At 42.3% G+C, this 1,153,433-nt stretch overlaps 1 protein-coding gene and 2 non-coding genes across 6 annotated transcripts; 1 reads left to right on the forward strand and 2 right to left on the reverse strand.

Annotated features, from left to right (window-relative positions):
* Window positions 1–17,126: 17,126 nt before the first annotated feature.
* On the reverse strand, window positions 17,127–17,201 carry Trnas-cga. Its single transcript has one exon. It is a non-coding gene; the product is annotated as a tRNA-Ser (tRNA).
* Window positions 17,202–286,552: 269,351 nt separating this feature from the next.
* LOC124802954 (pyroglutamylated RF-amide peptide receptor-like) lies at window positions 286,553–809,997 on the forward strand. 4 transcript variants are annotated; one of them, XR_007017170.1, is made up of 8 exons: window positions 286,553–286,600; window positions 674,306–674,427; window positions 692,880–693,003; window positions 702,638–702,840; window positions 711,694–711,829; window positions 753,851–754,014; window positions 756,218–756,522; window positions 809,337–809,997. XR_007017170.1 is itself a non-coding variant. In XM_047264043.1 (8 exons), the coding sequence occupies exons 2-8, from the start codon at window positions 674,336–674,338 to the stop codon at window positions 809,357–809,359; spliced, it is 951 nt and encodes a 316-aa protein (XP_047119999.1). In that variant the 5' UTR covers window positions 286,553–286,600; window positions 674,306–674,335; the 3' UTR covers window positions 809,360–809,997. The 4 variants fall into 4 exon arrangements, 2 of the variants coding, with proteins under 2 accessions (XP_047119999.1, XP_047120000.1); XR_007017169.1 differs by having other exon boundaries at window positions 756,218–756,517; XM_047264043.1 differs by having other exon boundaries at window positions 756,218–756,426.
* On the reverse strand, window positions 571,910–571,984 carry Trnas-cga. The gene has a single exon. It is a non-coding gene; the product is annotated as a tRNA-Ser (tRNA).
* Window positions 809,998–1,153,433: the final 343,436 nt, after the last annotated feature.

Genomic DNA, 1,153,433 nt, shown 5'->3' on the forward strand with positions numbered 1-1,153,433 from the left:
TTTCTCAGAAACGGTAAAGTCTCTACAGAAGCCAAGACGTGTGTTCCATTATTTTGACACCTCTCCCACTGAGCGAAGTTCCTGGGCTACTGGTTTGACACTTGCCGTGTTCTCCTCGTAAACTGTGAATTTACTTGTAGAGAATCTTAAAAAATGATTAGCTATTACTTTCTTATCATTGTGCTGCCTTTATGTTTTGTTATAATAAAACTGGAATTTTTTGGTAAGGACTCTGGGAGCATAATGCTGACGTCATCGGTCCCTAGGCTTACACACTACTTAATCTAACTTATGCTAAGGACAGCACATACACCCATGACCGTGGGAGGAATTGAACCTCCTACGGGGGGAGCCGCGCGAACCTTGACCAGCCGCCCCAGACCGCACGGCTGCCCCGCGCGGCTGTTATGATATTAACATCCCTTAAATAAAAGAAAAGTCGCTCCAGTTCCAGTTCCTCAACCTGAACTTTATGTTGTCTTCACACGACCGGTTTCGGTCTTTATATTAGGCCATTATCAACCTAAAAGTTATGCTGTAGAGAAGCAACATCACATTTTACGTTACTTCTGTACACCATACCTTTCAGGTAAACTTGATAACGGCTTAATATAAAGCCCGAAACCGGTCGTAGATCTAATAAAATTTCCAGTTAAGCAACTTGATCGGCTTTTCGTTAACTGAGTAACAGTTGTGGAAACACGGTAACTGCACCATAAAAAAAATGGAGAAACTAATTAATCGCCCTGCTACGAGACTATATAGTTGGATGCGTGTAAGCCTGCCACCTATACGCAAGAGGTACAAGGGCATTTGGTTCCTGCTTCCTGTTTGTTTCGCGCCAAACTAGAGCCCTTGCAATTGATTACTTAGTTCAAGTAAATAAACAGCAATGGTTGTTTGAAAGTGGTAATATCTGGTTACCCAGAACAAAATCTTTAATATTAGAAAAACTTTTATTTTAACCTGCAAACATCTTACCAGGAAATTTGGCACTTTTATGTGTTTCAGTTTTAGTGATGTTAAACTGCCACATACCGGGTGATAAACAAGTCAGTATAAATTTGAAAACTGAATAAATCACAGAATAATGTAGATAGAGAGATACAACTTGACACACATGCTTGGAATGACATGGGGTTTTATTAGAACCAAAAAAAAAAATATACGAAAGTTCAAACAATGTCCGACAGATGGCGCTTCATCTGATCAGAATAGCAATAATTAGCATAACAAAGTAAGACAAAGCAAAGATGATGTTCTTTACAGGAAATGCTCAATATGTTCACCATCATTCATCAACAATAGGTTTAGTCGAGGAATAATGTTGTGAACAGCACTGTAAAGCATGTCCGGAGTTATCGTGAGGCATTGGCGTCGTATTTTGTCTTTCAGGATCCCTAGAGATGTCGGTCGATCACAATACACTCCCGACTTCAGGTACCTCAAAGCCAATAATCGCACAGACTGAGGTCTGGGGACCTGGGAGCCCAAGAATGGCGAAAGTGGCAGCTGAGCACACGATCATCACCAAACGACGGGCGTAAGAGATCTTTCACGCTTCTAGCAATGTGGGGTGGAGCGCAATCCTGCATAAACATCGTACGTTCCAGCAGGTGTTTATCAACCAGGCTGGGGATGATGCGATTCTGTAACATACCGGTGTACCTCTCACCCGTCATGGTAGCAGTTACGTTTTGCTGTGCAGCGCCATCTCTCGGACTTTTGTGAACTTTGTTTTTTTTTGCGTCCGTGTCATTCCAAGCATGTGTGTCACTTTTTACATCTCTATCTACATTATTCCGTGGTTTATTAAGTTTTCAAATTTATACTAACTTTCTGATTACTCAGTATATTATTATTTGCGTATGGAGCCTGTCGGATCACTCATGATTCGCCTTTCTAATAGCTCATATAGCTTTCATTGTTTCGCTATTTGCTTTCTTCTGACCACTTGGTTCCTGATCTTTTAGGAACTTCGTTCTCTGGCTTTACTACCCAGCTATTTATCTTCTGACGGTAAAGTTTCCTGTCTAGTATGTCCGATGTTCCTATATGTGACTTTTCCAAGTCATATTTGACTTCATCTATCCATGGAATGTTCTTCAGTTTTGCAGAGTATGTGAAAATCTGTGAGTTAGCCTTGAAGATGGAGTCTATGAATGTGTCCATAGAATTTCAGTCTTCGTTTCCTGATATCTGCAACAAGGTTGGACAGTTCTTCTGTTGCTTTGCGCGATTTGAGTTTATACCCCTCTTCTGTTTTATCTGGACCCAGCATTTTCCTCATGATCTTTCTTTCTTCCTTCAAGATGTTCTCCAGATCGCCTTTTCTGTTAAGTACCAAGGTTTTGGTCGCGTACAGCACTTCAGGTTTAATCACTGTATTCTAATGCTTGATCATTCTGTGAATGGACATACATTTCTCGTTGTAGAATTCACGCGTTCTCCCACATGCTCGTTTGAGCTTTCGTAACCGAAATTCCTCTTCCAACCCTGTTGGTTCTATCATCTCACCGAGATATTTGAAGCGTGGAAGACGTTTGATCTGCCCGTATTTTGTGTTCAGTTCCTGAATGCCGAATTTAATGCAAATGAACTTGCTCTTCTCGAATAAAATTTGTAGTCCAGTTTTCTCAGCTCATAACTTGAGGACTTCAATCTCTTTGATAGCTGTATTTTCTCAGGCCGCTAGTATCGCTAGGTCGTCTGCGAAAGCTAAACAACTGACATTGATCTCATCATTCTTTCGCCCGAGTTGAATGGGTTTCCAGTGGTCCTGGGTTTTCAATTCTTTCTCCCATTCTTGGATGACTTTATCCAGAACACGATTGAAGAGCAGGGGTGACAATCCATCACCTTGTCGCACACCGGTGTTTATCTCAAAGGGCTCTGACAATTCGCCCATGAATTTCACTTTTGACTTCGTGTCCGTGGGTGTTTCCTTGATGAGTATTAATGTCTTGCGATCAAGTCCTTGTTCTTCTAAGATGATAAATAGGGACTGTCGATCGACGGAATCTTATGCCTTCTTGAAGTCGGCGAACATACAGACGAGCGGAGAGCTTCGGGTTGCTCTTTACTTCAGTAGCATCTTTAAATTGAAAATTTGTGCAACGCAAGAACGCCCCGGTCGGAAACCGGCTTGATAGTCACCAGTTTTGTATCCAAGCTGTTCCTGTGTTCTTTGAAGAAGGCATGCGAACAGAATTTTGTAGGTGACTTCAAGGAGAGAAATCCCTCCGTAGTTGTTGACACCTGTTCTGACATCTTTCTTCTGTAACGGATGGATGAGCGCACATTTCCATTCTTCAAGTACCTTTTCCGTTTTCCAGATTGCTATGATGGTTTGTGTGAGCTCCTCAAGTGTATTTGGGCATGTGTTCCGCAATAGTTCTGCAACTGTACCATCTTCAGATGCCGTGTTATTCTTGAGTCTGAAGATGTGTCTATGGATTTCCTCTTTGGTAGCTGGTGGAGATTCTGGGATTACTTGTGCGGGAGTCTCTTTGGGCCATCTTGATGTGGTCTCCTGGCAATTGTGTAGTTCTGAGAAATATCGAGCCCATTCTCTACAATTATCTCGGTTGGTCAGCGGGTGTTTGCCGTCTGGTTTTGGAAACATAACTTCTGAGGGGTGTATTAACGAATCCTCCCTGCTCTGAAACAGTCGTGGCATGGCGGTTTAGCTTGTTCCAACCATCTTACTGGCCTCACGTGTTGGGCGACGAACAGCGCATCAATTCCTAGGCAGAGATCTTCAGTGTTAAAGATCGATTCGAGCCGACCACGATTCAGGATTTAGTTGGCGGATGCAATACGAAACAACGTAAAGCAGATGGGAGAGACATCAGAAGCAGTTGAGATTAAAAGATGAAGGAATGTTACCTGTCTTTTTATATCAAAATTGGAACCCGAATTTCCTGGAGAAGGGATAATCTAAAAATTTATAAAATCTGGCATAAAGTTTGAAAGTAGTGCAAGAACAGATACTTGCCTCTAACTAGCAGACACAGTTTGACTACAATTCTGCTCAAAAAGAGAGAAAATCAGAGAGAAGTATTGACAAAAGTGTAATATCACATTTAACACCAAAATACGGACATACCAGCAGAAAAGACAAAATTAATCATCCAAGAGAAATTATCCAGCCTAATGGAAGGGAAAAACAACTTACCAGAGTAAGTTTCTGAAGGATGGTTTTACAGTCCACTTAACAGAATAAGATATTTGAAAAACCACTCTCCAGAAATGCCTAAGTCCGGAGGCGTTCTACACAAACAACGTTAGTTACAGTATTCATAATACGAAATGAATAAATCAGAACAAACAAATGAAACATCATGTGGAATATATTAAGAAGTAGGTCAAAAATGTAATCATGAAATTCGAGAAGCAGTACAAAAGTTGAGACAAATGTAAAAAGGACAACAAACGAAAGTAATGTTCTGTGGGCACATCCAAACGATAAATCGTAGTGTATTGACGAAAAGGCGTTAAACATTTTAAAATCTGAAAGAAACTGGCAAGTTGAAGACAGACTAAAATACAGAATCGATATTAATAAGTGGGCTGGTTTCCAAGACTAAACAGTTCTTTTGTGGCGAGGAATAAAATGAAAGCAAATGACTGCAGAGAAGGAAGTGAACAGATGAATGGGAATTGGAGAAAGCTGAAAGATGTCTTGAACATGGTGCACAGCTGGTCTGTAAAGAAAGAAGAATAATCAATCTTTCCATTCTTGTAGCTAGTAAACACATCTTTCAGTGATCGTATTCATGAGTAACATGTGAAAGCAATCCACTTGTAACAACACTGACCCGTAACTGATCTCTCTCTCTCTCTCTCTCTCTCTCTCTCCCTCTCCCTCCCCCCTCCGCCCTTCCTCTCCCTCTCCCTCTCCCTCTGCCTCTCCCGATGCCTCTGTCTGTCTCTGTACCCGTAACACAGGCACGATAGGCTATAATTGCATGTCGGATAACATTTGCGTGTATTTAGAGGCGTAATAGTGGTCGTTTAACAAGCTTGTTTACTTCCGTTGATTGATGAAGGACTTTGTCCATCAGTTGTAAATGTTTATTTGATATTAGATGACGATACAGTTGCTGTCTCTATAGGGATGATGTGTGTGAAATCTTATGGGACTTAACTGTTAAGGTCATCAGTCCCTAAGCATGCACACTACTTAACCTATATTGTCCTAAGGACAAACACACACACAGCCATGCCCGAGGGAGGACTCGCACCTCCGCCAGGACCAGCCGCACAGCCCATGACTGCAGCGCCTCAGACCGCTCGGCTAATCCCGCGTGGCTGTAAGGATGATAATGATAAGATTTGAGATGTTTGACGTTGTGGTCATTAGTAACCATTATATGTGTAGAGAAAAAGGTTCCATGATCAAGTTCCCTACGCATTAATTAATACTTTTGATATGTTGATTACATCCGTTTCGTTTTTACATTTCTCACATTACCTTGAATTTCTGATCGCGTATTCCCCCACAAAAAGGCATAACAATTTCTTCCTAATGCTATTCCACCTGTAATACTTCAAGGCTGCAAAAATACACTGTTTCATAAATGTTTGCAACACACAAAAAGCAGCAATGCCTATACAACATGCGATTAACAGAACAAATCGTGACTAGAATCCGGCTGGAAGGAAAATTATAGGCGGAAGTGAATCCTCACTGATAAGGGAGCTCTAAATACAGACATTATAACAAACATAACTCAAATCTACATCTACAAATACACTCCTCAAATCATTGTTCAGGTATGGCACAAGTTACCAATATAACTAATCTACTATCTGACTCCATCTGCATATCGAGCGAGTTACAAGTGACTTCCTTACATGCCTCTGCACGCCCCTACTGCCGCTTATCCTCATGGTCCCAATGGGAAGTAAATCATGCTAGCAGCAGAATCTTCGCACAGTTTTTCGAATACAAATTCTCTAAAATTATCTAACAGCACTTCTCCACGATCACAGTGCCTTTATTCCAAGGACTCCGACATACGTTCGCCGAGCATCTCTATTACACCTTCTTATGGGTCATACCGTCCTATTACGACACTAGCAATGCTTCTCTGAATTCATTAGGTACAAGTTCTCATACTCATTTTACAACATTGAAATAACGTACTACAATTGCTCGCACACAAAGAGGTGTAAAGGCTACCATTCAGTATCATAAGTAAACATAGCCTTCAGTAGGTTTTCTGATAGCCTTGGTCAGTTAATATCATACCGACGTTACCTGTTGCGTACCTATCGGGCCTTACCTCATACCGGATACTTTCTTTACACGTGCAATCAGTGGCTTAGTAGATTCCCCTAAACACGATAAACGATGACCATTCTAGAAACTGAGAGAGGATTTATAAAGCCCGTAACTTAGTTACTTAAAACTAAATAGTATTTATAGCAAAATTGGAATTGTCAATGTTTAATTCAGGTTTTATTCAAAATTGTAACCGCGCAAGGTGGCGCAGTGGTTAGCACACTGGACTGACATTCGGAAGGACGACGCTTCAAACCCGCGTCTGGCCGTCCTGATTCAAATTTAGATTTCCATAAATTGCTTCAGGCAAATGCCGGGATAGTTCCTTTGAAAGGGCGCTTTCCTCCCCCATCCTTCCCAAATGTGACAGGACCGATGACTTAAGTGTTTGGTCCCCTCTCCCAAATCAACCAATCAATCGTCAGAAATTGTCGATATGTAACGTAATGTTAGGAAACGCAATTTCCTCAAGAGAAAGATAATATAAATAACCCGAAAAACGGAAATATATCAAATATCGCTTCAGTACTTCGCCGAACTTTCATAAAACCTGTTTCTGTTATTCATAATAAACCTTTGTATTTATCAGCAATAATAGGATACTCTTATCTTTGATCGTGATGAAGGACGTTCTTTTGAGTGCAGGATAACAACAATAATTTTATGTTTTATGCTTATGCTTGTAAACTGTACTTGCATCAAAACTAACTACTGTGATTACATAAAAGCACTATAGGTACGTCAACTTAGTTTTATTAGTTATCAGCTGCAATATATTATCGGTAAGATCATAAAATACACAGTGGACTAAAACTGATTGATGTGGGGTTCTAATTATGTGCATGCAATTTATTTTATGTAAGGATATAAAATACGCAGTGGACTAGCACCGAATGACGTGAGGCTCTAATTACGTGAAAAAAAAGTCGTTGGCTCTCCGTTCCTCTCTTACACATTCACTTATGTTGTACTAATACTGTCGGTAAGCCTACCATTTCCTACGCCATTAATGTACTGTACAAAAACTACCAAACCGTAATTTCGGTAGACTGCAACTCCAGTCACAGTGCTGTCCTAACGACAGGGAAGGCCAAGAATTCTGAACGTATATGCAGCGCAGTCTGCACGTGTGGAGAGCTCTCTCACCTGTCTGCACACATCTAGAACTACGACACTACGCTGTCTGAGCGGAAGGAGGAGTAAGAGGGGAAAATTGAGAACGCACTGCATTTAAATGACTATGCAGTCGCTAAGGAAAATTGCGTGCGTCTTGGTTGCATATTTCATATTCATCAGCAACATACAGTGACAAGCCAAAACATTATGACTACAGTCCACCGCGACGCTGGATGCTATCTGGTGGCTTTGCAGGCACGTGATGCGGAGTAATACAAGTATGCAAGAGGAGCAGACACGGACGAGGAATCCTAGCGAAGATATGACCTGCAAATGCGGAAATCCATCGAACTCTTCAGAGAATGTGGGATTCCGAGGCTTGTCTGCTCTGTAAATTAGGATTGATGGTGTTCTGTGGCATCTCTGGTGAAAAGCGTACAACGCTGGAGCGCGCACTAGTGTTTCGGGGAACACCATTCATCATACGTAGTTGAACATGGAGCTCCGTAGCAGACCACCCCCAAAGTGTCCACATGCTGACCCAACGACATCGTCAATTAAGATTGCAGTGGACGGGGGATCATCGGGTTTCAACCGTCAATCAAAGGAAACATATCGGCTCTTTGGGTGAATAATATTCTTGCTACACGAATCCGCTGATCGTCTCCACAACTCCACAAACAACGTCATTGAGGTGAACGGCGGCTCGAAACGTGCAGCGCGTAATTGACGCTGGCTGGTGGAGGCAATATTATGCTATACGAGACAGTTTCCTGCGTTTGAGAGGGACCTTTGGTAGTAATCGAAGACATGCTGATAGTGGCGAATCACCTGTATATCATCATGCTTGATGTCTTCCCAGACGCCGACGTCATCTTTCAGCATCACAGTTGTCCGTGTCTCGGAGCCAGAACCGTGCTACAGTGGTTTGAGGAGCATTATAATGAACTCACGTTGATGTCTCGGCTACCAAATTTGCCTGATGTAAATCTTATGGAACCCATTTGGGTCGCTATCGGGTGCCTTCACCGCGTACGCAATTCGGCGGCATGTTATTTACGCGAATTACGTGATCTGTGGGTAGACATTTGATGCCACATGCCTCCGAAAATCTACCAGTAAACTGTCGGATCCCTGATACGCAGAATCAGTGATTTATTTGGTTCCAAAGACGGACAATCTGCCTATAATGTAGGTGGTCCTAATGCTTTGGTTTATCCGTTTTGATAACAAAGAAATGAGATTTTCAGATTCATTCAACTATTTTTGGAACTCTAGAGACATAATGAAATTATCGGGTGCAAATGTCAGCGTAAGGACAAACAGGGAACATAAGAGATTTTCGTCATTCAGTTTGCCACGTAATTATGACTTATTTAGTTTCATAAGCGGAAAAAAGCCTTTGACGCACCTATGTTGATGGAAATATTGTCTCACGTTTGTGATCCCTATTTGTAGACATGGACACCCTTCCCAAAGAAAAGTCCTGGGCAGTTTTAAAGTAAAAGAACTTATTTTTTAAATGGTCGTTGTACTGCAGACCAAACACTTCCATGTGCACATGCTCAAGAGCGATTTCAGCCTACATGGTAAGTGCTCCAGAAAACATCTCAAGAAAAGATGTAAAACTGGTGGTGTCCTGAAAACGTTTAGAAAACTATCCTTGTAATTCTTTCATCGCAGCAGTGGGTTCAAAATTCGCGTTTTCTTTAACGCCAGTAATCTTAATGAAGGGACGGTGTTTTCCGTCAGAATTTGACTGAATTTTCTCATTTTGCGAGAACTGAAGAGCGATATGTTTAACTGTTAAAAACCATTCAACAGCCAAGACTTCATTTTTTTTTTTAATTTTGAGCCAACCAGTTTTAACAGACAATACTGTCATCTTCATATCTTAAAAGATTTTGTTGTAAAACACGTTCATTTTACGCTGGCCTCACGCACAAGATGTCAAGTGGATAAAGATAGCACATTATAAAAGGTTTGTCACCCCTAAAATATTTAAAAACATAAAGTTCCTTGTACAACAGGCTTAGCCTAGCTTAAATAAAAAAAATATATTATAACACCTTGGTTGATGAATGGTTTTTAACTGCCAGAATTTGTCCCTTCACAATGTGGATCCCCCTCAAATTAGAATTAAATTGCTTCTCACGTTGCAACGTTTTACCGTGGCCACTGGGCGTTATGTGCACTTAAAAATACGGGGTCTGCAATCCATTCCGCATGTTCTGATTTTTGTCCCTGCTTTTCTTTTTCCTTCATAAATTCAACAACAGCGGCTGTTACATCGAATAATCGTTCCACTCATGCCCCTTGACTTAATCAACGGCACTTTCCAGAAATATTAAGGCTTCATATTCTTCGTTCAGTTCCAGATAATGACGACAGGTTAATAATGAGTGTGACTTCAGAAAATTTGCTATTTATACCATCAATTTCATCGCCTGATCCATGCCTGCAAATTTAGCACAGAGTGCTTCTAGATGTACAGAACAGTGAACCCCATACAAACGCTGTATCAGTCGTTGTACGTTTTTGCTTTTTCTTCCTCAACTGAGTTTTTAAATTATTTCTGCATGATGTAACTCATACCACAGAAAATCGCGGTGCCACTTGGTACGTGACACCATAATAGATATTGAGAATTCTGATTCTTCTCTTCTTTCAATTACATTTTTTTAAAAACTTGTGAGGACAGATGGCTAGACTGTCTTTTTTTGTTCTAACAGCAACTGCCCCTGTGAACTACCTTTGCAACACAGACAGATATCACGAAGGAAGAACAGCGCTAACACGAAGATTCTACCCAACTGATTAAATGTCGTGCCGATCGAAAAGTGCCGCAGCACACTGCTAAATGAAATTTCGCGCTGTACCGAATACTTCCGAGAAGGACCGAGCAGTTCCGAAGTAGCGCAAACTTCGGACATTATGCATGCAACACACTGTGCTCCCGTGCAGTTATGCTCACGGTGCCCAACTCTCTTGCATGAGATCTTCGTTGTAGATGTGATGTACTATCCGAGAAGGCTCTAACTAATCGGCCTTCCATTTCACTAACAAAAGAAAAAGACTTTTCTTTAAAAAAAGGAGGAAAACAAGTTGTTCCAGTGCATGGAGGTGTCTGTGAAATGGGATGTGCAGCATTTGCTGTTGGTGGTCTCTCCACAGACTAATTATGCTCGCACATTATGCAAACATTTATTTGCCAAAGTTTGTGCTATGGTACGAGCATTCATCCCTAATTCGTACAGCTTTCCACCATAACAATATTCCAATTCACTTCTTGTTCTATACAGTCGTGGTCGGGAAACGATTAAGTGACTTTTATCTCGCTCCTTGATCACCTGATCATTTCTGAGAAACTGTTGTCATTTATTGAACACAGTGTTCCCCCCACAATAACTGATTGAACTAAAATCTATGCTGTTAGATGTAAGGTACGTTATCCTCCTGGATGTAAAATCAGGGTGAATACTTTCATTTGATCATAAATTATTACTGTACAGCTAGCTTAACGTTATCCTGTAGATTCCTTGTTGCTGTCTTTCGTTGCCTTCATTATCTTGATATTCATCTGTACTCCTAAGTAGTCCTAGTCGAAGAAAAAAATAGCAACATACACGTTGCAAAAATATTTTCTAAAAGTCTCTTAAAATAATGTGCTTATGGATCAGTAGCGAAATGACCTTTACGTTCAACCATTGATCGAGGTTTTATTTTTTTATTTTCTATTTTTTCTTTGTTCAGTTTGTATAACTGTCAGATGTTCACTGAAGAGAACATTGCAGAGAAAGAAATTGTATCTTTTGCATAAATGTGAATAATAAGTGGCCGCAATGAAAAACAATAATAGTAACAAACATATTGCTTATCAATTGAGATGGGTAGATCACATAATTAATGGGGGGTATTGAATTGAATTGGGGAGAAGAGGAGTTTGTGGCACAACTTGACTGGAAGAAGGGATCGGTTAGTAGGACATGTTCTGAGGCATTAGGGGATCACCAATTTAGTACTGTAGGGTAGCGTGGAGGGTAAAAATCGTAGAGGGAGACCAAGAAATGAATACACTAAGCAGATTCAGAAGGATGTAGGCTGCAATAGGTACTGGGAGATGAAGAGACTTGCACAGGTTAGAGTAGCATGGAGAGCTGCATCAAACCAGTCTCAGTACTGAAGACCACAACAACAACAACATTTTTCATTCTATGAAGCCAAATAATAAGCATAAACCGGAAGTTGTCAGCCATAGCCTAACAATAAGAATCCCTTTTGAAGTCAAAGTAAGGAACCCCAAGTGTTTAACTGCGTCCTATATGTGGTTCATAGAATAAAATCAAGCATATCTCTTCTGACTCGCCTTCGGTCTAAGAATATTATTTGTACTTTAGGTGTCATTATTTGTACTTCAGGTGAGTCACCAGCTCAGGACAACAAATTCCAGTCATTCCCATTTTGGTTTTCAGTATTTGCCCTTTTACCAATACAAGCAAATTTTATAACATCTACTGTTTTCATTAGGCGAGACCCAGCAGCCGTTAAGTACTTCATGAAATGCGTTTTAACCATCAGCTGTTTTATTTAATCTATATATCATCTACGGTTTCGGTCATAGTCCACCATCACTGGATGTGGAGTAAAACAGATCTTTTAAAAACATCCCATAATCCTCAGTGAAGCGACCAAAACAACTTTCGTAACCCATCCTAGAAATACTGACGAACATATCTCACAATGCTACATGTGAAATAGACAATGTACTCCAGAAGAACGAAACGAATATAACACCGGCAAAGTTCCACATTTGCAGAGTAACATCAAAGATAGTACACTCAACGAAACGAACATAACACTGGCAAAGTTACACATTTACAGAGTAACATCAGTGATGGTATGAAATGTACTATCTTTGATGTTACTCTGCAAGTGTGGAAATTTTCCAGTGTTATGTCGTTTCGTTCTTCTATGGTACATTATCTGTTTGACTTGAAGCATTGTGAAATATGTTCGTTTGTATTTCCAGGACAGGTTACGATAGTAGTTTGGGTGGTTTCACTGTGACAACCTTGATTCTGAATCAGTTTAATAGGAAAAAAGGATACGTTTTTAACTGATTTGTTTTACCTTACATTCAGTGATCTATGATTGGAACCGGTAGACGATATATGTATGATAAATAAGACAGCTGATAGTTAAAATATATTAGCCACAAAATCCGCAGCCTGTCTTTGGTCTGACTCGTTCCAGCCTTCCACAGCTTGTTCATCTCCCACTCTCAGTATCTACATGTCTCCCATGATATCATCCTTCTACCTGGTTTTCGGCCGTCCTAGTGGTCTCGTTCCTTCGGCTTCTCCATTCATCCTTTATTAACGTGTTCTCCCCTCTCCTCCTCACATGTTCGTACCACCTGAGTCTTCCCACACGGTACCATATCAGCTCATCATCGTCATCTTCATCATCATCATTATCATCATCAGCCAATTCAATTATTAAATGATGTGGCCTCTTCGAGTCGTGGGTTCAGGTAGGCTTTCAGCAGTCTTGTCCAAGTGGGGCGGTCTTGGGCAGTTCTCTGCTAGGTGTTACAAGCGATCTTCTTGATGTCTTTGTCCCATCTGTCTGGTGGTCTTCCTCTAAGCCTCCAGTGCTCTCTCGGACTCCGGTACTAGCTTCGTCCATCTGTTGTCTTTTCTTCTTGCGACGTGGCCAGCCCACTGCCATTTCAAGGAACCTACCGTCTCTAAAATGTCATTAACCTTCGTCACAGACTGGATGTCATCTGCCCTTTTCCTATCCTTTCGTGTATAGCCCACCATTGATCTCTCCATGACTCTCTGTGCAGTCCTAAGTTTCCCTTTTGTAAATGAGTTCAGTGTCCATGTCTCGCAGCCATACGTCATCACAGGAAGAATGCATTGATCAAATACTGCTTTCTTCAGATTTACTGGCATTTTTGATCTGAATACTGTTGAATTCTTTCCAAATGCTTGCCAGCCAAGCTTGATGCGTCGATAGATTTCTGGCCTTATGTCTCCCTTCATATTTATAATCTGGCAAAGGTAGACGTATTCACTGACCTCTTCTAATAGACTGTCCTTGAGTTTCACATCTCCAGCAGGGACCCATTTCTTGGACATTACTTTTGTTACCATGTCAGATAGCGTATATAATTTTCTGAGTTCTCTGTTTTCCCTCATTCTCCACTGTTCTTTCATTGGTTGCACTGGTCCATATATTTTTCTCACTACTTTATTTTCTAAAGTTTTTTTTTTTTTTGTGAGGGTCCACGGTCCGCTTGCGTGCCATACGATGATGGTCTGAAATATTCTTGTTTTTGCTTGCCTGGATACTAACTAACTTACGATGTTATGTATAGCTTCTATGCCTCTTCCCCCTCCCCCGTAGCTTGAATTCTCATTACGATCTCTTGTTCTATAAGGTTCTGTTGGTTGATGCTAACACAGAGGTACGTGAATGTATCTGCCTTCTGTATTGTTAAGTTCCTGATTGTCAGATTCAGATGGTTTGGTCCTAACTGAGTTCTTCTTCCTGTTATCATGAATTTTGCTTTATTTTCACTTATTCTTAGACCTACTTTCTTAGCCTCTTCCGCCAGTGCAATTTCCATTTTCTCCAGGTGTCCCATGCTGCTTCCCACAATATCTTCAGCGAAAGCCAGAATATTTATTTTATTTTCCCTATGGTGACTCCTGCACAATCTTGCGTTAGTCTCCTCAGGGTGTTGCTGAGGGCCAAATCGAATAGGTTTGGTGATATAGTATCTCCCTGTCTTACTGCGCTTTCTGTCTACTCTTTAATTCCATCACACACATTATAGTTAGCTTTATGAGTTTGTCTGGTATACCACACTCTGCCATTATCCTCCACATCTCCTCTCTCAGTGTGCTGTCATATGCTTTGCTGAAGCCTATGGACACACAGAATGTATCCTGATTGTTCTCCCAGTTCTTATCTAGTATTATTCTTAGTGTGAACATTTGCTCGGTTATTGACTTATCCTGCCTGAACCACGCTTCTACAAAATCGACTTCGTCTTTCCATGTTTATTAATTCTTTTCTCTGTAGTGTATACTCCCTGTGTGATCTTACTATAATTGTTCGTGTGTCTTGTTTTCTGAGGTGCGAAGCGGGAAACAACCCAGCTTTTTCACTAAATAAGAGTGGGAAACTGCCTAAAAACCACACACAGACTGACCAGTACGACAGCTACCGCTATTTTAATGCGCTGCGCGAATTCGATCAGCGTATTGCTCACCTGCCTCTCTCGCAACCAAGCGCGTTGCGTGCTACAATACAGGGGCAGTTATTCTTTGAATGCCATAAGAGATGTAGAAATAGAACAGAAGCTGGTAAGTCTCTTGTCGGTTTCTGTCTAGGTTACAGTGCTTAATAATTAGAATAAAGTGCGGTCCACTTAGGTTACTACATTGGGTAATTCTTCTATTAAGTTAAATGAAAACTCTTGAAGTGCAACAAGTGTTCATGCCACTCATAGTTGTCGAAAAATGAAATGTAATCACATGAATCATTCAGAGACGTTAATATACAAGTTCATGGCTTGCCTCTTTTATAACACTAGCCATGAACTTACAGCGTTTTATTGTGGCAACCACAAGGCTATCAACGTCAGTGTGGTATCTGCTCAACACGAGAAGCACAAAAAAGAGAGAAAACGTTGTATCAGGTTTGGACGCTACGAACGGCGTTGTGAAAGATAACAGTGGCGCTGGCGGCGTGATCTACGCTAGGTCAGTCACACCGCCACAGCTGCGGCACCGCACCCGTTTGGCCAGTACTGAACTGTGTACATCCACCTCGTGCTCTGTAGTTCGTCCTACCACCCATAATAAACGATCTGCTGTGGCAGAGCTGGAATGAGATTTCTGTACTACACCGCGCATTTATTAAGGGCGATGCTCTTCTTTTACTCCCACGTATATACGCCGCGAATCAGTGTACAGTGCATGGGAGAGGGCACTACCTGTCACCATTACATACCATTCGTGTACTGAGGGAGAGGAAATGGACTGACCGCATGAATGCCTCTGTATGCGCCCATATATCTTTTCTTACGCTCATGAAGACTAAGCAGAATATGCGGTGCTGTGCGAAACTTACGGACTATAGTAAGTTTCACATGTAGCTCGATGAAAATTGTGCCTTACATAGGAAGAACTGTTACAGTGTACTGCAAAAGGTAACTGAAACAAATACGCAACGAAACGAGCAAAATGGCACGTTTATTCAAAAACAACAATCACACTCAAGTCACCGCTATTCACTACGGTCCCCTGGACATTACAAACGGCAGGACACTCTTCTTAACCCTCCGTTGCTCGCGCGGATGGCACTCATCATCCATGTGACTTTCCCGCTGAATTTTGTCTGACAGGACTGGATTCAGTTCGCGTCATTTTCAGTACCTTTCTGTGAACTCTCCGACTGTTAGCTCCAATCACACTCAAGTCACCGCTATTCACTACGGTCCCCTGGACATTACAAACGGCAGGACACTCTTCTTAACCCTCCGTTGCTCGCGCGGATGGCACTCATCATCCATGTGACTTTCCCGCTGAATTTTGTCTGACAGGACTGGATTCAGTTCGCGTCATTTTCAGTACCTTTCTGTGAACTCTCCGACTGTTAGCTCCAATCACTATTGGCTTCCAGTTACGAAAGATACATTGCTTATGAACCATTATTATAGTCTGGAGGAAACCAGTCATCCGCGCGAGCTCTGCTGCCACAAGCTGAAAAAAAGTAAGTCTGTATTACTTTATTGCTTTCCTAGATTCAATTGATCTTTCATGTGCGTAAATTTTGACGTATTGAAACTGATTGCAGTTACCCGCCAGGGTAGCAGAGATCGCTAACGTGCTGCTTCCTGGACTCGGGTAGGCGCGCCGGCCCCGGATCGAATCCGCCTGGCGGATTAACGACGAGGGCCGGTGTGCCGGCCAGCCTGGATGTGGTTTTTAGGCGGTTTTCCACATCCCGCTAGGTGAATACCGGGCTGGCCCCCACGTTCCGCCTCAGTTCCACCCGTCGCAGACATTTGAAACACATCCGCACTATTTCACGATTAACACTAGACGCAGACAGTTGGGGGGCACTGATACCGTCCTGCGGGGTATGGGCATCTGGCCATCCCTAAAACTAACATTGTCAAATCTGTTGTAACCACGTCGACCCTGCGATCGCTGCGAGACTATGACGTCAGCGAAAGAAAGAAAGGAAACTGATTGCAGTTACCTTCCGTGTTACCTAGTATTCTCTTTATTTTTAAACTGTGGAAGAAATGCCAAAGGCAAAAAACCTCGGACAGAGTTTAGTAGAGATCCTCATGTATGGTTGAAATGGTTCAATGAGCTGAGTGGTGAAGATGCTCACAGTGATAGCGCTGACTCAGAGACTGAGAATTCTGTTCATGAAAGCGGTCAAGATTCAGGAACAGAACAAGAAGTGTCAGAAAATGATGAATATGAATCACAGGAAGAAGTAACTCAAGAGGATGTCTTTATTTAGGGAAAGATGGAATACATAAACAGAGGAAAAATAAATATCCTACCAGTGTTAGAAGCAGATCTCGTAATTTTATTATGCATTTGCCTGGACCAGAAATAGAAATTCTGAATTTGTTCTTGGATGAAAACATAATAAGCATTGAAACTTCCTGGCACATTAAAACTGTGTGCCGGGCCGAGACTCGAACTCGGGACCTTTGCCTTTCGCGGGCAACTGCTCTACCAACTGAGCTACCCAAGCACGACTCTCGACCCGTCCTCACAGCTTTAATTCCGCCAGTACCTCGTCTCCTACCTTCCAAACTTCACAGAAGCTCTTCTGCGAACCTTGCAGAACTAGCACTCCTGGAAGAAAGGACATTGCGGAGACATGGCTTAGCCACAGCCTGGGGGATAGAATGAGATTTTCACTCTGCAGCTGAGTGTGCGCTGATATGAAACTTCCTGGCAGATTAAAACCGTGTCCCGGGCCGAGACTCGAACTCGGGACCTTTGCCTTTCGCGGGCAAGCGCTCCACCAACTGAGCTACCCGCGAAAGGCAAAGGTCCCGAGTTATATCTATGTGGATCTTTGAGATGTTCTAGGAAGGGTATATCGAAATTGTGGGATAACTCAAAGGGAAATGGACTTGAATCATGTTATTTATGCATAAGTGAAAACCGATTCAGGTTTCTGTTGAGATGTGTGACGTTTGATAATATCCGTGATAGAGGTGTTCGCAGAGAGATTGATAAGTTGGCTGCTACCAGAGCTCTCAGAGTGGTACTTGAACTATTCACGAACAATTGCCAAAAATATTTTTCACCCAGTTTAGAGGAATCTGCCCGTTCAGGCAATAAATTCCTAGCAAACCAGCAAAGTATGGGTTAAAAGTGTTTGATTCGTAAAAACAGCTTTGTATTTAGAACCGTACGTCGGTAAGCAACGACAGGGACCATGTAATGCCAGTACTTTTGCTTAAGATATTGTTCTTCGAATGTTCAAACTGTTTCGAACGTTAGAATACATTATACTGTGTACAAATATTGAATGTATTATATCTAGATTTAATAAAGAAACGTAAAACCAGTCATAAATACCGTTCAACGTACATTGCTGCACGCGTTGGTCGAGATCCAATGACTGTTCGCAGAATATCGAATCGGTGGGTTCAGGAGGGTAATACGGAACGCTGTGCTGGATCCCAACGGCTTCGTATCACTAGCAGTCGAGATGACAGGCATCTTATCCGCATGGCTGTAACGGATTGTGCAGCCACGTCTCGATCCCTGAGTCAACAGATAGGGACGTTTGCAAGACAACAGCCATCTGCACGAACAGTTCGACGACGTTTGCTTCAGCATGGACTATCAGCTCGGAGACCATGGCTGCGGTTACCCTTGACGCTGCATCACAGACAGGAGCGCCTGCGAACCTTGGTGCACGAATGGCAAAACGTTATTGTTTCGGATGAATCCAGGTTCTGTTTACAGCATCATGATGGTCGCATCCGTGTTTGGCGACATCGCGGTGATTGCACATTGGTAGCGTGTATTCGTCATCGCCATACTGGCGTATCACCCGGCGTGATGGTACGGGGTGCCATTGGTTACACGTCTCGGTCACCTCATGTTCGCATTGACGGCACTTTGAACAGTGGACGTTACATTTCAGATGTGTTACGACCCGTGGCTCTACCCTTCATTCGCTCCCTGCGAAACCCTACATTTCATCAGGATAATGCAAGACCGCATGTTGCAGGTCCTTACGGGCCTTTCTGGATACAGAAAATGTTCGACTGCTGCTCTGGCCAGCACCTTCTCCAGATCTCTTACCAACTGAAAACGTCTGGTCAATGGTGGCTGAGCAACTGGCTCGTCACAATACGCCAGTCTACTCTTGATGAACTGTGGTATCGTGTTGAAGCTGCATGGGTAGCTGTACCTGTACACACCATCCAAGCTGTGTTTGACTCAATGCCCAAGCGTACCAATGCCGTTTTTACGGCCAGAGGCGGTTGTTCTGGGTACTGATTTCTCAGGATCTATGCACCCGAATTGCGTGAAAATGTAATCACATGTCAGGTCTAGTATAACATATTTGTCCAATGAATACCCGTTTATCATCTGCATTTCTTCTTGGTGTAACAATTTTAATTGGCAGTGGTGTATAATGGAACTCATTCCCTGATTTGTTCTACCGTGCTGTCCCTTGTCCTTCTCAGTGTTTTCCACATATTCCTTTCCGATTCTGCGCAGAACCTCCTCATTCCTTACCTTATCAGTCCACCTAATTTTCGACATTCGTCTGTAGCACCACATCTCAAATGGTACGATTCTCTTCTTTTCCGGTTTTCCCACTGTCCTTGTTTCAGTATCACACAATGTACTACTCTAAACGTGCGTTCTCGGAAATTTATTCCTCAAATTAAGGCATATGTATGATATTAGTAGAATTCTCTTGGCCAGGAATGCCCTTTTTGCCAGTGTAGGTCTGCTTTTGATGTCCTTCTTGCTCCGTCCGTCATTTTGCTGCCTAGGTAGCAGAATTCCTCAACTTCATCTACCTCGTTACCATAAATCCTGAGGTTAAGTTTCTCGCCGTTCTCATTTAAACAATTGCACAAATACACTTAAAATGTGAATAAATTCTCGAAACGCGTTGCGCTAAGCATCAAAAAGTAAGTGACTGGTGTAGTTTTCATTATTTAAATCACGCCTCATACTTGTAGAGTCTTTCTCTCTTACTGAAACTTGCAGCAGTGTAAGGCTGGTTGTGACTTATTGTTAGAACGGAAGATAAGTACACGATCTTGCTGTTGTTAAGTAACACTGACAAGAGGAAGTTATCGACTGGTGGGAACAGATGGCCTTTAACGAAGTTGTATTTTGTGTGACTGTGGAAGTTGAAAGACGAAAATAAATTAACTGATGCAAAGTACACAATTGCAAATGTGTTCCGTTGGAGGAGAAATAATATCTGTAATACGTTTTAATATCTGGAATATTTTTCACGTTATAGTCCATGACTTAGACGAAAAACATACAAATTTCGTTCAATAAAAACGGAATGGTTGTATTCTTGTTTATTACACTTCCCCTATGCGGAAACATGAGTGCTGCGTCAAACGTAAACTAGGCACAGAGCAACGTCACTGTTATATCTCTGCGGCGAAAAGCGCATTATTTCTTTATTCATTTGATCATGGTAACTTGTGTTTATGGGCTAACAACTTTTGTGTAGCTTATCATTCATTTCTGTAATTTATTTTAGTAATTAATCACAGTTTAGAGATTGCACTGCATCCTCACGTGACGCTTTCTATTACTGTCGTTATACATTCGGTAAAGCCTCGAAAGTGTGTCTATGTCAATGTAACTGTTACACATTAAAAGTAAAAAAAAAATAATGTTTGTGTACATAAATGTACTTATAAACATAACAATATTCACTACTAACCGATGAGTTGTTGTATTGGCATATAACTAGCTTCTGTCATCTTGGCAGGTCGGACATTTTATGACATGTCAGCTTGCACTGGCGAATAGCTATAGAGCCGAAATCATGACTGTGCGAAATAAATGGATAGTAATGACGGCAGTTATTTTTCACAAACGGTTGTAGATGTAGCTGGAATGTTCAGAGTCCGCGTATTTTTCAACGTGGTCGCGTACCTCCTTCGTGACTTCATGTCTCAACTGTGTTACAATTTCAGAGTCCAGTATCCAAAATCCCTCCCCCCATGAACCATGGACCTTGCCGTTGGTGGGGAGGCTTGCGTGCCTCAGCGATACAGATGGCCGTACCGTAGGTGCAACCACAACGGAGGGGTATCTGTTGAGAGGCCAGACAAACATGTGGTTCCTGAAGAGGGGCAGCAGCCTTTTCAGTAGTTGCAGGGGCAACAGTCTGGATGATTGACTGATCTGGCCTTGTAACATTAACCAAAACGGCCTTGCTGTGCTGGTACTGCGAACGGCTGAAAGCAAGGGGAAACTACAGCCGTAATTTTTCCCGAGTACATACAGCTTTACTGTATGATTAAATGATGATGGCGTCCTCTTGGGTAAAATATTCCGGAGGTAAAACAGTCCCCCATTCGGATCTCCGGGCGGGGACTACTCAAGAGGACGTCGTTATCAGGAGAAAGAAAACTGGCGTTCTACGGATCGGAGCGTGGAATGTCAGATCCCTTAATCGGGCAGGTAGGTTAGAAAATTTATAAAGGGAAATGGATAAGTTAAAGTTAGATATAGTGGGAATTAGTGAAGTTCGGTGGCAGGAGGAACAAGACTTTTGGTCAGGTGATTACAGGGTTATAAATACAAAATCAAATAGAGGTAATGCAGGAGTAGGTTTAATAATGAATAAAAAATAGGAGTGCGGGTTAGCTACTACAAACAGCATAGTGAACGCATTATTGTGGCCAAGATAGACACAAAGCCCATGCCTACTACAGTAGTACAAGTTTATATGCCAGCTAGCTCTGCAGATGATGAAGAAATTGATGAAATGTATGACGAGATAAAATAAATTATTCAGGTAGTGAAGGGAGACGAAAATTTAATAGTCATGGGTAACTGGAATTCGTCAGTAGGAAAAGGGAGAGAAGGATACATAGTAGGTGAATATGGATTGGGGGGAAGAAATGAAAGAGGAAGCAACCTTGTAGAATTTTGCACAGAGCATAACATAATCATAGCTAACACTTGGTTCAAGAATCATAAAAGAAGGGTGTATACCTGGAAGAATCCTGGAGATACTAAAAGGTATCATATAGATTATATAATGGTAAGACAGGGATTTAGGAACCAGGTTTTAAATTGTAATTCATTTCCAGGGGCAGATATGGATTCTGACCACAATCTCTTGGTTATGAACTGCAGATTGAAACTGGAGAGACTGAAAAAAGGTGGGAATTTAAGGAGATGGGACCTGGATAAACTGAAAGAACCAGAGGTTGTACAGAGTTTCAGGGAGAGCATAAGGGAACAATTGACAGGAATGGGGGAAAGAGATACAGCAGAAGAAGAATGGGTAGCTTTGAGAAAAATAGTGAAGGCAGCAGACGATCAAGTAGGTAGAAAGACGAGGGCTAGTAGAAATCCTCGGGTTACGGAAGAAATACTGAATTTAATTGATGAAAGGAGAAAATACAAAAATGCAGTAAGTGAAGCAGGCAAAAAGGAATACAAACGTTTCAAAAATGAGATCGACAGAAAGGGCAGAATGGCTAAGCAGGGATGGCTAGAGGACAAATGTAAGGATGTAGAGGCTTGTCTCACTAGGGGTAAGATAGATACTGGCTACAGGAAAATTAAAGAGACCTTTGGAGAGAAGAGAACCACTTGTATGAATATCAAGAGCTTAAATGACAACCCAGTTCTAAGCAAACAAGGGAAGGCAGAAAGGTGGAAGGAGTATATAGAGGGTTTATACAAGGGCGATGTACTTGAGGACAATATTATGGAAATGGAAGAGGATGTAGATGAAGATGAAATGGGAGATACGATACTGCGTGAAGAGTTTGACAGAGCACTGAAAGACCTGAGTCGAAACAAGGCCCCGGGAGTAGACAACATTCCATTAGAATTACTGACGGCCTTGAGAGAGCCAGTCCTGACGAAACTCTACCATCTGGTGAGCAAGATGTATGAGACAGGTGAAATACCCTCAGATTTAAAGAAGAATGTAATAATTCCAATCCCAAAGAAAGCAGGTGTTGACAGATGTGAAAATTACCGAACTATCAGTTTAATAAGGCACAGCTGCAAAATACTAACGCGAATTCTATACAGACGAATGGAAAAACTGGTAGAAGCGGACCTCGGGGAAGATCAGTTTGGATTCCGTAGAAATGTTGGAACACGTGAGGCAATACTAACCTTACGACTTATCTCAGAAGAAAGATTAAGAAAAGGCAAACCTACGTTTCTAGCATTTGTAGACTTAGAGAAAGCATTTGACAATGTTGACTGGAATACTCTCTTTCACATTCTAAAGGTGGCAGGGGTAAAATACAGGGAGCGAAAGGCTATTTTCAATTTGTACAGAAACCAGATGGCAGTTATAAGAGTCGAGGGGCATGAAAGGGAAGCAGTGGTTGGGAAAGGAGTGAGACAGGGTTGTACTCTCCCCGATGTTATTCAATCTGTATATTGAGCAAGCAGTAAAGGAAACAAAAGAAAAATTCGGAGTAGGTATTAAAATTTATGGAGAAGAAGTAAAAACTTTGAGGTTCGCCGATGACATTGTAATTCTGTCAGAGGCAGCAAAGGACTTGGAAGAGCAGTTGAACGGAATGGACAGTGTCTTGAAAGGAGGATATAAGATGAACATCTACAAAAGCAAAACGAGGATAATGGAATGTAGTCAAATTAAATCGGGTGATGCTGAGGGAATTAGATTAGGAAATGAGACACTTAAAGTAGTAAAGGAGTTTTGCTATTTAGGGAGTAAAATAACTGATGATGGTCGAAGTAGAGAGGATATAAAATGTAGACTGGCAATGGCAAGGAAATCGTTTCTGAAGAAGAGAAATTTGTTAACATCGAGTATAGATTTAAGTGTCAGGAAGTCGTTTCTGAAAGTATTTGTAGGGAGTGTAGCCATGTATGGAAGTGAAACATGGACGATAACTAGTATGGACAAGAAGAGAATAGAAGCTTTCGAAATGTGGTGCTACAGAAGAATGCTGACTATAAGGTGGGTAGATCACATAACTAATGAGGAGGTACTGAATAGGATTGGGGAGAAGAGAAGTTTGTGGCACAACTTGACTAGAAGAAGGGATCGGTTGGTAGGACATGTTTTGAGGCATCAAGGGATCACAAATTTAGCATTGGAGGGCAGCGTGGAGGGTAAAAATCGTAGAGGGAGACCAAGAGATGAATACACTAAGCAGATTCAGAAGGATGTAGGTAGCAGTAGGTACTGGGAGATGAAGAAGCTTGCACAGGATAGAGTAGCATGGAGAGCTGCATCAAACCAGTCTCAGGACTGAAGACCACAACAACAACAACAACAGTATCCAAAATATTTCTGTGCTACCCTCTGTTTTTGTGCTGTTACGATCATTGAGCGACTGTGTAAATGACTGTTAATCTGCAGGCTTTTGGTACACCTGAATTTTTTGGAGCTTTTCATCTGATGAGTAGGAAATATTTTAGTTTCGAATTTAAAGAACGTTTTCTGCATTGCTGTCCGAAAATTCATTTTGAATTCCTTTAGCTTTTCCAAGTGAACAAGGCTTTGGCTTAGTTTTGACCTGTAATGAGGCTTTCTTTCCTTTCTTACTAACTTCCTTCACACCATTCATGCCCTTAGTGTATTTTACTGAATACAATATTCGTCGATATTATTTATTGATGTTACACATATCCTGCATCCATCTCGAAAAAAAAGTCAACGTCTGGAGTAACTTCTACAAAGGCGCCACAGTGCTTAAAAACTTTTGAAGCTGGAATATCAGCACACCTTTGAAGCGTAATAGAAGTGTTTCAGACTTCCCAGCAGCATTGCCACAACCAAGGGTTGTTGTTGTCGTTCTTGTTGTTGTCCTCTTTCGACGCCAGCGTGAATGTAGATGTATTTTTTTTTTCAATTATGTTCACAATTTTTGACCCAAATGTGATTAACATCATCCATGCTTCATCACAATTCCATATCCAATCAGGGGAATTCCTCATATTGTGATGATTATTAGTTTCTCTAGAAAGTCATAAATACCCTGAATAACAACCGGTTTTGCAGAAGATGCGCGATAACCTAGATAAGTTTAAAAGTGAATTATAAAATACACAGGTGTATCACTATTTTATATTGTTCTTTTATTTTTTATGTATTTAACCTTCCTAAAAGACATACAACACTGCCTGCACAGAACATCCAGGTAAGTTTTCATGTCTTCGTACTGCAAGATGGAATCAGCTCTTAAGATCAGCATACCACTTCTCTCCGACAATTTTCCTTTCATAACTGTACCCTATTTTTGCTCTAAATTTTCTCCCACTTTGTAGGCACGGTTTCATATGTTGATAACAGATAGTTCAAATCTGTTCTGCATTTCAGTTACGTATGATGCTCTTGATCAGCCTTCGAAGGCGGAGACAACGAGCTACCCAATTTTTGAAGTTCAAATATCTTGAAGATAGTTTGTGCTGCATTCGAAGTGCTCTGTAGTTCTCACAACATTTTCATTAGAGTGGTACAATGGTTGAATAAAGCTTTGAACCTTCGTAAATGCTCCAGTCATCCTCTATGCTTCCCGTACAGCCAGTCCGAGAATTTTTCCAATATGTGGTTTTATGGACTGCCTTGCACGTTTTGTCTTTCTTTTATTTTCCCATTGTTGACAGCGGAAGAAAATGTACAAGTAAAAATACAGAAATTACTCTATATTTTATCATGCTGGCCTAGTCTCCTCCGAAAGTAAATATAAAAAGGCGTTAAAGAAGTTACAGCGTAAAAGGTTTACTTGACATTATTTTCCGCCCTTTTAGGACCATAATAATAAAAATTATAAATTTACTTATCTGTAGGCCTACACTTCGTAGAATGAATACGTAGAATGAATATGTACGCGTGGTATAACTTTCATGAACTACTTCATTCAGTTACCACTTTCGTCTATATTTGTGTGATAGCCCTCATTACGTCAGAGGTCATGTTGCAGAAAATGCAGAAATAAAGCATGAAAAATAAATCATGAAACGGAATGTGTTCCACCACACTGTATACACTAGATTATTTAACTATACCATGCGTTGACTCCCTGTGAATTTATCTACGTTAACAACCATTATTAACGTCCCTGCATTGATATTTCATCTCTCTGTTCTGTATGTTTTCATCTGTGGTCACAAAACACAGAAAATCTCGAGCGTTTTACCTATGTGCACCACATAGCATGTGCTGTAGTCATCTCCTACCCCATAGTATAGTACGGCATATGGAACTGAAATACAGGTGACTTAAGCGATCGGCTGGATACTTCAGAAAGTTTAATTTACGGAGCCTGATACTTGCAATTAGGCATCCTTACCATACTAATCAGAATTTAAGATTTTGTTGCAATATATTTCTGGTTTCAGACATTTTTATTCCTGTTAGTAGGCACCGATAATTACCATCAAGAAGTGAGGCTAGTAAAGGGGCCTGACTAGAGACATTTCTGCACCTAAATGTAACAGACCTTATAGGCTTGTCAGTGCTTGAGACACATCGTCATCAGATATGTGCTTCAATCCTGGCCATTACTCCAGCTAGTAGTCAACGCTGCGAGTCTTGTAACTGCACGTTATCGACCTTACTATTGGTCTGAAGTACCGGAAGTTACCTGTCATCCGTATCTGCCCAGACGATTTGTCATTACCTCTCCATCAACTCTCAAGTACAACCGTTTGCGAGATCGAAGCACTTCAATATCCAGATCGCAGAGCCTCATGTTTACAAGCTCAGCAACGTCGATCGAAATTGAATGTTCTCGTCTTACTAGCTATATCGGTATTAGATATGATATCTTTTATCGCTAATTAGACTGCAATTACCAAACAAGCATGACCATACTGCAGAATTCCTCCTAGGACTTGAATAGTTCCAGCAGTAGTAACGCTTCCAAAACCTCGGTGTTCTTGATACTGAGCCAGTTTCCAAATTGACCGAGTGGTCATAGAAAATCCGCAGTTATTATTACATCAGAAGCGTCTGAAGGAATCTGTAAAGATTGTTTACCTAAAAGCTACCGCCTCAAGTTGTAAAAGAAGCGTACATTACGAAATTTCCTGAGATATTTAAAAAGGAGTGCCACAGCGGCAATTCGAACCTTTGAGTTTGGCTTCAAACCCAGGTAGGACACAAGACCCGTCTTCAAAACTTCAGATACTAGTGCGTTTATCCTGCTTTCCGTTCCGCTTCAGAGTTGATCAATTAGGGAAAAAAAGCACTGTTGTTTATATGTCTACCTATTGTTGACGTATTTTACCACTGAGAATGGTAGTCAGGAATGTGAACATTACCGTATTGGTAAACATGTGAAATGTGACACCATAGTGTCGTCTTTCCAAGTGTTTCTATGTTTCTGCCAATTGCTGACTGTGGTGTCGCCGCCAGGCACCACACTTGCTAGGTAGTAGCCTTTAAATCGGCCGCGGTCCGGTAGTATACGCCGGACCCGTGTGTCGCCACTGTCAGTGATTGCAGACAGAGCGCCACCACACGGCAGGTCTAGTGAGACGTCCTAGCACTTTTCCCAGTTGTACAGCCGACTTTGCTAGCGATGCTACACTGATCAATACGCTCTCATTTGCCGAGACGATAGTTAGCATAGCCTTCAGCTACGTCATTTGCTACGACCTAGCAAGGCGCCATTACCAGTTATATTGATATTATATTAATGTCTAAACAAGAGCGATGTTCTCCAATTGTGGATTAAAGTTAAGTGTCCCAAGAACTACGAAATTACTTTACCTTGTTCCAGACCTCACGTCAATCTGCGTGAGCTTAAAAGCGTGCATTTCGGCCTCCTGTAGCAACACGGTGTTGGCTCTTCTGGCAACACTTCACTGACAATAAAAAATAAAATAAAAAATAAAATAAAATAAAATAAAACTAACATTCACTATAGTACTTAAATTTTGTCATAAAGCTTTATGTTTGAAGATCTTGAATGTGGCTGTTATGCTTGAACACATTTGATCCGTCAGAATGTCAAAAGTGGTGAAATGGTCAATTCTGTGACTCTGGAATAAAGACTGAAAATTAATTTCTTCTGTTGTTATTGTCTACTGAAACTGGTAGGCCACTAATAAGTGATTCTAAGTATGTGAAACAGTGAATTTCAAGGCAGAAAACGGGTAATTCCGCTACTGACGAACATTATTTCTGAAACACTTTTATAGTTTTTATTGCACTTCCCATTCTTCCACTGGTAGTATATTTTGTGCGGCTGCCCATGACGGCTGTTAATACGAACGAAATCCCAGCTGTAATTTTCACAGCTTTTTATTTCCCACTGTATTTTGCAATAGGAACTCATCGCATCACAGAGTAATTTAAAGCACGTACAGTTGTGTTTTACACAAACAGGAGAGCCAATAATTGAATAACTAACTGCGATGATTACTCATAACGAAGCGGGAAATGCTAAATTTGGTTGCATTGTATCGTATGGCATACAGGTAAAATCATGGAAAATATTCTACTGCCCTCCATTTATGACGCAAAAGAATAACAAGCAGGCCAAAAAACGACATATAAAAATATTTCCTAACAATTCAAATTTCTTAGTATGGAATAATTATGGCAACATAAAATTGTAAATGGAAATGCAATAAGTAATAATAAACAGTGAAATTAGACAATAAGAGAAAATTGAATTCGTTCATGTAAATAAATTTGCATTATGATTAATGTCTTTTTTATTTATAGAAACACAGATACTTTAAAAAAAGCGACATATAGAAACACTCAGATAATATCTGCAGTGCGAAAGAATTATATGAGATTTATAGAGATATGGTTATCAGATAAGGAAGGAGAGACATATTATGGAACTCTAATTCCATAATTATAGAATCTCCTAATTCTCTCCCCCCTCAAGTTCTTGGTGTCAAAGATTTGACTTTCTTTGGTTTCCACAAGACGATGACACACCGACAAGGTTGTACATCTGCATCTATACTTTACAAGCCACCTTTCGTTGTCGAAGTGGTACTTAATGCGTTTATCAATGTCACTTACCTTCGTCCCTCTTTCAATCGTGAATGGTTCGCGGGAAGAATGGTTCGCATGAAAAACCAGTGTATTCATATTGATCGCCTCCTCCAGGAACGAACACTCTCGGAATTTTAACAATAAACCACAACCTGATGCAAATGCCTCTCCTACAGCGTCTGCCGCTGGAGTTGGTTACGAATATCGGTGACCTAGACCTACGCGCCAAAGAAACTATTATAGGCTCGCGTGTTCAAATACAGAGGTATGTAAACAGGCAGAATACGTCGCTGCGGTCGGCAACGCCTGTATAAGACAACAAGTGTCTGCCGCAGTTGTTAGAACGGTTACTGCTGCTACAATGGAAGGTTATCAAGATTTATTTGAGTTTGAACGTGGTGTTGTAGTCGGAGCACGAGCGATGGGACACAGCATCTCCGAGGTAGCGATGAAGAGGGGATTTTTTCCGTTCGACCATTTTACGAATGTACCGTGAATACCTGGAATCGGGTAAAACATCAAATCTCCGACATCGCTGCTGCCGAAAGAAGATCCTGCAAGAACGGAACCAACGACGACTGAGGAGAATCGTTCAACGTGACAGAAGTGCATCCGTTACGCAAATTGCTGCAGACTTCAATGCTGGGCCATCAACACGTATCAGCGTGCGAACCACTCACTCAACGAAACATCATCGATGTGGACTTTCGGAGCCGATGACCCACTCGTGTACCTTTGATGACTACACGACACAAAGCTTTAGCCCTCGCCTGGGTCCGTCTACACCGATATTGGACTTCTGATGACTGGAAACACGTTGACGAGTCTCGTTTCAAATTGTATACAGGGTGTTACAAAAAGGTACAGCCAAACTATCAGGAAACAGTACTCACACACAAAGAAAGATAATATGTTACGTGGACATGTGTCCGGAAATGCTTACTTTCCATGTTATAGCTCATTTTATTACTTCTCTTCAAATCACGTTAATCATGGAATGGAAACACACAGCAACAGAACGTACCAGCGTGACTTCAAACACTTTGTTACAGGAAATGTTCAAAATGTCCTCCGTTAGCGAGGATACATGTATCCACCCTCCGTCGCATGGGATCCCTGATGCGCTGATGCAGCCCTGAAGAATGGCGTACTGTATCACAGCCGTCCACAATACGAGCACGAAGAGTCACTACATTTGGTACCGGGGTTGCGTAGACAAGAGCTTTCAAATTCCCACATACATGAAAGTCAAGAGGGTTGACGTCAGGAGAGCGTGGAGGCCATGGAATTGGTTCGCCTCTCCAATCCATCGTTTACCGAATCTGTTGTTGAGAAGCGTACGAACACTTCGACTGAAATGTGCAGGAGCTCCATCGTGCATGAACCACATGTGTCGTACTTGTAAAGGCACATGTTCTAGCAGTACAGGTAGAGTATCCCGTATGAAATCATGGCGGTGAATCGAGGAAGTACAGTACATACTGACGAAACTAAAATGAGCTCTAACATGGAAATTAAGCGTTTCCGGACACATGTCCACATAACATCTTTTCTTTATTTGTGTGTGAGGAATGTTCCCTGAAGGTTTAGCCGTACCTTTTTGCAACACCCTGTAGAGCGGACGGATGTATGCGGGTATGGATACAACCTCATGAATCCATGGACCCTGCATGTCAGCAGGGGACTGTTCGAGCTGGTGGAGGCTCTGTAATGGTGTGGGGAGATGTGCAGTTGAATGATATGAGCCTCTGATACATATCTAGATGTATCAGGGGCTCTGACAGCTGACACGTACGTAAGCATAGTGTCTGGTCACCTGCATCCATTCATGTCCATTGTGCATTCCGACGGACTTGGAAAATTCCAGAAGGCAATGCGACGCCCCACGCGTCCAGAATTGCTACAGAGTGGCTCCAGGTACTACTTCTGTGTTTAAACACTTCCGCTTGCTAGAGATGAACCTTTCTTTCTGTCTGTTTCTACCATTAATCTCAGAAGCATTATACACAGAAAAGCGGAGGTAATGGACTTGTACCACTATTGAAATAAGCCCTTCATATCTGGGATGCCCTGCAACGTGCTGTCCAGGACAGATCTCCACTTTCTCGTACTCTTACAGATTTATGGACTACCCTGCAGGATTCATGGTGTCAGTTTCCTCCAGGACTACTTTAGACATTAGTTGAGTCCTTGCCACGCCGTGATGAGGCACTTCTGTTCGCTCGTTTGTGCCCTACATGATATTATGCAGGTGTACCAGTTTCTTTGGCTCTTCAGTGTATTTACAAAGCGGCGAAGACTTGCTCATTAATATTGTCTTAAATGGCCTTCTTGGATCTTCTGCGCCTTTACTTATGAGGTGCTGAAATGTTGTGGATTCATCTACCTGTCAAAGGTTCACCTGCATGGAGTTCTGTCTTGATTCCCTGCACGGCAATAAACGACACACCTGTTGCTTCGACCGCTAGTTTCAACTTGGATTTTAATTTCGATGGAGCAGCTAGCACTGCTTCTTTCTTCCATAACCGGTAGGCATTTGCAAACATTTCGCGTATTTTACTATGAATAACTTTGCCCTTCACACTGATTTGTTCTGGTGGCATCTTCAAGTACGAATGCGTTCTCACAGAATATTTGCTAGTGGAGCACTCCGCTTGATTGAATGGGAACAAGTCCGAACTGTCCATCGACTGAGCAATATGTTTACGGTGTTCATATCTGTTTGCGTGATCTCCGTACGCCTCCTGAATACTACGGCATCATCCACGGAAAGCCTAATATAACTTCCGACAGTACTGGCTTTAGACCCCGTTAGTTCGGTGAAATCTCTTCCTCGGAGAGCCAGCGAACACTACAGGGCACCTAGCGCCGACGGGAAGCATGAGCGAACGATCTGCCTCTAACAAAAGCTGTTCCCCCCTAGCGTTCCTAAACATTTGATACAAATACTTCGAAACACGCTCTATGTATTGCGAATTCAAATCGTACAGCTGGTCAGGTATTTCGCAGACTGTTATTTTTTTCACTAGGTTGCAACGAGGAGCTGCATGGAGCACCTTCCGGAAGTCAATGAAACGCAATTATTATGACGTGTAGTCTGGATCTCGTGGGCGAACAGAGATAACTTTTCGCACTATCGTTGTTTACGAAATCCATGTTGCTGACTACACTGAATTCCTAGACTGACAATACGGTTAGCATTACTTGGATTCGCCGTCAGAAGTTAAAATATTTCGTCACAAGGAGGCTGGATTTGTACGTCAAAATCTACAGCAAGCCCCACTATTCGTGACACCTTGAGATTTTGTTTAATAGACATAAGCGCTGGCGACTATTCAGAATACAAAAATTGTCAATAGTAAGGCAGCAGCAGCAGTGCTTGTTGTGGGACAAAATCGCTCGTAACTGGAGTCAGGTACATTGTGACCTATGATCTTCCTGGCGAATGTAAATCATTACAGCCAAGAAGTGGGACGGTTACTATGACGAACCCATGGTCAGTGTTCCTAACTGAGAATACTCTCAACATACCGCTATTAATCACACGTTTACAGAGTCAGTTCGTTCCTAATTCGTAACTTCAAAGTATAAGTATAGGTAGGTATTGCTTTATATATAGACAGGCACCTAGGTACATGGGTTTACATTCTCGCTAACTCAGTTTCGCTAAAGTACTCAGTTCCTAAGTATTTGCTTTTTCGACTTCTGAGATAGTTGAATCTGAGTATTATCTATTTTCTGAGAATTGTAGGTAATGGAACCTGAGCTGCCCAAGCAGCTAGACAGACGTTAGTTCTGATAACACACATAATGTAAGAGGCGATAGGTTTTCCACACAGTCCAACTAACAGCTAGACTGTTATGGTAATGTGCACAATCATTTTACTGGCTCTGTATCCTTTACCAGTCGAATGACATATCACGTACTGAATCATTACCATCGTACCGTATGTTTTTAAAAGGATGTCAGGGTTTCGGTGGTTTATTTTAACTTTTGGATATAAGGTCCAGAGTTTCAGTATTGAAACACAATAACAGAGATAAAGATTTAGCGTAGTACATGTTCCTCTTTAGTACCCATTTAACGTGTACTGTGTATTACTATGAATCAATTTCATAACCGTGACTGAAATTCATTCGTTTGCAGACAAATTTTAGTACGAGAAATAACATCCTCCAGCTAGAGATAAAATGGTGTGAGGTAAAATGAAGGGGGAATGACAGTATAAATGGACAGCTACATTTCTGCCATTACGTATGCATAGATCAATAAGTTCTTACATTTTTTGATAAGATTAGCAGCAATAACAATTTGTGTTTATACAAACGTAACTGAACACGGGCTAACAGGCATTTCAGTTAAGGAAATTCTGCTCGTGGTACAGTCGGGAACACTGCCCGCGGTTGAAATCACTAGACAGCTGTTATTCAACTTATTGAACCATTACCACGTAGGATATGTCGTAAAAATAGTTACCAACTACTAACTGATTACATTTTTGCTGAGCATTTTTTATTGGTTCTTGGCATTACCGGATTCGATAAATGTTTTTCATCAGAGTGGCTACATTATGTTTACAGGACGATCTGTCGATCAACTGTTGAATGCTTTGAATGCTATGGCACTCTAGAGTGAAATCATTTCAGACTTATAAATATTCGAAAATAAGGTGGAAATCGAGGGTGAATTCAAGTCAGAAATGGGATGATAAACATATAGAACATGTACTTACACTAAACGTGCCCTGTTCGCTCTGAAGACGCATTTTGTTCGAAAAAAATACATTGCATACCTTTTAAGTAACAAAATGAAAAGAAATAATAAAATGTATTCAAGAAAAGTTTCACCATCTCAGTTTTATAATACATCTAGTAATACAACCACAGGACCCTAACAATGTCATCCACTGACAAAATAGCGTTGTCGCATATATTTAAGATACAATATTATCTCCAGTTCCTAACGTTACCAACACACAGAGTATATCAAGCCTGGTTAAATTTAAATAAGACTGTATCTATCATTAAGCAGCGCATCACTATAAAATATTTCATAGTATCGATTTAATTTTGTATTCAAAATGCCAATCAACCATATAACTCAGAAAACAGTTGAAGACATTTCAAGTTCTGGTAGTTCTCGAATGTGTTTCATCTGTTGCTTGCGTGATGAAGTGAATACTTCATCGATTTACGAAAATTTTTTTGTTTTTACAACGTTCCTTTAACATGACAACTTACCCTGGAACTTTTTACTTCGTGGGATGGATCACTTTTTTGTGTCGCTTCGGAGACGTGCACAAAACTCTCAGGGCTAAGTATGTAAACCGGCACTTTGTGCTACAGGTGACCCCAGGCCAACATCTGTGTACGGCAGAGACGGTTTGACCAAACAGCGCATGCATAGCACATCTAAAGACACCACACTATATATATCTATATACTATCGTATTAACGCTGCTCCCCTTTTCAAAGGAAAATTTAACCGTCAGCAGTTTTTAACTAAAAGTAAAGTACAACTCACAATAACGTGTGCCTGATTGTGCTACACTGGAAATTATAGATGACCGGTATGAAATTATGTACATTTTTGAACGTTTGAGTACAGTCGTCGTAATTCCGCGTTACTAAATTACATTTCCAAGGGCCACAATTGTTATATTCGTGTTCTGTTCCACATTGCTGTCCATAATTACGAATTTGCGTCACTATATTGCTTACCGAGAATTCTTTACAATGTTAATCCTTGCAATACCTTTGCGTGGGGGCGGGGGGGGGGCACTTTAGGCTACCTTTTGACAATATTGTTATCTACTCAGATACTTTATGTTCTAAATTTAAAAAACATATTTATTGTTTTTAATGAATTTTTCTACCTGATTTCATAAATTTTTTAAATGTTCAGTTGAACATAATCCAATATATGTTACTTTACCCAGTGAATATCATATTCAGTACTTTCAGTATCAGACTTGAATTACACATAATTATCTCTTTAAAAAGTACATTGTGACTAAAAGTCAACGACAATTAACGAAGTTTATCAACAACAAATAACGAAATTTACATTTGAGTTTTTTAATGTAGTCACACCCTCCCATCCAAGTAGTACGCGTTATTGAAAGTGCGTTGATGTTGCTAAGAGTGTGCTAAAATATTTTCATCTTCTGGATCCTATTAACACATCAGCACCACTTTAAAGATTGACACAAAGTGTTAAAATCTTTGATCCAACAAAATTTCACTGCATCACATATTTATCTTTGTATTTGCCGATGGAGTAACAACTGAAAACCGGTTCGGATAACAGTAAATGCTGTGGAATATCACACCAGTGTTACGTGTGTTTATTCATAAGAAAGCGTCTGATTAAACGGTGTGCCTCTTTTACGTTCTGCTCACAGATTTTTAGTTGAGACAGAGTGTGTATTTACATTTTGTTAGCCTTCCACATTCAATGCATTTCTGTAAGGAAAATGGAAAATGAATTCCAAGGACTACCGATTACCACATCAGATTTCAACAATGCTTTAAACAATCTCGACGACAGAAAAGACTGGAATGCATAATAACCCCGCTAAGTTATTAAAGAATGCTGTAGATAAGGCGAACGAACGATCGTAAAAAAATTATGTGTCTGCTATGAGGATGGAGCAGTAACAGTAATTTTAATAAAAAGTAAAACAATTACCCTGCCTACGAAACGAAATGGCATCAATTGTCCAAATTATAGAATCTTCTAATTACTGAGCCATGCATACAAAATTACGCTCAGTATTGAAAACCTCTTCAAGTTTGCTGCTGGATCCTAAAATCACCTTGATTCAATATTTAAGCGATCCAACTGTTCGCCATCTTCAGGAGAACCAAATTAGGTTGGCGGATGCTTTAATTAATAGAGACAATGTGTTTCCTCTCAGCAGGACGTGGAATCCTGTACTATCTCGCATCAAAACAGAACGTTTTTCGCTGCGGCTAGTACAAGTGTTCGAAAATCGTTGTCGCCGGGGTTCTGCTTAGGGAGGCGCCATCTGCCCAGTCTTGGAGGGCAGCAACTGTAACGGGCGGCTCACGCGGCGTGTGCGGTACGGAGGCCTATATAGAGCGATGATTTACAGCCTGGCATCAGTTCTCAGCGGGACTCATCAGCAGAAACGGCGTTATCCTGAAGATGGCGAACATTTGGATCGTCGAAATTTTGAATCGAGTTGATTTTAGGATCCGGCAGGAAATCCGAAGAGACTTTCAAGACTTATTACTTCGGGAAAGCCTAAGAAGTCACAGTCTATTCAGTATTATTAGAGGAAGACTTAAAGTTAAAATTAACCAACATTAAGGAATCTTCAATGATTGATCGAAGGAATCGCATTGTTAAAAAGAAGTCTGCGATTACCAGGGACGGTAGGCTGGCCACTATTTCGATTCTATAAGAGGTGGGGTTCTTCACACACGTAGGTTATGGAGCCTGAAGATGGTGTAAGGTAACGCTGAAACAGGTTGCACAAACAAAATAAAACTGGAAATTTACTCGTCTGAATGTGTTTTGATTTGACATTCTATTTCGAATAACCGAGGTCCCGTAACCATTTTGCATAAAGATGAACTTACAAAGAAGAAAACGTACATCGTATCCACTGACCAAAGGAATGCTTTTGATACATCAGACTGGAAGATACTGTTTAGAAAACAGTGTAAAATTTGAGTAAACTGAAGCGATAAAACATTGATTCTAAATCCATATGAAAACAATAGTTCAAAGATATATTCAAATAGCACACAGAAAGAGGCCAATATAAGGAAAACAATTTGATAAGACAGTTCTGTCTGTTTCTATTTATTTAGTTTTATTTGCAGAATGTGCAGTACAGTGAAAAGCAACATCAAAGGGCTCGATATCAATATGATTTTCTGATGATTCAGTAGCCAGCAGATTCTCTAAAGGACATGAACTATACGTTAAATGTTTGATCCACCGCCATGAACAGCCAAGAACGGAAAATAAACACAAACAAGCCTAGAATAGTGGTGACAGATGAATCGAACAGACAAGACTTTTGCTACTTGGTAAGTGCGGTAACAGATGACACTATAAATATTAAAGAAATTAGAAAAGGAATTACAATGACTAAGAAAAGAGTTCAAATAACTATGCAGAACTCAAGAAATAAGAGCAATTAATTAACAAAACAATCATTTTAATATACAGTCAAGAAAGAAACTCATCAAGGCATTTGGAGTATTGTAAGCTATGTTTGTGAAATGTGTAGTATGGGGAAATCAGAAGCAGTAGAGATGTGAATATAGAAAAAAGCCACAAAAATATCCAGGGCTGAAAGAAAATGCAATGAGCAAACACTGCAATTAATTCATTAACATGATATGGAGGAAAAACTAAATTTGGAGCCAGATTCTACATAACACCGCCATAAAAAAAAATCTTTGAACGAAAAATCCTCGGGGAAAACGTCAAGAGCGGCTCAGAACACCCATATCAGGAAGTATCACCAGTGGAATGAACTGCAGCAACTACAAACAAATGCAGGGACAAGGGACAGAAAAGGATGGCTATGTCCATTAAGCGTGGCCTTCAATGGATAACGATGATTTAGTACTAAATCGAATAAGATATATAGGGTGTTCTTCTTCTCTTCTGCTGCACGCCACAGAGATATATTTGTAGGTTTCACCGTTAAGCACAGCTTAAAAAGGTTTTTCCAAGCAGTGTACTGCAATATTTTTCTGTATGGCTTAGTTGTATGCAGTGTGTCTCGCAATTTTGTCTTGGTCAGAATTTAAACTTTAAGTTTATAATGCACTGCTTTTACTTCTTAGCATGAGCTGATAAAATTTCCTAGACAGTCTGTACAAGGCAGTGGTACATAGGCGGGCTAGTGCAAGTTCTCCTTGTCAATAAATCGAGCGATGTGAGGCTGGATCAGTAGTCACCTACTCTTCCCACCTAGTGAGAAATGGAGGAAGAGGAGTATCGTCACTTGGGAATATCGATGAATTACTACGTAGTGCTCCAAACATTACATTTAAATTTTATAACTGAGTCTTAATTTTATCCATTGCCATCAGTGTCTCTTCCGTGACTGTATCACGTTGGTAGAATGACGAACAATCGCATTCAGTCTCAATCGTGCTTTTGTTATGTACTTGTATATAAATACTATATTTACACTACAAAACCATGCATTCATAGCTAGAAGCAGTGAGTTCTTTTTCTATTTGTCTTAGTTTTGTACGCTTATTTTTAAGGTGTGCTTCTTTCTAATATACCAATATAATATACTCGAACCATAATTAACCTGAATCTGGAGAAGAAAATTGATGTAGATTGATAAAGCACACGAAGATGATCCCTCAGGGTTCGAAATGCATCGTGCATTAAAATAAAATCACGATTGTGACTAAAGATGATTGTTTTTATTGTACGATTATAATGGAGAGATTTACTGTGAGTACAAGGCAAGTTAATGCTTCCATTAATGCTGTTAGATATTGGACGTTATGCCATTTTATATAGAATCAAAGTGATAGGCTTAGCAATATGAGTATATATTGCTGAACAGTGATAAGGACCCTGAGAAACCTCAAACCGGCCATGATCCTGGGATACCACGAAGCTGTCTCATTTTGGACAGTCGGACCGGACACAGGCATCCTGCGCCTCTTAATTAAGGTTGGGGCAGTCTGTGGTTCATTTTCTCGTCACTGTTGAATAATACGAACCACTCCGCCCCTCCTGTACATCCCCTTGCGTGAAAATCGCATCGTCTCTGTCCTTTGTCCCCGATCTTGAGGCAGGCGTATGTTCCTGCTGAGTCACTCACTGTTGTTATAAGCAAGTCTTGCGCTGACTCATGCATGCAGGTTTTTCTCGATGTGTTTATCAACGAGAGTATGCGACTCTTCACTCCGGTCTCCAAAACACTTCTTAAGTGGCCTCTGACATCACATATCCCTAGTGATGTTTAGAAGCTCGTTTCTCATCCCGGAGGTGAGGTGCGGCACAATACGATCTGATTGTTTATGCTCCGAATATCCAGTTTCATATCTCCCTTCTTTTCTACAGAAATATCATAACGCACATTCCTGCCGAAGAATATGTGAGGAACGGAATGTATCTTTAAAATGGCAGTCCAGACGCATTTATCTTTTCACTGCGGTTTTTATCGCGTTGGAGTTAAATTCATCATTCTTTTCTATTGAAATGTTGAGCTGTCTCACTCTTTTTCTGCAGTTTCAGAAGGCTTTCAAAACACCTGCGCATTACATAATTTTTGTTCCATGATCTGACATTTCTCTCGTTCTTGTTATCTTCGGTTCGAATACTGGTTAGATGCAGCTGTCCATGTTAGTCTGTCCTGTATTAGCCTCTTCATCTCCACATAACTATTTCAACATAGCCCCTCGGAGATCCTTACTGTGATCAAACATTCATCTTCGTTTATGATTTTATGCCTCCTTCCACACCCCTTCATAATCAAAGTGACCAGTCCTTGATGCTTCAGGTATTATCCTATGCCGAGCGGTTCTAGGCGCTACAGTCTGGAACCGCGCGACCGCTACGGTCGCAGGTTCGAATCCTGCCTCGGGCATGGATGTGTGTGATGTCCTTAGGTTAGTTAGGTTTTAGTAGTTCTAAGCTCTAGGGGACTGATGGCCTCAGATGTTAAGTCCCATAGTGCTCAGAGCCATCTGAACCATTTTTTTTTTTTTACTATCCTATCTACCGAACTCTTCTTCTAGTTAAGTTGTGCCAAAAATATCTTTTCTTCTGGGTACAGGTCAGTACCCCTTCGTTACTTATCCTATCTACTCATCTAATGTTAGGAATTCTCCTGTAGCACAACGCTTCAAAAGTTTGTGTTCTGTTATGTATACCGTTTATCGTCTACTTTCTACTTCCGTGTCCGTGTGAGGCTACTGGCCAAGGAAATCCTTAAAAGTCATTTTTGTCTCAAAATTAATTTTTGTTCGTGAATTGTGTATTTCGTAAACGTTTTTCTTGTTATCGCCAGTCTATGTTTTATAGCCTCTTTATTTCTTTCTTTTCCCTCCTTTTCCTTAGCGCTTATCCCGTCTAGTAAGGGTTCCATTTTTTCAGGATCAGGCAAATTTCATTATTTTATTTTTGTGGCTCTGGGTGCACTTGTGATGATGCAGTCGTCAGGGTAACATAAGGGAGGGAAGTCTCATGTGCCATCTGTCTGTGAATCGTGTAAACAGTATTCTGTATATTGTAGAATTTTAACTGTTTGTGTATCTTATTCCCTGAGGCATAATTTGGTGACCAACCCAGAATTTGCTTAAACGAGCGTGGGGAACCGCCTAAAGTCCATACAGTGTGGCACGTGTACAAGCCCACGTTCGTTAATCCACCGCGCGAGTTGGAAGCGAGTCTAGTTCATATCCCTGTCTCACAAGGTAGTGTGCTGCGCATTATGCTTTATGGGCATGTCACCCTCTTCACTTACGTCATGGTTATTTCTTTCGTTTTCATATTCCAAAACTAATCCATTGTCGAATTATCATTTACTAATCTAATTTCATCGACATTAACCAAATTAATTAGAGTACAATTCGATAATTATTTTTTTTAGTTTCCTAGATCTTCATCCTACAACCTTATTTCAGGTTACTATCCATTGTGTTAGGTGTTCTTACAAGTTCTTTACCGTATATAAAAGATAAAAATGTCATCGACAAACCACAAATTTCTACTTCAATCCCTTTCCCAAATTTTTGCATGCTTTCTGTTGTGTACAGCTTTGTAAAATTGTCCGAAAGAACAGATATCATCTTCAGATACATAGGCCTACCGGCCAATGATCTTTTTCAGTGAGGATGCACCCACATTGCTCAAACTCTTACGGGAATCGGTAGATTGACTGCCGCGAGTAATAAGTATAGTGGGAAGGGCACTACAAATGTAGTGTGTAGACAGTACATTGGAAATCTCATCTATAAATTTTCGGGCCGATTCCACAGTTTGCTGTGCATCGTCATGTCGGCGCTTTGCTTGAAAATTCGTTAGCTTACGTCTCCCAATTCTGTAGCACTGTTTGAAGTTAAGCGACCATCCACTACTTCCCTTGAAACTTAGTCGTCGAATATAGGGTGTCTAGGAAACCTGCTTTCTCAGATCGCTGGACACTATACACCGGCAGCATACCCGTGGATATTTTGACTAACATTCAAACAAATCGTATTAATGAGTTTTATTACGAAAAGTAAACGACAGTACTTAACTATGAGAACTAAAAAGATGTGTCGCAAGCAAAGGGCGACATGCAAAATAATCAATGTTCTTCAGTGTAAACAAAAGAAGTAATACAGTTGATGCTGCTATCCAGGTCGCAAGTCTTGACGCAGCTGTATAACTGGTCCGCGGCCAGTCGGGTGCGGCGCTTATGTCGTCTTCGCTTAGAGGTCTCTGCTGTCGCGTTGTCGTCCTGGAGAGGGGTCGATCAGCGTGCGATTGGCTGACTTCTTCTCACAGCCATCTCTTCTCTACCATTCCCGACTGCCGTGCCGGCGCATGACTTTACGCCGTAAGATCTATGTCGAGCGCAATTTGATGCGCGTAACGTAGAAGGTCACGTCTTGTAAATTGCATGGAGCATCCTTGAAACACGTAAACATCAGTTTTTGCAGCAGTAGCGCCTTGTCCTCCCTTGAACATCCGTAGCTTTTCTTATGTACTACACGGTCAAATTGCTACGGACGCAACCGAAATCAGTTTTTTTTTAACGGTGCTGCGGATGATCTCCCTGTATTTAATTATGTTTAGAACTCGCTCCTTGGACAGCACTGTCCACTGGAGACGGGATTTGTGGCCCCTTGTCCGACAGTGATGATGAACTACATGGCTCAATACCAGTTTAGATATCAATTGCATGTACGTTGTCCGCACAGTCGAGCGTATACCACACCACACCTTTTCACTGACTCATCTTGCAGAAACACTAATATTTTGTCTGTTACATCTTTGTCACTTTGCGAAATTCCTCGGGTCCTTTCCAAAAAACTGTCAGCTTTGGCAGCTGTTGTAGACGTAATGCAATGAGTGCTAGGTTTATCGTTGCCACTGCTCTGGTTTGTGTCAACACCACTAACATTGTAGCACTGTTGTGAGTTACTCGTCCACTAAGCAGTTCATGTAGGCTCATGCTGTGCTCACCATCGGATACGTTCAGTCCTTCCCTTGTTGCCATCAGCGGCCAGTATTGTGATTGCGTTGTAGACGATAGGGGGCGTCGAATGCAGTAACCATCATTGGCCTTTTATGACCTCACACTCAAGAGGTTCCTCGTAAGACTGATATTTTCGTTGTACGCTGATAAGCCAAAGCCGGCCGGAGTGGTCGAGCGCTTCTAGGCGCTACAGTCTGGAACCGAACCGCGTGACCGCTATGGTCGCAGGTTCGAATCCTGCCTCGGGCATGGGTATGTGTGATGTCCTCTGGTTAGTTAGATTTAAGTAGTTCTACGTTGTAGGGGACTGATGACCTCAGTAGTTAAGTCCCACAGTGCTCAGAACCATTTGAACCATTTGATAAGCCCTCCGCGACGCTGGATTACGTCTGGTGGTTTTGCGGGCACATGACGCGGTAACAAAAGTATTAAGCGGAGGATACACGGACAAGGGATCACCCAAGCAAAGATATGGGCTGCAAATGGGGAAATCCGTTGAGATAAGCGATTTTGACAAAGGTCAGATTATTATCACGCAGAGCCTGTGAGTATCTCGAAAATGGGGAAGCTGGTCGAATGTTCACGTGCTACTGTTGTGAGCATCTACGGAAAGTGGTAGGACGACAGTGAAACTACCACTAGGCTCCAAATGATTGGATATCCACGACCCCTCAGAGACCGCGGGGTTCGGAGACTTGTCTGCCCTGTAAAGAAGGACAGATGATGATCTGAGGCATCTCTGCTAAAAGAGCACAACGCTGGTACATGCACAACTGTTCCGGAGCACACCGTTCATTGTACATTGCTGAAAGTTCCCCAGCAGACAACTTCTACGTGTTAACATGTCGACCCAATCACATCATCAGTTACAATCACAGTGAGCACTGGACCATCGGGATTCGACCGTCGATCAATGGAAACGCGTCAGCTCTTCAGGTGAATTACATTTTTGCTAACTAGGTCGCTGGTTGTCTCTGCAAACACCGAGTTGAACGACGGCTCCAAACTTGCAGCTCGCCACGGACACAGGCTGGTGGGAACAGTATTATGCTACGGGAGACGGTCTCCTGTGCTTGCATGGTACCTGCGGTAGTAATCGAAGACACACTGACATCTGCGAACAACGTGCAAATGCTCATGGTTGATGTCATGACGGTAATGTTGTCTTTCATCAGTATAATTATCCGTATTTCGGAGCCAGAATCGTACTAAAATGGTTTGAGAAGCGTTATCGGGAACTCACGTTGATGTCTCGCCGGACGGAAATTTTTTTTTTTTTTTTTTTTTGTGACTTCACTCTTTTGACTGGTTTGATGCCGCCCGTCACGATTTCCTCTCCTGTGCCAACCTCTTCGTCTCAGAGTAGTACTTGCAACCTTCATCCTCAATTATTTGCTGGATGTATTCCAACCTCTGTCTTTTTCTACAGTTTTTGCCGTCTACAGCTCCTAGTACCATGTAAGTCATTCCCTCATGTCTTAACAGACTTCGTTTCATCCTATCCCTTCTCCTTATCAGTGTTTTCCACATATTCCTTCCCTCTCCGATTCTGCGATGAACATCATCATTCCTTACTATATCCGTCCATCTAATTTTCAACATTCGTCTGGAGCTTTACGTCTCAAATGTTTCGATTCCGTTTCGGTTTTCCCACAGTCCATGTATCATCACCATTCAGTGCTCCAGACGTACATCCTCAGAAATTTCTTCCTCAAATTAAAGCCTATGATTGATACCAGTAGACCTCTCTTGGCCAGTAACGCCCTTTTTCCATTGCCAGTCTGCTTTTCATGTCCTCCTTACTCCGTCCATAATTGGTTATTTCGCTGACTAGGTAGCAGAATTCCTTAACTTCATCAACTTCGTGACCATCAGCCCTGATGTTAAGTTTCTCGCTGATCTCATTGCCTTCGTCTGCCTTCGATTTACTCTCAGTCCGTATTCTGTACTCATTAGATTGTTCATTCCATTCAGCATATCATGTAATTCTTCTTCTCTTTCACTCAGGAAGAAATATCATGAGCGAATCGTATCATTGATATCCTTTCAACTTGACATTTAATTACACTCATAAATCTTTCTCTTATTACCATCATTGCTTCTTCGGTGAATAGATTGAACAGTAGGGGCGAAAGACTCCATCCCTGTCTTACACCCTTTTTAATCCGATCACTTCGTTCTTGGTCGTCCACTCTTATTATTCCCTCTTGGCTCTTGTACGTATTGTACATTACCCGTTCTCCCTATAGCTTATCCCTGTTTTTCTTAGAATCTTGCACCATTTTACGTTGTCGAACGCTTTTTCTAGGTCGACAAATCCTATGAAAGTGTCTTGATTTTTCTGTAGTCTTGCTTCCATTGTCAACTGCAACGTCAGAGTTGCCCCTCTCGTGCCTTTACATTTTCTAAAGCCGAACTGATCGTCAGATAGCGCATTCTCAATTTTCTTTCTCATTCTTCTGTATATTATTCTTGTCAGCTACTTGGATACATGAGGTGTTAAGCTCATTGAGCGATAATTCTCGCACTTGTCAGCTCTCGCATTTTTCGGAATTGTGTGGATGATGTTTTTCCGAAAGTGAGAGGGTATGTCGACAGATTCATACATTCTACACACCAACGTGAATAGCCTTTTTGCTGCCACTTCGCCCAATGATTTTAGAAATTCTGATGGAATGTTGTCTATCGCTTCTGCTTTATTTGATCTTAAGTCCTGCAAAGCTCTTTTAAATTCTGTTTCTAATACTGAATCCCCTATGTCTTCTAACTCGATTCTTATTTCTTCTTCTATCACAACACACAAATCTTGCCCCTCGTAGACGCTTTCATTGTATTCTAATCGTTATCTCCTCTGCATTTAACACTGGAATTCATTTTGCACTCTTAGTGTTACTACCCTTGCTTTTAAAGTCACCAAAGATTTTTTTTTACTTTCCTATATGCTGAGTCTGTCCTTCTGACAATCATATCGTTTTCGATTTCTTCGCGTTTTTCATGCAGCCATTTCGTCTTAGCTTCCCTGCACTTCCTATTTATTTCATTCCTCAGCGACTTGTATTTTTGTATGCCTGAGTTTCCAGGAACATTTTTGTATTTTCTCCTTTCATCGATCAACTGAAGTATTTCTTCTGTTACCCATGGTTTCTTCGCAGTTACATTCCTTGTATCTTAGTAAAACCTATGGAACCCATCTGGGTTGCTATCGGGCGCAAATCACCTGCCCGTTACTTAAGTCAATTACGTGATCTATGCGTAGACATCTAATGACACACTTTCATAAAACTACCAACAAGCTGTCGGACCCCCTGATACACAGAACCAGTGACGTATTTCCTTCCAAAGATGGACAAACAGTTATTAAACAGGTGGTCATAATCTTTTGGCTCATGAGTGTATTTATTACACCTTCCTTCCGCAAGACGAATTAAACTGCCGATAAGCTGAAATCCGTCTTTCCATCCATCTTAAGCGGAACGGATTTTTGAAACAGGAATACTCCGTACCAGCTGGAACTGGAATTCTTATTAATATAACCCTTGCAGTGGAGCGGAAATGTGAAGAACGGCGGCTTTGTCATATTTGAACGGACGTCGGTGATTTAGTGCTGTAGGCGTCCCTTACGTGTGCGCCGTAAATCAGTGTTCTCCGAGGCGCAGATCGCGAACTGCCGATAAGAACACCTGGCGCTGCCTGCCATTTCGACTGCCAAAGCCTGGATAACGCTGAGTCTTTCTGCTAACGTCGGATCCGGGAAGAGTTCCTGAGTGCACCTGGGGCGTACCCATAAAGCAAAGAAACTGCCTCTGTTTTAGCCTCGTCAGCAGAGTAATCTGATTAAAACTTGAGGCCACAAACAGATGCTTCACACCGCCAAGTGTGACTGCTGGCGCAAATATCTCGCTACAGTATGTGCAATACGCAACAGCAGACCGTAGGTTGTGCTGGAGACGACGACGAAGTATTTTTGGTTAATTCCGTGTCTCTACGGGCCACCTACACTTGATGCGACGGCACATTGATCAAAAATACGTTCTCATATTACTTTAAACGAGTGAGGAAATACTACGCACAGTGAGTTATGAAAACACTCATCGCGTACCATGTATGCAGGGTATTTAAAAAGTATCCCTTTTTTTTTTTGGTCATCAGTCTACTGACTGGTTTGATGCGGCCCGCCACGAATTCCTTTCTTGTGCTAACCTCTTCATCTCAGAGTAGCACTTGCAACCTAGTCCTCAATTATTTCCTTTACGTATTCCCATCTCTGTCTTCCTCTACAGTTTTTGCCCCCTACAGCTCCCCTCTAGTATCATGGAAGTCATTCCCTCATGTCTTAGCAGATGTCCTATCATCCTGTCCCTTCTCCTTATCAGTTTTTTCCACATATTCCTTTCCTCTCCGATTCTGCGTAGAACCTCCTCATTCCTTACCTTATCAGTCCACCTAATTTTCAACATTCGTCTGTAGCACCACATCTCAAATGCTTCGATTCTCTTCTCTTCCGGTTTTCCCACAGTCCATGTTTCACTACCATACAATGCTGTACTCCAGACGTACATCCTCAGAAATTTCTTCCACAAATTAAGGCCGGTATTTGATATTAGTAGACTTCTCTTGGCCAGAAATGCCTTTTTTGCCATAGCGAGTCTGCTTTTGATGTCTTCCTTGCTCCGTCCGTCATTGGTTATTTTACTGCCTAGGTAACAGAATTCCTTAACTTCATTGACTTCGTGACCATCAATCCTGATGTTAAGTTTCTCGCTGTTCTCATTTCTACTACTTCTCATTACCTTCGTCTTGCTCCGATTTACCCATATTTTGAGGTAATATAGACCAAAAGAAGAAAAAAAAGTACAATAAACGTTGGCTCTAAAATACATACCTTAAGAGCTATAAGAACTTGTTCATCTTCGCTACTGTGAAACTCATCTCTGCAACTGAACAAGTCCCCACAGCTCTTAGGGTGCGCATTTTAGACCTCATACAGGGTGTTTCAAAAATGACCGGTATAGTTGAAACGGCAATAAAAACTAAACGAGCAGCGATAGAAATACACCGTTTGTTGCAATATGCTTGGGACAACAGTACATTTTCAGGCAGACAAACTTTCGAAATTACAGTAGTTACAATTTTCAACAACAGATGGCGCTGCGGTCTGGGAAACTCTATAGTACGATATTTTCCACATATCCACCATGCGTAGCAATAATATGGCGTAGTCTCTGAATGAAATTACCCGAGACCTTTGACAACGTGTCTGGCGGAATGGCTTCACATGCAGATGAGATGTACTGCTTCAGCTGTTCAATTGTTTCTGGATTCTGGCGGTACACCTGGTCTTTCAAGTGTCCCCACAGAAAGAAGTCACAGGGGTTCATGTCTGGCGAATAGGGAGGCCAATCCACGCCGCCTCCTGTATGTTTCGGATAGCCCAAAGCAATCACACGATCATCGAAATATTCATTCAGGAAATTAAAGACGTCGGCCGTGCGATGTGGCGGGGCACCATCTTGCATAAACCACGAGGTGTTCGCAGTGTCGTCTAAGGCAGTTTGTACCTCCACAAATTCACGAAGAATGTCCAGATAGCGTGATGCAGTAATCGTTTCGGATCTGAAAAATGGGCCAATGATTCCTTTGGAAGAAACGGCGGCCCAGACCTGTACTTTTTGAGGATGCAGGGACGATGAGACTGCAACATGGGGCTTTTCGGTTCCCCATATGCGCCAGTTCTGTTTATTGACAAAGCCGTCCAGGTAAAAATAAGCTTCGTCAGTAAACCAAATGCTGTCCACATGCATATCGCCGTCATCAATCCTGTGCACTATATCGTTAGCGAATGTCTCTCGTGCAGCAATGGTAGCGGCGCTGAGGGGTTGCCGCGTTTGAATTTTGTATGGATAGAGGTGTAAACTCTGGCGCATGAGACGATACGTGGACGTTGGCGTCATTTGGACCGCAGCTACAACACGGCGAACGGAAACCCGAGGCCGCTGTTGGATCACCTGCTGCACTAGCTGCACGTTGCCCTCTGTGGTTGCCGTACGCGGTCGCCCTACCTTTCCAGCACGTTCATCCGTCACGTTCCCAGTCCGTTGAAATTTTTCAAACAGATCCTTTATTGTATCGCTTTTCGGTCCTTTGGTTACATTAAACCTCCGTTGAAAACTTCGTCTTGTTGCAACAACACTGTGTTCTAGGCGGTGGAATTCCAACACCAGAAAAATCCTATGTTCTGAGGAATAAACCATGTTGTCTACAGCACACTTGCACGTTGTGAACAGCACACGCTTACAGCAGAAAGACGACATACAGAATGGCGCACCCACAGACTGCGTTGTCTTCTATATGTTTCACATCACTTACAGCGCCATATGTTGTTGAAAATTGTAACTACTGTAATTTCGAAAGTTTGTCTGCCTGAAAATGTATTGTTGTCCCAAGCATATTGCAACAAACGGTGTATTTCTATCGCTGCTCGTTTAGCTTTTATTCCCGTTTCAAATATACCGGTCATTTTTGAAACACCCTGTATTTAGCTATTAAGAGACACTGCAAATATTTAAAACGATAACTGGCCAGCTACAGATTGACCCGCACACTTAGCGTTCCCTACAAACTTAATAATGTATATAGACGTTTCATCCACCCCGCCATGCGAGAATCTCAATGATTGTTGTCTATTATCTATATTGAAACTAGCAAGATATTGGTCCAGGGATTCCAAGACTTTCGAGATTGTTTTAATTTCAGCCGGCCGAAGTGGCCACGAGGTTCTAGGCGCTGCAGTCTGGAACCACGAGACCGCTACTGTCGCAGCTTCGAATCCTGCCTCGGGCATGGATGTGTGTGATGTCCTTAGGTTAGTTAGGTTTAACTAGTTCTAAGTTCTAGGGGACTAATGACCTCAGAGGTTGAGTCCCATAGTGCTCAGAGCCATTTTTTTTAATTTCAGGTTTTGGAGTCGAATAACAAATGACAAAAGAAATATTTTTTCTTGACGGTTTCTTATTTTATTTTTATTTATTTCCTTGTTTACTTATTTTTAATGACTCTCCCGACTTGCTTGATGCAGCCCGCCGTGAACTCCTCTTCTATGCCAACTTCTTCACCTTAGAGTAGCACTTACAACCTACGTCCTCAATTATTTTTACCCTCCACAGCTCCCTCTAATACAATGCAAGCTGTTTCGCGATGTATTAAAAGACGTCCTACCAACCTGTCGCTTCTTCCTGTCATTATTTCCTTTATATTCCATTGCTTAAAATTTCTTATACGTTCTCAAATTCTCCCTATTCTTTTGTATTTCATCACTGGAATACTGAGTAGACACAGATCAGCCGGAACATTATGACTACCTGTGTAATAGCCGGTTTGTCCGCATTTGGCAGGTATAACAGCGGCGACACATCGTTTCCTGGAAGCAATGAGGACTTGGTAGGTCGCTTGAGAATGTTGGCACCACATCTGCACATACAAAATTCCCGTAAATTCCTGGGAGTGGGGGCCATGAGTTCTGACGCCACGTTCAGCCATATCCCAGATGTGTTCGACCAGGTTCAGATCTTGCGAGCTGGGAGCCCAGCACATCAACTGGAACTCGACATCGTGTTCCTCGAACTACCCCGTCACACTCCTGACCTTGTGACATGGTGCTTTATCTTGTTGAAAAATGCCACATCCGTCGGAAACATGATCGTCATGAAGAGGTGCACGTGGTTGCAACCAGTGTACGATATTCCTTGGCCATCATGGTGCCTTTCACAAGCTCCACTCGACCCATGGATGCCAGTGTGGTGAATGTTCCCCAGAGCAAAACGGAGCCGCCGATAGCTTAAGTCCGTCCCGCAGCACAGACGTCAGTGTATGTACCACACTTTATCTCTTACTATTATATACAGTCATATCGCCAACTATTTTACATTTCATATCAACACCTTTACCACGCACAAAGACACAAACATTATCATAATGACTGTGGTGTCACCGCCAGACACCACACTTGCTAGGTGGTAGTTTAAATCGGCCGCGGTCCATTTAGTACATGTCGGACCCGCGTGTCGCCACTGTGTGATCGCAGACCTAGCGCCACCACAAGGCAGGTCTCGTGATACGAACAAGCACTCGCCCCAGTTGTACGGACGACCTAGCTAGCGACTAGATGTACGAAGCCTTTCTCTCTCATTAGCCGAGAGACAGAATAGCCTTCAGCTAAGTTAATGGCTACGAACTAGCAAGGCGCCATTAGCCTTACAGTGATTGTAATTAAAGTCTCCTGTGTATCGTCAAGAGCGATGTACCACAATGATTGATTAAAGATAAGTATTAATCCAGCTACGTACTTTTCTTCATAGCATTAATTACGTAGCCTGTTCCAGTACTTCACGCCCGTCTGCGTTAGTCTAGCGTGCATCGTCAGCCATCTCGATCTACAAGGTGTTGGCCCAGCTGCCGACACATCAATGACCAAGTTTACAAGACCTACGAGTTCTAACACACAAGGGTTTCTCAATAAAAAAAGTTGTCGATGTTTCTCCAACACCACGAACTTGAGACAAAGTGATCATAAAAGTTCTATAAGCAAGAACATCACGAGGAGGTATCTGCTCCAATGACGTAGCAAGACTTTTCATTGTAGTATCAATACGTATTAGAGCAACAGTCAACCAACACTGACCAACAGGATTGTCAGCAACAGAAAAAGTAAAATCAAAACGACCTCCTCGAAACACAGTATGCCTCGTCGTGTCTTCCGATGGAGGCTTACGATTTATAAGTATATTTTGGATGTCGAGGCTAAATATAATATGAACATTAGTTCGTCTGTTTTAATTGATGTTCTTAACGGTCAAACTGTGTTTCGAGGAGGTCGTTTTGATTTTACTTTTTCTGTTACTGACAGATCTGTTGGTCAATGTTGGTTGACTGTTGCTCTAATACATATTGATACTAAAATGAAAAGTCTTGCTACGTCGTTGGAGCAGATACCTCCTCGTGATGTTCTTGCTTATAGAACATTTATGACCACTTTGTCTCAAGTTCGTGGTGTTGGAGAAACATCAACAAATTTTTATGTTATGTGCTCATACAATAAATCCTATTAATCCAATTGATAACATGGCATAAATTATACCTAATGTTCCAAATGATTCAATTTTTCCTCTTTCTTGACGTATAATGTGTGAAATAATCCCAAATCCGGGTAGAATTAAAATGTAAACTTCTGGGTGCCCAAAGAATCAGAATAGGTGTTGATATAAAATTGGGTCCCAAGCCCCTAGAAGACGACAGATTCGCACCCTCCTGTCGGCACGTTGAAGAAGGCATCATATGATGATTCTCAGACCATGCGACGCTGTGCCATTGCAGCAATGAGCAGTGCAGATGGTCACGTGGCCATTTCAGTCGCAGTTGCTGATGTCGTGGTGTTAAATTGGCGGATGCGTGTGTCGTCGGCTGCGGAGGATCATCGTTAGGAGTCTTCGTTGCACTGTGTTTTCAGACAAACTAGTACTCTGCCGAGCATTGAAGTCTGATTTTAGTACCACCACAGTCCGCTGCCTGTACTGTTCCACCAGTCTCCCCAGGCTACGACATACGGCATCTGTAATGAAGGCCGGTCGCCCAACCCCGCGACATCTGGACGTGGTTTTACTTGGTTTCGCCACGTGTTGAATACACTCAACACAGTTCTCCTCGAAATCCCGACAAGTCTTGCAGTTTCAGAAATCGAGCCGAGCTCTCGAGCCATCTCAACCTCCCCTCGGTCAAACTCGCCTTCCGCATTCTATACACGGACAGTACACTCGCTGGTACTACATACTCGTGAATGTGTCTGACTAGCAGCTCACGCTGCTGTCGCCCGGACGGGTTTATATCGATAGTAAGTCGGTGGTCATAATGTGCTGGTTGATCAGTGTAGGCTCACTGAGGCAAGAGACGAAAGCCAGATACCTCCTGGGGTATCGGTATCCACACAAATCTCGATTTGGTCCGCATTACATTCCTTTTCTGCTTCAATAATCGTTCTCTGTTGACATATTTTTAACTTTGAGTGGAGTATATTTACGTGTAATCTAGTTCTCCATTTTTGGCTTGGAGGTTACCCTCATCTCTGGCATCTAGTAGTCAGGCCTACTAGATGAGGGGCCTGTCAAGCGAGTGCTTTTATTATTCGTAAATCAGAAATATTTTCATGATTTATTATACCTACTGCAACTAGGCTTGAAATTAGAGTCCTAGTACCTAACAGTTAAGCTATAACATATTCTCGTCTTTACTTGGATAACGCATCTGACTAATAGCTTGTGCACATTTCTGATGGACTCACTTCACCCTGGCAAGACCACATTTCCTTTCTGTGGCATATGTTTTAATCAAAGCTTGGGCATCCTAGCAAAAAATGGAGCTCATGGTATAATGCCTCAACAAAATGACTGCCCACAACTCAATAATCATTTGTTTCATATATCTCCTCTTCTATTATAGTAAGTTCTTTCATGCTAATGCTGCAAAATTTCTTCCATTACACTTAGACACAATAGTTAAACAAGGGATTCTCCACCCAATGGACATGACATTACAATAAGCATTTTACTATACTATGGTCTCGTAATGTTTATTGCTACTGTGCACTTTCTGGATTGGAAAGGAATCTTTCGCTACTTCATCCTCTCCAACACTCTAATAAGCTCATTCATTACCAACATAACGAATTTACTATCGGGCTGTACTAAGGAAAAATCATGCTTGACCCTCCGTATTTTAAACTAATTCGCTACTGTCTCGTGCAAATCACACAGATTAAATATACAAAACAAATCACATTGGCAGTATAAAACACATAACAAAAACAAAATGTTTGGTTATCTACTTGTTCTGCTTTCGCACATCATTCAATAGTCATCCCAGATTCACACGTCACTGACCTACGTAATAAATTTCCGTATCACAAACTCTGGAGGATTTATGCACATCTCCCTGTGGAATTCAACCCACATGGTGTTGCCGGGTAGATGGCTGACTCTCCTTAATTCTCTCTGAGTATCAGAATATCAAGCTAGCGTCATAGGAATGTACCTTATAATGGAAATTTTGTTATCTTAATTATCTCACACACGGATCCTCAACTGAAAGACTGGACAAGCACTGCTATTTTTTGTTGTTGTCTCATAGTCAGGTTGAGACTCGCACTCTACTCACCACGTGGTAGTGCTTGTCCTTAATTCAAGTTCTGCACACGCAGTCCTTAAATATTTTCAACTTAGATTTACACACACAAGTATTTCACCTTAGTATTACCACACGCAAGAATTTCATCTTATAATTTCAACACGTCGTTTCATTGTGACTGTTTGTCGCTTCCGAAGAATCCTATGTTCCCCACGATTTTTACCTGCCTATCTTTTTCCGAACAATTCACATGAGCCTCCCACCAAAAGTTTCTGAAAAGAGAAATCATTATTTTTATCTACCCTTAAATATTCCACATGCATACCATTTTCATTTAAATTTGTTTTTATGGAGCACACATAGAGCATGTCTTCACACCTCAGGAACCAGCGACAGGGTGCTGAAACATGGCCGTTCATCTGGTCATCCCGCGCTTCCGCAGAAGTGGGGGAGGACCTTGCCACCGTATCGGTCAGCCACATTCCAGGCCCTCTGGTGCTCTGGCATACTTCCTCTCTTTGGTTCGGCCAAAGGTGACCAGAGGACTGTCTCAAAGATGATTATAGAATCTACCTTCACTATCTGCGGTCAAGAGATGACCAGCCATTCATTCAATTCACAAACATCACCAAACTGGATATAGGCATCTATTTTAATGAAGTGCACATCTGAATAATTAAATATATAAATTGTCCTTCTTTCCTACATTGGTATCCGGCTTTGCTGTATTAGATGAAATGGTGTTATTATACAAAAAATACTGTTCTCACGAGAACAATGAAGTATGCTGTTGTACATACTTTCTATGTCGGGCAGTTCTGTACCCTTTCATACCTTATGTACCATAATATTTCTTTCGTCTTAAATAACAAATTCAAATCATCTTTACCCTGGTTTATCATCAACTCATAAACAAGGAAAAAACACAACACTAACCACCTAAATCCACCGCACCTGTGAGATAACGATGAGTTGCTCACTCGAACCTGTATAATGAGGAACGTATATAAAAAAAAGGGGACCAGGACCAGTGAAGCATTGGGATCCGTCACATCTGTGCGATATCTATGAGGTGTCCAGTCAGACCTGTTTAAAAAGGAACAACTAAGTAATTAACGTTGTGAGGAGCGAAGGCAGTGATTTCAATTTAACGTCCCACGCCCGGGTTCCCGGGTTCGATTCCCGGCGGGGTCAGGGATTTTCTCTGCCTCGTGATGACTGGGTGTTGTGTGATGTCCTTAGGTTAGTTAGGTTTAAGTAGTTCTAAGTTCTAGGGGACTGATGACCATAAATGTTAAGTCCCATAGTGCTCAGAGCCATTTTTTTTTTCAATTTAAGGTGCACTGGAGGAATCATGAGAATTACATTCCTCCATGACTGACACCGCATTCAAAACTCTCGTTCAACCGATATTAGAGTAATAATCGAAATTTTAAGGTCTTTACGAAGTGAGTTACAGGAACTTCTTAGATATGCGCGGGAAGTCCCAGTTTTGTTTAGTTACCGTGAAATATTCTTTAAAGGAATCTCTTACCTCTAGTAGACAGCGCTGGTTATCGCAGAAAGGCTTCATCCTAAAATCCAAAAAGAATATACTTTAGTGATAGTAAAGAATCTTACAGCCGCCTCCGAGTCTCATCTCGAATAATGACTGCTTACTGAAGTCCTTCCTGCACTGCGTCCGAGAATGGAACAGGAAGAAGGCAAAATGATACTTGTTCACTGTAAATTCTCTACAACACACCATACGGCGGCGTGCAAAGTACAGATGCAGATTTCTTCATAGTAGTGCTGTCAAATTAGTGGTTGGGTTCTTGGTGATATCGTCGCGTTGGCTTAAGGTTATGAATGTCGTCACTTTCCGTCCTTTAAAAAGGGGATAATTTCCGTAGGAGCCAGTTCATGAAGATGTTGTCCCTTTTGTTCAACATCATCTTCATTAACTCGTCCTACTGACTGTCAATACTGTTCCCCTCTTTCCTACCCTCTGCACACAAATTCTTACAGGGCATCACACATGATTCTAACCAACATGGTTGGGAGTGTCATCGAGGTGAATGGAAAATCAGGGTCCTCTTGACGAATTGATTTTTATAGCTTTAAGTTTTCTTTTCAGCTGATTATAACATTAGGAGAATGGAAACTGTAAACAATGACTATTCTAGCGTATGTTTAAATCTCATTGACAACATTGTGTGCTTTTTAGGTTAACCTAAAATGCGTTTTGTGGTCAGCTGAGCTTTATTAAGTGCTAAAGGTGAAGCTCATTTTAGAAATTAATTGAAAGGAGATTTCTTTACAATGTTAGCATTACCGCTGTTATATGTCTTTGTTCTTGGTTCTTTCTGACTATTTATATGTATGGTTGGTATTTTTCCCCAGTTTAGGATTTGTTACTATTTTCTGTATTTCTTTCCTTAGGGGGTCTAGGAAACCCTTCAGTTTTGTTTCGTTATTTATTATCTCATACGATATGTAATTTCAAATGAACCACGCTAACTTTCGCTAACGTAAAGGCTCGAATCTGTAAGTAGTGTCCTGTTCGATGAGTCTTGTGGCTGCTGAAGCAGTGTATTTGCATAATACAGCATTATCCATTTCCAGATGTCCGTCATTCGAACATCCAACCTTTCTGTGTATGGCAGTATTGACAGTATGGGGTCTGTTCTGGGTGGATATTGTACCGTCGCTCTGCGATGGGTAAGTCATTGATATAGATATATAGGTCAGAGCGTACGTCCGAAGCTATACTCTCCTCAGCGATATTTCTCTATGTAGTCTTTCCGTGCATGTCCAGTATTTGCAAGTGAATTTGCCATGTCACTCGTTTATCTGATGATAATATTTCGGTAATACTCTTTGTGCTATGATTTTCATTTTTTCTACAGGTGGTTCAACGTATTTCATATGGGTGGAAGTATCCCTTGATATTGATCCACTTCGTACAGTTTCTCCAAGTGTGCCCCATGCTTTCTCGAAGAGTGTAAGTTAGTCAATGCACGACTGGCAACTGCCCTCGTAATTTCACTTTCCCCAGTATCTCTTCTCCTACCCGCAAAGCGACTGGCACTACTGGGAGAAAGAACAATGAGGACAAATGAGTTATCCACAGCCTAGAAGATTGTTCCCCGACTCAATTTTTAGTCTGCAGTCGAGCGTGCACTGCGCAATGAAAATTCATTAATCAGTTTTTAGTCTACAGCGCGCAGTGAAAATTCATTCTGGAGAGTACGTCACCCTTATAATGGGAGAATGCTAACAATGGCATTCAACAACGAAACTTCACTAAAAAACAGCTGAGAGTTATTACTAGAATCAAGTAAGAAACGGGACGCACTTTCTCTAGCCCTTACACATCTTAATTGTTAGAAGCATATAGCACTGTGATGTCAGCTCCTTTTGTTCTAATGGTGGACCATTGCTGGTTTCACGGCTGGTGGTGTCAGACCTTCGCGAAATTAACTTCGGCACTTTGCCAATCGAAACATTAAGCAGAGTGCTATGGCTCGTCACAGGTCAGCTGGAGGGAATTACTGGTGACAGATGGACAGACACTTCGAGAGGATAGTTGCCGTAATACCGCTAGAGCTGCAGCGAATTCTGGCAGAGGAGAACTTGAGGGGCAAAGCAGATGTCCGCAGTTGGCTGACGTCCACACGTATCTCAAAAACTCACTTAACAATCAAAAAGGATACCTCGTGCAATTATTATTGTCTGTTTTCTGATTCATTCTCGTGCGGAACGAGGAAAAGGCAACCAGGAACACAAAACCTGCAAAACGATGCAGTTAATTCCATTAAATAATTAGAATTTAGAGGGTTTATAGTACAATAAAGTACGGAGGGTTTGAGGCACAGATAACTAAGACACACAGGTTGATAAAAGTGTGGCAGCAAAAATTAAATATGGCTTTATGCACATTTCCATGTTCGTTACAGTGTAGAATTTTGAGAGACCTAAAATTAGCTCCAGTAATGCATGTCTCTAAAAAATGAGACGGAATGCTGTGCGAGAACAAAATAGGAATATGGTCATTAAAATAGGATAAATTATATCCTGCCTGTCTAACGTTCTTTATTCGACCGAAACTCTAAGAAAATGGGCTAGTGTTTGAAGAAAGTCCACGTTCTGTTCATGGAGTATTCGTGGCGTTTGTTCATAGAGTATTCGAGGCGTTTTGACAGTTTCGACACAGAAGAACAACGGAAACCGATGAAAGACTTATCACCCTGCAATAGATTAATGTATGGAAGACATATACAAAATCACACAAATATGCATTAAAAATGGAGCATTATTAAAGCAGAATGTTTCACAGTAGGAGGATACGAGAAACACATAGTTTCTCGCGTTACCTTTTTCAATTTATGGAGAATGTTTTATTTCGCATTATGATCTTCATAGGATCGTGCACAAACAAATCTTTAAAAAACTGAAAACAGTTTCATATACGTTTCTGAGATCAAAAATAAAAATGAAAACCTCTCTAGTCAGTGTATCGAGTTTTGGATAAAAGCTTTCTGTTCATTAGAGGACAAAACCCATAAAGATTAGATAACGATGCCCCAGCAGGAGAGCAAGGAAATCTGTAGGAGACATCTGGAGATGGATTTGTAATAAATCTGAAATCAGTAATGGTTTGTTTTAAACACTTTTTATACCGTGCTTTTGGCCCGTTCCTGTTGCAGATTATAAACTTTGTAACACTGTCAGTACAGTATCTCAGAAACTCAAGATAACAGCGGTGCAGACGAAAAGCGCAATTGTATAAAAAAGGGATTTGTGAAGAATGCAAGACACAGAGTGGATATGAAAAATCTAAAACAAAATCGGAAATCAAACGAAACACGTATTAAGAAGGAAGTGAGATGTTCAAGTGAAATATAATAGTAATGTGGCAGACTATACTGAACTGAACCAACATATTGTGAGAAGATTTTTTTTTTATACTAAAATGTAAACTTTCACCGCCGGAAATATCATGTCCATTATAATTATCCGGGCTGTTATGCCGTGGTCGGTTGATGAATTCTGAGGTGATTCTCAACGTTTCGTCTCCGACTGCGGGAGACATCTTCAAGGGGATCCGTAGCTTGATGGAAGGTCCAACACACACACTGGCTCGCTACTGACTGCCGCTAAATTCCGTGTCCGCGCACCCCCGCGCCGCGGCGTGACGTCACGTGTTTTGAAAACGTCAGTGCACTTGGCCGCTGTCCGTCGCCGTCGATCGCCGTTGCCATCACCCAGTAGTGGACGAGTGGTACACATCTTCTTTAACACCGGCATCCATATACCGTTTAATTTGACGCCCTCCTCCTTTCGGTTGAAATTATTTGGGTGTTTAGCGATTTCAACCACATGTGGGCCGTTCGGACTCGTATATAAAGAATTCGACACATTTCATCAGCAGATTGAATGGCATAGTTGTCCAGCCGGAGGACATATTGGTCAGATTCGATGTGGTATCGCTGTTTACCATGGTTCCACTTAATGATGTATTGGAACAGATGGATCGAATTTTTCCTGCCGATATTTTAGAGCTGTTTAAGTGTTGTTTGACGACCACATACTTCAAGTGGAATGAACAGTTTTATGAGCAAACGGATGGCGTGGCTATGGGAAGCCTTCTAAGTCCCGTAATTGCAAACTTCTTTATGGAGAAATTCGAAGAACAGGCCTTAGGTACTGCCAGCAAGAAACCAAATGTATGGTTCCGATACGTGGATGACACGTTTGTGTTGTGGAGACATGGTAGGGAGGAACTAAGCCGGTTTCACGAACATCTGAACAGTATAAACTCAAGAATTCAGTTTACTATGGAGGAGGAGGTAGACGGCAAACTACATTTCCTCGATGTGCTTGTGTTTAGAAACGAAAATGGTAGTTTGGGCCACTCAGTGTACCGCAAACCCACGCACACGGGCCGTTATTTGCACCGGGATTCGAACCACCACCCACAACAGAAGCGGGGTGTTATCAAGACGTTAGCGGACAGAGCTAGAAATATTTGTGAACCTGAGTTGCTCGACGCTGAGATGGAACATCTCCATAATGCACTAACGAAGAACGGATATTCGTCCGCCGAAATAAAACGTGCGTTGAGGCAGCCACTCAGAAATCATACTGACGTACAGGCTACTGCAAAATCTAAGGTTTTCCTGCCGTTTGTTAAAAATGTAACGGAAAGAATAGGGAGGATCTTGACGAAGCGGAATATTACCGTAATTACAAGCCCACCAGGAAGATACAGGAATACCTTAGGCCTGCCAAGGACGCTCGCAAACCATTCGAAAAATCTGGAGTGTATAGGATCCCATGCAGCTGTGGTGATGTTTATGTGGGTACCACCAAAAGAACTGTTTCTAAACGTTTGGAAGAGCACAAGGGAAATTGTAGAAGAGGAGAAACGGAACGATCAGCTGTTGCGGAGCATGCTTTCCAGCCAGGGAACCACAATATTCGTTTCGAGGAGACGTTAGTACTAGCGTCCACGAGCGGATACTACGAAAGGCTCTACACGGTGGCAATCGAAATCGCTAAACACCCAAATAATTTCAACCGAAAGGAGGAGGGCGTCAAATTAAACGGTATATGGATGCCGGTGTTGAAGAAGATGTGTACCACTCGTCCACTACTGGATGATGGCAACGGCAATCGACGGCGACGGACAGCGGCCAATTGCACTGACGTTTTCAAAACACGTGACGTCACGCCGCGGCGCGGGGGCGCGCGGACACGGAATTTAGCGGCAGTCAGTAGCGAGCCAGTGTGTGTGTTGGACCTTCCATCAAGCTACGGACCCCCCTTGAAGATGTCTCCCGCAGTCGGAGACGAAACGTTGGGAATCACCTCAGAATTCATCAACCGACCACGGCATAACAGCCCGGATAATTATAATGGAAAATATTTTTTTTTTGGTCATCGGTCTACTGACTAGTGCCAGTAGAGTCAGTGTCGTCGTAACTGCCGTCTGCTTCACGTCTGCTGTGCAGCGAGCTACCTTAATTTAAGTATTAACTGTATTTTTCTTACTTGTCACTTCTTCTTCCGTGTGTATTTGCTTTTAGGAAGCTTTAATTGTCGGGTGCTATTAATAGTGTTCCATAGATTTCGTGTTTGTTTTGAATACAGTCAGAGAGAGTCCCTTTAGTCAGCCATAGTGCCAGTAGAGTCAGTGTCGTCGTAACTGCCGTCTGCTTCACGTCTGCTGTGCACCGAGCTACCTTAATTTAAGTATTAACTGTATTTTTCTTACTTGTCACTTCTTCTTCCGTGTGTATTTGCTTTTAGGAAGCTTTAATTGTCGGGTGCTATTAATAGTGTTCCATAGATTTCGTGTTTGTTTTGAATACAGTCAGAGAGAGTCCCTTTAGTCAGCCATAGTGCCAGTAGAGTCAGTGTCATCGTAACTGCCGTCTGCTTCACGTCTGCTGTGCACCGAGCTACCTTAATTTAAGTATTAACTGTATTTTTCTTACTTGTCACTTCTTCTTCCGTGTGTATTTGCTTTTAGGAAGCTTTAATTGTCGGGTGCTATTAATAGTGTTCCATAGATTTCGTGTTTGTTTTGAATACAGTCAGAGAGAGTCCCTTTAATGAACCATAGTGCCAGTAGTGCTAGTGTTTGTTTTCAATACAGTCCAGAGACAGGTAGTGCTATTTTCATTGTTTTCTACAAGAAGTGCCTAGCAACCACAGTTTAGTGAATAAACAGCCGCCTTTAGTGAATTAGCAGTCTAGTTAAAGGTTGATTAACTCTCTTCAGTAAGTTGATTCCTTAGGATGGATAGGATGTGTGACTGCTGTGTTCGGACGCAGGAGGAGCTGGCCACTGTTCACGAACAGCTGAGCGTGTTGATGGCCGCGGTCAGCCGTCTTCAGGCTGCTGCCTCGGAGTGTAGCGGCAGTGGGGAGTCTGGTGCGTCGCAAGGTACACCCCAGGTGTTACATGCTTCACCCACTGTCCCTGCTGTCGAGGCATCTTCGCGTGTACTGGGCGCGGTTGGGCCACCCTCTCCCCAAGGGGAGTGGCGGGTTCAGCGGCGTTCGCGGCGCACGAGGCGGAGGGTCAATGTGGAGGCTGGCCGTGTGGCATCGCCGCTCTGCCTGTGAGTGGACATGTGGCTGCTCCTTCAGCAAGGTGCGAGCAGGCACACGGGGGGAGGGGTTTATTAGTTATTGGGAGCTCCAACGTTAGGCGGGTGATGGAGATCCTTAGGGAAATAGCGGGAAGGTCGGGGAAGAAGGCCAGTGTTCACTCTGTCTGCTTGCCGGGAGGTCTCATCCGACATGTGGAGGAGGCCCTACCGGCGGCGATAGAGAGCACTGGGTGCACCCGACTGCAAATTGTTGCTCATGTCGGCACCAATGACTCCTGCCGTCTGGGTTCAGAGGTCATTCTCAGTTCGTACAGGCGGTTGGCGGAATTGGTGAAGGCGGAAAGCCTCGCTCGCGGGGTGAAATCAGAGCTAACTATTTGTAGTATCGTTCCCAGAACCGATCGCGGTCCTCTGGTTGGAGCCGAGTGGAAGGCTTAAACCAGAGGCTCAGACGATTCTGCGGAGATCTGGGGTGCAAATTTCTCGACCTCCGCTATCGGGTGGAGAAATGTAGGGTCACCCTGAATAGGTCAGGCGTGCACTACACGCCGGAAGCGGCTACAAGGGTAGCGGAGTACGTGTGGAGTGCACATGGGGGTTTTTTAGGTTAGAGAATCCCCTCCCTAGGCCCGACAAGACGCCTCCTGAGACGCAGCAAGGTAGGAGTAGGCAAAATGCAACAGGGAATAACAATATTAATGTGCTAATAGTAAACTGCAGGAGCGTCTACAGAAAGGTCCCAGAACTGCTCTCATTAATAAACGGTCACAACGCTCATATAGTACTAGGGACAGAAAGTTGGCTGAAACCAGACGTAAATAGTAATTAAATCCTAAACTCAGATTGGAATATATACCGCAGAGACAGGCTGGACAGTGAAGGGGGAGGCGTGTTTATAGCGATAAGAAGTGCAATAGTATCGAAGGAAATTGACGGAGATCCGAAATGTGAAATGATTTGGGTGAAGGTCACGGGTAAAGCAGGCTCCGACATGGTAATTGGATGTCTCTATAGGCCCCCTGGCTCAGCAGCTGTTGTGGCTGAGCCCCTGAAGGATAATTTGGAAAATATTTCGAGTAGATTTCCCCACCATGTTATAGTTCTGGGTGGAGATTTTAATTTGCCGGATATAGACTGGGAGACTCAGACGTTCATAACGGGTGGCAGGGACAAAGAATCCAGTGAAATTCTTTTAAGTGCTTTATCTGAAAACTACCTTGAGCGGTTAAACAGAGAACCGACTCGTGGCGATAACATATTAGACCATCTGGTGACAAACAGACCCGAACTATTTGAAAAAATTAACGCAGAACAGGGAATCAGCGATCATAAATCGGTTACGGCATCGATGATTTCAGCCGTAAATAAGAATATTAAAAAGGGTAGGAAGATTTTTCTGTTTAGAAAAAGTGACAAAAAGCAGATTTCAGAGTACCTGTTGGCTCAACACAAAAGTTTTGTCTCAAGTACAGATAGTGTTGAGGATCAGTGGACAAAGTTCAAAACCGTCGTACATAATGCGTTAGATGAGTATGTGCCAAGCAAGATGGTAAGAGATGGAAAAGAGCCACCGTGGTACAACAACCGAGTTAGAAAACTGCTGCGGAAGCAAAGGGAACTTCACAGAAAACATAAACATAGCCAAAGCCTTGCAGACAAACAAAAATTACGCGAAGCGAAATGTAGTGTGAGGAGGGCTATGCGAGAGGCGTTCAATGAATTCGAAAGTAAAGTTCTATGTACTGACTTGGCAGAAAATCCTTAGAAATTTTGATCTTATGTCAAAGCGGTAGGTGGATCAAAACAAAATGTCCAGACACTCTGTGACCAAAATGGTACTGAAACAGAGGATGACAGACTAAAGACCGAAATACTAAATGTCTTTTCCAAAGTTGTTTCACAGAGGAGGACTGCACTGTAGTTCCTTCTCTAGATTGTCGCACAGATGACAAAATGGTAGATATCGAAATAGACGACAGAGGGATGGAGAAAAAATTAAATCGCTCAATAGAGGAAAGGCCTCTGGACCTGATGGGATACCAGTTCAATTTTACACAGAGTACGCGAAGGAACTTGCCCCCGTTCTTGCAGCGGTGTACCGTAGGTCTCTAGAAGAGCGTAGCGTTTCAAAGGATTGGAAAAGAGCACAGGTCATAACCGTTTTCAAGAAGGGACGTCGAGCAGATGTGCAGAACTATAGACCTATATCTCTAACGTCGATCAGTTGTAGAATTTTGGAACACGTATTGTGTTCGAGTATAATGACTTTTCTGGAGACTAGGAATCTACTCTGTAGGAATCAGCATGGGTTTCGAAAAAGACGGTCATGTGAAAACCAGCTCGCGCTATTTGTCCACGAGACTCAGAGGGCCATAGACATGGGTTCACAGGTAGATGCCGTGTTTCTTGACTTCCGGAAGGCGTTCGATACAGTTCCCCACAGTCGTTTAATGAACAAAGTAAGAACATATGGACTATCAGACCAATTGTGTGATTGGATTGAGGAGTTCCTAGATAACAGGACGCAGCATGTCATTCTCAATGGAGAGAAGTCTTCCGAGGTAAGAGTGATTTCAGGTGTGCCGCAGGGGAGTGTCATAGGACCGTTGCTATTCACAATATACATAAATGACCTTGTGGATGACATCGGAAGTTCGCTGAGGCTTTTTGCAGATGATGCTGTGGTGTATCGAGAGGTTGTAACAATGGAAAATTGTACTGAAATGCAGGAGGAGCTGCAGCGAATTGACGCATGGTGCAGGGAATGGCAATTGAATCTCAATGTAGACAAGTGTAATGTGCTGCGAATACACAGAAAGATAGATCCTTTATCATTTAGCAACAAAATAGCAGGTCACCAACTGGAAGCAGTTAATACCATAAATTATCTGGGAGTACGCATTAGGAGTGATTTAAAATGGAATGATCATATAATGTTGATCGTCAGTAAAGCAGATGCCAGACTGAGATTCACTGGAAGAATCCTAAGGAAATGCAATCCGAAAACAAAGGAAGTAGGTTACAGTACGCTTGTTCGCCCACTGCTTGAATACTGCTCAGCAGTGTGGGATCCGTACCAGATAGGGTTGATAGAAGATATAGAGAAGATCCAACGGAGAGCAGCGCGCTTCGTTACAGGATCATTTAGTAATCGCGAAAGCGTTACGGAGATGACAGATAAACTTCAGTGGAAGACTCTGCAGGAGAGACGCTCAGTAGCTCGGTACGGGCTTTTGTCAAAGTTTCGAGAACATACCTTCACCGAAGAGTCAAGCAGTATATTGCTCCCTCCTACGTATATCTCGCGAAGAGACCATGAGGATAAAATCAGAGAGATTAGAGCCCACACGGAGGCATACCGACAATCTTTCTTTCCTCGAACAATACGAGACTGGAATAGAAGGGAGAACCGATAGAGGTACTCAAGGTACCCTCCACCACACACCGTCAGGTGGCTTGCGGAGTATGGATGTAGATGTAGATGTAGACTGACTTGACTAACGGCAAGAGCTGAGAAGTGCGAGAATTATCGCACAATCAGCTGAACAGCTCATGCATCGAAGCTGCTTACAAGAATAATATACAGAAGAATGGAAAAGAAAATCGAGAATGCGCTAGGTGACGATCAGTTTGGCTTTAGGAAAAGTAAATGGACGAGAGAGGCAATTCTGACGTTACGGCTAACAATGGAAGCAAGGCTAAAGAAAAATCAAGACACTTTCATAGGATTTGTCGACCTGGAAAAAGCGTTCAACAATATAAAATGTGATAAGATACAACGTTAAATTGTTAGAAGGTAATTTTAAAATGGCTACACAACATATTTCATCATTTAAGATAACAGTTCGTAATGTGATGAACAACAGAGAGAAAGTGGTGAAAGTTCCAAGATTTCTTTAAAAGTCTGTATACTTTGAGAGATGAATTAGGAACATAGACAGATATTAATGAAGGTAATGACTTCTTAACGTACTTTTTGCCTTTCCTGATTCCAATGGAGACAAACGTCAAAAAGCAATAGAAAATATAATTATGGCAATCGAGAAAGTATGACTCAAAATCAATTAAAAGAAGACTCATATGGGAAGGAAAATAATATAAATAAGGATGAAGTCACTGAGCAAGCTAGTGATTTTTTTTAATTTTATTTAGGATATCTGGATATAATGAGTGGATTTGACAGTAAAAGTATAATCTGAAGTACAGAAATGGCCTGTAGAGTTTTACTAAACAAAATAGTTCTTCGAAAAAGGTGTTTCTGAGACTTCTAAAAAGCACTGCTTACAATAAGTGTGTATTACCAGTTTTAACCTATGACAGTGCGACATGATTTTGAAAGTGAGAACAATTCACAAACTGAGAGCTGGCCAGAGATAAATTGGATGGAAGTTAGTAGGAGCGATAGGAATGAGAGGCAATGGATCAGGGAAAGGATGGGGTGAACGATACAGTTATGACAATAATGGAAATGAAATGGAAGTGGCCCTCACACTTATGCTATCGTCTAGAGATCGCGACGCATCGAAGTCGGTAACATGCATCACTCCCACAGACGTTAGCGAGGCCTCGCTGCAATCCGCTTCGACGAATGGGAGAGACCGAAAAGACACGCCCTGTCTCTCAGCGCAGCACCACCCTAGCACGGACATCAATATGGAGCAGACCATGGAACTGCTCTGCCCAGTTCATGACTCCGGCTGAAGCAGCTCACATCACCAAGTAGCACAACAGAGTTACTGGAGTCTCTGATGGAAATGTACTTTTTTAAATGCTAAAACATTATACTTCCAGACAAGAGTTCGTTAACTACTGCATCAATGAAGCTGTAATAGTCAGTAACAGTTCTAAATCATCAAAAACTACTGTGGCAAAGGATTGTAACAAGTTAAGTAAATCCTTTTATCATTCTTGTAATAAAGCGAACTAGTATTTGGTATTGTAGCTCGAATGAACCATCTTCCACAGCAATCAAACGACCCACAGTAATGGCTGGACGTTTGTAGTTTCGTATGGTTTTAACAATATGTATCCGTGTGAAACGATAGCAGATGGCAAAAGGACTTTTGCTCGGTTCTAAGACCTGAGGATGAGCCCATAGAACAACTTAATGGAGAATCACAGATGAAATGAGGAGAGATATAGGAGCAATATGGAAGAATACAGCTGTAGATTTTAGTGCAAGGGAATGGATGACATGGTTGTTCAGTGCATGATGAAATTATGTACACACACGCCGGCACAGAAATGGAATATGATCTATGTAACAGTGAGAATCTGATAAAACAAACAACAAAAGCTTCAGGAATGAAATTTCTTATGTCGAGTATAGACATCAAAACAAGTAAAAATATACAGGGTGGTCAACTGATCATGACCGGGCCAAATATCTCACAAAATAAGCGTCAAACTACAAAGAACGAAACTAGACTAGCTTGAAGGGGGAAACCAGATGGTGCTATAGTTGGCTCGCTAGATGGCGCTGCCATAGGTCAAACGGATATCAACTGTGTTTATTTAAATAGGTGCCCCATTTTTATTACATATTCGTGTAGCACGTAAAGAAATATGAATGTTTTAGTTGGACCACTTTTTTCGCTTTGTGACAGATGGCGCTCTAATAGTCACAAACATATGGCTCACAATTTTAGACGAACAGTTGGTAACAGGTACGTTTTTTAAATTAAAATACAGAACTTAGGTAGGTTTGAACATTTTATTTCGGTTGTTCCAATGTGATACACGTACCTTTGTCAACTTATCATTTCTGAGAACGCATGCTGTTACAGCGTGATTGCCTGTAAATACCACATTAACGCAATAAATGCTCAAAATGATGTCCGTCAACCTCAATTCAGTTGGCAATACGTGTAACGACATTCCTCCCAACAGCGAGTAGATTGCCTTCCGTAATGTTCGCACATGCATTGACAAAGCGCTGACGCATGTTGTCAGGCGTTGTAGGTGGATCACGATAGCAAATGTCCTTCAACTTTCCCCACAGAAAGAAATCCGGGGACGTCAGATACGGTGAACGTGCGGGTTATGGTATGGTGCTGCGAGACCAATCCACCTGTCATGAAATATGCTATTCAATACCGCTTCAATTGCACGCGAGCTATGTGCCGAACATCGATCATGTTGGAAGTACATCGTCATTCTGTGATGCAGTGAAATATCTTGTAGTAACATCGGTAGAACATTACGTAGGAAATCAGCATACATTGCACCATACAGATTGCCATCGATAAAATGGGGGTCAATTATCTTTCCTCCCATAATGCTCCGCCAAGGTCGCTGATGTTCCACTTGTCACAGCCATCGTGGATTTTCCGTTTCCCAATAGGGCATATTATGCCGGTTTACGTTACCACTGTTGGTGAATCAAGCTTCGTCGCTAAATAGAACGCGTGCAAAAAATTGTCATCGTCCAGTAATTTCTCTTGTGCCCAGTGGCAGAACTGTACATGACGTTCAAAGTCGTCGCCATTCAATTCCTGGTGCATAGAAATATGGTACGGGTGCAATCAATGTTGGTGTAGCATTCTCAACACCTCCGTTTTTGAGATTCCCGATTCCCCGCACTTTGTCTGCTACTGATGTGCGGATTAGCCGCGACAGCAGCTAAAACATCTACTTGGGCATCATTTGTTGCAGGTCGTGGTTTACGTTTCACATGTGGCTGAATACTTCCTGTTTCCTTAAACAACGTAACTATCCCGCGAACGGTCCGGACACTTGAATGATGTCGTCCAGGATACCGAGCAGCATTTATAGCACACTCCCGTTGGGCATGTTGATCACCATAGCCATACATCAACACGATATCGACCTTTCCCGCAATTGGTAAACGGTCCATTTTAACACGGGTAATGTATCACGAAGCAGATACCGTTCGCACTGGCGGAATGTTACGTGATACCACGTACTTATACGTTTGTGACTATTACAGCGCCATCTATCACAAAGCGAAAAATGTTGACCAATTAAAAATTCATATTTCGTTACGTACTACACGAATATGTAATAAAAATGGGGGTTCTTATTTTAAAGAAAACGCTGATGATATCCGTTTGACTTATGGCAGCGCCATCTAGCTGGTCAACCATAGTGCTATCTGGTTTCCCCCTTCAAGCCAGACGAGTTTCGTTCTTTGTAGTTTTTTTCGTTTGATGCTTATTTCGTGAGATATTTGGCCCGGTCATTATCAATGGAACATCCTGTATAGGAGCATGAGGTTACGGTTTGGAAAAAAAAAAAAAACGTGATAAATCAAGGAAGAATGGTGAAGCTGTATAGAGGCACATACAATAAAAGATTACCTAAAAGAAAACACAAAATCATGGAAGAGGATGAAGAAATAATAGCAGACCAAGTGCTAGGGGAGTCCAGTAGAAACGTCCGAGTAAGTGAAATCATAGCGAACCACGAGGCCTACTGGTTTGTGGAAGAAAAAGAAGAAGAAGAGCGAGGAAATTGACGGTATGTCAGCGTGTGCGCCTTAGTATCTTCCATCTGACCTTTATGACAGTACTCCAGATACGAAACAGGACAACAGAACTTGTCTTTCAGACCACTTGAAACGAGGGTTTTTTTACTTTAACGTAGTCTCGAGCCCGCTGTCCGTTATGAAAAAGGTGTTCTGGGTGTGTGTTCGCGTCGTGCTGCAAACTATCCGTGAAATAAATTAAAATAGTCCCGGTTCCGACAAAGGTTGCCTGGAGATTTCCCATGATTATCAGGCAAATACAGGAATTGGAAGACCCCTTCCCCACCCAAATATTCCACTTACTATTGCCCCTGCCTCTGCCTCTGTCCTTAACGATTACTACATTTTCTCTGGTCATGCAGTAACACTTCAGCATTAGGATGTTGTTTTAGTTTATTACCTAATTACTGCTCAATATATTCACAACACATGTTTCAGGCAGTATCCAATTATACAAAAGGTACCCGCAATATTAAATCGCTGTCCAACACGTTGTTCAGAAGATGCAACTTTATAAACACTAAGATGCGTGAAAATAACATGTTCAACCACAATGATACTACATGTTAAACTTCAAATATTTAACCCATAAACTCACTTATAAAGCAATTACTTATATGTGGTGTGAGGTTACGGTTGCAGTGCCCATCAACGTTTTAAATGTTGTACAGTGCAGGACTGCAGCATGCAAACGTTTACCGTAAGATGCTGCTTCAGTTGCAAGAGCACCAGAGCGTCTTAGTGCCTTCCCCCCTTCGCCTTTCGCCTCCCCCCCCCCCCCCCTCTCCCCTTGTTACTCTCATAAACACTGTGGCCAGTTCTCCTGTTTGCTTGGAACAGTAGTAAGAGATCGAAACCTGAAACCATATGGTGTATTCAGATAAGCTACAATGCGTAAAACGAGATTTGCTGCTCTTTCAGGTCACCTAAGCGTGGATATACGATGTGATCCGCACAACTAGAGAGACATAATGCTTCTGAAATACAGTCTGTTGCCGGTCAGTCCATGTGTGCTGCATCTGGTTGTCTAGAGCTTGCACAGTGCCGCGTGATCTCCAGGTGGCGTATTGGGCGACCCCTGACACCCTCAATTTGGCAGAGGTCAAGCTATTGAGAACGCTTTCAACGAAGCCTGAGAATAGCCGTCGGCACAGTCCGGGCGTAAACTGGACTCGTCGTTTAAGGCAATCTGCCTACGGTCTACTTAAGCCCAGCGTGCCTTTTCGCGAAAATGTGGGAAACAGAGCTAACTATCACAAAATGTCACTGGCAGGATTAATAATTAGCGCCCAAAGATCGGACAATACAACACGAATAGCCGCGGTTATGGCGGTAGGCACAATCTCGCCCTCTTTTTCTCACATCGCGCGATTTTTTGTTGATTTTAGTTATGTTCAGTTACAGATACCTTCTACAAGAATCCCCACTACCCGTGAGATATATCGATACTTGCGGCGCCATCATGGCAGTAATGTTGTCGAACTTAAATACCCAACACGAAACTGGCGACAGATTTGGCGAGCTGTCCATACACCTCTCCTCACCACGGCAGCGCGATCGTCATGGTATACACTAATCAACCGCAAGACAGTCAACCGCCAACGATTGTACGACATTCGCGTGGTAGATTCCCCGCTCTGCCTCGTATGTGGCATGCAGGACACCGACGAACATTCCCTGCAGTGCGGTAGGGCAAAGGATGTCTGGCGGCTGACGCAACGCATCATGACCCTCCTCCGACGCACCGACGCATCAACGATCACGACGGACGCTTGATTTTTCCCTGAAGCTGTCTTTTTCCCCTCACAAAAGACTTCGGCAATCCGATGGATTGGAGGACACGCATCGCACTACGTGCTCTCGCCGACCTTGATATCGGGCATGGACTATTGGCATTATCTACTAGAACAACACCACATCATCCGACGCCACCCTAAATATAAAATGCATTTTGAGAACTTTCTAGGCAGCATGTTTCATAACCCCCGAAACGGTGGTGAGTCCCAGGTTTACGTTGTTTCAAGGGATAGGATGTACTCCCAGTGAAGTGACGAGGATGTCACTTCAGCCCTATATTTATTTCCCTTGTTTTTTATACAGGGTGAGTCACCTAACATTACCGCTGGATATATTTCGTAAACAACATCAAATACTGACGAACCGATTCCACAGACCGAACGTGAGGAGAGGGGCTAGTGTAATTGGTTGCTACAAACCATAAAAAAAATGCACGGAAGTATGTTTTTTAACACAAACCTACGTTTTTTTTAAATGGAACCCCGTTAGTTTTGTTAGCACATCTGAACATATACACAAATACGTAATCAGTGCCGTTTGTTGCACGCACGGCACAGCGGACACACCAGGAACCGCGGTGTTGGCCGTCGAATGGCGCTAGCTGCGCAGCATTTGTGCACCGCCGCCGTCAGTGTCAGCCAGTTTGCCGTGGCATACGGAGCTCCATCGCAGTCTTTAACACTGGTAGCATCCCGCGACAGCGTGGACGTGAACCGTATGTGCAGTTGACGGACTTTGAGCGAGGGCGTATAGTGGGCATGCGGGAGGCCGGGTGGACGTACCGCCGAATTGCTCAACACGTGGGGCGTGAGGTCTCCACAGTACATCGATGTTGTCGCCAGTGGTCGGCGGAAGGTGCACGTGCCCGTCGACCTGGGACCGGACCGCAGCGACGCACGGATGCACGCCAAGACCGTAGGATCCTACGCAGTGCCGTAGGGGACCGCACCGCCACTTCCCAGCAAATTAGGGACACTGTTGCTCCTGGGGTATCGGCGAGGACCATTCGCAACCGTCTCCATGAAGCTGGGCTACGGTCCCGCACACCGTTAGGCCGTCTTCCGCTCACGCCCCAACATCGTGCAGCCCGCCTCCAGTGGTGTCGCGACAGGCGTGAATGGAGGGACGAATGGAGACGTGTCGTCTTCAGCGGTGAGAGTCGCTTCTACCTTGGTGCCAATGATAGTCGTATGCGTGTTTGGCGCCGTGCAGGTGAGCGCCACAATCAGGACTGCATACGACCGAGGCATTCAGGGCCAACACCCGGCATCATGGTGTGGGGAGCGATCTCCTACGCTGGCCGTACACCACTGGTGATCGTCGAGGGGACACTGAATAGTGCACAGTACATCCAAACCGTCATCGAACCCATCGTTCTACCGTTCCTAGACCGGCAAGGGAACTTGCTGTTCCAACAGGACAATGCACGTCCGCATGTATCCCGTGCCACCCAACGTGCTCTAGAAGGTGTAAGTCAACTACCCTGGCCAGCAAGATCTCCGGATCTGTCCCCCATTGAGCATGTTTGGGACTGGATGAAGCGTCGTTTCACGCGGTCTGCACGTACAGCACGAACGCTGGTCCAACTGAGGCGCCAGGTGGAAATGGCATGGCAAGCCGTTCCACGGGACTACATCCAGCATCTCTACGATCGTCTCCATGGGAGAATAGCAGCCTGCATTGCTGCGAAAGGTGGATATACACTGTACTAGTGCCGACATTGTGCATGCTCTGTTGCCTGTGTCTATGTGCCTGTGGTTCTGTCAGTGTGATCATGTGATGTATCTGACCCCAGGAATGTGTCAATGTAGTTTCCCCTTCCTGGGACAATGAATTCACGGTGTTCTTATTTCAATTTCCAGGAGTGTAGATGTAGACTTTAAGTATATCCATTTCACGTATGCTACACAAGCTAAGACTGACTGATGCTAGAAACGGTTTCAGAATAAGAACAGCGATTTAAAATAGCAAGAATAATAGCAAAACCTGATACCAGACGTGTTTTGAACGCCAGTATCGATTCCACCAGAGACACTGAATGAGACAGCTGGTGTGACCCCGCGGTGCTTTAACAGACACTAGAATAGTCTGAGCCCCCCCCCCCCCCCCACCCTCGCCGTCACCCATTCCTGCACTGCCCTTGTTTTCCAGGCTTAATTGGCACGAGCTTCACTGGAAGCTCCTGCTACTCTCAACACGAAAACGCCGTGTTAGTTGGTGATGTTCATCCGGCCTTCGTGTTCAATTTAAGCTCCGTAATAAGAGAAGAAACCCAATAAGCCTTACTCGTCCTCAACGAAGGAAACATTAATTAACTCGCTCGCATCTGGTCAATGACACCCCGGCGGATTCGTTACGCATCCAAAAATAAGACGCGTGGCGTGTCAGCGTTTCTGTTGGGACATCAGTATTGTTTCCAGCAACAGCGGAGAGCGTTGACTGTCAAGGTTTTAAGGAAGAGCGCGATGTGAAATGCTCAAAACGTGCTCTGCACTACCTACTCCCTCAGGATAAAACGTTTCGAGACTGGATTAGTAAGACAAAAAAAAAAAAAAGAGAAAAGTTAAGATGAAACTTCATGGCAGATTAAAACTGTATGCCGTGCGGGACTCGAACCCGGGACCCTCCCAAAACTCAGCACCGACCTGTCCTCACAGCTTTACTTCCACCGGTGCCTCTTCTCCTACCTTCCAAACTTCACAGAAGTTCTCCTGCGAAACCCGCAGGATTATCACTACTAGAAGAGAGGATGTAGCGGAGATATTGCTTAGCCAAAGCCTGGGAGATGTTTCCAGAATGAAGTTTTCACTCTGCAGCGGAGTGTGCGCTGATGTAAAACTTCCTGGAAGATTAGAACTGTGTGACGGTTCTGGACTTCAACCCGGAACCTTCGCCTTAGTGGTTTTAATACTTCAGCTGTTCTTCAAAGTATCCCCCCACTTCAGTACAAAGCACGGAACATCCATAGATCGGTATGAAACAGAGCAGTTTTTGTTTGGTGTGCTGTTCATCCCGTGCCTCACATTGCCACCTTCTCCGCTCTTGAGGAGCCTTAAGAGACCCATTCTGTACTTCGTCGTTTTGTTGTAGGTTCGTTAGCGCCAAGTCTCTTCACCAGTGATGATTTTTCCCTGAAAATAATTGTCTGCGTTTGGCCAGGTATCCACGTGCTTTTGTTTTTGTTTGAAGTCAAGATGTGTCGGACAAACTTTGCACACACATTTCTCGTCTTCAAAACTTTCTAGAGAATGTTTGAATACTTGATTCAGAGATACTTGAAACGTGGGAATTATGGAAAGCAGGAAAAGTGTGGACGGGTCCTAGTCCGTTACCGTTGGTTGCACAGAAAACACATACACTTTATTTTCAAAATACAAAACTCTCAACAATCATTTCTAAAGGATTTTACTACACTGGTGACTGAAAGCCTGATTTGAAGCATTGCAGGTTATTGTCGGCTGAAGGCCACAAGCAATGCTACACACAGTCAACGGCTGCATGCCTAATTAAGAAGGTTCAAAATTATTCGTCGGCTGAAGGCCACAAGCAATTTCAAAAACACGCAACGGCTGAAGGCCTGAATTACCAATAAGGTGGACATTTACATGTTAAAAATAGCAAAAACCTTTTGAACAATCTTAATAACTGTAACAAGTTATAGTGACGGCTGAAGGCCTCATCAAGACTGAGTTGAAACTATTTGTCGGCTGAAAGCCACAAGCAATGTTAGAAACAATCAACGGCTGAAGACCAGCAGCAATTTCAGAATACACAACGGCTGAAGGCCTGAATTCTAAGTGAGGAAGGTAGTTACACATTAACAATACTAAGATATTCTCTTCTTAACCATCAAAACAGAAACAAGCTATACACGGCTGAAGGCCTTGTTAAGAAAAAAATGGAAATTATTGGCCAGCTGAAGGCCACTAACAATGTTACACACAATCAACGGCTGAAGGTCTGATTAAGAATGTTGAAAATTATTCGTGGGCTGCAGGTCACAAGCAATTTCAGAATACACAAGGGATGAAGGCCTGAATTACAAATAAAGTGGACAACTGCACTCTAAAAATACTAAAACCTTTTTAAAACTATCTTAACGAACTGTAACAGGCTATAGTGATGGCTGCAGGCCTTGGTAAGAGAAATTGAAAGGCCTCAAGAAGTGTTACAAACAATTAATGGCTGAAGGCCAGAATTACAAATGGGGAAGGCAATAACATGTCAAAACATTAGGGCAAATCTTAAACAATTATGACAACTTGTCCGAATAAGACAGAGTGATCCACAGACAGTGCTCCCTGGATTGACCTGAGGAAGGTGACTACAGCTGTGTAAGTGGCGAGACAGGCAGCCAAGAGTTGTACTCATGTAACAGGATGGCAACTCGCACTAGGGGTAGCTTAACCGCCGACCGACCGACTAACCATCCGATCACCAGTACAACGATGGAATATTTTTGGGCAAGAGCGAAGAGACGGACAGCACTACGTCTTCAGAAAAACACCCAAGACCGAAGGAAACACTAAAACCATGGTAGACCTCCCAAAACATATGCGCAGTACAATTCTAGAGGCTGTCGAACTACACGCCGTGTCGGACAGCATCGACACGACGAGGAAAAGTACAGTGCCGGAAAAAGTACGCTAACCTCCAGGGCAGGTAACTGGGGCGTTAGCGGCCACAAGGCAGAAAATACCGCTGGTTGCACGTCACTAATAAGAATAATACTAAGTCCAAACAAACATCAAGGAGTAGAAGGCGGCTAATAGCTTCCACCAACCTGACAGACACCACTTGTTGCAGCTGGTCTCACTGACCCTGGGTTCAGCAACACGCAAACAACAGCGAGATCTCAAACAGTGGAGGTTTCAGTACTGGACACGGTTCACTCAACTTCAAACGTCCTGGGTTCGGTCGTCGGCTACAGCCCCTCAATCCGACAGTGCCTGCACGCCGCCAGTTGTCACGGCCTGCTATTGCGCTGCGGAACTCTTTGCTGCTCTGTCCGAAGTCCGAACTGCCTGACACACACGACGACCCCGAAATACTAGCCGTGGCACCAAAGATACTACCAAAGTACTTGCTATGGATAACCGCTGCTGTTGTCACTCACGGATAAACAATACTAGCAGCTCAGTGGCACCATTAACACAAGAAGGAATCGAGGCGCCACTACCGCTGTTACATGACGTCAAGTTATGAACGGCAAAAACGCGAGCCGCACACGGCTCAATACTATTCCATTTCGATTTGTGACACAACAGATTGCACACACTATGGTCGTACGGCCACTACGAGGTGCATTCAAGTTCTAAGGCCTCAGATTTTTTTTCTAATTATCTACTCACCCGACGTAATCGCCCTGCAGACGTACACATTTTTCACAACGCTGACGCCATGATTCCATGGCAGCGACGATGGCTTCTTTAGGAGTCTGTTTTGACCACTGGAAAATCGCTGAGGCAATAGCAGCACGGCTGGTGAATGTGCAGTCACGGAGAGTGTCTTTCATTGTTTGAAAAAGCCAAAAGTCACTAGGAGCCAGGTCAGGTGAGTAGGGAGCATGAGGAATCACTTCAAAGTTGTTATCACGAAGAAACTGTTGCGTAACGTTAGCTCGATGTGCGAGTGCGTTGTCTTGGTGAAACAGCACACGCGCAGCCCTTCCCAGACGTTTTTGTTGCAGTGCAGGAAGGAATTTGTTCTTCAAAAATTTTTCGTAGGATTCACCTTTTACCGTAGTGCCCTTTGGAACGCAATGGGTAAGGATTACGCCCGTGCTGTCCCAGAACATGGACGCCATCATTTTTTCAGCACTGGCTGTTACCTGAAATTTTTTTGGTGGCAGTGAATCTGTGTACTTCTATTGAGCTGACTGACGCTTTGATTCTGGACTGAAAAATGGCATCCACGTCTCTTCCATTGTCACAATCGACGAAAAGAAAGTCCCATTCATGCTGTCGTTGCGCGTCAACATTGCTTGGCAACATGCCACACGGGCAGCCATGTGGTCGTCCGTCGGCATTCGTGGCACCCACCTGGATGACACTTTTCGCATTTTCAGGTCGTCATGCAGGATTGTGTGCACAGAAATGCCAACTCTGGAGGCGATCTGTTCAACAGTCATTCGGCGATCCCCCAAAACAATTCTGTCCACTTTCTCGATCGTGTCGTCAGACCGGCTTGTGCGAGCCCGAGGTTGTTTTGGTTTGTTGTCACACGATGTTCTGCCTTCATTAAACTGTCGCACCCATGGACGCACTTTCGACACATCCATAACTCCATCACCACATGTCTCCTTCAACTGTCGATGAATTTCAATTGGTTTCACACCAAGCAAATTCAGAAAACGAGTGATTGCACGCTGTTCAAGTAAGGAAAACTTCGCCATTTTAAGTATTTAAAACAGTTCTCATTCTCGCCGCTGGGGGTAAAATTCCATCTGACATACGGTGCTGCCATCTCTGGGACGTATTGACAATGAACGCGGCCTCATTTTAAAACAATGCGCATGTTTCTATCTCTTTCCAGTCCGGAGAAAAAAAATCGGAGGCCTTAGAACTTGAATGCACCTTGTACTTAACTCTGCCTGCTCATAACTGACTGCTCGAAAGCGTACCTGTTGTTAAATCAAACTGTCACCAGAATTAGTGCGCTGACGTCGGTTACATATCAGGAACTTTTTGGACACACGGTTTACACATCTAGGAACGTTTGTAGGCCTACATTCAAGTTGGGCAGGGAATAAAGTATAAGTCTTGTGGAACAAACAAACAGATTCCTGTGAGAGACATTCTGTTCGAAATCGTTGATTCAGTTATATACATTAAAATCTAGTGATGGTTAACATTTGGCACCCGTTTTCATTCTAAAATGCTTGCATCTTCCTTGGCAGGCAGTCCACATCGTGGTCGAGACTTTTTAAGACTCTACATCCTTACATTTGTCCTCTAGCCGTCCCTGCTTAGCCATTTTGCACATCCTGACAGTCTCATTTTTGTGACGTTTGTATTCCTTTTTGCCTGCAACATTTACCGAATTTTTATATTTTCTCCTTTCATCAATTAAATTCAATATTTCTTCTGTTACCCAGGGATTTCTACTAGCCTTCGTCTTTTTACCTACTTGATCCTCTGCTACCTTCACTGCTTCATCCCTCAAAGCTACCCATTCTTCTTCTACTGTATGTCTTTCCCCCATTTCTGTCAATTGTTCCCTTATTCTCTCCCTGAAACTCTGTACAACCTATGGTTTAGTCAGTTTATCCAGGTCCCATCTCCTTAAATTACCACCTTTTTGCAGTTTCTTCAGTTTTAATCTACAGTTCATAACCAATAAATTGTGGTCAGAGTCCACTTCTGCCCCTGGAAATGTCTTATAATTTAAAACCTGGTTCCTGAATCTCTGTATTACCATTATACACTCCTGGAAATGGAAAAAAGAACACATTGACACCGGTGTGTCAGACCCACCATACTTGCTCCGGACACTGCGAGAGGGCTGTACAAGCAATGATCACACGCACGGCACAGCGGACACACCAGGAACCGCGGTGTTGGCCGTCGAATGGCGCTAGCTGCGCAGCATTTGTGCACCGTCGCCGTCAGTGTCAGCCAGTTTGCCGTGGCATACGGAGCTCCATCGCAGTCTTTAACACTGGTAGCATGCCGCGACAGCGTGGACGTGAACCGTATGTGCAGTTGACGGACTTTGAGCGAGGGCGTATAGTGGGCATGCGGGAGGCCGGGTGGACGTACCGCCGAATTGCTCAACACGTGGGGCGTGAGGTCTCCACAGTACATCGATGTTGTCGCCAGTGGTCGGCGGAAGGTGCACGTGCCCGTCGACCTGGGACCGGACCGCAGCGACGCACGGATGCACGCCAAGACCGTAGGATCCTACGCAGTGCCGTAGGGGACCGCACCGCCACTTCCCAGCAAATTAGGGACACTGTTGCTCCTGGGGTATCGGCGAGGACCATTCGCAACCGTCTCCATGAAGCTGGGCTACGGTCCCGCACACCGTTAGGCCGTCTTCCGCTCACGCCCCAACATCGTGCAGCCCGCCTCCAGTGGTGTCGCGACAGGCGTGAATGGAGGGACGAATGGAGACGTGTCGTCTTCAGCGGTGAGAGTCGCTTCTGCCTTGGTGCCAATGATGGTCGTATGCGTGTTTGGCGCCGTGCAGGTGAGCGCCACAATCAGGACTGCATACGACCGAGGCACACAGGGCCAACACCCGGCATCATGGTGTGGGGAGCGATCTCCTACACTGGCCGTACACCACTGGCGATCGTCGAGGGGACACTGAATAGTGCACGGTACATCCAAACCGTCATCGAACCCATCGTTCTACCATTCCTAGACCGGCAAGGGAACTTGCTGTTCCAACAGGACAATGCACGTCCGCATGTATCCCGTGCCACCCAACGTGCTCTAGAAGGTGTAAGTCAACTACCCTGGCCAGCAAGATCTCCGGATCTGTCCCCCATTGAGCATGTTTGGGACTGGATGAAGCGTCGTCTCACGCGGTCTGCACGTCCAGCACGAACGCTGGTCCAACTGAGGCGCCAGGCGGAAATGGCATGGCAAGCCGTTACACAGGACTACATCCAGCATCTCTACGATCGTCTCCAGGGGAGAATAGTAGCCTGCATTGCTGCGAAAGGTGGATATACACTGTACTAGTGCCGACATTGTGCATGCTCTGTTGCCTGTGTCTATGTGCCTGTGGTTCTGTCAGTGTGATCATGTGATGTATCTGACCCCAGGAATGTGTCAATAAAGTTTCCCCTTCCTGGGACAATGAATTCACGGTGTTCTTATTTCAATTTCCAGGAGTGTATAATCTATCTGATACCCTCTAGTGAGAGGTAATGCCCAAATCTGATATTCTCGGCACACACTTGACACTGTGGATCTCGGCGTATTGAATTTCCTAACGATGGAATGTGCAATGCACCTAGCTCACAATACCATTCTGCCTTCAAAGTCTGTTAATTCCAATCGTGCTGCGACAATCATATCGGGACCTTTTCACATGAATCGCCTGGGTACAAACGACAGCTCCACCTGTTGTAACTTGGCAAGACAGCCAAGCCACTAGGAGATAGCCGAAAGGCACGCGTTTAAGCTCACGCAGGCTTGCGTGAGGTCTGGAACAGTTAAAGGAATTGAGTCTAGCAAAAAAGGTACGTAGCATCTGGAATACTTAACTTTAATCCATAATTGGTGAACATCGATCTGACGGTACATACATTACAAGATAAATAGCAAATGAAAATGGCGCCTTGCTAGGTCGTAGCAAATGACGTAGCTGAAGGCTATGCTAACTATCGTCTCGGCAAATGAGAGCGTAATTTGTCAGTGAACCATCGCTAGCAAAGTCGGCTGTACAACTGGGGCGAGTGCGAGGATGTCTCTGTAGACCTGCCGTGTGGCGGCGCTCGGTCTGCAATCACTGATAGTGGCGACACGCGGGTCCGACGTATACTACCGGACCGCGGCCGATTTAAAGGCTACCACCTAGCAAGTGTGGTGTCTGGCGGTGCCACCACACCACCAATTAACTGCCCTTATATGCTACCGCCGTCTGTTTATGTGCATATTGGTATTCCAAGACTTTTGTCACCTAAGTGTGCTATAGGTGTTGAAAGATTTAAGATTTCCAGAATCGTTACTCCTGTAGAGGTGTAGAGAGGACCTGGTCAGGATTGGTGTGGTGTAGACACCCTATATTGGGGGGGGGGGGGGGGGTTGAATTATAAAATAAATTATAAAGTGCTGATTTTTCTGACCTTAAAGGAAGTTAATTCCTGCCTCGGAATACGAGTGAGCTCGCCTACGTTACTTTGTTAGGTATTGCTCAATCATGTCGTTGATCAAATGTTAATTTTGATGTCGGAACAAAGTCCGCAACGCAGGATTATGGCAGGAACCTCGTCACTGCTAGTGGGAAGACAGTGGCAGAGAGAATGTCAAGCCTAGAACCGACCCACCAGGCTTCAAGCAGCAGTTCAAATGAGATTCCCCTCCCACGCACCCTATTGGCTACCGACAACGGGGCACAGTAGGCATATCAGCAGGTCACGTGCCCCAGTAACAAAAAATTTTGCTGAAGCTACGACCCTTTTCGGTAGGTAGGGCAGAATGAACTGTATTTGAACATTAAACGAGAATACCAAAATAAAAAATTAAAAATAAAATAAAATTGATAGGTGACCTCCATGGGTTCTTCTTCCATTCGGAGACTAGAGTACAAGAAGTTATTTCGATACTTTTGTCTTCGTGACAGTTGCTTAAGATGTTGGCTGGAAGAAACAGGAAGTCATTATCGTTGTATTGCTACATCAATCTCAGAACAGTGGAGGTAAGTGCGTGCGCTATCCACAGCGCCTTTCTTGTAGCGCGTCTACTGGAACTTGTTTAGCAAACCTTTGAGGGTCTCACGATGACTATACAATCTCGTGATGAAGCAGATTTTCCCTGGAAGCTGAAACTTCTCCCTCTCTTCTGTTAGTGCAGTTCGATCAGGATTTCAGATTGAAGAAAAAAATTAAGGGACAGATTCAGTTGTAGCTTATCCGTTGAGGCAGAGCCAGCACTACTTCGGCGCCACCAGCTGATCTTAATGTTGGGTTTCATGTAAGTGTTTCCACATCAGAATTACTTAAATGAAGGTCCTGTTACACATACGAGTCCCAAGTCTTCAGAGACGTGCCACTATTTTAAAACGGATCTTTTGCCCATGTTTATATTTCATATAAAATTAGGCCTCTACTAAGGGGAGAACTTCCTGGATGACGTGATTCAGGAGCAATTGGAATTCTATATACAGGGTTAGTACAAATGATTGAAGCGATTTCACAGCTCTACAATAACTTTATTATTTGAGATATTTTCACAATGCTTTGCACACACATACAAAAACTCAAAAAGTTTTTTTAGGGATTCACAAATGTTCGATATGTGCCCCTTTAATGATTCGGCAGACATCAAGCCGATAGTCAAGTTCCTCCCACACTCGGTGCAGCATGTCCCCATCAATGAGTTCGAAAGCATCGTTGATGCGAGCTCGCAGTTGTGGCACGTTTCTTGGTAGAGGAGGTTTATACACTGAATCTTTCACATAACCGCACAGAAAGAAATCGCATGGGGTTAAGTCGGGAGAGCGTGCATCCCATGACATGCATTGCTGATCATGATCTCCACCACGACCGATCCATCGGTTTTCCAATCTCCTCTTTAAGAAATGCCGAACATCATGATGGAAGTGCGGTGGAGCACCATCCTGTTGAAAGATGAAGTCGGCGCTGTCGGTCTCCAGTTGTGGCATGAGCCAATTTTCCAGCATGTCCAGATACACGTGTTCATCCGTTTCTTCGCTCACTGCAGGCCGACCCGTTGATTTCCCCTTACAGAGGCATCCAGAAGCTTTAAACTGCGCATACAATCGCCGAATGGAGTTAGCAGTTGGTGGATCTTTGTTGAACTTCGTCCTGAAGTGTCGTTGCACTGTTATGACTGACTGATGTGAGTGCATTTCAAGCACGACATACGCTTTCTCGGCTCCTGTCGCCATTTTGTCTCACTGCGCTCTCGAGCGCTCTGGCGGCAGAAACCTGAAGTGCGGCTTTAGCCGAACAAAACTTTATGAGTTTTTCTACGTTTCTGTAGTGTGTCGTGACCATATGTCAATGAATGGAGCTATAGTTAATTTATGAAATCGCTTCAATCATTTGTAACAGCCCTGTACAATGATGGAAGAAGAAATCACAAAACCAAGAAAGAGTTGTGAGACGTAAACGAAAGTTGGCAGATGTGTTTTTTACATTTGAAAGATGATGTGTATTCAAATTTGACGCCAGTCCCTAAGACTGCGATGGCGCGAAACAGGTTTTCTTTAAATAAACGCTGTAACGATCGTGAATGTTAGTTGCCTTTGAAATTGGACGTGGTGAGTTCATGTTAGTCAAGAATGCCTTAGAGTCGACGAAAACAAACGCCATTATCGACAGCTCACTGAGTTTGAACGAGGACGTGGACTAAGGCTACGAGAAGTTAGATATTCCTTCTGTTTCAAAAGGACTTGCTAGAAATGTAGCCACTGTATATGACTGCTGGCAGCGGTGGTCACGGGACTGTGCAGACGCAAGAAGACCGAGAGGGGAGCCACCATGTTCGGCGTGTGGCTCTGGCGCACCGTACTGCATCTGCAGCAGTGGTTTCAACAGAAGTTGACACCAAAGTGCCACAGCGAACTAATAGAAATAGAATACTTCAAGGACAACTCTGGGACAGACGCCCTGTAGCGTGTATTCCACTGACCCAAAACCTACCGTTTGCGACTTCAATAGTGTCAAGCAAGAGGTCATTGGAGAGTAGGGTGTAGGTCTGTTGTGCTTCCTGATGAAAGTTGTTTCTTCTTCGGTGCCAGTGATGGCCTTCTGTTCGTTAGAAGGAGGCCAGATGAGGGACTTCAACCAACCTTTCTGGGTGCTAGACACATTGGACCTATACTTGGAATTATGCTCTGGGGTACGATATCGTGTGACAGCAGAAGCATTCTCGAGGTTATCCCACGCGCCCTGACTGCAAATCTCTACGTCATATTGGCGTTTTCCAACAGGATAACGCTCACCCACATGCCGCTGTCGTAACCCAACATGCTCTACAGAGTGTCGACTTGTTGACTTGGCCTGATCGATCACCAGATCTGTCTGCAATCGAGCACCTATGGGACATCAATGGACTACCCCAACGCCATCCACAAACAGTATTAACGGTACATGTGCTGACGGACAAAGTGCAACAGGCAACAGGCATGGGACTCCATCCCACAACTGAAATCCAACATCCGTACAACAAAATGCACTCACGTTTATGTGCTTGTTGCAACATTCTGGTGGGTACACCAATTATTAGTGTATCACAATTTGCAATGGCTTATCTCGAGTTTACATTAACCTGTGATCTTGCTGTGATAAATGTATCACCTAGACAAATGTATTCCCGAAATTTCATAACTCTACATGGATTACTTTCTGGTGTTGAAATTTCTTTCCATCTGTGCAGATGCACAATGGATACAGTGTTAGAGCTAGAATTTAAACGAGGTTTGTAAGACTTGCGATTAAATCAGGCAAAATGGACAGATAATATTCCTTCGGCTTTTCTGAAATTATTGAGGGAGTAGCAACCAACCGACTGTTCAGTTAGTTATGTAGAATGTATGAGGCTGGAGACATACAATCAGCGTCTGCCATGTAAGCAGGAGATCCCGGGATCGAGTCCTGGTCGGGCCACACATTTTCAACATGTCCCCAATGATGTATATCAACGCCTGTTTTCAGCTACGGTGTCGATTTAATTATGATTTCATTAAAGTATCATCCACATAAAACCCGAAGACAGTAAGAGAGGTAAACACGAGAACTATCGCACATCAGCTTAACGGCTCATGTATCCAAGTTGCTGACAAGAATGTTATACAAAAGAATGCAAAAAGAATTAGGCCCTTTTAGATGACGATCAGTTTGCCTTTAGGAAAAGTAAAGGTACCTGGGAGTCAGACGTGACGTTACGTTTGAGAATGGAAGCAAGACTTAAGAAAAATCAAGACAAGTTTGGAGTGTTTTTCGAGCTAGGAATACCGTTCGACAATGAAACATGGCGCAGAATGTTGGAAATTTTGAGAAAATCAGGGTGAGCAAAAGCGAAAGACGGGTAATACACTCTATGTACAAGAAACAAGAAGGAAAAGTGACACTGAAAGATCGGAAGGAAGTGCTCTGATTAAAAAGGGTGTAAGACAGCGACACAGTCCTTCGTCACTAGTGCTGAATCTGAGCATCGAAGAAGCGAAGATGCAAATAAAAGAACAGTTCAAGAGTAAGATTAAAATTCATGGTAAAAAAATATCAGTGATAACATTCGCTGATGAGATCGGAATCCTCAGTGAAATTGAAGAAGAATTACAGGATGCGTTGGGTGGAATGAGCGCAGAATATGGGCTGAGAGTCAGTCCAAGAGAGACGAGTCAGTCTTTGCACCAGATCCTTCTGTCGTTCGTAACAATTTTTTGACGAGATTATCTTCCTTGCGCGCCTATGTCGTGTGCAAACAACAGCAGAGCTAAAATATTTCCAGTGCCTGTTTAATTAGATATTCCGCTTATCACGTCATACTCCAACCTCAAATTCCGTGTTGCGAAGGGTGTGTTCAGTCTCTCTCGCAGCCCGCGGTTTAATTAGATATTTCGTTCACTACATCACACTCCCGAACTTTCGCGATGGTATGTGCGATAAGGAGAGCTACAGCGTGCAATTATCAAACTTCTCCCCGTTTTTCATGACACTGACACATAATACGCTGATTTACGATTATCTGTCCACATGTGGGAACCATTTAATCGCTGTAATTTTGTTATTTCCGAAAGAAAAATGTTTTAATTACATAAACGTGCCTTTAGAAGCTTATCCGGAGATAGATGACTAAATTTTGGAGACCCGACCGTCATTTGTTGCAAGACGCCTTTCTTGTATGATTTCACAAAGGTCACAGGAAACTATACTTCCACAATGTAAAAATCACAATTTTATATTTTGTCTGCTCCACAATTTTCCCTGTTTGCTGTTCCAGTTTCAAGTCTTGTAGATGCTTTACCAGATGTCACACTGTCCATCACATCTACATCTACATCTACATCTACATGGATACTCTGCAAATCACATTTAAGTGCCTGGCAGAGGGTTCATCGAACCACCTTCACAATTCTCTATTATTCCAATGTCGTATAGCGCGCGGAAAGAATGAACACCTATATCTTTCAGTACGAACTCTGATTTCTCTTATTTTATCGTGGTGATCGTTCCTCCCTATGTAGGTTGGTGTCAACAAAATATTTTCGCATTCGGAGGATAAAGTTAGTGATTGGAATTTCGTGAGAAGGTTCTGTCGCAACGAAAAACGCCTTTTTTTACTGATGCCCAACCCATATCCTGTATCATTTCTGTGACACTCTCTCCCATATTTCGCGATAATACGATACGTGTTGCCTTCTTTGAACTTTTTCGATGTACTCCGTCAGTCCTATCTGGTAAGGATCCCACACCGCGCAGCAGTATTCTAAAAGAGGACGGACAAGCGTAGTGTAGGCAGTCTCCTTAGTAGGTCTTGTTACAATTTCTAAGTGTCCTGCCAATAAAACGCAGTCTTTGGTTAGCCTTCCCCACAACATTTTCTACGTGTTCCTTCCAATTTAATTTGTTCCTAGTTGTAATACCTAGACATTTAGTTGAATTTACTGCTTTTAAATCAGACTGATTTATCGTGTAACCGAAGTTTAACGAGTTCCTTTCAGGACTCATGTGGGTGACCTCGCACTTTTCGTTATTTAGGATCAACTGTCACTTTTCGCACCATTCAGATATCTTTTCTAAATCGTTTTGTAGTTTGTTTTGATATTCTGATGACTTTATTAGTCGATAAACGACAGCGTCATCTGCAAACAACCGAAGACGACTGCTCAGATTGTCTCCCAAATCGTTTATATACATCAGGAACAGCGAAGGGCCTATAACACTATCTTGGTAATGCGAAAAATCACTTCTGCTTTACCCGATAACTTTCTGTCAATTATTACGATGTGCCAAGCAAATTTCCTAATGAAGCCACATAATAGGCACACATGTGGAAACTGCAGAGGGCTTCAACTCGCACGTATGTCGTTTCCTAAAGTCAAGACACGACACCAGTGCAGATAATTACTGGTTTACTCACACAGGTTTTTCCTGCTTTTACTACGCAGTAATTAACTGCTAAAAGTTAATGAATTATTGTTAAGTTTCAAGAAACGAAGCACATTTATGGCATATAGTTATCCTTCTAACTATCTTGTACTGGAAAAATAAACCTTATCGGAAATACTTAGTTCTTTCTTTTTTTCACTTTCTACAACCAGTCCGAGTAACTACTGATCACAGTTCGAGTAATTAATGACCACAAACGTTTGAAATGTACCCACGTAAGTCCCTTTGTTCGCATAGTATTTGCACCTACCAAAAGTTCTACAAATTAATGGTTATATGGCGTTTGCCTTCCCCGTTATTCAGTTTCCAATCTCGCTGCATTTAATACGGGTTCCAATTGTAACATCGATGGATTGAGCGACACCATAAATCCTCACTGTTCTTTGTAGAAGGGTCACACCATATCAGAATTTGCAACGAATCATATTGAGTGTCAAGAAAGCTCTCGCAAGAAAATATCGTTATAAAACTGTAGTGCTGTTTGTGAATAGGCTTAGTCATTTACAAGCGTACTCAGTACTCGTGCATAAATAACATTTTTTGATCTGTCTTACTGTCACATTCCTGCGAACGACCTTCATTTATATCTTATAACATTATTAATTTATTTAAAAATATCTTCGAGTTATTACAGGGCCAATAAAATGGAATTCATACTCAAAAGCAATCAGTTCTCATGAGCCATCAAATTGTCATCATGCCAAATTAGAAATCTCATGGGACTTAACTGCTAAGGTCATCAGTCCCTAAGCTTACACACTACTTAACCTAAATTAGACCTAAGGACAAACACACACACCCATGACCGAGGCAGGACTTGAACCCCCGCCGAGACCAGCCGCACAGTCCATGATTGCAACGCCTAAGACCGCTCGGCTAATCCCGCGCGGCATGCCACATTTGCACATTGCACACATCTCGATAGGCGGAATCACTTACGCACGCCGATGTTATTGTCCTCGACTCGGAGTTAGCAAGTTCCAAACCTGGCAAATGAAGGAATTTCACCGCGACTATTTGGTCGATAAGGGATGGCGGGTGGATGGCTGAACACTGCTCAAGACCAGACCTTAAGGAAATATCCTGGTTAAATTCCAAAACTCTCCACAATGTCCGATGAAGTGAGTACATGTGACACTGTCCATGATCATCCGTCCGTCAGATGGCGACGTCAGGCTATGCACCGACACCTATTTTCGCCGTCTTCCTACGCTCACATGGACGTAACTCTTACATAAGCCAACCAACCAATTACAGTCACCTCTCCCAAACATATACGCTTAAGACTCAACCCGCATACAAGGCGTGGAAAGAGGACATTTTGTGTAGAGGTGAGAAGACTCACTCAGTCAGTCTGCTGAGGGACTCCTTGGAGTCTCCCAGTCGTACTATTTTGCAAAAATATTCACCGTGAATTTATACCTGAAGGGTGAAACGTCTCTTTCACATCCTCTAGTGGTTTATATTGTGTAGTATTTAAACGGAAGCGAAAATACTGTAACTATGTGGTGCAAGGTGTGTATTTTACAAAAGCAGAGCATGGTTTCTAGAGACATCAAACGTTAAAATAACACAGTTTTGATGATATTCGTCCCAATCATCCTTTTCACGTTTCAACAATTATACATGACTGTGCTTAAACTGACACACAATATTTTTTGGCGCAACGCAATCTGACTTTCAAAAAATCCCTACAAAGGAATGGCCATGACCTTTCACAAATCACTCACCTTACAAAAACTCTTCGTTACTCGAACTACTGCAATACAGCGAGCACCACTACTGCCAGCTAAATAAAAGATTCAAACTATGGAAGGCACTAACTACTGATAGGCATAGTTAGCAAATGAAAGATTTTAATACAGAACAAACAATGTATTTACCTTAATAGTGTTGAACCCTCATAATATACATAGCAGTTCATGACATCCAGTCTTACAAATTTCAAAACTCCGCCATTTCTCTCCCCGCATCCACCACTGCTGGCGGCTCACGTCCAACTGCGCAATGTTACGCGCTGTTCACATCCAGCTGCCGCTGCCCAACACTACAATGGCAGACAACAATGCAAACTAGCCACAGACTGCACACAGCACAGCTAGTGATTTTCATACAGAGCGCTACGTAACGTTGCCAATAAGAAAACATAAACAGCCTACTTACATAGCCCCCATGCTCCCCACAAAAAAATGTACAAATTGTTTTGGGCAGTGGCTAATAATGATTCGATAAAATTTTTCATAATTACAGTAACGAAGAAATCAAATGCACACACTTATTGATACAATGTTGGTCAAAAGCTAAAATTTTCTCACAATCCATTAAGACAGTCCTGATCGTTCATCACAGTAAAATAGCAGTGTTTTTCTCGAAGTCTGAGCAGTAGAAAAAAATGCACACGGAAGTAGTGGATTTCCATGCAGTCTTGAAGCAGTAGTGTTGTCCTTCCAACGAAAAGACAGTGCTGACTCTTGACATGCAGACAGGTAATGGGCCACAACAGAGCAAACCCACAACAGAGTCATTCGAAGCTTTGAAGGCTATTGGTAGGTAGGTCATCACAGAGCAGACCCACTGTAGTCCTGGTAGAGATTATGGCATTGGTGGGCCACCAGAGGTGCAGACCCACTGTAGTCCTGGTAGAGATTGTGGTATTGGTGGGCCACCAGAGGTGCAGACCCACTGCAGTCCTTGTAGAAACAATGGTACTGGTGAGTCAGCAAAGGTGTAGCCCCACTGTAGTCCTTGTAGAAATATTGGTATTAGTGGGTCATCAAAGATGCAGACCCACTGTAGTCCTTGTAGAGATGGCCAGCAGCCATCTGATGTGACTGTGCGGGTGCACAATCACCATTGAAGAGTCTTGCGGATAATATAGCAAGTCCATAACCACCACATGTGCACTCACAAAGTTTTTGGAATTGTCCTTAAAACCAGCAATGCTGTTATCCGGCCCCTTGGTGAATTATTAACACACGTGCAAGCACTAACAGTCCCAACTTCTCACATATTGTGCATATACTATGACCAACAGAAATGTGTGCAGTGAAATGTAACTTAAAAGTTACTTAATTTGATGAACTGGTGTCAATTACAGTTATAAATTTACAACATAAGAATACAATTACAAAGGTACAAAATACACCATTCAAGAACATAACAATACAGATAACATTTGTAGTAAAACAGACTTTACAAAAGAATAGAAATAAACATGTACATCAGTGTTACAAGAATTATGACATAAGTACATATTTAAAAGATCAGAATGACTTTCGAAACATCAACATGAGAATTAAAACAAAACAGAATAAATAATGTCTAAACATCTTTACGAAGAAAATAGCATAGTATTTGAAAAATTCTACAACATAAATCTTATTAGCTAAACACATAAAGACAGGAAAAACACAAATATACAAGAGTACACAAACACATAGCAGAATAACACAGAGTGAAAGGACAGGGTTTGTTTTCAGTGTAACATTTGGTACTGCAGTATTTTGCAAACAAAACCTTGTTTTTTCTTGGAGATCTCCCTTCGTTCATCATTAGTCCCAAAAAGTCCTATCTATACCTGCTTTCTATACTTTTTTCGTATAACTTCTCAATGCATTTCTTCCAATACATCTTATACAGCCTACCCCATCTTAAGCTAACTTAAATCTACTGAGCTCACTCGTTAAACTAAGGAACGAGGCAATGCAGCAGCACAAAACAATTAACACAAACAGCAATGATAAAAAATACAAATGGCAAAGCAAGCAGCATAAATTAGCAAAGGAAATGCAATATTACAACTAATATAAGGCAATACACAGCAAACAAGAAAAATAAATTCGTAGTAAAACTGGCTGAACAGAATAATGTAAAGTGAAATTTAGTAGCACTATGTCTCGCAAGCAGCAGCAGCAAATGCCATAACTTATATCTAAACGTGACATAGCTCAAGCAGAAAAAATAGTACACTAAAGACAACAACGCAGATAAGGGAAATGTCTGTTCACATTTTAATATCGATGTCATTAAAGTGGTGCACCACAAAAACTAATTCTACAAAAAATTACCAAGTACTTGAAAAGAAAATTGTATATGCAGTTACTGTTATTAGTCCCTTCTTATTGTTCTTTCCATTCCAAGAGCTCCTTTTTCGAAGAATGTGGATCAGAAAATAATTATTTAATAGATCTGTTGACAGAAAGTGTTCACATTAGCAGATGCATTTAAGTTTATTTTATAAAACCAATGCTGCAACACAGCTGGAGACAGATATTAAACATAATGAGCAATCTCTCAACTAGAAAGACAATAGATGTAAATGTAGCTCATCATTTCATTAGGCATTTTAGTAAATATCATAAATTAAGAGCGCCACGGTGTTATCATATGTTTTCAAGTTTGAGCATGTCGTATTTGCGATGCTTTCGACAAAGAAATGTCAATAGCGAGGATAATGGCCTCTTTTTTTTTTTTGCACCTAATGACTTTCTTTTGCCAGATGACTACCTCTCAGCTGGGCGCCCAAAACGCATTACGTCAAGGTCACTTACCTTTCTTACTGAAATATTTACGACAGCAGTTTCCGCTACAGTGGCAGTCTCATAAAAAAATTCAGAGGTTGAGAATTTGCGTTACAAATGTGTAGAAACAAAATCCTGAATTTTCGGCGGCGTTGTGGTACATTCACGCATTTACAGACATTTCATAACTCTTAAAGTATGATTCTTGGTTTCCGACATCCTTTTTCACAAGTCAGAGTCCCTAACCACTACTCATTATTTATTACCTTATTACACATATACATATTCGTCGACACTTCTTCAATATTTCATCATAATAAATACATATCATAATAAACATTCCTCAACAACATAATACACATCGTCGTCGTAATAATAACATCATAAAACCTCAGTCAAATCTCAAAAACGTCGTAGCTTTCTGCAATAATTTCAAACCCTAAAAAATATTCTCTGCTCATTTCAATAGTGTCATCTACCTCAAACGTACCTTAAAAATCATAATGTTGTATCAAATACATCATTCAAAGTTCTCATAGAATCACAATGGTTCTAAAAAAATATGAAGAGTTCACAAAGTACATACAAAACACAATTTCGTAAGTGTGAAGTTATCCAACTGTGTAATTACATAAACATCTGTCACTGATGTAGTAAAATAAATGTTTGTCTCTCTCAGTTAAATGATCAGATAGCTGTGTAATTATGTGTTAGAGATATATGGTACTGATGTGTAAAGTTGTATAAGCAAATACCATATTAGCTAGGGCTCCTTGTGCTTGCCAGACACATGGTACACAAAGTAAGCGTGTACCCCGCTGAGGATTAATGAATAATACTCTCAGGTGTTACAGATTACAGCAATGGAATGAAATGAACCACTGTAAACCTTTGTATCAGTGTACTTCAAATATCTTTAAAAATAAATGTTTTAAGTACAAAATTAATCACTCAAATATGTGTACTGTAGCGCTAAACTGTGCATCTTGTTGTAAGATAATCTCTGTGGAAGTGTAGTAGTTCTGCAGAAGCCAATGTACTTACCTCATGATAAACAAAAGTGAAATGTTTTGCGTATAGATATCTTAATTATTACGGTTATTGCCATGATGAAGAAAGTACTGTGCTGTAACGTATTGTTGTGCCACAGAAAAGACTGTCTCATTGTAGCTATACCACAAAAGTTACTACTAAAACATGTTTTACATTCCAGAATAATTCAGAAAAACTATGCAGATATGAAACAGAAACGGCGCAAAAGCATCATTGTAAATTGTCACTCATTAGTAGCGTCATGATACAATCGTGTAGCTGTCACGTAAACTAACCACTGTGTCGTCTGGTATCTCACAGAAAGTACTTTAAATCCAGAATGTATTTTCAAGTAAACCAAAATGTTGCATTAAAATCTCATTAGCAGTACCAGTATATGTTCTAAGTATGTAAGTCTTATAGTTGTTACGTAATTGTGCAACTAACAAGCAAGAATGTACACACACAATAACACTGTGACGTCTGTTCACTATAACAATGTATTCGTAATTCCTGTTTCAATAAGTTCTCTTGGTTCTTGACTGGATATTTAACTTCAAACATTGTTGCATGTTAACAGATTCTAAGTCTGACAAAGCATACTGGTAATGTAAAGTGAAAAGTTATATGGCAAAGACAAAGTTAAAAAGCAGATTATCTTTCAATAAACGGTTTTACATGTGAAATGTGGTGTAAACTTTTACTCTTCCTAGCATGCAGAGTTTCAACTTCAATGCAATTATCATGTGGTTACGTCGGTAAGGAACACTGGAATTTTTCTCATGGTTAGCTTATGTTATTTTTCTCAAACCCTGCCGGCGCACGTGGCTGCCTGCCGGTGCGGTGCGAGTCATTGTCTATTTCTTTGTTGGCGCGCGCCGTTATTGGGATTAGGAGACCTAACTTCTACAAATTCACCTTGTCGAGAGTGCCCTGCTCTGTTTGAATCCCGCCAGTTCTGATGGAATTCAGGTCTGTCGTTTTGTCAGTAGTTTACATAGTTTCTTTCTTGTCGGTCACGTGGTGGAGAATTTCTCCCTGAATCGTAACTGCGCGCTGAGCTGTTGCATCTGAAGTTATTCTGTCTCCCTTGATAATATTTATTTTGGTTCCCATATTGTCTGTTTCTCTGATTGTCTCTGTGATAATCATTACTGCGGAGAGGTGATCTTTCCCTGTAGTTATTACTACTCTGCCAACGGTTGTCATACGGGTGGTGTCTGTTTTGGTCACGATTTGTGTTGTGAGAATAGCCTTGTTGTGTCCGGCTATTATTTCTTTCATCGCGGAATTGCGACGGATGTGACCTGTAATTGTTGTGTTCCTGTTTTCGCGTTCCGCGATTGTCGGTGTCAATTTCTAATTCTTGTATGAGTCCCTGAAAAGCTTCAATGTCGTCTTTGCAACGTCCTGCCAAAATAATGTGTCGTAAATGTTCAGGTAATTTGATTAACCAAATGCGGATGAGTTCTGAAGGGCTGTATGGGTTTGAAAGATATTGATTCTTATGCAACATGTCTTCAAAATATTTGACAAGACAAGAAAATTCAGATTGTTCAAAGTATTTCATCATCATGATGCTATGTTTTACTCGGTATTGTGTAGTATGAGACCAATATGCTGAGAGGAAGGCATGATAAAATTCTCCTTCACTGTGACAATCGTGAATGACCGATCGCATTCTTACAGCTGGTTCATTCTCTAAATAGCCACACATAAATTCTAATCTCTGTTGAAAAGACCAGTTGGGAGGAAAACAATGAGAGAATTGATGGAGCCATGCTTGTAGATGAATCTCGTTGCCAGAATTCTTAAATGTTTTGAATTTACGTGTAGTAATGAACAGCTTATAGTCAAAATTATCATGTCGGCGAGTCGCATGTCTGTCATTGTTACGTCGTTTCGGCGGTTCCATCTCAAAATTCAGTGCACCTTGTCAATTTCTTCCATACTTTCCGAAATGCCCTGTTTTATTATTTTGTGACTTTTCCGTATTTCTAAGTCCCTCTTCCCGTACTGGAGCGCGAGTGTCCTCTGAAATATGTAATTCTTGTATTACTTGTGCCAACTGATCTTGTACTTCCCGGATTTCTCTCTTGTACTGTGTATTGATTTGATTTTGATTTTGTTTGAATTTTCTTATTTGTTCATACTCTTCAGTGACCGTGAAGGCTACAGGTTTTGTGTCATTCAGATCATCATCTACCTTTGTAGATAAGTTAGTGAACTGATTTGGAAGTTCGGCTACTTTATCCGATAGTGAAATTATTTCCTCTGTGTGTTTTTCTGAACCAAGTTTCAGAGTGTCCATTTGTGTTGAAATCGTATCTACTGTGTCCTTTAAGATTTCCTGAGTTTTTGCAAGTTGCGTAACTGAATCGGCAGATGCAACTGAGTCAATTTTAGCTTGCAAGGTCTCATGATTTTCATGAACAATAATTTGCAGTTCTTTTATGGCTGCTTCGTGATTCCGTAATGCGTTTTCATGCCGCGAAAAAATCGGTTGGAAATGCTCACAAATTTGTGTTTTTACGTTATTACAGACTTTTTGATATTTCGATTCTATTTTATGTAACTCAGTAGTTAAATCTTCACGTGTTTGTTCAAGCGTGGTGTGAAGATTTTGTTCCATTGCGTCTAACTATTGCTGTGTTTGTCTCTGGTGTTGTTCCATTGTGTCTAGCTTTTGAAGCTTTTGCTGTGTTTGTCTCTGATTTTGTTCCATTTGTTGCATTAGCTGTAATAACAATGCATTAGTGTCTGGAATGTGTTTCTCTATGCTTTTTGGCAGTGCATTTTGACCGGCAACATTCACGTTTTCACAAGCAGAAAATGTGTCTTGACTCATTTGAGGAAACGGTGAGGACCCAAAACCTGAGTCTACAGTATTTGCAATATTGTGTTCCGTCATTTGGGATTCCTGAGGCGAGCTGTTGCCGACCGATCGATCGATAATGCTTTCCTGTTCACTACTTGTTTCACTGTCTACACCATTATTTGCCGCCCGCTCCATTTCCCTATGCACAATTACCAAATTACTGTGTTGAACATTAGTTAATTCATTACATGGTGGCGCTAACACACTGCTTTCGTCTTCACTGTCATTTCTCAGTTTACTTTGGAGCCTAGTATTACGTTTTTAACACGCCATTATTGTCACAATGTTTCACACGATATCACAGAAAAACATAATTTGAAGAGCAAAAATAAGAGAACACATTAACATAGCACTGAAAATAATATCTAGTTAATTACAAGCGCAGCTGCGAAATACTTGGTGCAAATCTACATGCATGGCACAACTGTTTTACTGTACAGCAATGAAAGACTGCTACTACAAAGGAGATTCTCTCTACAATTACGCGCTAGCAATAAACAAAAGATACACTAATTACACAAACTACTAGAAAAAAATCAGAAGATTCCAGTGAGGTATCCTCGGCTAAGGGTCGACATATGAAACGTAGCCTTTAACATTTATACTTGACTGTGCTTCAACTGACACACAATATTTCTTGGCGCAATCTGACTTTCAAAAAATCCTTACGAAAGAATGGCCCTGACTAACATTAACCTATACCTTTCACAAATCACTTACCTCACAAAAATCTTCGTGACTCGAACTACTGCAACACAGCGAGCGCCACTACTGCCAGCTAAATAAAAGATTCAAACTACGGAAGGCACTAACTACTGATAGGCATAGTTAGCAAATGAAAGATTTTAATACAGAACAAACAATGTATTTACCTTAATAGTGTTGAAACCTCATAATATACATAGAAGTTCATGACATCCAGTCTTACAAATTTCAAAACTCCGCCATTTCTCTCCCCACATCCACCACTGCTGGCGGCTCACGTCCAACTGCGCAACGCTACGCGCTGTTCACATCCAGCTGCCTCTGCCCAACACTACAATGGCAGACAACAACGCAAACTAGCCACAGACTGCACACAGCACAGCCAGTGATTCATACAGAGCGCTACGTAACGTTGCCAATAAGAAAACATAAACAGCCTTCTTACAACGTATGGCATGACTTTGTGATGCATTTATTTGGTACAAGTTTAACTGTGATTCTTTATTTTCATTAAAAGGTTTTTTTTCTTACACTTGGTTTCTGATAATAATTTTAAAGAGAGGTCCCGTTACAAACATGCCACTTGGTGGAATGGTAGTATGCGGTCATTGCGATGGATTTCACTTGAGACTATGCTCTATACTGAACTGTTTTCTCTGTACGTAAACTTGTTTGTCAATGAATTTGAGTGTATTTGCTCTTAACCTTTCAGCTATAAGTTGTGCTTTCCTGACTGTCGTTTTGGCCGGTATTCTCATGAAGGGTTATGCCTGGAACGCGCAAATGAAACGTTTTGACCACAGGTGATTGTTATTAGCATCCAAAAAGCGGCGGTACTCAGTACTGTGAGATCTAGCTACAGGGTCAAAACTGTTGGGATGTTATTCGTACGCCGGTCATAGTGGCCGTGCGGTTCTCGGCGCTACAAAAAAAATGACTCTGAGCACTATGGGACTTAACTTCTGAGGTCATCAGTCACCTAGAACTTAGAACTACTTAAACCTAACTAACCTAAGGACATCACACACATCCATGCCTGAAGCATGATTCGAACCTGCCACCGTAGTGGTCGCGCGGTTCCAGACTGTAGCGCCTAGAACCGCTCGGCCACCCCGGCCTGCTCTAGGCGCTACAGTCTGGAGCCGAGCGACTGCTACGGTCGCAGGTTCGAATCCTGCCTCGGGCATGAATGTGTGTGATGTCCTTAGGTTAGTTAGGTTTAATTAGTTCTAAGTTCTAGGCGACTGATGACCTCCGAAGTTAAGTCGCATAGTGCTCAGAGCTATTTGAACCATTTTGCTATTCGTACTTCAGCCCAAAAATCCATGCCTGCACAAAACTTGTTCACTGCTAGAGCTCTTTATATCGGTTCGGATTTCACGCTGTAACTATCAACTTAAACAATTGCTTGACATGGCGGCAAATAACAGAAATGCGGCAATTCAGTAACTTATAACAAATAGCATTTGTTCAGAATACGTTATAAAGTGGCGCTTAACTTTGGCACAGTTTCATTTATGGCACTTGACGTCTTATACGTAATACAGTGATATCTAAATAGCTTTGTCTCTTGGCAGTCAATGGTACTGTTACTACGGCTGAACGTAGTTATCAAGACACTTGGTTAACTGTGCTATTACTCCCGAAATGGCGACTGATAATTCAGAATGTTGTTTTCCCAATGGAACTCACAGAACTGTGCTGCTTTGCGTAATTGTAGACCTTGAACTGTACTGGCTGATAGCAGTATTGGAACATTTTGAGTGTCCGCGATGCTTCGAAATTTCTGCCCGCTGAAGAAAGGTTTTCCAATGACAGCACTGTCTTTGTCGGCTGGCAACACTAACAGCGAATGAGTACGACGCAATGATGGACGTGGCATAGAAGCAGAAAGTGGTCCTGATTTGTGAGCGCCGTATGAAGGTTGCTCACAAGGCAAACTCCCCATCGCATTCCCCTCTGATTTAGTAGCAAAATGGCCCGGTGGGGAGCCCATCAAAAACTGAACACAGATCAAGCACGACAACAGCAAGAAGGTATACTGGTCTGTGAAAAGAGACTCAAAATAGAAACAGTGAACGGTCCATGCTCAGATATAGAACATCTAGCAAATTGCCAGAACCACGCTGTGGTTGTTGTGTGATCACGGTGTTGGACTGCAAAGCAAGAGAACCGTGTTCAAATCTCCCTCGCGCCGCATTTTTTCCACAAAATTATGATCTGTCCGTCTATTCATTGACAATTGCCAAGACTACAGGAGAACAGACACGTCAAACTATACATTGGTTATAGAATATGAGTCATGTGCTAAGAATATACTACCGTGGAGCCGGCCGGTGTGGCCGAGGGGTTCTAGGCGCTTCAGTCTGGAGCCGCGCGACTACTACGGTCGCAGGTTCGAATCCTGCCTCGGGCATGGATGTGTGTGATGTCCTTAGGTTAGTTAGGTTAGAGTAGTTCTAAATTCTAGGGTACTGATGACCTCAGATGTTAAGTCCCATTGTGCTCAGCGCCATTTTTTACTACTGTGGCAAGTGAATGTGATGAACAGTGACATCAGGCGAGATGGCGCATAGACCTTCCACAGAAAGGGAAATAACAAATTAGCGGGTATGAGCTACGTTACAACAAACTTCCAAAACGGAACACACGCATCATAACATGTGGGAACAAGAAGGAGGTCCGTATGTTTGGAGGTTCCTTCCCTACATCTCCATGTTGCGAATGGGTGTTACACCACGACACGGATACAAATAAGAATACAGCGGAAAGACACATCAATGACCGGACGGATAGTTCATAATTTTCTGGAAAAAAAATGGGACACGAGTGAGATTTGAACACGCAGTCCAACACGTTGACCACACAACCGCAATGTCGGGACCGTTCAGATTCGCTCAGTGTTGTACAGCTTGAGGGTGGACAGCTCACTGTTCTTATTTTGCTTTTTTTTCCCACAGTTTCAGTACACTTTCTTTCTGTTTTTGTGCTTGATCTGCGTTATTTGACAGGCTATCCACTGGGCCACCTTACCGCTAAATCTTCGAGGGTAGGGGGGTTCGATGGGGAGTTTACGTTGTCAGAACTGAGAGGCGCCAGGTGGGTGGTTGTGTCTTGGTGGCGGCGGTCGGTCGTGGTCTTAAGGCTGGTACGCAAAACAAACACTGACGATTTCCACCACCTGGACTTCTCTTAAATACCAATGGCAGTGACAACCTGCGGCGTATCCTGTAATGTTGGTAAGGCATGCAACAAGAAACTCAAAAGTTTCATGTCTGTAAGACGCTGGTCACTCACCATGGTTTTATCTGTAGTCCTTGCAGAAATCCTCAGTTACGTCGTCGAAAAATACACTACTGGCCATTAAAATTGCTACACCAAGAAGAAATGCAGGTGATAAGCGGGAATTCATTGGACAAATATATTATACTAGAACTGGAACGTGCTTACATTTTCACGCAATTTGGGTGCATAAATCCTGAAAAATCAGTACCCAGAACAACCACCTCTGGTCCTAATAACGGCCTTGACACGCCTGGGCATTGAGTCAAACAGAGCTTGAATGGCGTGTACAGGTACAACTACCCATGCAGCTTCAACACGATACCACAGTTCATTCAGAGTAGTGACTAGCGTATTGTGACGAGCCAGTTGTTCGGCCACCATTGAGCAGACGTTTTCAGTTGGTGAGAGATCTGGAGAGTGTGGTGGTCAGGGCAGCAGTCGAACATTTTCTGTACCCAGAAAGACTCGTACTGGACCTGCAACATGCGGTCGTGCATTATCCTGTTGGAATCTAGGGTTTCGCAGGGATCGAATGAAGGGTAGAGCCACAGGTCGTAACACATCTGAAATGTAACGTCCACTGTTCAAAGCGCCGTCAATGCGAGCAAGAGGTGACCCAGACGTGTAACCAATGACACCACATACCATCACGCCGGGTGATACGCCAGTATGGCGATGACGAATGCACGTTTCCAATTTGCGTTCACTGCGATGTCGCCAAACACGGATGCGATCACCGTGATGCTGTAAGCAGAACCTGGGTTCATCCAAAAAAGTGACGTTTTGCCATTCGTGCACCCAGGTTCGTCGTTGAGTACACCATCGCAGGTGCTTCTGTCTGTGATGCGGCGTCGAGGGTAACCGCAGCCATGGTCTCCGAGCTGATAGTCCATGCTGCTGAAAACGTCGTCGAACTGTTCGTGCAGATGGTTGTTGTCTTGCAAACGTCCCCATCTACTGACTCAGGGATCGAGGCGTGGCTGCACGATCCGTTACAGCCATGCGGATAAGATGCTTGTCATCACGACTGCTAGTGATACGAGGCTGTTGGGATCCAGCACGGCGTTCCGTATTACCCTCCTGATCCCACCGATTTCATTTTCTGCTAACAGTAATTGGATCTCGACCAACGCGAGCAGCAATGTCGTGATACGATAAACTGCAATCGCGATTGGCTACAATCCGACCTTTATCAAAGTCGGAAACGTGATGGTACGCATTTCTCCTCCTTACACGAGGCATCACAACAACGTTTCACCAGGCAATGCCGGTCAACTGCTGTTTGTGTATGAGAAACCGGTTGGAAACTTTCCCCATGTCAACACGTTGTAGGTGTCGCTAGCGGCGCCAGCCTTGTGTGAATGTTCTGACAAGCTAATGATTTGCATATCACAGCATCTTCTTCTTGTCGGTTAAATTTCGCGTCTGTAGCACGTCATCTTCTTGGTGTAGTAATTTTAATGGGCAAGTTTCGAAATATCATCTGGTGTAACAGATCTTTTTCTATGGATATGACGGAGAGTGCAGACAGACGAATGCGCCCTTGCCCATTTCTAATGAATGTTTTTGTTCCTTTCAGTGCGGAAGACCATCATTCTGCTGATGGCGATGTAGCTGGTATAGTTAAAATAAGTTCAGAGTTTATATAGTTTTCGAAGACCTGTGTGAATTATATTTTGGCACAGGAAACTTCGTATTTCTTTTTCCCTGTGTTCTCTAAATGATAATTCTTGATGTCCTAAAAGCTTAGTGCTTGCTATCCGTCTCTTGAGTATTTCCCAGTTCTGTTTCACTGTGCTTTGAAGTGCTTGCACGTTTCTGTTCGTCTAACTGCAAATCAATCGCACTTTTATCAAACTTGCCCAGGATTATCCATGGACATGAGATTCTGATTGTTCGCACATTGAAATTGTACGCTACGTGCAGACTACTGAGCTCCGAGTAACCACGTACGTTATTATTCCAAGAAGATCTTTCCTTTCGGAGCAAAAAACGTGACCAACAGAAGAATTTAAACTTTTCACTGTCTCATAATCAAATTTTTTTGTAAATATCATGATTAAGTGTTCATATGAAACTTCTTAATTGTCTTTAAAATTCTGAGGCCGGGGAAGGTCGACCATTTTTAACAAATTCTTACTTTTCATGAATAGTTGTGAGTGGAAAGGCTTATTAATAATACTGACTGAGGCCGGGGAAGGTCGACCATTTTTAACAAATTCTTACTTTTCATGAATAGTTGTGAGTGGAAAGGCTTATTAATAATACTGACTGCAATATCACTATTACAATCACTCATTTTGCGAAACTACTGGCTGAAATATTATTCGGACACATTAAAAAAGATGCAATCATCCGTCACTAAACTCAGGAGTGTACGCTGAATGCAGTATAAGAGAAGAGAAAACGTGCTGCATGCAAGCGTCCTATTGCGTGTGTCTACCCATGTTTCACGTGAGCTTGGTGTGACGCCACCAACGGCCAAATAGAGTCGTGACTACTGCAGTACTTTGTTTATACATTTCAAGAACTAATACAAGGTAGTGCTCAGCACGTGCACCATCTCCTGTGCGCCACAGAAACTAGCTGTCGGTTCGTAGGAAAGAAAATACGTACTGTGAAGTAGGTAGGTCTAATATATATTAATTTAATTGTTGCGAATGGACTGTGGCGAATATTTATGACTTAATCACTCATACACTAATAAGCATTACAGCCACTATGACCACTGCTCCCCGTGACAATGGATGCGGGCACGTGACATGGTAACAGAAGAATGTAACTAGAGCAGACATGAACCGAGGATCACTCTAGCGAAGATATGAGCTCCGTATGGGGAAGTCGATTGAAATAGACGACTTTTCAAAGGGCAGATTAATACTGGCAGAGCCTGTGAACGAGTATCTCGAATATGGTGAAGCTGGTCGAATGTTCACGTGCTACTGTCGTGAGAGTCTATGGAAAGTGATAAAAGGACACTGTCACTGGGCGCTAAATGGTTGGACGTCCACGAATCTTCACGGAATGTGGGTTTCGGAGGCTTGTCTGTTCTGGGAAGTAGGATAGATGGTGATCTTTGATATCTCTTCAGAAAGAGGACAATGCTTGTGAAAGCACAATTGTTTCGTAGCACTCCGTGCATCGCACATCGTTAAATATGGAGCGCTACAACAGACAAACCCTACGTGGTCACATGTTGACCCAAAGACATCGTCAGTTACGATTGCAGTGGCCACGGGATCATCGTAATTCGACCATCGGTCAATGGAAACGTGTCGGCTCCTCGGGTGAATCATGTTATTGCTACCGAGGTCAACGGTGGTTGAGCCGTTCGTGGCTCATGTTCCCGCCACCATGTAGTTTACACCCTGTTTTTAACGTACTTCCACCTCACTACGTTAATTTAAATTACTGGATTGAGCGCCCATAAACCCCAACACACACTAGATTACTGGAGTCTCTGAGTTGCTGCTTTGCCTGACTGTAAGCAGCGCTAGCAGCGCGTATCAATATATCCCCTCTCGTAGTATCTTTGCTCGACTGCTGTTACTTCCCGGTCGATGTCTGTCGTAAGGAGTTCGTGTCGCAAGTTCGGGCTGCCAGTGAGTTGGAACGCGTCTGTAGCGCAGTCCGGACCTGCCACACGGGGAGTTGTAATGTGGCACTAGTGTAGTCGGGTTGGAGCAGTGAGGTCTGCGTCGACATGGCTAACCCGACCATTGCCGCCACGCATCACTTGAGCCGGGCCACGGTCTTGGTGTATCGTCGGTCGGGCGTCCTACCGGACGACTCGTTTTGGCTCGCCGATCGTTTATATGAGTAGGCTGTGTGTGTCTGCATCGACTCCCGATTTGTCTCTGTGCGTGCTTAATTGCTGTTGGGTATCGTGTTTGTCTGGTTGTGTGTGTAGTTGGCGTTATTTCCACTGACGACTATGTCGGCATTGTGAGGTCAGTCGCTCGGTTGGTGCGGACCAGGGAGGATATCTCCGCGCCGCGGTCGACTGGGTCCGTGTGCAGTGTCGGAGGGTGTGTGGAGCTGTCCGATTGCTACAAGCTTCGTGGCTCACCAACCCAGGACGTCAAAGTTGAGTGGTGTCTTAAGTACCCAAGCCACGTCCGCTCATGTTGTGTCGATCGTTTCGGTGGTTCGCTGTTGGGGAGCTTTTTCTGTGAGCAACACCGAGTGTTTGTAGCGGTGGAATAGAGCCGCCGTAGGGTGGAATTAGCTGTATTGGCTCCCTACAATTCAAGTGCACCAGCGGAATTTTCTGCCTTTTGGACGTTAGTGTACAGGTTATCTGATCTTTCTACTGTTATCTGATCTTTCTACTGTACTATCACCAGTTTATACAGTGTTGTGGCAAAATAAACGTAACCTTGCAAAATTTCCGTTTGTTGCTTTAATTTTGGACATCAGTGTGTGTATACACGTAGATCCAGAATACTGTACGAGAACGCAGTGCGTGCGTTTAACAAACCGCATAATTATTGACCACACTCGGTTGTGGAGTGGAACGGCGGACAACAAACCGCATAATTATTGAGTGGAACGGCGGCCTCAAGGGATAACAAAAGCATCAGTCACAGTTCTAACAAATACAGCACTTTATTTAATAAAACATGCAGCAAATTCGATAATACATTGAACCACTGCAACTTACAGAGTCAGTGAGGTGAAAGTCAGTAACCATTCCAAGAAAATCTTACTACAGTTGTTTATATTATTTCTCATTAATGTTAAAAGCTTCTGCTTGAAATTCAAAGTTATTTACTGCTGTGAAGTTAATGAATTTAACAGAATCTAAAAGCAATGCCTGCTGCATCAACAAATGAAATGAATGAAGTGGCTTAGTATAAATACCTATGATTAAAGTTAACAACATTAAATGAGATACAACAATAATAGAATGTTAAAGCAAATTGCCTACATGAGCAATACTCCGTATGACCAGACAGAGCACTAGCGAAATCTATAAAAAACTAAAACTAAAGTTAGAATGTACAGCTACAGGCCGACTAACACACAAAGCAGAGAGGGGCGTGATAGTAAAACGGCCAGGCTCGACTTACAAAGCCTAATCCTACAGGACAACTTTAAAGATTTGTCAGTGGCCCCAATCAAATTGACATAAGTATCAATAAAAAAGATTCAAGAGATCATTTCATGCCATAGCACACCAGACATTCACGGGCTTAATTAAGTGGTCTAAATATTTCAGCATCTAGCACCAAAATTATAATTCCCGCTTGGGCGAATGTTCAGAGAACTGTTACTACTAATACACAATTAGGAAAATTCAGCCTGCCACAAATGGCCCTTGGTTAAGGGTAAACAGTGGACCTCTGCAAGTCCAACTAAAAACCATGCTCATTCTCACATCATAGTTTACTGACAACCATAAGTCCATGATATAACGGACAGAAAGTTTAATCAATATGCTTACTTAAAGCTGTTTATAAAATTAACAATGAGAGATTTCTAAATTTCAAGTCGCTTAAAAATAACCCACAACAAGACGGCCGTCAGCGTCTGTCCCGCAATACCTTTCAAATAAACAACGTAGTGATTTAAACTAACAAATTCCTAGCGAACAGTACAAATTAGAACAGGCACAGCCTCTGATCTGTTCTGGTAGAACTTCTTGCGGCCCAGCACATGATAACTCAACACAGTTTAACGACCACAAGATTGATGTTGTACGGTGTCAGGCAAAACCAACACCTTCCATGAAAACCCTGACATGATAAGCAAATCTAGTAGTATGTCACATAGCTCCGAATAAATCGTGACATTAAATTAACCAAAGTAATACGAGTAACGAGTGAGCAACTGGAATACCACAGACTAACATAAGAATGCCTAAATGCATGTCATACCTTCCCACCGTGAGACAGACGCAGTTCCCAGGGGAGAAACAAGAAGCCGAGAGCAGAACCGTGTTAAGCTGAACGCTCTACGATAAGGGACGGACACCCACGTCGCCAGCTAACCGCTAGGACTACCCCCCAGTCCATGTTAAAAGCTAGAGCCCTCCAGAAGAATAGTATAGATCTTACGATAACACTAAAAGGACCACACCAGCTGCAAGTGTTAGCGTGAGACTTTTTCGCGTCTCTGTTACGTTGCAAACTTTAAAAACATTGCCCCACCACGAAAAGTATAACGTTTCTCATTGGATAGATAGAATTTTTGTAGGCGGAGCTTAAGGTTAACATTGAGACCCTGATTGGTCAGATGAAAATACAGCCAGATAGTTTTTTTAAACGAACTTCGATAAATTGTAGTAAGGAGAAGTTAGGAGAGAGTTGCTTCCGAGACGGCGAGCTGAATGGAGCTGCGCCGGCCGCCGCCCCCTGACGAACACCGACAAGGTAATGAACACACGCGATGCCGCATAACAGCACATAAAGCTTCACTCAGAACTGCAGATGTCTCATCTGTTACACCCCCTTTTTGCGTAATACTAGTGTCGATCGTCAATTAAAGCTCATGGTGTTCACATTTGCCACTTGAAGTAAAAATCTGAAACACGATGATTTTTCTCTTATATAGTTATTGAGAAGCCACATCAGCCACTGTAATTTACGACAAGTTAGATAAGTAATTAAAGATAATTGAGGGTCACTGTAGACCATTTTGATAGTTTTCTCTTTTGTGAAACTTAATTTAAACCTAGATTATAGATGTGATATGGCATAGGTCATCCTTCGATCCATTGTAGAACTTGGAAACCCATTCAGCGAATATTCGTTCACATTTTTGTTGAACGCAGTTGGTTTTTACCATCCTGTATTAAAACATTTCCTTTTATCAATAGTGCAATTTATAAACAATGTTTTGTGAATAGAATAAAATTTCCAATGGTAAACTTAACTGCTTTTTCGACGTTATTTTAGCAGCTAACTAAAAATAGGAAAGCCTTGAACCCCTTCCACTAAATTTAGTTAGTATTAAGATTCTTTTACAGGGAGTGCAGTGGAGCTGACGCTGAAATCATTAAGTATTTGGTTATATCATCGCTAGTCTCACTGAACTCTTCTGAACTCTACATGTCATGTGTGGTCTGGCGTCTCCTTACCAGCAACAGGTCCCAGGTTCAAACTAGTCAATTCCCTAAAAAAACACGCTCAGAGCGTCGTTGCGCGAAAGTGGTAGGGAGACACGATATAGAACAGACACCACGCTGACTGTTAGAATGTAATAGGTCAAAGTCTTAATTCATTGAGCAAGATTCCGACAGCACTTCCGCAACAAGGCACCAACAGTCCACAACGTAAAAGTCTCACACACACACAACAGGAACCGACCGCTTGCATCTGTCAGGGGATCAGGGTATGGCAGCAAATCCACGTTTCCTGTTCTGTCTCATAAGCTTACTTCCCAGATACAACCCGGGAGGCACAAACAGCGGACGCTGCTACTCCGTCACCGTCGCATTTCTTGCATACGACACAGTGGCCGTCTAAAACACGCCTGTCCCAACAGGCTTACGGCTTCTCCAACTAGTAACACCGCACTGCTTGCACACTTCCTTCACGCTGCCAATCTAGAATTCCTTCTACTTGGTAGTGGTCTCCTGTGCTCTAGCGATCAGTGGGGCTTTTGACTGTGCTAGCAGTATAATATAATAGGAATGCTTTCCTGAGTGCTTGGCACTAAATATAGTAAGAAAGTAAAGTAAACTTCATTTTGTACTTCGTGTCTGTTACTTATACCGATTTTCAAATGGTCACAGAATGGATAACGTTAGTTTTTGATAGATTTTTACGGGGCACTTCCAGAGATTTCAAAACTATGGGTCGTTCCAGTACTATTGGCTGTACACTTGTTCCAGTACAGTAAGGTGAGTACGAAAGCCTCCGTTTGGGCGCTGTCGCTAGTTGTGCTTGGACAAACCAGACAGAAAGATTATTGCCCACGAAAGGCAGAGAGACGAGGAAGCACCTGTATCCGACACACGGTCATAACCTGTCGACAAGTTTCTCTACAACTTACCTTCTTCTTGTAATGTAATAAAATAAAACTTATTTGTGACTCTTTTTCATTGCTATCAGTGTAATGTAATAGAATGATTATGAGCTGTGACTTATATAAAAAAGAAACACACATTAATGCAATGGCTGAGCATGAAAGAGAAATACCTAATATAGGAATATTATTAACACTGTAATATGTTGTTTAATTTAGCCCGACGTGTATAAGCACGCAGTAAACTAGCTCAGTTCTCAGGGTAGTTACGTAATCGTCAATAATTAATTGTAATTTTCTTATTTACCCAACACTACAGATATAATTCCAGGCTCGTGAGTGCTTACTGCACCAGAGAATATTTGCCAAGTCTGTTCGATGTACACTACTGCAATACGTAACTTAACATCATGGTTTCGACTCGATTCCCCAATATAAGGTAACAAGAGTAGCATCTACAAACGGAATCCTGTAATGGAACTGGAATCCTGTGATCAGACCGTTTCTTCGTGGGACGTTATCTCGTTATAAAGAAAAGCTGTAAGTAAAACTGTTAAATTATTTGTAGCTGCCTCCGGTCTCGTGGGATCTGAAATAAAGTTAATTGTCCTAACCGACGGCATGTCTCGTAGATGAGCTAAAAGAAAAATGTTAAAGATTTTTCTAAGATGGCGCCTAACAATGAAAATTCTTTGTTAAGACCCATATCTACTTTAGACAATCCAGGTATCAGACTGCCAATTGATTGACTACATACACTAATTCTTTTGACAAAATAACCATTATTTTTTGGGGTTTTAAGTACAACTTACCTTATCAGCTGGTACAGCAAGATGAGCTTTACACAAGAACGTCCTCTTAGGTCCGAATCCAAGCAGATAAGATAAGTGAAAGACAAAGGAAAGATAGTTCATGCATATAAGCGCAAGAGTCCATGGAATAACATGTCCATTGTAGTTCTATCTCTTCTTCTTTGGCGTACTTGTCGATTATTTATAAAATTTATCGTAATATATAGTTTACATTTTTTTTTAAACCCAAGTCCACACAGGAGGAACAGTACATACTGCAGGCTGAAGTGTTGGTTCCAAAGCTGGTACGTCTCCGCATCTGGCTTGCCTCCAAGAAGAAGGTGAAAAAGACTGATCTCAATCACTGAAACATTGTCCTTACTATGTTGATAAACGCTGCTCAATAAAGTAAATGAAGTGATTACTTGACTTTTATATTGCTTCGAGTTGCGTTAAAATGGACAAACTGGAGTACAGAGTCATCATAAAATGCTTTGTTTTGGACTCATTACCGGCAAAGGTACGTGTTCTAAGATGTTCAAAGTTTGTAAGGAGACTAGCATTTTATTTTTAATCGGTTAATCTATTAATTTGGTTGTCCACTTAATAGCGGTGAAACTGATTTTTTTCTGTTGCTGCCTGAGCTTTCTGGTTCAAATGGTTCAAATGGCTCTGAGCACTATGGGACTTAACTTCTGAGGTCATCAGCCCCCTAGACCTTAGAACTACTTAAACCTAACTAACCTAAGGACATCACACACATCCATGCCCGAGGCAGGATTCGAACCTGCGACCGTAGCGGTCGCGCGGTTCCAGACTGTAGCGCCTAGAACCGCTCGGCCGGCTGAGCTTTCTGGAGTAGAAAGAGTATCCTTCCGGTCAATAGTCTGCGAAGCGTAAGTCAATAACTGACGAATGTTGTTTCGACCAGGCGAAGCTGCTTTTTCGTCCGGCCGCATCTGTGGGTTCTTTTATTGCTCTGGGAGAAGTCTCTTCGTATCAGAACACCTGAAATATTAGTTAAATAAATACATAAATGAATAAAGGATTTAATTAACTTTGACACATATATTTGCAAAGGATTCCTTGATAAGTTACAGCTGTTATTGACCATTAAAGCACCACTTGATGCCCTAGATAAGAAACTGTTCTCTTGAGTCACGGCGTTCCATATTTGAATGGGAAAGTCCATCAGAAATTTTAATTATCACGTTGGTGCTATACTATGATGCTGACATCTTTAGATGAGCAGAGTTCTTGCTATATGGGCGCTATACTGACGTCCTTGTGAGGGCGCAGCAATAGTAAGAGGGGGCCTGTGGTCTTCAGGAGTGCCTCCCATATGTCCTTGCGGATTGCAGTGAACCCTCGCTTACATCTGTGGTATCGATTGGTGTTGTCATCTTTGGTGTTGCAGTACGATCTTTGTAAAACACCACAAATTTTATGCAATGCATATGGACATCATGGTCATAAAAAATATTCCGAGGGGAGAAATGGATTGTAAAAGATTGCGTCTTCCCTTGATGGTGCTTTGACAATGATAAAACTGAGGAATCTGAAGTACGGATTCTTGGAATAACATTCCAGTCACACGATTTCACATACCCTGACAACCAGTTACTTCAACAGCTAAACAATTTGGTGCTAGGGAACGTTTAAATCCAGAGATTGTGAAGTGCACCTTTCATCAGGATAGTATCTGGATGAAGAATGCACTTCAGGAATGAAATCTACCCACATGAAAATTGTTGGACAAAGTCAACTGATCTTAAAGGGCACGTTGTCAAGAAATAGTATTCGCAGCATTTTTAATTACAAAAAAACAGCATTTAATTTGAGGTTATGAACTTTTCGCTGTTATAAACCACTGAAAAATTATCGAAATGCTTTGCATTCCATGGCAGCGAATCTGAGTCAACCGAAAGCAGAGAGAGATTAACGGTGCCGCTGTACATGTTGCAACGGATTACTACTACTTCCCAATATTACCCCGCAACATCATATACTCGTTATTTGCTTGGTACAGAGGTGGAAAGTACAATTAAAAATAGATGACAACCGTGCTACGGTAGTTTCTGTGTGTCGTGGGTGTTCCCAAAACACTGCGTCCCTCGCGAAAAACGCGGAAGTCGTTAGCGCTTCAGCGCGACGCGCAGACCTCCGCTGTAATCTGCTAACTGCGGCTTTTACGAGATTACAAATCGGAAACGCCTCGCATAACACGTGGATTTTATCTGCACGAGCTGGAGAACAACAATTGTAAAACATCTCAACATCCGCCGACGTAGTTCGTCAGACCGTATTACACGTTTTCCGATCGTGGACTAAATTTTCCAATTCTTCCCTCGTATTAAACCAAACTTTTTCCATGGCATGTTTTAGACATTCTAATCTTTCCCTTTTCACTAAATAAACTATGCAACGCTCTTCTGTTTAATACCTTTACCTTCAAACTCCTGCCATTGTTTCACATTAATTGTGGGGCTTGTACAAAATTAGCGAATCTCTCTGCTGTCAATGTACTTTTATACTTCTGAGTTTGAAAGAAGGATATAATTTACTGTAACTCGAAGCAGCTACATCTAGTTATAGATTCACATGGATCTTCATCATTTGTATGCGGAGAGACTATTCGGCGAGGTTAATTTATCAGCGTATCTTTATATAACCTTTAACAATAAGATTGTAATCTAATATTGATTAGTAGCTGTAAGTAAAGTTAATTTGACCAGGATACAATGTACGTTTGGAGGCTTACACAGACAGTGACAATTTGAATAACACCGTTTCGGGTATTTTGGTAGCATCAATGCCAAACACTAATAACAGCCTAACCCTGAAGAGAACCGCTACAAAGATGCCCCACAACGTCGGTATTTTAGTTGTTTTTGGTGTTTCATAGCGACTCAGTCTGATAAACAATTATTCAAATCAGATACAATGGTTTATATGTCTCCTGCGAAATTTAAAATTTCCCGGCGTATATAGTGACGCATGAAATTTCGGGCGAACTATCCGGTTCAGTAACTTGCTGCTGCGATATTTCGACGCAGAGTATTCTGGCCATCTTCAGATGTATGTGTGGAACACTATGTCTCCCACATATCGTGGAGACTGCGTGAAGCCGTCTGGCGTTGTGCAAATTTAATTAGCAAATAGTGAATGAACCAGAAAAAAATAATTTTGATTCATCACATAACTCACTAAAATCCCTATTTCCGCAATGTAAAAATTAAAATTATATACGGGGTGTTCTAAAAGCCTCTTCGCAGTGCCGTATGATTGTTCGCCTGCCTGGGTTACTTCCACTGTTTCGTTTACCTCAGTAAATATGAATATTCAATAAATTAATAACTTGTATTTCACTGAGTTTCATTTCGGTATATTCACTGCGGGATACGGCACGCGCGGCTAGCAATTATACTGCACTGCGGAGAGTCTTTTTGAACACCCCGTACTTTTGTGTCCTACAATTTTCCCTTTTCCTCGTCCGCTGTCATGACTTGTTGATGCCTTAAGACGTCTTCCATTATTCTTTATTAAGGATTTCTCATACACCAATTTTCTCGCTTACTCTTTCTAGAAGTAGTCCATTCCGTGTTTTATTTGTCGATTTAATCTTTAACATCGTTCTGCAGCAGTAACCCACACACTCGATTAACAAACATATTGGTCCTCATCGACCTCGTTTGCATCAGTATTTGGATCGTTAGTCCTTCATTTGTACTTTTAGTATGTTTCGATTGTTTTCGCCTGCGCTCGCCTCTGTGGCGTAACGTCTGTTGGGAACGCAGTACAGCTCTTACTATCCCGCTTGCCTCGGTTGTCAAAATATGAGAGAATAGCACAGAGTTCTGTGCTGTGTCCACAGGTTACGGAAACTGTGCGGACCCCCAACTGCGGCTGGGATCAGCGCTCCTTATTCCGTCGTCCGCATAACCGGCTGTCCGTCCTTGACTGCCATTTCCGGCTCTACGGATTAAGGAGCGATTCTTCCATTCCCGGCTGCTTGAAACCGCGAAGGAGGCGGCGATCAATAAATCTGTCTGCTCAGCGGACCTCGTGACTTCAGACTTTTTTCCCTTATCCGCTTTTGTATGGAAACTGGATTTGTTTCGCGGGTGGTTGGTTACTGTAGTCGTAATATGGTAACTAACAGACAGAACAGCATTATGTAGTGAGCACATTGTGCTCAAGTTGGAGCGATCTAGGTGCTTCTAAAACAATAAATTGGTGACCAAGATTGCAGGAATTCTTTTTATTCCATGATTACCGGTTTCGGCGAAACTGAACCGCCATCATCGGATCTTAGGACACATACAGTTTACCACATCAAGGCAATTACACTACTGGCCATTAAAAATGCTACACCAAGAAGAAATGCAGATGATAAATGGGTATTCATTGGATAAATATATTATACTGGGACTGACATGTAATTACATTTTCACGCAATTTGGGTGCATAGATCTTGAGAAATCAGTATCCAGAACAACGACCCCTGGCCGTAATAATGGCCTTCATACGCCTGGGCATTGAGTCAAACTGAGCTAGGGTCGCGTGTACAGTTACAGCTGCCCATTCAGCTTCAACACGATACCACAATTCATCAAGAGTAGTGACTGGCGTGTTGTGACGAACCAGTTGCTCGGTCACCATTGACTAGACGTTTTCATTTGGTGAGAGATCTGGAGAATATGCTGGCTAGAGCAGCAGTCGAACATTTTCTGTATCCAGAAAGGCCCGTACAGGACCTGCAACATGCGGTCCTGCATTGTCCTGCTGAAATCTAGGGTTTCGCAGGGATCCAATGAAGGGTAGAGCCACGGGTCGTAACACATCTGAAATGTAACGTCCACTGTTCAAAGTGCCGTCAATGCGAACAAGAGGTGACTGAGCTGTGTGACCAATGGCACGCTATACCATAACGCCGGGTGATACGCCAGTATGGCGATGACGAATACACGCTTCCAAAGTGCGGTCACCGCGATATTGCCAAACACGGATGCGACCATCATGATGCTGTAAACAGAACCTGGATTCATCCGAAAAAATGACGTTTTGCCATTCGTGCACCCAGGTTCGTCGTTGAGTACACCATCGCAGGCGCTCCTGTCTGTGATGCAGCGGCAAGGTTAGCCGCAGCCATGGTCTCCGAGCTGATAGTCCATGCTGCTGCAAACGTCGTCGAACTGTTCGTGATGATGGTTGTTGTCTTGCAAACGTCCCCATCTGCTGACTCAGTGATAGAAACGTGGCTGCGCGATCCGTTACAGTCATGCGGATAAGATGCCGGTCATCTCGACTGCTAGTGATACGAGGCCGTTGGGATCCAGCACGGCGTTCCGTATTACCCTCGTGAACCCACCGATTAGTTGGGTTTTAGTAGTTCTAAGTCTAGGGGAGTGATGACCTCAGATGTTAAGTCCCACAGTGCTTACAAGGAAACATCCCCATCGCACCCCCCTCAGATTTAGTTATAAGTTGGCACAGTGGATAGGCCTTGAAAAACTGAACACAGATCAATCGAGAAAACAGGAAGAAATTGTGTGGAACTATGAAAAAATAAGCAAAATATACAAACTGGGTCGTCCATGCGTAAGATAGGCAATATTAAGGGGAATGTGAGGCGAGGAGCGCCGTGGTCCCGTGGTTAGCGTGAGCAGCTATGGAGCGAGAGGTATTTAGTTCAGATCTGCCCTCGAGTGAAAATTTTGCTTTCTTTATTTTCGCGAAGTTATGATCTGTCCGTTCGTTCATTGACGTCTCTGTTCACTGTAATAAGTTTAGTGTCTGTGTTTTACGACCGCACCGCAAAACCGTGCGATTAGTTGACGAAAGGACGTGCCTCTCCAATGGGAACCGAAAACATTTGATCGCAAGGTCATAGGTCAACCGATTCCTCCACAGGAAAACACGTCTGATATATTCTATACGACACTGGTGACAGCATGTGCGCCACATGACAGGAATATGTTGTCGACCCACCTAACTTGTACACTTGGCGAAGGGGTAAAAAGATTCTTCTACCTTGCCCGATTTAGGCTTTCTTTCCACTCCAAAAAAAGTGATGAAAACATAAGAGTTTGTCACATAAACTGAAAATAAAAAGTTAAAAGTTTCGGCTGAGGGAAGATTTGAACTAAGGACCCCTCGTTCCACAGCTGTTCATGGTAACCACGGGACCACGGCGCTCCTCGCCTCACAGTGCCCTTAATATTGCCTATATTATACATGGACGACCCAGTTTGTATATTTTGCTTATTTTTTCATAGTTCCACACAACTTCTTCCTGTTTTCTCGATCGATCTGTATTCACTTTTTCAAGGCCTATCCACTGTGCCAACTTATAACTAAATCTGAGGGGGGTACGATGGGGAGGTTCCCTTGTTAGAGCCATTTGAACCATTTGAGCAGAATGTACGCAAGCTGACCTTTGGATTATGTCCCATAAATATCCGGTGGGAGTCATGTCGGACGATAGTGGTGGTAAAATCATTCACTCTAAACGTCCCGAATGTTCGTCAAACCAATCGCAAATATTTATGACACGATGACATGGGACATTAGCATCCATAACAATTCCAACTCTTTCGAATTCTGAAGGTGGCAGGGGTAAAATACGAGGAGCGAAAGACTACTTACAATTTGTACAGAAACCAGATGGCAGTTATAAGAGTCGAGGGGCATGAAAGGGAGCAGTGGTTGGGAAGGGAGTGAGACATTCTTGTAGCCTCTCCCCGATGTTATTCAATCTGTATATTGAGCAAGCAGTAAAGGAAACGAAAGAAAAATTAGGAGTAGGAATTAAATTCCATGGAGAAGAAATAAAAACTTTGACGTTCGCCGATAACAACGTAACTCTGTCAGAGACAGCAAAGGACCTGGAAGAGCAGTTGAACGGAATGGACAGTGTCTTGAAAGGAGGATACAAGATGAACACGAACAAAAGCAAAACGAGGATAATGAAATGTAGTCGAATTAAATCGGGTGATGCTGAGGGTATTAGGAAATGAGACGCTTAAAGTAGTAAATGAGTTTTACTTTTTGGGGAGCAAAATAACTGATGATGGTCGAAGTAGAGAGGATATAAAATGGACACTGGCAATGACAAGGAAAACATTTCTGAAGAAGAGAAATTTGTTTACATCGAGTATAGGTTTAAGTGCCAGGAAGTCGTTTCTGAAAGTATTTGTATGGAGTGTAGCCATGAGGTATTGAAAGAATTAGGGAGAAGAGAAATTTGTGGCACACCTTGGCTAGAAGAAGGGATCGGTTGGTAGTACATGTTCTGAGGCATCAAGGGAATACCAGTTTAGTATTGGAGGGCAGTGCGGAGGGTAAAAATCGAAGAGGGAGACCAAGAGATGAATACACTAAACACATTCAAAAGGATGTGGTTGCAGTAGGTACTGGGAGATGAATAAGCTTGCACAGGGTAGAGTAGCATGGAGAGCTGCATCAAACCAGTCTCTGGACTCAATACCACAACAACAACAATTCCATTGTTGTTTGGGAACGTGAAGTCCGTGAATAGGTGCAAATGGTCTCCAGGTCTCCAAACATAACCGTTTTCAGTCAATGATCGGTTCAGTTGCGCCAGATGACCCAGGCCATTCCATGTAAACAGAGCCCACACCATTTCGGAATCACCACCAGCTTGTACAGTGTCTTGTTGACAACTTGGCTCCAAGGCTTCGTGGGGTGTGCGCTAAACTCGAACCTTACCATCAGCTCTCAACAACTGAAATCGGGACTCATCTTACCAGGCCATGGTTTTTAGTCATCTAGGATGCAACCGATACGGTGATGAGCCCAGGAGAGGCCACTGTAGGTGACGTCGTGCTGCTAGCAAACGCACTCACGCCGGTCGTCTGCTACCGTAGCCCATGGGATCCAATGGATGCGGTCAAGAGCCCAGGAGCGACACTGTAAGGGATGTCGTGCTGTTAGTGAAGGCGCTAGCGTCGGTCGTCTGCTGCCAATGCCCATTAGCGCCAAATCTCTTCGCCCTGTCCTAACGGACGCGTTCGTTGTTCGTCTCGTATTAATTTCTGTAGCTATTTCACGCAGGATTGCTGGTCTGTTACCACCGACAGCTCTACGCAAACGCTGTTGCTCTCGTTCTTTAAGTGAATGTCGTCGAGCACTTTCTTGTCCGTGGTGGCGGTTATGCCTGTAATCTGGTTTTCTCAGCACACTATTGACACCGAATATTGAATTCCATAAAGAGTGTCTAACTCCTACTACACTTCCGCTTTCAAAGTCTTTTAATACCCTTCGTGTGGCTTTATTTATGTCGGAAATCTTTTCTCATGAACAGCCTGAGTACAAATGACACCTCCGCGAATGCACTGCCTTTTTTTACATTGTGTAGGTGACACTACCGCCATCTGTATGTGTGCATATCGTTATTCCATGACTTCTGGCAGCTCTCTGTAATGTAAGACTACGAATCTCAAGACTATGGGTAAAATGATGATGTATTCTGACATTTTTCCCTTCTTTCCTTACTGACAATGATTTGTATAGTTTCGCCAGCAATACCAAGTTTCACCGCAGTTCGAATTCGACGTTGATCTATAGGTCCTCCGTGTAACTGGAAGGCAAGGTCAGTTCGTCCTCAGATTTTAACTGTAGTCTTCAAAGAGGGTACAATATCCGTAAACAGCGAAAAAATAAATAAATAAACAAAAATTTTAAAAACCTTCAAATGGCTCTGAGCACTATAGGACTTAAAATCAGGGGTCAACAATGCCCTAGAACTTAGAACTACTTGAACCTAACTAACCTAAGGACATCATACACATCCATGCCCGAGGCAGGATTCCACCCTGCGATCGTAGCTGTCGCTCGGTTCCAGATTGAAGCGCCTAGAACCTCTCGGACACACCGGCCGGCCCGTAAACAGCAGTGAAAAAGAGTGAGGTACGAATAATTAGCAAATGTCATTTTTGACAGAGCATTGTTAACGTTACAAAAGTATTAAAGTTAAACGGTAAATAAACATGAAAGGAACAATCCGTAAAAACATTAACACTATAATTCTAGAAAACCGAGCGTATGAAGGAATTTAAATTAACTATCACAACAAAATAAAACTAATACAAGCCAAGAGTACCGAAGACTACAGCTAACATGAAGAGTTCAAATGGTTCAAATGGCTCTGAGCACTATAGGACAACATCTGAGGTCATCAGTCCCCTAGAAATTAGAAATACTTAAACCTAACTAACCTAAGGACATCACACACATCCATGCCCGAGGCATGATTCGACCCTGCGATCGTAGCTGTCGCGCGGTTCCATACTGAAGCGCCTAGAACTGCTCGGCCACCCCGGCCAGCTAACATGAAGAGTTATCAGATGTGAAAGGTAATACACTAGGAGAGAAATGCGTGAGCTAAGTTTTATAGCCACCAATAGTTTTAACTGATTCAGCTGTGGATTCTTGGTGTAGCGTTTTAAAATGTATAAATTAAAATAAACACTTTTCGTCTGGTTTCACAAAAATTTATTTTCGCATTGCCAGCGTTTTGGCTTATAAACCTTTTTTTAACCAAAAAGGATAGGACGGAGTTTGTTTTTTATAGGCAAAATTTCTAATAAGAGAAGAATATTTTCTGTACCCCACAGATATTGGGTAGATGTGTCTTCAGTTCAAAGTATCAGCCAAGAGTGTTAATCCTGCCGTATAGGACTGACTCGTCGATCAAGTTGTACTAGGAGCTTCAGATATAGAAGCCTGATTTCTCCTTTGCTAAATATAGTTTAGGCCAGAAGCACGTGTATGTAATAGATGTAGGAGTCCTACGCATGGAGTGACAAGACTGCATAGTTGACTGTATTGAATATGTTAAAAAGCAATTGTGTGTGTACACCACATTTATCGCATAGCGAGCACATTTACCACTCAGCAAGCAGACTCAATTTAATTGCACACCCTTTTAAAATATTTTAAATAAGCTGATTGTCACATAATAGTACAGTATGTATTTTTTTAAACATAGAAAACAGGCTTTGGGGGCCAAAGAAAGTTGCTGACAGTTAACATGATGAAAGATGAAGAATACAAAGTGGCGAATGAGATGTATAGATTCGTCCATAAAAAATTTTTGCAAACCCCTTGGCAACAGATCCACCACACGTGTGGTGTACTTCTCCATTACAGTTCAGTTTGCTCGTAGGAACCTGATTTCCTGTGCACGTAAGAAACATCAGCCAAATTCTTCGTGTCACATCCCAAAAGGGGTTGAGGTGTATCCCCGAAGCAGCCCAAGTACTGACGCAGAGAGGGCGACAGTTTGACACAGTTCCGCCTGCTCACAACAACTGCATGCTCACCAGCTGAGTTCTCGGAGTTCTCATCAAATGCCTAAAGTAACTCCCCCACCCTGGCCCCCTGCCTCCACCATATCGAAATAAATGTCCAAGGAATAGAAAAGCAACTGGAATCACTCAACAGAGGAAAGTCCACTGGACCTGACAGGATACCAATTCGATTCTACACAGAGTACGCGAAAGAACTTGCCCCCCTTCTAACAGCCGTGTACCGCAAGTCTCTAGAGGAACGGAGGGTTCCAAATGATCGGAAATGAGCACAGGTAGTCCCAGTCTTCAAGAAGGGTCGTCGAGCAGATGCGCAAAACTATAGACCTATATCCCTGACGTCGATCTGTTGTAGAATCTTGGAACATGTTATTTGCTCGAGTATCATGTCGTTTTTGGAAACACGGAATATACTATGTGGGAATCAACATGGATTCCAGAAACAGCGATCGTGTGAGACCCAACTCGCTTTATTTGTTCATGAGACCCAGAAAATATTAGATACAGGCTCCCAGGTAGATGCTATTTTTCTTGACTTCCGGAAGGCGTTCGATACAGTTCCGCACTGTCGCCTGATGAACAAAGTAAGAGCCTGCGGAATATAAGACCAGCTGTGTGGCTGGATTGAAGAGTTTTTAGCAAACAGAACACAGCATGTTGTTATCAATGGAGAGACGTCTACAGACGTTAAAGTAACCTCTGGCGTGCCACAAGGGAGTGTTATGGGACCATTGCTTTTCACGATATATATAAATGACCTAGTAGATAGTGTCGGAAGTTCCATGCGGCTTTTCGCGGATGATGCTGTAGTATACAGAGAAGTTGCAGCATTAGAAAATTGTAGCGAAATGCAGGAAGATCTGCAGCGGATAGGCACTTGGTGCAGGGAGTGGCAACTGTCCCTTAACATAGACAAATGTAATGTATTGCGAATACATAGAAAGAAGGATCCTTTACTGTATGATTATATGATAGCGGAACAAACACTGGTAGCAGTTACCTTTGTAAAATATCTGGGAGTATGCGTGCGGAACGATTTGAAGTGGAATGATCATATAAAATTAATTGTTGGGAAGGCGGGTACCAGGTTGAGATTCATTGGGAGAGTGATTAGAAAATGTAGTCCATCAACAAAGGAGGTGGCTTACAAAACACTCGTTAGACCTATACTTGTGTACTGCTCATCAGTGTGGGATCCGTACCAGATCGGGTTGACGGAGGAGATAGAGAAGATCCAAAGAAGAGCGGCGCGTTTCGACACAGGGTTATTTGGTAACCGTGATAGCGTTACGGAGATGTTTATTAACTCAAGTGGCAGACTCTGCAAGAGGGGCGTTCTGCATCGCGGTGTAACTTGCTCGCCAGGTTTCGAGAGGGTGCTTTTCTGGATGAGGTATCGAATGTATTGCTTCCCCCTACTTATAACTCCCGAGGGGATCACGAATGTAAAATTAGAGAGATTAGAGCGCGCACGGAGGCTTTCAGACAGTCGTTCTTCCCGCGAACCATACGCGACTGGAACAGGAAAAGGAGGTAATGACAGTGGCACGTAAAGTGCCCTCCTGCACACACCGTTGGGTGGCTTGCGGAGTATAAATGTAGATGTAGATGTTACAGATTCAGCGCAGTCTACCCAGCAGCCTGGAGTCTCGGTGTCTTCTTGCTCCGACTGCGTACTGCCCTGCGGATCGCTTTGCCACGCCATAAACTTATCTTTTTCTTCAGTTGTTACTACTTCTGAGGTTTAGCTTTTCCTCTTGGCCACGACAACATTTAACCTCAGCCAATCGCCTAATGCCACTACCGTCTAGGCTACAACACAACCCTGGCATCACTGTGTCATCTCAATGCCTCGAGGGGACTGACGACCATAGATGTTAAGTCCCATAGTGCTCAGAGCCATTTTGTCAATGCCTCGCAATGAAACGGACTACAGTTCTCACGTAAAAGCCCATTTGGTAATCTTCATTTTGTCTCAAAGTAAAAACTGCAACCAGGAAAGCGATCCTGGGGTAGTATTGAATACAGATTGCATTTTATTCTCATCTTTAATTTTCGTGGCTTAGTCTGAAATGGTTAACGGAAAGCGTTAACTATTTCACCATCAGTTTTCTAGACAATAACTGCAGTAAATCTCATCGAGGTAGAAATCGGTGCATGCGTACAGTTTTTTATAGGAAATACTGAATATTGCAGTCATTTAAATTAATACAGCTTGTGAATCAGCACTTGACGTTGTTATTACTCAAATTATGGCGAAATCTGCAAACGAAAATGATAAAATAATATAGAGAAAAGAACACAAAAAAGAAGGCAGAAAAATTAATTACTCTATCACATATACAGGGTGAATAATCTGAAACTTGCACCGCAAATACTGCGGAAATGGAAAGTGATGTTGATGTGCGGTTTTCACAGAATGAATTGGTAGGCAGAGCCTCGTATTGTTAGCCAATAAATACACTATAATAATACTTAGAATGTATATTTTTCTGTGGAAACATACACTTTTAAAATGGAACAATACCTATTGACATTAATAAATTAGAAGTAGGGTAAATTAAAATGTAAGTGGTGTTTGTTGCAGGAATCTAGTGCTAGTCGTTTACGAGATAGTGTATTGAAAATTTTTCACATCGACACTTGTATAATACCTGTAGTAGCAGGCACCCGTTGTGATTCCATTCATGAAAAGCATTACAGGGAGTGTTTTCCGACGGGATAACGCTCTCCCATATACTGCTGTTGTAACCCAACATGCTCTACAGAGCCTACATGCGGCCTTGGCTTGTTCGATCACCAGATCTGTCTCCAATCGAGCACATACAGGACATCACCGGACGACAACTCCAGCGGCATCCACAAACAACGTTAACCGTTCCTGTATTGACCGATCAAGAGCAACGGGCATGATACTCCATCCCACAAACCGACGTCCGGCACCTGTACAACAAAATGCATACATGCTTGCGTTCAACATTCTGGCGGTTATTAATGTACAAGCATTTCGCAATTGCAATGGCTTACCTTTCAATGTTAATCACCTAAATATGTTACCTACGCAAATATATTCCCCTAATTTCATTACAGTACATTAATTATCTCTTGATGTTTCTATTTTTTCCGTCAGCAGATAAATGAAAACTGTGTTTGTGGTGTCACCGCCAGACACCACTATTGCTAGGTGGTAGCCTTTAAATCGACCGCGGTCAGTTAGTATACGTCGGACCCGCGTGTCGCCACTGTCAGTGATTGCAGACCGAGTGCCACCACACGGCAGGTCTAGAGAGCCTTCCTAGCACTCGCCCCAGTTATACAGCCGACTTTGCTAGCGACGCTACACTGACCAATACGCCCTCATTTGCCGAGACTATAGTTAGCCTTCAGCTACGTCAATTGCTACGACCTAGCAAGGCGCCGTATTCAATTGATATTTATTATGTGAAGCATGTATCATCAAGAGCGATGTTCTACAATTATGGATTAAAGTTAAGTATTACAAGATTTTCGTACTTTATTGCAATTCTCAAGACATTGTCCTGTTCCAGACCTCGCGCCAGCCTGCGTGAGCTTAAGCGCGTGCCTTTCGGCTTCCTCTCATTGTGACTTGGCTGTCTTGCCAAGTCACAACAGTGTTGTTGTCTTTTTAGAAAATAAATAATTGCAGTAATTAGCATTAACGAAACTATTGCAGATTATTTCCTTATATCCACTCAATATCATTGAATTATTTGCACATCAGTTGTTGAAATTAACTTACAAAACAGGAGAACTGGAATCGTGATATAGGAATTAACTGTCCCTGCTTCAAGTAGGTACGTGGTTCACGTATCCGTAAAGTCTCGTCTTATTGGTACGCTCGTTGTAAGTTGATCGTAGCGTCTGACTAGATTTATAATATTACATGAAACCGGTTTGCGCAGACAGAATCCTCAGAAACTTTGACGGGGGTCAAGCACTAAACACAGTTGGATACATCGCAAAGAGTCCATCGGGCTACATCGACGGTATACAGACACATTAAACCTTATAAACAGCGCAGGAGGAGGTTTCTGCCTAACCTGGTCAATATCTGTAAATGGACAGAGAGATCCAGCGACATCTACATCTTCTTATCGAGCTTTCAGCTATCTCAGGACTGTAACTTCCCAATAGCCCATTTACTGAATGTAATGGGCAGATGTTTGTATCTCAGAATTCCCACATCGTGTCCAGTTTACCGCAGTCTAGAGAGCGTCTGTTTATTGTGGGATCGTCAGCATCAAATCTGGAGGTTTAGGGTATGGAGGAATGCGCTCTTCAGATTCCAAAATGTGTGTTGTCACACAGTCCACCGGATAAATAGTTGTGGTCAGTACTATCACAGTAACGTCGTTTTAAGGAATCAGTCTGGCGGGTTCGGATCTTGGTGAGGATGGAAAGGCACATTAGGATGTAACATTCCGTCGACGACGAAGTCATTAGGGACATACATTAACAGGCGGGATTCGAGGATACATTTGATTACCAGTTATTCGTGTTCTGTTTGTTCTACAGCATTAAATAAGTGTGATTTGATGCATATCAACCTACATTCAACCGGCTTCGAAAAAACGCAATGTTCGATAGTTACAAATATAAGTACATGGCAGTTGACACCAACGGCGGTAGATTTTTCCCCGTCGATACCATTATGGTGTATTCTTGACATAGTTATTTGTCAGAAACCCGATGCCTGTACTGATCAGTATTGGACTGTTTCGTGTATCGGGCACCCCTGATCTGGCCACGGTTCATGACTTTGGCACGACTGTTACACTAGTAGATGGTACGAGCTACGCCAGTTTCCAAATCACATGACTCATTGAAGCACATCATTGGTTTTGTTGGAGGAATCACACCAGCATAGTTGCATCTCTAATTAGACTGCTCGTGATTGCGTATAGGAGTAACGAAACAGCATGGCGAAAATTTCAGGTTACATCTTCATAGAAGGACGAAATGTGTTTGTTATATGGAAATGGGTTGAGTAATTTTTTTATATTTTTTTGTTCAGTTTCGATTCCCCACGAAGGGGGCTGGTTGGCAGCAGCTTAGTATGCCGCTCTTCAGCCTACAGAATTTGTTTTAAAAGGATGAAGATAATAAATAGTAAAAACAGGCGACAAAATCGGAGACTGTAATGGTAACTTGGCGGAGAAATCGTGGAACTTACAACAAAGAACAATGGGATGATTATGCTAGTAAAATACATATGAAGCAGAAAGGTAAAATAATAGACAGACAATTAAAAAAAAAACACGGCGACAGTCTGGTTTCTGTTCGCAAGAGACATAAAATTCACACCCAGCGACAGCATGATTTCTGTTCTCAACACTTTGCAAAGACGAACAACACTGAACATTCACTTGAACACTGCACTAAAAAGTTGGCAAATATGACATACCACAGCCGAGGGCAGTTGGGGGAACCTGGACAGATGATGGGAAATAAAGTGTTTGGGGGGGGGGGGGGGAGGAGAAGAAAAAAGAATGGGGAGGGGAAGGTGGGAAAGGAGCCGATGGAGGACTAGGACCCATAAGAGGGCGGGGAGGGGGGTTGAGTAACGCTTTATTTCCGTTTTAGCATTCATTTTCTACAACAGTCCGTAATTCAGTTATCATGCCAGCCGTGCAGGAACACAACGTACCAGCCTACCACATGAATCTTTCCCTTCTTGAAGTGTTCAGAATGTTCTTTCGTTTACGTCTGTTTGAGTTCAGCTCACTAACGGACACGCTGTAACAAATTCTGCCGTAGATGTGATACCGTTGTGTCGATACTCGCCCTCAGAATGTCTCTTCAGGCAGCGTTGAGTTCCAGTTTCTGAGGGGAGAGGGCGCCTTGAGCGCGGGAGAGCAGATTAAAACGCCAGCGCATGCACTAGGCGGGGAGAGTGCTGCAGTGGACTATAGACAGCGGTTTCCACTGAAACAAACTGTTTTCGCTTATATCCTTTTTTACGCCAGTTTAACCTGACAAAACCGTTCAAAAAACCGATTTCTGAACTAACCGATTTTCGGTTTTTTATTCCTACTATTTTCAGTAATGAGCGTCGACATCAAACACAGATCGAAAAATTTGTACTCTTGTCACTATCAAATTACATAAAATTATAAAATTAAATTTAATAGTCAACTAAAAGAAAACTTAACCTGTCACCCGTTCGCTGTTTTCCTCGAAAATCATACGTGGTCGAATACTACAAAAAAATTTCTAGTATTCTCCTAATGATTATAATATTTTGAAACTCTGCTCGAAGGTCATGTTCTAATCAGAAGACAGACACGTTGCGGGCATTACCAGTAGTAAGCGCTAAAGATTGGAAACTGAGCTTGGACGACTGTCTTTCTTGTTAATTTACCATTTTTCAAGAACTACAGTGCTGGCCATTAAAACTGCTACACCAAGAAGAAATGAAGATGATAAACGGGTACTCATTGGACAAATATATTATACTAGAACTGACATGTGATTACGTTTTCACGCAATTTGCGTGCATACATCGAGAGAAATCAGTACGCAGAACAACCACCCATGGCAGTAATAACATCCTTGATACGCCTGGGCATTGAGTCAAACACATCTTGGATGGAGTCTACAGGTACAGCTGCACATGCAGCTTCGACACGATACCACAGTTCATCAAGGGTAGTGACTGGCGTATTGTGACGGGCCAGTTGCTCGGCCATCATTGACCAGACGTTTTCAATTGGTGAGAGATCTGCAGAATGTGCTGGCCATGGCAGCAGTCGAACATTTTCTGTATCCAGAGTGGGCCGTACAGGACCTGCAACATGCGGTCGTGCATTATCCTGCTGAAATGTAGGGATCGAATGAAGGGTAGAGCCACGGGTCGTAACACATCTGAAATGTAACGTCCACTGTTCAAAGCGCCGTCACTGCAAACAAGAGGTGACCGAGACGTATAACGAATGGCACCCCATACCATCACACCGAGTGATACATCAGTATGGTGATGATGAATACACGCTTCCAATGTGCGCTCACCGCGATGTCGCCAAACACAGATGCGACCATAGTGATGCTGTAAACAGAACCTGGATTCATCCGAAAAAATGAAGTTTTGCCTTTCGTGCAGCCAGGTTCGCAGTTGAGTACATCATCGCAGGCGCTCCTGTCTGCAATGCAGCGTCACGGGTAACCGTAGCCATTGTCTCCGAGCTGATAGTCCATGCTGCTGCAAACGTCGTCGAACTGTTCGTGCAGATGGTTGTTGTCTTGCAAACGTCCCCATCTGTTGACTCAGGGATCGAGACGTGGCTGCAGGATGCGTTACAGCCATGCGGATAAGATGCCTGTCATCTCGACTGCTAGTGATACGAGGTCGTTGGGATCCAGCACGGCGTTCCGTATTACCCTCCTGAACCCACCGATTCCATATTCCGTTAACAGTCATTGGATCTAGACCAACGCGAGCAGCAGTGTCGCGATACGATAAACCACAATCGCGATAGGCTACAATCCGACCTTTATTAAAGTCGGAAACATGATGGTACGCATTTCTCGTCCTTAGATGAGGCATCACAACAATCACCAGGCAACGCTGGTCAACTGCTGTTAGTGTATGAGAAATCGGTTGGAAACTTCCCTCATGTTAGCACGTTATAGGTTTCGCCACCGGCGCCAACCTTGTGTGAATGCTCTGAAAAGCTAATCATTCGCATATCACAGCATCTCCTTCCTGTCGGTCAAATTTCACGTCTGTAGCACGTCTTCTTCGTGGTGTAGCAATTTTAATGGCCGGTAGTGTAGTGATGATCGCTTTTCCCATTTTCTGTAACTATGCATATTTTACGAATAAAAATTACTCGTTTTATTTTAAAAAAGGTTTATTTAAGAACGATAAACTTCAGCACTGCTGCTATTCCTAACAGATATCTAGGTTTTTTTACTCGGTTATTAGTAAAAAATAACAAACACCGGCTATAACAGAGACCGAAGGAATACCGAAAAATACCAGCTACGCAAACTAAAATACGGGCATCGGTTTTAACCGGTCGGGTTTTGCCATCTCTTCTACGGACCAGGACGCCAGTGCAGGGTCGCCACGCGAGGTCAGCAGACAGGACAGGGCAAAGTGTGACGATCGGCTTGCCATTGGGTGTATGGGGAGGCCGTGCTGCATGAACGTACGAGGTTTGTCGCCGCGATCGAACAAGTGTGTCTGTGTATGCCTATCTGTTCCCTGCTGCTCATCTAGGGTCGCGACACAACATATTGTAAGGTCATTTTGATTTTTGTATATTATCGATGTGCACTTCAGAGGGAGAGAGAGCAATTTAAGTTACTGTTAAACAATCATTGATCTTGTCGTTGCACAGTATTTGCCTCTGCGCAGTTCATTCATTCTTAGTTGAAGTGTGGTAGCTGATGGACGTTTTCTGTAGTTCTGAGTTGACGTGTGATTGTATCTGTTAGACGAATGAAGATCGATTGTAAAGGACAACAGCTATAAATAAGATGTATACAGCGTGGTCCATTGATAGTAACGGGGATAAATATCTCACGAAATAAACGTCAAACGAAAAAACTACAAAGAACGGAACTTGTCTAGCTCGAAGGGGGAAACCACATGGCCCTATAGTTAGCCCGCTATTTGGCACTGCCATAAGTCAAACGGATATCAACTGCGTTTTTTAAAATAGGATCCCCCATTTTTTTACATATTCGTGTGGTACGTGAGGAAATATGAATGTTTTAGATGGGCCACTATTTTCCCTTTGTGATAGATGGCACTGTAATAGTCACAAACATATGGATCACAATTTCAGACGAACAGTTGCTAACAGGTAGGTTTTTTAAATAAAAATACAGAACGTAGGTGCGTCTGAACATTTTATTGCCGGCCGGTGAGGCCGTGCGGTTCTAGGCGCTTCAATCTGGAACCGCGTGACCGCTACGGTCGCAGGTTCGAATCCTGCCTCGGGCATGGATGTGTGTGATGTCCTTAGGTTAGTTAGGTTTAAGCAGTTTTAAGTTGTAGGGGACTGATGACCATAGATGTTAAGTCCCACAGTGCTCAGAGCCATTTGAACCATTTGTGAACTTATCATTTCTCAGAACGCGTGCTGTTAAAGCGTGATTACCTGTAAATACTACATTAATGCAATAAATGTTCAAAATGATGTTCGTCAGCCTCAATGCATTTGGCAATACGTGTAACGACATTCCTCTCAACAGCGAGTAGTTCGCCTTCCGTAATGTTCGCACATGCACAGACAATGCGCTGACGCATGTTGTCAGGCGTCTTCGGTGGATCACGATAGCAAATATCCTTCAAATTTCCCCACAGAAAGAAATCCGGGACGTCAGATCCGGTGAACGTGCGGGCCATGTTATGGTACTTCGACGACCAATCCACCTGTCATGAAATATGCTATTCAACTGTTGACGCATGTTGTCAGGCGTCTTCGGTGGATCACGATAGCAAATATCCTTCAAATTTCCCCTCAGAAAGAAATTCGGGGACGTCAGATCCGGTGAACGTGCGGGCCATGTTATGGTACTTCGACGACCAATCCACCTGTCATGAAATATGCTATTCAATACCGATTCAACAGCACGCGAGCTATGTGTCGGACATCCATCATGTTGGAAGTACATCGCCATTCTGTCATGCAGTGAAACATCTTGTAGTAACATCGGTAGAACATTACGTAGGAAATCAGCATACATTGCACCATTTAGATTGCCATCGATCAGATGGGGGCCAATTACTCTTCAAAATGGTTCAAATGGCTCTGAGCACTATGGGACTTAACATCTGTGGTCATCAGTCCCCTATAACTTAGAACTACTTAAACCTAACTAACCTAAGGACATCACACACATCCATGCCCGAGGCAGGATTCGAACCTGCGAGCGTAGCAGTCGCGCGGTTCCGGACTGGGCGCCTAGAAACGCTAGACCACCGCGGCCGGCAATTATCCTTCCTCCCATTATGCCGCACCATACATTAACCCACCAAGGTCACTGATGTTCCACTTGTCTCAACCTTCGTGGATTTACCGTTGCACAATTGTGGATATTATGCCGGCTTTCGTTACCGCTGTTGGTGAATGACGTTTCGTCGCTAAATAGAACGCGTGAAAAAAATCTATCATCGTCGCGTAATTTCTCTTGTGCCCTGTGGCAGAACTGTACACGACGTTCAAAGTCGTCCCCATGCAATTCCTGGTGCATACAAATATAGTACGTTTGCAGTCGATGTTGATGTAGCATTCTCAACACCGACATTTTTGAGATTCCCGATTCTCGCGCAATTTGTCTGCTACAAGATGTGCGAATTAGCCATGACAGCAGCTAAAACACCTACTTGGGCATCATCTTTGTTGCAGGTCGTGGTTGATGTTTCACATGTGGCTGAACACTTCCTGTTTCCTTAAATAACGTAACTATCCGGCGAATGGTCCGGACACTTGGATGACGTCGTCCAGGATACCGAGCAGCATACATAGCACACGCCCGTTGGGCATTTTGATCACAACAGCCACACATCAACACGATATCGACCTTTTCCACAATTGGTAAACGGTCCATTTTAACACGGGTAATGTATCACGAAACAAATACCGTCCGCACTGGCGGAACGTTACGTGATACCACGTACTTACACGTTAGCAATTATTACAGCGCCGTCTATCACAAAGCGAAAAAAGTGGTCCAACTAAAACATTCATATTTCTTTACGTACTACACGAATATGTAATAAAAATGGGGGTTCCTACTTAAAAAAAAAAAATGCAGTCGATATCCGTTTACCCATGGCAGCGCCATCTAGCGGGCTAGCCATAGCGCCGTCTGGATTCCCCCTTCAAGCTAGACGAGTTTCGTTCTTTGTAGTTTTTTCGCTTGATGCTTATTTCGTGAGATAATTGGCCTGGCCGCTATCAATGGACCACCCTGTATATTGCAAAGCGAAGAGATTAGAAATTTTGAATAATGTTACTATTCTTTGCTCATCTAAGGGTGCGCCAGCACATGTTGTAAGATCATTTTGATTTTTGTATGTTATCGATGTACACGTCAGAGGAAGAGCAAGTTAAGTTACTGTTAAACAATCTTTGATCTTGCCGTCGTGGTTCGAGGCAGGACTGCAGCGCTGCACACCTGATTAGTAGAAATGATTATTGCGAGCTACTTCACTTGCTCAGAGCTGAGATAGAGATCATTTCTTTTCCCTGAACCATGCATTAAGAGATCAACTAATTAAGCTGTCTAATTTTTATAGAAATTCTAGGTTAGCATTGTACCCTCTTTAAATCATTATTCACTTTGTTAAGCATAGTATCGTTCAGAACTACGTTATGTGTGAAGGTCACGCGAAGTTTACTGTCTTTTTCAATACATAATATTCCATTCCAAAATCGTTGTCCTAGAATATCATTTCGTAGGAATGTTTACTCTCCCCACCCCACTGTTTCCCATTACGCATTACAGCATGTAATATGCAACAGTTGCTAATTTTATTTCGAAATAGAAATCTACCTTAGTCGCTACCTGCGTGCTATTTGATGTAGTGCTTTCGAGAAATCTGCAAACATGTTGTCAAGATGCGAGTTAAGTGAAAATGTTTTTAGTCCCCGATGATTGTTTTATCTCAGTTGCTCATTTAATATAAAGACAAGCTGCATTGAGACCAGTTACAGTTCAGTTAAAGTTAGGTTCCGTTTAGTCAAACGTTAGCATACGATTGTAAATTGGATAAAGATCGTGATTACATAGTTTTGGTAATACGTAGATTGTATACAGTGGGAGGTGTATTTGGTCTAAATTCCACACAGAAAGAAATATCATTGGAAAGTTACAATACGGACTTCAGTTTTAGAAACGGTGAGTATCGTTGTCAAATTGTGATCCGAATTTCTTCACACTGTAGTAACTAGTCATCAGTGAAGTGGAGTTGTGAACCGTTATGCTAAATGACGTTACCGTCATTTCGCCATTGACGGTAGGCAAAGTGTGCTAAGCCAGGCTTACCAAATATTGCGGCTTTATTAATGGTTTAAATTTCTAAAGACAGCTCTTTCACAAGGTCCATTCGCTGTTGCTCTTCCTTAAGTTTTTAAAGATGCAGCGCTTCTCACCGTGTCAGTGAATACTTCGTTCATTTTCTCAAAGTAGGCTAATGGTAGTTGTAAGGCAAACTGTTTGCCGGTAATCAATGTAATTACCCGGTACCTTTCCAGAATGGCTGTGTTTTATGGGTAGTCAATGAGCTTGTTTTCTAAAGGCAAGAGCCTCGCCGATAGCGGAATAAACTGTGCACCATTTCTTTCCGTGCATTCGATAGTTGTATTCTCATTAAAGGTAAATCGCCGGCCTCTAGTAAATCTAGCTCTGCAGTAATTTTCAACGTGCACTAGAGGGCTATGCTGATTATAGTTGTTGCTTAAAAGGCAAGGATGCAGCAGCAGTATGTATGTGATTTAACCTCGTGCCTATTAGAAGTAGCGTTATTAGTCTTGGATTGACTGGTGTTTTTCTGTTTTAGAAAGCGCGTTTTTTTCTTGTTAAGAGCCCGCTCTGTACACTGGCACCTAATGGAGGCGTAAGCTGGGCCGTTTGAGTCTCAAAAGGGAAGGCCATAACGTTGGGATGACGGATTTACTTCAAACTTTGAACACCTTTCGTACTTTTTTTTTACACGTCTAGTTCCGAGAAGCAAGTCTCCAAGGTCATGGAACGTGTCAGTAAGAGCTTACAACATAAAAGTAATAACAGATAAAATAAAATGGTTATGAAGCAAAAAAAAAAAAAAAAAAGGCCGGAAGTTTCTGTAGACGCAATAAACGCAATCAGTAACATAACACAGGAGTCAGCTTACTTTTTCAAGTAACTCCTCGACAGAATAGGAGTGACCCATGAGGAAACTCTTCAGTTTCGATTTGAAAGCGCGTGGATTACTGCTAAGATTTTTTAAATTCTTGTTGTAGCTTATTGAAAATGGATGCAGCAGTATTCAGCACATCTTTTTTTGCGCAAGAGTCGAGGAAGAGCGATCCAAGTGGATTTCTGTTTAGTATTGAGTGAAAGCTGCTAATTCTTGGCAGTAAGCTGATACTGTTAACAAGAAACGACAGTAAAGAATATATATATTGAGAGACCAATGTCATAATCAGCAGGCTAATGAAAAGGGGTCGACAAGAGATTCGCGAACTTACACCTTCATTGCCCGGACCTCCCGTTTCTGACCCAAAAATATCCTTTCAGAATGGGAATAGTTACCCCAAAATATAATACTATACGTCATAAGCGAATGAAAAGAAGTAAAGCAGACTACTTTTCGTGCTGAACTATCACATACTTCAGAGAATAGTAAAAATGGCAGCATTAAGACTTTGAACAATATCCTGAACGTGGACTTTCCACGACAGTTTAGTATCTATCTGAACACCTAGAAATTTGAACTGTTCAGTTTCACTAATCATATGGCCATTCTGCCAAATTAAAAAGGCGGGATTTGTTGAATTCTACATCTACATCTACATTTATACTCCGCAAGTCACCCAACGGTGTGTGGCGGAGGGCACTTTACGTGCCACTGTCATTACCTCCCTTTCCTGTTCCAGTCGCGTATGGTTCGCGGGAAGAACGACTGTCTGAAAGCCTCCGTGCGCGCTCTAATCTCTCTAATTTTACATTCGTGATCTCCTCGGGAGGTATAAGTAGGGGGAAGCAATATATTCGATACCTCATCCAGAAACGCACCCTCTGGAAACCTGGCGAGCAAGCTACACCGCGATGCAGAGCGCCTCTCTTGCAGAGTCTGCCACTTGAGTTTATTAAACATCTCCATAACGCTATCACGGTTACCAAATAACCCTGTGACGAAACGCGCCGCTCTTCTTTGGATCTTCTCTATCTCCTCCATCAAACCGATCTGGTACGGATCCCACACTGATGAGCAATACTCAAGTATAGGTCGAACGAGTGTTTTGTAAGCCACCTCCTTTGTTGATGGACTACATTTTCTAAGCACTCTCCCAATGAATCTCAACCTGGTACCCGCCTTACCAACAATTAATTTTATATGATCATTCCACTTCAAATCGTTCCGCACGCATACTCCCAGATATTTTACAGAAGTAACTGCTACCAGTGTTTGTTCCGCTATCATATAATCATACAATAAAGGATCCTTCTTTCTATGTATTCGCAATACATTACATTTGTCTATGTTAAGGGTCAGTTGCCGCTCCCTGCACCAAGTGCCTATCCGCTGCAGATCTTCCTGCATTTCGCTACAATTTTCTAATGCTGCAACTTCTCTGTATACTACAGCATCATCCGCGAAAAGCCGCATGGAACTTCCGACACTATCTACTAGGTCATTTATATATATTGTGAAAAGCAATGGTCCCATAACACTCCCCTGTGGCACGCCAGAGGTTACTTTAACGTCTGTAGACGTCTCTCCATTGATAACAACATGCTGTGTTCTGTTTGCTAAAAACTCTTCAATCCAGCCACACAGCTGGTCTGATATTCCGTAGGCTCTTACTTTGTTTATCAGGCGACAGTGCGGAACTGTGTCGAACGCCTTCCGGAAGTCAAGAAAAATAGCATCTACCTGGGAGCCTGTATCTAATATTTTCTGGGTCTCATGAACAAATAAAGCGAGTTGGGTCTCACACGATCGCTGTTTCCGGAATCCATGTTGATTCCTACATGGTAGATTCTGGGTTTCCAAAAACGACATGATACTCGAGCAAAAAACATGTTCTAAAATTCTACAACAGATCGACGTCAGAGATATAGGTTTACAGTTTTGCGCATCTGCTCGACGACCCTTCTTGAAGACTGGGACTATCTGTGCTCTTTTCCTATCATTTGGAACCCTCCGTTCCTCTAGAGACTTGCGGTACACGGCTGTCAGAAACTGTAATAACTGAGTCTTACCGTATTTAGCGTTAGTTTTTTTTCGCAGGTCATGAACTTATATCATGAACTGCACTATTTAAAACAGTGCCAGTGTTGCACACAACATCCTTTGCTACCAAGCTAGTGTCATCACCAAACAGAAATATGTTAGAATCGCCTGTAATATTAGAGGGCATATCATTAATATAAATAAGGAACTGGAGTGGCCCCAGCACTGATCCCTGGGACACCCCCCCTTTTGACCGTGGCCCATTCAGTCCCAGCAACATAGACGCCCTCAGCAAAGTGTATAATGACCTTTTGCTGTCTGTCGTTGAAGTAAGAGGTGACTCAGTTGTGAGCTACTCCGCGTATTCCATAATGGTCCAACTTCTGGAGCAATATTTCGTGATCAACACAATCAAATGCCTTAGTTAAATCAAGAAATACGTCTAGCGTTCGAAACCTTTTGTTCAGTCCATCCAGTACCTCACAGAGAAAAGAGAATATAGCATTTTCAGTTGTTAAACCACTTCTGCAACCGAACTATGCGTTTGATAACAAATTATGGTAAATAAAATGATCAATTACCCTTACAGACACAGCCTTTTCGATAACTTTAGCAAATACTGATGGCATAGAAATATGTCTAAAATTGTCTACATTATCCTTTTCTCCCTTTTTATAAAGCGGCTTTACTACGGAGTACTTTAAATGCTCAGGAAATTGACCATTCTTAAAGCAAAAATTACAACTATGGCTAAGTCCAGGGCTAATATGTGCAGCGCAGTACTTTAATATTCTACTAGGTACTCCATCATATCCATGAGAGTCCTTAGTCTTCAGTGTTTTTGTTATTGACGCAATCTCCCTCTTGTCCGTATCACAGAAGAGTATTTGAGACACCAGTCTCGGAAAGGCATTTTCCAAGAGAGTTATATGATACTCTGTAGAATCTAAGCTCCCATTTAATTCGCCAGCAATTCTCAGAAATTGATTGTTAAATACTGTACATGTGGACTATCTGACTTATCAGTAACAGAAATGTTTTCACTACGAACTGACTTTATATCGTCGACCTTGTGCTGTTGACCAGACGCTTCCTTCACGACTAAACATATTGTTTTAATTTTACCCCGTGAATTAGCTATTCTATTTGTGTACCATATACTCTTTACCTTCCTAATAACATTTTTGAGCACCTTACGATACTGGTGGTAATGGCCTACTGTAGCTCTATTGTGTCTACTTCTAAAATTTTGGTATAATTCGCACTTTGTTCTGCATCATATCCTTATTTCACTAGTCAGCCACTAGGCTGCCTTTTACCGCTCGTACCCTGTTTAGTACGTTTTAATGGAAAGCAACTTTCAAAGAGCAAGAGTATTATGTCAAGGAAAGCCTTATATTTGATGTTAAGGAAAGCCTTATGTTTGACATCTACATTATTGGCCCTATAAACATCCTGTCACTCTTATTGCTTAACGAGGTTTAAAAACCTCTATTGCCGTGGGATAAGCTTTTCTGGATAGTTTGTAAATATATATATAAAATTTGTATGAGTGCAAAACATTTTAGGGTTGAAATTTGTGCATCATGGTTTGAAAGGCCATTCACCCTTTTAGTGACAGAATGCGCATCTAGTAATGAAGGATGAATAAAAATATTGGCTATGGCTGTGCTACTGTTCCCCTTCACCCTGCTTGGCAAAAAAACGGTCTGCATTAGATCATATGAATTTAGGAGACCTTCCAACATCCATTTCCTTCCGCAATTACATATAAAATTAATATTGAAGTCACCACATATAACTAATTTTTGGTACTTCCTATAAAGCTTCGAAGTCAGAGTTAGTGGACCTATAAACAACAATAATTACATGTTTAGATTCAACTGCCCCTGCACAACATTCAAATACCTATTCAGTGCAGAGCCGTGATACGTCTACGGACCCAACTGGATCACTGTATTTTACGTACATGGGAACTCCCCCACTCCCGAACTCCTTCGAAACCAGCCACCTAATCTGTATCCTGGTAAAGGAAGCCCCGGAATTGTCAAATTATTTAAGTGGTGCTCCGATATACTAGTAATGTCAGAGTCAACATCTATAAGCAGTTCACTAACTTTATCTGTAATACCTCTTATACTACATCTACACCTACATCTACATGACTACTCTGCAGTTCACATTTAAGTGCTTGGCAGAGGGTTCATCGAACCACAATCATACTACCTCTCTACCATTCCACTCCCGAACAGCGTGCGGGAAAAACAAACAACTAAACCTTTCTGTTCGAGCTCTGATTTCTCTTATTTTATTTTGATGATCATTCCTACCTATGTAGGTTGGGCTCAACAAAATATTTTCGCATTCGGAAGAGAAAGTTGGCGACTTAAATTTCGTAAATAGATCTCGCCGCGACGAAAAACGTCTTTGCTTTAATGACTCCCATCCCAACTCGCGTATCATATCTGCCACACTCTCTCCCCTATTACGTGATAATACAAAACGAGCTGCCCTTTTTTGCACCCTTTCGATGTCCTCCGTCAGTCCCACTTTGATGAAACGTGTTAATTTCTTCGCTACTTGGATACTTCACCTCCGTTGAAGGGAAATCCTTTGTTAGGTGGACTTCCTTTAAGCAGGGATGCCTATCAGATGACTTCAGCCTAAAAAAGGTGCAGCTCTAACACCAACTACTACAGGAATTTTCTCAAGAGTGATCCCACCACCGCACACTACACTGTCACCTATAAGCTTTGCCAGCCTCCCCTTCTCATACCAACTGAGATGCAGGCGACGCGTAGCGAAACCTGATCTATTGATAGACACAGGTGGCACCACTGAAATGTGAGCCGTGCCCTCCGTCATCACCGCCTTCTCCAACCCCATGTTAATCTACCTAACGGCAGCTATAAGATGAGGCCGATCAAGACGCTGAAACAGTTCTACCAGTTTTAATAGCTATCTTTATCATGTAACCACCCACATGATATTCCGCATTCCTATCAATAGTATTCCCAGCTCCACCCGCATCACTATCTGAACCTTTTTCGTAAAATTCCTACATAACTCCCCTATGTTAACAGTCTTCTGAGCCAACCCTACACTAGTCTTCACAATGCTGGTGACCTGGTACTCACTCCCCAACACTTCCTTCAACTGCTGGCCCACATCTCTGCCATGCGAACTTACTAGCAGCAGAACTTTCTTCTTTCTGTTATAATCTGCAACTGACTTAGGCTCCCTAACTGCTGAGGACTGTTGCATGTTTCCTACACCTACAGCTACAAGAGGCTGCTCTCCACTAAACTGTGACAGTTGATTAAAACTGCGGTTATACGCAAAGTACATCTGTTTGAATATCTCCTACTCCTATCTGTCTTCTTTACCTACCGCCAGTTCCCTAGCGCCTTTTGCCCTCGTCAACCAGTTCCTCCTTTGCGTTTTGTAACTGCTCCTCTTTTTCTGGCGTAACCACAAGCGCGGGAACGAAGATGAACAATGCAAGAGAAGAGAAGGCGGTGAAACAACGTTGGCCAATGGTACGCTGATTAGGACTGCACCGCCGGCCGGGGTGGCCGAGCGGTTCTAGGCGCTATAGTCTGGAACCGCGCAACCAAAACGGTTGCAGGTTCGAATCCCACCTCGGGCTTGGATGTGTGTGATGTCCTTAGGTTAGTTAGGTTTAAGTAGTTCTAAGTTCTAGGGGACTGATGACCTCTGAAGTTAGGTGCCATAGTGCTCAGAGCCATTTTTTTAGGACTGCCCCACGACAGGAGCGGCCTCCACATGAGGAGAATATAAGATCCGCTCGTGCCAGCCTCGGCCCAGTATCGGGACAGTATATGGAGAGCCCCAGCAGAGAACTCTACGATAGCAGTTATTAGTAATCCAAACTTGCATGAACACTGTACATAGCAAAGGACTCGGATTTATGCAGCAAGTCGCCGATCGCTTGCGACACGTTCTTGTGAATCCAAAATTAAGTATTGTCAGTCTTTTCATTTGTAATACAAACTAATAATGTTATTTGTTTGAATAGTTGTATAGCATTCCGAGAACGCAGCATACTTTAGGTACCCTATACGAGGTGAGTGGGCAGGACCCCACACCTCTATTATTTTATTCCTGCTACAAATTCTGCATTTCCATGACAGAATCTCGCTAGAATGCCCACTGGCTTCCCCACTTCATCCCCCCTCCCCCCCCCCCCCAAATGAAAATACTTTGAACGTATCTCACACTGTAACCCACTACTCAGAAACCTACGACAAGCCGACAAGTCTCACTCATGGTAAAATGTTAACAGTTACTGACAAGGGAACCTCCCCATCGCACCCCCCTCAGATTTAGTTATATGTTGGCACAGTGGATAGGCCTTGAAAAACTGAACACAGATCAATCGAGAAAACAGGAAGAAGTTGTGTGGAACTATGAAAAAAATAAACAAAATATACAAACTGAGTAGTCCATGCGCAAGATAGGCAACATCAAGGATAATGTAAACTCAGGGGCGCCGTGGTCCCGTGGTTAGCGTGAGCGGCTCGGAATGAGAGGTCGTTGGTTCAAGTCTACCCTCGAGTGAAAAGCTTTAATTTTTTATTTTCAGACAATTATTATCTGTCCGTCCGTCTGTCCGATGCGAGGTAACTGCGCCGTAGTATGGGGACGCTACACCTAAACAAACATCTAAACACACGACGTCAGTCGACTACAGCGCACGGAAGAGACAGTGTTCCTACTAACGAGACTCCCTGGCTGGCAGTTGACTGTTCGCTACTTTGGACGAGAGTGCATTAAATACGTGAGATGTATTACGTAGGCAATATGAATCCAGCAAATATAGCTCGCACGGTTTTGCGGTGCGGTCGCAAAACACAGACACTAAACTTATTACAGCGAACAGTGATGTCAATGAACGAACGGACAGATCATAACTTTGCGAAAATAAAGAAAGTAAACTTTTCACTTGAGGTAAGACTTGAACCAAGGATCTCTCGCTCCGCAGTTGCTCACGCTAACCACGAGACCACGGCGCTCCTGAGCTCAGATTATCCTAGATGTTGCCTATCTTGCGCATAGACTACTCAGTTTGTATATTTTGCTAATTTTTTTCATAGTTCTACGTAACTTCTTCCTATTTTCTCGATTGATCTGTGTTCAGTTTTTCAAGGCCTATCCACTGTGCCAACTTATAACTAAATGTGAGGGGGGTGCGATGGGGAGGTTCCCTTGTGAGTTACTGAAAAACCTAAAATGTAGATCATCAAAACAACACAATGTGCAAGTAGCAAGGTGCACTACTCTGGCGATTCCGAAAAAAATCGCAGGAGAAGAATTACGTGTCTGTTTTGTAACTCATGTTAAGAGTTCATGGTGGTCAAGCGGTTAGCGTTCGAGCTACGTAGGACAATCTCATATGAGGCAACGGTTCGACTCCCTCAAAACATTCGTTTCTATTGTACAAGTGTAAATTCCGTGACATTAAAAAAAAATTGCACTGACTCTATTCGTTCTTGCTACATTACCTACGTCTCAATGCTACGCAGGTTAACTGTCAAACAGGGCCTGCCTCTGTGTCTGCAGCTCGAAGCGTTGAGGTGCAAAGTAGTTCCGGGCACCTTACCAGATTGCATGTATAAGGAGTTCCGCAAATCACGACAGGCATACATTTTCAGGAAAACTCTAAGCGTTTCTTCATTTACTTGTAGATAGTTATAAATATGCTTGTTCTAACAATTAAATTTAATTGAAAATAGGAAGTATTCAAATAACATGAAATTCGCTATAACTTAATGCAAATACGCGCGGATTTTTAAAATCATATTACCTCTGAAATATTATATAAATAAATACGACCAGTGTTGACAAAAATATAGATTATAAATTAAGTTTCAGCGGGAATCGACCGTCACCTCATTCACGTTCATTTTACGTAGCCAACCACTTGACCACAAAGAACTCTAACGTGCGGCACATACGCACGGATACATTAGTAACAAAAAAAAAAAAAAAAAACAGACGTGTAAAACTTCTCTTGCGATTTTCTCGGAATTGCCAGAATAGTGCACCTTTACTGTCTGCAGCATTATTTTGTTTTAACGGCCTACGAAAGGTGTACAAAACTTGAAGTAAATCTGTGATCCCAACATCGTGTCCTCCCCTTCGCAATAGTGAGTGACGGTCGGTAGGCAGACGTGTGTTTGCTCTTACAGTATGCTTTATAAATTCACCTTCGTTGATAATGAGATATTAATTGGTTTGCCGGAGGTGCTCCGTGTATGGGTTGAGTTTTAATAATGTTTACGATTTCCGAGTTTTGAAAGTAAAGATTAAGTCTGCGATGGTGAACATAATGGCAGTTGCGTAAATATTCAACCAAACGATTTTGGGATTGGCTTTATTAAGTAACTGATGACTACAGGGTTGCTTTATCAAAAATGGTTAATTGATTAATATATGTGTCTAAACCAGGACGCAAAGTATTAAAACTGATTGTGACTTGTTTTCCCTGAGATATATGCTGGTTCACCTACACATGGTAAAGAGTACTTTCTGCTACAGTGTACGCAGTAATTGTTGTGGGTAATAAAATTTGTTATTGTATTTGCTTCTAAGTGCTCAGTGCTTTCCACCAGCAGATCCCCACGAGTTGCTATCAAATTTCAAATAGGAAAAGGTGGAACATTTATCTTGCCTTCGCAATCTCCAGATCTGTCCGCAGGAGTATTACTTTTAAGGGAATATGAAATTTGTTGTGTTCTGAACCCCACTGCAATCAGTTTTTTTATGGTGACCATAATGGTTACTGTCAGCAAAACAAAGACCATGGTCTGGACGGGATGCTTATTAATATTAAGATAGTCTAATGTCGTTTCAGTAGCGTTTTTATTTCGCCTGTGTACTTCTCGAAGCACAGCTTGTGTGTGATAGGTGACTGCGGAGAAAATGGCTGTGGGAGTGGGAGGAGCAGACCCATTTAATGGGCTCTGGAAAGGCTCAAAATCATGAAAAGTTCAATTTTTACTTTTTTGCGTTTTCTGAATCTGCAGACTATTACCTTTTAATAGATATATAATTTATTCAATTCCGAAGACTACAACTATTTTTAAATTTTTTTTGAAGTGTGTTCTACATGGGCGTGACCCACTGTGGCGCTGTTAAACTGCTGTCAAATAGTGTTATTATTAACGTCCGTGTCCATCAGGTACATTTTAGTGATGTGAGATAAAGTATGTGTTGTGGCTAACCTGTGATGGTTCAATATATGTCGCTGGTATGATTGTCGATTGTTTCATGTTTATTTACTCTGTCGTTATCTCGAAAATATTCGTAATTAATTCTGTTTCTTGAGTCTCTGTTTTGTTGAAGTATAATAATGAGTAAAAGTAAAGTTATTAGAAATCCTCTGAAGGCTTTTAAGAAAAGGAGAAATGTTGGAAAGCCAAAGGTATGTATTATTACTGTAAACAATAAAGACGATAACCAAGTGAGTGAACCTAACCTCTGAAGTACACCTGCCCATAGCAGTCAAAGTGGAAAAGAAAATACTTCACAGAAGAAGCTTGGTTCAATGATTGAAAACTATGAATGTCTTATGGGTGAATCGGATGTGAATGAAATATTTGATATATCGGTTCTCAAAGGAATTTTTTCAAACTGTGTAAAATGTATTCACTGTAGTGAAGTTGGTCTGGAACTCTCCATAATAAAGTACGTAGGACTTGCTAGTGAAATACAATTGAAATGTGATAAGTGTTCATACATGACCACCTTTTGGAACAGTATTGCAGTAACTGCAACTGAAGAAAATGGTAGCAAAATCTACGAACACAGCAACGAGCGATGCTTGCTTTAGACAAGGAACGCCTTCGGGCTGCAGACAGGGCTGTAAAGAGTCTAGAAATACAAGCAAGACTAAACAGGAGGAGGAACAAGAGGAAGCTGGAGGAGGAGTTTGCAGAGGATGAAGATAATCCATCCTATGGACCTGGAATGCACTAAAAAGTTAATCCAATTTTTGTCGCTCGATTCCCAAAACTTTTATTTTCTCATACTAATTACATGTTTTCTAAGGATCTTCCAAACATATTTGTTTCAAACTTTCAGTAAATGTTACACAGTACCTTCTGCATAATTTAACACAGCCTTTTTCCAAAAAAACTGTATGTTTTTGAATATATAAATAAAAAATTGCAAAAAAAATGTTGTGAATTTTCATTACAATTGAAAAAAATCATCTTTAATAACTGAACAAAAATTTTGTAAAATCCCTGTGTTAAGTTGTAGCCCATATTCCAATAAATAATCTGTAAAATGTTTGTGAGGAAAGATGTAATTTATAAGCGTTATTTTAACATTTCAAGTATAGGGCGTTCCGGAGCCCCTTAAGGATACGATGTAACAATACCCTTTTTACTTACTTTATTTACAATAACACAATAGCCATTGATAAGCAGACGACAATAAGCGGTTCTTAGCAGGTACACTTTACTTAAATAAAATTTAAAAATAAAATGAGAAACTGAAACTGACAATTTACAGAATTTCAGCCAAATTCGGTATGCTGGCGTATCTGTACGATCTGTTACGAAAATTTAGAAAGGGATAATCTCCACAGGTGTGATCCCTTTGTGCTCCTGGCGATAAGCGTCCAAGATCTGAAGTATAGAAGTCTCACTGCGACTACTTGGATATGGATGTAATAATGTAATACGACACACTGTACTACATGCATGTGAAGATCACATTTCCACTGCAAGCTAGAAACTGTCGACAAGCAGTCACAATGTTTTAATCGGTTCGCCGTGATGAGAAAAAGCATTTGAGTTGTTGCATGCACATTATCAGCATTAATAAACTAATTATACAGCAGATTACACAAATCAAGAAAATGGTCGGTATTATTACGAAAGTAGAATATCGGAAAAGGGAGTCATAATTAGATATATTTAATTTGTTGAAATGTACTGCTGACAAACGCAGATCTACTTTCATGGCAGTTTTTACGAACTCCAGCTCACAAGGCACACTTGTGCATTCCTGTCGCGCTCATTATCCTCCGCTGCTGACAATACACTGACCATTGTGTTGTGCGAGATATCAATTGTTTATTTTTCTGAATAACAAACATTTTATTCGCGATCACACATTGTCAGTCTGGCAAGCCGTAGGTGAGTAACCAGTATCTGGCATGTGCCTATCATTCCGCCTGAAGGAACGCTCGTCACTATTTTAATACTGCTCAGATCAGGAGAAGGAATAAAATCGTTTGGTAAGCATCCATTCCAGTAGCTCAGTGTTAAAAATACGACGGTTTACGAGGATTCCACCAAAATTGCGACAGAATTGGCAATCTACTTTTGTGTGAGTTGTTAACCTTTTCTCATTCGAAGAAGCATCACCGTTTATGAGTAATGGCCACATTTCTCTTGGTGACTGGTTTAATTGTAATTCCTGTGCCACAGTGTAATTGGCAATCACAGAGCTCAATAGCTTACGAAAAACCTCACAGTGTCATGGTTATTTTCATACTAGGAAGCTCGTGTTTCGCTAGCTGTCGATAACTCTTAAAAAATTAGTCACTGCAGTGAAATAAATAAAAATGGAAGTATAAGTAGTGATATATCGCCATAGATAAGAAAGTTCTGTGTGTTTAAGGGTTGGCAAAAACCTCTCCTCCTTGCGTGCTATCATTCGCCAAACTTTCGTTTCAACGTCTAGAGCGGTTTAGGAGATGTTGCGAGTTCATTCTTGCGGGCGTGAGATGGGAAGTGAGCGTGGTACATAGGATCCATTTCCTAGAGATTGGAGGCAGATAGAGACCTCCTCCCAAGTCTAAACAAAAATTCAACATGTTAGCTAAATTTCATACACAGCAACACATGGTGTAACACGCACCATACCCAAAATCATAGCGACCCCTAATTTTCGTTGCAAACTTTTTGAGTTTTGCGTAGTGTTTTAGTAAAATGTGTACATCACAATAAGAATGGTCATTAGCGAGATGATGGGCAATTCGCCAAGAAGCTGACATATAACGCTACAAGTAAGGCAAAAACCAAATATTTTCAGTGAATAGTTTGTGTAAAATTGTTTGGAAAACGTAACAGAGTGCGAGGGCTTCTGTTCTGTCAGCGTAGAGCGTCGCCAGTCGGCGCGTGCGAAGTATGGTTTACGCGTCACAATATGCGCTGCACCCGCGAGACTTCTGCGGCACGTGCGTGTCGAGCTGTAGTGTCGTGTCACGTCACACGTGCTATACGCGTCTCAATTTGAGCCTAGCCTTAGTTACTGCAAACCGACATTATGAGGTTTATCGTAAGCTACTGAGCTCTGTGAATGTCAATAACTTGTTTAATGAGGCACTCCGTTTCGGAATTCTGTTGCAGTAGCTGCTGTGAGATGAGTTTGGCAAATTACACTGTGACAAAGGAATTACAATTATACCAGTCACCAACAGAACTGTGGCCGTTACTCACAAACTGCGATGCTACTTCGAATGAGAAAAGGTTAACAATTCACATAAAAATAGATTGCCAATTCTGTTGGAATTTTGGTAGAATCCCCATAACCCATCGTATTTTTAACACTGAACGACTGAAATGGAAACTTACCAAACGATTTTATTCCTTCTCTTGATCTGAGTAGTATTAAAATAATGACGAGGGTTCTTTCAGGCGGAATGATAGGCACATGCCACATACTGGTTACTCACCTACGGCTTGCCAAACTGACAATGTGTGATCGCCAATAAATTATTTGTTCAAAAAATGGTTCAAATGGCTCTGAGCGCTACGGGACTTAACTTCTGAGGTCATCAGCCCCCTAGAACTTAGAACTACTTAAACCTAACTAACCTAAGAACATCAGACACATCCACGCCCGAGGCAGGATTCGAACCTGCGACCGTAGCAGTCGCGCGGTTCCAGACTGTAGCGCCTAGAACCACTCGGTCACGCCGGCCGGCAAAATATTTGTTATTGAGAAAAATAAACCACTGACCTGTCGCACAACACAATAGTCAGTGTATTGTCAGCAGCGAAGGATAGTGAGAGCGACAGGAATGCACAAGCTAGCCATGTGTGCCTTGTGAGCTGGAGTTCGAAAACCATTGTCATGAAAGTATATCTGTCTTTGACAGCAGTACATTTTAACAAATTAAATATATCTAATCATGACACTCTTTTAAGATATTCCTACTTTCGTAGTAATACCGACCCTTTTTTCATTTGTGTAACCTGTTGTATAATTAGTTTATTAATGCTGATAATGGGCATGCAATAATTGAAATGATTTTTTCTCATTACTGCGAGCCAATTAAAACACTGTTATCTGTGAATGCCTTTCGACTGTTTCTAGCTTGCAGTGGAAATGTGATCTTCACATGCAAGTAGTACAGTGTGTCGTATTACATTATTACATCCACATCCAAGTAATCACGTTGAGACTTTTATACTTCAGATTTCGGACGCTTTTCACCAGGAGCACAAAGGGATCACACGTGTGGAGATTATCCCTTTCCAAATTTTCGTAACAGGTCGTACAGATACGCCAGCATACTAGGCAGTGAGAAGATAACCTTGTTTTACTTTTCTGCTTTGCTTCTTAATCAAATGATTTTATTATATTCCTTGCTTCCTTATTCACTACCTTCTGTCCTTTCTTGCGATCTAAAAACATCGCGGAGGCAAATAATACAATTGCATCGGCCAATGGCTCACCAGTTACTGAAGTATGCATTTTTCTTGACATAAGAAAAACAAAACAAATCTATACAGACATAAATAACATAAAAGTATAATGTACTAACGAAGAAAGCTGGAGCGTTTAAATGGCGAAAAAGGAATCACTACACAAAGGCAATAAAATTAGTATACAGTAAGGCACTGTTTATCGTGTGGGTAATACTGCCACTGCTCATTTGCGCCGTTCCGATGTGGTCATATGGCCGTGCTACTTTTCGGCTCCCCGCCTCAAATTTCCCACGGTGCTAGCGAGGCACGCGCGACGCTCGGTGCGAGAAACTGTGCCACAACCACAACGCCGCGCGACCTGGCGCAGGCGCGTGTCGCGTCCCAGTCGCGTCGCGTCGCAATTTGCGCGCTCCCATTTGAACCAATGCAGTTACAAAAGCGCGCGCTGCGCTGCGCCGCGCCACACGCGCCATACGCGTCAAATTTGCGCCTAAAGCAAGATGAGACGCAGGCCCGTGAGGTGACGCAGGGGGGCTCACGCCAAGTTCCTCACGGCTGCGTGAGTCACGGCGACAATCATCGCAAGTTGGATCGCAGTTTCAATACGCAGTTTGCTAGTAAGGAATGATATTGTAAGGAACCTAGGCATCTTTTTAAATAAACATTTAACCAGGTCAGAGCACATCACGAATATTTGCTACAGAGTTTTAACAATGTCAATTTACAATGTTAACAACGAATTACAATGCAACTTACAATTTCGTATGTCCGTTTCCTTGGCCACTTCCTCCCACTTCTCGTCAATCAGCTTCGTTTTCAAGTTATCTTCATGGCTTGTATCATACAGAACTTTGAGAACACGTACGGCTTCAATTACCTTTTCCTCCATTTCGAACTACCAACAGCCAGAACCACAGTGAGCCTCGCAGTAAACTGCCTACAGGAGACTGCGTCACGTCACGCTGCGCTCTAACGTGCGCAGGACCATTCAGTTGTGTGGTTCGCAAAAACTCACCGTGAGTCACCCTGCGTCACCTCATGGACCTGCGTCACCTCACGGACCTGCGTCTCATCTTGCTGCCAGCCTAAAGCCTTGTGTCGTGCGATCATCAAGTATACACGAGTGGGCCCTCGGCTCCGAAAGCTTTTATGGATGATGTTTCGTTGAATGGTTCGCATGCTGACTCTTAGCCTGGCCGCAAGATGAGACGCAGGTCCGTGGGGTGACGCAGGGTGACTCACGGTGAGTTTTTGCGAACCACACAACTGAATGGTTCTGCGCACGCTAGAGCGCAGCGTGACGTGACGCAGTCTCCTGTACGCAGTTTACTGCGAGGCTCACGGTGGTTCTGGCTGTTGGTAGTTCGAAATGGAGGAAAAGGTAATTGAAGCCGTACGTGTTCGCAAAGTTCTGTATGGTACAAGCCATGAAGATTACTTGAAAACGAAGCTGATTGATGAGAAGTGGGAGGAAGTGGCCAAGGAAACGGACATACGAAATGGTAAGTTGCATTGTAAATCGTTGTTAACATTCTACTTTGACATTGTTAAAACTCTGTAGCAAATTTTCGTGATGTGTTCTGTCTTGGTTAAATGTTTATCAAGAAAGATGCCTAGGTTCCTTATAACATCATTCCATACTAGCGTGTAGCCCTCCATATCTACCAGTGAAAACGGAATAGATGGATTTAACCACGTCTTTGATATCAATATAGAATCGAAACTGTCGTCCGAGTAATGACAGAAGGTTCTCTGAGGACTGTTGAAATTGATTTGTTGTTGGACAGTCCTTATGACTAAAGGATTCTGTTTCTGCCACGAAAATACGGTTTCTGTTAACTGATAATAATCAAATTTGCCCACTCCTCGCTATATGTATAGTAGCCCTGGCGACAGCAAGGGCTTTTCTCACCAGCTACACTGCCCCTTCTGACTCACGCCATATGGTCCTCCTCGTGCCTTCTTCGGCGTGAGAACCTGTAGGCAGTTTCATCAAAGCTATGTAACACACCGTTTCGAACTCAAACTCAGAATCGGAATCCGATTCTGAACTTATATCTATTAACATAGCAGAAGTAGTTGCCATCTCTGCCAGAGCCAAAGTTCCTCAGCAAACTGCGTATGGAAACTGCGATCCAACTTGCGATGATTGGCGTGAGCACCCCTGCGTCACCTCACGGGCCTGCGTCTCATCTTGCGGCCCGCCATATTGATGGTCCAGCACTGAAATCTGCAGAAATTTACGGAAGGGTTACACTTCTCTAACTTTGAACGCTTCTCTTTAGTCGTCGTTGGTCCCGTTCTTGCGGGATCTTTTACTGGCCACAGCGATGTCAGAGATTTGTTGTTTTAGAGGATACCTGATATCAGTTCACGGTACACCCGTGAAATGGTCGTACGGGAAAATCCCCACATCATCACTACGTCGGAGATGCTGTGCCCCATCGCTCGTGCGCCGACTATAATACCACGTTCAAACTCACTTAAATCTTGATAACCTGCTATTGTAGCAGCAGTAACCGATCTAACAACTGCGCCAGACACTTGGTGTCTCACATAGGCCAACCGACCGCAGGGCCCTATTCTGGCTGTTTACATTCTCGGTATTTAAATACGCATGCCTATACCAGTTTCTATGGCGCTTCAGTGTAGTATTTAATTAGACAACTCAAGTTATAAAAGCACTGGGCGGTTAAGAGGCTTAACTGACTTAAGTAACACCAAATACCAGTAACGTGCGGCAAACAGATTTGAAATATACAGTGTTTGTAATGACACCTCCCAGGTTGAGTGTAGTGTAAGAATCACTAAGGGAGCTTAGCGTTTTTCACTGCTCAAGTTAAATGGTACGTTCCCGGCACGACCATAGAAAACTCATTTTAAAGGTACAACAAACTGATTCAAATATTCGCAGCAGTACAGAAGGGGCAGAACTCGGGCACTGCAGAACCAGAAACTAAAGTAGTGCAGTCTCAACATGGCACGGCTTCCAACTGAAGTGTAATGTGCTGTGAATACATAGAAAGAAAGACCCTTTATCATTTAGCTACAATATAGCAAGTCAGCAACTGGAAGCAGTTAATTCCATAAATTATCTGGGAGTAGGCATTTAGGAGTGATTTGAAATGGAATGACCACATAAAATTAATCTTCGGTAAAGCAGATGCCAGACTGAGATTCATTGGAAGAATCCTAAGTAAATGCAGTCCGAAAACAAAGGAAGTAGGTTACAGTACGCTTGTTCGCCCACTGCTTGAATACTGCTCACCGGTGTGGGATCCGTACCAGATGGGGTTGACAGAAGAGACAGAGAAGATCCAACGGAGAGCAGCGCGCTTCGTTACAGGATCATTTAGTAATCGCGAAAGCGTTTCGGGGATGATAGATAAACTCGAGTGGAAGACCACAAGAGAGACGCTCAGTAGCTCTGTACGGGGTTTTGTTGAAGTTTCGAGAACATACCTTCACCGAGGAGTCAAGCAGTATATTGCTCCCTCCTACGTATATCTAGCGAAGAGACCATGAGGATAAAATCAGAGAGATTAGAGCCCACACAGAGCCATACCGACAACATTTCCTTCCACGAACAATACGAGACTCGAATAGAAGGGAGAACCGTTAGAGGTACTGAAGGTACCCTCCGCCATACACCGTCAGGTGGTTTGCAGAGTATGGATGTAGATCTAGATGTAGAAAGACAGCTGTCAACAACTTGGTATTTCGGAGCACAGAACTTAAAACGACTCACGTGCTAGAAAAGACGCCTTCTGTAACAGCAGCAAGAGGGATTGAGATACTACGTGATGTCACAGGGCAGGACACAGACACACACAGGCCTAACAGCCCACGGACAGCAACTGTTGCTACTGCGGACGCTAGCTTTGTTTCCACGAGGGCTGCCCGGAAGTAATGCACCGCATTTTTTTCCTCAGACGGAAACAATGATACGAATGCGAAACGTTGCGTATGTATTGTTTGAAGTCTGCTGAGTGAGCGCGCCAAGTTTCCGCCACTTCCGACAGATAGCGTAGCAGCAGGACAGTCTCAAAATGACGTCTGTTGGTGATGTAAGTTACAAGCAACGCTCCGTCATTGAATTTCTCGCTGCAGGGAAAGAAACTGTGGGGAACATTTACAAACGCTTGTGCGAAGTGTATGGAGCGTCTGCTGTCGACAGAAGTACACTACTGGCCATTAAAACTGCAGCACCAAAAAGAAATGCAGATGATAAACGGGTATTCATTGAACAAATATATCACACTAGAACTGACATGTGATTACATTTTCACGCAATTTGGGTGCATACATCCTGAAAAATCAGTACCCAGAACAAACACCTCTGGCCGTAATAAAGGCCTTGATACGCTTGGGCATTGAGTCAAACAGAGCTTCGATGGCGTGTAAAGGTACAGCTGCCCATTCAGCTTCAACACGATACCACAGTTCATCAAGAGTAGTGACTGGCGTATTGCGACGAGCCAGTTGCTCGGCCACAATTGACCAGACGTTTTCAATTGGTGAGAGATTCGGAGAATGTGCTGGCCAGGGCGGCAGTAGAACATTTTGTGTATCTAGAAAGGCCCGTACAGGACTTGCTACATGCCGTCGTTCATCATCCTGCTGAAATGTACGTTTTCGCAGGGACCGAATAAAGGGTAGAGCCACGGGTCGTAACACATCTGAAATGTAACGTCCACTGTTGAAAGTGCCGTCAATGCGAACCAATGGCCCCCAATACCATCACGCCGGGTGATACACCAGTATGGCGATGACAAATACACTCTTCCAATGTGCGTTCACCGCGATGTCGCTAAATACGGATGCGACCATGATGTTGCTATAAACAGAACCTGGAATCATGCGAAAAAATGACGTTTTGCGATTCGTGCACCCAGGTTCGTCGTTGAGCACACCATCGCATGTCTCCGAGCTGATAGTCCATGGTGCTGCAAACATCGTCGAACTGTTCGTGCAGATGGTTGTTGTCTTGCAAACGTCCCCATCCGTTGACTCAGGGATCGAGACGTGCCTGCACGATCCCTTACAGCCATACGGATAAGATGCCTGTCATCTCGACTGCTAGTGATACGAGGCCGTTGGGATCCAGCCCGGCGTTCCGTATTACCCACCTGAACCCACCGATTCCGCATTCTGCTAACAGTCATTGGATCTCGACCAACGCGAGCAGCAATGTTGCTATACGGCAAACCGCAATGGCGATAGGCCACAATCCGACCTTTATCAAAGTCGGAAACGTGATGGTACGCATTTCTCCTCCTTACACGTGGCATCACAATAACGTTTCACCAGGCAACGCTGGTAAACTGCTGTTTGTGTATGAGAGATCGGTTGGAAACTTTCCTCATGTCTGCAGGTTGTAGGTGTCGCCACCGGGCCAGCCTTGTGTGAATGCTCTTAAAAGCTAATCATTTGCGTATCACAGCATCTTCTTCCTGAGGGTTAAATTTCGCGTCTGTAGCACGTCATCTTCGTGGTGTAGCAATTTTAATGGCCAGTAGTGTACATTTCGTTGCTGGGCACGGAGGGTGAGGTCGTCAGAAGGCGGTTCGGTGGTACTCCACGATTTACAGCGGTCGGGGAGACCATCCACTCCTGTCACATGACATGTTGCAGCTAGCTGATATTGTCATTCGCGAGGACAGACGCATTAACGACTCGGCGACTGGTGCTGCATCTGTCAACCAGCAAAGGAAATGTGGATGCAATTATCCGCACTCTTGGATATTAAAAAGCATGTGCAAATGGGTCCCGCTTTGTCTAGCGCTGGATCACGAATCGCACAGAAAAACCATTTGTCTTGATTTGTTGCAACGTTTTGAAGCTGAGGGGGAGGCCTATCACAATCCTTCCCAGGTGATGAAACCTGCGTTCACCATTTTTAGCCAGAAATAAAACGGCAGTCGATGGAATGGCGCCATTCTCACTCCCCACAGCAGAAAAATTAAAAAACACCTGCTTCCACCGGTAAGGTCATGATCAGCGTGAAGGTGTGATTTTCATTCATGTGATGCCAAGAGACGGTACCATTAATTCAGAAGCATATGTCAACACATTAACAAAACTCAAGACGCGCTTTCGGCGACTTCGGCACCACAGCAACCCGGGAGATGTTTTGCTGGAACACCGTAAAGCCGTCGGCACACGGACCGTGCATCAGGGCGTTGAGCGTGCCGAGTTTCTGACGTCACAGCGTGGAATAGCACGTTCGGGAGTCTTTTCGAGCGTGCAGAGAAATATCTGGCATGTCAGATATTCTGAGCGTACGTCTGAGCGTTGACCAATGAGATGGCACAACGCCACCTACGTCACACGCACGCCGTCTCCCTTCAGTACAGAGTTGTGAGGCGCCATTTTGGCATTCATTTCAAGCCTATAGTATATATGCCGTTTCTGAGCACCAGCAAACTGAGAATCACTGGAAAACCCGTTGTTAGTTGTGTTATTCGATCCAGTAAAATAATGAGAAATTTACAATTTTGAATATGGCCGGTAATGCAGCAACCGTAGACGAAACTTATAATATTACTTGAAAATACAGCTCTAGTTATGTGAAACCTTATCTGAACACTAATCAGTGCAAAAAAGATAAGAAAAATTTTAGTGTGCTAGTGAAAAATATATAGCTAATCACATCAGCTCTCTTTATACCAAAAAAGACGCTTTTAATGAAGAAGCATACTATTTGTACTTAGAACTTACCCAAATGTTTCGCAACCATTATAACTTTCAGATTGATGACTTTTGGTGTAATATTACCGAGAGCATAGAAGTGCATAGGCAAGTCATTTATAACAGACATAAGAAAAAATTGGATAAACTTCTTTGCCTTTTACCTGTAAACAAGGCACAGTCCACTGATAATTTTGAAAAAAGTGATCGTAAGTTTTTTAATGGGATTTAAATAAAACTGACATAATTTTTTATTAAAGATGAAATCTCTTTGTTAAGAAAAGGTTTAAAATACAATCTCAAACCAAGCTTATCTGACCAGCATGTAATAGAAAATATCATTGTTGAACTTAAAACTGGTCTAGATAGTGTACAAATCGAAAGATCGCAACAGACCGGAATTGCTCATGATGTCTGTAATTTGCTTAGTAGAAATGTAGTTCGCCCTGAAAATGTCAAATATGACAAAAAATTAATCAACTCTATTAATGTTAAACTTAGAGATAATGATGCTCTCATAACAAAATCAGATAAAGGTAATTCTCTTATTATTGCTACAAAAGATGAATATGTAGCAAAAACTTTAGAATTTTTTGAGGAAAACGATATTTCTGAGCTACAGGTAGATCCTACACCAATTTTACAAAAAGAAATTAGATCCGCGGTCTATGATGCAAATTCCTTACTTAAGCCATTCCAGAAAAAACAGTTGATTAACATGAACCCCCAGCCGCCTAAGCTTCGGTCCCAGTTTAAGGTCCACAAAAAAAAAATCACCCTATTCAGCCTATTTCTAATAGTATGAACAGCGCTTGCCACGATCTAGCAAAATTCCTTCATGATAAATTAAAAAGGTCTTATGTTTTTCGAAATAATTACTCTATCGCTAACAGTCAGAGCCTTATCAACAAAATAAAAGACATACACTGCGATGAAAACACAAAGATGTTCTCATTTGATATTAAAAACCTTTATACCAATGTGCCTGTGCTAACGACTTTAGATATCATAGAGAATAACTTACGTTTGTTCTAAAAAGAACTCTCTGATGAACAGATCACTGATTTCATTAACCTAATGCAGATCGTAACAAAGTACAATTATTTCGAATTCAATTGACAGCTTTACCAGCAACCTGATGGTCTTGCTATGGGCAATCCCTTAGCTGGCATCCTAGCAGACATTTTTATCAACTCTCTAGAAGAGACTTTTTCAAAAAATTTTCCACTACTACCTTAGGAATTGTTTCATATTCTAGGTACGTCGATGACATTTTAATCGTCTATAACGGAACAAACGATGGCATTAACCACCTGTTCGAGATATTTAAGAAACTACATGAAAAAATCACCTTCACATGTGAACTTGAAAACAGCTCCCGTCAGTTAAATTATTTAGACTTAACTTTGACAATAGTGAATGACAAAATCTCTTTCAATATTTTTCGTAAGTATTCTTTTTCTGACCAAATTGTGCCAGCCTGTTCCACACACCCACGATCTCACAATAAAGCATTTTTTCCACTCCGCTGTTCATAGAGCAATCTCTACCCCTTTGCCTTCTGAAAATTTAAAAACCGAATTGAATCCAATTAAAACCATTGCAGTTAATAATGGTTACGAAACAGATATAGTAGATGATGTCTTGAGACAGAAAACCAATAACAGAATTACCACACTAGGGACCACTATTGACGAGCCTAGCGATTTGAAGAAATACTTCTCTTTACCGTATGTAGGGCCAATAACCAACAGATTGCAACGTCTCCTTAAAAATAAATATGGCTGCAACATAGTTTTCTCTACTAACAACTCTCTCAATAATAATCTTATCCATAATTTAAAACCAAGACGATCGCCTCTGCAAAACTCAGGCGTTTATAAAATCACCTGTGACACTTGCTCAGCTTATTAATAGGACAGACTGGACGAGCTTTTTCGATTAGATATAAAGAGCATCTATTAGGAAAAAAAGGTACGAACGTACATAATTCGTCATTCGCTGACCACCTTCTTATCACAGGACACAAACCTAAAGATGTTCATGATATCAGTATCTTACATACGGAAAAGAAAGGCTTCAGACTTGATATTATTGAATAGTTGGAAATTTTCAAACATTTTTCCCGTACGACCATTTAATCCTCAATGAGCAATTACTATTACGCGATAAAAATTTCTTTGATGGTGTAAAGCCCTTGCTTAAAATCACTTAACGCGGAATATTGCTTTTATGCTTCCTGTACTGTAGCCTTAAATATTGTTCTCTTTCCCTGTTTTACAGTATAATATTTTGTTCAACTTTCGATCTGTTGCATACTATCTGACATAATGTAATCAGCACATTACGTGCACTTCTGTTCCAATGCTTCTGAAAACTGTTGTCACTGTAAATTACAAGCATTCATTACTAGATGGCGCGATACAAGGTGCCGACTTGCTAACACGACGGCGCGCGCCTGTCAGTCTGATGCTGCTTGCAGTGCCGGCCGCACACGCGACCCTTAGCGGCGCGTCTTAATCAAGTTGTGGTTTCCTAGGAAAAATTTATAATGTACAAATATATTTTTATCTTTAACGTGAGCACTGTTGCTCTAAACTATCTCATAACTATTTACTCTATGGAAGTATGCTTTCTTTGTCTACTGTACCGTAGCAGTTAGCTATGATGTAATTTTATTACATATGTTTAATTTAATAATTTTTATATTATTCCAAAACTCTGTTATAGGTAATGTAAAATTTTTTTACTTCTGATGAAGGCTGCCTTAGAGCAGTTGAAACCTAGGTAAAGTTGAAAATTTTTTACCTGTGCAACCGAAGAGCTGTTTTTTCAAGTAATATTATAAATAATGAGAAACATCATATTCGAAGCCAAAGAATTATTGTAACTTGCGTATTATGAGAGTAGGCTGTTTGAAGACAGCGACACACTGAAGATCCACTCAAAACGCCGTGTTCTTGGTACAGTTTTTCATAATTAAATTTGAAATAGTAACATAATTATCTACAATTAACGTTTTTAGCAAGGGGTAAGAAAATATGATTAAGTGCAGGGAGCTTGTTGTTGGTTTAGCGTAGTGAGTAGCGTCCCTGTCGGGAAATGAGTGTTAGGGCGGTGGTTCGCGTCGTAACACTTTCAATTCTTTTCCTAGCATTCGCGTTTTTATTAGGTTCTGATACTTTATTGTTAGTTTAATGTAAGTACAGTATATGCCACAATATTTGATGTTACGTAAATACAACTCCACCTTCTTTTGCGGGGTGACTTTGTTAGATGGGCTTAATCTACAGAACAGCTTGCGCTACTTGTATAAATATATTTTGCTACTTTTTCTTTTACGCTTCGTAATTCACATGTTGCAAAGATTCTGCTACGTGGTAGGAACAGTGATCAAGTCTGACCTTGAGGTTTTACTAAACTGTGGAAATGATGAAATAATGTTTATCTTATGCGGAGAAATTTGTACCGCACTGTTTCTAATGGAACTTTTATAAGCCTGTGTCCTTATTGATTGGACATGGTACTTTCCTTTTCGTGGACGATGGAGGAAATGTGCGTTTTAATAGAGTTAACGTGGGAATTTTACGCTCGCCCGTTGCGTGAACAGTGTGTTTTACGAACTAGAAACGTGCCTCAACTGCCTCTGGAGTGCGTTGCGATAACGTATACCACGTTCAGGCCCACGTACCGTATGCACAAGTCGCATCGTTCCTGGGCGTTCAGCAGCACGTTGAACTTGGCACCGTCAACGTTAACTTTCGACAGCACGGTCCGTATGCCGACGGCTTAGCGCTCGGCCCCACACAAGTCAAAGGACTCCTAAACAAATCGCAGAACAGGATTGGACAGTGTTACCCCATCCACCTTGCAGTCCTAACATAGCCCCCTCGGACTTCCACTTGTTTGGGCCATTAAAGTATGTCGCTCGTAGAAGACATTTTGTGGACGATGAGGAGGTGACTTAGTGAAGCACTGGCTCCGCCACCAGGTCAAGGATTGGCACCGACAGGACATACACGCCCTTATTTCGCGGTGGAGGAAGGCCACAGAACGGAATGGAGAATGCGTCATAAAATAAGGTGTGTAGATAAAACTCCATGCTTCGTGTGTGTAATTCTTATTACCTTCAATAAAGAAATGTTACAGAAAAAAATGCGGTGCATTACTTTCTGGACAACCTTCGTATTGATGACATTGCGTTACAAATAGGTTGCATCACTTTACCTGCCAACTACATCGAAATACCGCTAAATTTGCGAAAAAGTAGCCAGGATGTGGATGTGGTGTATTGCCCGAGGTTTAGTACGCTGTTTCGTCTGGCTGCTTCTTCCTGGACCGCAGGAGCCGGATAAATATTGGACGGTACGAGTAAAACGAAGCACGACCGCCCCACCGTCGATGCTTGCCCCCCAGTGCGGCAGAATGAAAGCGCAAACTATGTCACCGGGCGCTGCCACGCATTACGACCACCGGTTAACCGCCGCCGTCGTTAATGAGCGACCGGCAGCAGACTCAGAGGCAGCGGACGTGTTTGTGTGCCCGCGCGCGCTTGTTTTGTACCTACACCTGTATTGCGGCTTTTATGGCCTGCCTTTTACGATCCCGCACCTCTCGCCGTCCAAACATGCGCGAAGGTCACGGCTGAAAAGTGATCCGCTGCTACCAGACAGCCAGACTACTTGATCGTAATTGCCGGTACACACGTCTTTCCTCCTTTCAGCACCGTACGAGAACTAGCGCAGTTCCCTTTATCTGGCTGACTTTGCACGAACCTCGCTTTGTGCCGAGGGCCACCGTACTGGGTTTGTGAGCGGGTGACACGATGTTCGGCTAAGTAGAGAGTTGCTCACACACATTGGTCAGATCTGGTGTGTACAATGTTGGGGATTTTAAAATCCATGTTGCAATAACGATAATAAACTGAAACTTCGGCACTGAACCGCCCGCTAAACCCGCAGGGTAGAACAGGTGATTAGGAGTATGGAAAGGGCCAAATAAGGATGTGTCAGTTTCCCGTTCTAATTGTAATTTATTGTAATTTAATAACACATTTACAACCAAAGCGGCACATAGCCGAACCTTTACCAAATGAAACTGTTTCACGGCTAAAGGTCTCCAAACAAGAAATCTTAAAAATCAACCAGATAAAAATGCAGTTAAAATAGCAGATAAAATAATTAAAAAACATATCACGGCTAGGTGGAAAGCCTCAAGGCAAAGTAGGTAGAACCAACATATGCAAGGTGCAATACACATGGCTGAAGCCCACAATAAAATTTCGAAATTTTAAAATATATTACCAAAATCTTTTAAAGGCAGAAGGCCGCAATGTTTAAGCTTAAAAGATAATTTTAGGAATAAAGTTAAAAGGCTGAAAGCTAACAATTAATTTTCCAAAATTTTTTAAAAAATATAACCATAAGTATTAAATTTTAAATAGCTGAAAACAGATAATTAAACACCGGTGGGAAAGACAATAAAGACAACAGCACTCAGAAGCCTACAGGGAGGTCGGTCTGCCCTCGTTCACTTAGGTGAGGCAGGTGGTGAGCCCAACTGCACTTGATCCGTCGGAACCCAACCAGGGGACAGCCACGGACCGCCCGACACAACGACTTCTTTGCCATCAATCAGTACATGAGAACTCAAACACAGTAGGTTACGAACGTGAAATCCACAATGATGTATGTATTAGCTGTCAAAATTAGACACCAAGTTGGAGAGCGACAACAAGTTAGGGGCCGGCCGAAGTGGCCGTGCGGTTAAAGGCGCTGCAGTCTGGAACCGCAAGACCGCTACGGTCGCAGGTTCGAATCCTGCCTCGGGCATGGATGTTTGTGATGTCCTTAGGTTAGTTAGGTTTAACTAGTTCTAAGTTCTAGGGGACTAATGACCTCAGCAGTTGAGTCCCATAGTGCTCAGAGCCATTTGAACCATTTTTTTTTTTTTGAACAAGTTAGGAACAGACGCTGTCAGAAATTACGTTAGTGGCCAAAGCAGGTGACCGGAACCCTAACGGCCACAAGGCAGAAAATTCCGCTTGTACACTTGAATTTGAAATACGGTAATATGGTTAACTTCACCCAAAAAGAACACTGCCTGAATTTAAGTCAGTGGTCACGGCAGGTAACCAGAAGACTAATGGGCATGGCGGCTAAATTCCAGCAATAGAAACACTCGGTGTTGGTCACAGGAAAGCCTCCCCAACAGCGAACCACCGTAACGAAGCACACAACGTGAATGGACGTGGCTTGGGTAGTTGAAACCACTACTCAACTTTGTCGACCTGAGTTGGTGAACCACGAAGCCCGTAGCGATCGGACAGCTCCACACACGCTCCGACACTGCGCACGGACCGCCAGCAGAGCCAGCCGACTGCACCGCGCGGAGATAACTTCCCTGGTCCGCAGCAACCGACCGACTCTTCTCAGAATGCCGACAACATCTAAAGTAGTCGTCAGTGGAAATACAGCCAACTACACACACACAACTTGACAAACACTTGCACGAAGACCTGAACGATACCCAACAGTAACTAAGCACGCACGAAGACAAATCGGGAGTCGATGGACACACAAACAGCCGTCATGAATGATCGGCGAGCCATAACGCGTCGTCCGGTAGGACCGTGGCCCGGCTCAAGTGATGCGTGGCGGCAATGGTCGGGCGAGCCATTGTCGACGCAGACCTCACTGCTGCTCCAACCCGACTGCCGCATTGCAACTCCCCGACTGGCAGGTCCGGACTGTGCTCCAAACGCATTCCAACTGACTGGCCATCCCGAACTCTCCTAACTGACTTACGACAGACAAAGACCGGGAAGTAAGACCAGTCAAGCAAAGATGCTACGAGAGGGGATATATCAATACGCACTGCTAACACCGCTCACGGTCAGGCAAAGCGACAACTCAGTGACAGTAGTAATTTAAATTAAAGTAGTGAGGTGGAAGTACGTTAAAAACAGGGTGTAAAGTACACGATGGCGGGAATACAAGCCTCGCACGGTTCAGGCACGTCGACGTTAATGGCAAAAGTAACGTCCTTCGATGTTGCGTAAATAACAGCCGAGTTCTTACCACTGTGAATATTTTTTCTTCATTAAAACACATATATTTCTGTGACTTTCCGTATGTAGCCATTGTGGCGAGAGGAATATTTACGAACGAAGTACTCACTCAGTTAGTGCTTTGGTGGTGTCAAGTAGTGTGTGGCCATAATGTCCGGATTTCTTATTCAATTTCTAACAGTAATTCTGAATTATATAAGTAGTTGATAACAGAAGAAAAAATGCTCAAATGTGTGTGAATTCCTAAGGAACCGAACTGCTCAGGTCATCGGTCCCTAGACTTACACACTACTTAAACTGACTTATGGGGTGACGTTCATGGAATTGCCCAAAAATGTCAATTTTCGATTTACTTTTTATTTGTTAGTGCAACTCATGGACAATAAGTTCCCGAAGTTTCAATATTGAAATCGCATCCGAAATGCCTGAAAATTAATTAAAAGTGTGACGCGGCCTCCCTGCCACGCCCACGTTTTGAAGCAGCACTTCCATACCAGCTCAGTGAACAACGATTCTGTGTATTACTTTCAACCAAACGTGTGCGGGATACATCTATAAGGCCGTGATACATACTCTTTAGTTTTATAGATCATCTTTGAGTCTGTTCCGTATCTTATAAACAATAACAAACTAACTGCATCGTTTATGACGAAGCAATTATTCTTTTGCCTTGTGATACTGATGGAGATTTGTACAAGTGCTCGATTCTTTCTTAATTCAGTTATGTAACGATCACAAAGAATGTATAAAAACTGGATAAACTGCGTTTGAATAAGTTAGTGAATGGAAGACGTGAGAAACAACGAAAAACCAGCAATGAGGCTACGTACGAAGTGAGAACATTTGCTGAAAATGTGAACTCGTCTCCTAGCAGCTCCAAGCGAAAAATTGGTGAGGTGAATGGTCCATACTACAGTGATGAATCTCGGTACACTGGATTTAGAGTAACTGACTTTGAATTATTGACTGCAACAGCGAAATTTTCTTGTGTTTGTAAGAGGTGTGGTAGTGATAACATTCAGATTATAGATGTTGGTAAGGGAGTAGGCTTGGCAGCCAATCTGCATATTGTGTGCAAAAAATGCGATACTGATATCCCATTCAAAACTTCTAAATGTAAAAACTGGTACTATGAAGCTAATATGAGGTTTACCTATGAATTGAGGTGCATTGGAGTTGGGACAGAAGGGGGAAATTTATTGTGTGGAATAATGAATATGCAAGCGCCATGTCTGAGATTTACACAAATAAACTGTTTAGATGACAACGATTCTGGTCATGTTAGAACAGATCTTGTTATGTCATGTGATGGTACATTCATGAAAAGAGGGCATACGTCTTTATATGGTGTGTCAAGTGTCATAAGTATTGACACAGGGAAGGTACTATATGTTCAAGTTATGATCAAATTCTGCCATAACTGTGCACTTAGTGGAGAATGTGAAGAAGATGTAAAAGGACATAACTGCAGCAAAACATTTTCTGGTTCTAGTAGTGGAATGGAAGGAGCTGGTATGCGAAGTATTTTTAAGAGAACTGTCAAGGAACGAGGTGGCATACAGGATGTTGCAAAAAGGTACGGCCAAACTTTCAGGAAACATTCCTCACACACAAATAAAAAAAAGATGTTATGTGGACATGTGTCCGGAAACGCTTAATTTCCATGTTAGAGCTCATTTTAGTTTCGTCAGTATGTACTGTACTTCCTCGATTCACCGCCTGTTGTCTCAATTGAAGGGAGGTAATGTTGACTTCGGTGCTTGTGTTGACATGCGACTCATTGCTCTACAGTACTAGCATCAAGCACATCAGTACGTAGCATCAACAGGTTAGTGTTCATCACGAACGTGGTTTTGCAGTCAGTGCAATGTTTACAAATGCGGAGTTGGCAGATGCCCATTTGATGTATGGATTAGCACAGGGCAATAGCCGTGGCGCGGTACGTTTGTATCGAGACAGATTTCCAGAACGAAGGTGTCCCGACAGGAAGACGTTCGAAGCAATGATCGGCGTCTTAGGGAGCACGGAACATTACAGCCTATGACTCGCGACTGGGGAAGACCTAGAACGAAGAGGACACCTGCAATGGACAACGCAATTCTTCGTGCAGTTGACGATAACCCTAATGTCAGCGTCAGAGAAGTTGCTGCTGTACAAGGTAACGTTGACCACGTCACTGTATGGAGAGTGCCACGGGAGAACCAGTTGTTTCCGGACCGTGTACAGCGTGTGCAGGCACTATCAGCAGCTGATTGGCCTCCACGGATACACTTCTGCGAATGGTTCATCCAACAATGTGTCAATCCTCATTTCAGTGCAAATGTTCTCTTTACGGATGAGGCTTCATTCCGACGTGGTCAAATTGTAAATTTTCACAATCAACATGTGTGGGCTGACGAGAATCCGCACGCAATTGTGCAATCACGTCATCAACACAGATTTTCTGTGAACGTTTGGGCAGGCATTGTTGGTGATGTCTTGATTGGGCCCCATGTCCTTCCGCCTACGCTCAAAGGAGCACGTTATCATGATTTCATACGGGATACTCTACCTGTGCTGCTAGAACACGTGCCTTTACAAGTACGACACAACATGTGGTTCATGCACGATGGAGCTCCTGCACATTTCAATCGGAGTGTTCGTACGCTTCTCAACAACAGATTCGGCGACCGATGGATTGGTAGAGGCGGTCCAATTCCATGGCCTCCACGCTCTCTTTTGACCTCAACCCTCCTGACTTTCATTTATGGGGGCATTTGAAAGCTCTTGTCTACGCAACCCCGGTACCAAATGTAGAGACTCTTCGTGCTCGTATTGTGGACGGCTGTGATACAATACGTCCTTCTCCAGGGCTGCATCAGCGCATCAGGGATTCCATGCGACGGAGGGTGGATGCATGTATCCTCGCTAACGGAGGTCATTATGAACATTTCCTGTGACAAAGTGTTTGAAGTCACGCTGGTAAGTTCTGTTGCTGTGTGTTTCCATTTCATAATTAATGTGATTTGAAGAGAAGTAATAAAATGAGCTCTAACATGGAAAGTAAGCGTTTCCGGACACATGTCCACATAACATATTTTCTTTCTTTGTGTGTGAAGAATGTTTCCTGAAAGTTTGGCCGTACCTTTTTGTAACACCCTGTATATGTGAAATATCTTGGGGATGGTGACTCCAGTGCATTCAAGTCTGTGAATGATAGCATACTTTATGGAGAACTTTCAGTTGAGAAACTTGAGTGCATAGGTCACATCCAGAAGAGAATGGGCTCAAGATTGAGGAAACTTGTCAGTGACATGAAGGGCAAAATGTTGGAAGATGGAAAGGGCACTGGTAGACACAACAGACTCATAAAGAAGATGATATACTGTGTTCAAGTGTATTTTGGCAAGGCTATCAGACAGAACCCATCCAGTGTAAATGACATGAAAAGTGCAATCTGGGTTACATATTTCCACATGTTGTCAACAGATGTATGCCCTATTCATAATCTGTGTCACATTAGCTGGTGTAAATATCTATAAGCTCAGAGGGATAACAACCCCTACATTCATAAGGAGAGGCTTCCAAATTGTATCCTGGATCTTTTCAAGCCCACGTACAGCTTTCTGGCCGATCCTGCAGTTCTCAAAAAGTGTGATCATGGCAAAACCCAAAATCCAAATGAGTCTCTAAGTTCAGTCATATGGAAACGATGCCCTAAAAACACATTTGCTTCTGCTACAGTTGTCATAACTGCAACTTATGATGCAGTTATAGTATTTAATGATGGGAACGTCGGGAGGATGAAGGTATTAGAAGGAATGGGCTTCAAGATAGGAAATTTTACTCAAGACGGCTTGAGAAAAATGGATTTACAGCGCGTCTCTGCAGACCTTCTAAAGGTAAAAGGACAGACAACAAAAAACCGGAAGACAGGCCTTGAAGGGAAAGACCACCCAGAGTACAAATGTGGTGCCTTCTGAAGAAGTGACATCAGGAAAAACGTTAGGTTGAAATTTAAATTGCGTTTCCTGAAAAGTTTGTTTTCTAAAGTTTATGCACCTTTTCCTCAGATTCTATGAATGATAGAATTATGAAACTTTGTACACATATTTCTGTAAACCTAATAAACGTTGTCTCAAGAGAAAATTTTGAATTTTTATTGCAAGCTGAGATATGGGGCAAAGTGCTTGGAACTTTGTATGAATTTAAAACTGCACCTGTGGAATTATAATTGAAAAATTATGAAAATTCTCCTATTTGACATATTCCAAAAACCTCATGAGAGAAGCTTAAAACATATAAAGAGATGAAACAGAGAAATTTTTGTAGAAGTCTCTTGAATACTTTCTGAGAAAAAGGAACATACATTATTTTTTGAAAATAAAACTACAAATTTCAATAAAAAAGTTGAATATATATAATTAAAGGATTTTATATGTAAATGTATTACTTTCATGTAAAGAGTGGTACAAAATTTCATTGCCATATCTCCAAAAATGTGGATTTGGTGCATTTTTGAAACAGTGTGTGTTTTTCAACGTCCCCCCTTATGTTTAGAACAACACACACATCCATGCCCGAGCGAGGACTCGAACCTCCAGCGGGAGGGATAATAGAAGACGGGAAGCCTTTATACAAGCCGTAAGGTACCCCTGCTTTTCAAGCTACTGTATGTTTCCTTATTTGCCAGTTTTATAACTCTGTATCGCGTCTGCAGATGTTATGTACCATTCAGTGAGCAAAGCGGTACTGCAGAACGCACATAGTCGGGAGTAAGATTTCAGTTCCCACGCTGGCTGACGGAACCCGTGGGCCATATGGCGTTGCCTGTAGACGGTGCTGTGAGACATGAGAATGCCAGTTAGTCAGCATCGAAGTGCGTAAGGTAAGCACAGTTATTTTTGGGCGAAGAAAGTGATCTCGCTTAATAAATATTTGCTTCTTCGAATAAAGATATTAGGAGAAGCCTACAGATCATAAGTAGTTTCTTACAACAATATTACAATGCCAGACATTGATTATCTCAATGAATAAATGAATAATGTTTAAGCTAACTAAAGAGTACGAACACCTACGAAATATCACGAGTGCAAGTGGGAGGTACAGGCTGCGCGCCGTAGTCGGCAGTCGCCGCAACGATGCCTCCCGACCTAGTTCTGTTGTAAGATCATGCTGACCGGAAATTGCCAGATTTCAGTTACTCATTAACTATGTCGATACTATCCGTTAATAGTGTTAAGTAAATAAATAGATCACAATGGGGTCCTTTTTGAACGTTATTCGGAATAATATAGCTTCCCACTTCAGAATTGCACTTTACAGAGAACCTGGCGGTGCTGGTACTGCTTCTGCCAGGGACATAAACTTAGAGAGCTTCTCGGAAAAACAGACAGAAAGAAACCTACACGGCAACTCACTAAGATAGTCAAGGACGGATTGTCCTAATCACCGGAAATCTCGGATAGAAATGCAGAGCCGGTCAAACTAAATGCCTCTAATACCACCCTACGGACTCATTGGCTAAATTGAGACATTTCTGGAGGTTTGATACAAGTGGTGGTTTTTAGCAAGGTCTGAACCGTGATGATGATGATGATGATGGTGATGTTTGGGTTGTGGGGCGCTCAACTGCGCGGTCATCAGCGTCCGTACAAACTCCCAATTTTTACACAGTCCAATTTTTTTTAGATAGATAGCGGCTAGATAGCCACTGTCACCAATGATGATGACGATGATGAGATGATGAGGGCAACACAAACACCCGGTCCCTGTGCAGAGAAAACCTCAACCCGGTCTGAACCATGATGCACTTACACAAAAAAGTTCTGTCTAGATCCTTATCTATTTCTTCAAATGGAGAACGCGCTTCGGCACATTCCCTTCACCAGATCTGTCTTAAGACAAAAAAGGAATAAACACTGGAAAAAAAACGATTTCACGTACTACTAGACAGAAGATGACCTCACTAACTAATGAAATAAAATACAGTATACAGATTTAAAGGAAACATAGCAGAAACTTACAGAATCAGTCCGACTCGAAACCAGGAATTTGCTCTCGTGTGTGTGTGTGTGTGTGTGTGTGTGTGTGGAGGGGGGACGGAGATGTGTATGTATGTATGTGTATGTGTGGTGAGCTCACAGAAATATTGTATAACCGAGCGGTCTCAAAATTCGGGTGTTTTCTTACTCTGATACCAACTACAATAGCGAGAAAATTTTAGACTCTGAAGTCTGAAAGCTATGTTGCAGTTCTGAGGAGGGGGTCTACAGCCCTGTAGCAGCTCCCCTTTCCCGCCTCCGCGGGATTCGACTCTGGAATCGACACATCGGATTACGTCAAATAGTACGTAACCTTAAAGAGAATAAACGCATTATGATGGTAACAAAGTCATAGGTGAAAAAGTAGATTGTACGTAAATTTCCTTTCTTGCACGTCTATGGTCACAAATTTTTTTTGTCATCGGACAACTGGTTTCGGTCTACAGTGACCATCTTCAGATCTGTTTTATAAAAACATGTCCTAGTATGCTTGAGCCTCAGTGGCATCGTCAAATGTTAGACATAAAATCAGCACCATCATACACTACTGGCCAATAAAATTGCTACACCAAGAAGAAATGCAGATGATAAATGGGTATTCATTGGACAAATATATTATATTAGAACTGACATGTGATTACATTCTCACGCATTTTGGGTGCATAGGTGCTGACAAATTAGTACCCAGAACAACCACCTCTGGCCGTAATAACGGCCTTGATGCGACTGGGCATTGAGTCAAACAGAGGTTGGGTGGCGTGTACAGGTACAGCTGCCCATGCAGCTTCAACACGATACCACAGTTCACCAAGAATAGTGACTGGCGTATTGTGACGAGCCAGTTGCTCGTCCGCCATTGACCAGACGTTTTCAATTTGTGAGAGATCTGGAGAATGTGCTGACCAGGGCAGCAGTCGAACATTGTCTGTATCCAGAATGGCCTGTACAGGACCTGCAACATACGGTCGTGCATTGTCCTGCTGAAATGAAGGGTTTCGCAGGAATCGAATGAAGGGTACAGCCACGGGTCGTAACACATCTGAAATGTAACGTCCACTGTTCAAAGTGCCGTCAATGCGAACAAGAGGTGACCGAGACGTGTAACCAATGACACCCCATTCCATCACGCCGGGTGATACGCCAGTATGGCGATGACGAATACACGCTTCCAATGTGAGTTCACCGCGATGTCGGCAAACACGGATGCGGCCATCATGATGCTGTAAACAGAACCTGGATTCATCCGAAATAATGACGTTTTGCCATTCGTGCACCCAGGTTCGTCGTTGAGTACACCGTCGCAGGCGCTCCTGTCTGTGATGCAGCTTTAAGGGTAACGGCAGCCATGGTCTCCGAGCTTATAGTCTATGCTGCTGCAAACGTCGTCGAACTGTTCGTGCAGATGGTTGTTGTCTTGCAAACGTCTCCATCTGTTGATTCAGGGATCGAGACGTGGCTGCACGATCCCTTACAGCCAGGCGGATAAGATGCCTGACATCTCGACTGCTAGTGATACCAGGCCGTTGGGATCCAGCACGGCGTTCCGTATTACCCTCGTGAACTCACCGATTCCATATTCTGCTAACAGTTATTGGGTCTCGACCAACGCGAGCAGCAATGCCCCGATGCGATAAACCGCAATCGCGATAGGCTACAATCCGACCTTTATCAAAGTCGGAAACGTGATGGTACGCATTTCTCATCCTTACACGAGGCATTACAATAACGTTTCACCAGGCAACATCGGTCAAATGCCGTTGGTGTATGAGAAATCGGTTGGAAACTTTCCTCATGTCAGCACGTTGTAGGTGTCGCCACCGGCGCCAACCTTGTGCGAATACTCTGAAAAGCTAATCCGTTCCATATCACAGTATATTCTTCCTGTCGGTTAAATTTCGCGTCTGCAGCACGTCATCTTCGTGGTGTAGCAATTTTAATGGCCAGTAGTGTATATGAAAGAGGCATCTTGTCACCAGCACTGCTGTCGTCCTCGATAGCTGAGTGGTCAGCGTGACGGATTGCCGTCCTACGGGCCCAGGTTCGATTCCCGGCTGGAGTGGGGATTTTCTCCGCTCAGGGACTAGGTTTGTATTGTCTTCATCATCATTTCATCCCCATCCGGCGCGCAGGTCGCCCAGTGTGGTGGCGAATGTAATAAGACCTGCACCAAGGCGGCCGGATCTGCCCCGTAAGGGGCCTTCTGGCCAATGACACCAAACTCTCTTTTCCATTACCAGCACTACTGTTCAAAACAAACTGCCGTACAGTCTGGTGACTGGTCTCGCTGGGATTACACGATATGGGATGTCTGGGCACTTATACTGCAAGCTTCTTTTGAGGATCACGAATTAGCATTTTACTGCTTTTATCCCTTCATTTTCATTTCTTAAGCCCATGCCAAACGTCTAGTCGATTGTAGTTGGTTCGTACGCTCTATTAGGATGGCAATGTCTGCCTATTTGCTGTTACATTCATGGTTTGTTCAGTTACGCCCCTTTTACACGGTGTCGTACTGGCTGACTCGGAGAATCTTTTCATGCCCTACTCCCACGGGATCACTCATGCGTCTTGGTTCAAATGGTGGTTCAAATGCTTCTGAGCACTATGGGACTTAACGTCTGTGGTCATCAGTCCCCTAGAACTTAGAACTACTTAAACCTAACTAACCTAAGGACATCACACACATCCATGCCCGAGGCAGGATTCGAACCTGCGACCGTAGCGGTCACGCGGTTCCAAACTGAAGCGCCTAGATCCGCACGGACACAACGGCCGGCCATGCGTCTTGATAAATTTTCTGGTTTTTTACAGAACTGGTCCGCCTTTCTCGTACGCAGTCAAGGCATGACTTGATGTTCACATTTATACGGACCCTTTTAATGTTAACTAATTTTATGAGGAACCGCTCTTTGTTTGCCTTGTCTGTTGTAGCACCTGAAGATGGGGTTTACATCCTGAAACCCGGCTCGTCTGTAAGATTTTATAGAAATAAAGAATTTGTCAAGTACAACTCTAGCGGATTTCTTCACTCGAAAAAAGATCACTGAATGTGCTTCAAACCGTCATCAGTAAAAGACGACACTGTAGCGTTGCACTCGGTTTGTCAGACTGTGAGACATGCATATCAACTCTGCCTGACGGATAGTAGCAATGGCGTTTACAGTGTTCTGTTGTAGCTCGCCCAGTGTGAGAGGATTATTTGAGTGCACCTGACTGTCCAACTTGCCCCATGGACGAAAACCACAGGAAGGGAGATCAGGCAATCGAGGCAGCCAGGAACTTGCACTGCCTCTTCCGACTGTCCTCACTTCAACGAAGACTTCTTGTACTCGTGACAATGTTGACAAATCGGTGTGTGCTGCAGAAAACATGCATGCAGTCGTTCGTCTTCTGTGAGTTGATCCACACACGGGTGGAACAGTTTCTGGACAGACTGATTAGCATTATTGGTACAAGAGTCGTATTATGATGGGAACACCATAAACTGAGCACCCGACACCCTCTAATCAACTGCTCTTGAAAAAATACTGATGGGGATTTCCAGATGCGTAATGGCGAATGTTCTGGGAGTTCACCTGACAGCCAGGTCCAGGCATCATCTCAAGAAATGAAAGATATATGAGTTATTGCTTTTGCTGTGTAACTACAGAACTCGTTAAAACAAAAAGGGGTAGAATATAAAATTTCACACCCATCACTCCAGATAGTAAACGGTTGGAGCTAAATGGAACAATGAACTACAAAATTGAGAAAAATAAAAGAGAAATATGCTGTTATGACAAACACAGAATGTGGCAAAACAAATAATAAGTAACCTGCAAAAGAGTAAATATGTAGGGTAAAAAGCAAAATAAGCTGTTAAAAATAAAAACGAATCTGTCAAAAATAACACTCCGGTACGAAAAATGCATACTATGCAGACGGCATAAAATAACTCTCATACATTATCCATGAGCGAGCTCTACGCCCAACGACATAGCATCAAATAAACTGTTACGGACCTTAAATGAGGGTCTGTCGTGATAATTGCTTTATTTAAACTTTCTGTGCGCTTAATGAGAAGTTATTATACAGATAGCGCTTTTCTGCGAAAGTGTAATTTCACCCTCTTTCGTGCTAAGCGGGGCGAAGTTCGCTCTCGCTTTGCGAAGTACATTTTTCACATTCGCAATCTGTTTTTCCTTTTTTGTTAAAGTGCCGCTGGTTGTGCCGCGGTGTTATGTAACTGCACAAGACGCGGCGACATTAATTTTACAGTCCAGAGAAGCTCCACTTTACACATGGCCGAGCCGACTCCAGCTGTGTCTTTGTAACCCCACTATCCGAAATATTCCCAACTGCGGAGAATGTTTTTCCTCCCTGCATTCACTTTTTTTTTAATTTCAAGCAACCACACCTTGTCTTCGTTTTTCGCTGGGAGCGAAGTTCTGATGCCCAAAACCCACTCCACGTTTATTAAAATCCGCCTCAGGCTCCGTCGACGAGTGTAAGGAGATCGTGAAACAAGAAAGCGTCAAGTGTATCTCAGCGCTTTCACTGCATTTCGCTGTTTAACGGGTTTCGTCAACTATAAACTTCTAGCACAAACGTTCCTTCTGTTTAAAGCTCAACTAGATTCCGTATTCTTTGCCACATAGTTTCTTTTCTGCTACACAAAACGATTCCCTCCAGATCTAAAATTGCAGGGAAACGAGATGTCAAGAGCAACATGTTCCTGCTTCTAGTACCGCACCTTCAAGCACTTGTGTAATATTTGGAGACACATCCACAATCTAAAATATTATTGAGGGGACGCTCTAATTATTGAATCTACACACATTCGATTTATCCATGTAAGTCATTCCCTACAAGAGTCGCTCACTGTTACATGGTTTCCACTCCGACGGGAAGACCAACCCGTTTGTAGTGCCTATGACGTATTTATTTCAGTCATCACGTTTTAATGGAATTCATTTCATATTCTGAAGAAGAGGCCCGTGTTAATTTATGTCGAATCTGCCCTCTATTTTAGCTGACTGTGTTACGAATATGATAAAACTTTCAAAACTTTTTGTCTAAATTTCAATCTGAAGTTTCACGTGTGTTACAGTTAAGCTAGCTCAAATTTTATTAGTACAGTCACCAGTTATCCATGTATTTTTCCTGTACCATTTCAGGTATTTCTTTGTTCTATTTCAAGTTTTATCGAAAAATTTTGAGCGCACGAGTTAATTCATTCTAGATTATGAGCATGTTTTGCGTGCGCGCTTGCGCGCGCGTTTGTGTTAGTTAGTTTGTGTGTGTGTGTGTGTGTGTGTGTGTGTGTGTGTGTGTGTGTGTGTGTGTATGTGTGCGTGTGTGTGTGTGTGTGTGTGTGTGTGTGTGTGTGTGTGGATACACAGAAATTTAAAGACAAGTAGCATATTAAGGATGTAACTAAATTTCCGTTACAGACTTAATGCACACGTTAGTTACACCAAAAAGAAAAAAACAAGAAAAAATGTCTAGTAAACATGGGATCTAAGATGCACACCTTATGACCTACCAGCACTTGTTCATCTTCGATATTGTGGAACACATCTCTGCCACTGCAATGTCTTCGCCTTCCATATTTTGGGGGGAGATTGTGTAGACCAAAACAAGAAAAAATGTTCAGCAAAAATGGGCTCTAAAATGCATGCTTTAAGAGCTATTACCTCTTGCTCAACTTCGCTAATTGAAAAATGTCTCTTTTGTTGAACATGTGCTCATAGCTCTTAACGTATGGATTTTAGAGCTTATATTTAATCGATTGTTTTTAAAATACGAAAAGAAAGGAGCTTGCTCCACCATGTACACACACAGATCGATGTCAATGGATTCGGAACATGCATGGGATTTTTGAACACGTATAGGCAGCGATGTCCGGTTGTGCTGAAGTCTGCTTTCACATAATTAGTGGCCAATGTGTGGTTTGTTTCTCCTCAAGTGCATACCTGCAGTTTGGATCTTCGGGGACTCTGTTGTGAGGTGTTTATGTACTCAGTCGTAATATGTCATACCGGGAATAGATTGGTTGCCAGACTACGTTTATTAGGGTTACTTGCTGATGTCGTTGTACATTTAGTCTGTGCCTTTAATTTTAAAATACTCTGTATAATGAAGAGTGGTCGCCTCCTACGATGTCTACCCGTAACGAAATTGACGATTGCTTGATATTTTAAGATGTATCCTATCAATCACTCCCCTCTTTTACTCAAGTTAAGCTGTAAATTTCCTTTTTCCCCAATTCGATCTATCCATCTAGTTTTCAGTGTTCTTCTATGGCACCACACTCTAAAAGCTTTTATTTTCTGCTTTTCTGGATTCCTTGTTGCTTACGTTTCCCTTCTGTGCAAGGTTACACTCCAGACAAGTAACTTCAAAAAACAGTTCCTAATACTTAAATTTATATTCGAATTTAATTTTTTTCAGATACGCTTTTGTTGCAATAGGCAGTTGTTTAGTTACCCAAACAGCAGAACTCGTCGTCCACTTTGTAGTGTCTCATTTCCTAAGCTCATTCTATCAGTACCACCTGGTTTAATTTCACTAAACTTTATTGCCCTTGTTTTCCTTTTGTTGATGTACGTCTTAGAACCTCTTTTCCGAACAATATCCATCCTGCCCAAGCGCTAAACAGCTGTCTCACTCTCTTCTCAAGTACAGTTTCCATTTCATTCCAATGGACTCTTATAAACTGCAATCAGGTTACTACAAAAGTTGTAGATAACTTCTCGCTACCTGAACTTCACCTCTGCTACCGCTCTTATAATTGCAGTCTGCTTTCTGCACAAGTTATAGATAGCTCGCGCTCCCTGTATTTTACCCCTGCAACCTTCAGCAATTTCGATGAGAATACTCCATTCAACAGTGTCAGACGCTTTTTATAAATCTATAAGGTTTGCCTTCCATCATTATATCTTGCAAGATAATTCGAAGGATCTACATGGCCTTGCATGTTCCTACTTTTGTCTGGAACCAAAACTGATTTTCCCAAAGGTCGACTACCAGATTTTCCATTCTTCTCTGAATAACTCCTATCAGAATTTACAACTATGACTTATTAAGCTGGTAATTCCGTAATATTCACACCTGTCAGTATCTACCTTCTTCGGAATAGCATCTATTACAATGTTCTTGAAGTCTGAGGGTATTTCGCTCCTATGACATACCTTAATACAAGGAGGAGTAGTTTCGTCTTAGTTTTTACACATCTAAAAAAATATTTTCCGATTACAAATGTAATGGTACACTAAGATAAATCTAATTTGCAAGAATAATCTGCACTTGAGAGAACCTGCGTCTCTGCATGAAACGTATAATTTATTATGACTCAAAGCGCCCGCGAGCTGTCTCTCCTTATTGAGCGCCTTATCTTTTTCCCCATCACTTGTTATGTTAGCAGCACTGTCGGTAACCGGAAGGACAGCACTGATCGGAAGTTCCGATTCACCCACGACCTGACCGGTTCCGCTAAATAGCTGTGTGTGCTCCGGTCAAATAACTGCCCCCCTTCGTTCGGTCAGGAGGTGCTCTGAGTGTAAAATACGGAACACAGCCGTACGTAGAAGAACCCGCAGCTGCCTGCAGTTCAGGTGCAGAAGAGCTGAAAACCTACCAACCTGAGAGGGCGCACCGGACAAGGCCTATTTTATGCACCCGTCTGACGTTGCACAAGTAGTTTCCCAGTATGCATCCACCCGCCAATCGCGGATGCAGACAGACGGCTCCCATAAGCTGCACATCAAGACAGTATCAATTGCACATCAAGACAGCATCTGGATCTTGCCTATTAGACGGCTGCTGTGGCCGAGCGGTTCTAGGCGCTTCAGTCCGGAACCGCGCTGCTGCTACGGTCGCAGATTCGATCCCTGCCTCGGGCATGGGTGTGTGTGATGTCCTTAGGTTAGTGAGGTTTAAGTAGTTCTAAGTCTAGGGGACTGATGACCTCAGATGTTAAGTCCCTTAGTGCTTAGAGCCATTTGAACCATCTTGCCTACTATCACCTCGAAGAAGAGCCAACTCGACATTCTACAAGTGATCGTACTTATAATTCACTGGATTTGGGTCTCCAGAGTAGTTAAAGGAAAGTGCAAGTGAACATCATTCTGCCATAGAGGTTTCTTAACACTGTTTGGCTGTAAAGCTGCTTCGTGCAAGCACGTCAACTTATAACAACAATTTCTTTCAGTGGTAGGGGTTCCCTTCCTGCGATTTGGTAAATGTAACCTAAAAACGCATATGGCAGTACCGGAGGTAGCCAGAGGCAATATGCTTCTCTCAGCTCCGATATATTCGGATGTAAAGACCAGCTCTGATGTGAAGTGTTACACCGTGCTCCTCCCAACATCACATAACCTCACCCACTTCCACCACGAAAATGAGTAATAGCTGCGTGGATAAGCTTTGAAATCGGTAAGCCAGGTTAAACAACCACTCATCATCCTTCCAACAGTCCCTCCTCGCAGTTAAACTGTGTGCCAGATCGTGATTCGAACCTGGACGGTTACTTTATGAAGCAACGCTCCCCACATTCCAAACATATCAGCATCTATCTTGCATGCAATTATCGGTACGCAAACGACGACGTGCGGTACCTAATACGTTCGAAAACGCAGCGCATAAAAATGGAGTCGTTCTGGGGCTCATACCTCGGGTTCTGTTGGTGATAGAAAGGCAGTGTCAAGCGTTTCGAATAGAGACCTATTGTATATCCAACAGAAGGAGCGTCTTAGTGTCACTGTCCTACAATACAGGACCAAAGTATGAATATTACACTCTTCCACCTGCTTAGGAAATGGAGCAAATCGGTTGGTTGTTTTTGCATTTCATATGGTCTACGGTGGCCCTTAATGAGCTCGTGGAGGCACATTTAGTTCATGGGTGGTTCCTTATGTCACCCTAAAAAGGATTTCTTTACAATTTTTTCGTACCAAACCGAGACGCAACTTGGCTATGCACAGCAAATAGCTGAAATTTTTGTGATAACCAACAGTCTCCAAAATTTTGTTGATATGCTTCTACACGTACAACACGCACGAAAAATCCGGTATGCAGCGAAATCTAAATAATAAATAACTGCAGAAAATTGCTCGGATTTTAACATGTTCTCCGGGAATTTATCTAGAAGTGCCATGTCTCTGTTATCAAAAATCTTTGTTAATTCATGGGTAGTTTGTTACAAAATCCCAAAAAACCTTTTCACCTACTTTTTTTCGTATCAAAATCATGCCTCGGTTTCGAAGACGGCTATGCACATAAGATGTCTGAAACTTTTATGGTATACTGGCAAGATTCCGATCTGTAACAACCTCAAAATTATTGTTGATATCTTTATCCGTTTTCATATCTTTATCCGTTTACCAGGTATAGACGTTTAATTTTCTCTTACATGCACACAATAAGTGCGCACGTTAACTCCGGTATGAGGCGAAATCTGAATAAAATTAACAGCAGCAAAATGGTCAAACTTTAAAGATATATTCTCTATCCGTAGCCCTTTATCTAGAAGTGTCATCTCCGCGTTTTCAAAAACCTTCATCTGTTATCGAGAAATGCCTCAAAAACATACATTTTGGGTACCAAAACAAAGACGCAGATTCCGAGACAGCTATGCACAGCAGATTGATGTACTTTTTACAATATATTTCAAAGATCTCAATCTCGAGCAAACTTGAAAATTTGCTTGATACCTTTATCCGTCTCCGTGGTACAGAGGTTCAAGTTTATTCTCCTTGTACACATAAAATACGGCCGTAAAATCTGGTGTGGGGCGGAAACGTAGTTTACAAAGTGATGTAGCATGGAGTAATATGCTTTAAAGCGTCTCTGTCATCATCATGATTCTGGGGACCCAATGTGGTAGTACTGAAGCACTTGCAAAATTTTTGTGCATGTAAAATCCGATCTTAGGCGTAAAACTAGTTTCGCGTTATTTAAATTTCACATATGTGAACTACCAAAATTTTACTGCCCCATAAATTTCTTTCCATGTGAAGTACACGCCCTGCTGTGCTAGAGAGACGAAAGGAACCGGGAAAGTGCAACTATGAGAAAAATGGTGAATATGCTCCTTCTAAAACACTCTAACTGAAATGTGAGCTGTCTCATTCTATCTTCGTCACTGCCTTTAAAAATGTTCTTAAATGTTCCTAAACATTTTCGGCAAGAAAATATATTCGCACTTTTTTCTGTTGAGAGAGAAGGAGATGCGATTGGAAAGAAATGGAAAAGTAATAAACACTAGGAGGTAGCAGACACTGACTTTGGTATGGGAAAAACGAAGGAGGTAGTGGCAGTATGTGGGAAAGAGAGGGATGCAGTAACAATGGACTGTAGTTGACAGGCCATAACAGTGGTAGGGAAGAGTCAAGAAAATAGCGATAGTGGGAGAGGAATAAAGAGACAGAGAAAGTGAAAGTAAGTGAGAGCCAGTATGAATGAGAGTTTTTGACGGTGACTACAAGGAAGAGAGAGATAGTGACAGTGAGAAGGGACAGCCGCAGTGGGAACGAATGAATGAGATAGTAGCAGTAAGAGAGAGAGCAAGAGGAAAATGGCAGTGAGATGAGACAGGAGTATGTGACAGAGAGAGGATGAAACAGCAGTAGTAAGAGAGCACATATGGGAGACAGTGACAGAGAGAGGAGGCAGTGTAGTAAGAAGACTGTTGCAATTACAGGGACACAAAGAGATACTGAGAGTGAGTTGGGCTAAGTGAGTGAGTGAGAATGGACAACTGATAATGGATGCATATGAGCGGCGTACAGCAATGGACTAGTGCGTGTGACCGAGTTACAGGTTGTGGAGCTTGTGGGAGGGAGAGGTGGGTTGTACGTTAAAATGAGCGTGAATATGTTCCAATGCTAAAATTTTTGAGAAAATTTTTAAAAGAGCTGTGGAAGGTAGAATGATGGAGCTAGTGCCCCACTTTTCAATCAGAGTGTTTTTAACAGAAGCATATTCGACTTTTCTGTGCTCCGACAGGAGCATTATTTTGCAGGTAGACTTTCATTCCTGTGGAAAAAAAAAACATGGTGCAGGAAGTGCTTAGGGATAGGATAGTTGTTTTAGGACTTCTCGTAACAGCTTATACTTTTCTGTGGAATATCTCGCACTCAGTTTATCACGATATACTTCCTTTATGGTGTAGTGTTTTCTGTGCATACTTCATTACCTCCTCTGGGGGGCCTGCATTAACTGCATCACACTTAAAGCGCTGATAAATAAATTTTCTTTAACGCAATTGCAACTGTAACAAAGTAAAGTTAGATATAACTCATACTTTGACGAATTCTGGAATGGTTTTCTTGTTGTTGTTGTTGTGGTCTTCAGTCCAGAGTCTGGTTTGTTGCAGCTCTCCATGTCACTGTATCCAGTGCAAGCTTCTTCATCTTCTAGTACCTACTGCAACCTACATCCTTCTGAATCTGCTTAGTGTATTCATCTCTTGGTCTCCCTCTACGATTTTTACCCTCCACGCTGCCCTCCAATACTAAATCGGTTATCCATTGATGACTCAGAACATGTCCTACCAACCGGTCCTTCTTCTAGTCAAGGTGCCACAAATTTCTCTTCTCCCTTATTCTATTCAATACCTCCTATTTAGTTATGCGATCTACCCATTTAATCTTCAGCATTCTTCTGTAGCACGACATTTCGAAAGCTTCTATTCTCTTCTTGTCCAAACTATTTATCGTCCACGTTTCGCATCCATACATGGCCACACTCCATACAAATACTTTCAGAAACGATTTCCTGACACTGAAATCTATACTCAACGTTAACAAATTTCTCTTCTTCAGAAACGCTTTTCTTGCCATTGCCAGTCTACATTATATATCCTCTCTACTTCGACCATCATCAGTTATTTTGCTCCGCAAATAGCAAAACTCATTTACTGCTTTAAGCGTCTCATTTCTTAATCTAATACCCTCATCACCACCCGATTTAATTCGAGTACATTCCATTATCCTCGTTTTGCTTTTGTTGATGTTCATCTTATATCCTTCTTTCAAGATACTGTCCATTCCGTTCAGCTGCTCTTCCAGGGCCTTTGCTATCTCTGACAGAATTACAATGTCATCGATGAACCTCAAAGATTTTTTTCTTCTCCAAGGGTTTTAATTCCTACTCCAAATTTTTCTTATGTTTCCTTTACTGCTTGCTCAATGTACAGACTGAAAAACATCGGGGCTACAACCCTGTCTCACTCCCTTCCCAACCACTGCTTCGCTTTCGTGCCCCTGGACTCTTATAACTACCATCTGGTTTCTGTACAAATCGTAAATAGCCTTTCGCTCCCTGTATTTCACACCTGTCACCTTCAGAATTTGAAAGAGAGTATTCCAGTCAACATTGCCAAAAGCTCTCTCTAAGTCTACGAATGCTAGAAATGTAGGTTTGCCTTTCCGTAATCTATTTTCTAAGATAAGTCGTAGGGTCAGTATTGCCCCACGGGTTCCAACATTTCTACGGAATCCAAACTGATCTTCCCCGAGGTCGCCTTCTACCAGTTTTCCATTCGTCTGTAAAGAATTCGTGTTATTATTTTGCAGCCGTGCCTTATTAAACTAATAGTTTGGTAATTTTCACATCTGTCAATACCTGTTTTCTTCGTGATTGGAATTATTATATTCTTTTTGACGTCTGAATGTATGTTGCCTGTCTCATACATCTTGCTTACCAGATGGTAGAGGTTTTCCAGGACTGGCTCCCCCAAAGTCGTCAGTAGTTCTAATGGAATGTTGTCTACTCCCGGGGCCTTGTTTCGTCTTAGGTCTTTCAGTGCTCTGTCAAACTCTTCACGCAGTATCATATCTCCCATTTCATCTCCATCTACATCCTCTTCCATTTACATAATATTGTCCTCAAGTACATCACCCTTGTACAGACCCTCTATATACTCCTTCCACCTTTTTGCTTTCTCTTCTTTGCTTAGAACTGGGTTTCCATCTGAGCTCCTGATATTCATACAAGTGGTTGTCTTTTCTCCAAAAGTCTCTTTAATTTTCCTGTAGGCAGTATCTATCATACCCCTCGTGAGATATGCCTCTACATCCTTACATTTCTCCTCTAGGCATCCCTGCTTAGCCGTTTTGCACTTCCTGTCGGTCTAATTTTTGAGACGTTTGTATTCCTTTTTGCCTGTTTCATTTACTGCATTTTTAAATTTTCTCCTTTCATCAATTAAATTCAAAATTTCTTCTGTTACCCAAGGGTTTCTACTAGCCATCGTCTTTTTACCTACTTGATTCTCTGCTGCTACACTATTTCATCCCTCCAAGCTACTCATTCTTCTTCGACTGTATTTCTTTCCCCCGTCCCTGTCAATTGCTCCCTAATGTTCTCCCTGAAACTCTCTACAATCTCTGGTTCTGTCAGTTTATCCAGATCCCATCTCCTTAAATTCTCACCTTTTTGCAGTTTCTTCAGTTTTAATCTACAGTTAATAACCAATAAATTGTGGTTAGAGTACACATCTGCCCCTGGAAATGTCTTACAATTTCAAATCTGGTTCCTGGATCTCTGTCTTACCATTATATAAACTATCTGAAACCTTCGAGTATCTCCAGGCCTCTTCCATGTATACAACCTTCTTTTATGATTCTTGAACCAAGTGTTAGCCATGATTAAGTTATGCTCTGTGCAAAATTCTACCAGACAGCTTCCACTTTCGTTTCTTACCCCCAATCCATATTCACCTACTGTGTTTCCTTCTCTCCCTTCTCCTACTCTCGAATTCCAGTCACCCATGACTATTAAATTTTCGTCTCCCTTCACTACCTGAGTAATTTCTTTTATCTCATCATACATTTCATCAATTTCTTCATCTGCAGAGCTAGTTGGCATATAAACATGTACTACTGTGGTAGGCGTGGGTTTCGTGTCTGTATTGGCCACAATAATGCGTTCACTATACTGTTTGTATAAGCTTATCCGCACTCCTATTTTCTATTCATTATTATACCTACTCCTGCATTACCCCTATTTGATTTTGTATTTATGACTCTGTAGTCACCTGACCAGAAGTCTTGTTCCTCCTGCTACCGAACTTCACTAATTCTCACTATATCTAGCTTTAACCTATCCATTTCCCTTTTTAAATTTTCTAACCTACCTGCCCGATTAAGGGATCTGACATTTCACGCTCCGATCCGTAGAACGCCAGTTTTCTTTCTCCTGATAACGACGTCCTCCTGAGTAGTCCCCGCCCGGACTTCCGAATGGGGAACTATTCTACCTCCAGAATATTTTACCGAAGAGGACGTCATCATTATTTAATCATACAGTAAAGCTGCATGCCCTGGGGAAAAATTACGGCCTTGGTTTCCCCTTGCTTTCAGCCGTTCGTAGTACCAGCACAGAAAGGCCATTTTGGTTAGTGTTACAAGGCCAGATCAGTCAATCATCCAGACTGTTGCCTCTGCAAGTACTGAAAAGGCTGCTGCCCCTCTTCAGGCACCACACGTTTGTCTGGCCTCTCAACAGATATCCTTCTGTTGTGGCTGCACCTACGGTACGGCTATCTGTATCGCTGAGGCACGCAAGCCTCCCCACCAACTTCAAGGTCCATGGTGAGGGGGGTGGGGGGGGGGGGGAGATGGCTTTCTTACGGATCGGAAATTGTTCTCTCCGCGCTGCATATAAGCAGACCGCCATGTACGCGACACCTGTTTCATGAGAGAGTGAGGCTTGATGGGAAAAAGGAGAGAGGGGGAGACGACAACAGCATTATAGACTTACCGGAAGTTACAATAGGATTAGAAAGGGTAAGAAAATCGGTCCTTTACTTTTTAAAGATAAGATCCCGACATCCACTTCAATCGATTTAAGGGAACTATGTAATAACTAAACCTGAATGTCCACAGCAGGGGTCTGAATCCAAAACACCCAGAATGCAATTCCAGAATATTATCCATTGCAACACCCTGGAGCCCAAGCATTTGTTGGGGAGTGAGGGAAATGAGACAGGGAAAATGAATGACGGTATTAAAGGAGAAAATTTTCGTTCACAACGTTATCCTATATGAGGAGCCCTTTTCTTGTCTTAGGTAGGTTTTTTAGACATGTTGCATAGTCTTTCTCTGTAATGTGACGCTGAAAATGCATGAGGCTACAAACGGAATCAATTCATCTATTGCAAAAGGATATGAAAATCTCGGGGATTTTCATGTTATGCGTTGGAGATCAGGTGTCTTAACTCCTTAACTGATAATGTTGCTCTGAACCAATAATGGTTTCCAATAGCCATTGTATGAGAAGAGAAGTTTTAACGCATTTTAACTGTCATTGTTCTCAGTTACCCGTAGACATCACGTAGCAGGTACATTGTCACCAGAAGGCACATGTACGGCAGTTCTCACGAGAACTGTGAGCTGGCTGACTTTATATTTTTATTTATTTTTTATATTTAAGCGGTGAAAGGAGTGCCTTCAAGTAGGCTTACGTTAATTTACACAAACTGACGTATTTTAGACAACGAAAGTACTTAAATATTTATAAGCAATATCAAATATTTTTTAAGATGAATAAAAGTAAATTTATGTAATAGCTTCAATAATTTCAAGAAGCGTCATTTACTCGAATAAAAACTAAAATAAACTGTTCTCTCGATTTTTAAAGCAATGGAAATTAAAGTGTTTGGGAAACTCGTTATATTTTTACCTTTCTTGGGGGTATTTTCGTTCCGTCGTTACAACTACAAGAAATGCGGCCTTTTTTCACCAGACGCATTTCGATTTATTGAGGAAAAGCATCGTCAGTGGTCTGTAAACAAAGATATTTACAATTTTATTTGTTTTTAAGATCTAAAAACAGTTCGTTGGCAATTTGTTGGTGTTACTTACGGTTATTTCCCATGGTTTGTCACCTACACCAGGAAATTCCGTCTGCTAGCACGTCTTTGATGTCTTTCTTCAGTAGATACTGATACTTGTAGCCTAATTTTTCCATGATCTTCGGGACTATGCATTTCTTACAATTTACACAGCACACTTTGTCGTATACCAGTGTGTACTGTTCATTTTTATACTTCTAAGTGTGTATTGTGTACGGTACAAACCATTCAACATTTGCAGATCATCTAAAACAGGAATACCACAGACCTAGCAAAACTAAAAAAGATATGAACATCATGAGAATCAGTAAAGACTGACATCTCCTTTAAAAAAAAAAAAAAAAAAAATTACCACATACACAAAGCGCTAACACAAAATAAACAGTTGCTCAAAACCAAATAAATATTGGAAATCAGACAAATCACACGAAAAGGGAAAGAGTCTTTTCCATCCATCACCCACCCCCGCAGTTTCATTTCACTCCATGCCATTCGTCTTTTTCCCCAACTCAATCTCCATCACACTACTATGCAGTTACGTCCACTCATCTTTGATTCTCATTGCCCCACCTATTTAAAAAAAAATAACACTATTTCATGACTATTCCTTCATTACCCTTACACACTATATAAATACACAGCAACATAATTAAATAGAATACCACACGTGCAATTAACTAAAAAACAGTATAGGTCAAATGGAAACTAATTGCAGTGTTATGTTGGCAACAATACAAAACTCAGTACACACTTAGAAGTATAAAACTAAACAGTAAACAGTGATGTACGAAAAAAATGTGCTGTGTGAAACGTAATAAATGCATAGTTCTGCAGAGCAACGAAAAATAGGACCACAAGTATCACTGTCTAATGAAGAAAAACACCAAGGATGTGCTAGCAAAGGGCATTGCAAGATGTAGGCGAGCAACCAAGCAGAAATCATCGTAAGTAAAAACCAACAAATTGTTAACGAACTGTTTTTCGATCTAAAAAACAAATCAAGTTCTAAACATCTTTAATTTCAGACCACTGATGGTGCTTTACCTCAATATAGCGTGAAAAAAAACACGCACATCTTGTAGTTGTAACGACGGAACGAAAATACGGAACGAAAATACCCTCAAGAATTGTAAAGCAACTACGGAAACATGGCCACACCGATTAAGAATTTATTTTTACCTTATTTACAGGTTTCTTCAAAAAAATGTTCAAATGTGTGTGAAATCTTATCGGACTTAACTGCTACGGTCATCAGTCCCTAAGCTTACACACCACTTAAACTAAATTATCCTAAGCACAAACACACACACACCCACGCCCGAGGGAGGACTCGAACCTCCGCCGGGACCAGCCGCACAGTCCATGACTGCAGCGCCTCAGACAGTTCGGGTAATCCTGCGCGGCAGTTTTTTTTTTTCACAAATGGCTAAGATTTTGAAAGTCCGCAAGTGTTGAGCTGAAGTTTAAGAATAAGACGTGGACTAAAATGCTACCTGTTTCATTATTTTAATTGTTTGCAGCATGACATCTTTCAGAAGGATGTGCATCTTTTTAAGTTCGTCGATTAGCTCGATTTAATGCAGTTGTCTGTTTCAGCTACTCCAGTTTTCTCCTTTTTTGCTTCACTTTACAAGTGTAAGCAATAAAACTAATTCAGACACACAGTAAAACATATGTTGTGATCACAGAAGTTGCAAAAGTAGACTATAAAATTACATAATTGTTCTTCTTCTTTGCAGGTTCGTACGCGGCTGCGCCGTTTCTCGCAGACAGTACGGGTCGTTGGTGAGCTGCCTGCAGATCATAGCTTCATGTATTGCGTTTACTCTGTGCCCTGCGTAGTCATTTTGCAAAGAGCATAGATTTTAATACTTGTTATGGCAACTTCTCTTAAACTAGTCTGTTTAGACGTGTTGTTAACGCACATCACTTAATTTCCGACATATTGTCATGTCAGCCAGTGTACGCCATGGGAATAGGTGTCATTCAAAGGACAGCCTGTTGCAGTCGTGTCACTCTGGAATGTCTGCTCACCACACGAATCTCTAAATTTCGAGATGCACTCAAATGTTCAAATGCTTGTGAATTCCTAAGGGGCCAAACTGCTTAGGTCATCGGGCCCTAGATTTACACACTACTTAAACTAACTTATGCTAAGAACAACACACATACCCATGCCCGAGGGAGGACTCGAACCTCCGATGGGAGGGGCCGCGCAGTCCGTGACATGACGCCTCAAACCGCGCGGCCACTCCGCGCGGCCGAGACGTACTCCCCACTTTCTTGTTAAATAACACCGTCAGTGCTGTGTGAAGTAAATCCTTCAACAGCGTCAAGTAAGACAAAGTGATTCTTTAAAAAAAAAATTCCATGTTCGCCTCTCAGCCTATCGCTGTAAAGGGCTCCTGTAGCTATTTTCTTTTGTCTCCCATAATTCTGTACATTTTTACTCTTATTGTGTTATGTATTATTTGTCATATTTTAAGAAAATGTACTTTGTAACAAAGAAGTCCGCCAAACAGTCTTGCAGACTAAGAAGTTATTTTATTTTATTATTTTTTTGCTACCAATTTCGGCAGTTCAATATGCCGTCTTCAGGCCCCTTATGAGTCTGTCAAAAATTGTCGATATAGGCATACTGGGGCCAGCTGTTTCTGAATGTCGTGAATTCTCAAGTGCTCCGTTCGAAGACTTGAGTTGCAGTCAAGTCTTCGAAGGAAGCAGTTGGCTCCAGTATGTTAATACTGATAATTTTTTAGCTGTGCATAAAGGGCCTGATGATAGCATATTGAACTGCCGAAACTGGTAGTGAAAACAAAATAAAATAACTTCTCGCTCTGCACGGCCGTAAGGCGGACTTCTTTGTTTAATGTTTGACTAGCGCGTCCACAATGGAATTAACAGAGATAAAATGTACTTTTAGTCGTCAGTTCCATTAAAAAAATTAACTTACTGTGATGGTTGCTTTTATGCGTGTGAGAGCGTTGAAATACGTACATATTGCCACGTGGTTGACAAATGAATACAGTTCTGTAGTTTTCTGTGATTCCCCGCCCTGCGAACAAACTGCGATTTGCAATAGTATGTATGAGTTATTTCAAGATAATTTTAATACTGCCGCTTTTTGTACGTTGTAATCCGTCTTGTAACATCGCATTCGTTTTCATATTTTATATATTATGTGAATATGAAGATGTCCTATGTTACTAGTCGAAACGGGTAATCTAAACAGAACAGTGACCCAGACGGTATCTTCTCCATTACCGTACTACTTCAGGTACTTGTGATTTACTTCGAACCAATATTTGGAGGTTCTCTTGTTGTTTTCCCTACTAACTCTCATAATTAACTTGTTCATTAAATATAAATTCTGTGATTTTTATGTTCATCTATCCTCCCGTTCATATTTATGAAGGACAACCTTTTTTTCAAAATTTTTTCGACACCCCAGTTGATAAACCTTAACCCATGATGTTTTTCTTTATAAAAGCTAAATTTTTAGCGGTATCTCCCCTTCTCCCTAAGCACCTAACGGAAGGAGTTGACTCCACAGCATGCCAACTTTTAATAGCACGTTCTGTTCAGATATGCTTTCAGTAACACCACAATAAACATCGTCATAATTTTGTAGTCGTCGCAACAAAACACATCCCTATTCTGAATAAAATCCTTTTGTTTTAGGAGTATAGAGTTCGTCCCGGTGAAGAGAATCGTCACAAGCCTGTCGAATCGCCGAATATTTTTTTATGATTGTTGTTTCATTACATGGACTAACGCGGTCAAAGACTCAAACTGATGCGCGAGAGTCCAGCATCACCGGTGGTATTCTGTCCCAGCTTTTTCTCTTTTTTCATAGTAGCAATCGCAAAATACGTCCTCAGTTATTTACTGGCTGTATCCCAGTCTCTGTCATCCTGTACTGTTTTCATTTTCTACAGCTCCATCTAGTCCCATGTAAGTTATCCCTGATGCCTTACCAGATGTCCTAACATCCAGTCCCGCCTTCTTGTCAGTGTTTTACATGTATTCATTTCGCCGCCGATTCTGTGGAGATACTCCTTGCCTTATTAGTTCACCTAATTTTCAACATTCTTCTGTGGCACCACATTCTTCTGTGGCACCACATCTCAAACGCACCTATTCTCTTCTGTTCCGGTTTTCCCACAGTCCACGTCTCGCTGTCATACAATGCTAAGCTCCAAAACTGACATTTAAAGAAATTTATTCCTCAAATTAAAGCCTATATTTGATGTTAGTAGACTTCTCTTGGCCAGAAATGCTCTTTTGCAAGTGCTACTCTGTTGTGTCATCCTTCCTCCTTCCGTCATGGATTATTTTGCTGTCTAGCAAGCAAACACCCTTAACGTCATCTACTTCGTGATGACCAACTATGATTTTCCAAACTTCTTCGATTTACTCTCAAACCATATTCTTCACTCATTAGACTGTTCATTTCATTCAACATCTCCTGTATTTCTTATTCACTTTCACCGACACCTATGTCATCAGCGAATCGTCACATTGATATGCTTTCACCTTGAATTTTAATCCCAGTCTTGAACTTTTCTGTTATTTACGTCATTGCTCTTCGACGTATAGGTTCTACAGCAGAGGCGAAAGACTACACCCCTTTTCCTCTGTGAACTTCGATCTCGGTCTTCCACTCTTATTGCTCCCCTTTGGTTCTTGTACATGTTGTATATTACATGTCTTTCCCTATAGCTTACCCCTATTTTTCTTAAGAGTTCGAAGTTTTACAACTTTTGACACTGCCGAACTCTTTTCCAGGATGAGAGATCTTTTGAACGTGTCTTGATTTTTCTTCAGTCTTATTTCCATTATCAACTGCAAAGTCAGAAATGCGTCTCTGGGACCCTGCGCCTTACCTAAAGCCAAACTGATCGTCATCTAACACATCCTCAACTGTCTTTCCCTTCTGTATATTCACATGACAGAAACTTGGATGCCTGAGCTGTTAAACTCATTGTGTGATAATTCTCGCTCTTGTCGGCTCTTGCAGTATTGGTAATTGGAGTCGACGTTGACTCCTCTTTCTTCAACCATCACGTCATTAGATATGTCCTTCCCCCATAGAGGCTCTCGAAGTACTCTTTCCACCTATCCGCTCTCTTTCCACTCATCCGCTCTGACCTCTGCAATAGAATTTCCATTACACTCTTAATGTTACCGCCTTTGATTTTTATTTCACCGAAGGCTGTTTTGACTTTTCTATATGTTGAGTCGGTCCTTCAGACGTGCATTTCTTCTCCTATTTCTTCACATTTTTCATGCAGCCATTTCGTCTCTGCATCCCTTCATTTCCTGTTTCTTTCGATCCTCAGCGACCTGTATTTCTGTTTTCCTGTATTTACCTGAACACTTGTGTTGTCCCTTCTCTCCTCGATCAACTTAAGTATTTCTTCTGTCACCCACGGTTGCTTCACAGTTACCTTCCTTGCACCTACGTTTTTCTCTCCAACTCTGTGACTGCCCGTTTTAGAGATGTCTATTCAACTGAATTGTCTAATGACCAGTTCATTAGAGCGCCATCAGTGAAGACGTGTTTTCGTTGTGTGTTACCAAAATGGAAGACTCCGATTTAGAGTGCAGTTATGCTACCACGTTTTGTTTTAAACTTCGGAAACCTGTGCGTGTGACCTTTCAAAAGTTGAAACTGACCTATGAGGATCATTCCTTATCAATAACACAAGCTTTTCGCTGGCACAAATCAGACTTGTAAGGTTGAGAATACGTTGAAGATGAACGTCGCTGAGGCAGATCTTCAAATTCAAAAACCGACGACAATGTCCAACGTGTGTGTGCTCTTGTGAGAGTGTTCCTCCAGGATAAACTGTCAACCAAGTGTTTTATAAAGACGTTCTCGAAATGCTCAGGAAAAGACTGAATCGAGTGAGAAAGAACAATGAAAACAAGTGGCACTGGTATGTAACCTCGTTAAGCGTGCTCATTTCAGAGGTACTAACCGTACAGATTACAGGAATGATTATGATAAGGAATTAGGTGGAAATTCTAGAGGGACGTAAATTTTTATTGAAGTGAGATTGTTTCCGGATATCAAGAGGACCGGCATTTGAGCCCGACTGCAAATCGATTCTGCTGTCGCCAACGTACATTTCGCGTAACGATCACGGAGACAAGAGTGATTAGCGTTCGTATGGAGGCCTCTGGACAGTCGTTTTCGCCTCACTCTCTTTGATACCGAAACAGGGAAGGAAATATCTAGTATTGGTACATGATACGCTCCGCCACGCACTGTGCGGTGACTTGCAGAAGGGGTATGTAGATGTACGTTTGAGTTCTAACTGTAGATCTCTTAACACTCAACAAGGTTTCTCGTATAATAACGCACAGGTTAGGGTAACATATACTGATACACTGAAAACTGGTTTATCGAAGAAGATTGAAGCAGGAAAGTAGATAGACAAATCGAGTCGGTATCTATGAATAAAATGATATGATGAGGCCACTGATGGATACTAACATAATTAAAAAGAGTAGATCGGGCAGATACACTACTGCCCATTAAAATTGCTACACCAAGAACAAATGCAGATGACAAACGGGTATTCATTGGACAAATATATTATACTAGAACTGACATGTGATTACATTTTCACGCAATTTGGTTGAATAGAGCCAGAGAAATCAGTACCCAGAACAACCACCTCTGGCCGTAATAACGGCCTTGATACGCCTGGGCATTGAGTCAAACAGAGCTCGGATGGCGCGTACAGGCACAGCTGCCCATGCAGATTCAACACGATACCACAGTTCATTAAGAGTAGTGAGTGGCGTATTGTGACGAGCCGGTTGCTCGGCCACCATTGGCCAGACGTTTTCAATTGCTGAGAGATCTGGAGAATGTGCTGGCCAGGGCAGCAGACGAACATTCTTTGTATCCAGAAAGGCCCGTACATGACCTGCAACATGCGGTCGTGCATTATCCTGCTGAAATGTAGTGTTTCGCAGGGATCGGATGAAGGGTAGAGCCACGGGTCGTAACACATCTGAAATGTAACGTCCACTGTTCAAAGTGCCATCAATGAGAACAAGAGGTGACCGAGACGTGTAACCAATGGCACCCCATACCATCACACCGGGTGATACGCCAGTATGGCGATGACGAATACACGCTTCCAATGTGCGTTCACCGCGATGTCATGGAACACGGATGCGACCATCGTGATGCTGTAAACAGAATCTGAATTCGTCCGAAAAAATGACGTTTTGCCATTCGTGCACCCAGATTTGTCGTTTAGTACACCATCGGAGGCGCTCTTGTCTGTGATGCAGCGTCAAGGGTAACCACAGCCATGGTCTCCGTGCTGATAGTCCATGCTGCTGCAAACGTCGTCGAACTTTTCGTGCAGATGGTTGTTGTCCTGCAAACGTCCCCATCTGTTGACTCAGGGATCGAGACGTGGCCAGTAGTGTAACATGTAGTAAAGAGGTATTTTTGACATACCATGATTCAGGTTAGGGTAAAAAGTGTAAGAATTCCTGATTCTAATAGATGACACTGAAATTTTATGATATTAAATTTATAATAGCCATGAAAATATTTCTAAGTTATAAAACGAAAAAACGTTGAGCGGATGCAGCAGATAACAGCAAGAAGATGAACTCTTCATGCATCAGTTAAAAAGTCGTGTTGTAATAAGGAGATGAACTACACTGACGGAAAATGTCACAAACCAAAATATAATAAATGGAGAGTAATGAAATTTAGGGGATACATTTGTTTAGGTAATATATTTTACTGATCAATACTGGAACATCACAGGATAATGTAAGCGTGAAATAGGCCATTGGAAATGTGAATTACTGGCACACTGATGATCGATGTAACCACCGGTATGTCGAATGCCAGCATGCAAACTTGCGTGTGTTGTGTTGTACATCTGCCGGATGTCAGTTTGTTGGATGAAGTTCCATGCGTGTTGCACTTGGTCGGTCAATACAGAGACGGTTGATCCTTTTTGTGGAATGACGTTGGATCTGTCATCCTATGATGCTCGATTGGAGACAGATCTGGTGATCGAGCAGACCAAGGCAACATGTCGACACTCTGCAGAACACGTCGGATAACACCTGCGTTATGTGGGTCAGCGTGATCGTGTTGAAAAATCACCCCCTGGAATGCTATTCATGAATGGCACCACATTAGGATAAATCACCAGACTGACTTGCAGATTCGCAGCCAGGATGCGTTGTATAGCCATGATAGTGCTCCTGCTGTTATACGAATTCGCACCTAAGTCCATAACCTGAAGTGTTGGTCCAGTGTGTCTAGCATGTAGACAGATCGGCTGCAGGCCCGCCACTGGCTTCCTTACAAGCAACAGACGGCCACCAATGGCACCGAGGCAGAACCAGCTTTCATGCTAAGCAACAGATCTTTACCCTGCCCTCCAATGAGCTCTCACTCGACACTAGTGAAGTCACAAATGGCGGTGGTTTGGGGTCAATGGAGTGCTCGCTAAGGGCCTTCTGCCTCGGAACTTCCCTTGTAGAATTTTGGAACACGTACTATGTTCGAGTATAATGACTTTACTGAGGAGTAAAGATCTACTCTGTAGGAATCAGCATGGGTTTCGAAAAAGACGCTATTCGTCCACGAGACTCAGAGGGCCATAGACACGGGTTACCAGGTAGATGCCGTGTTTCTTGACTTCCACAAGGCGTTCGATACAGTTCCCCACAGTCGTTTAATGAACAAAGTAAGAGCATATGGACTATCAGACCAATTGTGTGATTGGATTGAAGAGTTCCTAGAAAACAGAACGCAGCATGTCATTCTCAATAGAGAAGTCCTCGGAAGTAAGAGTGATTTCAGGTGTGCCGCAGGGGAGTGTCGTAGGACGGTTGCTATTCACAATATACATAAATGACCTTGTGGGTAACATTGGAAGTCCATTGAGGCTGTTTACGGATGGTGCTGAGGTGTATCGAGAGGTTGTAACAATGGAAAATTGTACTGAAATGCAGGAGGATCTGCAGTGAATTGACGCATGATGCAGGGAATGGCAATTGAATCTCAATGTAGACAAGTTTAATGTGCTGCGAATACATAGAAAGAAAGATCCATTATCATTTAGCTACAATATAGCAGGTTAGCAACTGGAAGCAGTTAATTCCATAAATTATATGGGAGTAGGCATTAGGAGTGATTTAAAATGGAATGATCATATAAAGTTGATCGTCTGTTAAGCAGATGCCAGACTGAGATTCATTGCAACAATCCTAAGGAAATGCAATCCCAAAGCAAAGGAAGTAGGTTACAATACACTTGTTCGCCCACTGCTTGAATACTGCTCACCAGTGTGTGATCCGTACCAGATAGGGTTGATTGAAGAGATAGAGAAGATCCAACGGAGAGCAGCGCACTTCGTTACAGGATCATTTAGTAATCGCGAAAGCGTTACGGAGATGATACACTCCTGGAAATGGAAAAAAGAACACATTGACACCGGTGTGTCGGACCCACCATACTTGCTCCGGACACCGCGAGAGGGCTGTACAAGCAATGATCACACGCACGGCACAGCGGACACACCAGGAACCGCGGTGTTGGCCGTCGAATGGCGCTAGCTGCGCAGCATTTGTGCACCGCCGCCGTCAGTGTCAGCCAGTTTGCCGTGGCATACGGAGCTCCATCGCAGTCTTTAACACTGGTAGCATGCCGCGACAGCGTGGACGTGAACCGTATGTGCAGTTGACGGACTTTGAGCGAGGGCGTATAGTGGGCATGCGGGAGGCCGGGTGGACGTACCGCCGAATTGCTCAACACGTGGGGCGTGAGGTCTCCACAGTACATCGATGTTGTCGCCAGTGGTCGGCGGAAGGTGCACGTGCCCGTCGACCTGGGACCGGACCGCAGCGACGCACGGATGCACGCCAAGACCGTAGGATCCTACGCAGTGCCGTAGGGGACCGCACCGCCACTTCCCAGCAAATTAGAGACACTGTTGCTCCTGGGGTATCGGCGAGGACCATTCGCAACCGTCTCCATGAAGCTGGGCTACGGTCCCGCACACCGTTAGGCCGTCTTCCGCTCACGCCCCAACATCGTGCAGCCCGCCTCCAGTGGTGTCGCGACAAGCGTGAATGGAGGGACGAATGGAGACGTGTCGTCTTCAGCGATGAGAGTCGCTTCTGCCTTGGTGCCAATGATGGTCGTATGCGTGTCTGGCGCCGTGCAGGTGAGCGCCACAATCAGGACTGCATACGACCGAGGCACACAGGGCCAACACCCGGCATCATGGTGCGGGGAGTGATCTCCTACACTGGCCGTACACCACTGGTGATCGTCGAGGGGACACTGAATAGTGCACGGTACATCCAAACCGTCATCGAACCCATCGTTCTACCATTCCTAGACCGGCAAGGGAACTTGCTGTTCCAACAGGACAATGCACGTCTGCATGTATCCCGTGCCACCCAACGTGCTCTAGAAGGTGTAAGTCAACTACCCTGGCCAGCAAGATCGCCGGATCTGTCCCCCATTGAGCATGTTTGGGACTGGATGAAGCGTCGTCTCACGCGGTCTGCACGTCCGGCACGAACGCTGGTCCAACTGAGGCGCCAGGTGGAAATGGCATGGCAAGCCGTTCCACAGGACTACATCCAGCATCTCTACGATCGTCTCCATGGGAGAATAGCAGCCTGCATTGCTGCGAAAGGTGGATATACACTGTACTAGTGCCGACATTGTGCATGCTCTGTTGCCTGTGTCTATGCGCCTGTGGTTCTGTCAGTGTGATCATGTGATGTATCTGACCCCAGGAATGTGTCAATAAAGTTTCCCCTTCCTGGGACAATGAATTCACGGTGTTCTTATTTCAATTTCCAGGAGTGTAGATAAACTCCAGTGGAAGACTCTGTAGGAGAGACGCTCAGTAGCTCGGTACGGGCTTTTGTTGAAGTTTCGAGGACATACCTTCACCGAGGAGTCAATCAGTATATTGCTCCCTCCTACGTATAACTCGCGAAGAGACCAAGAGGATAAAATTAGAGAGATTAGAGCGCACATAGAGGCATACCGACAATCCTTCTTTCCACGGACAGTACGAGACTGGAATAGAAGGGAGAACCGATAGAAGTACTCAAGGTACCCTCCGCCACACACCGCCAGGTGGGTTGCCGAGTATGGATGTAGATGTCGATGTAGAACCGGTTTTTAACAAAACTGGTTCAAATGGCTCTGAGCAGTGTGGGACTTAACATCTGAGGGCATCAGTCCCCTAGAACTTAGAACTACTTAAACCTAACTAACCTAAAGACATCACACACATTAATGCCCGAGGCAGGATTCGAACCTGCGACCATAGCAGTCTCGCGGTTCGGGACTGAAGCGCCTAGAACCGCTCGGCCACCGTGGCCGGCAACCGGTTTGTAACAGTTCGTTGGTTCGCTGCTACTGAGATTGTCGCAGATGCAATACTATGTGCCAGAGTTGTAAGCTGAACGCCACGGTCTGCCCTGCTGGTAGTGCCACGTGGCCGTCTGGAACCCGGTGTTCTTGCGACCGTATATTCTAGTGACCGCCGCTGTCAGCAATCATGTACAGTGGCTACATTTCTGGCAAGTCTTTCTGCAATATCACAGAAGGAAAATCCAGCTTCTCACAGTCCTATTGTACGACCTCGTTCAAACTCAGCGAGGTGCATCTTTGTTGCCTTAAAGACATTCTTGACTAACATTAACGCACCACGTCCAATCTCAAAGGTAAAACTCACGACTGTTGCGTCCTCATTGTGGCTCTACTAACGCCATTCTTATGCGACTGGCGTGAAATCTGAATAGATATCATCTTCCAGATCGAGCAACCACACCTACTAACTTTCGTTTACGTCGCGCAACTTCTTCTCGGTGCATATTTTTTTCTGTCAGTGGGTTCAAAATGGTTCAAATGGCTCTGAGCACTATGGGACTTAACATCTGTGGTCATCAGTCCCCTAGAACTTAGAGCTACTTAAACCTAAGGACATCACACACACCTATGCCCGAGGCAGGATTCGAACCTGCGACCGTAGCAGTCGCGCGGTTCCGGACTGAGCGCCGTAACCGCTAGACCACCGCGGCCGGCTCCGTCAGTGGGTTTTGTGCATAAATCGTGTCTTGCATGGTCCCCACGGTTTTCGTCTCTTACAAGTATTCCCACAGGTATTAATAATTCACAGTCACACGTCTTAAGGGCTACCCGTATAGGTTAGGAATCTGCATGGTGTTAAGAGAAATTATCTTATACATTTTAGTCCTATTTAAAGAGTGATATATTGTAGATACCTAATTAATTCAATTATTATTTTCTGCTTTCTAGTCTTCTAGAGGATGTGGATGAAGATGAAATGGGAGATATGATACTGCGTGAGGAATTTGACGGAACACTGAAAGATCTGAGTCGAAACAGGGCCGCGGGAGTAGACAACATTCCGTTAGAAATACTGACAGCCTTGACAAAACTCTACCATCTGTTGAGCAAGAAGTATGAGACAGGTGAAATACTCTCAGACATCAAGAAGAATACAATAATTCCAATCCCAAAGAAAGCAGGTGTTGACAGATGTGAAAATTACCGAACTATCAGTTTAATACATCTACATCTACATTAATACTCCGCAAGCCACCCAACGGTGGCAAAATACTAACGCGAATTCTTTACGGACGAATGGAAAAACTGGTAGAAGCCGACCTCGGGGAAGATCAGTTTGGATTCCGTAGTAATATTGGAACACGTGAGGCAATACTGACCCTGCGACTGATCTTACATTAAGGAAAGGCAATTCTACGTTTCTAGTATTTGTAGAGTTAGAGAAAGCTTTTGACAATGTTGACTGGAATACTCTGCTTAAGAGTCTGAAGGCGACAGGGGTAAAACACAGGGAACGAAGGGCTATTTACAATTTGTATAGAAACAAGATGACAGTTATAAGACTCGAGGGGCATGAAAGGGAAGCAATGGTTGGGAAGGGAGTGAGACAGGGTTGTAGCCTATCCCCGATGTTATTCAATCTGTATATTGAGCAGGCAGTAAAGGAAACAAAAGAAAAATTCGGAGCAGATATTAAAATCCATGGAGAAGAAATGAAAAGACAGCAAAGCACTTGGAGGAGCAGATGAACGGAATGGACAGGAGGATAATGGAATGTGGTCGAATTAAGTCGGACGATGCTCAGGGAAATTGGTTAGGAAATGAGACTCTTACAGTAGTAAATGAGTTTTGCTATTTGGGAAGCAAAATTACTGATGATGGTTGAAGTATAGAGGATATAAAATGTAGACTGGCAATGGCAAGGAAAGCGTTTCTGAAGAAGAGAAATTTGTTAACATCGAGTATAGATATAAGTGTCAGGAAGTCGTTTCTGAAAGTATTCGTATGGAGTGTAGCCATGCATGGAAGTGAAACATGGACGATAAATAGTTTGGACAAGAAAAGAATAGAAGCTTTCGAAATGTGGTGCTACAGAAGAATGCTGAAGATTAGATGGGTAGATCACATCACTAATGAGGAGGTTTTGAATAGGACTGGAGAGAAGAGAAAATTGTGGCACAACTTGACTAGAAGGAGTAATCGGTTGGTAGGACATGTTCTGAGGCATCAAGGGATCACCAATTTAGTATTGGAGGGCAGCGTGGAGGGTAAAAATCGTAGACGGAAACCAAGAGATGAATACACTAAGCAGGTTCAGAAGGATGTAGGTTGCAGTAGGTACTGAGAAATGAAGAAGCTTGCGCAGGATAGAGTACCATGGAGAGCTGCATCCAACCAGTCTCTGGACTGAAGACCACAACAACAAGAACAGTCTTGTGTATGGGAAATTTTGCGGCCGATTTCAAAATATTTTGATGAGATTACAGTAGAGACTTGGTAAATTTCAGTTTAATTCCAGTCTTCTGCTGAATCAGTCAATATATTGTTTTCTTCTACGTGTATCCCGCCAAAAGACAGTGAAAGTTAAAAATCAGAGTGTTTCGAGTTCACACGGAGGCTTACCAGCAACTGTTCTTCCCGGCAACCATTCGCGACTCTAACAGGAAAAAGAGGAATTGGCGGTGGAACACAGAATACGCTCCCCTGTTCCGTCCCCCGCCACACACCAGACAAGAAAGCGAGGTAACATTGCTCTGTCATCCATTTCTGAGCTATATTTAAAATTTTAAGTCTCTACGTCACGGTGAAGTTAGTTTACAGTCAATTGCAAAATTTGTACCGAAAGAGACAATCATACAAGAAAGCGGTCTTATTAAAAGGTAGTAAAGATTCTACACACTTAAGAAACAACATGGTTACTGTCTCGCAGTTTCTATTATGTGCTACGTGAAATTTGTGTTACGTGTTTCCAAGTAATGTGGTATTTAATACACCGCAAGAGAAACACGTTAAATTTGCTGACTCCACGTGGGACTTGTGTGGTGCTAGGATCAAGAATTTGTTGCGGCCGTCAGGAATGTGATGTGATAGCACGTCCGGAATGGGAGCCTGATAGCCGCAGGCATGACGGAGCGTTATCTGCGCCACTGATCACAGTCTAAAGCAACTGACAACAGACGGGGTGAGGAATTCTGCAGGTGAATGCTGAGCGCGCCGTGCTGTGAAGCTATGCGGAACGTTACGTCTCTATAATGAACACGCACACTCCTCTCAATTTCTTCAGTGTATGAACTGGGAGACGAGTACACTGAACATCAGATGATTCTGACACAATACAAACAGTGATGTGTTTACAGAAACAAAAACCAGGATACTGCCAGAAGCTTTTATTACGGTAAGACACAAGCTAGAAAATCGGATCGAAATCGATAAGGTTCAGTTGTGTAACGGCACTCGACTGGAAGTTAGCCAATTCGATTTCTGTTGCCGAAAAGTATTTTTATTACCTGAACTTGGGTGCCAAACGGAGATAGTGTGATGATGTACCGATGGTGATCTCCAGGCTGCATGTCAATGCATTCGCTTAATTCCGGACAATCTCTTATAAGTCTATGGAGTAAGTGTATGAGGCACCTTTGGCTGCTACCCGTTTGACGGATTGGGGAATTCTCTTTGCTACTTTTTTTTAAACTTCGCTCCGGCTGATCCATACCGTCAACAATTAGTTAGAGGCGTAAAAACATCTGTGTGGAGGAGACGCAAAGCGTTCCAATACTGGATTGATTATTGTAGAGTATCGACATAGGGTCAATACTTACAATTAAAGTGTCTTGACATTATACCGACTGCAGACAAAATAGAATACAAGCAAAGAGTTAATGTAACCACTAATTTCAAAAACAAACATTACTGTGGGGCATAAGACCAAAAAAGGAATCTGTGTATGTTAGTGTACTCCTGACATACTAAGCCCTGCGCAGTTCTTGCAACGGGCAACTTCATTATCGTAATATTTTCAGTAGTCTATGTGGTTTTGGCGGTCTTCGAAGAAACTGCAGGTAGAAAGCAAGTGGTTTATGTCACCTTCTGTTTTCTGACAGTCTCAGAAAGGATCTTCGGTAACGACTATCTGATATATGTGCGAAGAAGTTGAACAATGGTTGGTACGCAATCATACCAGGTTAGGTATCAGTTTCCTGTTTGCCCGAAATGTTCGAAACCACGGAGAGTTTCTAATTCTCATTGCTACTCCGTAGTCGTAGTTCAACTCTGGTTGTACCATCGCCCCCCCCCCCCTCCTTCCCTCCCTCTGTTTCTTTTCATCAGCAACGAAAGTATTATGCAAAAATCCACACCATCATCCAATGTATACCAGGTGTTAGAGTATGACACCGGAACTTGTAAGAGGTCCGAGCAGATGTAATTTCGATGTATTGCTCACGCGCTGCCTGCGATATGTAAGGTATAAGAGATTCTCAGACCAGAGAGCAGTGTTGACTGCAGTAGGAACTGTGTAACTGTAGCAGCAAGTTGTTGCTAGCGAGCAGTCTAGTCTGGTGTATCGTGTTGGCTGGGCCGGTCGTGGTGCAGCGATGCCGGAGCCTGAGCATTATTGTATAAGGTAAAAAGCAGCCTCGCGCATATGTAGTATTGTGATCTCAAGTTCCATGTAAATATTTTAAAAATGTCCTAATAATAATGTTTCTCATAAAAAGTAACTTTTAACAACCATTCATTTCAATTTAAAGAATTTTCTAATTTATGCAATCCATGATCATCCCGATTATTGCAATAGAAAAATCAGTTGTTTCTTTTCATAAATGACAAATCTATCGGCCAGCATTGCACAGGGCTGTGCCAGAAAAATTTATTGTAAGAGCAGATATATATGCGTTATCCGGCGACTTCATTGAGGTAAGAATTTTCCTTTTTTATTCCGAATGATTTTTCAGGACCATGACGCAGCACTGCTGACGTCCAAAATTTACCAGGTTAAATTCACAGTCAATTATTGAAAAGTTATAAGTGAGCGACAATTTAATTGACAGGTTAGTTACATTGTATTATTACCAGGTTACTGAATTAATTTTTTGTTGGGACGTTACACTGAATGTGAACGACATGATTATAATTTTTACTGTTGAGAAGTTTAGCGACTTTTCTGTTTTAAGGATACACTAAATGTGAAAGAATTTTGTGGGGAGGTTACAAACTTAGCCGTCAGTATAGGACCCATGAGACCGCGTCTGCAGCGCCATCCGCCTCTTCCTATATGGCCGACCACATATGTCAACACGCAGTAAACAAAGTTCCATACATCAGTATCTGTTTCAAACCCGTAAACGGGGCGAGTTTTGTGCCTACGAACTACGATTTGCGGACAGCATTGGGTTTCTGTTATCATTTGAAGAAAAGTGCTGCAGAATCACATCGAATGCTTCTCGAAGCTTTCCGTGAACATACTCTTTGGAAAACACAGTGTTTAGAGTGTTTCAAAACATTCAAAAGGGTTGTATTTGACGTGAGAAACGACGATCGAGGGAAGACACCGAAAAAGTTCGAAGTCAACGAGTTGTAGGCCTTATTGGATGAAGATGATACTCAACAGAATCTCGCGGAACAATTGAATGTGACGCAGAAAGCCGTTTCTCTTTGGTTGAAAGCTATGGAAAGGTGCAGAAAGTGGGAAAATGGGTTCCGCGTGAACAGAATGAAAGACAGGAAGCAAATCGAAAGACCACTTGTGAAATGCTGCTCGTCAGATAGAAAAGGAAATCGTTTCTCCATCGAATAGTGCAGGTAATGAAAAATGGATACATTTTGGAATCCTAAGGGTCGTAAATCATGGGTGAATGTGGAAAAACCATAGACATCCACTGCAAGACCAAACCGCTTTGGAAAGAAGACAATGCTCTGTGTTCCGTGTGATCAGAAGGTGTCATCTATTAAGAGCTGCTAAAACCTGATAAAACGATTAAAACTGATCGCTACGAAAAGCAAATGATCGATTTAAATCAAGCATTACTTGAAAAAGACCGGAATATGGAAAAAGGCAACACGAAGTCATATTGCTCTATGATAAAGCCCCATCACAAACAGCAAAACGGAAACTTCCTGGCAGATTAAAACTGGCTGCCGGAACGTGACTCGAACTCGGGACCTTTGCCTTCCCCGGGCAAGTGCTCTACCATCTTTTCTTGTTTTTTTTTTTTTAATCTCATTTTGTTCTATATTGTTCGTTGAATTTGTTCGCGGCAGACGTCCGATGACGCTCGTTCAGGTTGTTTGTTGATCCGTTTACTCAGTGTTTTATTACAGAGGGTAGCTAAACCCTCTGACCGAACACGCTGTGCTACCGTGCCGGCATAATTATTTATGCCCGAGGCAGGATTCGAACCTGCGACCGTGGCGGTCACGCGGTTCCAGACTGGCGCGCCTAGACACGCACGGCCACACCGGCCTTTTTTTTTTTTTTTTTCTTTTTTTTTTTTTTTTTGTTCGTTTCATCTGCTCTGGGCGGACGTCATAAGACATCCGTTAAAGTTCGTTGTTGATCGATTAACTCAGTTTTTTTTATTACAGAGGGCAGCTAACCCTCTGACCTAACACGCTTAGCTACCGTGCCGGCAGCCATCTGCGCTACCGAAGCACGACTCACCACTCGTCCTCACAGCTTCAGTTCTGCCAGTACTTCATCTCCTACCATCCATACTTCACGGAAGCTCTTCTGCGAATCTAGCAGAACTAGCACTCCTTTAAGAAATGATACTGCGGAGACACGGCTTAGCCACAGCATCGGGGATGTTTCCAGAATGGGAATCAGAATATCAGCACACACTCCGCTGCAGGGTGAAAATCTCATTCTGGAAACATCCTCCAGGCTGTAGCTAAGCCATGTCTCCGCAATATCCTTTCTTTCAGGAGTGCTAGTTCTGCTCGGTTCGCAAAAGAGCTTCTGTGAAGTCTGGAAGGTAGGAGACGAGGTACTGGCAGAATTGAAGATGTGAGGACGGGTCGTGCGTCGCGCTTGGGTAGCTCAGATTGTAGAGCACTTTCCCGCGAAAGGCAAAGGTCCCGAGTTTGACTCGGTCCGGCACACAGTTTTAATCTGTCAGGAAGTTTCATATCAGCGCACACTGCCCTACAGGGTGAAAATCTCATTCTGGAAACAGAAAAACGGTTCAGGGAAACAATCGAGCCGTTCAATTGGGAAATACTGGGGCATGCGGCTTATTATCCAGACTTGGACCCGTCCGATTATCATCTGTTTGCATCACTGGGACACGGTCTTGTTGTACAACGCTACAGTTCGCATTAAATGTAGGAAAGTGGCTCGCTGACTGGTTCGCTTCAAAAGAAGAACTGTTTTTTTTGGCGTGGCATTCATAGGTCGGAGAGTGAAGTGTATAAGATTTGCAGACGACATTGTAATGGCAGAGAGCCAAGAGAGGTGGAACAAATATTAGATGATCTAAACACAAAATTAGAAGAATATGGAATGAAGATTAACAAGAAGAAAACGAAAAGCATGGTAATTGGAGGAAAGGGGAGAAAATGCCGTATAGAGGGAGAAGGAATAGAGCAAGTGAATAACTTCAATCATTGGGAAGTGTAATAATGGATAATACCTATTGCTCAACAGAAATTAGAAAAAGAATTGCAATGGCAAAAGAAGGAATCAAGAGGAAACAAAAATTATTTTATAATCCACTAAACAAAAATCTGAGGAAAAGACTTGCCAAATGTTACATCTGGAGCGTTGTACTATATGGTGTGGAGACCTGGACATTGAGGAAGAAAGACGAAAGAAGATTAGAGGCACTAGAGATGTGCATATGGAGAAGCGTATCCGAACCGATAGCTGAATGGTCAGCGTGACGGGTTGATGTCCTGAGGGGCCCGGGTTCGATTCCCGGCTGGGTCGGGGATTTTCTCTGCTCAGGGACTGGGTGTTGTGTTGTTTTCATCATCATTTCTTCCCCATTCGCCGCGCAGCTCGCCCAATGTGGCGTCGAATGTAATAAGACCTGCACCAAGGTGGTCGGACCTGCCCCGTAAGGGGCGAAATGCTCATTTCCGTTTTCATGGAGAAGAATGGAAAAAGTGAAACGGGAAGACCGCGTGAGGAATGAGGAAGTATTACGAAGAGTTGGATAAGAAAGTAACATGCTGAAAGTTATCAGAGAGAGAAAACGGAACTGGATTGACACTTGTTTGAGGAGGGACTGTTTACTGAAGTAAGGAACAGAAGGAATGGTAGAGGGGAAAAAAGGCAAGTGGAAAAAGAAGATATCAAATGCTGGACAATATCAAAAAAGGCAAATATTCAGAAAAGAAAAGACTGGCTGTGGACAGACAAAAGTGGAAGAGGCTTAACCCATGACAAGACCTGTCGTAGGACAGAATACCATACATACATGAGAGATCGGAGAAATGTATAAATAGCAACGGAGATTATTTTGAATAAAAACCGTTTATCAGTTTCAAACAACAGACGTGTAACTATTGCAACAAAATTATGGTTTCATACTTCTACACCTGGTACTAAGGAGCTGTACTTAAGACACAATAGATACAGTCACACAATAGCCACAAATATAAGATACCATAATACGATATGCAAATCGATTTATGAAGAATCTTTATACAGTCATACGTTATTGTCCGATCGAGCCAGAATGTTAGTGGTGTAGATGCTTACGAGGCAGAAGGCGTCGTGTTATCGTGGTTACAGATCATTCCTCAGCAGAGCGAGACCTGTCGTAGAATGCAAGCAGCCCTTGTTTGCTGGCAATGCTATTTCATAGAGTGCCTCTCGGAGTATCCTCTTCAGCCAGAACAAAATGAGCCGGCCGGTGTGGCCGTGCGGTTAAAGGCGCTTCAGTCTGGAACCGCGTGACCGCTACGGTCGCAGGTTCGAATCCTGCCTCGGGCATGGATGTGTGTGATGTCCTTAGGTTAGTTAGGTTTACTTAGTTCTAAGTTCTAGGCGACTGATGACCTCAGAAGTTGAGTCGCATAGTGCTCAGAGCCATTTGAACCATTTTTGAACAAAATGTTAAGGAGCGCTAGAAACAAAGGTGATAACTTGTCCAACAATACATCGTAGTAATTTAAGAGACTAACAGAAACGATATTAGGACCAATACTGTTCCTGACATATCCTGATTTATTCAAGAGAAAGAGCTTCACAAATCGAACAAGTGATAACGCGACCGACCGCTGTGGACGAGCGGTTATAGGCCCTTCAGCCAGCAACCGCGCTGCTGCTACGGTCGCAGGTTCGAATCCTGCCTCGGGCATGGGTGTGTGTGATGTCCTTGGGTTAGTTAGGTTTAAGTAGTTCTAAGTTCTAGGGGACTGATGACCTCAGAAGTTAAGTCCCATAGTACTCAGAGCCAGAGCCATTATTTTTCCGTAGGTTAAACATGTAAAACTAATTGCGGCGCAAAAGCCGCAACGCGCCCACTCGTGGAAGTACGAAAGCCGCGCCCACCGAAAGGTTAAATGTAAACGTTGTGCCACAAGCCAGTTTTTACTACAGTGATACAAAACTCAAAGTAGGAAGACCTGTCCTCCTTGTAGTATTTCCCGAAATTAATGTATTTCCTTCGTACTCTCGATGGCCACGATTGTTTAATATTTGGGGGGAAAGAATAAAATTTGTTACAGACAGTAACATTGTTCAGCTCGACATTAGGATAGCCTTCCACCAGAGAGTCTTTCTCTCAGTTAAAACAATTAACTATTATGAATTTTATGATATTATTGATGTTTTATATTTTATGTTATTTGAGAAATTTAATTGCAGGATTCCCTTGTCTGAACAGGCGGTACCTGAGATTGCTCTTGTGCATTGTAATTACCCAACATGTGCAAAAGTGATTCCAATAAAAACACTACCGGCCATTAAAATTGCTACACCACGAATATGACGTGCTACAGACGCGAAATTTAACCGACAGGAAAAAGATGCTGTGATATGCAAATGATTACCTTTTCAGAGCATTCACACAAGGTTGGCGCCGGTAGCCACACCTACAACGTGCTGACATGAGGAAAGTTTCCAACCGATTTCTCATACACAAACATCAGTTGACTAGCGTTGCCTGGTGAAACGTTGTTGTGATGCCTCGTGTACGGAGGAGAAATGCGTACCGTCACGTTTCCGTCTTTGATAAATGTCGGATTGTGGCCTATCGCTATTGCGGTTTATCGTATCGCGACATTGATTCTCGCATTCGTCGAGATCCAATGACTGTCGGCATATGAAATCGGTGGGTTCAGGAGGGTAATACGGAACGCCGTGCTGGATCCCAACGGCCTCGTATCACTAGCAGTCGAGGTGACAGGCATCTTATCCGCATGGCTGTAACGGATCGTGCAGCCACGTCTCGATCCATGAGTCAACAGATGGGGACGTCTGCAAGACAACAACCATCTGCACGAACAGTTCGACGACGTTTGCAGCTGCATGGACTATCAGCTCGGAGACCATGGCTGCCGTTACCCGTGACGCTGCATCACAGACAGGAGCCCCTGCGAAGGTGTACTCAACGACCAACCTGGGTGCACGAATGGCAAACCGTCATTTTTTCGGATGTATCGAGGTTCTGTTTACAGCATAATGATGGTCGTATCCATGTTTGGCGACATCGCAGTGAACGCACATTGGAAGCGTGTATGCGTCATCGCCATACTGGCGTATCACCCAGCGTGATAGTGTGGGGTGCCATTGGTTACACGTCTATGTCACCTCTTGTTCGCACTGACGATACTTTGGACAGTGGACGTTACATTTCAGATGTGTTACGACCCGCGGCTCTACTCTTCATTCGATCCCTGCGAATCCCTACATTTCAGCAAAATAATGCACGACCGCATGTTGCAGGTCCTGTACGGGCCTTGCTGGATACATAAAATGTTCGACTGCTGCCCTGGCCAGCACATTCTCCAGATCTCTCACCATTTGATAACGTCTGGTCAATGGTGGCCGAGTAACTGGCTCATCACAATACGCCATTCACTACTCTTGATGAACTATGGTATCGTGTAGGAGCTGCATGGGCAGCTGTACCTGTACACACCATGCAAGCTCTGTTTGACTTAATGCCCAGGCGTATCAAGGCCGTTATTATGGCAAGAGGTGGTTGTTGTGGGTACTGATTTCTCAGAATCTATGCACCCAAATTGCGTGAAAATGTAATCACATGTCAGTTGTAGTATAATATATTCGTGCAATGAATACCCGTTTATCATCTGCATTTCTGCTTCGTGTAGCAATTTTAATGGCCAGAAGTGTACGATTACAGGGAATTGTTGTTGTCTATTCTAAGATAGAGGTCCCCTTCCTACCTCATTGGTATATTTTAGGAACATTTATGGCAGCTATTCTTCTGACGTCTAAACCCTTCGTGAGTCGCAGCACGTTTCCTTACAGGTCGGATTCAAACTGCGTTATGCGCGCTAATTAGAATCACGCACACAATGCAAACACAGCATTCACTTATTACGAACCAAAGACTTGTTTAGAGTTCCATGGAAATAATTTCCTTACTCCGCGATATACTTGATGCTCACATTGCATAATTTACTCCAGGAATTAACAGCGACGTAATCATAAGACACCACCCGCCAGCAAGAAGTGAAACAGCATTGTGTAAGGGTGAAGGGTAGGCAGCTTCTTGTCGCAACACAGTCTGCTCGCCCCGGCGAACACAGGCTCTGCTCACAAATCTTGGCCACCCTGCATCGACCTCGTGTGTAGACATTCCGGCGCCCAGGCGCTGATGTTTACGGGCAAGGGACGCAATCTGTATTCTGCGCTGGCTCTGTTTCAAGGATTCCCCTGATTTGGAAGCTCCCATTTATGTCCAAATTGCTACGCAAACAGTGAAAAATAGAAGTACTCTGGTTTCAACTCCGCCGTTTATCGATAGAGCACATTAGGCGCTCGCGTGGTCCCAAAAACAGGTCATTTGCATCCAGTTGTCAGGAACTGCGCTCCAGGAAAATTCGTGGAAGATATGATCCTGCACTTCCAAACTAGTCTCCTATAGTAAGATATATTGTTGCACTATACAGCCAACCAATGGATAACATTTAACCAAAAGAATGCGGAAAGCTGTACTTACACTACTGGCCATTAAAATTGCTACACCGCGAAGGTGTCATGTTACAAATGCGAAATTTAACCGACAGGAAGAAGATGCTGTGATATGCAAATGTTTAGCTTTTCAGAGTATTCACACAAGGTTTGCGCCGGTGGCGACACCTACAACGTGCTGACATGAGGAACGTTTCCAACCGGTTTCTGATACACAAACAGCAGTTGACCGGCGTTACCTCGTGAAACGTTGTTTTGATGCCTCGTGTAAGGAGGAGAATTGCGTACCATCACGTTTCCGACTTTGATAAAGGCTTATTGCGATTGAGGTTTATCGTATCGCGACATTGCTGCTCGCGTTGGTCGAGACCCTATGACTGTTAGCAGAATATGGAGTCAGTGGGTTCAGGAGGGTACTACGGAACGCCGTGCTGGATCCCAACGGCCTCGTATCACTAGCAGTCGAGATGACAGGCATCTTATCCGCATGGCTGTAACGGATCGCGCAGCCACGTCTCGATCCATGAGTCAACAGATGGAGACGTCTGCAAGACAACAACCATCTGCACGAGCAATTCGACGACGTTTGCAGCAGCATGGTCTATCCGCTCGGAGACCATGGCTGCGGTTACCCTTGACGCTGCATCACAGACAGGAGCCCCAGCGATGGTATACTCAATGACCAACCTGGGTGCACGAATGACAAAATGCCATTTTTTCGGATGTATCCAGATTCTGTTTATAGCATAATGATGGTCGCATCCGTGGCTGACGACATCGCTGTGAATGCACATTGGAAGCGTGTATTCGTCATCGCCATACTGGCGTATCACCCAGCGTGATGGTATGGGGTGCCATTGGTTACACGCCTCGGTCACCTCTTGTTCGCATTAAAGGCACTTTGAAGAGTGGACGTTACATTTCAGATGTGTTACGACCCGTGACTCTACCCTTCATTCTATCCCTGCGAAACCCTACATTTCAGCAGGATAATGCACGACCGCATGTTGCGGGTCCTGTACGGGCTTTTCTGGATATAGAAAATGTTCGACTGCTGCCCTGGCCAGCACATTCTCCAGATATCTCACCAATTGAAAACGTCTAGTCAATGGTGGCCGAGCAACTGGCTCGTCACATTACGCCAGCCACTACCCTTGATGAACTGTGGAAACGTGTTGAAGCTGCATGGGCAACTGTACCTGTACACGCCATCCAAGCTCTGTTTGACTCAATGCCCAGGCGTATCAAGGTCGTTATTACGGCCAGAGGTGGTTGTTCTGGGTACTGATTTCTCAGGGTCTATGTACCCAGATTGCGTGAAAGCACATTCTCCAGATATCTCACCAATTGAAAACGTCTAGTCAATGGTGGCCGAGCAACTGGCTCGTCACATTACGCCAGCCACTACCCTTGATGAACTGTGGAAACGTGTTGAAGCTGCATGGGCAACTGTACCTGTACACGCCATCCAAGCTCTGTTTGACTCAATGCCCAGTCGTATCAAGGTCGTTATTACGGCCAGAGGTGGTTGTTCTGGGTACTGATTTCTCAGGGTCTATGTACCCAGATTGCGTGAAAATATAATCACATGTCATAATATATTTGTCCAATGAATTCCCGTTTAAGATCTGCGTTTCTTCTTGGTGTAGCAATTTTAATGGCCAGTAGTGCAGTAATTCAACCATTGTACTCTTGAGAGTTTCCTTTGACTGGGGAGAAATCACATATGGAGTTCCCCAAGGCTTAATTTAGGATCTTAATAGTTCCCCATATAAGTTCAAAATGGTTCAAATGGCTCTGAGCACTATGGGACTTAACATTGGAGGTCATCAGTCCCCTAGAACTTCGAACTAGTTAAACCAAACGAACCTATGGACATCACACATATCCATGCCCCGGGCAGGTTTCCAACCTGTGACCATAGCGGTCGCGCGGATCCAGACTGTAGCGCCTAGGACCACTCGGCCGCTCCGGGCGACCCATATAAGTAATCTATCTTCCTTTTAATATACAACAAGCAGAATTACTTTTTTTTGGCGATGACACTAGCATTGTAATCAATTCAAACATACGTACAGCAACAGAAGAAATGGTAAACTATTTTCTTAAAAATGTCATTGGTTTTCTTCCTGTGGTTTCACTCTCAATTATGAAAAGACACATTTAGTTTTGCTCATCTAGAGGTACTGCACCACCGATAAATATACCTCTCGGTGAGGAAATAATAAATACGGCGCAACTTAAAAAATTTTAGGTGACCATATTGATGAAAATTTGAGCTCGGAAAACCTCATTCTAGAATTCCAAAAACAACTTAGTTCAGCCACATTTGCACTCAGAATCACTGCAAATCTTTGGGAGAGACAAATCAGTTGACATATTTTACATATTTCTCATTTAATAACTTGATATGTAATAATATTATGGGGTAGCTCATCTTCAAGAAGGAAAGTCTTCGTTGGTCAAAAATGTGCTCTTAGAGTAAAATGAGGTTCTCACCTACGTTAATCTTCTAGACATCTGTTTAAGGAGTTAGGCGGAGCAATGGTGTACATAATTATAATACCAGAAAAAAGTAGCCGCTTTTACACATTAATTTGTGACATGAAAGTAAAATAACTCATTCCACATCGTTACGATTTATTGTGCAAATTATACATGGAACATGGAACTCACTAACTACCTAACTGGAATATTATTTCTTCCCCAATGCGAGGTGCATTCAAGTTCTAAGGCCTCCGATTTTTTTTCTCCGGACTGGAAAGAGATAGAAACATGCGCATTGTTTTAAAATGAGACCGCCTTCATTGTCAATACGTCCCAGAGATGGCAGCACTGTACGGCAGATGGAATTTTACCGCCAGCGGCGATAATGAGAACTGTTTTAAGTACTTAAAATGGCGACGTTTTCCTTACTCGAACAGCGTGCAATCATTCGTTTTCTGAATTTGCTTGGTGTGAAACCAATTGAAATTCGTCGACAGTTGAAGGAGACATGTGGTGATGGAGTTATGGATGTGTCGAAAGTGCGTTCGTGGGTGCGACAGTTTAATGAAGGCAGAACATTGTGTGACAACAAACCGAAACAACCTCAGGCTCGCACAAGCCGGTCTGACGACATAATCGAGAAAGTGGAGAGAATTGTTTTGAGGGATCGCCGAATGTCTGTTGAACAGAACACATCCAGAGTTGGCATTTCTGTGGGTTCTGTGCACACAATCCTGCATGACGACCTGAAGATGCGAAAAGTGTCATCCAGGTGGGTGCCACGAATGCTGATGGATGACCACACGGCTGCCCGTGTGGCATGTTGCCAAACAATGTTGACGCGCAATGACAGCATGAATGGGACTTTCTTTTCGTCGGTTGTGACAATGAATGAGACGTGGATGCCATTTTTCAATCCAGAAACAAAATGCCAGTCAGCTCAATGGAAGCACACAGATTCACCGCCACCAAAAAGTTTTCGGGTAACCACCAGTGCTGAAAAAATGATGGTGTCCATGTTCTGGGACAGCGAGGGCGTAATCCTTACCCATTGCGTTCCAAAGGGCACTACGGTAACAGGTGCATCCTACGAAAATGTTTTGAAGAACAAATTCCTTCCTGCACTACAACAAAAACGTCCGGGAAGGGCTGCGTGTGTGCTGTTTCACCAAGACAACGCACCCGCACACCGAGCTAACGTTACGCAACAGTTTCTTCGTGATAACAGCTTTGAAGTGATTCCTCATGCTCCCTACTCACCTGACCTGGCTCCTAGTGACTTTTGGCTTTTTCCAACAATGAAAGACACTCTCTGTGGGCGCACATTCACCAGCCGTGCTGCTACTGCCTCAGCGATTTTCCAGTGGTCAAAACAGACTCCTAAAGAAGCCTTCGCCGCTGCCATGGAATCATGGCGTCAGCGTTGTGAACAATGTGTACGTCTGCAGGGCGATTACGTCGAGAAGTAACGCCAGTTTCATCGATTTCGGGTGAGTAGTTAATTAGAAAAAAAATCGGAGGCCTTAGAACTTGAATGCACCTCGTATGATAATTAGCTTGTATCAACTGCACGGTAGATGGCGAGGAATACTTCATGCTAACATTACTGACTGTGCGTGCCCTTGTATCTATCATTATACCTTTGTGGCATTTATGATGGTCTCATGTATACATTACAGTCTACCTCGAATGCCAGTGCTCAGAATTTGCCTTTCACCTTTCTCTGAGCGTTTCCTGTCTAATTTCTCTGACCTGAGTCTTTGGTACTGACTGACGGCCGGTTACGACTCTGTTTATGAGCCACTAAGTTCTGTACATCTCTCTCATCATACATAACGTCTATTCCAAAAGAGCTCCAATCTAGGAACACGAGCAGCGATTGTCTCTTTGTGTGTGTGTGTGTGTGTGTATGTGTGTGTGTGTGTGTGTGTATGTGTGTTACCATAGAAAATGTAGCTTTGCTGGAGTAGCGTCAGCTGCTCAACTGCCCAGTAAATTTTAAATAAAGTTTCTTATGTAATTTCTACTGAAAAAATACCACTCGATATTTCATCTGAAACTTTAACATCGCTGATCCTATCTTTTGGTATCTTAACTTGGAGGAAAGAATGTGTCTTATTCTGGTTATAGTTACTTGTGGATGGGCGTAAGTTTAAAGTTGATCAGCTATTACCTACGTAGTGAAAGAAAAAAGCACTCCGTCTTCAGGCCACAAGTAACCAATCGGGACCATCCGACTGCCGTGTCATCCTCACTGAGGATGCGGATAGGAGCGGCGTGTGGTCAGCACACCGCTCTCCCGGTCGTTATGATGGTTTTCTTTGACCGGAGCCGCTACTATTCGGCCGAGTAGTTCCTCAATGGGCATCACGAGGATGAGTGCTCCCCGAAAACTGGCAACAGCGCATGGTGGCCCGGATGGTAACCCATCCAAGCGCCGACCACGCCCGACAGTGCTTAATTTCGGTGATCTCACGGGAACCGGTGTATCCACTGTGGCAAGGGCATTGGCAGTAAATGAAAGAAAGGTCTTCAAGAAAGCAACGCTATTATCCACTGACCTGCGAAATCGATATATTAACGGACACAAAATGAGTTCATATAGTTAGCAAATGATGAAGGTAAATCACCCTATTCTTTGTTGTCATTGTAATCGTTGAGTGAACTATTCATACACTCATGTTCAGAAAAGAAAGCAGAACACCTTGAACGACTAGAGATAGGACATCCATATTCACAGGACTGGTACGTTAGTATGTTTTGCAGAAGTGATGAGCAGTTTAGCATTTCAATGATCTCGGTTCAGAATGTGTCCTGTGGCCTTGTAGGTACAGGATCCGCCGTGGGCTCTGATAACTTGTTCCATGCGTGATGGCATTGATCTGGCGGGCCAGGGCAAAAATCTAACATCCTGTGACACCAAGAAGGCACGTGTCCTTTCAGCGGCACATGGTCGTTCATTGTCTATCTGAAAAATGACGTCGGCGACGTTGTGCAATAAAGGTATGGCTAGAGGTCGCAGGATGTCATTTATGAAGGACATACTGGTTACAGTGCCGTGGACACGCACCAGTTGTTATTTGTGAATGTTCCCAATACCACCCCACACCATAAGGCCGTGCGTCGGCGCTGTATGTCTGGTGCGAGTGCAGTCACTGTGAAGCCGCTCCTCCCGCCTGCTCAAACCAAAATGCGGTCATCATTATCAAGAAAACAGAACCTGGACTCGTCCCAAACCACTATCTCATGCCACTCCTTTCTCCACTGACGTCGTTCCACACACCACTGCCGTTTAGTAAGTTTCTGTACGTTCGTCAAAGGTAGGTGGAGAAGTGGATGACGCGTACGTAGCCCATCTCGCAATAAACGGTGACAGAGTGTCACACCTCATAGTCAACGATGTCTTATATTGTTCCACTGTTGCGCCAGAGCAGAGGAGGATGCAGATCTGTCCTGCAATGTCATTCGGATAAGGTGTCGATTTTCTCGAGGGGTGGTCTGTGTGGTGCGACCTGACCCATTCGTCGTGTTCTACAGCCTTACGTGAACCATTCTGCACACAGCCGTTGCATTGCCGAAATACTTCTTACGAGCACCAGTTTGTCGGATGGATGCGTGATATTCTCTCATGCCAATAGCGTCTAGTGCGCCCTCTTCGAAACTCACTGATTTGACGATACTGCGAGGCATCCTGCAGGACTGCTCAAGTCACACTGATCCATTACCTTCGGTTTTGAGCAACAACGGGAGCCGCATGCACACTTTACCGTAGGTGGCGTTGCACCGCTATGTCGATGTTGACCTTAAACCGCGGGCCATCACGGTTCAAATGCTAATAGTTTCTGCAGTACGTTTCCTGTGAATATGGACGTTCTATATCAACTCGTTAAGGTATTCTGTTTTTTTCTGAACATGAGTGTACTGATGTGTGATAAAAAATATTCTATCCGGTCCAGAAAGTTCAACAAGAGCCTGCAGAGAATGTTATTTTGTCCGATGCCCCCTGAACACCAGCAAGAATAATGGATCCAATGTTATGTCAAAAGGAAATAATTTGAAATTCTCCGGCCGCGGTGGTCTCGCGGTTCCAGGCGCGCGGTCCGGAACCGTGCGACTGCTACGGTCGCAGGTTCGAATCCTGCCTCGGGCATGGATGTGTGTGATGTCCTTAGGTTAGTTAGGTTTAAGTAGTTCTAAGTTCTAGGGGACTTATGACCACAGCAGTTGAGTCCCATAGTGCTCAGAGCCATTTGAACCATTTGAAATTCACAATTTCTTTATCCTATATTAAGACTAAAATTGTTTGGATGCTAGACTGAGACCTATTTTTTACGGTTTAAATGGTTGAATTTTTGGCTGACACTCATACAAGCAAACAGTATGTTGTAGTTTAGTGACGTATTTGATATGCATGTTAAAATCATGATTTTATAAACAACCTCTCGGGAAAGAATTTTTAAAGGAGATTGCCAACAAATGGTTCGAATGGCTCTGAGCACTATGGGACTTAACATCTGAGGTCATCAGTCCCCTAGAAATTAGAACTACTTAAACCTAACTAACGTAAGGGCATGTCACACATCTATGCCTGAGGCAGGATTCGAACCTGAGACCCTAGCGGTCGCGTGGGTCCAGACTGAAGCACCTAGAACCGCTCGGCCACACCAGCCGGCCGTTTGCCAATAGCTGTGAAGTATTGTATGACATTTGCTACATGCGGCTGTCTCTAAAGGGTGTTTCACTATTATAGGTACAATGAAACAGGCAAGTAATCCTAGTAAACATGGATTTGGAAACCGTTGGTTACCCCGATACGAAGTATTCACAGGTACAATCATGTCAGTATCACAAAACTGTTAATGTCTATGGCCACGTTTATATCAAAACCCTCAAGTCAAGCGTAAATTACTATGGAATCCATCGTTTGAATACATCACTATTCCAGACACCTAAATACTGGTAGACAGTGTTTCGACAACATGTGTATCCAGAATGAGATCTTCACTTTGCAGCAGAATCTGCGCTGATATGGAACTTCCTGGCAGATTAAAACTGTGTGCCGGACCGAGACGCGAACTCGGGACTTTTGCCTTTTGCGGGCAAGTGCTCTACCATCTGAGCTACCCAAGCACGACTCACGCCCCGTCCTCACTTTACTTCTGCCAGTACCTCGTCTCCTACCTTCCAAACTTTATAGAAGCTCTCCTGCGAACCTTTCAGAAATAGCACTCCTGAAAGAACGGATATTGCGGAGACATGGCTTAGCCACAGCCTGGGGGATGTTTCCGCAACATCCTTTCTTTCAGGAGTGCTAGTTGTGCAAGGTACACAGGAGAGCTTCTGTAAAGTCTGGAAGGTAGGAGACGAGGTACCGGCAGAAGTAAAGCTGTGAGGACGGGGCGTGAGTCGTGCTTGGGTAGCTCAGATGGTAGAGCACTTGCCCGCGAAAGGCAAAGGTCCCGAGTTCGAGCCTCGGTCCGGCACACAGTTTTAATCTGCCAGGAATTTTCTTAACATGTGTATTGGTGGCTCGCCATTACAGTCGCTTCCTAGGTCCGTCCGACTTGAACCCGTTGGATTTAGTATCGATGAACTCCGGGAAAGTGTTATGGATGATTGTCAGTGCATCCGGAACACGTTTGGATTTCTGAACTTTTACGGGTATCGATGAGATGTGCTGAAGCTGTCTTCACATGAACGTTGGATCTTCGGAACACTTTTAATCCGTTTGTCGTGAAGCGCCTATCTGCCCTCTGAATCCTCAGGAATCGTCGTAATGCGTCGTATTGGGGAAACCGCTGGTTTCCCGATCTATGTGTACTGGAATTATTTACTTGTTTCATTATCCTCTACTCGCCCCTTCCGTTGTACCTGTACGATAAACGCCTTGTATAATTACGAGCATATAGACAGCTGCTGGTCATTCATTTCAGGAACAACCTGTAGATATTTCTTCATATCTAAGAACCTTTCACAATATCGTAATTTGACACGTTCTATATATGTTAAAATAGATACGTATTCTTGCACAGTGATAAGTTGAAAGTAATGCTACGACTTACACAACGTAAATGACGTGGCAATCGTTCAAAGATATCATCGTAGAGGAATCCCTATTTACATGCTTCCGTTATACATTTTTCTTACTTACCTCTACCAGTGATCCTCATAAAACCAAACTCTATCTTACAGCTTAAAAATGCGCTCATAAATTTTGCCTTTCTCGCGAAATACCTAAACAGCTGCGTGAAAAGAGTACCTGGGGAAGAAACGCAATTTTGTTCATTGAGATGTGGTCATGTACTTCAGATGGACCGGTGTAGTTCGCGAAAGGCACAAGTCCAGTGCTCATCCTTTAATTCGTAAAGAAAATATACTCCTGTAATTAGCGGATGCTCAGCAAGTTTTATACATATACAAACGAGGAGAGAAATCAAACAAAAGAGGAAAGGCTATAATCCTCTCATAAGTCAGTTGTGTTGATACTTGTTATCCACAAGATGAGGCTGCAGAGTTCGATGTAGAGCTAGGCTGACACTATATATATATATATATATATATATATATATATATATATATATATATATATATATATATATATATAAGGCTGACACTTGATATATATATATATATATATATATACAGTATATATATAAGGCTGACACTTTTTATATATATATATATATATATATAAAATTTAAAAAAACCATAGCACACGCCCGAAACACATTTACTTTCCCAAAATCGGAACTAATAAGAACTGTTGTAGAGAGTCGCTCTAGATATTTCATTTGTGTATTATATTTGAGCTCTCTGGCTGTAATCGTAAAGCAAAACAATCGCATTATCGGCTTTATCTTCCTTCAGTAAACCTTCACTGTAATTCATCAACTTTTTCTTTGCTTCTGCTGCTTTCTTTGCTTTAGGTAGTTTATTCTCTAGCGAGGAATCCAAAGGTTCACCAATAAGTGACACGACTGATGGTACAGAAGTGTTTTAAAAGTTTAACAAATTTTGCTCTCTAGGTTTCCATGTAAGATTAATCTCCTATCATAAACCTTGTATGTAAGCAATAGGATTAAGCAGATTTTTCGAAAAATGTGAGTTCTGCCGAAACTTACCTTAGTAATGAGGAGATAAATCTCTAATAGCGAGAGAAGCTATCCAGAGGTAAGTAAATTCGGGCGCTTTTATGCTATGTGTTGGTACCGAGCGAGGTGGCGCAGTGTTTAGCACACTGGACTCGCATTCGGAAGGACGACGGTTCAATCCCGCGTCCGGCCATCCTGATTTAGGTTTTCCGTGATTTCCCTATATCACTTCCGGCAAATGCCGGGATGGTTCCTTTGAAACGGCTCGGCCGATTTCCTTCCCCATCCTTCCCTAACCCGAGCTTGTGCTCCGTCTCTAATGACCTCGTTGTCGATGGGACGTTAAACACTAATCTCCTCCTATCTGTTGGTATTTGACACCATTAAAGTAAAATGTCAGGACTTACCGTCTCTGTATAGTAATAGATTCAACTAGCACAAATTTTATAGCATTTACAGAGAACCTCGTAATTTCCTTCCGCAGTATTCACTGGTTTTATCGTTACGACTCATATATCTGGTAGTATTATGAACAGACTCTGATATCTGAGACGTTCTGAGAATACTATGTCGGATAGCCTCCATACTTTCGTATTTGAATCGTCTGCTTTGCTTTTCACTGCTTACCAAGATTCATTTATATTTGTGTTATATTTTGTTATAGTGATCAGCATTAGAATTAAGAAGTGAAACAAACCGTTGAAGAGAAAAATGGATGAAATAGAAATTAGGGGAAAAGAAAATGGAGAAAGAGGAAAGGTTAGAAATGAGAAATTTTGTTATTATTATTATTATTATTATTATTATTGTGTTCTGCCCGGAGGCAGGCCTTGACGATGTTTATCTCCATGCTGTCTGACTTCCACTGCTCTCCACGGTTCCCGTATAGCTCCCACTTCTTATAATATCGCCCACCATCTTGCACCCCCCTCTACCATTCATTTTTCTGCCACAAACTAATCCCTCCAACGCATTCACCATCAAACAGTCCCATTGCAGCATGTAACCAGTTCTTCTTTCTTTTTCTTATAATTCCCAATAGTCTTCTTTCTCTCCTATTCTTTACAGCACCTCTTTGCCCAACTAATCGTTTCTGTCCTCCTCCACACGTAGACCTCTAATATTTCCAACTTCCTTTTGTTCTCTCTTCTCATCTCAGTGTCCATGTTTCAGCTTCATGGAGGGCTACACTCCAGATAAAACACTCCTTTCCGTTATTGTACTTCCTATGTAACTGAATGATGTATCTTTGCTAATTTTAATTTTTCATGACGTAATATTACCAATTTTACGAGAGTGTCAAATACCATGCACTTTTTTTCTAATCTTTCTGACCCTCATACTATATCGTGCTCAGGCCTAATTAAGATTTTCATTATTTTATTTTCGCACTTTTTGCTAGTCACGCCACCTCATTTACAAATCCTATACATGCTAGTTTCTTTCCTCCTCCACAAACTCCACTTTAATCAAGAGAACATCCCTCAAGAACTTCTCTCGGTTTACGTTAAAGGACAGTGGGGGAACGACAACCGACTTGCATCGCTCCACTCCCAATTACACTTTGCCCCCACATTTTATTTCCAATCCTTAATCCTGTAGTCTGCGGTAAATATTGGTTATGTGCCAATCTACTCTGCTTAAAGTCAACTCTTTTTTCTTCTTGCTCAATTGTACTTGGTCAGTAGAATTTTCTGTCAACAAATACAGTATAAATTTCTCTATTCCTCTCAATATACACTCCTGGAAATGGAAAAAAGAACACATTGACACCGGTGTGTCAGACCCACCATACTTGCTCCGGACACTGCGAGAGGGCTGTACAAGCAATGATCACACGCACGGCACAGCGGACACACCAGGAACCGCGGTGTTGGCCGTCAAATCGCGCTAGCTGCGCAGCATTTGTGCACCGCCGCCGTCAGTGTCAGCCAGTTTGCCGTGGTATACGGAGCTCCATCGCAGTCTTTAACACTGGTAGCATGCCGCGACAGCGTGGACGTGAACCGTATGTGCAGTTGACGGACTATGAGCGAGGGCGTATAGTGGGCATGCGGGAGGCCGGGTGGACGTACCGCCGAATTGCTCAACACGTGGGGCGTGAGGTCTCCACAGTACATCGATGTTGTCGCCAGTGGTCGGCGGAAGGTGCACGTGCCCGTCGGCCTGGGACCGGACCGCAGCGACGCACGGATGCACGCCAAGACCGTAGGATCCTACGCAGTGCCGTAGGGGACCGCACCGCCACTTCCCAGCAAATTAGGGACACTGTTGCTCCTGGGGTATCGGCGAGGACCATTCGCAACCGTCTCCATGAAGCTGGGCTACGGTCCCGCACACCGTTAGGCCGTCTTCCGCTCACGCCCCAACTTCGTGCAGCCCGCCTCCAGTGGTGTCGCGACAGGCGTGAATGGAGGGACGAATGGAGACGTGTCGTCTTCAGCGATGAGAGTCGCTTCTGCCTTGGTGCCAATGATGGTCGTATGCGTGTTTGGCGCCGTGCAGGTGAGCGCCACAATCAGGACTGCATACGACCGAGGCACACAGGGACAACACCCGGCATCATGGTGTGGGGAGCGATTTCCTACACTGGCCGTACACCACTGGTGATCGTCGAGGGGACACTGAATAGTGCACGGTACATCCAAACCGTCATCGAACCCATCGTTCTACCATTCCTAGACCGGCAAGGGAACTTGCTGTTCCAACAGGACAATGGACGTCCGCATGTATCCCGTGCCACCCAACGTGCTCTAGAAGGTGTAAGTCAACTACCCTGGCCAGAAAGATCTCCGGATCTGTCCCCCATTGAGCATGTTTGGGACTGGATGAAGCGTCGCCTCACGCGGCCTGCACGTCCAGCACGAACGCTGGTCCAACTGAGGCGCCAGGTGGAAATGGCATGCAAGCCGTTCCACAGGACTACATCCAGCATCTCTACGATCGTCTCCATGGGAGAATAGCAGCCTGCATTGCTGCGAAAGGTGGATATACACTGTACTAGTGCCGACATTGTGCATGCTCTGTTGCCTGTGTCTATGTGCCTGTGGTTCTGTCAGTGTGATCATGTGATGTATCTGACCCCAGGAATGTGTCAATAAAGTTTCCCCTTCCTGGGGCAATGAATTCACGGTGTTCTTATTTCAATTTCCAGGAGTGTATCTCTCTACTGTACTTATTAACTGTCAACTCTTATTCCTTTAACTTTTGAAATACAAACTATTACTTTTCAACGTGACAATTTAGCTTCCCATACAACCTTCTGTTCAGCGCAATAATATTTTGGCTGCTTGAGAAATTAAACAGATAGTCCTATGTTCTTCATATTTTTCCTGTTCTTTTTCTCAACTGGTATCATTATCATTTTGATAAAGTCCTCTGGAAATTCTCCTCTTTAATACATCTCATTACATAGGTGCACTATCTCTCTTCTTCGTCTCTTTCCCAAACTCTTCATCACTTCTACTGGCAAGTTTGCACTTCTTGATCCAAAACACAATGCCCTTTTCATTATCTAGCACAATCGACTTTTCACTCTATACTGCTAGATCTCGATCCATCTCATGGGCTGTATTTATTTTCTCCGTTTATTTGTCTTTCTTTGTTTATCATGCCACGCTTTCTTTCGATTTCCATATTAATCTTACTTTACCTATTCCATAGCCAATTGAGCCTTCACATGAGGCCATACTACAAATATGTCGTCCACGTACGTCCAGAACACGGTTGGTTTAAAACCTACTGAATCCAGTGCCTTGTCCTTCAAATCTTCCATAAATAAATTAGCTGGCAGAGGGGCTTCCCACAACAACTACCTTCAGCAGTTCCTTCAGATCAAGAGCGTTTTTGGCTTATGTGAGTGCTCTTTCCTCGAAGATAAGCCGTATTCTCGAGAAACACAGTTATTTTTCCCTCGTTCTCTTTGGGAGTGGAACAGGGAGAGAAGATGCTAGTTGTGGTACGAGGTACCCTCCGCCACGCACCGTATGGTGGATTGCGGAGTATATATGCAGATGTAGATGTATGTAGATGTAGATGTAGAAACACCGTGTAAAGGTGATCTTTCGGCCTGCTCCGAAAACTGCAGCCTTACTCTGTTCCACGACGGATGATTTATTGCTTCGTAAGATGGGTGTGCATCAGATTCCTTGCGGAAACTGTGATAAGTCATATGCAGGTCAGACAACACCCACCATTCATGAGAGGTGTGTGGACGATGAAGATACACGCGCTTACTACAGCCAGAGAAGTCATCTGTGGCTGATATTGTGTGGATACAGGTCATTCAATTAACTATAGTGACGTGAAAATTTTAACATCGACATCTTCCTTTTGGGATCCTATTCTCAAGAGAGCCATAGAAAATAGATTAACCAATATCTTTACAAATACATATAATGATTTTAATTTGGATAAGGCAATGGAAGCCATCTCTTGGTGTGATTAAATTGCAGAGAAGTCGCCGAGGTTTTACCGCAACCGTATAGTCTATACATCGATAAGCGAATTGAATGTCTGAACGATTTCACCAACGGTGGCGGCGACCAGCATAAGTGATCCACATGCGCAGTACCGTCGTGTTGGAGCGTATAACGCAGCGCTTGGGACTTGCGTTAGTCTTGCGAATTACTCTGAAGATGTCCTGAAGTATGCGCTCGAAATATCAGTTGCAGAAGTAGTATATGTGCAGCTGCATTCCCAAACTTTAATGGACTGTTCTCAGACGTCTTAACCTATATCTTATCCTTCTGACCAATCTCCTTGTCAGAGTTTCCACATATTCTTTTCTTCATCGATTCTGCGGTAAAGCTCCTGATTCCTTGTCATTCCATCTAATTTTCAATATTCTTCTGTAAATCCACATGTCAAACGATTAGATTCTCTTATTTTCCAATTATCCGCAGTCGATGTTTCCCTACCACGACGAGCTGCACTCCAGACATCTAATAATAATTTTTTTCCTCAAACTAAGGCCTATGTTTGACATTAGCACACTTGTCTTGGACAGAATGCCCTCTTTGGCTATGTCAGTTTTTTTATGTCCTCTGTGTCTCGTCCGCCATGTGTTAATTTGATTCAGAGGTAGCGAAATTCATTAACTTCGTCTGCTTTATAGTCAACAAACCTGTTGTTAAAGTTTATTGCAACCTCACTCCTGCAACTGCTCAGTGCTTCCGTGTTCACTCGGTTTACTTTCACAGTCCGCAGTGTGTACTCATTGCATTGTTCATTCTATTCAAGCAGTCTTGTAATTCATCTTCAGTTTCACTGAGGGTAACAATCTCATCAGCGCATCTTATCGTTTATATCCTCCCATCCTGAATTTTAATGTGACTTCTCTATCTTAATTTTTTTCCGATTGCTTCTTCTAGCTAAAGATTAAATTGAATGACCATATGAAATTAATCTTCAGTAAAGCAGATGCCAGACTGAGATTCATTGGAAGAATCCTAGGGAAATTCATTCCGAAAACAAAGGAAGTAGTTTACAATACACTTGTTCGCCCACTACTTGAATACTGCTCACAGGTGTGGGATCCGTACCAGTTAGGGTTGATAGAAGAAATAGAGAAGATCCAACGGAGAAAAGCGCGCTTCGTTACAGGATAATTTAGTAATCGCGAAAGCGTTACGGAGATGATAGATAAACTCCAGTGGAAGACTCTGCAAGAGAGACGCTCAGTAGCTCGGTACGGACTTTTGTTGAAGTTTCGAGAACATACCTTCACCGAGGAGCCAAGCAGTTTATTGCTCCCTCCTACGTATATCTTGCGAAGAGACCATGAGGATAAAATGAGAGAGATAGAGCCCACACAGAGGCATACCGACAGTCTTTCTTTCCACGAACAATACGAGACTGGAATAGAAGGGCGAACCGATAGAGGTACTCAAAGTACCCTCCGCCACACACCGTCAGGTGGCTTGCAGAGTATGGATGTAGATGTAGATGTAGAACTATAGGGATGAAAATCTTCATCCTTGTTTCTTATAGTACCCTCCTGGTTCTTGTACATGTTGTACATTATCCGTCTTTCCCCTATAGCTTACTAGGATTTCTCTGAAAATTTCTAACACCTTCGGGTTTCCCGTAAGTGTGACGGTATGTCTCTAATGTCTCCAGTCTTTCACCACGCCAACTTGAATAGCCAATTGGTTGTCACGTTCGCCAAATATTTTAGAAATTGCGAACGAATGTTATCTATACGTTCTGCTTCATTTGATCCCAAGCCTTCCACATTTCTAGCAAACACTGACTCTAATATTATATACCCTGCGGGTTCAATATGCACTCCTGTTTCTTCTTCTGTCATATCATTAGAAAGATATTCCACTTCATCTACACCTCACATGTGCTCTTTCCACCTATCCACTCACTCTTCTGAGTTTAGCAGTTCCATTGCACTCTTATTGTTGATATTATTGTTTTTAATTTCACCGAAGACTGCTGTGGCTTTTCTGTACATTGAATAAGTCCTTCTGACGATTATTTCTTATTCGATTTCTTCGCATTTTTCTTGCAGTCATTTCACCTTCGCTTCCCTCCACTTCCCATTAATGTCATACCCAGGTGACATACACTGAGGTCACAAAAGTCAGGGGATACCTCCTAATATCGTGGCGGACCTCCGTTTGCCCGGCGTAGTGCAACATAAGTCGGTGGAAGGCCGCTGCAGAAATACTGAACCATACTGACTCCATAGCCGTGCATAATTGCGAAAGTGTTGTCGGTGCAGGATGCTGTACGCGAATTGACCTCTCGATTATGTCCCATAAATGCTCGATGGGGTTCACGCCGGCCGGTCTGGGTGGCCAAATCTCTCGCTCGAATTCTCCAGAACGTTCTTCAAACCAATCGCGAACAATTGTGGCCCGGTGACATGGCGCATTCTCATCCGTAAAAATTCCATCGTTGTTTGGGAGCATAAAGTCCATGAATGGCTGCAAATGGTTTCTAAGTAGCCAAATATAACCGAGGACCCAGCCAAAGCCATGAAAACACAACCGACACCATTATGCAGCCACCATCAGCTTGCACTGTGTCTTGTTGACAGCCTGTGTTCGTGGTTTAGTCGGCTCTGCGCCACCCTCGAACCCTACCATCAGCTCTCACCAACTTACTCATCTGACCATACCACGGTTTTTCAGTGTCTAGGGTCCAACCGATATGTTCACGAGCCCGGGAGAGGCGCTGCAGTAACTTCGAGCCGTTAGAAAAGGCACTCGCGCACTCGCCACTGTCGTCTGCTGCCATAGCACATCATCGCTAAATTTGGCCCCACTTTCCTAATAGAAACGTTCGTCGTGCGTTCCACATTGATTTCTGCGATTATTCACCCAGTGTTGCTTGCGTCTTGGCACTGACAATGCCGTGCAAATGCTGCTGCTCGCGGTCAATAAGTAAAGGCTGTTGGTCGCTGCTTTGTTCGTGGTGAGAGTCCAAGATGCTACTCCAAGCGTGTGTAAAATGAATGTGCGCAACGGAAAAGAATAAACGCTAAAATGATGATTTGGCCCCTTCTGACTACCCCCTGAAGCAGATATTACGATCTCTTAATTCTTTTTAAGATATAAATTACGATCTAAACATAAATGAATGAGGAAGGCAACCGATACTACTAAGTGATAAACGTTGTTGCTCAGTATATATTTATTATCGATTAAAATCAACCCTTTAAGTACAATTCCCTATAGTTCCTACCTAAAATTGCAGATCAGTTGCCCACTCTGCCCCTTTTTATGGTCACGCGATCTAACATAAATAACGAGAAATGAATGACATCATCTATGTACCAAAAATTAGAAGACACTACTTTCAAAATGATCTACAGTGGAAATAAAATATTGTGATCACAACTGTTCAGCTTTATAGCCCTAATAAGCCGAAGCAATTTGCGATATCACCGTATGTACTGCGTCTGGTGCGTCGGCGTGCTGGTTCTCACACACATCTGCGTCGATAGAAGAACTCCAACACAAAATAAAATCTTCCAAGCACCAGGACGGCAGAAGGCGGTCCTCTGACTAATATACTATAATACTGTTTTCTCCTATCTGTGACCGAGCGAGGTGGCGCAGTGGTTAGCACACTGGACTCGCATTCGGGAGGACGACGGTTCAATCCCGTCTCCGGCCATCCTGATTTAGGTTTCCCGTGATTTCCCTAAATCGCTTCAGGCAAATGCCGGGATGGTTCCTTTGAAAGGGCACGGCCGATCTCCTTCCCCGTCCTTCCCTCACCCGGAGCTTGCGCTCCGTCCCTAATGACCTCGTTGTCGACGGGACGTTAAACACTAATCTCCTCCTCCTCTCCTCTCTGTGTTCTACAGACGAGAAACGCGAACTTCCAGCCAGAAGGACGGAGTTTAGATAACATCTCAACGTAAGTATAGGCAGAAGAAGTGCTTTCAATTACTGAACGGTGCGTACTCAACGATGACGTCCAACCCGGAGTTGAAGTCCAGAATCGTATAGGTTCGCAACAGTACATTGCGTAACTGTTCTAGCTATAAACCGTTCGTACCAACAAAGCTGATAGTGAGCAACCGTCACACACGGGTGCTCACCACGGAAGACCATGTCTCTCCACCGCTGGCCTCCCAGCAAGGCTCGGCTCCCACTCTCGTAATTTCGAAAACGAGTCATATTCCCGAAACCATGGCATATTCTTCCTCTCTACAGATTCTTCAGAACGCCGACCAACCACATTTTAGTCTTTTGTCGTCCAGTGCGGAAAGTTTGCGAGGAAAAATCTATACTCGTACAATGCTACACTTCTGAGTAAAAATCCTAGGAAATAACCCAGCCTACGTGGTTTCCGAGGTACCGCTTCTTCGTTCCTCTCACCTACATCCAAGATTTGCAGAGTTCCCGGTTATCCTTCCAGTCCTGCCACAATAGCGGCCGTCCGTCACCCAATTGTGCTCCAGAGCTCAGGTGCCATGACCTCCGTCTAGCTACTTCTTGTTTTTAAGCAGGACCAACACCTGTGCGGGCCTTCCACCCAGAACTTGAGTTCTGCCTGCCGTTTCATCTCCACTGGCGTTCCAACCTCTACTAGTATAGGCAATCATTCATTACGCCGTTCCCATAGTAAAAACACTCCGTCACCTTTCATCCAATAAGCTTTAACAATTATTTACAAGGCGTACATGACAAAGTCAGTCACCTTTATATATCCATATATACGATGTGCAACCTATCAAATGATACCTACTTGTGGTTGTAGATCACGGCAAAGTATGTGGATGAGTGCTTGTAAGGTGCGAAATTATAGCCGCCTTAGAAGAGGTAATGGCTGAAATTTGATATATTCGGCACACTCTTGACACAATATGGATCGCGAAATATTGAATTCCCTAACAGTTTCCGGAATGGAACGTCTCATCCATATAGCTCCAGCTACCATGCCGCGTTCAAAGCCTGTTAATTCTCATCGTGAGTCCAAAATCACGTCGGTAACGTTTTCATACGAAGCACCTGACTTCAAATGACAGCTTCGCCGATGCACAGCCCTTTCATACCTTGTGTACGCGATACTACCGCCATCTTCATATGTGTATATCGCTACAGTATGACTTTCGACACCTAAGTGTATACCTCCGTATTCCTTCATTCTCTGAACATTTTTGTGGTTCCAGCTTTCGTCATCAGATATACAGAGATGAAGAAGCATGCACAGGACACACCAGCGGTGAGACTCCATCAAACCAAACTGCGAACTGAAGACCATTTACTCAGAACGTACCAGCTAAATCGCTTATGAGTTTAGAGATCGCTCCCGTGAAGACCCCGAACAGTAATGACGGATTACCTGGCGAAATTCCCGCTCGATCCGGAGAAACTATGTCACATGCGGAGGAAACAAAACAAATGGACAAGACAACGGTTTATTTGGAACGCCAGGTATAAACCAATCCAGCTGAACATATGCTGGTCCACCGCCTGTTTGTGTTGACAACTGATATACGAATTTAGATGTAAAGAAAAAGTTTGATTATTTAAATTTTTTCCAATATCTATTCAAAATTTATGTGAAAATAATAATTTTTTGTACTTCCATGAAAGTCACCCGCTTCCATAACCCAGGTCGCTAACGGACGCCTATGCGATCGTGTTCGGCTCGAAGGTACACCGGCTGTATATAGCCCTAATAGCGTAAAATTTTCACTGCCAGCATGTGGCCGGCAAGGTGGTGGTATTAAGTCCCTTACTTGCCTTCACCCATAACAACACAAACCCAATTCTAAATTTTAAAGCACGCATCACAATCATTCGCACGACACAGACGTACTTGAGACTTCATAATACGTCGGAGGAAGTCAACGGCAAACCGTCTACGCGAGGACACTGCCTACTATGGCGATACGGAATTCGTGCATCTGATACCAGATGCTTATTCCGTGAGCATTGCACTGCCTTGACTTTTGATATCTCTTTTCAGTTTGATGATGGGTTTATAAGCGCTCGATGTCTGTCCCTGTAGTGTCCATTTTGAAATGTGGAAGCAGAGTGTGATTTTAATGCCGAGCGGTTCGAGGCGCTACAGTCTGGGGCCGCGCGACCGCTACGGTCGTAGGTTCGAACCCTGCCTCGGGGATGGATGTGTATGATGTCCTTAGGGTTAGTTAGGTTTAAGTAGTTCTAAGTTCTAGGGGACTGATGACCTCAGAAGTTAAGTCTCATAGTGCTCAGAGCTATTTTTTGTGATTTTAATGTTAAATCGCAAAGAGTCATTGTAAATCACATTGTCAAACAGTTCACACACACACACACACACACACACACACACACACACACACACACACACAAACGCGCGTGTTTGTGCGCGTGAGCGGTCGTGTTTCGAGCACATTTTTGTTCGAGTCATCAGTGTTCTGACTACTTTGATGCCACAAATTCTTCAGCTGTGCTAGTCTCACAGCGGCACTTGCAACTTACGTCCTCAATTATTTGCTGGATGTATTCCAATCTCTGTCTTCCTCTATCGGTTTTGCCCTCTACAGTTCCCTCTTGTACCATGGAAGACAGTCCTTGATGTCTTAACAGATGTCCTACCATACTGTCCCTTCTCCTTATCAGCGTTTTCCACATATTTCTTTCCTCTCCGATTCTGTGCAGAACCTCCACATTCTTTACCTTATCCGTCCACTCAATTTTCAACATTCGCCTGTAGCACCACATCTCAAATGCTTCGATTCCCTTCGGTTCCGGTTTTCCCTAAGTCTATGTTCAACTACCATAGAATGCTGTGTTCCAAACGTACATTCTCGGAAATTTCTTCCTCAAAGTAAGGTCAATGTTTGATACTAGTAGGCTTCTCTTGGCCAGGAAGGCCCTTTTTGCCACTGCTAGTTTACTTTTGATATCCCCCTCATTGGTTATTTTGCTGCCTAGGTAGCAGAATTCTTTATCTACTTCGTGACCATCGATCCTAATGTTAATTTTTTCGCTGTTTTCATTTCTGCTGCTTCTCATTACTTTCGTCTTTCTTCGATTTACTCTTAATCCGTATTCTGTACTCACTAGACTGCTCACTTCATTCAGCGCATCGTGTACTGCTTCTTCAGTTTCACTCAAGATAGCAATGTCATTAGCGATTCGTATCATTGATATACTTCCACCTTGAATTTTAATACCACTCCTGAACGTTTCTTTGATTTCCTTCATTGCTTCTTTGATGTACGGATTGAACATTAGGGGGAAAATATTACATACCTGTCTTACATCCTTTTTAATCAGACCATTTCGTTCTTGGTCGTCCATTGTTATTACTCCCTCTTGGCTCTTGTACATATTGTATATTACCCGTCTCTCCCTATAGCTTACCCCTATTTCTCTCAGAATTTCGAGCATCTTCCACCATTTTACGTTGTCGAACGCTTTTTACAGGTGGGCAAATCCTATAAACGTGTTTTGGTTTTTCTTTAGTCTTACTTCCATTTTCTACTACAACGTCAGAATTGCCTCTCTTGTACCCTTACCTTTCCTAAAGCCAAACTGAACGTCATCTAGCGCATCCTCAATTTTCTTTTTCATTCTCCTGTACATTATTCTTGCCAGCAACTTGGATGCCTCAGCTGTTAAGCTGATTGTACGATAATTCTCGCACTTGTCAGCTCTTGCAGTCTTCGGATTGTGTGGATGATATTTTCCGAAAGTCAGATGGTATGTCGCCAGACTTATACATTGTACACAAAAACGTGAAGAGTCGTTTAGTTGCCACTTTCCCCAATGATTTTAGGAATTCTGATGGAATATTATCTATCCAGTCTGCCTTATTTGATCTTAAGTCCTCCCAAGCTCTCTTAAATTCTGGTGCTAATACTGGGTCCCCCATCACTTCTAAATCGACTCCTGTTTCTTCTTTTATCACTTCAGACGAATCTTCCGCCTCATAGAGGCCTTCGGTGTACTCTTTCCACTCATCCGCTCGCTCCTCTGCATTTAACAGCGGAATCCCCGTTACGCTCTTAATGATACCACCCTTACCTTTAATTTCACCGAAAGTTGTTTTGACTTACCTGTATACTTAACCAACAAAAGGATAACGTTCTACGAGGTATAAAGGGGGTAGGATTTGTTATAAATAGGAATGCAGGGCAGAGAGTATGTTACTATGAACGGTTCAGTGATACAGTTGTTCTTGTCACAATCGACAGCAAACCAACACCGACAACGATAGTTCACATTCGAGCTCGTACAAAAATACAAATAGTCTTGCAGTATGCCACCTCTTAAAGCTTCAGATAAATATGCGTCTAAACAGAAAAAATTTAGGACTTACAGGTATTTTGTCAGCTGAGGGTTTTATAGAGTCTGCCACAGCATTTGTTTCACTAATCCACTTACTTTCACATCTGAAAATTTTCATGCATAGAACGGGGTACCTGTTACTCGAAAAGAGGAAAACTCTCTGAGGACTGAATGGCTTAGTCATTTTTATTATGGAAGTACCGAGTAGCAGCAGATAAAGTCTGCATCAAAATATTTGTAAATAACCTAGAAAAATGAAAATAAGAAACAACAAATCTAATTAAATTGTATATTGATTTCAAATAATATAAATGAAGGGCACAAGCAGCATGGCATTCAAGATACATGTGGAACGTGTTGGAAATGCAGGACGTCGGCGGCGACGCAGCAATTTGTAGCAAGGTAATATTTATTAAATATGAAGAAATACTCAGCTTAAATGTTGCTTCTTCTTGTGAAATGTCTAGCACACTTATTACAAGTACTCTAATATATGAAAGTTCTGTGACCGTGTGTAGTGACGTAACAAGACTGTTACGCCACACGGTAGTAGCCAAAAGAAAGACACGCTAGACTAATGCAGACGGGCGTGAAGTCTGGAACATGAGAACTTATAAATGAATACGAAGAAAAGTATGTAGATGCTTTTTACTTAACTTTTATTTATTCCTTGGAATACATCTCTCTTGAATACTCGAAGCTATAGGCACTGATACAAATGGCTCCTTGTTAGTTCGTAGCCATTAACTTCTGATGGCTATTCTGTCTCTCGGCTAATGAGAGAGAAAGGCTTCGTACAACTGGGCGATAGCTAGGTTCGCGTACAACTGGGCGGTAGCTTGGTTCTCGTACAACTCGGGGTCGAGTCCACTCTCGTATCACGAGACCTGCCTAGGTGGTGGCGCTAGGTCTGCGATCACAGTGGCGACACGCGGGTCCGACATGTACTACATGGACCGCGGCCGATTTAAACTACCACCTAGCAAGTGTGGTGTCTGGCGGTGACACCACATTCCTCCCCCGCAAATCGGCGAACGGTCGTGTTATAAGGCTTCCGCCCGCCGTGGGGAGGACCACATGTTGACGTATGCGAGGAGGTGGGGAGCCTAACAACAGGCGAGGCTGTGCCACCCGCACCCGGCCATTCGGTCCGAGGGGAGCTAGGAAACGCCTGCAAAACTAGTCCAGGGTGCACGTCAACATGTGGTGTATGCGCTCGTAAAGAGACAGGAGTGACCGAAGGATCTATTTCCATTGCGTCGGGGTAGCCGACGCGCGATGACGTCATGTGGTCCGGAGCGGGCGGGCGTTCCATGGCGGAGGACAGCTGGTCACGGGAAGCGATCGGCGGCGCGTGACCTTGGGAGGCGCTTGGCGGCTGCAACGAAGCGTCGAATGCGGTCGGCGGCGGCGGCGGCTGCTGCTGCTGCTGCTGCTGCGGCGGCGGCGGCGGCGCGTCGCCATGGGGCAAAATGGAAGGCATCGTCGGTAACACCTGGGGATGAGGCGAGCCAGTAGATGGGTCCCCAGGGCGCTGACCGGACGGCACCGTCGCTGAAAGCAGACGGGGAGCGGCAGAACCCGAGCGACGACAGAGGCGCAGCTGATTGAGATGCCGACGCACCTATAGTTTGTAAATATTGCTGAAACAAGGCAGGGGCGGATGCACACCCGAATGGCAGTCTTTTGAAGCGGTACAATCCAAGATGCGTGTTAACCACCAATACGCGCTGGGATTCGTCGTCCACCGGTATTTGCAAGTACGCATCGGCTAGGTCCAACTTTGAAAAATATTTTCCCGGGCACAGTTTAGCAAAAAGATCTTCCGGGCGGGGCAAAGGAAAAGTAGCAGTCACTAGCTGTGGATTCACTGTAGCCTTGAAGTCCACGCAAAGTCTCAATTTTCCGGAAGGTTTTGGCAAAATTACTAAGGGTGAGGCCCAGAGAGAAGCTTGCACACGTTCAATTACACCCTGTGATTCGAGATCGTGTAACGTTCTTGCGACCTCATCACGCAATGCGTGGGGAACATTGCGCGCCCTGAAAAATTTCGGTTGCGCGTTTACCTTCAGTTCTAAATGTGCTTCATAGTTTTTAGCGCAACCTAAGCCCGGTGCAAAAATGTCTGCAAATTCGTCACACAGCCGAGAAACACTGTCTGTAGGCACAGTCTGATTCACTGATAGGACCTGATTTACAATAGACATGTTAAACAACTTAAATAAATCTAGACCAAATAAGTTCACTGCAGAAGAAGAACGAAGAACGTAAAATGACACAAGTTTTGTTTGTCCCTTGTATGTTGCAAGAAGGCTGCACTGTCCTAACACAGGAATTTTCTGTCCGGAATATGTAGTTAGCTTAACATTTGCGGCACGCAACGGAGGTGCGCCCAGTTGTTTGTACGTGTCGTGATTGAGCAATGAAACTGCAGCTCCGGTATCGAGCTGGAATGGTATCACTTGGCCGTCAAAGTCTAAGTCCACAAAAAGTTTATTGTCCTGCTGACGACAAGAGCGACTGTTTTGTGCAATTGGAACAGACACTGGTACAGAATCACTTGCTAATTGACGTGATTTCCGGCGACGTCGACGCACAGTTTTTGTGGTACGATCACTGTTACTGTTAGAGAAAGTGTCACTGGACGAAGTGGAATGAACGACATGAATGTCCATAGGCGAAGGTCCACGAGCCTGAGTGTCCTTGGTTCGATTCCGGCGCGAAGCAAAGGGCCTGGAATGAGTGTGATTGTCTGATCGGAGCTTTTTCTGGCAAACACTTTGAACATGTCCTTTCTTATTGCAGAAAAAGCAAATAGCTTGGCGTGACGGGCAATGTTCACGCGAATGTCTAGTAGCACACTGCGGGCATGATTTCACTACATTTGTGGGCTGGCGCGGCACACCTGGCTTAGCACGCGGCGGTCGCTGTGTCGCCGTGCGCACGGCCCGGTTACCGGGCCGCGGAGCGCGTCCAGCGGGCCGGTTAATGTTACACACGGCTGGCGAAGTTTCAAAAGATTCCTGAGCACAGTCCAGTGTGTCCTGTCTATCCAATATGTCTATCACTTGTTGAAGGGAGGGATTAACTAGTTTCAAAATTTGCTCCCGTATGCGAACATCAGAAACGTTCTGTGCAATTGCATCACGCACCATTGTATCTGAATAAGAAAGACCACAGTCACATTCAAAGGCACAGTCCCTAGTAAGTCCTTGCAATGTTGCTACCCACTCCCTATTAGTTTGACCGGCCGTACGTTTTGTACGAAAAAACGTATACCGTTTTGCAACCACATTAACTGTTTCTTTGAAATAGGCATCTAAGGCAGACAAAATTTCCTCGTAGGACAGAGTTGCTACGTCGCGCCGGGGAAACAATTTCACTATCACACGGTATGTGGACACACCGACACAAGAAAGCAAAAACGGCTGCCGCTCATTACCTTGAATTCTGTAGGCAGCCATGTGAAAGGCGAACTGACGAGACCACTCTTGCCAGGTCTCGTGGTTCGGGTCGTAGTGCCTAAAAGGCGGTGCAACGGCAGGTTGTGGCTGCGGTAGCGGTGAAGCGGCTGCGGCCGCATCGGTGTGCAGCGCACGTTGACCCTGGACGAGCTGTCCAAGGGCATCCAGTAACGCCTGCGTCTGCTGATTCTGCAAGCGATAAAATTCGGACAGTACATCTGGAGAATGTGGCGAAGCCATGACACAATGAAATGTAAGCAATCAGAACACTTGAAATCGGCCAATGGTGCAAACGAATTAATACAAACTCTTTATCTCGTCGCCAATCTGTAGTGACGTAACAAGACTGTTACGCCACACGGTAGTAGCCAAAAGAAAGGCACGCTAGACTAATGCAGACGGGCGTGAAGTCTGGAACATGAGAACTTATAAATGAATACGAAGAAAAGTATGTAGATGCTTTTTACTTAACTTTTATTTATTCCTTGGAATACATCTCTCTTGAATACTCGAAGCTATAGGCACTGATACAAATGGCTCCTTGTTAGTTCGTAGCCATTAACTTCTGATGGCTATTCTGTCTCTCGGCTAATGAGAGAGAAAGGCTTCGTACAACTGGGCGATAGCTAGGTTCGCGTACAACTGGGCGGTAGCTTGGTTCTCGTACAACTCGGGGTCGAGTCCACTCTCGTATCACGAGACCTGCCTAGGTGGTGGCGCTAGGTCTGCGATCACAGTGGCGACACGCGGGTCCGACATGTACTACATGGACCGCGGCCGATTTAAACTACCACCTAGCAAGTGTGGTGTCTGGCGGTGACACCACACCGTGCCTCTGCGAGATGTCTACGTTGTGTCCAGAGCTGGCCTACGATGCCTACGGACCCAAAGTCCCGGAGAGAACGGACTAACACTGCAGCTTGTAGCCTCGGCGGTAAGTGGAGACTGTACACGGCTGGGCGCACTGAAGAGAACTGTCCGCCGTAGCCCAGTGTTCCGGTATATAACGAGGCATGGACCAACCGCTATCGACACAAGTGAGGCCCATGGGTTGTCAGCTGCGGCCCTGGCGGACCTTGGCATGGTTCGTACTGCCAACCCACACAGCTGCTGCGCTCCGAGTGTTTCGAGCGCGTCTTATTGATTGTGGCGCGGTACTCTTTGGAGTCGATAGTACAGTCACCACATAGCGTATGTCGGATATTTCTGGAATCACAAAGACACAATTATGTGTATACAGAATAACTTAAGTCGAAAGGGAGAGTGAGGAAATTAGACTAGCGCAAGCAAAGAGGGCTTTCCTGGCCAAGGGAAGTCTACTGCTATAAAACATGGCCATTAATTTTAGGAAGAAGTTTCTGAGGATGTACGTTTGGAGCACAGCATTGTATGGTAGTGAGTCGTGGACAGTAAGAAAACTGGAATGGAGGAGAATCAAAGCGTCTGAGATGTGGTGCTACAGAGGGAGTTAGAAAATAAGGTGGACTTATAAGATAAGCAATCAGCGGAAAAAGGAATATACGGAAGACACTGACAATAAGAAACATCAGAATGATACGATGCGTGTTAAGGTATCAGGGAACTGAAACCTCAAGATACAGGTTGGGATAGGAAAAGGATCACGTGGAAGGGTGGGTCCAGAACTTTTGCATCATTTGCCCTTTAAATGATCACAGCTATTTACGAAGCACATGATAGCATAAAAAATACGATGATCATAAGAAGCTGTTAAACTAAAATGAAGCTTTAAATTTTAACTACAGATTAACATCATTAAACTTTCAATTCTTGCTACCCCAAGGAATTAGTGAGAGCAGCAAATAAAAAAAAAATCATAACGAACCCTTTATTAAACAATAAGTAAGTAAAACATAACTCTTGCACAGTCTTCTTAAACAGTCACAGTTATTAAGTTAAGAGCTGGCAGAGTAGATTAAACAATCAAGCATGGCAGACCTGTCAAATTTTCTTACATCAGTAGAACAGGTAAAATGACAAATTAAACTCAAGCAAAGAATAATGAGTTATAATTAAAAATAGAAACTAAGGAGATGGCAGTCAGAGCGGAAATTACATTATAATTTTCCTGAGCAAACCAAGTATACAAACAAAAATTTGAAAATGCAAAGAAACTACAAGGGTCGCTCCAAGTGTGAAAGTTTTACAGTGTGTAGATACATCCTTCCCGCTTGTTTCAAAATTAGTTCAACCTGTTCCCGTGAGTGGCGCCATCACAGCATGTCTTCAAGGTGGCTGCTACACTTGACGTTTGTCAGAAGCAACCTGCTGTCATAGAATTCATATGCTGTGAAAACGAGACAGTGGGGAAACATTCACAAGAGGTTGAAACAGGTGTATGGAGTTACTGCAATCCCCTAGAACTTAGAACTACTTAAACCTAACTAACCTAAGGACATCACACACACCCATGCCCGGTTGAGGATTCGAACCTGCGACCGTAGCAGTCGCGCGGTTCCAGACTGTAGCGCCTAGAACCGCTCGGCCACCCCGGCCGACTATTGCAGTATCAGCTGAATGTTGCATACAGCTGGATATTTCACCGTGTGATTTTCACATCTTTGGCGCCTTGAGGGAAGATATGCGTGGACATCGGTTTCAGTCTGTAACCCCGCTTCCTTTGGACACAAATATGAAAAAACAAAAATTCTATCCCAAACCCAATACAAGCCCCAGACCTAAGATCCAGATTTCATAAAGAAAGAAAACAAAGTCCCACTTGAATAGTAGCAAGTATACTGAAGAGAAACAATGTAAAAAGAAATAGAAATGAAGTCCAGTATAAAGTAACTCAGTATTTTTGCAAAAGAAATTAAAATAGAATCCCTTTTGTATCAAATTAAAGTAGAAGTAGATCGCAAAGTAGTGTACTTATAGATCAGAGAGTAGAACAAGTGACCCCAAAGAATACTCCTTGTGAGTACTCTTTGAGGACACCGCGGAATACAGAAGATAAAGTTATATATTTTTAATGTGCTTCTACTACTTGCTTGATCGTGTCGTAACTTAACGTGTGCTCTTGTACGTAGGCGATACGAGATAGATTTTTCATTTTGGAGATTTGCGATCTGCTAGAAATCATTAAGCTTGAAATACGTACATCAGCAACTTTGAGTATGACATTCCGTAAAGTCAAGATAGGAAAAGAAACGAAATTTGTCTTAAATTGATTATTATCAATGGAAGACTGAATTTTGTCCCAAAGTGGTAGACTGTTAGTAATTTAACGAAAAAGGAGGGGAATATTCGTATCGAATTGTGAAAAAATTCTTAGATTTCGTTAAAGGAACTGGTGAAATCTGGATCTTACTGCAAATTCTTTGACTGAAATTTACGTAACTAATTCCACCCAGATTAGGGAAAGGTTACTTCTTTAAGACAGTGATAGGATGTGCTTAGACTGTAATAAACCAGCATAAAGTGAATTTACCGTGTGTGACATTTATTTCAAACCAAATAATATTACGTGCTTACGAAACATTTTATCAGTGCAGCGATGAGTTAAACGAGGAAGTGCAAGATTTGGAGAGGTTGTGGATCCGTCAGCAGCCGACCGCGCTCTACGAAACAGAAATTAGTCGTCTCGCTCCCAGTGAGAAACATGTCGTAGCGCTTTTGGTGATTACTTTTGAGTGGAACCATTCCACGGTCACGTTGTGCTGTGGGTTTGGTTTTCATTTGGCTGCTCCACGTATTGTTATTGGTGCGCTGCTTGATACATTCACGTCGATTAAATATCTAGCGGTGGAGTTCTAAAATGACATGAAATGCAACAAATACACTACTGGCCACTAAAATTGTTACACCACGAAGGTGACGTGCTACAGAGGCGAAATTTAACCGACAGCAAGAAGACGGTGTGATATGCAAATGATTAGCTTTTCAGAGCATTCACACAAGGTTGGCGCCGGTGGCGGCACCTACAACGTGCTGACAGGAAAGTTTCCAACCGATTTCTCATACTCAAACAGCGTTGCCTGGTGAAACGTTGTTGTGGTGCCTCGTGTAAGGAGGAGGAATGCGTACCAACCCGTTTCCGACTTTGATAAATGTCGGATTGTAGCCTATCGCGATTTCGGTTTATCGTATCACGACATTGCTGCTCGCGTTGGTCGAGACCCTATGACTGTTAGCCGAATATGAAATCGGTGGGTTCAGGATGGAATTACGGAACGCCGTGCTGGATCCTAACGGCCTCGTGTCACTAGCAGTCGATATGACAGGCATCTTATCCGCATGGCTGCAACGGATCGTGCAGCCACGTCTCGATCCCTGAGTCAAGATATGGGGACGTTTGCAAGACAACAGCCATCTGCACGAACAGTTCGACGACGTTTGTAGCAGCATGGACTATCAGCTCGGAGACCATGGCTGCGGTTACCCTTGACGCTGCATCACAGACAGGAGCGCCTGCGATGGTGTACTCAACGACGAACCTGGGTGCACGAATGGCAAAACGTCATTTTTTCGGATGAACCCAGGTTCTGTTTACAGCATCATAATGGTCCCATCCGTGTTTGGCGACATCGCCGTGAACGCACATTGGAAGCGTGTATTCGTCATCGCCCTAGTGGCGTATCACGCGGCGTGATAGTATGGGGTGCCATTGGTTACACGCCTCGGTCACCTCCTATTCGCATTGACGGCACTTTGAACAGTGGACGTTACATTTCAGATCTGTTACGAGCCGTGGCTCTACCCTTCATTCGATCCCTGCGAAATCCTACATTTCAGCAGGATAATGCACGACCGCATGTTTCCTGTACGGGCCTTTCTGGATACAGAAGATGTTCGACTGCTGCCCTGGCCAGCACATTGTCCAGATCTCTCACCAACTGAAAACGTCTGGTCAATGGTGGCTGAGCAACTGGCTTGTCACAATACGCCAGTCAGTACTCTTGATGAACTGTGGCATCGTGTTGAAGCTGCATGGGGAACTGTACCAGCACACGCCATGCAAGCTCTGTTTGACTCAATGCCCAGGCGTATCAAGGCCATTAATACGGTCAGAGGTGGTTGTTCTGGGTGCTGATTTCTCAGGATCTATGCACCCAAATTGCCTGAAAATGTAATCACATGTCAGTTCTAGTAGAATATATTTGTCCAATGTATACTTTTTTATCATCTGCATTTCTTCTTGGAGTAGCAATTTTAATTGCCAATAGTGTACATAACATCGATTTTGGGATAGGTGAAGGGTCGACGTCGGTTTATAAAGAGTGCAGCTCATCTACAATGGATACTGCGTACAGAACAGTTGTACGAATCGATCTTAAGAACTGCTCTCGTGATCCACGGAAGATCGGATTAAAGGAAGACGTCGAAGCAATTCAGAGGCGTGCTGCTAGATTCGCTACCGGTAGGTTCGATCAACATGCGAGTATTACGGAAGTGCTATGTGAGCTCAAATGGGAATCCCTGCATGGAAGACAAAGTTGTTTTCGTGAAACAGTACTATGAAAATTTGGAGAACCGGCGCTTTTGGCTGGGCTGACTGTAGAATGATTTCATTGCAGTCAGCCGACATTTCGCGTAAGGACAGAGAAGACAGAACAAGAGAAATTACGGCTCGGAAGGAAGCATACAGACAGTCGGTTTTCCCTCGCTCCGTTTGCGCGTGGAACTGGAATACAATGAGCAGCACTCGTGCAAGATAGCATCAGCTATGCATCTTAACGGTGCATTGCAGATTGTGTATGTAGATGTAGATGTGGAACTGCAATAAGTTTCTTTGTGCCTTACGAATCGCAGTCAAGGTATTTCGAATCAGTACATAATACGTGAAAAACATCTGGACGTAATTTATGTCAACCCTCTGCGTGAAATTACGGACTCTAGCATGCTGTGCGCTCAAGCAGCAATTACGGAAAGAAATGGGCCGCTACCAGAACGTGCGTCTCGCTGTGCGCCTAAAGGGCAAGCCACTTGGCGGAGGACTTTAACAAATTGCGACCGACTCGGCTGGCGCCACGGGCAGACAACGGCACGTCCGTCCTTGTCGTGCCTCCCTCGGGTGCTTTACATAAAATCTTTCTGTGGCAGACCGCCGCCCATGAATCGCGCGTCGTGCATGATTGACGGCTCGGCTCGGCACGTCCAAATGTCAGCCGCAGACCGCAGACGCCGCCCTGGCTTCCGCGCTCCTCTGGTGACGCTGGAGTTGTCCTTGAGGGCAGCTGTTGGTCGTGTCTTCCGGAGCTCGCCAACTAACGGCCTGGACTTTAATCGTGTGTCATAAACGCTGCCGTAGAGGGCGGGGCCGATAAATCTACGAAGAGAAGGCCACCAGGTTACAGCGTCTGGTCTTATTGCAGTGACGACTGCGAATAGTTGTATTGCAGGTTGTAACACGCCCGGGAGTACAAATGGGGGTGGAGGTCCCTTAAACTGTTTGTCGTTTCGGACTGTTGCTTTTCTTGGCCGTGCGTCCTGGTAATCCCGCGGCTGTCGTACTGTTCTGCTCCACACTGCTGCTGGCTTGCCTGAAATTATTTATCGAAATATGCAAGCGAATAAGGGGAGCCACTCAGCGTTAAAACACAACACTGTTCGACGTGTGGTATGAACAACTATATTCTGAGACGATTAAAGGAAAATCGCAGGTTGCACTGTTTACATTCTAATTCAGAAGTGTTATCCCAATTAATCGATGATTAACAGTCCACAAAATATCATTTAGACGAGCGTACGCGTAACCGACACGACGCGGGTGATTGTTGATGAGGCGGAAGGCGAATGATCGAACGAAAGTTCTTACGCTCGTCACACATACAGAAACCTGGTAATAGTCCTCGTTGTCACTAGTAATCGTATAAAACTGTTCGTAAAGTTAATTTTTCAGCTCTCACTTGTACGAGCGTGCGCGGAACCGTCGCGGCGCGGCTGATTGTTGGTAATGCGGAAACGCGATGATCGAACGCACGCCCTCACGCTCGCTGCAAGACACTGGCACTTGATTGCACTCGTTTATGGTAACTAATTTTTACTGATTCACATTGGTTCATTCTGGGAGACCGAACACGGCGCGGTTGATCGATGCTGTGTGACACGCAACGAGAGGAAACATCAACACGTTATCGACGGCGCTGCTCATTTTTTGATTACATCTTGACGCACTTTCCTCTGAATCACTTCCATATTTCATCACTTTACTGTAACAGCACTTGTAGCAACACTTCAACCTGAATACTAAAAAAGCCTCTCACATGCAGAACTACACACTACACAACATAACAGTAACGTGTCCCGCGTTCGAATCCCCGTCGCGGCTGCCTGAAAAGACACTCCACAACTAAGCTAGCGATATGACAATATGCTTACAAGGTTACCTGTTGAGAACCTGTTCAAACACAAAGTCTATGTCTGTCAAAGAATTACTTCTACCTTGTTGAATTTTACCTCAACTACAATCGCTTCCACTATACCGTTAACAACACACAATCCTGCACTTACCCACCACATTCCCGATCTAAAGCTTGGTCGCGCCTCCATCCTATTTTTTTCTTAAACGTAATCATTATGCCCAAACCACCCCTTGCTGTTCAACTTCTTTCTTATACCTGGCAAACTGCTTCAATCCTCCACGTATTCCTATGGTATCTCCAACTTCATCTCGACTTCACCTATTTTAATTTCCTAAAGGCCTCCGATAAACCTCCGCATTGTCGACTAATGAACGAAATATGAGTTTCTGGAACACTGAACAAGCTCTGTAACTGGCGTGTTAGCTTTCTATCCAATAGAAATTTGCTGGCACATATCGACAAAGCAACTTCGAGCATATGCCAAGTACGAGTGCTCGGACGTTTGTGAGCTACATCTAGATCTACATCCACGTGATTACTTTGCTAGAAGTAGAACAGAAGTAATACCTGGCGTTCCCAAAGGTAGTGTCATAGGCCTTCTGCTGTTCCTGATTTGCATAAATGATGTAGGTGATAATCTGAGCAGTCCCCTTAGATTGTTTTCAGATGACGCTGTAATTTTCCGTCTAGTAAAATCATCAGACCATCAATTCCAATCACAAAATTATCTAGAGAGAATTTATGTATGGTGCGAAAAGTGGCAATTGGCACTAAACAAAGCAAAGTGCGAGGTAATCCACATGGGTACTAACAGAAATCCAATAAATTTTGGGTATACGATAAATCGCACAAATCTAAGGGCTGTCAATTCGACTAAATACCTAACAATTACAAGTACACGCAACTTAAACTGGAAAGACCACATAGATAATATTTTGGAGAAGGCGAAACAAAGATTGCGCTCTGTTGACAGAACACTTAGAAGGTGCGACAAACCCACTAAAGAGACAGCCACATTACACTTGTCCATCCTCTGCTGGAATATTGCTGCGTGGTGTGGGATCCTTACCAGGTATGATTGACGGAGAACGTCTAAAAAGTGCAAAGAAGGGCAGCTCCCAATAGGGGTGAGAGTGTCATTGATATGATACCCGAGTTGGGGTGGCAGTCATTGAAACAAAGGCTGTTTTCTTTGCGGCGAGATGTATTTACGAAATTTCAATCACCAACTTTCTCTTCCGAATGCGAAAAAATTTTGTTGACACCCCCCTACGTAGGATCATCATAATAAAATAAGATGAATCAGAGCTCGAACAGAATGATTTATGTGTTCCTTTTTCCCCACGCGCCATTCGAGAGTGGAATGGCACAGAAGTAGTATGAAAATGGTTCGATGAACCCTCTGCTACGCACTTAAGTGTGAATTCCAGAGTAACCATGTAGATATAGATGTATTTCATGTCAGTTTCGAATCACTCTTAACTGCAAGTAAAAAGTAGCCATACTCCGCCATTTTACGAAAGCATCCACACGACAGTGACACAATACATTGAAAAAGTGCCACTGTAGTGTGGATTTTTATTTGTATTCCTGTTAATTTGTTTGTATTTCTGTTACCCCAACATACATAATGTAAAAGATCATTAAAAATTATACAACAACTATTTTGTAAAGAATCTGTTAATTTTTGCCACATTTTAGTTAGTGGAACAGAATAAAATGGGGCTTTTTCGAAATATTTCGTGTTATTAGTTCTAAACAATCTGTTAATGGATCAAATTCTTGTTCTTTTTGGAAACCTGGATTAATGTAATTATAAATTTTTGCTTCTAATCTTGTAATTCCGGTAATTCTCTTAAAAGTGTATCGAGTTTAACATCTGCTAATTCTATTTTGTAAGGGATAACAACAGGATTTTTATATTTCTGTTCTGTTATTTTTGTATCTTTGCTAATAATTTGTTTGGTTCCTTTAACTGTTTGTGTATTAGAATCTAATAAATATGGAATTTTTGCTTTAACTCCATGTCTTGCCAAATTAAATTTAGAAAATCTAGATCTTAAAATACTATTAACACCACCACATGCTTCCTTTTTTACAAGAAATTTTCCATTTTTCATTTCTCCTTCGCAGTCTATAAAATCTGTTATTTTAATTACCATTATACTATCGCAAAATGGTTCTGTAATTGGTTTAAATTCCTCTAATTTTTGTTCTTCATTTGTGTATATTATATCTCTAATATTTGTAACAAGATTATTATTATTTAAATTCTCTGTAAGTAACCATAATCCAGGTCTTTCGTTAGTTGGTTTTACTTTATTTCCAAGCAGCTCTGTTATGGAATATTTCTTTTCGTTTGTAGCAGACATTTTAATTTCAGCTTCCATTTAGGGATATAAAAAAACATTAGACTTGCGAAAAGTAGCTAGAAGTGGAAAAGTTTAAAAAATAGTAAAATAAAAAGTAGCTGAAACTAGGTTGCTGAAAGCATAGCGATGTGATTTTTTACATATATGAATGTATGATTAAAAAAAGTATTGAAGAATTTTATAAAAATAAATATCGAACTGGTGGACATTCTTATGTATGTAAAGACTGTAAGAAAATTAAAGTTGCTTGTGAATGTGGTAAAACTGTAACTAAGTCTCATCTCAAAAAGCATTTACAAACAACAACTCATAATAATCTTATGTCTGTGAAAGCAGAAAGTAAATAATTTTATATACTTATTCAATAATATAATTTCAAAAAATTAATACTTAATTTTCTAATATATTTAACTGCATTACATTCACCTATGACAAAAGTATGTAAAATAAATTTGTTTTTATTATAGGTATAATAACATTATTATATTATATTATTGGAATAGTAGATACCTTTTGTATGTTCTTGATCATTAGATCAATCTTATGGAAAATAAAAAGTTGCGTGTGTTAGCGAGTAATTTTTTATTTTTTATAAGATTGGTCTAGTAGCCCAGAACATACAAAAGGTATCTACTTACATGAAATACAGATGTTACAAAAGTGCTTGACAATGACACTTGGTCGAAATTAGCTAATTGCGCTCTTAAATAAGCATCGCTGTACAGCCTATGAGGGACCGTGTTTACGTTTATTAAGCAAATGAAGAGGTATTGAAAAGAATTGGGGAGGAGAGGAGTTTGTGGTACAACTTAGAAAGAAGAAGGGACTGGTTGGTAGTACATGTTCTGAGGCATCAAGGGATTACAAATTTAGCATTGGAGGGCAGCGTGGAGGGCAAAAATCTTAGAGAGAGACCAAGAGATGAATACACAAAGCAGATTCAGAAGGATGTAGGTTGCAGTAAGTACTGGGAGATGAAGAACCTTGCACAGGATAGAGTAGCATCGAGAGCTGCATCAAACCAGTCTCAGGACCGAAGACCACAACAAGAACGACAAGCATCTGGAGGCTGTATTCGCCACAAAGGCAAAATTTCAAAAAATCTGTCTTTGTTGCTTCGGATGACTATGAAAATTAAATGGATGGAACGGGGAAATGCGGTCACTGTGCACCTCATCGTTGTTCTGACGAACAGTAGTACGGGGGGAGCCTATCTCATAGTACACTCACGGTGGCCGAATTAGCATCAACAGTCTCACCTGGAGAGACAGCTAAGACAAGCCAGCCAAAATCCACTGGGATAACAGACGCCAGGGGATACCTCCTAGCCAGCCGCGGTGGCCGTGCGGTTCTAGGCACTTCAGTCCAGAACCGCGTGACTGCTACTGTCGCAGGTTCGAATCCTGCCTCGGGCATGGATGTGTGTGATGTCCTGAGGTTAGTTAGGTTTAAGTAGTTCTAAGTTCTAGTGGATTGATGACCTCAGATGTTGAGTCCCATAGTGCTCAGAGCCATTTGAACCATTTTTGATACCTCCTAATATCGTGTCGGACTTCCTTTCGACCGGCTTAGTGCAGGAACTTGACGAGGCATGGACTCAACAAGTCGTTAGAAATCCCCTGCAGAAATATCCAGCCGTGCTACTTCTGCAGCAGCCCATAATTCCAAAAGTGTTGCCGGTGCAGTATTTTATGCCCGAAATGACCACTAGTTTACGTCCCATAAATGTTCTATGGTATTCATGATGAACGACATGAGTGCAAAATCATCGCTCCACATCGTTCTTCAAACCAATCACAAACAACTGTGGCCCGGTGTCACGGCTCATTGTCATCCATAAAAATTCAAATGTTGTTAAGTCCATGAATGCCTGCAAATTGTCTCTAAGTAGCTGAACATAACCATTTTCACGGGAGAATCCACGTCATTAAATGTAAACACATCTCGAACCATTACGGAGCCGCAACGAGCTTGCACAGTGCCTTGTTGACAACTTAGGTGCATGGATTCGTGGGGTCTGCGCCGCACTCGAATCCTACTGTTAGCTCTTAAAAACTGAAGTCGGGACTTATCTGACCAGGCCACGGTTTTCCAGTCGTCTAGGATATAACCGATATGGTCATGAGCCCAAGAGAGGCGCTGTGAGCTATGTCTTGCTGTTAGCAAAGCCACTCGCGTCGATCGTCTGCTGCTGTCTTAAAGTTTACGTTCATTGTACGTCCTACATTGATTTCTGTTTTTATTTCACGCAGAGTTGCGTGTCTGTTAGCACTGACAACTCAACGCAAACGCCACTGCTCTCGGTGAAGGCCGTCTGCCATTGCCTCATCCGTGGTGAGAGCTAATGTCTGAAATATGGTATTCTCGAAACACTCTTGACACTGTGGATCTCCGAATACTGAATTCCCTAACGATTTTCAACATGGAATGTCGTATGCGTCTATCTCCAAATGCTATTCCTCTTTCAAAGTCTGTTAATTCACGCCGTGCGGCCATAATCGCGTCGGAAACCTTTTCACATAATCATCTGAATGCAAATGATAGCTGCGGCAATGCACTGCTCGTTTGTAGCTTGTGTACGCGGTACTACCGCCATCTGTATATGTGCATATAACTATCCCATGACTTTTGTCACCTTATTGTATATCCAGAATGAGTAAATGGATACCTACTCAGTCAATATCTGACGTTTGTAGTTGTCGAATTTTTTCTAATAGGACTACAAGGGTTTGACAGAAATATGGAAACCCATTACCATACGTAACACGCTGTAGTGAAACGTTAGCTATCAAAACAGCTTCCACGTTACAAACTATACCACGAAGTTTCAATAATATTGAGATCTGACGACTGTGGTGAGCAGAGGGGGATAAGACACCTCATACTCGAAATGTGTAAACGGGAGACCTGTCATCTCGGAACACAGCTTCACCATTAAGGAACAAAGATTGTGTGAAGAGCATGTGGACTGTCAGACCAATTGTGTGATTGGATTGAAGAGTTCCTAGATAACAGAACCCAGCATGTCATTCTCAATGGAGAAAAGTAAAAGTGATTTCAGGTGTGCCGCAGGGGAGGGTCGTACGACCGTTGTTATTCACAATATACATAAATGGCCTTGCGGATAACATCAGAAGTTCACTGAGGCTTTTTGAGGATGATGCTATGGTATATCGAGAGGTTGTAACAATGGAAAATTGTACTGAAATGCAGGAGGATCTGCAACGAATTGACGCACGGCGCAGGGAATGGAAATTGAATCTCAATGTAGACAAGTGAGATGAATACCATAAATTATCTGGGAGGAGGTATTAGGAGTGATTTAAAATGGAAGGACCATATAAAATTAATCGTCGGTAAATCAGATTCCAGACTGAGATTCATTAGAAGAATCCTAAGGGAATGCAGTCCGTAAATAAAGGAAGCAGGTTACAGTACACTTCACTTGTTTGCCCACTGCTTGAATACTGCTCTCTGGTGTGGGATCCGTACCAGATAGGGTTGATAGAAGAGTAGAAGAGATAGAGAAGATCCAACGGAGAGCAGCGCGCTTCGTTACAGGATCATGTAGTAATCGCGAAAGCGTTACGGAGATGATAGATAAACTCCCGTGGAAGACTTTGCAGGAGAGGCGCTCAGTAGATCGGTATGGGCTTTTGTTGAAGTTTCGAGAACATACCTTCACCGAGGAGTCAAGCAGTATATTACTCCCTCCTACGTATATCTCGCGAAGAGACTATGAGGATAAAATCGGAGAGATTAGAGCCCACACAGAGGCATGCCGACAACCTTTCTTTCCACGAACAATACGAGACTGGAATAGAAGGGAGAACCGATAGAGGGACTCAAAGTACTCTCCGCTACACACCGTCAGGTAGCTTGCGGAGTATGGATGCAGATGTAGATATAGATGTAGAAGAGCGTTCAGTAAGAAATGCAACACATATTTTTCTCGGCCAATGTGGAGTTTGTTGCGAGACATCGCGGAATAACCCACCTCAGGTCCTACAATTTCATGAAGTTCCGATAGGTAGCAGCGCTATCATAGCCTTCAAAATTGTAACGCAGGTGCGTTCGAAGCGGAGAGCTGTATTGAGTTTCTTTTCGCGAAAGATCAGATTTCATAAGTGCGGTTTCAATGTTTACGGAGATCTGGCGGTGAAAAAAACCACGGTGAGTGGTTGGGTGAGGCCTCTCTCATCATCGCAACAAGGTCGTGCAAACCTGTAAGGTCTCCCTGTGTCAGCCGACCGCACAGTCCTGCAAAGTTGGAATGTGCAGATACTCTCATTCGAGGTGATCGACGGATCACAATCAAGCACCTCGTAAGAGCAGCGGAGCACTATTTGTGCGGAATTGTTTGCACGGTACAAAGCTGATTGTCACAATGTTTGGTCGAACATCGTCACAGGCGATGAAACATATGTTCCTCGCTTCCAACTGGAAACAAAGCGGCAATCCATGGAGTGACGGCACACCACCTCTTCTCCTAAGTAAAAGTTCAAAGCCGCTCCCTCAGCCGGTAAAGTCGTGGCGACGGACTTCTGGGACTCCAAAGGGGCTATTCTGTTTGATGTCCTCTCATAGCGCAACGATCAGCTCTGAAGTGTATTGTGCTATCCTCAGAAGAGTGAAGTAACAATTCCGGCATGTTCATTGACACATAAATGGAAACGAATTCTCCAAGACGACCCAAGGCTTCGCGAACTCTGGGCACCCGAGAGGAGGTCACAGAACTTCATGTGACTGTTCTTCCTCGTCCACCCTACAGGCCGGATCTCACACCTTCTGACTTCCATCTGTTTGGCCCAATGAAGCATCCACTTCGCGGGAAGCACTACGTGGATGATAGGGAAGTCACTGACGCAGCAAGACGTTGACTCTAATGTCGACCAGTAGAATGGAGTACGCTAGCATACAGTCCTTCCATTAAGGAGGCGTAATGCCGTCACACCGATCGATGATTATTCTGAAAATAAGGTTTTGCAGAAAAAAGAGTGGCGACCAATATGATGTACTGGAATCCGAAACAAAACAAATCTGCTTCCAGAAAAAAAGAAAATGTTTCATTACTTACTGAACGGCCCTCATTCCACGGGTGGACCTGATCAGCCAAAATGGTCAGATAATCCCTCCCAGTTCAAAACTACAGAGGTATCTCTCTTAGACTGCAGATACAAGATTTTCTCCAGAATCTTATACAAGAGGGTGTAAGAGCAACTAGACGAAGAATTAGGTGAATACCAAGGAGGCTTCAGACCTTGGAGAAGCTGTGCAGAACAGATCATCACTTTAAAACTAGCCATAGCATATTACAAGAAACGAAATAAACCTCTTATAATAACCTTCGTAGACTTTAAAACGCATATGACTGTAACCATAGACCTTCAATATTAAATATCTTAAGAAATTTCGGTCTCCATACAAAATTAATCAAACTGATAAATTCACCTTAACCAACACTGTATGAAAAGTCAAGTTCAGGGAGGAACTCTCTGAGCCACTCATTAAAAAAACAGGTTTAAGACAAGGAGATTGCTTGGCACCCCTGCTGTTCAACTGTGCTTTTGAGTACATAATGAGGGAATGGTACAAGACTAAACCAAATAACATCCAAATTGGAAGACCCAAAAACAACGTAAGTTTAAATTGTCTAGGATTTGCTGATGACCTTGCTCTCTTGTCCAAAAGTATTCACGAAACCAAACAACAAGTTATCTCACTACAAGAAATAGCACAGAAAATTGGTCTTAGAATATCCTTTGAAAAAGAGTCATCATGTTAGCTGACCCACCACTCATAAACAAAATTGCCATAGGAAACCCAGAAATCAAAATTGTAGATAAATTTAAATATCTGGGAGAAATCATTACATATAACCTCAATGAAAATCCAACATGACATAACACAATAAACAAACTGACTAGAGCACAGTATATCTCCAAGAACACCTACAACAAAAAGAGCCTGTCAATAGCAACAAAATTAAAACACTACAAAACGGTCACTCAACCAGAAATAACATGCGCAAGTGAAACCATATTCAAAACAACTAACACTGGACAAACAGACAAAATACTCAAAACAGAGAGAAGAACCATCAGAACGTGCATCAAAAAAATGCTACCAGAAAGATGGACACTGGAGAATAGCCACAAATGAAACAGTCTACAAGGAAATAGAACCGGTAATGAGAACAATCAGGAAAAACGCATTTCATTTTTCGGACATCGAATCAGATCACCAGAAAACAGGATCATCAGGAGAATAACAGAAAAATTGTGGAATAGTAAATGCAACATTAAGTGGATTACAGAAATCAAGGAAGATATGGATGAGCTACTGATTACGTTGGAAGACCTAAGAAACAAAACTGACAAAATCAGGAAACTCACAGACAAACAAACCAGATTGCAAACAAGAATCAACAAACAGACAATAGGAAGGGTGATTTCCGATGAAGAAAGAAGCATGAGATCCGGGAGAATGAAGAGGTATTGGGCTCACAGGAAACTGAAAAATTCTTTGTATAAAGTTGGCTATAGTGGTCCAATGAAGGCCATAAAATGTAAATAATAATAATCCGTACAAGTAATGGAAGTCTGGAGAGTATCCATGAACCAGCCGCAGTGGCCGAGCGGTTGTAGGCGCTTCAGTCTGGAACCGCGCGACCGCTATGGTCGCAGGTTCGAATCCTGACTCGGGAATGGATGTGTGTGTTGTCCTTAGGTTAGTTAGGTTTAAGTAGTTCTCAGTTCTAGGGGACTGATGACCTCAGATGTTAAGTCGGATAGCGCTCAGAGCCATTTGAACTATTAGTATCCATGAGGCCTTTGCGATGCCATGATGTGGCTGCCCAGGTAATCGCCAGACACCTGGAATGTTTCTCTGTTGGGACGTAAACTCGGCCAGGAGTTGGAAACAGTATGAAATTAGGACCACGCGATCAAATGACTTTCTTCCATTTCTTCATAGTCCAGTTTTTATTTCTTCAGCACCATGTTTTCTTGTTACGGGAATTTGCATCACTGATGAGTGGTTTTGGAATTCCAACTCGCCATTCAGTTCCTTGATTACGGAGCTTCTTTCGTGTTGCTTTGGTGCGAACACGGCTTGCGTGTGCGACGTTCAGTTCTGCAGTGATCTTCGCAGCTGCCTATTTTTCGTTACAACGCTCTTTAATGACCATCTTTGGCGACTACTCCTACATACTTTCGTCCACGTTGTGACTTAGCAGATGACGTTTCTCAACTTTCCTCGTAAGCCGCGTAAATCTTCGATATGGTGTCTCTCGAAACACCAAACATTACGGCTACCTTGGTTACAGAAGCACCCACCATATGGGCGCCAAGAATCTACCTACGTTCGAATTCTCTTAGCTCCGACATAATGCATCCACTACGATACAGAACACTAATCTGACCATGACTAGCATTGCGTAGGTGACGTTAGCGGTCAATTACAACAACGCAATCAGCTGGCGCGGCTATCATCTTCATTCGTGTTTAAGCATGTATTTCTCACGGTGTTATAATTTTTTCTCAGCCCCAATATCTGCATTTTTCTTTTGGATTACAAAGAGCTATCGAGGATAAAACTTCCTGGCAGACTAAAACTGTGTGCCGGACCGAGACACGAACTCGGGACCTTTGCCTTTCGCGGGCAAGTGCTCTACCAACTGAGCTACCCAAGCACGACTCACCCCCCGTCCTCACAGCTTTACTTCTGCCAGTACCTCGTCTCCTACCTTCCAAACCTTACAGATGCTCTCCTGCGAACCTGTGGCTAGCCATGTCTCCGGAATATCCTTTCTTTCAGGAGTGCTAGTTCTGCTAGATTCGCGGGAGAGCTTCTGTAAAGATTGGAAGGTAGAAGACGAGATACTGGCAGAAGTAAAGCTGTGACGACGGGGAGTGAATCGTGCTTGGGCAGCTCAGTTGGTACAGCACTTGCCCGAGAAAGACAAAGGTTCAGATTTCGAGTCTCGGTCTGGCACACAGTTTTAATCTGCCAGGAAGTTTCATATCAGCGCATTCTCCGCTGCAGAGTGAAAACCTCATTTTGGAAGCTATCGAAGATGTCTTCAACGATACAGCATGCGCGGAACCTGCTCACAATGGAAAAGATAACAGCGCCGCAAACCACTAACCTAACCCCAGGAGAAAATTTCCTACAAACACTGGTCTACTGTATCAAACGTAGCAAACGCGTAATTCATCAGCGGTTCCTGTGTTTATTCAGATGACTGATCTTTCAAGCAATCAAAATGTTTATCTTGAACAAAGAATTTCATTTTATTTATTTTATTTTATTTCTTACTTTTTAATTAATTAATAAATTTTTTTTGTGTCAGACTTTTGACTAGTTTGATGTGGCCCGCTACAAACTCCTCTATTGTGCCAAGCTCTTCATCACAGAATATTCTTCTTATTCTTCTTTCATCATGGTCTAGGCTATAGGTCTGTTCCGTCTTCTGAGTATCCAGCCACCTTTTCATTGATATTCCTACGTATCTTGTACCTATAGGTCTGAAATTTTAGGCTTGTTTTGTTAGACTTGAATCTAACGTTCTTTGTAGACGTTCTAGCCGGCTTTGTCGATTAGACTTGATCTTCTCAGTTATATCATATAGCCGGCCAGGGTGGCCGAGCGGTTCTAGGCGATGGAACCTCGCGATCGCTACGGTCGCAGGTTCGAATCCTGCCTCGGGCATGGATGTGTGTGCTGTCCTTAGGTTACTTAGGTTTAAGTAGTTCTAAGTTCTAGAGGACTGATGACCTCAGGTGTTAAGTCCCATGGTGCTCAGAGCCATTTGAACCATTTTTTAGATCATATATCCCAATCTCTGCTTTTACGTCTTCGTTTCATAGTTTATCTGACTTTACACAACGCTTAACCGCTCTTATAAATTTCATTTCTGGTCCTTGGATTCTACTTTCTTGCTTTCCAGCAGTTTTCCAGTTCTACTTCCAAATACCAGTGTGGAGGTGGCCATTACCGTATGAAACTTGATTTTTGTGTCTTTTCTCACTTTTATATCTTAATGTTGTACTGATTGTTCCACGTATCATTTGATATTTTTGCAGTTTGTCGTCGATGTCCATTTTGGTAGTTCATAACATTTCCCAATAAATGAAATTAACTTCTACAATGGTTTTGTTCCCTATTGTGATCTTAGTCCTCAATGGTTTTATCCCTTTGAAAACCATCACTTTTGCTTTTGGAATGGATATTTTCGGATTATGTACCTTAGAAATTTGGTTCAGTTTGTAATGGATCTTTGCAGAGAAGTCTCGCTATCCTGTAAAATTACAAGATTGGCTGGAAAAAGCATTGTATTAAAAATATGTCACCTGGGAGTCCCATGCCCGGATCAATATATTGATTCCATGTTTCAACCATAGCGTCAATATATATGCAAATAGTGTGGTTTGGTTAGTCTTTATTCTTATTTTTACACCTCTATATAGACATTCCAACAACTTTATTTTTTGCTGAGGATATCGTTTCTTATGTAAAACGTTCCGTAAGATTTTTCTGTATACATGGTCGAAGACTATTTTGTCTATAAATGCGATCTTTCTTTTCCTATTGAACTCTCTTCGTTTTTCTATAACTTAAGTGCGAAAACGTAATCGGTAGAGGATCTTGCTTTTCTGAAACCATGCTTCGGGTAACAGATTTTCGCCAATAACAACCTCGAAGAAAAACTAAACACCTGCTGCTTTGCAGTTACGTGACTGGCTTACCAAAGGCTAGAGCAAGTAAACCTTGATCAAAAATTACTGGAAAGTCATGAGGATAAAAGCTGGCAGCCCTGCCAGATGTCTAGCCTGGGTACAGGGTGACATCGCGTGCCGAGGACTTTAATTTTGAAAAGTACCAGCTGGATGGATTAGAGAACAGTACTGGATAGATTCCAGTCTCCGTCTTCCTTCACAAGTCTTTATCTTCTGCGATTCCCTCCAGAACCACGAAAGTTACTAGCTGATATCTTAACACATCTCATATCACCGTTTCCCTTCTACTTGTCAGTGTTCTTAGCTCCTGTCTTCGCCGATTCTGTGAAGCACCTCCTTATTCCCTACATTATGAGTTCACTTACTTTTCAGCATCCTACTGTAGCCCCGCGTCTCATGCACTTCTGTTCTCTTCCGATTTCCCCATAGTCCACAACTTAATATCGTACGATGTTGTGCCCGAAACGTACAGTCTAAGACATTTCTTCCTCAAATGAAGGCCTATGGTTGATACTAGTAACCTTCATTTGGTCAGAAATGTCCTCTTTGCCCGTGCTTTCCACTTCTTATGTCCTCTTTGCTTCATTCGTCGTGTGCTATATATTTCTATTAATGTGATAATTTTATCGTCAATCACATTTCCGTTACTCTTCATTACTTTCGTCTTCCTTCCGTATTTCCTCTCAATCCATAGTGTGTGCTCATTAGAATGTAAATTCCATTCAACAGGTTCTGCAGTTCTCCTCCCCTTTCAATGAGGATTGCGTTATCATCAATAAATCTTATTTATATCACCGTATATAGTAATTATTAAATCTTTCTTCTATTTCCGTCATTCCTCATTCGATGTATTATCGAACAGTGGGATTGAAACACTACATCTCAGAGTAGTGATACATCTTTCAAAGCGATTTCGGACGCACAGTGACGCCCGTCGAAATTATCTATGTTTATCGCAGGACAGGTCCGAATTGTAGAGCGCCTTTAGACCGTTTATTTTAATTTTGGCTACCACAAAGGTTTTAAGTATGGTAAGCGTGAAAGAAGTTCTGTGTTTTTCGATCTATCGATGTAGCACTCTCCAAACGTTTTGTTTTGAAGATCCGTATTCCATTATGCAGAATAGGAGGGACATATGTCAGAGTATCCACTGTAACTACCGAAATATATTTATCAGAATTGCATACATTTTGAGTGACCTGTATTGGTTTCCCTACCGTTTATTGTGTCACTACATCTACATCTACATGGATACTCTGCAAATCACATTTAAGTGCCGGGGAGAGGGTTCATCGAACCACCTTTTCGCATTCGGAGGAGGAAGCTGGTGATTGGAATTTCGTGAGAAGATTCCGTCGCAACGAAAAACGCCTTTCTTTTAACGATTTCTAGCCGAAATCCTGCATCATTTCTGTGACACTCTCCCCCATATTTCGCGATAATAAAAAACGTGCTGCCTTTCTTTGAACTTTTTTGATGTACTCCGTCAGTCCTATCTGGTAAAAATCCCACACCGCGGATCAGTATTCTAAAAGAGGACGGACAAGCGTAGTGTAGGCAGTCTCCTTAGTAGGTCTGTTACATTTATTAAGTGTCCTGCCAATAAAACGCAGTCTTTGGTTAGCCTTCCCCACAACATTTTCTATGTGTTCCTTTCAATTTAAGTTGCTCGTAATTGTAATACCTAGGTATTGAGATGAATTTACGGCTTTTAGATTAGACTGATTTATCGTGTAAGCGAAGTTCGAGTTACTTTTAGCACTTACGTGGATGACCTCACACTCTTCGTTATTCAGGGTCAAGTGCCACTTCTCGCACCATTCAGATATTTTTTCTAAATTGTTTTGCGGTTTGTTTTGATCTTCTGATGACTTTATTTGTCGATAAATGACAGCGTCATCTGCAAACAACCGAAGACGGCTGCTCAGATTGTCTCCCATATCGTTGATATAGATAAGGAACAGCAAAGGTTCTATAACACTAAATCACAAGTCCAGTCACATAACTGAGACGATATTCCATAAGCACGCAATTTCACTACGAGCGGCTTGCGTGGTACAGTGTCAAAAGCCTTCCGGAAATCCAGAAATTCGGAATCGATCTGAAATCCCTTGTCAATAGCACTCAACACTTCATGTGACTAAAAAACTAGTTGTGTTTAAAAGGAACGATGTTTTCTAAACCCATGTTGACTGTGTTTCAATAAACAGTTTTCTTCGAGGTGATTCATAATGTTCAAACACAATATATGTTCTAAAATCCAGCTACATATCAACGTCAACGATATGGGCCTGTAATTTAGTGGATCACTCGTACTACTTTTCTTGAATATTGGTGTGACCTGTGCAGCTGTCCAGTCTTTGGGTACGGATCTTTCTAAATCAGGCAATACGAAGAGATTTGAGAATTAGCACATTAGCATGTTCTTGTGCCCAGGAATTGGACGACATTACCACTCGTTTCCTTACTACAAGAAAATTTCTCTCTTTCTCCGAGTCGAAGCAGCTGTCTCCCCATCCAGTATCTCCCGTAGCAACAAACGTTATCGACCTCGGCTACAAAAGTGGTTACGGATTATGTAGTCTCTCGTTTGTTCTCGGTGTTCTAAAACAAAAGTTGAGAGCTTGGTCCGGGCAGGATGATTATGACTGATATACCTGGCTGTTTCTGCCTGGGGTGTCCAGAATGAAACTTCTGGTGTTTGCCGGACCTGTTGGCTGACGTCAGGTGGACCCCGAGTTTGGGAAATAACATTAGAATGGAAAGTAAAATTCACTGGAGCAGACGAATGTACGCTGCTGCTGTATGTTTGAAACTCAAGCACCACTACAAAGGAAAGCCGACAGCCCGCCTTCGCAATAATACCCAACTCGAGTGTAGTCCTTTGTTCCGTTCTGTGAAATATTCTGATCTCGCTGTGGCGCTCCGAGTACCTGTTCCCGTAACAAAAGCGCATTGAACAGCGCAAGCTGTAACAGCACTACGGCTAAAACCGTGGCAGGCTTCCGCCGGTCGTTAAGTACCGTTCCGTCGGAATGAAATTCGTCATGTCTCCATGTACCAATTTGCTACTAAACAATAACAATGGAAGAGTGTCCCATCTCGCTTTTATTGTTTCTCTCCCTTCCCTCTCCGACGTCTCTCGCAATATCTTTCCTCTCTACCTGTCTGTTTGTCTGTGGATCTGACAATTTGTTTACCTAGCTATAATTCTTTTATCTTTGTCCTCATTTTCGCCGGACGTCAATCTTTATTGATGTCATGCCGTCCTGTGCAGGCATTTCCGTCCTGTACTGGCATTTCCGTCCTGTAGAGGCATTTCGTATCTGCACATTTCCTATAGCAACGGTCATAGCCCACTATAATTTTCCCCTATATACCATTAACAGCGGAGGAGCTAGTCTTACGTAAACTTAGACATGTCCCCCATCCTGCTCTTACTCATGATAGAGAGGTTACATTCTGTTTGTCCTCTCTTTGTGTGTGTACCATCTGAGTTGAAGACACCTGATCCTGGAATAACAGATTTTCCTTTAAGAATAGCACCTTCGACTAGTAATCAAAACTTCCTTGAGTTCCTGGTCCAGTCCCAGACATTCCTTAAATTTTAAATAAAAATTATCAACAAAAGCTGCCGAATTTTCCTACTAAGAGCCGTATCAAAGGGGAAGGAGGACCGGACATACTGGGCACCTTCTTTTCCTTTAGGAAACTGCGCCTAAAAGATCGAATACTCATGAAACATCAACGGCATGAGGATGCAGGACTCATTGGAAACAATTTCATTAAAGACACCGGATGTGCATCCTCACTACATATGATCTATATTTCTCCACTGGCAAAAGTGGCTGGATTAGTCTCCCATTGTGGTTTCTGGAAGAAGGCTGGTGGAGGTGGAAACACCAATGAGAAAAATCTTGAATAACCAAATCAGAACGTGGAGTGCCAGAAGTCTAAATGTGATAGTGAGATCAGAAAATGTTAAAAGGGTAATGAAAAGGCTCAGTCTAACTACAGGGGGTGGGGTGAGGGGTCAGTGAGGGTGGAAAAAAATAAGGATTTCTGATCAGATGAATATAGGTTGATATCAACAACAGCAGAAAATGGTATAGCAGGAGTAAGATTCGGTGACTGGATAGATGAGAAAGTTTTTTAAGTTAAACAACTGAATGAAAGAATTACTCTTGTCAGAACCGATAGCAGACCAACGCCAACAAGAATAGTTCATGTGTAAATACAGACGTCACAAAGCAGAAGATGAAGAGATGGAGTATATGGGGGTAGCTCAGTTTGTAAAAGGAGGTGATTATATAAGCACCATTGACTTAAAGATGCTATTGCGACTGAATATGGGCTCTTAAGTAGGAGAGAGACTAACAGAGCTCTGCCGTAAACTTCAGCTGGTATTGCGAATACACTTTTCAAAAATCAGAAGAGGAGGTGGTAAAAGGCCTGGAGACCTGAAGATTCCAGCTAAAATACATCACTGTGAGGCAGACATTCCTAAGATACTGGGCTGTACGGCGTAGACATACACTCAGCTCAAAATTTAGTAATGATGAAGAGTAGGCTGCACTTTTAGAGTCGTCATTGTCAGTCAGCGTGAAAGGAAGTGGGATATTGAAGTACTGTTGAATAATGGTGTTGAAGAGGAATGAGTATCTCTAAAAAAAGTAAATGACAGAATTTGGGCAGACAGTCACAGCAAGGAAGAAACCTTGCGTAAGGGGAGAAATACCTCATTTGATCATCGAAGGAAGGAATTACGCAAATTCGCAGGAGAAGACACGAATACAACATTATAAATCACTTAAGAGAGGAATAAATAGGAAATTAAGGAAATGCAAGGCAAAATGTCCATAAGAAAAATTTGAAAAAATCGAAAAAGGCCGGATCAGCGTATCGAAAAACCAAGCAGCCTTCGGTGAAATTGGACGCATTAAAACTGTAACGTGAATTCCACTGTTAATGGCAGGGGAGAGAGCGCATAGGAAGAGAGAGTACACTGAGGGTGGCAACGAGGAGGAAAATTGGTCTGATGATGCGATTGAGGTAGAAACGGGAGTCGATATGAGAGACGTAGTGGATCCAGTACCGAGTCAGAGTTAAATAGAGCTTTGGTAGACTTGTGGTCAAGTAAGGCAGAAGAAATAGATAACATTCCTCCGATATTTCCGAAATTTTTGGGGAAAGTGGCAACCAACTGAATATCCAAGTTGTGTGGAATCTATGAATCCAAAGACATATCGTCAGTCTCACAAGACGAAGCTGGGCGAGTCTTAGTTCTACGACATCACACCAGCCCATTGTGGACACGACACAGACGCGCATGCTGGTTCCTAGAGTGTCAGATTTTTGCCTCAGGTCTCCAACACCCTCTGCTTTCTCTTGACAGTGAAGTGACTTCTCACTCTCCTTGGATAAAGAAGCCACTGCGTGACAAGCGTTTCCAGAATGACGATGGGTTGGCTTTTGAGGGGGGACGTTTTCTGAACAGAAGAAATTTAGACATCTACAACCAGTACCGTGGCTCAGTCATCTGCCGTTGGGAAAAAATGGGTCGCACTGCCAGGAAAGACTGTCGTCATCGAACGATTTCATGGTTGCAACTAAATTATTTTGTGATGAAAAATAAAATTTAAAAATTACTAAATGACTGGTATATCGTAACATTAAGATCACTAGAGAACCAGTTCCGACATTGCGATTGACAGTGGAAGCAATACTTGAGAAAAATCAAGACATCTTGAGAGGGTTTCTCGACCTGGAAAAGTCCTTCGACGATGTAAAATGGAGCAAAATGTTAGAACTTCCGAGAAAAAATGGCAATAAGTTTTTGGGAAAGACGAATAATATACAGTCCAAGAGAGAACAATAAGAATAGAAGGTAGATGAAAAATTTTGGAAAAGTTGTGGTACGATCTTATGGGACCAAACTGCTGAGGTCATTGGTCCCTAACTTACGCACTACTTAATCTAGCTTAAACAAACTTAAGCTAAGGACAACACACACCCATGCCCGAGGGAGGACTTCTCGAACCGCCAACGGGAGTGGTGGTTGGGGGGGGGGGGGGGAGGGCGGGCAGCCTCTTGAACCGTGACATGACGCCTCAGACTGTGCGGGGGAAGATAGAGATCAAAAAGTATAAGACAGGGGTACAGTCTTCCACCGCCTCTGTTCAGTCCGTACATCGAAGAAACAATGAAAATAAAATATAGGTTCTAGAGTGGGATAAAAATTCTTAGCTAAAAGATACAAACGATAAGACTACTATTGAGATTGCTATCGTCAGTGAGAGTGAAGAACATTTACAGGACGTAATGTATGGAATGAACAATTTAATAAGTATAGACATCAGTCGATTTTCAGTACACCGAAAAAATTCGAAACTAATGAGGAGTAGCAGTGGGCAAACTTAACATTAAAATTTGGGGACAGGAAGTAAACGAAACGAATGAAATCTGCTACCTCAGAAGCAAAATAACATATAAAGAGCGCAGCAAAGAGGATGTGAAAATGAGACTGGCACAACGAAAGAGAGCATACGTGAACAAGAGATAGTGTCAAACAACGGCTTTAATCTGAGGAAGAGGTTTCTGAGAATGTACCTTTGCAGCACAACACTGAATGGTAGTCAATCATGAACTGTGGGAAAACTCACAAAAATAGAGAAACCCATTGACTGATGTGTGATTCTACAGAAGGATGTTCGAAGCTAGGTATACTGATAAGAAGTTAGGAAGTTCTCCGTACAGTCCGCGAAAGAAGGAAAATAAGCAAAACCTTGACGTGAGGAATGGACAGGACGATAGGACGTGTGCTGAGACATTAGGAAATAATCTCGATGGTACTAAAACAGTGATATCCAACCGTTTTTAGACCATTAAGCCTGCGCGCAATCATGTGTTAGCCACAACCCTCCCCCCTCTCGTCCCATAATCACTTTCACAAGAACAAAACTATAGAATGAAAAAGAATTTTCTTTGAAAAAAAAAAGGTTCAAATGGCTCTAAGCACTAGACTTAGAACTACTTTAACCTAAGGACATCACACATCCACGCCCGAGGCCGGTAATTTTATTTGAATTCTTTTATGATAAAGTAGCGAAAAATAAATGATATTTAGTTTTTGCAAGTGTTTTTGTAATGCAGGAGCTAATGAGTACATGAGGCAACTGTTGCTGCTTATTTCTAACAACATTTTTGTATAGAATGGTGAAGCAATTATCAGTACACCTCAAGGGCTACCTACAACTGCAGTTCAGAAAAGAAAGCTGTCTGTTCAAATTGAGGGCCGATAATTTTCGTAAAACATGCTTCTTCCCTACCACTCCCCTCCCTATCGCCACTTGCTTCACACACATATACCCTGCAGCCACATTTAAAATCAACCGGGTTACAGTGTCTGCACTTTACTTACTATTTGCAGATCACTTGATTGCTGCACTCCTTACTTCTGAACAGGCATAAATCTGAAGGCGTTTGGCTGCCAGTGCTTTTGTATTTAATTACGATAATAATGATAACAATGATATTGTGTAGCCCCCTACAGCCGGCCGAAGTGGCCGTGCGGTTAAAGGCGCTGCAGTCTGGAACCGCAAGACAGCTACGGTCGCAGGTTCGAATCCTGCCTCGGGCATGGATGTTTGTGATGTCCTTAGGTTAGTTAGGTTTAACTAGTTCTAAGTTCTAGGGGGACTAATGACCTCAGCAGTTGAGTCCCATAGTGCTCAGAGCCATTTGAACCATTTTTTTTAGCCCCCTACAGCATTGCAATTACATAGTAACTATTGTGTTGTGTTTTCAATTACTTTGCTTATATTTCGCGAAGTTAATAATGACCAGTTTTATGTGAACTACCTGCAACTCAGAAACGGCTTTTTCATGAGATATTTAAGAATAGTTTGTTGTAGATGCATGGATAAAAGTAAATGGTATGTGTATAGTGGTACGTCTATGCGAGGAAGTCATTGCTTATACATTAGTTTCACAAATATAATTATTGGTAGCTCAGGTAACCAGCACACAGTCTTACAAAACAGTGGTAAACAGTAAACGCCCCCAGGCGGTTTGTAAGTTTTTTGTGAGTACATGCTTTGCTATCACGAGGCCCCAAAAACTTTGCAGCATTACTTCCTTTCCATGCTACAAGCTTACACTTCCACTATCCGTTTCCCCCTCTACCTCTCCATCAGATGGTTTTCTTGGCGCAGACCCTGCTTGGACCTGGTTTATGATGGAGACTCGAATTTCCTTTGCCGGTCGGGGTGGCCGAGTGGTTCTAGACGCTACAGTCTGGAACCGCGCGATCGCTACGGTCGCAGGTTCGAATCCTGTCTCGGGCACGGATGTGTGTGATGTCCTTAGGTTAGTTAGGCTTAAGTAGTTCTAAGTTTAGGGGACTGATGACCTCAGAAGTTAAGTCCCATAGTGCTCAAAGCAATTTGAACCATTTTTTTTGAATTTATGTTACTGGCGTTCTCTAAAACGCTTCATTAAATAAACACATGGTCCCCATTGTTGGGTTTGACCTGCCACCAAGTTTCAAAACCCTCCAGAAGTGCGGATCGTGAAGGGAAGGTCGCCAGTGCAGCGTATGCTCCACAAATTTGTGCCTTTCTATGTTTGATCCCTTCCTTTTAGTACGGTAATATACCCAAAACCCAGCACAGTAGCCATTTTGTTGTGTGTGTGTGTGTGTGTGTGTGTGTGTGTGTGTGTGCGGGGGGGGGGGGGGGTCGTCAAGTACCTGAAGGGTTGTAGCCTACTGACGATGCAGGGATCGCACTCTTGGTGCCTGAGTTGAAAACTACCCATGTATGCCAAGGAGTATATGCTGTTGTGACTGGCGCACAGGGACTCCAAAAAATGGGTTACTGGCCAGCCAGCCATTGCTGAGGCTGAGGGGTGCCATTTTGGATCGATGGCTTCCCACCCACCAGGGACATTGGCCTCTACCTCCCAGCCAGAGATGAATCACCTTCCTTCAGCTTCTCTTGACAGGAAGGAGTCCCTCAGGACACTTCGTTAAGGTTTATGCCAGTCTACAGTCAGATACCATCCATTGGGTGAAGGAGCCACAGGCTGCTCGTCACAGAAATTTGCAATCATAATCTTTACCTGAAACTGAAGAGGAGCCCTCGCAATCATCGAAATCCTCTAAGGAGAGGAAACACAAGAAAAAGTGTTCCAAGAAGAAGGACATTCTGATGGCCCCCATGCCACCAGATACCCCTATTCCACTCCTGTGGCTGAGGCAGAGATCCTGGTGGCCTCTTAGGCCCCAGTTCACAGCAGACAACGGAACCTGGAACATATATATATATTATAAGAATCATATGAGGCTATGGTTATTCGGTTAAGGATGTTTCAGGATATTACTATCTGCCAAGTTTACCTCTTGCCCAGTGGTGAAGTGTCTCAGAACATATTTTTTGCATTTGTTGCTCAGCTCTCCCACCTTTCCTAATCTTGGGTGATTTCAACGCCCATATCCCTTTGTGGGGTGGAACCACGATCACAATCCATCGTAAACACCTCGAAAACTTACTGGCACAACTTGACCTTTGCTTCTTGAGTTTTGGTACCCTCACACACTTCAGTATGGAGCAAAGAACTTTCTCAGCTGTTGACGTTTCCATTTGCAGACATTGTCTTCTCCAATCCTTTCACTGACGAGTCCACGATGACCTGCGTGGTAGTGGCCACTTTATGATCTTCTTGTCCTCCCTTAGCACCACTTCTGCAGATGCTACCTGAGCTGGTTTCTCAACAGTGCTGATTGGTGCTTTCGCCTTTGGCTTCTCGCTGCGTGGAGATGTCGATGAGGCAGTCTAGAATACAATGACAGCCATTCTTTTGGAAGATGATTTGGCGACCCCTGTTCCTCAGGTATCTCCCAATGGGAGATTTACCCTGGTGGTCATAAGATCCATTAGAGATCATAGACATCCCATAGTGCTCAGAGACAAGAGATCATAGTCAGGCTCTCCAGTGCCATAAGCGGCACCCATCTAAGGAGCACCTCATTGCCTTTAAATGGCTCCATGCTCAGGTGCACCACCTAATGAAATGATGGGAACAATAATGCTGGGAACGGTACCATTTAAAGCCAGTGAGGCACTCCATAGATGGGTGACGCTTATGGCGCTGGAGAACATGCCTACGATCTCTAATGCTATTGATATTTTATACTGAAATGCAAGAAAGTTTATTTTGGCGCGCTACTTACGAACTCAGCAGATAATCGCGGACATAGACCATAATTTAGACAGTCTTTCTCAGGATACATGTACCGAATTAACAATCTGTCACTGGTACCTCGAACCACAATACGGCCGGCCGAATGGCCGAGTGGTTCTAGGCGCTTCAGTTAGGAACCATGCTGCTGTTATGGTCGCAGATTCGAATCCTGCCTCGGCCATGGATGTGTGTAATGTCCTTAGGTTAGTTAGGTTTAAGTAGTTCTAAGTCTAGGGGACTGATGACCTCAGATGTTAAGTCCCATAGTGCTTAGAGCCATTTGAACCATTTGAACCACATTACGTTTTCTTCCCAGTGCCGGCTTCTCAGCTGCTCTACCAAGAGTTTCTTGTAGCTGAATATGATGGCTGTAAAGCCAGAAATATTACATATCCTCTTCCTTCAGATTTTCCAAAAACTGGGATGTTCTCGCAGACAACAATAAATTTTGGAAATAAAATATTACTCACATTTTTTTTCACAACTTGAATCTGCTTTATATGTTTTCTTTCTCAATTTTGTTAACTTGCTATCTATAATTTATGCTAGAGTACCCTATAGCAGTCCACTATCCACTAGACCGTTTTCAATCACATAATTTTATACTGCAGTTGAGCTACTATCGACGCATTGCTGTCCATTAAATTCAACAAAATATTTCTCATGAGGAGTTAAATCGGTATACCACTATTATCGGCGTATTGCCTTCCTTTTGATTCAATGAAATATTTGCATGAAGAATTTACATTGCTATTCAATTTTGGCTCTTTACTGCCCTTAATTGACCAACTATTTGCCATAAGAAGCTACGCTGCTGTACAGCTACTATCGGAGCATTGTCATCCTTTCAGTCCAACATCAGATGCCTTCACGATGCCATTTCTTTACACTTTACAGTTTTCCTCACTATTATGTCGGCGCCATGCCGTTCTGTACGTATTTATATTTGAATGTATCATAAAGACGACCACTTCACATGATTACAAATAAAGCAAACTTTTATACATGTCAGAAATGCGTGGAGACGGAAGACATTCGCTCATTTTACCACATACGCAAGCAAACAGCCTGCAACACCAACTCGTATTGTTGATAGCTGTAAAGCCAGAAATATTAGATGGTTTCGGTTTTTTTAAAATAACAAGAGCATCATCAAAAACTCTGGAATTTACAGTCTGAAGTATAGTAGTTGGCTATTGGAGAGCGAATCTGTCAGTAAAACATACTGAGTGCGACACGTGGATCTACTGAAAAACTTAATTTCAACAGTCACTGTTTCCCCTTCAGTCAATGCCTGCTCTCGCTAAGTGTGTGTGCTTACTGTGTTAAAAATACAGGATATAGAGTGGAAAATGGAGAGAGCATTAAAGCTGATCAGGTTTATCATGAACGGGGCTGTTTACGGGCTCCTAAGAGCTAAGATTATAAAAAATAGCTCAGCATTAGAAAGTGAAATACACGCTGTGAAAAAGAACGTGGTGTCTTTATTGTTATCTTTTCGCCATGACCTACAGCGAGAAAGAAACAATACTGGGAGTGACTATTGATTCTCTGCTGTAGGTATGACTCTCCTGGAAGAGTTGTCACCTTTGGAAATTTTAGGGCCTGCACAATTCAATGACATTTCAAATTTGTAGCTTTAATTAGGTGAATAATCATGAAATAGGCCATATTCCAATTCAACTTTAAGGTCGAGATTAATTTTCTGGAACTATGGCACTGACTACTTCTTGAAAGAGAGAGCGTTCACTAGCGTCGTTTTCTCTTTTGCTGATGATCAGCGTGTTAATGAAAAATAAATGCCGCATGTCTACAACTGCTACATCTTATTCTTTCCTCATAATATCCGCTGCTGAAAGCGTAATTAGTGTGCTACTTTATAATAATAACAAAACTGGAGCAAGTTGGCAAATTATCAAAGCCAATTGCGATTTTACATGAACGAATCCCTTGATCCCAAGCGCTTCGTTTGGAATCAGGAAATCATTATTGAGGAAGTGCACTCTTACATGTAAGTAATAACGAATATTGCAGAAAAATCTTAACTTACACGAATAACAATGTCTCAGAACGTGTTGCAAATATGAAGCAGAAAAAATATTTTTTTTACCCATCCGTGTGCGAACCCGTGTCATTTTGTATCGTATTTCCGCGCGCTAACCACTTTTTTCCCCAGATTTTTTTTTATTCCACAAAAACAGTAACAAAAATAGCTAGCTTACAATGAAACGACATATATAAGTTGACAGATGGTGGCAGTCATAAATTACAGCATTCAAAGAATGAGGAATCTTTAGCAGTAGCACAATTTAGCACATTCACTGTGACCTTCAACTGGTGGCAGATCAGCACGCACATTTTCTTCTTCTGCAGCCTGAGGTTCCTCATCATCATTTCCCAGACCCAAATTGATCAGTAAATCCTTGATTTGTGTTCCTTCCGGGGTAAATTACGTGGACAGAAGAACAGTGCCGAACATCGACATCGCAAAATCCTTCACTTGGCCACGCCAAACATCAGAAACGTAACACTCAATTTTCGTGCTATTGTGTAGAGGAACGTAGGCTGACTTCGTTGCCAAACGGTGCTGCGTAAGTCATAAATGCATGATGGTTTGGAAGGTTTCCAATATCAGGCTTCACATAATTGCTTTTCATTGTTACTTGCAAGTTGTAAACATGTTTCAATAATTACTAACTAAACCATTTGTGGGAAAAAGCACACAAAATCACTAGTAACGTCAGTTCACATTCATGTAATATGGGTAAGCAGAGCCGATGTCTTGATATTTAATGATATTTAAACTCTCAGAAAAATAACACGTATTTTCAGAGAATATTCACCGAGTAAGTTGTTTTTTTATGTAATCATTCACAGTAACAGCTAACGTAACCATATTTCTAACAAAGGAAAATAGTCTGTTATGAACTCACTTTCCAACCGGATGCGTCCTCTTGTGATTCTTTAGTAACACAATCACTAAATCCAAAGCTAAAACCGCAAAATATGTTTAAAATAACAAATTATAGGTGTGCATAAACCACAGCTCACCGATCAACAGGGCCACACCGAAATTCAAAACCTCTCTGTGCAGTTGTCGTAAAATCGGGGGGAGGACCGTTCGGTAACAGGTCTCAGAAGCTTACTGAATAGGGTATTTCGGTAAAGAACTGAAAATGACGTCACTACCGAGACTAACCTTCTGTATCCCGCCTGGTAGGCGGCACCTGGGTCTGCTCCTGTCAACTGAAGGGTAGGTCGATGTAGGGAGCTAGGAGGAGCAGGTGAGGTAGAACACTTGATACTGCAATTAAAAGTGGTTTTACTATGTACTTAACTTTGGCTGAGATAAGCACGTAGGTGCGAAGCTGTACATCAAGTTACAAAGTTACAAGTAGTGCTGCACAGCGCCGGCTAGAGGGCGCTGTCGGTGTTGTAGTGTCAACCTAGTAGAGCGCACCTACGTTGTGGCATCATAGCTATCGATACCACATAACCTACTACACCGATCGCTATGAACGAACCCGAATAGGGCCCATGGCGTCCAACGTTCGGCCGAATCCAGTCTCTGTCGTTCGTTGGCCAAGTGTGTGCGCGCATTAAGTCAGCCTTGTTCACGTGGCGGCTAGCCGAGCACGAGCGCTCCCGCTCTCTCTCCATGCGGCTTGTGAGCCCTCGCGGGAAAATGGGTCTGTCAGAAGTGATTAAGCAGCACAGTGGACGTGCAAACTGTGCGCTGTCTTCAGAGCAATAACAACAAATTAAGTTCGCCGTAGCTTTAAACACGAGCATATATACTTAATGCCGCAGTGCTTAAAGTGGAAAGTATCTCCACTTCAGGAGGGATGGCCTGTTTCGGTTAACTGCAGGGCGAAAGTCGGACACCCCAGTACAAACACGTCAGAGCAGAATGCCTAGCACACTTGGAACTTACAGACCTGCATTGTGAAAGGTAGTTGAGCGATAAGTTTCTTAATAAATTAAGTCTTGTAGACTCGTATGAAAATTTTATTGGACATACATTTCCATAGCTTCACAAGTTTGCAGCTACGATTATGCCGATGTCTGGACTTACGCACCATATCTGCTTGAACAAGTTCGCGCAATGGACAGAACGAAATCCATCCACTAAAGCTCACTAACAGATATAAGTTTAAAGCTTATCTGCGTATTAGCAATGCTCATAAAGTGGTCCGACACATTGATGCTTTAGTGAAAAGAAAGGTAAGCAGTATTCATCTATATGCAGTGTTTCTACGTGTAACGTGTGAATAAAATAGTCACGAAATATACAGGGTGGTCAACTGATAGTAACCGGGCCAAATATCTCACGAAATAAGCATCAAACGAAAAAAATACAAACAACAAAATTCGTCTAGCTTGAAGGGGGAAACCAAATGGCGCTATGGTCGGCCCGCTAGATGGCGCTGCCATAGGTCAAACGGATATCAACTGCGTTTTTTTAAAATAGGAACCCCCATTTTTATTACATATTCGTGTAGTACGTAGAGAATGTTTTAGTTGGACCACTTTTTTCGCTTTGTGATAGATGGCGCTGCAATACTCACAAACGTGTAAATACGTGGTATCACGTAACATTCCGCCAGTGCTGACGGTATTTGCTTCGTTATACATTACCCCTGTTAAAATGGACAGTTTACCAATTGCGGGAAAGGTCGATATCGTGTTGATGTATGGCTATTGTGATCAAAATGCCCAACGGGCGTGTGCTATGTATGCTGCTCGGAATCCTGGACGACATCATCCAAGTGTCCAGACCGTTTGCCGGATAGTTACGTTATTTAAGGAAACAGGAAGTGTTCAGCCACATGTGAAACGTCAACTTCGACCTGCAACAAATGATCATTCCCAAGTAGGTGTTATAGCTGCTGTCGCGGCTAATCCGCACATCAGTAGCCGACATATTTAGCGAGAATCGGGAATCTCAAAAACGTCGGTGTTGAGAATGCTACATCAACATCGATTGCAACCGTACCATATTTCTATGCACCAGGAATTGCAAGGCGATGACTTTCAACGTCGTGTACGGTTCTGCCACTGGGCACAAGAGAAATTAAGGGACGATGACAGATGTTTTGCTCGCGTTCTATTTAGTGACGAAGCGTCATTCACCAACAGCGGTAACGTAAACCGGCATAATATGTAATATTGGGAACCGGAAAATCTACGATGGCTGCGACAAGTGGAACATCAGCGACCTTGGCGGGTTAATGTATGGTGCGTCATTATGGGAGGAAGGATAATTGGCCCCCATTTTTTCGATGGCAATCTAAATGGTGCAATGTACGCTGACTTCCTACATAATGTTCTACCGATGTTCCTGCAAGATGTTTCACTGCATGACAGAATGGCGATGTACTTCCAACATGATGGATGTCCGGCCCATAGCTCGCGTGTGGTTGAAGCGGTATTGGATAGCATATTTCATGACAGGTGGATTGATCGTCGAGGCACCGTACCATGGCCCGCACGTTCACCGGATCTGACGTCCCCGGGTTTCTTTCTGTGGGGAAAGTTGAAGAACATTTGCTATCCTGATCCACCGACAACGCCTGACAACATGCGTCAGCGCATTGTCAGTGCATGTGCGAACATTACGGAAGGCGAACTACGCGCTGTTGAGAGGAATATCGTTACACGTATTGCCAGATGCATTGAGGTTGACGGACACAATTTGAGCATTTATTGCATTAATGTGGTATTTGCAGGTAATCACGCTGTAACAGATGCGTTCTCAGAAATGATAAGTTCACAAAGATACATGTACCACATTGGAACAACCGAATAAAATGTTCAAACGTACCTACTTTCTGTATTTTAATTTAAAAAACCTAGCTGTTACCAACTGTTCGTCTAAAATTGTGAACCATATATTTGTGACTATTGCAGCGCCATCTATTACAAAGCGAAAAAAGTGTTCCAACTAAGACATTCATATTTCTTTACCTTCTGCACGGATACGTAATAAAAATGGGGGTTCCTATTAAAAAAAAAAGCGCAGTTGATATCCGTTTGACCTATGGTAGCGCCATATAGCGGGGCGACAATAGCGCCATCTGGTTTCCCTCTTCAAGCTAGACAAGTTTCGTTCTTTGTAGTTTTTTCGTTTGTCGCTTATTTCGTGAGATATTTGGCCCGGTCGCGATCAGTGGACCACCCTGTGTGTTGAAGTCATTTTAAATATAGTCCTGAAACGAAACGCATCACAATACTGCGTCAGTCGTATTAACCATCATGTATCGTACATATGTGACCCATGTTTTTTTGCCTCATCAATCAAAAGAAATGTTAAGTTTCGTTTCATTGTTAATTCAGTGCAACAGTTTTAGGAAATAAACTTGCCACGAAAGGCGTTAATTAGCCACTGTGAAGAAATTCAACTCCGTTGACCCCGAAGAACTACGAGCAGCCGTAGAACAGACTTGTGGGCAATAGTTTCTCGTGGCGACCTTCCTTGTTCCGACTGCTCGTCCACTACCCTCCTCTTTCCCATCCGTTACTCACCAGAGCCGGCCGGATGCTTACTGCTGAGGCGTGAGCGTGAACCAGTTCACACGAGCAGGTCAATGAAAAGGCCTGGTTTAAAGTAAGTATATTTACTGGGCGTTTTCGCTTTGAGTGATCGTTCCTGGGTTCCTGCCATTTCACTGAATACTGACCATACCTCCTGGAAATAGCATACGAGCTTGCTAATAGTGCATAAGTCGGCGCCAGAAAATACGGAAGGACTGTACCTCGGGTAATTTAGAACATCATCAACCATTAAAAGGAACAGCACCTACATTTAACACTCAAAATTTTAAAAGGATCGACAGTAACTAATTCAGAATTTCACGAAGTTAAAGATTTTTCTTTTTATTTTGCTGTCCAAGAAACAGTGAGTGGACTCAAATTTGCTTTGAATTACAAGAGTGACCTCACACTTATTACACGAATTACATGAAACAATAATCGCGTCCAAGATAAAACCACAGTAAAATGAATGAACGGTATTAAACAATAAAAATACTGATTCATGGAGAAAAATAGCCTTTCAGATTCAACAAATGAAAGAATCAAAGAAATAGTCGTAAAATTACAATAGTTTCGAAATTAGAAAAACACTTAACTCCTCCTTTGTTCGTAACAACAGGACAGCCGAAAAGTACTAATTTCCTGAAATGACATCTGACTGTTCTAACACATTTGCTGGCTGTGCCCAAACATCAACGTGCTGGTCCAAACTGGCCGGTAGCACTGAACACCGGCCGCGATTGCAAAACAAAATCCAGTGCAGAGGTAGGTCAAAACAAAGCCATAACAAATATATTGACTTCCGGAAGGCGTTCGATACAGTTCCGCACTGTCGCCTGACAAACAAAGTAAGAGCCTGCGGTGTATCAGACCAGCCGTGTGGCTGGACTGAAGAGTTTTTAGCAAACAGAACACAGCATGTTGTTCTCAATGGAGAGACGTCTACAGACGTTAAAGTAACCTCTGGCGTGCCACAGGGGAGTGTTATGGAACCATTTCTTTTCACAGTATATATAAATGACTTAGTAGATAGTGTCAGAAGTTCCATGCGGCTTGTCGCGGATGATGCCGTAGTATACAGAGAAGTTGCAGCATTAGAAAATTGCAGCGAAATGCACGAAGATCTGCAGTGGGTAGGCACTTGGTGCAAGGAGTGGCAACTGTCCCTTAACATAGACAAATGTAATGTATTGCGAATACATAGAAAGAAGGATCCTTTATTGTATGATTGTATGATATCAGAACAAACACTGGTAGAAGTTACTTCTGTAAAATATCTGGGAGTATGCGTACGGGACGATTTGAAGTGGAATGATTATATAAAATTAATTGTTGCTAAGGCGGGTGCCAGGTTGAGATTCATTGGGAGAGTCCTTAGAAAATGTAGTCCATCAACAAAGGAGGTGGCTTACAAAACACTCTTTCGACCTATACTTGAGTATTGCTTATCAGTGTGGTATCCGTACCAGGTCGGGTTGACGGAGGAGATAGAGAGGATCCAAAGAAGAGCGGCGCGTTTCGTCACAGGGTTATTTGGTAAGCGTTATAGCGTTACGGAGATGTTTAGTAAACTCAAGTGGCAGACTCTGCAAGAGAGGCGCTTTGCGTCGCGGTGTAGCTTCCTGTCCAGGTTTTGAGAGGGTGCGTTTCTGGATGAGGTATCGAATATGTTGCTTCCCCCTACTTATACCTCCCGAAGAGATCATGAATGTAAAATTAAAGAGATTCGAGCGCGCACGGAGGTTTTCCGGCATTCGTTCTTCCCGCGAACCATACGCGACTGGATCAGGCAAGGGAGGTAATGACAGTGGCACGTAAAGTGCCCTCCGCCACACACCGTTGGGTGGCTTGCGGAGTATAAATGTAGATGTAGATATTTCCAGAGTGCCTATAGAACCGAAGACTATTAGTTAACATATAGTAATTATTCGATATGAAATAGAGCGTAGAGTGCGCAGGTTTCAAGGAAATCAGTTTAAAGCTAGCTACAAACTAAGGAAATAAACCAGCTTTAAAATTTACTCCCTAACTTTAATAATTATTGTGAGAATAGTTCATTAATAGCCTTTACGGCCGATGGAAAAAAATATTTATTAGGGTTGGCCTAAATAGAAGCTCACCTTAAATCAGATAATATACGTAACAGTAGAGCACTTTAAAAACTTGTTGCCTTAGAGACACAACTAACCAAAGAGAGCGCTTTCATATAATAGATAATTATGCAACGTGCGAGGGCTTGCTAATGCAAAGGTAAGTACACAAAACAAACGTCTACTAATAATATTACCACTACCAATTGGTGTTAATCTCCAGTGGAGCTGAAACATCGAAATTGAAATAAGCAGCATTCAAATAGTCAAAGGGACGTATAGACGTGCTACTTTTAATACCAAAATCTCTTGCAGTTTTCATCCTTCACTTAATACACGAGTGGGTATAATGCCCAAAGCATTAGACGCCGCAATCGAACCGCAACAAGCAGGTAACGACTCTCAGCGGCGCTCGAAGTAAAACAATTAAAACACAATAAAGTTTTAGTATTAAAAAAACGAAAATGGTAGCACACAGTCTGCTGCCAATATAGAAAGACCTTTCTTATCAAGATCAGGTTTAAACTAGCCCAACAGTCAGCTTAAATAACACTTACAAGGAAATTAGCTGCATGATTTGGGTTAACACACGGGGTGTTCAAAAAATCTCTCCGCAGTGCCGTATGATTCTTCGCCTGCCTCGGTTACGTCCCTTCAAGCGGACTCTCCCAACATCCACTGTTTCGTTTACATCAGCCAGCGTCAGTAGTATCGTTGGTGTGTGTCGTTACGTGTTGACGTGAACGTTTAAGTTTAGTTCCTTTGTTCGTTTGTTTCGTTTTTGTCACTGTTAAAATGCTAACCGTTGAAGAACGTGTGTTTTCTATCGAACAAGTGTTCAAAGCTGGCGGTAAATACACAGTTTCAGTTCGTCAAACATTTAATTCAGTTTTCCCAGAGACAACACTCCCACATCGCGATAGTGTGCAAGATTTGATTAACAAATTTCGAAGTACGGGTTCAGTGACAGACGCACCGAGAAGTGGTCGCCCTAGCGTTTTGCGTGAGGATGAACTACTCGATATGTCCGATAAAATGTCCATGAGTACGAACAAGTCAGTAAGACCGCGCCGCAAACACAGGCCCTCTCCCACGAGCAGCCGGCCGCCTGCGGCCGAGCGAAACGGTCGCTGTCCATCAGACCGCTGGCTCCCGAGTACGAGGGTCACTCCAAAAGAAATGAACAGTTTTTTAAAAAAAATACTTGTTTGAAAGTTTTAAAGTGTGTTGATACATCCTTTAGGAACAATGTTTTCATTTCTCCACATAATTTCCATCCCTATCAACTGCCTTACGCCATCTTGGAACCAGCGACTGTACCAACCTGTTGGAGTCACTGTTCGGCAGCGTGCACAAGGGAGTCATCATCTTCAAACCTTGTTCCACGAAGAGTGTCTTTCAGTTTCCCAAAGAGATGATAGTCACATGGAGCCAGGTCAGGACTGTAAGGCGGGTGTTTCAGTGTTGTCCATCCGAGTTTTGTGATCGCTTCCGTGGTTTTTTGAATGACATGTGGCAGTGCATTGTCGCGCAACAGCAAAACATCCTGCTTTTGCCGATGTGGTCGAACACTTCTCAGTCGAGCTTGAAGTTTCTTCAGTGTCGTCACATATGCATCAGAATTTATGGTGGTTCCACTTGGCATGACGTCCACAAGTAAGAGCCCTTTGCAATCAAAAACACCGTAGCCATAACTTTTCCAGCAGAAGGTGTGGTTTTGAGTTTTTTTTCTTGGGTGAATTTGCATGATGCCACTCCATTGACTGCCTCTTCGTCTCTGATGAAAAATGATTTAGCCATGTTTCATCACGTGCCACAATTCTTCCAAGAAATTCATCTCCACCATCTCGTAGTGTTTCAAAAGTTCGCTGCATATCGTTTTTCTTGTTTCTTTGTGAGCCACTGTCAACATCCTGGGAACCCACCTGGCACAAACCTTTTTTAGCGCCGACACTTTCAGTATTCTGCAAACACATCCTTCCCCTATCCCAACGTAGCGTGACAATTCGTTCCCTGTGAAGCGTCTGTCAGCAGTCACCAATTCGTTAACTCTCTGCACATTGTCCAGAGTGTGTGCAGTACGAGACCTGCCGCTGCGAGGACAATCCTCGATATTGCCGTGCCCGCTTTCATCACGTAACGTGCCTGCCCACCGACAAATTGTACAGGAAATTGATGTTAGTGTCGGAACGGCCCACACAGCTGTTTAAGGAAAAAATTAGAACTTTTCCCATACAAAGTGACAGTGGTGCAAGAACTGAAAAATACTGATCGTGGCAAGAGACTGCATTATTGTCAATAGTTCAAAAACTTTTTTCGGCAAAATGGAAGAGATATTCTTAACGAAACATTTTTCACTGATTAGGCGTGGTTTCATTTATCTGGGTGCATGAACTCGCAAAATTCTCGTATTTGGGGTACTGCAAATCCATTGTGTAATCACGAGGAACCACTTCAATCTGTGAAAAAAGGAGTCTGGTCTGCAATTTCTAGACGTCGGATTGTGGAGCCCATGTTTTTCAATGAAACCATAAACCCACAACGATACTGCAGTGATATTCTGTACGTATTCATAGGAGAACTTGTGTTAAGTGAAATACTGAACGGTTATTTTCAACAAGATGGTGCAACCGCGCATACAGCTCGCCGTTCAATGTCGCTGCTTGCTGATGTTTTTGGTGATCTCATAATTTCACAGGGACTTTGGCCTCCACGATCGCCTGCCCTAACGCCGTCTGACTTTTTCTTCTGTGGTACAGCGAAAGCAACTGTCTATAAAAGGCTTCCAAAATCCATCGATGAATTGAAAACTGCAATATCCACTTTCACTATTTCTGTTATGGAAGAAATGTATTGTTTTGTTTGGAAACATGATTAGGCGAATTGAATTGTGTATTCAATAACAGTGTGAGGGAGGGGGGGGGGGGGGGTCACTTTCAAGAAAAAAAAAGTGTGTGAAATTTTATGGGACTAAACTGCAAAGGTCATCAGTCCCTGAACTTACACACTACTTAACCCAAATTATCCTAAGGACAAATACACACACCCATGCCCGAGGGAGGACTCGAACCTCCGCCGGGACCAGCCACACTGTCCGTGACTGCAGCGCCTTAGACCGCTCGCACTTTCAACATTTAAAGTGAAAGTTTGTAAGTAAGGATGAATATTAAATAATTTAATAACTTGTATTTCACCGAGATTCATTTCGGTATATTCACTACGGCATACAGCACGCGTGGCTAACAATCATGCGGAACTGCGGAGAGACTTTTGGAACACCCCGTACAATATATCGAGGTTTGGACTTCATATAACAGCTTAAAAGGCTATTTGTAAATCACATAATGAACAGCGCCACAAGTAAAAGCAGAAGCAATTGCAAAGCATGGAGTGAGAGATTTCCTGCAAATAATCCGCCAACTTCCCCATACGAAACACTTAAAAGTAATTTAGTTTAGTGGCCAAAACATAACTAAACAAATTTCATGTAACCTTTCTTCTTCTCGCAGATTATCTACAGCTGGTGCCGCTTCTTCATCCCCAGTCACCATCTAAACCATCCGAAAACCTAGACACATTAGTGTGTATTATAGCTGGCTGTCTCTTTCTGTCGCTGGGGAGCTGGATCATAGCTCAATCCCCAACCTGGAGGACCAGAATTTGTCATCAATGTTTTCGTCCCCAACGAAGAGTGGATCACCTCTGCCCAGAGTTCTTCCTACCCTCTGAAAAAGAAGACGAGAAAACAATAGCTAAGGATAGCAAGTTTCTGAGTTAATCAGATCAACCAGTGGCTCTTGCTGATAAAGAAAGGAAAGGGAATAACAAGACAGGTCCTATTCGGCAAGGGTGACCCAAGCAGCAGGTAAGCTACCACCGACATAGCCCCCAGCTTCATCGAGGCACGCAAACCTCCCTGGCTGCATAGGGAGTGCTTCGTTCTACATCTACATGCCATCCAACGGTGTGTGGCGGAGGGCATTTTTCGTGCCACTGTCATTACCTCCCGTTCCTGTTCCAGTCGCGTATGGTTCGCTGGAAGAACGACTGCCAGAAAGCCTCCGTGCCCGCTCGAATCTCTCTAATTTTACATTCGTGATCTCCTCGGAACGTATACGTAGGGGCAAGCTATATATTCGATACCTCATCCAGAAACGCACCCTCTCGAAGCCTGGACAGCAAGCTACACCGTGATGCAGAGTGTGCCACTTGAGTTTGCTAAACATCTCTGTAACATTGTCGCGCTTACCAAATAACCCTGTGACGAAACGCGCAGCTCTTCTTTGGATCTTCTCTATCTCCTCCGTCAACCCGACCTAGTATGGATCCCACACTGATGAGCAATACTCAAATATAGGTCGAACGAGTGTTTTGTAAGCCACCTCCTTTGTTGATGGACTACATTTTCTAAGGACTCTCCCAATGAATCTCAACCTGGCATCCGCCTTACCAACAATTAATTTTATATGATCATTCCATTTCAAATCGTTCAGTATTCATACCCCAAGATATTTTACAGAAGTAACTGCTACCAGTGTTGGTTCCGCTATCATATAATCATACATTATAGGATCCTTCTTTCTATGTATTCGCAATACATTACATTTGTCTATGTTAAGGGTCAGTTATCCTTCCCTGCACCAAGTGCCTATCCGCTGCAGATCTTCCTGCATTTCCCTGCAATTTTCTGATGCTGCAACTTCTCTCAATACAAAAGCATCATCCGTGAAATGCCGCATGGAACGTCCGACACTATCTACTAGGTCATTTATATATATTGTGAAAAGCAATGGTGCCATAACACTCCCCTGTGGCACGCCAGAGTTTACTTTAACGTCTGTAGACGTCTCTCCATTGAGAACAACATGCTGTGTTCTGTTCGCTAAAAACTCTTCAAGCCAGACACTCAGGTGGTCTGATATTCCGTAGGCTCTTACTTCGTTTATCAGGCGACAGTACAGAACTGTATAGAACGCCTTTCAGAAGTCAAGGAAAATGGCATCTACCCGGGAGCCTGTATCTAATATTTTCTGGGTCTCATGAACAAATAAAGCTAGTTGAGTCTCACACGATCGCTGTTTCCGGAATCCATGTTGATTCCTACAGAGTAGATTCTGGGTTTCCAGTAATGACATGATACGCGAGCAAAAAACGTGTTCCAAAATTCTACAACAGATCGATGTCAGAGATATAGGCCTATAGTTTTGCGCATCTGCTCGACGACTCTTCTTGAAAACTTGAACTACCTGTGCTCTTTTCCAATCATTTGGAACCTTCCGTTCCTCTAGAGACTTGCGGTACGAGGCTGTTAGAAGGGGGGCAAGTTCTTTCGCGTACTCTGTGTAGAATCGAACTGGTATTGCGTCAGGTCCAGTGGACTTTCCTCTGTTGAATGATTTCAGTTGCTTTTCCATTCCTTGGTCACTTATTTCAATGTCAGCCATCTTTTCGTTCGTGCGAGGATTTAGAGAAGGAACCGCAGTGCGGTCTTCCTCTGTGAAACAGCTTATGTGTTTAGTATGTCAGCTTTACGCGTGTCATCCTCTGTTTCAATGCCATTATCATCCTAGAGTGTCTGGATATGCTGTTTCGATCCACTTACTGATTTAACGTAAGACCAGAACTTCCTAGGATTTTGTGTCAAGTCGGTACATAGAATTTGACTTTCGAATTCACTGAACTCTTCACGCATAGCCCTCCTCACGGTAACTTTGACATCGTTTAGCTTCTGTTTGTCTGAGAGGTTTTGGCTGCGTTTAAATTTGCAGTGTAGCTCTCTTTGCTTTCGCAGTAGTTTCCTAACTTTGTCGTTGAATCACGGTGAGTTTTTCCCGTTCCTCACAGGTTTATTGGGCACGTACCTGCCTTGAACTTTTTCCATAAAAATTCAACATTGTCAGTGTCGGAACATAAATTTTCGGTTTGGTCTGTTAGGTAGTCTGAAATTTGCCTCCTATTACTATTGCTAAACCGATAAGCTTTCCTCCCTTTTTATTGTATTCCTATTTACTTCCATATTCAGGAATGCTGCAACGGCCTTATGATCACTTCCCCGCCTGCATGGAAAGAGCTCCGTTAAGGCGTTGTCCCCTTGGGTTAATTACCCCCAAGCTGGGAATCATTGCTATAGAGGGATCTGTTTAAGGTGTGAGCTACCGCTTCTGTTTTGCTCTTTTTTGCTGATGGGTAAGCCTGCGAGCCAACCGTATAAGTGAAAATTTTTGCACAACGGCTTTTATAACGCTAATTTGTCGCCGTGACACTTATACGCTCTCCGGAAGGGTAAGCTTACCCTTTGCTCTATATGTGACGTTAACCAGTCGTATGCAAATCTGGTTGGTTTCTCAGTATATGCTAGAATGTTCAGATGTGCTGATCTACAAACACTGCCTCCACCAGGTGGTTGCAAACATGAAATACACAAATAAGGGGATAATGAAATGACAAAGGAAAGTACTAGCTATGAAATGATACACTCAGTAGTGTTAAATTCTTTACTCTTCTTCAATTTTCTCTATACAAGATCACACAGTGCGAGTAACATTTTAGTTCTGCTTATTCACATTTGGTAATCGCTCTGTCTGGCACTGTCCTGTGATATATTCACGGTCGTTAATTCAAACTCGGAATACTGACATCAGCTATGGCAATTGCAATAATATTTAGAACTACACTCGCGACTAGCAACGTGAAGCCTCAGCATAGAACGAAAAAGACACGTGATCAGCAATTTACTTTACTTCCCTAACCGCCGTTGCGAATGTACGACCACTACAGTGATCTAACGCTTATCGCTGCAAAGGTTCTCGCCTCAGCGAGATAACATAAATTCTGCCTTACCAAAAGCTTCCGTAGGCACCTCCACGGCTGCCGTGGAACACCAGACGGTCCTCAGGCTCTCGCTATAAGTACTCTATCCCAGTAACGAAGTCTCACACCTCGCCAGGACCAACCTCTCTCCTCGGCGCCCCAAGAAAATGTTCAAGTGGCTCTGAGCACTATGGGACTTAACTACTGAGGTCATCATTAGAACTACTTAAACCTAACCAACCTAAGGATATAACATACATCCATACCCGAGGCAGGATTCGAACCTGCGACCATAGCGGTCGCGCGGTTCCAGACTGTAGCGCCTAGAATCTCTTGGCCATCCCGGCCGGCCGCCCCAGGAACAAATGTTTCACAGTCGCTACGCGTTTTTGTAACTCCTGTTCTTTTTTCTTCACCCCTTTCATGTGCGTGGCCAATCACGTTGCTGGAAGGCGTTCGTTTCCGAGCGCCGAGCAATTTCAGATTTGCAACCGACCGAAGCTTATAGAAGCTTCCAGACTGTTCCAGAAGCTTCCGCTCCAGCCGTTGGGAAAACCACCTACACGCCGCCACGCGTTTTGTGAGCGAGCCCTTGTGTCTTCTCCTTGGCCACGTGGCTCCCGCTAAGCCGCGGTCCACCCGCCTGGGGTTTCCAGTAGCTTACGCTCGCTGTTGTCTTCAGCTCTCAGGCCTGCCTGCCTCGCTTGTGTCTTTCCCGTTCTCCTGCCAGCTTCCCGTCTCTGTCCGCATCACTATCGCCCAACGTGCAGATATTCTGCTACAAATTAAGACCCCTAGCCGATGTCAGTATTCTTAACGGTTTCCTGTCTCGATATTTATACTATTAAAGGATCTTCTTTCTGGAGTGGTAGTTGTAATATCGCTCAAAATGATGCCACCTTACAAAGGTAAAACCTGTAGCGTAAGGCAAGAAATCGAAAGCATGAAGCAAATAACTGAGGACGAAGGGAGCAACTCGGAGGTGAAGGAATTCGTGACGGGCCGCTTCGAACCATTCAGAAGACTGATGACTCCCTACTGCGCTCTGGTGGAGCAGCGGCACTGTGCAGAGCGGCATCGGCGTCGGCGCGCGCGGCCAGTGGCGGCGTGTCGCAAGGTGCGTCATCCACGGCGTATCACCAGGGCCGGGTCGCCCCGCGAACATCCCGGCCGTGCCGGCCTTGGCCCGATCGGCCGCGTCGCCCACGCCGGCCGCAGAAATACACGCGCCGCCCGCCGCCCCGTGACAGATTATTGTGGCCGCGCCGCAAACACAGGCCCTCTGCCACGAGCAACTGGCCGCCTGCGGGCAAGCGAAACGGTCACTGTCCATCAGACCACTGGCTCCCGAGTATGAGGGTCACTCCAAAAGAAATGCACACTATGTTTTTTTTAAAAAAATCCTTGTTTTAAAGTTTTACAGTGTGCAGATACATCCTTTATTAACAAAATTTTCATTTCTCCACATAATTTCTATCACTCTCAACTGCCTTACGCCATCTCGGAACCAGCGTCTGTATACCCGCACGGTAAAATTCTGGATCAACCTGTTGGAGTCACTGTTTGGCAGCGTGCACAAGGGAGTCATCATCTTTAAACCTTTTACCACGAAGAGAGTCTTTCAGTTTCCCAAAGAGATGATAGTCACATGGAGCCAGGTCAGTACTGTAAGGCGGGTGTTTCAGTGTTATCTATCCGAATTTTGTGATTGCTTCCGTGGTTTTTTGAATGACATGTGGCAGTGCATCGTCGCGCAACAGCAAAACATCCTGCTTTTGCCGATGTGGTCGAACACTTCTCAGTCGAGCTTGAAGTTTCTTCAGTGTCGTCACATATGCATCAGAATTTATGGTGGTTCCACTTGGCATGATGTCCACAAGCAAGAGTCCTTCGAAATCAAGAGCACCGTAGCCATAACTTTTCCAGCAGAAGGTGTGGTTCTGAATTTTTTTTCTTAAGTGAATTTGCATGATGCCACTCCATTGATTGCCTCTTCGTCTCTGGTGAAAAATGATGGAGCCATGTTTCATCACCTGTCACAAATCTTCCAATCTCCACCATCTCAAAGTGTTTCATAAGTTCGCTGCATACCGTTTTTCTTGTTTCTTTGTGAGCCACTGTCAACATCCTGGGAACCCACCTGGCACAAACCTTTTTTAACGCCAACACTTTCAGTATTCTGCAAACACATCCTTCCCCTATCCCAACGTAACGTGACAATTCGTTCACTGTGATGCGTCTGTCAGCAGTCACCAATTCGTTAACACTCTGCACATTGTCTGGAGTGTGTGCAGTACGAGGCCTGCCGCTGCGAGGACAATCCTCAATATTGCCGTGCCCGCTTTCATCACGTAACCTGCTTGCCCACCGACTAACTGTACAGCGATCGACAGCAGCATCTTCATACACCTTTTTCAACCTCTTGTGGATGTTTCCCACTGTCTCGTTTTCACAGCATAGGAATTCTATGACAGCACGTTGCTTCTGACGAACGTCAAGTGTAGCAGTCATCTTGAAGACATGCTGTGATGGCGCCACTCACGGGAACAGGTTGAACTATGAAAACAGGCGGGAAGGATTTATCTACACACTGTAAAACTTTCACACTTGCAGACTGGAAACTGTATTTTTATAAAAATAGTGTGCATTTCTTTTGGAGTGACCCTCGTACATGTGATTACCACAGATTGTTCGATAATATCGGCAACCTTACGGAGGGATAAAAAATGTTATCTCCATACTACAGAACCTTTATTCGCCCAGACTGCAATAAGTACATACAGAGATCTGCATAAAAATGTAGACGTTCTTTGGTGGTATATATTAATGAAACAAAATGAAACACTGTTACAATATTGTACATGGGGAAGGTTGTTTGATGTGTTCAAAGTGACCCCCATTAGCAGCCAAACAACGTCGATGCCGCTGTACTGTTGACCTAAATACGGTTGTCAGTGTTGCCCGAGTGACAGCCGCACAGGACGCCTCGATGGCATCTCGTAGCTCTTTCAGTGTAACTGGCTTCTTCAAGATCCCCCATAGGTAGAAGTCAAGAGTTGTAAAGTGGTTGATACTCAACAGCTCATCTTCGACAAGGTAGATTTTCATCCATTTAAGCTGTGACTTCCCTGTGGTACGGAACTGAGGCGGAATGCCATGTTGTTGTAGGTTAAATCTCGGATGGCTGGTAGAATGGAAGTTTGCAGCATATGAAGATACTCGTTTCCGGTTACGTCATCTTCGAAGTAGAATGCGCCAATCAAACCGCGCGATGACAGACCACACCACACATTAACACCCGGTAGATTAACATCTTTGCCCAAGTGGACCTGAGGATTTTCAAGAGCCCAGTACATGCAATTGTGGCAGTTTACGGTATCATTCAGTGTAAGTGCGCCTCGTCAGACTAGATAACCATCCCTGCAAACAGTTCATCCTCGCGACGCATGTCTTCAGACCTCTCACAGTACTCCATCCTTCGATCCTGGTCGTCCTCGTTCATACCGTGCAGCGATCTCAGAGTGTACACTTTCCAGCCTTCATTATTCGTCGTAAGCTTGATCGGCTTACCTCGCTTTCACGTACACCACAGATTTTTCAGCTGACCAAGTAAAATGTGCAACACAGTAGCGATGGAAGCTGGACTTGTTGATGGTTCTGGTCGACTAGACCTTTCCTTATCAACATCCTGAACAGTACCATCGGCCTCAAATTTACGCCGAATGCAGTAAACTGTTGTATGTGTTGGTGGTTCGGTTCCGTACACATACGCCGTTGCCGTTGTACCTCCATGTTTTCGTACTTCCGGTACCACTTCAATACGGCCTTCAGTTGCTCAAACGATAAAATTCCGCCGCGCGGAGTGGCCGCGCGGTTTGAAGCGCCATGTCACGGATGGCACGGCCCCTCCCGCCGGAGGTTCGAGTCCTCCCTTGGGCATGGGTGTGTGTGTTATTCTTAGCATAAGTTTAAGTTAGTTAAAGCAGTGTGTTAAGTCCAGGGACCGTTGACCTCAACAGTTTGGTCCCTTAAGAATTCACACACATTTTAACATTTGGCAAAGTTAAGTCATTCAGTGCTGCACTGTCATCTGATGGAAAACGGGGGCCAAGATCTGCTGAGAAAACAATGGACTGCGCTGCTGCGCAATATTGAAACGATATGTCATTTTTTTCCAAAGATGTTAACCTTCAAAGAGGATCTGGACGGTACTGCTTATGGACAACTAGTTTTGGCAGTTTAAACAGCATTAGGGCAACACCACGCGTGCAGGGTATGCTGGTCGCGGGCTGGCCAAGGCCCAGTTTGTGCCGACTTTGCTCGCTCCTTTCCTGACTGCGGTGCGGCATTTTTCGGCCGGTCCAACTCTCTTCAGTTCGGTGGAATCAAGTGGTTCAAATGGCTCTGAGCACTATGGAAGTTAACATCTATGGTCATCAGTCCCCTTGAACTTAGAACTACTTAAACCTAACTAACCTAAGCACATCACACACATCCATGCTCTTGGCAGAATTCGAACCTGCGACCGTAGCGGTCGCGCGGTTCCACACTGTAGCGCCGAACCGTTCGGCCACCCCGGCCGGCGTTGGGTAATTCCCACCTCTCCGTAATTAGTCTACAAAAGTGCTAGAATATTTCGACCAACATGTGCGTGAAAGACATATTTTCCATTATGAAACTAAGTCACGATTACGTGGCAGCCCGAGTGCGAAAATGTGTGAAATTGCCTGTGTATTTCCGTTTGCCGACAGACTGTACCACATAAAAATTATATCTCTTCAGCCGCCAAAATTAATTCAGTAATACCGTCAATTTCTTTTTTTTTTTTATCTATGCTGCGGAGTAATCTGGAATACAAAACCAAAGCATATGGAGTGCGACTGCATTGCCATGTAAATGTGGCACGTTCGCAGTTTCGCCCTCCTCACGCTCAAACAGTCTGGCGTGGTGAAGGAGGAAATGAGCCAGCCAGGTTGAGCGTTGCAGCACTCGTGCCAGGGCATGGTCCACGAGCCGAATTCTTGGCCACCACTGAAACACATACATCAACCATTTTGCACCTCAAAGTAGTCCACTGTCATCTAATCGTAAACATATCTGGGAGCAACTCGTTGAAGATGACGCACAGTGTAACGCATTATAACAAACGCACATCAAAAAAGTTAAGCATTACCTCGGTTCCGAGAGTTCCGGAATCTGTACAGAAAACATGAAAAGCGACCAACATAAACATCATTTTCGCTGGTTTTATTGCTCATGAAAACCACATATTGCATGTTGTACCATCATACAGCGAGACCTTCACAGGTGGTAGTCCAGATTGCTGTACACACCGGTACATCTTATACCCAGTAGCACATCCTCTTGCATTGATGCATGCCTGTATACGTCGTGGTATACTATCCACAAGTTCATCAAGGCACTGTTGGTCCAGATTATCCCACTCCTCAACGACGATTCGGCGTAGATCCCTCAGAGTGGTTGGTGGGTCACGTCGTCCATAATCAGCCCTTTTCAATCTATCCCAGGCATGTTCGATAGGGTTCATGTCTGGAGAACATGCTGGCCACTCTATTCGAGTGATATCGTTATACTGAAGGAAGTTGAGACGTGGTTTTGACTGGAATTAAGTTAAACATGGAAAGAAGGATCCACCAATGTAACTTTCTTTTCAGACAACCTGTTTATTTAACAATATATAGTCATAAATTTGGTTTTTCTTTTCAAATTCAACAAATTTGTGAAATGGGTAAGCTCAGCAAGGGAAATCAAAACAAGAACAACATGACAATAATTACAAGACGACCGGACCTACAGCCCGCCTGTCACCGGGTGAAACAGCGGTGTTTACTACCACGCTGCACAAAGTTTCTCTTATTAAATGCCCTTCTGCAACATTTGAAAGCTATAGAAGCAATATTGATGACAAGAGTGTTTCAGTTACTCAAACACATGACGTAATTTTTAATTTGGAAATTGTACGTCGAAAGGTTCGGGGTAAAGATGCGCACCAGTGCCGAAGTTTAAACAGATTAGGAAACAGTTATGACAATGATACGGCTTGCTTCAAAGCAAGCAACCTCTTAATTTCAATCAGCAAACAAGTTGCGACTGGATCCCAACATGTCCCTTCTAACAGTCTTATTCTGACTAAAGCCCTGGTGACAGCTGACTGTTAATATTTCAAAGTTAAACTGACTGTCAGTTATGAAGGCCGCTCTGAAGGAACGTTTTGAAACTTTACGTATGAACACTTATTACGAGAGAACTCATTCGACGGAACCACGAGATCTAGTTAAAAATACGCCAACAATGACAGGTCTTTCAAAGACAGCAACGGACAGCTTAGTACGACCGGTTGTGCAGACTATAACTAATGCAGTTACAATCAAGGAATTGAACCGGTTAATATATAAATCTAAGCACAATATATAAATCTAAGCACTGCAACCTGTGCCTTGATACAATTGTTCCGAGGAGCTGATTCGTTAGCTTATTAATGATCGGGTATAAACCAGAAAGGAAAGACAATATTATGATATCAGAACAAATTTTCAAAAGACAACTAGTGTCTACAATACTACGGCCTATATTTACGACCAAAGAGGTGACCGAGTAAAACTTTGAGGGTCGGATACAAACCAGAAAATAATTAGGTCAGGTAGACAATGACACAAATCTCCACAAGGATTACAGAATGTTACTCCCCTTTATTACGAAGCGGTCCACGGATCCAAGTTGCGTGGCGGCGGTCGCTGAGTGGTGCCGATGACAGTCAGGTATAAGGGGGCAGCCAGGCCACGAGCGTCATCCGACACGAATGTCGCCAACCAACCGATGGGATGTCGGCCTGCTGCTTGTAGTCGATGCTGAACCCGTTGAAGTACTCCTGCATCTTCACTTTGCGCAGGCCCTCCTTGTGTAGCTCGTGGCTTCCTCCGCTCGGATCCCGTGACCGCCTCTTATCGCGCCGTTCCCAAACTTGGTGCCTCCTCTTCTCGGGACACCAAACCCTGAGATATATCGGCAAGCAAAGACATTCTGAGGTTGTGTCCCTCACAGACACCAACTCTACCTCATAGGTATTGACAATGGGTCCGCAAGAGAGAGATAGTCGATACTACTCCTGAGCCAGTGGCACCAGTCAGAACTGTCTACTAACTCAATGGCGCCACGGATCAGAAGTCATTCACAAGATCTGCACGATGGGGGCGCGAATTGTAGTCCATGAAGACGAATCCCTCGTCAATATGCTGCCGATATGGTTGCGCTATCGATCGGAGGATGGAATTCACGTATCGTGCAGCCGTTACGGCGCCTTCCATGACCACCAACGGCGTACTTCGGCCCCACATAATGCCGTCCTGAAACTGCAGGGAACCTCCACTTTGCTTTACTCGCTGGACCGTGTGTCTAAGGCGTTCAGCCTGACCAGGTTGCCTGAAAAACACGTCTCCGACGATTGTCTGGTTGAAAGCGTATGCCGACACTCATCGGTGAAGAGAACGTGATGCCAATCCTGTGCGGTCCATTCGGCATGGTGTTGGGGCCATTTGTACCGTGCTGCTTGGTGTCGTGGTTGCAACGATGGACTTCGCCATGGATGTCGGGAGTGAAGTTGCGCATCATGCAGCCTATTGCGCACAGTTTGAGTCGTAACACGACGTCCTGTGGCTGCACGAAAAGCATTATTAAACATAGTGGCGTGGCTGTCAGGGTTCCTCCGAGCCATAATCCGTAGGTAGCGGTCATCCACTGCAGTAGTAGCCTTTGGGCGGCCTGACCGAAGGATGTGATTGACAGTTCCTGTCTCTCTGTATCTCCTCCATGTCCGAACAACATCACTTTGGTTCACTCCAAGAAGCTGGACACTTCCCTTGTTGAGAGCCCTTCCTGGCACAAAGTAACAATGTGGAGGCGATCGAACCGCGGTATTCACCGTCTAGGCATGGTTCTATAGACAACTCTAGCCCTGTACCTCCTTCCTCGTGAAATGACTGGAACTGATCGGCTGTCGGACCCTCTCCGTCTAATACGCGCTGCTCAAGCATAGTTGTTTACAGATTTGGGCGGGTTTAGTGGCATCTCTGAACAGTCAAAGGGACTGTGCCTGATACAATACCTACAGTCAACGTCTACCTTCAGGAATTCTGGGAACTAGGGTGATGCAAAACGTTTTTTGATGAGTGTGTAATAAAAACATATTTATGGTAAACACTCAGAAAAGTTACTAATAAAATACATTTGGTTCACATGTGTGCCGTCAGCTGCCAATACAGACAAAGCAAGCAATACCCTGCGAACCAAATGTATTTTATTAGAAACTATTCTGAGACCTTACCAAAAGTGTGGCCGGCCGGGGTGCCGAGCAGTTCTAGGCGCTACAGTCTGGAACTGCGCGACCGCTACGGTCGCAGGTTCGAATTCTGCCTCGGCCATGGATGTGTGTTATGTCCTTAGGTTAGTTAGGTTTAAGTAGTTCTAAGTTCTAGGGGACTGATGACCTCAGAAGTTAAGTCCCATAGTGCTCAGAGCCATTTGAACTTACCAAAAGTGTGGTTTTATTACACTGATCAGTCAGAACATTATGACTATCGATCTATTATCGATAGAAATCCGTCCAGGCGACAAGGGCGTCAGATGGTGAGGAATGACTGCTAGATACACGTACCGTGCAATATAGTATCAGTGAGTGTGCTGTCCATGTGTAGAATGGGATCCATGAGTTTGACCGAGAGCAGATATTGACGGCCCGGAGGCTCGGGACGAGCACTTCGGAAACTGCATTACTTGTCGGGCGTTCGAGGAGTGCTGTGGCGAGTGTCTTCAGCACGTGGGGTTACCAAAGTGAAACCCCGTCCAAGAGTCGTGGGGTTGGACGATCACACCTCGTTACAGGTATCGGTCGTCTCAGACAGGAGAGGTGGCGAACTGTGGCGGAACTAACATCTGACTTCGATGTGTCTGAGCACACAGTACGTGGAACACGCCAAACGATGGGCTTCCGCTACCGACGACCCATTAATGACCCAATGTCGACACCACGTCATTGGCAACTACTACTGAAATGGGCGTGTAGCCAACGCCAATGGACGTTGGCGTACTGGCAAAGCTTTGCATAGTACATTCAGTCCCGATAGCCCGATACTTTCTTTAGCTTACCACTGGGAGGCCGCCAAGCCGACGCCTTCCAGTGGAAAAGCTCCTTCACACCTGTATTGCCGGACGAGACAAGTGGGCGACTGTTTCATTGTCCTCTGGGGACACTCACGTGGGCATCGGGTGGATCCAGTAGAGTTCGTGCAAGGCACCACGACAGCCAAGCAGTACCGTACACTGGTTGCACTTCATGATTATCGTGTTTCCCGCCGGCAGCGGTATTTTTCAGCAAGATAATGCGCCATGTCACAAGGCCTGCTATGCGATACAGTGGCTCGAGTAACACAGTGGTGAGTTCTAATTGATGTGCTTCGCCCCCAGTTCGCTAGATCTGAACCGGGTCGAACGTATCTGGGATGTGACCGAATATAGCGTCAGAGCTCACCGTACCCCTCCGAGGAACTTACGGGAATTTGGTGAACTGTGTGTGCAGATATGGTTGGCTACTAGGTAGGGGCTCAAAATGTTCTGGCTCATCAGTGTATGTGATTAAATATAAACGTAGGCTTCTGCGGCCATTGTCACATTCAATAAAATTTTTCTGGGTTTTGTGATCGCATTGTCAATATACAGGGTTATTACAAATGATTGAAGCGATTTCACAGCTCTACAATAACTTTATTATTTGAAATATTTTCACAATGCTTTGCACACACATACAAAAACTCAAAAAGTTTTTTTAGGCATTCACAAATCGTTCGATATGTGCCCCTTTAGTGATTCGGCAGACATCAAGCCGATAATCAAGTTCCTCCCACAACCGGCGCAGCATGTCCCCATCAATTAGTTCGAAAGCATCGTTGATGCGAGCTCGCAGTTCTGGCACGTTTCTTGGTAGAGGAGGTTTAAACACTGAATCTTTCACATAACCTCACAGAAAGAAATCGCATGGGGTTAAGTCGGGAGAGCGTGGAGGCCATGACATGAATTGCTGATCATGATCTCCACCACGACCGATCCATCGATTTTCCAATCTCCTGTTTAGAAATGCCGAACATCATGATAGAAGTGCGGTGGAGCACCATCCTGTTGAAAGATGAAGTCGGCGCTGTCGGTATCCAGTTGTGGCATGAGCCAATTTTCCAGCATGTCCAGATACACGTGTCCTGTAACGTTTCTTTCGCAGAAGAAAAAGGGGCCGTAAACTAACACCGTGAGATTGCACAAAACACGTTAACTTTTGGTGAATTGCGAATTTCCTGCACGAATACGTGAGGATTCTCTACCGCCCAGATTCGCACATTGTGTCTGTTCACTTCACTATTAAGAAAAAATGTTGCTTCATCACTGAAAACAAGTTTCGCAGTGAACGCATCCTCTTCCATGAGCTGTTGCAACCGCGCCGAAAATTCAAAGCGTTTGACTTTGTCATCGTGTGTCAGGGCTTGTAGCTTCTGCTTTAGCCTTTTCCGTAAGATTTTCCAAACCGTCGGCTGTGATATGTTTAGCTCCCTGCTTGCTTTATTCGTCGACTTCCGCGGGCTACGCGTGAAACTTGCCCGCACGCGTTCAACCGTTTCTTCGCTCACTGCAGGCCGATCCGTTGATTTCCCCTTACAGGGGCATCCAGAAGCTTTAAACTGCGCATACCATCGCCGAATGGAGTTAGCAATTGGTGGATCTTTGTTGAACTTCGTCCTGAAGTGTCGTTGCACTGTTATGACTGACTGATGTGAGCGCATTTCAAGCACGACATACGCTTTCTCGGCTCCTGTCGCCATTTTGTCTCACTGCGCTCTCGACCGCTATGGCGGCAGAAACCTGAAGTGCGGCTTCAGCCGAACAAAACTTTATGAGTTTTTCTACGTATCTGTAGTGTGTCGTGAGCATATGTCAATGAATGGAGCTACAGTGAATTTATGAAATCGCTCCAATCATTTGTAATAGCCTTGTATATAAAACTACGGACGTTTCGGTCCCTGTTGCAAGCGACTCTCTTCAGGGTGTTTTTGTTTATATTGGAAGTTTATATGATGAATGACGTTACACTGGTACACTTTATTCAACGAGTTGCTCCCAAATACGAGGGCTAGTCGGAAAGCGAGGTACGATCGGTCACTAAATGGAAACCACTGCGAACACCCGACGAGGCTTTTCACAGACGTTTTGTGCAGTGTCTCTAGTATGCCCGTCGATCGCATCAAGACGCTCTTTTCAGTTGTGAGTGTACTGCGAGCGAGTAAAGGCGCCTAGAACAACCATGTCTCCCGCCATGTAGGAGGGCCCACTGAGAGGCTTCGCCTTAGTGAATGCAGCCCACCTAACACAATTGCCACACACTTCCTTCTTCATGGCAATTCTCAGCCGCACCCTGCAGGGGCAGTAAGGACGCTCCCGCAGCCTTTTCGATGGGAAGTGTTTGATCATCCACAACACAGCCCTACTTGGCTCGTCCTGAGTATCAACTCTGTTCACATGAAATGCAGGATACGAAGACAACACTTGGGAGCAGGCTACACGCTATACACCAGCGTAGAGAATTATTGGAAAGCACAGGCGGTTGCCTTCAATGACGATGGTTTTGGAAATTTGGTATAACGCTCCGACAACTATCTAAGTCGGAGCGGCGACTGTGTAGAGAAGTACCTGGAAGATGTAGCTAAATGTGCAAAGAAAACTGTTTTGATTTTCACTGTGCTTTCCATTTCGCGACCGATCGTTCCTTACTTTCCGAACAACCCTCGTATGTTCACGACTAGATGACAGTGCACTAGACTGAGTAGCACTTTGGTTATGTATGTAGATGATCTGAAGATGGCAATTTACGTTGATGAAACCAGTTGTCTCTATATGTATGTTTATTGCGGTCTATGGAAATCAAACGTCTCTTGTAAGAAGATTACATTTTTCGTTTTCAGAGATCGCTCTCCAGATGACAATGTTAGGAAGAATGTTTCTTTTTTGTTGTACAGTCTCTAATGGCTTTGCTGTTGACCATTAAACACTAATTTTCTTTCCTTCCTTTTCTGTTGCAGGTATGATCCTCGTAATTTCCTGGCTACGCCTGGAGCCTGTGAAGTCGTTCTATGTCTGTTATGTGCAAATAAAATACGAGAGTGGAAGGGCTAGCTCGAGGTAGGTGTGAGTCATCTCTTTCAAAAAGCGTTTCACTATTATTACACCAAAGACACCCAAAGAAAAAACGCAACCATATTTATAAACAGAAACTCTCACTCAGTCTCAGAGATATCACAATTCAAGATCACATACAATTTTAACCTATAAATAGATATACCTCCGCAACTTTCTCAGCGAATACAAGAATGCAAGGTTCAAAAATTTGAGAAAAAACTCTATAATAAAACACTATGCTCAAAACTCATCTATAGCACTCCATTCAGTGCAAGGAAAATTCTGACGTGACTTGAATTGCATTAAAACTCTATGAAACGACATTTATATAGATGAAACATCCATAAAAATTTGTCAACATAATTAATGAAAGTAATGCAAAACGGTAATACTTGGAAGCTGGAGGACGAATGACTGTTTTCACCGCACAGTAGGCAGCTTCCTTTAGGGGGCGTCACACTCGCACTCTCGAATGTATCGCTAAAGTGACGACTTTTGAGTTGGTACATTGTGTATGCCACAGGGCCATTTTGCCGTACTTCTGAGAGGGGGTCTCTCCATAGTCTTCTTAAATGGCCACTGGTCTGGTTTCGGGTCGAGATCGAGTGATTTTACCATCACGTCCGGTCAACACCCGTTACAGACAAACTTCTAAAAGTCCTTGCAGGAAATAGCTTCTTACAGAAGCGCTATAAATGGAAGCAGAAAATGGGCAATGAAAATGCCCACATTCTCTCCGTGATTACCACAGAATGGAAGGGGTGCACGGTAAATAATTTCAAGGAGCAGGTTGGAGGTTTTGAAATCGGACAGTTCGGCCGGTAGTCCTCGTCGGACGGAGATGATTGGTCGTGGACACTCTGGTGCTGATTTTCTTTTTTAAATTGAGCGTCACTTCGGTAGTCGGTTGTTGGTACTCTTTCGCGATCACCGTGGTTACTTTTCCGATACAGAAAGCCTACAAAGAATTTCATTGTGCGTTCACGTGCGAGGGTGTCGAATCTCCTACGGGGATGTGTGGGTTGATGTTGCTGAGTGTTTAAATGGGCCATATCTCCTACCTAGGCCATTAAATGACAGGCATTATTACAGTTTCCTCGCCAAGGCATTGCCACGTTGCTGGGTGATGTGCTTCGAGCATGGCGGTGCGTTGGCACATTTCAGTCGTCCTGTGCGTCGGTTCTTGAACCGACAGTTTCAAGAAAAGTGGATTGGCAGTGGTGGTCCTGTACCACGGTGTCTCAATCCCCTGATTTGACCCCTCTGGTCATTTTTGTATGAGGAGAGATTTGCAACCTTGTTAACAAAACGCATGTTGAATCAGATGAGGGTCTGGTTTCCTGGGTGGAAGCAGCAGCAGCAGAAACAGGAATTAAGGACTCTCCAGCAGCCTTTGACCGTGTTAGCAATGGCCGACCGGTGTAACCTCTATTTACAAGTAAATGGGGGCATTTTTTGAACCTCTAGTGTAGCTGAAGTAATTATGTGGCGTTTCTGTAGTTGTCTCTTGGTAATAAAGAATTAAAACTTGTTTATGTTGGTTTTTCCGTGACAGACAAACACATTAGATGCAGAGTTTCCTATTGCCCCATGCAGTCTCCCAGAGTCTGTTAGCTTAATTAATTTTCATGTAGTAAAAACTCCCTCACACGTGAGATGGCAATAGAGAATAATATGTGTTTCGGTGTCCCGTGCAACCTTCCAGAGTTTGTCGGTTTAAACAATGTAGATAGTTATGCTAATGTATTATTACTCTTCCTGAGGTATTCTTGAAGTTACTGGTGGAGAAATATAAACGCAATTACCCCGTCAAAGATGTGTTTTAAGTGCGGGTGAAATTGGGAAGCAAGATAATTCTCTAAACACTGCAATAGCATACACTAACATTCTAATGGTTGTTGGCACACAAAAATTATTCTACGGGCATCTATGATCGTATTCAAAAAGTAGTTGGAAATATCAAGATATGCAGCTCAGTAATATCCTCGACAGCGGCCGCTATTATGACAGACAAATACGCAAATGACTGCAGTGAGTGATAGCTGGGCACAGCATAATTGTTATCCACCTACAGATTTCACCACAGACGGTTCCAGGACACATTTCTCGAAATATTTTGTTATTCGGCCTCACGCCAGTGAGAATTTTCGCAACTTTTAAAACATCTCAGCTCAATCCAACCGAACATTAGCTTCGTAAAAGTATGGCTGTCTTCCACCACTTGTGTTGGAAAGTAGGAAGTATGATGGTTCGTTGAGATTTCTGTCTTCATGCTGATAGTTGTCACCATCCGGATGAGTTAGATGGATACTTCGTAAGTTCTTTCATAGAGTCTATGTCGCCTCAGTCGCTGTAAGAGTGATGGTAGCACTTGAAAAATGGACTACGGTAATACTTCTCAGTTGTGATTACCAGACGTGTTTCAGAAATATATCTCTCATGAGGTAGTGGCAAGCTTCTGATTTTGTGCGTGTTTGAAAGCAGACACAGAAAATCCGTGCCCCAAAAAGTAGGTGGCTGAATGAGGCCCATGAGTTAGCTTGGTCCACCGTAACGTTTACCTTTAAGCTAGAATGGATGTAGTGAGATCATGTGAGTGATGAGAACAATGAGATGGCGGCTAAGTTCACAGCTTTGCCGCCTTACGCAGGTAGTATTTTTAATATAACGTTTTTATTTATTTATTTTACAACATGATCAATTACAATATTTGTAATACTACATTAGTAGGTTTAATTTTTATGCAAAATACATGTTGCATAAGTCTAAATACAACGATGTACAGTAGTCTGTGTGAAATTGTACAAATACCCGTAACAGTAAATCTCTTTGGCGTGGAAAAGGAAGATTCATATTTTGGGAAAGTTTACTCCATTACAAAACTTGTAAAAGTTGTTTGAGCATGGCTTTACTAAAACTGGTTAGTCAGCTGTCCGGCTATCTTCCATTACACTAGCAATTTTTCTCTGTGCGCCTTCCTCGTTATATATGGTTACATCCATAAAAGGTATTCTAGTTTTTGCTAACCTTCTTGAGTATATGCAAGCGCCACATGACGCTGGTGTAAACTGATGGTAATAATTAATTTTCCATTCCCGATCAACATAAATGTAAAATTAGATGAAATGGTGATTCAATGGAAAGATGATGCTCAACAATCGGAGAAATATTATGGTTGCCCTTTTTGTAGTTCCAGCCCATTCTCTGCCTCATTTTTCTTCCGCAGTACATCTGTTGATAGAAGAAGCAGGAAGTCTATTGTAACTTTCTATTGTGTTTTCTCGGGTTGCTTGCTTAACGAACTTGTCAGATACTTCATTCCCAGGTGTTCTTGCATGGGCTTTTGTCCATTTCAATTAAGATTCCATTTCCTCTGACGCAATTCCCTAATTTTGTCTGTGATTTATTCTATGGCTCCCGGAGTTTTTAACGGATACGGCATAACTCGACAGTCCGTGCGTATTCAAGCTGCATTTGGAGTAATTATTTTACACAATTTTACACATCGCAAGGTGACTATATGCTGTACTTGATTATTGGTGAACCAGTTCTGTAGTTTGTTTTCCAAATAACTCGCACCAGTAGAGACAGGTCGTATAATAAAGAAACGTGGTTCAAAGCCCTGAGATTAACGCCCTTCTGTGACCTGTCAAGATGATCTTGGTATGAGTGAGGCCGTTGACCATCGTATCCCATATTTTGCGCCGTGTCATACATCAGTCAGACCATTAGGACCTTGGACGACTATTGTATAGAGCATTAGTGTCAAACACGCTTGTAACAGCCAGGAAAACATACGAGTTTAGAATATTGATTAACAGACGTACACACATTGATCAATATACTGCAAGTTGGCGAAGCAGTGATGTCTGGAGAGTCTGAAATCTCTGAAATGTAGCAGAATAGAAAGGATTCCCATTGCCTTCATTTAGCTGGAAGAATGGAGGAAGTATTATGCAAATCTGTTTGTTGAAAACTGTCTACAAGTTTTTGTAAAAAATGACCTTGAGTTGTTTAACTCCGACGCATGTTATGAAGATAATGAAATAATTAGGATTTTAGAAGTTAAAAAAGTGCTTACGACTATGATGAATGGGCGAGCTTCAGGTTCAAATGGACTGTCCATCAAACTGCTCAAAAGAGGACCAGATAAATATATGGGATTAATAGCGTGTGTTTTCAATTGCTTCTTAAGGGGGAGAAGGATTACCAGAAGAATGGAAAACATCATACATATCCAGCGTACATAAAAAGAGTGACAGGGAAACATGCACAGTCTATAGAAGAGTATATGTACAAGTTCCCACATCATATGGAAAAATTATAAAGGTGAAACACGAAGCACAGGTTGTGGGCAAAGAAGAGAATGGATTGCGTACCAGAAGATTATGTACAGACATGATGCTTTACCTAAAACAGCTCGTGCGAAAAAGGACTTGCCAGGAATTTAGAGACCCATATGGTTTTGTTGATCTCAAAAAGGCCTCTATAAAATGAAGACTGCAGTGTTAGGGAATGGAGTGAATCGTTTGTATGCTTTTAGAGCTTTATATAGTGGTTCGACCTAAAGTACATACGAAATTATCTGGAGAGATCCCAGTGACCAAAGAGCTACGACAAGGATGCGCGGTAGTACCTATGTTGATTAAAATATACTTGAATTCTGCTCTAAGGTTATAGAAACGTCCTCGTCGTAGTATGGTTGTATCTATAAATGAGGACAAGCAGTTCACTTTGCATTGTGCTGATGACCAAGTCAGTTTTACAAATGATGAGGATCTCATGATCCACATAGTTAGAAAGTTGCACAGGGACTGTCAGAATCATGGTTTAATCATTAATTTACAGAAAACAGAGTATTTGGTTGTTGGAGGAGTGAGTCAAGACTTGACGTTAGATTTTGGTGTAGTAAGGTCTGTGGATTCCTCTAAATACTTGTAAGTCATCATCAACAGAGATGAAGCCAGTAAAAGCGAGATTAAGAAACGCATAGGCCAATGTACACAAGAAGTAATAATTAGGTGTTTATGAAGCACACTTATCAGAAACGAAGATTAGGTGTTTCAGACTATTCTAGAACGCAGAAAGAGAGGGGAAACACGGGAAATATCTAAAAGAATGAAGAGAAACATATTGTCGATAGGGATTGGATTTTGGAGGTGTTATTGGAAGTTTACACTACGGGGTAAAATTGGAGATGGGATTTTGGGATTTTTGCTTGGTGTTTCCACTGCATGGTAAAATTAGAAATAAAGACGCACGTAAGAGAATGAACCTGGGTGCCAATGTAAGGGATGCAGTCGAAGTAAACAATTGAGATGGTATGGGCATGTATGCAGTTTGGGTGAGGACAGATGGCTTAAGAAGACGCCGAAAGTAACATGGGGAGTGAGAGTTAGAAGAACTACGAAGAGAGAAATTTTCAGGTAGAAGCCAGGAAAGATAGGAGATTTCGGAAGCTAGGATGTGAAAAGGAACTACCATCTTTATTAAATCTAATTTTTCTTTAAAAAAAAAGAATATTGCCTTTGTACCGGTCGTCCTTTGAAGTGTGTTTGACGCAGAGATAATGGCGTGCACTTCTAGTTAATTAATTAGTGTCCTCTAAAAAGCTGTTGAAATCAAGCTAGAAAGCATCTATATAAAATATAGACACGGAGAGTTTGCTTGAATTCTGTTTGAAATAGTGCTCTCTCTCTCTCTATCTGGTTAAACAACAGAGTGATGAAAATAGGATTTCTTGTTCACCTAATGTTATTTACTGTTTCACGATCCATTATTTCTGTTGAAACTTCCTGGCAGATTAAAACTGTGTGCCCGACCGAGACTCGAACTCGGGAGAGCTTCTGCAAAGTTTGGAAGGTAGGAGACGAGGTTCTGGCAGAAGTAAAGCTGTGAGTACCGGCAGTGAGTCGTGCTTCGGTAGCTCAGTTGGTAGAGCACTTGCCCGCGAAAGGCAAAGGTCCCGAGTTCGAGTCTCGGTCGGGCACACAGTTTTAATCTGCTAGGAAGTTTCATATCAGCGCACACTCCGCTGCAGAGTGAAAATCTCATTCTGCATTATTTCTGTTGTTGGGCACCCTTGTTTCCACGTCGGTGCAGTACTTGTACACCTAATGTTATTTACTGTTTCACTATCGATTATTTCTGTCGTTCGTCACTTTTGTTTTCGCGTGGGCGCAACCCGCCCACCGGGTGCTCCGGCTGCCATGCACAGCGATTTGTCTTTCCATTTGTGCTCTGAAAAGGTGCGTTCACCCGTCGCAGTTTTGTCGGGTATTGAGGACGTTGCCCGGCTGCGTTCCCGTAAGTTATTTGGACATTCAATACGCCGACAGAAGCTAAGGTTTCACATTCAGATTGTTGGTATCCGGAGCAAAGGTTATTTCATCAACGGCAGACGGAGAACAGTTTGGAAGTGTGAGACATCTTTGAGTTGTGAAGGATGTAATGGCCCTTTGTCTGCATTATTTAACTCTTTCGTGGCACGAGTATGAATGTGGACAAATCATTCAGGATTGTTGTGACATTCGTTTACAGCATTTGTGAAAAGAAGACTCAGTCATATCTATTAAGATATACGAGGCCGTGCTGTGAAAAAGACCTTACAAGTCAGTATCCGCGTGGATTTAAACACCACCGAAAAGCTGCTAAATATCGTGGAGTCCGTGGAACACCTACATCGAGTAGTTAGTAAATATTTACTAACATGAGGCGCTTGTTTGGGATTGCGAAGATCCTAGTTCCTTCTTATGTAGATTTTTTGCTGTGCGCAGCGCTGGATTGCTGTTCTTTCGTTTATGTAAGCAATGAAAATGCAACACCGTGGCGCTGACACCATTTTCCCTTTTACAACAGCGCATTCTTCTTAACTTTCAGACAGTGTCAGTCATACAATTTCGAGTCCACTGCTTCGTGTTTTCAACAAACGATCAATATAAATTCTATGACTTGCTTGAAAACACTTTATTCGGTAGCTACTAATTACATGTACAATTTTGATCACGTAATAATTTAATCGTGAGATATCCCTTATTAGAGTGAGTTTTGATTTTCCTGTCTCCAAATAAAATTACTCCAGTACAAAATATAACTGAACTGCCGACTACCGAAACTAAATTTTTAGACACGAGAAACATCGTTTGTGATACTCTTTGTCGACAGTCCTACGAATATAAATTTAATTACTTATGTATCAGAGCAAATGGAACATTCTGAAAAACCTGCACTCGTATATATATATGCAGTTGTATTTCACTGAGCATTTTTTGGAGAGTATGTTGAGCACATTTTTCTGAACAGTCACGTCAGCCAGTGTGCGCTATACAGTTGAAGCTGTGAAATGCAGATCCCAAGAACCTTGTAGCAGAAACAGTTATCGGAAGTGTAAAGTTTTGCATCGTGCTCTTTTCGCCCGAGAGCTTGCACAGGCTGTTAAGTTCAAATGACTCTGAGCACTATGGGACTTAACATCTATGGTCATCAGTCCCCTAGAACTTAGAACTACTTAAACCTAACTAACCTAAGGACATCACACAACACCCAGTCATCACGAGGCAGAGAAAATCCCTGACCCCGCCGGGAATCGAACCCGGGAACCCGGGCGCGGGAAGCGAGAACGGCTGTTAAGTGATAAGGACAAACGACTGACGCACACTGTCCATGCCAGAGTGCTGTCGATCCATTCAGTAGCTGCAATTCATCGCACGCTGTCATGTATTCTCACCCGGCATGTCAACAGAGCTTGATATAACGGGAGGCTTTGCCAATTTTTCAAATGAGTCAGTGTTGGAATTAGCTGGAACAGTACGCGTCATCTTGTTCAGATCAAACCTAGCCTTATGTATTTTGTCCATCGCACATGACACAGACCCGCCTTTTAACGCCATTATCTAATCCATCATATAATTTTTTGCGCGGCAGTAGAATCACATTTCAGTAATGAGGTTTTAGGCAATGCACTGCCCTTCATTGCAGTATTCCAACGCCAACACAAATTCATTATGGTACATACGAACTGGTTAATGTAGGTGACAGTTATAACCTCTATGATAGACATCGGGTTCAAATGTCTCTGAGCACTATGGGACTTAACATCGGAGGTCATCAGTCCCCTACAACTTGGAACTACTTAAACCTAACTAACCTAAGGACATCACACATATCCATCCCAGAGGCAGAATTCGAACCTACAACCGTATCGGTCGGGTGGTTTCAGACTGAAGCGCCTAGAACCTCTCGGCCACTCCGGCAGAACTGTACACGACGTTGAAAGTCGTCGCCTTGCAATTCCTGGTGCATAGAAATATGGTACGGTTGCAATCGATGTTGATGTAGCATTCTCAACACCGACGTTTTTGAGATTCCCGATTCTCGCGCAGTTTGTCTGCTACTTATTCGCGGATTATCCGCGACAGCAGCTATAACAGCTACTTGGGCATCATCATTTGTTGCAGGTCGAGGTTGACGTTTCACATGTGGCTGAACACTTCCTGTTTCCTTAAATAACGTAACTATCCGGCAAACGGCCTGGACACTTGGATGATGTCGTCCAGGATTCCGAGCAGCATACATAGCACACGCCCGTTGGGCATTTTGATCACAATAGCCATAATTCAACACGATATCGACCTTTTCCGCAATTGGTAAACGGTCCTTTTTAACACGGGTAATCTATCACGAAGCAAATACTGTCCGCACTGGCGGAATGTTACATGATACCACGCACTTATACGTTTGTGACAATTACAGCGCCATCTATCACAAAGTGAAAAAAGTGGTCCAACTAAAACATTCACATTCCTTTAGGTACTACACAAATATTTAATAAAAATGGGGGTTCCTACTTTAAAAAACGCAATTGATATCCGTTTGATCTATGACAGCGCCATCTAGCGGCCCAACCATAGCGCCATCTGGTTTCCCCTTTCAAGCTAGACAAGTTTCGTTCTTTGTAGTGTTTTCGTTTGATGCTTATTTAGTGAGATATTTGGCCCGGTCACTATCAATGGACCACCCTGTATATGCCATTTCAGCCTGGTGTGCCTAATCTCGGGAACATGAGGGATGCCCTACGGTTTTGCTCGACCGTATCCCCAAGCCAGTCTTACTAAATGAATTAACTATGATACAAAGATGCAGGTGATATTGAGGCCACTACAGCAAATGCGATGTATTCGAGCTAGGAAAATCTTCATCTGGCTTCAGTTCCTGTGAATACTGCAAATATGTTTTGTAGTGGACGAACTCGTTGGTTGATGTGGCTGTCGGATTTCCTCCGGAGGTATATCGTGCCAAAATCTGTAGAACCGACGGGTTAGGTAGTCTCCAGACTCGTCTACGGCCTTAAATCTCATTAAATAGAGCAAGATTGTCATCAGTAATGAGTTCTCGCTTCGAACTGAGTCCTGATGGCAAGCGAAGAGGTGTGAGGAGATCTCCCCCTTCCCCCCCCCCCGCCCGGTCAGTGGTGACATATCAACCCTACCGTCGTCCCCGTACTGCGCGATAACCGGAACTGATGGGCTGGGTTCCCATTTTTCTTCATCGCAGGATCACTTTCGTTGTCATCCGCGGTATCCTTACAGCAAGACGGCGCGTTGACTGTATTCTACGCCCCGTTTTGTTCCCATTCATGGCAAGCTGTCCTAAGCTTACATATTAGCCGCCTACATACCAAGTATGTTTCTACTTCTGTCTTCGAGCTTGCCAAACCCTACCTTGGCCAGCAAGATCGCCGGATCTCTGCCCAATTGAAAATGTCTAGAGCATTATGGGCAGGGCCCTCCAACCAGCTCGGGATTTTGACGATATAACGTGCCAGTTGGGCAGAATTTGACACGATATCCCTTTATCAATCAATGCCATGCAGAATAATTGCATGCGTAAGGGCCAGAGGTGGACCATAGAAATCTTGACTTGCTCAATTCGCGAAGCTCTTTCTCTTTAAAAAAAATCATGCAGTTTTTCTGAAACTGTAATGATTTGTTTGTCTGTAAATGAACGGTACGTCTACCAATTTCCATCTCATCCGCCGATTCCTTCGTAGTACGTCTTCTTTTTTTAAGTATGTTTATTGTTAACAGTAACGATGCTATCATCCTTCTTTGTGTACCCCTGAAATTACCTTTACATCTATCAATTTTCTTTCATCAAGAGCGAGGTATTGAGGTTACATTAATCGCCATGAGGCCATTGAGATCATGCACATCGCTGACTGTGGCCGTCCTGAACACATCGATGCCGTATTCTCACGACAATCTTGGGATTCCGACCAATGGGAGCATCAGTGTCGCAAAACGATAAACCACGATCTCTACAGCCAATAATCCCACCGTTCTCGAAAACCTCTCCGTACGCGAGGCATAACACAATCTTCTTACAAACAACCACAATCAACCAACATCAGCTGCGCTTTCTGGGAGAGAAATACGCAGCGTAGGCTTCCGTAATACGTAGAATGCACAGGGTAGCGCTGATAAGTTAAACATATGCGTAACCAAATACGTAGCACGTAACGTCAACGTGAACTCCATCCACAAGCCCCGGAGTGACAGTCGGTACCGACCGGCCGCCGCGTCATCCTCGGCCAGTGGTGTTATTGGACGCGTTGTTGAGGGGTGTGGGATCAGCAGACTTATGCCAATTTGATGTTGGTACAGGTGTACCGGTATGAAATGAGCGTTTTTTGTGAAAATGAAACACTAATTTTGAATTGAAAAGGAAAAACATTATATTCAAAGTACTGACCATTGCTTTCTATACATTTAGACCACCTTTCTGGCAATTTGTGGACACCACGCCAGTAGAACTGTTCGTCTTTTGAAGTAAACCAATCAGACACTCAATTTTCGACTTCTTCGTAGGAATCGAAGTGGTCCTCAGCCATTGCGTGTCCCATTGATGAAAACAAATGGTAGTCGGAAGGGGCCAAGTCTGGTGAATACGGGGGTGGGGTAGCAGCTCCTAGCCAAGTGTTTTGATTGAATCCTGAACCAGTTTTGCTTTGCGTGCAGGTGCATTGTCGTGTAAAAAAATTACTTTGCCGTGCCTTCTGGCCCATTCTGGTCTCTTTTCGATCAATGCATAGTTCAAATTGATCATTTGTTGTCTGTAGCGATTAGTATTCACAGTTTCACCGTTTTTTAGAAGCTCATGATACACCACACCTTTCTGATCCCACCAAACACGGAGCATTGTCTTCTTGCCGAATCGATCTGGTTTTGCAGTCGGTCTTGATGGTTGTCCCGGATTAACCCATGATTTTTCCCGTTTAGGATTCTTAAAATAAATCCATTTTTCATCGCCAGTAACAATTCGATGCAAAATTTATTTTCTTTCATGTCTTTGAAGCAAAATTTGACAAATGGTTTTTCGGTTTTCCATCTGTCTTTCATTCAATTCATCTGGCACCCATTTTCCACACTTTTGGATCTTTCCCATAGCTTTCAACCGGTCAGAAATTGTTTGTTGTGCAACATTTAGCATTGCTGCCATTTGCTTCTGACTCAAAGTATCATCTTCATCCAATATTGCTTGCAATTTTGCGTCTTCGAACTTTTTTGGTGGTCTTCCACGTTCTTCATTTCTTACACAAAAATCATTATTTCTGGACCGTTGAAACCATCTTTTGCATGTTGCTTCTGATAGAGCATGATCACCATATGCCTCGACAAGCATTCGATGCGACTCTGCAGCACGTTTTTCAAATGAAAACAAAAAATTAATGCTTTCCGCAAATCATCACTTTCTGGTACAAAATTCGACATTGTTAACACGATGAAAACATATGATGTTGTTTGTTCCATGACTTAACCAAACAAAAAAAAATTAAGGCCCGTTCACAAAAAAGTTCCCTGTCGACATTTGTATCTTAATGCTCATTTCATACTGGTACACCTGGTATAGCACTGCAACTTTAATTGCCACCGGTGTACTTACTGTCACTTTTTGATTCCCTCACTTCCTCCATCTCCTGAGGCTGAAGTCTTCGACAGGCACACGCGTCACTCCATACAGGAATTTGGTAATTAATTAAACAGTGAGGACTTCGAGGACAACGAGTGGTTTGGTCTCCGCATCGATCAGCCTTCAACCACTGCACCAAGCGAGATCACCTCCGACATTCGTCCATAGTTCAGAAATGAGACAAATTTGCGAAGTGCTAACAGTGTGTATACAAACCCACAAGTCGCTGTACTCCACAGACTACACACGACGTGTTACCCACAAGGGACGGTAGCAAGTACAAAGCCAGCAAGCCGGTGTTGGCTGCATTTGGGCCCACTGTTTGTGGAGCGCGCTGTGCAGGGCTTTCAGCGGTACGTGTGCTGTGATGCGGAGCCCAAGAGCAAACATTGTTCCGCCGCACGGATTCCCGCTCTATTCCTGTGTTCTGTAACAGGTGCAGGAACGTCAGAAATATTTGTCTCCGTCACTATATGTGCCACTTGAGCACTGATTTATGTCTCCGCAGATCGTCCTCCGCTTGTATATTGTAGTAACAAATAGGGTCCAAACAAAATAAAGGCACGCCGTTTGTACTGCTCCCACTTCTACGAATATTTTAGGACGGGAAAATGCAGAAGTTGGTCCACCACAAAATTTATTGTAAAAACTTACATAGAAAATTTCGCAGTTGGTGCATAGGGTACAATACCACACATCTGGCTCAGAAAAAAATTTGTGTATGGAAAAATAACCAAAGTTGGCTTTGGGACCGGCAGTTCTGGCGCTTCGGTTTACAATGGACGCGATGTCAAATGGTACCGGATGTTCGAATTTCTGAGAAAAACGGGGATAAGCTATAGCGGATGACTCGTAATATTCGATCTGTACGAGAACCGAGAGGGGCAAAAAGATTTGACGATCAAGAACTAAGTGCACGTATTAAAAATGGTGTAAGACTGGATTGTAGTCCTTCGCCCCTACTGCTCAGTCTATATATCGAATAAGCAGTGAAGAAAATAAAAGAAAGGTGAAAGAGTGAGATTAAAATTCAAGGTGAAAGGATGTCAATGATAATATTCGCTGATGACACTGCTATCCTCAGTAAAAGTGAAGAGCTATTACAGGATCTGTGGAATAGATCGAACAGTCTATTGAGTACAAAATACAGATTCAGAGCAAATCGGAGAAAGAAGAAATTACGGAGATGTAGCAGAAATGAGAATAGCGAGAAACTTAACACCAGACAATGAAGACTTTCACGACTGGATGTTTCAGCTGCTCAGAATTTTTCCGGGTTTTATGGCCGTGGTCCATGGAACTCTTCAATCCCTGACTTTTCGTCCAAGGCTACGTTGGACGAAACGTCATGGATTGAAGAGTTCCATGGGCCACGGGCATACAACCCGGAAAAATTCTCAGCAACTTAACACCAGAGTTGGAAATAACGTAGTAGATGAAGTTAAGGGATTCTGCTACCCAGCCAGCAAAATAATTCATGGGAGACGGAACAAGGAGAGCATCAGAAGCAGACTAACATTCCAGGCCAACAGGGGTCTACTGGTATCAAACATGGACCTTAATTTGAGGAAGAGGTTTTTTTAGGATGTAAATTTGGGGCACGGAATTGTGTAGTAGTGAAACATGGACTGTGGGAAAACTGGAACAGAGAGAATCGAAGTATTTGAAATGTGGCGCTACAGAAGAATGTTGAAAATTAGGTGGACTGATGAGGTAAGGAATTAGGAGGTTCTGCGCAGAATCGGATAAGGAGAAGGGACAGGATGATAGGACATTTGTTAAGACATCAGGGAATGACTTCCCTGGTACTAGAGAGAGCTGTAGAGGGCACAAACTGTAGATGAAGCCAAAGATTGGAATACATCCAGAAAATAATTGAGGACGTGCTACTCTGAGATGAAGAGGTTAGCACAGGAGAGGAATTCGTGGCTGGCCGCTTCAAACCAGTCAGAAGACTGAAGACAAAAAAAAAAAAAAAAAAAAAAAAAATAGAGAAGCAGTCCGACTGTTTTGACTTAGGTGCACTGTAGTGGCACGTTTTCCAGTATATAGTGTTGATGAAGCGTGGATGGTAATGATGGAGGAAAACTAATAAAGATAAAAGAAAAAAGTATTTGAAAATGCCTATGTCCTAAGTGCACAGGCAGCCCTAGGCCTGCACAAAATTTTGAGGGATGTTCTGATTACAAAACTGTCGGCAGAGCGCCCCCCCCCCCCCCCCCACACCCCACACACCGACACACACATTCTTTTGACTTCCGACGGCTGGAAAACCCACGGTTAAATCACCTGTGGCCCGAAACCCCACGCTGATGTCACGGGAACAATTTCGCACTCAGGGGTTTGCTTCAGATGAATAAAATCCCAAAAAACGATGAAAAAAATTTGTTTTGATTCTGCGTCTTCATGTACCAGATGGTTACAATTATAGTGCATCTACTGACTGAGGTCCAGTGTGGGTTGTAGTTCTCGTATAGCGGCGAATTTGTTAATTCGGAAGCGATTTACAATGGAAAAATTAGTTCCACTTTTGCCCACCAGGTGCAGATCTGTCGCTGCACAGCGTCCCGTCGACGTTTTCGGTGCTCATATTGAACAAATTGTGTGAGCTGTCGGTAATAATAAAATCAACAAATGGCTCTGAGCACTATGGGACTTAACATCTGAGGTCATCAGTCCCCTAGAACTTTGAACTACTTAAACCTAACTAACCTAAGGACATCACACACATCCATGCCCGAGGCAGGATTCGAACCTACGACTGTAGCGGTCTCGCGGTTTCAAACTGAAGCGCCTAGAACCGCTCGGCCACACTGGCCAGCCACTAAAATCAACATTATGCCTTTCTCACTTGTTGGACTTTTTCTGCTCACTCCTCTTCCTTCTCTATAACATATGGAAAGATTTGTATACGTCTCTTGCATTCACAATGACAGATTTGCACCTGGTGTCTAAAATTATTTTTCCCACCATAAATCGGTTTCGCATTAACGCATCAGAATAGCTACCAAGTTTCACTGCCATGCAATAATTACAGCCCCCGCACTGGAGTGAGTACTTGAACTTGTACCTGTTCTTATCGTAAGCGCCAGTAACCATTATGGAGTAAGCTTCAGTGCTCGGCCTGTCTGTGAATCGTGTAAACTTCGTTGTTTGTGTACTCGAAATTAAGCTGTTTGTTTGTTGTCCTCATGAAGCGGAGACGGGGAAGTGGCACGGTATTTACCTAGAACTATATGCAAAACCGCCTTAAGAGCACCTGGAGTGCCGGCAAAACCAGTGTTAATCCGGCGCTGGATGCAGTGTGGCCACACCCAGAGTCCCCGCCGTATGCTAAGCTAGCGCGGTGCGCAACCAAGCTTACCGCTCACTTACATTGCTTCGTGACGTTTCGTTATTACAAATTGCGCGGTAATCTGGTAAGGTTCCAGTGGTTCGATGTAAAAACTAAGAAATTATAACTAAAATACTCTGCATTACAAAAAAGCTGCATGACAAAAAAGCTGCATGACAGAAGACATGGTCGGATGTCGTGTTCACATCATCGGTCGGTGTGTAATTGATTATAGATGCAACTCTCTGCGACAGTCCTACGAATTAGAGTTGTTTGTATTTAGTTTTGTTACCCGGTATGGTAGGATGTGCAAAGAGGGTAAACAGCTCCTGATGTTCGGTGATCATCGTACAGGACAGGATGACGTCACGTACTAGTCTGACCGAGAGACCACCTGGCAATCAGACTTTTGCAGTGCTTTATATTTGCGGTACTTGAAGTTCAGAACTCAAATATCAATAAACCCGAGCAGTTTCGCTTGCAACTCTCAAAAATTATCGAGAATATCGATTTTGAAGTTTTCCGAGTATCTCTAAATTCACTAAAATTAAGCAGATTTTTTGCGATGAACGTGTAATCAGTGGATAGCTGTTAGAATCTCACAACGGTCTTCGTTTCTTCCGTTTTAATTTTTGCATTCGACTCGAATATCTTCATTATTTAACTGTAAAATTTATCAAATATATGCTAATAAACACAGACCATATTATCATTTTTAATAAAAATGCATTTCTGATTTCTGGTTACACATCACACGCAAAATCCCACTTTTCATTGCAACTATTAATTGTTAATCATATATATTCTATAAAAGATTGTTAATACAGTTGTAATATCTTCAAATTAAAAAATTTCTGTTAACAGTATTTCATCAACTCTTAACTCAGCTCAGTTACTGCCTACAGAGTCAAAACAGCGGGTGCACTGACAGGTCTCCTGAGGGCCTTCTGATCACCGATGACCACCACAAATGAATCAATAACACTGTCTGCCCCGATAGCTGAATGGTCAGCCGGCACGGTAGCTCAGCGTGTTTGGTCAGAGGGCTAGCTGCCCTCTGTAATAAAAAAACTGAGTTAATGGATCAACAACGAACTGACATGGGTGTCTTTCGAAGTCCGCCCCGAGCATATAGAATGAATGAAAATGAACAAAAAAGCCGGCACAGTAACTCAGCGTGTTTGGTTAGAGGGCTAGCTGCCCTCTGTAATAAAAAAACTGAGTTAATGGATCAACAACGAACTGACATGGTTGTCTTTCGACGTCCGCCCCGAGCACATACAACGAACGAAAACGAACAAAAAAGCCGGCACGGTAACTCAGCGTGTTTGGTCAGAGGGCTAGCTGCCCTCTGTAATAAAAAAACTGAGTTAATGGCTCAACAACGAACTGACATGGGTGTCTTTCGACGTCCGCCCCGAGCATATACAACGAATGAAAACGAACAAAAAAGCTGGCACGGTAACTCAGCGTGTTTGGTCAGAGGGCTAGCTGCCCTCCGTAATAAAAAAACTAAGTTAATGGATCAACAACGAACTGACATGGGTGTCTTTCGAAGTCCGCCCCGAGCATATACAACGAACGAAAACGAACAAAAAAGACGGCACGTAACTCAGCGTGTTCGGTCAGAAGGTTAGCTGCCCTCTGTAATAAAAAAAAACTGAGTTAATGGATCAACGACGAACTGAAACGGGTGTCTTGCGACGCCCGCCCTGAGCAGATACAACCAACGACAACGGAGAAATTAAGAGTAAAATAAAAAAAAATGGTCAACGTGACAGACTGCCGTCCTAAGGGCCCCAAGTTAAAGGAAAAATGGCTCTGAGCACTATGGGACTTAACAGCTGTGGTCATCAGTCCCCTAGAACTTAGAACTACTTAAACCTAACTAACCTAAGGACATCACACACATCCATGCCCGAGGCAGGATTCGAACCAGCGACCGTAGCAGTCGCGCGTTTCCGGACTGAGCGCCTAGAACCGCTAGACCACCGCGGCCGGCCGGCCCGGGTTCGATTCCCGGCTGGGTCGGGTTATTTTTCCACTCCTGGACTGGTTGTTGTCTTTATCACCATTTCATTCCCATCCGGCGCGCAGGTCGCCCAGTGTGGCGTCGAATGTAATAAGACCCGCATCAAGTCAGCCGGACCCGCCCCGTGCCTCCCGGCCACTGACGCCAAACGCTCGTTTCCATTTCCATCCATAACACTACAACCCCTCAGTATCCACGTATTATTAGGGTGATGCATAAGTTCAGATAGTTCTTGTTTTGCTTGTTACTATTCCGGTTGCTGTGGGTTCATTTATCGATTGTAAGTTTTTATTCGTAGTTCACTGTTGTTGTTTGAGTTTATGTATCTTCACTTTGTCATTTGGAGATAGTGAGTGAAGCTGTGGAGCCTAGAAAATGAAGTGCTAAGTGAAAAATCGGAAAATTTTCTACATATTCTTCTGTTTGGTTTTTTAGAGGAGTGATAGCAGCGGAGGCACCCTGAAACACTTGCGCCGTTAATGGGGATAATGACATTGGAGTGAGCATGGCAAGAAAATGGTTTTCTCATTTTGATGATGATGATGTTTGGTTTGTGGGGCGCTCAACTGCGCCGTTATCAGCGCCCGTACAAATTCCCAACCTTTGCTCAGTCCAAACTCGCCACTTTCATGAATGATGATGAAATGATCAGGACAACACAAACGCCCAGTCATCTCGAGGCAGGTGAAAATCCCTGACCCCGCCGGGAATCGAACCCCGGATCCCGTGCTCGGGAAGCGATAATGCGACCGCGAGACCACGAGCTGCGGACTTTTCGTTTTGAGGAGGATCGTTTTGACATTAGTGACTGTCCACCCTCAGGATGACCTTCGGTATTAGATGAAGATCGTTCAAACGCGATAATCGACTATCCACTTCAGTGTGCTCGAATAGCAAGTATGATGAACAGTCATCATTCCACTATCGTGCGAGTTTTGCCTGCAATGGGGAAGGTGGAAAAATCGGGTTGTGTGGGTGCGGCATGCTCTAAGTCGATATGACAGAAAGCAGCAGGGGCCATATGTGCTTCTCTGCTTGCTCGTCATCAATTGGCTCGTAAACAACACCTATCATTCCTATCCCGTATCATTACCGGTCACGAAAAATGGTTTCTTTATGCTAACACAAGGAAAAAAATTTGTAAATTTGTGGTAAGGTCCTATGGAACCAAACTGCTGAGGTCATCAGTGCCTAAGCCTACAGACTACTTAATCTAACTTGAACTAACCTACGCTATGAACAATACACATACACCCATGCCCGAGGGAGGACTCGAACCTCCGACGTGAGGAGCCGCACGGACCGTGACAAGGCGCCTCGGCCCGCACAGCTACCCCGTGTGGCCACAAGGACTCGCGTACAAACACTATGCGCATCCACAACAGATAACTTTATCCATCTGGTGGAACAGCTACGAATTGCTTCCCCTATGTGTTACCATTACTGCTGACATTTATTGTCAACAACTGAGACGTCTTGCAGACGAAGTCCAAGATCAACGACCAGGAAGACTGCGTGAAGTGATGCTACTCCACGATAACGACCACCCGCATTCTGCTAGACTGACAGAAAACACTACACAGGCATTGGGCTGGGAAGTTATTCCGCACCCATCTTATTCATCTGATCTTCCGCTGTCAAATTTTCATCCTTCCCGTTCCCGAACAACAAGTGATTTCCTTGAAGAAACTTCCTTTCCGGATGGAAATGCGCTCCAAACATGGTCGACGAGTTTTCGCCCCAAAACAAAGTGATTTCTACAGTCGCCGAATCGAAAAGTTATCACAGCGTTGGCCGACTGACTTAAATAGTGAAGGAGAATGTATTAATGATGACTAGAGTCTCTGTTATGTGTATCGTGTTGCGTTTATTGAACATTATAAAACACTACGAACTTATCCATCAACCTAACAACTATTTTATATTTGCATTTAAGCGACATTAAAAAAATGGCTCTTAGCACTGTGGGACTTAACATCTGAGGTCATCAGTCCCCTAGTCTTAGAACTACTTGAACCTAACTAATCTAAGGACATCACACACACCCATACCTGAGCCAGGATTCGAACCTGCGACCGGAGCAGCAGCGCGGTTCCGGACCGAAGCTAAGCGACATTCAGTTAGAAAGAAGACGTGCATATGTCATAAACATTATGATTGGATACATGTTTACAAAGTATTTTATATTTAACTGATGTATTCGAATTGAACGAAATGAATTAAACGAAAAGAGCGATGTTTGAACCACCGATCGACTGACTGCGCAGTTATCATCCCCGACTCTACCACGTGGGCCAGTGTGTGTAATGCTCTACTTTTCTCTCTCTGACAAAAAAAAAAAAAAAAAAAAAAAAAAAAAAAAAAAAAAAAAAAAAAAAAAACCTTTTAATTATGTACACTTTAATCTTGCAAAAATAAATAATATTTATATTCAGCTCTCAAGATTATTACGGCCGTGTAATAGGAATTCATATTTACTATTAGTTCAAAGGCGTCTAACCGCCATTGACTAAGCAATACTGCAACCATAGGGCAGATCGGATAATCAGTTGATATGATGGGATAGGGAAGCGGAAAGTGACTTTAGGATGAATGAAAGGTAACACATAAATCTTATAATCTATATTCCGCAGAATTACACTTAATTCTCAGACGAGAGCAGAAAGGGAGCGCTTTTACAGATTTTGTCACCAATGGCGGCGATTCAGACCTACTTCCATGAAACGAGACAAATGAAAGTGTCCTTCTTCATCAAACGAACAAGAACAATGATAATAATAATTTTGCAGTGTCAGTGATTTTATTTCAATTACATGTATACACGTTGGTTCTTTTAATAACGCAATGTTTCCACCACACTTATATTTCCATGTTTGTTTGTCATTACAGTGTTTGACAGTCTCTTTAACTTATTTTCAGTCTTGATTCCGTCACTTATGAAAAAAAGTTTGTGCCAAAGATGGCACACTGCGCAGTTATCATCCCCGACACTACCGCGCGAGCTACGCTGCCCGTTGTGAAACTTGTTTTTGTTTCAGTGAATTAAAGCTCCTCGCTAAACTTCAAAGAAGATTCTCTAAACAATTTTTTAGTTTTGCGTAGAATAGCTTCGGTTGACTAATATTGGAGTTCTGAATCTCACGTACCATAAATATAAAAAATTACAAAAATCCTGCCGGCCGAAGTGGCCGTGCGGTTAAAGGCGCTGCAGTCTGGAACCGCAAGACCGCTCCGATCGCAGGTTCGAATCCTGCCTCGGGCATGGATGTTTGTGATGTCCTTAGGTTAGTTAGGTTTAACTAGTTCTACGTTCTAGGGGACTAACGGCCTCAGCAGTTGAGTCCCATAGTGCTCAGAGCCATTTGAACCATTTTGAACAGAAATCCTGTTACTGGGTGGTATCCTTGTGAGTCGATGTTATCAGCACCTGACAGCCATAAAAAGGAGCCTCATTGTTGGTCTCCACTTGGCCGGCTGGACGAATAGTGTAGTACAGAGATTAATGTGGCATTCAAATAGTACAGTGGCCCGATATCGTACTGTGCATGAACGTCAAAGCAGACGTACTATAGTGCGATCCATGGACGATGACGGTTCGCGTAGGTCGAGACAGAGACGGGAACTGCGTTGTTGCCGGTTCCGAGGACAGTTGCGATACGAGCATAACGTGCTTTACGCCTGGTGGAAGCGTATATAATGCAAATTATGTATATCTCTTGGTTATATCGCATTTATCGCTCACTACCATCATCAGCATTGACAACTCGCAACAAATGAAATGAAATTTTACTAAATATCTCGCTACGATAGCGTATAATGCTCGCACTGCCTACATCATTCTCAGCAGAACGTTCAGAACACTACTGAACGCTCATTAGCTGTGGAGAATGCGTGACGTAGAGGCCCTGGACAAGCCATTGTTCGTGACTCCAACTATAGGCATCAAGATCCCGCTAGACCGCGTCTGACGACCACCAGAGAGAATTGAGCACCTTGCATATCACTGCCCCTACACATCGTCGCCTGCCATACCTGAAAAAGTAATGTAGTCCTTGTAACATTCTGTACCTTCTCGCTTCACTGGACAGGCTCAGTCAGCAGCCGGACGAGGGAGTAACCAACCGCTCCATCCGTAGACTGCTGTAATAACCACACCACAAACGGCTGCGTGTGGAGTGATACCGCGACCTGGAAGCACAAACCCCTGATGAATCGCGTGGCTTTGAGTTCAGCGATGAATCACGTTCTGTACTATCCCAGATGATCATCGTATGGCGGCGGCTTGGAGAGAGGTCTCATGCTTTCAATGTTTTATAGAGATACAGTGGTGTTATTCATGCCGTCATGGCGTGGAAAGCCATAGATTATGACTTCCGGTCACGACTATTAGTGACTCAGCGAACACTGCCGGTATAATGGTACGTTATCGACATCCTGTGTCCTAATGTCTTACCTCTAATGTTCAATACAACAATGCTCGTATACTCATGGTACGAGTCTCTATGAACTGTCTACACGATGTTGAGGTACTCCCACAGTCAGCAAGTTTTCTGTTTGGCCGCAATAGGAACATGTTTGGAGCCAGCTGGATGTCAACTCCGTCCCTGTACCAGCATCCAAGATATCCAGCTTGACTCAGGAGAGAATACAACGACGTCATGAGACCCTTCTCAATAGAATCAGTGCATGCTTCCAGGTCACATGGAGTGCAACGTCATGCTGATAATTGGCCTCATAAAGCCACTTTCTTTGTAAATTAGACTCGAGTTTGTAATCACGTATCCTCTCAACCCGTCAAGTTTCATTTCCCTCTCCCAATGTGCGTACTTCACTTATTTTATCAGGCAATGTCTAACACTCTGCGTGGTGTCTGTTTGTTCTATATCGTGTCTCCCTACCACTTTCGCGCAACGACGCTCTGAGCGTGTTTTTTAGGGAATTTACTAGTTTGAACCTGGGACCTGTTGCTGGTAAGGAGACGCCAGACCACACATGACATGTAGAATTCAGAAGAGTTCAGTAAGACTAGCGATGATATAACCAAATACTTAATGATTTCAGCGTCAGCTCCACTGCACTCCCTTTAAAAGAATCTTAATACTGATTAAATTTAGTGGATGGGGTTCAAGGCTTTCCTATTTTTAGTTAGCTGGTAAAATAACGTCGAAAAAGCAGTTAACTTTACCATTGGAAATTTTATTCTACACACTAAACATTGTTTATAAATTGCACTATTGATAAAAGGAAATGTTTTAATACAGGATGGTAAAAACCAACTGCGTTCAACAAAAATGTGAACGAATATTCCCTGAATGGGTTTCCAAGTTCTACAATGGACCGAAGGATGACCTATGTCATATCACATGTATAATCTAGGTTTAAATTAAGTTTCATAAAAGAGAAAACTATCAAAATGGTCTACAGTGACCCTCAATTATCTTTAATTACTTATCTAACTTGTCGTAAATTACAGTGGCTGATGTGGCTTCTCAATAATTATATAACAGAAAAATCATCGCGTTTCAGATTTTTACTTCAAGTGGCAAATGTGAACACCATGAGCTTTAATTGACGATCGACACTAGTATTACGTAAAAAGGGGGTGTAACAGATGAGACTTCTGAAGTTCTGAGTGAAGCTTTATGCGCTGTTACGCAGCATCGCGAGCGTTCATTACCTTGTCAGTGTTCGTCAGGGGGCGGCGGACAGCACAGCTCCGCTCACCTCGCCGTCTCTCTCCTAACTTCTCCTTACTACAGTTTACCGAAGTTGGTTTAAAAAGAAAAAACTATATGGCTGTGTTTTCATCTGACCAATCAGGGTCTCAATGTTAACCTTAAGCTCCGCTTACAAAAATTCTGTCTATCCAATGAGGAAAGTTATACTTTTCGTGCTGGGCCAATGTTTTTAAAGTTTCCAACGTAACAGAGACGCCAAAAAGTCTCACGCTAAAACTTGCAGCTGGTGTGGTCCTTTTAATGTTATCGTAAGATCTATACTGTTCTTCTGGAGGGCTCTATCTTTTAACATGGGCTGGGAGGTGGTCCTGATGTAACAGAGATGCGAAAAAGTCTCACGCCAAAAACTTGTGGGGGGTGTGGTCGTAGCAGTTAGCTGGTGACTAGGGTGTCCGTCCCTTATCGTAGGGCCTTCTCGCTTAACACGGTTCTGCTTTCGGCTTCTGTTCTCGTTTCTCCCCTCGGAACTGCGTCTGTCTCACGGTGGGAAGGTATGACATGCATTTAGGCATTCTTGTGTTAGTCTGTGGTATTCCATTTGCTCACTCGATACTCGTATTACTTTGGTTAATTTAATGTCACGATTTATTCGGAGCTATGTGACATACTACTGGATTTGCTTATCATGTCAGGGTTTTCATGGAAGCTGTTGGATTTGCCTGACACCTTACATATCACCACCCTTCGAACTTAATTTTTGCACTGAAGTTAGGCAATGATTGACTCGTTGTCTAAGTCAGTCAAAAATTATTGCTTTATCTAAATTTTGCTGCCTACTGTTCAGCCACGTTATTCTGGTACTATGCTAGTTTGTATTACTAATTTATATTTTTATATTCTTCCACATTATTCTTAAAAATCACAAGAGAAGAATATTTTTATGCTATTATTAATTTTTTATTATTTTCTTTCTTTACTTAAGTGTGAAGGTTGTTATTTAAGAAACTTGTTATCGAAAGTGAGGAGTCTTTCACATCGATTTTCTTAGAAATATTGTTTTTATAAATGTAGTAATTAAGTAAAATCTATTCCTAAAACATTTTCTAAATACCATGTACAAATAAAATGTTTTTGTTTCTAGACACTCATTTCAACATTGTTACACTAACAAATAAGAATTATTTCCAAGAATTGCTTTGACAAAGAAATATACATACACAAGTATTGAGATATTATCCTAACAAATAGTACAAATGTTAAAAAAAAGGGAAAACATCCAACAATATAATTTTTTATTCTTTGTTTTTATAAGGAGAAAATAAGTAAAATATAGTTACTCTTTTATTCTTACAAGGAGAAAATAAGTGGCATATAGTTTTAGTGTTTATTATGCCTTACTTTTGTTTATATACTGTCCATTTCAGAACTAATGAGTTATTTTTATCGATAGTCTATTCTTTATTTAAGTCCATAGTCGATGACTGTTATTTTGTAGTTTATTAGCTGTCTGGTGTGCTTAATTTATTTAGTTTTCCACACGTTTCTTTTGCACAATTCCTAAGTCACATAATTTGATTTCACACATTCACACAATACTATGAATTTTTTAAGCATGAGGTTGGCGAAAGGTTTTGCACGAAGGTGATGGACTTGAGCGAGGTGGATGTGAGCAAGTATTTGATGTATAGCTTCGTTCGTCGTTCCTTGTTGGCTTTGCAAGTGTGTGTTGCTGTTGTGGAGGTCCCATGATGGAACGGAGCTGTGAGTGCAGAATCTCGTGGTTTACTGGCTTTGTATGCGTGAAAGTCATCGTTATGTGCCGCTGAAAGCGGTCGTTTTTCGTTGTAATACTTCGCAGATGACTAGTTTACAATAGGATAGGGATTTGGGAAGGTATGTCATCTATTTTTCACCCATCTTCTTTCTTGGTCTCAATCTTGCAAATCTTCAACTTCTGTTCTTCTTGCTTTTTCTCTGCTTCTTACTTGATCCTTGGTTCTTCTCTGGGCAGGATATGGAAATATTTATTGATATCTAGTCGCTTTGAAGTTCTCCTCTTAGTATCAGTTTGATAAATTGTTTGGGCATGTCATTTTTACTTTGTGGACGTTTTTTTCAGTTTCGTGCATCAGCATGCTGTTTAATAGCGGTAGTGTGACTTTTACACATATTTTTTGCCAGTGGTGGCTTGCCCAAGCAGTCTTCTCGTCGGGCCGTTTTTCGCTCGCTCCGCTGAGTGGGGGCGCTCGGATACCCTTCCGGCGTTCGGCATCCCGTCTCTGCAGGGCTCCATCACTGTGTGGCTCCGTGTTCGTTCCAGCAGGGTTCCGTCTATCGGTTAGATTTATTGCCCACTTCAGTTACAAGGGCCTTCTGTTGGTCTTGCTGTCCTTTCCCTTCTCTCAACGCTTCTGCCTTGTAGGAATCGTGTCTTGCTAATTACGTCCTTTTCTTTCTTGATACTTCTCGCATTGCAACTTGTGGGTCGTTGCATCTCGTCTTTGCTTGAGTTTTTTGCAATGGTTCTTACAAAAAGTTTTACTTATATTCATCTAACATATGTGTAGTACCTACCTTGTTTTACGCCTTCTTAAAAAGCTTTACAAATTTCGGCGCCCTTTCCATGTTACAATTCTAAGATATTTTGAGTCTTAACTTATACAAGAAACCTCAAATTCGTTTTTTATTTTTGTGTGGTGTCTTGGTGAATAGCATTTTAGTATTTCATGCTGTTAGACTATCTACGCTTTATCCCTTCACCTTAATCTATGGTAATACTGGTGTTATTTTTGTTTTTGTTTTTATTGAAACTACTTTCTTTTTCCCACCTTCCTCTCTCTTCATTCTTCTTTCTCCTGACGATCTTACCTGCAATATAATCTTGAAATATTGTGCTAATTAGTTACCAGTAATAAAATAAATCTTCAAACTTTTTGATATGGCTCACATGGTGAAGTCCTAAGGTTTTGCCTGTTTTTGGGTTCATTAGTTCCACAGCATTATCATGAGCAATTTAGCTAATTATGACAGATCGTTTGTATGCAGTGTAAAACTTATGTATTTTGTGTTTCTGTTTGCTGGAGAGATGGTGTGTTTTTACAAATACTTTCTGGCCTACTGAGAATGTTCTTTTAATTGCTGTTCTATCTCCTCTTTCTTTTCTTTTAATGGCTGCCTTTCTGATGTTGGAGAGTGCTGTTGCTATGACTTGATTGTGCTGTCTACGTGGTACAATAGGAAATCTAACATTTTCTGTTGTTATGTTTGGGGGTTCAATATTTTTAAGTACAGCAACTGGAGGTATTAATGTAGTGCTATGTGGCATTTCATTTATTACTTCTTGAAAATCTTTAAGGTATATATCCTAAGTGTTGTGTCTTTTGCCTGCATATAATCGACATAAAGTGCCTATGTCGTTCATAGATCGTTCTGCTGGATTTACGGTAGGTTTGTACTTAGAAATGTAGATGGGTTTTATTTTGTGTTGTTTAATGTGTTCTGCTATTGCACTGATTTGTATTGTTGGCCATTATCCGAAATTATTCGTTCCACTCGACCTACTTGTCTGAGAAAATCTTGTCTAAATGCTTTACTTTAGTAAGACCTGTTGCCCGTTTTAATGGTGTCAAGGTAACATATTTAGAAGTAAGTTCCAAAACGACAAATCTGAAAATATATCCATTATTTGTGTGTGGGAGGGGCCCCATCAAATCTGTTGCAGCTATTTGTTTTAATCTTTTAGGGATTATTGGAAAGATAGGTGGTTTGGTTTGGAAAGTGACGTGTTTAGCCCTCAAACATTTTTTGCATTTGATTAATACTGTTCTAATTCGTCTTTCCATATTAGGAAAATGGCTTGTTTTTTTATTTTTAAAAAGCATTTCTTTGGTCCAAAGTGGCTATACTGAAATGTGTATACCATATGTACTTATTAATTAGTTCATCTGGGGTATAAATTAACCATTCATTCGTTGCAACATTTCGTCTAAAAAATAAAACATTGTTTTGTTACGAGATAGCGCTGTCGAATGTCTGGAAAATCCTTACTTCTCCACTTGTGTTTGATTCCTAGTATTTCGGGATCCTTGTGCTGTTCTTTGCCTATGTTTTTCAATGCTGTCATAATGTAGTTTTCGAAAGGTACTTGTTTCATATAATACATTGTAAACTGGTCTTTTGCTGCTTCCAAAGCTATGTTATTGGATGCACCCTGTCAACATCGTGATAAAGCATCTGCTAATACATTCGCTGGTCCTGGTATGTGTGTAATAGTGAAGTCAAATTCTTGTAGTACACTCCTGGAAATGGAAAAAAGAACACATTGACACCAGTGTGTCAGACCCACCATACTTGCTCCGGACACTGCGAGAGGGCTGTACAAGCAATGATCACACGCACGGCACAGCGGACACACCAGGAACCGCGGTGTTGGCCGTCGAATGGCGCTAGCTGCGCAGCATTTGTGCACCGCCGCCGTCAGTGTCAGCCAGTTTGCCGTGGCATAAGGAGCTCCATCGCAGACTTTAACACTGGTAGCATGCCGCGACAGCTTGGACATGAACCGTATGTGCAGTTGACGGACTTTGAGCGAGGGTGTATAGTGGGCATGCGGGAGGCCTGGTGGACGTACCGCCGAATTGCTCAACACGTGGGGCGTGAGGTCTCCACAGTACATCGATGTTGTCGCCAGTGGTCGGCGGAAGGTGCACGTGCCCGTCGACCTGGGACCGGACCGCAGCGACGCACGGATGCACGCCAAGACCGTAGGATCCTATGCAGTGCCGTAGGGGACCGCACCGCCACTTCCCAGCAAATTAGGGACACTGTTGCTCCTGGGGTATCGGCGAGGACCATTCGCAACCGTCTCCATGAAGCTGGGCTACGGTCCCGCACACCGTTAGGCCGTCTTCCGCTCACGCCCCAACATCGTGCAGCCCGCCTCCAGTGGTGTCGCGACAGGCGTGAATGGAGGGACGAATGGAGACGTGTCGTCTTCAGCGATGAGAGTCGCTTCTGCCTTGGTGCCAATGATGGTCGTATGCGTGTTTGGCGCCGTGCAGGTGAGCGCCACAACCAGGACTGCATACGACCGAGGCACACAGGGCCAACACCCGGCATCATGGTGTGGGGAGCGATCTCCTACACTGGCTGTACACCACTGGTGATCATCGAGGGGACACTGAATAGTGCACGGTACATCCAAACTGTCATCGAACCCATCGTTCTACCATTCCTAGACCGGAAAGGGAACTTGCTGTTCCAACAGGACAATGCACGTCCGCATGTATCCCGTTTCACCCAACGTGCTCTAGAAGGTGTAAGTCAACTACCCTGGCCAGCAAGATCTCCGGATCTGCCCCCCATTGAGCATGTTTGGGACTGGATGAAGCGTCGTCTCACGCGGTCTGCACGTCCAGCACGAACGCTGGTCCAACTGAGGCGCCAGGTGGAAATGGCATGGCAAGCCGTTCCACAGGACTACATCCAGCATCTCTACGATCGTCTCCATGGGAGAATAGCAGCCTGCATTGCTGCGAAAGGTGGATATACACTGTACTAGTGCCGACATTGTGCATGCTCTGTTGCCTGTGTCTATGTGCCTGTGGTTCTGTCAGTGTGATCATGTGATGTATCTGACCCCAGAAATGTGTCAATAAAGTTTCCCCTTCCTGGGACAATGAATTCACGGTGTTCTTATTTCAATTTCCAGGAGTGTATTAACATCCATCTGGCTAATTTCCCATGAGTTAGTTTGGCGGATAACAGAAATTCTAATGCTTTGTGGTCAGTGTATACTTTTGTTTCTTCTTCCGAATAGGAAGTATCGAAAACGTTGGAAGCCCCATACAATGGCCAATGCTTCCAGCTCCGTGACTGAATAGTTTTTCTCGCTTTTTGTGAGTACCCGACTGGCAAATGCAATTGTTCTATATGATCTTAGCCCTGCCTGTTCGTATTCTTGGAATAAAACAACTTCTAAACCTGTTTTCGCGCTATCAGTGGCCATACAAAAATTTTGTGTTAGATCAGGTTGTGCTAAATTCTTCATTGGCTTGTTGATTCCATACCCATGGCGTGGTTTTTCCAGTCAATGCACGTAGGCGTGGTGATGCGAGAGAGTCGATCCAAATAAATTTTTTATAGAATCGAGTTAGACCTAGAAATCCTCTGAGAGTTTTCTTATTATATGTACAGAATCCTTTGATTCCCGTTAGTTTTTCTGAGTCGGGCATTACCCCTTTCTTGGAAATTATATGTCCTAGAAATTTGACCTCTCGCCTTCCAAATTTGGATTTTGTTACATTTTTTGTGACCCCATGCTCTTTCATGATTTGTAAAAACTGATTTAATGTGTCGTTGTGATGTTCCCAAGAGGGTTCTGCTATAATCACATCATCAACATAACAAGTAATTTTTTGTAAAATTTCAGGACTGAGTATAGTATTAAATCTCCTAATAAACGCTGCTGATGATATGTTTAAACCAAATGGCAATCGTTTAACCTGGTAACATCGACCGAATACGATAAATGTTGTAAATTTTCTACATTCTGGGGCCAATTGTATTTGCCAGAAACTACTCCGTAAATCAATTGATGAAAATATCTTAGCACCGTGGAAGTTTTGTATCAATTCCTCTAATTTTTCGGCGATCTGTCTCAGTGATTATGATTGTGTTGATCTGTCTGGAATCAAGCAGTAACCTGATGCTCCCATCTCGTTTTTGTACAATATGGAGCGGGCTGTTATATGTGGAGGTAACTGGTTCAATAATATCGTCATCTAACATTTTAGATATCTCCTGGAACACTTTTTTCCTGTAACTTAATGGGATTGTATAGGGTGGCAATCTAAATGGTTTGTGCTGTTTTACTTCAAACTTGTACTGAAACTGTTTAATACTGCCAGTCTTAGGTAAAAATACCTCTGCTTTATCTCGTAAAATACCCTCTAATTCTCTTTTACTGTGTTCCGAAATACCTTGAACTTCTTGCAATTTTTCGTCGATTTCTTTATGGACTTCTAACATGAGTTGAGGCGATTCCCCCTTTTGTGCATACCATTCTAATTCTTCATCCTTTTTATCTCGCGTCATTCTTAATTGTGTGTTTATAACTGGTATTTCTTCAAATTTTAGCTTTTGCTCAACGAGAAGTGTGACATTCCCGAATGTTACGCTACCTTTCCCCATATCTATTATCGCTCGTCTCTCATTTAAAAAATCTGCACCTATGATCAAATCTACAGTTAGTTTAGGTATAATCACGAAGTCGGCTTCGAACTTTTGACCTTGGCACGAAAGAGTTAACCTTGTTTGTCTCGTAACTTCCGCAGCATTGTTTCTAATAGGACCTCTTACTTTAATCTTACGTGTTTTCAGAACTGGCAATTCCTCATTGGCATTACACTGCATGAATAAATTTTCTGAGATCGCAGTCAGTTCACTTCCGCTATCAATTACAATATTGACTGTGATATGCTTTACCATGGCCTTCACAATTGGTTGAATTTGAAAGGGTTGGTTCTGTTATTCTTCTTCTTGCATCAACGAATCCTCCACTGAATCACACATGAGTCTTTTTAGGAATTTCCTTTGTGAATTCGAACTTTCTGTAGGATAAGCTTCGACTGCTACTTCTCTCTCTTTTATTTCCTCTTCTCTATTTCTTCCTTCATTTACGCTTTCTTCAACATCCTCTACTTTTTCCTCATCCTCGTCTATCTTCTCCTTCTTCGTTGCTACTTCCACATAATCGCATCTAAATGCTCTAATTATCGCTTCATAACTTCCTTCATTATATACGTTTGGTTGTGTGCCCACTAGTAACTTATTTTCAACTTCTGTCGACTGCGCATTATCCTCATTGAATTCGCTTTCCCTGGTTTCCATCTCAAATAGCTCTGCAATACTCATTACTTCGTCCTTTCCTCCTACATTTGTTGTGCATGCCTCTGGTAATTCATCTTCCTCGTCAGTATTCTCCCAATTAATTTCGTCCCAACACGATATTGTTATTTTCCTGTCTTCGTTTTCATCTGGTCCCTGCGGATTTGTTTCTTCCTTCTTCTCTTCTCGTGATAAGATTTTTACTTCTCTGTTCAAGGTGCTGCAATTGTCCTGGGTCGGTGCGTCATTCTCTTTGGCATGGGCGCTTAGGTGTCAATTCGAACGTTTATCGGGGTTTGGTGGTCTTACCTCCACCTCTTCTTTCTGTATTCTCTTTTCTTGTTCAGCTTGCTGATAGTGGTTTCTTTGTAGATAATTTGTCAGTCTATTGGTTCTCCAGTACCCGTTGCGGTTGTCGTTATACCCTCTGTAATAGTTGTTGCCGTTCTTGGATGAATTATAGTTATTGCCATATTCTCTTCTAAATCCATAACCGGTTCTTTGTTGATATCTATTGTCGTTTCTTGGTGCGAACTTATCACATGGTTCGTAATTATTGTTTCTTCGTACTGTGTCTTGTGGATTCCACTGCATTTTGCTTTCGTTTTCACGTGCGCTTCGTCTTTTTCTTGCGTCATCTTCCGAAAATATGAACACTAGTTCCCTTAGAATACCTTTAAATGTTTCGACGTCACTGCCTCCGCGACATACTAATGATTGCTGGTATTTCATAATTTAATCAACTCTCCGTCACTGTATGGTACATCTAAGCATTGATTTTTCTTTGCCATTAATTCGAAAAATTTCACGGGACTCTTCTCTCCTGAATTTTCAAAATATGGGTTCTGTAATAATTCGTACTTCACTCTGTCCTGTGCTTCGCTGGACCAATATCGTGAGGGAAACTTCTCTCTGAAATCTTCGTACGATCGGCATGTCGCTGCAACATTCTGTATGGTTTCTGCGACTGTTCCTGACATGTGTGCACATATAAAGTCTAATTTGTGTGCTAGCGTCCAGTGTTCTGGTAATCCTACTCGGAATTGATCAATAAAAGTTCGAGGATGTAATGAGTTTCCTTCTCGAAAATGTTGAAATTTTCTGACTGTGAGGAAATGATAGTTGTCGTACTTCGTCATAGTTCCATATGAAATTCGCGATTCTTCGCCACTTTTGTTTCCGATCATTTCTCCCGTCGTTCTTTCCGGTTGTGGTAGATCCATTGGATATTGTCCACCGTAACTTTCGCCTACCCTTGCGTAGAATCGTTGGAGTGGTACGCAATAATTTTCTTCCATCGGTTGTGAACGTGTAGCTGAATGCATTGCACAGTACTCTTCGCGACCTGGCTTTCCATTGTCACGTATTGGTTCGGTATGCTGTCTGGCTAACCTTCCTGCTTCATTGCACGATCCAAACTGTCTTGAAACATACATTTGTGGTTCCGCATGTGTTTGTGATGACGTTTGTTCATTAAGAATTTCGAAACGTGTTTTTGCTGTGCAGACTGTCTGATTTCACGTATGTTACTTCCGCCTGTGATTGGAATCGCAAATGCGTAATATCTTCGTTAATTGCTTGTTTTCCAATGCTCTTACAGATACGGATGTGGTTGCAGACTCGATGCTTGTTCGATCCTGTTCACTACGCTCTTCAATGGTTTGCATCAACTCTGTTCGCAATTTATGAAATTGTCGCTTCGTTTGCGCTTCTATTTTCACTATGCGGTTATCATATCTTTTCAGCGCTGCTTTTGTGATATGTTTGTGCAACACATTGTTTTCAACAACTTCACGCGCTGTACCTGCTGCTTGTCTAGTAATTTCGTTTATCTGTTTCTCTAGTTTCTTGACTTCTCCCTGGGTGTTGTTATGTAATGTTTTGATCTCGTGTTGAGTGTCATTACGCAATGTTTCTACGTTCGCTTGTACCTTGTCAATGTCTGTTCTCAGTGGATTGTGACCTGTTATTAAGTTTCCTATCACTTCTCGAGATTCTTTTACCTCGTCTTCAATATGACTTAGGAGTAACTGAATTTTTTTATTTTGTTCTTTAATCTCACGCATTTGTCTCGTGGTTTCTGCATTCTGAATTTGAATTTGGTTCGCTATGTCTTTATTTTGCCTTGTCATGGTTTCCGTAATTCGTTGTAATAATTCTGCCAGATTGTTGGGTCCTATAGCGTTTTCTTCCGACGTCCTACGCTCTGCGTTTGTACCCAAGTGTTTGTTCGCAACCGATTGCATTGAACTGTGCGGTGACACGTTTCTGCTCGCATTCCTTGTACTCTGTGGTGAGGGAGCTCTGATTACTTATACTATGGGTTCTACGTGTTCAAGACGCAAGTTAGAATCCTCATCGGCTGTCTCTCTACTTTCCTGCTCCTCTGTCGGATGGTGACCTAGGTTTTCTGTGCCTTGGCGTACATTATCCTCGTTATGGTGCGTTATCTGTCCTATTTCTCGCGATACTGCATCGTCTGCTGTACTGTCCTCTATTCACTGTCCATCTTCATGCTGGGTCTCTACCTCAATTCGGTCAAGGTCTCGATCTGCCATTGCTAATCTTTCCGAATCTCTTATTTTCTGTTTTAAAAGCAATTCACGCCCCCTACTTCGAGTCAACATGCGCTCATACGATCTCACGCGTTTCATAAACTTTTTGTTCACACGACTTGACAAACCATTCACTTACTTGTTGGGTCAGAACCAACTTGCCACCTGTGCGCTTGCATTGGAGAAAAGACTTAATTCTAACAATATTAAAATTCATAACTTAATTATGCTATTGTCTCTGCCAGAATGAATGTCTCACTTTTATTGAATACTTTCTTACTATCTATAGCTGCAGCTACTGTTTTCGACTACTTATAACGTTCAAAAAAAATTTTTTTTATTACGAAAATGTTTCAACAGGATATTTTTCTGACCTAGTTAGGCATGTGGTCGACCCTCAATGCTGGTATTTTACCATCCTGGCAGGGTCGACATTTTCTAACATTCTGCATGGTGTCTGTTTGTTCTATATCGTGTCTCCCTACCACTTTCGCACAACGACGCTCTGAGCGTGTTTTTTAGGGAATTTACTAGTTTGAACCTGGGACCTGTTGCTGGTAAGGAGACGCCAGACCACACATGACATGTAGAATTCAGAAGAGTTCAGTGAGACTAGCGATGATATAACCAAATACTTAATGATTTCAGCGTCAGCTCCACTGCACTCCCTGTAAAAGAATCTTAATACTAACTAAATTTAGTGGAAGGGGTTCAAGACTTTCCTATTTTTAGTTAGCTGGTAAAATAACGTCGAAAAAGCAGTTAACTTTACCATTGGAAATTTTATTCTACTCACTAAACATTGTTTATAAATTGCACTATTGATAAAAGGAAATGTTTTAATACAGGATGGTAAAAACCAACTGCGTTCAACAAAAATGTGAACGAATATTCCCTGAATGGGTTTCCAAGTTCTACAACGGATCGAAGGATGACCTATGCCATATCACATCTATAATCTGGGTTTAAATTAAGTTTCATAAAAGAGAAAACTATCAAAATGGTCTACAGTGACCCTCAATTATCTTTAATTACTTATCTAACTTGTCGTAAATTACAGTGGCTGATGTGGCTTCTCAATAACTATATAACAGAAAAATCATCGCGTTTCAGATTTTTACTTCAAGTGGCAAATGTGAACACCATGAGCTTTAATTGACGATCGACACTAGTATTACGTAAAAAGGGGGTGTAACAGATGAGACTTCTGCAGTTCTGAGTGAAGCTTTATGCGCTGTTATGCAGCATCGCGTGCGTTCATTACCTTGTCAGTGTTCGTCAGGGAGCGGCGGACAGCACAGCTCCGCTCACCTCACCGTCTCCGAAGCAACTCTCTCCTACCTTCTCCTTACTACAGTTTACCGAAATTGGTTTAAAAAAAAAAAAAACTATCTGGCTGTGTTTTCATCTGACCGATCAGAGTCTCAATGTTAACCTTAAGCTCCGCCTACAAAAATTCTGTCTGTCCAATGAGGAAAGTTATACTTTTCGTGCTGGGGCAATGTTTTTAAAGTTTGCAACGTGACAGAGACGCGAAAAAGTCTCACGCTAAAACTTGCAGCTGGTGTGGTCCTTTTAGCGTTATCGTAAGATCTATACTGTTCTTCTGGAGGGCTCTAGCTTTTAACATGGCTGGGGGGTGATCCTAACGTAACAGAGACGCGAAAAAGTCTCACGCTAAATACTTGCAGGTGGTGTGGTCGTAGCGGTTAGCTGGCGATGTGGGTGTCCGTCCCTTATCGTAGGGCCTTCTCGCTTAACACGGTTCTGCTCTCGGCTTCTGTTCTCGTTTCTCCCCTCGGAACTGCGTCTGTCTCACAGTGGGAAGGTATGACATGCATTTAGGCATTCTTGTGTTAGTCTGTGGTATTTCATTTGCTCACTCGTTACTCGTATTACTTTGGTTAATTTAATGTCACGATTTATTCGGAGCTATGTGACATACTACTGGATTTGCTCATCATGTCAGGGTTTTCATGGAAGCTGTTGGATTTGCCTGACACCTTACAAATGTATACGAACAGAAACAGACAGAATATTTGGATTTCCTGTATATAAAAAAGACAATAATGATCTCAGCCCTGCAATTACGTAGACAGCGTCAAAATCAGTAGTCATCCACTGTTCAATATGGCCTTCTCTGGACTTCCGCATGCATCACAGTTCTAAGCCTGACGTTACTCTCGGTTGTCTTCTAATGTCACCAGGTCACCTTTGATTAGCTCCTCAACTTGGTCATTTATTTATTTACTGCCATTCAGCAAAAACCGTCTTCGGTCCATATTCTGTTCACTAATCGACCACGTGTCCTGCCTATCTCCATTTGGTTTTCATCGCTGTAATAATTTCTATGGTCGCATGATTTTTTTTCTTTTTTCTCTTTAGTAGTTCCAAATACGCATCTCTACTGGGCAACTCTCACTTTTTTTTATCGACTTCTGCATCAAAAGCTGAAGATGAAATACACCATCATATACTCTGACTGCAAACATAGAAAGCTATTTAGGACGTACATACCTGCATTCAGAGCAAACAATGTCTCCATCGCTACTGATGTCTATGAATTGTGTAGCCTGCTGAGATCGTGTGCGTTGCACTTCGCCCAGTATATCGACCGTGATCACTCGAATCTAATTTGTCGGGAACGCATCGATTCCGAAGTAATTTGACCGAAACGATGTGAAAAAGTGCACAGTTGATCATCAAAGTGGCAGTTCGACACACAGTTAATAAGGATTTAGTGCACATAAATATAGCAACAAAGATCATTCTCGATTAGATAGTCGACTCTGTCATTGAGCAAAATTTGTATTTTAGTAAAATTTTAATCGTGCAATGAAATGATTCGGTCCTCAGGCGTACAGTTTATTTCTTAAACAATAAAATAATTCGGTCCTCAATCGTACTATTCTTCTTAAGCCAGTTGTTATAATTAGGCTAAGGTTCACGTAGCAATAATTCACACACATACATTGATGACGTTAGTCTTTACATGCGCAGGAGTAACTTCTCCTATTCAGAAGATTAAAAAAAAATTAAAAAAAAATTAAGTCGAAGTTCACAATGACAACTTTAAAATTGTTTGAAGTAATAAAAGGAAAATGAAAAGTGAGTGGATTACAGTAGTAAGCAATATGGTGATAATGACGTAGCGTGATATCACTACAGTCTTTACTTTACCAAATTACGATAGGCAAGCTTTCACAAATACTTAAAATTCTTACTCAATACTATCATTTAAACTTTCATTATGTGATAGCAACAGTAAAATACCTATTATGGAATACGGACACCCAAGACTTCGATACATAATATCAAAACCACAGAAGATTGATTAACATAATTAAATAAGAAGTAAAATTTACAGTTGTTTCTCAGAGTCAATGGTTTTAACAGCTAGTCATTGTTGTTGCTTCTCAATCTTTAGTTAATGACATTATTTGATTGGCAACAATACGAAATTACAAACTAAAGGAGAAGTTTACTTTTATTTTCTGCCAGACTATTTGCCTTCATTATTAGACAAATTTAACATCCATAATGTGACACTAGGAATACAGGATAATGGAACATAGATCCTGTTCCAGGTAATAATGAACTGGATTAATGATGGCCATAAAGTAACGAGTGAAGTTCATGCAAAAATTATAATGTCGAAATCATTCAAAGCACTGGAGATTATTATACATTCCATAATTTCACGTTATAATGTCTGGTTGCACTTGCTGTGGCCAAATGGTACTCTTTTTTTTATTATTCATTTTGAAGTATGATTACAAGTTAGAAAAATAATGTTAACTTTGTAACAACATGTGCGGCTTGTAGCCACAAGCAGTTGTCGCACCACATTCTCCCTGCACACTCACTTCCTATCCCACACGCTCGAAGGAGCACGGTACCGCTCCTAACACAAAGTTTCAGGCAGCAAAGTTGTGTGATATCCCTCGTCCAAAAAGACACTGTGCCTCCTGCATTTAGATTGGAATATGAGGTACTAAACTTTTTTTTTTTTTGGTCATCAGTCTACTGACTGGTTTGATGCAGCCCGCCACGAATTCCTTTCCTGTGCTAACCTCTTCATCTCAGAGTAGCACTTGCAACCTACGTCCTCAATTATTTGCTTGACGTATTCCAATCTCTGTCTTCCTCTACAGTTTTTGCCCTCTACAGCTCCCTCTAGTACCATGGAAGGCATTCCCTCATGTCTTAGCAAGTGTCCTATCATCCTGTCCCTTCTCCTTATCAGTGTTTCCCACATATTCCTTTCCTCTCCGATTCTGCGTAGAACATCCTCATTCCTTACCTTATCAGTCCACCTGATTTTCAACATTCGTCTATAGCACCACATCTCAAATGCTTCGATTCTCTTCTGTTCCGGTTTTCCCACAGTCCATGTTTCACTACCATACAATGCTGTACTCCAGACGTACATCCTCAGAAATTTCTTCCTCAAATTAAGGCCGGTATTTGATATTAGTAGACTTCTCTTGGCCAGAAATGCCTTTTTTGCGATAGCGAGTCTGCTTTTGATGTCCTCCTTGCTCCGTCCGTCATTGGTTATTTTACTGTCTAGGTAGCAGAATTCCTTAACTTCATTGACTTCGTGACCATCAATCCTGATGTTAATTTTTCGCTGTTCTCATTTCTACTACTTCTCATTACCTTCGTCTTTCTCATTAGACTGTTCATTCCGTTCAGCAGATCATTTAATTCTTCTTCACTTTCACTCAGGATAGCAATGTCATCAGCGAATCGTATCATTAATATCCTTTCACCTTGTATTTTAATTCCACTCCTGAACCTTTGTTTTATTTCCATCATTGCTTCCTCGATTTACAGGTTGAAGAGCAGGGGCGAAAGGCTACAGCCATGTCTTACACCCTTCTTAATACGAGCACTTCGTTCTTGATCGTCCATTCTTATTATTCCCTCTTGGTTGTATATGAACCGTCTCTCCCTATAGCTTACCCCTACTTTTTTCAGAATCTCGAACAGATTGCACCATTTTATATTGTCGAACGCTTTTTCCAGGTCGACAAATCCTATGAAAGTGTCTTGATTTTTCTTTAGCCTTGCTTCCATTATTAGACGTAACGTCAGAATTGCCTCTCTCGTCCCTTTACTTTTCCTAAAGCCAAACTGATCGTCACCCAGCGCATTCTCTACCAGCCCACAATATTCTATCAGCCCGGAGAGCAATGTCGAACGTTCACTATTTCTACTGGCGTCTCCCATTCGATTGCATCATCGTGGTCCTCATCGATCAAAATATTCACTGATAGCTCTATAACAAGAGAGGGCAACGGATTTTCTTATGTCTGCAGAGATCCACTATATTGGGCTATGTTTAAGCTACCGATGGAAGCCGGCATCTTCACTGTCGAAGTCGCACCAATTAAAGAGTTCCTTCTATATACTTCAAATCAGTTCAATGACATCCTTATTGTCAGGGATTCGAGGAGTGCACTGGAAAACCTGGAAAAGCAGCAATCGGGTTCCAACTCTAACCGACATGTATTCGACATAATTAAGTTATTCTATAAGTGTGAAAGTCAATACAAACATGTCCACTTATTGTGGATCAAAGGACATTCTGTTATCGCATTTAACGAGATGGCGGACCATCTGGCAAAACAAAGTGTAACTGACGGCCATCCATACTACACCCGCCTTCCACATGCAGGTTTTTTTGTTGGAATGAAGATAAAGGTTCGTCAAAAATGCTCAGATACGTGGGACATATCTCAACAGTCCAAAGGAAGACATTATGCCCCAATACAACCGAGTAGCCGCGCGTTGTAGCCGCGTGGTCTTAGGCGCCATGTGATGGTTTGCGCGTCTCCCCCCGTAGGAGGTCCGAGTCCCCCCTCGGGCGAGCGTTTGTGTGTTGTCCTTAGCGTAAGTTAGTTTAAGTTAGATTAATTAGCGTGTAAGCCTAGGGACCGATGACCTCAGCAGTTTGGTCCTATAGAAACTTACCAGTAATTTTCCAAACAACCGAGTATTCTGCGAAAAACCTCGTTCTCCAAAATCAAGCTATCTACGAGGGCAGTTCAATAAGTAATGCAACACATTTTTTTTCTCGGCCAATTGTGGTTGAAAAAACTGGAAATTTCAAGTGGATTATTTTCAAACATTCCCGCTTCGTCTCGTATAGTTTCATTGACTTCCGACAGGTGGCAGCGCTGTACGGAGCTGTTAAAATGGCGTCTGTAACGGATGTGCGTTGCAAACAACGGGCAGTGATCGAGTTTCTTTTGGCGGAAAACCAGGGCATCTCAGATATTCCTAGGCGCTTGCAGAATGTCTACAGTGATCTGGCAGTGGACAAAAGCACGATGAGTCGTTGGGCAAAGCGTGTGTCATCATCGCCGCAAGGTCAAGCAAGACTGTCTGATGTCCCGCGTGCGGGCCGGCCGTGCACAGCTGTGACTCCTGCAATGGCGGAGCGTGCGAACACACTCGTTCGAGATGATCGACGGATCACCATCAAACAACCCAGTGCTCAACTTGACATCTCTGTTGGTAGTGCTGTCACAATTGTTCACCAGTTGGGATATTCAAAGGTTTGTTCCCGCTGGGTCCCTCGTTGTCTAACCGAACACCATAAAGAGCAAAGGAGAACCATCTGTGCGGAATTGCTTGCTCGTCATGTGGCTGAGGGTGACAATTTCTTGTCAAAGATTGTTACAGGCGATGAAACGTGGGTTCATCACTTCGAACCTGAAACAAAACGGCAGTCAATGGAGTGGCACCACACCCACTCCCCTTCCAAGAAAAAGTTTAAAGCCATACCCTCAGCCGGTAAAGTCATGGTTACAGTATTCTGGGACGATGAAGGGGTTATTCTGTTCGATGTCCTTCCCCATGGTCAAACGATCAACTCTGAAGTGTAATGTGCTACTCTTCAGAAATTGAAGAAACGACTTCAGCTTGTTCGTAGGCACAAAAATCTGAACGAACTTCTCCTTCTTCATGACAACGCAAGACCTCACACAAGTCTTCGCACACGAGAGGAGCTCACAAAACTTCATTGGACTGTTCTTCCTCATGCACCCTACAGCCCCGATCTCGCACCGTCGGATTTCCATATGTTTGGCCCAATGAAGGACGCAATCCGTGGGAGGCACTACGCGGATGATGAAGAAGTTATTGATGCAGTACGACGTTGGCTCCGACATCGACCAGTGGAATGATACCGTGCAGGCATACAGGCCCTCATTTCAAGGTGGCGTAAGGCCGTAGCATTGAATGGAGATTACGTTGAAAAATAGTGTTGTGTAGCTAAAAGATTGGGGAATAACCTGGTGTATTTCAATGCTGAATAAAACAACCCCTGTTTCAGAAAAAAAAATGTGTTGCATTACTTATTGAACTGCCCTCGTCGATGTCATACCACTATCATAACCTGCATCTGATTGGGTCATGCCGGCCGGAGTGGCCGAGCGGTTCTAGGCGCTACAGCCTGGAGCCGCGCAACCGCTATGGTCGCAGGTTCGAATCCTGCATCGGGCATGGATGTGTGTGATGTCCTTAGGTTTAAGTAGTTCTAAGTTCTAGGAGACTGATGATCTCAGCAGTTAAGTCCCATAGTGCTCAGAGTCATTTTTCGATTGGGTCACGGCTGTTACCCTTCACATCTTTATAAGATGAAAATTCAGCCACCTCAATACTGCGAAGACCACCCAACCGAAATTGCAAACCTCAACCTTGTGGTACTACAATGTTCACGTTATGTCAGACAACGCCGAAAGTTTCTTAAGGCCTTGATCAGAGCAGGAATTTCTCAACCTACATCTGTGATGGACCTGCTTTGACAGCTGACCTAAACGCAATACGTCAGGGCTGCCCAGTTTCTGCGGATATCCAGTTACAAGTCAGACTCAAAGGTTCGAGCGTAAGAAGTTGTGATATGTGGACTGTGTTGAATGCGTGAATGTACGTACTATGAGCCGTGCGTGGCTCGTGTTCCCGCCATCATGTATTTTTTTACACCCTGTTTTAATGTACTTCCACCTCATTCCGTTAATTTAAATTACTACTGTCCCTGAGTTGCTGCTTTGCCTGACAGTTCAAAAAGAAATGGTTCAAATGGCTCTGAGCACTATGGGACTCAACATTTTAGGTCATCAGTCCCCTAGAACTTAGAACTACTTAAACCTAACTAACCTAAGGACATCACACACACCCATGCCCGAGGCAGGATTCGAACCTGCGACCGTAGCAGCCTCGCGGTTCCGGACTGCAGAGCCAGAACCGCACGGCCACCGCGGCCGGCTTGCCTGACAGTGAGCGGCGTTAGCAGCGCGTATCGATATAGCCGCTCTTGTAGTATCTATGAATGACTGCTATTACTTCCCGGTTGTTATCTGTCGTAGGGGAGTGAGTCGTGAGTTTCTTGGTGGTTCGGATTGGCAGTTCGTGTCGGCAGTCCGGGTCGCGAGTTCGAGCTGGCAGTCAGTTGGAACGTGTCTGGTGTGCAATCCCGACCTGCCAGTCGCGGAATTGCAATGCGACACTAGTGCAGTCGGGTTGGAGTAGCAGCGAGGCCTGTGTCGACATGGCTCGCCCGACTATCGCTGCCACGCATCATCTGAACCGGGCCACGGTCTTGGCGGATCGTTGGTCGGTCGTCCTACCGGGGGACGCGTTTGAGCTCGCCGATCGTTCATGAGTCGGCTGTGTGTGTGTGCGCGCGTCGACGCCCGATTGTCTTCGTGTGTGTTTAGTTACTGTTGGGTATCGCTCAGATCTTCGTGCAAGTCTTTGTCAGGTTGTGTATATAGGTGGCGTGATTTCCTTTAACAAGTTATTTTAAAAGTTGTCGGCGTATTGGCTCTGAGAGGTCGGTCGTCTGATCGGGCGACGTGTAACTGATTCTCTGAGCGCTTCTGGGCCCCTTCAATTACCATCTTGTGGAACTTCTGTAGGTCCTTCCCTGGTGCAGGGATGTCTTCTCTTGTCGTGATGGCTGGGTGTTGTGTGCTGTCCTTAGGTTAGTTAGGTTTAAGTAGTTCTAAGTTTTAGGGGACTTATGACCACAGCAGTTGAGTCCCATAGTGCTCAGAGCCATTTGAACCATTTTTTTGTCTTCTCTTGTCAGCTATTTTAAATCTTGGGCTTATGGTTATTGTTTGTTTCTTAAACTTTTGCAAATTAATTTTTAAATGCCGCCCGGTGTGGCCGGGCGGTTCTAGGCTCTACAGTCTGGAACCGCGCGACCGCTACGGTCACAGGTTCGAATCCTGCCTCGGGCATGGATGTGTGTGATGTCCTTAGCTTAGGTTTAAGTAGTTCTAAGTTCTAGGGGACTAATGACCTCAGAAGTTGAGTCCCATAGTGCTCAGAGCCATTTGAACCATTTTGAACCTGTTCTGCCGAGCGGGTTTAGCGAGCGTCTCAGACTGTGCCGTGAAGGTAACCTGTAATTAATGCAATTTCGAATGTGTTAGCTGTATATGTGATACTGTACACCAAACCTGTAGTTACTTGCTTCTCTGGCTAAATCATTCATGCCAAAGGCAAATAAATCATATTAAAAAAATACCGCAGATGCGGCTGCGGGACTACTATTGCGGTCTGCCGCTGTCAGAGACTGTGTACGCTCTAAAGGTTATAGTTCAACCCGTCGATTTCAGTGGCTCAATACTACACAAATTCGCTGATAAGATTTTCAAAATTGTTTTTAACAATTGCAGATAATATTTTATTTTCAACAAACAAATTCTAATTCTGTAGTAAAAAAGAAATGTTCATACATTAGTGAACCTGATGATACATAAAAAAGACATGAAAAATATGTGGGTAATAGTCACATATTGTGTTGTCTGTGGAAATAATGTGCTACCTCATTCCTTTCTTACGGTACCTTTGGCATACATAGTGGAAATAGGTCGGCCGCAGACAGAAGCCAAGGTGTCAATATCCACCCGCATTGCTCTGCGACCTGGCTCCCTGACTGCTGAAAATTTTCCGCTGCACAAAAACAGTGTCACCCATCACTCTTGCAGACAGCCCGCTTCTGGCAGCTGCGCAGCGATTTTCTACACACACACACACACACACACACACACACACACACACACACACACACACACAGGCACCCACCCACGCACGCTCGCGCACACATGCACAAATACACATGTATGTGCAGAGAAATGGCAGGTACTCAGCGATTATCGTAAGGAAGTCACTGATACGTTACTAGAAATAATCGTAAAAAGTTAGAAAAGCAATAATTCTTTTTTCTGGGCAATGTGGAAAACTTTCTTATGGTGTAGATAATTTTTATCTAAATATCTTTATCGCAAAAACGTTTTTGACATAATTACCCGTTTCGGTAATGCAATACCCATCTTCAGAATCTACAATGCAAATAAAACGTTACTACACTACTGGACATTAAAATTGCTACACCAAGAATAAATGCAGATGATAAACGGGTATTCATTGGACAAATATACTCGAACTGACAAGTGATTACATTTTCACGCAATTTGGGTGCATAGATCCTGAGAAATTAGTACCCAGAACAACCACCTCTGGCCGTAATAACGGCCTTGATATGCCTGGGCACAGAGTCAAACAGAGCTTGGATGGCGTGTACAGGTACAGCTGCCCATGCAGCTTCAACACGATACCACAGTTCATCAAGATTAGTCACTGGCATATTGTGACGAGCCAGTTGCCCGGCCACCATTGACCAGACGTTTTCAGTAGCTGAGAAATCTGGAGAATGTGCTGGCCAGGGCTGCAGTCGAATATTTTCTGTATCAAGAAAGGCCCGTATAGGACCTGCAACATGCGGTCGTGAATTATCGTGCTGAAATGTAGGGTTTCGCAGGGATCGAATGAAGGGTAGAGCCACGGGTCGTAACACATCTGAAATGTAGCGTCCACTGTTCAAAGTGCCGTCAATGCGAACAAGACGTGACCGAGACGTGTAACCAATGGCACTCCATACCATCACGCCGGGTTATACGCCAGTATGGCGATGACGAATACACGCTTCCAATGTGCGTTCACCACGATGTCGCCAAACACGAATGCGACCATCATGATGCTGTAAACAGAACCTGGATTCAACCGAAAAAATGACGTTCTGCCATTCGTGCACCCAGGTTCGTCGTTGAGTACACCATCGCAGGCGCTTCGGTCTGTGATGCAGCGCCAAGGGTAACCGCAGTCATGGTCTCCGAGCTGACAGTCCATGCTGCTGCAAACGTCGTCGAACTTTTCGTGCAGATGGTTGTTGTCTTGCAAACGTCCCCATCTGTTGACTCAGGGATCGAGACGTGGCTGCACGATCCGTTACAGCCATGCGGGTAAGATGCCTGTCATCTCGACTGTTAATGATACGAGACCGTTTAGATCCAGCACGGCGTTCCGTATTACCCTCCTGAACCCACCGATTCCATTTTCTGCTAACAGTCATTCGATCCCGACTAACGCGAGCAGCAATGTCGCGATACGATAAACCGCAATCGCGATAGGCTACAATCCGACTTTTGTCAAAGTCGGAAACGTGATGGTACGCATCTCTCCTCCTTACACGAGGCATCACAACAACGTTTCACCAGACAACGCCGGTCAAATGCTGTTTGTGTATGAGAAATCGGTTGGAAGCTTTCCTCATGTCAGCACGTTGTAGTTGTCGCCACCGGTGCCAACCTTGTGTGAATGCTCTGAAAAGCTAATCATTTGCATATCACAGCATCTTCTTCCTGTCGATTAAATTTCGTGTCTGCAGCATCTCATCTTCGTGGTGAGCAATTTTAATGGCCAGTAGTGTATCTACTACATTGAGGGTTAAAAAGAAAACAGAAATTATATTATAAGCTTGATATATCTGTCATTCCTTGCACTGCAGCAAGTCATAGTCACGTAAAAGTAACATGAGTCAAAATTATCCTGCATGCTTCCACCAGCATACATGGGACGCAAATGCTGTCGTAGAGGTCGTTTCTGAAAGCATAAAGGTCAGATAATTGTACAGAGTAATCAAAAGAAGATCGCTTTAGAAGTAAAGTTCTTAAATATTTTCTTAGTTGTATGCAATTATGAAAAAATGAAAAAAGGAAGCAGAAAATTTTGTACAAAACCATGTAAAAATCTATTAATCTCCTGACTTCAGTTCTAAACTGTCATTAGTCATAACTGTGGTTAAATATGAAAATAATTGTGCTCACTTACATACAACAGAGAATATTTTTGAGAACTATATTTCTAAATGAACTCCTTTCAATTACTTTGTATAGTTATCTGTACATTATTCATGCATCAGAGACCTGTAGGATAACATTTGCATCCTGTATACATGCTCATTCAACTACCTCTACCGGTTCGATATATGCAATCCCGCATGACAGTACAATGTTGTTCGCCAGTTCACTCTCGAGATGTGAAGCACATTGTCAAAATGTCGCAGAATAACTGGCACGGTATATGTAGGCATCTTAGATCTATTTTTTTACATCACTACCTTACCACATTAAAGTGGCGAGTCATATATAACTCTTTCCATTGGTGTAGAGAATGGAAAATTCTTACTTTCACGCTTCCCATTTTGCTATTATTGTTAATTTCGTTGTTTCCGACGGTGAAACACGTTTTATAAGGCAAAGTTTCGGAACCATTTACCAAAGATTAAATATCGTAAACGAAACAAACTTGGAGAGATCCAAGACTTGTATGACCGTACCACTAATTACGAAAAGAAAGGTTGGAGACGCGTAGATAAGTTTCGTCTAAGTAAGGCATATCTTGGTCATAAAACACCATGTAACTCATAGCCAATCCTCATTTGTACTTTTTACACTACGATTATGTTTGTTAAAAGTCGCCCAAAGCAATGAGAAGGAACTTAACGCCGATTACATGGCTGTCGCCTGTCCGGATACCGTTGCCGATACAGGCATAATGTGGGTTGCATAAAACGCCATCGGCAGGGGCAGCTGAACTAGACTGTGTCTTGGTTGAAGCACGCGTGGGAACTTTGACTTGTGGGCCGGCCGGAGTGGCCGGGCGGTTCTAGGCGCTACAGTCTGGAGCCGAGCGACCGCTACGGTCGCAGGTTCGAATCCTGCCTCGGGCATGGATGTGTGTGATGTCCTTAGTTTGGTTTAATTAGTTCTAAGTTCTAGGCGACTGATGACCTCAGAAGTTAAGTCGCATAGTGCTCAGAGCCATTTGAACCATTTTTTTGACTTGTGTTATAATTACATGGTTACGAGTTGTCGCAGTGCAGGGAATGACAGGTATATGGTGTTAACAGAATATTTCTTTTTAACCTTTACCGTCGTAGATAGTACCACTATATTCTTTTACTACTATTATAGATTCGGTAGATAGCTATTGCATCTGTTTAAAAATGTCTGCAATCAAGATAGTTATATAAAAAATTATGTGCAGCAGTAATTTAGAAAAGTCTTGACTTGTCAGAAGCCATACGGTGTAACCGTGTGGTCTGGGACACCTTGTCACGGCACGCGCGGCTCCCCCCGTCTGGGGTTCGAGTCCTCCCTCGGGGATGGGTGTGTGTGTTGTCCGTAGCGTAAGTTTAAGTTAAGTTGTGTGTAAACTTAGGGACCGATGACCTCAGCAGTTTGGTCCCATAGAGCCTTACCACAAATTTCCAAACTTGTCACAGAACAGTGTGAAGGGTACACTTTATATTTGTTGATTTTTATAACCCTGTGTGTGTGTGTGTGTGTGTGTGTGTGTGTGTGTGTGTGTCCCACCTCCTAGCTGCAGGGTGCTTATTCCCAATTCTGATAACTTTTATGTTCTGGGCTTTAGACAACCATATGTCGACTTATCGATCCGTATGGAAATGTGTGTGTGTGTGTGGGGGTGTGTGGGTGTCTGGGGGAGGGGGGTGTAGTTATTTTCTGAGATATCTTTTGTTTGTGAACAAGTGAACGGGTGCATACAATATCCACATTCTTCTGGTTCCTTTCTGTATGATGTAACCCTGTATTTTTCGACAAATTAATGTTCAGTCACGTTTGGATGTCGGTACTATAGTCCACTGTGGGACTCTTAACATAAATTTTAGACTTTTGGCAGAAAACCCGAGAGGGCATTTCTTGGTTCATTTATTTGTCATATCCACTTCAAGCTTGTAAAATTTACTTTTTGATGAACGAGGAGGTTGCCTCTTGTCTTCCTAGACATTAAATTTATTGTTCGTTGGTTGCCAGAGTTAGTCGCCTCCGTAGTTGCGTGTTCATCGCGACTGACTGCCCTGCAGAGGGTCCGAGTTCAATTCCCGATACTGTCAGGGTCCACTCAGCCTCGTGACGCCAATCGAGGAGCTAATTGAATGAGATGTGGGGGCTAGAACTGGAGGCTCCAAGGTCTGGGAAGCCGACAAAGGCCAGGATTGCGGCGTGTTGCTCGCATAGCCCCTCCATTACACATCCGAGTGAAGCCTTATGCACAGCGTGACACGGCGGCCAGTCGACTTCGCCGCGATGCTCTAGGAGTTTTTTTTTTTTTAATTTATTGGTACCGATGCAGCAGAAAAAAATATTATTACTTCCACTGTGTCTTCGAATGAACTCCACAGTCGTCCACATATGGCTGACTCCGAGTCATTGATGTTGCCGTCACTTTCGGTTTGTCGTCCTGTGGTATGTGTAAGGGGCAATCAAATGAGACAGACTGGAAAAGAGAACTCTTAACATTGCAACGCGTCAGCAATCGTGAGTAATATAATGATTATAAAGAACCCACCTCGATTGCAAATAGGAACCGGATGTTGACCTAGGTTTCGGTGCGTATAACCACCCCTTCTTCGGAACACACCAAAACTACAAACTGCCAAAAGAAGCGTGGTCCAACATTAATACAGAACGCCAAAAAGGGCAAAAGACTCGCATAAAATGTAAAATAAACGGTACTTGTGTGCCGTGTCAATAGCTGTTCTTAGCTCAAACGTCAGAAGCGTGCTTCCTCACCCCAGCCAACGTTCGGTGGGCCGCGGGCTCTCAGGTAAACTGAGGTGGCGCGGGCAGCTAGGCTGTGAGAATGTCGGAAAGGAACGCGCGTGCGCAAATTGAGAAATCGTCTTCTTCCATGTGATTGCCATAAAATGTGTTACGAAAGCGATCCGATGACTGGGTCGAAGCCGCATGAAGTGAATGCGTGTGTATGTATAATGTCCTAGCTCGAGGACAATTTTGAAGAACTATAGAACGTGGATAGGCTGAAACTATGTATGTGGGATAGCAAATTCCAAGGATGGTCAAAACGCATGCACGCAGGACAGACAAAATACCATTAGCTAGAAGCAAGCTAAAAATATGGGGGATGAATAACCCATTTTTCAATTACTTGGGGTCGGTGAGAGTATTTGATGACTATGCTTGGATAAGCATGTAAAGGAGAGCTTCTGTAAAGTTTGGAAGGTAGGAGACGAGGTACTGGCAGAAGTAAAGCTGTGAGTACCGGCCGTGAGTCGTGCTTCGGTAGCTCAGTTGGTAGAGCACTTGCCCGTGAAAGGCAAAGGTTCCGAGTTCGAGTCTCGGTCGGGTACACAGTTTTAACCTGCCAGGAAGTTTCATATCAGCGCACACTCCGCTGCAGAGTGAAAATCTCATTCTGGAAGCATGTAAAGTTACTATATTAAATTCTAAGCGCTATTGACCAGAAAAAGGTCAAATTAGTATGACAGGCTTAATGTAATTGCGTGAAAGGACGTACAACGTCCCCTTCATCGTCCTTAATACCTAATGACCGACAGAGGTCATTTTGCATACATAGTTTCAGCCTACCCACGTTCTATAGTTCTACAAAAGCATCCTTGAGTTGCGATATTATATGTGATGTGCGTACTGTAAGACCTTCGGTACACACACCATCAGATTATTTGACTTGTCGCTCTAACAAAGTAGGCGAGTGTCAGCAATATGTCTCGTGGTCTTATCGTGCCGTGTTTATCTTCTGCCGTTAGGTCAGACGATAGAAATGTCACTTGCACGCTTAGAGTAGCAGATTGACGGTGACCAACTTTAAACAGAACTTGATTAATTTTCACACACATTTACTAAAATAATAACAAGCATAAACATTACTTAACTTGATTCTGGATGCTATTTACAATTGACAATCTGAAGTTCCTTTGGTATTGGTACATTAATCTTATTCTCACATATATCTCTGATACTTGACAAAAGTGTCTATACATTTATCTTCATGGCTATGTACAGGAGTATGGTAATCTTATTATGTGCAGACTGATACTTGACTATAGACTGGTACAGACTAATGCAGACTGGTACAGACTGGTGCAGACAAATGCAGACTGTCTAATTGGAGGTCTGCACACTCGTTATAATACCTCGCGCGTTCAGGTATCACTGCGCGAGTGTGATCCACGAGGAGAAAAGGTTCTAAGTTAGCAGCAATCATATTAATACGCGGGTCGGCGGAAGCAGAATTTGGTCCGTCTCTAAGGCAGTGCCATCTCGTAGTGCGGAGACGGACGAGCGCTGCGCCTGCGCTGTTGCGCTTAGCGGGGCGCGCTCTAGTGGGAAAGTTGTGTACGCGCTGACTACGCGGATCACAACATTATACATATACACGCATTAACTTCATGGGCCTTCGACCCGGTCATCGGATGACTTTCGTAACACATTTTATGCCAATGGCATGGAAGGAGACTATTTCTCAATTTGCGCATGTGTGTTCCTTTCTGACATTCTCACAGCCTATCTGCCGGCGCCACATCAGTTTACCTGAGAGCCCGCGGCCCACCGAACGTTGGCTGGGGTGAGGAAGCACGCTTCTAACGTTTGAGCCAAGTACAGCTATTGACATGGAACACAGGTACCATTTATTTTACATATTATGCGATACTTTTGCGTTTTGGGCGTTCTGTATTAATGTTGGACCATGCTTCTTTAGGCAGTTTGTAGCTGTAGTGCGTTCCGAAGAAGGCGTGGTTATCCGCGCCGAAACCTAGGTCATCATCCGGTTTCTATTTGCAGTCGAGGCGGATTCTTTACAATCATTAGACTGGAAAAGAGTAAGTACGCTGTTTATTATTTCTAAAGTAATCCTCATAGATGGTAATACACTCATGTTCAGAGAAAGCAGATCACCTTGACCGACTACAGATACGACGTTCATATTCACAGGACATGTACATCAGTTTGATCTGGCAGGCCAGACACCAATAAGGCACGTGTTCGTTCAGCAACATAAAAAATGGTGTCGGGGGTGTTGTGTGCAAAGGCTATGGGTCGCAGGATGCAGGATGTCTTTCGCGTAGGTCACATTGCTCACAATTTCCTGGACACGCACCTACTGTGATTGTACCCAATAGCAGCCCACACCCTAAGGGCTTGAGTTAACGCTGTATGTCTTCTGCGAGAGCAGGCACTGTGACGCCGCTCCCCATGTCTGCAGTGAACCAAACGCGCTCATCATTAGCAAACAAACAGGACCTATCTTTACTTCCGCCAGTACCTCGTCTCCTACCTTCCAAACTTTACAGAAACTCTCCTGAGAACCTTGCAGGACTAGCACTCCCGAAAGAAAGGATATTGCGGAGACGTGCCTTAGCCACAGCCTGGGATTTGTTTCCAGAATGAGATTTTCGCTCTGCAGCGGAGTGTGCGCTGATGTGAAACATCCTGGCAGATTAAAACTGTGTGGCGGACCGAGAGTCGAACTCGGGACCTTTCTTTCAGGAGTGCTAGTCCAGCAAGGTTCGCAGGAGAACTTCTGTAAAGTTTGGACGGTAGGAGACGAGGTACTGGCGGAAGTAAAGCTGTGAGGACGGGCCGTGAGTCGTGCTTGGGTAGCTCAGTTGGTAGAGCACTTGCCCGCGATAGGCAAAGGTCCCGAGTTCGAGTCTCAGTCCGGCACACAGTTTTAATCTGCCAGGAAGTTTCATATCAGCGCACACTCCGCTGCAGAGTGAAAATCTCATTCTGGAAACAGAATCTAGATTCGTCCAGAAACACTTTCTGATGCCATTACTGTCCCCGGTGATAATGTTCCATACGCCATTGCATTCTTTCATGTTTCTGCATATTCGTCAAATTTATGCGGAGAAGTGGACGACGCATACATAACGCATGCCGTAATAAACGACGACGGACTGTCACTGTTGATGGTGTTCGATGCGTTACATTATTCCTCTATTATTATATTTTAACTAAAGTTCAGTCTTGATCACAACACTTAAGTCTCAATAACATAGGTGACCGGTTTCGGTTATATTTATATAACCATCTTCAGACCCATGGCCTCCTTGGAGGATGGTAGGCGGAGCTCTCCTCAGTTGCTACGAAGTCAACTGATCCACTGTTATGCCGGAGCCGAGGAGGACGTAGATCTGTCCTGCAGTGCCATCCGGATAAGGTGTGGATCTGGGCGGGGCGATCTGACCCATCTCGTCTTGTTCTAAGGCCTCCCGTGAACTGTCTGCACACACCCGTTGCATGTACGAAACACTTCGTCACACACGAGAAGCTGTTTCCCGGATGGGTGCGTCACATTCTCTCATGCAAACAATGCTCCCTCTTTCAAATTCACTGATTTGACGGTACGGTTCGCGTATATGTCTGCGAGGCATCCTGCACGTCTTTTCAAGTCACACTGATCCGTTACCTTCGGTTTACAGTGACAACGAGAGCCACAAGCTCACTTTATCTGTAGGTGGTGTTTCGCCGCATTATCGATGTTGACCTAGGACCCGTGGGCGAACATGTTTCAAATGCTAATCATTTCTGCAGAACATCCTAATGTACATGTCCTGTTAATATGAGCGTTCTATCTCTATCCGTTCAAGGCGTTCTGTTTACTTTTTTAAATTTTTGTTAACATGAGTGTACATTTATCTGAGAGACAAGATGGTCAGTACCTTCATGGAAAAATGTTTGCAGATGCCTACGGAACCATGATAAAGCCCAGGCCTGCACCTCTTCGTCCAAAGCAAATCGACGGCCACGAATGCTTTTTTCAGGGCTCCAAAATTACGGAAATCGCATGCGGAGAGATCGGGACTGTATGGAGGATGTAGTCGAAACAACGGCGGAACGGAGAAATGTGGGCGGGCATCATCTTGCATCAGAATGATGCTGCCCAGCAATATTCCTGGGCGTTTGGACTTGATGGCGTACTTCAGTTTTTGCAAAGTGTCCACGGAGCTTTCGTAATACACCCACTCTGCTGTTACTGCTCCTCCACTGGCAATACAATCACCAATGCTTGCTTTTATGCTGGCGGGACCCCCTCTTGTGACATATTGTGGTCAACTACCAATTATATGGGAATGTCCTGACACTTTTGGTATTTCAAGTATACATCCCCCTTTTGTGGTTCTTGAACAGAGTTTAAGCTATTACTAGGTCAAATTCACTACAGAACTCAATTAGTCTTTGTCCTGTCTTGTTTTTACTACCAAACGCATTTCCTTCCGTAACCCTTTCTTGTATTCCTTCACCTGCAATCGCATTCCAATTCCCCATGACTATTAAATTTTCATCTCCTTGTACTACTGAATTAGCCGTTCAGTATCTTCATACACGTTATCTCTTCATCTTTGGCTTGCAACGCCGGCTTATGTAACTGTACTGTCGTTGTCTGTGTTGGATTGCTTTAAGTTGAGGTAAGAACAATCCTACCTTTGAACTATTCACAATGATTCACTCTCTGCCCTGCCTTCCTATACATAACGAATCCTACTCCCGTTATACCATTTTCTGCTGCTGTTGATATTACCCTATACTCATCACAAATATTTGTCTTCTTTCCACTGCACTTCACTGACCACCACTATCTTGAGGTTGAGCTTTGGCATTTCCCTTGACAGATTTTCTAACTTCCCTACCACGTTCCACGAATCGTAGAACATTATCCTTTCGCTGGATATTCAGTCTTTTTCTTATGTTCACCTTCCCATTGGCAGTTCCCTCCCGGAGATCCGAGTGGGAGACTACTCCGGAATCTTTTGCCAATGGAGAGATCATTTGATCCTCTTTCAGTGACAGGCCAAATGGCTTGTGGACACACATCTATCTTTACGGCGGTGGTTTTCATTGCCTTCTGCATCCTCATGCCGTTGATCATTGCTGATTATTCCGCATTTAGGTGCAGTTTCCTACCCTAAGAGCAAGAGAGTGCCCTGAACCTCTGTCCATCTCTCCAGTAGAGGGAAAAAGCTGTGATAGGCAAGACAGGAATATGTAAAACAGATCAAAGCGTGTAAAACTTTCTAACAGATGGAAAGATTAGCACATCATAGGAAAATATGGAGGAGAAGATCAGGTTAGTGGAAAAGTATGTGAAAAATGGAATACGTTCTGCCAGATCTTGTACATAACTTATTTGTGTCCAAAAACTTGAGAAGGTATTGAGATACCACATAATCATGCTGCTCACCTCACCACAACAAAAAATAGTGAGACAAATCAGAAAATGAGAATAAACGTAGGCTTCCATGGCCATTGTCACTTTCATTAAAATTTTTCTGGGTTTGTCACCGCGTATAAAACTACTGACGTTTCGCTGCCTGTTGCAAGTGACCTTCTTCAGGGTGTCTAAAATAAAAACCTGAAGGTCGCTTGCAACAGGGACCGAAACGTCTGTAGTTTTTATATGTATTGACAACGCGGTTACAAACCCAGAAAAATTTTATTGAATGAAAAAATAAGTAATTTATCAAGATTTCTAAGTGCCACACCAAGAAATAGATTCTTTCTAAATGCCTGTAACAAAATTTTTGTTCCTAGTGAAATTAAAATGATGGCACTAAGTTTCCTTATGACAATACAAGTACAGACATAGATCAGTATTGTTTTACCTAGCAGAACTGTAGTGAACAAAAACCATTTCTCATTCCTTCTTCATTTTTTGTGCGAGTGTAACAAAATTAAATTCGATCAAGAAGTCTCTCACTATTGACCACTGTTTCTTACGCAGCTACATTATTCGAATCAAATGGTGCAAAGTTGAATGTAGAACTCCCTGTGCTGAGAAAGAAATGGCTGCTCTTTCAGATAAACTACTTATGGCATGCATCTGCCATGGTATTCCCTCCTTTGAGTAAATTGATATTTTCCATTTTTCTTGTTTTAAGAGCACGAATTTTTAATAGCCGTTTGAGATTGATGAGCATGAGACACTTTGGTCATACTGCGTTTGGAGATCTTACCCGCCCGCGTTAACAACAATGTTCTAGCAGCATGTTTAAAATCAAAGAAGTAGTTGTATGCATTGGAATTACGTGGCGTGGATTCACGGCAGTAGCTGACGGAACTCCGGAGAGAAGCATTGCCTGGCAGGAGAACCATGCACATTGTAGTAATCAACCGTGAGCCCTTCATTCTTTAAAGAAAAATGGTTCAAATGGCTCTGAGCACTATGGGACTCAACTGCTGAGGTCATAAGTCCCCTAGAACTTAGAACTAGTTAAACCGAACTAACCTAAGGACATCACACACATCCATGCCCGAGGCAGGATTCGAACCTGCGACCGTAGCGGTCTCGCGGTTCCAGATTGCAGCGCCAGAACCGCGCGGCCACTTCGGCCGGCATTCTTTAAAGAATCTAACCCACATGTGTAAAATAACTTTGAAGCATGTAAGCGAGAAAAAGTTTACAAAAGGTTTCTAATTACGCTTGTAGTTGGTTGCAAGGCCCGTTATGAAACACTGTATGAATATAGTCTGAGCAATTTACACTCCACGTTCAGCAAAAGCAAGTATTTTACGCATCTCAATGTTTATGAGTCATATCTTTTGAACTATATGTTGTACAATGATATACTTTCTCATGCACATTCACTTATATATGTAGTAACTGTTTGGAAAGTGTGTTATGAGTAAAGCTAGTAGTAATGACGTAATAAATTAAAACGTCATACCTGACGCTGGTGTTTTATTGAGAGCCATTTTAAGAACAAACTAATTTTTCATGTATCTCAATATGACGTCATATGTCCTGAACTGTGTGCCATACAATGATATAATCTTGCAGAGACATTCACAGGTATATCTGCAAACTGTATTGTGAATAGATTCGATAGTGAAAAAAATAATAAATTAAAATGTGAAGTCTGATGCTGGCGTTTTAATGCCCAGTGACAATATACGAAGGCATGCTGAAAAGTAATGTCTCTGAATCTTTTTTATAAAAACCCTCAAAATTTTTAAGATAGAACAAACTTTATCAACATTGCACATCTATATTCATCATGTCTACATATTTATTTCTCAATATAGTCACCCTGATGACGGACACGTCTCTCCCAACGAGAGACCAGTTCGTTGACACTGTCTCTGCAGAATGTTTGATTTTGTTGACGGAGCCACATCCTCCCCTCTACTTAACACCGCTTCACAACTATCCGTTTCAGGCCCTCTTAGGTGTTCTTTAAGTTTTGGAAACAGTTGAAAATCGGCTGGGGCTAAGCAGGACACTATGGAAGATGACTGATGATAGTGTAAGTGAAGCCAAAGCGCCGGATTGTTACAGATGTCGCAGCGACAGTGTGTGATCTGCAATTGTTATTCTGAAGGAGAGAATGCTCTACGTGTGAACGAAATCCTCCGTTTAGTGCTTACAGAACACTGTTCCTCACGCACCGACATAGCTACGCTACACACCGCCATGTTAGCTGCTGCAGTTCGGATCCCTCTGGCGGCAGTATGTTGAACTTGCGTGAGCGAGGCGGAAATTTCGACAGATTAATACGCACGTCATTATTGCCTCAACCTATATTGAGAACAGAATAAAAAATTCGGAAGCAGTATGCCCCCGTAGTAAGCGATAATACTTTTTGCGTTTCATCATTCTGTGGTGGGTTTCAGAAAGAACGTTTCATAAAGGACTGTAATCATATGTAAAGTGTGTTGAAAGTCGCTGCTTATGTCATTCGCAAATACTGGATGAATAAAGTACAGATATATATTTGTGCGTTATAAGCTACGCTGCTTTAAGACGAACGCACAGCTTCTAATACTTCTGCCATTGTATTAAACTTTTAACGTAAGACTGTAGCTTTTAATGAGCGGATTGTGACAGCATTCTGAATTTTAAATTCAGTCAGTAACTACGCAAAATGAAAATCAAACTTCGTTTTCTCTGGAAGCCGTTAGATATGGAAGCAGCAACTGGTAATGGGTTCTGGAATAGTCGCTTAATAATATAGATGTTTGAAACATTTTCGCCATGATGATGCTTGAAACACATCTGCAGACATGCAACGAATCACCGAAAACACAACAACACTGAAAACACGTTTTTGAAAAAAAAATAACACTTAGAACGTTTTCCATTTCCACTCTTTATAGAACTTTAAGGAAAAACAATAGCTGTAAAATGATTGTTACCAGGCAAAATTATGACACTCGCACCGTATCCGATACAAACGATGTTATTAGTGGAGGACTGCTGCTCACTATCTGAAATTACGGATATTGCTTTTAATTGCTGCGTGCTCTCTCAGTGCAAACCGCGAGTCTGTGGGCAGGACCATCGCATGCCCGTAGTTCAAGCGAACCTGTCTGCCACAATACCTGCGGTTGCGGCCTCCACCTGTCAGCTGCCACGGATGTAGACGGCGCAAAAATATGAGCAGCCACAGCCAGAGAACACAGGCAGCGGTGGAACAGCTGTCTACGGCCTTGACGGTTCGTACACTCTGAATATATACCGCTGCAACGGCTCACAGTAACACGCCTTGTAGTTTCTGGTGTCAGAAATGTGTCTGGTCCATTACCCTTGTAGCGTAGTCTACCTGTGCGCTTTTTGTTCGAAATAATCGGCACTTTCTGTTCTAAATTAAACCCGCGTTACCTCCCACCAGCATATTAGCGACCCACTGCATAAATGAGGCACTGAGATAAAAAACATGCGACTTATCATTTTTTGGGTATACGAGTAATTGCTGTAGTTGTTATTTTGACACGATTTTGCCTCTGTTGATTCTGAAGTAAGACTTGTTCAGGGATTCTTTTCCGTCTCGATAACAGTGTTGAAATTTCTTTTCGTTCAGAAAGATGATTGCACGAATGAAATTTAGGCATGATGGCGGGATGCAGTAAACAGGTGTGAGATTTCAAAATGGCTTCTGTGATGAAACCCTCAGACGAGTTCAGATTCGATTTCCATGAATTTCGAAGGAAGAAACAGAACCGTGAATTGTGGAAGAGAAATAGTACTAAACAAAAGAGGTCATTGGTTTGGAGTATATCAACTGGAAAGGAAACACTGTTCCTAAAAAGGTAACAGGTGCAACTGCAGGTATACTGTTATGCAATGTTCATTGTTTTTATTCTCTGTACATCATATAACACTAGAAGAAAGTTATGTAGAAACATTATACTTTGTAATTAAAAATTTGTTTTTACACATTACAAAATATCCGAGTACACTACTCAGTCAAACTGCATCTCTGTTTCACCCACTAGAAGCGGAATGGTGAAATATGAATTCCCTATGGTTAATATCTCGATAGCCTCCCATTTCCATAACGTGCCGAGAGCTTAAATGGAAGTCATTCCTCTGAAACCTGAAAAATTACGATATGTTTCACGGATGGTTGATTTCATCCCTTTACCGTTTCTGAGTAGTTTGGTAATATTCTAAATAAATGTACCATTAATAAAGTGACTTTTGGAAAGGAAGACAATGAATCTGGGACAGTGATCAAGAGTAACAAGTTTATGAACATCAGTGTCAGTCAAAATAAACAGAGTTGGTTAGTAAATGAAAAATGTGCAATTAGCTTTCTCATGTTAGAAGTCAAGGCACTAAAAAGTATACTGGCCTCCATTAAATTGTCTGTTTTAATATACATTGTTTAATTATAAATGGCACAAATAAAACGAATCTCTATGGATATGTTGAAATGGTTAAAAAGAATATGTTACTTGAAAATATACTGTTATTTTTATTTACGATATTTACGATAAAATTTATATTGTTGAAATCAAAAAGGGAATATGTCAGTCATTTTCCTTTACCATTTTCTATTATTTGCTTTTATTCTATGATTATAGATTTTGTTATAAGATTATATTCTTCCTGATGAGCAAAAGGGGGGTTAACTATAGAATTTGAGAATAGAACTATTCAAGATTATACAGTATTATCAAAACATCTCAAAACTACTGTTGAGTGACATGACCCCCTTTTGATCCCAACGTCTCAGTTATTGGTATTACATTCTTATTCGATCCAAGTACGTGAATCAGTGTATCGGCATTTTTGTACTTAAAGTTCATTTGAACGCAATGATTCCTAATCGAGGCAACTTGTTTATTTATGTAGTCAGGACAAGCGCTTTAATTATTTTCATAAACATCTAAGTTCATGCGATGAAAGTTATGCAACAAGTTACTTCAAACCTCACCCATCAAATGATGTAACACTGTGAAGTAATGTCATGTAATTACACAGGACACTTTTTACCTTACAGGACAATAGAAAAATGGTTCAAATGGCTCTGAGCACTATGGGACTCAACATCTTAGGTCATAAGTCCCCTAGAACTTAGAACTACTTAAACCTAACTAACCTAAGGACATCACACACACCCATGCCCGAGGCAGGATTCGAACCTACGACCGTAGCAGTCCCGCGGTTCCGAAAAGAAGAGCCAGAACCAGGGACAATAGAGTTTGAGCTATTACCTTACTTTAGTCTCTATTTCTTTTTCGTTTAATAATACTGTACCTTAGCATCAGAAACATTAATATTAGGAAATAATGGTTTAGTTGTTTGACACGTAAGAATTTATGTATTGGCAAATGGAAGAGCCTATAACTCTCGCTTTACTTGTCCTTAACTCATTCATGTTACTATATACTGGAATAGTTATGAAGGAGGCATTACAATGCGTTATTTTCATGGCGAATTAGTTTGCTTTTGTTAAAAACGTGTGTCATGGTTCATTTGCACATTTTCCATCGCAATAAAATATTTACTATGTGTATGGCTGGATGCTGGCCAATTATGGTTAACTAAGATATATACTGGCTTTAGTTTAATTAAAATGGAAAAACCGTTAATTGTCACAATTCAAGTTACAAGTGTAACACACATTTAACAAGAATGTAAACGTCTTCGTCATCTATAATACTATGCATGTTTGATGAAATATTCAACTATAGAAAAAAATGAGTGATTTCAGGTTAATTTTAAATTTGGCGTTGTTACTTGACAGACGTGTAGAGAAAATGATCAAATATTTTTCTGGTTGCATATTGAACTGCTCTCTGAGTAACCGACAGGTGTCTCTGTCAGCAGTGTATAACTACAGTGGAATTAAGAAAAAACTGCGTAATGGCGTCCAGACTACTTATGTAGACGTAGAAAGAGATCTTCCAGACTCCTGTGTGTTGTTTTCCCCTGACTGCATCTGCAGTGCCGCAAAACAGGACTGGCGCGGCTGACGTCTGGTGATTCACGGTGCATCGGTCTTTAGCACACGTTGTGCTTCTTGACGTCTGCGTGGTTTCCCCTAAGCTGCCCACCGCCAAAGTGGCCGCAGCAGAAAGATTGAACCCGTGCCAAAGACGCATTTTTGCGGTCGAAGAATGGCGTAACCATGTTGTCTTCTGTGTCTGCGCTCCACATCGTGCAACGGCGTGTTATTTGGCGCTATACTCCGCTCGTGTTTAAACTCTTTTAGTTAATGCGCACATTTCGTTCACAGTACCCTAACTTAAGGGAAATTACTTAGTTTCGCTGTCTGCTTGCTATTGCTCGCGTAACAACTAATATATTGATAAATGGCTGAGATAAAGTATGTTACTACGAAAAGAGCCATGAAATACTCTTTAGGCATGCTGTGCTGTGACTTTCTTTGGATCATTAATTTTCAACAAAACAAAATATATTATCTTCGTATTATTCTGGATCCGACTTTCTATAAAAAGAACATTGTATCGTTACTGTAACTCACTATAAATTTCAACATATCTTTCTTACTTTACAGTTACTGAAAACGTTACTGAAAAATATTTCGTTATCAATACTGATTTTACAGTACGTAATGTTTGTTCAACATCAAAATAATTTTGCAGTGGATTTTTGTTAACAGTAAAACACCAATAGGTACCACGACTAACACGAGAACATGAAACTAATATCAGAGAAAAATTGTTTTTACTATAATGTTTGCCAGACCAGAACTAAGCACAGCAAGATTTTCTTTATCTTATGAAGGTAAATTATCTTTTTGCACTGATAATAATATATCATCCGCAGCCCGCGTCCACCTGTAAAACACATCATAACATCTGTTGCTCTGTCCTGCAATCCCGAAAACTGAAAGAAATAATTTTAGTTCACTATTTCCTGTCAGCTTCTTTGAGGTATGATTGGTTTAATTTAATGCAGTTTGAATGTGCCGCGGCTGCGGCTCGTTCGCTCGTAGCACAGCTCTGCACCACGAATAATATTTAAATAGCTGAAAATGTCTTAAAAGGATGGGATAAAATACCAGGCAAGCTTATTGCAGATCATAATGCAGTTTTCACTAAGTGACTCTATTCAAAACATTCAGACAAAAAAAAATGGTTCAAATGGCTCTGAGCACTATAGGACATAACTTCTGAGGTCATCAGTTCCCTAGAACTTATAACTACTTAAACCTAACTAACCTAAGGACATCACACGCATCTATGCCCGCGGGAGGATTCGAACCTGCGACCGTAGCGGTCTCGCGGTTCCAGACTGTAGCACCTAGAACAGCTCGACCACCCTGGCCGGCAAACATTCAGACAGATTAAATTCTTCCAAACCTTCACAAATCAATGCCTAATGGCGTCCTTCTCTCAATCTTGACAAAAGAATGGTACACAAGCATACAATATAGCGTCACAGGCTCTTCCTACTCACGTAACTCCAAAAACACGACAGAGAAATTAATGCTCGGTCACTACTATTTATACTCGATTTGATATATTTTCATCTTTGTTTGATATCTAATAAGTATCGTCTGTGGCGGTTTCAGCACCCGCCGACTGAGATATTATCTTTAAAAAAAATCCGTACATAATTATATACAAGTATAAAACATGACAAACAATGGTTTCTCTTTATTACATAAAGTTCACACAATCACTGGCCACGCAATTACAGTCATCCATTTCAATTATTCTTTTCTTTTCTTTACCACATACAATATGTGTTTTGCCAGGTGACGTACACCATGTTGTCCTCTGTGTCTGCGCTCCACATCGAGCTACGACGTGTTATTTGGCGCTATACTTCGCCCATGTTACATGAGTTTACTTCATTTCTCTTTTTGTTAATGCGCAAATTTCGTTCGCAGTACCCCATCTTAAGGAAAATTATTTTTGTAATTTGTTCCGTTGATAATACACATCTTGTGCAACATGTATTTGCATCTGGTGGCGATTTAAATAGGGGCGGTGGACAAAAACACAACATATTACCACTCCTAATACGGCCTAGGAAAACAGCTAGCTTTCGATACAGCTTCCAGTAGTCTCGGAATGTATAAATATGTGCTCTCTATCGTTTTCAAGTGAATATTACGCAATTCTTTCTGTCAAATAGTAGGAAGTTCAAGTAACAATGTGGAAGTGGATTGAAATCACGCACCCTTCTTTCCATGTTGTTGTTGTTGTGGCCTTCAGTCCTGAGAATGCTTTGATGCAGCTCTCCATGCTACTCTATCCTGTGCAAGCTTCTTCATCTTCATCTCCCAGTACCTACTGCAACCTACATCCTTCTCAATCTGTTTAGTATATTCATCTCTTGGTCTCCCTCTACGATTTTTACTTTCCACGCTGCCCTACAACACTAAATTGGTGATCCCTTGATGCCTCAGAATATGTCCTACCAACCAATCCCTTCTTCTAGTCAAGTTGTGCCTCAAAATACTCTTCTCCCCAACTCTATTCAATACCTCCTCATTAGTTATGTGATCTACCCATCTAATCTTCAGTATTCATCTGTAACATCACATTTCGAAAGCTTCTATTCTCTTCTTGTGCAGACTATTTATCGTCCATGTTTCACTGCCATACATAGCTACACTCCATACAAATACTTTCAGGGACGACTTCCTGACACTTAAATCTATATACGATGTTAACAAATTTCTCTTCTTCAGAAACACTTTCCTTGCCATTGTTAGTCTACATTTTACATCGTCTCTACTTCGCCCATCATCATTTATTTTGCTCCCCAAATAGCAAAACTCCTTTACTACTTTAAGTGTCTCATTTCCTAACCTAATTCCCTCGGCATCACCCGACTTAATTGGACTACATTCCATTATCCTCGTTTTGCTTTTGTTGATGTTCATCTTATATCCTCCTTTCAAGACACTGTCCATTCCGTTCAACTGCTCTTCCAAGTCTTTTGCTTTCTCTGACATAATTACAATGTCACCAGCAAACGCCAAAGTTTTTATTTCTTCTCCATGGATTTTAATACCTACTCCACATATTTCTTTTGTTTCCCTTACTGCTTGATCAATATACAGATTGAATAACATCGGGGAGAGGCTACAACCCCGTCTCACCCCCTTCCCAATCACTGCTTCCCTTTCATGTCCCTAGACTTTTATAACTGCGGTCTGGTTTCTGCACAAATTGTAAATAGCCTTTCGCTCCCTGTATGATACCCCTGCCAACTTCAGAATTTGAAAGAGTGTATTCCAGTCAACATTGTCAAAAGCTTTCTCTAAGTCTACAAATGCTAGAAACGTAAGTTTGTCTTTCCTTAAGCTATCTTCTAAGATAAGTCGTAGGATCATAGTAGACCACAAAGGTTCGATAATATTGAGATCTGGCGACTTTGCTTGTCATGGGAGATGCGACCATTCATCCTCGTGCTCAGAAAACCAGTCCTGGACGATGTGACTGTGTGAACAGGGGTCCTGTCATCTTGGAAATCAGGTTATCATTGGGGAACAAGCATTGTACCACGGAATGGCCTTATCAGTCATAATAGTCACATGATCCTTAGTAACAGTGCGACCTAGCATAGTAACCATGGGACCCATGGACACAGCTGCCCGAATCATCACAGAAACCCTGCCTTGTTTCACTCTCGGGACCTAAACTCGGCCTGAAGTTGGAAACAGTGTAATACAAGACTCATCTGACCAAATACCTATGTTCTATTGTCTCATGGTCCAGGTTTTGTGGCTTTGGTACCACGTCTTCCTGTTACGGGCATATGTAACACTGATGAGTGGTTGCTAAGTTCCAGCTGGCCCTGCAATTCCCTGCTTATGGAACTCACTTCGAGTTGTTTCGGTGCTGACAGGGATCGGGAGTGCGAAATTCAGTTATGAAGTGTCATTTGCAGCTGTCGTCCTCTTCTTTTTAGTCACAATCTTCTTTAATATCCCATCGTCCATCACGATCGCACAAGACATGTTTTCCACTTCCCCTGTAAGCGGTTTAAATCTTCGACACGGCAGCTATTGAAACAAGAAATACTTCGCATAACTTGGTTAGGGAAGCACTCATCATACGAGCACCGACAATTTGCCCACGTTCAAAGTCAGTTTATTCCAACATAATGCATTCCCAACTACACTCATGCTCATAAATTAAGGATAATTGCCGAAAGTGGCGCCACACAACGTTGCACTACACAAAACTCGCGCTAATAGCGTAGGGACATAGGGAACACACACGACACAGATCTGTAAGTCCACGGTATTGGTGATAAGTTGAGAAAACCGTGCCGCAAACCATGTGCTACAAAACGCCACTGTTTCCTGCCCATGAACCCCGACATCAGTATGGGATATGATCACCATGCACACGTACACAGGCTGCACAATGGGTTAGCATGCTCTGGATCAGGTGGTCGAGCAGCTGCTGGGGTATAGCCTCCCAATCTTGCACCAGTGCCTGTCGGAACTCCTGAAGTGTCGTAGGGGTTTGAAGACGTGCAGCGATACGTCGACCGAGAGTATCCCAGACGTGCTCGATGTGGTTTAGGTCTGGACAACAGGCAGGCCACTCCATTCGCCTGATATCTTCTGTTTCAAGGTACTCCTCCACGATGGCAGCTCGGTGGGGCCATGCGTTGTCATCCATCAGGAGGAAGGTGTGCCCCACTGCAATCCTGAAAAGGCGGACATACTGGTGCAAAATGACGTCCCGATACACCTGACCTGTTACAGTTTCTCTAATAAAGACACTCAGGGGTGTACGTGCACGAATCATAATCTCACCCCACACCATCAAACCACGACCTCCATACAGGTCTCTTTCAAGAACATTAAGGGGTTGGTATCTGGTTCCTGGTTCACGCCAGATGAAAACCCGGAGACAATCACTGTTCAGACTATACCTGGACTCGTCCGTGAACATAACCTGGGACCACTGTTACAATGACCATGCACTGTGTTTTTGACACCAGGCTTTACGGGCTCTCCTGTGACCAGGGGTCAGTGGAACGCACCTTGCAGGTCTCCGAGTGAATAAACCATGTCTGTTCAGTCGTCTGTAGACTGTGTGACTGGAGACAACTGTTCCAGTGGCTGCGGTAAGGTCCCGAGCAAGGCTACCTGCAGTACTCCGTGGCCGTCTGCGGGCACTGATGGTGAGATATCGGTCTTCTTGTGGTGTTGTACACTGTGGACGTCCCATACTGTAGCGCCTGGACCCGTTTCCTGTCTGCTGGAATCGTTACCATAATCTTGAGATAACACTTTGTGGCACACGGATGGCCCGTGCTACGACCTGCTGTGTTTGACCAGCCTCCAGTCGCCCTAGTATTCTACCCCTCACAACGTCATCAATATGTGTTCTTTGAGCCATTTTTAACACACAGTCACCATTAGCACGCTCGAAAACGTCTGCACACTTATTCGCTGCACCGTACTCTGACATGCACCAACGCACCTCTGCGTATGTGGACTGCTGCAAGCGCCACCGTACGACGACCGCAGGCCAAATGCACCGCATGGTCATACCCCGAGGTGATTTAAACCCGCAAACCGCCCACCGCAGCGTTGTTTCACCATGCATTATCCTTGATTTATGAGCATATACATAGAACACTGTTTTGACCACGGTTGGCATTTACAAAGTGTCAAGGACACTGAAAACGTGCCGTTCGTGTTCCAGTACAACAGTGCAACCTGCAGGCTTGACTAGGATCTGCATTTACGTTCAGACCTGGATTTCTCTCGGTGTTTCGATATTTTTTCCCAACCCCAGTATTTATAAATCAGTGTACGCTAAAAATGAAAAATATTTTCATGACCGAGCTTTTTTTAAGTCAGTATCGTAGAGCAGACTTTTGTTAGCAAACGAAGTGACCGAATTACACAGTTACTCGTATAATACACACTTGAGGTGTCTGTGCCTCGGAAGTCGAAACGTTAATACCACCTTCTCAGCACGGATTTTTAGACAGCCCTCATAATGATTTTGGCACTCAGTGATCTACAAAGCGACCAAATCTCATTGTCCGATTCCCAGCGTCAACTTGTCAATATTTTCGACCTGCAGGTCGTAAGTCTTGATACTAAATGGTTCAATTGGCTCTGAGCACTATGGGACTTAACATCTGAGGCCATCAGTCCCCTAGAACCTAGACTACTTAAACCTAACTAATCTAAGGACATCACACACATCCATGCCCGAGGCAGGATTCGAACCTGCGACCGTAACAGTCTCGCGGTTCCGGACTGAAGCGCCTAGAACCGCTCGGCCACCGCGGCCTGCCTTGATACTAATTTTTATTTATATATTTGCTTGGCGATATTACAATGAAAAGGTCCTCTTATATTCAAGCATACTTTCCTCAGAATTTATTTTCACTTTCTGATGAGTCATCATCTTCTGTCTGGTCTGATGCGGCCCGCCCCGAATTCCCGTCCTGTACCAACCTCTTCATCTCAAAGTAGCACTTGCAACCTACGTCCTCAATTATTTGCTGGGTGTATCCCAATTTCTGCCTTTTTACGCTCTACAGCTCCCTCATTACTGTGGACGCTAATTCCTGATGGTTTTGCAGATGTCCTATCATCCTGTTCCTTCTTCTAGTCAGCGCTTTCCATATATTGCTTTCCAATATGACACATCTAAGTCATATGGAAATTAAACATCAATGATTTGACACCCAAGCACAAGTAATTTTCATATTTTGAAACTATGATCATGCGACCGTCGAGTACAGAATCGAGTACGAAAATAAATACTTTGAAGTATTGTGCAGATGGACATTTTTGTACTAACGTCGGTTACTAGATATATTTCGTCGCGTGCTTGTATCAATAACGTATCTAGTCAATACCGTCAAAGTCGTCACCTCCATACACGCGCCTCTAGTGTAAGGTAGGGGTGAGAAAATCCGACCATCTAAAACCGATACCCATATTTTGCTTCCGAATAATCGGTATTTTTCACTATTTGCTTGGCTTCGGTATCTTATCTTTTACTACTAACAGTGCTTCATTTTCTTTAAAAGATTAAAACAGCAGGAGCCACAACAATCTTACGACATCATATGAAGGGCTTATTTCAATAGCGGTACAAGTCCATTACCTCCACTTTTCTGCCTGTAGTGCTTCTGAAATTAATGATCCAAGCAAACAGAAAGAAAGGTTCATCTCTAGCAAGAAGCCATATGCTCGAATATTTACGGTATCTCAACTGCAGTTTTTTTCAGCGCCTATTTAACTTTAGGACTCTGTATCTCAGGAAAAAGAAAAATGGACTTGTACCACTATTGAAATGAGCCCTTCATATGAGGAGAAAACTTAACAATCTATTCATACATTACAATTAATATAGGAAGTAGCTAGCTACCGTCTGTGCCTACATCGTATGCCTATATGTGCTTGTAATCCTTGAAATCAGGCAAGTTAACATGAAAAGCAGAGTTCTTAAAACTCAATTTAACCGATAATCATACCACTACATGGTTGTTACGAATAGTCAGTGCTAACGCCCATACAGGGTTATGATTCTCGATTGTAACGTGATTTTGAGCAGAGTTTCAAAAAGTTAGTGAATAGCAGAATACTGGTAATTTTTTGTAGATTTCAACTACTTTTCGAGAAAAGCAGCGAGCGGTGGGCGGACTGAGATTTCCTGTACTTGCCTACTTAATCTAATATTTTGGTTCTGCATATCTTGAAAGTGAAGGAGTCAAAATTTTTCAATATTTGTTCAGTTTCTGCACTTATTATAGGAAATAATAAGACTAGAAAACCTAAAATCGGTTACTTAAGAAATTTTGAGCAGTTTGAAAAATCAGGATTAAATGGCGAAATAACCGACATGACCGGAAACAGATTGTTTCAACGATAACCACCATCTATAGTGTAAGAAACAAGACCGCCTTACTCACATTGTTCCTGAAATAGCTGTCTATCCCATCTCCACATTGAATCTGAAACTGTATAATCCATTTACCTGAGTTCATCTTAGTTGTGTCATCAAATTACTCAGTTCTGCGACTGTTCCGGCGTAAAGTCAAGAGCCGGTCGGGAACGGTAGAGCAGAGAGAACTGTGAACGACGTCAGCCAGTTGCACACTGACCGACCCCTATCCAGGACGACAACGCGACAGCAACAGCCTCTATATGAAGAGGACATAAGTGCTGCTCCGACTGGCCGCGGTCCAGTTCTACAGCAGTATCAAGATTAGGGACTTTAAGACCAGCAACTTAGGAATTGTACACTGCTGGCCATTAAGATTGCTACACCAAAAAGAAATGCAGATGATAAACGGGTATTTATTGGACAAATAAATTATACTAGAACTGACATGTGATTACATTTTCACGCAATTTGGGTGCATAGATCCTGAGAAATCAGTACCCAGAACAGCCACCTCTGGCCGTAATAACGGCCTTGATACGCCTGGGTATTGAGTCAAATATAGCTTGGATGGCGTGTACAGGTACAGCTGCCCATGCAGCTTCAACACGATACCACAGTTCATCAAGAGTAGTGACTGGCGTATTGTGATGAGCTAGTTGCTCGGCCACCATTGACCAGACGTTTTCAATTGGGGAGAGTTCTGGAGAATGTGCTGGCCACGGCAGCTGTCGAACATTTTCTGTATCCAGAAGGGCCCGTACAGGACCTGCAGCATGCGGTCGTGTATTATCCTGCTGAATTGTAGGGTTTCGCAGGGATTGAATGAAGGGTAGAGCCACGGGTCATAACACATCTGAAATGTAACGTCCACTGTTCAAAGTGCCGTCAATGCGAACAAGAGGTGACAGAGACGTGTAACCAATGGCACCCCATACCATCACGCCGGGTGATACGCCAGTATGGCGATGACGAATACCCGCTTCCAATCTGCGTTCACCGCGATGTCGCCAAACACGGATGCGACAATTATGATGCTGTAAACAGAACCTGGATTCATCCGAAAAACGACGTTTTGCCATTCGTGCACCCAGTTTCGTCGTTGAGTACACCATCGCAGGCGCTCCTGTCTGTGATGCAGCGTCAAGGGTAACCGCAGCCATGGTCTCCGAGCTAATAGTCCATGCTGCTGCAAACGTCGTCGAATTTTTGGTGCAGATGGTTGTTGTCTTGCAAACGTCCCCATCTGTTGACTCAGGGATCGAGACGTGGGTGCACGATGCGTTACAGCCATCCGGATAAGGTGCCTGTCATCTCGACTGCTAGTGATACAAGGCCGTTGGGATCCAGCACGGCGTTCCGTATTACCCTCCTGAACCCACCGATTCCATTTTCTGCTAGCAGTCATTGGATCTCGACCAATGCGAGCAGCAATGTCGCCATTCGATAAACCGCAATCGCGATAGGCTACAATCCGATCTTTATCAAAGTCGGAAACGTGATGGTTCGCATTTCTCCTCCTTACACGAGGCATCACAACAACGTTTCACCAGGCAACGCCGGTCAACTGCTGTTTGTGTGTGAGAAATCGGTTGGAAACTTTCCTCATGTCAGCACGTTGTAGGTGGCGCCACCGGCGCCAACCTTGTGTGAATGCTCTGTAAAGCTACTCATTTGCATATCACAGCATCTTCTTCCTGTCGGTTAAATTTCGCGTCTGTAGCACGTCATCTTCGTGGTATAGGAATTTTAATGGCAAGTAGTGTATATACTTAAGAAATTTCTTGATTCTTCAGTTTCTCTCGGTGTATTTCTTGCTCGAACAGTCCACGGGTGTACTGCCGGTCCATAGTGTCCAACGGGTTCAATATTCCCGCGATCAGACATGTCGGCATTGTATGTTTGCATACAGTAATATTCGTCTAGTATGCTTTTAACGAATGATACATGCAGTCTATGTTCAAATGTCAAAATATATTTGTATGTCTCATAATTAAAAGTTTCACAAGTTTCAGATTTTTGGTTTACTTGTACTGTAAAACATTGCTTCTTGCTGAATTTCATGATTTTGGGTCAACGGGAAATACCTTATAGGTTTTTATGAGTGAGTTTTCGAGTATCTACGTATTTGACATAAATGGCCGTATCACTCGATTGGAGTGGTTTCGATGTTTAAAATTTTTACAACTCACAGAGAGCATAGACATTAATGGCTCTGAGCACTATGCGACTTAACTGCTGAGGTCATCAGTCGCCTAGAACTTAGAACTAATTAAACCTAACTAACCTAAGGACATCACACACATCCATGCCCGAGGCAGGATTCGAACCTGCGACCGTAGCAGTCGCGCGGTTCCGGACTGCGCGCCTAGAACCGCTAGACCACCGCGGCCGGCAGCATAGACATTAGTAAGTAACATATATTTTGGCCCGCCCGGTTGGCCGTGCGGTCTAACGCACGGCTCTCCGGGAGGGAAGGAGCGCCGGTTCCCGGCACGAATCCACCCGGCGGATTTGTGTCGAGGTCCGATGATCTGGCCAGTCTGTGGATGGTTTTTAGGCGGTTTTCCATCTGCCTCGGCAAATGTGGGCTGGTTCCCCTTATTCCGCCTCAGGTAATCTATGTCGGCGATTCCTGCGCAAACACCGTCTCCACGTACGCGTACACCACCATTACTCTACCACGTAAACATAGGGGCTACACTCGTCTGGTGTGAGACGTTCTCTGGGGGGTCCACCAGGGGCCGAACCGCACAATAATCCTGGGTTCGGTGTGGGTGGTGGAGGGGTGAAGTGGACTGCGGTAGTCGTCGTCGGGTTGCGGGCCACTGCGGCTGCGGCGGGGACGGAGCCTCTCCGTCGTTTCTAGGCCCTCGGTTACACTACGGTAACTTGCTACAAACGTCGCACTTATAATTCACGAAAGCAAGAGGATTGTATTCATGTGTTTTACTCGAACGCTGTAATCATGCGTAAATCAACTATTAACTGTGGTAGCAATTTCTGAATTCAGCTAACGATTGTGCTGAAGGCGTGGGCTTGGTATTGGACCTAGCACAAAACATGAACACAAAAAACCACATTAAATTGAGAAACTTTTTAGAATAAGAATACAGGCTTTGCGGAAAGATTCTTTTGATTATTACTTCAAGTACATGTGATGATCACGTACTTGGCAAAACTAAAATTTAACTAATTCTGGCCAACATACGATAAGTCTTCTCTGAGGAGCGTGAGTTACTCGGAGCAGCGTCCTCAGGAATAGTATCCAGAAAACGTTCTAACTGGCAGCGAATGGCCGCGGGATGTGACTCTTCTCTTTTACCGTGTTGGAGAACGCTGGACCAAACAAGAAACTACCGAAACAGCCGGTTGGTGTTTGGCCAATCTAAATACTCTAAAAAAGGCGGGATGACAGTTACTCTACACCACATCAGGCTACAGGGCATGTCTAAACAGAACTCAGTGGAAAATTTCCGTGTTTTTGCACAAAGTAGAAAGAAACTACTCTGATTTCAACCAATGCATATGCACCTTCAAGTACTGACACATCCACACACCACACAACATGTACACAATGTGGAGTAAGAAAAAAGGAACAGTCTGATAATGTGACACACAAATAAATCAAATTGGTTCCTACGAATTATTTCTCCAAGCACAAGATAAAAAGCATAGTAAAAGATAGCACAAAAACAAAGCTGCTACGTTGGTTACAAAGTAAACGAGGTATGATAAATGAGATTTATAGGAAAATGGGCAGAAACAGGGCCCTTCCACCATTGTTGTTGTTGTTGTTGTATGTTGTTGTTGTTGTCTTCAGTCCAGAGACTGGTTTGATGCAGCTTTCCGTGCTACTCTATCCTGTGCAAGCTTCTTTATCTCCCAGTACCTACTGCAACCTACATCCTTCTGAATCTGCTTAATGTATTCATCTCTTGGTCTCCCTCTACGATTTTTGCCCTCCACGCTGCCCCCAATACTAAACTGGTGATCCATTGATGCCTCAGAATATGCCCTACCAACCGATCCCTTTTTCTAGTCAGGTTGCCCCACAAATTTCTCTTCTCTCCAGTTCTAATCAATCATTACTTACAAAAATGGTTCAAATGGCTCTGAGCACTATGCGACTTAACTTCTGAGGTCATCAGTCGCCTAGAACTTAGAACTAATTAAACCTAACTAACCTAAGGACATCACACACATCCATGCCCGAGGCACGATTCGAACCTGTGACCGCATTAGTTACATGATCTACCCATCTAATCTTCAGCATTCTTCTGTAGCATCACATTTCGAAAGCTTCTATTCTCTTCTTGTCTAATCTATTTATCGTACACATTTCACTTCCAACCATACAGTAAAGCTGCATGCCCTCGGGAAAAATTACGGCTGTAGTTTCCCCTTGCTTTCAGCCGTTCGCAGTACCAGCACAGCAAAGCCGTTTTGGTTAATGTTACAAGGCCAGATCAGTCAGTCATCCAGACTGTTGCTCCTGCAAGGACTGAAAAGGCTGCTGCCACTCCTCAGGACCCACACATTTGTCTGGCCTCTCAACAGATACCCCTCCGTTGTGGTTGCACCTACGGTACGGCTATCTCTATCGCTGAGGCACGCAAGCCCCCCCACCAACGGCAAAGTCCATGGTTTACCTTGATTACTGTGAAAATACGAATTTTCGGCGAGCGACGGAAAACCTAAATCTGACTGCCCGAAAAGCAATTTTAAGTCTGATTCTCCGTTGTGTCAACTTCTACGCTGCCTCGCTCGTCAATAACCTTTAGAGTATCCCACAGCAACAGTTGCAAAAAAATTCTCTGTTTTCCACCGAATATGCGACATTGCGTAAAGCTACAAAACTCTGGTAATCACATGATTGTAGCAATAACGTTTACATCTCCAATAGAACTTACTAATTGTTCGGTTATAGCACGTAACAACGAATCTTTATCCTGCGCACAATCAGAACAGACGCCGCTGAGTAACGATAAATTCTGCCACCGGACCTTTTCACTAATAATCCGACGCACATCGGGACATTCGTTTCACGACATACAAAGTGCTCTTCCACATGAGCAGAGCAGGTGGACTTCGATGACGACGTGGGAACGTAATGAGCCTCTGTGTAAGCTGCAGGGGCAGCGATGCGTGCAGATAAAACCCCAGCCCATACCCGCAGGTATTTACGGTCAGGCGGGCGGCACGGCCGTTCCGACTGAATTGCAGCGGCCGCGCGTAATCCGCAGCGCACCGGCCGATTCCCACGGTAATCGGGATCGCCTGGGGCAGCCGCGAGTTCAGTGGTGTAACCCCGGCCATGTTTTGTCCTTCCGTTAATAGCAACGGATTAATCTATGTATAGCGCTGTGCTCAGTTCCTAAGTGAATAACTGAGTGGGAGCCTGACATTTTTGGTGGGGGAAGGGGTGATCAGCCTCCTGGCTGGTTTCATGCGACCTGCAACAACTTCCTCTCATGTGCCACGATCTTCATCTCAGAGTTGCACACTTGCACATGTACTCTACGTCCTCAACTGCTTGTTCGACGTATTCCAATCTCTGTCTTCTCGTACAGATTTTTCCCTCTACTGGTCCCTCTAGTTTGTTGGAAACTGTTCCCTGAGTCTTAACACATGTCCCACCTTCCTGTCCTTTCCTCTTGTCGGGTTCTCTATACATTCCTATGTTCCTTATCCTCTCCGATTCTGCGGAATTTACGTCGCCTTATCGGTACGCATAATTTTCAAAATGTTCTGCAGCACTGCATCTAAGCCGGCCCGAGTGGCCGTGCGGTTCTAGGCGCTACAGTCTGGAACCGAGCGACTGCTACGGTCGAAGGTTTGAATCCTGCCTCGGGCATTGATGTGTGTGATGTCCTTAGGTTAGTTAGGTTTAATTAGTTCTAAGTTCTAGGCGACTGATGACCTCAGAAGTTAAGTCGCATAGTGCTCAGAGCCATTTGAGCCAACTGCATCTAAACCGCTTTGATTCTCTTCTTTTTCGGTTTTCCCATAGTCCGTGATTCACTTCCATACAGTGTTGTGCTCCAAACGTACATTCTCAGAAACTTCTTCCCCAGGCTAACCCCTATGTTTCACACTATTAGACCTTCCTTTTTTTGGCTATGAATGCCCTGTTTTCCTGTGTTAGCTTCCCTTTTATATCCATTTTCCTTCGTGCATCGCATGTGATTTTCTCTCCAAGTAGCGAAATTCCGATATTAATTTCGTCTACGTCTTGCTCACCAAATTATGCTGTTTTACCCTTTCTTCCGTTCATCCTCAATCCGCATTCTGTAGCGAACAGAGAGTTTATGTCATTCAACAGACCCTGTAAATCCAATTCACTTTCGCTGAGGAGAGCAATTTCATCAGAAAATCTTATCACTGATATTACACTCTGAATTTTATTCCCACTCTTGAATCTTTCTTTTATTTCCATCATTGCTTCTTCAATGTAGAGACTGAACAGTAAGGGCGAAAAACTAATCCCTATCTTATGAGCTTTCTAATCCTAGCTCTTCTCTCTTCATTTCAGTCTTTATTGATTTCTCTTAATTGTTTTACGTACACTCGAAGAAAAAAAAGAAGAAACTACTCGCCATGAAGGAATTATCCGACAGGGACAGCCATCGGTAGACGTGCTGTAAATGTACAAACAAATAATTACAATTTCAGAAAATTGGACGATTTGTTCAAGAGAAAGAGCTTCACAAATTGAGCAAGTCAATAATGTTTTGGCCGGCTGCGGTGGCCGAGCGGTTCTAGGCGCTTCAGCCCGGAACCGCGCGACTGCTACGTCGCAGGTTCGAATCCTGCCTCGGGCATGGATGTGTCTGATGTCCTTATGTTAATTAGGTTTAAGTAGTTCTAAGTTCTAGGGGACTGATGACCTCCGGTGTTAAGTTCCATAGTGCTCAGTGCCATTTGAACCAATAATGCATTGGTCCACCTAGGCCCTTATGCAAGCAGCTATTTAGCTTGGCATTGATTAGTAGTGTTGTTGGATATCTCCCTAAGGGACATCGTGCCAAATCCTATCCAGTTGGTGCGTTACATCGCCAGCTTTCCGATCTGGTTTGAGGGCCCTGGCCACAATGCTCCGGTCGATAATATCCCGAAAGCTCCGGCGATCTTGCTGGCCATGACCGTGTTTAGCAAGCAAGAAGACAAGCAGTAGACACTCTCATCGTCTGCGGGCTGGCGCTACGTTGCTGAAATTGTAATCATTTGTTTGTCTGTACGTGTACATTAGAACTGCTAATTTTCGACCCATTCGGATAATTCCTTCGTGAGCCATTGTTTTATGTGCCTTAATGTATTTTATACAGCCCGTCTCGCCCGACACTTACATCTATTTTCCGGAAAGTTTCAAACGTCTCGCAACATTTTACAACGTCGAAAGTTTTTTATCAAGGTCGACAAATCGTATGAAAGTCTCTTGATTTTTCATAAGTTTGCCTTCCAATATCAAGCCAACGTCAGAACTGATTATATTACCCAAAAGTTTATGATTTAAATACAGCTGATCCTACCGTTTTATCTGTCGTTTGTTTCTTTCAGTTACAAACGAGAAGCACTTTCTCTAGTAAGTTTCATATACTCACTAAAACTATTAACTGCATAAAAATGTAATGGAGTTTAGCACAGCAAACGCACATGATCGATCGCGCAGATGTGCATACAGGACCGGCCGGCCGGTGTGGTCGTTCGGTTCTAGGCGCTTCAGTCTCGAACTGCGTGACCGCTACGGTCGCAGGTTCGAATCCTGCCTCGGGCATGGCTGTGTGTGATGTCCTTAGGTTAGTTAGGTTTAAGTAGTTCTAAGTTCTAGGTGACTGATGACCTCAGATGTTAAGTCCCATAGTGCTCAGATCCATTTGAATCATTTTTTTGCATACAGGACCATTTGCAAGTTATCAGCAAAAATATACGAAAAGTGGAAAGAAGCAAATGAACCAAGGCAAACGAATAATGATAAAAAGGAATTCCGCTCCAATAGCGTTTCAAATATATGTACTACTTGCCTGACCCATTTGAGAAGTGAACTGACATAACACTGGAACATCTTTCGCAACTATAGCCTTGAGTTTAGCAACAATCAGCAGATAATAGTAGCAAAGGAAAATTATGTGCAATTATTGCGACTCACATTGAATTAAGAACATGAGAAGTTACATTAGGCACAAGCGAAAATAACACAGAAAACACTCCAACGCTGGGAAAATGGGAATGAGCAACGAATACACTACAAAATAACAAAAAATACTAAAGTGAACAACTTTGGTTTCTACTAATAAAATCATATCATTTGCCAGGAATTAGGAATGCTTAAATTACAATTTGATACTGTATTGGCAAATACGTAGGGAAAACAGGCAAAACTTTCAATATTCGAGAGGAACAACATGTGGTTAACTTTCCGAAAATCGTAGTTTGAATACAAAAAAAAAGTCGACATGAATGTGTGCTGATATTTCGTAAATGTAGTGGATCTCTCATTTGTGAGCAGATGAGAGAAAAAACAGGTTTTGCCAAGTCAGACGAGTACTGTAAGCTATATTTATTTTATGTAAAAATTATGGTGTTCAGTGTTTCGGATCTTCAGGTGTAAGTAAAAACAAAACAATATTTTCCACAAAAAGTCCAGTGCTTGTAGCTGGACGTATATAAATATTATTTTGCAACTAGAAAAAGGCGTTTTGAAGCTCTAGAACGAATACTGAATTGAGCAATATAGCAAAACGAAAATTAACTTTTGCTCATTAGTATACAAGAACATTTTATTTTTTAAGTTGTTGTACCTTTCAAAATTGCCGATTTCTTATGTCTTGTAGCTTACATATATTTGTCAGCTTTTATCTTTAGTTCTTGATATATTTGATTCCCTTGTTTTAGAGCTTTAAATTTGATAAATAATATAAACTGATCGATACATAGTCTGTCCATTTCATTTAACATTACCTCTCGATTTCCAGAAGGAGACAGGGAAGTAAACTCATCCGTAAACCGCTGTTCTTGTAACTATTCCCTTGTACTTGCAACTGTCGTGAGCTTATCTTACTCCTATGTTACTGAGTGCTACGCTGGCGTAGCGGTTTAACTGCAGTGGTGGTTAAATACTTTCATAACTAAAGTCTACATTAACAATCACTTCTCTTTATTCAAAATTTTCAAGCATTTTACCCATTTCTTTTTTGCTCACAGTGTACTTTACTCTTGTGTGTATATTTTGGCACAGTTCTGAACGGTTTGCAGAAACGCAGTTCTAAATAATTTCTCTAGTTGACAAATGGAGCCCACTTACAGTGGGGTTCCCTACTTTTGCCATCTAAGTGTAACATTAAGATTCCTCCTCGAACACTTCGATCCTTTCTGATTCCAAAAACTTCTTTATTCGGACAAATTGAAGACAGAAAATTTTTAGATGGAACGGATGAATAAATAAATACAATTATCTAATCATGGCCAGGTCATAGGTGCTTCCGCTGCGTAATACTAGCTATGAAGATATTTTTTCTTTGGCGGGCGACATGAAATTCTGTATTTATTACGCATATCTGTATACTTTGTATAATATAAATAACCTGAAATTGCTATGGGTTCGTGTTTAAATTTTGTTTCCTATACATAATCTTTTGTCTTTGTGCGTCTAATTTCTGTGATCAGATTCGATGATGATTTTACATACTTTCAGGAAAGATGGATAAGGGCAAGCGTTTCACTTTGAGGTAAGGGAACCTAGTAACAAAAGACATAGTCGAAAGCTATAAGCGAAAATCTTTTTGATACCTCTGACAGTTGACCTCTTCTACTACAGGCCGTTTGCTTTCCATATTTTAAGAGGAGGTGGCTAAATATGGGCTCTAAAGTTCATAACTTAAGAGCTACGAGTACTTTTTCGTCTTTACTACCCCAAAACATATCTCTTCTACCGAACAATCCTTATAGCTCTTAAGATGTGTATCTTGGAGCTCGTTTACTAGAAAATAGTTTCTTATTTTGGTCCATAACACTCCGCCCAAAATATCAAAAGCAAAGAGTTTGCAGTAGAAGTGGTCCACTGTCAGGTATATCAGCAAGACTTTTGCTTATAAGTCTCGACTCACTCGTTTCCGGACCAATATACCTAACCTCAAATTCATACATTTACTTTTTTCCATCATCCCTGAAAATTTGTAAAATCATCGAGGAATCACCATGTACGTCACCATGCGAAAAATATCTTCCGGCGATATCACTACCACTCTCTCCGATTATGGTCCCGAGTTTAGTCTTTAAACCATTCTGTATCAATTCGTTCTTTGCAAAACTCTTTCCAATAGTTGCGTTTCTCATTCCATCACTGATCTGCACATGATCGCTTCGCTGACAGTTTCACTTGTTCCGGCACCGAGAGTTTCTTAAAATAAAGACAGAACGGGAATGTCTCGGTTTTAAATAACGTGTTCGTTAGTAACTAAGTGAAGATTAGGGTGCAAAGCTTTCTGACACAGTGAAATAAAACACTAAACAATTACTCCAGAAGTATGAGTATTACCTTTCATGTAAGCCGGCCGGAGTGGCCGTGCGGTTCTAGGCGCTTCAGTCTGGAGCCGAACGACCGCTACGGTCGCAGTTTCGAATCCTGCCTCGGGCATGGATGTGTGTGATGTCCTTAGGTTAGTTAGGTTTAATTAGCTCTAAGTTCTAGGCGACTGATGACCTCAGAAATTAAGTCGCATAGTGCTCAAAGCCAACCAGCCTTTTATGTAAATACACACTTTTATGTCTGCTAAATACAATATAATTAACTGACCCCCGTTTTTTTTATATCCGCCATTTACGGTACCAATAACTTATTAGCCAAGCTGCTAAGGTATCTTAGCCTATATGTACTTTGCACTGAGATCCAAAAATTGATAGCTGCGCTTTTATTAGAAACTTTAGACGAGTTATAGTGAGTTTTCGAATATTGAAATAATAAACATTTGTTACCCAGTAGCCTGCATATTTGCCGTATAAAGGTAGGACGACAAAACCTGCATTAAATAATTTATTCGGAAGCAATTAGTATCCCTATAGGGGAAGCCCCTATCACGAGGAATTCAGCGTGACGCCACTCGTTTTAGATTAATTTTGGGAGATTAATGAAGCGGTACGATAAATTAGCGCAGTCATTCAATTAATAATCGCCAGCTGAAACCCTGCCTGGCCGCGTCTCGTATTTACACGTGGGTCGATTGCACTGCACCGCCGGGAGGCAGCTGACTGACATGCAACAGTCGGCAATTAACTCGTCAACTGCATATTATACATCAATGCGCCACACGGCAGTTAACCGTTACCGATGGCTTGTCAATTAGAAGTGACAGCGATAACATAGGCAGTTCTGCATTTTGTGCCTTGTATCAGGCGAGACTGTTTCGTGGGTGGACGCTGATGGTCTCTGCAAAGCAGTAACAGGTAATACTTAAAAAGAACCACACCCTAATGTTCTGAAAAACTATATTTTTTAGCTCACGGATTTCGGACTCTTAGGTCATCTTCATGTGACAACCGAATGCTGCAAACACAGATAAAATCACGTGTGCCTTACAAATATTATTTATACAAAATATACAAAATAAAGTTGAATTTACAATTCTAATCTATTATTTCTGACCAAAACTTAATTTAACAGAGGAGGGAAAATTAAACTGAATGTGGTCATTTACTACTAAGCTATCATTCTATGTCATACGTTCGTTGATTTCCAGTATTTCGAGTTATCTTCCAGCTTCTCTTAACGAACTTCGTTCCGTTTTTAAGGTTCGGTACCTCAATCGGCAAAAACGGGAACCACTATGGGATCTCTTTGTTGTCCGTTTTTCTCTCAGTCAGGCTGCCTACCTGGCCAGGAGTTAAAAACTATTTTTCTCGAGAGCAGGTATACGTATCAAGTTCAAATTTATGTCATATACTAAGGTCTGTGGTCCTTTACAGTGTAGTAAATGTAAATCAAAGGAAATCAAAAGTAAGTCAACGCAGTCGAAAGATGCGGCCAATTATGTCAGATATTTTGACAGACGCAAGCTCACTTATCCCAACTTATAGTGCACTTTTCGTTGACCCAGAACCATGAGATTCGGCAAGCAGCAAGCTTTCACAGTAAAAATAGAAGAAAAAATCAGACAATTGATAATTTGTATGAAACGAAAAAAATTTTTTTTTGTTTATTGCCTGAGTGTTTGACTGTCTTGTTCAGACAGCCCTTTACTCAGGAACGGGTCTACATATCAAACTGTAATCTAGTGCCATAGTACTGTCTGTGATTCCTTGGCTGTGTAAAAAGCGTAAGTCAGTGCTATCAAAAGATACGGCTGTTTATGTCACATATTTTGATACTCGAAAACTCTCTCATCCCTATAGGGTACTTACGGTTGGCCTAGAATCATGAAATTTGGCAAGTAGCAAGGCTTCACATTACAAAAAACGCAAGAAAATCCAAAATCTTTTAATTTGTAATTATATCACGCCAAAAAAATATTTTTATCATTCTAGATAGTCTTGGAATTCCCGGGACTGATATCTTGCCAATTTCGATGTCGATAACTGGGAGATTTTCCAGTTTTACTCACACTTATCCGGAATTCTATTTTAGTTAAGTAAATATTTCTGTGGGACGAGAAAGTGATGATTTCCTACTTAAACTCTCAAAATGCCATCAACTTTGTTTCTTTAATTTTTTTAGTTAAATAACTATTTCTGTGTGACAGAAAAGTAATGATTTCGAATGTAAACTCTCTAAATGTCATCATCTTTGTTTCTTTTGTATTTTCTGTGTAAATAATATCTGTAGGTGGCGCGTCTCTTTATCTGTGCTTGTAAGAGTCAGTTGTCAGGTGAAGATGGCCTAAGAAGCCGGAAACTGGGTTGGGACGAAATAAAAATAATTTTGTAGAACATGAGGAAGTGTTTTCTGCTTAATATTTATTATCATATTCTGCCAGGCACCGACGGGAAACTGAGTTGATTATAACACATTCTTTTCCTATTCTAATTTAAATGGTGTTCCAAAAGGTGTCCTGTATTATTATAAGATATAATACCGGCTAAAACCAAAAAGCAACGTGATGGTTGGTCATAAAGTTTTAATCACTACGTCGAAAAAATGAAGTCAGATATTCGATGCTCTGTGTGTCAGAAGGTACATGTCAGCAGTCCCAGTACGCATTGAAATCCCTAGCAATAGTACCGTAGCACACCGCAGAAGGCGCCACAAAAGCCATGCATTCCATTAATAATGTGGAGTGCAGTGCGGTAATTCCTTTTCGGTAGCAGAGGTATTCCCTTGCAGCTGTGTCAGGACAATCTATATAACTTCCTGAACAGCGTGTATTGACCTTACACAGCTGCAATATATACGCTGCTTGAATAAACTACTTGCTCAACGATACTCCACTTATGTGCTGCGTTGTTCTGTTTTCGCTCTTCTAGCGCGTGTTTTAATACTGGTGTGAGGGGATTCCAGCGTGTACCAGGACGGTAGACATGTACAGGGGGCGTTCAATGTGAGTAATCTAACACAGTTTTTCCTAGACCAATTTGGGTTGAAAAATGCGGAATTTTTTGTGAGGCATCGTGGGATATTTCCTCTTCAGCCCCCATAGTTTTACGAAGTTCCGATTGGTGGAAGTGCTGTACAAGGCCTTCAAAATGGCGTCTGTAACGGATATGTTTTCCAAGCAGAGAGCAATAATTGAGTTTCTTCTGGGTGGAAAACCAGAGCCTCGCAGATACTCGTAGGTGTTTGCAGAATATCTATGGAGACCTGGTAGTGAAGAAAAGCACAGTGAGCTTTGGGCATGGCGGTGTCTGTCATCATTCAAACATTGTGGAGCAAACCAATCTGGCCAGCTGCATAAAGCTGTGACTGCTGCAGTGTTTGCATGTGAGATCACTCTCATTCAAGGTGATCAACGGATCACAATCAAATATCGGTACAGTGGTGTAGGACTGTCGCATTGCACGAGATTATATCGAAAAATAGGGTTTTGTATCCAAAAGACAGCGGAATAATATGGTATACTGGAATCCCGACTAGAACTAACATGGTATCGGAAAAAAAGTGTTTGATTGCTTATTGAACGCCCCTTGAGTAGTGGAACAAGGGCAGCACCAGCACATTTTTTTAGTGCAGGTTGCCTAAATCAGGGGCAGGTATGCTCTCAGAGGCAAACCTATTGCTCTCCTTTGATTGACAGGTACTTAACCTATTATTCTGCTAAAAGGATCGTTCCTTTTGACTGACAGGCACTTAACATATTGCTCCCCCCCACCATGCCTTAGGAAACCTCCCCTCTCCCTGCTACAGGTACACTTTCAGGTCTGAGTTATTAGAATCGCCCCTCTCATTCTTATCAATTTGATTGACTACTTAATTAAATTGATCAATAAATTAACCTTGCCCCCCTGGTAAACCCCCTCCCCTCCTACCCTCCCTCTTGGAAATTGGTGCCAAAAGACTCAGTTGATGGGTCATTTGGAGGGAATTCGATTGTAGTGTATGAAATATTGTTTCAACAATTTATACATTGTATAGAATATTGTTTAGTTGTAAATGGCAGTTTTTGGAATATGGTTTATTTAATTAGTTAGAGAATTCATCCAGATATCAATTGCTGTGTATGGAATATGGTTTAAACAATTTACACAATGTGTGGTATATTGTTTATTAAAACAATTTAGGGGATTCAAGGCATTGTATGGAATATAGTTTATTTACTTATATAATGAACTTTTCACCACACCCACTGCCCCATCCCCACCCCACTTGCTCCCTCCCCTCTCCCTTCCCCTCCACTACCTGGTTATTAGCTGCTCTACGGTGTAGAGGAAGGATCTCATGAAGGGAAATTCAAGGGTATATTGTTCTCTAATAAAAAAAAATAAGTTTCCGGGGCTTGGATTTCAATTGCTCATCATTCTCTGCTGTTTGGAAAGATGCAGGCTTGTGAAAGTAATTACATAGATCGCATTTCTTTTCTTTTTACCCTTTGTGCAAGGAATACCGCCATGAAACAGACATCACATGTAATTACACGCAGCTAAAAATATTTCGATCGTGAAGCAAGCACCGCCTGCCATCCCCTGTCCACTGGATGGCAAAGCACGCTACTGCACATGCTTTGATGTCAGGATGCACCGGTGGCCCCCGCAAAGTGATGACATGGCCATCAGCTGCTGAACCACGTCCAGGTGTCTCACAGGGATGAAGCGGCGGCACCTCTTTGATACATGACACCTGAGAAATACTTGTCAAAATACGTGTTGATGTAGGCACCGTTGCTGGGATGATGACACAGAGCTGAAGGTCCGGCGATGAGAGAGATGTAATGGCACAGCTCGTCCATTATTTATCAGTCCTTTCGTGGAATTCGTAAAGTGCTAGCAGTTTATGGAATGTAGTTTATTTATATAGTTGAAGTATTCATCCAAAAGTCGATTACTGTGTATGGAATATTGTTTAAACAATTTAGACAATGTGTGGTATATTGTTTATTTAAACAATATAGGGGATTGAAGGCAGTGTATGGAACACACTTTATTTATTTAAAGAATTTTTCAGGAAATCTATCACCACCCCCACCACCCCAACCCCACCCCTCTCATCCCCCACGTGTTTGTGATGTCTCAGCTTGCCTGCATGGAAATTCTAGCCCTAACAGGACCTGTTTGCAAAAATAGCCCAGAATAACGCCTAATGCATTCTTCCTGATGGTCCTAACGAGACACCATGTGTTCCTTTCCTGGAAGTCATGATGTCCTGCTTCCAACATATGTCTCAGAAATGGTAAATGTTCTCACCGCTAAAAGCCCTCATCAAGTCTGCACACCCGTAAAAACACTGTTAATCATAAAATCATTCTTGTTGTTTGGAAAGAGAGCACTGTCTAAGCACAGACAGGAAAATCTGAACAATTACACAAACAGTTTTCGAAGCACTGTTATACAGAAGAGAAAAATGGCTGGAATTTTTGGTGTCCTACAGCTACTGGTCTGGAGATGTCCTAATACCACAGTGGCAGATGAGTGACGGCATCCCCACCAGAGATGGATGTTCTGCTTCAACTTGTCTTTGGACACTTGCTTTCTCAGAACTGGCCATAGATACCTTGCCTCCATCTTGTTCGAATGAGTTTGGTGTAACTACAACTAAATACTACGATTGCTGCTGCAGTCTGACACCATTCGATGTACAGGTAATGTCTCCTCTTGACGGGTGTGGTTCTAGAACGAATCTCAGTATCTATAGCTCACATAATTTTCCACGTAAAAATCTCTCTCATACCCTCGTGGTTATTGATGCGCTGAATCTATACATCCTTCATGATAGGACACACACTCATTTTCACTGGTCATGCTACAACATAAGCCATAGTAACATTACACTGCATTTTACGCAAACTGTGCAGTTATCTTTTTTATCTGTACAGTACCTGAAAAAATTATGGTATGCCTACACTCACACCGGCTATATGTCTCGATTCTCCTGAGTTCTAGGATACTGTCTGACAAAGTCTTCGAATCAGCGCTTCTGGAAGGTGCTGCATCCTGTCAAGATTCTCTCAAACAAGTGTTATTAAGGCCAGGCGTCCAGCAGTATTTGATAATGAATACCGCACCTGCATACGTAATGCTTGGAAAGACATCACTGACGCGGTTTCAACATCACTGTCGTAAAACAACAAGGAAAATGCGAGGGTACGCTTAGGGGTGCCGATGAGGGGTGTATTGTTACAGCCTTATTGCCCATTCTGTTTGTACACTATAGCAGGTCCAGTAGAACACTGGCATTTCTATAATGTGCAGCTGTTTACGAAATGAATCTAACACCACTTATATTTGGATATACTCCTCCGTGCAATGAAATCACAATTCACAACTAGAGACACGTTGTTTTTATTTCTATTGTTTTTATTTAACGTCAATAGAAGTTTGATAACTTCCTACAAATGTATGTCGGTACCTTTATGTTCAAGCAGCAGCATAACATTTTTGACTAGCAATTATTGGTGTATAAATTATGATACATTCACACTTGCACCAGCTGGGTGTCGTTTTTACACTGTGAAAAAGACTCCCACCGTTCCGTATTTTTCAATGAATAAAGGATGTAATTACAGTTAAAAAACCCTAGAATCATTTTGGTTTATCGATTTCACCATTGCCATTAACTCTTTTGGTATTTTCTATAATTATAAATCCAGACAACACACAGCGGCGTCTTAGGAATATATATATATACACCATGTGATCAAAAAGTCAGTATAAATTTGAAAACTTAATAAACCACGGAATAATGTAGATAGACAGGTAAAAATTGACAAACATGCTTGGAATGACATGGGGTTTCAATAGAACAAAAAAAAAAAAAAAAAAAGAAAAGAAACAAGGTATTGCTAGACGCATGAAAGATCTCTTGCGCACATCGTTTGGTGATGATTCGTGCTCAGCCACCACTTTCGTCATGCTTGGCCTCCCAGGTCCCCAGGCCTCAGTCTGTGTGATAATTGGCTTTGGGGTTATCGTGATCGACCGACATCTCTAGGGATGCTGAAAGACAACATCTGACGCCAGTGCCTCACCATAACTCTGGACATGCTTTACAGTGGTGTTCACAACATTATTCCTCGACTACAGCTATTGCTGAGGAATGATGGTGGATATATTGAGCATTTCCTGTAAAGAACATCATCTTTGCTTTGTCTTACTTTGTTATGCTAATTATTGCTATTCTGATCGGATGAAGTGCCATCTGTCGGACATTTTTCTAACTTTTGTATTTTTTTGGTTCTAACAAAACGCCATGTCAATTCCAAGCACGTGTATCAATTTGTACCTCTCCATCCTCATTATTCTGTGATTTATTCAGTTTTCAGATTTATACTGACTTTTTGATCACCCAGTGTACATATATAAATGGCCAAGTCGGGGTTTGTGTCAGTGCATTCCATGCATAGCTTCCAGCACCCAGATCACACCACAATTATCCCCTGAATAAGAAATCGTTGTGAAAACTGGAAAAAAAATAGAAGAAACTAGTATTTCCACTCACAAATACTGATGTCAGTGATATAAGATTCCAAATTATCCTTATAATATACAAAGTCAACTAAGGTGTTTCTCATGCCAAGAGAACCAGGAAACGTGTCCCCCACTTGTCTTTCACCTGCCAGATTCACTCAACACACACCACAGTCACTCTTCTCTGAACCAAATAAAGATGGGAAAAATGAAGAAGCAGTCAATCGGATAATTTACATGAGAGGGAATAATGGTCCCACACAAACACATGCTCATATTGAATCTTCTCAGATTTCCATACAATCACAAAAGCTGTCCAACATATACTAAGTATTAGTTCGAATGGTTCAAATTGCTCGTAGCACTATGGGACTTAATATCTGAGGTCATCAGTCCCCTAGAACTTATAACTACTTAAACCTAACTAACCTAAGGACATCACACACTTCCTTGCCCGAGGCAGGATTCGAAACTGCGACCGTAGCAGTTGTGCAGTTCCAGACTGAAAATTTCCAAGAAGGGAACACGTGGTGTCTCGTTAGGACCATCAGGAAGAATACATTCAGTAATATTCTTGGCTATTTTGTAAACAGGTCCAGGCAAGCTGAGACGTCACGAAAGCTCCTACAAAAGCGACAGTTTTTCTATTTCTGCAACGCTTTACGGATTCCGGAAAGGGACTGATAAGTAATGGATGGGCTGTGCCGTAACATCTCTCTCATCACTGGACACGCAGCTCCGCATCATCATGCCAGCAATGGTGCATAGGTGAACACATATTTCAACTTGCATTTCTCAGGTGCCATGCGTCAAAGGGATGCCGTTGCCTCATCCTTGCGAGATCCGAACTGACTTCTGCACGTGGTTCAGTAGCTGACGGCCGTTTCGTCACTTCGTAGGGGCCACCAGAGCATCCCAACTCCTGGGAGCATATGCGGTAGCATCCTGTGTAGCCCACTGGACAGGGGATGGCGGGCGGTGCGTGCTTCCTGATCAAAAGATTTTTAACTGTGTGTGATTATGTGTGATGTGTGTTTCATGATGGTATTCCTTGCACAATCAGAATAGAAAAAGAAACTTGATCGACGTAATTACTTCTCACAAGACTTGCATCTTTCCAAATAACAGAAAATGATGAGCAAGTGAAATCCAAGCCCTGAAAACTGACTTTTTAAATAAAAGAACAATATAACCTTGAATTTCCCTTCATGAGATTCTTCCTCTCCAATGTAGAGCCGCCAATTTCCAGGTAGAGGAGGGGAGGAGAAGAGGGGAGGGGGTGAGGTTGCGAGGATGGGGTAGCAGGGATGGTGATCGATTTCCTGAATAATTCTTTAAATAAATAAATAAATTATATTCCATAGACTGCCTTGAATCCCCTAAATTGGTTAAATAAACAATATACTACTCATTGTCTAAATTGTTTAAAAAATATTCCATGCACAGCAATTGATTTCCAGATAAATTCTAAAACTAAATAAATAAACGGTATTACATACACTGCCATTTACAACTAAACAATATTCTATTCCATACACTACAATTGAATTCCCTCCAAATAAACGATCAACTGAGTCTTTTTCCTGCCAGTTTCCGAGAGGGTGGGTGGGTGGGTAGTGGTTTATCAGGAGGGGAGAGGTTAATTAATTGATCAATTTAATTAAGTAGTCAATCAAATTGATAGGAATGAGAGGGGGCAGGTTTTCTGAGGGGTAGGGGGCAGCAATAGGTTAAGTGCCTGTCAATCGAAAGGAAGGATCCTTTTAGCAGAACAATAGGTTGAGTACCTGTCAATCAAATGAGAACAATTGGTTCAGTACCTGTCAATCGAAGGAGAACAATAGGTTTGTCCATGAGTGCATACCTGCCCCTGATGTAGGCAACCTGCACTAACAAAATGCACTGGTTGCGCCTTTGTTCCACTACTCCCTTGTACCTGCAAAAAATGGAAGGTGATTGCATAAATTTATTTCTTTGAGGTTATATTTAAAATTTTGTCAGTAGCCCTTCTATTATGAAAACAAATACTTCATGTGATGTGGGCCATGGTTCTTGTGTGAAGAACGATCAGTCCTCAGTGGTGGAAGTCGCCTTTCTGTTGATGAACACTGCTAATATTTTGATGTTTGTGTGAGAAGACACAAATCGCCTGGTGATCTTGGCAGCAATACACCAGGTTCGCTTCATTATCAGCATGTGGAGATGAATTGTGGGTGACAGTTGCATAGGGATGTACACTTTACAGGACACCTAAACAGGTGATGTTTATCAGTAACTACTCCGCAACTAACTGCCGAACGTTACCCTCGCAGAAAGGCAATCGATGTGATTTATTCATGATGGTGCACCATCCCATTCTCTACTCCTCACGTAGCAGCACGAAATGTGGTGCTGTAGTGTCACTGTTCTCCTGACATTAATCCCTTAAATTTCTGGCTACATGGACATTTAAAGGCATCAGTGTATTCTACATACATTACAAGACTGTGTGTCGCATTAGTGTGAGCAATCTGAGGGCTGACTGTTTTGTTGGCACGACTAGTGGTTCTTTTTGAGAAGCAGGGCTGAAAGCCATATAACAATGAGCGGTAACTGGATTGAGCACCTTCTGTAGTGTCAACAAGAAGGGTGGTCAGAAGCAATCTGGAATCTTGTAAGGATATTGTAGTGTAGGTTGTACTGAGAAATAATTGTTAAGAAAAAAAATTAATTTGATGTGCCATTTCTGAGCTAATTAGCATTGAAGTTAACCAATTAAGCTGTAGTGTGCACAGACCAGGTGGTCCGCCAGATACAATAAGTGTCAGTTGTTCTCATAGTATAGGCGATAACGTACAAGATGGCTAAGCCTTTAGCTCTGGTTCGATCCAATTTTAGTATATCTCCCTTGTTTGGTCTTAGGAAACAGAACATAGGACACATTTCGCGACACTGTCTCCGGCGGGCAGTTTGAATTTGTGCGTGTAATGGCCTGAGTGGCTAACTTCAATGCTAATTAACTGAGAAACGACATAAAATATCGAATTTTTTTCTTAAGAATTACTTCTCAGCACTTTCCCCTGACATGCTCTTAAGAATGTTCCTAATCACCCTTATAGATGGCTGTCATAGGACAGAATGCCCCATATCACAACTACTACTTATTTTCAGTTGTAGGACTTTTTTATAGTTCTGACTAGAGCTATATCCCATAAGAATATGGAATACATTTTTAAAACACTTCGTATATGAGTTTATCTCGTAGGAATGCTATGGCTATATGGGTCCGTAAGTGATCTCGATGAAACACGCTTTTGCTGTAACTCATAATCCTAAAATACTCTCCTCTGTTGTAGATGGTGAAGTCCGTAGCATGTTGGCAACAGTTTTTGTCCCCCATGTGACTATATCTTTTGGTAGACTCCTCACTCTCATATATGAACTTCAGTAGAAAGTTGCATAAAGCATAGTATCCTTGTCAATTATCTGCAGGATATTTTCGAATGACGTAGACAAATACCAAAAGCAAAATTAATTATTTAATATATCCTTTAAAACAGTTTTTTTACAAGCCTCTGTAAATTTTTAAGCGTCACTCTCGATCTGGGCGTAGCATCTTTAGCTAGTAGTCAAAACACCTAGATCCCAGGTTCCATCATAGTTACTACTTACATTTTGACAAAAACCATTAGCAAAGGCAGCTGAAGACTTCCCTCCTAAAGAATCATTCTCTTTCTGTAACGCTTCTGTCAAAGAGAACAGAGGAGTGGATAGAGTTTGGAGCAGCCTCCTATCCTAGTGGTGTGAAAGTGCCCACAAAATGTTGAAGAATCAGCAAGGATCAACAGCATGGTGCAGAACACAATGAAAACCACTGATTAAAGAATACAATGTGAATCCACAGGGCATATGGCCTGTAATTGATAAAGTGTCATGATGGCAAATCTTTTCTGACTAGTCCTCAATTCAGAACTCAGGAATTGTCAAAGATAATGTTGAAATATGGGACTTAGGGAAGGCAGGATTTGGTGTGGGCGGGGCCTTACCCAGTTACCATTGGTTGCTCAGTTTTTTTTTAAATCACGTGCACTTTATTTGAATCCAATTGCAAATGAGGCTGACAATAAGGAACAATTATCAGGTTTAACTATTAAGACAACTATTAAGACACAAAGTCAAATAAAAGAATTCTTAAAGAAGTTGCACTCACACCTGAAGGCCTTATTGACAAGAAATTCAAATTATTTGGCTGCTGAAGGCCTGGATGGGAAATTCTTAAAAACAAACTTCTCCAAGAGATATTAAAATATTCTTTTTAAAAAAATTGAAGAAAAACTGTCTTCAAAATTTCTCTTATAAGAGACAGTATCTTATTAAAAATTCCCTAGACAAATTGCATTCATGACTGAAGGCCTTATTGACCAGAAATTCAATTATTTGCCGGCTAAAGGGCCCAATAGTAATAACTAAAAAAAAATGCCTCATCATTCACTTCGCAACAATATACGATGTAATTGACAGCACAACACAAGAATACCTATGTAATGGCTGCTACACTTCTATATGGCGTACGCTGCATTGTTATAAACATTATTATTATTATTAATAGTAGTAGTAGTAGTAAGAGAGGTGAGACACAAAGCATTGCCACTTTGAGGTCTTCCAATTTCTGTCAATTCAGAACTAAAAAGTCCAATAATCAAATACTTTACAAACAATGCGCCTAAATATAGTGCACACATTTGAATTTGGTTGATATTAAATGTGGATGAAGGTAGTGGGTGAAGCAAGTGTCGCTAGGGAGGGGTGCAAAGGGAGAATGGTTTGTAACAAGTGTCTACCCGCAATGTAAATAGAGTTCTTTTCGGAGAAGTAGTTGCAGTTAGCGTTCACTATGCAATGAGAATGGCTTCAGCATTCTCTAAGACGAAGGTTAGAAATAAGCGTTGCCAATAGTCTCACTGACTCATTTGTTCATGGTTTCATGAAACGTCTGCGAAAAGTAAATAGCAGTTGTCTTACGTTATTTCAAAAATGAAAATATACAAAAATTCCTGTTCTTCCCAAAGTTTAGTTAGGTGCCGATGTTAACGATTGGGAGAAGAGGGGTACTAGGTAAGGTCTGACTGCAATCAGGGGTAATGGTGTCAGAATGGTTGGGAACCACTGTACCAGGTGGAGCTGCATAGGGTAAAAAGCAGAAGGGGCGAGCGAGATTAAAACACATCCATATATGATTGAGGACCTAGGGTGAAAGTGCTACTCTGAGATGAAGAGAATGGCACTGGACAGGAAGCTTTTTTAAAAAAAAATGTTCATATGTGTGTGAAATCTTATGGGACTTAAATGCTGAGGTCATCATTCCCTAAGTTACACACTACTTAACCTAACTCATCCTAAGGACAAACACACACACCCATGCCCGTAGGAGGACTCGAACCTCCGCCGGGACCAGCCGCAGCCCATGACTGCAGAGCCCCCCAGACCGCTCGGCTAATCCCGCGCGGCAGTTCTTTTTTTTTTTCAGAATAAATTTCGCAGGACAGTAGTATCTTCAGACCTTTAGTTTAACAGAGACTTTTATTACGGTTTCACGGAACAGAAATGTGTGTCTATAAATGCTGCTGGTATCTTGAGTATGAAATGGCAGTTTGTCAGTGCCAAACAGTCCATCTTGTGACGATCGGTCGGCATACCGTACCGCTAATTGAGTTTTTCAGTCGAGAGCAGCTTCACATAAACGAAGTGATAATGATTACTCATACGTCTTGGTGAGGTATCGGTACAACTAAATATATGTAGTATAATATTGACCGTGGAACAGTCTTAGCAACCAATGACTTCTACCGGCGGGCAGCCTCGTTCCATTGTCTTGATCACAACTCTATCCCTCTGTGGGTGACAACCTAGGCAGTTTTGATGATATTAGGACACACTGTGAAAGACGAACTACATATTGCGTAGGATCTGCAACATTTATTCGTTGCTGTGTTAGAATCAATTTGCCTCTAATTAAGCGATATGTAAATTGATCTCTTGTACAATCTATGGCGCCTGGTACTCGTTAGCAGAACACTGGTGACATAAATGAAATGGTTCAAATGGCTCTGAGCTCTATGGGACTTAACTTCTGAAGTCATCAGTCCCCTAGGACTTAGAACTACTTAAACCTAACTAACCTAAGGACATCACACACATCCATGCCCAAGGCAGGATTCGAACCTGCGACCGTCGCGGTCACACGGTTCCACACTGTAGCGCCTAGAACCGCACGGCCACTCCGGCCGGCTGACATAAATGAGGTTGACAAACTAAATCCTGTACATATTTTCAGTGCTTCTATGAATGATGTGATGGCATGTTAGCCCACGTTCGCTGCGCGGTGTGTTAATTATTAAAGCTTAAAACAAAACACAACTAATTTACAGAAAGTGTAAATGAAGTTTCTAGATGTAGAATGACAGCCAGTTGTTAATAAGAGAATGTCGAGCTACATCTGAAATGCTGTTTATCATTATTATTATCATTATTATTATTATTGTTAATAACGAGATATAAGGAAATGGAGATGACAATAGAGTAAACAAGTCAGTCATGTGTGTCCGTCAACATGGTTACTTTCAAAGAACCTGAATTGAATATCAAGAAGCAGTTAGTAAGAAAAATAAATTTTGGTTGTTTGTATGAAGTAATGAAGATTAGATTTTTGTTCTGCAGTGGTTCAGAAAAACAGAAATTATTCTGTGAATACTCTTTCGACCGCATGTCACGACAGAGCCAAACCGAAGGTACTGAACGAAACCATACTAGAATTCATTTTCTTCATGCGGTAACTGAGTTTAAGGGAACACCACGAAAAGAGTAAACAATTTAAAATTAACGTTACGTACTTATTAACTACTTGCTAGGGACTTGTACTTTCAATTGTTAATAGGATGCTATCGGATTCGCACAAAAATCAGAGTTGGTGCGCGTCTAGGCCACGGTGATCAGTGTGACCTACGTGAATGACATCCTGCAACCCGTAGCCATACCCCTTCTTTACAACACCTCAGACGCCATTTTTCAGCAGGACAATGCACGACCACATGTTGCTACACGATCCTTATCGTTGTCACAGAGTGTCAGAAATTTGCTCTGGCGCTCCAGATCACCAGACTTGTCGTCAATCAAAAATGTGTGGGATAAGGCGAAAAGTGATGTGACCCAATGCCAGCCACGATCTTGGAACCAGGTGGCTGCATCATGAATGGCTACACCATAGGACGGCATTCGCGCCTTATACACTCCTGGCCATTAAAATTGCTACACCATGAAGATGACGTGCTACAGACGCGAAATTTAACCTACAGGAAGAAGATGCTATGATATGCAAATGAGTAGCTTTGCAGAGCATTCATACAAGGTTGGCGCCGGTGGCGACACCTACAACGTGCTGACACGAGGAAAGTTTTCCACCGATTTCTCATACACAAACAGCAGTTTACCGGCGTCCCCTGATGAAACGTTGTCGTGATGCCTCGTGTAAGGAGGAGAAATGCGTACCATCTCGTTTCCGATTTTGATAAAGGATCGATTGTAGCCTAACGCGATTGCAGTTTATCGTATCGCGACTTTGCTGCTCGCGTTGGTCGACATCCAATGACTGTTAGCAGAATATGGAATAAGTGGTTTCAGGAGGGTAATACGGAACGCTGTGCTGGATCCCAACGGCCTCGTATCACAAGCAGTCGAGATGACAGGCATCTTATCCGCATGGCTGTAACGGATCGCGCAGCCACGTCTCGATCCCTGAGTCAACAGATGGGGACGTTTGCAAAACAACAACCATCTGCACGAACAGTTCGACGACGTTTGCAGCAGCATGGACTATCAGCTCGGAGACCATGGCTGCGGTTGCCCTTGACGCTGCTTTACAGACAGGAGCGCCTGCATTGGTGTATTCAACGACGAACGTGGGTCCACGAATGGTAAAACGTCGTTTTTTCGGATGAATCCAGGCTCTGTTGACAGCATCATGATGGTCGCATCCGTGTTTGGCGACATCGCGGTAAACGCACATTGGAAGCGTGTATTCGTCATCGCCATACTGGCGTGTCACCCGGCGTGATGGTATGGGGTGCCCTTGGTTACACGTCTCCGTCACCTTTTGTTCGCATTGACGGCACTTTGAACAGTGGACGTTACATTTCAGATGTATTACGACTCGTGGCTCTACCCTTTATTCGATCCCTGCGAAACCCTACATTTCAGCAGGATAATGCACGACCTCATGTTGCACGTCCTGTACGGGTCTTTCTGGATACAGAAAATGTTCGACTGCTGCCCTGACCAGCATATTCTCCAGCTCTCTCACCAACTGAAAACGTTGGTGAATAGTGGCCAAGCAACTGGCTCGTCACAATACGCCAGTCATTACTCTTGATGAACTTTGGTGTAGTGTTGAAGCTGCATGGGCAGCTGTACCTGTACACGCCATCCAAGCTCTGTTTGAGTCAATGCCCAGGCGTATCAAGGCCTTTACTACGACCAGAGGTGGTTGTTCTGGGTACTGATCTATGCACCCAAATTGTGTGAAAATTTAATCACATGTCAGTTCTAGTATAATATATTTGTCCAATGAATACGCGTTTATCATCTGCATTTCTTCTCGGTGCAGCAATTTTATTGGCTAGTAGTGTAATTGTTTTCTATGAACTTGTCTTTTATTTGTATCCTATCGGAGATTCAAAAAGAAAAGGCCAATCTAGTGGGTGCCATTCTTTTAATGTGTCCATAAAATTCTAGTCTTCGTTTTCTCATATCACCATTTCGTTATTACTTCTCAGTCTGTAAGTCTTTCCGTCAGTAATTTTGGGGCGTCATATTTTCCTAAGTATTTTTCTTTTATTTCTTTTGAATGTTTTCAATATCCCTCTTTCTATTTAAAATTAAAGTTTCTGTTCCATAAATACTTTGAGGTATCATTACAGTGCGGTAATGCCTAAGTTTACTGAATTTAGAAAAAGATTTTTTATTATAAATACTTTGTGTTAATCTGGACGCAGTTGCCATTTTCTGACAGCGAACTTCGTTTGCAGATTTTTACAGACAGTTTTGTTATATGATTTCCCCAAAGTATTTAAATTTCTAAAACATTTTTATTTTGCCATATTTCGTGTTCAAAAACTTTGGTACTACTTTGTGCATGTCATATATCCAGTTTCTTCGAATGATATCTGCAGTCCTACCTTTTCCTTAGCTTACTTAAGAATTTCAGTTTGTTCTTGAACTGAAGTAATAGCTCTAGTTAAAATTGCCAGATCATCTCCAAAGGCGAGGCAATCTAATATTACTTCTACCTATTTGATTGATTTCTCTATATTCTGACTTGATTTTTGCTCTCGCCATTCTGTAATTACCTACTCTAAAACACAACTAAACAGTACTGAGGAGTGTACATCTGCCTGTCTATCAGTCTTTATATGAAATGGTTCAGAAGTATCTCCCCTGAAGTTAATTTTAGTGCTAATGTCGGTTAACGTTTCGTTAATCATTGTTAGAGTTTTATTATCTATCCCTTGTTCCTTTAAAATCTGGAAAAGAAATTCACGATCGTAGGCCTTTTTAAAACCCACATATGAACATACAGTATGGTTACTAGATATTCTTTGGTGTCTAAGGATAAGTTTTAAATTAAGAATTTGTTCCGGAGAGGATCTGTTTGGTCTGAAGCCTGCTGTGTATTCACCAGTTTTAGGTTCTAACAATTTCGACGGTAGTATATTGTTCTAAAAGCTACATATTGTGAACGTGAATTACATTATACGAAAATGTCGGCATGTGGACAGAGAATTAAGAAACTAATCAGAACTTAATTTCGGCAAAAACGGCGTTCCGCCACCTCCCACGGATTTTTTATTTTATTTTATTTTTTTATTTTTAATTTTTTTTTAACTCGCTGGAACAAGTCGGCACTGGAGGTTTAAATTAGTACACGAGTGTTAACGCTCGCTATATCAATGGCGAGTGGAAGGCGGGGACGCCTTTGTGCTAAACATCTGAAAAATCCTAATCTAGTCAGTTACTTTATATTTTAAACTTGTGAAACGAATATTTATCGTTTATAATGAATAACACTCCGTCTGTAGTACACGTTATTGAAAATACCCCGTCGATAGTAAACGGTAGTGAAAGTGCGTTTATATTGCTAAGAGTGTGCTAAAAGACATTTTCGGTTTACTTACATGTCTGTATCTCTTTAAAAAGTATGTTATTAATATAAGATTAAAAAAATTAAAGAATTTTGTTTGTTTTTCAATTTTTTGTGATGGATGTAAAGTACCCCTCCACCTACTTACACAATACGCATTATGGAAAATGCATTGGTATTGCTAGGGTTAAATCACAACGTAACTACACTGAAGCGCCAAAGCAACTGGTATAGGCATGCGTATTCAAACACAGAGATAAGTAAACTAGCAGAGTAAGCTGTGCCGTCGGCAACGCCAGTATAAGACAACAGAATTGTCTGGCGGAGCTGTTAGATCTGTTACTGCTGCTACAATATTAGGTTACCAGGATTAAAGTGAGTTTGAACGTGGTGTTATAGTTGGCGCACCACCGATGGGACACAGTATCTCTGAGATAGCCATGAAGTGGGGATTTTCCAGTACGACCTTTTCACAAGCGTACCGTGAATATGAGGAATGCGGTAAAACATCAAATATTCGACGTCTCTGAGGCCGGAAAAAGATCCCGCAAGAACGGGACCAACGACGACTGAAGAGAATATTCAACTTGTTGCAGATTTCAGTGCTGGGCTATCAACAAGTATCAGCGTGCGAAACATTCAACGAAAAATCATCGATAGTGGCTTTCGGAGCCGAAGGCCATCTCGTGTACCCTTGAGACAACACGACACACAGCCTTACATCTCACCTGGGCTCGTCAACACAGACATTGGACTGTTGACGACTGGAAACATGTTGCCTGGCCGGACGAGTCTCGTTTCAAGTTGTATCGAGGGCATCGACATGTACGGGTATGGAGACAACCTCATGAATCCATGGACCCTGCATGTCTGCAGGAGACTGTTCAAGGTGGTGGAGGCTCTGTAATGGTGTGGGGCGTTTGCGCTGGGAGTGATGTGGTTCCTCTGATACTTCTACATACGACCCTGACAGGTGACACGTAGGTAAGCATTCTATCTGATCACCTGCATCCTGTCTTGTCCATTGTGCATTCCCACGGACTTGGGCAATTCCAGCATGACAATACGACACCCTACACATCTAGAATTGCTACAGAGTGGCTCCAGCAACAGTCTCCTGAGTTGAAACACTTCCACTGACCACCAAACTCCCCAGGCATGAGCATTATTCAGCATGTCTGGGATACCTTGCAACGTGCTCTTCAGAAGAGACCTTCACACACTTGTACTCTTATTGGCTTATGGACACCCCTGCAGTATTCGTGGTGTCAGTTTCCTCTTGCACGGCTTCAGACATTAGTGAGACCACGCCACGTCGTGTTGCGGCACTTCTGCGTGCTCGCGGGGGCCCTACACGATATTAGGCATGTGTACCAGTTTCTTTGGCTCTTCAGTATACTGCATAACTTGCCGCTGCACTGGCACCAGTGAAAGTGTCAATGAATGCCTTGGAGAGGAGCGTGGGGCGAGGTACTTGTGTCTGTTGTACGTGTGTGTGTGTATGTGTGTGTGTGTGTGTGTGTGTGTGTGTGTGTGTGAGTGTACAGTATCCCCAAGATAAGCCGAGCTTAGTTCCGAAGCTGTGATCCGTACATATAGGTAACTTTCGTGTCAACGGTCTTTTTGTTTACGACTGCCGAGATCAGCTGCTGTGGTACAAAGTGGAACACAGAATTAACGTTTCAGGAAGACTTGTTATAAAGACGTTCGTGTTCAAGTGTGTTCCTTATTTGTAGCAATGAATATGAACTTCAATCAATCCAGTTGCAATCCAACTCAATGAAGAGAAGAAAAATGAGATTTAAAGCATTTATTAAACACAAATCCTTGTCTCATGTCGCATAATTTTTTCTGACTGTTCGTGGGGTGGGAATTGGACGTGAACCCGACAGGCCAGAAATATCTTCATCGCCATTCGACGTTAAATTCCTTATTAATTAATACTGAAAACACTTTCACCGAACTGCTACAATGCAACTGTTCGAAAACTGCGGTTGGGAGCAGTTGGAAAAATGACGTCACAGGCACAAAGGTTACCGACTTGCACAGATGTGTATCGAGCCGAACTAGGGAGCAAAGTGACACTGCCATGGGAACAGACGGTAGCATCTGTTATTTATATAAAATATTGTGGTCTTATTGTTTTGATTGTACGAAGTTGTGTTTTAAGAAACGAAATTTCGGCACAGTATTTTGTAAGACAAAAATGTTTTTTGGTTGTAAGTTTTATCACAAGTTTTCGATTATCGAGACGTAATTTTTATGGCTCATGTGGAGTGGAGGGATGGGAGGGGGCGCTTGAAGAGGTGCGTTCCAGCAACAAAAATTTTAGAAATAAATGAAAGAAAAGTCGGAGGTGAGGAATATATTCAAACAATCGGAATGCTGGTCCGAGCAGCTGGAGAGGGGAGTCTGGTGTGCGTGAGGTGTGCTTGCTTGTGTGAATGAATGCATGTGTTTCTTTTCCTGACGAAAGCTTTGGCGGAAAGCTAAATCTATAACAGTCTTTTCATTGTGTATGTCTGCAACTCAATGTGCCCTCTTTACGGTGACTAGCAATCTATCCTTTTCCATATACTGTTCAAGAACGTATTCTTTTTTATGAAACTCATGTGTCTATGTTAATTAATGAGAATCTATTCCCCTGAGCATTTCGCAGCGGCTAATTTTAAGATCTCAAGGATCAAGGGGTAGTGGCTGGTAGGTCGAACCTGCAACCTTTCATTAATTTTGTTTCGGAACACAATTCTTTCATCCAGGTTCTTCTTTTCATTACGACACAAGAAATATCGACAGCTATCATCCACATTCCGTTGAAAAATTGTACACGTACTGTAAATAATCACTGCAGCCTCACGCATGAGAAAAGTGCTTTTCCTCATGGCTCGCTCGCACAAGGTTGATTTTAGGGTGTGAGGTAACGGGCGAGCTGTGGCGCCCTGGAAATATTCTATGTTCGGAGTTAAGGCGGCCGCACAGAACGCTCGTCAAAGCCGCGGCTCGTTAGCAACCACGTAATGCCGCACAATAGCTGGACCACGTGGTGCCAAACGTTAGCCGGACGAGAGGGGTAGCCCCAGCGCATGGTCCAGCCCCGTGGCTGGGAATTCCACTGTGACGAGGACGGTGCTTTGTAACAATGAAGAAGACACGCCGGGAGTGCCAAAGATGGCGGACTTTGTGAAACCTTAATGGCAGACATTTCACTGTTCGTATAGATATTAATGGTAGCCAGATGAATCACGATACCCTTAAAAGAAACATGTACATTACCATTATTTGCAAGACGATTCTGATGGTGTAATCAGACTTTCAATACAATTATTAGTTTAAAGGTTAGTATCTGACGATAAATTATACAAGTAACACCCAGCAACGAATATCCAAAACCTAAACGGTTCATCCGATTTCGTCGATCTACATGTCTTTAAAAAACTATTAGTGTAAACCTAAATTGCCGGCCGAAGTGGCCGTACGGTTAAAGGCGCTGCAGTCTGGAACCGCAAGACCGCTACGGTCGCAGGTTCGAATCCTGCCTCGGGCATGGATGTTTGTGATGTCCTTAGGTTAGTTAGGTTTAACTAGTTCTAAGTTCTAGGGGACTAATGACCTCAGCAGTTGAGTCCCATAGTGCTCAGAGCCAATTGAACCAATAAACCTAAATTGGTATAAATTACAGGCATGTAACTTGAATAGTACATGAGTTATTGGAGGCCAAAGTGGCCGATTACTGTCGATCGCGTCAGGCCGTAAGTATGGCTCTGACCTCTATGGGACTTAACATCTGAGGTCATCACTCCCCTAGGCCATAAGTACTCCACAGTTACACGAAAAAACGGTAGCAGCATGCTTAAAAATATATTTATTCATCTATGTCTTTGTTTATGTTGTTGTTGTTGTTGCTGTGGTCTTCAGTCCTGAGACTGGTTTGATGCAGCTCTCCATGCTACTCTATCCTGTGCAAGCTTCTTCATCTCCCAGTACCTACTGCAACCTACATCCTTCTGAATCTGTTTAGTGTATTCATTTCTTGGTCTCCCTCTACGATTTTTACCCTCCACGCTGCCCTCCAATACTAAATTGGTGATCCCTTGACGACTCATAAAATGTCCTACCAACCGATCCCTTCTTCTAGTCAAGTTGTGCCACAAATTTCTCTTCTCCCCAATTCTAGTCAATACCTTCTCATTAGTTATGTGATCTACCCATCTAATCTTCAGCAGTCTTCTGTAGCACCACATTTCGAACGCTTCTATTCTCTTCTTGTCCAAACTAGTTATCGTCCATGTTTCACTTCCATACGTGGCTACGCTCCATACAAATACTTTCAGAAACGACTTCCTGACACTTAAATCTATACTCGATGTTAACAAATTTCTCTTCTTCAGAAACGCTTTCCTTGCCATTGCCAGTCTACATTTGATATCCTCTCTACTTCGACCACCATCAGTTATTTTGCTCCCCAAATGGCAAAACTCCTTTACTACTTTAAGTTTCTCATTTCGTAATCTGATTCCCTCAGCATCACCCAACTTAATTCGACTAAATTCCATGATCCTCGTTTTGCTTTTGTTGATGTTCATCTTATACCCTCCTTTCAAGACACTGTCCATTCCGTTCAACTGCCCTTTGTTTATATCCGATATATACTATTCATGAAGAAATTTATTAAATATTTACTGTGTTTTAGAAAGCACAGAAGCTACTGGCCTACCTTTTCTTCTATTCCATTGATATATGTTTATTTAATTTGTTTATGTATCTAGTAATGTGTGTTAGAGCGTGTTTATGGTCCAGCCGTAGGAATATTTATATAATTTCAAGTTATTTAAATGTAAATCCAGTACTTCCAATGTGTTTCATTATGTCTGTGTGGGTGCGTTGGTATGAAGACATGGCGCGAGCGCTCTAGCCAACCACAGCCCTCGTGAATGGGGAGACCGTATGGAAGTGAGTTCGGGTGAAGAGAGCTGCGAGGACGACACAACACGGGAAGTGTTGGGCACGACGGTGCGACGGACGCGCAGTCGGCGGAAGGGCTTGGAGGGTGGAGCGGTTTGCGCCTGGTCGCGAGAGATAGAAATACTTCGGAGTGCCGACTTGTGAACTTGTGAGATCCCGTGGTTTCTACAGTGAAGACGTAGTACGCGTTTGGAAGTGAGTATCTCGCGAGCTATGTTGTTGTTCATAGTTAATTACGTGAAGTAGGAATCTATTGTTTCCCTGTTATTCAAATGGCTCTGAGCACTATGGGACTTAACATCTGAGGTCATGAGTCCCTTGTTATTCAACTTATATTTTATTTAATTGCTGGACCATCGACACCAATAAGTGTTTTGCAGAAATACATCGCATTCTCAAAAGTCCTTCTACTATCGTACTCATCACTTAAAGTCGTTAAGATAGTACCTGCAGATTTTATTTAATCGCAATCTTTCATTTATTATTTATACGTTGCCTTCATAATTCGCAATTGCCCAGTGATAGAAACCTTCGACCATTCGAATCATGTGTGTATTCTTATCGTATACTGTAGGCTTAGCAGTATTTGGCCTGTAATACGGCAACTACGTATCCCAGCCCCGAGACAACTAAAGCAGCCAAAACTATTAATATTGAAACTCTGAGTCGGAGGGTGCGTAGTTATTGTTTGAACGCTCGCACGGAAACAGCATTTTTCAGCAGCCAAGGTGACAGAACCGGAGAAATCAAGAATTTGATGCACTTTGAAGACCGCCCTTTGAAAACACACGAGCTTAGCTTTCAGAGATCGCGAATTCATACACGGTTCTTGCTAAGGCTCGTCCTACAGACTTGATACGAAATGTTTTAGGCTCTTTTAATTAAATAAATACGCATTAGTTCTAAATTAACTTTATATCTGCTTAGTGTAGAAAAGGAGTTCACAAACACTCTTCACTCTTGCACGTTGTGCTTAAATACAATAAAGAACGTTTGCTAAACAGACCAAACGCAGACGTCAACAACTAAAGTCTTCCTCAGTTCATCCATCATCAGGAAAAAATGTTCATTGAAGGGTGATATATGGGGGACTGCCAACATCGCCAAATTTGGTGGTTTCAGTTCGATTTCTTTGAATGTTTTATTCTCCACTGAAATATCCAATCCGCATAAATTATGATAAATATTTCGTCCGCTGGAATTAGCTTGAGAAGGACTCAAGATCATTTCATTCTCAGAGGCAAGTGTAATCGAAATTATTAAGGACATAAGCAGCAGCATTGATGTACATCAGTCAATGACATAGAACTAATCTGTATCTACTTAAAAGACGACAGAGAACCAGATAAAATTACTCAAGCAGCGATCATATTATGTGTACGATCCCTTATCTCACTCCTTTAAAGATCTACGGACACAAGTGATTTTGCACAGTAGACGTGTTGTTAAGTCGTAAGCTGCAATAATTTATGAAAATTAGTGTCCGCCCCCGGTAGCTGAATAGTGCCGGCACGGTAGCTCAGCGTGTTCGGTCAGAGGGCTGCTCGCCCTCTGTAATAAAAAACTGAATTAAGGACTCAACGATCAACGTGAATGGATGTCTCGTAATGTCCGCGCAGACCAAACACAACGAACAATACCGAACAAAGTGCAAAGAAAAAAAAATGGTCTGCGTGACGGATTGCCAATCCTCTGGGCCTGGGTTCGATTGCCGACGGCGTCGGGGAATTTTCTCCGCCCAGGGACTGGGTGTTGTGCTGTCCTCATCATCATCCTATCATCATCGACTTCAGGTTGCCGAAGTGGCGCCAAATTGAAAGACCGGCATCCGGCGAACGGTCTGCCCGACAGGGGGCCCTAGCCATGCGATTAAATAAATAAATAAATGGAAATTAAGATTTAATCTGCTGCGTTTCCATTAACACTTCGCAGGCCACCGTATATTGAATGGCTGACGGTAACTTAAACCATTATTATTAGCTCTCTTTCACATCCCATTACCGTAAACAGAAAGGTGTGGATTCTGTATGTGACCTTGTCTCTCTTATAGCGGCCTTGTAGTCTCCAGGGAAAACTTGCCCTGGTATGATCCCAAATGTTTCTTGGTCTGTTCTCAACGCAAGTATTCAAAATTCTGACAGTCGCATTTCTTGACATACAAAATCATCTATTTTCGTACATATTGTAATTATGTTTGTTAACCATGGACTGATTGAACTGAGCAATTAGCTTAATTACGAGGAGCGTTCAGCAAGTAATGCAACACATTTTTTTCCTCCATCAGTTTCGGTTGAACATATGTCGAATTTCTTGTGGGACATCGTGGAATATGCCCGCTGCACTGACGTCCCGATAGACGGCAGTGCTATACGCTGTCTTCAAAATGGCGTCGTAGGGAAGGTGCGTTCAAAGCGTGGAGTCGTCATTGAGTTTCTTTTGGCAGAAAACCAGAGCATCGTCGATGTTCAGTGGCGCTTGCAGAATGTCTACGGAGATGTGGCAGTGAACAAAAGCACAGCGAGACGTTGGGCGAGGCGCCTGTCACAGTCGCAACACGATCGCACAATCCTGTCGTGTCTCCCGCATGCCAGCTGGCCGCACACAGCTGCAGTGTTGGGATGTGCGGACACTGATTCGAGTTCATGAAAACGAACTCCTCCTTGACAACGCGCCGAGTGAGGTGGCGCAGTGGTTACCACACTGGCCTCGCATTCGGGAGGACGGCAGTTCAAATACGCGTCCGGCCATCCTGATTTAGGATTTCCTTGATTTCCCTAAATCACTTCGGGCAAATACCGGGATGGTTCCTTTGAAAGGGCACGGCCGACTTCTTTCCGTACCCTTCCATTACGCGATGCGAGCGATGACCTCGCTGATTGGTCCCCTCCCCCAAATCACCAACCAACCACTCAGCTATGGCAACGCATGGCCTTGCACAAGGCTGCGCACCCGATAGGAGGTCACAAAACTAAACTGGATTCTTTTTCCTCATCCACCTTACACACCTGCTCTCGATCCTTCCATCTGTTCGGCCCAATGAAGGATGCACTCCGCGGGAAGCAGTACGTGGATGATGCGGAGGTTATTGATGCAGCAAGACATCGGCTCCGACATTGACCCTCCCTGCCGCCGTTGGATAAGCAGCTGAGCAACAAGTCGTATACTCCTAGCTCACTCATTTGTTACATAGTTTAATTCTTAATTTCTTTGCGTGTTTTTGGTACTTGCATTAAACAATGCATAAATTTCGGGCGTATTATAGTATTTGAGAATTGTAGCATCGCGTTTTAATACCTGAATAGTGTAAATTCGCGTAGTCGTTCGTCTACTGTTTTTGTTTTGAACGGCCAGCGTCGGTTGGTCACAGTCAGTGTGCTCCCTGCCGCCGTTGGATAAGCAGCTGAGCAGCAAGTCGTATACTCCTAGCTCACTCATTTGTTACATAGTTTAATTCTTAATTTCTTTGCGTGTTTTTGGTACTTGCATTGTTTAATTCATAAATTTCGGGCGTATTATAGTATTTGAGAGTTGTAGCATCGCGTTTTAGTACCTGAATAGTGTAAATTCGCGTAGTCGTTTGTCTACTGTTTTTGTTTTGAACGGCCAGTGTCGGTTGGTCACAGTCAGTGTGCTCCCTGCCGCCGTTGGATAAGCAGCTGAGCAGCAAGTCGTATACTACTAGATCACTCGTTTGTTACATAGTTTAATTCTTAATTTCTTTGCGTGTTTTTGGTACTTGCGTTGTTTAATTCATAAATTTCGGGCGTATTATAGTATTTGAGAGTGTAGCATCGCGTCTTAGTACCTGAATAGTGTAATTTCGCTTAGTCTCCTTCCGCCGCCGAGCAGTGTCAGCAGTGCACAAGTAGCAGAATTACTGCATTTACTAGGCAATCTTGTATTTTAATAACCGTTTAAATTTTGTCGATTTGATTGCGCTCTCTGTAGATTAGTTCAGAAGTTCTTTGTAAAACAGTTTTTAGCATGGATAGGGACTGCAACTGCTGTGTTCGGATGCAGGCTGAGTTGGCATCCCTTCGCTCCCAGCTTCAGACAGTGTTGGCTTCGGTCACACAGCTTAAGGCTGTTGCCAATGGGCATCACTGTGGGGGTCCGGATGGGGGTTTGTCGGGGACGGCCAGCTCGTCCCACGCATCACAAAATCGGACTACGACTGTGGTTGCCCGGGATACTGCCCGCATTGAGGCTGATCCCTCACCTGTGGTAGAGTGGGAGGTCGTTTCAAGGTGTGGCAGGGGGCGAAAGACATTCCGGAGGGCTGAACGGAAAGCCTCTCCAGTTTGTCTGACGAACCGGTTTCAGGCTCTGTCTCAGGCTGATACTGATCTTCGGCCTGACATGGCTGCTTGTCCTGTTCCAGAGGTTGCCCCTCAGTCTGCAAGATCCGGGCAGTTGCAGAGGGTGGGCTTACTGGTAGTTGGGAGCTCCAACGTCAGGCGCGTAATGGGGCCCCTTAGGGAAATGGCAGCAAGAGAGGGGAAGAAAACCAATGTGCACTCCGTGTGCATACTGGGGGGAGTCATTCCAGATGTGGAAAGGGTCCTTCCGGATGCCATGAAGGGTACAGGGTGCACCCATCTGCAGGTGGTCGCTCATGTCGGCACCAATGACGTGTGTCGCTATGGATCGGAGGAAATCCTCTCTGGCTTCCGGCGGCTATCTGATTTGGTGAAGACTGCCAGTCTCGCTAGCGGGATGAAAGCAGAGCTCACCATCTGCAGCATCGTCGACAGGACTGACTGCGGACCTTTGGTACAGAGCCGAGTGGAGGGTCTGAATCAGAGGCTGAGACGGTTCTGCGACCATGTGGGCTGCAGATTCCTCGACTTGCGCCATAGGGTGGTGGGGTTTCGGGTTCCGCTGAATAGATCAGGAGTCCACTACACGCAGCAAGCGGCTACACGGGTAGCAGGGGTTGTGTGGCGTGGGCTGGGCGGTTTTTTAGGTTAGATGGCCTTGGGCAAGTACAGAAAGGGCAACAGCCTCAACGGGTGCGGGGCAAAGTCAGGACATGCGGGGACCAAGCAGCAATCGATATTGTAATTGTCAACTGTCGAAGATGCGTTGGTAAAGTACCGGAACTTCAAGCGCTGATAGAAAGCACCGAAGCTGAAATCGTTATAGGTACAGAAAGTTGGCTTAAGCCAGAGATAAATTCTGCCGAAATTTTTACAAAGGTACAGACGGTGTTTAGAAAGGATAGATTGCATGCAACCGGTGGTGGAGTGTTCGTCGCTGTTAGTAGTAGTTTATCCTGTAGTGAAGTAGAAGTGGATAGTTCCTGTGAATTATTATGGGTGGAGGTTACACTAAACAACCGAACTAGGTTAATAATTGGCTCCTTTTACCGACCTCCCGACTCAGCAGCATTAGTGGCAGAACAACTGAGAGAAAGTTTGGAATACATTTCACATAAATTTTCTCACATAAATTTTTAGGTGGAGATTTCAATTTACCAGATATAGACTGGGACACTCAGATGTTTAGGACGGGTGGTAGGGACAGAGCATCGAGTGACATTATACTGAGTGCACTATCCGAAAATTACCTCGAGCAATTAAACAGAGAACCGACTCGTGGAGATAACATCTTGGACTTACTGATAACAAACAGACCCGAACTTTTCGACTCTGTATGTACAGAACAGGGAATCAGTGATCGTAAGGCCGTTGCAGCATCCCTGAATATGGAAGTTAATAGGAATATAAAAAAGGGAGGAAGGTTTATCTGTTTAGCAAGAGTAATAGAAGGCAGATTTCAGACTACCTAACAGATCAAAACGAAAATTTCTGTTCCGACACTGACAATGTTGAGTGTTTATGGAAAAAGTTCAAGGCAATCGTAAAATGCGTTTTAGACAGGTACGTGCCGAGTAAAACTGTGAGGGACGGGAAAAACCCACCGTGGTACAACAACAAAGTTAGGAAACTACTGCGAAAGCAAAGAGAGCTCCACTGCAAGTTTAAACGCAGCCAAAACCTCTCAGACAAACAGAAGCTAAACGATGTCAAAGTTAGCGTAAGGAGGGCTATGCGTGAAGCGTTCATTGAATTCGAAAGTAAAATTCTATGTACCGACTTGACAGAAAATCCTAGGAAGTTCTGGTCTTACGTTAAATCAGTAAGTGGCTCGAAACAGCATATGCAGACACTACGGGATGATGATGGCATTGAAACAGAGGATGACACGCGTAAAGCTGAAATACTAAACACCTTTTTCCAAAGCTGTTTCACAGAGGAAGACCGCACTGCAGTTCCTTCTCTAAATCCTCGCACAAAAGAAAAAATGGATGACATCGAAATAAGTGTCCAAGGAATAGAAAAGCAACTGGAATCACTCAATAGAGGAAAGTCCACTGGACCTGACGGGATACCAATTCGATTCTACACAGAGTACGCGAAAGAACTTGCCCCCCTTCTAACAGCCGTGTACCGCAAGTCTCCAGAGGAACGGAGGTTTCCAAATGATTGGAAAAGAGCACAGATAGTCCCAGTCTTCAAGAAGGGTCGTCGAGCAGATGCGCAAAACTATAGACCTATATCTCTTACGTCGATCTCTTGTAGAATTTTAGAACATGTTTTTTGCTCGCGTATCATGTCATTTCTGGAAACCCAGAATCTACTATGTAGGAATCAACATGGATTCCGGAAACAGCGATCGTGTGAGACCCAACTCGCCTTATTTGTTCATGAGACCCAGAAAATATTAGATACAGGCTCCCAGGTAGATGCTATTTTTCTTGACTTCCGGAAGGCGTTCGATACAGTTCCGCACTGTCGCCTGATAAACAAAGTAAGAGCCTACAGAATATCAGACCAGCTGTGTGGCTGGATTGAAGAGTTTTTAGCAAACAGAACACAGCATGTTGTTATCAATGGAGAGACGTCTACAGACGTTAAAGTAACCTCTGGCGTGCCACAGGGGAGTGTTATGGGACCATTGCTTTTCACAATATATATAAATGACTTAGTAGATAGTGCCGGAAGTTCCATGCGGCTTTTCGCGGATGATGCTGTAGTATACAGAGAAGTTGCAGCATTAGAAAATTGTAGCGAAATGCAGGAAGATCTGCAGCGGATAGGCACTTGGTGCAGGGAGTGGCAACTGACCCTTAACATAGACAAATGTAATGTATTGCGAATACATTGAAAGAAGGATCCTTTATTGTATGATTATATGATAGCGGAACAAACACTGGTAGCAGTTACTTCTGTAAAATATCTGGGAATATCCGTGCGGAATGATTTGAAGTGGAATGTTCATATGAAATTAATTGTTGGTAAGGCGGGTACCAGGTTAAGATTCATTGGGAGAGTGCTTAGAAAATGTAGTCCATCAACAAAGGAGGTGACTTACAAAACACTCGTTCGACCTATACTTGAGTATTGCTCATCAGTGTGGGATCCGTACCAGGTCAGGTTGACGGAAGAGATAGAGAAGATCCAAAGAAGAGCGGCGCGTTTCGTTACCGGGTTATTTGGTAACCGTGATAGCGTTACGGAGATGTTTAATAAACTCAAGTGGCAGACTCTGCAAGAGAGGCGCTCTGCATCGCGGTGTAACTTGCTCGCCAGGTTTCGAGAGGGTGCGTTTCTGGATGAGGTATCGAATATATTGCTTCCCCCTACTTATACCTTCCGAGGAGATCACGAATGTAAAATTAGAGAGATTAGAGCGCGCACGGAGGCTTTCAGACAGTCGTTCTTCCCGCGAACCAAACGCGACTGGAACAGGAAAGGGAGGTAATGACAGTGGCACGTAAAGTGCCCTCCGCCACACACCGTTGGGTGGCTTGCGGAGTATCAATGTAGATGTAGATGTAGACCAGAAGAGTGGTATCATACGGGCATACAGGCCCTCTCAACAAGGTGGCGTAAGCCCATCGCATTGAACGGAGATTATGTTAAAAAGAGTTGCTAGTAAAATAGTTTGTTGGAATCCGGAACTAAACCACTTGCTTTCAGAAAAAAGTGTTGCATTACATTTTGAACGCCCCAAGCTGAATGTGTAAAGCCACAGGAGAGATGCATTCTGCTTACTTGATCGGCGCAAAACGTGATCAACGACAGAACAGTTTTAGACCACCTAAGTGAGTACCTGAACATGTCCTAATACACTACAGGCCATTGAAATTGCTACACCAAGAAGAAATGCAGATAGTAAATGGGTATTCATTGGACAATTATATTATACTAGAACTAACACGTGATTACATTTTCACGAAATTTGGGTGCATAGACCCTGAGAAATCAGTACCCAAAACAACCACCTATGGCCGTAATAACGGCCTGGATACGCCTGGGCATTGACTCAAACAGAGCTTGGGTGGCGTGTACAGGCACAGCTGTCCATGCAGCTTCAACACGATACCACAGTTCATCAAGAGTAGTGACTGGCGTATTGTGACGAGCCAGTTGCTTGGCCACCATTGACCACACGTTTTCAATTGGTGATAGATCTGGAGCAAGTGTTGGCCAGGGCAGCACTCTAACATTTTCTGTATCCAGAAAGGCCCGTACAGGACCTGCAACATGCGGTCGTGCATTATCCTGCTGAAATGTAGGGTTTCGCAGGGATCGAATGAAGGGTAGAGCCACGGCTCGTAACACATCTGAAATGTAACGTCCACTGTTCAAAGTGCCGTCAATGCGAACAATAGGTGACCGAGACGTGTAACCAATGGCACCCCATACCATCACGCCGGATGATACGCCAGTATGGCGATGACGAATACACGCTTCCAATATGCATACACCACGGTGTCACCAAACACGGATGTGACCATCATGATGCTATAAACAGAACCTGGATTCATCGAAAAAATGACATTTTGCCATTCGTGCACCCAGGTTCGTCGTTGAGTACACCATCGCAGGGGCTCCTGTCTGTGATGCAGCATCAAGGGTAACTGCTGCCATGGTCTCCGAGCTGATAGTCCATGCTGCTGCAAACGTCGTCGAACTGTTCGTGCAGACGGTTGTGATCTTGCAAAGTCCCCATCTGTTGACTCAGGGATCGAGACGTGGCTGCACGACCCGTTACAGCCATGTGGATAAGGTGCCTGTCATCTCGACTGCTAGTGATACGAGGCATTGGAATCCAGCACGGTGTTCCGTATTACCCTCCTGAACCCACCGATTCCATATTCTGCTAACAGTCATTGGATCTCGACCAACGAGAGCAGCAATGTCGTGATACGATAAACCGCAATCGCGATAGGTTACAATCCGACCTTTATCAAAATCGGAAACGTGATGGTACGCATTTCTCCTCCTTACACGAGGCATCAAAACAACGTTTCACCACGGAACGCCGGTCAACTACTGCTTGTGTATGAGAAATCGGTTGGAAACTTTCCTCATGTCAGCACGTTGTAGGCGTCGCCACCGGCGCCAACCTTGTGTGAATGCTCTGAAAAGCTACTCATTTGCATATCACAGCATCTTCTTCCTGTCGGTTAACTTTCGCGTCTGTAGCACGTCATCTTCGTGGTGTAGCAATTTCAATGGCGAGGAGTGTACATCAATCCAGCTCGTCAGAAAGGAAGGAATTAAGTAAACTCTACGCCATATTACGAATCTGTAATATTGTTCTCAGGAGATCAAGAACAGGAGAGAGAGAGAAATTCTGTAAGTGCGTTTTTGGCATAAAAATTATTTCATGTAAAACACAATGTGAATACCCCTTCTTACTTACTAGAACATCTGTATGAAGCACCTGGACTTTTTATTTTCTTGGTCGCGAAAGTTGAAACAACAAATTTTAATTTTCAGCGGCAGGTTTCTACTCACGCGCCTTGCTGGAATTCATTTTGAGCAACGAGAACATAACAAGCGAAAGATATGCGGCCTCTCAAGGAGTAAACTACCAACTTGGGCGCTAACTTCTTGTCCTGAATTAATGTTTGGTTGCATAATCTCAAATTATCTCATACTGTCAGATAGGTCTGCCCGCGGCTTACGGTGTTCGCAAGAAGTGACTTTATAAAGCCTCTGCAAACTTCAACAGTTTGTTAATGGAGTCTGCCAGAAACTAGAGGTGTAGGGCCGACTTCATTATCTTCTGTAGGTGTGTTGAAATCCTTACCCCCAGGTGGTGCCCGGAAGATTCTTTTACGTTTACTTTTGCTTATCGGCGACTGTGTACAGCTACAGCTAATAAGCATCATGGCAGAATAATAAAGACGTTAAACCGCTTTAACTGGATGCCAAAGTGCACTGTTTATAGTTTGTGCCTATTTTTGAACGCGGAATGTGAGATTGGGATGCGTCGACATTGTCAATGAAGGGTGTGCTGTCTGTACTGCACTACCCGAGAAACCCTTCATCGGATTACAACAGTAAACTGGTAAGTTTGGTAAATTTCGTCTGAGCAGTAAACTTATTTATTCAGAAGCATGACTGTTTGTGAACAAGATCCTTACAAAGACTTTGTTCAGTTATTTAAACGGATGAATACGGAATTTTTCGTTGTTGCTCTCTTAATGGACCACGACCACACACTGTATGGAGAAGGATAAAGACGCGCGTCGGGAAGTGAAGTTATTCTTATTTTTAAATGTGAGTTGATGCAGGACCGTATAGTCCCAGTTGAGTCGCTCGAGAACTGTTCATTTGTGGGAAACTGAAGTGCGGCGGTACGACATCTGTTAATCTGCCAATTTGTGAAAGCACAAGTCGAGTTTTCTTCAGAAGAAAGTGTTTATAAAGCATATCATACCTTGATAGTTCCTCGTATAAAGAATATGAGCGCAACATAGGAGCCGCATGTGCTGCAGTGTACAGGAAAGGGAATTTTAGCTCATTTTTGGAAACATTTACGACGTTGCACGTGCACCTTCATACTTCTGAGACAAAATTTCTATCAAAACAGGGGCCTGGTGCCAATGAGAATAGACAAAATCAAAGGAGGAGCTGGGATGTTGACAGAAAAGGATGCAAAGCTGTGACAAACTGGACATCTACAAACTTCTCCATCCAAAATGTTCTTCAGTTTTGGCCTTTGTTTTCAATGTTCACGAAAACTAGAAGTCTGAAGTTTGTAACTTTGTAATTATTGCTTTGGACTTGCGAAATAACGATTACGAGTGGTTCCGCTCTCGTGAATTTTTTCGTACATTCAGCCATTACCATCTATATTACTGAGAATGTTTTGCCACGACATGTAGTTCGTTCTCCTCAGTGTCCATATGCTTGAAGTTTAACGGTTGTAATGTTCTACAAATAACTTTATTTTTATTTTATTTATTTATTTAACCCGATGTGATTGGGGCCATCAGCTTCTCTCTTGCATCGACCGGGGTTCCACCAATACAGTACCTTTCCTACGAAATAACAGTTTTAATATGATAAACGGTATTAAAACGATGTGAGAGTCTTAAGTGGCAATACGAATGAATAACACTGACAATATGACAATGCACTAGTATACTGAATACTGGCAGTACTTTTACTGTTGCAGAACAGCCTCTAGTAGTGATAATAGTGATACTAACACTAATTCTGATACAACCGACAAAACAGACACGCCGGCCGCGGTGGCCAAGCGGTTCTCGGCGCTTCAGTCCAGTACCGCGCGACCGCTACGGTCGCAGGTTCGAATCCTGCCTCGGGCATGGATGTATGTGATGTCCTTAGGTTTAAGTAGTTCTAAGTTCTAGGGGACTGATGACCTCAGGTGTTAAGTCCCATAGTGCTTAGGGCCATTTTGAACCAAAACAGACACCGCACATACGTATGGCGATGAGCGGAGACGGTTTCTGATCCTGTCTATGCATATGCACACTATGGCCGAACTCTTGCAGGATTACAGATAATGCTGCGAGCAATGATAGACAGGGACGCTGCTAGTCTGTAGTTTGATAATTTTGGTCGACCGTGAAGTGTGTTCGGATGGCCGAGATGGTTAAGAAAACCGCTCGCGTCGAGCTGGAGATGCGGGGTCGAGTTACAATTCAGCGCAAATTTTCACTTTCATCATTGAATTTATTTCAATTACTGACTGCAGCTGATGCATCTTGATGTGTTGGCAAATGTGCCAACACCTTGTAGATAGAGGAGGCCGAAATGCACGCTATCTAACGCAGAGGGGCGTGAATTCTGGAACAGGATAAGTAGTGAATTCTAATAAGAAAAGTATGCAGCTCCTCGAATACTTAACTTTATTCGATCCTTGTGGTACATCGCTCTTGATAATACAAATAAGGCTATCTTCAGATACGGTTAATGGCGCCTTGCTAGGTCGTAGTCATTGACTTAGCTGAAGGCTATTCCAACTGTCTCCCGGCAAATGAGAGAAAGCCTTCGTCAGTGTAGTCGCTAGCAAAGTCGTCGTACAACTGGGGTCGAGTGCTAGTCCGTATCTCGAGACCTGCCTTGTGGTGGCGCTCGGTCTGCGATCACACAGTGGCGACACGCGGGTCCGACATGTACTAAATGGACCGCGGCCGATTTAAACTACCACCTAGCAAGTGTGGTGTCTGGCGGTGACACCACACATCTCATATTTTGATTTCCCTTATCTTGCATATACACGGCCGCTGTATCACACAGTGGCGTCTGTTCTATCGAACATGTGAAATAACGAACAACAGTGAAGCGCCAAAGAAACTGGTATAGACATGCGTATCAAAATACAGATATAAGTAAACAGGCAGCATACGGCGCTACGGTCGGCACCGTTTATATAAGACAACAAGTGTCTGGTGCAGTTGTTACATCGATTACTGCTGCTACAGTGGCAGGTTACAAACACTTATGTCAGTCTGAACGTGGTGTTATAGTTGGCACACGAGCGATGGAACACAGTATCTCCGAGGTAGCGATGAGGTCGGGATTTTTCTGTACGACCATTTCACGAGTGTACCATTACTATCAAGAAACCATTAAAACATCAAATCTCCGACATTACTGCGGCTGGAAAAAGATCCTGCAAGAAAGTGACCAACGACGACTGAAGAGAATCGCCATACGCGACAGAAGTGCAACCCTTCCGCAAACTGCTGTAGACTGCAGTGCCGGGCCATCAACAGCGTGCGAAACATTCAACGAAACATCATTGATATGGGCTTTCGGAGCCGACGGCCCACTCGTGTACCGTTGATGACTGCACGACACAAAGCTTTACGGCTCACCTGGGCGCGTCAATACAGACATTGGACTGTTGATGACTAGAAACAAGTTGCCTGGTCGGATGAGTCTCGTTTCAAGTTGTATCGAGTGGATGGACATGTACGGGTATGGAGACAACCTCATGAATCCATGGACCCTGCATGTTTGTAGGGGCTGTTCCAGGTGGTGGAGACTCTGTAATGATGTGGTGCGTGTGCAGTGGGAGTGATTTGCGTCCCCTTATACGTTTACATACGACTCTGACATGTGACGAGTACGTAAGCAGCCAGTATGATCACCTGCATCCATTCATGTCTATTGTGCATTCCGACGGACTTGAGAAATTCCAGCAGGACGATGCGACAACCACACGTCCAGAATTGCTACAGAGTGGATCCCGGATCATTCTTCTGAGTTTAAACACTTCTGCTGGCCACCAAACTCCTCAGACATAAACATTATTGAGCCTATCTGGGATGCATCCCAACGTGCTGTTCAGAAGAGATATCCACTCCCTCTTACGGATTTGTGGACAACCCTATAGGATTCATGGTGTCAGTTCTCCCTAGCACTACTCCATACATTGGCCGAGTCCACGCCACATCGTGTTGCGGCGCTTGTTCGTGCTCGCGTGGCCCCACACGATATTAGGCAGGTATACCAGTTTCTTTGGCTCTTCAGTGTATATTGGTATGGGAATTACGAAAATTGAACAGAAAATTGATAATTAGTACTCAAAGTAGACCCAAACAAACAAATTATAGTAACAGGAAACTGTTTTAACGAAAGTAAGTTGTTTCTTTACAAAATAAAGACACAGAAACAAAGATACAAACGAGAGGCAGCAGGAATTGACATGTTTTTAGCTCCTAAAGCACAGGCCTTCGAATTATCTGTATTGTAGACTGATCTTTTCCCGTTTTCGATCTTCCCTAACATACTGTCATCGTTTGTCTACAAGTTTTGTAGCCCAAATCTCGAGATCGCACTGTTCAAAAGCTGTTATGTTTCATATGTGAGGTCCTGTCACACCTGGCTTTACGAGTTTCTTCTTCGCTGTGGAGATTTCAGATCTTTTCCCGTGTGACGCAGCCGTCACTATTATAGATACGGGTTTTGAAGATCCTGACGTCTTACGCCTCACTCTTTTACTTCCGTCATTCCGAGTCACCTGTAGGCGTAGCTTCTCAGGTGGTAGACTGACGACTAATTCGTCTGTATTATCTCTCTTGTTCTCAGCAATCGCGAACATTCTGCGTTTATTGCGTCTCTGGTAGTGATCAAGTTCGTCTGATTCCTCGATCAGCTTCTGTTTGAACAGCAGTGTTCTGTTCTCTGTTATTTTTAAAGATTTGTTCAGAGCAAGGGTGTCGCTCGAATTCGCCTCTTGTGTCTTGGGACTGGGGCGCAGCGTTCGTCTCGCCCTTCGCGAGCCCCGCCAGGATGGGGATGCCAAGTGCTTTTAAGATATTTTCACGTATCAATTTATTATATGATGTGAGTGTTCAAACTCGTATCAGAGCAAAGAAAATTCCTCTTAAACAGAAATTACTCTGAAACTAAATCCGATGCTTTCTGTTATGTATGTGGCTGTTAAACACTACCTTGGTTAAGGAGAAACATAGCATTTGTGAAGAGTGCCTAGAAATCACATTTTTAAGTCCCTCTTATTGACGAAGACTAGAAACAGGCTTTGCCTATTGCGTGCTATAACCGTGATGAGATGCTTCGTGACTGAGCGAGAGAAAAATGGAAGGGTACGCCCTTTGTAGTTCCCCTTACTTTAGAAAAACCCTGGACTTCTTTCACCTTGTCAGAAGTTATCAGCCAGAGGAAGCAGTATTGTGTCAGTTCCCAGTATTCCCTCTATATTATAAACTTTTCTATAGTCCGAGAAACTCCAGGATTCAGTTCCTAATTTTCAAGAATAAATGCGGACGTCAGTCGAAAACTCTCTGCAGTAGAGCAAAGACCTGCTTAGTTATCTTTGCGTAGAATTTTATTGTTACTTTTTTATATTTTTTTTTTTTTTTGCCTTACCAAGCAATGATCGGAATTATGAACACTGAGATTACAACATAAACGTCTGCTTCGTAAGTGACCAAAGAAATTTCCAGCTTTTACTCCATTGGAGTATTGAGGTAACACAAGACGTATCAAAATTCGTCCCGCCGTACCAGAATTCGAACCCGTATCTCCCGCTTTACTGCGCAAGCGGTCGCCTTAACCGATTTACTCATTTACTTATTTATTTACTATATGACGTAAATGATCATAGCTATTTTCAAAAGTATTACTATTACTTTAAATGAAATCCTCATTTCAGCCAGTAATTATACTACTGCCGTTCAAAATTGCTTTGACTTCATGGTCAACGTACTGCATAACCTATACCCTGAATTGCACTGAAAGATATACACTGTAGTAATTAATTTTTCAATCACCAACTGACAGTTGTTAGAACTTCATATTTGTAAGTGCATTTATGCCGTACCAGCTCTACATTTTCAGGACAACACACAATAACTACGCTGTGTAGACAAAAAAAAAGTTGAACTACCAGTCAAAGCTGGACTAGACAAAGTGTAAATGTTGACATATGCAGGAACTAGAAAATACTGAAATGATGAAAGTCCGTACGTACACGTGAGCTATGTAGTGTTGTTGTTGTTGTGGTCTTCAGTCCTGAGACTGGTTTGATGCAGCTGTCCATGCTACTCTATCCTGTGCAAGCTTCTTCATCTCCCAGTACCTACTGCAACCTACATCCTTCTGAATCTGCTTAGTGTATTCATCTCTTGGTCTCCCTCTACGATTTTTACCCTCCACGCTGCCCTCCAATGCTACATTTGTGATCCCTTGTATACACTGCATTTATAGTAGTAAGCTGCCATGGAAATCCCACGTTCAGGATCTTTTTCAAAGACTTAGTACTACCATTTTTACTATTCGAACGGTATCAGAAGTGAGTGATCGCTCGACACGAAAATTAGTCTACTTTGCTTATTTTCATTCCCTTATGTCGTATGGTATTATACGAGTTTGGGGTAACTCTTCCCATTCTAAAAGCATATTTTTGGCTCAGAAATGGACGGTTGGGCAATAAGTGGTGTAAGTTCACGAACCACTTGTCGAAACCTGTTCACGAGTCTGGGTATTTTCACATTGGCCTCTCACTATATATATTCCTTACTCTCATTTCTTGTTGACAATATTAGCTAATTCCCAAGAATAAGCAGCTTTCACTCGCTGAATACTCGGTAGAAATCAAACCTGCATTTGGATCAGACTTCCTTAACTCTTGTGCAAAAAGATGTGCAGTACACTGCTGCAGCCATTTTCAATAAGCTACCACTCGAATTCAAAAATCTTAACAGCAATCCACTCGCTTTCAAATAGAAAGTGAAGAGTTTCCTCATGGGTCACTCCTTCTATTCTGTCGAGGAGTTCATCGAAAAATTAAGCTGATTCTTATTGTATTGCTGATTGCTTTTACTTGAAATTAGGGACTGATTTTTTTCGGGTTCATGAACATGTAATTTTATCTGTTATTACTTTTATGTAGAAATTCCATGACCTTGGAGATTTGCTCCTCATTTGGTCCTACGGAACTTGTTGCGTAAATAAAAAAAATAAAAAAATATGAAACTCCCTGGCAGACTAAAACTGTGTGCCGGACCGAGACTCGAACTCGGGACCTTTGCCTTTCGCAGGCAAGTGCTCTACCATCTGAGCTACCAATGCACGACTCACGTCCCGTCCTCACAGCTTCAGTTCGGCCAGTACCTCGCCTCTTACCTTCCAAACTTCACAGAAGCTCTTCTGCGAAACTTGCAGATCTAGCACTCCTGGAAGAACGGATATTGCGGAGACATTGCCTAGCCACAGCCTGGGGGGGGGGGGGGGGGGGGAAGTTTCCAGAATGGGATTTTCACTCTACAGTGGAGTGTGCGCTGATATGAAACTTCCTGGCAGATTAAAACTGTGTGCGGACCCAGACTCGAACTCGAGACCTTTGCCTTTCGCAGGCAAGTGCTCTACCATCTCAGCTACGCAAGGATGACCCGTCCTCACAGCTTAAATTCTGCCAGTACCTCGTCTCCTACCTTCCAATCCCCCCGCTGTGGCTAAGCCATGTCTCCGCAATATCCTTTCTTCCAGGAGTGCAAGATCTGCAAGGTTCGCAGGAGAGCTTCTGTAAAGTTTGGACGGTAGGAGACAAGGTACTGGCAGAAGTAAAGCTGTGAGGACGGGGCGTGAGTCATGCTTGGGTAGTTTTCAGTGGTAGAGCACTTGCCCGCGAAAGGCAAAGGTCCCGAGTTCTAGTCTCGGTCCGGCACACAGTTTTAATCTGCCAGGAAGTTTCATATCAGCGCACACTCCACTACAGAGTGAAAATCTTATTCTAAAATTGAATATAACGAAAGCTGCATACGCACAAGCGTGTCATTCTCTTAAGAAATGAAAACATCAGTGCTGTTCAGAGTATTGGTGTGGAGAAACTGCCATATACAGAGTGAACGATAATAAAACCGACAAATTGCAAGGACGGATACCCGACCGTAGATGGAGGAGAAAAAGGTCCAATGAACATATGTCCGCAAATGGACGGTGTGCGTGCAATGACAGAAAATCATCTCGGAACACAGTACAGAACTTCTCCTAACGACAGATGTTCAAAGTGGCGTCCATGGAATTGCCGCACTCTTTCATACGTACCGGCCTCTCTCCGAATAGCGTTACGGGCGGCATGAGAACGCTGTTGAAGGGTCTGCACACCAAGAACTGGTTCAGTATACCCAACACTTTCCAGATATCCCCAGAGGTAAAATCGAGGCGGTTTAAGTTGGTGACCAAGCAGGCAATGCTGTAAGGCCCCTGCGTCCTATACATCGTCCAGGGAAGGTATTGTTGAGGTGTCAGCAAACTATAATGTGGAACTGGGGCTGTGCTCCGTCATGCAGAAACCATGTAACCTGTCGTATTGTCAAATGCACATTCTCAAACATCCAAGGCTTAGTATTCCGCAGGCAGTCCATGTACATTCCTCTCTTGAGGCGGGGTAGAATAATAATCGGTCCAAGTATGTGGTCGGCAAGGATTCTTACCCACACATTGATGCTGAACCGATGCTGATGAGACACCTCAATCATTTCCCGAGGATTATCTGTAGCGCACAGTTGACTATTATGTAGATTGATGATGCCAATTCTGGTAAAAGTTGCTCCGTCGGTAAAGAGGACTGAAGACAGAAATTCCATAACTGTGATGATTTGGTGCAAACACTATCGACAAGACCGTAGAGGAAAAACTACTGCTGATAATCCGTCTTCTCGCTGCAGGTGACAGGGAAAGTAGCCGTTGTCATGCTGCATACACAGAATTTTACTCTGGCTTGCACCATGTTGGTCCGCCGTTGTCTGGAGCCTGTACTAGGATTCGTCTCAATATCCTGCAGAACACGGTCCTACAAACGTGATTTACGCTCAATCCGCCGCCTCCCTGAAAGTTCTCCAGTCTGAAAGGACTTCTGATCACACAAACGTCCAAAAAGGGGTTGAAAGGTTGTGTGATACGGTTGTGTTTTGGTGTAGCCGTGAGTAGTGGGGCAACAAGGACGTCGCCTCAAAGTAGGTCACCCCAAATAAGGACGTCACCCAAAGTACCGTTATCCAATATGGCGGCCGTGACGTGTGTGACGTCACACGATGTCATCTGATGACGCGATTGACGTCATGATACGTCAGTTGGGCTATCTCTACTAACCTAAGAAAATTGCGGGAAAGAAAGGCCACTTGTACTACCTCCACTAACCTAAATCACCTCTTCCTAGGAACTAGACATAAGTCCTCATTTAAACAATTGGATACAGTACCACCATCAATTGTGTTTGCCATCTTCTTGGGGAAAATGGGCCTAAATTTTGATGAGGCGAGTTAGTATAGTATCGCCCCCCTATAGGCTGCTCATTCAATTCGACTATAATTTCTATAAATATTTTTTAATTTCTTTAAATTTGTATACATTTCTATAAATTTGTTTATATTTATTATCTACCTACGGCATTAGTTTCGTATTACCACCACAAGAGGCTGAGATATCGGTAGCTGTATTACATGCAATGGACGTAAGTCTTTATTTAAACTATTATACCCATTACAACCATCAAGTGTGTTCCCTACCATCTTTCAGAGTGTTCACTAATTTTGTTTTACTTCTGCTCCTGATGGAAGTTAGTATTTTGTTTCCATTCAATTCGAATATAATTTATTATTTACATCATTATTTTCGTGTTACCATCACAAGAGGGTGAGATATCAGTGTTTTAATAGCTCTGTTACATACAATCATTCAGCTGAGCATTAATCTGTGAACATATATGAAGACTAAGAGTACGGTCCTGCAAATAAATGCTTTACACAAGAAGGAACTGCCTTTTACTGAAGAACTGACCTGGTTTTCCGCCACAGCGCACCTGGCTGAGTTGCGCGGTATGTGTGTGTGTGTGTGTGTGTGTGTGTGTGTGTGTGTGTGTGTGTGTGTGTGTGTCATATCTATGGGCAGCCGTTAGACAGAAAAGCGGAGGCTCCTCGTAGGGACCACTGTCATGTTACAGGGAAGTTCCGTGGTGCAGTTCACAATGCGTCTAGTTTGAATTACCAGCTACCAAGACACATACCCGTTTTCTTCCACAATTTAAGTGGGTATTACACTCACTTTGTAGTTGAGCACTTGGCTGATTTTGGTTTCGAGAAAGATCAGGTCAGTGTCCTACTTGAGAGCATGGAGAAATACATTTAATTCTCCACATCAATTACGCCAAGAATTACGCTCCGCTTCCTTGATACGCTACGTTTTATGCAGGCACCACTCCAGAAACTCGTTGAAAAACTACCTCCGGGGGGATATGCATGTGACACAAGCTGCATTTCCCGATGAGGAAAAGTTTCAACTTCTGGCTAGGAAAGGGTTTTTCCCATATGAGTATGTGGATAGTATGGCAAAACTCAACGAAAGCAGGCTACGCAGCATAACTGCATTCTCCAGCAACCTTACAGGCGATGCCATAATGGATGCAGAGTAAGAGCATGCCATGAATGTCTTGTCGGAATTCAGTATTTCCACCTTACGAGAGTACACACCGCTTTACATGGACACAGATGTGCGCTTGCTTGCTGACGTTTTCGAGAAATTCTGGAATCTGTGCACATGACCACATATTCTCTGGATCCCGCCTTTTATTACACATTACCTGGGCTGTTGTCTTGGGACGCAATGCTCAAGAAAACGAAGTGCAGCATTGAATTGTTGACCAATGCAGATAAGATTCTTTTGTTTGTGCGAGGGATCCAGAGGGGGGGGGGGGGGGAGCACTTTGCCTATGTGTCCATAGGCATGCAGAAGCAAGTAACCCATGGATGTGAGACAGATCAATGTATCCCTTGATTCGAGTTATATAATGTACATCGATGTGAATAACTTATATGGGCACGCCATGCAGTAATCACTGCCGATTGCTGACGTTCGGTGGGTGCCCGAAGACAACTGCAAGGGATTAGGTGGAAAAATCATGGGGGTATGGCAGCTGATTCTGATGTAAGGTATGCGGTAGAGGCAGAAGTCATACACCCTATTACTTTGCATGGTGTGCACGCTGATTTGCCGCTGTGTCCAGAGCAACTAGTTCCGCAAGGAGGCTCATACCAAAACTGATCACAACACTGGGGGATAAGCGGAGATACATTATTCATTATCGTAACCTCCAGCAGTGCCTCAGCTTGGGTATGGAGCTGGTTAGAATCACCCGGACTATCTCCTTCAAACATTCCCCCTGGTTGAAGGAGTATATTGATTTGAATACGACACAGAGAGCTTCCGTGACGTGTGACTTTGAGAAAGATTTTTATAAATTAATGAATAATTAAATTTTCGGTAAAACAATGGACAATTTCAGGGAACGACGAGAAATTTTGTTTAGAACTGAATAGGATGGGCGTTATGGCGTAAGAAAATGCGTTGCCAGACCAAATTTTAAGTGGGTCACCATATTCAATAATAACTTTGTTGCTGTGGAGATGGCGAAGACTGCAGTAGAATTTGCGAAAGCTATTTATGTGGGATGTGCGTACTAGACCTATCCAAACTCCACATGTACCGCTTTCATTATGAGTTTGCCAAAACTCATTTTGCAGATCCTAAATTACTTTTTTTGGATACAGATAGCTTCATCTATTGGGTGAAGAACTGCAATCCGTATGAAGCAATTAGGTGCCACGGTAATGAATCCGACACACCCTCGTACACGGCCCATTATCCTTACGGTATTATTCCACAGAATAAGAAGGTTGTCGGTCTTATGAAGGACGAAGCGAATGGATTGTCGATTGTGCAGTTTGTAGGTCTACGCTCAAAAATGTGTGCTTATCACATTGGAAGGTGCCATCCAGAAGTGGGCTAAGGGTGTGCGTCATATAGCATCAAGAGCCCTCTCTATCGAAGACTATTTGCAGTGCCTCTGTCGCAGTGTTTGCAGTGCTGAACCATAGCCAACGCATATGGTACTGCAGAACAGTATTCAATCGAGAGGACGTGAGGTGTACACTGTGCTGCAGTCTACAATCGGTCTGTCGGCTCATGATGATAAAAGGACCATTTGTGATGATGGGGTTGAAACTCTCTCATACTCACGCTACTCACTTGTAGCGAGAGAAGGGGTGGGGGACTCTGAGTGAGTGAGAGGGAGAATGAGAGTGAGAGTGTCTCCAGAGTAGTAGTATGCCCCTTTTATCATAGTGTAAGTAATTGTGTGTGTGTGTGTGTGTGTGTGTGTGTGTGTGTGTAAATATTATTTTGTGTACTATGTGCATCTGTGTATAGAGAGGGGTATGTTTGGAAAAAGAAACTACACTCCTGGAAATTGAAATAATAACACCGTGAATTCATTGTCCCAGGAAGGGGAAACTTTATTGACACATTCCTGGGGTCAGATACATCACATGATCACACTGACAGAACCACAGGCACATAGACACAGGCAACAGAGCATGCACAATGTCGGCACTAGTACAGTGTATATCCACCTTTCGCAGCAATGCAGGCTGCTATTCTCCCATGGAGACGATCGTAGAGATGCTGGATGTAGTCCTGTGGAACGGCTTGCCATGCCATTTCCACCTGGCGCCTCAGTTGGACCAGCGTTCGTGCTGGACGTGCAGACCGCGTGAGACGACGCTTCATCCAGTCCCAAACATGCTCAATGGGGGACAGATCCGGAGATCTTGCTGGCCAGGGTAGTTGACTTACACCTTCTAGAGCACGTTGGGTGGCACGGGATACATGCGGACGTGCATTGTCCTGTTGGAACAGCAAGTTCCCTTGCCGGTCTAGGAATGGTAGAACGATGGGTTCGATGACGGTTTGGATGTACCGGGCACTATTCAGTGTCCCCTCGACGATCACCAGTGGTGTACGGCCAGTGTAGGAGATCGCTCCCCACACCATGATGCCGGGTGTTGGCCCTGTGTGCCTCGGTCGTATGCAGTCCTGATTGTGGCGCTCACCTGCACGGCGCCAAACACGCATACGACCATCATTGGCACCAAGGCAGAAGCGACTCTCATCGCTGAAGACGACACGTCTACATTCGTCCCTCCATTCACGCCTGTCGCGACACCACTGGAGGCGGGCTGCACGATGTTGGGGCGTGAGCGGAAGACGGCCTAACGGTGTGCGGGACCGTAGCCCAGCTTCATGGAGACGGTTGCGAATGGTCCTCGCCGATACCCCAGGAGCAACAGTGTCCCTAATTTGCTGGGAAGTGGCGGTGCGGTCCCCTACGGCACTGCGTAGGATCCTACGGTCTTGGCGTGCATCCGTGCTTCGCTGCGGTCCGTTCCCAGGTCGACGGGCACGTGCACCTTCCGCCGACCACTGGCGACAGCATCGATGTACTGTGGAGACCTCACGCCCCACGTGTTGAGCAATTCGGCGGTACGTCCACCCGGCCTCCCGCATGCCCACTATACGCCCTCGCTCAAAGTCCGTCAACTGCACATACGGTTCACGTCCACGCTGTCGCGGCATGCTACCAGTGTTAAAGACTGCGATGGAGCTCCGTATGCCACGGCAAACTGGCTGACACTGACGGCGGCGGTGCACAAATGCTGCGCAGCTAGCGCCATTCGACGGCCAACACCGCGGTTCCTGGTGTGTCCGCTGTGCCGTGCGTGTGATCATTGCTTGTACAGCCCTCTCGCAGTGTCCGGAGCAAGTATGGTGGGTCTGACACACCGGTGTCAATGTGTTCTTTTTTCCATTTCCAGGAGTGTATATTTATACATGCACACCATGTGTGTGGGTGGGTGTGTAAAAGAAACAAAAGAAAAAGGCATCAAAAATATTTAAAAAATAAAAATTAAAAATACTTATATGTTCATTTAATTTGTTCACATGCAGCGTATGTGTGGCCTTTAAATATATATGTGTATCTGCTCACCACGTGTGTGTTGTAAATCGAATAGCTTTTCACTTGCCGCTAGCCATCCAAGTCAGAATAGTTTTTAAGTGTATATGTCCTTCAGAATTTTATTCTAAAAACCTTTGCTATTATCGACTGTTGAAATTATATTCTAAGTGTGCACAGTCCATCAGAATTATTGTAAAATCTATACTACTGGGGCTGTGGAATTTAGTTGTAGAAGTAAAGAAAGTATCTCTGCATTAGTTTTTAGCTTAGATTTGTAAAAAGAAATTTCTACCATTGTTACTATTGTAGTAAGTTAATTGAAAGTATTTCTGGATTGGAAAAGGAGAGTCAATTTGTACCTCAAGAACACTGTATTACACCTTAAGAAATGTCTTGTACTTGTGTGCGAACTGAATAAACCAAGGAAAAAAAATCTTTCTTGTTGTTATTTAAAAAAAGTCTATGGCATTAGTCTCAAATGATATTAGTTTCTTGCTGAAGATGTGTGCTATTAAGGATATGAAGTTTAAGATGGAAGATAAAAAAATATATTTAATCATTGCATGGGATTTCACCTATAGGTTTTTGGGGACAAGCGGCTCGTGATAGTGTCCGCTTCCAAAGATTTGGCTGAAATTATCTCTCCTTGAACAAAGCTATGCGCTATCTAAGTAGGAGCTAGATAGAAAGAAAAACACAGAATTTGAGTTAAAAATTCAGTTATTTTTATTAATCCAACTCAAAAGCAATTTTACATTTTCATAAACAGATATAAGACTATTTTCATACATCTTCTTCTTCTTCTCCTTCTTCTTCTTGAGCTTATGGATAGCAGGGCACCTGCAGGATTCCAGGTCTTTAATAGATGCAAACTTGAAGATTCGCTGCACCCACGCGCTCATTTCCTTGCCTTTGAGGTAGACGATAGTCTCAGTATAATCAAATATTCGAAGTGATGGCCTCATTTCTTTGTAAGGTATACCAGGATCGTCCCAGTGGAGTCCAATAAAGAAATTTGTTAGCCATTTTGCGCTTCTCGTTGTTTTAACGCACTTCACACCCTTGAAAGGTTTATTCCATCACTCTGTGTGAAGGCTATTATTGCACAGTCTTTAATTATGAATCGCTTGCGTCCGTTTTAATAGAACCCTTGAACATCAACCACGATCCTTACACGCTGGGGTAACATCGTGAACTGTGCTGGAGCGAGCTGAGCACCTGTTAATTTATACAACTCGCTGCACAACGCCTGGGAGTGGTCAGTAGTTAACAACACGATAATGCCGAACTGCTGTGTGCTCTGGGAAGTTTGTTGAAGATTCAAATTCAATCCGTACATCTACTGGTCCTGATTTAATTATCTCATTCTGTTTTGAGCAGTCAATCACGATTATTGGTGCCAACTTCTTGAAATTCTGTGGACTGAGTAGACATCCCTCATTTTCTACTCCTTCATAGTAAGATGCATGGAATCTCACATAGATGTCAAATGCTAAACTGTATACATTGCTGTCCCGCTGTAGATGTAAATTCTCGTATGGGTAGTATTCCAAATTCAAGTAGACTCTTGCGTTAGTTAACTTGCAGTGGTCAAATTCACTTAAGTCTTTTGATACATCCCCCCCCCCCCTCCCCACTTTGAGTTTGAAATACAAGTATGATGAATCGATGTGCTTCCAATTGAACAGATGTTTTAATAGCCCACGTATGTGTTGATACCTTAGGTAAGACAGGGTATTCAAAAAGCTCCCATGACCAGAACGTTAGCGGCAGATAAGTACCAGCACTCAGAACTTTAAAAAATTTCAAGCATTCCTCGTCAGCAACACTGATGTGGGGCATTTTCCATACTATGCTATTAATCTTGATTTCAACGTCCTCTGCCGCTGTTTGGGTGTATGAATTGGCGTCACTTGCACTCCGCACCAAAATAAGTTCCTGTTTGGCGTCCATAATAATTCGTTACATGTCCTCAAAGTAACCCATAAGCATTTTTAGAGGCACTCACACAGTAAATCGGGTGAACTCAACAGCTGGTGCGTGTATGAACCAACCCGCATTTTCCAAGGTGTTCGAATCAGAGGTTGAGGCTGAAACCTACGTCTTAAGGGTTGATGCAAGTCCGAAATTACGTGTGCGGTCGATTACTATTCGATTAAGTTCATGACGAGTCTCTTGAAACAGGAATGCTAGAGCATTACGTGTCAGCTTCGAGAGTGTTACTGCAGCGCCATCAGTTTTCTTAAATGTGCAGTCCAGATGTAAGAAGCTCTTGCAAGGTAGTATTAAAGCGTCCTGGTGCTGCACAACAATTCTAATTTCATCATTTTTGTTAAATGTGCTTGAAGCATAGGGTTTATGTGATTGGGATTCATGACGTATAATTCGATCGTCATACTCGACTGCGTTACGTTGCATGACGTCATCGCGCTGCTTGAAACCAATTGAAATAAGGAACTCGTAATTAACGCATGTTATCGCCTTGCGCTTCTGTGATACACTGACTGACTGTGATCTCTGCGTGCTAGCTTTATACCTTACCCTCATCTTGTCTTAGATGCAGACATACAATGATTTCTTCACCCCGAAAGTCGACAAGTCTATTATTCTGGTTCACAAAACGTAGCTCCTGGTCGTCCAATGTCTAAACTGTCACCGGGAGGTATATCGCGTTTGTCGGGGTCTGAACTATCTTATACCAAGTTCCAATGTTGGGAAGAATCCGTAAATAGAGTGAATCAACTTATCCTTAAAATATGAGTTTGTTGATTGTGCTGACTGGTAGTATGCCCACAGCCTGATCTGATGGGTAGAGTTTACTGGAATCCTTCACCAAAACACGGACTTTCTCAAAACTTAGCAGTGAACCTATTGAATCTTTCCGGTTAAAGTCAGTCGTAGCATTCTCTGTTCGTATTTCAGATTTAAGAATATTGATGTTTGCGCGTAGTTCAATTCCCTTTCCTGAGTGTTTTAAGACTTCGTTTAAATCATCAGTGTCGTAGGCACCAGGTTGTATTTCTAGAATCTCCTTCTTACCGTCAGTTTAGAGATGCAGTTTGTGATATTTGGGATGCTGTTATACGTCTCCAGAGCAATCAACGCAATACTCCAATCACCAGAACTTAAATCAATCGGCGGAAACTAATTTGCACTTAATACAGACGCTCGTTCTTTTAACGTCAGAGTGTACGACATCGCATCTAAACCTCAACTCTTAAGTGATTGGTGGGGCGGGGGGGGGGGGGGGGAGGGGGACGTTGACTGATGGCTTTTATATACATCAACCGTCCTGGGTGTTGAGCATGTACTTGTCTTTGGTGTAGTTTTACGTGGTGTTTCATCAAGGATGTGAGGAGGAACATGATTCATGGATGTCCACACAAGTACGTGTTAAAGCCCTGATATCGCTGAAAATTGTACAAGACTCGTCTTTTGCTCATGAAGTATTGCTGCGCTTCTTCAGGTGGTTGTAAATCTCCAAATGAAACGAAATAATAAACTGTATTTGCACTTTTCTTGACATATGAGACCCAATGGGTTCCTGGACCGCTTGCAACATCTAAATTCACAATTCTGCATTCATTAGTTCGCCACATTGTCTTCGGTAATATATCTCGGATAAAGACACCACGGAATCCCAGAATCTGGAATTTTTCTTTAGCAACCTTAAGGAGATCTTTATTCGTGAGCACTCGATCAGGTAGAATAGCTAACGGGCTTTTTTATTTTAATTTATGAAGAGGCCAAGTCCTTTCTTGTACGGTTTCAAGTGTAGACCCTTTCCAGTGGCTGCAGCTTCCATGACACGATTATGCCTTCTGACCTCCTCTAGCTGTGCTTGGGCGTTTTGAGCATTCTTGACTATTTTCGCTACAGCCGCAGCCCCTCCTGCAACCTGCAAGTGAGCATACTGCTGATAGAGCCGCAAGGGCTGGAACGAGGAACGGAATAATTCCGCCTGATGTCTTGAGTAAAGGTAGAAGGCGATGTGGTTTAAATGTACCCTTCTTCTTGTTCTTCTTCTTACTCATCATTGCGTGCTTAGCTGCACACATCAATGTATGAATGCTGCTTTTCAGGCATCCTGACTGTTTCTTCTCCCCCAAAGCGGACTGCGCTGCTTTCATAATTCGTTTGAAATTCATCACTCCTAAGCCCAACCTAATTTTACCACGCATGGTTTTATCAACAATGAATACAGCCACACGTTGACTTACACCGATATCTTTTCTTCGTCTTATTTCCTTGGCTATATCAGCTAACATTCTGTCTGTGATGTGACGTGCTGGGAGATCTTTATTTGCGACGCAGGCTAGGTCGTGCTCGAGGCAGGCTTCGTCTAGTAGGTTAATACCTCTATCACCACGTGCCAAACGTTTCTCTAGCTTTGTTCCTGGTCCACAGAAGTTATATCCCGGAATGTGTAATTCAACTGGTAATTTGTCGAGAATGCCACATCCACCTCTTATTATGGTGTGTCTCCTATCATGTATTGTACACTAATGAGGTGATTGAGGTCTACGCATCCTATTATATACTAATTCTTCAGCATCAATCCAGCTGTTTTGTGATGAAGGAAATCCCAGCCATTTAACTAGCGCTCTATTCCCTCCACGTCTTATTACACGTTCAATAAGGAATACATCTGGTACAAAGGTCTTCTGCAATTCCTCTGTGTAAAAGCATTCTGCAATTTCTTCACCTTTCCTATCCTTTAAGATATATGTTCAGGTGTTCGTTCTGTGCATATTTCACCTGACCAGTTTGTAAGTACGATTGTGCTTTGGAATACGTACTAAGTCAACTACATTGAACTTTTTTTTCGTGGATCCAGCATTTTAATGCGGAAATATTACGACTCCATGAGTGAATTGTCACGAACATCAATCGGTCTCATTTTTATTGCACTATAGTTGGTTCGATTATAGCGTGCTATTATCCGCGGTAGGATATCTGTCCATTTGCACGACCCGCGACGATTAAATCGCTTCCACATTTGAAGTTTCACTGTCCTGTTCAGACGCTCGACAATACTCTCTTTCAGGTGGGTGAACGTTGAGTAGTGGTGTATTTCGTACAGCTCCATAACGGTCTGGAAATGTTCATTGCATAAGTCTCCACCATGATCGATTTTAAGGTTATCTGGACATCGATTCGTTCCCGTTTGTAACAAACGCTCGAACACCGCAGCAACATCTCTCCCTGTCTTTGTTTTCACAGGTAATGCCCATGCGAATAGAGTATATATCAATGACCGTTAAAATATACTTGAAACCTTTATTCTCACGGCTGTACAGACCCATATCCACAATATCCGCGTGCCATAAGTCATCCAGTGCTTTAATCATCACATGTCTGCGACGGTGTGTTCTGCGTGCTGGTTTGTGCATCTCCTGAATTACTGTTTCCATACTTGCTGTTATTCGATGATTCCTCTTCCTCTAAGTTCTGAAATTATTCAGACAACGTCTTTCGAGTGTGCTGTATTACCTGCTGCAGCTGAAGCCATCAACAGTCGAAGTCTATTAGCTCATCTGCCTCATCGTAATATATATATATATATATATATATATATATATATATATATATATATATATATATATAGAGTGTGTTGATTGCTCACTCGTTTATGTTGATTGTCAAGACCTTCACAAATACTTTTGGGTTGATCATTCAGTAAAGGTTGTATAATGCTAGTGTCTTTAGAGTTTTGTGGGCTTTTCAGCGTTCCGTCTGCATTCTTATATACTTCAGTCAATTTTAGTATTTCTCGATACACGTTGCGATCACTAGCAGAGTATTTTAGGTTTTTTTGAAGCCCTTAGGAAGATGAGTTTCATTAAGCTAGGTGTTCTTTTAAACTCTTTATCCCTGATCCGTATTGTGCTATCGGTTAAACTTACAGATTGAGAGCCGAGCATGTACGGTCTCTCCTTGCTGACACTGAATGCTCTATCCATCCTAGTCGTGTACTGGTTAGTGAAGTCAGCAGCTGGATAGTTCTCAACATTGCCATCATCTCGTGATGCTGGCTTTCTGATAGATTCGGGAACGGGTTTAATGTCTCTGTGAGTGTTTGCTCGCCCTCCATATGTCCCATCCTCAACAATCATAATTTCTCTAGAACAGCTTTAAGCACTTGAATGACTTTATGCTTAGTCAACATCATGACGCATACTAATCTGGGCTCTGTATATCGCGAGGCTTTATATCTATACTTTGTTCTTCTTCTTCTTTCTCGGGTCCTCATTCCCCTCCTCCTCAATAATAAGAGCCTCAGTTTCTATTTTCGCCTCAATTGCGCTAATTCTTTTCTCCAGCCGGTGGTGGTCATGGGCAAAAACTTTCTGATTGTCCTTTAGTTCCATTGCAGCTTACAGAGTATGTTGAGTCTACCATCAAGAGTTTGAAATTTCATATCAGTATAAATGCGAGCATTTTGTCTATGTAAACCTAACCTCTCAGACTGAGCGAACGACATGCGTGCGAACTTGTCCATGGTGTAGAGTATACTGATGAATTTTGTATGATTATATATGGAGAAACTCCTGGAAGTTCCGACTGTACCTACCATCATTCAGTTTTCGAGTTTTATCAATAACGAGAAACCCATACTGTGAGTCATTCCAGCAATCTGCACATATCTTTATAAATTCATTGTACGACATGTCTGTCCCGACATGAGCCTGGAAAATGTGTTTTAAATTGAAATTGTCATGTTTGAATGCTATAATGAGGTTGACGTTATCCCTGACCAATTGTTTTGGGATCCTGGAATGTCTGAGATAAAATACGTCAACACCCATATGACGACCAAAGCAGAAATATCTACGGATCTGGTCTTACTTTTCAACAGCTACATCGTCAAATAAGAAGACTATGTTTGGCTTTACTTCTTCAAATGGAGGGATGTCTTCACCTTCACTGAATGCCCAGTACGTTACACCATCTATGCCATCTAATATTTTCGGCAGTAACTTATACTTGTGTTGAAATAGTGTTTTGGAGAATATGCACACATGCTCGAAGTGAACTCGAAAAATGTCTGTTAGTAGAGCGATGAGAAGATTTGTCTTTCCACAGTTGGAGGGACCTACAATTATAGCTCGTATGCTTTCGGCGAAGAGCACTCCATTCTTCTTAGTCTTATTCTCCGTATCTTCATCGTTGCAGGACCAGTACCTACAACAAAGTTCTTGTGGCGAGGGTGCTTCACCCAGCCTGCCATGATACCTACTGTGTTAGGTCATGGCTTGCAATAGGCTTTTATATGAAAAAAAAAGAAAATGTGTATAATAAAATGTGACATTATAGGCAGGATCATTTTGTCTAGAAAAATAACACAAACACAAATTTGAGATGATAAATACATTTCTTTATTCACGATCTACAGTTATAAAGAGCATTATAAAAAAATCAGTTCCTTCTTTTTTAATCGGTGCAGCAGCAGTACAGTATTTGGAAAATAGCTGCTTCTTATATCCCTCAAATTCTGCACTTATATCTCGCAAAGTTATCTGCGCATTGCAATAATCTGGTATTCCATCGGTAAATTTGAGTTCAACATTTTCCACATCTATTCGGCGAATAGCATAAGACTTTGCCACTGCACTTATACAGATAGTAAAACAATGATCTATAGCTTGTGTGTGAATGCCTCATGTTTGAAGCCGGTTAATGATATCACTGTATACAGCCTGAACATATGGGTTCCATCTATTTAGTTTCTCTATCGTAGTAGTTATCAGAGCCTAGATTGAAAAAGTTATCAACAGTCGAGTGCTGCATGTAAATTATCTGTTAGCACTTTTAACTCTTAGTGTAGCATCATGACACATTGATAATATACTCACTGTTAGGCCTCCACAGTAGATGTCCTGGTAGGACTGGGATGGAATATGTTCTGTAGTCATATGCTTCTTGATGTATGTTTTTGCACAACAGAGTTCAACCTACTCGTAGTCTGAAAACCGCAATTTAATATTTTTCGGCACATTTTCGAGCACTAAGACAGATGGCAAGCTACCGTCTTGTGAAACTTCAATTCCTAGATGAAGTCGTTTTGAACTGCTAACAGTTAACAAATAGCATGAGGCGAATAGTAAAGGTGGTAGTGAACTGAAGGTTGGTATCTTCTCATCCACAACATCTGTTCTTGCACTGATGCTGGAATGTCTCTTGTGCTTGGCCCAATGGATGGTGCATGCTATGGAGTCCCGTACGATGTTGCACCTTCGACAATATCGAGTGGGACAGACAATAGAGTCTGATTATTCTCATCAGTCATGCTGAGAAGCTGGGTTAGAGGATCCGCCGATGGCACGGGTGTGGATCCCTATGGGTTGGAACCTGCCGACGCCGCTACGGGTGCTGATCCAAACGGGTTGGAGGGGGACTCTAGGGATACATCTGATACAGAGACAGAGAGAGAGAGAGAGAGAAGAAGAAGAATCATGAGCATAATATGTTGCTGTTAAAGAAATATCAATAATTGTAATATAGCACTGTATATACTAACTTTTCTGCTGCTTCCTCCTCCTGTTCTGCCGGTGCTTCATCATCCTGGCTGAGTGACGACGATAGATTTTGAGCAGCTGCTGGGCCTCCTTATATACACCATGCCTGCGTCATCATAATGCTGGTCTCCTATTGGTTGAACTGTACGATCATGTAACCTGTCACCGTGCACTCTAGTGACGAACTCGCGAACTATGGCAAAACTTTGGTCGGCTGGATCAGAGGCAGTTGTCTCTTATGGGGTAGGAGCTTATATGTAGGTTTTAGAAAAGACAGACAGTTCCAGCAGAGGCAAATGTTTGCATGTATTGTGTAATGCATCTTTAATGCATCTCAATGCAAAGCATTTATTTGCAGAACCGTATTGTTACTCTTCATATGTTCAAGCATTAATGCTCGCTTCCATTCTACATGCTATGGGGGCAGTCCTCAGCTGTATGCTTACAAACAACATGGCTGTTAAACTCGTCCCAGTCAAACACCAATAACTGATCAATAGAAGACATTCTGCATGATCATGAGGATGGGTATGAGCAGCTGCTCTTCAGTGGTATATCTCACATATATGAATATGCTTCCACCGAAGTGGATTGACATCAACTGCCCGCCTCTTCAATTTTGGAAGAGTGAATCCTACATGTTGAATATCTTAGCAGTTTGTGCACATGCATCAGCATGTACTGGTTCTGACATGCATCTTGGCTCCATCGCTCTGCATTGTGGCAATCTGCCGAACTGAATTCTTCTACTTATTTCTCCTGCACTCTTCCATTATCGTACTCTTCCATGCCACATGTAGAAACTGTGGCTACAGTCCTCCTTCGAATGTGTACATGTAATGCAGCTATTGAAATCTGCTCTATCCTCCACATTCATCTCGATGATCGAACACATGACGATGGTTCCACGACAGCTCACGAAAGACTGAACGTGTGCCACTAATTCAGGTCAAGTGAACGGAGAGAAAAAAAAATTCCCCGCCAAAAGCCGCCATTTTGGATAACGGTACTCGTATCATCAGCTGAAGTCACGGCCGCCATTTTCGATAACGGTACTCGCATCATCAGCTGACGTCACAGCCGCCATTTTGAATAACGGTACTCGCGTCATCAGCTGACGTGACGGTCGCCATCTTGGATAACGGCACTTTGGGGTGACGGCCTTGTTTGGGGTGACCTACTTTGGGGCGACGTCCTTGTTGACCCATTACTGCTGTGGTGCCTCTGGACCGTTTCCATCTGATTGGCCATACATAAACACCATCTCGGTTTGTTCCCGACATGAATACCGGACGACTATGCTGCTTACAGTATGCTGTGTCAATCACACAGCCTGCAACACACCAGGAAAACACTGCACTTGGTCAGAGCAACTTTCGTCAGCACCATCTACCGGACAACGATGCATTTCCAAACACGTGTTCCGAACACATCTTCAAAGGACCTTTACTTCTCCATTTCCTGTCAGAAATCCGTACCTGCAGTTTATCGCTTTTATTAATGTTCCTCTGTGTAAATGCTACAGATAATATATCTCAACACATTTTAAAAAAGTGTCTGAATATAATACATGGCCCCATATGTCATGTATAAAAGAGAAAGTGAAAGCCAGTACCATTGCCGCTTAGGCTATCCGAGCAAGCCTCCCGTCCAACAAAATTTCCAATCTCCATATGCCGCACGCTACAGGGTTATGTCCCCTGTCCACTATTCATCTTTGCTCGCAGCCCTACTGTATTCCCACGAGAGATCGAACAGTATTTTGCATCTGCACTGAAAGGTCAGGATTATATCACGCATATATATTACATAGGTAGGGGTGCTCGAAATAACAGACACCATATCTACATAATATTTCATAAGTTTTCAAAAATTTAATTTGTTTGAAATTATTAGAACTGTTCTGAAGAAATGCACTTTGTTCATTGCCATTAAATTAAGGTATTCACGGCCAATAGTATCCTACAGTCTAAATTAGTGGCGTTTATTCCTCAAGAGCTCCGCGCACAGTTTCAAGTGAAATCACCTGTACAACGAGATTTATTACACACCGGTTGCAGTAAGTCAACTGCACCTTCGAAGCAAGAACATAATGAGCTACAACTACAATTGCTTTACTAAGATGTCAAGAGCACAACTGGATAATTTGTGCAGATCGTATTTCTGGTTGAATGCCATTACCTGAGAGACAGCGAAGTTCGACAGAATCAGTGAAAACAAGGGGACCTTCCATCTACGAAACTTCTGAAGCGAGAGTGCAAACACTGTTAATGAACCTTTCTATAGATGAGACAAGAAAACATTTCCTTTTCTACCCACTTTTTTTCTTGGCCTAAGAAAGCGTGTTGTCATTGCATGGATGTCTTACTGTGACTTACTGACACCTGTTTTCTGCGTTTCCTAATTTAGGTTTGGAGAAAATCGAAGCCGTAACGTACAGTTGACCTCACACGCCTCTTTGAACGTGCCAAGAAGGATAGCTAACAAGGAGAAGACAGTGTACCACTCTTTTAAAGTACTTACGAAAAATGTTCGTAGTATCAGACAGGTGGAAAATTATGGGTATATGATTGATAGGTTATTGTCGGCTTCCCATGATCTTCAGTATGAAAGAAATACGGTGATGCATTTTCTCCTCACATATCCAGATCAGTTTTCTGAGAAAACAGCTATTACGCGGTAACACGCAGAACATAGTTTACACAATTCAAATGCAGATGGCGGACGCAGCTTCTCTCCATTAGGATAACTGATGACCGCGACTATAGGAAGGCCATCCGGCCACAAAGCTAAAAAATTAAAATCCAAATCAAGAAGCACAGAGGAAGCCGTATGACAGGATTAAACCTAGGAAAGAAAGAGAACTGCTTTTCGTAAGATAGAAGTTAACCACATCAAGCATCTGATACGACGTAAATGCAGAGGTTACAGCAGCGTGCATTAACATCTTCGATTAATGGTAGTGAAACATGGAGTTTCTGCACGAAAACCGTGCAGAAACTAAGTACTCATCAGTCATCAGTGGTGATATGTACAGGAAAAATGTGGAGCGGAGAAAAAACTGGAGTGGATGACCTAATTATGACTAATCAAAGGAAGAAAAGCAGGATATGATGCTAGCTGAACGAATCGGGAGGTGGACTACAGTAAGCTTTTTGCTAGATTAGAAGCTTTAAGAAAAACCTGAAGCGATGACTTAAATGAGGGGGTTGGTTGACGCAGTACATCATGCAGGGGCATCACCGCTACAAGTAGTTCGTAGTACAGGAGGTCCGGAAGAGATCTTTATCACGCAGAGCATTTCATTGGTTGATGGTGATGATCATCAGTCAAAGTGTTGTACAAACTAAGCGAGGAAACAAATTACGTGAACGTTTCTGACATTGAAAGACCTTTATAAAACTGAATCAGATATGCTTTAGGGTGAATATGTCGCCTGCAGATGCCTCGCAATTCAGGAGGAAATTTAAAGGCACATATGCGGGAAGACCATAATTTACATACGAAATATCTGAAACGTCTAGGCATAGCGTCTTTGATTAGTAATCAAAACGTCATCGGCCCGAGTTCGAAACCGGCCACCGGTCAATTTTTTAATGATAATCAGCGTTGGCGGCAGAAGACTTCCGGCGTAGGGAGTCACCGTCATTCTGCCAACGGCCTTGTCAAAGAGGGCGGACAGAGTTTCGTGGCACTGTCTTGTCGATGCGGTGGGAAACTGCCCCTAAAGGCGAAAGAATCAGCAATGATCAACAGCATGAGGATGCGAAAGGCAAAGGAAACCACTGCATTAAAGACGCATAAAGTGTATCCACGGAACATGCTGCCTGTAATTGAAGATAAAATAAATTATCACGATGATTTCTCCATTCGCAAAAGGTTTCGGAATAGTCCTCCATTCGGATCTCCGGTAGGGCACTGCCAAGCTGGAGTGATCATGAGAAAATAACGAAAGGAGAACATTCTAAAAGTGGAGGCGAGGAATGTCACAAGAGTGTAGTTGTAGGGGAAGGAGTAGAAGTAAAGATTACAGGACAATATCAGCTTGGGACAAGAAATGCGGAGAAAGACTAATAGAGCTCTGAAATATCGGGTGATCAAAAAGTCAGTATAAATTTGAAAACTTAATAATGGCTCTGAGCACTATGGGACTTAACATCTGTGGTCATCAGTCCCCTAGAACTTAGAACTACTTAAACCTAACTAACCTAAGGACATCACACACATCCATGCCCGAGGCAGGATTCGAACCTGCGACCGTAGAAGTCGCGCGGTTCCGGACTGAGCGCCTAGAACCGCTAGACCACCGCGGCCGGCCTGAAAACTTAATAAACCACGGAATAATGTAGATAGAGAGATAAAAATTGACACACATGCTTTGAATGACATGGGGTTTTATTAGAACAAAAAAAATGTTCATAAAATGTCCGACAGATGCGCGTCACTTTCGTCATGCTTGGCCTCTCATGTCTCCAGACCTCAGTCCGTGCGATTATTGACTTTGGGGTTACCTGAAGTCGCAAGTGTATCGTGATCGACCGACATCTGTAGGGATGCTGAAAGACAACATCCGACGCCAATGCCTCACCATAACTCTGGACATGCTTTACAGTGCTGTTCACAACATTATTCCTCGACCTCAGCTATTGTGAGGAATGGTGGTGGACATATTGAGCAATTCCTGCAAAGAACATCATCTTTGCTTTGTCTTACTTTGTTATGCTAATTATTGCCATTCTCATCAGATGAAGCGCCATCTGTAGGACATTTTTTGAACGTTTGTACTTTTTTGGTTCTAATAAAACCCCATGTCATTCCAAGCATGTGTGTCAATTTGTACCTCTCTATCTACATTATTCCGTGATTTATTCAGTTTTCAGATTTATACTGACTTTTTGATCACCGTGTAAATGTCAGCTAGTAATAGCGAGTACTCTATTCAAGAATCACAAATGGAGGAGGTACATTTGGAAAAGGCCCGGTGATACAGAAAGATTTCAAAAGAACGTAGCCCCAATATAACGATATAAAACTTAGTACTGTCAAATCTCTAAGACACCAGTCGTATGTGGGAATAAAGAAGATTTATTTAAATTTCTCGACGTGCTGTTTTCAACCGATTCTTTCCTTTTCGCTTCGGGCCTGAATGGTGTCACCAAAACGCTCCATATCAAATGCGCCTTGTAAAGAACAGGTAGCTGAGGGCCGCATGATTGCTCCTTTAGAATTCCGCGTCAGCTGTTCGAGACACGGGGCTGCTATTCCCAACCGCCGGCAGACACTGTTCCTTTTTGCGGGGGCGGGGTTCAGTGGAAGGCAGCGTTGACAAACACGACTGTCGGCGGCGGAGTGTGGGGTCTCCCCGAAAAGCAGCGCGTAGCGGCAGCGGCAGCCGTCGCCTGTGACGTCAGCTGGCAGCGATGGGCGCAGCGCCAATGGCCCCCACACAGGCTGCAGAACAATGGCTGCTCTGTCCAGTCCAAGCTGTACGGAAACCTCGCTCCCTCCTCCAGCTGCCACCCGAATGCAACTGGCTATGGAAACACCCCAGCAACCATCATACAACTGACAGGAACTAAATGGGCCGTCACGCACAGGAACAACAACACCGTACAGAACTCTGTTGTACACCCACATCTAGATTAATACGCCATAAACTACCTCACGGTGTACGACGGGGGTCACTACTCGAACCACTAAATGATCCCATCTTCAATTCGCAAATGCAACGTGGGAAGAACGCCTTGGATTGGCGGTAAACTTCTGTGTTACGAGGGTCACTTAAAAATAAATGCACTCTTTTTAAAAAAAAATCCATCTTTTATTCTACATGTTTGAAAGTTTTACAGTGTGTAGATACATCCTTTAGGAAGAATATTTTCATTTCTCGACATGATTCCATCCCTCTCAACTGCCTTACGCCATCTTGGGACCAGCGTCTGTATACATGCACAGTAAAATTCTGGACCAACCTGTTGGAGACACTGTTTGGCAGCGTGCACAAGGGAATCATCATCTTCAAACCTTGAAACTTCCTGGCCGATTAAAACTGTGTGCCGGACCGAGACTCGAACTCGGGACCTTTGCCTTTCGCGGGCAAGTGCTCTACCACTGAGCTACCCAAGCACGACTCACGCCCCGTCCCCACAGCTTTACTTCTGCCAGTACCTCGTCTCCTACCTTCCAAACTTTACAGAAGCTCTCCTGCCATGTCTCCGCAATATCCTTTCTTTCAGGAGTGCTAGTTCTGCATGGTTCGCAGGGGGCTTTTGTAAAGTTTGGAAGGTAGGAGACGAGGTACTGGCAGAAGTAAAGCTGTGAGGACGGGGCGTGAGTCATGCTTGGGTAGTTCAGTGGTAGAGCACTTGCCCGCGAAAGGCAAAGGTCCCGTGTTCGAGTCTCTGTCCGGCACACAGTTTTAATCTGCCAGGATGTTTCATATCAGCGCACACTCCGCTACAGAGTGAAAATATCATTCTGGAAACATCCCCAGGCTGTGTCTAAGCCATGTCTCCGCAATGCTAGTTCTGCAACGTTCGCAGGAGAGCTTCTGTAAAGTTTGGAAGGTAGGAGACGGGGTACTAGCAGAAGTAAAGCTGTGAGGACGGGGCGTGAGTCGTGCTTGGGTAGCTCAGTGGTAGAGCACTTGCCCGCGAAAGGTGTCGTGTTTGAGTCTCGGTCCAGCACACATTTTTAATCTGCCAGGAAGTTTCATATCAGCGCACACTCCGCTGCAGAGTGAAAATCTCATCTTCAAACCTTGTTCCACGAAGAGAGTCTTTCAGTTTCCCAAAGAGATGATAGTCACGTGAAGCCAGGTCAGGACTGTAAGGTGGGTGTTTCAGTGTTGTCCATCCGAGTTTTGTGATCGCTTCCATGGTTTTTTAAACTGACATGTCACCGTGCATTGTCGTGCAGCAGCAAAACATCCTGCTTTTGCCGATGTGGTCGAACACGACTCAGTCGAGCTTGAAGTTTCTTCAGTGTCGTCACATATGCATCAGAATTTATGGTGGTTCCACTTGGCACGATGTCCACAAGCAAGAGTCCTTCAGAATCGAAAAACACCGTAGTCATAACTTTTCCAGCAGAAGGTGTGGTTATGAATTTTTTTTTCTTGGGTGAATTTGCATGATGCAACTCCATTGATTGCCTCTTCGTCTCTGGTGAAAAATGATGGGGCCATGTTTCATCACCTGTCACAATTCTTCCAAGAAATTCATCTCCACCATTCTCGTACTGTTCCAAAAGTTCACTGCATACCGTTTTTCTTGTTTCTTTGTGAGCCACTGTCAACATTCTGGGAATCCACCTGGCACAAAAATTTTTTAACGACAACACTTTCAGTATTCAGCAAACACTTCCTTCCCCTATCCCAACGTAATGTGACAATTCGTTCACTGTGATACGTCTGTCAGCAGTCACCAATTCGTTAACTCTCTGCACATTGTCTGGAGTGTGTGCAGTACGAGGCATGCCGCTTCAAGGACAATCCTCAATATTGCCGGAAGGATGTATCTACACTCTGTAAAACTTTCACACATGCAGAATGAAAACTGTATTTTTACAAAAATAGTGTGCATATCTTTCGGAGTGGCCTTCGTATAATCCGATTAAAATTACATTGTGATTGAGGTTTCAGTGAACCGAGTGATAAGGCCTGGCGTCAACCAGTTGCTGCTGGAGTTAGCCTGTGGTAAACGTCTTACATTCTGCACTAAATACTGAAAAGAAAAATGTCAGATCACAATATTCCATCAGAAGGCAAAAATAAACTGTTCTTTTTTGTTTAAATCTTCGATTCTTCTGCAACCTACAGTCTCACATCACCGCTTTCCTTTATAATAATCATAATTATTACTACGTTTTGAAATTAAGGAACATACTACAGATAATTCAGAGAGCTTTCAGTAAAAAGTGGTGTCGTTTGACATTCAGGGAACTTTAAAAACAAGCTCCATCCTAACAGACCTAGAATGTGGGGCAAATATAATCTCATTGTTACATTTCTCTGAGAAAACAATGTTCTCATAGTAATGTGGCCACAAAATATATCTCATTTTAGTTAGTATCATATTTCTATCAGTGTAATAAATTCTTTTGTTATTTTGTTTCCATCCACGGACGTAAAAAGCTGAGAATATGTAGAAATCACTATTCCTTCGTTTTAGTTGTTGACTGATGTATTACTTTGCATTGGAGGTTTGTCTCACTATAGGCATACGGAACTGGAATCTGTGAGTCGTTCTGAAGCTCTCAATATCAAAGAGCCATCAAAAGGTCGAGTAAACCGTCAGTAACAATTGTGGACCACGCTTCGTATCATTCGACTGCCGTTGATAAGGTTCTACACTGACTTCCATAAAACAAGAAATTATCGACTGGCTAGAATAGAAAAACGTTACCGTACCAGACGACTGTAGAAGGGGTGAATTATTTGATCTCGTGACCCGCAATAAACCGACTTGTAGATGAACTTGCAAAAAAATATCATACTGACCTCAGGCTGCCATCATATCACTGTCATTCCAGTTCCATTGAACTCATAGGAGCTCAGATTAACTATTACATGGGAAGAAACAACAACAAAATGTCCGCCGGCAGAAGTGGAAAGACTGACGAAGGGTGCTATAAACCAAACTTTGCTACCAGATTGGCATAACATGCAGGTAGCATGACTGAAAGCATGGGAAAATGAATGTGTCCTGGAAAATAACATGGCGCAACCTATTATTTCATTAAAATCTGACAGCAGTTCTGGTGACTACACAGACGGCAGTGAAAGTGATACAGATATGACTGACTTGCAACCGTTAGTGGTATAGCGTTTTGTTCACCACTTACAATTTCGCCCGCTATTTTAGGTAATTTATTTCTTTGCGGCGTGTGTGTGACTGAACGATCGTCTTATTGCCGTTATTCTCTCATAACGTATGATTACACCATCTTAACGCATGTCGCTACAACAACAGGGGCCTCCACCACTGCCTTCCCCACTACGTCAAAGACGTTTACAACAGTCGCTAAGTATACGACTTTTTTCTTGGTGCGCTGGCAGCTATCCATCGTATGAGCACGTAGCAAGTTGTGTAGGAGCTAGCAATTCTGCTCCCCACCACTACCATCTGTCAATAAAAAAGTAATTTTATTCGGATTATAGCTCTAATTTCTCAAATTTCCTTGTTGTGATCACGTAACAATATGTATGAGGAAGGAAGTAATACGTTGTCTGTCTCTTCCCTGAGCATACTCTATGGGAATTTCAGTAACAACCTACTCAGTGATGCACAACACCTCTCTTGCAGCTTCTGCCGTAGGAGTTTCTTGAGCGTCCCTGTGACGATCTCGCTCCGACTAAACGAAACTCTAACGAAACGTACTGCTCTTCATCTTGTCTAATTGTTCTATTAGCCCTACTTGATAAGGATCCTGAAGTGTGAGCAGTACTCAAGTATCGGTCGAACAAGTGTTTTGTAAGCTCTTCTTTCATGGATCAGTTACATTTCCTTAAGATTCTAAAAGATACTAAAAATTGTGCTTTTAAGCCTGTAACACAACACTTCATCCATATAGTGACATGTCCACTGAACATCCTTTCGTCATTATCTTGAAAGAAATGTCATTGAGATGTATGTAGACTTTGCAGCTGTATAACTTTTTGCTTAGCTGATTCTTTTGAAATTGACTTCATAGTCTTCTCTTCCGGATGTCCGTAGGTCTCACTTAAGAAGAAAATATACTGATTCCAGGATCAGAATGCTTGATAAAACATTATAGACGAAATGAAGTGTGCAAACATTCAGTGCTTTGTGCTTTGAATTCCTCAAATATCAGATTGACAAAATTTTACATATACGTAGTTGCTCCTGAGAGCTACAAATTCGAATAAACCGTGTCTATTTTCCGCCACATCTCAAACGTGACACGACTCCATCACTCACCTCTTCCCGCCAAGTGCAAACAAGAAGGACAAAGATACCATCTGAAGCAAATAGGTTTATATAATTTACATCGTTGCCCAAGACATCGTTTTGATTGACGAATACATAATCTTACAGGACTTAGTAAAAATGAATTTACAGACTTTGATGTTAAGATTTAAAAATTATTCCAGTTACATAAACTATAAATAGTTGTGTGTGAAATAATGAATTTTAGCTCAAAAGTTTAATGTGAACGTTTCTACTTATGAGTGAAATTTTCGATACCACTTGAGGCGTGGCACCTTTATATCGCTCCTGTATGGAGCCTGTGTATCGGGAGAATGACTCACGTATGCACAGTGACAGATGATCTGAAGCGGTTTCAGTCGAGTACGTAGTTCTAATTTTCATCCAACAGAGTATAGCAGTGGACAGAGACATTCGAGAAGAATGTCAAGAGAATGTTTTTGTGAATTGTTCTGCTTATTTCTTGAAGACTTTCTTATTTATTTTTGATTGTATAGTTTTGTATAGGTTTTTAGTAGTGTGAATGAGGCGTGAACGTGGTCTAAAGTAAATATGTAGATCGCTATTATACTGGCAAACGCTGTACGAACTAGCGTGAGAAATTTTTAAGACAGTGTGAATGCAGCCGACGGAAAGTTTTGTATCATAATATGTTAAGTAAATTTATGGTAAAAGTAAAGCTAATTTGAATGCAAATGAAAATAGTTAATAACGTAAAGTATAAATACAATTTCAGAATGTTAAATATATATTTCGGTAAAAGTGTTAAATATTTATTGTGGAAAAAAGTACAATTCGAATGTGTGTTATTTGTTGATTGGTTAATCATGAAAAGCATGGAATAACGCGGGACGATAATGTTTTTCTATTGGCCTTAAAGAAAACTGACCAGTCAGAATGGAGTATTCTTCGCGCGTCTTTTCTCTTAGAGACAGGGATTGCTTACAGCTGTCTAAAGTACTCGGATCCCAGCCTTTCACTGGTACGGTCGTGTGTAGTATGAGCTCCGAAGGAAGTTACTATAGTTTGCCGGTTTTAGTTGTGCTAAATACCTCAAAAGTGCTTTAAAGTGAAGGCAAAAAAAAAAAAATTGTCTATGAGAAAAGACAGTAATTCCTCTTGGGATATTGAGCAGGTCAGTGACAAAACACCTGAGTGGTTTAGACACCGATAAACTTTTCTTGAATACATGTAAAATTCTTAACCTGAATTTTGTACCACTGTATTTAATCAGTTCCATATTTATTCCATTTAACCCAGGTGTCTCCTTATTTACAATCTCGATGCAGTGTACACTGCTTGTAGATAGCTACCATGGAAATAAATCTCCAGAAGTAGGCCCTATAATCCACAGTATTTTCAGCTCTAATTAAATTTCTTGGCTCCATTTGATTTATTTACCCTCAAGTAAGTTATTGCTTTTCTCTGACATATTCTCTCCTCTCCATTTTCCTTCTGTAGCTTCTTCAGGTAGTTCTTCTACTACATCTACATCTACATATATACTCCGCTAGGCACCAGGCGGTGTGTGGCGGAGCCCCCCCCCCCCCCCCCCACTCTGTTCGACTCGCGGATCGCACGAGGGAAAAACGACAGTCTGAACACCTCAGTACGAACTCTTATTTCCCTTATCTTTGAATGCTGATCATTACGTGATTTGAAAGTTGGTGGTAATACTATATGCTCTAAATCCTCGGCGAAGATTGGATTTCGGATTTTAGTGAGCAGCCCCTTCTGTTTAGCGCGTCGTCTATCTGCAAGTGTGTTCCACTTCAAACTTTCTATGAGATTTGTAACGCTCTCGCGATGGCTAAATGTACCAGTCACGAATCTTGCCGTTCTTCTTTGGACCTTCTCAATCCCTTGAATCAGACCCAACTGGTAAGGGTCCCATACAGACGAACAATAAGACTGGACGAACTAACGTATAGTAAGCTATTTCCTCTGTTGAAGGACTGCATCACTTCAGGATTCTACCAATAAACCGCAATCTAGAAAAATGGCTCTGAGCACTATGGGACTTAACATATATGGTCATCAGTCCCCTAGAACTTAGAACTACTTAAACCTAACTAACCTAAGGACATCACACAACACCCAGTCATCACATACAATCTTCCAATGTACTCTTTCGTTATATCAAACTCAGTAAAATAGAAAAGATAATATGGTTTTAATAAAACCCTCAGAATGCCAGCAACCATATTACTGATAATGAACTAAAATGGACTGAACAAAATTGAAGCGTAATGGTAAAACAGAAATTGAAAAGTAGGAAGATAAATGCAAATACCTGAAAGAAAGTTAGTTTAAAGTGATTTCTGTGAGTACTGCTTAAATTATCTGGAACAACATTTAATGCAGGTTGTTGTTGTTGTTGTGGTCTTCAGTCCTGAGACTGGTTTGATGCAGCTCTCCATGCTACTCTATCCTGTGCAAGCTTTTTCATCTCCCAGTACTTACTGCAACCTACATCCTTCTGAATCTGCTTAGTGTATTCATCTCTTGGTCTCCCCCTACGATTTTTACCCTCCACGCTGCCCTCCAATACTAAATTGGTGATCCCTTGATGCCTCAGAACATGTCCTACCAACCGATCCCTTCTTCTGGTCAAGTTGTGCCACAAACTTCTCTTCTCCCCAATCCTATTCAATACTTCCTCATTAGTTATGTGATCCACCCATCTAATCTTCAGCATTCTTCTGTAGCACCACATTTCGAAAGCTTCTATTCTCTTCTTGTCCAAACTATTTATCGTCCATGTTTCACTTCCACACATGGCTACACTCCATACGAATACTTTCAGAAATGACTTCCTGACACTTAAATCAATACTGGATGTTAACAAATTTCTCTTCTTCAGAAACGCTTTCCTCGCCATTGCCAGCCTACATTTTATATCCTCTCTACTTCGACCATCATCAGTTATTTTGCTCCCCAAATAGCAAAACTCCTTTACTACTTTAAGTGCCTCATTTCCTAATCTAATTCCCTCAGCATCACCCGACTTAATTAGACTACATTCCATTATCCTTGTTTTGCTTTTGTTGATGTTCATCTTATATCCTCCTTTCAAGACACTGTCCATTCCATTCAACTGCTCTTCCAAGTCCTTTGCTGTCTCTGACAGAATTACAATGTCATCGGCGAACCTGAAAGTTTTTATTTCTTCTCCATGAATTTTAATACCCACTCCGAATTTTTCTTTTGTTTCCTTTACTGCTTGCTCAATATACAGATTGAACAACATCGGGGACAGGCTACAACCCTGTCTTACTCCCTTCCCAACCACTGCTTCCCTTTCATGTCCCTCGACTCTTATAACTGCCATCTGGTTTCTGTACAAATTGTAAATAGCCTTTCGCTCCCTGTATTTTACCCCTGCCACCTTTAGAATTTGAAAGAGAGTATTCCAGTCAACATTGTCAAAAGCTTTCTCTAAGTCTACAAATGCTAGAAACGTAGGTTTGCCTTTCCTTAATCTTTCTTCTAAGATAAGTCGTAAGGTCAGTATTGCCTCACGTGTTCCAGTATTTCTACGGAATCCAAACTGATCTTCCCCGAGGTTGGCTTCTACTAGTTTTTCCATTCGTCTGTAAAGAATTCGTGTTAGTATTTTGCAGCTGTGACTTATTAAGCTGATAGTTCGGTAATTTTCACATCTGTCAACACCTGCTTTCTTTGGGATTGGAATTATTATATTCTTCTTGAAGTCTGAGGGTATTTCACCTGTTTCATACATCTTGCTCACCAGATGGTAGAGTTTTGTCAGGACTGGCTCTCCCACGGCCGTCAGTAGTTCCAATGGAATATTGTCTACTCCGGGGGCCTTGTTTCGACTCAGGTCTTTCAGTGCTCTGTCAAACTCTTCACGCAGTATCGTATCTCCCATTTCATCTTCATCTACATCCTTTTCCATTTCCATAATATTGTCCTCAAGTACATCGCCCTTGTATAGACCCTCTATATACTCCTTCCACCTTTCTGCTTTCCCTTCTTTGCTTAGAACTGGGTTACCATCTGAGCTCTTGATATTCATACAAGTCGTTCTCTTATCTCCAAAGGTCTCTTTAATTTTCCTGTAGGCGGTATCTATCTTACCCCTAGTGAGATAGGCCTCTACATCCTTACATTTGTCCTCTAGCCATCCCTGCTTAGCCATTTTGCACTTCCTGTCGATATCATTTTTGAGACGTTTGTATTCCTTTTTGCCTGTTCCACTTACTGCATTTTTATATTTTCTCCTTTCATCAATTAAATTCAATATTTCTTCTGTTACCCAAGGATTTCTACTAGCCCTCGTCTTTTTACCTACTTGATCCTCTGCTGCCTTCACAGTAAATTGACATCTGTAACAAACCATATTATTTCGACAGGTGCACACCCCGTTATTTTCAAGGTACAAATGGGGGTGTGCAAGTTGCGACGAAAACTGCACCCGCGTGTATTCCAGTAAGTTGTTTGGACATTTATAGGTTGGGAGAATTTTTTTTCAGGTAAATTAAACGTTACGGACTTCGTCGAAGAATACATCGTGTACTATTATCATTTCCTTTGTGCACTACTCGGAGATTGTTTGTGAGAAGATCCGTGGACATGAAATTTCTAAGATTTTACGGTCCTACGCATTTTTTGTTCTCTGTGTGGTAGTCGTAATTTTCTACTTTTTGGAACGTATCTTGGAAGTTTAACGGGAAACTTCTCCGTTACATTCAAGGCATCGCTTCCTGCGTCTAATACCCGTGACGCTCTCACGTGTGCCAAACAAACTTCAACCGTCTTTCCTTACCTCTTCTGTTAATCCTACCGCGTCTGAGACTGACAAACAAAACTCAATAATCCGTCGAACAAGGTTTTCGTAAGCTATTTCTTGAAGTTACATGAGTCTTCCATTAACTCTCAGCTGCGCATCTTGTTTAACCCCAGACGGGATTACCTCTTTATTATCTTTAAGTCACTACGAGGGCAAACTTGCAGTTGTGCTTTTCCAGGTCTCCCAGCAATCTGCTACACTGCTCTGGCGCATCTATTTCTCTGTATGCAACACTATCATCCATGAACAATCTTACGAGATTCCAACGTTATCCACAAGATTAATATACACATTTCTTTAACAGTAACTGATCTATAACGTCGCCTTTGGTGGGGGGAGCGAAGTTTCCTGCGTATGAGGAACGATGTGACACGTACTAAGATGTCCTCAGGTCCTCAGTATGAAACACAAAGCCGGTTCGATATTCAGTAATCTCGTGTTTTGTTCAAGAGGCAGGAGTGTGGTACTGTGTGATAGCCTACCTAATGCCAGGAACATGGCATCATCCTGGGCGACGCAATTTACTGTCTTCCAGCTCTCAAGGATGAACAAAGTGAACTTACTTTTACAAGATCGCAGTTTGGTGAATCCATGATGACTCTTGTAGAGGAGATTTTCGGTCTTCGAAAAGGTTACATTTCTGCATCCAAGAAAAATTCTTTTTGCAATTTCTTCGAATTTTTGTTCGTATGTTCTACTGTTATCTTTTCAGACTATCCTATGCTGTTGTTCTTCACATTCTTAGGATTAGCATCTTATCCACCATCAGTTACTGTAGTTATTTATATATGGAAATAATCAGCAAGCATGAAATTACAATTAAATCAATACAATGAAATGAATACCCTTAGCTGCATACAGGCGTTGATATACTTCAACGGGGACAGTTGAGAATATTTGCCCCGACCAGGACGCGATCCCGCACTCTCTGGCTTACACGGCAGACGCTCTATCCATCTCAGCCACCGGTATTCGTAATGCTCCTGCCCATTACACTCATTATTCGATGCTTTACCGATTCCTATAAGAATTCGGGCACTGTTTGTGCATCCGCAGAAAACTATATAATCAGCAAGCACTTGCCTTAATGAAATTTTAATTTCCTTAACTGGTTTCAGGCACATAGCTCCCTTCTTCAGAAGGTTGCACTGAAAAATGTACATCAATTAAGTAAAAGTTAAATAAAAATATTAAGATAAAAGACAAAAACTTCAAAAAATTTAAAAATTTGAGAATAAAAATGGTATTTACTTATAATTATCGTATGCTGTGCGAGTGCCAGCAATAAGATGCATGCAGCATATTTCTGTAGTCCTATAAATACAGGAGCAATAAGTAATACGATAATTAATCCAGTAATGCAAAAAGAGCTCGTAAATGCTAACGTCTGGTTCATAATGCCTGTATAAAAAAAAAACCGTAAACAAGTTAAACAATATGTGCAGACATCACGACAGAACTGGAGCAAATTAGCCAATGACATCCATATTTTGAGGTGGGGTAACTGTGCGATAAAATAGTGAAACAAAACTTTGCATAACTACAGTTACCATGAAGCAGAAACGAAAGATGCAAGCGTGCATAAACAGAATAATAATTAATACATAAAAGCCTCATGATAAAAAAAGTAAGTTAAACCAAAGGACGTGTGGCGCTTCTATGATATAATTGTGCCTACACTTATTTTCCTCTGTAATCACTTTCTGGCACTTAACATTAGCCAGTGATTGAGAATTGTCTCTTCGCTTACTCCACTCACAGATTCTACTCCCATGACGAGCTTCATACTGCGTTTCTGCTGACAGGTTCCCTACTAGCACGTTACTCACCTCACTACAGTCGTTTGGAGTTTCATTCTCAAACTTCCCATCCGTAGAGCCACTTGTCGTTTGTGTTATATTATTTATCATTAGGTTTCTATGTAGTAGTTATTAAGCTACTTATGCGGACTTACACATTTTGTTTATGCCTTGTGACAATTGTAGTTGTGTCAGGTTTTGTTTTATTACTTTATTTTACTTTTATCCCCACCTTGAGACCAACCTCTAGGTATGATTTTCATTAGCTGATCAGCTCCAGATCTGGCATGCTGTCTGCACTTCTACCTCTACATCTGCCTAGCTACTCTGCAAATCATATGAAGTGCCTGCACTTGGCGTTTGGCTCCTTTGCAACATATTTGACATGAACATTGAACCCACATGTAAGCATTTACGAGCTCTTTTCGTATTAATTGATTCATTTATGTACTGATTATTGCTGTAGTACTTTTATGAAGGGAGGCTGGCTTTAACGTCCCGTCGACATCTAGGTCATTATAGATAGAACACAAGCTCTGATTGTGTCAAGGATGACAAAGGAAATCGGCCCTGCCCTTTCAAAGGAACCGTACTGGCATCTGACTGGAGCAATTTAGGGAAATTAGGAAAACCTAAATCGGGACGGCCTGACGCGAGTTTGAACCGCCGTTCTCCCGAATACGAGTTCAGTGTGCTAACCACTGCGCCATCTCACTCGGTCGTATTTTTAGGACTACAGCAATATGTTTCATGCGTCTTATGGCTGACATTCGCAAATAACGCGATAGTTATAAGTATGTACCATTTTTGTTCTGAAATTTTTAATTTTTTTAAAATATTCTTCCTTAATCTTAACATTCTTGCCTAACTTCTATTTATTTGTGGTATTTTTTCTGTACAGCCTCCTAAGTCCCTGAGACCGGTTAATTAAATTAAAATTTCTTTAGTGCAACTGATTGCTGATTCTTTCCTGATATTGTAAGGATTGTCGTACTGTCCTCTTTCAATAATATTGCACGTTTAGCTTTTCGTCCATTGCTTCTCCCTTCGTAATGCTTTGGTATTGAAACGGTGGCTTGAAGAATGGAGCATGCTGGTTCTTGAACTACTTCAGGACCGGCCACGGCAGGCCAGACTGCATGCGGGTTAAATGTGCGGGCCATGTGTTGGCCGATACATTTCCTGTCTCGGTTTGTTTCAGGTTTGCTCGGTAGTTCTCGGACGTATCTAGTAGAGTGCCTTATTTCACTTAGTTGTATAAATACGTAGTGACTGTCCTTCTGGACATACCTAAAAGAATGGACACCACGGATTCATCTAACTTATTCACCTCGATGGGCAATGAATCTACCACCTCCAGTTCGAATGCACAATCAACGTTCGACTTCTTGCAGGGATCTCAAAGAAGCGAGCATGGTGGAGATGGACGGGGAATACGAACAGGTGGCGCTAAGTGGTAAATTTGGTCAGCCGAGAGGCGTGCGAAGATAGTCCACACCAGGGGTTCCCAACAAAATTTTCTCGAGGACCTCCTCATCGAGCACGATTGGTGCCTTGTCATATCAAAGTATCAAGTACCTAAAAAAGCCAAATTAAGATTCATTTTATACGTTTTCAATTTTTGGTTCTTAGAAAAAACATTGGCATTTTCATTATTGAAAAATCAGCTGCAAAGAGGCAGCGCGCGCAGTGTAACGGCATACAGCAGAACTATTTGCCTCTACCTAATTCTAGTTTTGCGCTAGAGTGTGCTAGTGTCAGTTGGCTCTAGGAAGACGCTAGCCGCAGAAGTTAGCGTTCGCTAAAGCTCTGCTCATACAGGAAGCCGCCAAAACAAAAAAATTTTTATCATACGAAATATATTTAAAATACTTTTTATTATAATAGCATCTTGCGGACCCCTCTGGCATAGCTCGTGGACCCCTGCGGGTCCGCGGATCACCTGTTGGGAACCACTGGTCCACACGGTGTCCAGATGGGGCAGAGGCTGAAACTTCTTTATTTAAAAATAATTTTTCTTAAACTGCTGAGTGTAATTGACTATACTGTCTTTACTATTTCATCATTTCAAAACCGACCTACGGAATTTTCCATGACAAACAGAACTTTTCCTATTCATTAATTACCCACAATATTCAACGGTAATGCTGTCTGACTCCTTTAAAATTAACTGAAAAGAATGGCCCTGAATAAGAAGAAATCCTAACAATAACCTATACATTACATAAGTCACTTACCTCAGAAAAATCTTCATTACCCAAACTACTGCAATACAGCAAGGGTCAATACAGCCAGCTAAATAAAAGATTGTAACTACTGTAGGCTCTAACTACTAATAGGCATATAGTTAGCAAAGGAAAGATTTTGTTGCAAAGCAAACAATGTATTTTTACCTTAACCAACCAGTTCAAAAATTTTATAATCGTGCATGGCATCCAGTTCCAAAAATTATATAATCATGAATAATGTTCAATCTCCAAGTCGGACACGTCCAGATCGTCCTCTTTCGCTAACACGTCAAACCTCTAACCTCCATCAACGCTAACTACTCACTTCCGACCTCCATCAATGCTGGCCATTCACCTCCAACTGCGTGTCCGACCAGCCACAGAGAGTCTCTTACAGAATGCACACAGCGCTGTCAGAGTTATTAATGCAAAACGCTACATAGCGCTGCCAACATACAAACCCATAAACAGCCTACTTACAAGGTTAACGCAGCTGCATAGTAAGCAAAAGATCGCGTGTTCGAATCCCGGTCCGGAACACATTTTTCACTCGTCGCCGCTGATTCCTCATAAAGCCCCAATGCAGCTGCCATCAATAGCTCCTTCCATTCTTTCCCACCCACCTTCTATTTACGTAATATTTCATTTAGAACTGTGGTGTGGCTTTCTTCAGCTCTCTTCATCTTGGCAGAATCATGGTGTCAGTGCTGGTTACTCTTCGCTGTTTCTCCATGATGTGAAGGACATTTACAAATCTAGTGGCTGTTTGCACAAAAAGAGGTAGGTCTAGCGATCTACCGTCATAAATCTTTAGAACTGAATGTAAATGACGTGTATTATGCAGTCGCATAAGTGGCAGGTGCTGCAAATTTGCTATGAAGTGGTATTACGATAACATGTATAAAGAATTTGAAGATTTTGTTGACAATGGAAGAGCAGAAAATCAAACGTTCGGCAGACGGCATTCATTGTTCTGTATATCGAGAAGCAAGCTCTGCTAAATTTGCAGGCGTGGAGCACGTGAAGAAATTGTTGGTACGAACTAAAATTTTAGAAGTCGCGCACATTGTTCCTCTGTCAGGTGCAACAGTTTTTGAAGGGAATGAACGAAGAGTATGGAGACTTTATATGTCACTGCGAAGTACGTTGGTTAAGTCAAGTGGCATGGCTGGAGCCATCTTTTGATTTGAGACCCGCTATCGTTGACTTTATGAAAAGAAGTGCAGGAACGAAAATTAGAACGTCCAGAATGGATTGTGGATCTCACATTTGAAGTGCACCTGGTTGCATACTGCTCACATTAAGATACTACAAGGTGAGAAACAACTTTGTTCTGGTTTGATGGGGACGCAATTAAAAATAACTTCGCATTGTAGAAGGGACGAGCTCTGACAAACGCAATCCAGCTCCCTAAGCTCACTGGCATTAAAAAAAAAAAGTGAGTGGTGGAAACTTCATTGTGGCTTTGAAAGAAATGCACATATAGGTTTCCAAACGTTTACAGAGATTGCCACTTTTACCTGTTTTCAGGACCATTTTCCATTTCAGTTGAAGGCGCCCCTGAGCATGTGCGAGTGTTAACTGATTGATCTGCAGTGTAATTCCAGATTCATAAACAAATACTCTTACGTTAAAACTATCTACAACTGTCCCTCAGGGGCAGAGCTTCTACGTCTCCATACTGACGTCACAAAAGTGCTATAAATTCTGATCAACACACGGATTTGTAAGAAATTTTTTCGAATATGAAACTTGAAAAGCCAAAAATCTATGAAATTAGGTAACTCATTGTAAAGAACATTCAGTCTGGCTGTTTGATTTTTGAAAGCCATCAGGCCAGTTTCTTGACGGGCAAACATACTCTCTGGGTATATGTGTCTGTAATTTGAGTTTCAACCATGTAACCTACGACACATGCCCTATCTAATCCGTTCACACTATCATAAAACAGTCCCATGCAAAAGTTATGGAAGTGGCTTAGTTTGTATGTTAGGTAACATACTTGTACAGAACGCTTTATTCACTCCGTGATTGAAAATCATTTTAACGCAGTTGCTAACTGCACTCGCAATACGCTTCCATAAACTCATCGTTCACAATATAAAATAAGTGAGCCACTGCCTTTCTTTTTCCGTATGGTCACTTTTTCACTATTTAACTTTTCATAATCGACAAATTGATTTTTAATACTATTCCCGCGATCGTTCTCGCATATACATTCGCGTCCCTCCCAGGTGCAACTTCCGGCTATCGCTCGAGTGCGACTGACTTACTGACTGCCTTTCGCCAGCCATCTGTAGGCGCTGGTTCGTGAGCGGTACCGCTGCGCTGTAGCAAAGAGGTTCGCTGTGCTGCGGCAAAGATGAGTAAGGGGCAGATTCGATCCGTTGAATGCCGGATCGACATCTGCGCTCTTACACTAAAAGGCGAAACAGACAACCGAAAGCACAGATAACGACTAGAAACCAAATCCTGAAACCATTGTCACCTCTAAATCGTTGAGAGATCATCGAAACAACACTCTGACGAGAAAGACAACTGTATTCAACGTACCAAACGTTGCAACATTGTCCTCAAGGTACCTAGAATAACCTCCGTTAACATACACTAGCTGCAGTCCAAACAACCCTGTAATGCACCGCCTTCTGATGTATGCAAGGAACTGCGGCGTTTTTGTACATCAGCCCACGACCATTGGCACTGGATCGCCATGTACAACAAGTCAGCTGCTGGTTTATCTTGGGGGTGGACTCTTGATACACTGCCGTACGGCTCTCTATCCACAATAGAGCGATGGGCCTCAACTCGTCGATCGCGTTATCCCAACTCTACGTGCGCTGCTTGCTCTCTCTGGCTTTCCGCGACCATTGCCCACTAACCAGAGAGAGATCTGAGATCTCGACGCTAGATGCCGCGCTGGCTCATAGATTTTATCACTGTCCAAAGGCACTACCACTCACCACCGCACTCAAGTCACCGCCCTTTCAAATAAAATTCAAGCCTACTCTGCAGCATCACAAAATTTTGTTTCCCAACTTCATTGCCCAACAACAAAAGTAAAGCACCCAGGAGATATGGTCAGATGTCAATGTAACATCGAACAGGACTGGGGAATAACCAATTAGAGCTGCAGTTCTGTGTGATAGGTAGCAAGGTCATCAAAGTACTTTAGTGTTGTTCATGATTAATGTTGTTACCAGGTCTGGAAGAGTATACAGGGTGGTCCATTGATCGTGACCGGGCCAAATAACTCACGAAATAAGAGTCAAACGAAAAAACTACAAAGAACAAAAGTTGTATAGCTTGAAGGGGGAAACCAGATGCCGCTATGGTTGGCCAGCGCTAGATGGCGCTGCCATTTGACCAAGGGATATCTACTGCGCTTTTTAAAATAGGAACCCCCATTTTTGTTACATATTCGTGTAGTACGTAAAGAAATATGAATGTTTTAGTCGGACCACTTTATTTGCTTTCTGATAGATGGCGCTATAATAGTCACAAACATATGGCACACAATTTTAGACGAACAGTTGGGAACAGGCACGTTTCTTAAATTAAAATACAGAACGTAAATAGTTTGAACATTTTATTTCGGTTGTTACAATGTGATACATGTACCTTTGTGAACTTATCATTTCTGAGAACGCTTGCTGTTATAGCGTGATTGCCTGTAAATACCACATTAATGCAATAAATGCTCAAAATGATGTCCGTCAACGTCAATGCATTTGGCTATACATGTAATGACATTCCTCTCAACAGCGAGTAGTTCGCTTTCTGTAATGTTCGCACATGCATTGACAATGCGCTGACGCATGATGTCAGGCGTTGTCGGTGGATCACGATTGCAAATATCCTCTAACTTTCCCCACGGAAAGAAATCCGGGAAAGTTAGATCCGGTGAACGCGTGGGCCATGGTATGGTGCTTCGACGACAAATCCACCCGTCATGAAATATGCTATTCAATACCGCTTCAACCGCACGTGAGCTATGTGCTGGACATCCATCATGTTGGAAGTACATCGCCATTCTGTCGTGCAGTGAAACATCTGGTAGAAAAAAATGGCTCTGAGCACTATGCGACTTAACTTCTGTGGTCATCAGTCGCCTAGAACATAGAACTAATTAAACCTAACTAACGTAAGGACATCACACACATCCATGCCTGAGGCAGGATTCGAACCTGCGACCGTAGCGGCCGCTCGGTTCCAGACTGCAGCGCCTAGAACCGCACGGCCACTCCGGCCGGCTCTGGTAGAAACATCGGTAGAAAATAACGTAGGTGAATGATGCTTCGTCGCTAAATAGAACGCGTGCAAATAAATCTATCATCGTCCCGTAATTTCTCTTGTGCCCAGTGGCAGAACTGTACACGACGTTCAAAGTCGTCGCCATGCAATTCCTGGCACATAGAAATACGGTACGGGTGCAATCGATGTTGACGTAGCATTCTCAACACCGACATTTTTGAGATTCCCGATTCTCGCGCAATTTGTCTGCTACTGATGTACGGATTAGCCGCGACAGCAGCTAAAACACCTACTTGGGCATTATCATTTGTTGCAGGTCGTGATTGACGTTTCACATTTGGCTGAACACTTCCTGTTTCCTAGAATAACTAGCGCCGCCTGGTTTCCCCCTTCAAGCTAGACAAGTCTCGTTCTTCGTAGTTTTTTTCGTTTGACGCTTATTTCGTGAGATATTTGGCCGGGTCACGATCAATGGATCGCCCTGTATAAGGGGTGTGAACTGTGTCAGATGACGAGTATCACAATCGAGGAAATGGATATGCCGCATACTCGTGTCAAAAAGTGGTATCAGCACCTGGCACCGTTTGATAGGGGCCACATCGCTGGTCTCCATTTGGTCGCTTGGTCGACTCCGCAGTATCCAGCTTTTTACGGCGATTTGTCTGGTTAATTCCGATAACGAACGAGACTCTAGCCTGCTAACTAGTCGCGTGACATCCTTCGTGCTGTCAGCGATTACTTTTCTTCTTAGAGGGACAGGTGGCTTCTAGCCGCACGAGATTGAGCAATAACAGGTCTGTGATGCCCTTAGATGTTCTGGGCCGCACGCGCGCTACACTGAAGGAATCAGCGTGGCCTTTTGTTGGACGCTAGGGGAACGCGAGGGCAGACATATTCGCCTCCAAAGTTCCGGTCGACCACGTGTGACCACCACTATGGAAGATCGCCATATTGTGCACCAGGTACATCGCAACCCCATCTCAACTGAGCCTGCCATCCGAGAACAAGTGTCTTCCCACACCATTGATTGCAGACTAACAGCAGCCGGATTAGAGAACTACAATCCCATAGGCAGGCTGCTCTTAACGGCACGACACAAAGGGCAGCGTCTGTAGTGTTGCCGTGTGACCAGGAAGAATGGACTGCAGGTGAAGGGCGTCGCACTGTGTACAGCGATGGATCGCGGATCTGCGCTATTCGGGATGAACGTTATCGACCAGTATGGCAGTGACTTGAAGAGATGTCGCATGCTTCTAGGGTTTCATTGTGGCACAGCCGTGTTACTCCTGGTCTCGCGGTGTGGGAAGGCACCGGCTATGACTTCAGCTCACAGCTGGTAGTGACTGACAGAACTCTGACGGCATTACGGTATTTCCCGGACGTCCTGCGCTCTCTTGTATTACCTCCCATGCGGCAGTATCGCGGTTTCATTTTTCGATGGATAATGCTCGGCCGCGCGGGATTAGCGGAGCGGTCTAAGGCGCTGCAGCCATGGACTGTGCGGCTGATCCCGGCGGAGGTTCGAGACCTCCCTCGGGCATGGGTGTGTGTGTTTGTCTTTAGGATGATTTAGGTTAAGTAGTCTGTAAGCTTAGGGACTGATGACCTTAGCAATTAAGTCCCATAAGATTTCACACACATTTGAACATTTCTTGGTTAATGCTCGGAAGCACACGGCTCATGTCTCTGTGAACTGTCTGCGTAATGCTGAGGTATTCCCATGGACAGCAAGTTGCCAATATCTGTCCCCAACACAACATCTGAGACAGTCTTTGGCGTCAACACCTAGTGAAAATATCGAGGATATCAAGGACCAGTTGCAACAGTTGTGGCACCATCCCCAACTGAAGTATTGCACAGACGGGATGCAACTCATACTGACATGTCAGATCATAGTTCAAAGTTCTTTGTATTACGCAAATAACATCACACACTCACTCAACCCGTGAACTTACATTTCGTTTCCTCCTCTCCTTCTGCGATCTGAACATTTTGTGTACCAATGTATCTCACTAAATGTGTACAATTTGGTTCCTGACGGAAACAGATTTTTGACTGTTAGTATCTGTTCGGCTTAGCTTTAAAATATAATCAATAAAGCAGTACCAAAGCACATCAGTTAAGTCTTTGACGTGGGGAAACATGTAAGTCACAGAATAAATTAACAGAGTCATGATGAAGCCAGTCGTTGGACAGAACAGTTTAGTATTTCATTTCTCCATAGATAAAGCTATCGGGAAGTGTGAATGCCGTCGCACGAAGAATGCATTAAGTCCAAGTGAGGAAACAACTGTCTTGCCGAGAGAAATCTTATGTTCCATTGTTATCAGGCTCTCAGTTGTGTTTCTATCTCGGTTTCGCTATCGAAATAATGTAGGTATTCGATAAAATGGGCAGGATGTTATAAAATTCACTCATTTCAGATCATCTCTGTGTGGCTACTCTCTGTAACGAAATTGGATTTATTTATTTATTTATTTATTTTTATTTTTTTTTTTTGTATGTCATTAGACAGTTCAGGATATCACAGCGGACGCAATCTGTAAAGTGAATATTGGAAACAAACACAAGAAAATCAAGGACATTTTGTCTTTTAGCTAACAAACCAACATGGACCATAAAAGGGGAGAAGGGAGCGTGGTGCTGATGCTATGTCTCAACCGTGAAGAACGGAGCAGGTGTCTACTAACGGTTTGCGATACTTTGCGGCCCCGTAGCAATGGGTCAACATTTTCATAATGAATACAAAGAGAAGCTATATAACGTAGCAGGATGCTGGAACTTAGGAAAGGGTGGAGCGATTGATTGACCTTGGGTGCCAGTTCAAACACTACATATTTAAAATAAACAGGTTAATAAAAGGTTTTCAAATTTAACCAATAAAAGAAATGCTGATATTCTTATTCCAGAGTCATAGCTGGATGTGAACTCTGATTACATTGTCAACGTTCACAGTTTGAAGGCATAAATGTCTGCAACACATAGGTTTACAGAAACCCGCAATGTACAGAATGCTTACAAGTCACATTCAAAAAACCCTAAGTACACAGACATCAACTCACAATCACACTCTGCTCAGTTCTCCACGTGAACACATACATTTCAAATTAAAATAATCCCTTAAATGAAGAAAAGTATTTTCTAATCCCCAGGTGAGGTTTACTTTAGCACAATCCCATAAATTTGCTTCCAGAGATAGGAAGCACAAAACAATGGGCAGCTTAGCAACCAACTACTGCAATTAGATCTTGCCTAAGAGTCAAGTTAGCTCACTAGTTTCAACTTAAGGGTAGTGGACGTCCAGATATATATTAACGTGAACACAGCTAAAATAGCCAACAACAATGTAGAATTTCAAAAACTATTAAGTAAGGTTTATGAAGATAGTACCTTTCGTAACTGTCTTCTCGAATGTCGTCGCTGATGGACTGGGCTGGTTTCCAAAATGTCATCGCATCACGTTACGTCGATTCCAACATGGCATGGCCTTCTGATATATGCCCAGACCACAGTAAAATACGTAAGCTGAAACAGCCTAAAATTCAGCACATTATGGGGAGACCAATGCATCACCTTTACTAGAGTTTGACAGTTTCGGGAAACACAGTTTTGCAAACCTCAGAGCACAATCTTCACAAAACCTTCTACCTTACGCTTTTCCACAATCCGTCAAACAGAATTACTACGGAGCAACGTCAGAGTACAGCCATTTCCCAATATATCTGCATAAGAATCGGCCGCCAGCAAACCTGTTGATATCGTAGTCGCCTTAGCACACAACAAGCCAGCCAGGGCTCCAAGGCCGCGTTTCGGATCTCGCGCGAATCACACACCGACGATCTGTAACTGTCACACTCCTCGCTTCCTGTTTCGCGCTCGCTAGGTAACACCATGTTCGCCAGCGATGTATCATGACTTACTGGAAGCAGGAGAGCCATCCTCAAGTGGTGTTACCAACCACGGCGCAGTGATTTAGCAAGACTTCCGAACAGTGGGTCTCAGTTCATCGTCACTAGATAAATATACAACAATCGTTTTGTTTGGAAAAGCAAATAAAAGTGTCATTAATGAATATCTTCATAGTCAGCTCCAAGCGATCATCACGGGGCACAAAGATATTGAACATCTTTGGTCGGTATTTAAAGGTATTGTCCACCATGTGCTAGAGAAGAATGTGCCTAGCAAAAATATAGGGGAGGAAAAGTATCCACTTTGGTACAACAAACATATTAGGAAGTTGCTGAGAAAGCAGAGAATTTTGCACAGTCGTTTTGAACGTAGTCACTGCCCCGCTGACGAACAGAAATTACGCGAAATGAAAGCAGCTGTCGGAAGGACAATGAGGGATTCTTTTAACGGATTTGAAAACAATATTTTATCTGCAGATTCTGAAAATAACCCCAACAAATTTTGGTCGTACGTAAAATCTATGAACGTTGCAAATAATTCAATACCTTCTCTTGCTGACAGTATGGGTAATGTAACTGATGATGATAAACAGAAGGCCGAAATTCTAAACCTAGCTTTCAAAGACTCGTTTACGGTAGAGGACTGCAGCACCATTCCCCCTTTCAGTTATCCAACAAACGCAGGGATGGCTGACATAGTGTTTAGTGTATCTGGGTCTGTAAAACACTTAAAATCCTTAGACGCCAGAAAGGCACCTGGCCCAGACGGTATCCCCGTAAGATTTTGTGTTGACTATGCTACAAATATAGCACCATTCTTATCCGTCATCTGTCAGAGATCATTGGAACAGCGGAAAGTACCACGGGACTGAAAGAAGGCCCAGGTCATAGCAGTCTAAAAAAAGGGTAGGAAATCTGATGCACATAATTAGCGGCCAATTTAACTTACATCCATTTGTTGTAGAATCATGGAACATAATCTGTGTTCAGACATATTGGCCTTTTTGGACTCCGAGAAGCTCATCTGCAGAAACCAGCACGGTTTTAGGAAACAGCGGTCATGCGAGACACAGCTGGCCCTCTTTGTGCATGATATACAACAGGCTCTAGATACCGGCTTCCAGGTTGATGCCATATTTCTCGACTTTCGAAAGGCGTTCGACTCAGTTCCGCACTGTCGCTTGCTACAAAAAGTGCTCGCTATCGGTCTATCTGATGATATATGCGGTTCTATAGAAAGTTTTCTAACAAGAAGGGAGCAGTATGTCGTCCTGAACGGGGTGACTTCAACAGAAACAAGCGTAACTTCAGGTGTGTCGTAGGGCAGCGTAATAGGTCAGCTGCATTTTACGATTTACATAAACGATCTGGTTGATGGTATTGACAGCGGCGTTAGACTGTTTGTTGATGATGCTGTAGTCTACAGGAAAGTAGTATCACACGAAAGTTGTGAACTAATCAATGAGGATTTGCAGAAAATAAATGTGTGGTGTAATGACTGGCTGTTATCTCTCAATATTAGTAAGTGTAACCTACTGCGTGTAACAAGGCGAAAATCCTCATTAATGTACGAGTACAAAGTAAATGTTCAGTCTTTGGAAGCGGTAACATCAGTCAAGTATCTGGGTGGGACTATTCGAAATGATCTCAAATGGAATGATCTGATTACACAAGTAAACGGGTAAGGCCAACTCTAGATTGCGGTTTATTGGTAGAATTCTGAAGCGACGCAGTCCTTCAAGAAAGCAAATGGCTTACAGTACGTTAGTTCGCCCAGTCTTGGAGTATTGTTCGTCTGTATGGGACCCTTACCAGTTGGGTCTGTTTGTGAAGATTCTCAATAATGTGAAGGTGAAGGAAAGATGCTTGGTTCGGATTCCACATTAAACTGTAGGTCCCCTTTCCTTGATAGTTCTAGTGTAGGTTAGGGAGTGCAGGCACCAAGGTGGCTCCAGCTGAAAGATTTGCACTAGGCTGTTGAGCCACACGGAATTATTAATCAAGACTATTCACGACACAGGTCAACTGAGCTATTCTTAAGCCCAGGTTTAATCATTTACAGGACGTACCGTGCATTTCATCACACAACGAGCCGTTCTACCGCATGATTTTCAGAAAACATTTCAAGAAATTTGTTCTGAGGCGTGAACGAAATGTGAACTACCGAAAACAGACAAAGGCACGGCACCCAATCAATAAGAGAACGAAAAATCCCTAATGCTTGCTGTTGCCATCTGCACACTTGTTAAATTCATGGAGCAAGTGGCATTCACTCCAACGTCGACACAGTCATGATCTGCGTCAACCAATTGTCCAAATAAAACCTGCGTTGCGTGTTTCATGTGTGTGTGTAACGTGAGTTTCACATGCATTCTGCTTGTTTCGCAACCAGATTTACGACTGTAATTCATTTTTACTACATCCACAATCATTTTCCGCTTCTGCTGTTAAATCAAAATATTCTGACTCGCACACTTTCCCGTGTAGCCTCAGTTACTTCTTTTAAAGTGGCAATTTGGTCATCCATCTACACAGAAAAATTGTTTTCCTTGCTACTATCACAGAATATTTCTGACTACCTACCTCTTACTTCACATAGTTAGTATCACATACAAGTCCAGCGAACCGTAGCTCTCGATTTTTGAAGGACCCTTATGAACTAGACGACATAGATAGTTAGAGGAAACAACCAGCATCGAAAAATGAAGAAAGATGGAGCCCTTAGAGCGGTGCTATATAGAGAATGCTAAGTGCAGCAGGGGCAACGGAAATCGCCTCACTTGTTCTGAATCGCGTGTCTGGCGACCCGTAAAGTTGATTACAATCTCCTGCTGTCTGCAGCGCGCCATGCGGACAAGTTCGAAAATAACGAGCTCGGCAAAAGTTGTGAAAAGGCGCAGCCACGTTCGCGAGAGTCGTTCTGTTCCCGATTTATGCTCTGCATAGATTCGACGTAATTCACAAATACCCCTTCAGCAGCTATAATCATTGTATCGATTGCAGTGAGCCACTATAACATATATGCATACAACGAAGTGTGCTGTGCAAGTGTGCTCAAATTACCAGGTAGAGTGCCGTTTATAGCTTGCACTCAGATCGCCGTCTGAACGTTACAGAAAACTGTGAGGGCAATTTAAGTTACACATTCCAAAATGAAATTTTCACTCTGCAATGGAGTGTGTGCTAAAATGAAACTTCCTGGGAGATTAAAACTGTGTTTGTCGGACCGCCACTCAAACTTTGGCGTTTTTCTGCAGGAGAGCTTCTGTGAAGTTTGGAAGGTAGGAGACGGGCCGTGAGTCGTACATGGGTAGATCAGACGGTAAAGCACTTGCCCGTGAAAGAAAAAGTCCAGAGTTCGAGTCTCGGTCCGGCACACAGTTTTAATCTGCCAGGACGTTTTACAAATCCAAGTTCCGTTCCTCTCTGCACTGCTCACAAGTCATGAATTCTTACGAGAACCGAAATACATTCGAGCTACCATGTACGGGTCCTCGTCTAGAACTACGCTGTTCGGCTCTACATAAGAACTAAACTGGGCGTGCATTTGGCGGGAAGACGAAAACACACTAACTGATTCGCATGCAACTCGTTATTCAAATGGTATACAAAACTGATATCAAATTGACATTTGGAGTGGAAAACAAATTTGTACTGAGACGTTTCTCCCCATGATTATCAACGAAATCTGAATTATACTTGAAAATTAATAAATGAAAATGCGATCTTTCCTCAGCTAACCACTTTCTTTCGCTTTCTCTTCAGTATATACACAGGGTGTTAGAAAAAGGTACGGCCAAACTTCCAGGAAACATTCCTCACACACAACGAAAGAAAATATGTTATGTGGACATGTGTCCGGAAACGCTTACTTTCCATGTTAGAGCTCATTTTATTACTTCTCTTCAAATCACATTAATCATGGAATGGAAACGCACAGCAACAGTACGTACCAGCCTGACTTCACTTTGTTACAGGAAATGTTCAAAATGTCCCCCGTTAGCGAGGATACATGCATCCACCCTCCGTCGCATGGAATCCCTGATGCGCTGATGCAGCCCTGGAGAATGGTGTATTGTATCACAGCCGTCCACAATACGAGCACGAAGAGTCTCTACAGTTGGTACCGGGGTTGCGTAAACAAGAGCTTTCAAATGCCCCCATAAATGAAAGTCAAGAGGGTTGAGGTCAGTAGAGCGTGGAGGTCATGGAATTGGTCCGCCTCTACCAATCCATCGGTCACCGAATCTGTTGTTGAGAAGCGTACGAACACTTCGACTGAAATGTGCAGGAGCTCCATCGTGCATGAACCAAATGTTATGTCGTACTTGTAAAGTCACATGTTCTAGCAGCACAGGTAGAGTATCCCGTATGAAATCATGATAACGTGCTCCATTGAGCGTAGGTGGAAGAACATGGGGCTCAATCAAGACATCACCAACAATGCCTGCCCAAACGTTCACAGAAAATCTGTGTTGATGACGTGATTGCACAATTGCGTGCGGATTTTCGTCAGCGCACACATGATGATTGTGAAAATTTACAATTTGATCACGTTGGAATGAAGCCTCATCCGTAAAGAGAACATTTGCACTGAAATGAGGATTGACACTTCGTTGGATGAACCATTCGCAGAAGTGTACCCATGGAGGACAATCAGCTGCTGATAGTGCCTGCACACGCTGTACATGGTACGGAAACAACTGGTTCTCCCGTAGCACTCTCTGTCGCTGACATTAGGGTTATCGTCAACTGCACGAAGAATTGCCTCGTCCATTGCAAGTGTCCTCGTCGTTCTAGGTCTTCCCCAGTCGCGAGTCATAGGTTGGAATGTTCCGTGCTCCCTAAGACGCCGATCAATTGCTTCGAACGTCTTCCTGTCGGGACACCTTCGTTCTGGAAATCTGTCTCGATATAAACGTGCCGCGCCACGGCTATTGCCCCGTGCTAATCCATACATCAAATGGGCATCTGCCAACTCCCCATTTGTAAACATTGCACTGGCTGCAAAACCACGTTCGTGATGAACACTAACCTGTTGATGCTACGTACTGATGTGCTTGATGCTAGTACTGTAGAGCAATGAGTCGCATGTCAACAGAAGCACCGAAGTCAACATAACCTTCCTTCAATTGGGCCAATTGGCGGTGAATCGCGGAAGTACAGTACATACTGACGAAACTAAAATGAGCTCTAACATGGAAATTAAGCCTTTCCTGACACATGTCCACGTAACATATTTTCTTTATTTGTGTGTGAGGAACGTTTCCTGAAAGTTTGGCCGTACCTTTTTGTAACACCCTGTATTATATCACGTTTCTCTTTCTCTCGTTGCCCCTCTTCTGTACTGTCGAATGCTGCCTGTACCCTCAATTTAAGACGATCTGACTCGCATTTGTCTCTGTATTTTACTTTTCACGTACTGATATAAACAACAGTTACTATTATTTTCCACAACTATGTTATACTTTATTTCTAACGGAATCGGTGGTTTAGAAGAAGGGAGTGAAACAGGTTTGTAGCCTGTCCCCGACGTTACTCAGTCTCTACATTGAGCAAGCAATGAAGGAAACCAAATAAAGGTTTGGAGTGGGCATAAAAGTTCAGGGACAAGAAATAAAAACATTGGGGTTTGCCGATGACATTGTAATTCTGTCAGCAAAAGATGTGGGAGGACACTTGAACGGAATGAACAGTATCTTTAAAGGAGGACATACGATGAACACTCACAAAAGAAAACCACTGATAATGGAATGCAGTCGAATTACAACAGGTGATGCTGAGGGAATTAGATTAGGAAACGAGACAAAGTTGCGAATGAGTTTTGTTAATTGGGCAGCAAAGTAAATGATTATGACTGAAGTAGAGAGGTTATAAAATGCAGACTGACAATGGTAAGAAAAGCGTTTCTGAAGAAGAGAAATTTGTTAGCATCGAATACAGATTTAAATATTAGAAAGTGTTTTCTGAAAGTATTTTCATGGACTGTAGTCACGTATGGACGTGAAACATGGACGATAAACAGTTTAGACAAGAATAGAAACTTTTGAAATGTGGCGCTACTGAAAAATGGTGTCGACTAGTTGTGTAGATCATGTACCTAACGAGGAGGTACTGAATATAACTGAGGAGAAAAGAAATCTGTGGCACGGCCTGAGTAGAAGAAGGGATCGGTTGATAGGACATATTCTGAAACATCAAGAGATCACCAATTTTGGGTCGAGGGTGGGGGAGAGTCTGGAGTAAAAATTATTGAGAGAGACCAGGAGATGAATGCACAAAGCACATTCAGATGGATGTAAGTTGCAGGAGTTATTGGGAGATAAAGACACTTGCACAGGTCAGCGTAGCATGGACCGCTGCGTCAAAGAAGTCTCCGGACTGAAGACCACATGAATAACAACTACAATCAAAATAACAAGTGTTTTATCCCGTATGAAACGCAAGAATTCTTATAAAATGTCGGTCGTTATGAAAGATAACGTAAAATGTGTAGAATGCCTAGTTGGTTGTAACAGGGGGCCTGATGGCACTAAGTTTCGTAAGGCAAATGAATAAACAGAAACTTAACCTGTCTGGTATTTGTTAGTAAGTTTTTGCAGAAGCAACGACATAACTTATCTCTATGCTCTGTGTCTCAACACCTAGAACCCCACTTCATACCTTAGAGTAAAATCGGAAATGATTGCTTGAGACTGCAAGTGTCAATTACTTTAGATAACACTGAAATAATAACATTTACACATCATCTATGTGAGTTAGTGGTGTGTGTTCTTTTTGGACATGTCCAAATGAACGGACACCACGCGGAATCCTTAGCTGTGGTACATTATATGTAAACTGATGGTTTAAAAGGAAGAAAGGGAAGGAAAGAGAGGTGATTACTGATGTCAGCTGGATCGGGACATTACGCGGAAATCAGTGGCAACGAGTGAAAATTTCTACCGCACCGGGACTTGAAACTAAAATTACTAGGCAGGTGCCTTAATGACTGCGCCACCAGGGACACCGTACTTATCGCCACTGCACGGACTGTCTCGCACGCTTCACGGCCGACCCACACTCCCATCGAGCGCCAGCCACCTGTCCACAGTCCCTGCCCATTTCTTCCACGCTCGATAGTCTGAGATTCCAGTAGGAGGTCGAGCGTACTCGTGGAGCTGCAATGAAGAAGGTGGATCCAATGCCCATCCAGGCGAATCTATTACATGAATGTGTCGCGTCTGTTCGTTTGGACTAATCTTGAAATTCTTTCTTTAATCTGTTTATCGGCCTTCGCCCAGACTGTTGTACCTTATTTACCTCGCTCTGCGTTGCTCTTTTAGCCAACTATTTGCTGAAATTGTGTTGTCGTACTAACTGACTTCTTGGTGTTTCTAGGTGTCTTGTTGTCGCATGACGCTTGTTTTACGAGGGCCCTGCTGTTGCCTGAAAGATCAGCTACTATTTCTGCAGTCTATGCATGCAATTGGCCCGGCCTGACAAGGTGCCACATCATTGGCCAGCATTTGGGATTCGCCGCTGTCGTTACCCTGTGTGAAGCACCTCTACAGCACGCTCACTGCTGTTCAAGTTAAGTTTTTTCTTCTCTGGTTCGCGTGTTCCTCAATCTTTTTTAGACTTCACGTATTTTTGCGTTTTGGCTTGGATTCCTGTGGTGTCACCGCCAGACACCACACTTGCTAGGTGGTAGCCTTTAAATCGGCCGCGGTCCGTTAGTATACGTCGGACCCGCGTGTCACCACTGTCAGTGATTGCAGACCGAGCGCCGCCACACGGCAGGTCTAGAGAGACTTCCTAGCACTCGCCACAGTTGTACAGCCGACCTGCTAGCGATGGTTCACTGAGAAATTACGCTCTCATTTGCCGAGACAATAGCATAGCCTTCAGCTACGTCATTTGTTACGCCTAGCAATGCGCCATTATCAATTGCTATTTATCTTGTGATGCATGTACCGTCAGACCGATGTTCACCAATTATGGATTAAAGTTAAGTATTCCAGAAGCTACGTACTATTTTTGCTGCTATAAGACCTTGACCTGTTCCAGACCTCACGCCAGCCTGCGTGAGCTAAACGCGTGCCTTTCGGCTATCTCATAGTGGCTTGGCTGTCTTGCCAAGACACAACAATTCCTATTGTGTCGTGCCCGTTCTGTATCAAGTTTTCCCCTGTCAGCCGGACCATTTGCTGGCCCTTGTGTCATTTAAATTTGTCAGCTCTCTCAAAAGACCGTGTTATATTTTGATTCGTAATTACAGCCATTCTCTCAGCTTGAACAGTTGAATTTGTTTAAACATTTTTCCTGTTACTGAATTTGTGCTAGTCGTTGTTATATTCGACCTTAAAAAATTCTGATGTGTAACTTAAGACCATTCTGTTAGCTTGGGATATTTAAATTGCTGAAGCAGTTTACTTATTATTGAACAGGGGTTATTCGTTGTTACATTTGACCTTCGAACGTTTTGGTCGTAATTGAAAACTATTGTGTTAGCTTGGGTCAAATGGTTCAAATGGCTCTGCGCACTATGGGAGTGTTGTGTGATGTCCTTAGGTTAGTTAGGTTTAAGTAGTTCTATGTTCTGGGTTACTGATAACCATAGCTGTTAAGTCCATAGTGCTCAGAGCCATTTTAACCATTTTTTGAGCACTATGGGACTAAACGTCTGAGGTCATCAGTCCCCTAGGACTTAGAACTACTTCCAGACCGTAGCACCTAGAACCGCTCGGCCACCCCGGCCGGCTAGCTTGGGTCATTTAAATAGTTTAAACACTCTACCTATTGTAAAATGTATGCTACTTATTGTTATATTTGACCTTCAAAAATGTTGGTCTGTAATTAAAGCCATTCTCTTACCCTGAGACATTTAAATTTGTTTAAACATTTTACGTGTTACTAAATTTGTGCTAGTAGTTGTTACATCCGATCTTAAAAATTTTTCTTTATATTTGTCAGGACCGCTTTAAATCTTTAGTCTGTTATTTAAAACCATTTTGTTAGCCTGGTAGCATTTTGCTATTTCTAAAAGATTATTTCATTGTGTTTCACTAATATTACTTTAAAAAAATTGTTTAATAAATGTGAGTCACTTGGCAAATAATGATGTCTTAACCTGGGTCCTAGACCTTCCCTGAATTCCCGTTAACTAGTTCGCTGGAGCTCATATATTGTGGGTTGAAAAGGTTGGCACAGGAGAGGAATTCATGGCAGACTGCTTCCAATAAGTCGAAAAACTGATGACTCAAAAAAAAAAAAAAAAGAGGAAACTCTAACGGTTGTATTTATCGTGAGTCTCTCGCCTGGCCCAAGATCTCAAGGGTAAAAGAATGGACCCGCAAAATTTCAGACCAATATGCTTAACATCGGTCTGCTGCAGAATTTTTGAACAAATTCTGAATTCGAGCATCATTAATTTCCTTGAGACCGAGAAACTTATGTCCACGAATCACCACGGCTTTAGAAAGCATCGCTCGTGTGAAATTGAGCTTGACCTTTTCTCACATGTTACACTGCGAACTATGCATGAAGGGCCACGGCTGATTCCATATCTCTAGATATCAGAATAGCATTTGACATGGTGCCCCACTGCGGACTATTAACGGAGAGACGAGCAATGGAATAGCTTCCTAGATATGCGAGTGATTACAACACTCCTTAAATAATAGAACCCAGTACGTTGTCCTCAACGGCGGGTGTTCATTAGAGACAAGGATGTTGTCAGGAGTGCCACAGAGAAGTATGATAGGATCACTGTTATTTTTTATATACAAAAACAATCTTGTGGGACAATGTGGGCAGCAATCTTCGGTTGTTTTCTGATGAAGCTGTGGTATACGAGAAGGTGTCGAAGTTCAGTGACCGTAGGAGGATACAAAAGAACTCCGACAAAATTTTTAGTTAATGCAATGAACGGCACTTTGCTCTACATGTTAATGTGGATGAGTAGGAAAAACAAACTCGTAATGTTTGGCTGCAACCTTGGTAGTTCTCTGCTTGAGTCAGTTGCGCCGTTTAAATATCTGGGCGTAACACTGCAAAGCGATATAAAATGGCACGAGTCTGCGAGGATTGGCCAATGGTCGACTTCAGTATATTGGGGGAATTTTAGTAAAGTGTGGTACATCTGTAAAGGCGACCGCGTATAGGACACTGGTGCGACCTATTCTTAAACACTGCTCGAGTGTTTCGGAGCCGCAGCAAGTCGGATTTAAGGAAAACTTCGAAGCAATTCACAGACGGGCTGCTAGATTTGTTAAATGTAGCCTCGAACACCACGCACGTATTATGGAGATGCTTCGGTAACACAAAAGGGAATTCATGAAGGGACGGCGACGTACATTTCGAAGAGTAATATTAGAAAATTTAGAGAATTAATTTGACTGAATAATTATTCGACTGCTAGGAACATACATTTCGCGTAAAGACCAAGAAGAGACGATAAATTAAGGCTCATACGGAACCATATTGTCTGCCGTTTTTCTCTCCCACTATTTGCGAATAGAACAGGAAAGGAAATGACTACCAGTATTATAATGCACCCTCCGCCATGCACCGTACCGTGGCTTGTGTAACGTCTCCTTGCAAAGCACATATTATATGTGGTAAAAAAAAAGGAAAAAAAATAATTGAACTGGATGAGTATAATTTTATTTCTGCATGGACAATGATTGGGTGAACTTCACGTAATAAAAGAAACCATTATGTGTCATGTTTTATACTTGTATAGAATTACGTATCGATTTTTTTTAAAGATAATATCTGCATCGGCGAGTACTGGAACCACCACAGACGATACTTATTAAATATCAAACAAAGATATAAATGTATTAAACCGCGTATAAACAGTAGTGACCGAGCATTAATTTCTCTGTCGTCTTTTTGGAGTTACGTGGGTAGGAAGAGCCTGTGACTCTATATTGTATGCTTGTGTAGCATTCTTTTGTCAAGACTGAGAGAAGGACGCCATTAGGCATTGATTTGTAAAGATGTGTAGGAATTTAATCTGTCTAAATGTTTTGAATAGAGTTACTTAATGAAAACTTGCATTATGATTTGTAATAAGCTTTTCTGGTATTTTATCCCATCCGTTTAAGACATTTTCAGCTATTTAAATACTATCCGTGGTGCAGAGCTGCGCTACGAACGAACGAGCCGCTGCCGCGGCGCATTCAAACTGCATTAAATGAAACCAACCATAGCGCAAAGAAGCGGACAGGTAATAGTAAACGAAATTTTTTTCTTTCAGCTCTCGGGATTGCAGGGCAGAGCAGCAAATTTTATGATGTGTTTTACAGGTGGACGCGGGCTGCGGATGTTGTTATATTATTAACAGTGCAAAAAGATAATTTATCTTCATGACATAAAAGAAATCTTGCTGTGCGTAGTTCTGGTCTGGCAATCATTATAGTAAAAACATTTTCTCACTGATAATAGTCTCATGTTCTCGTGTTAGTCGTGGTACTTATTGGTGTTTTAATGTTAACAAAAATCCACTGCAAAATTTTGATGTTGAACAAACATTGCGTACTGTAACATCAGTACTGATAACGAATTAATTTTCAGTAGCCTTTTCAATAACTGAAAAGTAAGAAAGATATGTTGAACTTCATAGCGGGTTACAGTTACAAAACAATGTTCCTTTCATAGAAAGCCAGGTCCAGAATAATAAGAACATAATATATTTTGTTTTGTTGAAAATTAATGATCCAAAGAAAGTCACAGCACAGCATCTCTAAAAAGTATTTCAGGGCTCTTTTAGTAGCAACGTATTTTATCTCATCCATTTATCAATATATTAGTTGTTACGCGAGCAATAACAAAGAGAGCGAAACTTGCCGAGTATGTTTGCAGATATAGATGAATCTAGAGGTGAAGACTGCGAACAGCATTCCGACCACGAAAGCATGAGAATCATTGTCTATAACCAGTAAGCCTTGTTTTGTAGTGTCCAACTGAGTTTCTGTCTGATGAGAGAAAAGTAACTGACAAGACTTGTTCCGCAAAGACGGGCGGAATACAGTGCCTTAATGTTTTAAGGATGTTACGGCAGCTGATAAAATTATTGGTTACTGAAATCACGAGGTTTTCATAGACAGCTGTAGATACGAGGTTTTTATTGCCTACTATCGATGTTTTTTGCTGAGATTTACTGTAATTAAATGTCAGTTAACAGTATATCTGCATCTAAAGCGTTCAGAATATAAATAAACAAAACAAAGGTGATACGGGAGTTTAGCATAAGGTAATAGACGGAAACGTGAAGTTATGTGTCATTTGCCTCAGCTTCGCATCTCCCTACATCCAACTTTTTTACTCACTTTCGGATTTTATAATAGGTACTGAGATTGTCTTAGTAATTTAATACAAATATATGCTATAATATTGCAAATAAGTGTGTTTCTTCGAATGGCTTTATCCACACGAGAGCCTGCACTACTTACAGAAAGATCTTTTGCACTTTTCTATTTAGATTTATATTTTATATGTTCTAAAGATTCTGCTACTAAATAGACACAACGACCAAATACGAATGATCTGAAATCAAGAGGTTTTCATAGACAGATGGACATACGAGGTTTTTATTGCCTACTGTCGATGTTTCTTGCTGAGATGTACTGTAATTAAATGTCAGTGAACAGCATATCTGAAATTAAAGCGTTCAGAAGATGTATAAACTGGTACATATTAAATAATTTGCTACAAATTAAGTGTGATGAAACGTTCCTTATCTTATCTATTGTAAACCTGTATCGCAGTAATTGTAATGGCTCTTTTATAAGCTGATGTCCTTACTGAGTGTATAGAGAACTTTCTTTTTGCCCTATAATTTGTCGATGGATACTGAAGTTCTTACTTACGTATACTACAGACGGAACAACATGACTTGCGTATGGACAAGGGTGGAAATGTGCGTTTTAAGAGAGTTACGTAGGAATTTTAGCCGCGCGGGATTAGCCGAGCGGTCTTAGGCGCTGCAGTCGTGAACTGAGCGGCTGATCCCGGCGGAGGTTCGAGTCCTCCCTCGGGCATGTGTGTGTGTGTTTGTCCTTAGGATAATTTCGGTTAAGTAGTGTGTAAGCTTAGGGACTAATAGCCTTAGCAATTAAGTCCCATAAGATTTCACACACATTTGAACATGTTTTTTTAGGCATTTTACTCCCATCCATTTCGTAAACAAAATATGTGATAACTGCCGCTGGAGCGCGCTGCCATCATGTGCCTTGAGACATGCGTACCGTATGTACAAACCGCATCATTCCTGTGCGTTCAGCGGCACAGTGAACTCGGCTCGCTCAGCGTCGACGTTCGAATGCGCGGTGCTTGTGCCGACGCCTTAACGACACACTTGTTTACTGGAGAACGCAGACCGATGCGTATCAGAACGATGGTGGCACACCCGTGCTGCGAGGACAACACAGAGGCCAACTTGAAGGCTGCAAAGTACATCACATTTATTCCAAATCCTTTCACGGCATTTGCTTTGCTCCAACGAGTATTGCATAATGACTCTGTTGTTATATGCACACTATCGTGATACACTGGACTAAGGAACATGATAATGAATTGAAGTCGATATGCTGTATTCAGGTTCACTTACTGTCAATTCTGTCGATTACACTTCCAAAGCGCCGATTTTCAGCACAATCTGATCGTGGTATCGTACACACTTTTTTATGGGTGACACATAACAGTACATGGACATAATTTCCAAACTACAGGAAAGGGTCATAAAAATAAAAACCAAAAATAGTAGGAGAGCATATTGTCAAGAATTGTTCAAATCACTGTGGTTTTAGCTACACCATGTGAGCACATTTACGAACACAGAAACAGTACAGAAAAAATTTTCAAACAATAGGAAAGAGCCATAAAAATAAAAACCAAAAACAGTAGTCGAGCGGATTGTCAAGAATTGTTGAAATCACTGGGGTTGTAGCTACACCATACGAGTATATTTACCCATCAATGGTGCACTTAAAAAATAACAGCTGTGTGCACGACAATGGAACAAGATCATGACTGAATTTACATTTACCAAGAAAGAATAAATATGAATATAAAACTCTAAACAGCGATTTCTACCAAGGAATAAAACTGCACAATATACCTTCCAAGGAGATTAGATTATTAGAACTAAGTTATTTAAAAAGGAAGCTAAAAAGTACTTCTTAACTAATACATATTAGAGAGTGAAGGATTGTCTAAGACAACACAGATTAGCTGCTTTTTGAAAAAGGAACGCGAATAAGTAATAATAATGACAGTAAAACTCTATCATTTCCCATAATATTTTCGCGCTACGATTTTACTTTATCTTTTTGTTTTCTTTTTTCTGCAAACCTTACTTCAAATGTTTCAAATGACTCTGAGCACTATGGGACTTAACATCTGAAGTCCTCAGTCCCCTAGAACTTAGAACTACTTAAACCTAACAAACCTAAGGACATCACACACATCCATGCCCGAGGCAGGATTCGAACCTGTGACCGTAGCGGTCGCGCGGTTCCAGGCTGATTCGCCTAGAACCGCTCGGCCACATCGGCCGGCTGCAAACCTTAATCCCAGAGCTATGCAACTCTTCATCCTCTTTCTGAACTCGACATCTCAGGGGAGCTATGCTGACTCACTTTTTCAGGCTAGTAAATGGGAAAATTGTGGTGCACAAAATGGAAACCAAATATCGTCGCTGTGCCTCTGACGTCAGCTCAGACCGTGTGTAGAGTTTCATTGTCAAATAATGTATGTGTAGCTCATGTAGTGTGTGCAGTGAATGGGATGTTGAAATGAACAGTGTAGCTGGAACCGCGCTACAGTCTGGAACCGTGCGACCGCTACGGTCGCAGGTTCGAATCCTGCCTCGGGCATGGATGTGTGTGTTGTCCTTAGGTTAGTTAGGTTTAAGTAGTTCTAAGTTCTAGGGGACTTATGACCTCAGCAGTTGAGACCCATAGTGCTCAGAGCCATTTGAACCGTTTGAACAGTGTAGCTCTAGCTATTTATACAACTACATAACATCTCTGTAAAACTATTGTACGCTAGAGATAACCGAAAGGTTGTAGCACTGTTTTAAACAGAGCGGCCTTCATTCTGAAGGGTGGGAGCTTCAATCTTCATCCGATTATCCTGATTTATATTTCCCATGATTTCCCTAAGTTACTTCAGGCAAATACCAGGATGGTTCCTACTTTAAGGCCATGGCTGACTACCAGCCCTTTCCTTGTCTAACTAGACCTGAAAATATGTAAATACCTATATATGCCTCTAAGTCCTCATGGAGCATATGTACTACATCCTGCTTTAATTTTTTCCTGGGTCAGGCAGTGAAATGAACTTGCTGTATCGTGTATGTTAAAGTGTGTGCTTTCTGTTCATCACTTGTTTTTGTTTCTGCGAGCTCCCAGTAGGTTTCAGCATGTGACTGAAAAAAATCTGTTTACCGCAGTGTTAGTAAGGTTTCAAGAAATCACTGTAATTTCTGCTTGTTTTTGGTGCTGTGAACTAAAATGTGTTTGTAACTTGCTTTAATATACTAATACATCCTACACTATAGAGTAAGAGACCTTATTTCCTCACAGCTCTACAGCTATATATATGTGTTTTCTTCTGTAAGTTATGAAGTAATAGGCGACGGAAATATCTATTGCGGTAGGTCACCAAAAGAAACGTTACACTGTCTGCGGAGCTATGAACATAGCTTATTGTGTTATTATCCAAAGAGTTACAGCAAACAGATACAATTTTTTAAATGTAACAATAGTTGTTTCTATCATGCACCGGAATCAGTAACACCAGATTTGAATACATCAATTTAAATTACAATCCTATCACCTTTAGTTTAGGAGCTACAACCATTCAAAGTTTCAGGGGCAGATACCACACACGCTGCACATAACGCAATGCGGCTTCTAAATGTGGTGCGGCCGAGTTGTAACGTCGCCGGTGTCACGGGGTGAGAAGCTTCCTCGATGCGCTGTTCTTTAGACTGCCGACTGTCGCCCCACACGGCCGTATACCCGACAGTTCGAGCCCCACACACAAACGGGGCTCAACACACCACAGTTACTGACATCGGATGAAGATGGCATACACGAACAACGAGTACGTTGACATGTTGCTGATGCTCGGCGAGTGCCGACACGATGCCACTGAAGCAGCCATGGCGTACGCCGTGAGATATCCTAGGCGAAGAGAATCCGGCAGTCATTACGTTCTCACGTGCCGAACAACGACTCCGGGGAACAGGCAGCTTTGTAATGCCCCTCACTAACAGACGAAGAACTGCAAGAAGTGAGGAGATGGAGGTGTTTGTTTTAGCTGCAGTACACCACGATCCTCGTGTCAGCTTACGAGTCGTTGCTGCAGTCGCTGGTGTCTGTCTCACACCTGTGTGGCGTATAGTACACGGACACAGGTTTCAACTGTACCGCCTGTCATTGACCCAGGAGCTGTATGGGAACGATTTTTGGTGTTACTGATTCCAGTGCATGATAGAAACAACTATTGTTCCAGAATGAAATTTTCACTCTGCAGCGGAGTGTGCGCTGATATGAAACTTCCTGGCGGATTAAAACTGTGTGCCGGATAGAGACTCGAATTCGGAACTTTTGCCTTTCGCGCGCAAGTGCTCTATAACCTGAGCTACCCAAGCACGATTCACGCCCCATCCTTACAGCTTTCATTCTGGAAACATCTCCCAGGTTGTGGCTAAGCCAAGTCTCCCCAATATCCTTTCTTCCAGGAGTGCTAGTTCTGCAAGGTTCGCATGAGAGCTTCTGTGAAGTTCGGAAAGTAGGAGACGAGGTACTGGCGGAAGTAAAGCTTTGAGGACGGGGCGTGAGTCGTGCTTCGGTGGGTCAGGTGGTAGAGCGCTTGTCCGCGAAAGGCAAAGGTCCCGAGTTCGAGTCTCGGTCCGGCACACAGTTTTATCTACCAGGTAGTTTCAACTATTGCTCCATTTAAGAAATTGTATCTTATTGCTGTAACTCTTTGGATAATAACACAATAAACTATGTTCATAGCTCCGCAGACAGTGTAATATTTTTTATGTTGACCTAACGCAATAGCAACGACCTTCAAAAAAATGTTCAAATGGCTCTGAGCACTATGGGACTTAACATCTGAGGTCATCAGTCCCCTATAACTTAGAACTACTTAAACCTTACTAACCTAAGGACATCACACACATCCAAGCAGGATTCGAACACGCGACCGTAGCGGTCGCGCGGTTCCAGACTGAAGCGCCTAGAATCGTTCGGCCACAAACGACCTTCACCTTCACAACAACAACAAATGAGGAATGTGATGACACAGATAATCAGATTATGCATTTCCGATGAGGAAAGGCCCGCGAACACCAAAACCTGTTACAACACCAAGAGCACAAATGTCCCATGCCATGGATCTACCTGACGAAATGAATAAGACACAGAGAAGCAATTTCGGTTGTGCGTTGCTGGTCGATCTAGGAGGCTAGTCTCATCCATTACAAACAACTAGCGGCCGTTTGATGATGCGATTAGGGCGGACCTTCGCCTAACCAGTCGTTTGCTGGTAAAGGATCTCTGCATCAGCTCCGGTAGCGTGCAACATGCTACCTGGTAGGAGTAAGCCTATCGGTGATGCACAGGTATTGACTCGGTCTCACAGCAAAGCGGACAATAAGTGACATCTGGGGATCGTTTGATGTAGTACACGTCATCGTGTCTACCCTGTTGCATACCAGGACAGGGAACTATGACGCCGGATATTATTTCTGTTTTGCTCGATGACTTTCCGTCTATTACCACGAACTGTGACCTTTCTGAGAGGAAATCACGAATCCAGTCGCACAACTGAGGCGATACTCCGTAGGCATGCAGTTTGGTTAGATGACGCTTGTGAGGAACGGTGTCGAAAGCCTTCTGGAAATCTAAAAATATGGGATTAATTTGACACCCCCTGTCGATAGCACTTACTACTTCATGAGTATAAAGAACTAGTTGTGTTTCACAAGAACGATATTTTCTGAATCCGTGCTGACTATATGTCAATAAATCGATTTCTTCGAGATACTTCATAATGTTCGAATACAGTATGTGTTCTAAAACCCTACTGCAAATCGACCTTAGTGATATAGGCCTGTAATTCAGCCGATTACGCCTACTTCCCTTTTTGGGTATTGGTGTGACTTCAGCAATTTTCCAGTCTTTAGGTACGTATCTTTCTGTAAGCGAGTGGTTGTGTATAATTGCTAAATATGGAGCTATTTTATCAGCATATTCAGAGAGGAACCTGACTGGTATACAATCTTGACCGGAGGCCTTGCCTTTATTGATTTAAGCTGCTTTGTTACACCGAGGATATCTAATTCTATGCCTCTCAACTTGGCAGTTGTTCTTGATTGGAATTCAGGAATATTTACTTCGTCGTCTTTGGTGGAGGAGTTGCAGGAAACTGTGTTTAATAACTCTGCTTTAGTGGCACTGCCATCAGTGACTTCACCGTTGTTATCGCGCAGTGAAGGTATTGATTGTGCCTTTCTACTGGTTTGCTTTATGGATGACCAGAATCTCTTAGGGTTTTCTGCCAGATTTCGAGACAGAATTTCGTTGTTGAAGTTATTAAAAGCATCTCGCATTGAAGTACGCGCCATATTTTGAACCTCTGTAAAACTTTTCCAATCTTGGGGATTTTGCGTTCTTTTAAATTAGGCATGCTTTTTTCGTTGCTTCTGCAACAACGATCTGACCCGTTTTGTGTACCATGGGGGATCAGTACCATCACTTAGTAATTTATGGGGTATATATCTCTCAATTGCTGTTGATACTATCTCTTTGAAAGCATTCCACAACTTTTCTACACTTACATGATCAGATCGGAAGGAGTGAAGACTGTCTCAAAAAGGCAGTAAGAGCATTTATATCAGCTTTTTTAAACAGGTATACTTTGCGTTTGTTTTTGATGGTTGTAGGTGTTACGGTATTCAGCCTAGCAGCAACTGCCTTGTGGTCGCTAATCCCTGTATTCGTCACAACATTCACTATTTATCCCGGATTATTTGTTGCTAAAAGGTCAAGTATGCTTTCGCAAACATTTACGCTTCGAGAGGGCTCATGAACTAATTGTTCAAAATAATTTTCTGAGAAAGCATTCCGTACAATTTTGGATGATGTTTTATGCCTGCCGCCGGCCTTAACCGTATAATTTTTCCAGCATATCTGTGTATCTATTAGTGAAAACCGTGTCAAAGCCCTACTGTGGTTTCTAAGACAGAAAAACGCGATGGGGAAGTTGAATTCATCATAGTTCAGCCAGTTTCCACACAATATTTATAAATTATATACACAAACCTCCATTTTGAGCTATTCTATGTATCAGTAAATTAATCGTATCAAAATCCTTAGAGTAGTTAATGCGATTGTCAGTCATATACAGACGGAAAAAAGTGCCAACAGCCTCAGTTTATCTACAGAAGTTTCGCTGCTCTCTGAAATTGCGACAGCTATTTACTGTTTGCTGGCTGGGGTGGCCGAGCGGGTCTAGGCGCTACAGTCTGGAACCGCGCGACCGCTACGGTCGCAGGTTCGAATCCTGACTCGGGCATGGATGTATGTGATGTCCTTAGGTTAGTTAGGTTTAAGTAGTTCTAAGTTCTAGGGGACTGATGACCTTAGAAGTTAAGTCCCATAGTGCTCAGAGCCATTTGAACCATTTTTTTTTTGTTTACTGCTTATGCCGCCAGATACCGCCTCCACTGTAGTTGATCAGTTTGCAGCTCCCATCATTGCTACGAGATGTCATACCAAACGTCAGTTACACAGGAAACAGAAAACAATGCCTATACAATGTGGTTATTGTGGTGTCTAGGAAGCCTGCTTACTCGGTTCGCTAGACATACAATCAGGTAGTCGTATTAATGAGTTTTATTGCAGTAAGACAATTAAAATACTTAACTTTTGCAATGAGACAGATTTGTCGCAAGCAAAGGGCGACACACACAATAATCGATCTTCTTCAGTATAAACAATGTTAAGTCTGTGCTACATACAGAGTACAAACGAAGTGACTAGACTTGAAGTTAATATTGAGCTGGACCGCCACCAGTCATTTTTTTTTCTTTATTGTTATTTTAACACCTTATATAAAAAGGGGGGCCGGCAGCAGCAATTTTACTCCGCTCTTCGGCCACAGACAGTACAAATAGAATCAAGGAAGACATATAAACACAAAACATAACGGTGTACAAAAACAGTAGACACATGAGCAAAAAACACGAAGCCGTACACAGGCGTAGAAAAATAAAAAAACGGTCGGCACTGTACACGAACACTGATGATTCAGATGGCACATGTGAACGATGGAGCGTGGGCGGTGAAAACACTGAAGCACTAACACGACGACACACACACAGAACCGATGGCGATTATCTCCGCCATGCGAATGTTCACTTGACGTGTGCGAGTCCAGGGACCTGCCAAAAGGGGAAAGGTGGGGGAGGAGGGAGAGGGGAGAGTGTAGATGCCAGTGGCAGAGGAGATGGGGGGGAGGAAAGAAGGTACCGGGATATGGGAAGCCCGGGGAGAGGAGAGGGGAGGAAGGGAGAAGGGAGAGAAGGGAGAGAGGGTGCCCTAAGGAAAAAACACAGGATGTGGGAGGATGAAAGGTGGTAGAAGGGGTAGATGGAGGGGATGAGGGCATCATCAGGTAGGGAGAGTTGGTGGAAGCCACCTTTTGCGAGGGTATGAAGAGTGGAGAGATGGAGAGCAGGTGGGACGTGGGAATACAGGTGCGGCAGCAGACGGGGGTGGGAGAGAATGGGAGAGACAAGCAGGTGAGGGGGATCAAATTTACGGGAGGTGTAGAGGATCCATATCCAGTAATTAAAACTTCCGGGCTAAGAGGCCGTGGTCCAATAGTAGAAATACTTCTCCCTGACGTTTCGTTGCCATCTGCAGGCAACATCATCTGAGGTGAGTCTACAACTGGCTGCTAGGCCGTGGAGGCCCTGTTTATATAGAGCGCGTAGAGGGCGCCACCACTCGTCACGTGTTGTCAACAGTAAAACTATCTCTGGCTGGCGTCATTACTCTCGATCGAAGGTAATCGATTGTCACATCTTTGGTACAGAGTCGATCGCCATATCTTATCTAGCTTCAAGCCTTCTTCTTTCCTGTTAAAATTATTGTGGTGTTTAAAAATCTCTACAGCCTCTCTATACATACGTGCATAATAATGCGATGTCTTAGCTAGCACGCTCGTCTCACTAAATTTTATTTCATGGTCACCCGTTTCAAAAACATGTTCCGCTACAGCCGATTTGTCTGTGTGTCCCAGTCGACAGTTCCTTTTATGTTCAGTTAGGCGAGTATTGATACTTCTTTTCGTGGTTCCAATGTAAACCTTCCCACAACTACAGGGAATCTTATAGACACCAGGAGTAGCTAAAGGGTGTCGTGCATCTTTCGCCGATCTTAAGCATTCACTAATTTTCTTGGTGGGTCTGAAGATTGTATCAACTCTGAACTTGGCCAGCACTTTCCCGATACGGTCCGTAATATTGTGGATGAATGGAAGAAAAACTTTCCCCACCGATGGTTGTTGTTGTTGCACGTTTTCGGACATTTTTCTTCTGGGATGGAGTGCTCTATCTATCTCCTTGTCAGCGTACCCATTTTTCTGGAAAGCTGTTCGCAAGTGGTTTAATTCCTCTTGCAAATAAGCTGGCTCACAGATTTTATTAGCCCTGTCCACCAATGTCTTGATGATGCCTCTCTTCTGCCTGGGATGATGGTTTGAATGCTTATGAAGATAACGATCGGTATGCGTATCTTTTCTGTAGACTTTGTGACCCAGAGTCCCATCTGCTCGTTTAATTACTGAGACGTCCAAAAAATTTATCTGTCCATTACTTTCTGTCTCCATAGTAAATTGTATTTTTGAATTGATGCTATTCAAATGCTTCAAAAAACGGTTCAGTTCTTCTTCACCGTGATTCCATACGACAAAAGTGTCGTCCACATACCGATACCACTTCAAAGGCCTTTTTCTGGCTGACTGCAGTGCTTGCTGTTCAAAAACTGGCAATGCTACGAGAACGGATCCATCAAACACGTCGAGGACTGGCGGTAACATGCAGTCAGCTATTAAATCTCCATCTATTTATTAGCAATACAATGCAGGTTTGCGATTGGAATAAGGTGGATGGGCTAACATTTAGATCCATGGAACATAGTGCAGAAGTGTCTTCTAATAGACAGAAGAAGAAGTTTGACTATCTACATAAGAGCAGACAGGAAACACCGGTTATAGACAATTCTCGAACGGTTATAAATTTGTCCGGAAAAGAGTTATCCAGGGTAGAAACTTCTGTTCTCTCGAAAGGAGGTAATTTTGCAATTACTCCACTGAAGATTCCAACGGAGGATATTGTAGCTAATATAGAGGCGAGGATTCGGCTGTTACCATCACACACTGCTGATGAAGTTAGGATGGAAACAGCCAGGATACTGCGTAAAGCTAAGCCACCTAGCAGTAATCTGTCTCAAGGAGAAAAGAAAGCATTACGGGAGATTAATGCGGACAAGAGTATTATTGTACTTTCTGCTGAAAAGGGAAATGCTACCGTGGTGATGAAGAGTGAAGACTACCACAAGAAGATCAGTGACCTTTAGGATCTTACCACTTATAAAAAGTTGAAAAAGGATCCTACAACATGGATACATCCTCTTTCGGCACCGGGATTGAAGAACGTGATTCGAAAGTTCGAATTCACTGTCGATTTGGGAATTGCTCCTGGCAGAGACCGACGGCCAATTGCGCCGTATATTGTCGAAGATGTTACTGTTTCCGTGGCTGAGACTGCTGAAGTGCTTCGACCTTCAAACACTGAACGAGCTGTGGTGTTGATGGCTGTTGTGGTTGCAGATGGTCATCGCATTGAACAACGACTGTAACGTGGAACATCGAACAGATTTGACAAATGTTACCCTCTCATGCATAAATTAAAATGTGTTTCTTTTAATGGTTTACTCGTTATTTCTCTTCCGCGTGGCTTTACAAATGTTTGTGCAAAGTTTCATTGTCATACGATCACTCGCTCTTCTTGATGGGGCCCTCTAAAGTAGCGAAAGTACGAGGGTTATTCCAAAAGTAAGGTCCGATTGATTGCCAAATTGAAACCACAGTGAACATCAGAAATGTTTTACTTGTGACAATTAGCTACACCTTTCAGCTACTTCTCTACGTAGTCGCCGTTCTGACTTAGACTTTTGTCATAGCGTTGTACCAACTTTTCAATAGCCCCATCATAGAAGGCAGCCGCCAGTGCTTTCCGCCAATTCTCCACGCTGGTCTACACCTCGTTGTCTGTGTCAAAATGTTGTCTTCAAAGACAGCAGTTCATGTGACCAGAGATGAAACTCAGGGGGAGACAATTGCGGACTGTATTGTGGGTAATCTCACATTTCCATTTGAAAACGATGCAGGAGCATCTTCATTGCCCCTGCAGAATGCGGCTGAGAATTGTCGTGAAGACGAAACAGCACGACAGTTATGTAATGTTGGCTGCATAGCTTCAGGCGAAATTTCTCACCAGGCCCTCGTACTTGGCGGCAGACACTATTTTCTAGACATCTTTACGCACTCACTGCGAGCTCAGAAATGAGAAGAGCGACGTGATGCTAATTGGGGTTATACTAGAGACACTACCCAACACATCTGTGCAAAGCTTTATCGGATTTTCATAGTCGTTTCCATTTCGCGACCGATCGGACCTTACTTTTGGAATAACCCTCGTATAATTACAACCATTTTGTATTAAGCACTCGTAATTACTCTGTCACACATTGTGTACACAACCTTTCCTGTGCGTCATTCTGTTTATCAGAGAAAACTGCTTCAGAATCCTGCAGTAGCTATCCAGATTAGCCTTCAGCTGTGGAGTTTAAATTATGTAGACGTACAGATATGTTTGAACATAAGTGCTTATAGTTAAATGTTCTTTGCTGTTAAGATCCCCATAAACACGCATTCGCCGAGATTCACGCCTGACTTTTGGAAATTTTCATATTTTGTTTACAACTGCTTTATTTGAGTGTAATCTCTGATCTCAAGAATAATAACGACAGTAAATTTATGATCAAAGAAAGGAAGAAGAGCATCCTGTCGGGAAATAATATACTGCTTTGCATAGTTAGCTGTGTTAAGTTGCCTTTCTCTGGGCTCGTTAATTAAAGATATTATAAGCTGTGGCCATCTTAAGCCCATCCAAGCTCGATAAGAAGACTCTTTCTCAGTTGAGACAGCAATTTAAGCCTGCTTGAAATAAAGTTAAGAGACGCTACAAAATTAATAGTAAACAGGAGTTCCCTCCGCCTCCCACCATCACGCCAAAGCCTAAGAGGATAGAGTAGACGGAGGCCTAGAGCACTTCACCCTGAGACGTCCATGTAAAGTGAGAAGTTAAGACTAAAACGCTCTTACGACGTTAAGAGTGCTGTTATGGAAAAGGACTTGGTGTGTATCCAATACTCGCACCCTCGGCTTTCTTGGCAAAACTGCAGAGCTTAGATAACTTAGTGCACTGTCTAGTTCTTAATCAGAATCGCGGCCGTGAAGGAAGACGTGCGTTATAAGGAAAATGGTACCATCTCCAGCTGAAGTCAGCATAGTTTTATTTTTTATAGTATTACTAGCGAAACCCAGCAGGTATTGTCCAGCGTACCCATATTTATTTACCTCTGCATATACACTCATGCTCATAAATCAAGGATAACTGCAGAATGTGGTGCCATACGACGTGGCACTACACAAAACTGGCGCTAATAGAAAAGGCACATACGGAACACACACGACACAGATCTGCATGTGCCCGGTATTGGTTATAAGTTGAGAAGACCGTCCCGAAACACATGTGCTACAAAACGCCACTGTCTCCCGCGCATGTACCCCGACATCAAAATGGGATATGATCACCATGCACACGTGCACACATACACGGGTTGGCATACTCTGGATCAGGTGGTCGAGCAGCAGCTGGGGTATAGCGTCCCATTCTTGCACCAGTGCCTGCCGGAGCTCTCAAAGCGTCGTAGGGGTTTGAAGACGTGCAGCGATACGTCGGCCGAGAGCATCCCAGACGTGCTCGATGGGGTTTAGGTCTGGAGAACGGGCAGGCCTCTCCATTCGGCTGATATCTTCTGTTTCAAGTTACTCCTCCGCGATGGCAGATCTGTCGGGCCGTGCGTTATCATCCATTAGGAGGAAGGTGGAACACACTGCACCCCTGAAAAGGGGGCACACTGGTGCAAAATGACGTCCCGATACACCTGACCTGTTACAGTTCCTCTGTCAGAGACATGCAAGGGTGTACGTGCATCAATCGTAATCCCATCCCGCACCATCAATCCACGACCTCCATACATGTCCTGTTAAGGACATTAAGGGGTTGATATCTGGTTCCTGGTTCACGCCAGATGAGAACCCGGCGAGAATCACTGTTCAGACTACGCCTGGACTCGTCGGTGAATATAACCCGGGACCACTACTCCAAAGACCATGTACTGTGTTTTTGACACCAGGCTTTACAGGCTCTCCTGTGAACAGGGCTCAGTGGAATATATCTTGCAGGTCTCTGGGCAAATAAACTATGTCTGTTCAGTCGTCTGGAGACAACGGTTCCAGTGGCTGCTGTAAGGTACCGAGCAAGGCTACATGCAGTATTCCGTGGCTGTTTGCGGTTACTGATGGTGAGATATCGGACTTCTTGTGGTGTTGTACACTGTGGACGTCCCGTACTGTAGCGCCTGGACACGTTTCCCGTGTGCTGAAATCGTTGCTATAAGCTTGAGATCACACTTTGTGGCACGCGGAGGGCCCGTGCTACGACCTGCTGGGTTTGACCAGCCTCCAGTCGCCCTAGTATTCTACCCATTATAACGTCATCAATATGTGTTCTTTGAGCCAGTATCAACACACAATCACAATTAGCACGTCTGAAAACGTCTGTACACTTACTCGCTGCACTGTACTCTGACATGCACCATCACACGTCTGCGTATGTGGGCTGCTGCCAGCGCCATCGTGGGACGACCGCAGGTCAAATGCATCGCATGGTCATACCCCGAGGTGATTTAAATCCGCAAACCGCCCACCAGAGCGTTGTTTCATCATGTATCAGCGTTATCCTTAATTTATGAGCATGAGTATATAAATATGTTGATCTGTGTATAATCTAGAATCTATAATTCGTTGTAGAAAAATCTGAAAAATGAAAGATAGTTCATATTGATGAGATTCAACTATTTTATTTATGGACAATGAACGATATATATTTTTCTAAACAGTAAATCACATGAATGAACAATACGTTTCACTATTCCTTTCGCTATATAACGAACCAACCTAAAAATACTTAATTAATGCTAACATTTAACGTAATGCAAGTAGTTTCATAATATTTTTGGTTTTCTGATATGAGTTTTTGGAGTTTCTACTCTGGAGCAATCAACATACAGCTAAATATGAGAAAAACATGGCTCTTCTGCCCTAAATCTGGTAATGCGCTGCGACTGACCTTGAGTATTGTTGACTGTCACTCTGAAAGCAAGATGAAAAGGGTGAAGGGAAAATCAGAGGGAATCATTAGAATGCGCGAAATAAGCAAATCTCCTTCACATTTCCCGTTAATTGTTGTTGCTTCAGTCACATTAACCATCAGCTCTGCTAGCTGACAGTAACCGCGGATGTCTGGTTGATTTTTTTGGGTGGCATTACAAATAATTTCCTCTACTTAATGCTTGCTGACAGAAGAGGGTCCAAAGATGATTCAGTTATTTGTGACCCGATTAAAATGAGAATGGTGTTACATTTCAAACACAATCACAAATCACTAATCATAAGCACAGTCACTCCTTGTTATTCCAGAGGACTGTGCATCGAAAGTATTTTTTGCGATCGGCTGCACGGTTTAGAGGATGATGTGCTGGGGCACCATCTAGTGGTGAGTTACAGCGAAGTGGATAGCGTAAAAGACTTCTACATGAAAAAATATGTAGATGTTCCAGCTTTCATGGTAATCGGTCAAATGGTGTTGGTGGATGCACGAACATCCATTTTCGTATATAAGATTCACATGACATCTCGCGTATTCTAGTCACATCAGTATCGATCCTATTTCAAAGAGGCATAAACCAGCATACGCCTTACAATATACTGTATAAAACATAAATTTAAAAAGAAAACCGACACCAAAAACAACTTTTAAATTTTTGAAAAAAAGTGTATTACTCCTTTAACTGTAATATAAGTAGTAATATTCTGATCCAATGGTCGTCGCGTCGGGGGTACAGCTGAGGAAGTAAAACAAAAACTAAACACATCTAAAAATGATAGAGTATGAAATTTAAATACAAATAAGCTAACTAGGGAAGGTAGATAAATATCAAACCAACAATAGCTAAGAGTTGACTGAAAGTCTTAATTAATTTACACCAAAAAATTACAATACAGGCACAACCGCCAACCACGTTAGCACTCTATCATCAAACAACTGCACCGCATATGCCTCGCAACACAGATTAATGCATGAAACTAAGTTCGTACTTAATTATGGAAAAGTATGATCTAGAATAAATAGCTTAACAATGTTAGGCTAATTAAAGATGGATTAGTTTTCATAGTTTATGTAGTAATTGTTTAATACGTCAGTAACTGTTTTGAGGTGTGGACACGGAGAGACCAGTACTGGGAGAGATGACGCCAAACAGAAGAGGCTTGTACCCAGCAATAATGAAAGTATACTGTTCTAGAAACGATAGCTGCTGTTCTTATTTTTTTAATTTACTTAGCGGTTCCCCGATGCGACGACACTTGGACCAAAATATCACTACTTATATAAAAGTTAAAGGGGCAGTAATTTTTGGAGGATTTTTTATGTCAAGGTTTCTTTTTTAATTAGTGATTTAAGTTTATACATTTAGAATACTTTGCAATTCTCACTTGAAGCTACTGTTAGCAATGAAATGCATTAAACACTATCATCCTATTTTACCATTGCTTTGTTTCTGCAGTAGTCTGGACCGTACTATAATATCTCTACTATACCGTATTTATTAATTAACAATGTTTTTTCATTTAGAATAAATTTGCAATTCTCAGTTGTAGCTATTATTAGTAACTAATACGCGAGTCACGTGTTTCATTTGTTTATTGAAACGTATGTTCATTGACTGTGTTTTAGTATATATTTAGGTAATTTAGGTAACATAAGTAATAAGCAGTGGCGATAATTCTAAATGAAGTCACAAGAAAGTAGTCTGCAATTGCGCTTTCTTGCAATAGGCTGCCTAAAATATTAGGGCAAAATTATTTGATTTAGTACTGAATTGTAGACCTCAAGAAGAATTACAAAATTGTCCACAAGATCATATGTTTATCTTTTACAGTTGAGTCACAGTCACCCATTTTCAGGGTTTCAGGCGCTGAAACGGAAGACGTCCAAAGACAGTATGTAATACGCAGGGTAATACTTAATTTTCTGTTGAAATTTAAACATCTGGACAGCCTTTACTGGAACAGAGCTAAGAACCAATCAGATAAAATCAACTTGCAAATAAAAAAAGAAACTGTATTAATATCAGACCTTTAGTTTGGAAGCTACTATGCCACAGAGAGATCACAGATTCACACGTTAAACTTACAACAGCCTTTTGTTTGCGTCCGGGATTAAAAAAAAAAAAAACGTAAATTAAGCCACAAACAACATAAATTTATCAGTGTACCAATTGCTGGAGAAGAACGCTGAAAGTTAAATAGGTAAATTGGGTGCCTAATGTGGAGCAGAATAGAGGAAAAATTCTTCTACCTTGTCGCCAGTCGATGGGAAGAAACAAGGGAAGGCTTCGCCAGTGGTCGAACTGGAACTGAGGAAAAATTCTTCTACCCTGTCATCAGGTAATGGGACGAAACTCTGAGCAGTGGCGCTGGAGTCAATGAATATCTTGACCATTGTCACCAAATGGTGGGAAAAGCCACCGTTAATATTGGGACTAAAAACTGAATCAACATGACGACATTGTATACCTGGGATAGATGAGAAATGGAGTTAAGAAGAACATGTCGCTAAATATTCTGGGACGAAATTTAAAAGTTACACTGGAGCCAGTGCAGACACTGACGCCAGGGAAATGTTTACTAATTGAAAAATGGTGGAACCAAACGTGGAATCCATCGCCAATAAAAAAATGCGCCGTCTGAACAGGCCTTGAAGGTCCAACGCTATCGACTGGCCGCGCGTGTCATCCTCTGCCCTTTGGAGCCACCAGTTGCCGATACGAAACAGCATGTGGTCAGCACACCACTCTCACGGACGTTGTCAGTTTTCGTGACCGGTGTGTAGCTACTTCTCAATCAAGTAGCTCCGTATTTGGCCTGATAAGGGCTTAGTGCTCCATGATTGCCAACAGCACTCAGCAAACCTGGACGGTGAACCATCCCAGTGCTAGCCAGCCCGACAATGCGGTGATCTTACGTGAACCGGTGTTACAACTGCGGCAAGGCTGTTGGCAAGTCATCGCCAATGGTGGTGCAAACCTTGGGAAGATGACAGAAGTCCAGGTTCACTTGGAATGTTCTGAAGTTAATAACACAATCAGTATTTGGCAGGCATAAGGACAAAGTTTGAAGGAGTATTCCAGTGCTCTAAGCTGGATGGCGATTACAAGTTGAACGCTGTACTACAACTGTCTGACGATGGTTTCTAGCAAGAGCCCTGATATATGGGCAGTGTATGCAGCCGGCATTTAATCCAGTGAACCAAAAGGAGTGACTCGTTCAATAACTGAGACTGAACTGCCATTCACGGTTGAGCGTCATCCTAAATACTGCCGCGGCGCAGAGATACGCTACAAGCTGCTGGCGGACACATGGCGTGTCTTAGGAAAACAGTGTCTGCAGTTGCAGCACCATGATCATGGAAGCGCGCTATGCTGGTGGTGAATTTAGCGCCTCTAGTGGCGGCTGCCAAAGTCTTCGTGGCAACAAATCAGCGTGTTGTTGTTGTTGTTGTTGTCTGGAACATTTACCAACATCCGGGATGAGGGCAGATCGCTGATTGATTTGTAGGCAGACAATGGCCGGCCGGAGTGGCGCTACAGTCTGGAGCCGAGCGACCGCTACGGTCGCAGTTTCGAATCCTGCCTCGGGCATGGATGTGTGTGATGTCCTTAGGTTAGTTAGGTTTAATTAGTTCTAAGTTCTAGGCGACTGATGACCTCAGAAATTAGGTCGCATAGTGCTCAGAGCAGACAATGCCTGAACCGCGGCCGCCCGTGGGAAGCGCGTGTGTGGCAGGTATGCAGGTTGCTGTATTGCAGGAAGTACACAACACAATGACCTTCGGAAATGAAAGTAAGGTTCGGCATGTCTCAAAGAAATGCAATAAGGTCTCTACTGTTATGTACAGAAATTACAGCATCAGCAACACTGTAACACTATACACTGAAGATGCTGTAGAACTGCCGGACGACGTTAAAGAGCTGCATAAAAACTTGACAAAAGTTCAATTTGATGTAATGATTGGCAGCCCTCCTTAAATACGGATAAATGCAAGACCATGTCTATAACAAAGAGAAAGAACCTGATATCATTCGACTAAAAGATCAGCGGTGACCATCTTCATAACCTTGCCTCGTCTCGTGAGGTACTAATAAGAAACAATGTGGATTCGGATGATCGTGTAAAATCACTGTGAAAGGAGGAGAAGGGAAGACTTCGATTTGGTAGAAGAGTTATGGAAAGTGCAATACATCTGTATAGGAAATCAAATGCAAAACGCTAGGGCTACCAATTCTAGGGTCCTGTTCCAGCGTTAGGATTCGTAATTAAGAATGTTGTACAACAGATATAGTTCTTTTGAAACTTTTGAGGAAATGCCGAGAACCTCATTCGAAGTAAACTGTTTGAGCATTACGCTGTCACCAATATATATCCCGCGTAGAGATTGTGAGAATAAGAGAGAGATTAGGCCAGGTGCAGAGGCCTGTAGACAATCATTTTTCCGTCGCTCAAGAATGGAATCTACACTAATAATAAATCTGTAAAACCGTCGTGTTTGTCTGTCTGTCTTTGATCTTGCTAATCTCCAAAACTACTAGACGAATTTTCATGGAATTATCGCTAGGTAACTTTAGTATAGCTTTGGGGTACCTTACAGGCTATATTTCATCAACATCGCATCACGAAAAAAATATTTCCATACATATTATAAAAAATAAATATACTTATGTATGTTCCACGTCTCCTCTGAAACCACCACCGATGTCAATCAAACTTGGTACACATAACTCTTACTGTCTGGGAACAATCGCAGTGAGAGGTAAGAAACTCTTACCTATCCAACTGGTGGTGGGCTGTGGGTGAAAAAGATTGGTAGACCACGACGCGCGAATATTCGCATTTTATTCATCCAGTATTTGAGAACGAAAGCACTAAGTGACTTACAACATACAACAGCAGACTTAGTTTCTCCCGCCGTAAGCAATGTTCAAATAACTTACGGGAATGTAGCACGATGACGCCGTCGACAACTGCAGATATTTTGACACGAGCACACACTGCCAGTTTCAAGCCTGAACTGCAGCAAGTAAGCACTGTGCATGGGAATTTAAAACCTCGGTTCTCAGGGAAACTCTGGAAAGATAACACTCACACACACTGTAAACGCTATCGCTATTATAAATCAAAAATGACAGACGTCAGAAGTTATCGATAGTGAAATTAACAATCAACGGATGAGGTAGTGTATACTGAGGCCCTCTGTTTTTTGACAAGGAACTCTGTCCCTCTGTTTATTGACAAGGAACTCTGTCCTTCTGTTTTTTGACAAGGAACTCTGTCCCTCTGTTTATTGACAAGGAACTCTGTCCCTTTGTTTTTTGACAAGGGAGAGAGTAAGATTCCAGGCTGATTTTAACTAAAAACCGCCATCTCTATTTATAAGGTTACTTGCAAATTTCCTTAACAACACTACTCCAACAGCTGAAAGTGCATGCCAGAACCTCGGTGCTGTTATATTCCACGGGGTGACCGGTGCCAAGACAATGTTCTGCAGTGGAAAATTACTCGGATGTTGCAAGTGTGTGTGCCGGCTATGCTCAGTACACCGGCCCTCTACAGTCCTGACAGTATGATTTCTGTATGAGGTGGCACAACTGCAACGAATACGGTAGAAACGCACATTACACAGACGAAGATCATTCTTTACGGAACTTAAAAGGACCCCGAGCTTAGGTGGTGGTCGAAAAAACACACTTTTCATTTCCGCCAAAAATACAAGCAATCCTATTCGAAATGGTGCCTGGTGGTGTACCTGAGGCCACCTCGGGATTGTCATTGCTCACCTGGTGCACAGTACCTCTATAACATACCGCATGTCTGATCAGTCTTTCACTATAACCTTACTGACGAAAGGTGACGACGAGATGGGCTAACTCAGTTGAACAAATTCTCAGTATCCGAGATGACATGGGCCCTGAGACCTAGAATGAGCCAGGTAGTGATAACTATCAGCCTGCAGATAGGGAGGGTGTGCTCCTGTCGAAATATGCATTCCAGTAAGTTATTTATATGCCATTTAATGTACCTGCAAAATTATATCATTCTACGACACGTAGTTCAGGATATATGATATCATAAACACTGAGATGCGTAAAAAGCTACCGCATCGTATACGATGTTTAAATTTATTACTACTAACCGACAAAACCTATTTCCATCAAATTTGGTAGGGAGGCATCTCAAACCCTGAGGAGAAATATCGGCTACTTTGGAATTTGCACAGTACAAATGCGTAATGATTTGAAGAATATTACGCAAAATAGGGAAAAATATTTACTCTATTTCTATTTCATTGTATTCGTTTATCTTACCTTCTTGAATTTCAAAAGTTGGGGCTGAGCTAGAGTAAAATGTGCTGAATAGAAGAAGAACTTTTATTCGTAGCTATCCTTCCCCACACTTCCCTTATACCATAGTCGATATACGAAACTTGACATTAAACAGGCTCTAACTGCCAAAATCACAATTTTAAGGAAAAAGAGCTTTTATTTTGTTAGATAGTTAACGTTCAGAATTGCAATATTAATGTGTATTGTTTGAAATTTAAGCGTTATATCGATCTAGTTTACAAAGGTAATTACAAACATTGTATTGTAATGGTGTTAAAAACTTAGTGGATCTGGAAATGCAATGAAAATCTCTAAGTGGAAAAGTTCAAAAATGTTCAAATGTGTGTGAAATCATATGGGACTGAACTGCTAATGTCATCAGTCCCTAAACTTAGAAACTACTTAACCTAAATTATCCTAAGGACAAACACACACAACCATCCCCGAGGGAGGACTCGAACCTCCGCCGGGACCAGCCGCACAGTCCATGACTGCAGCGCCTAAGACCGCTCGTCTAATCCCGTGCGGCTGGAGAAGTTCAATACTCAACACAAAGATAGTGTTATTCTGGTTTTGTAAAACTGTGTGTGGTCATTATTCGTCAGGTACTGCATGTTCATTGAAATCTTTCTTCTTTTCGTCACAGATGTGGCTTGTAACATCCAGGGAATGTAGTTGCATTTTATTGATGTTCTGTTCTCGTACACCTTTTCTCAAAATAGAGATACCTTCCCAAGCCTCAATTCCATTTAAGCGTCTCCTGGATTAAGTACATGAGCCTTATTTTGTCTAATCATAGTCACTGTACTTTGAATGTGTTTATGTTATAATCTGATGCTTTCTTGAAATCTAAAAGGCAGATTCATGTAACTGATGAAAAATGGCTATATTTGTCTTGATTGCTGCATCATGTACTTAAAATACATTTGGTAAATCAAGAATAAACAATCTGTCCAGTTATGAAGTAGGTTAGCCATTAGTAATGAGACTTACCTCCTGCGCCCCTGCTGTTCAATCTGTAAATCGAAGAAGCAATGATGGAAATAAAAGAAAGATTCAGGACTGGAATCAAAATTCAAGGTAAAAGCGTATCAGTGATACAATTCGCTGGTGACATTGCTGTCCTGAGTGAAAGTGAAGTAGAATTACAGGATCTGCCGAATGGCATGAACACTCTAAGATGAGCTTTTGCACGAATACATTGGTTACTTAAAAGTATACATTCATCCCCTCCATTTTTCAGCTTTTTCCTCATTTCTGCCTCAGTACCTTCTACTTTTATTCAAGGTTTCTTTGCATTCAAACTATTACAAACATCTGGAGCCTTAGCCTTTTTGGCTAATACTAACGAATAATCACACGGAACATAGAGTCTTACAAATGTTAACTCACTGGCTATTAAACCACATGCCATCTGTTGATTGCATTCAGTACTACATTTTCATACGTGGCAGTTTGAGCATTTTATACCTTACTGGGCTCGGATGGAGATCCCATTTCACACAAAACTTCAAAATTCCTTACTATGGCAATTAGAAGCCCTTTTTTTATTTCAAGTCTTTTACGTACAGCATAAGAAAGGTTGCTTTTTTCTGTAGTAAGGGAATAAGAGTACTGCACTAAACAATACCACAATGAGAATGGAAAGGAGGCGGGGTAGATGGTAACTGGAGAGATAATACGGAAGAGCACCTTCGAAGCAGTTTACCAGCCCCTCTGTATTTTCCTCGAATGTTTGAAAAAGGAAGGTAGCAGTCACTCGGAAAGAAAAGGAAGAAACTGAGGAAAATAACTTTATTACGAATCAAACCTTGAGTGCTCCCCGACCTTCTTGCGGTACCATCAAGTCGTAAACTTTGCAACTCGTTTCGCGTACTCAACGTTGCTTGTCATAAAGTCTCACTTTCACGGCTTGTACCAGATAAGCTGGAACTTCCGTCCAGAGGAGCGAAGGCGGCGGCCAAATAAAAGTAAACAGTGGTCGTCACAGGCGGCGCAGACAAGACGACAGGAGCAGGCAGCCGCCGGGCCTCGTTTGTTTTTCCCTCTGGAAGGAAAGGAATTCGCAAGGTCCGCCGCAGACGTTTATTGCCCCCATAAAACGCCCGGCCGGCGGGCAGTTTCTTTTCGCGGGATTAACGCTGGCGTAATGCGTCGTTAAAATCGTCTCGTCTCCCTCAGAACGGCAGCTGCCCACTGTGTACAAACAAGTATCGGCTGTTGTAATCAGGTTTTTCTCGCCATTGACGTCCCGCGTGAGTCATTGCAAGTCTCTCCACCTGACCTAATACGCTGTCGTGTGAAATTCGAAATGAATGTTGCTCCAGTAGCACAGGCAATTATCTCACTTACAATCAGCTCCTCAATGCATCCCATGGAGGAGAGACTGTAATGTTGATGCATTAAGTTGTTCTGAAATCGGTGCTGATATTCAAGACAATAAAACCGGGTTAAAAGCTGTGAGCTATCTGGGCAAGTTAACCTTGCATTACTGAGCAACTGTTTCACTAGGTATCCAGTCTAGCTTACCAAATTCCCAACCAGACTAACATTAATTATAATCTTTTAATAGTCATCTTACGACAACCGGGAATTTAAATAAAAAGAAATAAATCAGTTTATATGTGGACATTTAGTTTAACATTGATCACTGTTCCGTTAAAATTACAGCATATTAAACTTTATTCTAAACTGGTGCCTTATTTAGGATTATGAAAATGTGAGTTTGTAATCTTACGGAACACATCAAGTATGGAGCCAAGATTGGGAGTCTGCATACAACACTGCATTCATAAAATAACACACAAAGAACGTTGAAACATATGCAAACGAAATTAACCACAACTAACCGATTCAATTTTCACCCAAAGAAGTTACGTTCGTAACGCAATCCTGTCCGTCATGGAATTACCACACACTGGTATACTAAATTCATACTAACTCTCTGTGAAATCTTCCCGAAAAGAATAGCTGAGGGATACTTTGATGATTACACCACATGCTTCACGTGGTCAACTTGGTTTACACAAGGAGTGTAACTCCATAATAATTTTGATAATTAAAATAAATTACATCGAAACGCAATTTACAAAAGAAAAACCTCAAACTGGTTACTATCGTCTTATTATTAACCTGATGGGTCAAAGAATTGTATAAACACGTGGTACTGGTCTCACAAAGTACACCCCACGTGGGTTGAACATAAAGAAAAGTTGCTATATTGAAAAATATTGCCAAGACGAGACGTTATAATCTCACGCACATTCGCATTTAAGACTGATGATCTTAGTTAGAGTTACGGCTCATCAACACGTGGTTCCACTTTACTCACGAAGTAGTGACAAAGCAACTTCTGGAAGATATTCTGAACTTCACACTCGAATTACACTGCATTACAATTTAAGATAACATAAGATATTTTAGATTTAAACCTGAAATAAAGGTGATTAAATTTTCAGTTAAGAAATCCATGGTCCTACTGACTTAGCAGAGAAGCGCTTAGCCGGAGATCTTACCACTTCAGGCGCTCGCCGTGGACAGACTGCCGTGGGCCCCTACCGAGGGTGCTTCACAGATACAAACGGAAGTGACCAGAGAGGCAGCTTCCTATACCAACATGACAAGGGACAGACAGGACCATACTAAGAATAGAAAACCCTTTGCTTTTAGAAAGCGTAACTACCTGTTCCAACGTTGGTCCTACTGTTCTCTAGCAGACAGGCTTGTCTGCTACCATCAAGCATGCAACAAGAAATACATTTGCTCATTCATCCTTTCACACAGAAGGGAAGGGGGATGACAGTATCTTATCATACACACTATATAAAAAAAGCGCATGTAAGTTCCATATGAGACTGTGTGACATGAATTACACATAAACTGTGTTTTAAAGTGTAGTAGTGTGGCAGATCGTTCTTGTTTACGCGTAAAAGTAACGCGTTCCACAGCTCAGTCTCCTCCCAGATAGAGTCAGAAACACTACAGTAAATTTAGAAGAGGAATTTATGCCGTAGATGACAACAGATTTAAGAAATTAACATGAAAGGAATCCAACAGAGACCTTTCAAGACAACATGTGGTGCAAGAACATTGTGCAAATCTGTCCCGATCTGCGATATCTTCCTCTTAACATCTGCATCTCCAGCACTGTACTGTGCGTGGCTGAGGTACCACACAGCAGTATTATGGATTTATTTCTCACTAGCTGTTCACCTTTACTACGCTCGAACATGTGAGTGTGAGTGTGAGTGAGTGTGTGTGTGTGTGTGTGTGTGTGTGTGTGTGTGTGTGTGTGCAGGCTTCAATCACAAGTAATTCGTGTCAGCGTGGTGCATTTACAGGGTGACAATTACTGAACTATATAAAATGAAATCGTCATAGCTTCTGAACAGTTTGCGTTAGGACGTTCAAACTACACTGTCGGCCGCGGGACATAATGGGACTCTGTATTCACTGTATGGTTTGGTTTAGCGAAGAAGCCCACTTTCCTTTGAATGGGTTCGTCAATAAGCAAAATTGGCGCATTTGGGGTGGGGGGGCCGAGAATACGCATTTCGCGATCGAGAAGTCTCTTCGCCCTCAACGGGTGGCTGTGTGGTGTGCAGTGTCCAGCCAAGGAATAGTCGGTGCGATATTCCTAGATGGCACGGTGACTACCGAACGGTACATGAAGGTCTTGGAATATGATTTCATCCCCGTTACCTAAAGTGATCCTGATTTCGACAAGATACGCCTCATGAAAGACAGAGCTCGACCCCATCGAAGCAGGAGAGTGTTTAATGTCCTGGAAGATCACTTTGGGGACTGTATTCTGGCTGACAGTAGTCTGGGCCTGGAGTACCCAGAGGCCACTGGCATTGGCCTCGATTGGCCGCCATATTCTCCGGATCTTTTTGTGGAGCTATATTAAAGAATTAAAGATAAGGTGTACAGCAATAACCCCAAAACCGTTGCTGAGCTGAAAACAGTCATTCAGGAGGCTCCGACAGCATCGATATTGCGACACTTCAGCGGATGATGCGGAATTTTGTTATTCGTCTGCGCCACATCATCCCCAATGATGTGCGCACATCGAACGCGGTATAACCTAAATATGAAAATCTGTACTGACGTTTACATGTTGAATATAGTGTATGCACGACGTAGTTTGTAACTAATTTATGTTTCTTTCGTGTAGTTCAATAATTGTCACCCTCTATATCGAAAACACCTGAAACTACATTCTGTGTCGTGGGAAAAAAGCCCATGGATGCTGCTACTGGAATTCGACTTCAGTGCTGAAGCATATAACAATCCAGATTAAGATTCCAAATATGGCCGAAATAAGCACGCTGCCACATCAGTACTACTTGGTTAACGTCAACCTAACACCCAGAGTTAATAGTGAATGTCCGTAATGTAAAACGTTGTTTGGTCATTGCTTAAAACGTAGTTGATTTATAAATAGTGAGAACGTAACTGCACAAATTAATCCCTCCTTGTTGTTACATTCTTTTACCGAAATTTCCCTGTTATGAAAGTATTCTAGTGTCCAAGTTCTATTTAAGAATACGTCAGAACTGTCATATATTTAGCCTAAGGTTAAGCTGGAAAAGTACTCGCGACACGACAATAATTTCAGATGAGTGAAGCCTTTTTTACATGAACAGAACATTCATCAAGAATAAATTCGAGAATCTGTAAGTGGCGGTTTCCAAGTGAAGTAACATTATTGTAGAATAATTCGCACTGAACTAAACCCCCCCGCAACACCTGGGGTATACATAATTCCATGCAGATGTGGACAAGTATATATTGCAACAACGAAAATGAGTGCAAACACCCGCTTAGCCGAACATAAAAGAAACTGTCGCTTAGGACACATTGAAAAATCGGCCGTAGCTGAGCATGTTTTTCGAGATGGGAACCACGAAATTAAATTTGAAACAAGCGTTCGAGCACGAACATCCCATTATCATGCGCGCATGTAAAGAGAAGCAATAGAGATTCACAAACACCATAAATATTTTAATGGAAAAGAGGAAGTTTTAATGTTAGACAAAATATGGATGTCGACGTTGCGCCAGCAGAATGATAATCGATTACTCTTAATCTAGAATCATGACGCTTTCCAAAGATATTCATACCGTCGCCCATCACGTGACGGATGGTAGTGCCCTCTGTGTGCTCTATAAATGCGAGAGTACCTGGAGTCTCAGTGGCAGTAGCCGAACGTCCTCAGAAGATGTCTCCCGCAGATGGAGACGAAACGTCAGGTGGAGATTTTATACATCGACCACGGCCTCTCAGCCCGGAAGTTTTAACTAAACCCCCATTGTAATAGTTGATATTTTCAAGTGACGTATTGACAACTTTGTTCACTGTTTCCACTTCACTGTTGGCAGTCAAAGTAACTGCTCTGAGAAATTAATTCGCATGTGACAGATGAACATTGTGAGCTCCCATGACAACTTGTAAATTTGGTATTAACAACAGCCGGTCGGAGTGGCCGAGCGGTTCTAGGCGCTACAGTCTGGAACCGCGCGACCGCTGCGGTCGCAGGTTCGAATCCTGCCTTGGGCATGGATGTGTGTGATGTCCTTAGATTAGTTAGGTTTAAGTAGTTCTAAGTTCTAGGGGACTAATGACCTCAGATTTTAAGTCCCATAGTGCTCAGAGCCATTTGAACCATTTTTTTTTTTTGTTAACAACATACTTATTGTGTTCTACTGCTAGGTTTAACGTCGCCAGTGGAGTTACATCGTCTTTCGGTGTAACGCACGAGTAATAAAGAAATCTAAGGTGGAAAGCTATAACAAAATTGGAGAAGTTAATCATAGCTTTTTTTTTTTTAAAAAAAAAAAGAATGGAAAGTGATGATAAATAAGGCACGATCCGTAGCGCTGAGGACTCTGATATATGAAAAATGCTCCAAGTGAATTCGTACCTAAACAAAAAACTGTGAAATTAGCACCCAGTGTTCCTGGAATTGACCTGTTTAATAAATCATAAGCGTCCTCGTCCACCGGAAACGATTCTTTTGCCCGCAGTGAAGAGCTGCGCTGCCCCGCCCGAGCCGCTTCGACGCAGCCACGCAAATCACCAGAGAGGTAAATATCCGGCCGCCGGATGGGGAGCACCACCGATGGTCGACATAACGTTCTGCCACATGTCCTCCTACGTACGCATATTGCTTTGGTGCTACTTGTTTTAACGTTATATCCTGCTTTCCCTTCCTTTATGATGAATAGTCTGCCCTAATTAGCAGTTTTATGATGCATACTCTGTTCTTTTCAAGAATATTTTTCTTGATATACATATTTAAAATGCTCATCTGTGTAGCGCTAGGACAGGGGGAGGAGCTGTGTACAGCACGTGCGACCTATACACGTGTACAGTGTGGTTGGTGTGGCAATGGATGTTATTGATCATTGCAAACGCCGATCCATGATAAGCGCCACACTTGTATCTTATTTTATATTTACATTAAAGCATGTTTTGTTAAGTAGAGGACAAGCGAATTTTAAATTCCTTGATCGTAACTCGGTTTCATATTGTACACTATGGTTTATGAAGATGTTGTCAAAAGTAGCGTCCGACAGAAAATAAAATAAGTTAAACCTACGTTTCAAGCATTTGTAGACTTAGAGGAAGTTTTTGACAATGTTGACTGCGATACTCTCTTTCAAATTCTGAAGGTGGCAGGGGTAAAATACAGGGAGCGAAAGGCTATTTACAATTTGTACGGAAACCAGATGGCAGTTATAAGAGTCGAGGGACATGAAAGGGAAGCAGTGGTTGGGAAGGGAGTGAGAGAGGGTTGTAGCCTCTCCCCGATGCTATTCAATCTGTATATTGAGCAAGCAGTAAAGGAAACAAAAGAAAAATTCGGAGTAGGTATTAAAATCCATGGAGAAGAAATAAAAACTTTGAGGTTAGCCGATGACAATGTAATTTTGTCAGAGACAGCAAAGCACTTGGAGGAGCAGTTGAATGGAATGGACAGTGTCTTGAAAGGAGGGTATAAGATGAACATCAACAAAAGCAAAACGAGGATAATGGAATGTAGTCGAATTAAATCGGGTGATGCTGAAGGAATTATATTAGGAAATGAGACACTTAAAGTAGTAAAGGAGTTTTGCTATTTGGGGAGCAAAATAACTGATGGTGGTCGAAGGAGAGAGGATATAAAATGTAGACTGGCAATGGCAAGGAAAGCGTTTCTGGAGAAGAGAAATTTGTTAGCATCGAGTATAGATTTAAGTGTCAGGAAGTCGTTTCTGAAAGTATTTGTATGGAGTGTAGCCATGTATGGAAGTGAAACATGGACAGTAAGTAATTTGGACAAGAAGAGAATAGAAGCTTTTGAAATGTGGTGCTACAGAAGAATGCTGAAATTAGATGGGTAGATCACATAACTAATGAGGAGGTGTTGAATAGTACTGGAGAGAAGAGGAGTTTGTGGCACAACTTGACAAGAAGAAGGGACCGGTTGGTAGGACATGTTCTGAGGCATCAAGGGATCACAAATTCAGCATTGGAGGCAGCTTGGAGGGTGAAAATCGTAGAGGGAGACCAAGAGATGAATACACTAAACAGATTCAGAAGGATGTAGGGCCGGCTTCGGTGGTCGCACGGTTATAGGCGCTCCAGTCCGGAGCCGCGCCACCGCCAAAGTAGCAGGTTCGAATCCTGCCTCGGGCATGGATGTGTGTGATGCCCTTAGGTTAGTTAGGTTTAAGTAGTTCTAAGTTCTAGGGGACTGATGACCACAGCATTTGAGTCCCATAGTGCTCAGAGCCATTTGAACCAAGGATGTAGGTTGCAGTAAGTACTGGGAGATGAAGAAGCTTGCACAGGATAGAGTAGCATATAGAGCTGCATCAAACCAGTCTCAGGACTGAAAACAACAACATGATCATTTATAATCGTAAAAATTTCACCATTACGGCTCTTGTTCGAGTAGCTCCAGTCCTCTTGATCACTACACCAAGTAAGAACCCTCTTCACTTCTACTTGGCAGTCAAGTTATGGCATTAGAACAGCGGGATTAATGGACTTTCCCTCAATCTTATCTGGGCGCAAATTTCATTGGGCACAGTTTACAGGAGGCTCGAGGACTCTATTTGAAAGTGGTGGTCGATTGGCGGGTGACTAGAAAGACATGCTGGATGAGAAATCAAGCCCCACAGACTGCAAAAGCAAACTGCGATTCCCGGTCGACCCTTTGCCAGATGGAAGCGAGACAGAACTATTAAAAGGAACACAGCGGGAGCGGCGCTGAAATCCCGTTCTCTCTTAAGTCATAAATAATTAACTGGAGACGAGAACAGAACAGGATGGCCAAAGCCAGGAAGGTATCAGAAGCTGATTGGCACAGGCGAAGAAACTTTTCTTGATTTCAACAGCTTTTCCGCCATCAAATAGTGATGCGTAATTGGAAAAGAAGTTCGGGAAAGTGTACTTCCGCGGTACACTGTAGATGGCACTGAAATGTGAACCATCGGAAACCCGTAAAAGATGAGTCGCGAAATGAGACACTACGGTGACAGTTAAAGAAATAAGGATACAGATATTGGAAAAGCACTAAAAAGAATATGTAACAGTAGAACACTATGGAAGATTCTTGCCTCAAGGAGGCACAAAAAAAATGGTTCAAATGGCTCTGAGCACTATGGGACTTAACATCTGAGGTCATCAGTCCCCTAGAACTTAGAACTACTTAAACCTAACTAACCTAAGGACATCATAAACATCCAAGCCCGAGGCAGGATTCGAACCTGCGACCGTAGCAGTCGTGGTTCCAGACTGAAGCGCCTAGAACCGCTCGGCCACACCGGCCGGCAAGGAGGCACAAATTGATAGTAACCTGCTGAGCTATCCATAATCAGTTAACGTGGTACTCTGTGGAGAAGCAGAAGGGAGAAGCAGTAAGAGCAGACAAAGACTAGGGTTGCAGAGATGGAGGATGATGAATATAGTTATTACGTGGAGATGAAAAATTAGGACAAGGTGCAAAAACCAGTCGAGCTTGATGACCTCATTACAGAAATCCATGGATCTCGTACGACTGTGGCTCGTCTCATAACGACTTCAAGACTTGTGAACAGTTGAAAGAGTGTACAGGCACCGATATCAACAGGCGTGACAAAGTATCGCTACTCGCCGCGGATCGACCTGGACTGAGGTGCTATGCACGCTGAATACGTTAAAACGGATCGTCGTGCGGGTAGCAGTCTGTTTCGACGTGAGTCACGTCCTATCAACTTTTAATTTATGTAACGCCTGTTTGCGCTCTGTGTTTATCCATCTGCAGAGTAGTAACAATGGAGCAACGCCATAAGGTATTTTATGAAAATATGTGTTTGTATTGTAGCCGTATTTCGAAGTGGAGATACGAACATAGGCAAGAGGAGAGTTGAAACTTTTGAAACTATGGTGTTACTGAAGAATTCCGAAGACCAAATAGATGGATCGAGTGTCTAATGGAGAGGTACTGCATCGATTTGGGAGAGGAAAAAAAAATTAATAGAAAGAACTCCTAATTTCGTAATTTTGTAATAAAGTAAGTACGCTAGTCCAAATGTAGATTCAATTGGCTGGGATGGGGGAGAAGGTTTTATGTTACAAATTATATACAGTTACGAAGTTGACTAAAATAAACAGAGATTGAAGACGACAACAACATTGCCTTTTAATCATTGCAACAGTACTAGTACTGGCTGTCATAAGGGCTCGAAAAAATAGAATTTTTTTATTTAATAAAGTTCTGTATTTCTTTCTAATTCTAAAAATTTATACTTTATGTTTAGTACCTCATCATTTTCGTGTTTAAATACCTTTCTAAAGCAGATGCGACACGTAAATGCATAGCTGTCACGCTACCAGCAAACACAAAATCTTGCTTACAGTGTCCCGCCATTTAATTTTGCCACCGTTGTTTCCATAGAAACTTGTTTGTGTAATATCCGTGAAGAATGTATCGACTGTACTATGATCTGGGATTTATTGCAATCGATCTTTCTGTCGATATAAGTAGATTACTTGCGTTCACTTATGTTTCTCGCGTGCGTTCGTGTTGTAAACTTGTTACTGTGACTGTGTATTTCAACGACTTCCCATCGTGAAATGTGGTTTAATGATGAAGTAACAAGTATCAGCAGACTAGGCATCAAATATGAGGACAACATGAAAAGTGGGCTGCTTGAGTGGACAGACAACGTGTATCTGAATCTGAAAAAGCTGCTGAAAGCGTGACAAAGGAGGAGAAAATATCAAAGTAAAGAAAGAAAACTAAAAAAGATGTAAAGGACATTCAGAATCAATAAGATTACGGAGTTCAAGTATGTTGTCATGTTATCACTGATAAGAACAATATGCAAATCTTTAGTTTCAATATCCCTTTATTTATGTTTTTGCGCATTGAGATATCATTCTCTCATCTAGTAGTAAAGATACAAATACAAAATTTTGCATGAATAATAATATAGTGCTTATCTAGACAGTGAACCACCTTATTCAACACTGTATTAAATATTTTAAGCTCGAAGATCTCCTTGTTCTTAAGTTATTATGAGCAAAAATTACATTTTTTTTTTAAATACACAAAACAACCAATTGTTTAATGTTCCTGGTTTCCTGTTTGAACAAGTTAATAATTAAAAGAATGAAGTTTGTTTTGACTTTTCCTTTTTAATAGTGTGGAATTAAAAATTACACTATTTCAGTACGTAAGATAAAAATTAATATTCACGTCTATATGCATTTCTCAGCTTTTAAATTTTTTATACATTGGCCACAATAAACTAATTATTTGGTTAAAATGTCTACTGAAGTTTTTCAGTAACAAAATTTCAATAAACTAAAGGCCAGGATGTCCAAGGTCCCTTAAAAATATCTTCATGAATATTTTAATGATTCGTAGAAGAGAGTATCTTTCTATAGGCTATAAAATACTGTATCTTGCTTTAAAGCTGTACTGAAGTCACTTCCATACTGTATTCTACAAACTCTCTATTGGGGCCCATCCGATGCTAGACTCGTGTGTGACTAATATCTCTGTCAAAAAACCATAGGTTTGACTTACGTTCTGTGGCCATGTAGTAATGATGGCTAACAAAACCCACTAAATAATCTATTAGATTTTCACGCGCAAGCAGTAAATAATGGATACAGGAAATAAATGGACATAGCGAAGGACAACTCATTCACAAAACATATATTTTAATTTGGTGAAAGAATTCCAGGATTCCGGAGCGGAGGATAGGATAGAAAGCTTGAAGAACTTTTGGAAAACAAGAAAGTAAGTGGACGCTAAGGAAAATTATTGCATTGCGTTTATTAAATGGTCTCTAAATGGCCAAAACTGAAGGAAGCGGAAGGAAAAAATGTGAAGGGAAGAGAGGGAGTCACTCGCGAGCCATATCTGTTTAATAATGGAAATTGTTTTTTAGTCAGTTAAACTACTCAGAATGAATGCGCTCGTGTCCACAGGGTAAGCATAAATGGGAAATGAGGTAAAGGGAAAGAGGAAAGGCGATGGAGGTTTCTCGGACACCTTTATTAATGTTGTGGAAGTGTCTAGCAGGTGAAGGACCTCTCCGTTTGCGAAGTGCTCCACGCCCACGCATCAGCTTCTGCTCTTGGAGTTACTGCACGGAGCTGCTGACACCGACGCAAGGTGCTGATTTGTATCTGATCCGGAGCGCCGCCGTGGGCGTCTGTCAATTTCAGTTGGTGCAAGACCTGGACGCCTCCGCACTTCTGCTGAGGATTTCCGCCTCTCGCCCTCAGCTCTAGCATCCCGATCAATGATATCAATCTCACTGGCATTTACCTGGAGTAACTAAAGTTCAGTAGCTGCTGAGTTGCTTTCAAAGCGGTATGTGACCGTTTTACCTGTTCTGCTATGGGAAATGAGCGGACACGGAGCGAATAAAATGAACAAAACCACTGAGTAATACGAGGTGCGACAATAAAGTAATGAGACTGATATGAAAAAAAAATGTTGCTTACCGTTTTGTCAAGTTTAGTGTTGTCTCCTTCAAAGTAGTTCCCTGCTGATTGCACACACTTTTTCCAGCGCTTCCGACATTGATGGTAACATTTCTGGAACTGATCTTCTGTAATACTCTCCAAGACCCTCGTCACAGCTTCTTGGACATCTTGTGTTGTTTGAAAATGGTGTCCCTTGACCGCCATTTTGACTCTTGGAAATAGAAAAAAGTCGCATGGGGCGATATCTGGTGAATAAGGTGGCTGTGGTAGTACTGAAATTTGCTGTACTGACAGAGAAGTATGAGATGATGCATTATAGTGATGCAGAATCCAATTAGCAGCAATGTTGGCACAGACATGAAGAAACCTTTTACGTTCTAAAATTTCTTTGTAGTAATGTTGATTAAATGTTTGTCCACAAGGCACCCACTCTTTATGAACAATTCCCTTGGAATCAAAAAAGTATACAAGAATGTGATGTGTTGGCAAATGTGCCAACACCTTGTAGATAGAGGAGGCCGAAATGGAAGCTATCTAACGCAGACGGGCGTGAATTCTGGAACAGGATAAGTATTGAATTCTAATAAGAAAAGTATGCAACTCCTCGAATACTTAACTTTTATTTATCCTTGTTGTGAATACAGCATTCCGGATGAGACATTTCATACGGTAACTATCCAACTATGTAAGGCTAATGGCGCCTTGCGAGGTCGTAGCCATGGACTTAGCTGAAGGCTATTCTAACTGTCTCTCGGCAAATGAGAGAAAGGCTTCGTCAGTATAGTCGCTAGCAATGTCGTCGTACAATTGGGGCGAGTGCTATCCTGTATCTCGAGACCTGCCTTGTGGTGGCGCTCGGTCTGCGATCACACAGTGGCGACACGCGGGTCCGACATGTACTAAATGGACCGCGGCCGATTTAAGCTACCACCTAGCAAGTGTGGTGTCTGGCGGTGACACCACAGAATGCATCTCACTTTTGACTTTGACATGCGAGCTTTTTTTGGTCTGGGTGCTCCCTCTGAGCACCATTGCGAACTTTCGCGTTTTATCTCTGGATCGTACTGCAAAAACCAGCTTTCATGACCAGTGATAACACGGCTCAACAATTCTGGATTTATTTCCGTTTGCTCTAACAGATCGGCTGTCACATTTTCCAGTGTTTCTCGCTGTTGTGGTGTGAGATATTTGGGGACCATTTTTGCACAATTCTTTCTCATACCAAGATCTTCAGTTACTATTAGACGAACCGTTTCTCGATTGATGTTCAGTTCTTCTGCAATCATTTTCACGGATAATCTTCGATCAGATCGTACGAGTTCACGCACCCTGGCCAAGTTGACATCCATCCGTGAGGTTGATGGTCGTCCACTGTAGTCTTCATCTTCAGCATTCGTTCTGCCTTCGCTAAACATTTTATGCCAACGAAAAACTTGAGCTCTTGATATAACCTACTCTCCAAAAGCCTTCTGAAGCTTACCGTAAGTTGCTGTCGTGTTTTCACCCAATTTAACGCAAAAAGAAATGGCATACCATTGCGCAATATTATGCGGTTCCATTTCCGTGACTAGAGACACCAATGTTAACTTATTACAACACAACTCACGACTGAGCAGTTGCGTCGATGTGCCGCATGGACTAGAAACAGCTTATAGAGCAAGGTCAAAGATATTGTGCCTACGCAAGCCTGCAGGGTTGCCACATCTTGCAAAGAAAATCAGTCTCATTACTTTATTGTCGCACCTCGTATGGCTCCGTTTACTGACAGCTAAAAATGCTTCAGTAAGACAGTCTGAAGGTGACGAAATATAAAATGAAGGTGCTAACAGCTTATACCACAGCCGATGTAGACCGTGATTGACTTAGTCATATTGAGACCAACATCTCGGTAAGCTGACTACTGCTAAATTTTATTTTCAGGCGGCTTCGGGAGCACTGTCCTATTCATTTTAATTTTAGCGTTTATAGAAAAGGTTTATTTATTACAACGGGAAAATTTATTTGTTCAGCGTTCGGTTCCATCGAAACACTTGTGAAAAGAAGTAATAAACTGACGGAAAAACGAAAGTTGGTAGGCCTGTTACTACATCTGAAAGATGACGTCTACTCAGATTTCACATCAGTCGCGTAAGAGTGGCGCATGTAATTTAAAGACGTTCAGATGCTCGCCTGAAGATGTGAGACAACATTCAGAGGAACCGTACACGATCCATACATCGAAGTAATTCAGAAGGGGAACACCAATGCTTGAAATCAAGTAAACCATCATATCACACAGCAGACAACCTTGTTGGGCCCTCTTTTAGTGCTAACCATTCATAGAAAATCCATTGGGAGCAGTCATCAATAGTCATCTAGCCGAGAAAACTTCCATACAGATACAAGGATTCGATCTCTCGAGACGCTGCTGCAGTATCATGAACCGGCCCAAACCGGACAAGGCACATGTGATTACCTAATGCACAAGTCAGATGGACCAATTGCATAAATTGTGACTGTGGTGGCTCCCTACATTCAATCCGCCATACCGTCACTCTTGTCTTCAAGCATACAAAGAAACGTTAAAGGACGTATAAGAAGCATCGGGTGACGTGATAGAATGGATCAGGAAACTAGATTGGAGGTACAAGACTTTACTAGCTTGTGATTATGCAGATATCTCCATAAATGTTGTAAATATCTATTTGCTTTCATCATACGATAAATAAATAAGCTGAAGTGTCTATGACTTGGAAATGCACTGTAAGACAAGAAAAATACGACGCACCATGAAGCACTTATCCGAACTGGACGGCAGTCGGTAGAGGTACCTGTGCAGACAAACAAATGATAACAAAATGGGTCAAATGGCTCTAAGCAATGTGGGACTTAACATGTGAGGTCATCAGTCCCCTAGACTTAGAACTACTTGAACCTAACTAAACTAAGGACATCACACACATCCATGCCCGAGGCAAGATTCTGACCTGCGACCGTAGCAGCAGCGCGGTTCCGGACTGAAGCGCCTAGAACCGCTCGGCCACAGCGGCCGGCAAAATAATAACAATTTTAGAAAAAAATTATGACTTATTCAACAGAAAGAGCTTCACAAACTGAACAAGGCACTTGTCCACCTGTGGTCCTTATTCAAGCAGCTATTTGGCTTGGCATTGGTTGACTGAGTTGATGGTTGTTCTCCTGGGAGGGATATCGTGTGAAATTACGTCCAATTGGCTCGTTAGATCGTGAGAACCCCGAGATGGTTCAAGGGCCCTGCCCATAATCCTCCAAAAGTTCTTAGTTGCGAAGAGATCCCTTGCTGGCCAAGGTAAGTTTTGCAAGCACAAACAAAAGCAGTAGAAACTCTCGCCGTGTGCAGAAGGGCGTTGTCTTGCTGATATGTAAGCTAAGGATAGCTTGCCATTAAGGTCAATAGCATCGTCGACGTTTCACTGTACTGTAAAGATGCCAGGAATGACAACCAAAGGGGTCCTGCTATGAAAAGGAATGGCGGGCGACAGTCTGATTGGTATTCCACCACTGTCTCGGACTCTGCCAGACACGTCTTCCACCTGGAATCTCATTCTACATCTACATTTGTATTACGCAAGCCACCCAACGGTGTGTGGCGGAGGGCACTTTACGTGCCACTGTTATTACCTCCGTTCCAATCGCGTATGGTTTGCAGGAAGAATGACTGCCGGAAAGCCTCCGTGCGCGCTCGGGAGGTATAAGTAGGGGGAAGCAATATATTCGATACCTCATCCAGAAACGCACCCTCTCGAAACCTGGACAGCAAGCTACACCGCGATGCAGAGCGCCTCTCTTGCAGAGTTTACCACTTGAGTTTGCTAAATAACTCCGTAACGCTATCACGCTTACCAAATAACCCTGTGACGAAAAGCGCCGCTCTACTTTGGATCTTCTCTGTCTCCTCTGTCAACCCGACCTGGTACGGATCCCACACTGATGGGCAATACTCAAGTATAGGTCGAACGAGTGTTTTGTAAGCCACCTCCTTTGATAATGGACTACATTTTCTAAGCACTCTCCCAATGAATCTCAACCTGGCACCCACCGTACCAACAATTAATTTTATATGATCATTCCACTTCAAATCGTTCCGTACGCATACTCCCAGATATTTTACAGAAGTAACTGCTGCCAGTGTTTGTTCCGCTATCATATAATCATACAATAAAGGATCCTTATTTCTATGTATTCGCAATACATTACATCTGTCTATGTTAGGGGTCAGTTGCCACTCCCTCCACCAAGTGCCTATCCGCTGCAGATCTTCCTGCATTTCTCTGCAATTTTCAAATGCTGCAACTTCTCTGTATACTACAGCATCATCCGCGAAAAGCCGCATGGAACTTCCGACACTACCTACTAGGTCATTTATGTATATTGTGAAGAGCAATGGTCCCATAACACTCCCATGTGGCACGCGAGAGGTCACTTTAAAGTCTGTAGACGTCTCTCCATTGAGAACAACATGCTGTGTTCTGTTTGCTAAAAACTCCTCAATCCAGCCACACAGCTGGTCTGATATTCCGTAGGCTCTTACTTTGTTTATCAGGCGACAGTACGGAACTGTATCGAACGTCTTCCGGAAGTCAAGGAAAATGGCATCTACCTGGGAGCCTGTATCTAATATTTTCTGGGTCTCATGAACAAATAAAGCGAGTTGGGTCTCACACGATCGCTGTTTCCGGAATCCATGTTGATTCTTACAGAGAAGATTCTGCGTTTCCAGAAATGACATGATACGTTAGAAAAAACATGTTCTAAAATTCTACAACAGATCGATGTAGAGTAGAATTTTCAGTGATGACTGCCGCTTCGAATTGAACCCAAAGACCGACGAAGAGGTATCTCGATACACTCCAGACAGCGGTGGGATACCAGCCTGACTGTTCTCTGCCATTTTATTTATTTATACGTGTCCAGAACATAACATATTAAACATGATTTATCATGCATAGCATATCATACATACATATATATTACAAGTATTACAGAGAATATGTGCATATTTATATTCCATATGCTGCCCAAAATTCCGCTGCACAGACCGCCTTATCATTGGCGATAATCAGATCGTCCATGGACACAGGTTCCGACAGTTTCCTGCACTTGAGTAAGTGCTGATGGTCTTGAGGTTCACCACACTCACATAGTTCGTCCCCTGAGATGTATCCCCATCTCTTCACGTTCTCCTTACACCGAGATACTCCATTTCTCAGTCTATTGAGTACCTTCCATGTCGTGTATGGGAGATGATGACCTGTAGCAAGTTCTTCCTTGGCGTTGTCCCAGTATTTCTCTGATGATGAGCTACGCCGGAGTTGTATCATATGGCCTGCAGGTGATGTCTGTATTGGTTGCGTTGTCCGGAGAAAACTTTTTCTCGACTTTATTCTCGGTGTCTGATGTTCGCATCCAGACAGGGGGTGTCTCTGATCCATCTCCTGTTTCTTTCTTTCACCTTCAGCTTCTCTTCTCCTTCGGATGTCTGTAAGTGATACGCTCATGAGGTGGTAGATTTTGTCAACAGGGGTTGCCCGCAAGCAGCCGGTTACAATTCGTCCTGTTTCATTTAGGGCAATATTTACCTGTTTGGCATGAGTGGAGTCCTTCCATACAGGTGCTGCATATTTAGCAGCGGAGGAGCACAAAGCGAGGGCAGACGTGCGGAGGACCTATGTGTGCTCCCCAGTTGTCGCCCGCCATAATGCCCGACTACCAGGAGTGATGTTTCGGAGTGCCATTTTTTTTATGACAGGACCCCTTCGGTTGTCATCCGTAGTACCCTTACACCACATCGGTATGTCGACGATGTTCTACACCCCGTTTTGTTGCCCTTCATGGCAAGCCATTCTGGACATATATTTCAGCAAGATAATGCCCGCCCACACACTGCGAAAGCTCTTCCTGCTTGTCTTCGTGCGTGTCAAATCATATCTTGGAGAACGTTCGGAGCATTAGGAGCAGGGCGAACCTCACATTTCGGGATTTTAATGGTCTAACGCTTCAGTTGGATGGAAGGTGACACATTACCGCTCTCCGAAGCACATCCATCAACTCTATCAATCAATGCCAAGCCGAATAACTGGCTGACCAGCACGTTACTTGCTTCCTAAATTTTTGATGCACTTTCTCTCGTATGAATCATTAATTTTTTTCTAAAATTGTAATCATTTGCATGTCTATGCATGTACTTGGCATCTACGGATTTCCTTCTCTTTCAGATAATTCCTTAGTAGTGCGTGCTTTTTTTTCTAAGATTGTATACCGATACCATTAGCGTCTCTCTCGGAGTCTGCAACGCAGTTTTTTGTGTTCCACGAGGCCTCCACTGGCAGGGGGCCTGGGGTTGACTAACCTCCACAACCGCGCGCGGGCATTGTACCTACGGACGATGCGGCATGGACCGCGACCAACAGCAGTTGGACGGGGACGCTGGTACAGAGATCTTCGTCCACCGGTCGCCGTGGGCCACATAGCTCCGTCTCTTGCCCACATCCGCGATTTTCTGGTCGAACTGAGTTACACGACCGAGGATCTACCAGCGACGACGACGACGAGCACCAGAGATTACTACCGCATCTATCAGGCACGACAACCCCGTAAAAACGTCGAACAACATCCAACCATCCGCTGGGCCAGGGTGTGGCGAGCCGTCCACACCCCATACCTGCCCACGTACGCTCGTTCCTTCTGGTATATCGTGGTGAACGGCAATCAGCAACACGCCAGCGCCTCCATTCCATCCATATCACTGAAAACCCTTTGTGTCCGCACTGTGCTGTCGTCGATTCGCATGCGCACCGCCTGACATGAGCTGTCACTGGCAGATGATAGGATCTTGTACTACGTATGCTGGCGCTCCTTTTGCGACGATAGCCAGAGCCTGTCACGCCAGACGAACTCCTACACCCAGATACCACTTACATTCCCACTGCAAGAACGAACGCCGTCAGCTGGCTGAAGGGCATGGTGATATATTACATTTTGCAGGCCTCTCCCGAAAACGCTCTGCACTTGTGGGTCCACCTGACAACGACAACCGCACACGACTATCGAACTATTTAAGCGCATTGTTCGAGGATCCACCTGCCCATTGGGGTGTTCCGAGTACTAGAAGGCACACTTAAAAATGATTCACGACACACGATTGATCCTCAAAACCAAACGTTTTAGAGGGAGTCCCCCTTACATTCATTACGCGAAGACGACTAGGAAGCTTCTGGTGGCGGTAGTAGGATCCCGTTATAGACGCTACTGGCCATTAAAATTGCTACACCACGAAGATGACTTGCTACAGACGCGAAATTTAACCGACAGGAAGAAGATGCTGTGATATGCAAATGATTAGCTTTTCAGAGCATTCACACAAGGTTGGCTCCGTTGGCGACACATACAGCGGGGTGACATGAGGAAGTTTCCAACCGATTTCTCATAAACAAACAGCAGTTGACCGGCGTTGCCTGGTGAAACGATGTTGTGATGCCTCGAGTAAGGAGGAGAAATGCATACCATCACGTTTCCGACTTTGACAAAGGTCGAATTGTAGCCTATAGCAATTGCGGTTTATCGTATCGCGACATTGTTGCTCGCGTTGGTCGAGATCCAATCACTGTTAGCAGAATATGGAATCGGTGGGTTCAGGAGGGTAATATGGAACGCCGTGCTGGATCCCAAAGGCCTCGTATCACTAGCAGACGAGATGACAGGCATCTGATCCGCATGGCTGTAACGGATCGTGCAGCCACGTCTCGATCCCTGAGTCAGCAGATGGGGACGTTTGCAAGACAACAACCATCTGCAGGAACAGTTCGACGCCGTTTGCAGCAGTACGGACTATCAACTCTAAATGTGTGTGAAATCTTATGGGACTTAACTGCTAAGGTCATTAGTCCCTATGCATACGCACTACTTAACCTAAATTACCTAAGGACAAACACACGCACCCACTCCCGAGGAAGGACTCGAACCTCCGCCGGGACGAGCCGCACCGTTCATGACTGCAGCGCCTTGGACCACTCGGCTAATCCCGCGCGGCGGACTATCAGCTCGGAGACCACGGCTGCGGTTACCCTTGACGCTGCATCACAGACAGGAACGCCTGCGATGGTGTACTCAACGACGAACCTGAATGCACGAATGGTAAAACGTCATTTTTTCGCGTGAATCCAGGTTCTGTTTACAGCATCATAATGGTCGCATCCGTGTTTGGCGACATCTCGGTGAACGCAAATTGGAAGCGTGTATTCCTCATCGCCATACTGGCGTATCACCCGGCGTGATGGTATGGGATGCCATTGGTTACACATCTCATTCACCTCTTGTTCTCATTGACGGCACTTTGAACAGTGGACGCTACATTTCAGATGTGTTACGACCCGTGGCTCTACCCTTCATTCGATCCGTGCGAAACCCTACATTTCAGCAGGATAATGCATGACGGCATGTTGCAGGTCCTGTACAGGTCTATCTGGACACAAAAAATGTTCGACTGCTGCCCTGACCAGCACTTTCTCCAGATCTCTCACCAATTGAAAACGTCTGGTCAATGGTGGCCGAGAATCTGGCTCGTCACAATACCCCCGTCACTATTGCTGAACTGTGGTATTGTGTTGAAGCTGCATGGGCAGCTGTACCTGTACACGCCATCCAAGCTCTGTTTGACTTGATGCCCAGGCGTATCAAGGCCGTTATTAAGGCCAGAGGTGGTACTGATTTCTCAGGATCTATGCATCCAAATTGTGTGAAAATGGTATCACATGTCAGTTCTAGTATAATATTTCTGTTCAATGAATATCTGTTCATCATCTGCATTTCTTCTTGGTGTAGCAATTTTAATGGCCAATATAATATAATGCATGTATGTGTGTGTTTATAAATGTATGTGTATGTGTGTATATGTATATTGTGGTGTCACCGCCAGACACCACAGTTGCTAGGTGGTAGCCTTTAAATCGGCCGCGGTCCATTACTATACGTCGGACCCGCGTGTCGCCACTGTCAGTGTCCGCAGACCGAGCGCCACCACACGGCAGGTCTAGAGAGACGTCCTGGCACTCGCCCCAGTTGTACAGCCGACGTAGCTAGCTACAGTTCACTGACAAATACGCTCTCATTTGCCGAGACGATAGTTAGCATAGCCTTCAGCTACAATTGCTACGACCTAGCAAGGCGCCGTATTCGATTGATATTGATTATGTGAAGCCTGTATCATCAAGAGCGATGTTCTACAAATGTGGATTAAAGTTAAGTATTACAGCAACTGCGTCCATTTTCTAAGTTCTCATTTCGTTTTAACTGTTCCAGACCTCACGCCAATGTGCGTGAACTTAACGCGTGCCTTTCGGCTTCCTCTCGTTGGGACTTGACTGTCTTGCTAAGTCATAACATATATATAAAAGTAAATCAATATATGGGAAATATAACATGGGAAATATATATAGTTCTATACTTATAAATAAGTGAATTTGATCCAATAAAGTTTTCTAGATCCTATCGAACCCCTTTCCTTTCCTTGGCGCTGAGAGGGCGGGAATGGGACATTGAGGTCAGGCCTCGTTTGATGACCCCTGCCCTCTTTGCCCCCGACCCTTCTCTCAGGCACTTTGAAAAAGAAATTGTAGCGAAAAAGGCGTAGTTTATATTTTGGTCACAATGCTCATTGGTTTTCTGACAAGGTCTGAAACAATTTTGTTCTTCTGGCACATTCAAAATCCTGTGGGATGAAACCAACAGTATTTCTGATCTAATCTAGCATCGTTATGAGACACCTTTATTGTCGGTGGACGTGATCATCTGGTCAAAGGTCGAATACCAGGCAACATATTTCGCGCTTCCGCGGGAATTCAAACGGTCGCGTATAGGTCGGAAGGGGCACGCACAGCGCAATAACACGCGGCCAGAGGCCGGCCGCAGCGCGGCTCGTTAAGTTGGTAACGAACGGCGCGGCGCGGCGCAGGCCGGCGTGGCGTAGCGATGTGGTGCGATGGGCGGAAACGCGATCTCCCATTTGCAGATATGTGGTCAGTCGCGCCGTGACGGCTCGCTGGCGGAGGCGTCGCCAGTACGGCTTGCGGCGCGTCCGCCAGCACGCGCGCGGTTCTCGACACAGTAGCGGCTGGCAATACGGCACGCAGCCCGCAGCACCATCCCCAAATCAATGCAAGACGCGAAGTCAAACCCAAACAAGTACTGCCCTGACTGTAATAATCGTTGCCTGTTAATCACGTCGCTTCACATAACACTCTAATTACATCTCCGAGTACCGAGTGAGGTGGCGCAGTGGTTAGACACTGGACTCGCATTCGGGAGGACGACGGTTCAATCCCGCGTCCGGCCATCCTGATTTAGGTTTTCCGTGATTTCCCTAAATTGCTCCAGGCAAATGCCGGGATGGTTCCTTTGAAAGGGCATGGCCGACTTCCTTCCCCATCTTTCCCTAATCCGATGAGACCGATGACCTCGCTGTCTGGTCTCCTTCCCCAAACAACCCAACCCCCCAACATCTCCGAGTGTTTTGCGTCATTCTCTGTACTGACTTGGCAGAAAATCGTAAGAAATTTTGGTCCTATGTCAAAGCGGTAGGTGGATCAAAATTGTTGTGTACATAGTTCCGCGTGGTCAGCGCGTACACAACTTTCCCAATAGAGCGCGCCCCGCTAAGCACAACAACGCAGGCGCAGCGCTCGTCTGTCTCCGCACTACGAGATGGCGCTGTCTTAGAGACGGACCAAATTCTGCTTCCGCCGATCCGGGTATTAATATGTAACGCAGCCCGTGAGATTGCTGCTTACGTAGAACCTTTTCTCCTCGCGAATCACACTCGCGCAGTGATACATGAACGCGCGAGGTATTATAATGAGTGTACAGACCTCCGATTAGCCAGTCTGCATTGGTCTGCACCAGTCTGTACCAGTCTGCATTGCTCTGCATTGGTCTGATCAGTCTGCATTAGTCTGCATTTATCTGCACCTGTCTGTACCAGTCTGCGTTAGTTCGTACCAGTCTATAGTCAAGTTTCAGTCTGCGCCTAATAAGATTATCATATTCCTGTACATAGCCATGAAGATAAATGTATAGACACTTTGTCAAGTATCAGAGATATGTGAGACTAAGATTAACGAACCAAGACCAAAGGAACTTCAGATTGTCAATTGTAAATAGCATCCAGAATCAAGTTAAGTAAGGTTTATGATTGTTATTATTTTAATAAATGTGTGTGAAAATTAATCAAGTTCTGTTTAAAGTTGGTCACCGTCAATCTGCTACTCTAAGCGTGCAAGTGGCATTTCTATCGTCTGACCTAACGGCAGAAGATAAACACGCCACGATAAGACCACGAGACATATTGCTGACACTCGCCTACTTCGTTAGAGCGACAAGTCAAATAATCTGATGGTGTGTGTACCGAGGGTCTTACAGTACGCACACCACAAAAACAAAACGTCGAGACACTCTGTGACCAAAATGGTACAGAAACTGAGGATGACAGACTAAAGGCCAAAATACTAAATGTCTTTTTCCAAAGCTGTTTCACAGAGGAAGACTGCACTGTTGTTCCTTCTCTAGATTGTCGCAGGGATGACAAAATGGTAGCTATCGAAATAGATAACAGAGGGACAGGAAAACAACTAAAATCGCTCAAAAGAGGGAAGGCCGCTGGACCTGATGGGATACCAGTTCGATTTTACACAGAGTACGCGTAGGAACTTGACGCCCTTCTTGCAGCGGTGTTCCGTATGTCTCTAGAAGAGCGTATTGTTACAAAAGATTGGAAAAGGGCACAGGTCATCCCCGTTTTCAAGAAGGGACGTCGGACACATGTGCAAAACTATAGACCTATATCTCCAACGTCGATCAGTTGTAGAATTTTGAAACACTTATTATGTTCGAGTATAATGGCTCTGTAGGAATCAGCATGGAAAAAGACAATCGTGTGAAACCGAGCTCGCGCTATTCGTTCACGATACTCAGAGGGCCATAGACACGGATTTCCATGTAGATGCCGTGTTTCTTGACTTCCGCAAGGCTCAAAATGGTTCAAATGGCTCTGAGCACTATGGGACTTAACATCTGAGGTCATCAGTCCCCTAGAACTTAGAACTACTTAAACCTAACTAACCTAAGGACATCACACACATCCATGCCCGAGGCAGGATTCGAACCTGCGACCGTAGCGGTCGCGCGGTTCCAGACTGAAGCGCCTAGAACCGCTCGGCCATACCGGCCGGCTTCCGCAAGGCGTTTGATAAAGTTTCCCACAGTCGTTTAATGGACAAAGTATGAGCATATGGACAATCAGACCAATTGTGTGATTCGATTGAAGAGTTCCTAGATAACAGAACGCAGCATGTCATTCTCAATGGAGAGAAGTCTTCCGAAGTAAGAGTGATTTCAGGTGTGCCGCAGGGGAGTGTTGTAGGACGGTTTCTATTCACATTATATATGAATGACCTTGTGGATAACATCGGAAGTTCACTGAGGCATTTTGCGGATGATGCTGTAGTATATCGAGAGGTTGTAACAATGGAAAATTGTACTGAAATGCAGGAGGATCTGCAACGAATTGACGCGTTGTGCAGGGAATGGCAATTGAATCTCGATGTAGACAAGTGTAATGTGCAGCGAATACATAGAAAGAAAGATCCTTTATCATTTAGCTACAATATAGCAGGTCAGCAACTGGAAGCAGTTAATTTCATAAATCATCTGGGAGTAGGCATTAGGAGAGATTTAAAATCCAATGACCATATAAAATTAATCGTCGGTAGAGCAGATACCAAACTGAGATTCATTGGAAGAATCCTAAGGAAATGCAGTCCGAAAACAAAGGAAGTGGGTTACAGTACACTTGTTCGCCCACTGCTTGAATACTGCACACCGGTGTGGGATCCGTACCAGGTAGGGTTGATAGAAGAGATAGAGAAGATCCAACGGAGAGCAACGCACTTCGTTACCGGATCATTTAGTAATCGCGAAAGTGTTACGGAGATGATAGATACACTCCAGTGGAAGACTCTACAAGAGAGACGCTCTGTAGCTTGGTAGAGGCTTTTGTTGAAGTTCCGAGAACATACCTTCACCGAGGAGTCAAGCAGTATGTAGCTCCCTCCAACGTATATTTCGCGAAGAGACCATGAGGATAAAATCAGAGAGATTAAAGCTCACACAGAGGCATACCGACAATCTTTCTTTCCACGAACAATACGAGACTGGAATAGAACCGACAGAGGTACTCAAGGTATGCTCCGCCACACACCGTCAGGTGACTTGAGGAGTATGGATGTAGATGTAGATATAATTTAATAAACGAAGCAATGTCGAGTGCAACACCTATCAACAAACTCCTTGTGTTGTACATAACTCAATACGGCCACACAATCACCTTTGCAGAATGAAGTGGTACCGGTTGATGTTTGTGCGGATGTTCTGCAATTCTGCTTACTGACGTGGAAATGTGGTTCGTATGTTCCACGGCCATTCATTGTCTACTTCCATGCGAGCAGGAAATTCCAGAGCGAACATTTATCTTGCTAGCAGGTCAGCAGAGAGTAGCTCCTGAGCATGGATGATTTTGTGTGGGCAGCAGAGCGCGATACCTTGTAGGATGTTATGCGCCGTTTTGCCGCTCCTGTAGTGCTCCTGCCACATTTTCGACACATGTAAGACCAGTTGCTTTCCGTTCTAGCCAAATTTCACTTCGCGAGCCGGTGTGGCCGAGCGGTTCTACGCGCTACAGTCTGGAACCGCGCGACCGCTACGATCGCAGGTTCGAATCCTGCCTCGGGCGTGGATGTGTGTGATGTCCTTAGGTTAGTTAGGTTTAAGTAGCTGCAGGAGACTGATGACCTCATAAGTTAAGTCCCATAGTGCTCAGAGCCATTTGAACCATTTGACCCACATTTCACTTCAAAAAATCCTTCTTTTCAAATTTTTTTAACATTTTCTCCATGTTTTATATGACTTCGTATACAAAGGTAAGCAGTGGTGGGCTACACAGTGGTGGGGCAGCTGTCATTACAGGAAAGCCGGACAGGAGCGGAAATTACTAGCGAACAAGTTAACACAACAGTAGACTTACTTAACTTGTGTTTCCCCAAGAGAAACGAAGGCATTACAAATAATGCAGTTAGAACCATAGTCCAGCTATTAAAACAGCAACAATGATGAAGTAGGCGCAGCATCCGGAATCAAAGTGGGGCTGAAACGCTGCCATCGGCCATCCTATACCATTGCGGCAGAGGGCCCCTGTATTCCACAGCCGTTGGGGTCGTGGCCAGGCGTGCGCACCTCATTGGGTCCGCCGAATCCCGCACGACGACCGTCGGTATCTAACGAAAACTTGCTATTCCCTTACCAAAGCAATGACGCCCGAGGTGCGGTATCGATATGTGGTACAACACTTTGACATTAACCTTTGTTTTATCATGTTAAGTCCAATTTTTTCTTACACATAAGATACATTTATAACTACAGCACAAAATTTCTGATTCTACAGATACCAGACAATCCATCTGAAATTATAAATCAAGATTTCTCTAATACTTCCGTATTTCCTATGTTGAAACCATTCAGATTCTTCATCCGATATTTTTCTTCAATGATTTGAGGGTCTGTAGCAACAGGATAATGAGTTTCATAGGGGACGTACTCATTTGGTTAGTTCCAAAATCGTATCTCATATTAAGAAAGGGAGCTATTGCGTAATATTAAAATTCCTTTAAATCACTCGGCGGCAAACTTGTTAGTCAATAGAGCTAATTGTCAACAGTAAAGCGAATGAAATTTCTTTTGAGAACGAAATTTTTGAAACTTAATATATTTAGATACGTACAATGTTATAAACTCATTATTATTATTAACTTAATTAGAGTACTACTAAGTTGGGCCTTGCCCAAAACATCTTGACTGAGGACGATTCTTTCCTACCCTCCCCCCCACAATAGTTTGTATGCTTTTTCGTATGTCGTTTCGTTCATCCCGTAGAGCAGTGTTTCTAAGAGTCCGAAACTTGAACATGGTAGAGAAGCGAGAAAATCTGAAATGGTAAATTAAAGACTCTCAATCTAGATATAGTAGGGATCAGTGAAGTGAACTGGAAAGAAGTTAAATATTTATGCAACAGCAGCAGAAAATAGTATAATGGGAGTTGGATTCTTTATGAATACGAAGTTAGGGCAGAGAGTATCTTACTGTGAACAGTTCAGTGATAGGTTTTTTTTATCAGAGTCGACAGCAAACCAACACCTACAACGATAGTTCAGGCATATATGCCGACGTCGCAAGCAGAGTATGAAGAGACAGAGAAAGTACATGAGGATATGAAAGAGTAATACAGAACGTAGAGGGAGATGAGAATCTAGTAGTCACGGGGGACTGGAATCCAGTTGTAGGGGAAGGAGTAGAAGAATAGGTTACAGGAGAATTTGGGCTTGGGACAAGGGATATGAGAGGAGAAAGACTAATCGAGTTCTGCAATAAATTTCATCTAGTAACAGCGAATACTGTGTTCGAAAATCACAAGAAGAGGAGGTATCCTTGGAAAAGACTGGGTGACGCGGCAAGATTTCATTTAGATTACATCGTGGTCAGACAGAGATTCGGAAATCAGATAATGGATACAGACTCAGATCACACTGTAGCAGTGATGAAGAGTAGGCTGAAGTTGAAGAGATTATTCAGGAAGATTCAATACGCAGAAAAGTAGGATACAGAAATAGTAAGGAATGATGAGATACGTTTGAAGTTCTCTATGCCTATAGATACAGCAGTAAGGAATAGCTCAGTAGGCATTACAGTTGAAGAGGAATGGGAATCTCTAAAAAGGGCAGTCGCACAAGTTTGAAAGAAAAACATAAGTACAAAGAAGGTATCTGCGAAGAAACCATGGGTAACAGAAGAAATACTTCAGTTGAATGAAGTAGAAAATGTTTATATAAATTCATGAATACAAAAATACAAGTCACTGAGGAATGAAATAAACAGGAAGTGCAGGGAAGCTAAGACGAAATGGCTGTATGAAAAGTTTGAAGAAATCGAAAAAAGAAATTATTGTCGGAAGGGCCGATTCAGCGTATTGGAAAGTCAAAATAACAAACGGAGTCACAAAATCTTGCTCGGCGTGGGTCGAGCTCGCAGGAGTGACTTCAGTTCTAACAATTTAAATGGTACAATGACGTTTTCCAGCGTGGCCGATAACATATATTTCGCGACGGTCATCTGCTACAGTAGAAATGTCACACGGAAGTGACAAGATTTCGTGAAAGAACGTTGTAATGTCGCTGATGTTTAGACGTAGTACTGAATTTAGTTTAAACCTGCTGAACACTTCAAATATACAAAGATTTGGAGTGGTGAGGAGCGACACGATGTCTATTGAATTCTTCCGACATCTGCGGAAGGAACATAGATCGACAAGGGTCACAAAGTCGGCTACAGGTCCGCCTCGATACTTGGATGGTCAACGCTGCGGATTGCCTAACGATTCCCGGCCGGGTCGGGGATTTTCTCCGCTCGGGGACAGGGTGTTGCGTTGATCCTAAGTTCGTATCGCCATAACTGACATTCCGCTGTTGAATTAGCTGAATGAGCGCCTTCCGAAAGCGAAATACTAAAAAAAAAAAATCTTGTACAGACTGTATTCTTGAGTTGACCTGTAAGAGATTTGCGGGTAGAAGGGAAGGAACACATTAACTTCCGGTCGGGAACGGCGGTACGAGGCATCATTTTGTGCAGTACCGAGAAAGTAGTTTCAGTGCCGATTATCTTCTGCTGCAGCAAAAATATCACACGGAACTAGAACAATTCGTGAAAGCGGGTCTAAAAGATTCTCACGTTGAGATGTGATACAAAACGGCTGCAACAACAACAACAACAAGACACACACACACACACACACACACACACACACACACACACACACACGGCTGACGTGCAAAACTTAGCTTCATGGTTACTAGAAAGCGTTTCGGTAACATGACGTTCATGGGATTAGTCGACCTGGAGAAAGGGTTCCACAGTGTAGAATGATGAAAAATGATCGAAATTCTGGGAAAAATAGGGGTAATCTATAAGGAAAGATGGATAATATTCAATATGTACAAGAGCAAAGAGGGAACAATATGAGTAGGAGACGAGGAACTAAATGCTCTGAATAAAAAGGTGTAAGACGGGGACGTAGTCTTTCACCCCAACTGTTCAGTCTACAGACCCAAAAAGCTGCTACGAAAATAAAGGAAAGTTTCTAGAGTGGTAATGAAATTCAGAGTTGAAGGATATCAATTATAAGATTCGCTGATGACTTTGCTATCCTCAGTGAAAGGGAAGAATAATTACGTAATTTACTGAATGGAGTTGTCTAATGAGTGCAAAATAGGTCCTGAGAGTAAATGTAAAGAAATCGAAAGTCAAGAGAAGTAGCAAAAATGAGAATAGCGAGAAACTTAACATCAGAATTGGTGATTACGAAGTAGATGAAGCTAAGGAATTTTGCAACCTATGTAGCAAAATAACCCATGATGGTCGGAGCAATGGCGATAGAAAAAGCAGACTAGCAGTGGCTAAAACGGCATTCGTGGCCAGGTTAAGTCTACTTGTATCAAACATGAGCCTTAATTTGAGGAAGAAATTTTTGAGAATGTACGTTTGTAGCCCAGTATTGTAAGGTAGTGAAACAAGGACTATGGGAAAGTCGGAACAGAAGAGACTCGAAGCATTTGAGATGTAGTGTTACAGAAGAATATAGAAAATTAGATGAACTGATAAGATAAGGAATGAGGAGTTTCTCCAGAAAATCGGTGAGGAAAGGAATAGATGGAAAATACCGACAAGAAGAAGTAACAGGATGGTAGGATATCTATTAAAGAATAACTTCCACGGTACTAGAGGGCGCCGTAGAGTGTAAAAATAGTAGATGAAGACAGAAAGATTGGAGTACATCCAGCGAATAGCTTAGAATGTAGGTTGCAAGTGCTACTCAGAGATTAGCAGGTTGGTACGGGAGAGGAATTTGTGGCGGGCCGCATCAAATCAGACAGAGGATTGGTGGCCAGGCGAGTATGGTAAACTTATCCTGGTGCTCTACGAACCAGGCATGTACAATGCGAGCTGTGTGACACGTTGGACTGTCCAGCCGGTAGACGTTAGATGTCTGCTGTTAGTACCAAATTCATTTGTTATTTGTTTACATAATGCAGATTGTGTTATAAAGACGTATTCTGACTTACCCATATTTACATGGAAACCTGGTAGCACACGTGACCTCTGGAACAAGAAACCTGGAATTGGCTGCAGTTATTGAAATTCATGACATGACATGATGGATTTCTGGTACTATTGAATGGAGATTCGGAATTTATTTTTATCGACCCCAAGCATACAAAACACATCACAGAACGTCAATGGTGGTCACACTGCTCTACAGAAGCCATGCAACTGAACTGAGGAATATCACTTACATCACACGATAGTTGCACCAACCTATCTTAGACTCGGGGAAGATCAGTTTGGATTACGTAGAAATGTTGGAACACGTGAGGCAATACTGACCCTACGACCTATCTTAGAAGAAAGATTAAGGAAAGGCGAACCTACGTTTCTAGCATTTGTAGACTTAGAGAAAGCTTTTGACAATGTTGACTGGAATACTCTCTTTCAAATTCTGAAGGTGGCAAGGGTAAAATATAGGGAGCGAAAGGCCATTTACAATTTGTACAGAAACCAGGTGGCAGTTTGAGTCGAGGTTCAAAAATGGTTTAAATGGCTCTGAGCACTATGGGACTTAACTGCTGTGGTCATCAGTACCCTAGAACTTAGAACTGGTTAAACCTAACTAACCTAAGGACATCACACACTTCCATGCCCGAGGCAGGATTCGAACCTGCGACCGTAGCGGTCACGCGATTCCGGACTGCAGCGCCTAGAACCGCACGGCCACTCAGGCCGGCCTTGAGTCGAGGGACATGAAGGGAAGCAGTGGTTGGGAAGGGAGTGAGACAGGGTTGTAGCCTCTCCCCAATGTTATTCAATCTGTATATTGAGCAAGCAGTAAAGGAAACAAAACAAAAATTCGGAGTAGGTATTAAAATCCATGGAGAAGAAATAAAAATTTTGAGGTTCTCCGATGACATTGCAGTTCGGTCAGAGACAGCAAAGGACCTGGTAGAGCAGCTGAACGGAATGGACAGTGTCTTGAAAGGACGGTATAAGATGAACATCAACAAAAGCAAAACGAGGATAATGGAATGTAGTCGAATTAAGTCGGGTGATGCTGAGGGAATTAGATTAGGAAATGAGACACTTAAAGTAGTAAAGGAGTTTTGCTATTTAGGGAGCAAAATAACTGATGATGGTCGAAGTAGAGAGGATATAAAATGTAGACTGGCAATGCCAAGGAAAGCGTTTCTGAAGAAGAGAACTATGTTAACATCGAGTATTGATTTAAGTGCCAGGAAGTCGTTTCTGAAAGTATTTCTATGGAGTGTAGCCATGTATGGAAGTGAAATATGGACGATAAATAGTTTAGACAAGAAGAGAAAAGAAGCTTTAGAAATGTGGTGCTACAGAAGAATGCTGAAGATTAGATGGGTAGATCACATAACTAATGAGGAGGTATTGAAGAGAATTGGGGAGATGAGGAGTTTGTGGCACAACTTGACTAGAAGAAGGGATCGGTTGGTAGGACATGTTCTGAGGCATCAAGGGATCGCCAATGTAGTACTGGAGGGCAGTGTGGAGGGTAAAAATCGTAGAGGGAGACCAAGAGATGAATACACTAACCAGATTCAGAAGGATGTAGGCTGCAGTAGGTATTGGGGGATGAAGAAGCTTGCACAGGATAGAGTAGCATGGAGAGCTGCATCAAATCAGTCTCAGGACTGAAAACCACAACAACAACATCTTAGACTCTCCCTTCTCAGGTCATTAATTAGAAGTAGAACGTAGCCTCGTGCAGCGGACAGTCTTATTTGTGTTGTCACGATGTTTTCGCAAGGAAAACAATGAAGGTGGATAAAAAGTGAACGTGCCAGAGGAGACACAGCATGCCAGTGTCAACAGAGGCTTGCAGGGAATCTGCATTGCCTTACAGAGCACTGCTAGAGCTGGTAAAATCTTTCCAAGAGGAACTCCAAAATGACGTTCATACGCCAAGTTGCACTGCGCCTGTAAGGAGAATCTACTACGTTACTTGACGATGAGGGATGCCAGACGAGTCATGTGCTGACCCAAGAGACAAGTTCAGCAGATAGGCTATGCCTGTGCTTCACTTTCTGAAGGAACGCCTGGACTTGAGAGAAACTGCATCATGATGGATTACGCATGATTTGACGGAAATGCAGAAATGGCTACGATACGACGATGCCCGCACCCGTTTGGAACACTGTGAACGCGAAATAGAGGATTGCTTACACCGTATCATTACGCTCAATGTGACGTAGGCCAAATCATAATAGCCAGATCCGAAACGCCAGTCAAACAAATGACGTCATTACGGGTCACCCCGACGATCGGAAGTTCATCAGAACCCAAAAATCAAGCAAATTACGTTGATTCATATAGACAAATGTGTTGGTGTTATCCTAATACATTTGATGCCTCAACTGCAGACCGTCAGTGCGCTGACTTCAGCTCTTGTAACTTCGACTTCAATAGAGGAAGGAAGCACTTCGAGGCATTCGCTTCCGAATTGTTACAGAAGTTCGTCGGGGAACCCGGCGCCGTTAAAGGCATTCCACGATTTCCACACCGTTAGCATAGCGTTATCATATATATTATTTCTCAAGCCAATATCCCTTTTTCTCAACATATACTAATCGTACAAGGATGAATGAGGTATCATTAGGAAGGCTTTTTTAACCGGCTTCCGAAACTGCATACTGATTTTGAGGTAAAACTTAGCATTTGTGGAAAGTTTTAACACAAAAAAGATTTTTAACTATTATAGGCAATAAGGCATGGACGCCCAGCCTCATACCTATATTTTACGAAGCTGAGTTGCTGATCACGGAAAAGAGTCACTCTTTTCATAGATACTATCTTATTACAAATATAATTTAATTTTTTTGAAATACTTATCAGCTGGATAATTTGTATACAGGATTGTCAGATAATAACCGTGTCCACTGCGGTAGTATATTATGTCTTCCCGTCGTGAAGAAGACTTTTCTAAACGAGTATACTTTCCGGAACGACAAACACCCTGTCATTAGATCTGTCAGGCCTGCCACCACATAAACGAATACGAAATAATAACAGTATTCTTATGTTGATAAGAAACCTGAACATTATACGAGACTCAGTGAATGGAGCAAGCATGTTTGTAACAAAACTCAATGAATTTACAATCAGTGCTCAGCTGAATGACACTGGTACAAATGTTGTAATAGCACGGATAAACTTAACATGATCCAAGTATTCCTTTTCAGTTGATAATAAGACAAGCGCCTATTAAAATTGCATTTGCGATCACTATAAACAGGTAGTAGGGACAAACGCTTCATAGACCAGTTTTGTATTTCACAAAACCCATCTTTACACAACTGCCCATAGCTTTTTCAAGGTTATTTAAATCACCTAATATTTGGTGTCTCTTAAAGAAAATGAAAAATGAAAAGTACTCGGAGATTACACTACTACCTCAAATATCGTTTACATCCAACTGTTATAATGCTTTGTAAAGAATTTTGTTCAAAATTATTTGCATGGAAATGTATATACAAAGGTGTATCATAAATTGATGATATTGTTTCGCGTCGTTCGGTTCATTTTCGAAGATGTTTTATCTTCATCCCTACAGCTACCCTTATCTCAACAGCTACATTTATTCCAAATACTGACATTATTTAAAATTATAAAAAAGTAAATGTTTCGCAAGAGTCCCATGGTACGCATTATTGGTGGCTACCTTGAAGGACAGTAAAAGTATGAAACACGAGTTACAAATACGTAACCGCACTATTACGGTTCTGCCCCTCCTACATAAAACGTATTTCTGAAGTCATAACACTAGCAGTGGCCACGATACGGGTTTTATCGAGCAGATGCTGCCACGCAATTTCTTGCGGTGACTCTGACTTTCACTGGCAAGAGAAGAGGCATAGGAAGTTGCAACAGTTTCATAAAACAGATGCCTTCTGTGTTCATCAGAAATTTTTGGTACAACTGCACACAAAAATCTTCATCAACTATTGTGTTTGTGTGTAGAAACTCAGAGAATAGTTTTTTTAAGTCTATAACTACCTTTGAATGCGTAAGCATAGAATGTCAAGTTCCATAGTTAGGCTTTATGTTCAGTAGAATTTTAGTAAAATTTGGTTTCTAAAAGGATGAAGCTGTTACAAAGACACGGAAAAGTTTGAAGAGTGCGATTTAATTTAAAGAAACTGGAATACTGTTAGTTTTAACTTGTAGTGACAGGTAAATAACCGTCATTTCCACGCAGAAAAGAAACGCTTGTATTTCTTTTTTTTTTCGATAAAGCTGCTACACATCTGATCTTCGTTGTGACACAGGAAAGTAAAGCAGTCCTCATCCTTAAGTTTGGGGCTGAACACTGCACTGTTTTACTAGGCATGGTGTTGTTGCGTCTGGTATACCTTACCTTTCTTCCAAACCCCGCATATCTGACTAAGCCAGTTTAACGTGGACACCGTTGATCGGCACAACTCGACGTTTCTTGTCTTCGCTTATCATCAGGGCTCCATTCGAAGTGAGACTCATCACTGAAGACAATTGTACTCCAGTCAGTTAGATTCCAGGCCCCGATAACCAGCGCAAATGTGTCTGGAGACATGCCAGACAGCTGTAGGATACAATCCTGGCTGTCGGCCGCCGCACAAGCCGACAGTCAGGAGTGATGGACTGGGGTGCCATCTCCTATTAAAGCAGACCCACTGTGGTGTCATCCGCAACACTCTTACAGCACATTGGTCCGTCTATGCCCCATTTTGTTGCCCTTCCTGGAAAGCCATATTGGGCTAAAATTTCAACAAGATACTGTCGCCAGCACAAGGCAATGGTTCAACTGCTTGTCTTCTTGTCTGCCAAACTCGACGTTGGCCAGAAAGGTCGCCGTATCTCTACCCAATCAGGAACGTTTGTAGCACTTCGGGCAGGGTCCTCCAGCTACCTCGGGATTTTGACTATACAGGGTGGTCCATTGATCGCGACCGGGCCAAATATCTCACGAAATAAGCGTCAAACGAAAAAACTACAAAGAACGAAACTTGTCTAGCTTGAAGGAGGAAACCAGATTGCGCGATGGTTTGTCCCGCTAGATGGCGCTGCCATACGTCAAACGGATATCAAATGCTTTTTTTAAAAATAGGAACCCCCACTTTTGATTACATATTAAAGTAGTGCGTAAAGAAATATGAGTGTTTTAGTTGGACCACTTTTTTCGCTTTGTGGCAGATGGCGCTGTAATAGTCACTAAGATATGTCTCACAGTTGGTAACAGGTAGGTTTTTTAAATTAAAATACAGTACGCAGGTATGTTTGAACATTTTATTTCGGTTGTTCCAATGTGATACATATACCTTTGTGAACTTATCATTTCTGAGAACGCATGCTGTTACAGCGTGATTACCTGTAAACACCACATTAATGCAATAAATGCTCAAAATGATGTCTGTCAACCTCAATGCATTTGGCAATACGTGTAACGACATTCTTCTCAACAGAGAGTGGTTCGCCTTCCGTGATGTTCGCACATGCATTGACAATGAGCTGACGCATGTTGTCAGTCGTTGTCGGGTGATCGCGATACCAAATATCCTTCAACTTTCCCCACACAAAGAAATCCGGGGGCGTCAGATCCGGTGAAAGTGCCGGCCATGGTATGGTGCTTCGACGACCAATGCACCTGTCATGAAATATGCTATTCACACCGCTTCAACCGCACGCGAGCTATGTGCCGGACATCCATCATGTTGGAAGTACATCGCCATTCTGTCACGCAGTGAAACAGCTTGTGGTAACATCGGTAGAACATTACGTAGGTAATCAGCATACACTGCACCATTTAGATTGCCATCGATAAAATTGGGGCCAATTATCCTCCCTCCCATAATGCCGCACCATACATTAACCCGCCGAGGTCGCTGATGTTCCACTTGTCGCAGCCATCGTGGATTTTCGGTTGCCCAACAGTGCATATTATGCAGGTTTACGTTACCGCTGTTGGTGAATGACGCTTCGTCGCCAAATAGAACGCGTGCAAAAAATCTGCCATCGTCCCGTAATTTCTCTTGTGCCCAGTGGCAGAACTGTACACGACGTTCAAAGTCGTCGCCATGCAATTCCTGGTGCATAGAAATATGGTACGGGTGCAATCGATGTTGATGTAGCAGTCTCAACACTTACGTTTTTGAGATTCCCGAATCTTGGGCAATTTGTCTGCTAGTGATGTGCGGATTAGCCGCGACAGCAGCTGAAACACCTACTTGGGCATCATCATTTGTTGCAGGTCGTGGTTGACATTTCACATGAGGCTGAACACCTGCTGTTCCCTTAAATAACGTAACTGTACGGCGAACGCTCCCGACACTTGGATGATGTCGTCCAGGATACCGAGCAGCATACATAGCACACACCCACTGGGCATTTTGATCACAATAGCCATACATCAACACGATATGGACCTTTTCTGTAATTGGTAAAAGGTTCATTTTAACGCGGGTAATGTATCACGAAGCAAATACCGTCTGCTCTGGCGGAATGTTAAGTGATACCACGTACTTACACGTTCGTTACTATTACAGCGCCATCTATCACAAAGCGAAAAAAGTGGTCCAACTAAAACATTCATATTTCTTTCGTACTACACGAATATGTAATAGAAAATGGGGGTCCCTATTTAAAAAAACGCAGTTGATATCCGTTTGACTTATGGCAGCGCCATCTAGCGGGCCAACCATAGCGCCATCTGGTTTTCAAGCTACACAAGTTTCGTTCTTTGTAGTTTTTTCGTTTGACGCTTATTTCGTGAGATATTTGTCCCGGTCACTAGCAATGGACCACCCCGTATCGTGCGCCGATTGGACAGAATTTGGCACGATATTCCTCAGGAAGGCATCCAGCAACTCTGTCAACCAATACCGACGGGAACAGATGCCTGCGTAAGGGCGAGAGGTGAACTAACGCGTTATGGACTTTCTCAATTTGTGGAGCTCTTTCTCTTGAATAAATTATCAAATTTTTTCTGAAATTATAGTAATTTGTTTGTCTCTATATGTTCCTTCGGATTACATCGTTTCTACGTGCATGTGTGTGTGTGTGTGTGTGTGTGTGTGTGTGTGTGTGTTGTAGGTAATGCCCTGGAAATATTCTAAGTTCAGAGTTGTCGGCCATCGCTCGGGCCGCGAGGCAGGGCCGAGGTCGTTTACATCCGCGTGATACGCCACAACGGCCCAAGCATGTGTTCCACCGACCGTGTGCTGGGAATTCCATGGTGACGCTGTGTCAATGAAAGAGACTTGTATGCCGAGAGTTCCAAAGATGGCGGACTCTGTGAAACCATCATGGTAGACATTTCACAGTTTGTATAGAAATTAATAGTAGCCACATGAATCATGATACCTCAAAAAGAAATATGTAAATTACTATTATTTGCACGACGATTCTGATGGTGTAATTAGATTTTCAATATCTTTATTAGTTTAAAGTCTAGTATCCGACTGTAAATTATACAAGTAACACCCAGCAACTTATTCCCAAAATTTAAACGCTTCATCCGATTTCGTCGATCGACGAGTCGTTAGACAGCTATTAGTGTAAACCTAAATTGGTATAGACTACAGGCATGTAACTTGACTAGTACATGAGTTATTGGAGGTCAAAGTGGCCGATTATTATCGATCGTGTCAGGCCATAACTACTCCACACAGGGTGTCTACGACCCGGGACAACCGGGAGATCTGGGAAAAACCCGGGAATTTTTTCATCCGGGAGAAAACCAGGAAAAACCCGGGAATCTTTTTGAGTTCCGGGAATTTTTGATTGTTTTAGTTTTCAGTTAAATTTTTGTGATTTTGACTGGTAAGAACCAATACTCTAACAAAAGAAAAAAAAAATACTGTATCCGGCTTCTGCAGAATAATACTGCAGCAACAAAACATGAACGAGAGAAAAAAACGAAAATAAAACTTAAGTTGCAAAGAAAATGCGCCATATACAACAACAAAACACAGTGCTCATACAAGCGTCTACCAACAGCAAAGTGTGTCAAAGGCTTTAGGAAGACTGTGCAGTGCTTCTTAACAACAAATTGCCTCCAATGAGCGTGACGTGACAGTTTTTTACATTAGATTCGTTTTAATACAAGATCTTTTAATACACTCCTGGAAATGGAAAAAAGAACACATTGACACCGGTGTGTCAGACCCACCATACTTGCTCCGGACACTGCGAGAGGGCTGTACAAGCAATGATCACACGCACGGCACAGCGGACACACCAGGAACCGCGGTGTTGGCCGTCGAATGGCGCTAGCTGCGCAGCATTTGTGCACCGCCGCCGTCAGTGTCAGCCAGTTTGCCGTGGCATACGGAGCTCCATCGCAGTCTTTAACACTGGTAGCATGCCGCGACAGCGTGGACGTGAACCGTATGTGCAGTTGACGGACTTTGAGCGAGGGCGTATAGTGGGCATGCGGGAGGCCGGGTGGACGTACCGCCGAATTGCTCAACACGTGGGGCGTGAGGTCTCCACAGTACATCGATGTTGTCGCCAGTGGTCGGTGGAAGGTGCACGTGCCCGTCGACCTGGGACCGGACCGCAGCGACGCACGGATGGACGCCAAGACCGTAGGATCCTACGCAGTGCCGTAGGGGACCGCACCGCCACTTCCCAGCAAATTAGGGACACTGTTGCTCCTGGGGTATCGGCGAGGACCATTCGCAACCGTCTCCGTGAAGCTGGGCTACGGTCCCGCACACCGTTAGGCCGTCTTCCGCTCACGCCCCAACATCGTGCAGCCCGCCTCCAGTGGTGTCGCGACAGGCGTGAATGGAGGGACGAATGGAGACGTGTCGTCTTCAGCGATGAGAGTCGCTTCTGCCTTGGTGCCAATGATGGTCGTATGCGTGTTTGGCGCCCCGCAGGTGAGCGCCACAATCGGGACTGCATACGACCGAGGCACACAGGGCCAACACCCGGCATCATGGTGTGGGGAGCGATCTCCTACACTGGCCGTACACCACTGGTGATCGTCGAGGGGACACTGAATAGTGCACGGTACATCCAAACCGTCATCGAACCCATCGTTCTACCATTCCTAGACCGGCAAGGGAACTTGCTGTTCCAACAGGACAATGCACGTCCGCATGTATCCCGTGCCACCCAACGTGCTCTAGAAGGTGTAAGTCAACTACCCTGGCCAGCAAGATCTCCGGATCTGTCCCCCATTGAGCATGTTTGGGACTGGATGAAGCGTCGTCTCACGCGGTCTGCACGTCCAGCACGAACGCTGGTCCAACTGAGGCGCCAGGTGGAAATGGCATGGCAAGCCGTTCCACAGGACTACATCCAGCATCTCTACGATCGTCTCCATGGGAGAATAGCAGCCTGCATTGCTGCGAAAGGTGGATATACACTGTACTAGTGCCGACATTATGCATGCTCTGTTGTCTGTGTCTATGTGCCTGTGGTTCTGTCAGTGTGATCATGTGATGTATCTGACCCCAGGAATGTGTCAATAAAGTTTCCCCTTCCTGGGACAATGAATTCACGGTGTTCTTATTTCAATTTCCAGGAGTGTATTTCACACGTACGAACATGCGGGCTTGCTGCGTCATCGTATCTGAGCAAGTGCAGTGACGCCTGTTATCTGGCGCTCTCTGGAAACTGCTGAAACGGAAAAATATTGCGGACATTGCTTTGAAAAGCGTTACTTCCAAAGTAAGTTTCCTTTTATGTAAGATAAACTATGTGAGAGTGTACGACGTATTTCTTAAATCACAGAGCGTTTGACTTTCGTTTAAAAATCAACTCTTTGGGGACGATCATACGAAGAATTTCAAGTCCAGAAGATCAGACATTTACGTCGTAATTAAAAAATTGTGCTGGCACATTTATGTGATGTATGATGTGCAAAAAAGATCAACAATATATGTGTAAGCTCAGCTTCTCTTCCAGCTTATTAATCTTAGAGAGCAATATTATATGTGATAGTTTTGCTTTTCTTGTAGCAACAATTCTACGGTAATTTAAGCCATTTTTTCTTATTTGTGTGTTCGCGCTACTTAAGAGTGATCTTGCTATTGGCTGACTACATCACGTGTCAAATGCTGTCATTAGCTGGCGAGATCAGGTGACATGAGCTGTGACTGGCTTACAAAAGCGCGTCGCAATCTCGATTTTAATGCTTCGGAAAGTAACACGTGGTGTTTGGTGGAATTCGAATTTATACCTTCGTATCACGGAAATACGCAGTGTATATGTTGCTGCACATCAAACATCTCTCCAAAACGTGTTTTTTCCCCTGAGTTTCATTTTCTAAAGTGCCAGGAAATTCTACGCCGGTGTATAAAACCATAAACCATAAAAGGATTGATAAGAGTCGAGAAAAAGTATACTGTCACTTAACACGGAAAAAGTGTATTTTCACCTGGGAGAAAGTGTATTTTCAACCAGGAAATCCTGGAAAAATCCGGGAATTATTTTTCCTTGTCCATGTAGACACCCCATCCACAGTTACACGAAAAAACGGTAGCAGCATGCTTATAAATATCTTTATTCATCTTATGTATTTGCTTATATACGATATATATTATTCATGAAGAAATTGGTTAAATATTTACTGTGTTCTAGAAAGCACAGAGACGTTAGGCTACTGGCATACCTTTTGTTCTATTCCTTTGATACATGTTTGTTTAATTTGTTTATGAATGAAATAATGTGTTAGCGCGTGTTTATGGTCCAGCCGTAGGAATATTCATTTAATTTCAAGTTTTTTAAATGTAAATCCAGTATTTCGATTGTGCTTAAATATGTTTGTGAGTGTACGTTTGCTTTGAGACATGGAGGGAGCGTTCTATCCAATCACAGCACTCGTTAATGGTGAGACTGTAAGGAAGTGGGGGAGGAGGATCGTTTCCGGAGAGGACACGTGGAGTACGGCAGAGGACACGGGAAGGGCTGGACGCGACGGCGCGGCGGACGCACGGTCACAAGAGAAACTTGGACTGTGGAGAGGTTTGCGCGTGGTCGCGGCAGGTAGAAAAACTTAGGAGTGCCGACTTGTGCACTTGTGAGATTTCCGTGGCTTCTACCGTGAAGACGTAGTGTGGGTTTAGAAGTGAACATCTCGCGAGCTATGTTGTTGTTCATGTCTAATTACGTGCAGTAGGAATCTATTGTTTCCCTGTTCTTGAACTTATATTTTATTTAATTACTGCACCATCGACACCAAAAAGTGTTTTGCTGAAATATACCGCATTCTCAAAAGCACTTCAACTATCGTACTCATCATTTAAAGTCGTTAAGATACTACCTGCAAATTTTATTTAACTGCAATCTTTCATTTATAAATTTATATGTTAGCCCGCCAGTGTGGCCGAGCGGTTCTAGGCGCTTCAGTCTGGAACCACGCGACCACTACGGTCGCGGGTTCGAATCCTGCCTCGGGCATGGATGTGTGTGATGTCCTTAGGTTGGTTAGGTTTTAGTAGTTCTCAGTTCTAGGGGACTGATGACCTCAGATGTTAAGTCCCTTAGTGCTCAGAGCCATTTGAACCAAATTTGTATGTTACATTCATAATTCGCAATTGCCAAGTGATAGAAACCTTCGACCATTCGATTCATGTGTGTATTCCTATCGTATACTGTAGACTCAGCAGTATTTGGCCTGTGATGCGGCAACTACGTATCCCAGCCTCTAGAAAACGAAACCAGCCGAAACTTTTAATATCCCAACTCTGAGTACAGGGTTGCGTAGTTATTTGAAAGCCCGCAGTGTGTGTGTGTTTGTGTGTGTGTGTGTGTGTGTGTGTGTGTGTGTGTGTGTGTGTGTGTGTGTGTCTACTAGCACAAACATTTTATTGGTATTACAAACTGCTTAAACCAATTTCTTGAGTCTTTTCATCGAAGAGTTGTAAATCTCATATCAAGATGCATATCGATGAAAGTATTGCACAAAAGATGCATCAAGCTTTTGTAGAATATCCAGTAGCCACAAAGCAAATGCGATCGCCTGTGTTGTTGTAAACTGACATGCGGTCTTTAATTTTAGCATTCGTCTTAACAGGTGCAAGGATGAATAGTTTTTATGATGTGTTCAAAATTGTGTTCCAACATTCTGTAAGAGGTGTGCTTCCAGCATCGTTTCACGAAATGGTTTCGGAAGCAGGTAGGTTACTTAAAGAGCACCGCCTGCACAAAGCTTGAATTCTCTTTTTCTTCCCAACTTCCAATTCACAGCCATATTGTGGCCTATGTAAACACTTCTTTTCACGAAATTAACATATTACACCAAACATTTCAGGGTAATGGTTCAATGGCACTGAACTTCTGAGGTCATCAGTCCCTTAAACCTAACAAACCTAAGGGCATCACACACATCCATTCCCGAGGCAGGATTGGGACCTGCGACCGTAGCGGTCGCGCGGTTCCAGACTGTAGCGCCTAGAACCGATCGGCCACTCCGGCCGGCATTTCAGAGTTAAGCGACTGGTATATATATATATATATATATATGGCGTCAGGTAGACCGCTCGCCTGGTGCAAGTCTTTCGATTAGACGCCACTTCGGCGACTTGCGCGTCGATGCGGATGAAATGATAATTATGACAACACAACACCCAGCCCCTGAGCGGAGAAAATCTCCGACCCAGCAGGGAATCGAACCCGGGCCCTAAGGATTGACAGTCTGTCGCGCTGACAACTCAGCTACCAGGGGTGGACAAAGCGACTGGTAACAATGCCGAATATGTAACCGCAAACCGTGCGACTGGCAAAGTCGCAAGGCAGTGTTTCCGAGGTATACTGCCGAAAATATGTAATTTTCATGGCTCGTGTAAACATACCCTTAAGGGAATTTTTATTTCGAGATCTGTATGCGGTCAGTTATGTGAAAGCTCAACAATAATCAAGCAATGCCACCGGTGTGTGGCCGTACCCTTTACACCAACGTAGCCACCGACTTTAAAAGTCGGTCACAAACTACACTATGCCCTTTTACTCGAATTGTTTGTATACAGGGTGAAAAGTATTTAAACCGACAAACTCCAGGAGGTTGTAGGGGACATCAAAACAAATATTTTTCCCTAATGCCATTTTTTCCTATGAGGGGTATTTAAACCGGTAGAGGAAGATTTCTCTGTAAGCAAATTAATTAAACCAACAAACACTTTTCCATTTGTTTATGACCAAGAGACAACACATTAACACAACCCAATTTCAATTACAGTAAATTTTGAAAAATGACTCCACTGACAGGTAAACAAAGGTTACCTATCGGATCATGTTCTATCTGACACGGACAAAAACCCCAGGAGTATCCTCAATTGTTCCTGCTGCTGCTACTATCCGGGAAACTACACTCCTGGAAATTGAAATAAGAACACCGTGAATTCATTGTCCCAGGAAGGGGAAACTTTATTGACACATTCCTGGGGTCAGATACATCACATGACCACACTGACAGAACCACAGGCACATAGACACAGGCAACAGAGCATGCACAATGTCGGCACTAGTACAGTGTATATCCACCTTTCGCAGCAATGCAGGCTGCTATTCTCCCATGGAGACGATCGTAGAGATGCTGGATGTAGTCCTGTGGAACGGCTTGCCATGCCATTTCCACCTGGCGCCTCAGTTGGACCAGCGTTCGTGCTGGACGTGCAGACCGCGTGAGACGACGCTTCATCCAGTCCCAAACATGCTCAATGGGGGACAGATCCGGAGATCTTGCTGGCCAGGGTAGTTGACTTACACCTTCTACAGCACGTTGGGTGGCAAGGGATACATGCGGACGTGCATTGTCCTGTTGGAACAGCAAGTTCCCTTGCCGGTCTAGGAATGGTAGAACATTGGGTTCGATGACGGTTTGGATGTACCGTGCACTATTCAGTGTCCCCTCGACGATCACTAGTGGTGTACGGCCAGTGTAGGAGATCGCTCCCCACACCATGATGCCGGGTGTTGGCCCTGTGTGCCTCGGTCGTATGCAGTCCTGATTGTGGCGCTCACCTGCACGGCGCCAAACACGCATACGACCATCATTGGCACCAAGGCAGAAGCGACTCTCATCGCTGAAGACGACACGTCTCCATTCGTCCCTCCATTCACGCCTGTCGCGACACCACTGGAGGCGGGCTGCACGATGTTGGGGCGTGAGCGGAAGACGGCCTAACGGTGTGCGGGGCCGTAGCCCAGCTTCATGGAGACGGTTGCGAATGGTCCTCGCCGATACCCCAGGAGCAACAGTGTCCCTAATTTGCTGGGAAGAGGCGGTGCGGTCCCCTACGGCACTGCGTAGGATCCTACGGTCTTGGCGTGCATCCGTGCGTCGCTGCGGTCCGGTCCCAGGTCGACGGGCACGTGCACCTTCCGCCGACCACTGGCGACAACATCGATGTACTGTGGAGACCTCATGCCCCACGTGTTGAGCAATTCGGCGGTACGTCCACCCGGCCTCCCGCATGCCCGCTATACGCCCTCGCTCAAAGTCCGTCAACTGCACATACGGTTCACGTCCACGCTGTCGCGGCATGCTACCAGTGTTAAAGACTGCGATGGAGCTCCGTATGCCACGGCAAACTGGCTGACACTGACGGCGGCGGTGCACAAATGCTGCGCAGCTAGCGCCATTCGACGGCCAACACCGCGGTTCCTGGTGTGTCCACTGTGCCGTGCGTGTGATCATTGCTTGTACAGCCCTCTCGCAGTGTCCGGAGCAAGTATGGTGGGTCTGACACACCGGTGTCAATGTGTTCTTTTTTCCATTTCCAGGAATGTAGATCCTCTTCTGATGCTACGGGAGTTGCGTAAACAATGTTGCGCATCTCTCCCCACACAAAAAACCCCTGAGGGGAGATATCTGAGGTTCGAGCAGGCCATAGTACAGGACCATCTCTGCCAATCCACGTTTCTAGGAACCGTCGGTCCAGGAATCGACGCACACGACAATTAAAATGTGCCGGCGCCCCGTCATGTTGGAACCACATGCGTTGTCTTGTAGGGAGCGGGACGTCTTCCAGTAATTCTGGCAATGCTCTGGCGAGAAAACTGCAATAATGCCTGCCATTTAATGGCCTAGGTAGCAGATACGGCCCAATTAAACAGTCCCCAACGACACCGACCCACAAAAGAATAGTTCAAATGGGTCTGAGCACTATGGGACTCAACTGTTGTGGTCATTAGTCCCCTAGAACTTAGAACTACTTAAACCTAACTAACCTAAGGACATCACACACACCCATGCCCGAGGCAGGATTGGAACCTGCGACCGTAGCAGCAGCGCGGCTCCGGACTGAAGCGCCTGGAACCGCACGGCCACCGCGGCCGGCACCGACCCACACATTCACGAAGAACCGCACTTGAGGAACGCTAGTAGCTGTGGCATGTGGGTTATCCTCACTCAAAACATGCGAATTGTGCATGTTGTAGACTCCATCACGTCCGAACGTTGCTTCATCAGTAAACAACACAGAGGATGGAAATGTAGGATGCATTTCACACTGTTCCAGGTAACACTGCGAAAACTGTGCTCTGGGTGGATAAACAACTGGTTCCAGGATGTGGACACGCTGTAAGTGAAATGGATGTAACAATTGCTCTCGAAGGACTGTTATTACTTTCGTCTGATTCGTCCCCAAGTTACGTGCAATTGCACGAGTGCTGATTGAAGGATTCCCGGGATATTGCGATTAGGATATTGTTGTTGATAAACCCGCTGTGCAGCTCGTCCGTTGTGGTGCGCTACGTAGTACGCACCAACCATATCAGTGTACTCACTCCAGGTGTATCGCTCCATTAGTAAACAGAGAAAATGCACTACTACACTGGTGGACAGCAGTTGCCTACAACTGAAGAGCGTAATACGCCCTCTAACAACTGAAGAGCGTAATACGGCCTCCACCGGTTTAAATAATCCTCATAGGAAGAAATGACAATAGGGAAAAATATTTCTTTTATGTCCCCTACAACCTCCCAGAGCTTGTCAGTTTAAATACTTTTCACCCTGTAGAGAGAGGGTAGAAGTCTCAACACTTTACTATCAAGTACAGGCTGCTGTGCCGGCCCCGCTGTTTTCCGGGCTCTAGCCACGAGGCTCTGTGAATGAAAGAAGCCTCCGGATATTTCTGTCCACCCCTCCCGCACGTGGCCACAATTACTCGCTCAGGCGGGCGGTCCTTCCTTCCCACAGCTTTACGACCGTCCCCTCCCCCATCCTCACTCCGTCTGCGACGTCACGGAGCCAATGAAAATGCGTGTCAGTAGGTGGAGCCCCTCTGCCCGGTCCGAACACGCCCGCTACACGGTCGTTAAGCTGGAGGGCCACACATCAAAACCCCGGTGGCGAGAGCTGCTGGCCGGCCTTATAAACTTCCGGTCAGTGCTACGGCCACGTTGCGGGGTAAACATTCCCCCTCCTCCTGCCCGACCGCAGACGGCGGAGATAAAGGAGAGAAAAATGCGCTCCAGTTCCCGAATCTGTTTTGGCTCCGTTCCTAGCCAATCGGGACGCGGGCTTTAGCTAGGATGCCAGGCCCAGCCCAGAGCTGCTAACACCCTTGCTCTCTGTACAGCAGCATTATAATTCCGTTTGGACGCCAAAAATCTTCAGCTTTAGATAATAAATACACTACTGGCCATTTAAATTGCTACACCAAGAAGAAATGCAGGTGATAAACGGGTATTCATTGGACAAATATATTATACTAGAACTGACATGTGATTACATTTTCACGCAGTTTGGGTGCATAGATCCTGAGAAATCAGTACCCAGAACAACCACCTCTGGCCGTAATAACGGCCTTGATACGCCTGGGCATTGAGTCAAACAGAGCTTGGATGGCGTGTACAGTTACAGCTGCCCATGCAGCTTCAACACGATACCATAGTTCATCAAGAGTAGTGAATGGCGTATTGTGATGAGCCAGTTACTCGGCCACCATTGACCAGACGTTTTTAATTGGTGAGAGATCTGGAGAATGTGCTGGCCAGGGCAGCAGTCGAACATTTTCTGTATCCAGAAAGGCCGGTACAGGTCCTGCATTATCTTGCTGAAATTTGGGTTTCGTAGGGATCGAATGAAGGGTGGAGCCACAGGTCGTAACGCATCTGAAATGTAACGTCCACTGTTCAAAGTACCGTCAATGCGAGCAAGAGGTGACCGAGACGTGGAACCATTGACACCCCATACCATCACGAGGGATGATACGCCAATATAGCGATGACGAATACACACTTCCAATGTGCGTTCACCGCGATGTCGCCAAACACGGATGCAACCATCGTGATACTGTATACAGAACCGGGATACATCCGAAAATGACGTTTTGCCATTCGTGCACCCAGATTCGTCGTTGAGTAAACCATCGCAGGAGCTCCTGTCTGTGATGTTGAGTCAAGGGTAACCGCAGCCATGGTCTCCGAGCTGATAGTCCATGCTGCTGCAAACGTCGTCGAACTGTTCGTGCAGATGGTTGTTGTCTTGCAAACTTCCCCATCTGTTGACTCGGGGATCGAGACGTGGCTGCACGATCCCTTACAGCCATCAGGATAAGATGCCTGTCATCTCGACTGCTAGTGATACGAGGCCGTTGGGATCCAGCACGGCGTTCCGTATTACCCTCCTGAACCCACCGATTCCATATTGGGCTAACAGTCATTGGATCTCGACCGACGCGAGCAGCAATGTCGCGATACGATAAACCGCAATTGCTGTAAGCTGCAATCCGACCTTTATCAAAGTCGGAAACGTGATGGTACGCATTTCCCCTCCTTACACGAGGCACCACAACAACGTTTCACCAGGCAACACCGGTCAACTGCTGTTTGTGTATGAAAAATCGGTTGGAAACTTTCCTCATGTCAGCACGTTGTAGGTGTCGCCACCGGCGCCAACCTTGTGTGAATGCTCTGAAAAGCTTATCATTTCCATATCACAGCATCTTCTTCCTGTCGGTTAAATTTCGCGGCTGTAGCACGTCATCTTCATGGTGTAGCAATTTTAATGGCCAGTAGTGTTGTAGGTTCATCGTGTAGAAACCGGAACAGTCAGATGTAATATTTCCACTTATTTTGTTGTTTTGGACATGCCTAGCTGGCAGCAACGATTAGGGATCAGTTCCATGAACCCGTCTTCTTCAGAAATATATGTGTTTTCAGTTTGATGTCAATGCTTCTATACAGAAGAGCGAGAGAAACTGGTACACCTGCCTAATATCGTGTAGGGCCCCCGCCAGCACGCAGAAGTGCCACAACACGACTTGGCATGGACTCGACTATAGTCTGAAATAGTGCTGGAGGGAATTGATACCAATGATCCTACAGGACTGTCCATAAATCAGTAAGAGTTCGAGGAGAGGGAGATCTCTTCTGAACAGTATGTTGCAAGACATTCCAGATACGATCAATAATGTTTATGTCTGGGGAGTTTAGTGGCCGGCGGAAGTGTTTAAATTCAGAAGAATGTTACTGGAGCCACTCTGTAGCAATTCTGGATGTGTGGGGCATTGCATTGTCCTGCTGGAGTTGCCCAGGTCCATCGGAATGCACAATGGACATCCCGTGTCACTTGTGAGAGTCGTAATTAGACGTATCAGGGGTCCCATATCACTCCAACTGCACACAGCGCGCACCTTTATAGAGCCTCCACCAGCTTGAACAGTCCCTTGCTGACATTCAGGATGCATGGATTAATGAGGTTGTCTCCATACCCGTACACGTCCATCCGATCGACACAAGTTCAAACGATACTCGTCCGACCAGGCAACATGTTTCTAGTCATGAACAGTTCAAAGTTGGTGTTGCGAGTCCAGGCGAGGCGTAAAACTTTGTTTCGTGCAGTCACCAAGGGTACACGAGGGGGCCTTCCGCTCTGAAAGTCCATACTGATGATGTTTCGTCGAATGGTTCGCACAATGACACTTGTTGATGGCCCAGCATTGAAATCTGAAGCAGTTCGCGGAAGGGTTGCACGTGTGTCAATTTGAACGATGCTCTTCAGTCGTCGTTGGTCCCGTTATTGCAGTATCTCTTTCTGGCCGCAAAGATGTCTGAGATTTGATGTTTCACCGGATCCCTGATATTCACGGTACACTCGTCTAATGATAGTACGTGAAAATCACCGATTCATCGCTACGTCAGGGAGGCAGTGACCCATCGCTCGTGCGCCGACTATAACATCACGTTCAAACTCACTTAAATCTTGATAACCTGTCTTTGTCGCAGCAGTAGCCGCTCTAACAACTGCGCCAGACACTTGACTTGAATATGTGTTGACGAGCGGAGTGCCGTATTCTGCCTGTTTACATATCTCTGTATTTGAATACGCATGCCTATACCAGTTTCTTTGCCGCTTCGGTGCAAATACGTGAGCATCAAATTGAAAATACATGTATATCTGAAGAAGACGGGTTCACATCCGTCGAAATCATGGTCAGAGGTCGAATAAAACCATTTTTCCTTGCAACTGGGTAGCTGCTTTTGATTCATTTACTAACTTTAATTGTGTATCTGTGTAAAACTAACGTACTTAAATAAAGAATATTACACATTTTCAGCTAAGGCTTAATTCTCTGATACGTATGAAAGGGTGTACACAGCTGCAGTCTCTCACCTCTATTGCTCACTCTAAACGTGTAAGAAATAGTGACAAAAATGAAATAACGGTTCTAGAATAGGTTTAAAATTCTTGGCGAAAGGACGGAAGGAAAATCAGAGTTTAGCGTCACGTCGACGGCGCTGTAATTAGAGATCGAGCACAAGCTCAAATTACGAAAGGACTTCTGCTACCTTGCTAGCAAATAACGAATCAAGGGAATAAAAAGTAAATCAGCACAGCCAAAGAGGACATTCCTCGCCAAAAGAACGCTACTAGTGCCAAAACATCAGCCTCAACATGAAGCAGTTCTGAGAACGTGCACAGAGTTGTATGAAGGTGAATAAAGGATTGCCGGCCGCTGTGGCCGAGCGGTTGTAGGCGCTTCGGTCCGGAACCGCGCTGCTGCTACGGTCGCAGGTTCGAATCCTGCCTCAGGCAGGGATGTGTGTGGTGTCCTTAGGTTAGTTAGGTTTAAGTAGTTCAAGGTCCAGGGGACTGTTAACCTCAGATGTTAAGTCCCATAGTGCTTAGAGCCATTTGAACCATTTGTGAGTAAAGGATTGTGGGGGAACCGGAAAAGAAGGGAATCGAAGCGTTTGGTACGTTGTGCTGTAGAGGAAAATTGAAAAATCAAGTGTACGTTGCGGCACTCAGCTTCAAAAAAAGCAAAGCTTCGCGTTCTGACAATGATGGGCCAATCAGGACCGGCTGACCACCATGTCATCCAGTGTCAATGGCGTCACTGGATGGAGGGATGTGGGGACTTCACACCGCTCTCAAGGCTGTTATTGGGTTGGTTGGTCTTGGAGCCACTACCTCTGTCTCAAGAAGTTCCTCAGTTGGCATCAGGAGGCCGAGTGCTTCCCCTTCCAATCCTCCATCGAGAAAAACATCGCTGCCGTTAACGGGAATTGAAACATAGACCTCCGCACAGCAGTCATACACGCTGACCGCTCTGTTACTGAGGCGGTCACTGCAGCATTAAAACAGTTAACAAAGTTTTGCTTCGTTGACTTACTTTCGCGTCACGGACAACGTATGTCTTACAAGATGATCGATGCCATTCTTATGGTTCAAATGGCTCTGGGCACTATGGGACTTAACATCTGAGGTCACCAGTCCCCTAGAACTTAGAACTACTTAAACGTAACCAACCTAACGACTTCACAAACATCCATGCACGAGGCAGCAATCGTACCTGCGACCGTGGCGCTCTCGCGGTTCGAGACTGAAGCGGTTAGAACCCCTTGGCCACACCGGCCGGAGATGCTATTCTTATGTTTATTATTTTAGGGCGCTAAACTGTAAGGTCATCAACGCCGGTGTATGAAGTAAATGTGATTCGCATCTAGTAAAACAACAATAAATCAAGTCAACTAACACAGCATCATAAACAACAATTTATGTCTTACGAAATGCAGCATGCTGCAGGTGAAAACTAGGTGCGCGACTTGTCTTGTAATTGAAATAAATGGTTGTAGCTTTGTCATAAGTTGCATTGAGAACTATCTATTTTTTTTGTTCTTGATAGTGGTTTTTTTCGGACACCTGCGCCCATCTCAAACCATCCGTACCGCAAGTGTGACGAATACAGGTGACAGTTCGTGTACAGGAACTGCCCCTGCGGTAATCAGAACGGTATATGGGCGACTTAACAGTAACAAGTTACACCGCATGTGTTGCTGTGCCGGCCGGGGTGGCCGAGCGGTTCTAGGCGCTACAGTCTGGAACCGCGCGACCGCTACGGTCGCAGGTTCGAATCCTGCCTCGGGCATGGATGTGTGTGATGTCCTTAGGTTAATTAGGTTTAAGTAGTTCTAAGTTCTAGGGGACTGATGACCTCAGAAGTTAAGTCCCAGAGTGCTCAGAGCCATTTGAACCATTTTGTGGTGTTGTTCAGTTGACTTAACAGTAGCAAGTTACACCACATACGTGGTGTTGTTAAGTAGGCCATATGCCGCTCTGATTACTGCAGAGGTAGTTCCTGTACATGGACTATCACCTGTATTTGTCACACTTGCGGTACAGATGGTTTGAGGTGGGCGCAGGTGTTCAAAACAAGTCACTATCAAGAAATAAGAAATAGACACTTCTCAGTTCAACTTATATCAAAGCTGCAACCATTTATTTAAATTTATGTCTTTTTCTTTGTAGCTTTCACAGTTTTCTCACGGATATCTTTTGTTGCTAGACAGAAAGTGATTTCAAAATGGTGGGCGTAGTATGGTGCCTTGAAAACTAGTAACGATTTAATGAATTATTCTAATTCGACAGCAAGCTCAGTGAAGTACCACTTTTTCGGAGTCAGGGATGGAGAAGATCCAATACCTGCGATGGAAGCACTGTATGTGGAGCAATTTTATATTCTTGTCAGCAGTAATATTCCTAAAGAAACATAAAAGGTGATCAAAAAGTTTCGGTTAGAAGGCAGTACAGCCCAGAATCGGAATGTCAATGAGGTAAAATCGCCGTGACTAGTGAGACAATTATCCCACCGACGCACCAGTTTGAAGATACCGTTTTGGTAAAATACTGTGTCCTGCTGCTTGAAGAAGTCCGTAACTGTCTGCTGTACATCCCCGTCTGACAGAAATTATCGACCCTTCAAGGCCTGTTTTAAGAGACCGAGGTCGTGATAATCTTGTGGGATGAGATCGGGACTATAGGGCGGCTGCTCGAGTACCTTCCACTTAGCAGAACTTTTGCGTTACGACATTTGATACATGGGAACGCGCATTATCATGAAGAAGCAGCACCGCTTATTTCGCCTTATGGCTGCCTATATACCCCCCCGGGAGTCGCGCTGGAATGCATGTACTCTGCAGTAACACCCTCAAACAGCAATTATTTGATGAGCCTTTATACCGCACATCACAATAATCGTATGATGTTCATTTAACGAATGTGACTGTGTGAGTATACTATCTAAAAAAATTAGAAACCCTTCATTCATGCTCCTCTTTCTTCCCAGATATTATCTCGTCGTTGAGATTTACTGCATTCTGGTTGTTTTAAGTTAGAAAGTTGTTCACCACTTCACACGAGAGTGATAAATGTTCTATTAGTACCTGCACAGTTCATAAATGCCGTAGTTATATTCGTGCTGCATCGTTCAGTAGGCAGAATTCCCCTTTGATGTCACTCTCCCAGCCGCTAGAGCGCCGGCCGGAGTGGCCGAGAGGTTCTAGGCGCTTCAGTCTGGAACCGCGCGACCGCTACCGTCGCAGCTTCGAATCCTGTCTCGGGCATGGATGTGTGTGATGTCCTTAGGTTAGTTAGGTTTAAGTAGTTCTAAGTTCTAGGGGACTGATGACCTCAGATGTTAAGTCCCATAGTGCTCAGGGCCAGCCGCTACAGCCGAATGCATTGCGCCTTCTACAATGTTGCCGCGTTTCCTGTTGGCAAGTTGTGCGGCGCGGGCGGTGTAGTGCACGCACTCCTATTGTAAACGCGCTGCACGGAGCACGGCAATACGATTGACAATGTTCTCGCGCGGCACTTTGGCGCCTTTGGTATTCATTATGAGGCGCAGCGTTCATCCTTCCATTAAATGTCGGACATTGAACCTCAAGCAGAGCCCCAGTTCAAAGGAAACAATTCTGAACGCTACAGTCAAACGCAGAACTTCCTAGCGGCACTCACTTCTGCTAGCCACTGATCTGCAGAGCCGGACTGCAGCTTACTGGTGGCACAGAGCCGATTTAATTCGTCCTGTTAATAACTACTTCTACAGTGCAATGTGCCGATGTCATTCAGCTGAAAATACGTTGAGACTCGTTTACTGCATTATGCTGCCATTCCCAAGCTCGTTAATTACTTCGGTAAACGCTGCTCATTAAAAGTTCGATTATAGTTGCAAGATTAAAAATGGGATCACATCTACCATTCCCTTCCTTGGCTAACGCTTGTCTGTAGTTTGTAGTTATTTAATACTGTCTGACCCTCGCTATGCACTGTTGCCTCTCAACCAAATTTGTTGAAAAGCTTCGTAAGATCAAGTAATGCCACTGTAAAAAAGAGAAACTAGAAATCGTATAAGTAATTCTATATCCCTTCTGGCTGCATAAGAGGCCTAGGCATGAGTTTCACGATCGTATTAATAAGAATAATGGTAGTTGTTATATCCACAGATTAACACACATTTGCGAACAAAAAATTTTTATTAGTTGGAGCAAGACGACCGCTTGATTCTACAAAAAAATAAACTTTCTTCGAAAACAAAAAACTTCTTGTCCTGCCAAAATTTTATAACAAGCCAAAGAATTATGCCACCTTCTTGAATTGAAATATTAGCAACTGAGCTGAATTTACGTTCCTTTGTCTGGTTTTCTCTCGACGCTTTCCGACAGATGCCGAGGAAGTAGACGGGCGCAGAGTCCGGGGTCTATGGCCGGCGTAGCGAAGACGTGGCACCGGATGTTCCGGCTGCGTCGAAGTATCTTCCGGGCGGCAGTCCGCGGCGGGTCGAAAGACACCTGCTTTCCCTTTCTTCCGGCTATTTAACACGGCGGCTCCAGTCTTCCTCCGCTGATTCCGGAGTGATGATTGGCGGCCGTTGGCGATCCCTGATTGGTGGATATGCTATCATAGTGTGACCATTCGCGCCAGAAAAAGGCTCGTCCGAGGGCGTAGTTCGCGGATGATTGAATGTTTGGCGGGAACGCTTCCAGCGCTGGCTGGCGGAACGCGCCGGTACTAAGTTGCAGGCGCCGCGTAACTCTGCCGCGGTAGCCGACCGTTGCGTTTGTGTGGCTGTGCGCGCCACGGCAGTTGTGATAGCAGTAACGATAGTAATAATAATAAGAAGAAGAAGAAGAAGAAGAAAAGAAGAAGAATACACTATCTAACTAAATCCATCATGCTATAGGCGTAGCACTTCCGGAAGTTAGGAAATCAATGGCAGAGGTTGACAAGAAAACAAGCAAGAAAAGGACCATCACATCCAATGTATGACTTTGTGTTCAGCCTTACGGCAGGTCTTGTCACGGGGGAAGCCTCGTCCGAGAGGTCCACCACATGAGCGTCTTGCGAAGTGATTCCAATGGTGGTTTCCCAGTGCCTTCCACTGATGGTGATGAAACGATAATGAGGACAACACAACATCCAGTCCCTGAGCGGAGAAAATCTCCGACCCACGCGGGAATTGAAACCGAGCCCCTTGGTGTGACAATCCGCCGCGCAGACCACTCAGCTATCGGGGCGGACCCAATATATGAAAGTGAATCAATATTACCCAGTCTGGTGCGAACAGATACTTTCCTTCGAACAACTGATGGAATTCCATCACTTTCTGCTCGTCGAATGGAACTGTGAGGGAACACAGTCCAAATCCTAGAGGAGTAGCTTTCTGCTGGTTTCCAACTACCTTATTAGATGTGGAAGACCCTGAAAAGACGGCGAAATGGAGTGACGAGGTGCAAACAGAATATGAAGCACCGTAATAGATTATGGGAGACGCTACCTGTCAATGTGGGGAACTTCGAGATGCAGAGCACATCTCGGTCTGCCTGGAGCCACATCTAACATTCACACTGCGTGACTTACTTTCACCAAATGTGCGAGGAATCAAGGTTTCCGAATTCCAGATCTCAAAATCCACATGAAATGTAAAAATCTCCCCACATACTGTGAACATACACAACGTAAAGTTGTACACAACAGTACTGTACCCTTGTGGTTCTGAAAATTGTTGTTGTTGTAATTGTTGTGGTCTTCAGTCCAGAGACTGGTTTGATGCAGCTCTCCATGCTACTCGATCCCATGCAAGCTTCTTCATCTCCCAGTACCTGCTGCAGCCTACATCCTTCTGAATCTGCTTAGTGTATTCATCTCTTGGTCTCCCTCTACGATTTTTACCCTCCGCGCTGCCCTCCAATACTAAACTGGTGATCCCTTGATGACTCCGAACATGTCCTACCAACCGATCCCGTCTTCTAGTCAAGGTGTGCCACAAATTTCTCTTCTCCCTAATTCTTTTCAATACCTCCTCATTAGTTATGTGATCTACCCATCTAATCTTCAGCCTTCTTCTGTAGTACCACATTCCGAAAGCTTCTAATATAATATTATAATAATAAATTACCTAAATCAGCGAAAACTCATATTACTTGATCCCTTTGCTGTTCGAAGTAGATTCACCTAGCACGTACAAAAATTTGAAACGAAAATTAAATTGGGGCATAAACATTGTACCATGGCATGGGCCAGATCAGCCAAAATGATCACATATTCTTGACAATAATGTGACGTTGCAGACTAACCATGGGGTCCATGGAATATCACGATTTGACTGCCCATATCATCACCAAACTCCCACCATGTTTCACTCTTGGAATGTAAATTTGGCCAGAAATTTGAAACACCGTGTAAAAAGACTCGTCCGACCAAATAACTTCCTTCCATTGCTCCACAGTCCAGGTTTCAAAACTTTGGCACCACGTTTTCCTGTTACGGGCATTGGCATCACTGATGAGTGGTTTTGGAATTCCAGCTTGTCTTGCAGTTCCCTGTTTATAGAGCTCCCTTCGTAATGTTTTGATGCTGACAGGGTTCACGAGCGTGACACTCAGTTCTGCAGTGCCTTGTGCTTCTGTCTTCCCCTTATTTTGCGTCACAATCCTCTTCAGTATACGCCTGTCACGATCAGTAATTACACACTTGCGTCCGCATTACGACGTAGCAGACAACGTTTTTTCCGCATTCCGTGTATGTGATGTAAACCTTTGATACGGTGTCTGTTGAAACACCAAAGACTTCGGTTACCTTCGATATAGAACCACGAACGGGCACGTCCGAATGCACTTACTGTTAGCTCCGACATAACGCACTGACAACGACACAGAATCCTCTTCTATCATGACTGCCACTTGTAACGTATTGAGGACCCGCCAGGGTAGCCGAGAGCGCTAACGCGCTGCTTTCTAGACTCAGGTAGGCGCGCCGGCCCCGGATCGAATCCGCCCGGCGGTCGGTGTGTCGGCCAGTCTGGATGTGGTTTTTAGGCGGTTTTCCACATCCCGCTAGGTGAATACCGGGCTGTTCCCCACGTCCCGCCTTAGTTGCACGACTCGCAGACATTTGACACACATTCACACTATTTCACGATTTCCACTAGATGCAGACAGCTGGAGTACACTACTTCCGTCCCAGGGGGTATGGGGTGGCGGCAGGAAGGGCATCCGGCCACCCCTTAAAAAATTAAGCATGCCAAATCCGTACTTAACCCTGCGCACAATGCGAAATAAAGGCAGTAGCAAAAGAAGAAAGAAAAAAAGGAAAGAAAGACTTGTAACGTATTGAGGATATTGCACAGGAATCGTTCATGGTAAAATACAACAGCCCAGTCTGCAGGCTTGGCTAACATCTGTATTTATATTCAAGCATTCATTTCTCACGGTGCTTCCATATTTTTCCCAACCATTCTGTTTTTCATAGATAAAACCAGAAGTCTATCTAGCTGTCGAGGCACACAGTAATGAAGGTAAAAAACGGTATCGCTAGTTAATGTGACTCTATGGCCATATATTTATGAGCCAAGTAATGAGTAAAGCTGTAAGTGTGGGCTGTTCAGTCGTTTAATCTGTTGAATGTGCACGCGTTTCGCCCAAAGTACAGGGTCAGTCACGTAAGGCGTAACAGCCGTTTTATTTCGTTAAAGATTTCAAGTATCGAAGCTAGGTTTTCGGCAAATGACAGAATGGTAAGGGGCATGTACTTCAGTGTGCAATACACAGTCCTAGCCTTTGTATCGATCGATATGTTGAAGCAAATATGACTCTTAAACAGAATCATATACTTTTCAACGGCATCCGAAAGCGCTTGAAAAGACAAGTACAGTGATGTAACACTTGTTAATATTGGCAAAATAATTCGATAATTGTGCTAAAACTGAAAAAGTGATGTCGTGAGAGGCAGCTGTTGTGGTGTAAACACCGTTAAACAGAGCTAAAATGCGAGGCTCCGTCGTTTATTTGCAGCAAGAGAGGCCTGCGCTGCTAAGGTAAAAACTTTGTAAGGCCAAAATCGCATAAATATCTCTTTATTTACAAATAATAGGTTTCGACGGACTTTACTGGTATATTCAAGTCTTCAAAAATTTATGTTATGAAATGTGCTCATTTTCAGTTGGACCTCACGCCAAGCTGTCATGTAGATAAAAATGTGGCTCACAAGATAAAATTTGTCATAAATAAAGCATTTAAAATCAAGAAGCACCTTTTACACATTGCCATTTCCATATACGTTGCGGTCGTATGTGGTCATAAAAAACACAGTATACAATAAAATGCACAGTAGCACATCCGTTAACGTTAGCTGGACATGTTCTAATCGTTGTTGTGCCTTAAACGCCGTGTAAGGTGGATCGGAGATCAAAGTCTATCGAAACCGGTTGTTTGTTGCTAAAGAAATATTTATGAAATTTTGGCCATAGAAAGTTTTAACCGAGTAACACAAATCTCTCCCTCTAATTTCTGAGAATAAGAAAATTTAATCAAGCTACTAACATAAAACCTCATTTCCTTTACGACACAGAAACAGAATCAGCTACCATTGCTGTATATGGAATTACGGCATGTATTAGTTTCTGGCGGATCAAACGGGGCTTAGGAAAACTGTTTTAAGTATGTATACATTTGCAGTTTTTGTGGAAACAACTACAGTTTCGTCAGGCAGTTTTCTACTTAAAAAAACCCTCCTCGTTGCTGCTTGCTTCTCAAACCCCAAACACAAATGTCGGTCATTAGTGCCTCATAATGAAAACGGCCATATAAAAGGAAAAAAAGGTAACTACTCTCTTAATTTTATTAGGTTTGGAAAAAAGAAAACTGATCTGTCTGTGCCTGGAGGCACCTGAATGCCTCTTAAAGTAAACCACCTGCTCTCGGATAAATGTGTCCATAAATACTAGTCGTAACTGCAGATAGATGCAATAAATTTAAATAAACTAAAAACTTTATTCAGAACGCTGACAAACATGACACCCATAAAACAATTTTATTAACGAAATGTAGCTTTACATTTCACTTAAGTATGTGCTCAAATAGTTTACCATCGACTGCAAAGCTCATTAGGGGCACAGTTAGAGGTATAGATGAACCGATGAAAGTGTATTGGATGATACGGCGTGGCCAGTCGACGACGCGTATCGTCTGGCGTAGTTGGAACTTCATGATAGACTGCACCTTTAAATGCTCCCCATAGAAAGAAGTCGTAAGGGGTCAAATGAAGGGACCTGGTCGGCCATTGTACTGCAGCGTTCAGTCCTCTTCAACGGTCATGAAACATTCCATTCACTATTTGCGTGCAACACGGGAAATGTGAGCTAAATAGTCATCGTGTTGGAACCACATCCACTGTCGCTCATGCTGTGGTACCTCGTCTAGAAGAACGGCTGGACTGTTCGTAAGAAAGCGTGCATTCGTATTTCCAGTTAGCAACCTTGGGATCAAGTAAGGCTCTCCACTGGAATTTCCTATTGTGGCGTCACCGCCAGACACCACACTTGCTAGGTGGTAGCCTTTAAATCGGCCGCGGTCCATTAGTATATGCCTGAACCACGTGTCGCCACTGTCAGTAATTGCAGACCGAGCGCCACCACACGGCAGGTCTAGAGAGACGGACTAGCACTCGCGCCAGTTGTACAGCCGACTTTGCTAGCGACGCCACACTGACAAATACGCTCTCATTTGCCGAGACGATAGTTAGCATAGCCTTCAGCTAAGTCAATTGCTACGACCTAGCAAGGCGCCATCACCAAGTTATATTGAGATGATAATACTGTATCAACAAGACCAATGTTCACCCATTGTGGATTAAAGTTAAGTATTCCAGCAGCTACGTACTTTTCTTTATAGCATTCATTACGTATCCTGTTTCAGACCTCACGCCAGCCTGCGTGAGTTTAAGCGCGTGCCTTTCGGCTTCCTCTCATTGTGTCTAGGCTGTCTTGTCTAGACACAACACCTATGATACCGCATCATAGGTTTACGCTTCACGGGCGTTCTTGTTGTACCTGTCGAAGACAGCATGGATTTTCACGTGCCCATTAATGCATATTACGTAAATTTACATTATCGTTGTTTGTAAACGTTGTTTCATCCGTAAAGAGCACACGTTGTAAGAACATGGTGTCTTCTCCCAAGTGATGCGGAGCAAACCAACAAAATTCTATACGACTTTCAAAATCTCGTCCTCTGAGTTCCAGGTGTAGTGAGAGGCACTAAGGGTGGAATTTATGTCGATGCATCAAGGGAATGACACTCCCCTGAGTGATCCCACGTTCCATGGCAATACGTCTGTAAGCTGGCTATAATTTCGCACCTTACAAGCACACATCCACATACTTTGCCGTGATCTACAACCACAATTAGGTATCATGTGATAGGTTGTACATCGTATATATCAATATTTAAAGGAGACTGACATTGTCACGTACACCTTGTAAGTGATTGTTAACGCTCATTGCATCAAAGGTGACGGAGTGTCGTTATTATAAAAAAAGCGTAATGAATCATTGCCTGTACTAGTAGAGGTTGGAACGCCAGTGGAGATGAAACGGCAGGCTGAACTCAAGCTCTGGGTGGAAGGCCCACACTGGTGTTGGTCCTGCTTAAACACAGGAGGTAGCTAGACGGACGTCTCGACACCTGAGCTCTGGAGCACAATAGGCTGACAGCCGGCCGCTATTGTAGCAGGACCGGAGGGATAACTGAGAACTCTGCAAATCTTGGACGCAGGTGAGTCGAACGAAGAAGCGGCACCTCGGAGACCACGCAGGCTTGGTTATTTCCAAGGATTTTTCCTCAGAAGCGTACCATTGTACGAGTATAGGTTTTCCTCGCAAACTTCCCGCGCTAGACCACAAAAGACTAAAATACGGTTGATCTGCGTTCGAAAGAATCTGTGGAGAGGGAGAATATTCCGTGGTTTCGGGAATATGATCCGTTTTCGGAATTACGAGGGTGGGGAGCCGAGCCTTGCTGGGAAGCCAGTGGTGGAGAGACGAAGTCTTCCGTTGTGAGAGCCCGTGTGTGACGGTCGCTCGGTATCAGCTTTGTTGGTACGTACAGACTTGCTGTCTTTCCTCTCAGGAGAGTTTATAGTTAGAACAGTTAGGCAATGTACTGTTGCGAACCTAAACGATTCTGGACTTCACCTCCGGGTTGGAAGTCGTCGTTGAGTATGCAGTGATCAGTAATTGAGAGCACTTCTTCTGCCTATACTTATGTTGTGACATTATCTGAACTCCGTCCTTGTGGTTGGGAGTTGGCGTTTCTCGTCTGTAGAACACAGAGAGGAGAAGACAGTATTAGAGTATTATAGTCAAAGGATCGCCTTCTTCTGTCCTAATGTTTGAAAGATTTAATTTGTGGCTGGAGTTCTTCCATCGTCACAGACGAGTATGAGAACCATCACTTCGACGCACCGGACACAGTACATATGATGATACCTTAAATTGCTTCGGCATACTAGGACCATAAAGCTAAACTGCTGTGATCACGTTACTTTATTTCCACTGAGGTTCCACACCACCGTAGATCATCTTTGAAAGTAATATCTTCTAGTGTTTGGTACGTAGATGATGTCAGTCATTTCGCGTTAGTGATATCAGACCGCGCAGTCATAATAAGGGGCAGAGCTATGCAATGGATTAATAATTTTAGGCCGGCCGAAGTGGCCGTGCGGTTAAAGGCACTGCAGTCTGGAACCGCAAGACCGCTACGGTCGCACGTTCGAATCCTGCCTCGGGCATGGATGTTTGTGATGTCCTTAGGTTAGTTAGGTTTAACTAGTTCTAAGTTCTAGGGGACTAATGACGTCAGCAGTTGAGTCCCATAGTGTTCAGAGCCATTTGAACCATTTCTGATTAATAATTTTAGTTAGTAAATATAGACAATTGTACTTGAAGGGTTGATTTTAACACATAATAAATATATATTGAACAACAATGTTTATCATTTAGTAGTATTAGTTGCCTTCATCATTCATTTATGTTTAGATTGTAATTTATATGTTCAAAAGAGCGTTAAGAGATCCTAATATGCTTCAGGGGATAATCAGGCCGGGCCAAATCATCATTTTAGCGTTTATTATTTTCCGTTGCGCACATTCATTTTTACACTCGCCCGAAGTATTATCATGGACGTCTCGTGCCACCATTCTCTGTACAAAAGCAGCATGTCTGACTCCTCCTTATTGCTCTATGTCTGCACGGAAGGAATGCCGAAGCAGAAATTACTTGCCGATAGATGATACAGTTCCCGTTAGTTCTGCAGTGCAGGCAAGTAAACAGTCGAAGGGCTTGGTAAGAACGACATAGCCTGACATGAGCGTGTTTGCAAGGCAATAGCCGATTCTGGTCGACGTGCTAGTAAGTTTTAAAATATTTCTCGGATTATTTTGCGAAGAGATTGAACCACAGCATTAACAAGCAACTGTATTCGTCTTTTCAAGCACTTTCGGATACCGTTAAAAAAATATATCATTCCCTTTGAAAATATTTTATTTGCTTCATTATCACAAGATGTACGAAACAGGCGAAATAAACTGACTTCAAGAGGAATATAATTATTCCAATCCCAAAGAAAGCAGCCGTTGACAAATGTGAAAATTACCGAACTATCAGTTTAATAAGTCACGGTTGCAAAATACTAACGCGAATTCTTTACAGACGAATGGAAAAACTAGTAGAAGCCGATCTCGGGGAAGATCAGTTCGGATTCCGTAGAAATGTTGGAATACGTGAGGCAATACTGACCCTACGACTTATCTTAGAAGCTAGATTAAGAAAAGGCAAACCTACGTTTCTAGCATTTGTAGACTTGGAGAAAGCTTTTGACAATGTTCACTGGAATACGCTCTTTCAAATTCTGAAGGTGGCAGGGGTAAAATACAGGGAGCGAAAGGCTATTTACAATTTGTACAGAAACCAGATAGCAGTTATAAGAGTCGAGGGACATGAAAGGGAAGCAGTGGTTGGGAAGGGAGTGAGACAGGGTTGTAGTCTCTCCCCGATGTTATTCAATCTGTATGTTGAGCAAGCAGTGAAGGAAACAAAAGAAAAATTCGTAGTAGGTATTAAAATCCATGGAGAAGAAATGAAAACTTTGAGGTTCGCCGATGACATTGTAATTCTGTCAGAGACAGCAATGGACTTGGAAGAGCAGTTTAACGACATGGGCAGTGTCTTGTAAGGAGGGTATAAGATGAATATCAACAAAAGCAAAATGAGGATGATGGAATGTAGTCGAATTAAGTCGGGTGATGCTGAGGGAATTAGATTAGGAAATGAGACACTTAAAGTAGTAAAGGAATTTTGCTATTTGGGGAGCAAAATAACTGATGATGGTCGAAGTAGAGAGGATATAAAATGTAGACTGGCAATGGCAAGGAAAACGTTTCTGAAGAAGAGAAATTTGCTATCATCGACTATAGATTTAAGTGTCAGGAAGTCATTTCTGAAAGTATTTGTATGGAGTGTAGCCATGTATGGAAGTGAAACATGGACGATAAATAGTTTGGATAATAAGAGAATAGAAGCTTTTGAACTGTGGTGCTACTAAAGAATGCTGAAGATTAGATGGGTAGATCACATAACTAATGAGGAAGTATTGAGTAGGATTGGAGAGAAAAGAAGTTTGTGGCACAACTTGACTAGAAGAAGGGATCGGTTGGTAGATGTGTTGAGGCATCAAGGGATCACCAATTTAGTATTGGAGGGCAGTGTGGAGAGTAAAAATCGTAGAGGGGGAACAAGAGATGAATACACTAAGCAAATTCAGAAGGATGTAGGTTGCAGTAGGTACTGGGAGATGAAGATGCTTGCACAGGATAGAGTAGCATGGAGAGCTGCATCAAACCAGTCTCAGGACTGAAGACCACAACAAAAACAACACCTCGATGGATATAAGGGTTAAAACAGTTTATCACGTAACGAAGTACATACCTTTAGTGTACTATCATTTGTCGAAAACCTCGTTTCGATACCAGGAACCTTTCACGAATTAACTGAAGTGTTAACAGAACAGCAAACAGAACAAAGCATGTTGTTCTGAATGGAGAGACGTCTACAGACGTTAAAGTAACCTCTGGCGTACCACAGGGGAGTGTTATGGGACCATTGCTTTCCACAATATATATAAATGACCTAGTAGATAATGTCGGAAGTTCCATGCCGCTTTTCGCGGATGATGCTGTAGTATACAGAGAAGTTGCAGCATTAGATAATTGCAGCGAAATGCAGGAAGATCTGCAGCGGATAGGCACTTGGTGCAGGGAGTGGTGACTGTCCCTTAAAATAGACAAATTTAATGTATTACAAATACATAGAAAGAAGGATCCTTTATTGTATTATTATATGATAGCGGAACAAACACTGGCAGCAGTTACTTCTGTAAAATATCTGGGAGTATGCGTACGGAACGATTTGAAGTGGAATGATCATATAAAATTAATTGTTGGCAAGGCGGGTGCCAGGTTGAGATTCATTGGGAGAGTCCTTAGAAAATGTAGTCCATCGACAAAGGATGTGGCTTACAAAAGACTCGTTCAACCTATACTTGAGTATCGCTCATCAGTGTGGGATCCGTACCAGGTCGGGTTGACAGAGGAGATAGAGAAGATCCAAAGAAGAGCGGCGCGTTTCGTCACAGGTTTATTTGGTAAGCGTTACGGAGATGTTTAGCAAACTCAAGTGGCAGACTCTGCAAGAGAGGCGCTCTGCATCGCGGTGTAGCTTGCTGTCCAGGTTTCGAGAGGGTGCGTTTCAGGATGATTTATCGAATATATTGCTTCCTCCTACTTATACCTCCCGAGGAGATCAAGAACGTAAAATTAGAGAGATTCGAGCGCGCATGGAGGCTTTCCGGCAGTCGTTCTTCCTGCGAACCATACGCGACTGGAACAGGAAAGGGAGGTAATGGCAGTGGCACGTAAAGTGCCCTCCGCCACACATCGTTGGGTGGCTTGCAGAGTATAAATGTATATGTAGATGTAGATTCTTGCGTGAATCACCCTGTACAGTATATGAATCATTCCCTTAGTGTGATTTAGTTTGCTTATTCATAAAATTCCCTTGATGTGGTGAATGGATAAGAGCGATTGATACTTCAGTTTCCCTAAGGGTGAGCAGAGATTAAAATTATTGTCCCAGAAAGTGAAAGCGGAAGAATTTCATAAAAAAAAGTCTGTCGCTAATCTGCTGCATATCATAGCACAAAATATAAGTTTCAGAAACCTTCTCACTTCGACCTACAAGGAAGCTATTTCGCAATGCCACTGCAGCAGAATGTCTTAAAGTGGACACTCAGCAATACGATCAGGTGAAGTACGAAATCTAAAAAGTTGTGATGCCCACCTGCTCTTTCCCAATAACAAAAAATGGCGATATCTCAGTTGTGACACTTCTTCCCTTGCATGTATCTCTCCTAAGCTTTAAGCCAAGCTGAGTCCAGACATATCCATGGAACGCTTGTGAAAAACCCCACACTAGGTTAGATCAGGATTTGTCCGTATTAGCGTTGTGATGAAATTTAAAATCTGCGACGTCCTTATGGACAAGCCTAATGTCGTACTACAGCCACGTGACTATCGAAGTAATTGTAGGCTGGCGACAAAAATTCTGCTCTGCGCATCTGAGTGTTTCTCCATGGATATGTTTACTGTATGAAGAATCACAGTGGCTGTAGCTGGACAGCACTTCTGAGGCACTAGCCACTGGTCGGCGCCTCGGGCCGCGCTTCGTGCTGCTTGATAAACATCGAAGGCGGCCCCTCAGCGGCAGGCAAACAGCCGCAAAGTGACAAAGAGGCTGCGCGGTGGTTGGCGGCACGTGTCCCACAGGGCTTCATTCCCGGGCCAACACTATCAGGCCAGCCGCCGACGCGCGTCATTAACTCGAGGGCAGCGTGCGAGTATGTGTGTGTGTGTGTGTGTGTGTGCGTGCGTGTGTGTGTGCGTGTGAGACAGAATGCTTGCGACCGCTGGCAAGGACTGCCGCACCGATCTGGCTATTTATACGGTGAAACGCCTTTAAAAACAGAAAAAACTGCGACTGCACCACACTCATTTCATCCGTAACTTGCAAGCGTGACTCACCCTGCGGAAGGGTACTTTGCTGCACCACCAATTGCTGACATGTGATCTTTCGGTGCTAATCATATAAAAGAATGTTAGAGAAAGACTTCCGCGTATGTGTGCCAAGCACTAAATGCTGGGACGAACCGCTAAATGTAGCTCACGCGTCAGGGCTTTGAAAGTAGGATAAAACCATAACTCTGGGCCGATTAAACACACAGAGGCGATGTTGTTTTGTTTGCAGAATTAACGAGGAACAGCTATAAAAAGTAACCATTTTAGATCGGATAAGATTGATTTTTCTTTCTCTAAAGAAAATTGCTTGACAAATCTTGTACCATGACCGTATCCATAAATTTTTGTGGTTTTGTAGTTTTCGTATTCCGAAATATGACGAACTTTGTTCACTCTTCTTACTTCATCTAGTTCATGTAATACCTTCAGCAAAAAATTGCTCTGAGCACTATGGGGCTTAACATCTGAGGTCATCAGTCCCCTAGAACTTAGAACTACTTAAACCTAACTAACCTAAGGACATCACACACATCTATCCCGAGGCAGGATTCGAACCTGCTACCGTAGCGGTCGCGCGGGTCCAGACTGAAGCGCCTAGAACCGGTCGGCCGCACCGGCCTGCTACCTTCAGCATCTACCACTATCCAGGACGGATATCCGTGCATAGTTATGATGGCAACGGTAATGTGTGGAATGATGGTGTTATGTTGCAAAATATGAGAAGTGAACATATTCACATGCAAAGGAATAACAGAAGATGAAACTTCCTGGCAGATTAAAACTGTATGCCGGACCGAGACTCGAACTCGGGACCTTTGCCTTTCGCGGGCAAGTGCAAACCAGGAGAGCTTCTGTGAAGTTTGGAAGGTAGGAGACGAGATACTGGCAGAAGTAAGGCTGGGAGGACGGGATGTGAGTCGCGCTTGGGTAGCTCAGTGTTAGAGCACTTGCCCGTGAAAGGCAAAGGTCCCGAGTTCGTGTCTCGGTCCGGCACACACTTTTAATCTGCCAGGAAGTTTGATGTCAGCGTACACTCCGCTGCAGAGTGAAAATCTCGTTCTGGAAATAACAGAAGAGTCCTCTTAAACATTTCACCAGCATCTTAATTATTAACGCCTTCGAATTTTTTATTCTGTTCTCAGTTTCGGTTGTGGTATTACGCGTCATTCATAATACTGGGCCGACTTTTCCGCTTCACTGACGCAAGCTGCAAGACTCCGCCGCTAGACGGCTCCGAATTGTAGCATGAACCATGGCCGTTTGTAACCTAATTATGATGATGAGCGAGAAATAGCGTGCTGTAATCTAGTTTGGAATTCGAAGAGTTCGACCACATATGAGGCATCTTCTGCTTCAGCATGTTAATGCCAGATCACACATCAGCCGGCAACATCTGAAACAATCCGATGTCTTCGGTTCACTGTCATCGATCATCCTCCATACAATCTCTACCCGGTCCCTTGTGATTTTCATCTGTTTGCAAAACTTAAAGAACACCTTCAATGTTTTCACTTAGATGCAAACGAAACGGTTAAGCTGAGGTGAGATTCTGGCCCCGTCAACAAACTCATTCTACAGCGTCGGTGTCTATAAAATGGCCTCTGGTTGTGGGGAATGTGTTTTTCTCCAGGGTGATTGCGTTGAGAAGTAAATATGTAGGCATATTGAATAAAGATGTAGTATGTCAATAATGTTTGTTTTACATCAAAATCTTTAAAATTCTCACATAAAAATTCTTAGACATTACTGTTCAGCACTCTCTCGCAGTTAATGTGTAGTATAACATCTTGATTATTAGTTCTGCTGCGTTAACGTTCTTGTAGTACATCACTACAATAGACCGTTCTGTTGTATGATAGAGTGAAACTAAGAAAAAGCAAAGCAAGGATCCTAACAGCAAAAATGGCCCTCCGCCTCATATCAAATTTAATGTTACGGAAACTATCCGTGGTGTGCTCGCATATTCGGCCGCCGAGCATGGATTCCAAAAACAAAGGTCATTCAAAATCCAACTTGTCTCACATTGCATCCTGAAAACCATGAATCGAGTCGGACAATCGAATCCGAAAATCAATTAACTCGCTACGAAACTGCGATAAAATAGAGTACTAAACGCAATATGTAACTGAATTTCGGACTTTTTGGTAAGCAGAATGCAGTATATTATCGTGGATGGAGAGTCATCAGCAGATGTAGAAGTAATTTCAGGCATGCCCCTGCTGCTCATGTTATACATTAATAACTTCGTAGTCACTAGATTTTACGGATGAAGTACCATCTAAAAAAAAATCAATACGAATATTCAATCGAATCTTTATTTTAAGAAGATTGAGAGATTGGTAACTTGCTTTAAATTTTTTGAAATGCAAAATTACACACTTCAGGAAATGCAAAATTGTAGTCACTATTGGAATCAGACTACTACAAGTGCCTGAGTGCAGCAGTTTGTGGTATGCAATGGAGTAATCAGACAGCCAGTCATAGGTAAAGCAAATGGCAGACGTCCGTTTATTTGCGGGATACTGGGGTAGTGCTGTGCGTCTTCAAAGGAGAGTTCGTTCTTTGGCGCGATACTGAGGTATTGCTGTGTGTCTACAAAGGAAAGTGCGTCGATTGGGAGAATCCTGGGGTAGTGCTGTGCGTCTACAAAGGAGAGACCTTCCATTGGCGGGATGGTGGAATAGTTCTGTGCCTCTTCAAGGAAGACTTCTTGGAAAACACTCCCTATCAACCAACCTACAACAGTTATTGTTCAAGCATGGTGGACCAAAATCAAATACAGAGTGGACCAAAAACGTATTGAAACTTTCAGGATACGTTACATAGAGAAATGAAATATGTTTCATCGACACAGGTCTGGAAACGCTTTGTTTTCATATTAGAACTGAGTTCCTAGCCTCTCGCCAATCACAGAAACAAAACGTACCAGCGTTACATGAAACGTTTCTTACATGAAATCTTCAAAGTACGCACTTGGTTACGTTTGGTTAAAATGTACAGTAAGTTGCAATTCTTAGACTCACAGTCGGTGTGTAGTACGAAGGTAATACTGAAATGTCGTCGAGCCTGTATTGGTGGAACGCTATGGAACAATACACAGTTTTCGAAGGATATGTCATCACTTCAGGGATTCAATGCGACTTGGGTTAATGCATGTATCCCTTTTAACGCAGGGCATCTTGAACATTTCATTTAACAAAGTGTTTCATACTGTGCTGACACATTGTTTTCCTGTATGTTTCCAACGATTAATGTGATTACGAAGAGAAGTAGAAACTGTGCTCTAACATGGCAATAAAGCGTATCAGGACCCACGTCCATACAACATTTTATTCCTATACAGCCGGCCGCTATGGGCCAGCCGCTGTGGCCGAGCGGTTCTAGGCGCTTGAGTCCGGAACCGCGCAGCTGCTACGGTCGCAGGTCCGAATCCTGCCTCGGTCATGGATGTGTGTGATGTCCTTAGGTTAGTTACGTTTAAGTAGTTCTATGTCTAGGGGACTGATGGCCTCAGATGTTAAGTCCCATAGTGCTTAGAGCCATTTGAACCAATCCTGTACGTGTGAGGAATGTTTCCCGAAAGCCTGGCCATAACATTTTGTTAACCCTGTAGATCTAACAGGGAATATTAAACGCGTATAATGGACGTTACGAATGGTTACAGGTTTATCTGACTACGGAAGTTATAACGCAAATGAAGGAAAGCCAACTTAATTGGCAGACGATTGAAGACAGACGCAAACTCTCTCCCTAAAGCTTACTTGTCAAGAACCGGGAATTAAGTGAGGAATCTAGGCATATAGTATTGTCCCCTAGACAACGCTCCCGTACAGACAGCAAAGGCTGTTAGATTAGTTAACATATGCATAAGCAGTCATGTTTCTCACATTCTATACGAAAAAGAGGGGAAGGGGCTCTAATATGCGGCGGAATGTAAGTACGCTATACATTCTCTTCTCAGTGGTTAGTGAAATTAAGCTGAGCGTATACACTGACAGAAAGAAAGTCCTTACGCCAAGAAGGAGTTGTGCGAGATAAACGGAAGTAGTTAGAGTTTTTAACAAATCTGATAGATGACGTCTATTCGTATTTCGCGGCAACCACATAAGAGGGGATCTAGTAGCGGCACTGGGGATGCAAATCAAGTTTCCCTTAAATACACACTGTTGTAGTCCTCTGATTGGTTACGTTTGAGATTGGACGAGGTGAAAAAATGTTCAAATCTGTGTGAAATCTTCTGAGACTTAACTGCTAAGGTCATAGTCCCTAAGCTTACACACTACTTAACCTAAATTATCCTAAGTACAAACACACACACGCGTGCCCGAGGGAGGACTCGAACCTCCGCCGGGACCAGCCGCACAGTCCGTGACTGCAGCGCCTTAGACCGCTAAGCTAATCCCGCGCGGCAGGACGAGGTGAGGTGACGCTAGTCAAGAAGGCCTTCAAGACGACGAAGAGGCCATTATCAGTAGCCCACAGTTTGAACTAGGCCGTGTAGTAGGGTTACGAGAAGCTGGATGTTCCTTCCATGATATTATAGAAAGACTTGGCAAGAATGTAAGCACTGTACGTGACTGCTGGCGGTGGTCGTCACGGAAATGTACAGTCACGAGAAGATCGGGCTGCAGACGACCATTTGGCACTACCGAGAGCAAAAACCGTCGTGTTCGGCGTATGGCTGTGGCGCATCATACTGCGTCTGTAGCAGCAATTCATACAGCGGTTGGCACCGCAGTGACGCAACAAACTGTTACAAATGGTTGGTTCAAGGACAGCTCAGAGGCAGACGCCCTGTAGCCTGCATGTCACTGACCCCAAACCGCCGCCGTCTGCGACCTCAGTGGTGACAAGCGAGAGCTCATTGGAGGGCAGAGTGGAAGTCTTTGTGTTTTCTAATGAAAGGCGGTTGTGCTTCAGTCCCGGTGACGGCCGTGTGATGGTTAGAGGGTGGCTTAGTGAGGACCTGGAACCATCCTGTCTGCGTGCTACACACACTGGACCTACATCTAGAAGTATGGTCTGGGGTGCAATTTCCTATGACAGCAGGAGAACTCTTTTGGGTATCCCATGCACCCTGACTGCAAATTTGTACGTTAGTCTGATGATTCGACCTATTGTGCTGCCCTCATGAACAGCATTCCAGAGGGTGTTTTCCAACAGGATAACGCTGGCCCTCATACTGCTATTGTAAAGCAACAAGCTCTACAGAGTGTCGACATGTTGCCTCGCCCTGTTCTGTCACCAGATCTGTCTGCAATCGAGCACGCATGAGACATCATCGGACGTCAACCCTAGCGTCATTCACAACCAGTGTTAACCATCCCTGTATCGATAGACCAAAAAGCAACAAATGTGGAACTCATCTCGCAAACTGACATCTTGCACCTGTATGACACAAAGGTTGCACGTTTGCATGCTGTTGCAGCCACATGTAGTAAGCATTGCTTCACACAGTGGAGAATCCCAAAACAGAGGCACGCCGGCGACCGAGGTGTTACGAAGTAGGCAGGCACAGATAGCCTTGCTGACAGCAGCAGTCTACCAACAGGTTGACGCAAGGACGCACACAGACCGAGCGCTGAGCGAAGCCTGGAGAGTGCTGAGTAAGGGGAAGTGAGGCCAGCGCACTAAGTTACATTGCAATATACTGCGGGAGTAATAACAAAAAGCTACCACCGAGGCTGAAAAACGTCCTCCTGCCGAATATAAGTAGTGGAGCGCAGGCAGCAACAGACAGAAGCCATTAGGAAGGATATCGGATCTGAGAACGGACGTGGTCCGTGTCTGAATGTTCAGTCTTCGTAGGTGACGATTCCGGAAGTCTGTTCCAGCTCGCAGGAGTCATCCGTTTGTCGGGAGATGTCAACTTCAGCTCTGGAGCGTGGCCCGAGTTCGGTCGGCACCATGGCTGACTAACTACAGCGAGAACTTCCAGCAGGACCGGCCGCAGCAGGGTTTTGGTCACAGGCGCCGCCGGGGACTGACGCCCGGACTTCACGGCAACCCGGCCCCACGGGGAGTGGTCCGTGGTCCGTCCATGATGGAACCTCGCGGACATCGTGACTGACGGCTTCCCAGCCGCCGGTGCAGCAGGCGTCGGCAGCTGACCTCACGGCGACGCGGCTCCATGGGCGTGCTCCTACTGGAGAGTCGGGCGGCGACGAGTTCATCTCAACCACAGGGCATCCTGGCTTCGGCGGAGAACTGGTGGCCTGAGGCTCCCGAGTGCGATCGGCGGCGCGCGTTGCGCGCATTGTCAGCAGCAGCCAGGTGGAGGAATCCGCAGGGCTGGGCAGCGACGATGAGGGAGAAATTGTAAAGAAAGTTCAATAAATAATTGTAAAACTCCACGCCGTGTCAGTCTTTGGCGCAGCCACTGTGTCTGCTGCTAACAAGTGATGCAGAAGTCAACATACTGGCGGCTACACATGTTATTAACGCAACAACATTTCAGTTTTGCATTGACTTTTCTCGTGCTTACATTAACGTGTGATGTTCCAGTCGTAATCACTTAACTGTGTCACCTAGATAAATGCATTCACGAAATTTTAGAACCCTGTATTATTTATTTCTTGGTATTGGTATGTTTCCATCATTGTAGATATAAGTTTCTATGAACTCTGAAGTACTTGTTCCATCTAACAGAGCCAGAGGAGGGTTCAAACTCTGCACCACTGTGGATGGTCCAAATGGCTCTAAGCACTATGGGACTTAACATCGGAGGTCGTCAGTCCCCTAGACTTAGAACTAACTAAACCTAACTAACGTAAGGACATCACACACATCCATGCCTGAGGCAGGATTCGAACCTGCGACCGTAGCAGCCGCGCGGTTCCTTGTTGAAGTGCCTAGAACCGGTCGGCCACAGCGGCCGGCCACTGTGGATTCCTCACTGTGCATTGTAACCTTCAATACTTTGAGAGCACTGTCGTTATTCTGGCAATCTCACCATTTACAGTGTGCTGCGACGTGACAGAGAACTTCTTCACGACGACGTCATTGTATAAAATATTCTCGATTTATCTATCCCCTCAACTCTGGCTAAAATCTCGAGCTGTTGGCAAAATTCTTCATCGACTTCGTCATGAACAACTTACCGTCGCGGCATCTATTGTGGTGACCACTTATAGACACTCATTACGTCACGCTTCCGGAGGTCCATGTCTGCGCTGGTGGCGACAGCCAGAGCACTGCAAGCGTATGCGCCATCAGCATGTCGTTAATGAGGCAGCGCTGTGCGGGAGAGAGGACGAATAAACTTCAAACAGCTTTGCAGAAGTTTCCGAAGACGACCGACATTACCTCGCTTAATGACACTGCTCGACTTGCGCAGCGACGCGGAAAGGGCACAGATGCGCAAAGGCCTCAAAGTTTCAGTGTGTGCAGGCTCGATACTCTACCGCAGGTCTCGCATTCAGTTGTAGGTAATGGGGGTCAGAAACAGAGCGAGTGTTCGAGTCTAATGTTGAGGGTTGCCTACATTAGAAATCAAGGTGGTGCTACTCCAGTTTCACACCAGCTTCCTTCCTTCCCGCTGTACTTCTGTGAGTTAGACAAGTCTGAGAACGGTTGCACTGCGTTCGCTTCCTACTCGTCAACTCGTTTCTCTCACTCAAGCGTGTGGGAGTGTAAAGTAGCATGGAAATTGAATGCCTTATCTTGCTGTTGTAAAGTAGTCTTGACAGGGCGAATACCCCTGACTCTCGGGATCAGGTGGACCCAAATGAAGCTACGTTTCCTCGGACTGTGGAGAGCTTAAGCGAAGCAGTGAATACAACTGAAAATGTGGCCCGTAAAGGGAAAGAGTAGTGTCTGCGAAAAGTTAGATACTATAGTCCACGCTTCAGACGAAAAGCATGCAGATTTCGTCCAACACAAACAAAATGGCTGTGTTCTTGTTTATTCCATCTCCACGAAAAGAAAGCACATGTGCTCCGTGAAACTAAAACTGGGCACAGATTAACGTCTGTGGAACCAACAAGCATGCTACACCGCGAGGTAATAAAAGTCAAAAAATGGTTCAAATGGCTCTGAGCACTGTGGGACTTAACATCTGAGGTCATCAGTCCCCTAGAACTTAGAACTACTCCAACCTAACTAATCTAAGGACATCACATCCGGACTGAAGCACCTAGAACCGCTCGGCCACCGCGGTCAGAATAAAAGTCATGGGATAGCGATGTGCACATATTCAGATGGTGGTATTAGGTATCGCTAACACAAGGTGCGAACGGTCAGTGATTGGCGGTGGTGTCGTTTGTACTCGGGCGATTCATGTGAAAAGATTTCCGATGTGGTTATGGCACAACAGGAACTAACAGACTTTGAACGTAGAATGGTAGTTGGAGTTAGACGAATGGGAAATTTCATTTCGGAAATCGTTAGGGAATTCAATATTCCGAGATCCACAGTGTCAGGGGTGTGCCGAGAATACCGAATTTCTTGCAAGGACGATGCATCGCCAGATGGCGATCACTTAACGACCAAGAGCAGCGGCGATTGCGTAGAGCTGTCAGTGCTAACAGGCAAGAAATACTACGTGCAATAACCGCTGAAATCCATGTAGGACGTGCAACGACCGTATCCGTTAGGACAGTGCGGCAAAATCTGGCGTTAATTGGCTATGGTAGCAGACGACAGACGGTAACGGCAAGACATCGTCTGCAGCGCCTCTTCTGGGCTTGTGACAAGATCGGTTGGACCCTAGACGACTAGGAAACTGTGGCCTGATCAGATGAGTCCCGATATCATTTGGTAAGAGCTGACAGTCGGGTTCGAATGTCGTGCAGACCCTACAAACCCATGGGCCCCAGTTGTCAACGAGGCACTTTACAAACTGTTGATGGCTCCATAATGGTGTGGACTGTGTTACATGGAATGGGCTGAGTCCTATGGATGTTCAGGTACTTGGAGATCTTTTTCATTCATGGGCGTCTTGTTCCCAAACGAAGACGGACAATGCGCCATCTCACCGGTCCACAACTGTTTGCCATTGGTTTGAAGGAACATTCTCGACAGTTCGAGCGAATGATTTGGCTACCCAGTTCACCCGAATGAATCCTTCAGAATATTTATGTAATTCTACCGAAAACCTTTACAGATAGTAAATTCTTTGATGCAGCAAGCTGACTATGTCTGTAAAAACATAACACCCAGTCTGTATGTATTAAGAAGATTATCACTGAAGCTTATCACTGAAATCCTAAGGACTGTATAGTGTGGATTAGCGTATCCTTTCTTGTCTTATGGAAGAGTGCTGTGGGGTGGGACATGGCAAACTAATAGGAAAAGAGTTTTCATACTGCAAAAAAATGTTCAAATGTGTGTGAAATCTTATGGGACTTAACTGCTAAGGTCATCAGTCCGTAAGCTTACACAATACTTAACCTAAATTATCCTAAGGACAAAAACACACACCCATACCCGAGGGAGGACTCGAACCTCCGCTGGGACCAGCCGCACAGTCCATGACTGCAGCGCCTTAGACCACTCGCTTAATCCCGCGCTTTCATACTGCAGAAGCGAGCCTTGAGGATCACAGCGAAAGTAAAACCAGGAAGTTCTTGCAAACCCCTATTCATTAGACAAAATAATCTCACAGTTTACGCCATGTATATACTATAAATTATAATGCTAGTGAAAGAAGACACTAAGATCACAAAAAGAAACATTGATATTCACAGCTATGAAACAAGGCATAGAAAAGATTTTCGTATGGATAACAGAAGATTAACTTTAACAGCGAAAAGCCCCTATGTCAAAGGAGCTGTTTTTAATAACTTGTTACCAAATGAAGTTACGATATTGACGGGGGATACTTTTCAAAAGCGATTCAAGCAGTGGCTTATCCAAAACTGCCCTTATAATTTGAATATATCATGAATTACAGTTTAATAAGAAATAAGGTAAATTAAAAAAATTGGTAATTTTAAAACTTTATAATTAGTTGACAACGCACATGCATGTAAAATGAAGTGTTACGAGCAATGAATTGAATATAATTGACATAAGGAGAGGTCACTTCGTGTACAAAATCCTGCACAAGGAACACTTTCGCAATTATGGAAGGCTGTAGAGGCTTGATGGCTCAATATTTACGCAGGGAACTTTCAGCTGCTATACTACGCCGGGAAAAATGAGGTCCGACGCTATATTAGCAGGCCTTCCATGACTTATGTCATAGCAACGTTGGTTTATTGACTGTTAGCGAGCTGTGTAGCTTATCATTCATTTATGCAACTTTTTCGAAGGCTGCTTTAAGTTTATTTTGATAATTATCACCATTTAGAGAATACTCCTCATCTCCATTTCCTGTTTTTTTGTATTGTCGTCGCAGACTCGGTAACTTGTCGACACTGTGTGTATTTCAACTTAATTGTTGGACATACTTTAGTATTAAACAAATACACACGTACATATACATATACATGCATATTTGTATATACACATACACACTTATACATAAATATATGTGTATATTTGCACGATCGTGTGTATAAAGTTACACACAAACAGATTAAAACAGAATAGGAGACTAACAGATTTATGCCCCAGCACTGAGGTGGTATGGAAACGTCCGACTGATGGAAGAAGAACGATGGCCGCAGTGTTTGTTCAAGTTATTCTCTGCCAGGGAGAAGGATCTGAGGGAGGCTGAGGGCAACGTGGAGGAGAAAGTCATGAATACTAACCGATCAGTCATTGTACTGGCATGTAATAACCGCCATTTGCACCGATTGTGGATTTACCGGCGCAATGTAGAGAGTTCTCACTTATACTTCCGTACTCGTGCACTCACCCACTTTTCTATGGTGGTCCAGTTCATTTGTAGACGACAACAGACTACAGTGACGAGTTTTCGGTTAAACTGGCAGCAGCACAGACTCACGAGTCGCGTCTCCGAACATACGGAGACTGAGAATTCGGAGATGACGTCATATGAGGACTCGCTGGCGAGTTTAAAGCGAGTACTCCGAGCTCACGTCCGGTCTCCAGCAGCTAACCGTCATGTTTCCTTAGCGGGGTGCAAGCCTTCACGCGCCTTTTATGTCGCATTCGCTGACTGCTTACCCGTTTGGAACTGAGGGAGACCGAGAGGCGTAGATAGCGAGTGACGGTGAACGACTATCGCCCACTCAGCGCGCGACACATGTGCAGTCCTATAAGGACATAAAGACTGAGCTCTCGTAGGCTTCCAAGAGAGTCTCGACGCTGAGAAGACAGAAAAATGATCTCCTGTGAGAGCGCTGGTAGAACCTGTGCAACAATCTCTAGCTGCATGACGTAATGCACCGTCCAATCACTATCTATGTGCTATGGTCACAACAACAGCGGCCACGGCAGGCAGTTGGTCCTGAAAAAGACGGTGGAGGATTCTGTCGAAAGCTCGAGTTTTAACTAGATTTGATGCGCAGATACTCAGAATGTTTTACACACTCACGTGCACCTATTCAATTCATCAGGCTGGATTCTTCAAATACTACTGGCGCCGTGCCACCCACTTTCGTAAGTGTATCCGGTACGTTGTTTGTCTACTCAGTGTCTCAGCTACGAACCGAAAAGCCACAATAAAGGAATGTCTTTGATTTCCGAATACTATGTCGCACCTATTTGTTGCTTGAGTGCAAAAACGATTGAACAAAGTTTTCAAGCTAACTGAAAAATATGTTTTTTTTTTGCACCTAATAACTGGCATTCAAATTATCACGATTTTTTTTTACTTCTTATAATAGATAAGGACGCCGGCCGTTGTGGCCGAGTGGTTCTAGACGCTTCAGTCCGGAACCGCGCTGCTGCTACGGTCGCAGGTTCGAATCCTGCCTCGGGCATGGATGTGTATGATGTCCTTAGTTAGGTTTAAGTAGTTCTAAGCCTAGGGGACTGATGACCTCAGATGATAAGTCCCATAGTTCCCAGAGCCATTTCAAACCATTTTTTGAATAGATAAGGGGGTTGGACAAAAACATGAAAATATCACGCAAAATCTGTGCTTTAAGGTAAATGCAGATCGTAGTTAAATTTCAGGTTGTGCTGTTGTATCTGACCACTAACGGCACCTGTTCAATATCCTCAGTACGTTGCAAGTGTCAATCGCGGTCGGAATAGTGTTCTGGGTAGTTGTGAGTCCATTATGAGGAAGGTAAGTGATTACGAACTTGGCCAAATTGTTGGTGCTCGAATGATGGCTGTTCCCGTAACCAAGTTAGCTGAATGGTTTGACGTTTCAGTAGGCACCTCATCGGAGATTCATACCGAATACAGGGAGACCGGAAGAAACATTATCCGATAAGTCACAACGCAGACGAAAGTGCGCGTTGAATGATCGTGGAATACGGCCGTTGAAAAAGGATTCTGACAGAAAATAAGAGGACGACGGCAGCAAAAATCACTGCAGAACTGAATATCGCACTCTCGAACCCCGTCAACACGAAAACAAAGCGAAGGGAACTTCGTAAGAAGGGAACTGCAGGCCCAGTCAGTATTCCAATATCACACACCAGTAATGCAAACGCACGAAACAGGATAGCGTGATTCCGAAACTATAACACCTGGACTGCGGAGCAATGCAAAAATGTCATTTGCTTGGATAAGTCTTGTTTCCAGACTGTTTCTAACCAGTCGCTGAGATTACGCCACAAAAGCGAAAAATTGCGGGGAAAATAAGCGGTGAAGTTCGTGACTGGAATTGAAAGGTGGCGGTATCGAATCCTCGTCGAATCAAGGACTTTTTTCAGTCTGTCTGTAACCTAGCCTTCAGCTCTCAGTGATGTGAGGATTCGTCAGAGACGACTTGGGTTCAAAGTTAAACCGTAGATCCCCTCTCCTTAATTGTGTAGCTGGGGTTGATTAGGGACACGCAAGTCGTCGAAAGTGTACAACTGGAGTACCTGCACCAGGCCATTGAGCCACACGAAATTATTATTACAGCTAAAGAATTTGAAAGACCATTAATCTGACTCATCATCAGTATGGACATGTATCATACACCTAGCTTTCTCGTGATTTAAGCGAAATTCAGCTCATGTTATCAGTGAAATCTTTGTTTCCTCACGTTGGCGTCTGATCGAATAAATGGGCACATCACTGGACATTGCACTCAGAACCCATTCAACGACATTCCGTGAAACTTGCTGTAGTCGAAACAGCGAAGGAATAATTGTTAGGTTAGTGTTTAACGTCTCGTCGACAACGAGGTCACTAGAGACGGAGCGCAAGCTCGGGTTATGGAAGGATTGGGAAGGAAATCGGCCGTTCAAAGGAACCATCCCGGCATTTGCCTGAAACGATTTAGGGAAATCACGGAAAACCTAAATCAGGATGGCTGGAGACGGGATTGAACCGTCGTCCTCCCGAATACGAGTCCAGTGTGAAGGAATAATTATTAATATTCCGGGAGCACTGCTAAAGGATACACATGCAAACGCGAAGGGTTAGATCACATAATCGAAGGCCGTGAAAACTTCGCTGGTAATCGGTACTTGAATGGGCTGAACAGATACCTCAACTACGCAAAGGAATCTCCGGTTTCCAAAGAGCATAAAGGTTTTGCGATCCTCCCTTTGCATGGATCTGTGATTATAGCCATTAATATTGCAATAAGAATTTTAAAGAAAGCAAAAGTTCAAGTTCTAGTGAGTGGGACCTGTAACAAATCCTCACACACATGAAAACAATACTTTCGATTTATTATCTACAACTAAATAAGACCTAAACTAAAACAATTGTGACAAGAGCAAGAACACCAGCGCAAATAAGTTTGTTAATATGTTGCTACAAAATTTAGAATAATTCACTTACTAGGGACTCAACGTCACATCTTATGGTACAAGAAAATGGAAAATTATTACCGTGAGTAATGTTGTTGATCTGCGAACCCTCAATAGCTATTAATACTACATTAATCATTTTAGGGTATTTCCACCTATATGCGACTGAATAAAGAAAATATTTGTTTTGTCAGCGGCAGAGGCTGCATGTGTTTATGTTATTTCTACACGTGCTCTTGCTGTACTACTAATAAAGCTGTTGTTCTGCCTGCAGCACTAAAAACAATTTTCAGCACATTTCAGCATGTTAACATGTTAATTTCATAATTATCAAATTTTCCATGAGTGAACGAAACTCATTTTGTGCTATCATCAAGAACAAATAAAAGGTGTACAACTTTGCTTCCACCGTTTTTCCCCAACATTTGAGGCTTTAATGAAACACATTAGTTAAGCACGTATCGTTCAAAGCATTTTCCATCGCTGGCCCCTACTTTCTCCCATCTTTCGGGCAAAGTCCGAATCCCGAGTCGAAATAATTGCTCATCTTTTGACGCGATTCACGAATCGATCCAATTTGTGACTTCTTCTTGAGATCGAAAGTGTTGGTCAGCCAGGCCTCGCACCATTGATCTAAACAGATGATAGAGGGAGCAACGTCTGGAGAAAACGGCGGGTGTGGCAGGACTTCCCATTTTAACGTTTCCAAGTACGTTTTGACCTCTTTTGCAACGTGGGGTCGAGGGTTGTCGTGCTGCAAAATCACTTTATCGTGCCTCTCGCTGTATTGCGGCCGTTTGTCTTTTAATGCTCAGCTCAAACGCATTAACTGCGTTCGACAACGAGCACCTGTGATTGTCTCACTTGGTTTTAACATCTCATAGTACACGACAACGAGCTGGTCCCTCCAAATGCAGAGCATGATCTTGGAGCCGTCAATATTCGGTTTGGCCGTCGGCGTGGAAGCTTGGCAGGGATATCCGCATGACTTTTTTGCGTTTAGGGTTATGGTAATGAACCCATTTTTCGTCCCCGGTCACAATGCGATGCAGAAATCCCTTCCGTTTTAGCCTGTGAAGCAACTGTTCACAAACAGACAAACGTCGTTCAACGTCCCTTGGTTTCAGCTCACTCCTTCCTTCTTTCTGAGTCATGCCCATAGCCTTGAGACGTTTTTAAATGGCTTGCTGTGTCACGGCCTCTAATCGTGCCAATTCTTCTTGAGTTTGACGCGAGTCTCCACTCAGGAATGTCTCCAATTACGCATTTTCAAAAAAAATGGCTCTGAGCACTATGGGACTTAACATCTGTGGTCATCAGTCCCCTAGAACATAGAACTACTTAAACGTAACTAACCTAAGGACATCACATACATCCATGCCCGAGGCAGGATTCGAACCTGCGACCGTAGCGATCACGCGGTTCCAGACTGAAGCTCCTAGAACCGCACGGCCACACCGGCCGGCTCTGCATCTTCAAAAACATTCTCTCTTTCACCACTATGCCGGTCTACGACGTTAAAATCACCGTTCTTGAAGCGTTCAAACAACTCAGGACAGGTTTTTTTCACTAATAGCGTCCTTACCATAAGTACTTGAGAGCATTCGATGAGACTCAGCCGCTGTTTTCTTCATACTGAAACAAAACAGTAACACCTGCCGCAAATGAGGAGAATTAGGCTCGTAAACTGAAATTTTCAATCAAGAGCAACTTTATGATGTAGACACAAATCGACTAATGTTTGAATGAGGTTATGTTGACCGAGGTCCAAGCTAACTGCCTGACGTCTGCGATCTGTTTCTTTCGACCGCTATTTACCATTGTCACCACCTAGTAGCAAACGGCGGAAGCAAAGTTGTAGATCTTGCACTATAAGCGTGTAACAATTGTTTCAAAACCCTTATCCATTCTGTATAACACTGACGTCTACAAACAGCATGAGGGCGCTACCTAGTTTATCTATTTATTTGTACAGGCAGCTGGGGTAGTTAGAGGGACCGCCCCGGAGCATCATCTCATGCCCCACGAAATATGCTACTAACAGTAAATTGCAAGCTTTATTCCAATAAGATAGTAGTTAGAACTATGAGTAAGAGTAAGAACAGCAGCGAAAATCTCTTTTGGTATTGGGAAAGACTGACTTTCACATTTTCTAAGCACGAGAGAAACCACAACGATCCCGCTATAAGCATGGAACATTATTTTAACAAACCAAATGAACAAAACACATAGTGTCAAAAAACAAAAAAAGACAAACAAAAAACAAAGAAAGACACACCAAGAAGGGGTTACAGGACCTGTCGATACAAGGGCATAAAATCTTTGTGAATTTCATTCCATAGATTCAGTTGGACAGTAACTATGCCTCACAGACAGGCGAGTGAACAATATACACTGACGTCAGCATTGAGAGAGGACGTATAGTTGGGCTTGAAGAAGCCGGCTGGGATGATCGAAGACTCTCTCGTCATTTGAAGAGCAGCGATGCCGTTATTAGACGATGTTTGCAGAAACTGGTGAACCAGGGTCGAACACAGCGTCAAGAAGCGGTCGACCTAGAGAGACGACAGAACGTGAAAACCAAGCAGTCGTCAGGGAGGTTCTCAGAGGCCGTATTCAACATCTATCGAACGCGCAACTGGTGTTTTATTGAGCACATGGACCTTTAATAGGCGCCTCACATGAAGGAGGGCTGAGCTCACGGCGCACCTTGCGCCGGCGAACGTTGCCCTCTGTACACCAACACCCACAGTAGTGGTGTCAGGTACATTCAGCTTGGAATCTCATTGACAGTGTAGAACTGTTTCCAGAGATGCTTAGAAATGAGACAAATGACCAGCGAAGACGTATCTGAAGACGCCCCGGACAGCAGAGGGATACCAACCTATCGCCCGCAAGGCCGGCCGCAGTGACCGAGCAGTTCTAGGCGCTTCAGTCTGGAACCGCGCGACAGCTATGGTCGCAGATTCGAATCCTGCCTCGGCAGTGGATGTGTGTGATGTCCTTAGGTTATTTATGTTTAAGTAGTTCTAAGTTCTAGGGGATTGATGTCCATAGATGTTAAGTCCCATAGTGCTCAGAGCCATTTGAACCTTTTTTTTTTTTTTTTGGTCATCAGTCTACTGACTGGTTTGATGCGGCCCTCCACGAATTCCTTTCCTGTGCTAACCTCTTCATCTCAGAGTAGCACTTGCAGCCTACGTCCTCAGTTATTTGCTTGACGTATTCCAATCTCTGTCTTCCTCTACAGTTTTTGCCCTCTACAGCTCCCTCTAGTACCATGGAGGTCATTCCCTCGTGTCTTAGCATATGTACTATCATCCTGTCCCTTCTCCTTATCAGTGTTTTCCACATATTCCTTTCGTCTCCGATTCTGCGTAGAACCTCCTCATTCCTTACCTTATCAGTCCACCTAATTTTCAACATTCGTCTATAGCACCACACCTCAAATGCTTCGATTCTCTTCTGTTCCGGTTTTCCCACAGTCCAAGTTTCACTACCATACAATGCTGTACTCCAGACGTACATCCTCAGAAATTTCTTCCTCAAATTAACGCCGGTATTTGATATTAGTAGACTTCTCTTGGCCAGAAATGCCTTTTTTGCCATAGCGAGTCTGCTTTTGATGTCCTCCTTGCTCCGTCCGTCATTGGTTATTTTACTGCCTAGGTAGCAGAATTCCTTAACTTCATTGACTTCGTGACCATCAATCCTGATGTTAAGTTTCTCGCTGTTCTCATTTCTACTACTTCTCATTACCTTCGTCTTTCTCCGATTTACTCTCAAACCATACTGTGTACTCATTAGACTGTTCATTCCGTTCAGCAGATCATTTAATTCTTCTTCACTTTCACTCAGGATGGCAATGTCATCAGCGAATCGCATCATTGATATCCTTTCACCTTGTATTTTAATTCCACTCCTGAACCTTTCTTTTATTTCCATCATTGCTTCCTCGATGTACAGATTGAAGAGTAGGGGCGAAATGCTACAGCCTTGTCTTACACCCTTCTTAATACGAGCACTTCGTTCTTGATCGTCCACTCTAATTATTCCCTCTTGGTTGTTGTACATATTGTATATGACCCGTCTCTCCCTATAGCTTACCCCTACTTTTTTCAGAATCTCGAATAGCTTGCACCATTTTATATTGTCGAACGCTTTTCCAGGTCGACAAATCCTATGAAAGTGTCCTGATTTTTCTTTAGCCTTGCTTCCATTATTAGCCGTAACGTCAGAATTGCCTCTCTCGTCCCTTTACTTTTCCTAAAGTCAAACTGATCGTCACCTAGCGCATTCTCAATTTTCTTTTCCGTTCTTCTGTATATTATTCTTGTAAGCAGCTTCGATGCATGAGCTGGTAAGCTGATTGTGCGATAATTCTCGCACTTGTCAGCTCTTGCCGTCTTCGGAATTGTGTGGATGATGCTTTTCCGAAAGTCAGATGGTATGTCGCCAGACTCATATATTCTACACACCAACGTGAATAGTCATTTTGTTGCCACTTCCCCCAATGATTTTAGAAATTCTGATGGAATGTTATCTATCCCTTCTGCCTTATTTGATCGTAAGTCCTCCAAAGCTCTTTTAAATTCCGATTCTAATACTGGATCCCCTATCTCTTCTAAATCGACTCCTGTTTCTTCTTCTATCTCATCAGACAAATCTTCACCCTCATAGACGCTTTCAATGTATTCTTTCCACCTATCTGCTCTCTCCTCTGCGTTTAACAGTGGAATTCCCGTTGCACTCTTAATATTACCACCGTTGCTTTTAATGTCACCAAAGGTTGTTTTGACTTTCCTGTATGCTGAGTCTGTCCTTCCGACAATCATATCTTTTTCGATATCTTCACATTTTTCCTGCAGCCATTTCGTCTTAGCTTCCCTGCACTTCCTATTTATTTCATTCCTCAGCGACTTGTATTTCTGTATCCCCGATTTTTCCGGAACATGTTTGTACTTCCTCCTTTCATCAATGAACTGAAGTATTTCTTCTGTTACCCATGGTTTCTTCGCAGCTACCTTCTTTGTACCTATGTTTTCCTTCCCAACTTCTGTAATGGCCCTTTTTAGAGACGTCCATTCCATTTCAACTGTACTGCCTACTGCGCTATTCCTTATTGCTGTATCTATAGCGTTAGAGAACTTCAAACGTACCTCGTCATTCCCTAGTACTTCCGTATCCCACTTCTTTGCGTATTGATTCTTCCTGACTAATGTCTTGAACTTCAGCCTACTCTTCATCACTACTATATTGTGATCTGAGTCTATATCTGCTCCTGGGTACGCCTTACAATCCAGTATCTGATTTCGGAATCTCTGTCTGACCATGATGTAATCTAATTGAAATCTTCCCGTATCTTCCGGCCCTTTCCAAGTATACCTCCTCCTCTTGTGATTCTTGAACAGGGTATTCGCTATTACTAGCTGAAACTTGTTATAGAACTCAGTTTCTCTTTCTCCTCTTTCATTCCTTGTCCCAAGCCCATATTCTCCTGTAACTTTTTCTTCTACTCCTGTCCTGTGGATACACGTTACGTGTCTTTAATGCAGTGGTTTCCATTACCTTCTGCATCCTCATGTCGTTGATCATTGCTGATTCTTCCGCCTTTAGGGGCAATTTCCCACCCCTAGAACAAGAGAGTGCCCTGAACCTCTATTCGCCCCCTTTGACAAGGCCGTTGGCAGAATGAGGCTGACTTCTTATGCCGGAAGTCTGCGGCCGCCAATGCTGATTATTTATCAAAATTTAGGCAGTGGCAGTGGCAGTGACGTTTTGATTATGAATCAAAGACGCTCCCCCTAGACTACGGGTACACCATTTATCGCCCGCCATACGTCCCGATAACCAAGAGTGATGGGCTGGGGTGCCATATCATTTCATAGCAGGACCCTTTTCGTTGTCATCTGTGGCTCAATTACAGTACAGAAGTACGTCGACTATACTAGCCAGTTTTGGTTCAAAAATGGTTCAAATTGCTCTGAGTACTATGTGACTTAACTTCTGAAGTCATCAGTCCCATAGAACTTAGAACTACTTAAACCTAACTAACCTAAGGATATTACACACATCTACGCCCGAGGCAGGATTCGAACCCGCGTCGTAGCTGTTGGGCGGTTCCAGACTGAAGCGCCTAGAACCGCTCGGCCACCCCGGCCGGTCGCCCTTTTAGCCGAACCATTCCAGGCTCACGTACCAGCAAGATACAATGAGGTGACGAAAGTGACGGGAAAGCAATAGCCACAGATACACATGCCGTACACAAGATATAAAAGCGCGATCCATTGGTGGAGCTGTCATTTGTGGCGAGAGTACAAAATTTCAGGCATTACCTCTCACCACGTACAACGGAGTGGCCGACGACCTTCTCTTAACGACCGAGAGCAGCGGCGTTTGCGTAGAATTGTCAGTACTATCAGAGAAATAACATTGCGTGAAATCACCACAGAAATTAATGTGGAACGTACTAGACATTAGTCCCGTCGAACATTTATCCGATGTTATCGAGAGATAAGATCGTACACAATATCTAGCACCGGCAACACTTTCGCAGTTATGGAAGGCTACAGGGGCATTACGGGTCAATATTTCTGAAGGAGACTTCCAACAACTTGCTGAGTCCATGCTGCATTACGCCAGGCAAAAGAAGAGTCCGACGCGGTACTGGGAGGTATCACAGCGACAGTTTCTTCTGCGTGTCTTCGTGCGTGCCAGAGCTTATTTGACCAGCAAGGTTACCGGAGCATTATGGACAGAGACCTCCAACCAGCTCCGGATTTTGACGATCTAACGCGCCATTTTGAGCGAATTTGGAACGATATTCCTAAAGGGGACATCCAACAACTATGCAATGAAAGCTAAGCTGAACGACAGCCTGCGTAAGGGTGTAATGTAATAAAATAAAAATTATTTGTGCCTCTTTTTCTTTGCTATCAGTGTAATTAATAGAATGAATATGAGCCGTGACTTATATAAAAAAAGAAACACGCATTAATGCAATGGCTCAGCATTAAAGAGAAATAACTAACGTAGGAATGTTATTAACAGTGTAATATGTTATTTAATTTAGTCCGACGTGTCTAAGAACTCAGTTAACTAGTTCAGTGCTCAGGGTAGTTACGTAATCGTGGATAATTAATTGTCCTTTTCTTATTTACTCAACACTACAGATATTATTCCACGCTCGTGAGAAGTCGTGTGCTTATTGCACCAGAGAATATCAGCCAAGTCTGTTCGATGTACACTACTGCAATACGTAACTTAACATCGTGGTTTCGTCTCGATTCCCCAATATAAGATAACAAGAGTAGCATCTACAAATGAAATCCTATAATGGAACTGGAATCCTGTGACCAGACCGTTTCTGCCTGGGATGTTATCTCGTTATATAAAGAAAATCTGTAAGTAAAATTGTTAAATTATTAGTAGCTGCCTCCGGTCTCGTGGGATCTGAAATAAAGTTAATTGTCCTAGGCGACGGCACGTCTCGTAGATGAGCTAAAAGAAAAAGTTAAAGGTTTTTCTAAGATGGCGCCTAACAATGAAAATTCTTTGTTAAGGCCCATATCTACTTCAGACAATCCAGGTATCAGGCTAACAATAGATTGACCACATACACAAATTCTTTTCACAAAATAACCATTATATTTTTCGGGTTTTAAGTGCAACTTAATTTATCAGCTGGTACAGTAAGATGAGCTTTACACAAGAACGTCCTCTTAGGTCTGAATCCAAGCAGATACGATAAGTGAAAGAAAAAAAGGAAAGATAGTTGATGCACATAAGCGCAAGAGTCCATGGAATAACATGTTCATTGTTGTTCCATCTCTTCTTCTTCGGCGTACTTGTCGGTTATTTATGAAATTTATCGTAATATTTAGTTTACATTTTTTTAAACCCAAGTCCACCCAGGAGAAACAGTACAATGGCCAGAGGTGGACCACTGCATTATTGACTTGCTCGAATTGTGAAGCTCTGTCTCTTGAATAAACCATTCAATTGTTCTGAAACTGTAATCATTCGTTTGCCTGAACACTAACATCACATCTACCGATTTCCATCCCATTCTGATGATTCCTTCGTGATGCGTTGTTGTTTTGTCTTAGGGTGTAGGTCTACTTTCTCACAATGCATGATAATTAACACACACACACATACACACACACACGCGCGCGCGCGTGTGCGCGCGCGCGTAGATACACACACATACAAACAAAGATAGAAAGAAAATAAGGAAAATGCGAGCAGAGAGATGAGAAAGGAGAACGATTAGGGGACAATGAAAGAAAAATTATGTTTTAAAGTAAAAACTCTATTACTGCCTTTATACACCATACAGATTCATTGAAGATGTCACAGTAATACCAGAACACAACAAAATAACTTGGAGGATAGCTGCATGAACTATGGTGCAAATATACATAGCGCTGGAAGAAGGAGACCGGATTCATCTGTAGTGAAGCGAAAATCAGTGTCGTTAAGGAGGAAACACAATTCTTAAGTAACAAATATAAGTTCAGAAAGAAAGTGTCAGCATAGTTAGTAAGCTGAAATTGCTATAACAGTAACTGAAAAGGAGAAGTGCAGCATGTAAATGTATATGTGTTTCATTGCACCGAAGATGCTATCTAATAAATTGAATGGAAAGTAAATTTGAAGGAAAAGTGGTACCCCATTACAGAAAATTGGAGTCATTTAGTTGCAAATATATTTAAATTTAATATTAGTCAATATTTACACCAGTATTTAAAATTAGAGATGGACTACACAATATAATCTGACTATAAGAATCCAGATACTTTTCAGGGGAAATTTACGTGGAGTGTGTCCACCTTTCGCCTTTATGACGGCCTGAACTCTGCTGGCGACATTTTGAGTCAGACATCTTAATGTTTGAGGATGAACGACAGTGCATTCCCCCTCGACAGCGAGATCCAGAGAAGATGACGATATTGGAATCTTTGACGGTGGGGTCTGGAGTGAAGTAAACGTTCTAGCTCGCCGCAGTGGCCTTCAATTGATTTCAAGTAGGAACTCTGGGCGGGATAGCCAATTTCAAGAACGTTATTGTCTAAAAACCATTGCATCACAGATGCTACTGGACGACGTGGTGCTTTGTCATGCTTATACACAAAGTCATCGTCTCCGAACTGAGCACCTACTGTACGCAGAACATAATGCTGTGAACCGTGTTCATATCATCTCGCATACAGCATTTTGTTAAGGACAATAAATGGTCCACATCATAACAACGAAAAACACCCCGTCACGATAACACCACCTCCTCCGCACTTCACTGCTCGCACTACACATGATGGAGGCAACGTTCTCCATGTATTCGCCAAACCCGAAACCTTCCGTCGAATTTCCTCAAAGTACAGCGTGATTCTTCGTTTCCAGTCATCCACAGCCCAGTGGCGTCACTTTCTACCCTACCACCAACCCTCCCCCTTTTTTCAAGCGTCTATTAGCACTAATTAACATAAAATATATTATAAGCTAACTGCGAAAAAAGTCAATCTGCTAATTGGACTGGTGGTTGCACTTTTGAATTGACGCGTGCACTTCAGCTCATTTCACGAGATTTTTTACAATCGCTGTCCACAGTGCTCGACGATTTGCCAGGTCTTGGTTTAGCTGTGGCTATTCTTTCACATTTCCGCTACACATTTACATCACCCAGAGTCGACGTCGGCAGCTCTAGGAAACTTAAAATACCCCTGAAAAATTTGTTACTCACGTGACATCCAATGAAGGTGCTACACGTGTTGGCAGGCGACGTTCCCCAGGCAGTCGCTAACCCGAATTTACCAAACTGTATTTCCCGTGAACGTCGTCGTGTTCCTTCCAAGAATTTCCATTTAAGTTCCCCCAGCATTTCTTTTATATTTACGACTTTTATGGGCTATAAACGATTTACGACCCTAGTAATGTTTCTCTAAATTCCTTAGTCGTCTACAGTCTGAATAATCGCTAAGGACCCCAAATACTCGAAAAGTGTTCTAGAATTAGTCGCTGTAGCATTTTGGTGCAGATTTTTTTAAACAAATGTGTTCATTTTCCCTGTAACGCTTCCGAAATATTCGCCTTTCATAACGTATTTTTCACGTGATCGTCGCATTTCTTATCACCTATTACTTTTGTCTGGCCAGTTTTGATGTGGCCCACCACGAGTTTCTCTCTTGTGCCAGCCTCTCCAAATTTCACAGTACCACTTCCATCCAAGGTCCTAAATTATTCGTTAAACGTATTCCAATCTCTGCTCCCTCTAGTAATGCGGAGCTTATTCCCGGACACCTCAACACATGTCCTATCATCCTATTCCATCTTCATATCAGTCTTTTCCATGCGTTCATTTCTTCGACGATTCTGCGAAGAACCTCCTCATTCCTTATTTTATCTGTGCACCTGATTCTAAACAATCTTCTCTACCACTATATCTCAAATGCTTCGATTCTCTTCTGTTCCCGTTTTCCGCGAAATGCTGTGTTCAAAATGGACAGTGTCATAAATTTATTCAAATGTTTCAGATGGCTCTAAGCACTATGGGACTTAACATCTGAGATCATCAGTCCCCTGGACTTAGAACTACGTAAACCTAACTAACCAAAGGACATCACACACATCCAAGCCCGAGGCAGGATTCGAACCTGCGACAGTAGCAGCCGCGTGGTTCCAGACTGAAGGGCCTAGAAGCGCTCGGTCACAGCGGCCAGCCATAAATTCATTCCTATGTTTGGTGCCAATAGGTTTCACTTGATCAAGATGTCCTCTCAGGGTGTGCTAGTCTGCTTTCTATATCCTCCTTGCTTCGGTAGTTGTTTTGCTTCCAAGGTAGCAGTATTTCTTAGCTTCGTCTTTTCATTATAACCAATTTTAATCTTAAGTTTCTCCCTATTCTCATGTACGCTCCTTCTCATTACTTGCGTCTTTCTGGGTGTGCTCTTAATCCATATTATGTACTCATTAGACTGTATTTTTTTTCCATTCAACAGAGCCTGTAATTCTTCTTCACCTCCACTGAGGATAGCAATGTCATCAGCGAGTCCTTTCACCCTGAATTTTAATCTCATCTTGAACCTGAATGTTAATTCCGTCATCCCTTCTTCACTGTATATGAGTAGAATCAGATTTTCACTCTGCAGCGGAGTGTGCGCTGATATGAAACTTCGTGGCAGATTAAAACTGTGTGCCCGACCGAGACTCGAACTCGGGACCTTTGCCTTTCGCGGGCAAGTGCTCTACCAACTGAGCTACCGAAGCACGACTCACGCCCGGTACCCACAGCTTTACTTCTGCCAGTATCTCGTCTCCTACCTTCCAAACTTTACAGAAGCTCTCCTGCTAACCTTGCAGAACTAGCACTCCTGAAAGAAAGGATATAGCGGAGACATGGCTTAGCCACAGCCTGGGGGATGTTTCCAGAATGAGATTTTCACTCCGCAGCGGAGTGTGCGCTGATATGAAACTTCCTGGCAGATTGAAACTGTGTGCCCGACCGAGACTCGAACTCGGGACCTTTGCCTTTCGCGGACAAGTGCTCTACCAACTGAGCTACCGAAGCACGACTCACGCCCGGTACCCACAGCTTTACTTCTGCCAGTATCTCGTCTCCTACCTTCCAAACTGTACAGAAGCTCTCCTGCGAACCTTGCGGAACTAGCACTCCTGAAAGAAAGGATATAGCGGAGACATGGCTTAGCCACAGCCTGGGGGATGTTTCCAGAATGAGATTTTCACTCTGCAGCGAAGTGTGCGCTGATATGAAACTTCCTGGTAGATTAAAACTGTGTTCCCGACCGAGACTCGAACTCGGGACCTTTGCCTTTCGCGGGCAAGTGCTCTACCAACTGAGCTACCGAAGCACGACTCACGCCCGGTACCCACAGCTTTACTTCTGCCAGTATCTCGTCTCCTACCTTCCAAACTTTACACAAGCTCTCCTGCGAACCTTGCAGAACAAGCACTCCTGAAAGAAAGGATACAGTGGAGACATGGCTTAGCCACAGCCTGGGGGATGTTTGCAGAATGATGGTAGGGCACTTGCCCGCGAAAGGCAAAGGTCCCGAGTTCGAGTCTCGGTCGGGCACACAGTTTTAATCTGCCAGGAAGTTTCTTGTATATGAGTAATTTGAACAGTAGGCACGAAAGACTGCATCCGTATTTACACCCTTTTTAAAGCGAGAACATGGTCTTCCAGTGTTACTGTTTTCTCTTCGTTCTCACACATATCGGGTATTACCCTTCTTTCCCTGTAGCTTAGCCGGCCGCAGTAGCCGAGCGGTTCTAAGCGCTACAGTGTGGAACCACGGGACCGCTACGGTCACAGGTTCGAATCCTGCCTCGGGCATGGATGTGTGTGATGTCCTTAAGTTAGGTAGGTTTAAGTAGTTCTAAGTTCTAGGGGACTGATGACCTCAGAAGTCCCATAGTGCTCAGAGCCACTTGAACATTTTGTACCCTGCAGTTTATCGCTATTTTTCTCAGAATTTCGAAGACCTTGCTCCTTTTTACATTGTTCAACACTTTTTCCACGTAGAAAATCCTATGAACGTTCTTCATTTATCATCAGACTTGCATCCATTATCGCTGATGATGACGATGCTTTTGACTTGCGGGGCGCTCAACGGCCTGGTTAACAGTACCCTCACAAATCCCCAGTCTTTTCTCTGTCCAGTCTCGCCACTTTCCCGAATGATGATGAAATGGCGAGGACAACACTGACACCCAGCCCCTGGAGGAGAAAATCCCCGACCCGGCCGGGAATCGAACCCAGGACGACGTTATCCAGAGGCAGCAACAGTAAACACTGGACAACGAGCTGCGGGCGCTTTAGTTATCAAGTGTAACGCCAGGACTGCTTTTTTGGGGGCTTTTCGTTTCCTAAGGCCAAACAGATCTTCTCGTCAGCTACTTGGATGCATCAGCTGTTTAGCTGACTGTGCGATAGTTCTCGCACTCATCAGATCTTGCTAGCTTTCCGAAAGTCTGATGGTATGTCGCCAGTCTAAAGTTTCTACACATCACCCTGAAGAGTCTAGTTGTTGTCACTTACCCCGAAGGTTTTAGAAACTGCGCCAGAATGTTATCCACCCGCCGGCCGGAGTGGCCGTGCGGTTCTAGGCGCTACAGTCTGGAGCCGAGCGACCGCTACGGTCGCAGGTTCGAATCCTGCCTCGGGCATGGATGTGTGTGATCTCCTTAGGTTAGTTAGGTTTAATTAGTTCTAAGTTCTAGACGACTGATGACCTCAGAAGTTAAGTCGCATAGTGCTCAGAGCCATTTTGTTATCCATCCCTTCTGCTCTTTTAAATTCGGACTCAAATAGTGAATCCCCTATCTCATCCATATTTACTCCAGTTGTTTTTTTATCACGTCATCAGTTCCTCTCCATCATACAGGCCTTCAGTATATTCTTACCACTATACCCCCTACATATTTATACTATGAGTTCCCGTCTTGACTTTCGTGATAAACCACAAGCCACGGACATAATAAACCACCGCGCACGGCAGTACAGCGTCGGCCAGGGAAGTAAATATGGCTGACGGTCCGAAGAACTGGCAGCCGCGAGAAAGCGTATAAATACGCTTCATGGGCAATTAGCAGCTCACAGGCGGCGCGCGCTCGCTTCTTCAGCCCTGTCGCTATTAATCATAACATAAATACATCTGAGCTGTCCCTGTGGCCGACGGAACCAAGGTACGATTCTAAATGATTCCCCCAACAACGGTGCGGCGTTATTGTGGCAGTACGGCTGATGATTTTTATTCGTTTTATTCACAGGCACTTGCTGAAACATGTCCATTGACCTTGTACATGCATGCTACTGTCTCGAAAAAAAGATTAAAAGGAATTTCTCTGGGTTTGCATGGAGAATGTAGACTTAATGAAACTGTCTTTCCAGTTGACTTCCTCACATATTAATACCATAATTTGTTTATGTTATGTCATGTGACACTTACTTTTGTTATTTAATTTCAGTTCACTTAAGGACATATACGGACAGTATTAAGGTGGATCTGTACTAGCTCACTAGGGTTGCAACAGGAGCATGATGAAGAAATGAAACATCCAAAACCGTTACTGATTGCTTCTCTGTAAATTGTCTATCAGATTAGATTAGGTTAGATTAGATTAATACTAGTTCCATGGATCATGAATACGATATTTCGTAATGATGTGGAACGAGTCAAATTTTCCAATACATGACATAATTAAGTTAATTTAACAATATAATTAAGTTAATATAACAACTTTTTTATTTATTTATTTATTTAATTTATTATTTTTGTGTTTGGTATTTTTTCTTTTTTTCTTAATTTATATCTAAAAATTCCTCTATGGAGTAGAAGGAGTGGTCATTCAGAAATTCTTTTAATTTCTTCTTCAATACTTGTTGGTTATCTGTCAGACTTTTGATACTATTTGGTAAGTGACCAAAGACTTTAGTGGCAGTATAATTCACCCCTTTCCGTGCCAAAGTTATATTTAATCTTGAATAGTGAAGGTCATCCTTTCTCCTAGTATTGTAGTTATGCACACTGCTATTACTTTTGAATTGGGTTTGGTTGTTAATAACAAATTTCATAAGAGAGTATATACACTGAGAAGCTACTGTGAATATCCCTAGATCCTTAAATAAATGTCTGCAGGATGATCTTGGGTTGACTCCAGCTATTATTCTGATTACACGCTTTTGTGCAATAAATACTTTAGACCTCAGTGATGAATTACCCCAAAATATGATGCCATGCGCAAGCAATGAGTAAAAATAGGCGTAGTAAGCTAATTTACTAAGATGTTTAACACCAAAATTTGCAGTGACCCTTATTGCATAAGTAGCTGAACTCAAACGTTCAGCAGATCATCAATGTGTTTCTTCCAATTTTATCTCTCATGTAACTTACTAAAACATAGTTCCGACAATTCGGTGCAGGGCAGTAACAGTACCGCTCTGGGGAAAGCAAATATGTGAAACTGATTGTTTCATTCGATATCGCTATGCAATGTCAGGCCTAGACATTTGAACGACTTGACTGTGTCCAGCAGGGCACTACTAATGCGAGAGCTGAACAACAGGTTTCTTTTTCCTACTTACATATTCCCACATTTAGAGCTGCACTGAAGAGCCAAAGGAACTGGTACACGTGCCTAATATCGTGTCGGGCCTCCGCGAGCATGCAGAAGTGCCGCAACACGACGTGGCATGGACTCGACTAGTGCCTGGAGGTAGTGCTGGAGGGAACTGACCTCATGAATCCTGCAGGGCTGTCCATAAATCCGTAAGAGTACGAGGGAGTGGAGATCTCTTCTGAACAGCATCTTGCAAAGCATCCCAGATATACTCAATAATGTTCATGTCTATGGAGTTTGGTTGCCAGCGAAAGTGTTTAAACTCAGATCAGTGTTCCTGGAGCCACTCTGTAGCAATTCTGGATGTGTGGGGTGTCGCATTGTCCTGGAAGAATTGCTCAAGTCCGTCGGAATGCACAATGGACATGAATGGATGAAGCTGATCAGACAAGATGCTTACGTACGTGTCACCTGTCAGAGTCGTATGTAGATGTATCAGAGGTCTCATATCAATCCAACTGCACATGACCCACACCATTACAGAGCCTCCACCAGCTTGGACAGTCCCTTGCCGTTCATTACACCAACTAGAAATTTTATCTAGGTCATCTGTCTTCCTATAGTCATTCAACATCTAGAAATATCCAATTTGCCCTTCTTCAGTCTTTCGCAGTATATCATGTGAGATAAGGGCAAGCGCCAGCTGTGGTGGCCGAGCGGTTCTAGGCACTTCAGTCTGGAACCACGCTGCTGCTATAGTCGCAGGTTCGAGTCCTGCCTCGGGCATGGATGTGTGTGACGTCCTTGGGTTAGTTAGGTTTAAGTAGTCCTAAGTCTAGGGGACTGATAACCTCAGAGCCATTTAAACCATTTTAAAAGGTCAAGCTGGTTTCGCACGAGCAATGCTTTATAAAACTATGCTGATTCTTGGATATAAGCCTCTCAGTCTCAAGAAAATTTATTGTATTCGAACTGAAAATGTGTTCAAGGAATCTGCAGCAAACAGAGGTTAGCGATATTGATCTGTTACTTTGCGGGTTCGTTCTTTTCTCTTCTCATATACTGGAGTCACGTGCGCATTTTTTCCAGTAGCTTGGGACTTCGTGCTGGGGGAGAGATTCGTGATAAATACAGGGCCAATACCGTAGAGCACTCCGTAAAACCGAATTCAGATTACAGGGCCAATACCATAGAGCACTCCGTAAAAACGAATTCAGATTCCATTCAGATCTGGTGACTTATTTGCTTTCAAATCTTTCAGTAGTTTCTCTACGCTAGAGTTGCTTAATTTTATGTCGTCCATAAGGAATTCTGTCCGATGGTCAAATGACGGTATGTCTGTATGATTCTCCTGCGAGAACGATTTCTTGAACGCGAAATTTGAAGCTCCGGATTTCATTTTTCTGTCCAACTGCCACATCAGACTGGTCAACTAGGGACTGAGTGGAAGCCTTGACATGCTTAGCGATTTTAGATAGGGCCAGAATTGGGTTCTCTGCCAAATCTTTGGTTAAGCTACGACGGTGATAGTTGTATGCTTTTGCGCATGGATCTTTTCACAGAATCACGAAACTCTATTAACCTTTACTTGTCGTAGTTTGTGCTTTCTCTTGTGAACCGTGAGTGCAACAACCTCTGCTTCGTCAGCACCTTCCGGATTTCGTTATTAAGCCATGCTTGTTCTTTCTCATCCTTTATCCACAGCTCTTCAGACCACAATTCACAGTCTGCTTGATCTCAACATCATGATCGCTAATCCCCTTTCTGTACTGGCATTATCTTTAAGATCCGGCCTATTTTTAGCTACAAGATCTAAGATACGAGGGTCAGTCAAATAAAAACCTTAAATTTTTTTTAAAAATATTATTTATTGTGCAGACGTGGTACAAAGCTGTATCACTTTTCAACATAATCTCTCCCACGCTCAATGCAAGTCCTCCACTGCTTACAAAGTGCATAAATTCCTTTAGAAAAAAATTCTTTTGGCAGTCCGCACAACCACTCATGCACCGCGTGGCGTACCTCTTCATCAGAACGGAAATTCTTTCCTTCCACTGCGGCATTTGAGTAGTCCAAACATGAAAATCATTTGGGGCAAGGTCTGGTGAGTATGTTGGATGAGGAAGACACTCAAAATGCAGGTCTGTGATTGTTGCAACTGTTGCACGGGTAGTGTGGTGCCTTGCCGCTTTGGCCGTGCGGTTCTAGGCGCTTCAGTCTGGAACCGCGTGACCGCTACGGTCGCAGGTTCGAATACTGCCTCGGGCATGGATGTGTGTGATGTCCTTAGGTTAGTTAGGTTTAAGTAGTTCTAAGTTCTAGGGGACTGATGACCACAGATGTTAAGTCCCATAGTGCTCAGAGCCATTTGAACCTTGCATTGTCATGTTGCAAAAGAACACCTGCTGACAGCAATCCAAGTCGCTTTGATTTGATTGCAGGCCGTAGATGATTTTTTAGGAGATCTGCGTATGATGCACTGGTGACAGTGGTCCCTCTAGGCATGTAATGCTCCAAAATGACGCCTTTTTCGTCCCAAAAGAGAGTCAATATAGTCTTCCCTGCTGATAGTTCTGTTCGAAACTTCTTTGGTTTCGATCATGAGTAACGGCGCCATTCCTTGCTCGCTCTCTTCGTTTCCGTTTGGTGGAAGTGAACCCAAGTTTCGTCCCCAGTAACGATTCTTGCAAGGAAGCCATCACCTTCTCGTTCAAAGCGCCGAAGAAGTTCTTCACAAGCATCAGCACGTCGTTCTCTCATTTCAGGAGTCAGCTGCCGTGGCACCTATCTTGCTGTCACTTTGTGAAACGAGCATATCGTGCACAATGTGGTGTGCTGACCCATGACTAATCTGTAAGCGTGCTGAAATGTCATTCAGTGTCACTCGGCGGTTTTCCTTCACTATGGCTTCAACTGCTGCAATGTTCTGTGGAGTCACAACTCGTTGTGCCTGACCTGGACGAGGAGCATCTTCCACTGAAGTCACACCATTTGCGAACTTCCTACTCCATTCGTAGACTTGCTGCTGTGACAGACATGCATCACCGTACTGAACCTTGATTTGTCGATGAATTTCAATAGGTTTCACATTTTCACTGTTGTGAATTGGCAGAAGCCAATTCACGGAGTTTGGAGGAAGCCGAAAGGCACGCGTTTAAACTCACGCAGGCTGGCGTGAGGTCTGAAAAATGACAAGGAATTATAGTAGCCAAAAATAGTACATAGCTTCTGGAATACTTAACTTTAATCCACAATTGGTGTACATCGCTCTTGACGGTACATTAATAACAATCTCAATATAAACTGGTAATGGCGCCTTGCTAGGTCGTAGCAAATGACGTAGCTGAAGGCTATGCTAACCATCGTCTCGGCAAATGAGAGCGTATTTGTCAGTGTAGCATCGCTAGCAAAGTCTGCTGTACAACTGGGGCGAGTGCTAGGACGTCTCTTTAGACCTGCCGTGTGGCGGCGCTCGGTCTGCAATCACTGACAGTGACGACACGCGGGTCCGACGTATACTAGCGGACCGCGGCCGATTTAAAGGCTACCACCCAGTAAGTGTGTTGTCTGGCGGTGACACCACATGCACTACGCAAAAACTGAATAACAGAACGCTGTACTCCCTGGTGCAAGTCGCAAGTGGGGCAGCCATCTTTATACTGATACTGCGACGGTATGTGTGCATCTGCACAATGCAGCCACCTACAGGCCATTCTGCACGCTGTTTGTAGCACGCTTGCCAACTTACAGGGTAACGGCGCGAAATTTCGATTTGTTATTACAAATTTAAGGTTTTCGTTTGACTCACCCTCGTATTTCCACGGTGCGTGGGCTACCGGCTAGGTTCCCAAGACAGTTTTCATAAAATGTGTTCAAAAATATTTCGCGCGACGCTCTGTTGTACCCTCCGTAATGAATCCATAGACACCCCGGTCTATACTTGGTAGGTTAAAGTCGCCTCAAACTAGTATTGCATGACCTGGATATATACACGCTACTGAAGGTAGAATTTCTTTGAATCACCTGTCACAGAGGAATCGGGTGGCCAGTAAAAACATAAAAAAGACTTGTTTTCACCTAGACCTGTTACATGCGACCACGTAACTTCACTGTCACACTCCACTTCGATCTCAGCAGAGACAATATTTTTGTCAACTACAATGAACAATCCCCATCCTACGGCCTCCAATTCGTCTTTCCGGTATACGTTGCACGACTCGTTAAATATCTCAGAGCTTCCCCCTCCGGTTTTCAGCCAGGTCCCAGTCCCAAGAATAATCTGAGTGCGAGAACTTTCCTGGAGGGCAGTAAATTCGGAAACTTTGATACGAATACTTCGACAGCTTATTTGTAAAATCTGGACAGTCGAAGTGTCTTTACTCTGAACACGGTCTGACTTTCCTTGCTGCCTATCGACTGGCGAATGTTCATCAGAGTACCTAAAACTACCTTCCACGATTTAGTTTCATCTGAAAAGAAGTAAACTGGTACGGCATTGTTGGCCGAGAGACGCCAAGGTCTAGTTACATATGAAATCAACACTTACGGCACAGTCAGCTTCTTCATATGCAGAACTTCGTTCACAATATTGTGCACCTGTTCACAGGAGATGGGCATCGTTTCAAAAGTCTTAGAAATCTTAATTCGATGGTCTTCCTTTAAAACACCACGTATCTAGTGGACATTTCACCAAATTGAATCTGGAGGGTGGTAAGCTTGAAACTAAACCCTGCACGTTTACCCTTTTCGTGATTTTGAGAACAGTTACAAGAATCACAATTACCAGCCTCGCCACTTTAAGGTAATTCCTGCTATCTCCAAAATTTGTACTGGCATTTACAGTTTTATTGTGCTCTCTTAATTTTTTTTTTATAAGAGCAATGGCAGTGACGTTGAAATCCCAATGCGCTCCGTCGTAAGAATATTCACCTCATTTATGTTTTTCGTTAGCCACTAAGGGTGGAATTTACTTTCAATGGTCGTCTATTTCAGAGGAACCCCCAATGCATGCATTTCTCTCAGTCTTAACGAGTTCGCTGACCCATGGCCACTTTCTTGTGAGGAGGCGGTTGTTCCGCACTGGAATTTAGAATCGCTGGACCAGGCAGCGGAATTTAATTAGTTGCGAGTCATCTGCTGTCCCCAGCACCAGCGCCATCTCATCTCATTAGGCGAATATCGGCGGACCTATCCAAGTTCTCGAGGAGAGTGCAGTTTAATTAGGCCGTTGTTATTAGTGAACACTCCATCTGCCAAATGTTATGTTGCTCATTTGTTTTTTCCGTGAAATATAAACTAAACGATATGAACTCGTTTGGAGTGGGAATATTCCACCAGGCTGTATTTAAAATATTTCATTTATACTATTACACTGAAGCGCGAAAGAAACTGGTACAGGCATGCGCATTAAAATACAGAGGTCTGTAAACAGGCAGATCAGTTACTGCTGTTACAGTGGCAAGTTATCAAGATTTAAGTGAGCTTGAACGTGGTGTTGTAGTCGACGCACGAGCGATGGGACACAGCATTTCCGAGGTAGCAATGAAGTGAGCATTCTCCAGTACGACCATTTCAAGAGCGTACCGTGAGTATGAGGAATCGCTTGGCAGGGGAAAGATCCTGCAAGAAGGGTACCAACGACGACTGAAAAGATTCGGTCAACTAGTCAGAAGTGCAACTCGTCCGCAAATTCCTGCAGTTATCACTGCTGGGCCATCAACAAGTGTCAGCATGCGAACCATTCAACGATATGGGCTTTCTGAGCCGAAGAACCACTCGTGTACCCCTGATGACTGCACGACACAAAGCTTTGCGCCTCGCTTGGATCATTCAACGCCGACATTGGACTGTTGATGACTGGAAACAAATTGCCTGGTCGGACGAGTCTCGTTTAAATTGTGCCGAGCGGATGGACAGGTATGGAAACAACCTCATGAATCCATGGACCTTGCATGTAAGTAGGGGACTGTTCAAGCTGGTGGAGGCTCTATAGTAGTGTGGGACGTGTTCAGTTGGAGTGATACGGGACCGCTGATACGTCTAGATACGACTTTGACAGGTGACACGTATGTAAGCATCATGTCTGATCACCTGCATCAATTCATGTCCATTGTGCATTTCGATGGATTTGGAGAATTCCAGCAGGACAGCGCGACACTCCACACGTCCAGAATTGCTACAGAGTGGGTCCGGGGACACTGATCTGAGTTTAAACACATCCGCTGGCCATCAAACTCCCCGGACTTGAACATTATTGAGCATATCTGGGATGCCTTCCAACGTACCTCTACCTCTTACGGGTTTATGGAGAGCCCTGCAGGATTCATGGTGTCAGTTCCCTCCAACACTACTTTAGACATTGGTCGAGCCCATGCCAAGTAGTGTGCCCTACATTCTATTTCCAGGTGTACCAGTTTCTTTTTCCCTTCGGTGTAATTTCAGGCACTGCCCAGTCTCAAGTGCTTCTATACTAACAGATGTGGATACTTCGTTATCATTTCGTTAAAAAGAAGCGCCTGCCTTGAAAACGATGCGTCGGCATCTGTTACTATAGATTCACTTGAGAAATGGCAGTGTCCAATACTAGAAGTGCAAATAAAACATTTTAAACACAGTCTAGTGGAACAATGTCTTCTATATGATTTACCGAGGCTCTGAGGCCCACTCAGAAGAAACTGATCGATATAAACTCATCCAGCTTAAAGAATAGTCACTGATAATAAGGAGCCAACAGTAAGTATAACGTTTGGAAACAAATAGGCAGATTGGTTGGACATAAATGCTTGTCTTCTTTTCTCTCACATCAGGTTGCGAAAAATGAAACGTGTAGTCAAAAGAGTTGCCTTTATATTCATCCGTAGTACTTTGTCTTTCGCAGTATCTAAGATGGAACAGCACTTAACACTACATCTCAGGATTATGCTGAAGACGTTGGTCTTTGTTACAACCGTGCTATTGGTTCACCGTTCGCCACCGTTGGCGACAGCATGAGAAACTATATATTTGTACGACATATCAGTTAGCATCCGTGAGCTGGTTCCCAATTTACTCCCGTCCCCCCTTACCTTTCTGCAACAGAGCTAGGTCACCTGTAAATACGTTGGTGGCGACGAGACCTTAAACTGTAACTCTCCTTCACTGGGAAAACGAAGGAAATGCTACAATAAAATCACGCTTTTGCTTAGCTGGCAACTGAAGTCATTGACATTTGACGACAGCACAGCATATTGACTGACACTGATGCATCTTGCATCCAGTGTTTTTTTAAGATGTCGAATAATTATACCAGCTTATTTATTTCCAGTTTCATGGTAAAAAGACACGCGGTGTCCGGGTGAGTTTATTACGACAATGCAAAGTCGTCCTAACTAGATAGGTTTATCAGGTTCCCAAGTTTACTACTGACGCTATAAATGGTTTCGTCCTAACACTGAGTTGGCTTCAAGCTGACCACTTCGGAAAGTTCCACATTTAAGGTGATGTGCTATAAAGCGTTGTGTCTATGTGAAACACAATATGTGATGAAAAGTATTAGGTACATTGTGCTACCACCTACTGCCACGTACTCCATATCAGCGACCTCAATAGTTTTCGTGAGACAGTAAAATGAGGCGCTCCGCGTGTCTGACGGACTTCGAACGTGGTCAGCTAACTGGGTGTCACTTGTGTGATACGTCTGTACGCTAGATTTCCACACTCCTGAACATCCCTAGGTCAACTGTTTCCGATGTGATAACGAACTGCAAATGTGAAGGGATACGTACTGTACAAGAGCGTATAGGTCAACATCGTCCGTTAACTGACAGAGACCGCTGACAATTGAAGAGGGTCGTAATGTGAAATAGGCAGACATCTATCCAGACCATCACACAGAAATTCCAAACTACATCAGGTTTCACTGCAAGTACGATGACAGTTAGGTGGGAGGCGAGAAAGCTTGGATATCATGGTCGAGCGGCTGCTCATAAGCCACACATCACGCCGGTAAATGCAAAACGACGCCTCGCTGGACGATTGGACAGTGGAAAAACGTTGTGTGGAGTGACAAATCACGGTACACAATGAAGGGATCCGATGGGAGCGTATTGTCATGGCTAATGCTCGGTGAACGTCATCTGCCAGCGTGTTTAGTGCTAACAGTAAAATTCGGAGGCGGTGGTGTTATGGTGTGGTCGTGTTTTTCATGCAGGGGGGCTTGCACCCTTTCTTGTTTTGCTTGGCACTATCACAGCACAGGCCTACATTGATGTTTTAAGCACCTTCTTGCTTCCCACTGTTGAAGAGCAGTTCGGGGATGGCGATTACATCTTTCAGCACGATCGAGCACCTGTTCATAATAGACAACCTGTGGCGGATTGGCTAGAAGACAATAACATCCCTGTAATGGACTGGCCTGCACAGACTCCTGACCTGAATCCTATAGAAAACATTTGGGATGTTTTGGAACCCTCACTTCGTGCCAAGACTCATCGACCGACGTCGATACCTCTCCTCAGTGCAGCACTCCGTGAAGAATACGCAGCCATTCCACCAGAAACCTTCCAGCACCTGATCGAACGTATGCCTGCGAGAGTGGAAGCTGTCATCACGGCGAAGGGTGGGCCAACACCATATTAAATTTCAGCATTAGCGATGGAGGGCATCACGATCTTGTAGGTCATTTTCAGCCAGGTATCCGTGTACTTTTTACCACATAGTGTATGCAAAACTGATCCTTTTCTTTCTTTTACAGCGCTGGATTTAGTCCAATGATCGGTTTCAGTTGCAGTCTACATCAAATGAACGGATGCACCTCTGTGGTACGAGATTTCTTATGTTGCAAAACAGTTCCGAATATTATTATAGATCGCAGTTGAAAACAGTCGTTAACAAAATAAAACCAGTAGTAGTGGGTCATGCATAATGCGCGGCATCACATCACTCCGTTTAGTAACACATTCATACGCAAAGAACATACACTGTCTGACAAAAAAAGGTGAAGCAGCTAGAAGGAAACAGGATAGAAATGAAATTACTCACGTAGAGAGAGTATGTGATGTTATTTCAGTGATTACGAAAACGAGTAAAATTTTCACAAAGAACTTGTCAGTATAATCCCACTTATTAGTAAGAGATTACACCCACTCAGGGCTGGATGCATGCACTGATTAGGTTTGGAAGGATGTCAGATTTAGTGGAGGCATGGCCCACTGGATAGCCCGTCAAAAACTGAACACAGATAAAATACGAAAAAAGGAAGAAGGTGTACAGAACTATGGAAAAAGAAGAAAAATAGAAACAGTTACTTGTCCAATGTCAACATGTGCAACATCGAGCTACATTATATGATTGTGGTGCCCTGATTTTGTGGTCATGGTGTTGGACTATGATACGAGAGATCCGGGCCCATATCTCCCTAGTGCCAAATAGTTTATTTCCACAAAATTATGGTCTGTCCAGTCTTTTTCGTGTCTGCTGACTGTAATCATATTTAAGTCTTTATCGTGGTGTAACATCCGTTTGCAACACCGACTCATACCGAAGCTACCTCCATACGTATGTACCTACTATTCGTTCTACACAAGTACCACATGTTATGCCTCTTGTGTTCCATTTTGGAAGTTTTGACTCTTGAATTCTTTCGTTGTAACACCCTTTTATTTGCTGTTTTCGTTTTTGTAAAGCATCTCTCCTGCACTCACTATTCAAGACACTTACATGCGACGGTAGTATAGCCTCACCACATGACTGATATTCTGCAAACTATGTGTAGTACGACAATTGCCAAGATTACAGAAGGAGAACAGACACGTAATTGGAATGGAGGGGCAGTTCATAAATTTGAGCACGGATTTTCCGCTTTGTAGTGCAACACTGTGACCACACAACCACGACGCAGTCGTTGCTCGATGTTACGCATCTTGAGCTTGGACCGTTAGCTGTTTCCATTTTGCTTCTTCTTTCACAATTCGGTACACCTTCATCTAGGCGCTTCAGTCCGGAACCGCGCTGCTGCTGCGGTCGCAGGTTCGAATCCTGCCTCGGACATGGATGTTTGTGCTGCCCTTAGGTTAGTTAGGTTTAAGTAGTTCTAAGTCTAGGGGACTGACGACCTCAGATGTTAAGTTCCATAGTGCTTAGAGCCATTTTTGAACACCGTCTTCTCGTTTTCATGCTTGATCGGTATTCAGTTTTTGACGGTCTGTCCCCTGGGTCACTTTACCGCTAAATCTGAGGGTGGTGCGATAGACAGTCGGGCTAGCTGGCCCACAACTGTTCTAACTGGTTCTTTGTATCCTGGATACTGGGACTGAGATGGCGTCACAGCTGATCCCACACATGTTCTACTGGATGCAGATTTTTTTGGTCTTTCTGGCCACAGGAGTATCTCAACACTGCGCAGCCAAGAGCTGTCTGTGGATAAATTGCTGTTGACAAATGGCTGTAGCATGAAAGGACACGCACTAAGGATCCATGATGTCCGTGCAAACTGCTGTGCGGTCAAAGTTTCCTCGATCACAGCCAGCTGTGAAGTCATAACCGATGTCTACCCACACCGTGACGCCTGGAACAATACTCTTGAGCCTTCCCGAAACACATGAAGGATGGGACGGCTCCCCAGGTCGCCGCCAGCCATACTCTCCCACGGTGGTCATCCAAAGTAGAGCAGAACCGCAGTTGGTTGGTCGGTTGATTGATTTGTCGAGGGGGGCCCAAACAGCAAGGTCATCGGTCCCATCGCATGAGGGCCGTGCCCTATCAAAGGAACCATACCGGCCTTTGGTTGGAGCGATTTAGGGAAACCGCGGAAAACCTAAATCAAGATAGCCAGACGTGGTTTTGAACCATCGTCCTGCCAAATGGGAGTCCAGTGTGCTGATCCAGTGCGCTGACCATTTCGCCACCTAGCTCGGTCCCGCGAGTGGTTTCTGAACACTGTGTGGCGCCACTGGTTAGCGGGCCATGCTTCCCCGTCATGTCACCACTTCAAGCGAAGCGCTTTGCGTTGTGATGCTAACGGCAGTCTCTGCGTGAGACCTTGATGTTGCTTTTCTCCGAGTGATGGTGTATCATGGCGCGGAATTTTGCAGTGGGGAGGTGAACGGGTTGCGAAGCGTTTGCTGCAGGATGCGGCGTCCCTCCCATGTGGTGGTTAGGTTTGATCGACCGGAATCCTGTCGATGAGATGTACTACCATCCTTTCCCTGTTGCTTTTTCACTTTTAGTGCAAATATTTATGCGTAACTGCGCAAGTGACCTATATGGATCAAACACTCATTACGACTGAGAGAGAGAGAGAGAGAGAGAGAATTTATATCTGACTCGTGACATAAAACCTCTGTGGATATAATGCGGAACGTTACGTATACTATGGACTTACTTCTACTTCTACATCTACATGGATACTCTGCAAATCACATTTAAGTGCCTGGCAGAGGGTTCATCGAACCACCTTCACTCTATTACTCCAAACTCGTATAGCGCGCGGAAAGAATGAACACCTATATCTTTCCATACGAGCTCTGATTTCCCTTATTTTATCTTGGTGATCGTTCCTCCCTATGTAGGTCGGTGTCAACAAAATATTTTCGCATTCGGAGGATGGTTCAAATGGCTCTGAGCACTATGGGACTTAACATCTCAGGTCATCAGTCCCCTAGAACTTAGAACTACTTAAACCTAACTAACCTAAGGACATCACACACATTCATGCCGGTGGCAGGATTCGAACCTGCGACCGTGGCGGTCGCGCGGTTCCGGACTGAAGCGCGTAGAACCGCTCTGCCACCAGCGGCCGGTCATTCGGAGGAGAAAGTTGGTGATTGGAATTTCGTGAGAAGATTTCGTCGCAACAAAAAAGTCTTTCTTTTAACGATTTCCAGCCCAAAACCTGTATCATTCCTCTCTCCCATATTTTGCGATAATATAAAACTTGCTGTCTTTCATTGAACTTTTTCAATGTACTCCGTCAGTCCTATCTGGTAAGGATCCCACACCGCGCAGCAGTATTCTAAAAGAGGACGGACAAGCGTAGTGTAGGCAGTCTCTTTAGTAGGTCTGTTACATTTTCTAAGCGTCCTGCCAATAAAACGCAGCATTTGGTTAACCTTCCCCACAACATTTTCTATATGTTCCTTCCAATTTAAGTTGTTCGTAATTGTAATACCTAGGTATTTAGTTGAATTTACGGCTTTTAGATTAGACTGATTTATCGTGTAACCGATGTTTAACGAGTTTTTTTAAGCACTCATGTGGATGACCTCACACTTTTCGTTATTCAGGGTCAACTGCCACTTTTCACACCATTCACAGATTTTTTTCTAAATCGTTTTGCAGTTTCTTTTGATCTTCTGATGACTTTATTAGTCGATAAACGACAGTGTCATCTGCAAACAACCGAAGACGGCTGCTCAGATTGTCTAACAAATCGTTTATATAGATAAGGAACAGCAAAGGGCCTATAACACTATCTAGGGGAACGCCAGAAATCACTTCTGTTTTACTCGATGACTTTCCGTCAGCTACTATGAACTGTGACCTCTCTGACAGGAAATCACAAATCCAGTCACATAACTGAGATGATATTCTATAAGCACGCAATCTCAATACCAGCCGCTTGAGTGTTACATGGCATACATACCAAAAGCCTTCCGGAAATCCAGAAATACGGAATCGATCTGAAATCCCTTGTCAATAGCAGTCAACACTCCATGTGAATAGAGAGCTAGTTGTGTTTCACAGGAACGATGTTTTCTAAACCCATGTTGACTGTGTGTCAATAGACAGTTTTCTTCGAGGTAATTCATAATGTTCGACCACAATATACACTCCTGGAAATGGAAAAAAGAACACATTGACACCGGTGTGTCAGACCCACCATACTTGCTCCGGACACTGCGAGAGGGCTGTACAAGCAATGATCACTCGCACGGCACAGCGGACACACCAGGAACCGCGCTGTTGGCCGTCGAATGGCGCTAGCTGCGCAGCATTTGTGCACCGCCGCCGTCAGTGTCAGCCAGTTTGCCGTGGCATACGGAGCTCCATCGCAGTCTTTAACACTGGTAGCATGCCGCGACAGCGTGGACGTGAACCGTATGTGCAGTTGACGGACTTTGAGCGAGGGCGTATAGTGGGCATGCGGGAGGCCGGGTGGACGTACCGCCGAATTGCTCAACACGTGGGGCGTGAGGTCTCCACAGTACATCGATGTTGTCGCCAGTGGTCGGCGGAAGGTGCACGTGCCCGTCGACCTGGGACCGGACCGCAGCGACGCACGGATGCACGCCAAGACCGTAGGATCCTACGCAGTGCCGTAGGGGACCGCACCGCCACTTCCCAGCAAATTAGGGATACTGTTGCTCCTGGGGTATCGGCGAGGACCATTCGCAACCGTCTCCATGAAGCTGGGCTACGGTCCCGCACACCGTTAGGCCGTCTTCCGCTCACGCCCCAACATCGTGCAGCCCGCCTCCAGTGGTGTCGCGACAGGCGTGAATGGAGGGACGAATGGAGACGTGTCGTCTTCAGCGATGAGAGTCGCTTCTGCCTTGGTGCCAGTGATGGTCGTATGCGTGTTTGGCGCCGTGCAGGTGAGCGCCACAATCAGGACTGCATACGACCGAGGCACACAGGGCCAACACCCGGCATCATGGTGTGGGGAGCGATCTCCTACACTGGCCGTACACCACTGGTGATCGTCGAGGGTACACTGAATAGTGCACGGTACATCCAAACCGTCATCGAACCCATCGTTCTACCATTCCTAGACCGGCAAGGGAACTTGCTGTTCCAACAGGAGAATGCACGTCCGCATGTATCCCGTGCCACCCAACGTGCTCTAGAAGGTGTACGTCAACTACCCTGGCCAGCAAGATCTCCGGATCTGTCCCCCATTGAGCATGTTTGGGACTGGATGAAGCGTCGTCTCACGCGGTCTGCACGTCCAGCACGAACGCTGGTCCAACTGAGGCGCCAGGTGGAAATGGCATGGCAAGCCGTTCCACAGGACTACATCCAGCATCTCTACGATCGTCTCCATGGGAGAATAGCAGCCTGCATTGCTGCGAAAGGTGGATATACACTGTACTAGTGCCGACATTGTGCATGCTCTGTTGCCTGCGTCTATGTGCCTGTGGTTCTGTCAGTGTGATCATGTGATGTATCTGATCCCAGGAATGTGTCAATAAAGTTTCCCCTTCCTGGGACAATGAATTCACGGTGTTCTTATTTCAATTTCCAGGAGTGTATGTTCTAAAATCCTCCTCCAGATCGACGTTAACGATAAGGGCCTGTAATTTAGTGGATTACTCATACTACCGTTCTTGAATATTGGTGTGACCTGTGCAGTTTTCCAGTCTTTGGGTACGGATCTTTCGTCGAGCGAACGGTTGTATATGATTGTTAAGTATGGAGCTAATGCATCAGCATACTCCGAAAGTAACCTAATTGGTATACAGACTGGACCAGAAGACTTGTTTTATTAAGTGATTTAAGTTGCTTCACTACTCCGAGGATATTTACTTTTACGTTACTCTTGTCGGCAGCTGCTCTTGATTCGAATTCTGGAATATTTACTTCGTCTTCTTTTGTGAAGGCATTTCGGAAGGCTGTGTTTAGTAACTCTGCTTTGGCACCACTGTCTTGCATATTATCTCCATTGCTATCGCGCAGAGAAGGCATTGATTGTTTCTTGCCGCTAACATACTTCACATACGACCAGAATCTCTTTGGATTTTGTGCCAGGTTTCGGGACAACGTTTCGTTGTGGAAACTGTTATAGACGTCTCGCATTGATGTCCACTCTAAATTTCGAGCTTCTGTACAAGAGGGCCAATCTTGGGGATTTTGCGTCTGTTTAAATTTGGCATGTTTGTTTCGTTGTTTCTGCAACAGTGTTCTAACACATTTTGTGTACCAAGGGCGATCAGCTCCGTCCTTTGTTAATTTATTTGGTATAAACCTCTCAATTGCTGCCGATACTATTTCTTTGAATTCAAGCCACATCTGGTCTACACTTATATTATTAATTTGGAATGAGTGGAGATTGTCTTACTTCTATTTAGCAACGGAGAGTATGATCGCAGCGGAAGTGTAATTAGCAGCATTGTTGGAAGCTGCCGTTTTAGATAAGAAATGTAATTTGGTTAATTATGATAACATTTCATCTCGTACAAGGGAGTGATGCATTCTGAAATATAGCTATATAGATCATTTATGGAAAAATATAGTTTCATGAATGGAAAAGATACGTTTAATTCTTTGGTTATTTTAGCTACTCCCCTGTCTGTGACTCGAGACATTATGTGGTGTATCGTAATTCAGAGGGAACTGTGTATCCTGGGAAATCAGTAAAGCCTGCACCACGGTCGTTTATGTTCTACTTTGAGAGATTAATTTCTGGACTTTTTATCGAAATTAATATGCGACTTGTATACTGATTCCCATGCTGCACAGTGAGTACGTCATAGCACCCAATACGGTTTCCCCACGGCGTACGACTGTGCCTTTTATTATTTTAAGAATTTTCAGAGTCAGCGATCGCCGGAATTCTACAGAGCCACAAAAATTTTTCCCAGATGCTGACTTCGAAATCGAGAGGCAGACAGAGTGTGATTATGATTACGAACTGTAACTGCCTAATCATTCTGATTTATAGACTTGAGAATTCAAACAGGAATTAAATTTATACCTGGGAGTGTGGGAGATATTTGTGTTAAAATATTGGGGAAGCGACTTCTCTTGCCCAAAAGCTTCCACTCTATTAACTAGATATTATTCAGTCATAATAACGTCGCTTCAAAAATGGTTCAGATTGCTGTAAGCACTATGGAACTTAACATCTGAGGTCATCAGTTCCCTAGACCTAGAACTACTTAAACCTAGCTAACCTAAAGACATCACACACATGCATGCCCGAGGCAGGATTCGAACCTGCGATCGTAGCAGCCGCATGGTTCCGGACTGAAGCGCCTAGAGCCGCTCGACCACAGCGGCCGGCAACTTCACTTCAATGGGGAGAGAAATTAAAGAGCATGCATTCCCTCACATTTTCATGCAGTCCAACAGCTGACCACTGTAACATACCAATACCCACAAATCTGGATACTACACGATTCCACCAGCTGACCAAATGGAGATTCACAATAAGGTCCCTTTCAAAACACTGTCAGGTGCTGATAAAACTGCCTCATACGAGTACCGAGCATCCCCGTGTGTTTTACGGTGGTCAGTCAACATCTGACACTATTCACATCCTGTATCCACCTTACTAGGACTGGTAACAACACTAAACACGAGCAAACTAATACAATCTGTTGCGTGTTCTACCTGTCACAGAGAACTGATATACATACTGCCGATGTTGTGTGCTTAAACGTAGTTACGTTGACATCGCACCATGTCTTCTGGATGCTACACTTTTTTTTGTTATGCAGTGTACATACACTTAACGTATACACAAAATTTTATGTCTGAGATAATAAATGACGTCGAGGAAATAAAACAGTTCCAATTGCCCAGTTCTTAGCAAAACTGTTGGGACTTTTTCTCTTCATTGTCAGGTAAATACGAGAATTGATAAGACTCTCGTATTAATATATTCTCGATAACGAACGCTCTTTGTCCAGCTACCATCTCGTCTGGTATTGGCTGGAAAGAACTGCAGCTCTACAACGGGCCGGATTTAAAAATTCGCTCTGCTACCTGGAGTGGAAAATGAAAAGTGCTAAGAACTTTTTTTTAAAAATCAGCCATAACAATAGAAGAAAAAAGACCTCTTCTGATTGTCACGAAATTCACTAATTGAATTATGAATCATAATACGCTTTCTCCTCTTCTTTCTAGGCGGTTAAGAAGTGAGCTGACGAATCATAAACATGACCTTGCATCACCTGGAGATGTTAAGCTTTCAAGGCGCCCAAAACCCGATGCGACCAACAACGTTGATGCTAGATCCCATGGCGCCGGACACGATGATCACTAATCGAAGATACTGATACAAGCGTTATCGTGACATTGTAGAGATTTCCGAAGACACCTACCATCACATGTTAAACTATGTTTTGGGTTTGACAAAGCTTTCCACGCAAACGGAGAGAATGTAAAGTAGAAAAAGAAAAACAATGCTGCACCCTATTGCTGCACAAACAGTTCGCCTCGTATTTCGCTCAAAGGGACTAAGGCATTAAAATGGGCGGCATTCCAAACAGTCTGGGATATTGCATTTATTTTCCAAGGGAATGAAGCTATTAATTATTTTCTTTATATTTTTGCGTGTAGCCCAAACGAGAGTGAGACTGAAATTATGCAACACTGTTCCCTCTGTACAATAGTAATTCTCTGCTAGTTAATTTTACGGCAATTCTTTTCGAACTGTAGTTGTTGGTAGTCACTAAGTAGCGATGACCGCTAGAGAAGCTCCTTTGTTTAAAGATTGGGTGCAGAAGCGCAGGGATTCATTCCTGAAATGTAGTTGGTTGTTAAAACCAACAAATAATAGTAACCTAACAGATGTGTAGAGTTCCCTCGGAACTCAATGTTAAGATATACGTAGCTTTTTGTAGGAATGGCCATTTAGGGTGGCAATAGACAACAGAGCCTACCCCGACAGTCCGTTGTTTTCAAGCTGGGACCATGTTTTTAAATCGGATTCAACAGGGTGACACAGCATCATTTTCGTCGATGTCCTTGAACAGACGACAAGTAGCGTCCGTGTCCATCACAGAGGATGACGTAGCCGGCCGCTGTGGCCTAGCGGTTCTAGCGCTTCAGGCTGGAACCGCGCTGCTGCTATGATCACAGGTTCGAATCCTGCCTTGGGCATGGATGTATGTGATGTCCTTAGCTTAGTTAGGTTTAAGTAGTTCTAAGTTCTAGGGGCTGATGACCTCAGAAGTTAAGTCCCATAGTGCTCAGAGCCATTTTGTAGAATAGACGTATTTGACGTCGTCTTTGTAGTGAAACAGCTGACATTACCATGTTCCTCTGTTTATCTCCGTCGCTACCTGTTGCAGGACTGTAAATGTAAATTTGGCGCAAGAATGAATGGGAAACTCTGTGCTTTGTAGCCACATATCTCTGAAATTACAATCACTTATACAACTTTCACGACTCCGGTGAGTGTGATAACTCAGCTGCTTTATCCACGGAAAGAAATAAAATGATACACATTGTCTAGTGGTAAATCGTTGTTACCTTTTTAGCTATCCCTTACTCATCAGAGTTAGAAGAATCGTGAAAGGAAAATAAGTAGGAGAAATTTATACTTACAGCTGTTAGCCATTCAGCCGAAAGTTCGCAATAATGATCTGGTTTACACCAACGGTAATTTTAGAATGGGCTTGTGGTGTTACACCTCGCATGCCCACCGCTCGCGCCAGTAAACAGAAACCAATAGGGTGATGTCATACCGCGTGGTCTCGGAGAATTTAACTCTTGCAGATGTTAATCAGACAGCTGATCATGGGAATGAACAGGAAGTACAGCACAACCATCTCAAACAATGGAAGAGCCCAAGTTCGACTCGTGAATTATGATTCATTCGGTATGTTGTGGACTGGCAAGACAGCCAATCCACAGTGACGGGTAACCGAAAGGCACGCGTTTAACTCACGCAGGCTGGCGTGAGGTCTGAAACAGGATACGTAATGAATGCTATAAAGAAAAGTACGTAGCTGCTGGAATACTTAACTTTAATCCGCAATTGGTGAACATTGGTCTTGTTACTGTACATGCTTCATTAGATACATAGCAAAGGATAAATGGTGCCTTGCTAGGTCGTAGCAATTGACTTAGCTGAAGGCTAGGCTAACTATCGTCTCGGCAAATGAGAGCGTAATTCTCAGTGAACCTTTCCTAGCAACGTCGGCTGTACAACTGGGGCGAGTGCTAGTAAGTCTCTCTAGACCTGCCGTGTGGCGGCGCTCGGTCTGCAATCACTGATAGTGGCGACACGCGGGTCCGACGTATACTAATGGACCGCGGCCGATTTAAAAGCTACCACCTAGCAAGTGTGGTGTCTTTGTTAACAGACTTTTTTCGGGATAGTTTACGTTTATCTCCAAGAGTCTCCCAGTTCAGTTCCTTCAGATCTCTGTGACACTCCCGCGGATTAAACAAACCTGTGACCACTCGTGCTGCTCTTCTCTGTATACGTTCAATATCATCTGTTAGACCTATCTGGTACGGGTCCCACACTCTTGAACAATATTGTAGAACCGGTTGCACTTATAAGTAATCTCCTTCATAGATTTATTGCACTTCCTCAGTATTCTAAGACTAAACCGAAGTCTACCGCATGATTTACCCACGACTGTGATCATTGCATTTCATATTCCCACAAAGTGCTACACCACGTGTTTGTATGATATGGCCGATTCCAGCCATGGCTCATTTAGTTTTGTGAAGTGCACAATTTTACATTTATGAACGTTTAAAGCAAGTTGCCAAAGTCTGCACCACTTATAAATCTCATCAAGATCTGACTGAATATTTATGCAATTTTTTTTTTTCAGATAGTAGTGCAGTAGGTAACTGCATCATCTGCAAAATGCCTGATGTTACTATTAATATTGTCTGCAAGGTCATTAATATACAACATGAACATAATTCACTGGGGTACACTCGAAGTTACTTCTACAGCTGACGCTGACTCTCCATCCAAAATAACATGCTGTGTCCTCCCTACCAAAAAGTCCTCAATCCAGTCACAGATTTCACTTGATATCCCATATGATTGTACATATGACAACAAGCTTAGGTGTATTCTTGTTACAAATGCTTTTCGGGTATCAAGAAATACAGCGTCTACCTGACTGCCTTGATCCAAAGCTTTCAGCATGTCAGGTGAGAAAAGTTCGAATTGAGTTTCACACCATCAGTGTTTTCGAAATCCATGCTTGGCATTGAGGAGGTCAAATGGCTCTAAGCACTGTGGGACTTAACATCTGAGGCCATCAGTCCCCTAGACTTAGAACTACTTAATCCTAACTAACCTAAGGACACCACACACATCCATGCCCGAGGCAGGATTCGAACCTGCGACCGTAGCAGCAGCGCGGTTCCGGAATGAAGCGCTTAGAACCGCTCGGCCACAGCGGCCGGCGAGGAGGTAATTCTTTTCAAGATACCTCACTATGTTCAAGCACAGAGTATGATCTCAGATTCATATCTTCAACACTGCCATCAGCTAACTGTGCAACATTTGAAACAAGGGTAACTGCCAGTAAAAGTAAACACTCGTCATCGCTCAAGGTTGCAGGGTAGCTTCACTGTCTCATGAAGCACAGTTCTTCGGTTTCACTGCCACCCAAGAAACAGCCTATGATAAAATGTTCGCAAGTGAAAGCTTATCTCCGAAACACTGTGGGGTTTTTTGTACGGTCTTGACTGATAGACTGATTGACGAGGAAAAATTTGTGTTTATAATTTATTATCTGTACATCAGCCAATTATCCGGCAGTAAACACATAGCGCTGCCCGTCCGAAGCCGGAGCAGTTCGCTAGTTAAATGTAATTGTGTGTGTGTTCTATCAACAACTGAAGATATCCGCAGTGATTGTACAAGAAACGACAAAGATGAAACTGCAGTATATATTTGTGTGGAATATATAGTTTCAAAAAATGACAGACTTGGACTTAATTAGCGAGATGCCCTGTGGGCGAATCAGTGAATGCACTTTATCGTTCTTTTAATAGTAATGCTATATTTTTGGAAGATTGTTCCATGATGTGCTATTTCACTTTCAGTACAATAATAATAGCAATTCTTTTTACTTTTAAAATGCTTTACGGGCTCTGATATCCTCAAGTATATTCAATTATTGGTTCCACTTGTGAGTGGCTATCTGTACATCGTAGAGGACGCAACAGTTCACTCATAATGAGAAAAACAGTGTCCATTTTCGTCTTCAATATATATGTGGGAGTGTCGGAAAATTAACCATACTTAAAAAGTATTTCAGCAATCACACATATCTCGATCAGGACCACAATGTCTTTCTTACCAGTTAGTTTTGATGTATGTGTAACTATACTGCATTATTGGAATCCTTCCACTTAAATTTAAAAAAAAACGACGTACCACGAAGCGATTATCCAAATAGGACTGATTTCGGTAGTTCTGATGTACATGTACAGAGCAACAAATGATTACAATTTCAGAGAAATTGGATGATTTATTGAAGAGACACAACTTTACGTTTCGAGCAAGTCAGTAACGCACTTGTCAAGATCTGGCCCTTAAGAAAGCAGTTGTCGGCTTAGCATTGACTGACAGAGTTGTTGGATCCTGGGGGATATTTTCTTATTTTTTGGTCATCAGTTTCCTGACAGATTTGATGCTACCCGCCACGAATTCCTCTTCTGTTCCAATCTTTTCAGTTCAGAGTAGCACTTGCATCTTTCCTCCTCAACTATAAGTTGGATGTATCACAATCTCTACAGCTTCCTCTGGTACATGGAAGCTATTCCCTGACGTCGTAATAAATGTCCTATCATCCTGTCTCTTCTTCTTATCAGTTTTTTCCCTACATTTTCTCCTCGCCGATTCTGCAGAGAACCTGCTCATTGCATAACTTATCAGTCCACCTAATTTTCAACGTTCTCGAGTCTTGGCTGTCCGGAACTCTCTGCAGCTCCAACCAGACTCAGCTCGATGTCCATTCTGAACTCGGAGACACGGCCACCCGGGCATACTGGTTCGGACACACCCATGCAGAAGGAACACTTGCCCATAGCCGACGACATCTCTGCACGAGGAAGGAACCGACACACGCCCGGCAAGATTACCAAATGACAAGGCCCAGAAACGGTCGAAAGACCAAATACACGTCGCCCAATGAGACGACCAACCGGCGGTCGTTCCCCCTCCAATGTCCTTCCGTCGGGCAGTTCATGTGTGTGGCCAGCGGTCGGTAAGTACTGGTTGTCCGCGCCTCACTGGCGCTCCGTCCCCGACTGACCTCAGACACACCACGACCCGGAAATACAAGTGGTCGCTCCAGAGAGAGTACGACAGTGCACTTATCGATAAGCGCTGCTGCTGCCACTAACGGGCAAGCAAACCAGCACCCTAGTGACGCCAGTAAATCTAATTAAAAGAAAAACGAGGCGACAGATCCATAAAAAGAAGATGACAAGCAATAAATGGCATGACCTAGATTGTCGCATCTAGAGCCCCAATTCCTTTTAATTATTAAAATAATTACAACTGCTGTTTTCAAGAGCAATCATCTTATAATTAATAGATACAGAGTAGGCAAAAAAAGACACCAGTTAACTATTTTACGCACCATAAGACAGATTCGAGATGTGGTAGTACAAACGAATCTTTACAATTAGTTGGACTGATATGATAAGGAATGAAAAGGTTCTCAGCAGAATCGGCGAAGAAAGGAGCTCGTGGAAAGCAATGACAAGAAGGGACGGGATGATAGAACATGTGTTAAGGCATTGGGGAATAACTTCCATGGGCCGCGCGGGATTAGCCGAGCGGTCTCGGGCGCTACAGTCGTGGACTGTGCGGTTGGCCCCCGCGGAGGTTCGAGTACACCCTCGGGCTTGGGTGTGTGTGTTTGTCCTTAGGATAATTTAGGTTACGTAGTGCGTAAGCTAAGGGACTGATAACCTTAGCAGTTAAGTCCCATAAGATTTCACATACATTTGAACTTTCTTTTTAACTTCCATGGTAGTAGAGGGAGCTGTAAAGGACAAAAACTGTAAAGGAAGACAGAGACTGGACAAGATCCAGCAGATAATTGAGGACATAGGTTGCAAGTGCTGCCGGCCGTAGTGGCCGAGCGGTTCTAGGCGCTTCAGTCTGGAACCGCGCGACCGCTACGATCGCAGGTTCGAATCCTGCCTCGGGCATGGATGTGTGTGATGTTCTTAGGTTGGTTAGGTTTAAGTAGTTCTAAGTTCTAGGGGACTGATGACCTCAGATCTTAAGTCCCATAGTGCTCAGAGCCGATTATTTTTGCAAGTGCTACTCTGAGATGAAGAGGTCGGCAGAGGAGAGGAATTCTTGGCGGGTTGCATCAAACCAGTCAGTATACCAATGAATTAAAAAAAAAATAGGTAACCCAACTTACATCACCCGCTCCCAGTACTCAAGGAGCATGAAACATTTTCCAGGTCAGTTTTGTTTTGCTCAGCCTGTTTAATGAACAATAATTAGCTTCACAACGTGTAGCTTCACTAAAAATTCCATCACTACATAGCTGGCAAGCAAATGCGACATAAGCTTCTTTAAATTCGAAATTGGCGTTAATAAAATGTATCTTGCATACAGTTGTTGACAAAAAATAATCTGCTGTGTCTGATCACTAGACTCCTTGGAGTTTACAGTCAATATCTTCAAGCAGAATTCTTAAGATTACTCGTCATTTTCTTCACTCCCATGAGCCTGTGTCCACAGTAAGATGAACCCATACACTACACTTAATGCAATAAAGCTTTCGCTGATACCTAACCTCGATAACTTGTAGGGTTTCCGCGATGCTGTGGAAGGCATGTTCTCTACTCACATATTTTGGTAGGGTATCGACGTGCTGTGATTCGTGTCGTGTAAGCATCGGCAGCTGAGGGCCCTTAAGTCGCTCAGCGGCTGCTCCATAATAACAGAAGCGACGCGCTGTTTCTGTGTTTACTCAAGCAGCACTTTGCGCCTGCTGCTGCCGGCTGACCGACGAGGAAAAGCGCCATGTGCTTCCAATACAAAGTGCCAAGCTGCGAATAAACGACATTCGGAGATGCTCGTATCCTAGTTACCGCTCTAACTCCAGAACTGATGCCAAACAGACACGTAACATGTTTCAAAACCCTATGTGCGCTGTACTTCTATCGTAAGATTTGTTCATGTAGTGTCCGATGTTTGGTTTTCAAAATTCATGAATAATGCTATAGACTACAAGTGTATGAAGTCCTAAATTATATACTGCGCTACCCAATAGCTTTATTACGCTTCAAGCTAGCTCTCTGGCATTGAAGTGCTTAATGTGGAGGTTGTGCCAGTGTGTGGTTTAGAAGTTAATTTTCATTTGGCTTTCGTTATTCTTGTATGTGGCCTCAGCCTCTTCTTATTAACCCAGTACCTATGGTTTTAAGTACTAACGACCTTTCTCGTGTGATTAAGCTCCATCAGAGATTTCCATTCTCACATGGTGAGATGAAACACTATGGCCAACGCCTTAACAGCATCTTGGTCCACCTATGAAATGCAATACAGCAGCGATTTTGGGTGGCGTGTGTCCATCAAGTCCTTCGTAGGTTTCCGGTGGTGTGGGGCACGTAATTCCCGCAAACAGGCTGTTGGTTTGTGCATATGGAGCTGGTTTCTGATACCGCCCCATATGTGTTTCACAGGATTCAGATCAAGAGAATTTTGTGGCCGCGATATCAACGTGAGTTCACTGTCATGCTCCTCAAAGCACTGCAGCTCAGTTCTGGCCTTGTGACAAGGACAGTTACTTTGCTGGAAGATGCCATCGCTGTCAGGGAAGGATAAAGGTATACTGGTGGCCTGCAGCAGTGTTCACATAGCGCACAGCTGTCATCAAACCTTCGTTTACGACAGTGCACGCAGAATAATGTGGCAGCTAGATGTGCAATCGGCAACGTACACTACTGGCCATTAAAATTACTACACCACGAAGATGACGTGCTACAGACGCAAAATTTAACCGACAGGAAGACGATGCTGTGATATGCAAATGATTAGCTTTTCATAACATTCACATAAGGTTGGCGCCGGAGGCGACACCTACAACGTGCTGACATGAGGAAAGTTTCCAACCGATTTCTCATACACAAAGAGCAGTTGACCGGCGTTGCCCGGTGAAACGTTGTTGTGATGCCTCGTGTAAGGAGGAGAAATGCGTACCATCACGTTTCCGACTTTGATAAGGGTCGGATTGTAGCCTATCGCGATTGCTGTTTATCGTATCGTGACATTGCTTCTCGCGTTGGTCGAGATCCAATGACTGTTAGCAGAATAAGGAACCAGTGGGTTCAGGAGGGTAATACGGAACGCCGTGTTGTATCCCAACGGCCTCGTATCACTAGCAGTCGAGATGAATGGCATCTTATCCGCATGGCTGTAACAGATCGTGCAACCATGTCTCGATCCCTGAGCCAACAAATGGGGACGATTGCAAGACAATCACCATCTGCACTAACAGTTCGACGACGTTTGCAGGAGCATGGTCTATCACCTCGGAGACCATAACTGCGGTTACCCTTGACGCTGCATCACAGACAGGAGCGCCTGCGATGGTGTATTCAACGACGAATCTGGGTGCACGAATGGCAAAACGTCATTTTTTCCGATGAATCCAGGTTCTGTTTACAGCATCATGATGGTCGCATCCGTGTTTGGCGACATCGCGGTGAACGCACATTGGAAGCGTGTATTCGTCATCGCCATACTGGCGTATCAACCGGCGTGATGGTATGGGGTGCCATTGGTTATACGTCTCGGTCACCTCTTGTTCGTATTGACGGCCCTTTGAACAGTAGACGTTACATTTCAGATGCGTTACGCCCCGTGGTTCTACCCTGCATTCGATCCCTGCGAAACCCTACATTTCAACAGGATAACGCACGACCGCATGTTGCAGGTCCTGTACGGGCCGTTCTGAATACAGAAAATGTTCGACTGCTGTCCCGGCCAGCACATTCTCCAGACCTCTCACCAACTGAAAACGTCTGGTCAATGGTGGCCGAGCAACTGGCTCGTCACAATACGCCAGTCACTACTCTTGATGAACTGTGGTATTGTGTTGAAGCTGCATGGGTAGCTGTAGCTGTACACGCCATCCAAGCTCTGTTTGACTCAATACCCAGGCGTATCAAGGCCGTTATTACGGCCAGACGTGGTTGTTCTGGGTACTGATTTCTCAGGATCTATGCACCCAAATTGCGTGAAAATGTAATCACTTGTCAGTTAAAGTATAATATATTTGTCCAATGAATAGCCGTTTATTATATGCATTTCTTCTTGGTGTAGCAACTTTAATGGCCAGTAGTGTATATGTGGGGAGAGCGGCAGTGGTGGGAGGTACGGGCAGATGCTGTAGCGGAAATGCCGATCACTGGAGGTGAAGTGCAATGCTAAGCTGAGGCCTACGCAGACATTTTTTGCAAGTAATAAGTGGAGTCTCTCCACGCCCACAGTTTAATTTTGACCGTTTGGAAAGATTTGTCACCTTTGCTTTGGTCAGTATCTAAAAAGATTTCCGCTGAAAATGGAACAAAAGCAGTGCTTCATTTTCGTCTGGCTTGTTGACCATTTGTAACGTTCGGAGAAAGGTCATGAGCGGAGAATTTTGAGTAAAATCTACACGTTTTTCTCGTTGCCATGGCAGAACACAGCGGAGTTAATGCCGCATCACCCTGTCAATATGAGGTGAAGAAGCAACTGCGAGAGAATTCCGAGTCTGTGGTTTATTAAGATTATTAAGTGAAGAACTGAGAAAAAGTGGTTTATTAAGTTTATTAAGTGAAGAACTGAGAAAAAGTAAGGTTTTGAAATAAACGTGTGAATACTTCACTTATGTTGTTCCACAACCCATAGCATTTCTTGTTCCACTAGTTATCGATGGCGCTTAAAAATTACATCCTTTCATCGAAAAAGTCTGAAGTTAGTGGAACATCACAGTATGGTTCAAATGACTGAGCACTATGGGACTTAACATCTGAGGTCATCAGTCCCCTAGAACTTAGAACTACTTAAACCTAACTAACCTAAGGACATCACACACATCCATGCCCGAGGCAGGATTCGAACCTGCGACCGTAGCGGTCACGCAGTTCCTGACTGAAGTGCCTAGAACCGAACATCACAGTAGATAATAAAGTTTTGCATAATAAGCGTTGGCAAAATACTGTCCTAATTGCATACTACTGTTTTCCAAAATCTTATTTCGATATCTAAAACTTTTGTGGATATTTCACTTTGGCTTCATCGCTGGCGCGCGCGATCGCAGTTGAGCGTGCTACCTGAGATCAATTTTCTTTAGATGGGTGGTAGATAAAGACCTCTACCCAATTCTAAAGGAGAATTGAATATGTAAGCTACATTTCACATGCAACAACGTATTATGTAGTGTACACCATCGCAAAATAACAGCGACATCAGTTTTTCATTGCAAACTTTTCAGAATTTCGCGCAGTGTCTTACTTACATGCAAATATCGCAATAACTATAACCATTGACGGAATGATTTTCACACCATCATGAAGTTGACATACAAAGCTGTAAGCAACGTAAAACGTGGAGTGAAGAAGGTATCACGGTCATCTATGCCACGGGGCTGCAGAACACAACACCTCTACGGATTAACAACACGGTCGGCAGCCCTAATGATTAAATACCTGTCGCTGTTTGAACAAGATCCATTCAATGAGCAAATCATCTTGGCTGGTCAAGAAGTAACGTCTTCCATAGCAGAAAACAAAAGATGGATTAAATTTATGGAGGAAACAGATCTTTAAATTAGTAGCCAGAAGGCCTGGAAACTGCTGAGAAAACTAAATAACGATCCAACCAAACAGGCCAATCACGCTAACATCACTCCAGGTCAGATTCTTGAGAATGCTAAACCAAGATCTCCTATCAGAAAATCGGACTGCGAATTAGAGTTTAAGGAACAATCTCAGAATAATAACCTGACTAGAGCATTCAACCCAGGTGAATTAGAAGAAGCCATTCACAAATGCAAAAAAGGCAAGGCAGCAGTATTAGACGAAATTTGTGTAGAGCAAATTAAACATTTTGGCACCGCAACCAAAGACTGGCTCTTAAACCTGTATAACCACTGTCTGGCTTTTTTCAAGGTCCAGAAATTATGGTGCAAGGCACGCGTGATTGCGATACTAAAACATGGAAAGTCACCAACGGATACGAAGAACTACAGGCCAATATCTCTCCATTGCCATCTCTATAAGATCCTAGAGAGGATGATTCTTCACCGCTTAACTGCGGTAGTTGATCCACTTCTTAGCTCGCAGCAAGCTGGCTTTAGACCAGGCAAGAATTGCACCTCACAAATCCCTGACTTTTCTCAGTTCATAGAAGATGGCTTTGAGCACAGAAAGATAACAGGTGTAGCTTTTGTTGACCTTTCGGCGGCCTTTGACACCGTAAACCACCTTGTGTTACTTCACAGAATCCACAACCTGACTAACGACTACGCGCTAACGAGGATAATTGCAACAATCCTACAGAATCGACGTTTTTTCGTGAACTTCCAAGGAAAACGCAGCCTATGGAGAACTCAAAAGAACAGTCTCCCTCAAGGAAATGTACTGTCACTTATTCTATTTAATGTACACACTAACGATCAAGTACAGCCTCAAGGACGCAAAAATTTAATATATGCTGATGACCTTGGTCTTGCTGCCCAGGGCAATCGGTTTGAAGATGTAGAGATAATGCTTACACACGGTCTACAACAGCTTGGTACTTACTATGGCCGGCCGGTATGACCGAGCGCTTCTAGGCGCTTCAGTCTGGAATCCTGGTTCGAATCCTGCCTCGGGCATGGATGTGTGTCATGTCCTTAGGTTAGTTAGGTTGAAGTAGTTCTTAGTTCTAGGGGACTGATGGCCTCAGCAGTTAGGTCCCATAGTGCTCAGAGCCATTTTTGAACCAATCACGCCGCCGCGTTACATACAGAAGCCACTGCGGGACGAGGGTGCCGCCACGAACGATTACGCCGCTGCCAATGAGATACAAGCATCTCCTCTCCGGAGCTTCAGTGGGAGGTGTATTCAAGTTCAAATATTTATGCACTGAAATCGTTTTGTGTGTCTGCCAGTGGAATAAAATTTACGGAGCTTCATAGTAACCATTGCTCGACATCTTCTGAATAGACAATACATTGAAGAGTGACAGATTTAAAATACTTTTATTTCTGTATATATTTTAACATCAAATCTACTGTTAGCAACTGACGCTGCTACTGCAGCAACAAAGTTATGTATTATTTTTACTATTTGATATTACTGAAACCAGGTTGGTAGTTACTGAGAGAGTGCATGGAGTAAGGTTATGATTGTGGATGGGGTCATATACAGTTACTGTCACTTGCACAGTCAAACACACAACTTTATTTTTCTAAGAACCACTCATTTACACAACTAAACAATATGGCAGAAGGCCTAGTTAAAGAACTTGAGATGCCTTCTGGGCTGAAGGCCCAAAACCACAACAAAAACAAGAACGTCTGAAGGCCTGAATTAGAATTCAAAAGCAATTAAAAAAGTATTTTTTTCTTTTTTTTTAAAAAATATGCAATTGAAAACATTTAGCGGCTGAAGGCCTACACTGCACGTCTGAAGGACAACTATAATTAAAACACATTATTAAACAATTTTTCCAACCAACTTACAACAGAACAACCGGAAGCCTAATTAAAGAAATATTAACTTACTGCACGGTTGAAGGCCACAAACAAATTTGAAACAACGGCTGAAGGCCTCAACAACATGTCAGACAAATAATTTAAAATAAACCTCTTGCTTCTTATAAAAAATTTTCCATTAAAGAAGACACACGGCTGAAGGCCGTATTTAAAGGGGTTCACGTAAATCCTCGGCTGAAGGCCACACATAACACATCGACCAACTAACGCCAAAGGGCCTGGATTACAAACCATTTCAGATAGAACCAATTTTAATGAATGTTTTTTTCTTTTAAAGAACTGAATTAATACACAGCCGAAGGCATTAGACAATACTTCAAACTAAAATGAAAATCACAATCTAAAACAAACAGAACAAGTGGTGCTCAGAAGTGTTCTAACAGTCGTCCTGAGAAGGTAGCTCAAACGTAAGGGGAGGTGTGACAGGCAGCCAATAGTTGAAGTTAAATAATCGGATGGCAACTCAAACTAGGGATGGCCCGAGGACCAACCAACAATTTAACCAATTCCCTTCAGTCTGACCAATCTCACAGTGATGGAAAATATCGGCCAAGGACGAGGATACGTAGAGCACTACGTCTTTAGAAATTGGAGTCAAAAACAGCCAAGGGAACAATAACGACTCTAAGCAAAATATGAACCAAGCAACTTAAAAGGCTGTCGAACTACACGCCGTGCCTGACACCATCAACACGACGACGAAAGGCACACTGCCGGAAAACTACGCTAACGACCAGGGTAGGTAACTGGGGCGTTAACGGTCACAGGGCAGAAAATACCGCTGGTGCACTTCATTGGCAAGTAACAGTCAATTTAATAATTAATCGCAATATAGGAAGATGGCTGCTAGATTTCGCTGACTCCAACACATCATACGTTGCTGCTAGACCGAATGGCCCAGGGAGCAACAACCCGCAAATGAATGAAGAGATGTCACAATAGGTTAATTGATCACTCAACTCTAGTATCCAGGTTAGGTGGGCAACGAACTCTCTTGCAGCTAGTGCCTCATTATCCAACAGTGCCTGCACGCCACCAGCAGTCCTGGCCCGCCGCGGAGACTTCCTTGCTGCTCCGTCCCAACCGACTCACTACCACACACCACCACCACCCGGAAATACTCACGGTCACTCCAAAGATAATACGACAGTGCTCTCATCGATAAGCGCTGCTGCTGCCACTCACGGGCAGGCAAGCCAACAACTTAGTGACGCCAGTAAATCGAATAAGAAACTAGATGGGAGTACCACCAAGACAAGATGTCAAGCAATAACGGCAAGAACATAAGCCGCGCGCGGCTCAATAACATGTAGAATAAACCAATATCTGAATTCTCTGTTCATGAACAGCATCTGTTCCGCCTTCAAAAAAATGGTTCAAATGGATCTGAGCACTATGGGCCTCAACTGCTGAGGTCATTAGTCCCCTAGCGTTTAGAACTAGTTAAACCTAACTAACCTAAGGACATCACAAACATCCATGCCCGAGGCAGGATTCGAACCTGCGACCGTAGCAGTCGTTCCACCTTCCTGTATCCACTAAAGAACCCCACAACGTCCAAAGCAAGTCATAATTGTTAGCAGCATATGAGTCAGCAGGTCCAGCACTACTAAATAAGTCATACATACACCGCTTTAACAATATACTCTACTTGAACCAGAAGGAGACTACATGAAACACGTACACTTACGTTAAAACAGCTAGACGAGCGCCTGAATACGGCGAGAATAATTGAAATAAACGTATTCTCTTATTTTTAGATTTTAGTCGTTTCATAATCTTTGATCGTTCGTAAAGTCTCTGGCCAAGTATATAGCTTTTGGCCTTAAAGACAAAGTATTTCACTCACAGAATGAAACGGTATTTCACAACTCGCCCCTGAAGCATGTTAAATGTCGTCCTGGGAGTAATTTGCAAAAAGAAAAACAAGTGTCTCCTTTGCGCTAACAAAAAAAAACGCACTTTTACGCAGAATCGTAAGGGTAATGGTCTGGAAGTAGGGCCAGCCCATATCGAAGTGATGTGAGAACTGGGACGCTTACCATCTGTTCCACTCGGAGAATTAGAACACTTTAAACTACCCAAGAATAGGATACATGTTTTGATCCATATACAGATGTTAAATCTCTCACTAAATAATGGTCATGTCGAGTTGACGCGAGTTTTATTTGCTTTATTTCGGACAGATAAACGCATGTGATAACAAAACATGCTTAAACGTAACATACTCAATAATAGCTCATGCATTACGTACGACTTTAAAGTCAGTGGGATGCTTGTCCGTCAGATCCTCGTTCCCTCACTTCACGATTCACCTAACGCAGAAATGTCTGCTGCGGGGACTACCGCCCCAATGTTGATGGATAGGCAACCTCACTCCCACGTGATAAAATAGTAAAAAACGTAAATAAGTTAAAAAGGTATTTTGCTAATTTCACAATTTCTTTACGCGTGTCGCTTTAGGACAGTGACATTGGAGAGGACACTGAGTCACACAACAAGCACGATAGCCGTACGGGCTACCTTGATCGTAGGCAAAGAGTTACTCGCTTTCCATCTGAAAAAAACATTTTTCAGCTCTAACGGTGAGGACAGACGTTTACTGCTGTGCGATATTTTTATTACAGTTTGCATACTGCTACCAAGATTGTTGAGCAGTCTTGTTTCAAATCCAGGGATACGAGGTGGTAAGAAACGTCGAGGTGCGAAGCCTTGTATAGTGCGTGAAGTAGTGTAGTCTATGTAATGCTGTGTTGTATGGTAGCGTTTCTAGTCGATCTTTGCCTGTATGCCGTTTTTTCACTGTTCACAACATCTGTTTCCAAAGTATCGTTGGATAATCAACACCTTTCTGGACGAGTGGCTTCCCCCAAAGCCACCATACTCCGTATTTTCGTTTCTACAGGGTGTTCGGAAATTCCCGTTACAGACATCTAGAGGGGAGTGAGTTCATAATATTTTGGATAGGGACCCATGTCGGGGTAAAAATTCGAAAGGAAACGTAGCGAAACGTCATTTATCACCCAAGCATTTTTTTGCATTAACATTTAAACATTACGTGTTTATGTGATTCTTCACTTCCGAAAGATGTTACCACTTTTAAAGATTAATTATTTATTTACAATCACGGTGGATTCGCAGCAGCACTATTTTGTTTGCACTCTGCGCTTATATGTTTATCTTTGCTATATACATCTTATCTATGACTAGCGCAGTAGTGGTGACTTTGATATCTTTGACGCATGCGCTTTCAGTCCTCAGCAGCTTTGTATCACGTGACTCTCCGTATAAATAGGCACGCGCAAACGCTATGAACTCAGTCTCCGACTCGCCTTGAAGATGGCTGGGAGGTTTCTAGCCGAAATATCGCAAGAAGAATTGTCGCTGTCCCGAGTGAACGCCCGAAAGATGGTGGAACATTACGTGTTTATGTTTACTGAATCGGAGACGCGCAAGCAGAAGTTATGTGACACCAGGCGACCGTCTGAGTAGTAAACGTCATCAGGACTAAGCTATTGCATACCAGGAGAAGCAGCTCTGAGAATCTTCTCTTTCCCTCAGCAGACGTGGACGTGTTACACTTCTAAATTGAAACCATCATAGAATGATACGTTTCCGGAAAGGAGTTTCGATTCAGAATATTATGTACTGACTCCCCTGTATAAGTCCTAGAAGTTTGTAACGGGAATTTCCGAACACCCTGTATGTTTACGTATGACATTCAGACAATGTACAGTATGTGATCAAAAGTATCAGGACACCAGGCTGAAATGACTTACAAGTTCGTGGCGCCCTCCATCGGTAATGCTGGAATTCAGTGTGGTGTTGACCCAACCTCCGCCTTGTTGACAGCTTCCACCCCCGCAAGCATCGTTCAGTCAGGTGCTGGAAGGTTCTGGGGTATTGGCAGCCTATTCTTCACGGAGTGCTGCACTGAGGTGAGGTATCGACGTCGGTCGGTGAGGCCTGGAACGAAGTCAGAGTTCCAAAACATCCCGGATGTGTTCTATAAGAGTCAGGTCAGGACTCTGGGCAGGCCAGTCCATTACAGGAACGTTATTGTCGTGTAACCAATCCGCCACAGGCCGTGTTTTATGAACAGATGCTCGATCGTGCTGAAAGATGCAATCACCATCCCCGAATTGCTCTTCAACAGTGGGAAGCAAAAAGGTGGTTCAAACATCAATGTAGGTCTGTGCTGTGACAGTGCCACGCAAAACAAGAAGAGGTGCAAGCCCCCTCCATGAAAAACACGACCACACCACAACACCACCTCCTCCGAATGGCAGATGACGTTCACCGGGCATTCGCCATATCCACAACCTGCCATAGGATCGCCACATTGTCTACCGTGATTCGTCACTCCACACAACATTTTGCCACTGTTCAGTCGTCCAATGTTTACGCTCCTTACACCAAGCGATGCGTCGTCTGGCTTATGAGCAGTCGCTCGACCATGAAATCCAGTACAAAAACTACAGACGATCGCCCTGGCGCCTGTCGTCGCTGTCTCGCTGTCCGCATCACTCGCGACACCTCACGGAGGGCCATCACATAATCCTCGGCGCTACTCTCAAAGAGAACCCGTCCCCATCCCCCCCCCCCCCCCCCACAGGCAACGCGTACGAAGACAGAACAATCGAACTATTCAAGAAGTCAGAAGGCGCACCGAATCCATTGCAAAATAATTTGGTAAAAGCAAGCCAGAAGGCTCTGTCACTACTGTCATTAATCTAATGTATGTTACAATGTCACTCAACTATACACCAATAATCGTTGAGTGATATCAAATCAAGCAGAAGTGTTATCATGAACGAGTTACAAGTTCAATGCATTTTAACAGAGAAGCTGCTGGAAATTGACACAAATTTCCATTTTCGAGGCAGGTAAAATGATTAAGACAAGAAAAATAAGTTCATCTGTTCTTCTGCTTCAGGGAGCAGGATGGTTCACGACTGACGAAGTACGGTTTAACCGTCCACACGTTATGCAAATAGTTTTAAAAATATATAGAATTTTACTCGCTATAAAACTTCGTAGCTCAAGAATGAACGATATTCACAAAATAACATTAATATATTAGATGACTCTTAAATTTGTAGAGCTCGTAATAATAAACGCTGCACAAAATACAACATCATGTCTCACAACAACAAAAACAGCAGGGAACTGCTTATAGCGCAGTCTAACGTTAGTTCCTTCTCCCACACAATCAACATTTACAACCCCGTAAGAATTCAGGTACACAATTCGGTTCTTACAATAATGTAGAAAGTTTCATTAGAGCAAAATTTCTACAAAACTTACTAAAGTGACTATTTGAAACAATGGTGTAAAAAAAATCTACTTTCTGTTTCAGTTACATAATAATTTCTGTTCCTAATATATTAACGAAATCTTGTTTAGTTGCCGTAAAATAGGGTGAATACAAAAGAAAACTTCCAAACGTGTTCTGTGCTATCGTGTTGGACGAAAAATGGGAATATCATTCAATGATTTGTTTGTCTGTGTTGGTAGTGAATCACTCTATCAGCGGATTTATGAATTACAAAGATGGCGACTCTGTCAGTTGATCTTACATCAGATGTGACGTTGAATTTGCTTAATTCTAAATTTATCTGTAAGTACCAGTCTAAATTTTGTTGTTTTAATTTAAATACCTGGAAAGCATATCTGAAGAAAAACCGTTACATTAATCTAGTTTTGAAGTATACTTTAATCCGACTTGTGTTTCAACTGAGTGAAAACATATTATTATGTTTTCGGAATTTGTGGGGTGAATAGAAACAGTAATCGCCAGTGTTTCTTCAGAAGAAGACCAACAATTTTATGGCATTGTTCTCAACTCAGGAGATTATCCTGCGAGTAAAGTGTATGGAAAAAGTAAGTAGTCGTTTATATTGTATGACAAAGTTTACGTTGGTGTTTTAAAAAAAAAAAAATCAAGGCGAAATAAACAGGTTGACTTTGGCAATCATGATTTATTTTTAGCCAAGGAGATGATTTTCGGAAACTCTCTGTTACTTCGGGGGTTTGTACGACGCGTATATTAAGAAACGTGGTCATTTTAGAGATGCTGTCAGTGACTTAATGTATTAACAAAATAACCAATTGCAGACTTTTAATGTTACAAAATCGTAACCAGAGATATAACAATGTCTATCTGGAAAACAGGATTAAAGAAAAACACAAGTCGTGGAATATTCTGAGTTTTATACTGAGTAAACCTTTTTTCGGAGCACATAAATTTTGTTTATTACTCTCTTAGAACCAGTGTATATCTTGATATGCCCCAGTTCAGCTAAAGCACAGGTACTATTGTTTCTGTTTACATTGCTCTGGGGGGGAGGGGGGGGAGGAAGGTGTTACTAGAAACACCATTTTTTTATTTTTCTATGTTTTATGTTACAAAGTCAACAGCTTGGTTCCAAAACTAACTTTCTAAGCTTAAAGTTAGGCTCAAGACCTATAATTCTACATAATTTTAATTTTCACATTTAGTTTTAAAATTATCAGTTTTTTGTTTTAAATCTGAAAACTTTACTGTTCTCCCAATTTTATGGTAACTGGCACTATACAACTGTTGTTTCCATAATAGACAGGAAGTGCGACCTCAGCATCTGACGACAAACCGGGTTTACCATATTTTCTTTGAAAGTAGATTTACGTAAAATAAAAATTTGATATCCAGTAGAAAGCCTTTTTGCAATGTAATGACGATTGAAAACCTATATTCTAGTGATATTAAGTATGTCTATGTTAACAGTAATTTACGAAACGTTAGTTCTATTCACAATCTGTGTATCGGGATGCGCATTAGTCCTGTGTTTTCTGGTCTGCCACATTACGGAATCCATACAGGTCCTTACCATTTCGTAATGGGATCCATCTAACTTCCACTATGTCGTCGTGCCCTGCAAGGATCTTTCTTTGCTCATCTAGCATCCATATGTCTGACTACAAGTATCAGCCAGCTCCACTATGTTTTAATAGCACTCATAAAATGGTCTTCCACTATAGTCTAACATATTTCATTGTTTCCTTGTCTCTCCTAACACTTCCTAATATGCATCTCTCCCCCTCTTCTCTCAGCATCCCTCAATTTCTGAAAGGTTTTCGCGTTAATGGGCCATGTTACACTGCCATAATAAAAATTGGTGATACACTGGGGGTACAAACTTTCAGTTTTAGACACATTGAAGACTTCCTTTTGAAAACTTATTTCGTTTACCAATGGCACTACAAGTTATTTCTAGTGTGCTGTTCATTTTTTTCAATGGTAGTAAGTGCCTGCCATCAGTTGTAATTAGGAAGTAATTTCCTAATTTTAAAAATAAACCAATATTATTGTGATAAAATAAGGGATCACTTACTCGATAGTGTAGGATGTATTAACATATTACAGCGTGTTCTAAATATGCTATAGTCCAAAATTGTTTTAAAAAAACAGAAATTACCTCTCTTTCTCGAAGACGTGCTGACACTGCGACAATAAGCTTTTATAAGCAAGTGCTGCCTCCTACAGGGAAGACACAGAAACTAAAACAAGTGGTGCACTGAAAGCACATGGACTGAAGTATACGTTACAATCAGGCAATGCGTGTCTATACCCTAAGCTAGAAAAAAATATTTGGATATAGCATATATTAGGATGTATAAGGACTGAGAAGGTCAGTAAAGAACCCACGAAAAGAAGATTCATTTATTTCAGAGTCAAAGCAGGGATGTAGGGTCGTTGAAACACCAAATCAGAGAACGTGGTCATGTCGCATCCAAAGTGTTGCAATTTGATGTCACATTCATCATGTGCACCGCCTCTACAGCGAAACCCCACCAAACTCTGGCGTCACTCAGTGGGACGCTGCCTGATTATTTGTTATCGCCACGCATTTACGACAGCCACAAATGTCCAACATGCGCAACTGAAGGGTGTGGTCTCGGGTGATTTTTCACCATGCTTGCAGGTACTAATAGATGAATTGCTAGACTATACGGAATACACCACAAACAGCTGACAGTGCATGGCGAACGTATGATGAAATCCACCCTTCTGATTCACGTGATGGACGCTGATTGGCCTTGGTAAGGATCTGTCAATAACATACATCCAATCTAATAGTTTCCTGCCAAGTTACGTATAGATAGAGTATCGCTGTCGTGTTTGTGGGGGAGGGGGGGGGGATGTTTAACTTTATTTACAACGCTACTAAGGGAATGTCATTAAGTTTTGTTATTTCTAAAATAAGAGATTTAATGTTTTTCGCTTCAGTTTATAGTTTAGTTAGTAAACGAACTTTGTTGAACGTAGTGGTTGGTATATAATCTAGTGCAGGAGCGTATTAATGAGAAAATCTTTCAAAAATTGGGAGTAGCTCAGCAAACAGTGCGAAGACGCATATTACGAATTAAATGAATAAGGGTCAGACCAGAGTGGAATATGTAATTGTAACTGCAATGGGAACGCTGTGGAGGTAGTTAGCACTAACAGCTAGCCAGTTCTTTCCTGGATTTAAATAAATAAGGAAAACAGGCACAAAAAACTTCCTATCTTTTGTAAAGTGTTTGAGAAAATGCTCTATGATAGAATATTTAATCGTTTAAGTGACTATAACTTCTTAGTTGCCTCTCATTTTGGCTTTCGTGAATGTTTCTGAACAGGGGAAGCAATACAACACCTTAAAAGTGAAGTACTGACGGAGCTAAACAATAGAAACTGTTGGTATGTTTTGTGACCTTGCCGAAGGTTTTGACTGTGTAGATCACAAAATTACAAGTGGTGAACTAAAATTTTACTGTGTCAATGGCATCACTCTGCCATGGATGAGGTCTTATCTTTGTAACACGAAGCAGACGGTGTCCTAGTTATGAAATCAGCTTCATTTTGGGGGATCATAACATGGGAGGGGGGGGGGGGGTGAAATGTTTCCACTCTTGTCTGGGATAAAATACTTAATTTGAGTTACCTGCTTCGTAGAGTTGATTTGTTGCTGTTGGTTCAAAATGGCTCTGAGCACTATGGGACTTAACATCTGAAATCATCAGTCCCCTAGAACTCAGAACTACTTAAAACTAACTAACCTAAGGACATCACACACATCCATGCCTGAGGCAGGATTCGAACATGCGACCGTAGCGATCGCGCAGTTCCAGACTGTAGCGCCTAGAACCGCTCGGCCACAACGGCCGGCTGTTGCTGTTGCTGTATTAAAGAAATAAGTTGAAGTCCTGATATGACTAGAAGGGTAGTAATGGCCACATTAATTCATGCCCTACGTGATTATGAGTTTCAGCGTTGTTTACTTCTGTTTGAAGTCATTCCGACAATAAGACAAGTTCAAATGGCTCTGAGCACTAGGGGACTTCAACTGCTGAGGTCATTAGTCCCCTAGAACTTAGAACTAGTTAAACCTAACTAACCTAAGGACATCACAAACATCCATGCCCGAGGCAGGATTCGAACCTGCGACCGTAGCGGTCTTGCGGTTCCAGACAGCAGCGCCTTTAACCGCACGGCCACTTCGGCCGGCCAATAAGACAAGTCATGTTACAACTGTACAAAGTTGGTACAGCGTGTGCTTTTAAGAGTCGATTATATTTTTGCTAATCAGATGGACACAGAGGCGACCTAGAAAGTTTGAGCAAAACTGAGCATGCAGCATTGGTTGCTACAGTGAAGTAACTGTTAAAAACAGAAAATTAAAGAAATAAGATGAATTCTGGCAGATATCATGACAGCCAACGACATTGTAAAAATCTTAAAATAAAATGATATTAAGTAGTGTATGAATCTCGTGAGAAATCAGACTCATTTATAACGAAAATAGTCACGTGTATATAACAACACATATTACACTTACTGTATTATTCGTAAAATATCAAATTTAATTTCTTTGTAGCATATTTTCTAGCTTTAATAAAAATGTACTTCATTTCCGTAATAATAGTCTAAGACTGGTAGACATGAAAATGCTTTGCAATTACATAATAAGACGCATGTTTTAATTTGGTTCAAATGGCTCTGAGCACTAAGGGACTTAACATCTGAGGTCATCAGTCCCTTAGAACTTAGAACTACTTAAACCTAACTAACCCAAGGACATCACACACATCCATGCCCGAGGCAGGATTCGAACCTGCGAACGTAGCTGTCGAGCGGTTCCAGACTGGAGCGCCTAGAACCGATTTTAATTTGATTGTGATTTTTACTTTCAAATATCATCGTTTTTAAAATACGTGTCATAGGCAATGGGTGTAACTGTATTTTAATGCCGGCCGCGGTGGCCGAGCTGTTCTAAACGCTTCAGTCCGGAACCGCGCGACTGCTACGGTCGCAGGTTCGAGTCCCGTCTCGGGCATGGATGTGTGTGATGTCCTTAGGTTAGTTAGGTTTAAGTAGTCCTAAGTTCTGGGGGACTGATGACCTCAGACGTTAAGTCCCATAGTGCTCAAAGCCATTTGAACCATTTGTATTTTAGTGACTTTAAGAAAATGGTATGATTTCATACATTACTACCAATTACAGTGTCTTAGGAATACGTTGTACAAGTTTATTTCATCATAACAGTTCCCCAAGTAGAGAATTAAGCACACTATCCATATTTTGCTGTTATAAAGGATTGTGGTTGATGTGTTATTAGCTTTTCAATTAATTAATGTGAGAGACTATCTGCTGGTAACAAACTTTAAAGAAAGGGATTCTTAACCTACGTAATTCATCTTCCAGTGACTATAAAGGTCGGTTCGAAAATTGTAATATTAGCTGTTGACACAACCATAGTACTCCAAGGCCGAAACTCAAGCTTACCCGAACAGTGGTAACGGTCTCAGAGAGGTTGGTAACCACTGGCATAGATTAATGTCGCACTGTTCACGGTGGCAGCAAAGTGAGGGAATTCCAGTGGGATCGCTCCCGCGGCGAGCCTCCTTGGCGAGTAACCTTTGCAAAGCGTCAGGGAGGAATCCGGCAGCTTCGCACCCCGCAGGCGGTATTGCTTCGACCCAGCCGAGTGCACCAGAACGGCGCGTCGTAGCGCCACGGCCGTGTAACCGAAGCCGTAGCCGCCACAAAAGGACCCACCAGATGGACGCATTGTTCGTCCTGCCGCTCCGCATTCAGCACCCCCGTCCCCCATCCTCCCACCCCACCCACTGCAGGCGCTCCCTCAATGCAGCTTTTTGTAGAAACTTTCCCTACCGTCACACTGTACACTTGTTGGTAATTGTTCGCTTGCAAGAGCTCCTACACTTGCAATTTCTTTCACTGGAACGCAGTGGCGCCTCGCCAATCGACACAAACTTGTAGCCCTATTATCGAATTACCAAATTCTCTTGCTGAAATGATAGGGAGCTAGGATCGGAGAATGGTAAGGGGCCGAGCATAAATAAAATAATCCTTTTAACATATTTATTTACCACATACGCCAAATACAGAGGGGTCCAAAAAATTTATCCACTGTTTAAAAGTCCATAACTTGCAAACTAATTGACGGAATTGTCTCATTTTTGATAAAAGTGTAGCTTGAAGTCCAACTTAAAGATATCACTGTAGGTGTTCGCAATGGTCACCATAAACATCCACACACGAACGATGCCACCGAACTGCAGCACGAACTACTGACTGCAGCCTGTTCAGGCTGAATGTACGAATGATTCTCGAAGTTCATCCAATGTGAGTGGCTTTTGTCGATAAACGACGTCCTTTAGTGTTCCCCATAGGTAAAAGTCCAGAGGAGTTAGATCTGGGGAACGTGGTGGATACTCCATAGCACCTCTACGGCCTATCCATCTTCCTGGTAGATTTTTGTCGAGATACGCCCTAACACGATTTTGGTAGTGCGCTGGAACACCATCTTGTTGAAAGTAAACTCTTCCGTCTCCATACAATTCTCGGATGGCAGGTAAATGGATGTCTGAAGCTTCTGAAGGTACATCTCACCGGTAACTGTGCCGTCAAAGAAGAATTTCCAAATCAAGCCCCGGTAAGACAACCCTCACCACACATTTACTCCTGGCAAATTCACGACTTTGTCTACATGGACGTTCGGATTTTCGGCGGCCCAGTAGATGCAATTTTGACGATTTACTGTACCATTGAGTTTGAACTGTGCCTCATCAGACCACACAATCATCTCTGCAAACTCTTCATTGTTGCGCACCATGTTAGAAAACCACTCGCAGTATTCCATTCTACGATCTGGGTCCTCCTCGTTCATTGCGTGTAGCCATCGTGGGATGTAGCACTTCCACTTTGCTGTCTTCAAAATTCGCCGAACACTTGAGCGACTCACTCCAGTTTCACGGGCACACTGTCTCACAGACTTCTGTAGTGAGCGAGTGAATTGTTGTAAGACACGACGGGAATTAGCTGGACTTGTTACTGTTACAGGTCGTCGAGATCATTGTGTACATCTTTAACACAGCCTTCGGCTTCAGATTTGTCTCGAATGCGACGAATCGTTAAACGTATCGGTGGCTCTGTTTGATACTCATTTCACCATTGCCGTTGAACCTCATTAATGTTTTCGTACATAAAATACCACTTCAAAACTGACTTCCTTTCATCGAATGTAAGGCTTGCGCCAGCCATGTTTACTCGAGTAACTAGGTGCAACTAAGAACAAAACGCTGACTATCTGGCGACTGTCATCTGACAAAACAAAACAGCGCAATACAACGCTTGTGTGGCGATTGCCGGAATACAAAGTATTACACTACCAAAGATGATACAACTCCGTCAATTAGTTTGCCAGTTATGGACTTTTTAACAGTGGATACATTTTTTTGGACCCCTCTGTATAACATCTACAAAGACGTACAATACTTGCTCGCCGCAGATGCCAAGTTAAAATAACATAAATATTACGAACCACTAAGGTCAAGGGGTAGCAGAATATGCAACTTCTGTACAGACTTTAAAACAAGAAAGTGAGCATTAGCAAACTGACAAGCATAAGCAGTTATTCACAAGAGCAACCAAAGACACATCCAAAGAAAATAAAGGAGCAGAAACACAAGGATTACTCAACGTATGGTAACAACTCTTGAGCTTGATCCACGCACTAAATGGACGCTCGACTCCGTACAGACTCTAAAAAATACACACAGAAAATACATTAAATTTACACAACAAATAAGTCGCATATAGTACACAGGCCTCCGACCATGACAGTGAAAATAAAGACTGACAATTGAATCCGTCTGATCCACTAGTACTTTAACAGAGTAGAAAAAAAATATAACACACACGTGGGCCTTTTGATCTTAACTGAAATGAAAGATGTTAAAGATACCTAAACACAGAGAGTACACCAACCAGTAGTGCACGTAAAGGCAAATCTTTCAAAATCAAATTTAACTGAAAATGAAAAGAAGTCTAAGGATACCTAAAACTAGAAAATACACAAGACAGTAGTGCAGATAAAATAAATATTTTTAGATCAAGGTTATCCAACGAAAAAAATTAAATATTCGTAATCCTCAAGAAAATACAGGAACCAGCAGTGCAGGTAGATACGAATTTTCCTATATCAAAGTTAACAGACAATAAAAGGATTTAATAATACCTCAGCTTAGAAAACACAGCACCAACAGTGCAGGTAAAAGCAAGTCTTCCTGGACAAGGTACTCACAAACAGGAGAAGGTAAACTGGAAACCCAGTTACAACAGAATAAATGTTTAACTAGGGCACATCCTTACTAGGGATGCTGAGGCAGGTTAAGGGCTTCGCCCAAAGCAACGGCCAGCAGTATAAGCTTGCAGCGAGAACAGCAAATGAAATTCAGTGGCAAAAACGCAGGGGGTTTTCGCGGACCGAGGCGGACAGTTCCGCACACAAGGAATGGGCTCACCATTGTTCTAGCATCACGCCTACGAGATTATAGAGAGTGTATCTGGTCACGTTCACCAACCATGGCAGCGGAGAGCAGGTCCAGTAGAACTGCAGGGCACCGCTGCTACCACATAAGCAGAGGGAAGCAGTGACTCTACAGCAGGCATAGGCGCTCTCCTCAAAGTAAACATCTGCCATCAAAATGCAGCGAGCGGACTTCCAGAAACAGCAAACGCAATCAGCCGATCCAGTGAGATTCCTTCCGAGATCCTCAGTTGCCACATACCGAGACGCCATAGAAACCGTAGCTAGGTAACCAAACTCAAAGACGTTCCGCAAGCAAAGGTATCTATATAAGCACACAAAAGGCTCGCTTTCCTTTGTCAGAGCACAATAGTTGTGTCCCTTACACAGAATACCGAGAAGATATCGCAGGTCCATTGGTAGCACTCATATTGGCTGTAATGAGGATCACTAAAAATTAGTAATACGCTGCTAGCCAATCGGCAACGTCCATTCATGCATTTTTAATGATGCCAATACACTTTTATGCATAGCTGTACAGGTTCGGCAGTAAACAGTTGTGGCACTGTTACTTAGGTATGCCTATCCACCGCGGCAATGTCGTGCAATATCGGATGCGCAATGTCGGTATTTAATTGTTCAGAGCCCAGAAACTGCATAAAAAGCAAAATTCTATCGGTTTCTGTTATCCAAGGATGAAAATCTGTGTAAAAAATCAAAATATCATCTCTTTATACTTGTCATGGGCCAAAAACAGCTTAAAAAGTAAAATGCAAAATGGCATAACTGTTCTGAGACTGGCGCAACGCATGTCCACTGTTTTCTGCTACAAGTAGAGATCTGTAACAGCAAGTACAGATCGGAGTGTGTTGGGGGTCACTTTCAGAATGCGTTGCGTAGTGCATGCCTCCAATTCATCTACGTTCGTAACTAAAGCACTGAATACATCTTTCAAATAACCCCACAGCCAAAAGTCACACGGATTGAGTTATGGAGAGCCAGGTTAGCTGTGGCTGGCTCATGCTATGCGTTGGATTAAACCTTGATTGCAATTCCGCGTTTAGTCTCCCGCGGTTATCGTGATTTTGCTGTTATCCTCTATTTCCGCTGTTGGTAGCAGCGGTGTGTATCGATATTCGCACCTTGGACTATCTTTGGCCTGGCGCTTATAGTTTCCGGCTGGGCTGTGTGCGGGCAGTTGGTCAGTTGGCGTGGAGCAGCGTGGAAATATCCACGGCGCACAGTTTGGCTGGGCCTGCTGGTGGCCTCTATGTGGTGTCAGAGTGTGTGGCGCTGTTCCCATTGCTACGAAGTTCGTGGCTCACCGATCCGGGACATGAAAGTTGAGTTTTGACTTAATCTACCAGCAAGTCACGACTGTCCACATTGTGCCGTTTGGAGTTCGTTGTCGGCTGTTGGGATATTCCCGCGAGCAACAACGTGTGTTTTCAAGTTGACAAATTTTAGCCACCCTCCGGTGGAATTTAACTGTACTTGGTTATTTGAATTGAAGTGCACCAGCGGTATCTTCTGCCTTGTGGCCGTTAACGTCCCGGTTACCTCCCCTGGCCATGGACGTAAATTCAGGCAGTGCGTTTTCCTCATAGTCTTGTCACTGTCCAGCACGGTGTGTAGTTTGACAGCTCAATGTATAATTGGTTGTGGGCGCCAATACGTTCTACGTTGTCCCATTGAACTCCCTGTTGTGTGCTGGTCAGATGAAGTGGAGGTTATCTTGTCGGTGCGTCCGTTGACTGTCTGTCGGTTGGGTTGTCGTCGGATCGACAATGGGTGGGCTGACTGCTTGTCTCACCTGTACGAGCGTTAGTGTTTGAATTCCAGGCCGACACTCGGAACTTCTCAGTGCCCTTGCGTGTACTGCCTTTTCTTGTTTGTTCTTGTTGTTTCTACTTATATGGCTTCTAGCCGATTTTTAGATTAAGGTTGTTTTGCCCTTAAGGCGTCAGATGGTTTGGGCCTCCAGCCTAATTTAAGAACTGTTTTACGTAAAGCCTTTGGCATTTTTAAAACTAATTTTATTGAGTATTAAATGTTGGGCCTTCAGCCGATTCTGAATTTAAATTTTTTTGGTCTTAAAGTGTCAGATTCTTGGGGCCTTCAGCCTAATTAAGGAACTGTTTTAAGATAAGGCTTTGTCTTTTAAATTTCTGATGTTTGTTGAGCTTTAGGTTATTGGCTTTCAGCCGTTTTTAGATTAAAGTGGTCTTGCCCTTAAGGCATGAGTAGTACTGCTCATTTAGCCGCTAATAAAGTTCCAAAATTAAAGCTGTGTTGTTTTTTTTTTAAGAAAGAAATTTTCTTGGGTCTTGTAATGTTTGATCAAATAAAAGGTTGTATGTTCGAGTGTAACTGACAGCCGCTTGTTTTGGCCCCTTTCCACAACCAAAACTACCTGTCCTGTTCTGCGGGTTTAGCAGGGCGTCTCACCAGATTGTAAGGGAATGAAAGCTGATAATTCTAAGCACTTCCGAAATGCCTCTGCAGCAGTCGCTTCACTAGCTTTGCAATGTGCGGAAGAGACCTATCTTGCATAAAAATGATCCTACCCACACATCCACGCTGTTGAAGGATTGGGATAATGCTGGTGCGCAAGAGACACTCATAGCGTCTCCCAGTGATGGTACATGTGGTGACTCATCTCCTCGAGAAAATATGACCAATATGATAAACAATGCTGTCAACCCGCAACACAGAGCCACCTTTGCAGAAGGAGGTGGTACAGGCTCATGTGCTTACAGATTTTCCGTGGCCCAATTCTGTTTATTCTGCATTTCTGCTTATTGACATGTCCTTGAAGATGGAAACTGGCTTCGTCCGTCCACAGAATGTCCCATCCATTGTCCACTTCCATGCGAACAAGAAATTGCAAAGCGAACTTTTGTCTTGCTGGCGCGTCAGCGAGAAGCAACTCCTGAAGATGGGTGATTTTCTATAAGTCACAATGCTGGATGTTTCATAGGATTTTATGCGCTGTGCTCGCAGGCACGTCCAACGTTCGGGAAATTCCCCGTGCACTGCATGTTTCCACACCACCGCTGGACTGCACCTGCAATGTTGTGGCAACATCTTCGACAGACGTCGGTTCAACAGCTTTCCTGTCACATTACACGTCAGCACCTGTCTTTTGGAGTTTTACTATCATTTTCTCCAGACGCTCAGCAGACATTGCACAAATACCTTTTCTTCACACCCCCGAGTGTTTGGAACTCCTACAGAGCTATACGTAAGCGAACTGCAGAGATAAATATTACCAAAGAGACTGGCTTATTAAATTTTACCAACATCAGCAACCATAATGAGACGATAATGCTCACGTTCCTCAAGGGCCGAATGTAGAGATCATAGTGATGTTGACCGCTGGGGGTGTTTCATTAGGTTCAGGTCAGGACTGTGGGTACGTAAGTCCATTTCAGGACTCTTATTACCGACAAACTATTTCACCCCAAACCCTACTTTATGACAAAGTGCATTGTCAAGCTGATACATAGGCGCACCGTGTTCGAAAGTTTCCCTACTGTATGCAGTCCACATTGCTGTAAAATGTGTTAATATTCATTTTCATTCAGGGTTTTCGCATGCGCAATAACGGGAAAACACCCTAATCACGGAAAACTTATCCATCAAGTACCGACATCTCCTTTGTACTCTACTGTTTGCTTCACACATGATACCAGGTAATCTTCTCCAGGCGGTCGCAAAACCCAAACCCTTCATTCGGATTTCTTCAGGGTATAGTCTGATACATCACTCCAATGATCTATTGTCCAGAGTAGTTGCTCTTCATGCCGCGTCAAGCGTCGGTTTGCACTGGCTGCAGAAACATCTGTTTCGTGAAGAGCTGTGTGACCAATGTACTCCATTCTTTCTGACTCACTACGCACAGTCAGTGTGCTAGCTGGACTTCTGGTAAGACAGTGGATATGACAAGCGATTCCTTCTGCTGATTCCATCCGAGTTTTTACAACCGCCGTTCGCAATGCTCTACGGTCGCTGTCGTTAGGTTAGTTATGTTTAATTAGTTCTAAGTCTAGGGAACTGATGACCTCAAATGTTAAGTCCCATAGTGCTTGGATCCATTTGAACCATTTTTTTAAGAAGAGAATCTTTCTTCGTGGAATGAACTCTTAAAACATTCATGAACACATAAACTCTTGTGAACTGAACACGAAATAGTACTTCAGGTGGAAGTCCTGGTAATGAAGGAAACAAACCGCTCTGAATAAAAGTTCTTGGCAAACTTAGTGCAGAAGCAAAGTCCTGAAGGGACCAGTTAGGGTAATAGTTCACAATGAGAAACCTTCTAAGTCGAGTGAAGCCAAGTTAAAGACAAACACTGAAATATTACAAGACCGATGGTCAGTCACCACGTGGGGGGCCTGTCCTCTTCTGGAAGGCCACATTGCCGGTTCCAGGACGCGAAGGTTGCCTCGGACACTGAGGTGGGGGGCAGTGACAAACACATACGCAGTTGACAGTAGTACCGCGACACAAAATATATAAGGGCAATTCATTGACGGAGCTGATATTGGTACTCAGGTGATTTATATGAAAAGTTTCCAACATGATTATGGCTGCTCGCCGAGAATTAACAGACTTAGAACTCAGAATGGTACATGGACCTAGGTGCACGTCACATTCCATTTCGGAAATCTTAGGGAATTTAATATTTCGAAACCCATAGTGTCAAAAGAGTACCGAGAACGCCAAATTTCAGACATTACCTCTCACCACGGATAACGTGGTGGCCAACGGACTTCACTTAACGACCGAGAGCAGCAGCGTTCGCGTAGAGTTGTCAGTGCTAGTGGAGAATCAACACTGCGTCAAATAATAGCAGAAATCAAAGTGAGAAGTCCGACTGACGTATCCGTTAGGACAGTGTGGAGAAATTTGGAATTAAAGAGCTATAGCAGTAGACGACCGACGCGAATGCATTTGTTAACAGCATGGCATCGCCTGCAGCGCCTCTCCTGGGCTCGTGGCATATGTTTCACCAGTGACGACCTGGTCAGATGAGTTCCAATATCAATTGGTAAAAGTTGATGGTATGGTTCGAGTGTGGCGCAGATCCCACGTAGCCATGGATTCATGTCGTCAACAATACACTGTGCAAGCTTTTTGTACGTCCATCCTTTTGACAGGAGGTCTTTTGTGACAAAATAAAACACCTTTAGCCGTCCTTATGATTTTATTTTGTTGCAGCCAGTTTCAGCGCTTCAATGCACCGTCTTCGGGCTGTTGTTGATGCGGAACTGGTTAAAACGATCCCTATATATATCGCATCAGCTGCCAGCATAACTGGATACAATGTTACTTAAAATCCGTCTTGATTGCAAATTTTTTTGTTATTCATATGACCGGTTTCGGTTCATTCAGAACCATCTTCAGATCTGTAAAAATAATTATACTAATTTACTATTTCACGAAAGCAAATCTTTTTCATCCTATCCAATCAACATCAAATGTACCAGAACGTACCTGATATTTCAGTTACAGGAGTAACCCGTCCAAATCCAGCAACTTTCACATGCTACGTCACATAAAATTGGTTGGCAGAGTGCACGTCATTTATATTAATTATAACACTATTACCGACAGGTGGCGTCTGGTACATTTGTTACATTTCATTTGCACATACTGTATTCAGTAGATCTTTTTTATATTAAAAATATTTAATTATAATATGTAGATGTCAAAGCTAAAATCTGTACTTGTCAGGATTAAAAACAGTAAAATTATCATTTTTATACGGTCTAAAAGGCATAGGGCGATTTATATATCTATGGTGCTGGTGTGAACTTGTTTTCTTCTACGGTCTGCTTCCGTGGTTCCCGCCACTTTGGTGTTGTGCCGAGGTCCGCTCAGTCGTCTGCTGTCCATGGCCGCGGGCAAGAGGGCCGCACAGGAGGGCCCCGTCAACGACGCCAGGCGTTGCACGCGTCTTCCGGCTTCTCCACCGCGCACCATCTCTCATCCCTCGGCCTGGATCTCCATACGCAACAGTTGTCATCTTAGTAGGTCGTCATAAATGCTAAAATAGGCGTTATGATTGAATTCGCTTTGTTCGTTGAGGATTAAATCCGGATCTTTATTTTTGTGGGTGTATATTTCGATCTCTTCTAAAATGTTAAGAAACCGTCCCTTGTGAGCTCTACGCAGGATGTCTAAGTTGTTTTCAATATTCGTGACTGAGTGCTTTGTCGCAGCCATATGCGCCCCAAAAGCTGTTTTGTTTTGAGAGTAGGTGTGCTCCCTGAATCTGGTTTCAAAGTTCCTACCAGTCTGCCCTATATATTGTTTACAGCAGTCATTACATTTGATTTTATATACAGCTGAATCCTGAAATTTATTCCTACTATTACATATTCTATGCCGGAGCTTCAATTTTAACGTGTTATTTGTTCAGAACCCTATTTTAACATCGGATTTACGAAAGCATCTTTCAATTTTGTCTGCAATTCTTCCATTGTAAGTGAGAGCTACATATTTTTTCTTGTTGTTCCTCTTAACTGCTACTTGACTTCCTTCTGTTTGTTCCATTTGTCTCTTCTTTATCTTCCTATAAATATAACTGGATACGCCAAATGCCAGCTGCCAACTCAGACGGTTAGAGTGCTCACACATTATGCTGGCAACTGATGCGATGTATATACGGACCGTTTCAGCTCGTTACGCATCAACTACAGCCTGAAGATGGCGCATTGAAGCGCTGAAACCTTGGCTGAAACAAAATAAAATCATAAGGACTGCTGTAGGAGTTTTATCTTGTCACAACTGTGCAACCTGGTGGTGACTGTATAATGGTGTAGGCTGTGTTTACATGGAATGCACTGGATCCTCTGGTTCAACTGAACCGGCCATTGACTGTTAATGGCAATTTTCGGCTACTTGGAGACCATTTGTAGCCAAACAACGATGGAAATTTTATGGAGGACAATGTAGCAAATCACCGGATCACAATTGAACACTATAAAAAATTCAAGCGAACCCCCCCCCCCCCCCCCCCTCCGAGACCACAAGACGTGAACCCTATCGAACATTTATAGGAAATAACGAGAAGTCAGTCTGAGAAGTCAGTCCATGCACAAAATCCTGCACCGGCAACACTTTCGCAACTATGGACGGCTATAGAGGCAGCATGACCCAATATTTGTTCAGGGGACATCAAACGACTTGTTGAGTCCATACCACTCCGAGTTGCTGCACTAGGCCGGGCAAAGGGAAATCCGATACGACATTAGGAGGTACAGGGGGTAGGCAAAACAATGTGGACAGTGGTAGTAATGGGACTGTTGTGTCTGACGGTCAACAACGCAGGTAAGGCACGTGTGGGGTGGACCGTGCGTGTTCTGTATGGACTAGGCATCAGTGCCGGTTGTTTAAAAATAGTGCACACTTCGTATTTGCGTTTAGAGGCCGAGGTCGATGTGCAATGTAAGACCTAACAGAGCTCTAAAGAGGGCAGGGTGTGGGGGCCCGATTAGCTGGAACATCGGTCACCAAGACAGAAAACTCATTTAATGTTTCAAGAGCAACTGTTTCAAGTCGCGACAGCCTATACAAAACGTGGAAAGACATCATGGTGTAAACGTAGCAGGGGGTAAATCAAAACTGAATGACAGAGATCGTCGTACGCTAATACGAATTGTGCCAAAACAACACAAAGCCATGGCAGCTAAAGTGCCTGCAAAGCTCAATAGCCATCTTCGAGACCCCGCATCTATCGACACTGTCCACCAAGAACTCCATAAAGTAAATATTCATGAACGAGCTGCTATATCGAAACCATTAATGACGACAACCAAACAAAGCTTAAAACTTGGTGTCAGGAGCATAAATCTTGGACGGCTCATCAGCGGAAACATAACATATGGTCCGACGAAGCCAATTTTCGTTATTTTCAATATCGACCGGGTTTGCGTGTGGAGAACGCCAAGAGAAGTCTAAAATCCTGATTGCTTGACTCCTACAGTTGAGTATGGAGGTGGAAGTCTGATGGTGTGGACAGCCACATCATGGCATTCTGCTGGTCCCATCATTACTCTCAAACGTCGTGTTACAGCCAACGATTATGTGAATATTTTAGGTGATCAGATGCACCCCATGACTCAAATGTTGTTCCCCAAAAACGATGCCGTATTTCAGGACGATAGTGCACTAATTCACACAACCATGACAGTACAATCGTTCTTTGAGGAGCAAGCAACTGAACTGCAGCATCATCCCTGGCCAGCACAGCCCTGGACTTGAACAGTGTTGAATCCTTATGGGTGGTATTGCGGCACAGACTCCGGAGCAGATTCCCGCCTCCCTCGTTACTATAGGAGTTAGAATAGGTTCTGATCGAAGAGTGACATAACATTCCTCTGGAAACGATGTCATCATTATATGCCAGTATTCCAAGAAGCATCGCAGCTGTATTACGGGCAAATGGGGATCCAACCCCTTATAAGTACAGGTGTTCACATTATTTTACCAATCTCCTGCATCACACGACTCTTTTCACCTCAGTATGTAGCCGTTAATCGAAATCAAACGTAATATAACTGGGCTACTCCCATGCTGCTCACAAAACCCAAAGAAGGGAAGCAAAACGAAACCAGAAAAACTACTGGCCTGGTTTTCATACGTTCCTTTAAAAGTAAGATCTAATAGTACCTTCCGCCACGAGGCATAGGTAGCTTGCGAAGTATCGATGTAGATGTAGATGTAGCTTACAGTTTCAATGTCAGTGGCACTGAGAAACAGATGAATAAGGTTTCAGAACCCAGTGAAACACCTAGCATTTTTCTTACACAAGAGAGTTATATCATAGTTATTGACCGTTTACAACAGAAGTAATATGGACAGTATCTTAAGAGGTTTTTCTTTCTGGACATATATTAAATACGACATTATGTTCAAGTTAGAGCACTACAGTCTAAAGTAATAGATTGTAAACAGGAGCGAGTTCAGAAATGGATGGGCACTCTGATTACTGTGTACAGATGCGACCTGAGTTGGTGACCCTTCGCTCACAGCTGCAGGCAGTGTTGGTTTCCGTCACAAATCTTGAGGCTGCTGTCAAGGGGCGTCACTGAGGGGGATTGGACGCGGGGATACGAGGGACGTCGAGCACGACCCACGCGTCCCCCGATCGACCCACTGCTGTGGCCGCTCCGGGTACTGCCAGCACTGAGGTTGACCCCTCACCTGTGGTCAAATGGGAGATCATTCCAAAGTCTGGCAGGCAGCGAAATACTTTCCGTGGGGCCAGTCGTAGGGCCTCCCCGGTTCGTTTGACGAACAGGCTTCGGGCGTTATCTGTGGCTGACGAAGTCTCCGAGCCAGATGCAGTCGTCCACCCTGTTCCAGAGGAAGCTTCTGGGCATTCACAGAGGGTGGGTTTGCTGGTAGTTGGGAGCTCCAACGTTAGACGCGTAATTGGGATCGTTAGGAACATGGCTGCCAAGGAGGGGAAGGAAGCCAGTGTGCACACCGTGTGCATACCGGGGGGAGTCATTCCGGATGTGGAAAGGGTGCTTACGGATGCCATGAAGAGTACAGGGAGGAGCCAACTGCAGATGGTAGCCCTTGTTGATACCAATGCCGTGTGTAGCTTTGGATCAAAGAAGATTCTGTCTGGTTTCGGACAGCTAGCGGAAATGGTAAACACTGCCAGTTTTGCTTCCGAGATTAAGGCGGAGCTCACCATCTGTGGTCCCTTGGTGCAGAGCCGAGTGGAGCGTCTGAATCAGAGGCTCAGGCGGTTCTGTGACCGTGTAGGCTGCAGATTCCTTGACTTGTGCCACCGGGTGGTTGGTTGACTGGGCGGTTTTTTAGGTTAGAGGGTCTCAGGAAACCATAGAAAGGGTGTCCGTCTGAAAGGGGGCAGGTAAAACACAGCAAGGGTGTTGTAGAAACGATCGGTATTGTAGTTGTAAATTGTTTTAGCTGTGTTGGGAAAGAACCAGAGCTCCAAGACATAATAGAAAGCACTGAAGCTCAAATAGTTATTGGTACAGAAAGCTGGCTAAAGCCGGAAATTAGTTCAGCAGAAATTTTTTTAAACGATCTAACAGTGTTCAGGAAGGATAGATTAAATACAGTTGGTGCTTGAGCATTTATTGCTGTCAGAAGTAGTTTGCCATGTAGTGAAATTGAAGCAGATAGTTCCTGCGAAATAGTATGGGCAGAGGTTATACTTGATAATCGGACTAAACTATTAACTGGATCGTTTTACCACCAGCCGCGGTGGCCGAGCGGTTCTAGGCGCTTCAGTCCGGAACCGCGAGACTGCTACGGTCGCAGGTTTGAATCCTCCCTCGGGCATGGATGTGTGTGATGTCCTTAGGTTAGTTAGGTTTAAGTAGTTCTAAGTTCTAGGGGACTGATGACCTCAGATGTTGAGTACCATAGTGCTCAGAGCCATTTCAACCATTTTTGATCGTTTTACCAACACCCCCGACTCACAAGATATAGCTGCTGAACAGTTCAAAGAAAACATGAGTCTCATTTGAAATAGGTACCCCACTCATACAATTATATTCGGTAGTGACTTCAATCTACCTTCTATACACTGGAAAAAATATACGTTTAAAGCCGGCGGCAGGCATAAAACGTCACCCGAAATTGTACTGAATGCTTTCTCAGAAAATTATTTTGAACAATTAGTTCACGAGCCTACTCGAAGCGTAAATGGTTGCGAGAACATACTTGACATCTTAGCAACAGATACGTCTGGACAAATAGGGAGTATCATGAGGAATATAGGGATTAGCGACCACAAGGCAGTTGGTGCTAGACTGAATACCGTAACACCCACAACCATCAAAAAGAAACACAAAGTATATCTATTTAAAAAGCTGATAAAAATATTCTTAACGCCTTTTTAAGAAACAGTCTCTACTCGTTCCGATCTGATCACGTAAGCGTAGAAAAGATGTGGAATGATTTCAGAGAGATAGTATTGACGGCATCTGAGAGATATATACCGTATAAATTAATAAGTGCTGGTAGCTATCCCCCACGGTACACAAAACGGGTAAGATTGCTGTTGCAGTAGCAATGAGAAAAGCATGCCAAATTTAAAAATGGCTCTGAGCACTATGGGACTTAACATCTCTGGTCATCAGTCCCCTAGAACTTAGAACTACTTAAACCTAACTAACCTAAGGACATCACACACATTCATGCTCGAGGCAGGATTCGAACCTGCGACCGTAGCAGTCGCGCGGTTCCGGACTGAGCGCCTGAACCGCTAGACCACCGCGGCCGGCCCAAATTTAAAAGAACGCAGAATTACGAAGATTGGCATAGTTTTGCAGAAGTTCGAAATATACAGCGTGCTTCACGCTTTTAATAATTTCCACAACGAAATTCTGTCTCGGAATCTGGCAGAAACCCAAAGGATTCTGGTCATATATAGGAAGCACGCCTGTGGCAAGACGCAATCAACATCTTCACCGCGCGACAACAACGGTGAAGTCACTGATGACAGTGCCAGAAAGCAGAGTTTTTAAGCACGGTTTTCCTAAAATCCTTCACCACAGAAGACGAAGTGAATACTCCTGAATTCCAATCAAGAACAATTGCAAAGATGAGAAACATAGACGTAGATTTCCTCGGTGTAGCAGAACAGCTTAAATCACTTAATAAAGGCAAGGTTTCCGGTCCAGATAGTATATCAGTCAGGTTCCTTTCAGAGTATGCTGATACTATAGCTTGATATTTAGCAATAATATACAACCGCTCGCTCACAGAAAGATCTGTACCTAAAGACTGGAAAATTGCTCAAGTCACGCCAATACCCAAAATAGGAAGTAGGAGTAATCCGCTGAATTACAGGCCTATATCTCTAACGTCGATTTGCAGTAGGGTTTTAGAACATATACTGTATTCGAAAATTATGAAGTACATCGATGAAAACGATTTATTGACACATAGTCAGCTCGGATTCAGAAAATATTGTACTTGCGGAACACAACTAGCTCTTCATACTCATGAAGTAATGAGTGGTATCGACAGGGGATGTCATATTTACTCCATATTTTTAGATCTTCAGAAGGCTTTCGATACTGTTCCTCACAAGCGTGCCTATGGAATATCACCTCAGTTGTGCGACTGGATTCGTAATTTCCCGTCAGAAAGGTCACATTTCGTAGTAATAGACGGAAAGTTATCGAGTAAAACAGAAACTACGCCCGGGTTCCCGGGTTCGATTCCCGGCGGGGTCAGGGATTTTCTCTGCCTCGTGATGGCTGGGTGTTGTGTGATGTCCTTAGGTTAGTTAGGTTTAAGTAGTTCTAAGTTCTAGGGGACTGATGACCATAGATGTTAAGTCCCATAGTGCTCAGAGCTATTTGAACCAAAACAGAAACACCGTCAGGTGGCTTGCGGAGTATGGATGTAGATGTAGATATAGATGAAGTAATGTCCGGCGTGCTCCAAGGAAGTGTTAGAGGCCCTCTACTATTCCTGATCTATATTAACGACATAGAAGACAATCTGAGTAGCGCTCTTAGATTATTTGCAGGTGATGCTGTCATTTACCGTCTTGTAAAGTCATAAGATGACCAAAATTAATTGCAAAATGATTTAGATAAGATTCTGTGTGGTGCGAAAAATGGCATTTGACCCTGAATAAGGGAAAGTGTGAAGCTATTCACATGAGTACTAAAAGAAATCCGCTAAATTTCGATTACGCGGTAAGTCACATAAATCTGAAAGCTGTGAAATCAACTAAATACTTAGGGATTACAATTACAAATAACCTAAGTTGGAACGATCACATAGATAATGTTGTCGGTAGAGCAAACCAAAGACTGCGATTCATTGACAGAACACTTAGAAGGTGCAACAGATCTACTAAAGAGACTGCTTACACTACACTTGTCTGCCCTGTTCTGGAGTATTGCTGTGAAGTGTGGGACTGACGGATGATATTGAAAAAGTTCAAAGGAGGGCGGCTCGTTTTGTATTACCGCGAAGCAGGGCAGATAGTGCCACAGACATGATACGTGAATTGGTGTGGCAATCATTAAAACAAAGGCATTTTTCGTTGCGACGGGATTTTATCACGAAATTTCAATCATCAGTTTTCCCCTCAGATTGCGAAGACATTCTTTTAGCACCCGCCTACATAGGGAGAAATGATCATCACGATAAAATAAGAGAAATAGGCCTCGCACAGAAAAATTTAAGTGCTCATTTTCCCCGCACGCCGTTCGAGAGTGGAACGGTAGAGAGACGGCTTGGAGGTGGTTCATTGAATCCTCTGCCAGGCACTTAATTGTGAATACCAGAGTAATCACGTAGATGTAGGTGTGAAACATATTTTAAATCCCTGTACATGGACGTAAAAAAAACAACTCTTGCTATAAAATGGTGAGATCATGAGAAGCTGTTTTGTATATACATGAAATGCGACAAAAAGCAAACCATCAATATTTCATTTAAAGGTTGGTAAATCCCGAAACACGTATACTGTATGGCTCTAGACTTTTAACTTCGGCCAATTCCGACCTAGAGAGCACAGTCTTAGAATGGAGTTGAGAGAATTGTCAGTCGGGAATAATGTCAGTGTTGCTAAACTGGTTTTCATTGTGTGTGTGTGCGTGTGCGTTCGTGAATTATTTTTTCGTAGGATGATTATTTTACATAAAGTCGCTGATGACGAAGCAAACACCCTCTCATCTCTTTGACTGTTTTAATTGTGAACCATGCCACAGCGCCATTCTGCCCAAAAGTTACGTTAATAATGTCAGATCCAGTTTTTTTCTAGTTTTTTTTCTTGGCTTTTAGCCTGATGGCTTCACAGCCAAGGAACCAGTTTCAGTAGGCACTTCTTTGACTGAGATAGGAATCACCATCAAAAGAACGCACTCTAGTTACGAGATAAAGCTGTGCTTACAGAAAAGAAATTGTTCAAATCAATGTAAGTGCCACCGTGAATCACAGTCTGTTTTTCACACGCGTAATAGTGGCGTTATTTTAAAAAATGCCTGTCTCGGACTTCCATCGTACGTAATTTGCGGTGGAGCTCTGCTACTACCTGTTGCAGGGGACAGAAGCGCTGAGAACTATGAACAGCCCACAATCTTCTGAACATGAACTATGCACAAACTGCACCACTGTCACGGGAAATTCTTCGTAGTTGATCTCGCTGTGTCTTCTTCTCTCTAAGACACTGCCCAGCAAGAAACAGCCCATTATCTGTACTGTAGCTGTCACATCCGTATCTTGATAAATTTTATAGACAGAGAGAATATATGAACATTTGTACCAGTAACGCTATTCTTCGTAACGGCACGACTCGACTATCGGTGCAGTCCGAGTGAGGAAATCGTTGCTTTAAAGGCGAGATGATGCGTAACTCGTTTTATACTTATCTGAAACCGTCAAAAATATACTAGGCGGCTGCGGACAAAAAGAGAAAGAGAGAGAGAGAGACTGAAAATCCCGATTGTCTTAAAAGTCACGATACGTTAGGATCCATCACAGACAAAATTACAAAGATTTACATGATAGCACACAGCGCAATTTCTAATGAAAGCACCAAAAAAATGGAACCCAGACTCAGGATCAGTACGCGATACTGCAGCACACAACAAAAAAAGAAATAATAATAATAATAAATCGCTCTTAGACAAATTATGAGACGTCTGATGAGTCTGCTTCTTGTATGGGTATGGATTTAACTATCGATAAGATAGAGAGAACTGGATGTGGACACATATTCGTTGAGCACACTTGGGATGTTCAATACGGCAGCGGGTTCCGAATATTGGACTTTCGCCGAATTAGGTAACTACTTTTATTTATTTATATGTTTGTTTGTTTAGCGTCAATAGACTTTTCGCGATCAACGGTTTCACAAAAATAACTTCGACTGTTTTCGATACTGTGTATATATTTTTAAAATCAGTACCACATAATGGGCTGTTGGAAAGATTATCGTAATGCTCTCACCTTTTGTTTTTGTAGTACGTTAAACTGGAAATGTGCTGCTTGGGGACTATTCTACCCAATTGTAAGAGTAATTAACCTCTTTTTCTTCGTTTGACTCTTCTGATGCTGTAGGTCACTTTAGTTACGAAGGCTTGTTCCATTCTACTTTTCCAGATATAATCTTGTCACGTCCTCTGTTGCGTTGTTTGTACTGTGAAATGCCTCTCCATTTCGCACTACATCTGCCGGAAACTTTTGATTGCTTAAAAAGAGCCGAAGAGAAGTTTTACGCGAATAACAAGACATAACGACGTAAGCAGTGAAGAGCTATTGTGACGTGACCTGATTACAACACAGCCAGTATCCGTAACTTTTCTGTTTACGCACGTTATGTGGAAGGACTCTCAGAGTTGAATTGCTGCGCGGCTTGCTAGGTGGATACGGGACTCGAGAGCACGATGCCTTGGGCCGTAACTCCAAGAGACAGCGTTCTTTTTACGCCTCGCTGGTCGCAGAGGAAAACACTGGAAAGACTGTGCGGGTCATAATTTAAGTAGCCGCAGGGAAGTTTCCGAGCTTCACAAGCGGTAAATGGAGTGTAACGTTGCTGTACGGGGAAACACGGACTGACGATGCAGCCGAGGGAACTTCTCGGGTACTCTGTCTCAGTCCTCGAACACAGCTTACGAGGCAGACTTCTTCGTAACTAAAAATCAATAACATAGGATGAACCTGGGATGGCAGCACATAGAGCAGCGTTACTTAAAGGTATAGCCAGGTTTCAGGTTGTAACCATTACTTGACGATGTTGGACTACGGAAATGGGTAATTTCGAGTTACTTTCCTATTCATATTTCGCTAAAACTTGACTTCAATATTATTTCTCCTTTATCTGAGCTGTACGATCACCGTTACTGTTCATCAACTGTTTTTCCTACCGAAATTCTATTTTAGTTGTACTCCACAGCTACTGTTGTCGTACGTCTACCTTACACCAGGCCACTGTCTAGCTCCTAATTCAATCAATGGCATCCGTACATCTGCATCTACATCTACATGGATACTCTGCAAATCACATTTAAGTGCCTGGCAGAGAGTTCATCGAACTACCTTCACAATTCAAATGGTTCAAATGGCTCTGAGCGCTATGGAACTTAACATCTATGGTCATCAGTCCCCTAGAACTTAGAACTACTTAAACCTAACTAACCTAAGGACAGCACACAACACCCAGCCATCACGAGGCAGAGAAAATCCCTGACACCGCCGGGAATCGAACCCGGGAACCCGGGCGCGGGAAGCGAGAACGCAACCGCACGACCACGAACTGCGGACGCTTCACAATTCCATATTATTCCAATCTCGTATAGCGCACTGAAAGAATGAACACCTATATCTTTCCGCACGAGCTCTGATTCCCCTTATTTTATCGTGGTGATCGTTTCTCCCTATGTAGGTCGATGTCAACAAAATACTTTCGCATTCGGAGGAGAAAGTTGGTGATTGCAATTTCGTGAGAAGATTCCTTCGAAACGAAAAACGGCTTTCTTTTAACGATTTCCAGGCCAAATCCGGTATCATTTCTGTGATACACTCTGCCATGTTTCGCGATAATACAAAACCTGCTGCCTTTCTTTGAACTTTTTCGATGTACTCCGTCAGTCCTATCTGGTAAGGATCCCACACCTCGCAGCAGTATTCTAAAAGAAGACGGACAAGCCTAGTGTTGGCAGTGTCCTTAGTAGGCCTGTTACATTTCCTAAGTGTCCTGCCAATAAAACGCAGCATTTGGTTAGCCTTCCCCACAACATTTTCTATGTGTTCTTTCCAATTTAATTTGTTCGTAGTTGTAATACCTAGGTATTTAGTTGAATTTACGGCTTTTAGAACGATAAGGAACAGCAAAGGGCCTATAACACTACCTTGGGGGACGCCTGAAATCACTTCTGTTTTACTCGATGACTTTCCGTCAATTACTACGAACTGTGGGTATTCCCTCACCGAGGATATAATTCCAATTTTTGTTATTCTTATCATGCTTACTCCCATCATTCATTGGAAAATTTGATTATTGGATAGTCAGGTGCATCTGAAGCTGAAGTCTCACTGCCGTAGCTTATAACTAATTTTACGTAGCTGAGACCGGTGCAAGTTGACGGTGTTAACAGTTAACCGTTTATAATAAACTAATCTTTGGAGAATTTTTTTCTTTCTATGTATTAATATAAATGCCGTAAATTGTATTGTATCTAGGCGTATAATTTTTTATTTAATTATAAGCACAATTACTTTGCCGTTTTTAGAAAGCAGTGGAAAAGTGTCGTCTTGCCTCTGTACCGGGGAAAGATGACTTAGTCTTTGGGACAAGCTGACAATTTAGATATTAACTGCATAAATTATTATTCTCAGAAAGTGAAAGACAGTACATCAGTTAACTGAATATTGCTAATTAGTATGTAATGATTATACAGCTGAAAATTAATATCTGAAAATCAAAATTTTTATTAACAAATATCATCCATAAATATTACTCCTTCAAAGTGTGAGCGGTCCTCAGGCAACCATGTGTAGCATTTTCAACACTCTATCCAGTATTCTGACGGACGAGCAGTGCACAATACTATCTTTGAAAGTGTGAGCTGACGTCATGGGTGTCGAACCATCAGACAGCATAGCCTTTTTCTTTTTGATACTATGCTTAGACTTCTTGGCACTAACGCCTTTCTTTGCATCCAGAACCTCTTTTCCTTGTTGCTTTAGACGTTCTTGTTCCATCTTATCTGGCAGCTTATCAGCTAACATCTGTTTCATTGCTGGGCTTGATAAGACACTCGCACTTTGCGCACAGTGTTGTTTCCGTTTTGTCACATTTGGACTTCCTGTAGGGATTGGTTTAATATCAAAAATACTTCAGCACTCTTTTGGCTTAATGGAAGCACCACTCGTTGAAGATCCTGGTTTTTCACTTTCTCCAGCAGGAGACGTTGGTAGTTTGTTACCTTGCCTTCAAGTGCTGCGGTTTGAACGGGAGCACTTTCAGTTTTGGCATTGTCTGTAAGAAGAACACGATCTTTGGTTTTCGCCGCGGTAAACTCATCCTCGTTCAACAGAAGGTGGTCGTAGAGTTCGTTCCCACATGCTTTCAAACAATTAACTGCATTGACGACTGCAGCTACTTTGAAATAAACAGTGCTCAATAGCTCACGAACCTTTTTGTCAGTAATGACTTGTCCTTGGTGAGCGATTATGAAGTTGTCACACGCATAACTGTAATAGGTCTTTAGTGGATCAAAAAAAGAAACATCCAACGACTGACGACAACGGGTAGTGTGCAGTGGAAATGATTTTCTTTGACAGCCTCCAGTGCTATGTTTGTTTTATGATTGACAACAAGCAACTGGACAGAGATTCACGGATAGGTTTTAAATGAAGACAAGACAAATATTGTTCCACCGTTCCAAGCATTATCACCGCAATGTCTAACGATACTGATGGTGCTGTTCCTACAAGTTCGGATAACGCCAGATTCCGTGCTGATGTGGTTCTAGAAACTCTCTTAGTTCCTGTGTGAGAAATAGATTTCGGTAGTTTATTAGGCACGGTGGACAATCCTATTCATCTGTATTCTAGACGACACACGCACGAAACGTATATCTTCCCCGCATTTCTTGCAAAACTAAGTTAAATTTATACACACTTTCCGTGTTAAAATTCATTGATCTGGCCATGGATGTTGCCTCTGGTTTCCGCATACTGAACGTAAATGTCTTCTTAAAGCCAGACAATCCTCTCCTGCCGTCCTGGTCATACAAGTTGTACGGATGAGAAGTCTCATATTCTTCTTCGTATTCAAATTCAACTCTTCTGCGCTGCTGCTTCGTCGTACCAATAAAAAAAAGCTGTTAAATAGGTCTTCAATCGTCTAGTTGTTCTGTGTTGAGTATTTCACGGAATCTTCCACCATGATAGGTATCTCCTCTAAAACTGGTTTTATTTTAAAACTTTATATCATGGAGACTTAGGTGGGCTACATAAATAAGACACACACACACACGACACAAACAAACAACAACCACACATAGATTTGTACGCATATACAATTCTTACGTAACCATTTTTCTTCAAACAGGAACGACACGCTGCTTCGTAATACCATAAACAATTGCTGCACCTGAGGAACACATTTTTCCCTCTTTAAAGTCTGACATAGCAGCAGCCATGTCATTTTTGGCCCCTTCCCGTCTAGTGAGCATTTTTTATATAATTCCTCACCATATCTGAAAAGTGGTGAGTCACAAATTAATAACAGCGGAGAACGGAGAGCTACAAAAATTTCTCCTGTCAAGCCCTTTACAAAATATTACAGCACAGTTTGTGGCCCATAAAACTCAGAAAATCGCACACCAAAAATAAGAAGTTCGTATAATCACCAAAAGAAAGTAGTGGAAAGCAAGTGGAGCAAGATGTCGACTTCGTCAACTTGCCCCCGTCATCATGCCCAAATTATCTATTTTAAAAGTAGTTGAATTTGACGTAGGGTTAACAAGACTAGGACATGAATCAACAGTGACTGTGAAACTCATACTGTCTGAGGTAGTAATGTGTAGCAAAGAATAACCAAATATCGTACCTCTTAGATCACAAGAGCTTATGATGCGCGATTTGAAAATTATAATACGCCATGTAATGTAGACAAGTACCTAACGCACACTGAACTGGCGGAAGTGGCTCAATTGTTGGAATTTTTAGTGTATCGTCGTGAGAGGCGCTAGTCGTATTCGTAATGTGGTGCTGCCTAGTAGAATAAAAACGAACTACAAGATTAGTCACTTTGCCCCGTTCGTCAACTTGTCCCGCTCTGCCCTATATTGGTAATTCACTTCTTCATAGCACTCGGTTTTCCAAAAGAGCTTCAACCCACACTAAACTTTGCGAATGTTTCTTTCATTGTTCCTAACCTGTTGACAGTCAAATTTTACGCTAATTCTTCATTTTTGTGGACGGATACCAAATCTCAGTACTGTGATAATGGCTCTCCCAGGTACTTTGTAACTGTCGCAAACCTTGAAAGTAAGAAGATGACCGAGTTTTCATTGGATACGCACATGTTAGTAGATGACTGTAACGAAAGTGTGTAGAATGTAGCTCCGTATTTATATAACGGAAAGGAAGATTGCGAAACCCGGTGAGCGCATACTACTTACTCGTCTCGAGTGTTTGTAACTGATGAACTCTGTGACGTTCTTCACCAATTCCTCCACGCTTTTAGCCACACACCGAAATACATCTGGCAAACCACAGGAGTGAGTGAAGACCCATGTACACAATATTTTTTAACGCTCGACTGCATAGTCCACTGTTGTATGTTCACGTGATCACTGCTTGAAAATTACTACTTTTCTGGAAGTAAAATTATTAATACAGACAATGGTTGCTAACTTGTTAGTGTTTATTTCTTAAAGCGACAAACAAACATCTCATTTTCTGTAAAGGCCAACTTGCCTATTTCCACATTAATAAGATTAAATTATATTAAACATAATTTTGGTTCCATAGATCTGGAGGACATTCTGAAGGATGTAGAACATGTCGTAAAACAAGAACAAGTATTACATATTTACAAAGAAATAGATATGCTGATGGCCCTTTCACAAACCGCAAGTGAGACGGTCACCATGGGAGTGGAACAAATATTAAATAGCTGAGAAATATTTCCATTTATGAGTTGATAAGAAACGTGTTATATCACGTGGAAAAGTACTATACGCTGTGGTGTATAAGATAAGGCTATTGTTCCACGGGACATCAGACAGAAAATAAGTTTTCAGCACTTCTTTAGGTTGGTCACATACATTGCACTCACGTTACTTGATAGTATAAATAATAGTAAATCAAGCGGTTCTACTAGGATATTCATCAATGAAATACAAGTTGCTCTTCAATAAATCCTTTAGGCTGATTTTAAATGGAACCCCATTAGCACTTCCACTTTTTAAGACCGGTGGCAAGTTATTCAAAACGCGCGTTTTTGAATGATGGACTCCTTTCTGGATCAAACTAAGTGAATAAATCAGTGAATATTTAGAAAGTGAAAGTCGCTGAGGGCTCATAGCTTACTCATCTCGAATGTTTGATAGCCTTCATTCGTGATTCTACGAACTGAGCTGTTGGTTTGAAAAAGAGATATACGTAGTATTTATGACAAATTTCATTAAAGAGTAAATGTCTTGGGAAGTACTAGCTATTATTCCAGTTCCTTAAATGGGGCTCTGTAGGATGTTCTTTGATGCCACAAGTAATTCATATTACATTCTTCTGGACGTGTGAAAGTGAGCATAGTTTGAGAATTACCGAAAAAAATGATCCCGTATGACATTGTGTAATGATATTAAGTGACATATGCTAGGGGTTTTAGTTTTATATCGTCTGTGTATGACAACATCCGCAATGCAAACAAAGATTATCTGTTGTGAAACCATTGCGCAAATGTATTACGATGGAAGTACGGCGATTATGACACACCAGCTGTCTAAATGTGTGATTTATTAGATTTAAAAACACAAAAATTTTCCGAAGATAAAGACATTGCTGTACGGATACACGATTCAAGCATACACAAAAAGATGGATATGTTAAATGCTGTCTCTCGCGTAGTGACAGTTCGTTTGCTCCTGAATCACTATTTAAAACTGGATGAATGAAATATGTTCACAAAAATGTAGTACGAGTGAAATTGTGAAAACAATTACCTGATACATGTTAACTCACTTGCATTTTATGTACAAAGGTCCGTCATTAAAATCGTCCTTATATGTATATTCAGGAGGTAATTAGTGATTTCGCTGAGTTGTCTTAGTTTGTTATTAATTACAAATACATTTCCACTTGCATTCAATTGCCTGTATGGAGGCAGTTTGACACCATGCCTCCTCTGCAAAAGTACACTCATTCAGCTATATGTTGTAATCAAAAAATCAGTTTAATAATATAGTCCTCTAAAACGTCTGTTACGTCACTGGTAACTAAATATCCACAGGTTTAGCTATAAATGTCAATGTAATTGTATTCACTCACAAAGAATCACGCTAGTATATCTATTCGTCTTGTCTTGCATGAAGTAAATCAGAGAAATTACAAGTAAAATTAAAGTGCAGTCAGAAATACGTTGTGTGGAATTGGAATTTAACTGACAGTAGACGTAAATGTAGATTTTCAGCCGAAAACATTACAGTCTACATGAGTCGCTCAGTTATCGACCATCTGTCTGCACTAAGCTGTTGCACTTGAAAAGCAATATATACCTAGAATTATAAAACAACTTGAGTGAGATTGCCACTCGTTGCAGGGAAGTGCTGATTCCAAATGTTGAAAATGGGAAGATCCGACATTTCCGGAGGAATAATAAAAATATCGGAGTTGCTTGGCATTGTCTTTTGCGTTCAGTTAAAAAATACAATAAGCCTGTGAATAAAGATACCATCGTCGCTCTTATTTTATGCTTAAAACCGTTCATTTAACAGGTGCGACATCACATTAACAGATTATTCGATGAACTTGTGTACATGGAGACTATCAATGTGATTTTGCTTGAATAGTGAAAATGTTACCTGGACGAAGTAATTCGTTATCAATAATTATAGCGTTAGGTGACGATCCAAAATACGATGATTTTGGAGCTTTGCAGAAAGCGATATTTTAGCTTCGAGAACATTATGCGTTAAAGAAAGTACCGGATATTCCTGCTAAAGTACGATACCGAAGTAGTCGGATTAAATAACGAAACAGGAACCAGGAAGAAGCAAATTAACGGTGATGAACGTATTTTTATTTGATGTAAAATTGTAAATCATTGAGAGGTCTACCCAAAGCTGATCCTTCTACTGCGTAGGGACGGTGGCAAAACTTGGTTACTAACTTGATTGTCTTTGTTTGGAGGTAACTGCATTGGGAGGGGGGTCGCTCTTTCCTGTCTCCTCTTTTTAATAATCATCTACAAAAACAGAACATTACGTTTCATATACACCCATCAACCTTCCGGTACACATACGCATATGACATATTACTCCAAGAAGGTGAAAACAACCCATCTCCTCTAGGATAAAGCCATAAACGGAATGTCACTGCTCCCAATGAATATATGGAATGTCTAAACTACTTAGATGTGCATGGAACAGGGATTCAGTAAAGAAAACTTTCTGCAGACAATAGAACGTTCGTGTAAATTAGAGACTTCACAGTTTTGAGATCGTGGTGGACAAAATACACTCAACGTCCATGAAAAATAATCTTGGAACGACAGGAAACGGTGAGCACGTGTATTTCGATTGCATCAATGGACGAGTGATAGCGTCATCGTACCAAACACGACGCGCGCACCAGCTACTGCGTAGGCAGGACAAATAAACGATAGTAAGACAGACATAATCCATTTTCCGAGTGCAGGCATTCTGTTTAAATCACTGCTGGGCAGTCTTACATCTTCGCACTGTGTTGGTTCGCCACGGTCTTCTGGCGCCGTTGCAAGAGAGGATACGAGATTCTGGTGAAACTTCGGGGTAAACAGCCATATTTCAGGAGTTTCTGCGAAAAACATCTCGGGTGGAGTATGCTGCAGGAACCAGAAAGCAGATTAACACGGCCAGAGGGCACACTGGAAATCGTTGTAGGAGAGGAGTGGAGCTGTAGTACGCCAAATGTATTGCACTGCCTCTGCTGAGTGTATAACGTAAGATTTCAGGAGTAATCTATCTACGTGTTGCCTGCGTCGTGCTGTAGTCCAGCCATACAATGTGGAATGGGCCGCCCCAACGCAACTGTGGATAAAAGCTGTTCACTGAAAAGACAAGTATTGGAGAACAGCGATCACAAAATAAGACATTTACGTGAGGAATTTTTGTCTTTCCTGCACATACGTACTGCTTTAGTAAATTTATGTGGGCGGGTGCTTGACGGAATTGTATTGAATTCGGTCTTCCGAATTTGTTTTACCGCGGAAGATAGTAACACGTTCTCTCCTTTCAATCGTCGTACGAACGTCGAAATGGCAGATATTTAGATAACCGATCGTGGAACGGAAAAACAACTACACTCGCTTAGTAGTGGAAAGGAGTCAGGACTAGATGAGATACCGGTAAGATTCTACAAAGATTATGCGAAAGAACTGGCTCCTTTCTGGCAGTAATTTATCGTAGATCACTTGAGCAACGAAGGGTATCTAGTAACATTTTAAACAACATAGTTCTTAATAGGAAACAGCGATCTATAATTATAAATAAACTGGAAGCAGTCTTGCTCGCACAAATTTTTAATGTCTTGAGCGGTTTCGGTCCTATTACAAGATAAATTTCAGACCTATAATGAACAAAAATCTTTATAAACATATAAAGGACGAAATCGTATATTCATAAAAGAGTAAATAACGCTGGTATACCATAGATGTGTGCCGGAGGCGGCGGTGCATGGCAACCCTCTTGCTTATGGCTGGTGGTGTACTGCAACGTGAGGGACGCCAGCTGCTAATTAAATACTTGAAGCCCCCCCCCCCCCCCCCCCCCTCACACACACACATCTCCGGCATAACGTCATGGGTGGCCAATCACGCAAGTTGCATTTCTGCCGCTTAAGAAAGTAACGTGGTAGTTATTATTAAGTCATTATTACCATCTATAGAACTTATAAAACAAGTTACAATCTTATAGCTTCTAAAATATGGTGTAAAAAAGGTAATTACTGCAATATAAATAGTTTTTCCCTCTATCATACACTGTTATCGACCAAAGAAAAGATGATAACAAGGACGCCACTCTAGTAACCGTGGCTACCTACTCGTCTTACTAGGGCGAAAGAGGTTGTCTGTGGGGAAAGCGTCATGGTCGCTCTAAGGTCGCCAGGGAGACCCAACGAAGGTCGGTCAGTACATGATACGGGTAAGTGGTATGAGCATGAGTTAAGGTTACCATTAAAATTTTAATTAAAAGACACCTCGTCAAAATAAATGTTACATCTAGAATGCGATGTCAGTAGTGGAATGTTACAGATATTTATAAAGTAAGAACTATATTACCGTTACGGTCGTTGGTCTGCATAGAATGCATCGTGATGGCTATCATAAGCGTAAAATTAATGACATTATGCCACTAAGGAACAGATAAAACCACTGTCTGGACGGTCACGTCATGGGCGGGCGAAACAATGTCTGCGGTAACCATAATGTTACACTGAAATATACTGTTAATAAATATACCAATAACCGCCGGCATAGCAGTGTAGGGGAAAAACATCCCTTATCAAATAGTAAAACACAGATAAGTGACATGCAGCGTGTACATAAGGCAAGAAAATTGATTGGTGCACACACACACTTAATCCAGCGTAATATGTGGTGAAACAACAGTCACAAGTTAATGTAGTACACAAAATATAAAACATGATAATGTAATACTAAACATATTGAAGAGCATAGGCACATTCGTCTGACGTAATGTCTGTCCATATGATATAATAAAATACAATAGTTATAAACAACTGCGGTAAGCAGTAGTGTAACAAAATAGCGTAACAAATACAATCAACAATAATTGTGTAGCAAAAAACTATTAAAAGGAATAGTTACAGAGGAGATATGGTTATCGTGACATCTATACTCATCCAGACTAATGGAACATCGTGAAGCGTGAAGTATTTTAGAACAGTTCCTCAAACAGGGTATCTAGTGACTGGAACACAAAACAGGTCATTCCCGTTTTTAAGAAATGGTCGTAGGACAGACGGACACAATTATAGACCTATATCGTTGGCGTCAATCTGTTGCAGAATTATGGAACATGTTTTCTGCTCAAGAATTATAACCTTTCTGGAGAGTGCAAATCTCTATAAAAATCAACACGGAATCCGCAAACAGAGATTCTGCGAAACTCAGCTCGCTCTCTTCCTCGATGAGATTCACAACGCCAGCAGACAACGGCTCCCAGGTTTACGCTTGTTCCTTGACATTCATTGCAGATAGATATCAACGCGTCGCTCTTAACGGAACAAAAGAGACAGATGTAAAGATAATCCCGGAGTACTCAAGGAAGTATGATAGGGCCGTTACTGTTTACAATATATATAAATGATCTAGCAGAAAGCGTCGAATGCTCTTAAGGCTGTTTGCAGATGATGCAGTTGATTATAACAAAGTAACAACGCCAGAAGATAGTGACGGTTTGCAGAGTGGCCTCCAGAGAATTGATGGTGCAGGCTCTGGCAGTTGACCGTCAACGTAAATAAATGTAACATATTGCGCCTACATAGGAAAAGAAATCCACTACTGCACAACTACACTACTGATGACAAACTGCTCGAAGTGGTATCTGCCGTAAAATATCTAGGAGTAACTCTCCTGAGCGACCTTAAGTGGAATGACCACATAAAACAGTGGGAAAATCAAATGGCAGACTCACTTTCATAGGAAGTGACTTAAGCATCCATTAAGAATGTGGGTTATAAGGCGCTTGTTCGACCGATTATTGAGTATTGTTCAGATCCTTCTTTCTTTAAAGTTAGTACCTCTATTGGACGGTTTTTTATTTGCAATGTTACATTCACAGGATCATGATTTCGGCTTTAAATTGCCATTATCAAGTATTTTACGACAGTATACCATCTTAGGCACTGTATAACATTAAAACACTTAATAATGGCAATTTAAAGCCGAAATTATGATCATACAAATGTAACACTGCAAATAAAAAACAGTCTAATGGCGGTACTTATTTTGGAGAAATATATTATGACTGTGGCCCCACATTATGAAAAAAATAGTATTGTTCAGATATCTGGGATACCTACCATCTAAGACTGATAGGAGAGATAGAGAAGATGCAACATAGAGCGGCGCGTTTCGTTACTGCATCGTGCAGCCAGGGCGAGAGCGTTGTGTAGGTGCTCAACAAACCCCACTGGCAGACGATACAAGAGATGAGTAGTGCTTCACGGAGAGGTTTGCTATTGAAATTTCGAGAGAACACTTTCCGGGAAGAGTCGGACAACATATTACTTCTCTCTACATACGTCTCGCGTAAAGACCACGGGGAGCTTGCCGAGAGTCACTCTTCCCACGCACTATTCGCGAGTGGAACGAGGTTGGAGGGCTAAGTTAGTGGTACAAAAAGTACCCTCCGCCGCACACCATTAGGTGGCTTGCGGAGTATCATGTACGTGTACATATGGAGAATATTTTCCTCCTCAAGTCATGCTGCTCTTGCCAAACACTGCGGGGTAAATAAAGAGAACAGACATTTGAAGAAATTACACTGCCGCCATAGTTTGTAGTTCATAAGGCTTAGGGTGCATATCGCGGCAGTTATTCTTCGCTTCCATCGCAGGCGGAATGAGAAGGATAGAGAAACGGTAACTGTCTCTCTCGCTGCACAGTGACTTCCTAAGTATGTATGTATATACACGTGGAGATCATCTGCATTCTCCACCAACCTCCATAGAATATGCCTTTTTACGTAAACACAATGGCTATTCGGAAAGTAAGGTCTGATCGGTCGTGAAATGGAATCCACTGTGAAAATAAAAAATGTTTTATTTGTAACAATTAGCTACACATTCCGGCCACTTCTCTACATAGTAGCGTCTCTGGCTTAGACATTTGTCGTAGCGATGCACAAACTTTCCAATTCCCTCGTCATAGGAGGCAACCACCTGTGCTTTCTGCTATTTCTCTAAGTTGGTCTACAGATCGCTGTCTGTACCAAAATTTTGTTTTCATAACGACTGGCTCATGCGCTCAGAGATGTAACTCTGGGGGAGCCAATTAAAGTATGTATTGTGGGTGATCAAACACTTCCCATCGAAAACGCTGCAGAAACATCGACATTGTCTCTGTAGAGTGCATCTGCTAATATTGTCATTAAGAAGGAAATGCATGACAGTTACGTTATGTGGGCTGCATGATATCAAGCGAAATATTTCGCGGGGCCCTAATATTTGGCGGGAGACACTATTGTTCTAGGTATCTCTCCATGCTCACTGTGCGCTCAGAACTGAAAAGAGCGACGTGACGCAACCGACGGGTATACAAGAGACACATCTCATCACATCTGTGAAAAGCTTCATCGGATTTTCACTTTTGTTTCCATTTCGCGCCAGATCTGACCTTACATTCGGAATATTCCTCGTATTTATTCCATTTTAACTGTAATAAGGCTAAAATACATTTTTATCTATAAATCAAAAAATGAATGTACTAATTAACAACAAATTAATGAGTTTTATGTGTGAGGGAGGTGAAATCGATTAAATGGATTAAAAACAAATGAGCAAAGGGAAAAAAATTTCCTGGAGTCTTTAAAATTAAACTTCCAATGTGTCAGTAACATAATCTTCACAACCTCCGCCTATTACAAACTTTTTTTAGTTCAATGAGACAACTAGTGTGAAAACATATATAAAACTTAGGGTTGTTCATTCAATAATGGAGATATGCATATTGGGGTCAGAGAAAAAACATGTAAATCAAGGTACCTGAAGAGAAATTATGATTATAATGAAAATGAAAGCCGGCCGGTGTGGCCGAGCGATTGTAGGCGCTACAGTCTGGAACCGCGTGACTGCTACGGTCGCAGGTTCGAATCCTGCCTCGGGCATGGATGTGTGTGACGTCCTTAGGTTAGTTAGGTTTAAGTAGTTCTAAGTTTTAGGGGACTGATGACCTCAGAAGTTAAGTCCCATAGTGCTCAGAGTCATTTCTTTGAAAATGAAATGGAAGTGTCATTTGTAGCTGAAATGGTAAAATAAACTTGTTCTACGAAAATTAATCTATTGTTATAACGCGTGGCCAGAAACGTTACGTCTACACCACAACACGGTTTGTTAGTGAAACACTGACAGACGGGAAGCCAAAATGCAACCGAAGAAAAATAAAATGTGGTCCAACGGTAGAATGGTAAGGAATGTGTGGACAGATAAAGTGAGAAATGACAAAACTGTTAAGACAAAAGAGGGGTTCACGCGAGGCTACGGGGTGAAATAAGACCAAGATGATGGAATAAAGTCACAGAGATTCATGGACGCATAATAAGACAACAAAGTAACAAATGGGAACCCACTATAAAGAATTACAAAGACTGAAAGATATATACAAGTTACTAATTAAATCAGTGATAAGACGGAGGGAAATATTCCATGCAGTGCAGCGTCTGGCGAACGCGAACAAACTGTATCTCTTTTTAAGTTAATAGACTAAAGCATAAGTCTACAATTACAAATGCAAGTAACCAAAGACCGATATCGTAGTGGTAATGAAATATTGTGCAAATTCTGTACAGAAAACAGTGGGAAAGATCGTGGAAACTTTTGCTTCTTGACATCAAGTGAATCAACTTGTTGAACAAAGAACTTATAATTACAGAATAATGTAGTGGTTGCTCAGATTTATTTACAGGACGTCAGCAAGGAACGTGGCTTAGATTACACAAACTGCATTAAAATCTTTTTGGAATAACACAAAATCATGACTTCAAGCTTCTGTCACAAAAGAGAAGAACTGGGAACATGAGTTTCTCTCTCCAGCTAGAAGTGGTCCACAGTAAGATCTGATAGTAGATGTGTTCACCGTCTAATTGCCAAGAAGTTAACTTTCTTTTTGTGTGAGTCATCATTGTTCTGACTGGTTTGATGCGACCCGCCACGAGTTCCTCTCCTGTGCCAACGTCTTCATTTCAGCGTAGCACTTGCAACCTGTGACTTCAATTATTAGGTAGAACTATTCCAATCTCTGTCTTCTTCTACAGTTCTTGTCCTCTGCAGCTCCATCACCGTGGAAGTCATTCCCTGATCTCCTAAAAGATATCATATCATACCGTCCCTTCTTGTCAGTGTTTTCCACATATTCATTTCCTCTCCGATTTTGCGGAGAACCTCATTCCTTACCTTATCAGTCCACTTAATTTTCAACATTCTGTGGCACCACATCTCAAAGGCTTCGATTCTCTTCTGTTCCTGTTTTCCAATAGTTCATGACTCACTGCCATACAATGCTCTGCTCCAGAACTGCATTCTCAGAAATTTCTTCCTCAACTCAAGGCCTATATTTGATACCAGTAGACTGTTCTTGGCCAGGAATGCCCTTTTTTCCAGTGCTACTTTACATTTGATGTCCTACTTGCTCCGTCCATCATTGATTATTTTGCTGTCTGTTGTTGTTGTGGTCTTCAGTCCTGAGACTGGTTTGATGCAGCTCTCCATGCTACTCTATGCTGTGCAAGCTTCTTCATCTCCCAGTACTTACTGCAACCTACATCCTTCTGAATCTGCTTAGTGTATTCATCTCTTGGTCTCCCTCTACGATTTTTACCCTCCACGCTGCCCTCCAATGCTAAATTTGTGATCCCTTGATGCCTCAGAACATGTCCTACCAACCGGTCCCTTCTTCTTGGCAAGTTGTGCCACAAAATCCTCTTCTCCCCAATTCTATTCAATACCTCCTCATTAGTTATGGGATCTACCTATCTAATCTTCAGCATTTACTAGAATTCCTTAACGTCATCTGCTCCATGACCATCAATCCCGATGTTAAGTTTCTCAAGCCGGCCGGTGTGGCTGAGGGCTTCTAGGCGCTTCAGTCTGGAACAGCGCGACCGCTACGGTCGCAAGTTCGAGTCCTGCCTCGGGCATGGATGTGTGTGATGTCCTTAGGTTAGTTAGGTTTAAGTAGTTCTAAGTCCTAGGGGACTGATGACCTCAGATGTCCCCTAGTGCTCAGAGCCATTTGAACCATTTTGTTAAGTTACTCGTTGTACTCATTTCTGCTACTGCTCATTACTTTCATGTTTCTTCGATTTACTCAGAGTCTATATCTTAGTAGACTTCTTTTGGCCATGAATGCCCTTTTTGCCATTGCTAGTCTGCTTTTGATGTCCTCCTCGCTCCGTCCGTTATTGGTTATTTTACTGCCCAGGTTGCAGAATTCCTTAACTTCATCTACTTCGTGACCACTAATCCTGATGTTAAGTTTCTCGCTGTTCTCATTTCTACTGCTTCTCATTACCTTCGTCTTTCTTCGATTTACTCTCAATACATACTGTGTACTCATTAGACTGTTCATTCCATTCAGCAGATCATGTAATTCTTCTTCACTTTCACTCAGGATAGCAATGTCATCAGCGAGTCGTGTCATTGATATCCATTGACCTTGAATTTGAATTCCGCTTGTGAACCTTTCTTTTATTACCACATTGCTTCATCGATGTACAGTTTGCACAGTAGGAGCGAAATAATACATTCCTGTGTTACACCTTTTTTAAACCGAGCACTTCGTTCTTCGTCGTCCACTCTTATTATTCCCTCTAGGCTCGTCCACTCTTATTATTCCCTCTAGGCTCTTGTACATATTGTATAGTACCCGTCTCTCCCTATAGCTTACCCCTATTTTTCGCAGAATTTCGAACATCTTGCACCATTTTACATTGTCGAACGCTTTTTCCAGGTCTACAAATGCTATGAACGTGTCTTGATTTTTCTTTAGTCTTGTCTCCATTTTCACCCGCATTGTAAGAATTGCCTCTCTGGTGCCTTTGCCTTTCCTAAAGCCAAACTGATCGTCATCTAGCACATCCTCAATTTTCTTTCATTGTTTACTATGTAACTACAGTCAGTTCCTCGTACGATCTTAAACTGTAACTTCCTGAATGATTCCGGAACTAAACTTTGACACTACATTGTTTCGAAACTTCCTGGTAGATTAAAACTCTGTGTGATGGAGCTGGAAACGAATCCCGAACCTGGCAAAATTCGTACCACTGGAAATATCCAGGCGCGACCAGCCGCTCCCCTTCCTCGTAGCATCATTTCCGCCAGTACCAATCTCCTTTCCAGACTTCTCAGTTACTTTGCAATCACTGCGTCTCTGACTTCATTCAGTTTCTACTTATATGTATGCTTGATAAGGAAATCCGCCTCAGGAAAGCTAAACTCGCAAGGTACGCAACAGGAAGTTTGAAAAGTGAGCTTTTGTTGCGAGTCACACCGGAATACCTCAATCGGTTATAGCATTTGTCCGCGAAGACTAGGTTGCATGTTCGCATCTCTGTATAATCAACAGCTTTAACCTGCTAGGAAGTTCCTCGAATGATGATTGCTAAACTGCTAAACTATCGAAAATAGTCTCCTTGTACCTATTATAACTGTTTATCCTCCCATGTCTTTCCCAAACATACATCGGCTACAATCATGGCCCTTACAGCTATAACTCATTCTCATACTACACGCCCCGAAGATTAAAAAAATATCTTATTCTCTGGGGTCAAAGATAAATCGAATCATGAATTACTCTGCATTTTCTTTCAAAAGAAGGAATAGAACAAAGCAAAAGGAAGTGGATAGTCCATTTCGATAAAGACAGTACCCATACATTGGTCAGATGCACAATCCCAGCGAACTAATAAAATAGGTTTGGAATTTAATGATTACTAGACCGAAATATAAGATAGTTTGCTCCGAAATACCAAGGTATTGTTTTAGCATTGTGCTATATGATTACTGACAAAATCTATCCTACTGTGTCAGTTTTTGTGAGCATATAATGTGACTTTCCATTCAGATAAGACCACAGAAAATGGATTAACTGGGAGATAAAAAACGGAAGTTTTAAAATTATTTACTCATTTGATACGACTCGGCAAACAAATGGTTATGAGATGGGGAGCTATTAATATCAATGGGGGCTACTCTGGGAAGAAGGTAAAGCTGGCAGAGGCTGCAAGTAAGATGGGGCTGGATGTTTTAGCTGTTAGTGACATTTGGGTAAGGGGTGAGAAAGAAGAGGAAGTGGGAGAATACAAGGTCTACCTGTCAGGAGTCAAACCAAGAATAGGACAATGGGGTGTAGGGCTTTACATCAGGAAAGAAATGGAACCCAGCGTAGTTGCAATAAGGTATGTAAACGAACGACTGATGTGGATAGATTTGACAGTGTCTAGCAAGAAAATTAGGATTGTGTCAGTATATTCGCATTGTGAAGGGACAGATCAAGATAAGATGGATAGTTTTTATGAGGCACTCAGTGATGTAGTTGTTAGAGTAAAGGACAAGGACAGTGTTCTGCTCATGGGTGATTTTATATGCCAGGATTGGAAATCGAACAGAAGGGTATGAAAAGGTTATGGGTAAATTTGGAAAGGATATGGGGGCTAACAGGAATCGGAAACAACTCTTGGATTTCTGTGCCAGTATGGGCTTAGTAATCACAAACTCCTCTTTTAAACATAAGAACATTCACCGGTATACTTGGGAAGGCAGGGGAACCAGATCTGTCATTGACTATATAATAACAGATCAGGAATTCAGGAAGGCTGTGAGGGACACACGAGTATTCAGGGGATTCTTTGATGACACTGATCATTATTTAACCTGCAGCGAAATTGGTATTGTGAGGCCGAAAGTGCAGGAGATCAGGTCCATATGTGGGAGGATAAGAGTGGAGAAACTTCAGGATAAGGAGATCCGGCACAAGTACATAACAATGATCTCAGAAAGGTACCAGTTAGTTGAATGTAGTCAATTACATTCATTGGAAACGGAATGGACAAGGTACAGGGACACCGTACTAGAAGTGGCTAAAGAATGTCTTGGAACAGCAGTGTGTAAAGGTAGGATGAAGCAAACAGCTTGGTGGAATGACACAGTCAAGGCAGCCTGTAAAAGGAAAAAGAAGGCGTATCAAAAATGGCTACATACTAGAACTCAGGTAGGCAGAGAAAGTAATGTTGAAGAAAGAAACAAAGCCAAACAGATAATTGCAGCATCCAAGAAGAAATCTTGGGAAAACTTTGGAAAGAGGTTGGAGACTTTGGGTCAAGCTGCTGGAAAACAATTCTGGAGTGTAATTAGCAGTCTTCGGAAAGGAGGTAAGAAGGAAATGACAAGTATTTTGGACAGGTCAGGAAAACTGCTTGTGAATCCTGTGGATTCCTTGGGCAGATGGAGGTAATATTTTGAAGAGTTGCTTAATGTAGGTGAAAATACGATCAGTAATGCTTCAGATTTTGATGTACAATGGGATAGGAATGAGGATGGAAATAGGATCACATTTGAGGAAGTGGTGAAAATGGTCAATAGATTGCAGTGCAATAAAGCAGCTGGGGTGTATGAAATTAAGTCGGAACTCATCAAATACAATGGAATGTCAGGTCTTAAATGGCTACACAGGATAATTGAAATGGCCTGGGAGTCGGGACAGGTTCCATCAGACTGGACAAAATCAGTTATCACACCAATCTTTAAACATGGAAACAGAAAAGATTGTAACAACTACAGAGGTATCTCTTTAATCAGCGTTGTGGGTAAAATCTTCTCAGGTATTGTTGAAAGGTAAGTGCGAGTATTAGTTGAGGACCAATTGGATGAAAATCAGTGTGGGTTTAGGCCTCTTAGAGGTTGTCGGGACCAGATCTTTAGCTTACGGCAAATAATGGAGAAGTGTTATGAATGGAACAGGGACTTGTATCTATGCTTTATAGATCTAGAAAAGGCATATGACCGGGTTCCTAGGACGAAGTTATTGTCTGTTCTACGAGATTATTGAATAGGATGCAAACTTGTGCAAGCAATTAAAGGTCTTTACATGGATAGTCAGGCAGCAGTTAGAGTTGACGGTAAATTGAATTCATGGTTCAGAGTAGTTTCAGGGGTAAGACAAGGCTGCAACCTGTCTCCACTGTTGTTCATATTATATATAGATCATATGTTGAAAACAATAGACTGGCTGGGCGAGATTAAGAAGTGTGAACACAAAATAAGCAATCTTGCATATGCGGATGACTTAGTTGTGATGGCAGATTCGATTTAAAGTTTGCAAATTAATATTTCAGAGCTAGATCAGAAATGTAAGGACTATGGTATGAAGATTAGCATCTCCAAAACGAAAGTAATGTCAATGGGAAAGAGTTATAAACGGATTGAGTGTCAGATAGGAGGAACAAAGTTACAACAGGTATACGGTTTCAAGTACTTAGGATGCATATTCTCACAGGATGGCAACATAGTGAAAGAACTGGAAGCGAGGTGTAGCAGAGCTAATGCAGTGAGCGCTCAGCTACGATCTACTCTCTTCTGCAAGAAGGAAGTCAGTACCAAGACTAAGTTATCTTTGCACCGTTCAATCTTTCGACCAACTTTGTTGTATGGGAGCGAAAGCTGGGTGGATTCGGGTTACGGATATGAAAGTAGCTAGGATGATTGCAGGTACTAGTAGATGGGAACAATGGCAGGAGGGTGTCCACAATGAGGAAATCAAAGAAAAATCTGAGTGAACTCTATAGATGTAGCAGTCAGGGCGAACAGGCTTAGATGGTGGGGTCACGTTACACGCATGGGAGAAGCAAGGTTACCCAAGAGACTCATGGGTTCAGCAGTAGAGGGTAGGAGGAGTCGCGGCAGGCCAAGGAGAAGGTACCTGGATTCGGTTAAGAATGATTTTGAAGTAATAGGCTTAACATCAGAAGTAGCACCAATGTTAGCACGGAATAGGGGATCATGGAGGAATTTTATAAAGGGGTCTATGCTCCAGACTAAACGCTGAAAGGCATAATCAGTCTTAAATGATGATGATGATGGTTGTAAATTTTTTACGATGTTTTGTTCAATGACAGTATGGTATAATGAATGTTATCTGTTACTCATTCATTAGTATGTTCAGAAAAAAAATTATGAGAAAGATGGCGAACGCTTACTGAGCAGTTGCTGAAGTTGAAAAAATTGCAGAAGAGCAGACATAAAACGAAAAATGAATCAAAATTGGAATTTAATGGCAATAATGAAAGGCATAACTACTCAGAAAAAATGTTAAGAAACCAATACCAGAACGAGAGACTGACACAAACGAAATGACGATAAAACTTCCCGAGTTATACCCTCGGTTCAAAACTACACTGCCTGTCGCACTGCCGTTTACTGGTTGCGCTGTTAAACACGTTGGTGTGTTCATTTGAAATGATGCGTTCATTAGATAAGAGAAATAGCAATTACAAACAGTTTAGTGTTAATATTATTGGTTTGAAGAGCAGAAAGGAACACAAATAATTATTGAAATTGTTATCATTAATATTCATTTCGAAATGTGAGATTGAAATTTAAATGGAAAAACAATCGTGGTGGAGAATTGGTAATGAAATTTACTGCCGAAATAACTACAAATTTCCTTGATTATTTCATTTTAGGGTTCATTTACTAGAATTCGTTACTGACAGAAAATTAAAACAATTTTCTTTCTTTTTTTATCTTTTTAGTCCTCGCGTATGAGATAATAATCGTTGCATTCAGTGGCACATGCGGCTACGTCGGTAACCCAAAAATTTGAAAATTAAAACTTTACAGACAGCGACAGAACTCATTTCCGTAAAACAAACTGTTGTTAAGTTTATGCTGAAGGTGGATATTTACAGAAATTCCAGTAGGTAGTAAGTGGTCTGTCTCCTTACATTCAGTACTAATTTTCGAAGAATTAGAGATCACCTTCTGCAATAACATCTTACTATAAACTTGATTTAATCAGGTCCTTTCAGTTGAGACAGCTGCTTATATATTTACCAATCAAGCAATAGAATTTTTTTAAACAATAAAATATCACCAGTCGGGAATATCTGCGATTTGACCAAGACATTTAGTGGCATTTTTCGTAATGTTACGTGAGATAAATTAAACGTAGTACATGAGTGGTTTGTATCTTATTTCGGTAAAAGTATGCAGAAGATTAGGTTAAGTATTCCAGTAGTGCTGTTCTGTCTACGAATTGTTGACCAGAAAAATTTATTTATTTAACCACTTAACTGATGCTACGTACAGGAAATAGAAATCGGCTTCACTTGGGCGAAGAATTCACCATCAGATTCAATATTTATATATAAACAACTTGCTACCATCATTTTCCTTCCACTAGTGTCGCAATGCTGGAGGATCCACGTTTTATAATAAGTTTCGCATAGCTTTTTTTCTATTTTGGTGCACTATAAATGTTGCCGCATCATCACTAGTATTTTAGAGTCTACGATGGGATCTGTCATGCGAACAATGTAAAATTTGACATCACTTGCATGATTTCGTCTCGAGATCTTCGGGTCACATTTGTTTAACGATTTCTCTGACGCTCGCGAGCACGAGTGGCTGGCATTGTCACAGATTCACTCTTTATTGCTGATGGCAGACTGGAGTCGTGCTAGCAGCCGGAGCGTACACAGTGGGGGTGACAAAACTCATGGGGTAGCGGCTAATATCGTTTTGGAACTCCTTCTGCCCGTGGTCTAGGGGTAGCAGCTTTGACTAATAATCAAATGTCGTCTGTCTCGGGATCGGACCTCGCCACTGCTTAAATTCTGAGTAAAAATCGTCAGCTATAAAGGCCGATGATTTCCGGGATAAGAAGTCACCCTAGTTCTGCCAACGGCCTTGTCAAAAGGGGTGGAGAAGCAGACAGAATTTCAGGGCACTCTCTTGTCAAATGGTCAAATGGCTCTGAGCACTATGGGACTTAACATCTATGGTCATCAGTCCCCTAGAACTTAGAAGTAACCTAAGGACATCACACAACACCCAGTCATCACGAGGCAGAGAAAATCCCTGACCCCGCCGGGAATCGAACCCGGGAACCCGGATGCGGGAAGCGAGAACGCTACCGCACGGCACTCTCTTGTCCTTTGGGTGGGAAGCTGCCCTAAAAGACAGATGAATCCGCAATGATCAATGGCATGAGGACATAGACGGTAATGGGAACTATTGCACTGAAGACTCATATGTGTATCCACATAACATCTGACCTGTAATTGAATTAAGTGTCATGATGATCTCTCCATTGGGAAAAGATTTCGGATTAGCCCCTATTCGTATTTTCGAGAGGGGACTGCGAAAGTGGAGGTGACCATGAGAAAAAGACAGAATAATCGACGAAAGGATAAAGTTCTATGAGCCAAGGCGAGGAATGTCAGAAGTTTGAACGTGGTAAGGACTCCAGAAAATCTGAAAACGGAAACACTATGGCTCGATCTAGATACATTTGGGATGAGTGAAATGAATGGGAAGAAGACAAAGATTTCTGGTCAGACGAGTACACGACAATATCAACAGCAGCAATGGCATAACAGGAGTAGGATTCGTTATGAGTAGCAAGGTATGACAGAGAGTAAGTTACTGTGAGTAGTTCAGTGATACGGATATTCTCATCAGAATCGATAGCAAGCCAATACCGACAACAATACGTCAGGTATACATGCCTACATCGCAAGTGGAGGATGAAGAGGTAGAGTATATGTGGATATTGAAAGGATAATTCAGTACATGCAGAGAGATGAGAATCTAACAGTCATGGCGGATGGGAAGGAGTAGAAGAAACGGTTACAGGAGAATATGGGCTTGGTAGTAGGAATGAGAGAGGAGAAAGATTACTGAGTTCTACAATAAATATATATTAGTAGTAGCGAATACTCTGTTGATGAATCGCGAGAGGAGGAGGTATACTTGGAAAACGCTGATAGATGCTGGAAGATTACTCAGGAAGAGTCACATCGCTAACATTAGTCAGGAAGAATCACATCACTGAGAACGATATGAAACTACTAAGGAATGAAGAGACACGCTTTACATATATTGCACCTGTCAATAGCTCAGTACGCAGTTCACTTGAAGAGGAATGGACATCTCTAAAGCGGGTAATCACAGAAGCTGGGAAGGAAACCGTAGATACAAGGAAGACAACTGTGAAGAAACATAAGATGTACTTCAGTTAATCGACAGAAAAAAGAAGTGCAAAAATGTTGAGAGAAATTCAGCAATAAAGAAATACAAGTTACTTTGGAACGAAATAAACAGGAAGTGCAGGGAAGCTGAGGAATAATGGGTGCATGAGAAATGTGAAGAAATCGGGAAAGAAATGATCGTCGGAAGGCCGCACTCAGCATACAAAAGAGTGGAAACAACCTTCGGTGAAATTATAAGCAGGGGCGGAGGAGAGAGCGCATAGCTTGAAAGAGTGCAATGAAGGCGTCTACGAGAGAAAAACCTGTATGATGATGTGATAGAAGAAGATACAGGAGTCGATTGTGAAGAGACAAGGGTTTGACTATTAGAATCAGAATTTAAAAGAGCTTTGGAGGAATTAAGATTAAATAAGGCAGAAGGGATAGATAAAATACTACTGGAATTTCTAAAATTCACGGTGATGTGTGGAACGTGTGAGACTGGCGATATACCATCGGACATTCGATAAACATCATCCACAAAATTCCGAAGCTACCAAGGGTAGTCATGTGCGCGAATAATAGTACAGTCAGCTTAACAGCTCATGCATTTCCGGTGCTAACGGGAATAACGTACGAATGAAGGGAAAAAAATAGAGGATCTGTTAGCTGACGATCAATTTGGCTGTAGGAAACGTGAAGGCACCAGTGATGCAGTTCTGACGCTGTGGCTGATAATGGAAGAACGTCTCAAGAAGAATTAAGGCATGTTCAGTAGATCTGACGCCCTGGAATAGGCGTTCGATTATGTAATATGATGCAAGATGTCGGAAATTCTGAGAAACTAGGAGTAAGCTGTAGAGAAAGACAGGCAATATACAATATGCACAACAATGAAAAAGAAACAATAAGACTACAAGACGAAGAAACGGGTGTGAGGCAGGTAGATAGTCTATGGCCCCTAATTTTCAGTTTATACATCGAACAATTAATTATGTAAGCAAAAGAGAAGTGAAAGATTGTCAGTGATAAGATTCGCTGATGAGACTGCTATCCTCAACGAAAGTGGAGGAATATTACAGGATATGCAAAATGGGATGAACAATCTAAAGAATGCGGATATGCATTGAGAGTAAATTGAAGGAAGACGAAAGTAATGAGAAGTAACAGAAATGCACTACTGGCCATTAAAATTGCTACACCATGAAGATGACGTGCTACAGACGAGAACTTTAACTGACAGGAAGAATATGCTGTGATATGCAAATGATTAGCTTTTCAGAGCATTCACACAAGGTTGGCGCCGATGGCGACACCTACAACGTGCTGACATGAGGAACGTTTCCAACCGATTTCTCATACACAAACAGCAGTTGACCGGTGTTGCCTGGTGAAACGTTGTTGTGATGCCTCGTGTAAGGACGAGAAATGCTTACCATCACGTTTCCGACGTTGATAAAGATCGGATTGTAGTCTATCGCGATTGCGGTTTATCATATCGCGACATTGCTGCTCGCGTTGACTGTTAGCAAAATATGGAATCGGTGGGTTCAGGAGGGTAATACAGAACACCGTGCTGGATCCGAACGTCTCTTATCACTAGCAGTAGAGATGACAGGCATCTCATTCGCATGGCTGTAACGGATCGTGCAGCCACGTCTCGATCCCTGAGTCAACAGATGGGGACGTTTGCAAGACAACAACCATCTGCACGAACAGTTGGAAGACGTTTGCAGCAGCATGCCATCTGCATGAACAGTTTGACGACGTTTGCAGTAGCATGGACTATCAGCTCGGAGACCATGGCTGCGGTTACCCTTGACGCTGCATCACAGACGGGAGTGCCTGCGATGGTGTACTCAACGACGAACCTGGGTGCACGAATGGCAAAACGTCATTTTTTCGGATGAATGCAGGTTCTGTTTACAGCATCATGATGGTCGCATTCGTGCTTGACGACATCGATGTTAACGCACATTGGAAGCGTGTATTTGTCATCGCCATACTGGTGTATCACGGAGCGTGATGGTATGGGATGCCGCTGGTTACACGTCCCGGTCACCAGTTGTTCGCATTGACGGCACTTTGAACAGTGGACGTTACATTTGAGTTGTGTTACGACCCGTGGCTCTACCCTTCATTCGATCCCTGCGAAACCGTACATTTCTGCAGGATAATGCACGACCGCATGTTGCAGGTCCTGTACAGGCCTTTCTGGATACAGAAAATGTTCGACTTCTGCCCTGGCCAGCACATTCTCCAGATCTCTCACCAATTTAAAACGTCTGGTTAGTGGTGGCCGAGCAACTGGCTCGTCACAATACGCCATTCACTACTCTTGATGAACTGTGATATCGTGTTGAAGCTGCATGGGCAGCTGTACCTGTACACGCCATCCAAGCTCTGTTTGACTCAATGCCCAGGCCAGAGGTGGTTGTTCTGGGTACTGATTTCTCAGGATCTATGCACCCAATTTGCTTGAAAATGTAATCACATGTCAGTTCTAGTATAATATATATATATAATATATTTGTCCAATGAATACCCGTTTACCATCTGCATTTCTTCTTGGTGTAGCAATTTTAATGGCCAGTGGTGTATATATATAATTTTATAAAAATATAGCTATGTATGTTCAACGTCTTCGCAACTACTTGCTAGATTTCAAATAAGCTTGGTAACCATATCATTTGCTATATGGAAAAAGCACCTCTCAAAGGGCTGGTGGTAGCGCTGAAAAAGAAGCGTAACGCACGTCGCGCAAATTACCAGACTATATTCACCCAGTACTCGAGAGTGAGAGCACTTAGCGATTTGCAACAAACATTACACCTAAATTGACGTCTTTAGGAAACTTTTTCTCGCTGGCACCCGAGCGAAATGATAGGAGAAAAAGTTTATCGTTTATTATGTTTTATTCTTCATGAAGTAAAACTGGCACGTTAGGCGTGACGTTTTAATTTATTGCTTTTTTACCGCTAACTGTATACGCATTTTGCAGACAGTCTCCATATTTGTTGTTATGGTGTCTTCAGTCCTGAGACTGGTTTGATGCAGCTTCAAATTCAAATTTTCAAATTGCTCTGAGCACTATGGGACTTAACTTCTAAGGTCATCAGTCCCCTAGAACTTAGAACTACTTAAACCTAACGAACCTAAGGACATCACACACATCCATGCCCGAGTCAGGATTCGAACCCGCGACCGTAGTGGTCGCGCGGTTCCAGACTGTAGCGCCTAGAACCACTCGGCCACCCTGGCCGGCTTGATACAGCTCTCCATGCTACTCTATCCTGTGCAAGCTTCTTTCACCTCCCAGTACCTACTGCAACCTACATCCCTCTGAATCTGTTTATTGTATTCATCTCTTGGTCCCCCTCTACGATTTTTACCCTCCGCGTTGCCCTCCAATACTAAATGTGTGATCCCTTGATGCCTCAGGATATGTCCTACCAACCGATCCCTTCTTCTAGTCAAGTTGTGCCACAAATTTCTCTTCTCCCCTATTCTATTCAATACCTCCTGATTAGTTATGTGATCTACCCATCTAATCTTCAGCAATCTTCTGTAGCACCACATTTCGAAATCTTCTATTCTCTTCTTGTCTAAACTATTTATCGTCCACGTTTCACTTCCATACATGGCTACACTCCATACAACTAGCAATAATATTATCTTGGTACTCTTCCACTCCGTGTTTGCATAGAAAAACAGTAATATCAGAAATTGAGTCCTTCTTGATGCGAAAGACCTTATTTTTCGTTTATTTCTTTATTATCCCAAACTAGTTTCGGCGACAAATATCACCGTTATCAGTGAGGATTTTTTAATCTAAAACATGCAGAAAATGGCATGGTTGTAAAAACACATCATAACATTGAAGCTTCCTGGCAGATTAAAACTGTGTGCCCGACCGAGACTCGAACTCGGGACCTTTGCCTTTCACGGGCAACTGCTCTATCATCTGAGCTACCGAAGCACGACTCAGGCCCGGTACTCACAGCCTTAATTCTGCATATCGTCTCCTGCCTTCCAAACTTTACAGAAGCTCCCCTGAGAAACTAGTTCTGCAAGTTTGCAGGAGAGCTTCTGTAAAGTTTGGAAGGTAGGAGATGAGATATTGGCAGAAGTAAAGCTGTGAGTACCGGGCGTGAGTCGTGCTTCGGTAGCTCAGATGGCAGTTCGGCGCTAGCGGCCGTGCGAAGCGGAGGTCCGATACTTCCGCCTGTGCGGCGTGTACGAGTGTTTGTTTACTTGTGGACATAGTCTGCGAGCGGGCTAGTAACAACGATCATGGCGAACAAGTACAGGAAAACTACATTACGATTCAATTCCTGCAAAGACTACGAGCGACCAAAGGCTTTAGCAGTGGAACGATTCATTCGAGAGGAAGTCAAGGTACCGCCAAACGATATTGTCGGAATTCACCTGTCCATCATTAGTCCCACGGTGTATGTTAAGATGGTAAATGACGCGGCGTGTGAGAGAATTCTACACGCGACAAAAGCAGGTCTCCGATTTTGCCATAGTGACGGGAATGTCGGCACGGTAACTGTAGAACATGCTGGCCTGGGTGTACGGACAATATGTGTTTTTGAGCTGCCATTTGAACTCCCGGCAGAAGAAGTTATCGAGGCTTTTAAGCCATACGGCACGGTACATGGTCACACGGCAGAACGCTGGACACAATTCGCCATGTACCCCGTTCTTAACGACAGATCACAATTGATCTTCAGAAGCATGTACCGTCCTATCTGACAATTGGTGGTTGTCGGGCGGTGGTGATTTACGATGGTCAACCACGTACATTTTCTGGCTGTGGCCAGGAGGGACACCTCAGGTCGAACTGTATGCAACGGTGGATTACGCAACTACCTTAAGATGTGCGGGAGCCATCGCCGGCGATGACAGTACTACCGATCACCTATGCCAAAGCCCTCACTGCGTCCGCTGATGACCGAAAGGACACAGCCCCGGTGGAAGATCAAGATGGCACTCTCCGAAACCTTGTAGGAGACGTCGGGATGACAGAGGATGCTGCTCCATCGAGCATACAATCTACGGCGACAACATCAGATGAGATCGAACTCCCACCAAGCACACCGATAGTTCACGAAGCAGTTCCAGCCACTACGGACGCTGTTCCGTCTGGAACGCACTCTGTGACGACAACATCAGTTTCCACCGAACTCCCGGCAAGTACAACGATGGGACTCGAAACACGGATGCTTTTCTGTCGGGCAGCCGTGATTCCCTACAATCTGAGGACACGGAAGGAAGATCACGCTAACAACGTTCCCCGAAAAGGAGGAAACGGCGGAGTCGCACGACGTCTCCTCGGGATGACTCCCCTTACCCCGATGACGATGTGCCAGTGGACCAAGACGACACAACAGCCTCTACGAAACAGGATGAGGCAATGGGAACTGTTCGATCAGACCCACAGCGGTCTGTCACATTGACGGTACAGGGACATGGTGATGCTGAACAGGAATCACAGCCAGTTGGCTCTCCAAACACAGATGCTGTGTCTATGGACACGAATATATCACTACCTGAAAAGCTGTGGTACGACGATATCGAGGAGGCGCCGGACGTCATACAGAGGCAGCCGGCACTCACGAAGACGGCCTAATAATTGCTGAAGGTGAAGGGAGAGGGGTGAGAGAACGTCTTCTAATTCAGCCCCCAGCGCCGATGCAGGGAGATGTTGTTGCGCCTCGACAGAGTGGGATTCAACGCCATGCGAACCGTATTGCGACATTAAATATAAATGACGTGCGCTCACCGGCCAAATTACACCTACTGAAGGAAACGATTTGAGCATCTGATGTGGATATTGCTTTGCTGCAGGGAGTCCACATAGCTGCACTTCCATACATCGCAGGCTACCAATTCTATTCGTCACATGGAGATCACAATGGGAGTGGGGTGGCAGTTTATGTGCGAGATGGCTTCCCAGTGGAAAACGTGTGTTATCTTCCGTCGGCCAGGGGAATGGCTTTCACGACGTTTGGGACACGCATCATCAATCTTTATGCACCGTCGGGAAATAATCGGCGGCGGGAAAGGGCGCGATTTTATGCAGAAGACAGTGCCCCACTATTCCATGGACGTTATGAATGTGTAATAATTGGTGGAGATTTCAACTGTGTTCTCAGCCAGAAATACCAACGGCCGCAAGCAAACGTCAGCCATGAGTTGCGAATCGCTTTCAACGACCTTGTACTTAGTGACACGTGGGAATTACGACATGGAGAGCACCGGGATACACCTATGTGACAAGTCATTCGTCGAGCAGATTAGACCGCATTTATATCTCACGGGCTCATGCAAATGACGTCCAGGACGCGGAACGCTGGCCATTGGCATTTTCCGATCACAGCGCTTACATCTGTACGGTGCTTCTTCCCCGTAGGGAGGTGTGGCACAGTAAGGCCCCGTGGAAATTAAACATTCAACATCTACATGATCCTGAATGCCGTCAACGGATCCTTGAGACATGGACGATGTGCGAGCGAAGGGTTGGAAGGTATACGACCATGCTTGATTGGTGGCTGACTTGTGCTACACCGGCGCTTCGCCGTACGTTCATCTCATATAGTAGGGAGATGGCAGAATGGCGCCGCCGTACGACCTCCTGTTATGTTGCAGCACTGCGCGACCTAGATGATGGTCCGCCGGGACAGGACATCTGGATCGAACGAAAAAGTATAAAAGCTAAACTAGTGGCTTTAGCTCGGAAACGTCTTCAGGGAACCATGGCGCGTGCCAGATGTCACGATACGATAAGGCACGAGATTCCTTCCATGCACCACGCCGTGAATGATCGAAAGCACCGACGACGCGTTTTGGTACGGGAATTAATTGCCCCCAAAGACCGAAGAGTGACGCGTCAAGCGGACATGGTCTCTGCATTTGTCGACCATTACCAACGCATCTATCGGGAAGAAGCAGCCCCTGTCGATGACCTCGACCGTATAGCCACGCACATCTCCCGTACACTGGCGGTGGAAGCCGCGGGAACCTTACTGGAAGCCATTAGCTGTGAGGAAGTACATGGTGCGATCGCACAAGGTGCGTTGAATCGGTCCCCAGGCATTGATGGGCTCTCTGCTGAATTTTATCGAGAATTTCGCAATGAAATGGCACCGCGAAGGACGGAAATGTACAACGAGATGTTAAATTCCGATGCGCCTATTCCACCGGCTTTTATGGAAGGCCTCTTGGTGCCAGTACATAAACCGAAGCCAGGAATTGCGGTCACACATTATCGCCCCATCACCCTGCTTAATGCCGACTACAAGATCTTTGCACGGTGCTAGCGTCCCGATGTCGTATGTTAATTCGTAGCGTTCTCTCTCCAGAACAGACGATACCGGATGGATCGGTGAATGTGCAAATAGCTACTGGCGATTGCCGTGATGTGATAGCGCTGGCGGAGGAGTGCCGGATAAAAGCGGCGATGTTGGCGGTTGATTTTGACAGTGCTTTTGATAAGGTGCGCCACAACTATCTGTACGCTGTACTGGAACAAATGGGATTTCCAGACCGTTTTACTGGTCTCATTAGATGGATTTATGGGGGCGCACAATCCTTGGTACAGGTTAATGGGCGTATAGCAGGGCCCATTCAAATTCGACGACCCATTCGCCAGGGCTGCCCTCTTTCGATGCTGCTGTTCGCGATAGCGTTGGAACTATTAATTGGGAGGCTAACCAATTCTCTTTCTGGGATGGAACTACGGGGCTACACCTTCAAATGTCGTGCCTATGCGGACGACCTCCTGCTGCTCGTTCGTTCTGAGGAAGAGGTGAAGACGGTCCTTGAACTATTGTTGGACCTCAGTGTGACGGCGGGTAGTGCAGTGAACATGAACAAATCGGCGGCAATGCCGGTTGGAAGGGGCCTTACGCCGGAAGAAATCAGTCCGTTTCCTTATGTGCAACGATTCCGCTATCTCGGCATTGACTTTACCTCATCTGTAAAACATACTGCGGAAGTTAACTACCTACGTATTTTACAGACAACACGTACCATGGTCCGACAACATCTACTGCGCCTTGATCCTTTGCAACGAATCGAGTATCTGAACACTTATGTGGTTTCTCGAATAGTGCATATTTCGCAGATCCTGCCCCTACCACTCACACTCGGACGTCGACTTCAATCAGCACTAGGCTATTTTGTAATGATTGGATCGCCCCTCAAGGTGCGATACGAAACGCTCACGCTCCCTACAGACAAGGGGGGACTCGGACTTACGAATGTTCACTGCCGAGCGACGGCGCTCCTTCTAGCCACGATGTACAAGCAATGGCGTAGCGGGCGTGATTCCCTTACATCCCGCCTACTGGATCTCCTGGTTCCAGCGTTCCTCACACCTCCGGTGGCGGTGGGCAACATTACATCACATTTTGCGCATGTATCAACATTTATCGTGGAACTTAGTTATATCAGAGACGAGCTTCCGCGCACGAGACCGCCATGCCCGAGGGATCTTTATGTTTGGCTGCTACGACGGATAAGTCGTAATGTCATTGAACTCAAACACCCCAGGTTGCATTGGCCGAAGATTTGGAGACATGTGCACCAAAAATTCCTTCCTACCTTCGTTCGGGCACTATGGTTCTCTGTCGCCCGTGGCAAGTTCAACGCCAACCAACGGCTCCATGCAGTTGGACTAGTGGACACTCCACTATGCCCGAAATGTCACCAAGTGGATGACGACCATCACCGTTTAACTTGTATCGCGGTGGAGGACGTCTGGCGCCTAGGAAGACAGATGGTGGCTTGCTACCTCCTTGTGACCCCACAACATATTACACCTGCTTCCTTCTTACATCCGGAGAGTGACTACTTTCCGGCGACTAAATCACAGTCGATCATTTGGGTCAAAGGTTGGACGATCGCGTACCTCTATGGGGATGCTGCCAACTCGCGACTTGACTTTTGGTATTTCTTGCAGCAAGCCCACAATGAGGTTCATAGATGGTCACACTATCGGAAAACCTTTGCAAACTATCTTCAGGCAGTCTTCCTCGACCCCCCACGCAGTTGGGATGTGCCGGGTGCAGTCGGTGTGCACATTTGACAGCTGATAATGAACCTCAAGCTTCTATCACCACTCAATAGGTAATGCACATACTATACGATGAAATGATCTACATGTTCCTTTTCACAGAGTGATCTTTATTGAAAATAAATAAATAAATAAAAAAACAACATCCCTGTCCCTTTAAATTTGTGATTTGTTTTAAAATGATTTTTTTATATTTTTTCTCTTTTTTTCTTTATATTTTTTAAATTTTTATTTGTTTGCAGAGGATGCATTTCATTTAGTGTTTGTGAACTGCCTCATTTTGTTTCCAAATAGAATAACAATAAATAAATGTAAAAAAAAAGATGATAGAGCACTTGCCCGCGAAAGGCAAAGGTCCCGAGTTCGAGTCTCGGTCGGGCACACAGTTTTAATCTGCCAGGAAGTTTCATATCAGCGCAAACTCCGCTGCAGAGTGAAAACCTCATTCTGGAAACATTAAAACATTATTACATTTTTACAATTCGTCTTTTGAAATAATTTTTCTATTGATACTTTCATACTACCTTATTTATTGTATGTTACAGCATGTTTTAAGCAATTATTGGAGCTGTTTGCAACATATTTTCTGTGTTCTTTTTTTTCTGTAGCCGTCTTTTTACTTAGCGAACATCATGTCATCTGCAACAATGTGAGCGGCTGTTAGTAAACAAATACTAAAAGGTGACACGCGAAGTTCACCTTTCAGTATTTGTTTACTAACAGCCACTCACATGGTTGCACATGACATGATGTTCGCTAAGTAAAAAGACTGCTACAGAAAAAAAAGAGCACAGCTCCAATAATTGCTTGAAACATGCTGTAACTTACAATAAATAAGGTAGTATGAAAGTATCAATAGAAAAATTATTTCAAAAGACGAATTGTAAAAATGTAATAATGTTTTACTGTGTTTGTACAACCATGCCATTTTCTGCATGTTTTAGATTAAAAAAACCACTGATGATGGTGATATTTGTCGCCGAAACTGGTTTGGGATAATAAAGAAATAAACGAATAACAAGGTGTTCTGCATCAAGGCGGACTCAATTTCTGATATTACTGTTTTTCTCCGTACAAGTACTTTCAGAAACGACTTCCTGACACTTAAATCTATTCTCGATGATAACAAATTTCTCTTCTTCAGAAACGTTTTCCTTGCCATTGCCAGTCTAATTCCCACTGTATCTACCTTCAACTTATCCATTTCCCTTTTCAAATTTTCTAACCTATATGCACGATTAAGGGATCTGACGTTCCACGCTCCGATCCGTAGAACGCCAGTTTTCTTCCTCCTGACAACGACGTCCTCCTGAGTAGTCCCCGCCCGGAGATCCGAATGGAGGACTGTTTTACCTCCGGAATATTTTACCCAAGAGGACGCCATCATCATTTGACCATACAGTGAAGCTGTTGTGGATTGGCAGGAGCCAACCCACGGGGTTTGGAGGAAGCCGAAAGGCACGCGTTTAAGCTCACGCAGGCTGGCGTGAGGTCTGGAACATGACAAGGTATTTAGACCTCAGAAAAAAGGTGGTACTTTGTGGAATACTTAACTTTTAATCCATTAATGTTGAACGTAGCTCTTGTCTGTACATTATTTACAATATCAATAGCAACTGATAATAGCGCCTTGCTAGGTCGTAGCAAATGACGTAGCTGAAGGCTATGCTAACTATCGTCTCGGCAAATGAGAGAGTAATTTGTCAGTGAACCATCGCTAGCAAAGTAGGCTGTACAACTGGGGCGAGTGCTAGGAAGTCTCTCTAGACCTGCCGTGTGGCGGCGCTCGGTCTGCAATCACTGATAGTGGCGACACACGGGTCCGACGTATACTACCGGACCGCGGCCGATTTAAAGGCTACCACCTAGCAAGTGTGGTGTCTGGCGGTGACACCACAGAAGCTGCATGCACTCGGGAAAAATTACGGCTGTAGTTCCCCCTTGCTTTCAGCCGCTCGCAGTACCAGCACAGCAAGGCCGTTTTTGTTAGTGTTACAAGGTCAGTTCAGTCAATCATCCAGACTGTTGCCCCTGCAACTACTGAAAAGTGTGCTGCCCCTCTTCAGGAACCACACGTTTGTCTGGTCTCGGTATACATCATTGAATGTACTTGGAACCGTGTATCATTGTACGACTCATAGTTCAGGAGGTACGACAGCGTAAGCGCTGATGTGAGTGAAAAACTATGTTTTCTTAAAATTCATCGGAAATTCCCCAGACTATGCTCATCCATTGTTTGGTAATGAGAGCACTTAGAGAGCCTTCCAGCGAAACTTGCATGCTTAACCTCACATGTATCACACATTAACTCATTTCTAAACCAAGCAGAAGTTTGAAGCTCTTTTATACAGAGGAGCTTTATTCTTTAAAGAATGGGGGATTCACCGGTTACTCACTATCTGCAAAAAAGAACTGTGGGGTTAAGAATCACGTACATCCTATAGGGGTGGAAATGAACGTAGAAGCATACCTCAGAAACACCTGGAACAATTTCAACCAAATTTGTTAGGTAAGTTACTTATTATTGTAAAAATACTGTGGCAGTAATACTCTCCAGTTCCACTTGGAGCTTGGGTGCACATGAGAAGCTATGATGTAAAAATGTTCGAAAACGATCAATTGGTACTTATTTCCTATTGTTAGTTGACTTTGAATGCTTTAAAAGAATGAAGTGCAATTTGTCTTTTAGACTCAGATTTTCACTCTGCAGCGGAGTGTGCGCTGATATGAAACTTCCTGGCAGATTAAAACTGTGTGCCGACCCGAGACCTTTGCCTCCCGCGGGAAAGTGCTCTAGCAACTGAGCTACCCAACCACGACTCACGCCCCGTCCACACAGCTTTAATTCCGCCAGTACCTCGTCTCCTACCTTCCAAACTTCACAGAAGCTCTCCTGCATAAGGTCCCGAGTTCGAGTCTCGATTCGGCACACAGTTTTAATCTGCCAGGAAGTTTCAATTTGTCTTTTACCTGATAAAATATTTTCAATAGCCAAGATCGCATAAATTAGTCTTTATTGCTGACAACCGGTTTCGGCAGTTGTAACTTCGTTAAAGCAATAAAGGCCACTGAAAGTTTTTCCCAAATAAAACATTGATCTCTTTGTTACGGCGTAAAGCCAAGCGCCGACACACCAGTCGAGAACGACAGAGTACAGAAGGCTGTAAGAAGAAGTCAGACAATTGCACGCTGACAGGGCCTCCCTCCAGGACGACAACACAGCGGCCTCTACGCGAAGAGGACATAAGCGCCGCGACCAACTGGTAACGGCCCAATTCAATAGCAGCTTCAAGATCAGCAACTTCGCTTGCACTCTCAATGTAGCAATGACTTGGGATTGTCTATTCTGAAGAAGATTGATTATTTTGTATGTCACTCTTTGGTTGCAACACATCTGTGTAATTGCCAAAGTATTTTCTTATCGTAATAAATCGCATTAATATGACTCGTTGGATTCTTTTTCTAGTGAATTGAGTATGCAGGCTACCGAGACACTACACGCTTCTTACGAGTTCTTACTATTATTTGTGCTGTTCGTTGTTTCAACCAGGTCACGAGATTACTTATTATCTGGAAGGAAATGCTGTAGGGTTAAGAACCACCGATCTCCCATTGGAGCCGGCCGCGGTGGTCTAGCGGTTCTAGGCGCTCAGTTCGGAACCGCGCGACTGCTACGGTCGCAGGTTCGAGTCCTGCCTCGGGCATGGATGTGTGTGATGTCCTTAGGTTAGTTAGGTTTAAGTAGTTCTAAGTTCTAGGGGACTGATGACCAGAGATGTTAAGTCCCATTGGGCTCAGAGCCATTTGAAACATTTCTCCCATTGGAGCAGGGGTGTTAACAGAGTGATGGAAAGAAAAGAGGGGGCACGGAGGAGGTTGACAATGAGAATGGGGTGAGGACATGTGCGGAATGATGAGATGTACGGACAGAGAGTGGGAGGATGGGATGAAGAGGGATGGGAGGAGGAGATCAGATACAGGGAGGAGGAAGAGGAGGAAGAGACAGACAGTGGGGGAAGAAGAAATGGACAAATTGTAGAAGAAAGGAGGACATGGACAGAGAGAGGGAGAAGCAGGTGGAGAGAGGGGGACAGGAGGAGATGGAGAGAAAAGAATGAAAGGGATGGACAGAGAGAGATGGAGGGTTGGAGGAGATGGAATAATAGCTTGTAATAAATAAATACCCAGGCAACGCCGCATTTCTCAGCTAGTTGGTAAATAAAGATTATGAAATCGACGGTCTGATTTTCCTCCGTTCAGGCTTCTCCTGTTTAAGAAACAGAAAAAATGCAATAATAACATTTTGGCCAAAAAGTGACGATGTTTCAAACAGACTGAACGCGTTACTTTGTTTTTTCGACGAGGAGACCGACTCCAGCCGCAATCGAGAATCGAAATAAATCGATGGTGAAAGTTTGTGCCGGACCAGGACTCGACACTGTACCACTCGCTTAACGCCAGTGGATGTCTGAACCGCCTCGGCCCCTCGGACACTCTTCCCACCCGACGGAAGTTAACTTGTCACACGCAAGTAGTGCCCGCTGCCCATTCACCTACTAGCTCGTAGCGAGTCGTCCTGTATTCCCGCAAGAGTTTCAGACCCTCTTGTGCATCCGCACTGATGTTATCAAGGCAGTCTTGCCTACAGACATGGCCGACAGAGAAAATGCTACACACCCACAAACACACACACATACACACAACATATATATATATATATATATATATATATATATATATATATATATATATATATGTGTGTGTGTGTGTGTGTGTGTGTGTGTGTGTGTGTGTGTGTGTGTGTGTGTTTGTGTGTAGCATTTCTTCTATCGGTCATGTCTGTAGTTATGATAAAACGAATATTTTCGATCTGAAGCCCCTGGCAGAGGATGCTATTCTCTCATTGGTCCATCCCGTACTTTAAATTGCCGCCCGTGCCATACTTGAAGCCCCAGAGTCTCATTGTTGTAGCCGGCCAATCCATCAGATGCGCTGGTATGTTCTCTTACCGCTGCAACAACGCAACAGGAGATTTAAGATTCAGAGACGTGTAATGCAATTAATCTATGGATGTGTAACGAAATTCTGTGTTTTTTATATATAATTTTGGCACTGAATTTTTACTAATTCCGGGAAGTCATAAGAAGTTTGAATTTGAGTGTGGTGATGTAGTAAATTTTACTAAAGTAGGATGGTTCAGGCAAGGCCAAACGTTAAAAAGATTTTGTAGCATGACCTAATGAAATCAAGTCCTTCATGATATCATTAGCAAAATCTGTGTCAGAAATTGACGATGTCAACTGTGTAGCAGATTTAGCATTTTTTGTAGATTTGACTGTTCATTTAGGTGACTTAAACAGGCGCCTGCACGGTAGAAACTTATTAATCTATACAGTGTTTCAAACAACAAAAGCTTTCCAAATGTAATTGAAATTACGGCAAGCATAAGTGCAAACAATTTTTTTTCATTTCATCACGTAGGCCAGTCAATCCTAGAGACGTGATAAAATACGGAGCCATACTTTTCAAGTATACGAAAATCGATTTCAGGACTTTTGAAAAAATAATCAAAGTTGTTGTATTTGTGTAACACCTTTTACAAACAATATACTCTGTGTTTCCGTAAGTGCGCGCAAAAATTTAACAAAAAAAAATGGTTCAAATGGCTCTGAGCACTATGGGACTTAACTACTGAGGTCATCAGTCCGCTAGAACTTAGAACTACTTAAACCTAACTAACCTAAGGACATCACACACATCCATGCCCGAGGCAAGATTCGAACCTGCGACCGTAGCGGTCGCGAAAAATTTAACAGAGCGTAGAGGATGCTCCACTGAACAATTTGAGGTAGGGAAGCTGTGACCGAAGAAACCATCTCAAGAAAATAATAGGAATAAAGTGTGTCCTTTCTTATTTACATTAGATACTGGTAACTGGCCATCAAACTCAATGCAAGCATGACATCGGCGAACAATATTCTGACGCACTCTGAAAAATATCCTTGGTGCGTTTCGAATCAGATCACAGGCAGCTACAGTTCTGGCAACTAATTCCATCTCCGTATTCACGGAGGTCTCATACGTATGTGACTTTAAATTCCCCAGAGGAAATAATCAAGGGGATTCACAACAGATGACCTCGCAGGCCATGGAATAGGACCTTCTCTACCAATCCAGTGAATTACAGCACTAAGATGGTTGCGGACATCCACACTAAAGCGGGGCGATGCACCATAATATTGTATCCAAATCCTCTCACGAACAGCCAGGGTAACAATCTAAATACGACACAAGAAAGCCACTTATGGACAAGTAAAGTAAACAAAAACTGCATCATGGCTTCCCAGTGATCAGGCTCGTCTTCCTTGTTTGCTTGTATGAAAAAAAGAATGAACATGTAAGTAAACAGCACAGTACGTCTAAAATTGTATGCATGTTAGTTGTAAATAAGCTGGAAAACAATAATGCTAGATAAAGCGGTATACAAGTTTACTTCCATATCTCCTTAAGCTGGCTTCTCCGGCCCCAGTGTTCTATTCTGTCTATCGCTTGAGCCTTGTACCGCAGTTACAGCCACCGTTAATGGTATTTGGCATGTTAATGTTTAAGGGGTGGCCTGATGACCTTCCTGCCGCCACCCCATACTCCCTGGGACAGAATTAGTGTACCCCAAGTGTCTACATCGAGTTTAATCCATGGACAAGTGCGAATGTGTTCAGATGTCTGCGAGCCATGTAACTCAGGCGCAACATGGGGACCAGCCCGGTATTCACCTAGCGGGATGTGGAAAACCGCCTAAAAACCACAGCCAGGCTGGCCAGCACTCCGGCCCTCGCCGTTAATCCGCCGGGCGGATTCGATCCAGGGCCGGCGCGCCTACCCGAGTCCAGGAAGCAGCACGTTAGCGCTCTCGGCTATCCTGCAGGGTCTTCTCCGACCCCAGTGTCCCTACCTAAAATTGTTCAGTGGAGCATTCTCTATGTCCCTTTTTGCACGCTCTTACAGAAACACCCTGTAGATACGTTGCCAGAAGATTTGCTGATGGACTGCATATAATTGCTGTCTGAGATCCAATTAAAGCAAAAATTTGATAAGGTGTGTTTGTTGAACTTCTACGGATCATACCTGCCCAGAGAAATAAATCCCTTGAATATATATCACCTATGTTAGGAAGCACGAGCGTTTCTGAGAAGTTATTTACTAGAGTAGAATATATATCACCTATGTTAGGAAGCACGAGCGTTTCTGAGCAGTTATTTGCTAGAGTAAAGCACAAATGGTTCAAATGGCTCTGAGTACTATGGGACGTAACTTCTGAGGTCATCAGTCCCCTAGAACTTAGAACTACTTAAACCTAACTAACCTAAGGACATCACACACATCCATGCCCGAGGCAGGATTCGAACCTGCGACCGTAGCGGTCGCGCGGTTCCAGACTGTAGCGCAAAGCACACAAAGAATGAAAATACAACCAAGCTCTCAGATGGACACATTGAGAATACCCCGAGAATTGCAACTTCTTCGATCGAACCTGCTATTCACACATCAGATTCCAAAATTGAAGTCAAATGTCAGATTAATTCTATGATTTGTAATTACTGATATATAAAATTGTAAATGAAATCTACATACAAAATGTCACATTAATTCCCTCTTGCTTTTTCGGAATAAATAGTGAAAATTAATAAATTCTAGATTACTTAAATGTGTCAACTACATACCTCCGACTGTCCTTTTCCTTTTTTTGGTTGCTGTTAGCGTTACGTGGTGCCCAAAATCACTCGTCTTCTTCCAGTGTGGCCCAGGTCAGATAAAAAGTGGGACACCTCTGTTGTAGATGACCCGGGTTGATGAAGGTAACTGTCTGGGATGGTGAGATGCATGATGTAGCATTCTAGGATTTCGATAGACAGAGGTTGTCCCTTCCTTCATTTTCGGTAAAAACTGGGAGAGCAAAAACATATCATTCTTGTGCCATGAATTGCATGACGTCTCTTGTACATTGTGTATATTTCTGGCTAAGGATTAGTGCTAACCATAATTGTGTGTACTATGTAAGTGCTGTGGAGTTGCTCTGACTACAGCGAGGATTTCCCCTTCTGTGTGTTGGCAGCTGGCGAAGCTGTTCTCGCACAGCTGGACGATGGGCGCCTTCATCTGCAAGCTGCTGCATTACCTGCAGAGCGTGTCCGCCATCTGCTCCGTGCTCACACTCACCGCCATGAGCATCGAGAGGTGAGTCCAGTCGACAATTTCCATCTCTCGCCTGCTCTCATTCTTTTCAGGAAGCTAAAGCTTGACAAGAACATTTGTCGTCCTCTTATCATGTCGTGCTCACGTTTGATGGATCTATATGTTCTTGTGTGAAATATTCCAACATTACGGACTCTGATATGAAATGCTATCATCACCCTGAAAATATACAGAGAGCATCAGGAACACTTCTGCAAACTTTGAGGACACGTTCACCACAGTAAAACCAGAAAAAAAAAGTGTGAAATTACTTCGCTTTTAGTTGTTGTTGTTGTTGTTGTTGTTGTTGTTGTGGTCGTCAGTCCAGAGACTGGTTTCATGCAGCTCTCCATGCTACTCTATCCTATGCAAGCTTCTTCATCTCCCAGTACCTACTGCAACCTACATCCTTCTGAATCTGCTTAGTGTATTCATCTCTTGGTCTCCCTCTACGATTTTTACCCTCCACGCTGCCCTCCAGTACTAAAGTGGTGATCCTTTGTTGCCCCAGAACATGTCCTACCAACCAATCCCTTCTTCTAGTCAAGTTCTATCACGAATTTCTCTTCTCCCCAATTCTATTCAATACCTCCTCATTAGTTGTGTTATCTACCCATCTAATCTTCAGCATTCTTCTGTAACACCACATTTCGAAAGCTTCTATTCTCTTCTTGTCTTAGCTCTTTATCGTCCATGTTTCACTTCAATACACATACATTCAGAAACGACTTCCTGACAGTTATATCTATACTCGATGGTAACAAACTTCTCTTCCTCAGAAACGCTTTCCTTGCCATTGCCATTCCACATTTTATATCCTCTCTACTTCGACCATCATCAGTTATTTTGCTCCGTAAATAGCAAAACTCATTTATTACTTTAAGTGTATCATTTCCTAATCTAATTCCCTCAGAATCACCCGAGTTAATTCGGCTACATTCCATTATTCTCGTTTTGCTTTTGTTGATGTTCGTCTTATATCCTCCTTTCACGACACTGCCCATTCCTTTCAACTGTTCCTCCATGTACTTTGATGTCTCTGACAGAATTACAATGTCATCGACGAACCTAAAAGTTTTTATTTCTTCTCCATGGATTTTAATTCCTACTCCTAATTTTTCTTTTGTGCTTGCTCAATATACAGATTGAATAACATCGGGGATAGTCTACAACCCTGTCTCACTCCCTTCCCAACCACTGTTTCCCTTTCATGCCCCTCGACTCTTATAACTGCCATCTGTTTTCTGTACAAATTGTAAATATCCTTTCGCTCCCTGTATTTTTCCCCTGCCACCTTTAGAATCTGAAAGAGAGTATACCAGTCAATATTCTCAAAAGCTTTCTCTTAGTCTTCAAATGATAGAAACGTAGGTTTGCCTTTCCTTAATCTAGCTTCTAAGATAAGTCGTAGGATCAGTATTGCCTCGTGTGTTCCAACATTTCTACGGAATCCGAACTGATCCTCATCGAGGTCGGCATCTATCAGTTTTTCCATTCGTCTGTAAAGAATTCGCGTTAGTATTTTGCAGCCGTGTCTTATTAAACTGATAGTTCGGTAATTTTCTCATCTTTCAACAACTGCTTTCTTTGGGATTGGAATTATTATATTCTTCTTGAAGTCTGAGGGAATTTCGCCTGTTTCATATATCTTGCTCACCAGACGGTAGAGTTTTGTCAGGGCTGGCACTTCCAAGGTTATCAGTAGTTCTAATGGAATATTGTCTACTCCCGGGGCCTTGTTTCGACTTAGGTATTTCAGTGCTCTGTCGTACTCTTCACACAGTATCTTATCTCAGGTCTTTCAGTGCTCTGTCGTAATCTTCACACAGTATCATATCTCCCATTTCATCTTCATCTACATCCTCTTCCATTTCCATAATATTGTCCTCAAGAATATTGCCCTTTTATAGACCCTCTCTATACTCCATCCACTTTTCTACTTTCCCTTCTTTGCTTAGAACTGTGTTTCCATCTGAGCTCTTGGTATTCATGCAAGTGGTTCTCTTTTCTCCAAAGGTCCCTTTAATATTCCTGTAGACAGTATCTATCTTACCCCTAGTGATATGCGCCTCTACATCCTTACATTTGTCCTCTAGTCATCCTTTCTGTCGATCTCATTTTTGAGACGGTTGTATTGGTTTCTGCCTGCTTCATTTAATGCATTTTTGTATTTTCTCCTTTCATCAATTTAATTCAATATCTCTTCTGTAAGCCAAGGATTTCTGTTAGCCCTCGTCTTTTTACCTACTATCTTTACTATTTCATCTCTCAACTCTACCCATTCTTCTTCTACTGTATTTCTGTCAATCGTTCACTAACGCTCTCTCTGAAACTCTCTGCAACCTCTGGTTCTGTCAGTTTATCCAGGTCCCATCTCCTTATATTCCCACCTTTTTGCAATTTCTTCAGTTTTAAACTACAGTTCAAAACAAGTTGATTGTGGTCAGAGTCCACATCCGCCCCTGGAGATGTCTTATGATTTAAAACCCGATTCCTAAATCTCTGTCTTAGCATTATATAATCGCTTTTAGTATGTTGCTGAAATTTTGCGTTGAAAGATTGTAAACGTAAAATTGAACAGGTGAAGTTTATACGTAATAATTTAAGCAATCATATCCAAAAGACGTTAAGTCACTGTTTCAAAATTTTGCACGAAATCAAATTAAACTTTTGAAAAGTATTCAGAAATATCAAAATACCAGTACACATAAATGGAATTTATTTAGTGGGTCAGTCTGGTACACAATATTGTACTGAATATTTCTACCCTTTTTTACACATGTAGCACGTGCAATATCTGCTTTTTTAATAGTGAATTAAAAATTTTCGTCTTAAAACGAATGTAAAGTAGTGAACTCCTTACTTAACAACTTCTGATCCTTATTGTTTGAATTTCTTCATTATAAAATATTACGTTACCATAACTACTGCTATGATTCTCCACTGTGCATTTTTCCAGCACTGGTGTACACTAGAGAGAGTGTGTGTATTACATAAATTTTATTTTTATCAAAATAATACCACTCCATCTCTAATACATCCTCTTCCACATCACTTCCATACAGCATTGTGTCATAAAATGTGGTTCTTTTTGGCAGAGTAACATGTTCCAACAGTGAGCGATCTTCATCATACTTTGCCTTCTTTACCTTACGAAACCACTGTAGTGTATTTCGAGCGTTATCATAACTTATAGAAATATATTTACATATTTTTGCAGAACTATTTGTTTATTATTCTGTGATATTGTATTTCAGATAAAGCCTACATAGATTAAAAAATGCACTGCTGCAAATCCACTCAGAAATGTGCTGCTCTGATCAAAAAGATATGATCTTCAAATGCTTCAATGAACTAGACACTCGTGAACAACGAAATACCTATCTCTACAGTTGTATCGAACAACAGTATGGCAATTAACTGTAATAAAATAAAAGAAAAGTTTTCTTAGGCAATAATTATCGTATTTACACGAATCTAATGCATGTTTTTTAGTCCAGACGTAATACTTAAAACTGTACTGTGCGTTGGATTCAGTGCCACATTACAATCTGATAAATACTACTATGCTCTTGACAAGTAAAGCTATTTAATGGGTACTTATAATAATTATAATTATAATTACGATTACAGTTGACAGTACCTGACACAGTCATGACTGAAGAGTATATAAACTAAAATTCCATTATAATATTAAATATAACTATTCAATATTATGATTATTCTGACATGAGCCAGAGAATGATACGTCATGTTCTAGAGCCGTCTTAATGAAAACAATCCCACATCTCACATTCAGACTTGTTTTCATAGCAATCTGGATGCCAAACAGAGGGAAACTACCTACCAGCAAGATGTCACATGTGATTTTGTTCAAGTTAAAGTACGCATGAAGACATTTGATGGTCTTTGCGGTATAAAGCAAGAAAGATTGGATCGAAAAGTAAGCAGACTGGATAATGCACCGTAGGAAGACAGAGGAAAGCTGGACTTAAGAAACCTTATTATGTTTCCCAGAAGATACGTGATTTTACTGTCAATTTTCCCACACAGTAGAGTCATTATTGTTGCTCAAAAAGTATAACTGAGAAACTACTGTCTGCTCAACAGATAGTGTTTCAGTTACATGGAGACTTCAGTGATCAGTATCCTGAATTGCAGAACAATGTAATGTATTGATTGTTTAATGATATATTCCAACACGAATTTCATTTGACATTTGGTCAGCCGAAAAGAGGTATTTCTCGTGATGGCGCTAAAATGGATGCACAGTCTAGTGCAGTATCTAGCGAGTAAGCTATAGCTTCTGCCATGTTGGAAAAATTGGGCTGCCAGAAAGCTGAACATTTCTACACAGATGATTTTGTTCATAGCCATAGTACAGCAGCTGCAGAATATTTCAACAAAGATAAAAGGTCATGAGACGTGTAACTTAGGGAAAGCAGGAGAGGTGTGGACGGGGCCTAATCAGTTACCGTTGGTTGCACAGGAAACACATACACTTTATTAGAAAAAAATCTCTCAACAATCATTTTTAAAAAATTTTACTACACTGACGGCTGAAAACCTTATTAGAAGAATTGCAATTATTCGTCGGCTGAAGGCCAGAAGCAATTTAAAAAATACACAACGGCTGAAGGCCTGAATTACCAATAAAGTGGACAATTACACGATAAAAATACCAAAACCCTTTTAACACTCTTAATAACTGTAACAAGTAATAGTGGCGGCTGAATGCCTTATCAAGACAGAATCTATTCGTCGGCTGAAAGCCACAAGCAATGTTACAAACAATTAACGGCTGAAGGCCAGCAGCAATTTCAGAATACACAACGGCTGAAGGCCTGAAGTACAGGTGAGGAAGGCAGTTACACATTAACAGATACTAAGATATTTTCTTCTTAACAATTAGAATGGCATAAAGCTATAGTAATGGCTGAAGGCCTTATTAAAAAAAAATTGCAAATTATTGGTCGGCTGAAGGCCACAAAAAATGTTACACACAATCAACAACTGAAGGCCTGATTAAGAAGGTTGAAAATTATTCGTGGGCTGAAGACCACAAGAAATTTCAGAATGCACATGAGCTGACGGCCTGAATTACAAATAAGGTGGACAATTACACTTTAAAAATACTAAAACCCTTTCTAATAATCTTAATAACTTGTAACAAGCTATAGTGACGGCTGAAGGCCTCACTAAAACAGGATTGAAAATTATTTGGCGGCTGAAGGCCTCAAGCAATGTTACAAACAATTAATGGCTGAAGGCTTGATTATTGTGTGTGTGTGTGGGGGGGGGGGGGGGGGGGGGAGGGAGGTTGAAGGCCAGAAGCTATATTCGGAATACTCAACGGCTGAAGGCCTGAATTACAAGTAAGGAGGGCAGTTGCATGTTAAAGTACTAAAACCTTTTTAAAACAATCTTAACGACCTGTAACAGGCTATAGTGATGGCTGCAGGCCTTATTAAGAAAAAATGATAATAATTTGTTGACCGAAGGCCATAAGCAGTGTTACAAACAATTAACAGCTGAAGGCCGAAATTACAAGTGGGGTAGGCAATAACATGTGAAACATTAGGTAAATTTAAAACAATTATGACAACTTGTCCAAATAAGACGGAGTGATCCACAGACAGTGCTCCCTGGATCGACCTGAGGAAGGTGACTACAGCTGTGTAATCGGTGAGACAGGCAGCCAAGAGCTGTACTCACGTAACAGGATGGCAACTCACACTAGGGGTAGCTTAAGCGCCGACCGACCGACTAACCAATCCGCCTATCGTCCGATCACCGGTACTACGATGGAATATTTTTAGGCAAGGGCGAAAAGGTGGACGGCACCACGTCTTCAGAAACACATCCAAGGCCGAAGGAAACACTAGGACTAAGGTAGACCTCCCAAAAACATATGCACAGTACAATCCAAGAGACTGTCGAACTACACGCCGTGTCAGACAGCATCAACACGACAAGGAAAGGTACACTACTGGAGAAGTACGCTAACCTCCAGGCCAGGTATCTGACGCGTTAGCGGCCACAAGGCAGAAAATACCGCTGGTTGCACTTCACTAATAAGAATAATACTAAATCCAAAGTAGAAGGAGTAGAAGGCGGCTAATAGCTTCCGCCAACCTGACAGACTCCGCTTGTTGCAGTTGGTCTACCAACCCTGGGAGCAGCAACACGCAAACAACAGATCTCAAACAGTGGAGGTTTCAGTACTGGACACGGTTCACTCAACTTCAAACGCCCTGGGTTTGGTCGTCGCCTAGAGCCCCTCGATCCGACAGTGCTTGCACGCCGCCAGCAGTTCCGGCTTGCCCTCGCGCTGCGAACCACCTCGCTGCTCCATCCGAAGCCGAACTGCCTGACACGCACGACGACCCGGAAATACTCGCCATGGCAACAAAGCAGTTGACCGGCGTTGCCTGGTGAAACGTTTTGTAATGCCTCGTGTAAGGAGGAGAAAAGCGTACCATCACGTTTCCGACTTTCATAAAAGTTGGATTGTAGCCTATCGCGATTGCGGTTTATCGCATCGCAACATTGGTGCTCGCGTTGGTCGAGATCCAATGACTGTTAGCAGAATATGGAATCGGTGGGTTCAGGAGGGTAATACGGAAAGCCGTGCTGGATCCCAACGGCCTCGTATCGCTAGTAGTCGAAACGACAGGCATCTTAACCGCATGGCTGCAACGGATCGTGCAGCCACGTCTCGATCCCTGAGTCAACAGATGGGGACGTTTGCAGGACAACATCCATCTGCACGAACAGCTCGACTAAGTTTGCAGCAGCATGGACTATCAGCTCGGAGACCATAGCTGCGGTTACCCTTGTCGCTGCATCATAGACAGGAGCGCCTGCGATGGTGTACTCAACGTCGAACCTTGGTGCACGGATGGCAAAACGTCATTCTTTTCGGATGAATCCAGTTTCTGTTTACAGCATCATGATGGTCGCATCCGTGTTTGGCGACATAGCGGTGAACGCACATTGGAAGCGTGTATTCGTCATCGCCATACTCGCGTATCACCCAGCGTGATGGTATGAGGTGCCATTGGTTGCAAATCTCGGTCACCTCTTGTTCGCATTGACGGCACTTTGAACATTGGACGTTACATTTGAGATGTGTTAGGACCCGTGGCTCTACCCTTCATTCGATCCCTGCGAAACCCTTCATTTCAGCAGGATACTGCACGACCGCATGTTGCAGGCCCCGTACGGGCCTTTCTGGATATAGAAAATGTTCGGCTACTGCCCTGGCCAGCATATTCTCCAGGTCTCTCACCAATTCAAAACGTCTGGTCACTGGTGGCCAAGCAACTGGCTCGTCACAATACGCCAGTCACTACTCTTGGTGAACTGTGGTATCGTGTTGAAGCTGCATGGCAGCTGCACCTGTAAAGGTCATCCAAGCTCTGTTTGACTCAATGCCCAGGCGTATCAAGGCCGTTATTACGGCCAGAGGTGGTTCTTCTGGGTACTGATTTCTCAGGATCCATGCACCCAAATTGCGTGAAAATGTAATCACTTGTCAGTTCAAGTATAATTCATTTGTTCAATGAATATCTGTTTATCATCTGCATTTCTTCTTGGTGTAGCAATTTTAATGGCCAGTAGTGTATTTTCATACGTGCACTGACAAACAAATATTATGAACATTTTACACTGGGAGAATGAATGCCGCCTGGTGGGGTAGTGGCCATGCTGTGCAGTAAGAAAGGCAAGTAAGAGAAGCAGAGGCGAATGGGGAATTGTTCTAGCGACTATTGTACCGGAGATGCGGTAAGAACAGGCATAAACGGCTCTTACAAAGGGCACACTGTTGTGGCCCGTCGTCCAGGTATGAGCGTTTAGGAAACGGCAGAGCTAGTAGGTTGTTCACGTGCTACAGTCGTGAGAATCTGTGGAAAGTGGTTGAAGGACAGTGAAACTACAAGTCGGCGACAAGGTGTTTCGCGTCCACGCCCCATCACAAAACGTGGATGACATATGCTCCGTCGGCCGTTGTGACTGAACGGTTCTAGGCGCTTCAGTCTGGAATCGCGCGATCTCTACGATTGCAGGTTCGAATCCTGCCGCGGGCATGGATGTGTGTGATGTCCTTAGGTTAGTTATGCTTAAGTAGTTCTAAGTTCTATGGGACTGATGACCTCAGATGTTAAGTCCTATAGTGCTCAGAGCAATTTGAATCATTTGAGCAGGTGCTCTGGAATGCAAGACGGGCACGATCTGTGGTCCAGACGCAAGTGTTTCGGAGTACAGCGAACATTGTTGCAAATGGGGCATCGCAGCAAATGACCCCTACGTGGAACCATGTTGAAGTAACGACAGCGTCAATTACGATTTGTGGTGGGCAAAGCATTATTGAAATAATATAGCTATCAAGAAGCCGTGAACCATAAGGTGCTGGGTAAATATCCAAATAACGTCTGTATGTAAAAGGTATTCATTCTTAAAAACCTTATCTGTACTTTATTCTTTGACACCTCTTTAGCAAGGATGAGAGGACCAACACTTACAATTAAACAGGTAACATAATTTTGCAATTTGAAATTGTATCATTTAACATCAGCTGTTTTTAAGCTCTCCGTGGATTTGTTTCCACCTATATTCGGCAAGCGCATAGGGACTAAAAAAGAGGTAAACTTCTTCATTAGCAAGTTACGTACTAATAAAGCTAACGAAAGAGACGTTCCATTGTAGTCTCAGACCAAACATTGAGCCACAATCACAAAAAAAACTATAAGAACAGTGGGTAATGATTAAAACCTGTTCAAATAAAATTCACGACACAATACCCAAATGATTTCAGTAACAAGTCATCGGTGTCTAATAATTAATATAAACAGAACGCTCATTTTATAATAGACGCGGGCAATGACAAAAATATATACAATGGGCACTAATACACTACTGGCCATTAAAATTACTACACCAAGAAGAAACGTCAGTTCTAGTATAATATGACTGTCCAATGAATAGTCCTTTTTCATTGGACTGTCATATTATACTAGAACTGACGTCTGATTACATTTTCACGCAATTTTCATGCATAGATACTGAGAAATCTGCACCCAGAACAACCACCTCTGGCCGTAATAACGGCCTTGATACGCCTTGGCATTGAAACAAAAAGAAACATAGCTTGGATGGCGCGTGCAGGTACAGCTGCCCATGCAGCTTCAACACGATACCACAGTTCACCAAGAGTAGTGACTGGTGTATTGTGACAAGCCAGTTGCTCGCCCACCATTGACCAGACGTTTTGAATTGGTGAGAGATCTGGAGAATATGCTGGCCAGGGCAGCAGTTGAACATTTTCTGTATCCAGAAAGTCCCATACAGGACCTGCAACATGCGGTCGTGCATTATCCTGCTGAATTGTAGGGTTTCGCAGGGATCGAATGAAGGGTAGAGCCACGGGTCGTAACACATCTGAAATGTAACGTCCAGTGTTCAAAGTGCCGTCAATGCGAACAAGAGGTGACCGAGACGTGTAACCAATGGCACCCCATACCATCACTCCGGGTGATACGCTAGTATGGCGATGACGAATGCACGCTTCCAATGTGCGTTCACCACGATGTCGCCAAACACTAATGTGACCATCATGATGCTGTAAACAGAAACTGGATTCATCCGAAAAAATGACGTTTTGCCATTCGTGCACCCAGGTTCGTCGTTGAGTACACCATCGCAGGCGCTCCTGTCTGTGATGCAGCGTCAAGGGTAACCGCAGCCATGGTCTCCGAGCTGATGGTGCATGCTGCTGCAAACGTCGTCGAACTGTTCGTGCAGAGGGTTGTTGTCTAGCAAACGTCCCCATCTGTTGACTCAGGGATCGAGACGTGGCTGCACGATCCGTCACAGCCATGCGGATAAGATGCCTGTCATCTCGACTGCTAGTGATACGAGGCCGTTGGGATGCAGCTCGGCTTTCCGTATTACCCTCCTGAACCCACCGATTCCATATTCTGCTAAAAGTCATTGGATCTCGACCAACGCGAGCAGCAATGTCGCGATACGATAAACCGCAATCGCGATAGGCTATAATCCGATCTTTATCAAAGTCGGAAGCGTGATGGTACGTATTTCTCCTCCTTACACGAGGCATCAAAACAACGTTTCACGAGGCAGCGCCGGTCAACTGCTGTTTGTGTATGTCAAATCGGTTGGAAACTTTCCTCATGTCAGCACGTTGTAGGTGTCGCCACCGGCGCCAATATTGTGTGAATGCTCTGCAAAGCTAATCATTTGCATATCACAGCATCTTCTTCCTGTCGGTTAAATTTCGCGTCTGTAGCACGTGATCTTCGTGGTGTAGCAATTTTATGGCCGTAGTGTAATTTACTTGAATTACAACTCCCATCCTAATGCCCAATTGAATTCAGTGCCAAGAAATGAGTGTTTACAGTTAATATGAACCGGAACCCCACAAAGTTCCAATGAAGAGTCAACAGAATGAAATTAAGGGGCAAAGATATTTCAGTAATGGCAAAAACGCCCAGCCAGCTTCCAGCAACAGAAAATTTGTAACGTAAACGGATTAACCTGTTAGCAAAGGGTACAACTTGCGCTCTTGGCAGTTTAACAAATGTATAAAGTACATATAGAACCAGAACGCCGCAGTGGGCTCTATTAAGACAAGGAAGTAAAATTTGTGAGCACACGGAGACATATCTCTCACTGTTCATGAATTAGCCACCACTACACTTTTAGGCACAAATGCAACAGACGCACGTTAGCGTAAGGTAATATCCAATTCATGAAAGTAGCTAACGGTAAGCACGCCTCAGTATGTGAGTCAACCGACGCTGAGAGCAGAAGCACTCTACAGCACATAACAAGATGCTAACCAAACGAACCCATAATCTTCCGCCGCACCACTCTGCCACTTTATCTGCAGGTAACGAGAGCAGGGAGAAATCAACCCCTCTTCCAATTCGAGAGCCCCGTTTCCCAGCCCAGTCAATTCGCGAATAGAGATTTCCCCTCAGACTACGACCCGACTCCCACATAACCGCCAGTCGGTGGTGTTCGATGGGCTCCCTCCTGCTAGCGATAAGCAACGAATGAGACCGAGCCACCTGGCGGGACACTGAGGAGCACGTTGCTTCGCAACCGGCAGAGTGGATACATTGAACTTTCTATTAGATATCGAAAGCGCGCACAGCTCAATCGCCCCCTCCCAGGATTCTAACCTGCGGCACAGAAGGAGGGGGGATTAACTGAATTGAATTCATTATCCTCGTTTTTTATTGGCTGACCTCATATCGACCCTACGGGTTTTACTTGTAGATAAACTCTTGACAAGGAATGTTACTGGTCATTTTCAGGATCTCAAATGTACCAACGCAACGTGACAAAACTTTGCCAAGAAATTTTGTTTTCACCCTTGCTTTGAGCCCAAAAATTTAAAGGTCATATCGCCGACCCTTTTACGAAGTAGGACGCCAGCTGTCATATCTGCGAGCCTCCCGTCTGTATGTGAACCGAATGTTATTAATCGCCCTGCTCTAGTTCCTTTTAATGGTGTTAGCATCAATTTTCTCCGGCAAGAGGTGGTCACTGATAGGCCAAAGGTTGCATTAATTTAGTAACGGTTGCCCAATGTGACTCATTCTCCGCAAAATTTAGCCATCTAATGGATTTATCCCAGCTATACTGAGAGTGGCTTTGATATGCAGGGGATAGGCAAAATAATATGAACAGTGGTACTAATTGGATGGTTATGTTAGGCGGTCAACGATGCAGGTAAGGCACGTGTCGCGCTGGACTGCGTGTTCAGTACGGACTAGTGATCACTGCAGGCTGTTTACGAATAGTGCACACTTCGTATTTGCACTCAGAGGCAGACGTTGACGTACAATGAAAGACCTAACAGAGTTCCAAGGAGGGCAGATTGTGGTGGTCCGATTAGCTGGAGCATCTGTAACCATGATAGCCAACTTGTTGAATGCTTAAAGAGCAACTGTTTCAACAGTCATGACAGCCTAGAGAAAACATGGAAAAACATCATAGTGTAAATGTAATAGTGGGCGCAAATCAAAACTAAATGACAGAGATCGTCGAACGCTAACACGAATTGTGCCAAAACAGCACAAAACTACTGCTGCTAAAGTGAAAGCAGTGCTCAACAACCATCTTCGAGACCCCGTATCATCGACACTGTCTGCCAAGAGCTCCATAAAGGGAATATTCATGGACGAGCTGCTATACCGAAACCATTAGTGAAGACAACCAACGCGAAGAAGCGTAAAATATTGTGTCAGGAGCATAAATTCCGAACGGTTGATCAGTGGAAACACGTCTTGGTCCGATTAGTCAACGTTTTCGTTATTTCAAACACTGTACATATGTATAAAGTCAAAGTTAAGTAGTGGTTTTGACTTTGTTCATATGTATTGTTTGTGCTTTCCTTTTCTTTTTCGTTTATAAATGTATAGCTATGGTGTTCTTTTAATCACTGACAAAGGTCGTCTTAGGCACTTGTGGGTTTTATTGTTCTTCTGAAGAAGGTGTAGTTATCTACGCCGAAACCTGGCCTAACACTTAACACTAGGCGCTTTTTTCGCAATCGAGGCGGGTTTTTAGTTTTTTAATACCTTAGCAGTCCCATAAGATCTCACAAACATTTGAACATTTTGAACAAACTGTGCCTTTTGCACGCTTACCAAATGTGAGAGGCACCAGTGGCCGTGTGGAAAAGGTGCTGCACCGAGGAAGAAGGGCGGCCGGAGTGGCCGAGCGGTTCTAGGCGCGACTGCCTGGAACCGCGCGACCGCTGCGGTCGCAGGTTCGAATCCCGCCTCGGGCATGGATGTGCGTGATGTCCTTAGGTTAGTTAGGTTTAAGTAGTTCTAAGTTCTAGGGGACTGATGACCTCAGCAGTTAAGTCCCATAGTGCTCAGAGCCATTTTTTTCGAGAAAGAAGTAAATCAATATTCCAGAGCGGCCACAGGATCGGAAATTTATTGAGGGCAACGTAGGGTTCCGTAGATGCTCTGAACACTGCACGTGCCTACGAACTTCGATATGAATGCGGGGGAAGTCTATGTTGGCGAAACCGGGAGACTGATTAGCGTTCTCGTGTCGAAGTATTAACGCTATCTACGACAGGACCTACACAAGAAGTCAACTATACAGTAAGTAATGTTAATATTCGGACACTATGTGATCTTTACTTTGTAGCAAAACTAGAAAATAAACAAGTATTATATTAAGATACATCTCCAGTCGACAATAATATAAACGTTTTTTACACAACTTATAACAGTTATTAAATAATAGCATTTAAAAGTAACATTGATCGATTTTCATGTTACTTTAATATTCGGACAGTGTAGCACTTTTTTTGATCGTTGTCGCCAAATTATACATACTCTGAGTTAGAAAGCAGTGTTTGTTTACAAGTGCGGCCGACTATCCAGGCGGTACAATGCCACGCAAAACTAATACCAGTTTCAATATACGACAATTCGTGATTTTCCATAACGCGAAAGGTAAATCATATAGAAGAATTGCTGCCATGCTGAATATGAGTAAGGGGACTGTGGCAGATATCGCCAGACGATTCAGAATCGAGGCCCGTATAGACTCTATACTTCAAAAGTGCCAACCAAAGAGTTTCGATGCACGTGACAAAAGAATTTAATACGAAAAATAAAGGGAGATCCTATACTCAGTGCCCCACAGTAGCAAGTCACCTTCTAAACGAGTCTGGAAAGATGCTACAAAAAATGGTTCAAATGGCTCTGAACACTACGGGACTTAATATCTGAGGTCAGCAGTCCCCTAGAACTCAGAACTATTTAAACGTAACTAGCCTAAGGACATCACACACATCCATACCCGAGGCAGGATTCGAACCTGCGACCGCAGCGCTCGCACGATCGGCACATCCTCAAACGATTCCCAGAGCATTGAGAGATGGTGGCTAAGATCGATCAGTGGCTAGTAAGAAACCTTATGTCAATGAACACAATTGAAAGAAGACATTAGACTCTGCTAAAGAGTTTATTACGAAGGAAGAATCTTGGTGAAACAATACCGTTTTTACCGACAGTATTAAATTTAACAACTTGCGTTGGATGAACGAAGGATGACGTGGCGGAAGAAGAATCAAGGATTGAAAGCCATAATTATTAAGTCGATTGTAAAGCTTGGAGGTGTTCTTGTCCGGAGTTGTAAAACCACATTTCGATCGTTCGAACTAGTGTTCATCGTCAGTATTATGGACAAATGTCTATCTGAACATATTAAAAAACAGTTTACGCAAAAATAGGATAATCAAACACTTTCAGGTTTTACGAGGACAGTGATCCAGCACATAAAGTTCACATTGTGCAGGAATATTTCCTGTACAATTATTCGAAAGTCTTAGTGCCAACACCTCGATTACCATAGCCGAACCCTATTGAGAATGTATGGGGAGTGCTAGAGCGATGTATTAACAAAACACCAGTATCCTCCACAGAAACTCTGAAGCGTCGATTAAAAGAAGAGCCGGGTGGTCTCTGTAACGAAAATTGAAAAAGATCCGCAGCTTTGAAAAAAGTGACGCAACAGAATGGCTAGCCGACAAGATATTGAAACATATATTTATCACAAAACTTCGTCTTGAAGTAATTAGTCCTGAGAAGTGTATGAATATTAAAGTAACCTGAAAGTGGGATAGAGTTTTATTTCAATCGTATTATTATAGAGCTTTCGTAATTTATGTTAATAAAGTTTATGCTGTTATTTACAAGACATATAACTTATGTAATACTTGGTTATGTTTTTTCTTGTTTTATTAAAGATAAAGTTATGAAGCTACAAAGAAAATAATCTCATAGTGTCCGAATATTAATGTTACTCACTCTAGCGGAACACTAAGAGGACTGTGGGCGAGCTATTAATTTTCAAGGAATTCGTGTGCTTGCTAAGCAGCCGTGGATGCAGCAACGAAATTTGAGAGAGGCTATCTAAATGTTTAAACGCCCTAACAGCATGAACACGGAGGACTGCCAACGATACCAGTCCATCGGGCAGGTGTGTTCGCCAGCCAGCAGCTCCATATGACTCAGGGGCCACAGTATAAACAAGCAGCCACATGAGATCCGCTGTGCGGCATCAAAGTCCCGCTGCCGCAAAACACGACCACTTGGTCCAAGCTTTCCACAGCAATCTATACTTCGATATGTCCAACGGCATTGTAGAAAGCGACGTCAGTAGCCACCGAAATAATATAGTATGTAGAGGCCAGAACCCAGCAGTTAGTCGATCAGAAGAGAACGGCCGCGAAGTGGGTCGAAATGTCGGCATTTTAGTTGTTATGGTGTTACTTAAGAACGCGGTCTTAAACCCATGTTGATTTTATTCAAATCATCTCCATCTATTCGTGACTGAGATACAGAGAAGAATAAATTACGGTACCGGGATAGACTTCCTTAAGAATTACACTCCAAGAAAATTTAACCACGAAGAGATTATCCGAATGGGACGGAAACAGGCAGATGTGATGTACGTGTACGACAAACAAACGATTACAATTTTAGAGAAACTTGATGATTTATTCAAAAGAAAGAGCTTTACGAATTGAGCAAGTCAACAGCACGACCCCTTTGGTTGTCATCCAGGGGCCCGTTTTGTTGCTCTTCATGGAAAGCCAAGCTGGACTTACATTTCAGCAAGACAATGCCCGCCGCCACACGGTGCGAATTTCTATTCCTTGTCTTCGTGCCTGCTAAATCCTACCTTGGCAGCAAGGTCGCAGTGTCTCTTAGTACACTACTGGCCATTAAAATTGCTACACCAAGAAGAAATGCAGGTGATAAACGAGTATTCATTGGACAAATATATTATACTAGAACTGACATGTGATTACTGTGGTGCCACCGCCAGACAACACACTTGCTGGGTGGTAGCCTTTAAATCGGCCGCGGTCTGTTAGTATACGTCGGACCCGCGTGTCGCCACTATTAGTGATTGCAGACCGAGCGCCGCCACACGGCAGGTCTACTCTAGACTCCCTAGAACTCGCTCCAGTTGTACAGCCGACTTTGCTAGCGATGGTTCACTGTCTACATACGCTCTCATTTGCAGAGACAACAGTTTACCATAGCCTTTAGCTACGTCATTTACTACGACCTAGCAAGGCCCCATATTCAGTTACTATGAATGTATTCTGAATAGATAATGTTGTGAATCATGTACCGTCAAGAGCGACGTTTATCATTAATGGATTAAAGTTAAGTATCAAACTAATTACGACCGCTTTCTGAATTCTAATTCCTTGTCATGGTCCAGATCTCACGTCAGTATAGTCCTTCTCTCCTCACGCCAGCCTGCGTGAGCTAAAACGCGTGCATTTCTTCCTCCATTCGTAACACGAAGTTGGCTCTTCTGCCAACACAACTATTACATTTTCACACAATTTGGGTGCATAGATCCTGAGAAATCAGCACCCAGAACAACCACCTCTGGCCGTAATAACGGCCTTGATACGCCTGGGCATAGAGTCAAACAGAGCTTGGATGGCGTGTACAGGTACAGCTGCCCATGCAGCTTCAACACGATACCACAGTTCATCAAGAGTAGTGACTGGCGTATTGTGACGAGCCAGTTGCTCGGCCACCACTGAACAGACGTTTTCAATTGGTGACAGATCTGTAGAATATGCTGACCAGGGCAGCAGTCGAACAATGTCTGTGTCCAGAAAGGCCCGTACAGGGCCTGCAACATGCGGTCGTGCATTATCCTGCTGAAATGTAAGGTTTTTTTCAGGGATCGAATGAAGGCTAGAGTCACTGGTCGTAACACGTCTGAAATGTAACGTCCACTGTTCAAAGTGCAGTCAATGCGAACAAGAGGTGACCGAGACGTGTAACCAATGGCACCCCATACCATCACGCCAGGTGATGGGTCAGTATGGAGATGACGAACACACGATTCCAAGGTGCGTTCACAGTGATGTCGCCAAACACGGATGCGATCATCATGATTCTGTAAACAGAACCTGGATTCATCCGAAAAAATGTTTTGCCATTCGTGTACCCAGGTTCGTCGTTGAGTACACCATCGCAGGCGCTCCTGTCTGTGATGCAGCGTCAAGGGTAACCGCAGCCATGGTCTCCGAGCTGAAAGTCCCTGCTGCTGCAAACGTCGTCGAACTGTTCATGGAGATGGTCGTTGTCTCGCAAACGTCCCCATCTGTTGACTCAGGGATCGAGACGGGGCTGCACGATCCGTTACAGCCTGCGGATAGGACGCCTGTCATCTCGACTGCTAGTGATAGGACGCCGTTAGGATCCAGTCGGCGTTCCGTATTACCCTCTTGAACCCACCAATTCCATATTCTGCTAACGGTCATTGGATCCCGACCAACGCGAGCAGCAATGTCGCGATACGATAGACCGCAATGGCTATTGGATACAATCCGACATTTATCAAAGTCGGAAACGTGATGGTGCGTATTTCTCCTCCTTACACGAGGCATCACAACAACGCTTCATCAGGCAACGCCGGCCAACTGCTGTTTGTATATGAGAAATCGGTTGGAAACTTTCCTCATGTCAGCACGTTGTAGGTGCCGCCACCGGCGCCAGCCTTGTGTGAATGCTCTGAAATGATAATCATTTGCATATCACAGCATCTTCTTCCTTTCGGTTAAATTTTGCGTCTGTAGTACGTCATATTCGTGGTGTAGCAATTTTAATGGCCAGTAGTGTATATCGCATCTACCAATTTTCGTCCCATTCGGGTATTTTCTTCGTGGTGCATCGTTTATTATTTCTTCTATCTTAGATTGTATTCGTACTTGAAGCGTGAACTCAAGCCTCCTCCACAGGCCTGTTTTGATAAGTAGGTATACTAACGACTGCTTCCCGATATACATTCGTTAATGTAATTTGTCATTAATCAAAGCAAAAACTCAGTTCATGGAAACAATACTTGAAATAAGAATAATCTTCACAAAGATTCAAAGTCGCTGACGTTGCTCCACAAAGGTGTTATTTATGCAGGTAAACACATTTCAGTAACACGCTACAAGCCATAAAATCAGGTACTTATAATATAGCACCTGTTAACACAGCTGGCATCGTTCAGGTCTCGTATAGTGAGCACCACGACGAACTGTATCTCCCATTGCCCCCAGACACCAGATCTCAACATTATTGAGCCTTTTCGGTCTAATTTCGAGAGATCTCAATATTATTGAGTATTTTTGTTCTAATTTGGAGAGAACCGTGCTTGACTACCAGCCAACGTTACCTGAAAGTGCCATACAGGACACGTATTTATACGTTACGAGATGACTTGAAGCTGTTTCGAATTAGATCAGTTTTCCTGCACCGTAGCGTGCTTGGTAATGTGTACCGTTTTTGGTGTTTCCATTCATTTGTCCATCCCATGTATATGAACCGTACCCGCAGTGTTCCGCTACATGTAGCGTGTACTGTTTTCAGGTACTACGCCATCGTGCACCCGATGCGAGCAAAGTACACGTGTACCATCCGTCAGGCGCGGAGGGTGATCCTCATCATTTGGACGGCTTCTCTGCTGCTAGCTGTGCCCATCATCTTCGTACAGGTAAGTTAGATCAGCCAACAGCAAGAAATGGCCATTGTTCACTTCTTCGTACCTTATATTCAAACCGGTCCACTCCAGTATAATTAATTTTTTTAGCGTTTAATGTTGCCAAATAATCCTGTAGAGCCGGCCGGTGTGGCCGTCTACATCTACATCTACATAATTACTCTGCAATTCACAGCCGGCCGAAGTGGCCGTGCGGTTAAAGGCGCTGCAGTCTGGAACCACAAGACCGCTACGGTCGCAGGTTCGAATCCTGCCTCGGGCATGGATGTTTGTGATGTCCTTAGGTTTAACTAGTTCTAAGTTCTAGGGGACTAATGACCTCAGCAGTTGAGTCCCATAGTGCTCAGAGCCATTTGAACCATTTTTTGCAATTCACATTTAAGTGCTTGGCATAGGGTTCATCGAACCACAATCATACTATCTCTCTACCATTCCACTCCCGAACAGCGCGCGGGAAAAACGAACACCTAAACCATACTGTTCGAGCTCTGATTTCTCTTATTTTATTTTGATGATCATTCTCGTTGTTCTTAAACAGAGTATTCGCTATTACTACCTGAAATTTATTATAGAACTCAATTACTCTTTCTCCTCTCTCATTGCTATTACTAAGTCGATATTCTCCCACAACTCTTCCTTCTACTCCTTGCACTACAACGACATTCCAGTCCCCCATGACAATCAAATTTTCATCTCCTTTACGCGCTACATTTCTCGTTCAGTATCATATGTTTTCTCTATCTCTAAATCTTCCTTTTGAGACGCCGGCATGTATACCCAAATTATTGTAGTCGGTGGTGGTTTGCTGTCGATTTTCCTGAGAACAACTATCAGTGAACTGTTCACAGTAAGCACCAGAAACGTTAATTCAAATCAGTGTCCACGAGCTGGAAATGTTATTCTAGCTGACCGAGCTGCACCGTCTCAGAAATAACAACAAGAGTTACCACGAAACTTGTGTTTTATAAGGTACTACACACCCAGTACGGCTTTATCTGAATAATTTTGCTTAACAGAAACGGCATACCATTAAATTTAATCTTGGACCGAGTATTGTTGAACTAAGCCCAATATTTGCATCCTGGGTGTTCATCATTAAAAGTCGGTTTTCATGTGTCGCCAACGAACACGACCCATTGCTACCGTGTCTTGAGTCAGTACTTCATCACGAGCTCACACGGACTGACCAACTCGCCCAAAACCTGCAACCAGGCAAATGCAGGTACAAAATGGTTCAAATGGCTCTGAGCACTATGGGACTTAACTTCTGAGGTCATCAGTCGCCTAGAACTTAGAACTAATTAAACCTAACTAACCTAAGGACATTACACAAATCCATGCCCGAGGCAGGTTTCGAACCTGCGACCGTAGCAAAATGCAGGTACAGTTCTCTTGGAAGGTCACCGGCGATTGCCTTCCCCACCTCTCCATAATCCGAGCTTGCAAAATGGTTCAAACGGCTCTAAGCACTATGGAACTTTAACATCTGAGGTCGTCAGTCCCCTAGACTTAGAACTACTTAAACCTAAGTAACCTAAGGACATCACACGTCTATGGCCGAGGCAGGATTCGAATCTGCGACCGTAGCAGCAGCGCGATTCCGGACTGAAGTGCCTAGAACTGCTCGGCCCCAGCGGTCAAGCCGAGCTTGCATTCTGTCTCTTATTTTCTTAGTTGTCGATGGGACGTTAAACTCTACTTTTTTTTGTTTTATTTTGTTTCCAGTCAGATCTCATTTCAGCAGATACAATTATTGCGCATAATGATACAGACAGAACATTGGTATGATTCTATTACCAGAGATAATAAGTCAACAAAATACATTAGACTGATGCACCATTACAATAAAAGCCAGAACATTTTATCATACAAGACAATTATACACATACAAAATGAAACATTAAAGATATCCTCAAATTTTAAAGTTACATTCTACAAAGACGAATGAAATAACAGATATATTTGGCAGCAGGCCTATTCATGGAACTTAGAGCTACCCTAAGAGAAAAATAGGCCTTGTTTTCTAAAGTGTTTTGTAGTGGAATTTTACTTGGATGATCGTATTTATTGAAAACATGTACAATGTCCTCATCAATGAGAATGCAATCACAGCTTGGAGGAGGAATGAATTTTATCAAATTTCTGGCTTTATTGGTATTCATATGATCTGCTTTTAGTATGTTTAGGAGTAACTGTTTCTCTTGTCGTAAGCGTCGAGCTGGAAAATCGAATGTGGCCTTGAATCTGTAGTTGGAGCGCCCAATGCTATGTGCCTCTAATGTTAGGCTCTTTGTCCACTACTTTGTGCGCCGGCCGGGGTGGCCGAGCGGTTCTAGTGTGGCTTGATGAATGGCGAGCCACTCCGCGGATAATATCGACGCTTCAATGTACAAAGATTGTCCACACTTTGTTTTGATCCCCGCAAAGACATACATTTCGGAACAATCCGTGCACAATTTGTACCAGTCATGTCAGTAACGATCCAGTTTTAACAGTGTAGAAGCTCTGAGTTCACTCGGACTTACGCGTGTTTTAGATATATGATCATCATATGCAGCACAGTGAATTTCTGTAGAGATATCGTTTGCTTTCTGATGTCAACAATGTGCCGTTGGATGATCCAGTATGTCACCATACGACTACTATGTGATATTGGTAGGAGGGATTTGGGGTCCTTGACCAGTATGACATAATTTGTATGAGATATGCTAATCGACATAATTTCCGATGTAAAGGGTGATATATAGAAGGTGTGACACTGTACAAGTATCGACCACATGAGAGCTTCCATCTCATAATGAGTGAGGGAATGCCAATACCATTTGCATGACTGATGTTGTGTTAATGTAGCCACCACAAATATGCAGAATAGCTAATTGTATACAGTCTAGAATCTTCAATCGTGACGTGAAAGCGGAGTCATACAATGTGCAGCCATTTTCCATCTTGCTCCTAGTTAACTGTTTATGGATATTTAAGACAGTCCTAAGGTCGACTGTCCATTCTGTGCAATTCATAGCTTTCAGGTTGTTAATTCTCTGGGTTCACCGAACATATTAGACGAATGTCTCGCCACATACCAAAAAAATTTAAAATATTTCGGTTATTAATTTGCAAACTCTAATCTTCCTTCCTTTGTAATCGTTCACATAATAAATTGCAACTGAGTGCCTCCGGGAAGCTTTCGTCAGCAACGATGGGGAGAAGCTTTCGTCAGCGACGATGGGGATATTAACATACTGAGATGTTATAATTAAATGTTCCCCTGAGATATTTAAGTGTCTTTTTATTATCTACGATAATGATCGAAGCAAACAAAATTAATTAAAATTTGTGCTGCGACCGGGACTCGAAGCCGAATTTTCTTGCTTTTTTTTTTGTTCGATTTTGAAGAAAAAAAATACACGTGCAGGATTCGAACACGGTACCTCCAGCGCGGTAGCTGTAAACCTTTTTTTCCTCTTTTTGTTTTTTTATTTTTTTATTTGTTTTAATTGTAAATTTTTTTCTACCAACTTATTTTTTATATGGAAAAAGGCGTCTTTCAGTTACGACAAACAAAATTAGAATGTATATCCGTAGCAACAACAGAACAAGAGTTCCTTCTAAACTATGAAATAGTATGATGATAGACAATAAAGAAAGAAAAATGTAACCAAATCCCGCACGCCATTCCATGTGCATGGCCCATCTGCGTACAGATTCCATGTTCCAAATTGATAAAACATTTCGCGGCATGTGGAGCTCCATGACGGCGGTCATCCTCTGCCCGGTACTCCCCAATTGTGAGGGGGGTTGTCGAATGCACTGCGCAAATAGTTCGCAGCAAGTAGTTGTCGGTATCGGGGTGTACAGTCAAGTGTGCTATGACTGTCATGGAGAAATTGCCAGTAATCAAGTACCATCTTCTCATCATCTCGAAAGAGGTTGTATATGGACATGCCCTTAAACCATGTGAGAGCGTGAGTCTCCGCAGGTGGGAAATAAGTATCCTCTGGACAAAGGAGGAGCCGTGGCTCAATTGTGCGAGGCGCGATACGTAGGTAGCAGGCGAGGATCTTCTGCACTAGCAGCCATACCTCTAACGCTGATCCACATGTCAAACGGTGTTCGTCAGTATCCACGAGGTGGCAACGTGGGCAAAGGGGGGAATCCGTCATCCCAATAGCGTGCAGCCTTTGTCGTGTTACAACCTTCCCGTTCACCACCTGGTACCACGCGGCTCGTACCCGCGTGGGGAGGAACGGCTTCTGGACCGCTCTCCACACTGCAGGCCATAGGGTCGTAGGGCTCTTCCTCTCAATCACATTGCGAGGGATGGACCTTAGCAGCAGCCTGTAAATGTCTCTCGCCTTTGGAGTGCGAGTGTTGGGAAGGTCTGGGTGCACGTAACTATACTCAAGAATAAATGCCGAGAGGTGCGAGAGTGAGGGTGTAATGTGCGCAACCGTGACAGGTGGCAGAAGAGACGCCGGCAGCAATTCCTCTAACAGACGTCCCGTAAGGGAAGCATCTTTGTGGGTCCACAATTTCATCATTGTGCACAAGTATAACGCTGTAGCAACCACGCGGAGGGAGGGTGAGTGTTTCGTAGCGGACTTTGAATAGGTGTGCGGCGGTATCCAAACGCTGCTTGCAGTCTGTGTGCCATCGCTGTCGATATCGGCAGGACCTGAGCCATGTGGATCATCTTAGTCGCCACGTGAAGGTTGAGGTATTCCACACGCTGTAGGAGGTCCATCCGTCGAAGTAGATTCCGGCGAACTTCTGTCCTTATTACCTGTAGTAATCGTGCATAGTTCATGGCAGCCATGCGGCGCACATCCTGTGTAAATGTTATGCCCAAGAACCGGATCTTGTTGACTAGTGGGAGTGGGGCTAAAGCGTCCTCCTGTAGACCTCTCCCAATGGGCATCGCTGCCGACTTAGCCACATTCATGAGGCTGCCCGCTGCCAATCCATAGCGATTGATCCATTGTATCACCGAGCGTACCTCGTCACCAGATCGGACAAGTAATAGAAGGTCATCAGCATATATCCTGCAGTGAAAGGTGTGATCCCTCAATGACATGCCCGAGAGCCTGTTTTTCAACCCTCCGACAAGTGGTTCGAGTGCGATCGCGTAAAGGATCATGGAGAGTGGGCATCCTTGGCGAACTGACCGTCGGATCGGAAAGGGACCCGCAATCCGTCCGTTCACCAGTACACGGGATGCAGCTCCACGGAAAAGGCGCTGAAAGATGTCGAGAAAGTCAGGCGGGAAGCCTATGCGGGCCATAACGGACAGAAGGAACTTGTGGTGAACTCTGTCGAAGGCGTGGTCGAAATCAATGGAGATCAGAGCGGCTCGAAGCCGACAGGATGTGGCGATGGCTATTAAATCCCTGCATTCGCTGGTTGCCGTTTGCATGTTGGTCACTCCACCCCGTGCCGTTTGCTCCATGGAGAGGAGTAGGGGCAGAACCTTCTTTATGCGGCTGGCGAGTAGTCGGGCGAAGATTTTATAGTTGAGTTGAGCATTGTAATTGGCCTCTAGTCCTCGACCGTCCGAGCTCTGGAAGGCTTGTGTCTCGTTATGAGGAGACCTTCCACGAATCCAGGTGGCACGTGGGAACCGGGGGTCATCAGTTCTTGGTACATGGTGATCCATCGGGGCATCATTAGATCGCGGAAAGTCCGATAAAAATCGAGCGGCAGTCCGTCTGGCCCGGGCGACTTGAGTGCTCCCTTGTTAAGCGCGTCCTCGATGTCGTCCCGTGTAAGTCCAGCTAATAGCGTCGCCACTGCTCCATTGTCGAGGGTGTGCGACACGTGCTGCAGTATGTTGTGATCGTCCGCTTACTCTGTATTCACGTCGTCGTTAAACCGATGATAGTGCTCTGCAAAGGCTTCTGTAACTGCCACCTGAGTCATTACGACCCTACCACCTGGCAATATGAGGTCCGTGATCAGCTGCTGTCGGCGTCGGCGGCTGTCGAGCACGATGTGATGCATAGACGGGTTTTCTCCTTCCGCTCGGTCTTGACGTCGCGATCGCACAACGACCCCCTCCAAACGTTTCCTCGTAAGAGACAATATTTTTCCTTGAATTCGGCGGCTTTTCATTTGTCCGTTTGGAGATGGTGGTTGGCTGGCGAGTTCGCGGAGCATCGTGTAATAAAAGTCCAGTGTGTGACGATGCCACGCTGCGATATCTTTTCCGAATCGTGTTAGCACACGCCGAAACGCTGGTTTTGCACATTCCACCCACCATGCTAGAGTCGAAGGGTATCGAGGAAGACGACGTTCGCAATCCATCCATGTGTTGGCGATAATCTGACGGCATTCCGGGGCTTGAAAATGTGCCACATTCAGCTTCCAGGGCCCTCGGCCGCGCCATATCCGCTGCTGCTGTAAAGTGAGTGCGCTTATGAAAGCGCTATGATCGGAGAAGGCAAGTGGCCAACGTTCGGCGTCCAATACCCCCGGCGCTAGAGCTCGTGAGACATAATGCGGTCTAGGCGACTGGCTGAGTGACTAGTAAGATATGTCGGCCCGGGACGGTCACCGTGCGCTGTCTCCCACGTGTCGGTGAGAAGCAGATCTCGAACCAGGAGCCGAAGTTCTCGACAAGTCGAGAAATGTGGGACTTGGTCTTTGGGGTGGAGCACACAGTTAAAGTCGCCTCCGAAGATACACTCCTGGAAATGGAAAAAAGAACACATTGACACCGGTGTGTCAGACCCACCATACTTGCTCCGGACACTGCGAGAGGGCTGTACAAGCAATGATCACACGCACGGCACAGCGGACACACCAGGAACCGCGGTGTTGGCCGTCGAATGGCGCTAGCTGCGCAGCATATGTGCACCGCCGCCGTCAGTGTCAGCCAGTTTGCCGTGGCATACGGAGCTCCATCGCAGTCCTTAACACTGGTAGCATGCCGCGACAGCGTGGACGTGAACCGTATGTGCAGTTGACGGACTGAGCGAGGGCGTATAGTGGGCATGCGGGAGGCCGGGTGGACGTACCGCCGAATTGCTCAACACGTGGGGCGTGAGGTCTCCACAGTACATCGATGTTGTCGCCAGTGGTCGGCGGAAGGTGCACGTGCCCGTCGACCTGGGACCGGACCGCAGCGACGCACGGATGCACGCCAAGACCGTAGGATCCTACGCAGTGCCGTAGGGGACCGCACCGCCACTTCCCAGCAAATTAGGGACACTGTTGCTCCTGGGGTATCGGCGAGGACCATTCGCAACCGTCTCCATGAAGCTGGGCTACGGTCCTGCACACCGTTAGGCCGTCTTCCGCTCACGCCCCAACATCGTGCAGCCCGCCTCCAGTGGTGTCGCGACGGGCATGAATGGAGGGACGAATGGAGACGTGTCGTCTTCAGCGATGAGAGTCGCTTCTGCCTTGGTGCCAATGATGGTCGTATGCGTGTTTGGTGCCGTGCAGGTGAGCGCCACATTCAGGACTGCATACGACCGAGGCACACAGGGCCAACACCCGGCATCATGGTGTGGGGAGCGATCTCCTACACTGGCCGTACACCACTGGTGATCGTCGAGGGGACACTGAATAGTGCACGGTACATCCAAACCATCATCGAACCCATCGTTCTACCATTCCTAGACCGGCAAGGGAATTGCTGTTCCAACAGGACAATGCACGTCCACATGTATCCCGTGCCACCCAACGTGCTCTAGAAGGTGTATGTCAACTACCCTGGCCAGCAAGATCTCCGGATCTGTCCCCCATTGAGCATGTTTGGGACTGGATGAAGCGTCGTCTCACGCGGTCTGCACGTCCAGCACGAACGCTGGTCCAACTGAGGCGCCAGGTGGAAATGGCATGGCAAGCCGTTCCACAGGACTACATCCAGCATCTCTACGATCGTCTCCATGGGAGAATAGCAGCCTGCATTGCTGCGAAAGGTGGATATACACTGTACTAGTGCCGACATTGTGCATGCTCTGTTGCCTGTGTCTATGTGCCTGTGGTTCTGTCAGTGTGATCATGTGATGTATCTGACCCCAGGAATGTGTCAATAAAGTTTCCCCTTCCTGGGACAATGAATTCACGGTGTTCTTATTTCAATTTCCAGGAGTGTATATTGATCGAAGCGACTGATGAAGAGGGGGGCGATATCCTCCGAGTAGAACAGCGATCGTTCGCGGCGTTGGTCAGTTCCTGATGGAGCGTAAATGTTAATGATGCGTGTGCCCAGTGCTGTGATCGCCAGCCCCCTTCCTGACGGAAGGTAAGTCACTTCTTCGTTGGTAATTCCGTCGCGCACTAGTATTGCCGTACCGCTGCCATTTCGGTCCTCCCGTAGAAAACGGGGAGGGCCGCTATATACACTTCTTGCAACAGGGCAATGTCAACATCCTAAGAACGAAGCATCTCACGCAGCAACTGGATCTTCACTGCCGTTCGTATCGTGTTGAGGTTAAGCGTGGCGATACGATAAGCTTGTTGCCGAACCGCAGGTGTTAAGTTATCCATTAAGACTGGAATTTCCTATGATGCATCCCCCCAAACCTCATCTTCAGTCCTTTCTAGAGATCCGGCGCCAATGGCGTGCGGCCTGTTGGCGTTACTTGCATGGTGCCGTCGTCATCGTGGTCATCCGCCCACGTCGGGGAACTCAAAGTAAGATCGGCTTCTCTAGCTTCCTCCGGACACAGCATGGGTGCTTGCACTCCAGAAGGTGGTGGGCAGCATTTGTCCTGCATATCGGCATCCGATTTTGCCACTGTAGATATGTGGTTTATCCTCAGTTCCGTTCGGTGGTGCCACACTGCAGTAAATGGCGGCTGCCTCTGTGGTAGCGTCGTCATTGAAGGTGGAGTCGTCGTCCTCTGGAGGCTGTGTCACATCCCGTTCGGAAGTTGCTCTACACCTCCGCTTCCGTCGATTCGGAGAGTGTTGCTTCCTGGTGTGTCCTTCTGTGTCAGACGATGGCAAAGATTCACGACGTTCCGGCACAAAGGCAGCCGCCGGCACAATAAGCCAGTATACGGCCATGCTATCGTCATGTATCTTGTTATCCGTCGACGGGGACGGCGGCATCGGAGTTGAATCCGTAGCTTGTGGAACGGGTGTGTCGTCATCGCCCTGTATTGGAGGATGGAGCCGCGACCCAACAGTGGACGTCGGCTGTCGTGGTGAAGTGGTAGCCGTCGTGAGGGCTGCTGCATAAGTCACGGGAAGCAGCGTCGGCTGCGATGGCGGGTCCACTTGGTAGGCAGAAATGCTAACCATTACACCACCGCAGTACGATAGTCAACAATGCTGCACGAGCTTCCTAACCCCAGTGCCCTCCCCAACACAAACATCACTTCATTTTTCCCTCACATATTGTCACTACCGCCTGGGTTCTCCGATATTGGCAAGAACCCCAGCATTGGACGTAATAGGACGTCCTTGTACCATTGGTGATCTTATAAATCTTACGATTAAATGTTCGTGGAGCAGCATTGACTATCGTACTGCGGTGGTGTAATGGTTATCATTTCGGCGTAACAAACAGCAAGACCCGGGTTCGAATCCTGGCCGCACCGCAAATTTTAATTAATTTCGTCCGCTTGGATCATTATTGTCGATGCTGAGAGGTGGTCACTAACCGATGTGTTTGTTCCAGGGTCACAAGGAGGTGGGAACGCACGTCCGGGCGTACTGGTGCATCCGCGACTGGGAGATCCCGCTGTGGTGGCGGCTGCACGAGGTGTACATGCTGCTGCTCATCCTCGTCATCCCCACCTGCATCATGACGGCCACCTACAGCGCCGTCTGCTGGGAGGTGTGGCGCGTCACCAAGACGCGCCACGGCATGACCGCCGGCTCGTGAGTACATCTCGCTTCTCGCATCATTGCCGCTCACCAGGAGTACTTCTGCCTTGTATTTTCGCACTTTATCAGACTTCAACACTGGACTACGCAAAGGCACCGTTTTCGTTCATTGACCAGTCGCATGTGCTAGGTCTAGCGAAACAGTGTCAGTCGCCTGCAGACAATGTCTCACGGGGCCTGTAATGTTGTAACGGTGCAGATACCGGTACTGCCATGATGTACCGAATCTTACCCTTGCGCCAGGTTCGCACACGCAAATAAAGTGACGCCACAGCTAGGTCTAGCGAACCAGTGTCAGTCGCCTGCACGCAATGTCTCACGGGGCCTGTAATGTTGTAACGGTGCAGATACCGGTACTGCCACGATGTACCGAATCTTACCCTTGCGCCAGGTTCGCACACGCAACTAAAGTGACGCCACAGCTAGGTCTAGCAAACCAGTGTCAGTCGCATGCACAAAATGTCTCACGGGGTCTGTAATGTTGTAACGGTGCAGATACCGGTACTGCCACGATGTACCGAATCTTACCCTTGCGCCAGGTTCGCATGCGCAACTAACGTGACGCCACAGCTAGGTCTAGCGAACCAGTGTCAGTCGCCTGCACGCAATGTCTCACGGGGCCTGTAATGTTGTAACGGTGCAGATGCCGGTACTGCCACGATGTACCGAATCTTACCCTTGCGCCAGGTTCGCACATGCAACTAAAGTGACGCCACAGCTAGGTCTAGCGAACCAGTGTCAGTCGCCTGCACGCAATGTCTCACGGGGCCTGTAATGTTGTAACGGTGCAGATACCGGTACTGCCACGATGTACCGAATCTTACCCTTGCGCCAGGTTCGCACACGCAACTAAAGTGACGCCACAGCTAGGTCTAGCAAACCAGTGTCAGTCGCATGCACAAAATGTCTCACGGGGTCTGTAATGTTGTAACGGTGCAGATACCGGTACTGCCACGATGTACCGAATCTTACCCTTGCGCCAGGTTCGCATGCGCAACTAACGTGACGCCACAGCTAGGTCTAGCGAACCAGTGTCAGTCGCCTGCACGCAATGTCTCACGGGGCCTGTAATGTTGTAACGGTGCAGATGCCGGTACTGCCACGATGTACCGAATCTTACCCTTGCGCCAGGTTCGCACATGCAACTAAAGTGACGCCACAGCTAGGTCTAGCGAACCAGTGTCAGTCGCCTGCACGCAATGTCTCACGGGGCCTGTAATGTTGTAACGGTGCAGATACCGGTACTGCCACGATGTACCGAATCTTACCCTTGCGCCAGGTTCGCACACGCAACTAAAGTGACGCCACAGCTAGGTCTAGCGAACCAGTGACAGTCGCCTGCACGCAATGTTTCACGGGGCCTGTAATGTTGTAACGGTGCAGATACCGGTACTGTCACGATGTACCGAATCTTACCCTTGCGCCAGGTTCGCACACGCAACTAAAGTGACGCCACAGCTAGGTCTAGCAAACCAGTGTCAGTCGCATGCACACAATGTCTCACGGGGCCTGTAATGTTGTAACCGTGCAGATACCGGTACTGCCATGATGTACCGAATCTTACCCTTGCGCCAGGTTAGCACACGCAACTATAGTGACGCCACAGCTAGGTCTAGCGAACCAGTGTCAGTCGCCTGCACGCAATGTCTCACGGGGCCTGTAATGTTGTAACGGTGCAGATACCGGTACTGCCACGATGTACCGAATCTTACCCTTGCGCCAGGTTCGCACACGCAACTAAAATGACGCCACAGCTGGGTCTAGCGAACCAGTGTCAGTCGCATGCACACAATGTCTCACGGGGCCTGTAATGTTGTAACGGTGCAGATACCGGTACTGCCACGATGTACCGATCTTACCCTTGCGCCAGACTCGCACACGCAATTAAAGTGACGACACAGCTAATGGCATACTGCAGTGGCACGTGGGACATCCAGATTTCGGTGGCGTCACTCAAGTGTCGCAACTTAAGTCATGCTACAAAAAGTTCGTCTCGGTTGTACTTTGTGACGCCATTTGTCTTGCACCAGTGTCCCTCGTAGCTGTATTTTGAAACGCAAGCAGTCTGGAGCAGTTATTGTGTCCTAATTGCTGCCGTACTCCATTCGATTTCATCGTGTTTTTATTTTACTGCTGAAAATCTCAAAACAGTGGATAGCACATACACTTGCACAACTTCTGTAACTACGAGAACAACAATCTTACATTACTATTAAACTTTCCATAGCAAGGTGTCTGTGTCTATGCGAGCGCGCCCAAACACACACACACACGCACACACACACACACACACAGATGCACACACACAATCCACACTCTCAATGGTGGGATATTTGTAGATGAATAAATAAATAACTTAATATGCGACCAATAGGCGAGTCTTATAAACTTCGTGGTTTGTGAGACCAAGCACCGTATGAATTGTTGGTTACATGCGGGAAATAGCCTCCAAGTGTGATGTGGGGGCTTTTAAACTAAAAATTAATTGTTCGGAATGCCTGCGTCAAAGAATACAGTAGTATTCTAAAATCTTGGAAAAGTTGCGTGTCTGCAGATGATATTTACATGTCAGTTGTTGGTTAGTATGCCATAGCAGTCAGCATTTTCGTCCTCGAGTGTTATTGCTTTTATAAATGCATTTGTGGCCCCTGATTTACCTCTGTGCCAAGTCTGTTTCCGTATCCAGAATGTGTGTGAATTCCTAAGGGAACAAACTGCTGATGCCATCAATCCCTAGACATACACACTACTTAAACTAATTTATGCTCAGGGATTCAGTAACCGCACTGAAAGTGTTCACTGGAGTTAAGCACATCATAAAGGCGCACTTTTAAGGATATGTTTGATCAGTTTTTGTATATTTAATCAACGTGAGTAAGTCAAGTAACATGCACTACTGGCCATTAAAAATGCTACACCAAGAAGAAATGCAGATGATCAACGAGTACTCATTGGACAAATATATTATTCTAGAACTGACATGTGATTACATTTTGACGCAGTTTGGGTGCATAGATCCTGAGAAATCAGTACCCAGAACAACCACCTCTAGCCGTATTAACGGCTTTGATACGCCTTGGAATTGAGTCAAACAGAGCTTGGATGGCGTGTACAGGTACAGCTGTCCATGCAGCTTCAATACGATATAACAGTTCATCAAGCCGGCCGCGGTGGTCTCGCGGTTCTAGGCGCGCAGTCCGGAACCGCACGACTGCTACGGTCGCAGGTTCGAATCCTGCCTCGGGCATGGATGTGTGTGATGTCCTTAGGTTAGTTAGGTTTAAGTAGTTCTAAGTTCTAGGGGACTGATGACCACAGCTGTTAAGTCCCATAGTGCTCAGAGCCATTTGAACCGTTTTTGAACCAACAGTTCATCAGGAGTAGTGACTGGCGTATTGTAACGAGCCAGTTGCTCGGCCACCATTGACTAGACGTTTTCAATTGGTGAGAGATCTGGAGAATGTGCTGGCAAGGGCAGCAGTAGAACATTTTCTGTATCCAGAAAGGGCTGTACAGGTCCTGCAACATGCGGTCGTGCATTATCCTGCTGAAATGTACGGTTTCGCAGGGGTCGAATGAAGGGTAGAGCCAAGGGTCGTAGCACATCTGAAATGTAACGCCCACTGTTCAAAGTGCCGTCAATGCGAACAAGAGGTGACCGAGACGTCTAACCAATGGCACCCCATACCATCACGCTAGGTGATATGCCAGTACGGCGATGACGAATACACACTTCCAATGTGTGTTCACAGCAATGTCGCCAAACACGGATGCGACCATCATGATGCTGTAAACAGAACTTGGATTCATTCGAAAAAATGACGTTTTGCCATTCGTGCACCCAGGTTCGACGTTGAGTACACCATCGCAGGCGCTCCTGTCTATGATGCAGCGTCAAGGGTAACAGCAACCGTGGTCTCTGAGCTGATAGTCCATGCTGCTGCAAACGTCGTCGAACTGTTCGTGCAGATGGTTGTTGTCTTGCAAACGTCCCCATCTGTTGACTCAGAGATACGATGCCTGTCATCTCGACTGCTAGTGATACGAGACCGTTGGGATCCAGCACGGCGTAAGGTATTACCCTCCCTGAACCCACCGACTCCATATTCTACTAACAGTCATTGAATCTCGTCCAACGCGAGCAGCAATGTCGCGATACGATAAACCACAAAGGCGATAGGTTACAATCCGACCTTTATCAAAGTCGGAAACGTGATGTTACGCATTTCTCCTCCTTACACAAGGCATCACAACAACGTTTCACCTGGCAACGCCGGTCAACTGCTGTTTGTGTATGAGAAATCGGTTGGAAACTTTCCTCATGTCAGCACATTGTAGGTGTCGCCACCGGCGCCAACCTTGTGTGAATGCTCTGAAAAGCTAATCATTTGCATATCACAGCATCTTCTTCCTGTCGGTTAAATTTCGCGTCTGTAGCACGTCATCTTCGTGGTGTATCAATTTTAATGGCCAGCAGTGTACATTTAATACCGTAGTCTAACATTATTGCACTGTTTCTCTTACCCATCTGCATTAATTACATTTAAAGGAATCAGCCTTCATCGGTTCAAATCGAAATTGTGTGTAAGCCATCCCAGATCTCTCTACACTCACTCTACGCAGGGGTTCCCAAACTTTTCCTCTGACGGAACACTTTGAGAATCCTGGTACTCTGATGAAACACCCTGTCTGTTTTGAAGGCTAATAAAATTTTTAAAAATAAGAAATGCTTGTTTTATTCAATAAATACTTCAGTCTTAAATCGTGAAACAGAAATTACGCTGAGGTGGCAAATGTCATGGGATAACTCCCAATATCGAGTCGGACCTCCTTTTGCCCGGCGGAGTGAAACTCCACGTGGCAGAACTCAACATGTCGTTGGAAGTTCCCTGCATTGTTACTGACCCATGCTGTCTTCACAGCCGTCCATAATTGCGAATGTGCTGCCGGTGCAGAATTTTTTACGGGAACTGCCTTCTCGGTTTGACACATTTGTTCGATGGGATTCATTTCGGGCGGCCTGGGTGGTCAAATAATTCGCTCGAATTGTCCAGAATGTTCTAACATGGCGTATTTCATATATAAAAGTTGCATCATTTTTTTTGGTACATAATGTCTATGAACTGCTGCAGATGGTCTCCAAGTAGCCGAACATAACCATTTCGAGCCAATGAATGGTTTAGTTGACCTAGAGGACCCAGCCCATTGCATGTAAATACAGCCCACACCATTATGCAGCCACCATCATCTTTCACTGTGCCTCGTTGACAACTTGGGTCCATGGCTTCAGGGCGTCTGCACCACAATCGAACCCTATCATCATCTCTTACCAACTGAAATCGGTACTCATCCCATCAGGCCACAGTTCTCCAGTCGTCTGGGGTCCAACCGATATGGTCACGAGGTGCTGCAGACTATTTTGGTCCCTTACTTTAAACTACGTAAGATGAGACTTCAACATTAATTATTTTCATTACGTAGGTGAGGCCAATATAAGCTGAATACTTTGTAGCAGGCCAAATAAGTGCTTGATTTTATTTTAGGTGAGCGCCAGGCTCCCTACAAGTTAATAATTTCACGAAATGAAGTCCAGGCCAGAGTTCACTGAACTCACTTAACTGATATCGCTGAAAATATCTGAACTCTTGTAAATGCGAATTACTGAAACCCTCAAACTCAAAGCAAATACTGATTTAAAATGATTTAGTAGCCACAGCTATGAATGAAATCTGCAAAACAATATTTGAATCTGCCACGTAATGGCGGCCAATTGTTGCCCGTCAGCGATAAGGGCTTTTGGGCGTCGTAGCAGCTGAAAAATACTAATTAGTGTTTGTCTGCAAGTGAAACATTGAGATGAGGTGCTTATGTTACCTTGAAATAATAACATGAGCTAGTTTTTATACATATAATTTAAGTAATACTTTACATACACGCCTTAACATCGTCTAGCAGAGAAAAAAACACGAACATCTGAAAGCGTGAAGCGTTACCCACAATCTCTAACGAACAAAAGAAGCAGAAGGACAAGATTTGTTCTGTCCATCGTATATATAAGTACACGAAGATACAAATATTTGATTTCGATATATTTTTCACTATATTAATCATCAGCGATAAAGGCCTTTTCACATCAGAGTATTTACGTTACAGGTTTTCATAAATATTACAAATATAGTTCTTCACAAATGCGTTTTAAGTCTTGTCTATTTTATGTTATTCACTATTTTTATATTCATTGCACACGCACTGTCTGTAAAAATCGCCTAAGGGACACTACAAGGCGATGTCGTTTTTTTAGCAAAGGCATTCGCTACAGTCGTCTGCTGCCATGGCCCATTAATGCCAAATTTTCCCGCTCTCTCGTAACAGGAACGTTCGTCGTTCGTCCCACAGTGATTTCTGTGATTATTTCACGCGCGTTACTTGCCTTTTAGTTGTGACAGATATACTGAAACGCCGCTGCTCTCGGTCGTTAAGTGAAACCCGTCGGCCACTGCGTGTAGGTAAAGCCTGAAATTTGGTATGCCGGCCGCGGTGGCCAAGCGGTTCTAGGCGCTTCAGTCCGGAACCGCGCTGCTGCTACGGTCGCAAGTTCGAATCCTGCCTCGGGGATGGATGTGTGTGATGTCGTTAGGTTTAAGTAGTTGTAAGTCTAGGGTACTGATGACCTCAGATGTTAAGTCTCATACCGCTGGGAGCCATATGAATTTGAAATTTGGTATCCTCGGCATACTCTTGATACATACTAAGATGGTATCCGTTCTTTCGGACATGTCCGAAAGAACTATATATATATATATATATATATATATATATATATATATATATATATATATAGTTAAGGCTCACCGGCCACTCGACCATCTTCTTCTTCTGTGCGAATTCACAAACAGTGCCCGAACTCTTACGGGAATTGGCAACGCGCCGCGAGTAATGAGTATTTTGGGCGGGGGCACTACGAATGGAGTCGCGCTATCCTCTGTGTCCTCGGTGGCTCAGATGGAAGTATAGCTACCCTCTGTAATAAAAAACTGAGCTAATGGATCAACAACGACGTCCGCCCCGAGCAGATGCAACGAACAAAAGTGAACAAAATGAGACTTTAAAAAAATTTTTTTTAAAAATGGATAGAGCGTCTGCCATGTAAGTAGAAGATCCCGGGTTTGAATCCCGGTCGCGGCACACATTTTCATCTGTCCCCGTTGACGTATGTCAACGCCTGTAAGCAGCTAAGGGTGTTCATTTCATTGTAAATTTATACTCTTGATACTATGGATCTTGCAATACTGAATTTCCTAAAGATTTTCGAAATGGAATTTCCCGTGCATCTAGCTCCAACTACCATTCCGTGTTCAAAGTCTGTTAACACCCGATGTGAAGTCATCATCAAGCGAAAACCTTTTCACATGAAGTGACAGCTCCGCCAATGCACTGCCGCTTTAAACCTTGTGTATGCGATACTACCACCATCTGTTTTGCGTACATCGCTGTACTATGACTTTTTCATCTAAATGTATATTAAAATTATAAATAAAATTAGTATGGTCAGAATGTGAAAATAGGACGACATGTTATTAATAGTTTTTCACGGAGCTCTCATTCGCTTCCCACAGAACACCAGCGTGCCACACAACACAGTGAGAAACCATGCTCTACGGCAACACTGTTAGAGACACATCAACTTCATCAGCAAACCGTTTCAGTTGTAGGTCATTCCATCCGAAAGATCATTAATGTTCAAGGAGAGCGCGAGGGGTCGTATCACAGTTGTCCGAGGTCACCCTGACATTGCCACTGTCTCTGACGATCACCTGCCTGTACATCTGCCAGCGACAGCAATTTGTACGTCATGTACTGACTGGCTTGTTTATGCCCTTCGAATGGCACTGATGACAGTAAATCACATTACTCAGGCTAAATACACTAGTTTTATGAGGCGCGGCGCAATGTCCTTTCCTGCGTCGACCTCTTCATCTCACAGTAGTATTCGAGTATTTTTCTGATATAATCCAATCTCGGTCCACCCGTATACCGTCTGCAAAAGGCCTGGGAAAACAACGTTCTGTGAACGCGACCGCTCCGGCCCCGCTCCGACTAGAGCTCCGAGCGCAACGGCGAGTTGGGTTGCGTTGAGGGGTGGCGTGGAAGGCCAAAATGAAGGCTGAAGCCGGACGCCGCTAGAGAAGATGTGTGGGGGTGAGGCGGAAGGGGAAAATGAAGGCTGTAGCCGGACACCGCTAGAGAACAGCAGTCGCCTTGTTGGAAGGCAAGCAGTTTGCTGACAACACTACTTCCGTCAAATTAGATTTACGTTGTATGTAAACGTAGGCTTCCGCGGCCGTTGTCAGTCAGTAAAATCCTTCTGGGTTTGAGGCCGCATTGTCATCTGTAAAATTCCGTCGTTTCGGTGACTGTTGCAAGGAGCCTTCCACAGGGTGTATTGCAATACACCCTGAGGAAGGCGCCTCGCAACAATCGCCACTGTTAATCAATGGGACGATTGAAACTGCAACGCAGATTTACCCACAGATGCTTATACGTATTTTTATTAATGACGTACGTTTAAACTGTCACGCGATGAAACCGAGGTGGGAAACAAAAGGGAATATTTGCAGCAACAAGACTTAGACTTTATCCTTGCATGGATAATGTTCTGAAATTATCTGTTGAGGATTACGTCACGTAACGTCATCGCCATTTCTGTACCTCTTCTCAGAAATGTTGTCCATATAAAAGACGGATTAAAAGTGAAACTAGATTTTTTTTGCAGAACTCGCGTGGCACTTGACGCTATTTACAAAATGCACTGTTTCGTAAAAATAAAACTTGTTTCCCTTTGGACAGGTTAAAATCTTCTGGTTCGTGCCGGCACAGCGAAAGTTTCATCCTGCGGTCCAGCAAGAAAGGAGGAACAGTTCACACGTGTCTGAAGAAGACTCCGTCCAGCAGGTCTGAAGACGACACCGCTGCTGTCAAGCAGGTAATGTACAATACTTCCACAGAAGCAGCCGTTACTGACCATATTTTGAACCTTCACACACTATAGTTTCTAATATGCAGTTCAGAATTTTTAAGAGGTTTCCCGCTCTAACAACCCTACCACAACAAAGGTCAAAAATTAATTATGATTTGTAGTGTTGCTCACGCTACTAAATATTCCATTTTCGGTTTGAAAGTTTAACTTTAATCATAATCGCCTTGTATATATCATTTTCAAACAATCAGCTTAGTTCATGGAATCAGTACTAGAAATAAGAATAAGTTTCGCAAAGATTTAAAATCATTTACTTTGACCAAGAATATGCAGTTTCTGAGGCTCATCTAGATTCACCATTACTTCCACGACGACGAACACAAATTTTAAGAATTATTCGACGGGAGACGACTGTAAGCGTACGCCTGGCGTTCCTGAAACGGCAGTGTTGCGAGGCTTGGCGGGTAGCCGCTCTGTCATATTGCTGGCACTCTAAACCGCTCCCGCCTCCTTGCAGGCTGCCACAGCAACCGCAATATGGCGGCCTGCCCACGAACTGCAGCTCCCGTTATACATACAGTACGGCTAGTCAGGGAATATGTTTATATTATGTTACAGTTATATTCAATGTCGTACTGAAACTGGAAATTAAATGATACCTTCCATTGGCTGAACTAACCGCATCAAGGACACGATAGCAACGAGAAGGAGATCGCTATTCTAACATATGGTGTATTTATTGTCAACCTGATTTGAAGTAAGAACTGAAAGCAATGTGAAACGTGATAGCATTGTTCCCACTTGATTAAGTTCCTAACTAAATTTTTAGAGATGCTCAGTAAATTTTACAGGAAATCGACAGCAGTCATGGAAACAAAGTGGTACAGATGTTAAAAACATTTCTTACAAAAAAAGTTCCTTTTCTGTGGAATGGGGGAGGCATCCGTTTTTCACTGTTTAATGTGGCACACCGTGACTTCCTGTCCTGTGCTAACCTCTTCATTTCAGAGTAGTACTTACGTATCTGTGGAATACCCACAATTATTTGTTCCGTATATCCCAACCTCTGTCTTCTCCTACGGTTGAATACACGATGTTTACGTTATTTTGAAGTAAGCGTGCATACTGGAAATCGTGTATAAAACCGAGTTCAATTCCTATTGTTGTAAACAAAACTTGGCTGTATAAAATCACAGCTACATCTACATCGATACTCTGCAAATCACATTTAAATGGCTGGCAGAGGGTTCATCGAACCACCTTCACAATTCTCTATTATTCCAATCTCGTATAGCGCGGGGAAAGAATGAACACCTATATCTTTCCGTACAAGGTCTGATTTCCCTTGTTTTATCGTGGTGATCGTTCCTCCCTATGTAGGTCGGTGTCAACAAAAGATTTTCGCATTCGGAGGAGAAAGTTGGTGATTGGAATTTCGTGAGAAGATTCCGTCGCAACACAAAACACCTTTCTCTTAATGATGTCCAGCCCAAATCCTGTATCATTTCTGTGACTCTCTTTCCCATATTTCGCGATAATACAAAACGTGCTTGCTTTCTTTGAACTTTTTCAATGTACTCCGTCAGTCCTATCTGGTAAGGATCCCACACAGCGCAGCAGTATTCTAAAAGAGGACGGACAAGCGTAGTGAATGCAGTCTCCTTAGTAGATCTGTTACATTTTCTAAGTGTCCTGCGAATAAAACTCAGTCTTTGGTTAGCCTTCCCCACAACTTTTTCTCTATGTGTTCCTTCCAATTTAAGTTGTTCGTAATTTTGCTATTTTGATTTCAGAAGTAGTGACTATAATTAGAGATAATTTTTCTGTCCCTAGAACAGGTATCTCACTAGCACTGGAAACTTCAGAACTTGGTGTTACAGTCCAGATATTGTAGGTATACCTCTAAAATTCGACAAACTTTTCACTGGCAACTCGCACAGCCTATGCCTCTTATGGTAGAGGTACAGTAAATATGAATTAAAGAAATCCGTGAACTGGTCCTGGGTTGAAGTTACTATGGAGTACATTATCGTGATAATGAATGAAATTACTTATTTTAACACACCGAAGATTGCGAAGTTCCGAAAAAAGTCTTAACTGATCCGCGAGAGGGGCAATTAGTTCGAAAGGTAGAAAATTTACTCGTTATTCTACTGTTTCTCTCCCAAGGATCCTCTCTACTATAAAATGACCTCTATATGAAAAACGTGTGTGTCCTCCTCCTTGGAATAAAGCACAAATAGCATTTCTTAATAAGAATCTAAAATCAATAAAATACATATGTAACAGCTCAGACGAACATATACAAAAAGGAAAAGAAATACAGTGGGTCTCAACAGATAACTGAAGTTAAGCAACGTTGGTCGCGGCCACTACTTGTATGGGTGACCACCGAGAATGCCACATTCTGTTGACTGCTTTCCCTTTGTCATTTTGGTAAATGGGTGGAAGCGTCGGGCATAAGGTTCTCGATCATCAGATCTTGCGCCACTGCCTTGGTTTAAATTCCAGACCTCTCCGCAGTGGATTATAGTAGCGTTTCACCCACTCCCTTCTCTCACCATCACCATCCAACACAAACAGGACACTCACACACACACACACACACACACACACACACACACACACATTACAGTCACTTACACTTATCACACAAATCTCGCACCCCGGAAAGAAGTAAAAAGTTTTCCAATTAGGGGACTGCACCTGTCTTTGTGGGTTCTCTACCCAACAATGTAATACGACTTTAGCTTTTTTACATTTCAAATGCTTCGAATGTTTTCTTTTCCGGTTTTCCCAGAGACTACGATTCACTTCCATTTAACGTTGTGCCCCAAACGTATATTCTCAGAAATTTCTTCCTCAAATTAAAGTTGATTTTGACCCTAGTGCTCTTTGCATGTGCTAGTCTGCCTTTTATGTCCTCCTTGCTTCGCACATCATGTGTTATTTTGCTACAAAGGTAGCGGAATTTCTTCACAACGTCTGCTTAGTGGTACAATTTGATGTTGATTTCTTCCTCATTAGCTTCACCTTTCTATGGTTTACTCTCAGTCCGTAGCTCATTAGACTGTTCATTCCATTCGACATGTTCTGTAATTCTTCCTCATACTCACGGTGGAACGAAATGCCATCAGCGGATTCTATCATGGATATCCTTTCACCCTGAATTTTCATTCCAGTCCTCATTTTTATTTCCATGATTGCTTCTGCTATGTGTAGATTGGACAGTAGCGGCGAAAGACTGCATCTGTGTCTTACGGCATTTTGACCTAGTGTTTCATTTTTCATCTTTCTACACTTTTTGTTTCCTCTTGGTTCTTATATATATCGTACATACCCGTCTTTCCCAACAGCTTCCATCTGTTTCTCTGCAGACATCGAACGCTTTTTCTAAGCCGACAAATCGAATGAAGATTTATTGATTTTTCTTAAGTCTCCCAGTTATCAAGCGCAACATCACCCATTACGTTTCCCGTAGCTAAACTGACCGTCATCTAACACAAGCTCACTTTTTCTTTTCCATTGTTATTTATATTATTGTTATCGGCAGATTCGCTGCATGAGCTGTTAAGATGGTTGTACGATAGTTCTCGCACTTAACTGCCCTTTATATATTCCGGATTGTATCGATGATGTTACTCCGAAAGTCTGATGGTATGCCTCCAGCCTCATACATTTCTACACAGCAGCTTGAATAGTCGTTTAGTTGCCACTTTCCACAGTGATATTTAAATTTTCGAGAGAGTTGTAGCTATATCTTCTCCGTTGTTTGACATCAAGTCCTCCAAAGCTCTTTCAAGCTTTGATTTTAATACTGAAAATCCTGTTTTTCAGATCGACATTTCTATCGCGAATTGAGGTCGTCTGGAACTCATTTGCCAACTTGCACCAAGTCAGCATCTCTGCCTTATTTGATCGCAAGTCTTCGAGAACTCTGTTAAACTCTAACTGTAATACAGATCCCCTTTGTCTTCCAAATCGAATCCCTTTTCTTCTTCTATCACGGCATCAGGCAATTCCTCCACATCGTAGCGCCTTCACTGTACTCTTCCCATCTATCCGCGATCTCATCTGCGTTTGACACTGGGATTCCTGCTGAGCTCTTAATGTTGAAGCCTTTGCTTTTAATCTAACCGGAGATTGTTGTAACTCTTATATATGCGGAATCTGTCGTTTCGGCGATTATTTTCCTTTCGGTTTCATCAAATTTTATTACAGCACACCATACACAGAGTGTCTCAGGAGGAATGGCCAGTATTTAGGGATATGATAGGAACGCTAAATTGAAGGAACAAACTTCCTGAGATAGAACACATTTAATGTATATTTGTCTCTGGGGTAGTGGCGCGCAGGTAGGTCTTTTATTCTAATTTAGTAGAATTAACTGGCCACCAAGCAGATCTTACGCCAATAGATTTTTGTTTGCGGTTGGATCAAGTCAGAGGTGTACAAACGAAACATGAATACGCGAGATCAACTGCTTGGTCGCATCATGGACGCTCTGCCGTCATGGGGAACTTGCAGAGGTACTAGAAAAGCATTAAAACATATTCTCCCAAGGGTTCACACATGCACTGAAGCTCATCGTAGGATATTCGAGCTGTATAGCAGCTGTAATCTGACATACATAATAATGTTTAGATGTGAATATCTTAAAACTACGTATTTTTTTAACTGATTCTTTGTAAAACGAATATTGTATGCTTTACTAATTGTTGTGACCAGCCGAAGCTACCTCCACCTGCCCACAACTGTAGGTCCTTTGTTTGTCCCTGGGGGAGAGCTCATCATACGAAAACACACCAAATATTAGTTTACTTTATTACATAAATAAATAAAAGATTTACTTAACTTTGATACAGATCTTTGCCACAGGATTACCGGATAGTCTACAATTGTCGTGGACAAGCAAAGCTTCGCTAGATGCGCAGATTAACAACCTGCTCTCTTGCAGTACAACATTTACAAAGTACATTTCATAAAAAACATTAACAGTCCTTCTCCTACTCAATTATGTTGATTTCTGCAGCTGAGATCTCGAACTGGGCTGGACTCTTACAGTACAGAAGAAGAGGTGTGGTTTTCGTGGGCGCCTCCCATGTGTCGTTGAAGATTGCAGCGAGCCCTCGCTGACGTCTGTGGTATCGATTTGCTTTGCCGACTCTGGCGTGACACCATGATCATTGGACAATCCCAAATTAACTATTGTAGTGGGTGGTCATAATTTAAATGCAGCTTCCCAGAGAGGTCCCGTGTGGGCTGTACTTATCATATGGCAGTGCAACTTGGTAGATACTCTAATGCGTTTCTGCGGAATAGATTTACACTGGAAAAAATTTAGCTCCAGTTTTGGCCACCACGTGCAAATCTGACGCTGTACGGCATCTCGTTGATGTCTCTGGTGCTCATATTAACCAGCCGTCAATAGTAAGTTCAGCATTAAGCCTCTCTCACATGTTTGATCTTTTCTGCCCGCGTAATGTGCCTAGTCCACTAGATATAGAAACATTTCAATACGTCTGTCTTACTTCCACAGCGCCAGATTTACGCCTAGTGACAAAACTGGAACTAATTTTTTTCCAGCGTAAATCGAATCTACATAAACACATTAGAATATTTAGCAAGTTTCACTGCCGTACAATAATTACAGCCCACAACTGACCTCTATGACAAGTTGCACTTTAATTACAATCACCCAGTACATGTGTAAACCTGAGAATGTATTGAATAATACAGAAAATAAACAATGATGTACATCATGTGTCTTCTACCCCGGAAACGATTCGGAATGGGGCGTATGTCCATATGAAGTTTTTTGCTCCAAATAATTGTTCCTGTCATGTCCTTGAAGTACGACCATTCCTTCTGGCACACTTGTAAGTTACATTTTTAAGTGAGTTATGTTTGTGCATTCCTGAGTTTTCCTTAAAACTTTTGTACTTTCTTCTTTCGCCTACCAATTGAAGAGCCAAAGAAACTGGTACACCTGCCTAATATCGTGTATGGCCCACACGAGCAAGCAGAAGTGCACTCGACTAATGTCTGAAGTAGTGCTGGGGGGAACTGACACCATTAATTCTCCAGGCCTGTTCATAAATCCGTAAGAGTACGAGGGAGGTGGAGATCTCTGAACAGCACCGTTTCAAGGAGTCCCAGATACGCTCAATAATATTCATGTCCGAGGAATTTGGTTGCCAGCGGAAGTGTTTAAATTTAGGAGAGTGTTCCTGGAGCCACTCTGCAGCAATTCTGGACGTGTGGGGTATCGCATTGTCCTGCTACAATTGTCCAAGTCCGTCGGAAGGCAGAATGGACGTGAATGGATGCAAGTGATCAGACAGGACACTTGCGTACGTGTCACCTGTCAGAGTCGTATCTAGACGTAACGGGGGTCCCACGTCACTCCAACTGCACACTCCTCACACGATCACAGAGCTTCCAGCAGCTTCTACAGTCCCCTGCTGACATGCATGGTCCGTGGATTGCTGGGGTTGTCTCCATACCCGTGCACGTCCATCTTCTCGATACAATTTGAAACGAGACTCGTCCAGGCAACATGTTTCCAATCATCAACAGTCGAATGTAGATGTTGACGGTCCCGGGCGAGGCGCAGAGCTTTGTGTTGCGCAGTCATCATGGGTACACAAGTAGGCCTTCGGCTCCAAAAGCCGATATCGATGATGTTTCGTTGAATAGTTCGCACGCTGACACTTGATGGCCCAACATTGAAATCTGCAGCAGTTTGAAGTGTTGCACATCTGTCACATTTCGTTCAGTCGTCGTTGGTACCGTTCTTGCAGGATCCGTTTCCGGCCCCAGCTATGTCGGTGATTTGATTTTTTTACCGGATTCCTGACATTCACGGTACACTCGTGAAATGGTCGTACGGGAAAATCCGCAGTTCATCGCTACCTCGGAGATGCTGTGTCCCATCGCTCGTGCGCGACTGTAACACCACGTTCAAACCCACTTAAATCTTGACAATCTGCCATTGTAGGAGCAGCAACCGATCTAACAACTGCGCCAGACACTTTTTATTTCATAAATGAGTAGCCGACTGCAGCGTCGTATTCTGCTTATTTACATATATCTGTATTTGAATACTCATGCCTATACCAGTTTCTTTGGCGCTTTCTTCTGTTACCTCGGTTTCTTCGCATTTACCTTCCATTTACCTTCCTTGTACGTGTATTTGTCTGTTCAAATTCTGTAACTGCGCTAACATGTTTGTCTCTTTTCAACTGAATACCTCTACGGTTGCAAAACATTAATATAAATTTGAAGAAGAAACTTCTGGGTCGGTGAGTTGCAGCCCAGCAGTATGTGCGTTTCTAAAATGGACTGCAGGAATGTCAAAGAATCAAAAACCGAAAAAAAACATGCTTCTGCACAAAGAAATTAATCACATGAAATACAAAAGTAAGAAGTGTTGGAGGCAATAAACGGAGAACAATGGCTACGGTAATTCTTTACTCGAAGAAATTAGACTACAGAGGGACACCTAATAAGGAATTTAGGAAGGTATTAATCTACACGCTTTCGTGGCTGTTGCCATTGATGATAAAAGAAGTTTGAAGAGGAATATGACTCGGCCTGGTGACTCAGAAGATTTTGCCTCGGTTTCGGAATGGTTTCCATGGCAATCTACCGAGTACTACAATGAAAACTTTTTAATTGTAGACATAAACTGCCTGACAAAATAGGGGAAGTACCAAGAATGGGAGTAAGCATCTAAATGAAAATTTACAAAGAACTTGGTAGTATGCGAGCGGTCAAAGACGCTGCAGTCATTGACTGTGCAGCTGGTCCCGGCAGAGGTCCTAGTCCTCCCTCGGGCATGGGTGTGTGTGTTTGTCCTTAGGATAATTTAGGTTAATTAGTGTGTAAGCTTAGGGACTGATATGACCTTAGCAGTTAAGTCTCATAAGATTTCACACACATTTGAACTTTTTTTTTTTTTTTTTTTTTTTTTTTTTTTTTTTTTTTTTTTTTTTTGTAGTATGAGTCTATTTATAAGTATGATGTTGCACCATCTCTGGAGTGGATAAATGCACTGATTCTGCTGGGAATGGTGTCATACATCTACGTGATTACTCTGCTATTCACAATAAAGTGCCTGGCAGAGGGTTCAATGAACCACCTTCATGCTGTTTCTCTACCGTTCCACTCTCGAACGGCCCGCGGGAAAAACGAGCACTTAAATTTTTCCGTGCGAGCCCTGATTTCTCTTGTTTTATCGTGATGATCATTTATCCCTCTGTAGGTGGATGCCAACAGAATGTTTTCGCATTCGGAGGAGAAAATTGGTGATTGAAATTTCATGAGAAGATCCCGTCGTAACTAAAAACGCCTTTGTTTTAATGATTGCCACTGCAATTCACGTATCATGTCTGTGACACTGTCTTCCCTATTTCGCGATAATACAAAACGATCTGACCTTCTTTGTACTTTTTCGATGTCATCCGTCAGTCCCACCTGATGCGGATCCCACACCGCACAGCAGTACTCTAGAATAGGGCGGACAAGCGTAGTGTAAGCAGTCTCTTTGTTAGACCTGTTTCACCTTCTAAGTCTTCTGCCAATGAATCGCAGTCTTTGATTTGCTCTACCCACAATATTATCTACGTGATCGTTCCAATTCAGGTTATTTGTAATTGTAATAACTAAGTATTTAGTTGAATTTACAGCCCTCAGATTTGTGTGACTTATCGCGTAATGAAATTTAGCTGATTTCTTTTAGTACTCATGTGAATAACTTCGCACTTTTCTTTATTCAGGGTCAATTGCCACTTTTCGCACCATACAGATATCTTATCTAAATCAAATTGCAAGTCGTTTTGATCATCTGATGGCTTTACAAGACGGTAAATGACAGCATCATCTGCAAACAATCTAAGACAGCTACTCAGACCGTCTCCTATGTCGTTAATACAGATTAGGAACTATAGAGGGCCTATAACACTTCCTTGAGGAACGCCGGATATTACTTCTGTTTTACTCGATGACTTTCAGTCTATTACTACGAACTGTGACCTTTCTGACAGGAAATCACGAATCCAGTCGCACAACTGAGGCGATAGTCCGTAGGCCTCTACCGAGGCAGGCTGGCCCACAACTGTTTTAACTTGCCCTTGATAGCCTTGATACTAGCGCTGGAACGAAGTTAATGTACGAGCTTTCCCCACACTTCATCTGGACATTCTATTGGCCAGAGGAGTACCTCAACATAACTCAGGCAATTCATGGAGACGTGTGCTATGCAAAACAAACACGTTTATTTTGGAAAATGGCACCACGTTACTGTCGCATGAGAGGTAACACATGATGTCGATGACATGCTCACCAGTGGAGTCCACGTGGGCGTGTGACATCTATGTGTTCTGGGTGCTTCACTTTTTTTGCCAGGCAGTATAGATGAATACTTGTCAAAAAGCTGGTAGATATGATGGATTCAGTGGTCGTGAAGACATGGATAGTTTAGCAAATATCATTAAAAGGTGGAAAATGGGATCAAACGTGGACAAAAGAGTTACAAAAAATGATAGGGAAAGGAAGGAAGAAACGACGTCATGTAATGTAATTTAGATAGACTGTGGAAGATTTCTACTACATTCAACGTATTTTTGGTGCAACAACAGCTGGATTACATAGAGTAGACCACTTGTGATGGATGCAGCTAGTGATATTTTTCCTTGAACTTTACGTAAAAGGAACAAGAGAAGCAACGTGTAAGAACAGAATGAAGTACACTCCTCCAGGAAGTCACCAGCAACTTCGTATTCCTCTCGCACCTCACCTTTCGTGTCTCTTACAGCCGATAGTTGTAAAGTTTTAATTTTCACCTCGAAATATTTATCAGTAATTCTGAAACATCTTGATTCACCCCTCAGTGCAACACATTTTAACTGAAGATTGACGATGTGGCAGAAGAAACGTTCCATTTGAAACTCGCCTCTTCGTCATTCTGGTAATGCCTGCCACGCAATGTTTTTTAGACAAGGAAAGAGGAAGAAGTTACTGCGTGCAATACCAGGAGAATATGGGTACTGAGGCAAAATTTGGTTGCTTCAAGAAGCAGCATGTATGGCTGTGTCCTGTGCAGAACTAGCAGAGCTGTTGTCATGGAGGAAAGCACCTCCCTGAACAGCTTCCCACGATGATTCACGACGACTGTCTCCCGTAATCTGGTCAGGAGATTTCGGTTGTTGTGGACAGACGAAACAACTTCGCCCAGCCGTATCTGTGGATTCTGTGATTGCTCTGGGAGAAGGCTCGTCAAACTAGAACACATGAAATATTAGTTGAGTTTATTAAATAAGTGAATAAAGATTAACTTAACTTTGACACATTTCTTTGCTACAGGATTGTTTGATAATTTACAACTGTCGTTGACTATGAAAGAAATACCTGATGCACAGCTTGACGAACTGTTCTCTTGCAGTACAAAATGCAACATTTGCTGAAGTACATCTCATCAGAAATTTTAACTACTGTTACTGTCCTAGATGATGATATTGACTACTGTAGCTGAGGTTGAAACTTCTTTATTTAAGTTATCTGCTTCTATTGCTGAGTGAAAGTGACTATACTGTCTCTTTGCTATTCTTTATCATCTCAACACTGACCCACAATATCCTAGCGCTACGCAATCTGACTGCTCAAACATGATAATCTGACTTCAAATAATTATCACAAAAGAATGGCCCTGAATTAGTAGAAATCCTGGCAATAACCTATACATTTCAAGTCGCTTACTTCACAAAAATCTTCAATACCCGAACTACAGCAATGCCGCAAGCACCAATACTGCCATCTAAATAAAAGATTCTAACTACTGAACACTCTAACTACTGATAGGCATATAGTTAGCAAAGGAAAAATTTTGTTGCAAAGCAAACAATGTACTTTTACCTTAATACTGTGACATCCAGTTTATATATATATATATATATATATATATATATATATATATATATATATATATATATATATATATAATCGTCCGTGATATCCAGTTCCAAAAATTATATAATCATGAATAATATTCAATCTCCAAGTCGGACATGTTCAGAAGGTCGTCTGCTCGCGCTAATACTGCAAACCTCCAACGCTGCTAATTATTAACCTCTAACCTCCATCACTGCTGACTACTCACACCCAACTTCCATCACTGCCAGCTGTTCACCTCCAACTGCAAATCCGACCAGCCACAGAGAGTCTCTTACAGACTGCACACAGTGCTGTCAGAGATTTAATACAGAGCGCTACATAGCGTTACCAACATACAAACACATAAACAGCCTACTTATCAGGTAACGAACTGGGGCAGCGCTCTGTCATGCTCATCTATATATTGACCTCAGTGTGAGGGTCCAGCAGTGTTGAGTGGCAGGCGTGATCTTCAGGTGCGCCTCCCATAAGTCGTTGCAGATTGCAAAGAGCCCTCACTAACGTCTGTGGTATCGATATTAGTGTGGCACCTCGATCTCTGGACGATACCACATCGATAGTACTCTCGTTGGACGATTTGACCATATTGAGCGTAAAGTGGAAGCACACCACCTTGTCAGTCCCAAAAATCACTCACTTTCCCCTTGCCCGACGAAGACTGGATCTTTGCCCTTTTCAGCATTGATGAACCCATATGCTTCCACTGCTTGCTTTGCTACCTTGGCTTTTGGACATAGCGACAAACCCAGCACTCAGTTACGGTGATTATGCAGCTAAAGACTTCATCTGAACTGGTATGGCACAGCTGCAACTTGTCCGATTTTTTTTCCTTTATTGTTATTTCGCACCTTACATTAGGTGGGCTGGCAGCAGCACAGTACGCTGCTCCTCAGCCACAGGTATTACAAACGAAAAACAATGGAGACACAGAATATACGTAACATAGTGGGGGACAAAAAACAGTGGACACAGTAACGAAAAAACACGAAGCCGTTCACACACGAAGAAAACCAAAGAAACTGTTAGTACTGAACACGGACATTGATGATGGAGACGACACGTGAACGATGGAGCGTGGGCGGCGAAATCACTGAGGCACAAACACGACGCACACATACTAAACCAATGGCGATGATCTCCAGCGCTTGAATGTCCACTTAACGTGTGCGAGTCCGGGGACCTGCCAAGAGAGGAAGAAGGTGATGGGGGAAGGAGAGGGGAGGGCAGAGATGCCAATGGCAGAGGAGATCGGGGGAGGAATGAAGGTACGGGGGGTTGGGAAAGCCCAAGGGAGGAGGGGGGAGGAAGGGAGGAGGGAGGAAAGGGAGGGAGAAGGGAGAGAGGGTGCCCTGAGGAAGAAAACGTAGGAAGTGGGAAGGGAGGGTCAAAGTTGATAGGAGGGGTCGATGGAGGGGAGGAGGGCATCATCAGGGAAGGGAAGCTGGCGGAAGCCACCCTGGGAGAGGGTAAGGAAAGTGTAGAGATGGAGAGCAGGTGGGACGTGGAAATACAGGTGCAGCAGCGGACAGGGGTGGGAGAGGATGGGAGAGACAAGCAGGTGGGGGGGATCTAGTTTACGGGAGGTGTAGAGGATCCGTATGCATTCGAGGAAATGGAGGAGGTGGGGGAACGGGATAAGGTCGTACAGGATCCGTGTGGGGGAGGAGAGGTGGATGCAATAGGCAAGGCGAAGAGTGTGGCATTCGAGGATTTGAAGGATTTGTAAAAGGTAGAACTGGCAGAGATCCAGGCAGAGTGGGAATAGCAGAGGATAGGGTGGACAATGGATTTATAGGGGCACACCGGTGGAGGGGAAAAAGGTGTAGAAATTCGTGTTATTGATGGTGACGTAGGAAGGACATTGAGAAAGAAAGGATCCAATCAGACGAATTTAGTTAATAGGAAGGGCGAAGGTTTGGAGCTTGAATAGGAGACCGGAATGCCACATACGGTCATAGGCGCGTTCGAGGTCGAGGGAGAGGAAGATAGCGGCGCGACGGGAATTGAGCTGTTCGGAGAGGAGATGAGCGAGGTGAAGCAGAGGGTCATCGGTAGAGAAGGACGGCCGAAAGCCACACTGGGTAATGGGAAGGAGGTGGTGCTGGCGGAGATGCTGGTGGATGCATCAGGTAAGGATGGATTCCAGGACCTTGCTGAAGACCAAGGTAAGGCTGATGGAATGGTAGGAGAGCGGACGGCAGTTTGTCGGGTTTAAGGAACATCAGGATGCAGGAAGTTTTCCACAGGTCGGGGTAGTAGCCGGTGGACAGGACTACATTATAGAGCATGGCCAGGGTGGAGAGGAAGGAGGCAGGGGCTTCAAGAAGGTGGCGATAGGTGACACGATCGTGACCAGATCGGTGTTGCATTTTGTGCGGAGTGTAGCAATGATATCCTAAGTAGTGATGGGGGCATTGAGTTCAGTGTGTGCAATGTTGTCCAGATAATGGAAACGAGGAGCGTGGGGAGGGACAGAGGTGTCAGTTCGATCGCAGACATCCGGGAAGAGGGAGTAATCGAACTGGGGATTGTCTGGGATGGAAAAGACATCAGAGAGGTAGGAGGCAAAGTGATTGGCCTTACTAAGGTTGTCAGGGAAGGGTTGATTATCATGAAGGAGAGGGTAGTAGGGGGAGGGAGGTTAGATCTGGTAAGGCGGCGGAAGGCTGACCAGTACTTGACGAGTTGATAGGAAGTGTAGCATTAAGACGGGTGCATGTGTGTCACCAGTCCCGGCGTTTCTTAGCCATGAGCAAGTTTCTGATGTGTCATTGTAGTTGCCAGCGGCGTCGTAGTGTGTCCGGGTCACACGTGTGGACGAAGGCATGGTAGAGACGGCAGGATTCACGGAGAAAGACGATGGCCTGTGGGGGTAAAGTAGGTCGGTGGAGGTTGATGGCGACAGAAGGGACGTGGGCCTCCACGGCCTCAGACAAGGTCTGCTGGACAAAGGAGGCGGCATGGGTAATTTTATCAGGGTAGTGGTACGTGAAGGGGTGGCTATCAACCTGGGTAGAGAGGGTATCCCAGTAGGCATTCCAGTTGCCACAGGAATAATCATGGACGTATTTCAGGGGAGGGTCATTACGAGGGTTGGAACGGGGCGACGACATTCTGAAATGGTGAGGAGGACAGGGAGATGGTCACTACCAATGGGGTCCAGGACATCCACCACTATGTGGCCAAGGAGGTTAGGGGAGGAGAGGATGACATCGGGAGTGGAGTTGGATTCAGGGCGGGTGTACTGGGGAATGGGGACGAGGCCGCCTTGGAGGGAGGAGAGGAACCGATGCCACTGCCATAAGTGGGCGACAGAACGACTATGGATGTTGAGGTCGGCGGCGATCACATAGGAGGAGAAGGTACAGTCAATGTGGGATATGAAGTCAAAAGGAATAGCGGCGTTAGGGCGGACATAGATGGTGGCGCAGGTGATCGTAAGGCCAGGGAAGGAGAGACTAAGGCTCAGGCGTTCTGTTGGGTCGGAAAGAAGAGGTTGGAGCCGAACAAGGATCTGGCGGTGGTGACCAATGGCTACTCCGCCACACGTTATCGGGAGGGTATTATCGGAGTGGTGAAGGAGGTAGGGCGAGGTGTGAACGGTGTGTAACTTATCCAATGCTGCCTCGGTTGTGTGGATTTTTGACAGGATATTAGCAGTCGTGGGACCTAGTGCACGGTAACGTTTGTCATGTTCAAAATGTCGCGCAAGATGTTAAAAACTGATTCATGGCTGATTTTCGCTTGTTTTCATCTATTGCTTCCATTGTGATACGCCGACCCTCCAATGCCGGGACCCACTTTAGCCCCCTATAGTTACGTGAAGTTCTGATAGGTGGTGGCACTGTACGTAGCTTTCAAAATGGCGACTGTAACAGAGGTGCGTTCCAAGCATAGACTTTCTTTTGGGGAAAACCACAGCATGGCAGACACTTGTAGGTACTTGCAGAATTTGTGCGTTGGCCTGAGAGTGAATAAAAGCACGGTTAGTCGTTGGGCGAGGCCTCTGTCGTCATCGCATCAAGGTCACATAAACCTGTCCGATCACCGGCGTGCCGATCGGCTGCACATGGTTGTGACTCCTACAATGTTGCAATGTGCAGACACTCTCATTCAAGGTGATCGCTGCACAACTGGACGCTGTTAGTAGTGTTGACATACTCGTCCACCAGCTGGGGTACTCAAGAATATGTACCTGCTGGGTTTCTCGCAGCCTAACAGAAGACCATAAAGAGCAACGAAGCACAATCGGTGCAGGATGGCTTCCGCCTTACGAGCTCACCGTGTCAATTTTTTCTCGAACATTGGTTCATCACTTCCAATTGGAAACAAAACGGCAATTCATGGAATGGTGCAACATCACCTCTACTCTGAAGGAAAAGTACAAACCCGGACCCTCAGCCGGTAAAGTCATGGCGACGGTCTGGGGTTATTCTGTTTGATGTTCTCCCTCCTGGTGCAATGATCAGTCCTGAAGTGTAGTGTGCTACCCTCAGGAAACTGCAGAAAGGACGTCAGCTTGTTCGTTGCCTCAAAATGCAAAAGAACTTCTCCTTCCCCTTGACAACGCAAGCCCTCACACAAATCTGAGCACCAGTGAGAAGCTCACGAAATTTCATTGGACTGATATTCTTCATCTGCCCTATAGCTCGGATCTCTCGCACCATCCATCTGTTTGGCCCAATGAAGGATGCATTCTGCGGGAAGCAGTACCTCGACGATGCATCAAGACACTGGATCCGACGTCGAGCGGTACACATGGTACCATCCGCGCATACAGCCCCCCCCCCCCCCCCCCCCCAGTTAGGTGGCTTAAAGTCGTCGCACTGAACGAAGCTTACGTTGAAAACAAGGCGTTTTGTATCCAAAAGTGTGGGGAATAATTAGGTTATTGGAGACCTGAATAAAACGTATTCTACTGATGTTCGATGATGATATTTGCGCGGTTATCAGCGCCCGTACAAATTCCCAACCTTTGCTCAGTCCAATCTCGCCACCTACATGAATGATGATGAAATGAGGAGGACAACACAAACACCCAGTCAACTCGAGGCAGGTGAAACTCCCTGATCCCGCCGGGATTCTAACCCGGGACCCCGTGCTCGGGAAACGAGAACGCGACTGCGAGACCACGAGCTGCGGACTGTTGATGTTCGATCAAACCCTGTCTCGCTACTGTCAGCCTCGAAGAAGTGGTGTCGTTCTTTCATTTCTTTTTTTCCAGGACAATTACTAGTTAAAATTTTCACGCGCACAAATGTAAACATATGTCAGTTTCTTAAACAAGTGTACACAGGTGAGATCACGAGATGATAAACGTTAACGACCACGCTATACACAAATACGCTGCAAGCGAGGTATGGAAGTTTGTATGACGAGAACAAGACGATGTATCCGCATCTTTATAGACGCAGAAGAAAACGAGACTACTGTTTGCACAGAAAAATGCTGAAAACTGACTAAAAGCACACCTACAGTGGCCGATGGATCAAATCAACGGTCACTAATCGAAGTGTGACCTCGATTTGAGTTTGGCTCATCTATGCCTCACGATATCATCTCGCTGTTCATTAGGATACAGGAGAGCAACGTGTGAACGACTAGGATTTAAAGCCTCCTCTTTTTCGAGCCTAGAGTCTTGATTTTTGTGACCCCTCTGTCTTTCACTCAAAAGGACTGGAATCTTCTTGACTAAAAAGGGGAAGGGAGGGGTGAGGGGCTAGTCTGGGAGGAATGGAGTGTTTTTAATGATTTGGAAGACGAATGGCTACTAGTAGCATTTACACGCCATATTCTCAATTGTTTGTCGGATATATTCCAATCTCAATCTCCCCCTATAGTTTTCACCCTCTGCATCTTCCTACAGTACCAAGGAATTTATTCCCTGATGCCTTAACACATATCCTATCGTTCCGTCCCTTCTCTTTGTCAGCATTTGCCGCATCTTCCTTTCTTCAAGGATCTGCAGAGAACCTCCTCATTCCTAACCTAATCAGTCTACCTAATATTCAACATTTTTCTGCACCACCACAGCCGAAACGCTTCGATTACATTCTGTTACGGTTATCCCATAGTTTATGATTCACTACCATACAATGCCGGGCGCCAAACGGATTTATAAATTTATTCCTTGAATGAAGGCCTATGTTTGATACTGGCAGACTTCTTTCTGCCAGGAATGCCCTCTTTGCCTGAGCTAAACTGCATTTTACGTCATCCTTGCTCCATCTGTCATGGGTTATTTTGCTTCGAAGGTAGCAGAACTCCTTAACTTTGTCTACTTCGTGTCCATCAGTTCTGATGTTAAGCTTCTCGTTTCTCTCAATTCTGTTGCTTCTCATTGCTTAATTCTTCTTCCGTTACTCTCATTCCATATTTTATACTCTTAGACTGTTCATTCTATTCAATAGATCCTGCAGTTCTTCTTCGCCTTGGTTGAGGGTATCATCGGCGAATCTTATCATTAATGTCTATTCACCCTGAATTTTAATCCTTTCCATCATTGTGTCTTCTGTACGTAGACTGAACGGTAGGTGTGAAAGACTGCATTCCTGTATTACAACCTGTTGAAACCATACACTTCCAGTTATATTGCTCCCTCTTGGTTCTTGTACATATTGCATTTTACCCGTCTTCCTCTATAGCTTAGTCCTCTTTTTCTCAGAATTTCGAACATCTTGCGCCACTTTAAAACCTCGAACGCTTTTTCCAGGTCGATAAATTCTATGAAAAAATGTCTCGATTTTTCTTAAGTCTTTCTTTCATATTCAACCGCAACGTCAGAACTGCCTCTGTAGAGCCTTCACCATCTCTAAAGCGAAACTGATCATCATCTACCAGATCCTCTTTTTATTTCTTCTGTATATTATTCTTGTCAACAGTTTGAATGTATGAGCTTGTTAGGCTCACTGTGCGATAGTTCTCACACGTATCTGCTGTTGCTATCTTAGGAATTCTGTGGATGATATTTTTCCGAAAGTCATGGTACGTCGCCAGTCTCATAGATTCTATATACTAACTTGGATAGTCGCTTTGTTTCCATTTCGTCCAATGATTTTATAGATCCCGGTGAAATATTATGTATCCCTTCTGCCTTATTCGATCTTAAGTCTTCCAAAGCGCTTTTCAATTCTAATTCTAATACTGGATCCCCTGACAATTATTTCATTTTCGATTTCTTCACGTATTTTATGCAGTCATTGCCGCTTAGCTTTCCTGTACTTCTTAATTATTTCAATCCTAAGTAAGTTATGTTAACTATATTCCTGTCTTTCCCTGAACATTTTTGTACTACCTTCTTTCGTCGATGAAGTGAAATATTTCGTCCGTTACTCAATGTTCTTCGCCATAATTTTCCTTGTTCCTATGTTTATCTGTACAACATCTGTGGTTGCTCTTTCTAGAGTTGTCAACTTCTCTTTAACTGAACTGCTCTCTCTGGTGTTCCTTATCACAGTATTCACATCTTTAGCGTACATCAAACGCAGAAATAGCTTCAAGTCCTGTATGAATAAAATCGAAGAGAACCAGTTCTTTATGCGACAACTCTGTAACAGTCTAAAACTGAAGGCAGGTTTGCTGCGTTGATGTTGCAAACCTGCGAAGTTCAGTCAAATGGGATAGTAGCAGAGAAAAGTAGATGTAAGCGTTTTATAGTAGGTTACCAGCAACATACAGTCCGCACAAGAAAGATACTTGTCACAGTTAATAAAATGTTCCGAACTATTATGCTGTGGCCGAATGGATTTCACCTTAAAACCTAATGCTTCTTTCCCATCTGCAGAAGACATTTTCAGTGAGTATCGTAGCTGACATTAGCGAGCCAGGGAGTGAATCAGACATTCAAAGAAGCTACAATCTCCTTGAACATATTCTCCGCAGATGAGGACGAAGCATTGGGTTTTAAGATGAAATCCGTTCGACCACAGCATAATAACCTGGAACATTTTATTAATTATGACATTTCCGGCCCTGAAAGTTTACATTTTACAAAGATACTTGTGTTTGTAAGGTGTGTATTGTGTAATAAAAATGAACTATAACCATGAGGCATTAAGCAAAGCCCTGAACTATTAAACTATGCTGTAATATATGCGTATTTATGCAGTGTCGTCGAGTATCGAGAATGGCGCAAGAAGTACCAAAAAAAAAAAAAAAAAAAATGGCTCTGAGCTCTATGCGACTTAACTTTTGAGGTCATCAGTCACCTACAACTTAGAACTAATTAAACCTAAGTAACCTAAGGACGTCACGCACATCCATTCCTGTGGCTGGATTCAAACCTACGACCGCACTTGTCGCTCGGCTCCAGACTGTAGCGCCTAGAAGCGCACGGCCACTCCGGCCGCCCAAGAAGTATCAACCACGTCAGAGATACTGTGCAGCAAAGCAGTATCACGAGGTGCCAATGAGATGCTAGCTAGGACAAAGCCGTGCCTCTCATAGTTCCGAGGCGCTACAGCCGCGCGTCTGTCCTGACTGAAATAGAGTCGCCAGAGGCCGGGCGGGGCTTGGATCTCCGCCCCCCCCCCCCCCCCCGCACCTACTTCAAATCCCTCCAGATCCTTGAGCGCCATGCACTCTGCCCTCCTTATCACATCCGTCTCCTGTCCCCCACATGGATCCTTTACGATCTGATTCCCTTCCCCCATCTCCTCCTGTTCCTAGAACAAATACAGATCCTATATGTCTCCCGCAAACTGGATCCCCCCTTTGGTTTCCCCCATTCTCTCCCACCCTAGCCTGCTGCCACGACTGTACTACAGTGCCCCGCCTGGTCTCCATCTCCACATGCTCCATACCCTCACCCAAGGTGGCTTCTGCGAGCTCCCCCTCCCAAATGATGTCCTTGTGCTTCCACATACTCCTCCTCCTAGATCTAATCCCTCCTCCTTCCCATCTCCCTCCTCAGGGCTCACTCTCTCTCTCCCTCTCCTCCTCCTCCTTCCCTTCTTCCTCCTTTTCCCCTGCCAAACACCTTCTTTTTCCTTTTCACCCCCCCCCCCCTCCCCGGGCTTCCAGCTCCTTTTCATCTCCCTTCCACTGCCCCCTCCTGGTTTCCCCCTACCATCTCTCTCCCCTTTTCTTCCCCCCCTTCCCCCCTTCACCCGGTGGTAGGTCCCCTTCGGTGCAGTGATTTTTAACGTTTTTGTTGTGGTGTCAGTGTTACTCCAGTACCGTCTGCAGTGCTATGTTCCACCAACACCAGCAGTGTTGCCAGCATCATTCATTTGTGTTCCCAATGTGGTGTTTCTTTGTTTTTGTGTAGACTGACAGTGTTCATTCTCCACACGTGTGTGTGTGTGTGTCTCGTCTATGTTGTTTATAAATCTACCATTTATAGTCATCTATGTTTTGTTCTTGTTTATTCATCACTTTATACCATTCCATGTTATGTGTTATTTTCTCATTTGACTATGTTTTTTCTGTAACTCTCTTGGCTGAAGAGCGGTGCATTGTGACACTGCCAGCCCACCCCATTTTGGGGAATGAAATAACAATAAAGGAAAAAAAAAGCCAGGCAGGCAGTTCTGTTCAAGGTCGGATCCTACTCACTTCCAGAAAGTGCCTGTCGGAGTAATGTCGTCGTGACACCCTGTGTCAATTGCCTGTGACTACGCACCAACGCTATCACAACTGAGTCAACAAGTGTCTACGAAGTTATGTTTTCTAGTGACTGTAGTGATACCACGGTACGGTCATTCTCAACTTATCTCAGTTCGCCATTCACTAATCGTGGCTCATTTAGTGTGTCCTGAACAGCAAGTCCACGAGTGCAGTTTCATAGCTACAGCTGAGGCTAGCGAGTAAAGATAAGTTTCGTTGTTTTGAGCGTATTATAACCAACTGTATTGTTACTAGCCACCTCAGTGTCCAAGATGTCAGACACAACAACTTATGCCCCAGAAACCAAATTATAAATGTGGTCCAGTGACAAACGTTTAATGGAACAGTCACAGCCACATTCACTTATTTAATGCAGGAGCAATGGAAATGAATTTTCCATAGATGGACAGGTAAACATCAAACAGTAAGTAAAAATTCACCAAGAAACGGTCCAAAAGTTAAATGATGGTACGCTTCCAGGTTAGCCAGAATCCATGCAGTGATGTTGCTGCAATCTGTCAGTGAATTGAACTTGAAAAGAATATTTATTTAAATACTTCATTACACAACATATGCGAGAACATAGCAAAAACAAAATCTCCACATACTATTGCAAAAAGTGAACTTCTCACTGACCTGTGTTCCACAGAATAACAGAATATCTCATTAGCATACGGTATCCGGAACAACACTCGACGACTTATCTTTCTCCACCTATAACGTTAATTCATGTGAAGTACTGAATGCTTATTGCAAAGGTTTGCAATGATGCATGCAATTAATTTAGTTAACTATTTGTGTTATGTATAAGAGCAGATGTGACGATACCTAAAGCAACCAGTATGAGCTAGATGGTGGCATGGCGGCATGTAGGTATGTTACGTAAAATAATAAATAAAATGACTTGGGTTGAATGAAATAATTCAAAGAACCTGTACGAAATATTAATATATTGTCCTCAAGGCGACGCAGGAGACTCACAAATCGCATATGGATTCCCACTGTGTCTGACACAACAAAAGTGTTCTCGGATTAATTAACGAAATTACATATTCTCAGTACACGACTTTTAGCCAGACAATAAATGATTTACAACTCAGAAATAGGTGGTAAGTTTATATCTACAAAACGATGGATAGGAAAAATATTATCGATCCTATAATCAGCTTCCACTTCAAAAATGTGAGCAAACTTTGTACCTTACGGCAAGTAGAAAAAGAGAAGAACGTGGGAGAGAGAAGCTATATATAAAAAAGTGATATACAAGTGCATAATAAACCCCTTTCCCTCAAAAACATTTCTCTTCTTCATACCTCATCTGTGTTACCACAGATGACGTGTCACTGGTCTCATTCGTACTAAGATTGCAGTACACTTGAGGTGCCTATCTGATTCCACCGCGCTGAGCGGAATGCACAACTTGTAATAACTATTTATCAACCTGCAGCCTTCTGCAGTTGTCGGCCCCTGAGCAGAAAACAGCTCGTAGTCATGAATCCGTGATCTTGGGGCTGTAAGAAATTCTTAGCGAGGAACTGTTGTTTTAGAAAAGACTAAATTTCCAATTAGTTTGTTATACGGGATGCCATTTGCTTTTTTTATTGGCGGAACACGACAAACTGTAAAGTTACATTCCGTTTTAGATTCAGAAATGATTTCTATTCTTCAACAAAATAATTAACTGCGTATTTCTATAATTACAATCAGATTGTTCTCAACTAGACATTGCAAGTTAAAATTTTAACTGATACCGCAGCAGACAACATGTCCCTCCTCCGAGACTGCCGAACGAGTTCTATTCACAAACTAGACATTGCAAATTAAGTCTTAACTGAAACCGCGGCGGACAACATGTCCGTCCTCCGAGACTGCCGAACGGGCTCTGGTCTTACCGCCGAACTGTTTCGCCCTCCATCCAAGTTAGGCGCGATCCAAAGGTCACCGAAGTGCTTCGTCTGTCTTTTCGTTTTGCAATTGTATATTATTCTGCTGGTTATTAATACTTGTGAAGTAATGGAACGATAGCACACTATTGAGAGTTACTTTAATTTGAAATTCAAGTAAAAACGTTGTTTAGTTTGTCTAATGTTAATAACAGAAGATTGTCATTTCGGCTCACAATTACTGAGCGCAACGGCCAATCGCGGGAAAAGGACCACAATTTAGGCGGTCTTTCTCACGATACCCGTACCGAACAAACCATCTGTTATCGGTACCTCACACCACATTACGTCATCTTGCCACAGCTGCCTTCTCAACTGTCCTAAAAAGAACTTCTTGTAGCCGAATATGATGGCTGCAAAGCCAGAAATATTACAACCTTCATTACAACACGTGGAAGAATGTCATTGCAAGTTCTGCACACGGAATGATCGTGCGATAACCGTGCAGATATTTAGAATTCACGGTTGAAATGACCTACACATTGCCTAATAGACACCACGGCAAATAACTGAAAAGATCTCATCATCTTTGTGAATACTCCGAACCAGCTCGCATCGACGCGATCCAAAGCAAGAAGCGTAGTAGATCAGACTGCCGAAAATCAGTGACAGAATCCAAACATAGAATGGCGAAAACTTATTCGGAACATCACGGCGTGGATTCACACTGGCGAACGTTTTCCATTGGCTGATGGCTCAATAGGCCTCCGAAGACCACCAGGCGTAGACAGAAATCACCGAAAGAGCTTATCGGCTAATCGAATCTGATCATAGGACAAAACATGCAAAGCAATGCAAAGATAAACTAGCTACCTGAGAAAAAGCAAAAGTATTTTTACTAAAGAATGGAAGTGAAAATGAACAGGCAGCTTTAAAGTTTCTGGCACGCTCTGTTAAATGCTTTCATAACACTGGCTGTCCAACAAAGGGCAAGAGATTTTGTGCTATGACATTTTGTTACTAACTGTTCGTTGATAGTGCTATGTGTTTATACTGCTCGTTAAAACGCGTAATGATACACACAAAGGTAGTTAGGAAAGTGATATTAGTGGACCATAAATTTCTGTCGATTAACGCAGGCCATTTAGGTCAAAGCTGTAGCAAACAATGTAATAAAATACTACACAGCTCGACGTCAAAGCTCGTCCTTTTAATAACATAAATGATCACGTCTGCAATAAATGTCCTCGTTAATTGTGTAACTGTGTGAACCAGCAGTAATTCCATGGCACATGTCAAAGGTTGTGCTTTATTTTTATTTTTTCACGAGTCAAAATAATTTTCAAAAGGGAAACTATTCACCAGTTTCCTTTATCAAGTCGCTAGCGCCAGTTTTCCCCTCTTTCTTCAGTCTTGTTCCATAACAATAGCAACATATATAATACGAGTTCTCGGAATAACCAACAGATGTCAGCGGCAGCGCAACGAGGTCCTCTCAAATAGCAGATCATGCTTTATGAGTACACACGTGATGCGTCAGTCTTCTGGGCAGAGAAATGTGGGGCGGAAGTCTGAACTGTTTTTGTTGACATACAGTGATTAGTGAAGAAGAATAGATTCGAGATTCGACCATTAATTGAGCACTACGTAAAGAAAGGTATAAAAGCAGAGTAAATTCGTGCCAATTCTCAGAACACACTGGAAGACCCCACTCCTTCATATTCAACTACTCCCAAGCGGACAAACAAGTTTAAATTTGGTCAGGACAGCTCAGGTGATGATCTGTGTAGTAGTAGTCGACCAAGACGTGCACCATCCCAGAAACTATTGGAAAAGTTCATAAAAATGGTCATGGAGAATCAACGGCTGAAGAGCCAGAAATTCCTGAAGCTTTAGGAATGTCATCTGAATAGGAACTTCAAATTTTAAAAGTGGAATTGGGTATGAGCAAATTATCTATTGGATGAGTGTTGGACTCTTAATGCAGGATCAGAAATGCTTCAGAACAGAAATGTTCAAACAATCATTGACCCATTATCAGAGCAACCAACAAAATTTTTGTGCAAATTTGTGACCTCAGATGAAACTTGTATCCACTGCCTTACCCCAGGGACATGACAAAAGCCAAAGCAGTGGAAGCATGTTGATTCACTGCCGCTGGCAAAACCAACACCAACACCGCCACCACCAAAGAAAGCGAAGGCAATACGGTCAGCTGGAAAGGCTACAGCATTAGTTTTCCTGGGATGCGAAGGGCATTCGGCTGATAGATTATCTTCCCACTGGTCGAACAATAATGGGACGGCACTATTTTAACCTCCTGGACCAACTGCTGCAAAAGATAAGTGATGATAGCAAGGAGAAAGTGATATTTCATCAAGACAATGCACGCTCACACACATGAACTAAGGTACGAATCTTTTGCCACATCTGCTTTTTTCGCATGATGTGGCTCCATCACACTTCCATCTCTTCCCCAAGTTCAAAATTGCCTTCTGTGGACGGAGATTTTTTAAAATTACCCTCGTACTAAGCTATTCATAATAGACACTCTGTGCTGAAGAAAGAAGAGGCAATTTACACTGAAGAGCCGAAGAAACTGGTACACCTGCCTAATATCGTGTAGGGCACCCGCGAGCATGTAGAAGTGCCGCAAAACGACGTGGCATGGAGTCGACTAATGTTTGAAATGGTGCTGAACGGAATTGACACCATCAATCCTGAGGGCTCTCTATCAGTCCGTAAGAGTACGAGGGAGTAGAGATCTCTTCAGAACAACACGTTGCAAAGCATCCCACATATGCTCAATAACGTTCATGTCTATGGAGTTTGGTGGCCAGTGGAAGTGTTTAAACTCGGAATAGTGTTCCTGGAGCCACTGTCTAGCAGTTGAGGACGTGTAGGGTGTCGCATTTTCCTGCTGGAATTGCGCAAGTCCGTCGGAAGCGCACTGGACTGAATGGATGCAAGTGATCAGACAGGGTACTTATGTACGTGTCACCTGTCAGAGTCGTATCTACACGTATCAGGGATCCCATATCACTCCAACTGCACACGCCCCACACCATCACAGAACCTGTTGTGGACTGGCAAGACAGCCAATCCACTATGACGGGAAGCCGAAAAGCACGCGTTTAAGCTCACGCAGGCTGGCGTGAGGTCTGGAACTGGACAAGGTCTTGAGACTAGCAAGAAAGGTACGTAGCTTCTGGAATACTTAACTTTAATCCATAATTGGTGAACATCGGTCTGACGGTACATGCATCACAAGATAAATAGCAAATGATAATGGCGCCTTGCTAGGTCGTAGCAAATGACGTAGCTGAAGGCTATGCTAACTATCGTCTCGGCAAATGAGAGCGTAATTTGTCAGTGGACCATCGCTAGCAAAGTCGGCTGTCCAACTGGTGCGAGTGCTACGAAGTCTCTCTAGACCTGCCGTGTGGCGGCGCTCGGTCTGCAATCACTGACAGTGGCGACACGCGGGTCCGACGTATACTAACGGACCGCGGCCGATTTAAAGGCTACCACCTAGCAAGTGTGGTGTCTGGCGGTGACACCACAGAACCTCCATGGTTTCATGAGATTGTCTCCATACCCATACACGTCCATCCGCTTGATACAATTTGAAACGAGACTCATACGACCAGGCAACGTGTTTGCAGCCACCAACAGTCCTATGCAGTGTTGACGGGCCCAGGCGAGGCGTAAAGCTTTGTGTCGTGCAGTCATCACGGGTACACGAGTGGGCCTTCGGCACCGAAAGTCCATATCAATGATGTTTCGTTAAATGGTTCGCACGCAGACACTTGTTGATGGCCCAGCACTGAAATCTGCAGCAATTTGCGTTAGGGTTGCACTTCTGTCACGTTGAACGATTCTCTTCAGTCGTCATTGCTCCCGTTCTTGCAGGATCTTTTCCCGGCCGCAGCGATGCCGGAAATTTGATGTTTTATCGGATTCCTGATATTCACGGTACACTCAGAAAATGGTCGTACGGAAAAATCCCCACTTCATCGCTACCTCGGAGATGCTGTGACCCATCGCTCGTGCGCCGGCTATAACACCACGTTCAAACTCACTTAAATCTTGATAACCTGCCATTGTAGCAGCAGTAACCGATCTAACAACTGCGCCAGACACTTTTTGTCTTATGTAAGCGTTGCCGACCGCAGCGCCGTATTCTGCGTGTTTACATATCTCTGTATTTGAATATGCATGCCTATACCAGTTTCTTTGGCGCTTCAGTGTATTTCAGTATGTAATACAGGCTGTTTCAAAAAGTTTCACCCGATCCACAAGATAATAATCTCTTCTTGAATAAAGATTCGGAGTGAATTTTAACTCATGCATGAAGCTATAAAGATTTTATTTTCAGAAGACCCATAAAATTTTACAATGGTAAACCTTTTACATGTAAGCATGCACAACCTCGAGGCAATTTTAGCAATTACGTTTAGGATCAAAGTTTTCATTTATCTTTCACAAACGCTCAGTATGCCCTCCATCAGACACACAACTAGATCACAGTCAAACTCGTCCCTTACTTTAACGAGCTTGTCTGGAGTTTGCTGCACTCACTGTTTCTGCCATGTGGCGTGGCAGTGCACCGAAAGTTGTAGGAAGGGGAGGCAGGAAGAGGTAAGGATGTATTCATCATATTCGATTTCATGTCACATGAATGCTCATGGAATTAGGTCAGATCTTTCGTGCCTGAGATAATGATTGGGGTAGCCGGCCAATAAATTTACCATTCATCCTTGCCATGGTATAGAAGATAGCAACATTGAGAATGAGCTCGCGGCAGTTTTTTCAGTCAGCCCAGACACAGAAATCATTTATTAAAATATTGCACTTTAAGAATATTCATCAAAACTAATGTTAGCTTCATTTCGCCGTTTTATTGAGGCCACAGTAAACTTACTTTGCTAGCGAGCTCTTTGGGCCAGTGGGAAGCTTCATCATTGTGAGCATCTAGTGAGAGAGTCACGACGTTCAAAATCGAAACAAAATAACCAGCAGAGTTGGGCAAAAGACGATTCCACTGTTTAGCAATTAGACCACCTCTTTTTCTCTCATTCTTGAGTTTCTGTGGTGGGAAGGACATTTGTCTATCCAGTCACCACATTCATTCGTAAATGCAAACTTACCACACCGGCCATTGCAAACACTGTCATAAGCTTCTCGTCTCCCTCCTCCAGGCGCTTCATGCATCTGACACGAACACTTAACTTAAATTCACATGCTTACACAGCCAGCAAATAGTTCGGTAGTAACTAATAGTTGAACCACATTTAGAAACACAAGAGTTGCTCTTCTCGGTACTTTTCCTCATTTTGAACGAATCTTGCAAACTGTTCTTGTTTTCAGGTCTAGACTCTTGCCCAGAAATACCTCCATTTCTTATGTAACATTTTTTTACGCTGGAAACTCGTTAAAATTTTCGTCAGACTTGTAGTACATATACACTACCTTCTGTTTTGGGGCACTAGCGTATTTAATTAGTTGGCGGTATGCATCTCATTTATCATTGATAAATGATATCATTTATCTCACCTGGCTGAATTCCGAAGAATTAAATGTACAGAGTGATCGCTACGTGCTATGTGCAAACTATTAGTCCTACAGAAAAAATGAACTGGACGTTTTTCGAGGACATTTGATGTAATTCAGTTTTGTTCTGGGATTTGTTTTCGCTGGAGACCATGGTTTTCGAGTTATTCAAGAAGAATGCGTTTGAAGGTCACTTTCGAACGTTTTACTTGAATAATTCACAAACTACGGCATCCAAGTTATTCAAGAAGAATGCGTTTGAAGGTCACTTTCGAACGTTTTACTTGAATAATTCACAAACTACGGCATCCTACGAAAACGTACACCAGTACAAAATTGAACTACATTAAAGGTCCTACAAAAAGGTCCTCTTCATTTTTTTCTGTTGGGCTAATAGTTTGTGCTTAGTGGGTGAGAGAAAATGAAAATCTTGTGTGTGATATTTGAAGGTGTTGCGGATTGCATAAAACCAATCAGTAGGGACAGCAGAATTGCCCTCTACATATTAACACGGGATCTTTCCGTTCTGGCAGTAGAATTGTGGGCACTAATTCGTATCCTTACCAGAGAAGTTTATTCTGTTTAATCTAGTAACTTGAGAGGATTAATAAGCACAGTTGGTTTTCTTACTAAGACAGCGAGAGATATTCAAACTCTGCCACATGCATGGAGGTAAAAATAACATTTTTACCTCCATGTCCACATACCTGTGCACAATACCTCCCTGCCCTCATAATATCAACGTTCATAGAAGTCACGATTCAACTCTTGGTTTTAACATGGGCTCATTCTGACTAGTAATCTTCTTCACTTTTCACTGATGGGCCGAATATAGACTCGTCCTTTCCAAGGTATCAGTTAGCACACTCACTGATAAAAGGAATAATTCTTCTACATAAAAGCACTCTTTTAACTTTAAACCCACGCACACTATGATCACTTTCCAAAAAGGCATTTGAGTCATTGCCCAACTTCAGATATTTCTTTGGCCAAACTTTCTAACTACAAAACATTCAGTGTTGTGTTCGTGCATTATAATTTCTGATGGTGAGAGACAGTAGTGACTACACTTTCTAACTGCAAAAAATTCAGTGTTATATTTATGCATTCTAATTTCTGATAATCGGAGACAGTAGTCCATCAGTTCTTGAGCGTCATTATTAATAATTAATTTGACTTTATATGCTTGACGAATATTAAGAATGGTTTGGTATACGACCGTCAAAGCATGTCAGTTATTAACTTGCCATAAAATAGTTTCATGAATACGATGATATTCACTTCAAAATGTTTAACAGTTTTTATTTGTGACAATTGGTACAGTTTTTGTCACGTCAAGTTAAGAATCAAATCAATTATCTTGTATACTAAAAATGTGTTACTCAGCAGATATTGCTAGATGTAATGCTCAATTACCACTGGAAACGCTTCGTTACATATAACATTTTCTTCTCAGGCTTACATTTTAAAAAATAGTGGACACAGCAAATAAGTGTAGCGTCCCGCATCTTTTCCTCCCCTGAAGCTGTCGACGCCAGTGTCTCGTATACGAGTGAGGATCAGCTTCGGCTGCCATTTAGTTGCTGCACCCCGTCATGGAACAGAAAGCAAACAAATACACACATTTTTTATAGTTTCAAATGAAACTGAACATGGCTTAAACAACAGTTTATTTACTATCTAATACTTAAATTATTAGGCAGGTACCTGTATTCACCATACGTCATTGCTGCATTCAGACCCATAATGATACAGCAATATAGCTTGTATCATCATACACACAACAAAAGATTCTCTTGAAAATCACAATTATCGAATATGACTGTGGAGGAAATCCTCAGATACCTGCATCATTTTCAGAATTGATAATAGCTACACGCTAAAACATCTAGCCCGTTGAATTCTTTTGAAAACTAAGTCATATTCCTCATTGCCACATGGAAAGTTGATGGATGGAGTTGGAGAGGGATGGAGTTAACTTCCGTTTGTTTTTAATTCTTGGTGCATGGCTAGCGCGGGTCTGTGCGTTGTTGGAGCACTGAACATGGGTTTGAACTAGCGGTATCAGATCCCGTTTACAGAAAGTGGGGACCTAGCGACTGATTGTTTATAAAATCAGCTGGACAAGGGCTTAAAAGGCTATACATCAAACTCCTTTATAAAAAGACCGTGCATTGAACAGTTAAATATAAAGAAACACATGCGCAATAAAGAATTATGTGCTTTGCTTTCTTCTTTTTTGGAATACTAATGTAACTTTATAAAACGTGAGACAGGTTGATGTTCCGGCTTAATAGTGTAGTTAATTAACGTACCTCTCATATAGCTCCATTAAAATCTAATGTTTTTTGAAACAGTTACATATTCTGCAAATTAGTTACCAGTCGTATTTCACAGTCTGAATACAGTGAGAACGACGGCAGGCGTTGTGCAGAGCCCTAAAACTTTTTCGCCTTTGAAGGACGTGATCTTTACGCCAGTGACTGTTATAAGTTTTTATTACACTACTGCAATTAGGCCTTAGGCCATTATCAAGTGCTGATATTATGGCTTTAGGCCATGTCAACGTAATGTAAGCTGACAAATTTGTGTGTCGTTGTCAATCCACAAATGTGTCAGCTTACATTACGTTGACATGGCTTAAAGCCATAATATCAGCACTTGATAAAGGCCCAAGACCGAAATTGCAATAGTGTAATAAAAACTTATAACAGTCACTGGCGTAAAGATGATGCCCTTCAAAAAAATTTTTGTGACTGAATCCCAGCTACAAAAGGTGTTTTCCACATTTAGTTCCTCACTACAAACGAAACGGGCGGGAGTGAGGGGCGATCATCACCAAGGAATAGAAGTATTAGGTTGATGCCTAAGTCCGTAGTGTTTTTCCGTAAGTTTAATGAACACAACGGAGATTTTAGTCGCCAATAATATACTGTCCTTCACTATTTACAAATGCCTGCCGACGCTGGTTGTTGTTGTTGTTGTGGTCTTCAGTCCTGAGACTGGTTTGATGCAGCTCTCCATGCTACTCTATCATGTGCAAGCTTCTTCATCTCCCAGTACCTACTGCAACCTACATCCTTCCGAATCTGCTTAGTGTATTCATCTCTTGGTCTCCCTCTACGATTTTTATCCTCCACGCTGCCCTCCAATGCTAAATTTGTGATCCCTTGATGCCTCAAAACATGTCCTACCAACCGACCCCTTCTTCTAGTCAAGTTGTTCCACAACCTTCTCTTCTCCCCAATCCAATTCAGTACCTCCTCATTAGTTACGTGATCTACCCACCTTATCTTCAGCATTCTTCTGTAGCACCACATTTCGAAAGCTTCTATTCTCTTCTTGTCCAAACTAGTTATCGTCCATGTTTCACTTCCATACATGGCTACACTCCATACAAATACTTTCAGAAACGACTTCCTGACACTTAAATCTATACTCGATGTTAACAAATTTCTCTTCTTCAGAAACGATTTCCTTGCCATTGCCAGTCTACATTTTATATCCTCTCTACTCCGACCATCATCAGTTATTTTACTCCCTAAATAGCAAAACTCCTTTACTACTTTAAGTGTCTCATTTCCTAATCTAATTCCCTCAGCATCACCCGATTTAATTTGACTACATTCCATTATCCTCGTTTTGCTTTTGTTGATGTTCATCTTGTATCCTCCTTTCAAAACACTGTCCATTCCGTTCAACTGCTCTTCCAAGTCCTTTGCTGTCTCTGATAGAATTACAATGTCATCGGCAAACCTCAAAGTTTTTACTTCTTCTCCATGAATTTTAATACCTACTCCGAGTTTTTCATTTGTTTCCTTTACTGCTTGCTCAATATACAGATTGAATAACATCGGGGAGAGGCTACAACCCTGTCTCACTCCTTTCCCAACCACTGCTTCCCTTTCATGCCCCTCGACTCTTATAACTGCCATCTGGTTTCTGTACAAATTGTAAATAGCCTTCCGCTCCCTGTATTTTACCCCTGCCACCTTCAGAATTTGAAAGAGTGTATTCCGGTTAACATTGTCAAAAGCTTTCTCTGAGTCTACAAATGCTAGAAACGTAGATTTGCCGACGCTGGTACGGCTGTAAAAATCACGTGGTCTTGAGGTGAAGAACTCTTCGAGCCATGTTGGGGCACATTTTCATCCGAAATGGAAGTTCCTTGGAGGTAGTTCGACAGAGAGCGAAAACGGTGAAAATCTGAGGCGCGAGTTCAGGTAAATAAAATGGGTGCGGAATGAGTTCACAACCCAACTCATGTAAAGCTGTGTAGTATTCTTTTGTCACTCTAGCAGGATGCGGGCGGTCATTATCGTAGAGTAGCAACACTTCACGCAGCCTTCCTCGTTCTTCTGTGATGGCTACGCCTCTGGAAGCAATTCATAGACCACAACACCGTCTCTGTCCCACCAGATACGAAACATTATCTATTCTTGATGCGCGCAGGTCTTTATAAGGGGAGTTGCTGCTTTGTTTAGCCTCAACCATTCTTTCTTTTCCTTAACCTAGTTTAATTTCACCATTTCTCGATACCAGTAACGATACAGGATAAGAATGATTGGTTTCCTTCATGAACCAGTTGATGACGAGCAAGTAGAGATGCACATTTGGCCACCCGCTTGTTTTTTTGATTCTGGCTTAGAGTTTGCGCTATCTAAACACCAGATTTTTGAATCAAGTGGTTCAAATGGCTCTAAGCACTATGGGACTTAACGTCTGACGTTATCAGTCCCCAAGACTTAGAACTACTTAAACATAACTAACCTAAGGGCATCACACACATCCATGTCCGAGGAAGGATTCGAACCTGCGACCGCAGCAGCAGCGTGGTTCCGGACTGAAGCGTCTAGAACCGCTCGGCCACAACGGCTGGCAGTTTTGAATCTCCCCATTGCACGTAAATATCGCACGATGGTGAAATGATTACGGTTTATCACATTCACCAGTACTCGAGTAAACTGACGTGGATCATTGTGGGTTAATGCGTCCAAACGATCTTCATCAGACCCCGAAAGTCTACCTGAACGTGGAGAGAGCCGGCCGGTGTGACGGAGCCGTTCTAGGCGCTTCAGTTTGGAACCGCGCCACCGCTACGGTCACAGGTTCGAATCCTGCCCCGGGCATGGATGTATGTGATGCCCTTAGGTTAGTTTAAGTAGTTCCAAGTTCTAGGGGACTGATGACCTCAGATGTTGGATTTGAACGTGGAGAGTCATCAATGTCTTAAAACGAGAAACCCATTTTCTTGCAGTGCTCTGTCCAATGGCATTATCCGCATGCACAGCGTAAATATTTCTGACTACCTCCGCTGCTGTCACCCCTCTATTGAACTCAAAACAGAAGAAAACTGTTTGTCGGAAATGTCCCGATTTCTGCACTTAGCACTCCATTCTGTAGCGTCCACAACGCCACTCGTAATCTCCATGTGACAATATGTAAACTCAAATAGCTACAAATAAAAAATGACAATCGATAAATAAACCAGTACAATATGTAAACTCAAATAGCTACAAATAAAAAAGGATAATCGATAAATAAACCAGTACTAACCGGAATACCAACATAAAAAAGCACTCTGACTTCAGGCCACGAGTGGCCTACCGGGACCATCCGACCGCCGTGTCTTCCTCGGTGGAGGATGCGGATAGGAGGGGCGTGGGGTCAGCACACCGCTCTCCCAGTCGTAATATGGTATTCTTGACCGAAGCCGCTACTATTCGGTCGAGTAGCTCCTCAATTAACATTACGAGGCTGAGCGCACCCCGAAAAATGGCAACAGCGCATGGCGGCATGGATGGTCACCCATCCAAGTGCCGACCACGCCCGAGAGCGTTTAACTTCGGTGATCTCAAGGGAACCGGTTTATCCACTGCGGCAAGGCCGTTGCCGGAATACCAACATGCAAACCAAAAACGTTACGAACTTGCGCACCAACCTGACACTATTTGGCGCGACAAGAGAAGTTGCGGCCAGTCAGTGGACAAGCCGGGGGCAGAAGATGAGACAAATGGCGGCGTAACGGTAATAACAAAGCAATGGAAGGCACGCAGTTGTGTGTTCTCGAAATATACTGTTGGACCCTGTGCTGAGACGTCGCTTTAACTCGTCGGCTGATCGCGACCTCCTAGAGGCGTGTTGCGCCGAAAATCGATTGGGCGCAGCTGAGTAAAATTAAGACACTAGCAATGGCTAGTGCAAAAGGTCACATAAGTGGTTTAGAAGGTCAGATCAGAGCTGACCGAAAGTTATTACAGCGGGGAATGCTTGTTGGTATAACAAGAACTGCCGTTACGAGGCCGGGGAGTTACCTCATTACCAGGGATAGCCAAGTACTGGAGATTAAATATCAGCAACTCAGCAAGAAGGCAAAGCCATTGCAGTGTTCTTGGCCCAGTTACTTCATATTCAAGCCAGGGACTCGTGGTAGGAACCGATGCTGTAGCAAAACAATGATGGGCCAGGGCCATATAAATACTCGTTATTTTTAGTCAAATGGACCACACTCTACCAGCCTTCAATCCCGAGGAAGGACTTAAATCTGCCCACGAGTCAACGGGGATTCTGCCACTGCTGTTAGACTCAGCGACCTCCCGCCAGCAGACCACCAGAGAGCCTAAGTCAGCTACTGACAGCCTTCTACCCAGGGGGTCTACAGCTTGAGCCCAGGTCATGGAGCTTTTCAACCGCCATCACATGCGCAGGCGAATCCCTCGCTTCTTGCCCCTACTTGTGTGAGCAGCCGCCGTGAAACCTGGGAGTCATGGGAAGGTAGGATTCGGTTAAGATTGTGGACGCGGCCGTAATCAGTTACTATTGGTTGCCTTTTACAGTTACACACATTTTATTTTAAACCAGTAATTCCAGACTCAACAATAAATAAAAATACCACACGTTATTAATGAAGGAATAAACAACTGTGTAAATAATGGGTGTAGCTAGCAAATCACCATTAAATCCAGATACAGCAGATAATGTTTTAAAAGCAAGCCACTGTGATCTGGGCAGAAGGCCTTTCACGCCAGGAATGGCAATAAATTAAGAACTGTTTAAAACTCGCTGCAACTTACAAATTACAAGCATTGAAATGTTAAAGGCAAGTGGCCACAAACACAGCAGAAGACACCAGACGCCACGAATGGCAGTAAATAAGATTTTAAGGCTTACTGCTAAAATACGAATACCAAATTAGAATTTTAAGGCAAATGACCACAATCACGGCTGAAGGCCTTACACGCCAGGAACGGCAATAATATAAAAAATTTAGTAACCTACTGTAAAACAGCAAATACAATAGCAGCTAATCACCAAACGGGTGAAATAAGATGATTTTAAACCTTGTAAATCAAACCTTAACATCCACTGAACACTACACTGCTAGATTTATTCCAGAAGGCGACCAGAACTATTCACTAGACATACATAACCTTTAATGTAGGCATTACAAGGTATTGTAATAAATAATACGATAATAAAACACAAGGACCAGAACATAAGTTCCTTCAAGGGTACTGAGGCAGGTTACACCCGCAGAAGGTGTGGACTGAAGGAGCGTTACACTGAACTACTGGCCATCAGACCTCCTTCTAGAACACACATGTCTTAAAGAACCAAGGGGCCACAGACAGTGCTCCTGGAATCGACCTCTGAGAAGGTCCGGCAACAAACACTTTCACGAGCGATGAGGTAGGCAGCCAAGAGTTGCTTTCACTTCACAAGATGGTAACTCAGACTAGTGGCAGTCTAACGAATCACTAATGATGATCTTGCTGAAGCTACCCGACGTCCGATAAAGCAAATGCAACGATGTAACAATACGCCAAAGCCAGAACCAGCGGTCTGCACTACGTCCAGAATACTGTGTTTAGAGCACCCGGAACGAGAAAGGAATCATTACCACCCGAGTAGAAGAATCACCAACTGGCCTACAATCAAGACAGCTGTCAAAACTACATGCCTTACAGGTCAGCAGCGGCAAGGGGAGGAAACGTACACTGCCGTTACATACACTAACCCCCAGGGCAGCTAACTGGAGCGTTAGCAGCCACCAGGCAAGAAAAATTACATCTGGTTGAACTTAACAAATTGTAACAAGACGAACGCAGTAGATAGTAATAAGAAGTCGAGGAAAGCTAATCAGATCCGCCTTCCCCAAGCACTCAACTCGCTGCTCTTCGCCTCGGCGACACTACAAGCAGCAACACGAACCCAGGTCACTGGAGAATCGCAAGATATCACAATGGTGGAGATTTCTCTGCTTGGATTAAAATGCACTCATCTTAAAGCTTACTGGATCCGGTTTACGACGAGGTTATACACCTTCGTGACCACAGCCCTTCCATCCGGCAGTCCACGCGTGCCGCCAGCGCTCCCGGCGTGTTCTGGCCCTGCACAGACCTGGCTCCTCCTGAGTCACCAACCGAGGGACCCGGAAAAACAACAACGTCGCCCCCAAAGATAGGGCAACAGGTACTACTTATCGATAACCGCCCCCTGCTGCCACTAGCAGACAGGCAACGCTTGCGAAACCGAGTGGGGCCAATCAACAACAGAAGAAGACAAATAACCGCAACCATGCCAACTAAACGATATCGTCTGGCCTCCAACAGAGGGCGGAAACCTACAAGCAGCACCAATGCGAGCTGCAGAACGGCTCACCCAGCTGCTGCTAAAAGCCGTCTCATACACGCTGGGGCCGCAACTTCATCACGCGTGCCTCTGCACAGTACGCATCTGCACAATACATCCTGGGCTTCTGGGCATCACTAGTCTGCATTACGAGCTGCCACATGTTGCTGAGGTCGGCATCCTTGCAGCGTCACTGCCATCCTCACCAGTGGCCACCCATCACTGCCAGTTGTCGAGCTACCTCTGCTAGCTGTGCCTCTTAGCAGGCTGTACACAGCTTACGTCCTGGATGCGTTGATTTCTACAAGTACCATTACAATTACTATAGTCAATGGACAATAAATGAAATGTTTTAGCAATGATGTTTCTATGACAATACTTCGGACGTTTATTGGGCATCCACTCACCACTCAACTGCTGCACCCCCACGGTGGTGGATTCTCAGCACCCTAACCTCCAACTACACTGGTCCACCACCACGGCCTCTATAGTATTCTGACTTTCTTAATTACTGCCATCGATGTTTTCAGAAACTCATTTCGGAACATTCACGCACAGAACCATATTTGAAGCGAATAAGCACTGCATTTCGAATTGTTAGCAGTATCCATAAGTAGGGACATTTGACTTCCTGCAGGAATGTGAATTGCGGTTTATTTGTCTCACAACGTACATAGTCTAAATCATTTGATTCAGGTACAGGAGACACTTCAAAATTGCAGTAAAATTTCACCATAAACACAGAACAGCTGATGTTAACGAACAGCATCATAATAGTAATACAATTTTGTTATACAAACATACAATAAAATCTAACACCTACTTACCATTGCTCGGCCGGCCGCGGTGGTCTAGCGGTTCTAGGCGCTCAGTCCGGAACCGCGCGACTGCTACGGTCGCACGTTCGAATCCTGCCTCGGGCATGGATGTGTGTGATGTCCTTAGGTTAGTTAGGTTTAAGTAGTTCTAAGTTCTAGGGGACTGATGACCATAGATGTTAAGTCCCATAGTGCTAAGAGCCGGGGATTTTCCCGTACAACCAATTCACGATTGACCGTGAATATCAGCAATTCAGTAAAACATCTAATCTCCGATATAGCTACGACAATAAAACATTCCAGAAAGGAAGGGATCAACGACGACTGAGGAGGATCGTTCAACATGTCAGAAGTGCAACACTTCCGCAAATTGCTGCAGATTTCAATGCTAGGCCATCAGCAAGTGTCAGCGTGCGAACCATTCAACGAAACATCATCGATATGGGCTTCCGGAGTCGAAGACGCACTGGTGTACCCTTGATGTCTACACGACATCTCGTCTGGGCCCGTCAACACCGACATTGACTGTTGATGACTGGAAACATGTTGCCTAGTCGGACGAATCTCGTTTCAAATTGTATGGAGAGAATGGACGTGTACGGGTATGGAGACAACCTCATGAATCCATGAAGTCAGCGGGGGCTGGTCATGATGGTGAAGGATCTATAATGATGTGGGGCGTGTGTAGCTGGAGTGATATGGGACCCTTGATACGTCTACATACGAGTCTGACAGGTGACACGTGCGTAAGCATCCTGTCTGATCACCTGCATCCATTCACGTCCCTTGTGCATCCCGACGGACAGCAGGACAATGCGACACCCCACACGTCCAGAATTCCTACAGAGTGCCTCCAGGAACACACTTCTGAGTTTAAACACTTCCGCTGGTCACCAAACTCCCCAAGATATGAACGTTATTGAGCATATCTGGGATGCCTTGCAACGTCCTTTTCAGAAGAGATCTTCACCCCCTCCTACTCTTACGTATTTACGGACAGCCAAGCAGAATTCATGGCGTCAGTTCTTTCCAGCACTACTTCAGACATTAGTCGACGAACACATGCCACGCCGTGCTGAGGCACTTCCCCGTGCTCGCGGGAGCCCTACACGATATTAGACAGGTGTACCAGTTTCTTTGGCTTTTCAGTGTATATTGTCATCCCCATATACTGTGGAGTTGGTGCATGTAGTTTCAACTGGAGTATGTGTACCACACACTATTTTTATTTCTCGTGTTATATGTCTGGTTAAAATGTTTCTCGAATAATTTTTGTCTGCTGTGTAGGAAGATTATAATTTCATAAATATATGGAGGAAACAGTTAGGATTTATAGTTTCCCAAATAATGGGTGTCAAGACTCTCTTTGTTGTGCAGTATAATGTATCTGACAATTTTCCTTTTCAGTTTAAGTATTCGAGATAATTTGCTTCGACTTCCCTAGAAAGTTATACCACAGATTCAAAATAACTATGATAAGCAATTTTTTGTGTTCTCAAGTCAACAAGTCAATGGAATTTGCTAGTATTTGCATTGGTCATGACATAGCTGGAAATCGGGATATCCCACAAAAGTCGGAACATATGGCAAGATAGGTTTGAACAGTAAGGCCCGTTTTTGCCTTGACAGAGGAAAATACTTGATGTAGTTTCGTACTGAACACCTGGCAGACAGAACAGAAGCATAATAAAATGGCGAGTATGCTCTGTCTGTAAATATTCGTATTTCCGGTTATGCAAACCGTAGTAAAGAGTTCGAAATAGCGTGCGTTGCGATCGCTATTCGGAAAGTAAGGTCTGATCGGTCGCGAAGTGGGAACGACGGTGAAAATCAAAAATGTTTTATTTGCAGCAGATTACTACATTTTCCCGCTCCGATTTAGACATTTTTCGTGGCGTTGTAGCAACTTTCCAGTATCCTCATCAGAGAAGGCAGCCACCTGTGCTTTCTCTCACGTCTCTACGCTGGCCTAAGTTTGTTGTCTGTGCTAAAACTTTGTCTTCATAACCAAACGGTTCATGTGAGCGGATATGAGAATCAGAGGGAGCAAAGTCCGAGCTGTATGGTGGGTGATGAGATGCTTCCCATCGAAATCTCTGCAGGAGCGTCATTGCTCCTGCAGTTCGCAGCCGAGGATTATCGTGAAGAAGGAAATGCATGACAATTCATGTCGTGTGTGCTTTATGAAATCAGGTAAAATCTCTCACAGGGACCCATACTTGGCAGGAGACATTATTGTTCTCGGCATCTTTACTTGCTCACTGTGTGCTCAGAACTGAAACGAGCGACGTGATGCGATCGACATGCGTAATACAGATACTGGGCAACAAGTCTGCACAAAGCTGCATCGGATTTTAACTGTCGTTTCCATTTTCCGACCGATCGGACCTCACTTTCCGAATATCTCTTTCTTTGTGGACACATGGAGTTTGCTATAACTGGTAAAGATTTTCGCAGAGATGTGCATGTGTGATTGTCAGCCAAGCTTAGGACGTTATTTACAAGATAGTGTGACCACGAGTGATTTAATGAGGAAACTGAACTCACAATAATTATTCCGAAAGAACTAATATTGCTAAATGGACATTGTTACTGTACAATAATATTACACTACGTTACCGAATTTCTCCCTATGCGCATCAATAAGAATATGTAATATTTAGCCTGGTTCGAAATTCTGGATGATCAAGACACTGAAGCTGTGGAAACTGCTCTAGTTTCTTTCAGGCAGAAGGAGTAAAAGCGGATAAAAAAACTGGTATGTGGAGCATCAAATATGCACACAGTTTTCAATTTTTTAAATAATTGTTTATTCAAAAAACTGAACTTGAAGGACATAAATGATAAACAGGTTTTTACACTTCTGAAGGTCCAGTATCTGATATATTACTGAATATAATTACTCTTATGTTTGGCCTTAAGGAATAATTTTTTTGTCTTCCCTTTTAGTTGAAGTGTATCTCTGCCTGTATTTTGTGAGCAGTAACCCAAATGAATCAATTTTAATTTTCTAGCTTTTATGTTTATCTGTCCTAACATCCCATAATGTCAAAGATAATTAGTAATATTGATGCATTCTAATATGAACAATCTTTCCTATCATTTTAGAGTCATTCGAATAGAAAAACATGGGGGTGAAAGTAGAGAAGATAAAATCTGTGGGGAAAAAAACTGAAGCATGTGAGCAGTTGTCAATACTGCCCACAGATGGCACAATATTTCCATAGTTGCACAATGCACAATATATTTCATAATTTTTTTGCTTGTTCAACTTTATTGGATAACCTCTCAACGTAACCAACATGTGTTCAATATTATTGTACAATCAGAAATATTGAGTAATTATATTGAATGTCTAGGGGTCACTTAAATAAGTGTCTGACCTGATATGATAAACTAACTAATGTTATCAAAGTAATTTGAAAAATGTTGAAACATAACACTGTAAATCTTCTTACTCCTTTCCAGGTTTATAATTGCAGCAGTACATACTTTTGTTTGAAAATTTAACTGGAGTTGTATTTCTTTACAGTACATGTTCATTGTTAGAGTCAAATATGACATATCAATCAGTCTGATCTCTAAACTTTGATGATTAATAATAGTAAATGTTACAGGAAGGTTACAGCTTCACTAAATAAATAGGTGCAGTAATTGCTCAATGGAAAAATAAGTGAGTTGACAGCTGGAACTCTTTCAGAATAAAGTGCCAACAACTGGGAGTCCACAGGGTTGCTGTGTAAGACTCATAAAGTAAGAATATCTATGGTGCTTCCTAGTAACAGTACTTTGGAAGATGGATGAAGAGATTTTATATTTATTTGATTAAAAGCTCATTATTTCTCAATCAATTCGTATTTTTAAAGATTTTACTCATTAAGGGGTGTGCTATTAATGTATTTTGCAGTTAATTGGTGGGTGAGAGGGGAGGGGTTAAATCCCAACTGTATACATTTTCCTTCTGTCTTTCCACATCAATTTACTTTCTTTCTTTCTCCAACAATTCGTTTCTCAGACTGAGTGAGGCGATGCAGTGGTTGACGTACTGGACTCACATTTGGGAGGACATTGATTCAACTCTACATCCAGCCGTCCAAGTTCAGGTTTTCTGTGATTTCCATAATTGGCTCCAGGCAAATTCCATGATGTTTTCTTTGAAAGGACTCTGCCAAATTCCTTCCACATTCTTGAAATATTTCAAGTCTGTGCTCTGTCTCTAATGACCTTGATTTCAATGGGATTTTAAATCCTAGTCTTGCTTTTTCTCTCAGCTTCATTGCTTTATAGAAATGGGAGGTTCATTTAATAGACAGCTGTAGGCAAGTGACAGGATAAGTAATCTGACCAAAGTATATGAAAACTGCATCTGACTGTGCTGATAGTGATTTAGTACTAGTAGTTGCCTCTGAGGACATACATGTGTATCTTATGTTTGTGCTATATAATGAGACAAATATGGTGCTTTTTTAAATGCTGATGTTATAGTAGGCAAGTAAACACAATTTTTCTTTCATTTCAGTTAAGACATTTGTTGCATATATTGAAACATGGACTGCAACTGCTACAAATTTCTTTTTACACAGCTAATCAAGATGCTGGTGGCAATTGTCATTCTCTTTGTCATCTCCTGGGGGCCATCACTAATTGACAATGTGCTGACAGCTTATGGTGTTATACCTTGGCAGAAACATGGAATGGTGTACAAAGACATGAGCACAGCCTTCTTGCTCATGGCTTACTGCAACAGGTATATATTTTCCATGTATCACTTATAATCTGCTCAAACCACTACTCTGTAAATTTCGGTCGATAGGTAAAGTATTACACAGATTATCATTCAACAAGATTTTCATTGAAACTGATACTGGCAGCAGAGGCATATATACACACGTACATACAGACATAACTCTATAACTCTCTGTATTTATTATTTGTTTGTACATCTTAGAAATAACAGCATGATCATTGGTACAAATTGAATGAGGTGTATAACCTGAACAGACAGTTTTTAATGTTGGAAAATGAACAGCAATTTGCTCCACTAATATTTATTGTGAACCAATTCTTGACTTATTACGCCATCCTTAGGTACAACACCAGACCTTGAAAACTTAAAGATAATACCAATGCACAGAACCATTACTCATGAGTTACTGCAGTTGGTAAGATGTGACCTGCTGATTTAAGTTTTCCATGGTTTACTCAAAAAAAAAAGAAAAAAAAGGGGGGGGGGCAGTTCACACAAATTCTATTATGGTTCTTTCAGTAAGGCCATGGTCAACTACCTACCCACCCTCTTTAAAACATGCTGCTATAATCTGTGTGTACATATACTTTTGAGCTAATTATGTTCATTGTATTATGATAGCAAATTCTACGCCATTGTAAGATTATTCCTGTATGAATGAATAAATAAATAAATATAAATGACATTAGATGGGAAATATCATACAGAGTGTTCACCACAGTTGTTGTGTATCAGATATGTTATGATAGTGGTGTAGCAAGTTACAACCATATCAGAAAATAAATTGACACTGAATAAACTGCAATGTGAATAGTTGACACTGTACAGGAGACACATTTTAGTACAAAAGTCATTCAGGCTGTAAGTGGTGATATTACATACACATGGATACAGAATTATTACTTTTTTCATTAGGAATTCAAGGGTTATTATGCTGGATTATGCCAATTTAATGCCAGTATAAGGATACAAGAGTCTTAAATTGATGTTTGTATACTGAGTAGTAGGCCTACTAAAATAGCGTTGAATAAATACACACAACAGTAAAGTATTCAAGTTACATAAATGTGTATAAGCGAAGTGTAGACAGTGCTACAGACAAAACGGAAGAAGAGTCATAGATTATGTTACCAAGAATTTTTGAATACCAGGACAAAAATTAATGACCACATATTACACTATACCTACAAAGAATACATAAAAACAATGTTCCAGTATAGTCTGGACACTCAAATTGGAGTAAGAGTACAGATCATAAGACCAACAATTGCATGCAAAACAAAGGAAGATGTAAATGACACTAATATTGCAGTACAAGAGTGTGCTATATGGAGAAGAATATTATTATTGGAGTTGAAATGAGGGTGCATCTGTGGTTCGTTGACTGGATCATGCGAAGACTGAAGAATGGAGATGGGCTCAGCTGTAACTGATCCTTTAGATTAGGTGAAAGTTTTGTCATACATGCATTTTTGACAACAAGACTTTGCCAGAAGATGATGGGTATGAAACTTTGAAACTTGTGACAAAATGAGGCCACCACTTGGCTGATCCTCGAGAAGACTTCATCAACAAGGCATAGGTTTTCTTCCCTTTATAGGCTATACTTAGGACTATTCTGTTTACAATGTACTCTCTCAGCATAAGCCCAAACAAAGGAAACGGTTTGTTTCTTTTTCAGTCTTAAATATGCAATTGTTATCCCAAGAAGTGATAAAAGGATAGAGTAATATGATAATTTTTATTTTATTGCTAGTAAGCCATACCTCAGTGACACTTTAAACATTGTACTTAGCATGCTTCTATGAATTTAACAATCCGAAAATTCTCATACTTCAGGAAATGTGGAGCTAACCATACTTTAGGTCCTTTTTTCCATTCCTGTACATTATAAAATGATCTGCACAAAGCATAACAAAAACTGCTGTAGCCATAAGGTACAATTGTTTTTAAAAGGCAGTTTTATTTTCCGCCTTGGCTGCATTATGAAAATACTGATTTATCTCACACACTCAGATGATTTCAGCAATATGCCATTCTCAAGTGCTTATTCATAACCTCATAGTTGTACAATCATCCTCTTTGGTTGTATACAGTGTACATCTATTGTGCATCTATCTCTTGACTGTTAATTGGTTAATTACTTGCACTCAAGTATAAACAACTACTCACTAACTACACAGATTTCTGCTTTTATTTTCAGCTGTATCAACCCTGTGGTGTATGGCTTTATGTCAAAAAATTTCCGAGAGAGCTTCAAAAAGGCCTTGTGCCGGTGGCATAACTATGGTGCACTGACGCTTCAAGGATCCTCCTACAAGAACAAGAGGCACATGTCACTCTCGCAGACACGGACCACTTCTGTCCGGTATGTGTCCGGATGTTGCTGGCCATGTCACTCGAGGAGTGAGGGCAAGTAGAAAAATCACTGTGTGGCCTTCTTTGGCACTCATGAAAAATGAAGTGGCTCTACCTGATAAAGAAAATACCTACAGTCAAACCAGTAAGGTGCAAAACTGATCAGAATTTTGTAAGCAACGGTGGTGTGCTAGTTTGAAAGATGCTTTTGGTCGGTAGTAGCTAACAAAGGTTCTTGCATGTATATTTCTCATTTTAGCTTTGGTACAAGGGAAGATCATTAAGATGCTAAACCAATACGTCAGTGCTTTTGAAGCTACAGTAATTTGCAGATTTTGTATTTCTTGCATTTCTGCTTCATTGCTAGAGAATGTTAACAAATGAATTACATTTAAGCAAAACTGAGAAAGGGAACCATCAGTCACATGCAGTTGATTGATATACCACATGTAAAACAGCCACATGTGAGTGGTTACTTTCCCTCATTTTTGTGTGTTGTTTCCATCTCAACAATGATCATTTACTTCTTTAGTTACTGTGGACCTGCTGTGACCATTCCTTTAGAGGATCAAACCATTTATGCTGAGTAGATATGACAATTTTTTTGTCACAACTCAAATGGAATTGAAAACCTCCATACATTTTCCTTAATACCAAAGTGAACAGCACATTAAACAATTCATTATTTGATGGAAAAAAATGGAATTGAAGTCTCATTTCCAGTACTCACCTGATGTATCTTCCAAAAACCTCTTTTTGTTTTCCTTATGTCAAACAAAACATACTTGGGCATCAATTTTTATAACTTTGAGGGTTGTTAAATCCTTCAAACACCATTGTACCAACATCAGAGTGAAAAAATTCTAAAACGGGTTTGAATGCAAGCAAAAGCAAATAAATTTTATAGGTTAATATAAAGATAAAAATCAAATGATTTGTAACAAAAAATATTTTGATTGTTTGTGTAAAACTTAAAAGGAAGCTCTTACATGAGCCTCATAAATATTATCTACTGGGTGCAAATTTTGGCTGATATGAAATTCTGAAAAAGGAAGGCTGTTCCTGCAAAGAGTTTTATTGCTGCCAGTTGCCTGAGGCAAATATCACAATGAGCATGGAAACCATATTCCAATAATTACTACTACTTGTTGATGTTCTGATTTATTCAACCACAGAGAAGAAAGAAAAATAATTCCCTTTTATACTCTGTCTCTGTATTGAGGATTCCATGTAAGGTTATGTGTTATCATGTGAAGATCTTCAAAAGCTCCCATATGATGTAAGGCAATAAGGCTAGAACTATTATTGCATTAATGGCGTCCCCTTTGCATCGATGAAATCATACCTTAACAACAGAAAGTAGAATATTACATTAATAACTGGTGTCACAGGAACAACTCTAAGTTTGGATTGAGAAAACATGAAACTTGGTACTTGGCCAGTACCTGTTCTTGACATACACGAATGATTTACCAAAGGTGTTGGATAGCTTATCAAAAACTGTGTTGTTTACTGATCACTCAGATACATGGAAAAAGAGCCAGGCACAGTCCTGCCAGATGTGAACAACAGAATATTGTTTCAGCTTTAAAACTCAGTCAAAGCAAACAGCATAACACTTACAGCAATTGAATAAAGCAGTTGATCCTAGATTAACTCAAAAAATTGACTTGAAGCAAGCTGAATTCAGAAATCTGTGTTGTACAAATGCTAATCTCAAATTATTTTGCCATGAGATACGACCATCTTTGACTATAAAAACTTTGCAGATCAAGTAAAGTACTGTTTCAGTCATCAGTTCACTGTTCTAGTGACACTAGGTATGGGAAATATTAGTGCCTGTCTCAAGACACTTGAGAACTTCTGAATGCATTTCACTTGAAGCATGCTTCATGAGGCTTGAGAATGTAAACATGCTTCTGATGCCACAATTCTATGGCCCTCTAAGAGTTTGACATTGACAGGCTCAGTTGACTTGTGGAACAGGCCAATACACTGAGCCAAAACCAGGGGTGTGGCCTTCTGTTCACACAGAATAATATACGTGCAATCTGATAGCTATGCAGTGCCAATAAACAAATTAGAGATGTATTATACATTTGGTGTGAGAGGGGAAGAGCTGACTAAATGCAATACATGTAGTGCATACTAAAGGAAATGAAAAGGAAATCATGGATCTTGGAATATTTTCCAGACATCAAAGTGAATCAAGCGCAATATCTTACTTGTTGCTGTTATAACCATTTTTAAAAGCAGAAATACACCAAGCATGATACACTGTTTGCATCATAAGATATGAGTATTTCAGGGTAGTCACAATAAGCAGCCCTTCTTCTTTCTAGGTTACTACAATGCAGGTATGAATAACAACGTCAATATGTTACTCATTTTCTAGAGGTAAAATAATTTATAAGCTGACTGGAGATAAAAATGTTTGATAATCTCAACACAAATATGATATTCATTAACCTTATGTAATCACTTTCTTACAAATCTACTCCTTCCCTAGCCTCCTGTATACAAAGTGTGAAATGTATACTGACTCCTGAAGTTTTCAACTTTCAAACTTTCTTACGAGATTAATCACTGAATTAACAAGAATGTGCCCCATATATTTTAATGGTTGTAGCATTTGTTTTATATATTAACTATGCAAAATACACTCTAAGAAAAAAATACAATGCACCACGATAAAATATGTATGTTGGTCACAAACTGATATTCATACAGGTATCTATGGAAAGTGCAAAATTGTAGATTTGATAAGAAAAAAATACAATGCACCACGATAAAATATGTATGTTGGTCACAAACTGATATTCATACAGGTATCTATGGAAAGTGCAAAATTGTAGATTTGATGACCAGTGGATGGATATGTGATGCTGCAGCACAATTCTACAATGCAGTTGGCAAAAATAGTAAACTAGGGACATGTTGATAACAGGGCATAAAGTGTTTTCCAAATTTTATTCTGTATACTCAGTTAGACAGTAACTGTGCCTCGCAGACAGGCATATGACCAGTACACGAAGAAGTCAGCATTTCAGAGAGAATATGTGGTTGTGCTCATAGAAGCTAGTTGAAGTAACTGACAAATCACTCAATATTTGAACAGGAGTAATGCCACTATTCGCTAATGCTGGCACGAATGGGTGGACGATGGTCAAAAATAGGCGGCTTAGAAAGTGGACTGAGCTGACGGCACCCCTTGTGCTGACTACCCTTGACCACTGTACCAACAAGGATGTTTGCAGCACTGTCAGCCACATTCGACCTGGTATCTCATTGACTGCAGTGGAATTGTCTTCAGTGATGAGTCCAGATTTGAACCGGGCCCCAATGACCAGTGAAGATGTGTCTCGAGATTCCCTGGTAACTACTGGGATACCAACTTGAGGGTTAGCTGCCATATGGCCCAAAAACTGGGAGTGATGGTCAGGGGTGCCATTTCATTTCATAGCAGGGACCCTTTCGTTGTTGTATGCAGTACCGTTACGGCACAGTAGTAGGTTGATGATACTTTATGCCCCACTCTTCTGCCCTCCATGGCATGCCATCCTTACCTTAGATATAAGCAAAATAATGTCCGGCTGCACACACCAAACGTTTCTACTGCTTGTCTTCATGCTTGCCAAACCCTGCCTTGCATTGGCCAGCAAGGTCACCAGATCTCTCCACAGTTGACAACATTTTGAGCATTACAGGCAGAGCCCTCTAGCCACCTTGGGATTTTGATGATCTAATGCACAAAGTGGGCAGAATTTTGCACAATATCCCTCAGGAAGACATCCAACAAGCCTCTCAATCAATGCCAATCTGCATAACTGCATGCATAAGAACCAGAGGTTGGCTAACACATTATTGATGTGGTCAAATTGTGAAGCTCTTTCCCTCAAATAAATCATCAAATTTTTTCTGAAATTGTAGCGAATTGTTTCCCCATTGATTTCAATAAATGCCTGCTCACAGCTAATGTCTGTAATTCCTTTGTGGCTTAATCATTTGTTTGTCTCTAAATGTACATCACATCTACTGATTTCCATCCCATTGAGATAATTTCTTTGTGGTCCATAACTTTTTTTGTCTTAGAGTGTGCTTAATAATGGAACATACATTAAATTAAATAAAACTCTGAGTATTCATCCATTTTAGTTTTGCTGCAAGTACTTAGATGCATAGTTATTGTTATTTTTTTTATAGTTCCTGTCTTCAAGTTTTGGTGATAACATAGACTCAACAAGTCTGGAATCTTATAAACATGCTCAATGTTCTAGCTTGCAGAAATTTTATATTGAAAATTGAATAGGGATGAAATACTATGACATACTGAGAAGGCTGAAAATCTGAAGTTGTGACTTTTATTCATAAAAATAGGCAAATTAATTCTGAAAAAAATAATAATGAGGTAAATTGTCATACTGATCACCATCATACAGGGTGACTATTATTGAACTATATGAAATTAAATCATCAGAACTTCTGAATGATATTCATTAGGATGTTCAAACTGCATGTTTGGCCAATGGGCACGATGTGAAAGGGTGTCCTCACCTTCGATCCAGCTAGCAAGGGTATCATCAATGAATCTGAACCAAGTGAGGGGTTTAGGATTATGGGTTTCTAGGAAGGCCCATGAATAGGTTGGCATAGGCAGGTGCCATATGTGGACCCATAGCCATGCCCTTGATTTGTTTGTGGGTAATGCCTTCAAAGGAGAAGTAATTATGGGTGAGGATATAGTTCCTCATCACGACTAGGAAAGAGATTGTTGGTATGGAATCTGTTGGATATGGGGAAATGTAGTGTTCAATAGTGGTAAGGCCATGGTATTAGGAATGTTATTGTAAAGGGAGGTGGCATCAATAGTGATGAGCAGGGCACCTTGTGGTAAAGGGACAGGAACTGTGGAGAGTTGATGGAGGAAATTGATGATGTATTTTATGTAGGAGGGTAGGTTCTGGGTAATAGGTTGAAGGTGTTAGTCAGTGAGAGCAGAGATTCTCTCAGTGGGGGCACAGTAACCAGCCACAATGGGGTGTCGTGGGTGGTTAGGTTTATAGACTCTAGGAAGCATGTAGAAGGTAGGAGTGCAGGGAATGGTAGGGTTGAGTAGAGAGTTGGACTCCAGGGAGAGGTTCTGGGATGGGCGTAAGGATCTGAGGAGTAACTGGAGATCCTGCAGGATTACTGTAATGGGATCACTGTGTCAAGATTTGAGGGTGGAAGTATCTGACAGCTGGTGGGATCCTTCTGCCAGGTAATCCTTGGGGTTCAAAACAACAGTGGTGGAGCCTTTGTCTGCAGGTAGGATTATAAGGTTGGGATCAGTTTTTAGATGATGGACTGCAGTTCTTTCTGTGAATGTAAAATTAGTTTGCATGTTGAGGGATTTGGGGAATGATGGTGAGTAAAGGTTCAAGGTTAAGAAATGCTGTAAAGTTTACAGGGGATGGTTTGGGGACAGTGGGGGGCTTCACAGTTGAATGCAGTACTGAAATGAGTTAGGCAAAGTTCATCATTGGTCTTTGGTTGAGTCTTATTGGTAGAGTTGGTGGAGAAAAAGTGTTTCCACCGTAGGAACCAGTATAAGGAGAGAAGGTCTTTAATAAGTCCTGCAAGAGTGAATTTGGGAGCAGGGAGAAAGGTGGGGCCTTTGGAAAAGACTGATATTTCTGTGGGGTTAAGGCTTCTGGAGCATAGGTTCATGATTGTGTAGTGGGTCTGTTTAGGTTCTGGGTTCTGTGTGGTAGTGGGAGGGACTTTTGGAGGATGGGATAAATGTAGTAGGTCTGTGAGACAGGGTTTGTCAGCTTTGAGGGGATACGGGTCTGGTTTGGAAGTTGTTGTAGAGGTGGTGGACAGTGGTACTCCAAGGCAGGAATAGGAAGTGAGCAGGATGGAGAGCTTTTTGAGGTAGAGTTGTGCATGTTGGTCAAGTTCCTGCAGGGCCAGTGTTCAACTTGTGTTATGGGCTCCAGGAATTTGGGATTGCATAGCAGGAGAATTTTGCAGATGGAGAGAAGATACTGCAAGCAGGTTTGGGCTTGGTTGATATGGTTCAGGAGGTCTATGTTGATTACTCTCCTGGAGTCATTTCCTATATTTTTGCGTGTTAGCTTCTGCACCTTTCCAGTGCCACATGATCTTGTATATCATCCTACGAACCCCTCCCCACCCCCCACACCTTCTCCATTCTATCTCAGTTTGCACCCACTAATTCCACCTCACCCAGTCATGTCTGCTGTCCCTCTTCTTCACACTTATCCACCCTCAGACCTGCTACCCACAGTAATATCCTTTTTATCAGTTATTCTTTACGTTGATTCTTGTGACTTCTCGCAAATTTTAGTGAGTTTTGGCCTTTTGCTATCGTTGGTTCTCTCAGATTTCATCGTGTTTCCCCCTTTTGCATCTATTTCATCCTTTTTGTGTATTTTCACACATGTTTGGGTGTATTTTTGCGAAATTTTTCAGACGTAATTCTACATTATTTACGTAATTCTTCACTTTTTTTCCACCAACATGGAACCTTACTCCTTCCATCTAGGTGAATGCAGTTTCCTTATCCCTAGCCAGACTGCAGTCCGACATACTGTTCCTGCATTGTTGCTTGGCTCATGGAATCCACCCTAATGTCCTTACCACCCAATTACCCATGTCTGGCTGCCACCCCTCCTTTCACAATGAGGTCTACCTGTTCCAATTCTGCCAGTCCTTAGACCTCATCAACACAGTCCTGCTAAACCATATCAACCAAGCCCAAACCTCCTTGTAGTACCTTCCTCCATCCGCAAAATTCACCTCCTATGCAATCCAAAATTCCTGAACCCATAACACACATCGAAACTCTTGTCATGCAGGAACTTAAGGAACATGCACAACGCTACCTAAAAATGCTCTCCATACTGAATAAAAATATGGCTTTTCAGTCTTTGATCGCAATTTTTTTTTTTTCAATAACCGGTTTCAGGCTGGCTGCCCATCTTCAGATCATATATTGCAGATACAGAGTAACCTGTCAGTACAGAACTACAGATTCGCTGAAAAAAAAAAAAATTGTCCACCACCTCTACAACAACTTCCAAACCTCCCCCATGCCCATCATAGCTCACAAACTCTGTCTCACAGACATACTACACTTACCCCACCCTTCAAAACTCCCTCCCACCGCAACACAGAATCCGGAACCTAAATAGACTCACAACAAAGTCATGAACCTTTCCTTCAGAAGCCTTAGCCTCACAGAAATATCAGTCCTTTCCAAAGGCCCCACCTTTCTCCCTGCTCCCAAATTCAATCCTGCAGGACTTGTTAAAGATCTTCTCTCCTTTTCACTGTCCCTACTGTGTAAATACTTTTTCTCCACCAACCCTACCAATCAGACTCAACCAAAGACCAATACTGAACCTTGCCAACTCAGTTCAGACCTGCATCCAACCATGATCCACCCTCATTGCCCCCAAACCACCCCATTAACTTTCCAGAATATCTGAACCTTGAACCTTTCCTCACCATCATTCCCCAAATCCCTCAACATGCATACTAACATTACATCCACAGAGAGAACTGCAGTCCACCACCTAAAAACTGATCCTAAACGTACAATCATACCTGCAAACAAAGGCTCCAACACTGTTATTTTGAATCCTAAGGATTACCAGGCAGAAAGACTCCACCAGCTGTCAGATACTTCCACCTACAAACCTTGAAACAGTGATCTCATTCCAGTAATCCCACAGAATCTCCAGTCACTCCTCAGATCCTTACACCCATCCCAGAACCTCTCCCTGGAGTGCATCTCTCTACTCACCCCTACCATTCCCTGCACTCCTGCCTTCTACATGCTTCCTAAAGTCTATAAACCTAACCACCCAGGACACACCATTGTGGCTGGTTTCTGTGCCCCCACTGAGAGAATCTCTGCTCTCACTGACCAACACCTTCAACCTATTACCCAGAACCTACCCTCCTATTTAAAAGACAGCATCGATTTCCTCCATCAACTCTCCACATTTCCTGTCCCTTTACCACAAGGTGCCCTGCTCATCACTATTGATGCCACCTCCCTTTACAATAACATTCCTAATACCATGGCCTTACCACTATTGAACACTACATTTCCCCACACCCAACGGATTCCATACCAACAATCTCTTTCCTAGTCGTGATGAGGAACTATATCCTCACCCTTAATTACTTCTCCTTTGAAGGCATTACCCACAAACAAATCAAGGGCATGGCTATGGGTACACACATGGTACCAGCCTACGCCAACCTATTCATGGGCCTTCCTAGAAACCCATAATCCTAAACCCCTCACTTGGTTCAGATTCATTGTGATATCATTGCTAGCTGGATCGAAGGTGAAAACACCCTTTCCATATTCCTCTAGAACCTCAACGACTTCTCCCCCATTTGCTTCACCTGGTCCTACTCAACCCAACAAGCTACCTTCCTAGATGTTGACCTCCACCTCAAAGATGGCTGCATCATACCTCCATTCATATCAAACCTACTAACCACAAGCAATTTCACCACTTCAACAGCTGCCACATGTTCCATACCAAGAAGTCCCTTCTGTACAACCTAGGCACCCATGGTAGTCACATCTGTAGTGACGAGCAGTCCCTCTTGAAATATACTCAGGGTCTCACTGAAGCATTTACTGACCATAATTAGCCTCCCAATCTTGTAGAAAAACAAATCTCCCATGCCTTATCTTTCCAGTCTCCCATCACCTCCTGGAGTGCCACCATCTGACCACAGAGGAGCATTCCCCTTGTAACTCAGTACCACTCAGGGCTGGAGCAACTGAATTACATTCTCCACCAGGGTTTCAATTACCTCTTGTTGTGCCCTGAAATGAGAAATGTCCTACCCACTATCCATCCCACTCCTCCTCCAGTGGTATTCCACCGTCCACCAAAACTACAGAATATACTCATCCATTCTTACACAACCCCTGCTCCCAATCCCTTACCTCATGGCTCATATTGCTTTAATAGACCTATATGCAAGACCTGTCCCAAACATCCTCCCACCACCGCCTACTCCAGTCTAGTCACTAACATCACCCATCCCATCAAAGGTAGGGCTACCTGTGAAACCAATCATGTGATTTACAAATAAAGCTGCAACCACTGTGCGGCATTCTACGTAGGCAAGACAGTCAACAAGCTGAAACTTCCTGGCAGATGAAGACTATGTGTCGGACCAAGACTTGAACTCGAGATCTTTGCCTTTCGTGGGCAAGTACTCTACCATCTGAGCTACCCAAGCATGATTCACACCCTGTCCTCACAGCTTTACTTCCACCAGTACCTTGTCTCCTACTTTCCAAACTTCACAGAAGCTCTCCTGCAAACCTAAGGTGTATGGTCCAAGTTGCAGGTTGCTTCTAGAGGCAACAAAAATTTTATTTGCACTATCTTATGTAGTTACTGACTGAGTTTAAAAATTTGAAATAATACCATATATACTATGAAGAAGTACAATATTATGTTAAATGTTTAATACAGTAAGAAAGTATTACAGTTAAAAACTGTGTATAGTTGTGAGGCATTGTAACTCACAGCACGCAAATTAACCAGATTACATTCATCGAGCATTTGAGAATGAGAGCACTTAGTGAGTTCCAACATACTTTACACATCATTTCAAACTTTTAAAAAACATGACACACCCTACAAAATGATGAAAGGAAAAAGCTTTATCACTTACTATAGTTTTGCTGTTCAAGTAGTAAAACTTCAACATCAGGAATGGTGTTTCATTTATTGCTTCTTTACTATTAACTCTATTCACAGCACTATTTTCAGACATTATCTATATATCTTACTGACTGTACTTGCAAAATTATACCATTGTACATCATGAAGCGCCCCCCCCCCCCACACACACCCACCCACCCCCACACCCCTCCCCAGGAGGTACGATGTTATAAAATCTAAAGAAAATCCAGGATGGAATGTAACAATATTAAAGAACGAAAGTTGCTTCTCACCATATATTGTGAGTAGCAACTTTCCTTCTCCAATACTGTTATAAAAACTAAGATGCATGAAAAAAAATCTTTTGCTTAATACAGACAGAAAATTACCCAGAGTACACACATCCAGCATTTCATAGTGAGAGCATTTAGCAACAAACTTGAAACATAATTTTGAACCTTTCCTTAACTTATTCTCCCAAACATACTTTAACATCAAATATTTAACACATTAATTGTTTGTCAAATAACCAGGCATATGAGGAAGAGTTGGGAGTTAGGTGTTACTGGTTTACTCTGTGAATAAACAAAGAGGGGAGTAGAGCTACGTGTACAGGAATGGCTATTTGTGTTAATGCCTATTTATTAACAAAGGCAGCAAGAGCCCCTCCCATGAAAAAGGTGCAACATTATCTGGAAGGCATGAATAACTGAAGTGAGTCTGGTGAAATGTGTTTATCCCCACATTTACTTCTGAATGACCAGACTCAGTTCAATTAGTCACCCCATTTAAATAATGCTCCAACTGGTACAGAGGAGGGGAACCTTGGTGCCTTAATTTATAAATACCTGATAACACAAATACCCATTCCTGTACACATAGTTCTACTCCATTGTATGTTTGTCCACAGTTAGAGAAAATGTTGTCTTAATTAATGTTGTATGGTTGTACAATACAATTGCATCTATCTAAAAATAGTCAATAGAGAAAACTTCCATAGTTCAAGTTCAGAATCAGTAGGTTAAGAAGCTGAATTTGTTTATCATTTTTGGAATCAGTCATGAACTTGAAAATGGGCTTACAACTCACAATGTAGGTCACACAACAACGATAAAATTTTATGACGCAAGGCAAAATGGTGTTTTGTTTAGTATGCAGAATATACAATATTTCGCCAAGAGCCCACCGCTGAATCAATTAAAACAAAAATATTTATTCTGCACAAGTGTGCAATTTATTAGTAGACTAACAGAATCAGCTTTCGATGTCTGATTCTGCCTGTAAACACATAAAGGAATATTTTCTAAGTATTGCATCACCCCTTGCAGATATAATAAATTTATCCTTTTTGACACAAACATCACATGACTGTTTTTTAATTGCCAAAGTGATCCCTATTCATAGAAAATGGTGACATAGCAAATATGGAAAAGTATAGGACAGTCTCTTATCAAGTTTTGACAAAATCACTGAAAGAATTGTGTATAAGAGATTAATGAAATTTCTGGAGAAGAACAAAATCCTCACATATGCCCAGCATGGGTTCTGGAAAAATAAATCTATCCCTACAGGACTAGTGCCATCCGTAATTTTTTACAAAACACTCGAGAAGCAATGGACAAAAAACAAACATTTTCTTAGATTCAAGAAAAGTTTTTGACCCCTTGGATCACAAAATCTTGTTGGATTAGAGGCACCACATTAAAATGGTTCTCTTCACACTTAACAAATTAGAAAGAGATAGTAGTAATAACACATAAGCTACATGAAACACTAGAACATATTTTTCAGATGTATGACTAATAAATTGTAGAGTCCCTCAAGGATCCATTCTTGGGGCTATTCATTTCCTTCCGTACAAGATTGAATCACAAATACATACAGTGTTTGCACTACAGAGAAAACCCCAAGACAACTACAAGCAAACATAAATAAAGCTACAGACCAGCTAAGTGACTTGTTTGAAGGAAAAAAGCTAATACAGGGTGATCCAATACATACATTAAAAACAACTTTTCTAAACTTTTATTTAAAGGGGGAAGCCTCCAACACCCCTATGACAATAAACTCCAGCAGAATTACACTCTCATCGGAAACAATTTTTTTAGGCTATTGCTTCAACTTGATTTTAAATGGCAGACACAAATGTAACAAGACAATGTCACGCTGAAGAACGTGTGCTATATCCTGTGTTTACTTGCAAACAAAGCAGACTTCACAATGAAATGTATAGTTTGCTCAGTTCCACAGCATTCTGCAGTATGGGATTATATTCTGGGGTAGCACAACTGCCAGGTCATTCATCTTCTTGACCCAAAAAGGAGCTATAAGAGCACTGAAACATGCATGATAAACAGATACCTGCAGGCCCCTCTTTCAAAAGTATTTGGTCCTCCCAATATCTTAGATGCTTTTACTAGAAACATGTGAGAAAGAATTTAAAAGAGACACATAAAAAATCTCATGGATCTGACGCAGGCAAAAAAACAGACTCCATGTCCAGTGATTAAGGACATCAGCCTTTAAAACCTCCAGAACAAGCAGTGCTATAAAAATATACAATTGTCTGCCACATAAAATAAAAGTTATTTTCTCATTTAAACTGTCTTACAAATCCCCACAACGGCATTCTTATTAGATCACTGTTTCTATTCAGTAGCAGAATTTGTAGACCATGTGAAGTACAGCAGACTTTAAGTAAGAATATGCAAAAACTGATGCTGCTCCTAAAGCAAGATCTTATAGCATTAATTTATTGCACTGCTACAATATATTTGGTTGTTATTTGTAACTTTATTAAGCCTCTTCCTTATGACAGGATTTTTATGAACACTGAGTGAACTGAACTGAATAACTTGGTCAGGTGTATTGGTTCCAAACATTAGCTTGCACTATTCTCTGAGAATTCTATGAAGGTCATTATTGTACATTTAATTATGAAGATTTTAGGATTATATTCTTGTATCATCTTACATCATTAATAAAATCCCCAATAGAAAATTATCATCTGGTCTCATAACAGCTTGATGATCTGACATGAAAGGGAAAAGTAAAATTTCTTGTGTCAATTCTGTGGAAAAATTTAGAAGTTTATTCTTCAATATCCTAACATAGTCATCAAGACATAAGTTCCAACACCTTAATTAGATTCAGTGAATAACACTTACTTTCTCTGTTTTGCATCATTCACCCTTCTTCATACTGACATAACTTTTTGGATAATCTAGGGACAAAGTACACATTTATTTATTAACAAAAGTGTTATCCATACAGAGTTTTACTTTCCTAAAATTCTTCTGTTTTTCTACAATCATCTTTTCTATAATAACTTCACTGTTATCATTTTGGCATATTATTTACATCCCATATTTATGAAGATTATTCTTCCATAATTACTATATTTCCGTCATCTGTCTTAAAGATGTGAATAATCAGAGGTGCAGCCCATTCTTTTGAGACTGTACATCACGCACAGCGCTCATTCACAGAATTCAGAAAACTATATTCTTCTTTTACAGTGGCGCTTTTTTAATATATCAGTGCTCATTATTTGTATACCAGGAAATTATTGTATTTCCTTTTTCTTTACTGCTTCTTTACACTCACAAAATTCTAAGTCATCAACACCAAGTCCGTCGGATTTCCATTTTTTTTGTTGCTTCTAGATTCTGATAACCATCATTGTCTGAATTAGTTTAATTTAACCATGGTTCTTCACTGTTATTCATTCATGGTATAATATCTCCGTATGTATGATATTTTGATTCAGTCCTTCATTCCGGATACCTAAAATGCTCCGTAGTATCCCTTTACTTCTTGATCTTGGCAGTTCTGTCACTGCCTTTTCTTTTTTCTTTTTATTTATTTTTGTTTTTCTACATTCTTCTTCAATATGGAGAATTATCAGAAAAAGGCTCAAATAATTTCTAAGCCAGCTGATCATTTCTTAAGAGGCTAGTTTTCCTTAGTGTCTGCTGTTGTCATATCCTATACACATGTTATCTGTTCAAAAAGTAACCAAACGATTTTTAATTAACATTTTTATTCAAATTGTAGAGCTTCAGTCTGTGTCTTTTTCAAAGTAGTCATCTCATCTATTTACACACTCAGTCCAATGGTGTTTCCACTTTGTCAGGCAGTCCTGGAAAGCTTCCCGTCAAGTATTCATCAGGGCTCATGATTCATTCCTCTTAGTGTCATCAGTGCTCTCAAAATTTTGATCCTTTCAGGAATGATTTTTAACCTTAAAAACAAGGGAAAAGTATATAGAGCAAGGTCTGGAGAGTAGGGTCGAAGCAGGAGAACACTCATTTAATTTTTGACAAAACACTCACAAATTGACGAAGTGGGCTGGTACATTGTTGTGATGACGGAACTGTGAGTTTCTTGCAGCTGCTGAGATCTCTTCTTGTCAGTTTCTGCTAACACTCTCTTCAGGATAATCCAATTGAGATTTCAATATTTCCTGCAAGTTCTCTGACAGACAGTGGTTAGCATGCACAGATCCTTGACCACCTCAGTGTCAACATGGCTAATTAAAGTCAAAAGCCTTCCATGTTGAGAATCATTTTTAATTGATCCATGGCCACTGCAGTATTGCAAAAACTATTCAAAATACCATGTATTTGGGTATCATGTCCAAAGCTTGCCTTGTAAGTTCAAATTTTCATTAAATGTTTTCTACATTTTCAGGACAGATGCCATTTTTCATCTATGCTCCCATAAATCACATATTTGTAAAATTTTCCATTGGTGTCTGTATATGTGTGGATGGATATGTGTGTGTGTGCGAGTGTATACCCGTCCTTTTTTCCCCCTAAGGTAAGTCATTCCGCTCCCGGGATTGGAATGACTCCTTACCCTCTCCCTTAAATCCCACATCCTTTCGTCTTTCCCTCTCCTTCCCTTTTTCCTGATGAGGCAACAGTTTGTTGCGAAAGCTTGAATTTTGTGTGTATGTTTGTGTTTGTTTGTATGTCTTTCGACCTGCCAGCACTTTCGTTTGGTAAGTCACATCATCTTTGTTTTTTGATAAATTTTTCCATGAACTCTGCAACACATTGCACTCAAACAATAAAAACTCAGAAAATTTGTGAGATATCAACAATTTGAACAACATAGTTACTTGGGAAGCTGGAATGAATACAGAGCTACAGTGGCTTATTACTAGAATGCCTTGCTGCATACAAAAAATTGTTTTATTTTTTTGAACAGATATTATTTCTTTGTATAGGTGAAGAGTTTTCCTAAATTTTCATTAATTATAAAATAATTATTAATTAGTCAGCCCATGCATTCATTGTATCTTTTGTGGTTAAAGAACAAATTAGGCCTTTCTACATCTGATGAATGTAACTGAAATTCTTCATGAACACACACACACCATAAGTGTATATGTAACTGATTTAGAGTTGCAGTTCTCTGTTTCGGTTACAAACACTACCAGAATGTATTAGTGTTGTTCATGTTTAGTGTTGGCCTGGAAGGGTGTATAAGGAGCACGAACAATGTCAGAAGTTGAGTGGTACTTGTGAAGGACAGAAAGAAACCAAGTTTTAAGAGAGGTTAGGATTGAGAAAAACCTTCAGTTTGAGAAAGAAACCAAAAAACGTAATTCTACCTTACTACATCAGCATAAACAGCTGTTGGCTAAGAATTTTCAACAATCAGCAGAAATTTCAAATCTACCCAATTTTAACTCAGTCAGTGTGAAATGTCAGCTATCTTTATTGCATCAAAATATTCAAGGACTCAGAAATAAAATTAATGAATATCTGCGTAGATGAATTAGAGTCCTCTAACCCAGCTGACATAATCTGCCTCTCTGAACATCATGTGACCACTGGTATAGAACTTTTAAGTGTTACAGGATTTAGGTTAGCATCTCACTTTTGTAGAGAAGAACTGGAGAAAGGAGGGGTTGCCATGTTCATTAGGAACTGTCATAAAGTTGAGAGGTTATATGGGACCACCTGACAGAAAAAAATCTAGAAACACTAGAAAAGGTAAAATTGACTTATCTAAAAAGAGCACTAGGTCTCTCAAAGACAACAAGATCCAAACTAGTGTACCTGCTAGCAAGAGAGACATTCCTAATTGAAGACATCAGACTTCGACATATGATGCCACACACCAGGGCTTCCAGAAAGCAACTGAAGATCATGGAGGACAAACGAGAAAAAATATGGCTGGAGTTCTATGGCACTGAAGCAATGAAACCGCTCATGGACAACACCAAACTTCGAACAGCGACATGTCGTAACTAGACTTTCTATTCACAGCTTTCGTCATCTAATCTGCAAAAACAAAACTTATCACGACCCAACCACACCGTGTGTATGTAAACTGTGTAACAAAGCCTGTGAACAATATCACATAGAACTGTGCAGTAAAAGGGTGAAATTGATAAATGAATATGCAAAAATGTAAAATGTAAATGTAAAATGTTAAGCATAGTAACTGTATATGGCTATTTGGCTGCAATTTTATTAAATAATAAAGTTCAGAACATAGACATTCGTAAATTTTGCCTAGAACAGCATATGGAAGCATGTGTAACAGAAGTAGAATTTCATATAATATCCTTCATAATATTAAGTATATATCGAGCACTTGCAGGTGACTTTATCTGTTTATAAACCACCTTGAAGCTGGGTACTGCCCCATTTAACAACCAAAAACAAAGAAACAGTGGTTGCTGGTGACTTCAATGTATATTTCCTTAAAGACTCTCCCAATAAGAACTTATTTGAGTTAGTAGCACTATCATTCAATTTAATTCCCACTGCAAAGTTCCCAACTAGGGTGGCCAATTGCTCACAAACAGCCATTGATAACATCTTTATAGAAAAGTCCAATGAACAAAAATATTACAAAACCAATAGTCAATGGCCTCTCAGACCATGATATGCAGTTCCTTCTGTTAAATGTTAATATTGAGGAGGATATAAAATCTGTTAAAAACTCATGAGGGTAATCAATAAGCCAAAAATTGATTATTTTAGGATATTCCTCAGAGACATTCACTGGAGTGATGTTTACAGTGCTCATGGCATGAGTGAAAAATAGAATACTTCAGCTAATAAAGTGCTTACCTTATTTGAACACTGTTTTCCCCCCAAACTAACCAAGGTTAGAGCAAAGTCTACAAAGAAGCCATGGATTACTCAAGGAATAGAGGTATCTTGTAAAACAAGAGGAAAACTGTATCTGTCAATCTGAAACAGTTCTGATGTTGATGCTATAGCACATTACAGGAAATACTGCAAAATATTAAAGACTGTAATATGGACATCAAAGCAGATATATTACAAGGAAAAGATAGTCATATCAGATAACAAAATAAAGACAATATAGGATACAGTGAAGGAGGAGGGCTGTAGAACCAGACATGAAGAGGGGCAAATAGCATTAAGAGTAAATGATACATTGGTGACATATATGTATAGTGTTGCAGAACTTTTTAACAAACCTTTTTCAACTGTTACTGAAAAGATGGAGTTGTCAGGTTATGTAGATGCTCCCATGGAATACCTCAGACTAGACATTTCAAGTAACTTCCATAATATGAATTTGACCCTCACTACCCCAGCAGAAGTAATGTCTATCGTAAAATCTTTAAAATCGAAAACATCTAGTGGGTATGATGAAATGTCAACGAAGTTAATTAAAGAATGTGATTCTGAACAAAGTAACATATTAAGCTATGTGTGTAACCAGTTGTTTATCAGTGGAATAGTTCCTGAATGGTTGAAATATGCTGAAGTTAAGCCACTGTTTAAGAAGGAAGATAAAGAAAAAGCATCAAATTTCTGTCCAATTTCACTTTTTCCAGGATTCTCAAAAATTTTAGAATAGGTAATGTACAATAGGCTTTATAGCCATCTTATCACAAATAACAAATTGTCAAAGTCACAGTACGAATTTGTAAAGGGTTCTGATATTGAGAAGGCTGTCTACACTTACAGTGAAAATGTACTTAATTCATTAGACAAAAAATTGCTGGAAGCTGGTATATTTTGTGATCTGTCAAAGGCATTTGACTGTGTAAATCACAATATCCTTTTAAGTAAATTAGAATATTATGGTGTACAGGAAATGCTGCAGAATGATTCAAATCTTATATCTCTGGCAGGAAACAAAGGGTATTATTAGGAAAGAGACATGTATTAAGCTATCAGGCATTATCCAACTGGGAAATAATTACATGTGAAGTCCCACAATGTTCCATATTAGGGCCCTTACTTTTCCTTGTGTATATCAATGACCTTTCATGAGTAACATTAGCAGATGCCACATTTGTTTCATTTGCCAATGACACAAACATTGCAATAAATAGCAAATCAAGTTTAGTCTTAGAAAGATCAGCTAATAAAAGATTTTTGGACATTAATCACTGCTTCCTAGCCAATTCTTTGTCATTAAACTTTGAAAAAACACACTACATGCAGTTCAGAACTTGTAAGGGGTGTCCCACGTAAATGCCTAACATATGATGACAAGCAGATAGAAGAAGTGGACAGTGTTAAATTCTTGGGATTAGAGCTTGATAATAAATTCAACTGGGAGGGGCATACTGCAGTACTGCTGAAGTGTCTAAACAAATCTCTATTTGCAATGCAATTCTGTCAGATGTAGGGGATATAAAAATGAAAAAGTTGGCATACTATGCTTCTTTTCACCCCATAACATCATATGGGATTAGTTTTTGGGGTAATTCATAAAGCCAAGCTAAAGTTTTCCAGGCACAAAAATGTGCAGTAACAACCAATGAAATTCTGTTTAAGAGAACATTTTAAGAGAAGCCTAAAGGATATATATAGTGGTCCATTGATAGTGACCAGGCCAAATATCTCACGAAATACACATCAAACGAAAAAACTACAAATAACAAAACTCGTCTAGCTTGAAGGGGGGAACCAGATGGCATTATGGTTGGCCCACTAGATGGCACTGCCATAGGTCAAACGGATATCAACTGCGTTTTTTAAAATAGGAACCCCCATTTTTTATTACATATTCATGTAGTACATAAAGAAACATGAATGTTTTAGTTGGACCACTTTTTTGCTTTGTGATGTATGGTGCTGTTATAGTAATAAATGTATAAGTATGTGGTATCACGTAAAATTCCGACAGTGCAGACAATATTTGCTTCATGATTCATTACCCGTGTTAAAATGGATCGTTTACTAACTGCGGAAAAGGTCGATATTGTGTTGATGTATGGCTATTGTGATCAAAATGCCCAACAGGTGTGTGCTATGTATGCTGCTCGGTATCCTGGATGACATCACCCAAGTGTCCGGACCATTCACCGGATAGTTATGTTAATTAAGGAAACAGGAAGTGTTCAGCCACATGTGAAATATCAACCATGACCTGCAACAAATGATGATGCACAAGTAGGTGTTTTAGCTGCTGTCATGGCTAATCTGCACATCAGTATCAGACAAATTGCGTGAGAATTGGGAATCTCTAAAATGTCGATGTTGAGAATGCTGCATCAACATCAATTGCACCCATACCATATTTCTATGCACCAGGAATTGCATGGTGATGACTTTGAACATCATGTACAGTTCTGCCACTGGGCACAAGAGAAATTACGGGACAATGACAGAATTTTTGCACACGTTCTATTTAGGGACGAAGCGTCATTTACCAACAGCGGTTACGTACACCAGCATAATATGCATTATTGGGTAATGGAAAGTCCATGATGGCTGCAACAAGTGGAACATCAGTGACCTTGGCGGGTTAATGTATGGTGCGGCATCATGGGAGGAAGGGTAATTGGCCCAGTTTTATCGATGGCAATCTAAATGGTGCAATGTATGCTGATTTCCTACGTAATGTTCTATTGATGTTACTACAAGATGTTTCACTGCATGACAGAATAGCGATGTACTTCCAACATAATGGATGTCTGGCACATAGCTTGCGTGCAGTTGAAGCGGTACTGAAGAGCATATTTCATGACAGGTGGATTGGTCATCGAAGCACCATACCATGGCCCGCATGTTCACCGGATCTGATGTCCCCGGATTTCTTTCTGTGGGGAAAGTAGAAGGATATTTGCTATCGTGATCCACTGACAATGCCTGACAACATGCGTCAGCGCATTGTCAATGCATGTGCAAACATTACGTAAGGTGAACTACTCGCTGTTGAGAGGAATGTCGATACACGTATTGCCAAATGCTTTGAGGTTGACGGACATCACTTTGAGCATTTATTGCATTAATGTGGTATTTACAGGTAATCACGCTGTAACAGCATGCATTCTGAGAAATGAAATGGTCACAAAGGTACATGTATCACATCGGAACAGCCAAAATAAAATGTTCAAACATACCTACGTTCTGTATTTTAATTTAAAAAACCTACCTGTTACCAACTGTTCATCTAAAATTATGAGCCATATGTTTGTGACTATTAAAGTGCCATCTATCACAAAGTGAAAAAAGTGGTCCAACTAAAACATTTATATTTCTTTACGTACTACATGAATATGTAATTTAAAAATGGGGTTTCCTACTTAAAAAAAAAAGCAGTTGATATCCATTTGACCTATGGCAGCACCATCTAGCGGGCCAACTGTAGCACCATCTGGTTTCCCCTTTCAAGCCAGACAAGTTTTATTCTTTGTAGTTTTTTCATTTGACGCTTATTTCGTGAGATATTTGGCCCGGCCACGATCAAAGGACCATTCTGTGTATCAATCTAACTTGTGCACCATTTCAGTGCAGTAATGTGTTCATTGTAAATAAGTATTGTAGTAGTTCTACTATATGTGTATTACCTAATAATGTTCAAAAAAATAAAAAAATTTAAAAAAAATTTAAATTTTTGATTCAGTGCATTAATACGATCTTAGTAAATGAGTGTTGTAAAATGATCCTTTCATATAGAGTTCACTTAAAAAAAAAGAAAAGAAAAAATGACTACCATTCCACTTGGGACCTGTGAAAGGTACATTGGATTATTTGTTTTAGTTGTAAATATTTGTCATGTATTATCATTTTTCTAACATGTTATACATCCTGGAATACCTCCTCTCTATGGATCAACAGGAATGAAAGTAAATCTCTCATCTCATTTCAAGTAACATACTCATGTGAGACAGCTTTGTTGGCACCTGACAGAATTTGGAAGGGGTGTCGTTGTGGCATTAGACCGGTTGGTTGAATCATGCAGTATCCAGATTTGTGGGACATCCGGATTTTCCAGTGGCTTGTTGTTGGGCTGCATGAGAATGTGATGCCAGCCATTTTCATTCCCAAGGTTTTGGTTGGCCACATCCGACCACCACAAGGGAGCATTGCAGTACTGCTCACCAAGCACATTGTGACCCCTTCACATCTGTGTCTGCTATTTGAGAATAAGTAATGGGACACCTGCAACATTCTCTGCCATCCTGCACTATTAGTATGAGTCTATCAGCAGCTGGCCTAGAGAATTACCATGCCTTGCAAAGGCTTCTATTAACACCACACATGAATTTGAAGTGCTGTCATTACAAAGAAGCTTGAATGTTGTCATACTGTGTGCAGTGATTAATCACAGTTCTGCACTATCCCAGATCACCATCATCAGAGAGTACAATGGTGACCTGGGGTGAGCACCCATTCTTCCAACGGTCTGGAGAGACACTGTGATGTTAGTCCTGGTTTAATGGTCTGGGAAGTCATCATGTATGATGTCAGGTCATGGCCAGTAGTGATTGAGGAAACTCTAAGAACACAAAGATACATCAAAGTCATCTTGTGTTCTCAAGTGTTACCTCCCATTTGACAGTATAATGGTACCATTTTCTTACAGGACAATGCTTGTCTACAAACAGCATGTGTTTCTGTGAATTATTATTGTGATATTGAGATACTCCTGTGGCCAGCAAGATCCCTGATCTGCCCCTGAAGGAACTTGTGGGGGACCAACTCAGATTTCAACTCCATCCTAGTGTCCGTATGCAAGGTACCACGGACTAATTACAGCAGTTGTGGATTAGCTTGCCTCAGAAGATTATACAATAGCTTTATGAAACCCTTCGTAACTGAAACAGAGCGTGCATCCATGCTGGAGGTGGTGCAGTGTCATACCGATAAGTGGACTCATACCGTCAAGTTCTTTATAAATTTGACTTGATTTTGTACTCACTGAAATAACATCACATTCATTATCAATCCATGAAGTTTCATTTGATTTCCTCCTTCCGTACTTGGTACTTCACTTTTTTTGTAGGCAGTGTATTTTAGATTCTTGCTAGCTGCACGACAAGTACCAGCACTCATTGTTAGGAGGTCTCTATTATCAAAGCACAAATGAAAGTCTAATGTCATTTATTATTGGCAACTCACTCTCTTTCTGTCTTCACAGCTTTACTTCTGCCACTACCTCATCTTTTACCTTCCAAATTTCACAGAAACTCTCCCACAAAACTTGCAGAACTAGCACTCCTGGAAGAAAGGATATTGTGGACTGAGCTGACATGACTTTGCCACAGTCTGGGGGATGTTTCCAGAATGAAATTTTCACACTGCACCAGAGAGTGCATTGATATGAAACTTCCTGGTAGATTAAAACTGTATGGCTTATACAGTTACTTGACATCTTTGGAACAATGGTAGTTGCAGAGCAATCAGTTTCAGGAGCTGTATGCAGTAGCAACAGAATAAGAGAAGTGTTTTAACTGTGACAGCACTAGTTTTTTCACAAGGTAATGATGTTCTTGTTAATTTTTTTATGTTAAGCATAGTGTAAATGCAAACACTACTCACAGATCAGGCTTTAGACCTCTTCTGACTAGCCAACTGCTCCTTATAAGGCAGTGCAAAAAACAATCTATGTTCATGGAACATGTGGCCAGTATGTTGACAATTCCTCCAACTATTATGGTCAGCAGATAAATGCTGATGATGCCAATGCTTCTTTCTTCAAGTAACTCCTCATTTGGCCCCATGAGGCTGAGTGGACCCCATTCAAGACACTCCTCCCTCAGGAAAATATGTGGAGATACCATGAATTGAACCTGGGTTCTTCTGTAACAAAAACAATGATGCTACCCATTCGGCTATGGAGGCAGTCTCTATGTTAAACTTAATTTGAGAAAACGCAAGCAGTATTAATGAAAATTAATTAATTCAGCCCTGAAAGTTATCCTTAATGATAAGGTGTACAGAACATGAAATGAATATTGTTTTGAAACTTTCTTGTTACCTCACATCTCCTCCTTACATAACAACATAGCTCACTGCAATAACTCTTTGTTTGGATTTCATTTGTCACTAGCAGCAGTGGACTGATACACATCATCATAATTTCACTGAATACCATATTCTATAAGTAATTTCAGTGGGCTTCTGCTTTTATTCTCATGTTATTTTGTTATAACTAACATCTAGCCATACAAGCTTTCCCAATTAGTCTTCAACCATGCAGTGTGCTCATACAGTTACATGCAGGCCATTATGCATGCTGGAAAAAACATTAGTCACTGCTAGAAGACATCATGGTAATACTGAGTAACACTCCAACTAATCTATCTAATGGTCTCTGTGTCTTGAGAAAGAGAGTTTACAAGTTTTACCAGGTGTGTTATATCCAGGTGAACCCACTCAGCACCTCACATCATTTGGAAAGAAGCATAACCATGGCTCATCATACCACACCAAATCCTACCAGTGAGCTACTGTGTGCTGTTTCGTCCATTGGAGATATACAGTTTTATGTGCTACTATGATCAGCACTTTGTCACAAGATACTTGATCCATACATCTATTGCAGGCAGTTCCCTTCATAACATTCTCTTGGAAACTGGATGAGAGAGGCCTGTATTTTGCACTTCACAGAATGAAAAAAGAAAAAACATAGTATTCTGTGACTACAATATCAGTGAGTTACTGTTGGAATTGGCCAATTCATTCAAGCACCTGGCTGTAACACTTTGTAGGAAAAGTGGGTAAAGCAGGTGGCAGACTTGGTAGAATACTAGGGAAGTGCCGTCAAACTACAAAGGAGATTGCTTACAAATCACTTGAGTGACCAGTTTTAGAATGTTACTCAAGTGTGGGGAAGGGATACCAAATAGGTCTAACAACGGACATTGGTTGTATGCAGAGGACAGCACCAATACTCACATGTTTGTTTGCCTTGTGGGAGAGTGTCCCAGAGATATTGATGGAACTGAACTGGAAAACTCTTGAAGATAGGTGTAAACTATCCAGAGAAAGTCTATTAACAAAGTTTCAAGAACCAGCTTTAAATGATGACTCTAGGAATATACTACAATCCCCTACATATCACTCACATAGGGATGATGAGGATAAGATTAGAATAATTACTGTATGCACAGACACATTCAAACAATCGTTCTTCCCATGCTCCATATGTGAACAGAATGAGGAAAACACTATTAACTGGTATAATGGTAGACACACTCTGCCACACACCTCACAGTCATTTGCAGAGTATAGATGCAGATGTAGATGTAGATAGCAGCAATTTCTAGCATGTTTTAACCTGATAGTGATTGACAAGGTATGAAACCCATATCTGGATCTTTTTGGTTTGCATCTGCTTATTGCTACTGTTCTTAAGCCATTTTACATGCTGCAAGTGGTGCAGAATTCATTGTAGACATGTTATACAGTCTGCCTTGATACACACAAATTTAGCAACTGAATTTAGTGTGGTCATTGGTAAGTTCCTAATATGATAGCTCCTTTGTACCATTTCGTCATACAGCCATGTGGATATGTCTTACTACACCGATTCCATACAGTCAACTGCCACTTGCACACCACTTCTCTGTGATGGTTTACACTAATTATGAGGATTACTTGACCACTGTGCTGTGTAAGCATTCCAAAGTGACCAGTGTGCTCATTTAAGGGGATGACTTGCGCTTTGGTCAGTGAGATTATGTTCACTTATGAAGTTACTTGTAGGACAACTTTAAGGCACAAGCAACACAACCCACCTCTTCGGGTGCCAAGATGAGAAGGGCACCAGAGGCATCACAACTGTACAATTTCTATACAGAAGGTATTACAACTGATAGCAGCCACCTGGGGCACCATACTGCAAGGGACACACCAGAGGCATCCACGTACAAGATTTGTAAACAGTGGGTAACACAATTAGTAGCAAAAACTGACATGGGTGAACATGTATGAAGGAAAAGAAGGTACTGGTGGGGGGGGGGGGGGATGGTGGGCGGGGGGGAGGTGGGGGGGGGGGGGAAGCAAATGTTAAGTGGCTTCTGTGGAAAAATGTTCTCGAATCAGCCCTCATTCCTTGTAACCTGTAGTAAAGACACATTCCATGTTGTAATTATTGGTTTATTATGCTGTAAAAATGCACAGCAGCACTGTAATATAGCTTCACCATACTACATCAACCAGTTCTCAGCTTAAAGGAAGGTAAAATCATACTGTCTCAAAATTGATTCTGCCTAGTAAATGCATTGTAGAGGTTTTTGGGGAATGTAGTACTTAAACGTACAACCAACTAAAATACAGTTCACTGATATGTGTAATTCCCTTCCTCTCAGATACCATTTCAGAATTCCTGTGGAACTGGTGTGACAGTGGCCTTGAAAATCTAAGCTGATACCTATACTTTTGTCAGAGACATAGGTAACAGAATATAACTACTACTAAACCAAACAATGGAAAGTTCAGCTAGGCCTAACCACACTATTCCAAGTTTATATTGTTTTATATATGTACTCATTTATTTCACCTCAAAAGATTAGGGCCTTTGGGTCCGCTCCTACATTGGTAATAAATTAATATCACAATATGCATAGTACTTATAATAGTAATAATAATAATAATAATAATAACACACATACAACACAGAACAAAATTATAAATGAAGAACAAAAAGGCTGTTGCAAAGGGGCACGAGGATGTAAAGAGCAACTGATAATAGATGCAGAGGTGACATATCAAGCTAAAAATAAACAAAGGTCACTCACTACGCATACATTGATTACCAAAAAGATTTTGATAGTGTACCCCACTCATGGTTACTACAAATATTGGAAATATACAAAGTAGATCCTAAATTGATACAGTTCCTAAACATAGTAATGGAAAATTGGAAAACCACGCTTAATATCCAAACAAATTCAAATAATATCACATCACAGCCAATACAGATTAAGCGTGGAATATACCATGGAGACTCATTAAGTCCTTTCTGGTTCTGCCTTGCTCTGAACCCACTACCCAACATGTTAAATAATACAAATTATGGATACAATATTACTGGAACATACCCACACAAAATCACACATTTGCTATACATGGATGATCTAAAACTACTGGCAGCAACAAATCAACAACTCAACCAATTACTAAAGATAACAGAAATATTCAGCAATGATATAAATATGGCTTTTGGGACAGACAAATGTAAGAAAAATAGCATTGTCAAGGGAAAACACACTAAACAAGTAGATTACATATTGGATAACCACAGCAACTGCATAGAAGCGATGGAAAAAACAGATGCCTATAAATATCTAGGATACAGACAAAAAATAGGAATAGATAATACAAATATTAAAGAAGAACTAAAAGAAAAATATAGACAAAGACTAACAAAAATAGTGAAAACAGAATTGACAGCAAGAAACAAGACAAAAGCTATAAATACTTACGCTATTCCAATATTGACCTACTCATTTGGAGTAGTGAAATGGAGTAACACAGACCTAGAAGCACTCAATACACTTACACGATCACAATGCCACAAATATAGAATACATCACATACATTCAGCAACTGAAAGATTCACATTAAGCAAAAAGGAAGGAGGAAGGGGATTTATCGATATAAAAAACCTACATTATGGACAGGTAGACAATTTAAGAAAATTCTTTCTAGAACGAGCAGAAACTAGCAAAATACACAAAGCAATCACTCATATAAATACAGCGGCTACACCACTGCAATTTCATAACCACCTCTACAACCCTTTAGATCACATAACATCAACAGATACAAAGAAAGTAAATTGGAAAAAGGAAACACTACATGGCAAGCTCCCGTATCATCTAACACAGCCACACATCGATCAAGATGCATACAACACATGGCTAAGAAAAGGCAATGTATACAGTGAGATGGAAGGATTCATGATTGCAATACAGGATCAAACAATAAATACCAGATATTACAGCAAGCATATTATTAAAGATCCCAATACCACAACAGATAAATGCAGACTTTGCAAACAACAAATAGAAACAGTAGATCACATCACAAGCGGATGTACAATACTAGCAAATACAGAATACCCCAGAAGACATGACAATCTAGCAAAAATAATACATCAACAGCTTGCATTACAACATAAACTTATAAAACAACACATTCCCACATACAAGTATGCACCACAAAGTGTACTGGAGAATGATGAATTCAAATTATACTGGAACAGAACCATTATAACAGATAAAACAACATCACATAACAAACCTGACATCATACTCACCAATAAAAAGAAGAAATTAACACAACTAATCGAAATATCCATACCCAATACAACAAATATACAAAAGAAAACAGGAGAAAAAATTGAAAAATACATCCAACTGGCTGAGGAAGTCAAGGACATGTGGCATCAGGATAAAGTTGACATTATACCACTTATACTATCAACTACAGGAGTCATACCACACAATACCACTAGTACCTCAATGCAATACAGCTACATCCAATCTTATATGTACAACTACAGAAATCTGTAATTATTGGTACATGTTCAATTACCCGAAAGTTCCTAAATGCAATATAACACATACCATACAGTTAAAAGGAAGTGACGCTTGATGAAGGTCCGCGTCACTTTCCATTTTTAACCAGACTTAATGTCTGAGAAAGTAAAGAAATAATAATGACATGTACTAATCAACATATGGTATTTCAGAAATTCCAGTTTAATTAACACTGAGTCAAGTAAATTCATAATTTTATTTATGTGAAGTGAAAGTAATGGCATCTAACAGCAAAGTATAGCAGTAGTAGGAAGGAGTCAAGTAAGGGGAAGAAGATGACTGACATGGAGAAGAACAAAATGTAATACAGAAAGGTTGATAAATTGGGTGGAGTAAAGAAAACAATAACAGATAGGGCTGAGGTATGTATGAAAATCATTGACAGTGTGGCAAAAAATACTGGTTCATTGTTGGACAAAAAGAACATAGCTAGGACGTACTGAGAGGGGTGCTATGCCAATGATAGAAGATAAAGTATTAATCACATCTCAAATGCAAAATGGTTTTAAGAGATGCAGATTAATAGGGACCTGTTCCAATATATTATACCTGAAATGGAAAAGGTGTTGGGCAATGATGTAGTGTTATTCATAGATATAGCCAAGACGCTGGATGCATAAGAACGTGTATTACAGTTACAGAATGTCAGTTCATACCCGATATATGACAAGAGGTATGGAGAACACCAATGACAAAGAAATAGATGTAGACAATATATATTGTGAAAATCAAGTCACCTGTCTGGTCACATCCCCATTGTATTCACTCCTGAGGCAACATAGCCTACAATTATTGTAACTGGCATTGGAATGGAACTGACATAAGAGTTGGTCCCACATACAAATCTCAGGAAATTGCAGGTGAGGGGAGTGCATCAACATCACAAAGACAGCTTTTAGAGACAAGTGTCATGTGAGAACAAGCATTTTAATGTTGAAATTTGGCACCTTTATACTGTCACATTACGGGCGACACAAGATGACACAGGATGTCTGTGATGTACATAACATCAATTTACTGTCATATCTAAATATCCCACAAACCTGGATATTGCACAGTTTGACCAACTGGCCAAATGAAGACCGTCAATGATCCCCTTTCAAACTCTGTCAAGTGCTGATTACTCTGTCTCACATGAGTACACAGAATCTCCTTGACCTTCACAGTGATTACTAAACATCTGACTCTCTTCACACCCTTTATATACCCTACCAGGCCTGGTAACAACACACTAATGCACTCGAGTGGTCATTGAGCTGTCATGGATAAATGCCACTCTATCATTTACGTCTGCCAGCCGCCCCAATGATGTGTACATGTATGAAGTTACATTGGTGTGTGTGTGTGTGTGTGTGTGTGTGTGTGTGTGTGTGTGTGTGTGTTTCAATGGAAAATCTAGTATGGAACAATGAAATCTTATCCTTTCATTGTTGAGTAAATATTTCAGTTCTGTAAAAATTTTTAGTTTCAGTTCAAGAAATAAGCAATCATCTATTTATTTTTGTATTTTCATTTTTATCTGTATAGATTTTGAGCTTCCTCCCACCTTTAAATCTCAAATTGGGACATCGCTAAAAACTTTGACCACATTTTGGATGCTGCAGCAGCCCAATACAGATTAACAGCTCTATTTATCTACTTCACTTTGTACATCATACAAAGGAAAAGTGTTTATGCCACACTTGTATTTTCAGAAAATATCAGCAACAATAATGAGAACAGAAAGTGAGTGGATCTAATGAGTAATGTTTTGTAAATACACAACTCACAAAGTATAATATGAGGGTTGGAACTTCAACAGTGGCAACTATTTATTTGCAGCTCATACAAAATAGATACGTGTTTCAAAGTTTTACTGTCCTTCAAAGTAGTCACCAGCATTGCCAGAGATGTGGAAGTTGTAGGATACTCTTAGCAGTGCAGTTGTGTTAACAGTTCAAGTGGCACAGTCTACTGCCTGACAAATTTGTAGCAGTTCTCAAGCGAATGCTGTCAAGTGTTTCCTTCAGTTTAGAAATTGAGTTGAACTCATGAGGGCTTAGGGCAGGGGATTGCAGTAGGTGATATAGCATTTAGCAGCCCCATCAGTCAAACAAATCAGTAACAGCTTGCACTGTACGTGCTTGAGCATTGTCCTGCAAAATGATGGTCAGGTCCTGCAGAAAGTGTCATCGCTTCTGTGTCTATGCTGTTCATTTTGGAACACAACCTATGACCAGCTTAGAGATAGAAGTGATGACACTTTCTGCAGGACCTGACCATCATTTTGCATGACAATGTTCAAGCATGTACAGTGTAAGCTGTTACTGATTTGTTTGACTGATGGAGCTGCTAAGTGCTATACCACCTATTGCACTCCCCTGACTTAAGCCCTCATGAGTTCAACTCAATTTCTAAAATTAAGGAAACAGTGCACAGCATTTGCTTCAGAACTGCTACAAATTCATCAGGAAATAGACCGTTCTGCTTGAACTGTCAACACAACTGGCACTGCTAAGGGTATCCTACAACTTCCACATCAGTGCCAGTGGGTTATACACAATACTGGAAACTACTTTGAAGGTCAGTAAAACTTTGAAACACGTATCTATTTTGTACAAGCTGTAAATAAATAGTTGCCACTATTAAAGTTCCAACCCTCGTAGATAAACAAAATCATTATTTTGCATGGAGCATCTGCAGCATCCAAATTGCAGTCAATATTCTTAATGATGTGCTAATTGAAAATATGAATGTATATTGCACAAATTGAAGATGCACAAAAGTCCAAAATGCATATTGGTACAAATCAAAATACATAAGAAACTGGCTGGTAGCTGTTTTCTTAAAATAACAGAATCGACGACCACACAGTTCAACAGTCAGTAAAATGGGTGAATTAATGTTAACTATGAGATTGTGACTAAATTATTTTCTATCACATATATATTGTTTTCCCAGGTGTGACATGCTTGGAGGTAATGCTGCAGTTAAGTTACCCTGGATAGTAGGCCTACGGTTAGATTTGGAATAGAGGGTAACCCCCTCTTGTAAATTGAAGTTCTAAATGTCATTGTATGTATGAATGATTAAACTGGAAGAACTGTGTTTGAAAATAGCAGAATCTGAATCTGAGCATTCATCTCATTTAGAGATGTCACCCATCAACAACAAATGTTTTTATTTGTTTTTTATATTAATAATCTCACTGTCATCATTTTATGCTCATTCATAATTACTTAACTAACCGTGCTCTAATGTCTCCCATCATGACTGAGGACCTCCAGATGTGTTGAAAGAAAAGCTACTCATTCATGAAGAGAATAATTCTGGACTTTGCATTAATAATCATCATTAACATGCTATATATTCGCTACTCATTCATGAAGAGAATAATTCTGGACTTTGCATTAATAATCATCATTAACATGCTATATATTCCCACACATAAATTATACAAAATAAAGTTAACAGGAAAGTTGCTACCAAAGTAAAAGAGTGGAAAGAAAATATACAACTGCTGTTCTAATACTTATATGGCTACATTGATAATTACCAAAGAATAATAGTTATCTATTTCCTGTAAGGACAGAGGTCTGCTTACAATGATCAACTGTTAACAGGAGGTCTGAAGACCGATTTTGGACAATCACATGATTTCTGGAAATAGTGGCAGCCAATATATGTTCTTTTACTTTTCCTTTGAATCTATAAGGTTCCCAATTTCCTTTTTTTTTATGTCTGCTAGCAGAGCAAAGCTCTCATTCTGTGCTGTAGACATGAGGCCAAAGGGTAAGTTGAATTTGTTTTGTCCCTTGTGTTGTGATTATGGAAGCTGCAATTATTAACAGCCAGTGTTTTAATATTACCCACAGTTATCTATAAAGCATAAGCTTATTTCTTGCAGTTGCTGACTAGTTTCTACCTTCCATAGAAGATAATTTCGTGAGACAATAGAGACTGAAAGTTGTAAAATTAGGTAGAATTTAGCCTTCAGATCAACACAGTGAGATATAATGTTTGTGTAAAACATGCTGAACTGTGTTTCCTGATTAGTTTACCTATGGCAGTTGCAGTTTAGCATGAAGTAAGATGGCACTATGATTAACATATAGAACTCATATTCAGGAGGAGCAGGGTGCAAATCTTTGTCCAGTTATCCAGATTTAGGATTGTATTTCCTTTTTTTTTTTTTAAGCAGGGGTGGGGGGGGGGGGAGGGAAGGGTTCCCTAAATCTGTAAATTCAGATACTGGAATGGTTCTTTTGAAAAGAATGTGGCCTTATACTTGTTCTGTATGAGTAGATGGTGTCCGTAATTAAAGTTGCAGTTTCAAAATTGTTGATGCAAGGGAAACACCATGGAGGCTGGTGGGCAGGGGGAGGGGGCAGAAGGAATTGCACCAATAGATGGTACTGTAAGTGCCTAATATAAAAAGGACTGGCTACAAATGACAGATGACTTACAATACATTGTCTATGGTTTGAGTTGCACATTACACCGTTGATACTGTTCAATGTGCATGGTCACTCAAGTTCAGCAGTCAACAGTTGTGGCACTCTTCATTAGGCAAGCCCATACACCACAGAAGGTCATACCATATTGGATGGAAAAAATCAGTTCTGATTTTTTTCTGAGGCCAAAAACTGCATAAAAAGCAAAATCACATGAGGTTTTAGTGGTCCTGGGCCAAAAAAAAAAAAAAAAAAACATATAAAAAGTAAAATGACATCAGTTTCTGATTGTTGTGTGGTTGACACAAGACATGTTCAATATGCTGTCCACAGTTTTCTGCCTCAAGTTGAAATCAAGAAACAGCATTTTCCACAACAGACTGGAGTGTCTCAGGGACCACTCAAAATTTATTGCATAGTTCCTGCCTTCTACTGCATTTGTAATTGGAGCACTGAACACAACATCTTTCAGTTAAGCCTACAGTCAGAAGTCACATGAATTAAGATCAGGTGATCTGGACAGCCAGGCTGTAGGGAAAAGATAGCTGATAATGCCAGCATTTCTGAAATTCCTCTAAAAAAAAAAAAAAAAAAAAATTGCCCCTATGATAGACTGATAGATGAGGCTAATGATCCCCACCAAAAGTCACTTTTGCAGAATGAATGGTACTAGTTGATGTGTGTGTGGATTTTCCTTTGCCCATATTCAGCAGTTCTGAATACTGACACCTCCTCGGAGATGGAAATGGGCTTTGTTTGTCCATACAATGTTCCATGGTCAATCACTGTCCACTTCCAAGTGAGCAAGAAATTTTAGGACAAATTGTTGTCTTGATTAGCAAGAAGCAAATCCTGAACATGGATGATTTTGTAGGGATATCAATGCCAAATGTTTTGTAGGATTTTGTGCACTATGCTCAGAGGCATGTTTGGGCAATTCCCCATGCTCTGCATGTTTGCACACCACTGCTCGATCCCTCCTGCAGTGCTGTGACCAAATATTTGAAAGACATGGAATCAATTGCTTTCCCATCTCTACCACATTGCATTTCAAAAGAATCTTCCTTCTTGGATTTTGTAATCATTTCCTCAAGACCGTTAGCAGACATTAGGCCAGAGCCTCTTTTGATACCCTTAAGTGTTAAGAACTTATGTTGGGCTATTGGTACACTGTCACTGTTCTTGTAAAAGATCTGTACCAGCAGCAGGTGATCCTCCATGGAAACATAGCAACATGTCAGGCATCTCAGATGCAAAATAAGGAAAAGATTGTCGTGCATCTGTTGGAGTTCATATTCTGATACTTACTGTGCCAACTCTTGCCCAAGTTTTCATTGTTTTTTTTCTTCTTTTTTTGCCATGTTGTTTCCCCCTTCATCAATAATATTCTATTCAAATTTGATATTATTCTGAGCAGTGTTCTCTTTCTACAGCATTTTGAAAATGGAAGTTTAACTATGTCACTCTGTATACACTCTGTCCATAATAAAATTATCACTGGGGTTTTATCTTTTTCTCTTCCAGTTTGACTTGGAATCCAGCTGGACATCAAGAAATTTTACATGTTGTGTATTGTTTAGCAAATGGACACTAATACCTGTTTCTGATACTTAAATTTTAAATGTTTAACATGTTTGCAAGATAATGATACAAGATACACTATTATAGTGAAGTAGTGGATTTATGATTTTTGTAATCTCTTGAGGGACTGTATGCAGTGTCTACCAGACTAAATATAATGCACTGGCATTTGAAACTTTTTACCAGTATTTGGACTGAATTTGGCAAGCAGAAATTTCAATGTCATCATTTCTGAAACATTTATTGAGCAGTTATATAATTTCCCTCACTTCTCTGTTTTGTTTGTTCTTTTTGTAATTGTGCTTCAGATCATATTTGCTTTGTTCTTGATGAGTTTTGTTGCCAGTGTATGCCTTTAGCTTTAGGATATTTCGCAATACTGCTGAGCTCTTTATTACAACCTGTCTTTCAAATTCTTTCATCTTGTCAGCAGTTACTTTAATCCCTGGTGTTAACCAGTCTGCCTCCCTATTTCTGTTTAATTTTAGCCTATATACTTTACAGAAAGACAGGTTTCTCATAAAAAGTAGTTACATATTTCATCTATACTGTCTTTGATATTTCTTTCCAGTATGCTTTACACTTGGCCTGCTTAAATACTGTGACTAAGTCATTAGTTATAATTCTGTCATATAATATTTCTGCTTTGTGCTTTAAACATAAGTGACTGATATTTTATTGTTACATTTTTATCACCATGATTATACAACCATTTATCAGCTTCATACCTTAACCATCTGAGTGCTGTAGGTATATTATTAACATATTGTTATTGTGGTTTTCTCCATGTGCAATGAAAATGTTGAATCATGCCAGCATGCGTTTATTGTGGTGCTGATTACATCTTTTGCACTACCTGGTTAAACATTGAGTGTTATGTACATGTTTAAGCAGAATGGAAGAATGCACTCATAAGAACACTCTGCTTTGAGGATGTGTAGTGCCCAGGTGTCAAGCATGCTCTACAGCATGATTCTGGCACACCTGTCACACTGCACAGGCCATTTGGATCCCCTCACTGACTAACCCAGTAACCTTACCCTGTCCTATCATTCTTATATTGGTGTCTTCTAGAATTTTAACTTTTTTTACATAATGTTTATTCTGTTTCTCTATTCTTTCAACATCATCTGTCCTGAATGAAATTTTGGAAAGTTTAGAAGATAGGAGATGAGGTACTGGCAGTGAGGACAGGTCATGAGTCATGTTTGGATACTCAGTTGGTAGAGCACTTACCCGCAAAAGGCAAAGGTCCTGAGTTTGAGTCTCAGTCTGGCACACAGATTTAATCTGCCAGGAAATTTCATCATCTGTCCTTTTCCCCCCTTCTGCAGTTCCCTCAGCCTTCTGTATTTTCCTTTTCCTCACATTCTTTCTGTTAATTATTTCTTAACTGCTTTATCCTGTCGACATTCTTCTTCTTATTATTATTATTCTTTTTCTACATCTTCTTCTTAATTTATTGGATTAGGCTTTTAAGCCTGTTCCATCTTTACAAATTCCTTTCACTTCTCCTTAGGTTTCATGATGTTTCTTTTCCTATATGATCTACAATCTAAAGCTAATTTGGAAAATCTTTTATGTGGCATCTTTTATATATGTTCACATCAGCTGTTGCAATACTTGTTTAATTTCTTGTGGACTGCCTACACCTCTAGTACTAGAATTATTGTTTCTTTTGCTTCATATTACTTTTTAAAGTAACCTCTTGCCATTCTCAGAAATTTCATTTCTGGACTGTGTGTTGTGTATGCAGCAAATTACCGTATTTCCTCGAATCTAAGCCGCACTCGAATCTAAGCCACACCTGAAAAATGATACTCGAAATAAAGGAAAACAAAATTTCCCGAATCTAAACCGCACCTGAAATTTGAGACTCGAAATTCAAGGGGAGGGAAAAGTTTTAGGCCGCACCTCCAAATCGAAACAAAGTTGATCCATTGTAATATGAGACACAATTTAGGTCGAATGAATGACGATACAGCTACAATAGTTCGGTTCGAGTCGTAAGCTTAGCAGTTAAGCTTTACCAGGTAGCCATTGCTATGCGTCAGGCGCTCCGTCCGTATTTATACGGGTACCCTTCCTTTTTCACTTACTTCGTCTGGTTTGAATCGATTTCCTTATTTTGCTTTGATCTGATAAGTGCCGTTTTCTTTGTTATAGGTGTTTACGTCACTCTAAGCTGAAAATGCGTTACTGTACTGTGTCATGAATTGTTTGTCGCATTCTGATAGTGCGTGTTTACGGCCTGTCGCCGCTTGCGGCATGGCTCGCTTTTGTGCGCGCTACCGCCGCTTACAGTAAAAAAAAAAAAAAAAAAAAAAGAGAGAGAGAGAGAGAGAGAGAGAGAGAGAGAGAGAGAGAGGAATCGTCGCCAAAAAAAAAAAAAAAAAAAAAAAAAAAAAAAAAAAAAAAAAAAAAAAAAAAAAAAAAAAAAAAAAAAAAAAAAGAGAGAGAGAGAGAGAGAGAGAGAGCAATCGTCTCATTAGCGAAACAATGGCAAGAGACAGCTATTTGTTGTTACTTACACTGCTGCTTTCTTTGATAATGATCAACAAGAACCAAATGATAGAGGATGCTCTGAATGAGAGTTTAGCGAAAATTTTTCTCCGTTTGAAAATCTTTGCAGCCGCTTCTTAGTACATCAAATTCTGCACAGAATTTAGTCATCTTAGATTTAAAAATCTAGTCAGTTACCGTGCTTCATTTCTGACAGTATCACTATTACGCATAAGAATAATACGAATATAAACATGACACGATACGTATATTCTTCCGCGTTTGCTGTTGTCTCACTCTAGTTTCGTAGTTTATTGGACAGACAGAATTTAAATAAGATAGCAGCAAACACGAAAGAATACATGGCAAAATTTTTATATTCGTATTATTCTTATGGTGAAGAGAATACTGCATGTGATTCACATTTCATCAGGTTCCTATTAGCAACCACTTCTTCTCACAGGTAGGAAAAAATTCTGAACGTAGAGTTGGTCATATTGACAAACATCCCAAACAGTCTTACCAGTTGGATTTTTGTAGTAAATTGAAATTCTGCTACATTCGAAGATGAACAATACGAAATTTGTATTTACTTCGTTGGATAATGTATGAAAATGCAGTGGTCGAAAGTCGGGGCGGAGAAAAAAAAAGCTCGTCTTCCACCTTTTTTTTTAATTTATTTACTGACGCAGAGGTTTTGGTGCCAGTATTTATCTCTGAGCCTAAAAAGCATGCCTGTGTAGCGCTACATATATTCGACGGCAGAAGTTAGTTGTGGCGGCACCTACCAACATTTTTAAGAACCTCCGCTTGCTTTGCACTCGATTGTAAGCTGCAGACGGTTTTTTGGATTACAAAAACTGGAAAAAAAGTGCGGCTTGGATTCGAGTAAATACGGTACTTTCATTTTTGGCACCTAGCTGTCACTCCCATATAAAAGGAGTGGAAGGAACACAGTTGCATGCAACTTTATTCTCCTATATTGTCAGTTTTTTTCTTGAACATTTTGTGGTTAGTGCCACAAAAAGTCTTGTGTCCAAAAGATAATGGAAATTTTTGTTTTTTTCTGGAAAGAACTTTATTTATTCATCTACACCAGTGTTATCCCTGTCAGAATGGCTCCATTATATATGAGTTGCATATGACTGTGATCTTTCCACTCCCAAAAACACTTGAAGAACTCAACCTTTCAGATAGCATTTAACTCTCTCAGCAAAAGTTTCCTTCATTTTTTGGGAACAGAAGGAGACACATGTCTGGTGAATATGGAGGCAGGGCATCATTACAGTATTGCTATTGGCCAAAGATCCATGTACAATCAACAAAGTGTAAGCAGGCTCTCTCTCTCTCTCTCTCTCTCTCTCTCTCTCTCTCTTTTGCTGGGATGAGTGGACCTTAGTTTTGATGCCATATCCATAACAGGTTTCACTACCTGTTATGACATATGTCAGTAATTCTGCACAGTAATTGTGCATTGATGCTGACTTCATCTAGTGACTCCTTGCCTTTACCACATTTTTCCCCCCCACTCCCAAAATTCAACTTTTGAAAAAAATTTTATTGTCACACATTTCATACCCAAAACATCAAAAAATTTCGTAGCATGATTTAATTTCTATGCCAAAATCATCAGTGAGTCCTTTGATTGGAATTTGGCATTGCTCATAAACATTTCTTCCACTTTTTTTCACTTTTTTAAAGCTGACTGAATATCAAATATGGCTAACACTATACAGATATGTGGGAACATGACAAATTACTATTTGTAATTGTATGTTTGTGTAAAATGTTTGTCACGACAAAGTTATCATAATAGCATTACCATCTTTGGGATATAATTCAGTTTTCGTGGCACATGAGAAAATAGAATAAAATAAAAGTCTATGTTAAATTCACTCCTTAATGTATGTACTGTGCAATAAACTAGTGACCCTGATGTGATTGGTTTGACAAAGACACTTGCAACAAGATTTTTTTAGTTCAAATATGTCACACACTGTGTTTAATAAAATGCAAAAATGTCAACAGAAAATGGTCATGAAGGGTATAATCCTGAATATAAGCTAGAAATCGATAAGGTTAGCATTAAACTGTTTCTGTTTTGGGTGAATAAACCAGACATCTGGTTTTGTCAAGCCAAAGTGCAATTTACAATCCCTGGTATAGTTATTTGCTTGCTCAGTCAAAATTTGTTGAAAATATAGTTACAAGTGATGAGAACAATAAGTATGCTCTTGCGAAAGAGTGACTTTTGACCATATTTAAAGCAAGTGAATAATGTCAAATTAAAATACTTTTGAGAGGTTAGAACTTGGTAATGCAAAGCCAATTATTAAGAAAAATGTGTGGCTATGCTGGTACAAATGAGTCAGTCATGATGTTAAAAACACTTTAGGTTCACAAAATTTTTTGTAGTATTCAAAGAATTTTAGTTACATCAGACGAAACAGTGAACGAGGTGCTATCCAAAATTTTTTGGACTGGTGCTGCCATCTGTTGAAAACCTTAACTTTGGACCTATGGTCACCATCACCCTCGAAGTAGTTCCCATCTGCTCGTACAAACCAGTCCCAGCACTTCTGCCACTGGTCAAACATTTTCTGGAAGTCCTGGTCTTTGAGGGTGTTTATCACCACCAGCAATGCTTCCTGAATCCTCTCTAGAGTGTGGAATCAATGGCCTTTCAAATTGAGTTTCAGTTTTGCGAATAGCGCAAAGTCACAAGGTCCCAAATCTGGTGAGTATTTTGGGTGGGGTACAACCGCCATGTTGTATTTTGCCAAAAAGATCCTGGCGAGCAAGGATATGTGACAGGGCACATTGTTGTAATGCAGTAGCCAGTTCCCTTGATGTCAAAGTTCAGGCCGTTATCACCACACATTTTCATGGAACCATTGCAAAACATCAAAGTAGTATGCGGAATTCACTGTTTGGTTGGGTGGGATGTATTCTTTGTGCACATTTCCCTTGGTATCAAAGAAAATGATGGTCATGCTCTTCACTTTGCCCTTCACCTGTCTCACTTTTTTGGGTCTTGGAGAGTCCAGGCTCTTGCACTGGGATGATTGTTGCTTTGTCTCTGGGTCATAACCGTAAATCCAGCTCTCGTCGTCGGTGACAATCCATGACAAAAAGGTTGGATCATCAGATGCGGTCCTTGGTACAAATTTTGCAGTTACACAAAAAATGCCCATTTCATCAGACAACATTCGCTGACATATCCCATAACCAATACCCACTTCATCCACAAGGTCTTGAATGGTTCGATGTCAATTGGCACGAACCGGTTGTTGAAGTTTGGCAACGGGCCTTTCAGTGTGAGCATCATCTTCGACATCTGTATGGCCAGCCCTGAACCAAGTATGCTACTCAAACACACCCATACGGCTCATGCTGTATCCTCCAAACACTTGTTGAATCATTGCAAGGGTCTCTGTAGCACTTTTTCTGAGATTTGCACAGAATTTGATACACATGCGCTGTTCTGTTCGTGGATCCATCCTAAAATCACCACACACCAAACACAGAGTATTATGGAAATCGCTGTGGACACGCAACATGTCCTCACAGCTGAATGCCACTCCACACACTGACTCATCAGATATGCAGTTCTCACCACCTATCGGTGCAAAGATCTACTAATCCTACTTTCCAGATGGCAGCACCAGTCACGAAAATTTTGGATTCCACCTCGTATAAGCTATCTCAAATTATATGGTCGAAATGCAATCTGCTGAGGAAGTTCAAACTGCATCAATTCAGTTCACTTCATCATCATCATCTTCCATGTCAGTCTGAGATATTCTCTTAAGAACTGAAGAATTGGAAAACGAGATTAACAAGTAAGCAAAGATCACACAATACAAGTAGAAGCAGAGCAAAATTCAATAGAAACAGTAAATGTTGCTATTATTATTTTAAATTTGGCACATGATGTGAGTTTGAAAGTATGTCCAACCTTGCCAATGGCAAAATAAGTATAACTAGAAAGGGTAGACACAACGGTAGCCAAATGTTCTACCCCAGTACCCACATCAAGCAGCAAATATTACCTATTTGTTAAAGATCTAAATTATGGAAGAAACTTTCTGGTAGATAGCGGTGTAGATTTGTTTGTTATACCAGTTTCAAAAAACAAGAAACTTAAACCCTCTGACTTCAGTCTTTATGCCTCAAATGGGTCAGAAATGGTTAAAAGCAGTTAACCATTGATTTAAGGCTAAACCATAATTTTAATGGCCATTCATTCTAGCAAATGTATAAAAAGATGTACTGGGAGCAGATTTCCTTCATCGTTATGGTTTACTCACTGACCTCAAAAAAAAAAAAAGTTGAGGAACGACAACAACACCACCAAATTAAAGATTTCAGAAGAGGTAACTGCTGTGAATATTAACGACTGAATATGCTCACTCTGTGCAATGTGCATGTTTTCCAGACTTTTCGAGAAATTTACTAAACTAACAAAACCCTCCATAGCACCAAAGGCTTTGAAGTGCAAGTGTAGCATTATACCACAATGTCCAGTGGTGCAGTGGCCACCAGAAAGATCGTGGGAGGCGCACGTCGGCACGGCGCGTCACGTACAGTAATTGCCACAAGTAAAGTCCCGTCCACCAGAGGGCAAGCGAGAATTCGGCTGCACCCTCTGCCGGTGGAATAACAACAACTCAGATGGGAGCGTGTTCACATACATTTTGCGGGCCTGTTTATCAATGGGTTTTGGCTCATTGTCATTGATGCTTATTCCAGATTCCCATATGTGGTCCGCTGCTCCTCAACCACTTCAGAAGTTGCAATCCAGGCACTAGCAAAAATCTTTTCTGTGAAAGGTCTGCCAGTCACCCTGGTATCAGACAATGGACCTCAGTTTATTTCGCTGACCTTCCAGGATTTTTGTAGGCGCTTCAGTATTCGGCACGTTTGCTCTCCCCCCTTTCATCCACAATCGAATGGGCAAGCAGAGCACATGGTGCGCACATTTGAGATGCAGATGAAAAAGTATGTGCACTAATTTCCTGCAGAGGAGGCATTGACGTTTTTCCTGATGGCATACTGGACCACACCGATGGGAGAATGCAGTCCCGCAGAGCTCCTCCACGGGTGCCAACCTAGGACTCTGTTGCACCTCCTCCAGGTTGGTCCTTGCCAGTCTTGGCAAAATGGGGTACCCAGCTTTCCACCAGGTATGTCGGTCTGGGCACATGGGTTTGGTCACAATCCACGTTGGATACCAGCGGTGGTCCTGAACCGCAATGGCCGCCGGCTCTACCCCTTGCAGGCGGGGAACCGTGAGGTACGTCGTCACCAAAATCAGCTATGTCCACATTTGGGCACACACCCTCCGACCCCTCAGGCGCCGGCTTCCCCATTGCCAGCACCTGTGTTGTTTTCTCAGGGGAGGCTACCGCCCCTCCCACCTGCGACTCCGCCACACTGCGATGGTTCTCAGCCTTGGCGGCCTCCAGTAGCTCCAGCACCAGCATCGCCCTAGTTCGAGATGCCCCGGCAAGAGCCGGCCCCCCTCGCAGGCCCGGTTTCTCAGGAGGCTGGTTCACCTGTGGTCATCCCTTCCCTATCGTCCCCGCCGCTGTGTCTTGCCCCTCCCGAGGTGGACCAGGATCCAGAGTTCAACAGCTTGTCGCCTGTTCTGTCCTGGGCTCCGGTGGTGGGACGACGGGGGGCCTCTTCAGGTGGGTCACTTCCAACCGTATTCAAAGGTTCCGGCTCGAGGGTTGGCAGATCCCCCTGACTCCAGCTTTCCAATGGACATGGAGGTCATCGGTACTGCATGACACTCCCCTTTCCGATGCAGTGGGTCACAGTGGCTTCACCCCCCGAAGGAGGAGGAGTGCAGTAGCCACCAGAAAGATCGCGGAAGGCTCACGTCAGCACGGCGCATCACGGACAGTAATTGCCGCAAGTATAGTCCCGTCCACCAGAGGGCATGCGAGAATTTGGCCACACCCTCTGCCGGTGGAACAACATGGGCCGTGCCCAGTCAGTTCACATCGGGCAGGTCTAGCAGACAGTTCCCGGTCTACACTAGGTGAAGTGCGACGGAAACGTGAATCGTGTTACTACAAGTGGTCCACCAGTTTGCAGTAGGACTCGTAGATTGGACCCACATAAATCGCAAATTGCTAAAAAAGAATTTCAGTTTGTGTTAAATAGTGGTATTATATGTAATTCCACTACACCTTGTTATAATGCCAAATAATCACTGGTGAGTCAGTGGAGATTAGTGCCATCTGAATGACAGGACTCTCCCAGACTCGTATCAAATTCCACCAGCTGTTGGGTAAATTTCATGCTTCAAAATTAAAAGATATTCTCAAGACTGACTTACTCAGAGCATATTACCAAATTCCATTAGCTGTAGAAGACAAACTAAAATCAACTATTATTACAACTTTTGGTCTACATGAATTTAATTATATGCCATTTGGGCTTTGTACTACACTCAGCACATTTCAGAGATTTATACATGAAGTTGAAACTGAACTAGACATGTGTGTCCCATATTTGAATGATATTTTAGTAGCAGCTGAGTCTCCAGAGCAACATGTTGAGCATGTAAATTTACTCTCTAAACAGTTGAATAAATATAGTCTCATAATAAATGTAGGAAAATTAAAATCCAGTGTAAAACAGCTAACATTCTTAGGAATTTAATTACACCTGCAGGAACAAAACCAGACACGGAAAGGATTATGACACTAATGAACTAAAAATGATCCATAACAATTCATAAACTAAGAGCTTTCTTAGGAATCATCAATTTTTATCATCCACCTTTGGAACATGCAGCTGAACATGTAGCTCTGCTGAATGAATACCTATAACGAACAACTAAAAATGACTGAAGACATGTTGGATGGATAGAAATGAGTATCAGTTCCAAAAATACAAAGACAATCCCTCAAATACTATGCTTTTAACATTACCTGCTTTGTACAATCAAGCCGGCCGGTGTGGCCAAGCAGTTGTAGGCACTTCAGTCTGGAACCACCCGACCACTACGGTCGCAGGTTCAAATCCTGCCTCAGGCATGGATGTGTGTGATGTCCTTAGATTGCTTAGATTTAAGTAGTTCTAAGTTCTAGGGGACTGATGACCTCAGATGTCAAGTCCCATGGTGCTCAGAGCCATTTGAACCATTTTTGTACAATCAATTTGCATTATTTGTGGATGTATCAGATTTTGTGGTAGGTGTGGCATTGTAACAGTGGCAAGATAAACAGTGGCGCCAATTGGATTTTCTTTCAAAAAGTTTACAATGGCACAGAAAAAGTATTCCACATATGACACAGAGTTGCTTCTGTCAACTATTTAAAATATCTATTAGAAGGAAGAGACTTTATTATCTATACCAGCCATGCTCGATGACATATTCATTTAAGCAAAAGAATGAGAGATCAGCATCAATCCAATTATGTTATCTCCAGTACATTTTTCAATTTACTACAGATCTGGGACATATACCTGGTAAAGAAAGTGTCATTGCTGAGAGCTTATCTAGGCTTGAAGAATTAGTTTCAATTAACCATGAAGATATATCCCAAGCACAAGAAGATGACAAAGAGTTTCATCAACTCCAGTCGAGCTGTCACACATCACTTAAACTAAAATATCGCTTGACACATGGAGGAAAAAAATTGTGGTGTGATGAATCAACACAAATTATTCACCCTTATATTCCAGAACCATTTAGTCATCCTATTTTCCAACACTATCATAATCTGGCTCATCCAGGCTTTAAGATGACCATAAAAATGACCTCAGAAAGGTTTGTCTGGAACAATATAAAAAAACTATATGTGGGTGGAATCATGAACTGTTTCTCAGAAAAACAGGGTATTATGACATGCTCAAGCACCATTTACGAATAATGAACACTTTAGAATAATTCTCCTTGACTAAATAGGATCAACGCCACCTTCTGATGAATATAATTCTTGTTCAACATGCACTGATGGAGTTACAAACTGGCTGGAGGTGATACCTCTTCAAGACACAGACAAGTGGAAGCAGTAGCACAAGCATTTTTCAATTATTGAATCACTAGCCTTGGAATGCCATGCCAGATAGTGACTGACAGTGGAACACATTTTAACTCTGAGCTGTTCCAATTGATATTAAAAATATGTGGTTGCAACCAAACCCAAAACACTGTGTATCCCCCACATTCAAATGGAAAAATTGAAAGATTTTATTGGGCACTTAAAGCAGCCATCTGTGACCATTAGCTGCTAAATGTACTCAAATAATACCTGCAATCATTCTTGACTTTCAATGCTCCATCAGGGAAAACATTAATTCTACAATTGCAGAAATGGCTTATCAGAATACTGGGTGATATTTTCTGAGAGTATGGCACAAAAAGGGATGCAGCCATACCTCAATTTTTTTCCCAATTGAAGCAGTATATGAATCATTTGAAACCTATACATTATCACCACAAAGCAAAGATAACACATGTTCATATGCAAGGACCTCAGCAACTCAACACATGTGTTTGTAAGAGTTGACAGAGTGAAGAAAGTATTAGAGGCTCCATATGAGGGACCATACAAAGTAATTGAAAGGACCTCAAAAATTTTTGGACTTAAGATGAAAGACCAGATAAAAATATCTCCATAAATTGATTAAAACCCACATACCTAATGAATGAAAATGATAAACTGCCTGAAGAACCATCAACCGGACTCTACAAAGTGTGAAAAATCAAGGAGAATAGCAATAACTGGTCATGAAATTCAGTTTACAGCAAGATTAGCTGAAGTTCTAAACCAGCTATGCTACTGAGATCATAATAGCCTTATGATCTTTGGGATATAACATGGTGTCACTTTTATTGTTAGTATAATTCAATTTTCATTGTGCATGAGAAAATAAAACAATAGAAATTGAAAAGTCCAAGTTAAAATGAATCCTTAATTAATGTAGAGAGCGACAAATACTTTTCAGATGTGTCTAACAACACGACAATGGGAAAATAGCATGACTCTGACTAATACAACACACAAAATTACAACATTCCCATTACTTTAGAAGAGATCTTATATACTTACATGTGACCAGCTTTGTTTCTATTCTTCATTAGTATCAAGTCCAATTTAACAAACCAAATAGTTGAATGATGACTTCTACTCTAATATTTGTGCAACAAATACTAACAGAGAGATAGAGGGGCTGGGCAGTACTTACCTCAGCTCAGTACAGCCAATAGATACACAAAACAGAACAGAAAATTTACGTTCCTAGCTTTTGGAAATTTGTTCCTTCATCAGGGAGGAGAGAGGGGAAAGAAAGGGAAGAAGGGAAAGTGGATTCAGTTACTCACAACCCAGGTTATGAAGCAAGAGGGAAAGGTAAACAGGGAGGGTAGCAAGGATGGAGGCATGGTTGTCAGAGGAATATTTTGCAACCTAAAACAGTTTGAACATGGACTGGATCCTGAACATAGTATACCAATAACTTTGCTTAGCTGTAGAAATATTGACATCTTATTCCTTACATAAGTTACTTCTTATTATTTACCTATTCATGCTTTCCCAACTATATGTGCAATAAACTTCTTGTCCTCCTCCTCCTCCTCCTCCATTGTTCTTTTCCTCCCTCTTCTTTCTCTTTCCTGAGGTTTTAATTTATTTCAGTTTATTATTATTCTCACTGTGTCCCTTCTAAAATCTCCAAACTGATGCAGGAACAGAGCTTACTGTTGTAGTATCTTGGATCTCCTACTATTTCTGGTATTTATTACTTCATCTTTACCTATCTTTCTCCATAAAATTGGTATGTTCCTCTTAGTACGAATACTGAGTGAAAAAAGACCACTGCCCCTGTCCAACCAATCTCAACCAGTTATTTCCTCTCCTCCCCCTTCCCCCTGAAGGTTGTAATTATCATTCCAAAAGTAACTTGTGATGCAATCTACCACCTGTAGGTAATCACTGACCTGCCATCCTGCTTCTTTCTAATTTGTAACAATTGAAATTTCAATTTCTCTTTTCATACAAAATAAAATTATCAGCATCTTAACTGACAGGATTGCATCAAATCATCTTGTGTTGTGTTACTGTTGATCACAGTAAAAGCTAGGAGATGAAACAATAATTTTTGTAGACGTTATGACATATGTATCTTCAATTTTTATCAGATTAGAATCCTTATGATCCCCTCATGTGCAGCAGTCATTGAAGACAGACCATGGAGAAAAGAATACCAATTGATCATGATGTTGTAATAAAATTATGACTTTCACAATTGATTGCTGTTCTTTGCTCCACAGTCTGTACCTTCAGTTTATTAATATTTTAATATTAACAGAGTAAAACAATGGAAACTCCAGATACGAATATCAACAACTGTAAGAAGACATGTTAAGTTGCAGACAGGCACAATTAAAAGACACTTACACAAGGTTTTGGACACAGACTTCATGAATAAAAGAGAGACACACACCATTCATAAACACAAGTAAGCACACCTCATGTATACATGACCACCAACTCCAGCATCTCAGGCCTGAGATGCTCTTTTACTTATGAAGTCTGTGGCCAAAAGCTTATATAAGTGTATTTTAATTGTGCCTGTCTGCAACGTAATGTGTCTTCTTTACATTAACTAGCAAACTATATTTTCCTACATTGTTGTGTTAACAGAATATTCATTTACCACTTGCAGGCTGATAAAACTATTGTGCACCATGGATATTGCATCAGAATATGTCATAAAAATTATCTGAAACTAATAAACAAACTTTTACTGCTCTATTTTATGCATAAGGAACATCATTCTGTTTGTTTCACCATTGACACACACACTTTTTTTTTTCAACCTGGCCGAAATCTTATACAGACTTATATATTTCTTTTTCATTTCTGTGTCATCTGATTACCTACATTTAAAGCTATTTCCGTACTCTGCAAACTATTGTAAACTATGTGGTAGAAGGTGTCCCCAATGTACCTCTTATTGGAGTTTTTTCATATACATGTTTGGATGTACATGACTACTTCCACTGTAATTAGTCTAATATTGCCCTTGAAGTCTCTATAGGAGCAATATATGTGGGGCTACAGTATATTACTAGATTCCTCACTTAACAATTAACTTTTGTTGGATAACTGACATCTATCTTCAAACATGCTTTCTTCCAAACAGTGTTCAAAGATCTTGTTCAAGTGATCTACACTGTAGTATATTGCTTAAGTAATTGTCTGTTTAAAATATGATGATTTCTATCATTATTTCGAGAAGAAATTTGAGAACCACATTCTCTAAATGGTTGCATCTGTTTGAAATTTTTGGAACCAGTATAACAAATTATCTTGGCTCTTTGACCCTGCTTTTCCAGGTTTGCTTCTCATACGCAGCTTTAAGGCAATTAACTGTTTGAATTTTGTCAACTATTTATTTATTAGTTGGAGATAGCTATGTTGGTAATGTTTCACAAACATTTCAAAAAAGATTCTGAGTTCTGAGTAGTATTTGTAAAACTTTCCTTACAAAGGACGTGCACTCTCAGGAGTTGCAGCAAACACAAATTATACGTCATTTTTATCGAAGAAATTTTATTGGTAACAGAACGGCGATACAGCAAAACTGAAGGTTAGATGACCAGACTCAACAGTCTTTGTTGATTGGTTACAAGTTCTGTATTGCTCAGAGCTGAATAATTTGCATGCCTTTCTGCTTGTTTGAACTGAACAGAACATTCAGCCATCTTGCATTCATCTTTCCATTTAACCATTATCATTCACTTGTGGTACTTGCTGTTGACAATGTAGTGAAATGCTCTCTTTCCAGCATGCAAGGTTCAGTTGTGTACTTCTATATCCTATCTCAGAATTTGTTTCCAGTAATCACACAGACCTTGATGCTGAAGCTTCCTTAGAGGCTAAAGTTCCACACCTAATTACTGGTATCTTGATCATGTAAGGCAGTCCATGGTTCTGCCTTGCACAGTCTGCCAAGATCGTGACAATCATACTATATAATGCACATTTTCTCATCTGTACACGTATTTTTCTGCAGTAGATTTTGAAATGTTTACAGGCTAAAAAAATTAAGAAATTAGTCTGCAGTGAGCCAGCGGATGCCAAAGATTCCTACTGACAAGAGACTCTCAACAACAATGCTAGTTTAGCTACAAAATCATTTTATTAATTTCAGATTCACTAGAATAATGTACACGTGCTTTCTCTTCTGGAAGGAGAAATTTTAAGGCTATTTTTGCCAGATGTCATAACAATTACAAAGAAGTCAATACAAGGTCTGAGAAAGCATCATAAGATTTAATTTTAATTGTTTAATATTTCAGAGACATACTTGAATATTACTGGAAAGATTGTTATTTGCCATAAAGATAACAAGTTGAGTTGTAGACAGGAGCAACAAAAAGACACTTACACATTAACTTCTGGCCAAAGCCTTCTGAAATGGAACCACACACATTCATTCACTCAAGCAAAAACATCTCACACACACATAACCGCCAACTCTGGCAGCTTTTGCGTGAATGAATCTATGTGTGTTTCCATTTTTGGAGAAGGTTTTGGCTGAAAGCTAATCTGTAAGTGTGTTTTCATTGTGCAACTGAATATGTTATCTTCACGGTGAGTAGCAGTCTATCTTTTTGTTATATTGTTGATTGATATTCCAATCTGGAGTTTTAATTGTTTAACATTACTGGAGATGTGTGCTGCAAAGTTAATTTTATGTCACTGTTCATGAGCAGTGATTTATGTGCTGAAGGTTTTCTTACTGAACCCCTAAGTGATGCTTGTCAAAGACAAGATAGCCCAAAGTTGAGTAGACACTCTGATAAGTGCTTATGAGCTCAATTTTAAAACCAGGAGGATATTTACAAAAGTTTTGAATGTTTGTGTGGCTACAATTGTAGCAAGAAGAGCAAACTTTCTAGCATTTTAGAAAAGTAATTTGAAATGTGATTCTGAGGCTATGTCATTTGCTTTTGTGATATGAGATATATACAGAGCCATGTTCAACAAAAATAAAGTCATTAAGACTTTTTTCATGCAAATTTCATATCTGTCATGCTACCTCTTTTTTATTTTTATTTTTTTTATTTTTTAGTGACCTACAAGGTAATTGAAATTGTAAGAATGTACTCATAAATTCTGAATAATATACTATAAGTAATATGAACAAAAATGACATATTTAATGTTCATGAAGCACACACATGTAATAACAAGAAAAGCAACACTGAACTTAGAAAAGAATTTTCTTAATGCCACTTTAACATTATAAGAAATTAATTTGTCACCATGTCTCCTCCACTGCTACAATCTCATACAGCATTCTGTGTGTCATCTCCGAGTTGTTTATTTTCTGTGAAATGACAGTGTTAGGTTTATGTACCTTACTTACAAGCAGGCCTAAGACCTCATTTTTCTAGTGCCTCATGTAGTTATCAGTGAGGAAATATTAAGAGTGTATTGCATTTAGAACATAAATTTTTATTTTAACCACCTGTTTGCAGCAGGATACCTACACGCATTGTACTATTAATTTTTCAAAATATGATTGTACATAATATCCTGAGTTTTTAAAGTAATGTTGTTAGATAGTCATTTACTTGAGCCATAGATAAAGTTCACAAGAAATGTTATGACATGGAACATATCAACAGAATAAACAGAAAACTTATACACAACTGAATAGAAAAATAATATTTATATGCCTGAATGTTGCCCATTGACAGTTTATTAATGAGTAAGTACTTCAATGATACAGAAAGAGTTCTAAATGAGAAAGCTCTTTAAACTACATCTGAAAACATTTCTGATGTCTATCAGATATTTTATATCCATGGGTGGATGTCAACATGTTTTATAGATGAAACTTTCTAGGAGATCAAAACTGTGTGTGCTGGTACAGGACTCAAAGGTGGGACATTTGCCTTCTCTGGCATGTGCTCTACCCACTGAGCTACCTAAACACATCTCATGACACCTCCCTATGGCTTAAATATCACCAGTACATCATCTGCTGCCTTCCAGACTTCACAGGAGTTCCTCTGTGAAACTTGCAGGTCCTGGAATGCTAGTCCCACAAGTTTTGCAAGAGAACTTCTTTGAAGTTTGGAAAGCAGGAGATGAGTTACTGTTGGAAGTAAAGCTTTGAGGAGGAGTCATGAGTTGTGCTCAGGGAGTTCTGTTGGTAGAGCATTTGGCACACTGGGCACAGGTCCTGGGTTCATGTTACAGTCCAAGGCATAGTTTCAATCTGCCAGGAAGTTTTATATCAGCAGACACTTTGCTGCTGAGTGAAAATTAATTCTGAAGTTTTCATCCCTTTTTGTGCCAAAGTTAAATTCATTAAAGGCTAATGCAGATCATTTTTCTCCCAAGTGTTATACTTATGAGTATCTCTGTTACTCTGAAACTTAGATGGATTGTTCATAACATATTTCCTAAGTGAAGAAATGTACTATGAGGCTGTGGTTAATATTCCCAGCTGCTTAAAGAGATACCTGCAAGATATACCTGTGTGAATTCCACACATAATTCTAATTATTTTCTTTTGTGCAATGAGTACTTTTTTCGTACAGAAGGAGTTACCCAAGAATATCATACTGTTAGACATCAATGAATGAAAATTTGCAGTACATGTTAACTTACTGACATATATGTCTCCAAGTTGGCAGTTATTCTTATGGCAAAAGTAGCTGAACCTAAATGGTTTAGCAGGTCTATTACCTAGTTTTTCCAGTTAAAGTTTTCAACAGTATGCACGGCAAAGAACTTATAATTTTCTACCCTGTTTATTACTTCTTGTTGGTACACCACATTAATAGGAGCTGTGATATTTTTGACAACACAAAACTGTTTCTTTGAAGATTAAAGATAGCCCATTTGTGCAAAACCATTTAGTAACTTTCACAGAAACATTGTTTACTATTTTCTCTGTTGATACTTCTTTGCTCAGCTTCACAACAATATTGTCTCATCTACAAATAGGACTAATTCTGCTTCCTACTTCAATTAAAATTAAGTCATTAACATAAAGCAAGTATAGTAGTGGGCCAATGATCAATTCCTGTGAGACTCCCAATGTAATTTCTCTCTTTGTATTAGCTGAACAGCCTAATATAACTTCCTCCATTGTTTCTTAAGTAAACCAGGCATCTGCTGGACTGTGTGTTCCATAAAATCCTAAATTCTGTAATAGAATATTATGACTGAGACAATAAAATGTCTTTGATAAGTCACAGAAGGTCTTCACTGATGATGTTTCATCATTCAAAGATTTTATTATGTGCTCAATAAATGTATAAATAGCTGACTCAGAACAATGGACATTTTTTGTTGTAATGAGCAACAGAATAATTACACCTCTTGACTAGAAATTCAGTATTGGGTAGAAATGCAGTAAACAGAACTCATATCACAGCACTACACATACATGAAACCAAAACTACTTGGAGAATGCAGCTACCAACCATGGCAGCTTGCAGCCACATTTTCCTAATGACGTCATAGCAAGTATATTGAAAAATCACCCTAAGTTGTGAAAATTTTCTGGTCTTTATCTAGGTCCCGGCTAGAATATGCTAAAAATTCTTAGACATCGCAGCAGGTAGCCCCAGTCACAGCATCTCATGTGGGAAGCTGGACTACACCTCTCTGACTGAAAACTGATGCCAATGCATATCCTAGTTCTCTCAAATAGCACCAAAGATGCTGTCAACAACAAAATCCCAGTTCAAAGTGTAGATTACCTACAAAGATATCAGCCTGTCATCCCATATGATAATCTGGAGAATAATGTGGAGATTAGTAACTCTCCACTGTAATTTTTCCTCTTTTCTCAACCAAGTTATGTGATAAATATTTCTTCAACTGCCAGGACTAAGACCAATTTCGTCCAGTTCTAGTGTAATAATGTAAGATGGTTAGGTAACCAAAATAAAACAAAGACAAGTGTTGTGGAATTAGCAATAGGTGTAAATGCAGAAGCAATTAGGTTCACTGATAAAGAATAACACTCTCTGAGATAGAATGGAAGCACACTTACCAATTGCTGAACTAGGTAAATATGTAACAGGATTGATACAAATACAAATTAAAACAAATTCAATGATCTCCTGGGCACAAATATTCTGAGTAGTTAATTGGTTTGCATAAATGGAGAGACTGGAAGCAGGGAGAAGGAAAAATAAGGAAATCTTGGAGAGGGAAAGTTGTTCCAACTGTGGCATGAGAAGATACAATGTCAAGTCAAATGTAAAAATGATTGAACAGCCTAGATTTTCATATGAATATTCAATTTATACAGAAAATGACCATTTATTATGTTCTACCGCCATTTTGAAAGTACTTTATACTTATTAAAACTGAGAGTATAAAATTTCAGTTATAGTTATTTGTTACATTTAGTATCTCTGTAACCTTAAATAAATATGTAGGAGATATAAGTTTTATGACTTCCTCGGCTTCACTTATTACTTTCTTAGGTTGAGTTGATACTTTCCACCTTGAGGACAATGACCAACATGAACAAAAGTGTGCAAAATGAATTGGTTAACTCTTTCTATTTTCGAAAACTTTGCAACTAGTCATACTGCAACTGTTTTGGACTTAGCTATTTTAATGGACAAAGAAAAATCATATATTAATTTATGTTCTCTTTGATGCACAAAGTAACTGATTTATCTTGCTATGCAATACTTATTGGTGACATTGCACAATTAGTGCACAGCTAATTGCACTGTTTTCTTGAAACTGCCAGCTAATATTGGCTCCTCCTATTTGAGTAGGCCTCAACCTTTTGGTAGAGAGCATTAAGAAATTATTTTATGAAACTATAGTGCAAATTGCTATCATCTGTGTTTGAATATTACTGTATTACAATATACATGTGTCAATTTGCACAATGTTTTGTTATTATAAGTGTCTCATATGAACTGTTACAGCTTTGGACGCAGTACCTCTGTAAGTGCAAATCAAAGGTGACATTGGAACCAAGAGCAAGAAGAAGAACTTTAAAGAGTTACAAACTGTACGGAGTCTATCATGTCTACAAAGTAGAACATTTGGTAACATGCTGAGACTTGCATTGACATCGTGATGAAGTGCTAGAAATACTAAGTATTTCAGTTCGTGAATACAGTCTGAAGAATTTCTAGATGTTAAAGTGTTATATAGTAAGTCATGCCTGATAAAAGAATAATGGGATAAAAACTGTTACTCTGAAGGATTTCAGTATACTTCTCTGAAATAAATAATCAAACAAGAAGGGACTGGCTGTAATTCTGCCACTGCTCTATGATTAGTACTAAACTATTTTAAAGAAAGTACAAGACTTTTTCCATTTACTGTGTTCTTGCTGTGTGTGACTGTATGAAATAAAAGGAGTGTTGGCTTTTTTCTGGAAGGAACAATATAGTATGTTTTGGCTAAATGAGAATCTGTGTTGGTGTATGAAAACATTTTGCTGTTAGTAAATTAAAAGTATATTGACATTTGTTCAGATTCTTATGATGTGTGTTAATGGAGTGCTATCTGTTCCTGATAGAACAAACTATGTACCAGTATCAAATAGTATTAGATAAATGAAACTGTAAATGTTGTCTACTGTATGTGCTTGAGATTGTATTGGCTGTACGAAAATAAATAATTAAAATAAAATAGAGATGTTTGTAATTTACCTGTGTACAGTAACATTTTACATGTTCAAATATAGGTACAGATGTAACTTTTCGAGAAATGGCAGTCAAACATAGTATGCTTATTTCCCAAGAAAGGAGTAATGATTCAGTGAAGACTAACTATAAAAATTAATAATGTCAGAATTGATTTAATGGAAATGAGGCATAGAGAAAAAGCTTTAAAAAGTCCCCCCCCCTCCCCACCAAATAATACTATTTAGATATCTTACATTGGCAAAGGATTTACTGTATATTGACACTAAACATTATTTTGGAAGTTCTAAATTTAGGTCCAATGATGAAGTAGCCGGAACATGTTACACGAAGTAATTTAATAAATAAAATCTCCTTAAACAGTCTAGAAGGCATAACTTGTGAGATTCATAATAACTGCAGAATCATGTCATAGTTTTTTTTCTTTTCAAACCATTAAATATTTTCCATGTTTCATTTTTCATTGCACCCGTCCCCACTGTGATGTTAGAAATACGTGCCAGTAAGGTGAGACCGGAGCTCAAAACATATGATTTGAACCTAAATGCTAGGGGAAATATCCATCATCAACATTTGCCATGCAGTGCAGAAGAGGTAACAGCACAAAGTTCTTGATGACATAAATGAAAAAAAAAATGTAATAGCAATAATTCTACACCAATGTTACATCGTTTTAAATATCAGACAAAAGACAGACATTTTAACTCCAGTTTTGTTTACATCAATAAACAAATTAAAACAATGATACTGTATCCAAGTTACAACATTTAGCTAGAATAATGTGATTAAGAAGTTACCTCATTTTACTTTTCATTTATCTCTCTTCCTGTGTACATTTTCATTTCGTAACTCTGTCTGTTTAATTTAGTTATTTTCATTTGAAAAATTTTTTCTGATGAATATAAAGGGTTTTCTAATAGCAGCTGTTGCAGCTGTTTATTAAAGTGTTTAAACTTAACTTTTGATTTGGCATTAGTGATGTTTAGAGGTAAACAGTTGTACAACTTTACTGACATGTAACCACTGTTTCTCTCAATTTCAGTTTTGTGAAGCTGTTGTATTCTTAATTTCATCCAGTGTGGGGTGGTGGTGTATCTTTTCAATTTTGTTGTATTTATCTGTAAGATACAAAGCAAGGAACAGAATTTTGGATATGTACAAACTGTAGAAAATTAGAATCTTATATTTTATGAATAGAGACTTGTGGAAGTGTCATTTTTGTATGTTTCCTCTTATCCTAATTGCTCTTTTTTGTAACTTCAGTGTTTTGATTGGATGATTTGAGTAGGCTCTGATTTCTATATCTTAGCTTGTTACAGCATTGAAGTATGAAAAATACACCATGTGCAGGTCATCTCCACTTATTAGTGGCTTAATTTGTCTGAGAGCAAAAGCAGCACTGCTATATTTGTTGCTTATGGTGGCAATACGATCTGTCAATCCCAAATACCATTGACAGTGACAGTTTTGTACTTTAAACTACTCTTACATCTAGCACTTGCAGTCTGATCAGTTCATTTGTTTTTCTTATGATGTTTCTAAACAGTATTGCATTAGTTTTCTCATAAATGGGAGTTAGCCTATTCACTCCAAGCCAGAGACAGTAGTAACTCTATCTCATTTTCCAGTTTCTGCCGTCCTGCCTGTGTTTATCATAGGACTGGACCTATATATCACATTCATAGTCAGTACCAAATACTTTGTAAGTTTGTTTCATACAGCCACAATATTCATCACTATGTTTATTGTATTTATCATTTACCTACACGTCCCTAAATTGGGTGAGGGAAACTATGTTCTGCAATTGGCAGATATTCCCACTGTCAAAGAAGTGTCAGGGCTACAGGTCCTAAGTAACTTCATATATAATGCATAAAGATTGTGTTGATTGGAAAAGTAGGTGAAAAACTATCTTGTAAATATGAAGTTAAAGATAATATTAACTGCAAGTTATAAGGCAGAAAACTGAGGAGAAGTATGCAGTGTAGAAGTTACAAATATTGGTATTGCATTGATTGACTTCTGTCAGTTCTTTATAGGACATTTTATACATTATGAGTGAAACACACACAACATTGGTGTAATATTCTACAATATTCATTATTTGTTAAATGAACCAGTTTTGGCTGTTATGACATCATCAGATACAAAGATAAATATGTGGTGCAGTGAAATTTTGTTGGATCAAAGATTTTGAACTAGTACATTCATGGATTATCTCAATTTCCAGACATGAAAAATGTTGATGTTAAAATTTGTAATAAAACAAGAGGGGTTATTTCATGTAGGATTATTTAAATAAGACAAAATATGTGACAAATTAATTAATGAACTATAGACAAATTACAACAGTTGCACATAGAAGAAATGATTGAGCAATAGACTTTGGTCAAATATTCTAAAGATGTGTCTGAACTAAACAATCTTCTCTTTAATAGGTCATAAATTACAAGCAGATAATATTAATAGTGATATTAAGCTGGTGAGTGAAACAGCTGTGATTATACAAAGTAAAAATTTGTAACACAACAAGAGAAGAGACATTATAATAACTGAAACAGAAGAAACTGGACATGGAAATAAGAATTGTGATTTAAAACATGGCCTGGATGGGATTACAGGTAGTATATGCAGTTAGAAGTGGCAAGTAGGGGAACTGTGTCTGGTCATTCAACACTAAGCTTGGGTTGATGGACATGTGTTAATTAATTTCCATTATTTCATGATAGTCCTTTGTCTTTGCTTTATGGATGTGATTTAATACTACATGTTTTACCTTGCAACTATGGCTTTCTTTAAGCAAGTGGTTCATAAAAGTAGAATCTCCTTTTCTAAGCTTTCAGCTTCTGTAGTGTTCCTTCATGCAGATACATATTGCCTGCCAGACTGACCTGTATAGAATTTGCCACAATTACAAGTTATTTTATATTTTGCATTCTTTTCCAAAGTTAGAGTGCTGTCTTTAACATTGGACAAAATGTGTCCAAAAGTGCTGTGCACATAAAATGAGGTTTTTACGTTCCTGGATTTAAGCTTTCTGGCTACATCCAGTGAGATTTAGCTAAGTATGGAATTGTGCACCATTTATTGCATTCTTGAGGTGGTGGATCAAGAACGGAGTAAAGAAGAGAGTACACTGGCCGTTTTTGCTTTTTGTGCATTGTGGAGTCCACCGAAGTAGGCAATGTATCACAGAATGAGAGGCAGCTTGTTTGTGGGTCACTGGGTGTTAAGAATTGGCTGGTATTACTATATCTGAGATGGAAGGTTTCCTATAAATCTTGAAGGTATGAATACAGTCACTGATGTCTATGGTTAGATTTAAATAATTTATGCAGTTACCCCCAATCTCCACTTGAATTTTATACTCTGGGGTTTAGAATGTAGCTGCTGAAGGAATTTTTGAAATTATCTGGTAGTACCTGTCTATAAGCACAACACCTCATCAACATACCTAAACCAGTATCCAAGCCTGGAAAAGTGTGGATTATTTTCCAAAAATTGTGTTTCAAAATTGTCCATAAAGATTTCAGCAGGAACTGGACTGAGAAGGGATCCAAATAACTAGACCATCACCCCTATTCCCATCTTATCTTAGTTAAATAATCCCACATTGCATTACAGTGAAACAGTCCCTATTTTTTTTATTCCTAATTCTAACATTAACATTTTTCATCTCTGGAAGTGGAGATACTCTGTACAAGCAGTAGTTTAAAATCTTTGGTCCTACAAAATTTCAGTGCAACAGATACTTATCTTCATGCTTTATGATGGTGTAACAGCCACAAACCATTTTGTGTAACAAGTAATAAATATTGTAGAGTATTACACTAGTGTTGCGTGTTTTTCGTTCCTTAAGTACTGGTATCATGAAAATGTACCAAAATACGCTTGAAACTCATAAGTAACGATTATTTATTGGGATATGAGATGTGCATGATGAAGATGTGCAAAAAGAAATTCTTAAACATCAAGAGAGACAAAGGAGAGAAGTGATCAGAGTGCTGTAAAGTGATACTGAAATATGAAAAATGAAATATGGAGATCGCCAAGGCAGGTACATAACTGTGTAAGACAGTAGTGCTCGAACTGTGTACAAATATTTATGTTTTGTGGAAACACTAATTAATGTGAATTAGACAAACTGGAAAGAAATATTTTAACAGTGGAGGACAAAATTAATGCATTACACACATTTAAAAATTAAGCAATGAAGAGTCTACGAGAGAGGCAGTTAAAACAGGCAATCTAATAAGGATTCACAATGATAAAATGAAGGGCTTATTTCAATAGTGGTACTAAGTCCATTACCTCCACTTTTCTGTCTATAATGCTTCTGAAATTAATGGTCCAAACAAACAAAAAGAAAGGTTCATCTCTAGCAAGAAGTCATATGCTTGAATATTTCTAATATCTCAACTGCAGATTTTTCAGCGCTCATTTAACTTTAGGACTCTGTATCTCAGAATGAACAAAATTGGACTTGTACCACTATTGGAATAAGTCCTTCAAATATACCAAGACACAGTTTTCTCTAAGTTAACATTGACAATGTGGCAAATTTTATGCGATACACAAGCACTATTTAACAATATCATAAACAGGTTAGTTGCTACTCACTATCTCGAGCTGCAGATAGGCACAACAAAAAGCCTGTCAGAAAGTGAGCTTTCAGCCAATGAGGCCATAATCAAAAATAGACGACATAGATGCACACACACACACACACACACACACACAAATGCAACTCACACAAACATGACCCACATTCTCCGGTAGCTGAAGTCAGATAAAGTATTATTTAACATTCATAGCTGCTGAATTATGATTCTGAATTTCTTATGAGACTACATAGTTTTACTGTGGGATTGGAAAAATCTTTTGAAGAGGACATCAACAACAATATAACATGTTGAACTTGATCAAACAGTAACAAGATAACACTGCTGTAAACGATGTCATGCCACCAGCAGCAAAGGTCTAATATTATCTGCCCTATTGAACCAAATGTAAGAAAACTCTTAACTCAGATACATTTTGTGTGTTTTTTTATTAAGACGGTCAGTCAACTGTTCATCGACCTTGAGCTTTGATACATGCTATAAAGCAATTTCAGACAGATAATAATGCACACTGAATTTCAGCTGGGCTTAACATATCATAGGCTTATATCATACAGTATTTCATGGATTCATAAGTCATTTGTGCTTCCTTATAGACCTCTTGTTTTATTTTTCTTCTCAGATGAAAGTCTAGGGGTGTTTGGGGAGCGTGGAGACTATTTTGTGTTTTGTAAACAGCTGATCTCTAAATGTTCTGTTGAGAACTTGGGTGGACATCAGTCGCATTGGTGGCAAACAGATTGCCTCTTGCCCACTGGCATACCTTCCAGTAATTGTGGAAGCATATCAGTTGTGAACTTGAGATACTTGTAGCTGTGTATAGAGCCCCATCAATAACAAAATTTTTGAAAAGACCACACCAAATGTTGACATAGAAAGCTCGTTTTTTATTCATTTCTCTCACCTAGCAAAGATATTCAACTGACCAGTGGTGTATATTGTGAAGAGTGATCTGATCTCAGTTTCTAAATTATGCTTCATCCATAAACAGTCCACCCCTGGTAGCTGAGTGGTCAGCATGACAGAATGTCATACCTAACAGCCCAGGTTTGGTTCCTGGCTGGATCGGAGATTTTCTCCACTCAGTGACTGGGTGTTGTGTTATCCTTATCACCATCATTTCATCCCCATCGACAAGTAAGTTGCCAAAGTGGTGTCAACTCAAAAGACTTGCTCCAGGCGAATGGTCTACCCGACGGGAGGCCCTAGCCACACGGTATTATTATTATCCATAAAAAAATCTTACATATTAATGCATCACTTTGCAGTTTTTGTAGAGACCTCTTGGAAAAAGGTAACCTATTTTGAAAGTCACTGCCATGAAACTATGATGGGGCAAATCATGGAAATGGTTAAATGTCTTGGAATGTAGTACATGCAGAATGCTCCCTTGGGTGATCCAGCTTGGACATTCAAACTGCCTCCTAGTTGTACTTGGAGTGTGAGGCACTGCTGCTAAAATGTTAGTTGTATTTCTTTTACCAGTTTCTGTTCTTTTTCATTGGCATTTTTTATTCTTCACACATTCAGTTTGTGTGTGTGTGTGTGTGTGTGTGTGTGTGTGTGTGTGTGTGTGTGTGTGTGTGTGTGTGTTGAAGTGTGAATAGTGTCATGAGCACATTGTATGACAATGTAACATCAGAGCTCAGACAGATGGGCTTCAAGTGAACAGTAATCACAGGAACCATCCCTGAGTTAAGTTTGCTTATATTTAGTTCACGGGGGTATATTTTTGTGAGACATCTTCTCCTGACAACAGGACAACAGTCCGCAGCATTGTGTGGTGGGACATGCTATTCATCCAGAAAAAAACATGATTGATCTCTTTCTCATGAACAGATGAAATGTGTTCATGTAAAAACATTATTCAGGTAGTTAGTATGTACAGATCAAATAACTGTGTGTACGTAGATGTTGAAAGAAGAGCATCAGCAAAGCACAATGGCAATCAAACATCTCCACATACTGTGAAGGGGTTTTTTATGCTTTGGCATCATGGCTTGTCAGAGAGCAGAAGCGAAATGTCATTCTTTTCCGTGATGTTATGAGATTCACTTTGAAAATGTAGTCTAGTTAATAAGAGATCCATTCATCCAACGTTATTTAGCAGCAATAAAATACAGAAGAATTCTTTAAAAGGTAGTGAAGTTAGTTCATAGCTTAAGGACTGTAGACTTCTTTCACAGCTCTCACCTCTCTGCAAGCAGAAACAAAGTCGCACGGTGAGAGACGGTGGCAGTGCATAGCAGCTCCACAGCATCAAGAAACTACGAGAAGATGACTGTAAGAAAATAGCCAAGCTAAAAGTTTATGAGCTGCATCGGGGTGACAGATCTTTAAAATGTAACTCTGAAAACTGTAAATGCAGTAACAGGAATCAACTGCAATGGGACATAAAAATTTATATATCTCCACAAAAGCAGTTTAGGTTTAAGAATGCCATGAAATCTTTCAGTCCTGTAGCATTCCAAGATTGTGTTGAAGATAATGTATGACTGCTGTTATTAAACCAAGTACAGTACTCAAACATGCTAGCCAATATTCATAAAGAATGTACATACTTGCAACTGTGCTTTAATTGTAGCTGGTGCAGATGATGTACACTGCAATAAGCAGTTCACCAGTGTAATTCTCACACATCTGTGCTTGAGATACAACTTGAAAGACTGTTCTGTGTCAGGAACTTGAGAAGATTAGCACAGAGTTCAAAAATATAATGCTACTAGAGAACCATAATATGAGAAAAAATCATTTGACAGCACTGGAATTGCATCTTAATCTATCTGGCAGAAACAGACTCCCATCAGTCATAGGCAAAGATGTGAATGAAGCTTATTGGTCATTTGTATATTCTATACACCAAATTGTGACCTCCCACTACAATGCAAAATTACAGTACATCTCTACAGTGGAAAATATGGGAACACGCTGGCAATTTAAACTAGCTGTAGAGATTTTTTCTTCTTTTTTAGGTGAATACAGTGATTTATACCTCACTATGTTCAATATTTTTCTCTCCCTCTAGTACACACACACACAAACACATACACACACACACACACACACACACACACACACACACACACACACAAATCATACTACTACATATTCAGAAATCTTTCTACTGAGTAGAATGAGCTGTCAAGCAGATGTGGTTTCAGTTTCTGTTTGAAGTTAATTATATTTGCCATTAAATCTTGTAAATCTCTAGGTAAATGGTCAAAGACAAAGAGTTTCAAAAAATAGCCAGTGATTGCCCTAAAAGAGTCTGACAAAGGAAACTAGTGAAATAGTCCAGCTCCAGTCCACTACTAAAAACCTGTAAGGAAGTCTTCATTCACAGCTGAAAGTTCATTCTAGTGCCAGCATAGATCAGTTCCAGTTTAAAGGTTTCAGACAAGCAGAATATCACACTATTTTACCATAACAGTCAAGGCTGTTCTACAAGCTGGACCTACTCACAGTGAATACAGAAGAATCAGAAGGTATAAACTGTGTCCACACTCCCAGTTCAAGAGAACATCACATCAAGGCTGGCGCTGAAACACTTCCTATTATTGACTGGTTTGCCTACTTCTTATTACAGGAAGCATATGGGTAAAGAAATATTTGCTATTTATGCAAATAAAATCATGCATTAATTATGACAACTGAATATAAAAATTTTGTGTGGAGTTAAATTCAACTGATACTATGGCTGCATACAAAGCATATTGTGGTAATTTTAATAAACTTGTTAAACACTTTCTGACAATTAGTCAAATCTGAACAAAACAATGACCATCACTGAGAGTTAATAGCATTGGATGGTAAAGCACAACTGAATTATTTTTAAAGAATATTGTCGTAATAGAAGCTCAGCAGTAACGTGGTGTAGTGGTTATGATACTAAACTGTTGAATGGGAGGTCGTGAGTTCAAAACTCACTTGAACTGTACCATTTTAATTTCTATATTCGGTTTGAGTACATTCTAGAAGTGTCCACAAATGTCAAACTCATTGTACTGGAATGTTCTGTAGTTGTATATATAATGTATGTGTTCTGGCTGGACGCAGTTCGCTCCACGCTCTTGTATGTGCAAGTGCTGAATAAACCTTTGTTACATGAAGTTAGTGTCCATCATTCATCTAATCACACCTTCTTCTACATGACATTATTCTAGTGGAGACGCTAGGTATAGGAACTTGTGATAGCACACATTATCGGCGACACAGTGGCTCCCATCAGGTCACAACAGGGCTGCCGTTTACATGGCAAGAAACCCGAGTTTGAGCCATATTCAACAGATTGCAATCTACCGGAGACAGAAGAAGAAGAGGATGTTATGATGACAGCAACTGTGTGCCACCACATGAGACATCCTTCCAGGTTCTCTGGTTATGATAGCCAAGTTCCAAACAATTGCCTGAAGGTATATTAGCTTATAGCCAATTTAACAAATGGGATGACACCGTGTGTTTGGCTAACATATTTTTCTACTTGGAGGGTACTGCCAAGCAATGGTATGAGAACAACGAGGAGAAGTTCACAAGCTGCAAAATATTCCAGGTGGAACTGTGCAAATACTTCAACAACACACAACGACAGAAATGCAAGGCTAAAGATAAATTTAAGTGCAGGGCACAGCGTCCAGGAGAAACTACAGCATCCTACATTCAAGAAGTCTTGGAGCTGTGTAAAATAGTGGACCCTAGAATGAAGGAGTAGGATAAGGTTGCACATCTCATGAAGGGTATTGCTGAGGACATGTATCAAGCCCTACTCCTGAAGGCAGTTTCGATAGCAGACGTCTTCATAAAATGGTGCCAATATATCAAGATAATGCATCAAAAAAGAATTACTTGCAAGAAGTTTGAATGGCTTCCAAATGTTGTATTGATGTCTGTGATGGAGGAAGCAACTGATTTCACAAGTATTCTTCATCAGATAGTAAGAGAGGAAGTTCAGATGGCACTTGGACTGCACAGTGAGCAAAAAACCGAGACACTTCAAGAGGTCATAAGGGAGGAAGTGGAACAGACATTGAATCCAATCTCTCATCCTTCATTTCCCTTTAAAAAGTCAAGACCCAGGTAGAGTTATGTTTCTACACTCCTGGAAATTGAAATAAGAACACTGTGAATTCATTGTCCCATGAAGGGGAAACTTTATTGACACATTCCTGGGGTCAGATACATCACATGATCACACTGACAGAACCACAGGCACATAGACACAGGCAACAGAGCATGCACAATGTCGGCACTAGTACAGTGTATATCCACCTTTTGCAGCAATGCAGGCTGCTGTTCTCCCATGGAGACGATCGTAGAGATGCTGGATGTAGTCCTGTGGAATGGTTTGCCATGCCATTTCCACCTGGCGCCTCAGTTGGACCAGCGTTCGTGCTGGACGTGCAGCCCGCGTGAGACGACGCTTCATCCAGTCCCAAACATGCTCAATGAGGGACAGATCCGGAGATCTTGCTGGCCAGGGTAGTTGACTTACACCTTCTAGAGCACGTTGGGTGGCACGGGATACAAGCGGACGTGCATTGTCCTGTTGGAACAGCAAGTTCCCTTGCAGGTCTAGGAATGGTAGAACGATGGGTTCGATGACAGTTTGGATGTACCGTGCACTATTCAGTGTCCCCTCGACGATCACCAGTGGTGTACGGCCAGTGTAGGGGATCGCTCCCCACACCATGATGCCGGGTGTTGGCCCTGTGTGCCTCGGTCGTATGCAGTCCTGATTGTGGCGCTCACCTGCACGGCGCCAAACACGCATACGACCATCATTGGCACCAAGGCAGAAGCGACTCTCATCGCTGAAGATGACACGTCTCCATTCGTCCCTCCATTCACGCCTGTCGCGACACCACTGGAGGCGGGCTGCACGATGTTGGGGCATGAGCGGAAGACGGCCTAACGGTGTGCGGGACCGTAGCCCAGCTTCACGGAGACGGTTGCGAATGGTCCTCGCCGATACCCCAGGAGCAACAGTGTCCCTAATTTGCTGGGAAGTGGCGGTGCGGTCCCCTACGGCACTGCATAGGATCCTACGGTCTCGGCGTGCATCCGTGCGTCGCTGCAGTCCGGTTCCAGGTCGACGGGCAAGTGCACCTTCCGCCGACCACTGGCAACAACATTGATGTACTGTGGAGACCTCACGCCCCACGTGTTGAGCAATTCGGCGGTATGTCCACCCGGCCTCCCGTATGCCCACTATACGCCCTCGCTCAAAGTCCGTCAACTGCACATACGGTTCACGTCCACGCTGTCGCGGCATGCTACCAGTGTTAAAGACTGCGATGGAGCTCCGTATGCCACGGCAAACTGGCTGACACTGACGGCGGCGGTGCACAAATGCTGCACAGCTAGCGCCATTCGACGGCCAACACCACGGTTTCTGGTGTGTCTGCTGTGCCGTGCGTGTGATCATTGCTTGTACAGCCCTCTCGCAGTGTCTGGAGCAAGTATGGTGGGTCTGACACACCGGTGTCAATGTGTTCTTTTTTCCATTTCCAGGAGTGTACAATGCCATATGAGGAACCTGTTTGGGCACCAAGGAAAACTGACATCTGGAGGACCCAGGATAACCAGCCAGTATGTTTCCACTGCAGACAACCAGGACATGTGGTGCACTATTGTTGAAAAAGGCAGCGAATATTTGATGAGGCCTGGCCCAGAAGACAGCAGATCAATCTTAGCTGACGCCAACTTCGGGATGATGAAGATGAACAAGAAGATTTGGGAGCAGGATGACATAGGTCACCATCGCCACAAGCTAGCCACTGGAGAGGATGCTCCCCAACACGCCTATCAAGGTCTCCATCACAGTTTAGAAGATCTAGCTGATCACCTAGCTGCTGCAACCTGGAAAATTAAAGGGTGTGATCTTCCGTGGAGGTGAGGATGGCAAAGAGAAAAATTCTCCGATGTCGATCATTACAAAAATGATAGGAAACTACGTCAATATCCTCATGGATGTCCAACCAGCCCAAGCTCTTGTGGACTCTGGAGCATCATATTCAGTCATTTCAGAGAAGTACCGTTGCCAGTTGCAGAAAACCATACTCATTGACAGCAAAACATCTCTCCTGAAGGTGGCTACTGGAAAATATGTAAAACCTACAGGAAGATGTGGGTATAAGTGGCCATACACAGCCTTTACAAGAGTGTAGTCATCATGTCATCTCGGATGGAACTTTTTGAAAGCGTCTCAGGAAATTATCAATTGTGGTCGCTTGAAGATTATGCTAGACGAGATGAGATACTGTGGACGGGAAGATGTGCATCCGATTGCGGGGAGACTGTGTGTGCTGGATGAAGTGATCATACCTGCAGTCAGTGCTAGAAAGATAATTGTCACGTGTCATTCCATGCATCAATTGATGGATCTTTTAGTCAAATGTAAGAGAAGCATACCACTGAAGATTAACTTGGTCATCCCAGCCTCTGTTATCTTGTTTAAGAACGGATTCGGTGAATTGTGGATAGTTAACAATCACGGAGAACTGCAGATCCTGCCAAGATGTGTGTGAGTAGCAAACACTGAGCAGTTAATTGAAGAACAGCTGTGCATCATAGAAACCTCCCATGCTGAGTCTGTTGGCAAAATTAGCACTACCACTATGAGACAAGATCTTCTAGCTTGACTATCACCAGATCTCACTAAGGAACAAAGGAAGAAGCTACTTGCCAGTCTTCAAGAGTTCTCTGAATGCTTCAATCCACAGGTGAACAGAAAATTAGACAAATTGATGGTGAAGCACTGGATTAGCACTGGAGACCATCAACCAATAAGCCAGAGAGCATACCTTGTGTCAGCAACAGAACATCTAATAATTCGATACGAGGCAGAGAAAATGATGAAGAATGACATCATTCAGCCTTCACAGAGCCCATTGTTGTCACCAGTGGTCCTCATCAGGAAGAAGGATGGCAGTTGGCGCTTTTGAGTTGATTACAGGAAGCTTAACAAGATAACTAAAAAGGACGTTTACCCTCTTCCACAAATTGACAATACACTAGATTGTCTGAAGGGGGCTAAGTTTTTCTCAACCATGCACATGTACTTGGGATACTGGCAAATCGAAGTAGATGAAGCTGATTGTGAGAAAAGTGCATTCATCACCCCTGAGGGCCTGTACGAGTTTAAGGTAATGCTGTTTGGTTTTTGTAAAGCACCAGCAACTTTTGAATGGATGATGGATAATCTTCTAAGGCACCTGAAGTGGACGATGTGTCTTTGTTATTTAGATGACATTATAGTGTTCTCAGAGACATTTGATGAACATATAAAAAGACTGAGGGCCATTCTTCAGTGTCTCCAACAAGGTGGACTGAAACTTAAGCCAAAAAGTGTCTCTCTGCAGCAAAAGAAATCAAAATATTTGGACACCTTGTGTCAAACAAAGTTGTGCGGCTGGACCCAGAAAAGGTGAGATCTATAACGGAATTTCCTATTCCTAAAAGTATTAGAGATGTGAGAAGCTTCCTCTGATTTTGTTCTTATAACCGTTGTTTTATCAAAGACTTTTATATCAAAGCCACGCCACTCTAAGAGTTGTTAAAAGCCAATACTAAATTTATGTGGGGTGGTGGTTATGATACTAAACTGTTGAATGTAAGTTCATGAGTTCAAAACTCACTTGAACTGTACCATTTTAATTTCTATATTCGGTTCGAGTACATTCTAGAAGTGTCCACAAATGTCAAGATTCATTGTACTGGAATGTTCTGTAGCTGTATATATACTGTATGTGTTCTGGCCAGAGGCAGTTTGCCCTGCGCTCTTGTATGTGCAAGTGCTGAATAAACCTTCGTTAAGTGAAGTTAGTGTCTGTCGTTCATTTAATCACACCTTCTTCTACATGACAATATTGCTTAGCTTTGGGGGATGAGTTAATTATTTCCTGAGTATGATATTCATTACTAATAACCCAAAATGTTTTTGATGATCTATTTATTAACTGTGTTAGCACCAGATTTTTGTACCACTGTTCACTTTTTACTTCCAAAACACTATAGTATATTTCATCACAATCTCACAAACTAAACCTGACTCATGTTACTCCATACTACTACTTCATAATAACTGCTGCTACTAACTCACACTCTGAATTCTCTTTCCATTTGCATAATTGCTAAAAATAACTGACAGAAAAAAATGCAACCCCCACAAAAAAAAAAAAAAAAAAAAAAAAAACATTCATTTAGGGTAATGAAATTTCAGGAATACATTTGTCTAGGTAAGATATTTAAGTGATGAACATTGTAAGACCACAGATTAATGTAAGTACGAGATAAGCCATTTCAAATATGAAATTCTGGTACATTAATAACCAGTGTAACCAACAGAATGTTGAATGCAAGTATGCAAATGTGATTGCATTGTGTTGTATGGGATTGGGTGTCAGTTTTTGGGATGGAGTTCCACACCTCTTGCACTTGGTCAGCCAAAACAGTAATGGTTAATGCTGTTTGTGGACATAGTTGGTGTTGTCATCTGATGATGTCCCAAATATACTTGATTGGAGACAGATATGATGATTGAGCATACCAAGACAACATGTCAACAATCTGTAGAGTATGTCAAGGTTACAACAGCGGTAGGCAGGCAAGCATTTACTATTGGAAAATACCCCTTGGAATGCTGTTTATGAATAGCAGCACAACAGGTAAAATCACCAGGCTGACAAATAAATTTGCAGTCATGGTGCATGGGATAACCGCAAGAGTGTGCTCCTCCTGTTGTATAAAACCACACCCCAGACCATAACTCCAGGTGTAGGTCCAATGCATCTGGCATGCAGATAAGTTGGTTGCAGGCCCTCAAATGGACTCCTTCTAACCAGCACATGGCCATCATTGGCACCAAGGCACAACCAGCTCTCATGAGAAAACACAACAAACCTCCACCCTGCCCTCAAATGAATCTTACTTGACACCACTGAAGTTGCAAATGGCAGTGGTTTAGAGTCAGTGGAAAGCACACTGCAGGGCATGTGGCTTGGAGCTGGTCTTGAAGTAACCCAGTTGTAACAGTTTGTTGTGTCACTATTGCGCCAGTGGCTGCTACAAATGGAGTACAATGTGTGTGTGTGTGTGTGTTTTTTTTTTTTTTTTTTAATCTAATTTTGTTCCCTTGTGTTCGTTTCATCTGCTCAGGGCAGATGTCGTAAGACATCCGGTTTAGTTCGTTGTTGATCGATTAACTCAGTTTATTTATTACAGGGGGCAGCTAACCCTCTGACTGAACATGCTGAGCTATCATGCCGTCGATTTTTTTTTTTTTTTTTTCGTTTTCGTTCTTTGTATCTGCTCTGGTCATACATCGGAAGACACCCATTTCAGTTTGTTGTTGATCTAGTAACTCAGTTCTTTTATTACAGAGGGCAGCTGGCCCTCTGACCGAACACGCTGAGCTACCGTGCCGGCATGTGTTAGAGCCATACTTCGAACATGATGGTCTTCCCTCTCAATAGAGCACATGGCCCTCTGAAGCCCAGTCTTGTTGTTGCTATCATACATTCTTGTGACCACAGCTGCTAGCAGTCATGTGCAATGGCTGCATTCCTGCCAAGTATTTCTGCCATATGACAGAAGGAACATCCAGCTTCTTGTAGCCCTGTTACAAGACTTTGTTCAAACCCAATGAGGTGCTGATAATGGCATGTTCATCACCTTAAAGCCACTCATGACTAACATTAACTCACCACATCCAGTCTCAAAGGTACCTAGTGCTCATGACCACTACAGCATGTATTTAAAGCAAACCTAATTTGCATCCTCCTAATGGCACTACTAGTGCTACTCTTATGCAGCTGGTGTAATTTTTATTCAACATCATTTTTCAGATGTAGAAGCATGCCTACCAACTTTCATTTATGTCTTACAACTCCTTTTGGCTCTGCAATTTTCTTTCCATCAGTGTATTTATTAATGTCGAGATTAATGCAATGTACATCTATGAATAATGTGAGGTAATGTGTGTGCACTGTGTTGCTGACACTGCTGTACATTGGAAGCACTTGTACACACAGCTATTATTCAGAGTGGACTGCTGACCAAAGATAGCAGTGTGGTGGAGATATGCCCCATTGACCACAGAGTTTGCTAAGACAATTGATGGTTGAGTCATCACAGCAACAATCCTCCTCCCCTCCCCACACCTTTCCAGTGAGTGTCGAGTGCTGGGATGTGGGAGTATAAGGTAGCCATAAGTTGCTGTAGATGACATCATCTTCATGCAGATACATGTGATCACCCATGGTGGGGCTGTCTGCTTGTGCAGGGCAAAGCTGCACCATTTCTTGTTGCAGTTATAAGGAGATCATGATGTATCAGTCCTCGATCATTCGTTGCATCTTAATATAGGTGATACTGTGTAAGGTGAGGAGAGAGACGGTGTGGTCAACCAAGAAAGTGTGATGGTTTTTCTATGTTGGAGTGGGGTGTGTGGGTGGAGCAGGGACGTGGTCTGTGAAGGCAGTGATGTCATAGCAGTAATTGTATCAAAGTCAGTTTGCATACACTGAAGTTGAAGTTGTTTCTTAGAAGCTGTGATGGTACAGGCTCCATCAACTGACAATCATAATGTAATCATGCCTGGATCAATCTCATGCGGGAGTTTGTAGCTGCGTCTGAATTGTATAGGCTGTTCCAATGGTGGCTCACCAAGCATGGGCACCCTTGTGTGCCCATTTGTTCAACCAAAGGCAGGCACAAGTTTCATAGGCACCTCATTGGGCAGTGCTATTGTACTACATGTTTGCACTTTGTGGTGAGCATAGCTATAGCAATGACATCTCAAAATAGCCCACTGCTCTTTTCCCTCTGTTGGGAAGAACAATTCTTATTTGTTGAACAAGATGGGTTACCTCAATGCCTAGTATGCCATAAGATGCTTAATACAATGAAAAAGTACAATATCTGGTGTCACTATGTGTCCCTTCATACTGCATAGTTCGATGACATTGACAGTGATACCAGAAAGCAGCTTGTTGCCACACTGAAGGGAAAGTACAGCAACAAGCAATTTTGAGGCAGAGAAAAGTCATAACATAGACTTTCTGTGTGCTATTTATAAGTGTCAGTTTCAATCTTTACATAATTTTATTCAGTTAATTATAGACAGTTGATGGGGAGCAGCATTAAAATGCTGCTGCACAATGAGCAAGCTACAAAGTTGCACAAGTTATTGCAAAAACTGATGTTCCATTTTCAATGGGGCCCCTGTTCACATCCTGTATGCTGGCTGTTGCAGAGTGCTTAATGCCAGGAAAGGTAAGGAACATTGAAGGAGTTTGTGTCAGCAAGCAAACAATTTCTGATTGGATCCAAGACATCGGTGCAGATCTGGAAAACCAACTGAAAGAGAGACGTCAGACTTTCATCGCTTATTCATTAGCACTTGATGAAACTACCAATGTAACAGACTATGCAGAGCTTGCTAAATCTACATCTACATTGATACTCTGCAAATCACAGTTAAGTGCCTGGCAGAGGTTTCATAGAATCACCTTCACAATATTTATCTATTATTCGAATCTCGAACAGTGCACGGGAAAAACAAACACCTATATCTTTAAGTGCAAGCTCTCATTTCCCTTATTTTATCGTGATGATCATTTGTCCCTATGTAGGTTGGCATCAATGAAATATTTTCACATTTGGAGGAGAAAGTTAGTGATTTAAATTTCATGAAAAGATTCTGTCACAACAAGAAACGCCTTTGGTTTAAAGATGTTCACCTCACAGCCTATATCATTTCAGTGACAATCTGTCCCCTATATCATGATAATACAAAATGTGCTGCCCTTCTTTGAACTCTCTTGATGTACTTCATTAACCTTATCTGGTAGAATCCCACACCATGCAGCAGTACTCTAAAAGAGGATGGACAGTTATAGTGTAGGCAGTCTTTTTAATAGATCTGTTACATTTTCTAAGTGTCCGGCCAATAAAACACAGCCTATGGTTTGCCTTTCCCACAACGTTTTATATGTGCTCTTTCCAATTTAAGTGTTTCATAGTTGTAATTCCTAAGTATTTAGTTGATATAATAGAGGGAAACATTCCACACGGGAAAAATATATATAAAAAACAAAGATGATGTGACTTACCATACGAAAGCGCTGGCAGGTCGATAGAAACACAAACAGACACATACATACACACAAAATTCAAGCTTTCGCAACAAACTGTTGCCTCATCAGGAAAGAGGGAAGGAGAGGGAAAGACGAAAGGAAGTGGGTTTTGGTCTTTAAATATGTCTGCTTGTGTCTGTATATGTGTGGATGGATATGTGTGTGTGTGTGTGTGTGTGCGAGTGTATACCCATCCTTTTTTCCCCCTAAGGTAAGTCTTTCCACTCCCAGGATTGGAATGACTCCTTACCCAAAACCCACTTCCTTTCGTCTTTCCGTCTCCTTCCCTCTTTCCTGATGAGGCAACAGTTTGTTGCGAAAGCTTGAATTTTGTGTGTATGTATGTGTCTGTTTGTGTTTCTATCGACCTGCCAGCGCTTTCGTATGGTAAGTAACATCATCTTTGTTTTTTAAATATAAGTATTTAGTTGAATTTATGGCCTTTAAATTTGACTTATTTATCACGTAACTGAAATTTAATGGATTCTTTTTAGCACTCATGTGGATGCTATATTTTTGTGGGCTGTTGACTCCAAACCACAGGTTTTTGAGGAACTATTACGTGTTATATACATGGATTACACAATTACAAGTCAAGATCTATCCAAGGTAGTATGTGAATTGATTGAAAACGTGTTTGCCATGGGACAGGCTTTGTTTTGTGGTGATGGTTGGGAGTCAGCAAGGATTTGTGTCTCATATGAAGGAAAAAATTAAGACCAAATTTAGGAAAGATTTATTGAGTATACACTGTTTTATCCACCAGGAGGTCCACTGCGTAAAAAGTGAGCAATATGGTGATTCATGAAGGCTGTGGTTCAATGTGTGAATTTCTTAAGATGCCATGGTATCATTCACCAACAGTTCAAGGGATTTTTGAAAGGCCTTGAAGCAGCATATAGTGTCATACCCTATCATTTTGCAATATGATGGCTTGATAGAGGCAAAGTGCTTCATGTATTTTTTACCATTCAGAAGGAAATTGCACTATTTATGGAAATGAAAGGAGAGACACTACCAACAGTCAATGACGACAATGGGTTATAGACTTGGCATTTGTCACTGATATCATGGAACATGTAAATCACTTAAATATATCACTTCAAGGAAAGGGTCTGCTTATTCCTAGCATGTATGACAAAAATAAATGGATTCATGGACAAACTATGTCAGTCTGAAAGGCAGCTACATGGAATTTAAGATTTTTCAAAAGCTGTTCTTTGCTTCAATTACCTCCAGATTCATGCTTCATGACTTATCAACAAATGTTGTGTGACTCCATCAGTGTTTCCAGATCAGGCTTAAAGACCTACATAACCTTGAAAATGTATTCAAATTATTTAGCACATCATTTTCCAATGAACCTGATATTGTGCCTTTGTAAATGCAGTTAGAACTCATTGCTTTGCAAAATTGCACTCTGCTCAATGACATATTGCAGCACAACCAATTTGTTAACATGATACCAGACATTCATGCAGAAGAGTTTCAAAAGCTACACAGGAATGCAGCTAACATTATTTCTATGTTTGGCTCTATATGTTTTTATGAACAACTGTTTTCCATTATGAAGAGGATAAAAATTGCAGCTCCCAGCTCCATTACCATATACTGAAGAGCAGTCTTGCGCCAAATATTCCCTCTCATGTAACACAGAAAGAAATACCTTGTTTCACAAACATAATAAAATATTGCTATTTTTCACGTTGACTGAATTTTTCTATTAGACCCATCTTGGTCATAGTCTCCTTATAACATACAATGTTGACTTGTCACATGCAACCCATTTACTCATCCCTGTAAGTGTGCTGCAGACTGTGATTCAATAATGAGAAAGTCATCGAGTAGTTTTACCATTGGAAATGCTGCATATTGAGCCTGTCATGAATTTGTTCCTCTTGTCTGATGTAGCCAATTCACTGACATTGTCACTGGTGGTGTGCAAATTGGCATCTGCGTGGGTGGTAGCATTGTCAGCTGTAACAGTGGTATCTTGTAGGATCCATGTAGACTTGTGAAGATTCACTGTAACAGTTGCAGTTTATCATGGATTAGAGTATTGGAGGTTTTGTCTCCTGGTTTTATCACTCTGTGGGAGCTGGAGCAATGCCACCTGGACTACAGGCCTGCAAGCACTCTCTTGACGTCACAAACTGATGATGGGCTACAACATATAGATTTCAGGAGTTTCAGGTCTGAAATTGCATCTTCTCCTAAATAGTCCTGTAATAAACTAAGATTTATACCTTTACATAAAATAATGGAACAAAACTGCTCCATGATTTGTGAGCATGTAAAATTGTTTTGTCAATGTTCTGCATATATGTAGCAATAGGTCTGAAGACAAACTGTAATTTTAGTTTCATTCTTTCTCTCACACCTTCAGAATTTACCTTTTCTTACAGTAAAAAATGAGTCATATGCAACAAACAAATGTTTCTCTGTTACAGTCAAGGAACAGGGATCCTAAAATAAAAATTTATTTTCCAAGTTATTTTAGTAAATTTTTATCCTTTGAAATATGGTGACTGCATGAGAAACTCACACCATTCAATGTCTTCTGAGACAATGTTCACTAAACCAAGAAACAATACAAAGATCTTTTATTCCCCTGATTTTCCAAGTCTGTAGAAAATAAATCTGGACTTTTTCATGAAAACATAACATGCATGATATGTAAGAAAGACGTTCTTCTCAAATAACTGAAGGTAACTGAAAAATCAAAAGGTAATTCTATAGCTGTATTATGTGGAACAAAACACCATTTGTAAGTTATATATTGAACAGATGGGTGTAAAATGATAATAGTCAGTATCAAATTACTGTAGGCATTACATGTGAGACAGAAAGCAAAAAGGGACCTCTTGACAAAAATTTTGGATTTTGATTTGTTGTAATTCTTATGTTAAACATTATATTTTGAACAGTTTGTAAGAGAAATAGAGTTCTAAGTCTAAATTCGAGTGATTTATGTCAAGTTGAATATTTCTGATGCAAAAGAGATGTTCTGAGATAGTTCATTTGAAAGTTTCATATTATTACCATTGTTTACTTGGAAATATTTAAGAAACAAATTCTGCATGTATGTTACGTTAAATGCCCTTTTGCCTTTTTCAAATGGTACAAAGTTCTGTAAGTTAACAGCAGATATTATGTTGTTAACCTCCAGCTTACAGCAAGTAAATTGCCCTCCCTCCTCCCCCCCCCCCCCCCATTATCTAGATAGGCTTCCTGGATCAGGGCCATGTCCTACTCTTGTCTTCCTGGAAGATGAATCAGCATGGTAGTTGTCCCTTTATTGTGTTGCAGGCTTACCTGCAACACTTGAAGCCTCCAACTTGTTGCAACTGTTGCTACCGATGTCTTTCATTATCCTGATTGCAACCTGTGAGAACACTAAGTACAATGTCAGATTCTCTTCTCACATTAACATCAAGGATTTTTTGCCGAGGGTTTGGCCATTCAATTCAACCTTTTGGTTGACTACCCTCACATCATCTCCTGAGGCCTTCTGATTCTGTGCCCATGCTTTCTCAAACAGAGTTATGATTGGTATCCTTAAAGAGTTTTGTTATCAAAATTGATATCTATATGGTCTTGAAGAGCTCAGCTGCTGTCTTGGTCAGCAGTTTTACCTTCTGGCATGGAGATATCTTGGGCACTATCTTTTTAAACCAATCCACTGTTTTCATTCGCTCACAGACAAAGATAAGAGCCCTCACACCCATATAGTCCCACCTGAATATGGGGTCTAGAATCGCATCCTCCACAGTCTTCTCAAAGAGAGATATCTGAACAAGCACAATCTGCTATGAGGTTATGTTGACCAGTTGATATCCCTGTTGGATAACCACTGTCCAGAAAACCAAGACTCTGTTTCCCTATTCCTGCCTTGACTTTTTCAGGATCCACTTATCCCTGCCTTAGAGGAACAATGGATCTGATTATCACCTTCATTCTGAGACAGTCTTTTTTTGGAGGTCATAGGTTCAAGACTTTTAGTTCCCACTATTTATTTTTAGTGTGCTCCCTGCTACCGTTGGATAAGCAGCAGCCAGCAGCAAGTCATACTCTTAGCTCACTTATTTGCTTCATAGTTTAACTCTTAATTTCTCTGCATGTTTTTGGGTACTTGCATAGTTTAATTCACAAATTACGGGTGTATTATAGTATTTGAGAGTTGTAGCATCACGTTTTAGTACCCATATAGTGTAAATTCACTTAGTCGTCAGTCATCTGTTTGGTTTGATCGCCTTGTGAGATAAAAGAGAGGGAAAAAATTGTTAGGGATGGATAGGGACTGCAACTGTTGTGTACGGATTCAGGGGGAATTGGCCACCATCCATAAACAGCTGGAAGTTGTGTTGGCTGTGGTCGACAGGCTCCAGGCTGTTGCCCTGGGCCGCGGTCACATTGGAACACCCAACGAAAGCGTTTTGGCACCTCTGGAGTCTGTAGCATCGCCTGGGATCTCTGATGCCACTGCACCCTTGGATTTGGATGTCCTTGCCAGTCTACATTTGCCTGATGGTGACTGGTGAACCGTGGCGGGGTCACGAATCACTGGACAGAAGGTGAAAGTTGGTGCTGGCCGCAAGCCTGTACCCTTATGCCTCTGTAACAGGTTTGAGGTACTGCCCTGTGCTGAATGTACTTCTGAGCCAGCAAGGGCAGCCTTGCCTGTTGTGGCAGGGGCTGGTCTTCCTGAGAGGTCCAGACAAGCGCACAGGGTGGGATTGCTTGTCATTGGGAGCTTCTATGTTAGGCGGGTGATAGAGCCCCTTAGGGATATGGCAGCTAAGGATGGGAAGAAAGCCAATGTGCACTCCATGTGCATACCGGGGGGAGTCATCCAAGATGTGGAAAGGGTACTTCCAGATGCCATGAAGGGTACAGGGTGCAGTCAACTGCAGGTGGTGGCTCATGTCAGCACTAATGACGTGTGTCACTACGGATCGGAAGAGATTCTCTCTGGTTTCCGGCAGCTATATGAGTTTGTGAAGACTGCCAGTCTTGCTAGTGAGATGAAGGTGAAGCTCACCATCTGCAGCATCGTCAACAGAACCGATTGCAAAGCTTTGGTACAGAGCTGAGTGGAGGGTCTGAATCAGAGGCTCAGATGATTCTGCAACCATGTAGGCTGCAGATTCCTGGACTTGCACCATAGGATTGTGGGGTTTTGGGTTCTGCCAAATAGTTCAGGTGTCAATTACACACAGGAGGCAGCTACATGGGTAGCAGGGGCTGCGTGGCATAGACTGGGCGGTTTTTTAGGTTAGACAGTCTCAGAAAAGATAAAAAAGTGCTCCAGCCTCAAAGGGTACAGGGCAAAGAAATGACGAGAATCGACCAAGCAACAGTTGGTATTGTAGATGTAAATTGTCGTAGCTATGTTGGAAAAGTACCAGAACTTCAAATGCTGATAGAAAGCACTGAAACTGAAATCTTTATAGGAACAGAAAGCTGGGTAAAGCCGGAGATCAATTCTGCCGAAATTTTTACAGAGGCGCAAACCATGTTCAGGAAGGATAGATTAAATAAAGTAGGTGGTGGTGTGTTTGTGTCTGTTGATAGTAGTTTATCTTGTAGTGAAGTTTAAATAGCTAGTTCCTGCGAATTACTATGGGTAGAGGTTATACTCAACAGCTGTACCAAAATAACGATTGGCTCCTTCTACCGACCCCCCCAACTAAGATGATATAATAGCTGAACGGTTCAAAGAAAACTTATATCTCATTACAAATAAGTACCCCACTCATACAGTTATAATAGATGGAGACTTCAATCAACCCTCAATTTGTTGGCGAAAATACATGTTCAAAGCCGGTGGTATCTGAAAACATCTTCCGAAATTATACTAAATGCTTTCTCTGAGAATTACTTTGAACAATTAGTTCATGAGCCCACACAAATTGTAAATGGTTGCGAAAACACACTTGACCTCTTAGCCACAAATAATCGAGATCTAACAGACAGCGTCATGATGGATACAGGGTTTAGTGAACACAAGGTCATTGTAGCAGGCTCAAAACCATATCAACCAAAGCCATTAAAAATAAGCGCAAAATATATCTACTTAAAACAGCAGATAAAAATTAGCCTGATGCCTTCCTAAGAGAGAGTCTCCATTACTTCCAAGCTAATTATCTAAGTGTATGCCAGATATAGCTCAAGTTCAAAGATACAGTATTGACAGCAATAGATAGATTGATACCACATAAGTTAATAAGAGATGGGACTGATCCACCATGGTACACAAAACATGTCAGAACACTGTTGCAGAAGCAATGAAAAAAGCATGCCAAATTCAGAAGAATGGAAAATCCCCAAGACTGGCTAAGTTTAACAGAAGCTCAAAATTTAGCATGGACATCAATGAGAGATGCTTTTAATAGTTTCCACAGTGAAACATTGTCTCAAAATATGGTAGAAAACCCAAAGAGATTCTGGTCATATGTCAAGTACACCAGTGGAAAAAACAGTCAATACTGTCGCTGCGCAATAGCGATGGAAATGTTACCGATGATGGTGCCACTAAAATGGAGTTAGTAAATACAGTTTTCTGTAGTCCCTTCACGAAAGAAGATGAAATAAATATTCCAGAATTGGAAACCCGAACAGCTGTTAGCATGAGTAACATAAAAGTAGATATCTTAGGTATTGCGAAACAACTCAAACCACTTAAGAAAGGCAAGTCTTCCAGTCCAGATGGTATACCAATCAGGTTCCTTTCAGAGTATGCAGACACAATAGCACCTTTCTTAGCAATCATATACAACCACTCAAAAGTCTGTTCCTAAAGACTGGAAAGTAGCACAGGCCACATAAATATTCAAGAAAGGAAATAGGAGTAACCCAATGAACTACACACTCATATCACTGATCTCAATTTGCAGTAGGATTTTGGAGCATATATTGCACACAAACATTATGAATCACCTTGACGAAAATGACTTATTGATGCATAACCAACATGGATTCAGAAAATATCATTCTTGTGCAACACAGTTAGCTCTTTACTCCCATGAAGCAATGAGTGCTGTCGACAAGGGATCTCAGATTTATTCCATATTCCTAGATTTCCAGAAGGCTTTTGATACCGTTTCTCACAAGCGACTGTTAATCAAATTACTTGCATATGGAGTATCATCTCAGTTGTGTGACTGAATTCATGATTTCCTGTCAGAGAGGTCACAGTTCATAGTGATAGACAGTAAATCATCGAGTAGAACAGAAGTGATATCTGGCGTTCCACAAGGTAGTGTCATAGGCCCTCTGCTGTTCCTGATTTACATAAATGGTCTAGGTGGTAATCTGAGCAGCCCCCTTAGACTGTTTGCAGATGATGCTGTAATTTACCATCTAGTAAAATCATCAGATGATAAATTCCAATTACAAAATTATCTAGAGAGAATTTCTGTATGGTGCAAAAAGTTGCGATTGGCACTAAACAAAGAAAAGTCCATGGTCATCCCCATGGGTACTAAAAGAAATGCAATAAATTTTGAGTATGTGATAAATCACACAAATCTTAGGGTTGTCAGTTCGACTAAATACCTAGGAATTACAATTACGAGCAACTTAAGTTGGAAAGACCACATAGATAATATTATGGGGAAGGCGAAACAGAGACTGCACTTTGTTGGCAGAACACTTAGAAGACGCAACAAACCCACTAAAGATACAGTCTACATTACACTTGTCCATCCTCTGCTGGAATATTACTGCACAGTGTGGGATCCTTACCAGGTAGGATTGTGGAGGACATCAAATAAGTGCAAAGAAGGGCAGCTCGTTTTGTGTTAGTGTGCAGTAGGGATGAGAGTGTCACTGATATGATATGTGAGTTGGGGTGGCAGTTACTGAAATAAAGGCAGTTTTCTTTTTGGCGAGATCTATTTATGAAAATGCGAAAATATTTTGTTGACACCCATTCACGTAGGGATAAATGATCATCATAATAGAATAAGATAAATCAGAGCTTGAACGGAAAGATTTAGGTGTTCCTTTTTCCCATGCATCATTCAAGAGTGGAATGGTAGAGAAGTAGTGTGAAAATGCTTGAGTGAAGCCTCTGCCAGGCACTAAGTGTGAATTTCAGAGTAACCATGTAGATGTAGATGTAGATGTAGACCTTCCTTTTCTTTTTTGTTCTTTGAGAATTTTCACCTTTAAGTTCCTGAGAAGTATTTATCCTGGTTTTTTTCAGTTTCTCAGTAACAGTTTCCACTTCTTGCACTGGTCTAACATCTGATCCAACTGCAGAAACAACTACCATCAGTTTCAGCCCTGGTGCTTTGGTGTTTGAGCTCTCATCAAGTCCCTCAGTTTTTTTCCTTGTCCTCCATTTTGTTCCCATGAGAAATGTAGATCTGTTTGGTTGATGCAGCAGAACCCCATGTGGTGCAAGGCAAATTACTCAGGGAGGTCACGTGGTTTGCCTGAGGCTCTATTAATGATACACCCTCCTACATGCCAAGCACCCCTCAGCATGCATCACATCACACACTGGGTTGGGTATCTGGGAAATTTGGGAAGGAAATGGGAGTGGATAAGGGAGAGATGGAGCATTGTGGGACACTGTCCACCTTGTTCATCACTGAGCCCTGTCCAGCATGAGAGACCTTACTGTAGCTATGCTACACTTGGCATTGCCCTCAGCTTCACATTAACACACAAGGCTCTCTGCCTACACTGTAGGTAGTTCGACTAACAAGGTCCTGTCCGCCCCCCCCCCCCCCCCCGTCCCCCGTCCCCCTCCCCAGACCCCCAGAGACAGTCCTACAGCAGTTACTTCCAAAATATTTTATAACACCTTTTTTAAGAATACATTAATATGAAAGACAGAGCTGCAGTACCAAAACAGGTACAGCTGAAACAGCTATTGGCACAAGAAAATACTGCATCTTCGATGACGTAAAGGACATTAAAGAAAATGTATTTAGAATCTCCCATCAAAACATCTATATCTAATCTACATACATAATCTGCAAACCACTGTTTCATATGTGGTGGAGGGTACCATGTAACACTACTAGTCAGGTCCTTTCCTGTTCCACTCAAAAACAGAGAAACAGAAAAATGACTGTCTGTGTGCTTCTGTACGAGCCCTAATCTCTCTAACCTTATCCTCATAGTCCTTAAGCAAAATGTAAGTTGACAGCTGTAGAATCATTGTGCAGCCAGCTTCAAATGCTGTTTCTCTAAATTTTCTCCATAGTGCTCCTCAAAAAGAGTGTCGCCTTCTTCCAGTGACTCTCATTTCAGCTCCTGAAGTACAGTAAGACTCCCCTGACCCATGGTTCTGGGCAACTTTCCCAAAATCAACTCCTTTTCCTAGATTTCTCCAGTCCTTTTCCTTCACCCTTCTTCCTTCCCTTTCAACCCTTCTGCCTGAAGAAGTGTCCACTGGCTCCAAAAGCTTGTCTATCACAACAGTCTTTTATGAGTGTGTTCTGCCACTGCTTGGTGAGTAGAATTTTTTATCTATCCAATTAAATAATTTTATCCTGAAGTATTTCTGTAATGTGGATGTGAAGCAGGTGAATGGATTGAAAATAAATCAATTGCCAGGTCCTGATGGGATTCCAATTCAGTTTTACAGAGAGTACTCTACTGTATTGGCTCATTACTTAGCTTGCATTTATCGCAAATCTCTTGCCCAACATAAAGTCCCAAGAGACTGGAAAAAAGTGTAGTTGACACCTGTATATAAGAAGGGTAGAAGGACGGATCCTCAAAATTACATACCAATATCCTTAACATCAGTTTGTTGAAGGATTCTCGAACATATTCTCAGTTCGAATATAATGAATTTCCTTGAGACAGAGAAGTTGCTGTCCATGCATCAGCATGGCTTTAGAAAGCATTGCTCCTCCAAAATGCAGCTCACCCTTTTTTCACATGATATCTTGCGAACCATGGTGAAGGGTATCAGACGGATGCCATATTCCTTGACTTCCAGAAAGCCTTTGACTCGGTGCCCCACTGCAGACTCCTAACTAAGGTACGAGCATAAGGGATTGGTTCCCAAGTATGTGAGTGGCTCGAAGACTTCTTAAGTAATGGAACCCAGTACGTTGTCCTCAATGGTGAGTGTTCATCGGAGGTGAGGGTATCATCTGGAGTACCCCAGGGAAGTGTGGTAGGTCCGCTGTTGTTTTCTATCTACATAAATGATCTTTTGGATAGGGTGGATAGCAATGTGCGGCTGTTTGCTGATGATGCTGTGGTGTACAGGAAGGTGTTGTCATTGAGTGACTGTAGGAGGATACAAGATGACTTGGACAGGATTTGTAATTGCTGTAAAGAATGGCAGCTAACTCTAAATGTAGATAAATGTAAGTTAATGCAGATGAATAGGAAAAAGAGTCCTGTAATGTTTGAATACTCCGTTAGTAGTGTAGTGCTTGACACAGTCATATAAATATTTGGGTGTAACATTGCAGATCGATATGAAGTGGGATAAGCATGTAATGGCAGTTGCGGGGAAGGTGGATAGTTGTCTTCGGTTCGTTGGTAGAATTTTGGGAATATGTGGTTCATCTGTAAAGGAGACCACTTATAAAACACTAATAAGACCTATTTTTGAGTATTGCTTCAGCGTTTGGGATCCCTATCAGGTCGGATTGAGGGAGGACATAGAAGCAATTCAGAGGCGGGCTGCTAGATTTGCTACTGGAGATTTGATCATCATGCAAGTGTTACGGAAATGCTTCAGGAACTCAGGTGGGAGTCACCACTGAGGAAATTTAGAGAACTAGCATTTGAGGCTGACTGCAGTACAATTTTACTGCCGCCAACTTACATTTCTGGGAAAGACCCCAAAGATAAGATAAGAGAGATTAGGGCTCATACAGAGGCATATAGGCAGTCATTTTTCCCTCGTTCTGTTTGGGAGTGGAACAGGGAGAGAAGATGCTAGTTGTGGTATGAGGTGCCCTCCGCCATGCACCGTATGGTGGATTGCAGAGTATGTATGTAGACGTATATGTACTTGCATGCTGTTCAAACTTTTGTTTTGGGTCATCAGTCGTCTGACTGGTTTGATGTGGCCCACCATGAATTCCTCTCCTGTGCCAACCTCTTCATCTCAGAATAGCACTTGCAACCCACATCTTCAACCACTTGCTGGATGTATTCCAATCTTTGTCTCCTCTACAGTTTTTGCTCTCGACGGCTCCCTCTAGTACCATGGAAGTCATGCCCTGATGCCTTAACAGGTGTCCTATCATCTTGTCCCTTCTCCTTGTCAGTGTTTTCCACATATTCCTTTCCTCTCTGATTCTGCACAGAACCTCCTCATTCCTTACTCTAAGAGTCCCCCAAATTTTTTATATTCTTCTGTAGCACTACATCTCAAATCCTTCAATTCTCTTCTGTTCTGGGTTTCCCAATTCAGTACCACAAAATGCTGTGCTCCTAATGTACGTTCTCAGAAATTTTTTCCTCAAATTAAGGCCTGTGTCAGGTACTAGTAGACTTCTCTTGGTCAGGAATGCACTTTTTGCCAATGGTAGTCTGCTTTTGATGTCCTCCTTGCTCCACCCATCATTGGTTATTTTGCTGCCTAGGAAGCAGAATGCCTTAACTTCATGTACTTCATGACCATCAACCTTGATGTTAAATTTCTCGCTGTCCTCATTTCTGCTACTTCTCATGACTTTCATCTCTCTTCAATTTACTCTCAGTCCGTATTCTGTACTCAATAAATTGTTCATTCCATTCAGCAGATCATGTAATTCTTCTTCACTTTCACAGAGGATAGCAATGTCATCAGCAAATCTTATCACTAAAATTCTTTCACCTTGAATTTTAATTCCACTCTTGAACCTTTCTTTTTTCCATTATTGTTTCTTCGATGTACAGATTGAACAGTAGGGACAAAAGACTACAACCCTGTCTTACACCTTTTTTTAATATGAGTATTTTACTCTAGGTCACCCACTCTTATTATTCCCTCTTGGGTATTGAACACATTGTACATTAACCATCTCTCCCTAAACCCCCCCCCCCCTTCTGTTTTTCTCAGAATTTCAAATGTCTTGCACCATTATACACTGTTAAATGCTTTTTACAGGTTAACAAATCCTATGATGTGTCTTGATTTTCCTTTAGTCTTGCTTCCATTACCAACCACAGTGTCAGAATTGCCTCTCTATGTGTAATTTAAGTATTTCAAACCATGGATATTTCTTTATAAAACTTATTTCCAGATAAGCTGACTATAGCATTATTGTTAGTGATCGAAAAGTTATACAATGTGCAATTCATTTCACTGAAATGGGGCATGAATAAGAAATTAATTATTTTGTGTAACTGTAGCACATGCCTTTTCCACAAAACAGGATCAAATTGCATGGGGGAGGGGGGAGTGCACAGTCAGTTTGGGATATTATTAAAGACATTTCTGCAAAATTTTGTTTCACTCTGTTTCCATTCAAACTTTCAACTATTGTCTCAGGACAACTTAGCCTCTGCCTACATACCGTCACAGCCGGCCTTTCGTACAGAGGCTGTTCAGTCCAGTATAAGCTGCCAAATCCAAACTTATGCCACTTTTCCAATGTCTCCACTGAATAAACTGGCTTACCCAAGCTACTGACTTAACCAGTAGCTAGAATGGGAGGTGAGTCACATGTGTGGCCACTGGAAGTTCCTGGAGTGCAAAGAACAGTAGTATCTCGCTCTTGTGTTCAGACCTTCAGCCAGAACAATTGGCACCTGTTATCTGCCTCTAGCCATGTTCTCTAGGACTGGCCACCTGTCACACAAGTGTGAACTGCCACCTCTCCTACTTCCTGTTCTTTTATTTTGTTCAAATTCATAGATTGGCAGTCACACTTTACCTACACCTCCTAGATGAGCCATTTATGCATCCTGTAGTTGAGAATATACCCCCAGTTTTCTCTAATTAACTTTTATATTTCATTGTCTCCTTTCTGATGCTCTCAATCCTACCCTCAGTATGCTGCACAAAATAAAGGAAAAAATGGGATAGGAATGCTTTAAGAACAAGTAGTAGGATTCCACCTTGGCCTGCTGCAAGTGCCAGATGGAGTGGCTGAGCCAGTAACCCATACCAGGTTGCCATCATGACAGCTGCTAGCGTAATACATTTCAGTGGAAAGCATTTCTGGGAGAGATGGTCAAATATTGGTTGAGGCTTGAGAAAGTAATAGTGTTGCTAGAGTAATGTAAGGAGGGAGCTGAGGCCTAGTTGGCAATGGGCGACAACGTGTCAGTTGGGTGTCAGTACTGGTTCTCTTTGGAGGTGGGATGTATACTTGTCAGAGGGTGAGAAGAAGATTGTGAAATGAGGCATGATTAAGAAATTGGTTAAATTTGGCACAAATAACAAATAAGTTTTTTAGCTTTTTGTTCCTAAACAGAAACAGATTGTATAAAACCCTCAGTCTCATCCTTCCAACAATAATTTTCATTTTTCCTAAAACTTTCTGTTTAGAAAGTAATTCATATTCAAAATTCTTATGTTCTAGAAGGCTTGAATCTTAAATAATGGTTGTTTCCAAAATGCAGTAAACTATATTATAACCCGAAATCTTCTGATTCCAAAAAATTTCCACTCTCATTCAAATAACTTGTTAGTTTGCTAATTACTCACTCAGCAAAACATTTTTTTAGTAATTTGTGGTGGGCTCTGAATCCTTTTGAAGCAAAAATTATTTACTTAAAATTAGTTTCTACAATTTTACTTTTTTTCTAGTGATACAAGCCAAGTTAATCCGATTTGCATTTTTGTTTATTGTAATTTTATGTCCTCATGTTTTGTCCTGTTTTGTGTTAATAAATAAATTGCAGCACCCAACTTAAATGTTTATTCTGATGTGCCTCTACAAGTAAGTGCACAGGACAATGATCCAGTCAGTCAGAGCATAACATTTGTTTGGCCAGCATTATGTAGACTGTTGCATGTTAAGGTGTATTGAGTCTGCATTAAAATGGCAACTTGATAATATCTCTCAGTTGCTCTCAGTCAAAATTTATAATTGTCCTGTAAATTAGTTTTCAGTTAGCTATGAAACTGAACACAGCACGTAATAGCTAGTATTCCATGTGAGTGGCTGCTATGGGCATGTTGTCTGTTAGAGAACATGACAGTGAAAGTGCACTGTTAAAATGTTGCCAAGCTGACAGAACTTCAGAAGTGTAGGTGATGACTTACAGTGCATGCATTGTCTAAACTATTGAACACAAGCAGATAATCAATAAATTACTTGAGTCAATAAATATGAGAATATTACTACTTAGTTTTTACAGTGATGTGGCCATCATTTAACAGGTTTGTCACTAAACCAAATTATAGCAAGAAGATAGACACTGAATGGCAGTAGAAATGAGGGACTGTTATTTATGGGCATACCACAGTAAAGTACAGGCAACCCAAGACCTTAAGATCACACAAACATAAGATATTATATGAAGTGGTCATGCTTGTGATAAGATTGGACAATATGTTGACAAAAGTAATAGAGGAAATAAGTGTACATATATGCTTTGCAAACAAGTTGTACATTGATTTTCAGTTGACAAGCAGAAAGAATTTACCAGCCAATGGCAAGCCAGGAATGTCACTGCCATGTTGGAAAGGTGTTACCCAATAGAAATCTAAGTGTATTGTTGCCTTATGTAGAGAACAGCAACCAATAAGAGGGCTGGTTTGATGACAGCAAAGGAAGCAAGGATTAGAGGTCAGTGATGAAAAAGGTATGTTAGTTAAGAGTTAACTATTTTCTGACAGTGGCATAACATCTGACCTAGACTCATATTTACACTGAGATAGTAGTTAGTCACATTATTGATGAAACATCCAGGGTATCGACTTCTGACAGTCTGAGTTAAGAGTGAAGAAGGTAATTCAGAAGTAATGGGAGTAGTTAACATTAAACATGTATTGTATGAGGAAAGTCAAGGGATACAGGAAAAGTCTATGGCCAAGAACATTAAGTTATTATTGAAGATGATGGCACAAAAAGATAAAAAGAATAGTGGTCTTAAAGGTATAATTAGCAGGGACACTGTAACCTTCAAGGTAGAACTAAAAGGAAATAACAAAACTGGGTGAAAATAGTAATGAAATACATGCAAAATTGGACTGAGCTAATGAGGAAACTGGTCCAATCATTTTAACGTTAATGATTTAAAGAAGAACATAGATTCTGTTAAAGTTAATTTGGAAAATAAATTGGGAAACAAAAGACATAATGAAATCAAAATTAGTAACTTCCAGTGATAACATGGCATGTATGGGGACAGGAAATTGAAAACCGTTAGCATGAGCAGATGGAAGTTGTTGAACCCTGTCAGGCTGAGGTGATAGAAGCAGGGAAAACTTGACGTTATGCTGATAGAAGCAAAATGATGTTAAAAAAATAATTAGATGTTGTTGATTTTAATAATGTGGAAGTGTTTTTAGAAATTGGTATTGAAATATTGATACATTTGATAACATTGTGACAGAACGCCAAGTTACAGAGAAATGTAAGACATCTTAAATTTTTAATGAAGTGAAGAAAATACAGCTGGTTAAGGCACAATCAAGGTTTTCAGAACACTGACAAAATGTAAGCAGATAGTGAATAAAAAGGCAGAGAAAATAAACTTAGTTAAAAGTTAGTAAAACCATTAGCAAGTTACCAGTACTAAATGCAAGCTAAGATTTTCTATGTTGACAACCATGCGGCCAATGTGCAGAAGGCAGTCTTCAGAGAGATTACAGTGTTCAATCAATTTGTGTGTGTGTGTGTGTGTGTGTGTGTGTAAGGCAAAAATGTTCAAAGGCTTTGGTGTATATTGTATTTTTCTTGCAAATGATTTGAATGGTAAATAGAAGGTTTAATGCAGTATTTAAGACTGTGCTGTGACACAAGGGGGAAATGAATTACAAACAAATGAAAAGACAGGAGGTTTGCTGATCTACAGTCATTACACTACATAGTGAATAGTACCTCCCAAGCTGACTGAATCCATTCTACCTTTTCTGGTTCACTCTCTTTTTCTACTATCCTATGTGTAGTGTATAAAAAAAATGTTGTCATCTCCTGCAACACACAATCTTACAAAGTATTTTTGAACACTTTTCTGAAAACTGTCTTGAGCAGTCTTATAGCTACAAACAGGCCTCAGCTTATTGATGGTGTCAGTATAGAGATGTGGATTAGTGATCATGTTGTCATCAACTATAGTTATTAAAGTAAATAAATCTGTGAAGCAAGGGAGGAGTGTATTTCTGCTGGAAAGAGTATATGAGTAGTTGCTAACATCTCCTTGAAACAATGAATTAGCATCATTTAGTTCCAGTATAATGGACACAGAGGAATTATGCACAAAATTTAAATAGATAGTAAATCATGCTCTGAAGATGTATGTGCATAGTAGGTAGATTACTGGTAGGAAAGACCCACCAAGTTCTAATAACAACATTCGGAAAATGCTGAGGAAGCAAAGGATGTTGCACTCTCAGTTCAAAAGAAAAACTGCAGATGACAACAGGCAAAGGTCAGTAGAGATTAGGGAATCTGTAAAAACATCTAGGTATGAAGCATGCAACAACTACCACTATCATACCTTAGCGAAAGATCTGGTCAAGAACCCAAGAAAATACAAGCCCTATGTAAAATCTCTAAGTGTCCATGGCTGCTACTCACAGACTGATGTGGCAGTGGAAGATAAAAAATGAAAAGCCAAAGTTTTAAATTCTGCATTTAAAAAATTGTTCATGCAGGAGAACTGTACAAACATACCATAATTTGATCATCACACAGACGCATGTATGGATGACAAAGTAATAGTTATCCCTTACAGAGAGACAACTGAAAGAGTTGAAAACAAATAGGTCACCAGGTCCAGATGAAATCCCAGTTTGGTTCTATGAAAAGTACTCCACAGCATTGGCCTTTTATTTAGCTTCCATTTATTACAAATCTCTGACCCAAAAGCAAGTCCCAAGCAACTAGAAAAAAGTGCAGGTTATTCCGCTATATAAGAAGGGTAAAACAACAAAACTGCAAAATTGCAAACCAATGTTCTTAATGTCAGCTTGCTGCAGAATCCTTGAACATTTTTCACTTAGAATATAACAAATTGCTCGAGAGGGGAAAGCTTTAGTCAGCAGTAAGCACAATTTTAGATAGCATCTGAAATTCAGCTTGCCCTTTTCTCACATGATATACTGAAAACTATGGATGAAGGAAGACTGGCAGATTCCACATTTCTAGGTTTCCAAAAAGCTTCAAACACAGTGTCCCACTGTGGACTGTTAATGAAAGTACAAACACATGGAAGAGCTTCCCAAATATGCTAGTGGCTCAAGACTTCTTAAGTAATAGGAACCAGTATATTGTCCTAGAAGGTTACTGTTCATCAGAGTCAAGGGTATCGTCACGAGCGAAGTTTGATAGGAAGTTTGATAGGACCACTATTATTTTCTATATACGAGGGCGGTTCAGAAAGTAACCTCCGATTGGTCACAGTGCGGGTTGTGGGGGGAGTAGCGACGCCATCTGTGCGTTCACGCACTCAACAGGTCAGTCGGCATCAAGCCGTGGTCGAGTGAACATCGTACCTGCGCTAGTTTAGTTTTTGTGGCAGTTTGAAATGTGTGCTGCAATAGAAAACCCCGCCAAATGTGAAGTGCGTGCTGTCATAAGGTTTTTTACAGCCAAAGGATATTCTGCAGCAGCTATTCATCGTGAGCTTTGTGCCGTGTACGGACCAAGAGTTATGAGTGAAGGAGTTGTCCGTGAATGGGTACGTTTATTTAAAACTGGATGAGAAAACGTTCATGATGAAGAGAGGAGTGGTAGACCATCATTGGTGACTGACGAACTCGTTCAGACAGTTGATGCAAAAGTTCGTGAAAATCGACGTTTCTCAATGTCGGAGTTGTCTACTGGTTTTCCACAGATTTCTAAGACTCTCTGGTATGAGATAGTGACAGCAAGATTGGGTTACCGTAAGTTTTGTGCATGATGGGTGCCCAAAATTCTTACCGACCACCACAAAACTCGAAGAATGGCCTCTGCATTAGATTTTCTGTCACGTTATGAGGACGAAGGAGAACCATTGTTAAACAGAATCGTGACCGGTGACGAAACCTGGATTAAGTACGTGAACCCTGAGACAAAAGAACAATCAAGAATTCAGAGATAAGCTGATGGATATGTTACCAGTTAGTTTGACCAAGAGATTTACAGAGATGCTTCAAGAACTCCAATGTTAACCCTTGGAGGGAAGGTGATGTTCTTTTCAAAGAACACTATTGAGAAGATTCAGAGAACTGGCATTTGAAGTTGATTGCAGATTGATTCTACTGCTGCCAATGTACATTTGGGATAAGGACCATGAAAAGGAGAAATTAGGGCCTCTTTGGCAGAGTACAGACAGTCGTTTTTCTCACACTCTATTTTCAATTGGGACAGGAAGGGAAATGACATAGTGGTACAGGGAACCCTCCACCATGCACCATATAGTGGCTTGTGTAGTCTGTATGTTGATGTAGATGTACTATGCTCAGTTCAAATGCAAACAAAAAATTTCTGTGTCAGTATCTGTTGACAATCTTTAACAGGATGGATGCAATATATTTCAAAATATCAGTCAAATTTTGTGAAGGGTGTTTCATTTTGTTTATTTTGACTTAGTAATAATGAAATTTTGTATAAAGTACTGAACCTCTTACAGCCAAAATATAGTGTGAAATTCGAGGTAAGAAAAAAATTCAAAACTTTTAAGATGTAATTTTGGAAAAGTGAAGAAAATTGTAAGGGCATAAAAGCATCAGAAATTTTCACAGTAGCAACAGTAAAGAAAGATTTAAGTGTAATTTGTAAAAATGTTTCAGAGTAGTATTAGTCATTTGTTCAAGTCAAAGGAAATTTATTTGCCTGTAATAAAACATATTTTCAACAAAGTTTGTAAAAATGCAGCCCTTCAAGCCACAGTAAAGAGAAATGTGTTGATTTGGATTAACTGATGTCTTGTCAGTATTGAAAAAGAACATAATGTTTTATCAGTAATTTTATTATTTTTTGTTGTGAAGTGTCATTACTTGAAATCAATATTAAGGAAAGCAAAACAGGGAACTGATGTTTAATGATACTGTAATAAAGAAGAGTAATGATAATGATAAAGTCTTAATGAAGTAATAAACAAGTAAGTGTTGGAGAATATGAGAGGTACTGCATGATGTAGCAATGGTTAGGACACTGGTATGGAAGCCTGTATTTGTATTAATTAATTTTTGCGAATGTATTTCATTAGTTATCAGTTTTTTTAACAAGTAACTGGCAAAACAGTGAAGAAGGAGGAAATATGCTTGTAAGGCTAAAGATCTTGCCATCAAGACAATCATTTCATGTATGAGTGTCTGAGGATTAGGATAAATTTGATGGTACTTACAACATTACAGGAAATGAGGCTAACAAAAAATATCATGTTATTGTTCTTAAAAGCACAGACAAACCTGGGGATGCATTTTCTTCAGCCAAAGGAGACAGCTGCAAGTGTTACATCATTGCAAGTGTCTTATCATGAAGGCAGAGCAACCTAAACTGCATAAAGCATCACTAAGAGTAAATGCATACACAGTGCCAAAGAGCACAATGAAGTTGTTTGAAAAAGGAAAGGTACAAGGAAGTATGTCATTGCATGGTGCAATCAGTCTGTAAATAATCACAAAATAGGAGAGGTAACCGTATCTTCTGACCGGTATATTGTATGTGGTAGTACTGTAAGTAGTTGCTCTGTAAGCACTGTTTTAAGGATGTAAGGGAAACTTTTGTGTCAATGACAAAGTACTGAAAAAGAGGATTAAAAAGCCACCTGACTGACATCTTCCCTTACCAAACAAGTGAAATAAATAGTAGCAATAAGGAATAAAATAAGTTGAACATACAGTAAGGTTGAAAACTTGCACTAGAAAATAAGGACCCAGAGGCAATATTGAACTTAGAACATATCAAAGAACTTTTTTGAAAAGGCTTTTCAAATGTTTAAATAACAGAAAATCATATTGTCTCTAATTAAAAATGCAACATGTATTTCATTAGATTGTTTCAGAGTAAAACAATGAAAAATTCAGAACGGAATTTTGAAAGCAGAGGGGGATGTAACATGGCAGAAATTCATTATGGGCAAATGTGAAACTTTCTCAAAGTTCTCTCCAGCCACCACAAAGCCAAGACAAGCCAGACCAGCATCCTGTGTTTCAATCAAAATGACAAACAGGCAGGGAGCTGGTATTGCAAAAAACAGAACATACCCAGAATGTACTACCTTACCTTACATGGGCAGGTAGTGGAATTGTAAACTCTGCAACATGACCTCAACAAGGGGAAGACGCCAAGTCATTTTGACAGCACAGCTCAATTTTGGAGGAGAGAAAAAAATTTTTCACAAGAACCCTATTAGCCTGCTGATGTGCCAGAAAGGCAACAAGCTGAAGCCCTGAAAGCAATTCTCCTGAAATACAAAGGTGGTGAGGGACCACTGAAGAGCCTAGACAGGTAGACCACATCTGGTCATTGCCAATCATACATAAAATCATTACGTCAGACAAGCAGTAGTAAATATTCAAGCTTCCGAGCATTCACATCTTTCCATTGCAATACACTTGCTATGAGACTGAGCTTATGATACACTTTACACTCTTCCAAAATGATGTCTGCCTTCAAGACTTCTACCTGTCTAGTCTGCTGTACTTGGTCACTGTTAGCTGCTGACCTCACAACCGCTGATGAGAAGACTTTAAGATTTCTACCTCAAGCTTGCTGAGCAAAACTGTTGGTATTTGATGCACCGTCCACTTGTTGCAGTACTTGGGAGGTGTGTTAACTACTGCTGCCCAGACTAGTACATGTAAGCAGTAAAAGGCATCCACAGCCTTTCTTGGCAGAAGGCCTATGCTACTGCTCATCTTCACGGTATGCAGAGCTGGTTAGTGATTACCCAAGCTCACACCTTTAGTGTCTACAAGAGTGCTCTGGTAACACAGAGTCACTCTCCTGGGCAACAGTGTCTGCTGTATGGGTCATGTCAGCTGAAAGCAAGGCTGGCTGGTTCCCCACACCATGTTTACTTGAGCCATATTCTGCTGGGTGGTGTACTCCACAGATTGTTGTGACAGTGTCAGGTCATTCCAAGACCGAGTGCTGCACTGCTGGTGGCCTAGGTGCTAACATGGAGAAGAATACATTACTGTAAACTTTAATGTAATAAATTCTTGTTCCACTAACAATGTATCATTAACACACAGTGCGTCAATCGGCCTGCTCCACCACACTTCTTGTTCCATCGTTCCAACAGCAGTAGGCGTGTCAACTCAGAACCCTACAATATGTTAAAGTCAGATGTTCTGTGTCCCTGTTATTTAACATTAAGTTTTGAGTTTATTGGTTAGTGGGACTGTAAGTACCAGCTAGTTGACAATTTGTTAGAAATAGTATATTTGTGTAATTTGCTGTGACAAATAAATAACCTTCAATGAGTGTGGAGTAGTTCATTCTTCCATTCATCTTCTGTACATCCTATCTAGAAGCATAACTTTCGCAGATGTAGAATAGTCAAGTTATACATCAACATAAAACAAAGACATCATAGAAGCTTAATCTGTGTAGAGTACTAACAAAAAATTACCACTTTACCGATGAACACTATTCATTTTTAAGCCTTTTTAATTTAATCAGGAAAATTATTTAGGACATTGCCACTCTGAAGAAAGCTGCTGCCTCCTCAGTTACACAGCCACTGTTTGTTAGCTGTTAGTAGCATAATATATACTTGATTAAAATTGTATTTTTCAATGAAAATATTTTTACAGCTACAAATACTATATGCTATTCATAGCTCATTATTATTCCTCATATATCTGCACAGCAAACCCTTCTACTGTGTATGTAGCGAACAGAACTTTCGAATTTCTGAATACAGGTATTCAGATAATTTGATGAAAGAGTGGGCAATGAAGTATGTTTTTCTTTTTTTTTTTTTAATTTTCCTTCAAAGCAGTAGGGATTCTCAATTTATTGCTTTATGTATGACAGAAGTTTGTTGAAGATCTTACCACCAAAATCTTATCACAAAAATCTGTTCCAAATCTTTGATGAAGAGACAAAGACTACATGAAAATAATTTTGTTTTTGTTTTTTTGTTTCTGTTAATGTGTGTGTCACAGCACAGTCAAAACTTATTATTATCAGCTACAAAATCCATTCAGGAGTGAACGTATTTGAATGTGAGACAAAGAATTCCAAGATCCTTGAAAAGACTTCTGCAAGATATTTCGTTATCTATCTTACAGAATATTTTTACTGCTCATTTCTGCTGTTCAAACAGTATTTACCTTAGGTACGTAGCCCCAGAAGAGAATTCCATAAGAAATCAGGAACTGCAAAATCTGCAACATAACCCAACACTCTTGTCTTAAGGTCAACACAATAAGAACCAATTCTAAAGGCATAATGTATAATATGAGTCTTTGTGAGATTAAGACTTAAATGCCATTAGCTGTGAAAGGCCTCTTCAGTCATCATCTGACCTGTCTGCTAGGATTGAGTTTTGACCTTTGATTGGTATCCTAAGTCATCACCAAACATTACAGTTTTTGAACTGTTATTTAAAGTCATGATCTAGTCACACTAATGTGACTGGTACCCATGTTGGATGCCACTGTGCAGTAACCACTCATAGACAACAGGTGGCAGCACTGACAGTAGAGGGTACATTAACAGTGGGAGGACTGGAGTGATTTATTTGATGTCCAAAAGGACATGATCATTGGCTTTTGGGCCAAGGGTGGAAGCATTTCTGGAATGGCAGAGTTTCTAAACTGTTCACTTGCTATCATGGTTCAAGGTATACTGTACGTGGCAAAATGGCACTACCCAAAACTGCTGTCAAATAACTGTGGTACACCACAGAGGTGAATGATGGCTGCAGAAGTGTGTATGAGCAACTGTTGAGCAATTGAGCACCTGGATGAACCAAGGGGCTACCAACAATATCTCCTCAGCAATCATTCAGGGAACTTTGCTGGGTATGGGCCTCCTCAGCAGGCTGGTTCATGCATCCATGCTGACTGCTGTTCATTGGTGACAAAGTTTGGAATATGCATTCCAATACTTTAACTGTCCTTCCACTGATTGGTGGCAGTTGGCCTTTTTAGAAGAATCCATGTTCCATCAGACTTATGACTGTTAGTTCGTACAGTGTCAAATGTCTGAAAGCAAACACCCAGCAACAATCATCAGAAGAGTCTAGGCCAGAGTGTGGAGTGTTACAGTCTGCAGAACGTTTATGTGGTTTTCTCTGGGTAATCTCCTCATTGTGGAAGGCATAATGTATCAACACAAGTATGCTTCTATCTTTTGGGATCTCATCCAATGCTACATGCAATTTGCTTTTCTTCTGCACAATGCAACTTGCCATACAGCTCACAGTGTGAGTGTGTTCTTTGAAGGGCACTAGGTTGAGCTTACCATACTCCCAGGGTCACCAAACAAAGTGGATTTAAACGCAATTGATAATCTGTGGGACCACCTCAATTGGCGCTGTTCATGTCAGATTCTCATTTGAGAAACCTAGAGCAGCTGGCCGTGGTACTAGAGTTGGAATGGCTTTACATATCTTCCAGAACCTCACTGATTCTTTTCCCACACATCTCATGGCAGCCCAAACAGCAAAAGGTTTTCAGGCTTTCAACAGGTGATCACATTAATGTGACTGGACAGTGCAAATAGGCCAGAACCAAGACCGTTTCTAGTGCTGATCATTGTGGCACTCCACATGCTACATTTATCTTTTTTGAAGCTATTACAATACCTGAGATACAGTCTGTTAATGAGACTCTCAGATTTCTGTTACAGAGGTACAATTCCACCCATTCAAGTGAGATGACATTAAGGCCAAAACATTGTATTTTGCTACGTAGAATTTTTTGACCCATACACTCAAAGTGTATACTAACATGATAATTTTCCTTGTTTAACTCTGCTAGCCCTTCATTTATAAGGTCTTGTATTGCTTTCTGTCTGGAGAACCCTTTACGAAAGCCAAACAGAGGTAGTTAACAAGTTCTGCTCAGCAATAAGTGACTTTCTCAAGCAGTTTTCAAAACAGTGGAAGGAGTGATACAGGTCTAATTAGATGTCCTTTGCTTATCTACAGTTTTGTAGATGGGTTTTACCATAGCATATTTGTCTATTAGGAAATATGCTCCCACTCGTTATTACAAATACAGCTTCGATAAAGTTATCAAGTTAGCACAGTGCTCCTGAAACACATTTTTCTTCATTGTACACATTATACATATACCATAGTTACACAAAATGACAAAATTCTTATCCAAGACATATTTCATAAAACTTTATTATTCTCTGTGATATTTCCCAATTACTGATGACAGCAGTATACCTAATCACCTGGAAATATTTTATTTAAAGAAATACTCATAATTTATAATACCTAGAGACCATGTGCCCATTGAAGTTACTCGTTTTGAAATTGGCCTTGTTCATTGAAAAGCTATCATCACTTTCCAACAAATGTTTTCTTTTTCAGTAACTCAATATTTCAGAAGTTATTTCAATTTAAAATTTTCATATTGTAGACAGTTCTAACCTTAAAAAGTAATCATTTTCAAAATTCAGAAAAATAATTTTTTGTTCTGCTTTTTCTGTTTAGGAGAGTGTATACTTTGACAAAAACAACCTATTAACTTGCTAATTAGTCCTGCTGGAAAATGTTACTTTCTCAAACCTTTTTGGTGAGTTTTGGGAACCCTCATGCACATTAAATTGATCTGCCATGAAATAGTGCCTATAATTTTACCATTTTCTAGTCATGTAGTACCTAGTTAAACTTATTTCTTTGCCTATTGTATCACTATGTCCTTCAATTTTAGTGTCTTGCATGTTAATATGTAAACTGTAATAGTAGAACATTTTTTCAGTTTCCAATTTCATATAATATGTGTCTCTATAAATGGACACCATTAACAAGGCCTCACTCACTGTATTCAGCTACCATGATGTAAGGTTACCAAGTTAGTAAAAGGGATGCAAATCTTCAATCTGTTCAGATCCTACATTATCAGTTTGCATACGCTAGTCAAAAGCTGAAGTGTAAAATTATATTACTAAATGACAATAAGTACAAGGAGATCAAAAATTAATTTCTGTGTATGCTATTTAACAACTGTTTACCAAATCTGACATCTCAGGAGAATGATCAAAGGAAAACGCATAGACTTATGAGGAATAAAAATCAGGCAACTTACACTTCAAATCTAATGCATTTATACACTCCTGGAAATGGAAAAAAGAACACATTGACACCGGTGTGTCAGACCCACCATACTTGCTCCGGACACTGCGAGAGGGCTGTACAAGCAATGATCACACGCACGGCACAGCGGACACACCAGGAACCGCGGTGTTGGCCGTCGAATGGCGCTAGCTGCGCAGCATTTGTGCACCGCTGCCATCAGTGTCAGCCAGTTTGCCGTGGCATACGGAGCTCCATCGCAGTCTTTAACACTGGTAGCATGCCACGACAGCGTCGACGTGAACCGTATGTGCAGTTGACGGACTTTGAGCGAGGGCGTATAGTGGGCATGCGGGAGGCCGGGTGGACGTACTGCCGAATTGCTCAACACGTGGGGCGTGAGGTCTCCACAGTACATCGATGTTGTCGCCAGTGGTCGGCGGAAGGTGCACGTGCCCGTCGACCTGGGACCGGACCGCAGCGACGCACGGATGCACGCCAAGACCGTAGGATCCTACGCAGTGCCGTAGGGGACCGCACCGCCACTTCCCAGCAAATTAGGGACACTGTTGCTCCTGGGGTATTGGCGAGGACCATTCGCAACCGTCTCCATGAAGCTGGGCTACGGTCCCGCACACCGTTAGGCCGTCTTCCGCTCACGCCCCAACATCGTGCAGCTCGCCTCCAGTGGTGTCGCGACAGGCGTGAATGGAGGGACAAATGGAGACGTGTCGTCTTCAGCGATGAGAGTCGCTTCTGCCTTGATGCCAATGATGGTCGTATGCGTGTTTGGCGCCGTGCAGGTGAGCGCCACAATCAGGACTGCATACGACCAAGGCACACAGGGCCAACACCCGGCATCATGGTGTGGGGAGCGATCTCCTACACTGGCTGTACACCACTGGTGATCGTCGAGGGGACACTGAATAGTGCACGGTACATCCAAACCGTCATCGAACCCATCGTTCTACCATTCCTAGACCGGCAAGGGAACTTCCTGTTCCAACAGGACAATGCACGTCCGCATGTATCCCGTACCACCCAACGTGCTCTAGAAGGTGTAAGTCAACTACCCTGGCCAGCAAGATCTCTGGATCTGTCCCCCATTGAGCATGTTTGGGACTGGATGAAGCGTCGTCTCACGCGGGCTGCACGTCCAGCACGAACGCTGGTCCAACTGAGGCGCCAGGTGGAAATGGCATGGCTAGCCGTTCCACAGGACTACATCCAGCATCTCTACGATCATCTCCATGGGAGAATAGCAGCCTGCATTGCTGCGAAAGGTGGATATACACTGTACTAGTGCCGACATTGTGCATGCTCTGTTGCCTGTGTCTGTGTACCTGTGGTTCTGTCAGTGTGATCATGTGATGTATCTGACCCCAGGAATGTGTCAATAAAGTTTCCCCTTCCTGGGACAATGAATTCACGGTGTTCTTATTTCAATTTCCAGGAGTGTATTTGGCTGTTTGTTACTGGGTGTAGTGTTTGCAGCCACTGAGGAAGTATCCATTGAATTTGGTGACCCGTTTTCACAGTTAAGTTTCATTTGGTTGACCAGTTTCACTTGTTTAGTAAGGTTCCAAAGAGTTTTTAACTTATTCTCGGTGGCTTGTTTTTGGAGCTTGGTACATGAGTTCTGATTTTTTAATGACAGAGTGGGGTGATCATAGAGTTCCACAGACCTTACCTACATCTTGTTTTTGAATTATGTATAGGTCTCCTAGCCACAGATTCTAAAATTCCTGGACATCCCTGTTTCTGTTCATTTTTGCCTTTATTTGTTTCAGGGAAAAACAACATTGAAATTGCCATAAGAATACGATTAAGAAAATTATTTAAAGTTTACCTGTACACTGCCTGTTTTATAAATTCTAATTAGAATTTTCTCTAAACTGTGTGATGAAGTCATTGCATATTATTCTGCCATATAATACTTTTGTTCAGTGATTTATACCTAACTGATCAGTATACTTTATTGTCAACATTTGACAGTCATGGTCAGATAAGCCATTGATTATTTTTTTCACAGATAAATTGTTGCAGGTTCATGGATCTAAAAATAAAAAAATTAGCAAAAAAAAAAAATAAAAAAAAAGTAGTCAGCAGCTGTTACACTATGTCCTTCAATCCTTGTATGGAATTTTAGTGTCAAAAATAATCCAAGCTGGATGTGAACAGCTCTAGGTGCCGTTGGTCACTACCGTCTGACAGAAGAACAAAATTAAAGTCTCCACAAACAAGTCTCAACAAATCTGCATAAAAATATTAAATTTATTTAACCGTGCTTTATGAAGTGTAATATATTTCCTGCCATGATCTGTAAGCTCTGAGTACTGCAATCTTGTATTCCCTGATTACCTGTTGTCGCACAGTATTAAAAATGCCACTGAACACAATATTTGTTAATATGAAGCCTGGGACTCACTTCCATATTTTCGTATGTAGCCACACCCCATTTCTTTTTATTGGTTGTACAGTAGTTTGACATTAGCTCATATACCATATCTGTGACTTTCTGATATTCACTATGAGTCTGCTTTTATTCAATTAGTTTTTTAATTTTCTTGATGGATGTGAAAAGTTCGTATTTTATTTATGATTTCCGATGTTTTGATGGAAGACATGAAAAGCACTTCCTTTAACATCCTTGGCTTCATCCAAGTTGCAATATTTTGTTGTAGTAGACCATATCTACATCTACACCCACAAACCGCTTGGCCAGGGACTTAAATGTGATTTGAAGAGTATCCATGTAGACATAAAGGAATGCAAAACCAGTAGTAACAGAAGATCCAGGATGCAGTGAAGTGAACATAGGAACAACAGTGGTGATGGGAGCAGTGACATTACCACAAACAGGCCAGGAAGCAACAGCTACAGCAGTGGCAACTTTAGAAGATCTATCATGTAGCAGTGTGAACAAAAGAAGATCTGTGCCTCCTTCCCATCTAAAGGATTTTTTAATAGAAGAAAGGAAGAAGAAGTGCCCAAGATAAGTAACTATAAATATTTAACAGTGTTTCACCAGAATGTTCAGTCAATAAGCAACAAACTCCAACAGTTAGAAATTGAACTAGAAGCCATAGATAGTTTGATAGTCTGCATTACTGAACACTGGTGCAAAGGATCTGAAATTGGATGCATAATTTTACCTTCTTATATATTAGCATGTTATTATAGCAGAACATTAAATGGGGTGGGGGCTCATGTATTTATGCGAAAAAAGGACTACAGTTCATAGTTAGGACTGATATGATTTCTTTGAGTGAAGAAAAACATTTTGAACATTCAGTAGTAGAGTTAAAAGAACAAAATACTCTTAAAATTGCATATACTGTGTTTATATAGGTCTCCTAATGGTGATGTCGAAACCTTTTTCACTAAATTAATACAACTGTTGGACAAAATATGTAATCCTAAGGTACATATTATTATTTGAGGACATTTAAATATCAATATGCTGAAAATGGGTGAAGTCAACACCAGGTTCTTGAATATCTTGTACAGTTATGGTATCTCACAACAGGTAACAAATGCCACAGGAGTAACCAAACACTCATCTTCAATAATTGACCATATTCTAACAGATATTAACCATAAATGCTGCGAAGTAACTGTTAAAGACCTTGGGATATCAGACTACTTTGGTCAAAGCGCAAAACTTAAAATATCTGCAAAGTTACAAGCAAAAGTGCTTAGCTACAGAAGGGTTCTTTCTAAATCAAAAAGGTGTGAATTTGCAACACAGATGACTGCCCAGACATGGTCAGAAGTATATTTAGGAGCACATGTAAATGAAAAATTCAACAGATTCATGAATATATTCAAGTTAAAATTTGAGGAAACATTTCCTAAAGTGGTACATTTTGTTGGGGGATCTAGTAGGAAGACTTGGGTAACAAAAGGTATCAGAAAATCCTCTGAAACACTCAAATATCTGAGAGCTATAAAAAATGATAAGAGAGACCCAGCTTTCTTACATTTTTTTCCTAGGTACAAGAGGACATACAGACAACTCTTGCAGGAAGCAAAGAGAATCCAAAATGAAAAGACCATACAGAACTAAAACAATAAAAGCAGAGCCATTTGGAATATAGTAAGACAAGAAACTGGTAACTCAAATTCCAAGCAGATGAACATAAAAAATAGAAATAAAGGTAATTTAATAGATAATCCTAAGGGCCTAGCAAACTTTATAAACAACTATTTTAGTAATATATAGCAACAAAACTACAGGAAAAGCTTCCTAAAACACAACACACAATGGCAAAGAAATATGTATCTCACACAATGCTACTGCTACCCACCAATGGAAAGGAAATCAGTAGCATTGTACATAAATTCAAGAGTAAATCATCTACAGGTTTAGATGAAGCTCCAATGTGTATACTAAAAGACTGCATTAGCAGCATAAAAGAATCCTTAGCAGACATTATAAACGAGTCATTCTCATCAGGTTGCTTCCCTAATTACCTAAAGCACGCAAAAATTCTTCCCGTACACAAAAAAGGTGATACAGAAAATAAAGAGAATGACAGACAAGTTTCATTGCTGTCTTCTTTATCAAAAATAATGGAAATTTATGAAAAACAGACTTATGGACTACTTAAATAAATACCAACTCCTATGCAAGAACAGTTTGGTTTCAGGACTGGAAAGGAAACAGTAGGAGCTATAGAAAAATTTATAAGACTAGTTCTAGAAGCCCTAGATAAAGGAGAACAAGTAACAGGCATTTTCCTAGATCTCAGTAAAGCATTTGATACAGTCGACCATGAAGTACTACTAGGGAAACTAGAAGCACTAGGAATCAGGGGGGTTGTAAATAAATGATTTAGATCTTACCTTGCAGACAGAGTGCAGAGGGTGGAGATATCTCAAATTTCAAGTAGCTCAAATTATTTAGTGAAACATCTGTCAGATGAAGAATATTTAAACATTGGAGTACCTCAAGGGAGTGTGTTAGGCCCAGTACTATTTCTTATTTATACTAATGACTTCCCACAGTGGGTAACGCAAAGTGAAACAGTGTTATTTGCTGATGACAGCAGTATAATAATTACAGACAGAACACCAGAAATGTTAAATGTAAAAGCTGAAAAGGGAATTATGGCAGTTCACAACTGGTCAAATAACAACATAGTAACCCATAATGTGAAAAAGACTAGTGACATAAACTTGTATGTAAAGAAAAAACCAAATATGATAAATCTTAAAGTTCATAATGAAACCATAGAGCGTGTAGCCAGCACAAATTTTTTGGGTATGTATGTTGATCAACAATTGAAACGGGATGAACATATTAGGATGCTTGGGAAAAAAATCAGCACAGCATGCAATGCCTTATGAATATTAGTCACTGTGTGCAATAGTTCATGCCAGAGAAAGACATACTTTGCACACATACATTCTGTAATGGCTTCATATGGCTCTGAGCACTATGGGACTTAACATCTGAGGTCATCAGTCCCCTAGAACTTAGAACTACTTAAACCTAACTAACATAAGGACATCACACACATCCATGCCCGAGGCAGGATTCGAACCTGCAACTGTTGCAGTTGCGCAGTTCCAGACTGAAGCACCTAGAATCGCTCGGCCACACCGGCCGGCCATTCTGTTATAAGTTACAGCATAACATTCTGGGGTGCAAATGCCCAAAATGTGAAATATGTCTTCAGATAGCAAAAACCAGCTATCAGAATAATGAGCAAGAGTCAAAAAAGAGCACACTGCAGTGAGCTATTTAAAAAATGGCGTATTCTGACAATCCCAAGTGAATATATCTTGCAAACTACTGTTTTTATTCACAAAAATATTGAGCAGTATTTAGCAGACAGCTGCATACATGATCACCAAACCAGAAACAGTAATTGCTTGTACCTAGACACAATGAATAAAACTAAAACCCAAACCACTATGTTTTACCAGGGTGTCAAGATAAACAATAAATTGCCAAAAGAAATAAAAAACATAAAGGAACTCTGTAAATTTAAAGCATTCCTTAAAGAATATTTATTAAAAAATAGTTTTTACTCGATTAGAGAATTCAGGCAGCATAAAATTGGCATAAATAAATAATCAGGTTAACAAATTATTAAGTGGACATTCTAGATTGTAATTTACCCATACAAGTATTAGAGGAGTCTTGTGATCTATTTCTTTTGATTGAAGCAGGTTCGTCTGCATTATGCAATTCAATGATAAATTGTTTGTGTAATATACATATACATATACATATACATATACATATACATATACATATATATATATATATATATATATATATATATATATATATATATATATATATATATATATATATATATATATATATATATATATATATATATAATGAAATTATTATATATAGCTTGTATTTCATTATCTTATGTGACAAAATAATGTACATATGTATGTATAATGATGAAATTCATACAAAGAAATTTGTTTACGGATGAATAAATAAATAAATAAATGTATTTGGTATGGGTACCACACACTTCTAGAACCAGTCACACAAGTAATTTGGAAGCAGTCCCCTCTGTAGACTGACTGCACTTCCCCAGTATTCTTCCAATGAACCAAAGTCTACCACCTGCTTTACCCATGACTGAGCGTACGTGATCACTCCATTTTACATCCCTACAAAGTGCTACACTTAGATAATTTTGTGAGTTAGCTTACTTCAAACTGTGTCTCACTGATATGTTTTTCATTTTGTGAATTGCACAGTTTTATATTTCTGAGCATTTTATGAAGTTGCCAAGCTTTGGACCACATTGAAATCTTACCATGATCTGACTGAAAATTTATGCAGCTTCACTCAGACAGTACTTCATTATAGATGGCTGCATCATCTGCAAAAAATCTGATATTACTACTAATATTGTCGGCAAGGTCATTAATATACAACATAAACAGCAAGGGTCCCAACACACATCCCAGGGGCACACCAGAAGTTATTTCTGCACCTGATGATGCCTCTCCAGCCAAAATAACACACTGCATTTTGCTCAATACTGCATATGATCATATTTTTTACAGTAAGCATAGATGTGGTGCTGAGTCAAATGCTTCTCGGAAATCATGAAATACTACATCCAACTGGTGACCGTGGTGCAACATTCTCAGTACGCCATGTGAGAAAAGTGTGAGTTGGATTTTGCATGACTGATGTTTTTCAGATGTGCTTTCTTCAAACTATTGGGAATAGTTTTTTATTTGAGGATGTATGATACATTATAGATAGAAGGGCTAACTCAGCCGCAGCTTCAGTTAGAATGTCAGGGGGATTCCATCAGGCCCTGGAGCTTTGTTCAACTTTAACAATTTGTTCAACTTTAACAATTTCAGCTCTTTCTCAAAGACTACTGACACATAATTATTTCTTTCACCATTCCAGTGGTTTGGGGATTGAAATGGGACAATTCTCCTGTTCTCTCAATAGTTGCTGTGATAGTTTCTTCAACATACCGAATGAGGCCCCCCTGGCATACACACTAAGTGTCCTTTCCTGCCCATTGCCCATTTCCCTAAGGGCTACTGTCATTCGTCATACCTCCTTTAACTTTGCATCCTCTTGACACTGAACAAACAGGTTTGCCCAAAACAGGTGAATTGAGTCCCACTGGATCAGTTTCAGTTTCAGTGAAAGACAGCAACTCAAACTTGCTCATTAGGGGGACTGGTGCAACACCCTGAGTCCTCTGTGGTCTCCACCCAGCCTGTAAAGGACGCCTAGATCTGCTATTGATACACCACATGCAGTCAAGTTACTGAGTACTAACAGATCATGTACTTTCTACAGAGGAGACAAGATCCACAGTATATAGAATTCTGTACAGTAAATGGCATAACATCATTGATAAATGAAGACTATGAAAGGCAGAATATTCAAAATTTCTGGGCATGTGCACTGATGAAAAATTGAACTGGAAGAAACACATTCATGATCTGCTGAAACGATTAGGTTAAGCTACTTATGCTATTAGGGTTATTGCAAATTTTGGTGATAAACATATCAGTAAATTAGGCTACTATGCCTATTTTCATTCGGTGCTTTCATATGGCAACATCTTTTGGGGTAATTCATCATTAAGAGAAAAAGTATTCATTGCACAAAAGCGTGTAATCAGAATAATACTGAAGACCTCCCTAGATCACTTTTCAGACATTTATTTAAGGAACTCGGGATATTCACAGTACCTTCACAATACATATACTCACATATGAAATTTGTCATTAATAACCTGTCAGAGTTCAAAAATAACAGCGAAGTGCAGAGCTACAAAACTAGAAGAAAGGATCATCTTCACTGTTCTGGGCTAAATCTGACTTAGGCACAGAAAGGCGTGAACTATGCTGCCACAAAAATCTTTGGTCATTTGCCAAATAACACTAAAAGTCTGACAGACAGTCAACCAACATTTAAAAACAAATTAAAAGAATTTCCAAATGGCAGCTCCTTCTACTCAGTAAATGAATTTTTAGATATGTAGCAGTAACTGAAAAAAGTTAATTATTTTGAATAAAGAAAACTTATGTTAAAGTGACATATTCCACATCATTGTGAAATGTCGTGCGGTATTCATGATCTATGGAACAAGTATTTATATATTCATGTACGTCTGTATCTATGCGAATCTAGAACTTCAGTTCGACACAAGAAACCTGCACACGTGGTCTCACACAAAGCAAAATTCCTAAAAAGTTGGCTTTTATGCAGGATGAGTCACTAACTATTGCCACCAAGAATAACTCCGAAAGTATGATAGAAGCTGAAAAGTTTGTAGGACAAATATTGCATGGGACAATAGGGGCCATAATATGACGTTGGTTTTTTGTTGCTAAGTGGGGTCGTGTTAGAGATAGGAATGTCAACCATTTGTTTTTTTAATGGGATGTTATAGTTCGGTACTTATTTTCTGACAGCGGTTATCGAGACGAATCCAATGATGTGTAACAGTAAGGTCTTTGAAGGTCAACGATGGTCACAAAGGAGGCATAAACGCCCATTTACATGTGGTCAAAGTGATGACAGTTAGTATCAGTGCAGTGCTACACTCTTCTTATCATGAATTGTGTGGTATTCCTTATCACATCGTCAGTTGTCGAAGCACGTACTCTTGACAATTCTCTCTCGCATATCTTCAGGTGTAGTTGGAATGTCTTTGTAAACGATGTCGGTATGCCTCTGTGTGGGCTCTAATCCCCCTGATTTTATGCTAATGGTCTCTTCGCGAGATATACGTAGAAGGGAGCAATGTACTGCTTGACTTGTCGGTGAAGGCATGTTCTCGAAACTTCAACAAAAGCCCGTACCGAGCTACTGAGCATTAGGTGATGGTTTTGGCAACCGTACTGCAGTGTTACTCTGCAAGGTCGTATTACTGTAGGGATTATGTGACCATTTTGGCTGATCTGGTCCATTGTAGCTTAGTGTACCATAGGTTAAGGGCACATGTCACTTAACCGTGGAGCATGTTGGACCGGATACAGGGGTCCTTGAGCAGTAAGCCTTTTATTAAACTTTTATTCTGGCAAACACACAAAATCAAAATTTTGCAAACATTGGTGCTAGAACAATCGTTGCACTACACGTTATTGTATTTAAAAAAATTCCAGAAATAGGATAATGGGCTTAGGCCCTCAACCAATCAACAAGTTAATGTTTGCAAACAATTTTTTTAAAAAAGACTTAAGAAGGCACTTTGGGCTTTGGCCCTTAAGAGTTGAGAATTTAAATAGCTAGCAAAATGTATAGCTCGTGGCCACATTAAATCGTTCAGTTATTTGAATTGCAATCCGAGAGGCATTAAATTACTTATAATCAAAACATAAATTTTAAATTAACATGCTGCTCAAAAGAGAATCTGAGCAATAGTGGACGGCCTAAGGCCACGATTTACTTTCCGTTATTTAACAAAGTTTTGCCACTCAACGAATTAAGTATTAACCCGATGCGCTCGTAATTAACAGCTTTAATAAAAAGCAATACACAGTTTGATAACAACATTCAGAAATACAATCATTTGCTGAATTGAAATCTGATACTGTGTTTTACTCAGCTGTAGAGATAATCATTCAAGGGTATAAGTTCAGGAAAATGGGGTCTGTTCTGTCACGCATGGCCGAAGTAACATTTTCTGACAACCACTTGTGTTATCAAAAGTGTGTCATGCCCTGTGCCAAATTAATTTAATGCTCAATGACAGTAGAGGACTTCTACAACACAGAGAGAAGCACAATTAATTTGTACATAAAACAATTTAATTACACAAGGATTAACACTATGACCCCACCCAGGCGAGCAAATAGCTGCAACCAGCAGTGAAAAAGATTGACAGTTAAACAATTCTCAACTGCACTGGTCAACAACTCCCGAATACGAAACAGAATTAGAATTTACAGTTCGATACTGACAGAGCGCATGCTGGTATCTAAATATTCGCTGAGCGCAATGTGCAAGACCGTGCTTTATCAAAGGCTCGAAATAACGGTCTGTCGTTCGCACTAACCGCTAAGTGAATTTCAGAGTTCAGTGAACTTGACGAAACTTCACTGTAGCGTCCAACAAATTCGTTCTGTTGACTAGACCACAGGGACGAGAGCAAAACTTCAGCTTTCAGTCCAGTGCGGACTGCACACCCGCGCCACGACCGGTTGGGCAAATCTAAGACTGTCAGCCCCATTGCTTTAGGCCTCGGGCGTGGACACCAACATGTGACCCCGATCGCAGTTTTTCTCCTGTCAAGCGTACGATTTGCTGACTATCCCCCAGGCAAGTTCAGCTTCGTGCTTGCGCACCACTCAAAACTCTGTCAAATCACTGTATGCCCCTGTCGGTACGAAGTGACAAGTAACTCCTTGCGGCACTGAAATCGACACAAGGAGAAATTGTTAAAGACGCGTCACATCAGTGGTATCGCGTCTGTTCCCTAAGGGTGATGACGTGTTCCAGCAGTACGGAGCCCCTGTTCACACAGCACGCATCATCCAGGTTTGTTTTGTTAGCCCGAGGATAAATTGTCGCATCTCCGCAGTCACCAGATCTCGATATTATTCAGCTTTCGTGGTCTACTTTGGAAAGAAGGGTGTGTGTTCACTAACCACTTCAATCACCATCACCTGTTATGTAGGAAGAATGATATAAGATTCCTTTGTAAGTCATACACGACCTGTATTTATCCATACCGAGAGGACTGGAAGCTTATTTGGATGCCAAAGGGGTTTCCTTCACCGTACTTGTCAAGATTTCAGTCGACCACGTCTGATCACTACAAGAGACGATCACCATATTGTGCACCAAGCACATCATAACCACTTTGCATCTATGCTTGCCATCTGAAATGTTCAGATGTTCAAATTTGTGTGAAATCCTATGGGACTTAACTGCTAAGGTCATCAGTCCCTAAGCTAACACATTACTTAACCTAAATTTTCCTAAGGTCAAACGCACACACCCATACCCGAGGGAGGATTCGAACCTCCGCTAGGACCATCCGAACAGTCCATGACTGCAGCGCCTTAGACCGCTCGGCTTGCCATCTGAGAACATGCAATGGATTCCTGGCACCATTTTTTGTCATCCCACCCCATTGGTCAGAGATTGGTAGAGGTTGAGGTTGGACCAGGAAGTTACCGTTTAATGTGTAGCTGCCATTAAGATCACAACAAAAAAGGCTACGTTTGAAAAACATAGACTTCTGATGAACAGCATCGCTTTGTGTTCAGCGATGAATCTCGCTTCTGCACCACCACCTTTGACCATTGTTGGTGACTCAGATGCGACCTGAGTAGAGGTCCATTCTTTCATTGCTTTGGAGAGTCACAGTGGTGTTACCTCTGGCGTAATGCTATGCTGAGCCGTCAGGTATGACTTAGCTCATGGCTGGTAGTGAATGAAGGAACAGTAATGGCACAGTGATATGTCATAGTCATTGTGTCCTCATGTTCAAATGGTTCAAATGGCTCTGAGCACTATGGGACTTAACAGCTGAGGTCATCAGTCCCCTAGAACTTAGAACTACTTAAACCTAAGTAACCTAAGGACATCACACACATCCATGCCCGAGGCAGGATTCGAACCTGCGACCGTAGCGGACGCGCGGTTCCAGACTGAAGCGCCTAAAACCGCTCGGCCACCCCGGCCGGTACTCTCCTCATGTGCTACCTCTCGTGTAACAGTATCGTGATGCCCTTTTTCAAGAGGGTAATGCTCGTCCGCACACGGCATGTGTGTCTATGAACTGGCTGTGTGATGATGAGGTACTCCTGTGGCCTGCATGATCTCCAGATCCGGTCTAGACACAAAATATGCGGAACACAGCTCGAAAGTCAACTCCATACCACTGGCAGTATCTGCGATATTGAGGGCTGATTACAATAGCTGTGGGCCAGCATGCCTCAGGGGACGGTACAACAGCTTCGCGACACTATTCCCAACCGAATCAGAGAATGCATCCTGGTCCGAGAAGAAGCGCCACAATGATAAGAGAGGTTTTAAAGCTGAGCTTTGAAACAGTAACACACACTTATTCGGCCCGTGAGGTTTCAGTTCTTTAGCTCCTCCGCGCTTGACTTTTAGCCAGGCAGTTTACATACTATACTAAAATTTCGGTTTTTTTATTGCAAAATGTAAAATTTGAACAATGACAAAACACGGATTTAGGGAAGTAAAACATACTGGAGCTTTACGAATGTCAAGAGAAACTTACAGAAACATTTGTTTGACATCAGTAGCCCAAATATGAACCAAACATTGCTGCACAATTGTACCGTGTTCTATCGTATTACTTAACTCATAGCAAAAAGATTAATTTTCGAAATATTATCTACATAAGTAAATTCTCTTTTAAATTTTACATATAACATCGGTTAATAAAAATTGTAACCTCATAAAATAAAAACTTCTTATGCTTTTTATTGTCTCACTAGGCTTTCCTAAAACCATCAAGCTTTAAACAAATAATTTCTAAAGACTAGTTTTACAACAAAGCAAAAAATTTATGAAGCTTTTCATGTCATTAGCAAGAGTATGTATCAACCACAAAAAATATACACTCAACATTTAACTTAAACCTGATAATTAAGAGTAAATTACTTCTTAAGTACTACCCATCCTTTTGACTGCTCTGTTTCGCAAAACTTCAGACGTTACTCTTTCTCTCTGACTTTCCATGAACAAGACAGCAAAACTGGACAAAGTGTATAATATTACCAATCGTCAGCCACTGTAGACCAAGGGTCCTACTTCCTTGACAGTCAGATTCTACATGTATTGAAAAGAACTGTAATACACTTTAATTATGTTCGCGAACACAGTCACATGGCATAAAAGTCGCTTCACTGGTTATTAAATCTGCCGATTCCCCAGATCCACGTACGGCCTGTTTTAGCAGGTAGTCGAACATCGGCTGCACCTTCCTCTGTCTTAGTATATGCCTTGCCAATCCATACACGGTAGTCGAGCAGCAACTAAAGCCGTCAGCACACGAACCGTGATGTTGAGAGTCAATGTGGAGCGTGCCGAGTTCAACGTGCTGCTGAAAGCGCAGAAACGATGCGTCTTGTGCGTACGGTACGTGGGACCCAACGTAGTGTACGGGATCGCAACGCCCTCCAGCAGCAGTTGACGGGTGTATCTGGCTCGTAACTCACACTGCTCGTTTACGAAATGGACAGACGTATAATCCCTATACTAACTCTATTAAAACGTACTTTCCTCTTGTGTCCAAATGCCAATCGAGTGGTTGTATCTGTAGTATACGTAAATAAAAACTTCAATGTCCGTGGAAATATAATAAAGCAAAGCGGAAAGTACCATGTCCAGTGAATAAGGGACATCGGCTAAAAAGTTCCATTGCAAATAGTGCGATACAAATTTACAATAGTCCTCCTCATAAGATAAAAATTATTTCATCATTCTCAAAAATGGTTCAAAAGGCTCTGAGCACTATGGGACTCAACATCTGAGGTCATCAGTTCCCTATAACTTAGAACTACTTAAACCTAACTAACCTAAGGACATCACACACATCCATGCCCGAGGCAGGATTCGAACCTGCGACCGTAGCTGTCGCGTGCTTCCAGATTGAAGCGCCTAGAACCACTCGGCCACTCCGGCCGGCTCATCATTCTCACATTTTAGTAAATCCCTAAGATCATTCTTACTTGTTTACTGTCCTTACTTCGTAGAAGAATCTCTACAGCATATGAATTGCAAAACTTAAAAGAAAAAAAAGTGTAAAGTATCTTACTGCAAGTCGTCCTGTAGATTAAGCCAATCGAATAAAATGACTCCTCCTTTCTCTGCATTTTATTCGTTGCATGTGGTCGCGGCGGACGACATTTGACATACCCGTCGAAGTTTCGTCGTTGATCACTTCACGCAATTCTTTTATTACAGTGGACAGCCAGCTCTCTGGCCAAACACACTGAGCTACCGTGCTGTAGTAGCCAGGAATCTGGGATGACCGTAACTAGCTTGTTACTGTGTCCTGAAAGCTTCAGTCGTAGCTGCATTACTAACAGAAATTTGATTGTAATTAATTGGACTAAGAAGAATGCGTTTTTAATGCAAGCTCAACGTACCATTGTCTTCAAATCGCATGCTCTCATAATACAATAATACTAAAGTTTCTCGTCATTTCGTTACAACGCATCATATAATTAACGGCGGATTTTCGAGAGCTCATCAGTTTACTAGTACTTAGAAACGGCATGTATACAGGGCGAGTCGGAAGGAAAGGTACATGTTTTGAGGGGTGATAGTATTAGTGATTCTTGCCAAGGATACGCAGATGACCTTGTCATACTAATACTTGGCAAATTTAATGACACAGTCAGGAATATGGCACAAGGAGGGTTGGACATCGTGCAAAATTGGTGCATTAAACAGGATCTGAGAGATAATCCTAAGAAGACTGTTGTGGTGTCATTTACGAAGAGACATATTCAGCATGCAAGTTGGAATCTAAAGTTCTTCGATGAAACTCTACCTGTGAAGGGGACAGTGAAATATCTATGGGTAACCTTGGATGAGAAGCTGACTTGGACCCCTCATATCAAGAGTATCTGCTCCAAGGCAAAAAGCACTTTAGTGAGTACTAGGAGGGCTTGTGGCAAAAACTGGGGCCTAAGCCCCAGTGGTTAGACCTAGGATTTCCTATGGGGCTGTAGTGTGGTGGAAGAACGAAGAACAGCGGGTTGCTGCTAAAGAGCTTGCTAAGGTGCAGAGATTGGCCTGCTTAGCCACAACGGGCAGAATTAGCAGCACACCAAACGCTGGAATGGAAGCCATGCTGGATATTCCTCCACTTCACCTTTGGGTTAAGATGGAGGCAGCAGCTGGGATATACAGACTTAAAACTGGCCAAAACTGGGTCTCATTCGGATATCCAGAATCACGCACTAACATAGTGAGTGAGTTAAATGTAGGCATGGCTGGGGAATTACCCGCTGACTATATAATAACTCCGAACTGCTTCGACAAGCCTTACAACATAATACTTGGAAGTAGGGAGCAGTGGGAGAAAACAGTTTGACACCATACGGGGGACATCGTTTGGCTCACCGATGGGTCGAAAACAGATCAAGGCGTTGGGACAGAGTTGTACGGGGTTCAGCCAAGGCTGGAGAGCAGAATCTCTCTAGGGAAACTGGCCTCTGTATTCCAAGCCGAAATTACTGCAATCAGGGCATGTGTGGAGGAGAATATGAGTAGGTGCTACAATGACCGTAGCATCTACATATATTCAGCCAGCCAGGCAGCCCTGAAATCATTGGCAGCTCCTGCAACAAGATCTAAGATTGTTGCAGATTGCCACAGGGCTCTGGTGGAGCTAGGGGAAGCAATAGGGTGTACCTAGTGTAGGTCCCTGGCCACTCAGGGATCTGTGGCAATGAACAAGCCGATAGATTAGCTAGGATGGGGGCAACAACTCCATTTATTGGACCGTAACCTGTCTTGACAATCACCAAGGCTATGATCATATTAGAACTACGGAACTGGCTTAGGAAACAGCACGTAGGATATTGGACCACGGTCCATAAACAAAAACATGGTAAGGTAATGATGATCAAGCCATATTTTAAAAGAAGCTCCTTAATCCTGGGATTGAACAGGAAAGAGATCAAACTCATCACTGGACTGATGACTGGCCATGGGAACTTCAAAAAACACCTACACACAATGGGTATAATGGAAGAGGACCCTAAATGTAGGATATGTGATGAGGGTGAAGAAACTGCATCACATCTCATCTTTGAATCTTCGGGACAACTAGACCTGAAGAAATTGTGTCTAACAAAAAACTGGTAGAGGGAGTCCTTCCACTATTTAAGGGCACTGGTTGGCTTTACTAGATATACAGGGAGCGATACCGCACAATAAACCTAGTTTTATTGCGGGCAGTGGCGGGTTAGACCTAAGCTGTTTTAGCTCTTCTGTTAAAATCAATCAATCAATCAATCAATTAGTGATTCTGAACAAAAAAGAATTCATATGGAACTATGCCCTATTCCGAATGGTTTCCGAGATAGAGCACATTTAATATGACTTTTGTAAGTTTTTCTTGAATAACTCGAAAAGCGCAACCTCCAGCGAAAACGTGTCGCAGTACAAAATTAAACTGTATTAAATTTCCTACAAAAAAGGTCCTATTCCTTTTTTTTCTCTAGAACTAGTGGTTTGTGCGACGAGAGCGTGAGCATGTTGAAAAACACGCTCGACACGCATGCGCTGTAGCTTACGTACTTTTTGTAGGCCGACTTGAGGTAGTTTCCCGACTTGATAGAACACGAGTGTCCCGTATCAAACTTTTCGTCTCAGCTTGCTACCTCAATATGCTACCTCAACTCGGGACACAACCACATTTGGCAAGTCAAAAGTCAGGCCACTTAAAAAAAAAAGGAATAGGTAGCACTTAATTTATTAAATGTGCAATTCTTACTACAGTTCATGGATTTTTGTCCCCACACCAAAACTAAACTGTAAATTCATACAGTGCTTACATCATACAATGGTGGAAGTCACGGGGGCTGGGGCTGGAACTTCGAGACGTGCTTGCTGTCTTATGTAGCGGCTTTTAGAACTTTCTTCACTTATATAACATGCTGACAGAACTGTGAGGAGCTAATATTACAGTTTATTTCGACAAGACGTCCTCTTTCCACAGACTTCACCTTCAAAATAAATAATCTTTAATAAGTTAGGGGCTGCAGTTTTACTAAAGAAATGAACCCAGTTTATGGCTGTTGGTAAATTTGAAGTTTAAAAGTTTCAATGACACTTCTCAGAAGTTTCAATAACACATCTGAAAAGTTTCAATGACACTTCTTAACGCGACGAATTCGTTGTACAATTCGTCGCCATTCATTTTTATTCTACGATCATTTACAATATCTATAAGCCTATCTCGTCTTTCATGCTCAGAAGAGCGAATTTTTTAAAAGGCAACATTTGAAATTAAAACATTTGTTTAGATAAGTTAGGCTCCTCTGATAAATGTTAACAGCATCTTTCCTAAATTTGTCCTGGTCTGATCTGCTGAATCTTTTCAGATTTTGATTCACATTAAAAAAAAAAACCTTTTTTTCTTTTATGTGAAGTTCATATATAGCTGTATGAGTTTCGTTACGTCACAGTTTTACAATTTGAAAATCGGGAAACGCAACCAAGAGACCTTTATGACATTTTAGAGTTCTTGAAGAAAAACTTTGTAGCTAGTGTAAAAGATGTTTTACACTAGGTACAAAGTTTTTCTTCAAGAACTCTAAAATGTCATAAAGGTCTCTTGGTTGCGTTTCCCGATTTTCAAATTGTAAAACTGTGACGTAACGAAACTCATACAGCTATATATAAACTTCACGTAAAAGAAAAAAAGGTTAGAGACCATTCATCTCCCTCGTCCACGACTTTTACGGAAGCCTCTGATAAAGGGTTGGTCCTTACTTTCTCTTGAGGGGGGGAAATATGATCAAATATCTTTTTATTTATTTATTTATATTTATTTTTTTAAAGTTCATGGTTTTTTTTATTAAAAGATGAGAACTTGTTATAGGCTTTCAATACTAGACTCTCGACGTCGAATTTAACCATTTTGCATGCATTTTTTGACCATACTACGAATAACTTGACAGTTACAGTTAGCTTCAGTTACTATTTAAAGACATAAAATCTTGAAAACTGAGCGACGCTGCATTGTCTGCACCGGAAGCTGATATATTAGAAAATCAAAATTGTATTAATATGAGGATTATTCGGAAAGTAAGGAACGATCGGTCGCGAAATGGAAAATACAGTGAAAATCTGATGAAGCTTTGCACAGATGCGTTGGGCACTGTGTCTAGTACGCTCGTTGATCGTATCATGTCGCTCTTTGCAGTTCTGAGCTCGCAGTGAGAACGTAAAGATGGCTAGATTAGCATCTCCTGCCAAGTATGAGGGCCTGGCGAAAGATTTCGCTTGAAGCTATGCAATCCACATAACATAAATGTCATGCGGTTCGTTCTACACGACAATTCTCGGCCGCACTCTGTAGGGGCAATGTAGTTGCTCCAGCAGCGTTTTTGATGGGAAGTGTTTGATCACCCACCCGTAAATTGGCTACCCCTGTGCTTTATCGCTTCTCAAATGAACCGCTGGCTACGAAGACAGTATCTTGACACAGACAATGAGCTGCAGAGTAGAAAATCGCCGAAAAGCACTGGGGGCTGTTTTCTATAACAAGGGAACTGATAAGTTGGTACAACGCCACGACAGATGTCTAAGTCTGTGCGGCGACTGTGTACAGAGTAGCTGGAAGGTGTAGCTAACCGTTGCAAGTAAAACAGTTTTGATTTTCACTGTGGTTTCCACTACGCGACCTATCGTTCCTTACTTTCCGAATAGCCCTCGTAAGTTTCGGAGAGCATTTAATATTACCTTTATTACTTGAATCTACTGCAACAGAGAAAACTCTACTTTCTTTTAATTCCTTTTCTACGAGACCTACCGAATGCAGAGCAAACGTTATGTACCAGAATCTCAATGCTTGTATGCTTTTTTGCCCACAATGAAGTTTTCACCTTAGCTTCGAATCTTTGAAAATTGTATTTACTAGCTTAGTAACACAATGTGTACAAACATAACTCCATGATACGCAAGTGCACTTCATTGACAGTAGAAGAAAATATTACCCTAAAAGTTTGCAATCTATTTACTTTTAGAAGGTGATACAAAGAAATTTGATGTGTCTCTCTTAATGAGTGCATTTTCAAGAACCAATACCCTCATTTTTTATTGAAAAAGAAGCACTATCACTTTTATTTTGGGAAAATAATTTTGAAGAAACGGTTAACGTATTCATACCATCAAATCTGCATTTTAAGTGGGCTATAATGATGTCCAAATAGCAATTAGAAACAGTTGTGAAATATACGTTTCGATCCAATGACAGCTCGTCGTTTAACAATTCGCCAAATTTTTTGTCAATTTTCGAAGTCTTTTATTTTCAAATTGTGGTAAATGAAATGAGCGGTCGGGGGTCGTTGGCCTGGAGGCCCCTTACGGGGCAGATCCGGCCGCCTTGGTGCAGGTCTTATTACATTCGACGCTACATTGGGCCCCTTATGACGGCAGTCCGTCACGCTGACCGTTCAGCTATCGGGGCGGACTTCGAATTGTGGTGAAATGGTCCATTTCTTTGCCAAGGACATAGCTGATGATATTGCTTCTTCAAAATTCTTTCCATAGAAAGATTCATGATCAGCTGCATTCTGAACAAGAGAACACACTTTATCGTATTCTGCATAATCTGAAACGCTAAATTAGTACATTCTACAATTTATGATTGCAGCACTATTTGAAAAATGCATTTAAAATTCTCGGACTGGTTTTTCCAGAACAACGGCTTGTTCTTTTTCTTTCGTATTCTTATATACTGGTATCTTTATTATTTTTGACAGAGCCTTAAGTTCATAGAGATAAGCATAACGAAGGGCTTTAACCATTTCGTACCTCGAAAACAACTTGACAGGCAAAGCTTCTTTTAGGTAAAAGAAATTATCAAAACTTCCCACCTTTTAATACTATGACTGAAGAAAACATACAATGTTTCTACTGAGTCATGAAAGGACCTAACTTCTTGATTTACACATGTTGCATCATTAATTCCAAAATTTAGTTTATGCGCGCCATGCATGTGTTTTGCAGTTCTTTCTCTTTGTTGAATTCTCCTTCTAAAACCTTTGTATGTGCCTGACATAGTGGTTTACCCATTATAACCCACACATAGGCATTTTTTTTAACAAGAGTCCGTTTTCGTCTATGGCGCTTAGTATTTCCTTTTCAATTCCTAATTATTGTGAGCTTTTATTTCATGAAAACTTAAAAAGCCTTCATCTATCTTCATGTCACAAGGCTTTGCAATGACATCACGTGAAACTGTAACATATTTAAATATCTGAGTTAACTGATCTCGTTTTGTAATATCCTATGTGGTATCTGTAATAATGAATGGGGCAGCATGAATAACATTAATAATTTCTTTTCCAACTGCACGGGATAGGACATTTACTAAATCATTTTGAACTGAGGGGGTAATGTAACTTTCCGCTCATTTTGATTTATTTATTAGATCACTTAATAACTCTGAATTCATACCCACGTCAACTGTATTTTTCTTACTCCACGAACTGAAAACAACACATGGGTTCGTATAGCACTGTATACTTTTGGTTATCCATCTCCAATCTGGAATCCCGTGCTTCCGAGACGACGACAATGTCTGTATTCCGAAGAGATGACACGGTTCTCTCGAAATTGGCACTGCAGATTATGTGTCTCTGGCAATATGGAATGTTTTGGGACTGACCAACAAAAGAATTAAATGAAGTACTCATCGAGAGGAAAGTAGACATTGCAGTAATAACAGAAAGTAAGAAAACGCTAAAAGGAACAAAAGATTTGACAGACTACTGGATGGCTTACAATGGCGTCCCACAAAGGAAACGAGCTAGTGCTGGAGTAGCAGTTTTAATCAGTTATAAATGGAGAGGAGAGATTCGTGAATACAGCTTCATAAATGAAAGAATAATGATAGATTTCAAATTCCAAGAGGTCATCTAACAGTTGTAGGTGTCTACGACACAGAGGAGGGAAGGAGGGATGATATTGATAGTTTTTACGATGATCTTCAGAAAGAAGTGAACAAAGTGAAGAAGACAGACCATATTGTCATCGCTGGTGATTTTAATGCAAGAGTTGGAAATCTACACTCCTGGAAATGGAAAAAAGAACCCATTGACACCGGTGTGTCAGACCCACCATACTTGCTCCGGACACTGCGAGAGGGCTGTACAAGCAATGATCACACGCACGGCACAGCGGACACACCAGGAACCGCGGTGTTGGCCGTCGAATGGCGCTAGCTGCGCAGCATTTGTGCACCGCCGCCGTCAGTGTCAGCCAGTTTGCCGTGGCATACGGAGCTCCATCGCAGTCTTTAACACTGGTAGCATGCCGCGACAGCGTGGACGTGAACCGTATGTGCAGTTGACGGACTTTGAGCGAGGGCGTATAGTGGGCATGCGGGAGGCCGGGTGGACGTACCGCCGAATTGCTCAACACGTGGGGCGTGAGGTCTCCACAGTACATCGATGTTGTCGCCAGTGGTCGGTGGAAGGTGCACGTGCCCGTCGACCTGGGACCGGACCGCAGCGACGCACGGATGCACGCCAAGACCGTAGGATCCTACGCAGTGCCGTAGGGGACCGCACCGCCACTTCCCAGCAAATTAGGGACACTGTTGCTCCTGGGGTATCGGCGAGGACCATTCGCAACCGTCTCAATGAAGCTGGGCTACGGTCCCGCACACCGTTAGGCCGTCTTCCGCTCACGCCCCAACATCGTGCAGCCCGCCTCCAGTGGTGTCGCGACAGGCGTGAATGGAGGGACGAATGGAGACGTGTCGTCTTGAGCGATGAGAGTCGCTTCTGCCTTGGTGCCAATGATGGTCGTATGCGTGTTTGGCGCCGTGCAGGTGAGCGCCACAATCAGGACTGCATACGACCGAGGCACACAGGGCCAACACCCGGCATCATGGTGTGGGGAGCGATCTCCTACACTGGCCGTACACCACTGGTGATCGTCGAGGGGACACTGAATAGTGCACGGTACATCCAAACCGTCATCGAACCCATCGTTCTACCATTCCTAGACCGGCAAGGGAACTTGCTGTTCCAACAGGACAATGCACGTCCGCATGTATCCCGTGCCACCCAACGTGCTCTAGAAGGTGTAAGTCAACTGCCCTGGCCAGCAAGATCTCCGGATCTGTCCCCCATTGAGCATGTTTGGGACTGGATGAAGCGTCGTCTCACGCGGTCTGCACGTCCAGCACGAACGCTGGTCCAACTGAGGCGCCAGGTGGAAATGGCATGGCAAGCCGTTCCACAGGACTACATCCAGCATCTCTACGATCGTCTCCATGGGAGAATAGCAGCCTGCATTGCTGCGAAAGGTGGATATACACTGTACTAGTGCCGACATTGTGCATGCTCTGTTGCCTGTGTCTATGTGCCTGTGGTTCTGTCAGTGTGATCATGTGATGTATCTGACCCCAGGAATGTGTCAATAAAGTTTCCCCTTCCTGGGACAATGAATTCACGGTGTTCTTATTTCAATTTCCAGGAGTGTACCTACAGAAAGAAAGACATTCAAAAGTTTACATGGAGAATACGAGGATCAAGGTCTGTGATTAATTACATACTAATAAATTATAAAATGAAGAATCTTATGGAAGATATACATGTTTATAGAGCTCCATAGATACCTAGCACTTCCTTTTAGGCAGTAAGATCCGGTACGGTTTCTGTCAAAATTGAAGACAAAGAAACTCCAAAAGAAGCCACAACGTAAGTTGCTCAAAGTACATCTCCTGTTGGAATCTAGTATTAGGATATTTTATCAGTACTGACGCCAGGAAACGCTTACTTCACTACCAGTCAACAAAGACATCGATATAGACTGGAATAATATCAAAACATGCGTCATTGAAACTGCCTCAGAAGCAGTTGGTAAACCTAACAAAACAGATGCAAAAAAAGTCTCGGAAATTAAAGAAGCCATTCAAGAAAAACAAATAATTTATTTGAAGTTTCTACAGACAAAAACATCAGAAAGCTGGGAAACATACAAAATAAAAAGGAATGCTGCGAGACAAATATGGCGCAAAGCACACCAAGAATCGTGGACTTATTCATAAGCGTCTTAGAACACGACGTACATGGCAGTCAGCAATGCGCTCACAAGTCATGACAGTGCCTCACTGAAAATTATACCCAATGGACAATGGATAAATCTTTACATAGAGGCCGAAGATGACACAGGGGAAAATATGTAGAACGAAATAGTAGAACCAGTTGCTATGGACGAACTATAAGAGGCTTTGAAAGGCATAGGAACAGAAAAGCTATTGGAATAAATGGAATAAATGCAGCGCTAATTAAATATCTAGGGTTACCGCTAGATAAAAGACCTTTACAATAAATACATGAATGTTGGTAGAACTGCAAGTTCCCAGACCCTTGTTACACAGCAGAAGTAATCTCTCTTTGAAGGAATGGGAAACGTAATTATTATAAAATCTATCGTGTCATCAGTCTTCTAAACACTGGCTACAAACTATACTCAAAGATAATCAATAACCAGATGAAGAATATCATAGAAGCCATTATTTCTGAAGAACAAAATGGATTTAGATCAGGTCGTTCATGCACAGACAACGTGTTTGTAATTAAAAACACCACAGAAAACCCCAGAGAACTTAATGTAGAAACCCATATGACCTTAATTAATCTTGAGACGGCGTTTGATCGTGTAAGCCGTGATGGCCTGCGGAAGATAATGTCTGAATATGGACAATCTTATCACCTAAAAGAGGGAGTGAAAAGTCTTCACAAAACTACACGCATTGTAATGAACACGGGTAGGAATCGGTTAGAAGAATTAATTATTAACCAATGCGTTAGACAAGGGCGTGGACTGCCAACTACCTTTTTTTAATATTTGCATTGAGTTCATTCTTCGCAAATGTAAACAAAGAAATTAAGATTACGAATGAGGAGTACTTGAATGTACTTTTGTTTGCTGATGACATCGTTATTATTCAAAAGAATGAAGATGACCTCCAAAGATCAGTATACGAGCTAAACGAAATTTGCAATAAGTTCAACTTTAAAATCTCTAACAACAAAACAAAAATAATGGCATTCCAAGGAAAATATCACGTCAGGTCAGACAATGTTGTGGACAATTCAATTTTAGAGCAAGTGTCTCAAATCTCTTATTTAGGCTGTGTTATGAGTTTTGATTTCGAAAATAAAATACACAGATTCCAAGCTGTCTATGGTACCATAGCAGAACATTGGGCCACAATGTACAGAAAGAAAGTATCATGAAATTCTATAAAGTAATGGCGGTTCTTGTGTTATCCTACAGAAGTGAAAGATGGGTTACTACTACAAAAAAAAAAAAAAAAAAAAAAAAAAATCAAACAGCAGAGATGAGTGTCCTAAGAAAGACGAAGAGCTGCACAGGAAGAGATATGATTAAAAATGATGGTATTGGAACAGAATTAAAGATTTTCAACATGAATAGAAAAATTCAGAAATACTGTGAAGATTGGAGACAAAACCCCACGAGAGTGCCAAGACACAGAATAGCACACTGGACTCGCATTCGGGAGGACGACGGTTCAATCCCGTCTCCAGCCATCCTGATTTAGGTTTTTCGTGATTTCTCTAAATCGTTTCAGGTAAATGCCGGGATGGTTCCTTTGAAAGGGCACGGCCGATTTCCTTCTCAATCCTTCCCTAACCCGAGCTTGCGCTCCGTCTCTAATGACCTCGTTGTCGACGGGACGTTAAACACTAACATCCTCCTCCTCCTCCTAAGACACAGAATTCCTCAGAAGATATTGAACTACAAGTCGAATGTAAAAAAGATGTTAGAAGACCTAGAAAAAGATGGGAATGATTTGTTTGTGAGTTCGTAATGGGCAACAACCTAATCCTTAAAAGGAAGATGATGATGATGGTCATTTGATTAGTCTGCTATATTAATAGGTCTAATCATGTTTATTGAGATTTTATTATAATCTTCTTTCTCGTTTCACAATTGCTGTTAACACTTTTTACTTAAGAAACGCACTCACAACACTGCTGACTACTGTAACTTTTGAGGTAGGACTACCACTAGGAATAGAGGAAAAAATACTTATTTTCTGTAATTTGTTAGCTCTTTTTCTAATTCTAGGTTTTTCTGTTTTGTTTTTGGAACTACTTAGATTTTCGTACTTAACTTTGAAAAGTTTTTCAGTGAATGTAAAAAGATAAATACGCAAAAAAAATTATTCTACTAACTGTTCAAGTCAAGTCTGAAAAAAGTGACACCACTCAATGATACACCCACTATTAACTTCCCGCAAGGAGAGTTCATCTGAAACTTTGTTGGCTGTTGACTGATTGTTACTACACCACAACATCTTATTGAATAACTGACATTGTTATCTAATAGAGGTGTGACAAAAGTCAAATAAGTAGAAGACATGTGCATAAAAGAATCTCACGTACACTACACATCCAGAAAGAATAATGATTTTGTACCTAAGTTTGATGTTTTGGTATACATTTTCATTGTTGTCATTGTTTTGTAATAACTAATATGCGCCGCTCTTTTGTGGCGACCGAGGAACATGCTGCAAACCAAGTATTACGAGTCACAGCGAGGATAAGCACTGTTTACACACTCATATAACTGTGCTAAACTCAACTCGTCGTTGATCATTTCTACGAAACCGTTTTGATTTGACCATTCCTAAGCAGTTTGGCATTCGATTTGACTTTTTGTCTTACAGCATACACACACACACACACACACACACACACACACACACGCACACACACATATATATATATATATATATATATATATATATATATATATACATTATATCAATTTTTAATCGTAGTAATAATAATAACAGTGATATTTTATTTGCTTTTCTGTGGGCCCCTGAAGCTCTCGTGTATTTTAAATATGGCTTTGACTAACAAGAATTAGAGTATAAAATTAAGAATACTAAATTAAATATTATGCAATATGACATAAAAAAGTAGAAATATAGAAGTAAACCAAAACATTTCGGACACATAAGGGTGTCCCTTCCTACTTACATAGGGGCATGGGGCAATTCTAGAAGAGTAGGGACAATCCTTAAAAAACATGGACAGAGGCGACACTGTTTAAAGCAAGCTATCTTTGGAGCATTCTGAAATCTTATCCAAATCTGGCTAAATATTTGTGCTGCTATTTTCAGAAAGCGCTTCGTAACAGGTGACTGATCCACCTGTGGAAGGTCTGAAGTTAGTGTCAGCATCGTCTGTAATGTCATTAATACAAAACATGGACAGTAGTGGTGGCAACGCATTTGCCTGGGCCAAATGAAATTACTTCTACATCTGCCGATGACCCCCTACAAAGTAAACCTCAATACATCTATCACAAATGTCGTTTGATACCCCACAGAACCGCACTATCGTCAGTAATAGTTGGTGACGTACTGAGTAAAGCATATTTCGAAAGTCAAGAAGTACTGCACCATATTGACTGCCTTGATGACAGCTTTCAGGATGTCATGTGATTAAAGTGAGTATTGGATTTCGCTTATCCGATCTTTTTGGAAACCATGCTGGGTGGCATGGAGAGGATCATTCTGTTCTAGAATATTAGCTAAGAATGTGTTCTAATATTCTACAACCGATGGATGTCATATATATTGGACAGTAGTCACTTCTTCTATCAATTAATGTAGGTTAATTCTTACAAAGAAGAAAACAGCAACCAGCCACTATTAATACTGCTATTTATTTAGGTAAATAGCGCCGTTACCGGTTTCGAACTGGCAAGTTCATCATCAGACGGCTGTTCACATGATTTTCAAGATACACTTTACATTATCGTCCGTTTTCGATTTTTATTATTCCACTGTGGCGAAGTATTTTTGGTGTGTTGTTGCCGTCGAAAATTCCGCAACAACACACCAAAAATACTTCGCCACAGTGGAATAATAAAAACCGAAAACGGACGATAATGTAAAGTGTATCTTGAAAATCACGTAAACAGCCGTCTGATGATGAACTTGGCAGTTCGAAACCGGTAACGGCGCTATTTACCTAAATAAATAGCAGTTTTAATAGTGGCTGGTTGCTGTTTACTTCTTTGTAAGAATTAACCTACATTAATTGTACACAGCCACGGTCTCACCATGTCAGTTTTAGACAAAATAGCACTTCTTCTATCCTTCTTGTTTGACCTACCAATTACTAGCCATGGGCTTTTATTCGAGGGCTGTGCGGTATATTACAGTTAAAACTGGGATAAATGTCACAAAATCCGCATAGAATTTAATGGGAATTTCATCGGGACTTGAAGCTTTGCTCAATTTCGGCGATTTCAGCTGTTTCTCAACGTCAGTGGCGGGAATGTCTGTTACACTCATCTTAGCAGTGGCGTGAGAACTAAACTGGAGCACCAGCTACTCCTGGATTTTACTTTGTGAATGAATATTTTTAAATGGAGTTCAGTATTTCTGCATTTCTTTATGTACATTACTTGGGAATTACGATCAGCGGTCCACGTTTGTGACCTGTGATTTATCAATAGGCGTGTGTTCGACTGACAGACCTCGCCACCTTTCTATGGATCCGGGGATGTTCTATTTCTGAAAACCTGTCTCACCGTGATTAATGTCTCTGACAATGTGTACCTAAAACAAATGGTCATTGAATGGCCGCTGACGTAACACTTTGTGTCACTGAGGAAAACAGATAAATTAATTAAATCGCTTCTATGTGTTTATCTCGCCAGCGGGCTCATTAATTAGAGAACAGAGTTCGTTAAAGCTTTCGATAGAAAAGGAGTTCAGCGTCAGCGACGATCAGACCCAAATAAACAATCACGCTTCATTATTGTAGGTAATTGAATCCGCGATAAATAATCTGTCCTGGCTTAGGGGTGTACAGTTTCATACTGACTAAATCGATATGTCGACAGAGAGCGACGGGTTATTTAATAGTCATTCGCGCTTCCTACGCAGCCAACGTATTACATTTTCCCGTTATTTGCTAATTAGCGATTTCTCTTTCAGCATTTATCACGGACAAAAAAAAGTTATATTTAATTTCTTCAAAAAGACACTCATTGACAGTATTTATTTGAAGTACATTAGCGAATGTTTCTCAGTCAAAAGGCAGTCAACTACGATTGATACAAAAGAGCATAAAAATTTCAGTGGTATTCTCATCTATATGGGAAAACACTTAACGTTTTCATAAAAGTGTCTTCATTACCTGAATATTATGTGTGTTGTGATCAAAAATCAAATAAAAGAGAACAGTAGTACCGATATTTGTAAGGGAATGTATTTAACATTATCATAAATGTTTCTACATTACTTTAACATTGAGTTCATATTAAACTGCAGCTACAACGGAAAGTTGCACAGTTTGGGTTACTTCATGCGTTTTTTTAATTTGCGGTTTCAACCCATAATACAGATGATATTCAGATTCACTAAACCCTCATTCCGAAGCATGGCTTGTCTGAGAGCGCTGGTCTCGTGAAACTGGTAGGCCTTATTCCAAAGAAAACATCGCAAGTAATCCAGATGGTGTCTTTTTTCATTGTGGTTATGGTGGTCATCTTTCCTAAAGACATACACTATTGGCCATTAAAACTGCTACACCACGACAATGACGTGCTACAGACGCGAAATTTAACTGACGGGAAGAAGATGCTGTGATATGCAAATGATTAGCTCTTCAGAGCATTCACACAAAGTTGGCGACGGTGGCGACACCTACAACGTGCTGACATGAGGAAAGTTTCCAACCGATTTCTCACACACAAACAGCAATTGACCGGCGTTGCCTGGTGAAACGTTGTTGTAATGCCTCGTGTAAGGAGGAGGAATGCGTACCATCACGTTTCCGACTTTGATAAAGGTCGGATTGTAGCCTATCGCGATTGCGGTTTATCATATCGCGACATTGCTGCTCGCGTTGGTCGAGATCCAATGACCGTTAGCAGAATATGGAATCGGTGGGTTCAGGAGGGTTACACGGAACGCCGTGCTGGGTCGCAACGGCCTCGTATCACTAGCAGTCGAGATGACAGGCATCTTATCCCCATGGCTGTAACGGATCGTGCAGTCACGCCTCGATCCCTGAGTCAACAGATGGGGACGTTTGCAAGACAACAACCATCTGCACGAACAGATCGACGACGTTTGCAGCAGCATGGACTATCAACTCGGTGACCATGGCTGCGGTTACCCTTGACGCTGCTTCACAGACAGGAGCGCCTGCGATGGTGTACTCAACGACGAACCTGGGTGCACGAATGGCAAAACGTGATTTTTTCGGATGAATCCAGGTTCCGTTTACAGCATCATGATGGTGGCATCCATTTTTGGCGACATCGTGGTGAACGCACATTGGAAGCGTGTATTCGTCATCGCCATACTGGCGTATCACCCGGCGTGATTGTATGGAGTGCCATTGGTTACACGTCTCGGTCACCTCTTGTTCGCATTGACGGCACCTTGAACAGTGGACGTTACATTTCAGATGTGTTACGACCCGTGGCTCTACCCTTCATTCGACCACTGCGAAACCCTACATTGAGCAGGATAATGGACGACAGCATGTTGTAGGTCCTGTGCGGGCCTTTCTGGATACAGAAAATGTTCGACTGCTGCCTTGGCCAGCACATTCTCCAGATCTCTCACCAATTGAAAAGGTCTGGTCAATGGTGGCCGAGAAACTGGCTCGTCAGTGTACGCCAGTCATTACTCTTGATGAACTGTGGTATAGTGCTGAAGCTGCGTACCTGTACACGCCATCCAAGCTCTGTTTGACTCAATGCCAAGGCGTATCAAGGCCATTATTACGGCCAGAGGTGGTTGTTCTGGGTACTGATTTCTCGGGATCTATTCACCCAAATTGCGTGAAAATGTAATCACAAGTCAGTTCTAGTATAATATATTTGTCCAATGAATACCCGATTGTCATCTGCATTTTTTCTTGGTGTAGCAATTTTAATGGCCAGTAATGTATCACAAACTACAATATGCACATTTTTTCACTTTTCAGCATAGTCACCATGAACATTTGTCATGCCGAGGCACCGGCTATTGGATCCCAGCATCAAAGAACTCTGCCGGCTGACCCTCAATTCAGTTAGTGACAGTTTCTTTCAACATGTCATCAGTTTCCAAGAGCTTTCCATGAAGAAATTCCTTTAGTTTTGGAAACAAATAAAGTCTTATGTCGCCTAGTGGATGAGCAGTAATTCCCATTGGAACTTGTCCAGTTGCGTCTTTGTTCTAGTCGCAAAGTGAGACAGAGCATTGTCGCGAAACAGAACGACGCCGTTAGAGAGCGATTTTGAATAGCGCACCTACGCTTTAATAATGCTTCGCAGTACCCCTCAGCATTTTCTGTCACTCCTCTAGGCAAAAAGTCTAACAGAGGAATGCCTTTCCGGTTCCAAAAAACCATGGCCATGATTTTCCTTGTTGAATGTTCTTGTTTGAATTTTGGTGGTTTCGTCGGGAGGTTTGAATGATGCCACTCACTGGGTTGATGCTAATTTTCTGAAGTGCGGTGGGCAATCCAAGTTTCATTACCGGTCACAACGTGACTCAGTAACTCATCTCCATCTTTGTGATAGCGCTCCGAAACGGACAAGAATGTGGCGTTCGCTTTGTTTTGTGTCCTGTTAATATTTTCGGTATCCATCCCGCAGACATTTTTTTTGTAGTGAAGTTTGTCAGTAACATTGTGAAAAACTACTGATCTTGAAACTTGTGGAAATGTATGATGCAGCTTGTCAATAGTGAAGCGCCTGTTTTGGTGAACTGCCTCATCAACTTTTGTGTCAAATCTTCATTCATGATAATAGACCGTCCATATCGTTCATCATGAACATTTGTCCTTCCTTCATTAAACAGCCTACACCATTCACGCACATTTCCGCCATTCGTTACACCAGCATCATAAACTTCAACAAGCCGCCAATGAATTTCATTAGGACGAACTAGTTTTGCATTTAACAACCGTAGAATCGAGCACCCTTACAATCGACGGGATTAATGATTGACGTGGAAACAAACGAAGCAGTATAACTATACAGAGAAATGTAACGTATTGGGAGGTGTAGTGAGAGACTGGCCAAAGGTGGCCGACGTGAACGGACGTCACGTGGCACGATGCACGGACACCATGTGGTATCAGTTCTTGCTTTAAAAGCGGCTCTGGTATCTTCATAGACGTGCACACAATCGGCGCGTATGCAAATGATTAGAGCTACATTTCTCTGTGACAAGTTGAACGGGCACCATAGCTCATTAATGTTGTTAGTGTTTAGTACTGTGATTTGGCCTGATAAACCTACATACACACATACTCTGCAAGCCACCGTACGGTGCATGACCAGGGTACCACGGACCACTGCTAGCAATTTCCTTTCCTGTTACACTCGTAAACTGAGCGAGGAAAAAACGACTGTCTGAAAGCCTCCGACGGGCCATTATTTCTCGTACATTATTTTCATGTTCCTTATGCGAAATGTGGCGGAACTACACTCATGATCACAAATAAAGGATAATGCTAATACATGGTGAATCCACGGACCACGGGCCACTGCAAGCAGTTTCCTTTCCTGTTACACACGTAAACTGAGCGAGGAAAAAACGACTGTCTGAAAGCCTCCGACGGGGCCATTATTTCTCGTACATTATTTTCATGTTCCTTACGCGAAATGTGGCGGAACTACACTCATGATCACAAATAAAGGATAATGCTGATACATGGTGAATCCACGGACCACGGGCCACTGCAAGCAATTTCCTTTCCTGTTACACACGTAAACTGAGCGAGGAAAAAACGACTGTCTGAAAGCCTCCGACGGCCCATTATTTCTCGTACATTATTTTCATGTTCCTTATGCGAAATGTGGCGGAACTACACTCATGATCACAAATAAAGGATTATACTGATACATGGTGAATCAACGGTTTGGTGGGCGGTTTGCGGGTTTAAATCAGCTCGGGGTATGACGATGCGGTGCATTTGAGCTGCGGTCGTCGCACGGTGGCGTTGGCAGCAGTCCACATACACAGAGGTGTGTTGGTGCACACGTTTTCAGACGTGCTGCTGGTGACTGTGTGTTGAAATGGTTCAAATGGCTCTGAGCACTATGGGACTTAACTGCTGAGGTCATCAGTCCCCTAGAACTTAGAACTACTTAAACCTAACTAACCTAAGGACATCACACACATACATGCCTGAGGCAGGATTGGAACCTGCGACCGTAGCGGTCGCGCGGCTCGGGACTGTAGCGCCTAGAACTGCTCGGCCACTCCGGCCGGCACAGTGTGTTGAAAATGGCTCAAACAACACATATTGATGACGTTATAAGGGGTAGAATACTAGGGCGACTGGAGACTGGTCAAAAACAGCAGGTCGTAGCACGGGCCCTCCGTGTGCCACAGAGTGTGATCTCAAGATTATGGCAACGACTCCAGCAGGCAGGAAACGTATGCAGCCGCTACAGTACGGGGCGTCCTCAGTGTACAACACAACAGGAAGACCGATATCTCACCATCAGTGCCCGCAGCCGGCCACGGAGTACTGCAGGTAGCCTTGCTAGGAACCATACCGCAGCCACTGGAACAGTTGTCTCCAGACACACAGTCTACAGAAGACTGAACAGACATGGTTTATTCGCCCTGAGACCTGTAAGGTACATTCCACTGACCCCTGGTCACAGAAGAGCCCGTAAAGCCTGGTGTCAAGATTACGGCAACGATTCCAGCAGACAGGAAACGTGACCAGGCGCTACAGTACGGGACATGGTCACTGGAACGGTGGTCCCAGTTTATGTTCACAGACGAGTCCAGGTGTAGTCTGAACAGTGATTCTCGCCGGGTGTTCATTTGGCGTGAACCAGGAACCAAATACCAACCCCTTAATTCCCTTCAAAGGGGTCTGTATGGAGGTCGTGGTTTGATGGTGTGGGGCGGGATTATGATTGGTCACGTACACCTCTGCAAGTCTTTACAGAGGAACTGTAATAGGTCAGGTGTATCGGGACGTCATTTTGCACCAGTATGTCCGCCTTTTCAGGGGTGCAGTGGGTCCCACCTTCCTCCTGATGGATGATAAAACACCGTCCCACCGAGCTGCCATTGTGGAGGAGTACTTTGAAACAAGAAGATATCAGGCGAATGGAGTGGCCTGCCTTTTCTCCAGACCTAAACCCATCGAGCACGTCTGCGGTACTCTCGGTCGACGTATCGCTGCACGCCTTCAAACCCCTACGACACTTCAGGAGCTCCGACAGGCACTGGTGCAAGAATGGGAGGCTTTACCTCAACAGCTGCTCGACCATCTCATCCAGCGTAAGCCAGCCCGTTGTGCGGCCTGTGTATGTGTGCATGGTGATTATATCCCATATTTATGTCGGAATACGTGCGCAGGAAACACTGGCGTTTTGTAGCACATGTATTTCGGGAAGGTTTTCTCAACTTATCACCAATACCGTGGACTTACATATCTATGTCGTGTGTGTTCCCTATGTGCCTTTTCTATTTGCGCCAGTTTTGTGTAGTGCCATGTTGTGTGGCACCACATTCTGCAATTATCCTTAATTTATGAGCATGAGTGTAGATTGTGCGGCTATTAAGCTACCAACAAAGTGTCTCGCGTAATGGTCATGAGAATAAGGTACGAGAGATTAGGGCGCGTACCATGATTTTCCCCTCCCTCAATACGAAAATGACATAAGAAAGGAAATCGATAATATTGGTACGATTTACCAGAAAACAGTTGGGGGCAGTGCTTAAGAAACTCTATAAAACGCATAAGATATAATTCTATGGACGTGTGAAAGAGGAGATACGCATCCTCTCTCCATCCGTACCACACTTAGCATGCACACCTCGCCAGTTGTTCAAGCAGGAGATGCTGAAGGCTTTTGGTTTGTTCTCCATCCGGATAGGAACATCTATTCGCAAAGACAACACTACTTAAGCTACACTGCTAGCGTCTGCTACGGACGTCGTTCAGAGGTTGGTAGCAAATTACTCGTTTCACTGTCGCCCTTAACCACAACAGCAGTCAGTTATGTTAGACACGCAAGAAAGCTGTCATCCCTTGTAATGGAAGCGTCCCGTATCCTGCACTAAGCTTCGGGGCAGAGCGAAGTCTTCAACAATGAGAGATACCTGGAGGCGAGGTGTATCGTTGCCTGGCGACAGTCTGAGGCAAATACTGAACGGGTCGTGAGCTTACTGACGAATCCTGTTTGCGTTGCCGGTGAAGGCTCTTGTTATCTGTCGAGGTAAGCACTGAACGTCTTTCGTTTCATTGTCTAGATCTGCCGTCGGTAATTTTTGATACTCTGATTTATGAAACAGTGCATGAAAAGACACAGTCTGCGCCGAGATAGGTGGCGCACGTTTGTAATTTTGCGAGATACAGCTTCATTTCGCATATCGGTAGTCCTAGAGCCGGGTGTAAGTTATTAATGTGAAAACTGGAAAGAAACATACGTGACATGTAGAATAATGAATAATTATAATATATTATGACACATCCACAGAAGGGCAGAATAGGTCAGGCTTTCACTTGATTCTAGTCAGCGATATGAATTAGTACATTTTTAGTTTAGGTGAGTTTAGAATGTATTAACCAAAAAGAAGGGAATTATGGCCACTACCTCCCTGGGTACTGCTAGCGCATCCATCGGAAATCTTTGAATTTACACATCTCGGTATGAGATACACTGTATGTGTTATGACGCCGCGTAAAAATGTGATTTATGCAAATGTTGTTGTTATGTCGAGAAATTCGATTTAGCTACTTGCCATCCACTCTGATGACCATGTTATTTATGTGGATCGTCTCGTTAGGATGTAGTTAAGACGGAATTCCGTAGATGAGCTTGAGTTACTGCGAGTGCCAAGTGCCATAGCCTTCATATGGCAGATTTATTGAACATGTAACGTATCTGGAAGTCAGAAAGATGAAACTGTAAATTCACGAGCGTGTTTTAAGCCCTGTGGTTTTATGTTCATCCATCCCTATATTTTTTGTTCACACCTCACTTTTCATTTCGAATTTTCATACAGTTACGAGTCAGGGGGAATGCAGTATCAACGGCATTGCTCTGTATATGACTCCGCCAATTTAAATTAAAGGTCTCTGTCACTGTTAATATTTTCTCGTATATTTAACTGTCAAATGAGTTACAGCAATATATAACTAAGATTTAAGTTTTGTTTTGCACTACTTTACCCACGCTGGGTATATTAGGGTATCATGTGACGTGTGTCACAGACCTACAGTGAACCTCTTGCTTGTAGATAACAACAGCTGAAAATTTAACTTTTTTGCTGTGTTACTTTAAAAGTGAATCTTTAAGATGAATTGGATTCTAGAACGTTATATGTGTCGTGGTTTGTTGTTATTACTGGCGAATCTGGACAATATTGTTAAGAAATACCGGTAATATATAACATGCATCAAAGATGTTATGCTCTTTAGCAGGATGTTTAAATATGCGTACATCCCCTATAGAATCGCTTTGCGAGGTGTTTTTCGCTGTTGGTGGGGCTGTTGCATTATCGAAAATAACGTACAAGCGGATGAAATGGAGACTTCGTGACTAGCATTATGGATGCATCATTTCTGTGTGTATGTGTGTAGTGCTGTCAGCGGTTGACGGTTGTGGTTCGAATGCATAATTTGCTAACTGTTCATCTGCAAATTACGCTGCCGGGGATGCACACTCAGAAGGTACAGGTAGCGGAAACTCTCACGCTCCAGGATTCTATGTGCAGTCAGCACGCTGTCAACTAACTAATAACTTATTACTAGGATAAAAAAGTACCTGAAACCTACAGTTTGCAGATGTACTGACATGATTGTGGGGGCGTATCAGAGTTGGGCGATGTAAATAAAAGTAGCGAAGCATTAAGGGTTTATGCTTACACAGATAAAGAATATCAGAGAAGCTCAGAAATCACCTCTGTACACATATCAACTCCCTGTTGCAAATCCCTATACGGTAGAGTGGAAGTCAGATGAACGTGAACAACTGTGTCAAACTTTGAGTTGCCATTAAGGGCGTCAATGCATGAGTCTGCAAACATGCTCTCTGATGTACCATAGCAGTACGCTGATTTGTCTGCAGACTAAGAGTTTCCAGTTTACACCGATCGCTGAGTGTCATCTAGGTATGAGGCGAGTGTTACAATACCTTTCTATCCAAAATGCGTCCGTGTAGACATAAGGAAGAGGGGAAGTCTTCGGGTTTTTATAAGGCAGGTGAATAAGACACTCAAATATCCTCATATAAAATCAAACGACGAATGTCTTTGCCTGTCATATGAACATACACCTACGGTAAAATATCAAAAAAATGAAGAAAATGTAAAATCCATAACATTCGAATAAAAACCTGGTATAATTACGACAAATCGATGGGAAATACGTAAAATTGAGCGAAATACGACGGAATATGTAAAACTGCGAAGAAAACTTGCGAAATTACTTAAGTTAACTGAGAATACAAAAAAAAAAAATCAGAGAAAAGTGCCACGAAATGCGGGGAACCGAAGAGGTTTGGGGGTACCTAGTCACTCAAGACTGAGAAAAGCTTAAAAATTATGCTCTGTTTGCATTCAATTTTAACCCTCCCCCTCCCTCTGTAAACTACGGGGGTTTTCGTAACACACATTCCAACAAAGGCGACATATGTGTTACACAGAGGCGCCATATTAAACCAAGCAAAACATATGCATCCCGGTCCCAATTGTGTTCTCACACAATATACATATTTACGAATTACGATTGGTTATCACAAACTGTGTTAAAAGTATTAAAGAGAAAATCACTGCATTTGTTAGAGTTACGCCATTACCTAGAGTGTTCTGTAGGGGAGTGCATCAATGTCACATATACACCTTTAATAGTGAGAGGGGGTGTACTCGAGAGATGTGGTGTTAGGATGAAACTGCTATATTATCCTACACATGATCAAAACTATCTAACGTGAGACCAGGACTTCTTTGTGCAAGAAGAATGCTACCAGAGCTGTGGTAATGCTATTGTAAACAGTGATAAGACTATTACATCTCCTTTGTCTACTGATCTTGGTACTTACTCCCTCATAAGAAGCTGCGGCTTCTTCGTGTGCATTTTCCTGCGGCGGAGTGTGTGTGCTATCTCAGTGTACCAGCTATCAAGAAAATTCAAGTCGGTTTTTCTTCGCATTGTTTCCTAATGATACATAGCCGCATCCATCAAACCCGATACTACTACTATTAGTAATTATATAAACGACTGACATGGGAAGTGTGATTGAGGGTACGAACGTTTTTTTCTTAAAAAGACTTATATAAAATCCATTAATTTTTTAAATGACAGGTCAAAAGTGTGCAGATTTCGTTCTTGTTGTTTTATAAGCGGCTCGAGTGGTGGATAGAGACTGACGATGCCTTCCTAGGATACTGTAATAGTGTAGAAGGAAGCAGTTTTATCATTTAAAAATTTGTCACCATAGTGATTTGGGTAATATACTTGTGGGGTGGTTGTATGACTGATGTTGGACAAACATATCCTCAATTAGAGTAGTAAGAGGGTTGCATTCTGCACGACTAATACTTCGGAAACCGTATGGATTTAACAACATAGCATTTTTAGATGCAGAACCGTGTAATCATCATAGTGAATGTTTATGCTGTATTATCATTTTTCTCATGCCGGTACCTTCTGGTAATGACTCGAGATAGTGGAATAATGCTTCAGAATTGATTGCACAGTTGATTTACATGAAATGTTTCAAACTTCATACGGCTGGTCCTCCATCATGTATAAACCATACATTTCTTCTTAACCGTCTGTTATACCAATGCAACACTCTCATGTCTACTATCTGCTGATAAGAGGTATGACCCTCCTCAACACGCATGCATCTGGGGAGATGTTGTGCTTTTGGATAGATGCCGTGATTAAGATTAGCGTTGTGGGAAGGATTGATCAAGGACAATGTGGGAGAGATCTATTAATCTCCGACTTTATCCTACAAGTGCGACAATACTCTGTGACGCCCATCCACACAGCGAAAGATGGCCTGTCTTAATCGTAAATTCTGTACTATGGTCGATGCGCTGGAAATAAGTAGATAACCTCTTTGCATCAGTATAGGGTGCTGTCTGGTATACTTTGATGTATATGGTCTAATGGATGTGTCGCACAGTCATCTAGCTGCGTTCACAGTCTAGTATATGGTACTTGAAAAGCAGTGGAGGGGTGATTTAGCTATGATGCAGAAATTCGGGAGCAGTCTACTGTGTCACTGACTGGCGTTGAAATTGCGGAACAACAGGTAAAATTACTAAAACTGATCTCGCTATCAACTGCAGTGTGTATTACAGCACATTGTCCCATATCAACGGTGTCTTCCCCAACCCGACTGCCCACCGGGTACACTATTGGTTACTGCATAATGATTGACTGACACCACTCGGTTGAGACGAGGGAGTCTTGACAGAGCACTGGATATCTGCTAGTAGTCTCTGTGGAGCAGGGGATTAAATGTACAGGTCATCATCTTCATATGGTTGTTTGGAAGCGTTCCTCAATGCTGCAGACATATCCTATTTCTTTATTCTGCGATGCCCTACACATGTTTTTATTTTTTAATTTTTTTTCACCAATAAGATACCAGTATCGCTTTTTATTTGCACTACCTTGCACATGTTGTGAACAGCACCTTGCAATGATGATCAACAACGGAACAGTATCGTGTACATGGCTGCAAAATGAGGGAACAATTCTTCTCGAAATGGAACACCGAGACATCTGGGGAAGATGAGATTAAGTGTACAGTTCGAATAGCTGTTGGAAGCCCTCTACAATACCGCAAAATCTTCCAGTTTCTATATGCTGCAATATCTTCCACATTTTCGTCAATGAGAAACATGGCTTCTGTGTTTTATTTCTACCAGCCTGTGTCTTGTGGTAGCTGTATAGTTTACGCCATGCGATATTTAGCTCTCTGTGAGAGCCAAAGGATCGAAACGTGTTAATGTTGGTTTAGCAAGAGCTGACACAGACCTCCAAGTCATTGCAGAAAAAACAAAATGTAAGGTGGTGTACGCTGACTGGATGTGTTACAACAGAAAAAACAATGTATGTGTGTTTGATGGTCTGATGGATATGGTCCTCCTACAGTACATGCGACGAAACTTTACACTGGTCTGTGGAAGCGATTTAGATCATAAGCCACCTGCTCCAATCAACCAATACCTGTATATCTAAAGGGATCGCTTTATATGGTACATGCTGAAAAACAGACTGTATTTGTTTCAGTTGTACCGGAAGACAGGGATGCAGTAATATCTTATCGAGATCTCTAATGGATTATGTTAGCAAAGTTTTTATAGTTCGTAAATTTTCCTTGTTGGATGGTACAAAATACTGTGGTGGGAGAGAATGTTTGGGTGACAAATTTTCTCTGTTGGATGGTACAAAATATTGATGTGGGAGAGAATGTTTGGATGTTAGACATGAATGCATCCTGAGAGATGTAGATCGCCTTCGGACTGTAGTACCTGTACGTAATTTGGATATGTATCACAATGGAGTAGCAAAATCCTTGTCCTTCTTCCGTGCCCTGTATGATGTGGGGTCATCCTGATTTTCCCAGGAAGTAACATCATCAGAACTACTCGTACTATCTTATCTTCTAGCTCTTCTTGCAAGGGAAAGCTTCGTTTGGCGCTGGCCTTACACATTGTACACAGTTGGCGGTACTACGACAACATGTTCCTATTTCCACCAACGGGTCAAAAGGCAGTCCTGTCGCATCAGCTTAGCTCGTTCTGTCTCCACGGGATGCAGAAGGTCTTAGATATAGCGCTTCCTGACTTCAGCTCAAGTGCGACTTAAATTGGGACGATCATATGGACAAAGGTGCAGGGAGGCCAGGGCAGAGACTAAGGAGCACATACAAAATGCAGAGAGAGACTGTCTAAAAAACAGCGCTGGAGCTTTTGCTGTGTGGGATCCTTAGCAGATAGGTTCGAAAAAGGTGACTCGTTTCGAGAGACGAGAGTAAAACAAATGTTTTTCACCAGTGCTGTAATCATTAAAAGAAATCTCTGCAGGATTCAACGCAAGTATTTAACTGAATGGATAGCTCCTGCATCTTGACAGTTTCCACATGTTGGTGGGAGCACATGGGCTTTCAATCCAAAAGGAATAGGATTCGAATCCTCGAAAGGGCACCGCCAGTTTTAATTCCCGCCAGTTCCCGTGTGGTGGGACGGGTGGGACATCAGTACAGTCCTGGGGCAAAGAAAGTCCTACCAAAATTCGAAATTACCCCCAAAATTCATGATTCCCACGAAAATTCGAAATTACCGCCAGTAGGGTAGGTCGTGGGAGGTGTAGGGTTAGGGGGGCAGGTGAGTGGTACCCACATGCTGGCTGAGAAAAGAAACACATGATGTCATCTGGGGATAGATGTGGGAGTGGTCGAGGGTGGGTGTGGGCTCTGTTGGGGTGGGGGTGGGCGTGATTGGGGTGCATTAATTGATCAATTTAACTAATTTGCATATCACTTTCATATCAAAATTTGAGTCGTAAACACATTACCCTACTACTACCTGTCACTAATTCGTCTCTTATGACAACCTCCTCGTATCACAGCAGCAATTGCACTAAATGTCCTCAAATATTTGTTATACTTTTTTCGTTTCTCTCTTCGCCCAAACAGTTTTGACTGCCTACAGCTTCGCAAGTGGCGTGCAAGTGATTCCTAGATGCCTTAGCACATTTCCTATCATCATCGAAGGAATTCTGCTGCTTTGAACGCAACATAACACCTGTTGGACGAAGCAAGGACGACATTAAGAACTACATAACGACTTTCGTTATCAAGGAAGTTTACAGTCTTTTGGCAATCCAGTGCCATTACTTTGTATGCCTATAGTTTTTTTACTTCAGAACGGTGCGTAACTGTATCGAACGTGTCTCGAAAAGCGAGATCGACAGCGTCAGTCTAGGCTTCGTTATGTACAGCCCTCTGGAATTTCTAAACGATGGGAGGAAACTTGAGTTTCAGGCGAGTTAGTTTCCACATGCCCCGTTGTTCCCTATAGAGATTTTATTGTGTACCCATAAGGAAACCAAAACATATTTACAAGGCAACAACAGATTTTGACGGACAGAGTGGCTGACCGGTTCTAGACGCTACAGTCTGGAACCGCGCTACCGCTACGGTTGCAGGTTCGAATCCTGCCTCGAGTATGGATGTGTGTGATGTCCTTCGGTTAGTTAGGTTCAATTAGTTCTACGTTCTAGAGGACTGATGACCTCAGAATTTAAGTCCCATAGTGCTCAGAGCCATCTGAACATATTTCAACAACAGATTTTCTTCCTTCAAATATTACTGCACGTCTACAAAACCATCCTTTGACTCTTCTAAAAGATTGGTACGACCTGCGTATTTATCTATCGCCAATGACGCGTCTATCTTTCACCAACCAATAGCAAACGGTAGGTTGAAGAGAGACTAGGAATTCGTAATCAGTACGGCAGTTTTCCCAATTAGGTCCAGTGACGTTAACCTTATCAGTCTTTTTCACTTGGTTATCATTCCATTGCCACTCACTCCTGGTAACATTATTGTCTTTATGCGTCGATCTGATTGTACAACTGTATTGAGAAGCCCTTCAGCGAGCCGATAACTGAAATTAAAATTATGTTTTTAACCTTAAACATGATTATTTTCAGGGCAATAGCTGTCTCTTCGGAGTGACACCTAAGTGTATTTGAAAAAAAGGATGCTGGTATGGCTTCTAGAACTACTTTGTGGCTTCACAGTTAAAACATGTTGCTTTGATCCTGACTTGTAAATATTGTTTACTCCATTCTTCACTTCACGATTGACAAATGCCCAATAGCTATGCAGGGACAGAACACACACACACACAGACACACACACACACACACACACACACACACACACACACACACACACACACACGAACACACACACACACACACGCACGCACAGGCACACACATGCACTAAAAACCAAACCTGGCATTGTAAGGAATTTGTTGATATGAAGACAGAACCACGTGATACGCGCTGTTCTCGTGGTTATTTTCCGTACGGCCACTGCAGTGTCAGAGGTATTTGATCAGCATCATCTCATTCATTCCGTAATTGCTAAGATTCGTAAGTAATATTGTTTAACTGACTCGGAAATTCCGCTTATATATCAGTGACTGCCGTGCCTGGGTATATTTTGTGGCTTTCTGCTTACTGCAAGGTGTTGTGTTATGTGAGCTGATTGTGTAGAGGAGACAGGAGGAATACGGCTTTGGAAACAGTTAGGGCAGCTGCGTTTCCTGCACCAATGGGCACCATGTGACACATACTGTTGTGTGTCACAGATGTGGGCGCGTCTGAGGAATCGTTTGTTCTCCTTTGAACAAACCTGTTGCCTTTGGGCGTTCTGTAGGCGAAGGCGCAGAGACGAGGACGCTGATGAAGAACTGATGTGGGTCCAGGAAGTGAGCGACGGCGAATCGGAGGTAAGTAGGCCTTGCTACCAGACAAGGATGCCGTATCACTAGTATACAAGAGCACGTACATAGTAGTCACCATCATTGCATCAGGCTCATGTTTTCTGTACGATACAGGAACTTACACAACAGTCGAAGTGAAATGCACCATTTCTAGCTCTCCTTTCGCACTCCCTCAGAGCTAATGAGATGAGTGTGGCTAAAATACTGACTATCTCCAGACAACTAAACATTAGAGCTCTTAATTTAAGAAAGCCGATTTCAGTGACATAACTGTTTGTTTTCTCTTGTTTTAGTCATTACAAATGGTTGATGAGATCCCACGACTATTAAAACAACGGGTTTGTTTAGAAAATAATTTTTTATGGTGATAGTCACTGCTAGCGTATGTTTTAAATTGGTTCAATAGTCTACATCAGAAAACTTCATTTTACAGGAGAGCAAAAACACAACACAATATCATTTATCTGGACGTAAATATCACTTGACACAACAATCGTAATCAAGTTTTATAGGAATGGTACAATGACTGATACCACAGTCCATGCAAACGAATGCCACCAAAACGTACATAAGCAAGCAGCAAGGACGTCAATGATACACTGGGCAAATAAAATACATTTGAAGCGTGAACACGTGGAACAGGAAATTAACATAGTGAAACAGATAGCAGTTGCCAATGACTGACTTGATTCCATGGCTGACCCCGTACTGAGCATAGTAAAGGAAGATCCAAATACAAGACACATTAAGAAAAAAGATAACAACAAATTTGTATGTAGCAGTTTGCACATACAAAAGACTCCAACTATCTTAATAATAAACAACGCAGAAACTGGATTGTCTACAGTTGTACCAAACAGTGTAATCACAACATATATTCAGATTCCGGAATGTATTAAATGACTTGCCAGGAATGCCCCATGTTCTGTTTAAGATAAACAGGGATAGAATTTCACACTAGGTTTACAGAGCGCATTGTGGCCTATACACACCACAGACATACATCAGCAATAGTCCCACACGTACACAGTACAGGTCACCCATTTGTTAACGTAGAGCAAAACGTCATTGAGCTCCGCCGGCTAAGTAAAAGTCGCAAAATGGATCTGACTAAAGAAGTGGAGATACGTTCACATCATAAGAAATAAGAAGACAAAATATTCAGTGAGAAACTGGAAAGTGATTCAGTGAATTCCTTCAGTTGCTTGATTAGTTTCCTTGAAGAAGTAAGTCAGATAGTGCTACGTAGCAACTAGTACCCTTGTAAACAATATATATATATAAATAGTGATTCAGATTACAGATGAATATTACCCTGCGCACGCCAGAGTAATATACATATTCTGTGAACAATCTATAGCAGAATCTCTGCTCACTACACGTAAAAACATCTTTGCCACTGTTATGTTATTGTACGTTTGCTTTTTTGAGCGTGTACTGTGCCGTGTAAATTGTGTGACTGATGTTTAATATTTGTGAGCTTGAGCCTAAGTGAATCAGAAGAAAGCAGTGAGAAAAAGCTTCATCCAAATTCACCATAACCTTACGCAAAAATCCAGCATTAATTAGAAAACTTCGCGTGTTTCTATATTACGGTAAAGCCAATAGGAAAATACAGCACAACACACATCGTAAACATATAAACAGATAAACAGAACTGGTGACGAAACACGGTGTTTTATAAAATCGTGCAGCTCTTTTTTCAAACGTGGTTAGCTTTCCAAACTGACAAACCGTACACAAGAGCTAATCGCTCGCGGGTGACTTCATTCATGTGTTAATTTCTGTTCTTTAGGTTTCTTCTAAGCAATATGAGTCTGGCATATGTCTTGATCAAGTCTGCAGTTATATTGTCGTCCCATATTGAATCACTCTGGACAGAAAGTTCTAGATAGTTGATGGCTGTGACTCCTTAAACTGCAGCTTAGGCTGCTGAACCTCTGCAAGACATCACAGTCTGTAGCGCCATTCTACATTCACAGTTACATGTCACATTAAACGCTGGCGCCATAGTTATCGAACCAGAAAAGTTTCGGCGACTGGCGTTTGATTTTATAATTTTATTTTCTCAGCGTCACGTGATTTTCTAGACACGATAAAATCTGTTCAGTTGCTCTTCCAAGTCCTTTGCCATCGTTGACAGAATATCATCAGCAAATCTCAAAGTATTTGTTTTTCAAGACTCCATTCATTCTTTTCAAATTATCTTTCAAGCCCCTTTCTGTGTACGAGAGGAATTGCAAGACCACAGGCTTACCTTAAAAGGTTTTGTTTCTTTTTTCTGAACTTAACTTTCTCTCAGGACTGTCACTCGTTTCCTTAACTACCGTCCCGATGTTCTTGTTGAAGAACATCGACGAAAGGCTACAATCTGTTCTCGCTTTCTACTACTTCTGTTTCGTATCCGCCGATTCCTATAATTGAATATTTTTGTACACGCTGTAGATAGGCGTCGACTCATAGTTTTTTTATAGTTGATAACTATTTCAAATATTGTATTCTAACTAGAATAAACAAAATGTGCACTGTGGGTTATCATCAGTCCATTTTCTAAGATCAGTTGCAGAGTCAGTACTGCGTAGCGTGTTCCCAGTTAACTTCTCCAGTTCGACTTCTATCATTTCTACCATTCTTCAGTAGACAGTGTTTTGCAACCACGTGGAACTATGGAATTAAAACCTGGAACTATGAAAACTTATAATTACATAAAACAGTTTATTTACGAGGTTTAGGCCTTAGTATGTAGTAAACAAATGAAGATAATGAAAGGTCTGCTGTAAATATTGAACTGCTAAGCATCTCAACAATTATTCCCAAATATCCTACGTGAATGAAGCTGTTTCAGAACCCAAATAATAATCAAGCAGTTGTTATTTCTTGTGGAATAAGGTAAGACATAAAATGTTGCAAATTAACAAGAAAGAAAGTAGGAAATTGGTACAACGACATTCAAAACTCTTTGCAAACATTTTGTCGCTACTTTTAAAGCAAACACCGTATCTTCGGTGACACAGTGTGTCGTGTCTTTGCTAAGTGTATCGGAGAGTTTCAGGGTTCTAGAAACATAATGTTCTGTAACCTACATGATTGTTATAATAGCCATTTGCTTTCACATACCGAGATATTTTTCTTTTTGAAGTCATAACAGTGTGTTGAAATTTTAAATTTTCCTGTGTTGGTTCCTATATTGGTTCTTTTTCCTCTTCAGACTGCTATGGAACACACTCCGACAACAGAGGAATCTGATGTGTGTGACAGAGCGCAGTGCTGGAAGAGGGAGACAACTCCAACAATATTTCGTCAATACTTCGAAGATCGTTTCGTCTCCCTCTTGAGTATACTGACAGCAGAAGAGTCAATTAAGTCCAGAATTTTAGCACGCACTCTCCTGTGTAAGTGCTATGCAGGACTTTCGCAGGCTGGAAAAGGTAATTCGCCCTGTCAAACTAACTATACTCTTCTGGCTTATGGAGAATACAGTAGGAAATGATTATCTTTTACTTCTCGAAAATTTTTTGTTACTGTGTAGAAATGCTGCTTCTTTTTCCACAAAGGACTGACCAGCTTGTGATGAGTTGACACTGGAAATGTACATTTGATGTCGAGAAGGTTTTGAGATTTTTTGCAAAAATAGAGACTATGTCTCTTCTTCTAGCTGTGGTACAACATTTTACATTAGTATCAGCATGTGGGATATTACTTTCAACTGAGATCAATCGACAATGCCGGGTTAAATTTTTTGAATGTTACAGAACACGTATTTGATAGCGAAAGTGCTGTCAGGTCTAGGATGATTTCATATCTAATGATATTTTTATGAGACGTTAGTTGTAGTCTTCGAGGTAAAGGAAATGCTTACCAGAATATCTGTAATGCCCCACCCAAATATCTACTACAGAAAAGTATATACTTATAAATGCAGCAGGTAATATTTGTCGAAAACTCCTCCTCTCCAAAAGTGGCATATACTGTTCGAGCGGTGTTAAGTGGTAAACTCTTTAGGAAGCTAGTTCGCTAACTACTCGTATTTTGCATCGAAATCAGCCAATAAGGCCATCGCGAGTGCAAATTCAAGCAGCATGCCAGAGACATTGTCACCAATCTTGGTTTTCTCAGACCAATGAAAGAAAGCCTTTGCTCAACTAACATCAAGTGATTACGCCCGAAAAAGGCACATTTTATGTAACTGGTAATGAGAGTTCGAACAACTGTTAAGTCTTGGACTCACGGATGTCTATTGCCGCATTTTAAAGCATGCAGGTACTTGAATGTGTTCACGCAATGACATGATTGGCTAACTTCAATGTTCAGTAGCTCAGAAACGGTACAACGTATCCATTTATTTTGTTAACTGTTACTTCCAGGCACAGATTCCCCTGCAACACCTTTACAAGTTTTTCAGACTGTTTATGATCACCCTTTACATTATCTTCTGACAAACGTGTTTCCGATTGTGAGTCTGTGAAAAGAAATCTGACTTAAACGTTTCTTTTCTTTGCAGCCTTTGTGCGCCAAATATATCGTCGTCTGTGTATTGATGAAAGTGTTGCCGTGAGGGAAAATGCAGCTAGAAAACTGTACGAGTTTGCGAAAGTGGTGGAGTTAAGCCACTTTAAAGTCGATATTATTCCCCTATTTCATATGCTGCAGAAGGACGAAGAGGTACGCCAATTTAACATGTCTATTTTGAATTGATGGTTTTTGTTTAGAAACACTGAGTATTTACTTTCGCACAATTTATAGACGTTCTGAAATAACACTGGACGACACATAAGCATCTGACAGGACTTACGTACAAGGGAGGAACTACCGAAGACTTGAGCTATCTTGTTTACCTGTATGATGTGATAGATGGGGAAAGGGAAATCGACAGAAACGGAAATGACAATTTTTTGTTGTTGAATGTTTTAAATACTGTTAGCATTCCAATAGTATTAGTGTAGTTATAAAGAAACAATATGAAACAAGATTAATTACGTGTTAAAGGACACTATTCTAACACTACCGAGAGCCTCTAAAGCTGTTTCTGTTATATGAAGCTATCCGCTCAGTAACTTTTTCTTAGCGATAGTAGGTTATAAAAGTGTTATTGTGATGCATCTAGAAGGCAAGCAAAAAGTGATTGAAGATAATGTATTGTCACAGTTTGAGGTACAACACATTTGCTCATTGATTGTTCTGAGGTACTACAATCGCTGCTCACGTCTTGTCGGTGAGGCACTTTGGAACTATTACGAACCATTCAGAAGAGCTCTGTTTATCCAAGCACTACACATGTTAGACAGATGAAAGTGTTCACATTCTCTGATGTTCTTATGAGTCTTGCTGGGTGCAGACATCCTAAATATGTAAGATGAGACTCGCTGCGGTGCAAAGCTCTTAGCTGTTGCCAAACGCCCTTTAACACTACAGGAAATATTATTCGGTTACGCAGTACCATAATTTTAATGTGCATTTCTACAAAGTGTTTCATGTACATGTCAAGGTGATTGTCTACTGAGCTCGTGAAAATATTAGGAATGAGGTATTGAGTATGAAATAGTGTCATTTTTGGAAATTAGCTTTGTCTCCGTGAATATTCAACACGAGGCTTGAGTACTCTTGAAGAAGAAAAATAGCAAAAGTCACGTTCGGTATTGATAACAAAAACAACAGAATTAGAGCCATTATGATAAAACTATTCCTTTCAACTGTCTTTATGATTGGTGATCATTAACCTCATAATAGTCTGCTATTTCGATCTTAATATCAGTATTGCACTAGATGTTATAACTCTGAAGGGTATCTTCATCTGAGGTATTTATCATATCTTACGTTTGCTTCTTCAGGAAATAATACGTCTGGCAGCTGCTGAATCGTTAGTGAATATTTTGGTGTACCAACGCCTTTCTGACGAAGTCTGCAAGGAGATCCTTTCAGAGTTGGAAATGTATATTGACGATCCATCACCGAATGTATGTTACCTGATCGTCAGCAAAATTATCGAGGTATGTATGTCAAGAATGTACATTACAGAGAAGGATATGTCTACACTGTTTTTAATATTAGATTGTAATGCGGAATTCATTGTAAAATACTAGATGGTGTGCTGGAACATTTAATGCAATGTGGTTATCGATGAGAACACTTTTTTTCAACTACAAGGAAATATGTTTCTCAGTATATCATTCCTGAGGACTAATAATTTTACGGGAACAAGGAACTGGTAGACACAATTTGTTTAGTAGGAGTTCTGTGATAGACGAGGGTAAAAGACACCATCAGTTTAAAAAGATTTTCCTTCCGTATATATCATAATTTAGTATTCATTTCGTAGTTTACCATCTTGCTGTACATGAAGTTTTTGGGTAGGAGATTAATACGTAATTTAAGTTACTCAAATTAGTATAACTAATACGATTTTTTCCTCTTTTATAGGTTCTGAGAGGTCTACAGAAAGGGTCGTTGAAGTGAGATCTCCTCCAAATACGTGATGATTTAGTGAAGACTCTGGCATAGATAGATGAACAGCAGCAACACGTCAATATCAAGCCTTTTAAGTGTGACCATCTCAAAATTACTGAAGATTTGTTGAAGGACTCTGAGAATGAACTACTGGTAGCCGCAGCCCATCAGTTGCAAGCCTTTTAGGTGTGTTCTTATCTCAAAATTGTTCAAGATTTGTTGATGGGCTCTGAAGTGTAAAGAGGGAAGCCGAAGCACATCATCTACAAGTCTTTTAAGTGTGTTCTTCCTAAATACTAGTTGAAGGACTGTGAGAATAAGAGACGCGCAACCGCAGCTTATCAATTGCCCGGTTTCTGCAGTGATCTTGGCATGGAAGACGTCTCAAGCTATATACAATGGTACTTTTGGTTCACCCAAATTAAGTTATTAATATGAAGAATGTTTCTGGTCTTCTAAATCTGAAGCAATAAAGTACAGTGTTGCTGTTTCATTCTGTATTTCTTTCTAAGTTTTATTTCCATGAAATGGAACATGTTGAATTGATTTCAAACCAGTTTCGTACAGAGCGACAGCTAAACACAAAATATCAGGAGAATAATCCGAAAATTGTTCTGTGATGCAATTAGTTAATGGCAGTTGTAATATAAGCTGAAGTACTACACATTAATGCATACAGATAATGCATTATGAATTCCACCTACATGTACTGTATGTTCCAAATTCTGTCTTCTCTCCGACAGTACCAGTAAACCCCACTTACATTTACATACGCCCTCACTCTCTCTCTCTTCCTCTGTCTACAGCACAATGCAGACAGACAAACACACATACGCACGCTCACACACACACACACACACACACACACACACACACACAAACACCACACAACACACACTATGTGTAATGAGTTTTCATATGGAATCGATGTATCTTGCCTTAAATGCTGCTGCAAAAAGTAAGAATATGAAACCAGTACAAGCATGATGATGGGGGAAAGGGGGGAAGGGCGATTTCAGTTGATCCAAGATGACTGCAACTACCTCCCTCCGTGCAAAGAAATCTGTAGCAATTCATGTTTCATGGTTTACTTTCCTCCTTTATACATCCAAACATCATAGCATATCGCAATGAAGTTGATGTATGTTTTCCAGGTTTCCTGACTGTTTTATGATTGTTATTTTCCCGTGTTGTTATTGGAGAAAGGGATGCAGTAAGATGCGCCTTTTTTACAATCCATTGATTTGTAGCAAATGGGAAACAATATACGCAATTACCATATCGTAATTCTGAATTCTGTACCTAAACGGAATAAACTTATATGAGGTCACTGTGGGTCCGCAAGGCCCGTAAAGAATTTTAATAACATGAAAATGTACATGACTAACAAAAGTTTTTGCTCCGTTAGTGTCAATTTTCTATTTTAATTTATTAACATGAAAAAATTAAATGTCTACGTTGAAGATGCCAGGGTCTCAAAGAAGGTACCTGACTGACTACATTTTGGTAAAACAAAGATTCAGGAATCCGGTTGAAGAGTAAAACAAAGGTTCAGTAATCTAGCTGAAGACTCCGAGAGTTATTTATGAGTTGACGTTGATAATGAAAAACTAGTAATCTTGCAGAAGTTAAGGAGAATCCGAAAGAATTGTCGGCACCTAGAGAATTTGAAGGATCATTTTAGTATGAGTAAATTGGAAACAATAGAACTACCACGACGTAGGGAAGTTTACTTGAGACTAGATCATTTTACTGAAAATGCACACTGTATTGCACCACAGAAAAATTCCCTGCTTAGCAGGACAATTTACCCTACTAAACTCCAGCATCTTCATTTTTATCTGTAGATCTGCATGGTATTAAGCAGACAACAGTGTTCGAGTATGTGATTCTATCAGACCCGCGCAGCTTTAATTGAAAAATATTGCAAACAGCCGAGAAATTATCGGAGTGAATATCTCGTGCGCTTAACTGAAAAGCAATTAACGGAAGACACTAATTATATCCGATGGTTCATGTCCGAACTGTCCGCCATCAGTCTCGACTATTTCGCAGATAACATGCGAAGAAACCAGCATAAATGATTAAAAGACAAGGTAATGGCTTGACTTAACAACGTAGCCGACAAACACAGTTTAAATATCCTTCATCATGCATACATTGATATACACTTACATATGCTCAGCTCAAGTCCAATGACAAAAAAGTGATACTACAAGTAGAAGGTAAAAGACCATCACTTTTTCCATTTTAGTCAGTGCCTTGACGTCGTTTACAACCTCTGGAAGTTTCGGTACATTAAATGTAATCCTTGAACATATAGAAAAGTCATAGTTCCTATTGTAAGTAAGTTATGAGAAAAAATTTAGGATAAAAAACAATGAAACATTTTATCGCCATCCATGAATGCTTGTCAACTTCGTACGCCACAAGCATTCAACAGCAATTTGGCGTGGACGTTATCTCTCAGCAAATTATTTTCATGTTACCTTTAGAAAAGTAAGACAGAACATAAGATAAAAAATAGAAAACAAATTATTTGATGGATGAATTGTTAAGGAAACTTTACAAATATAGTAATTTCTTTCAAAATGCTGAGGATAATTGATTCATTGATAAGTATTAGCCCCGAATCTAAGATATTTCCGAACCAGGGCAAAAACTTCATAGTGGCGCCCCACAACACCCCCCCCCCCCCCCTCCACTCCTCATTGATCGTTTGAGGCAGGACGACAAAACTTTTTTAAAAAAAAATCGACTTGTCAAAAATATGTTCATTTTGTGGCGCACATCTTTCTAAAGGCTTTGATATACAAAACGTATACATTAGAGGGAATCTAAAACATGTTATTTGGTCTTACGTGTGCAAAAGTGCAGTGCCACGCCTACACAGACAGCATGTTTCTATCATACGAAACCGAAGTTTGCTCTGTGGAATTCAGACGATTATATTTTGTAATGGAAGCCATCAAATATATATTCAGGACAGTGAAAATTAAAATGTTCTGTGGTGCCTCTCCCGCTCGGAGTTGGCCGGATTGACATATACCCTTCCCCGCTTAAGAAAACTCACAATTAGTTCTGGCTGGGATTATTTGTGACGGGGAGAATAAGAATTCTTCCAAAAATTGGCACTCTTAATGCCTCTTAGCTATTAACTTTATCTTTTGTGTGACAAATTAACTATAGCAAACGTAAAATCAGTAAATACAAGAGACAAGCAAGACAGTACACATTTCTTCAGTCCTTGGGCTCCAGCAGTTTTTTCTCTCTAATCTTGCTACAGCATTACGCGGCATGATTTCCTTTCTGCGAAAGAATCTGTTAACCCATCAAAGTTCGTCAAACCTTTGACTACATGAAAAATAAAAATTTCGTCGTTTAACACTGAAAAAGCTGTTAGTACAAATAGTATCCAGCTTTCGGGTGGTTTCGCTATTTGATTACGTCAATTTGTCAATGTCTGCTAGATAATAGGAAATAGGTCTTTCGAATACTGTAGGAACTGTAGGACATGCCAAATAAGCGAGACCGTTTTGGCAAAAATGGTCAATTTTACGTACCTCATTTACTCAAATAACACAACAGAATATAATCCATGAAATACCAGGGTCAAATGCCTATTAGGCCTGCTGCAAGCAAAACGTTTTATGTTAGGAAATAGTTTCACATTTCATTCACATGCACCAGTTTCTCAAGCATGAGATCGAAAAGTAGTAGTACGAAATTTTTGTATAAATTTGGATTAGTCATATTCTTCTGTATAATTTGTGTAGTGCCCTTGTTTCTTCTCCTTCCTCATTCTAACAACTTTATCATAACTAAATCTTTTAACTATTCCTACCACTGACAAAACGCATTCTCTGGTTAACTTCACTAACCCCACCAGAATCACTGGTTTAGTTACCCCACGTTTATTGTCCAATTAGGTGTTATTACAAGTTGTACAAAGCATTCTCCGCGCTATTCCGGGAACAGAACTTAAGCGGCTGCTAACCATTAATTGGTAAGAGATGAAACTGATACCATTGGTACACAAAACAGGTCCGAACGCTGTTGCAGAGGCAACGGAAAAAGCATGCGAAGTTCAGAAGAACGCGAAATCCCGAAGATTGGCTAAAATTTACAGACGCGCGAAATTTGGAATGGACTTCAATGCGAGATGCCTTTAATAGGTTCCACAACGAAACATTGTCTCGAAATTTGGTAGATAATCCGATGAAATTCTGGTCGTATGTAAAGTACACAAGCGGCAAGACGCAGTCAATACCTTCGCTGCGCAGTGCCGATGGTACTATTACCGACGACTGTGCCGCTAAAGCGGAGTTATTGAACGCAGTTTTCCGAAATTCCTTCACCAGGGAACACGAATGGAATATTCCAGGACTTGAAACACGAGCAGCTGCTAGCATGAGTTTCTTAGCAGTAGATACCTTAGGGGTTGCGAAGCAACTCAAATTGCTTGATACGGGCAAGTCTTCAGGTCCAGATTGTATACCGATTAGGTTCCTTTCAGATTACGCTGATACAATAGCTCCCTACTTAGCAATCATATACAACCGCTGGCTCACCGATAGATCTGTACCTACAGATTGGAAAATTGCGCAGGTCGCACCAGTGTTTAAGAGGGGTAGTAGGAGTAATCCATCGAACTACAGACCTATATCATTGACGTCGGTTTGTAGTAGGGTTTTGGAGCATATACTGTATTCAAAGATTATGAATCACCTCGAAGGGAACGAACTATTGATACGTAATCAGCATGGTTTCAGAAAACATCATTATTGTGCAACGCAGCTAGCTCTTTATTCGCATGAAGTAATGGCCGCTATTGACAGGGGATCTCAGGTTGATTCCGCGTTTCTGGGTTTCCGGAAGGCTTTTGACACCGTTCCTCACAAGCGACTTCTAATCAAGCTGTGGGCCTCTGGGGTATCGTCTCAGTTGCGCGACTGGATTCGTGATTTCCTGTCAGGAAGGTCGCAGTTCGTAGTAATAGACGGCAAATCATCGAGTAAATCTGAAGTGATATCAGGTGTTCCACAGGGAAGCGTCCTGGGACCTCTGCTGTTCCTGATCTATATAAATGACCTGGATGACAATCTGAGCAGTTTCTTAGGTTGTTCCCAGATGATGCTGTAATTTACCGTCTAGTAAGGTCATCCGAAGACTAGTATCAGTTGCAAAGCGATTTAGAAAAGATTGCTGTATGGTGTGGCAGGTGGCAGTTGACGCTAAATAACGAAAAGTGTGAGGTGATCCACATGAGTTCCAAAAGAAATCCGTTGGAATTCGATTACTCGATTAATAGTAAAATTCTGAAGTCTGTCAATTCAACTAAGTACCTGGGTGTAAAAATTACGAACAACTTCAGTTGGAAAGACCACATAGATAATATTGTGGGGCAGGCGAGCTAAAGGTTGCGTGTCATTGGCAGGACACTTAGAAGATGCAACAAGTCCACTAAAGCGACAGCTTACACTACACTCGTTCGTCCTCTGTTAGAATATTGCTGTGCGGTGTGGTATCCTTACCAGGTGGGATTGGCGGAGGACATCGGAAGGGTGCAAAAAAGGGCAGCTCGTTTTGTATTATCACGTAATAGGGAAGAGAGTGTAGCAGAGATGATACGCGAGATGGGTGGAAGTCATTAAAGCAAAGACGTTTATCGTCTCGGCGAGATCTATTTACGAAATATCAGTCACTAACTTTCTCTTCCGAATGAGAAAATATGTTGTTGAGCCCAACCTACATAGGTAGCAATGATTATCGAAATAAAATAAAAGAAATCAGAGCTCGAACAGAAAGGTTTAGGTGTTCGTTTTTCCCGCGCGCTGTTCGAGAGTGGAATGGTAGGGAGGTAGTATGATTGTGGTTCGATGAACCCTCTGCGAAGCACTTAAATGTGAATTGCCGAGTAATCATGTAGATGTAGATGTAGTTGTAGATTTGGCTCTTAGGCGTGTAGCGTCTGGCAAAAATTTTCTGCCAAAACTTGATTTTCTTGGATACACAGAGAAGATAATGTGTAATCTTGCTTACCTGTTATTCCTGTTAGCCGTTTTTCCCACTCTGCTAGACTGAGTAGATGAATTTCACTAATAAATATGATAACGCTGATCGTTCGCACATCCAATGAACCACATAAATAAACAGCGATCGGCATTCACCCTTTCGGGTTTAAGAGGCTCAGCTGGTATAACCGCGTCCCCTTTTGCGTGCGGGATAGTTTCTTACATCGATATGCGATGGGGATACTCCTGGCGGGGACATCACGTGCGTCATGCACACATTCAAAAATCAAACAATGATTCGTTCAGAAATCAACTTGGAATGTGTTCAAAAATGTTCAAAAACAAACTCTTCCTTCATACGAATAATCGATAATCAACGTGTGCTGAACACTACGTATTTTGTGAAACAAGATCTTTTTTCATGAATTTGAATTTGGCGCCCTCAAGTTGTCGCCCTGGGCAGATACTCCGATTCCCCCCCCCCCCCCCCACACAATTATTTCTTACGTTTCAGTACTTGATGAGAACTCAATAGTTACTCTAATAATCTTCGCTCATTTCGCGTTTTGACTTTCCATTTCCCAACTGGGAGTAAAGAGGCAAGGAGAAAAAACCAGCCAAGCGAGGAACATCACTGTCTGTTCTATACATTCAGTACTCTTACTCAAAATTGTGCATTTAGTAATGTGTCAATGGGTCACTGTCATGCTTAATACATACACGGAATCTCGTATAATACACAGTTTTTATTATTTAGACACATGAAAAAGACAAAAGACCGGTGTGTAGAGTTTCAAAATAGTTTTGTCAACAGACAATTGCCAAATTAAGTGATGAAATCTCTCTGTTTGTTTAACGTCCATGATCTCTGCGGAGTTTAAGTCTCGATAAACATTTTGGACGTAACAAGGAAATGATGTCAAAATCTGAAGCATGGTTGGTGTATCATTGAGCTGCAGCGAGTGACCGAAGTGGGCATCGAGTTTTGCCAGTCTACAACAGGTCGGTGGCACCTTGTCAGCCAGGGCTCGGCGGCATAACAGGCACAGCCGCCACGGAAGACAGCTGCCAGCCGAAGAACAGGTCGGCTAGTGCGTTATTTTTCAAACAGCTCACCACGGCATTTACGAGGGTCACTCCAAAAGAAATGCACACTATTTTTGTAAAAATACAGTTTTCATTCTGCATGTGTGTAAGTTTTACAGTGTATAGATACATCCTTCCCGCTTGTTTTCAAACTTAGTTCAACCAGTTCCCGCGAGTGGCGCCGTCACAGCATGTCTTCAAGATGGCTGCTACACTTGACATTCGTCAGAAGCAACGTGCTGTCATAGAATTCCTGTGTTGTGAAAACGAGAAAGTGGGAAACATCCACAACAGGTTGAAAAAGGTGTGTGGAGATGCTGCTGTTGATCGCAGCACAGTTAGTCGGTGCGCAAACCAGTTACGTGATGAATCTGGGCACGAAAATATTGAGGATTGTCATCTCACCGGCAGGCCTCGTAGTGCACACACTCGAGGCAATGTGCAAAGAGTTAACGAATTGCTGACTGCTGACAGACGCATCACAGTGAACGAATTGGAATGCTAGGTTGGGATAGGGGAAGGAAGTGTTTGCTGAATACTGGAACTGTTGGCGTTAAAAAAGGTTTGTGCCAGGTGGGTTCCCAGGATGTTGACAGTGGCTCACAAAGAAACAACAAAAAAGGTATGCAGCGAACTTTTGGAACAGTACAAGAATGGTGGGGATGAATTTCTTGGAAGAATTGTGACAGGTGATGAAACATGGCTCCATCATTATTCACCACAGACGAAGACGCAATCAATGGAGTGGCATCATGCAAATTCACCCAAGAAAAAAAATTCAAAGCCACACCTTCTGCTGGAAAAGTTATGGCTACAGTGTTTTTCTGTTCCGAAGAACTCTTGCTTGTGGACATCATGCCAAGTGGAACCACCATAAATTCTGATACATATGTGACAACAATGAATAAACTTCAAGCTCGACTGAGTCATGTTCGACCACATCTGCAAAAGCAGGACGTTTTGCTGTTGCACGTCAATGCATGGCCGTATGTCAGTCAAGAAACCATGGAAGCGAACATAAAACTCGGATGGAAAACACTGAAACACCTGCCTTACTGTCCTGACTCCATGTGACTATCATCTCTTTGTGAAACTGAAAGACTCTCTTCGTGCAACAAGGTTTGAAGATGATGAGTTCCCAGTGCATGCTACCAAACAGTGGCTCCAACAGGGTGGTCCAGAATTTTACCGCGCGGGTGTACAGGCGCTGGTTCCAAGATGGAGTAAGGCAGTTGAGAGGGATGGAAATTATGTGGAGAAATGAAAATATTGTACCTAAAGGATGTATCTGCACACTATAAAACTTTCAAACAAGTAGAATAAAAAATGGATTAAAAAAAATTGTGTGCATCTCTTTTGGAGTGACCCTTGTATGTAGCATTGACAAGGACAGTAACTGTTTTCATTAAGACTAGACACGCAGTGCTGCCCTGCGATAAAATTCACGTTACAAATGAATTATAATTTAGTCACATACACACACACACATACACACACACACACACATACACACACACATTATGCTTTTGTCACCAGAATCCATGTGGCATATAGTTTTTCACTGGCTGTAAGTTAGTAATACAGTCAGCTGAAAGCAACACGTAAAATGTTTACAGATAGGATTGTCATGCTGAGATATTTAACACATGAATCATTTCGTTGCTTAGCATTGCTTGGAAGTCACTTACGAGTTCATCACTAGCAACATGCAAATGACAGTGTGGTGCAACTGTACGTGAGTTGCATTTAATGCAACCACATGCCATTTAGTTTATAAGATACACGTCGACAGTTGGATTTTACATTGCGTAATTGATACCAACTGCTTGGCCAGTAACTTAGTTTGAGTCCGTGGCTTGCACTGAACCCACGAATTCTTGCAAGTGCGAGTGTTTATCACCAACTGCAGGACATACAGATGATGCCGAGTGTTCTGTGATTCATAATTCATTTCCAAGAGTCTCCCAGTTCTTCAAAGATGAGCATACCGGCACTGTGCGCATTCAAATGCCATTTCTAAACGTCTGCTTACGCACACCACGCAGCATCTTCGGTTACATTACCATCCCACATACTACTTTGATACAAGTCCACCTCCAGAAACTATACACAGAAACATATCCAAAGTCTCTTCCTTTGGGAGAATCACAGATTTTTAAACTTTCTCTTCAGTACTTTGGTCAACGAATAGTTCGATTGCTCTATATGGAATATTGTTTAAACGATTGAAACCATGTGTGGAATATATGGAAAAAGTATACTGTTTATTTTTAAAAAAATTCAATTTTTGGGGGTTGGATTTCTCTTCCTCATAATTCTCTGCTGTTTGGAACATATAGGTCTTACAAGAATCAATTACATGGAGCATGTTGCATAACCTAATATTCGGCACTGTACTCTTGGTGTCTTAACCTAATGTTTGGGCTTTTGTCGGTACTTAATCTATTGTTCGGCTAAGTGGTTTTCCATGCCTCCCCCATTTCCTTCAGCTTTTGTACCGCTTTTGACACCAAACTAAGTAATTACTTATGTCCTCCTACCATTTTCTGAAACACTTTTCGAATTTCACATGCTTTTGAACGCCATTTCTAACGCATTCTTCTCTGCCATCCACCACTTTAAACTCTTGTACTGCGTTTTACATTAACTATTGAACCACTAACACCAAGTTGATAGAAAAAATTTAAGTAAATTATTTAAATTGATATTTTTCACATGCATGGGGTGGTTTTCTTTTTTAATCCTCAGCACCGTATTGGTTGGCGAAATCAATGGAATACAGTTTGAACAAAAGATTGCTAGTAAAAAACTCATCCTGCCACTCGACACCTGACACCACTGCCACCCCCGCCACAGCAGCCACCACAGCCACTGACGTTGGCCCCGAACCCACCCTGGCTGCAGCCACCACAGTATTGCTTTATTGCTTTGGCGTCCATGGGCTGCCCTCCCTCAGGCGAGCAGGTTAGGGCTGCAGCATCCAGGCTGCTCACAGCGGCCCAATTCCACAGCATCTCCTCCTCCACCATCACATCCTCACTGATCATGTGAGGTACAGCACACACTCCCGTCCACCTCGCCACACAACTCCAAGGAGGCTCACACCAATCCCATGTGCGAAATGGCTCTGGGGAGCACGTGTGTTTACCATTTCTGACGCTATACCTGTCGATACTGATATCACAGACTGCACTATAGAAATCTGTATCAGAATAGCAAAGGCTGCTTGCTCCATAGTGATCCTAACAGAACATATGAGCTGTGTCCAGCTGTGTGTACCTGCCCCAGCATGACTGACATCCTGCCACGAAACGTCCACATGGCGGCTCACCATCTGAAAGGTTCTCAATGTTATTCTAACGTCACATGGCTATGTGAAATAAGAGCCAAGTCGACCTCTCGGAAATTGTATAGTCTCCCAGAAATAGTTAAAACTCGCTTTCTTGATGTCTCGGCTTGTATGCATGGAAATTCTTGCCCCAACAGAACCTGTTTACGAAAATAGCGTGGAATAATTTTGAATGCATTCTTCCTTGCTGTCCTAACATGGCACCCCATCCTTCACTTCCTACCCATCCTGTTTTCAACATACACAAATGTTCTCACTTGTATGTAGAGACTCCTGTATCCCAGCACAAAGGATATCTTACGAATGGATGGGGATTATGATTGGCTCTTATCGAATTTACCTGCTGAATTACTGATGCCGCCAGTGTGGAAACACCGTCTGCGGTTTCTTTCATTCTGCAGACGAGACTTTCAGTGGAAAAAAACTATTCTGCACTGATGGCCATATTGCACAGGTAACTAAACCCTTCCAAGTGCCCCTACATATCGTCAAATAGGGAAAGACTCTTAGTCAATTACTTTCCTCCCCCACTGATGAAAGGAGCTTGAATATTAGAGTGTGAAACCAATCTCCAACCCAGCAATATATCACCATGCACTGTGTCCATGTAGAAAACATACAAGTCGTATCATGCGCCATATAAAATCACCCGTTTTTTCATCATTTGTACATATACTGCGAGGATGGGCAACACCGTATATACTCCTCACAGCACTAGTAGACATTTTCCCACAGGTGATGGTCACATGTCATCCACTGCCAATGCACGACCAGTGCGCCCTCAGCAGACTGAAGTCACTCTCAGAACTATTCTACAAATTCGGGCCTGCTACACCTCGGCACAAACGCGTTACTGTTTCTAGTCCGAACCTGCTTCCTTGCTTGCTCGTTTTTCTGCAACCATCTCCAGTCCCTGGGATTACATGAACACATGTATTTATGCATGGTTTGCTAGAATATCACACCATTTTCGCGGTACTTTTCGATATCAAGCACACTGCAGCATCCTACCGAAAGCTTACACAATATAACTTACAAGATATAGACTGGGAATTATTTCTCTACAAACCCCAGACTTTTGCGAGGTGGTGCGTGCTCTAAACCACTGAGTAACTATACTCATGTTCATAAATTGAGGATAATGCTGATACATGGTGAAACAAAGCTCTGGTGGGTGGTTTGCGGGTTTAAATTACCTCAGGGTATGACCATGAAGGGCATTTGACCTGCGGTCGTCGCACGATATCGCTGGCAGCAGTTAACATACACAGAGGTGTGTTGGTGCATGTCAGAGTAGGTTGCAGCGAGTAAGTGTGCAGACATTTTCAAACGTGCTAATCGTGACTGTGTGATGAAAATGGCTCAAAGAACACGTACTGATGACATTCTGAGGGGTAGAATAATAGGGCGACTGGAGGCTGGTCAAACAGGTTGTAGCACGGGCCCACCGTGTGTTAAAAAAGTGTGATCTCAAGATTATGGCATCGATTCCAGCAGACAGGAAACGTGTACAGGGGCTACAGTATGGGACAACCACAGTGTACAACACCACAAGAAGACCGATATCTCACACATCAGTTACCGCAGATGGTCTTGCTCGAGACCTTACCGCAGCCACTGGAACAGTTGTCTCCAGACACACAGTCTAGAGACGACTGAACTGGTCATTGGAACAGTGGTCCCAGGTTATGTTCATGGACGAGTGAACCAGGAACCAGACACCTACCACTTAATGTCATTGATAGGGACCTGTATGGAGGTTGTGGTTTGGTGGTGTGGGGTGGAATTATGTTTGGTGCACATACACACATACATGTCTTTGACAGAGGAAGTGTTACAGGTAAGATTTATTGGGACCTCACACTTTTCAGTGGTGCAGTGGGTCCCACCTTTCTTCTCATGTATGATAACACACAGCCCCACCGAGCTGCCATCATTGAGTAGTACCTTGAAAGAGAAGATATCAGGTGACTGCAGTATCTTGCCTGTTTCCCAGACCTAAACCCCATCAAGCACGTCTGGGAAGCTCTCGGTCGACATATCACTGCACGTCTTCAAGCATTTACGACACTTCAGGAGCTCCGACAGGCACTGATGCAAGAATGGGAGGCTCTACCTGAACAGGTGCTCGAACATCTCATCCAGAGTATGCCAAAGCGTTGTGCGGCCTGTGTATGTGTGCATGGTGACCATATCGCATATTGATGTCGGGGTACATGCGCAGGAAACAGTGGCGTTTTGTAGCACATGTGTTTCGGGACGGTTTTCTCAACTTATCACCGATACCGTGGACTTACGGGTCTGTGTCGTGTGTGTTCCCTATGTGCCTATGCTGTCAGCGCCAGTATTGTGTAGTGACACGTTGTGTGGCACCATATTCTGCAATTATCCTTAGTTTAAGAGCATGAGTGTATAAAACCTTCCCGCCTGCAAAGACTTTTATGTGAGAACTCGAAACGAATAGAGGAAAATGATATTTCCACTCACAAATACCGATGTCGGTGATGTAATAGAATCCAAATACATCTCTATAATTTACAAAGTCAACTAAGGTCTAGAGAACCGGCAAACGTCTCTTTCCTCTGCTAGATGCACAACATGGAAGGGAATAACGGTCCAGCATTAACGCACGAGGTAGAGAAGATCGAACGGAAATTAGAGCGCTTCGTTACAGGATCATTTAGTAATCGCGAAAGCGTTTGGAGATGATAGATAAACTCCAGTGGAAGACACTGCAAGAGAGACGCTCAATAGCTCGGTACGGGCTTTTGTTGAAGTATCGAGAACATACCTTCACCGAGGAGTCAAGCTGTATATTGCTCCCTCCTACGTATATCTCGCGAATAGATCAAGAGAATAAAATCAGAGAGATTAGAGCCCACACAGAGGGATACCGACAATCTTTCTTCCTACGAACAATACGAGACTGGAATCGAAGGGAGAACCGATAGAGGTACTCAAGGTACCCCCCACCACAAACCGTGAGCTGGCTTGAGGAGTATGAATGTAGTTGTAGATGCAGAAGTACCCTGAAGACGAACATAATGAAATACGAACCAGATGAAATATCAAAAAATGTCCGGTAAAATGCTACAAATTATGATTAATCTCAGCATCTACATCTACATGAAAACTCTGCAAATCACATTTAAGTGCCTGGCAGAAGGTTTATCAAACCACCTTCATAATTCTCTATTGATCCAATCTCGTATAGCGCTCGGAAAAAACGAACACCTATATCTTTCCGTACGAGCTTTGATTTCCCTTACTTTATCATGGTGATCGTGCCTCCCTATGTAGGTCGGTGTCAACAAAATATTTTCGCATTCGGAGGAGAAAGTTGCAGATAGGAATTTAGTGAGAAGATTCCACTGCAACGAAAAATACCTTTGTTTTAATGACATCCACCCCAGATCCTGTATCATTTCAGTGACACTCTCACACCTATTTCTCGATAATACAAAACGTACTACCCTTCTTTGAACTTTTGCGATGTACTCCGTTAGTCCTATCTGGTAAGGATACCACTATTGTAAAAAAACTTCTAATAATCACTTTGATTCGGTGAGGTCTTTAATATTTTTCGGACAGTAGCAGACACGCTCCGTAAGCATCGAATTGTAACGGTTTCATCGACTCCAGGCGCTTGAAATGTTGCCAGCTGTAGACGCGGCGATTTCGCCCAGAGGGCGTTACTGCTTCTCTCGGGTTAGAAACGGTTACCTCTCACTGAATCTGGTATCGTGCCTCCGTCCCTATGTTGTGTCTTGCAGAGGCAGCTGTCACTTCACTTAAACACTCAGTTTCTAAATTAAAATTTCTTGTCCATTACTGAAGTTGAAATATGGTATCTTTTGTATTACTTGTAATCTGTTTAATAAATGATGTTTTATGTACAAAAAAGAAAGATCTTACACAAAAATAACAAACATAAAGAACCGCTTAACATATCATTGCTAGACTGGTTGTCAACATGTTGAGCACATCACACAAGCATTTAGAGATGATGCCAAGACATGATATGAAATGCGATTATAATGTAAATCACTAATACGGAGGGCGAACGAAAAACTTAGTTTTATAGGAATGGTTCTGAGAAAATGCAATACATCTTAAAAGAAATTGCATACAAGAAGCTACCGATACCATTTCTAAAATATCGTGCCATTATTTCTGAGTCCTTATCATGTGGGCTTGGTAAGAGACAGTGAACTGATGGTAGAATCATCACAGATAGGTGTAACCTGTACGAAATTACACCAGAAATTCCCAGGGAACTTATAAGGGGATCCTTGGAAGGAGGACGACGCGGAAGCATATTGGATACATTTCGAAAACCTTGGACAGTGCGTAAGAGACTCTATACTTCACATAAGATATAATTCTATCGTCGTGTGAAAGAGGAGATACACTTCCTCTCTCCATCCGTACCAAACTTAGCACGCACACATCGCCAGTTGTTCAAGTAGGAGATGCTAAAGGCTTTTGGTTTGTTCTCCATCCGGATAAGAACATCTGTTCTCAAAGACAGCACTACGTAAGCTACACTGCGGGCTTCTGCTACGGACGTCGTACAGAGGTTGGAGCAAATTACCTATTTCACTGTCGTTCTTAACCACAACAGCAGTCAGTTATGTTAGACACGCAAGAAAGCTGTCATCTCTTGTAATGGATACGTGCCGTATCCTCCACTAAGCTTCGGGGCAGAGCGAAGTCTTCAACAAAGAGAGATGTCGGGAGGCGAGGTGTATCGTTGCCTGGCGACAGTCTGAGGCAAAAGCTGAACGGGTCGTGAGCTTACTGACGAATCCTGTTTGCGTTGCCGGTGAAGGCTCTTGTTATCTGTCGAGGTAAGCACTGAACGTCTTTCGTTTCATTGTCTGCATGAGCTGTCGGTAATTTCTGATACTCTCATTTATAAAACAGTGCATGAAAAGATACAGCCTGCGCCGAGGTCGAAGGCGCACGTTTCTAATTTTGCGAGATACAGCTTGATTTCGCATATCGGTAGTCCCAGAGCCGGGTGTAAGTTATTGATGTGAAAACTGGAAAGAAACGTACGTGACATGTAGAATAATGAATAATTATAACATCTTATGACACATCCACAGGAGGGCAGAATAGGTTCAGGCCCTCGATGGATTCTAGTCAGCTATATGAATTAGTACATTTTTAGTTTAGGTGATTTTAGAATTTATTAACCAAAAAGAAGGGAATCGTGGCCACTACCTTCCTGGGTACTGCTGCCGCATCCATCGGAAATCTATGAATTTACACATCTCGGTATGAGATACACTGTATGTGTTCTGGCGCCGCGTAAAAATGTGATTTATGTAAATGTAGTTGTTACGTTGAGAAATTCGATTTAGCTATTTGCCATCCTCTCTGATGACCATGTTATTTATGTGGAGCGTCCCTTTAGGATGTAGTTGAGATGGAATTCCGTAGATCAGCTTGAGTTACTGCGAGTGGCAACTACCATATCTTTCATATGGCGGATTTATTGAACATGTAGCGTATCTGGAAGTCAGAAAGATGAAACTGTAAATTCACACGGGTGTTGTAAGCCCTGTGGTTTTGTGTTCATCCATCCCCATATTTTTTTTTCACACCTGACTTTTCATTTCGAATTTTCACACAGTTAGAATCAGGGGGAATGCGGTATCAAAAATGGTTCAAATGGCTCTGAGCACTATGGGACTTAACATCTGTGGTTATCAGTCCCTTGAACTTAGAACTACTTAAACCTAACTAACCTAAGGACATCACACATATCAATGCCCGAGGCAGGATTCGAACCTGCGACCGTAGCAGTCGCGCGGTTCCGGACTGAGCGCCTAGAACCGCTAGACCACCGCGGCCGGCGAATGCGGTATCAACGGCATTGCTCTGTATGTGTCTCCAACATTTTAAATTAAGGGTAGATTCTGTCACTGTTAATATTTTGTCGTACATTTAATTGCCAAATGAGTTACAGCAATATAAAACTAAGATTCAAGTTTTGTTTTGCACTACTTTACCGACGCTGCGGAAATTAGGGTATCATGTAACGTGTGTCACAGACCTACAGTGAACCTCTTGCTTATAGATAACAATAGCTGAAAATTTTACATTTGTGCTGTGTTACTTTAAAAGTGAATCTTTAATATGAACAAGATTGTAGAACGTTATATGTGATTTGTCGCAATGAGGGGGAACTGAGACAAATGATAAAGTAATAGCTTATTAGCACCGTTCAACAAAGTTCTCAGGTTTGAATGATTGAATGTATAGTCTCAGGAAAATTCCTGGTGCACTGCTTTGATTCTACAATTTAGTCAAGAGCGCGTTTTTTAGCTGAAGATTGGAATTATGTTTGCGGGAAAGTGTAAACATTTTTTGAGCTACTGCATCTACTAAAATTACAGTACAGTTTTATTTGCCATTTTAAGTTTCTTCAGCCTTCTGACTTGTTTGATGCAGCCTGCAGTATTAGGGTTATGGCGTTACACCTCCAATTTTGGTATCAAATTGATATACAAATTAATTAAATTGATCAATTAAACCCCCTGAGCACGCCCACTCTCATCACGACCACGCGTACGCCCACCCCCAGATGACGTCAATTGTTTTTCTCAGCCTCCACATGGACGCCACCCGCCCTCTCACCCCTCCCCCTCCCGAACGTACTCTATTGGCGGAAATTTTAAATTTTGGCGGGAATTTTGAATTTTAGCTGGAATTTCGAATTTTGGTAGGACTTTCCTTTGTCCCAGGGCATTGCTGACCCAGGAATGACGTGCATGTGTTGCGGATGGCTCTAGTAAACCCGCTGGCGGATCCGCAATGCAGTACGTCAGGGATAGGGTCCGAAGGCGCATTCACCAGCAGGAGTACTGGCTGAGGTTTATGGCCGCCATCTGCAACACATGCATAGACATAGAGAAAGACAGAACAAATGCACTGCATCATGTAGAATATTCGGTTGTGTGTGACAGTACATAACAGTAATACCCAGGAAGGACTGTCACCCTCCATCCGATCGGCATCTAGCACACAAAATAAAGGATTAGGAATGACTGTGTGCCATCATCGTGGATCTTTAAGAGTATGAATATAGGCGTGATAGGCTATTCAGGATGTCGTGGTTTGTTGTTATTACTGGCGAATCTCTACACTATTGTTAAGAAATATCGGTAATATACAACATACATCAAAGATGTTATGCTCTTTAGCAGGATGTTTAAATATGCTTACATCCACTACAGAATCCCTTTGCGAGGAGTTTTTCGCTGTTTGCGGGGCTGTAGCATTGTCGAACATAACGTACAAGCGGTTGAAATCGAGACTTCGCGGCTGGCAATATGTATGCATGGTCTTTGTATGTATGTGTGTAGTGCTGTCAGCGGTTGACGGTTGTGGTTCGAATGCATAAATTGATAACTGGTAGTCTGCAACTTACGCTGCCGGGGTTGCACACTCCGAAGGAACGGGGAGCGGAAACTCTCACGCTCCGGGATTCTATGTGCAGTCAGCACACTGTCAACTAACGAATAACTTATTACTAGGATAAAAAAGTACCTGAAACCTACAGTTTGCAGATGTCCTGTCATGATTGTGGGGGCGTATCAGAGTTGGGCGATGTAAATAAATGAAGCGAAGCATTAAGGGTTTATGCTTACAGAGATAAAGTATATCAGAGAAGCTCAGAAATCACCTCTGTACACATATCAACTCCCTGTTTCAGATGCCTACACGGTAGAGTGGAAGTCAGATGAACGTGTAGAACTGTGTCAGACTCTGAGTTTCCAGTAAGTGCGTCACTACATGAGTCTGTAGACTAGCTCTGTGATGTGCCATAGCAGTACACGGATTTGTTTGCAGACTACGTGTTTCCAATCGACACCATTCGCTGAGTACCATCCATGTATGAGGCGAGTGTTACAATACTTCTCATGACTCTTCCATTCAAAATGCGTCCATGTAGATCATCTGGAAGAGGGAAATTCTTAGGGTGTTTTATGAGGCAGATGTATAGGACACGCAAATATCCTCGTATAAAATCAAGCAACGCGTGAGCGTGCCTGCAATATGACCATATACCTATGGTAAAATATCAAAAAATATGAAAAAAGGCGTAAAATCCATAAATACGAATAAATACCTCGTATAATTACGATAAATTGATGTGAATACGTAAAATCGAGGGAAATACGACGAAATATGTGAAACGACGATAAAAACTTGCAAAATTACTTCAATTAACTGAGAATACATAAATATTAGAGAAAAGTACCACGAAATGCGAGGAAATAAGGGGGTGGGGGGCACCCTATCGCTCAACACAGAGAAAAGCTTAAAAATTATGCTCTGGCTGCATTCACTTTAAACTCTCCCCTACCCCCCCTTCTGTAAACTACGTGGGTTTTCGTAACACACACTCCAACAAAGGCTATACACCTACATATATGTGTTACACAGAGGCGCTATATTAAACCAGTCAAAACATATGGATGCTGGTCGAAACTGTGTTCTCACACATACAGTCAAATATACTTATTTCCGAAGTACGGTTGGGTCTCACAAACAGTGTTATTCCTTAAGTATTACAGAGAAGAATCACTGCATTTATCAGAATCTACATCTACATCTACATCTATACTCCGCGAGCCACCTTACGGTGTGTGGCGGAGGGTACTTATTGTACCACTATCTGATCCCCCCTTCCCTGTTCCATTCACGAATTGTGCGTGGGATGAACGACTGCTTGTAAGTCTCCGTATTTGCTCTAATTTCTCGGATCTTTTCGTTGTGATCATTACGCGAGATATATGTGGGCGGTAGTAATATGTTGCCCATCTCTTCCCGGAATGTGCTCTCTCGTAATTTCGATAATAAACCTCTCCGTATTGCGTAACGCCTTTCTTGAAGTGTCCGCCACTGGAGCTTGTTCAGCATCTCCGTAACGCTCTCGCGCTGACTAAACGTCCCCATGACGAATCTCGCTGCTTTTCGCTGGATCATGTCTATCTCTTCTATTAATCCAACCTGGTAAGGGTCCCATACTGATGAGCAATACTCAAGAATCGGACGAACAAGCGTTTTGTAAGCTACTTCTTTCGTTGATGAGTCACATTTTCTTAGAATTCTTCCTATGAATCTCAACCTGGCGCCTGCTTTTCCCACTATTTGTTTTATGTGATCATTCCACTTCAGATCGCTCCGGATAGTAACTCCTAAGTATTTTACGGTCGTTACCGCTTCCAATGATTTACCACCTATGGCATAATCGTACTGGAATGGATTTCAGCCCCTATGTATGCGCATTATATTACATTTATCTACGTTTAGGGAAAGCTGCCAGCTGTCGCACCATGCATTAATCCTCTGCAGGTCCTCCTGGAGTACGTACGAGTCTTCTGATGTTGCTACTTTCTTGTAGACAACCGTGTCATCTGCAAATAGCCTCACGGAGCTACCGATGTTGTCAACTAAGTCATTTATGTATATTGTAAACAATAAAGGTCCTATCACGCTTCCCTGCGGTACTCCCGAAATTACCTCTACATCTGCAGATTTTGAACCGTTAAGAATGACATGTTGTGTTCTTTCTTCTAGGAAATCCTGAATCCAATCACAAACCTGGTCCGATATTCCGTAAGCTCGTATTTTTTTCACTAAACGTAAGTGCGTAACCAATGCCTTCCTGAAGTCCAGGAATACGGCATCAATCTGCTCGCCAGTGTCTACGGCACTGTGAATTTCTTGGGCAAATAGGGCGAGCTGAGTTTCACATGATCTCTGTTTGCGGAATCCATGTTGGTTATGATGAAGGAGATTTGTATTATCTAAGAACGTCATAATACGAGAACACAAAACATGTTCCATTATTCTACAACAGATTGACGTAAGCGAAATAGGCCTATAATTATTCGCATCTGATTTATGACCCTTCTTGAAAATGGGAACGACCTGCGCTTTCTTCCAGTCGCTAGGTACTTTACGTTCTTCCAGCGATCTACGATAAATTGCTGATAGAAAGGGGGCAAGTTCTTTAGCATAATCACTGTAGAATCTTAAGGGTATCTCGTCTGGTCCGGATGCTTTTCCGCTACTAAGTGATAGCAGTTGTTTTTCAATTCCGATATCGTTTATTTCAATATTTTCCATTTTGGCGTCCGTGCGACGGCTGAAATCAGGGACCGTGTTACGATTTTCCGCAGTGAAACAGTTTCGGAACACTGAATTCAGTATTTCTGCCTTTCTTCGGTCGTCCTCTGTTTCGGTGCCATCGTGGTCAACGAGTGACTGAATAGGGAATTTAGATCCGCTTACCGATTTTACATATGACCAAAACTTTTTAGGGTTCTTGTTTAGATTGTTTGCCAATGTTTTATGTTCGAATTCGTTGAATGCTTCTCTCATTGCTCTCTTTACGCTCTTTTTCGCTTCGTTCAGCTTTTCCTTATCAGCTGTGATTCGACTACTCTTAAACCTATGATGAAGCTTTCTTTGTTTCCGTAGTACCTTTCGTACATGATTGTTATACCACGGTGGATCTTTCCCCTCGCTTTGGACCTTAGTCGGTACGAACTTATCTAAGGCGTACTGGACGATGTTTCTGAATTTTTTCCATTTTTGTTCCACATCCTCTTCCTCAGAAATGAACGTTTGATGGTGGTCACTCAGATATTCTGCGATTTGTGCCCTATCACTCTTGTTAAGCAAATATATTTTCCTTCCTTTCTTGGCATTTCTTATTACACTTGTAGTCATTGATGCAACCACTGACTTATGATCACTGATACCCTCTTCTACATTCACGGAGTCGAAAAGTTCCGGTCTATTTGTTGCTATGAGGTCTAAAACGTTAGCTTCACGAGTTGGTTCTCTAACTATCTGCTCGAAGTAATTCTCGGACAAGGCAGTCAGGATAATGTCACAAGAGTCTCTGTCCCTGGCTCCAGTTCTGATTGTGTGACTATCCCATTCTATACCTGGTAGATTGAAGTCTCCCCCTATTACAATAGTATGATCACGAAACTTCTTCACGACGTTCTGCAGGTTCTCTCTGAGGCGCTCAACTACTACGGTTGCTGATGCAGGTGGTCTATAGAAGCATCCGACTATCATATCTGACCCACCTTTGATACTTAACTTAACCCAGATTATTTCACATTCGCATTCGCTAATAACTTCACTGGATATTATTGAATTCTTTACTGCTATAAATACTCCTCCACCATTGGCGTTTATCCTATCCTTGCGGTATATATTCCATTCTGTGTCTAGGATTTCGTTACTGTTCACTTCCGGTTTTAACCAACTTTCCGTTCCTAATACTATATGCGCACTATTTCCTTCAATAAGAGATGCTAATTCAGGAACCTTGCCCTGGATACTCCTGCAGTTTACCAATATTACGTTAACTTTTCCTGTTTTTGGTCTCTGAGGACGGACGTTCTTTATCAACGATGATAATGTCCTCTCTGGTAAGCCGTCAGGTATTTTATCGTTTCGCCCAAGGGGGGGTCCCTCTAACCTAAAAAACCCCCGTGTGCACGCCACACGTACTCTGCTACCCTAGTAGCTGCTTCCGGTGTGTAGTGCACGCCTGACCTGTCTAGGGGGGCCCTACAGTTCTCCACCCAATAACGGAGGTCGATGAATTTGCAACCATTATAGTCGCAGAGTCGTCTGAGCCTCTGGTTTAGACCCTCCACACGGCTCCAAACCAGAGGACCGCGATCGACTCTGGGCACTATGCTGCAGATATTAAGCTCAGCTTGCACTCCGCGTGCGATGCTGGTTGTCTTCACCAAATCAGCCAGCCGCCGGAAGGAACCAAGGATGGCCTCAGAACCCAAGCGGCAGGCGTCATTCGTTCCGACATGTGCTACTATCTGCAGCCGGTCACACCCAGTGCGTTCAATAGCTGCCGGAAGGGCCTCCTCCACATTGCGGACGAGACCCCCCGGCAAGCACACCGAGTGCACACTGGCATTCTTCCCCGACCTACCCGCTATTTTCCTGAGGGGCTCCATAACCCGCCTAACGTTGGAGCTCCCTATAACTAATAGGCCCGCCCTCTGTGACTGTCGGGACCTTGCCGGAGAATCGGCCACTGGCCCAACAGGCGAGGCATCCTGTGGTGGCTCGGAAACGATGTCATCACCACTAGGAAGCACCCCGTACCTGTTGGAAAGGGGTAAGGCAGCTGCCACGCGGCCAGATCCCACCTTCGCCTTTCGGCCAGGCACGCGCGAGCCCACCACTGTCCGCCATTCACCCTGGAGTGATGGCTGACCGGTAAGATGCTCACTGCCGGAAGACGCAGCGACATCAGGGGTTCCATGTGATTCCAAGGCCACCGAAGTAGGCATAGGTCTCACCACAGTTGCCCCAACGCCACTACGAGCCGACGCCTGCGCCTCGAGCTCGATGAGCCTAACAGACAAAGCCTCCACCTGCCCCCGAAGAGTGGCCAATTCTCCTTGCGTCCGCTCACAACAACCACAGTCCCTACACATGACTATGTTTACCCTATTCTATACGGTGACAAATTCCCAAGATAATCTTCTGATGAGCTACTCTGATAATCAAGAAACACTCACTGAAATACGAGACGCGAAAACTACACTAGGTTTTCCCAGAAAAACTATTTAAAAGCTAAGCGCAGCAAATAAGTTCAAAAACGCTTTATACAAACAGTACTCGCTGCTGCTGGTGCTCTCGCTCTGGCTGTCACAAGACAACTGCTGATTCAAGTGACTAGTGGCTAACGGCCGCGAAACAAACAAAAGACGGTTTTAGGGCGCTTTCTGTTCTAAACGATCAAGAAAACACTAAGAAATCTAACTCGAAAACTACGTAAAGTTTTATCAAGAACTGTTAGTTACTATGCAGAGCAGATAAACACAAATAGAATCCCTTCCTTAGTGGAGGGTCGTAAACAAAATGCAAAATAAACGCTTTATACAAACAGTACTCGCTGCTGCTGGTGCTCTCGCTCTGGCTGTCACAAGACAACTCATTTCCCCAGAGTGTTCTTAGGACAGTGGATCAATGTCACATATATAGTGGTAGGGGGGTGTACTCGAGAGATGTGGTGTTAGAATTAAATTGCTTTATTATCCTACACATGGGCAAAACTATCTAACATGAGACACCAGGACTTCTTTGTGCAAGAAGAATGCTACCAGATCTGTGGTGATGCTATTGTAAACAGTTATAAGACTGTTACATCTCCTTTGTCTACTGATCTTGGTGCTTACTCCCTCGTAAGGAGTTGCTGCTTCTTCGTGTGCATTCTCCTGCAGAGGAGTGTGTGTGGCACCTCAATGCACCAGCTATCAAAATTATTTAAGTCGGTTTTTCTTCCCTCTGTTTCCCAGTGAGACATAGCCGCATACATAAAGACCGATACTACTACTATTACTAACGATATACACGACTGACATGGGATGTATAATTGAGGGCACGAACGTTTCTGACTTAAAAGGACGTATAAAATACACGAATTTTTTAAGCAGCGGAACAATAGTCTCCAGATTACGTTCTAGTTGGTTTATAAGCAGCTCAAGCGGTGGGTACGTAATGACGACGCCTTCCTAGGAAAGTGGAATAGTGTAGAAGGAAGCAGTTTTACCATTCTGAAATTCGTCACTGTAGTGATTGTGGTAAGATACTTTTGGGGTGCTTGTATGACTGATTTTGAACAAATATATTCTCTATTACAGTATTGAGGGCGATGCATACCGCATGACTAATACTTTGAATTCCCGTATGACCTTAACAATATAGCATATTTAGATTCAGAACGATGTAATCATCAGAGTGGCATTTATGGTGTATGATCATTTCTCTCATGCCGGTACCTTCTTGGTACTGACTGTGGACAGCGGAATAATGCTTCAGAATTGATTGCACAGTTGATTTACATGAAATGTTTCAAACTCCGTACGTCTGGTCCTCCATCTCGTATAAACCACACGTTTCTTCTTAACCGTCTGTTATATCAATGCAACACTCTCATGTCTATTATATGTTGATAAGAGGCGTGACCCTCCTGAACACGCATGCATCTGGGGAGATCTTGTGTTTTTCGATGGGTGCCATGGGTAAGACTAGTGTTGCAGGAAGGATTGGTCAAGGAGAATGTGGGAGGGATCTATTAATCTCCAACTTTATCCTACGAATATGACAATACTCTGTGACGCCAATTCACATAGGGATAGATGGCAAGTCGTAATTTTAAACTCTGCACTATGATCGAAGCGCTAGAAATAAGTAGCTAACCTCTTTGTATCAGTGTAGGACGTGATCTGCTATAATTTGGTGTATATGGTCGAATGGATGTTCTCCACAGTCATCTAGCCGCATTCGCAACTTAGTATATGATATTGTATTCTATTGTATTGTATTGAACTGGGGATCTAGAAACAATGAGAGGCTTCGTCCCCGCCGTAGTCTCAGTGGTACACAACCCCACAACAGGCTACAGCAGTCGACTCACCCCACCGCCACCCCACACCGAACCCCGGGTTATTGAGCGGTTCAGCCCCCAGTGGATCCCCCGGGAACGTCTCACACCAGATGAGTGTAACTCCAATGTTTGCGTGGTAGAATAATTATGTTGTACACGTACTTGGAGAAAGTGTTTGTGCAGCAATCATCGACATAGTGTAACTGAGGCGGAATAAGGGGAACCAGCTTGCATTCACCGAGGCAGGGAAAAAACCATCCACAGACTGCCCAATACACTGGACCTTGACACTAATCCACCGGGTGGATTCGTGCGGGGACCAGCACGCCTTCCCGCCAGGGAAGCAGTTAGTATATGGTACTTGCAAAGTAGTGGAAGGGTGATTTAGCGATGATCCAGAAATGGGAAAGTATTCTGCCATGTCACTGACGGGCGCTGAAATTACAGAACAACTGGAATGCTTGATGTATATGACTGAATGGATATACTGCAGAGTCATATATCTGCATTCACAATGTAGTATATAGTACTTGCAAAGTAGTGGAGGGATGATTTAACGATTATGCAGAAATTGGGAAGCGTTCTACCATATCACTGACTGGCGTTAAAATTACAGAACAACAGGTAAAATTGCTAAAATCAATCTCACTATCAACTACGTTGTGTATTACAGTACATTGTCCCATATTAATTGTGTCTTTCCCCTCCCGATTGTCCACTGGGTACACTGTTGATTACTGCATAGAGATTGACATCAGTCAGTTGTAATGAGGCAGGCTTGGCGGAACACTGGATATCAGCTACTTGTCGCTGTGGAGCATGGGATTAAATGTATAGGTCATCACCTTCATATAGTTGCATTCTTTTATTTTTAAAATTTTTTTTGACCCATAAGATAACAGTAACTTATTTGCGCTGCCTTGCGCGTGTTGTGAACAACACCTTCCAGCGATGGGCAACACAGGAATAGCAGTCATATATATGACTGCAAAATGAGGCAACTATCCTTTTCGAAACGGAACACCGAGACATCTGCTACCCCAACTGTGGGGGAGATGACATTAACTGTACCGGCCGTCGGAAGCGCTCTACAATACCGCAATCTCTTCCAGTTTCTATATGTTGCAATGTCTTCCACATTTTCGGCAATGAGAAACATTTATTCTGTGCTTTATTTCTACTAGACCGTGTGATGTGGTAGCTGTATAGTTTATGCCATGCGATGTACAGGTTTCTGTGGAAGTTATTTCGATAATGAGCCGCCTGCTCCAATGAACAAATAGCTGTATATTTAATAGGGTCTCCACATATGGTCAATGCTGAAAAGCATTCAAGAAGTCAGGGACACAGTAATATCTTATCGAGTTCACTAACGGATTATGTTAGGAAGGTTTTCTAGTTTGTAAGTTTTCTCTGTTGGGTGGTACAAAATACTTTGGTGGGAGAGAATGTTTGGGTGATGGATATGAATGCACCCTGAGAGATGCAGATCAACTTCGGACTGTAGTGCCTGTATGTAGTTTGTAGATGTATCGCGATGGAGTAGCAAAATCCTTGTCCTTCTTTCTTGCAATGTATGATGTGGAGTCTTCCCGATTTTCCCAAGAAGAAACACCCCCGTAACTGCCTGTACTATCTTTTCTTCTGCCTCGTGTTGCAGGGGGAAGCTTCGTTTGGCGCTGGCCTTACACACTGTACACGGTTGGCAGACCTACGACATGTTCCTATTTCCACTGACGCGGTCCTGTTGCATTAACTCAGCTCATTCTGTTTCTCCATGGGATGCCAAAGGTCTTAGACATAGCGCACTCCGACTTCAGTTCAGGTGCGACTTAAATTGGGACCATCACATGGATGAAGCTGCAGGGAGGGCGGGGCAGACACTGAGGAGCAGCTACAAGATACAGAGAGACTGTCTGAAAAACAGCGCTGGAGGTTTTGGTGAATGGGATCCTTAGCAGATAGGTTAGAAAAAGGTGACTCGTTTGGAGAAGTGACAGTGGCACAAATATGATTCACCAGTGCCGTAATATTTAAAGGACATATCTACAGGATCCAACGCAAGTATGTAGCTGAATGGATAGCTCCTACATCTGGACAGTTTCCACATGTTGGGGGGAGCACATGAGCTTTCCATCCTGAAAAACTAGGGTTCGAGTCCTGAAAAGGGCATCGCCATTTTTAATTCCCCGTAAGTTCCCCGGTGTTGGGTGGGGTGGGACATCAGCATAGTCCTGGGACAAAGAAAGTCATACCAAAATTCGATATTACCCCCAAAATTCAAGATTCTGGCCAAAATTCGAAATTCCCGCCGATAAGTTAGGTTGTGGGAGGTGGAGGGTTGCGAGAGTAGGTGACTGGGACCCACATGCAGGCTGAGAAAAGAAACACATGACGACATATGGAGATGGTGGTGGGCCTGGTCGAGGGTGGGGGGTGGGCTTCGTTGGGGTGGAGGTGGGCGTTTTTGGGGGGCATTAATTTATCAATTTAATTAATTTGCGTATCAATTTGATATCAAAATTGGAGTCGTAATAACATTACCCTACTACTGCCTGTCACTAATACCTCTCTTATGACAACCTCCTCATATCACAGCAGCAATTGCACTCAATGTCCTCAAACATTTGTTGTACATCTTACCGTTTCTCTATTCTCCCACAGTTTTGACTGCCTACAGCTTCGCAAGTGACGTGAAAGTGATTCCTAAATGCCTTAGCACATTTCCTATCATCCTGTGAAGGAATTCTGCTGCTTTGAACGCAACATAACACCTGTTGGACGAAGTAAGGACGCCATTAAGAATTACATAACGACTTACGTTATCAAGGAAGTTTACAGTCTTTTGACAATCCAGTGGCATTACTTTGTATGCCTATAGTTCTTTTAGTTCAGAACGGTGCGTAACTGTATCGAACGTGTCTCGAAAATCGGGATCGACAGCGTCGATCTAGGCATCGTTATGTACAGCCGTTTGGAATTTCTAAACGATGAGAGGAAACTTGAGTTTCAGCCGTGCTAGTTTCCACATGCCCCCTTGTTTCCTATAGAGATTTTGTTGTGTACCCATAAGGAAACCAAAACATATTTACAAGGCAACAACAGATTTTGACGGATTTTGACAAATATTACTGCACGTCTTCAAAATCATCCTTTGACTCTTCTAAAAGACTGGTACGTCCTGCGTATTTATCTATCGCCAATGACGCGTCTATCTTTCACCAACAAATAGCAAACGGTAGGTTGAAGAGAGACTAGGAATTCGTAATCAGTACGGCAGTTTTCCCAATTAGGTCCAGTGACGTTAACCTTATCAGTCTTTTTCACTTGGTTATCATTCCATTGCCCCTCACTCCTGATAACATCATTGTCTTTATGCGACGCTCTGATTGTACAACTGTATTGAGAAGTCCTTCAGCGATCCAATAATTGAAATTAAAATTTAGTTTTGAACCTTAAACATGATTATTTTCAGGGCAATAGCTGTCTCTTCGGAGTGACACCTAAGTGTATTTTAAAAAAGGATGCTGGTATGGCTTCTAGAACTACTTTGTGGCTTCACAGTTAAAACATGTTGCTTTGATCCCGACTTGTAAATATTGTTTACTCCATTCTTCACTTCACGATTGACAAATGCCCAATAGCTATGCAGGGGCAGGGACAGAACACACACACACACACACACACACACACACACACACACACACACACATGCACGCACAGACACACATATGCACGAAAAACCAACCCTGGCATTGTAAGGAATTTGTTGATATGAAGACAGAACTACGTGATACGCGCTGTTCTCGTGGTTATTTTCCGTACGCCCACTGCAGTGTCAGAGGTATTTGATCAGCATCATTTCATTCATTCCGTAATTGCTAAGATTCGTAAGTAATATTGTTTAACTGACTCGGAAATTCCGCTTATATATCAGTGACTGCCGTGCCTAGGTATATTTTGAGGCTTTCTGCTTACTGCAAGGTGTTGTGTTATGTGAGCTGATTGTGTAGAGGAGACAGGAGGAATACGGCTTTGGAAACAGTTAGGGCAGTTGCGTTTCCTGCACCAATGGGCAGCATGTGACAGAGACTGTTGTGTGTCACAGATGTGGGCGCGTCTGAGGAATCGTTTGTTCTCCTGTGAACAAACCTGTTGCCTTTGGGCGTTCTGTAGGCGAAAGCGTAGAGACGAGGACGCTGATGAAGAACTGATGTGGGTCCAGGAAGTGAGCGACGGCGAATCGGAGGTAAGTAGGCCTTGCTACCAGACAAGGATGTCGTATCACTAGTATACAAGGGCACGTACATAGTAGTCACCATCATTGCATCAGGCTCATGTTTTCTGTACGATACAGGAACTTACACAACAGTCGAAATGAAATGCACCAATTCTAGCTCTAATTTCACACTCCCTCAGAGCTAATGAGATGAGTGTGGTTAAAATACTGACTGTCTCCAGACAACTAAACATTAAAACTCTTAATTTAAGAAAGCCCATTTCAGTGACATAACTGTTTGTTTGCTCTTGTTTTAGTCATTACAAATGGTTGATGTAATTCGACGACTGTTAAAACAACGGGTTTGTTTAGAAAATAATTTTTTATGGTGATAGTCACTGCTAGCGTATGTTTTAAATTGCTTCAATAGTCTACATCAGAAAACTTCATTTTACAGGAGAGCAAAAACACAACACAATATCATTTATCTGGACGTAAATATCACTTGACACAACAATCGTAATCAAGTTTTATAGGAATGGTACAATGACTGATACCACAGTCCATGCAAACGAATGCCACCAAAACGTACATAAGCAAGCAGCAAGGACGTCAATGATACACTGGGCAAATAAAATACATTTGAAGCGTGAACACATGGAACAGGAAATTAACATAGTGAAACAGATAGCAGTTGCCAATGACTGACTTGATTCCATGGCTGACCCCGTACTGAGCATAGTAAAGGAAGATCCAAATACAAGACACATTAAGAAAAAAGATAACAACAAATTTGTATGTAGCAGTTTGCACATACAAAAGACTCCAACTGTCTTAATAATAAACAACGCAGAAATTGGATTGTCTACAGTTGTACCAAACAGTGTAATCACAACATATATTCAGATTCCGGAATGTATTAAATAACTTGCCAGGAATGCCCCATGTTCTGTTTAAGATAAACAGGGATAGAATTTCACGCTAGGTTTACAGAGCGCATTGTGGCCTATACACACCACAGACATACATCAGCAATAGTCCCACACGTACACAGTACGGGTCACCCATTTGTTAACGTAGAGCAAAATGTCATTGAGCTCCGCCGGCTAAGTAAAATCGCAAAAAGGATCTGACTAAAGTAGTGGAGATATGTTCACATCATAAGAAATAAGAAGGCAAAATATTCAGTGAGAAACTGGAAAGTGATTCAGTGAATTCCTTCAGTTGCTTGATTAGGTTTCTTGAAGAAGTAAGTCAGATAGTGCTACGTAGCAACTAGTACCCTTGTAAACACTATATATGTAAATAGTGATTCAGATTACAGATGAATATTACCCTGCGCACGCCAGAGTAATATACATTTTCTGTGAACAATCTATAGCAGAATCTCTGCTCACTACACGTAAAAACATCTTTGCCACTGTTATATTATTGTATGTTTGCTTTTTTTAACGTGTACTGTGCCGTGTAAATTGCGTGACTGATGTTTAATATTTGTGAGCTTCAGCCTAAATGAATCAGAAGACAGCAGTGAGAAAAAGCTTCATCCAAATTCACCATAACCTATACGCAAAGATCCAGCATTAATTAGAAAACTTCGCTTGTTTCTATATTACGGTAAAGCCAATAGGAAAATACAGCACAACACACATCGTAAACATATAAACAGATAAACAGAACTGGTAACGAAACACGGTGTTTTATAAAATCGTGCAGCTCTTTTTTCAAACGTGGTTAGCTTTCCAAACTGACAAACCGTACACAAGAGCTAATCGCTCGCGGGTGACTTCATTCATGTGTTAATTTCTGTTCTTTAGGTTTCTTCTAAGCAATATGAGTCTGGCATATGTCTTGATCAAGTCTGCAGTTATATTGTCGTCCCATATTGAATCACTCTGGACAGAAAGTTCTAGATAGTTGATGGCTGTGACTCCCTAAACTGCAGCTTAGGCTGCTGAACCTCTGCAAGACATCACAGTCTGTAGCGCCATTCTACATTCACAGTTACATATCACATTACGCTGGCACCATAGTTACCGAACCAGAAAAGTTTCGGCGACTAGTGTTTGATTTTATAATTTTATTTTCTCAGCGTCACGTGATTTTCTAGACACGATAAAATCTGTTCAGTTGCTCTTCCAAGTCCTTTGACATTGTTGACAGAATATCATCAGCAAATCTCAAAGTATTTGTTTTTCAAGACTTCATTCATTCTTTTCAAATGATCTTTCAAGCCCCTTTCTGTGTACGAGAGGAATTGCAAGACCACAGGCTTACCTTAAAAGGTTTTGTTTCTTTTCTCTGAACTTAACTTTCTCTCAGGACTGTCATTCGTTTCCTTAACTACCGTCCCGATGTTATCGTTGAAGAACATCGACGAAAGGCTACAATCTGTTTGTCGCTACTTTTAAAGCAAACACCGTATCTTCGGTGACACAGTGTGTCGTGTCTTTGCTAACTGTATCGGAGAGTTTCAGGGTTCTAGAAACATAATGTTCTGTAACCTACATGATTGTTATAATAGCCATTTGCTTTCACATACCGAGATATTTTTCTTTTTGAAGTCATAACAGTGTGTTGAAATTTTAAATTTTCCTGTATTGGTTCCTATATTGGTTCTTTTTCCTCTTCAGACTGCTATGGAGCACACTCCGACAACAGAGGAATCTGATGTGTGTGACAGAGCGCAGTGCTGGAAGAGGGAGACAACTCCAACAATATTTCGTCAATACTTCGAAGATCGTTTCGTCTCCCTCTTGAGTATACTGACAGCAGAAGAGTCAATTAAGTCCAGAATTTTAGCACGCACTCTCCTGTGTAAGTGCTATGCAGGACTTTCGCAGGCTGGAAAAGGTAATTCGCCCTGTCAAACTAACTATACTCTTCTGGCTTATGGAGAAAACAGTAGGAAATGATTATCTTTTACTTCTCGAAAATTTTTTGTTACTGTGTAGAAATGCTGCTTCTTTTTCCACAAAGGACTGACCAGCTTGTGATGAGTTGACACTGGAAATGTACATTTGATGTCGAGAAGGTTTTGAGATTTTTTGCAAAAATAGAGACTATGTCTCTTCTTCTAGCTGAGGTACAACATTTTACATTAGTATCAGCATGTGGGATATTACTTTCAACTGAGATCAATCGACAATGCCGGGTTAAATTTTTTGAATGTTACAGAACACGTATTTGATAACGAAAGTGCTGTCAGGTCTAGGATGATTTCATATCTAATGATATTTTTATGAGACGTTAGTTGTAGTCTTCGAGGTAAAGGATATGCTTACCAGAATATCTGTAATGCCCCACCCAAATATCTACTACAGGAAAGTATATACTTATAAATGCAGCAGGTAATATTTGTCGAAAATTCCTCCTCACCAAAAGTGGCACATACTGTTCGAGCGGTGTTAAGTGGTAAACTCTTTAGGAAGCTAGTTCGCTAACTACTCGTATTTTGCATCGAAATCAGCCAATAAGGCCATCGCGAGTGCAAATTCAAGCAGCATGCCAGAGACATTGTCACCAATCTTGGTTTCCTCAGACCAATGAAAGAAAGCCTTTGCTCAACTACCATCAATTGATTACGTCCGACAAAGGCACATTTTATGTAACTGGTAATGAGAGTTCGAACAACTGTTAAGTCTTGGACTCAGGGATGTCTATTACCGCATTTTAAAGCATGCAGGTGCTTGAATGTGTTCACGCAATGACATGATTGGCTAACTTCAATGTTCAGTAGCTCAGAAACGGTACAACGTATCCTTTTATTTTGTTAACTGTTACTTCCCAGCACAGATTCCCCTGCAACACCTTTACAAGTTTTTCAGACTGTTTATGATCACCCTTTACATTATCTTCTGACAAACATGTTTCCGATTGTGAGTCTGTGAAAAGAAATCTGACTTAAACGTTTCTTTTCTTTGCAGCCTTCGTGCGCCAAATATATCGTCGTCTGTGTATTGATGAAAGTGTTGCCGTGAGGGAAAATGCAGCCAGAAAACTGTACGAGTTTGCGAAAGTGGTGGAGTTAAGCCACTTTAAAGTCGATATTATTCCCCTATTTCATATGCTGCAGAAGGACGAAGAGGTACGCCAATTTAACATGTCTATTATGAATTGATGGTTTTTGTTTAGAAACACTGAGTATTTACTTTCGCACAATTTATAGACGTTCTGAAATAACACTTGACGACACATAAGCATCTGACAGACTTCAGCTATCTTGTTTACCTGTATGATGTGATAGATGGGGAAAGGGAAACCGACAGAAACGGAAATGACAATTTTTTGTTGTTGAATGTTTTAAATACTGTTAGCATTCTAATAGTATTAGTGTAGTTATAAAGAAACAATATGAAACAAGAATAGTTACGTGTTAAAGGACACTATTCCAACACTACCGAGAGCCTCTAAAGCATTTGGTACTTATTTCTGTTATATGAAGCTATCCGCTCAGTAACTTTTTCTTAGGGATAGTAGGTTATAAAAGTGTTATTGGGATGCATCTAGAAGGCAAGCAAACAGTGATGGAAGATAATGTATTGTCACAGTTTGAGGTACAACACATTTGCTCATTGATTGTTCGGAGATACTACAATCGCTGCTCACGTCTTGTCGATGAGGCACTTTGGAACTATTACGAACCATTCAGAAGAGCTCTGTTTATCCAAGCACTACGCATGTTGTTAGACAGATGAAAGTGTTCACATTCTCTGATGATCTAATGAGTCTTGATGGGTGCAGACATCCTAAATATGTAAGATGAGACTCGCTGTGGTGCAAAGCTCTTAGCTGTTGCCAAACGCCCTTTAACACTACAGGAAATATTATTCGGTTACGCAGTACCATAATTTTAATGTACATTTATACAAAGTGTTTCATGTACATGTCAGGGTGAATGTCTACTGAGCTCGTTAAAATATTAGGAATGAAGTATTGAGAATGAAATGGTGTCATTTTTGGAAATTAGCTTTCTCTCCGTGAATATTCAACACGAGGCTTGAGTACTCTAGAAGAAGAAAAATAGCAAAAGTCACGTCCGGTATTGGTAACAAAAAACAACAGAATTAGAGCCATTATGATAAAAACTATTCCTTTCAACTGTCTTTATGATTGTTGATCATTAACCTCATTGTAGTCTGCTATTTCGATCTTAATATCAGTATTGCACTAGATGTTATAACTCTGAAGGGTATCTTCATCTGAGGTATTTATCATATCTTACGTTTGCTTCTTCAGGAAATAATACGTCTGGCAGCTGCTGAATCGTTGGTGAATATTTTGGTGTACCAACGCCTTTCTGACGAAGTCTGCAAGGAGCTCCTTTCAGAGTTGGAAAAGTATATTGACGATCCATCACCGAATGTTCGTTACCTGATCGTCAGCAAAATTATCGAGGTATGTAAGTCAAGAATGTAAATTACAGAGAAGGATATGTCTACACTGTTTTTAATATTAGATTGTAATGCGAAATTCATTGTAAAATACTAGATGGTGTGCTGGAACATTTAATGCAATGTGGTTATCGATGAGAACACTTTTTTTCAACTACAAGGAAATATGTTTCTCAGTATATCATTCCTGAGGACTAATAATTTTACGGGAACAAGGAACTGGTAGACACAATTTGTTTAGTAGGAGTTCTGTGATAGACAAGGGTAAAAGACACAGTTTAAAAAGATTTTCCTTCCGTGTATATCAACATTTAGTGTTCATTTCGTAGTTTACCATCTTGCTGTACATGAAGTTTTTGGGTAGGAGATTAATACGTAATTTAAGTTACTCAAATTAGTATAACTAATACGATTTTTTCCTCTTTTATAGGTTCTGAGAGGTCTACAGAAAGGGTCGTTGAAGTGAGATCTCCTCCAAATACGTGATGATTTAGTGAAGACTCTGGCATAGATAGATGAACAGCAGCAACACATCAATATCAAGCCTTTTAAGTGTGACCATCTCAAAATTACTGAAGATTTGTTGAAGGACTCTGAGAATTAACTACTGGTAGCCGCAGCCCATCAGTTGCAAGCCTTTTAGGTGTGTTCTTATCTCAAAATTGTTCAAGATTTGTTGATGGACTCTGAAGTGTAAAGAGGGTAGCCGAAGCACATCATCTACAAGTCTTTTAAGTGTGTTCTTCCTAAATACTAGTTGAAGGACTGTGAGAATAAGAGACGCGCAACCGCAGCATATCAATTGCCCGGATTCTGCAGTGATCTTGGCATGGAAGGCGTCTCAAGCTATATACAATGGTACTTTTGGTTTACCCAAATTAAGTTATTAATATGAAGAATGTTCCTGGTCTTCTAAATCTGAAGCAATAAAGTACAGTGTTGCTGTTTCATTCTGTATTTCTTTCTATGTTGTATTTCCATGAAATGGAACATGTTGAATTGATTTCAAACCAGTTTCGTACAGAGCGATAGCTAAACACAAAATATCGGGAGAATAATCCGAAAATTGTTCTGTGATGCAATTAGTTAATGGCAGTTGTAATATAAGCTGAAGTACTACACATTAATGCATACAGATAATGCATCATGAATTCTACCTACATGTACTGTATGTCCCAAATTCTGTCTTCTCTCCGACAGTACCAGTAAACCCCACTTACATTTACATACGCCCTCACTCTCTCTCTCTTCCTCTGTCTACAGCACAATGCAGACAGACAAACACACATACACACACACACACACACACACACACACACACACACACACACACACACACACACGCAAACACCACACAACACACACTATGTGTAATGAGTTTTCATATGGAATCGATGTATCTTGCCTTAAATGCTGCTGCAAAAAATAAGGATATGAAACCAGTACAAGCATGATGATGGGGGAAAGGGGGGAAGGGCGATTTCAGTTGATCCAAGATGACTGCAACTATCTCCCTCCGTGCAAAGAAATCTGTAGCAATTCATGTTTCATGGTTTACTTTCCTCCTTTATACATCCAAACATCATAGCATATCGTAATGAAGTCGATGTACATTTTCCAGGTTTCCTGACTGTTTTATAAATGTTAATTTCCCGTGTTGTTATTGGAGAAAGGGATGCAGTAAGATGCGCCTTCTTTACAATCCATTGATTTGTAGCAAATGGGAAACAATATACGCAGTTACCATATCGTAATTCTGAATTCTGTACCTAAACGGAATAACCTTCTAAGTGGTCACTGTGGGTCCACAAGGCTTGTAAAGAATTTTAATAACAACATGAAAGTGTACATGACTAACAAAAGTTTTTGCTCCGTTAGTGTCAATTTTTTATTTTAATTTATTAACATGAAAAAATTAAATGTCTACGTTGAAGATGCCAGGGTCTCAAAGAAGGTACCTGACTGACTACACTTTGGTAAAACAAAGATTCAGGAATCCGGTTGAAGAGTAAAACAAAGGTTCGGTAATCTAGCTGAAGACTGCGAGAGTTATTTATGAGTTGACGTTGATAATGACAAACTAGTGGTCTTGCAGAAGTTAAGCAGAATCCGAAAGAATTGTTGGCACCTAGAGAATTTGAAGGAGCTTTTTAGTATGAGTAAATTAGAAAAAATAGAACTACCACGACGTAAGGGGAAGTTTACTTGAGACTAGATCATTTTACTGAAAATCCACACTGTATTGCGCCACAGAAAAATTCTCTGCTTAGCAGGACAATTTACCCCACTAAACTCCATCATCTTCATTTTTATCTGTAGATCTGCATGGTATTAAGCAGACAACAGTGTTCGGATATGTGATTCTATCAGACCCGCGCAGCTTTAATTGAAAAATATTGCAAACAGCCGAGAAATGATCAGAGTGAATATCTCGTGCGCTTAACTGAAAAGCAGTTAACAAAAGGACACTAATTATATCCCATGGTTCATGTCCGAACTGTCCGCCGCCAGTCTCGACTATTTCGCAGATAACATGCGAAGAAACCAGCATAAATGATTAATAGACAAGGTAATGGCTTGAGTTAACAACGTAGCCGACACAACACAGTTTAAACATCCTTCATCATGCATACATTGATATGCACTTACACATGCTCAGCTCATGTCCAATGACAAGAACACTGATTGTACAAGCAGAAGGTAAAAGACCATCACCTTTTCCATTTTAGTCAGTGCCTTTAGACTGAACACGTTTACAACTTCTGGAAGTCTCGGTACATTAAATATGATCTTTGAACATATAGAAAAGTCATAGTTCATCTTGTAAGTAAATTATGAGACAAAAATTTAGGGTAAAAAGTAATGAAACATTTTATCGCCATCCATGAATGCTTGTCAACTTCGTACGCCACAAGCATTGAACAGCAATTTGGCGTGGACGTTATCTCTCAGCAAATTATTTTCGTGTTACCTTTATAAAAAGAAAGACAGAACGTAAGATAAAAAATAGAAAACAAATTTTTTTATGGATGAATTGTTAAGGAAACTTTACAAACACAGTAATTTCTTACAAAATGCTGAAAATAATTGTGTCATTGATAAATATTAACCCAAGGTCTGATATAATTCCTAACCAGGGCAAAAACTTTTTAGTGGCGCCCCCCCCCCTAACCCCCCTCCACACCTTATTGATCGTTAGACAGGACGTCAAAATTAAAAAAAAATCGGCTTGTCAAAAATATGTACATTTAGTGGCGCATATCTTTCTGAAGACTTTGATATACAAAACGTATACATTCGAGGAAATCTAAAACATGTTATTTGGTGTTAAGTGTGCAAAAGTGCAGTGCCACGCCTACACAGACAACATGTTTCTATCATACGAAGCCGAACTTTGCTCTTTGGAATTCAGACGTGTGTATTTTGCAATTCAAGCCATCAGATATGTATTCCGGACAGTGGAAATTAAAATGTTCTTGGTGCCTCTCCCGCTCGGAGTCGGCCGGATTGACATACTACCCCTCCCCCCCCCCCCCCCTTAAGAAAACTCACAATTAGTTCTGGGTGGGATTATTTGTGACGGGGAGAACCAGAATTCTTCAAAAAATTTGCACTCTTAATGCCTCTTAGCTAATAACTTTATCTCTTGTGTGACAAATTAACTATAGCAAACGTAAAATCAGTAAATACAAGAGACAAGCAGTTTTTCTCTCTCTAATCTTGCTACAGCATTACGCGGCATGATTTCCTTTCTGCGAAAGAATCTATTAACCCATCAAATTTCGTCAAACCTTTGACTACATGAAAAATAAAAATTTCGTCGTTTAACACTGAAAAAGCTGTTAGTACAAATAGTATCCAGGTTTCGCGTGGTTTCGCTATTTGATTACGTCAATTTGTCAATGTCTGCTAGATAATAGGAAATAGGTCTTTCGAATACTGTAGGAACCGTAGGACATGCCAAATAAGCGAGACCGTTTTGGCACAAATGGTCAATTTTACGTACCTCATTTACTCAAATAACACAACAGAATATAATCCATGAAATACCAGGGTCAAATGCCTATTAGGCCTGCTGCAAGCAAAAGGTTTTATGTTAGGAAATAGTTTCACATTTCATTCACATGCACCAGTTTCTCAAGCATGAGATCGAAAAGTAGTAGTACGAAATTTTTGTATAAATTTGGATTAGTCATATTCTTCTGTATAATTTGTGTAGTGCCCTTGTTTCTTCTCCTTCCTCATTCTAACAACTTTATCATAACTAAATCTTTTAACTATTCCTACCACTGACAAAACGCATTCTCTGGTTGACTTCACTAACCCCACCAGAATCACTGGTTTAGTTACCCCGCGTTTATTGTCCAATTAGGTGTTATTACATTTTTGTACAAAGCATTTTCCGCGCTATTCCGGGAACAGAACTTAAGCGGCTGCTAACCATTAATTGGTAAGAGATGAAACTGATATCATTGGTACACAAAACAGGTCCGAACGCTGTTGCAGAGGCAACGGAAAAAGCATGCGAAGTTCAGAAGAACGCGAAATCCCGAAGATTGGCTAAAATTTACAGACGCGCAAAATTTGGAACGGACTTCAATGCGAGATGCCTTTAATAGGTTCCACAACGAAACATTGTCTCGAAATTTGGTAGAAAATCCGATGAAATTCTGGTCGTATGTAAAGTACACAAGCGGCAACACGCAGTCAATACCTTCGCTGCGCAGTGCCGATGGTACTGTTACCGACGACTGTGCCGCTAAAGCGGAGTTATTGAACGCAGTTTTCCGAAATTCCTTCACCAGGGAACACGAATGGAATGTTCCAGGACTTGAAACACGAGCAGCTGCTAGCATGAGTTTCTTAGAAGTAGATACCTTAGGGGTTGCGAAGCAACTCAAATTGCTTGATACGGGCAAGTCTTCAGGTCCAGATTGTATACCGATTAGGTTCCTTTCAGATTACGCTGATACAATAGCTCCCTACTTAGCAATCATATACAACCGCTGGCTCACCGATAGGTCTGTACCTACAGATTGGAAAATTGCGCAGGTCGCACCAGTGTTTAAGAGGGGTAGTAGGAGTAATCCATCGAACTACAGACCTATATCATTGACGTCGGTTTGCAGTAGGGTTTTGGAGCATATACTGTATTCGAAGATTATGAATCACCTCGAAGGGAACGAACTATTGATACGTAATCAGCATGGTTTCAGAAAACATCATTATTGTGCAACGCAGCTAGCTCTTTATTCGCATGAAGTAATGGCCGCTATTGACAGGGGATCTCAGGTTGATTCCGCGTTTCTGGATTTCCGGAAGGCTTTTGACACCGTTCCTCACAAGCGACTTCTAATCAAGCTGTGGGCCTCTGGAGTATCGTCTCAGTTGTGCGACTGGATTCGTGATTTCCTGTCAGGAAGGTCGCAGTTCGTAATAATAGACGGCAAATCATCGAGTAAATCTGAAGTGATATCAGGTGTTCCACAGGGAAGCGTCTGGGACCTCTGCTGTTCCTGATCTATATAAATGACCTGGATGACAATCTGAGCAGTTTCTTAGGTTGTTCCCAGATGATGCTGTAATTTACCGTCTAGTAAGGTCATCCGAAGACCAGTATCAGTTGCAAAGCGATTTAGAAAAGATTGCTGTATGGTGTGGCAGGTGGCAGTTGACGCTAAATAACGAAAAGTGTGAGGTGATCCACATGAGTTCCAAAAGAAATCCGTTGGAATTCGATTACTCGATTAATAGTAAAATTCTGAAGGCTGTCAATTCAACTAAGTACCTGGGTGTATAAATTACGAACAACTTCAGTTGGAAAGACCACATAGATAATATTGTGGGGCAGGCGAGCTAAAGGTTGCGTTTCATTGGCAGTACACTTAGAAGATGCAGCAAGTCCACTAAAGCGACAGCTTACACTACACTCATTCGTCCTCTGTTAGAATATTGCTGTGCGGTGTGGTATCCTTACCAGGTGGGATTGGCGGAGGACATCGGAAGGGTGCAAAAAAGGGCAGCTCGTTTTGTATTATCACGTAATAGGGAAGAGAGTGTAGCAGTTATGATACGCGAGATGGGTGGAAGTCATTAAAGCAAAGACGTTTTTCGTCTCGGCGAGATCTATTTACGAAATATCAGTCACTAACTTTCTCTTCCGAATGAGAAAATATGTTGTTGAGCCCAACCTACATAGGTAGCAATGATCATCGAAATGAAATAAAAGAAATCAGAGCTCGAACAGAAAGGTTTAGGTGTTCGTTTTTCCCGCGCGCTGTTCGGGAGTGGAATGGTAGGGAGATAGTATGATTGTGGTTAGATGAACCCTCTGCGAAGCACTTAAATGTGAATTGCCGAGTAATCATGTAGATGTAGATGTAGTTGTAGATTTGGCTCTTAGGCGTGTAGCGTCTGGCAAAAATTTTCTGCCAAAACTTGATTTTCTTGGATACACAGAGAAGATAATGTGTAATCTTGCTTACCTGTTATTCCTGTTAGCCGTTTTTCCCACTCTGCTAGACTAAGTAGATGAATTTCACTAATAAATATGATAACGCTGATCGTTCGCACATCCAATGAACCACATAAATAAACAGCGATCGGCATTCACCCTTTCGGGTTTAAGAGGCTCAGCTGGTATAGCCGCGTCCCCTTTTGCGTGCGGGATAGTTTCTTACATCGATATGCGATGGGGATACTCCTGGCGGGGACATCACGTGCGTCATGCACACATTCAAAAATCAAACAATGATTCGTTCAGAAATCAACTTGGAATGTGTTCAAAAATGTTCAAAAACAAACTCTTCCTTCATACGAATAATCGATAATCAACGTGCGCTGAACACTACGTATTTTGTGAAACAAGATCTTTTTTCAAGAATTTGAATTTGGCGCCCTCAAGTTGTCGCCCTGGGCAGATACTCCGATCTCCGATTCCCCCCCCCCCACACACACACACACAATTGTTTCTTACGTTTCAGTACTTGATGAGAACTCAATAGTTACTCTAATAATCTTCGCTCATTTCGCGTTTTGACTTTCCAGTTCCCAACTGGGAGTAAAGAGCCAAGGAGGAAAAAACCACCCAAACGAGGAACATCACTATCTGTTCTATACATTCACTACTCTTACTCAAAATTGTGCATTTAGTAATGTGTCAATGGGTCACTGTCATGCTTAATACATACACGGAATCTCGTATAATACACAGTTTTTATTATTTAGACACATGAAAAAGTCCTGTGTCTAGAGTTTCAAAATAGTTTTGTCAACAGACAATTGCCAAATAAAGTGATGAAATCTCTCTGTTTGTTTAACGTCCATGTTCTCTGCGGAGTTTAAGTCTCGATAAACATTTTGGACGTAACAAGGAAATGATGTCAAAATCTGAAGCACGGTTGGTGCATCATTGAGCTGCAGCGAGTGACCGAAGTGGGCATCGAGTTTTGCCAGTCTACAACAGGTCGGTGGCACCTTGTCAGCCAGGGCTCGGCGGCATAACAGGCACAGCCGCCACGGAAGACAGCTGCCAGCCGCAGCACAGGTCGGCTAGCGCGTTATTTTTCAAACAGCTCACCACGGCATTTACGAGGGTCACTCCAAAAGAAATGCACACTATTTTTGTAAAAATACAGTTTTCATTCTGCATGTGTGTAAGTTTTACAGTGTATAGATACATCCTTCCCGCTTGTTTTCAAACTTAGTTCAACCAGTTCCCGCGAGTGGCGCCGTCACAGCATGTCTTCAAGATGGCTGCTACACTTGACATTCGTCAGAAGCAACGTGCTGTCATAGAATTCCTGTGTTGTGAAAACGAGACAGTGGGAAACATCCACAACAGGTTGAAAAAGGTGTGTGGAGATGCTGCTGTTGATCGCAGCACAGTTAGTCGGTGCGCAAACCAGTTACGTGATGAAACTGGGCACGAAAATATTGAGGATTGTCATCTCACCGGCAGGCCTCGTAGTGCACACACTCGAGGCAATGTGCAAAGAGTTAACGAATTGCTGACTGCTGACAGACGCATCACAGTAAACGAATTGGAATGCTAGGTTGGTATAGGGGAAGGAAGTGTTTGCTGAATACTGGAACTGTTGGCGTTAAAAAAGGTTTGTGCCAGGTGGGTTCCCAGGATGTTGACAGTGGCTCACAAAGAAACAACAAAAAAGGTATGCAGCGAACTTTTGGAACAGTACAAGAATGGTGGGGATGAATTTCTTGGAAGAATTGTGACAGGTGATGAAACATGGCTCCATCATTATTCACCACAGACGAAGACGCAATCAATGGAGTGGTATCATGCAAATTCACCCAAGAAAAAAAATTCAAAGCCACACCTTCTGCTGGAAAAGTTATGGCTACAGTGTTTTTCTGTTCCGAAGAACTCTTGCTTGTGGACATCATGCCAAGTGGAACCACCATAAATTCTGATGCATATGTGACAACAATGAATAAACTTCAAGCTCGACTGAGTCGTGTTCGACCACATCTGCAAACGCAGGACGTTTTGCTGTTGCACGTCAATGCATGGCCGTATGTCAGTCAAGAAACCATGGAAGCGAACACAAAACTCGGATGGAAAACACTGAAACACCTGCCTTACTGTCCTGACCTGGCTCCATGTGACTATCATCTCTTTGGGAAACTGAAAGACTCTCTTCGTGCAACAAGGTTTGAAGATGATGACTCCCCAGTGCATGCTACCAAACAGTGGCTCCAACAGGGCGGTCCAGAATTTTACCGCGCGGGTGTACAGGCGCTGGTTCCAAGATGGAGTAAGGCAGTTGAGAGGGATGGAAATTATGTGGAGAAATGAAAATATTGTACCTAAAGGATGTATCTGCACACTATAAAACTTTCAACCAAGTAGAATAAAAAATGGATTAAAAAAAAATTGTGTGCATCTCTTTTGGAGTGACCCTTGTATGTAGCATTGACAAGGACAGTAACTGTTTTCATTAAGACTAGACACGCAGTGCTGCCCTGCGATAAAATTCACGTTACAAATGAATTATAATTTAGTCACATACACGCACATACACACACACACACACACACACACACACACACACACACACACACACACACCCATACACACACACATTATGCTTTTGTCACCAGAATCCATGTGGCATATAGTTTTTCACTGGCTGTAAGTTAGTAATACTGTCAGCTGAAAGCAACACGTAAAATGTTTACAGATAGGATTGTCATGCTGAGATATTTAACACATGAATCATTTCGTTGCTTAGCATTGCTTGGAAGTCACTTACGAGTTCATCACTAGCAACATGCAAATGACAGTGTGGTGCAACTGTACGTGAGTTGAAATTAATGCAATCACATGCCATTTAGTTTATAAAATACACGTCGACAGTTGGATTTTACATTGCGTAATTGATACCAACTGCTTGGCCAGTAACTTAGTTTGAGTCCGTGGCTTGCACTGAACCCACGAATTCTTGCACGTGCGAGTGTTTATCACCAACTGCAGGACATACAGATGATGCCGAGTGTTCTGTGATTCATCATTCATTTCCAAGAGTCTCCCAGTTCTTCAAAGATGAGCATACCGGCACTGTGCGCATTCAAATGCCATTTCTAAACGTCTGCTTACGCACACCACGCAGCATCTTCGGTTACATTACCATCCCACATACTACTTTGATACAAGTCCGCTTCCAGTAACTATACACAGAAACATATCCAAAGTCTCTTCCTTTGGGAGAATCGCAGATTTTTAAACTTTCTCTTCAGTACTTTGGTCAACGAATAGTTCGATTGCTCTATATGGAATATTCTTTAAACGATTGAAACAATGTGTGGAATATATGGAAAAAGTATACTGTTTATTTATAAAAAAATTCAATTTTTGGGGGTTGGATTTCTCTTCCTCATCATTCTCTGCTGTTTGGAACATATAGGTCTTACAAGAATCAATTACATGGAGCATGTTGCATAACCTAATATTCGGCACTGTACTCTTGGTGTCTTAACCTAATGTTTGGGCTTTTGTCGGTACTTAATCTATTGTTCGGCTAAGTGGTTTTCCATGCCTCCCCCATTTCCTTAAGCTTTTGTACCGCTTTTGACACCAAATTAAGTAATTACTTATGTTCTCCCACCATTTTCTGAAACACTTTTCGAATTTCACATGCTTTTGAACGCCATTACTAACGCATTCTTCTCTGTCATCCACCACTTTAAACTCTTGTACTGCGTTTTACATTAACTATTGAACCACTAACACCAAGTTGATAGAAAAAATTTAAGTAAATTATTTAAATCGATATTTTTCACATGCATGGGGTGGTTTTCTTTTTTAATCCTCAGCACCATATTGGTTGGCGAAATCGATGGAATACAGTTTAAACAAAAGATTGCTAGTAAAAAACTCATCCTGCCACTCGACACCTGACACCACTGCCACCCCCGCCACAGCAGCCACCACAGCCACTGACCTTGGCCCCGAAACCACCCTGGCTGCAGCCACCACAGCACTGCTTTGGCGTCCATGGGCCGCCCTCCCTCAGGCGAGCAGGTTAGGGCTGCAGCATCCAGGCTGCTCACACCGGCCCAATTCCACAGCATCTCGCCCTCCACCATCACATCCTCACTGATCATGTGAGGTACAGCACACACCCCCGTCCACCTCGCCACACAACTCCAAGGAGGCTCACACCAATCCCATGTGCGAAATGGCTCTGGGGAGCACGTGTGTTTACCATTTCTGACGCTATACCTATGGATACTGATATCACAGACTGCACTATAGAAGTCTGTATCAGAATAGCAAAGGCTGCTTGCTCCGTAGTGATCCTAACAGAACGTACGAGCTGTGTCCAGCTGTGTGCACCTGCCCCAGCATGACTGACATCCTGCCACGAAACGTCCACATGGCGGCTCACCATCTGAAAGGTTCTCAATGTTATTCTGACATCACATGGCTATGTGAAATAAGAGCCAAGTCGACCTCTCGGAAATTGTATAGTCTCCCAGAAATAGTTAAAACTCGCTTTCTTGATGTCTCGGCTAGTATGCATGGAAATTCTTGCCCCAACAGAACCTGTTTACGGAAATAGCGTGGAATAATTTTGAATGCATTCTTCCTTGCTTTCCTAACATGGCACCCCATCCTTCACTTGCTACCCTTCCTGTTTTCAACATACACAAATGTTCTCACTTGTATGTAGAGACTCCTGTATCCCAGCACAAAGGATATCTTACGAATGGATGGGGATTATGATTGGCTCTTATCGAATTTACCTGCTGAATTACTGATGCCGCCAGTGTGGAAACACTGTCTGCGGTTTCTTTCATTCTGCAGACGAGACTTTCAGTGGAAAAAAACTATTCTGCACTGATGGCCATATTGCACAGGTAACTAAACCCTTCCAAGTGCCCCTACATATCGTCAAATAGGGAAAGACTCTTAGTCAATTACTTTCCTCCCCCACTGATGAAAGGAGCTTGAATATTAGAGTGTGAAACCAATCTCCAACCCAGCAATATATCACCATGCACTGTGTCAATGTAGAAAACATACAAGTCGTATCATGCACCATATAAAATCACACGTTTTTACATCATTTGTACATATACTGCGAGGATGGGCAACACCGTATATACTCCTCACAGCACTAGTAGACATTTTCCCACAGGTGATGGTCACATGTCATCCACTGCCAATGCACGACCAGTGCGCCCTCAGCAGACTGAAGTCACTCTCAGAACTGTTCTACAAATTCGGGCCTGCTACCCCTCGGCACAAACGCGTTACTGTTTCTAGTCCGAACCTGCTTCCTTGCTTGCTCGTTTTTCTGCAACCATCTCCAGTCCCTGGGATTACATGAACACATGTATTTACGCATGGTTTGCTAGAATATCACACCATTTTCGCGGTACTTTTCGATATCAAGCACACTGCAGCATCCTACCGAAAGCTTACACAATATAACTTACAAGATATAGACTGGGAATTATTTCTCTACAAACCCCAGACTTTTGCGAGGTGGTGCGTGCTCTAAACCACTGAGTAACTATACTCATGCTCATAAATTGAGGATAATGCTGATACATGGTGAAACAAAGCTCTGGTGGGTGGTTTGCGGGTTTAAATCACCTCAGGGTATGACCATGAAGTGCATTTGACGTGCGGTCGTCGCACGATGGCGCTGGCAGCAGTTAACATACACAGAGGTGTGTTGGTGCATGTCAGAGTAGGTTGCAGCGAGTAAGTGTGCAGACATTTTCACACGTGGTAATCGTGACTGTGTGATGAAACGTACTGATGACATTCTGAGGGGTAGAATAATAGGGCGACTGGAGGCTGGTCAAACTGGTCATAGCACGGGCCATCTTTGTGCCAAAAAGTGTGATCTCAAGATTATGGCAACGATTCCAGCAGACAGGAAACGTGTACAGGGGCTACAGTATGGGACAACCACAGTGTACAACACCACAAGAAGACCGATATCTCACACATCAGTTACCGCAGATGGTCTTGCTCGAGACCTTACCACAGCCACTGGAACAGTTGTCTCCAGACACACAGTCTAGAGACGACTGAACTGGTCATTGGAACAGTGGTCCCAGGTTATGTTCATGGACGAGTGAACCAGGAACCCGACACCTACCACTAAATGTCATTGATTGGGACCTGTATGGAGGTTGTGGTTTGGTGGTGTGGGGTGGAATTATGTTTGGTGCACATACACCCATGCATGTCTTTGACAGAGGAAGTGTTACAGGTAAGATTTATTGGGACCTCACACTTTTCAGTGGTGCAGTGGGTCCCACCTTTCTTCTCATGTATGATAACACACAGCCCCACCGAGCTGTCATCATTGAGTAGTACCTTGAAAGTGAAGATATCAGGTGACTGCAGTATCCTGCCTGTTCTCCAGACCTAAACCCCATCAAGCACGTCTGGGAAGCTCTCGGTCGACATATCACTGCACGTCTTCAAGCATTTACGACACTTCAGGAGCTCCGACAGGCACTGATGCAAGAATGGGAGCCTCTACCTGAACAGGTGCTCGAACATCTCATCCAGAGTATGCCATTGCGTTGTGCGGCCTGTGTATGTGTGCATGGTGACCATATCGCATATTGATGTCGGGGTACATGCCCAGGACACAGTGGCGTTTTGTAGCACATGTGTTTCGGGACGGTTTTCTCAACTTATCACCGATACCGTGGACTTACGGGTCTGTGTCGTGTGTGTTCCCTATGTGCCTATGCTGTCAGCGCCAGTATTGTGTAGTGACACGTTGTGTGGCACCATATTCTGCAATTATCCTTAATTTAAGAGCATGAGTGTATAAACCCTTCCCGCCTGCAAAGACTTTTATGTGAGAACTCGAAACGAATAGAGGAAAATGATATTTCCACTCACAAATACCAATGTCGGTGATGTAATAGAATCCAAATACATCTCTATAATTTACAAAGTCAACTAAGGTGTTTCTAATGTCTAGAGAACCGGCAAACGTCCCTTTCACCTGCTAGATGCACACACCACAATCCATGTTCCGCCAACTAAATAAGGGCATGAAATGTTCAGAAGGAGTCAACCAAATAATCAACATGGAAGGGAATAACGGTCCAACATTAACGCACGAGGTAGAGAAGATCGAACGGAGAGCAGCGCGCTTCGTTACAGGATCATTTAGTAATCGCGAAAGCGTTTGGAGATGATAGATAAACTCCAGTGGAAGACTCTGCAAGAGAGACGCTCAGTAGCTCGGTACGGGCTTTTGTTGAAGTATCGAGGACATACCTTCACCGAGGAGTCAAGCAGTATATTGCTCCCTCCTACGTATATCTCGCGAACAGATCATGAGAATAAAATCAGAGAGATTAGAGCCCACGCAGAGGGATACCGACAATCTTTCTTTCTACGAACAATACGAGACTGGAATCGAAGGGTGAACCGATAGAGGTATTCAAGGTACCCCCCGCCACAAACCGTGAGCTGGCTTGAGGAGTATGAATGTAGTTGTAGATGCAGAAGTACCCTGAAGACGAACATAATGAAATACCAACCAGATGAAATATCAACAAATGTCCGGTAAAATGCTACAAATTATGATTAATCTCAGCATCTACATCTACATGGAAACTCTGCAAATCACATGTAAGTGCCTGGCAGAAGGTTTATCAAACCACCTTCATAATTCTCTATTGATCCAATCTCGTATAGCGCTCGGAAAAGACGAACACCTATATCTTTCCGTACGAGTTTTGATTTCCCTTACTTTATCATGGTGATCGTGCCTCCCTATGTAGGTCGGTGTCAACAAAATATTTTCGCATTCGGAGGAGAAAGTTGCAGATAGAAATTTACTGAGAAGATTCCACTGCAACGAAAAATACCTTTGTTTTAATGACATCCACCCCAGATCCTGTATCATTTCAGTGACACTCTCACACCTATTTCTCGATAATACAAAACGTACTACCCTTCTTTGAACTTTTGCGATGTACTCCGTCAGTCCTATCTGGTAAGGATACCACTATTGTAAAAAACTTCTAATAATCACTTTGATTCGGTGTGGTCTTTAATATTTTTCGGACAGTAGCAGACACGCTCCGTAAGCATCGAATTGTAACGGTTTCATCGACTCCAGGCGCTTGAAATGTTGCCAGCTGTAGACGCGGCGATTTCGCCCAGAGGGCGTTACTGCTTCTCTCGGGTTAGAAACGGTTACCTCCCACTGAATCTGGTATCGTGCTTCCGTCCCTATGTTGTGTCTTGCAGAGGCAGCTGTCACTTTACATAACACTCAGTTTCTAAATTAAAATTTCTTGTCCATTACTGAAGTTGAAATATGGTATCTTTTGTATTACTTGTAATCTGTTTAATAAATGATGTTTTATGTACAAAAAAGAAAGATCTTACACAAAAATAACAAACATAAAGAACCGCTTAACATATCATTGCTAGACTGGTTGTCAACATGTTGAGCACATCTAACAAGCATTTAGAGATGATGCCAAGACATAATATGAAATCCGATTATAATGTAAATCACTAATACGGAGGGCGAACGAAAAACTTAGTTTCATAGGAATGGTTCTGAGAAAATGCAATACATCTTAAAAGAAATTGCATACAAGAAGCTACCGATAGCATTTCTAAAATATCGTGCCATTATTTCTGAGTCCTTATCATGTGGGCTTGGTAAGAGACAGCGAACTGGTGGTAGAATCATCACAGATAGGTGTAACCTGTACGAAATTACACCAGAAATTCCCAGGGAACTTACAAGGGGATCTTTGGAAGGAGGACGACGCGGAAGCACATTGGATACATTTCGAAAAACTTGGACAGTGCTTAAGAGACTCTATACTTCACATAAGATATAATTCTATCGTCGTGTGAAAGAGGAGATACACTTCCTCTCTCCATCCTTACCACACTTAGCACGCACACATCGCCAGTTGTTCAAGTAGGAGATGCTAAAGGCCTTTGGTTTGTTCTCCATCCGGATAAGAACATCTGTTCTCAAAGACAGCACTACGTAAGCTACACTGCGGGCTTCTGCTACGGATGTCGTACAGAGGTTGGAGCAAATTACCTATTCCACTGTCGTTCTTAACCACAACAGCAGTCAGTTATGGCCGTCTGTAGTGGCCGTGCGGTTCTAGGCGCTGCAGTCTGGAACCGCGAGACCGCTTCGGTCGCAGGTTCGAATCCTGCCTCGGGCATGGATGTTTGTGTTGTCCTTAGGTTTGTTAGGTTTAATTAGTTCTAAGTTCTAGGGGTCTAATGACCTGAGAAGTTGAGTCCCATAGTGCTCAGAGCCATTTGAACCATTTTTGAGTCTGTTATGTTAGACACGCAAGAAAGCTGTCATCTCTTGTAATGGATACGTGCCGTATCCTCCACTAAGCTTCGGGACAGAGCGAAGTCTTCAACAAAGAGAGATGCCGGGAGGCGAGGTGTATCGTTGCCTGGCGACAGTCTGAGGCAAAAACTGAACGGGTCGTGAGCTTACTGACGAATCCTGTTTGCGTTGCCGGTGAAGGCTCTTGTTATCTGTCGAGGTAAGCACTGAATGTCTTTCGTCTCATTGTCTGCTTGAGCTGTCGGTAATTTCTGATACTCTGATTTATGAAACAATGCATGAAAAGATACAGCCTGCGCCGAGATTGGAGGCGCACGTTTCTAAATTTGCGAGATACAGCTTGATTTCGCATATCGGTAGTCCTAGAGCTGGGTGTAAGTTATTAATGTGAAAACTGGAAAGAAACGAACGTGACATGTAGAATAATGAATAATTATAATATCTTATGACACATCCACAGGAGGGCAGAATAGGTTCAGGCCCTCGATGGATTCTAGTCAGCTATATGAATTAGTACATTTTTAGTTTAGGTGATTTTAGAATTTATTAACCAAAAAGAAGGGAATCGTGGCCACTACCTTCCTGGGTACTGCTGCTGCATCCATCGGAAATCTATGAATTTACACATCTCGGTATGAGATACACTGTATGTGTTCTGGCGCCGCGTAAAAATGTGATTTATGTAAATGTAGTTTTTACGTTGAGAAATTCGATTTAGCTATTTGCCATCCTCTCTGATGACCATGTTATTTATGTGGAGCGTCCCTTTAGAATGTAGTTGAGATGGAATTCCGTAGATCAGCTTGAGTTACTGCGAGTGGCAACTACCATATCTTTCATATGGCGGATTTATTGAACATGTAGCGTATCTGGAAGTCAGAAAGATGAAACAGTAAATTCACACGGGTGTTGTAAGCCCTGTGGTTTTGTGTTCATCCATCCCCATATTTTTTGTTCACACCTGACTTTTCATTTCGAATTTTCACACAGTTAGAATCAGGGGGAATGCGGTATCAAAAATGGTTTAAATGGCTCTGAGCACTATGGGACTTAACATCTGTGGTCATCAGTCCCCTAGAACTTAGAACTACTTAAACCTAACTAACATAAGTACATCACACACATCCATGCCCGAGGCAGGATTCGTACCTGCGACCGAAGCAGTAACGCGGTTCCGGACTGAGCGCCTAGAACCGCTAGACCACCGCTGCCGGCGAATGCGGTATCAACGGCATTGCTCTGTATGTGACTCCAACATTAATTTAAGGGTAGATTCTGTCACTGTTAATATTTTCTCGTACATTTAATTGTCATATGAATTACAGCAATATAAAACTAAGATTCAAGTTTTGTTTTGCGCTACTTTACCGACGCTGCGGATATTAGGGTATCGTGTAACGTGTGTTACAGACCTACAGTGAACCTCTTGCTTGTAGATAACAATAGCTGAAAATTTTACATTTATGCTGTGTTACTTTAAAAGTGAATCTTTAAGATGAACAAGATTGTAGAACGTTATATGTGATTTGTCGCAATGAGGGTGAACTGAGACAAATGATAAAGTAATACCTTATTAGCACCGTTCAACAGAGTTCTCAGGTTTGAATGTTTGAATGTATAGTCTCAGGAAAATTCCTGGTGCACGGCTTTGATTCTACAATTTCGTCAAGAGCGCGTCTTTTAGCTGAAGATTTGAATTATGTTTGCGGGAAAGTGTAAACATTTTTTGAGACACTGCATCTACTAAAATTACTGTACAGTTTTAATTCCCATTTTAAGTTTCTTCAGCCTTCTGACTTGTTTGATGCAGCCTGCAGTATTAGGGTTATGGCGTTACACCTCCAATATTGGTATCAAATTGATATACAAATTAATTAAATTGATCAATAAAACCCCCCGAGCACGCCCACTCTCATCCCGACCACGCGTACCCCCACCCCCCAGATGACGTCATGTGTTTTTCTCAGCCTATACATGGACGCCACCCGCCCCCCACCCACCCCTCCCGCTCACAAACCTACTCTATTGGCGGAGATTTTCAATTTTGGTGGGAATTTTGAATTTTAGCTGGAATTTCGAATTTTGGTAGGACTTTCCGTTGTCCCAGGGCATTGCTGACCCAGGAATGACGTGCATGTGTTGCGGATGGCTCTAGTAAACCCGCTGGCGGATCCGCAATGCAGTACGTCAGGGATGGGGTCCGAAGGCGCATTCACCAGCAGGAGTACTGGCTGAGGTTTATGGCCGCCATCTGCAACACATGCATAGACATAGAGAAAGACAGAACAAATGCACTGCATCATGTAGAATATTCGGTTGTGTGTGACAGTACATAACAGTAATACCCAGGAAGGACTGTCACCCTCCATCCGATGGGCATCCAGCACACAAAATAAAGGATTGGGAATGACTGTGTGCCATCATCGTGGATCTTTAAGAGTATGAATATAGGCGTGATAGGCTATTCAGGATGTCGTGGTTTGTTGTTATTACTGGCGAATCTTGACAATATTGTTAAGAAATACCGGTAATATATAACATGCCTCAAAGATGTTATGCTCTTTAGCAGGATGTTTAAATATGCATACATCCCCTACAGAATCCCTTTGTGAGGAGTTTTTCGCTGTTTGCAGGGCTGTAGCATTGTCGAACATAACGTACAAGCGGTTGAAAACGAGACTTCGCGGCTGGCAATATGTATGCATGGTCTCTGTATGTACACTCCTGGAAATTGAAATAAGAACACCGTGAATTCATTGTCCCAGGAAGGGGAAACTTTGTTGACGCATTCCTGGGGTCAGATACATCACATGATCACACTGACAGAACCACAGGCACATAGACACAGGCAACAGAGCATGCACAATGTCGGCACTAGTACAGTGTATATCCACCTTTCGCAGCAATGCAGGCTGCTATTCTCCCATGGAGACGATCGTAGAGATGCTGAATGTAGTCCTGTGGAACGGATTGCCATGCCATTTCCACCTGGCGCCTCAGTTGGACCAGCGTTCGTGCTGGACGTGCAGACCGCGTGAGACGACGCTTCATCCAGTCCCAAACATGCTCCATGGGGGACAGATCCGGAGATCTTGCTGGCCAGGGTAGTTGACTTGCACCTTCTAGAGCACGTTGGGTGGAACGGGATACATGCGGACGTGCATTGTCCTGTTGGAACAGCAAGTTCCCTTGCCGGTCTAGGAATGGTAGAACGATGGGTTCGATGACGGTTTGGATGTACCGTGCACTATTCAGTGTACCCTCAACGATCACCAGTGGTGTACGGCCAGTGTAGGAGATCGCTCCCCACACCATGATGCCGGGTGTTGGCCCTGTGTGCCTCGGTCGTATGCAGTCCTGATTGTGGCGCTCACCTGCACGGCGCCAAACACGCATACGACCATCATTGGCACCAAGGCAGAAGCGACTCTCATCGCTGAAGACGACACGTCTCCATTCGTCCCTCCATTCACGCCTGTCGCGACACCACTGGAGGCGGGCTGCACGATGTTGGGGCGTGAGCGGAAGACGGCCTAACGGTATGCGGGACCGTAGCCCAGCTTCATGGAGACGGTTGCGAATGGTCCTCGCCGATACCCCAGGAGCAACAGTGTCCCTAATTTGCTGGGAAGTGGCGGTGCGGTCCCCTACGGCACTGCGTAGGATCCTACGGTCTTGGCGTGCATCCGTGCGTCGCTGCGGTCCGGTCCCAGGTCGACGGGCACGTGCACCTTCCGCCGACCACTGGCGACAACATCGATGTACTGTGGAGACCTCACGCCCCACGTGTTGAGCAATTCGGCGGTACGTCCACCCGGCCTCCCGCATGCCCACTATACGCCCTCGCTCAAAGTCCGTCAACTGCACATACGGTTCACGTTCACGCTGTCGCGGCATGCTAGCAGTGTTAAAGACTGCGATGGAGCTCCGTATGCCACGGCAAACTGGCTGACACTGACGGCGGCGGTGCACAAATGCTGCGCAGCTAGCGCCATTCGACGGCCAACACCGCGGTTCCTGGTGTGTCCGCTGTGCCGTGCGTGTGATCATTGCTTGTACAGCCCTCTCGCAGTGTCCGGAGCAAGTATGGTGGGTCTGACACACCGGTGTCAATGTGTTCTTTTTTCCATTTCCAGGAGTGTATGTGTGTAGTGCTGTCAGCGGTTGACGGTTGTGGTTCGAATGCATAATTTGATAACTGGTAGTCTGCAACTTACGCTGCCGGGGTTGCACACTCTGAAGGAACGGGGAGCGGAAACTCTCACGCTCCGTGATTCTATGTGCAGTCAGCACACTGTCAACTAACGAATAACTTATTACTAGGATAAAAAAGTACCTGAAACCTACAGTTTGCAGATGTACTGTCATGATTGTGGGGGCGTATCAGAGTTGGGAGATGTAAACAAAAGTAGCGAATCTCACTTGGTAAGCATTAAGAGCATACACTTACAAGGATAAAGCGCAGAAATCACCTCTGTATACATGTCAACTCCCTGTTGCAGATCCATACACGGTAGAATGGAAGTCAGATGAACGTGTACAACTGTGTCAGACTCTGAGTTTCCAGTAAGTGCGTCACTACATGAGACTGTAGACTTGCTCTGTGATGTGCCATAGCAGTACACGGATTTGTTTGCAGACTACGTGTTTCCAATCGACACCATTCGCTGAGTACCATCCGTGTATGAGGCGAGTGTTACAATACTTTTCATGACTCTTCTATTCAAAATGCGTCCATGTAGATCATCTGGAAGACGGAAATTCTTATGGTTTTTTATGAGGCAGATGTATAAGACACGCAAATATCCTCGTATAAAATCAAGCAACGCGTGGGCGTGCCTGCAATATGACCGTATACCTATAGTAAAATGTCAAAAAATATGAAAAAAGACGTAAAATCCATAAATACGAATAAATACCCCGTATAATTACGATCAATTGATGGGAATACGAAAAATCGAGGGAAATACGACGAAATATGTGAAACGACGATAAAAACTTGCAAAATTACTTCAATTAACTGAGAATACATAAAAATTAGAGAAAAGTACCACGAAATGCGGGGAAATGAGGGGGGTGGGGGGCACCCGATCGCTCAACACAGAGAAAAGCTTAAAAATTATGCTCTGGCTGCATTCACTTTAAACTCTCCCCGACCCCCCCTTCTGTAAACTACGTGGGCTTTCGTAACACACACTCCAACAAAGGCTATATACCTACATATATGTGTTACACAGAGGCGCTATATTAAACCAGTCAAAACATATGGATGCTGGTCGAAACTGTGTTCTCACACATACAGTCAAATATACTTATTTCCGAAGTACGGTTGGTTCTCACGAACAGTGTTATTCCTTAATTATTAAAGAGAAGAATCACTGCATTTATCAGAATGAAGCCATTCCCCAGAGTGTTCTTAGGACAGTGGATCAATGTCACATATATAGTGGTAGTGGGGTGTACTCGCGAGATGTGGTGTTAGAATTAAATTGCTTTATTATCCTACACATGGGCAAAACTATCTAACATGAGACCAGGACTTCTTTGTGCAAGAAGAATGCTACCAGATCTGTGGTGATGCTATTGTAAACAGTTATAAGACTGTTACATCTCCTTTGTCTACTGATCTTGGTGCTTACTCCCTCGTAAGGAGTTGCTGCTTCTTCGTGTGCATTCTCCTGCAGAGGAGTGTGTGTGGCACCTCAATGCACCAGCTATCAAGATTGTTTAAGTCGGTTTTTCTTCCCTCTGTTTCCCAGTGAGACATATCCGCATACATAAAGACCGATACTACTACTATTACTAACGATATACACGACTGACATGGGATGTGTGATTGAGGGCACGAACGTTTCTGACTTAAAAGGACGTATAAAATACACGAATTTTTTAAGCAGCGGAACAATAGTTTCCAGATTACGTTCTAGTTGGTTTATAAGCAGCTCAAGCGGTAGGTACGTAATGACGACGCCTTCCTAGGAAAGTGGAATAGTGTAGAAGGAAGCAGTTTTACCATTCTGCAATTCGTCACTGTAGTGATTGTGGTAAGATACTTCTGGGGTGCTTGTATGACTGATTTTGAACAAATATATTCTCCATTACAGTATTGAGGGCGACGCATACCGCATGACTAGTACTTTGAATTCCCGTATGACCTTAACAATATAGCATTTTTAGATTCAGAACCGTGTAATCATCAGAGTGGGCATTTATGGTGTATGATCATTTCTCTCATGCCGGTAACTTCTTGGTACTGACTCTGGACAGCGGAATAATGCTTCAGAAATGATTGCACAGTTGATTTACATGAAATGTTTCAAACTCCGTACGTCTGGTCCTCCATCTCGTATAAACCACACGTTTCTTCTTAGCCGTCTGTTATATCAATGCAACACTCTCATGTCTATTATATGTTGATAAGAGGCGTGACCATCCTGAACACGCATGCATCTGGGGAGATCTTGTGTTTTTCGATGGGTGCCGTGGGTAAGATTAGTGTTGCAGGAAGGATTGGTCAAGGAGAATGTGGAAGGGATCTATTAATCTCCAACTTTATCCTACAAATATGACAATACTCTGCGACGCCAATTCAGATAGGGAAAGATGGCAAGTCGTAATTTTAAACTCTGCACTATGATCGAAGCGCTAGAAATAAGTAGCTAACCTCTTTGTATCAGTGTAGGACGTGATCTGCTATAATTTGGTGTATATGGTCGAATGGATGTTCTCCACAGTCATCTAGCCGCATTCGCAACTTAGTATATGATATTGTATTCTATTGTATTGTATTGAACTGGGGATCTAGAAACAATGAGAGGCTTCGTCCCCGCCGTAGTCTCAGTGGTACACAACCCCACAACAGGCTACAGCAGTCGACTCACCCCACCGCCACCCCACACCGAACCCCGGGTTATTGAGCGGTTCAGCCCCCAGTGGATCCCCCGGGAACGTCTCACACCAGATGAGTGTAACTCCAATGTTTGCGTGGTAGAATAATTATGTTGTACACGTACTTGGAGAAAGTGTTTGTGCAGCAATCATCGACATAGTGTAACTGAGGCGGAATAAGGGGAACCAGCCTGCATTCACCGAGGCAGGGAAAAAACCATCCACAGACTGACCAACACACTGGACCTTGACACTAATCCACCGGGTGGATTCGTGCGGGGACCAGCACGCCTTCCCGCCAGGAAAGGAGTTAGTATATGGTACTTGCAAAGTAGTGGAGGGGTGATTTAGCGATGATCCAGAAATGGGTAAGTATTCTGCCATGTCACTGACGGGCGCTGAAATTACAGAAAACTGGAATGCTTGATGTATATGACTGAATGGATATACCGCAGAGTCATATATCTGCATTCACAATGTAGTATATAGTACTTGCAAAGTAGTGGAGGGATGATTTAACGATTATGCAGAAATTGGGAAGCGTTCTACCATATCACTGACTGGCGTTAAAATTACAGAATAACAGGTAAAATTGCTAAAATCAATCTCGCCATCAACTACGATGTGTATTACAGTACATTGTCCCATATTAATTGTGTCTTTCCCCTCCCGATTGTCCACTGGGTACACTGTTGATTACTGCATAGAGATTGACATCAGTCAGTTGTAATGAGGCAGGCTTGGCGGAACACTGGATATCAGCTACTTGTCGCTGTGGAGCATGGGATTAAATGTATAGGTCATCATCTTCATATAGTTGCATTCTTTTATTTTTTTAATTTTTTTTGACCCATAAGATAACAGTAACTCTTTTTATTTGCACTGCCTTGCGCGTGTTGTGAACAACACCGAGACATCTGCTACCCCAACTGTGGGGAAGATGACATTAACTGTACAGGCCGTCGGAAGCGCTCTACAATACACCAATCTCTTCCAGTTTCTATATGTTGCAATGTCTTCCACACTTTCGGCAATGAGAAACATTTCTTCTGTGCTTTATTTCTACTAGACTGTGTGATGTGGTAGCTGTATAGTTTATGCCATGCGATGTTCAGGTTTCTGCGGGAACCAAAGGATCGAAACGTGTTAATGTCGGCTTAGCAGCAGCTGACACAGGCCTCTAAGTCGTGGTAGAGAAAACAAAATGTTTGGTGGTGTACACTGATTAGATGTGTTACAACTGAGAAAACAATGTATTATGCTTATGAGGGAAGAATACAGGAACCCTCTCGTGTGACTGATAGTCTGTTGGACATTGGTCTCCTTCATTACAGGTGACGAAACTTTACTCCGGTCTGTGGAAGTTATTTCGATAATGAGCCGCCTGCTCCAATGAACAAATAGCTGTATATTTAATAGGGTCTCCACATATGGTCAATGCTGAAAAGCATTCAAGAAGTCAGGGACACAGTAATATCTTATCGAGTTCACTAACGGATTATGTTAGGAAGGTTTTCTAGTTTGTAAGTTTTCTCTGTTGGGTGGTACAAAATACTTTGGTGGGAGAGAATGTTTGGGTGATGGATATGAATGCACCCTGAGAGATGCAGATCAACTTCGGACTGTAGTGCCTGTATGTAGTTTGTAGATGTATCGCGATGGAGTAGCAAAATCCTTGTCCTTCTTTCTTGCAATGTATGATGTGGAGTCTTCCCGATTTTCCCAAGAAGAAACACCCCCGTAACTGCCTGTACTATCTTTTCTTCTGCCTCTTGTTGCAGGGGGAAGCTTCGTTTGGCGCTGGCCTTACACACTGTACACGGTTGGCAGACCTACGACATGTTCCTATTTCCACTGACGCTGTCCTGTTGCATTAACTCAGCTCATTCTGTTTCTCCATGGCATGCCAAAGGTCTTAGACATAGCGCACTCCGACTTCAGTTCAGGTGCGACTTAAATTGGGACCATCACATGGATGAAGCTGCAGGGAGGGCGGGGCAGACACTGAGGAGCAGCTACAAGATGCAGAGAGACTGAAAAACAGCGCTAGAGGTTTTGCTGAATGGGATCCTTAGCAGATAGGTTAGAAAAAGGTGACTCGTTTGGAGAAGTGACAGTGGCACAAATATGATTCACCAGTCCCGTAATCATTAAAGAATATATCTACAGGATCCAACGCAAGTATGTAGCTGAATGGATAGCTCCTACATCTGGACAGTTTCCACATGTTGGGGGGAGCACATGAGCTTTCCATCCTGAAAAACTAGGGTTCGAGTCCTGGAAAGGGCATCGCCATTTTTAATTCCCCGTAAGTTCCCCGGTGTTGGGTGGGGTGGGACATCAGCATAGTCCTGGGACAAAGAAAGTCATACCAAAATTCGATATTACCCCCAAAATTCAAGATTATGGCCAAAATTCGAAATTCCCGCCGATAAGTTAGGTTGTGGGAGGTGGAGGGTTGCGAGAGTAGGTGACTGGGACCCACATGCAGGCTGAGGAAAGAAACACATGACGACATATGGAGATGGTGGTGGGCCTGGTCGAGGGTGGGGGGTGGGCTTCGTTGGGGTGGAGGTGGGCGTTTTTGGGGGGCATTAATTTATCAATTTAATTAATTTGCATATCAATTTGATATCAAAATTGGAGTCGTAATCTCATTACCCTACTACTGCCTGTCACTAATTCCTCTCGTATGACAACCTCCTCATATCACAGCAGCAATTGCACTCAATGTCCTCAAACATTTGTTGTACATCTTACCGTTTCTCTATTCTCCCACAGTTTTGACTGCCTACAGCTTCGCAAGTGACGTGAAAGTGATTCCTAAATGCCTTAGCACATTTCCTATCATCCTGTGAAGGAATTCTGCTGCTTTGAACGCAACATAACACCTGTTGGACGAAGTAAGGACGCCATTAAGAATTACATAACGACTTACGTTATCAAGGAAGTTTACAGTCTTTTGACAATCCAGTGGCATTACTTTGTATGCCTATAGTTTTTTTAGTTCAGAACGGTGCGTAACTGTATCGAACGTGTCTCGAAAATCGGGATCGACAGCGTCGATCTAGGCATCGTTATGTACAGCCGTTTGGAATTTCTAAACGATGAGAGGAAACTTGAGTTTCAGGCGTGCTAGTTTCCACATGCCCCGTTGTTTCGTATAGAGATTTTGTTGTGTACCCATAAGGAAACCAAAACATATTTACAAGGCAACAACAGATTTTGACGGATTTTGACAAATATTACTGCACGTCTTCAAAATCATCCTTTGACTCTTCTAAAAGACTGGTACGTCCCGCGTATTTATCTATCGCCAATGACGCGTCTATCTTTCACCAACCAATAGCAAACGGTAGGTTGAAGAGAGACTATGAATTCGTAATCAGTACGGCAGTTTTCCCAATTAGGTCCAGTGACGTTAACCTTATCAGTCTTTTTCACTTGGTTATCATTCCATTGCCCCTCACTCCTGGTAACATTATTGTCTTTATGCGACGATCTGATTGTACAACTGTATTGAGAAGTCCTTCAGCGAGCCAATAACTGAAATTAAAATTTAGTTTTTAACCTTAAACATGATTATTTTCAGGGCAATAGCTGTCTCTTCGGAGTGACACCTAAGTGTATTTGAAAAAAGGAAGCTGATATGGCTTCTAGAACTACTTTGAGGCTTCACAGCTAAAACATGTTGCTTTGATCCTGACTTGTAAATATTGTTTACTCCATTCTTCACTTCACGATTGACAAATGCCCAATAGCTATGCAGGGACAGAACACACACACACACACACACACACACACACACACACACGAACACACGCACACACATGCACGCACAGGCACACATATGCACGAAAAACCAAACCTCGCATTGTAAGGAATTTGTTGATATAAATACAGAACCACGTGATACGCGCTGTTCTCGTGGTTATTTTCCGTAAGGCCCCTGCAGTGTCAGAGGTATTTGATCAGCATCATTTCATTCATTCCGTAATTGCTAAGATTCGTAAGTAATATTGTTTAACTGACTCGGAAATTACGCTTATATATCAGTGACTGCCGTGCCTGGGTATATTTTGTGGCTTTCTGCTTACTGCAAGGTGTTGTGTTATGTGAGCTGATTGTGTAGAGGAGACAGGAGGAATACGGCTTTGGAAACAGTTAGGGCAGCTGCGTTTCCTGCACCAATGGGCAGCATGTGACACAGACTGTTGTGTGTCACAGATGTGGGCGCGTCTGAGGAATCGTTTGTTCTCCTTTGAACAAACCTGTTGCCTTTGGGCGTTCTGTAGGCGAAGGCGTAGAGACGAGGACGCTGATGAAGAACTGATGTGGGTCCAGGAAGTGAGCGACGGCGAATCGGAGGTAAGAAGGCCTTGCTACCAGACAAGGATGCCGTATCACTAGTATACAAGGGCACGTACATAGTAGTCACCATCATTGCATCAGGCTCATGTTTTCTGTACGATACAGGAACTTACACAACAGTCGAAGTGAAATGCACCAATTCTAGCTCTAATTTCACACTCCCTCAGAGCTAATGAGATGAGTGTGGCTAAAATACTGACTGTCTCCAGACAACTAAACATTAGAGCTCTTAATTTAAGAAAGCCATTTTCAATGACATAACCGTTTGTTTTCTCTTTTTTTAGTCATTACAAATGGTTGATGTGATTCGACGACTGTTAAAACAACGGGTTTGTTTAGAAAATAATTTTTTATGGTGATAGTCACTGCTAGCGTATGTTTTAAATTGCTTCAATAGTCTACATCAGAAAACTTCATTTTACAGGAGAGCAAAAACACAACACAATATCATTTATCTGGACGTAAATATCACTTGACACAACAATCGTAATCAAGTTTTATAGGAATGGTACAATGACTGATACCACAGTCCATGCATACGAATGCCACCAAAACGTACACAAGCAAGCAGCAAGGACGTCAATGATGCACTGGGCAAATAAAATACATTTGAAGCGTGAACACATGGAACAGGAAATTAACGTAGTGAAACAGAAAGCAGTTGCCAATGACTGACTTGATTCCATGGCTGACTCCGTACTGAGTATAGTAAAGGAAGATCCAAATACAAGACACATTAAGAAAAAAGATAACAACAAATTTGTATGTAGCAGTTTGCACATACAAAAGACTCCAACTATCTTAATAATAAACAACGCAGAAACTGGATTGTCTACAGTTATACCAAACAGTGTAATCACAACATATATCCAGATTCCGGAATGTATAAAATAACTTGCCAGGAATGCCCCATGTTCCGTTTAAGATTAACAGGGGTAGAATTTCACGCTAGGTTTACAGAGCGCATTGTGGCCTATACACACCACAGACATACATCAGCAATAGTCCCACACGTACACAGTACGGGTCACCCACTTGTTAGCGTAGAGCAAAATGTCATTGAGCTCCGCCGGCTAAGTAAAAGTCGCAAAATGGATCTGACTAAAGAAGTGGAGATATGTTCACATCGTAAGAAATAAGAAGACAAAATATTCAGTGAGAAACTGGAAACTGATTCAGTGAATTCCTTCAGTTGCTTGATTAGGTTCCTTGAAGAAGTAAGTCAGATAGTGCTACGTAGCAACTAGTACCCTTGTAAACAATATATTTGTAAATAGTGATTCAGATTACAGATGAATATTACCCTGCGCACGCCAGAGTAATATACATATTCTGTGAACAATCTGTAGCAGAATCTCTGCTCACTACACGTAAAAACATCTTTGCCACTGTTATGTTATTGTATGTTTGCTTTTTTGAGCGTGTACTGTGCCGTGTAAATTGTGTGACTGATGTTTAATATTTGTGAGCTTCAGCCTAAATGAATCAGAAGAAAGCAGTGAGAAAAAGCTTCATCCAAATTCACCATAACCTATACGCAAAGATCCAGCATTAATTAGAAAACTTCGCGTGTTTCTATATTACGGTAAAGCCAATAGGAAAATACAGCACAACACACATCGTAAACATATAAACAGATAAACAGAACTGGTAACGAAACACGGTGTTTTATAAAATCGTGCAGCTCTTTTTTCAAACGTGGTTAGCTTTCCAAACTGACAAACCGTACACAAGAGCTAATCGCTCGCGGGTGACTTCATTCATGTGTTAATTTCTGTTCTTTGGGTTTCTTCTAAGCAATATGAGTCTGGCATATGTCTTGATCAAGTCTGCAGTTATATTGTCGTCCCATATTGAATCACTCTGGACAGAGAGTTCTAGATAGTTGATGGCTGTGACTCCTTAAACTGCAGCTTAGGCTGCTGAACCTCTGCAAGACATCACAGTCTGTAGCGCCATTCTCCATTCACAGTTACATGTCACATTAAACGCTGGCACCATAGCTATCGAACCAGAAAAGTTTCGGCGACTAGTGTTTGATTTTATAATTTTATTTTCTCAGCATCACGTGATTTTCTAGACACGATAAAATCTGTTCAGTTGCTCTTCCAAGTCCTTTGCCATCGTTGACAGAATATCATCAGCAAATCTCAAAGTATTTGTTTTTCAAGACTCCATTCATTCTTTTCAAATGATCTTTCAAGCCCCTTTCTGTGTACGAGAGGAATTGCAAGACCACAGGCTTACCTTAAAAGGTTTTGTTTCTTTTTTCTGAACTTAACTTTCTCTCAGGACTGTCATTCGTTTCCTTAACTACCGTCCCGATGTTCTTGTTGAAGAACATCGACGAAAGGCTACAATCTGTTCTCGTTTTCTACTACTTCTGTTTCGTATCCGCCGATTCCTATAATTGAATATTTTTGTACACGCTGTAGATAGGCTTCGACTCATAGTTTTTTTATAGTTGATAACTATTTCAAATATTGTATTCTAACTAGAATAAACAAAATCTGCAATGTGGGTTATCATCAGTCCATTTTCTAAGATCAGTTGCAGAGTCAGTACTGCGTAGCGTGTTCCCAGTTAACTTCTCCAGTTCGACTTCTATCATTTCTACCATTCTTCAGTAGACAGTGTTTTGCAACCACGTGGAACTGTGGAATTAAAACCTGGAACTATGAAAACTTATAATTATATAAAACAGTTTATTTACGAGGTTTAGGCCTTAGTATGTAGTAAACAAATGAAGATAATGAGAGGTCTGCTGTAACTATTGAACTGCTAAGCATCTCAACAATTATTCCCAAATATCCTACGTGAATGAAGCTGTTTCAGAACCCAAATAATAATCAAGCAGTTGTTATTTCTTGTGGAATAAGGTAAGACAAAATGTTGCAAATTAACAAGAAAGAAAATAGGAAATGAGTACAACGACATTCAAAACTCTTTGCAAACATTTTGTCGCTACTTTTAAAGCAAACACCGTATCTTCGCTGACACAGTGTGTCGTGTCTTTGCTAAGTGTATCGGAGAGTTTCAGGGTTCTAGAAACATAATGTTCTGTAACCTACATGATTGTTATAATAGCCATTTGCTTTCACATACCGAGATATCTTTCTTTTTGAAGTCATAAGTGTGTTGAAATTTTAAATTTTCCTGTATTGGTTCCTATATTGGTTCTTTCTCCTCTTCAGACTACTATGGAGCACACTCCGACAGCAGAGGAATCTGATGTGTGTGACAGAGCGCAGTGCTGGAAGAGGGAGACAACTCCAACAATATTTCGTCAATACTTCGAAGATCGTTTCGTCTCCCTCTTGAGTATACTGACAGCAGAAGAGTCAATTAAGTCCAGAATTTTAGCACACACTCTCCTGTGTAAGTGCTATGCAGGACTTTCGCAGGCTGGAAAAGGTAATTCGCCCTGTCAAACTAACTATACTCTTCTGGCTTATGGAGAATACAGTAGGAAATGATTATCTTTTACTTCTCGAAAATTTTTTGTTACTGTGTAGAAATGCTGCTTCTTTTTCCACAAAGGACTGACCAGCTTGTGATGAGTTGACACTGGAAATGTACATTTGATGTCGAGAAGGTTTAGAGAATTTTTGCAAAAATAGAGACTATGTCTCTTCTTCTAGCTGTGGTACAACATTTTACATTAGTACCAGCATGTGGGATATTACTTTCAACTGAGATCAATCGACAATGCCGGGTTAAATTTTTTGAATGTTACAGAACACGTATTTGATAACGAAAGTGCTGTCAGGTCTAGGATGATTTCATATCTAATGATATTTTTATGAGACGTTAGTTGTAGTCTTCGAGGTAAAGGAAATGCTTACCAGAATATCTGTAATGCCCCACCCAAATATCTACTACAGAAAAGTATATACTTATAAATGCAGCAGGTAATATTTGTCGAAAATTGCTCCTCTCCAAAAGTGGCACATACTGTTCGAGCGGTGTTAACTGGTAAACTCTTTAGGAAGCTAGTTCGCTAACTACTCGTATTTTACATCGAAATCAGCCAATAAGGCCATCGCGATTGCAAATTCAAGCAGCATCCCAGAGACATTGTCACTAATCTTGGTTTCCTCAGATTAATGAAAGAAAGCCTTTGCTCAACTACCATCAATTGATTACGTCCGAAAAAGGCACATTTTATGTAACTGGTAATGAGAGTTCGAACAACTGTTAAGTCTTGGACTCACGGATGTTTATTACCGCATTTTAAAGCAAGCAGGTGCTTGAATATGTTCACGCAATGACATGATTGGCTAACTTCAATGTTAAGTAGCTCAGAAACGGTACAACGTATCCATTTATTTTGTTAACTATTACTTCCCAGCACAGATTCCCCTGCAACACCTTTACAAGTTTTTCAGACTGTTTATGATCACCATTTACATTATGTTCTGACAAACGTGTTTCCGATTGTGAGTCTGTGAAAAGAAATCTGACTTAAACGTTTCTTTTCTTTGCAGCTTTCGTGCGCCAAATATATCGTCGTCTGTGTATTGATGAAAGTGTTGCCGTGAGGGAAAATGCAGCCAGAAAACTGTACGAGTTTGCGAAAGTGGTGGAGTTAAGCCACTTTAAAGTCGATATTATTCCCCTATTTCATATGCTGCAGAAGGACGAAGAGGTACGCCAAATTAACATGTCTATTATTAATTGATGGTTTTTGTTTAGAAACACTGAGTATTTACTTTCGCACAATTTGTAGACGTTCTGAAATAACACTGGACGACACATAAGCATCTGACAGGACTTACGTACAAGGGAGGAATTACCGAAGACTTCAGCTATCTTGTTTACCTGTATGATGTGATAGATGGGGAAAGGGAAACCGACAGAAACGGAAATGACAATTTTTTGTTGTTGAATGTTTTAAATACTGTTAGCATTCTAATGGTATTAGTGTAGTTATAAAGAAACAATACGAAACAAGATTAATTACGTGTTAAAGGACACTACTCCAACACTACCGAGAGCCTCTAAAGCATTTGTTACTTATTTCAGTTATATGAAGCTATCCGCTCAGTAACTTTTTCTTAGGGATAGTAGGTTATAAAAGTGTTATTGTGATGCATCTAGAAGGCAACCAAACAGTGGTGGAAGATAATGTATTGTCACAGTTTGAGGTACAACACATTTGCTCATTGATTGTTCGGAGATACTACAATCGCTGCTCACGTCTTGTCGATGAGGCACTTTGGAACTATTACGAACCATTCAGAAGAGCTCTGTTTATCCGCGCACTACACATGTTGTTAGACAGATGAAAGTGTTCACATTCTCTGATGTTCTTATGAGTCTTGCTGGGTGCAGACATCCTAAATATGTAAGATGAGACTCGCTGCGGTGCAAAGCTCTTAGCTGTTGCCAAACGCCCTTTAACACTACAGGAAATATTATTCGGTTACGCAGTACCATAATTTTAATGTACATTTCTACAAAGTGTTTCATGTACATGTCAAGGTGATTGTCTACTGAGCTCGTGAAGATATTAGGAATGTGGTATTGAGTATGAAATAGTGTCATTTTTGGAAATTAGCTTTGTCTCCGTGAATATTCAACACGAGGCTTGAGTACTCTTGAAGAAGAAAAATAGCAAAAGTCACGTTCGGTATTGGTAACAAAAAACAACAGAATTAGAGCCATTATGATAAAAACTATTCCTTTCAACTGTCTTTATGATTGTTGATCATTAACCTCATAATAGTCTGCTATTTCGATCTTAATATCAGTATTGCCCTAGATGTTGTAACTCTGAAGGGTATCTTCATCTGAGATATTTATCATATCTTACGTTTGCTTCTTCAGGAAATAATACGTCTGGCAGCTGCTGAATCGTTAGTGAATATTTTGGTGTACCAGCGCCTTTCTGAAGAAGTCTGCGAGGAGCTTCTTTCAGAGTTGGAAAAGTATATTGACGATCCATCACCGAATGTTCGTTACCTGATCGTCAGCAAAATTATCGAGGTATGTATGTCAAGAATGTGCATTACAGTGAAGGACATGTCTACACTGTTTCTAAATATTAGATTGTAATGCGAAATTCATTGTAAAATCCTAGATGGTGTGCTGGAAGATTTCATGCAATGTGGTTATCGATGAGAACACTTTTTTTTCAACTACAAGGAAATATGTTTTTCAGTATATCATTCCTGAGGACTAATAACTTTACGGGAACAAGGAACTGGTAGACACAATTTGTTTAGTAGGAGTTCTGTGATAGACAAGGGTAAAAGACACCATCAGTTTAAAAAGATTTTCCTTCCGTACATATCATCATTTAGTATTCATTTCGTAGTTTACCATCTTGCTGCACATGAAGTTTTTGGGTAGGAGATTAATACGTAATTTAAGTTACTCAAATTAGTATAACTAATACGATTTTCTCCTCTTTTATAGGTTCTGAGAGGTCCACAGAAAGGGTCGTTGAAGTGAGATCTCCTCCAAATACGTGATGATTTAGTGAAGACTCTGGCATAGATAGATGAACAGCAGCAACACATCAATATCAAGCCTTTTAAGTGTGACCATCTCAAAATTACTGAAGATTTGTTGAAGGACTCTGAGAATTAACTAGTGGTAGCCGCAGCCCATCAGTTGCAAGCCTTTTAGGTGTGTTCTTATCTCAAAATTGTTCAAGATTTGTTGATGGACTCTGAAGTGTAAAGAGGGAAGCCGAAGCACATCATCTACAAGTCTTTTAAGTGTGTTCTTCCTAAATACTAGTTGTAGGACTGTGAGAATAAGAGACGCGCAACCGCAGCATATCAATTGCCCGGTTTCTGCAGTGATCTTGGCATGGAAGACGTCTCAAGCTATATACAATGGTACTTTTGGTTGACCCAAATTAAGTTATTAATATGAAGAATGTGCCTGGTCTTCTAAATCTGAAGAAATAAAGTACAGTGTTGCTGTTTCATTCTGTATTTCTTTCTAAGTTTTATTTCCATGAAATGGAACATGTTGAATTGATTTCAAACCAGTTTCGTACAGAGCGATAACTAAACACAAAATATCAGGAGAATAATCCGAAAATTGTTCTGTGATGCAATTAGTTAATGGCAGTTGTAATATAAGCTGAAGTACTACACATTAATGCATACAGATAATGCATCATGAATTCCACCTACATGTACTGTATGTCCCAAATTCTGTCTTCTCTCCGACAGTACCAGTAAACCCCACTTACATTTACATACGCCCTCACTCTCTCTCTCTTCCTCTGTCTACAGCACAATGCAGACAGACAAACACACATACGCACACACACACACACACACACACACACACACACACACACACACACACACACACACACACGCAAACACCACACAACACACACTATGTGTAATGAGTTTTCATATGGAATCGATGTATCTTGCCTTAAATCCTGCTGCAAAAAGTAAGAATATGAAACCAGTACAAGCATGATGATGGGGGAAAGGGGGGAAGGGCGATTTCAGTTGATCCAAGATGACTGCAACTACCTCCCTCCGTGCAAAGAAATCTGTAGCAATTAATGTTTCATGGTTTACTCTCCTCCTTTACACATCCAAACATCATAGCATATCGTAATGAAGTTGATGTACGTTTTCCAGGTTTCCTGACTGTTTTATAATTGTTAATTTCCCGTGTTGTTATTGGAGAAAGGGATGCAGTAAGATGCGCCTTCTTTACAATCCATTGATTTGTAGCAAATGGGAAACAATATACGCAATTACCATATCGTAATTCTGAATTCTGTACCTAAACGGAATAAACTTATAAGAGGTCACTGTGGGTCCACAAGGCCCGTAAAGAATTTTAATAACATGAAAATGTACATGACTAACAAAAGTTTTTGCTCCGTTAGTGTCAATTTTTTATTCTAATTTATTAACAAGAAAAAATTAAATGTCTACGTTGAAGATGCCAGGGTCTCAAAGAAGGTACCTGACTGACTACATTTTGGTAAAACAAAGATTCAGGAATCCGGTTGAAGAGTAAAACAAAGGTTCGGTAATCTAGCTGAAGACTCCGAGAGTTAGTTATGAGTTGACGTTGATAATGACAAACTAGTAATCTTGCAGAAGTTAAGGAGAATCCGAAAGAATTGTCGGCACCTAGAGAATTTGAAGGATCTTTTTAGTATGAGTAAATTAGAAACAATAGAACTACCACGACGTAGGGAAGTTTACTTGAGGCAAGATCATTTTATGGAAATGCACACTGTATTGCACCACAGAAAAACTCCCTGCTTAGCAGGACAATTTACCCTACTAAACTCCAGCATCTTCATTTTTATCTGTAGATCTGCATGGTATTAAGCAGACAACAGTGTTCGAGTATGTGATTCTATCAGACCCGCGCAGCTTTAATTGAAAAATATTGCAAACAGCCGCGAAATTATCGGAGTGAATATCTCGTGCGCTTAACTGAATAGCAATTAACGAAAGGACACTAATTATATCCGATGGTTCATGTCCGAACTGTCCGCCACCAGTCTCGACTATTTCGCAGATAACATGCGAAGAAACCAGCATAAATGATTAAAAGACAAGGTAATGGCTTGACTTAACAACGTAGCCGACAAACACAGTTTAAATATCCTTCATCATGCATACATTGATATACACTTACATATGCTCAGCTCAAGTCCAATGACAAAAAAGTGATACTACAAGCAGAAGGTAAAAGACCATCACTTTTTCCATTTTAGTCAGTGCCTTGACCTCGTTTACAACCTCTGGAAGTTTCGGTACATTAAATGTAATCATTGAACATATAGAAAAGTCATAGTTCCTCTTGTAAGTAAGTTATGAGACAAAATTTAGGATAAAAAACAATGAAACATTTTATCGCCACCCATGAATTCTTGTCAACTTCGTACGCCACAAGCTTTCAACAGCAATTTGGCGTGGACGTTATCTCTCAGCAAATTATTTTCATGATACCTTTAGAAAAGTAAGACAGAACATACGATAAAAAATAGAAAACAAATTATTTGATGGATGAATTGTTAAGGAAACTTTACAAATATAGTAATTTCTTTCAAAATGCTGAGGATAATTGTTTCATTGATAAGTATTAGCCCCGAATCTGAGATATTTCCGAACCAGGGCAAAAACTTCGTAGTGGCGCCCCCCCAACCCCCCCCCCCTCCACTCCTCATTGATCGTTTGAGGCAGGACGACAAAACTTTAAAAAAAAATCGACTTGTCAAAAATATGTTCATTTTGTGGCGCACATCTTTCTGAAGACTTTGATATACAAAACGTATACATTAGAGGGAATCTAAAACATGTTATTTGGTCTTACGTGTGCAAAAGTGCAGTGCCACGCCTACACAGACAGCATGTTTCTATCATACGAAACCGAACTTTGCTCTGTGGAATTCAGACGTGTATAGTTTGTAATGGAAGCCATCAAATATGTATTCAGGACAGTGAAAATTAAAATGTTCTGTGGTGCCTCTCCCGCTCGGAGTTGGCCGGATTGACATATACCCTTCCCCGCTTAAGAAAACTCACAATTAGTTCTGGCTGGGATTATTTGTGACGGGGAGAATAAGAATTCTTCCAAAAATTGGCACTCTTAATGCCTCTTAGCTATTAACTTTATCTTTTGTGTGACAAATTAACTATAGCAAACGTAAAATCAGTAAATACAAGAGACAAGCAAGACAGTACACATTTCTTCAGTCCTTGGGCTCCAGCAGTTTTTTCTCTCTAATCTTGCTACAGCATTACGCGGCATGATTTCCTTTCTGCGAAAGAATCTATTAACTCATCAAAGTTCGTCAAACCTTTGACTACATGAAAAATTCAAAATTTCGTCGTCTATCACTGAAAAAGCTGTTAGTACAAATAGTATCCAGGTCTGGCGTGGTTTCGCTATTTGATTACGTCAATTTGTCAATGTCTGCTAGATAATAGGAAATAGGTCTTTTGAATACTGCAGGAACTGTAGGACATGCTAAATAAGCGAGACCGTTTTGGCACAAATGGTCAATTTTATGTACCTCATTTACACAAATAACACAACAGAATATAATCCATGAAATACCAGGGTCAAATGCCTATTATGCCTGCTTCAAGCAAAAGGTTTTATGTTAGGAAATAGTTTAACATTTCATTCACATGCACCAGTTTCTCAAGCATGAGATCGAAAAGTAGTAGTACGAAATTTTTGTATAAATTTGGAATAGTCATAGTCTTCTATATAATTTGTGTAGTGTCCTCGTTTCTTCTCCTTCCTCATTCTAACAATTTTATCATAACTAATTCTTTTAACTACTCCTGCCACTGTCAAAACGCATTCTCTGGTTGACTTCACTAACCCCACCAGAATCACTGGTTTAGTTACCCCGCGTTTATTGTCCAATTAGGTGTCATTACATGTTTGTACAAGGCATTTTCCACGCTATTCTGAGAACAGAACTTAAGCCGCTGCTAACCATTAATTGGTAAGAGATGAAACTGATCCCCCATGGTACACAAAACAGGTCCGAACGCTGTTGCAGAGGCAACGGAAAAAGCATGCGAAGTTCAGAAGAACGCGGAATCCCGAAGATTGGCTAAAATTTGCAGACGCGAGAAATTTGGCACGGACTTCAATGCGAGATGCCTTTAATAGGTTCCACAACGAAACATTGTCTCGAAATTTGGTAGAAAATTCGAAGAAATACTGGTCGTATGTAAAGTACACAAGCGGCAAGACGCAGTCACTACCTTCGCTGCGCAGTGCTGATGGTACTGTTACCGACGACTGTGCCGCTAAAGCGGAGTTATTGAACGCAGTTTTCCGAAATTCGTTCACCAGGGAAGACGAATGGAATATTCCAGGATTTGAAACACGCGCAGCTGCTAGCATGAGTTTCTTAGAAGTAGATACCTTAGGGATTGCGAAGCAACTCAAATCGCTTGATACGGGCAAGTCTTCAGGTCCAGATTGTATACCTTTCAGATTACGCTGATACAATAGCTCCCTACTTAGCAATCATATACAACCGCTGGCTCACCGATAGATCTGTACCTACAGATTGGAAAATTGCGCAGGTCGCACCAGTGTTTAAGAAGGGTAGTAGGAGTAATCCATCGAACTACAGACCTATATCATTGACGTCAGTTTGCAGTAGGGTTTTGGAGCATATACTGTATTCAAACATTATGAATCACCTCGAAGGGAACGAACTATTGATATGTAATCAGCATGGTTTCAGAAAACATCGTTATTGTGCAACGCAGCTAGCTCTTTATTCGCATGAGGTAATGGCCGCTATCGACAGAGGATTTCAGGTTAATTCCGCGTTTCTGGATTTCCGGAAGGCTTTCGACACCGTTCCTCACAAGCGACTTCTAATCAAGCTGCGGGCCTATGGGGTATCGTCTCAGTTGTGCGACTGGATTCGTGATTTCCTGTCAGGAAGGTGGCAGTTCGTAGTAATAGACGGCAAATCATCGAGTAAAACTGAGGTGATATCAGGTGTTCCCCAGGGAAGCGTCCTGGGACCTCTGCTGTTCCTGATCTATATAAATGACCTGGGTGACAATCTGAGTTCTCTTAGGTTGTTCGCAGATGATGCTGTAATTTACCGTCTAGTAAGGTCGTCCGAAGACCAGTATCAGTTGCAAAGCGATTTATAAAAGATTGCTGTATGGCGTGGCAGGTGGCAGTTGACGCTAAATAACGAAAAGTTTGAGGTGATCCACGTGAGTTCCAAAAGAAATCCGTTGGAATTCGATTACTCGATAAATAGTAAAATTCTGAAGGCTGTCAATTCAACTAGGTACCTGGGTGTAAAAATTACGAACAACTTCAGTTGGAAAGACCACATAGATAATATTGTGGGGCAGGCGAGCTAAAGGTTCGTTTCATTGGCAGTACACTTAGAAGATGCAACAAGTCCACTAAAGCGACAGCTTACACTACACTCGTTCGTCCTCTGTTAGAATATTGCTGCGCGGTGTGGTATCCTTACCAGGTGGGATTGACGGAGGACATCGAAAGGGTGCAAAAAAGGGCAGCTCGTTTTGTATTATCACGTAATGGGGAAGAGAGTGTAGCAGATATGATAGGCGAGATGGGTGGAAGTCATTAAAGGAAAGACATTTTTCGTCGCGGCGAGATCTATTTACGAAATTTCAGTCACCAACTTTCTCTTCCGAATGAGAAAATATATTGTTGAGCCTAACCTAAATAGGTAGCAATGATCATCGAAATAAAATAAAAGAAATCAGAGCTCGAACAGAAAGGTTTAGGTGTTCGTTTTTCCCCAGCGCTGTTATCGAGTGGAATGGTAGGGAGATAGTATGACTGTGGTTCGATGAATGGTTCAAATGGCTCTGAGCACTATGGGACTCAACTGCTGAGGTCATTAGTCCCCTAGAACTTAGAACTAGTTAAACCTAACTAACCTAAGGACATCACAAACATCCATGCCCGAGGCAGGATTCGAACCTGCGACCGTAGCGGTCTTGCGGTTCCAGACTGCAGCGCCTTGAACCGCACGGCCACTTCGGCCGGCGTGGTTCGATGAACCCTCTGCCAAGCACTTAAATGTGAATTGCCGAGCAATCATGTAGATGTAGATGTAGTTGTAGGACTGGTTCTTAGGCGTGTAGCGTCTGGCAAAAATTTTCTGCCAAAACTTTATTTTCTTGGATACGCAGAGAAGATAATGTGTAATCTTGCTTACCTGTTATTCCTGTTAGCCGTTTTTCCCACTCTGCAAGACTGAGTAGATGAATTTCACTAATAAATATGATAACGCTGATCGTTCGCACATCCAATGAACCACATAAATAAACAGCGATCGGCATTCACCCTTTCGGGTTTAATAGGCTCAGCTGGTATAGCCGCGTCCCGTTTTGTGTGCAGGATAATTTCTTACTTCGAGATGGGATGGGGATACTCCTGGCGGGGACATCACGTGCGTCATGAACACATTCAAAAATCAAACAATGATTCGTTCAGAAATCAGCTTGGAATGTGTTCAAAAATGTTCAAAAACAAACTAGGGTGCGTTTGAACGTCATACGAATAATCGATAGATCAACGTACGCTGAACACTACGTATTTCGTGAAACAAGATTTTTTTTTTTCAAGAATTTGAGTTTGGCGCCCTCAAGTTGTCGCCCTGGGCAGATACTTCGATTTTCCTCCCACCACAGAATTATTTCTTACGTTTCAGTGCTTGATGGGAACTCAATAGTTACTCTAATAACCTTCGCTCATTTCGCGTTTTGACTTTCCAGTTCCCAACTGGGAGTAAAGAGGCAAGGAGAAAAAACCAGCCAAGCGAGGAACGTCACTGTCTGTTCTATACATTCAGTACTCTTACTCAAAATTGTGCGTTTAGTAATGTGTCAATGAGTCACTGTCATGCTTAATACATACACGGAATCTCGTATAATACACAGTTTTTATTATTTAGACACATGAAAAAGACCTGTGTCTAGAGTTTCAAAATAGTTTTGTCGACAGATAATTGCCAAATAAAGTGATGAAATCTCTCTGTTTGTTTAACGTCCATGTTGTCTGTGGAGTTTAAGTCTCGATAAACATTTTGGACATAACAAGGAAATGATGTCAAAGTCTGAAGCATGGTTGCTGCATCATTGAGCTGCAGCGAGTGACCAAAGTAGGCATCGAGTTTTGCCAGTCTACATCAGGTAGGTGGCGTCTTGTCAGCCGGGGCGAAGCGGCATAACAGGCACTGCCGCCACGGAAGACAGCTGCCAGCCTCAGAACAGGTCGGCTGGCGCCTTATTCTTCAAACTGCTCGCCACGGCATATATGTAACATTGACAAGGACAGTAACTGTTTTCATTAAGACTTGCCAGGCAGTGCTGCCCTGTGATGAAATTCACGTTACAAATGAATTATAATTTAGCCACACACACACACACACACATTATCCTTGTGTCACCAGAATCCCTGGCTGTAAGTTAGTAATACTGTCAGCTGAAAGCAACATATAACATGTTTACAAATAGGATTGTCATGCTGAGAGATATTTAACACATGAATCATTTCATTGCTTACCATAGCTTAGAAGTCACTTACGATTTTATCACTAACAACCTGCAAATGTTAGTGTAGTACAACTGTACGTGAGTCGCATTTAATGCAATCACATGCAATTTAGTTTATAAGATATACATCGACAGTTGGGTTTTACGTTGCGTTGTTGATACCCACTACTTGGCCAGGAAATTAGTTCGAGTCCGCAGCTTGTACCGAACCCACGAATTCTTGCAAGTGCGAGTATTTATCAACAACTGCAGGATATACAGAAGACGGCGAGTGTCCTGTGACTCATCATTCATTTGGAAGCATCACCCAGTTCTTCAGAGGTGAGTATACCGACTGTGTGTACATTCAAATTCCATTCCCAGACGTCTGTTTACGTGCACCACGTAGCATCTTCGGTTACATTAACATCCCACGTACTACTTTGATACAAATCCGACTCCAGTAACTACACACAGGAACATATCCAGAGTCTCTTCCTTTGGGCGAATCACAGATTTTTAAACTTTCTTTCCAGTACTTTTGCCAACGAAATTGTTGTCAACGAAATTGTTATTTCGTATTATGTAGGATGCAATGTCGGGCGTAACAGCCATGTGGAACTTGTGATGTTACTAAATAGAAGTGATGTTGCTATTCAATGGAAAGTTGGAAATTGAGATTTAACTAACTGTTTTATCAATCACAATTGGCGTAAGAATCATGGATTGACCATTGTCATAAAATATTGCATTATGAGATGTGAATAGTTTTTACTTGCGGTTTCGCGTGGCTTGAGGCAGTCACAACTAGCGTGCTATTGATTAAGAAGTTGCGTTATCGTCTTTCTAATTACTTCATGATCGTAGATACGATCATACCCGGTTGTGAAGTTATTGTTATGACAAAAAAATTTCCTAAGGGACCAGAAAGTTCTTAAGGGCGCAAAAACAACTGTAACATCACACAAAAGAGAAATTCAATATTAAAGCTGATGCAAGAAGACGATAAAACAGTTTTCTTTTTATCAATGTAACACGCACATTGGACTGCTGATCTTGGAGTCTGTAATATTAGCAAAATGCATAATTAAAATGAAAATAATACTGAGGAGATAATAGAAATGAGCACTGCTAAATGATTCAGTATTCCCAGAACAAATATTTATTATAACTAAAACATATATCGTACCTTAAGCTTAATACTACAATGACGGTAGATTTTTATGTCCATATCATGTCCATTGAGCGCTCTTTTATATAGCCATTGTCCTCTTGAGTCGCTCGTGCTTCGTCACGGTAAGTTACAACAGTTCTTCTTCCTACACTTCACTCAAAACTTAGACGGAACACGTTTTTATTTATTTAGTAAAAATAATTAGATCAGACCGCCACAAATCTGCGTCCGTCTGACTCGAGAAAAACAGTAAAAGTCTTTTTAGCGCTCAAGGCTTCATTTGTTCTCCAGCGAACAAAATAGTGAAGGATCGCATATCCATCCGTACTTTTCTGTTTATATTGCCGCCCAAAGACGACGAATTACATTATCTAGAAAATTCCACCGTCGCCATGCGACGCCTTATTATATATTAATCATTCTTTATAAACAAGTATTTGCCTTCTGGCTGAATTTGCTGTTTTAATTAAGCCAAAAATAGCGAATATCACAAACTCAGTCGCCTGATACAAGTAATTTCACTTTTTCTCTAGTTTTACATATCGAGCAATGCAGATACAAATGCCAATTCTTGGGATATAATTGTTTCATGCTCACTGACCACAAATCGTGTCTTATGTGAGCACGGATTGGAATTACAAACTAACTAAAGAAAGAAAAGCAAAAAGAAAAGATGTTGTCTGGCATGAGTAGTGGGACTAGGCCACTGCGAGCGCATTCTGTTAGTGTGGTTTGCCTACATCAGGGCCAGGTATGCACTCAGGGGCAAACCTATTATTTTCCTTTGATTGACAGGTATCTAACCTATTGTTCTGATAAGTGCTTTTAAGTCACCCCCATTTCCTCTTGATTGAGAGGCACTTATCCTATCGTCCCCCCACCACGTCCCCCTCCACCCTTCGCTGCTACAGGTACACTTTCAGGTCTGATTTATTGGAATAGTTCTTCTCATTCTTAGCAATTTGATTGTCTACTTATATAAATTGATCAATTAATTAACCTCTCACCCACTGGTAAATCCACCCCCCTCCTCCTTCTTCCATCCGCCGCCCCCCTGGTGGGAAGTTCAATTTACATCAGGACAATTCAACCTCTACTACCTAAGAAAATGGCAGGAAAAAAGACCACTCAGGCTACCTCTACTAACCTAAGTCATCTGACCGCCACCTCTTCCTAAGAACTGGCGGGAAGTTTGAATTTTGGAGGAAAGATAGGTCAATTCGCCTATCTCTACTAACCTAAGAAAATGGTGAGAAAGAAAGGGCACCTGGGCTGCCTCCACTAATCTAAGTCATCCAACCGCCACCTCTTCCTAGGAAATGGTGGGATGAGGACTCGACCTGTGCTGGACATAAGTCTTTGTTTTTCTTGCACTATTTATTCAAACAGTTAGAGGCAGTAGCTACATCCAGTGTGTTAACCCCAAGGTCCAGAGTCCAACTGAACTAGTACACAATACTGCCACCATAGGACACTGTCGGCCCTTATGTGACGTAATCCAAGTTAGTGGGGAAAATGGCAGTAAAAAGACTCAGTTCATCGGTCATTTGGAGGGAAATCGATTGCTCTGTATGGAATATTATTTAAACAATTTAACCAATGTATGAGATATATGGATAGGATATATTGTTTATTTATAAAAAATTCAGTTTGTGGTGGTTAGATTTCTCTTGCTCATCAATCTCTGCTGTTTGGAAACATCTAGGTCTTACAAGAAGCAATTACATGGAGCAAACATGTTGCATAAACTAATGCTCGGCCCTGTACTCGTGGTGTCTTAACCTAATGTTTGGGCGTTTGAGGCACATAACCTATTGTTCTGCTAAGTGGTTTTCCATGTCACCCTCATTTCCTTTGGTACCTCATTTGGTACCAAATTAAGTAATTAGTTATGTCTTGCCACCATTTTCTGAAACACTTTTTGAATTTCACATGCTTTTGAACGCCATTTCTCCCATTCTTCACTGTCACCCACTACCTTAAAGTATTGTACTGCGTTTTACATTAACTGTTGAACTACTAACACCAAGTTGATATAAAAAAATTGTGTAAATTAATTAAATCGATATTTTTCACATGTATGGGGTAGTTTTCTTTTTTAATTCTCAGCACCCTATTGGTTGGCGAAGTGGATGGAATACAGTTTAAAGAAAAGATTGCTAGTAAAAAACTCATCCTGCCACTCGACATCTGACGCCACCGCCGCCCCCGCCGTAGCCACCACCACTGCCGCTGCCCCGGGCCCTGACCCCACATTGCCCGCAGCCACCACAACATCGCTTTGGCGTCCATAGGTCGACTTCCCTCAGGCGAGCGGGTTAGGGCTGTAGTAGCCAGGGTGCTCACAGTGGCCCATTTCCGCAGCGTCTCCTCCTCCGCCGTGAGGCCCTCGCTGACCACGTGAGGTACAGCACACACACCTGTCCACCTCGCCACATAACTCCAAGGCGCGCCCACACCGATCCCATACGCGAAACGCCTCCGGTCAGCACGTGTGTTTACCGTTGCTTATGCTGTACCTACCGGTATGGATACTGGTGTCACACGCCGCGCTATAGAAAACTGTTTCAGAATACCACAGGCTGCTTTCTCCCTAGCGATTCTAACTGAACATACGAGATGTGTCCAGCTGTGCGTACCTGCCCCAGTACGACTGACACTTCGCCAAGAAACATCCGCATGGCGACTCACCCTCTAATAGGTTCTCAATGCTATTCTGTCACAAGGCTATGTAAAATAAGAACCAAGTCGACCTCTCGGGAATTGTGTACTGTCCCAGAAATAGGTAACGGTCGCTGTCTTGATGTCTCAGCTTGTATGCATGGAAATTCTTGCCCTAACAGAACCTGTTTACGAAAATAGTGCGGAATAACGCCGAATGTATTCTTCCTGGCGGTTCTAACGTGACACCCCATCCTTCACTTGCTACCTTTCCTGTTTTCAACATACACAAATGTTCTCAGCGGCATCTAGAGATTACATGGTGGCATTACATGAACTGTTTCTATTCCCGAGACCTTAATCAATGTGCTAGATGTTGTTGCTGACGTTACCGGGTCAATGAGCCGTCTGTTCTTGAGATCTACTAAAAGACTATAATGGTGAATGAAGTCGGCTCCGATAATCGGCGACTGTACATCTGCAATTACGAAATTCCATGTGAAGTTGCGCCGTAAATCCAAAGTGAGTAATAACAGACGTTCTCCGTAAATATTAAAACCAGTTCCATTTGCAGCATAAAGTTTACGATCTGTTTGCTTTCGGAAATCACTATTCGAAGTGCCGGCCGGTGTGGCCGTGCGGTTCTAGGCGCTACAGTCTGGAACCGCGAGACCGCTACGGTCGCAGGTTCGAATCCTGTGTGTGATGTCCTTAGGTTAGTTAGGTTTAAGTAGTTCTAAGTTCTAGGGGACTGATGACCTCAGAAGTTGAGTCCCATAGTGCTCAGAGCCATTTGAACTATTCGAAGTCGGAATCACAGAGGTGTCAGCTCCGGTGTCAATTAGGTAACGACTTCCGCTACATCTCTCTATGAGAAATAGACGGATTGAATGATGGCTCCAATCACCTTCCGCCGCAAGTGTGGAGCGTTTGAGTTTGACTGTTTGTTGGAATCTTGGATGGGAGGTGGTCGAAACGATCATGGGCTCTGACATTTCTTTGCCCTGTGGCGATATTTAAAGTGATACCAACAGAGTGCTCCATTAGGATGGAAACGATGGGCTGACCGCGACCTGTCTCGTGATCTACTTGGTGAGGGGCGAGATGAACGTGAGCCGCCTCTTGAACGTGACAATGTTTTCAATTCATTGATTGTCAGCGTTAATTCAGCAATCTGAATTTCTAGTTTTGAGATTCTATCGTTACTGGTATCATTTACTTAACTGACTGCAATAGTGGATGATGCCTGCAAGGTTGTGAAAATTACACAATTTTGTCAGCCATATTGAATATGGTGTCACGATGCTCTTTACTTGTAGCTAGTATAGAACGTGCGGTGACAGGAAGCTGCTGCATAAATATGGTTTTCAAAAAATCGTCCTTGAGTTGCGTACCAGCTAAAGTTCGCATCTCACGTAAAAGCTGAGTTAGCTTCTTATCACCTAATTCCACTTCTGTAAATAATTTCGTTACTTTTCTATTTTCTGACTCTCCAAATTCCTGAATTATTCTTGTTTTAAGCTCTGTGAACCGAGTGTTAGATAATCGAGCCAAAAGGGCGAAAATTAATTCTACAACATTCGCTTCCATTGATTCAACAACGTGATTGAATTTCGTGGTTTCATTAGTGATACCCAACGTGGTAAACTGTGCTTCAACTTGAAGGAACCATACAGTTCTGTTTTTTACTCCAGACGTGCGGAATCTTCACTGAAACATGAGCAATATCAGCTTCGTTCCGTACCGAGGAGGGCGTTGTATTTGCGTCGCTGCTGTCGCCGATCATTTTTACACTTCACTAACCACAAATGCGTTCCGTCTCTTATTAATCACGTCGGGGTCACCAATATGGTTTATGGTAGAAGGTCCGTAAAAGACAAGAAATGTTGTATTTATACGTTTAATGAACACTCAAAACATTGTAGATGTGAACAAGATCAGAGATTATAACAGTTTCTAAGTAATAAGAATGTAAAAGAAGTTCAGAGATATGATTTACAAATATTTACACTCTAGTCCGCCACAGGTTATTAGGCTGCAGAAAAGTCGGCCAATTTTTACGAGTGAAAAGAGGTAAACAGAGAATTATAGTTCAGGTGACAGAAAAGTTGGCCAGTCATTTATGAATAGTGAGGAACAAAAGGCAAAAGGTGACGTGAAAGTCAGCCGTTAAGTTGTATTTATGGACGAAGTGGTTTCCACCAATTATTTTATGAAATACGCTGGAGTAGGCATATTGTCAACATAGGACACAACACTGACATGGAAATCTCATAAAAGACACAGGGTAGCAAGTAAGGATGAAATAGAAGGCCAGGTAAAATGAAGGGCAGAGAGTAAAAGACAAACTGGTTTTAAATATGAAAGTAATGTGGAATAATGGTCTAGCTAAGAACAAGGTTATTAGCCCCTACATATTACAAAATCATACAATGGTCGTATATGAAAGTCAGTAGAAAACAGACAGTCATTACACGAATACAGTTCCACTAGTATGGTTTATAGTAACAATACACAAGAGTAGAAGGAATGATATCTCATTCAGTGGCGTAAAGGAACGTTTTGGTAAATGAGTGTTTCTGCATTATGTTTGAAGCAAGATTGTGAAATTTTCTCTTCATGTATCTGTGAATCACAGTTGTGAGCCTCCGTGGATAAGATTTAAAGAGCATAGTAGGCGACAGGCTCATTAGCGAAGCAGGTCGGTAGTAACATATGGTGGGAGCGAGTACAGAGCCATTAAGAGTACGAAAGGCAATGACCCGGCTGTCACCGAAACAAAAACATTGATATAAACATTGGCTTTGTTTAGAAACACCCTAAATCAAAACGAAACATTACACATTACCTATTTATATTGTAATAGTACATGCAAACATGTTTATGTAAAATTTGTTTAAAATTACTAGTGGATTAATTTAAGGCATTTTTTATTGTTTCATGGAAATGTACTGGAGCTGTATGCTGAGGATGGAGTGGTCAACATCAACACCACTCTGGCAAGTCTAGAGTTTCACAACGCAAGACCACATCATGGACAACAGTCATCAGCAAGGGTTGCTGCCGTAGGTTGCTTGCGTATGTTCTGGTAAATGGTGTCAGTGCAAAGTTCTTCCGTCTCCATGTATTTCTGAATTGTACAGGTGTTGTGTTTGTTTAATTTGTAACCCTATGAAGTGGATGCCTTTGTGACGCATTCATATGAATAAGTGAAGAATGGCACGGTGCCCTCATAATACTGAAGAAGTGTAAAGAATGTTGCATCGAACTGAAAGGACGGCAATACAACGATACTAATTCTGTAGCATTGTATTTTGTTGAATTTAATTGACGGCAGTGTGCCTAACAGCAATATAAAATGTTTTGAATGAAATTTTCCTAGCAAATAGTGGACTGCTATAGAGTATTATAGTAGAAATGATAGTTTGTAAGTTAAGAAAACACTGTCAACAACAAAAAGGTGCTGAGTGACACTACTCTGGAAATCTTCATTATTTAAAGAATGATGTAATTACTATAGAAAGTGTAATTAAAGAATAATGATTTAGGATACAAAATTATACACGAATTTATTGAGGGTAACAATTAGTTTTTTCTAATAACAAAGTATTTAAGTCTATGACTATATAAGTTGATTAGTAAACTGAGAATGAAAAATTATAAAGTAGGTTCAACTTTTGAAAAGCAAAACAAACAAAAATTACACTTGTAGTGAAATCGCAAGGTTCTTTAGAGATGATAGCTGAAATGTTATAGAACTCAAATCAAAATTTGTTTATTTCCAAAAATGTTGTTTGTTGTCTGCGAGAACATCCCAACTTTTGGAAACCTCAGAATGAGGAGGATGTGTAATATTTCTGTCTTTGCTGCCATCATGTTCGGCTACAAGAAACTCTTCTTAGAGCAATTGAAAAGGCAGCAGTGGCAAGATGATGTAATGTGGTGCGAGGTACCAATGACAGACGAATTGTTCAGTACGGTTATCGTGAGAAAGACAACCTAAATTGTGGCCTTCTCCACGATGGCTGTTGCGTTCGGCAGCCGCGCGCCAAAATGGTGATCTTCTACTTATATTATTAATGTCTGGAAAATTAAACAGCGTATTTACTTGAGTTTCAAAATTAAAGCATCTCTCAATAGCGTGCCATCATTACATCATTTCACAGTTATTAATAACTAGCAGAATAATAAACAACTGCGAAAAGAAAAGGCAAACGAAGCACTTCGGTGATCTTCGGATCGCGCTTAACTTGGATGGCGAGCGAAGTGGTTCGGCTGTAAGATCAGAGCTGGTTCGGCAGTGTCAGAGGACAGACGTGTTGTCCGCATAATCTATGGTTTCTAAATGTGAGAGCTCATTTGGCAGTTTCAAAGGACAGACATGTTGTCTTCTGTGGTCGGTGGTAGTTAATACTTTATTAGCAATGTGTGATTGTATGGATGTGTAGTTGAGAACAGTGTGATGGTAATTGCCAGAAATACGCAGTTCATTAATTTGTAGAAGAATAGAAACTATTTATGACCGTAAAGTGGAATGTAATTGTGCACTTTCTCATGTTCTGTTAATAAAAAGCGAGTGGCAACCGGCATAAACAAACTAATTGGAAATTTAATCATTTCTAAGATAACAGTACCTTGCAAAGAGTTTCTTACAGCCTCAAGATAACGGATTCACGACCTATATGCTGTTTTCTGCGCAGGGGAAGCCTCAAGATTACGGATTCACGACATACATGCTGTTTTCTGCGCAGGGGACAACAACTGTAGAAGGCTGCAAATTGGTGAACTTTTATTAGAACTATGTATTCCACTCAGGACTGTGGAAGCAAATAGGCACTTTGCATGTACTGCAGTCTTAGTAGAAATGAGATCAGTGACACGTCATCTGTGGTAATGCAGAGGAGGTGTGAAGGAGAGAGATATTTTTGAGGGAAGGGGCTTGTCACATGCACCTATATACCACTTCTCCCTAAATCTCTGTTTTTCGACTTGTCATAGAGGTACATGATGAATTAGGATTTTAGCTAGACAAACATATTAAAACAGCAAACATGACTTGTCGTACTAAATCCACATAGATTATAAGACATACAACTACAATAAATAAAAACAAGTAATATTATTTACAAATAAGACTTCATGCACTAGGTACAAAATCCTTATTGTACATATTTCTTTAAATCTCTCTGGTGACTTTTTTTTTTAGTCATTTGTTTTCTGACCAGTTTGAAGAAGCCTGCAACGAATTCTTCTCCTGCGCCAATCTCTTCATCTCAGAGTAGCATTTGCAACTTGCATCCTCAGTAATTTGCTGGATATTTTCTAATCTTTGTCTTCCTCTATAGTTTTTACACTCTACAGCTCCCTCCAGTACCAAGGACGTCATACTCTGATGTCTTAACAGATGTCCTATTGTAAGGGTACTAGCGACCACCTTAAACATCAATCGATGCTAACGTTATACCTCTGCGAGGAATTTTTGAATGTTGTGAAAGTGAGATAATCTAATGGAAGAGGAACAATGACACTGGGATTCGTTTCTGAGACACTCCAGCAAATTATAACCTACAAACAACGGTGGAAGCAGGAACAGACGTTCTCCCTGCACAAAAGTAGGTTGTAACCAGCCTAATTAGGCAGTCTTGTGTCAAGTAAAATGATGAAGCAGAAAGTAGTGCTAAGGCTAAACTAACCTTCCTTGACATACACAGTAAACTCTTTCCTTACATCAGTTCCTACTATAACACAGTAACCTAGCCTTGTAGATAAATATGCTACTAACAGGAAATGGTCAATGAGGTCGTAAACAGTAACATATGCCTCTCAACAACACGTACCTTAAATGAAATAGGCGTAACAGTTTATCAAAACCAATTACCGACACACATGAAACTTGTAACAATACCGAACAGGGAAAAGCTGGAAATTTAAATCGGGAGGGGGGGTCTCCTAATGATCATAATCTACAACTCCATTGCTTAGTGCAGGGTCTTTATGCGTATGCATTAACCAACTTGCATTAGAATAGATAACGCAGTGAATTGTTCTTTCTTAAACTCGGTTTGAAGCAACTGAACAGAATGCAGATCTAACTACACTGGCCCTGAAGGAGCCTTTGCGTTGCTTCATTAACCAACTAGCTTAGTACATGAGGACCCGTAAACTTTCATTATTTGAAGAAATATGCTTATTAACAAATCTACAACCAGTCTGTATGAGAAACGGTAAGTATTCTTATCATTACTTATTAATTAAGTATAGCACATCATACTGTAACTTTTTAAATAACTCCCCTGCATCAGTAAAGGCCACCGGTCTTGCATCATTCAGATCATCATTCACCCCTGCAGAAAAATCAGCTATCTGATCCGAAAGTTCGACTACTCATTCCGACAATGCGCTGACTTCCTCCGTGTGACTTTATGAAACAAGCTTTAGAGCATCTACCTGTGACAAAATCGTATCCACTGTGACCCTTAAGCCTTCCCAATTATGCACAAGTTTCGCGACCGCATCGGTAGATGCAACGGAGTCAATTAGAGCCGGCAAGGTGTCGTGATTTTCGTGCACAGTGATACGCAGTTCTTTCATGTGGGCTTCATGATTCTGTAATGGCTTCATGTCGGTAAATGATAGGCTGAAAATGTTCACAAATTTGTGTTTCTACATCTTCAGAAACTTTTTGATATTTCTATTCGATTTAGGGTGACTCAGTGGTTAAATCTTCACGTGTCTGTTCAAGTGGTTGTTCAATTGCGTTAAATTTTTGAAGCTGATGAAGTGTTTGTTTCTCATTTTGTTCCATTTGTTGCATTAGCTGTTGCTGTATTTGTTTCTCGTTTTGAATTAATTGTTTCATTTTTTGAATTAATACAAATAACAATTCTTTAGTGTCTGAAACATGTTCCGTTGTGTCTTTCAACTGTGCGTTTGCACCGGCAACATTCATATTTTGAAAAGCAGGGAATGGATCTTGACTTGATTGAGAAAAGGGTGATGACACAAAACCTGAATCTAAGGTATCTGCAAGGTTTCGTTCTGTTATTCCTCATTCCTGAGGCGAAGAGTTACTGATCGATCGATCGACAATAGTTCCGAGTTCACTGATTGTTTCCATTTCTACACCGTCATTCATTGCCTGGTCCATGTCCCTAGGCAAAATTACCAGATTACTGTCTTGAATATTAATCAGTTCGTTACATGGTGGTACTAACAAGCCACACTTGTCGTCACTGTCATTTCTCAATTTACTTTCAGCCTAGTACCACATTGTTCATGATCATCACGATACTTTACACGACAACACAGAAAAACACAATTTGAAAAGCAAAAAATAAGACACACTAAAATAGCACTAAAAATAATAAATATCTAATTAATTGCCAAAGTTGTTGCAAAATATTTAGTGCACATCCACATGCATGCCACAACTGCTTTGCTCCTTAGAATACTGTACAACAATAAAACACTACAACTACAAATTCTCTACACAATTATGTGTTAATAAACAATAACTAATTTCTAATCTTTCATTAATCATTCAACCTACAAGAAAAATCAGAAGATTCTAGTTAGGTATCCTGGCCAGGTGAAACTTATTAATATATTTAAATTTATTTTTACTTAAACTGCTGAGTAAAATTGAATGCAAGTGTACCTTCGCTAGTCTTTATCATCTCAACACTGACCTACTGAATTTGCTGTGATTAACAGAACTCAAACTTTTCCCATACATTAATTACCCACAATATACAATGGTAATGCGATCTGACTGCTTAAAAAAGGTAACGCAAAAGAATGGCCCTGAATGAATAGAAATCCTAACATAACCCATATGATTCCAGAATGAGATTTTCACTCTGCAGCGGAGTGTGCACTGACATGAAACTTCCTGGCAGATTAAAACTGTGTGCTGGGCCGAGACTCGAACTCGGTACCTTTGCCTTTCGCGGGCAAGTGCTCTACCAACTGAGCTACCCAAGCACGGCTCAGGACCCGTCCTCACAGCTGGCAGAAGTAAAGCTGTGAGGACGGGTCGTGAGTCGTTCTTGGGTAGCTCAGGTGGTAGAGCACTTGCACGTGAAAGGCAAAGGACCCGAGTTCGAGTCTCGGTCCGGCACACAGTTTTAATCTGCCAGAAAGTTTCATAACCCATATGTATCGTAAGTCACTTACCTCACAAAAATCTTCATTACACGAGCTACTGCAATACAGAAAGCACAAATACAGCCAGCTAAATAAAAGATTCTAACTACTGTAGGCTCTAACTACTATTAAGCATGTGGTTGGCAAAGGAAAGATTATGTTGCAAAGCAAACAATGTATTTTAACCTTAATAACCCCCTTCTAACAGCCGTGTACCGCAAGTCTCTAGAGGAACGGAGGGATCCAAATGATTGGAAAAGAGCACAGATAGTCCCAGTCTTCAAGAAGGGTCGTCGAGCAGATGCGCAAAACTATAGACCTATATCTCTGACGTCGATCTGTTGTAGAATTTTAGAACATGTTTTTTGCTCGAGTATGATGTCATTTTTGGAAACCCAGAATCTACTATGTAGGAATCAACATGGATTCCGGAAACAGCAATCGTGTGAGACCCAACTCGCTTTATTTGTTCATGAGACCCAGAAAATATTAGATACAGGCTCCCAGGTAGATGTTATTTTTCTTGACTTCCGGAAGGCGTTCGATACAGTTCCGCACTGTCGCCTGATAAACAAAGTAAGAGCCTACGGAATATCAGACCAGCTGTGTGGCTGGATTGAAGAGTTTTTAGCAAACAGAACACAGCATGTTGTTATCAATGGAGAGACGTCTACAGACGTTAAAGTAACCTTTGGCGTTCCACAGGGGAGTGTTATGGGACCATTGCTTTTCACAATATATATAAATGACCTAGTAGATAGTGTCGGAAGTTCCATGCGGCTTTTCGCGGATGATGTTGTAGTATACAGAGAAGTTGCAGCATTAGAAAATTGTAGCGAAATGCAGGAAGATCTGCAGCGGATAGGCACTTGGTGCAGGGAGTGGCAACTGACCCTTAACATAGACAAATGTAATGTATTTCGAATACATAGAAAGAAGGATCCTTTATTGTATGATTATATGATAGCGGAACAAACACTGGTAGCAGTTACTTCTGTAAAATATCTGGGAGTATGCGTGCGGAACGATTTGAAGTGGAATGATCATATAAAATTAATTGTTGGTAAGGCGGGGACCAGGTTGAGATTCCTTGGGAGAGTGCTTAGAAAATGTAGTCCATCAACAAAGGAGATGGCTTACAAAACACTCGTTCGACCTATACTTGAGTATTGCTCATCAGTGTGGGATCCGTACCAGATCGGTCTGACGGAGAAGATGGAGAAGATCCAAAGAAGAGCGGCGCGTTTCGTCACAGGGTTATTTGGTAACCGTGATAGCGTTACGGAGAAGTTTAATAAGCTCAAGTGGCAGACTCTGCAAGAGAGGCGCTCTGCATCGCGGTGTAGCTTGCTCACCAGGTTTCGAGAGGGTGCGTTTCTGGATGAGGTATCGAATATATTGCTTCCCCCTACTTATACCTCCCGAGGAGATCACGAATGTAAAATTAGAGAGATTAGAGCGCGCACGGAGGCTTTCAGACAGTCGTTCTTCCCGCGAACCATACGCGACTGGAACAGGAAAGGGAGGTAATGACAGTGGCACGTAAAATGCCCTCCGCCACACACCGTTGGGTGGCTTGCGGAGTATAAATGTAGATGTAGATGTAGATACAGTTAAAAAATATAATCGTCCATGATATTAAACTCCAAAATTATAAATCAACAACAATGTTACATTTCCAAGACAGATACACATCCAGATCCTGAGCTTGCGCTAGTGCTTCAGACCTCCAACCTCCATCAGTGCTAACCACTCACTTCCAACCTTCCACCTCCAACTGCTAGTCCGACCAGCCACAGAGAGCTTCTTACCGACTGCCACAGCGAAGTCAGAGAATTAATACAGTGCGCTACATAGCGCTACCAACATACAAACACATATACAGCCTACTTACAACATATTTTCTTGAAGTCGAAATTATATTTAAAGGGCCAAAACCCTGCCATGTTAATGGTATCACGAAATGCAGCATCCGAGGCCAATAAATATTGCTCTTAAACTCCTCTGGCCTCAAAAATCAAAGAATAGTAGCCACAATTATCCGTTACTACTAGCCAGGTGTTTACTACAGAGCTGCTCTGCCCAGACTCCTTACCCGTCACAAAGGACTAGTTGCCACTTGCGCCCCAACCACACTTTTTCCACTCCGACAGGTTACTTCCTTAGCTTCGGGCCTTCCTAACTAAGGAAAAAGTTATTTACATTACATTATATAACAATTATTCCAGTAGTTATTGCAATCCGCAAGCACAGTTTAAACAATATCGTTCAACAGTTCACGTAACTGAAATATGTGTGCATAGTCAAAGATTTTCCATAACAAAGAAATGGCTCTGAGCACTATGGGAATTAACTTCTGAGGTCATGAGTCCCCTAGAACTTAGAACTACTTAAACCTAACTAACCTAAGGACATCACACACATCCATGGCCGAAGCAGGATTCGAACCTGCGACCGTAGCGGTCGCGCGGTTCCAGACTGTAGTGCCTAGAACCGCTCGTCCACTCCGGCCGGCTTTTCCATAACAGATACAACATTCAATATAGGGAACACTACAAACTGACATAGAATTATCGGTACATATATAAAAGAGGTCGAAAATAGGCGTTACGCTAGTATCCTGTCCCTTCTCCATGTCAGTCTTTTACACATATTCCTTTTCTCTCCGATTCTGCACACAATCTCCTCATTTCTTACCTTATCAGTTTACCTAATTTTCACCATTCGTCTGTTGCACCACAGCTCAAATGCTTCGATTCTCTTCTGTTCCTGATTTTTCACAGTCTGTGTTCCATTACCGTACAATGCTGTGTTCCAAACGTATATTCTCAGACATTTCTTCGTCAAATCAAGGTCTATGTTTGATACTTGCGGACTTCCCTTGACCAGGAATGCCCTTTTTCCCATTTGATAGCATTTCACGTCCTTCTTGCTGCATTCGTCTACTTTGTGACCATCAAACCTGATGTTAAGTTTCTCGCTGTTCTCAATTCTGCTACTTCACATTACTTTCGTCTTTCTTCGATTTACTCTCAGTCCATATTCAGTACTCATTAGATGTTCATTCCATTCTGCAGATTCTTCTTCACTTTCGCTCAGAATAGCAATGCCATCAGCGAAATGTACCATTGATATACTTCCACCATGAATTTTGATTCCACTCCTAAATCTATCTTTTATTTCCATCACTGCTTGTTCGATGTACAGATTCGAAAGTCGGGGCGTAAGACTACACCCTGTCTTACACCCTTTTTAACCTGACGACTTCGTTCTTGGTCGTCCACTCTTATTGTTTCCTCTTGGCTTTTGTACATATTGTATATTACCTGTCTGTGCCTACAGCTTACCCCTATTTTTCTCAGAGTTTGGACTATCTTGCACCATTTTAGGCAGTTGAACGTTTTTTCCAGCTTCTCCAAATCGTATGAACTGTCTTGATCTTGCCTTAGTCTTGCTTCTATTATCAACTGCAACAGCAGAATTGTCTCTCTGATGCCTTTACCTTTCATAAACCCAATCTGATAGTCATCTAACATAGCCTCAATTTCTTTCCCATTCTTCGGTATATTATTAATGTAAGTAACTTTGATGTATGAGTTGTTATGCTGATTGTGCGATTATTCTAGCACCTGAAACTCTTGCAGTCTTTTGAATTGTATGGATGAAGTTTTTCTGAAAGTCGGATGGTATGTTGCTAGACTCATACATTCTACAAACCATAGTGAACAGTTGTTGTGCCGCTGCTTCCCGCCAATTATTTCAGAAATTCTGATGGAGTACTGGATCCTCCATTTCTTCTAAATCACCTTATGTTTCTTCTTCTATCATATCAGACAAATCTTCTCCGTGATTGACGTCTGCAGCGTACTCTTTTCACCAATCCGCTCTCTCCTCTGCATTTAACAGTGCAATACCCGTTGCACGCTTAATGTTACCACCCTTGCTTTTAATATCACCGAAAGTTGTTTTTACTTTTCTAAATGCTGAGTCAGCCCTTCCGGTAATCATTTCTTTTTCGAATTCTTCACATTCTTCATGCAGCCATTTCGTCTTAGCTTCCCTCAGTTTCCTATTTATTTCATCCCTCAGCGACTTGCATTTCTGTATTCCTTAATATCCCTGAACTTTTTGCACTTCTTTCTTCGATCAGCTGAAGTATTTCTTCTGTTACCTATGGTTTCTTCGCAGATGCCTCTTCGTACCTTTGTTTTTCTTTCCAGGAACTGCGATTGCCCTTTTTAGAGATGTCCATTCCCCTTCAAATATACTGCCTACTGAGCTATTCCTTATTGCTGTATCTATAGCCTTAGAGAACATCAAGCATATGTCGTCGTTACTTAGTACTTCCGCACCCCACTTCTTTGCGGCTTTATTGATAGGCATTTCCGGAGATTTGACAACCTCTGGTGGCCGGTTTTCTACAGAAGACTAGGAGATATAGATACTCCATCAAGTTTCTATAGTAGTATGGTAGACTACTGCAAGCACAGTATAGTTGAATGGAAGTCTGAACACCGAAAGATTATCAGAAAGGATGCAAACAAGGGTCCATTTGCGGGACAATATTCTGGGGCATTGGCATCGAACCTCTATTGAATAAAATAAATGAGGATAACAAAGAGACAGGGGAGGTGGCATACGCTGACGACCTGGTTCTAGTGTCAGCTAATTCAAGACTATAATTAGGAACAAAGTACACATAACTACTTGAAAGTAGTAACAGTTGATGTAAAAATACTAAACTGTCTTTAGAAGCTAACAAAACAGAGTACCTCATGAAAGATAGCCTACAATAAAACTAAACAATATCTCGCTTAAGAACCAAAAAATTGTTCAAATGGGACTTAACATCTGAGGTCATCAGTCCCCTAGAACTTAGAACTTAGAACTACTTAAACCTAACTAACCTAAGGACATCACACACATCCATGCCCGAGGCAGGATTCGAGCCTGCGACCGTAGCAGTCGCGCGGTTCCGGACTGCAGCGCCTAGAACCACGTGGCCACCGCGGTCGGCTCGGTTAAGAACAGGGAAGCAACTAGACGTCTAGGAATACATCTGTAGGTCTAAAAACATTGTGAATGTGGTGAACATGGCACTGCTGCACATGTAGTGCTCCACTGCAACACTGAAACACACCTAAGGCTGAACATAGAATTACGAGACCTAGGAAACACAATACGAGATCAGAACAAATGGCACATCGTGAACAGACTAGCAGATGACGTTTCTCAAACCCTTAATGAAGCTTAAAGACAAAATAAACCATACTTAAGAACACTACAAAACACAACACAAGCACGACAACAAAACATGTGGCACTAAACAGACGTAGACACCGACATTAAATGGAATGAAACAACAGTTACAGAAAGTGAACGTCATTTTCAGACATTAATGTAATTATCCATACAAGATCAGAAGACGAATGTGATAAAACAGAACCTAACAATACAATAAATAAAATACTACAAAAAGTGTGTAATTAACATTAGATTACTAGTAATTCATAGCACAGTTACTGAAAACTGTTATGTATAGAAGAAGATATCAGTTGTAACACCAAACACTTGTAGAGATTTTTCAATGACGACAGGCTCGAAGTTTTCCTGAACCTTCATCAGTGACACATTTACGATTTCAGGGACAGATTTTCTCTTTCACTAACTTCCCTCACAACTTTCTTTACTCTTTCTATTCTTTTTAATGATTATTTATTTATGTTTTCCAATCTTTTGTATTTTATTTTATAACCCTCCTTTATATTAAACAATAACTAAAAGGAAATTCCGATTGTTAACACACTGTCACAGTAGTAATTGTATTAGCAGAATTGTATTAGTAATAATACTGCCCATAAACAGTTACATCGATTTTGGGCTAATTGTAATGTTGTACTGTTGTGTCTTGAAGAGGCAGCTGTCACTTTACTTCAGGACTCATTTCCTTAATTAAAATTTCTTATGTGTTACTCAAACTGAAATCAGGTATCTTTTGATCTCTACAATCTCTACAATAAATGATATTTTTTTTAGAAAAAAGATCTTACACAAAAACAACAAACATAAAGACAGCATAATATCTCTTTTCAAGATTGCTGATCAACATGTCTAGCACATGATAGCAAATAAGCAGCTGCGGATGATGGCAAATGATGATATGAAATGCGATAATAATGTAGGGTCACTGATATGGAGGGCAGTTAGAAAGCATAGTTTTATTGGAAGGATTCTAAGAAAACACAATACATCCCTAAAGAATACTGTATTCAATGTAAGACGTCATGGTCTACTGACCTTCATTGCTTACAAATTCCGCCCTCACAATCATATCAAGACGCTTCATTTGTACCCAAACTCGATAAGATAAAGTCAATGTTAAATGAATTCATGTGAACGACATGCAAATAACAAGTAAATTGCGGGTGCACAGTGAGGGTGATATACTCAAGGCTGGCGTACACACGCACATTCAAGAAGTGACAGTCACAGGAGCTTATAGTTTGCGAGAGGAAACCGAACGCCAGGAGGCCGGTCCATTCAGACGACGAGTCAACTTATCTACGTCGGCCGGCGACCGCTCATAGAGCAGACAGCATTTGCCCGAGTGAAAAGGAGAATGAGCCAGTGTTTGGTTTAAAAGCAAATTCCGCTGCATTTTGTGGGAGCACCCAGCCCACGCATTCTTTACAAACATAGCACGCAGTTTCAGAGGTTTTCACAGGGAGACAGCAAACGCCAAATGCCGATGCTACAGATTTCCGGATTGGTCGCCTTAAACGAAGCGTCATTCTCCCGTTTTAGAAGAGCAATTCTGATTGGCAGACGATATTCCTGACGCCTTGAGCTGACGGAGTAATACAAGAGACCGAAAGATATACCCCTTCACGTCTAGCATGGAGAGGGGCCATTCCATTGTCGCTCTTGGAGCGAGAACACGTAATGAGAGCGTGTGCGCTCGTACATGTACTCAAAGAGCGAGTAAGAAGTCTCACCTCAGTACTTCACTGGGAGATCACCTCTGTCGAGAGCGAATCGGAGTGCGACTCAATAGTGAGTCCTTGCAATTAATCGTTGTTCACTGTGTTGGCCACCACACATATTGTGCGGTGTGAATGGACAGAGTTATAGTTAGACGCCTGCGAGCGAATTTTTGAGTGGCATCGCGGTGGACTGGTTATCTGACAGGTACCATGCCAATAGTTAGACTAGGGGCGAATAAGAGTTCTTGACTTCATCAAGGCATAGGGAGAGTTTGATTGGCGAAAGTCAATCCAGATAAAATGAGAGTTATCTTATTTGTCAGCAGCAAGCGGCGCAGACAGTAGTCATTGCAGCTTACGGTACTGTGCACTGCAGCTCTCGTGAGCCCCATATTTCCTCCACGACAGCACACTTCACTGCATTTCACACGCGACAGTTTTGACCATACCTAACAACATTCTAACGGATAATTATTCGAGTTGAGTAGGTGCGGCTCTCAGCCATTCTTCCGTCGATAACAATCTTAAACTTCGTGTAGAAATTTCATTAGCGAATCCTATCCTTAAGAGGTAACTTCACATTCCGAAAAGTATCCAGAAATAACTTGTTCAGTTCATAACTAAAAGTGCCATTGTAATTTCTCAGAATTTTAGCAAAAAAAATAATAATTTTCGTAAGTTTCATGTTTTTAGTACACTAACTAGCACTACTCCAGTCCCCAAGTATCCCACTAGTTATGTAAGAAATTTTGTGAATTTTTGTGTCATTTGCTTACAGCGGACGACTCCAGAAGATATTTATTGCAGAAAGTTTTTCAGGAATTTTTCTTTAGAACGTTAGGAGCGTCTGTCTGACTTCTGTAGTAGTGTGGGGGTGGAAATTGCATCTTGCAGGAGTCACAGGGTAAAGGGTACATCTCAGATTAATCCGTTCTGCAGAATGACAGAATAGCGCCCATTCATTCACAGAAAATGGCGAACCTGCCAGGATAGGTAAAATAGGTAAGCTGCCAGGATTGGTTAAATAGGTAAGCTACCAGGATAGGAAAGTGTCAGAATAGTTAGGTATGGCAGGTCGCAGGAGTAGCACTTTGAAGAACTTTCTTTCATGCATTAAATAGGTATTTGCAAAGATTGGGATCAGAATAGATACAGGTAGCAAAGAAAGCAGAATTGTAGGCAAAAGGGAGTGTGTTATTGTGTTGGAAAATTTTGCATTTTTTACGATATTTGTGTAGTTGTTAGGGCATAGGATTTTCAGGTGATAGGCACAGACGCAGAGACGCAGTGTGACACACCATCATATAAGTTACAATTAAGAAACAACTTCTGTCTCCCTTTGCAAGCCCACAGGTGGAGATTGGAGATCGTAGCAGAGCAGACAGAACATAGGCGAGAAGTCACATCGTTGTTGTTGTTGTTGTTGGTTCAACCAACTGGTAAGTGGTCGTACAGTTTTGTAGATAGGGTTGTGGTGTGTGAAAAGAATTTCCATGTTAACGAGAGCACAAGCCAAAAGTTTACGTGAGAGACAGCAAGTAGACAAGATGGGGGAGAATCTACCAGATGGACAGCATGTAAACGAGCTTATTGAGAATAGGACAGAAGGTGAACCTGAGAATAGGACAGACAGTGAATCAGAGAATAGGACAGTTGGAGAGCTGCAGAATCAGCAGGCTCAGTTAGACTGGGATAAAATTGAGACAGATCAGACAGATGGGAATCGAAGGGACGAGGACATCGAATTTTCAGAATATGAAATTCCAGGTATGGCACATTCTGAGCCAGAAATAGACAGCCCACGTAGGAAATGGCAAAGATTAGAAGCGAAACGAGCACAGGAAACACGTTTGTTTGCCGCATATTCAGGGACAGAATACGCGTCAATACAGTCAATGAATCGGCAGTCAGCTAACGTTCAAAGAGAAGTAGACTGTGAGGAAGAGGGGGAACATTTAAAATACGTAGAACCTATCGTACACATTCTAAATATGCCCCAACAGCAGACACAGAATTTTGCGGAGATACGAGCGCCACGAAAAGGTTCCGTAACAGACGTAACTGTACCTGCAAACACAAGACAAACACAACAGAGAGGGCAGAATGCGGAGTTGTTTGCGCCACGTAATGGTTCAATGACAAACACAACTAGTCCTCAACACAGACAGCACAGGTTATTGCAGTTACCAAACTTAGAAACGCCACAGCATAGCCCAGTAAACGACGTAACTGCCGAGTAGAAAACAATAGATCGAGAATACATAGTTCAGCAGGAGGTAGTGTTACAGGACAGGACGCGATCACTGAGATGTTACAAAAAATGAACGCTAGTATGACGAAACAGAATACACAGATAACAAAACAGTATCAGGAATTGAAACAGGATAATCAGAACTTGAGACAAGAGATTAACACAGATCCAACAGGTCGAAATCCAGATGGAAGATGGGATCGCCAGAATTGATAGTCAGACCACTCAGATAAACAAAGACGCGAAAGAATCTAGAGAAAGAATTCAGGTACTAACACAAGGTCAGCAGCAATTATGCACTGACGTGGACAAGGTCCAATAGGACATCGTAAACGTTGGCTAAAAGGTGGAACGTTTTACGAAAAAAGCCACTCGAACAGCAATAAAAATTTCGGAAGAACAAGCAATTCAATGCAAGGTTGCAAAGGTTGCACTGAAAAAATATGATCAGAGGATCAATAAAATAAAACTTGAAAACAAAGATCAATTTGAAAACCTTCGAACAGAGTTGATACAAACTATCGAAGAAAAGATCGAGACCGATTACACATGTAGCGAAACAACTGACACGTCAAACATTAATTCAGTACACGAACACGCGCCGTCTAAGAAAGTTCAAGTAGAACCAAGGCTAGACGTAACACTCGCGCAGAAATCGAAACAGAAAACCCCGATTAAAGTAATACATCATGCCACAGGAACAGCCACAGTATCTAGAAAAAGGGAACACATACATTCAGCCGGTACCAATCGAATGACAGGCAACTGAACCAGTAAATCCAATGACACAACATTATAGCAGCACAGATAGTACACCGCGAACGACGAGAGTAGAAACACACGAACAACACTTTTGTTCACCAATGATTAGATATGACGCGGATATGAGTCAGGAAATTGAGACTAGGCAGACAGGCAGTAGATTACCAGAAAATAAACACGACGACACTAGTAGTGGCAGATTATTTGAGTCCATGAAGCAACCACAAACCGGATTTATGAGTAGATATGATACAGACCACTTCCTTACGGTTAGAAAATTTCAACATTTCAAGGAAGAAGGCGGTAGCTTGCATGCACGCACATTCATCGATCAGTTTCAAGTAGGCTTACCAAACCACTGGAGCGTAGCTCACAAACTTGACTCCATTTGTGCACACATGTCAGGGACAGTAGCAGAGGTGATGCAAAAGATCGCGGCTACCTGTACGTCTTACCTACAGTTCAGAACAGCATTTCTTGAAAGATATTGGTCTAAGGAGAAGCAAAACAAAATTAAATACGAGTTACTTCAGATGACACCATATGAAAACTCAGGAGAGGAAAGCGTGGTGAAACTCTTTGATACAATGGACAAAAACAATCAATTCCTAGTCAAACCATACAGTAACGGAGAGCTGATACGTCAATATAGAATGAAATTACCGGTAAAGTATCAACAGACGACAGTAGGAAAAAATGAAAATACCGAAGAATTCAAAGAGGTTTTAAAGGAACTTGATTTTATGTTTAAAGAAACGAGGTGAAAGAAGAAAGAAAGGAAAGGGAACAGCAAAAGGAGACGACTAGGAACGAATACTCCACTAATAATAATCGTAATCCTAACACAAATAATTTCAGGCAATTTAACAAACAAGGACAGTGGCACAATGGAGACAATTGACGTAGAAACGACAACCAGAATAATTGGTACCGAAATAGTAACGGTAATGGACTCTCATGCAGTGGCGGATATGGGTTTAGGAATCAAAATGCCAACTGTCAAGGGTACTTTGAAAGAAGTCACGATGTTAGAAGCAGCAACTGGCGAGACCAGGGCGTGAATAATTACAGAGGAAATTATGGTCCACAGAGAGAAGAGCAACACAGCAAAGAGAAACCAGATGTAGAAGTTAGGCCACCGAAGACTGCAAAACGTAAAGATTGAATTGAAAAATGCGGAAGAGGTTAGGCAAACTAACGTCCACCCTATCTTATACTAACCACTAAATCAAAAAATAAATTAAGAATCAACAAAATAGCACACAAATTAAAAGAAAAAGAGACACAATACACAGTAACAATCTCTTGTAGTGTCAAGTACACCACAACATTCACACAAATAATAAATGGTACACAATAATTAAGGGAATGAAGAAGTGGTAGGCTATAAAAATGATAGATACATGCTTTAATTAAATTATCATATGAGAAATAAATAATAATTTTCTTCATTTTTATAAACATTGCATTGTATAGAGTCAAAATCTCTTGTTGTTTGTATAAAACGAAACATTGTAAAAAATTTCTCTACACGAAAAAAGGGATACCGCCACGAACACCAATCACAAGGTCCCTTAACACCAGATGCTTCGAGATAGCGACAGAGAGGGTACAGACATGTTGAGAATGCAATAACAACAACATGAAGACCAACGCCACACTGGAAATGCAGGCTGCACTTCAGGAAGACAACATGCAGCATGGATATTTCATATGTCACGACACTGCTACACAATGGAAGAGCGTGGAGGGAATCATAATACGACGAGACGACGATGAAGGTACAAAAATTACTAAGATTACAAACTCATCAAGTAACATTTGGAAAGGCAGTTAGATCCTTCAAATTCTATATCACTCCTACACTCAAACTCAAATATTCCTAGCCCAAGAAGAACAGAAGAATGCAAGAAAGAAGAGAAGAACAGAAGATGCAAGATGAAGAAGGGCAGAAGACAGCAAGATACCTTTCTCTACTATTCTACAAAGCAAATTGCTACAAACGTCTTTCCATGAACTTTGAGGCATGGGAACTACTACAACCACCTCTCCAAAAATAAACCTTGAACCGTCAAACAAATACAAGCGAATGGCAAACAGAATATTAAGTAGTAACATTAAGTAGTAACATTATCTAGAAGTAGATTTAGCAAAATGAACAGTATTCTCCCTACCACACCATCAAATTGCCATACCAAACCAGGTGTGAAGTACCAAGACGTCACAGCACAATATTGTGTGACGATCGTCGGTAGTCAACTACGATCATCGAACTGCCATACCGTCCCAGGAGTACCAAGACATCACTGTTTACGCAGTAAACCACAGTCATCAACATCGGTTAAAAGTACCACTCCATTATGACAATGTCAGCAAGATGCCAGAGTGCTCCTCTCATGATTTGTGACACCCATACAAATAAGTCGGCGCCTTCCAGTATTTCAGTGAGGATCGTCGAGCACAGAAACTGAAGCAGCACAAAACGAAAAGACTGATAAAATATGAATGTAGAGTTAAGAAATGATATATTTGTAAAAATATTTTTTCCTTTTTTGCAAAGGTAATTATTTTATCATATATGTAAAGCCCATAATGTGATAGAGACCTTAAAATAATATGTAAAGAAAATTAATTAGTATAAGTAGATAATCTCAAAAATGCCTGTAAAGCCAAGTTAGTTTTTTATATAAAGAAGGTTTTCGTTAATCATAGGTTGAAAGAGGATAGAACAAAGAAGAAACACTTCTTCACCCTTAAAACAGTGGCACAAAAAAATAATGCCTAAATAAATAAAACACAGTGACACAACAGAGCATTTGCGAACGTTCACGCGAAGCTTAACTAAAGAAAAGATATAACCACACTAAAACATGGTACACTGTACACTAACGAGTTTAAAAAAATTAATATTGTAAAAACAATTTTTGTAAATGAAAAAGAAAAACAGAGACAAGTACTGGCAACGACAAAGAGTAACAACCATTATAAAGTCTATATTTGCCTAACAACAAAACATACATTGTAGAATTAAAAAATAGAAAAAACAGCTATAAGGAAATCATTAGAAAACATTGTTATGATTGGCTCAGGAAAGTTTACTGCAAAATCTAAAAGAACAGTTTTTGCCTTACTTTGTCAATATTTTTCTCAGCAAAAATTTTTTCAGAAGGAAGGGTGTATGTAAGACATCGTGGACTCCTTACATATTCCGCTCTTACAATCGTGTTCTGCACATCAAGACGCTTCATTCGAACCCAAACTCGATAAGATGAAGTCAATGTTGTATTAATTCATGTAAATGATATGCAAATAACAAGTAAATCAAGCGTGCGCACCAAGGGTGAAATACTCGAGGCTGGGGTACACACACACATTCAAGACGCGACGGTCACAGGAGCTTTTAGTTCGGAGGAGGCAAACCAAACGCCAGGATGCTGGTCCATTCAGAGGGCGAGTCAACTTATCTACATTGGCTTGCGACCACCCGTGGAGCAGACAGCGTGTGCCAGAGTGAAAGGGGGAAAAACCCCGTGTTCGGCTTCAAAGCAAATTCCACTACGTTTTGTAGGAGCACCTAGCCTATGCATTCTTTAGAAACATAGCACACAGTTTCAGAGGTTTTCACAGGGCGACAGCAAACGCCAAACGCCGATGCTACAGATTTCTGGATTGGTCGCCTTAAACGAAACGTCATTCTCCCGTTTTAGAAGAGCAATGCTGATTGGCAGACGATATTCCTGACGCCTTGAGCTGACGGAGTAATGGAAGAGGCCAAAAGATATGCTCCTTCACGTCTGGCATGGAGAGGGGCCGTTCTGTTGTCGCTCTTGGAGCGAGAACACGTAATGAGAGCGTGTGCGCTCGTACATGTACTCAAAGAGCGAGTAACAAGTCTCACCTCAGTACTTCACTGGGACAGCACCTCTGTCGAGAGCGAATTGGGGTGCGACTCAATAGTGAGTCCTTGCAATTAAGCATTGTTCACTGTGTTGGCCACCACACTTATTGTGCGGTGTGAATGGACAGAGTAATAGTTAGACGCCTGCGAGCGAATTTTTGAGTGGCATTGCGGTGGACTGGTTATCTGACCGGTGTACCACGCCAATAGTTAGACTAGGGGCGAATAGGAGTCCTTGACTTCATCAAGGAGTAGGGAGAGTTTGATTGGCAAAGGTCAATCCAGATAGAACGAGAGTTATCTTATTTGTCATCACCGAGCGGCGGAGACTGCAGTCATCGCTGCTTACAGTAATGTGCACTACAGCTCTTGCGAGCCCTATATTTCCTCCACAACAGTACACTTCACTGAATTTCACACATGCGGCAGCCTCGAACATACCCAGCAACATTCCAACGGATAATTATTGAAGTTGAGTAGGTGTGGATCTCAGCTGTTCTGCCAAGTCAAAAACAATCTTAAACTTTGTATAGAAATTTCGTTAGCGAATCCTATCCTTAAGAGATAACTTCACATTCCGGAAAGAACCCAGAAATAACTTGTTCAGTTCATAACTAAAAGTGCCATTGTGATTTCTCAGAATTTTAGCCAAAAATAATAATTTTCGTTACTTTCGTGTTTTTCTTACACTAACTAACACTGCTCCAGTACCCAAGTATCCCACTAGTTATGTTAGAAATTTTGTGAATTTTTGTGTCATTTCCTCACAGCAGACGACTCCAGAAGATACCTATTGCCGAAAGTTTTTCAGGAATTTTTTGTAGAACGTTAGGAACGTCTGTCTGACTTCTGTAGTAGTGTGTGGGTGGAAATTGCATCCTGCAGGAGTCACAGGGTAAAGGGTACATCTCAGATTAATCCGTTGCGCACAATGACAGAACAGCACCCACAGGCTCACAACGAGAAGCTACCAAGACCATTTCTAGAATACCGTTCAAGTATTTTGCATCCTTATCAAGTAGGGTTGTCAACAGACAGTGAAGTGGTGTTAGAATCACTATAGTCGGTGTAGCCTGTATGAAATTACGCCAGAAATTCCTATGGAACTTAAACGAGTATGCCTTGAAGAAAGACGCCGTAATTCTCGCGAAAGTATGTTGGGTACATTTCGAAAACCTGTATTCGAAGAAGAATATGCGAGCATTACGTTACCAACAAAGGGACTCGGTAAGGAACATGAGAGTAAGGTACGAGAGATTAGGGAGCGTACCGCGTCGTTTTCCCCCGGCCCAATATGAAAATAACACAGGAAGGAAAGCCGATAATGTTGGTACGATGTACCAGAAAACAGGTTGGAGCAGTGCTTAAGAAATTCTATGTAACGGATAAGATATAATTCTATTGTGGCACGAAAGAGCAGACAGGCTTCGCCTCTCCATCCGTACCATACTTAGAACGTACACCTTGCCAGTTGGTCAAGTAGGAGATGCTGAAGGCTTTTGGTTAGATTTCCATCCAGATAAGAACTTTTGATCCCAAAGACAGAACCACGTGAGCTATACTGCTAGTGTCTGCTATTGATGTCGTACAGATGTTGGTAGCAAATTAAGTATTTCACTGTCGTTCTTAACCACATTAGCAATCAGATTAGACATGCTACAATGCTGTCATCTCTTGTGATGGAAGCGTCCCATATCCTTCACTAAGCTTCGAGGCAGAGCAAAGTCTTCAACAATGAGAGATGACGGGAGGCGAGGTGTATCGTTGCCTGGCGACAGTCTGAGGCAAATACTGAACGGGTCGTGAGCTTACTGACGAATCCTGTTTGCGTTGCCGGTGAAGGCTCTTGTTATCTGTCGAGGTAAGCACTGAATTACTTTCGTTTCATTGTCTGCATAAGCCGTCGGTAATTTTTGATGCTCTAATTTACGAAATAGTGCTGAAGAGCTACAACCTGCGCCGAGACATGTGGCGTACGATTGTAATTTTGCAGATACAGCTTGATTTCGCATATCTGTGGTTCTAGGGCCAGTTGTAAGTTGTTAATGTTAAAACAGGAAAGAAAGATACGTTACTTGTAAAACTACGTGTAATTATAATACCTTATGACACTCCTCTGAAGTGTGAAATAGATTCAGGCTGTCGTTTGAGTCTAGTATCAGGGATTTGAACAGTACATTTTTCATTTAGGTCTATTTAGTATGTATAAGCCAAAATGGAGGGAATTGTAACCACTACCTCACTGGTTACTGCTAACGCATTATCGGTAATTTATGAGTGTAACATCTTGTTGTCAGATGTACTGTGTGCCTCATGGCACTGAAAAAAATCTGATTTATGCAAAGACGGCCGGAGTGGCTGTGCGGTTCTAGGCGCTAGAATCTGGAGCCGAGCGACCGCTACGGTTGCAGGTTCGAATCCTGCCTCGGGCATGTGCGTGTGTTATGTCCTTAGGTTAGTTAGGTTTCATTAGTTCTTAATTGAGGGCGACTGATGACCTCAGAAGTTAAGTCGCGTAGTGCTGAGAGCCATTTTGATGTATGCAAATGTAGTTGTTACGTTGAGGAATTCAATTTAGCTGTTTGCCATTCGCTCTGATGACCATGTTATTTATATGGAACATCTTGTTAGGATAGAGTTAAGGTGGAATACTGTAGTTCAGCGTGAGTTAGTGCGAGTGGCAACTGCCATATCTTTCATATGGCGGATTTATTGAACGTGTAGGATATCTGAAAATTACAAAGATTAAACTGTAAATTCACGTTCAAATTTTAAGTCCTGCAATTTATGTTCATCCATCCGCATATTTTTTTGTTCATGCCTGACCTTTCTAATTTTCTCACAGTTAGTAACAGGGGGAATGCAGTATCTGAGACGTTGCTCAGTATGTGAGTCCACCATTTTAAATTAACGACAGCCTCTGTCACTTTTAATATTTTACTCCTTTATTTCTTTGCCAAATGACATAAAACAAGATAAAACTAAGAAATAAATTTTGTTTTGTGCTAATATTACCGACGCTGCGGCAATTACGATATTATGTAACGTGTGCCACAGGTCCACAGCGAACGCCCTGCTTCTTGATAACAACAGTTGAAAATTTTATTACTAGTAAATCTTCCAGATGAACTGAATGGTAAAACGATGTATGCGATTTCTTGCAAACAGGAGGAGCTGAAGCAAATGATCAAGTGATACCGTAGTAACATCATTCAACACAGTTGTCAAGCTGAATGTGTAGTCTAAGGAAAGTTTTTGGTATATTACTTTGATCCCATAATTTTATCAAGAATATGTGCTTTCGCTGAAGATTTCAATTATGCTCGCGGGAAAGAGCAACATTTTATGAAATAAGGGATGTATTTAAATAGCAGAAATGTTTTAGTGCCCTCTTGAAGTGGATGATATTTCTTCAGTCTTCTGACCTGTTTGATGCAGCCCGGTACTAATTTCTCTCCTATGACAACCTCCTCATGTAAGCGTAGTACTTGCACAAAACGTTCTCAATTATTTGTTATATATTTTCCCATCACTCTGCCCCCCACAATATTCAGCGCCTACAGCACCGCCAAGTAGCATGGAAGTGATTCCTAGATGCGCAGCAAATTTCCTATCATATTGCAGAGGAATTCTGCTGCTTTGGAATAATCGTAACACGTGTCGCACAAAGCAAGAAGGACATTACGGACTACGTAACGACTTGTGTTATCTAGGAAGTCTGCAGACTTTTCACAATCCAATGACATATTCTGTATACCTGTAGCTTGTTTACTTCAGAACGGTGTGTAACTATATCGAACGTTTCTCGAAAATAGGGATCCACAGTGTCAATCTAGGCTTTGTTACGTACAGCCTTCTGGAGTTTCTAAACGATGGGAACAACCTGTTGTTTCGTAGAAGCCAGTTTTCACGAGCCCAGTTGCAATTAATAAATAATAGTCACCTAAAATAAAAATCATAGTTCTTGAAAAGAACAAAGAAAAGAACCTCAAGGAAAAAATAGAAAATTAATTCACAACCTAAGATGAAAAACTTCATTTGATATAATTGGTTTATTGCTTGTTGCTGTTTTGGGTGGTACCCTTTTATCTTGATTTTCCCTATTCCTCTTGTGATTGAATGACAACAGATAAGCAGTAGCGGATGATGCCAAGTCATGATATGAAATGCGATAATAATGTAAGGTGACTGATACGGAGGGTAAATGAAAAGCTTAGTTTTATTGGAAGGGTTCTGAGAAAACACAGTACATCTCTACAGAATACCGATCACGAGGAGCTACCAAGACCATTTCCAGAATGTCGTTCAAGTATTTTGAATCCTTATCAAGTAGGCTTGGCAACAGACCGTGAAGTGGTGTTTGAATCATTACAGGTAGGTGTAGCCCGTACGAAATGCTGTACATAATAGTTTCATTAATTGTGTTATGAATTACTCCTAATCTAATGTTAAATACACCATAAATTCCTAGGGAACTTAAACGGGGATCCCTTGAAGAAAGACGACGTAGATCTGACGAAAGCATGTCGGGTAAATTTCGAAAACCTGAATTCGAAGAAGAATGTGCGATTAATACGTTACCAAAAAAGGGTCACCTGTAAGACTCACGAGAGTAAGGGACGAAATATTACGGGGCGTACCGTTGTTTTCCCCCGGCTCAATACGAAAATAACATGGGAAAGAAAGTCGATAATGTTGGTACGATCCATCAGAAAACAGGTTGGGGGGGTGCTTAAGAAATTCTATATAACGTATAAGATACGAGTATAATTCTATTGCGGTACAAAAGAGCAGCGTCGTGTGAAAGAGGAGATACGCTTCTCCTCTCCATCCGTACCACACATAGCACGTACACCCTGCCAGTTGTTCAAGTAGGAGATGCTGAAGGCTTTTGGTTTGATCTCCATCCAGATAAGAACATCTGTTTCCACAGACAGCCCCACGTAAGCTACACTGCGAGAATTTGCTATGGATGAAGTACAGAGAATTGTAGCTAATTACGTATTTCACTGTCGTTCTTAACCACAGCAGCAGTCAGTTATGTTAGACTTGCAGGAAAGCTGTCATCTCTTTCGATGGAAGGTTCCCTATCCTCGACTTAGATTCGAGGCAGAGCGAAGTCTTCAACAATGAGAGATGACGGGAGGCGAGGTGTATCGTTGCCTGGCGACAGTCTGAGGCAAATACTGAACGGGTCGTGAGCTTACTGACGAATCCTGTTTGCGTTGCCGGTGAAGGCTCTGGTTATCTGTCGAGGTAAGCACTGAACGTCTTTCGTTTCATTGTCTGCATGAGCCGTCGATAATTTTTGATACTGTGATTCACGAAATAGTGCTGAAGAGATACAGCCTGCGCCTAGACATGTGGCGTAATTTTGCAGATACAGCTTGCTTTCGCATATCTGTAGTTCTAGAGCAGGTGTAAGTTATTAATGTTAAAACTGGATAGAAACATACGTTAATGTAAAACAACGTGTAATTCTAATATCTTATGACCGTCCACTAAAGTGTGGAATAGTTTCAGGATCTCACTATCGGTTATTTATGAATTTAACAGCTTGTTGTCAGATATACTGCGTGCTTCTTTACACTGAAAAAAATCTGATTTATGCAAATGTAGTAGTTACGTTGGGGAATTCAGTTTAGCTTTTTACCATTCTCTGTGATGACGGTGTTATTTATATGGAACATCTCGTTAGGATGTAGTTAAGGTTGAATTCCATAGTTCAGCATGAGTTATTGTGGGTGGCAACTGCCATAGCTTTCATATGGCGGATTTATTGAACATGTAGCATATCTGAAAGTTAGAAAGATTATATTGTAAATTCACTCTCGAATTTTAAGTCCTGCAATTTATGTTCATCCATCGGCAAATTTTTTTGTTCATGCCTGACCTTTCATTGCTAATTTTTGCACAGTTAGAATCAGGGGGAATGCAGTATCAGAGACGCTGCTCAGTATGTGAGATCACCATTTTAAATTAAAGGCAGTCTCTTTTTTAAAATATTTTACTCGTTTATTTCATTGTCAAATGACATACAACAAGATAAAACTAAGACATAAATTTTGTTTTATGCCTTGTTACCGACGCTGCTCCAATTAAGATACCGTGTAACGTGTGTCACAGGTCCCCAGCGAACGCCCTGCTTCTTGATAACAACAGTTGAATATTTTACGTGTATGCTGTGTTACTTTACAAGTAAATCTTCCAGAGGAAATGAATGGTAGAACGTTGCATGCGATTTCTTGCAAACAGAAAGAACTGAATCAATTGATGAAGTAATACCATATTAACATCGTTCAACAGAGTTCTCAAGTTTGAATGTGTAGCATAGGCAAAATTTTTGGTATACTACTTCGATCCCATAATTTCATCAAGAATATGTACTTTCACTGAATATTTCAAGTATGTTCGCGGGAAAGAGGAAACATTTTATGAAATAAGGGATGTATTTAGATAACAGAAATGCTTTAGTGCCCACTTTAAGTGGATGATATTTCTTCAGTCTTCTGACTTGTTTGGTAGTAATTTCTCTCCTATGACAACCTCCTCATATAAGCGTAGTACCTGTACACAACGTCCTCAAATACTTGTTATATATTTTCCCATCTCTCTGCCCCCCACAATTTTCAACGCCTTCAGCACCACCAAGTAGCGTGGAAGTGATTCCTAGATGCGCAGCACATTTCCTATCATCCTGCAGACGAATTCTGCTGCTTTGGAATAAACGCAACACCTGTTGGACAAAGCAAGAAGGACATTAAGGACTACGTAACGACTTATGTTATATAGGAAGTCTACAGCCTTTTCGCAATACAGAGCCACAATTCTGAATGCCTATAGCTTGTTTACTTCAGAACGGTGTGTAACTGTATAGAACCTTTCCCGAAAGTAGAGATCCCCAGCGTCAATCTAGGATATGTTACGTACAGCCTTCTGGAGTTTCTAAACGATGGGAAGAACCTGGTGATTCGTAAAAGCCAGTTTTCAAAAGTCCAGTTGTTCCCTGTAGAGATTCTACTATGAAGGGTTGGATTTGGTTCGGTTGATTTTGTGGAAGAGATCAAGCAGCGAGGTCATCGTTCTCATCTGATTAGGGATGGATGAGGAAGAAGTCGGCCGTGTCCTATCAAAGGAACCATCCCGGCATTTTAGGGAAATCACGGATAATTTAAATCAGGATGGCCGGACGAGGGATTGAACCGCCGTCCTCTCGAATGCGAGTCCGGTGTGCTAACCACTATTCACCTCGCTCGGTCTGCCAGTCCACATACGCATGGCAAAACATGTTTTGCAAAGCAACAACATATTTTTCGTGTTTTTGAAATGTGTCTGTATATCTTCAAAGCCATCCCTCTTCTCTTATAAAAAAACAGGTACGATCTGCGTCGTTATCAATCGTGCTCGACAGTTTTATAATTCACCGACCAATAGTAAACAGTTTCTTGAAGAAAGACTAGGCGTTCATAATGAGTACAACAGTTTTCCCAGTCATGTATGATAACGTTAACCTTATCGATCATTTTCACTTGGTTATCATTCAATTACCTTTCACTCCTATTAAACTTTTTATTCTCTATGCGACGATCTGATTGTACAGCTGTGTTGTGACGTTCTTTGGTGAGTAAATAACTGAAACTAAAATTTAGTTTTCTACTTTAACTATGATTATTTTCAGAGCACTAACTAACTCCTCGGAGTGAGTCCTAAGTGTATGTGAAGAGAGGATGCGAGTGTAGCTTATAGAACTCCTTTGTACTTTTGTTTGCCACCATATTCCTGACAGCTGAAACATGTTGCATTTATCCTGACCTATACATATTGTCCACTTCATTCTTCACGATTAACAAATACGCAATAGATAAACAGAGACAGAACAAACACACACACTCACACACACACAGGCTCTCTATCTCTGTCCCGTCTCTCTCTCTCTCTCTCTCTCTCTCTCTCTCTCTCTCTCTCGCACACACACACACACACACACACACACACACACACACACACACAGACACATATATGTGCATGAAAACAAAACCTCGCATTATAAGGAATATGCTGACATGAAGACATACCCACGTGATACATGCTGTGCTCGTGGTTATTTTCCGTCCGGCCACTGCAGTGTTAAAGGTATTTAATCAGTAACGTTTTATTCTTTCGATAATTGCTAATATTTGTTATAATATTGTTTAACCAACTCTGAAATTACGCTTACGTGTAAGTGATTGCCATGCCTAGGCATATTGTGTGGTTTTCTGGTTACTCCGAAGTGTTGTGTTATATCAGTTGATTGTGTAGTGGAGACAGGAGGAATCGGGGTTTGGAAACAGTTAGGGAAATTAAGTTTCACGGAGCAATGGGCAGCATGTGACACAGACTGTTGTGTGTCACAGATGTGGGCGCGTCTGAGGAATCGTTTGTTCTCCTGTGAACAAACCTGTTGCCTTTGGGCGTTCTGCAGGCGTAGGCGTAGAGACGAGGACGCTGATGAAGAACTGATGTGGGTCCAGGAAGTGAGCGACGGCGAATCGGAGGTAAGTAGGCCTTGCTACCAGACAAGGATGTCGTATCACTAGTATAAAAGTCCACGTACATAGTAGTCACCACCAGATATTATTCATTGCATCAGGCTGATGTTTTCTGTACGTTACAGGAACTTACACAACAGTCGAAGTGAAATGCACTAATTCTAGCTCTCCTTTTACACTACTTCACAGCTAATGAGATGAGTTTAGCTAAATTACCGACAGTCTGCAGAACACCAAACGTTAGAACTCTTAATTTAAGGAAGGCCACTGCAGTAACTAAACTGTTTCTTTTTCTTTTGTTTTACTATTGACAGGGGGGCAAAAGGAAGACAAAGTATTAGTTACCTGGAGGTAAATATCACAACAATCGTAATCAAGATTTATAGGAATGGTACAATGACCAATATCACAATACCCTCAAACGCATGCTATCGAAACGTACATAAACAAGCAGCAAGGATGTCAATGCAATCTGAATCAAGAAAACATTGAACAGCGAATTGCTTCAGTGGTTGACTCATTACTGAGTATAGTAAAGAAACATCTAGATACAAGACACACTACAGAAAAAAGATAAAAACAAATTTGTATCCAACAGTTTGTAGATTAAAGAAACTCCAAAATCTTCAAAATAAACAATGTAGCAATTGGATTGCGTACATCTATACCACAGAGTAAAATCATAACGTATATTCAGATTCTCTGATATATAACATGACTTGAAAGGAATGCTCCATGTTCTGCCTAAGATAAACAGGCAAAGAATTTCATACCACGTTTACAGAGCGCATAGTAGCCTATAAACACAACAGACATACCACATCATCAATAGGTCAACACATTCACAGTACAGGGCACCAATTCGTTAACGAAGATGAAAATGTCATCGGGCTCCACCGACTAATTGAAAGTCGTAAAATGGATCTGACTGAAGAAGCGGAGATATGTTCATACCATAAAAATTAAGAAGACAAAATATTTAATGAAACACTGGAAAGTGATTCAGTGAATTCCTTCAGCTGCTTAATAAGGATCCTTAAAGACGCAAATCAAATAGTGCTACGCAAGAACTACTAACTTTGTAAACAATGTGTGATCAAATAGTTATTCAGATTACAGACGAAAAATACCCTCTCCACGGAAGAGAAATATACATAGTCCGTGAAAGATCTATAGCGTAATCTCTGCTCGCTACATGTAAAAATATCTTTGCTACTGTTTGGTATTATATGTTTGCTGTTTTCAGCGCGTACTGTGCCGCGTAAGTTGTGTGACTGATATTTAGTATGTGTGAGCTACTGCATAAATGAAACAGAAGAAAGCCGTAAGGAAAAGCTTCTTCCAGATTCAACATAACCTATATGTAAAGATCGAGCTTTAATTAGAAAATTTCTCGTGTTTGCGTATTACGGTAAAGGCAACAGAGAAGTGCAGCACCACACACTTCGAAAACATCACTTATAAGTACTATAACAAACGATAAAATGCGCTTGAGAACGGGAATCGTTAGCAGAAAAGGGTCGTGCAAGAAATAATTGATAGAGAAACAGAACTGGTAACGAAAGAAGGTGTTTTATAAAATCATCCATCTCTTAGCTTTCAAACGTGGTAAGCATTCCACAGCGACAAACCGTGCTCAAGATCTAATTGTTCTCTGTGACTTCATTCGCGCGTTAATTTCTGTTTATTAGGATTCTTTTAAGCAATATGAATCTAATATATGTCTTGACCAGAATACAGTTATGTTGCCGTCCTATGTTGAATCACTCCGGACAGAAACTTCTAGATAATTGATTGTTGTGACTGCTCCAACTACAGGTTAGGCTGCTCAACCTCTGCAAGACATCCGTCTGTAATGCCATAATACATTCACAGTTTAAAAGTTACAGTAAACGATAGCACCATATTTATCGAACCAGAAAAGTTTCGGCGACTAGTGTTTCATTTTCTAATATACTTTTCTCAACATCATCTCAACATATCTTCGCGGTAAAGGAAGTGCTTCCAGAATATCTGTAATGCTCCACCCTATGTACTACACAAAAGTATATACTTATAAATTCTGTTTAGTTTCTCTTAAGTACTTTGACTTCACTGACAAAATTTCATCAACAAATCTCGAAGTTTTTGTTTTCAAGACTCCATTCATTCTTTTAAAATGGCCTTCTAAGCCACTTTATGTGTGTTACAGAATTGCAATGCCAGTGGCAAACCTTAAAAAGTTTTCTTTCCGTTTCTGGAACTTAACTTCCTTTCAGAATTGATCCTTGGTTTCCTTAACTACTGTCTCAAAGTAGTTATTGAATAATATCAACGAAAGTGTAAAGCTGTTTTAATTTTTCTGGTTCTGTTTTCTCTTCGCCGATTCTTGTAATTGCAGTTTATTTGTACACGACGTAGATAGGCTTCCATTCACAGTTTTTTTTATAGTTGATAACTATTTGAAATTTCAAATACTGTATAGTAATCAGAACAATCAAAGTCTTTTTAGAAATCTGCAATGTGGGTTGTCATCAGTCTATTTTCTAAGATTAGTCGTAGAGACAATGTTGCGTATCGTATTCCTAGTTAACTTCTCCAGTTTGACTTCTATCAATAGTACCATTCTCCAGGAGATAGTATTTTTGTAACCAGGTGGAACTATGAAATTAAAAAGTGGAACTACGAAACATTTAATTTTATAAAATATTTCTTTTACGAGGTTAATGCCTCAGTATGTGGTAAATGTCTGATGCTAATGAAAGGTTTGTTGTGCAAAACTGTGGACTCATTTCGTACCTGAAGTGGAAAGTGCGATAGATCGACTGTAATTACTGAGATGCTAAGCATTTCAACTATTTATTCCCAAATATGCTGTGTGACTGATGCTGTTTGAGTACCGAAATGGTATTCAAGTGGTTGATACTTCTTTTAGGACAAAAATTTTACAAACTAATGATAAAGACAACATAAAATGAGTAACGACATTCAGGACTCTTTGCAAACATTTAGAAGCTACCTTCAAAGAAAAAACCATACCTGCGTTGACACAGTGTGACATTCCTTTGGTAAGTGAGTGTATCAGAGAGTTCCTGGTTTCTAGAAACATATGTTCTGTATCCCACATGACTGTTATAATAGGCATTTGCCTTCACATACAGAAATACTTTTATGTGACCTTTTAATCGAAATGTTTTAATAGAATATTGACATTTTATATTTTTTCCGTGTTCGTTCCTATATTTGTTTTATTTCCTCTTCAGACTGCTCTGGAGTACACCCCAACAGCAGAGGGATCAGATGTGTGTGACACAGCGCAGTGCTGGAAGAGGGAGACAACTCCAACAATATTTCGTCAATACTTCGAAGATCGATTCGTCTCCCTCTTGAGTATACTGACAGCAGAGGAGTCAATTAAGTCTAGAATTTTAGCACGCACGCTCCTGCGTAAGTGCTATGCAGGACTTTCGCATGCTGGAAAAGGTAATTCGCCTTCTCCAATTAAATGTAGTATTCTAGATTATCGAGACTGCAGTAGGAAATGTTTGTCTTTTAACTCTCGAAAAATTTTTATTATTACTGTGTAGAAATGCTGTTTCTTTTTCCACAAAGGACCGACCAGCTTGTGATGAGTTGACTCATAGAATCTACGTTTGATGTCGAGTAGGCTTTGCGATTTTTTGCAAAAATAGAGACTATGTCTCTTATTCGAGCTGTGATACAACATTATACATTAGTATCAACATGTGGGATACTACTTTCAACTGAGAGCAATCGACGATGCCATGTTAAATTTTCTGAAGTTACAGCACACGTATTTCATAAAGAACGTGCTGTCAGGTCAACGATTATTTCATACCACATGATGCTTTTATGAGACGTTAGTTGTACTCTTCGCGGTAAAGGAAGTGCTTCCAGAATATCTGTAATGCTCCACCCTATGTACTACACAAAAGTATATACTTATAAATTGAGCAGGTAATATTTGTCGAAAATTGCTTCCCTCCGAAAGTAGCACGTACTGTTCAAGAGATGTTAATGGGCAAACACCTTAGGATGCTCAGTGACCAATTACTGAATCCGAGTTTAATTTAATCTGAATTCCCGCAATGGGGAATTGTGAGTGCCCACATCAGAATAAACTCTTTATGTACTGAATTGGCTACCTCTGGGTGTCACGATGGTGATTTCTGTGCTGCTTTAATGATGGAAGACAGTTAATCATTACGATCCAGAGACGTTAAGCTTCAGGGTAAAGCTGAAATTCTTGCCAATGAAGTTCATGAGTGCTGAGAACAAAGAATCAATAGTTGTCTGTCTCTGTGGGTCCTGCGATATCCCAGCTATCTCAAACTTCCCTTACCGGTAGAGTGCGCGCACACAACGAGCTGATTGGCTAACTTCAATGCTCAATAACTCGGAAAAGGCGCAATCTATCGAATTTTGTTCTTGTCAGTTATTTTCTAGCACATATTCCCCTGCAACACCCCTACAAGCTTTTCAGACTCTCTTTGACCAACCTGTATATTAACTTCTCACAAGTGTGTTTCCTATTGTCAGTCTGTGATTAAAAAAATCTAACCTACCCGTTTCTTTTCTTTGCAGCCTTCGTGCGCCAAATATATTATCGTCTGTGCATCGATGAAAGTGTTGCCGTGAGGGAAAATGCAGCCAGAAAACTGGATGAGTTTGCAAAAGTGGTGGATTTAAGTCACTTTGAAGGCGATATTTTACCCCTATTTCATATGCTGCAGAAGGACGAAGAGGTATGACAATTTTTCATGTCTTTTTAGAATTGATTGGTTTTGTTTACAAACTCTGAATATTTACTTTCGCTTAATTTAGAGTAGATCACGTTCAGTATTGATTAGAGATCATGACAGAATTAGACCCATTATGAAAAAGAGCTATTTCTTTCACCTGTCTTTATGATTGTTAATTACTAACCTCATAATAGTCTGCTGTTTCAATACTTTTATCAATAATGCACTAGATGTTGTTATAACTCAGAAAGGGTATCTTGATGTGAGGTATTCATCAAATCTTATGTTTGCTTCTTTAGGAAATAATACGTCTGGGAGCTGCTGAATCGTTAGTGAATATTCTGATGTACCATCGCGTTTCTGACGATCTCTACAAGGAGCTGCTTTCAGAGTTGCAGAAGTATATTAATGATCCGTCTTCCAGTGTCCGTTACCTGATCTTCATCAAAATTGTCGAGGTATGTATGTCAAGAAAATATGTTACAGTGTTGGATTTGTCCATACTGCCTCTAAATATTAGATTGTAATGCGAAATTCGTCGTTAAATCCTAGATGATGTGCTAGAATATTTAATGCAGTGTGATTGTCGATGAGGAACTCCCAACACTTATGTTATACTACAAGAAAATATATTTCTCCGTATGTTAATCCTGAGGTCTAATAATTACACGGAAACACTGAATTGGTAGACACAATTTGTTTAGTAGGAGTTCTGTAATAGACGAGGGCCAAAGACACTATGAGTTTGAAACGTCCCCTTTGAACAATTTATACACGACTGTGCTTAACCTGACACACAATATTTTTGTTAGCGCAACGCAATCTGACTTTCAAAATTCCCTACAAAAGAATGGCCCTGACTAACATTAAACTATACCTTTCACAAATCACTTACCTCACAAAAATCTTCGCTGCTCAAGCTACTGCAATACAGCGAGCGCCACTACTGCCAGCTAAATAAAAGATTCAAACTATGGAAGGCACTAACTACTGATAGGGATAGTTAGCAAATGAAAGATATTAATAGAGAACGAACAATGTATTTACCTTGATATCATCACAAGTCATAATATATATATCAGTTCATGACAAATTACAAACCTCCGCCATCTCTCTCCCCACATCCACCACTGCTGGCGGCTCACCTCCAACTGCGCAACGCTACGCGCTGTTCACAGCCAGCTGCCTAACACTACAATGGCGAGTATTACAACAATGCAAAGCAGCCACAGACTGCACACAGCACAGCCAGTGATTTTCATATTGAGCGCTACGTAACGTTGCCAATAAGAAAACATAAACAGCCTACTTACATAGAGAAAACATAAACAGCCTACTTACATAGAGAAAACATAAACAGCCTACTTACAAGTTTAAAAACATTTTCCTTCTGTATATATCATCATTTTGTATACATTTCGTAACTTACCATATTACTGTACATGAAGGTATTGGGATAGAGATTAATATGTAATTGAAGTTACTGAAATCAATATAACTGATATGATTTTTTCCTCTTTTATAGGTTTTAAGAGGTCTACAGAAAGGCACGTTGAAGTCAGATCTTCTCCAAATACGAGATGATTTACTGAAGACTCTGCCATAGGAAGATGGACAGCAGCAACACATCAGTATCAGTTTTTTCAAGTGTGATCGTCTCAAAATTACTGAATATTTTTGAAGGACTCTGAAAATTAAGAACGGGTAGCCGCAGGCCATCAGTTACATGCCTTTTAAGCGTGATTTTCCTCAAAATTCTTCAAGATTTGTTGTAGGACTCTTGTGGTATAACGAGGGAATGCTGAAGCACATCATCTGCAAGTGTTTTAAGCGTGGTGTTCCCAAATACTAGTGTTGTTGAAGGACTGTGGGCGTAACAGCCGGGCAGATGCAGCATATCAATTGCAAGGCTTCTGCAGCGATCTTGAAATGGAAGACCTACTCATGCTATATACAGTGGTACTTTTGGTTGACCCAAATTAAAATATTAGTGTGACGAATGTGCCTGGTCTTCTAAATTTGAAGCAATAAAGAACAATGTTACTATTTGTTTCATTTTGTATTTTTTTTCTTAGTTTTATTTTCATGAAATGAAACATGTTAAATTCATTTCACACCAGTTTTGAACACTGCAATAGCTAAACACAAAATATACGGAGAATAAGCCGAAAGTTATTCTGTAATGCAATGAGTTAATAGCAGTTGTAGTATAAGCTGATGTACTCTACATCAATGCATACAGATAATGCATCATGAATTCTATCTACATGTATTGTAGGTCCCAAAATTCTGTCCACTCTCCCTCAGTACCAGTTAATAGCACTTATAATTATACATAGCCCCCTCAATCTACACACACACACACACACACACACACACACACACACACACACACACATACACACATACACGCACACACACACACACACACATCATATCACATCACATCACATACTATGTGTAAAGAGTTTTCTTATGGAATTGATACTTCTAGCTCTACTACTACTGCAAAAAATAGGAAAATAAAACCAATGCATGCATGGTGTTGGTTGAATGGGGGGGGGGGGGGCAATTTCAGTTGATCCAAGATGATTACATCTACCTCCCTCCGTGTGACGAAATCTGTTACAATTCATGTTTCCTGGTTTACTTTCCTCCGTCATATATTCCAAACATTACAGTATAGCGTAATGAAGTCGATGTATGTTTTCCACGATTCCTGTCTTTTATAACTGCTATATTTCCGTGTTGTAATGGACAAGGGGGTGCAGTAAGATGCGTCTTCTTTGTAATTCAATGATTTGTAGCAAATGGGAATCAATATAAGCAAATACCATATAGTAATTCTGAATTCTGCACATAAATACAATGAACCTCTAAGAGGTGACTGTGGGTTCACAAGGCCCGTAAAGAATTGTTATAACGGCATGGAAGTGTACATGGCTAACAAAAGATTTTGTTCCTTTAATGTCAAGTTTATATTTTATTTTATTAACACGAAAGAACTAAATGTCTACCTTGAAGATGCCAGGGCATCAAAGAAGGAACCTGATCGACTATAGTTTAATAAAAGAAAGTTTCAGGAATCTGTTTGAAGAGTAACATATAGGCTCGGTAATCTGGTTGAACACTGCGAGAGTTATTGAGGTGTTGACGTTGATAATGACAAACAAGTGATCTTGCAGAAGTTAAGAAGAATGCGACAGAATCATTGGGACCTAGAAAATTTGAAGGTACTAAAATATCAGGCAAATTAGAAAACTACCGCTACATAAAGTCAACTTTAATTGAGGCTGGATGGTTTTACTGAAAATGCACACTGTAGTGGGCCACAGAAAAATTCCCTGCTTTAACAGGACAATTTACCCGATTGAACTCCAGCATCTTTATTTTTATCTGTAGATCTGGATGGTATTAAACAGACATCAGTGTCCGGAAACGTGATTCTAACAGACTCGAGTAGTTTTAATTGAAAAATGTTGTAAACAGCTGAGAAATGATCGGAGTGCATATCTCTCGGGCGTTCTGACGCTTAACTGAAAAGTAATTAACGAAACGACAGTAATTACGTCTGATCGTTCATGTCCGAATTGTCCGCCGCCAATCTCGGCTGTTTCGCAGGTAACATGCGAAGAAACCAGCATAAATGATTAAAAGAAAAGGTAGTGGCTTGACTTAACAACGGGGACGACACAACACAATTTAAATATCCTTCACCACGCATAGACTGATATAAACTTACATTTGTTCAGGTCGAACTCCAATGACAAAAGAAGTGATAGTACAAGCAGAAGATAAAAGAGCATCATTTTTCCCAGTTTAGTCAGTGCCTTTACGTTCACCACGTTTACAACGTCTGGAAGTTTCGGTACATAAAATGTCATCTTTGAACGTATAGAAAAGTCATAGATCCTCTTGTAAGTAAATTATCACAACAAAAATTTAGGATAAAAAATAATGAAACATTTTACCACCACCCATGAATGCTTCTCAACTTCGTACGCCAGAAGCATTCAACAGAAAAATTTTACAAATTTAGTAATTTCTTGCATAATGCTCAGAGTAATTGTTTCACTAATAAGTCTCAGCCTCGGATATACGATAATTCCGAACCAGAGTGAACACTTGATAGTGGCGCCCCCCGCACCCCACAGATTGTTTGAGATATGACGCCAAATCTAAACAAAAAATCGACTTGTGAAAAATATATTTATTTTGTAGCGCACCTCTTTCTGAAGAGTTCGATATAAAAAAAATATATGTTCGAAGAAATGTAAGACACGTTATTTGGTCTTAAGTGTGCCAAAGTACAATTCCACGCCTCTACACACAGCATTCTTCTATCGCACGTCACTACCTCGCCCTGTGGAATTGAAACGTGTATATTTAGTAATAGAAGTCACCAAAGGACAGTGGAAATTAATATGTCCTATAGTGCCTCTCTTGCTCTAAGGTGTCAGATTTCACATCCTACCCACCACCCTAAGAAACAGCTCACAGTTAATAATGGGTGGGTTTGTTTGTGACAGAGAGAAAAGAACTGTTCAGAAAATTTGCACTCTTTATTGCCTATTAGCTAATAACTTTTCTTTTGCGTGACATAAAATTAACTATTTGAAACGTAAAACCAATAAAGCCAAGAGACAAGCAAGACACTACACATTTCTTCAAACCTTCTGTCCAGGCAATTTATTCTCTCTAGTCTTGCTACAGCGTTACATGGCGAAATTTATTTCTGCGAAACAATCTAGTACCTCATCAAAGTTCGTCAATCGTTTGACTACATGAAAAATCAAAATTTCGTTATCTAATAACGAAAAAGCTGTTAGTACAAATAGTATCCAAGATTTTATTACGTCAATTTTGTCTCCGTCTGCTAGATAAAAGGAAATACATCTTTCCAATACTGCAGCAACTTTACGGCATGCCAAATAAGGGAGACTGTTTTAGAACAAATGGTCAGTTTTACGTACCTCATTTACGTAATTACACGACAGAATATAATGCACGAAATACCAATATCAAAAGCGTATTGGGCCTACTGGAAGCAAAATGTTTTGTTAGAAAATAGTTCCACATTGCATTCATACGCTCCGGTTTCTCAAACACGAGATAGAAAAGTAGTAGTACCAAATTTTTTTATAAATTTGGAATAGTCATATTCTTCTATATAATTTCGTGGGTTGTCTCCGTTTCTTTTACTTCACCTTTCTTACAAACAATCTTGTCATCACTAACCCTGGCAGAATAGTCAGTTTAGTTACAACGCCTTTATTGTCCGGTTAGTCGTTATTACATGTTTGTACAACGCGTTTTCCACGCTATTCCGAGAATAGAACTTAAGCGTCTGCTATCCAGGGACTGTACAACTGGCTCTTACTAATTAGCGTTCACGCAAACATTTTTTGTCGAAATTTCATCTTCTTGGATACACAGAGAACATAAAAAGTAATCTTGCTTACCTGTTATTCCTATTAGTCTTTTTTTCTCCTCTGGTAGTCTGAATCTATGGATTTCACTAATAATTACAACAACGTTGATCATTGGCACACCCAATCAACCATACAAACAAACAGCGATTGGCACTCACCCCTTCGGATTTATTCGGCTGAGCTCATATTGAATCATCTCCTTATGTCTGCGGGAAAGTTTTTAATTTCTAGATGCGACGGGGATTCCCTTGGAAGGACGTCACGTACTTAATGCACGCATCCAAAAATCAAATAATGATTCGTTCAGAAATCAACTTGAAATGTGTTCAAAAATATTAAAAAATGAAACACGGATGCTTTTTAAAATGAAATGAATAATCGATAGACAAACATGTGCTGAACTCTAGAAACTTTGGGAGCCAAGTTTTCTTCAATAATGTGAATTTGGCGCCCCTGAAATTGCCGCCCTTGATAGATACCTAGATTTTCCAACTTCTAGATCTGGGTCCGATAAGTATACAAATGAAAACAGAATTATGTTTTATGTTTCAGTACTTGATGAGAACTCAATAGTTATTCTAATAATCTCGGCTCATTTCCCGTTTAGACGTTCCTGTCCCCAACTGGGAAAAAGGGGCAAAGGAGAAAAAAACCAATGAAGCGAGGAATATCTCCATGTATTCTATACATTTAGTTCTCTAACTCCAAACTGTGTATTAAGTAACGTGTTCATGAGTCACAGTCATCCTTATTATATACACGGAATGTCATATATTATACAGTTTTCATTATTTACATAAATAAAAAAAATGTCTGTGGACAGAGTGAAGAGAATTGTTTTATCGACAGATAATTGCCAAAGAAAGTGAAGAAATCTCTCATTTTGTTTAACGTCCATGTTGTTTGCGGAAGTTTAATTCTCGATAAACATTTTGTACATAACAAGGAAATGATGTCGTCGAGGACTGAACCATGGTTGCTGCATCATTGTGCTGCAGCGAGTGGCTAATGCGGGCGCCAAGTTTTGCCAGGCTACAACAGGTCGGTGGCGTCTCGTCAGCTGGGTCGCGCCGCCGTAACAAGCACAACCGCCATAGAAGACAGCTGCCAACCACAGCACTGGTCGGCTGGCGCGTTATTCTTCAAACCGCTCGCCAAGGTGTACATGGAACACTGACAGGGGCAGTAATTGCTTTTAATTAAGACTGACACGAACTGCAGCCCTGCGATAAATTTCCCTTTACAAATTAATGATAATTAACACATTCACACACATACGCACACACACACACACACACACACACGCACACTCACATACACACACTATACTTCTGGGACCCGAATCCGTGCGGCATACAGCTTTTCACTGGCTGTAAGTCGGTAATACTTTCAGCTGAAAGCAACACGCAACCTATTTACAAATATGATTGTCTTGCTCAGATGTTCTGTTGGGAAATGTCTTAACGAGTTTGATGTGTGAAATATTCCTCTATGATACAGACAAGGGGGAGACAGAGTCAATAATTAAATCCTTGAATACTAAGGACTCTCATGGACACGATGGAGTGCCTCGCAGAATATTAAAGTGCTGTACTGCACAGTTAGCACTGTACTTAACCATATTTGTAATTATTCCTTTAGGAATGGTCAGTTTCCTGAACGATTAAGTTTCTCAGTTGTAAAACCGCTTTATGAAAGGGAGAAAGGTATAATGTAGACAATTTTAGACCTATTTCTATGCCATCAGTGTTTGCTAAGGTTGTTGAAAGACAATGTACATAAGGATAATTGGTAATTTTCTATCTCATAATTTGCTATCATAAGTGTAGTTCGGCTTTAGAAGTCCTCAGAACTGAAAATGCTACATTATCTTTTAACTGTGAGATACTGGGTGGGTTAAACAAAAGGTTTCGAATGCTAGGCATATGTTTTGATCTAACTAAGGCGTTTGATTGTGTTGACCACAAAATATTGCTCCAGAAGTTGGACCATTACCGAATACGGGGAGTAGCTGATAATCGTTTTACCTCCTACATTAACAACATGCAGTGAAAGGTCATCATTCATAGTGTTGAGAATGGCTGTGATGTGGGATCTGAGTGGAGTACAGTCAAATGGTGGTGCCCCACGAAGCAGTGTTGGGCCACTGCTGTTGCTTATTTATATAAATGATATTCCCTTTGGTATTATGGGTAACTCTGTTTGCTGATGATACTAGCTTGTTATTAAAGGATATTGCGTGCAACATTGCCTCAGTTTCAAATAGTGCAGTTCATGACATGGGATCATGACATATTAGTAAAATAACGCTAAATCACCCTAAAATCTAGTTTTTACAGTTTGTAACACAGAATTCAACAAAGCCCGACGTTTTAATTTCACAGAATGGTTTATGATTAGTGAAACTGAACAGTTCAAATTTCTAGGTGGTCAGACGGATAATGAACTGTCGTGGAGAGCCCACGTTCAGGATCTTGTTCAAAGACTTACTACTGCCACTTTTTCTATTCGAACGGTATCTAAACTAAGTGATGGTTCGACACTAAAATTAGTCTACTTTCTTTATTTTTATTCGCTTATTTTTTGGGGTAGCACTTTTCATTTTAAAACGATATTTTTGGCTCATAAACGGTCGGTTTGGGCAATGACTGGTGCAAGTTCGTGAACTCCTTGTCGACCACTTTTCTCTAGTCGGGGTATTTTGACGTTGTTCTTAACTGTTGTTTCTTGTAAACAATATCAGATTATTTCCGAGAATAAATAGCTTTCATCAATTTAAGCTGTTCAAATGTGTGTGAATTGCTAAGGGACCAAACTGCTGAGGTCATCGGTCCCTAGACTTACACACTAATTAAACTAACTTACGCTAAGGACAATAGACACACCAATTCGATTCGTGACACGGTGCCTCTAACGGCGCTTCCACTCCCCACGGCACACTCAGTTAATAGAAACTCAACCTGTATTTGGATCGGACATCTTTAACTCTTATGCAGAAATGTATGCAGTATATTGCTGCATCCATTTTCAATAAGGTACCACAAGAATTCAAAAATTTTAGCAATAATTCACGTACTTTCAAATCGAAACTGAAGTGTTTCCTCATGGGTCACTCCTTCTATTCTGTTGAAGAGTTCCTTGAAAAATTGAGCTGATTCATATGTGGTATTATTGATTGCGTTTACTTAAACTTATGACTTTACTCTTTTGGGTTCATAAGCACTTTATTTTTATGTGTCATTAATTTTATTTTGTAATTTCATTTACTAACAAGTTCCATGACCTTGACGATTTACTCCTTAATTTGGTCCTACGGAACTTGACGTGTAAATATACAAATAATATTTAACACATGAAACATTTCGTTGCTTAGTATTGCTTAGAAGTCACTTACGGGTCCTCACTAGCAACGTCTAAATGTCAGTGTAGTGCAACTGTGCGTGATTCGCATCTAATGCAATCAGATGCCATTTAGTTTATAAGATATACGTCGCCAGGTGGGTTTTACGTTGCATAATTGACACCCACTGCTTGGGCAGGTATTTAGGTGTAGTACGCGGCTTGCACCGAACCAACGAATTGTGGCAATTGCGAGTGTTTATTACGAACTGCAGGATGTACTGAAAATGGCTAGTGTCCTATGATTCATCATTCATTTCCACGTATCTTCCAGTTCTTCAGACGTGAATGCACCGGCACTGTGCACTTCTGAATTTCATTTCTAAACGTCTGCTTACATGCACCACATAGCATCTTCGCTCGTATGAGCGTCCATCATATTACTTTGATACAAGTCGGACTCCAGTAACTGTACACAGGAACATCACTAAAGTCTTTTCCTTTGTCAGTCCCACAGATAGTAAGACTTTCTTTTCAGTACTTTTGTCGACGAATATTTACAACAGTTGTTTCATATCACACAGAATGCAGTGTTGGGTGTAATTTTCTTGTTGAACTCATTGGCCTGATACATGGAGCAGTGCAGACATGAATGCCAATACTTGGGAACCACTGTTTTTTGCCCACGCGCCACAAATCGTTACTTACGTGAGCACTGATCGTAATGACAAACATCCAAAAGAAAGCAAAAAGAAAAAAAATCACGGTCTTGGAAAAATAGAAGTAGAGTGAAACACTCTTTGTCCAAATTCATACTCGGCGTTTCTTCGTGTACCAAGTGATTGTGCTACTAACATACCATGAAACTGAAAATTTAGTTATACAAGTGATGGTAAAATCTTTTACTTCTCTCATCCTTAATGCGAAAGATTATATGGCATAAGTTATTTCACGTTTAACAATATATTAAACTATTTCTGTTCAGTGCAGCAACGAGGCCTAAAACTACTATCAATGGCTTATCATTTCTCCTGTATTAAACGCCATACGGATAAGAAGACTTACATGGATTGCTTTAGTGCACCTTTCACTAATCAGAACACTCCAGGATGCCAGGTTAGCGTTTCCAGTCCTCACTTGTACCACTCATGCAGTAAAGCTGTTCTCTGCCAGAGCTTAGTAACAAGTGTCTCTTCACCTTTAGCATTTATACAACTATTTACAGTCGGCCGGTGTGGCCAAGCGGTTCTAGGCACGTCAGTGAGGAACCGCGCGACCGCTACGTTCGCACGTTCGAATCCTGCCTCTGGCATGGATGTGTGTGATGTCCTTAGGTTAGTTAGGTTTAAGTAGTTTTAAGTTCTAGGGGACTGATGATCTAAGATGTTAACTATTTACAAATAATTTCTTCATGCTGGACGGACTATCTACCTTTTAAACAAATGATCGCAACTTCAAAGGTACAAGATCAATTATGGATTTAGCTAGTGTAACATATTTAAATAGTAAACATGACTTGAGGTACTAAATGCACACAGACTATAAAACATACAACTACAATAAGTAAACACAAGTAATAATATTTACAAATACGACATCATGCACTTTATTGCACATATTTCTTTAAATCTCTCTGATGAGATAATGCCTTAATACTGTTAGAATCTACAGTAGTTAGTCTGTGAGATACAATCCTTCATGTGGTATTCTTATAATCTTATAAGGGCCAATATGTAGCAACTCTCATTTCTTATTTTTCTTTTGTAGAACTAAGGGCTTTAGGAGAGTTCTCAACAGTATTTTTTCACTAACCATGAAGTTCACAATATGTCACATTTTTTGCCATATTTTGACTTCCTAAAACGCGTGTTGGCTCTTGAGGATATCAGGGCATGGAGTATTTTTTCTTCTTTTGATACATCACATCCTGGCTGGTGCAGGAGTGGTTTTATCCATTCATTATTCTATTTGACTTCTAACATGATTTCAGCTGCAGCGTGGAGCATGGAGCGTGAGGCAAATTAATCACTGTTTGTTCAAAAGGGGTTATGAGTTCCACCCTTCCAGACGGTTAGTGGAGAGCGTACGCCCTAATGAGTCAATTAAACGCCATAAAAACTCTTTTCATTGGACTGGATTCAGGAGAAAATATCGAAATTAAAATTTGACTAATCTGTTGTTCTTGAATAAAGGATTTCCAAGCTTTAAGTATAAAGTTCGGGGCTGGTCAGCAGAGTATCTGGTTTGCCAAACCCTCGGGAAGTAGTCTTCCCTCATTATTTTGATAGTTGGTCTGCAATAGCAATTTTGTGACATACAAGTCATACATCGCTACAATGTATTTAGCATCCCCACGAGCCTAAAGTATTGGTAACACTTCGTCAAGGGAAACGATTTCTCCAGGATTAGAAATAAAAATCGCATGCAAAGATACCTTATTGGATGTGTGCATGGGTTTGCCTTCTGACAAACAATGCAACTGCATAAGAGCTGGTGTATCAGACAATGCAGATTATGCTCGTAACTGTGTAGTGCAATCTTCTTCTGACACTTTCCTACACCGAAGTGCCTCATACCAGGTCCACGCGCCATATTAGGTGTCGTGGTACGCAAAAGGAATGCATACACACTGGGAATTTGAATTGAGTTTTTGTCTATGGAACAGATAACTGCCATGTATCTTGTAATATTGAGTGCTATTAATTATTTAACTTTGGTCGAACGAAAATCAGCGTCTTGTGAAACTCTTATATCCGAGCACATCTCCAGGTATACTATCACTGGAACGGGTCCAACATTAATAATATTTTAAAATCGGATAGTTGTTCAATCAGAATGGAACGCTCAGGTATCGTGACAGAGCATCCGCTATTAGACTGCCTTTGCCTTCGACACGAACAATTTCATAATCATATTCCTGTAAAAAGCGTTGCCATCGAACAAGTCTTGGGTTAAGCACTTTACATCTGAGAAACAAGCTCAATGCTTAAAGTGTTTACTATATATGTAGAAACTGAATTTCTTAAACGAGCAAACCACAGCCAAGGCCTCTAATTCAGTTACAGAATCTGATCTTTCGCACTTAGTAAGAACTCGAATATCAATATGGTTATTCTTACTTCAGACTTACCACGCTTCTCTATTACCTGGAACAGACTTGCTCCCAATTCAGAGCAAGAGGCGCCAGAGAGCATGCAGAAAAAGTTTTTGCATGTCAGGGTGCTATAAGATTTTTGAACTAACTAAAGCTTCCCTTATTTTGTTAAAATCTCCCTGGAACTTACCTGAGCAGAACTAATTTACATTGTTCTGCAAGAGATTCAGCAAGTGACAACTGTTCAGCAACTGGTTAGGAACGAAACTGATTAGGAACGAACTCTCTGAAAAAGGAAGCAAGTCATAGAAATGCTTTCAATATTTATGTAAGCTGAGGATGGAAAATTACAATAGCTTTTAACTTTTGAAATCTTGTACTATTCCTTGGGGCGAGACAATATTACCTAAAAATTTAACCTTGTCCCTTGCAAGTTTTGACTTTTCTAAATTAGCAATGACTTCAGTGATCGAGAACTTCTTTAGGACTTCCTCGAGCAGTTTAAGATGTTCCACCTGAGGGATAGTTGCTACCAGCAGGTCATCCACATAGGGTGTAACTTTATCTACTAGTTTCAGTCCTAGTACTGTGTCTATGGCTGTTATGAAAACCCCAGCGCACACATTTATCCTTAAAGGCAATTCTTTAAATTAGCAAGACCTTCCCCCAAAAATAAAGGAAGTATACTTTCGTGATTTCTCCATTAAGCTTACATCCTAGTAGTAGGAGTGGAGATCTATCATTAATAGGTAGCGTACAACGTAGAGTTCTTGTATTTGTTCCTTTGGTATTTCTGGTCGGGTTATTAGAGGAACTATGATTTTATTGATAGATTTTGCATCTAAAACGAGGTGGACACCTCGGCCAGACTTTGATACGGCTACCAATGGACTACTGTAAGGAAACAAGAATGTTTCTAGTATGTCCCACAGCAACATCTTTTGCAGTCCATGTTTTACACCTTCCCCTTTATCCCGTGGGACGGAATAGGACTTGTGGCAGTATTTCTTGTGGTGGACCACATTCATATGATACTGATACCCATTAATCACTCTAGGTTTACTGGAGAAAACTTCAACATAGGACATCAGCAGATTTATTAATTCGAGCCTCTGATCCTGAAACAAACATTCTGATTCTTGGACTTTCTTATGCATGCGTTTGTGTAACATATATCCTCTACCCAATTTGACAAAACAGGGGTGGTAGAGACACGATCACAGTGATGATCTGTGTACATCAAAACATACTTTCTATCATCTTTATACACTTTGTTAAACTGTTGTACAGTATGATTCTTACTTTAAATCCTTGACAAAATTTACCATTACATCCCTTTGTTTTAATTAAATTTAACACAACCTCTATACCATAGACTGTCAAATGGCACTGGCCACTTGGAAGGTTGATCCTTGCGTGACATCCTTGCAAAAATCCCATGCCCAATAGGCACTTGACTCTTTACCCATTCACCACAAGTAACGTGCAATTAATGGCTCCATCCTCAAATCTAACTTCAATCTGTACTAACTTATCTACCCTCTGGTACCTGACGCCAGTAGCGCCTGACACCAAACAATTCTGTCTTGGTGCAGTAGGTCTTGTTCTTTATTATCCGTGCATAATTTCTTACAACAATATTGGACATGCCATGTATACATAAAGCTTACATGTACATCGTGAAATACAGTGGTATATACCAATTAGTACGTGACTGCATTTACAATCTGACTCTTATACATATCTGCTAGTTACAGAAAGATGGTCTTAGCGATACTTGTTGAGGTCGCTATCTCGTTTTAGAATATGTTGATTTAGTTTCTTTTATCAGTTTCCCTATAGGCATCCCTATTTTCTTGGATTGGTCTTAGCCAACAGTTTTCATACATACTCTTCCTTTTTACATCAACTGTGACCCAGCTTTTATTATACTTGTCATTCATTTACCTACATACTAATGTACATGCAATGGTCTAATGTATGGCAGAATGATTCCCATTCTGTATCTAGGTTTTCTGTTAAATATACACTCCTGGAAATGGAAAAAAGAACACATTGACACCGGTGTGTCAGACCCACCATACTTGCTCAGGACACTGCGAGAGGGCTGTACAAGCAATGATCACACGCACGGCACAGCGGAGACACCAAGAACCGCGGTGTTGGCCGCCGAATGGCGCTAGCTGCGCAGCATTTGTGCACCGCCGCCGTCAGTGTCAGCCAGTTTGCCGTGGCATACGGAGCTCCATCGCAGTCTTTTAACACTGGTAGCATGCCGCGACAGCGTGGACGTGAACCGTAAGTGCAGTTGACGGACTTTGAGCGAGGGCGTATAGTGGGCATGCGGGAGGCCGGGTGGACGTACCGCCGAATTGCTCAACACGTGGGGCGTGAGGTCTCCACAGTACATCGATGTTGTCGCCAGTGGTCGGCGGAAGGTGGACGTGCCCGTCGACCTGGGACCGGACCGCAGCGACGCACGGATGCACGCCAAGACCGTAGGATCCTACACAGTGCCGTAGGGGACCGTACCGCCACTTCCCAGCAAATTAGGGACACTGTTGCTCCTGGGGTATCGGCGAGGACCATTCGCAACCGTCTCCATGAAGCTGGGCTACGGTCCCGCACACCGTTAGGCCGTCTTCCGCTCACGCCCCAACATCGTGCAGCCCGCCTCCAGTGGTGTCGCGACAGGCGTGAATGGAGGGACGAATGGAGACGTGTCGTCTTCAGCGATGAGAGTCGCTTCTGCCTTGGTGCCAATGATGGTCGTATGCGTGTTTGGCGCCGTGCAGGTGAGCGCCACAATCAGGACTGCATACGACCGAGGCACACAGGGCCAACACCCGGCATCATGGTGTGGGGAGCGATCTCCTACACTGGCCGTACACCACTGGTGATCGTCGAGGGGACACTGAATAGTGTACGGTACATCCAAACCGTCATCGAACCCATCGTTCTACCATTCCTAGACCGGCAAGGGAACTTGCTGTTCCAACAGGACAATGCACGTCCACATGTATCCCGTGCCACCCAACGTGCTCTAGAAGGTGTAAGTCAACTACCCTGGCCAGCAAGATCTCCGGATCTGTCCGCCATTGAGCATGTTTGGGACTGGATGAAGCGTCGTCTCACGCGGTCTGCACGTCCAGCACGAACGCTGGTCCAACTGAGGCGCCAGGTGGAAATGGCATGGCAAGCCGTTCCACAGGACTACATCCAGCATCTCTACGATCGTCTCCATGGGAGAATAGGAGCCTGCATTGCTGCGAAAGGTGGATATACACTGTACTAGTGCCGACATTGTGCATGCTCTGTTGCCTGTGTCTATGTGCCTGTGGTTCTGTCAGTGTGATTATGTGATGTATCTGACCCCAGGAATGTGTCAATAAAGTTTCCCCTTCCTGGGACAATGAATTCACGGTGTTCTTATTTCAATTTCCAGGAGTGTACTTCTCTAAAGTCTTCGGTTTCCATTACCCTTAGTAGCCTTTCTATGTTTGTTTGCTTAGTTTGTCTAAGCTCTTTAAATAATTTTTCTGGCCTTCCTATGTTGCCTGTTGCTTTAACTAATACCCCATACTGGTCTGCAATGGTTGTGAAAATGACCTCTACTGGTTACCTGCTCTACGATATATTAGTGATTACTTGAATTATTAATGTTTCTGTATTTTTACAGCATCTTGTAGGACTTTCTACTGCTAAATTAAGTCCATAAGTTTTAATCAGATCTTCAAAACTCCTTGTACAACAGTTGTCTTTTAGTGTGTTAATATTTAGATCGCCTGCTACAACTATGAAAGGGAATTCCCTGCTAGCCTTATCTAACAGGACTTCTGACTCTTTCTGAAATCCATTTAACTGAATGTGTGGTGATCTGTTGAGCCCTATTATCACACACGTTTCCCCATTATATGTTGTCTGTATTGCTGCAGCTTCAAACAGCATTTCGGTATTGTGTCTATTGACCATGGAATGATACCCTCTATTTTTCTGTGTATTTAGGCGTTCACTCCTCCGCCCTTACGTTCAGTTCTGCAGAAATTAGCAACTTTTTTATACTCCTGTATATTGTAAACATTAATTTCATTTCCCTTTAGCCCACGTTCTAACATAATAAATATATGAGGTAAGTCTGCAGCTGGTAGTCACTGGTTCTGTGTGGCCTCATTGCGGTTTGCATGTTATCCAAGTTTTGATCGGTCGCCGGTAAAACGACGCCGAGTTCTATGTGTTTACATGACTGATTTGATTCGTCAGGGATATCTGTGGCGCTGCGCTGTTGCTACAGCGTACGTTACCGCGATCATGATTGTTGGCGTAAGAGCCGGTCATGACAAGCTGCACTTCGCCATTCCCGTTAGCATATCTGAAATCTAAACGTATGAAACTGATCGAGTCTGGGACCAGAAGGAAGTGTTCCAAACAAACGTCCGATATCGTAATTAGCATCTCACGTATATTAATCACCAATTTTGCTTCTAAAATCCACAGTACACCTTTATGCGCGACAGGATTGTCCTAGTATCTTCTCTAACTGATATAGCGCTCAAATTATTTTCTCAAGCTACCCTGTTTGAGGTCGTGAGCTTCTGGGCCAGACACCTCCTTAGTAAAACGCTCCTGGGCAGCTCCTGATCACAACTTAGCCAGGAAAGCCTTCTCCACGCCGTTATATACAGGGTGTAAATTTTAAGTTGACAAACCATAATAACTCAAAAAATAAGATTCACACGAATAAATGTGTAGAAACCAGAGCTGATTGTTTTCGAGGGGGACATCTGCTGGTGCTAAGTCAGCCCCTGGGGTTTGGGGCGGGAGGCAACTTTAAAATTTCAAATGGGAACCCCCATTTTTTATTGCAGAATCAGATTCTACATAAAAAACGACGTACATTCTTGGTATTTGCCGCTGTAATTCAAGAAAATCTACGTTCTCATTTTTTCGTGGAAAATGGATAACCATAATACTTACTTACTTCGTAAATTTTGATTCGCTAAAACTAAAACTCTCCCTCTCTTCCCATAGGGTGGGGTTTGAGAGAGAGGGATTTGAGTTTCACAACTGTTGACCACAAAAGAAAAAAAACTTATCCGAGTCTGCGGAAAAAATTAATATCAAAATCACAGCTCCTTTTATACACACGTTGTAAATTACAAGAACAAAAATTTAGTGCAAAGAAATGAAATGTTTAATGGTGTTACAGGAGACAGTTGAAAATCAGATGAACTGCTCGAGTAAGGAATGACGTTCTGCAACGCGTAAACGAGGAAAAAACGCGTAATAAAAAGGGAATGGGGCTAAAAAGAAGGTGGTGTTGAACATATAACGAAATGGTTCGTTGCTGAGTGCTGTAGTCGAAGCGACGGTGGAGAGGAAGAATGGCAGAGGTAGGCAGTGGTGAGCGATGGTGGCTTAGGGCTTCGTAGACTCATTGGGCTCTTAGAGTTGGAGATTAACAGAGCTTTAGAGATCAAATAGGGCAAAAAGTGTAGATAACATGCCTTGGGATAACTGGCAATGAAATGACTATTGAAGTTGGTTTGCAGAATCTATTATTGAGGAGACATACCATCATATCTTCGGAAAAATTTCATCTAAGCAATCTGGAAGAGACAAGCGCAGTTGGACACATTTTCCTGAACACCTTCCATGTCGTACGAATGTTACGTCGCACTTCTAATGTTTTTCTTTCCAATGCTGTATTCACCCGTAGTGGAAACAAACGATTCATGTTTCAAGTTTTATTATCAATGATGTCTAAGTAATTAAAACATGGAAACTGTACCTTATCACAAATAACCTTAGGTGATGGATAGATGCTATAACGGTCGTAACTGCTTCTAACTTCCTATGACTGATTCCTATAGCTGTTGCTATTCTGTTAAAACTGTTGTATGAAAAGTTAATATTGCTGTAGCCCAGCTATGTGTCCTATTCTGCAGTGGCCTACAAGCAAGTAAACATCTGTCATTTCTCTACACTTTGTCAATTCATTTGACCGAGGTTGTGGACAAAAATTACACATACCACACACTAAATGAATACATGTAAGTACTTCATGCAAGTAGATAAACTTTGTAATAATATTTGAAAGTAAACGTTGATGTGACAGGAAATGTTGATGAAAACGTAGGTAGGCACTGTTCCAAAGTAGCGATAAAGCCAGGAGGCAGTTTACTTGTAACAATCTTGTAAAAATCGTTCTACACACTGCATTTTGTGATGTCTGTAGAACAATAAAGTTGTACAACCATGTTCTTCCATGTAAATCACTATGTCAATACACTACGTTGGGTGAATAATTGTGTAATGTCCTTTTATTGGCCATTTATACCACACACATAAATTTAATCTGCTGAGTTATTGCGTGAGTGTTGTGAGAGGGACAAATCGAAAGCTGACATGGAGCCATGTGACACACTTTAAATGCTTATACTCGGGAATTTTGTGTCGACAAATGCCAGTTAACATCTTATGCTGTGATTGCACAGATATGTTTTTAGCTGCTTCGTACCTGGGTTGATTGCTGCTATATCTCTGGTGCCGACGCTTCGGGTACTGGTTGATCGCTGGCGTGGAGCAAAATACAGCGATGCTATATTTCATAAATCATACAGATCAACTCCAGAACCTAATACTGCGACGTCTGCTCCGAAGAGTCACACTGTCAACGCACACTAAAAAAAGAAACCAATATTTACTGCTCCACTGTAAAACATGACAAGACGCAATCGAACGCTGATCATAGAAAATACCAATCGTTATTAAACCAGGACAGCTGAGTAAGATACCCTTTATTATACGATGCACCCATTTATTTATTCTTTTCAAAGGCAAACAGTAATTGACGGTTAGCACGTAGACACAGTACCTATCACGACTTCATCTAAACATGCAATACAGTTCATTACACTGATGATAATAGTTCGCTGTACTCGTCTCGGCAGCATAACACAACTCAGACTCAATTTTAGAATGTAATTTACGTTAATATATCTGCTCCTGTACCGAGCGGGGTGGCGTAGTGGTTAGTACACTGGACTCGCATTCGGGAGGACGACGGTTCAATCCCGTCTCCAGCCATCCTGATTTAGGTTTTCCGTGATTTCCCTAAATCGTTTCAGGCAAATGCCGGGATGGTTCCTTTGAAAGGGCACGGCCGATTTCCTTCCCCATCCTTCCCTATCCCGAGCTTGAGCTCCGTCTCTAATGACCTCGTTGTCAACGGGACGTTAAACCAACACTAACCTAACCTATATCTGCTCCTGTAAACTCTGCGATGATTTGTGGGATAGCTGCATTATTCCAGTTTACCACCAGCTGTCTCTGGCACGTTCTATGGTTCTAGTATGTTCGAAGTATATCGCGTCATCTTCTACAGTGAATCTTTCTCAGTCTCTTCTCCCTTCCAAATCTTCTTTTTTCTACTTCTTCCTTGTCTCGCGATCTTCTCCTCTTGAGAATTCGCCTTCCTGTCTAAATTATTGGTTATTATTAGCTACAGTATAAAAACAGTGATTATCTATAGTATTATCACCTCCTACCTAATATCGATAAAAACCCTTCTAGGCGATAGAAGTGGGCGTCTCGTCATGAGGAAACATTGTTAGTCAGACACACTTACGGTGCATATAGTATCAGTGAGTGTGCTGTCCGTGCGTAGAATGGGGAAGGTGCGAGATCTATAAGTGTTTGACCGAGGGCAGACTGTGATGGCCGAGTGGGTCGGCACGAGCATTTCGCAAACTGTGCTGCTTGTCGGATTTTCGAGGAGTGTTGTGGTGCGTGTCTTCAACATATGGCGAAACCAAGAGGGAACCATTTCCAGATGTCGTGGAGTTCGGCGACCACTCCTCATTACAAATGTCGGACGTCATAGGCTGGCCAGACTGGTAAAACAGGACGGCGGTGAACTGTGGTGGAACTAACATCAGAATTTAATGCTGGACAGTGTGTCTGAGCATGCAGAGCACTGAAAACTCCTAACGGTGGACCTCAGAAGACGACGATCTATGCATGTTCCAGTGTTAACAACACGGTGTCGGCAACTACGACTGAAATAGCCACGTGACGATCGGCACTGGACATTGACGCAGTGGCAGATCTGATGAATCCCAATATCTTCTTCATAATGTCGATGGGAGGGTGTGAAACCGTTGTCTTACAGAGGAACCGCTCCTTGACAGCTGTTATGCGCGACGCAGATAAGCTGGCAGTGTACCCATCACGCTCTGGGAAACATTCACGTGGTCGTTCGTGGTTCCAGTGGCTCTCGTGCAAGACACCATGGCGACCACGGAGTATCGTACACTTGTGTCAGACAACATACACTCGTTCGTGACGGTCATGTTTCCCGATGATAGTCGCATCTTTCAGTAAGATAATGCGCCATGCCACAAGGCCAGGAGGAACACAGTGGCGAGTTCCAGTTGATGTGCTGGCCTCACAACTCACCAAATCCGAACCCCGTTGAACATATCTGAGATGTGATTGCACGTGGTGTCAGAGCTCAACGCCCCCCTCGGTGCCAACTTCCCCCAGCGACCTAACAAGGCCTCATTGCCTTCATACTGCGACGCGTCGCCGCTATTATCCGTGCCGTAGGTGGACATGTAGGCAAAAGATAGGTGATCACAATCTTCTGACTGATCAGTGTACATCGGGAATACAAATGTCTCCTTATCTCTCAGTACGACTGTCCTCATCTTGTATCTTCAACAAACCACATTGATCAAACCTCTTCCTTCTTCTGTTTCCCATAAACAGTTCTCTTCTCGATAAAATTGGCGCGATTTTTCCACTTTTTACAAATATCGGCTGACATGGAACCTTTCATTTATTCAACATGCACCTCATCTTTCTGTTCTATAGCACCTCATTAAGTCAGTGATATTTCTGTTACCGTATCTCTCATCTGAATTACATTTTGTCAGTTCATATGCATTTGGCATTAGTTTCCTCATGATCACAAATGGCCCCTCGGACAAATAAAATGACTTCTCTATCACTCCAGCATCTTCATTTGTTTTCTCGTGACCACGCACCAAAACCAACTCTACTGCCTGGCTTCAAATTTTCATCGTGGTACCTTTTCCTCCTTAACGCTTCCTTCTCGCATTTACGTATGATGGTAATTTTTAGCTCTTCGACATTGACCTTTCTTTGTTCATATTTATTTTTTCCGTTCAAGTCATCAAGTTGTTCTGCTTTCACCACAACGTATGGCGTCTGATCGGTGCTTTCACGCGTGGTGCTGCTAATAATGTTGTCAAACAGTTTTGACATACCTTCTCCAGGCGGTTTGTCTTTGAGAACAGTACCTTCTGGCCAACTGTGCTATCGTTCTCCATTAAAATTCCACAGGGTTACTGGCCAGATGGTATGGTGTAATGTGTAAGACCTTAATATTGTGTGATACGAACTTGTTTCTCAATTCTCTTGATATACTCTTCGGACCATTGTCGGTTAAAATGGTTTTAGGTGTGGCTACCTCTTCTATGTATCGGTCAGTTTTCGCTGCCGCTGTCTTACCGTTAGCTCGGGTAAGGCGGTACAGTCATACAAATTTGGAAAATTTGTCGTTCATTATCTAAAATATACCGGCCACCTCCTACAGTTCTCAGTAGAGGGTATAATAAATCTAATTCTAGTCTAAGTCCAGTTCTAGAACATTCTGAGCTAGAATATGCTCCATGGTATGTTGAACTAATTTATTCTGAGCTTTAATTTTCTGACATAGATCACACGTTTTAATTCTTGTACTAGCACTCCTTGTCACATCCTAGAAGCTAACAGTCTCTGTTACTTTACCAGACATTTTCTGTTGTGTACGACGTCGTTCACCATGGTAAGAAGAGGTGGGCTGCAGAGTGGTGCGGAAACCGTCGTTGTAGGAAAGCGAGATAGGAGCAGAAATAATTAGCGAACACGTTAACACAATGAATGGGAGAGCTACTTAATTTATATTTCTTCAAACGTACAAAGACTGATTACAAAGAATGATGCAACGAGAAAAACGTTCAAGATCAATGTCACCACGAACAAGCATGAACGAAGGTGTAAGTAGTGTAGTAGTTGTCGACCGCTATCGGCATCGAACAGAAACTTGCGATTCCGTTACCAGAGCTACGACACCTGTCGGGTGGTATCAATATGTAACACATTTTCGAGTCCCAAAGTGAATGTGACTGAGGTGTTCATAGTCTGCAAGTCTTCCAACAATTTATCTGGCCAGCAGATTCTCCGATCCGAATCCTCTCCTCTGTGAAAACTTGGGAACTTGGCCGTAGGTAAGTTAATGCTTAGACAGTTTAGCGCCATCGCAATGAACTTGGCTGTGAATCAACTGGAGATGAGTGTCTTCTTCTTGTAGCCAGGGTGATCTCTTATAATTGCTCTTGATTACTGGTTCTCGTGGGGTCCCTTTGACATACATGATTTTAAATTTTCCATGTGCTTCTACCTGGTTACCTTCTAGTTCATCAACTAACATTGGTCTGGAAAGAGCGTCTGGTAGTACTTTATGCTCCCCTTTGGCATATTTTATCTCTAAATCAAACTGTTGTAGAAATGTAGACCTAACTACTATAGTGCGATGTCCCCAGACATAATAGATAAATTTCTTCAGGCCTCAGACAGGTAGTTTGATTGTGGTGCCCTGTCTCCAGTCCCTCTAAATCGAGTTGTTCACACTCCTCAAGTTTTAAGCAAGACACTGGAGCTTTCTTTCTTCACATGGTTCCTTAAAAAGGTATACTTTCTGTCAGATTATCCTTTGTTAACTATACACATCTCCGTTCTTAGCCTTGTATTTACCTACCATGTCCACCGTTAAGATAATATCTGTGGTGCCGGTGGAAAATCCTGGTCCATGTCAAAGTTTAGTTTGGATAGCTATGTATGTCGACTTGGTAACTGGTCTGGTTAGCGTTCGTTTGGCCTTCTCGATTATAATCTTACTCACTGGCATTGTTATGATCTGGTAACTCCTTATAAAGTGTTGGAAAAGACTGTCAAAGATAGACATGGTCATACTGCTTTTCTCAACCATCTCTGCTCTCCACATATTACTATCCTCCTTTTTACTTAGGTCTGTAAACTGTCTTCATCTTCTCCGTTATTCCCCTCTGCTTCTAGTAAACATTGTTCCACATCTTCGTGCGAGTACATCATTGAAATTCCTGTCCATCCGGTGCTCTTCTGTTTGTATGGTGGTTTTTTGATAGCTAGTTTTGGTACATGTATTGGCGATTTCTCTGTTATGCAGCTAGATCTGTAATGAGTTTCTTCTTAGTCTTCATCTGAGTTTGTTTTCTATATTTCCTCCATGGAGTGAATAATGTCAAGTCTTGGTTTCCTGTCAGCTTGATTCGTGCAAACTTAAAAAGCCCTCATTCCTTCCAATTAATGTACAGTAGTTCACTATTAATTCTACTGCAAGCTCATTCTCTTCCTCTTCTACTCCTGTTAAATCAAAGTAGTTCAAATGTCTCTGAGCACTATGGGACTTAACATCTATGGTCATCAGTCCCCTAGAACTTAGAACTACTTAAACCTAACTAACCTATGGACAGCACACAACACCCAGTCATCACGAGGCAGAGAAAATCCCCGACCCCGCCGGGAATCGAACCCGGGAACCCGGGCGCGGGAAGCGAGAACGCTACCGCACGACCACGAGCTGCGGACCCTGTTAAATCACCGTGCCTCTCTATTCTTCCTCCTTCCCTTTTCGATTTGGAACCACTTCCTTGTCATCTCTTTCATGTTCCTCCTTTCCATCAACTCATTCCATTTCCTCTATTGCTTCCTCTTCACCTTCTACTGCAAGAGCTTTTCCATGGTATTGTTTTCTCGTCTGATCTCGTAATCCTTCCTCCTTTCTGTAACACCCGCAAGATCCATTACATGGTTTTTCTCCTCTGATCTCTTAATCCTTCCTCTTTTCTTTAATATCCGCAACATCCACCTCGTCTATGTGAAAATCCTTTTTGTTTTACAAAAATTCGTAACAATTACGCTCTAGTCGAGCGTCATCCTCAGAGTCCTCTTCCCCTTCTTCTTCATCAGTATCCTCGCATCTTACACAGTCTTTATGTCTAACTCCTGAATTAATAAGCATCTCTTGGTTGGGAACCACTATTCTACGAACTGTGGGAGGAACTGTGAATGAACGTCTTGTGCGCAACTCCGTTCAGCCCATCAGGAAGAGACTAATGCTTTGTTACTAAACCTTTGACAATACCATCCAATACGGGTTCATTCACAACAAACGTCTGTTGATAGGACAACACCAAAGAAAGAAGATTCAAGTTTTCTGTGTAATGCTGTAGGAATATATTTTCAAACGCCACTCAATATCGGAAGTCTGTCAGCTGGAATGACTGCATCTTCCGTGGTTGATACAGTTGTAATTGTTGTTCATGTAAGACTCTCAGCACAGTAGAATGGCTTGTGTTCACAGCTCGTGCAACGAGCCGACTGCTAGAGACGGGATTGGCAGCAGTCACTTGCAACAGATTCTCTTTCGCATCGTGTGTTCTGGCAATGCCACATAGCCTGTCTCTTCCACTCCAACATTAAATGGTCCTGTTGCTCACAGGTGACAATGTACAGATGCAAAGGTATTGCGATGTTGCCGTCAGTACGGGAAGAGAACATCACAGCTCCTAGTGCCGCTTCAGTGAACCAAAACACGAGATACATATCGGCCAGCCCTTCGTCAGTAAACATATCCATAATACTCCTGTGTACCACCGTTAACGTACAACTAATATTGCCAGAAAATAAAACCCTAGCCAGAACCGAGGAATGCTGAATGCAAACTTAAGGGCAATGAGGTAAGGAGGGTATTATTGTCACTAACAGCAGGTGAGTGAATGGGAACAAGGTACACGGAACATACTGGCGATATTTACACTATTGTTCAGTATTTTTAGTGTAATACAAACACGAAGGTAACTGTGGAAAGAAACCAAACGGAACGCAATAACTCTATAAAGCGCCACCGAAGACCAAGCATTCCTCATACCAAAGTACTCAGAAGGTATCCCTGAACAACCTCTGAAATTTTTGCAGTGGAGTACTGGTTATCCCTGTGTATTGATATAACAGTTCAGAAAGCCCTGTGCCGCATGAGAATACCGATAAACAGTGAGAACGGTCACTACAAAACCCTCTGTATTACATCCCTGTAGATATCAAATTAAACACAAGTACACGAAGATAGGAAGCCATTACGATCATTAAATGTTAACACAGGTTAAAATTTGATTAAAATATTAGCACCTCGGCAAAGAGTCTGAAGTGAATATCATACGGTCAACACAACATTTGGAGGAACAACAAAATTCGTGGAAGTCGCATAGTGATCACCGATCGTTAGTCAAGAGTGAAAGAAAAGAACTGCAGAAAGAATCATGCATGCACGTACTAACTCGATTGATCGCATGATGAACCTGTGATTGCTAATAAGCGTACTTGAGTTAAAAATACTAAAGTCCTGACGTCAGTGTGAAGTCTTCGTGTGTCTCTTACAGCTCGGTTTGCGAACGATGCTATTGGTCACCGTGCTTAGCGTTACCGGTACCCGCAAGTGGCTGCTGTGAAGGCCGCAAAATTCGAAGTCGTTTGGCATCCACCAAAGGTTGCTCTCCCTTAAAGTACAGAGCCGAACTCCTCTCATCTGGAGTGTCCCCTGCCGTGACTTGGGTGGCAGTCAATCTGTAAAGTGCTTTCAACAAGAAGCTGAGTTTTTACTCTAATTTTTCGAGTCTGTGTCTCGTCCACGATTTTAATGGCCAATAACAGTGATTCTCACTAAGTAACTAATCACATGCGTTCTAATAAGGCATTAGTCTCCATTTCATACTTCAGTTATAATATAGTTCACCAATAGTGGGGGTTTATAGTATTGGAGCTCAGGCAATCTGTGACTCCAGCTATCAGCACTATTTTACGTTTCAGTCAACAAGGCCTTCTCCACTTACATACCAGCCAGTTCTACTCTCTCTCTCTCTCTCTCTCTCTCTTTCTCTCTCGCTCTCTCTCTTCAGTATTTATTCAGATTAGCCAATGGTAGCTGCTGTTACCATTTCTTAGCAGAGAGCACAACAATTTAACTAGCTTCGTGCCAGCCCGACGGCTGTGGGCGTTGCGCTCTGAAGTACAAAAGAGAGTGATGGCCTCACCTCACTCCAGCTTACAGATCATATCTTTGAACTGTTCCGCGCCCAGAGGTTAACAGAATATGGGCTTTTTGCAGGGTGCACTGCATTACGATCCGTCACTCCCTGGCGCTGTTTTTGTTTAGGACACAAACACACACGGCACCTGTCCAGCGCAGCTAGGGCCACAAGCAGTATGCTGGGTCCAGAGACTTCTGCCTGACTAATCCTCATCCCCTCGTATTTGCAGCTCTTGCCTTTTGAAAAAGCCTCTCCCCGCAGTGGCATGGCACTGGCTCTCTGTTCCCTGTTCTCACAGCCTCTGTTCAACACGTCTTCAATAGGATACCCAACTATCCATTTAAAGAATCCTCCAGAACAAGAAATTTATGTGGAATTCTAGGAGTTAGATGTGGCAATCACCGCTATTAACTTTAACCATAGTCATACTCTCATTTCCAGCTGGGAATTAATTTAGAGTAGATGCGTTTATCAGTTCAATGGATTTTGATTACAGTATGTTGCAGTTTTGACGAACACTGGCATGTAACACTCATTTATCAAATGTGGTGCAATACTGTTGAAGGGTACAAAGATAGACACCTTCTAGTTTTGGATGCAACAAGATCAGACAAGAAGCCACTCGTTGGTGATAAACGAATTCATACAGAGTTTCTTCATGTTATTCTATAATCTCTTGCACAGTTATAGTTATTGGCAAGCAAGTGTGTAACGTTTCATTGTAAACAAAGGAAGTGGTTCAAATGGCTCTAAGCACTATGGGACTTAACATCTGAGGTCATCAGTCCCGTAGACTCAGAACTACTTAAACGTAACGAACCTAAAGGCATGACACACATCCATGCCCGAGGCAGGATTCGAACCCGCGACCGTATCAGCATCGCGGTTCCGGACTGAAGCGCCTAGAACCGCTCGGCCACAGCGGTCGGCTAACAATGGAAGTAAATACTAAAAACCCCCTAGAACTTACAACTACTTAAACCTAATTAACCTAAGGACATCACACACATCCATGCCCGAGGCAGGTTTCGAACCTGCGACCGTAGCGGTCGCGCGGTTCGAGACTGTAGCGCCTAGAATTGCTCGGCTACCCCGGCCGGCAGGTAAATACTAAGTTACTATAATATTCTGAAACAAGTAAGGATATAAAATATTAATGTAAATAGTTAGGTTGGTAGACAATCAACAGGAGCATTTTTTGGTGGCACTGAAGTTTCACACACGCTAAAGCTAGAGTGGGTGTGGCCGAGTCACTAGGCGGACGGTGCAGTCAGCAATGGTCCCACGACGCAGATCGGCGGAGGACGACACTCTGACTCCGACTGATGCTGCCAACGGAGGTCACGTTTCCACTGTCGTTTTGTAGACTCGATCCGGAACTACGAGCTACATCAGCTCGTAATATCTACGGTGCGTGAGTACTAGCCTCAGAAGAAAAAATGGCTCCATTTAGATGCACCACCATAAACGAAGTGACTGCCGTCAACGACCACTGTAGTTGAAAGACTTGCTGAAGAGCATTTTATTAGGTCGCTTTAACACTGGGCATATATCACTCTCAAAACATAACCAGTGATTTTTTTATCTAAGGCCTTGTATATTACTGACTCTGTATGTTGTAAACTTTCCTCCAAAATATTAAATGACGAACAATATCAGAGCAGCCATGGAGCACCTTGACCTAGTCTCCCTCAAGTCAGGTCCGTGCTTTCACTTGATTAATTCTATAATTGCTTTGTGGTTTGTTGTAAATGTTTGTTTCTAGAGTAGTATTTCAACAGGAAAATTAGTAACAACTGTTATTTGTCATTTCATTCTTGCATATATGGACTCAGCTTTTTCCGTGAAGTCAAGAGTCATTGTTCAGGGGTTTCGTTTAGTCCATTGGGTCCAAGGCTCACGCTGATCTGGAGTGTTATTAAAATGGAAATTTTCACTTGGTTGTGAGTCCATTATGACCGAAAGTGCGAGAAAGGAGGGTGGATGCTGCAGATAATGGATAATTATTTAAATAAATTTTAACATAAGAAGTTTTCAAATCGGACTAAAAGTGTAAAATAATTTCTCCTATTATCACACAGGTTCCTGACACGATACAGATAGTCCTGAAAATTTAATAGCTATGAAATATTTCTAAGGCTTGTAACAAATATCGTAGGGCGCATGCAATAGAAAATAGGTAGTGGACGAATAGTTCGCCTCCTAACTGATATCTATGGAATGAGTCCCACGTTTTTCGTTATAAATCTTACAATTACTGTCATAGTTCTTAAAAATTCACGCGCACAGAAATTTTCGGGAGTGTCTCTGTGAGGTTAGGAATGTATATGAGGCTAGGAGAAAGTATTTTATAATTTTTAGGCCAATGTAGGAGCGTGTTACGTTAAAAATTTATTGTTATTCTACTAATTATTCTCAGCTTTTCAGACTTCTCTGTGTGAAATTTGTCAGTGCGTTTTGAACATTTTTACCGGCGGATTCGTCGTTATACACACAAGAAACATACATTCCATACATATCCTCCTTCCGGGGGCCCGGCTCTGAGCACTATGGGACTTCACTTCTGAGGTCATCAGTCCCCTAGAACTTAGAACTACTTAAACATAACTAAGCTAAGGACATCACACACATCCAAGCCCGAGGCAGGATTCGAACCTGCGACCGTAGCGGTCGCGCAGTTCCAGACTGAAGAGCCTAGAACCGCTCGGCCACTGCGGCCGGCTCAAAACTAAGATCTCCCTTTAAAACCACTAACTAAAATGTTATTTGAAACTAAAGATCTTCTGGATGTTAAGAATCTTGTGTGTGTGTGTGTGTGTGTGTGTGTGTGTGTGTGTGTGTGTGTGTGTGTGGAATGAGGGAAATGCTATTTCTTCGAGAGTTCGCAGGCGCCTCCATATTTTTTCACTTCCAGCAGTAGACTGCCAGGCACACTCATGGTGTTTCCTTACCTCGATGCAGTGGCTGATAATTTCATGCTGGATGATGAAAGCCCCTAGCACAGAGAGTGCATCTCGTGGAAAAATATGGTGAATACCCATCTGAGTGACAGTTTACAGGCACACAGAGGCCTTCACAAGCTACACCAACTTTTAACAAGACGTCGTGTTATCAAATGAAGAGTACTCATTGATACTGATGTAAATGCACCGAGACTATTTTCCTACAGGAAACAAAAGTAGAAACTATAGCGTGTTACGCAGACGAACTTCCTTCCAATTTATTTCTATTCCCCAATCACGGAATGCAGACAGAGGGTCTAAATATCTGGAAAACAGCTTTTAAACTTTAACCATTCATTCAATTGTATTATTTATGAAGTTATTTGTATTTTCACTGGATTCTCCAGTGTTAAAACGTAAGTAAACTACAGGAAATCCTCAAATTGTTTGTGTAAGGCTCGTCAGAGTGGAGATATTCCGCGTGCACTGATTCTCTGACGTGAGGAGAGGTCTGTGGACTGGCAGCGCATTCTGCGCCAGCGAGAACCAGAGCCTACGGCCAGGTTTCCACATGCAAATAAAGTTACGGCACCAGAGTGGCACGGTCCAAGTTGCATGCGGATACAAAGTTAGGTCGCCTCACTCGAGTGTCGCCACTTTTTTGCCATGTCACTAAAAGTTCAAATCGTTGTAACTCTGTGACGCGACTAGCCTTTCACAACCAACGATTACCGTCTTTCTGCTGGCATCAGACAGCTGCGTATCGATATACGACGGTATCGATCTGTTCATGTTTTTATCAGGTGTCACAGCAAAACGGACAGAGAATGATTTATTGACAACAGCATGAGACTGTATCTGAAGGAATGTGTTGTGTGCAGTTATACACGGGTTATAAAATCAGTATTGATTTTGTTATTGACTTCCTTTTGTGTGTGTTAGAAAGTTGTTAAAATATAAGTGGAATAATTTGTGTTAGTTGGATTTAAGCAAAGAAGGCACATTAATGTCTAACGTCTTGTTTACATTGAGGCCATTGAAGAAGGAGTGCAAGCTCGAATTGTTTCAAGAATGGTGAAGGAAAAAGGCCGTGTTGTATCTAAGGAACAACTCCGGTATTTGCTTGGAGTCATTTAGGGCAATTACGGAATCAGGATGGCCAGACACGATTTGAATCGCCGTCCTCCCGAACGGGCAGAGCCACCTCAGTCGGTAGGCTGGATTTACGTTTAATGTTTTGCGAATATACATTGCAAACATTAAATAACAATGTGAGCACATTATGAGTTAACATAACATACAAGCAAGCACGACAGAAAACTAATAAATTGCACGTTAACAAAAGCCTGATACTCCCTATTTAAATTCTATTTACAAACTCGATGACTTTTACGAGCTTTGTAATTTCTCTTATGAACACACAATAAAAACTTTGTGCTCTGAATGTGTATGAGGTTCATATCACCTGATCCATATGTAATACTTTATCGCACATAAATTACTTTGTAGGTAAACAAATGTAATCTATACATATTACAAAATTGGATGTGTGTATGTGTGTGTACGTATGTTCCATGTCTCCTCCTAAACCACTGGGCCGATTTCAACCAAAATTGGAACACACATACCTTACTGCCAGGTAACAGTCACCGCGGAGGTAAGAACCACTTACGTATCGAAGGGGTGGGGGTGGGGGGTGAAAAAGAAGCGTAGCCCGCGACCCCTGAGTTCCAAGACTTTGTTCACCCAGCATTTGATAATGATATCACTTAGAAATCTGCAACAAGCCTGACACGTAATTCCAAACCTTTAAGAAATTTCTTCTCGCTTACAACCCACAAAACATAATGAGAGGAATAAGTTTATCTCTTACTACTTTTCCGCTCTTTCTGCAGTAAAAGCACTGCAAGAGGCATGACGTTAAGATTTATAAGCCAGTTTCTTTGCCACTGACTATATTTGGGCCAAATTTTGCAATCGGTATACACATATATCACTGCATGCAACTGCAAAATTGTATCACTGTGCGACTCGTAATTCAGGAAATATGACGTCATAAACAATGAGATGTGTGGAAAAATATCTCACAATGTATGATATTTAAATTTACTACTTCATTTCTACTAAATCCATTCGCAAAACTTTTGCAGATCGTATCCATATTTGCCGCTGAGTGTACCTACAAAACTGTACCATTGTATGACCAATAGTTCAGGATATATGGCGTCATAAATATTAAGCGGGAAGCCGGATGCTGTGGTGTACCGGACGCTCAGCTATAATAAATAGACGAGCAATGTCCGGTTTCTCTGCTAGTTGATTTATAATTAACGAAGGTTTAGTTTCCGATCTGCTCACTTCAGTTTGTACTAAGCCTGCAAAATTAAAGATCTTCGGCTAACGTAAACGTTATTCACTACAGGTAGTTTATTCATATTCTAGTTTCCACAGAAAAATCCAGATATAAATGCACTTAAAGGCCTCAAAAGTGGAATCAAAAAAGAGCTATATAGGCTACGGCCTCAATAAGTTTGTTTTAAGATCCCTATTACTGTGACATGGAAGTCTTAAAGCAAAAGTTATCTATTAGTGTGACCTAATGCTACAATGAAGGAAGGAGTTTCAGTTTTTATTCATTTGGATAACCCATGATACCTCATAATTTGGTACAATGTATCTTCGCGTTTATTAGTGTATTTGTTACTTTTGGGAACCAACATTTCGTTCTAGGGTAAGGTTGCTGCGACCGTCTGTGACAGTCATTCAGAAGAATATTATTTTGATGACGCACATTGAAAGCCGTGAAATCTGGCTGTGGTGTGTGGGAACGGCAGCTCTTGGCACCAGTGCAGGTTGAGGCATCATACCGCCTGCTGTGGCGCCACTTTGGCTGCAAATAGATCACGCCCAGAAGTCCTGCTGGTAGCGGCCGCTGGTGGCGATGTCCAGCAGCGAGAAGGGGCAGCCGGCGAAGGCGACCGCGCAGGCGGAGGTGTTGGTTAGCGCGTGGCGGCTGGCCGACCAGTAGCTCCGGGCCGAGGGGTCGTCTGCGGCAGAACTCAATTCTGGAATCCTGCAGGGGAAGTAGTCAACACCAGCACATTAATAAAAGTGAAAAAAACCCTCCAACATCTGGCATCAGGAACAGAAACCACGCCCCACCACAGTCGGATCCGGTCCCGTCTGCAGATACCAACAACATGGCCAATGTGCAGGGTCAAGCTGAACTCCACAGTAAAAGTTTCGGGTGTTGTTCAAAGATGTTTTCTGTGTATTTTTGTATCGGAATCAGTTGTTTCTAGTGGCTCGATGCTAAGTAATTACACTTCGCTTGATTCCTTAATCTCATTTATGTATCGCTTTGAAAACACACCATCTCGTCAAAACTAACCACGCACTTATTAGTGGATATTAATATGGAGTATGTCCACCCTTCGCCCTTATGAGGCCTTAACTCTACTGGGGACAATTTCAACATGTGAATGTCTGCTTACGAATAACAAATGGTTCAAATGGCTCTGAGCACTATGGGACTTAGCTTTTGAGGCCATCAGTCCCCTAGAACTTAGAACTACTTAAACCTAACTAACCTAAGGACATCACGCACATCCATGCCCAGGCAGGATTCGAACCTGCGACTGTAACGGATGTGCGGTTCCAGACTGTAGCGCGTAGAAGAAATGACAGACCATTCGCCCGGAGCAGGTAGGGAAGTTGGGTGCTCGGGTCTGGAGATGAGTCGCAGTTCTCATTACAAAGGTGCTCCCTTGGGTCAGGCAACGACTCGGGGTAGGACAGTTCATTTCAGGAATGTTATTGTCCACAAACCACCACCTCACAGATGCTGCTCAATGACAGCATCATGCAGGCAGTGTATCTACTGTACACAGTACACAGCGCTATAAAATGGGTTCATATCAGCCGGCCGTAGTGGCCGAGCGGTTCTAGGCGTTTCAGTCCAGAACCGCGCTGCTGCTACTGTCGAAGGTTCTAATCCTGCCTCGGGCATGGATGTGTGTGCTGTCCTTATGTTAGTTGGGTTTAAGTAATTCTAAGTCTAGGCGACTGATGACCTCAGATGTCACGTTCCATAGTGCTCAGAGCCATTTGAACTTTGTGTTCATATCTATTTATCGTTTTCTTAGGAACAAGCGGACGACACCCTAACCTCGATCAACACACCCATACCGTAACCCACTTCACTATTGGCACTACGTGTGGCTCCAGGTAATATTTTCCAGATATTCGCCAAACCCACACCCTTTCATCGGACTGCCACAAGGTATTGCTTGAGCCCTACCTCCAACTCATTTCCTTCCAGCAATCCACTGTCAAGGGCGTCGCTCTTTGTACCACCTCAAGGGTCCCAGAAACATATGGGTTATCAGGAGCTGCTGGACCATGGTACCGTACTGTATTTTAATTCCCTATGCACAGCAATTTACCTATTTCAGTGGTTCCCAACCTGGGGATGACTGCCTCCTGCGGGGTTAAATGAAATTTTCTAAGGGGGTGAAAACCAAACGATGCGACTCTCTTTCACTCACAAAATTAAAATTACCTTCAAAAGATCATTACTGCTATCACAATTTTGTAAGACTCTAATAATAATTACATGAGTTATCAATAATTACTCTTTCTCAGTTGCTAGCATTAATGCGGTGTAGGGTACAGGTCCCTTACATAGTCCACCGACTACACACATATGTTGTGCCTCTTCCCGTACATCACTGATGTTAAAAATGAGACATATACATAACAAATGGTAAATATCTCCAAAAAATATTCTCCAAGTTCTAGATAGTACCTGTAGTGGTCCAGAAAGTATTCCATTACTTATTTCGAAACAAATAAATAAATTAATTGATAGCACGACACAGCAGTAATCACATGAGGGCAACTACAGGCTGTACACAGTATTACTGTTATTAATATTATTACTATTACTATTAGTCGCTGTGGTCAACATAAAGCATTAACAGTCTGAAGTCCTCTACTTCTGCCAGTTCAGAAGCAAGGAGTACAGCAATCAAATGTTTTACAAACAGTAAGTACAGTGTACACATTTTAACTTGGTTGATTTTAAATGGGGGTTGCAGTGTGCAGGTCAAGCAAGTGCCACAATGGAGAGGAGTCATGCAGGGGAAGTATGTTTTATAACAAGTGTCTACACCCGCTGTGGATAGTTACCTTTCTTATCTGAGAAGGAACTGTGAGTTGCACTTGCGATGCACCACGAATTACTTCATCATTCACTGTAACACATACACACGCACACCGACACACACACCCACATACACAGACACAAAATAAATATTATTCATTCTTTCATCATTTTAAAAATAAAAGTGTTGAAATGTTCAAATGTGTGTGAAATCTTATGGGACTTAAGTGGGGGGGGGGGGGGGGGGGTGGTGTAGGACGTTAAACGGCCCGACTTGAAACAGGAGAGGCACCACATGACATTTTAATTTCCACTGTCTATACTTTTACAAGTAAATTCATAAAACTTTGTCAGCATGACAGGAAGGATTCAGCATTCACACTCGTAACTGGAGACGTTCAAAAACATAACAAAATTATTTTTTTACAAGTGTAATTTCATCATTTTTTCACTTACTATTGGCTGCATTTCTTGCGTAGGTATACTTTTCTTCATAAGTAAGAGAGACTGTTCGATGAATTTTTCACAGCATACAAACCATGCTTACAGGTGTCTGAAACTCTAGAATCTATTTAATTTATGAAAAAATGAATGAGCTGCTACGTTTTAAACTGTTATGTTTAGAAAAAAATCAAATTTTGTAGTTAATTATCTCAATTTTACCACAGTTCTTAATAGATTTGGAAAATTCTAGAGTTTCATACACCTGTAGCTATGGTTTGCATGCTGTGAAAAATTCATCAAGAATCTCTCTTACTTGTGAAGAAAAATGTACCTATAGCAACAAATGCAGCCAACAGTAAGTGAAAAAATGACGAAATTTCATGTCCAAAAACAAATTATTTTGTTACGTTTTTGCACTTCCACTGCTATCAGTGTGAATCCTGAGTCCTTCCTGGTCATGCTGACAAAGTTTTATGAATTTATTTGTAAAAATTTAGACAGTAGAAAATAAAATGTCCTGTGGTGCCTCTCCTGCTCCAAGTCGGCCCGTTTGACGTCCTACCCCCCTTAACTGCTAAGGTCATCAGTCCCTAAGCTTACACACTACTTAACCTAAATCATCCTAAGGACAACCACACACACCCAAGCCCGAGGGAGGACTCGAACCTGTGCGTTCATGACTGCAGCGCCTAAGACCGCTCGGCTAATCCCGCGCGGCAATAAAAGTGTTCCAAGAAGTCTTTCGTTCTACTGTTTAGCTGGTGCTAAAGTACGTGAAAATGTGGGAGAGGGGGGCAACAGATGACAAAGGGAGGTTGGAGGGTGGGGGGGGGGGGGGGGAGAGTGGGGATATTTTCTATTGCCTGATTGCATTCAGTGGTAACGGTCTGAGAAAGGTTGAGAACACTGTGCTAGTTGAACTGCCGGTACCACTTCGGAACTCACGAGAGATTCTTCCCACTGATTTCGCTTGATCTTTTATAATTACTGTCGTATGGTCGACGTCCCCTGTCCACCAGCACATGAGCTCTTCCTGGTCTTAGTTTAGGTGTGGTTGTTCCTTCGCGTTTCCACTTCTCAATCACATCACCAACAGTCGACCTGTGCTACTTTAGAAGTGTTGAAATGTTAGAAGGGATGAAAAATCTCTGATGGATTTGTTACTAAGGTGACATCCAATGACTATTGCAGGTTTGAACTCACTGAGCTCTTCTGGCCAACCCATTCTACTGTTACTACATCACTACCGGCGACAATGTACTCCACACCTTTTATACAACGGATTTGCCTCTCGTGACATCTTATGGTCAGTGCCGCGTTACATAGGGGTATACAGATTCTTTCGATCAAGTAGTGTATCCGCACAATCGTGAACTTGTGGATGACATGCGCGGTGTGTCTTGTTTGGAAGCAAATCTATTCCGTTCCCTGGCGGTATTTGCCACTGACACCAGTAATGCGCACTTTGCTCTTTCCTCTCAAGCTTGTTTTCATTAATACTCGGATCTGCCTCGGGTTGGTTTTACCAGCAGTATTAACTGCACTTTAATAGTGGTAGACAAAAGTGTGGATATGTTTATTAACTGTTCAAATGCTTCAAATGGCTCTGAGCACTATGGGACTTAACATCTGAGGTCATGAGTCCCCTAGAACTACTAAAACCTAACTAACCTAAGGATATCACACACATCCACCCCCGAGGCAGGATTCGAACCTGCGACCGTAGCGGTCGCGCGGTTCCAGACTGAAACGGCTAGAACCGCTCGTCGACACCGACCGGCTACTAATGAAGAGTCGGTCAGATTGGACCCTGTCCATGATTTCACTGACTGCGTTAGCCTAACAATGTGTAGGGAAACCTAAAGCCGTTGAACTCTTAAAACTGGAAAAAGATCATGATGCAGTTATGCTACAGGCCAATAAATCTGTTATGTCACTTATTCAAATCATGTGACAGACTAATACTAGAAAGACTGCAACCACGCACAGAAACAAAACTTATACCTCATCTAGAACTGATTACGATAAAATAAATCACAGAATCGTACTGAACAAGGTGTACTGCTATTCGAGAGATTTCCGTTTGATTTCAGTTACTCAGTCAGTCCATGCGAGGTTTTGCCTTCATGCAGATGATCCTGCTCTTGGTGAAAAGAGTAAAAATTTTGACCTTCTTGAAGCCTGAAGCCTTGTTTAGCACGTCAACAAATTACAAACAAAATGCGTTGAGACCAAAGTCTTGAAAAACACAACTATGTCCTTTTCACTTAAGAACTAAATATGCACGGCAAAAACTCGAAATATATGAGATGGCCAGCAGCAGAAACACACAGATACTCCCAAACAACTAGTATTATTCCTTGGCAGGTCTCTGACACTTAAAAATCACCGCATTCAAACCGCTAAGAAAAGTAACGAGGAACAACGTTTTGAAGAAACAGTTTCAATAGTGGGGAGCAAATTCTTTCAGAATAACTGGTACGGGACTGCTAGTTTCCTCTTCTGAGAACACCTGTCAAAACTGTAATGGGTCTTCCAATACGGTAAAACGTGTCATTCCGAATGAAACATTCTGTTTAACTACCGGGTGTACGAAGTCTACATCCCCAAATGAACTGTGTAGTGCAGCTGTACAGAGCAGCAATAAAATACACGGAAAAGTTCAAACAGACCCTCGATGAAAACATGTAATGTACCATACAGATAACAAGTTTCGAGTCGTTTTAAAGTCCAGAACAAGGACCATGAACAACATCGGCAAAGAACCTCCCGAATGATTATCCTTATAAGAAATTGAGTCAACAGGTACCCAACTGGAGCGTGAAATGTGAAGGATAGGTGTTTCACCAGTCAAGACAAACGTATTAATGTGGAGGCTACAAGGTGAAAGGGATATTTTCTGTGCTTATGGTGAGTTACAGGATATGTCACACACGTTATATCGTTCTTCCTAGGGCTTATAAGTGCAATCTCTAAAATCTATCGCTGAAAAAAGAAACGCATGTACTGATGTCGCTCAATACTGGAATATCATTTTTAGAAGACACAACAAGGGTCGGATAACTTGGCTAAAAACTCATCCATACACATAAAAGTAAGAAGTAAGTAACTGAACACAATGGAAAGGCTGTTCTGAGCTGGCAATTGGGGTAACAAATTGAATAAATCATAATAACATAATTAGTCTGTAACGGCCCCTTATGCTAAAATACTCGGGGCATATCCCGGAATAACCTTAGAAATGTTTTCGGTACAGTTCAGTTTTACCCTGTGTAGAGGTCATGTCATCACATGATGTGGAGGTCTTTCGATGCAACTTTAAATCCGGTAAGCGATAAAGCAACAGAGCAAACTGTTATTAATCTTTTTCAAAGAATTAAAATGTGCTTATCTGCAAATCGATTCTCTTAATTTAGTAAAACCACAGTGTCTAAATTTTTGTACAACAGACAGAGTATCACCAGTAATAATGCACTGGACGAACAAGACTAGGATAGATTGCTCTGAATTTTTGAGTGTACAAATTGATGAAAATTAGAAGTGGGTAAAACATGTTACTTCGAAACAACAGAGTTCATAAAAGTTTACTGTTAGCGTAATTGCTAGTCTCAGAAGAAAAATCAACATATCAATGTAGTTTCCATATTTCATACACTGAAAATATAATATATATATATATATATATATATATATATATATATATATATATATATATATATACATATTATACACTCTCTGACTTATGACTTACAAAGAAAGTTTTTATTGAACGAAAACAGAGAGTGTATAATATTCACCCAGTCATACTGCAAGCACCTCTCCAAAAATATTGTAATTGACCCTTCACAACATACATTTGTCAGAAATAATCCTCTGGACTCTTAGCCGACACGGTAGCTCAGAGTGTCCGGTCAGAGGATTAGCAACCCTTTGTAACAAAAACTGAGTGATTAGGTCAACGAAGAACCTAAACGGGTGTCATCGGACATCCGCCCCGAACAAATCCAACGAAAAATATAGAACAAAATGAGAGTCCCCCCCCCCCCCCAAAAAAAAAGTGGCTAGCGTTGCTGTCTCTAGATCATGGGGTCCCGGGCTCGATTCTCCACTGAGTTGGATATTTTCTCTTCCTGGGGACTGGGTGATTATGTTGTCCTCATCATTCCACTATTATCATTATCATCATTCGTGGCAGTGGGTAGACTGGTCTGTGTATAAAAATTGGACTGTGAAACAACTGGGACTTTGTACGGGCGTTGAGGACTGCGCAGTTGAACGCGCCACAAACCGAACCTCATCATCATTAATGTTGTGTGTAGACAGTTCATCCTTCCCGGGAATCGAGAATTTCGGCGATTTTTGCCTGTTGGCGATATCGATACTCACAAGATATCGATCCTGGGAATTCCCAGGCTTTCCACTTTTTCTACGACATGGAGGACGCACTTGTTCCAATCCTCTGCAATCACTATTCTTACTGCTTCTTCTAGCAGTACTTTAACTTCCAGCATTTTGTGTGTTTTCTTTTTCGCTGAAACATAGCCTGTGATTCTGGCCCTGCCGGCCGCGGTGGTCTAGTGGTTCTAGGCGCGCAGTCCGGAACCGCGGGACTGCTACGGTCGCAGGTTCAAATCCTGCCTCGGGCATGGATGTGTGTGATGTCCTTAGGTTAGTTAGGTTTAAGTAGTTCTAAGTTCTAGGGGACTGATGATCACAGAAGTTAAGTCCCATAGTGCTCAGAGTCATTTGAACCAGCCATTTGATTCTGGCCCACACTAACTCGATCGAGTGTAATTCACAGTGGTACGGAGGAATTCTGAGAACAATTTTCCCTGCATTCTTCGCCATTTCATCTATTGCGTATTCGTTGTGCGCTGTTCTCTAATTTTTAACTATATCTAAAAGTTCTTTCTTCAACATACCGTCTTCGAAATCGATGTTTTTAGATTTTAGCCACTCTGATACTTCATGCTTATTGGAATTTGGATTGGGAACTTTTTCTTTTCTCCGAGAATGGTACGGCGCGTTATCAAGAACAATTACTGCATTTTCCTGAAGCCGAGGAAGAACATCTTGAAACCACTCCTCGAAGGTTTCGGCGCACATCTCCTCATGATTATCCCCACTTTTCTTGAATTCGAAAGTGTGGTGTCACCGCCAGGCACCACACTTGCTAGATGGTAGCCTTTAAATCGGCCGCGGTCCACTAGTATACATCGGACCCGCGTGTCGCCACTATCAGTGATTGCAGACCGAGCGCCGCCACACGGCAGGTCTAGAGAGACGTCCTAGCACTCGCCCCAGTTGTACAGTCGACTTTGCTAGCGATGGTTCACTAACAAATTACGCTCTCATTTGCCTAGACGATAGTTAGCTTAGCCTTCAGCTGCGTCATTTGCAACGACCTAGCAAGGCGCCATTATCATTTGCTAGTTATCTTGTGATGCATGTACCGTCAGACCGATGTTCACCAATTATGGATTAAAGTTAAGTATTCCAGAAGCTACGTACCTTTATTGCTAGTCTCTATTCCTCTAACTGTTCCAGACCTCACGCCAGCCTGCGTGAGCTTAAACGCGTACCTTTCGGCTACCTCATAGTGGCTTGGCTGTCTTGCCAAGTCACAACAGAAAGTCCACAAATATCCTTCAACGAATCCTGCTTTGCTGCCAATGTGTGCGATAATCAGACGTTTCTGTTTACCTGATGGGTCCTTGCTTCCGGTGGATAATCCGGACAGAAACGCTTGTTTTAAGGAATTTATAGCGTCATCTACCCAGACGTAGCTTCGGGTATGTCCTGCGTTCACCCACGTGTCGCCCTAATAGTAAATGGATCTGCCTTCATCTCTCAACCGTTTAATGGTTCGAACATAACGCCGTCTCCATAAAATGTCATCCCTGTGTATTAGCATGCTATCGCGCCCACGCCGGACATATTTGAAATTCATTTCTCTCAATAACTTATAAAATGTAGTTCTCCGAAATTTGCCCAGATCTGCATCTTCGTTCACGACTTCTTCGTTCACGACTGTAAGCACTTTGTCAATTGTTGGCAATTCGTTACGGAAAAAAAATCGTGTACTTTCCTTCGTATCGCATTTCTATCGAAGTCATCAACAATTTCAGAAAGTTTCTGTCGTAATTTTCCTTTCTTGGGAGACTTCAAAGAGTGTGTGGCCTTTTACTCACTTATCACACGATTCACTGAAGAATGTCCAACACCTGTCGCTGTAGCTGTTTTCGAAACAATGTCACTCATCGATTGCTCTGGAAGTAACAGTTCCGTTTTATCCACATTAAGCATCATGTGCATCTCAGAAGAACTTAATGATTTCTTCTTTGCTCGCTTCTTTGGTGGACTCAGAACTGACACGTCGACCTCGATCGCTGAATCCGTGGATGAGATGATGAGGACAGCCCCATGTGATGTTAATGAAATAAGTGGGTATATAAAATAAGAAACCATGCAATGCTATTGGATGCGTACATAAACAGTGAATGGTCAGCGTGACTACAAACACATATACTTACTCTAATAATCAACAAATAGTCTTTCAAGCATCTATACAGATGACCTTAAGATGTCCTGAAATCGCCGCTGAACGACACCCACTAACGAGCTCACACCTGCAACCGAGACGGCCACACTGACTGAGCGCCGCGCCTGCGAACCGCACAATGCATCGCTCATAAAGGACAAACGGTTGCTCCCATCGCATTCGAACAAACTACAAAATTAAAGTCAAACCTTTCTGAAACTTTTCTCGCTTACACCCCCACAAAAAAATTTAAAGGGGAAACGTTTGTCGCTTATTATATTTCGGATGATGATTTGATAAAAGTTCTGCATTAGACGTGAGATTTTAATTTATGACTTCACTATTAGTGACTCTATTGGGCAGAAAATTTGCAGAGGTCATCAACATATAGTACTGAAGGCAATTACAAAATTATTTTGCTGTGTGACACAGTTTAGGAGATATGGCGTGATATATATAGAGTAACGCGAAAACCAACTTTTCCTGAAAGCTTAAATATTTCCCTTTTTCAGTGACAATAAATTTTAATATAATGTAAAACAAGGGTGTTGGAAGGTAGTTCTCGGATCACTTTAACATGTTCAGGTGCCAAATTATAAAAAAACACGAATTTCATTTTTTAATTTCTGACGCCCCTGCGTTGTACACCCCTCGACGGCAGCCCTGTGGTCACGCGCCTTGCCGTGTTTACAGCACGTCTCTTGTTTCGGTGAATGGAGTGTATAAGTACTAATGAGTGAGATCGCGAGTATTAAAATACAAGACTTAAATAGACGTATGTTTTGACTGTAGTGACTTAATGTAGAAGCTTCAGGCGTTTTACGCCGCCAAAGGACTGTAAACGTTATTGATACAAATTTCAATTTGATACATCTACTCCTGGGGAAATAAGGATTTTCTACAGGCAGACAGACAAACAACAAAGTGATCTTGAAAGTGGTCCGGTGTGTATTTTGTAAGCAATCTCAAGAGCTGAATGTTTATTATGACGATACGACCGCAAGTACAGCAAAACACCCAGCCCCTGAGCGGAGGAAATCCCCGACCCGGCTCATGAAACAGGAGCTGAGCACCTTCAATTAGACTCTGTATTAAGCGACTGAGGCGCTAAACCGCAAAAACAATAAGTTACTATACGTCACTGGTGTTTTTCTGGTCGTAACAGGATGTCACGTTAATAACTAGTTGTACATATAACACCATAATGTGGCCCTAAGTATACCAAAGATAAAATTACTTCTCTAGAATTAGCAAACAGCAAGCCATGTTGTACCTACCGAAAGATGAGGTCCAGAATATGCATCACAATCCCGGGCCTATAGGTGTCTTCGCTGCTGCTGCCCTCTGTTATCCAGCCTCTCCGCATCTCTGCTGCCTCACAGATGGCTCTGTGCACGCAGGCACGGCCGTCGTGTCCAGTCCTACGGGAAGTTTATTTCTGAGTTAGTTGTTTCGTGAACAAAATGATTCAAATGCTTTTGACGAGAATTGCCTTTAGTTTATTAGCGTTTGTGGATCCAGAGGGGGAGCAATAACTGTAACACGAAAGATTTAGTAGATTATATTAATTTATGGAACACTAACGTATTTAAAAATAAAATCCGGTAGAAGCTTCGGACGTTTTCACACCACCACTTATCACACTTGCATTTAACATACCTCTCTTCAGCATCATCCACTGTGAGTTTTGCAACAGATGGAGCCAACTTCGGCCACACGAATCGGTGAAACTACAGCCTTGATCTCCATCTCTCCACACATAATAAATCATTCCTGTCTTTAAAACCGCATAAAATCTTGGACGATACCATAACTCTCATCTTCCCACTGCAAAACATCATCCGCCTCCTCTTGAGATATGTTAACGTCGCACAGTTCTTTCTCCAATCAAGATTTTGTAAGTACCTCAGAGTGCCACAACAGGGATCCTAATTCATCCTTCAACCAACCACCCAGAATTTAAAGCAATAGCTCACCCCCCCCCCCCCCCCCAACTCTCTCAGTGATCCCTACGGCCCTACTTTAAAAAAAGTACCTATGGCATTCGTCATCTCTGTCCCTCAACTATAAGCTCATGATAGTCGTAGCCTACCATCAGCATAAAACAGAAAAGCTGCACCAGCAACAACAACCTATCAAACATATAAGCGTCAACAAGTAAACATTTATATAAGATTTCCTCTTATGTAAACGTCCCATCCTTTTCGTTGAAGACTGAAAAAATGTCAACCAGAACAATCTTGTAGACAGTTTGAGAACAGTAACAGAAAATAACAGCCAGCACCTGAAAGAAGAGTGTACATCACAACCAAAGTGTATTACCCTTGTTGCGAAATGAATCAAATTAAAACGATTGACAAGTAGAACAGACAATACTTCGTCTGTTGACCAACAAATTCGTACTAGGCACTGCATGACGTCGTAAGTGATTTGAAGGATTGCAGAGGGTGAAAATATTTTGACGAGGAGTAGAGATATTAAAAAGGTAACGATTAGAGCTGTTTTCTCAAATAATGTAATAGCTAATTTCCTAAGTAAAGCCGGTCGTTGTGGCCGAGCGGTTCTAGGCGCTTCAGTCCGGAACCGCACTGCTGCTACGGTCGCAGGTTCGAATCCTGCCTCGGGCACGGATGTGTGTGATGTCCTTAGGTTAGGATTAAGTAGTTCCACGTCTAGGGGACTGATGATCTCAGATTTTAAGTCCCTTAGTGCGTAGAGCCATTTGAACCATTTTTTTCTTAAGTAAATTAAAGTATCGTAGGAAGTGCAAATATTTTAGTAAAGGCATCAAAGTAAGGAATTCCAAATTAATGCCTACAAGCTAAAATGATACCCTAAAAATCGTGATAGCAAGAGGTGCATTTTTTCTTTAGAACTTCATTTTAATTCTTTCCTCACGAAGTCGGAATGCTAGTATAAATATGAAGTTAGTGGAAAATGGCAGTCAGTGTTTTGAAATTGATCGATAAAAAGAATACAGTTGTGTATTATCACAGTGTGGTTACAGATTTTAGCGCAAGCCACTGGCTTGGAATACTCTCTCGACGTACAGCCTGTCATTGGCGTTACACGCTTTGAAGTTATTACGGAGAAGAATCGCGGCAGCACAGACTAGCACTGCGTGAATATTGAAGCCAGGCGGAAAATTTGACAATTATTATTTCACGCTACTCGTCAAAACTGTGACAACGAGATTAACTGGACATACGTCACTCGTAGCAGGATGTTAGTTCACACATCGGTTATCAGTTTTAGTACAGCCAGGCGGTGAAATTATTGCTGACAGTTAGTGGGCACACGATTCACTAGCACAGCCGAGGGCGATTGTACCTGTTTTTCTGTTTTTGTTCCAACTGCAGCCTACCTGGTGTGTTGCCTCGTTATACCGTGGCACAAAATATATGTTTCATTCGTGCCCATTTGGGGTTTTGCAAATCTCTGACAGCGAGATAGCAATAGACTGAATTTGTCGAAACTGAAACCAATATCAGTATGGAAAATTTACGTACAGTAGGGTCTCGACTATCCGACCTAAACCGGCCGTGGCAGGGTCGGATAAGCGGGAAGGTCGGATAACACGGAAAATAATACAAAAAAACACAAAAATTAAACTAATGTAGGCCAAATGAGTTAAACATCTAATACAATCCAAATCAAATTAGACTGAATAAATATTTACTGTGTGAAGAAGTTAGTAATTGTCTTTTGTTTGCCTGCAGTTTGCTGTTTTTTGCCGCTAAATCACGTAGTCTCTTAAGAAGTAAAACCTCGGTAGACGATGTTTCCTCCAGTTGCTCTACATATTTTAATGCAGTTTCTAAGGCCTTGTGTCCTTCGTTGTGAGAAATCTTGGGCGCACTTTCCTCCACTACATCCGCTTCTTCGTGTTCTTCTTTTTCGTTTACCATGTTGACTATTTCTTCATCTGTCACTTCAACTTTTCATCTTGGACAATCCATTCATTTATGTCATCTTTTGTGGCGTCAGCACATCCCGGATCGTTTCGTAACAATGAAAGCAGGGTAGTATTTTCTGGTTCGGTCTGCTGATGTAGATTTTCATCATCTGGAGAATTTTCCTGATTTTTCTGTAGCAAAATTTTCCAGGATTTTGCAATTGTATTTGCTCCAACACTCTGCCAAGACTGGGCCACGTCATAAGCTACGTCTTTCGAATTAATACGGCGCAACTGCTCTAGCATGTCTTCCCCCTTGTCCATAGCATTAATTAAAGAGGAAAGCAAGTTTCTGCGGCAGTTTCTCTTCAGTGTCTCTAAGGTCCCTTGGTCCATAGGCTGACATAAGGATGTGACATTTGGAGGCAAAAACATGGTCTTTATATCTTGATCTTCATCTTCATCTTCATTAGGATGACAAGTAGCATTGTGTAGAAGCAACAGTGCTTTGCGGGGCAAGTTGTTGGCTTTCCAAAACTTTTCAGTTTGTGGCACGAACTCGTTAAAAAACCATTGTTTAAAAATGTCTGAGCTCATCCAAGCATTTTTTGTTGTTGTAATATTTCACCGATAAAGCATTTTAGATACATTTTTAAATGCTCTCGGTTTTTTTGGCTTACCTATCATATACAGTTTCATTTTCAAATTTGCTGTGGCGTTACTGCATGCAAGAATTGTCACTCTTTCTTTGCTACGTTTGTAGCCTGGTGCTGCCTTTTCGGCCTTTGACGCTAATTTTTTTCCGGTAACATTTTGTAATTGCGACCAGTCTCGCCGCAGTTAAAAAGTTGATCGCCTGTTAAGTTTCCCTTGTCCAACACCATGTGAAGTTTATTCCTAAACAATTTAACAGCTTCAAAATTTGCTGGAAGCTTTTCACCACAGACATTAACTGGCCGAATTCCGTATTTTTTCTTCCATCTATCGAGCCAGCCTACACTAGCTGTGAAATCAGGTTCACCTTCGTTTAGTTCGTTACGAAACTTTAAGGCTTTTTCCTGCAAAATAGGTCCCGACAGGGGTACACCTTTATGTTGAGTAAACCACAGGAACAAAGCTTCACTTACTTTTTCATAATCACATTTCTTCATGGTTTTCCGATCTTCCAAAACAGCCGAGGTTGCTCGCTGAGAACACCACTTCTCAATTTCATTGCGGTTCCTTTTCCAGTCTCCAACTGTTGTTTTCCCGACGTTATAATATTGCGCGACTTTTAATAAAGTTTCACCATTGTCTTTTCTTTTTAAAGCTTTAAGTTTTTCTTCCATTGAAACGACCACCATTTTCCGTTTTGAAGCCATCACCACAAATTTTTACAATAAACAAAGTGCAACACGTCCACTCCACTACAGATCTAAGTTAGCACTGAAATGAAATTTCGTGTGACGAGGGCCTCCCGTCGGGTAGACCGTTCGCATGGTGCAAGTCTTTCGGTTTGACGCCACTTCGGCGACTTGCGCATCGATAAGAATGAAATGATGATGAGTAGGACAACACAACGTCCAGTCCCTGAGTGGAGAAAATCTCCGACCCAGCCGGGAATCGAACCCGGGCCCTTTGGATTGACAGTCTGTTGCGCTGACCACTCAGCTACCGGGGGCGGACTAACAAGGGAACCTCCCCATCGCACCCCCCTCAGATTTAGTTATAAGTTGGCACAGCGGATAGGCCTTGAAACACTGAACACAGATCAATCGAGAAAACAGGAAGAAGTTGTGTGGAACTATGAAAAAAATAAGCAAAATATACATACTGAGTAGTCCATGCACAAGATATGTAACATCAAGGACAACAATAGATTAGGAGCGCCGTGGTCCCGTGGTTAGCTTGAGCAGCTCCGAAACAGAAGGTCCTTAGTTCAAGTCATCCCTCGGGTGAAAAGTTTAATTTTTTATTTTGAGACAATTATCAAAGTTCAGGCACTCACACATAATCAACTTCGCTCTCCAAAATTCCAGGGCATATTCAGATATGCTTGGATATATGCAGGATTTGACGGTCTACACACGGAAAAATTTGAAAACGTTAAAAACATATGTTTTGATAGAGCACAGGGAAGACTGTGCGACTGTGAAACTGTTGCATTCATTTGTTGCAGTTCATGTGACAAACTCTTATGTTTTCATCACTTTTTTGGGAGTGATTATCACATCCACAAGAAAACCTAAATCGGGCAAGGTAGAAGAAACTTTTTACCCATTCTACAAGTGTACAAATTAGGTGGGTCGACAACATATTCCTGTCATGTGACGCACATGCCGTCACCACTGTCGTATAGAATACATCAGACGTGTTTTCCTGTGGAGGAATTGGTTGCCCTATGACCTTGGGATCAAATTGTTTCGGTTCCCATTGGAGAGGCACGTCCTTTCGTCTACTAATCGCACGGTTTTGCGGTGCGGTCGCAAAACACAGACACTAAACTTATTACAGTGAACAGAGTCGTCAATGAACGAACGGACAGATCATGACTTTGCGAAAATAAAGAAAGCAAATTTTTCACTCGGGGGAAGACTTGAACCACGGACCCCCCATTCCAGAGTTGCTCACGCTAACCACGGGCCCACGGCGCTGCTGGGTTCCTAGCATCCTTAATCTTGCCTATATTGCGCATGGACTACTCAGTTTGTATGTTTCGCTTATTTTTTTCATAGTTCCGCACAACTTTTTCCTGTTTTCTCGATTGATCTGTGTTTAGTTTTTCAAGGCCTATCCACTGTGCCAACTTTTAACTAAATCTGAGGGGGGTGCGATGGGGAGGTTCTCTTGTAAGTTAGCACTGAGGAGTGAGGAGTAGCAGACGGTGACAATGAACTGAGTATCGACAAACAACACGTCAGTCACCTGTCATTGGCTGGCGCACGGCCGGCGCGGCGAAAGGGTCGGTAACATAGAAAGTCGGATAACCGAAGATCGGTTAATCGAGTCTCTACTGTGTTGTGACAAGATAAGGAAGACGAAAACGGTAGCGAGTGATCAGAATGAAAGTGGTTCTGCAGCGAATTTATGAGAAATGTCATATGCTGTTGAATGCGTGCTGGCGTAAGCTGTCGCCAGCACACCGGTCGGTAAAGATGTACCAACAAGATCGATAGTAGGCGCTGTATCAAGCGCGCCTATCACAATAGAGGCCAAAGATAGACTCGCAAGCAACAGACCACCAACGCCCTCTCGAACGCGAGTATTTAGACCGCCGTCGCTGACCGGAGGGCTCAGTCTCAGTAATTCAGTCAGTCTGTCTCAGTCGCAGCCATAGTCTCAGCCTCAGGCACTAGCGCAGTCGCTCAGTCACTGACACACCAACTCACTCTTCAGTTTGGCCTCGGTCATTCATCGCATAGTGGGACTTGTACTTTACCAGCAGTGAGGGTAACATGGACTATTAGTGAAGAGCTTGTACGACAACTCATGGACTCTTAAAGTTAATTAGCTTCCTGTTCCTGTAAATAAAGGACCCTGTTAATATGTGTGTGCAGTGTGTTGTAGAATGAGGGTATCGGCCACCAAACAACATCCTCTCCCTTGCTTTCCATGGTACAAGACTCTACAGTGGCAACGAGGACACAACAGAATGCTTTAGCAAGGCCAAGAAAAGCTCCAACTGCAGTTTTTTTCACTAGAGTAACACACTATTCAGTGTAAAACTAGCATTTGTTGGGTTAGGACCTCTCCTTTTCCAACTAGCTACAAATTTTTCGTGATTTTATTAACAAGAATATACGTGTATATCCATGAATCAAATGGTTCAAATGCCTGTGAGCACTGTGGGACTTAACATCTGAGACCATCAGTCCCCTAGAACTTAGAACTACTCAAACCTAACTAACCTAAGGACATCACACACATCCATGCCCGAGGCAGGATTCGCACCTGCGACCGTAGCAGTCGCGCGGTTCCGGACTGAAGCGCCTAGCACCGCTCGGTCACCGCGGCCGGCCTATCCATGAATCCAAATGAGTTGAGGGACTGCTTTTTGAAAGTATGTAGATTTGTCACCTGGTGAAAGTAAACCTAGGTTGGCTGAAATAAAATTATTGTTTAGCAAACAAATGTTAATCGTTAAAGCAGTGGTAGTGTAAAACATAAGGTACCGCCACAGACAGACATTTCAATGCAATAATGACTGTTGTCGTGTTTGTTTAAAAATTCTAAATTTTATTGATAAAGAACGACATCCAGTTGGCATCCTGATTTCAACGATTGTTTGTCGGCATAGCATCGGAGATGAAAGATGAGACAGAGAAACAGACAGACGGAGATGTAAAGGTTGTTGTTTGCTTATGAATTTGTGATAAATGTCATAAACGCAGTAAAAAGTTGTAATTCACCAGGAAAATTGTATTATTTGGCAGCTACTGATGAACGAAAGATTGTGTTATTGGTTTACAGTACCAAACAATTTAAACGAAAATTCTGTTTGTATTTATTTCTAATCTGTTTACCACATTCTTCAAATCATTGACTGTATGTGGGAATTCATGCTGCCCGCTTTTGCCCGCTTCAGCTCATACAGGATGTTTCAGAAATACTTTTACAAACTTCGGGGACAGGATCGTTACACCAAAACAACGAAAAAAAAGTCCAGTAAACTTGGGGTCTAAAATGCATACCTTAAGAGCTATGAGCACCTGCTCATCTTCGATACTGTGAAACGTATCTCTTCTAAAGCAAGCTGTTTGCTTTCCGTATGGTATGAATCAAAACAAGGAAAAATGTCTAGTAAACACGTGATCTAAAACGCATAACGTAAGAGCTATGGCCACTTATTCAGTGCAAGAGACTGGTTTCGCAGTAGTGATGATAAACAAGTACTCATAGCTCTTAAGGTATGTATTACAGAGCCTATGTTTATTTTACATTTCTTTCTTGTTTTGTTCGTAAAAGTATTTTTGAAACATACTGTACATACACATTACTGTATTTTTTCAAATTTGGGTGCTTCTGAAACAAGACATGCGTACCTGTTTGTTCCCGAATATGTACACCAGGCTAACAGTTATTTCTGATTCTTTTAAATTCTCCATAATTTCTGTTGGACTACTCTCCATTTTATGTAAAAATGAACAGTGTGAAATTTGGGCTCAGAAGGAGGACAGGGAGGGGTGCTCCTGTGACCTTGAAAATCACAAATTCAAAGAAATATAACCATCAACTTCGTGAAAAGTTATGAGTGGATTACAAATTCATTCTTTACCCAATGTTTGTAGTTAGTTTACCTCAGTCTTGTTGTTTGGATGCGCTCTCATGTCAGAGATCACACTGGTTGAGTGACGTGACAGTGCAGTGACCCCAAAACGGGCAGAGAGATAGCAGATTCAGATGAAGCGTTCCTTTTTTTTTTACAATCTAGCTTGGACCACTCCACTAGTCTTTCACTTTCGAGGGAAACAGCAGTCGTGTCAAGGACAATGTCATCATCTTCAGTTTGTTTGCGGAAGAAAATATACTCACTCTGATATTACTTCCATGAATTAATTGGAAATAAACTACCATTGTAAATAAATTTCCTTCTGTAAACGAACTGAATACGTTAAACGTATTCTGTTACATTAATTGTGCGTTCGAAATGTCCAGCTAGCTGTGCGGGAAGTGACGATTTATTGAGAAAAGGCACAGGAGCTGTGAAACTACCTACCGTACCAAAACTAGATGCTTAGTATCGACAATGGAAGCCACTACAAAAACATGCTGGCTGTTGTCGAACGTTAACAAGAAAAAATAATCAGATTTTGTTTTAAGACTTGACGATATTTTCGACATGGCACATGCAAATGCTTTAAATATCATTGCTGTTGAAGAAGACAAACAACTTTTCAGTAACCAACAACTGAAAGTACGGTCAGGGTAGATGCATGGAATTAATTGTCAGCTACCTGAGAGAGGGAGAAAGAGAGCGAGAGAGACAGGGGGGAGGGAGGGAGAGAGAGAGAGAGAGAGAGAGAGAGAGAGAGAGAGAGGGAGAGAGAAAGAGAGAGAGAGAGAGAAGAGCATCTGACCAAGAGGAAGCACCTGGGAGGAGAGTGGAGAGAAGCGATCGTGAAACACAACAATCTGGTACGTAATTTATTTATGAATTAATAACTTATACATCTGAAAATAAAAGAAAAGGAAAATCCACCATTGATCAGGACCTGATAAACGGTCATTTATGGAGAGCGTTCAGTAAGTAATGCTACACTTTTTGTTCTGAAAGCAGCTGGGTTTTATTCAGTACTTAAATACACCATACTATTCCCCACTCTTTTGGCTACCAAACCCTATTTTTCAACGTAATCTCCGGTCAGTGCGACTGTTTTACACCATATTACAGGGAGGGCGTCTGTGCCCGTATGGGACCACTCTAGTGCTTGACGTCGGAACCAACGTCTTTGCGTCAGTAACCTTCCCATCATCCAAGTATTGATACCCGTGGAGTGCATTCATTGTGCCAAACACATGGAATTTGGAAAGTGCGAGATCCGGGCTCTGGGGCACACACCTCTGAGTAGCCCAACCGGTGGACGAGTGGGTTCCGACCATCAACAGAACGTCCACTTTTGCAGCGAGGTGTTTGATTGTGATCCATTGATCGCCTCTAATGAGAGTGTTCGCACGTTCCATCACTGCAGGAGTAACAGTTGTGTGCGGCCGACAGGCACGCGAGGAATGAGACAGGTTTGCGCGACATTGTTGCGATGACGACAGATGCCTCGCCCAACGACTCATCGTGTTTTTGTTCAGTGCCTGGTTTCCATAGACATTCTGCAGCAGCCTACGAATATCTGCGATGCTCTGGAATTCAGTAAAAGGTCTCTGCTTGGAACTCACCTCTGTTACAGACGTCATTTTGAGGGCTACGTATAGAGCCACCACGTACCGGAACTTCTCGAAATTACAGGGGCTCAAGCGCTAACATTCCACGATACTCCACAATAAATTCCGCACTTTTTCAACCGAAATTGGCAGAGAAAAAAGTGTCAAATTCCTTATTGAACGCTCCTCATAGCTTTTATCACTCGCATCTTTCTCTTCATTTTTTTTCTCAGGTCGACTCACTGTATTGGTGACGTCGAGTTCCAGTAGTGTTGAATAAGAGTTACTTGATTTCGACGATGTTCTAGGAGAATTACCAGATAACATTCAAAAAAATTTCACCGACATAAATAAAAAGAAAAGTAAAACTAACAGAGTTGCAGCTGCCATTGATAAACGTAGGGTCAGTGACAAGGGAGCAGTTCACATCTTGATAACTGCATTTGAAACGGTATGTCAAGTTATAGAAAATTTTGCAGTCAACAGAATTTCTGTTCACAACTTCCGACAGAAACTCAGGGGGAAAAGGCTATTGTAATCAAGAAGCAATTGGAAGATAAGAAATTACAGGATGCTACCGTCTATTGCGATGGTAACTTGTTGCCAGTGTTAACACGTAACGAATCAGCAGAAAGACTTCCTGTGAGTCTTTCAGAATGTGGTACTGCACGACTGAGACACAGCAGATTGCAACTCTCATTGAATGGGGCCTTCAGCCCTGTTTCAAGCATTAGTTTTTGACACAACAGCGTGAAATATAGGAAATTTTACAGGCGCCTGTGTCTGGAAGGAGAACTTTTTTAAAAGAGATCTGTTGTATTTACCTTCCAGGCACAACATATACGAAATCACTCACATAAGCTGGCCGCTGTGACCGAGCGCTTCTAGGCGCTTCAGTCCGGAACCGCGCTGCTGCTACGGTGGCAGGTTCGAATCCTGCCTCGGGCATGGATGTGTGTGATGTCTTTAGGCTAGTTCTAAATTCTAGGGGACTGATGACCTCAGATGTTAAGTCCCTTAGTGCTCAGAGCCATTCATATAAATATTTTGACGAAAATATGGGCTGTGAAAACACAGGTCCTATTATAACAATCCTTTAAAGATTTCAGAACGCTTTGTCTGGAATCGATGTGAATAAATTCAATTCTGGAATTACGGTTGGAAACACCAAGGATCACCTGAATCAAGCTGATGTGTCTCAGATACTCGATTTAGTTCGAGATACTCCTAGAGAACAGCAACCTCGTTTTTAGAATTAATTGCGAATTTTTGTGGAAAATCTTTCCGATGTCCAGGCGCTACCCACAGCAAAGGTGAGCGACGATAGGTATTTATTGCGTGAAAATATTTATGTTTCGTGATGAATTTAATCATCACTATTAGAAAGGAATGCGGTCTGTGGTACTTGTGAATTCGTTGTCAGCGTGTATACGAATGCGCGATTCTCTGCTCCTTTTGTAGCCAAAGCAACGTATATGGATTTAACCAGTCTTTAAAAATATCAAGTTGTCGATTGTGATGTCCCTCTCGTGACTTTACACAAACTAAAAAATCATTTCTGATGCCGTCTCCTGAATCTGTATCCTTTGCATTCTGTGATCCTAATTTGTCCTTTGAATCAAAAACGAAAATGATTGATGCACTGCATCCCGATGTGGAACTAACAGACAAAAATATTAAAAACATCGAACTAGAAATCGAGCAAATTACAAAAATCACCAATTGTATTATTTACAGAAAATGAGAAGCAGAACCAGCATTTGCATCAGCATGTATGCGGGTACCGCTGTAACTTTCCAGAGCATAAAAAGAGGCTTTATCAAAGAAAAAGGATTTATAAAAGAAAATTTATTTTCTGGTCATATTTACCTCACAAGCAATGTACATATTTGTAGTATATACGTAATTATGAAAGTCAGTACAACACATTTTAATACTCAAGATGACATAGTTGGAGTATCAGCTTCTTCAGCATAAAAAGTAAATGAGATTTTTGTGTGCTTTTTCGTCTTCGTTTTTTTTCAAATGTAGGGACGTGGGACTACTTCTCTATAGACCTCTAGTTATACATAAGTCATTGTTTCATACTACAGGTCTGTACAAAGAAAAAAAGTTAAACTGTGAATGATATGAGGAACCCTAATGGACATGTATGTCATCTGCCTGAGAATATGAGAAGAAAGACATGAATGTGGAAAAACTGTCGCTTGACGCTTGGAAATCTTATCGTATCTTACCAACTTGTGTTGAGTGGTTACGATAATTTAAAAATTTTAAAAGATTTATTGACAATTACACTTTGTAATCTATTATGTTGGGTGTGTCATGTTATTTAATTGAAATTGAATGGATGCTGGATATACACACTAACAGTAGATTTCCGTTACATTTGATGAACTTGAATTTTATGGACCACTTTTGTGTTAATTATTACAAGTAGCTTGTCATGTTTTTGGGTGGCAAGCGCTCCATGCTCCGCATCATGTTGAGATGTTGTGATTCATACGTAGCTATAACAAGTATTTTCCACAAATAACGTAGTAAAACCAGAACAGTGTGTGATTGTGGCGTGGTTTAGTGAAAAGCGTTTTACTACGTTATTTGTGGAAAATACTTGTTATAGCTACGTATGCATCACAACATCTCAGCGTGATGCGGAGAATGGAAGTGCTTGCCACACAAAAACATGACAAACTACCTGTAATAATTAACACAAAAGTGGTCCAGAAAATTCATGCTCAGCAAATGTAAAGAGTAAATAAAAACGAAAACCCATTGATGATGGCACAGTGGTGCCGAAACATGTTTGGGTACTGAGAAAAACAGTGTTTTGCATAACTGGCGGACCTCAAATCCAAAAAAAAAACTTATGCAATTAGTTATTCGGCTTGGCATTGATTGAAAGAGTTGCTGGTTTTCCTCCTGAGATATATCGTGCCAAATTCTGTCCAACTGGTGCGTTAAATTGTCAAAATCCAGAGCTAGTTGGGGAGTCATGCCCATCACACTCCAAGCTTTCTCAGTTGGGGAGAAATCTGGCGACTTTGCTAACCAAGGCAGGGTGTGGCATGCAAGAAAAAGTCAGTAGAAGTCTAATCGTGAGCAGGCGGGCAATATTTTGCTTAAACGTAAGCCCATGTAACAAATGTAAGCCCATGATGGGCAACAAAACGGGGCTTAAAATATCGACGACGTACTGTTGCACTGTAAGGGTGCCGCGGATGACAACCAAAGGGGTCCTATTACGAAACGAAATGGCGCGGCAGACCATCACTCCTGGATGTCGGACCTTATAGCAGACGCCAGTCAGGTTGGTACTCCACCACTCTCCGGGGCGTCTGTGGACACGTCTACACCTGTGGTGGCTCATTTCGAAGCGGAACTCATTACTGAAGACAATTATACTCCAGTTAGCCGAGATGCGAGGCCAGAGACATGTCTGGAGACAAGCCAAATAACTACTTGCATGAGGGCCAGAGGCGCACCAACGCGTTATGGACTTGCTCTGTTTGTGAAGGTCTTTCTCTTGAATAAATTACCCAACATTTATAAAATTATAATAATTTGGAAGAACTGGGAAATTTGAGGTAAGTTCCTATGGGACCAAACTCTTGAGGTTATCGATCCCTAGGTTTACACACTACTTAATCTAACTGAGACTAACTTACGAGAACGACAACACACACGCCCTTGCCGAGGGAGGACTCGAACCTCCGGCGGGGGGGGGGGGGGGGGGGGCGGTAGGGGGGGAGGCGCGCGAACCGTGGCAAGGTGCCCCAGACCGCACAGCTATCTCGCGTGGCTATAATCATTTGTTTGTTTGTACACGTAAACTATGTTTACAAATTTCCGTCCCATTAGTCTAATTTTTTCGTCGTGCGTCTTTTTTTTGTCTTAGAGTGGATGTAATGCAGTAAGCAAACATTATTGCTCACCTGTCAAGTACGACTACGAGCTGCTGTGGAAGCAGACACTGTGATTTTTGCCTACCCACTTACAATTTACCTAATCAGTCACCTAATACACTAAAATACCACGGACAAACCCTCGACCGTAAACATGCAAACCTACCTATTACATATACAGGTCTGGACCACCCTAAATAACTGTTTGTCCAGATGGAAATTACAAAATGTTTCGAGCAAATGTTCTTTAGCCGTCTGGGGGGACATCAGTCAGCATGATTGCCTTCTTTGTAGCTTTTGTTTTTTGCACAGGTATGAACAGCGGTATGACTTTTTCAAATGGCACCCTGTATTTTTTCGGTAATTCATTTCCTCTCCTAAAGACCTACTCAAAAATGTATCACAGTGTACCATTCACTGGAACACGACGTTATTAATTACATGAGACAACGGTGACTTTGAGCCCGAGATCACAAACCCGTCCACTTGCTGAAGATGTCAGAAAACAAATGAAAACCAAGTAAAAACATAGCGCAAGATTGACTTTCAATCTCCTGTACCATTGCCAAGGAGTAGAACATTCAATGTTGCTCAAAGTGGTGACCCTGGACACCGACCGATACACTGGTGCACTCGTTGAATGAAAGAAGTATTTAATGCTTCCAGTGTTGCCTGCTGAAGAGAATTACAAGTAAGCACGATTCGTTTCTGCATGTCCTCTTGAGTTGTTGGAATACCGCGATAGACAACGTATTAAACGCACCCCCAAGGAAAAAAGTCCAGAGGATTTGAATCAGGAGGCCTAGCAGGCCAAGTAACTCTTCCTCCTTGACCAAGCCATCTGGGACGATACTTTCGGTTCGGAACACGACGAGACGCAAGGCATTATGTGCTGGACATCCATCGTGTTGATATCACATAAGCATTCTGGTTCTTAGCGTCACTTCATCCAGGAGAGGAGGAAGAATTCGTCTGAGGAAGTTGGCATACACTGTGCCGTTTAGACTACCATTGATGAAATAAGTGCCAATATTTGTAGTACCAAGCATCCCACACCAGACGTTAACTCTCCATTGACTATGATGTTCCACCTATCTAAGCCATCGTTGGTTGTCGCTGGACCAATAATGCATGTTCCTTGTATTTATCTGTCCCTTGTTTGAGAAGGAACATTCATCGGTAAATAGAACATCGGAGAAGAAGTTCGGGTTGGCGAGGATTTGCTGCAGTGCCCACTGACAGAACTGTACACGATTCTGGGAATCATTCCCATGCAATAATACTATTTCTGTAGGTGTACATGGTAAGCACGGAACCGGTGACGTTTAAGAGTACGATGTACACTGGTTTTAGGGATGCCAATCTCGTGTTCAAGACGTCGTGTGCTCACACGTGGATTCTTAGCAACGGAAGCGAAAACAGTAACTTTAGTAGTTTCGTCTGTGCAAGTGCTACGACGATTGCGTTGTCGTGGGTTGGAACTTCCCGTTTCCTGAAGCGACGCAGCAAGACGAGAAAACATCCGTCGGGATGGTGGATTCCTGTCAGGATATCGGTCTCTGTACAGTTCGGCTGCCTGCGTAGCAGTTCTCCTACCTTCAACAACAACAACAAGAAAAGAAACGTTATGTCGATGCATTTTGTAGGAAGGACAGCCTTTACTGTATGCCTACTCTACACAACAGTATTTAAAAGGACTAAACCACTTTACTAAATGTACCTGTACATAAGAAAACAGTATTGCAGATACTGTCGTGCTTATTTAAATTCCCCATAGATGAGTAGTATTTCTACCTTCTCTTCGCTGGTGTACATTCTACTCACACAACTCTTCAACTGACGATGGTTGACCGAATGACGGATGTGCATTATACTTATGTTTACATCTGTCCTCTGTCAACGTCATCACGTGGGTGTGTTCCATTACCCCGAGTACCTGCACTAAGCGCTGGGAGCGTCAACGTCAAAGTAGTGTTATGTAATTAATAACGTTGTGTTTCAGTGAATGGTACACTGTGATACATTTTTGAATAGGTCTTTGGGAGAGAAAATGAATTGCTGAATAAAAAATACAGGGCACCATTTAAAAAAGTCATACCGCTGTTCATATCTTTGTAAAAAACGAAGCTACAACAAAGGCAATCATGCTGGTTGATGTCCCCCTGACGGCTGAAGAACATTTCCTTGAAATATTTTGTAATTTGCATCTGGACAAACGTATTTAGAGTGGTCAACATAAGTGGGACACCTTGTACAGCAAAAACTCCACACAGGACTAAATATAATAACTTAATTGAATTCCTCCATCATCGTCCACAACCATGAAGCCGTAACATGATATATGCTTTCTTGCGTCAACTTTGTCTGTTTTCCCGAACGCCTTATACTGTACCTCGCTTTCCGTATCCGTTCGTCCTCCCCAATGGACCTGGTATCAAAGTCCCTCACTCACTGCCAGTTTCGGACTTCATGCAACTCACGAAAGGTTAACATCAACTACTCAACAACTTCATCTACGACCACCAAACCTAATTCTGCGTCGTACTTATACAAGCACATCACACCCTCCCCCCTCTCTCCAGTTTTATACGTAACCATTGACCACATATTATCCCAACGAAACTTTAACTGCGTCCTTTTACTTGACCACGACATCGGCCTAGAGGTATAAACGTAGGTATTTAACTCAATGCCCGCTCTCTAAGTCAGGGGTTCTCGACTCTTATTCTTCCTTCGCAGTAGCTTTGCTCGGGTTGCATTTTCCCAACAGTTTCATCCCATTGTCTTTCAGAAGCCCCCATCTTATTCTGGCCACTTGTTTCTCAAAATCAACAAATCCCACTTGTCATTCATTCCTGCTGCCCGACTGTCCCAGACTCGTCCACCCCTATTGTCATCAACAACGCGAATAAGTAGTAAAAGACATCAGTTTTATTTATGAAATCAGCAAAAGAATCGGACATCATGCTTAAAGAAATGCCCAAAGACAGCCATTGATATTTTAACTTAAAAATATGTCAAAGTTAATAACATTTTAAGGGTTATGAATCATTTTTATACATTTTTAAAACCGTAATGGCTCATGTACAGGTATAACTCTTACCGCTGACAGCCCAGAACGAAGATGGAAATAAAAGTAAAAGAAAAAATCGAACGAAAGCTAAGGTACTGCAAGCTAACAGGAAAAGACACTGCAACAAGATAGAAGATGGAATGGTTGCTAATCTTTGGCATTGAAAGGTAGATGGTTGTGACGCTGCCGTACAAGTCGACGCGAATACTGACAGAGGCATAAGTTTTAATACAAATTCCGTAATAATTACGCTTCTGACAGCACTAAGACAGCTCCTTTCACATCAAGATCAGTGGGAAATCCTTAGCAACATGGATACTGGAATGTAAACTACAAATCTTCAAGCCGGGAGCAGTGCACTAAATAAAATTTTGTGTGTTAACATACAACGACATACAGTATTAGCTTGGTTTGATGTGATTACTGGTCTGTCCCCTCCTGACTGTTTGTAAAAGCGTTAGTGTCACTTACATGTGAATGGCGTCTTCGATGTCCTGGAAGACGTCTCGGCGTGACCTCCAACGACTTGCTGCTGCAGTCTTCTCATCTTTCTCACCTTTGCCCTCTTTTTTATCGTCGTCTTTATCGTCTTTCAAATCATCCATCGAATCTTCTGTGTCATTTCCCTTTTGCAGGTCATAGTCTAGTTCGACAGCTATCGTTTCCGTCCATATGCTAACACTTGGAACAACTGCCCATGAAAGACACAGAGCCATCTGTAGGAAGGTAAAGGTGATAATTAAGAAGCGAAAGTTACAAACAAAATGTGACTTGTTAGTGGGAGTTGCAATCCATGTCACAGCGATAAAAGTGAAATTTCACCTTTGAATGCTCAATCTCATATCAGTACATTTCTTACTGGTTGTTTAATGATGTTCTCTGTACTCCGTGTCTTTGTTTAAGTAATAAGTAATACTTATATATATATATATATATATATATATATATATATATATATATATATATATATATATATACAGAGAGTTAGGGGTATAGGCACAGATATTGTCATCGTTGGTGCTTAAATACACTACTGGCCATCAAAATTGCTACACCACGAAGATGACGTGCTACAGACGCTAAATTTAACCGGCAGGAAGAAGATGCTGTGATTTGCAAATGATTAGTTTTTCAGAGCGTTCACACAAGGTTGGCGCCGGCGGCGACACCTACAACGTGCTGACATGAGGAAATTTTCCAACCGATTTCTCATACACAAGCAGCAGTTGACCGGCGCTGCCTGGTGGAACGTTGTTGTGATGCCTCGTGTAAGGAGGAGGAATGCGTACCATCACGTTTCCGACTTTGATAAAAGGTGGATTGTAGCCTATCGCGATTGCGGTTTATCGTATCGCGACAATGCTGCTTGCGTTGATCGAGATCCAATGAGTGTCAGCAGAATATGGAATCGGTGGGTTCAGGAGGGGTGCACGAATTCCTGATCTGTTGCTCAAAGGAAAATGCACATTAATGGGTTTCTTGTGCCACCCGTTCTTGGAGATACTAACAACCTAAAAACTTACTACTCGTAATGGCTATGATTAGTAGTCTGCAACTGAAGTAAATACCGATGTAATTTTGTTCAGTACACTGTCCTCAGCCATCAATAGAAATATCTGCACTTTTACCGCAAACAACCCGCATATACTAGTGAGCGGTAATTTTTATGAAGTGATTAACAGTCTGTGTTCTACACATATGAAGCAACTGTCGCCAATAGTACTCATTTTGTTGTATCCGTACGTAATTACAAATATCATATAGTAAAATAATGCTACTTAATTGTTGGTACAACTAACGAATACGTTTGACAGTAAATGTTTAACGTGACAGTTTGTGACGTGCTATATGGAGCATTATCAAAGACTGACGCACAGATGAAAGAAGGCATACAGTAATTCATAAGGGAGTAAATGGCATCTATGGTATCAGATAAGTTATGTAAAGGCTGAGACATGTGGCTACTCCCTCAGTGATGTTCGGTCAGCGCTGTGGACACCGCTAGCTTTGACATCAATTGTTTGTAATGCTGTAAAGTTCAGGTCTGTAACCAAATGTGTACCTTTTATCTGGATCTTGTCGTTCTCTTTCGGCATCCACTATCCGTCCTAGTAAGGGTAACAGCCTCAGTAGCGTTGTGTTAAACACTCTAGCAACTTTGTAAGAGATTTTAGTTTGGAGGAAAGTTGCTGTCAGTGGGCTACCTAAACAAAATGTGTGATAAAATTCTCGGATGTTGTAATAAATATTTTACTTTCACTGTAACTTGACGCTTTCTTTTTATTTCACTACAGTATACACAGAAGAAATAAATATTCAATGTTACTGACATGTTTGAAAAATGAACATATATGAAGGGCTTATTTCAATAGTGGTACAAGTCCATTATCTCCACTTTTCTGTCTGTAATGCTTCTGAAATTAATGATCCAAACAAACAGAAAGAAAGATTCATTTCTAGCAAGAAGCCATATGGTTGAATGTTTCTGGTATCTCAACTGCAGATTTTTCAGCGCTCATTTAACTTTAGGACTCTGTATCTCAGAATGAACAAAAACGGACTTGTACCACTATTGAAATAAGACCTTCATATGTCATAGGCTCAATCAAGGCGGCCAGTTTTTTTCCTTGGGCCAGGCGGTTACCGTGAATGGGCTGTAGTGCAATAACTGTTAATTACTACACACGCGTAAATAAGTGTCAAATGGTTCAAATGGCTCTGAGCACTATGCGACTTAACTTCTGAGGTCATCAGTCGCCTAGAACGTAGAACTGATAAAACCTAACTAACCTAAGGACATCACACACATCCATGTCCGAGGCAGGATTCGTATCTGCTACCGTAGCGGTCGCTCGGCTCCGGACTGTAGCGCCTAGAACCGCACGGCCACTCCGGCCGGCAATAAGTGTCACTATAGTTCACATTTCTTATTTTATTAATTTTTTTCTGGATCCTGAAACTGAATAACACGCATTCGAAGCACTGGAGATTAAAGTAGAAATGTTGGCTTCGAAGGTTAAAAATCACATTTGACAGATTACCAAAACAATTACAAACCATTCGAAGACGTATAACAAAAACTATTACTTACATTTTGTTCATAGAGGCGTACTTAGGCCTAAGCTTAGACAAAATTCGAGGTGGCTCATTCAAAACAAGTCGGCTTGCATCGGTTAACAACACCTAGACTCCGTCCACAGCATATAACTTTATATTGTGAATACAAAATGGTGTGAATGGCTTGTACTTTCCAATGAAGACCGCTAAACTTTAATCATAGCAGGGCGACGTTCCAATCATTAACACCAGTCAGTTACAAGAAAATGGTGCAAATGCTACCTCTTTTCATTGTTGCTTTGTTTCGTCGTGGAGCAGCTCACTAAGAATATGGCGGATCTCTGGGAACACAGGGGTACAACGAATGACCGCTAGTGTGCTCCTATTGTTAATTTCCATAGATAAATAGAAACGGCCCATCGAAGTAGCCGGCCTATCGACAGAAACCTTCCCCTAGAACTGGCAGTGTGTATAAATAAAATGACTTCATTTCACACTATGCAAAGATTTAATTACTCTGACAATGTAACAGAGTACTGAAATAAATATGTAATTTGGCACCGTGAGAGGGCAGCAAACAAAATTGGGCGTCGATATTATGGGAGTTGTATTATTTGAGGAGGAAGGATGAGAGGTATGTAAGTGACTATTATGGAAGTTTAATAGCTGCCAACAAAAATATATTTTTGAATGCTTGTTACGTAGTACATTAATCTCATGACTTATTCATCAATGAGTGTTTATCTGACCTCAGTTTCTCTTTTCTATCAAGTTCTGTTTTGTTACAAAGTAACTTAATAATACACTGATAACGAATGAAAAGTAATGCGATTTTTAAAAATCAACAGAGGTTTTATTCAAGCATAAATAATAAAAAGCCTCCTTGAAACACCTAACGCAGTTTTTTTCCGATGATCATCCTGTTTGTATGTCTTGGTGAAGTGACCAGCAGTGGTCTCCAATCATACCAGTACTGCAGCGCCCATGACACAGTCTTTTCACCACTCTGATGTTTTGATGAGACCGTTCACCTTGTTGCTCACTGACATCGCGCAAATATTCAGGGTGAAATCAAGGTAACTGGTGAGAAACTGAATATTGAGCCTCATCAAACAACCTAACTTCTTAAACTTTTTTAACATGTTGGCTCTCGCAGAACTATAGCATTGCTTCTTTTGGTTACCAAAGAACAGTATTAACGCATGTGAATACTATCCAAGCTTTCCTTCCACTCAAACTTATTTTTGGATCAAAGTTGAAATTGAATGTGAATTTCTAATTCCATCTCCAATAAAGAAGTCTTTCAGTTTCAATTATTATGTATGAGGAAACTTCTCGCGTTTATATTCGTTCTCCGTCCTCGCGTAAAGGTTTCACAAACTGTTTGATTAGTCCCAACATAATGTGTATAAGTGGTAATAGATTTTTTCCAGATACGGTCTTTCTCCAGGCTTCAAACACTTCGTTGCAGACGAATTTATTCCAGGAGAGTGTTGATCCTTTGCCCTACTGTCTAACGCACACACCTCAAATTATTAATTGTAATAGTGTAAGAAACGTACATAAATAAAACTGCAAAAAATCATTTTATTAAAATCTTCGATATTAACTATAAAAAAGATTGAGTGATATGACATTCTTTGTTACCAAAACACTGATAACCAGAAGAACAAACTAACAAGCTAATTTCATTACAAAAGTGTTTTCATTTTTGATCTATGTATTTGTTCTGCTCGGAATCCTCCATCATAATGTGGAGCTGGTTAAAACAACTTTCGGATTGGATGTGAAGCTTTTGGAGGTGAACTAAATGAGATATGTGTTAGTATGGGATGGGTGGTAAATGTGAAAACGATAGGGTGTTCTAATCAAGTGTAGAGGACGTTAAATACATCCGGAGGAGTTCTAAGAATTTAAGTGCTGTTTAGAACTATAAGAGATGGTAAAAGACGCGTCTATAAGAAGATGGGATATAAATCGCTTAATGGACATCATTATATTCTAGATTTTTTTTGTCATGAGTCTTCTGACTGATTTTAAGCACCTCACTATGAATTTGTCTTTTGTGCTAACCTCTTCATCAGACCGCTTGCAGCCTATGTTCTCAGTTATTTGTAGTATGTAATCCAGTCTCTGTCTTCCTCTACTGTTTTCATCCTTTACAGCTCCCTTTGAAACCAGGGAAGTTATTCCCTCATAGCTTAACCCATGTTCTATCATCGTTCCTTCTTCTTGTCACAGTTTTTTGTATATTCCTGTTTTCGACAATTCTGCGGAGGACATCTCCATTGCTTACCTTATCAGTCCACCCAATTTTCAACATTCTTCGGTATCACCACTTCTCAAAAGCTTCGATTCTCCTCTGTTCCTTCTTTCCTGCAGTCCATGATTCACTATCATACAAGTCAGTGTTCCAAATGTAAGCGCTCAGAAATATTTTCCTTTTATTAAGGTCTATACTTGATAATAGCAGACTAGAATTTATGCGAAGTGATAAATCTGAAAGCAGCTTAAATCCAAGTAAAGTTAGGAAAGACGAGGATCGGTCGGATAAAAATTTTCTAGGCATCAATGACGGTGAGAGGCTGTACTCTTCAAGTGAAGCCTTCTTAGAAGATGTAGTCTACTGAGGGTTTTATTTGTGGCTGTTAGTTAGTATACTATTCAGATCTTTTAAGCAGTCGAAAGTTAGTCCCAAATATGTTTGTGTTCCGGTAACATGGACAGGTGTGTATGTTGAGGTGGAAATCGAGTTGCAGGCAGCGAATTGCCTGGACGTCGTAAGATTATTTGTTGGTACCAGAGGTAATATTATGACGAGAAATTATAACGCGGATTTGAAAGAATGTGTGGAGGATTAAAGGAGCGGATCAAGATCAAGGAAAGTGATGTCGTTACATGGATATGTCAGTAAATGAAAGAAGGACCACTGGGGTCCTCGTACGGATGATGGGTGCAATTGGGTGTACATGAAAAGTATTTGTAACTGCGACTACGAGAAACCTCAAGGTGTATAAGGGGATGACGACAGTGGAAAGTTGTGCCGGAACCTGACTAAAACCCGGATTTCCCGCTTAACGCGAGCTTTGTGTCTCTGCGTACGACCTGCGGTCATATCCAAACTTTCCAATGTCGTCATTTCTGCGTCACAGCCTGTACTAGCCGGCCTCTGTGGCTGAATGGTTCTAAGGCGCTTCAGTCAAGAACCGCTCATCAGCTACGGTCACAAGCTAGAATCCTGCCTCGGGCATGGATGTGTGTGATGTCCTAAGGTTAGTTAGGTTTAAGTAGTTCTAAGCCTAGGGGACTGATGACTTCAGATGTTAAGCCCCATAGCGCTTAGAGCCATATGAACCATTTTTGAACAACCTGTACACGTACACACATTACGTGATTTCCGTGCAGGGGAGGACATCTTAGTGGAAAGCTGTTGCCTGATATCGGCGGATAAATACGATATTTCAGTGCCTGTATTGTTAAGAAGAACGATGCTATGTTAATTAGTTAAATTGTTTGTTATTTCAGAATTAACCGCCATAACTGCTAGTACATTTGTCCCATAGTGACACAAGCCAGATAGTCCTTTGGTGAAAAGATGTTTGTGGTGGGCTACGAAACCGTGGTTTTACCCAGGCTTGAACCTCTTCGTCCAAAGCAAATCGATGGCCACGAATATCTTTCTTTGTGGCCCCTAAAATGTATAAATCGCATGGGGACAGATAGAGACTGTATGGGTGATGTGTAAGGGCTTCCCAGCGAAATTTCTGGAGCATAACCGAAACAACAGGCATGCCAGCTCCAGGATAGTGTGCTCCCTGCCGCCGTTGGATAAGCAGCTGCCAGTAGAAAGTCGTACACTCCTAGCTCCCTTATTTGTTACATAGTTTAATTCTTAATTTCTTTACGTGTTTTAGGTACTTGCACTGTTTAATTCATAAATTTCGGCCGTATTATAGTATCTGAGAGTTGTAACATCGCGTTTTAGTACCTGAATGGAGGGTCGGAATCAGAGGCTGAGAGGGTTGTGTGACCGTGTGGGCTGTAGATTCCTCGACTTGCTCCATAGGGTGGTGGGGTTTCGGGTTCCGCTGGATCGGTCAGGAGCCCACTACACGCAACAAGCGGCTACACGGGTAGCAGGGGTTGTTTGGCGTGGACTGGGTGGTTTTTTAGGTTAGATGGCCTCGGGAAAGTACAGAAAGGGCAACAGCCTCAGAGGGTGCGGGGCAAAGTCAGGACATGCGGGGACCAAGCACCAATCGGTATTGTAATTGTAGACTGTCGAAGCTGCATTGGTAAAGTACCGGAACATCAAGCGCTGGTAGAAAGCACCGAAGCTGAAATCGTTATAGGTACAGAAAGCTGGCTGAAGGCAGAGATAAATTCTGCCGAAATTTTTACAAAGGCACAGACGGTGTTTAGAAAGGATAGATTGCATGCAACCGGTGGTGGAGTGTTCGTCGCTGTTAGTAGTAGTTTATCCTGTAGTGAAGTAGAAGTGGATAGTTCCTGTGAATTATTATGGGTGGAGGTTACACTCAACAACCGAGCTAGGTTAATAATTGGCGCCTTTTACCGACCTCCCGACTCAGAGGCATTAGTGGCAGAACAACTGAGAGAAAATTTGGAATACATATCACATAAATTTTCTCAGCATGTTATAGTCTTAGGTGGAGATTTCAATTTACCAGATATAGACTGGGACACTCAGATGTTTAGGACGGTTGGTAGCGACAGAGCATCGAGTGATATTATACTGAGTGCACTATCCGAAAATTACCTCGAGCAATTAAACAGAGAACCGACTCGTGGAGATAACATATTGGACCTACTGATAACAAACAGACCCGAACTTTTCGACTCTGTATGTGCAGAACAGGGAATCAGTGATCATAAGGCCGTTGCAGCATCCCTGAATATGGAAGTTAATAGGAATACAAAAAAGGGAGGAAGGTTTATCTGTTTAGCAAGAGTAATAGAAGGCAGATTTCAGACTACCTAACAGATCAAAACGAAAATTTCTGTTCCGAAAGTGACAAAGTTGAGTGATTATGGAAAAAGTTCAAGGCAATCGTAAAATGCGTTTTAGACAGGTACGCGCCGAGTAAAACTGTGAGGGACGGGAAAAAACCACCGTGGTACAACAACAAAGTTAGGAAACTACTGCGAAAGCAAAGAGAGCTTCACTCCAAGTTTAAACGCAACCAAAACCTCTCAGACAAACAGAAGCTAAACGATGTCAAAGTTAGCGTAAGGAGGGCTATGCGTGAAGCGTTCAGTGAATTCGAAAGTAAAATTCTATGTACCGACTTGACATAAAATCCTAAGAAGTTCTGGTCTTACGTTAAATCAGTAAGTGGCTCGAAACAGCATATCCAGACACTCCGGGATGATGGTGGCATTGAAACAGAGGATGACACGCGTAAAGCTGAAATACTAAACACCTTTTTCCAAAGCTGTTTCACAGAGGAAGACCGCACAGCTCTTCCTTCTCTAAATCCTCGCACAAACGAAAAAATGGGTGACATCGAAATAAGTGTCCAAGGAATAGAAAAGCAACTGGAATCACTCAACAGAGGAAAGTCCACTAGACCTGACGGGATACCAATTCGATTCTACACAGAGTACGCGAAAAAACTTGCCTCCCTTCTAACAGCCGTGTACCGCAAGTCTCTAGAGGAACGGAAGATTACAAATGATTGGAAAAGAGCACAGGTAGTCCCAGTCTTCAAGAAGGGTCGTCGAGCAGATGCGCAAAGCTATAGACCTATGTCTCTGACGTCGATCTGTTGTTGAATTTTAGAACATGTTTTCTGCTAGAGTATTATTTCGTTTTTGGAAACCCAGAATCTACTCTGTAGGAATCAACATGGATTCCGGAAACAGCGATCGTGAGAGACCCAACTCGATTTATTTGTTCATGAGAACCAGAAAGTATTAGCTATAGGCTCCCAGGTTGATGCTATTTTCCTTGACTTCCGGAAGGCGTTCGATACAGTTCCGCACCGTCGCCTGATAAACAAAGTAAGAGCCTACGGAATATCAGACCAGCTGTGTGGCTGGATTGAAGAGTTTTTAGCAAACAGAACACAGCATGTTGTTATCAATGGAGAGACCTCTACAGACGTTAAAGTAACCTCTGGCGTGCCACAGGGCAGTGTTATGAGACCATTGCTTTTCACAATATATATAAATGACCTAATAGATAGTGTCGGAAGTTCCATGCGGCTTTTCGTGGATGATGCTGTAGTATACAGAGAAGTTGCACCATTAGAAAATTGTAGCGGAATGCAGGAAGATCTGCAACGGATAGGCACTTGGTGCAGGGAGTGGCAACTGACCCTTAACATAGACAAATTTAATGTATTGCAAATACATAGAAAGAAGTATCCTTTATTGTATGATTATATGATAGCGGAACAAACACTGGTAGCAGTTACTTTTGTAAAATATCTGGGAGTATGAGTGCGGAACGATTTGAAGTGGAATGATCATATAAAATTAATTGTTGGTAAGGCGTGAACCAGGTTGAGATTCATTGGGAGAGTCCTTAGAAAATGTAGTCCATCAACAAAGGAAGTGGCTTACAAAATACTCGTTCGACCAATACTTGAGTATTGCTCATCAGTGTGGTATCCGTATCAGATCGGGTTGACGGAGGAGATAGAGAAGATCCAAAGAAGAGCGGCACGTTTCGTCACAGGGTTATTTGGTAACCATGATAGCGTTACGGAGATGTTTAGCAAACTCAAGTGGCAGACTGCAAGAGAGGGGCTCTGCATCGCGGTGTAGCTTGCACGCCAGGTTTCGAGAGGGTGCGTTTCTGGATGAGGTATGGAATATATTGCTTGCCCCTGCTTATACCTCCCGAGGAGATCACGAATGTAAAATTAGAGAGATTCGAGCGCGCACGGAGGGTTTCAGACAGTCGTTCTTCCCGCGAACCATACGCGAGTGGAACAGGAAAGGGAGGTAATGACAGTGGCACGTAAAGTGCCCTCCGCCACACACCGTTGGGTGGCTTGCGGAGTATAAATGTAGATGTAGTAGATGTAGATGTAGATCACTCTTTTCTTTGAGTACAAGGGCTTTAACACCGAAAATGCATGATGCATGGAACCTGCTACCGTTATATAATTTTTTTTTAATTGTATGTAAATATTTGTAATTTAAATGCTTTCTTTTAATAAGTAAGGACATTGCTTCACTGTATGCCTACATTTAGGTAGAAGTCAGTTGACGTTTCATTGTATTTATCTGTGTTTTACTGTGAGTCTTATAAGCTCTGGGAAAAAACAAAAGAAATTGTTATTTGCATCAACTAGCAACGATAATAGCAGTGCTTGTGCGTTGTAAAATCTTTGGATAGAGGTTTGTTGCGTGGAGCGCGCGGAGAGAGGGAGAGATGGGTTCTAGCGCTTGTAGTGTGCGGAAGTGTGGTGTTAACGCTCTCGCAGTAGAGAGTACCATTTTCGGCGGCATCATGTACGCGCGCCGGCCAGATGACTAGTAGCAGGAAGAAGGACAGTGGACGGGCGGAAGAGGCTGTATTAATTACGATTGCCCATTCCTATAGTTAGCCGTGGCTCCACAATATGCTACCGTCCTCAGTAACAGCAGCAGTTCCAACAACACCGTTTTGTCGTCGGCTGCGAGTTTCGTCGTATGCACAGCAATGAAGTAAGACTGTTCATTGGTAGAAAGTATTAAAGACTAACCTAGCAGCACAACTGAATGTGATTTGAATGATAAGATTTATTTAAATAATAATCAGTTAAACTCAGGGAGATCGTGTCCTCAATGCCCCAGACATTGTTACCAAGCAGGGTCCTTGTTCCTTTTCTTTTCTTATATGCTAACTGAATGTCATAAGAAACAAACTGAATAGTTACAGCCAGTTTATTAATGAATAAATTCTCTTTTAAAAATTTTAGCCTCAGTTTACTTTCAATTAACTGTTGTACAACACAGGCTTCAGTATATGACTAAAGTAAAGCAATTTAATTTTTCAAGTTTGAGAATCAATCATTGGAAAAAAATCCAGATCTAAGGAAATGCACAAATAAGGGTGTGGAAGTTTATTTATTTTACATATAGCTTGGACTACATGGCTGTTTGGTTTTTAGGGTATTCTAGTATTTTATTCTCTTCAAGTCAATAAAAAAGGCTCATTTGTTCAGAAAATAATATGAAATCCAATTTGCAAAATTAGTAACAGCAAAGTAAAAAGTGCTTTTTCTTTTAAATTTCTTTCATGAGGTCACAGAAAGTCATTGTTTACGTAACGAAATTCGGTATAAACATACAGTTTAATTGCATATTTTCAAATCATTCCTCGAATGACTTTTTCAAAATTTAATGCCAAACATACCGTAAGAGTGACTTCTCAGTTTTCTTTATCGTTACATACTCACTTAAAATTAATGTAAAAAGAAAAGAAGTGGAAACCTTTAGTTGCCACGTCAGTGTTTAGTAATACATGTTTTTCTTTCTCATCAACTTGTACAGGATTTTGGATGCAAATTGCCCTAGTGGGCTGGCGACCGTTAATTATTTCCTTTTTGTTCATAAGTGTGCCTTTTGGATTCATGATCAGTGGTACCCCTTTCTGTGCAGTGTTGTTCGTGAGTGAATTCACAAAATAATTAATATATAAGGTAAATATCTGTCTCTTTAATACAATCATCACACAGCGTAGTATAATGATTACAGAATAAATAAGCCACATGTGTGGACTGTCACTTGTCGCTGTGTGCTTGATGGGCCAGCTACTTAATAACCCTGTTCCTTCTTTTTTACTTTCTTTTCGACGCTGTCGTGGCTCTCGCATTCATTTGCCAGTGGACTTTGTAGGCATTTTACATTCCTTTCGATGCGAGCCTTCCAATGATTTGAGTCTTCTGTCATTCGAACATGTTTACCAGTTAGTATCGATTCAGTCGGATATTTTTATTGTCCCAGTTTGGGTTCTATCAGCGCTGCTCAGGCTCTTCAGAATGACACCCGAATGAATGTCCTAAATAAACTCGTTTCTACGCTACACCAGTTTGTAGCTTTACACAAAGTTAATTCGTAATAACCATGGGCGAGCCCCTAACTTGTATGATGCTGTCATAAGGAAAACAAATACTACGCGGCAACGACATACAGTCATTATCTACGGGGTGAATATTATTGAACTACATGAAATAAAATCGTCTTAATTTCTGAAGGTTTGCGTTTGAACTTTCAAACTGCACGGTAGGCTGCAGGGCTTGATGGGAATTAGTATGCGCAGAATGGTTTGGTTTAGCGACGAAGCCCACTTTCATTTGGATGGGTTCGTCAACAAGCAAAACTGGTCCATTTGAGGGACTCAGAATCTGCAGTTCGTGATCGAGAAGTCTCTTCACCCTCAACGGGTGACTGTGTGGTGTACAATGTCCAGTCACGGAATAAACGACGCGATATTCCTTGATGGCACGGTGACTACCAAGCGGTAGGTGAAGGTTTTGGAAGATTTCATCCCCATTATCCAAAGCGACTCTGATTTCGACAAGATGTGGTTTATTCAAGACGGAGCTCGACCCCATGATGTCCTGGAGGAGCACTGCCGGAATCGCATTCTAGCTCTGGGGTACCCTGGGGCCACTGCCATGGGCCTCGATTGGCCGTCGTATTCTCCGGATCTGAACATGTGCGACTCCTTTTTGTGGGTCTATAATGAAGACAAGGTGTACAATAATAACTCCCAAAACCAATGCTGAGTTGAAAACGGTCATTCAGGAGGTCATGGACAGCAACGATGTTCCGACACTTCAGCGGGTCATATGCAGAGTTTCGATATTGGTCTGCGCCACATCACCGCCAATGATAGCAGGCATATGGAACATGTCATAACCTAAATCGGAATATCTGTAGTGACTTTTATATGTTGAATAAAGTGTGTTCATAGAGTTCAATAACTGTCACGCTGTACATAATAGGAAACCTGTTGTCACTCGGTTGCAAGCTATGTGACCCCAGCCTTGTCCAAGAAATTCTACGGATTCAGGCCAGGTGAACGTGGAGCTCATGCTACCGCTAATACATCGCCCATGGAAGCTGCGGTAATGTACAGCAGCACGATGCATAGAAAATGTAGAAAATGGGGTGGTGCCCCGTTATAAGTAAACCACAGTCGTTGTCTTCCTGCAAGGGTAACATTCTCCAATAGCGCTGATAACTTAAAGCACAGCACTTGTTAATCTGTTTTGTAAAGTGAATCGCCTTGTGGATCTGTGAACGATAATTCCCGCCCATACAGTGATACTACAGCGATACTGATGCCCCACCTCCATGACTGCTCGAGAATTTGCATTTGTCTACAAATGCTTGTTGTGGTAATTCACTACGCCGTCTCTCGTGAAGCCGAATACTACGTATTACTCGTCACAAGTGAACTGCCCCATGTATCTCTGGGTAATGGTTTCTAGTTTCGACCAGTACAACCTTCTGTAGAAATGTGTGACACCTTGCATGTGGCCGATAATAGATTGGTTGCTGTCTCGTGATGTAAATGAGGCAACTTCCTGAATGGCTTCTTACAACTCACCGAGAAGGTGGCGCCCTCTGGGAAGCGCAGCTCTCGCCGCTGCCTGGACAGTGGTCGGTAGCCGCCTTCGCGGACCGGCAGCAAAGTCGCGCTGTCGCCCCATGCGAAGACCGCAGGCAGCGCCGCGCACGCCACGGCGGCTGCCGCCGAACTCAGCAGCCACGGCATTCTGCCACGCGGGTTGCCTACGCAGACGAGCTCTGGACGACGCTGTTCCTGCGGCATTTTAGAAGTAAACAACGCTGGTGAAACCAAAACACTTCCGCCCATGAGAATTCCCTCACGTGCGCTGCAGACCCTTGAAATAATTGGTGTAACTCTTTTTATTTTTCTTTATTTTGCCTTCGGCAGTTAACAGCAATTTAGCCAGCTAATACGTAAATAACTGACGCAGACTGCAAAACGTAAATTGATGACAAAGCGTGAGAGCACACAAATAAAAAGTTAAAAAAGGGCTTTAGAAGCCTGCTGTCGATGTGAAGGTATTTTACAATGGGTTTTGCTAATTTAAAAGAAAAGCTGGAAGAAAAATATTACAATATCTACGATTAATAATGGTGTCGTGGCGCAAATATACTAGCGTCCTTCAATAAGTAATGCAACACATTTTACTTCTTGGTCAATTTCGGTTGAAAAATGTGGAGTTTGTAGTGGGACATAGTGGAAAACTCCCGCTTCAGCCTCTGTAGTTCCATGAAGTTCCCGTATGTGGCGGCAGCATATGTAGCCTTAAAAATGGTGTCTGTAACGGAGATGCGTTCCAGGCGGACAGCTGTTATTGAGTTTCTTTGGCGGGAAACCAGAGCATCCCAAACATTCATAGGTGCTTGCAGAATGTCGACGGGGACCTGGTAGGGTGAGTCATTGGGCCAGGCGTCTGTCATGCCGGCCGGCCATACATAGCTGTAACTTGTGCGAAATAGGAACGTGCGGACCCTCTCATTCGCGGTGATCGACGGATCATAATGAACCACTCCGCTACTCCACTGGACGTCTCTGTTGATAGTGCTGACATACTCGTCCGCCAGTTGGTATGCTTAAAGGTGTGTTTCCGGTGGGTTCCTCACCACCGAACAGGCAACCATGAAGAGCTACGAAAGACCACCTGTACGGAATTGCTTGCGCGTTGCAAGGCTGTTTCTGACAATTTTCAAAATGGCTCTGAGCACTATGGGAATAAACATCTGAGGTCATCAGTCCCCTAGGACTTAGAACTACTAAAACCTAACTAACCTAAAGACATCACACACATCCATTCCCGAGGCAGGATTCGAACCTGCGACCGTAGCGGTCGCACGGTTCCATACTGACAATTTTCGTAATAAAATGAAACACCTGCAGCCGTCGTCTTGATATTATTTTGTTGTCCTGCAACCAGTTTTGGCAACTCAGTACATCGTCTTCAGGCCACAACTGATGCTGAGGAAGTGAACTCGAATCGTATACCCGATCCGATCAAATGTTCAAATGTGTGTGAAATCTTACGGGTCTTAACTGCTAAGGTCATCACTCCCTAAGCTTACACACTACTTAACCGAAATTGTCCTAAGGACAAACACACACACCCATGCCCGGGGGTGGACTCGAACCGCCGCCGGGACCAGCGGCACAGTCCATAACGGCAGCGCCCCAGACCGCTCGGCTAATCCCGCGCGGCGCGATCCGATCAGTGGCGCATATCAATGAACTGGCTTCCTAGAATACTGTAAAAGCAATGTTGTACCTGCAGCTGCACGTCCGTTGTTGATGGCTGCAATCACAACATCGATTTTACAGTATTCTACAGCAGCCACTGATGGGATCGTGTATGCTATTGAAGTTCACCACTCAGCAAGTTAAGGCCTGAAGAGTGTGTATTCAGTCACAGAAACTGGTTGCAGTATATTACCAGAACATTAAAACGACGACTGTGTTTTATTTTATTACGCAAGTGAACGGCCGAAGCCCTGCAGACCGTCAACCACAAAACTGGACATAAAAATACTGAAAATTTTCTGTCGAACATTGTCACAGGGGAAGAAACATGCGTTGATCACTTCTAACCCAAAACAAAAAGGCAATCCGTGGAGTGGTGCCATACCAGCTCTCTTCTGAAGAAAAAGTTCCAAGCAACACTCAAAGCAGGCAAAGTCATGGCGACGGTCTTTTCTCGGATTCTGAAGGAGTTATTCTGTTTGATGTCCCCCCTTGTGATGCAACCATCAACTCGGAAGTGTATTGTGCTACCCTCAGGAAATTGAAAAAATGGTTCAAATGGCTCTGAGCACTATGGGACTTAACATCTGAGATCATCAGTCCCCTAGAACTACTTAAACCTAACTAACCTAAAGACGTCACACACATCCATGCCCGAGGCAAGATTCGAACCTGCATCCGTAGCGGTCACGTGGTTCCAGACTGAAGCGCCTAGAACCGCTCGGCCACACCGGCCGGCCAGGAAATTGAAGAAACCATTTCAGCACGTTCCTGAAGTATGTGAGTAATGAAAATTGAAACCAACATCTGTACCGTAGTTCAAACGTCATTAATGCATGTTCTGAATAAACGGCGTTTGAATTACAATACAGTTGTTGGTTTCAATTTTCGTCGTCACAAAAATGCAAACGAACTTTTCCTTCTCCTTGATAAAGGAAGGCCTCACATAAGTATGGGCACCCGAGAGGAACTCAGAAAACTTTCTTGGAGTGCTCGTCATCAGCCACCATACAGCCCTGATCTCCCACCTTCCGACTTCCATCTATTTGGCTCAATGAAGGATGCACTGCGTGGGAAGCAGTACGTGGACGATGAGGAGGTTACTGATGTAGCGAGGCGTTGGCTCTGACGTCGAAAAGTACTTTTAGTGGTACCATACGGGCATGCAAACCGTCGCTTTGAACGGGGATTATGTTGAAAAATACGATTTTTTAGCCAAAAGAGTGGGAAATAGTTTAGTGTATTGAAATCCTGAATAAAGCCAAAATGCTTTCAGAAATAAAGTGTGTTGCATTAATTATTGAACGCCCTTCGTAAATAAAGATACAAGTGCACTTTTAACACACCGAGTAAAAATTTTCACTGTAGTTTAACAAAGTTTACTGTTCTGGCACCACAAATTTAAGAAATGAAGAGAATAGGAAATATAGAAATACAAATGTTACAGTCCTAAATTAAAATAACTGCATATATGACGCGTGTTAACATGAAACGATGGTTAACATAGTTTCCAATAAAGGATTATTACTACAGAGATATCTTGGCAGCTCGTAAAAATTTAAAAAGGTATTTGGTACATGTGGGAGTACTCAATGAGCGCTCAATAGCAGCACTCGTACGAACCGCTGCGTTTAGACGACGTAATTGTTGCAAAAACGATAGTCTGTGCCTCTCACGTTTTGTACATGCAAAGAGGATGCGATTAATACCACCTTCTGTAGTGTTAGTGCAGCCACAGAACGGAGTTGTAATGATTCCAGTGCGGTGAGAGGGCGTAGGAAAACTGACGTTGTTGAACTTCATACGTCAAATAGTGAATATCAGCCCTCTGGATAGACGAACTTCGTGAAACCAGGGTCTATGAGGAATAACGTGCTTGCCTTGAAATACTGAGACATGTTCCAGAAATCTTACCATTGTTGAAAGGCATTTTTGTAGCCAGACGATGCCGTTCAAGAGGCGAAAGTTTGAGTTTGACAGAAGTTCCGGATTCTGGAGCTTCTTTAGCAACATATTGCCCTCATCATTATGAAAGAAGCAGTAGTGAGACGTAAAACAATGTAATTCTATCGTTTTTAAATTTCACACTGGATGCTCTGTCAAATGATTACCAAGGTCATGATGCTGGTTTTGAAGTCGCCATCTAGTGATTTAGAGATTTTAAAACCGACGTAGAGTCAGATAAAATGAGGACCTTGGAAAGCCGAAGGGAGCTGACATATTTTGAGGCTTATGGTACAGCTACAGCTTTTTCAGAAAACACAGATGTTTCTTTCAGCAGTTGAAGCTGTGGAGTGTTGCCCACTCGTCTCGTATAGGGTGCCTAAAGGATGCTACATTCTCGGAATGCTATACAACAATTCAAGCTAATAACATTAACAGTTCTTTATTTCAACTAAGAAGATTGACAATACTTAACTTGTATCCACGTCAAGTGTCGCAAGCAGTAGGTGACATGCCAACAGTAATGTTCGTCGCTATAGACAATGTCGAAGTAAGCAATTGACACGGATCACTACTAACTGTTGTCGTAGCACTCTCCGCTAGGCTGCGCTAATACTCTGCCAATACTGTCCACTAATGTCCGGGAGAGGCTGGCAGTAGCGTCGCTTATATCCACTTCGGCTACTTCCCGCTCCTATCGTGGTGACGTCCTGGTCAGCGCTCTTATTGGCCGACGTCGACTCACCGCCTTGTCTGGTATTGCGTTCTTCCTCTTCGTTCCGGCGCTTGTGGTTACGCCTGGACAGAAGCATTTTTGAGATTTGTATTTGTGGACAGTGGAAAGCATATCTCACATTTTCTCCCTTTTTTTAAAATTGGAACCACCAGTATGTCAGTGCAGAAGTCCGAAGATTGCTGGTGTGCTTCGCACATTACAATAAGATAGAGGAATGGATTTTTTGATAGTGATGTGCCGCCTGTATGTATATGCACTACGTGGGAAAGAACTGAGTAACTGTAGGTATAGATAGTGAGCGAACTTGTACTGAGAACTTTCGTTGGCAGGTGACCCCATGTTCCACGGTAATAACCTGTGCAACGGGAGTAGCCGTTAAGAGGAGCATTTCGGTAAATTAAGTTAAGGACCTCCAGGCTGCAATGCTAAGGATGATTTGAAAAAAAACATCCTGTTAAGTCGAAATGTGTCCACCAGCAGGCACTGATATACAGGGTGTTACAAAAAGGTACGGCCAAACTTTCAGGAAACATTCCTCACACACAAAGAAAGAAAAGATGTTACGTGGACATGTGTCCGGAAACGCTTACTTTCCATGTTAGAGCTCATTTTATTACTTCTCTTCAAATCACATTAATCATGGAATGGAAACACACAGCAACAGAGAGTACCAGCGTGACTTCAAACACGTTGTTACAGGAAATGTTCAAAATGTCCTCCGTTAGCGAGGATACATGCATCCACCCTCCGTCGCATGGAATCCCTGATGCGCTGATGCAGTCCTGGAGAATGGCGTATTGTATCACAGCCGTCCACAATACGAGCACGAAGAGTCTCTACATTTGGTACCGGGGTTGCGTAGACAAGAGCTCTCAAATACCCCCATAAATGAAAGTCAAGAGGGTTGAGGTCAGGAGAGCGTGACGGCGATGGAATTGGTCCGCCTCCACCAACCCATCGGTCACCGAATCTGTTGTTGAGAAGCGTATGAACACTTCGACTGAAATGTGCGGGAGCTCCATCGTACTTGTAAAGGCACATGTTCTAGCAGCACAGGTAGAGTATCCCGTATGAAATCATGGTAACGTGCTCCATTGAGCTTAGGTGGACGAAACTAAAATGAGCTCTAACATGGAAATTAAGCGTTTCCGGACACATGTCCACATAACATCTTTTCTTTATTTGTGTGTGAGGAATGTTTCCTGAAAGTTTGGCCGTACCTTTTTGTAACACCCTGTATAAGGGTATTTCATGGACTTCAACTAAGAGGGCGTTCGTAGTAAGTGTAGAGTTTATAGCGCCTAAACATTTCGAATAATTCTAAACTGTAATTTGTCTAGTTTTCTTTCGTACAGTACGAATCGCCATACTAGCATAGTCAATCTTGATCTAACAAAGGCTTAGCAGGACGTCAGTAAGTGGATGGGGTGAGAGCCCTACCAAACTCTGGGACTGATCGGATAATGTTTAACGCTTGGTCACAGCCACTAAAATACGACGCCCAAGAATCGAGCCTGCTGCGACAACGGCTAGTGTTTAAGAGATAGGATCATCCTGGCAGGAATCCGTGGACTTGAATGTCTAGAAAATACACCGAGGTGTGACTTACTAGTCGAAGCTTCCATGCTTTGTGCTCGGATCAGGTTTTCGCACACGATATGGCAGAGGAAAGTGCTGCTTCATATTCAGAAAAAGAATTGGAGTGAGTATACAAACAACATCCTCTGAGTGCAAAGTATTTTACTGCATATGGGAAGAGCTGTCCCCAGATCGCTAGTGTACACAGCATACAGTAGAGGACTGGGAGACAATGCGGGGTCCAGTCTTTCTACCCTAACCTTTCTTACCGCAGTCGTGCCTACTAGTCAACAAACTATTTTTGCCGGGACACCTAGAGCTCAAAATGGTTCAAATGGCTCTGAGCACTATGCGACTCAACTGCTGAGGTCATCAGTCGCCTAGAACTTAGAACTAATTAAACCTAACTAACCTAAGGACAGCACACAACACCCAGCCATCACGAGGACACCTAGAGCTCTCAGTTTGTGGAGAAAAATATCTATGTTTACATTGTCATAGGCCTCTCTGATATCCAGAAACATAATTGTGGTCATATTGTTCTTCGAAAAGGCTGTAAGATATCAGTCGACAAAAGCGGGATGTTAGAAACTGTGCAGTTTCCCTCTCTAAACGCAGGTTGGGAAGAAGCCAAGAGATTGCATGATTCCAGCCTCCACTCCAGTACTTGTTTAACTTATCGTTCCAGTGTTTTCTCAACACAATAGGAAAGTCCATTGAGTCGGTACTAAACTGACTGACAACTGTCTTTGCCTCGTTCCAGGAGTTGGGCGGTTTTCTTGTGTTCTCCCTCAGGGACGATGGCTGCTAACCTGCAAAGGTGATGGTACATTTGCAAAAGAAGTAGTAGCGCCAGTGCCGGATTCAGCCAGCGCGGGGACTGTAGCAAATGCTAAGAGGAGAACCTCGGTTTGCTTTGGGCGCCAAGCTCTAAGATATAAAATAAAAAAAAGAAAACTTTTCTCATTTTATTTGAGCAAATTCAGAGATTACACTAGTCAACTTAATGTGTGTAAGCAAATCACATTCCACCTTCCCTGAGGTCGTCTAGACACTTTTGTCCCGTGGTGTTCCTTAACTCAGTTTCAATGCCCTTTGCTACTGGAAAAGAACGTTATCCACTGCAGTTAATGATAATCGAAGAAGAGTCAATGCGTAAGACTATTTCTACATTTGGGAAACACGATTCTAATAAATTCTCCATTAAAAATTTGTGAAACTGCAGTTCTAGTGGCTCGTGCTTTTTTTCTACCATCTGTCTTGAGCAGCTCAGCAAACTGCACCAGTTCGTCACCTACGCTTTTGTGGCGTGCATACTGTAAGACCTTCGGTACACACACCATCTGATTATTTGACTTAACGCTCTAACGAAGTAGGCGAGTGTCAGCAATATGTCTCGTGGTCTTATCGTGGCGTGTTTATCTTCTGCCGTTAGGTCAGACGATAGAAATGCCACTTGCACGCTTAGAGTAGCAGATTGACGGTGACCAAATTTAAACAGAACTTGATTAATTTCAACACACATTTATTAAAATAATAAAAACATAGATATTACGTAACTTGATTCTGGATGCTGTTTACAATTGGCACTCTGAAATTCCTTTGGTCTTGGTACGTTAATCTTATTCTCACATATCTCTGATACTTGACAAAGTGTCTATTCATTTATCCTCATGGCTATGTACATCAATATGATAATCTTATTAGGTGCAGACTGAAACTTGACAACAGACAAATGCAGACTAATGCAGACTGATTAATCGGAGGTCTGTACACTCGTTATAATACCTCGAGCGTTCAGGTATCACTGAGCGAGGGGAAAAGGTTCTACGTTAGCAGCAATCTCATTGGCTGCGTTACATATTAATACGCGGATCGGCGGAAGCAGAATTTGGTGTGTCTCTAAGACAGCGCCATCTCGTAGTGCGGAGATGGACGAGCGCTGCGCCTGCGCTGTTGTGCTTAGCGGGGCGCGCTCTATTGGGAAAGTTGTGTACGCGCTGACTACGCGGAACTATGTACACAACAGCTTTCTTCCAAACAGTCTTGCTAAGCATTGATACTAATTGGAATTTTCTTCAAGATCTCTTCTGCTTCTAAAGACTTCAAGTGCCAAAGTATTCGAAATACAACACACTTATTACGTTGTCACTATAGCATGACGAAATGGAATCAAATACGACGCCTAAGAACCGAGCCTGCTATCGCAGTGGGTAGTGCTTAGGATCTATGGTCGTTCTGTCGGGAATTCGTGGATATGAACGCGTAGAAAATACAACGAGGTGTGAGTTACAGATGAAGCTTCCATACTGTATGCTCGCAGCCAGGTTTTCAAACAGGACATAGAAAAGGAAAACGCGACTTCACAATCAGCAAAAGAAGCGCTGTGAGAGTACGAACACCGCCTGTGTACTAAAGTATTTTAGTCGATGTGGGAAGAGCTTTTTCCAGATCTTTGGTGTTCACGGCACACAATGGAGGAGTGAGAATTGTCCCTTGTGGGAGCCAAACTGAGACAAGAGTATGGTAGGGATGTTAGACTCAATAGATGACGCCATGGGAGGTGGCCAGATTAAGCTGCAGGATGCTATTTATGGTGACTGTTGGATTTGCTGCCCTAAATGCAACTTCTGCTCCTATCTACAGATGAATGATAGCTTACCAGAAGGTCCTGTATTCTCTTTGAATGTGACATCGTCATACTTTGAACCAACGGCTGGTGCTTCAGTCAGAAACGCCTGTTGAATAAGGGCACGGAGAAGGATCCAAATAAGTAACAGACAGGCGAAAAGAATCATTATACACAATAAAATTCAACGTAGTATATGCAGAATGGAGCACCACCAATCCATAATGGTGGCTTAAGCCATAATGCCGGAGTATCTCCCCCGGGCGCCGGAGGCCAAATTCATATTCTTGAAGAAAAGAAACTTGGGTTCACAACGCGCCTAGTGCCCAACGCACGTTGGTTTATCAACTGTTCGTATGTTTTGGAAACGCATTCCTGCTGGTTTTGTAACATTTTTGAACACATTCTAACTTGATTTCTGAACGAATCATAAGCAGATTTTTGAATGAGTGCGTAGTGTACGTGACGTCTCTGCCAGGGAAATCCCGGCGCATGTAGAAATAAAGAACTTTCTCGCAGACAGAAGGTGACGGGGCTATAAGAGTTGAACCACATAAATCCGAAAGGGTGAACGCCGATCGCTGGTTGTTTATGTGGTTAAGTGGATGTGCCAATGATAAGCGTTGTTATAATTATTAAGGAAATCTTTAGATTCAGCCTAACAAAGTGGAAGTAACCGACTAACAGAAATAGCAGGTAAGAAAGATTACATCTTATCTTCTCGCTGTATCCAAGAAAATGAAAGTTTGATAGGAAATTTTTGTCAGGATGCTATACTACAAAGGGCCAGATGTACAGTCGCCGGTTAGTCGTTTAAGTTCAATTTCTCAGAACACCGCGGAAAAGGCGTTGTACACACACATAATAGCGTCTGACCGGAGAAGAAACGCGGGAGAACTGAACCGATGATTCTGGCAGGTTTCGTGAAGATGACCGAAGAATAAATTTTGACAATGGCAGAAATAGTTTCAGAATTAGTGATTACAACATTGTTTGTTAGAACGAGGAAGAAGAACAAGAAACGGGGGCATCACACAAATTATGTGGAGCATTGAATGAAATGTGACACTACTTCCTAACATAAAACTCTCTGCTCGTAGTAGGCCTTCTAGGCATTTGGTATTGGTACTTCGCGAATAATATTCTATCGTTTTATTTGTATAAATGAGGTAGGAAAAATGACTATTTGTGCCAAAACAGTCTAGCGTATTTGGTGTGCGTTACAATTGCTGCAATATTAGAAAGACCTACTTCGTTAAATTTAGTAGACAGTGACACAGTAGACGTATTCAAATCGAGAAACAACACCAGTCTTGGATACTATTCTTATTAACAGCTTTTTCAGTATTAGACAACGACATTTTGATCTTTCATGTAGTAAAACGTTTGACGAACTTTGATGAGGTAATAGATTATTTTGAAGAAAGGGAAGCACGCTGAGTAGAGCAAGATTAGAGACAAAAATGCTGGGACCTAAGGATTGAAGAAATGTGTAGTGTCTTGCTTGTCTCTTGTCTTTACTGCTCTTATGATTTCTATAGTTAATTTTACATCACACAAACGAGAAATTTATTAGGTAATAGGAAATTAAGAGTAAAATTTTTCAGGAGAGTTCTTATTCTCTCGTTTACAAATAATCCCACCCAGTATTAATTGAAAATTTTTTAAGGGGTAAGAAAGTCAAACCGGCCGACTGGGAGCAGGAGAGGCACCACAGGACATTTTGATTTCCACTGTCCAAGTTTGATGGCTTCCATTGCAAAATATACACGTTTGACTTCCACAGAGAGAAATACAGCGACGTGCGGTAGAAGAATGCTGTGTGAAGAGACGTGGCACTGCACTTTGGCACACGTAAGACCAAAAAACATATCTTACATTTCTTCGAACATATGTTTTATATATCAAACTCTTCAGAAAGATGTGCGCTACAAAATGAAAATATTTTAAAAAAATAGATTTCCTTTTTTAAATTTTTGACGTCCTATTGCATACGCTCGACGGGGGGGGGGGGGGGGGGGGGGGGCGCCACTGTCAAGGTTTTGCCGGGTTCGGAAATATCGTAGAACCGGGGCTGGTACCATCTGTTGAGCGACGCTGTATGAATAACGTACCTAAGTACCTGCCTACGTACATACTTGCCTATCTATCTACCTACACAGCAAGATGCTAATTTCCTCAGAGAAAAAAAAGGTGTTTTACCTGGCAGCAACAGTGATGTGTACGTTATGAGCAGACGATGTACATAAACTACTGAAAAGGCAATGGGGGTCCACTATGTAGCTAAAGCTGCAAAATAAATTCAGAAAACGTGCATTTGCTAAGGTACAAGGCTATGAGGAGTATGTTAATGCGTTTTACACAGATACATCGTACATAAATTACGAAAATACAAGTCGATAGAGGAGGTGTGTTCATTACATAAATTTTACTGTGCGTTTAACAGTACTGGTAGTGTGTTTACTAGATAGACATTTCTTTCAACAGTAATACATACAGTTAAACTTAGGCGTGTATCTTCAAGTTTTGGATTTAACCTAATCCCGATGTCACCTTTTAACTGGAGGTTCCCTACTTGCCATTCTTTTCACTTGCATTATTATCAGCCTTAAGAGACATGAGCCTAACCAAGCATTTATTAATAATCACATGGCAGAAAATTTAGGCAGCTTTAACAAAGGGAGAATGGAATTTTAATTTTTCACATACAGCGCATTTCATATTCATTTATTACCCCTTTCAGAGAGCTTAATGACATCAGTGGCATACTATAGAAATATCCAATTTTCACACTTCCGTTGCACTGAGACAGTTCGCCTGAGTAGAAATACCAATTAGCAGATACACTTGTATCCCTCCGCAACGTTAAAATGCGATTTCTGCTATTTATCACGCTGTTGCAACGTGCAATCTCTCGCAGTGCAACATCTACAGTGACAAATCGCAAAATCTGCAACAGTTCGTGAATTCATTAACAGTGATTTCAAACTGACAAATTGCATCTCAAAATCACTGTTACCGAAAGTAGCATTCACTGATGTCAGTGATATCGGAAAGTCACAGTTTAACCGATCCAGTGATCTCTTCTGTTGCTTTTCGGGCGATGGGACGGACGAATGTGACTCCACGGCTCTCAGTACGGCCATTCATAAATTACTACATTCTGATACGCCGCGAAAAGAGGCTTCCTCCCGGGAAGCCATGCCACGAAAGCAATCCGAACTAAATGACTGTTTTCCTTGAAAAATCCTCGCTATACTTGGGCTTTTTTTAAACAACATCCTTGGCGGGTATTAAAATTTTCTTGATCTTACGATCCGATGATCCTGTACTTCAACAACACGTCGGCGGGTCTACAATATCGAGCTAAATTGATTTTATACAGGGAATTTTCATGTTTGAAATATGCACGAAGTCGACCAGTGACTGCGGTTATCTAATTTCCCATCCTGTACGAATCTGATATTAGGTTTTATAGTAACTGAGTAATTCGGTATTCTTTCATTGTAAGAGCTAGACGAAACGGCCGATAAGATTAAGGAAAAGGCTCAGGTTCACATATGACCTTCGGTGCGTTTCATATGAATTGATTAAATGTGTCACTGGTGAGTCGTGTCTGTCGCGCCGTATCGGATCTGGAACGCTAAAGTCATATCTTGGAAAGATTACACTGAAATCCCAGCAAGCTAGACGGGACAAGTTAGTTGGTTCTATTTCATTTAGTACTGTGGGTGCCATTTGGATAATCCATATGTGATTGTCGTTGAGTGATTGTATGAGTAATTGAGAATTAACTTGCTATGTTGGCAGAGTGAAGGAAAGAGGTCAAAAGGGGCGGGAACGTTAATTTCGATTTCAAATTTAATGAAAACCCTCCCCTACCATTCTAAACGGAGCGTCGGTTTGGACGCGTGAGAGAGACACGCCGTGTGACCCAGTTAGCAAACTACGAAGCTCCAAAAAGGACTATAATTGGAGTTTTTCATGTTTAATGGACCTCAACCCCACTGCCTGAAACCAATTTCTGTTTTGGAAGCAACAGAGGGGCCAGGAGCTGACCGAGTCTGTGAAACGCGAAGTCCCAATCGAAAAGGTGACGATGTTTTAAAATCTGACGAGTCTGTCTCCCCTCCGCTCATGGAAGCGCAGGTGTATGGAAAACAAGGGAAGAGACAGTTTTAAACAAGGGTAAATAAGTTCTGGTTGAAGGATGGAAGGTTGACGGGAAGGTTGACTTGTCGTTCTAAATACGAGGGCTATTCCGAAAGTAAGGTCCCATAGGTAGCAATATATTTTATTTACAACAGTTTTCTGCATCTTCCAGCTACTTTTCTACACAGTCGCCACCCCGACATCGACATTTGCCATAGCGTTGTACGAACGTTCCAATGCTCTCGTGATAGAGGGTAACCGCCTCTGCTTTTCTCCACTTCTCTACATTCGTCTGCAGTTCTGTCTGTCCTGAAATGCTGTCTTCATAGCGAACGATTCATGTAAGCAGAGATGAACGTCAGAGGGAGACTAGTCCGAGCTGTATGGTGGGTGACCAAACACTTCAAATCGAAAACGCTGCAGGGTCATCCGCATTGCCTCTTCAGTGTGTGGCAGAGAAGTGTCATGAAGAAGGAAATGCCTGACAGATACCTTATAGCCGGCCGCGGTGGCCGTGCGGTTCTGGCGCTGCAGTCCGGAACCGCGGGACTGCTACGGTCGCAGGTTCGAACCCTGCCTCGGGCATGGGTGTGTGTGATGTCCTTACGTTAGTTAGGTTTAAGTAGTTCTAAGTTCTAGGGGACTTCTGACCTAAGATGTTGAGTCCCATAGTGCTCAGAGCCATTTTTTTAGATACCTTATACGGGGTTACATGAAATGAGGTGAAACCTTGCAGCTGGCACCGATACTTGGCTGGAGACACTGTTGTTCTAGGCATCTTTACTTGGTCACTGTGCGCTCCGAACTAAAAAAAAACGAGGTGACGCAATCGAGAAGCATACTAGAGACACTGTCCAACACGTCTGTGTATAGCTTCATCGGATTATCACTGTCGATTCCATTTCGTGACGTATCGGACCTTGCTTTCCGAGTAGTTCACGTTTAACTAATGTTGCCTTACGCCTCTCCCCATGAATTCACTTGCGGGAGTGTTCTCGTGGCTGTGGTCGGTGGTTGCTTGACAGCTCCGGTTGACATAGGTGAGTACAGGGACCGCCGAAGCCGCTTCTGTTGCTACTGGTAGGAAGGTGTTGCGGCACATTAGGTTTGTGATTCTACCGCATTCGGCTACGCTTGTTTATTTCAGACATATGGGAGAGGCGGTTGGCGTCGTTCTCGCGCCTTATAGTGATTTCCGTTTAGACAAGTGAATCGCAGTTATTCAATTAAATTTTTTTCGAAATTTGTGGTATGTCCCTATGGGACCAAACTGCTTAATCTAACTTAAACTAACTTACGCTAAGGATAGCACACACACCCATGCCCGAGAAAGGACTCGAACCTCCGACGGGGGGAAGCAGCGCGAACCGCAGCAAGGCTCCTAAGACCACGCGGGTACCCGGCGTGGCTGTTGAATTCAGTCAGACCCTGTTTCCAGTTAATCTGTCACCAGCGCCGCAGTAGCGAACGGAAATTAGCAGAGAAGCGTTTTTCTCAGGTGCGCCTGCCATGAACGAGAGAGAATAATGGCTTGGTTCAAATGGCTCTGAGCACTATGGGACTTAACTTCTGTGGTCATCAGTCCCCTAGAACTTAGAACTACTTAAACCTAACTAACCTAAGGACATCACACACATCCATGCCCGAGGCAGGATTCGAACTTGCGACCGTAGCAGTCGCACGGTTCCGGACTGAGCGCCTTAACCGCGAGACCACCGCGGCCGGCGTGAGAATAATAGTTTTTCCTTTTTACCTATAACAATTTCTTTACCTCCCACCAACTACCTGCTCGCTAAGAAGTCGCTTTCTGTCGCGCGCCGGTATTTTATTGCTGTGTGAGCAGTGACATAATTGTTCATCATGATTATCAAAGTGGCAGACAAGGGAACTGACACAGAGAATAAGACATGGACGATAAGCCAGACTTCGATTTCAAATAACTTACGTGTTTGTTGCCAGGTGACGTCGTCGACCACCGCCGATTCCAAGCAGCATTCAAACAAAATTCACCATCTCTGTTTATAAGGTTACTTCATAGTTTGATTTCAACAGCTTCCTTAATAACACCATCCCAATAACTGGACGTGCAAGCCAAAATCTTCGTATTGTTGTATTCCATAGGATGACCGGTGTCGAGGCAATGTTCTGCAATAGCGGATTTTCTCGGCTGTTGTAAGCGTGTGTGGCGCTTATGTTCAATACACCGGTCTTGTCTGGTCAATATATGACATGCTACAACTGCAAGGGATACGACAGACGCCAGCCTTACGCAAACCAAGATCATCTTTTACTGACGCCAACTGGGCCTCAATCTTAGAAGGTGGTCTAAAAACACATTTCACATCATATTTCCGCAAAATACGGCCAATTCTGTTGGAAATGCTTCCTGCGTAAGGCAAAAAGGCCGTAGACTTAGGTCCCACTTCGTTGCTATCGTCACTCACCCGTTGCACAGAAGGCTGATAGCGCAGCGCAAGTTTGATCTGCCTCTCACTATAACCATTCTGACGAAAGGTGACTTCGAGATGTGACAGCTCAGTTGCCAAACTTTCAGGGTCTGGATTTTGTTTAAATGCTGCTTGGAATCCGACTCTGTCTCTCATCAAAAAACAGAGGGACACAATTAGTGCTACCTCACCTATTGATTAATAGTCACTATCGATATTTCTGAGGTTGGTTATCCTTGGTTGTGTGTTGACTCTGCGGTTACTTGTTCTGTGTGTGGTATCTTCCTTGTTTCTCCTCTGTGAAGCGGGGTATTAAATTCCCTAGCACATTGCTTCTTCCTTGCAGTTGTGCCTTGAGTATGGCAGGGTGTACTCCTGTCGAAATATCGGCGGTGGTCGACGACGTCACCCGGCAGCAAACCTGTAAGTTATTTGAACATTCAATTCGCCGAGAAAAGTTAAGGCCTCACAGACTTTCATTAATTTCGATGATTTGTTTCTTTACTCAAACTTAATAATAAGAGAAATATGTGTGAGTTTTTAAGGGACCAAACTGCAGAAGTCATCGGTCCCTAGGCTTACACACCACTTAAAATAATTTAAACTAACCTATGTTAAGAGCAACACACACAACCATTCCCGGGGAAGGACTCGGACCCCCGGCGGGAGGGGCCGCGCAGAAACTTAATAAAGAGTTCAGTTTAAAGAAGGGACACATAGTGAGGTACATTTCACTTAAAGTGTACGTGCCAGGACATACATTAGTTCTCTCAAAAACGTACTCTGAGGTGAAAAAAGGCGTGAGATAGCGGTATGCACATATACAGATGGCGGTGGTACCGTATAAAAAGGCGATGGATTGGCAGAGCTCTCATTTGCACTTAGGCGATTCTTGCGAAACGGTTAACTAACAGACTTTGAACTTGATTTCCACATCGGAAATCGGTAGCGATTTCAATATTCCGAGATCCACAGTGTTAACAGTGTGCCGAGAAAACCAAATTTTAGGCTTTACGTTGTCGTAAACCTCAGTATGATTAATTGATATTTTAACTAACACTCGAGTTGGTTAGTTACAAGTATTCTGAAGTCTCGATTGAGCACCGGCAGCCAGCCCAGATACGCAGTCGCACTGTGAAAACGAGAGAAATCTCGGGCCGACTCCTCGGAGCCGAGTAACAAACACAAGGAAGGTCGCGGGGCAACAGGCCAGGGGAAGCGTCATATAAATAGGAGGGCGCAAAAGCACTCTCTGTCAGTTAGTACTCAGTTACTCTGTTATCAGCAGCGTTGTCGCTCTCTCTAAAGAAGTGCCTGCCGGCCTGTAGGCCTCGTCCGTCGGACTTCGGACGAGTTCACAGCCGCAGTAGCGAGCTACGGAGATAGAACCTAGGGCAGTCATATGGGGCTAGGCTAGTAAGTGCCGGAGGAATGATCCTACTCTTTCTTGATCTGTATTCTCGAGAATAGAATCTGATTTCCTTCACCGAGTCCCGTATCTTTGAAACATTGCAGCTTCAGTAGGTCGCCGATGTTGGAGGTCTTCAAGCAGCAGATAAGAGTGAGGTAAGCTCCCCTGTAACGTAGCAACGTGTTCCACTCCGCTCTGGGACGCGACAGGGGTATATTTGAAAACTTCTCACCGCCGGCCGTCATATAACTACCGAGAGCAACAGCGTTTGCGTAGGGAGTTGTCAGTGTCAACAGACAAGCAACGTTGCATCAAATAACACCAGAAGTCATTGTTGGATGTATGACGAACGTGTCCGATAGGACAGTGCAGCGAAATGTGGCGTTTTGGCCTGTGGCAGCAGACGACCGACGCGAGTGCCTTTGCTAACAGCACGACGTCACATGAAACGCCTTTCCTGGGCTCGTGATCGTGTCTGTTGGGTCCTAGACGACTGAAAAACCGTGGTCTGGTCAGATGAGTCCCGATTTCATTTGGTAATAGCAGATGGTAGGGTTCGAGTGTGGTGCAGACCTAGGTTTGCCATAATCCAAGGACGAAAATCAAGGACAAAATTTGGTGATTAAAATATGTGGTTGAAACACGGACCGATATGTGCAAATGACCATTGGTTGTCATTTCAGTGGAATCTTCGTCATTACTGTACAGTGGTAATTATGAAGATGTGGTTGAAACCTAGAATCACACAATGTCCTTTCACCTTTCTGCACGTCAGCCAAATCTTCATAATTACCATAATTCAAACAGTAATTCTGTCAGCAAAGAAGTTGTAGTTAACAAGAAAAATTAATACAAGCATTAGTTGTGTCTATAAAGGAGTGGTCAATGATGATGAAAATTAATTGCAATTGTCATTAAATAACTTTTTAATTAAAGCACTGGACACAAATTATTAACATGTACATAATCATGCTACTACAATTGATATGTATATTTCTCTTTATGCTTTAAACCAGTCATATATCTCTGAGCCCTGGACAGAAGAAAGAAACTCTCTCCGATTCTGAATCAGTCTATGAAAATCTGTGCAATTTGTGTTTTTCATGTTGTATTGGATTTGGAGCATTGCATTGACTGCTGTTAAAGCTAGCCTGTTTCTATCTTCTGTCCATTTTGCATTCACTAGGGAAAACTCTCTCTCCACATTGGCACTATGCCCTGGAATGCACAGTAGTAAAACTATCTGAATACTGCTCTTTAGAAACAGAATCCTCAAAAGATTTAACCACTTTTTTCCGAGGCATCACCTCCAAATTCTGGTTATCTTCCTGTGTAAGAAAACATTTGAGTTTCACTATCTGGTCAAATAGGAAACTCTCATCCACTTCGCAAGTTGTGTTTTCTTGCATCCACTTCAGTATACATTCAGTTTTTCCCAATCAGGTAAAGCCTTCAACATTATCCAGCCAAAATGTTCAAGTTCGGATAAAGGCTTGCTCCATTTTATCAGACAATCCGTAACTGTCTGATAAAATGCCATGACATCCTCTTTAAATTTTGACTGCTGGTACTGGGAGAGATCTGACATTAACATTTTTAAGTTCCAACCTAACCTCATTCACAGAGATGTTCTCTTTCTCAATGTTGGCGATAGCCTTTTGAAATGGACTCATCTGAGCAAGCAGAAAGTGTAAATACATCTCTCCACAAGCATCAGAAAAAAAAGACTTGAGAAGACTTGGACACTTATCGAGAGACAGGAAGTATGATTTAAGAGCTTGAAACATGTATATGAATCTCAATTGCAGGAAATAAGCTCATCCACCTAGTTTTCACATGCCTAAGTAAATCCTTGTGAGTCACATGGAGGAAATCACAAAAATCCGTTAATGCTGCTACACGAACAGCAAAAACTGAAAAGTGGTTACAGACCTTAATAATTATACTTTGCACATCTTGTGAAAGTATGCCGGTTCCACTTTGAATAGCATTATGCGGTACATGAACTGGGCAACCTACCCCTACTATGGACCTGTTTAGTTTGTTTTTAAGTTTCTTGAATACATTGTTTTCCCCTTTCCTTTCAACACCACCAAAGTTAGTGTTTGTGTAGTCCCCACCAAAAGCACAAACTTTGTCACTAAGGCTGAATTCTAAAATTATTTTATACACACACTCAGACACTGTACTGGGGGTTTCATTGTCACACTCATTCAAATGTAATAAATTACTTTGAACACCTTGTTTAATGTCAAAGTATTGGATCAGAACAGGAATTTTACTAATGATTCTTGACGTACAAGACGAAGAAATGTATGAATGGTGGTGTATCACAGCATGAAACGCGAATGTTGCTTCAACCTTTTTAGATTTTGTGTGATTAGCACTAAAAAAAACTGGTCAACTGGTTGGAAGTTGAAGCAGAATTCACAGCTCTTGTGTGTTTCTTACTTGTTATATGGTCATTGAAAGCTCGTTTCCCTCCATTGGCGATTGAAATGTAGCGACTATAATGAAATAATTTAGGATTAGTTGCCATTTAACCAAAAGCACGGGAATTAACATTTTAGTTTATGTACGGTATTGCGTAACCGTGCACAATCTATTGCGCTATGTTTCGAAGTGTCACAACTACTAATTTTTTACGCCCCAAAACACACGTTTTTCACAGCCCTTTCATTCTATGGTCGCCCTGAAAACTAAATTTGATGGCACGGTGAAAATATTTTTTTCAATAACTGAAAACTATCGCCAGAAAATAAATTGCGGAAGACATGGTTTTTATACATGTACAGTTGAGTAATCTGATCAATTATAATACTCATTTGTATGCTTTCTACAAATGATAGGCATTGTTTACTGTTACGTAGCCACAATGCATTGTACTTACCCACACACTTTGCAAATAGCCTCATGTTCGTTACTTCCACGTTTAATACTTGGAAACGCATCAACATATTCTTCTCTAAAATGTACTTTTCGTTTCGACATTTTAAATTTCAAATTCTGTGCAGTAACAACATCAGAAGTACACTTCGCACAGCTGGATGTTAACTTTACACCACCAAAGAATATCAGTTACCGACAGTGAGACGTTGTAAACCAACAGCGGAAAACTGAAACAATCGCAAAGAATCGATTATTGCACTGCTTCCACAGTCGGTTCTGAAAATAGCCGAGCGATTCTGAAGTGACACGGAATATCAGCACAGATTTCAACGGCTATCGTCAAGTTTGCAGGAGTTACGAAACACTTGATCGGTGGAAAGTGGCGAAATTAGAGACTTTTTTTTTTCTTTACTTACTGGTCACTTTTTTCGAGGACATTTTCCTCTTCGTTCATGACACTCGTGTTCGAGCATAAAATCGCGGACTGTCCTCAAAATTCGCGACGTATGGAAACCCTATGCAGACCCCACAAAGCCATGGAGCCAAGTTGTCAACGAGACACTGTGCAAGATGGTGGCGGTTCCATAGTGATGTGGGCTACGTTTACGAAAAGGGTTCAAATGGCTCTGAGCACTACGGGACTTAACATCTGAGATCATCAGTCCCCCAGAACTTGGAACTACTTAAACCTAACCAATCTAAGGAGATCACACACATCCATGCCCAAGGCATGATTCGAACCTGCGACCGTAGCGGTCGCGCGGTTCCAGACCGAAGCACCTAGAACCGCTCGGCCACAACAGCTGGCACCTATGTTTACATTTCCATAGTGGTGTGGGCTATGTTTACATGTAATGGACTGGGTCCTTTGGTCCAACTGAACCGATGATTAACTATGAATAGTTATGTTCGGCTACCTGAAGACTATTTGCGGCCATTCACTGACTTCATGTTCCCAAACAATAATAACATTTGTGGATGACAATGTACCATGTTATCGGCCTACAATTGTTTGCGATTGTTTAGAAGAACATTCTGAACAATTCCAACGGTAATTTGGCCACAGAGATCACCCGACATGAATCCCATTGAGCATTATGGAACATAATCGAGAGGTCAGCGGGTGCACAAAATCCTGCACCGGCAACATTTTCGCAGGTATGGACGGCTACAGAGGCAGTGTGGCTCAGTATCTCCGCAGGGGACGTCCAACTACTTGTTGGAGTCCATGCTAAGTCGAGATGCTGCGCTGCTGCGGGCAAAGGGAGGCCCGACGCGATAGGAGGAGGTAGCCCACGGCTTCTCTCACCTCATTGCATGTCTTCGACTTAACGCCTCCCTGCCAAGACCCATATCAACAACGGAGCACACGTCTTTCAGGCTTTAAAACATTGTTGCAGAAGACACCGAGTAGCACAGTCGCCGTAGTGTAGTGGTTATGATACTAGATTGTTGCACTGAGGGGCGTGAGTTAAAAAACTCACGGAAATCGAAATATGTTAATTTCTATATTCGGTTCGAGTACGTTCTAGAAGTATCCACAAATGGCAAGAATCATTGTACGTGAATGTTCTGTAACTGTATACAGGGTGGTCCATTGATAGTGACCGGGCCAAATATCTCACGAAATAAGCATCAAACGCAAAAACTACATACTTGTCTAGCTTGAAGGGGGAAACCAGATGGCGCTATGATTGGCCCGCTAGATGGCGCTGCCATAGGTCAAACGGATATCAACTGCGTCTTTTTAAAAAAATAGGAACCCCCATTTTTTATTACACATTCGTGTAGTACGTAAAGAAATATGAATGTTTTAGTTGGATCACTTTTTTCGCTTCGTGATAGATGGCGCTGTAATAGTCACAAACGTATAAGTACGTCGTATCACGTAATATTCCGCCAGTGCGGACGGTATTTGCTACGCGATACATTACCCGTGTTAAAATGGACCGTTTACCAATTGCGGAAAAGGTCGATATCGTGTTGATGTATGGCTGTTGTGATCAAAATGCTCAACGGGCGTGTGCTACGTATGCTGCTCGGTATCCTGGACGACATCATCCAAGTGTACGGACCGTTGGCCGGATAGTTACGTTATTTAAGGAAACAGGAAGTGTTCACTTACATGTGAAACGTCAAACACGACCTGCAACAAACGATGATGCCCAAGTAGGTGTATTAGCTGCTGTTGCGGCTAATCCGCACATCGGTAGCAGACAAATTGCGCAAGAATCGGTAATCTCAATAACGTCGGTGTTGAGAATGCTACATCAACATCGATTGCACCCGTACCATATTTCTATGCACCAGGAATTGCTAGGCGACGACTTTGACCGTCGCGTACCGTTCTGCCACTGGGCTCAAGAGAAATTACTGGACGATGACAGATTTTTTGCACGCGTTCTATTTAGCGACGAAGCGTCATTCACCAACAGCGGTAACATAAACCGGCATAATTTGCTCTATTGGGCAACAGAAAATCCACGATGGGCTCGATAAGTGGAACATCAGTCACCTTGGCGGGTTAATGCATGGTGCGGCATTGTGGGATAAAGGATAATTGGTCCCCATTTTATCGATGGCAATCTAAATGGCGCAATGTATGCTGATTTCGTACGTAATGTTCTACCGATGTTACTACAAGATGTTTCACTGCATGACAGAATGGCTATGTACTTCCAACATGACAGATTGCCGACAGATAGTTCAAGTGCGGTTGAAACGGTATTGAATAGCATATTTCATGACAGGTAGATTGGTCGTCGAAGCGCCATACCATGGCCCGCTCGTTCACCAGATCTGACGTCCCAGGATTTCTTTCTGTGAAGAAAGTTGAAGGACATTTGCTATCGGGATCCACCGACAACGTCTGACAACATGCGTCAGCGCATCGTCAATGCATGTGCGGACATTACGGAATGGCGAACTACTCGGTGTTGAGAGGAATGACGTTACACGTTTTGCCAAATGCATTGAGGTTGACGGACATCATTTTGAGCATTTATTGCATTAATGTCGTATTTACAGGTAATGACGCTTAACAGCATGCGTTGTTAGAAATGAGAAGTTCACAAAGGTACATGTATCACATTGGAACAACCAAAATAAAATGTTCACACATATCTACGTTCTGTATTTTAATTTACAAAACTTACCTGTTACCAACTGTTCGTCTAAAATTGTGACTATTACAGCGCCATCTATCACAAAGCGAAAAAAGTGTTCCAACTAAAATATTCATATTTGTTTACGTACTACACGAATATGTAATAAAAAATGGGGGTTGCATTTAAAAAAAACGCAGTTGATATCAGTTTAATCTATGGCAGCGCCATCTACCGGGCTAACCGTAGCGCCATCTGGTTTCCCCCTTCAAGCTAGACGAGTTTCGTTCTTTGTTGTATTTTCGTTTGATGCTTATTTCGTGAGATATTTGGCCCGGTCACTATCAATGGACCACCCTGCTTATACCGTATGTTTTCTGGCCGGAGGCAGTTCGCTCAGCGCTTTTGTATGTGCGAGTGCTGAATAAATCTTCGTTTAGTGAAGTTAGTGTTCGCCGTTCATCTTACACCTTCCCCTACGTGACAATATGTTAGATGCTTCATTAGGTATACTCGATGCTAGCGCATGAAATAACTTTCTTCGCAGACTTGGATGTAGCGTGTTGATATCGTGCGGCTGAATTTTGTCGTATGGTCCTACATCGTCCACTCCAGTAGCGCTGGCTGCAGAAAAATCTTTGTCAGCGGCTCGTCGCTGTAACTGGTGTGTCTACTTACCGCGGGTTGTGTGGTGCTGTCCGTCGCTCGTGTGAGACTGTGTCGCGTACGGCCGCTACTGTAGAGAGGCTGGACACCACACACACACACACGGACACATACACACGGACACTCGGACACACACGGACACATACGCGGCAGCTAACGTCGACAGCACGCCCCGCTACCCAGCACAGCACCGTTACTGCCGGCGGCATCAGTTAACCCAGCATATACGCTCTGTGCGCTTTATGTCACTCAGACGCGCGTTTCCATTTTAGCTTCGTTCCTCCTTCGAATCTGCATTTCTGCAGAATGTGGCAGCCTTTAATGAATTATATTTAGGGGAAATTGATGAGGGGAGTAATGCTGCTGCTGCATAAACCCTCTAATTGAGTTAAACTTCGTAAAATAACAGGGTTCGAATAAGAATCATTTACAGGAAAAGTCCTACCTTGTCGAACTGATACTCTAAGCAAGTCGGGTGATACTGAGGGAATTAGATTAGGAAATGAGACACTTAAAGTAGTAAAGGAGTTTTGCTATTTGGGGAGCAAAATAACTGATGATGGTCGAAGTAGAGAGGATATAACATGTAGACTGGCAATGGCAAGGAAAGCGTTTCTGAAGAAGAGAAATTTGTTAACATCGAGTATTGATTTAAGTGTCAGGAAGTCGTTTCTGAAAGTATTTGTATGGAGTGTAGCCATGTATGGAAGTGAAACATGGAAGATAAATAGTTTGGACAAGAAGAGAATAGAAGCTTTCGTAATGTGGTGCTACAGAAGAATGCTGAAGATCAGATGGGTAGATCACATAACTAATGAGGAGGTACTGAATAGAATTGGGGAGAAGAGGAGTTTGTGGCACAACTTGACTAGAAGAAGGGATCGGTTGATAGGACATATTCTGAGGCATCAAAGGATGACTAAATTAGTACTGGAGGGCAGCGTGGAGGGTAAAAATCGTGGAGGGACACCAAGAGATCAATACACTAAGCAGATTCAGAAGGATGTAGGCTGAAGTATTTACTGGCAGATGAAGAAGCTTACACAGGATAGAGTAGCATGGAGAGCTGCATCAAACCATTCTCAGGACTGAAGACCACAACAACAACAACAACATCTCTAAGCAAAACGTTATTCTGAGAAATGCTTCGAGTAAATCGAAGAAGAAATATGCGAACTGGCTGTAAAAGGACGTCTACTGCCGTCTCTGCACACAAGGTGAACAAAACCTCCACCGACAAATTTTCGAAGCTTGTTCAGACTACGTTAGTCTACATTTCCATGCATTTGTCGATGCAGTTCTGGACTCGTTGTGTTCCACGCCGGCCGTCGAGGCCAAGCGGTTCTAGGGGTTTCAGTCTGGAACCACGGGACTGCTACGGTCGCAGTTTCAAATCCTGCCTCGGGCATGGATGTGTGTGATGTCCTTAGATTAGTTGGGTTTAAGCCGTTCTAAGTTCTAGGGGACTGATGACCTCAGCTGTTAACTTCCATAGTGCTCAGAGCCATTTGAACCATTTTTGTGTTCCGCAAGCCAATGTGTGACGTGCGGTGGATGATAAATGTTGTGCACAAATCACTTCCACCGATTCCATTTGTGGGTGGTATCCCAGATGGTATATTCTCGACCGCCAACTATACATGGTGTTTCCGTAAGAGCGTTCAAAAATGTAACAGGACATACAGAATGCTCCACTGAACAATTCCGGGTAGGGAATCTGGGATCGGAGAAGCCAGCTTAAGGAAGTACGGAAGTAAACTTGTCTACCGATTTGTCTAAAGTTACTGTTTCCCAGCTTATTTACAACTAACATGCGATTTCAGTCTTTCTCGGCGTATTACACTGATGAATTCTTCTCGGGTTATCAGCAGAGTGGTGGCGTCGTCTTGTGGCAACGTTTGAATGAGTTTCATATCCATCATCTTCTGGCGAAGAAGATGATGGGTGCGAAACTCACTGAAACGTTGCGACAAGACGACGTCACCACTGCTGATAACCCGAGAAGAATTCATCAAATAAAATGCGTAGAAGCTTGCGCATACTGTGCAGTTTGTTTACATTTTATTTCTATATTCCCGGCAAGGAAACGAGGAGAACGATACTGATTAGTAGGAAGTATTTCCTGGTCGCTGGATTCCAAGGCGATGTCCTATTCAGTGGCCTGCGAGGTCACATGACCCGAGTCCCCTTGATTATTTCGTATGGGGATATCTAAAGTCACTTGTGTCTGAGACCCCAGTGGATACGGAGATGGAATTAGTAACCAGAATTGTAGCTGCCTGTACTGTGATTCCAAACACACCAGGTTATTTGTCAGGGTGCGTCAGAATCTTGTTCGCCGGTTTCATGCTTGCATTGAGGTTGATGGCCGTCCGTTTCAGCACGTTTTGTATGATACGCACAAGGGGTACTTTCATCGTGTCAGTGATGGTATTTGCATCTAACTAACTGACGTAAATAAAAAAGGACATAGTACTGTGATTTTATTTCTAACTAATGTAAGTAAAAAAGTACATAGTTCTGTGATTTTATTTCCCCTTAAGCTGGCTTCTCCTACACCAGGTTCCCTACCTCATGGAGCACCCACTATGTCCTGTTAAATTTTTGCACGCTCTTACAGAAACGTCCTTTATGAACCCAAGTTTCTTCATTCCAACCGCCTCTGAGATTGTGCGAAATGTATGCTGTAGAAATTATATGTTTCTGTACTTTTCTATAAATGTGGATTATTCTAAATTTTGCCAGTAAGGCTCTTCATAAGGCTTGAAATCGTTCTCGTAGCGTCTCCCACTGTTGAGAGCTCTCACTATGATTAAATCAACCCGTGACGAAGAGTTTTTTGAATCTTTTCTTCTTCCATTAACCCCACTTGATTAGTATCCCACACTGTCGTCGCTCCACGTTAAATCGTTCCGGATCAGAGACTACTAGGTATTTTACAATTGCGGGAAGTAAACATTGTCCTAACAGGCTGTAAAATAGTTATTGTCCATGCCATTAGCTAATATCAACTGTTAGTTATTTTCAAGTTAATCATTTTCAAGTACTTGTCACTAGCCTTAAGCTCCACTTCACATTTCATTAAATAGCCGGTATATATGTAAAGGCACTCGTCGCTTTTACATGGGTGTGTAGCTCAGATACAATCCAATAGTGCAGTAGGTTACATCATTTAGTCACACATTGTGTTATTAAGCTTGATGCTAGTGAGAAGAACATATGCGTTTGGATAGAAAGTTTTCTAACAGACAGAGAGCAGTATGTCGTCCTGAATGGGGAGACTTCAACAGAAACAAGCGTAACATCAGGTGTGTCCCGTGGGCGGCGTAATAGGTCCGCTGTTTTCTACGATTTACATAAGCGATCAGGTTGATGGTATTGACAGCAGCATTAGACTATTTGCCGATGATGCTGTAGTCTACAGTAAAGTAATATCACACGAAGGTTGTGAACAAATCAATGAGGCTTTGCAGAAAATAAATGCGTGGTGTAATGACTGGCAATATTGGTAAGTGTAACCTATTGCGTATAACAGGACGAAAATCCCCATTAATGTACGAGTGCAAAATAAACGCCCAATCTTTGGAAGCTGTAACATCCGTCAAGTATCTGGGTGTGACTATTCGAAATGATCTCAAATGGAACGATCAGATTACACAATAACAGGTAAGGCGAACTCTAGATCGCAGATTATTGGTAGAATCCTGAAGCGGTACAGGCCTTCAACAAAGGAAATTGCTTACAATATGTTAGTTCGTCCAGTATTATTGTTCGTCTGTATGGAGCCCCTACCAGTTGGGTCTGATTAAAGAGAGTGAGGAAGTCCAAAGAAGACCGGAAAGATTCGTGACTGATACATTTAGTCATCTCGAGAGCGTTACAAATCTAATAGAAAGTTTGAAGTGGGACACACTTGCAGATAGACGACGCGCTAAACGGAAGGGGCTGCTCACTAAACTCCAGGATCCGATCGTCGTCGAGGATGTAGAGCATATATTATTACCACCAACTATCAAATCGCGCAATGATTACCATTCAAAAATAAGGGAAATTAGAGCTCGTACTGCGGCGTTCAGACAGTCGTTTTTCCCTGGCGCGATCCGCGAGTGGAACAGAGGGAGGGCGAAATATGACTTTGGCGCCCTCCGCCACACCGCTTGGTAGCTAGCCGGGTATATATATGTAGATGTAGATAAGCTGTTATAATGATCATCTTCCTATTTCTTTCAAGGATTAGGCTTCTGTCTGTTCCGAACTCACAAAGAAATTATTCCCACCTTTTCGAGGTCTTCCAGTATGTCTTTGCCCATTCGGCTTTCAGTTCAAGATTATCTGGGGAATTGCGTGACCTGGCGTTCTGATGAGGCGTTGCCTCCAGTCATCAAGATATTTTTAAATTTTTTCATTCATTTTGAACACATTTAATTCTGTCCTAATATTTTCATTTCTAATTATGTCTTTTGTTGTGAAACTCTTCGTCTTCTTTAGGAATCTTATCTTTGCTGCATGAATTTTATTTTCTTGTTTTCTTTGTGGTAATCCTGCTGTCGCTTCCGTAGAATAATACACCAATTGCCATCACTTTATGCAATTTCATGATGATATTTGTTGTATTATATTGCCCAATTTTCTGCTAATTGCACCACAGGCAGCTTGGACTTTATAGATTTTATTTTCAATAACAGACTAAAAACAAAACCCCGTAGCACAGCGTAAATAAGAGATTTGGTAGACTAACAGCACGGACAGTAAATATATTACAGCCTCATTGTATTATCTTAACTTTCTTAAAACATACTGAAGCTGTGTGCCCTCACAAGAACAAAATTCTGTATTGGTACTTCAGTCTATTTATGTCCAGTTCATTTGTTTTGTTAATTAGATGCCAATATTTACAACACCTTTAAGGTTATTCAAGTATCTTTCCAATTCTGAAGCATTCCTTAATGGTTTCACCGTTGAGTTAAAATTATAATTTTTGAATAACTGTCTGTGTTTCAACTGCAAGAGCCTTTACATTAGTTCTTGAACCATCACACTACAGACGGCGCTCGACCGTTCAAACTGCAGCCATTCTTTCTGCAGACTACAGGCTCGCCCCTTGCGAATCAGATTTTTTTAGATTGCAGAAAAGCAACCGATATAGTAGCGTGTCTGCTGGTATGCTGGTCTTGTCTGACTCGCGAAGTAGCACTGCCACAGGGTGTCACGAGTCAACGCAGCAGTCATCTGCAAGTTGTATCCCACTTTGGGCAAGAATTATCCGTGTTAACATGCGTTTGAGGCTATCGGTACAGCTGACAGTTTGTTAATGCCTGTACGCTGCCGGTCGACTTCAGTGGGTTTAGGCCAGGGTGTAGGGCCTCCCACCGAAGGCCCTTTCACCGATGATTTACGCAGAACTGTGGAAAAGTCATTATTACACTGACGGAAATGGAAAAAGCTGCACCAGGAATACCTTGACCGAACGTCACCAAACTGACTCACCTGTACTTAAACGACATCGTTACAGATAAAGAACGATGTGAGAATCTGATAACTACTGTATATATATATATATATATATATATATATATATATATATATATATATATATATATATATATGTGTATGTAAAGATACTTTAACTTAACGTGGAGACCATAAAACAACAGGTCAAGACAGTGTGCACGTGCAACTTCTCGCAATTGTTCTAATTCGAAAAAGGTCGAATTATTAACATAAAGGACACTGGGGCATCGTATCGAAAGATCTCACACACAGTAGGCTGAAGTGCAGTTACTACAAAAACGGTGCTAACGAATTGAACTTAGTACAACAATGTGGCAACAGACCTTCCAGAAAAGCTATACCAGTAGTGGTCAGTTGGGCCCTAACCGCCCACTTGTGCTCGTTCTAGTTTTTTCGGTGGGAGGTAGGCGATAGTGGTTTTAAGAAGATTTTCATTAGGCTTTCATGAAGTTCCCAGTGACAATTTAAATTACAGAACATATACTATTGGTATTGCCCATGCATGTGTTTAGTTCCTGTTACATAAGTGAAACCAAATGGCGCTATAGAGCGGCCGCAAACAAAAGAGCTTCGTCCCAGAATACCTCGCGCATGTCCACCCACACCTCCCAACTGGAACAGAAAAGCAGAGCGGTGTTCGGTGATGCCCCCACCCCAATCCAATTTGCAGATCGTGACAGCCATGCGCAGGCAGCGTACGCAGCACATGCCTTTTGTTTGTGGTCGCACTGGTCAGTACGCAGTTACATTTGTGAGAGTGACCTTCAAACAAAATATTGTGATATACTGCGAGCCCAAGTCTCAAAAATAGATATATGTATGTAACTATTTTCCAGAGTATCTGAAGGTGGATTTCATAAAATATGTTGAAATAAACAACATCCAGTGTGTTTATTATGTGATGAAACATTATCCAATGAGGTAATGAAGCCAAGTAGATTGCGAGACATCTGTCTACAAAACATCCAATTGAATGGCAAGCCCACTGAACATTTTCAGGAAATATTTTAAATGTTTCAAAACCGTTCACAAATCGTTGCTTCATTTAAGAAATAACATGCAGCGAACGTAGATGGATTAATTGCCACTCACAGTAGTTCATACTTGCGAAAAGTGATAAGAGATTTACTATTGGAGAAACTACGATAAATGTCTCTATAGAACAAATTATCTCAAAAGCCATGCATCACGGTATACTTGAAATTATTGAAACGTCGCCGCTAAGCGATAGCACAGTAAAACGGCGAGTAGGAGAAATGACTGTTAATGTTGAAAGAAACGTAAATGTTCTTCGAAACTCTTAATTTCCCATGCAGTTGAACTAGTATTTCATTGCAGATAACGATGCTTCTTTTTATAACATACACTATGTGATTATAAGTACCCGGAAACCCCCAAAAACATACGTTTTTCATATTAGGTGCATTGTGCTGCCACCTACTGCCAGGTATTCCGTATCAGCGACCTCAGTAGTCATTAGACATCGTGAGAGAGCAGAATGGGGCGCTCCGCGGATCTGATGGACCTCGAACGTGGTCAGGTGATTGGGTTTCACTTGCGTCATTCGTATTTACGCGAAATTTTCCCACCTTTAAACATTCCTAGGTCCACTTTTTCCGATGTGATAGTGTAGTAGAAACGTGAAGGGTCAGGTACAGCACAAAAGCTTACATGCCGACCTCGTCTGTTGACTGACCGCCGATAGTTGAAGAGGGTCGTAATGTGTAATAGGCACACATCTATCCAGACCATCACACAGGAATTCCAAACTGCATCAGAATCCGCTGCAAGTAGTATTACAGTTAGGCGGGAGGTAATGTGTAATAGGCACACATCTATCCAGACCATCACACAGGAATTCCAAACTGCATCAGAATCCGCTGCAAGTAGTATTACAGTTAGGCGGGAGGTGAGAAAACTTGGATTTCATGGTCGAGTGGCTGCTCATAAGCCACACATCACGCCGGAAATGCCAAACAACGCTTCACTTGGTGCAAGGGGCGTAAACATTGGACGATTCAACAGTGGAAAAACGTTGTGTGGAGTGTCGATCCGATGGCAGGGTGTGGGTATGCCCCGTGAACATCAGCCAGCGTGTATAGTGCCAACAGTAAAATTCTGAGGCGACAGTGTCATGGTGTGGTCGTGTTTTTCATGGAGGGGCTTATACCCACTGTTGTTTTGCGTGGCGCTATCACAGCACAGGCCTACATTAATGTTTTAAGCACCTTCTTGCTTCCCACTGTTGAAGAGCAATTCGGCGATGGCGATTGCATCTTTCAACATGATCGAGAACCTCTTCATAATGCACGGACTTTGGCGGAGTGGTTATACGACAGTAACATTCCTGTAATGGACTGGCCTGCACAGAGTCCTAGTATCCTACAGAAAACCTTTGGGATGTTTTGGAACGCCGACTTCGTGCCAAGCCTCAGCGACCGAAATCGATACCTCTCCTCAGTGCAGCACTCCGTGAAGAATGGGCTGCCATTCCCCAAGAAACCTTCCAGCACCTGATTGAACGTATGCCTGCGAAAGTGGAAGCTTTATTTTCAGCCTGGTGTCCGGATACTTTTGATCACATAGTGTATGTATGTTATTTTGATGAAAACAATACATTACGATAAGAATTGCTAGTGGTCATAAATCTTGTTACAGATATAACAGAATTATCTATATTTAATACTGTAAAACATACTTTTCTTCCCTGCCTCGTGATGACTGTGTGTTATGTGATATCCTTAGGTTACTTAGGTTTAAGTAGTTCTAAGTTCTAGGGGACTGATGACCATAGATGTTAAGTCCCATAGTGCTCAGAACCATTTTTGAACCATACTTTTCAAGGAGTAATATTCCTTTGAAAAATGTTGTTGCATTCGCTACTGATGAAGCACCATCAATGGTAGGTCAGTAACATGGATATTTTGGTTATTAGAAGAAAGAAGTGTAATCTGACTTTAGTGCTGTTAATCGTGTTATGAGGAAAGAAAGAACCTCCCTGAATATTTCTAAATGAGATTGCGTTTCTTTCTTCCTTGCAAAAATTGAGACACGTATCCAGTATTTAGTTTCACAGCATAAGCCTCAGGGATCTCATTAATTATCTACAAGCAATCTAGAGGTAATCAGACTTCATGCATTATGCATGGAAAGTGTAAATAAAATGACATATTTGACCTCAGTAATTCGTCTTCTAAAGATTTATTGTGCCGAATTCAGTGAAAGTTCGACTTAGAGTATTTGGTAATTAATTGTTATTACATAATTTAACTTGCTGTAACTCTGCTTTATAACATCTAAGAAATAACATAACTTCCCCACTTTATAAATGACCACTACTACGGACGGTTGAGGAAATTTTACTCCCAGCAGGGCTACAAATCTGAGTGGTAGATGTAGAAAGGTTGATTACTCCTGGGCTATACCATGAGAAGGTTGCAGGATTGTTCGACTGGCCCTGGTTGACAATAAGTGTCATCCGAGCTTAGGTTTCAGGCAGAATGCCAGTAAAATGGTGATAACTAAGAAGAAACGACTCGCTCTTGGCACCCACTACTACCTTATCATATAATTATGTAGGGTATATAGCTCTGTTATTTCTCAGTACTAGGGTAAAATCTAATAGATTATACCACTTTCAGCATTTTCTGATTTTGCTGAAATCTAATATACATTATCTAAATATAATAACAATAAAATGTAGCCAGTTCGCTCCGACACATCTTCCCAAATCTTCAAAAATAAATTTTAATCAATTTAAAAAATGTAGCACAATAGATGGATATGTGCAAAGTGGTACAATTTATAATTACGTCTTCTTAATTGTACCACTATTTTTACAACCTGAAACAATAAAAAACAATCATCTGTAGCAATAAGTGCACAAGTTTAGTGAGTGTGGTCAAGATTACTATCAATTTTTATTTCATTGTCTAAAATACTAGGCTACTTTTGGATTTACACTGAACAGTATCAACATTAGTTACTCAATTGGGTTTGCAGCAATCACAATGAAATACGTTTTTATTCGCACTTACTTTTGCGCACTAGGTACCAAACCACACACAACTTTTGAGAAAGTTAATAATTTCTACCTCCTGGTCAAGTTCGCAAGTTATTGTACGACCAGGTTGAAGATATATTGCAACTTTTGGTTTTGGCAGTGTTAGTTCTGTTAGCCCTTCTTTTGTTTTCCTCAGATTGTGTGTCAAGGAGGAGCATCTTGTAAGGACTACCGATGATCACAACGGCTTATGATATTGCTCTGCTACTTATTGTATTTTGTGAGATATAGGTTTACTGACATTCTGCTACTAACGATTTGTTTTGTGAGAGGTGAAGAATTCAGGAGTGCATAATTTCCATTAGCTTCTCTTGATTTTCCTGGGAGCTATGACTGTCTGTTCACTCATTTCTTCGTCTCCATTTCTACTTTCCTGGAGAAACAACTGGTAGCATTTTGTACGACTGCAGGCCTGCCATATGACTCTTCTAACAGCTGAGCAATCCTTGTGTATACTTCGTTAATCATACGAATAAACCTGAAGTAAACAAACACAAACGCGATGAGTGGTTAGCAGCCATAGCACACATACGCTGGTGTTGTTATGCTCTTGGATGTAGGACCTCTTTATGCACAAGTCATCATACTACTACGTTACTGTAAATGATGATTAAAGATGTTCTAATGTATTAACAGCCATCGACGATTTTCTTAGTCATTCATTAGCTATGTAGTTTTTACATAAAACATCGCATAAGGTCGCACTCTCCATACTGCTGTGCACTGATCGCCGTGCTGTTAGCATTTAGTCTAAAAATGGCTGGCTGTTTTTAACAGGTTTACGGAAAAATATCCGTCACTAGCGATACGACAGATTGCATAAATAACATCTGAATTTACTGGTGTTTCTGTGGAAAGAAAAACAGAATACTGGCAAATTTTCCACTCCAGAGAAGAGGAGGAAACGTATGTCATACGAAAGAATGAAGATTTTGTGAAAAGTGCAATGCGGTCAAGGGTGCACGCGTTTCTCTTCAGAAACGAGGCACTCACAATAAATAAGGCACTTAAAGGTGGTAGATGACTTTGAAACGTCCCCTTTGAACAATTATACATGACTGTGCTTAAACTGACACACAATGTTTTTAGCGCAACGCAATCTGACTTTCAAAATTCCCTACCAAAAGAATGGGCCCTGACTAACATTAAACTATACCTTTCACAAATCACTTACCTCACAAAAATCTTCGCTGCTCAAGCTACTGCAATACAGCGAGCGCCACTACTGCCAGCTAAATAAAAGATTCAAACTATGGAAGGCACTAACTACTGATAGGGATAGTTAGCAAATGAAAGATATTAGTAGAGAACAAACAATGTATTTACCTTGATATCATCATATATAAATATAGCAGTTCATGACAAATTTCAAAACTCCGCCATCTCTCTCCCCACATCCACCACTGCTGGCGGCTCACCTCCAACTGCGCAACGCTACGCGCTGTTCACAGCCAGCTGCCTAACACTACAATGGCGAGTATTACAACAATGCAAAGCAGCCACAGACTGTACACAGCACAGCCAGTGATTTTCATATTGAGCGCTACGTAACGTTGCCAAAGATACTGATTCTTATGCAACATGTCTTCAAAATATTTCACAAGACTGGAAAATTCAGATTGTTCGAAATGTTTCATCATTATGATGCCATGTTTTACTCGGTCTTGTGTGGCTTGAGACCAATATGCTGAGAAGAAGGCATGGTAAAACTCTCCTTCACTGTGACAATCGTGAATGACCGATCGCATTCTTACAGCTGGTTCATTCTCTAAATAGCCACACATAAATTCTAATCTGTGTTCTAACGATCAGTTGGGAGGAAAACAATGAGAGAATTGATGGAGCCATGCTTGTGGATGAATGTCGTTGCCAGAATTCTTAAATGTTTTGAATTTACGTGTAGTAATGAACAGCTTATAGTCAAAGTCATCATGTCGGCGAGTCGCATATCGGTCATTGTTACGTCGTTTCGGAGGTTCCATTTCAAAATTCGGTGCACCTTGCCAATTTCTTTCATAACTTCCGAAATGCCCTGTGTTATTATTTTGCGGCTTTTCCGTATTTCTAACTCCCTCTTCCCGTGTTGGAGCGCCAGTGTCCTCTGAAATACGTAATTCTTGAATTACCTGTGTCAGCTGATCTTGTATTTCCCGGATTTCTCTTTGGTGTTGTGTATTAATTTGATTCTGATTTTGTTTGAATTTTCTTATTTGTTCATACTCTTCTGTGTCAGTGAACGCTACGGGTCTTGTGTCATTCAGATCATCATCTACCTTTGTAGATAAGTTAGTGACCTGATCCGAAAGTTCGGCTACTTTCTCCGATAGTGTACTTATTTCTTCAGTGTGTTTTTCTGAACCAAGTTTCAGAGTACCTACTGTGTCTTTAAAGTTTTCCTGAGTTTTTGCAAGTTGCGTAACCGAATCGGTAGATGCAACTGAGTCAAATTTAGCTTGCAAGGTCTCATGATTTTCATGAACAATAATTTGCAGTTCTTTTATGGCTGCTTCGTGATTCTGTAATGCATTTTCATGCCGCGAAAAAATAGGTTGAAAATGCTCACAAATTTGTGTTTTTACGTCATTACAGACTTTTTGACATTCCGATTCAATGTTATGTAACTCAGTAGTTAAATCTTCACGTGTTTGTTCAAGTGTTTGTTCCAATGAGTCTAACTTTTTAAGATTTTGTTCCACTGTGCCTAACTTTTGAAGCTTTTGCTGTGTTTGTCTCTGATTTTGTTCCATTGTGTCTAACTGTTGCTGTGTTTGTCTCTGATGTTGTTCCATTGTGTCTAACTGTTGCTGTGTTTGTCTCTGATGTTGTTCGATTGTGTCTAACTTTTCAAGCTTTTGTCCCATTTGTTGCATTAATTGTAATAACAATGAACTGGTGTCTGAAACATGTTCCTCAGTGCTTTTCGGCAGTGAATTTGCACCGGCAACATTCACATTTTGACAAGCGGAAAATGTGTCTTGACTCATTTGAGAAAACGGTGAGGACGCAAAACCTGAGTCTGTAGTATTTGCAATATTGTGTTCTGTCATTCCCGATTCCTGAGGCGAGCTGTTGCCGACCAATCGATCGATAACGCTTCCCTGTTCACTACCTGTTTCACTGTCTACACCATTGTTTGCCGCCCGCTCCATTTCCCTATGCGCAATTACCAAATTACTACTTTGAACATTAGTTAATTCATTACTCTGCGGCGCTAACACACTGCTTTCGTCTTCACTGTCATTTCTCAGTTTACTTTGGAGCCTAGTATTACGTTTTTCACACGCCATTATTGTCACAGTATTTCACACGATAACACAGAAAAGCGCAATTTGAAGAGCAAAATAAAATAACATAGCAATGGAAATAATGTCTACTTAATTGCCAGCGCAGCTGCGAAATACTTGGTGCAAATCTACATGCATGCCACAACTGTTGTACTGTACAACAATGAAAAACTACAACTACAAAGGAAATTCTCTCTATGATTACGCGCTAGCAATAAACAGTAGCTACACTAATTACACAAACTACAAGGAAAAAATCAGAAGATTCCAGTGAGGTATCCTAGGCTAAGGGTCGACATATGAAACGTCCCCTTTGAACAATTATACATGACTGTGCTTAAACTGACACACAATGTTTTTAGCGCAACGCAATCTGACTTTCAAAATTCCCTACCAAAAGAATGGGCCCTGACTAACATTAAACTATACCGTTCACAAATCACTTACCTCACAAAAATCTTCGCTGCTCAAGCTACTGCAATACAGCGAGCGCCACTACTGCCAGCTAAATAAAAGATTCAAACTATGGAAAGCACTAACTACTGATAGGGATAGTTAGCAAATGAAAGATATTAGTAGAGAACAAACAATGTATTTACCTTGATATCATCATATATAAATATAGCAGTTCATGACAAATTTCAAAACTCCGCCATCTCTCTCCCCACATCCACCACTGCTGGCGGCTCACCTCCAACTGCGCAACGCTACGCGCTGTTCACAGCCAGCTGCCTAACACTACAATGGCGAGTATTACAACAATGCAAAGCAGCCACAGACTGCACACAGCACAGCCAGTGATTTTCATATTGAGCGCTACGTAACGTTGCCAATAAGAAAACATAAACAGCCTACTTACATAGAGAAAACTTACATAGAGAAAACATAAACAGCCTACTTACAACTTGTCCACTTTTAACAGGACAACATTATGCCAACTAATGAAAGACATCGGCTTCCAGTTTGAAAAAAAGAAAAGGGAATTACTGAGATAATATTTCTTTGTGCAGGAGGCGTTATCTTCGTCAGATTCGTACATTTAGGCGTGAAAAACGTAATATTTATTACTCTGATAAGAGTTAATGCGCGACATGTCACAGAAAAAGTATGGACTGACACAACTGTTACTGATGAGAGGCAAGCTTTCTTTGCAGCTCTATCACGGGGGATAAAGTACCCGAAGGGAAAAGAAAATAGGTAAATTGTTGTGCATATAGGTAGCAACTGTTGTTTTGTGGAAGCTGGTGGTATAATTTTTGAGTCCAAGAAAACGGGAGATTATGACGAAGAGGTGAATGGTGAAATATTTCGTAAGTGGTTTAGAAATGTTCTGACCAAATTAGAGTCCTTCAGCGTCATTGTAATTGACAGTACGACTTATCGCAGCTTGAAAGTTGAGCGCAGGTTGCAAAAAGCAAGACCTTCTAAGGTGACTGATACAAAAGGGAGCCAGTGTTGATCCTACCGCAATTAAGGTTGCACTGCTGCAATAGGCTGAACGTTATATTGTAGCTCAATACATTGCTGATGAAATTGCTAAGTCAGCAAGTCACATTGTTGTTAGGTTACCACCATGCCACTGTCGGCTGAACCCAATAGAACTGATTTGGAGCCCGGTCATGGGATTTGTCGCGAGAAATAACAAGACATTTAAGTTGCCATACGCACTGCAACGAATGCACGAAGCTTGTCCGACGTCACTGCCGAATCTTGACGTAACAGCTCGTCATAAAAGAAGAGGAGAAAATGTGGCATTTGGATGGTTTCGTGGATTCTGTTGGTGATCACCTCCTTATAAACGTAGCAAATGACAGTTCGAGTGGCGAAATGAATTTTTCGGATTCGGATATGGAAGACGTTCGGAGACTACCAGACGTCTGACTGCAAGCAATAGCCTCAGTGGCTTCAGTGTTTAACTATATGGTGAAATCCCTGCAGTTCCCTCTTACGTTAACATAGCTTAAGCAGAAAAATTAACCTGCGGTCAATTTAGGAATTTTCATTGGTCTTGTCTTTAAGTACGACAGTATGATAGCTAAGAACGAAATCATGTTATGTTTTCCGTCTAGTTTTTTAAGAAGCGTACTGTGGGAGTTTTGCAGTATATTATTTCATTCTACTTAAAAATTAAATGACATCTGAAACTATAATGCTTCTCTGCTGTCTCTTCTTAGGTCTCAACTGCATCTATTGGCGTCACTGCAGATTAGTTGTTCCAGCTGACTGGCCAGTACATTCCAAGTTTAATGCACCAGTAAAGCTGTTGTTCCGTATCATGGTGATGCGCACGTAACGCACAGCATGAAACATGTTCTTATTCTTGTACTTGATTGTACTCCAGACAGCTTGAGTTCCGTTCCACGTCAAACGAAATCCAGTGAGATTCCAGCTTACATGGAAGAATACATGGTGTAATGTTTACATCACGTTTATTCTTATGATGAACGCAGCATAATATTGTCAGGGTTTGCCATTTGTCAGCTGCTTGGCTGGAAACAGCTTCAGGTGGCTTAAAGATGGAACGCCTAGTCACTGTAGACTATGAGTGATGTTTGATGCCAAGCACCATTATCTCTAGCTATAGCTATAGCAGCAACACATGTAGCAGTAAACTCAACAGACGAAATCAATTTATCAAAGATATGTACTGAACATTATTCTGATAAGTACCAATACAATTTAGAAGGAAAGTGATGGCGTAACTTATGAGATCACACCATACCTTTTTAAACTTATTTTTTGCTGCATATAGCGTCGGGTTATTTTAAATAGATCCACGCTACATTATCACTGAAGAAGTACAATTACATGCTACATAAATTAGAAATAGATATTACACATCTATCGGAATGTGTAGCTTCACAAAGCAACATTTACTACCTGAAACAGGAAAATAAACTAGAACCACTCCAGGCCAGTACTATCAATGGGCTGCCGAACTGGTCATGCAACAACTGGATACAACCTATATATATATATATATATATATATATATATATATATATATATATATATATATATAATGTCCAATATTTGCAGCATCACCACACACATTATTTGCTAAATACGTTGATAGTATAACATAACTGATGGCACAGTTAGCAAGCTTTTCTCCTATTCTCCAGCGGTACTGATCTTTATTGACAGTCTAAATGCTCTACGATCACAGTACACAAACTTAGTTCCTGAGTTAATGATTATTATGAGTAGTGGGGTAATGACAATACTGGCATATTCTCCATTGTTCTCAGATTTCTGAGGACCTGATTTCCATAACAACATCTTGCACTGTTTCCAGGTTTTGCTCCACTCATCAACCGCCCTTCTTTTCTTGTGGGGGGTCACCAGTCTTCCGACTGGTTCGATGTGGCCCACCACGAATTCGTCTTCTCTGCCCACCTCTATTACTTGGTGGATGTTTTCCAATTTCAGTCGTCTGCAGTTTTTGCCCTCTATACCTCACTCTAGTAATACGGAAATCATTCCGTGATGCCTTAAGAGATGTTCTATCATCCTGTCCCTTCTTCTTGTCAGTGTTTTCCACACATTCATTTCCTCTCCAATTCTGAACAGAACCCCCTCATTACTTACCCCACCAGTCCACCTAAATTTTAACATCTGCCTATAGCACCACCCATATTTTTTAAGAATTTCGAACATCTTGCAGCATTTTACGTTGTTGTAAGCTTTTTTCAGGTCGACAGATACTATGAACGCGTCTTGATTTTTGTTTAGTCTTGCTTCCATTATCGGCCACTACGTCATAATTGCCTCTCTCGTGCCTTTATCTTTTCTAAAGCCGAACTGATATTCATCTAGCACGTTCTCAATTTCCTTTTCTGTTCTTCTGTATATAATTCTTGTCAGCAACTTGGATGCAAGAGCTGTTAAGCTGATTGTGAGTTAATTCTCGCACTTCTCTCTGCTCTTGCAGTCTTTGGAATTGTGTGGATGATGTTTTTCTGAAAGTCAGATGGTATGTCACCAGACTCATGCATTCTACACACAAACGTGAATAGTCGTTTTGTTGCTGTCTCCACCAATGATTTTAGAAATTCTGATGGAATGTTATTGATCCCTTCTGACTTATTTGACTTTAAGTTCTCCAAACCTCTCCTAAATTGTGATTCTAATACTGGATCCCTTGTCTCTTCTAAATCGACTCCTCTTTCTGCTTCTATTAGATCAGGCAAATCTTCCCCTCGTAGAGGCCTTCAATGTAATCTTTCCACCTACCCACTCTCTCCTCTGCATTTAACAGTGGAATTCCCATTGCAATCTTAATGCTACCACCCTTGCTTTTAATGTTCCCATACGCTGAGTCGGTCCATCAGACCATCATTTTTTTCGATTTCTTCACTTTTTCCAGCAGCCATTTCGTCTTCGCTTCCCCGATCTTCCTATTTAGAGGTACTTCATTTCTCAGCTACTTGCATTTCTATATTTCTGAATTTCCCTGAATATTTTTATACTTACTTCTTTCACCAATCAACTGAAGTATTTCTTCTGTTACCTACGGTCTTTTGGCAGTTACCTTCTTTGTACCTGTGGCTTTCTTTCCAACTTCCGTGATTGCCCTTTTTAGAGATGTTCATTCCAATGACTTACCCCAAATGTATCTAGACTGAGCCTCTGCATTTCCCTTTTCAGATTTTTTAGCTTCCCTGCCACATTCAAGCGCCTGACATTCCATGCCCCGACTCTTAGAACGTTATCCTTCCGTTGGTTATTCAGTCTTTTTCTCATGCTCACTTCCCCCCTGACAGTCCCCTCTCGGGAGATCCGAATGGGTGACTATTCCGGAATCTTTTGCCAGTGGGGAGATAATCATGACAGTTTCTCATTGTTGTGTCCTACGGATGGACGTTATGTATCTTTAATTCAGTGGTTTACATTGCCTTCTGCATCCTCATGACATTGATCACTGCTGATTCTTGTACCTTTAGGGGCATTTCCCTACACAAAGGACAAGAGAGTGCCCACAAACTATGTCCGCTCCTCTACCCTGTTTGACAAGGGCGTTGGCAGATTGACGTTGACTTCTTATCGCAGAAGTCTTCGGACGGCAGTACTGATTATTAATCAAACTTTAAGCGGTGGCGGTATTCGAACCCAGGACTGAGGACGTTTCGATTACTAATCAAAGACACTACCCCTCTAACCTCTTTTAATGTCACAGTTTAAAATAGTAGAACTAGCCCACTTGTACTAAGTTAACCCGTTAATGCCTGACTAAATTTCTAGATGGAAAATAAAAATCAAAAATTGTGTTGCTTTAGAGGCACACAAAACGTTACAGGAGAATGCAGTACTTATCAGAAGCACTGGTATCTTCTTGAAGAATCAGCATCTATGGGCACTGGCATTCGAAAAGAGTTAACATCTCAGTTATTATTACAGCGCTGATATGCTTCGAATTCGCGGCGCTTGGCATTAAGGGGTTAAAAGTGATGGAAGATCCTAGGTTCCTGCTAACATCGGTGGACACTGATGCAGTCTGCACAGTTGCAGTGACCTCCTTCCACATGAAGCATGCCAGCCCAATTGTGCCGTTCCAATCTCCATGTCATTGCATTTTCCCCCAATTCCTCTGATATCCCAGCCCTCTCTCTCTCTCTCTCTCTCTCTCTCTCTCTCTCTCTCTGTCTCTGTGTGTGTGTGTGTGTGTGTGTGTGTGTGTGTGTGTGTGTGTGTGTATGGGTGGGTGGGTGAGTTTTAATGTCTCAACCACACTCCAATCTCCAAAGGGAGGTGTTTCCTGTATATAAAACTCAACAGTTTGCCTAGCTGTCTCTTTCGCTGAAATTGACTGGGATCACCTGTGCAGAAAGCTGAAATCCATCAATGATTGGATGATGAGCAACTGATCCATTATCATCAAACACTGATGTCTCCAGCAACAGTACATCCACTTTCAATGTGCATATGGATGCTATGCTGAAGTTAACAACATGAGATCCTGCACAATGCATGTATTTAAATCATGCAAGGAACATGGTCTTAAAATTTAAATGTGATCATTCTTCTGTTTCGACCTTAGGATTGTCAAATCAATCTCAGACCTTTTCAACCGTGTGAGCTGAAATGTGAAATATTTAACCCCATTGTGGGTATAAATCTAGCGGTACAGAATGAGCTGTCGTCCATAATGACATGTAAACCGGTCGTTTGCTGGGGAACAGTCGCTAGTAAACATTAAATTTTGTGAACATAAAATTTTTAATTGTTTGGCACACTAAGATTCGCCGTTAGGTGCTGATGAAGCATTCTTTAGGTATTCACTTACTTTATAAGAGATTTGACAACAGCAGTAGTACCATGATTGTATCCTTCCTTCAGTTGTTCTCCCACTGTTTTATTTGACACCATTCTCTGGATGTATATTAAGTCTTGCTGTCACCTTCATGGCAAGACCAGTCACAGTTGCTTTAATGCGACCCTATGTCTCTGACTAAATTCAATTATTCTTTGTATATTATATTTAACTTATATAGATACCTCACCATGGATGTTGTCAAAATACTAGGTCTAGTATCTCTACGTGCCTCAAGTAGATTTGTGATGACGATCTCCTATTTTCCCTTGTTTAGTCTCTTTATTGTGCCTTATTAACACCATCATAAAGGTAGCAAATGCACTGATAGCCATAGGACCGAGTTTGTGCCTAAGAAGTAATCATAAATTACTCTCCAGAGAAGAAGTATTACTCATATCACGTTTTACTTTGCCCAACCTATATGATTATGTGTGAATCTTTTAGCTTACTAGCTGTAGCAACTTTGAGCCTGCGCCAAAAGTATGGAGATTGTGTCTGCACTATGTATACATTCTTCAATCCATTCGTTTGATAGTTATCATGAGACACCAGAAGTAACAAATATCCTGTTGTTGTTTGTCATATTAAGTACCATATCTGCAACCAACTGTTAAAGTTCAGATGCCAAATGCCCGTTATTCCTGACAAGGTGGGGGAGACTGTCATGCAGCTTTGGCCATCATGATTTGTGTTTCCACCGATGGATCAATCGAGTGGATTAATTGCCACATGGCATCTGGAGACCTTGCTACTACTTTTAGTCTGCAAAGAGCCTGCGCCAGCACGGCGCAGTGCATGTGGCATGCAATTGCTTGGACAAAAAATGAAACCATGCCTATATTACTATACATGTACACACATGGTTGCAACAATTATTGTTCATCAACCAGACGTTAAAGTTTAAACTTTAGACTAGTGACCTAAATCTCATAGCCATGCAGAAAGTACCATTGTAGTATCTCACTATTTTAAACAAGTTTTCTTCAATTTTCTGCCATTTTAAAATGATGTAGTTCTACAATCTTGAATTTTAAACTTAACACAACTGGCCTAGTTCTTGCAACTTGAATTAGATGAATTGGGGAAAATCCAGAAATTTTAAAGCGATCTAGTGCTACCATCTTGGAGTTTTTTTAAATTTCCCACATTTGAAATTCAGAACAACTGGCCTAGTTCAGCCATCTTCGACAGTGATGTCGGAGGGTTAAGGGCAAGAGGCGGGAAATCTGGCAATATTTTATGATGTCATTTGGGAAAGTAGATCATCAGAAATGAAACAGCGTAGCAAGGGAGGGGGTGAGAAGGGTAAGGTGCCAGGTCACAAAAACAAAACATTTGAACCAGAAGAGACAGTTCTATATTTTGAAGGGTACTACGGATAGTTATTATGCATTTTTTAACATGTAAAGCCCGAGAAACACATATGAATGCAAGGAAATGAACCATACAGTATTAGAATTAGAAACTGAATAATTTTAATTGAGACATCACTGAGTTTCATCCTCAGTTGAGTGCTGTTTCAACACAAATCGAATAAAGCATAGTATTAAGTAAAACAAAGAGAATAGGTGTTCCATAATAGTAAACCCAACATGAATAATCAGTTTTCAGATGAGAATAGGCAGTCAGCTACTATGAAAGCACTGTGAAAGAAATGGGCAGCAATCAAATGTGTATAAACAAATGTTAAGGGTGAAGTATTCTAGGGCTTCAAAAAAATATAATAAAATTAGCCTTGAGTTCCAAAGACAGCATAAGTAACTGTGAAATTACAAGCTAGGCACAAACCCAGTAGACAGGAATAATTGCAACATGGACAATGGGAACATATGGCAATGTACATACCTTTATTTTAAACTGAGATTACTGAGATTAGTTCTATCAATAAAATCTGAAAGAGAACACCCCCATGGCTTCAAGTGTGACATGAAAACTGAACTTGTGTTTACGCTGAGTACACAATATATTGCAGAAGCAACTCAAATGGATTTTGTAAATTAACATCAAGGCTCAAAGGCATTCGAGAGAGAAGACAGTGACATACAAAACTTATGAATATAAGTGCTACCAGCTAACCTCTTTCAGATAACACGAGGGTTAACTCAATCCGAAAACACATAATATAAAGAACTCTACAGCACAGTGGATAACTCTGAATAGTAGCTCACACAGTCTGTACATTAAGGTATTCAGCAAACAAGTCCATGCCGCTCAAAGATTCCACTTTGCCGAGAACTTCTGTGACCAAAGCCGAGTGATGTATTTCTCAGGCAAGTAAACTGACACACTATCAACACACACTCTCGCTCAAACTGATATTTAATTCTGACAACTGTCACTGGATGGCCATCCCCAGTTACTGGTGGTCAAAGAATGAGAGTCAACTCATCTGTGCCACTGTTAAGTCAAAACGACAGAGTGCACATCCCCCTGGCAGGATACAAAATAAGTGATTGGTTAGCAACAGCGAAAGAGATTATATCTCATTATTAATTTTTTATAGAAACAGTGCGTGGGTCAGGAAATATGGCAACAATGTAGACTGCGTTATAGCTCTGGCCAGGCATACTGGCGGGCGCCTGCAAGTGCGCTGATGCCACACTTGGGATTAGTCTCACGTAGTGCCTCTCTTTGACATTGCAAAATCGAAACGCTGAGCATCCATAGTTTCCCAGTTCCACCACCAGTAGAGCTTCAGTACTGAGACGGAGTGTATATTTTCGCGCAATTCATGTTTTCCATTTCCTTTATTAGTTTCAGAAGTTTGACTCGAAGTAAAAAAGTGTGTCCTGTGTTACTATTTGTGCAATTTACGTACTGAGTGGAAGTGTTTGTGTAACTTGTAAAAAGGAAAACTAGGAAGAAAGGGAGATTTCCCCAGTCCTATATCGACAGGGTTTACAAACAACTCCAAGACGATGCACTTCGACAGCAGGAAGAACGCGACTGAAAAAGGCGACTGAGTTCCGGCGGCAAAGCAAATCCGTAATTCACAGTGTCCATATATTTATAATATGTGTTAGACAATGAGATTAAGTGTTAGCACCTACTTGTATGCCAGTTAGCAAAGATTTGCGGAAGGCAGACAGAATCAATAGCGATGATATCTAGAACTGCAGATTTGTTAGCGGAAAAAGCAATAACGGTAAGGAAAAACCTTGCTGCTATACACAATATTTGCGCAGCAGCTTGTGGCGTTGGTTTAAGAACTATCCAGCATGTGTGTAGTGAGAAACAATTCCCGAAGTTTTATTCTTCAAGGAAAAATATGAAACAACACAGCTCTTTAACCAAACTAAACCACTTATCTAAAGTGGACAGTCTATGAATTTTACGACAGTGGAGAGTACCTAACATCAGAAAAACTGAGAAAAAGTTAACTGGAAAAATAAATTTTACTGGATCTGCTAGGACTGTGCAACGCATTTTCAACGACATAGGATTTAAATACAAGCTTCAGAATGATGGTAGACAATCTTTACTTTAACGCAATGGCATATTGGAAACCAGAATTAAACTTTTGAGGACGACGAATTTGCTACGTACTTCAGGAGATATGCGACCTATATTCCATTTGGATGAAACTTGGCATACTCAGAACTATTCACTAAAGAACATATCGAAGAACTGGAGCCAAAGTGGGAATCTTAGGCTACATGTCGGGAAAGCGGTCAGACTGATGGGTGTGCATGTGGGGTCTGTGAAAACTGTTTTTCTTGAAGAAAGAAAATGAATGAATTTACAGGTGCAGCAAAAGAAACAAATCACAAGATTACTATTTGGAAAGGAACACAGCTAAATTTGAGCAGTTGTATGTCTTCGTTAGCTCTCTAACTTGTAACTTGCTTGAAATCCCAGTAGTTGTAAGTGTTTTTGTCAGTGTTTTACGCACATTTATAATGCAGATAAACTTACCTTATGTTGTCTATAATAATTTTACACAATCTGGGCTGCAAATAAATTAAATGGTAAGTCTTTCAAAATGATTTTAAATCAAAATACTGTACACATTCGTCGTTCTATAACGATATGTTTGACATAGCCTGAATCTAGATTTCACCGCAAAAACGTAATTATATTCATTTTGTCCAAAGCAGAAAGAATTACAAGGAGTAACAGAGGTGTGCGTGACTATGAAGTGATTGTGACTCACGGTCAGGCAAAAGTGCACTAATAGTCACCCGCAAATACACATGATAAGAGCCACTGTATTGTCAGTTCCCCACTACCATTATGTTCAGTGAAATTGTTGTCATCCAACAGAGTCCACTACATTACTCCCATCTAACTAATCGACCACCATATACATCAATCAACAACTTGTTTTTATATATAGATATAGACGAAACAGGAAAGAACACACATTCATACGGTCAAACCAGAAGCCAACTCATTTATACAGAGAAATACTACTGCCGCTATCACCACTACTACTACTACTACTACTACTACTACTACTACAAATAATAATAATAACAATAATTTCCTCACAGAGGAAAGAAAAATGATAAGGAAAATTATTGGGCCAAAACTCACAGACGAAGGATACAGGCTTCACTCAAGAGACACTACAAAGAAGTTGTCCAACCTCGCCAGCGGACATCAGAAAAAGGCGACTAAAATTTTACGGCCTTATCAGCAGACTCCCACAGACGAGACTCAACAACAGAATACTGAGATATATACTGAGGCTCAAAACCACTTGGATGGCACAAGTCAAAACTGATATGGAAAAAGCACAGGTAGACAAACGCGTCTATAGACACAAATTACACAAGTGGAAAGTAACATAAGAGAAGACAGCACGTAAAACCCAGAGACCAAAGTGGACTGAAATCTTTTGCGAACGAATGAAAGAGTACTGGAAGAACAGGATGAACAAGTAGTCATAAATGCTTCGCATGGTCTGATAAAGGCCTGTAACGTATGAAATAATATCAATAATAATAATAATACGCTGTCATATGCAGTTTATGTGTCAATCCATTGTCTGATAATCTGTATCTGAATTTAATGCAGTAATGATTTATAACAATTGCTATTAGGTGTAGATTTTGTTACGATTTCTCATACTCTCTAGCCAGTTTAATTTAATGTGATGCCAAAGTTAAATAATGAATATCAGTATTTCGACTTGTCATCTGACATAAATCCATAATCGAAATATCAATACTATCTTAAAAATCTCTCCCAATTAACAAGCATTTGACTGGATTTACATACACGGAATTTTTTTTTTATATATGGTTGCAAGAGAAATTACGGTGTCTGTGTATACTGCTACACGTGTGCTGGCAACCATTGAGTACGTTTTCAAAGATCCTTCTGAAAGTTTAATTTCTGTTAATTCATTTCCTGTTACATATGAAACTTTTAATATTTTAATAACTAAGCTGTCAAAAGTAATTTAGTGATGACCATAGCGCTCGGAGTCGTAAAGAAGTTCTTGTTGTTCTCTGAGAAGTCCTATACCTGGACACAGGCAGCTGGTTGTTGGAATATACGGCTGGACTGCTCTGCCGTTGCTGAGGTGACTCGGCTGTAAAACTGCGGCGTCTCCAATTCAAATTTGCTAAATCCTCTTAAAATGAGTGCTACGAAGTTTCTGGTCCAAACTACTGTTCAATGAACATTAAACGTCTCTAATAAGTCAGTGAAAACTTCAGCATAGTGCTTAGATGAGGTTTCTTGGTAAAAATCACACATGCGGGTGGCAACACCCACGCTGTTAAGTGTATTTGATTGATGGGGTGAACATTTACTTCACTTTTCCACAAAACACGTACTATGGCAACACAAATAATTTAGCGGTTCTAATTTGTGAACTGCATACGAAAGTCAATGCAACAATCATTTATTTGTTAACACAGTTCGTTCATTTACAACAATCCATCTGCCTGACACGGTTCACATACACGTTCGACTTCTCTGAAAATTAGAATTTTACTTATAACTGCCCTCACTGCTATACCATTATGTCAAACCTTGTACCCACACTTATTCTATAATAATGTAAACAGCTAATCATTTTCTTCTACCATACGTAGTTATGTATGCTATTAAACAATTCTTCAACAATTCTTCATCTGTTCTGTTCTTCTCTGCTCTCTTGAAATCTTCTACATAAAATTAATTCAGGTACTTTTTCTTTCTTCTACTGGGCTCTCTTTCTTCCTTGATCCACCTCCACAGTCTTTAAACAATGTCTACATATGCAGTGTATCAGGTTACTGTTTGTCACCCTGTGAGGGAGATGGTGGGGAACCCCAGTCATGCACACAATGACAGCCACTTGGTATCGTTATAAAACTCCGCTCTGCAGTGCTTGGTTGGTGCTGCCATCTGCGAGACATGACTAGAAACAAACAGAACTGTGTCAGCGATTGTCTGCTGGTACCGCTTAGAAGAGGGACAATCCTTAAACACATCATCAATATTCTTATAACCCACCTGTGAAATTTAACCATGGTAATCATGATTATTATTATTATTATTAGTTTTGTAGAATATTTGTGATTTATAACTTGGTTACACGTAGGAAATAAATGCAACAATTTAGTGTGTAATTTGAGCTACAATGTTTCAACTAATTTTCAGGATATGTAAAGACTTGTAAGTGGGGGTTATGGTGGTCAACAAGACAGGCACTGCCTCCACAACCGGTAATACGCCACGTAATAATGGTTTCGATTTTACGCTCATTTAGATGGCGAGAAATCGTAGAAGAATTTCGAGCATTTTCAACATGCTCTTAAACCTTGCAAAGACGGGAAGTCTATAATCAGTTGCAAAAGAAAAAGGAATTACATTCACTGTTCAGCTGGAGAAAGAAATTGAAGAACTTGCCAGGAAGTTAGGCAACATGTTTTATGTCATCAGTCCTCTAGTTCTTAATAGAGCTACATATGAATTTTCAAAAACGGACAAAACATCCAGAATGAGATTTTCACTCTACAGCAGAGTTTGCACTGATATGAAACTTCCTGGCAAATTAAAAGTGTGTGAAAGACCGCGACTCGAACTAGGGACCTTTGCCTATTGCGGGCAAGTGCTCTACGATCTGAGCTACCCAAGCACGACTCACGCCCTGTCCTCACCGCTTTACTTCTGCCAGTACCTCGTCTCGTATCTTCCAAACTTCACAGAAGCTCTCCTGCGAACCTTGCAGAACTAGCACTCCTGAAAGAAAGGATATTGCGGAGGAATGGCCCTGCCACAGCCTGGGGGATGTTTCCAGAATGAGATTTTCACTCTGCAGCGGACTGTGCGCTGATATGAAACTTCCTGGCAGATTAAAACTGTGTGCCGTACCGAGATTCGAACTCGGGACCTGTGCTTTTCGCAGGTAAGTGGTCATTCTGGAAACATCCCCTAGGCTATCTCCACAATATTCTTTCTTCCAGGAGTGCTACTTCTGCAAAGTTTGCAAGTGAGCTTCTGTGAAGTTTGGAAGGTAGGAGACGAGGTACTGGTAGAAGTAAAGCTGTGAGGACGGGGTGTGAGTCGTGCTTGGGTATCTCAGATGGTAGAGCACTGGCTCACGAGCGGCTAAGGTCCCGTGTTCGAGTCTCGGTCCGGCACACAGTTTTAATCTGCCGGGAAGCTTCACAATCAAAGTAGTTAAAAATTTCAACTCCGTTGCTCGTATGGTTGGTAGAGAGTTTTCTGAGGAGGAACTCCACTACTTCTGTGAGACAGCCAGAATCAGTTAGTGTGAGCAGGATTCATGGCTCCAGTAAGGAAGAAGTGTCCACATTGTATAGTCCTCAGGCTGAAAGATTCAGTAACTCAAATGACATTCAGGATGCAATATCTCTCAGCAAAAGAAAGTCATCTCCAAAAAATCTCTAATTTCAAGACCTACCAAAGCCCTGAAGAATAGATGAGGGGAGAAAGGGCAGCACACACTAATCCTAAGTCGCACATGAACAAAGTTCTTGAAGAAAAAAGGGCAAAGAAGATGGGAAAGCTAAACAAAGAACCATGGAAGGGTTTGCAGAAGAGGAAACCAATCATTTAGAAGAAAACTGTAGGTGGCAGGAGGAATCTAGCTGTTGCATTTGATGGCACTATATCTTAGATTGATATTGATAACCAGTGCCATGATAACTCGGACAACGACGTTCAGATTGACAGGGAACAGTATCTAGTTTGTGCATACTGATGGCGAAATGTGGTACTGATGTACAATCTGTGTGCGCAGGGTAGGACGAGCCACTTCTAGAACTCTGACTTTTGTTAAACACTACTTGAATCTAAGTAGGAAACACTCACTTACTGAAATATCTCCAAGGTATTAATTTTGTGAATTTCATATTCCTTACATCCTATATCTGGAGTTTTAGTATGATTGATTCTGCATTCATTCTTCTTGATTTGAGAGTTAGTTTCCTTCATTATAATATTTGTGTTTTTTATGTTCATGATCATGTAACATTTACTCCTTAAAATTAATTTCACAAAGTTTTCTCTGACCGTTGTTACCGGCATCTGTCGGTACTGCCGGTCAAAGTAGTATTTTCACTTCACTTTGTACAAATGGTTCAGATGGCTCTGAGCACTATGGGACTTAACTTCTAAGGTCATCAGTCCCCTAGAACTTAGAACTACTTAAACCTAGTTAACCTAAGGACATCACACACATCCATGCCCGAGGTAGGATTCGAACCTGCGACCGTAGCGGTCACGCGGTTCTAGACTGTAGCGCCTTTAACCGCTTGGCCACACCGGCCGGCCCACTTTGTACACGGCAGATGATACACAATACTACAAAACAACATTGTTCCTGAATTTATATATTTCAGTGAATATATACACGCGATTTAATAAATAAGCACCCAAGTTTTTGATATTCTCATTTCTGCTCCTCCTTAAGTGAGCGTAGTTTCCCTCATCTCCCCCGCTCATCCCTTCTTCCTCCTTCTCTTTATCCATCTCACCCTCTTTGCTTTCTCTGTTCGTTTCTATGTCCATCTCTACCTCTTCCCTTTCTGCCCATTTCCCTCTCCAGCTCACTCTGTGCATCTTCTCCTTCCCGCTCTGTCCATATCACCATGCACTCTTCTCTCTTCACTTTATCACCCCTACTCCTATAGGAGGTCGCTGCTTCTTATCCTCGCAGTACACCTTTACAGACAGTATGTAGTGTGTGCACCAACTTGGCTCAAATCTATCCAGGGACTTAGGAGAAGGCTTTTACCCATGGCCTTTCCCACGCACGCACATGTACATATACAGGGTGGTCCATTGATAGTGACCGGGCCAAATATCTCACGAAATAAGCGTCAAACGAAAAAACTGCAAAGAACGAAACTTGTCTAGCTTGAAAGGGGAAACCAGATGGCGCTATGGTTGGCCAGCTAGATGGCGCTGCCATATGTCAAACGGATATCAGCTGCGTTTTTTAAAAACAGGAACACCCATGTTTTGTTACATATTCTTGTAGCACTTAAAGAAATATGTTTTATTTGGACCACTTGTTTCGCTTTGTCATAGATGGCGCTGTAATAGTCACAAACATATGAGTCACAATTTTAGACGAACAGTTGGTAACAGGTAGGTTTTTTTAAATGAAAACACAGAACGTAGGTACACTTGAACATTTCATTACGGTTGTTCCAATGTGATACATGTACCTTTGTGAATTTATCATTTCTGAGAACGCATGCTGTTACAGCGTGATTACCTGTAAATACCACATTAATGCAATAAATCCTCAAAAAGATGTCCGTCAACCTCAATGCATTTGGCAATACGTGTAACGACATTCCTCTCAACAGCCAGTAGTTCCCCTTCCGTAATGTTCGAACATGCATTGACAATGCGCTGACGCATGTCGTCAGGCGTTGTCGGTGGATCACGATAGCAAATATCCTTCAACTTTCCCACAGAAAGAAATCCGGGGACGTCAGATCCGGTGAACGTGCGGGCCATGGTATGGTGCTTCGACGACCAACCCACCTGTCATGAAATATGCTATTCAATACCGCTTCAACCGCACGCGAACTATGTGCCGGACATCCATCATGTTGGAAGTACATCGTCATTCTGTCATGCAGTGAAACATCTTGTAGTAACATTGGTAGAACGTTACGTAGGAAATCAGCATACATTGAACCATTTAGATTACCATCGGTAACATAAGGGCCAATTATCCTTCCTCCCGTAAAGCCGCACCATACATTAACCCGCCAAGATCGCTGATGTTCCACCTGTCGCAGCCATCGTGGATTTTTCGTTGCCCAATAGCCAATTACGCCGGTTTACGTTACCGCTGTTGGTGAATGACGCTTCGTCGCTAAATAGAACGCGTGCAAAAAATCTGTCATCGTCCCGTAATTTCTGTTGTGCCAAGTGGCAGAACTGTACAAAACGTTCAGAGTTCTAGTCATGCAATAACTGGTGCACAAAAATATGGTACGGGTGCAATCGATGTTGATGTAGCATTCTCAATACTGACGTTTTTGAGATTCCCGATACTCGCGAATTTGTCTGCTACTGATGTGCGGATTAGCCGCGACAGCAGCTAAAACACCTACTTGATCATCATCGTTTGTTGCAGGTCGTCGTTGCGTTTCACATGTGGCTGAACACTTCCTGTCTCCTTAAATAACGTAACTATCCGGCGAACGGTCCGGACACTTGGATGATGTCGTCCAGGATACCGAGCAGCATACATAGCACACGCCCGTTGGGCATTTTGGTCACAATAGCCATACATCAACACGATATCGACCTTTTCCGCAATTGGTAAACGGTCCATTTTATCACGGATAATGCATCACGAAGCAAATACCGTCCGCGCTGGCGGAATGTTGCGTGATACTACGTACTTATTCGTTTGCGACTATTATTGCGCCATCTGTCACGAAGCGAAAAAAGTGATCCAACTAAAACATTCATATTTCTTTACGTACTACTCGAATATGTAATAAAAAATGGGAGTTCCTTTTTAAAAAAACGTAGTTGATATCCGTTTGATCTATGGCAGAGCCATCTAGCTGGCCAACCATAGCGCCATCTGGTTTCCCACTTCGAGCTAGACGAGTTTCGTTCTTTGCAGTTTTTTCGTTTGATGCTTATTTCGTGAAATATTTGGCCCGGTCGCTATCAATGGATCAGCGTGTATTTCACACATATTTCAAATGTTACATACGTATTTATAGATATAGTTCACCCGTATATCTAGCGAATTTCGCTCCGTAGTGTGTTTCAACGCATCTCAGTGTTTACGATGTCTTATCCCCTGGACTGTGTATCGTACAATGATATAATTTTGTTATTAGATTCAGCGACATATGTGGTTATGTATCTGCGAAATGAGTTGCGAATAGATCTAGTAGCAAAGAAATAATAAATTTAAACGCCAGGCAGTCTTTCAAGTATCTCAGTGATTATGGCACTTGACCTGAAGTAAACCAACTGAAAAAAACCAGTACACCTCGAAAGATGACGCTCATTTTGATAGGATGACGGCATATGCCACCTGCGAGATAGTAGATGTTCGATAATGGTGCGAAATAGCGGTTGGAGTGATTGTTTTGTTAACTGTCTTCTGACTCGTATGTGGGTATGTAAAAAAGATACACTATTCCTTTTAAGTTGATTGTGTGATAAATCTGCACAAGGATCTGAAAACCACATCTTCAGGAACGAATATGACCTGATGACAATCAGCTTAAGGCCCTACATTTTTCAGACATTACTCCTGCCCCTAACTATTTGTAATAACGCTTCTGAGTTAAATGAATTCAATTCGATACTTATTATTTAGTGCTTCTTCATAACGCATCCGACTGATGTGACTTGGAATTGATACTTCCTTCAAACTGTATTCATAATATACAAATTTTAGGGACGAATGGTGCTACTATTTGAAGCAAGATGTTACGTTCAATGAATACCATTTAACCTCACCCCATAAGAATGGACATTGAACATAAGTTCAACAACACCATAATGAGATTTTCACTCTGCAGCGGAGTGTGCGCTGATATGAAACTTCCTGACAGATTAAAACTGTGTGCCAGACCGAGGCTCGAACTCGGAACCTTTGCCTTTCGCGGGCAAGTGCTCTACAATCTGAGCAAGCAAGCACGACTCATGCCCCGTCCTCACAGCTTCACTTCTACTAGCATCTCGTCTCTTACCCTCGTCTCTTACCTTCCAAACTTTACAGAAGTTCTCCTGCGAACGTTGCAGAACTAGCACTCCTGAAAGAAAGGATATTGCGGAGACATGGCTTAGCCACAGCCCGGGGGATGTTTCCGGAATGAGATTTTCACTCTGCAGCGGAGTGTGTGCTGATATGAAACTTCCTGGCAGATTAAAACTGTGTGCCGGACCGAGACTCGAACTAGGGACCTTTGCCTTTCACGGGCAAGTGCTCTAGCAGCACTTGCCCACGAAAGGCAAAGGTCCCGAGTTCGAGTCTCGGTCCGGCACACAGTTTTAATCTGCCAGGAAGTTTCAGTTCAACAACTACTGATCACATTAAAAATGAACCATAAGCTCCATTAGGAAAACAAGAATAAGTTTGATTGAATTAGTTGACATGTCTTTTGATACGGAAAAGGATAAAATAGAAGCCAACAGATTTTCTACTTCTCGTTCACGAGACAAGTTGTCCTTCCTGAACAACAATGAATGTGTATTACAGATGTTAACGATACAGAGCATGCATTGAAGAGAAAAGAAAAACCATTAAACCAAAAGAAATTGGGCTGAGTCTTGCGCCTTCTGACTTCCATTCCACGCCGGATTATACAGCGGTTTCGTGGCCACGTCGACTGGCGCTGGTCGGCGTGCGTTCTGCATATCTGGTCTGCACTTACGGACTCATCTGAAGGCGGTTGCATCACGAATACACCTGCTCTACACTGAAATAATTTCCGGAAAAAATCCTATCTCGGTTTAAGTTAAAGAGGACGTCAGTATGCATCCAGAGTAAAAGCAAAACCTGACTTTAAACTTGTGCAAATTTCAACACAAAGCGAAGAAAAACTGCTAACGGGAGAGTAAACATGTGATCTTTAGTGAAGCTCCTGAATAAACACTTAGAGCCAAAGCTCTCTTAACATGGATCAGCAAACGAAAAAATCTTTTCCACTTTCCGTGATCATAACCAGCAGACTGCCCAATTTTGCAGTTATGAACAGACTTTAACCTGCCACAACCGAAGGTTAAACAGAAAAATGTCTCTCCCTGGCTGTGAGCTAAGGCAGATGACCAGTCTGCACTTGCTGATTACCAAGCATAAGTACCCCCCGTCCGTTGCCACGTCAACTGGACATAGAGATGCCTGTGATCTCGTAAAGCAGTCCACCTGACTCAGAAGATAGCAGAAGAATTGCTGAAGAGTGAAGTAAGGAAGCAATGACGCCAGACTCTTGTGTTGGAAACTACGAAGCCCCGCATTCTCTCACTTTATATAATTTCTTGCGTACCTCTCCCCAGAGCGCAGTGCAAAGGGTCTGTATTAAAAAACGATAATATGTCAAGTACTGCTTGTTCTTGCATTCCATGCTTGCCAGGAAAGCGTCTCCTACCGATTCTCTGACGTCATGGCATATAAGCTAATGAGCTTTTCTCTTTCTACAAGTTATTAAAGTCACAGAATTCCCTGGCATGATTCGGAATTGCTCTAAAAAAGAGCGAAACTAAACCACAGTGGTCGGGAGAGGAATTTCATCCTCTCTCTGCCAAAATTTTTAAGATCTTTACTTCATGAGAGCCACCGCCTCGGCGTGGGTCTCGAAACTCTTTCCCTCCGCAGTGCAGTGAAACGCCGAAGAGAACGCTTGCTCACAGTTTTTGGAGAACCTGAAACCTGTTGTACACTTCAGGGGCATAAATTGCCTCGTGCATGCGGCCGCCCATGGGCTGTGGCCCCTCGCGTAAACATAGTGTACCTCTCTGTGGGTGATGCCGCTCCCGTGACGCCTCGGCCTCTCTGGCGTTGAAGACATACATCTGGAAGCCGACGGCTTGCCGCTGGTGGTCGCCCAGTGTGAAATCTCCTCCTCGCTCGGCCCTGGCATAGTCTGCTCTGCTACCAGCCAACTCACTGTTACTAAGTGCAGTTATCATAAGAAGTAGAAAAAAGGTTATTCAATTAAAAGGTAAACAGAGTAAGAAGGAGAAAGTGTGTGCACACTCTCTGACTACTAATGCAAATAATTTGCATAGGCTCTCAATTTTATGCTCTGTAAGGCACTCTACCATCCGGAGAGAAAGATATATAAGAAAGGCGAAATACACTCAGTCTTCAAGAAGAACATAATAATTCCAGTCCCAAAGAAAGCTTGTGTTGACAGATGTGAAAATTACCGATCTATCAGTTTAATAAGTGACAGCTGCAAAATACTAACGCGAATTCTTTACAGACGAATGGAAAATCTGGTGGAAGCCGACCTCGGGGAAGATCAATTTGGATTCCGTAGAAATATTGGAACACGTGAGGCAATACTGACCTTACGACTTATCTTAGAAGAAAGATTAAGGAAAGGCAAACCTACGTCTCTAGCATTTGTAGACTTCGAGAAAGCTTTTGAAAATGTTGACTGGAATACTCTCTATCAAATTATAAAGGTGGCAGGGGTAAAATAAGGGGAGCGAAAGGCTATTTACAATTTGTACAGAAACCAGACGGCAGTTATAAGAGTCGAGGGGCATGAAAGGGAAGCAGTGGTTGGGAAGGGAGTGAGACAGGGTTGTAGCCTGTCCCCGATGTCATTCAATCGGTATATTGAGCAAGTAGTAAAGCAAACAAAAGGCAGATTAGGAGTAGGTATTATAATGAACGGAGAAAAAAATAAAAACTTTGAGGTTCGCCGATGACATTATAATTGTGTCAGAGACAGCAAAGGACTTCGAAGAGCAGTTGAACGGAATGGACAGTCTCTTGAAAGGAGGATATAAGATGAACATCAACAAAAGCAAAACGAGGATAATGGAATGTAGTCGAATTAAATCGAGTGATATTGAGGGAATTAGATTAGGAAATGAGACACTTAAAGTAGTAAAGGAGTTTTGCTATTTGCGGAGCAAAATAACTGATGATGGTCGATTTAGAGAAGATACAAAATGTAGACTGGCAATGGTAAGGAAAGCGTTTCTGAAAAAGAGAAATTTGTTAAACATCGAGTATAGGTTGGCGCCGGTGGCGACACCTACAACGTGCTGACATGAGGAAAGTTACATCAGATTTCTCATACACAAACAGCAGTTGACCGGCGTTGACTGGTGAAACGTTGTTCTGAGGCCTCGTGTAAGGAGGAGAAATACGTACCACGTTTGCGACATTGATAGAGGTCGGATTGTAGCGTACCGCGATTGCGGTTTATCGTTTTGCGACATTGCTGCTCGCGTGGGTTGAGATCCAATCACTGTTAGCAGAATATGGAATCGGTGGGTTCAGGAGGGTAATACGGAACGCTGTGCTGGATCCCAACGCCCTTGTATCAATAGCAGTCGAGGTGACAGGCATCTTATCCACATGGCTGTAACGGATCGTGCAGCCACATCTCGATCCCTGAGTCAACAGATGGGGACGTTTGCATGACAACAACCATCTGCACGAACAGTTCGACGACGTTTGCAGCAGCATGGACTATCAGCTTGGAGACCATGGCTGCGGTTACCCTTGACGCTGCATCACAGGCAGGAGCGCCTGCGATGGTGCACTCAACGACGAACCCGGGTGCACTAATGGCAAAACGTCATTTTTGCGGATGAATCCAGGTTCTGTTTACAGCATCATGATGGGCGCATCCGTGTTTGGCGACATCGCGGTGAACGCACATTGGAAGCGTGTATTCGTCATCGCTATACTGGCTTATCACCCTGCGTGATGGTATGGGGTGCCATTGGTTACACGTCTCGGTCACCTCTTCTTCGCATTGACGGCACTTTGAACAGTGGACGTTACATTTCAGGTGTGTTACAACCCGTGGCTCTACCCTTCATTCGATCCCAGCGAAACTCTACATTTCTGCAGGATAATGCACGACCACATGTTGCAGGTCGGTACGGGCCTTTCTGGAAACGAAGAATGTTCGACTGCTGCTCTGGCCAGCACATTCTCCAGATCTCTCACCAATTGAAAACGTCTGGTCAATGGTGTCCGAGCAACTGGCCCTTCACAATACGCCAGTTACTACTCTTGATCAACTGTGCTATGGTGTTGAAGCTGCATGGGCAGCTGTACCTGTACACGCCTTCCAAGCTCTTTCTGACTCAATGCCCAGGCGTATAAGGCCGTTATTACGACCAGAGGTGGTTGTTCTGGGTACTGATTTCTCAGGATCTATGCACCCAAATTGCCTGAGAATGTAATCACGTGGCAGTTCTGGTATAATATATTTGTCCAATGAATACCCGTTTATCATCTGCATTTCTTCTTGGTGTAGCAATTTTAATGGCCAGTAGTGTAGTCAGAGACGCTACCCCTAGACCACGAATACAGGTTCAGTGTATGAAACAAAAAGAGGAATAAGCTTGCTGTATGTACACAAAGAATAGACAAAAACAGCCAGTAGCGGGTTGCTTTCAGTAACTCTTATGTCAATGCAGAGAGATTTGTTGTTTAATGCGCTATACTGTCACACAGTGTGACGAATAGGAACTGTACTGCTAACTCTTCTCACGTTTCAGCCCAAAATCTGGCAAAGGAAATGTTTGCATCGTCGACCACCGCGTTAAACACCAATAAAGTGCGTCAGCTACGGTGTCCACAGAGCGGAGCCCCATGCCGGGTGCTTCTGTATCTTTTAGCTCTGTAGCCTCTGGAGGCCACCAACTTCCGGCGAAGCTAGCCTCATTAGTGAAGGCTTTTGTGAGCAACGGTTAAACTGCCAGCGTGGCGGAAGAAAAAAACGCAGCGTGTGGCTAGCAGGGTTGTAGGCAGCGCGTGTTATCTCTGGGACCGCAATCACCGCAGGCAGAGTCGGCAAAAAGGCCCCGGCCTGGCCGGACCCCTGTGCTAATCTCGGCGCTCGGCAAATCTCTGCAGCTGTTGCCCTGGGCAGCGAGCGCCTGCTGGCGCTCCGGCGGCGAAAGCGCGGATTAAGAGCAAGAGGGGACACGCCGGCGTTTCTTGCTCAGCTGGCGGAAATTTCGATGCTCTGAGGTGGAACAAAGTACACATGTGACACAGACAACGAGGGATCTGACAGGATGTAAGTAAACTGCTCAAGGTAAACACGAACGAACAGAGGAATCCAAGCGCACTAATCTGTTCAATCCCTGTACTTGAAAAATAAGTCCGTCCGTGGTGGCCCAGCGGTTCTAGGCGCTACAGTCTGGAACCGCGCGACCGCTACGGCCGCAGGTTCGAATCCTGCCTCAGGCATGGATGTGTGTGATGTCCTTAGGTTAGTTAGGTTTAATTAGTTCTAAGTTCTAGGGGACTGATGACCTCAGATGTTAAGTCCTATAGTGCCCAGAGCCATTTTGAGCCAACCTTTGAGGCTGGATGTGGCGGCTTGATGTTAATCAAGAATGCCTTTAATGTGACAAAGGCATCAACACCTCATTGATTTTGAACGAAGTTGTGTAACAGGGCTGCGAGGAACTGTATGTCCCTTCTGCGATATTGCAGAAATACTTGGCAAGAATGTTGCCACTGTACATGATTACTGGCAGCGGTGGTCACGAGAATGTACAGCGATGGTCAAGAGTATGTACGGTCGCAAGAAGAACGAGTTTGACGGCCACGTGGCACTACTGAGATGGAAGACCATAGTGTTCGGCGTATGGCGCTGGCGCATCATAATGCATGTGCAACAGCGATTTGAGCAGCAATTGGCACCACGGTGACACAACAAACTGTTACAAATCGGTTACTTCAAGGAAAGCTCCGAGACAGTTGCCCTGTAGCTTGCATTCCAATGACCCCAAACCACCGCCCCTTGCGACTTCTGTGGTGTCAACTGAGGGCTCACTGGATGGCAGGGTGGATGTCTGTTGTACTTTCTGATGAAAGCTGGTTCCGTCTCGGTGCCAGTGTGGCTGTGTGTTGATTAGACGGAAGCCAGCCGAAGACCTATAAACAACATGTTTGCGTGCTAGACACAACGACCTATCGAGTTACGGCCTGGGACGCGATTTCAAATGACAGTAGGAGCACTCGCACGTGGTTATCACACGGAATCTGACTGCAAATCTGTACATCAATCTCGTGATTCGACCTGCAGTGCTGCCATATGTAAAGAGAATTCTAGGGAGTGTTTTCTAACAGGATAACGCTCTCCCACGTACCGCTGTTGTAACCCAACATGCTCTACAGAGTGTCTAAATGTTGCCTGAGCCTGCTCGATCACCGGATCTGTCTCCAGTCGAGCACGTCGGACGAGAACTTCAACGTCATTTACAAACAGCGTTAACCGTCCCTGTCTTGACCGGCCATGTGCAAAAGGTTTGGAACGCCATCCCACAAACTAACATCCGGCACCTGTACAAGGTTCGAGTCCTGCCTCGGGCAAGGGTGTGTGTGTTGTCCATAGCGTTAGGTTAGTTTAAGTAGTGTGTAGGCTTAGGGACCGATGACCTCAGCAGTTTTGTCCCATAAGACCTTACCACAAATTTCCAAATTTTTTGCACCTGTACAACACAATGCATGCCCGTTTGGATGTTTGCATTCAACATTCTGCTGATTACTCCGGTTATTAATGTATCAGCATTTCATATTTGCAATGGATTATCTCGCGCAAAACTTTTGACAATGTTGACTGGAATGTTCTCTTTCAAATTCTGAAGGTGGCAGGGTAAAATACAGGGATCGAAAGGCTATTTACAATTTGTACAGAAACCAGATGGCAGTTAGAAGAGTCGATGGGTATGAAAGGGAAGCAGTGGATGGGAAGGGAGTGAGACAGGGTTGTAGCCTCTCCCCGATGTTATTCAATATGTTTATTGAGAAAGCAGTAAAGGAAGCAAAAGAAAAATTCGGAGAAGGAATTAAAATCGATGGAGAAGAAATAAAATCTTTGAGGTTCGCCGATCACATTGTAATTCTGTCAGAGACAGCAAAGGACTTGGAAGAGCAGCTGAACAGAATGGACAGTGTCTTGAAAGGAGGATATAAGATGAACATCAACAAAAGCAAAACGAGGATAATGGAAAGTAGTCGAATTAAAGCGGGTGATGCTGAGGGAATTAGATTAGGAAATGTGACACTTGAAGCAGTAAAGGAGTTTTGCTATTTGAGGAGCAAAATATCTGATGATGGTCGAAGTAGAGAGGATACAAAATGTAGACTGGCAATGGCAAGGAAAGGTTTCGGAAGAAGAGGACTTTGTCAACATCGAGTATAGATTTAAGTGTCAGGAAGTCTTTTCTGCGGTCTAAGGAGCTGCAGTCATGGGCTGTGCGCCTGGTCCCGGCGGAGGTTCGAGTCCTCCCTCGGGCATGGGTGTATGTGTTTGTCCTAAGGATAATTTAGGATAAGTAGTGTGTGTGAGCTTAGGGAGTGATGACCTTAGCAGTTAAGTCCCATAAGATTTTTTTTTAAAACAAAAAAATTGGAAGTCTTTTCTGAATGTATTTGTATGGAGTGTAGCCATGTACGGAAGTGTAACGTGGACGATAAATAGTTTAGACAAGAAGAGAATAGAAGCTATCAAAATGTGGTGCTTAAGAAGAATGCTGAAGATTGTATGGGTAGATCACATAACTAATGAGGAGGTATTGGACAGAATTGGACAGAAGAGAAAGTTGTGGCACAACTTGACTGGAAGAAGGGATCGGTTGATAGAGCATATTCTGAGGCATCAAGGGATCACCAATTTAGCATTGGAGGGCAGCGTGTAGAGTAAATCGTAGAGGGAGACCAAGAGATGAATACACTAAGCAGATTCAGAAGGATGTAGCTTGCAGTAAGTGCTGGGAGATGAAGAAGCTTGTACAGGATAGGGTAGTTCAAATGTGTGTGAAATCTTATGGGACTAAACTGCTAAGGTCTGCTAAGCTTACACACTACTTAACCTAAATTATCCTAAGGACAAATACATACACCCATGCCAGAGGGAGGAATCCAACCTCCGCCAGGACCAGCCGCACAGTCCATGACTGCAGCGCCTTAGACCGCATAGGGTAGCATGGAGAGCTTCATCAAACAAGTCACAGGACTGAAGACCACAACAACAACAACAACAAACAATACAATGCATGACCGTTTGGATGTTTGCATTCAACATTCTGGAGATTACACCGGTTATTAATGTACCAGCATTTCGTATTTGCAATGGCTTATCTCGTACCTGTGATCTTGCAATGCTAATCACTTAAATATGTTACCCAGACCAAAGTATTCCCGAAATTTCAGTATTCTACATTAATTATTTTTTGACTGTGCGATTTTTTCCGTTATGTATAACGCGAGACCAAGGAGCCTTCTGCTTGAAGAAGAGTGACAACATACCCTTACAGATCACACGCAAAGTGTAACCCCACCGGCCTCTTTGTAGGACAGCGGGTATTTGTTGCATTTACAATGAACTGTCCTGTGCTGTGTACACCTGCGCGCAGTCCTCCGGTGAGTTACAGCAGTCCACGGCCGTGTGCTGTGTGTACCTGCCCGTTGCTGCGCGGTGTACTGTAGCGGGCCCGACGAATTAACACTCACGCCGGAGCCGGGCAGCAGGTAGCGGGCAGGCAGCGGCGTGTGCTAACTGTGGTTCCCGCTCGCCGCTGCGCAAACAACGCGGCCGCCGTGTTTGCAGGTGCGCCGGCCGACTGCACAGTGCAGCGGCCGACCGGGCCACTGAGGTCCTCCGCCGTGTTCCGCACCTCGTCTACGGCCTAGCTGCCTCAGTCCGTTTAGTCAGCAGAGCACAAAGGACGGCCCCTACCCCACTGTTCTCACTACTAAACAATTCACCTCACTGTCATCATAAGTTGCTACTATTTTCCTGAGCCGCTTTCGCACAAGAACTACTTGGCGTAAGCCACCAGCGAGCGTGAAGGCGACAGAACGTACAGTAGCCTACTAGCATGTAGGAATGACCAAAACGAAGTGTAGCAATTCCACTCGGGTAACACGCTGTGCAGTAAAAAAGGAGACGGAGGAAGACGCAAAGACATAACTCGACTAAACAAGACAGCCGGGATGATTGGACTGAAAATCGCCTACAAGACAAAGGCATCTAATACCACTGGGGTCTCCAAGCGCCAGAAGGAATGTGGAGAAACAAATACCTGGATGCTTATATTTTAGGAACAAAAAGGATCGATTAGGGGATTATAGTGATGGTGAATAAGAAGAGGTCAGCCTGTATGACCAGAGATACAAAGAGCATTTAAAAAAAGAAAAAAAATTCCTAACTTTAGAGATGGTGGAATGGATCAAATCAACAAAAAACTGTCCAGTATACTTTTAGACCTATGAGCACTTGTTGAACGTTGCTGCTCTCAAACAAATCATATCTGCTGAAAAAGTGCACATAG

This window comes from Schistocerca piceifrons, chromosome 6 (assembly GCF_021461385.2).
Source record: "Schistocerca piceifrons isolate TAMUIC-IGC-003096 chromosome 6, iqSchPice1.1, whole genome shotgun sequence".
NCBI classification, from domain to species: Eukaryota; Metazoa; Arthropoda; class Insecta; order Orthoptera; family Acrididae; genus Schistocerca; species Schistocerca piceifrons.

Excerpts from the sequence above, each read along its gene's own strand:
- LOC124802954 (XM_047264043.1), top strand. The coding sequence starts at position 674,336 with ATGGGCGCCTTCATCTGCAAGCTGCTGCATTACCTGCAGAGCGTGTCC. Across the intron at positions 711,830-753,850 it reads ACACCGCTGCTGTCAAGCAG|CTAATCAAGATGCTGGTGGC; the intron begins GTAATGTACAAT and ends CTTTTTACACAG. Across the intron at positions 754,015-756,217 it reads CTCATGGCTTACTGCAACAG|CTGTATCAACCCTGTGGTGT; the intron begins GTATATATTTTC and ends TTTTATTTTCAG.